This window comes from Mesoplodon bidens, assembly GCF_964165515.1.
Source record: "Mesoplodon bidens genome assembly, chromosome: 13".
Classification (NCBI taxonomy): Eukaryota; Metazoa; Chordata; class Mammalia; order Artiodactyla; family Ziphiidae; genus Mesoplodon; species Mesoplodon bidens.
This window is the reverse complement of record NC_138169.1, coordinates 50,913,385-51,888,559: the sequence shown is the minus strand read 5'-3', so window position 1 is coordinate 51,888,559 and position 975,175 is coordinate 50,913,385. Positions and strand designations below refer to the sequence as shown.

The following is a 975,175-nucleotide window of genomic DNA, read 5'->3' as shown; positions in this document are numbered from 1 at the left end:
TGCACAGGTCACATGCCCATGACGCTGGCCCTGGTGAAGGGGGAAGGGAGCATTCCTGGCAAAAGGCTTCAGACAATGCATAGGTTGAGTGGGTTACATGGGGAAAAAGCTCACAAGGATACTAATGTTTTGAAAGTAAAGCAATTAAAATGGCAATAGGCACTACTATAAATCAACTGCCCAGGAAAAAGACTCTATGCTGGAATTACAGAAAGAGAATAAATGGCAGGATGCTTCACGATGCATTGATGTAGCTAAGACTGTGCATGAAGTGCCACATCATCATGCTGCTTGCGTCCTACAGCAGGGAAGTACCCAAGCCAAGGATAGGCATGACAAGGGGCAGCTTGCACAGGATAATCCACAGAATATGGGTTATTCCTGTGCTCCCCAAACGTGGACATGCCATCAGTATCACTGGAATTGTGTGTAGAAAATAAGATGCGTAGATCCCACTCCAGACCTACTAAATCAAAATTGCAAGGAACGATTCCAAGCATCAGGGCTTTTAATCAACCACAATGATGACAGTAATGTTCACTGACTCTGAAACTTTCTACTTAATGGGTCTGGGTGGTTTTGCTTTCATTGCAGGAGAAGAACTCAAAATGTTTTTAATCTAGTGAAGCATATACAATGACTGGAACAGAAGAACCAAGGGACCTTTTAGTTTCTGTAAGAAATACATCCATTTTTAAAACTTTTTATTATGGAGAATTTTAAACATTTACAAAGATAGAATAGTATAATGAATCCCCATGTATCCATCACCCAGTTTCAACAATTATCAGCTTATGGCCAATCGTATTTTATCTATACCCCTGTTCTTTATCCCTCTAATTTTAATTTTTAAATAATTCCATTTTAACTTATCTGTTGATTTTAAGTTATACTTCTGTGCATTATATTTTAGCAGTTGCTCTAGAGATTACAATATGTATTCTTAACTTTTTTTCTGTTCAGTACAGTAGCCGCTTATATATACATAGGGTCCCTGGTAGCCACACTTGTGTAGTATAACTGCCTCCTTGACTACAGTTGACTGACACTGGGTAAGTACCAATACAAATTGGGATCTTGTGATTAATTTCCTTCTTTGGCTTAAGCCAACCCTGACTGGATTCTGTTTTTCCCACCAAGCATTCTCTGGTTAACACATCAGCCTTCATTATGGAGTTACTGTGAAGATTAAATACACAGGTAAGAACTCAAAGTTCAGTCCCTTCTTCCTTTGTAACGCGACTGCAACCTTTCCTTCTAGCCGTTAACTTTCTACATGAGCCATCTGGCTCTGCCTACTGATCTTCTCACTTTGCTTCCTGAACACCACTGTGGTTCTCCTTCTGTGACTTTATACCTATAGTTTCCTACCTGCCAGTGCTGGCCAGTTGTGCCACGTCTTCCTTCCAAGGTCCAGCTCCAGTCTACCTCCACTTCAAAGCTTCTGAGAAGCTGAGTTCACAAGGAGAGCCCACTCTAGGGGGGAGCGCTTCACGCCTGTACCACTCAGTTAACTTTTGATCATCTTGCCTTGTTTCCTCTGTGTCCTCAATGGTAGTTGAAATGGGGGCCTTAATTTACCAGTGCAGGCTATGCTGCTTATTGTGAAACCACAAGAAATATTAGTAGATTAAACTTAATTCATAATTTTGTGCTAAATCTGGAGCTGCCACATACTTAAATCCAGGATAGACCAATAGAACAGACTACCAAATAATGAGAAAAAAAGTTGTGAAAATGCTGTTGGTTTAAATGTTCATTTAAATCCTCAAAATGCAACCAGTGCTTTATTTTAGAGGCAGGGCAGCTCAGAGACCACCTCTCTCAGGAGACCCTGTTGTAATGTGATATGTTGCTGCTATGCCAATGTTTTGACATCCGAACAGTCTCTCCCAGACTGCCTCTTGCCACTCACTGGCTGTGACTCAGAAATCTTTTATCAGACAATGTCCCTCTATTTGTGGTTTCAGAAGTGGGATCTTTGTGGGCACACATCCTTATGTTTCCTATAGCACCCAACACCCACGCCTTGCCCAATACCCACCTTGGTAGAGGCAGCACTTCAAATAAACACAGCCATCTAACTGGATGTTTGCCAATATCCAACCAATTCGTCTCACGTGGATAAACTCATATTGAGAGTAGGCCTCCCAGTTGATAAGGGTGAAATGCAGTATTGAGGACCATGGTGAAAGCAATACAAGAACTAAGTGGTGCTTTGTAAAGCTTTATACAGGGTGGATTTAGCTGTTGGAGATGTGTTCTTGGCCACGGCGTATATCACCGGGTCACACATACAGCCTTGATGTGGATCCTGCTGAGGAGAGAGCGCATCCTCTAGGTGGGATATGTGGGGAGAGAAGAGTGCGTATTTGATGGCAGTGAACATCAATCACAGAATTCTCCACTGAGGACAAGAACTCTCAAGGCTTAGGACACAATGTGGGAAGGCAGTGGACATAGCTTCTTAGACACTGTACTTAGTTCTTGATAGAACGGCAGTCCAAAGCAATTCTATACACAATTTCACATAAAAACTTCCTTTTTGTAAAATGAATAAACAGCAACAAAGTACATAAAAAGATGTGATCTCTCAGACCTGTGATATCCAGTCCTGTACAGTAGTGACTAACCACAGGTAGCCATTAAACGTAAATAAAATTCTGCTCGTCTCTCTAGTCACATTTCAAGTGTTCCGTAATCACGTATGTCTAGTGGCTACCATATTGGAATAGGGCACATATAGAACATTTCCATCATCACAGTTCTATTAGGCAGCCCTGTCTTAGACCACACATGGCTTGTTTTTACCTTACAAATCTCAGAATAACTGCTGTAAAGCCCTTTTATAACATGCTATATTCAACAAAGAACAGGGACATTTACTCAATTTAATATACTTTTGTAAGATACAGCATCCTTTTATACTTTATTTTTACAACCCCTGGCTCACAGGGAAGGCCAGGGATGAGTCAGCATGCCACTGCATACCTTGGAAAAGGGCCCATTTCTCTGGCTGCAGAGTGGCCAGCGTGGGTTCTGGGTTTTGCCCCACATTGTAGCCAAAGGCCCCGAAGCATCTCAGCCTCTAGGGCTCTGCACGGTCTCCAGCATGGGAAGCTGAGGGAAATGAAGGTGCAAATTTTCTACTTCTTAAAGCAGTTCATCTCCTCTGCCCTCCCAGGGAGCAGGTGGGCCAGACTGAGAACACGCTCCCAAGTTCAGAAGTAATCGCTCAAGAATTGACATTTCTCAAATCACCTTCTCTTCCTCTACAGATCAGTTAGTTACCTTTTTCTTTTTTCACAGCATGAAGGGTGGCAAAGAATACCTCGGAGAGCAACCAGAGCAGGGACACAAACAGCCCTCAGAATAGTTCAAGACCAACATAGACACCTCGTCCCTCAAGCAAAAGCTGCACAGTGAGGCACAAACTATTAAGGACAAGATTGAACCTCTGGAGAAACAGCTTACCTTTACCAAGGCTCCAGTTCCCAACTTTATACTTTCAAACTTTTTTTTTTTTTAAATGAGGTCATCCCTTGGGAGAGATGGAGATACAGATTGCACTTGAGGATCTCTGTTTAAATCTCTGGTGGTTCCTGAGGCACACCTGCTCCCATAGGTGGCTCTAGACCATGGCCACACAGGTTCTAGACAGAGTGCTGGGATTCTAGAATATAGGCTTGTTGAACAACTTACTAAGAAAAACTATTTTCCTTTAAACATGTGATTCCAAAACAGACTGCTGTGGCCTTAATTACCATCCTCACAAATCATGTTTTTGGCCATTAAAAAAAATGGGAAATCACCATCAATATTATAATATAAATAATAGGAAAAATTCAATCAAGCACAAGACAAATTTAAAAATTAGTCTTGGGCTTCCCTGGTGGCGCAGTGGTTGAGAGTCCACCTGCCGATGCAGGGGACACAGGTTCGTGCCCCGGTCCAGGAAGATCCCACATGCCGCGGAGCGGCTGGGCCTGTGAGCCATGGCCGCTGAGCCTGCGCGTCCGGAGCCTGTGCTCCACAACGGGAGAGGCCACAGCAGTGAGAGGCCCGCGTACCACAAAAAAAAACAAATAAATAAAATAAATAAAAATTAGTCTTACAACATTATTCTGTAAACACAAGATTATAAAGTTTAATTTAACCCAAAGGTGAACTTCCATTTACAGATGTTGATTTAGGAAGTTGTTTAAACTTCAACCTTTACAAATTTCAGGACAAGTTCTTCTTCCATAGATAGACAAGTTTTTTTTCATACCACCTACTGACGGGCTGCTAGATTAGAGCCCATTTTCTTCCATTGAGACTGCATATCTGAGGATGGTTTACACTGGGAATGGACTCCTTTATTCCCTTGTCACTTCCAATCTTATGCCTAATCTTCTGAGCCAAGAAGCGCTCTGATGTTGATTGAATTCCTCTAAATCTGTAGCCAGGTCTACCACCAGCTGCTGTGTGCTGAGCTCCAGTCAAAATGACCTAAATCAGCATACCATCAAGGACACCATTTTTTTTCTGAGGCTGGATAGAACAGCTACAAAAGCTTCCCCGGGCATCCATCTCTTTCTGTATAGCTACATTTTAGATTCTTATTTGAAACTTGGGGTTTACAAAAATATAATTTTTCCATTGGGTACTCAATTCAAATGTTTATTGGAAGGGGTGATTGCTTCTGTTTCCTAGCCCACTGCTGTGCTCAGAAGCATCTGGCTGTCACCCTGTGGGACCCCCTCCCAGAAAGCAGTGCAGGGTTAAAAGCATTTCTATCCAGGGTCTCTCTGAAGGAAAATGAGCCTTCTGGTTTATTTTCTGAAAGAGCAATAGCCAAGGCCTCTGCTTAGCTAGGCCAACTGAATAGTCCAAGTACTGCAGTGACCTATCGCAGTCCAAGAAAGCCTGCCGCTGACACAGAGGCACAGAAGGTGTCCTACTTACCTTGTGGTGGATTTAATGCCATATCTTTAATGTGCTGTGCCGATCCTTTGTGGAATATCTTTATTTTCTTCCAGTTTTATTTAGATATAATTGACATATAGCCCTGTATATGTTTAAGGTATACAGCCTAATGATTTGACTTACATACATAATGAGATGATTACACAATACATTTAGTGAACATCCATCCTCTCATATAGATGCAAAATTAAAGAAACAGAAAAAAAGTATTTTTTTCTTGTGATAAGAATTTGTAGGATTTACTCTCTTAACAACTTCATATATAATATACAGCAGTGTTAATTATATTCATCAGGTACGTTACATCCCTAGTACTTATTTACCTTATCTGGAAGTTTATACCTTCTGACTGCCTTCATCCAATTCCTCCTCCCCCCACCTGCTGCCTCTGGTAACCACAAGTCTGATCTCTTTTTCTAAGAGTTTGTTTTGAAGTATAATTGGCCTATAACACCATGATAGTTATTTCCTAGTGTACAACATAGTGATTCAATATTTCTGTACTTTCAAAATGATCACCACAAGTCTAGTTACCATCTGTCACCATACAAAAATACTATGTAATTATTGACTATATTCCCCACACTGTATATTTCATACCTGTGACTCATTTGTCTTATAACTGGAAGTTTATACCTCTTAATTTCCCTCACTTATTTCTCTCCTTCCCCAAACTCCTTCCCCTCTGGCAAACACCTGTTTGTTCTCTGTAACTATGAGTCTGTTTCTGTTTTGTTTGTTCATTTTTTTTCATGTATAGATTTCACATTAAAATAAAATCATATGGTTTTTGTCATTCTCTGTCTAACTTATTTCACTTAGCGTAATACCCTCTAAGTCCATCCATGTTGTCACAATTGGCAAGATTTCATTCTTTTCTGTATGGCTGAGTAACATTCTATTGTGTGTGTGTGAATATATATATATGTATATATATATATATATATATACACACACACCACATCTTCTCTATTCATTCATCTATCGATGGGAACTTAGGTTGCTTCTATATTTTTAGCTATCGTAAGTAATGCTGCAATAAACATAGGGGTGCATATATCTTTTCTAATTAGTGTTTTTGTTTTCTTCAGATAAATACCCAGAAGTGGAGTTGCTAGATCATATGGTAGTTCTATTTCTAATTTTTTGAGGACTTTATATACTGTTTTCCACAGTGGCTACATCAATTTACATTCCCAGCAACAAGGTTTCCCTTTTCTCCACATTCTCCCCAATACTTATTTGTTGTCTTTTTTATAATAGTCATCCTGACAGGTATGAGATGATATCTCATTGTAGTTTTGATTTGCACTTGTCTGATGATTAGTGATGTTGAGCATCTTTTCAGGTGCCTATTGACCATTTGTATGTCTTCTTTGGAAAAATGTCTATTCAGGTCCTCTGCCCATTTTTTAAAATTGTTATTTATTTATTTTTGGCCATGCCATGAAGCTTGTGGGATCTTAGCTCCCCAACCAGGGATCGAACCTGCGCCCCCTGCATTGGAAGCATGGAGTCCTAACCACTGGACCACCATGGAGGTCCCCTCTGCTCATTTTTTAATCAGTTTTTTTTTTTTATGTTGAGTTGCAGGAGTTCTTTGGATATTTTGGATATTAACCCCTTATCAGGTATATTGTTTGCAAATGTCTTCCCACACTCAGTAGGTGTGTCCTTTTCATTTTGTTCATAGTTTCTCTCCCTGTGCAAAAGTGTTTTAGTTTGATGTAGTCCCATTTGTTTATTCTGTTTCCCTTGCCTGAGCAAAAAAAAAAAAAAATGTCAAAGAGCATACTGCCTATGTTTTCTTCTAGAAGTTTTATGGTTTCAGGCCTTACATTTAAATCTTTAATCCATTTTGAATTTATTTTTCTACATGGTGTGAGAGAGTTGTCCAGGTTGATTCTTTTGCATGTAGGTCTCCAATTTTCGCAACACTATTGATTTAAAATGCTATATTTTCCCCATTGTATATTCATGCCTCCTTTGTTGTAGATTAATTATGACAATATAAGTGTGGCATTTCTGGGCTCTTTTCTGTTCCATTGGTCTATGTGTCTGTTTTTGTGCCAGTACCATACTATTTTGATGACTGTAGCTTTGCAGTATAGTTTGAAATCACGGAGTGCGATATTTCCAACTTTGTTCTTCTTTCTCATGATTGTTTTAGCTACCCAGTGTCTTTTGTGTTTCCATACAAATTTTAGAATTATTTGTTTTACTGCTGTGAAAAATGCCATTCGTATTTTGATAGGGATTGCAATGAATCTGTAGATTGCCGTGAGCTGTATAGTTGTTTTAACAGTATTCTTCCAATCCATAAGCATGGTATATCTTTGTGCACCCTCCCCTCCATCCCCAAATCCCTCAGTAAGTTATTTTTTAAATAGAAAGAAAAAACCTTAAGACTCCAAAGAAACCAAAACCCAGGCATCTTTAAAGTGTTTGCCTTTCTTTACCAGCAGTTTTGTAATTTCAACCCAGATTAAGAAATAGACACAAGAATATGTATGGTGGTGACCAGCACAATTAGCAACAGCATCTCACAAGTGTGAAGTATCATTCACTTTAATGCTTCTCAAAAGTCTTTTAGAGAAATTTAACTCCTTGAATTAAAAACACTAATAGAGGCAGCCAGAATGAGTGGCGACAAGGAGAGAGGAAGTGAGCAATAGAAAAAAATCCTTCAGATTCACTAAAAACTACTAAACTAATTCCCAAAAAAAGAGACCCACTTTACCTAGCTGTAACCTAGAAATTAGTTGACCTAGCTTGCTCCCTCTGATAATTTTTAATCCCTAAAATAAAATTAACATTAGATTTATTCAGTCACTTCCTTCCAAATGTGACCTTTTATTCTAAAGCAGTAACTCTCAGCAGAACACCAGGGGCCCCCGGAAGGGCATCAAAGTATTTGTTCACTAAATGGTGAAAAAAAAATGCGTCTTCCTTCTGTTTGCCCATCACAATCCCCAGTAATACATATATTCCATGTTCATATTCAGTGCCGAGGCTCTCACAAACCACTAAACCACATGCAGAATATTATACGTTATTTAGAACCATAAGGAAATAAACATTGATACCCTGTGCACCCTTTTCAATAAAGTGATTAAATAAACTCAATTGTCTGGAATATACAGACCTAACTCTTGTAGGTTCCAGATTCTCTTGGGGGCTCACATGCATCACGTATTATTTGACAAATGCCCGCTTGAAAGAGCTCCCTGTCTCCCCGATAGTGGAGATGCAGAAGTTGGGGTGGGGGGGAAGTCACAGAAGCCTGTGGGGTGAATATATTATCTTCAGCTCTTTAGACTACAGGACAGCATCCTGTCTCTAAATCCCATCTGCCCAGATTCAGGAATGCACAGTCACAGAGGTTTTGAAAGTGAGGCACAGGGGACTTCCCTGGTGGCACGGTGGTTAAGAATCTGCCTGCCAATGCAGGGCACACAGGTTCGAACCCTGGTCCGGGAAGATCCCACATGCCACGGAGCAACTAAGCCTGTGCGCCACAACTACTGAGCCTGCGTCCTAGAGCCCACGAGCCACAACTACTGAGCCTGAGTGCCACAACTACTGAAGTCCGCATGCCTAGGGCCCATGCTCCACAACAAGAGAGGCCACCACAATGAGAAGCCCGCGCACCGCAACGAATAGCAGCCCCCACTCGCTGCAACTAGAGAAAGCCTGCGCGCAGCAATGAAGACCCAATGCAGCCAAAAAATTAATTCATTATTTTTTTAAAAGGCACAGATAGGATTGGTGACCTGATGATCTTTTGGCACCGCCCCCATTGAATACCTGCTGCAATTGTTGACCCTTCCCTATTTTCAGAGGCAGAGTTTCTTCACAGGGAGCCACGTGACCCTGGGCTGAGGGTCCCTGTGGAGGGCTTGGCCACCACCTGGGCATCAGGCCCCTCAGCGTGGCTCTGCGGTTGCTGAGAGCTCCTCACAGCGCCTTCCCCTCTGGACACCTGAGCTGCTGATGACCTGCACTTGAGTGCCAAGGACAACACTTCTGAAGTTCTCTGCAGGCGAAGCTTTAAATTTTCATTTTGTTTTGGTGACTTAGTAAATCTTTTTGAGAAAATGAAGTTTTACATAACAAGCAAGTGAATGAGTTGCAGAATAGTTCAGATTTTTAAAACAAAGCACACGGGTAAGGCGATACACGTGAGGTTATTGCTAACTTGTACTGCCACAAAGATTGATGCCTAATTAATCTGGAGTTACAAAGAGCACATGTCAGTGTCTCTCACTCAATTAACAACAACAAAAAAAGGAAACCCAAAGGGCCTGGAGGCCATTCCGAGCCAGGGTCCTTCTGATGAACCCTAGAAAAGGTTTTGCTGATTCAGAAGGGGGCAAGCCTATGGAGCTGTTTAAAGTCCTGCACCAGGAGAATGAAAATTTCCATTATGGCATTAAACTCTATTTATTTAGTATTTGAAACATGGTGTACATTTCTGAATTTGTATAAACATTTAGTACATCTAAAATCCACAACTGGTAAACAGTCTGTGCTTTCTTTTGTGTACAATTTTGGAGTTTACATCTGGATATTTTGGTGTTATGGAGAGACCCAGTCTGTGAACCTAATCAAACTGCCTCATGACCATAGTAACTGTGACAGAAGTGATTTGCTCCATAAAAGGGCTGTTCCTTGCACAGAAAAGGTGTCACGCTTTGGAACTACTAAGCCAGGTGTCAAGGAAACAAGAGAAACACAGCTGACATGAAGAAAGTCTGTGAAGGGGACTCCAAGATCCATGTCAGTGCACAGCGGGTTACGCAAGTCACTCGGTGACACCTAGGCATGGGCACCCCTTTCAGAACCTTTGGGTGTCAGAGTCTCCTCACCTCCCGCCGGAGGGGTTCCTTCCAGCAGGAGCTTGCACTCTGCATGGGCACACACCTTAGGGCACCAGGGGGTCACAGCTGCAGCTCTGAGGTGCCCACCAGGCCCAGGGCCCTGGCTTCTTCCGGAGTCAGGCCACTCTTCAGGGTCCTCCGCACTGCAGCCGCGCCGGCAGACCAGAGGCGAAGGGACGAGAAGAGAAGGCGGTGTTAGCAACCAGGCACGTGGCAGTCAGGCCACAGGCCTCCTTCCCCCGAGGACTCCCAGAGGAGTCACAGCGCTCACGGACACTTGGCCCCGTCCTACTCCTGCTGAAGTGCCCTGGCTGGCTGGCCACCAGGGCAGGGACAATCTAGGGGCTGCCAGGGACTGACCTGAAGATGACACAGGCACTGACCTGGAAAGTCAGGTAGATAGGGGACCTTGTAAGGAGGGAGGAGAGGCCCACCCTCATGAGGTGTCTGAGAAACGGTGCAAGCTACAAAATGCAGGTGGCATGTTGAGAGCTCAGCCTTTCCCAGCATAAGGAGCGGATCAGAGCTGGAAAAGGAATTACTGAGCATAGGAAAATGCAAATTCCAGTGATGCAAATTAGGTAAAATAATCCCGCAAATCTGCAGGGACATACCTCTGTAGAGGCCCCACAGCAAGGCATTAACGGAACCCGGCGCAAGGGGTAGCTGTCAGGATGAGTTCTCCACGAGCATCAGGGTCTTAGTCTTAACTCATCAAAGGGCCTCTACAGAGAATAACCAGTGACTCCTTGTAGACTGGATGCCAAGGAGCAAACTGCCAAACTTCTGAGTGGATTTGGTGGATGTTCTCTGCGAAACACACAGGCTCAAGAAGGACCAATGACCTCCCCGCTCTGAGGTTTACAACTGGCAGCTGGAGGCACACTCATATTTAACTGACTTAGAATTGGCTTATGTTTAGCCTGACATTATGGGTTTTCCATTGTTTAGTGTTGATCAATTTCGATGTCAAAGTAAAGGCTGAATAAGGCTGCATGATGAGGCAGCTGCCCCTTCCAAGACTGGTCCTTTCATTTGAAAGGTTCCTAATTACATTTTCCTTAGTTGATAAATTGTATTTGGCCTACCCTGTATGGAAGTCATACAGAGTTCTGGGTATTCTATTTTCAGAAGAGATGTGTTACAGATCTACCATCTACAGTACATCCTCAGTCAGCTGGAGTCCCTGAGATCCTCAGGGAAGGCCCTTGATTAGAACGTGGAGAAAGTAAAGCTCACCCTTAGTGTTTTCCCACCTTCCTTGCCAGACCTAATTCCCCATGCCCCCTCTATGACAAGGGGTCCTGTGCCCTCTGAGGCCTCCCCAGAGGTGAGGGTCCCACCTCGTGTGTCTGCAGCAACACCCAAATCCATGCCTCCCCTGGGCAAAAGCCCACTTAGCCCATGGGCAAAGAATCTGAAAGAGCTAGGTCTCTGGTAGAACAAACAGAGGCTAATATCTACTAATAAATGCTTTCTTCTTTCCCAGGAATCAGCACTCTGAACAGGGGCCAACACCCAATCCATCAGTCCGTCAGTCAACAAATACTACATGGAGAGCCTATTGTGTGCTCAGCACTGTGACTCAAAGAATGGACACACTTAGTGAAGATTCACAGACATTAAGCATGGGTTTATAGACGCACAAAGCTCTGTGGTGAGGGGTACCCTCAGATCATGCCACCGCATGCTGCTGTATTTTCAAGCCCAGCTCAGGGCCCTAGAGCCACCCGTCCGCAGCTGCTCCTACACTGGCTAACCCTCCTGCAACCCCGGACCCCTTGGGCTCCAGACTGAGTATTTAACTCATCCAGACAAAATGTTTGGCTCCAGAGCCTTGGCTGGAGGCAGATTGCATTTAACTGAGTAATGGAATTCGTTCTATGGGGCAGCAATAAAAACACTAGTTTGTAATACCCTTTATGTTCTTTAAACACTCCTTCAAGTGTTTGTTAAAGAAAGAAAATAATTTTAATGGCAGAAAACAAGATGAAATATTTCTCATCCTTGACAAGGACTGGTGAGACCTCTTATCCAAGATGCAAAATTCTGCCTGAATAAGTCCATGTTGCACTAGGAGGGCATCTTACGTTTCCTTAGCAGCAGGAGGTGGCATGGGCTGGGAACCACAGCTTTGTGCCTTCAGGTATACACACGTGGCCAAATGACCACAGAAGACTCCACGAACTGGTGGCGTTGACAGACGCCTCTTACAGTTCTGTTCACATGTTTGCTTTAGCCCTAGAACTATAGGGTTCAGTTCACATAAATACTTGAGTAAGGACCCTGGCACCTTACGGAACAGGCAATAATCGCTAATAGATATGGGCATCGGGCCAGCCCATCTGGGACCAGCTCAGAGAACAGAACAAAGCTTAATGGTGCTGCACCAGCCTTGCTGTCCTCAGCCTCATGGTCTACTCGCAGCTTTGATGCACGAGACCCCTGAGGACCCTCCTGCGCCCTCCAGCCTGGGCTTTTCTCTGCTGTGGGGAAAAGCCAGTATAAGTGAAGGTCCCTTCACTTGCCAGATGTGTCCCTGAAAGGCAGGTATTCATAGAAAACCCGGCCCCATTTATGGAGTCCTACTTTCTGTGGGCCTTCATGACAATTCAGATAAATTCTCCCAGAAATACATTAATCCTGAAAAGGACCTTAAGAATTTGAACCCTTCCTTTGTTAAAGACTCTTGAAAGAAGGTGTGAAATGAAGGTCATCAGTTGAAATCAGCTTTGTACCCTGATTCAAGTCCTGCCTGGAAAGGGCCTGTTGCGGTGTCTGTCTGTCCATCTACCTGCTCGTCAGTTAACTCATTCATTCAACAGGTATTACGTGAGCCTCCACCTTGAGCCAAGTGTCCCACCAAGGAGGCCGGGAGCTGACAGGAACACAGAGTGAGGGGAAGGGCGCAGGGCAGCAGACCCTGTCCGCACAGGAGTTGGCCCTCAGGCAGAAAGTTTCCAGAAAGCAGCAAAGGGCTGAGGACATATGAGAATGAGAGGACCAGCACGCAGGAGCTGGCAGGATATGGAACTTGCACAACAGAAACAAGCCTTCCATCAAATAGGGAATTCTCAACTAGCACCGTCTCAAATGCGGGCAGGTGGTGGGGGCGGGGGGAGGGGTGCAGGGGGGAGGGCTGGCTGACATCTGCTAAGATAACATCCCTCCGGGCCCCTCTCCACTGCTCCCCTTTCCTGCTTCCCACTTGAATGCCCCGGCTGCAGCAGAGCTGCTCGCCAGCCTGTCACATGTGACAGCCTCCCCTCCCCGCAGCTGCTTAACAGAGAACAGGCCCTGGAAATGTTTATCCCTGTCTGCCTCACACTCCTTCCATAGATGGCATGGGTCACTTTGCTGGCAGCCACTCGATGCCCCAGGGGCTTGGGACAGCTCTCACAATGTCAGCAGCGGGGTCTGACACAGAGGTGCCTCTGCTGTCAACATGCAGCACAGGGGCGTCTGGGGCTCATGGAAAAATCATAAGTTCGTTTTCTCTTACTTTCCCCCCTCCCTTGAATTGAAAAAAAAATGTTTTGATCCTACAAAGTGCTCCCAGGCAACTCTTTGCTGATGTGAATCTGAGAATAACGGCAGTGGTGGCTGCCATTTCCTGAGTGCTACCATGGATCATTTCACCCCATATTTGTGGAAACCCTATGAGATGGGGACTGTGATCAGCTCCCCAGGGAACGAGCAGCAGCGGCATAGAGAGATCGAGTCTCTGGCCCCTATGTACACAGTAAGGGGAAGAGAAGGATTTGGGCCAGGACGTTTGAATCAGAGCCCACCCTGGAAACAACTGTGCCCTGACGCGCCTGGCAGCACATGTTCTGACAGTCTTTCATGTTGATGGCAAATGGACCGAGTTTTACTTCCATGTGACAGAAACCCACATGTGTGCTCTTTCACCTTTGGACCACTGACAGGTTTTTTTTTTTTTTCATTTTTTGCACGTAATGTCAAGCAATTTGGAAATAAGTTGTGTGTGTGTGTTTTGTTTTGTTTTTTTTGCAATCCCGAAGATCCTAAAAATTGTTCTATCGAGTATACTAAGAGCGCCGTGTCTAGGATGACAGGGGCTCATATCAGAACTTGAAGATATCTTACATGTTTGTTTCTTGGGATTGGGAGGTAACTGGCCCCGCTGGTATTCAAATGCTGCTTGTCCATGTGTGCAGCCCTTGCTCCTAGAGGGACCTGTTTGCGACTGGAGAAAAATGGCAGGCCCAGTCCTGCCTCTTCGGACTTAAACACTGGGAATCATTTTAAGGTGTATCATTCTTAGTGATTCGATGTTAGATATTCTGTGGGATTTTCATGGGTTTGGGTTTTTTTGGTCAACGTCAATTATTTAACCATTTGGGTTATTTTTCTTACTTCCACCCTCCATCATAAAATCCCATCCATTAAAAGAAGAGGTTTCCCAAGTTGACAGCATTCTACAAAATAACTAACTGACTGGTACTTTTCAAAAGTGTCAAGGTCATGAAATGTCCTCCACAGATCAGAGGAGACTAAGGAGACATGACGACAATGCAACGTGGGACCCTGGGTGGGATCATGGAACAGAAAGAGGGCATTAGGGGGAAAATGCTGAAATCTGAGTCAAGCCTGCAGCTGAGTTAATTTTTTGATGCATTGTCCTACAGTGCGCAGGCCGTTAACATGACGGGAAGCTGGGTGAAAGATATAAGGCAACTCTCTGTGCTATTTTTGTGACGTTTTTGTTAAGTCTAAAATTCTTTCAAAATCAAAAGCTAAAAAAATAAAACGTGGAATAACAATGACAAGAAGCCACGGTTCCCAGACCTGGTTGATTTAAACTCAACTTCTTAGACTCAGCCTGGGCACAAAGAATCAAGATCTCTGGGAGAGGCCCCGACAGTGCATTCTAACCTCCCCAGGAGATTCAGATCCCTGACTTAGAACACTGCCATCTGAGTGAGATGCGGGGAAAGGGGGCCCCGCATGAAGGCATGGCCTTTGTGGTGATAGGGCTGAAGTCTCCGAATTCTGCTTAACCTGAAACTGAGTTCACTCATGCTGAGATGGCTCTCAGCAATACTTATGGTATCGGGCGCTTTCTACAGCCACTGGTCTGGCCACTGGTCTTGGCTGCGCAGTGCCCCTACCCCACTTCCCCCCTACATCTGTGGCTATGTTCACATCCAGTGCTCCTCAATAATCTCTTTGGTTCCTAGGTAAGCACTGAACAGAAAGCAATCAGTTGGAATGCAAAAGCAGACTTCTTCTTATGGGTCACGGTGTTGGGGAGGACGGGAGAGGATGGGACCTGGCCTGGGCGGAAAGAAACAAAACCGTTCGCTCCATGGCTTTCTGAGCTCAGAGTTCTCAGCGTTATTGCAAGTCCTGGGCGGGACAGAACTGCCTTCCCCCCTTCCAGATGAAGTCTAGCTCTTTAGCGCTTACTGGGATGTCACAACAATACTAGACACGTACAATGCTAACAATCCAGGCTTCCGTGCACAGGGGCAAGCCACTGCACCAGTGTCCTGGGGGTAAAAAGAGAGGGGAAGGTGGGTCTGGTCTACAAATTACGGCAGGCCAAGTGAGGTGGACAGTGGTCGATGAGGAGCCAGGTGGGTGATGGTAGCAAAGTGATATGGGGGCAGGTGTGGTTTCTGTGCACAGGCTCGTGGGTGACTTTCCTGGCAGCTCCTAAACGCCTGCAGGCAGCTTCACATTCCTACCATGTTTGGGACCCTTGGACAGCAGTGTGAAGGGAAGGAGGGTGCTGAGAACCCGTCCTAGGTGCCCCGCTTAACCCTCACAACCATCCCGGGAGGCTGGCACGACCGCCCTCATTGTATCGAAGACAACTGAGGCTCAGTGAGGCCAAGCCATTTATACGGGAACAGTCTCCTCGGCTGTATGACTGTGCAAATTCCCAAGCATGGAACTGGATTCCATCTGAACTTGGCAGCAAAGGCAATGAACTTCTGTAACCCCTTGCCAGTAAGGTGCTTGGCACTTTCCAAAGCACCTTTCCTAGAACCCTGTACTTTGCCCTGATGCAGGAAAGACAAATTCTCAGATTCCTCTTGAACTTCCACTCTGGGGCAAAAGGGTACCTGGCATACAGACAGACACGGTGGAGGACGGCACACAGCCAGCCTCCTTTTTCAAAGTGCTAGTTCCCAATTTGGAAGGGAGATTTGTCCAAAAATACAACAACCAGAGAGACATTCAGGGCAGTGAGACCCTCCCAAGCTCTTCCGGCACCACTTGTCTAACCCCAAGGCTTCTACCTAAGCTTCTTTCCACCTCAGAGTCCTGGCTACCAGCCTGACCCTGCTCTAGAGCAGGGGGCTGCTTCCACCCGCTTGGGCTTGGGTACGAGCCCCGTACACCCCTGTTTAGGGCCTGTCTCCAGGAGACTTGCAGTCTGTTCTGATAGCCCCTGCTCGGATTCGGGCCTCACTTCTCTCCCCCGTCCACAGAGTCTAATTATGCCTCCCAGCCCACCGCCGTCAAACCCCTTCACAGTCCCTTTCCTGTGTCCATCCAGCCCCGCCTCCAAGACCTTCCCAGTGCGGAGCCGGGCGGCAGATGCCTTCCTTACTTCCCCATCTTCCTTTTCTAGTGACAAGGGCTTGACACCCGCCGTAGGTTTAAAGTCAGCCCCAGGGAATCCTAGAGCAGCTGTCAGCTCCACCCCCTCTGGTCACCGTACTCCCGGAGCCTGGCGTGGGCACTGATGGGGGTGGCACTTCTCCCCAGAGGCACAGACCCTTACGCTGGCTCTCTAAAATGCAGTGACTCTCCACCTGGGTTTAGGGAAAAGATTTGGATTCTCTCTTGGACTTACTCTATCTTCCTGTCATGTGTCCTGTACACATGGGTGGCTGCCCTTAGCTGTCTTTAGAGGAGGAATCAGTCCAGCTTTAATGAGCTCGAAGAATAATTAGGTGCTGAGTAAATAGTTATGATGTTGACAAGACAAAACCTTGATTGAGAAACTTTGGTCCTTTCCACTAACATCTTATTTTACTGTATTCTAAGAGCATCCGTTTTAAAGTCTCTGGCCCATTCCATTGTCCCTATAAAAGAATATAAAATTGTTAAGTAGGGAAGAACCATGTAAATAACATGCAGGGAAATTTTTCTTAATGGGATTAGTGGGAAAATTCCTGAACATTTTCAAATACCACTTTGGAAAATTAGAGACAACTAAACTAAGCTGAGTGCTGATCAGTTCCAGGGCTCAATCTAATATTTTGGGAGGCATAGCTCCCATTTCCCCTAAAACAGATTCAATATTCTATTTCAGATTCGTTCATTCTCCTTCTCCACGGAATCCTACTTAACAGATAGCATGGCAACACCCCTCAATATTCTGTAAAATAAGGTTTTAGTTATATCGAATCAACGTGAATCTGTCACATGCCCTTCAAGAGGAATGCGGAAGGCTCATAAGAGACGGGGTGGGATGAGAGCATGACGTCAAGTCAGAGTTCAGTGTTCCTTTCCTAGCAGCCCCGAGACTCAGACTTCTGGCCCTTCCCATTGAGAAACTGGTCTTGTAGGGGTGACCAACCTTATGTTCCTAAGACACTGTTAGATTATTTGTAGGTCACATCGAAGTGACTGCATTTTTAAAGAAATATAGCCCTGAACCCAAAACTGCACGGTCACATCACAGGTGGGGCCCAGACTCCCCTTGAAGAGAAACTCAACAGGAGAGGGGGCACTCAGCCTCGCTCAGCAGGGAAGAGGAAAAGGCCAACTATGAGTCCCGAATCCCTGCTCTGCTCTGTGATAGTCCAGGGTAATGGCTACATGCAGACAGCCAGCTGGGCAGAGACCCTCTTCCGAAGTTGGGTCCCACAGAAAAGAACACAAGGGGTCCTTTTCTTCCCCAGGCCCCAGGCCCGTCCTGCAGAATCACAGTGGGAAGGAGATCTCAGATGCCCGTCAGCTTCAGGGTTTTCTAGGGAAGACCAACATCCGGGAGGCCTAAGAGAACAAGTAGCCCCAGGACAAAGGACTTGCCCCAGTATGATGAAAAGAGAAACCAAAATAAGGAGAAAACAAAGAGCCTGGAGAATGCTCTCCTCGGCCATCTCCACCAGCCGATTTGAGAGCCGTGGCTAGAATCTGGGGAAGCACATGAGCTGCATTGTGTTGACATTTCACAGGCTAGAAATCAACTGGACAGTTCGGAACATTTTACTTAATGAGACCCCAATGGCACCAGCTGGGAAAACAACACAAGGGGCAGAGCCTGGGAACCTGCAAATCCATTATGGTGCCCTCGGTGAGCTCCAGCTGGCTGCATATGTCAGGCTTTAAGCAGGACATTTGGTGGATGTAGGCCTAGCCACCAGCACCAAACATGAAAGCAGATGTTTAAGTATGTCAGAGGATTCTTGAGGGGCTTGCAGGTCATAAATCTCTAGGTTATGAGCTGGATTCTGTTTGGTTTCCTACAATAGCCAGACTATTATTGTCTTTAGCCAAATGAGGTATAGCCCAAATATGCTGGTTATTCATTTATCCACTTGCCACATGGCCACCATTACACAATCAAATCAAACGCAGCATCGTTTCAGGGTGAGGCCCCAGCCCGACACTTCACATCGATTTTGCAAATTGGTTTTTTCTCATTCCTTTAACTTCTTAGGAAAAGCTAGAGTTTACTTCCCTTTATAACAGAAATCAAAGTAACTTCCCCCATCTTAAATTTCTGTGGATGGTGCCATTACTAATTAATGAAACCTGCTACAGATAAACATTTACATACATGCAGTGCTGTATTTGTTGTAGTAACTGCATCACAGGACAAAATGTGTTGGGCTAAATAAAAAGAATATAGGGCTGTTTTGCATAAGATTGGAATGGAAACGATACCACAGGAAATTATTTTATGTCAACCACAAAAACAGGCAAAATATCTCTCTGGCCAGATTGAAGACGAAAACTAATTATGACTGTGTTATTGTTCCCAGTGACATTATGTGTCTCTCTAAGAATCTGGTTCTCTCTAGACCAGAGGGCAGGGCCAACACTCTTTGCCAACACAGACGTGTAACCTATAGGAGGAGAACATACCCTGAGCCAGGCCCCTCTCAGGCAATCAATCTCCTTTTCTGAGGTCCCTGACCCAACCCCGCCCACCTTCTGGAGGGCACTCCCTCACCTGGCATCCTTTCTCAACTCCTCTCCTGTCGTCTGATTCCCCACATGCTTTTCCCAGCTCCTCCCAGTGGAGACTCTTGCTCTAAGATTGCCCACTGCAGGAAGCCCAGGAGTTAACTGGTGCAAAATTTCTGCCACTTGGTTACTGGTTTATTGAGGTAAATAAGAGGAGGGCAATAAAGGGCAAATACTGAAGATAATCTACTTAAGACACCTGAAAAAGCCTCTCATAAGTTTCATTCAAAAAACTATTTAAGAAAGAGATATCTGTTCATGAAAAAGAGCAAGAGAAAAACAGGCAAATGGTATGGACAAGCCATACCCAAAAGAAGAGATGAAAATCACAAGAGGCTCGACCTTCCTAGAACACTAGCAGGGAAAAGTAAGTTAAAACCATAAGGAATACTATTTCGCATGCTTCAGACAGGCAAAAAGACAAGTGCTTTGCTGGCCTGGCCTGGAACATGCAGTGTGGAGAGAGTGTGGGTCAGCCTCACCCCTTTGGAGATGAGTTTGCCCCCCAAGATGTGCACACCTGGGGACCCTGCAATTCCAGCCCTGGCCTCATACCCCATTGACCCCCTCCACATTATCGTGCATGGGGTCCCCCAGGGATCTTGTTAAATGCAGATTCTGAATCAGTTGCCCTGGAGAGGTCCCCATGAATATGCATTTCTAACCAGCCTCCAAGAGGTGCCCATACTGTCTGAGGAAAAACTTTAAATAGCAAGTCCCTAGCCAAGTTCTTACATGGGAGCACCAAGAGAATGGCAAAGAACTCACAGCAGCACCAGGAAATAGTGAAATGTTGGAAAAAATAAATGTAAAGGTCTTAGATATTGACGTTGGAGCCCACAAACATATTCCTGAAGATGTAAACAGCCAGTGCCCCTGAATGATAGTTTTCCATTTAAAAAAACAGAGGGAATGTGGCAGGGGGCACACAGAGTGGAATAAGAGTCCTTCTCCTAAGGCCACTAATCACCCAAGGGGCCTGGGCAGGGCCCAACCGCAGAGGTTCTCAGGTGGTCAGCCTGGGTACAGCCCAGACACCTGGAATTTTTAAAGCTCTGCAGAAAGTTCTAATGTGCAGCCATGGTTGAGAGCCACAGTTCAAGAAGTTACTCAAAGTGTATACCCGCAGGATGGACCTCATCTAGGAGTGTGGTGAAAGCAGACTCTCAGCCACCCATCTCACTGAATTGGAATCACATCCCCCGGCCCCCAAGTTCTGTGGTTTGAGAAGCTCTGCTTCTCCCTGGTGGAGGTGTCAAGTGATACTTTCTTTTCCGGGGAACAATTCCTGTCAGAATCTAAAGCCAATGATATGAAAGGAGCAGGGTCCGAGAGTCTGCAGCAATTTGGTTTAGTGTTCTTTACCCTGGAAACAAGCATTTCAACGGGTCAAACAGAACCAAGGGGTCCAAAATATGCAGCCCCAAACGCAGTCACCTCTTGTACGAATCTCAAAGCTGGCAGCGCCTGGGGGGCTCTGAGTTTGAGTTCTTACTGAACTCCTGCCTCCTGATGGCCACTCTCCCTCCCTTCACTTTTGGGAGCCAGGAAATGAGGAGGCAGCCAGACTTCCTTCTTATAAAACATCATAAATCCCTGTCCTAGGGATTGACCTTGAGTGACCAGCACGAGGCCAGAGCTTGGGGGCTGAGCTCTCTTCTGAAACACACTAGGGCCACGGCCATGAAGGCAGATGCCAAAGGTTCAGATAACCTTCTCTACAGTGAGCCATCCCTGTGAGAGTCAGCACGGTGCCCACAGAGGCAACTCCACACCTGTCATTCGGCGGATAGGGGCGGGTAACAGGTTGAGACTACAGGGGCAAATAAGTCACTTTGATTTAGTTGAATCCTCTGTTTGGTAGGAAAAAAAAACAACTAGTCAACCTAGGCTAACATGAACTATTTTAAGCATCCTAAGGACCAAAAATTGCTTGCCACTCCTGGTTTCACCTTCAGCATGTTCATGGGCAGCAGTGAACCCCTGGGGGAATAGTCTCCAGGCCAGAAAGTAGCTCCTGATGCTGGGTGAGGGGCAATAATATAGCCTCAGCAAAGCATCCAGGACCGTACTTGGCAATGGGTCCCACTGTGCCCACCCCTGCACACCAGAGTCATCTAAGGGCCTTTCACACCTTCCTGGGGACAAAGTGTGAACTGGGAGAGGCCTGACCAGAAATAGCAAATACACTGGACAGGTGGCTGCAGCACCCCTCCTCCCCAGTGGCCAGTGCTGACTGTCCAGCACGAGATCTTTTGTCGATGGGCACAGGTGGGCCCTCCAGGCACCACTGACAATTCACCGGAGCCCACCTCTGAGTCCCTGGCCTTCCTGGGTCATACAGAACTGGAGGGCTTGTACCTGCAGGCAGAGTCCCACATCCTAACTCCAAGGCACTTACGAGACTTCCGGTTGGCCCGGGAGCGCTTCCTCTCCCGCGGCACCACTCGCTGACTGGGCACTTGGGTGGCTGACTTGACGATGCGGTCCATGATCTCATCAGCAGCATCATCCGTGACATTAGGCGAGTCATCCATTCCCACAGTCCACGAACTAGTGGATCCTGAAGAATTAAACAACCAGAGAGCACGAGGTGCTCAGAGAGAAGGAAAACACAGCACTGCTCCTGCAGCAGCAAAGCTCGTCAGCAACAGAGCACAGCAGAGGCCAGAGCCGGGGTTGAGCCTCCTGATGGATCTAAGGGTGTTCCCCCGTCCCCACTGCAGGGGCACCGCAGTGACCTGTGACCATCACCCTCCAGATTCTGACCTCCCATGAATCCATACCTGGGGCCCTTATGTCATACTACCCTGTCACACAGCTGTGTTGTCATGTCTCACTGTCCTGGATGTGCCTCCACCTGCCAGGTCCTGTGGTTGTGGAAGGGCAGACTTCCCACACTGTGTGCTGCTACGTACATCACAGATACCCAGTAGAATGCTTCCAGAAATGTCCAGAGACATTTGTTAAGTCAGCTCCCCATCTGTGGTTGTGTGTGCCTAGCGAATGTCAATTAGCCCTAACTTCTCATTCAGTTAAATAAAAATCAATGGATTTTGTAACATATAGCTTACCTTTGGATTAACTAGCCTTTAAAAATCATAACAGGATTGCCCTCTTCTACCAGGAAAAGGGAGTTAACGCAACATTTTCTTTGGTACATTCATCTGCTCCCTGACCAGAAAAAATATGTTTATAAATAGCTGTATGTTAAGACAGTCCAAGTCTGGTATAAAAGCATCTGCCCCTAGACCAGCAAGAAGAAAATACCACAAAAACATGGGTTCCCAAGTCATATTAAACACTCAGAAATGAATGCTATTTTAATTCATCAAAAACTGTGCCTTTGTGACTGATCAACTTCCTTGTGAAATCTCTTCTCTAAGATGGGAAATATGCTTCTGTAAGAAAAAAAGATGTACAGTGTGCTCAAAATTGTGAATTTTCTCTACCTACACTTCTCTTTGTAATAGACATGCAACTTTAAAATCCTTCAGGTGAGTGTTCTCAGACTTTTATGTTTATGGAACACAGGTACCCTGAACTTGTCCAAGGTCCAGCTAAAGCTGAAGAACAGTCAGCTCTTCTCAAACCACAGGTGAAAAAAATGTTAGTAAATATATATCTTAAATTTTGAATTCTATATATCTATACTAATTTTTCAAAACTTCCGGTGTTTGGATATTGATAGAAATAGTTGGGAATAGTTGATTACGGTTCAGTAGACTGCACATTTTTTAGACATGTGTTTGTGGTTGAAAGTTCACTGCAAATATGTAATATGCTATAATTTAGTCATAATTTCTGCTAGTAAAGTTCACATGACTGAATTAAATAAACACTTTGCAAAAGGAGTACCAGGATTCCAGTGTTGGACCACCTGCACTATTTGAGACCTGTGGCCATAGGACAGCAATGTTTTCTGATGACAACGTTTTTGTTGTGGTCATTTATAAAAATCGTTTTGCATTATGAGCGGGAGCATACCTACAGCACTGGGATATACAAAGTCAGGACATTTTACATTTTCTGCTTATGCCCAAGGGAATTTGATCTACTTGCTTCCATCAGACGACTAGCTTTTTCAGCGTCATAAAACACTTTAAAAATATGTTCTTCTCAGAAACGAATATTTGAAATTGCTGAATTTTCCTGCATTCTCAGGCTGGTCCAGGTGTTCAAGTTGGAGGCAAGAGGCCTCATAGTGGCACAGCTCTCAGACTGGGGCTCTGCAGAGCCTCTGAACCACGGCCCTCCTCATAGCAGAGCCATCAATACAGCAATTGCTTTTTGCCCAGCAATTTCCTGTTTTCCCTTTTACCTACTGATTTATAATTCTGTGCCTCATTTTGAAATGCCAAGCTACCCTTCCCAAAACACAAAGCTCAATCAAGTGTCTTTGCTCATAATATAATATAATTTGCTCCTGATGAGCCAGAAATGAAGGCATCATCTGATCTTTCCATGAGAATTACCTATACTTTCATCTTATACATTCCTGGGAATCTGCTTTCACTGTGATGGGTCAGGAGATGCTTACAAGGAACATCTTGCCATCTGTCCAGGACTGTCAGACTCAGTTTTGTGATGCCATCATTTTCTCATGACCTCATTCTTGGTTCTGCTTTCTTATCCCCTCTCCCCTTGGTTACTGTCGTCACTGCCTGATTACCATTTATGCCCATTCTTCTTGGTCGTGTATATGTTTCTCTTTCTGGAACCTCTGCACTCACATACAGCCACAGGAGAACACTGCCCATAACTTACAGACTCCAAGGGGCCATTTGGCTCCCCATGGTCTCCCAAGTGTTAGCCAGGCATTTATATATACTGAGATGTCTATATAATTATTATATATAATATATATGAATATATATAGATAGAGATATGGTGGAGGGGATAAAGCATTATAGACCATGGTAGGACTATATCACTTTATTTGAACTTTACTTTTGAAAATATGTAAATTGTAGTTTGAAAGAAAACACTGTAACTAATTTTTCCCTTAAAAAATCTAACTTAAAGAAATAGTCTAAAAGGAAAATAATTATATCCAAATAGATATTATATTAATGTAATAAACGCTTACCTTTGTTTCTGAAAGAATTTCCCTGGGTATAGACTTCTAGGTTAGAAAGTTCTCTTTTTGGCAATTTAAAGATGCCATTCCACTTTCTTCTGACTTCCATAGCTTCTGTCAACAGTGAGTCATCATTCTTACTGTTGCTCCTTAGAAAGGACATTCTTTTCTCTCTGGCTGTTTTAAAGATTTTATTTATATCTTTGGTTTTTGGCAGTTTGCCCACGGTATGCCTAGATGTGGTTTTCTTTGCATTTACTCTCCTTGGGTTTGTTACGTATTTTAAATATGTGGGTTGATATCTATCATGAGCCTCTGGAAAATTCTCAGCCATTGTTTCTTTAATTTTTCTTCTTACCCATCTTTTCTTTCTGGTACTCCAGTTACAGACACATTAGACCATTAGACTGTGTCCCACATATCTCTTACATTTTGTTCCATTTTTTCTATTTTTTCTCACCATGGTTCTGTTTGTCCATTTTCTATTAACCCGTGTTGTTTGAATTCACTAATCTCTTTTGCTGGGACCAGTCTGCTGTTAAACCCATGATATCAGTTAATCATTTCAGATCTTTCTTTTTTTCAGTTCTAGAATTTCCATTTGATTCTTTTTTATAAATTTCAACCTTTTAATCAATTTGTCTCTATTTTCCTTTATTTTCGTTAACACTTATAAATGGTTAAATTTGCCTGCAAATTTCAACATCTGGATCACCTGTGGATCTGCTGCTCTACTTTTCTTCTTGTCAGCCATGTTTTCATGTTCTCTTGGCTCATAATTTTGACTACGCACTGGACTTTGTGTAGAAAAGAATGCAGAGACTGAAGTCGGTGTCATTTTTCTCCTGTCTTTACCCTTTCCTGTTAAGCAGACACAGTGAAGGACTGAGCAAGGTTGGGGCCAGATAGCAGTTTTCATTGAGTATCAGTCCACCTCTGTCTTTAAATAGTCTGTCTTTAACTATCTGTATGCACTTGTTGAAGGCACTTACCCTAGCTTGTCTTTGTTTCCTCAGAACTTCAAGACTGTAGGAGATTTCCTGCAGCCTTTCTGGCCCAGTCTCCCCCTCCCCACGCTGCCCCAGCACTTAGCAAATGTCTCATGGAGAAAACTGTCTGCATTTGAAGCTCCTCTAGCTCCAACCTCTTACGCCAGCTCACATGACCACTAGAAGGCCTGCTGGCTTCTCTTTACCATTAAAGTCACTCTGTGCATGGCAAGTCCGGTTCTCAGCCTGTGCCCAGACTTGGCAAATGCTCTTAGAGAGGTGTTCTCAGCTCACCTAGAACTCTAGTTTGTCTAGTCCTCTTCCCTTTCACAGTTCCCTGGTGGATTTTGAGAGAAAGTCTTGTTCCCTGATGGGTTTTGAGAGAAAGCTTTTGTTATTTTATTAAAGTTTCTGGTTATGGCGGCAGGAGTGGTGGCTTGTTCCTCCCTACGACATGCCACCTGGAAGCGGAAGTCTCTGCATGTGCAGAGAAACTGAACAGCTTTCCTTTCTAATTCCTTTCATCAATCAGTGAAAAGGAATCCATATTGTACAAACCCAGAAATATCTTTTTGTCTTTGCCCTTTCCAGTCAGGAAGGATTTTCTATTTGCTCTTTTAAAATTAGCACAGCACATTATGTTCCATTAGAGATACTGGATTCCATCTCCCAAGGTGGCTTTCATTGCACTACCCTTGCATCCACCAAGGGACAGTGGCTCAAGACTCCTGATGGCTGGGGTCACTGTGGCTCAGGTACTAATGCTGCCCTTGATCTCCTGGTGTCCACGGTTAGCCTAGCAGACAAAGCCTGCAAGAGCTGCTGAGGCACAGACAGACTCATGCATGGGATGTCCTAGGCCTTTTGGGAGACCAGTGATTCCCATCCCCATATCCCCCAACACTGCAAAGCTGCTTTATTTCATTTTTATCCCTGTTTTACACTTTGTCTAGACTGACAGTCACTACTGCTCAGCATTTAATGCTATAATTTTCTTCAACTTCTGACCTTCCCCACTTTCTTCTCTCCTCTTATATTCTGTGCTATTTACACACTCTCTCCTGTCACTTCTTGGTTTTTCTGAGGAATGGAGGCGTTTTATAGACAGCACTTGCCAAGAAGAGGGCACCTTTCTTTCCACATAGAAAACCAGACAGTCAGAATATCCCACACGAAGTGCTCAGGACTGTGGTTTGTCACAGCTGCGTCTGTCTGATGTTGGTCACCAAAAGGTTGCCTTTGCCTTGCCAAATCGAATTTATTTTCTTTCCCTAATTCCACATCCCAAACTACTTAAAAGTCAGAGGGTTTGGAAAGACCAAATCCCAGAGAATCTAATCTGTGATTCTTTGATGTAATAATAATACCTGCATGTATTTGGGGTATAGTCTGGGAATCAAGACTGTAGTAGGAGGGAGGGATGACTTTTCTACTTATCATCTGTGTCTCAGTCAGGATAACACTGGGGAAGGGTGGGTGGAGGCGGCCCTTTTTCCGCCATAGTTGAAGCTGTATATCACAGAGTAAAAGCCCTGTTAAAGGTCCAACGTTAAGAAGAGGAGAAGGACCTAGATTCAGCGACACTGTGCTCACGTGAAATAAGAAAAACATTTGGTCATTTATAAAATAGCCTGAAGTGCAGCTCCACTTGGGAATCCCGCGTAAACCTTATGGACCTAGAACTCAGCCTGGAAGCCCCTTCAACCCTCCTCCTCTAGAGCAGCTTGTGGCCCTTGGTTCACAAGAAGCTACAAGAAACCATAGGCACCACGTGACCCCCTTCCTGTCAAAGAAAACCTGGAACTGCCTTTGTTTTTTCTTTTATGTTAAAGTTGTTATTCCTATCATCATTTTTTAATACTTAACATAGTTGACAACAGCAAAATTAAAATTAAAAAAAAAAAAGGCAGTCAGCAAAGCTAGATAGAAGTCACTGATGGGTCTTCTCAGGAGTTTCTCCAGATCACAGCCCTCTAGATCTTGGCTGCCTTTCTAACATCTTGTGAGAGCCTGGATGTTCGCTGGAGCCCAGCAAGGGCCTGATGGGTGCTGCACACGCTCATTCGTTACTGAGGTTCTGTGACGTGTAAGGTAACCCACGATCCAGTTCACCCAGACTGAAGAGTTGTACTTATTTTCCCACTGTAATTAATACTTGAACCCCTTTTACACACTAAAGCATTCCAATTTGGGCAATAAATACATGGTTTCTTCTAGCTTGTGTGCTAAGCAAACACCAAGAGGACAAAGCTGGTCCTCCAGGAGTTCATCCTCTTTAGTTATAAAGTTTGTAAGTTCTTGAGACCTAAACTGGGGTCTCAGGAGTACGTGGCAAGGCAGAGAACGCGGAGGAGGTGGATTCTGGAGGTGAAAAGGGGACAGGCAGAGGAGAGGGGATGGGATGAGCAACGGCAGGGGCTCAGGCAGACACAGTGTGTGCAGAGTAGGGCACTGCCCACAATGCGGGGCTGAGTGAAAGCCAAGTGTGGGAGCCAGGAGGGGACCAGACCCCAGGGAACCTCAAACAACAGCATGAATCGCGTGGGCTGGATCCTGCAGGCAGCCAGGAAACTTAGGAAGGTTCATGTGGCATCAGACTAGACCAGGGAAATATGGGTAAACATTCTCAGATGCAAAGTGCATCTCAATTCTTAATTAAAACAAAAAATCCCTTCCAGGTTATGAAACAAACCTGGAAACTCTTACCTGTCTTTACAATCTTGAAGTTTTAGTTTCCTCTCTGCCTCCAAGGATTTCAAAGGCAAAAAGGGATAGCGTTTTAATCCAAGGGCCATCAAACTTTTTCTGTACCCCGCCTGAGAGTAAAAACATTAGGTTCTATGGTCCCTGTAGTCTCTGTCGCAACCCCTCAACTCTGCCACCGCAGTGCAAAAGCACCTAGACAACACACACACAGAAGGAAGGGTGGCTGTGTTCCAATAAGACCTTATTTACAAGAATAAATGGCTGGCTCAATTTGGCCTGGGGGCTTTAACCCATGAGGATTCGTTCACAATACTAATTCCTCTTGTTCGAATTAATTTGTGCTTTTGGGATGGGTTGCTTGTTTTTGAGATGAAGCTACTGAAGGTGGGTCACAAAGGTATGAGTGAAGGAAAGTGTGATGACGTCAGCACGGAGAACCCTGGGGAGTGGACGGCCCTGAGCGGCCACTTCCTGGGCACAGTAATCTGTACCCTGTGGCGGGGACTGACACCACGGGGTGGCTACCCTGGAAGAGGGCATTACCTCGGCTTGCTCGGCTGCGTGTGCGGACGCCCAGCACGGGGGTGGCATCCTCCAAGGCAGGGGACGAGGTTTTCAGCACAGCCTTCATGTTCTCGTGCTCGGCAGCATCCTCGGCATAGCTCAGGCCTTGTGGCTGGCTCGGGGGCGCCGGGGAACCGCTGGAGAACTTGCCGGACTGCAAGAGCAAGGGGGGTTAGGGCGTGAGGTGACTAAAAGCCAACTGAAGCTTAGAAAACCTTTAGCTGAGGAAAGCCTTCTCTTCTCTGTCTTTTGTTTACGTGCATTCTGCAGACAAGTTAGTGATGGCAGTCAATGAGGGGTCAATGAACTAATGACAAAGCATCTGCATATCCAGGAAGTTCTCTTATCAGAAAGAGAAGCCTTGGCCCCAGAAGGACCACACCCATCCCTCCAGGTAGTGGGTCTCCCAGCTCACTGCAGATCCCCTCAGTGGGAGCCAGCAAAGGGCAACAGACCTCAACTCTGGGAAAAATTCAGAAACCAGATCTGTTTCTAACACCACAGCCTTGATAGGAGCATTGAAATATGCTTGTTTATCAAATATAGTGAGATTTATTTATTAAAACGTAGTGCCAGAAAGCAGTTAGAAGTTTCTCGTATGTCACTTAAGATGCTAGAAGTTTAAAAGTGGGATTCAGTTACAGAATCATACAATGTTAGGAGTCGGGAAGGACTTTTGCAGAACTAGTCCCACCTCACTTTACAGAGAAGGAAACTGAGGCCGCCCAAGATTAAGTGACTCGCCAAAGGCCCCAAAAGGCTTTGATTCAGGGCCCAGATCAGAACATGGCACAGAAATTCATGCTGAAACTGAGTTTGGCAACAGTCACTACTTCTCCTTGTGTCAAAAATTTAGTTGTCTTCACAAGCATTACACTCACATGATGATATTCTCTAATTCTAGCTGAACAAAGACAGCATATATGTTTTACAAGAGGTATGCTAGAATATCGGGCTATATGCACACAATGCCAAACATCTGGATGAAAAATAAAAAGTCAGTTAGAATGTTTGCAAAGGGCAGCTCCATAGACTTCTGGCCCCCTCTTTTTATCCAGTGTCTCAGCCCTGGTGCTAGAGCCTGGGACACATCCATGACTTGTACCATCTGCACAGCTCCTGCCTCATCCTTCAGGGCTGAGCAGCCCTGCCTTGGTCTCTGGTTCTGGCATCTGCACCAGGGTCAGGGGGAGGAGCCGCTGCCCATCCCACCCCTCTGTCCATTTGTCCAGCAGTAGGAAGAGATCTGCTGACCCTGCCACTTTTGACAGGGCCTGGAACTCAGGGACAGCTTGGAAAATGCAGTTACCTTTCAGTCCACCCCTGGCACACACATCATGATGAGGACCCGTGTAAGGGGGTTAGTGATCACATGGAAACCCAGCAGAAAACAGTCATGCAAGGTTTAAAGCACTGAACAGGGCTGACACTTCATGCTGCTTATGTCAGGTTAGCTTCCACAGCACGCTTGAGAAGGTCACACGTGGCATTCTTTGTGTCTATAAACATCCTACCTCAACTTCATCTTCTTCATCAGTCTACTCGAGAGGAAAGGACAGGACAGGACAGGATGGGAAAGACAGAGGGGATTCTTAGAAGGCACAGAAGTCAGCAAAGATGAGGTCATCTGACTCTCACATCAAATGCCAAATAAAGAATTCAGCCACCACAAGCAGGGTGCACCCTGTTGACCTGGGAGCTGTTGAGCCCTGCCTGAGAAGCCCTCCTTCTCTCCGAGAGCCCCAAGACCGGTCCTGACCAAAGTCAGGAGGGACTCGGAGCCCCAGGCCCGTCTCCTGAGGCTGCCTAGGAGTCTGATAACCGGCTTGCCTGGTGCCCTGCCCACTACAGACCTCACTCTGTGCCCTGCCACTCAGCTGGCCATGCTCTGTGGAACCACGACCTGCCAGCAATCAGGACCTCAGCAAGTTTACCAGCTTCCCTCTGCCTGTTTCCAGCCATCAGCTGTCATCCCCACCTCTCATCCCAAGTGCTGGACCTCTCCCTTCCCAGGCTGCTGGGTCTGGGTCCCCATGAATCCTTCTACAGACAGGCCAGACAGGACAAGTGGGAAAACTGCCGGGCAGAACAGGTCCTATTACACTTTCCTCAGAAACATGAAATTCAGTTCTTCTTAAAATCTTACCTGTCCTTCATGGAGGCTGTCTGAACTGACACGCCATTCTTTTAATTATCACCAGACAAACTGCTTTAAGTAACTAAGTACAATATCCCTTTTCCAAAAATAAATTGAGGGTGAAAGTCCTGTCAATTTCATAATTTTGAATCAAACACACCCTCAATTTAACTTGTGCTTCCACTGAGGTTACAAGCCAGGCCAGCAAATCAGGTACAGGTTTTTGAGAACTGACTAAACTTTTGGGAGCCGAAATGATAAAATGCTTCCAGTTCTGCACTGCCTCTAGGCAAATGGCCTTGTGACAAGAGATGACTTTTTTTTTAAACTTAGAGCTTTTTTTTTTTGAATTTTTGAATTTTATTTATTTTTTTTATACAGCAGGTTCTTATTAGTTATCCGTTTTATACATATTAGTGTATACATGTCAATCCCAATCTCGCAATTCATCCCACCACCACCACCCCCCCCGCCACTTTCCCCCTTTGGTGTCCATATGTTTATTCTCTACATCTGTGTCTCTATTTCTGCCCCGCAAACCACTTCATCTGTACCATTTTTCTAGGTTCCACATATATGCGTTAAAATAAGATATTTGTTTTTCACTCTCTAACTTACTTCACTCTCTATGACAGTCTCTAGACACATCCACGTCTCTACAAATGACCCAATTTCGTTCTTTTTTATGGCTGAGTAATATTCCATTGTATATATGTACCACATCTTTTTTTTTTCTTATTTTTTATATTATTTTTTTTATTGCAGTATAATTGCTTTACAATGCTGTGTTAGTTTCTGCTTTATAACAAAGTGAATCAGCTATACATATACATATATCCCCATATCTCTTCTCTCCTGCATCTCCCTCCCTCCCACCCTCGCTATCCCATGCCTCTAGGTGGTCACAAAGCACCGAGCTGATCTCCCTGTGCTCTGTGGCTGCTACCCACTAGCTATTGGTTTTATATTTGGAAGTGTATATGTCCATGCCACTCTCTCACGTTGTCCCAGCTTACCCTTCCCCCTCCCCGTATCCTCAAGTCCATTCTCTAGTAGGTCTGCATCTTGATTCCCATCCTGCCTCTAGGTTCTTCATGACTAATTTTTTTTTAGATTCCATATATATGTGTTAGCATACGGTATTTGTTTTTCTCTTTCTGACTTACTTCACACTGTATGACAGATTCTAGGTCCATCCACCTCACTACAAACACCTCAATATCATCTCTTTTTATGGCTGAGTAATATTCTATTGCATATATGTGCCACATGTTCTTTATCCATTCATCTGTCAATGGACAATTAGGATGCTTCCATGTCCTAGCTATTGGAAATAGAGCTGCAATGAACATTGTGGTACATGACTCTTCTTGAATTATGGTTTCTCAGGGTACCTGCCCAGTAGTAGGATTGGTGGGTCATACGGTAGTTCTATTTTTAGTTTTTTAAGGAACCTCCACAGTGGTTGTATCAATTTACATTCCCACCAACAGTGCAAGAGGGTTTCCTTTTCTCAACACCCGCTCCAGCATTTGTTGTTTGTACATTTTCTGAGATGCCCATTCTAACTGGTGTGAGGTGATATCTCACTGTAGTTTTCATTGCATTTCTCTAATAGTGATGTTGAGCAGGTTTTCAGGTACTTCTTGGCCATCTGTATGTCTTCTTTGGAGAAATGTCTATTTAGGTCTTCTGCCCACTTTTTCATTGGGTTGGTTTTTTAATATTAAGCTGCATGAGCTCTTTATATATTTTGCAGATTAATTATTTGTCCATTGATTCGTTTGAAAATATTTTCTCCCATTCTGAGGGTTGTCTTTTTGTCTTTTTTTTTTTTTTTTGCGGTACGTGGGCCTCTCACTGTTGTGGCCTCTCCTGTTGGGGAGCACAGGCTCCGGATGCACAGGCTCAGTGGCCATGGCTCATGGGCCCAGCCGCTCCGTGGCATGTGGGATCTTCCTGGACTGGGGCACGAACCTGTGTCCCCTGCATCAGCAGGTGGACTCTCAACCACTGAGCCACCAGGGAAGCCCTTTTGTCTTGTTTGTACTTTCCTTTGCTTTTACGTTTCATTAGGTCCCATTTGTTCATTTTTGTTTTTATTTCCATTACTCTAGGAGGTGGATCAAAAAAGATCTTGCTGTGATTTATGTCAAAGAGTGTTCTGCCTATGCTATTTCTCTAAGAGTCTTATAGTGTCCGGTCTTACATTTAGGTCTCTAATCCATTTTCAGTTTATTTTTGTGTATGGTGTTAGGGAGTGTTCTAATTTCATTATTTTACATGTAGCTGTCCAGTTTTCCCAGCACCCCTTGTTGAAGAGACTGTCTTTTCTCCATTGTATATCCTTGCCTCCTTTGTCATAGATTAGTTGACTGTATGTGCGTGGGCTTATCTCTAGGCTTTCTATCCTGTTCCATTGAGCTATATTTCTGTTTTTGTGCCAGTAGCATATTGTCTTGGTTACTGTAGCTTTGTAGTATAGTCTGAAGTCAGGGAGTCTGATTCCTCCAGCTCCATTTCTTCCCTCCAGACTGCTTTGGCTCTTCTGGGTCTTTTGTGTCTCCATACAAATTTTAAGATGATTTGTTCTAGTTCCGTAAAAAATGCCATTGGTAATTTGATAGGGAACGCATTGAATCTCTAGATTGCTTTCGGTAGTATAGTCATATTCACAATATTGCTTCTTCTAATGCAAGAACATGGTATATCTCTCCATCTGTTTGTATCATCTTTAATTTCTTTCATCAGTGTCTTAAAGTTTTCTGCATACAGGTCTTTTGTCTCTCTAGGTAGGTTTATTCCAAGGTATTTTATTCTCTTTGTTGTAATGGTAAATAGGACTGTTTCCTTACTTTACCTTTCAGATTTTTCATCACTAGTGTATAGGAATGCAAGAGATTGCTGTGCATTAATTTTGTATCCTGCAACTTTACCAAATTCATTGATTAGCTCTAGTAGTTTTCTGGTAGCATCTTTAGGATTCTCTATGTGTAGTATCATGTCATCTGCAAACAGTGACAGTTTTACTTCTTTTCCAATTTGTATTCCTTTTATTTCTTTTTCTTCTCTGATTGCTGTGGCTAGGACTTCCAAAACTATGTTAAATAATAACGGTGAGGGCCTCCCTGGTGGCGCAGTGGTTGGGAGTCCGCCTGCCGATGCAGGGGACGCGGGTTCGTGCCCCGGTCTGGGAGGATCCCACATGCCGCGGAGCGGCTGGGCCCGTGGGCCATGGCCGCTGGGCCTGCGCGTCCGGAGCCTGTGCTCCGCACTGGGAGAGGCCACGGCGGTGAGAGGCCCACGTACCGCAAAAAGAAAAAAAAATAATAATAATAATAATAATAACGGTGAGAGTGGACATCCTTGTCTTGTTCCTGATCTTAGAGGAAATGCTTTCAGTTTTTCACCATTGGGAATGATCTTTGCTGTGGGTTTGTCATATATGGCCTTTATTATGTTGAAGTAGGTTCCCTCTATGCCCACTTTCTGGAGAGTTTTTATCATAAATGGGTGTTGAAGTTTGTCAAAAGCTTTTTCTGCATCTATTGCGATGATCATATGGTTTTTATTCTTCAATTTGTTAATATGGTGTATCACATTGATTGATTTGCGTATATTGAAGAATTCTTGCATCCCTGGGATAAGTCCTACTTGATCATGGTGTATGATCCTTTTAATGTGTTGTTGGATTCTGTTTGCTAGTATTTTGTTGAGGATATCTGCACCTATATTCATCAGTGATATTGGTCTGTAATTTTGGTTTTTTGTAGTACCTTTGTCTGGTTCTGGTATCAGGGTGATGGTGGCCTCATAGAATGAGTTTAGGAGTGTTCCTTCCTCTGCAATATTTTGGAAGAGTTTGAGAAGGATGGGTGTTAGCTCTTCTCTAAATGTGTGGTAGAATTCACCTGTGAAGCCATCTGGTTCTGATGTTTGTTTGTTGGAAGATTTTTAATCAGAGTTTCAAATCGATTACTTGTGATTGGTCTGTTCATATTTTCTATTTTTTTCTGGTTCAGCCTTGGAAGGTTATACCTTTCTAAGAATTTGTACATTTCTTCCAGGTTGTCCATTTTATTGGCATAGAGTTGCTTGTAGTAGTCTCTTAGGATGATTTGTATTTCTTTGGTGTCTCTTGTAACTTCTCCTTTTGCATTTCTAATTTAATTGATTTGAGTCCTCTCCCTCTTTTCTTGATGAGTCTGGCTAACGGTTTATCAATTTTGTTAATCTTCTCAAAGAACCAGCTTTTAGTTTCATTGATCTTTGCTACTGTTTTCTTTGTTTCTACATTTATTTCCACTCTGATCTTTATGATTTCTTTCCTTTACTAACTTTGGGTTTTGTTTGTTCTTCTTTCTCTAGATCCATTAGGTGTAAGGTTAGATTGTTTATTTGAGATTTTTCTTATTTCTTGAGGTAGGCTTGTATTGCTGTGAACTTCCCTCTTAGAACTGTTTTTGCTGCATCCCATAGGTTTTGGATCATCATGCTTTCATTGTCATTTGTCTCTAGGTATTTTTTTAAATTTTCCCTTTGATTTCTTCAGTGATCTCTTGGTTATTTAGTAATGTATTTTTAGCCTCCATGTGCTTGTGTTTTTTACATTTTTTTCCCTGTAATTGATTTCTGATCTCATAGCGTTGTGGTCAGAAAAGATGCTTGATATAATTTCAATTTTCTTAAATTTACCAAGGCTTGATCTGTGACCCAAGATGTTATCTATCCTGGAGAATGTTCCATGTGCACTTGAGAAGAAAGTGTAATCTACTGTTTTTGGATGGAATATCCTACAAATATCAATTAAATCTATCTGGTCTATTGTGTCATTTAAAGCTTGTGTTTACTTATGAATTTTCTGTTTGGATGCTATGTCCATTGCTGTAAGTGAGGTCTTAAAGTCCCCCACTATTATCGTGTTACTGTCGATTTCCTCTTTTACAGCTGTTATCAGTTGCCTTATGTATTGAGGTGCTCCTATGTTGGGTGCATATATATTTATAATTGTTATATCTTCTTCCTGGATTGATCCCTTGATCATTATGTAGTGTCCTTCCTTGTCTCTTGTAACATTCTTTATTTTAAAGTCTATTTTATCTGATATGAGTATTGCTACTCCAGCTTTCTTCTGATTTCCATTTGCATGGAACATCCTTTTCCATCCCCTCACTTTCAGTCTGTATGTGTCCCTAGGTCTGAAGTGAGTCTCTTTTAGACAGCATATATATGGGTCTTGTTTTTGTATCCATTCAGTGAGCCTGTGTCTTTTGGTTGGAGCATTTAATCCATTCATGTTTAAGGTAATTATTGAAATGTATGTTCCTATTACCATTTTCTTAATTGTTATGGGTTTGTTTTTGTAAGTCCTTTTCTTCTCTTGTGTTTCCCACTTAGAGAAGTTCCTTTAGCATTTGTTGTAGAGCTGGTTTGGTGGTGCTGAATTCTCTTTGCTTTTGGTTGTGTGTAGAGCTTTTGATTTCTCCGTCAAATCTGAATGAGATCTTTGCTGGGTAGAGTAATCTCGGTTGTACGTTCTTCCCCTTCATCACTTTAAATATATCATGCCACTCCCTTCTGGCTTGTAGAGTTTCTGCTGAGAAATCAGCAGTTAACCTTGTGGGAGTTCTCTTGTATGTTATTTGTCGTTTTTCCCTTGTTGCTTTCAGTAATTTTTCTTTGTCTTTAATTTTTGTCAATTTGATTACTATGTGTTTCAGCATGTTTCTCCTTGGGTTTATCCTGCCTGGGACTCTCTGTGCTTCCTGGACCTGGGTGGCTATTTCTTTTCCCATGTTAGGGAAGTTTATGACTATAATCTCTTCAAATATTTTCTTGGGTCTTTCTCTGTTTCTTCTCCTTCTGGGACCACTATAATGTGAATGTTGTTGCATTTAATGTTTTCCCAGAGGTCTCTTAGGCTTTCTTCATTTCTTTTCATTCTTCTTTCTTTATTCTGGTCTGTAGGAGTGAATTCCACCATTCTGTCTTCCAGGTCACTTATCCGTTCTTCTGCCTCAGTTATTCTGCTATTGATTCCTTCTAGTGTAGTTTTCATTTCAGTTATTGTATTCTTCATCTCTGTTTGTTTGTTCTTTAATTCTTCTAGGTCTCTGTTAAACATTTCTTACTCATTCTCAATCTTTGCCTCCATTCTTTTTCCGGGATCCTGGATCATCTTCACTATCAGTATTCTTAATTTTTTTTTGGAAGATTGCCTATCTTCACTTCACTTAGTTGCTTTTCTGGGGTTTTATCTTGTTCCTTCATCTGGTACATAGCCCTCTGTCTTTTCATCTTGTTTATCTTTCTGTGAATGTGGTTTTTGTTCCACAGGCTGCAGGATTGTAGTTCTTCTTGCTTCTGCTGTCTGCCCTCTGGTGGATGAGGCTATCTAAGAGGCTTGTGCAAGTTTCCTGATGGGAGGGAATGGTGGTGGGTAGAGCTGGGTGTTGCTCTGGTGGGCAGAGTTCAGTAAAACTTTAATCCACTTGACTGCTGATGGGTGGGGCTGGGTTCCCTCCGTGTTGGTTGTTTGGCCTGAGGCCGCCCAACACTGGAGCCTACCAGGGCTCTGTGGTGGGGCTAATGGTGGACTCCAGGAGGGCTCACGCCAAGGAGTACTTCCCAAAACTTTTGCTGCCAGTGTCCGTGTCCTCACAGTGATCCACAGTCACCTCCACCTCTGCAGGAAACCCTCCAACACTAGCAGGTAAGTCTGGTTCAGTCTTCTATGGGGTCACTGCTCTTTTCCCTTGGTCCTGATGTGCACACTACTTTGTGTGTGCCTTCCAAGAGTGGAGTCTCTGTTTCCCCCAGTCCTGTCCAAGTCCTGCAATTAAATCCCTCTAGCTTTCAAAATCTGATTCTCTAGGAATTCCTCCTCCCATTGACGGACCCCCAGATTGGGAAGCCTGACGTGGGGCTCAGAACCTTCACTCCAGTGGACTTCTGTGGTATAAGTTTCTCCAGTTTGTGGGTCACCCACCAAGCAGTTATGGGCTTTGATTTTATTGTGATTGTGCCGCTCCTACCATCTCATTGTGGCTTCTCCTTTGTCTTTGGATGTGGGGTATCTTTATTTGTGCGTTCCAGTGTCTTCCTGTCAATGATTGTTCAGTAGTTAGTTGTGATTCTGGTGCTCTTGCAAGAGGGAGTGAGTGCACGTCCTTCTACTCTGCCATCTTCAACCTTAGAGCTTCTTTATTTCACCAGATGGCTGGCATTTTTTTTTTGGCAATTAGCACACATGCAAGGTGCTGCACATACAAATCTCTAGCCCTCTTGATATCCCCCAGTCATTGGCATTTCCTTTTCATAGAAAAGGAAGCTTGCATTGGGAGAGATTAAGTCTCACCCAGGATGACCACGGTCCTTGGCTGGGCTGTGGGAATCCTTGGATGGACAGCCTGCACTCTCACCACCCATCTGGGGTGTGATGATAGCAGAAAAGGCCACACTTACCTTGTGCTGCCTTGTCTGTGTTACCATTTTGCCTGGAACTAGCTTGGGCCACAAGGAACAAGGAATGACTTAGTTTCTCACTGAACCTTACATGGCAGGGCTCCTGGATTATAAGAAAGGAAGCCTTCTGCATATTCAGAAACAGAGAAAGAAGAGGAAAGACAGGCACACAAAAGCAGATGTGGGGCTACAAATGTAGGGTCTTCAGATTTTACCCAGACTTCTCTGTCTTATAAAATAATGTTTTTTCTAAAGTCATCTCTGTTTAATTGCAACCACTTCCACCATCATTATTCAGCATCTGTATTCTCTAAAAATCACTTCCAGCTCTAATGCTCAGGGGCTCCATGATTCTCTATTGCCTGGTTTTGTTTTCAGTGGTCTAAGTTGTGCATATATGTTGTTTTCTAACCAGATCATGACACCTTTGGGGTACAAGCTTGTCTGTTATTGCACTCACATCTTCCTGGGTGCCCTGTGCCGCTTGCTGGGCACACTATAGGCGCCTAATTGAGAGTTGGAAAAACTTGAAGCTAAGTACTTTGCTTCGGGTGACAGTGTCCTAATCTTCCAGCAGATGGCAATCTTTCTACATGAATGGTGCCACTTGGACCGCTAAAAACAGGGACTACCTTGAGGATGAACCCTAAAAAAGCCTGCACTGTCCAGACTTTAATGAGAATTTAAGTATTTTTGAATCCAGTTCTAGAAACATTTACCCCTGTTCATAAATAGTAAGACTGAATATTTTCAGAGAAGGACAGAACTTAAAAATTAGTGGGATCTGTAAAAAATCTCAAGAATTTGGCAAGAAATTCTGGTGTGTTTTCATAACTATAAGCATATGCATATTGGTCTTGTATTTTTCACCCTCCAGTATGTTTCATTTCCACAAACATAAGCACTTCCCTTTTAAAACTTTTAAAAATAATACTTTGGAATGAAATGTGGCCTATAGTTTGCCCAAATGGATTCAGTTTGCTTCCTCAGTTGCTGCCCTCCAGGAAGCTAAAGATCCGATTGAACCCAGATTTCAGGAGAGGAGAGAGAAGACTCAGCTGATGGCACTGGCCTTCAGAACAGTCTGTAGAAAGGGTCCCTTCTGCAGAAAAGTGATCTGAGCACTCCCTAAGGGTCCAGAAAATTCCAAGGACACAAGGGATCAAGGGTGGGGTGAATGGTGAGGGAATTAGTCCCTGGTTCTCCTTAGAAATGCCTTAAAATGGTAACAAAATTGTAATGCATCCAAGAAAGTTACACCCTCAGGAACGTGGATAGTAACCATATGTCTTCTGTTTCTCCTACAGTGAGTTCTTAAGTGATTTTATTCCTCCCCGAAGAAATCTGCCTGACTTGGGTTCGGCAGGTTTGCAACCCCAGGATGATGCCACTCCCTATGGCTTACTCCTTTGCCTATCCAATCCCTGGATCACCGAGAGGCAATGTGACGCTCAGATATTTATAAAGATGGGCTAAGCTTCATAAAGGCACGTTAGAGAGGCATCTGCACTGTGTCTCTTTGTCTGTCTCTGGCATCCTCAAGCATTGCTTTGCCTTCCACTTACAAAGCATCTCCCATATGATGTTTTCCCACTGCACCCGTGGTGTGGGTGGGCTCAGGGCTGAAGTAGAAGAGACGGGGGAAGAGCCCAGGAGCAGGGGAGGCATGCAAGTGTGCAGGGCCCCCCCAAGGGGCTATTGGGAACTCCTGCTGAATGAATTCACTGTCCTCTGGGCTCTCCTTCCACCCTGATACCCTCGAACTCAAGGGACTGCCAAGAGCCCATCAGATTATGTCTTTGAGCAACCACATCAATTATTTCTCCATTCGGAGGCCTAGAATGGGTGGTCCATGTGTCAGCTGATTGGTTACATAGTATCATTGTGATTATTAAAATCCTGAATCAATTCCCAGATCAGTACATTTGTCTTCCTATTATAAGTGCCATTATCTTTTTTTTTTTTTTTTTTTTTGCGGTACACGGGCCTCTTGTATTTTTTCTTCTCCTCTTCCATTCTATCCACATTGCAAAGGTTGAAAATGGAATCAAGCATTTAAAGTCAACAGCATCATACAACACACCAAGTTAATTAATTGTGTGGTGGGTTAAAGTTCCTCCACCAGCCACGCATCCCTAATTTATATCTTAGTTCTATGTTTTTGTTTTCTTTTTTTGGCCGTGCTGCGTGGCATGCAGGATCTTAGTTTCCTGACCAGGGGTTGAACCTGTGCCCCCTGCAGTGGAAGCGTGGAGTCTTAACCACTGGACCACCATGGAAGCCCCTGTAGAGAGGTTTATGGTTGATCGGACTTTCAGAATAAATGAAATAAAGAAACTGGTTTCATGAAACTTACATCAGTGATCATCTTCCCTCGGGTCTTATTTCTCTCTCTGTGGTTGGCCCGTTTCTGTTTCTGCTGCAAAACTCTTTCCCTGGTGGTGCGATACTCCAGTGCAAACTCACTGATGATCCTGCAGAACTTGTTTATGTTCACTTCCCGAATCGCATAAGGTGGGTGACCCATAAAGAGCAGAAAGGAGTGGAACCTGCAGCGAAGAAACAATGGTGGCAAGGGCTTCAGGTTTAAGGAACAAAAACCAGTTGCCTGAAAACTTTCAGTAAAAAACCAATCAGCCAAAGACACTGCTCTCATTCTTGGGGCTCTGAGGTTGAAGAATGAAAATGCAACCAGAAATCAAGTTCAATTCACTTTCTCACTGACAAAGGTGGTGGGATTTCAGGAGATTGATTACCTTTTCTCCGTGCTTATCTGTGTTTTAATGTCTTTTAAATCTGGGGTGTAAAACTTTTTTTTTTTGATAAATTTATTTACTTATTTATTTTTGGCTATACTGGGTCTTCGTTACTGCGCACAGGCTTTCTCTAGTTGTAGTGAGTGCGGGCTACACTTCATTGCAGTGTGCGGGCTTCCCCTTGCAGTGGCTTCTCTTGTTGCGAAGCACAGGCTCTAGGTGCACGGGCTTCAGTATTTGTGGTTCGCAGGCTCTAGAGCACAGGCTCAGTAGTTGTGGCGCATGGGCTTAGTTGCTCTGTGACATGTGGGATCTTCCTGGACCAGGGCTCGAACCCGTGTCCCCTGCATTCGCAGGCGTTTTCTTAACCACTGTGCCACCAGGGAAGTCCCAAAACTGGTGTGTAACACTTTTATAAGAAAAATGATAAAGTACTATTTTAAGAAAAATATTGCATAGTTTCTAGATCATATGAAAACTGAATAAGGGATAAGGAAATGTTGCTTAGCAGGTTTTTGGGAACCCACTTTAATGAATACGTGGAATTGACATGAACATATTTTGAATAACATGTTAATCTGTGATTTGTAAAAAGATGCTTAAAGTAAATATTTTGAAATATTTTCTTGCAATATTATATGCAATCTTAATTTAATTAGGACACACCAAACAAGCAGCCCTAAATCAATTTATTTCTGCTATTTAGTATATAAATTAAAAATTACTGGATTCTATCTACTTAAAACTTTTGGAAAATAAATTAAATGAGCAAAGAAGTTCCCAATTTTTAGTTATTAAGGAAATGAGAAAGAAGATAGTAGGAGACAGAGGATAATTTTTATGTTGAATAAACAGTATTATATAACTGATACCACTAATTGTATAAAAAAACGTTTCTGATCACTCTTATTTGTACAGCTTGAATAGGGGTTTGGTTTACTTTTCAAATGAAGGACAGTGGCTTATTCTTTTTGTGAAAGATATTAAAGGAAAGCATATGACATGCATTTAAAGGGGGATAAAAAATGCTGTTTAAAACCAAAATTGCTAGCTAAAACTATAAAACTCAGAATAAAACATAAAGTATAACTTTTCATGACTTTGGATTAGAAAATGATTTCTTAGATATGATACCAAAAGCATAAGCACCCAAGGAAAAAAAATAAACTGGACTTCATCAAAATTAAAAACTTTTGTGCTTCAAAGGATACTCTCAAGATTGAAAAGACAACCCAAAGAATGGGAGAAAATATTTGCAAATCATATCTGATAAGGGGTTTGTATCCAGAATATATACATAAATCTTACTACTCAACACTAAAAAGACAAATAAAAATGGGCAAAAGATTTGAACAGACCTTTCCAAAAAGATTATTGGCAAATAGCTAATAAGTACATGAAAAGATGCTCAATGCCATTAGTCACTAGGGGAATGCAAATCAAAACCACATTCAGACACCACTTCACAATCACTACAATGGCTGTAGTAAAAAAGACACAATAACAAGTGTTGGTGAGGATGTAGAGAAATTGAAGCCCTCACACAGTACTGGTGGGAACACAAAATGGTTCAGCTGTGGTTGAAAAGATACAGTTCTAAAGAGTTAAACACAGAGTTAACCTATGACCTAGCAAGTTCATTCCTATACATATACTCAAAAGAAATGAAACTATGTGTCCACACAAAACCTACACAAATTCCATGGCAGCATTATTCACAATAGCCAAAAAGTGGAAATGACCCACATGTCCATCAACAGATGAATAAACAATATGTGGTGTATCTGCACAAAACTGGCACCGCCACCTCTCTGACCTCATTGCCTAGGACGCCAGACACACTTGACTCCTGGTGATTCCTTGAACAAGCCCACCTCAGGGCCTCAGGCCCCCAGTGTGGTGTGTAGGGGACCCTCGGGGGACACAGCTGAGCTGAGAGCCTGCAGGGACTCTAAGGAGGGGCGGGGTGGCCACTCCACTGGGAGGACCACAGGCCCTAACAAGGCATCCAGTGCCAGCTCTTCCCTACGCCCAGAACATTCTTGCCACAGACAGCTGCCTGGATGGCTCTCTTACCCCACAAGTCTCTGCAAATATCACCTCCTCAGAGAAGCCTCCCCTAACCGCCCTACAGAAGACAGCATGTCTTATCACTCCCTATCCCATTTACACTCTTTTCTTCCTGGCTCATATTACTACCTGACATTATATACTGGAGATATGGCATGATATTATATATATATTAGGATAGGACAGTGTAATATACACATGTATTGCCACTCATCACTACTCAAGATCTGTGTGTAAGAGGAATCAAAGGAGGATCAATCAGCCCACGGCTGGGTCCTCTTTTATACACAAGTACTACGCAAGATTCCTTATCATCTGCTTTCCAGAATATTGTTTTTATCTAGAGGGGATCCAATCTTAAAATATAAGTTGGAGATATGATTCAAGTAAGTCCCCTACACACAAACCTTCAAGTTGCTAACTTTCAAAGATGCGAACATGCGTGCCAGCCCCTGTATGCAGGCTGTTGTACTGTACTATTGTACTTTTCAAGGTACTGTACTGTAGGATTAAAAGTGTTTTCTTTGTTTTTTGTGTTTGTTTTTTATGTATGTATTATTTGTGTGAAAAGTATTATGAGCCTATTACGGTACAGTACTATACAGCCGATTGTGTTAGTTGGGTACCCGGGCTAACTTTGTTGGACTTAACGAACAAACTGGACTTAGGAATGCACATTCGGAACGGAACTCATTTGTATGTAGGGGACTTACTGTATATATTTTGTAAACAGGGGAGCAATAAGCAGCAAGTAAAATTCACACCTGAAAAAAGACTCAGATGTACCTTTGAGAGGAAAGAAACTGTGGCATTCCTTCAGAAGAATAAAGTGGGTATGCCTTTAAGGGAGTAAAACATTTAAGGGATTTTTGTTAGTTGAGTCTGTAACTTTAATAACACATGACAAGAAGGTCTTATGGTTATGGAGGGGCTGGTTCCCCTCATCAGTGTCGTGAGCCACAAGCCAAACATCTGTGATATGTTCCACCTTCCGCCCTTTTCCTCATGTGTGTCCCTGAGTAGGGTGTCTGGCCCGGAGGGGTGGATTTGGGAGCACCGGGAAGCCAGTGTGGGTGTTTGCTTGTTTTCCGCCTGTCTGTCCCCGAGGAATGCTAGGCCCTTGCTGTAGTTCTCCGTGCCTCCCAGGAAGGCATTTCTCCCCATCTCACCTGGTCCCCTCTGCAGTGCCTGCCACGGTGTAACTGCAGCTCAGTGACTCCATGGGAATTGGCAAGTCAGTTTGTACATCCACAGAGTGGGACTGGCTGTCACTGCAGCAATGCAAAAGGGCAGGTTAATCTGCAGGTTTGGACATCCAGAACAAGATGTTCTTAGCCAGGCAACAGTTTGAAAGTCAGGTTTTGCCTAAAGAGAATTGTCTAAGTTCTTTTTTCTGCTCCTTTATTAAAAGGGGTCACTGGAGTCACTAAGGTGGGGGGGGGGCATCAGACAGGAAAGGGAGCTGGAAGCACCTGCCCCGTTAGCTCCATGATAGAGGGGAGCAAAGAAGGTGGGCGGCCAGATGGGTGTCCAATAATGAGCACCAGGGATCCAGGTCACACAAGAGCAACCAGCATCTGGGCAACCAGCTTACCAGGGAGAAAAGGACAATCAGAACAAACACCATATGCATAACATATATATTCACACATGCCATATATATACACATACATACATACACACACACACACACACACACACACACTAGCTTAAGGAACAGATATATCACCAAGCTGAGTCTTAAACTGTCTGGGATAAGATGGTTACTGTGACCAGGCATAATAGCTTTACAAGACTTTCATAAAACTGCTCCAGTTTCCTGCCATTCCAAATGGAAACTATTTGTTTATTTGAGTAGTTTTAAGTTGGAAATTGCTTGTATCATACAAAGCCTGGAGGGCCAAAGCAGCTTATACTCTCTGCCTCCCCTTTTTAGCCATGTTAAAAGCAGGGTGTACTTTGCTTGTAGTAAGAAATTTGACAAAATCTCTGATAAGATCCTCTTACCCAGAAGGCAGCTGTGAGGTCCGGAAGAAGTACAGGGAGGGGGATTTACAGTTGAACAACTAAATTCCAAAAGTACTGAGTAATGGTTACTTGTCAACCTGAAGGGAAGATTCTGTTCCTTATTCCTATCCAGTCTAACATTTAAAGACTACCCTCACCACCCCCTGCCCAGAAAAGTCTGGATCAAGATCCAGGAGGTATGATCACCCAAATAGCATGTGACACAAGCTGAGAGAGGGCTCACAGGCAGACAAGAGAATGAGGTTTTTTTAAAAGTTCTGTATGGGTTCAAGAAAGGTGAAGGAAGGAAGGAAAGACAGAGTACGGAGCGGGGGAAGAGAAAAAAAATAATAAAAAATGTGAAATGTACAGGGATAAATGAAAATACCACACATTTGTTTAAAAATAATAATAAAGTACTCAAGCACAAGAGTGGGAGAGGGCTTGAAGAGCAATTCTCTGGGAAAAGCCTGTGGTTTAGATGACCCCAAGGGAGGGCTCCCTTAACAGAATTGCAAGGAGGCCTGTTTCAGAGGGTCTGTTATCAGAGCACCTGCTCCAGGGGAACCCCAGCCTGTAGGCCTGACCATTTGCTCACCAAGGTGCAAGGCCCAGCACACAGCACGCAGACCCAGAGGCCAGGGTGAGGGACCTGCAACCGTGTTCTGTGACAAGACAAAGGAGAAGAAAGTGGGGGATGCCTAGTAGGAAATGGCTTGACCTGGGGAGTTGGAAGACCTAGTCCTGGTGCTGCCACCACTAACAAGGGAGACGGCCCTGGACAGCCATGGAGCTGTCCCAGACCCCGGCCAGTCTCCCTGTAGTCAGGCAAGGCCTGACACATCACTGCTGTGCTTCCCAGGGTCCTCATGGATCCTGGGACTTGAAGGAAGGCTGACCCAGAGGATGGACCCATGGTGGGACCCAGGCTGTCTCTAGGAGGGCTGCAGCACAGAGCAGCCGTCCAAGAATCGATGAAAGGTCTCAGAAGGCAGGCTGTGCTTGATAAGAGCAAGGGACCTTCCTAACAAGTCAAGCTGCCTTCCAAGGATGTGTACTTTCTGTAGGCAGAACTGTTCAGGCAGATGCAAAGATGCAGGGGCCGACTTGCCAGAGATCTTACAGATGCAATTCCTGATCGAGTACGATTTTTGGATGACAGCGTCTCTGAGATCCCTTCCCACCTCAAGATTCAACGGCATCGTATTATTGGTGTGTGTGTGTGCGTTTGAGAAAAATCAAGTACTCATGAAACAAAGAAGTCCATCAAAGGTGTACTTGCTATGTACCAAGAATTTACAGGACGATGTTAGTAAATTTAACCTTCAGATCTTGGTTTGCAGAATACCTTCAACATGCCGTTTTACTGATGTTTGCATAAGCTCCTCAATCCACTCACCTGTTAATTATTCTTCTATGGACAATCTTTAAAATTATAATTCTCTCTGCACAGTCTTTTAGGAACTCTGACATTCGTTGTTTTAAAACTGGTTTCATTTCATGTTTTGCAATTGCCTTGAGGTGATCCCATGAAGCTTTGCATCGTCTCTCCATCTGACATAAATTATCCTGAAGTTGATCAAAGTCAACCTGAAAATCAGAGAGAGAACATTACAAATGCAATGAAATAACCGGACATCAACCTGACCCAGGAAACCGAACTGCCTCTGGGAAGAAACAAACATCAAAACCTAATTTACATCTTGAAATACAAACATATTTATGGCCTAAAGATTATCCACATGTCTTGACATCAAATTATTTAGTGATAAAACTTCTCTAAATGAGCTCCACACAAGTGTCACCTTTTTTTTTGCCGTATTTGGAAAGAAATCTTTCTTTGGGAACTGTAAATTAAAACATGATATGAAGGACTCTAGTACAAGATGAACTGAGCAGATGTCTCATAAAATTTTTCAGAGCTCTCTTTTTCTTTAGATATTTCACTTGAGGTTGGAGGAATGCACCATAGTCCTACATGGATAGCCTTGATATGCTGGGGCCAGTTAAGGGGCAGCCAGAGCTTCTCTTCACCATGATCATTTTTACCTTGTGTGACAAATTACTTTATTTATCCACTCATTCCCTCATTCAAACAACACTCAGGGAAACACTAGTGCATGCCAGTCCCCCTCCCAGGTATGAAGAAGACAAAGATCAATGCGGAAAGAGACCAACTTGCTATTCCCAAGGAGGCTCATAGTACAGACAGGTGGTCACCGAGCACTGAGGATGTACAGAACCCACCAGGCCTCTGTGTCTGGGTGAGTATCGGGGTGTGTGGTCCATCCCATCTGCCAGCAGATGCAAACCACGTGTGCAAAGAACAGATGTGACAGAACATTCACTTTGCTCTTCCGGGAAGTGGGACCAACTTGGATCGACTAAAGTGGACTGAGATGAAGCTTTCTAAAAGAATGCTTTGATAGAATTTCTAGACTAAAACTTATGGGAATCAGAGAGCTAGCCATGAAATAATACCCTTGAGGGTATTTAATGGAGGGAGATGTGAGATAGGGGAAAGAAACTGAAAAGACTAGGAGGGGAGGAAGAAATAGATAAACTGGTGAGCTGAAGGGAGGGGATTGAGGTGGATGGAGAGTGAGAGATGGTGGGAAAGGGCGAGAGCCCGGCAAACAAAGGTCAGGAGGAGAAAGAGAAGGTGGGGAGAGGTAAGCCGCCATCACTCAGAGGCTGTGACTGTGGTCACCAGAGCAAGGTTTGGAGGCGAGTGCCCAAGGGGACTGGCTGGAGTGACCTCAGACCTCCAGCCCCACCCTGAGAAAGACAATGGCGGAGGCCAAGTCAACAAAAGTTGAATCCGTGAGAAGATCTGTCACCAGACAGGATGAAGGTATGCTGAGCATAGGAGATGCCCAAGGGGCCAGGCAAGACTTCACACGTCCTGGATTTCTTGGGTACTATGGTGCCAAAATCAGAAGGCAAGTTTAGGCAGAGGCTGGGGATTCAGGTAAGCGGTGAGCACTGTGGAACTGTGAGAAAAATAATTTGCCTGAAAACAAAGGAATTCTGGATCCAGATTAGAAAAGCTCCATTTTCCTATGATACAATGGAGCTGAGAAAAAAATCTGGCATCTACCTAAAAGAAAAAGGAACGCAGGTTTTGAAAAGAAGGACTGAATATTTCAAAGAATAAGTCTAGAAAGGGTTCCAGATGGTCTGGGATTGACACATAATATCTAAGAGGTCTAGGAGGTTTGATGCCAATTGTAACAGGTCTAATCATAGCTTCGCCATCTGTCCTCATTTGCATCTAGCAGCAACCTTGATCCACAATATCTGTAATAACTTTAATAAGTGTAGTAACTTCAGTTCAGCTCAGAATGTACTGAGCAGCTTGGTACAGTCTAACCAGGTGACGCCTGTCCAGCACTGCAGTGGACACAGAGTGGTCGGGCAGATACCACGTTAGAGATGGTTTTCAGGGAAGAAAATCCACTGTGAGCCTTTAAAGGTAGTGGCAGAAAAAAGTGACCTCACTGCCAATGGAAACCAGGTGGAGAGCCTTTGACCAAAAGGTGTTTGAGGGTGGAGCTTAATGTAGCATCTTTTGAGGAGAGCTAGAAGGCTGCCTCAGCTGGCTGCCTCCTGGGGCTGACGAAACCACCATGATCTGAGTCTTCACAGTTACTTCATGGCCTCAGATTCTGTAACTGGCCCCACTTCATGGGGGAGAAACTGTTGCACAGAAAGGTTAAGGAACTTGTGAGAGGCCACACAGCTGGTTCGTGGTAGAGTTGGGATTTGAACCCACATCTCTCTGGCTCCAGAGTCTAAGTTCTCAACCGTCATGCCTTAAGCCTAGGTTTGTCCCTAAAAAATTCCACCCCAGGGAGAGAGCTGGCCTGGCCTTCTGTTGTGAGAAGGAAGTCCTCACCAGGAAGCCCTCTCCTGAGGACTGCTCCACATGGGCCACCTTCCGTGTGTAGGACATGGAACTGTGCTGTGAGGTAGTCAAGTCTTATCAAGTTAGTCTGGGGTGGAGCGGGCCAACTCAGGGACGAGAGCCGGGGCTGCAGAAGGGATGGGGTAGGGAAAACACACAGTATGAGTAGTCTGGTGCTTTAACAGCAAATTCTTTGACACTCAGCCCTTCAGAATGTAAAGCCTAAAATCCTTCCCTTTGAATGGGAGCCAGCTTTCGTGACCTGGTTCTAACGAATAGAATGTAAACGCTAGGTCGTAAATGGGGAAGAGCTTCTGCCTGGAGCCCTTGTGTGCTCCGTCTCAGACCACATATTTGGGGAAAGGCCATCTGCGAAGTCATGAGGACATTCAAGGAGCCCTGGGAGAGTCCGACATGGGAAGGAACTGAGTCCTCTCTCTAAGAGCTAACAGATGAGTGAGCCACCACGGGAAAAACTTCCCGGCCCCAGTCGAGCCTTCGATGACTGCAGCCTCAGTTGACGTGTGGACTGAACCCCAGGAGAGAACCTGAGACAGAACCACTCATGAAATAATGTTTCCTATGGCCAAAATTCATATGTTGAAGTCCCAACTCCCAGTAACTCAGAATGTGACCTAATCGGGAAATAGGGTCATTATAGATGTAATTAATTAAGTTAGGATGAGGTTGCAATGGAGTAGGGTGGATCCCAATCCAATATGACTGGTATCCTTATAAGAAGGGGAAATCTGGACATAGACACAGAAGGAGAACACCATGTGAAGATGAAGGCAGAGATTGGGGTTATTTCCAGCAAACCACCAGAAGCCAGGAGAGAGACATGGCACAGATTTCTCTCTCAAGAGAAACTGACCTGGCCAACACCTTGATCTCAGACTTCTGGCCTCCAGAACTGTGGAACAAATTATTTCTGTTTTTCTAAACTACCTAGTTTGTGATACTTTGTTACAACAACCTTAGGAAACTAATACATTATCCTGAGCCACTAGCTTTTGGAGTGATTTGTCACACAGCTGTAGATAACTAATACATGCAGGTAAAAATGTAAGGAAGAAGAGCCTGCATGGTTACCTGCCTCCACTCCTGAAGCCATGGGGTCAAGTCAGTGATCACACTTCATTGTCGCTCTCTGAAAGCTAACGTGACTTGTCAGCACTCTGCACAAGCCTGTGAGTCCCCCCCGCCACCCTGCCCCTCTAGGAGCAGCCAGAGCTATGCCCACCTCCACTCATTTCCACCAGCCCCTGGTGGGACAGTTTTCTTCCAGATGCCAGAGTGGCCTGCTCTTCCGGGGTTGCAGTGATGACACCCAAAGTGACGCACCAGGGGACGGGATGAATGCAGCTGGGGCTGGGGGTCCTTGAAGCTGATTTTGTACCTGTCTACACATAAGAGCCCCTCAAAGCCCCCCAGAACTTTGGGAGTAAAGGCTAAGAAGTGGTGGTAGATGCCCTCTTGGTGTCCTGTTGTAAGTCACATGGACCTGGGTCAATAGTCAACCTTCGTAATTGCCGAGGTTAATGGCGAGAAGCTACCTGCAGTTCTGGCTTGTGCAGCCAGTCTTTAGGCAAGGAAAGGCCTGATACTGAGGGGGCCCAGGGCAGTCACTGGGGGCCAGCCTGGTGTCAGGGCCCCTAGGCCAGGGTGACTTTCATCAAAAGCAGGCTCCACCCAGCAGAAGGCCCTGGAAAGAACAAAGGGCTACTGATTTGTAAAAAGGGAACTGATTTGTTCTGGAAACAGGACCAAATGAAGGGGATCCAGAAGCCCTGTCTCAAGAATTACAGGCAGACTCTATCTCAAGAGTTATTACTAATAAACTGTCTTCTGAGAAGGTGCTCATGGGGCACCTAGAAGACCCCCGTTGGGACACTCAGAAGGGCTTTTGGAACACTGAAGTAATATTTCTAAAGACTTCAGAACAGTGCCTGGCACAGAGTACATACAGAGAGAGCGCCTGTGAAACAGAAAAGTCTGTCCACTCTCAGAGCTGCAGGATCACTGGCCTTGCCTGTTTCTGCCTCAAGGTAGGGCCACCGTCAGGCTGGCTCAGGGCGCCCAGCTCAGTGGACCTGGCTGGCCTGAGACAGGTGAAGGAGGGTCCCAGGCCCCAGGTCCCCACAAGCCAACTCTGTGGGAGAAGGCAGAGAGAGGGAAAGCTCCTTGAAGGGGAACCTAGCAAAGCCCTTTCCCCCCTCTGCCCACCACAGTCTCTCCTATGTTCATCGCTAGATTCCAACGTGTCTCAGAGCTAAACGTTGTTCTGTTTTCAGCTCCCCAGCCGGGTTGTATTTCTAGGAGTTTCTTCCACACTGACCTGGCCCTACTGAAGCCCATCTCTGTGAGTTCCCTGTTGCTTCCAAGACCCTTACATCTCCCAGTTCTATTGTGTTTGGGATCCCTCTGAGGTTGTTTGGTCCCAGGGATGCTCCTGCAGCGGGGGCAGCTGGCTATCCAGCTCTTACAACTAAACCATAAGCTCATGAAGATTTTAACTCTGCACTAAGTTTAAGAGCTTGCAGCTGAGGGGCCAATGCGCTATGCTGTTTATAGGTCTATAAAACTGTTCCCTCGGTGTAAGATCATAGACATGGCCAATCTGTAGGGGTCAGGGAGCCAGGCGCCAGGCGTGCCCTTAGTTTCCTGGCTCCACACCTCACTGCAGGGTCCTATGGAAGTCTGAGGAGGAGGCAAATTGCATCTTTTGCACATTTTTGCCCACCTAAAACCAGCTGGGTGATTTCACTGCTCTGGAGAAGCCAGCCTGGTGAGTAACGCAGCTGAACAGGGGACGCCAGGGTTAGGACTGACTGGGATGGCAGGCTTGCTTCACATACCTCAGCAGGAAAGAATCTGACAGAGAACCAGAGATGGGAAAATGATCTCAAAAGTCCATTAGAAATGGCATGAGACGAGTTTTATTCACAAACTCTAGAGCAGGGGGTGCAAGCATTACTTGGGCGTTTTAGTTAACAGAGCCTGTGCTCCGCAGAGATGACTGATGCAGAGCCAGCCTCTGGGAACAGGCACGCCCGCTCTTCCGAGCCCCGGACATACCTTGGCTGACCTGGTGACGGCCCCAATCTCTGAGTACAGATCAGAGCTGTCCGGGAAGTTTTCCACCACCATGGTGCACACGTGGTGGAGAAGTGACTGCTTGTGCACGGTGTCTTTGACTTCTGGAACCTTCTCGAGGTAGCTTAACTCAAACGCTTTGGCCTGTTTGGGGAACATTAAATAAAAGACAGGAAGAACAAGTTTCACGCAGGTTCTCAGAAAGGCCCAAGTGGCTTTAGAATCAATGCTCTCTTGAAGGAGCCCAATGTTTAGTTCCTCCGTGAGTGAAGCATCTCAGGCCACACGCTCCATCATCCTTAGCTGATCACACATGGACCAGCCACCCTGAGAGCAAAATGAGCCTCCAGCCCTTTCCCACCACGCCCATCAGCCACGGACTATCCCAGGGTTCTGCTCCTGAATCAGGGTGCTGGGATGGGGCAAAGGGGGCGGGGTCTCTGCCATGTAGGTATCTACAACTTCCCTAATCCCTTCCCTGCTGCTTCTCTACTTCCTGGCCGAAGATGGGCCATTAAAACAAACAAACAAAAGTTTGTTTATAATGTGTATGAGTACAAATATTTAAGTGATAAGCTCAGGGGAAAAAAGAGAAAAAGAAAAAAACAGAGTAGAATAGCTCCAAAGTCCATTTTGGGAGGAGCCAAGCTTCACAAGGAATAAAGTGCTTATTTTTCTAAGTTTTCTTATTTATAGCAAGATACAGGCTTGAACAAATAGGCCCTGATATTTTAAGGACAGAACTTCTAGATTTTCACCAAAAAAACACAACAACTGTTTGTTCAATTGTGCTTTGGAGGACCAGAGGTACGACCTCCACTGGCAAGTGGAGGGCAGGGATTTTGTGAGGAAAGGGATGGGAAAGACTTACGTTAGTTCCATTTAGAAAGTTCCCAATGGCTAAGAGAGTAGACAGGATAAAGCCCAAGGTTTTATTGTTCTCCAATTGGTCTATTCCTTCCTTCAGGTCCAAAAGTGGTTCTGCCACTTCCTTTCAATTAAAAAAAAGTTAGAAGAAGGTGATAGAGAACGTAAATTTTGGTTTTACTTTGTTCTTTTTAATTTTTGTACAAGGTCATTACCAGTGGAGTTCTCCCAGTATAAGGCAATCCCATGTGATGGGCACATGCTCCCAGGTGTGGGAAAGAGCTGAAGGGCAGGAGAAAGTCTAGCCCCAAAGTCTCCTCAGTGGAGACCAACTGGGTACCTGTGGCTCACGGGAGCTTGGTTGGGTGACATCTGCTGTGTCATCCCCTGTTCCTGCCCATCTCCCAAGCTCAAGCAGGACACTCAGGTCATACTCTCCTCCCATTCTCTCCTCTGACCATGGTTGATGTCTATGAAACTCTTCACCTGCATGTTCCTTCAGCATCTGAACCAGTCTTCCTCTTTGCCTTTCTCCTCCCAGGCAGATGACACTGGAAACTGTGGCCTCATTGTCCCTGGACCCAGGTCTCCTAACCTCCCCTCTAGGCACTCTGTGGCTGGCCACCTCTTGGCCTGGGTCACTTTCTAGAAGGTCATCGTCCTCATTACTCCAACTTTCTTCAGAACTCCCACTCTCTCAGTTGTCTAGCCTGCCCTGTGGCCTCATGGCCTCAGTCTCCCCTTCCCTCTGTCTTGTTGTTCTGTAACCACCCCCCACCTCAGCGTCCTCACTGAGGCTCTCCCCAAGCATGGACCCCAAAGCCAGAAGCTTCAGCTTCATTCTCTCCAGCCTCACTTCTGCTAGGCAGGCCCTCCCAGCCTGCAAACCAGGCTGACTCGATGACCTGTTTTCTCCCTGAAGTTACCTCACCTTTCTCCAGAAAATCATCGGAACAGGCTGACTAGTTCTGCAACCACGTCACCCTAGCAGTTCTAGGCTTCTTCAGCCCTGCCTGATTCTCGAATGGAGTCAAATATAGCAGTTTTCCCCTGAAGCAGCCTTAGCCCACTACTACCTGCCTGGCCCTCAGAAAGGACCGTGCTCCCTCCTTTGTGGAAAGAGGAAGACCACACAGCCTCTCCACCTCCTCCGGGCACTTGCTCTCAGTCAAGCTCACCTCCAGCTCACCATCCCTCCCTCCCTTTTCCTCTCCATGGTTCCTTCTTCTCAGCCTGCAAAAAATACTCACCTCTCACCCATCCAGAGAGGACACCTGCTTCTTCCACTTTCTACTCGGGATGAGTGTTCCCATGCCTTCACTGTCAAGGTCCCTTTCCTTCTACTCTCCTCTCAACCTCTTGCAATCTGTTCATCTCAGATTTTCTATTGGGATACCCTCTCAAAGGGACCCAGTGACCTGCTGGTTGCCACAGTCAATGGCAGTGAGGTGACCATCATCAGATAGAAGGATTGTAAGTCACTTCCCATATTGTGTCTTTCTGTATTGTCTAAATTTTCTACCATGAGCATATAGAGTCAGAAAAACATTTGATAGTTTTTTTGGTTTTTTTTTTTTTAAACAGTCAAGTATCTGAGGCTGGTGCCAGACAGACACTTTAGAATAAGCCCTCACTGGTAGGCTGCTCATCACTCGGTGTAGACACGACCCCGTCACGATCAAACCCTCACCCTTCAAACCCTGTCTCAGCAATGATACTTCACCATGTTCACCGTTAAATAAATGAACGTTCTCAACTCTGGGGACACAGGACTGGCTGCCTCTCTTTCTAAGTGCTGACCTTTTCTGTAGTTTCGTAATCCATTTTGAACGCCCAGAGGTGGAGCCGAGCCGAGAGCTCGCTGATGGAGCACAGTGTAAGGAGGAACTGCTCGGCACTGCCCAGCGGCACCTCGGGGTTGGCCAGCTGCGCTTCCTGGATTTTCTGCTTCTCTTCTTCAGTGGGAATCATGGTTAGAATTTTCTGGAAAGATGGAATGATACAGTATATTCTTAGTGATGGACCCTTCAATGTTTCCAAATTCACATGGTAACTTCCCAACCAGGTAGTAGAGATATTCTGCTGTCAGTGCTCTTATCATATACAGCTGCTATATACCAAATAAACTTTAGAGTAGAAAAGCCCTATGTAGCATCTAAATTTACATTTATTTGTTTTAACATTCTTTCTCTTTCTTTAAATCTCCTGTTTCATAAGCAACTTGCCCTAAATTTCCTAGTCTTGCACATGAAGGACATTCTAAGCAAGAAAGGGATGGGGGGTGAGAGAAAGGTGAAAGAATAAGATAGAAGATTAGAGAACAGCTCCCTGTTCCCTAAGAAATAGAGTAAAACGTGTTAAGAATATAATCTTCTCACAGATTAATCTAAGAGCTTACAAAAATAAATCATTTACCAAGAGCTCAGACTAACTTTTGTACCTGGGCCATAGTATAGCTTTAATTGTTTTAAATATTTCAAGTATATTTCAAATTTTATATAGAAATGAAAACATCTTAACATCAAGCTCAAGCCTGATTGAGGAAAAAATGATGATGGTACTTATAAAGAGCAATACTTACCTACTAATGGAAAGAGTATCACTTTCTGCTTTTATTTGTTTCTGGTAAAAGTCAATTGCAGAAGGCAAAGGGAGCAAACAGGCATCAGAAGGATTATGACTCTTATAAGTTCAAATTCCTTAGTGATTACATTTTAAAAGAAGGTAAAAATTCCCATCATGTGACATTTAACATACAACATTACTCTCATTTATCAAATGAGAGTATCAAAGCAAAGAAATACACATTGTGCCATACTTTTCAGTAACTTATGTTAATTCATTAATTCTAAGTGGCTTTGGTTACTGCTCTACAATAGCAACCATCTGGATAAAGTGTGGGAAGGAGTTCCAGTTCTGGGGGAGATAGAGTAAGCAATACGCTGTCTGTCCCACTAAATGCAACTATACACCCTGGACAGCAGGCATGGAGCAGCTACTTGAAGACTCTAAAAAAAAAGGAATAGTGGTAGGTGGATTGAAGGAGAAGACCAGAACTGAAAGTTCATCTGAACTGGTAATGAGTTGACCATTTTTCCTCTGGTATTCCCTAGCCTGGGCTCAGTTAGTCCAAAAATCTGGAAGAGGGTATCAGGTGCAGACAGAGAGAATGCCAGGGGAGCCCTCTAGTTCTGACTCGAGGTGTGGGAAAGGGTCTCCTAGCGGTGGCAGCAAGGTTGGCAGGTCCTAAAACTCAGATGAAGGGAACATTCCTCTCCAGTCAGTGGAGCTATGGTCCCAAGAGATGGGGCAAACCCCTTATGCTTTTCTTCTCTATCTTCTCTCTGCTTGGCCCCAGACATGGGCATAGTCATAGCAAGTGCATGGTAAAGTGAGGTAACTAAAGACCCAGCTTTCACTGGAAGACTACAAAGGAAGGCCCCAGAAAACCAGAAAGCAGTAGGGAGGTCATGAAATATGAAGAGCCTGCAAAGCAAGGGCACAAAGCTGTTTAAGAACTTCTGCGCTTCTCCTTGAGCTGTTCATGTGTGAATCTGACCTTCAAAAGCACATTAAAGACTTTGAGACCTGAACTGGTCTTTGAAAACTTTGAAAACTGAGCTGACGCTGGAACAACAGTCCACAGAAGGTGGGTTAGAATCTGTGGCTTGAACTCCAACAGGTGATGGAACAATTCTTAATTCTTTTTATGAAACCAGAATGACCCTAATACAAAAACCAGACAAAGTTAATCCAGTCGAGAAAAGAAAACTACACACCAATATCCTGATGAATCAGATGCAAAAATCCTTAACAAAATATTTTAAAGTATATAAATAAATGCCAATATATTAAGATATATAAATCTATTGCTATATTTTATATAGCAATATATTTTAAAATAGCCACAAGGTTGGTTCAATATGAAAAAATTAATCAATGCAATTAATCTACCAGATTAACAGTGTGAACAAGAAAATTCACACAGTCATTTCAATTGACTCAAAAAAGTTTTGATAAAATTCAATTTCCATTCATGACAAAAAACTCTCAGCAACCCAGTAATAGAAGGCATTTCCCCCACCTGATAAGAGACATTTATAAAAAAAAAAAAACAAAAAACCTACAGCTCATTTCATACTTAATGGTGACAGAGAGAATGCTTTCCCTCTAAGAATGGGAATAAGACAGGGTGTCCACTATCACCATTCCTATTTAACATTGTATGGAAATCCTAGCCAGGTATATAAAATTTTAAAAATGCATACAGATTGGAAAGGAAAAGATAAAACTCTTCCTATCACAGACGGTATAATTGTCTACATAGGAAATTTTGAGGAACCTACAAAAAACTTACGAAACAATGAGTTAAACAACGTTGCATAATATAAAGTCAATATACCAAAAAATCCATTTTATTTCTATATATTACTAATGAGCAATTACAAACTGAAATTTAAAAAAAATGCTATTTACAATGAAATACTTAGGTATGAGTCTAACAAAGCATGTGTAGGATCTGCATTTGGAAAGTAGAAAATGCTGATGAAAGCAACCTAATTGTCTAAAGACGATCTAAATGAAGAGAGAAGGAACAGTGTTCACAGACTGAAGGACTCAACATAGGCAAGATGCTAGTCTTCCCAAAATTGATGTATAAATGTAACTCAATTCCAATCAAAATAGCATGATTTTTTGTGGATATAGACAAGCTGATTCTAAACATTATATGGCAAGGCAGAGGACCAAAACAGTCAAACCAAAATAATTTTGAAAAAGAATACCCTTGGAGGAGTCATACCACTTGACTTTAAGACCTACAATAAAGCTGCAGTATTAAGACAGTGTGGCATGGGCTGCACGATAGATACAGAGACCAGTGGGACAAAACGGGGCATCCAGAAATAGACTACAACAAATATGGCCCAGTGATTCTGACAAAGGTATGAAGGCAGTTCAGTGGACAAATGGTAGTGTTTTCAACAAATGGTGTTGGATGGAACAACTGGAATCCATATGCAGAAAGTGAACCTCAACTTAAACCTTCCACCTTCTACATAAGTTAACTCAAAGGGGATCATAGATCTAAAAGTAAGAAGCAACACTACAAAACTTTTAGAAGGAAACAGGAGAAAATTTTTGTGACACAGGTTATGCAATGAATTCCTAGACATGATACAAAAAAAGAATAGGTTGATAAATTAACCTTCATCCAAATTAAACACTTTTTCTCTATGAAAGACACTGTTAAGAGAATGAAGAGACAAGTTACAGTTCCTCAAAAGATTAAACATAGAGTTATCACATGACCTAGCAATTCCGTTTGTATTTACCCTAGAAAAATTAAAACAGTATTCACACAAAAACTTGTACATGAGTATTTGTATTAGCTTTATTCATAACTGCTATGAACTGGACCAAGCTAAATATTCTTCAACGGGTGAATATTTATATTTACAAACAGCCAGTGGTACATCCCTACAATGCGATGATACTCAGCAATAAAAAGGGACCAACTGTAGATACAAACTGCGACTTGGATGAATCTCAGAGGCATCGATCATGCTGAGTGAAAGAAGCCAATCTCAAAAGGTTACTCGCTGTATGATTCCATGTGTATGACATTCTCGGAAAGACAAAACCATAGTGATGAGAATCAATCAGTCATTAACAGGGGCTAGGGGTGGGTTAAGGGTGTGACTAGAAAGGGACAGCACAAGAGCTTTTTTGGGAGATGGGACTGTTTTGAATTTTGACTACAGTGGTCATTGCATGAATTTATATATGTTTTAAAACTCAATAGACCCGGACCCCCTCCAAAAGTCAACTTTACTCTATATTAATTTTTTTAAAAAGCCAAAATAAAAGACTGGACACTTGACACCAGAATCAGCAAACATGCAGATATCTACATGATTGTGCCTTAGGATGTATCTGGGTGGGGTAGTAGTTGTCCTAGGCTTCTGAAAGTGTTATCAGGGAGGACTGTCTCAGGAGTTTATCAGAAGCCAGTGATGACAAACTGTATTGAAGACCTGTTTTGGGCTGTGGTCAGAGTGAGGTCACTGGTGGTGAGCCCTAGATACCTCTTCTTCCAACATCCTCTTCATCACGGCCTCAAACACAGATTATGTGTGTGGAATGGAGCATCGGGGAGACATTCAGTGACAATCCTCCTTGTTCTCCCACAGGCTGATGCTACTGATCCCACCTGTCCACATAGATGGCATTCAAAAAGGACCAAAACAATCCAAGCAGATGTCACTTCTTCCAAAACACCCAGCATTTGAACTCAACTGGTTTTCAAAAGAAAAACTTAACTAAGAATTTGTATTTTAATTTTCTTAATGCTCAAATTGTTTTAAGCATGTACAAGAATTCCAAAATATAAAGTTGTCAACGCTTTTCCCCCTTCTTCAGAAGGCATTTTCCTGGGATGATTTTTGTTTGCTTTTTTCCTTTGGGAAAGTAATCAAACACTCCTTTGTTTTTCCTTTCTCTAATTTAAACCATTTGTTCACTACTGAAGATTTATGAGGTTACCATCTGCCGCTTATTTTACTTCTTTTTTACACATCACTGACAATAAAAATAGCCGTAAGACAGGGGGACAGGAGGTCAACGCTACCTCCTATGAGGTGATGGCCCCTTTTTTCCATGAGCAGAATGACAAGGGAATGAGCATACCTTTAATTTGCTCTTTACCATGTCAGTAGATTTACTGATGTTTCTGTGATGACCATTTGGTTTCACAGGGAGAAAAACATCAAACAGGCCCATGACATAATAATCTCAGTGTTTTTTTTGCTTTCTTCCAGACAGTGTTTCTCCAGCACTGCTTTAAGTATGCTTGCTTTTGTATCTGAAAATCATATTTCAGATGAAAATTCATAAGTCATACTTATTTTTTATGGACCCAAATGCTTTGGGGTTTGGCCATCTCATTCACCTGCAGATGAGACCATGCTAAGTAATTATCATGTCTTGTGAGTTCTTTTTTTTTAACATCTTTATTGGAGTATAATTGTTTTACAATGGTGTGTTAGTTTCTGCTTTATAACAAATTGAATCAGCTACACATATACATGTATCCCCACATCTCCTGAACAGAACCCTGGCTATGACTCTGGATGAGATTCTAACAGCAGAAACTTGGAGCCTTTATGGCTGAGGCTAGTTTGGATGCAACTTGCAGTCTCATGAGACAATGGTATTCTCTTCATGCACTTCATCTCAGGGAGGGGCTTTTTTTTTTAGTTAACTTCTCAAGTTTATTTCTTGATACTATCTTCTTTCCTTCTTATGACTACTCAAGTGAGGCATGTAAGGCAGAAATTATGCGCCAATTTACAGATGAAGATGCAGTGCCTGAAGCTAAGCTGGATCAACCAAGGAAGCGCTGGAGAACCACCCAGGGGCTCCTCCTACTTTCTAGCACTACTTCCATGCTCATGGCGATTCCACGAACTACCAGTGCGGCTAAGGTGCCCAGTCACTGGGACATTCTGATTCCTGGCACTGTGGACCCACTGATGCGCTCCTGCACTCAGGCTCATCTGCGTGTGTCCAGCGCTCACTCAGGGACCCGTGGACGGAGTTCCCCAACACAAACTGCTTGAGAAGATACTGTAGTTTTGTACAGGTGGCCAAAGGGAAATTCTGTTTCTAGGATGCCGACTGGCCTGGAAGCCAAGCAGGGCCAAGTTAAATGTCGTTTGGAGCCATTCAGTTGTGTTACCCTCTGAGTAAACACAGACTCTAAAAATGAGAAAAGCAAGGAGAAAAATGAAAACCCTTCCTACTTCCATCTGTGATACCTCAGCGATGTTTTACTTGGGAAAATATCATTAATAATACTTAGAGATGCCCCCAAATCATATTTTAAAGTTTAATACTCTTATAAAAAACTACTTCCTTAATGAAGTTACTTACTCCCATGGGTTTTCATGATGAACCAGATACAAAACATGGGGTTGACAAACAGGATGTCAGTGAATACATCCTAATCACGTCCAGGTACACAGAGGTTTCGTTTCGAACGACCCCATTAAGCCGTGGTGCCACGCTACAGGGCCTGCATCCAAGAAGCAGACGGTTTGGCAAGAGGCCATTTGGGCATAAGCTGGAAATCATATTAGTGAAGATCTGTAAGGACACAACTTACATCTCTTCTCAACCCTGACGTAACTCTTGAGCAACAAGCTTAGACAATAAGCTTTGGGGGAGTAGCTCTGCACTTGGATGAAGACCGTCTCTACCCCTTGGGCCCCTGGGATCAGTGGCCAGAGACAGCAGGTAACAGCTGGGAGGGCCTGGGTTCTGTCTTCCCCACAAGGACTGGTTTCTTCTGGATTCTCAGCTACAGCTGACAAGAGTTGAAAATATACAGTCTCTGGATTTGCCCAGGCAGCTTCAGATGAGGGGTTCTCAATCAGGGTGATTCTGTCCCCAGGGTATATTGATGAAGTCTAAGAGACATTTTTGGTTGTCACCCCTGGATGGGTGCCACTGGCATCCTGTGGGCAGAGGCCAGGGATCCTGAACCCCCTACAATGCACAGGGCAACTCCCACAATAAAGAACTGTCCAGTCCAGAATGGCAATAGTGCCAGTTGATAAACCTTGCTTTCAACGAAAACTGTGGTAAAAATGTGTAACTCCATGTCTTGGGACTATATATGAATTTACCGAGCACTCATGACACAATAAGCTCTCAGGAAGGGATAGGCAGTGTTTTCTATGGCTGTGTCCTCTCACTGTACCTCATTTCATATGCCAGCTACTCCCAGAGGAAAACCATAGGCAGCGCTGTGATGCGGACTGCGTTGCCTCAAGCATCTTCTCACTCCCCTTTCAGATTCCCTCTTATTCTTTTCGGTGCGTGAGCCCAGGCCCAGACAGCCCACCTGGGCTGGCCGCCGCCAGGGCTGGCCTGTGGATTGCACTTCAGACTCAGGCTCTAGAAATCATATTTCAGCTCGACCTCTTACTGGCTTGTGAGCTTGGACACAGACCAACATTGGAACTCACCCTCTTCATCTTTAAGATGAAGAACATAATAGTATGTAACCTCGTAAGGTTCGGATGAGCATCTGTGTGAAGCACCTACCTGGTGTCTGGCCCACAGGAGGAAACCTAGGAAAGTCAAGTTTAGTGCTGTGCTGCTCCTACATCCGTCATCATTACTGTACCTATCATCATACATCCCTTCCTGGATTGAAAAGGTGCTCAGCTGGAAACCAGTCAGAAAAGGAAAAAATAATTTGATTCATTCTAAAATCCTAGTAACTTATTGTATCTGAAACTCTCCCCACCCAGGGAGACTGACACTTCAGGAAAGAAAAGAGGCAAAACCAAAGGCATCCACCTCTCCTGATGGACTTTCAAGTTCTCATGGCAATAAGGGGAAATATTTTTAAAAGGGGAAGTTGTCATTTTTTCCTTCAATCAAGCTGGCCCTGGCTGCATTTGGAGCCTATGTACGAATCTGAAGCTTCTGTAGTCTTTAAAAGATCCTGTGAAGTAAACAGGATGGCCAGGATGTGCGCTAGGGCCTACTACTCTGCCTGTCCCATGTGAGAGACACTTTGCACGTGGTTCGTCCCACTTGGCAGCTCCCACCTGCCCAATGCCCCTCTCTCTTGCTGCTCTGTGCGTCCCAGGGTGGACGTGCCTCACACTGAGGCTGGGCCTGCCCCCTTCTTTCTCGCTGTCTGGCAGCTGCCTCAGTGTCCCTCTCTGTATTTGCCTACTGTCACCTGCTCTCTCCTTTTTACACCCCCCCCCCGTTCTGCCACGTGCCCTCAGTCCCGGGCTCTGTTGACCTGCTGTGTTGCATGGCCTGAGTCCAGGGCTCGGGCTCCACCTCCTCTCCAGCCAGATGGAAGTGCATTTCCCTCATCGTACCTGCTCCTGGCACAGGCTGTGTGTGTGTTTCTCAGGGCAGAGTTGCTTAGGCCTCGTACTGGTTTCCTAGGTTTGCCATAACAAAGCATCACAAACTCAGGGGTTCCAAACAAAGGAAATTTATTCTCTCACCGTTTGAGAGACTAGAAGTCTAATATCAAGGTGTCGGCAGGGCCATGCTCTTTCTGAAGACTCGAGGGGAGGCTCTTTCCTTGCTTTGTCCTCACTTCTGGTGGTTGTCGGCAGTCCTTCATGTTCCTTGGCTTGTAAACGCTTCCCTCCAATTTCTGCCTCCATCATCACACGGTGTTCTGTTCTGTGTGTCTTCCTGTGTATCCTCGGTGTTCCCATGGCATTCCCCTCTCTGTGTCTATGTCCAAACTTTTCTCTTCTAGAAGGATATCAGCCAGTGGAGTAGGACCCACCCTAATCCAGGATGACTTTATCTCCACTTGATCATGTCTGCAAAGACCCTATTTCCAAATAAGGTCACATTCTGGGGTTCTGGGTAGGCATGGATTTTGAAGTTTGTACTCAATCCAGTACAAACCTCTGGAACACGGCTTTTCCTGTGGAGGTCTCTGCTTTCCAAAGCACAAAGGCATGGCTGTCCTCCTGGGTTCAGGCATCACTTTGCCCCATGGGCCCCACTGCCCCCTACCACACTCAGGGCTGGAGACGCGTCCGGCACAGCCCCCCAGGCCTTCCTCACTTTCAACTCTCCTGCCAAAGCCCGCTCTCCCTCACTGCAGCCAGGCTTCATTGGCTTCCTTCACTCTCGACGTTTTCAAATAAGACTGGGCATGAAGGAATCTCAAATATGGAGAGCCTTTAAAGGAATCCAGGGCTCTTTGCCAATAGGAGGATGGGGTGGGTGTCACCCAACGTCATGAAGCAGTGTCCTCAGATCCCCATTCTGACCCAGTGGGCCTCCAGGCCATCCACCCGTCTGTAGGAATCGGTGGGCTGAGCCATTGGTTTCACGCACTCTTTCTCTGTTATAAGAAGAGGAGATTTAACTTCCTACAGACAGGCACCAGCCCACAGCCGAGGGTGAGCCGGGCCTGGTGGAAGGGCACTGGACCCTGGCAGAGCAGGGGAGCTGTGGCGCCAGCTGGGCCGCCTGCCAGCCATGTAGTCACAGCCAAGGCACCCAGTCTCTCTCCACTTGTGCCACTCAGATTAACAAATGCTGCAGACTCAGTTGGCTTGGGTTTTCCAGCTGATCAAATGAAACCCATCTCTACACACCCCAAAGGGTGCCAAGAGAGAAACAAATCCGCTAACACGGAGTGAGCACGTATGGAAAACCCTACTTTTGAGACTGTTCATTAAACGTATTTGGTTTGAAATGATGTGAAAGAAGGCATCCCAGCCCCACCCCTGTGGAAGTTGTCAAATTCTTCTTCCCCATCGAGGTAGGCGGAATGTGGTCAGAAGGAAGTTAAATGAACCAGAGAGTGAGGATCTCTGAATTTCCTAGGCAAAGTGGGGCTGCTTTCCCCCCAGAAGTTAAAAAACAAGATGTGAGAATTATTAACATTATTCAGAATCTGGCTGAGACAGAAAAATGGCAAGCCACCCTGTGGAGAAAGTCACATTGGACACAGTACTGTTTACATATGCAACATATTACAGAACACAAATAACACTGCACGGGGCTCCCCTTACCTCAATCCCTTCTTTGTTTAAGGCATATTCATCAAAATTCAGAATGGCTATCTTAATCGTTCTTGGAGGGGGCAGCACTGTCAGACCAATATTAATAGCATTGCTCCTCTTGGAATCCAGGACGATGATCTCCTGCTTTTTTCCATCTGCAGCAGTTTTCTTGTGATAAAATAAGGAGAATCCAAGATTAATGCATCATCTTTGGTCCTCTATTAAAAGCAAACTCACAACTTACTTAGACATGAAACCAAATGCCCTCAGTTTAGCTCAGCGAAGGACTGGCTACCTCTCAGCACAGCAGAGATCAGGGATTAGTTCCAAGAGGCCGCCAAGAGCAGGGCAGCAATGGAACTTCGCAAGTCAGACACGTTACAAAATAAAATTGATTTGCCTTCAATTGGGAAAAATGTGATATTTTGGAAGGAAAAAAAAAAAAAAAACCCTGCTTTTTTTCCATAGAGGCAGTGGAAACAAAACTCAAACCTCTCAGAGTTCCCTTCCTGCAGGCTGCGAGGTGTCGGAATGTGCCTTGGTTGGCCCTGGAGCGTGTGGTGTGTGCCCAGAGATGGAGAAACCTGGTCCGCGCACCGAGGAGACGGGAGCCAGAAGGGAATCCGGCATCTCAGGGGCTCCCCTCATCATTCCAACATCCTCCGCCCTGACACCTGAGCACTTCCGCCTCTCCTGCTACACTCAGCCATCTGGGCAGCTGCCCAGTGGGTGCGTGAAGAGGAGTGAGGGATAAACTAGCAAAGAGGCTGAGGAGGGGGACCATGTCCCCACAGAGCCCTGATGTATGTGGCCTCCCTGCTGGCCTGGCATCCTCGGGGCAGTCCCCGCGGCCAGCCCCGGGCTGGCACACGGCCAGAAGCCAGGAAGGGTGTGAGGTGCTGAGCCAATGCTCACCTCTGCCCAGAGCTGTGACAAGGCTCCCAGCTTTCCCCCTCAGCTCTCGGGAAGTCAAGGGCAGGTGGCAACCGGGACAGGTGGAGGGGGGCTGGCCAGCAAGCTTCCTGTGCTGCACAGCTTCCCTTGAGGCCACAGGGCTGGGAAGATGATGATTTTTTTTTTTTTTTTTGCGGTACGCGGGCCTCTCACTGTTGTGGTCTCTCCAGTTGCAGAGCACAGGCTCCGGACGCACAGGCTCAGCGGCCATGGCTCACGGGCCCAGCCGCTCCGCGGCATATGGGATCTTCCCAGACCGGGGCACGAACCTGTGTCCCCTGCAACGCCAGGCGGACTCTCAACCACTGCGCCACCAGGGAAGCCCAATTATGATGATTTTGATTCATGAAACAAGCCTGGGGTGACAAGGATGGGTAAGACCCGTCCAGCACAGTGACGGGGTGTGCTCACTGTGTGAGGGACCCAGCTGTGGGGTAACTAACTCCCCTGGTGGTGGAGGGGGTTAGGGTCTGGAGAAGCTGCCACCTGAGCTGGACCCTCAAGACTGTCTAGGACTAGCCTGGGGCTGGGAGAGAATATAAGGAGAGGAGAGAAGTGCCTTTGTCTAGTTCCAGGGAACTGCCAGGGATGAAGCTGGAGGTCTGGGGGCCATATGGGGGAGCTCCATGAATCAGCTGCTCAGAACCCCCCTGCAGGCAGGCCCCAGCTGAGCAGCTGACAGCTGCTCAAGGACGGCCTCCTGTGCTGAGGCCTCAGCCTCTCCTCTGAGGAAGGGAACCTGGCTGGGCCTGGGAGCAGCTGAACCGCCCAGGGCAGCTGGTCGCTGTAGCACAGGAGGTTGGGAGCTGGCTAGGAAAAACGGCTGCGGCCCCTTACGTCCTACTGAGCCCTTCCGAACTCAATTGCTAACATTCTATTTTAGGTCCTTAGATGTGCATTTGGGAATAAATTACAATTTCTTCATGAAGAAAATAACTGAAAGCATCCCAGCTGTTTGGCCACCTGGTAGCCAGGAGGAACCATTCCTATGGGTGTGCTCGTCGGCTTGGAACTGTGAGCTCCCAGGGACACGCGGCATAAATGCACCCTCACTCTGTAGGGCAAGCTTGTCTTCTATATATTTAAGCAAATAAGCTTATCAGGAGCCCCTGAAATCTACTTTAAAATATTATTTTGTGTATAGAAGGCTAAAAAGGAATGAGAAAAGGTTTGACAAAATGCTGATTACAGGCAATGAAGACAGATGTGATGACTTGCGATGCCCATGCTGGGGTGCCAGGTGTCCACCCCTCCAGGTGCTGCAGGGAGCCTGTGCAACATCCATTCCCTCTTCCCTGCTCACCAAAGGGACTTGATTTTTTTCAGACTGGTAATATGTCAGTGAAATCAGTCACCTCCCTGGACCCTTGGCATGTAAGGCTGGCAGTTTGGGTTTTTGTTTTCCTGATTAAAAAGAGATAGACCCAGTGAGCCATGCCTTTTGCCTTTCCTCCTTCTTCCTGCCTAGAATGTGGATGTGAGGCCCAGAGAGACAGCAGTGAGACATCTCATGAGCATAAGGAAGGAAGCCACATGGACGGAAGCATGGAAGACGGAAGAAGCCTGGGACCTGGCATTGGAGAGGCAACTACCCACAGCCAGGCTCCAGCGCAGAAAGCATTTATGGGAAGGCAGGGGTTCCCTGGGAATCATTAGCCCTTAGCCCCCCATCTATAGAGTCCCCGTCATTCTAGGAGACTGCAGAGATGCCTGAGCAGGCCCAGCCCAACTGCAGCCTTTGTGCAAATGAGAAAAAGATGCCCACCTCCAGGGAGACACAGCCCCATGGCAAACAGCTTGAGAGGGAAGCACCGTTCAGATTTCAGCCCTCCCCCCCTCAGCCAGCGTCCACGTGCAGCAAGCAACCCACACAGACTCGGGGTGGCTCTGAGCCTGAGATGTCCTTGCCCCCATTCTCAGTAGAACTCAGTTCACACCAACGGACACAACCACACCCACACCCCTCATAAGTCGGGAAGAAGCAAGCTGCTGGGCATCCTGAGATAATGGGGAAGCTATCTTCACAAACGATGCTACATGTTTTCAGAGCACTTCCAACCACTTCGCAAAGGAAGGAATAAGAATTAAAGTCATATCTGAAATTGAATTGTTAAATCTCTGGATTTTATCCAAGAGGTATTTTAAATGCTCTTCTTCATAATTAAAACAGACTCCACTGGATGCTACTGACCCCTCAAGTGCCTTGGCGGCTGTCCTGCCCGACACGAGGGGTGGGTCACGTGGGCTTGTCCAACTCTCTCCTCCCCTCCCACAATAAACTGGAGCGCGCCTGCAAGAACAAGCCAAAGTTCTCCGTGCCTGGAACCATGCGTCCTGTCTAGGGATTAGCTATCATCAATTCTGATCCATTTCAATCCTCTTTCAGGGTCAAAGCCCAGACCAGCAAGAGTGACCTTCACTACGTCCTTCACCTGGTCCTGTGTCTGAGTCACTGTCGCCCATCCTCTTCCACAAAGCCTCTCATGCCCCGTCCTTCATTCCCGCCACCTGCACCCTGAACCCGACCCCTGGTGCCAGCCTCCCAGGGCAGCCCACCACGGGCCTCCTGCTTCCAGCCTCTTCTCACCCCCAGCGCATTCACCCTACTCTTGCTAAGAGTCTTTCTCAGGCACCCATCTTCTTATTGCACTTCTCTGATCAGACAGTCTGTGACCGTCCACTGTTTGAAATGAGAAAAATAGGAAATTGGTCAATGATAGAAAGAGGAGATAAAGCAGATAAGACAGAGTGTTCCTTATAAAGGAGGTTAGGAAATGTTACATGACCCTCTAAAGGCATCTGGAAAGGAAGGGCTAAGATGTGATGGGGCAAAGGTGGAACAGGGTTGGGAGGATGACAGGAGGTGATACTTCTAGGCAGGAGATGAGAAAGTTGTTTTGCATTTTATTTGAGCCCAGACACATCCCAAAAAACAACACACAAACAAGGAAACAAAACGCCCAAACCTCCTGAAATATCAATACAGGGCCTACTTGAAGGAACTAACAAAATTTTCTTGAGAGAAAAAGAAGAAGATGTGCATAAATGAGAAACATCATGTTCCTGGATAGGAAGCCTCAGTGTTGTAAGGATGTTCATTATCTCTCATCATAGAATTTATATCTAAATAATATATATATTTAAAGTGATTCTAATCAAATTCCAACAAGATTTTTTTGGAATTAAAAAATAGTCTAGAGTTACTATGAAAGAATATATGTGTAAAAAATCCGTAAGTAGAAATATATATAATATCTACCCAATTAGCTCTAGAAACTTATAAACTGATATAATTAATGTGTAGCACTGGCACTAAACAGTTACAATGATAGAACAGAACAGAATGAAAGTACAGAAAAAGCTCTCATACAGTGATCCAGGGCATTCCAACAAGAGCGCAAGATCAGTGAGTCACAATCCATTATGAAAGCCCAATTCTAATATGGAACCAAAGAAAGTAACTTTAAGTCAAAAAACTCAACATGGTAGGTTAACCTCATGACAGACTGGATTGACTGACATCTTCCTTCTTTAAAAAAAAATGCCAGCAGAAAGCAAGAACACAGGCTGTGTGAGAACGTCCAAGGGTCATCATGGTTAGAGTATGCCACACCCCATGAGACTCCTCTGCCGACTGGCTTCTCAAGATGTTATCAGTGATGGTTCACGACAGCAAACCCTGAGCAGGAAAAGAGGCTGAGAAGCAAGCTTAGTCCTTCAACTGTCTCTTTCTGGTTGGCAGGGTATCTTCCCACATTTATTTATTTTTTGCCTTTCTTTGATACAGATCTCATTTCCTGAGTGCCTGTTAGGCGCCTACGCCTTGAATGGGGACATTTTTCATGGAGACCAACAAAAATGTGGGGGGCCACGATGCCACCGGCAGCAATGGTCAGTCCTGGGACAACAGGAAATAAGCGTTTCTGCCTCAATTCTTTGATAAAAGGTCTATCAGCCAAACCTCTGCCCTCAGGTCTCAAGAACTCCCAGGGCAGAAAGGATGCTGAGGGAGGCTCCTGTGGGTGGGGCTTCAGGCACAGGATGCTGGACTAGGGGGCTGCTGGAAGTGAAAATGGGAACAACTGTCTCTGGGGCAAGAGAGTTGCCCCAGCAACAGAGTGGAAGTGAGCAGAGTGGGGGGAACCAGGTGCGGATGTCTTTGAACATGTAATTTCCCCAAGTACATGCAGAAGTTCTCAAGGTAAAAGAGGAACTTACTTCTTGAAGGGGCAAGGGGCACTCTAGGAAGAAGCCAGGCTCTGATTTGCTTCCAGAAAGCCTAGTGAAGCTGAACTTCTGAGCCGAACGGGGCAGCAACACCCTGAACCTCCTTCAAAACAACAACTACCAGGGAGCCTCCAACCTGCCAACCGTTGCCCTTCTGGAAATACTGTCTCTGGAGAAATGCTTCAGGTTTGCACGGAATGGAGGGCTTCTGTTTGCTTTTGACTTGGCCACGAAGATTGCAGGGAGTGGGGAGAGGGTGTCACAGCCAAAAGGGGGAGAGGCCGAGGTTACCCTCTATGGCAAGAGATGCTTTCAAGGCCAGCAGAGACCTCTTAGAGAGAAGGGGCAGGAAGGAAGTCACCAAGGCAGTTCAGCTCCTTTCTCCCAAGCTGTCCAAGAGGGCTGAGGGTCCAGTTCCAGGAGGCAGAAGTGAGCCCCTCCAGGAGGAAGCTTCAAACAGGCGGTGCCCATGACCACAAGACTTACAGAATTTCTAAGAAGCATAGAAGAGGTACTCAATTTAAGCAGTGAGTGGGCTTCCCTGGTGGCGCAGTGGTTGAGAGTCCGCCTGCTGATGCAGGGGACACGGGTTCGTGCCCCGGTCCGGGAAGATCCCACATGCTGCGGTGCGGCTGGACCCGTGAGCCATGGCCGCTGAGCCTGCGCGTCCAGAGCCTGTGCTCCGCAACGGGAGAGGCCACAACAGTGAGAGGCCCGCGTACCACAAAAAAAAAAAGAAAAAAAGAAAAATAAGCAGTGAGTGCTAACTGCCAAGGCTTAGGGGTAAGGGCTGTGACTTTCCCCTGCAGCCCTAGATTCACCTGGTGGTCAGCTCCCTGGGTGGGGGCTGTCTCTCTAGAACCAACCAGCTCCAAGAGGTTGGGCCCTGCAAACTCAGCCATTCCAAGGGGCAGAAAGTCACATACGACAGGAATATTTTTTAGAACGGTTAAACCACCTATTCAGGTCTTCTCAGGGGGACTGTGGGGCAACGCCAATCCTGATACAGAGATGGATGACCACAGGCCTCGCAGGGAGGAGACATGCAAGTCAGGTTTTTGGACAGAACAAAGTATTGCCTCCAAGACCAAGTCTTTTAGAATCTGCAAGTAAAGAGACAAACTTGATTCTGAATGGTTATGGGGTGGGTGACTGCCATGTAAGAGTGACCACAACCTGATAGCATTCAATATCCTGAGGACGAGACCATTACTCCCCCTCATAATCATTCAGTTTTGGAAAAGAGAAGGGTGAATATTCAGGCAGCAGTTAGGAAAAACTGGAAAGGAAAACTTTAACGCTAAATAGTAGTCATTAAGCTTAGAGGCTAATTTAAAATCTCACATTGGAATCTCAGGAAAGTCACGTTGAGACAAAGGCTAAGAAAATCAATAGCATAAAAAAAGACTGATCTGTTAACACAGCACAAAAGCACATTCTCCCCTGTTGCACTGGGTCTACCAAACAACTCTGGGAGGTCAGGCACACGGGATCAGGCCTGGTTTCTTTCTTTTCTTCCCCCCATAGTCAAAAACAGGCTCAGAGAGGTTGACCGACTTGCTCAAGGTCACGCAGTTAGAGTCCAGACCAAATGAAATTTAAAATTTCAGTAGCAAAGCATACAGATCATTAAGGAGAAAGAGAGAGTCTTTTTTTAAAAACAATGACAAGATTTAAAAATCCCCAAGGGAAGAGCAAGAGGAAGCGTTCAGAACATGAGCTTGAAAGTAGCCGAAACAAAACGGAATCCAGGGATGACACGAGCAGATTCAGGAGCCCTGAAGTGTAACTGCAAATATCCAGAGCATCAAGTCACCAGGTAGGTCAGCTGGGGTCTGACCCATTCACAGCCTGGAGACCTTGCCAAGTCACTGAATCTCTCTGTGTCTCGTGTCCTCTCTGGGACCTGATCTCACAGGGTTTGTTGTGAGGATGAAAGGAGACAATGGATGTAAATCAGTGAGAACAAGGCTGGGCCCCTGGTAAGCACAACAGAAGTGTCTGCTGGGACTATTAAGAGTATTACTGGTATTGATACATGTAAAGTATTCAGGACAATACCTGGAAAATAGTGCTTTCTAAGAATTAGCTCTTAGCTTTTTTCACTACCAATGACTCCTTTTTTTTAATCATTTTAACCTAATAACATTGTATTTTAAAAATATATGGTTTACCAAAGTGTATTTTTCATAACTAATGCATCTACCACGCTTACTGATCAAAGGCACCTATATAAACAGGAGTGTCAGATCAGACCGGTGTCCCCACCCTGAATAGTGATAGTTGCAGGAAACAGTGCAGGGACTTGATACTCAGTTTAGCCTGCAGAGCTGCTTCCTGGGGACATGGACAACTTGCCTGGGGCTTCCTGAATGAATGAAAAGAGCTTATGGATGCTCATTAGAGTCTGTGCAGACTCCCAGGCACATGGACAGTGCCTGGTGTGGGAAGTAGATCTAGTAAACGAGCCATGGCACACCATGATAAAGACGGTCAAGGTCCAGAGAAGGGCCACCCTGAAGGCATAAAATTCCACGTGGGAGGAGAGGACAACATGAGCAGAGTAGGGAGGGGAGCACGGGCAAAGATTGTGGAGGCTCACAGTCTGGGCAGGTGGATAGGGCTTGCCTTCCAAAGTTTTCTGAAATGTTGACATGGAGAGTCACCCCTTTGAATTTTTTTTTTTTTTTTTTTTGCGGTACGCGAGCCTCTCACTGCTGTGGCCTCTCCTATCGCGGAGTACAGGCTCCGGACGCGCAGGCCCAGCGGCCATAGGCTTACGGGCCCAGCCGCTCCGCGGCACGTGGGATCCTCCCGGACCGGGGCACGAACCCGCGTCCCCTGCATCGGCAGGCGGACTCCCAACCACTGCGCCACCAGGGAAGCCCTCACCCCTTTGAATTTTTAAAGAGTAATTTTACTAGCACAAAGGATGCAGTTTTTAAAAAGTAGTTATTCAGCACACAGAACTTGTCATCGCAGAGGGTGCTGTGACTGAAAATAGAAACTGGGCTAAGGACATGATTTATTAAGAGAACTCAGAGTCTTGGAGAATACTGCTAAGTTTGAGAGCATTTCCATGAAAGGTGACTGACCTCTCAAAACGCTTGTCAGCATCACTGTCACAGACCCTGGGGCTGGCTCAGCAAGGCATGAGTTCTAGAAATGGTAAATCATTCCTCCTCGTTCCCCGCTAACTGCCAAAAGAGTGACACCACAGGATATTTTTGAAACTGTCCATTGAGAAAGTGACAATGACAGTGATGCCACCATACAGATGTCATAAAGATGTGACTGCTATGGAATTTTCCTAAGTCCTGTAACAAGGGAGAAGGCCATATATATGGGAAAGCATTAAGGCAAAAGACAACAACAACGTCCAAAAGCCAAAGAAACCTAAATAAAAGCTGAAAAGCCTTTAGTTAGGAATAGAGTTTCTGAGGACCTAGCCAGAATAGGCTTGCTTATTGGTAAGTTTAGAAAAAAGTGTTAACTTCCCATATTTGTTCTTAGAGTCTTTTACAGCAGAGGCCAACTGTAAAACAGTTACATTTCCAATGTTAATGTAGTTTATCTAGTACCCTAACCAGGAGACTTTTGAGAGGGGAAGGGAGTACTCTTAATAATTATGCTGGGACCTCCACACACACAAGGATCATCCTGGATACACTAGGGTGTGTGATCACCCCAGATAAGCCCCAAAGTTGGGTTTGGAATTTCCAGGGAGAATTCAGGTTTTCTGAGGGTGCTGTTCAATAAAATAACATACTTCCTTATGACCTGAACTTGAATATAAGGTAGGAAGATTTTCCTCTCTTCTCAGGAGAATAAAATGGAGGTGGATGTGGGGGGCCAGCGAAGGAGTCAATGTGGAAAGTGATGGTGGGAACAATGCCCCCCTCAATGGTGCCTCATTTTTCACTTTAAATCAATGGTTCACAACTTTGGCTGAGGACCCTGGGGAGATTTTCAAAATAACCCAGGCTAGGGCTTGCCTCAGACCAATAAATCATCATCTCTGAATTTTCTTAAAGAGTCACTGCTAATAGTTTCTGATATATTTAGAAACTTCAAGGTAAATAAAGTTGAAAAAATTTCTCCAAATCCATTCCGGAGCCCCCTCCCCTTAATAAAGCAATGAACCCAGGTAAGTAAGACAGCAATGAGTCCCCAAAGGGGAAATCAGGTCCCTTCTTCCTTCTGTGCCCCCCTTCCACTCCATACCTTTTGTGGTCTCTCTGGATCTGAGAGTATAAAAGCTGCCCTTTGGGGGCAAGAGGAAATTGGCTGTCCTGGATTAGGCACAGATGTGGAAGGCCACTTCCTGGGGCTCCTCAGGGTGATGTCAAGACCATGGAGGGTACCTCCCCACCCCCAGGGGCTTTCTGCCCTGACATCCTACCCTGGGGTCATTTTAACAACCTCTTATGCCATTCTCCACATCTTAGACCAGCAGAAGAAACACAACATGATGAAATTTAGTGCAGGATTTCTGTCTTTTTCCTCAAAATATAATTAAAATCATCTTACTAAAAAGCTATATAGAGAGATTGGTTCAGGATGGTCGAGTAGAAGGACGTGCTCTCACTCCCTCTTGTGAGAGCACCAGAATCACAACTAACTGCTGAACAATCATCGACAGGAAGACAGTGGAACACAAAATAAAAGACATCCAAAGACAAAGGAGAAGCCACAATGAGATGGTAGGAGGGGCACAGTCACAATAAAATCAAATCCCGTAACTGGGTGGGTGACTCACAAACTGGAGAACACTTACACCACAGAAGCCCACCCACTGCAGTGAAGGTTCTGAGACTCATGTCAGGCTTCCCAACCTGGGGGTCCGGCAACAGGAGGAGGAATTCATAGAGAATCAGACTTTGAAGGCTACAGGGATTTCATTACAGGACTTTGACAGGACTGGGGGAAAAGAGACTCCACTCTTGGAAGGTACACACAAAGTAGTGTGCACATTGGGACCCAGGGGAAGGAGCAGTGACCTCATAGGAGACTGAACCAGACCTACCTCCTAGTGCTGGAGGGTCTCCTGCAGAGGCGAGGGTGGCTGTGGCTCACCATGAGGACAAGAACACTGGCAGCAGAAGTTCTGGGAAGTACTCCTTGGCGTGAGCCCTCCCAGAGGCCGCCATTAGCCCCACCAAAGAGCCCAGGTAGGCTCCAGTGTTGGGTCACCTCAGACCAAACAACCAACAGGGAGGGAAGGCAGCCCCACCCGTGAGCAGACAAGGAGATTAAAGTTTTGCTGAGCTCTGCCCACCAGAGCAACACCCAGCTCTACCCACCACCAGTCCCTCCCATCAGGAAATGTCCACAAGCCTCTGAGATAGCATCATCCAGCAGAGGGCAGACAGCAGAAGCAAGAAGAACTACAGTCCTGCAGCCTGTGGGAAAAAAACCACATTCACAGAAAGACAGACAAGATGAGAAGACAGAGGGATATGTACCAGATGAAGGAACAAGATAGAACCTCAGAAAAACAACTAAATGGAGTGGAGATAGGCAACCTTCCAGAAAAACAATTCAGAATAATGATAGTGAAGATGATTCAGGATCTCGGAAAACAACTGGAGGCAAAGATAGAGAAGATGCAAGAAATGTTTAACAAAGACCTAGAAGAATTAAAGAACAAACAGACAGAGATGAACAATACAATAACTGAAATGAAAAATACACTAGAAGGAATCAATAGCAGAACAACTGAGGCAGAAGAACGGATAAGTGACAGAAGACAGAAGAGAGAATGGTGGAATTCACTGCCATGGAACAGAATAAAGTAAAAAGAATGAAAAGAAAAGAGTCTCAGAGACCCCTGGGACAACATTAAATGCAACAACATTCGCATTATAGGCGTTCCAGAAAGAGAAGAGAGAGAGGAAGGACCTGAGAAAATATTTGAAGAGATTATAGTCAAAAACTTCCCTAACATGGGAAGGAAATAGCCACCCAAGTCCAGGAAGCACAGAGAGTCCCAGGCAGGATAAACCCAAGGAGAAACATGCCAAGATACATAGTAATCAAATTCACAAAAATTAAAGACAAAGAAAAATTATTGAAAGCAGCAAAGGAAAAATGACAAATAACATACAAGAGAACTCCCATAAGGTTAACAGCTGATTTCTCAGCAGAAACTCTACAAGCCAGAAGAGAGTGGCATGACGTATTTAAAGTAATGAAAGGAAAGGACCTACTACCAAGATTACTCTACCCAGCAAGGATCTCATTCAGATTTGACAGAGAAATCAAAAGCTTTACAGACAAGCAAAAGCGAAGAGAATTCAGCACCACCAAACCAGCTCTACAACAAATGCCAAAGGAACTTCTCTAAGTGGGAGATACAAGAGAAGAAAAGGACCTACAAAAACAAACCCAGGGGGCCTCCCTGGTGGCGCAGTGGTTGAGAGTCCGTCTGCCAATGCAGGGGATATGGGTTCGTGCCCCGGTCTGGGAGGATCCCACATGCCGCGGAGCGGCTGGGCCCGTGAGCCATGGCCGCTGAGCCTGCGCGTCCGGAGCCTGTGCTCCGCAACGGGAGAGGCCACAACAGTGAGAGGCCCGCATACCGCAAAAAAAAAAAAAAAAACCCAGGGCTTCCCTGGTGGCGCAGTGGTTGAGAGTCCGCCTGCCGATGCAGGGGACACGGGTTCGTGCCCCGGTCCGGGAAGATCCCACATGCCGCGGAGCGGCTGGGCCCGTGAGCCATGGCCGCTGAGCCTGCGCATCCAGAGCCTGTGCTCTGCAATGGGAGGGGCCACAACAGTGAGAGGCCCACGTACAGCAAAAACAAAAACAAAAACAAAAAACAAAAAACAAACCCATAACAATTGAGAAAATGATAAAAAGAACATACATATTGATAATTACCTTAAATGTGAACGGATTAAATGCTCTAACCAAAAGACACAGGCTCACTGAATGGATAAAAAAACAAGACCCATATATGTGCTGTCTACAAGAGACCCACATCAGACCTAGGGACACATACAGACTGAAAGTGAGGGGATGGAAAAAGATATTCCATGCTAAGGGAAATCAAAAGAAAGCTGGAGTAGCAATACTCATATCAGATAAAATAGACTTTAAAATAAAGAATGTTACAAGAGACAAGGAAGGACACTACATAACGATCAAGGGATCAATTCAAGAGGAAGGTATAACAATTATATATGCACCCAACGTAGGAGCACCTCAATGCATAAGGCAACTGCTAACAGATATAAAAGAGGAGATCGACAGTAACACAATAAGAGTGGGGGACTTTAACACCTCACTTACACCAATGGACAGATCATCCAAACAGAAAATTAATAAGGAAACACAAGCTTTAAATGACACAATAGACTAGATAGAGTTAATTGATATTTATAGGACATTCCATCCGAAAACAGCAGATTACACTTTCCTTTCAAGTGCAAACGGAACATTCTCCAGGATAGATCACATCTTGGGTCACAAATCAAGCCTCAGTAAATTTAAGAAAATTAAAATCATATCAAGCATCTTCTCTGTCCACAACGTTATGAGATTAGAAATCAATTATGGGGAAAAAAATATAAAAAACACAAACACATGGAGGCTAAACAATACATTACTAAATAACAGAGATAACTGAAGAAATCAAAGAGAAAGTCAAAAAATACCTAGAGACAAATGACAGTGAAATCACGATGATCCAATACCTATGGGATGCAACAAAAGCAGTTCTAAGAGGGAAGTTTATACCTATACAAGCCTACCTCGAGAAAGAATAAAAATCTCAAATAAACAATCTAACCTTACACCTAACGGAACTGGAGAAAGAAGAACAAACAAAACCTAAAGTTAGTAGAAAGAAAGAAACCATAAAGATCAGAGCAGAAACAAATGAAATAGAAACAAAGAAAACAATACCAAAGATCAATAAAACTAAAAGCTGGTGTTTTGAGAAGATAAACAAAATTGATAAGCCATTAGCCAGACTCATCAAGAAAAAGAGGGAGAGGATTCAAATCAATAAATTTAGAAATGAAAAAGCATAGGGTACAACAGACACCTCAGAAATACAAAGCATCCTAAGAGACTAGTACAAGCAACTCTATGCCAATAAAATGGACAACCTGGAAGAAATGCACAAATTCTTAGAAAGGTATAACTTTCCAAGACTAAACCAGGAAGAAATAGAAAATATGAACAGACCAATCACAAGTAAAGAAATTGAAACTGTGATTAAAAATCTTCCAACAAACAAAAGCCCAGGACCAGATGGCTTCACAGATGAATTCTAAGAAACATTTAGAGAAGAGTTAACACCCATCCTTGTCAAACTCCTCCAAAATATTGCAGAGGAAGGAACACTCCAAAACTCATTCTATGAGGCCACCATCACCCTGACACCAAAACCAGACAAACATACTACAAAAAAAGAAAATTACAGACCAATATCGCTCATGAATATAGATGCAAAAATCCTCACCAAAATACTAGCAAACAGAATCCAACAACACATTAAAAGGATCATACACCATGATCAAGTGGGATTTATCCCAGGGATGCAAGGATTCTTCAATATACGCAAATCAATCAATGTGATACACCATATTAACAAATTGAAGAATAAAAACCATATGATCATCTCAATAGATTCAGAAAAAGCTTTTGACAAAATTCAACACCCATTTATGATAAAAACTCTCCAGAAAGTGGGCATAGTGGGAAACTACCTCAACATAATAAAGGGCATATACAACAAACCCACAGCCAAGATCATTCTCAATGCTGAAAAACTGAAAGCATTTCCTTTAAGATCAGGAACAAGACAAGGATGTTGACTTTCGCCACTATTATTCAACATAGTTTTGGAAGTCCTAGCCATGGTAATCAGAGAACAAAAAGAAAAAAAATGAATACAAATTGGAAGAGAAGAAGTAAAACTGTCACTGTTTGCAGATGATATGATAGAGAATCCTAAGGATGCCACCAGAAAACTACTAGAGCTAATCAATGAATTTGGTAAAGTTGCAGGATACAAAATTAATGCACAGAAATCTCTTGCATTCCTATACACTAATGATGAAAAATCTGAAAGAGAAATTAAGGAAACACTCTCATTTACCGCTGCAAGAAAAAGAATAAAATACCTAGGAATAAACCTACCTAGGGAGACAAAAGACCTGTACGGAGAAAACTATAAGACACTGATGAATGAAATTAAAGATGATACAAACAGATGGAGAGATATAACATGTTCTTGGATTGGAAGAATCAATATTGTGAAAATGATTATACTACCCAAAGCAATCTACAGAGGCAACACAATCCCTATCAAATTACCAATGGCATTTTTTACAGAACTAGAACAAAAAAATCTTAAAATTTGTGTGGAGACACAAAAGTTCCCAAGTAGCCAAAGCAGTCCTGAGGGAAAAAATGGAGCTGGAGGAATCAGACTCACTGACTTCAGACTATACTCCAAAGCTACAGTAATCAAGACAGTATGGTACTGGCACAAAAACAGAAATACAGATCAATGGAACAGGATAGAAAGCCCAGAGATAAACCCACGTACCTATGCTCAACTAATCTATGACAAAGGAGTCAAGGACATACAATGGAGAAAAGACAGTCTCTTCAACAAGTGGTGCTGGGAAAACTGGACAGCTACATGTAAAAGAATGAAATTGGAACACTTCCTGACACCATACACAAAAATAAACTCAAAATGGATTAGACACCTAAATGTAAGACTGGACACTATAAAACTCTTAGAGGAAAACATAGGCAGGACACTCTGACATAAATCACAGCAAGATCTTTTTTGTTGTTGTTGTTGTTGTTGTATGTGGGCCTCTCACTGTTGTGGCTTCTCGCCTTGTGGAGCACAGGCTCCAGACGCGCAGGCTCAGCGGCCATGGCTCACGGGCCCAGCTGCTCTGTGGCATGTGGGATCTTCCTGCACCGGGGCACGAACCCGCGTCCCCTGCATCAGCAGGTGGACTCTCAACCACTGTGCCACCAGGGAAGCCCGCAAGACCTTTTTTGACCCACCTCCTAGAGTAATGGAAATAAAAACAAAAATAAACAAATGGGACCTAATGAAATTTCAAAGCTTTTGCAAAGCAAAGGAAACTACAAACAAGACAAAAAGACCACCTTCAGAATGGGAGAAAATATTTGCAAACAAATCAACGGACAAAGGATTAATCTCCAAAATATATAAACAGCTCATGCAGCTCAATATTAAAAAACCAACCCAGGGGCTTCCCTGGTGGCGCAGTAGTTGAGAGTCCGCCTGCCGATACAGGGGACACGGGTTCGTGCCCCGGTCCGGGAAGATCCCACATGCCGCGGAGCGGTTGGGCCCGTGAGCCATGGCCGCTGAGCCGGCGCGTCCGGAGCCTGTGCTCCACAACGGGAGAGGTCACAGCAGTGAGAGGCCCGCGTACAGCAAAAAAAAAAAAAAAAAAAAAAAAAAAAAAACCAACCCAATCAAAAAGTGGGCAGAAGACCTAAATAGACATTTCTCCAAAGAAGACATACAGATGGCCAATAAGCACATGAAAAGCTGCTCAACATCACTAACTATTAGAGAAATGCAAATCAAAACTACAATGAGGTATCACTTCACACCAGTTAGAATGGGCATCATTATAAAATCTACAAACAACAAATGCTGGAGAGTGTGTGGACAAAAGGGAACCCTTTTGCACTGTTGGTGGGAATGTAAATTGATAGAGCCACTCTGGAGAACAGTATGGAGGTTCTTTAAAAAACTAAAAATAGAATTACCATATGACCCAGCAATCCCACTACTGGGCATATACCCAGAGAAAACCATAATTCAAAAAGATACATGCACCCTAATGTTCATTGCAGCACTATTTACAATAGCCAGGTCATGGAAGCAACCTAAATGCCCATTGACAGACGAATGGATGAAGAAGATGTGGTACATATATATATATATAACGGAATATTACTCAGCCATGAAAAGGAACAAAATTGGGTCATTTGTAGATACATGGATGGATCTAGAGACTGTCATACAGAGTGAAGTATGTCAGAAAGAGGAAAACAAATATCTTATATTAACACATATATGTGGAACCTAGAATAATAGTGCAAATGAACTGGTTTGCAGGGCAGAAATTGAGACACAGATGTAGAGAACAAACGTACTGACACCAAGGGGGTAAATGTGGTGGTGGTGGTGGGATGAATTGGGAGATTGGGATCGACATATATACATTAATATGTATAAAAGGGATAACTAATAATCTGCTATATAAAAATAAATAAAATTCAAAAAAAGCTATATATATTATATATATTATATATATATATATATATATATATATATATACATATATCCCCTGCTGTGAGATAAAAGTAGATCCAGTTCCAGAAACTATTTGGAAAGGAAATCAAAAAGCACATCTTTCTGTCCTTATCATTTCCATTAAGTGGTCACCCAGCCTTGGATCTGGCACATGAATCTTTAGAGGTAACTCGGTTGGTCATAACCATGCCCTGTAACTCTAGTCTGGTGTAAGTTTTCTGATGGAAACTACAACTGATTCCCTTTGCTCTGTGCTGCCTTGTGAAGTCTATTTTATTTTTGATGCACTCTATTGCGTTTAATGAAAAACTTCTCATGAGCCAGAATTCGGAAGTGGCTGTTTACAGCTGAGTTTTATGAAAATCACAGTCAAGGATTAGAAACAGAAGTAAAATTGGTTGTACCTATATGGATAACATACACATAACAGGTTCAACGCTCCAGTTTGCATTCTCACCTTTTGTAACATTTATCAATTAACCCCTACTCACATTTCCTAGCCTCCCAAGATGGTCTCCTGGGTCTCATTGTAGAACATTCTGGAATCAGTTTGGTAAATTTTTCAATATATTACTTTTCCTCTTATGCTCTCACTTTATAAAAACTAGGCGAACATTTGTCCTTAAGCTGGGAAATAAAGGATTTTAAGAGGTTGCCACCTACTTCAAGCAAGACTTGAACTTTGGGCTACTGAGTGGGCACCAACCAGGCTCTTACCACCAACCACAGTGGGATCAAGAGAAGGAGGCGGGGGAGGTGAACCCATTTTCTGTATTCTCAAGGAAGCTTTTAACTTTGCCATTTCCTTTGTAAAAATGAAGTCAGAAGTTCCTTCACTGCCAAACTGTTACTCTTTTATTCTTCCCACCCTGAGTCAAGAGCTAGCCTCCCCATCAGCAACCTCCGAGGCTGAGGTGCAACCAGGGAAAGCCCAGAGGGTGCAGACAGCCATGCGGGACGATGGAGACGGGCCAACCAGATGAGCGTGTTGGAGCGTGAAGGGAGTGAGGGCACATCCTGGGTAACTCCCGGCCACCACGTCTGCTGTTTCAACCCCGCCAGGCCAGTCTTCTCCCAGATGCCCGGTCTGACGGTAAGAATTGAGGGGGGCATGAGGGTGGCTCATGACCACACGTGACCAATCCTGGGAAGTCAGGACACAGAGACACCAAGAGCAGGTGCCCAATGTCACTTCCCTTGGTGTCATTTTCTAGAGAGGACAAGAGGGGGTCTACTTCCAGTTGGAGGAGAGGACTGATGGCACGATTTTCTGTATTGGATCCTAGCAGTTTGATTTGTAAACAGGAGAAAACTTTAATTTTGACTTGGGGGTGGGGTGGGGTAGGGCTGGAAATGGTTTAGATTCACATCCTTGCTGGGACTGGACAGAAATCATTGCAAGGGTAAAAGCCAACTCAGGAAGAGCAGCAGGTAGATCCAGACCCCCAGGCACAGGTTTTAACAGGAAGTTGACCGCTTACAGCTCCCGCCCTAGCCTTTCAGCATCACACAGTGGTGAAAGGCGCTAACTCCATCACTCAGGTCCTTGTCTGAAGGACACTTCTATCCCGAGGATGCTGCACATACTATTTGATTCAAACTCAGTGCCCGACTGGGAGGTCAGGGAGCCCAACTCAGGCATCTTTATACTCACCCAATATGATGCTCAATGAAGCAACCCATGGAGCTGGAATTAATTCATGATAATAAGTTCTTACATGTTTAAACTATACTTTACAAAGCGTTTTCTCTTACCCCTAGTTCCTGAGAAGACAGTCTTAAACCTGTTTTAAAACTGTAATATACCCAGAATCACGAGTTTTTTTAAAAAAAACCAGTTCTTTAAGATATGTAAAGGAGACCCTTTTAATGCAGTGAATTATGAGAAATAAAATCTGTGATAGTATCATGCAGCCTCTTCATCAGTGTTCATTAGCCATGACTTTACCTTTGATGTCCAGTAACTTCATGTACAGAGCTTTCCATTTATAAAAGTGGATAGAATATCTCTGTTAAAAATATCACAGCAGCAATGCCTACAGGTTCTCAAACATCTATGGAAAATAAGAAATCTAGATACATGTGTAATGTTTACAGGATGCTAACTACATGGTTATTTGGAAATATCTAGATAGTTGCAGCATGCTGACTCAGCCAGGGGATTATCTGAAGAAATGCCACGCAGATTACTGCCTTTGTGAAAGCATTGTGTGGTTACAGCTGAGGTTCAAACTACTACTATCAACCATAAACAACAAAGGTTAAGTGTGAATAAACACATCCCCGGGACGAAGTCAGTATGTTTCATTAATTAGCAAGCCGACTTTCCTCTAGAGAATGTCAACATCTGCTGTCGGGCCATACTAACATTCCCTGGGTAACCCTTTTGTTTCTTCCTCGAGGTTACTGGGTTCTCTGAAAGCTATTTCACCTGTTGGTGTTAGTAAGCTGCTGTCCACGTTAGCAATGAAGTGTCCCTTACGCATTTAGCTCACACCTAGCATGTGGCACTGAGAGTACTGTATTAAAGGTCAGATTTTTATACCAACTGCCTTTTTTAGCAAATAGCAAGAGCAACATGAAGGACATTTTATATGCAACAAATCTCTCCATTCTACCCAACAGCTGAAAGTAACTCTGCAAATCAAGAGGCATGCTGGATGCTAGCGGTACCTTGGAGACGGCCAGTTCCTTCGATTTAGACTCAAACAGGTGCTCCAGCCTGGAAGTGTCCACCTTAATAGGTTCCAGTTTGGACCACAGGAATTCTCTGCAGCGGCCGTTGTTCTTACACGGCCACTCAAAAGGCCGCACTTCATTCCAGAACAGACGGATGGTCTTCTTTTTCTTGGTGAATGCTGGCTGACCCTTGGGTACCTGGGGCCACCCTAAGCCCTGAGGAGCACTGAATACTGGAGGAGGAGCCAATAAATTACCGGGGACTGGAGGGGGAGGCACGCCGTCCAGCAGGGGCGGAGGGGGAGGGGGCGGCAAACCGAGAAAGGTGGGCGGGGGTGGGGGAGGCAGCCCCGGGGCCTCCCTGTGACCCAGGTCCACGTCCAGGACGTCGATGTCGTCCTCCTCCCCCAGGTCAGTGAAATCCATGTCTTGGATTCTGAGCTCCCGTGGATTGGCCATGAGCTGGTCCCAGATGTAGTCAGATTCTGTCTTGGGCTGTGCCGACACCTTCTCCATGACCTTGTCATTGGGCTCGGCGTCTGGGGAGATGGACCCTCTCCCTAGGTCCCCGCTGTTGAATTTCTCAGCAAAGGCTTTCACACTGCCCCGATTGTCCAGACAGCCAACGTCCACCCTCCTGACGCTCTCATCCTGGGCCAGAGAGTTGGCCTGCAAGGTGGATATCCGGCTAGCCAGGCTGGCTACAGCCTCCGCCCCCTGCGCGATCCTCGTGGTCTCGCCCTCCCCCTTCTCCTCATCATCCGTGGGCTTTCTGTTATGGGCATACAGCATGTCCAGCATGAACCGTTTGCTGGTAAGGATGTCGCCACACTGCTCATTTACACCGGCATCCTGAACACCCGCAGACCACAAACCTGAAAAGTTCACAGGAAAACAAAAAATGAGAATGTGGCATGGGCCTCAATACTATGAGAAAAGCAACTAGGCAACATGTGGACATTGCACACAGAGGGATTCAGGATGGCACAGAAATAAAGCAATTGGAGAGGAAGGTGGTCATGCCTGACAAGATGCTCTTGATCAGAAAGAGATGCTACATCAAAGAGCCAATAACCCACTCTAGGACCCAAGACTTTTGTAGGTATGACACTGCTTGTGGCTCTGGCCTAGGCTCATGGGAAAAATTTTCCACACCTTTCCTGCCCACCCATGACAGCTGGTCAGGACCCACCCAGGATAACTAAGGGGCTTCTGCCCTAACTATACACAGGGAGGCAAGGAAATGCTCCCTCACCCATGGCAGATGTTGGAAAGGCTGTAGAGTTATCCCCCTTTCTCCCCCTACTCCACCTCTGCACCAGGGCAGCCGAAGTGTCTGGAGAAATGCACAGACCATGCCATTGGTCACACTTTAAGTTCATGGCCACCAGTCTTCAGGTGATGCTGCCTGGCGGTCCCATCCATGACCTCTCCTAGATGACTTTTCACACACCTCCACTCTCCTCTAGCATCCCCCACCCATCTCATCCTCTGCAAGCATGGCCTTGTTTCCTGTTTCAAAAACTTAATAGACAAAGTCAGAGATCTTCCAGGGCCTCCATTCTGCCTCCACCCACCCACCTGCACTTGATCCCTGACCATGGCCTCTGTCCTGTGACACTGACAAACCGTCCTCTTAGCGGGGGTCAACCACTCCACTCGTGCATTTGGAAACCACCCCAGCAATTCTCCATCCTGCATCTCCCATGCTCCCCCTACTAGGCCTTCCTACTGGAATATAAACATGGTATAATTTTACCCATTAAACAAAAACAGAAAACCTCACTTGATTCCACTTATCCCCCCACCTACAATCCAAATTTTCTCCTTTCTTTTAAAGGAAAGCTGCTTATAAGAGTTGTTTTGTTATCTCCAGTTTCTTTCTTTATTCTCTCTTGAAGCCAGTCTAGTGAAGTTTTTGCTCCCTTTCAAAGATGCTCCTTTCCGGGTGACCGATGACCTTCCTGTTGCACAAGACGCAGCTGTCGCTCCCTCATCCTTGACTTATGTCCTTCACTTGGCCTCCCAGACACTGCACTCATTTGCTTTGCCTCCTTCTTTTTGGCTGCTCCTTCTCAGTCTCCTGGGTTGGTTCCACCTTGTCTTTAACATTTAAGTGTCCCTGGACCTCTTCTCTCCATCTACACTCACCTTCTTAGTCATCATCTCATTCAGTCTCAGGGCTTTAAATACCACCTTCTGCCCTCACTCCCATCCACTCACTGAAACTGCTTCTCCTGCAGTCATTTCCTACCTCAGACACAGCTACTTCACCCATCTTGCTACCAATTCCAAAAGCCTCAGAGTCATCCTTGACTTTTATCCTGTTCTTTCACCCCACACAGCAGGGCATCCTGTTAGCTAAATCTTCATGTTACATCCGGAATCCAACCACTTTTCTCATCACCACTCCTGCCATGACCCTGGTCCGAACCAGCATGGTTTCTTGCCGCCGGTATTGCAGGGGAGCCCCTAGCTGGTCTCAGCTTCCACTCTTGTCCCTCTGCAGTCAGTTCTCAACACCACAGCCACGTGATGTGTTACAATGTCCGATCGTATCTCTCTGCTTAAAGTTTTCTAACAGTGCCACATTTCACTGAGACAAAAAGCCAAGGACCTGTCAATGTTCCCAAGCCATTTGTGATCCCACCTTAATTTTCTTTCCTCTCCTACCACCACCTCTACCACTACCACCACCCCAGATATACACACATGAACCTCTTCAGCTACAGCAGGTCCTTGACATTCGTAGAACTCACCAGGCGTGAGGTGATCCAGCCTCAGGATCTTTGCCCCTCCTGGGACAAACCCAGGTAATCACACAATTTGCTTCTCAACTTCCTTTAGGTCTTTGCTCAAATAGTATCTTCCCAGTGAAATCTTCCCCGATCACCTTGTTTAAAATTGTGCAAACCTCCCTCTCCCCCTCCAGTTTCATCCTTTCCTGCTTTATTTTCTACCCAAGCACTTCTTACTGTCTAATCTTCCATGTTTCCCTTTCTGATTTTACTGTTGCCTTTGCCCCATCACTGGAATGATTATCCTTACTTGTTAAGCTGTGTTCCTCCTTGATATGTAAACTCTACAAGAGCAGGGATTTGGGTTTGTTTTGTTCCCTGTTGTATCCCCAGCACCTAGGATGAATGAATGAATGAATGAATGGTCACCAATGTTATCCCTCTGAATTTGCTTCCTAAGGGCCAGGGCTGTGCAGTGGGCATTTCAGGATGTGAGTTCCATCAGATATCTAGGGCCTGTGTGGATACTTGTTTGAGCAGGGGGCAGAAGACCTAGGCCGTGGACGTGAGCACCAGGAGCCTTCTTTCTACCAAAGAAGAGCCAGATCAAATGGGCTGGGGGGGGGGACACTGGTCTCTCCCACATAGCTGTGCCTTCATCTTGAGGAGTATTTACTGGGGAAGCACAGAGGCTCCCTGGTGCTCCATTTTTTCCTGTGTAGCTTTGTCCTCTGTGTTCTCCTCGACAGTGGCCTGAGTTCACCAAGCGACCAACACCAGAACAAGGAGCTCTTAAGCCCTCTTGTAGGTTGGTTTCACAAACAAAATACACTTAGGCGATAACCACCATCAAAGAGAGAAGAGGTGGCATTTGAGGACACGACGGAAAAACTTCTACAGCTGGTCAGACAGTCCTGTAAATAGGGAGACTGCTTTGATGCCAGGAGGCTGCGGCAGATAAAGTGGCTGAGTCTCTCTGAACAGACTGCCTCACTCTCTTCATTTATTGGGAAATGTTGGCAGTTTCTTATTTTGGCAACAGGGAAAAGAGCATAATCAGGTAACATTTTGAATGCTGGTTTTCTCGTTTACATTCTTCACTCATTTAGGTCTTTTTAAAATCATTATGTAGGGTGCTTCTTTGTCCCTAGTAATTTCCTTTGCTCTGAAGTCTACTTTATCTGATATTAATATAGCCACTCCAGCTTTTCTTTGATTAATGTTGGCCTGATATCTTTTCCCAACTTTTAACTTTCCATCTGCCCATGTCATTACGTTTGAAATGAGTGTTGTATACGATAGCATGTAGTTGGGTTGTGTTTTTATACACTCAGCAAATCTCTGTCTTTTAATTGATATGTTAGGGCTTAAGTATGCTGTTTTATTTGTTTTGTTTGATCTCTTTGTTTCAGTGTCTGTTTCTCCTTTCTTGGTCTTGGGTGGATTACTTGAATATTTTTGAGAATTTCAACACGATTCATTTAGAGTGTTTTTGAGTACATGGCTTCATGTAATTTTCTTAGTGGTTGCTCTAGGTATTACAATATATATACTAACTTATTTAGTCTACTGGTATTTACTACTTTGAAGTGTAGAAATCTTACTTCCATTTCGATCCCATTACCCTCCTACTTTTGTCTTAAGTACACAATTGTCTTAAGTACTTCCTCTACATATATTGAACACCATATATCAAATATAATTTTTGCTTCCACCATCAAATATGATTTAAGCAGCTCACGAGTAAAAAGAGAGCATTTTTTAATTTACCCCTATTTTTACCCATTCTGTTGTTCTTTTCTTTCTGGAGTCCCAAGCCTTCTTCTGTCATCATTTCCTTTCTGTTCGGAGAACTTCCTTTAGCCATTCTTCAAGGGTAGGTCTGCTAGTGTCAAATTCTCCTAGTTTTTCTTTAACTGAGAATGTCTTTACTTCCCCTGCATTGTTAAAGGCTACTTTTACTGTATATGTAATTCATGGTTGATAGTTCTAGTCTTTTAGCACTTGATAGATGCTGTGCCCTTTCCTGCTGGCCTCCATGTTTAGGATGAGAAACCTGCTATCCTTTGAATTGCTGTTCCTCTATAGGTACCACGTCATTTCTTTCTTTCCAAAAACTGTTGTTTTGGTTTTTAGTTTTCAGAAGTTTGTCATTTGTCTTGGTGCAGATTTCTTTGGATTTATCCTTGTTAGGATTTGCTCAGCTTCTTAAATCTGTAGATTTATACCTTTTGCCAAACTTGGGAAATTTACAGCCATTATTTCCTCAAATATCTTTCCACACTGCACTCTATCTCCTCTTATTCTCAGACTCGGATGAAATGAATGTTAGTTTATTGATATAATCCCATGGGTCCCTGAGGCTCTGTTCATTCTTTTTAGTCTATTTTTTTCTCTGTTATTCAGATTTGGTAATTTCTACTGATCTGTTTTCAAGTACACTGATTATTTTCTTTGTTGTCTCCAATCAACTATAAAGCATGTCAAATATTTTATTTCAGTTACTGTATTTTCCAGTTCTATAATTTCCCTTGGGTTCTTTTTTAATATCTCCTATTTCTTTGCTAAGATTTTTTTTCATGTATTTCCCGAGCCCTGAGTGTTTGTAACTATCCACTGAAGCATTATTATGATGACTGCTTTAAAATTTTTGACAGATAATTTCAGCATCTGATTCATCTCAGTGTTGGCACCTGTGGATGGTCTTTTCCCATTCAAGATGTGATTGCCCTACTTCTTGATATGATGAGTGATTTTCTATTGTATCCTGGATATTTTCGGTATCATCTGATAGACTCTGGATAATATTTAATCTTCTCTTTTAGCAGGTAGTCACCCTTTTGGGGCGTAGCCTACAGGGCTTGGTGCAGGTAGATGTTCAGCTCCCTGCTGGGTCCTACCGTCACCACCCAGGAAGAGGGCTGACTCACACTCCCTCACTGCAGATGGGTAGGGTGGAGTTTCAGCACCCCCTTGACCCCACCAGCATCTTCCCAGTGGAGGTGGAGCACTAACTCACATTGGCTCATTGCCTCCAAGTGAGGTGAAGGCTCAGCTTCCCACCAGTCCCCACTGATTCTGGCTTGGGGAGAACAGAGTGCAGACTAGTACCACCTCCAACCACATCATTCTACCTTGTTTATACTGGGTGGGGATGGAAGCTCAGCTCTCCGCTGTGCTCCCATCAGCATCAGGGACAAGGAGGGTGGTGATGGGGACAGAGAATGTTATTAGTCCCCTCTCCACTCCTCATTAAGTCTAGTTCCTTCTGGGTGGGGGTGAAGGCTCAGATCCCCACAGGACCCCACAGACACTACCCTGTTGGAGGAATTGGGACCCACTTGCTTCTCCCCTTCAGGGGATAGACTGAGCTCCCCATTAAGCCAACACTACCCCAGCAGGGGAACTGTAGCACTACCTGCTTCTACTGGGCAGGGGATAGAAGACTGGCTCCCTTCTGAGTCCCGGTGACACCACAGGGTTGAGGAGGGGAGGGAACAGCAGAATTGTCACTCTTGTTTCCATGGGGGTGCTGTATAGAAGGCCACTTCCTCTTCAGTCTCACTGAAACCACTGGGTTATGGGGAGAGGTGAGACAGTGGCAAACTTTCCATTAGGCCTTATGTAGGATAGAGCACTTATTAATAGCAGAAAAGATTTTCTCTTCTGTTAGGCAATGCCTTCCCCAATCCTTTGGCTAAGGGAATCGGCTTTCCTTGAAGCTTCACTGCCATGTCGTTCAAGTTCAAAGCCTCCTAGGCAGTCTGCTTCCTTCTTTCCACCTTTCAGAGTCCTCCTATGATTGGTTGTTCTGTTACATCCAGGGTGCTGGTATTTTAGTTGTGAGATGGAGGACCTGGGAGCAATGGGGCGTCTCCATCTTAGCCAGATTCATTCATTTAGTCATCAGTGGTTTTACGAGCCCCTACTATGTTCTGGGCACCCAGTTAGGAAGTAAGACCTCACAATGAATAAGACAGACATCCCCATCCTCACAAAGCTTACATTCAAATAGAGACAAAGTACAGTTATACAAGTAACTACAACAAAGTGTGATGAATGTTACAGTAAAGCCTCTTACTCTAATGCCAGGGAGTGGAACACATGAAAACAAAGAAAAATAAAACCACACATCTGCAATAAGTTGGGTCTCTTTCAAGCCCTACAAATTCATTCTCAAGTAATAGGTACAACTGTTAGAAATAAGACTGGGAATCACTTTGATTGCCTTTGTGATTTAATTGAGAAAATTCTGAAAAGCAAAAGCAATGGTGACAGAGCTTCTCTGTCTCCACAGCTGCTGATGTGCCCATGAGCAGTGGGATTTTTTAGGAACCAATAAGCTACAACAAATAAACATGGTCACATTTCTTAACAGCACCAGACTGAAGCAGAAAAGTCAATGCAAAGCTCCAATTCCTGGACACCACCAGCTTTTGGTAGAAAGTCAGTGGTTCTTCACTGGGAGCAGGGTCTCCATTTTTGGAAAGTTGTCCTTATTTGGAAGGATATTGGGCAATCTGATCCAAGAAAGCTCTGTTCCCCGGCTCATTTTTACTAATCCAACTCGTTTATATGTTTTAGGCCTGCTAAACCTAGTTATGATGAATAATACTTAAAGCTACTCATAATAGAATAAAACATGATTTAAGGCCAAATGATCAAGAAGACTTACCCGACACCCTGTACTGTGACCATAATTACATTAAATGTGAATAACAACAAGTAGAATTTGAGAGTGTAACTGTAATCTGACTTTGAAAGAAATTTAGTATCAATATACGTAATCCTTTTAGCACATACATCTTCAACCAGACACAAGATTTTCAATGTGATAATTCCTAAGACATAAAGTATTTTAAGACCTCCTTTTTCACTATATAATGGTGACCAGTGATATATAGAATAAAATCGAATAATATAACTGTGAAAACTCAAATATTAACTATTTAGACTAAGCCATTGATTGACAGGTCTCCTAGGAGACATTATGGATTCATTCATTCATTCAATCTTTGTTCACTCATCCAGGCTTCAGGGACAATGTATTCTAAATCTGTGAACTAACGTATCATGCCTGGCTCATGCCACTGATTGGCAGGCCCTTGCAGCTGCCATTTGGGCCTAAGGTGTAAGTTCCTTGAGTCTGTGTCACTGTGCAGCCTTAATGAAGCCTGGCCCATAAGACATGCCTTCACTGTTGAGGAGAGTCAGTTGAAAGAGGTGGCTTCCTGCCACCCTGACAGTGCACAGGTCATGGGTAGGAAAACCAACTCCATGGTGTCGCATATGAATCATAATTCAAATGATTATTTGAATCGTTTACAATTCCTAGAACCCTCTGTGGCACCCTCCCCAAGTCCCTAGCGAGGACTAACGTTCCATTTGATCCCTAAACATAAAGTCACCATTAAACAGGAGAAACTGAATGAATATCGGGGATGACACCAAAAAGGTATGATTCCATAAGAAAAAGCAGGTACTTAGTATTGAAGAAAAGAGTGGTCCTGAGCATATTGTAGAAAATTACCTAAATTACATACATTCCAGCTGAGCACATCAAATTGATCTCTGCATGCTGTGAACTGGCAGTTTTTGAAAGTACTCATATGATTCATTTTACCAAATCTGCTCTGGTCTGAAATGTTCAGTCATAGTGGCTTAACACACTTCCTTGCAAAAACTCTTTCAAGGGAGTAGACAACAACATGACATGTCTCTAAATTTAAATCAGAAAAAAGCCACACTTACTACTCACAATTAAACAGTTAGAAGGAAATGAGGAATTTCTCTTCTGGGGTTTGTTCCTCAGGAAAAGCCCCTTGTCGCCCTCATTATCAGGCCCTTTTCCTAGCTGTAGAAGTGACGGTGCAGCCTTGTGCCAGAGGGTCGGGGCCCTTCTGCAGGGCAGGAAGCTGCTGGCTGGCTGATGGGGCCAAACCCCCCTCCAGACACTGGGGGACAGTCTGGGGAGCGAGCTGGGCCAGCCGGTCAGCTCAGAGGCCAGCAAACCAGGTCCCCTGCCCTGGGGTTCCCTGGGATGTGTTCACGGGGAAAGGGGGCCTCCTTACCGGTCCCCCTGTCCCGAGAGAGCTTGTCCTCCTTGTCCTCCCTCTCCAACGTGCTGCTGGAGGACGAGACGCTGGAGGCCGAGCAGTTGTCCCGCTCGTTCACTGCCTCATTCTGCTGCTCCTTCTCACTCAGGGAGGCTCGCTCTTCAGCCTCTGGCTCCAGGGCCCGCTCCACCTCGCTCTCTGCTCCCGTGTGGGCAGGGGCTAGTTCCCGGCTGGCCTCATCGGCCACCCGTCCCACCTCTGCCTCTGCCTCTGCTTCTGCCTCTGGTTCGGGCTCAGGATCGCCGGTGCTCACTGGGGGAGATAACAGTGGAGATTATGAGCAAGACAGGAATTTCTTGGAAGCGTCGAGTGAGGGTGAGATTGAACATGAGGCTGATTTCTCCGTGCTGTCTGAGGCAGGCAGAATTCTAAACTGGCCCCTGAGATTCCCGTCCCCTGGTTATTCAGTCAAACACAGACTGAGGCACTGCAGGGAAGGGGCCGTGCAGCTGGTATTCACGTCTCAAGTCTCTTGACCTTAAGATACGGAGATTATCCAGGTAGGCCTGATCTAACCCGGTGAGCCTTTTAAAAACAGAGTGTTTCCTGGTCAGCATCAGAAAAGGATGTCAGAGATTAGAAGCACAAGAAGTATTTGATGAAGTACTTCCCTGGTGGCACAGTGGTTAAGAATTTGCCTGCCAATGCAGGGGACACGGGTTCGATCCCTGGTCTGGGAAGATGCCACATGCCGTGGAGCAACTAAGCCCGTGCACCACAACTACTGAGCCTGTGCTCTAGAGCCCACAAGCCACAACTACTGAGCCCGTGCGCCACAACTACTAAAGCCCGTGTGCCTAGAGCCCGTGCTCCACAACAAGAGAAGCCACTACAATGAGAAGCACGCTCACTGAAACAAAGAGTAGCCCCAACCTGCTGCAACTAGAGAAAGCCCGTGCACAGCAACGAAGACCCAATGCAGCCAAAAATAATTTAAATAAATAAATTTATTTTCAAAAAAAGTATTTGATGCATCAGTGCTGGTTTTAAAGATGTAGGGGGCCATGAGATGAGGAATGTGGTGGCCTCTAGAAGCTGAGAATGACTCCTGGCTGACTGCCAGCGAGGAACAGGGACCTCGGTCCTGCAAGCACAAGAAACTGAATTCTGCCAACAACCCGAATGAACCTGGAGGTGGACTCTTGCCAGGGCCTCCTGATAAGAGCCCAGCCAGCCACAACCTTGACTGTGGCCTTGTGATACCCCCGGCTGAGAACCCAGTTAGCCATGCTGGGCTTCGGACCTATGGAAACTGTGAGATAATATAAATGGATGCTGTTTTGAACAGCTATGTTTGTGGTAACTTGTTACACAGCAATAGCAAACTAATACATGATCCTTTTGCCTCTTCAGGGGAAGAGGAAAAAAGCCCATGGTGAATCAAGCTTATTGATAAGCAAACAGCAGCCTGATGTTCTATCAGTGGCTAAACCAGTGAGGTCCATCACCCTTTGCTTGAATTATGTTTGCTCATAATGTGAAGTTATTCCATACACTTGAAAGTTACTTAGAAGAATCACTCACGGGCACAGAACTCTTTGTAAACCTGTCAAGGCTGGAGATTTGCTGCTTAGGCTCCATGGGTGTCCCCTAGGAAGCAGGGAAATGGCACAGTCTGCCGTATGCATGTTTTTGCTGAGCAACCCTCTAAGGTGTGAGCTGTGAATGGGTAGCAAAATGATTGGGAATTAAAAAAAAAAAAAGTCATCTGTGACGGCCAGAGGAGGACGAGTCACTCGTGAGGGTCTGACCCTCATGGCTTGGCAGAGCCACATTGCTGGAATCCCGGCAGTGCCACCAAGAGCATGTGCTCCAGCCCTACATACATACTGCTCGAAGCAATACAGATTCAGGCAGGATTGGTGCATGTAAGGGGCCTGCCCTGACCCTATAAGAACAGGCAGTTCAGAGGGCTCTCTCTTTGTGGAGATATCCTGCCAGCTCAGGTGAGCAGGGATGGCTGGCAATGGGGTGCCCAGGGCAGGTCTCCCAGCAGGCCAGGCAGTGGCATTACTATGGGAGAGCAAAGCTCAGGCCTCACTGGGCAGGGGGCCCACCTGCCCTCAGCGTCCCAGCCAGAAGTCATTCTGCCAGGACTCACTGGGTCCAGAACCCCCGCCCCTCACCTGCTCTCAGGCTGCCTTCCTCAGAGAATGAGTATGGGAATTGTGGGGGGAGAGAGGGAGGCAGTGTAGAGAATGAAATGCCAGCCTCTCCTTACATCCTGGGTAACTTCTGACCTACACACAGAAGAAATCCTCCTCCGTGGGAACCGCACCAGTGCCCTTCGGATGGGAACTGGGTGTAGAGGACAGAGGGACTTCTGCCCGCCCGGGCTTGATGACACATTGTATGTCTTCTGCTGGGGACTCCAGCCTAGTACAGGCACCTGCTGCCTGGGGAGAATGGGGGAAATGAGGATGGTGTGGCAAAGGCCCTCTGCTGTCTGCTGGGTGCCCTTGCTGGGTGTCCCCAAGAGGGATGGTTTTGGAATTGGTGATAAGAGAGCAAAGTTTCCAGGCTGAGATGCACTGGCTAGCAGTAGCAGGAGGAAATGGAAGGGCACACAACTGTGAACCCGTGTGCTCAAGATGGGTGTGTCAGGCGTTCTTCCTTCCTTCCTTCTTTCCTTCCTTCATTTATTTATTTAGGCTGCGTTGGGTCTTCGTTGCTGTGCATGGGCTGCCTCTAGTTGCGGTGAGCAGGGGCTACTCTTCGTTTTGGTGTGCGGGCTTCTCAATGTGGTGGTTTCTCGTGTTGTGGAGCTCAGGCTCTAGGCATATGGCCTTCAGTAGTTGTGGCACACGGGCTCAGTAGTTGTGGCACACGGGCTTAGTTGCTCCGCGGCATGTGGGATCTTCCCGGACCAGGGCTCGAACTCGTGTCCCCTGCATTGGCAGGCAGATTCTTAACCACTGCGCCACCAGGAGAGTCCCAGGCATTCTTCCTTAAAAGCAAAAACCAGGCTGGATACAGGGAAAGAGCGAAAAAAACTTTGAGAAAAATTCCCTTTGGTGCTGAAGGACTTTTTATGGTATTTCTTTTTCATTTGATAATAGAGCATTTAGCAAAGAGAAACAGAACCCCATCGTTTTACTAGCACGGCAAAAGCATAGTTTTAGCAACAGCAGTGTCATCGTTTGGTTGACAGAAAGCATATGTTCTTGCACACATTTACTTCAGAATAGCCACATCAAAACGAGAATGTGTTTCCAACAGCCTAGCATGTGGCGTGCATTTAAGTTTTAATTGGTGAGCATATGGCAAAACTGGCAAGGGTGCCTCTGTGGGGCTTTATCACTGATGGGGAGATGGGTGCAGTTGGTTGCCATCAGCCTGAGTCTACTCATCATCCCCAGGAGACTGGCAGACAAAGCAGGAAGGATCCACAATTTGATGGCTGTTTGACTCCAGCCTACATGCATGTTTCCTGCCACTTCAGCAGTGACTCTGGCCCCTGATCAGCCAGCGGTTGCAGGGACAAGTGAGGCAATGGACATGCAAGCTCTAGAAAGCCACACATTCTTGGGAATAAATAGTGTAATTTCATCCCCCTACGTTCCAGCCTTACTTTCTGGAGTCAGACATTTAAATGTGTGATCCGACCGCTGGGGTAGTTTCTCTCTTTCATCACTGTTGTGGAGGAAATCATCTCCAAAACTACCTCTTGACCAGAATGCAGGCTCAGTGTCCACAAGGCCTCACTGCAAATCTGCAGTGTGTGAAGCTGTTCTAATGATGAACAAATTAAATAAAATTCACACACATTCAAGTCAAGCCAAGCCACCAAAGATGGAGAATGGAGCTGACAGAGAGCAAACACGTGTGGCTGCTCATTCCTGACACCCTCTGCACTGAATACACCAGGCGACACATGTGTCAAGGGCACAACACACACCCCGGCTTTCAGAGGGCTCACCACTCGGCTAGTGACACGGGACATAAAATCCTATCAATGGGGGTCACGGTGGTATGCGGCCAGGCACCCAAGTGAGGGCCTTGGGTACCAAGTAGCAGGGAGTCCCTGCAAAGGGCCCACGGCTGAGCCCTCTTCGAGCTGTATTAATCAAACACAAGAATGACAAGGCACAAGTTCTCTGGGGGCCAAGACTCTGCTTTCCTCTCACATCCAAGGGCCCCCAGTTTGGTCTTGGGGCCAGCATCTTCTCACAAAGTTCTCATGGACACTTAGGAAACATTGTGAGACTACACACTGAATTCCAAAACATTTCTGCCCGCCTTCCTATTCTCTTTCATCAGGACCTCGGTCACCAGCAGTCCCCTCCACATAGTCACAACCATTCCTTCTGAGTCATTGCCCTAAGCCACACCAGCTGCCCTCTCAGCAGACCTGGGAAAAAGTATCATCTACCCTTGCCGAGTCCCCTAGAAATAGGAGGGACCATGAAAGTCTGCAGGAAAAGTCCTCAAGGGAGCTAAGATATTTGTCAATACCGAGGGACGAAAATTGCTCACAACTTCTCACTGATACCCAACAACAGTACAAGTGGTGAGAGGCACATGGACACACAAGACAGGCCCAGCTCTTGTTGTTATGGAGGTTACAGGGATGCTAAGAGATCCTACATGTCACCCGTGGCCTCAGTACGGCAAAGGTGGGCAAACCCTAACACCAACGGACACAGGGAAATCCCAGCCCCTCAGCTCCCACCAGACACAATAAAAACATTTATAAACACGATGGATATTCTAAGAGCAAATTCATGTTGCCCTGGGAAGGTCTGGCAAGGGTTTTTGCAAAGCCTAGGATGGGTCATGAGTCTCTGTGCCAAAAGGACATTTAAGCAGAGTCTCCAAGGATGAAAAGGAGTTCAAGAGGGGAAACTGGACACAAATGTTCTGGGCAGAAGGAAAGAGCACATGCAGCTGGGAGCACAGGGTGAGCGGAGGAATGAAAGCTGTCCGGCGGCAGTGGCTGGGGCAAAGGGCCTCATAAGGTGAGTTAAGGACCTGGGGCTTTAGACGGAGGGCAGTGATGGATGCTTCATGGAGAGACAGGCCACATTTCACTTTGTCTGAGAGGACCCCTGACTATACCCAAATCACAGGCAAACCACACTTCTGGCTGGGACAGCTGAGGTGGGCCTGTAGCTTCAGAGGAGGCTCTTAGTCAGTGTTCGGTGAACATTCAGGAAGCAAACCCTCAAAGAGACTGAGGAGGAAGAGGTGAATGCCAGTCAGGGGGGCTCAAGAGAAGAAGAAAATGATTAAATGGCATCCTTGGAAGAACACATGGGCAAGTGACAGAGATTCTGGACAGTGGGAAGAAGTTTTCCATCCCAGGATCCCCTGGAGGAAGCAGTGTGTTTGCATCTGAGGAGAGCAGGGGTACTGCAGGCCTGTGGTCCCCTTTGGGGCGCTGTTCCTGAGCCCTGCACACCAACTCTCTACTAAACCCTCAGACCCCTCTGTGGGGAGGGGTCTCTTACTGCCCTCAGAAAGCTGAAGCTGGGAAGGAACAGTGAAGGCCCAGGCCCAGGTGCCCAACAGCCCTTCTCCGCATGGTGGGTGCGAGCTTGGAAGTGAAATGAGGACATGGCAAGAAATGCCTGGCAACATAGAAGGCGTCCAAAACTGGGATCTGTCTTGCTGGACCACAGCCTGAGAGAGCAGACTGATGGGATCTTGGCACTGAGAGAACATACTTAGCAAAGGCCAGAAAAATGTATTTGGCCAGAACCTGCACTGACCTGATTCAGAGAACTTTAAACTAAATTTTAAGGTTGGAGGTGGGGGAGTATAAGGGAGGAGAAAAAAAAATACCCAACAAAACAAAATTAAACTGTATAAAAGGATATGGTATGGGATAACTCATGGAATGTGAAAGATATAACAGGAAGGAAGAGGTCCATGGTATATTCAGAAGGAAGTAACAAGGAACCTGGTTGATGCCAGCCTGTGGGGAAGGACCCATAACCTGAACACGGCCACTAAAGTGAATTCTTTATCCAAAGGAAATAGACATTACAGGAGAGAGAGGCTGGGGAACCAGGGTAGGAGCCCATCAACGTGGGAACCACAGTGAAAGAGGGAAAACCTAAGTGTGTTTGTTGAGAGAATAAAAAAGCATGCCCCGTCTGATGACTGGGACGTCCCTCATGCAGATCACAACACTGGGGTGAGAAGAGGAGAGAGCAGGCCTTGAGGATTTCAGCTCATCCCCTGTTCCAAGGCAGCCGGGGCAGACACTGACTCAGACTATCTAGTTCTTTGTCCCTTTAAAAGCCCAGCACCAACTTCTCATCTGATCCGCAAAATCTTACTCGACATCCGGCCCCGTTTGGCCTTAAGTGAAGTAAAAATAAATGCTACCGTCTATAGAGTGCCTTCAACACACTGGTGCCGTCCTAGGACCTATAGACACGTCACCCTATTTAATTCTCATGTCAACAACATGAAGATTAATGTTCCCATGTGAGAAATGAGGAATGGTGTTCGGAGAAGTTAAGTAACTTGTCCAGGGCTGCACAGCATACTGCATACTCTCGGCCTGCTCTTCTAGACCCATTCTTTCTGCTGCTTTGTGCCCTGAGAGGCTGGTCTCTGCAGGGTTTGCGTTCCCTCTCACTTTCAGACGGGTCGGCCCTGGGAGGTACCTGCAAAGCTAGGAGGAAGGAGAGGCTGGTGTATTTATGTTCCTGCTCTCTTTATGGGGGGCCACTTTGGCAGAAGGTGTCAGGCCAGCTTTTCTGTCCGCAGGGCTCCCTCCCAAGGCTACAGCTCTTACCAAGTCCTAGCTGTTCACTAAGTTTTTCCAGGCCTGGAGGCAGAAACAGTGTTGGCAGTTTCCCACTGCTGCTAGTCTCTGGGTGCTTCCCTGCCCTCTGATGGTCCCGCAACCCTCTCCGCACCTCTGCAAACCGTCCCTTCACTGCCTGCCTGCAGGCACCCTCTGAGCATGCGCCATCTACTTCCAACAGAAGCTTGCTGATGAGCAGAGCTGGGATTTGAACTTGGATTGGCCTGATAGAAAAGCCTGGGCTGTTAATCATGATGTTACACTGTGCGGTGGGTGACTTAAGCCACAAAGGACAAGTATATAATCATTCCTGAAAGAACAAAACAACACAAAACAAAAAGTGGGCACAAACGTTCCAGCTCTGCTTTCATCAATGTCCCTGACAGCTGAGTCCAGAGTGTCCAACTGGAATCTCCTGTCATGCAATTTTTCTTTGAAGAGATAAATTGCTGGTAGAAAGATCTGAACTTAATAAGTCTTTGGGTGGCTTCAATTGATTTCAGTCTGTGATGGTGTCTCGATGACTTTGCCAGGACTTGGCTTTCTGGCAGGTCTTATGAAACTGAGGGCTGGGCCAGCCAGTTCTATAATAGTTGCTCCAAACTGTGTAGATTCCAGGGACCTCCCCCGTTCAGAGCTAATAACTAACACCATCGACTTTAAACTTGTGGTTTAATCATATAAATGTGAAAAAGGTCCCATGAGATGAAGCTCACAACTTTGAAAATTCTTTAGATTTTGCTTTTGGTGTTGGGCCAATTCTTTCTAAGCTGTTCACTCAGATTCACTCTAGAGCAGGATTTCTCAGACTCAGTACTTTGGATATTTGGGGTCAGATAAGTCTTTGTTGTGGGTGGCACTGTATCCTATTATCCTGTGCATTATAGGATATTTAGCAGCATTCCTGGCTTCCACCCATTGGAGGCCAATACCACTTCCTCCCCAGTTGTGACAACCAAAAATGTCTTCAGATGCTACCAAATGTCCCCTGGGAGCAAAAAATCACTCCTGGTTGAGAATCATTGCTCTACAGGAATAGTTTCATTAGGATGGGCACAAATTCAGCCTACTTCAGCTTTCCAAAAAGACACTACCTGCAAAATACTGATTCATGGGTCTAATGAATTTGTATGCCTTTAAAATTAAGCCCAGCTTTGTCCTCAAAATTAGAGCTAGATCTTCCAAACAGGTTCGGGCCTAAGCCACCTCTTAAGATGAAAACCATATATGGTCAAAATTACCTTCAAAAGTCCTTTTGGAAGATGCCACCTTGCAGGATCCCACACACACCCTCAGAGTTCTGACAATCCAGGTTTTCACTGAGTTTCAGTGCAACGGTGTAAGAAGTCTTGGGCTTATAGTCACGGGCCATGTTATCTCAAAATACAGGTCCTTAAACTCTTAAATCACAGTGGGTGCAGCAAGTTGTTCAAATGACAAGAGGAACATGAGAGTCAGGAATGGCTCAAGAAAAAAACAGATCCATGGCCCTCATGTTGTGTTCACCTGGGGACACACACCTGAGTTGTATGTTAAGCAGGATTGCAAGCACTATTTAAATTATAATTTTCACTCCCCCCTTTTGCCCCTCAGATTATGCTCCTGATTAAATTCACTTGGTTAAACATGTATATGATATAACTCTACTGTAATATCATATAGGACAAAAAAAGAAGAAGCCAGTTTCAGGTCCAGTTATTGTAATATTGATTAACATATAGATTCTATTTCACACTAGAAACAGAAAATGAAAAGCAATTTAAGATGACCATATCATTTATTGCTCCGTTGTTACCTTGAACTCAAACCATATCACCCCAAACATCAACCCACGGTTATAAAGACTTCCTTTGAGCTTATTTAAATTCTTCTTCTAAAGCCAGATAGATAGGCCTTGACTTGGTTCAGTGTCAAACAAGGATAGACTCCAATACACGTTCATCCTTCCATTCCCAGTAGGGCTGGAGAAGCTCCTGGGTTAATGACATGCCCATTTCCTTACAAGAGCAAATAGAAAGACAAGCCCTTCCTCAAGGATGAAGACACTAATTCCAAACCAGCAATGCATTTCAACAGCACCTCTAGCTCCTGTCAAGTCCCAGACAGAAACAGCAGTGACATCAAAACCCAAACTGCTATTTTGGAAGAGATACACTAGCATTAAAATCGATGGTCCTGAATAATAACAGCTAGCAAAAGAGTGATCAAACTTGAGGTTTTTTCCTAATTCAGGCTTACCAGGATGTAGCTACTCTTAATGAGATGTTCTAATGTGATTAGTAGCAACACTCATTCATCCTATAAATACTTACTGAGACCTCCCAGGCGTCAGGCCTTGTGCTAGGCACAAGGAAGTCAGATGTGAAAAAATACCTTCCCTAAAATATTTTTCAGGCTAAAGTGGCCTCTTAGGTAATATCCAAGAGACATTATAAGATCAAAACAATTAATATCTAAAGAAAATGTTAGCTCTTCCTGCCAGTAGAGTCTGACCAAGCCTAAGCAGAGCCAGCTGGCCTGCAATTGGGATATGACTAGAAATCCCACTTTTAAATTCTCATCCCTAAAAGTTGACCCTTCCTCACTTACATCTAGTCACTAATGGATGTGGCTTTCCACTTAGCCAGTAATTCAGTTTATTTGCACTTGTTAGCAAATTTATTCACAAAGAAATGGAGAAAAATTCACTTAAAATAAGGAGTATTTTTAAAGGTAGTTGAAGGAATATCTTAATTGTCAATTTGTCAAGAGTTATCCTCTGAATTTTCTCCCTCTTTTAGAGTTAGATCCTAAGAAATGGTCTATGTACATTATGTTGACTTTCTGCCCGAGTTCTCTGTCTACATTAGGCCACCAACATTTCTTCAGTCTTTACAGAGGGGCCTATATAGTCAAAGATGTGCCCTCCATCACGGTCCATGCGACAAATTTCTGCATACAGGGGAAACAGCTATCTCTGTAGATTAATGTACTTGCTTACTTTTTTTCATTTATTAGCTCATAAAACATTTCCTGAAGGCTTATTCTGCTTCAAGCACTGGAAGATAACAAAGGTGAGTAGAGGCACTAGCCCTCCTCTGAGAAGCACACAAAGGAGAGAGGACCACTTGTGTACACAGTGAAATAAGTCCTATATCCCAGGCAAGCACAGGATGTAAGGAAAACACAAGAGAGGGTTCAAAGAGGCTTTAGAGAAGATGCTTCAACTAGATAAATAAAAGTCCAGTGGGCACCCCATGGGTGAAGGCACTCAAGTACAGAGGCATGCCTGAGAGAATAGAGCACTTTTCCATGACTGAGGATGGTTTGGTCCCGATGGACAATAACATGTAGAGGTGGTTATCGTGGTAAGAGACTGGCTGTAGGACTGGATAACCAAGAGTCTTGAGTGCCATGCAAGATCTTACCTTCACATTGTAGATGATGGAGAGCCACTAGAGGATTTTAAAAATAAGATATAGACATGATTCTTTTTTTTGGCTGGGCTGTAAGAAGAACCTGGAAGAGGTGAGATATAGTAGAAGCTACTGAAATGACCATCTGAAAGAACCATCTGAAATGGTCCAGATCTCATATGGTTAAGATCGGGACTAAGGCACTGACAATGGGGAGGCATGGGAGAGGGCTGATTTGAGAGAAAGGAGCACATAAACATTTGGTGATTGACTTGATGTAGGGGTGGGCATTGAGGGGGGAGGCAAAGTTACATGTCTGCTTCCAATTTAAATAACTAGGCCAGAGGAAATGGTCTTAACCAGATGAGGACTAGGAGGTATGAGCAGGTTTGGCAGTAGGGGTTTTATGGGTGAGAGATGAGTGACATCTCCCATTGAAAAGCCCCTGACTGGCACTTGGTAAGTCTGAAGTGTCTAAGGAGCATTCAGATGGCAATGCCTAAGGAGATTGGATACATGTGTCCTGAGCTCAAGAAGGCCACGGCTGGAGATGCAGACCTGGTGGTTTTCAGCACTTGGTAGGTAGTTAAAAATTCACAGATGGGGATGTGGAGGTGCAGCCAGAGGGTGTGGCATGAAGATAGGGGGTTGCTGGGGAAGGAATATTGGAAAAATCTGACACTTAGGGGGCAGCTAGAAGAAGAGTCAGTAAGAAGATTGAAACAAAATGCTGAGAAAACAATGATGACAGAAGTAGAAGGCATGAAAGCCCGATAACATGTTGAGTCTAGAGATTATCTAGAAGTTACACAAGGATACAGAACTGCTGGATCTAGAAAGTCAACAAAAAGCTACTGGAACTTCCCAAAGTACCTGGTGGAGGCAGCTTCTTCAGAAGACATTACAGCTTTGGAAAGCTCTAAAGATTCACTGAACCCAGGAATTCTCTTGAAAAAGCACACTTTTAAGGACTGGAAAACCAACGTTTGATTATCTTGCCACACTGCTGGTGTTGTATCATTCTGTACAAATGCTTTATGGGAGTGGGTGGGGGAAAGACACGGGTGTGGGGGAGGCAGAGGTGCTGGGGGGAAAAGAGGAGTGGTGGAGATGGTGGAGTACAGGTTGAGCACAGATAAAGATGCTAGAAGAAACCTGAGAGTTATTCTTCTTTGCTATTTCCGAGCTCTCAGTCACTGACTCTGGAAATCTGAAGTACCACACTGACTTAAGAATGTTTACTGTCCCTACCTGTGGAGGGCCTTCTGACTATACCTGGAAGCATTTACCCAAGGCTTTTACCTGGGATGAAAGGCATTGATGTCCTTCCAGATTCCCCGGTAGCACCTCCAGATGCAGACAGTGCCTGCTCCGGACTGTGTTTTAAAGCTCCTGATGCTTTCTTTTTGTCAAATAATGACAAACAAGGTAATGGCTGTTTAAAACTTGAATTTTTTGTTTACAATAAACAGATCTTAGGATGAAAATCTGATTGTAAATGTTGGTTGAAAACCATTATAACCCAAAACTTGGAAATAATTCTCCACGGGTCTCTCACGTTTCTCGGGTCTTACAAGCTGATGCATTGAAAGCCTTTGTTCTGGACTATCTTTCTAAGGATGTGTGCATAGCAAATAGCCTTGCAAGACAGAGACAGAGTCTCCCTCTGGAGCTAGCTACTGCCTGGTTTATTGAGCACTGTGATCAACATGTTTCCCTCTGGGACAAAGGGAAGACACGCTTACTGCCCAATATAAGATTTGAGGTCCTTAAACTCAGGGTTGCACTCAGTGTGTGTGCAGGTATCACTTGGGCTTATTCACATCACCTTGTGGAAACTGGGGCTTGGAGAAATGGCAAAATGCTGGTATTTTGGCAACTACTATTGCAATGAGTAAAAAAGTCCTTTGTTTCTGACCCAGGAGTTTCGTGTCTTCTGCCAACATCCATGAGATAACAGCAGGCTAATTTACTAGCTTATAAGTAGGGTAAAGTCTCGGACCTTTCACAGATTTTGATGGCTATTTGCCATCTATGAAATTATCACGTTGATCATATAATATCCTTCTTTAAAAACTTTCCCAATAAGAACTACAGTCCTGCAGCCTGTGGAACAAAAACCACATTCACAGAAAGACAGACAAGACGAAAAGGCATAGGGCTATGTACCAGATAAAGGAAAAAGATAAAACCCCAGAAAAACAACTAAATGAAGTGGAGATAGGCAACCTTCCAGAAAAACAATTCAGAAAAACGACAGTGAAGATGATCCAGGACCTCGGAAAAAGAATGGAGGCAAAGATCAAGAAGATGCAAGAAATGTTTAACAAAGACCTAGAAGAATTAAAGAACAAACAGACAGAGATGAACAATACAATAACTGAAATGAAAACTACACTAGAAGGAATCAATAGCAGAATAACTGAGGCAGAAGAACGGATAAGTGACCTGGAAGACAGAAAGGTGGAATTCACTGCTGCAGAACAGAAAAAAGAAAAAAGAATGAAAAGAAATGAAGACAGCCTAAAAGACCTCTGGGACAACATTAAACACAACAACATTCATATTATAGGGGTCCCAGAAGGAGAAGAGAGAGAGAAAGGACCAGAGAAAATATTTACAGAGATTATAGTCAAAAACTTCCCTAACAGAAGAAAGGAAATAACCACCCAAGTCCAGGAAGTGAAGAGAGTCCCATACAGGATAAACCCAAGGAGAAACACACCAAGACACACAGTAATCAAATTGGCAAAAATTAAAGACAAGGAAAAATTATTGAAAGCACCAAGGGAAAAATGACAAATAACATACAAGAGAACTCCCATAAGGTTAACAGCTGATTTCTCAGCAGAAACTCAACAAGCCAGAAGGGAGTGGCATGATATATTTAAAGTGATGAAAGGGAAGAACCTACAACCAAGATTACTCTACACAGCAGGCATCTCACTCACATTTGATGGAGAAATCAAAAGCTTTACAGACAAGGAAAAGTGAAGAGAACTCAGCACCACCAAACCAGCTCTACAACAAATGCTAAAGGAACTTCTCTAAGTGGAAAACACAAGAGAAGAAAAGGACCTACACAGAAAGTGGGCTCAAGAATGCAGGATAGAAGGAAGATTGGGAAGATGGCAGAAGAGTAAGATGTGGAGATCACCTTCCTCCCCACAGATACATCAGAAATCCATCTACACGTGGAACAACTCCTACAGATCACCTACTGAACTCTGGTAGAAGATCTCAGACCTCCCAAAAGGCAAGAAACTCCCCACATACCTGGGTAGGACAAAAGAAAAAAGAACAAAAAGAGACAAAAGAATAGGGACTGGACCTGCACCAGTGGGAGGGAGCTGCGAAGGAGGAAAGGTTTCCACACACTAGGAAGTCCCTTCGTGGGCGGAGACTGCGGGTGGCGGAGTGGGGAAGCTTCGGAGCCATGGAGGAGAGCACAGAGACAGGGGTGCAGAGGGCAAAGCGGAGAGATTCCCGCACAGAGGATCGGAGCCAACCAGCACTCACCAGCCCGAGAGGCTTGTCTGCTCACCTGCCGAGGCAGGCGGGGCTGGGAGCTGAGGGTCAGGCTTCAGTCAGAGCGCAGGGAGAGGACTGGGTTTGGCGGCATGAAGACAGCCTGCAGGGGTTTAGTGTACCACGGCTAGCCGGGAGGGAGTCCGGGGAAAAGTCTGGACCTGCCGAAGAGGCAAGAGACTTTTTCTTCCCTCTTTGTTTCCTGGTGCACGAGGAGAGGGGATTATGAGCACTGCTTAAAGGAGCTCCACAGACGGGCGCGAGCCGCGGCTAATAGCGCGGACCCCAGAGACGGGCATGAGACGCTAAGGCTGCTGCTGCTGCCACCAAGAAGCCTGTGTGCGAGCACAGGTCACTATCCACACCTGCCTTCCGGGGAGCCTGTGCAGCCCGCCACTGCCAGGGTCCCAGGATCCAGGGACAACTTCCCCAGGAGAACGCACGGTGCGCCTAAGGCTGGTGCAACATCTTACTGGCCTCTGCCGCCACAGGCTCGCCCCGCATCGTGCCCCTCCCTCCCCCCGGCCTGAGTGAGCCAGAGCCAGCCCCCGAATCAGCTGCTCCTTTAATCCCGTCCTGTCTGAGCAGAGAACAGATGCCCTCTAGCGACCTACATGCAGAGGCAGGGCCAAATCCAAAGGTGAGGCCTGGGAGCTGTGCGAACAAAGAAGAGAAAGGGAAATCTCTACCAGCAGCATCAGGAGCAGTGGATTAAATCTCCACAACCAACTTGATGTACCCAGAATCTGTGGAATACCTGAATAGACAACGAATCATCCCAAATTGAGGAGGTGGACTTTGAGAGCAAGATTTATTATTTTTTCCCCTTTTCCTCTTTTTGTGAGTTTGTATGTGTATGCTTCTGTGTGAGATTTTGTCTGTATAGTTTTGCTTTCACCATTTGTCCTAGGGTTCTATCCGTCCCTTTTTTGTTTGTTTGTTTGATTTTGTTTTTTTTACTTTTTAAAACAATTTTTCTTAATAATTATTTTTTATTTTAATAACGTTATTTTATTTATCTTCTTTCTTTCTCTCTCTCTCTCTCTTTCTTCTTTCTTTCTTTCTTTCTTTCTTTCTTTCTTTCTTTCTTTCTTTCTTTCTTTCTTTCTTTCTTTCTTTCTTTCTTTCTACTTTTTCTCCCTTTTATTCTGAGCCTTGTAGATGAAAGGCTCTTGGTGCTGCAGCCAGGAGTCAGTGCTGTGCCTCTGAGGTAGGAGAGCCAACTTCAGGACACTGGTCCACAAAAGACCTCCCAGCTCCATGTAATAGTAAATGGTGAAAATCTCCCAGAGATCTCCATCTCAACACCAACACCCAGCTTCACTCAACGACCAGCAAACTACAGTGCTGGACACCCTATGCCAAACAACTAGCAAGACAGGAACACAACCCCACCCATTAGCAGAGAGGCTGCCTAAATTCATAAAAAGGCCACAGACACCCCAAAACATACCACCAGATGTGGACCTGCCCACCAGAAAGACAAGATCCAGCCTCATCCACCAGAACACAGACACTAGTCCCCTCCACCAGGAGGCCTACACAACTCACTGAAGCAACTTCAGCCACTGGGGACAGACACCAAAAACAATGGGAAGTACGAACCTGCAGCCTGCAAAAAGGAGACCACAAACACAGTAAGATAAGCAAAATGAGAAGACAGAAAAACACACAGCAGATGAAGGAGCAAGATAAAAACCCACCAGACCTAACAAATGAGAGGAAATAGTCAGTCTACCTGAAAAAGAATTCAGAATAATGAGAGTAAAGATGATCCAAAATCTAGGAAATAGAATAGAGAAAATGCAAGAAACAATTAACAAGGACCTAGAAGAACTAAAGAGGAAACAAGCAACGATGAACAACACAATAACTGAAATTAAAAATACTCTAGAAGGGATCAATAGCAGAATAACTGAGGCAGAGGAATGGTAAGTGACCTGAAAGATAAAATAGTGGAAATAACTACTGCAGAGCAGAATAAAAAAAAAAGAATGAAAAGAACTGAGGACAGTCTCAGAGACTGCTTCGATAACATTAAACACACCAACATTCAAATTATAGGAGCTCCAGAAGAAGAAGAGAAAAAGAAACGGACTGAGAAAATATTTGAAGAGATTATAGTTGAAAACTTCCCTAATATGGGAAAGGAAATAGTTAATCAGGTCCAGGAAGCACAGATAGTCCCATACAGGATAAATCCAAGGAGAAACACGCCAAGACACATATTAATCAAACTGTCAAAAATTAAATACAAAGAAAACATATTAAAAGCAGCAAGGGAAAAACAACAAATAACACACAAGAGAATCCCCATAAGGTTAACAGCTGATCTTTCAGCAGAAACTCTGCAAGCCAGAAGGGAGTGGCAGGACATATTTAAAGTGATGAAGGAGAAAAACCTACAACCAAGATTACTCTACCCAGCAAGGATCTCATTCAGATTTGATGGAGAAATTAAAACCTTTACAGTCAAGCAAAAGCTGAGAGAGTTCAGCACTACCAAACTAGCTTTACAACGAATGCTAAAGGATCTTCTTTAGGCAAGAAACACAAGAGAAGGAAAAGACCTACAATAACAAAACCAAAACAATTAAGAAAATAGAAACAGGAACAAACATATCGATAATGACCTTAAACGTAAATGGATTAAACGCTCCCACCAAAAGACAGAGACTGGCTGAATGGATACAAAAACAAGACCCATATATATGCTGTCTATAAGAGACCCCACTTACGACCTAGAGACACATATAGACTGAAAGTGAGGGGATGGAAAAAGATATTCCATGCAAATGGAAACCAAAAGAAAGCTGGAGTTGCAATTCTCATATCAGACAAAACAGACTTTAAAATAAAGACTACTACAGGAGACAAAGAAGGACACTACATAATGATCCAGGGATCGATCCAAGAAGAAGATATAACAATTATAAATATATATGCACCCAACATAGGAGCACCTCAATACATGAGGCAAATACTAACAGCCATAAAAGGGGAAATCGACAGTAACACATTCATAGTAGGGGACTTTAACACCGCACTTTCACCATTGGACAGATCATCCAAAATGAAAATAAATAAGGAAACACAAGCTTTAAATGATGGACATTAAACAAAACATGCATTAAACAAGATGGACTTAATTGATATTTATAGGATATTCCATCCAAAAACAATAGAATACACATTTTTCTCAAGTGCTCATGGAACATTCTCGAGGATAGATCATATCTTGGGTCATAAATCAAGCCTTGGTAAACTTAAGAAAATTGAAATCGTATCAACTATCTTTTCTGACCACAATGCTATGAGACGAGATATCAATTACAGGAAAAGAACTGTAAAAAATACAAACACATGGAGGCTAAACAATACACTACTTAATAACGAAGTGATCACTGAAAAAATCAAAGAGGAAATCAAAAAATACCTAGAAACAAATGACAATGGAGACACGACGACCCAAAACTTATGGGATGCAGCAAAAGCAGTTCTAAGAGGGAAGTTAATAGCAATACAATCCTACCTTAAGAAACAGGAAACATCTCGAATAAACAACCTAAACTTGCACTTAAAGCAATTAGAGAAAGAAGAACAAAAAAACCCAAAGTTAGCAGAAGGAAAGAAATCATAAAGATCAGATCAGAAATAACTGAAAAAGAAATGAAGGAAACGATAGCAAAGATCAATAAAACTAAAAGCTGGTTCTTTGAGAAGAAATAACAAAATTGATAAACCATTAGCCAGACTCATCAAGAAAAAAAGGGAGAAGACTCAAATCAACAGAATCAGAAATGAAAAAGGAGAAGTAACAACTGTCACTGCAGAAATACAAAAGATCATGAGAGATTACTACAAGCAACTCTATGCCAATAAAATGGACAACCTGGAAGAAATGGACAAATTCTTAGAAATACACAACCTGCCAAGACTGAATCAGGAAGAAATAGAAAACATGAACAGACCAATCACAAGCACTGAAATTGAAACTGTGATTAAAAATCTTCCAACAGGGCCTCCCTGGTGGCGCAGTGGTTGAGAGTCCGCCTGCCGATGCAGGGGATACGGGTTCGTGCCCCGGTCCGGGAGGATCCCATATGCCGCGGAGCGGCTGGGCCCGTGAGCCATGGCCGCTGAGCCTGCGCATCCGGAGCCTGTGCTCCGCAACGGGAGAGGCCACAACAGTGAGAGGCCCACATACCGCAGAAAAAAAAAAAAAAAAAAAAATCTTCCAACAAACAAAAGCCCAGGACCAGATGGCTTCACAGGCGAATTCTATCAAACATTTAGAGAAGAGCTAACACCTATCCTTCTCAAACTCTTCCAAAATATAGCAGAAGGAGGAAAACTATCAAACTCATTCTACGAGGCCACCATCACCTTGATACCAAAACAAGACAAGGATGTCACAAAGAAAGAAAACTACAGGCCAATATCACTGATGAACATAGATGCGAAAATCCTCAACAAAATACTAGCAAACAGAATCCAACAGCACATTAAAAGGATCATACACCATGATCAAGTGGGGTTTATTCCAGGAATGCAAGGATTCTTCAATATACGCAAATCAATCAATGTTATACACCATATTAACAAATTGAAGGAGAAAAACCATATGGTCATCTCAATAGATGCAGAGAAAGCTTTTGACAATATTCAACATCCATTTATGACAAAAACCCTGCAGAAAGTAGGCACAGAGTGAACTTTCCCCAAGATAATAAAGGCCATATACGACAAACCCACAGCAAACATTGTCCGCAATGGTGAAAAACTGAAACCATTTCCTCTAAGATCAGGAACAAGACAAGGTTGCCCACTCTCACCACTCTTATTCAACATAGTTTTGGAAGTTTTAGCCACAGCAATCAGAGAAGAAAAGGAAGTAAAAGGAATCCAAATCACAAAAGAAGAATTAACGCTGTCACTGTTTGCAGATGACATGATACTATACATAGAGAATCCTAAAGATGCTACCAGAAAACTGCTAGAGCTAATCAATGAATTTGGTAAAGTAGCAGGATACAAAATTAATGCACAGAAATCTCTGGCACTCCTATACACTAATGATGAAAAATCTGAAAGTGAAATCAAGAAAACAGTCCCATTTACCACTGCAACAAAAAGAATAAAATATCTAGGAATAAACCTACCTAAGGAGACAAAAGACCTGTATGCAGAAAATTATAAGACACTGATGAAAGAAATTAAAGATGATACAAATAGATGGAGAGATATACCATGTTCTTGGGTTGGAAGAATCAATATTGTGAAAATGACTCTACTACCCAAAGCAATCTACAGATTCAATGCAATCCCTATCAAACTACCACTGGCATGTTTCACAGAACTAGAACAAAAAATTTCACCATGTGTATGGAAACACAAAAGACCCCGAATAGCCAAAGCAATCTTGAGAACGAAAAACGGAGCTGGAGGAATCAGGCTCCCTGACTTCAGACTATACTACAAAGCTAAAGTAATCAAGACAGTATGGTACTGGCACAAAAACAGAAATACAGATCAATGGAACAGGATAGAAAGCCCAGAGATAAACCCACGCACATATGGTCACCTTATCTTTGACAAAGGAGGCAGGAATGTACAGTGGAGAAAGGACAGCCTCTTCAATAAGTGGTGCTGGGAAAACTGGACAGCTACATGTAAAAGTATGAGATTAGAACACTCCCTAACACCATACACAAAAATAAGCTCAAAATGGATTAAGGACCTCAGTGTAAGGCCAGAAACTATCAAACTCTTACAGGAAAACATAGGCAGAACACTCTATGACATAAATCACAGCAAGATCCTTTTTGACCCACCTCCTAGAGAAATGGAAATAAAAACAAAAATAAACAATTGGGACCTAATGAAACTTAAAAGCTTTTGCACAGCAAAGGAAACCATAAATAAGACCAAAAGACAACCCTCAGAATGGGAGAAAATATTTGCAAATGAAGCAACTGACAAGGGATTAATCTCCAAAATTTACAAGCAGGTCATGCAGCTCAATAACAAAAAAACAAACAGCCCAATCCAAAAATGGGCAGAAGACCTAAATAGACATTTCTCCAAAGAAGACTGCCAACAAACACATGAAAGGATGCTCAACATCATTAATCATTAGAGAAATGCAAATCAAAACTACAATGAGATATCATCTCACACCGGTCAGAATGGCCATCATCAAAAAATCTAGAAACAATAAATGCTGGAGAGGGTGTGGAGAAAAGGGAACACTCTTGCACTGCTGGTGGGAATGTGAATTGGTACAGCCACTATGGAGAACAGTATGGAGGTTCCTTAAAAAACTAAGAATAGAACAACCATATGACCCAGCAATCCCACTACTGGGTATATACCTTGAGAAAACAATAATTCAAAAAAGTCATGTTACAAAATGTACACTGCAGCTCTATTTACAATAGCCAGGAGATGAAAACAACCTAAGCGTCCATCATTGGATGAATGGATAAAAAAAGGTGTTGCACATATATACAATGGAATATTACTCTGCCATAAAAAGAAATGAAATTGAGTTATATGTAGTAAAGTGGATGGACCTAGAGTCTGTCATACAGAGTGAAGTAAGTCAGAAAGAGAAAGACAAATACCGTATGCTAACACATATATATGGAATCTAAGAAAAAAGGAATGTCATGAAGAACCAGGGGTAAGACAGGAATAAAGACACAGACCTACTAGAGAATGGACTTGAGGATATGGGGAGCGCGAAGGGTAAGCTGTGACAAAGTGAGAGAGTGGCATGGACATATATACACTACCAAACGTAAAATAGATAGCTAGTGGGAAGCATCCACATAGCACAGGGAGATCAGCTCGGTCCTTTGTGACCACCTAGAGGGGTGGGATAGGGAGGGTAGGAGGCAGGGAGACGGAAGAGGGAAGAGATATGGGAACATATGTATATGTATAACTGATTCACTTTGTTATAAAGCAGAAACTAACACACAATTTTAAAGCAATTATACTCCAATAAAGATGTTAAAAAAAAAGAAAGGGACCTACAAAAACAAATGCAAAACAATTAAGAAAGTGGTCACAGGAACATACATATCAATAATTACTTTAATCGTGAATGGATTAAATGCTCTAACCAAAAGACACAAGCTCGCTGAATGGATACATAAACAAGATCCACATATATGCTGTCTACAAGAGACCCACTTCGGACCTAGGGACACATACAGACTGAAAGTGAGGGGATGGAAAAAGATATTCCATGCAAATGGAAATCAAAAGAAAGCTGGAGTAGCAATACTCATAGCAGATAAAATAGACTTTAAAATAAAAAATTTGGGCTTCCCTGGTGGCGCAGTGGTTGAGAGTCCACCTGCCGATGCAGGGGACACGGGTTCGTGCTCCGGTCCGGGAAGATCCCACATGCCACAGAGCGGCTGGGCCTGTGAGCCATGGCCGCCAAGCCTGCGCATCCAGAGCCTGTGCTCCGCAACGGGAGAGGCCACAACTGTGAGAGGCCCGCGTACCACAAAAAAGAAAGAAAGAAAGAAAGAAAGAAAGAAAGAATGTTACAAGAGACAAGGAAGGACACTACATAATGATCAAGGGTTCAATCCAAGAAGAGGATATAACAATTATAAATATATATGCACCCAACATAGGAGCACCTCAATACATAATGCAACTGCTAACATCTATAAAAGAGGAAATCAACAATAACACGATAATAGTGGGGCACTTTAACACCTCACTTACACAAAAGGACAGATCATCCAAAATGAAACTAAATAAGGAAAAAGAAGCTTTAAATGACACAGTAGACCAGATAGATTTAATTGATATTTATAGGATATTCCATCCAAAAAGAGCAGATTACACTTTCTTCTCAATTGCGCATGGAACATTCTCCAGGATAGATCACACCTTGGGTCACAAATCAAGCCTCAGTAAATTTAAGAAAATTAAAATCCTATCAAGCATCTTTTATGCCCACAACGCTATAAGATTAGAAATGAATTACAGGGGAAAAAAACGTAAAAAACACAAACACATGGAGGTTAAACACCACATTACTAAATAACCAAGAGATCACTGAAGAAATCAAAGAGGAAATCAAAAAATACCTAGAGACAAATTACAATGAAAACATGACAATCTAAAACCTATGGGATTCAGCAAAAGCAGTTCTAAGAGGGAAGTTTATAGCTATACAAGCCTACCTCAGGAAACAAGAAAAATCCCAAATAAACAATCTAACCTTATACCTAAAGGAACTAGAGAAAGAAGAACAAACAAAACCCAAAGTTAGCAGAAGGAAAGAAATCATAAAGATCAGAGCAGAAATAAATGAAATAGAAACAAAGAAAACAATAGCAAAGATCAATAAAACTAAAAGCTGGTTCTTTGAGAAGATAAACAAAATTGATAAACTATTAGCAAGACATCAAGAAAAAGAGGGAGAGGACTGGACTGAAATCAATAAAATTAGAAATGAAAAAATAGAAGTTACAACAGACACCACAGAAATACAAAGCATCCTAAGAGACTACTACCAGAAATGCTATGCCAATAAAATGGACAACCTGGAAGAAATGGACAAATTCTTAGAAAGGTATAACCTTCCAAGACTGAAGCAGGAAGAAATAGAAAATATGAACAGACCAATCACGAGTAATGAAATTGAAACTGTGATTTAAAATCTTCCAACAAACAAAAGTCCAGGACCAGATGGCTTCACAGGGTGAATTCTATCAAACATTTAGAGAAGAGCTAACACCTATCCTTCTCAAACTCTTCCAAAAAATTGCAGAGGAAGGAACACTCCAAAACTCATTCTATGAGGCCACCATCACCCCGATACCAAAACCAGACAAACATACTACAAAAAAAGAAAACTACAGACCAATATCACTGATGAATATAGATGCAAATATCCTCAACAAAATACTAGCAAACAGAATCCAACAACACATTAAAAGGGTCATACACCATGATCAAGTGGGATTTATCCCAGGGATGCAAGGATTCTTCAATATATGCAAATCAATCAATGTGATACACCATACTAACAAATTAAAGAAGAAAAACCATATGATCACCTTAATAGATGCAGAAAAATTTTGATAAATTTCAACACCCATTTATGATAAAAACTCACATAAAGTGGGCATAGAGGGAACACTACCTCAACATAATAAAGGCCATATATGACAAACCCACAGCAAACATCATTCTCAATGGTGAAAAACTGAAAGCATTTCCTCTAAGATCAGGAACAAGACAAGAATGTCCACTCTCACCACTATTATTCAACATAGTGTTGGAAGTTTTAGCCACAGCAATCAGAGAAGAAAAAGAAATAAAAGGAATACATATAGGAAAAGAAGAAATAAAACTGTCACTGTTTGAAGATGACATGATACTATACATAGAGAATCCTAAAGATGCCACTAGAAAACTACTGGAGCTAATCAATGAATTTGGTAAAGCTGCAGGATACAAAATTAATGCACAGAAATCTCTTGCATTCCTATACACTAATGGTGAAAAATCTGAAAGACAAATTAAGGAAACACTCCCATTTACCATTGCAACAAAAAATGTAAAATACCTAGGAAACAACCTTCCTAGGGAGACAAAAGACTTGTATGCAGAAAACTGTAAGACATGGATGAAAGAAATTAAAGATGATACCAACAGATGGAGACATATACCATGTTCTTGGATTGGAAGAATCAGTATTGTGAAAATGACTCTACTACTCAAAGCAATCTACAGATTCAATGCAATCCCTATCAAATTACCAATGGCATTTTTTACAGAACTAGAACAACAAATCTTAAAATTTGTATGGAGACACAAAAGACCCTGAAGAGCCAAAGCAGTCTTGAGGGAAAAAAATGGAGCTGGAGGAATCAGACTCCCTGACTTCAGACTACACTACAAAGCTTCAGTAATCAAGACAGTATGGTACTGGCACAAAAACAAAAACACAGATCAATGGAACAAGATAGGAAGTCCAGAGGTAAACCCACGCACCTATAGTCAACTAATCTATGACAAAGGACACAAGGATATACAATGGAGAAAAGACAGTCTCTTCAATAAGTGGTGCTGGGAAAACTGGACAGCTACATGGAAAATAATGAAATTAGAACACTCCCTAACACCACACACAAAAATAAACTCAAAATGGATTAGAGACCTAAATGTAAGACCGGACACTATAATACTCTTAGAGGAAAACATAGGCAGAACACTCTATGACATAAAACACAGCAAGATCTTTTTTGATCCACCTCCTAGAGTAATGGAAATAAAAAGAAAAATAAACAAATGGGACCTAATGAAACTTTAAAGCTTTTGCACAGCAAAGGAAACCATAAACAAGATGAAAAGACAGCCCTCAGAATGGGAGAAAATATTTGCAAACGAATCAATGGACAAAGGATTAATCTCCAAAATATATAAACAGCTCATGCAGCTCAATATTAAAAAAACAAACAGCCCAATCCAAAAATAGGCAGAAGACCTAAATCGACATTTCTCCAAAGAAGTCATACAGATGGCCAAGAAGCACATGAAAAGCTGCTCAACATCACTAATTATTAGAGAAATGCAAATCAAAACTACAATGAGGTGTCACCTCACACCAGTTAGAATGGGCTTCATCAGAAAATCTACAAACAACAAATGCTGGAGAGGGTGTGGAGAAAAGGGAACCCTCTTGCACTACTGGTGGGAATATAAACTGATACAGCCACTATGGAGAACAGTATGGAGGTTGCTTAAAAAACTAAAAATAGAATTACCATATGATCCAGCAATCCCACTACTGGGCATATATTCAGAGAAAACCACAATTCAAAAAGACACATGCACCCCAATGTTCACTGCAGCACTATTTACAATAGCCAGGTCATGGAAGCAACCTTAATGCCCAACGACAGATGAATGGATAAAGAAGATGTGGCACATATATACAATGGAATATTACTCAGCCATAAAAAGGAACAAAATTGGGTCATTTGTTGAGATGTGGATGGATGTAGAGACTGTCATACAGAGTGAAGTCAGTCAGAAAAACAAATATCGTATATTAACGCATATATGTGGAACCTAGAAAAATGGTACAGATGAACCGGTTTGCAGGGCAGAAATTGAGACACAGATGTAGAGAACAAACGTATGGACACCAAGGGGGGAAAGCGGCAGGGGTTGGGGGTGGTGGTGTGAGGAATTGGGCGATTGGGATTGACATGTATACACTGATATGTATAGAATTGATGACTAATAAGATCCTGCTGTATAAAAAAATATAAAGTAAAATTTAAAAATTAAAAAAAAAAAAAAAAAAAGCTTTCCCAATGCCATTTTGTGCCTTATCTTTACTTAAGTATACTTCAGGGCTTCGCTGGTGGTGCAGTGGTTGAGAGTCCGCCTGCCGATGCAGGGGACGCAGGTTCGTGCCCCGCTCCAGGAAGATCTCACATGCCGGGGAGCGGCTGGGCCCATGAGCCATGGCCACCGAGCCTGCGCGTCCAGAGCCTGTGCTCCGCAACGGGAGAGGCCACAACAGTGAGAGGCCCACGTACCGAAAAAAAAAAAAAAAAAGTATACTTCAGTAAGATTTATACTTCGCTTTAAAAAAAATCAAGACTATTTAATGTTTTAAAATTTGGTACAAGAAAACACATTGCAGGCAACTGTCATTCTCTGTAGGAGGAAAAAAGGGAAAGTTTTTGCCTTTTTCCATTTCTTAGAGACAGAGAAATGGCAAGCAGAAAAAACCCAATGATTCGTGAAGGGTCTCAAAAAAGTTCCACGGCAGGTTTTGCAGGCAGGGCCTTGGCCTTGGGTTGAGTTCCTAAGAGGTTCTGTCTCACTGACCAAATGGCATTAAGTAGCAGCAGTCAGGTGAGTTATGGGGAGCTGGGGCGGCCCTGAGTCATAGAACCACAAGGAATCTAGTTTCCTGCCAATTAATGAAATACTAGACTGGAGGTGTCCAAAAGCTTTATGCAAGGAGACCAGCATGCATTAGGCTGATGATTGACGATATTCCATCGCTACCGTGCCCTTTGGAAGTAGGATGCCAGACGTTTCTGATTTCTGCCATGTGGACTGGGTAACCTAGGAGAGTGTCTCTATACCTGAAGGAAACTGAAAACATGTTACACAATGAAGGTGACAAAGATGCTCAGTCAATGACTGGTAACAATGACAACAGCCGTGATGATAAATGAAAATGATGAAAAATGATTATTCATTTAAATAAACTGATAACTATATGTCTGTATTTTATTTCCAGGTGTGAAGATCAGGAAGCTAGAGGAATTACCATATCTACCAGTACTTTAAATGTTTGGATCTGTGAGAGAAAATATTAGTATACCATGTCCATAATTTCTGTAAGTGCCTCCAGCTGAGTGCTGGTGAATAGGCCATGGCCATATAAGCCATATTTTATATCTTCAGGGCCAAAAAATGAGATATTTGGAAATATCTAGGAATTGATTACAGGTAGAAAAAAATCCCTGTTGAACATATTTATCCTTGACATAAAATTAATAGAATATGGTAAAAATTTTAAATGCATCTCTAACATATTATTTCTGTGTGCAAAATAGAGAGTATTGAGCTAAAAATAAGAAAAATAATCTAGCCATTATGTATGCCTTCATGGCTATATCAGTGAGTGAAAACACCTTGTAAACTCTTGGCAGCAGCTTCCTTTTACTGGGAAATGGTCATTTCTCTCCATTTAGCCCCAGGAGGGACTCAGGTATGTAAGCCAGGGAGCCTGGAAAGAACACAGTTCTAGCCTCCACAGAAGGCAGTTCTACCTTGGGACACCCTGCAGGGACCATCTTCAACCTGGTTTTGAGATGACTGGTTTTCTCCACTTTGTTTCCACAATATAGGTTACCTAGATCTGACAACCACTGGCATGATAGGTTACCTTGCTGTATTGACATCACTGTGGGTCCAGAGATTATCATTATCTTTAATCCTCAGAATAACCTCCTCAAGAGTCACATCGAAGAACTCCAGCCCAATAAGAACACCGTGCCTTTTTCTCTAACTAGTGAGAATAACTTGTTTCCAGAGTCATCTATAAGTTTCTTAAAATAATAGGAAGTAAACTTATTATAGAAATTCTGATGGATACCACCAGGGCTCAGTGAAAATAAGGCAAGGGTAATTAAAGCAATGGATGAAGAGCGAGGCCCTTCCATGTTTATCGAAAATGGGGGCTAACTGTCTCGGTTAATTAGAGCACAGTGAAAATGAGAAGACATGTGTATGTTTTTTCATCACTTGGGCCTGACAGTTTCACACAAAGGAAAAATATTCAGACCATCACCACCAAGCTTAGGCCCCACTGGGACAAACGCCTGCTGTGAACCACAAGAGGGCCAGGTGAAAAAGAATTCAAGCACACGCTGACTGATGGTGGGAGCAGTGGCACAATTTACACAAATGTTACAGCTGGGAAGGTTTGTGGCTAAAAGATCTCACTAGATGGCACATAATGCTACAGGTATTTTACCATTAGCCCTCCCCTCTTTGTAAATATATTTTGTAAGAGAAAAGGTAAAGAAAGCTTTAATGTTTCCATATCTTCTGCTATCAGAAGTTCTCCAGAACCCAAGTAAGCACTCACAAAGTGACCTTTAACCCTGACGTATATATAATTCAGGAACAAATACCTGCTTTCCCTTTTTTAAAAAAATAGATATAATTCTGAAACGTAGATCACAATTTTTACAGATACTGGGGAGAGGGTCAGCAAGGGGATGGCGTGGCATTCAGGGGAGCGCCACCACAAATGTCATGGCACCATGATGCCCTGATAAACGGCTTGGCTGGAAGTCAAAGCAGTGGTTTTACTCTCAGCATGGCATCAACAAGATCTGAAGCACATCTTCCATCTATGTGAGCCTCAGTAAAACACGGATAATAGCATTTCCCCTACTCACTAAGATGCACCACAAGGTATTAAATAGTAGCATTTGGAAGGAAGGCACTGAACACTACAAAAATGTGAGATGAATTATTAGCATATGACTCCACAAGGATAAAGAGTGAAAAAGGGAGTCAACCCCCGGCATGCTTGGACCACGTGCCAGGTGTTTGGTGCAGGACAAACATCTGGATGTGTGATTATATTTTGTATTCTTCCTTCAGCTGTTAGAATATTCTAAATATTAGGGATCAGCAAAAAATTACTTTGAGCTTTGAAAATGGGACCTGGTGACAAGTTTAGACTATTAAATGGGAGCTGGCAGAATGCTTCCAAGAATGATAACAAACCAGGCTGAGGAAAACCTTTCTGGCATATATACAGAAAGGCTTCTGTCGTAAGGGCAAAGGCTCCAAATCAGAAGGAAGCTTCAGCAGTTCTCTTTGCCCGCATCCTCTTATAGCATTTCTTCTTCTACCCTTAGAATCTCCAGTTGTATACTTCAGTTATGTATTAGGACAAGGTGTTAGAATACTTTGCTGGTTCCAACTGATTTGGATGATCATGAGTTAACGTATGATGGACAGCGCTTCTAGATTCTACAAGAGCCACAGCTTCCCCCCTGCCCCCAAGGGAAAAGCAAACGTCAATGCTATTTTATTAATTTGTAATTATGTCTAAATTGAAGCCCAGTATTCCTTTTTCTGATGCAGATACCACTTATGGTGTGATTTCAGTCAAACATTTTCTTAGTCTCTATTAATCCCTTCTCTGTAAAGGAAAATGGCATTTGCTATTTATCTCTCTGAAAGCATACTGAAATAACTTTATTTTCCCCAAATGCATATTATGTATACACAAAATAAGTATTTTCTGTGTTTTTACTGAAGTTTAAAATATTGTCTTTTTAATGGGATAGGATGGCCTCAAGTTTGACTATAACTGTACAAAATGCTTTGAGGAACTGTTTTTGCCACAAACATCAAGCAGATTAAAAATCTTGAGGACAAACAATATTTACAGATACTGACAATTCCTTCTCAGCTTGGGGCCATTCTGGACATCACAGTTTGGACAAAACCATTCTGTAAAGTGTTGCAGATACAACTCTTAAGAGTTAAAAGTCCCAAGATTAAGTCCTGAGCCACAGCTTTGCAGGGGAATATTTTTTATATTGCCTCTGGAAATACCACAATTTAGATAGAGCAGTGATATCAGACAGAGTTGGGAAGGCACACTGCTGTTACAGAGCAGTCTGTTTTCCTGATTCTCAGAGTCTTAATATTTTAAGACTGACATTACTCATTATGACTGAGCCATCTGCCGGGGACAATCTTCCATGGCTCAAGGACCAGGAGTGACTGGATGTGATGGGAAACTGGGGTGCGACCAGCCTGCTCAAGCAGATTGAGCCCTGAGGCTCAGCGAGCCAGCAAAGAATTGGACAGACAAGATTATTCCATTACATCCAGTTCTGCTGAGGTCATGGAGCCCTGCCTTGTTTAAATTAGACTTTACGCCATATTTAGTCAACCCTCATAGAGTTAAAAGTTTAGTGTCTCTGTTGTCTTCAGTTGGCTAAGTCTACATCAGGCTGCAAGCCATAACACTCAATTAAACCAAACAGTTCTGGCTGCAGAGTTAGTCAACACGCAGTGTTAGGTGCTTGTAGCCGAGAACCATCCTTCTTGATAATGTGAAAGAAAACGGACCCACAATTCGCAGAGCCATCAGGAAAACTGCTGATGCTCCAAGGCTGCAGTGTACAGTATCATTGTTTTTCTCCAGATAAGCTAAGACGAGAGGGACTTTCTCCAGGGAGAGCCTGTCTGACTGCACACAGGCATCTACATCCGCCCCACACCATGCGCCAATCATCTTTATGATATTCTATTTTTTTCTTCTTCAGTATTTAACTTCTATTTTCACGAGGACCACATTTCTTTGCTCACTTTGATTAACTTTATCCTCCATCAGTTTAACTTAAACCAGACCAATAATTCTTATGGGAGAAACATTTAAAAGGGGTCACTTTATCGGGCAGATCCAATAGATGAATAACATGCAAATTACAGAGTAATAAATTAATCTTAACTTATTACCCTGTGAATTAGGATTAAATGTCAAAGTAAGTCTTATTTTTGGCATTCTCCCTTTTCAATGATCACACGTTGCAATCTTTACAATAAATAATTTTGCTTTAGTAAGTGGCTCTGCAGACCCCTAGTTATTAGGGACAGCTCAGAAGCCCAAAGCCTCCCATTAGTTGCCTCTCAGTATGAGTTTGCATGTAGGAATGGTTACTGCTGCCCAGAAGAAGCCTGTCTGACGTTAATTAACTCATCAGTTCCCCTCTACTCTCCCTGCACTCACCTTGGGGCTGCTGAGCTGTTCCTGGGGAGGAAGATGATACCGCGAGAGCCTCTTGCGAGTCTAGAGATGAAGGGCAACGGCTCAGGGGGGCGGGTGAGGCAGGGGCTGCCGGTGAGGTCAGGTCCAAGGAGAGGTCAGCTCTGCCCCGGCTCACACTCCGGCTTCTCAGTTCCTTCTCATGCGCCTCAGCTGCCAACTGCTCCAAGTATTTGTATCTGAAAGTTAAATTCCAAAGGGTTTCCGTAAAAAGAAAGAGGAGCCCGTGGCTGATGCTTGTTTATGGATGAAACACCTGCAGAGTGAGCTGGTTTCCTGATGCACAGAGCACAGCGCAGGGCTGGCTGGAGGGCCTGTCTGCCAAAAACACCCAGCAAAGCCAAGATGCTAATGATTAAAAATCCTGCATCATTCATAACCAAACAAACAGGGGGAAGTGGCAACATCACAGTCTCCAGATACTAGATCACTGCTGCAGAATCCTATTTTGCTCTTTTAGGAAACATTTGTACCAGCAAGCAAAACAGCAATAATGACCATCAAAAAGCCCCAGCAGTGACAGCTGAAAACCACACTCCCTCAGAGCTCGCAGCTGTGAAATGCGAGGGTGCCTTGGTGCAGCAGAGAGGAACAATGCCCCAAAATACCAAAAGGTTGTTGGACGAAGCCCTCTCTGGATTTCTGAACCTGCTTCAATGCTAACAGCAATGTGGCTGGAATTCACTTTGTTCTCTCGGTGTCGACCATGGAAAGTTTTTTATATTCTAAAATATTTCTGAGTAGGACTCAGACATCCAATAGCTTGGACCTGACGTCACATATAGTTTATTCATCAAAGTCAGTTTAAAAGAACAAAGATACATCTGTTTTGCATTTCAGGCAGGCAGAACCCAGTAACTGTTTATTAAGACCAGCTACCAATCATCTTCCTCATAGTGTGCTTTATAGATCAGACCAAAATAACTTTGAAATATGTGCCTCTTCCAGATGTCTGCTAATTTTACCCATCATTATTTGTTCAGGAATAAATTTATGAACTCAGCTGTAGCAGGTTTCTGACTATCATACCCACCATGAAACTTCGAAACAGCTTATTCCAGACCCTCTCTCACATCCATCCAGGTTCACTGCTTCAGTTTCTTCCAATGGGCAAGCCCCCCCCCCCAGACACTGCACACCACACTTTTACTTCAGCCTGATAAGAAAGGCAGAGTGCACAAGTAAAACCTTTCGAAAGAATGCATTTAAAAAGCACCCGTTTCTTCGTCCATCCTGCGGGGGGCATGGCCCCCCACATCTGTAGTCATCACCCCTTCTCTCTGCCAGTCCCAAGGCAGTCAGTCTGCCCTTCAGGACAGGCTTGCACACACGTCTCCCTCCGGGAGGCCTGCCTTGACCACCACAGCTGGAAGTGATCCTGGCCTTGCCTCTGAACTCATGTCGGATATGTAGTCCATTCAACTCAGATGGCATTTTACATTTACTGCCTGGCATATGGAGTCATCTTTTCATGTGTGTAGGTCTGTTTTCAACAAGCAGATAATAGGATTTTTGAGACCAGGAAGATTACCATCCTTTGCATTACCTTTCCTTCAGCACTGTGCATTCGTTGGCCGACGGGAAGCAGGCGAAGTGTGCAGTGAGGGACCTGCCAAGCAGGAGCCTACCTGTACGTCTCCCTGCAGCCCAGGGCACCGGGGGCAGAGCCAGCTGATTGCACTTTCCTGGGGAGTGAGTGTACTTTCATGGTGAATCTCTGATAAAAGACATGGGACGGATCTGCATTTACAAACGTCTGCGTCACCCTTACCGGGTGAAGCTAGACCCAGAAAGAAAGCTTTAGAAACTCTGGACTTTCCTTGCCAACAGTGTCACCTCTCGAAAAGCACGAGAGGGACCAAAAGGAAGATATTTCTGAACTTGATTCAGACCGGCAAGGAAAAACCACCTGGCTGTGGAAGTGACAGGAAACGTGGAAGAAAGTGGTCTTGAGGGCAAGAGTCAGAGCCCATATTTTCAAAGGTCTGGGGGCAAACGGAAGGCCAGGAATGCTGCGAGCCCAGGAGGAGTTCCTGAGCACAGGTGTCCCCACATGGAGTCCAAGCCGTCTGCGACAGGAAGGAACAAAGTGCAAACCAAGGGGCCTGCCCATGTCCAGGAGATCGGAATCCTGGAGGAGAGAGACAGTGCCCTAACAAACTCAGAAGGGTCCAGGGAGAGAGGTAAGAAAGCCTCGCACAAAAGGCTTCAGGTCAGGAGGACAACCCATCACTAACCTCCATTCAGCTGGCCGGGCCCTGGACCTGGCCTCTCCCTTCCCCTCCCTGTGGGAAGCCAAGCTAGCAGGTATGTAATGGCAGCCAAAGGGTTCACCCCATTTTCTGGGGGACCCCAGGGGTGGCTCATCAAGGTTCTGGGTAGATATGACTCAAAGACTACTCCTGTGCACCCCTCAGCTCACAGATGTCATCCTTGAGGATCCTTTAGACAGGGGGAGAGTCAGGGGTTTAATCTGAATCATTCCGAGGATGTTTACATGGTAAACAAAAATGGCAGGGGAAGGGCCAAGGGGCCTTATTAAATGGGTAGAAATTTTCAGTTCTATAGATAAAGAGTTCTGGAGGCTGGTTGCACAAATACGTGAATGTATTTAACACTACTGAATTATACACTTAAAAATGGTTAAAATAACAAATTTTATATTATGGGTATTTTTCCACAATTAAAAACTTTTAAAAATGGCAGGGGTGGGGAGGCCCAGGTGTCAAGAACCACTAAATCTTTCAGTGCTCCCCCGAGATGGGCCAGAGTGGGGAGGGTAAACGGGCGTGCACGGGGAAAGCCAGGTTACCCGGCATGGAGAGCTATCTCCCACAGAACCTGGGGAGGAAGCTGGACCTACATCCCGACCTTCCCTTAGACAGTGACTCTCTAAGTGGTACTTGACCTAGGAGCCCGCCAGCCCATCTGATGACTGTCATATCTCGGGCTGCCTAGCAACACCACCCCCAACCCCCAGACTCTGACGTAGCCTCCCAGGTACAAAGCACTGGGTTTTCTACCCACAGACGACAGCCCCCCAAAAAGACTTTTTCACCTTTGCCACGCTTGTTGAAACAGTCTCGTCATCCTGTCTCTGTCCATGTCTTTGTCTTTTCGTTATTTATTAAATATTCTGTTGTGTGCCTGTCACGTGCTAAAAACTGCAGTAGGCACTAGAGATTTAATAATACACAAGAAAAACCCCACCTTCTTGGCATTCATAGTTCAGGGGGAGGTACAGAAACAAACTTTGGCCTGAGCTCAATACCCACCAGGGTTGCAGGTGGCAGGGCTGGTACTGCCATCAAGGCAACATATGATCATCTCTTTTCGCAGGGTCCAATAGAAACCCCGCTTGACTTTCAACTATACCGACTTACTAATGACTCTTCCTGCCACCCAACTACTCGGAAATTCTACCTTACATTAAATCAAAACCTGGCTCCCTCTAAGTTCTACTCTGTCCACAGACCGTGCTCAGAACCCTCCCTTACTGCTTCATGATCACTTTCATGCATAATTTCCCAAATCCTTGCCCAGTCCCAACTTCCCCCTTGCACTCTGTCCTCAGAACCTGTTTCCCATAAGGTACCTCCTCTCCATGTCCCGCTGTCTCCCTCAGACCACTCTCCACCCTGACCCCCACCCCACTCCAATAGTTCCCAGCCTGCATCTCATTCCTTACCACACCTGAAAAAGGATGATTCATGAATGTCAAGTCAATCAATATCAGAGAGATCCTCTCTTATAATACTTAAAAATATTAGAAATAGACCTAACAGAAACTTACTCTGGGTCTGCACCATTATCAATAAAGCACTTTGCCTGAAATTATGGAATGAGATGACATGAAATGAAATTTTAAGATTAAAAATTAAATTCATTACCCCTCAAAATAGCAAAATGACATTTATCTTGTTACACTCGATGATACGAACCTCAAAAACCCTCTGCTGTGCCTCTTGCTGTCTTTTTGAGTCTTTGCATTAGGGGTGAGAGTCATGGGACCGAACAAACACGAAGAGTTAGAGTCCTCTTCCATGTCTCTTTCCACCTCTGATCTCCATTCGTTTTCCCATCCATTTCCAAATTCCATTATACTTGGAAATCTTATCTTTTCCTGGCTTAACAGGAACTCCCAACTGCTTTCCAACAGGGATGAAAGTATATCTCCCTCACTTCCATCTTTACCAGATAATTCAAGCAGCCAACTAACCAGGAAAAGTGGCTGGTCAAATCAAAGGAAAATGCTTGGCTGCTTCCCCAAACCTCTGGGGAAACAGGGGTGGGCTGTAAGGAAGGAATCCCCCGCGGAGCCATGGAGAGCCCACTCCTGCACCAGCTAAGAACGCCCAGGTGGATGGGTGGTGTGGGGCTGAGGACGGAGAGCAGAACAAGAAGGGAGAGAAGAGGAGTGGACAACTCCTCTGCATGAATTTTCCAGGTATAAGTGATGCTCTACTTTGGGGAAAAGAGCAGTAAATAATACTCGGAAAGAGGTAGTAGCCCTAAGTGATTTGGGAAAAATTCGAGGTCAGTCTGAATCAGCTCAGACCTTGACACAGCACCTGGTCATCTCTCCAGGAGCTTTGAGGACTTGCCTGTGCAGACATAACATGACAGTCAAGTTGTCCAAAAGTTCAAAAAAGTGCAGAATCTGGTGGGGAATCTAAAAAATAAAATTTGATTTCTTAAACATGGGTATACGTCATGTCCCCCAATGTCAAAAACAGGTACTAATTAGACAAAAAAAGTCTCTTTGTTTCTTTGCCAGCAACTTTCACTCTAAACTTGCTGGCCACAACTGATTACCAGGATGGCAATAATCTAACAGAATGCCGGAATTAAAGCAATGCCATGGTTTTGTTTATGAGGCTGACGTAAGCATCTAATTTTTAAATTGAACACAGGCAGTATCCACTCTTCCCTGCCTCAGACTGTCCTGATCTATTTAGCTGATGGTGTCTAAAAAAAATTAGCACAATTCCACTTTTTATTGGCATAATTCAGAGACTGTTAGGTTCCTGACTGGCTCTGGCATGAACTCAGCCTTTCAGCTCTCCATGCAGTAACCCCATCTGGTGGTGGAGGGAATAACTGCAGGCTGTACAGTGCTAGGGGGTAAACTTGCCTTTTGCTGGTCTACTTCCAAAAACAATTTCCTGTGCTTATCTAAGTTTACCAGACACTGAATACATTAACTTGGCATGGTTTAATGGGATTCAAAGTATGTTGCTATTGAAATGAACATTGAAATGGTTTACAGCTTAAATATTTTAAAGCTGTTAGTTCCTTTGCTCATTTATTCGATACATCCTTCTTAAGTGCCTGCTATGTGCAAGCCCTGTGGCGGGCACTGGGACACTAAGGAAAACCAGGTATGGTTCCTGCCATCCAGGAACTGAGTACAGTTCAGTAGGAAGACAGGCAAATGATCAGGCACCTCCATGGACAGTCTCAGGAGGGTGTGGCACCCCAGCCAGTGCATGGCATAGTGTGTGTGCTCAAAACTTTGTTGAAGAAATGCTGAACAAGTGACTTGGAAACACACAGGAGGGACACCTAACCCAGGCTCAGCAGTGGTGGTGCAAAGCATTTAAAATATATACCATATGCCAATATGCCAAACTAATATGTTTATTTGGTGAACAGTTTTGGAGGAACAGACACATATCTCACACCATGATGGCACTAAATAATAAATCTGTGCTTTCTTGGAAAATTGAGATAACCAGGACACTCTATTCTTCAAAATGCCAGGTACCCAAGGTCTTAGGTGTCTTAGGTGAAGCTATTATATTTTAATTAACACAGTCTCCTCTGCATGCTTGGTTGAGTGCAAAGTCACGTGCCATTTGGCTACAACGGGAAAGAAGAGATATACAAACCTTTCTTCTCTTGCTTGTCTTTGCTCTTCTCTTTTGTCTAAATATTCTCGGCTAATGGAAATATGCAGAAGAAACAAAATGGGGAAGGAAAAGAACAGAATTAGATGCTCATAAATTTGCCAAGAAATTATTAACAGAGTATATAATGAAAGCCCACTATCGTATCAGAAATGGAAAGTGGTTGTCATTGAATTTTTTAAAAAATAAATATAAAGGCTATACTTTAAGAGTACTAAATATAATGAGTTTTCTATAAAATCACAGGGATGAAAACATGGGATTACTGGATTCACTCAGAGACTTTGCTAATTACTCTTCAAAAAGAAGACTAAGTATATGAGGGGAGGGAAGATAAAAAACATTTTTAAAAGTTAAAACAATTCATAAATAAAATATGGCAATGACAAGCAAGCAATAGCCTTCAGAAGTGATTAACACACAGTCAAGCTCTGGTAACTCCCCAACATTCGTCTCAAGAATTAAATCTGAGTGGGCCCAAGTGTCTTGGCCATTTTGTGTTGCACTCTACAGTTTGCACATTCCTTCCAGGGCCCAGGATTCTTTCTCCGCATCCCTCACATTCTCTGTTTCTAAGCAGGGATCACTGGAAGCTCTTGCTTTGTGCAGTCTCTCTCGTCTTTATCCACAAGATGTCCAAATTTGTCTTATTTTAATGTTTGTTTTTCTGTTCTTACTGGAGAGGTTCCAACTTGAATCTAAGTTTAAGAATGTGTGGTCAGTGACTTCTCAGTTAACCATTTGTTTTCCTGGAGAATTCTGACATCACAGTTTTCTACCTCACAAGGTAGCTAAGTACTCCACCCCTCTGTGCACTGATAACTGGATATAAAGGGGTAGTAAGTCAGAGCAACTAAAGCAGGTTAGGAGAGGGAGAAAAAGCAACAAAGACACAAATTTGCTATTATTTATAAACATCCATTCTCATCACTTACCACACTAGAAATAATATTTCCCGTAACCCAGGAAACTTAAGATCATATTCGACAAAAATAACAACAGATAAGAATGCTTTACAAAGAAAAAAGCACAAGGATCATGACTAACTTAAATCAATGAAGCGGCTGATAAAGGATCAGCCATTTGGCTAATCCCAGGGACCACTCTATAAAGCTTTTCCTATATCCTTCTTTGAATTTCTTTTCATTCACATCCTCAGATTTTCAGAATGGAACTGAAGTCGTCATAATGAATAGTGCTCTGCAGTCTTTACTGATGATCAGCATTCCTTTCTGGACAAGGATTATTTTGCCAGGGTCTCTCTATGCTCTTAAATGACGAGTGAGATCCTTTTATGACCAAAAGGAAACAGTGAATAGCTATAAACGTGATCTCTGAAGATAGGTTGCCCGGGTCTAATTCTCACTCTGCCAACATGTGTGCTGAATATATATTACAATGCACTCTTGTCCTATTCTTCTGGGACTTCAAAGATATAAATACTAGATGTACTGTTTCACAGGTCCATGAGGCACTGTTCATTTTTTTCAATATTTTGTTTTGTCTTTCAGATTGGAGAATTTCTCTTGTTTTAACATCAAATTCACTGACTCTTTCTCCTCTCCTTTCTATTCTGCTGTTGAAACCATTCAATGAATTTTTTATTTTGGTTATTGTATTTTTCAGTTCTACAAGTATTTCCATTTAGTTCTTCTTTATATCTTTTATTTCTCTGCAGAGACTTTTCATTTGTTTCCAGAGTATTTGTCTTTATATCTTAGAACATGTTTATAATAACTGCTTTAAAGTCTTTGTCTGGTAATGACAACATCTATGTCCATTTGTGGTTAGCATATTTTGATTCTCTCTTCCTTTAAGATTTTTCCTGTTTTTCTATGACAAGTTGTTTTGGATTGCATTCTGTACATTTTAAGTATTTTGTAATGAGACTCTGGGTCTTACTTAAATTCTATGAAGAATCTTGATTGTTTTCTTTTAGCAGGCAATCAACTAAGTCAAGCTCAGCCAGCAAGTTCTGACTGCCTTCTGATATTGGTTCCAATATTAGCTCAGTTTTCAAATATTTTTAGTGCTATTCATATCAGGCCCTTATATGCACCACCCAGTGGCCAGTCTGGGACCTGAGTGTGTTCCACTCTGTACTTAGTTCTCAAAGCCTGTGGTATGCTGTTTAGGTCCTGAGCCACATGTGCACAAAACTAGAGATGATCTCAGGATTGCTCTCTTGATCTCTCTACTCTTTGTGACTTTCCCATCATTTTCTGGATTCCCTGGGTCTCCCTTCCTGGTCCTCTAGCCAGAAAGCTTGGGCTTTATTTTCCCTGCTCTGCTGCAGACTTTCTGTAATTCTATCTGCATATAGGGCAATGCAGCAGGAGGACACAGAGAGGAAAAAAAGTGTTCTTGCAGTCATGCTCTTCTGATTACAGGAAGGGTTCCCTCCCTCAGAGTTTTAGGCGCCTGCCTGGACACTGCTGCCATCACCGTGCTTCTGTAACAACATTGCTTGGAGGCTGGGGTAGGAGAGAAGAAAAAAATAAGAAAAAACAGGAGACTTCTCAACTCTCTGACACTCAGGAATTCCTTTTGTAGCTCCCCAGTCCAGAAAAAGAGGCCTTCTTTTACAGCTCTTTCAGTTCACACTTGGTATGTGATTCTGAGTTTTGGAGTGCTGTTGAGTACATGCCATGTGATATTGGAGGGAAAAAATGGTTAACTCTCACTGGTTTGGTGGAGCTTTGAATGCTAGTCTCCATCCCCAATTCACCTGCTCCCTTTTATATTTCAGAGTTCTCAGAGCTCCATGCTTTAAACCTGTCCATGATTTATGGTTGCACTGAGTGATGTGGTAGAAGAGACAGGAGGGAGTGTGCTGATTCCATCTTTCCCAGAACTGGTACCCTGTTTTAAGAGGTTTTCAATCAAAATCTTTAGATGAGTAAGCTAATCTCTGAATTTTCCATGTGTTTCAGTCAGATTCTCTGCTGCTATTTGGTGGTGAAATATGTGAATCTCTCAGATGGCACTGAATCAGGAAGCACTTAACCTGTTCCAGTGGTTTTACAAATTGGTCTTTCCAAAAGTGACAACTTCCAGAGCTGCCTCATGAGAAATGGTGCATACAGGTCTGGTCTTTCCATATATCATTTGGTAGAAATCTGACAGCTCAAGGTATACCACATAATTATGGTATGAGAATGATGTTGGTTTACTTCATGCAGCCCATTAGCCCTATCTTACAAAAGTCAGGATTAGTGTTTCACCCACAGACTTGGGATACTTCTTTTCATATAGTAGTGAGTTACGGTCAAGGCAAGTTCACAACTCTGCTCGTGTTTTGGTCATTTCTACAATTATAGGTACTCTTCCTGGCTGCTGGGAAAAAAACATTATTGAACTTGTAAATCCTCATTGACAGTGCTTTACAGTCTTTGTAGATTTCACTGGGAGTAATCAATCGGTATTCCGATCGAAATCGAAGGAAAAAGGAAGTGGAGATGGGAGAGAAATAAAAAAAGAAAGAGAGTGGCAGCTATGGGAGAGGTGAATGGGAAGATGAAGGAGGGGGAAGGAAGGAGATGGGGAAGGCAAGAGGGAAGTAGGGGAAAGATAAAGGGGACAAAAGAATAGTAGAAGGTATGAAATGTGTAAGAAAAGTGTCTGGCGTTTTATAAAGCACTGCCCAACTTGAACCCAGGCGAAGGGAGTGTTAGGAGGTTGACCGGGAGGATGGGGGAATGGGGACAGCTGATCTGGCTGAAGGAGAAAAGGAGTGATGCTGGACTCAGCAGGGCAGACAGGCCAAGACATGGAAGCTGGAGTGGGCCACACCAAAGAACACATCCTTGGAGCTGGACAGAGACCAAAGAGATTAGGGGGACAATGGGCTGGGAGTAATCAGCACAATGCCTCTTTCTCCCCTATAGAAGGAAAAATTATTGCTTAAAATATATGAAATATTACTACAGGAAGTAAGAAACAAACCAGAAAGTGGGAAAAGCATCTTCTTTTAGGCGTCCAATAGAATATGAATAAAACATGAGTAGCTTCAGGGGAAAATGGCTAATTAAGACGATTAGGTTCTCTGCCTTCAGGAAGGCCTGGATAAAACCATTTTAGATAACGAAGGATCCAAGAACACACAAGTCCTTAATTGTATTTGGCTGGCTGGCTGTGCTCCCTGCCATAGGTTAAAGGAAGACAGGCCAGGGTTTCTCTGGTGGCGCAGTGGTTGAGAGTCCGCCTGCCGATGCAGGGGATATGGGTTCGTGCCCCGGTCCGGGAAGATCCCACATGCTGTGGAGCGGCTGGGCCCGTGAGCCATGGCCGCTGGGCCTGCGCGTTGGGAGCCTGTGCTCCGCAGTGGGAGAGGCCACAACAGTGAGAGGCCCACATACCACAAAAAAAAAAAAAAAAAAGGAAGACAGGCCATAACAAACCAGATGGAGCCTGTTTCAGGCATAGTCTTGCTCTTCCCTGAAAACAGAGACAGCATCGGAAGCAAGCATATTAATTCCTAACCCTTTAACCCCAGTATTAACCATATGCAATGGTGAAGGCATGTGATTTAATTTCCAGTTCATTCTTTAAAAAATCTTAAAATCCGTCTTACCTGAATTTGTTTCTTTCCTCCCGTTCTATTCTCTGCAACCTTTCTTCTCTCTCCTGTCGCCGCCTCTCTCTTTCTGCTGCCAAGGACTCTTGGTGCTGCCTAAAGGATGACGTGAGAAGACCACTCAGTGATGACCTAAAGATACAATGAGTTAATGTTTGATTGGCTTGTCCAGTGATTAAAAGTACTAATGCAGGAATCAGTCCGTCCTTGGTTAGAACTGAGGTTCTGCTAGTACCTAGGTAATACATGGGGAAAATTACTGAGTGTCTCAGGTCTTCTGTTTCAAGATCTTCATCTGTAAATGGAGGTAAATAACCTGCTTCATGTGCTCAGAGGACAGAAAAGCAATAATTCATACAAAATACTAAGCAACACGCTTGGCTATTATTACCGATAAGTATTCCAGGAATATACTTAAAATATATACACATATTCTCTCTCTCTACACACACACACACACACACACACACATTTTAAAACTGGTCTATGATAAGACTTTGATGAGCTGGAATCAACATTCAATCTAAAACTGTTTTCTATTTTACATGTACTTAAAAATATTTTGCTATACACCAGTTTCTCAATATACCTCCCAAAATAGTTATGTCATCTTAAAACAAGATGTTGGGATGACAGATAAGGAGAAGAAGACAGCAATGGTCTGAAATCTGAATGCAATTAAGGAAATTTCATTCCATGTCAAGAAGCATCCATGAAAATGCAGCTTATTCAGAGGGCGGCACTTGACTCTGGTAATACCACACAAACAATCTAGACTGTTCACTGAAGATGCTGTGACAGGGAAGGTCAGCTGTGTGACGGCCTCAGTGAAGAATCACAGGAAATGTTAAGTCAGGAGAATGGGTAGGAGAAGGCAAAATTAGATAACTACATGGAAAATAAAGAAGAGGGTTAGCTGGGAAGAAGAGTCTGTTGGACCCCTGGGGAATAATAAACATAGTCTGTTACAGACACTTGGCCCTTCACTTATTGAGGGAAAAAAAAAACCTTCTAAACTAAGACACAAATATTTCTAATATATAGCTTGGGTAATAGCCTACTTGAATTTGATGAAAATATACCTGCCTGGTGGGGAACATAAGGTACCCCCAGGAGAAAGATGTGACTCTTGCATCACACACATTCTGCCGTAAGTCACACAGCTGCTCTCCCTAGAAAAGGTGAGTCACCTCTGGATATCAATCAGAGGTGGGAGGAGAAGTAGAGGGAAGAAACCACCATCCCCAGTAGCTACAGGGAGGGAGTAACCAAATCCTATGTAAGCAGCTTTTGGCAGGAAACAGCTCTCTGCAGGAGAGAGCTCCTTTTGTCTTGTCACTTTAGCAAAGCTATATTATAACTAACCTTAAACCAGGCACCCCCATGCCCTACTCATCTCCGGCCAAAGCATACATTTTAAACCTTTTGATCACACAATACCTTGCTTAACCTGTTGGTTCTTTCCTTAGATCAAAGAAGTAAAAATGAAGAATAAGTAATTAACAGATGACTAAATCTCTTCCCCAGCTTCCCTGTCAGTAATCCTATGAACAAACTGTGAGAACAAGATAGCATCTAAAGAAAGATTATAAGGAGATGACAAGCCTGCATGCAATGGGAGATGGCAATGAAGCTGACCCCCTATCTCAATGATTAATTGAGATTACTCCCCCTTTTTCTCTTTAAAAATGTTCATGGCTGAGCAAAATCTTTGGAGTTGGTTTTGGGACATGAGTCCACCTTCTCCCCAGGATGCCGGTTTTCTGATTAAAGCAACCTTTCTGTTTCTACCAGCACTTGAATCTTTTCTTTTTAATTTTAATTTTACTTTTTAAAATTAATTTTTATTGGAGTATAGTTGCTTTACAATGCTGTGTTAGTTTCTGCTGTACAGCAAAGTGAATCAGCTATACGTATACATATACCCCCTCTTTTTTGGATTTCCTTCCCATTTAGGTCACCACAGAGCAATGAGTAGAGTTCCCTGTGCTACACAGCAGGTTCTCATTAATTATCTATTTTATACATAGTAATGTACATATGTCAATCCCAATCTCCCAATTCATCCCACCTCCCCCTTCCCCCTCCCCCCACCCAGTATCCATACATCTGTTCTCTACATTTGTGTCTCTGTTTCTGCTTTGCAAGTAAGTTCATCTGTATCATTTTTCTAGATTCTACATATAAGCGGTATTATACGATATTTGTTTTTCTCTTTCTGACTTACTTCACTTTATACGACAGGCTCTAGGTCCATCCACATTTCTGCAAATCGCACAATTTCGTTCCTTTTTATGACTGAGTACTATTGCATTGTATATATGTACCACATCTTCTTTATCCACTCTTCTATTGATGGTCATTTAGGTTGTTTCCATGTCCTGGCTATTGTAAATAGTGCTGCAATGAACATTGGGGTACATGTACCTTTTTGAATTATGGTTTTCTCCAGATATATGCCCAGTGGTGGGATTGCTGGGTCACATGGTAGTTCTATTTTTAGGTTTTTAAGGAACCTGCATACTGTTCTCCATAGTGGCTGTATCAATTTATATTCCCATCAACAGTGGAAGAGCGTTCCCTTTTCTCCACACCCTCTCCAGCATTTATTGTTTATAGATTTTTTGATGATGGCCATTCTGACTGGTGTGAGGTGATACCTCATTGTAGTTTTTGCATTTCTCTAATGATTAGTGATGTTGAGCATCTTTTCATGTGTTTGTTGGCCATCTGTATCTCTTCTTTGGAGAAACGTCTATTTAGGTCTTCTACCCATTTTTTTGATTGGGTTGTTTGTTTCTTTGATATTGAGCTGCATGAGCTGTTTGTATATTTTGGAAATTAATCCCTTGTCAGTTGCTTCATTTGCAAATATTTTCTCCCATTCTGAGGGTTGTCTTTTCATCTTGTTTATGGTTTCCTTTGCTAAAGCACTTGAATCTTGAGTACTGACTTTTGAGCAGAGAGCAGCCAGACCTAAGTTCAGTAACACCTATATTCTGGGCTCACTAGGCAGCTACTATAGCACCTTGGACCCATAGGCATAGACAGAATTTTATTTATCTTTCATATAAACAAAGTCCAGACTAGCTTGTGTAACTTCTATCTTATTTAAGATACTGTTACCTATTTATTTTTCTGTTATATACAGCCAAATCTAATCCACAATCAGAGTGGAGGGGTTTCCTATGCCACTCACACAGTGATTGATAGAAATTGTTATGAATGTAAAAGACTTGTTTAACTTGATTAATAGGTTTAACCTAGCAGATGACCATATATAACCTGGTGCCCCAAATTAAAGAAAATGCAATCCTCTCAAATACACAGGAACTATTCAAAAACTGATGGTCAATCCTGTGACAAAGTTCAAGCTCGCGAATGAATACAAGAATTGGTTTTCATGTGGGCTACCTTCCTAACCACAATGCAGTTGAGTTAAAAATAAATAACAAGAAGATACATCTGAAAAATCCATATAATTGGAAAAATTTAAAACCTTTCTAATTAACTCAGGTCAAAGAAGAAAATTAGAAAACATTCAAAGAGTATTATAATGAAAAGACTATATATCAAAATTTTTAGGATGCTTCTAAAGCATAATGAGTGGTCAACTCAACAATTTGAACATCAAGAATGTAATAAATTCATTATTCTTAGGAATAGAATAGAGCTTTCTAAACCTGACAATGGGTATTCAGTAAAAAAAAAAACTTTTAACTACGGTAAGCATCATTCTTAATACTGAAACATTAAGAGCAGTTTAACATTAGAAGTGATACAAGGATACCCCCAGAATTGCCTGTATTTGACATTATTCTTAGCCAGTACACTAAGATAAGTAAAACAAATAAAAGCATAAGGAAGGGAAAGAAATACAGTGTCATTATTTGCAGATAATATCACCTTTTTAGAGAATCCAAAAAATCCCCTACAAGTTATTAGAATTAATATGAGTCTAGCAAGGTTTCTCAATACAAAATATACAGATAGCAATTGTATTTTCATATATCAGCAACAATTTACCAAATTAACCACAAGGTAACTATGAATTACTTAATTATATGAAAGACATTTATAAAGCTTTATTAAAAGACCCAAATAAATGATAACTATATCACATTCACATATAGAAAGATTCAACACAGTCGAGATGCCAATGCAATTCTTTTTCAATTTATACAATTCTAATACAATTCCAAATCAATTTTATTCAACATTCCAAAAGGGTTTTCCATGGAACGTTACAAGGTGGCTCCAAAATTTTTATGGAGGAACTGAGATCCAGGAATAACCAAGACAATTTTGAATAAGAACAAAGTGGATCACTGGCCCCACTGTATATCAAGCCCATTCTAAAACCACAATGATCAAATGTGAATGTGGTCTTGGTGCAAGAACAGAAACATGGAATTACACAGGCTCATACACATACGGAATCTTGATTCATGATAGATGTGTCATTACTTATCAGCAGGAAGGAAATGAACTATTTAACAAATGGTGCTGAGACAACTATTAGCTATATAAGACAAAATACAGTTAGCCCTTCCTCATACCAGACACAAAAATAAATTCTAGGAAGTTTAAGTGAAAATGTAAAAAGCAAAACTTTACAACTTCTAGATATTAGGATAAGAATTTTTTTAGACAAGAAACCCAAAAGGGCAATCAAAAAGGGAAAATTTAATACATATGCATATGTTAAAATTTAAAATTTGTATACATTGAAAGACTAAGGATAAAGAAAAGCCACAGCCTGGGAGAAGCTAACTGTATCACATATAAACCACAAAGTATTAGTAAACTCAATACAAAGAGAACCCCTCTAAATCAGTATGAAAAAGACAAACTACCCAGTGGAAAAATGGGCAATGGAAAAATGAGCAAAAGATAATGGGCATTTCACTAAAGAAGAAAATTAAATCGCCAATAAATATATGAATGCTACTCATCTTCACCAGAAATCAGAGAAAGGAAATGTAAGCTAAACCCATAGTGAGATATTGTTTCACACCTCTCAGGTTGAAGACCGACAAAAATTAGTGCCTGATGACACTAAGCATTGCCACAGAACAAGACAACAAGAACTCCTACATATTGCTTCTGGGAGTCTAAGTTGATAAAATCATTTTGGAGAAACTTAATACATTTGAAGACATGCATATCCTGCAACCCAGCAATTCCACTTCCAGATTTATACTGGAGAGTAAGTAACCTTTGCATGTGTAAAGATGACAGACATGCACAAGAATACAATATATTACACCGTTTTGTACTGCTAATGGTTAATAATTAGAAACAGCATAAATATCTACAAATGGAATACTCTATACTTGAGCAAATGAATGAAATAGAGTGATACGGACTAACTTGGATGATTCTCAAAAGCACAATATATTGATAGTGACAAGTAGTTTGAAGAACATGAACAGCATGCTATCATCTTTATGAAGTTTAAATACATGCAGAGCAAACCCACACACTATTTAGGGATACATGATATTTAGAAAAATATAAAAACATATATGGAAATGGTAAACACCAAATTCAGGATAGTGGTCATCTCCAGGGAAGAAGAAAAGAGATGAAGTCTTCAATTTTATATATAATGTTCTTTATTGCTCTATAATTTCTGTAATTATCTACAATTTTCTGTAAGCCTGGAATATATTTTTAAAATTCCTTCCACTTCTCTTTAATAATCAAAAGTCCTTGGGTAGACAAATAGCTCATAGTTAATATAAAATATCTTTGAAGCCCCAAGCTAGCTGAACATTAAAAGTTATGTCCAATTACAAAATTTAAAAACAAAAAACAAAACAAAAAATAAGGTACCCTACATAGGACAATTATTTGAGGCGAATCTGATTCTAGCTCAGCTCCCAGCCTGCCCTGTGTGGTGGTCTTCATAAGGATCAGCAGCTTCATCTCTTGAGTTCTCTGTTCAGAGGGAGGAGAGAGAAGCTCTTGGGTGAGGAGCAAAATAAGGACCCTGCATTTCCCCTTACGCTTCTGACTTTAATTTGTTCTTCTAAATATATCAGCTTGTTTCAAGAACACTTCATGCATGGTAACTTAATAATGGGTCATTAGTGGCTATACTAATGAGGTCACAGTGAAGCTTCTCTATATCATTCATTAACATCATTTCCTTGTTTCAAACGAGAATATTGGAGCTTGTTTAAAATTAGAATAGTATTAGAACTTGAGAAAGTAAAAAGTGTTCAGTCTTGTCTAGTGGATGCTGTCATTCCTTCCAGGGTGCCTCTAAGGAAGGGGAATGCAGATGATCCCCTGTCCACTGAGACACTGCAAAGGCAGACCTCATGTTGGCTCTGAGGCCAGTATATACCAGTGAACACACAGGCAGGCAGCGTTAACACGTGGAGGCTCTTTCCTTTCAGAACTGAGATGTGAGCTGCTAATGCAAAGAAATGAAGATTGGTTCCTCTTTTCCTAAAATGCAGCAAATGCCTTCTACAATTCAAGATCCCTTCTCTTGGGTGCCCTAACACAGATTCCTGTAGCAGGAAAGGGCAATTAAAGGGCCTCAGGAACATATAAGCTACTTTGGTCATACTGGGAACAAAGAGTTATACATATAATATTAATAAATTAAATTTCCCTAGATCTCTCTCTACCTAGATAAGCCAAACATGTAAGAGTATAAACCCTGGCCCTATAAATCCTGTTTCTGGAAATAAGCTTACCTATAATGCCAATGCTGGAATGCATTCAAACCATACAAAGGGAATATCCCAAATCATTGCTAAAAAAAGTTTTTTAAAAATACCCAAACACCAAAATTCAAGCTAGTATGGTGAACTTTTCTCTTTATAAAGGCATCTTTAACAGATTTTTATCTTTCATATTCAATCTTTCAGGAAAATGTCTGTAGAGATTGGAAGTTGCTGCATTGTTTAATCTTGGCCAGTCTGGGGACAAGCTAGGGTGTAAAGGAATAAGCACAAGGCTTTGGATTGAGAAAACCTGAGTATGGCCAGTCATTTTACCTCTCTGAGCCTCACTTTACATGTTTGTAAAATGGAGATAATAATATTCCCAACCCATGAATTACTATTAGGTTTACATGAGAGTGTACCCATGAGTTTGCTTAGAACAGCGTCTGGGCCACAGTAGACACTGACAGACATCACTTTATGTTGGGAGTCTAAACTGTACAGATTCAGGGGAATCTTGAGGTTCCAGCTTGAGGTTCCCAGCCTCAGGGTCCAGAGTGGGCTGTGGGTTTGATCTGAACCTTCCCATCATGGCTACAAGCTGGGTCCATCATCAGGACTGCGTGCCACCCGGAATGCACCTGGAAAGTTGAAGTCATCTAAGTTACACCCAAGGCAGCTGCAACCAAATGAAGCCACATAAGAATGCAGGTGGCCAGAGGCCAGAGAGATTTTGCAAGGGAGTGGATGATATACTCTGAGTGAGAGGAATTGCAGTATTTAATCTTGGCCATAAAAGTCTCCAGGAACTGCCCCAGAAATCCCATCTGGTTCAAGCCTCCCTTGCTGGGACGTCTGGAACAGGAACTCGATTGCACTGAAATATGGTTGATAATAATAGTTAACATTTATGGAGACAATACACTGTGCCAATTATTTTACACAAAATGGCTCTTTTAATCCCTACAACTTCTTGTACTAAGTTCTATTATTATCTCCTTTATAGATGAGGAAATTGAGGCACAGCGAAGTTAAATTTAGGATGTAGCAGAGCTGAGCTTTTAAATAGGCCTATCAGGCCAGAGCCCCCATATTGACCTATATTCCTTCCATCCCCACACCACAGGTACTTAGTAAAGTACCATTCCTGCAGTACTTGCCACAGTACATGTCTCAGCTTAAATATTTATTTATTTTTCATTTCTTTCCTAAAGATGACCACTACCCTAAATTTGGCCTTCATCATTTCCATATATGTTATTATATTTCCTCTTGCAGTCTAAGTTTCTGGGTCAGATCCTATTTTCTCATTCATCTCTGCATCCTGGCACTTAGAAGAACTGCATGACTAGTCACCTGATGAATCAATTAGATACTGAATAATGAGGATGTATCAAGTCAGAGTAATCTGTATATGTTAGTCTATATGTATCTACATCCCCAGCCCATTTTCTAAGGGAAGACACATGATGAAGACCTGCTGAGATAATGTTTTTTGCATAGGACCCTGTGCCCCTGGTAACAGCTAAGTGAATACAGAGTGGGTTCCTGACCCAAAGGTAGCTCATCCAAAGGCAAGCTGTCTAGCGGTGTGTGAGGCTTCTGGTGTAGAAGGCCGAGCTAATCATAGTCGTGTGTCCAAGACTTTGAACTGGAAAGCGGAGAGAGAATATGTAGTTGGGAGAAGCAGAAGCCAAAGGATCAGGGGGCATCAGTTAAAGTTGTAAGAAGTAAACTATTGGACTAAACATAGCTCTGGTACTGCCTAAAGCTAAAAACATGAGGCCTGCAAGGATCAAACTTTTATTTTATTTTATTTTATTTTTTTTTATTTTTTTGGCCACACTGTATGGCATGTGGGATCCTAGTTCCCCGACCAGGGATCAAACCCGCACCCTCTGCACTGGAAGCATGGATTCTTAACCACTGGACCACCAGGGAAGTCCAAGGATCAAACTTTCTGGATGAATCACATTGTAGAACAAAGCTCAAGAATATTTATAGGAATGCAAAAAAAAAAGATAATTTACAAGGTGTGGCATCCATTAAGAAATGACCAGGCAGGCAAACAAGGAAGAAAATACAACCCATAAAGAAGAAATAAAATCTATCAATTGAAAACAATCCAGAAATGACATAGATAGAACTAGGTGACTAGAACATTAGAAGTTATTATGACTATAGTCCATAGATTCAAGAAGTTAAAGAAACTATGAACATGTTAAGACATGAAAGGTATAAAAAAGAGCCCAGTTCAGATGATCTGAATAGGCATTTTTCCGAAGAAGGCATAAGATGGGCAAGAGGCACATGAAAAGATTCTCAATGTCACTAATCATCAGTGGGATATCACCTCACACCTGTCAGAATGGCTATTATCAAAAGGACAAGAAATAACAAGTGTTGGCAAGGATGTGGAGAAAAGGGAACCCTTGTTCACTGTTGGTAGGAATATAAATTGGTGCAGTCATTATGGAAAACAGTATGGAGGTTCCTCAAAAAATTAAAAACAGAACTATCATATGACCCAAAAATTCCACTTCTGGGTATTTGTCCAAAGAAAACAAAAACACTAATTTGAAAAGATATATGAATCCCTATATTCATTGCATCATTAGTTACAATAGTCAAGATGTGGAAACCTAAATGTCCACTGATGGATGAATGGATAAAGAAGATGTGGTATATACACACAATGGAATATTATTCAGGCATAAAAAAGAATAAAATCTTGACATTTCTGATAACACAGAAGGACCTTGTGAAGTAAGTCAGAGACAGACAAATATCACATAATTTCATTCATATGTGGAATCTTAAAAAAACAAAACAAATGAACAAACAAAACAAACTCATAGATACAGAAAACACATTGGTGGTTGTCAGAGAAGGGGGTGTTAGGAGTTAGACAAAATAGGTGAAAGGTATTAAGAGATACAAACTTCCAGATATAAAATAAATAAGTCATAGGAATGTAACTATAGTCAATAATGCTGTACTTCATATTTGAAAGTTGTTAAGAGAGTAAATCTGAAAAGTTCTCATCACAAGAGAAAACAATTATAACTTTGTATGTTGACAGATCATAACTAGACTTACGGTGTGATCCTTTTGAAATGTACACAAAGGTTGAATCATTATGTTGTACACCTGAAACTAATACAATGTTGTATGTCAATTACACTTCAATTTAAAAAAAGAATTCAGTGGTAAAGGTCATTGACGCTTGAGAAAAAAAATTGTGAACTTGAAGGCATAGAAATGGAAACTATTCAAAATGAAACACATTGCGAAAAAAGACTGGAAAAAATCAATAGAGCACCCATAAACTTTGGTAAAACTTCAAGTTGCTCAATATATATGCAATTGAAGTCATCAAAAGAAAGGAGAGGTGAAAAGTACCCCCAAAACTTGAAGAATAAGCACTGAAAATTTTCCCATTTTGATAAAAACTATAACCCATAGACCCAAGAATCTGAACAAGACTCAAGCACAAGAAACATCAAGAAAACTATATGGAGGCATATCAAAATCAAAATTTTAAAACCAATGATAAAGAGAGAATCTCTTTATCCACCAGAGGAAAAAAGACACATTGCATGCAGAGGTACAAAAAAAATTACAGAATGTTTATTGTCAGAAACAATGTAAGATAGAAGAAAGTAGAGCAACCTCTTTAAATCACTAAAAGAAAAAAACCCCGCCAACCTATAATTCTCTACCCAGCAAAAATATCTTTCAAAAATGAAGGTGAGGGACTTCCCTGGTGGCTCAGTGGATAAGACTCTGTGCTCCCAATGCAGGGGACCCAGGTTCGATCCCTGGTCAGGGAACTAGATCCCACATGCACGCCGCAACTAAGAGTTCACATGCCACAACTAAGGAGCCCGCCTGCCGTAACTAAGACCCAGTGCAACCAAATAAATAAATAAATAAATAAATAATTTTTAAAATGAAGGTGAAATAAAGACCTTTTCAGACATATAAAAATGGAAAGAATTCACCATCAGTATACCTGCACTACAAGAAATGTTAAAGAAAATCCTTCAAGCAGAAGATAAATGACACCACATAGCCATCTAGATCTACACAAAGAAATAAAAAGCATTAGAAAAGATAAGATAGGTAAATACAAAGCATATTTATTATTATTTAAATACCTTTAAAAGATTGATTAAAGTAAGCATAATAACAATATATCAATCACAAATTGATAATCACATTACATATAAATGCTCAAACACCCCCAGTTAAAAGGCAGAGATGGTCAGATTCAGTAAAAAAGCAAGACTCAACAATATGCTGTCTATAAAAACAAAACAAAACCCACTTTAAATATACAACTAATTCCACCCAATTTAAATATAAAACATATAAAATGTTCTACCCAATATTATCAGGATACATATTCTTTTCAAATGCACACAGAACATTTGCCACAATAGACCATATTCTGGGCTATAAAATAAAGCTCCATAAATTTAAAAGGATTCAAGCCATACAAAATATGTTCTTTGTCCCCAGTTTTATTAAATTAGAAATCCATAACAGAAAGATCTGGAAAATCCAGAAATATTTATAAGCTAAATAAATACTTTGAAATAACCCATGGATAAAGGAGAAATCAAAAGGGAAATTAAAAAGCATTTTGAACTAAGTGAAAATAAGAACACAACATGTTAAAAATTTGTGGGATACAGCTAAAGCAATACGTAGAGGAAAATTTATAACACTAAATGCCTATATTAGAAAAGGCAATAAGTCTCAAATCAATGGCATCATCTTCCAACTTAGAAAAATAAGAGCAAATGTAACCCAAAGTAAGCAGGAAAAAAGGACATATAGAGAGTAGAAATCAATGAAACATAAAACAAAAATATTAGACAACTAAGTGAAACCAAAAACTGATTCTTTAAAATCAATAAAATTGATAAACCTCTAGCCAGACTGATAAGGAAAAAAAGAGAGAAGACAAAAATTATGAACTTTAGGATTGAAAGAGATATTAAAAGAACAATAAAGGAATATTTTGAACTATTTTATGCCAATAAATTTGACAACTTAGATGAAATGGAAAAATTCCTTGAAAGACAAAAACTCCTAACAGTCACTCAAGAAGAAATACATGACCTGATGTGGATTGATATCGGATAAACATCTATTAAAGATATTGAATTTGTAGTTTAAAACTTTCCTATGAAGAAAACTCTACTCCCAGAGAGCTTCCCTGGTGAATTCTAAGAAATATTTAAGGAATAAATAACACTAATGCTATGCAAACTCTTCTAGAAAGTTGAAGAGGAAGGAAAGATATTTCATCTCATTTTATGAGGCCCACATTATTCTGGTATGCAACCATTTTGGAAGATAGCCTAACAATTACTTACAAAGCTAAACATGCACCTACCATATGACTGAGCCATTTCATTTCTAGGTAGTTATCCAAAAGAAATGAAAGCAAATTTCCATACAAAGACTTGTACACAACTATTCATAGCCAAAACTGGAAGCAACCCAAATGTCCATCAACAGGTAAACAGGTAAATTGTAGTATATTCACACAACTGAGTACTACTCAGTAATAAAAAGGCATTTACTATTGAAACATGCAACAAAATAGAGGAGTCTCAAAACAATTACACTAATTGAAAGAAGTCAACCCCTCTCTAAGAGTACTTACTGTACGATTACATTTACATGAAATTCTTATAAATGCAAACCAATCGATAATGACAGAAGGCAGACCCACGGTTGCTTGGGGATAAGGAGGGGCAGCCATAATCACAAAAGGGCATGAAAAAAATGCTTAAGAGTAATGAACTTGTGCATTATCCCAATTGTGGTAATAGTTTCACTGGCAAAACATATGTCAAAACGTATGTGCAGTTTTTTGTATGTCAATTATACTGCAAAAGCTGTTTAAAAATAAATGCTCCTTTGGTAAGTTTGAGTTAAGTAAAATCTTATTTGTGAAAAGAGCAAATCTTCAACATTTCTTATTTTAAAAAAATATAATCTCTGGTTAAATATTAACAAAACCCAAACTAAGTTCACAAATGGATATTTGAAAGTATCACTTAATTCACAAGTAAGTAATTTAATATGAAAACTTAGAGGTCAATAATAATAAAAAAATGGTAATTCAATGATGCAGAATGGCTGTCTTTACAACCTGGCTATGAAACTGGGGTGACCCAATCTAATGATCACAGGACAAGAGGTAACTCTGGGTTGTGCCCAGTTATAAAAGGCATTTTGCTTGCCTTGAAACAAGAAAATGGCAGAACCTTTTTCACACCTTCAGGGTCACATCCCAGCTTGCAGAATGAAATAAGCAAGCCCCAGAGGCAGTCTCAAGAAACAGGCAACTTTTCTTCATTGTCACTGCTACAATCCTGGAGACAGCTGTCATCAAAGATGGGGATGTGGATTTAAAGGTTCCTTCTGCTCTCCTTCTCCAGCCTGTCACACACCACTCTGGTGCAGGTCTGAGCTTCCCGGCCACAAGAGGAAACAGCAGGGCTCCCGCAGCTGCAGTAGAGACTGGTCCCACGGGCTATCTCGTGGACTGTGCTGGCTCATGCATAAAGCATGAAGCCATCCTCCAGGCCTGGCTGGCATCACACTTCAGCCTGTCCACTTGCCCCTTCTGCAGGCCCTGAGCCCAAGCATACAGCAGTTCTTGCTGGTTCCCTCTTGCTTCCCACCCTACTGTCCAAGACCAAATGAGTCCTCCAGCCAGAAGGAGGTCAGTCCTCTCCTGTCACAGGTGCACCTCGATTAGGCTTTATAATTAACCCATTCTCCTGGCAGCTTCCAAAAGCACTGATTGCCACCAGCCCCTCCTATGTCCTACAGTTTCTGGGCCCTGCTGGCTTGAACTGAAGCCCATCTTTCCAGTCGTCCCCCTTCCTCTCCACTCCAGGCCAACTTACCCCTCCCCTGCATGCCTGTCTCTCCTCTGAACACCAAATGTCTTCCAAACACAATCTCCCAACTCTTCCAGATCTTCAGGATCATGACTTGAAAGATGTGGACATCTTATCTCCCTCTTTACCTCCCTTCCCCACCCCCACCCTCCCACTAGGCAAACCTAGGGACAAAGTGCAATTTGCCTTATATTGGTGACTCAGTTTCCCAGACCCCTTAATGGAGGTGTCAGTCATGAGGATGGAGGACTGGTGCTAGGCTCCCCACATTGATGGCCTCTCTTTCTCCAGTTCTTCTATGACGGTTCATTTTCTTCACAATACTATTTGCTGATTCTTTGCTTACCTTCTGTTTCTGCCACTAGAGTGTAAGCTCGATGAAGTCAGGGACAGTGTCTGATTCAATCAATGTTGGATTCCCAGGCCAGCACTCATGGCACACTGTGAGCACCTGATAAACACTCACTGAATGAAATGGATGAGTATGTAATGTGTGCGTGTGCGTGCGTGTGTGCATGTGTGCACGCACGTTCACAGCACCTAACAGTCAGGTTTCCAGTTGTCACTGGCTACCATGGTTTTGCACTAGCATTGTACAAAGACTAGAGAGTGAAAAAGGGTAGGAAGGGGTGTGTGTTTCTATCTCTATCTAGATATCTATCTATATTTCTATCTATATATGTGTGTGTTACACACACACTTTCCAAAATCAACCCAGAAACCCAGTCTCTTCCACTATAATAGGAAAGCTTACTCACTCGTGGCCTGGCTTTGTGGGAAGGAGCAGGGAAATGGGACCAGGGACCCAGAAACATTTTCTGAAGGAGAAATCTTCCCCATCCTTCCTACCCATTTTCTCTCTGTGATCTTCTTACAATGCCAGTGCAAAACCACTGTAGCCAATGACAACTGGAAACCTGGCCATTGGGGGCTGTCCCACTGGGAGAGGTGCACAAGCAGGGATGATGGCGCTGGGCTCAGTTTATAGCGCGGAACAACTGTAAGTGTCTCCAGGTCTGTGGTGTAGCTGTTCTATCTGCACTATTTTGATGAGTGATATTTGCACTTCCTTGTTACAGAGCTCACCTACCTCTCTTACACACACACAATGTTCTTACTTCCAAACAGAATTACAATATATACCTCTTAAGGTTGCTATAGATACCCTTTAAGTAAACAAGGGTGAGAGAATTATCTAATTTAAAAAAATCTATTCCTGGGAATTCCCTGGCAGTCCAGTGGTTAGGGCCTGGAGCTTTCACTACCAGGGGCCCAGGTTTGATCCCTGATCGGGAAACTAAGATCTTGCAAGCTGCACAGCGCGGCCAAAAAAATAAAATTAAAAATTAAAAAATCTATTCTAACCCCACTTTCCAAAGGAAGGAAACAGGATTAGAAGAGATTAAAACTGCTCATATATTTGTTCGCCTGGTTATTTGACAAAGAGGTAGGCGGCAGGCCAGTGAGGAATAAGGAATCTCATGCTGGAGAGATGTAGAGAGGAGACGCCCAATAGCGAAGCAGCCAAAAGGCTGACAAAAAGGAACATAGGACGAGCAGAAAGTGCTTCCCTGCAAAAGCAAACACTTTTATCTTTACAATTTACATGTATGTGGATTCTCAAGTCCTGCTTGTCTTAAGGATTCCTGAATCTTTAAAAAAATGGCCAGCCCAGAAATGTGAACCATCCTTATCCCATGGCTTTGTGGAACCCAGGTTCACTACCCTCAGACCACTGTATGTTTGTGACCCTTATTTTAGAAACAGACGGATAAACACATAATGATTCAAAGGGCTGAGAGCTTAAACTGAGGTATATAAACCCATAAGAATGTCACAATTCATTCTGCCTGAGGAAGTCAGAGGAGTTTTACAGACAGATGTCACCTACTTGGATCTTGGAGGATGAGAAGCAATTGGCTGAATGAAGAGAGGAGGAGGCTGGTCAGAGGACAGAGCAAATATGAAGGAAGGGGCCTCAGGAGCGCCTGGTAGCACTTCTGTGTGGTTGCAGTCCAGTGAGGATGGGGACGCTGATGGCTGATGAAGCTGCAAGGTGCATGCGGGACCCAAACGCAAGAGATCCTAGAGATGGTGTTAATCAGGTTGGGTTCACAGATAGGTAGTGGGAGGCACTCAAGGTTTCTAAGCAGGAAATGTCAGATCCATATTTCAGAAAGGATGGAAGACATACATCACTGCGCTACATAGTCCAGGCATGACACAGATCTCGGACTAAATCTATGGTAGTAGGAACGGTGAGAAGAGGTCGGATCTAAAACCCACGTGGGCTATCGCAGAGCCCAGGTCCCCTAACGCCCACAGTCACTGTATGAAGCTGCCATCGGGGAGCCAGACCCTACTGTAAACTCACTCCATCAGTGGACCAGTGCATCTCCTCTTGTGCACTTTGGATGTAACACAATGGAGTAATCAGGACCACATTGTGCCTTCCAGGAACTCATTGCTTGTAACAGGATTGCTATCAGGAAGTAGCAGCAGGCGAGTAGGAAGTTTACTTGGTGCATAGCACCAGGAGCACACAGCTACACAGCCTCTTGGTTTGAACCGCAGGGAATCTGTCCCTGTTGGTATCTTTTTCCTTCTGTTGGCCGTTGTGGGCTCTAGGCCATTAACTGTGATCACAAAGAAAGGCAATGCCTTTTATCCCATTTTACATGCTAATCAGGATTTTCTCTGATATTTTTAAAAATCTACTTTGAGCAATTTAAATTAAAAATAAATTAGTTATCCATTTTATACGTATGAGTGTATATATGTCAATCCCAATCTAATAAGAACCTGTTGTATAAAAACATAAATAAAATAAAATTCAAAAATTCAAAAAAATAAATTAAAAATAAAAATTTAACTAGAGCCCATAGGACAATGGAGCTTTCAACAAACTCTACTGACACAATGTTTGAAAAAGTACTGTGTAGATCAAGAGATGGAACACTGCCAGCAAGTGCTTGGGATCCAGAAAAATACATGGATCATATATTTGGAAAAAGCAGTGATTTGAAAACCAGACAAGTAGAACCTCAAGGCATACGTAGATACTAGCAAAGGCCAGAAATAATAAAAGCCAAAGCAGACTAGAACAGAAAGACACAAGCACCCAGACACCCATACAGAGCAGTCCACGTGGAGGAGGAAATCAGGATGAGGGAGACACAGGTAGCAGCAAATTATACTTGGGGCAATGGTCACTGGGCCTGCAAGTAGCTAAGAACTACAAGAGTGAAAATAACTGAAAATAGGGAGGAAATGCATGGAAACGGAGACCTTCATTCAGAGGGAGGGGTTACGATATCAGTGGTAGGGACAGGTGTCCTAGGGGGTCACAGGAAGTGAGGGGGGCTTGAGCTCAGTACAGCAGGCTCCCACTCTCCTCGTCCTAGCTGCTTGGTCCCAGCTTCCCCAGATGTTCCCGTTCTCTTTATTCCAGCACAGTCAACCACCATACAAAACCCCACAACAGCATATGACAAAAATAACGGACTATTTCAAGGTAGCACATGATACAGTCATATTCCAAAAACTGGGAGGAAGGGGGGCTCCTAATGGCCTCAAACAGTTGATCCATCCGAGAAGGTGGGCACCAGAGGAGATAGGAAATGCTCCTATGGGAACACCTTGCACAGACACATAAACGAGCCCATATTCCTGTTGGTATATGACAAATCGATAGGGAAATGATGGATTGATTGTTCACTAAATGGTACTCAAACAAGTGAAAAAATGTAACTTGGATCTCTGCCTCATACCATATGCCAAAATAACTTCCAGATAGATAAAATATTTCCATGTGAAAACTGTAGCTATAGAAATAATAGAAGAAACCATGGGAGAAAAGGCTGTCCTCATGAGGAACACTAAACCCAGAAGATAGAAAAGATTAATAAACTTGACTCCAAAATTTAAACCGTTCTGCATGGTAAAAACACCATAAATGTTAAAAAAAAAAAACACCATAAATGTTGTAAAAAGACCAACGACTGAGGAAAATAATTGCTTCACCTATTGCAGTTTATAAAGAACCTGTATACCTCAATAAGAAAAAGAACACAGTGATCATGAACCAAAAATTCACAGAAAAGGAAAGGTACCTGGACATATGAAATCATGCTCAATCACATTCATAATAAGAAATGCAAATTTAAATGTTAATGACACACAACTCTTCACTACTGGGGGAAACTGGTTGAATAGTTGAATGACACCTCTTTGGCAGAGGTGTGAGAAAACAAGCTCTCTCACACACCTGTGGTTGAGAACCAAAACTGGTACAATCTTCATGAAGAGCAACTTGGCAAAAATCAATCAAAATTTTAGAAATACAAAAACTTGACTTACTAAATCTATTTCTGGGCTTTTTACCTAGAGATAATCACACATGTGCAAAATGACACATAGACAAAAAGACACATGGATAAAAAGACACATGGACAAAGATTACACTGCAGTATCATCTGTAATAGCAAAAGATTAGGGCCCACCATTACAGGACTAGGTATATGAAGAAGCACCCAGAGAACAAAATATTAAAAAGAATGCAAAGGCGACAAGTATTGCTATGGATAAAGAACCTATATATATATATATATATATATATATATATATTTTTTTTTTTTTTTTTTTTTTTTTTTTTTTTTTGCGGTACACGGGCCTCTCACTGTTGTGGCCTCTCCCGTTGCAGAGCACAGGCTCCGGACGTGCAGACTCAGTGGCCATGGCTCACGGGCCCAGCCGCTCTGCGGCATGTGGGATCCTCCCGGACCGGGGCACGAACCCGTATCCCCTGCATCGGCAGGCGGACTCTCAACCACTGCGCCAGCAGGGAAGCCCCCTAGATATACTTTTAAGTGAAAAAGCCAGATGCAGAGCAGTTTGTGTAGTGTGTTACTATTTGTGTAAAGCTGTATTAAACACATATATGCTGATATTAACGTAAAATATCTCTGGAAGTACACATAAGAAATTGCTAGGAGTGGTTGCTTCTGGGTAGGAGGAAGCTTCACTTGCACTGTGCACACCTTCACACCTTTCAAATGTTATACTGTGTATACAATACATGCTAAGCCCATATAAACAGTAATACAACAGAATTTAAAGTTGCATGCTTTATTCATCCCTTATTATCCATTTATTCCCAAAGGAAGTGTCACTACTAATATCTGGGCTTATAGTCTTCCAGGAAGTCAGAAAAACTCTGCTGGGACGACTATACAAGGCAGACAATTCCCAAACTTCTAAGGACTCCTGACATTAGTCTGTAAAACAGGCAGGTGATTGCCATTTACAGTAGACAACAGCACTATCGTAAGGGGGAAACAGAGCAGAGTCAATGCTTACGGCACATACTGCCAGGTCTACAGGGAAGTCCTCCCTGGCCTCCTAAAGTCTCCAAGGTGTACCCACTGAGCTCTCAGCATCTTCACCTGCTCATCCCCCCCCACCCCAGGGGGTCTCATTCCCAGAGCACTTACTTCCTAGCCCCAGCACAAAGACTGACCCGCCTCAAAGCACCTTCAACCCCCCCCCGCACTGGACTTACATCCCCCCAAACTCCCTCCGTAACTGCTGTCACAACACCAGACAAGCCTCCAGCTGCCACTTCTGAAAAGGCCACCAGATGGGGATGGCGCTGCACGGATGGAGAGAAGATGCGCTCTGACCAGAGCCGCAGCGCCTGTGCTGTAATTATTGTTTGCTCGTTTGTTTCATTTGAATGTTTGAACGTGAATGGTTCAAATAGCCTTGTAATTTTGTTTTCTTTTAAAAAGAAAATATTTAGAACATTTCCACTCAAAAAGCACATTTTCAAAATTGAAGCATTTTAAAAGTCTGCTTTCATTAGACAGTTGCATCTTGCATCCCTGAGGGCTTTTGCAAATAGGTCCGGTTTTCTTATTTTGTTTTGTTTGGGCACAACTCAAGTAGCAATTTCACGAAAATCAATGCTACACTCTCTGTTTCGAAAAGAGCCCTATAAACGAAGCTGTAATAGGAGATGTGGAGATGGATTCGTTTTAATACCCCTGCCTTGATTTAATTTATATATTGTTTCTTCAGTTTTTCCTTTCTAGGTCGATTTATCATTCCGAGTTTTATTAACATCCAACACGCTAATATGCTTGGGAAAAAGATGGAAAACTCCAAACTCACAGTGATGCCCAGCTGTAGTGCCAAATCGGGCTGACCTGTCTGAAGGGGTGTTTTAGTTGGCCTGACTTTCCTAGGACTTCAGAGAAGTAAGACTTGCTTCCAAATCAAGGGAAAGGATTTCTAGAACTGCCCGGTACTGCATGGGGCCCTGTCATGCTGTTTACTAGTCAGGAGTGTTCTGACAGAACATGTGGGTTCTCAGTGCAAATTTGCAATTGTTCATAGTAGCTCAATGTTTTTCCTAAGAGTTTTCTTTTTGGTTTCAATAATTATGGGTATTATAAAACACCTCAATGATAAATCTTACAAACTCTACTGAAGTATATACCTCGGTAAAAACAATCATGTATCTTAATAAGGCAGAAAATATTTGTAAATGTAAAAATAGATTATGGGTGACATCCAAAGAATCCAGTTATTAAATAGGAAAAGGAAATAAATAAACTATATGAAAATATACATTATCATAAATACAACTGACATAATATGCTTGGGTGGTAGTATACAAATATAATTTGGAGTTGGGGCCCCTTTGATTTTTCTTTTTTTTTTTTTTAATAGTCACAAAACATAAGCTAGCAAGGTGAGAGTAAGAAGTGATGATGCAGCCCGGCCTGGTGGCTTCCTGGTCTTAATGAAATGGCACATCTGATGTTTCAAATGATCCATCACATGGTTTTTCAAAGTCGCAGATGGTGATAGTTGAAAAAATCATGCAAATGGAAAGGAAGTAGGAAACTCTTTGAAGCTTTCCTTGCTAGTGGATACAGTGGATGTAATGAATTTCCTATGGCGGAAGTGCACAGTAAGAGAGAACAGGACGGGCCCCTGCTGTCCCCAGTGACTGGGTCTCAGCGTGCAGGCTCCCTCTAGGGGATTTTAACCCAGTGCCTTCTTCAAGCTGAGGACCACTGAGTTCTCACCTCCCCAGCTCCTGGAGCATCTCCCTGGGTGTCAGACAGACCCCTCAGGCCTTGCGTGCCCCAAGATGAACATCTCCATCCTCGATCTGCTTCTCTTCCAGTATCTTCTACCTCAGTTCCTTGTTTCTAACACCCACAGGCTCCCGCAAGCCTGAACCCTCACTTTGCTTCCCCTGCTCCCACTCTCCCCGCAGCAGCCAACCCGCTGATCCTCTCAAGCCCCAAGGCCTCTGTCCTTCTTGGTCATGGTCACCTCTCTCGCACTCAGAGAAAGCTTCTGGCGGTCCCTGTCTCTGCGGCCTCACCCCGCTGGCTCCTTCTGCACTGTTGACAAATTAGAGAGCATCACCAGCTGCTTCAAAACCCTAAAGCCGGGCTTCCCTGGTGGCGCAGTGGTTGAGAGTCCGCCTGCTGATGCAGGGGACACGGGTTTGTGCCCCGGTCCGGGAAGATCCCACATGCCGCGGAGCGGCTGGGCCCGTGAGCCATGGCCGCTGAGCCTGCGCGTCTGGAGTCTGTGCTCTGCAACGGGAGAGGCCACAACAGTGAGAGGCCCGCGTACCACAGAAAAAAAAAAAAAAAAAAAAAAAAAACCCTAAAGCCCCAGGGCCTTAGGATGAAGACCAGCTTCCCCCCAGGGCACTCTATCCTCTCTGCAAACCAGCCCCTTCCTCCCTTGTTTAATCCCCCAGCAACCCCAGGGGACACTCAGCCAGCCCCAGCAGGGAAGGAGACACAGACAGGAGTCCTTCAGGGGCCTGCACTCCTGGAACAGCCCAAACTGGACCTGGGTTTCCAGTAGGCTGAGGCTGGGGCTTCCCTGTTAGGACCTGGGAACAATGTCCCCCAAAGGCCAGGGCTTGGGAAACCTGCAGACCTTCTATCCTTATAACTTCTCAACTTCAGGGACCTCCAAACTGTTTTCCAACCAATGAGTGGATAATTCACCTGGATACTTCAACTCTGCCACAGCCCAGCCCCAGGTACCATGGGGGGCACAGCAATGAATGGAGCCTGGTTCCCTGCTCCCAAGGAGCTGGCAGCCAAGCATGTGCGAGGTATGTGAGGTAATATCGGTCAGACTCTCATATTCCTCACTTCAGCCCCAAATCTCACATCTAATAGGACAAAGGTTCTCTTTACTGGTGACCTCTCTGGGAGCACAGGCAACCTCAGCTGATCCCCAGAAGAGGTGCCCTAGGGCAAAGGGCAGAGAGTGTCTTCAGGGTAATCAACTTGTTACCTTATTACCAAGACCAAACTGAGCCCAAATATGCCCAGCGCAGCACCACACTGCACTGTGGAACCTGGGATTTTGACACCATGGGGTTTATGCACCGTCTTAGAAACTACAGGTGATGTGTGGCCAGGTAAACCCCATTGGACAGCCCTTCCTCCTGGGGCTCTGTATCCCAACCAAACCCCAAACCACCAGCAGCGCTCAGCAAAACACACTTCAGAATGCACAGGAGACGATCTGAATTTGGAATACAGATAGAATTTGTTTTAAGTTCGGGATTTGAGGCAAGTGACTTCTGTGAATCGCTCATGTCGCAATATCTGATCCATCACGAGCTGCTGGAAGTTATATCTCATCATCATACACTGTTACTTCCCACTGGACCCACATGGTGGGGTTCACACAAGGCTTTCATGTGTACTTTTTCATCTGCTCATCAAAACCACCCTCTAAGGTAAGGGTTGGCATAAGGGGCATCTACCCTCAGGGGTTAAATAATTTCCCACTGAGTGAGCTGGAACCCTAGCCTGTCTTCTCTAACTCAGCACTCTTGCCATATAAGGGTATCTGTTTTTAATTGTTCTAAGATTACATGTCTTACCTTTCCCTTGTAAACACATCCTGTGCAATCATTCGCTTCTAGGAGTAATAATCAGTTCATTTCTGGTGGTCTCATTAGTACTCTTGCCAAGTTACATTCCTTCCATGGACCCATACAATCTGTTTCTCTCCTGGTAGGTCCTGGATTAATTACACAACACCTTAACAGGCCCACTACCTCCTGATTTACATACAATGAATCAGTCAAAGGTGAAAACTGATGTGTATAAGACAAATTGCACGGTTTACACAAAATCTAGAACAGTTTTTAAGAGGTGAATAGAAACATTCACATTGAAATATTTTAGAGCAAACTGGTATACCTATCTATACTTTGTAGGGAGATAAGACAGTATTACCAATAAAATATCACCTCTAATAAAATATTTACTTAGTACGCAGTGTGAAAGAGACAGAAAAGATTCTTACCTTTGGGCTATTTTCTGTAAAGGGAAATATTTCAGATTATTCTTTTCATTTATACTTTTCCTTTGGGCCCTCTTAATCAAACTGATTCCCTTCACTTGAGGACAGGGAAGTCATCACCACGCTTCTTCTTTTTTTTTTTTTGAGCAAAAACTATGAGCAAGAAATTTATTGAAGACTACAAATGACCAATTAGTGTAGAGAAAGGTACTTGATCTCACCAGTAAAAAATAATCAAATACAACATTTCTAATCAGGCTGAGAAAAATGTCTAAGATTCTATCTGGTATTTACAAGAGATGAGAAATCTAGCACTCTCTAACACTCCAGGTATCTTTTTGGAGCACTATTTGGAAATATCTATTAAAATCTCAAATGCACATGCCTAAAACCCACCTTTCCAGCCCGGCCTCCTGTGGAGGTGAAAGAGGTGACGTGACGGTGATGGACACATTGGATGCAGACGAGGGCCTCGAGGAGTGATGAGAGTTGTTGCCAAAGTTGCTGTATCTGGAGAGCGCAGAGATTTAAGTTGGGGGGCAGGAAGGGACAGAAAAATGGGTACCAGTCAATAAATGAGTAACACTTGGCAACTCTGCTAATTTTTGCAAGAAGAACAGGTCTGGAAATGCTAGCACTCTTCGTGATTACCCTAACTTGAAGAAACTTAGTAACTTCTTTGTTTTAGTTCTCATCAGAAAAACTTCCCAAAGTCGAAAACTATTAGGCAGCAGGATTTATGACAAAGGGTTTAAGTAAAACCCTCATATTTCCTTTCTTTTTAAGTGTACATTAAAACTAGTTGCTAACATAAATCAAGAATCCAAATTACTTTCAATTGAATCTGGAGATTTTCTTGCCTCTCATGGTGGCACAATTAGCATTAATTGCATCAAAGGTCTGCAGAAAATACCAGATGATTAGCTAAAAAACATCGGATTAAAAATTCTCCTTTAGGTGTTTCTGAATCAATTTCATCCATTAAATGCTATAATCTCATCACATGCCCAAGGATCAAGGAGAAACTGTCCCCAGACCTTCTAGGCTGGCCTGCTGCTTAGAGGTGCACGTATTCGATGTTTTCATCCAATATTTCCCTAGAACCAAAATTATAGCCACTAGGTTTAAACGAGCTTTTATCATTTCCCAGTCGTCTCTAACAAGTTTCAGGATTTGTAAAATTCTAGAATTTTCTTTGTTTTTCAGAATAGCTGTTCTTTAGCTATCTATTTGTATTTAGCTATCATGATCAGAGCTTTGCCTCACAACCTCCTCAGCTAAAAGGTAGGGCTGACTCCTTCTTCTAAACTGGTGAGGACACAGTACTGGAGTGTGTGGGACCCCAAGGGTCACTATGATATAAGTGCACAGAGACCTTCCCCCATGCAGTGAATCCAATATAAACTCCCACCAACTAACCATTCTAGGAAGCAATTTGACCTCAAAATGTGGATACCCCTTGACCAAGTAGGTCTACTTTTGGGGTGTCAACATAACTTTATGGTTATTTATATACTAAAAGTATCACACAGGAAGATACTCACTGGAGCCTCATTGAGATCATGGCAAAAAACTGGAAACTACCCAACCAGGTAACAATGTGAGAATGGCTAAGAAAGTATGATGTAACTAACATTCGTCAATGGAAGATTATACAACCATTAAAATGATTGCCATTTTATAAGTGATAACATGGCAAATGTTTATAATGTACGTGTACGTGAGAGTGTGTGTGTGTATAAATATACACACACATACTGCATGTAACATCAAGATATAATATTACACATTGAGTTTGATCACAACTGTAAAAAATATTCTTAAAGGTTAAAAACCACGTGTAGAAAAAAGTGTTAAAAAAACAGGCCATCTACTTTTAAAAGTGGAATACGGAGGTGAAATTTCAGTTTTCCTTAATAAATTACATTATTATAATGGGAAATAAAATACTTATATTATCCCAAATCTATCCTGTGTTGCTAAGTCTGGTGTGTTGGCTGTTGCTCTTCTAATTTGTTTATTTGGTATCATGTGTCAGCCTGTGCTAAGTACCAGGCACTCTGGCAGGCAGATGGGGACTCACAGTACTACCCCACCATCCTCCCGTTAACATACCACCTTCATGGGACTTGGTTTCTGGACACTCATCTTCTCATCTCTTAAAGTCCCAACACTCTACCTGTCCAACAGGTTGTTTACTGCTTCTCCAAGTGAGTATTGGCTTGATTTTTTCAAGAGGGCCCCCAATTATACAAATATTGAATCACTATACTGTACACCTGAAACCAATATAACGTTGTGTCAATTATACCTAAATTAAAAAATTAAAAAAGAGGACGCCCCCCCTTGGGGCTTCCCTGGTGGCACAGTGGTTGAGAGTCCGCCTGCCGATGCAGGGGACACGGGTTCGTGCCCCGGCCCGGGAGGATCCCACATGCCATGGAGCGGCTGGGCCCGTGAGCCATGGCCACTGAGCCTGTGCGTCCGGAGCCTGTGCTCTGCGACGGGAGAGGCCACAACAGTGAGAGGTCCGAGCACCGGAAAAAAAAAAAAAAAGAGGGCCCCCAAAACCACAGGCCACAGAGAAGACAGAAAAGCAAAGGATGAGAATATACAAAAGAAAGGAAGCAGCAGAGAGGTGAGCACAAGCTCAGCAGGGAAGAGAGGGAGAGAAGCAGGAGGCAGTGGGCCCCACTTGGGAGGGAAGGACGCTGCCCAGGACCTCCAAGTCCTCAGAGACAGGCCCTGGGCTCCAGCTTCAGCCCTGTGTCACCCAGCTGCCTAGACACTAAGCTTGTTATTCTACGTAAGCATCTAAAACCATCCCCTTCCCAACCAAAAGTGAGCATCCCGGAGAATGTTTTAACAGGATTACTTTACTAAAATTACGTTTTGATGATGTTATGGAAATAAAACAAGCATAGTGTCGTTTTCCCTCTTTTGGTTTTTCTACTGGTTGAGCAATTAATTCAATGACCTCATGGTCTAATTTTGCTTCTGAATTTCAGCCAAACTAACTGGATCATACAATTCACTCAATTCACTACACAGCATTTTTTGGTTCGTTTGTTTGTTTGTTTAACATCTTTATTGGAGTATAATTGCTTTACAATGGTGTGTTAGTGTTTGTATTTTTAAAAAGTTCTTTTTAATGACTAACTGGTTGGTCTCTATTATAACCCATTCAATTGCAGTCAACCACTGAGCAGTCAAACCTGTGGCCATACAGACCTCTGAAAACCACAGTGAGTGAACATCAGAAAATTAATTGGTATGAATGATATTTATACAATATTCAAATTCCTGTCAAATAATTAAAAAATTGTAAACTTTTCTCAGTGAAATCCAAGCCAATCTTCATTCACAAGCATGCAGATGCTTTTCTCAATTTATGTGTATATTCGTTTTGTCCATTTCCATGTTTCTATTGCTCTCATCCCCCAGGACTGTCAGTGGTACTGAAGCCTGGGGACCAAGTGGGAGGGACCTGGGTCCCAGGAAAGCCCCTTCAGAAGCTGTGAGACCATCACCATCCTGGGCTAACACCACCCTGCTGGGGAAGATGAGGTTGTCAAGATATTTTCAGCTCCTAACTTGTACACGGATACTGTTCTTGGGGAACACGAGAGCTATGCTGGATGCATTTCATGAAAACTGTGTGAAAGATCACAATAATTGAGAATTGTAGACCTAAAAGAGACTGGTAGAGGACTTGCAGTTTGGAGGTGTTCAAACTGGAGGCCACGTACTCCTGATGGTATACAAAGCCATTCTGGTAGACACCACTCTCCACTTACCCAACCTCTCTGTGCCTCAGTTTTCTCACTGTATATAAGGGCTAAAAATAGAACCTACCACTTCAGGGTTAAGTGATACTTTAAAGTACAGGGCTTGGCTCTCAATAAATGCTCAATAAATGTTAGCAATTATTATTATTACTCTTCATATGGGAGTGGTCATCAGTCAACACTGACTTTTATTATTGACTTTGGACAACTGATTGTTTAAATATGCAAACCCTCTGTTCCCCATTCCCGCTCTGCAGAGAGGTCCTGATCTAGGCATCAGTGAAGGGCGGGCACACAGGCAAGCTGACAAGCACCTGCTGAAAATTCCCTGTGCCCTTTTGATTTGCACACCTCCCTCTCTCTGCCTCATCTCCGGTTTGCATAAGACTCATTGAGGTGTCCATACTTAAATAATGTAATTATACTAATGCCTGTGAAGTGATTCAAACTGCAATTGTTTGCCATCTCATGGGAAGCTATGAGCAATGTCTGAAAGAAAATTACATACATTAGAATAAAAACAGAAAGCTATAGAAAAGGGAGAAGAGATAAAGACAAGACACCCACCTATTGGAAGAGAAAGACCGGAAGTTGTAAGGCTCGGAGGCAGAATACGTGCTCGGATGGAGAGAATCAGAGGAACTGTTAAAGGAAGGAAAACCCCACTCAAAACGCTGCCTGGAAAGCTGGCAAAGCACCTGGCTGCCTTCCGCAGATCAAAAGAGAGCCCGTGCCAGAGAGATGGGCTTGAGATGTGTAGATTTTGACAGACTGTGCATATTTTTGTAAACCTTAAATTCAAAAATCCATCTTTAGTAATTACATTATAACACAAGAGCTCCTCAATTCAAGGAGCTGGAATTTTCTCTTCTGCCTTTTGCCTACATACTGGTAATTAGTGAGCGCCCAGGGAGTTCACACCACAACTGCTCTCTGCTCTGACTGGAATCTCCACAAACGCAGCGAACGAAAGACAAGCCAGGAGGACGCAGCGCGTTCACCGTCCCCGGGTTAGCCTCGCACAGGCCATCACGTGGGCCAGATCTACCTGCTTTCCTGCTGGGATTCGGCTTCCTTTTCCTTGGTGGACAAGGGCGAGTCCTCAAAGTCATAGGAGAAGAGGTGGAAGGGGCTGTGAAGCACATAGGGCAGCTTTTCTACGGTTGGTGAAGCCTTCGGGGGGCCGGGTGCGGCGCGGAAGGGCTGAGAAGCCGGGGAGGGCGTGGAGGGCGCCAGCAGGGCAGGCCCGGAGGCCCTTCTGCGCAAGGGGTTCCCCGCCGCACTGTCGGCCGGGAGCTGCTTTCCCGGGGAGGAGGCACTGGAGGCCGCGGGGAGGGCTGGACTCTCGCGAGCAGCATCCTTTCCGGCGGGGACCTGCTCTGAGGCAGGGCTGGCCTCGACGCTGGGTCAGCAGGGAGGAGAGGAGGAGAGGAGGAGGGGGAAGGAAGGGGAGGAAAGAGATTTGGGAGAGAGGGAGCAAAAGTTAGGAAAGAGAAGAAGACACGGCAAGCTCACTACTACTGTTAGGGCCGCTCACTTAAGAGCCCAGCTGTGTTTCTTGACCTGCGGCATAAAAGCCAGAAGCCCCGGTTTTCCCAATAATCCTGGCGCCCTGGGCTTGCCAATCTGGGGGGTAAGACCCTCCTGGCCTCTGAGCATACAAGGGCCTCTATGAGGGGATTTAGTGGAACCTCAAAGGCTCTTCGGCACCTGCCCCTCAATCCCCAACTTTCTCCCCACTGGTTGTGTTGGCACCGGAATTTCCACAATTTGAACTTCATTTCTTTGTCTTGATCGAAGAGGGGACCTCCTGAAACACCCAAACTTGAGGACGAGGTAGCCCACAAGCCCCATACTTACAGTCACTGCTTTCAGACCCTTTCTGGAAAGCAAGTGTGGAGAAGGAGAAAAGATGCCAGCAAGAAATGCAAAGAGCTGGAAATGAGGGCCGGCAGAGTGAAGACACATTTCGCCTGGTTCACACCTTCCCCGGGGCCTCCTCTACCACTAAGCCCCAGACGTCTAGACTCCTGCAGGCAGGCCTCATTCTGCCACAGATACAGTTATGAAGACTCTCCATCTTCAGGGGACTGGATTTAGGCCACTTAGACATTTTGAAGCCTACCTTTGTAACAGGAGAATCTACATTCAACTCTGCATTTTTCAAAACCATAGTCCTTTTCCCAGAGAACTTGACTCCCAGCCATGCCCACTTGGGAACGGGATGTGAGCTGGTTTTTTTTTTCCTACCTCAAATCCAGAGCTCCATCTGTATATAAGGGCAGGGACATACCGGTTTCCCTGGCTCAAGGGGAGGATGGGATGAGACCACACTGCAGTGCCCAGGGCAGGCCTGGCAAAGGTGGTACACACACACAGAGGGCACACGTGGTGGGCACACATGGTGGGCAAACACAAGAAGCAGCCAGCAGGAAGGGGAAGCAGTGGAAGACACTAAGCCCACAGAAGTAAGCAGAATCTTTCCCACCACTTTTAAGTCTAGTAGGTTGACATCGGGGAAGAAATAACATCCAGATCAATGTTAATGAATACTGTGTTTAAGATCAAACCCTGGTGTTTAATATGCACACCTTTGCTTCCTAAAACTGAAAAGTCTAACCGTATAGTCTCTGATGAAGACACCCTCCAGAATCAGTCACATAGTCAAAGACACTGCAGAGGACAGGATAAACCACCATCTACCGGTGTAAATAACAATCCCATGAAAAGACAGCACGAGTCAGTAGGGACGCCTTTGGAGGCTGCTCTTTCCAGCCAGATTCCTCCATCTGGTCTGTAGGTACTGCTGAACTGTTTGAGTCCCTGAGGGTGAAAAGTTTGTGGGTGGGACATACCATGCACATTTAAGCACGTGTGGAGCCACACCGATGTATTTATTGAGGGTCCACAAAATCTTCTGGGACTCATTTTTGACCTAAGGTGGGACTGTCAACTGAACCTCCTCCCTTCCCAGAGCATCCCTAACTGAAGTCACTACCCCGAAGCATGGCACTCGGCATGGGCGGGGGCCCTTGGTTAATGCCGACCTTTCTCCCCATCTCATTCTGGAATGTGTACCTCACTCTCTGTCACTAGGTCATTCCTTTCCTCTCTCTACATCCTGCTGGCCTCTTCTCGGACATTTCCAAAGGGGGGGAAGCAATCAGTTCAGAGAGGATTCCATGACCCCTGGGAGTGGTGGGCATCTCAGCACGTCAGATGAGCCTGTCTGAGAACTTCTATGTGCGCCGGTGGCCCCAAGAATGAGGCCACAGCAGCAAAGAATCACATTAACTTTGAACTTGGTAAGAGAAAGATTTTACCCTAATTCATCCAAGATCCTTTTGACTTTGCTTATTTGTGGAAAAACTAACAGCAACAATATCAGTTGGCAGCGTAATCCATCAAGTGAAGGAATCATTCAGCTATAGAATTATTTTTGAATATCAGAAAATGAATTTACCCAAGATCAATTTTTATTTTTCATACAGACATCACTTGGGGAAAATACCACAAAATTTACACATATCTGCAAGGTGCCTGTGTCTGTTAGAAAGGATGCACCTTGGAGAGGTGAGTGGAGGACACAAAACTCCCCCAAAGGGCTGGAGAGCTATGGTAGTTATTCTAGGCACGCAAATAAATGCTGGGAATTTTTTCTATGCTATATGGGGTGAAAAGTGTTCCTGTCCATTTGGATAAAAATCAAAATGCATTATCCCTACAGCAGTCATCCACACATTCTAGATAACACTGTACTGGTACAATTAGTAGGAAGAAGGGGACACATGGAATTATTCTTCCCACAGTGTAGAGAGGGTTAAAGTTTTCTGAGCAGAGAGGAACATCCCGTTAGTTACTGTCAATCTGACTGAGCCAAAGCACTCAATGAGGGAGGGGACAGTGGGGACAAAAGCTCCTGGGTGTGTCTCCCATAAAGCAAGGTTAGGAAGGCAGTGTCTGAGTGAAAAATACGGTTCTCTAGGGAAAACGTGCTCAGTTATTTCTATAAAACTAGTCACTCTGTGGCTCCATGTAAACGTTTGCCAGTGGGAGCTAGTGAGGGAGGGAGGAGGCTACTGAAGGGCTGGCAGCAAACTATCCGTTAGGAAGGAGACTCCAGGCTTTTGGTGGGAGCCGGGGAGTGTCCAGCCCTCGGTACCTGTCCGTGCCCGGACAGGGGGCATCGTCATCTTTCTCTTCCTCTGAATTGGGCTCCGTGACTGGCTGCTCCTCTTCCTCCTCCTCCTCCTCCTCGACCCTGAGGCAAGGCCAGGAAAAGAGAAATGCACATAGAGACAAGATGGAAGAGCAAGATAAGCGTTACAGACAAACAGGATGATGAAGCAGAAAAACTCCAGCTGGCTGAAATGAAAAGAGCACACTTGGAGGAGACAGTTGTGAGCTGGGGAAATCTAAGTGTGGGCTGGAGATGCAATAACGCAGCACAAGCCAAATTTCTTTGTCCAGTTGGCTGGATGCTACTGCCTGCAACCCCCGACCCCACTCCTCCCATCCCCCTACCACACAACAAAAATGATTCACAACAGCTTCTGGCCTAGGGCAGGCCTCCTAGGTGGTTCTTCTGCATACAGAGTCATGCAGTGCCTGTTCTCAGGGCTGCCCAGTGCCTGCAGCGAGAAGTCCTCATGTCTTCACTGCATTCCTTCCTGCACCACCCTCTACGGTGAACGGATGGTTTTTGCACTTGCTCCCTCATTCTCAGTCAATGTGTTTGGGGGTGGGGGGCTGATCCCCTCCCCCCACTTCAAGGGTTAACACATGGTCCAGGTGGAGTCAATCTGGGCCACCCCTGGGATTTCTCCTGGTGCCTTCAGGGATGAGAAGGTACAAGGACACCCTAAGTCTAGTGGAGGAAGGTTGCCTGTGAGTGACCCCGACCCAAGAACAGCAGAGTTGGAGAGAGAGGGACGGACGTGGAGAGAGAGGAAAGCAGTCTCCATGACAGTTTTAACACTTGCATCTAATACTTTTGGAGCTTCACCCTGGCCTTTCACTAACAGAAGATAATAACTTTTCATTTTTGCTTAAGGTAGTTTAACTTGGGTTTTGCCCTTGCAGCTAAACAAACACAGACTTTGATAACTGAATCATTACCCTCTTTTGGCCTCTAAATCCTATCAACATGTGACTTATGTGATGCAAGTGTTCCATGTGGAACCCTTACCCAAGCTTCTCAATCCCTTGCCAAAGGGATTAAAACTCCTGAACTCCAATGACCTTCATCTTTGTTCACTTCAGGCCCTCATGGGCTGGACCTCACCATCACACCTAAGTAGCCCACCCTGGAAACCTTGCATCCAAACTTCTACCCCCCGACCCACAAGCCCCCATTCCCCCAAATCTCTCATTCCTCTCCTCCCACCATAACTCTTCTGCAATCTCAGTGTCCTCCTCTCCTTCCTAAATGTCCACCAGCTCCCTCTTGCCTTCAATCCTTATGAATCGACCGTTTCCCACTGTAGGCACCATTCTGCCAAAATCTGTAACTCTTTTGCCCCACTCTCCTTCAGCTGCAGTTTTTCTTTTTACTGAAATATAAAATACATACAGAAAAGTACACGAATCACTGAGGTTTCACAGAACAGATGCATCTACATAATCAGCATTCCCTTAATGCTCCCTTTGAACTGCTTTCCTCCCCTACTTGAAACAGCACAGGTCAGCTTTGCCTGATTTTCTTCTCCATCTAAAAGGAATCATACTGTATCCAGCTCCTTTTGTTCAATATGACACTTGTGAGATTCATCTATATTGTCATATGTACTTGAAGATCATTCTTGCTCATTGCTGTACAGTATTCTCTTACATGAATATACTGTAATTTAGTTATCCATTCTACTGTTGATGATAATCAGGTACTTTTCAGTTTGGGATCATTTTGAATAGGGCTGTTATAGATATTGTAGTACATGTTTTTTAGTGTTTTGGGTCATAAGATATGCTTAAATTCATCTTTATTAGAAACTGTCAAACAATTTTTTAAAATGAATGAATGAATTTACATTCCCATAGATAGTATATGAGCATTCTGGTTCTTCCACATCCTTGCCAAGATTTTATTTTTTTGTCTATTTCATTTGCCGTCTAATATGTGTGTGATGATGTCTCATTGTGGTTTTACTTTGCTTTCCCCAATGACTAATTAAGATGGGTACATTATCATGCTTTTAATGTCTATTTAGATATCCTCTTTTTGAAGTGTGTAAGTACTTTGCCTTTAAAAAAAAAAAGAAAAGGCTCGGACTTCCCTGGTGGCGCAGTGGTTAAGAATCCGCCTGCCAATGCAGGGTGCACAGATTCAATCCCTGGTCCAGGAAGATCCCACGTGCCATGGACCAACTAAACCCATGCACCACAACTACTGAGCCTGTGCTCTAGAGCCCGCGAGCCACAACTACTGAAGCCCGAGTACCTAGAGCCTGTGCTTTGCAACAAGAGAAGCTACCACAATGAGAAGCCTGAGCATCACAACAAAGAGTAGCGCCCACTCGCCACAACTAGAGAAAGCCCACGCGCAGCAACGAAGCCATAAATAAATAAATAAATAAATAATAAACAACAAAAAAAGGCTTTTTATTTGTAGAAATTCTTTACATAATTTGGACACAAGTAATTTGTCATATTCTAGTGTTGCAAATATGTTTTCCCTGTGGGTTGCCTTTGCATTCATTTCATGGTATCTTTTAATAAACATACGTTCTTAAGCTTAATGGGGCCCTATTTATCTTTTTTTCTTTGATGGTTAGTGTCTTTTTTGTCCTGTTTTTTTTGTTGTTTTTGTTTTTTTTCTTACACCAAGGTCTTAAAGGCATTCTCTTATGTGACCCTCTAAAAGCTTTATTATATAACCTTTCACATTTAAATTTGCAGTCCATCCATAATTTATTTTGTGTATCATATGAGATAGGGGTAAGATACATTTTTTCCCCACGTGGACATACAATTGGCCCAGAACCATTTAGTAAAAAGGCCATATTTGCCCCATGTTAGTATCATCTTTATCATAAATCAAGTATATATCTGTTGGTTTCTGGACTTTTTCTCACCATTAGTCAATTTTTCTATCCTTGCATGAATACTCTGCATGAATCTTTGCATGAATACTATCTTAATTATTACAGTTTTATGATAGACCTTGACATTGCAAAGTAAGTCCTTTGCCCTTTATACTTTCATAGAACTTTTGAATCAGCTTGTCAATTTTCACCAAAATCTAGCTGGACTGCTAGTTGGGATTGCATTGAATTTATACACAAATTAGAAGAACTGACAATTTTACATATTGAGTCTTCCAATCCATGGCTGTGGTATATCCTTTATTTAGATCTAATCTTATTCCAATATTCTTTCATTTCTTTTAAAGCTTTAAATTTTCAGTAGAGGTCTTATATATTTTCTGTTAAATTTATTTCTAAATATAAATCTTAATGCTACTGTACATGTTATCAATTTCCAATTTAATTTTCTATTTATTTGATGATATATAGAAATAAAATTGATTTTGGGGGTAAATTTACCTTGTATCCAACAACTTTTCCAAATTTATTAATTGTAATACTTTTTGTATAGATTCCTTTAGATTTCCTATATAGACAGTCATATCGTCTGTAAGTAACGATGGTTGTATTTATTTTGCTCCGATTCTTATGCCTATCTTTTTCTTGCCTTATTACACTGGCTGGGGACTGCAATATTACATTGAACTGAAGTGATGACAGTAAGCATCCTTTCATTGTCCCAAATATCAAGAGGAAATATGAGCTTTGCCACAGATTTTTTTATTCTTTATCAGATCAAAGAAGTTTCCTTGTTTGTGAAGAGTTTTTACCATATATGAATACTGAATTCTATCAAATGCTTTCTTTCCATTTATCAAGATAATCATATGATTTTCCCCTTTATTTTTGTAAATGCAATGAATTACAAAACTGCGTTTTAAAGGGTTAAACGAACCTTGCATACCAGCAATAAACCCCACCTTGTTATACCATGTTATCCTTTTTATAAACACCTGGGTTCTATTTGTTAATATTAAGAATTTTTTAAATTGAAGTATAGTTGATTATAATATTATTAACAATTTTTTACATATACTGGAAAGAGATTGATCTGTAATTCCTATTTCTTAAAATGTGCTGATCAGTTTATGGAATAAAGGTTATGCCACCCTCATAAAGAGGTAGGGCAGAGAGGGTGACAGCTGTGGAGCTAAAGAAAAAGAGATGGATCCGAAAAAAATTAAAACAGATTTAGCTGAATTTGGTGACTGGTTAGATGTGGCAGGAAAGGAAGAAAGAAGTATTGGTACAACCCCATGGTTATATACCCCATACCTGGATTGAGGGGTGCTTCTGTCAGAAACAAGGAAGCCAGTGGAACAGTGAAGACAGCATTCCTCCCGTAATGCCACAAGCCACAAACGAGCACACCTCATCTGTCCTTCCGAGCCTGGTATACAGCTCACCCTCACACACCACAGTCCTTTTTGTTGGCAGTCCTTTTCTGCTCTAACAGCAGTCAAGTTAAAAACTGTACCCTCAACCTTCAGCCCGAGGCTACCTTCCCTCAGCTTGATCAGGAATTTGCAAATGTTATTACTTCTGGTCTGCCCAGAACCCACAGATCTCTACCCTGCCAACCAATGGGTCTCTCCTCTTTAACACAAAACAGGGAGCCCCATCCTCCAAAATGACTTGACTTCATTTGTTCTCCCAGGTGGTAAAGTCATTTAGAAGCAAAGTCTGCTGGAGTTGGAGAGGCTTGGAGCCAACTGCCTGGGTTGTACTCCAGCTCCATAATTTACCAGCTGTGTGACCTTGGGCCCCACTTTCCTCATCCCAATTTAGGATATCAGCAGTACCTACCTTCCAGGAGGACTGGGTTAACATGTAAAGCACTTTGAAAAGGAGAAGTATACAGTGAGCAAATCAATTTGTTTTAGCTACTAGCTCTCATCATCATCACCATCATCGTCACTGGCTTTGGAGCCTTCTTAGGAAAACTCTACCATCCCCCACTAATGGATACTCAGAACTCTGCTTGATTCACTAAGGAAGAGGACATAGTACTCTGCAAAGCATTCCCAATCACTGGCAGATAGTAACACTTTCCCCTTTATAACTTCCACCTGGGTAAGCTGTGTAGTTTTGATCCTCCTCTCTTGCATGTAGCTGTCCTACAGATGTATGAAGACAGTGAGTCTGATCAACATCCCAACCTGTTTCCTCTTTGGGCTCAACATCTCTGACCCTGCAATAAATCTTCTGATGACTTGTGTATATCATAGCTTTGCTATCATGAGTGGCAGAGCAGGACCAAGGGCAGGCAGCACAATGACTCACTCAGGGAATCTACTTCCAGGAAGTCCCATGGTCAAAGCACTGGCCTTGCCCTACAACTCAAATGCATGAAGAAGGAAATACCCTCTCGTAGGGCACAGGACTCTCTATGCTTGATTTTATTTAGTTTCATCCTAGTAGAATTAGTCAAATGGAATGATATTTTATGCTGCTAATATTTAAGATTGAAGAATTAGTTCAGACAATTTTGCTTTTTCCCTAACTGAATTGTCTCTTAAAGTATAACTTAATTTTGTTTATACTTGTTCTAAGGCATTCTGGGTCTTTGGCCTCTGGCTTTCAAATACCTCTAGGAGTATTCTGCTTGTGTGTAATTGATAAGGAGTTACTCTAGGGCACAGGCCTGTTCTGAACCCATCAGGTAGTCTCCTTTTAACCACAAACAGTCCCAGACTGGAGGCCACCCTCTTCACGTTGGAAAAGCAACAGGCCCACCACCTGACCAATTCTGCAGGGCACAGTTTCCTTCAAAGTCAAATTAACTTTCTCAAATTTGGGTCTCAGGCTGATGTCACGTATCTTAGGCTTCAAAAAACAGGAAGGAAAACGGATGTTGCTGAGATGTTTTAAATGTACAATAGAAACATTTAAAACAGTATTAAAGTACATTCTAGGACCAAAGCAATCAGGATGAGGAAGAGTCAAGCAACACATTTGGAGCAGACATTTGAACACATCTAATAGACATAAACTCAAAACAGGAATATGAAAAAATATATTTTGAAAATCAGTAAAAAACACAACTATAAAAGTGAGCACAATACACAACCATGGCCAATACATGTATATGAAATGATATTTTAAAACTGAAGTTTAAATATAAATCAGTCAGAGTTTAATAGAATTCAGTTGGAACTACAATGAGATACGATTTTTTATCTGCTTGGCAAAATTAAGAAGTCTGAAGATAATACTAAGCACTGAAGAGCATTTAGACCAACTGGCTCTCATATACTGCTGATAGGAGTGTGCATTAGCATAATGACTCTGGCAAAACAATTGGCACTATCTCACAAAGTTAAGCATTCATATCATGAATATGACTGACATCACCTAGAAGTGGCATTGCTGTAGCCTGGGACAGTGGTTCTGAACCAGGTGATTCTGCCCCCTAAAGGACATTTGTCAATGTCGGGAGACATCTAGTCTTAGATGTTGCGTCCTACAATGCACGAGGCAGCCCTCCACAACAACATTTGCACCGAATACTTTTGGTCCAAAATGTCAACAGTGCCGAGGTTGAGAAACCCTCTCTAGGGATGCCGAAGCATGTGCACCGGGATAGGAGTCTGAGAATATTCTCAGCAGTACTGTCTGTAATTAGCAAAAAATGGAGACAACCCAAATGCTCACCAATGGGAAAAAGGATAAATAGATCGTGGTATATTCCAAGCAGAGAAAACGGAAGACCTTCAGCATCACATGACAATATGGATGAACACTGGAAGCATGATGTGGAGTGAAGACAAGTGCAAAGAGAAACTACAATATTCTAATATTTTTTATAAAGTTCAAAGAGGCAAAATTGTATAATATACTATTTATATATATATATATATCTGATAATACTAAAAACAAATAACAACAAACCCATAAGACAACACTAAACAATATTTAAGAGTGCTGGTTACCCAGGTTCAGAGATGTGAACGTTGGAAGCTCATACTAAGTTAAGGGTAATGCTCTGGGTTTCTAGCTACCATAGTCTCATGGATGTTCTTTATATTAATATTTATATAACATTAATACTTAATATTAATAATATTAATGTTTATAATAGTAATATTTATAATATTTATATTTATATGAAATAAATAAACTAGGAGAGGGCCACACATGGACCAATGATGCCAATGTATCATGAACTAAGGATTATGATTAATTCAATTCTGGACAATTAGAATTTTTTAAATAGATTTTATTTTTTAGAGCAGTTTTAGTTTCATAGCAAAATTGAGCAGAAGGTATAGAGATTTCCCATAATAAGTAACAATACAAACATTTTTTAAAAGTGAAGAAGTGTAACCATGGGGCAAGGGCTCTCTCTCCATTTACCCAACAATTATTTATTGAGCATTTATTACGTGCAAGATGCAGGGGTACAGTGGTTAGTAGAGGTTCTCAGCCTTAATGTTTACAGGTCTGTAGGGGAGAAAGACATTAATCTAGTTGTACCAGGAAGTACTCAAGTGAGAAAAATTTCCACAGTGCTCTTGGGGCAAAACTCAGAAGGCCAAGCAGGAATTGACTAGAGGACAAGATGGGACTTTACACATGACACTCTCCTGCTCCAACACGTACACGCTAACCTTAGGATTAAGTCCAACTTGCTCAGCTAACACCCCCATCGTCTTGCCAACTTCATCTCCCTCTCTCCCTTCAGCAACTCCCCCACCCTAGTCTTAATCAGTCTATTGAGCTGTCCACCCAACACCAAGGGCATTTCAGCTTGGGGTCCTCAAAGGAGCCATTCTCCCTGCCTGGAGTTACTCCTTCTGCTCTGTTTCTCTAGTGGACCCAGCCGCCAGGGACATCCAGTAAGTATTTGCTGCCTGTTGCAGATCTGTGGCCCAGTGGACCTCGCATGGTGCTCAGCATGGAGATACGCGCTATGGATGGTCAACAGAGTGGCAAGAACTGGAAAAATGACCTTGGAGATCTCCCCACGTTGCAGATAAGAAAGACGAGGTCCAGAGCAGGCAAGATCACACAACCTGACAGTAAGAACTGGCGACGTCATGAACCCGAAGCAGAATCTAAACTGGTTTCATTGCTCCACCGTCACCGCACATTTCCTTCTAAGCAACAGCACCCTGGATGGTGCTTCTCAGTCTTCCCTGCACAGGGCATAGACAAGAACATCTGCACAGCCCACCAGAGTAACGGACAGGAGACCCTCCCAGTGCCCCAGTCACCCCAGACCTGCCTGGTTGCCCAGAGGTGGGGGGGGGGGAAATCATTGTCTTGACACAGGTGTGACCCATTTGTGGCAACTAGTTAGTAAGCTCTGTATTAAGGTTTAGATAAGATGCAGGCATTTTAAATGCCCCATTTAGTTCTGTAAAATGCATATGACATACTATAATTAGATGAAAAAAATGTCATAGAAATAGTGTTACTGTGAATGTAATGAATGCCACTAAATTGTACAATTAAAAATGGTTAAAATGGTAAACTTTATGTTATGTATATTTTACCACAATAAAAAAATTTTTAAATTTACAATTTAAACAAACAAACACAAACACAAAAACAAATAAACAGAAGAAATAGTGTGTTAAATTTCTGTCAGACCAAGTGCCCCCTTGGGCTCCATCTGTATCCCTCAGACGGAGCAAACACTGCATCCCTCTGTGAGAGAGTTCGCTTCAACTGGCGTTTGAACTAAGCCTCCCGGTGACTCATACTTTCTGCTCACTTCAAGGCTGTTTCTAGGTTACCAAGGCCCCAAGAAGAGATTTGAAAATTTCCAATTAGTTATCTTAATCAGTTAAGACGTATATCTGACCAACTGAAGCAGTGATTTCATTCAAAAATAGTTTTGTTATCCACCAAAAAAAAAAAAAAAAAGAAGAAGAAGAAGCTTCTCTCAAAAGATTTTTGCCAGCTACTAAGAGAATGAAAGGACGTTTCAGAGAGCCCAGCTGCTGCTCTGATGTTTCCATGGTGAGAACCCAAAGTTAGATAGGAAAGTATTTATTGTCCCTGTAACACTCAGAGTTTAGAAGGAGCATATTTACAGGCCATGGATACTGAATATACCCAGGAACTGGACAACTGGCCAGAACCTTAATGCACGAGCCATTATTTTGCTATTTTGTTTTAGAATAAAATACTAATGGATCCAGCACATTATTTCTGCGGAAAACATGGAGCAGTTTAATATAATGGAATTCCAGTCTGCATAGCCTAAAACCAATAGGAAAAAAAAACACAATTAGTAGCCTGGTTGCAGGTTTATTTAGGAGTAAAACAAATCAATCCAGTGATAACTGCGGACTATGAGGTGTCTCACTACTTTCTTTTGTGGGTATTTTGATTTTATGTTTAAAAAAGACTTTATTCCAAGCCAGAGATACTACCTAATTGCCTTAAGTGTCTCTTAGAGGCCTGAGAGAGCAGAAGAGAAACTAAGATGAAGGTAGATGGAATTCTCTGTGATCTTCTGGAAACAGCAGGGACGCCAAGCACAGACCCAGGCTGAGGTTTCAAGATGGCAGCCTCCAGAGGTGAAAGCAGCCCTGCCTGCGTCTGGCTTGGCTCCATCCTGAGACCCAGAGGCTCTCTTATGTCACCCATAAAATAAAGTGGAACAGCAGAACAGGAGCCTTCATCTCTGGCAGTCTATGATAGCTGACGAAATGAAATTGGATGGACATCAGACAAGTTCTCTCACCTCCAGAAGTTGTATAACTATTAGTCAAATAGTGTGCTGTCTAGCCAAGCTCACTTTTAAATGTTTCGAATAACAGAACTTCTTACACACATTCTGTTTCATGTTTTCACAAACAGGAAGGCAATGATACTAAAGAATGAAAGACTCCAAGCTAGGAAGAGACATGATATGTGTCTCTTTAAGAGGCAGCTATCAAATGTAACCACCACGAGGAAGCCAACCCCGTTTCCGAGTTTTGTGTGTAGGTCCATCTTTCAAACTCATGACTCACTTTGATTCTAGAACTCGAATTGCCTTTTCACATGCTTTGGACTTTGACACACCACCATCAATCATCCTTCAGGACTCAGCCCAAATGCCTGAGGAGGGTTTGTGGACCCCCCACCCCCACACTGCCCCATCCCACTATCCTTTTTGCTAAAAAAATCTTTTAAATTAATATTTAATTATAAGAATTCATACTCCCTTTGAAAAAGTATAATATTACTGATAAAAATTAAGTCCCCTTTGACCAGAGGTAACCACAGTTATAAATTCGGTGGGTAAATTTCCAGATTAAAAAAGAAAGTTTTAACATATATTATTCTACAGTGCTTCTTTTTTTTTTTTTTTTTTTTTTTTTTTTTTTGCGGTACGCGGGCCTCTCACTGCTGTGGCCTCTCCCATTGCGGAGCACAGGCTCCGGACGCGCAGGCTCAGCGGCCATGGCTCACGGGTCCAGCCGCTCCGCGGCATGTGGGATCCTCCCGGACCGGGGCACAAACCCGTGTCCCCTGCATCGGCAGGCAGACTCTCAACCACTGCACCACCAGGGAAGCCCTCTACAGTCCTTTTAATACAGCAATTAATGTGGCAAGTATGTTGGTCCTTCTGGTGTGACGCACTTCTTACAATTGCTAGTTACATCCCATCATGTGGCTATGCCATGTTTTCCTTATCTAGCCACTCCCCAAGTTGCTGTTACAAGTGACGCTGTAATGACAATCCCTGCACATGTGAACTGCATATTATTGTCAAGTGCATATCCTTACATCCCTGCTACCTGCACACAGCCCTGTTTGCAGCCTTCAAAAGCCCTCTTCCAAAGCTACACACATTTACTTGCTACAATATTTATGTGCACACTGTCTTATGAGGCTGCAAGAGTCATAAGGGTCATGCTTACCACTGTATCCTCAGAACCGAAAATCTGGCAGGTACAGGAAAATACGAGCTGGTGAATAATGAAGGAATGAATGAATATCATTTTGTTCTCCTTTGGCTCATAAGCTACTATTCCTGGCTCAACAAACTCAGGGCAGTAATCATAACATCAAAGTTCATAAAATGTCAGGACTGACTAAGAAGTCTATCCCTGTATAGTTACTGTGAAATAATATACTCAGTGTTGGGGTTTCTCTTATAGAGAACTGGTGGCTTGCTCGTTTACTTGTGGGCGTGAACTATTATGGATGTGGACCCAAGTCCCAGCCACGTTTTAACAACCGCAAAGTTACTTCTTCTTTTTTTTAATAAATTTATTTTATTTTATTTATTTTTGGCTGCCTTGTTCTTCATTGTTGCACGTGGGCTTTCTCTAGTTGTGGTGAGCTGGGGGCTGCTCTTCATTGCAGTGCACAGGCTTCTCACTGGGTGGCTTCTCTTGTTGCGGAGCACGGGTTCTAGGTGCATGGGCTTCAGTAGTTGTGGTGTGCGGGCTCAGTAGTTGTGGCTCACGGGCTCTAGAGTGCAGGCTCAGTAGTTGTGGTGCACGGGCTTAGCTGCTCTGCAGCATGTGAGATCTTCCCAGACGAGGGCTTGAACCCGTGTCCCCTGCATTGGCAGGTGGATTCTTAACCACTGCACCACCAGGGAAGTCCCAAAGCACTTCTTCTCTGCTTCATGATTTTTTCCTCTTTTCACGATCAAAATTATTTACTCTTCTAACTCAAAGTCAATTTTGTAAAGCTTGTTATAAGTGAAAAAAATATAGATAAAGAAAGAAAAATATCTTCCCAAGTCCAGTAAGTATTTGTTTCACTTCGGAAGGCCTGCCACGGGCATGAAGCCCTGATACCCTCCACCCGCTCGCCCTGTGCTGTTCCAAGACCTCTAGGAGACCAAGGCCTGCACGCAGCAGCTCCCGACTGGCCACTTCTTCATGGGGGCTCATCTCCTGTCAATGTTTAAACTCATGTTTATAAAACCAGAACTGCATGACTGGGAAAAAGACAAAAAAACAAACCTTAGGAATTAAAATAATTTCTCTGGAGGCAAACGTGATTACTGTAATGGAGTAGTCCTGAAGTGTGATATAATTGTCTCTGATTCCTCACTGAGTTACTGTGTCTTGGGGAAGCACGCTTTATCAGGATGTTCAAACGGCACTTAGGCTGCAGATACCCGTCCCACATGTGCCCAGGCTTCCCTGTTCTGCAGGCCACTCTCCCAGGGCAAGGGGGAGGCTTCCCTCTACTTGGCTTGGCTCTGCCTCCTGTTTCTCTCCAGGGAAATCAGACTCTCACTGGGCTGGGGGGTGGGGGTGTTGAGGGTGAGGCTGCAGTGACTCATTTATTCTAGTTATTTAACAAACTCTCTGACGGGTGCTCCCACGCAAAGCACTTTACAGGGTTCACCGCTGAACTCCTCGCAGGAACTGCTGAAATGGTACTATTACTACCCCATTCACAGCTGAGGAGCTGAGGCACAGAGAGGTTAAGGAGCTTGCCCAGAGTCACAGAGCTAGAAGCCGGGATCTGAACCCAGGTAGTCCAACCTTAGCATCTAAGCTCCTGACCATGATGCTCTGCTACCTCTACTATGATCATTTCTTTGTGGCTGGAAATAAATGCCTCTTCTCTTTAAGGACTGGAAGAAGCTGTGAATCTTTCCTTCTTTCAGATTCTTTTCATGTATTCAAATGTATAGGGAGTCTACCAGGTCTCACCCCTTGCCTGTCTCACCGAGGCCCCATTCCACCACGAGGAGAATCAATGATGCCTTGATATAGACAAACTTGCACCACAACTGTAGCCCATGTTAATCCTCATCGGTCTCTGAGACATCAACATTACCTCCCTCAGAAATCAATGTTTTTTCTACAAGAGTATGATGCTTCTGTGATCACTGTCAGCTCGCTGAACACATCTGTGAGACAAGAATGACATTAGGCCAGGTCTCTCTTTCTTTGGGTCTCTCCTCGTCAATTTCCAAAGCCTATTCCAAAGGGGTCCCTTGCAAAATGCTTCCCCAGCATCACCTTGGTCCACTATAAACACCTTTTTTGCCATGTCAGATTTGACCTCCTCAGCCTACATTTTCAGGGTTTTATTTCCCTGCTAGTTCAACCTTCATCACTGAAGAGTTACTACCAGGCTCCTTCCACAGACTCTTGGAAAAGAGACAATCTCATTCTTCCTTCCATGATTGGATTTAATCGACTCAGTTTAGTAATCATTAGAAAGCCCCTGCTCCATTTCCGAAGGGATCCTGGAATTGCCAGGGATATAAAGAGACAGATGCTTGCTCTCCAGAAGGACCACCCACACCCATACCTGCATGAACTGCCAACAGAATCAGCTCTACCAGAAAGGGCTGTGAACAGTCAGGACATGGATGGGAAGATGTGTATTACAGAAAATGGAGAGTCTGCAAGGTCATGGGCAAGCAGGCTTGACACTGAAAGAAAATACCCAAAGCAAGTCAAAGATGTAACCAGAAACAAAAACCTTTCCGTGTGTTCACCACTCCCACAGTAAAGGGCTGTCTCTTCCTGCAACATCACACCAAGTAAGGGCACTCTAGCTTGAGAAGCATTCACACTTGAAGACAACCAATATCAAGGTTCATTGACTTGGGAAGTGAGTGAACTTCTCAGTTTCAGAATTTCATGACAATTCTACACTTTATCCACTCACTTCTCTACTCACTTGGTTTGTTTTCCCTGGGTTATGGCATCTAAGCCCAAGCTAAGAGTTCCAGAGGTGCCTATCCAACTGCCTATGGGACGTTCTACCTGTGACCCAGATATCTCAAACTGAAAATGCCCACAGCTTACTCAGTGGCCTGACAGCCATCCCATGACCCTGTTAGTGGTTGCCTAGGGATCACCCCGGACTCCTTCCTCTTTCTCACCATACAGTCCAGTCACCATCCCACAAATGATGTCCATCCTGTATCTCATCACCTTCTCCTGCCTGCCATTCTCCCTGCCACTGCCTGTCGGGCCTTTCCACCTCTCTCCAGACTGTGGCCCAGGCCTCACCAGGCTCCCTGTTTGCTGTCTGCTCTCCTCCCATGCACTCTCTGTGCTGTTCCCACAGGGGTCTTGCTGAAATGCCACCCCGATCTCACTTCTTCACTTAAAATTCATCAGTAGCTCTGTTCAGTTTTAGAGTTTTGCCATTTTCTGCAGAATCTAGAAAAATCCCCCAAATTCAATTCAGCAAAGTCCAAACCCCCAAAGAAATCTGCAATCTGATCACAGTGAACCTTTTGAGAAACCAGAAGTCCTGCGCCAGAAATCAGAAGGAGCTTTTGCAAAGTGACCTCCTCTTCCTACCTTTTGCTTCTGTCCTTTCTTGGAGCAGGTGCTCTCAGTTCCAAGTTCACAGCCCTCTGCTCAGCCCCCCATCCCCCAGCCATCTCCCTTCCTATCCTCCCTTTGCTGTTCAATACTCAGGAAACCACGAAGGGCTTCGGGCCATTAACTGGTAAATCTGAATCACTGGCTGTATTCTAATCATACCTACCTGAGGAGGTCACATCCCTTGCTGGTGAATCCCACTGGTAACGAACCATTACCGTCAGGTCAGTCTTCCCAAGTAGCTACTTGCCACTCATGGTACCCGTGGCTGTTAATCTAGTTGTGGTGAAATCCTCTAGCATGGTTATGCCAGTGCACAGAATCTTCTCGCCAGTTCACGTTCATGTTTATTTAACGATTACCTTCTTTAATAGCACAATATCCGGGAAAGCTCCAGGGCATGGAGCTACTACAGTAACAGCACTGAGCTAAGCCCACATTTGCACTGCCTCTCTTGACTCCCATGCCACTCTATTAAAGCAGCATCAGCGCCCTGAGTTTACAGTGGAGGAGACCGAGGCCAAGCCTGGGGAGGAAGTGGGAACTGTAGCTGGAAAGGCCATGCCTGTGCCCTCAACAACCTGTGGCTGCTCCTGTTCTGCACTTGGCCCAACCTTCCCCAGGAGCCAGGACTGAGGTCACCTGAGTCGTAAATTCTGTAGGTTAACACCAATGATACAACCCCTACTGTAACAGAGAAGAACAAACCTGACTCCGTATTGGATCTAGTCCTTTAGCCCTCACCTCTGTGCCCTGTGCTTAGTCTTGCTGGCTCTGTGCCTTTATAAAAGAATGTTGTCTATAGCCTGAAATATACATGGTAGCCCATTCTCAAAGCTCTGCCGCCCAGGCTTCACCTTTAAAGGTATAACACTTGTCACACACATAGACATAAAAAGCTGCACAACAGAGAATGACGTTTGTCTTGTTGGAGGTTTCCAGCAACATCGTGACCAGACCTACGTGGACAGCTGCAAGGACAAAAGATTATCACATCCCCTCTGTCTGGCCGGCACCAAGAAGTTTGCAGCAACCAGTCATACTCCGTCCCCTTTTAGTATAAAAGAAGTCTGAATTCTAATTCAGGTAACATGGCTCTTTGGGACACCAGTCCACCATCGTCTGTATTGTAGTAATTTTTTATTGTAGTATTGTAGTAAATAAGGTATTATAGTAATTTTTTAATGTACTGACAAAAAACTAGAACTAATAATATAGAAGAAGGGCAACATGCATTTGATAATCGCTTACTAATTGCCAAGGACCCAGTAGATTTGTTTTATTTCTACAGAATCACAGGGGGATAAAAAGGGTAGTTTAGTAAAATGGTGAAGGGCCGAGACTCCGGATCCAGACCACCTGAACTCTAAAACCAACTCCACATAGATTAGCTGTGGGACTCTGGACAGGTTACTTCAATGTTCTGTGCCTCAGTTTTTCTTCCTGTCACATAGAGATAGTAACAGTATGTATACCTCATAGGGTAACAGTGAAAAGCGTAGTACACTAAAGTTCTTAGCATAAAGCCTGGCAGATAATTAAGCACTCAGTACATTACTTGAAAACATAAAAGAGCTGCTTTTATTCTGTTCTCACTCTGTGCCAGGGGCCATGTCTAAATGGATACAGGGCTAGCAGTGGCAGAGCCAAACACCTCCATTCTACGGCCTGTACAGCAGTGATTCCACATTCCATGCTGGTGAGAATGTGTGCAGACTGAGCACTCCTCCGCTCCTAGGATCCAGGACCGGTTCTCGGCCAGCAGGTGTGGACTGAGTTTCTGCTGCTGGTGTCCACAGTCTGTCCCCACACCACACCCTGCCAGGGTCCTCGCTGCAGCATGGGTGGGCTAGCTACCCCTGGTCAGTACCCGTGGCCTGTAGCCCACGTGGGCATGGTCCCTCCTGGTCTCCCCTTCTCCAGGACCAAGGGGGCCAGGCCACAACCTCTCTGTGCTGCTGGAGGGTCAGGCATGTCTGTAGGTCAAACTGCTGCATCCAGTCCTTCCCAACTGCAACCTCTAGGCCTGGCCACAACCCTTGACTCCTGGTCAGTCTGTTTACGCCCTGATCACTTTCAATGTATTAGAACGAGTAGTTTTGTACAACAAACATTAAGCCTTTTTTCCTAATTTTTACCCCTAATCTAACCTCCATGGACAAAATCGCAGATCTTGAATTTAACTTTTTCACTTCTTGACCCTCAGCTGATGGCACCATCAGCCGAGAGGAGGGCATCCACCTCTCCTCCTCAAGCTGAGTTCTCAACTCCACCTAAACACCTGTGAACACTGCGTGGACAGAGGTGGCTCTAGTGAGCTTGTCCCCTGTATTTCTCTTCCTCCAACCAGGTTCCCGAGTCTGGCTGCAGAAGACCACACCTTCTGTCATATCATCATTTTCCTGTCTTGCCATTTTGTTGTACGCTGGTGTCACATTCCACTACGTCAATATTTTTGGAATGTGACAGGTGTGAAGCTGATTAGAATTGGATATGCCGGGCATTTCAGCTACTGAGAAAATCATGAGATTTAGTCAAACTTTTGGTTCTCAAAGAGGGCTCAGCATATTCCCTGAGAATGTGAAGTAGAAAACTTTGCTAAATGGAGTTAAAACCAAACCAAAACAAAACAAAAAAGGGACTCTACTGTACTATCTGTACAGTAGCCCCCAAATTTAAGAATTATATTCTCTGGAAAAAAAAAGTCAGTTTTGACGCATGCACATGATGAGCATTTAAGATAGGTCCACAAAGTTCAAGAAAGCTACCCTGCTTCCAACAGTCAAAAGACTCCCTGCCTCAGCATCGTCCCAAGGAGGTGAAAATCACAACCAATTACGTGCCTTCCCCTAAGGCAGGGTTGACATTTTATAACAGATAATTCTTCACTGTGGGAGGCTGTCCTTGCACTGTAGAATGTTTAGCAGCATCCCTAGACTCACCCACCGATGCCAACAGCACTCCCCACCCCAGCTATGATAACCCAAAAAGTGCCAAGGCATTGCTCAGTATCCCCTAGGGACAAAATCACTTCTGGTTGAAGACCACTGCCTTTCAGGGCCACTGAGACTGGTCCCAGCCTACCTCTACATCCCTGAGCAGCACATCCTTTTCCGGGCTCAGTGCCGCATGCCCTCCCCCACACTGGCTCTGTATGTCCCCCTAGTCTGTCTGACTCTTCTCCACCCCCTGCAACCCCCTCAGCCTCCCACTGGGAACGCATGAGCAGCCATCAGCAAACAGCCTCCACACCTTCATGGAATATTCTTTACTCTAACCCTGGACTTAAGGATGCTGTTCCCTAACAGACTTCTCATATGGCATGACAGTTTCTTCTCTCTTACCCACATACTGCCTCTTTGCCAACTCCACACCACTTCCCCTGCAACTTCCCTCAAGAAACGCAGCCCCTTAGAATATGGGTTGGCAAGCCTGTGGGCCAAATGTGGCCCACCACCTGTTTTGATACAGTCTGTCAGCTAAGAATGATTTTCACATTTTTTTAGTGGTTGGGGGAAAAATCTAAAGAATATTTCATGACATGTAAAACTCAAATCTCAGTGTCCATAAATAAAGTCTCAGTGGAAGGCAGCCACACTCATTCTCTTACCTGTGTTCTATGGCTGCTTTTATGTTACAAAAAAAGCATAAAAGCAGCCATAGTTGCAACAAAGACTGTCTGGGCTGCAAAGCTTAACATATTTATTACCTGGCCCTTGACAGAGAATATTTCCAACCCTTGACTTGGAGGAATGTGGGAGTCATCTGTACCATCTACTTCCAAGCTGTTGTCACCATCCAGTACCCGCCAGGTCACTCTTCCATGTGTATTAAAATATACACATGACTGAAAGCTGGATGGCACAACTGCTAACATGAATGATTAAATGAAGTTCAAAATTACCTCTACGGGTTAGAATGTTGTGTGGAAATCAACAGGATGAAATTAAACTTTACATATTAAGTCCCATGCCAAGTTCATCGTCAGAAAGATGGATATACAGAGCAGGAAGAAGACCCAGTGTGTGTTGACAGAGGTAAGAACCAGGATGAATAGGGAAACGTTATAGGGAAATTCTATCCATATAGTGAAATGCTAAGCACCAACAGAGCTACCACATCATGGAGTAAATTTAGACCAGGCGACTTTACTAACAAGCCAAGGAGTTCAAGGATAGAATGGGGTGCCTCAGGGAGAAGAATGTCCGAGGCTGAGTACACGGAAAGGACTTCTGGTCTGGGCTTGACAACCCTGAAGACTTTTTAGTCCTAACATTATATACTATTACAATTTAAACCAGAGACCCTGGCTCTTTTGATGATTAGATGCTAAAAATAACTTTCTTGGTAAAAAAAAATGCAAGCACCAACATTTTTCTTCCAATCAGATCTGTAAATTTAATTGCAAAGATGAAACTTACTATGGCACACATAGTCACAAGGGGTACTTTTAGGTGGCAGATGCCCAATAAACTCATACCTTATTTGGTAAATGCTCACTGTGGACTTCTATTTCTTCAGAAACCTAAGCAGAGCAATGTGAGTTCTGAGACTTACTCGTCCTTATTAAAGCACATAGCCTAGCAGGCCTAAGTCTGTAAGAAGACTTGGGGATTTTCTCCTGTTCGACTCTCTTTGATTTTTATATTAACCTGAATAAAAGTACACATATATGGTATGTAAACAAATTCCCTGTCTAAAAAGTCAGAAGTACAAATCTCACTCAATGACTACGTTTAGGAAGTAGGGTGGCAAGTGGTTCTATACGATTCGGACATTGAGCAGCAAAGGCCAAAGACTTAGATTTACCCCAGGGCTTAGCTCCCTAGTCCTGAGATTCATCACAAGGCACCAAGCCCCTGATGTTTTCTCATCTGTAATGTGAGGATAATGATACTTGTCCCTGCCTGGATCCTACAGAGGATCACCATGAGAATCCAATTCAAGTGACAGAGAAGAACCATCTGAGTGGAGAGTGCCATATACAGTTTAGGACAACATGAATCTCTAACCTGTAACATAGCTCTACCTTCTTTTCAAAAGTATTGGCATTAGTTGGGACACAGAGTAATACAATTCAGCCTAAAATTCTCCATATGTGACGTATGCAGGCATGTTGCTACAAGTTAGCAGTAAGCAGGGCCAGAACGTTCACACAGATGAAGAGTAATCTAGGACAGGCATGCGTCTGTGTCTTTCAAGGTCTACGGGGAATAGAGCACAATGAACTTCTTGATTCTAAGGTAATGTTTTGAGGCACAGATGCCGAGCAGGTGACTAAGCTATGCATGCAGGGACTGCTTCCCAATTTGCTTATCGTCACACTTTCCCTCTATCCTACTCCCACTTCTGCCAAAATTACTGTGTCATTTTGGGGCCACAGGGCAAAATCCCTCCAACAGGCTTCATGGATGAAGCCACTTCATCATCATCAATCTGAAAACCTTTACCTTTCTTGGTAAGCTGGAAAGTGTATTTTTCTTAAACAAATACTATGAACTTTACATTAAAGTAATAATTTCATTAAAATGAAAAATTAGTCCTATTTGAAAACACTGAGGTGGAAACATTCAGAGAAGCATCTGTGGCCTCCTGTTCCAGATCCCATCAAGCCCAGACCCTCAAAACTGTGCCCAGGATGGTCCACTCCACTGCTGTTACCTTTGCCAACATATCACAAGGTGTGCTCACCTGAACTCACAACACAGAGACCTTTGAAAAGTGTAAAAACAAGAAACAGAACAGAAACAAACATGACACAAGTCAGACAGAGCAAAAGAACACCAAATGCTGCTAACAAGGCCTCCTAACTCCTACCTTCAGCCTCTTTGGTGGTTTTAAACCAATTTTTCAGCCCACTGTGTACACTTTCCTCAACTCTCTCCATGTTAATTTCTCAAGCTATTAGCCAGGAGCAGCGCTACAGAGAGCTTCCAGGGCCCTCTGAGCACTGCCTGAGTTTCTTGAAGATCTTAGATGACAAAGTACAATGTTCATAGTAGAGGTTCTCATTCCTCAGTCCGTTCAGAAGTTTTGGTCTTCTTTTCACTAAAATAGAGATTGCTATACACAGACTCTTAGAGACAGAAAAACCTGTAGATGGAAGGCTAGGTGATGAAGAAGGGTGTCAACACGGACCATGCCTTGCACATCACTCGCAGACCGATGTCCTCCTTCTCCTTCTGTAATAGGGGGCACCCAAAGGCCTGGACCGGTTCATGTTCCAGTGATCCCATGAGTACCAGACTGCTCAAGTCACTTCTTGGTAGTGGTGGGGATGGGGTGGGTGTCCCCTTAGGGATAGAGAGGAAGGGACATATGTGGATAGTGACAGACCTCACTATCTTAAGGTCATACCACTTATTCTGAGTTATATTCTTCTACACCAAGCAGCCTCCTGACCTACATTTGGCTCCCAGGTGGATCTCCATGATGGGGGGAAAATGCTTCAGTCAAGTGATGTGAGCAGGGTTTCCGCCAGCAGCAGGAAGAGGTGCACTGGCAACCAGTGTATCTGTCAGCCTCAGTGGAGTTGGCTGGCATGGACTGGTCCACAGAGTCCCACCATCCTAGTGAACTGAGAGCATCCATTTGGGAAGATATAACTGGACCCAGACCCCAGAGCATGGCCATCCTTTTGCTGCACCTCTGTTTTATGGAACCACTTCTGGAGCTCCTATAGATTTTGTCAAATTTTATATTTTGGACATACATAATTTCTCATGGGATTGTCAATCTATTTCTTTTTATGTCCTTGTCTTCATTCTTACTTTCTTCATTCTTATTCTTCATTTCTTATGTATTTGTCTTCATTCTTACATTCTCCCTGCCCAGATGGGAGGTTCACAGGAATGGAGATCATACCTTTTCTATTTATATGTCTTCACGGTCCCAAACAGTCCTGGCCTATAACAGACACTTAATAAAAAAGTATGCTGCATGACTGACTGAATGTTGATGGCACCAGTATTTACTGAAGTTATATGAAAGCACATATTTGTTCTATTTAACTCAACCTCAACCACGTATTGTCATGGGTACCTCGGACTCTATTGATCTCACATTCGTGTGGTGGCATACCATTTATTTCTAGGCCAAAATTTTGTGTTTTGGATTCTTTTCTAGTTGATAAAGCACAGCATTTCTACACAAATATTAACTGATATGTTAAATAATATGAAAACACAAGTGGGTGAAGATGAGTTCACGGCATTAGTAAGACCAAGTCTACGCATGTCACCAGGGCCACCCCGCCCTGGGAAGTTCCGGGGGAATTAGGGAGGATGGTTTAATGGTAGAGAAGAGGCAGGGAGCAGGAGAGGCGGGGATGGTCAAGGGCACCGGTGGGGGTGTGGCCTCCCTCCCTCTTTCCGGCATCCTTGCACCCCTCTCCGCGGCTGGGTTAATACTTACTTTTCACGGAGATCTCGCACTTGACTGGCCTTGAAGTCGGGAGCCGACGGGGAGCAGGGGCTGGGCGGAGGCGACAGAGGACTCTTGATGCTCTGCACCGAGTGCCTGCGGCTCCGCCTGCGGTCCAGGCCCTGGTGCTCGCCGCCCGTGCTGGAACATACGCTGGCCCTCCTCCGGTCCCGGCACCCGCTGGGGGGTGGTTCAGCCGTCTCGTCGCCATCCTCGAGCCTGAGTGCCACCTGGAAAAGCAGAGAGCGCCCAGCGCGAGCTCAGACCTGACAGCCTTTCACAGTCCCGCCCCAATGAGCACAATACGCCGTCTCTTCCCATCCTGTGGCTGCGGCTTCTCCGCAAGGTCATCACAACCACACGCATCCTAAAGCGCCGCCTGCAAACCAAAAGATGCTCGCCACTGTGTGATTTTCCCAAACGGATACAAAAAGGTCAACTGATGTCACGAGAAGACCTGAGAAATATTTTGTAATTAGATGGGCGCTTCACCCTGCGGCCCAGCACTGCCCTTTCCGAGGCCATCTCTCGTGCGCCCCCACCGCCCCGCCCCCACTGCCTTTGCTCTTCCCTGGTCCAGGAGGCAGGGTCTCTCCTGAAGCCCAGGGGCAGCAGGAAGCCCTGGAGTTCCTGACAGTTTCGGAGCTCACCTTCCCAGCTGTTCAGAAGAGCACAGCAAGGAGAAAGGCGGGAGCCCCAAACTAGGTGAGCCGAACGGCCTCACCTGCAGGTCTTTTCAGAGGCCTGACTTTAGATCCCCACGCACCGCGGCTCTCAGGAAACCCTCTGCAGCCTGGTCTCAGGAGCCTGCTTGCGCTTGCGGTCACAAAAATATAGACCAGAAATACACTGGACCTCTAGAATTCCGTTTTTTAAAAAAATTTCCTCTTAAAAGCACTTACACTAGGAGCCCTGATCCTAGTTGGGTGGTACCCTGTCCAAAGGCCCAGCTCGGCCCTCTCCTAATCTCCTCTATCCTGGATCCTACTCTATGGCCCTGTCAGCTCACATTAACACCCACCATCTCTATGCATACGCTCCTCTTTATTGGAGCTCACTCTTCTCAACCATGGGTTACACCTATCTGTAGCTCCAGCTTCTTTAATTATTTTTATGCCTACCTTCTCAACTACACGGTCAGACGAGCACAAGTTATCGCTGACTAGACCTCTGTGTGGCTGCCTGTGCCACTAGTGGACCAAGGGTGACCTGCAGCAAATTGCTTGCCCGAGAGCCTCTCTCTCGGCAGATGAGGCTAAGAGGATTGCATTTTCAGGTTTGTGGTAAGAAAACTTATCTAACATATGTAAAGCAGCTAGGGTAGGGCTTTCCCTGTGGCCAGTACTCAATTAATATGACCATTCTTCCCCAACATAGGCCCTCGGATGAAGGGGCCTAGGATGCCCACAAATTCCTCCATCACACAGAACTGGCAGGTCAGGCCACCTCACACACCAGATGGGCCAGGCCAAAGCAAGTCCAGCAGTCTCTCTGATTTGGCACCCAAGGACCCACATGGTCCCCCATCCCCAAAGGTGCATATTTTCCAGGCTTGTGTGTGCTCTTAGTCACGTTTCACAATGTGGTCCTGACAAGTGAGAGAATGGAGAAGTAATATAAAGACCCAGATGGCTAACCATGCTATTTGGCTTTGACATCACCTGTCTACAGAAAACCTGGCCACTGCAAAATCAGTGGTCTCCTCTGTCCAAAGCATTGATGCCAACCAACTGTGTTCACATAGCAAGGTGAGCTTGGCTTAGTCAGGGCCAGATTGGCCACTCTCATCCTGTTCACGAGGATGGCCTGTTTCTCAGGAGTGCAGCCTCCCTTGATCGGCTCCATCTCCAGTTTCCTCCAGTTCTAGCTTTTGGATGAGACTGATTTAGTGAAAACTCTTCTATCTATGTGCCAGATACATTCTATAACAAACTCCCAGATAGATGAAGACAATTTAATAATATTTTGACTATTCTGTTCCCTTAGAATTTACAAGTCAGACATAATTTGGGGATGCTTGAGGTAAGAATTGATAAGAGTTCAGAACAAGCTCTATTGTTACAAAATCTCACTGGAAAGTCTGGGGGCGGCGCAGGGGGGTCTGCGGTATAACTGCAAGAACTAAGAAAGAAGTTACGTATTTGGTTAACCACTTTTATCATCTCAACCTTAGCACTTTAAATGGCATTCTCTGGGGAAAGTTTGAGAATGATTATACACCTAACCAAGGAGAGTATTTTAAAATATTACTAGCCAATTATTTTTTCTTCATTTTTAGATGTACAAATTCTAGACCATTTGAACTTATTCTGACCTGAAGTATTGATTCTGCTTCTAATTAAGCACACATTTGGAATGATAAGATTAGGGGATAAAGTAGAGTTCAGATATTTCTAATTCCTTGTCTAACCTCAGAGATGCAAGGATCAAATAGCATTCCACTCACAGTGCCTTTCAGAGAAGTACACAGAGTGTGCACAAAGTGAAATCTACTTTAACTGCCTTTTGTCAAGGAAGATGGAGACAATCAGAAAGTTTACACGAAAAGTCTTGAAAGATTATCAAAATGACACCATAAAAGGGAATTCAATGAGGGCTGTCTAAAGTTCAGATCCTCAACAAAACATCCATCCCCTTAAACAAAGAAAAGGGTGCATGGGGGCGGAGGGTAAATGGGGCTCAGAATCCCAGGAGATCCAATGGCAGTCTCGAGTTTGGCAGTCAGGAATGCTGTAACATGAAATTTGGGGCTGGTCTTCACTCCTGGTTTTGTTTTTACAAGAAGAATTTTAGAATCACCAGTGTCCACTGATGACAGGAAGAGAGACGCACTTTCACGTACAGGGCCTCGATGGCAGTTCCAAATTCTTCAGATTCTAGGGAGCACCATGGATTAGAGTCAAGACCACTAAGAGCTGGAAAACACCTGGAGAGAACAGCACTTATCAAGAGACTTATTCAGAATCTGTGGTGTCAGATCTAATTAACTACAAGTGCAGTGTCCTCCATGGGACCCAAGGTGAGATCAACCATGTCCTGAACAATCTCTAATCTCGCCCAAATGATGGAGTGTTTTGTTTGCTGGACCCCTCGTCAGATACCTTCTGACTCTTTTAATCAAATGTAGGACACTGTCTATAAAGCCAAGATGAGGAGTAAGCAGGTTGCTCATCCAGCACTGATTGCTTGCACATCCCACCCCATCTTATCAAGAAAGCAGTGAGGAGTGGACTAAGGTGGCATCTGTGACAACTTCCACCAGTCTTTGAGGCCACTGAATGATCTAAACATTCTTTTTAAATTTTTGTGGAAATTTTCAAACACATACAAAGACTTTTGTGCTCATCACCTATGACAGTTCAACAACTATCGACCCTGGCCAATCTTGCCTCATTTACTACCTGCCACCGACCCCACAGCTAGATTTTTTTTTTTTTTTTTTGCGGTACGCGGGCCTCTCACTGTTGTGGCCTCTCCCGTTGCGGAGCACAGGCTCTGGACGCGCAGGCTCAGCGGCCATGGCTCACGGGCCTAGCCGCTCCGCGGCATGTGGGATCTTCCCGGACCAGGGCACGAACCCACGTCCCCTGCATCGGCAGGCAGACTTTCAACGACTGCGCCACCAGGGAAGCCCAGCCAGATTTTTTTGAGATAAATCCCAGATCATATAATTTCACCCATTAATATTTCAGTATATATCCCTAGAAGATAAGGATTTCTAAAACCCATAACCACATACCACTGTCCTGCTTAAAATAATTTAATATCATCAAACATTGAACAATCTGAACATTCTTAATGGAGGTCAAAATCTATTAACATTTCTTTGAGTTTACGTTGTTATACTACTACTAACCTCCATGACAGGCAGCCATCTTTACACAGCAGATGTTATCATTTTCCAAATTGCATCCACATTTTCTTTTTAATTCATACCTAAACATCTTGATTCAGCTTTTAGGTGAAGTGGATGCCAGTGCTAGTACCATTTCAAGAAGAAACTATGCTGATGACAGGTTGTGGTAGATGATTATAGCACTAGGTTCCCAGGGAATCATGCCTCTCTGTTTCCTTATCCTTGTGTAGCCCTCTCTTACACTGAGTCAACAATTTTCCATGTGACTTACTTTGGCCAGTGGGACATCAGAAGACATAGATGCCTCAAAAGTGTTTGCACTTTGGGACTTGTCCTTCTGAAATGCTGCTACATGTGAAGAAGTTCGGGCTAGTCCGCTGAAGACATATGGCCCAGGCAACAGCAGCACCAAATGCCAAACCAGGTGAATGAGACCATCTTAGACCATTCAGCCCCAGTCAAGCCATCAGATAACTGTAGCTCCCTGAGAATCTTTCAGGTGAACCAGGCTCAAATCTCTGACCCACAGAATCATGAGCAATAATTGCTGTTTTAAGACCGCTCTTTTTGGCATATTTGTTATACAGCAAGAGCTAACTGATACACATTTTTAAAATCACCTATGATAAAGGAAGAATTTTAAGAGATTGGATCTATAAGTTATTTATTCCTGACAGTAACAGTCACCCCCTCACCCCCAAAGTCTTCATCCCTAAGATGCCTTTGCCATTACTAGGACCACATTTTCAGAATCAAAAGTTAGAACACAATCTGACAAAAGACCGTTTATTTTGATTTGTGAATTTGAAAAATCATTCAAAGCTATAAAAATTCAAATGAATTTAATTAAACAGGGATTAAGTCACCTTTCTAAAATGGAATTAAATTACATGGTATTGGGCATTCCCCAGAAAGTCCAGGACATATGGTCACCAGACATCCTCCACTATTAAGAAGAATTCTAGAAGCCCAACCAAGGTCTCCACAATGGCTTGAAAACATTCATAGTCTATTGTGAGGAAAATATTGGCACTGCTTATAGGCCTCCTTGCTGCCCTTGCATATAATGAAGTTAGTTGTCCTGTGGCACTAAATATTTTTAAAACTGCATTAATTTTCAGAAAGGAATAAAAATCCTGACTCTACCCCAAGCATTCAGTAATCACCTTGAGTGATTACTCAAAGCATCTCCCCTTTAAGGTAGCTGATTTCTGATTAAATCATGCCCTTCCTTCAACCCAGCATCTGTTAATAAAATGTGTGATATTTAAAAGAAACCTTCATTCAAGTGCTTACTGAACTTCTACTCTGGGCAGGTGCGCTGCTGGGCACAGGGGTTAGAGAGGAATGAGACAGATGACAAAGGCAAACAGATAGACAAGTGCGACCTGAGGACTGTTCAGTCTGAAGTGTGGACACAGACAAGTGCTCCTTCCTGGGTTATAAACAAAGTGCAGGCGACAAGTAGCAGGAACTCCTTTTACCTTGCCAAAGAGGCCTTGCGGACGAGGGGATATCTGAGATGACTCCTGCAGGAGGAGGAGGAGTTTGCCAACCTGAGAATGGGAAGGAAGAGCACTCCAGGCAAACCAAGGAGAATGGATAAAGGGAAGCTCCCTGATGACCTGCCTTTCACGTTCAAGAAACAGAAGAAGTTGAGTGTGGCTGAAACTTCAGAGACATCTAGGAATGACCTGAGAGAGGCCACAGAAGCACAAAGGCCACAGACGGTGTTAGCTCTTGTACCAACTCAAAGAGTTTGGGCTTCATCCCACAGGCTGTGAAAAAGGTTTTAAAGTTTTTCATTCATTCATTCATTCATTCACTCCTGTTTATTTTCTTAAATAGAGGAATGGCGTAGTCAGATCTGACTTCCAGGAGGATCCCTTGTTTTCAGTTGCAGGGAGTTAGAAAGAGGGAATAAGCAGAGAAGCCCCCAGGGGATGCCACTCTGCAGGTGCCAACCTCTCCAGGCCCTGCCCGTCATCACACCTCCTTTCAACCCTTCACACCTGCCAAACCTGAGCTCCTCCACTACTCTTCCCTCTGTCACTGTCCTTCTTTAGGCCACCACCTCAGATGGGCCTTCCTCCCCCTGCCTCAGTGTCTCACCTCTACCTCATCCTGTCTCTTTTCTTCATAGACACGCCAGCAATCTTGGATCCTCAGCTTACTCATGTACTTTGATCACTGTCTGCACCCCATGAGAATGTGCATCCCCTCAGGACACTGGCCTTGTCTGTCTAGTTTGCTGCTGTGTCCTGGGGCCTAGAATAGTGCCTGGCACATAGTATGTGCTCAGTAAAGTTCTGTTGAATGAATGGATTCACAGAGGAACAAATGAATGAGAAGACATTGCAATAATCCAGGCAAGAAATGATGAGGGCCTGAGCTAGGGGAATGGAGAAGAAATCACAGTCTTCAGCAATCAGACTTCCGAGCGTGGGGACAGAGGAGAGGGGAGGGAGTCCAGGACAGTTCCGGGTTTGTAACTTGGGAGACTCTGCTCTTTGTAGAGATGGAGAAATGAACAGATTGTGCAGGATTTTTGTTTTTGTCATGGGAGAAAAATAAAAGCTTTCATTAGGGCTGGATACATGTCACGTGCAGCCTCCAGGTGGCTGTGACTGACATAATCTGAGCTCCTCTGGCATGTTCCATGTCCTTTCTTGTTCCATCACATTTAGCTGCTGGGGGAACCGGCCACCTGCTTGTCTTAGACCACAGAATGAAAGTTGCTTGGGGCAGGGACAGATCTTCTGGCTCTGTATTTTCAGCCCCAGCAGAGTATGTGACAGACCCTCAATGAATGAATGAACGTAATACAAAAAGACAAGCAGGCAGAGGGTCAGGCAACCAGGAGTCTTGGCAGGAAGCTCAGGGTCAAGGTATCAGCCACCAGCCTCCCAAGCTGCTGAACTCACTGGGTGAATCATAGTGCAGGCTGCATGTACTGAGAGAGGAGGAAGTCTGATAAGGAAACTCCAACACCAAAAGGGAACAGAGAAGAAAGATCCACGGGAGGACATCGAGGAGGAGCAATCAGAGAGGTACCCTAGAGACGTCCATAGACGTAGTCGCCAGGAGCGCATTCTACAGGAGCAACATACAAAAGTGCTTTCATGACCACCAGCATCATCTTTTTATGATGCTAGCATAAGAGTGATGCCCAAGCTACTAGGGACGGCATACAGAAAAGGAAGAAAGGAAGAGACGGGAGGCTGAGAGGGAGGCCAATCTTACTTATGACTATTTGCGGAAAAATCCTAAATAAGTTAGTGTCGAACAGAATCCCAACAGCACACTTTAAAAAAGAACACATCATGACCAAGTGGGTTACAGTCCAGGAATGTGAGGATGGTTAAAGGATAAAAGGAAATGAAGTAAATAAACAACTTAAAAATCTAAAAAAAGAACAACAAAGTAAACTGAAAGAAAATTAAAGAAGGAAATTATAGAGATAAAAACGTTTTGAGTTACAAAACAGAAGAGCACTGCAAATCATACATAAGTCGAAATTAACAACAACGACAAAATAGACAAACCACTAGTTAACCCAGAGGAAAAAAAGGGAGAAATTACAAACACAAAAATTAACAAAGGAAAATAGCTTCCGAACAAGAGGAAATTAAAAACATTCCTGAGAGACTATTTATATATCTCTTTAGTAATCAGTTTAAAAATCCAGATAGAGTGGATAATTTCCTAGGAAAATATGATTCAGAAAAACTGATCTCCATAAAGATAGGAAGTTTAAATAGACCAATACCCATAGAAAAAACATAGTTACCAAAGATCTCTTGCCTCCAACACACACACACACACACACACACTCCTCCTCTGCCCCATCATCATCATCACAGGTCCACACAATTTCCCAAGGGAATTCTATCAAATAATCAAAGACCAGAGAGAGACAAGGGCAGAGAGAAAGAAGAAAAACTTCTAAATATTTTTACAAAGCGAGAATAGAATTGACACCTAAACATAAAGAGTATTGGGCGCATGCGCGCGCACGCACACACAACACACACACACACACAGAAAAGAATGGTCATGGTAGCATTATCATGGCAACAAAACTGTAACCAGCCGACACCCATCAAGAGAAGAGCAGATAAATAAATTGGGATATATTCATCAGCAGTGAAAGTGAACAAACTAGAACTTCACATAACAACATGGGTAGGTCTCAAAAACAATAAGCAAAAAGAGAAACTGTAGGAGGACACCAAAGGTATGGTTCCATTTATAAAAAGACAAAATTAATATGTTGTTTAGGGATACAGACTGGGAGGAAGGAGTTAAAACAGCTGGCCTGTGATCCCTCCACTCCTTTTGTAGTAGTGATGCTTCTGGGGAAAGAAAGAAGACAATGACCCCATCTAATCTTTTGTAAATATGCTAATAACTAGACTATCTAACAAACAGCCTGATGATATTTGCTAAAATGAGAGTTCTTGTTTCTGGAATGCCCTTAATTAGCAGGGTAGGATTGGCTAAGGATTACCTACACTAAATAAACACAGAACTTATGGATTTATACCCATGACTCTCTGGACTATGTAGTAGAGAGCCTTCATAGTTATGAAGCAAATTACTCACTGGGCGAGGTGATGCATGAACCACACTTGGAGACCTCATCTATTGTTCTGGGTCAGAAAGCACATGTCTGATATATGAATAAAAGACCTGGGAGTCACAGGTCTCTGCACCTCTGTATTCTGGAAATTATTAGCCTAGATAGATTAGTATAGCTCTGCTATAGGTAGCAAGATCTCAGATCTGTCAACTCTTATTTGATAATCTGATCCTTTGTGTTAGCTCACAGAATAAGTTATTTTCAGACAAAATTATTTAAAAAAAAAAGAGAGAGAGAACAGTGCTGGAAGTTAGTTGGATGACACCAGGAAGGGCCATCAAGGACACTTCTGAGTTACTGTTAATATTCTACTTCTTAAATACATGAGTGTATTAAGGCTCTCCAAAGAAACAGAACAAATAGGATATATATGGAAATTTAGTGTAAGGAGTTGGCTGACATGATTATGGCAGCTGAGAAGTCCCAAGATCTGTGGTCCAAATGCCTGGGAACCAAGGGAGCCAATGGTGTTAGTTCTAGCTGGAGGTCAAAGGTAAGAGGCAAACTATGTCCCAGCTCATTACCAACAGCAGAGAGTGAATTCTCTCTTGCTCAGCCTTTTGTTCTATTCAGGCCCTCAGTAGATTGAATGAGGCCCACCCACATGGAGGAGGGCGATCTTCATTACTCAGTCTACCAATGTGAATGTTAATCTCATCCAGAAATACCTACACAGACACAGAATAATGTTTGATCAAATATCTGGGCACCCCGTGGCCCAGTCAAGCTGACACATAAAGTTAACTATCACAATGGGTGTTTGTTTTGTTGTTCTTTGAGTGAAACATATAATCTACATTTGTGAATGATATGTACTTAATGTTAAAATATTAAGCAAATGCCATTTGACAAAAGGAAGACGGTGAACACAGGACATCTTTTAAAACGTTTGGCATGAATGGAAAGAGGAAGATGGGGAGGTAGCTTGAGAGTCAGGTAAACTGGAGAGAAAGTATGCCCTGAAACCAGAAGTAGTCTTCTGGGGAGGTATCCAGGCTACTTTTCAAAATGCTCTCCCAGTTGGTTCACTAGTAGGAAATTCACCTGCATTATGCTATCTTCTGATATACACTGACCACACAGAATCCAAAGCTATGATAATATAAGCCCCTGGTTGAGCAGAGTCTCAGAGACTGGAGTTCGGATCAGGGGAAAGGGGGTAAAGAAAGGGAGGTATATGTGCTGGGAAAAGTCCTTCTACCTTGATGTGAGCCGACTGTCTTTAGTCCCTTCCTTCTCCATCTTTAGTATTCTTACTTAATTCCTACTTTATCCTGTCTCTTAGGAGCCATAAGAACATATTCCTCCACCACCCACTGATAATAAAACATGAAAGTGTGAACAGATTACTGGGTAAGTGAGTCTTCATTAGAGAAGATGCCCAGAGCAGGGGCAAAAGAGCTGGCCAGCTGTGGGAAGCTTTATGCTCTGAGAGCAGATCTCTCTGGCTCAGTTTCCACTGATTTTTCCTAAGATCATACAAAGATAATTCTGTTCTGTTCCTCAGCTTGTCACTTATTATGACAGTAACTTTAAGGAAGGAATGAGTTACATGTCAGTTTCTCCACTTCTACCCAGTGAAGATCACAATGGAGCCATTCAGCTGGGAAATATCCCTCCTAGAACTCTAGCTGTGCACACAAATTTATGAATAAAGCTGTTCATTACAACAGCATTTATCATTTTCAAAAACTTGGAAGCAATCTAAATCTGAGAAAACAGGGACTGGTTATATGTATTATGGTACTTGCATACAGACAGGCTATTATGTTCCTAATAAAACGAAATTCTTGAAGACGATTCAATGACAAAAGAAAACGGTTCCAAAATATTTACTAATAAAGATTCAGTACACAACACTGTATATACACTATTATCTCCGGAGTTAATAGTCTATACATTTACAAAAAAGACTAGAAAAACAGACCAAAATGTTAACCATGGTTAGTAATAAAATCATGGCTGATTTCTTTCTCTTACACTTTTTGGTATTTTCCAAATATTCTTCAATGAGTACATACTTTTAGCAAAAAAAAAAAAAACAAACAAACAAACACAAAAACACCATGAACAAGGTGAGAGAGAAAGCAGAAGAAAGTGAAAAGTTTAGTATCTTTGATAGCACTTTTTCCCCGCATTTTCATTTTGCACTGGACCCTACAAATTATGTAGAGCCCTGCAGGAAGTTCCACCCCTATCCGAGGATAAGAAACACGATCTTTGTGCCTCCTTCCCCACCACCCCTCATTCAGAATGAATGTTCTTTAAAATAAAATAGCAATTCATCAATCTGGGCCCACCCTTGGAGTTTCTGACTCAGCAGGTCTGGGGCTGGGCCTGAGAACCTGCATTTTGGCAGTTCCAAGGTGTTGCAGATGCTGCCCCATCACACTCAGAGCCACTGGACTAGAGTATGTTTCCCTCAGCCTTTGACGTTTGTCCAGGCTGTATGAGGCCCTACAAAAGGCATACACATATCCTGTTACCTCATAGATGTTCAACTGCTCCACTAAGTCCAGGTCAGTCCCTTTCTTGGTCAAGTGCCGCTGGGACACAGCTGCAATGCCCAGCTCCTCCAGGCAGTCCACCACATCGTAGAAGGTGTCTTGGTCTGGCAATCCTGACAAGGTCTGGATGGAGAAAGAACAGGACACAGACGTGTCTTAGGGGACGGTCACAAGGCTCTCAGGGCATTTTTTGCATGGTAGGCAGTGGCCACATGTATAACAATGTGGGGCAAAGCAAACAGATGCTAAGTTCATTTGAGAAAAAGCTTCTCCAGTGTGGTAAGCAGAATGAGCCCCAAGATCCCACCCCCTTGGGATACAGATGCTATACAATTCCCTCCCCTTGAGGGTAGGGAGGACACTCCCATGATTAGGTGACATTATATGGCAAAGGTGAAAGCATTCTACAGATGTCATTAAGGTCCCAAATCAGTTGATTCTGAGTAGCCGGGTGGTCCTGACCTAATCACGTGAGCCATTTAAAAGTGGGCTTAGGCCTTTTCTGAGCACAGAGACTAGAAGAGAGATTATCCTGTTGTCCCGGAGGAAGCAGCAAGTCGCCATGAGTTCCACAGCTGCAAGGAAATGAGCTCCGCTAACAACCAGAGAAGCTTGGAAGGGGACCCCAAGCTTCAGACGAGACACCAGCCCTGGTTGACACCTTGACTGCCGCCTTGTGAGACTCTTGGTGGTGCCTGGACCCTGCCCCACGGAAACTGTGAGGTGATAATCCTGTGATGTTTCAAGCTGCTAAATTTGTGGTAATTTGTTACATGGCAATTGAAAACTAACATACTCAGTGATCAGAAAAACTCCCGTTAAGATTGATCTACCAACAGCTGGAGTTATAACAATTGAATGATTCCCTTTTCTTTCAGTTCGGCAGGCCTTCCCCTTGGTCTAAGACATTTAGGAAAACATGAGAAATTTCAAAGCGGCAACCAAGAGACAAAAAGATAACCCAAGAAAGAAAAAGCCGACTTCTCTTTGAGTTCTGCTTCTCTTAAAAGAAGGATGATAGCTCAGATCAGGCTTCTGCTTAGAGCCAGAAGGACGCTTGAGGTGATTTACTCAAAGTCCCTTATCTTATAAACGAGGGAGATGAAGCCAGGGGAGGGAAGGATTCGCCTGAGGTAACAGGAAGTTACTAAATAATAACTAATGAAACCCTGCGCTCAGACCTGCTATTCTGGTCTCCTTTCCTCACACGCCTGTGCCTTCTACACAATCTACTCTGGCCTGAAATTTCAAGGTCTCGACTCCCTATTTATTTCACTATTACTGCATTTCAAAAATACTCTAAACATGGTGACTTGCCTTGCAAGAAAAAAGACCAGTATTTTCTTAAGGATCTTCTCACAGCACCAACTTCTTTTAACACTTCTATTTTGGGGCTATGAATATTGGAAAGAATGTCTCTACTCATAACCCAAATAATGGCTGTTTCCCTTCTATGCTGAACAAAGAGGATACAACTCACTGCTGCTGAGACCAGACACTAAAGAAAAATAACTGGGATACGACAGCTTAATCCATCAGGGGCCCCAGCAAGGACACAGAACAGGAGGCTGTGAGCCAGCCAGCAGCTGTAATAAATGAACAGGTGCTCACACCTAAGTGGCCAAGTGTGGAAGCACACACAGGCGTCTGCAGATGCCAGGCAAGGCGGTCGCTGCTGCATTAGCAGATAGCAGTCCACTCAGTTAACTGAAAAAGTACACACCTGTCCAAAGAACCCTCTCATCAGAACAAGTCATCTTTTGGTTTTAGTGAAAACTCCAGAACTTGTTAAAAGATGAGGAGAGGGAAATGATGATACAAACGCCAGGGCAGGGCTAATGACTGGAGGTGCCCTGACTGGCTGCTGACCTGCCTATCACAGGTGAGTAGATTCAAAACTTTCTACACGGCAGTGCGGGGGGTGGGGGGCGGGTAGGATGGGCACAGAGAGGGGCCTCTGGCAGTCTCCTCACCTCCCCGTTCCCCTCCTTTCTTCTTCCCTTTTTTCCCTGCTGAGTCAACTGAGGTTCCTTCTCTCAGAAGTTTCCAGGAGGTTAAATTCCTGGACCTAGTTACCCCATTGCCTTAGCAAGCCCAACCATGATGGGTTGGTGGGGAGATTTCTATTAAATAATTAGGTCTATTAGGTCTATAGAACCAAACAGATCAGAGAGCCCTTGCTCAATAAGAGGCCCAGATCTGAGGGTACTGACTGAGAGGACATCTGTTATTTCCACGGTGAAAATGTGGGCTTGAGCCACACCCGCATCCCACCACCTCTCACGGGTGGCTGCAGGGGAGCTGGCCTTCCACCACGATTAAAGACAGCTTCTCTCGTCCATGGCCATACCACCCTGAAGGCGCCTGATCTTGTCAAAGACAGCTTCGTTCTCCGCCTGCACTGGGAGGGGACCGTGCAGCCCAGAAACACACTCACCTCTTTTTAGCTGATTCTCTGACATGTTCAGCAAACACTGCCACACTCCCACCCCTCCTGGGCCCTGTCCTCCCATTTCTACTCTGACAATCACTGCTAAGGTGCCTACTTCTGGCAAAGGAGGCAGGAGCTACTCCAGAAAAGTCTATGAGCAAATGCCTCTTGACGCCTTCACTCTCAGACGACACTCAGGACCCCCTTCCTGGTTTCTCTCAGACCTTGTTGTGCCAGGGTTTGTGACAAGTAAATCTTTACAGCCTCTCTCAGAGGGAGAAATCTCTGTCCTAAAGGACATTTTATTTTCCAGTCCCTGGGTTTTCACTGATCCCATCAAATCTTTCTTGTGGGGTAAAACCAGTGTGGTGAAAGCCTGTATACAAGTGTTCATAGCAGCAGAAGCAGCAGCATCTGTGAAAGCCAAAAGCTGTGAGCACCCAAATCTCCTTCAGTGGATGAAGAGATAATAAATGGTGGCATATTTATATTATACAATGGAACACTATACAGCAGCAGAAAGGAGCAAACTATTAATATGCGTAGTAACATAGATGAATCTCTAAGGCACTGTGCTGAGCGAGAGAAGCCAGCCTCAAAGGGTCACATCCTGTATGATTCCCATTTTTTTTTTTTTTCGGTACGCGGGCCTCTCACTGTTGTGGCCTCTCCCGTTGCGGAACACAGGCTCCAGACGCGCAGGCTCAGCGGCCATGGCTCACGGGCCCAGCCGCTCCGCGGCATGTGGGATCTTCCCGGACCGGGGCACGAACCCATGTCCCCTGCATCGGCAGGCGGACTCTCAACCACTGTGCCACCAGGGAAGCCCTGATTCCCATTTTTTAAATACTAGAACTATAGTGATAGAGAATAAATCAGTGGTTGCCAGGGGCATGAACAGGTGATCAGGATGTCATTATAAAAGGATAACATGAGCGAGATTTGAGAGGAGATGGAGCCGTTCTATATGCTAATTGTGAAGGTTATCCATACCTATATACGTGTTAAAACTTACACAGCTAAATACCAAGAGAAAAAAGTCAATTTTACTATATGGTAATTAAAAAAACAATATAATCAAATCTAAAAACAAATGCTCAGTGTGAATCCCATCAGGTAACTCACCCACTGGCTCCGCTAGAGCAGCTTCCCTCCCCACAGGGCTCCCTGGGGTCCCCTTCCCTGAACGCTCCAAGCCAGCCCCATGGTAATGCCTCTTGTAACTCATTCCCCGCCCCCCACCTGCTTCATCTCATTCTACAAGGTGGTCAATATCTGAGCCCCCAAAGCGGGGCATCCCACCTAGGAGACCGCAGCTGGATCAGGACAGGGCACCATGCAATTTCAGCTTGCAGGGTGAGAAACGGTTCATTTGTGATGCTCCCTCAGATCTTCTGAAGACGTGGTTTGGGGGTGTGGGGAGAGTTCAGGGGGGGTTAGCCTGGATCCTGGAAACCCCTCATTAATCTCCCTGTTTAACAAAGGGAGCAGACTTCAGTTTCAGAACCATGAGCAGGCTAGAATTTCATACCCTTGTTTTGTCATAAAAATGTTAATGTTTTGAATTCCATGTTATTAGGCCAGCTTCCATTTTGCTGAAAGAAACGTTAGAAAAGCAATATAATTTCCCACGTTTCAGAGTCTGAATTTTTTCCAGACCCATATTAGCATTTCAATGTGTTATGATGTTTGGGATCTCAGAAGATGTTATTCACTGGAACGATAAACGTGACTAAAATTCAACAAAAGAAAACAAACCCAGTGTGGGTGCCAGCGGCCTGCTGACCTTTTTGAGGGAAGGATGACACTTAGAATCATGTCCTCAGGACCTTCCTGGACTTCCCCTGGGCCAGAACTAACAAAAGATGAGACGGAACTGCCAGAAGAGAAAGAGTAAGTGAGGAATTCCTGGACGTTAGATGCCTTACGGTGCCAAGGAGAGTGTGACATGTGCTGGGTCCTTGCCAGCGACTGGCAGCAGGATGCCCATGCCATGCGGCTGCTGCTGGGATCATTACACAGCCGAGAATGGCCTCTACCACTAAGGTGGAGAGCATTACAATGAAAACACTGTGCAAGAGTGAAAATGCCATTTTTGCTGAATTTAATGTTTTCCAAAACAATGGCAGTAACTGGAAATAGGTGACCTTCATCTTCAAAAACCAACAGAAAATTGCTTTCAAATTGCATGGTAGGGCTTCCCTGGTGGTGCAGTGGTTGAGAATCCGCCTGCCGATGCAGAAGACACGGGTTCATGCCCCAGTCTGGGAAGATCCCACATGCCGCGGAGCGGCTAGGCCCGTGAGCCATGGCTGCTGAGCCTGCGCGTCCAGAGCCTGTGCTCCGCAACGGGAGAGGCCACAGCGGTGAGAGGCTCACGTACCACAAAAAAAAAAAAAAAAAAAGAAAAAAAAATTTCATGGTAAAATCAACTCACAAAGAGCTTTGAAAATAAATACAGAATTCTGAGGATTATCTTCCAGAAAAGTGATGCCCATTCCCCACCAGGACTCTAGGAAATTTCCTGTGACCTCATCAACAAACGGCATTTCATTAAAAAGCAATCACTGCCCACGGGACCCGGAGAAAATGGCTTGTTGTTTTACTATATATTTCTTTTAATCTTAGTAGGGTTAACCTCATTCATTTTTCAACTGAGTTCTTAATATATTTAGGATAGTATCATTTTCTGCCCAGTTTTTTGCAAACAATTTCCCAGTCTGTCACTTGCCTTTAGTTTTTGTTTTGGATTTCATTTTACAAATAAGATGTTTTATAGTTTATAGTTTTATACAGTGAAATATTTAAGTCCTTTGCTTTGGAATCTTTTTGACTGGTTTTACTATTTTATTATTCAGCAACTAGAGACCAGTTCATCTTCACCTCTAGTTTTTCCTCAGTTTTCTACAGTTTGATAGGTCACATTGAACTCTTTAATCTACCTGAAATTTATTTTGGTATACAGTCAAAGTATGTTTTTGTTTATTTCCATTTATCAAAACCTCTCCCAGTCATGAAGAAAGCTGACCATTCCTATGGATTTCAATCACAGGGTGGGTCGTCCTGTGCGTTGGGGTCTGTTCCAGAGCCCCTCTGCTTCAGCCATCTGCTGAGGAAAGAGTCAAGACCACATTGTTTTAATCCTTAGAGTTTGCACAACATTTTAATATCTAGTAGAATTACTCTTCATAATTATGTTGCTTTCTACTAATTTGTCCCCAGTCATCAGGGGAAATGTTTCTCCAGTTACATTTCAGGAAGAGATTCTGGGTCTTTTCTGAAGAACTAATGATCACTGCAGCTGGTCCTTAGGCTTGCACCCGGCAGCCTGGGGCACAAAAAGGGAGGATCTTGGGGTGACTGATGTAGCGTCTGGGGTCCAGGGAAGAGAAACAACCCCACCCTCCCTCAATTATTAATGAGGAAGGGGCCCAAGCACTGGGATGAAGGAGCTCCAGTCCTGAGAGTGGGCTGTCCCAGGTCAGCATGGGACCCACGGTCAGAGCACCTCTCAGGACGGACACAAGCAGGTGACCATGGGGGACGTAATGGGAGGAAAGGGAGCACAAGGGTGAGGTCACCATCACAGGAGGAGGACGGGACCCGCCCTCAGGAATCCATACCTCGCCCCCAGCAGTCAGGAGTCAATAAGCCGTGGAACAGAGTGCTTGCTTTTCTGTCTGATTGTGAATGATTTCCTTAGAGTAAAACTTGCTAATCTATATCCTTAAGGAAAAATGTTTTCTAGGGGACATCTTGATAGGACGAGTAGCCATAAAATTCTCGCTACCCTCTTTCCGGTTTCATTGGAAAGAACCAAAGCACAGAAAGCATGCAGACTCTCAGGCCTTCACAGGTATGAGCACCAGCACACATTGCACACATGCCACAGGTGGGTGTAAAGGGTTTTCTCTTGCAAAGAGGCATGCTGAAGGGTGTTCCCGCCATGGGGGTACACACGATGTGGTTCTTCTTCAGAGGGTAAATTTTAGATTTTCACATGTACTAGTTCCCTAGGGCTGCCATAACAAAGTACCACAAACTGAGAGGCTTAAAACAACAGAAATTAGGTATGGAACTTGGTAAACTGTAAGCTGAAGACCAATCACATTTGCTACACAGGCTGCCTGAACACTGTGGCCATCTCTCCAGATGGATCCCTCTGTGCTTCTGGAGGCAAGGATGGCCAGGCCACGTTGTGGGACGTCAACGAAGGCAAGCACCTTCACATGCTAGATGGTGGGAACCTCATCAACGCCCTGTGCTTCAGTCCCAAATGCTACTGGCTCCGTGCTGCCACTGGCTAAGCATCAAGATCTGCGACTTGGAGGGTAAAATTATTTTTTTTTAATTTTTAAAATTTTTTTGCGATATGCGGGCCTCTCACTGTTGTGGCCTCCCCCGTTGCGGAGCACAGGCTCCGGACGCGCAGGCTCAGCGGCCATGGCTCATGGGCCCAGCCGCTCTGTGGCACGTGGGATCTTCGCGGACCGGGACACGAACCCGTGTGCCCTGCATCGGCAGGCGGACTCTCAACCACTGCGCCACCAGGGAAGCCCCCAAAATTACTGTAGATGAATTGAAGTAAGAAGTTATCAGGACCAGCAGCAAGGCAGAACCACCCCCCAGTGGACCTCTCTGGCCTGGTCTGCTGATGGCCAGACTGTTTGCTGGCTACATGGACCACCTGGTGTGAGTGTGGCAGGTGACCCTCGGCACCCACTAGAAACATGGCAGAGCTTTAAAAATAAAAAACTGGTTTTCTGAAGAAGAAAAAACCCCAGAAATTTATTCTCTCCCAGGTGGAGAGACTAGAAGTCTGACATCAAGGTGTCGGCAGGGCCGTGCTCTCTCCGATGGCTCTAGGGCAGGATCCTTCCCTGCTTCACCCGGGATTGGCTGCTGACAATCCTTAGCATCCTTTGGCGGTCCTCAGCTTACAGATGTATCACTCCAATCTCTGCCCCTGCTTTCACTGGCTGTCTTCCTCCTATATGTGTGTCTACCTTGTCTTCCCTCTATGTGTATCTCTTTTCCTCTTCTTATAAGGACACCAGTCCTATTGGATTAGAGCCCACCTTAATGGCCTCATCTTAACCTGATTACATTTGCAAAGATCCTATTTCCTACTAAGATCACATGCACAGGTACCAGGGGTTAGGACTTCAGGAACACATCTACGGGAACACATCTTTTGGGGTGGGGGGGACACAGTTCAACCGATAACAAACATCAACCGACCTTGTTCACTAAAGTCATTGCATAAACCAGCAACTCCGTGTCGACCCCATCCTTTTCCTCCAGGATTTCCATGATATTTGACCAAGGTTTGACTCCTAGGAATAAAGCAAAAATCATTAGAAACAGCAATTCAACACTCCTTGTCCAATTCACATCAACAGTTTATCCAGAGACTTATCACCCAATGATGGCAGTGCCTTTCAGTCACCAAATTTCAAAACATGACACAATTCTTAGGATGGACTTGAATATGTTTCCAATTAGGAGACGATATACCATGTCATCGCTGTCTACTTGAAAATGTATACTCTTCAGCGTCAGGATGCCTATCTGTTTGAAAAGTTCCCTTTATACTAAATAGGTGATTTTTTTTTTTTTTTTTTTTTTTTGCTGTACGCGGGCCTCTCACTGCTGTGGCCTCTCCCGTTGCAGAGCACAGGCTCCGGACACACAGGCTCCGCGGCCATGGCTCGCGGGCCCAGCCGCTCCGCGGCATGTGGGATCTTCCGGGATAGGGGCACAAACCCGTGTCCCCTGCATCGGCAGGCGGACTCTCAACCACTGCGCCACCAGGGAAGCCCTAAATAGGTGATTTTTTAAAAATCCATTCATATGCAGCTTTTTTAGACCATGCATTTTACTCTCCAAGTGTGGAAATTCTTTGTAAGTACTCTCTGTATGTCCATCTCCTGCAAGGAAAGGGGATGCAGGAGAGCTTTACAGTCACTCTAGCAATGGACTTCAAACAATAACTGTGAAATGTCCATCTAGCAAACATTTCAAGAACAGAAGTATATTATCTCTATTCAATCAAGGCACAAATAACTGTTTAAGCATCAACCAGGTACCAAGGAACTGGGTCTCTGGGAGTCTGTCATCAAGAGGCTTATAATCAAATGGAACAGTTAGGCATAAGTACAGGAACACACCTCAGCACAGGGTAAAAGCACTTAGAAGGCAAAGCGCTTAGCCAAGCCTGTCACTCAGCAAGGGAGGTCTGTCTCTTGCAGTGTGATGGTCGAGGAAGGTTTGGTGCAAGAGGTGACTCCTCAGTGGGGCTCCAGGGGGAGGCTCCTGGAGGCTGTCCCGTGGCTTCAGGGAGGTCAGGGAAACCCTCCACATTCAGGATCGCCAAGCCAAGGCCAAGGCCACAAAGGGTACACGACACCCTGATGTGATTTCCTACGCTGGAGATAAACATCTGCAGTGAAGTATTGCCTTGCCCTTGGTGTGGCGGTGTGGAACGTGCAGCTCTTTCCTGCTTTCTCTATAAAGATCTCAAAGGGATAGGGCTTATTTTTGCTGAAAAAGTAAAGTCTGAAATAACCTAAAACCAGTGGATTCCAAATGCTGATTCATGGATGGGTTATGTCAGAGCTGATTTCCTGGCTTTCAGGACAAAAGCTCCCCAAGGGCAGTGATGTGTCCTGTCTTATCTCTGTGCCCTTGGCAAAGTGCCCGGCACATAGTAGGTGCTCAATAAAATGTCTGACTAGTGACTGGAGGCCCCTGAGAGGGCATGGGTGGGTTAAACTGGGGCAGTTTTAAAAGAGCCAGAGGGTTAAATACACACAGTAAGAAAAGAAGACAGGAGACTTTTAAAAGGAATAGGCACCTACTATACAATGTGAAAGCCACAGATGTAGTTTGATGTACAGGTCTGTTGGTGCTCCCAGCAAGGGAACAAAAAGCCTTTTCCTTTGGACTAGCTGCCCAGTTGGTCCAAACTATGAACCTATGGGCTAAGCTTCTATGACCCTTTGTTACTGTGAACACAAAAGTATGATCCTTTCCTGCTAACTGTTGAAAATCATCTCCTTGCTGATCTTTATCATCAAACTATTTTGAAGTCCACACCTGTTCTTCAAAGCCCAGCAAAGTAACTGTTTCCACCCTCAAGACAATCAGTGTGGTCAGTAGGTCATGGGTCTCACTGTCCAGGTATAGGTCAAGCATTCCAAGTGCCTTTGCTCATGTTTATAACAAGGACAACTTCCGTCATTCACACTCACACCCAACCTCAGTACAAAACACGAAAACACGAGTTCTACTGGGTTCCCCACGTATGCATAAAGAAAAGCCTATGCAAGAGAGAGAGCATCAGTGCAAAGGATTCCTAGTGGGGCTCGGGGGCCCAGAACTGCTTCCTGGTTCCTTACTTTGGAGCCACACATGTCAAACAGGGCCTGGGGAAGGAAAGGACAAGAAACAACCGCAGGCATCCCGGAGAGAGGGATGTACCTGGACTATCTCCTCTCTTCCTCTCTCATGCAGACACATATCTGTGCACCAGTTTATCCATTATAATGAAAACACTCAAACACTGGCTTAATTAAAAACCGTGTTCTTCAGCTGTAATATCTGATTCCCTTTTTTTTGCGGTACACGGGCCTCTCACTGTTGTGGCCTCTCCCGTTGCGGAGCACAGGCTCCAGACGCGCAGGCTCAGCGGCCATGGCTTACGGGCCCAGCCACTCTGCGGCATGTGGGATCTTCCCGGACCAGGGCACGAACCCGTGTCCCCTGCATCGGCAGGCAGACTCTCAACCACTGCGCCACCAGGGAAGCCCTCTGATTCCCTTTTTACTATTTAAGGATTTCAAGACTGGAAATTTGCAAGTATTCATACACTGTTGGGATAAATGTTCATTGTCCTTTGACTGTTTGGGGACCAGAAAATAGAAACTTCTTAGAAGAATGAAGGGGAAGGGGAAGAAACCTTCTAGTTCAACACAAATAGCCCTGGCAGGGCTCCAGCTGGCCTGTGTCAAGCACCAGCAGTCATAACTGTCCCAAGAGCTGCCACCTGTCAGAACTAAATGGTCCAGTTCACCCCCACCAGCATCACCTTTGTTGCTCCATTTGGGGTTTACGTGTGTGTACGTGTAGGTAGGGGATGGTCCTGTATTAGAATCATAAACCACACGATCTTCCCCCTTCACATAACAGAGAACGAAACCGAGCCCCAAAGTGGTGGAATGAACAGAGGCTAGAGAGACGCGTCTAACCTGCAGGGATCGGATCCACCCTAGAGGCTCACTGTGAGGTGTCGTGGAGGTAGAGCCCTTTGTCAATTCTCCTGAGCACTGATGGAGAACGTCAGGAGACAGTCATTTCCTTCATCATTATCATCCGTCTCCCTCCAACTCCACCTCCCCTTCCTCCACCCCAAACACTGCAGTGAGTGTAGGTTCCATGACAGCCTGGCTTTTCTCTGATGTTTGCAAGCATGTGGTTGGCACTTAAATATTCATCAAACAAATGCGTTTTATATGAAGAATGCTTAGAACAGCGTCTGTGGCATGGCAGGCACTCGAACAGCAGTAGCTGCCACTGCAGTGGTGGTGGTGGGTGGAGGACACCCACACGGACCCACAGGCCTTCCACACAGGCTCCCAGGCCAGGGTCCTCCTCCCACCAAACCAAGCACTCCTCCCTCAACCCAGAATAAACCGCTCAGTACTTCTCCCTCTTACTCTCCCCCTGTCTCTGTATTAAACCCAAAAGAAAATAGTAAGCTATTTTGCACGATGCCTTGTACCCAAGTTGGTCTAACGCTCAAATAGAAGGTCCCAGCAGCATGTTCCAAGCCTTTCAGCGTGACCAATGAACACTTAACAGGTATGCTTCTGCTCGAAGCAGCAATGGAAACAGAGCTTGAGTTCTGCCCACTCTAACCTCCACCACGCTGTGTGCATTCTTCACAGAGCAATGTATCCTTGAGCAGAAGTCAGAGACGGGATCTCTTGAAAAGACGGCTGGATTCTTTTTCCCGTTAATCATGTGTTAGACACGTGGTTAAAAATTATGTTATATCTCCTCACCTCACATTCAAATGAAAAATGAACTTCTTCAAAAGCAGTGCTGAACCAAATTAGCAGGACTCAAGATTTATGACTGAAATTTCAAAATAAGTTACCCAGTCTGTGGGTAACAAAATAAGTGCCTCCCCCTGTGTCTGAGAGGCAAACTCATACAGTCAGAGGGAGGGGCACCCTGCCCAGGGGCACAGAGGGTTCTCGACCAGTTTCCTGTTGATCACCACAGCGAAGGTCCCCAGGAAAGGAAGTCTCTGATGATAGCAAAATGACAAAGCAAGGCCCTCCCGTGGGCTTCCATGAGTGCTTACTGCCTTTCTCTCTTCCTGCCTGGCCCCATCCACTAGGAAGGGAAACTGACTTGAAGATGCAGACAAAACAGTTGCCCCTGGGACTTCCCTGGTGGTCCGGTGGTAAATAATCCACCTTCCAATGCAGGGGACGCAGGTTAGATCCCTGGGCAGGGAACTAAGATCCCACATGTCGCAGGGCAACTAAGCCCACGTGCCACAACTACTGAGCTTGCGCGCCTCTACTAGAGAGACCGCGTGCCACAAACTACAGAGCCCACATGCTCTGGAACACGTGCACTACAGCTACAGAGCCCACATGCTCTGGAGCCTGCGTGCCATAACTAGAGAGAGAAAAAAAAACCTGTACACCACCATTAGAGAGCAGCCCGCGTGCCGCAACAAAAGATCCCTCATGCCTCAACGAAGATCCCGCAAGCCACAACCAAGACCCCATGCAGCCAAAAATAAATAAATAAATAAATAATAAATCTTAAAAAAAATAGAGTCTGCCCCTGCAGTATGCGCAGACAGGTGTGACACTGAGCCATGCCCTAGAGACTAACTCCAATCCACCATTTCATTCTAGCCCCTCAACCAAAGGGGCAATTGCTGGGATCAAATGGGGCCCGTTTAATTTTCATTAATTCATGCATATTTATTAGTCTCTGTGAAACACCTAGATCCCTCAGCTTTTATTGCTTCTCCCTAACTGGCCCACTCTTGGCCTAACAGCAAATTGTCCATCCATGCTCAGAAATGAACACTTCTAGTTAACCCACGTGTGGGATGTGTGATGTTTATAAAGCAACCAGAGGAATTTGTTCTCAGACAACTTCATCTGCTGTAGGTGGTAGTAATTTTTGAGGTCTTTTAGCTCATCTGTTGATTTTCTTTGCTGATTCTTTAAACTTAACAGTTTTCATCATCCAAAAGAATTCCTTTCTACTAAAAAAGTCTATAACATGCCCATTCTCCACCCTATCCCCCCCAAAATGAGTCTAAAGCCACCTTGAGGAGTCAAATTTATGGCTTATTTATAAACTTGTGTGGAAATGGACGTACTCGGCTGGCCCTCAGTCACCTCTGGCGCGTCTGTCTACCTGCTGGTCCAGCTGAGAGGGGACTGGAGAGCGAGAGCAGCTTCTAACCTTGCCAGGTGGAAACACACCTGCTAGTCACGCTGCTCCCTGCAGAAGAGCATGACATATTTAGATGTCCAATTCCAGCACAGGGTTCAGGAACAATTTTACTAGCAGTAAAAGAGGGTGATGTTATACGTATATGTTATAAAATCATGGCTGAGACCACACATGCCATAGAGAAACATGGGAATGAACCACACGTGATATGCTATGGCTGAGTTTTTCCATCAGTGTTGTTCCTTTCTGTTCTCAGCCACTAGTGATCAATAGCAGACAGATGAAAGCACTTTCCAGAAGCTTAATAAATTTTATAGGCAAAAATCGTGACATTGAAAAAGCAACCCCTTGGCTGTTTTGATTTTATATTTTTACAAATTGGGAAAAGATGGCCATTGTTTTGTCTTGGGGGAGAGAGTATAGCTGAGTGCCTCTGACTGGGTCTGCAGGTAGAGTCTTGGGGGTAGAGTGCCCTCGGGATCACTCCTCTACCTCCACAACATGCCCTCCATGAAATGTGCAGTCCGAGGAAGGAAACTATGAGCTCCCAACCCAATGAAGCCAAAGGAGAACCTCAAGGTCACAAGAAAGTTGTCTCCTCTAACATGGCTCCCTTGACAAGGGCCCATGGGTTACCTGAAATTTAGGACAGGAAAATGAAGAGTCCGCTAATTGTCCTAAAGCAACCCCCAGAGTTGGAGGATGGAGTACGAATCTTCCAAGGACAGATGAAAGGATCGGCCTCAGTCTCTCCACAAATACCCACCTTTGGCCTTAGGCCTCATTGACTGGCCCTGGGAAAGCCTGGCCTGGCTTCTGAGCCATTAAGAGCCTTCATTAGGATTCTCAGGGAATCCCATCGATCTGCTCTTGAGGCCATGACGGTCTTCATGCTCATGCTTCAGATGGCAACAGGCTGTGGCAGAAAGAAACCCGCCCCTGTCTGGGATCCACTTTCCAGACTCACAGCCCCCGACCACACACTAGGGACCGCCTCTGTGATACACCTACACACAGGCCTGGAGTCCCCTCCAGCCTGCAATCTACCGAGCTGGGGACTGAGGTCTGCCTGCGTGTTTGTGGGGAAAGTGCAGGAGCCCAGCTCACGGTCCTGGATGGCTTTCATTAACTTATATTCAAACTTTCAAAGCAACTAGTAAGCTGCTTTCTTTCATCTTTGGATTCAGCCCTGGATGTGGGTCTCTGAGCAATGCTAAGTCAGAGACACAAGTGGTTTGCATCAAAGAGGACTACTGAGGCCTCTCATTCCTTTTTGACAGTTGTCCCTCGGCTGACTTGTTCATAAACATGTGTGTGCACATGCAGAGACACACACATACACAAAACCATACACCAACATGTTAACAACAATTCTCTCTGGTGAGATTAGAGGTGATTTTTTACGGTCTCCTTTACATTGTTTTTTCCAAATTTTCTACAGAGTGTTACTGTTATGAAAAGAAAAAAATTAATGTTATCAAGTTTTTGTTCTTGTTAGAGTCTTTGTGGTGATGATAATATTAATAAAAACGTCCTACTGAGGAACAAAACCAAAATATTTTTAAAAGAACAAAACAAAACAAAAAAACCCATTTTAGCTTCAGTCGTCACAGTATTATAGGAGCCACAGCCTGCTTTACAGTAAACCAAATCCAAAGCTCATTCGTCATCAAGTGTGTACAGCAGGCCTGCCTGCTATGGGCCAGCCAGGTGCTGGGACACCAAGAAGAGACGGACATCCTGCCCTTGAGCAGGGCACACACTCATGGGAGACGGGCAGTGACTACAGCACAGCAGAGAAGAGGGACATGTGAGGGCTTTGAGAGCATGAGGGTGTGCTGCAAGCCGGGTAGGAGGCGGGGGTGACGGGTGGATAGGGGCTAGATGGCGAAGGGTCAGGTCCTAATCCTGTGGGCACCGGGAAGCCACTGGCAGGTTTTAGATGGAAAACGATGTGGCCAAATTTGTGCTTCAGAAGAATCCTCCAACAGCAGAGGGGAGGGTGGGCATGCCAGGGAAGGGAGAACATTCAGGGAGGCAAGGGATGCCATGTGAGAGATGGCGAGGGTGTGGGATGCAGGGAAGCGAGAACATTCAAGGAACATCTAGGGGTCAGAGCCAACAGAGCAGGTGTGAGGGGAAGAGAGGAAGGAGTCAGAGTGATCCCAACAGGATGGGAAAAGAGGGTAAGGAACTGGTTCTGTGTGTTCAGTCGCGGAGGCTGAAGACAGCATAAAGATAAGCTGGGTTGCTTTATGGGTTAGCCCAGCAGTGCTTTTCTTTCAATGTTCCCTCCCTAACCTAATCTGTGTACACTTAACTATCCTAAAATATATGTTTCCTGCAGTGGGAAGTCCACACAAAGGGAATTCTGTTCATTTGTTTTTTCTGTTTGTTTTTTTTTTCCAGTACGCGCGCCTCTCCCTGTTGTGGCCTCTCCCGTTGCGGAGCACAGGCTCTGGACGCGCAGGCTCAGCGGCCATGGCTCATGGGCCCAGCCTCTCCGCAGCATGTGGGGTCTTCCCGGACCGGGGCACGAACCCGTGTCCCCTGCATCGGCAGGCGGATTCTCAACCACTGTGCCACCAGGGAAGCCCCTGTTCATTCTTAATTCTGTTTTGAACATGTAAAAAGTGGAAGCCTTCTTACATTAGGCACTTCTACTTCGATGACATAGTGGGCAGGGACCACTCACCCCTTTTTGTGTCGACAGCAGAGACGGCCTGAATCAGAAGAGGTGCATTGGACTCTGAGTACTCCACAAAGACCAGCAGCAGCTTCATGGCTGTCTTCACCACCAGGCGGAACTGCAGAGAAAAGATACAACCATCGTGTAGCTGCAGATACGGCGGGGATGCCTGAAAGCTTCGTCCTAACAGCAGCTGGCATCCAGCCCCTCTTCTCAGCAATTACACAGATTCCTTCAATGGATGCCTCAGAAGGCAGGCGTTAGTATTGTCTCCATTGCACAGGTCAGGAAACTGAGGCACAGAGTCCCCTGCCCAAGATGGCACAGCTAGAAATAGAACCAGAATTTGAACACAAGGCCTTTGGCCCCAGAGCTCACACCAATGGTCTCTCAACAAACGAGGTAACAGCTGCTGGGTTGGTTACTTCATTTTATCCAGACTAGATCATTCTGAAGTAGAACAATCGATTCTCATTTTTCTGGTGAGGAAGCAGGCACAGCAGGTTAAATGACTTGTCCAGGGTCACAATAGGTCACCTGAACCAAGTCCTGGTCCTTAAAACTGCAGAGAGGTCTGCCTGGGGCCTCACCCCACAGTCCTGGGCCCAGAGCACTGCACCCATGAGGAGCCACACGGAGCCCAGGGGCCCTCCTTCACGTGGGCAGAGGGTCACTTACCCAGAGAAATTCCCCAACCTCCCAGCTGATGCTACCGCAGGTCCCTAACTCAGCTCAGCAGCTGGGGGACTGTGGCAGCCTGTGGGTTCCAGCTCAGCTCCCTGCCTGTTCCCACAGGTGCTGCAGCTGCTACCTCCACCCACAGTCTCCTTTCCTGCACCCCACTTCCTTCCAAGCACCTCCTTCTCAAGGAACTCACACACCAACTTCCTCCTGAAAATGGGTTCAAATCTTGCTTCTGAGAAACAGCAAACCTGCCTCGGGCCTGGTCCTCCCACCCGCAGCAGGTGGCTGGGCAGTGCCCCGCCCCCCACCGGCAGAAAGCACTTTCTAGGGGACAGGGGCTGATCTGCATCGTGTCTGAAGGGCCTGCAACTACACCTGGCACAGAATGGGCTCAGCCATGTTTGCTCGCTGAATGAATGGATCAGGTAAGGACCAGCCAATCAGCCCACGCCCCCTCGCCCCACCCCCGTGGCCATGGAGAATCGGCTCCAGGCTCTCTACTCACCCTGCAGAGGAGAAAGGCCCAGTGCCCCCGTAGGCATCAGCTCACATCGAATTATTAGGGGCATGTGTACGCGTTAGGGGAGAACTGGAGCCCTGCACACGCCGCAGGAAACAGCGTGAAACCACCACCCACCCACAGGCATTGCTCCAAATACATGCACCTCCCCCTACCTCTTGCCCCTTCTCCTGTCATACTTCCCTAGTAAACCAGCTGGCTTTTCCTTGATTCCACATCTCTCTCCAGCCAGTGCCATGGTTCCCAGCTCCAAGTTATAGGAAAACATTTCAAAAGAGTTGCCACCCTCCCTGGCACCCCTTCCTCACTTCCCATGGACTCCTCAATCCAATCTGACAGGGCTTCTACCTCCAGCGCGCAGATTAAATTACTCTTGTCAAGGTTGCTGATGACCTCCGTGTTGGTCAGTGGTTACTCTTCTGTGCTCATTTTGGCTCAACCCTCAGCAGCACGTGACACAATCAACTGCTCCCTCCAGAAACAATTTCCTCTCGCCATGGCCGACCGCAGTCTCCTACCTGGGTGGCTACTCTTCTGCTGGCTCCTTCTGAAGAGCTCAACCTCCAGGTGTGGGAAGGCCTCAGAGCTCACTACTCCCCCTGGTCCCTTGCCGTGCACTCTCTCTAGGTGAGTTGATCTAGGCTCTTAGTTTTAAGTCCCATCTATGGCTCAGGGCTCTCCAGGCCTGGCCCCTGACATTGCCACTCGAATGCTTACAGGCCCTCAAATTCAGTATGGCCCAAAGAGAACTCTTGATTTGCACTCATGCTCATTCCATCCCACCGACCACGGCCAGCATGTTCCTTCCACAGTCCCCACCTCAGGACAAGGCCCCGCCATCCACTGAGTGCAAGCGGGAGTCACCCTGCCCTTCTCCCACCCAATCCTATGATGAGGCCATCGTCCAGGGCTGTCAGCGGCTGTCCTTGCCCTGACTCCATCCACATCTCCATCTCCCTGTCCACCATGAGAGCCTCCTAAGTACTTCTGGGCTTGTCACCATGAAGTCCATTCTCCAGACTGCAACCAGAGTGACCCGGGCACTGTCAACCCTGTATTCACTCTGTGTCACAATCAGGGTGGAATCCACCCCTGTGGGCTTGTCTCTGCCAAGCCCTCTGACCTCATCTCCTGTCACTCTCCCTCTGCCCAGGGAGCTTCCATCAGCCACCTCTCTTTAGTCATGTGACCATGCGCTTTTCACATACTGAAGCTTGTGCATGACTCAGTCTTCTCATTGGCTATTCCCTAACCAGTCACCACAGGACTGGCCTTTCCTTATCTTCCAGGTCTGAGAAATTTCCCCTCATGGGAAGTGGCTTCCTGACTACTTCATCTAAAGGAGCCCCCTGGTCACTCACATCACCCTGTTCTATTTTCTTCACATCCTTTATCATGACCTGAAATCGCTACATACAAGTTTGTTCACCTGATATTCCTCTGTTGCCCCCGACTAGAGCAGAAGCTACCTGGTGGCGGAGATGCTATTTTATTTGACACACAGGAAACAGCATCTGCCCCGAGGAACTACTGGGTCGGTATTGCACACGAAGGGCAGGCTGGCACGCCCTTTTCACCGAGGTTTGCTCTGCACACCCAACCACTAATGTATGTGTAGCCAGCCTCGAATCCCCCACTCCACGCCCCGACAACTTCACGGAGGACAACCAGCGTATTGGGCTTCTGTCCTCACAGCAACATCCTTATCGCAGTGGGACCTGAGTTCTTGTGAGGGCTTTGAACTCTTTAGAACGTCTTCAACTTCATAACCTGAGTCCCACATTCTCTGCTCTCCCTGAGAACAGACTAAATTCCAGAGTATTTTTCTCAGCAACTACAAGGTTGGGGGCAGGAGGGGAAGGCATGGCATGATGAACTGTGCTATCTTTGTAGGCTGAGAGCTGAAAAAAATTTCTTCAAGTAAATAAAACAACCCAGCAAGCCCAGGCTTGGCGTCCTCCTCAGTGGGTACACTATTATTATGTGGTTTAAGCCTCCTCAGTGCCTTCATGGGAAAGAACCTGGCTGCTGCCCAGCCCACTCCCCCATCAGCTGGTCTCAGCAGGACCCCCTTCTGGGCATCTCTGTGGTCACGGGGCCTTGGCCGGCATGGTCCCAGGGACCCACTCTCGCATATGAGGCTCTCTAAGTAAGAAACCACTGACTGTTTTCTCAGAGCGCCTTCTTTCTCTATGAGTCTCAACATGTCTATTCATGTCATCTTCTCCTTTGCAATAAAGGCTCTGTTTAGAGACCTTTTGGCACTGTTATTTTATTTTTTAAAAATCCCTAAACTCTTCTGATTCATGATTTTAGGTTTCTACAAATTTGGCCTCTACTGAGTCTAAGTGGACATTTATTTATGTTTGGAAGACTTACTATGTGAAATTAATCACAAACATATTAGATAGTTAAACTACTTTAGAAAAAGAGCATTAGCACGTTAATTTTATGTAAATGAAAGGTACTAATTGCAAGCATGTCCCAACTAACCATCAAAACACATCCAGCAGGACTCCTCCTGATAAATACCTCACTAACATTACTGCACAGACTTGAAAGTAATGAAAGTACCTGACTTCAAAAGATTTCTACATCAAAACCTTATTTTTCCAGAAATCACTTAATTTGATGCCCTCCAGAACCTGGAAAGCTATCAAAACCCTCCAAAATAGCCACAATGGAGGCCACACAGCCATTCCTCCAAGTCCAAACACGCCGCTCATCTCAAAGCTCTTAAAAATCCACACCTGGTGCCACAGCACTTATCCTAAGACACATTCTAACAGGAGTGGCCACTGAGCTTCCTGACCTGCTGAGAAGAGGCAAACCAGAGGCCAGTGATAGGTAAGCAGAGGCAGGCCCACTGTGGTGGCAGGAGCAAGGACCGCAAGTGAGGGGGCGGGAACAAGCGGCTTGGGTGCCAGCACACACCCCACTGCGTGGCTCAGACACTGACACTGAAGGCTTCTCAAAGGGCAGTGACACTCCAAGGACATTTTCATCTCCGCCTGGTGCTCCTTCATGTTCTAATGAGGGGTTTCATTGCAATGACTCACAGGCTCAAACACCGGCCTATCCATCTAGCACTGAGGGAAAATCAGTAAGAATAGATTCTCATTCTTGTGGAGCATCAATCACTTGGGCAGACAAAGAAACTGGTCACAAAACAGTTAAACATGGCAACATGGAGTCAGCCTCAGAAGCAGTGGCTCTAAGACCAACCAGATGCTGGGGTAGTAGATTACCCACATCCAGAGGTTCTGAGTGGCCCTTGCTAAGGCTATTGCAGAAGGAATTCAGAACCCGGATAGGAGTGAACTGGCTGAGCCCATTTAAAGTCCCTCCAAATCCCAAGAGGCTCTGCTTCTTCTTTCAATGTCTTGAGTGCCTTCCAGATGCCCAGCACCCAGCGAGGTTCCCTGAGGGAGTCAGGAAGCTGTAGCCCTGCCTTTAAGGAGATGGTCATCCTGATGTGGAGAGAGGACTCAGAACACCTCCATACCACACAACTGAGAGCGTTACTGTGTTAGGGGCCCTCGAAGCCAGGCTGCTGAGAACAGAGAGCGCTTCCAAGAGCAGGGCCCTTGCAGTGGGGAGAAGAGAGAGTTGGACAGGCTCAGGGCTAATCCAGACGCCTTTCAGGGCTTCCATGGTGCCGAAGAGCCGTGTGACAACCTGTGGGTTCCTGCTAACACAAATAAGCCCTCTTTTTTTAGGGTTGGAGGAAACATACTGGGGGTCGAGGTTCAGCCTTTGGGCTACACATTACCTTTTTTTTTTTTTTTTTTTAAGAGAATGCTACTTATTTATTTATTTATTTATTTTTGGTTGTGTTGGGTCTTCGTTTCTATCCGAGGGCTTTCTCTAATTGTGGAGAGTGGGGGCCACTCTTCATTGCTGTGCGCGGGCCTCTCACTGTCACGGCCTCTCTTGTTGGGGAGCACAAGCTCCAGACGCGCAGGCTCAGTAGTTGTGGCTCACGAGCCTAGTTGCTCCACGACATGTGGGATCTTCCCAGACCAGGGCTCAAACCCGTGTCCCCTGCATTAGCAGGCAGATTCCCAACCACTGCACCACCAGGGAAGCCCTACCTACTTTTTATATACAGTCAACCCTTGAATAACCCTTTGAATTGCACGGGTCCACTTATATGCAGATTTTTTTCAAAAGTAAGTACTACAGTATTACATGATCCACGCCTGGTTGAATCCACAGGTGCAGAACAATGGATACAGAACCGAGGATACAGAGGAACCACAAATTCGGAGAGCTGACTGTAATTCATACATGGAGTTTTGACTCCTGGGAGGGTCTGTGTCCCTAACCTCTGTGTAATTTAAAGGTCAACTATAATTACATTCTAGGAAAAACTAGTACTGTAGTCTATTTTAGCGCTGTCCATTATAATAAATTATGCTTTATATTGCTTTAAAACATGCAACTAAATCACAGTATATAACAGGAATCTGAGACAACCCTTTGCACAAGGACAGGCACATGCAGCCAGCACTGAACTGTGCTTCTCACAAGTATGAGCCTTACTCTTGGCTGCAACTGTCATTCTCACTCTCCGCTCCTACACAGTGTAAAATAGGGGCCATGAGGCTTCAGAGGAACAAGGATGCCTGATGACCCAGGGATGCAGCGCTTGTCAGGTCAAGCCTCAGTCAGGGACCAAGCTTCCATGAACAACTGCATGAACAACTCGGGACTCCAGCGTCACCTCTGTGTCAGGGAGGCAGGGACTGAGAGTAGGAGGATGGTGTCCACACAGTGCTTGGTTGGTTTTTGGTTTTGTTTTTTTTAAATTTTCCGGGTCAACCCACAGGGAGGGCGTGGAGTCAGCCTGTACAGAACCCGGGTGTCTAGGTTTGGGATAAAATGCAACCACCAGATGTATGGAAAAGGAATAAAGGGCAGCTTCTCAATAATTCTGCACTTAAAAGCAAACCAGAACTCCCTTCATGTTTTATTGTACTTAGAGAAAACCAACAACTACACTTAGCAGGTCAAATATGCTGCTTATTAGGTAGAAATAAAAGTATTCCCCGAAATCTCCAAATTCCTACTCCTCTTCTAAAATTCAGCAACCATAAAAAGAAAACAATTTCCAAACCTCAGGATTTAAATTACAAAGGGGGTTAGAAAGACATGCTTCATTCTATTTGTTTCGTTTTCCACTAAAAAAGAATAAATATGTTATAGAAGAGGATGCTGGTTATTAAAACTGAATTAGAAATTGTAAGGTTAACTGGATCCACAAAGCTTTGTCACATTGTTTACAAGCTTACCAGAACTAAGAATATAATAAATATTTTAACAACAAAAAAAAATTCAAGTGACTTAAGATACTTATCTTTAAGAACTTCTCTTAAACATATACTTAAGCTCAGAATTCCTAAGTGAAAAGCTCAGAATGGGCCAGGAAGCTTTTGTAACTGGTTATCAAACAGATACCTTGGTCTCCAAATCTTTCCCCTTCTGTGATGTTGTCTGCAAAATGAGGTGGATCTTATCAGAAATAAAGTATAGGCCCAAATATGTTCCCTGAGTCCAGAATTCTGAGCTGTGGCTTTCAGGTTTCTGTGAGGGAGGGGTGAACACACTAAGGTTGGCACATCTGCCAGGACAGGAAGTCACCTGCCTCAAACCCTAATGGCTGACCTGTTTATGACCCAGTGCAATTTGCAGAAAGGGAACCAACTTGGTGACTAACGGAGTAGCCAAGTGTGAGGCTGGTAACCCCTTAAGTTTTTACTAGTCAGTGGTAGGAAATCTTACAGAATGTAAAATACAGAAGACTATTCAAAACTAATTCAAATAAATGTCAAAAGAGTAAATAATGCTACAAATGAACATGTTCTATTGAGATAAAATTCTGGGGTTTAGCTGGAGGTTTCTTAAAGAATAATGACTAAAAGTGGACAAGACCAGAAAACATCCACTGTGCTAACTTTCCCTTAGGGTACTCAATGTAACTATGAAGAGTTAGTTGATAACAGGTAACATAAATCCACTGTTGTTAACTAAGCTCTACCGAAAACCCTGCACTGAAATACTGCCTGAAGAAACACCTTGATAGTATCTGCACAATGAAGGGGGGAATCAACCAGGGTGGGGACTTTTCCCATGAGTGATATCTCCATCTTCAGATGCAAAATATCCTGGTCTAGGAGGCTATGTGACTTGTCATGCAGCTAATTTCTGGAGGAAGTCAAAGAAAAACCAGGCCTATCTGATTCTTTCTACTATACTATAGAGAACCCCATCTTTCCCTCTGGTGCAAAAACATAAGCCTTGGGGGAATGCGACACATATCCTTCTCCAAGGAATAATCAAAGTTAAAGAACTTTCTTATATAAATAGCCAGCTCTGGAAACATGACAGTGGACAACAAGCAAACCTCAGGAATGGTGAATGTGCTATTGGCAAGAATTTGGCAGTCAGCTCACATCTTGGATGGGTGGAGAAGGGTGGGCAGGTGAGTACTGGCAGGTGGAGAGAGGCTGCAGGGATGCGGGTTAGCGGTGCTGGCAAAGGCAAACCTGAGCTTGTAGGGCTATTCCCAGGGCGGCTCCAGGAAGCCTATGCTTCTTCCAGTCCTCCTGTCCACCCAACTCCCTAAGAACATCTCTTCCTAAGGAATGGCACATCGGCTACTGTGGGGTTTTTACATCACCCCAGATGTCTTCCATATCAGAACCACCCATTCTTACTCTCTCCAGCAGCTAGAACACAGTTTCTAGTCCTTGGCCACATTTCCTAAAAGGGCAGAAGGGTCAAAATCCCACCCCTGCTCCTGTTTCTCCCATTTACATTCACAGGGGAACTTGTCTGTGTAAAATAGGAAGCTGCCGTCCTGGTTTATCGATAAGCCTCTGGAGAGTTGTGGTTCCTTCCACATATCAGCTCCCTGAAGTAGATCATCTCAGAGTGGATTGAAGAAACTGCTGTTCCAGCTTTGTGGCTGGAGACTCATCCTAGACCATGGGGTCCCCTCAACCTGCTGGCTCGTTTAAGGTCTGGCTTGAACCTCTGGCCTCTCTCTCTTCCCAAACAATGACTAGTAAAACTTCCTTTTTTTTTCCTTCCACTGAGATTATCCACATATGGGGGCATCCAAGAGATCAAATCAGTGAGAATTAGTTTTCTGGGTGTATGAAGCCAAATAACCAACAAAAGAGCAATAGCTATAAAGGGGAGGCTGGCTCTTTGCACCCATAATATCTCTGACACAAATATTACTTAAACCTGCCATTACAACATATGGAATTTAAAAAATCTTACCTAATGAAATATTGATAAACATGGAAAAAATTGAAATACAACCTCATTCATTAAATGTGTTTTCATGAAGACACAAAGAAGCTCTATAGTGCATAATTAGAAACAATTTGATTTTACAATATGAGAAAAATCAAATAAATTACAGTACACTTGTATGATTAAATATTACATAGGCATTAAATGTTATGTTTTTGAAATGCCATAATAATACAGGAAAATGCTTATAATATATTTAGAGTTAACTATGTAAGAACATTTCAAAGAAAAAAAGTAGAAAGAAACATACAAAGTTAACAATCTTTATATCTATATAGTAGCATTTCAGGTGATTTTTACTTTTTTTTGTATTTCTAAAGTTTTATACAAAGAGAATATATTACTCTTACAATCATAAAAAAATAAGTAAAAGTTTTAAAAGGTTATTTTTTAATATCAAGATTTCATATTACACCAATAAACTTTAGCTGTTTTTTCTTCAATCTGTTATCATTAACTGCATGATGAAATTAGTTTTAATCCAAATTTCTATTAATAAAATACATATTAATTCAAGTAATTTGGAAAGATTAAACATAAAAATCTGATAGAATTCATTGCCTGAGTAGATCTCATGGTATTTTATTTATTGTGTTTTTAAATATACAAAATTGAACCTCTGGCTTCTACTCAGAAAGCTACAAAGAGTGTTGCTCCAAACCTAACAAGAAAAAAGGCCAAATAATCATTAAAATCAACTTTTCTTGAATCCACTAGAGAGATGGGATTTCAGGGCAACCAAATAGCATGAAATCTAAAAAGGAACAGTTTTCCTTCCACCAAGAAAAGGTGGGACACAGCAATGGCCCATATAAGTAGAGCAGAGTAGGAAGATGGAGCCACCATGCCGAGCAGCAAGTCAAACTCAGATCACAGTTTTAGCAAATGGCCAAGGATAGACTATCATGAGAGTATGGTACCCCTGGGAACTACAGACACAGAGGGATTCAGCGTCCACTCACAGCCGCTATCCAATGACCTCCACGGCACCACGAGGAAGATCGGGGCAGGGATGGAGACCTAAGAAAGTCTCCCCATGGTGCAGGCTGGGGGATGCACAACCAGATAACGAGAACAACAGCAACCACCCCATAGGAGGAGGGGAGCAGCCACCACACCACCTGGACAGGCAGGAAACTACACCCTGAGCCTTCTCCTCTGAGACAAAAGCCGTAAGCCACAGGGAAGAACAGCAAATCTTGTTGCCCCTGACGCACAGGTGGCATAGGAGAAGGGAAAAGAATAAGACTCAGTGCTGCTGCGGCAGGAGCAGGAAACTATCCTCAGCACAGAACTTTAGCGGTCCCCTACTACCGAGGGAGGTACAGGATCACTGAGGTAGCCCCACCCCCCAAGACCCAGGCACACTGACCCTTCTGAAGACCAACGTCGAAAACAAAGATGATGGAGAAATCCCAGTCCAGGAAGTGTCACTGGTGCTTATCGCTAGCGGAGGGACAGGAGCATGGAGAGAGACCCCCTCTGAGGCTCAGACGCATGAAAAAGGTCTAAAGCTGACAGTGAAAAAGGAACTTTGAGAAAAAACCCTTTGGCAAACCAGTCCTCACCTCAAGCACAAGGTAATACCTTAAGGAACTTGAAAACTGGTGGTGTAGGAACATACCAGAGCAACAGCAAAATCCAAACCCTGCTCCCCTCGAGAGCAGACTGACAACCTCTCTAATAGCCTAGCGTTAGAGACTTGCCCATTTACAGGCATAAATACTACCTACCTCAGTCTATACTGTCCTATACACGATACCAAGCTTTCAACCAAAAATTACAAGATGTACAAAAATGCAGGAAAGCCCCAACTCCCCACCCCTGCTATCAAGAAATGAAGCCATCAACTGAACCAGACTTAAGACTTGAGTCAATACTGGAACTATAAAATTCACAATGATTAATATGTTAAAAACTAGTGGAAAAGGTACACAACTTGCATGAGCAGATGACACATTTCAGCAGAGAGAAACTAGAAGAAAGACTCAAATGGAAATGCTGGAAATAAGCATTAAAGGAGATGAAGAATGTGCTCAGAAGTTCATCAGGAAGACTCAACACAGAATCAGTTTCCTTGATGATAAGTCAGTAGAAATCGCCCAAATGAAACACAGAAGACAAAAGAGTGAATAGAAGTTTTACCCATGCAAGACATATTTTGGATGAATGTGTCATGAGCACTTAGAAAAGAGAGGGAAACAGCCAGGACCAGCAGTTTCCAGGTGAACAGGTCCTGGCAAGCTGAGTGCATCTCTTCTTTTTTTAAACAGGCGGTGGTAGACAAATGGAAAAAGAGTTTTTAGCTGACAACGCTGAGCACTTAGGTGCAGGTACAATGCTCAGTGTTTTACATATTCTTCATTATTATTATCCTCATTTTATAGATTATTATCTCTATTTTATAGAAAAAAATAATAATCTACCCAAAGGATCACACAGGTTGTCTGACCCTAAAGCTCCACCCTTACCACCAGATGCAGCCTACCTTGTGAACTCAATGAAGAAACGAGGAGACTGGATGATCATAGAGTTAGATGCCTTCCCACTAATTGCACTAAAATGGTCCCAATGCCCTAAATGATCAGTGCTGACCTGCAGGCTGCACTGGCTTACACATTCCTTGCCTTTGTTGACATTTTGGTCAATGACACAGAAACTCTGCTTATTCAATTTACATTAAATAAAACTAAGATTAAGAGTTAATGTGATGAATGGGCAAAGCAAAGTTCAAAAGTATACTGAGGCTGGAACTCTGGCCTGAAATCAATGGGAAAAAATGCAAAGTTCTACACTTAGGTGTGAAACAATCACAGAGATGCAGAATGGAAGAAACTGGCAAATGTGGATGAGTGGGGGAAAAAAAAAAAAAAAAACCTGGGAGGTATAGTGAATTACCAGTTTGATTTGGGCCAGCACCCAGGGCTGCTGCTGAAATCAGAGGTAGGATTTGTGGAAGGGTGACACTGTATCCCAGGAGCCTACCATATTACTATTCTTTGTACTGGATAGACAGAAAAATTAGTAACCCATATGATGAGGAGTTGTAAACTATATCCCCAAGGACTATCTGTGGAAACCATCGAGTTTAGTTTGGACTGGGTGGCATGATACCTGCCTTTAAATACTCAAAGAGCATCCATGGGGAAGTGAGTGTGTGTTGTTCAAGAAAGCAGTGCACAGCGTTTGGTTAATTACAGAGAGGCCGAGGTGGGTCCCAACAAGGAAGGCTTTCCCACAATTCCAGCGTCTATTAATGGCTGTTGGGGGGAAATGGCACTCTCTCTGCCAGAGTATCAGCAATGTGGCTGGTGAATGTCAGGAACACCTTGAACAAGACTTTGCCATCTCTTCAAGGCTAGGATTCTATTTTATATTATGTAACTCAAAAAGCACTTCAGTGAATCTTCAGATAATTCTGCTGAGTGAAAAAAAGCCAGCTCCAAAAGGTTACATGCTGTGTACACTACCATTTATATAACACTCTTGAAATCACAAAAGTGTAGAAATGAAGAACAGATTAATAGTTTCCAGGGATGTAGGTGGGGGTGGGAATAGGAGGGAAGTGATATTAGTGCTCCTGCTGGTAATGGATATATTCTGTCTTTTGACTGTACCAAAATCTCAATCTCCTGGTTTGCGATATTGTAGTACAGTATTACATGATGTTACCTTTGGAGAAAACTGGGTGAAGATTACACAGGATCTCTATGTATTATTTCTAACACTTATATGTGAATCTACAATTATCAATTATCTCAAAATAAAAAGTTTAACCAAAAAAAAATTAAAAAGCTTTTCAGATCTCACCCACATGTAGGTCATCTCAGTGGACCACACTGGCAGTGACATGCCAATGACCATGACCAAAGGGCTCATGGAACGTCCTCTCCTCCACAACCAGCCAGCACTTCCCAGAGCACCTGGAACCCTGGACACACCTGCTTAGCTCTCCAGGGAGACACTGCCTTCATCTCACAACCAGAATGCCAAAGCTTTCCTGCTAATGAACCCCAATATCCAACTTTTCTACTCCTGCCAGAGGCAATGATGTATTTCTAGCTGCCCAGATTCATAACTATGACCCTAGCTTTGATTCTTGATTTTGTTTTTCTACATGCAGAAACCCAATCCTAGGAAGCTATTCCTCAAAATGTCTCCAAATGTTCATCGTTCCGTTTCTGCTGTAATTCTTAGCCAGGCCTCACCACCTCAGAGATTTGATACTGTGCTATCCCCCCAGCTTCCCATCCCTGTCAATTTCTCCCCAACCCACCCACCTCCATCCTACACACTGCACGATACTTCTCATCATTCTACCATCCTAACGAAACTTTGAGCAATGTTCCCAGTGTGTGTGGGGTGTGTGTGTGTGTGTGTTTGGGGGGGTAGGGAGAAGAGGGAGCATGGCTTTCTAAGGTGTGTGAGAGTGTGTGTGTGTGTGTGTGTGTGTGTGTGTGTTTGTGAAAGGGGGCTGTGGCCAGCGCTTCCCTAGACTCAGGTTTAGCAACTAGGCTACATGAGAGTCGGGACACAGGGCCATCCCCACACAGTACAAAGAAAGTCTGGAGATATGTGACCAGCAACCTCGGGCACAGCTGGAAGAATGAGCTTCAGTGGGGCAAACAGAAAAATGCAGAAATAGCAACACAGAATGGGCAGATTTCATGATGACATCAGGAGGTCATGAAACCCACAAGGAGGTGGACAACCCCTGTGGCCTCCCCCATGGCCAGAAGGGGATCCATACGGACACAGAGAGGCAGACTCTCTGTGTGAGGATGACGAAAGGCTATGCTGTACAAGCTGAATCACCTTACCCCAATTAATGAGACTTCCAGATACACTAAAAGAAAAAAAGTCCATACTGTGTGGAAAGCCATGGGGTGAGCATCTTCTTCTTACCTCTGACTGGGAAGTTTAAAGATGGATCTTTGTAAATAGAATGAAACATGTTATTGAAAACACTTTTCCTTTCTTTTAAAAAGTAATTATTTAGCTGCAAATGTAACATTTTCTCCTCTGTCTATAAGACACAAATATCTGCAAATATTTCATAATGGCCCTCTGGCAGACTCACATCTTGTTGCCTTTCATGGAAGGAAAATGAAGAATTATGAAAATAGAATGACAAGGTTTCTCTAACCCAGGATTCCATTATCAACTCTGTGCCTGTTTAAGGTGAAAACAACAGGACCTCATGGTTCCTGTTCTTTAGGTTCTGAGAAATCTTCATTAAAAGAAAACCCTAGGACCCCTGGCTTTCCTGATTTCTTAATTTAATTTGAACCAGGAAAACCACTGTGGTTGTACTGACCAATCTGAATGTTGAAGGAGGGGCCCGAGGCTTCCTTCTCAAAACTAAGGGTTTCATGTTGGTGCATCCATTCGTCTTTGCAGATTCCTCACTGTCCAGTCATGGCGGTGAGGGGGAGTGTTGAGACCACCATACTGGTTTTGTAAAGACAAGTGATCTCATTAGAACTGCACTGAAGATAAATTCGGTGGCTGCTACCACTGCTGACTTTCAGCCACTAGCCTGGAACCGAGCACCCCCTGCAGGGTCAGGCGAGACCTTCCTCTGACATCACAGAGTGGACACGGGCTGTGAGCATCACCCATGGTCCCCTTTCTAACAACGCCATAAGCTCCAAGGCTTAGGCTGACCCCTGACTCTATTTTCTTTTCCTCAGGGTGACTGGCCTGGTATTGAACACAAGAGCTGGAGACTATTGTGGACCTTCCTTCTGGAAAATGAAAGATGGAGAAAGAAACCGGCACTGATCTGATGCTGATGCCCCAAGTGGCTGGGGAAGAGGCTGGTGCCCCAGGTGGCTGGGGAGGAGGCTGGGGAGACAGAGGACCCGAGGAGAGATGCGCAAGGTCCCGAACGCTGTGTGTGCTACACAGGGAAGGAAGTGGGGGAAGCATAATTCCTACAAACTCATTCTTGAGGACTTTTAATTTTGTGATTTCTCCATGGTATTTAGAAGTCAATAAGGTTGTCCCTGTGCATTCCTTTTCCTTGCAGAATGATTCCAAAGAAACTGACAGGATGCTGTTGCAACACTGAAGGCTCTGAGCCCTCCTCCCATCTACTGAGTGGACAGAGGCACTTCTGTTAGGCCCACTTCCTTTTTCTATCTCCTCTTTTTCTTCCTAGCCCATGGTCTCTCCTCTCACCCTTTCCCCTCTCTCTCTTCTCTTCTTCCTGCCTTTGCCATCCTCTCTCCCCTCCCACTCCCACCACCGGGACCTTGCCCTCCCTCTATTCCCTTCCTGGTGATGAGCTAAAAGGCTGTCACTTTTCCTATCACAAGCATAGCTGCTAGGTTTTATTCCCTTTTGGAAATAGGGCTGCTTGTTGGCGTTTTATCATGACCATAATAAAGTCAGTTTTTATTGCAAATTCTCCCATCTCCCTAGCTTTTGGGGTCCTTGAGACCATGCAGAGAGCACAGGGGAGGGAGCAACTTCCAAATGAACATGAAGGTTAGGGAAGGCTCCCAGCAGAAGGAAAGAAAAATCAGAAAACGCTGAAACAGGATATGAGATATACATCTTCCCTCAGCCTGGCTAAATCAGCCTATTAGGCCCAGGATTCCACTCAGCTTGTAAGGTCACCTACAGCAGTTTGTAAATAGAGCCATATTCATTTTCCATAGAAAACAGAGCCAAATTTTTAAAAAGAAGAACAGATTTTCAGTCTTCTAAGAGAAACCATGGCTGTTTCTATTATAAAATGGGACTGGGGGGATTCTATCATCAATAATATTGGGAAAAGGAAAATTGAGAGGAAGATGTAAGGGCAACCAAGGACCTGGGACCCAGTGGGTATTGCATACCAAAGCCATCCAGGGGAGAAAGGCCCTCCCACCGACACAAGGGCACCATCACCAAGTCTGGAAGGAAGATACAGCCTCAACTAGATCTATTCTTGTCATAAAGTCAAATCAAGGCTGAGTGCTCCTGAAATACGGCAGGGTCCTCAGGAAGCAGGTACTTTGAGAAGTGAGGCCAAGGGATGTGACTCATTGCTTAAGAGCATGGCACTGGTGCCTGCCAGCCTTGGCAGGCTCGCCCAACTGGGGGTGGCAGTGAACATAGGGATGGGAAGCCTGGGATGACCACAGGTTCTGCAGGGACCCCTGGGAAGCTATGTTGATTCTGTGACCGAAGTCAGGCTGAAATTCCCCACCCAGGTCTTCGATGCCCTCCCTGCCTGACCCTGTTGCCTCCACTAGTCACCGTGGTTTCTGCCATGGTGCGTCACCCCAAGCTGACCATACTTCAGCCTGGGTTCAGTAGCATCTGCTCAGAACAAGATCCCTTCTTACTTCCTCCAAGTCCACGTCGCCTCGCCCCCAGCCAGGTCCCACCCGGTCCCACCTGAATCCAGAGAAGACCACACCAGAGCCTCACTCAGCTTCCAGCACCCCTTGGGTATCAGGGTGGATCTTCTTAAGGCAGCACCCCCAGAGTGTGGGCACTCACAGCCAAGGCACGGCCAGCCAGACGTAGGCCAAGATCCGTGGGGGAAATTAGAAAGATTCTCATAACCAAGCACTATTTCCTCAACTACAAAATGGGGATAGCATTGTTTACCTTAGAGTGGTCTTATGTAGATTAAAGGTGATAATGCTTGAAAAGCACCTACTATGGTGCCTGGTGCCTAGGTAAATTGTTAATAAATGTTGGTCACTTTTATAATTGATGGCAGAGTTGAAAGGCAATCTCAAATTCATTCATCTATATATAGGAATATGCATATACATACGTATAACATATAAGTATGTATTTAAGTAACTGGAAGTATTAAACATGAAATACAGCAGGTAATATTAATACTCTATCCATGGCATAATGTTTTAATTAAGCATTAAAAACCAGAGGTGCCAAAAGCATTTGATTAATGCTTAAAAGGAAAAAATAAAAATACATTAAAAATTCATAAGCTCTTTGCAATTTGAGTGAGTTTTGTTTTTTGTTTTTTGTATTTTTTGTGGTATGCGAGTATCTCACTGTTGTGGCCTCTCCCATTGCGGAGCACAGGCTCCGGACATGCAGGCCCAGCGGCCATAGCTCACGGGCCTAGCCGCTCTGCGGCATGTGGGATCTTTCCGGACCAGGGCATGAACCCGTGTCCCCTGCATTGGCAGGTGGACTCTCAACCACTGCACCACCAGGGAAGCCCCTGAGTTTTGTTTTTTTTTAATCTATAAAATAGTAGTCCTTATTTGTACTGCGACAGGGCAGGAACAAAGCTGAATAGGACTTCTTTCTGCAAAACCATCTCAGAGAGGGTAACAGGGTAAAATTATAGGAGTGTAATATGCAAACTGAATAAAATGTTCCATCATAACCTCCTCTTACCTTTGACCCAATGAGCGTGTACAGCCACTGAATGGTTTCATTGTGGTTTATTACTCCATTCATCCCATCCACATACAACATAATCTGGCCCAAAGCTACAGAAGAGAAGAGAAAAAGAAGCAAGGAGACGTTATGGTTTATATGTAAATATAACCTCCAATGACCATAATGTCAAGTGAGATTTTCACACTTTAAGTACACTGTATGTTAAGAACCAAATCTGCAGAGAATCCCTGAGCTCTGAAATTAGCGCAATCTCACTGCAGAGTGTTGATCACTCCAGAAGAAATAAGGGTTATCCTGGTGTCTGGAAGATGCAATTAAGGCACCAAATCCAGTGATTGTTGTTCCTCTGTGCCTTGATGTATAAATGCATGTTTTTACATTTCTATATCTGTATGTAGTCCCAGACGAGGAAGAGATATCTATGATATGGTGTCTGGGTTGTGGCCTCCCGCTGGGGCCAAGAGGGTGCATGAAGTTTCTAAAAACAACTTATCTGGTGCCCCAGCCTATGGTCAGGCAGGTCCCAGACACTATGGAACCATTTTGAGCCAATACAATTTGAACCCTTAAGATAAGGGATAAATATGTATTTAAATATTCTTTGTAATCCTTTTAAAGACTTGCAGGTTTTAAAATGTCAGAAATCATGAAAACAGAGGGTGGGGGTGGGGAGGGGGGTGGGGAGGTCAGTGTTTAATGGGGACAGAGTTTCAGCTTAGGAAGGTGAAAAATTCTGGAGATGGATGATGGTGAGAGTTGAACAACAATGTGAATGTACTTAGTGCCACTGAGTACATTAAATATGGTTAAAATAGTATGTTTTATATTACGTGACTTTTACTGCAATAAAAATTTTTTTAAAGAAATCATAAAAAATACTGTTGATACCAAGTCCTAAATTCTTAGTTAAGAAAAATATAGTCACCACAGATTGTCATTATTCACCAAAAAAACCCAAGACAAACCAAACAAAAAAACAAGCCACGTTATTACTTTTTTAAAAAACAAATATTAACGATTTTTTCAGTTCCGTTGGTATCAAAATAATTTGGATTCTAGAATACGAATAAACAGAAGTTACATACTCTAAGTAAATAGGCTTCCTTGAATCAGGTCTGACTTCCTAAATCTTACTGCAGCCATAATTAATTGGCATGGCATTGGCATTTTTAGGTGACACTTTTTTTTCTGGTAATATTAGGATATCTTATTTTAGAAAACTGACAACAAGAGGTGTAAAGTGAAAATAATTCATAATCTCATAGTTTAAAGAATTATACTTAATATGTTGATATGTTTTCTTACATTCTTTCTTTTATGCTTTACACACACACATACACACAACTTTATATGTAGGTCGTGGGAACAGTCCAGATAAAATGGTGATGATTGAAAAGAGCAAAGCACAAAATAGTGATTGTACACAAATTCCAAGCATACAAATATATGTGTTATGTTAGAAAACTCACTATTATACTATCCAACAAAAGATCAAATGACAAAACCACATCATCATTCTGAGAAAAAGTATGCTCCTAAATATGTAAAAACTCAAAAAATTTTCTGATTTATTTATTTATTTTTTAACATCTTTATTGGAGTATAACTGCTTTTCAATGGTGTGTTAGTTTCTGCTGTATAACAAAGTGAATCAGCTATACATAAACATATATCCCCGTATCTCCTCTCTCTTGTGTCTCCCTCCCATCCTCCCTATCCCACCCCTCTAGGTGGACACAAAGCACAGAGCTGAACCCCCTGTGCTATGTGGCTGCTTCCCACTAGCTATCTATTTTACATTTGGTAGTGTATATATGTCCATGCCACTCTCTCACTTTGTCCCAGCTTACCCTTCCCCCTCCCCGTGTCTTCAAGTCCATTCTCTACGTCTGTGTCTTTATTCCTGTCCTGCCCTTAGGTTCTTCAGAACCATTTTTTTTTTAGATTCCATATATTTATGTTAGCATACGGTATTTGTTTTTCTCTTTCTGACTTACTTCACTCTGTATGACAGTCTCTAGGTCCATCCACCTCACTACAAATAGCTCGATTTCATTTCTTTTTATGGTTGAGTAATATTCCATTGTATATATGTGCCACATCTTCTTTATCCATTCATCTGTCAATGGATATTTAGGTTGGTTCCATGTCCTGGCTATTGTAAATAGTGCTGCATTGAACATTAGGGGACATGTATCTTTTTGAATTATGGTTTTCTCAGGGTATATGCCCAGCAGTGGGATTGCTGGGTTGTATTGTAGTTCTATTTTTAGTTTTTAAGGAACCTCCATACTGTTCTCCACAGTGGCTGTATCAATTTACATTCCCACCAACAGTGGAAGATTGTTCCCTTTTCTCTACACTCTCTCCAGCATTTATTGTTTGTTGATTTTTTGATGATGGCCATTCTGACTGGTGTGATGTGATACCTCATTATAGCTTTGATTTGCATTTCTCTAATGATTAGTGATGTTGAGCATCCTTTCATGTGTTTGTTGGCCATCTGCATTATCTTCTTTGGAGAACTGTCTGTTTAGATCTTCTGCCCATTTTTGGATTGGGTTGCTTTTATGATATTGAGCTGTATGAGCTGCCTGTATATTTTGGAGATTAATCCTTTGTCCATTGATTAATTTGCAAATATTTTCTCCCATTCTGAGGGTTGTCTTTTTGTCTTGTTTATGGTTTCCTTTGCAGTTCAAAGCTTTTAAGTTTCATTAGGTCCCATTTGTTTATTTTTGTTTTTATTTCCATTTCTCTAGGAGGTGGGTCAAAAAGGATCTTGTTGTAATTTATGTCACAGAGTGTTCTGCCTATGTTTTCCTCTAAGAGTTTGATAGTGTCTGGCCTTACATTTAGGTCTTTAATCTATTTTGAGTTTATTTTTGGGTATGGTGTTAGGGTGTGTTCTAATTTCATTCTTTTACATGTAGCTGTCCAGTTTTCCCAGCACCACTTATTGAAGAGGCTGTCTTTTCTCCACTGTATATTCTTGCCTCCTTTATCAAAGATAAGTTGACCATATGTGCATGGGTTTATCTCTGGTCTTTCTATCCTGTTCCATTGATCTATATCTCTGTTTTTGTGTCAGTACCATACTGTCTTGATTACTGTAGCTCTGTAGTATAGTCTGAAGTCAGGGAGCCTGATACCTCCAGCTCCGTTTTTCTTTCTTAAGATTGCTTTGGCTGTTTGGGGTCTTTTGTTTTTCCAAACAAATTTTGAAATTTTTTGTTCTAGTTCTGTGAAAAATGCCAGTGGTAGTTTGATAGGGATTGCATTGAATCTGTAGATTGCTTTGGGTAGTATAGTCATTTTCACAACGTTGATTCTTCCAATCCAAGAGCATGGTATATCTCTCCATCTGTTTGTATCATCTTTAATTTCTTTCATCAGTGTCTTATAGTTTTCTGCATACAGGTTTTTTGTCTCCTTTGGTAGGTTTATTCCTAGGTATTTTATTCTTTTTGTTGCAATGGTAAATGGGAGTGTTTCCTTAATTTCTCTTTCAGAGTTTTCATCATTACTGTATAGGAACGCAAGAGATTTCTGTGCATTAATTTTATTTCTTGCTACTTTACCAGATTCATTGATTAGCTCTAGTAGTTTTTTGGTAGCATCTTTGGGATTCTCTATGTATAGTATCATGTCATCTAAAAACAGTGACAGTTGTACTTCCTCTTTTCTGATTTGGATTCCTTTTATTTCTTTTTCTTCTCTGATTACTGTGGCTACAACTTCCAAAACTATGTTGAATAATAGTGGTGAGAGTGGGCAACCTTGTCTTTTTCCTGACCTTAGTGGAAATGGTTTCAGTTTTTCACCACTGAGAATGATGTTGCCTGTAGGTTTGTCATAGATTTTATTATGTTGGGGTAAGTTCCCTCTATGCCTACTTTCTGGAGAGTTTTTATCATAAATGGGTGTTGAATTTTGTCAAAAGCTTTTTCTGCATCTATTGAGATGATCATATGGTTTTTCTCCTTCAATTTGTTAATATGGTTTATCACATTGTTTGATTTGTATATATTGAAGAATCCTTGCATTCCTGGGATAAAGCCCATTTGATCATGGTGCATGATCCTTTTTTTTTTAACAACTTTATTGACATATATTTTACATATCATAAAATTCACGCATTTTACATGCACAATTCAATGCTTTTCAGTAACTTTACTGAATGGCACCATAAATCAGTTTTATAATATTTTCATTGTCCCAGTAAGATCCCTCATGCCCACTGACAATTAATCCTATTACCACCCCCAGGTGCAGACAACCACTAATCTACTTTCTGTCTCTATAAATTTTGATCATGGTGCATGATCCTTTTAATGTGCTGTTGGATTCTATTTGCTAGTATTTTGTTGGGGATTTTTGCATCTATGTTCATCAGTGATATTGGTCTGTAGTTTTCTTTTTTGTGACATCTTTGTCTGGTTTTGGTATCAGGGTGATGGTGGCCTCGTAGAATGAATTTGGGAATGTTCCTCCCTCTGCTGTATTTTAGAAGTAAAAACACAAAATTTTAAACAATTAATTGAACATATCCTTGACATAATAAACTGTACATTTTTGAAAATAACAGTTTCATATTCTATTTAGTGGTGAAACACTGGAGATACTCCTATTAAAATCGGAAATAATTTTAAAATGATACCCATTAATCCCGTGATTATTTAATACCATGCTACAGGGTTTCAAGCAAATTTAACAAGACATGAAAAATAATTAAAGGTAGGATGTTTAGAAATGAATACATAATACTGTCATTATTTGCAAGAAATATATAGACCCAATAAAAAACTCATCTACAGAATTTATAATAGATCACAATTATAACCACTTTCTCATCTTAATGAGAAATAAGTATGTAACATACAAAGAAAATCAAAGTTTGATATAAAAATATAATATTAGATAAATGATATGACAGCAAATATGATAAAGGCTTAAATGATTTATTATATAAACAATTCATAGAACTTGATAAGAAAATACTAAATGTCAATAGAAAAAGACTAAAAGCATTTCATAAGAGAGATGACAAGCTGGTTTACAATAACAAACTTGTTCATCCTTACTATAATAAAAATGCAAATTAAAACAATGAGGTAGAATTTTCACTTAAATCATGAAAGATGTTTTTAAAAGAAATGATTAGGTTATCAATTGCTGGAGAGGTTAAACAAGTAACTTCATACATTCCTGGTGGTGGGGCAAGTTGGTACAAGTCCTATAATAAGGCTATTTAGTGCTATAATTGTTTTAAAAATAGTTACCATTTAGTGTCTACCATGTCCCAAAGTCCAAGGGTGGGACTTTATACGTGTTATTAATACAACAGCCCTGCTGTGAGGCAGGTATTATAACTCCCGTCTGACAGAGGGAAAAACGGAAACTCTGAAAAGTAAAGGAATGTGCCCCCAAATCCCATCACTACCAAGTGGTGGAGTCCACCTCCAGCCAGGGTAGGCGGGCTCCTCCATGTCTATACTCAGAGCCTGGAAGTCCTCTCTAAGCTCTTCCCAAGCCAATGTGATTTCGGGAATCTATCCTAAGGAAATAACCCTAAGTTAAAGGGGGAAAAAAAAGGATAAAGCAAAGATACTCACTGGAGTGTCATCTATAACATCAAAATATCAACTGAAATCTAAATATGTATCAGATCTAGAACTCAGCAATTTATCAAAGCTATGTCCTAACCTGTGAACTGTTTCTGATAAAATAATTAAAAAGTAGAACCTTATAACGATTATGTAATTCAGTAAAACACTAAAATCTCAAGCATAGAAGGAAAGGGAAACCCATGATATATTAAGCACTATGATTGGTTATATGTTCTTTGGATGTATTTTTTTCTACTTTTCCCTGATTTTCATTATAAGCATCTATTAATTTTATAATTGGAAAGTAAAGAAATATACAAAAAGGAACCAAATAAGACTGTGTAATGTAAAGTGTTAGGTGTTTCTCTTGGTTTTTAGAATTTTTTTACTAGCCCATCCCTCTTGGCATACCCCTCCCTCCTTCAGAAAGATATAACACCCACTTCATGAAAGAGTTCTGGGAATTCAGCACATTCTGCCCATTTTTCCCTTTCCCTTTTTCTTTCCCCCTCTCCCTTCCAAAACAAACTGGCAACTTCCCCTCCAGGGAAGAGGACTTTGTACCACAGTCCCTTTCCATTCAAGTTCCACTGCTGAGGAAGCAAATCCAAGGCATATTTAGCATCTTCTAAATCAGCTAAATGGCACAGGGAAGTCAATGTAGACTGTTCAGCTTCTGGAAGGTACATTTCTTGGGGAGACCCTCCCCCCAAGGCTGAAAAGCCAGGAATGAAAGTTTCCTCCCTAACTGCTCAGGGCCTGTGGTACTGCAGAAAGCCCAGCAAGCCAGGGCACCACTACAAAAAGGGAGTCAAAGTAAGAATTTCTATAAGTTTTTGCTCTATGATGTTTCCCTTCAAGGTTCTATTAACTGCCCACTTTGAAGGAAGAAAGTCACCAGAAAGTCCACGTCTAATGGAATTCAACTTTCTGATCATACTGATTTGTCATAATATTGTGACAATCAAAAGCTTTCAGGCTAGATCTTTTGCACCCTAGCCCTAAAGCTAAAGCACTCCATCCTGCAAAACACACTGCAGACACAAGATGGCACTAAATAGATTTAAGTGGGTTAATGTCTCACTAAGCTTCCACAGCAAAATACCACCAATGTAAATGAGGGCCTGTGAATAAAACTCGCCCAGGAAAAAAAAAAAGAAAAGAAAAGTAGATGGCCTGGGTCACAGGAACCACGAAAATGAGTGATTTCCATTTCTAAGAAGGATGAGGAGGATCAGAATGTCAGAACACAGTGGTGGGTAACAATAGCACAGGTCTAAAAAGAGACCAGGGCCTTTGTTGTTATGCTGCTCATGGAATTTACTCGAGGCATTTTTATTAATTTTCTGTGCTTCAGTTCCCTCATCTCAAAAATAAGATAGTAAGACGGTAGTACCTACTTTTCAGGGGTGTTGTAGGGATTGAGTTAGAGCAATGCCTGACTCAGAGCAGGTGCTCAATAAACATTAGTCATATCAAGTATGTCACTGAAGTCACATCAATTATCTACTGGACAGAAGCACTCAATGAAAGACTCTCCAAGACACACAGTGGGGGAGAGCCCTCTGCCCAAATCAGTCACAATTATTTTTTCAAAAAATTTTTTGTTTTACTTTTTATATTTAGATATATGCTCCATTTTGAGATTTTTTTTGTATAAATTGTGAGGTTTAGATTGATATTCTTTTTTTTTTCACATAGATGTCCAATGGATCTAATACCATTGTTTGAAGAGACTATCCTATCTTTATTTGCTTTTGCAAATTTGCCAAAAATCAATTGGCTATGTTTGCATGGGTCTATTTCTGGATTCTCTATTCTGTTCCACTGATCTATCCGTCTATCCTTTTGCCAACACCACAGTATCTTGATTACTGTAGCTTCATAAGAAGTCTTAAAATCAGGTAGTATGACTCCTACAATTTCATTCTTCCTTTTAAAAATTGTTTTGGCTATTCTTGTCCTTTGGCCTTTTCATGTAAATTTTAGAAACAGTTTTTCTAAATCTGAAAAAAATCTTTCAGGAAGTATTATGGGAAATGCATTAAATCTACAGATAAATTTTGGAAGAATGACATCTTTACTACATTCAGTCTTATAACCCAAGATCCTATTATGTCATCATTTAGATCTCTATTTTCATGAGTGTTTTGTAGTTTTTAACTGAAGATTCTGTATATGGCTTTTTGCTAAATTTATAAGTATTTCATATATTTTGGAGCTACTGGAAATATTTTTAAAACTTCTCCATTTCCAACTATTTATTATTAGTATATAGAAATAAAAATTTTGTTTGTTTGTTTTGACTTTGTATTCTGTAACTTTGTTAAACTTATTAATTCTAGGGGTTTGGGGGGTTATGTTTTTGTGGATTCTCTGAGGTTTTCTACATAGCCAGTAATGTTGTCTGTGACCTAGAACAATTTTATTTCTTCCTTCCCAACCTATATTCCCCACCCCACCCCCACCCTTTATTCCTCTTTGCCTTATTGCACTGGTTAAGTATTTCAACAGGGGTGGTAGGAGTGGACAACTTTGCCTTTTCTCAGTATTAGGGGGAAAGCATGTAAGTCTTTCACCATTAATTATGGTGTTAGCTATAGGTTTTTGCACATTGCCCTTTATCAAAGTGAGGACAATCCCCCCCAATGTCTAGTTTGTTAAGAAGTTTTTGTTTAATCATAAATGAATGCTGAATTTTGTCAAATGTTTTTTCTATATCAATTGATATTATCAAGTGGGTTTTCTTCAGACTGATAATGTGGTGAGTTACACAAAGTGAATTTCAAATACTGAACCAGCCTTGCATTCCCTCTTGGCCATGGTGCATTATTCCTTTTATAGATTGCTGAATTTGATTTGTTGATATTTTGCTGAGGATTTTAGCATCTTTGTTCATGAGACATATTGGTCTGTAGTATCCTGTCTCCATCTTGTTTCATATCATGGTAATGCTGGTCCTATAAAATGAGTTGGGAAGCATTCCCTCCTCTGATGTTTTCTGGAAAAGATTACGTAAAATTGGTTTTATTTTGTCTTTAAATGTTTGGCAGAATTACCAGGAAACCATCTGAGCCTGGAGATTCCTTTTTCAGAAGACTGTTAATTACAAATCAAATTTCTTTAATAGTCATCATTAATAACATTTATAGTAAAAAGGCTAGTCAGGTTATCTATTTCATCTTGGGTGAATTTTGGTAGTCTGTGGTTTTTAAGGAACTGGCCCATTTCATCTAATTATCAATTTTATATACCTAGAGTTGTTCATAGTATTCTTTTATTACTCATTTAATGTCTGTGGAGTCTGTCATGATAGCCCCTCTATCATTACAGATGTTGGCAATTAGTGTCTTCTCTTTTTCTTTGTCATTGTTGCTTATTATCTTCCTTTTCAAAGAATGAGATTTTGTTTCACTGATATCGACTCCGTTGTTTCTGTTTTCAATTTCATTAGTTTTTACCCTTATCTTTATCATTTCTTTCCTTCTACTTGATTGAGTTTGTTTTTCCTTTTTTATTCTAGTTTCTTAAGGCAGGTGTTTATATTATGGATTATTTTCTTTTTTTCTAATAGAAATGTGTAATACTATAAATTTCTCTACATGCATTGCTTCAACTGCATCCCACAAATTTTTGTTTTTCATTTTAATTTAGTTCAAAATATTTTCTAATTTCCATTTGAGAATTCCTCTTCAACATATGGATTATTTAAAAGCATGTTGTTTAATTTCCAATTAATTTCCAAGCATTTGGAGATATTCCTGTTACCCTTCTATAATTGATTTATAGTTTAACTCCATTATGGCCAGAAAATATATCATATGATTTCAATTCTTTTAGATTTGTTATTTTTATGACCCAGGATATTACCTATCTTCATGAATGTTTTATATGTACTTGAAAAGAATATGTATTCTGCTATAGTTAGGTAGAGTACTCTAAAAATGTCAATTAGAACTAGTTGTTGATGGTGCTGTTTAGTTCCACAATAGCTTTGCTGATTTTCAGTCTACCAGTTCTATTGATTACTAAAAAAGGAATGCTGAAGTCTTCAACTACAACAGAGGATTTTCCATTTCTTATTTCAATTCTCTCAGTTTTTGCTTCATGTATTTTGAAGCTCTATAGGTTTTCCAATTCTGGATGAATCAACTCTTTTATCATTATAATGTCCTTCTTTATCCCTTGCTATTTTCTTTACTTTGGCCTCTACTTTCTCTAATGTTAATATGGCCTTCTTTTGATTAGTGTTTGTATGATATTTATTTCTGCATCCTTTTGCTTTTAAACTAACTATAGCATTATAATTAAGGTGGGTTTCTTATAGGCAGCATTTAGTTGGGTCTTGTTTTTTGTATCCATTCCGATAATCTCTGTCTTTTAATCACTGTGATCAGGCCAGTTACATTTAATATAATTATTGGTACATTTGAATTTAGGTCCATCATCTCCATTCTGCTACTGAGCCCGTCTAGTAAGATTTTTATTTTGACTAATGTATTTTTCATTTCTAAATTTTTCATTTGGCTCTTCTTTATATCTTTTGTTTCTTTTCTGAGACTTTCTATCTTTCCATTCACTTCAACAGTGTTCATCCTTACTTCCTTTTTTTATAATAGCTGCTTTAAAGCATTTGACAAATTCAGTCAATGTCACCCTGGCACCAGGGTCTACTGATTTGTCTTTTCCTATGCAAGTTGAAATCTTCCTAGTTTATTGTATATCAACTAATTTTGGCTTATATCCTGAACATTTTGAAAATTATAAGACTCTGGATTTTGTTTAAATATTAGAGAAAATGTTGACATTTTTGTTTAAGCAGGCAATTTAACCTGTTCCCTTTAAGCCACAAGTTCTGACCTGCCTTTAATGGGCTGTGGTTCCAATACCAGTTCAATTTTCAAAGTCCTTTGTTGCGCCATTTGGATTGGCCCTGCATGTCTACCACCCAGTGGCTAGTCTGGAACCTGGGCAGCGGTCTACCTTGTTCAGTTCTCAAAGTCTTTGGTATACTGATTAGCATCAGATTCATGCGTGTAGTTTGTGGTGAGCCCAGGGGCTCATAAAAAACTTTGAAGGTCACTTTCCTGAGCTCCTCTTTTTCCATTATCTCCCTGATACTTGCTTTTAGGTTCCCTGGGGCTCCCTTTCTTGGTCTTTCAACCAGAGAGCTGGGCCATTATTTATCCTGCTCTGCCACTGACGTTTTGTGACTGTGTTCACATCTGGGGCCAAGCAGTGGGAAAACAGAGAGGGAAAAATACAAACGGAATTCACCCCAACCCCCTTGTGACTACAACTCCTCTCAATCAAAGCAAAAGTTTATGCCTCCTTCCCTCAGAGTTTTAGGTGCCTGCAGGCCCCTGCTGTTCTCACATTATTATCACAGCTGTTCTTACCATGCGATTACCTGGGGGCAGGGGTTCAAGATAACAGAGAAAAGACTAAGAAACACCGGGGGACTTTTGCACTCTTGAGTTGGAGTCCCTTTTCCTCCTACTCAAGCCAGAAATAGAAGGCCTTTTCTGGAACTCGCTCTGAATACACTGATGGTCACTTTTGGGTTTGGGGCTGATTTGAGTCCAGACCAGGAAATACTAGAAGAAAAATGTGAAAAGCATCATCATAATGCTATCTTCAAATCTTAGCCTTCTTCTCCAATCTGTCCACTACCATTTACTCTTCAAAGTCCTCAAATAGCTGCTTTACGTATTTTTTTCCCAGGTTTATAGTCACATCTAATAGGAGAGATAGTTCCAGTGTGCTTACGCCCTCTCAGGCAGAACTTCTCCCTCTCTGCTTTTAGAATAAGAACTCTAGCAGCAACATGGAAGGTGGCCTGGAGTGAAGCCCTGTGTCTGGGTCTGCTCAGAACTTTGCCTCAACAGTCTAACCACATGGTTTTCAATCCTTTTTCTCTTCTTCATTTCTCCTCTCTCCTTTTCATTTTCCTTCTTATTTTCCTTTCTTTTTTGAAGCTGGAAATCTTTTAGTCCAAGGATCTTCCAAAAGGAACAATAACATACACCACAGATAACTCCCAGCAAGATAACTTGCTGGAAGCAGGACTGGTGGGTTTAAACTGCTTCCCCCTTAACACTTGACACTCCTCACCCTGCCTACTGCAGTGAGTCCCAATGGGGCCTGTTAAAAGCATCCAATCACCCAGGCTACACACTGAAGCTCACTGCACACTTACATTTTCAAACACCACAAGTGGGTTAGGAAATCAATTTAGTGAGTCCAGACCGGCAATTTATTTTTTCAGGAAACAAAACAGAATAGAAAATAGAGTGCATTTCATTTTAGGTAAGGGCTGTTTCTATTTTTGTTCTATTTTATATAAATATGAAGACTTTTCCTATAGATCTCAGCCACAGAAGTTTGGAATCTATTATTCCAAACTCCTTTCCTTCCCTTATCCTTCGCCTCCAGTGAGTCATCTAATTCCCTCCATTTCCCTCTGAAACAGGCCTTGAATTCACCTTTTCTTCCCTCCATCACTGCCTCAGGTCCAGCTTCCATTGTCTCTCTCGGATTATAGCAACTGCTGATCCAGCCTGATTCCCACTCTTTTTCTAATCCATGAAAGATGTCACTACTGAATTTTCTAAAACATTAACCATATCAGCTGAAGATGGAAGACCTCCCAGCTCCCTCCCATCCCCAGCCTCCCAACCACCTTTCAGTTTTCTGTCCACCCCATCTGGGCTCCTGTGTCTCTGAACCTTCTGCTTCCATTAAGGGCTTCCTAAGACTGTCAAAAGACTGTTGATTTAGTTACATGTGCCTTCCTTTTAAAGAGAAGTTCTTACATATAAAATATATATTCATTTACAAACCAGAGCTAGATGTAATTTTTTTAAAAAAGAAGTTCTTACTCATCGGAGACAACCACTCCAAGAAAACAATCTCATGTAGGTTATTTGCCTGCTTGTTCATGTCCTTTCCTTTGGCCAAAGATGCCAAAAATGCCATGGAAGAAATTGAAAGGTAATTCCTTCCTAGCAGAGTCATCTGACTTTTTAAACAAAGAGCTCTTAAACACTGCTGCCCTGAGTAGTCTTTTAATAAACTCCTCATCCATTCTTTCCTTTCACTCGATATTACAGTGAAATTACAGGTCACATGTACTCTGTAAATGGGCTCGGAGATTCCAGAGCTGCATTACCTTCTTAAGGGAATTACACAGTTTAGGCTGAAGTGTTTTTAATGCAATGTTGTTGGGTTTTTTTAAAAGCACTGAAATAACTATAGGCATATCATACATTTGACTATAAACTAGCCCTTTTTTTATGTCCTGGACAAGGCTTTCACTTGCAAACTAAGCATCCACTTGCATATCTGATCTTAGAGTTCCACCATGAAACAAAAGATTTCTCCCACTGAAGTCTGAGTATTTCAATTTACCTTTGTACATCACCTCCCCACCATATATATATATATATATATTTGCATCTTACAGTAACTTTTAATTTTGATACAATTTCAAAATTACAAAAAAGTTTCAGAAATAGTGCAAGGAACTCTTGTTTACCCATATACATTTTACCCAGATCCATTAATTGTTTATATCGTGTACCATTTACTTTATCATTCTCTCTTCCTGAACTTTTAAAAATATTTTTTAAATAAAAATTGTGTATATTTAAGGTATACATCATGATGATGTGATATACACATACACAGTGAAATGATTACTTAGTCAAGCTAATTAACATATCAGCTCCTCACAGAGTCACAGTTGTGTGCGTGATATCTACTCTCTTAGCAAATTTTGCTAATTCAATACAGTATTGTTAACTATAGTCATCATGCCTGGACATTAGATCTCTAGACTTATTCAACTGCGTTTTCCCACTCCTGACTTGGTTTTCTTCTTCTTCTTCTTTATTTTTTTTTTTTTTTGCAGTACGTGGGCCTCTCACTGCTGTGGCCTCTCCCGTTGCGGAGCACAGGCTCCGGACGCGCAGGCTCAGCGGCCATGGCTCACGGGCCCAGCCGCTCCGCAGCATGTGGGATCTTCCCGGACCGGGGCACGAACCCTCGTCCCCTGCATCGGCACTCTCAACCACTGTGCCACCAGGGAAGCCCTTGGTTTTCTTTTGACAAAAGCAATACAAAGGAAAGCCTATTCTACAGCCATTCCATTAGATCAGAGATTTTTACCATTTGAAAATGTGACTGCAAATAATGCCTACTTATTACAACCAAAAGTACAGAAAAACTAGACTGGACGTATGAAAAATTAAAGAAACATGACCTTACCCACAAGGGCAATTTTTTGCTACAAACCATTATCAGTGGTCACTAGGGTTGGTTTGGGTTTGGGTTTTTTTGTTGTTGTTGTTGTTTTGCTTTTTTGTTTTGTTTTGGAGGACGGTGACCTGTGACTTGCCCATTGGGAGTGAAGACAGATTCTGCTGTGTTGCTGGATACATTCACTACCTGCTGGAGGCCATGGAAGCACAAGATCATCGACACTACTTTCTTTTTTTTTTTTAACATCTTTATTGGAGTATAATTGCTTTACAATGGTGTGTTAGTTTCTGCTTTATAACAAAGTGAATCACTTATACATATACATATATTCCCATATCTCTTCCCTCCTGCATCTCCCTCCCTCACTATCCCACCCCTCTAGGTGGTCACAAACCACCTAGCTGATCTCCCTGTGCTATGCGGCTGCTTCCCACTAGCTATCTATTTTATGAAATTGAGTTATGTGTAGTGAGGTGGATGGACCTAGAGTCTGTCATACAGAGTGAAATGAAGTAAGTCAGAAAGAGAAAAACAAATACTCTATGCTAACACATATATATGGAATCTAAGGGGAAAAAAAGGTCATGAAGTACCTAGGGGTAAGACGAGAATAAAGACACTACTTTCTTAAAGAGAACACAGCAGGGGCTCTGACAATCTGGGGTGCGAGTTCTTGAATCAAAGTTATCTCCCGAGAGGTAGAAAACCATGACTATCACTAAAACCTTATCTCCTGGGAAGAGCTAATTCATCTTAAAAACGGATTTCAACTTACTTTAATCAGACCATTAAAAGTTACTCTTCTTAACTCTGAAATGGATTTGCCAATCCCCAATTTCCATTATGCACTAAAGCCCGCAGTAAATATTGAAAAGTGATTGATAAGGTTGACATTCTTGGAACTAAGTGGAGACCTTAGAGTCTGCCTTATTAATAATCTCTTCCACTTAACTGTCTGCCCTAAATAACAAGCCCAGGCCCAGTTTTACCCAAGGGCAACTGTCAAAGAAATAGTCTTTCAACACTGACTACTGCATGAAAATTAAGGAGAATAAGCTGCCAATTCTAGACTGGAGACAGGAATTTAATCAGTACAAAGAGCTCCAACAAGGTGTCAAAGTTTTGAGTCCCCTGCTGACATTCAGCAGTATTTGCAATGCAAATTTTCAAAACCATTCTTGGAATAATTACTAACCTCTCTCTACCCCTGAAAAAGGTCCCTAAGATAAATTGTAAAATAAATCAGGCTTAAGGGCCTCTCTTAACATTTGCAAGCCTAAACAGTAGCTCTCAGAGGAGGGAGGATCCTCCACCCAGGGCCCTTAAAACAGGATCTTTTGTGTGGTTCTTCCTGATGGACCTTCCCACCAGGACATTATGTAGCCAAGCTCTCTGCATCCTCATCTCCCATCTAATGCCACACATAGGACAGATACGTTTCTACACCATTCCTTCACCTTCCCACCAACATCAAAGTTTACATTCCAGATTTCCACACTAAAGGTTTAAAACTAAGCCTTCATGAGCCACCAGTACAGGAGTAGCCTTATTACTGCTGGGCCTTTGTAGCCTCAATTACACCTATGCTCAATCTCTCTCATTCCACATTCTCCCATTTTTTAGATAAGGAGGAACCAAAGGAATGAAGAAAGTTTTAAAAGATTAGCAGGTTTTGAGCTTCTAAAAAATTTGGCAGACTCTTAATTTCTCCATGAAAAGAAAAAGTCATTTTAATCATCTGTTCTATAATGATCTCCAGGACTTACATCGAATGAAATATCAGTGGAAGCACACAGCCTTCCCAAGGCACCTCATAGCCAGAGATGAAATGAACCAGAAACGGACTCCACAGGCTCAGCAGTGACTGCACCGTCCTGCTCACCTCATGGACTCAACCTAATCCTGCTTTTCCCATAGGGACCTGGGGTGGCATCATGAGTCAGTAACAAGGGCTCCCTTCACAGTGACCCTAGGGGAAGCAGCTCCTCCCCTAACCTAGGGAGGTGACACACAGGAGGCATACACATGGGGCATCGCCTCCTGAATGGCTTTCCTGTGTAAGCCTTTGTGACAGAGGCAAGAGGTATGAAGCTTAGAGAGAGCAATTAAGCCCAAGCGGGGTGGGATAGAGCTCATAAAATACCCAAATTCAGAGAAGGGTGGGGTTGGTATGAGCCTGAGTAAGTAGAGAAGGTTTCATGGACAAGGACAACAGAGCCATACCTTAAAAGTTGGTGCATACTTAGCTTTGAGAAGACAGATGAGCTCCCAGGACATGAGAAAAGGTACATCAGTGGTTCTGCTGATTTGTGCTTTCAGGACAGCACAGCATCAAGGAAAACTCACAGGACTTGGACCCAGGGAGAAGCTGGCTTTCATGTTGCCTCCACCATTTCCTAATTCTAAAAAAGTGCAAGATACGTAGCTTCCTGGGCCTCAGTTTACACATTTGTAAAATGGAAGATGCATCCAACCTGGATTCCATTTGTCAGCATGAAATGAGATTACATATTAACACACACGGCTGATGGTCAGCTAGTTCTTGTTGATGATGTTATGCTAATTAATCTCTCTAGACCTCAACTCCATCATCTGAGAGATATAGGGTTTATCCTGAAAACCTCCAAAGCCCCCCAGCTCCAAAATTCTGTATTTCCATAACATTAATCCAAAGCGCTTCATGGGGATGTAATATGAAGTGTCTGGCACTAGGCGGCGCTCTTCTAATAGGCGTTTATACCTGCAGTCCTGGAATCCCAGATGGGACTTCATAAAAAAATTCACTTTGGGGCACTAATTAAAGCAATCAGAGTATTTTTCAGTATATTAATTCTGTATTTCTCTCTATTTAGGATTTCAACATATTTAGAATTTTAACTTCCTAAAATAACCTACCTTACTCAACTTCCCAGCTTACTAAAATTCTACCAACTGCTAGTGAATCCGCATCTAGACAGGATTTGCTGCTGGCCCCCCTGCAGGGTGCTGGCTCTTTCCAGGGTGTCCCGCTGCCCCCTGAAAAGGACTTGAGTCCTGCGATTACCTTGGCTGCCAGCATCCAAGGTACTGACCCTACTCTGGGTTCTCAGGGAAAAAATCATTGCCTGGGAAGCCTTAAACCACAACCCCCACCCCTCTTCAGCCCCACCTCCAGCACCTGATTTAATTGGTTGTGGGCGTGATCCTGGCCTCCGTGTTTGTCAGAGTTCCACAGGTGATTCTCCTGCACAGCCAGAGATGGGAACCACTAGTCTTTGCTAAACCAAACCACAACCTAAGGGTTGTGCCTGGTTAGGTAGGGCTCTCTCCTAGCTTACTATCAGCACCTGCTTCTAATCAAACTCAAAGGCAAACAGAGGGAAAACCAATTTCCCACATCCTGATGACCAGTTTCCGTGCTCTCCACTGGGGTAGTGATGTGGACAGGGACCAGGTAGATGGCGCTGGTCCCCACCAGCCCAGCCTGCTTCCCTCAAATCTCCAAATTGCTGGAAATGGCTCCTGGGCCTCCCCGTATTTGCCAAGCTTTACACGGGTGCCTGTTTGATAGACACAGGTTCAAATTTTCACTTTTAAACATTATTTTAAAATCAGAGCATCATGGAATACAAGAAAATAATGTTTTTAAATGTGACAATCCCTTCGTTTCTTCTCAGAGGACTGTTACTTGATTGTGAACCTCCACAGTGGGATTTCAAGGACTTTTTTAAACTGTGGATCCTGTGTAGTAGTCACTTGCCTACAACTTACTTAAACCTGAATTCTTTAGAAGTATTACAAGCTTGCCAAATGTATTTTATGATATTATTTTATGTGTATTTTATGATCTAGAACAAAACCAAAATATGCATAGTAGTCAAAGAATGAGAAACCTTCCTATGTGACTCATTCACACCTATTGGCTATAAGTTGGTGATGTTCAAAGAAAAGGAGAGAAAAAAATAATAAGTTTCCTTTAATAAGAGAAAAATAAATAATAAATCTCTCCATTGGTTGTGCATGTCTATCTTATTATCTGCATCCAAAAAACTGAAATATGTGTGAATACATTTAACATATAGACACATTTAAAAATCGTGTCAGGGCCTCCCTGGTGGCACAGTGGTTGAGAGTCCGCCTGCCGATGCAGGGGACACGGGTTCATGCCCCGGTCCGGGAAGATCCCACATGCCGTGGAGCTGCTAGGCCTGTGAGCCATGGCCACTGAGCCTGCGCTCCACAACAGGAGAGGCCAAAGCAGTGAGAGGCCGGCACACACACACACACACACACACACACACACACAAAATCATATCAGATATATGCTACAACATGAGTGAAACTTGAAAAAAAAATCATACTGAGTGTAATTAGCCAGTCACAAAAGGACACATATTGGATGACTGCATTTCCATGAAATATCTAGAATAGGCAAATTCAAAGAGACAAGAAAAGGGGGTGGGGGAGGACAGAGTGGGGAGTTACTGCTTACCGGGTACAGAGATTTTGTTTGAGATGACGAAAAAGTTTTGGAAATAGTGGTAATATCAGTACAACCTTGTGAAGGTAATTAATGTCACTGAATTGTACAATTGAAGACGGTTAAAATGGCAAATTATATGTTGTATATATTTTACTACAATAAAATAAGTAAAAATAAAATCATATCAACATACTACGTGACTAAAAACCAATGGCCTAATGTCCACAGCAAGAAATCCCAAAAGCAACTAAGACGATGTCTCTGGGGCCAAGTGTGTTCTCTAACAGTGCTGGGCAGTTCCCTGAGCACAAACAGGTCTAAGACCAGTGCAGCCTCTCCAGAGCTGACGAGGCCACAAGGCCATGCGTCCATGAACTTCACCATCACCCATCCCATCTCTGTAGCCAACACATTAGACTCACATTTATTTAATAGCTATTTCCTGGCAGCTGTAATCACATGTTCATTAGAGCTGACTGTTTGGCCACGCTAATAGTCATTAGGGGCTGTCACTGGCAAGTACTGTGTTTTCATTTCTATAAGTATCTGAGCATTTCACATGTCACCAGCTACTGAAACTGAATAAACACTTTAGACCATGCGTTCTCAAAAGGAGCAAGAACCAAGAAAATCAGTTCTTGGGGGCAAAAATACCTTAGATATATATTCCAATGGTGTATGGTCCTCTACAGGGACATGGTACATAACAGATATATAGTATGTCTGTGGCATTAAAATTTCATTGGGGTGGAATGATGGTAGTTAAGGAAAAGATGTATAAAAAGGCTCGGGGAGGGCGGCAATCATTTTTAAAAATTGACAAACACTGCTTTATATCCTATGATTAAAGATTTTCCTTGAACCAAAAAGAAGCAAACCAACTGCTCTTTACAATTGAAAAAGAAAAGAAAAGAAAAAAAAGAACTGTGAAAAGTTTTAATTGCAGGCCTCCCTCTAGTCTTAGCAGCATATTGTGCAGTGATCTGTGAGGGGTACTGCCCTCCATTCGGCCCAAACTCTCTTGGCTTTTCCCAGGACTGCCATATGCATTCATTCATGCCAGCAGCCAACCATGAGCATCTGCTAAGCACCAGGCACCCTGCTAGGCCCATTTGGGTGGACCCACCTCGTGCAAATGGACAGAGCCCCACAGCTGTCAGGAATGGAGAATGCTTGGACCCCTTGCCCCACATAAGCCTTGGAAAAAGAGAATCGGGGGTGGTCCAGGGAAGTGGTCGCAAGCCTGGGCCCTGAAGCCAAGAAACCTGGGTCTGAGACCTCTTACCAAACAAGCAACTTTGTGCGAGCGGTTTGACCTCGGTGCTTCAAATTCCCCCTCCGAACAAACGAGATGGTGATGTTTCTTAGGGGGATGCAGTGAGAACCAAGTGAGAGATGACATACACATTTGGCTCTTGCAAGCTCGAGTGACTCCTGGTAGTGCCTTCCCAAGTGAAATAACAGGACGGTTAGGAAGTATACAGCTACCTGCCATGATTTCCATGAGCAGATTCTCACCACTCCCGCTAGGGCCCTGCAACTACCTCTTGGGGCGAGCTCTGGCTTCAAGGTCAGCTCACTATAGAACGGGCTCTAGCAGGGGACATGCAAAGTCCAGCCCGAAGTCGCAGGGGCAGACAGAAGCAGCAGCAGGCTGGGTTTCTAAGTCAGCGAAGAATTTCAGCAATGTGTATCCCTCTTCACGCCAGTTCATCTAGCTAAGATGAGACACACTCACTTCAGGTGCCCAAGGACACGCTGAAACGTGTCACTTCCCACAAACTCAGACTCACAAGCAGGTGAAGAAGTCTGCTGCATATAGGGTTTGAGTTCAGAAGCCCCAGAAGGAACAGGCCTTTGCAAAGTATGCCTCTCCCCAGCTTGCTGAAACTTTCTTTTTCAGTGGATACATGCTTCCTTTCCACAAAAAAAAGTAAGGTTCAAGCAGCCATCCCCTAGGAAGTTAATAGAATTCACGCTATGGGACATAAGTTATCAGCACCAGAGCCCACACTCCCTCAAGCCCCTTCCCAGACCTTGGGAGGGGCCCTAGCAATGTATTCTGATGGCCCTATATTTTTCATGTAACTTGCAAAAGGAAGGTACACAATCACTTAAGACCATGGTCCCTATCCGTGCTGGTTCCCTCCGTCACACTTTCTCACATGGCAGATGGTAGAATTATCATGAGCATTTGGAAGTTCTAGCTCAGGGAAGTGAAGCAGGGGGTTGGCGGGATGTATTTACATGGTTTATCATTTCTTCGGTGTACATTTAGCTTTTTGTTAGTTGTCCTGATGAAGGAATAATTCCCCCCAATACTCCTGACACCCAATGTGGTAACTCAGCAGACTGTGTGACCTGAGGGGCAGGCCAAGGGCTCAGACTGTAATATGAATGTGACCTAAGCGTGAGGTACCTCAAGTATGTGACTGGAGGAAAACCAGCACTTCAGAGGGAAAGAGCTGGAAGCTTGTGTGTGGTATATACTTCCAATTCCTACAGCTCCTATATGAAAGAAAACTAATAGAAGTTCCCCCCCATTTGCAAAAATCCTAGACATTTCCAAGAGATTACCATAAATGACCTGTGAAGATGAAAGAAACAGTCTAAAGCAAGGGTTGGCAAACTATGGTCCAACAAATTACAGCCCATTGGCCAAATCTGGTCCACTGCCTGTTTTTATAAATAAAGTTTTGTTGAGATACAGCCATACCCATTCATTTACATATTGCGCACAGCTGCTTTTGCACAGAAAGACAGAGTTGATTAATTGCTACAGAGACCATGTGGCTCCCAAGCCCTAAAACATTTATTAGCTGATCCTTTACAGAAAAAGTTTCCTGATCCTCACTCTAAACTATCAATAATATAAAACAAATTTCAATCAGTCATACCAGAACAAAGACTGAGTTATCTTCCTGCTTTTTCTATAGAAAATGCAACAAAATCACTGCAGTATTAAGAGAACAGAAAGCATTCAGTCAAAAAATTCAGGAAAAAACTGTATCATATAGGCATGTTAGTGTAATGAGTAATAAAAATATTAAGATTTTTGTGGGGGGGTTTGAGATGTCTATGGTATCTTTCGACCTTTAATAATCTGTAATTTGTTGTGATTCATCTTCTCATTCTAAAATATTCACTTTTATACCCCAAGTCATATAAGCTTCAGGCCAGACAAACGCTGCATATGCTCCTACTACTGTATAAAGTGACACCTGACCATTTCTGTGGCCCTCAGTCACCCCCATACAGAGCTCTCCTTGATGTTTTGGGGTGTGGGGTGGAGGTCAGAGACTGCTAGGAAGAAAGAGGCCTATAGAGGAAGCAAGTTGGACACAAGAGCTCAGAATAAGACAGTGATGAAGACCAAAACAGACACGTCTTCAGGGAGCACCAGCCTTACACAAGGAGGAAAAATCACTGTGCGGCTCGGTTTAAAACATGAGTGTGTTCTGTCCAAGCAAAGTGCTAAAGAGGTACAGAGGAGGCGGGGGTATTGGTAGGGACTGCAGCTGGATGGTATGTAATTAGTAAATAATAATTGCATGCAAGTTGCAATCTATTAGCAACGAGGAAAGAATAGTCAGCTAGTCTTACTTTAAAAGCTTCCTTGAGGGGTGAGGGGTGAGGGGTGGGGGGTGGGGGTTGATGCCACAGCAGATGCTGCTGCTCATGTTTCTCTCCTTGCTCTCTCTGCTGAGTCAAGAGACTCAGTGGAGAGGGACAGGCTCTGGGAGGAGAAACAATGCCATTGGGTCATCAGCTGGTAGGTGGTCTTGTATTACTGAGGTGATCAGAGGCGGAGGGCTTTGAAATCTGGCTGTTCTACATCATCCTGCCCTGAAAAGCTGAACCAGCCCCAGAAGAATCCACCTCCCTGAAACCATCAAGGAACATTAGGAAGTGATGGCTGGCTGTGGTCCAAAGAGAAGGTCAGCAGAGAGAAGACAGTACTTTACAACAGGTGAAGATGAGGGAGGGGGCTGGAGACAGGTGATGCTTCCTGTCCCGTGAAAACACTGGTGGCATAGGACGGGTTGCCAGAGGAGCCAGGGTTGAAGGCTGAGCTGAGCACAGGGGTCTGGATGAGAACGTGGGCACAGACTGGAGGCGCTGAAGCTCACAGGGATGCCACTGAGGTGACTTCCGCCAAAGGTGGGCTAACAGGACAATCCCAGGAGTCTCTTACAGAGTGGTTTATGCATAAGGACTCATTTATCAATGGTGCCAAAATCAATACTGAAATTCTTAAGGGACTTCCCTGATTCTAGATAACTAAGGCATAGCAATATGGATTAACCAGGAAGGTTCCAGATTGTCATTTAAATTTCAGTAAATCTGATTAATAATGCAATTTATGGTGCTTTTCTTTTAGAATCAAATTAACATGTTTTTAATATATACCAGGAGATATAAAGCAACCCTTCTTCTGGAGAACAGGTAAAGCGAGAAAGGTTATGAAACCTAGCTCCATCAAACGTAATTATCAACCTCACAAGCCTATGACTTCTGTCACACCAACATGCTCTAGCCTAGAGAAATTCTCATATACGTGCACAAGGACATGCATGCAAGAATTTTTATAACGTCAGTGTTTGTTACATTGAATAATTGAAGCAACTTAAATGTCCATCATCAGGAGATGGCTCATGAAACTGTAAGTATCCATACACAAATATGTCACTCTATGATGCAAATAAATACACAAGGATGAGTCTTAATCTTGTTAAATAACAGAACACATGTAACACATTTATAAAAAGTTTGAAAACATACACACAGGACTGTAAAAGGATTAGAGATTAATAGGGGCAATAGTTGGGACAGTGGTCACCTCTGGAGGGAGAAGAAAGACGTAACTGCTAGGTGCTATGCAAGGCAGCTTCAACAACACTGTTAACTTTGATTTCTTAAGGTTAATAGTGTGTCCACAGGTATCTTATTTTTCTTTATACCTCTTTTTATACTTTAAATATTTCGTAATAAATTTAAAAGAATAATTCTCAAATTAATTCCAAATTGATGGATTCTAATACAATGATGAATAGATTCTTTAAAGTAGAAGAAAAATACTCAATTCAATCTCCCTAAAATGCTATGTCATTTGGTGTATTCTCTGAGTCTTTATCCATATGAATGTTTTATGAGGTTGTAATGATGATATTAATGTGCTATATTAATTACCATATCATTAATGAAGTTAATATTAAATATTAAGTATTTTTAACATCAAAAATCTTTGAAACTATCATTTAAAATAACCCCTAATATTTCAGTGAATAGATATGCTGTAATTTTAACCACTCTCCTATTCTTAGATTTCTTCTAACTTCCCATTACAAATAATGCTGTACAGACTATTTTTGTGTGCATAATATCTTCTTCCTTTTTAGAGCTACTTAAGTTATGTGCCCAGAGATAAGATTTTAGGTCAAAACCTCTGATCATTTTTTTGTGAATCATTATACATTATCAATACATTTTAATATTAATAGCTGCAAAACTTCTGCTTTTGGCCAAGTTTAAGGAAAATGCATCACATTTCCCCTTCTGCTTAAGACATACAAAATCCTGCCTTACTGCTAAATTCCCAGGCCATGACACAGGGAAAGGGATCCTAGGCAGAGCTAGGGAGTCATCAGATCCCCTGAGTTGGGAGACCTGGGAGAGCAAGGTAGGTAGAGTTCACAGGGCCGAACACGAGTGTGTGGCCCAGAGAAAGTACCTGGAAATCTACAGAGGGTCCCTTTGAGTATTCAGCAGAGTACTCAGTGCATGCAAGCACCTGAAGCCAGGGAAAGAACCACCCAAGTGGTTAGGGGGAAAAATACCCAGTGCTCATACTGGGCTACTCCCACCGGCCAGACTAGAATTTCATAATTCATGGGACGTAATGCTCAGAAGGATCTTGTCTTAGTCATGATGAATAATTAGCTCTACACTAAGTGCTTCTCTGATACCACCTAACTAATCTTAAAAGCAAAACCCAAAGTATCAAACTGTTTCCAAATAACTGTGTCCCAGAACAAACATTACAAATTTTATAGGAATACAAAAATATCAGCATGCAATGAGGTAAAATTCAGTATGGAATTCAGTTTAAAAAATTACTAGGCATGCAAAGAAGCAGGAAAATATGTTCTGAGTTTGGAGAAAATAATTCAAAACTGAAACAGAACTAACACAGATAGTAAAATTATCAGACAAGAACATTAAAATGAGTATTATATCAGTATTCCATGTAATCAAAAAGCATGGTCATGAAAATATTAAAGAGTAAATTAAACTTCTAGATGAGAACCACAATTTCCAAGATGAAAATTACATCAGATGTGATTAATGGCAGATTAAACAAGGAAGAAGGAAAGATTGGTGAAACTGACATGGCAATAGAAACTATCCAAAATTAAACACAGAGAAAAAAGACCAAAATGCTTCCTACAAAAATCAAACTTTTCCTATAAAGACAAAAATAAGCTAAAAGTGAAAGGATGGGAAAAAGAAGATAAACCATGCTAATGCTAATCCAAAGAAAGCTGGAGTGACTATATATCAGACAAGATAGATCTATGATAGATAAATGAATATTGCCAGGGATGAAGAATGTCATTTCAAAACAACAAAGGGGTCAATTTATCAAGTGGAAATAACAATCCTAAATGTTTATGCACATAACACAGAGCTTCAAAGTATCTGAAGCAAAAACTGACAGAACTGAAAGAAAAAACAGAAAAATCCACCATTACAGTTGGAAACTCCAACACTACTCTCACAGTATTCTATAGAATAAGTACACAGAAAATCAGTAAGAACATAGATGACTGAAACAAAACTATCCATCAACTTGACTTAATTGACATTTATAGAATGTTCTACCCAAACAACAGTAGAATACATGTTCTACTCAGTCCCAAGGACAGACTGGATTCTAGCCTATACAAATAGTCTCAATAAATTTAAAGGGATTCGCATCATACAAAGCATGTTCTTTGACCACAACAGAATTAACCAATAACAGAAAGGTCACTGGAAAATTCCCAAATATTTATATAATAAATAACATACTTTAAAGTAACTCGAGGGCTAAAGAAGAAGTCAAAAGGGAAATTAGAAAGTATTCTAAAATGAATGAAATGAAAACTCAACATATCAAATGTATGGAATGCTGCTAAACAGCAGTACTTAGAGGGAAATTTACAGCACTAAAAGTCTGTATTATAAAGAAGAAAGGTCTTGAATCAAGGACCTCAGCTTCCACCTTTAGCAACTAGAAAAAGAAGAGCTAGTTAAGCCCACAGTAGGCAGGAGACAGGTATAATAAAGATCAGAGGAGAAATCAATGAAATGAAAAAGGAAAACAATAAAGGAACCAATCTGATTTTTTGAAAAGGTCAATAAAACTGATACACCAGGTTAATCAGAAAGTGAGAGAAAGAGAGGACAGAAATTACAATACCAGAAAGGAAACAGATGACAACACTACTGACTCTGCAAATATTAAAATGATAATGATAATAATCTATTATGGACAACTTTATGCCAAAAAAATTTGACAACTTAAATGAAAGTGGACAAATTCCCTTAAAAACATAAACTAACAAAACCTCACTCAAGAACAAATAGATAACTTGAATGGTCCAACATCTATTAAAGAAACAGAACTTGTTAAATTTTTTCCAGAAAGGGATCTCCAGGCCCAGATGGATATATTGGTGAATTTTATCAAACATTTAAGGATGAAAAATGCCAATTCTACACAAACTCTTTCAGAAAACTGAAGAGGAGCAAATTTTCTCAACTTACCCAATGAAACCAGCATTATCATGGTAACAAAACCAAACAAAGACATCAGAGGAAAAGAAAATGATAGACCAATATCTCTCATGAACATAGCTCTCATGAATAATAATTTTAAAATTTTAGCAAATCAAATCCAACAATTTATTTGTAAAAATACATCATAACCAAGTAGAGTTTATCCCAGTTTGTTTAACAATTTAAAAAATGAATCAATGTAACCCACCATATCAACAACAAAAAAGATGATCACCACAGATGGAGAAAGATCATTTAACAAAATCTAATGTGCTTTTCAGCTATAAACTCTCAGCAAACAAGGAACAGAAGGGAACTTCCTCAACCTGATAAAGGATATCTATAAAAAACCTATAGATGACATCATACTTAATAGTGAAAGACTTTTCTCTTGAGACGGGGAGCAAGATAAGAATGTCCACTCTTATCTCTTCCATTCAACATTATTCGAGGGAATCCCCTGGCAGTCCAGTGTATAGGACTCTGCGCTTTCACTGCCAAGGGCATGGGTTCAATCCCTGGTCGGGGAACTAAGATCCCACAAGGCACATGGCGTGGCCGAAAACAAACAAACAAACAAAAAACATTATTCAACTTTATAGTCAGTGCAATAAGAAAAAAATTAATAAGTAATTTAGATTGGAAAGGATAAAGTTAAATTGTCATTATTCACAAACAACATGATCATCTCGGTGGAAAATGCTACAGGATTCACAGAAAAGCTAGTAGAACAAATAAATGACTTTAACAAGGTTGCAGAATACTAGATCAATACACAAAATTCAGTTGTATGTCTACGTAGTACCAAGGAAAAATTAGAAATTGAAATTAATTTTAAAAATAAATCAAAAATATGCAATGCCTAGGCATAAACATCATAAAAATATGTAATGCCTGTATACTGAAAACTACAAAAGATTGCTGAAAGATATTAATATCCTAAATAAAGAGATACACCACGCTCATGGATTAGAAGACTCAATATTTTGAAGATGTCAATTCCCCCAAAATTAATCTAAAGATTCATGCATTTCTAATCAAAATCTAAGCAGGATTTTTTTTTCTAGAAATTGACAGACCAAATCTAGAATTCATATGGAAATGTAAAGGGTCTAAAACAGTTTCTTTGAAAGAAAAGAACAAAATTGGAAGACTTACACTACCTGACTTCAAGACTGATTATAAAACTACAATAATCAAGAGAGTGTGGTATTGGTGTCTAGATAAATAAATACTGTATTGTATATTTGAAAGTTCTAAAAGAGTATATCTTAAAAGTTCTCATCATAAGAAAAAAATCTTGTAACTATGTATGGTGATAGGTATTAACTAGACTTACCGTGGTGATCATTTGGCAACATATACAAATATCAAATAATTATGCTGTACACCTGAAACTAACATAATGTTATAAGCCAATTATACCTCAATTTAAAAACCTAAAAAATAGACAAGTAATCAAGGGAAGAAAATAGAAAGTCCAGAAATAAACCCACATATATATGGACAACTGGTTTTTAACAAAGGTTCAGAGATAATTCCATAGAGAAAACATAGCTGCTATTATTTTTCTGACAAATTGTGCTAGAACAGGTGTTTATATATAGGAGGAAAAAAAAGAACCTTGTTCCACACCATGTGCAAAGATTAACTCAAAATAGACCTTAGGTATAAATTTAAAATCGGAAACTATAAACCTAGAAGGAAACATGGGAGTAAATCTCTGTGACCTTGACTTAGGTAAAGATTTCTTAGATATGACACTAAATGTACATTCCATGAAAGAAAAAAACCTGATAAATCAGACTTCTTTGAAATTAAAAATGTCTCCTCTTTCAAAGACACCATTAAGAAAATGAAAAGACAAGTCTCATACTAGGGGAAATATCTACAAATAACATATCCAATTAAGGACTTGTATCTGGAACATATAAAGAACTCTCAAAACTCAAAAAAATTAGAAATAATAAGAAATAAATAATACACATAAAATAAACATTAAATAATAAGAAACAGACAATCCCATTTAAAAATTGGCAGAAGATTTGAACAAACATTTCACCCAAAGAAGATAGATGGATGGCAAATAAGCACATTAAAAAAGATGTTTGTCATTAGTCACTGGGTGAATGCAAATTAAAACCCTGATAATGTATCACTACTCTCCTATTAGAATGGCTAAAATTAAACAGACTAACCATACCAAGTGGAAAGGATGTGGGTCAACTGGACTCTCATACAGTACTGGTGGGGATATAAAATTGTATAACCCCTTTGAATAAGTTTGGCAGTGTTTCAAAGTCAAACATACAATGATCTTAGGATTCAAAAATTTCCCCTTAGGTATTTACCACAGAAAAATGAAAGCTTATGTCTACAAAAACACTTGTACACAAATGTTCACAACAGCTTTATTTTGAATAGTCTAAAGCTAGAAACACCCAAATGTCCATCAACATGTGAATAGATAAACAAATTGTGGTATGTCCATACACTAGAATGCTACTCAGCAATAAAAAAGAATGAGTATTAATAACATGCAACACGGCTGAATTTCAAAAAAATTATGCTGCATCAAAGAAGCCAGACAATAAAAGAATGCATACTATATGATTCAACTTATATAAAAATCTGAGAAAATACAAACTAATCTATGGTGACAGAAAGTAGAACAGTGGTTGACTGGGGAAGGGATGGGTGGAGTTGTGGATGAGAAGAACTATAAAGGGGCACAAGGAAACTTTTTGGGGTGGTGGATACCTTCATTATCTTGATAGTAGTGATGATTTCATCTGTGTATACATATGTCAAAACGTATCAAATTGTACACTTTAAGCGTGTACAGATTATTGTATATCAATTTGACCTCAAGAGTGGTTTTGAAATATCAGTGGTTGAACCTAATGAAATAGACAAAGGAATATTCTATAAAATTGAAAGAACACAAAAGCATAACAAATACACTCATCTCAGTGAATGAACAAACTTTAGTTTTAACTCATCAAACCCAAATTTCATTCTTCTGCTTTAATCTTTTTTGTGTGTGCTTCAAAGCCTAAGTTCAAAACTACCTACTTCATGAAGGAACTGGCTACCAGGTGCCCTCACACCGGGCTCATGCTGGGGGCTGACAAGTTACCACAGGAAGAAAGGTCACAGAATGTATAAAGCTATCGGCAGGTGACCAGTTCCCACAAACGTTACTTCCTTTTCTGCATTTCTCCATGGTTTCACCATCCCGTGTTCTTTCTCCCACCTTTTTTGTCTTATTGGACCTGTGGAGATAAGTGTTCAAGGTCTTTGTCCTGGTTTTTAAAATTAGATGGTTTAGCATGTTACAAATGCTACCTCACAGTAAGGAAAAAAAAAAACACCAAAATGATATTCTTTTCTACCTTTGGTTGTTCTGTAAGGCTTGACTGTTGTGAAACAATGATGTTGGAGAGAGAGAAGGGAAGGAGCAGGCTCTCCCACCTTTGTCAGAGGACCAGACCTTGGACTTCACCTGCAGGATGGACGGCCCTGTGCTGCCAGGGGCTTGGCCCTTCCCCGCCCATACTCTCCTGTGTCCTCCAGCCCCTCAAGGACACCACTCCCCTCAGTGTCACTGTGTGCCTCCAGGATCCAGGGGTCAGGGTAAAGCTCTCCCCAGGAGACTGGCTCAGGGCAGGGAGGATCATCTCTGGAGTCCACACTTCAGTCAAGAGTCTGCCCATCTTGAGCGGCACCGACCTTACGGTCCTGGCACATTTCTCACTTTGAGCTTCTGTACTGAGTTCCCCATAAATGAAATAAGAAGGAAAGGCTTGAGGAAGCCAGCATTTAAGACTCAAAGGGAAGAATTAAGTAAGTACCCAGTGTCATTGCTAACCTCTTCATGCCATGCCAACTGGTGTCCCTGACGGCACCTGATAATTATTACACCAAAATGCACTGTGTGAAGTGGGGACGCCGGTGCACAAGCAAATACACCCATCCCTGTGGATGTACTTGAGATCCTGAAGTCCACGTTAAGAAACAACACACTTCATCTTGCAAGAGAAGAAACTGGTCTCGTAATGACCATTCCAGCCTGCCCCCTCCCTTCCTGTTGCTGGAGACAGAACACAGGGAACTTCCCAGCGTTGCTCATGAATGCCACTGTCTCTGAAGAAAACGACAGATCAACATCTGAAAAATCACTAGGCTCCTAGGACCGCCATTCTCTGTTGATGCCCCAAGGCTGAAAGTCACCAACCACCACACACCAAGTTGCTTTAAGGCTGCCCAGGCGTCAAGTTTTCAATGAAATATCAAAACTCAGAAGCATAAGCAACAGGAACTGGTACAAAGAAACAGAACACTGTTGAGTAATATACAATGTGGAATAAAAACAGCCCAAACTCCACTAAGACCCTTAGCAGTAAGTATATCCTGGGGGCGGGGCGGGGTGTAAGCAAACCTGGTTTGTAGCAACACTGAAAGTAGCGCATTACCAGAAACATCTAGAGATGAAGCGTGGTGGAATGACAGCCTAAGGAAATGCAGCCTGAGTGGGATTTCTTCTTCCCATACACCTACAAAAAAGGGCTTCTAGCACATTTAGCCCCAGCACTTCTTATTTCTCCAGAAAGAAAAACCTGATATCACACACACACACACACACACACAGACACACAAATATCACACTGGTTGCGTTCCAAAAGGCAAGCCTACAGTACACACAAAGGGTCCTCCCAGGAAACAGGAGCCCAAGGCAGACCTCAGCAACTCCTCACAAGCAGTCACCTCTGTACCCTGCTTTGCTAACAGTTGTAGGGGCATAAAACTGGTTTTAAACAGCATTTTTTATACCAATGTAGCAGATTTTTTTTTAAAAAAAAGACAGAGACATGTAAAATTTTTACCTATTTCCACATGTTAAAGAAGCAACAATTCAGTAGTTCCTTTCAACCACTACTTGAAAGAGTAACAAACACTAGCATATCCTCTACCTTCGGCGTAAATTCTGCTAAATCATGCAGAATTTCTTTCTCTTCTTTCAACAGTGTCTTCATAAAGATAAAACACAGTCCACGCCAAGGAAAAGGCACCTTTGCCACACACATCAAACACAAACATACACACGTACACACACACACACACATCCACAGAGATGCAGAGGTTGTTTCCCAAACTTAAAAACATTTCATGATAAACATCTCTGAGCTAATATGCTATCAGTAGCATGACTGGTTGCTGAGGATTCAGGAAACATCGCCCTACATAAAACAGAATCTGCCCACCTCACATCCGCCACCCTCCATCGCCAAGTCTCGCTTTCTCTCTCTTCACACCTATCATTATTACATAGACCCTTTACGTGCTCCTGTCTACTGCCTTGGCCAGAATGGAAAGTTCCATGAGGCAGGGCCGTATCTGTCTTGTTCACCACTGTATGCCCTGGTCCTGGCTCACTGGTCACAAAATGAGTTTTTGTTGACCAAAGCAGGGCAGAGAGGGGTGAAGAGAGGCGGAGCATGGATAAACATTAAATTCTGAAACCTCAAGAGTTGACACTTCTAACGCCAATATCGTGCTAGCATCTACAACACTGAGATAACCTACAAGCATTGCTTCCTTGAATCCTCATGACAACACAGGCAGATAATATTATCATCCTAATTTTATTTTATTTTTTGGCCGTGCCGCACAGCTTGCAGGATCTTAGTTCCCTGACCAGGGATCACGGAGTCCTAACCACTGGACCTCCAGGGCATTCCCTAACATTCTAATTTTCGAGATGAGAAAACTAGACTAAGAAAGTTTAAGTTATTTGCCCAACCCTTTAAGAAATCCCAACTTCTGAAGATAGGCTATATTTGGTTTAATTTTTAAAGTTAAAATCAGCTGCATATTATCTCTGTTTAGAGGTTTATAGATAGCTGGAAAAGTACCCATCACTCTGTTCAAAGAAAATGCCTGGGGAAGACATTGCGGGAGGAGGTTCAGCAGGAAAGGGGGGAAGCGGCACTTGGCTGTCAACCCCTGACTTGTCCACCGACACTCACCTGGCTTTAGGCTTCCTCTGATGCGTATTTGCTGCGCCACAACCCTGGTTGGTTCTCCCTGACTCTTTTCAGTCTCTGGCCAACTTCTCAGCTCGCCAAAGCCTTTGCAAGTCCAGAAGCGCTGGGGTAGCCGGATGCCGTGACCATGACCGGCACTGCAGCATCAGCAGCCAGCCTCCGAGTGACTCAGGTGCACAGGCACCTGACAGCGAGAGCTGACTCAAGACAGAACCTGATTCATCAGGCTTAGAGGATGCCTGGGCTTTGGCCCCAGCTCATAAAGCATTTACCCACAGACTGGATGCAATTAGATGGGGAACAAACAAGGAGAAGTAAAAAGGAAAGTCAGCACGTGATGAGCATGTGGTGTACGATCTTCCTCGTGAACAAGCCCTGAGTGGGCCGAGTGCAGCACTGCAATGGGAGTGTGTCGGGGCGCTGGTCAGGGAGACTGTGCCAGCTTCCAGCACTGATTCCGCAGCCCACCTCTCTCACCTTATGCAAGAGTCTGGTCAGGATCCTCTCTTCAAGTCTAACACCGGCCTTCTCTGATAGTCAAAGACCACACTACAGAAATTGATATGGATCTACCTCTCGAGGGAACAGCCAGAGAACTTCTCATTCACGTGACATATTTACTGAACATCTACTATGCGCCAGAAGACTACAAAAAGACATTAAGTGGCTTCCTTGGTGGCGCAGTGGTTGCGAGTGGGCCTGCCAATGCAGGGGACGCAGGTTCGTGCCCCTGTCCGGGAGAGGCCCGCGTACCGCAAAAAAAAAAAAAAAAAAAAGACATTAAAACTATTTTATGTTTGGCATGAAGATTTAGCTAAGCTATATTCAAACCCCTCCTCCTGTCCTGGATAATTCAATTCCTCTGGGATTGTAGCCATAATGTGACCAGCTCCCATCACAGAGATAAACAAAAGAGATTAGAAGCATGATCTTTTTCCATAAACGCACTTATTTTAAGAAGTAGAACTGTTTAAGTGCTGGCAATATTACCAAATACTAATTCAAAGTGGACAGAGAGCAAGCTTTGGGGAGAATAAGCATGTTGTGACATTTGGGTGCCTCTCCCCATAGCACTCACGTGGACCTCACCTTAATGCCAACACGCCAGGCCTGTTCCTTTACTTTCACCAGAGTCCCTGGTGGGCAGCAGGGCTCCTAAGTCTTCAGAACCTTAGCCCAGCTTGGCTTCAAAAGCTTTTCAGCATCTGGAAACTTCAAAAATGTTCTCTTTGGCTCACCCTGGGCAGAATGATTGGACTTTCTTCTTGGCTCAATGGGCTGCTATTCCCCTGAGTGCCCTGAACTTTCCTCTCTGGATACAAGCAGGAAGGGTGCCTATGTAATGGTGCCTGGTCCAACCAGGCTCTCAAGGAAAATACCATGCAGTTAAATTTGTGATTACAGATTTCTCTGCTGGTGGATGTCTCCAAAGGCGGAGTGTGTAGTCAGTGTTCTCCCGAGAAACAGACCCAGTGGAAGATAAATATATATAAAATATATATATAAAGATACATATGCACACACATATATATTAGATATATATATATATACACACACACAAATATGTATGTATATATGTATGCGTACATACAGAGATTCATTTTAAGCAATTGGCTCACTGAAGCTGGCAAATCCAGAATCCACAGGGTGGGCTGGCAGCCTGGAGATCCAAGAAGAGCCGATGTTACAGTTCAGATCCAAAGCCCGTCTACTGCAGTTCCTCCTGCTTGAGGGAGGCTAGTTTTTTGTTCTATCCAGGCCTTCAACTGCTCAGATGAGGCCCAGCCACAAAATCATCATGGAAAGCAGTCTGTTTTACTCAACGTCTGCTCATGTAAATGTGAATCTCATCCAAAATCCCTCACAGAAACACCCAGAATGATATTGGACCACATATCTGGGCACTGTAGCCCTGCCAAGTTAATACATTAAAATCACCAGCATGGGGAGCAAATCCCCCTCCTCACTTTTTTTGTGCTTCCAGGTGTACTAAATGTTGTTAAAATATAATAACATGTCTCTTAGCAATACAGGTGCCCCTAGTAACTTCGAGGCTTCAGAAACCATTTTTGACAACTTACAAATTCACCCCTTTTACAAAGGAAGTCACACAAATATCAACTTTAAAAATTTGTTTTCTAGGGCTTCCCTGGTGGCACAGTGGTTGAGAGTCCGCCTGCCGATGCAGGGGACACGGGTTCGTGCCCTGGCCCAGGAAGATCCCACATGCCGCGGAGCGGCTGTGCCCGTGAGCCATGGCCACTGAGCCTGCGCGTCTGGAGCCTGTGCTCCGCAACGGGAGAGGCCACAACACTGAGAGGCCCGCGTACTGCAACAAAGAAAAAAAAATTTGTTTTCTAAATAGGTCAAATTTTTTGGAGAAAAAATATCAAACTTTTGAAAATGGAAAAAAGTGTTTTAAGACAGAGTGGATTTTTTCCAATATAGTTCCTTTTCATCAAGTTGATTCTGGGAAAAAGATGAAAATTCAAGGTGCACCATGTATATTTGTCAGGCGGAAGGATAAAGGCCAAAGCCAAGAATACAGAATACACAATGTAACTAGAGTGGCCTTTCCTTTAACATCTTTGTTTTTAGTTTTAGAAAATATTAGTTGACATGGTTGCCCATTACTTTTCTTAGAATTTACCGAAAATTGATGCTAATTTTTTAATCCTTAAATATAAAAGCAAATTGAATAGACTTGAGTCTATAGAAAAGATAAAGGCACCTCCAACCCTATCCCCCCTTGAGATCCATGAGATGAAAAGGGCATTAACTGTGGAAATCATAATGTGTTGTACTTCCTGTTTGGGCTCCAGTTCTGATCTAATTTTCATAAGGCATCTGTCATCAGAAAAACACAAGGATGGTACTAACTCTACAAAGAGCTGTGGGGAAACCCATTAAAGTCATCCTCATTATAAATAGCTCTATCCTTGATAATGTCAGCCTTTTAATTCCAGTGTTATAAACTGGGATCCAAGTTCCCATTTGTTAAACAGCTTTGATGTGGAGCTGGTGAGGACTGGACTGGCAAGGGGTAGTTCCTGGGAGCCTCAGATGCTGGCATGTATCTTCTACCTCCCCCTCAAGCTAGTATACAAGCAAAGGGTACTTCATAAGCATCGAGTATTGTTATTTGAAGATCTCTAAGTACATAAAAGAGAGGGCATTAATTTCTCAGAATTCTCAAGTGGGATGGCCTGGAGGTTTAGCTCAGCTCAATTTGAGGTTCAATTCCAATTCTGTCCCACAAAGAGACACATTAGATTAAATGCCAACTTTAAAAAGGTTAAACTTTAAAAAGATTTTAGGAAACTATGGATACAGACTCTCAACCATGTAACAACTTTCCTGTAATCCTAATGTCCTAGAGCTAGTTCTACATTTTACATTTTACCTGCTTAATTTCCCACTCTATTTGGTTTTTTTTTAGTTTTTTTTTTTACTTTAATTTAATTAATTCATTTTTGGCTGTGTTGGGTCTTCACTGCTGCATGTGGGCTTTCTCTAGTTGCGGCGAGAGGGGGCTACTCTTCGTTGTGGTGCACAGGCTTCTCATTGTGGTAGCTTCTCTTGTTGTGGAACACCAGCTCTAGGCATGTCAGCTTCAGTAGTTGTGGTGTGTGGGCTCAGTAGTTGTGGCTTGTAGGCTCAGTAGTTGTGGCGCATGGACTTAGTTGCTCCGCGGCATGTGGGATCTTCCTGGGCCAGGGCTCGAACCCGTGTCCCCTGCATTGGCAGGCAGATTCTTAACCACTGTGCAACCAGGGAAGCCCCCCACTCTATTTGGAATGAGTAAACACACATATACCTCTATGTCTTGCTTCAGATTTCTGGCTGCTAAAATTGAAAGCAAAAAAATAAACTTACAGCAACATTTCTTTTCAGAACCTCCCTTTGAAAAGCGACATTAATAGGAAAAGAAACAAAACAGAACCAAATACTTCCTGTTGGTGAGGGCAAGCCAGCCTAGAGAAGAGGGTTAGGGGAAAGAGAGGCCAAGAGAATGGGAATGGGGTTAAGTGTCCTCTGCCCCACCAACCAGGGCCTGGAAGCAGGGATGCCACACCGAGTGACCACAGCGCTGGTATTAGGATGGGCTACTTCCAGTTCTTCCCCTGGAAACTGCTTCCTAGGCAACCAGCCCTTCCTGTTCTCACTTTTGTGAGAACTCTCCCTCCTCTTTCTACACTCTTCCATCCCACCCTCTCCCCCACACCTGTGTAAATCATTGGCTATCACTCAGTAAACAGAACTTGGTCAGACAAGAATGGCCTGGATACAGCAGCGACTGTCAATTATGTTACTTCAAACGTATTAACTTCATGTAATCAGCAAATCCCCGACGTCGCTATGTTGCATTTGGCACATGAGCACCTTCTGCCCAAGCCCACCTTCCAACTGTCTATTAAAGTTTTAGCTCGGGTGACCCCAAATTCCAGTCGTGAGGGTACCTGACATGGCTATGAACGGTTTCTGTTTGTAGGGCTCTTTGTTCTATCAATTACCTACACTTTTAGCCACCGCAGTTCTGAGAGTCATTCCAAGAAGAGGAAAGTTTGATGGAAACTACTGCATGCAGATGAGTATAAATGAAGTGAGTAATTAGATAGCACTGCCTTGGCACTCAGCCTCACCACCATAACTGGAACCTGGCCCAATCGGACATCCTTGAGATGCAGAATGTCCTCCTTTCTTAAAGGCCCTACAGACCCGCCTAACGTTTCACGGCAACTCCACTCCACGCCTGTGGTTCTGTGTGTGTCATTGAGGAATCTGCTCTGATCTGTGGAGAGCATGCTTGTTGGAGCAACGTAATGAAAGGGATTATTACCTAAATGCAGGTTACGTGAAGCCAGAGGCAGCAGAGAACGTTCTGCAGGGCCTCTCTTTGTTTGAGTCCAAGGCTTCACAGGGATGTGTGGACCTGCACCCCCATCACCACAATGAGAACTAGGCCTCTCCCTGAGATGCTCATGTTCTGATTCCTCTGAATGTTCTCTGTTCTGGGGGGGCTTTAACGAGCACATCACCCTCAAATCTTACTCAAACCCAGAGCCATTCCTACTCTGGAACTAGTATTCTAATGGGACCAAAAATAATCCCAGAAAATTATGCTTTGGTTTTAATTTTCTCAAAATAGTGAAGATTGATAAATGGTCCATTTGAAGGTTTTGTCACCCCTCATTCCATTCACCCAGCAATGGGGTTTCTTTAACCACAACTTGACCAGCGGCTTTGGTGTGCTGTCGAAAGGTGCCATGCAGTCCCCATTTCTGCCACTGCAGTCACCACCTTCACGGCATCCCCAGTGGATGTCCACTGACTCTCAGCTCACCACTCCAAGCTTGTCTGAGCAGCCGGAGAGTAGCAGCCCGTTTACCTCCCCGGACAGTGACTGGATTTCCTTACACTGAGGCCCAATCTCACTTAGGATACCTTCCATCCACTGGCCCTGGTTTTGGCTTCAGGGCCTAGACACAGCATAATTTGAACTATTCAAATAATTAAAGTCACAGCCTGCCCTCCCTGGCAAATCTTACCCAGGTTCCCTCAACTACCTCATGTCCTGAATTCCAGCCAGGCCAGCCCAGTCTAAAGTGCAGAATGCACGCAAGCTGTGTCGAATCGGCAGAGACAACATGAAGACATGACGTCCCTTCATCAGATACAACAAATCCATTAACTCAGCCCAGGCTAACTGTGGTTTTTTGCTGGGGACAACGGAAGTGGTTTTATAGTAGCTGAGTGACAGATGATTCCCTGATCTTTTCTCAATTTTTTATTTGAAATTAAAATACACAGGCAAATATACAGGTAGTACAGAGAGGTCCCAGGCACACTTCACCAGTTTCACCCAGTGGTAATAGCCTACACAGCTATAGTACAATATTGAAACCAAGAACTTCACCCTGGTATTAGGTGTGTGGATAGCTCCATATCATTTTATCACATGTGCAGATTTGTGTAACCACCATAGTCAAGATCAAGAGCTACTCTGTCGCTGCAAAGATCTCCCACGTGCTACCCCTTTATAGCCACACTCACACCATCCCCCCACCCCGCCAACCCACTACCACCATCTCTAAGCCCGGCAACCCATGTTTCTCATTTCTATAGTAGCGCTGTTTCAAGAATATTACATAAACGGAATCAGACAGTATGTGACCTTTGGGGACTGGCTTTTTACAATCCGCATAATGCCCTGCAGATCCATCCAGGTTGTGTGTGCCAGTGGTCATTATGTTTTTTGTTTGTTTGTTTGTTTGTTTTTGTGGTACGCGGGCCTCTCACTGTTGTGGCCTCTCCCGTTGCGGAGCACAGGCTCCGGACGCGCAGGTTCAGCGGCCATGGCTCACAGGCCCAGCCGCTCCGTGCCATGTGGGATCTTCCCGGTCCGGGACATGAACCCGCGTCCCCTGCATCGGCAGGCGGACTCTCAACCACTGCGCCACCAGGGAAGCCCCATGTTTTTATTGCTGAGTAGTATTCCATGGTAGGACGTATCAGTTTGTTTAACCTTTCACCCACTGAGAGGGACAACTGCTCCATTTAACAGAAGGTGTCAAATTTGTGTGTGTAAAGCTATTTGTGGTGCTCCCTTATCATCCACTTGATGTCTGCAGAGTCTGTCAGGATATCTATCCCCTCTTTCATTCGTGATATTAGTAACTTGTCTCTTCTCTCCTTCTTTCATCATTCCTGCTAGAGATTTATCAGTTTTATGGATCTTTTCAAATAACCAACTTTTTGTTTCTTTGATTTTCTCTACCGTCATTCTATTTTCAATTTCACTGATTTCTGTTCTTATTTTCTTCCTTCTGCTTATTTTGGGTTTGTTTTGTTCTTTCTCAACTTTCTGGAAGTAGAAACTGAGATTATTCATTTGAGGCTATTCTTATTTTCTAATGCAAACATTTAGTTCTATAAATTTCCCTCTCAGCGATGCTTTAACTGTATTATACAAGTTTTGATATGTTTTTCATCTTCATTTGATTCAGTATTTTTTTTAAATTTCCCATGAGACTTTCCCTTCAATTCGTGGATTATCTAGAAGGGTACCATTAGTTTCCAGGGGTTTGGAGATTTTCCTGTTATCTGTCATTGATTTCTAGTTTAATTCCATTGTGATTTGAGAACACATGCTGTATGATATCAGTCCTTTTAAATGTATTAGTATATGGTCCATCTCGGTATATATTCCATGGGCCTTTGGTTCAACTTAGTATATATTCCATGGGCCTTTGAAATGATTATGTATTTTGCTCTTACTGGTTGGACTGTTCTGTAAATGTTTGATGGTGCCATTAAAGTGTTCTATATCCTTGCTGATTTTGTCTAACTCTGTTCTATCAATTGTTGAGAGAGGGGTATTGAAGTCTCAAGCTATAACCATGGGTTTGTCTATTTCTTCCTTCAGTTTTATCAGCTTTTGCCTCACTTTTTTTTTTTTGGCTGCGTTGGGTCTTCGTTGCTGCACGCAGGCTTTCTCTAGTTGCAGTGAGTGGGGGCTACTCTTCACTGCAGTGCACAGGCTTCTCATCAAGGTGGCCTCCCTCACTGCGGAGCACGGGATCCAGGCACGCGGACCTCAGCAGTTGTGGCTCACGGGCTCTAGAGTGCAGTCTCAGTAGTTGTGGTGCACAGGCTTAGTTGCTCCGCAGCATGTGGGATCCTCCCAGACCAGGGCTTGAACCCATGTCCCTTGCATTGGCAAGCAGATTCTTCACCACTGAGTCACCAGGGAAGCCCCGCCTCACGTATTTTACAGCTCCATTGTTTTGTGCATACACATTTAAATTGCTGTGCCTTCTTGGTAGACTGATCTTTTCATCATTATGTAATGTCCTTCTCCGTCTCTGCTAATTTTCTTTGCCTTGTTTCAACTGAGCAGTAGTAAAAGTACTGACTGTCTACCTGGCCTGCTCTGGCACCATCTCAGCAAGGAGGAGGAAGAGCACCTCACTGCCCCCAGGGAAAGGTGGTTGTCCAGACTCCCCATGCGGTCTCCACTGACTCCCTGGGCAAGGAGAGGGGGTAGGGAGACTCCTTCTATCAGAAAGGGATGATCGTCCCAGCTCCCCATCTGAGAACAGCACAGACAAAGGTCAGGAGGAAACCAGATGGGGTAGTAGAGGAACCAGGAGAAGCAGCCTGACGTGATGGTGACAAATGGGGAGGCCAAGAAAGCTGGAGGGCTTGGGGTCTTCCGCCCACAGCGAGTGCGAATGATGGGGCATCTCCAAGGACCTCCCAGGCCACAGCCCCCACCCTGACGTGCAAATGTGATGTTGTGGGAGGGGGTGATGTGTCTGCAGTGTAGACCGGCCAGTGTGACTGCCCTACACGTGAGCTGCAGCCTGGAGGCTTGACCTGATGCAGCAGGCAGTGCAAGCAGAGGCCTTGACTTCAAAACAAGACAGGGAGAGGAGGGGAGAGGGCCTCCAGTTAGGGGAAACCAAGGCCAAGTCAAATTTTACTCAAGTTAGAATGTTCTAATCAAGCTCTACTCTGATCCAGTAACTTTACCTTTCTCTACTTCTGTTTTTCTTTCCTTTTTTTCTTGTTATTTCTAGAAAAGCTTCCACTTGAAAAATAACAGTATTTTAGCTGAACTAAGGGAGGAAAGGGAATATCTCCTAAGCATTTGTATTGGGGCCAGAATTGCCAGCCGAGTTAGTGGGTCCCGACTGGCTCTGATGGCGCCTCCTTGCGGCAAAAGCAGACAGGAGTGTGGGAACACAGCCTCCCTCCACCTCCTCCCTGCTTTGATCCTCAACAGGATGCTGTCAGGCCCCCTCTGCTCCGGCAGGGAGTCTGTGCTCGGGGCAGCCTCTCAGGCAGGTGGCCTGGATGGGGAAAACACCTGGAGCCACCTGTGCACATACTAGGACGAGCTCAGTGAGTGATCCCTGTTCACAGCAGACTATAAAAGGCCTAAGTGGGCACAGCGGGACACTGACTGTCTCCAATCCATGTCTGTTAATGACAGGAAGTCACCAAGACTGATTTGTAAAACTACACAAACACACAAAGCAATGGTTTAAAGTCGAAGTGTCACAAAGTTCACAAACATTCAGAGGCCATTACGTTTAGATAAAATTGTATTTTGTAAGAGCAGACAGACAGTTATCTTGGCCCCATTCGTGGGGAGGGAGGACACATTTTCTAAGCAAATCATTTGTGTAAAACCAGGGGTCGGCAAACCACAGCCCACGGGCCAAACCTGGTTCACCACTTGTTTTTGTACAGCTAAGAACTGTTTTTTACACATAAACACTGGCGGTCAATTTGACACTAGGAAACACTAATTTTGAGCCTCAGTTAAGCGAAATGTTATTTCTCCCCACCAAAATTCCATTTGTATCATTAGTAAACCTGAGTTATAAAAATACGGTACTCGATTATTATTACATTTTGAACTTAATAAAAAGTCTGTGCAAATTTGCTTTCTCTCTTATCACAGAAGGAACTACTCACTATCCTCGGCTTGCCTCTTGGTCCAAAATGCCTAAAATATTTACTTTCTGGCCCTCTACAGAAAAAGTTTGTTAACCTCTGGCATAAATTAATAATATAAATAAAATGGCCAAAAACTTTCTCTCTGAAATGTTGTTAAAACTGTCAAAGAAAATATGTGTTTACATAATTATCTATTCATTAAAGCACAATTAAGCAGCACCCAATTTACCTCTGTAACTCGAAAACTTAAAAGTGACGGACACGTTTATCTTAAACTGTCCTCTAACTCAGACTTTTTCCCTGTAAGGGCCTTCTGTTTGCAGGGAAAGGAAAGGAACATGGGACCTGATTAAAGGGACTCCTGATAAATGTGTCCCTCAGTGACCCAGCTTTTTACTTTTCATGAACTTCAAGTGTTCAGAGCTCAGGTTAACGCTTTACTTCTCCTGTAAGCAACTAGGAAGGGACCATGGCGGGCAGAGGGGCGAACGTGGGGAAGGACAGGCAGCAGGGAGAGGGAGAGTGGGCTGCCTGCCCCCAGGCAAGCAGGGTGAGCACCCCTAAGCAGGGACCCATTCTGGACCTTCCAACCTAGGATGAAGCCTTCGGTCTAGGGCATGTAATTTTCACTCCTGGATTGTGAAAATTGTACTTTTAATTTAAGCAACTGACCAACCTATTGAGTCTTGCATACTAGCTCACAGCCCAATGTCATAGGCAACATTGTTTTGGTATGATATTTGTTTGTTTGTTTGTAACACTGATACTTTATAATCTGAAAAAGTGGGCTTCCTACAGTAGCAGTGGGGTGGAGTTTGAAGGAACAAATGGGACAAGAAACACAAGAAAAACATGATAAATACATCAAAGTGGCCCAGCAGGGTCTCTGTACCTCGTTCCGCTCCCCACGGTGAGGGTCAACTCTCACAGATGGTCCTGAGTATTTTGAGTGGCCCTCCAAGGACAGTAAATTTATATAGTCACGTAAAAGCTAGACCTGGGGTTTGCAAGTGAGCACCAGGGAAACAAGCCCTCTCTTGTGCTAGGGGCTGTCTTGGGAGCCACTGGTTCAGGACAGTTTTGCAAAACAGGGGGAAGGTGAAACGAAGAGGCTAGACTCAGCTTACCCACATCTTTTGAAGGTACTAATCAACAGTAATAACCCAGGGCAACTAGATAGGCAGGTGCTGGACCTATGAGCCACACTAGTCAAATTCCACATCGGACGGTCACCCTGGTGGGGAACGGCCCCTCCCAGGACCAGCTGCAAGAGCATCCTTCCTTCACGTCGCCCGTGCTGTGCACCCACCCTCCCCAGAAACAGCTGGCCGTGAGCAGCCGCCCTCCTTCCTCACCACTGCAGAAACAGTGCAGCGCTAAGGAGGGCCAGGCAGGAAGACCACACCCTGACTCAGCTGTGGATCTATCTTCTCCTAGGCCCAGAGGAGAGGAGCTGCAGGACTGTAACCCTTGTCTCTGGACATCTGAAGGGCTGTCACTGGGATGGGGATTAGAGTTGCTGTGTGTCCAGGGCCAAGAGCAGGATGTTACAATGGTGCAGACTTCAGAAAGGAAGGACTTTTATTAGTCAGAAGTGTCCAAAATGGGGACAGTCCCCACTCCAGGGGTGGGAAGTCTCCTTCCACTGGAGGTAGGAGGCCCACTAGCCATGAATGACAAATCAGTCCAGATGCCCCTGTAATCCTGGCATTCTCAGATTCTTCACACTAATGGGGAAAGTATTTCTCAATATACAGGTATTTTAGATCTCAGATCACACTACAGTTTTCCCCTTCACCACTCCTGTCCTACACACACACACACACACGTACATGCACACGCACACGTGTACACACACACCCCCCTCAGGGAGACTCAGCTGCCAGGTTTTCATACCTCACAATTTGTCTGCAACCCTGGAGGGCAGGTCAGGCTGTGCCATGGTTTCCTCAATAGCTAAGACATTAAGCCATCTCCCAGGAGGTCTTCACAAGGTGGTCGGTCACCATGAGGTGGTCAGAACTATCCACCCATCACTGAGTCCCTCTTCTTCACCTTGTGAAGCTCACCTGGAGACCACCAATAAGGCCCTCAGACCTTTCCACTGGGCGTGGACCAGCAGCTTGCACCCCTGAACTCATATATATATATATATATATATATAAAATATATATATATATATATAATATATATATATATTATATATATATATATATATATATATAGTAAAAGCCAAGAAGCAAGGACGTGGATGCAGGACACCTGGGTTCAGGCACAGCAGTTCACACAGCATGTTACAAAATAACGTGAACACCCCTCGACCTAGCAATCCCACTCCTCTACTTACACCCTACAGGAACTCACACCCATGCACAAGGAAGCAGAACAAGAACGTGCGTGCTAGCCTTGATTACAATTCCAGAAAACGGGACACCACTTAAATGTGGACCAATCGGACAGCTGATAAATCATGGCAATACAGTCACACAGTGGAAAACCACCCAGCAGTGAAACAGACTAGGGGCACATTCACAGCTTGTAAGTGTCTCACATAGTTATGCTCCCTCATCTTCCAAGCACTCACAGCACGAGACTCTGTGCCGAGGCTGGTCTAGGCATGGGGGACACTTGATCGAACAAAATGGATGAAGTCCCTGCCCTAGTGGGTGGACAGAGAAAAGAAAGCACCACCCAGTGATACAGGTTGTGCAACAGACTATGTGGTGTCCTGCAGAGAAGTACGAGGGAAGGAAGAGCAGGTGCTATTTTATGCGGTGGCCAGGAAAGGCCACATCACGTACTGGTGATGTTTCTTATCTTAAGCTGGGAGGTGGATGCACACAGGTTCCTTTCTATGACTCCTTATACCTTTATCTGTTGGATATATTTCAAAATAATCTTAATTACAATTGAGACTGATAAGGGAAGTCATTAACAGAGGAGTGTATATTCTTCTACCTTAAACTTAAATATATACCATCCTCCTGACCCCGGCCATCTGTCCTCTCCCCCCACCTCCCCCACCCGCTCCCTTCCTGCCTTTGGTGGTGCGAGCACAGACATGGCAGGCCACCGTTCCTGCGTTCCACCCCCAGAGAACCAACCCTCCCACACCCAGGGAGGCTGGTGTCTCTCAAGGAGAGGCTCCCGAGGTCGAAAGCGATGCTCCCAGAATCCAGCCAAACCTCACAGCACCTGCTACTACCCAGCCCAGCAAGGAACCTCGTCAGAGACCTGACTTCCAATGTTGGACAACAGACTTCCACTCCAATTACACAGCTTTTCAGGCTTTAGACTGCCTCAGCCTTCTTACATCTTTTAAATACATGTGGTATGAAAGTACTCCCCCCAAACCCTACGTCTCATTAGTCCCTAATATTGAAAAGAAAGATCAGAAAGTAAGATACATTTATTCAGTGAAGGCCCTCTCCCCCTGGAAATATAAAGTGGCTGAAGTAGACCGCTCCCAAATCTTAACCATGAACATACTGGAAAAAGACATGGCCACTGCCTCACTGTCTCACAGCGGTCAGCTGAGCAGAAAAAGAACAGACAAAATCACACGTCAAATTGTATCAGTCTGATAAGGAATTTGAATTTAAACCCATCTGTCCTTGAATGCTGCTGCATTTCCAGAACAACCACAGGAACTTCCAATCACCAAGATATTCAGAGGCAACATCCAGAGCTGGCCTGAATATCACCGACAGCCACATCTATTTATAAAACTCCAAGTAAGAAATCTGCCTCCAGACCCCCTCTTTATAGCAAATGATGGTGATGTTTGCTTGGGGTCAGAATCCCCTCTGGAAAGTATAAGGAGCTAATTGTGATGTACCGCATTCTGTCCAGCTGACATCAGCCCATTAAGTAGGGGAGTGAGGGTGCGCGAAGCGAGGTGAATGGTGATTCAGCACAGCACACTGGCAATGCAAGCAGGGGTGGAAATAGGTGAGGTAATGTGCTCAAGTCCAGGTTTCTAAAAGGACAGAAGCTATGCAATGAAGTCAATTTTTTCAGCACCCAAAACCTTCAAGCCATAGTCCAACAAATCAGCCATGTTCGCTTTCAATACCACGAGAAGTCCAGCTAACAAAAACAGCCAGTGGCATTCAGCTGAGCTTCATGTGTAGTCCAGGCCCCACATACACTGAGCAAATGAAATCACTCACTACACCATTCCACAATGGCCCTTGGCTTCTCTCAGCTGTGCCCTTTGCACAGGAAAAAGGGAAGTACGCAACGAAAAGGCAGACTTCGTTCTTGGGAAACACAGGGCTCTAGATCGGGAATGCAGAGCGCTCTCTTCCCAGCAAAGCCGTCCAAATGCCCAAGACGGGGCTCATGTTCTCAGGTTCCCATCGTCTAACATGGCAGCCTGAATGCGACAAGCCAAGAACGCCGAGGTTCCACCTAACTGCCCACATGTGCGTGGACGTGGCTTTGGCAATAATCACGTTCATCTCTTTGGGGTCTTTCCCTCTGCTTTTCTAGCTTTTGCTTCTAAGACTTCTCTGCCTTATCCATATTGCACAGATTTGTTCTCTCCCTGAGATCCTCTGGACAACAGTCACTTGTTGACTCCTTTATTGAAAAGCGTTGCAAGCATCATGCTCTTTTTGAGCTGCCTGCTCAGAGAGGAACATGGAGGATCCAGGTGCAAATAAGAGTGTTTGGTCCATAAGGAGGACCCCATCCAGTTGGGGAGAAGGACAAGGGGACAAATGGTTATGAATATTCTGTGAGGTGGGAAGACCACATCCCAAGAGGGCTTTAGGGAGGGTCCCCCAAGAAGGCATCACGGGAAGGGTGTCAGGGGACAGGTGTCACAAAGGGTAAAGAGAAACCCTGCAGTAAGACAAGGAGGAGAAGAAGGGTCAGCGTGCATGAAGAGGTCAAGTACACAGTAGATGCAGACACTTGAACGCAGCTCAACCTCATGTACCTCCCAACACAGAGCCAGAGTGGAGGCCGTCTTACCCCCTTGGCAAGATAAATATTCATCTTCTCACTTCCACGGCCATAAGCCAAGCAAGTGAATGGGTCCCATGGCTGGAACATAGACTGTGGTCCAAAGGTGCTCGTAATGGTGGCTTTCAAGAGACAGCACTGCACTCAGATGACAGAAGACCCAGAAGCTGACAGAGCCAGCAGGCTTGGGAAGCTCTTGTATGCCTACGATCCTTGCCGTCAGCAGCATAGGGAGAGAAAGCCCCAAACCACTGCCCTCTGCTGTGTCCTGTGACCAAGAAGCCTGCAAAGGCAAAGGGCAAAGAACACTAGCCATTGTTCAAGAAGTCCATCAAGTTACAAGACAGGCAGCACTGCTACCATCTGTCAATGTTTGGCAGATGAGAGGAACACTCACAGGGTACTTGCTGTATATTCCAAAGAAATCCCTTTTTATGAGAAATTATACTTATTTCTCAGTGCGTGACCAGTCAGAAAATCTAATTTAGACCAGATGATTCAGATGACAATATGCCTCTGCCTGTTGATTTAAAGAGTCCAACAGCAACCACCCTGCTCAACACTGATTGGGCACAGCTCCCCGGGGGAACCGCCGGAAAGGTCTTAGATGGGATCACGCTCCCAGGAGCCTCTGCAGCATCAGCCATTGTTCCCATCCTCGGTGCCAAGGCGTCCAGATGAAGCCTCCACGGAATATCTGCTTATCCAAGCAGGTGGGGAATGAATCGTGCTTCTTAGTAGGTCTGGAAGGTTCTTACGGTCTCAACTGTAATTTACAAAAAGGTCAGCCATTCTTGGTTCCAAGCACCATTCACATTAGAACTTCAACTGATATCAGAGGGGTTTTGTAATCCATATGGAATTTAGAAACAAACCCTAAAATCACATATTTCCTTTATTTTCAAGCCTGATAATGCCTAGAAAACTTTGTGCTGTGTTTTGCCTACACGAGAATGAATAATTGATTCAAGTACCACATTTCATGTTTTATGAAATTCCCATGAAACATGATACATTAAGCTGATTCTTTTTGAAAAAAAGAAAAGCTGAATTTTGAAAAGCAAACATCTTGAACGACTGAGCAAAGAATAACTGAAAAACAGTTTTCTGTGTCTTTGAAATGGATTCTATAGGACTGAAGTACTTAAAATTTATCAACCACCTTTGGAAACATAATGCTCATGCAAGCAAAGTTGAGAGAAAAAACAGGATTTCAGGATTTTCATCCAAAACCCAACTTAATACAGTGTTTTTGTGTATATCCACCCTTACTTGATGGCTCCTATCCTCAGAGCACTGCCAAGTTCCTTGCGGTGAGGGGACTCAGTTGGAGCCCAACCCCCACCACTGCTGCTCTCTGCACAGGGCACGGGCCGTATGCGTGAACGTGTGAAGGAGTGAACGGTGTGGATGTGGAGGAAGATGAGCAAAAACCACTTCTGAAGACTTGCCCCGGAGCCCCTGTGCCTGGTCAACCATCTCTAATTCATGGGCAAGATGACCCATGTGATTGCTTACCAACTTCCCTTTTCTTCCTAAAACTCAGCCCAGGGACTTCCCTGGTGGTCCAGTGGCTAAGACTTCATGCTCCCAATGCAGGGGGCCCGGGTTCGATCCTTGGTCAGGGAACTAAGATCCCACATGCCGCAACGAAGATCCTGCGTGCCACAACAAAGACCAGGTGCACCATGTACCACAATTGCAGCACTATTTCAATAGCCAAGACATGGAAGCAACCTAAGTGTCCATCGACAGATGAATGGATAAAGAAGATGTGGCACATATATACAATGGAATATTAGCCATAAAGAGAAATGAAATTAAGTTATTTGTGGTGAGGTGGATGAACCTAGAGTCTGTCATACAGAGTGAAGTAAGTCAGAAAGAGAAAAACAAATACTGTATGCTAACACATATATATGGAATCTAAGAAAAAAAAAGTGGTTCTGAAGAACCTAGGAGCAGGACAGGAATAAAGATGCAGACGTAGAGAATGGACTTGAGGACATGGGGAGGGGGAAGGGTAAGGTGGGATGAAGTGAGAGAGTGGCACTGACATATATACACTACCAAATGTAAAATAGATAGCTAGTGGGAAGCAGCCGCATAGCACAGGGAGATCAGCTCAGTGCTTTGTGTCCACCTAGAGGGGTGGGGTAGGGAGGGTGGGAGGGAGGGAGACGCAAGAGGGAGGGGATATGGGGATATATGTATACATATAGCTGATTCACTTTGTTATACAGCAGAAACTAACACACCATTGTAAAGCAATTGTACTCCAATAAAGATGTTAAAGAAAAAAAACTCATGTTTTTTTTAACATGTAAAGATGTTAAAAATAATAATAATAATAATAAAAGACGTGATACAGCCAAATAAATAACTATTTAAAAAAAGAAAAAGAAAAGAAAAATAAAACTCAGCCCAATCTTTTTCAGACCTCCATGTCCTCTCCTAATGCTGGCATACTGGAAACACTGAACTTTCTTCTGGATCACCTTCTCCTTTAGTTGCCCATTGGTGTGCAGCACAGAGCCCTTTAACTGCATGGGCCTGGACTCCACCAGTAGTTGAGAGGTCCCAGGGAGCAGCCACCACCCTAGTGAGGGGTCTCAGGAAAGTGTAAGAGACGATGACTCCAGCAGCAGCAGGGCACCGTGGGGGGCTCAGCTGGAATGGGCGGCAGGCATGTGGTTGCCTGTAAGGCCCAAGAAGAAAATACAAAGTCATTGTCCTCATGAAGCCTTCCCCTAATGGCTCCCCAAGATGTTGGCCTCTTGTGAGGTCACACGGTATTTTGTACCAATTTTAGCGCTCTTTGTATGGCGATTGTTTGTATATAATTGTATTCGCTTCCTTTTGCTATATAACAAATTACCACAAGCTTAGCAGCCTAAAACAACATATATTTATTATCTCACAAATTCCATGGGGCGGGAGTCCGGGCACAGCTTAACTGGGTCCTCCGCTCAGGGTGTCTCAAGGCTGCAATCAAGGTGTCATCTGGGGCTGTGGTCCCATCTGAGGCTTGGGCTTGCCTTCCAAGCTTATGTGGCTGTTGGCGGCATTAGTCTCCTTGCAGCTGTAGAACTCATGGCAACTTGCTTGTTCAAGGTCAACAGAAGAGCGTGTCCCACCCAGAATGAGCTTCCTTTTAACGGGTTCAAATTCAACTGATTTGGGACCTTAATTACACCTGTAAAACCCTTTCGCCTTTACCATATAATGCAACCTAATCATGGTTTTGTGATATTCACACATCCATCATAATCACAGGTCTTGTCCACACTCAAGGGGAGAGGATTATATAGGGCACAGACCGGGGAAAGGAATCTTTTGGGTCATCTTAGAACTCTGCCTTGACTACAGTATGCCTGTCACTTTCCCAACTAAATTTAAGCTTACTCTCCTTAGCACCTTATTCTTGGACTTAACAGCACAACTTGTAATTATTTAGTTTGTATCGTTCTCTGCTTCTCTATACTCAGGCCCCAAAGTGACTGACTCAGGTAAGGTAATCAGGTCACACTCACTGACGAATGAATGAACCAACCCAACTTCATTTACTGAGGCCTCCAACCAGAGACAAATTAGAGCCACAAACTAACAAAAAGCAACGAAATATAAAATTGCGAGGAGGTCAATCTTCTTGCAACCCTCCAGTTAAGACCTGGTGGAAAGGACAGGAAGAGCATCTGGAATGAAGGGTGTGGGGCAGCTAGGTGCACACAGGGAGAGAAACTATCTGGACGAGGGCGGTGGTATGGAGAGATACCAGGGAAGTCAAGAAGGCAGCCAAGGAGGTGGCCCTATTGTGGGCCTCGCTCCCAACCCACTTCTCCAGCCCAGCCATGTTTAAGTAGTGAGTCCAACCCACAATGCTTCTGTGAGTCTTCTGAGTTCCCAGTCCTCAGGCTCTGGAGAAAGAGCAAGGCCACCACTGTCCCCTGTGCTCCTGACCTCACCATGTACAGATGAACTCCTGGATAGAAACCAACACTCACCCTGCTAATCCTTCAAACTCTTGCAGATAAATTTGAATGCTGGCCCCGAAATGACTAAGGGCAGTTTATCTTTCTATTCAATGACTTGGCTGGAATCTATGCCATGTAACCAGATGGTCTTCTTTGAAATTTTCTGAAAAAGGACAACATAGGCTTGGTGGTGGCCTGGGGAATCCTATAACAACTGCTACAGAACATGCAGAAGAGGGAGAGTCAAATGGCTCTGCTTCCATCCCTTCTGCTTTTTATGTTTCACTTAGAATCACAGAAATCTCAGAGCTGGAAGGGATCGATGAGGTCACCCAGTAGCACCCTACCCAACCCTAGCAGCCCTAACAGGCCACCAACCTGGGCTCTGGTGGAACATTTCCAATGCAAAGCAGTGTGTTCTGGGGTGGGAAAACTAATTGTCCCACACACCTGTCTGAAATCAACTCAACAAACATTCCGAAAATGCCTAGTGTTCCCCAGAATAAGCAAATGCCATATTTGGTATCCTGCTCTCACTCCCCACGTCTCAAGCTGTTGACAGACATCACTAATCAGTCATGGCACTCTTTCCTGCTGATGCTGGATGTGGCTTCAGAATCCTCAACAGAATGCTCCAGAAAGTCACCACTGATCAGTTTACATTGGCAAGAGAAATCAAGTCATCTTCCAACTCTCTTCTTGGAGCTCGTCTTCAGTCAAAAACCACTTTCCTGTAACTCCTACTCATTGCTCCTAATCTGCCTTTAAAAGCAACAATTTTGTCCCTTCCTCCAAAAACAACCCTTACTTATCTAACTACATCTAAACTTATTCCCTACTTAAACCCTTGCAGGATCAAGGCCAGCTCCAAGGACAGGGTTACCTGGGAGAGAAAGGAGTCGAGCTCTAATTCTGGGACAGTCAGGTGCCCTCACAGTGTTTCAGGAAAACCTGGAGCCAAAAAGGCACTGGGGGCAGAGATGAGTGTGTGCGGCATGGGCCACGGAGCACTGTTCTGCCTGCGGGAACGGACTCCAGAAATGAGTCAGGCCAGCTTAGCACAGGAGTGGCTTTGGCAGAGCCTGGCTTTCAGGAGCTGGGGAAAGAAGAGGCAGGGGAAAGGAAGCAAGGGATAACGCGGTTGATGTAACAAGGGTACCAAAAACCAACTCAGAGGAAAACCCTCCAAATCACACTTCATCATTTAGCATATGACTGCTGTCCCCCGTTTCACATCTTCTGCACACTTACCCACAATCACTCAGAAAACAAGACAGAGCTCTGTGTCATGTCTCTGGGGACTCCCCTTTCTCTCTCTCTCTCTCTCTCTCTCTCTCTCTCTCTCTCTCTCTCTCTCTCTTTCTCTCTCTCTTTTTTCTTTCTTTCTTTCTTTCTTCCTTCCTTCCTTTCTTCCTTCCTTTCTTTCTTCATCACATAGAACTCTGTGTCATGTCTCTGGGGACTCCCCTTTCTCTCTCTCTCTCTCTCTCTCTTTCTTTCTCTCTTTCTTTCTTTCTTTCTTTCTTTCTTTTTTCATCAAATATCTGTTGAAGATCTACATGACACCAAAGAGCAGGCTGGAGCTGGGGCCACAAAGTCTGTGAGTTCCTGACACCAAGGAACTCATAACATATCTATTTTGGTGGCAGGTACATAATTCCTTGAGAACCAAATCCAGTTATAAAGTATAACCCATTTTTGTGTGTATTTTATCTCAGGAAATCATGACAAATTTAAAATCAAGATATACACTGAATCTGAAAAAGAATATATGTACACACATATATATAACTGAATCACTTTGCTGTACACCTGAAACCAATACATTGTAAACTAACTATACTTCAATAAAGAAAATGGTAAAAATATCAAGATATTCACTATATTGATGAACTGAACTAGTAAGCTTATCAAAAAGAAAAATTCAATAATTTGGCATTTTTTTCTAAGTACCAAAAACAAATCAACGTGTGCTGTAGTGCTTCCAAAAGAAGAAGATCTGGTGAGCTAAAGCTTCAGATTAGCAAGTCCAGGCTCTGTCGAGTTCTTAGTACAAACCAGCAGCTTCCTCAAGAGTTGTGAGTTCTCTTCCCTGCAGACATTCTATCATTCATCTACTCTCTCCTTCAGCCGCTTTTCACTGAGCTCCTAAAATGTGCCTGGCGTCAAGGATGGGAACTGACACGAAGGCAGCCAAGTACGGTGCAGGGAATTAGCCTAGGGTCTGGCCTATAGTCTATACTCAACAAATATTTATTGTCAGTGAGGTGAGTGTCAAGATCAGGGTATATACCATTGTAAAGCAATTATAGTCCAATAAAGATGTTAAAAAAAAAAAAGATCAGGGTATGCAGAGAGCGCCAAAATACCAGAGGGGCAATGGAAGGTCTCCTGCAGAATACTGTATCTGAGCCTCATCCTGAGGACAAGCAGGAAGCAAAGGATAAAGCGCGAACCAGGTGAGAAAGGGTGAGGCTGAGGCCAGGCAGAGAGCTGAACAGGTACACAAGGGTAGGACCAAGGTGGGCGCTACCCACATGGGAGGGCCAGGACTTCATCTGAGGATGAGAAAAGCCACTAGCCATGTATGCCAAGGACCGAGGAGACAAGCTGGTCACTGTAGAAGGTCAACCAGGCAACAGGGGGCAAAATGGACCATGGAAGGCAGGGTTGAAAGCAGAGAGACTAGGACTAGTCTCTCTCTAGCAGAGAGACTAGTTAGGGGGCTAGGAGAGCAGATCAGGAAGGAAAAAAAATGATGGTCTGACCTCAGACTCTAAAACTGGGAATGAAAAGAGATGAAAGGACTTGAAAGGGGGTGAAGGGTAGAAGAGCCCAAATTTGATAGTTGATGATTACAGAGAGTGAGTGAGAGAGAGGGGTCTGGGAGGCCTCCAGTAGTACCCGAATATGATGGATGACTGTGATCTTCATCCATATGCTGGATAGACCCATGGTGTGCTGGCTGGGGGTGAAGCTGTCGGGTTGGGGTTTGGACATAGTGCACTGGGGACACCCAAGACACACCAGCTCCGCAGATCTGAGGTGCTGCAGAGTGATCTGGGCTTGGGGACCTCGTGCACATCAGTGGCTGGGGAAGTCATAGTGCCCAGAGAAAGAGCGATGCCCTGCAGGAGGCTGGCTCAATCTACCAAGAGCCCTCAAAACTCCAAAAGGCAAGAATCTATGAACGCAGAAACTGACATTTCCCCAGTAAATCGCAGCCAGGAAAATAACTTTAAACTATGTTTGAGGCTAGGTTTAAAATTTGCTTAAGACATTCTATTCTATCGTAAGCCTGGATTTGTAAGCAGAAACCCTATAAAGGATCATATGTGAGATAAGGTTATGGCCAAGGAAATAACAATTGTGATTCAAGGTACACCTTGTCAGCAGTTCCTCTGGAAAAGTCCAGTGAACAAGGAGAGAAGAACGGAGTGCAGAGGCACATCTTCGGTGTAAATAAAGTGGAAAAATTCCTGATGAACACAGAGCAACGAGACTCAGTCGCGGAAAATTCCACACATCAGAATGGCCAAATAACTCTGTTTTTCTTTTTTCCTTCTCATCTCAGATAAAAGAAGAAGATGGGGGCTGCTAATGGAGAGGAAAATTCTGGAGAAATCTCTTTGGCTGTGACTATGACAGGGTGAAGTGCTCGAATGCACGACTGAACAAAATAGCAAGGGTTTTTAGGGGTTTTTTGGCAAGGGGGTTGGTTTTGTTTTTTTTTTTTTACCTTGGTCTGCAAACTGGCCTGAATTTCTGGAGGGCTATGACTCTACACAGAACACGAGGTGAATTTTAAAGAAGCATCTTATCAATCCAGGAACAAGTCAAGCTTAAATTATGATAATAATATTAAGTTAAACCATTCAGCTTTGCCATTTCTACGGTAAAAAAAAAAAAAAAAAAAAAAAAAAAGGTCGTGGACTTCCCTGGTGGTCCAGTGGTTGAGAATCCGCCTGCCAATGACACGGGTTCGAGCCCTGGTCCGGAAAGATCCCACATGCCGCAGAGCAACTAAGCCCGTGTGCCGCAACTACAGAAGCTCGTGTGCCTAGAGCCCGTGCTCCGCAACAAGAGAAGCCACCGCAATGAGAAGCCCGCGCACTGCAACAAAGAGTAGCCCTGATTCGCCACAACTAGAGAAAGCCCGCACATAGCAACGAAGACCCAACGTAGCCAAAAATAAATTAAAAAAAAAACAACTTTTTTTTTAATGGTCACATATCAGCAATTTCACATGATTTGGCCTAATGATGCTCCAGGCCGGGGATAATGTTGACCAGGTAGACCTAGCCGTGTATTGCTTCATAAAGACTATCCTGTGAAGTGCTTCTTTTTACTACTTAACAGAATTGAACAGAATTAATCACTGATTTTTACTTCAGAAAAATTAAAACTTGAAGGAAAAGCCTCATTCGTTCTAAGGTAAACTTACCAAAATAAGTGTCATCTAATTATAGGGAAAAAATACCTTGCAAGGGAGTGAAGAGGAAAGCCCAAAACCATGTTTAAAGCTGGAAGTACTCATCTAGAGTTAGATGTTAAAGGCAGATACCCTGCTTGCTGCCCAATGTGGTGAAGGGCTCAGGGTCATGCATGTTGCCTGCTTCACCTGCGGTCTAACCCAGCACCTGCCTCTCTCACCTGAGAACCCAGAGGAAAAACAAAGGGCGCTTTGTCCCATCGAAGTTCAGGACCCGGCTCTGGCCTTCCCTTGCCCCCTCACCCACCTGACCCCACGTTCCTGCACGCAGTGCTGCAGACTGAGGGCCTGGCAGAACCCAGAGCATAAGCGATGATGATTCTGATGAGTTCGCACTTCCAGAAAAATAGCAGCACAACCAGAAGCCTCCAAACCCCCTCCTTACCAAACTACCCAAACGACCAATGAGAAGCACAAGTGAAGAAGAGATTCCACGAGCCCTGAGACTGGGGTAACAACCACACCCCACGGCCTTTGAGGGGTCCATCTAGATACACCAGAGACTGCAGCTGGCCGTGGGGAATGGTGTGTCCAGCAACCAGCTCCCTCTCCTGGGAGAAAGTCCTGAAGAAAAGCTGGGCAAGTCCACAGTATCCCATGGTCATGCGGGCCACGGGAAAGGCATAAAGTACCCCAGCATGAGTCCATTTTTGGCCCCTGTGCCTGAACAGGCTGAGAGAGGAAAGACATAAGTGCAGCTCTAGACTCTTCTCTGACCCATTTCTTTAAGAGGGGTACAGGCCTGACACAGGGTGAGGACGGCAAGGGTGGCAAAAGGGGCCACAGATGGGACACTCAGAGCACTCGGGGTGACCCTTCTATCACCACACACCAACAGCAGCGGCAGGAGTGACTCAGCCTCCCTCCCCAAGCAGGGCGGGCTGTGGCTTTCCTGCCCGGACCAAACCCCTCACAGCAGGTTTGTGGCTGGTTCAACCTGGAGGCCATGTCCCCAACAGCGTGCCAGGTGTGTGAGCAGAAAGGTCAGGCTGAGGTGAGATACACCAAGGCACAAAGAACATTAGACACCAAACGCAGAGGTCTCAAAAACCACAGCGGAGAAGAAAAACAAATAAACAAACAAAATGTGGAGACCACATCCCACGGCTATGAGTGGCCCAGCTTCTCCAGCTATTCCCAGCACTGACAGTCTCCAGCAGGCATGCTACTCATCCAAGTCCTCAAAGGAAGAGTTGCGACATGCAAACACAGAGGAAGAGGAAGCTAACTCTCCCTCAGGGAAAAGGACCTCACCATGAGCCTGACTGACTTAACCAAGCCGTTGCCACAACTGAGGAACCCAGGCCCCAAGACACAGAGTGTTCCCTGATTAAAACAAAATGAGGAGGGCAAGAGAGACCTCTCTTAGATGACATTCCCAAACCAAGTTTACAAAATAAACAGGAAAAAGACCCAAGAGAATCCTTTCATCCTTTCATGTGGTAAATACCAGACCTAATTCAAAAATGAATAAGTAAGAAAAAAAAAAATACAAACACACCTGGGGGGATATGCATAAAATTCTGTAACAAACAAGAAGGAAATGGACATTGCACACAAGAGTTAGATGGAGAACTTGCAAAGGATTTGTCCCGGGCCATGAAAGAGCATGCAGGCAATAGTTTTGAATTTTTAAATAAGGATGTCAATTCTTCCCAAATTAATGGACAAAATTAACACAATGACAAGTAAAATTTACAAGCCACTTTAAAAAAATGACTATAAAATTGGTCTGTAGGAATAAGTGCACCCTAATGACCAGGAATGACAAAGATTACAAAAAAAATGATCACCCTCGACCTGGGGTAAATAAGCAGAAGTGGAGATCACTGGTGGAAACATAAATTCACACATCCCTAGACGGCAATTATTCAAGCAAAAGCAACACAAAAATGTACATACCTTTGAACCCAACAACTCTAAGCAACAGATATTTACTTCTCACAGTTCTGGAGGCTGAATGTCCAAGCTCAAACTGTCCACAGAGTTGGTTTCTCCTGAGGCCTCTCTCCTTGACTTGTAGATGGCCGTCTTCTCCCCATGTCTTCACATCATCTCCCCCTGGACAGATCTGTGTCTCAATCTCTTCTTCTTATAAGGATACCAGCCATACTAGATCAGGGCCCAGTGATCTCATTTTAACTTAATTACCTCTTTAAAGGCTCTGTCTTCAAATACAGTCATGTTCTGAGGGATTGGGGGGTCCGATGTCAAAATATGAATTTGAGGGGTGCATAATTCAGCCCATTACGGGTAGTTACTGCATTAATATCATTGATTATTATTGATAACAACCGTCATACTTACAATTCAGTCTTTTACTTAGACCTTTCTATGAGCTCTTTAAGCTTCACAACACTCCTATAAAGAAGGTATTATCTCCCTTTTACAGGTGAGGGAGCAGCGGTTTAAAGAAGTTACAGAATTGTGCCAAGGTCTAGGAGCCAACACAAAGCCAGCTGCCAAGGTCCACTGATCCCTTCCAGGAGACATGGTTGACAACATATGTACAGTACACTTCATTTTTGTAAAAGGCATGTGCAAAGCAAGTATGTACATGGGTGGGTAGAATATGGTCTTCGTTTTGTGGGATTATGGGTGATTTTCATGTTTTTCTTTTTATGCTGTTTGCTTTTCAGACAATTGTGTGCTCACAAATTATACAATAAAAAGTTATAAAGCTATTTCTGTTTTAAGAAAAATATCTACATCACTCAGTTTTTACAAAGTTTTCTTGTCAGCCATGTCCATCTTTGGCCACCTTTACGTCACTGACCTTGATGCTCTGACACTCTCATCTCTGCAGGTCCAATTTGGCCCAATGGGTTGCTAATTTGTGCCAGCCAACATGACTCCTTACTGAAAATGGCTCCTGTCACACTGACTGACCAAGAGGAGAAACATCAAGTGAAGGAAGATTCTGCCCTTGACACTGGTCTCAACTTCCCCCTCCCCGGGCGGCTGGTGACAAACACTACTAGGACACTTGTGCTGTTGTGTCATCCACACAACTGGCCACATGGCTGCCATGATTGATTCCTGAAGTCTTGACCCGACAAGAGGTAAGAAAGAGGAAGTTCCCTCCGAGACAGTCCGGTGCACCTCAGGACTAGGGTAAGGGGGTGGAGGAGAGTCAGGCCAGGCTGGAGGGTAGCGAACACAGCAGCCAAGGGATGCTTGATTGAGGAAGTAAGCAGCTCTCCCCCTTCTGTGCTCATCTCCTCACCTTGGTGCCAATTTGGGCCCCTCCCTACCCTCCCCATCTATAGTCTGAACCCAACCTCTGCTCTCCTCTTTCACTCTGAAATGTCAAAAGATAAACTTCTAAGTTTTCCTGGGATGCAGGATGTTAGTTTAATCATCATTTGATTACCATCTGATCATTTTGTATCGCTGCCTGGTTCCTGGTGATGTAGATTCCAACAGAAGCTATCTGACCACAAGCCCTGATCCTCATTAACAGACCCCCTAATACACAAGGCATTTCCCCCCCTATTAGTTTAAGTGATATTTGGCAAGGCACTGAAATTCTCTGGTTCCGGTTTTTCCAAGGACACCTGAAGTCTGGATTTTTTTTATGTCAAATCTCCCAATTTTTAAATGTTGACAGCCATTAAAACGTTTTTAAAAAACACAGGAGCAAACAAAATATCTGCAGTTTTCTCCTAAAATGAAAGGGTTGAGCTAAAGGAGCTCTAAGATCTTATCCAGCTCTGATAATGACTAAGGTACTTTAGGATTAATAGGTACTTTGCTTTAGGTGAAATGATCAAATCTAATTTTTCCATGTAAAACTAGCCCTTAAGAGGCAGCTTCTCTGGAGGTATAGCCAGAAAAGGCAACTGGTCTCACTGATCCTACTTATCTCTTTCTCTTTTCTTCCCCAAAGCAGATCACCTATATGCAATTTCTAAACACGTGAGACGTTTTCGATACAGCGTATAGTGGTTCAGAGGCAGCACCTCCCAGGGAGCTTCTCCAGGGCAGAGCTGTATCCTGGTTTTATCGGCTCATTCCCAGGGACTGACAGGGCCCATCGTGAAGGCTCAGCATGTGTGCGCAAAGTTTAAGTTCCCAGGAATATAGTTCTCAAGGTCCTACTTCAATAAGAATAATTGTGAGATATAAAATTCCACTATAGATATATATTAGATACTGGTGATCACACACACACAAACCCTTTAGATCATTAGCTATAGCCATCCAAAAATAATGTCGGATAAATAGTATTTCTACATGTGGTGCATTTAAGACCTCTTCCCAGCAGCCGGCTCACATTTTTGGAGAGTGCTAGGCTACACCATAACTCAAAACCTATCTTTACCTCTCAGCAGATGCATCCTCAACACAGAGCAACAGATTCCTGGGCCTTAAAAAGAAAGAGCTGACAGAAGGCTGAGTGCAAAAATAAAGATAATTTAAACGAGTCCTAAAAGCAGATGTGGAAAGGACTGGGTCCTCCAAATGCTCGTGTTTCCTTTGCATCCGGGGGCCTCACATATGGTCACACAGAAACAGGAAACTTCATGAAGGGCACGCTCCTCCACAGCACGGTGACAACTGGCCCACCTTACGGCTTGTAAGAGAGTTTTTCAACTCTGTCCGGACCCAGTTTTGAGGCTCTGGTTAGAAGTCAGTCAGTCCCCTTCTCCAGCAGCGCAAGTCCACACTCCCAACCCGCAGCCATGTGGGCTTCTCACATGCCAGAGCCCCGGGGCCCACTGACATAATGCAAACTGGCCAATCCTAAACCTGCTCACCCCGCCTTGTGTGTAAACCACAACAGAGGTGCCTGCCCTCGCCCTCCACTCTGCTTCCCCCGAGTGGCCCAGAGCGGGCATGACGTGTTCTCCCCGGGGAATGGTGAGTTACAAAACTAAAAACCTCTTCCCAGTTTCTCTCTCTTGCTCTGCAACAGGCCTCACCATCCTTCACCCAAGGTAATTTGGTTAAAATGAGGTGGGACAAAGAGGCAATTCAAAGGTTGTCCTTGATTGCAAATGTCTGGTGGCTGCCGGCAGCTGATCACAACCTAAAAAAGCCTACATGCCTTCAAGGTCAGGAAGGGGTAACTCAACATGCGGGCTGGGGAAAAACGATAGTTTCCTCGTATCAAAACACAAAGGTCACAGCCTAAGAAATCTGTCCTTTACAGCCCTCAGAAGTACACTTTCCTGGCACGGGCTTCAGTCAGATATGTCCAAATGTGCTGATGTGTGTGCACCCAGTGCCCTGGTCACCCCGAGTCTTCTGAGACTCAGCGGAAGTGGGGTGGGCATGCAAAGGCCCCCTCGGCTGCATGGAAAGCAGGACATCTTGTAATAACCTGAAAGGGAGGGAGTGCTCGCTCGTTTCCCAGGTAACAGATGGTAGCCGTCTGGCCTCCATTAAATAGACATCACTGGAAAATCAAAATCAGAAGGCAAGGCCTTGGTGGTGGCAGTGGAAACTCAGAGGCAAGTAAGGATCTTACCTCGGTGGCATTTTCTTCAGGGACAGAGAAGCAGCAGGTGGCTGGCAGGGTTCTCCCTTGGCTGTGCTTGGGAGTTCTGATTCTCAAGCATTCGTTAACTGCTTTTGGTACCTTTCCAGGGCAGATCAGAACACTGCAGATTAATAAACCACTGCACACACTGGGGCGGAGAGCCTAGCTGAAGTATCCGTGTCAACACCATCTTTCATTACCGCCAAGTACCACTGACACAATTCACCATTTGGGACCTTGCACAACCACTGAGCTTACCCTGCCCCTGTACGATGATGCACTCAGTGGCAGGGAGGCCCTCTCTCCCTCCAGCCAGACCACCACCGGGCCGCTTACTGGAAGGCTTTCTCCGCTGGGCTGAGTTTTTCCTTCCCAAGTCCCTCTATGTGGCAGACACGAGTAACCTGCAGGCACAAAGGCAGGCCTTTCTCTCTTGCTACATCCCCTTACAGTCCAGGAAGCCAAACACCCACTGTGCCAGCCTCCCTAGCAGCTACAGGCAGCCATACAACCCAGTTCTAATCCATGGGAGGTCTGCGGGGGGCTCCTGATGAGAATTTTGCTTTCCTGATAAGAGGGGGCTGACCACCGCTGGCAGAGCCACCCTCCTCACCACAGACTTGAATGCAGATGAACAAAGATGCTCACACTGATGATGGCTCTATAAAAATGCACATATACACTCCTAGGTAAGGGTCAGAAGAATAAAGATAAACATGTAGATGGTTATTAGTTCCATACAGGTGTGTGTAGGTCTGTGCATTCATACCAGCGCCCACTGGGGAAGACTTTTTCTTTTTTTTTTTTTTTTTTTTTTTTGCGGTATGTGGGCCTCTCACTGTTGTGGCCTCTCCCGTTGCGGAGCACAGGCTCCGGACGCACAGGCTTAGCGGCCATGGCTCACGGGCCCAGCCGCTCCGCGGCATATGGGATCCTCCCAGACCGGGGCACGAACCCGTATCCCCTGCATCGGCAGGCGGACTCTCAACCACTGCACCACCAGGGAGGCCCAACTTTTTCTTTTTTAAGTTAAAATGATGCATACTTTAAACCTCGCAAAAAATACGCTGTCAATTTGGACCCATTATTCAGAATTAGGCCATTTTAGGTGTATTTCTTTCCATGTGGTTCAACTTATGAGCATCCATGGCATAAGTAACCTGGAAAATAAAATAGAGGAATTGCTCCCACCCTTATTCCTATGCCATCCCCTCTTCCAGGTGTTGGGCCAGCGTGGATGGAAATGTAAGAATGAGAATCAAGGCTCGTATGCATTTCTTCAGACACAGAAGGACAGCTGCATTCAGAGGCAACACAGCAGGACAAAGTTTATGGTTAATTTGGTACACGTACCATAAAGTTTCCATATAAATGTTTTAATCATACTGAGACTAGAAATCATAAAATTCATCCATAAAGCATCTCTGCTGACAGCTTATAATGAGGACCTACCACACACCCAGGGAAAGATGGAAGGTAGACAAAAGGAGGTGCCTCCCCGGACTCACAAACACCGTGGAGCTGAGAAACTGAGGCTGAGGAACCCTCTCTCACACGCACACTTGGCATTTATCAAAATGAACAGAAACAATTAACACTGACTTAAAAATACGTCCCTAAAACTCTTTTTAAATGAGCCCTCAGTTTTCCCTTTTGCTTTTGCCCTTGTTGCAGTGGCTCTCCAGGAGCAGAGAAAATGGGGAAGGATTCAGAGAGTTCGAGGTGCTGGGTCACAACTCAGAATGTAAGGAACCTTCTCAGGGTAAAACACAACAGGACACTGCAGGAGACTTTCGTTTTGCCTGCCTCATCCAACTCTAACCAAGGACATTTGATATTAAATCACACGTTTCGTGTATTTTTCCTTCATCCAAGGGAAAGAAAAGGAGGTATTTCTTTTTCCTTATATGAACACGGAGTTGTGGAGTTACAGGCATAGATGCAGAAGGGGGAACAGAACCTTGATCAGTCATGATGTGCCCCAGTGCCTGACCACGGTCCTTGCTCAACTTCACCCTAGAGGAAATGATTTTTTAGGCAAACACTCAACCTCTTTGAGACTCAGATTTTTCAACTGCAAAATGAAGATAATATTGAACTATATTAAATTTTTCATTTGGTAAGTCAAAACTGTTGATAACAGCTATGTCATATGGTCCAACCTAATAATTCCTGCCCTGCCGATTCACAGATTTTACAGAATCAAATAAAATTATTTATAGGAAGGTGCACAAAAATACTCAAACTCTGAAAAGAGCATTAACTTTATGAACTGGAATGGTAATCAGTGCTTCAAACACCACACACGCACCACTTTGTAAAAAACGAAATTACGGAGGTAGCTTTCAGCATCCTTCTTTAAAATGCAAATTCTGGGCCCACCCCAGACCTACCAAGTCAGAAACAGGAGGACCTGGTGAGGAATGTACACTTCCTACAGGAACTCCCAGTGATAACCCAAGTCGGTGACAATATTTTTCCCAGGAAATAACTGGCCTCTTCAGTTTTGAGGGGTTTTCTGTTCAAATGCAGGCCTTACCCAAGGCCACTTGGTGTGTACCTTTCCTCACCAAATAAAAGTGATTATAAAGAACCTAGTGTGCAGAATATTCTTTTCTTAATAACTGGGAAGAGACTACAGGTAAAGTCAGTAAAATGAACTTAGTCACTGATTAGTTACGAGGAATCGATAAAACCTGAAGGGGTCTTCTTTTGCTACAGGATGTCTTCATCTCCTTACTCCGTAACCAAATCTTTCAAAAAGCTCTCAGTATCGAAGTTCCTGGAGGTGACCCCAGACCCTCCTTGCAGCAGGGGCTGCCCACCCCACGCCCAGCATCACTTACCCCTCAGAATGTAGTTCTGATAATTCTGATCTGCCTCAGCTCCCACCTTGATCAAACACGTCAGACCTTCAGCCACTACAAATTCATGCACCAAATCCTTGTCATCCTGGCAGGAAACAGGGAAAGAGAGAGAGAGAGAGAAAAAAAAAAAGACTTCAAATACTGTCCCAGTCCAACCTCCATCCAGGCTGTTCTGTGAAAACTATGTACAAGCCTTTGACGCCAGACCGCGACCTCTGAAGATTGTTCTGCTCTATTCAAATGAGGCATCTTAACTGTTGCCAGAGGAATTTTACAGCCAGTCTTCACATCGTTGTTTGCCAAAGACCAATTACTGCCTTCTGGGCAATCTAATAAAGATAAAGCAAATGAATCCCCCGACTGTCAGGAATACTTATAGTGATCTGTTTTTCATTCTTTAGAAATCACCAGGCTCCGTATCCCCACAGGTCCCGAGGGACCAGCCACATGAAGCCTGCTGAGTTTCAACACAGGAAACACTGGGCTGCAGCACAGACCATCTTGTAAAGGATTCAAAGCAACTCGTGTGTTTCAAAAGACAGTCCCTAAAGATGGTTACAAGCATCTTGCAAATGGTATCTGAGAAAGTAGGGGAGCAGTTTCTCCACCTCCCAAGTTGTGCAGCTTGCAGAACAAGCAAGGACGCAGAGCACAGAACCGGCCGTGTGTCTGGAGCGGCTACACGGTCGCTCAAAAGAGCCACGGCGGTCAGCCTGAAGACCGGATCACAGAAGGCAAGACCTGGAAGGAATCGCAGGAGTCATCTAATCTGGTGGTTCTCAAAGAGGTCTCCAGACCCACAAGCACCTAAGCATCACCTGGAAACTTGTTAAAAATGCAAAATACCCAGCCCCACCCTGACTTACTGGATAGGAAACTCCACTGTGGAGCCTGGCAACCTGTGCTTAAAAAGCCCTGCAGGGGATTCAGAGGTGCTCAGATCCTTCTCACCTCTGACTCCCTCACATCAGGATCATCTGCAGAACTTAAAAAAGGAACAGGAAGCAAGTCCCTGCCCAGATGGGTTTAATCCGAATTTCTGGGGTGGGGCCCAGGCTCTGCTATTAAATTCCCAAGGAAATCCTAAAGGGCAGCCAGTTCAAGAATCATTGATCTAATCCTACCTTCCCTTTACAGATGAAGACTCAAAACGGGCAAAACTTTGGCCAAGATGACCTAATTATGGTCCGGCCAGCCCCCAAATCCAGTCCTTTGCCTCGAGTACCAAGTTCCATGGAGCTCTATGAGAGGGATTTTTCCACTACTGTTTCAGGAGATTTCCTCAGTTGGACACTGCCTTGTCTCAAACACAGCTAGGATACATTCATCTTCAATTATAACAACAGAGCAAAAATAAAAAACCTCAGTGATGTAAACAGTAGAAAGCTTAATGGAATAATGAAAGGTTATTATTATAGGAATGGTCAGCAACCATGGTTTACCTCCAAAAAAGAAAAAATAATTTAGACAAACTGGTATAATTCTCCCATCTCCACATTGAAATCAGCCCCTCATTTTAATTTTATGGCATTTTCCAATTATATGGAAGGAGGACAGTGAGCTAACGGGGAGGTGGGGAGAGGGAAGCAGGGGGCAGGCCAGGCAAATGCTCCCTTTGAACCAAGAACACACTCAACATTCAGAGGGCACTGGGGGGAGGGGTGAGCACTGCTGTGCCCCGAACGTAATGAAAGACAGCTGTGTTAACTCAGACTTTAAGATAATCATGGCATTGGAAGCAAGAGAAAATGGGACAATATCATGAGTTTTTGGAAAATTACTTTACACTCATATGTATAAAGGAAATAAAAATAATTCTCCCTCCATCCATATTCTTTTCCACCAGCATATGTGAAAAGTGAACATTTAGATGAGCTCATGTCTAGTCAGAAAGTTTTTCCAAGCATGTAACAAATGTTTATTACTTTAAAACTAGATTCACACATGACTTCATGGTGAAAAAGTGAGAACAAGCTCTCAAGAAACCACTCAAGCTAATCACTAATATTAATATAGCAGAGAGCTGACTGTCTGGAAAAGGCACTTGGAAAAAAACACTGGACAGTGTTTATAAAAATAATTCAGAACCCTAACTAATATTTATGCACATATGTAGATAAGGCACTTAGAAAATAAAAGTGTATGAATGATTAATGTAGAAAATATCTTCCAAATTGGCAATGTACAAGATTTTGAACACACATCTTGAAGTACACAGGCATTAATAAATGATTTTTAAAACATTGGTTTCTAACTAGAGCGAAGTCAACATGTTAACACTAACTGATATGAGATTATCCTTGAATTTCAGAATTCTCTATAATAGCCATATTTTAACCTGTGATCATTTTAAAAAAATGCCTATTAGTCAAGGAATATTCAACTCAATCCAAATGACCAATGGTTCTGTTTTTACACCCTTACACTCTAGTTCCAAAAAGAACCTCCACATCCAGAAAACATAAGACATGATGGAGGTGCAGACCGGTGGGTGTGGGAGAAGGTGATCTAAGCCCCAAACAGCCTGCAGCCTGTGGAATCCACCCAATACCCAAAGCAACCCTGCCCTGTGTGTTAGAGCTGTTTTGTGCACAGGTCTGTGGTCTTCCAAACAGATTAAACTTTTGGTAGGAAATGGCTTCTTCCTTGCCTACATAATGCCAACAAAGGCTGCTCAAGAATATTTGTTTGCTGAATAAGTGGTAGAAACAGCATCTCTGAGAATTCAGAGAGACAACACTACAGAACAAGCAAGGTGAGGGGATGTGAAACAAGACCGACTTGTGTTTATCTTTTAACTTTGTCACCATGGAAAACTTGAAACATATACAAAAGAAGACAGAATAATTTAGTGAACCCCAGGTGCCAATCAACTCATATCAATCCTGTTCCATCTATCACCCCACCCTGTCTGCTGCCATATTAATTTGAAGCAAATCCCAGACATCATATCATTTAATCCATAAATATTCCAATATGTACCTCCAAAGGATAGAAAGTCTTTTTAAAATTATGTACTCATAATAAAAAAGTAATACTTTCTTAATATTATCAAATGTCCAGTCACTGACCAATTCCAACTGTCTCAAAAATAATGTTTTAAATTTTGTAGTAGGATCCAAATAGGAGCCACATGTGGCAATTAGCTGATATAACTTTTAAATGTCTTTTAATTCATCTCTTTTTTTCCCTTGAAATTTGTGTGTTGAAGAAACTAGATCATTTGTCCTACAGAGTAGTCTATATTCTGGATTCTGCTGATTACATGCCTGCTGTGTGGTTTAACATGTGCCTCTGTCCTAGATCATTTGTAAATTGGTTACTGCATAGAAAGGCAGGATCAGATCCAGAGTTGATTTTGTTGGCTTGACCACATCTTCAATTGCAGTGCAAGTTTCCATGAGAAGGCATGTAATATCTGATTGTATCTCACTTCTATCATGTCAGCAGATCCTGATGCTTGATACCTAGATCCATTAACTCATTCAGGGTTGCAAAATTCTGACATTCTCATTGATACTCTAATTATATCACTCCTTCTTACTTGCTAGCTAGAATATTTTTAAAAGCAAAACTTCCTCTCAACTGAACTTTTTTTTTTTGTTTTTGTTTTTGTTTTTGTTTTTGTTTTTCGGTACGCGGGCCTCTCACTGCTGTGGCCTCTGCCGCTGCGGAGCACAGGCTCCGGACGCGCAGGCTCAGCGGCCATGGCTCACGGGCCCAGCCGCTTCGCGGCACGTGGGATCTTCCCGGACTGGGGCACGAACCCGCGTCCCCTGCATCGGCAGGCGGACTCTCAACCACTGCGCCACCAGGGAAGCCCTCAACTGAACTTTTGATTATCCTAAAGTTCATTCAGGAAAAAAGTAAGATAAATGTCTGATTCTAAAATTTTACCCATTTTTCAAAATAACATGCTAGTTCACCACCATCCTCCTTCCACTGGTGACCAATTCATTGTCATTCTTTAGTATTATTATGAACTCATCAATGCAGATTAACCTGATGTGTTTTAATCAACTGTAATTATCATCCTTACTGATGCTTAATTGTTCATCTCCAGCCAGCCAGTGGGAGACCCTTCAATGTGCTCCCAAGTCCCTTTGGCAATAATCCTAGTAGTATTTGATAGCTACCTTGCTATCTGCATAATAATATGTTCCAGGTTTATTTTACAGGTTTTCTATGCCAGACTTGGAGTCAGCTATTTCTCCAAGGAGCTCTGGTTCCTTTCTGTATTTTAAGACAGCAATCTTGGTGCTAGTGGTGCTTTTTGCTAATGGGTTCGTCATTGCGTCTAGTCCCCTTCAATAAACTTAGTGCTAGAAATATGCTTTGTTGCAAGTCTGTTAAGATAATAAACACCCTGGGTTCATTCCGATACTTCCAAATAAATTCAGGAATCCAGAGTTTTTTAACCTAACCCTTCTATCTTTCTATCAACTTTCTTCCACACACCAAGAATCCAAATCCTTAAGAACTCTAAGAATGACAAAATTAGAACACACACACACACACACACACACAAGTATCAGAAGAGCAATACCAACACTACCACCAGCAATATGATTATTATAAACAGTTGATTTTCATGTGTGTGTGGTTCTTTCTTCTTAGAGTATATCCTACCCAGGGTACACAAACTGCAGTGTTTTAAGGACACTTGGAATGACTCTTCTCTGTGTGGTTCTGCCACCAACTCAACGAGGTGAACACAGGTTTCAAAAGGAGTCAAAGCTGAACAACGGAAGCAGCAGGCAGGCTGAGGGGCTGCACGAGCTAGCGTGAGGAGTGGCAGGAGTGTGGTCCTCCGCTGGCACAGTGACAGCCCAGCCCAAGTGCAGTCAGGGATCTGAGTTCGAGAGGAGGAGGTAAATGGAGGGTGAAGAAGTTCTGTTCTGTTCAGCTAAGAAGCAGGGAGACAGATGGATATGTGGGAAGCGAAGCTTTGGGGCAAGTAATCAGCGAAGCATTTACTTAATTAGAGCCAGGAAAGACTGAAGACAGACACCTGTGAGAGGAGTATTCAGTTCACCCAATTCATTCATCTATTGCTTCAGTGGCACTGGCCCCAGCGTGAGGCCCCAAAGACCCAGTGATGGAATCCAGGGAGCTCACAGATGACCAGACTCGGACACGCGCCTTGTGGTATCTTAAATTCCATTCCAGAGGTGAGCACAGAGAACTTTATAGAGGAGAGCCCTTGACTGCAGTGAGGGCTCATCTGGAGGATCTCCCCGGCAGGAGGAGACACCAGATGGGAAACAGAGACATGGGGAGTGGATGTGGGGCAACAACGCATCCTGAGATAGAAGCAATAGGTCCAGGGGCAAAGGTGCAGAGGAGACTTGCCCCCAGAACACAATCACGGGGGAGACAGCTGCAGCCAAGGACAGGGAGGTGGGCCGCAGAGGTCAGGTCCAGAAGGGCCTCAACGTTATACTGAGAGATTCAGACATAACTCAGACGGCTACACGGAACCAGCATGAGAAGGACTTGTCAGCCCCTCTGGTGGGAAGCTAGAGGGTGGACCAAGCAGCAGGTGGTGCCCATGAGAGCTGTTACAATTTTCCCAGAAGAAACAGCCTGAATCAAGGCCAACCCCAAACCCCAAGGCACTTCTGAGACATGCAACATGAGGCGGCAGTGGTGACTCAGGGTCACGCCTGTAGCCGTGGGAAGATGAGAAACGAGGACTCATCTCCAGAAACGCTGTCACTGAGAAGGGCTCTGCTCTGGGAAAAAGGTGAGGGCATGCATGCTTGAACAAGTTTAAAAATGGGACAAGAACGTGCAGGTGGGATGGATTGTTGGCCCGCCTTTCTGCCAAGCCCCCTCCAACAGGAAGGCACCCATGAAGGGGACGGCCACTCGGCTAGAACTATCACAGACAGAAAATCCTTTAAGTATGTGAAGGAGACGGGAACTGAAGAGATATGGACCACACCCTAGAGTCTAAAATCATGCCAGGAAGAACGATGAACCTACGGAGACACAAGCTCAATGCAAGCTCCATCTTCTCCACGAAGCCTCATCCTGCTTCTCCTGACCCTGCCCTGCCTGGCACAGCGGCCTCTCCCTCCTCCCCTGACTCTCTGTCCCTCTTTCCTGTGAGTGACAGCTTGGAGTTTGCCTGCACTCCTGTCCTAGCTCTCTCTGCTAAGCTTGTGACTTGCCCAGGGGAGAAGCAGAGGGAAGGTTTAGGAGAGAAGGATAAGACAGAACCTGACAAAGATGCTTGCACACGTGCACAAGGGGGCTTGTCCCTAACAGCATGGTTTGTAACAGCAGATCCCTGGAAATGAACCCAGCTGTCTGCCAATAGAAGATGAACAAGGCAACTTGTGCTTCCTCTATACAATGGTTACTCACTCAGAGTTACCTCGGTCACGCCCACACCTATCCCGCTCTCACTAAGTAAGCCGCAGCATGATACACACAGCATGATAACATGCATATACAGTTCATAGAAAAGAATATCACATATTGTTGGTGGATATTCACTATTACTATGGAAACGTGCATTTGCATGATAAACACCATATGTGACATTCAGTAGAGAGGGGACCCGGGGTGGAGGAGGAAGACAGTGGTTGGTATTGAGCAGAACACAAGACTTCAGTTACATCCGTAGTAGGAATTTTTTTTAAATCTGAAGTAAATATGGAAAAATATTGTGATTTGATAACTTTTTTTTTTACTTATGCTTGAAATATTTGGTATGGTAAAAATACTCAACTGACATTTTGACAGAATTTACATTGTACTCTAAAGAGACTTTTCTTTTTGTAATCAGTAAAAGGTATAAACTTGTCTGCATCTAATTCCACAAGCAATGCAAAAACAGAACCTGAGAGTACTTTTTTCTTTATTTTACCTGAAATATCTGCTTCAGGGAGAAAAGGGCCCTTCTTAAATCTCGTCCGCTGGAGTTGTACAGTTTTTCTGAAATAAAGAATACAACATATACAATTAATTAAGCTGACTCGACAGATGGCAAAAACACAGACAGGATATGAACAACGAATGAATTTCCACTGGAAAGGTGAGTAAAACAAATTCATTTCATGCAGGATATCGACCTTACCCCCAGGGGTGCAAAGGACAGTCCAGCTGTTGCAGGACGCAGGAAGAGGAGATTGCAAGTTGTGGGAAAGATGCCCTGATCTGCACCCTCAGTCCTCACCTCCCTCTCTCCAGAGCTCTATTTCCAGCTGTTTACAGACTACTATACTTGGTAGCCAACTATATCTGGAAAGTTAACACAGCCAAAACAGAACCTCCTTCCTTGCCTCACAGCCCCTGCACCACCATGCTTTCTGCAGTTGGGCTCAGAAAGCTTCAACTTGCCTCCTTTTCCCTGTGATCCAATGATCCAAGAGCAGCAGAGTGGCTCTAAGGACTGACTAGCTCCCTTGGTGATGGCCCCCTTCCAGCAGGAACCCAGCCTTAGCTCTGCCTGCACCCAGGCTCTCACTCATGTGAGATGGGTTCAAGGATGGGTCCTGGCCCAGAGCAAGGCAGATGGAGGAGCCCCTGTCAGTACCCTGGGGCTCAACACTGAGACCAACTTCTACAGGACCCACCTTTCAGAGGTCAGAGTGAGGCAGGAGAGGCAGATGAGTACGCCACAATTCCCCACTGGTCAGTGGGGTGGCACTACGATGCCCTGAAGGAGTGTCCCATTCTTCTGGTATATGCATACTCCCAGGAGCATGGATTCCACTCAGCTTCCCAGAACCCAAGCTTGGCCCTGACCCAGGTGGCTCAGGTGCCTGGGGTTGGGTTCCTAACACTTCATGCCAGACCACCCCAAGGTAAACCATCCAGCACATATTTACTGAGCACCTGCCAGGCACTGAGGGTACAGTAGTAAAGAGTGAACGTACAGCATAGACTAAGCAATCAGACAGCCTGCAGTTCAAACCTGGTGTCACCACCCACCACTACGTGATCTTGAGCAAAGTATTTCATCTCTCTCGGCCTTGGATTCCTTATCCGTAAAATGGGAACAGACAATAATAGATTTAGAGGAAAATGGTTTTGCATTCAATCAAGCACTGATATGATGGAGTAGAATGCACAATTATTTAAAATATTGACAATAATAGAGTTCAAAGCAATGTCACATGCATGGCCAGCAACCCTGGGCTTCAATGACAGCCTATGGGGTGGGGACTAGGGGGTGGGGTAATGGACAGAGACACATTCTCCTCTTGTGTGAGTGGTATGAACTTGAGTGGAAGTGGGTGGAACACTCAGATCTAAATGACTTAGCAGAAGTCCGGTTGTGAGAAGGACATGCCTGCTCGAGAAGTGAACAGGCTCCCATCTGAGAGACACTTAAAATGACGGAGCGGCGAGGCTCAGCATGTGAATCGCAGTAGTTTCCTCGAAGGCCTCCCTATGGACTTCCTGACCGCTTCCCTCTTCCCATCCACCCTCCAGACCAAGGCCAGAAAGACTGGGTGAAGATGACCACCTGACGACATCACTGCCCCCATTTAAACCCTTCAGTGGCTGCCTGCTGCACTGAGCAGGAAATCCAAAATCCTTTAAGTGGCCTGTCAAGCCCTTGGTCACGCAGCCCTGGCGCCCCTCCCTCTCTGTGCTGCAGACACCCTGGTCTCTCGCTCCTGAGGCGCCGAGGCTCCTCCAGACTCACAACCTATACACACAGCTTAAGGGGCAGAGGCAGGATTCTGGGGGGTTGGGGTCTGGGGGGTGGTGTCTGACCCCAAGGCCTCCTAGTTGTTTGCCCACCATGGAATCTCCCACCTGTAAATACAATATGCAGTCCACAGTCACTTGTTAATTATGAAGAATTTCGATTAAGAGAGAACCCCTCACCTTCCTGAACAGAAGGAGCCGGGACAACTCCAAAGGAATCCACCATCCCCAAACTAAACGTCTAATTCATCATAGACCCTAAACATTGAGGCCCGATGACTCACAAGCTGACCTGTAAAGTATATGCGTGGTCTCAAAGGACATGAGTAATACGTAGAGTGAACTGCATCACCCTGCAGTAGAACCCAGGTCTCTGGGGAGATCACTTCTTCCTCCAGTTTCTACAGCTAATGTCTCAGAATTCTCAAATCCCAGAGGAACAGACTTTGTTTTTAGCCAGTACCACTTCTAATAAGAACAAAGGTCTCAGATGCCAAGCATGGGGCTACGTATACCCTGAAGATCAAGGGCAGATTTAGCTTATCCGGGAAGAGCATCCGTAGAGGAGAGAGTCAATTCCAGGTACTTCTTTATAAGGTAATAAAGCTTGCATTACTTTCTTGCTTATACACCACCAGACAACAGGCAGAAATATGTCTTACATAGATTCACAATATCCCAGTTAGAGTCTCCTTTAGTTATCAGCGATTTGTCACGGCTTCCAATTCATGCGAATGAGAATTATGGTTTGTTGTGCTCTGACTGCTAAGGTTTTACTACTTGGTGCTATAATCAAAATAATCATTTTGAAACAAGGATTAAGCATTCTTTTATTGAAGTATAGTTGATCTACAACGTTATGCTAGTTTCTGGTGTACAGCAAAGTGATTCAGTTATACACATATATATATTCTTTTTCATATGCTTCCCCATTATGGTTTATTACAGGACATTGAATATAGTTCCCTGTAATATACGATAGGACCTTGTTGTTTATCCATTATATATATATATATATAGCAGTTTGCAACTGCTAGTCTCAAACTCCCAGTCCAACCCTCCCCTGCCACCCCTCTCCCTTGGCAACCACAAGTCTGTCCTCTGCGTCTGTGAATCTGTTTTGTAGGTAAGTTCATCTGTGTCATATTTTAGATTCCACATATAAGTGATATCATATGGTATTTATCTTTCTCTTTCTGACTTACTTTGCTTAGTATGATAATCTCTAGGTCCATCCATGTTGCTGCAAATGGCATTTTTTCACTCTTTTTTAGGGCTGAGTAATATTTCATTGTATATACATACCACAGCTTCTTTATGCATTCATCTGTGGATGGACACTTAGGTTGCTTCCATGTATTGGTTATTGCAAACAGTGCTGCTATGAACATAGGGGTGCATGTATCTTTTTGAATTATAGTTTTGTCCAGATACATGCCCAGGAATGGGATTGCTGGATCATGTGGCAACTCTATTTTTAGTTTTTTGAGGAACCTCCATACGGTTCTCCACAGTGACTGCACCAATTTACATTCCCACCAGTGTAGGAGGGTTCAAATAGGGATTAAGTATTAATAGAAAAAAATTCAGCTGAGAATGACAACTTTTTGTTGAGGATTTTTACATCCATATTCACGAGGAACATTAATCTATAGTTTTTGTTTCTTGTAATGTTGTTGACATTGAGGCAATGCTGACCTCATGAGTTGAGAGTATTCCCTCCTCCTCTACTTTAAGAAAAAGTTTGTGTAAACTTGGTGTTACTTATTCCTTAAATGTTTGGCAGAATTCTCCAGTGAAGCTACTTGCACCTGGAGTTCTCTTTAATAAAAATTTTTAAACTATGGATTCAACTTCTTCAATTAACATAGGGCTATTCTAATTATATATTTCTTCTTGAATGAGCTTTGGTAATTTGTATCTTTCAGGAAATTTCTCAAACTTCCCTGGTGGCGCAGTGGTTAAGAATCTGCCTGCCAATGCAGGGGACACGGGTTTGATCCCTGGTCCAGGAAGATCCCACATGCCACGGAGCAACTAAGCCCGTGCACCACAACTACTGAGCCTGAGCTCTAGAGTCCGTGAGCCACAACTACTGAGCCCACGTGCCACAATTACTGAAGCCCACACTCCTAGAGCCCGTGCTCCTCAATAAGAGAAGCCACCGCGATGAGAAGCCCGCACACCACAATGAAGAATAGCCCCTGCTCGCTGCAACTAGAGAAAGCCCACGCGCAGCAACGAAGACACAATGAATCCAAAAACAAACAAATAAATAAATTTATTTTTTTAAAAAAGAAATTTATCCATTTCATCTAAATTGTTAAATATATGGACATAAAGTTGTTCATAATAGTCCCCTATCCTTTTATTGACTATAGCAACCTCCTCTCTTTTAACCTTGATATTGGTAATCTGTCTTTTCTCCCTTATGCTTGGTCAGTCAGGCTAAAGATGTATAAATTTTATTGATCTTTTCAAAGAATCAGCCTTTGATTTCATTCCTTTTTTCATTGCTTTTCTGATTTCTATTTCATTGATTGCATTTGGCTTGATTTGCTCTTTTTTTCTAGTTTCTGACGGTAAAAACTTAACAACTAATGTGAGACCTTTCTTCTTATCAAATATAAGTATTTGATGCTAAAAATTCCTCTCTAAGCACTACTTCAGCTGCATTCTACAAATTTACATATATTGTTTTTATTTTCATCCGATTCAAAATTGAATGAATCTTGAACATTTCTTTCATGTCAAAAGGGAATAACTTAATCCTGTGGGGGTTTTTGTTGTTGTTGTTAACCTCTGGTTTATTTAGAAGTATACTGCTTAGCTTCCAAATATTTGAGGATTTTCCAAATATCTTTTTGTTACCAATTTCCATTTTAACATATTTATGGTGAGAACATAGACTTTGTATGATATCAATTATTTTAAACTTATTAAGGTGTATTTTATGGCCCAGAATATGGTTTATCTTGATGACTGCCTCATGTACACATGAAAAGAATGTGTATTCTGCTGTTATTGGCTGAACCATTCCGTAAAAATTCACTAGGTCAAGTTGAATGATAGTGCTGTTCAGGTCTTCTTCTCTTACCAAGTTACTGTTTACCTGTGCTATATTTTACTATGAGAGCAGTATTGAAATCTCTATTATACTGAACTTGTCTATTCCTTCCTTCAGCTTTATGAGTTTTTGCTTTAGGTCCTTTGAAGGTCAGTTGTCAGGTACACTCACAATTAGGATGGCTATGGCTTTTAGGTTAAGTGGCCTTTTATCATTTGTAATGTCTCTCTTCATCCCTGGCAATATTCCTTTTTAAAGTCTACTTTTCTAATACTTATACAGTTAGTCAGTGTTTGGTTAGTGTTTGCATGGTGTATCTTTTTACATCCTTCTATTTCTAACCTGTCTATATAGTTTCATGTAGGTACAGTTGCAACTTGTTTTCATCCAATCTATCTTTTAATTGGTATGCATTCTCTGTATTTTTAACCTCTAGGACATCACAAATGACTCCTCTGTGGCACTAGAACAGAAGACCTCAGGGAGGCCTCACCCTTTGATGAGAAACATCCTTGTACAAATGCCAAAGATATCTTTGAGTGGTGCCAAAAGTCTCTCCCCCTCCGTTTTTTGCCAAGTGTCTTAATTAAAACAAACAACAATTTCTATTCGAGTAAGTACTTTTCATCCCAATTGTTTTTAATTTTTTTAATTAGTTTTACATTTTATTTGAATAATCATATATTTCAGGGGGCTTCCCTGGTGGCGCAGTGGTTGGAAGTCCGCCTGCCGATGCAGGGGACACGGGTTTGTGCCCCGGTCCGGGAGGATCCCACATGCCGCGGAGCGGCTGGGCCCGTGAGCCATGGCTGCTTGGCCTGTGCGTCCAGAGCCTGTGCTCTGCAATGGGAGAGGCCACAACAGTGAGAGGCCCACATACCGCCAAAAACAAAAACAAAAACAAATAAATAATCATATATTTCAAACAAAGCTGAATTAAAAAATAGTATGGTTTCCAAATAATTCTTTCTTTAAAGTGAGAAAATTATCCCTACCACTTCAGAGAGCAAGTTATGAATTTTAATGTAGTTTTTTTAATATCAGAGCTCAAAAGATCACCTAACCTATATAAGAATATTACATATTTTGGCTGAAATGTCCTTTAAAATACTTTGTTTTTTAACTCCATAAGCTATAAAGCACTAGGTGAGGTCTAAATCAGAAACCCTTCCATCTCGCATCTGTTAAATTGTAGCTTTTTTTTTAACCTTTCATAAAAGTGATTGGCAGCAAAATTTCATTTTTATGGCCATAGATACCCTCTCCCAAAGTACTGCAAACCTTTCCATTTTCTGTGCAATAAACATTTTAATAAATGTCATGAGTTGGTCCCCATATTATATGAGAATAATACTGGAATCATCACCATTTTGGTTGAAATTTAAATGACAAAATACTCACTCAAAGAAATATTACTCTAGAGTACTGATTTTTTTTGGAAAAGATAACTGATATTACCTCTCTAAAAAGAACCAACATCGTGGTGTAAAATGAAATCACAACGCTTAATTAAAATTCAAGGGCTTCCCTGGTGGCGCAGTGGTTGAGAGTCCGCCTGCTGATGCCGGGGACACGGGTTCGTGCCCCAGTCCGGGAAGATCCTACATGCCGCGGAGCGGCTAGGCCCGTGAGCCATGGCTGCTGAGCCTACGCGTCCGGAGCCTGTGCTCCGCAACGGGAGAGGCCACAGCAGTGAGAGGCCCGCGTACCGCAAAAAAAAAAAAACAAAACTCAAAATTATCATCTTTCTTAAAAACATAGGGTAGCCAAAAGCCTCCATGCCCTACCTGACTTGTTCTGTTGATACTTGATATACGTCTTAGGAGACACCACTGTTTACCTAGAGGTTAGGAAGGATTAGAGATCAAGGATGTTTGCAAATGACATATAATTTGTCATTTTATGAGAGGTACCATTCCTGCTGGTAGAAGAGCAGCCAGCAGGTGTTTTACCACGTCAGATACCACACCCAAACCAAGGACTGCTGACAGCCCTTCAATAAGAGGAGCCTACACAGGCCAAAGGAGAGGCGCTCCTTCCCACAGCCCAGGTCCTGGCTTCCTTGCTGCTGGGCTAACCATGCTGCGGGTGGTGTGGTCTGGAGCTTTAACTGCTGAGGGACCCTCTGAGTTCAAGGAATTGGGTGTTCCATTTACATCTCATCCAGGCCTCACCATACAGAAAGTCAGACTCACCATGGCTGTGCTGGCTTCCTCTTCATCTTAGACTAGAGTGTGAAGGGCTCACCTAGGAACAGAGGATGGCCTGCTTCCTCTGGGAACAGAGCTTCCCAAGGGTACGCTTGATGTCTCTCCTGGATGCATGTCCAACAGAACATCAATCACACCTTGAGAAGTAGGCTGTCTATTCGGGTGTGATTCTCAGTCCTGGGTTACCTAGTGAATCCAAGGCGTCCTCAGTGAGTAGGACTGATAACCTTGGTGCGCCCTTGGTCTGCCACCAGTGTCTGCAGGCTCTCCTCTCTCTGCGTGGGGCTCACGTGTGTGTCTCTGAGTCTGTGTATATAGGTGCAGATGCACCCTTGGCCTCAGCCCGTGGATGGTGGAGAAGAGCTTGGAGTTCCTCTGATCCTCCTACTAAACCCAAAACACTGTGGACTGTCCTCAGGGGTCCCAAGTCCCAAGGGAGGGAATTCTATGTGTGCACGTTGCCTGAAAATCAGGTAATGCAAAAGAAAAAAAGACCTCAACCTTTGAGCACAGGGAGGGATGTGGAGCCCAGCCTAAGTCAGCAAGAGGGCAGCTCCAGAGGCTCCACCTGTATGTGAACTTCACACTTCTCCCAGGAGCTCAGAGGTGTTCCCTTCTCCTTGAACACCTCAGTCGTGAATGCATGCTGATGAGGGTGCAGCCCCTCACGGGGGGGGGGGGGGCGTGTAAGGAAAAAGATGGTTCTTGCCACCAAGACGTGGCTTGAGAGTCCCAAGTCGCAGCAGCAGGGAAAAAGGTGCCTGGGGGACTAAGTAGTGAAATGTGGGACGCTTCCTGGCAAACATCAAAAGAGCACAGTCAAACTCAAAGCAGAACCTTCACATGTAAAATGTAAGGCTGCAATCAGGTTGAATTCTCAAAGGTTTGCCATTCTCCCGAAGCTTTGACACTGCCAGGTCGGAAGAGTGCAAAGAAGTCCCCTCCCACCAGCACAGCCCGGGGTGGCCTGTAGCTCAGGAGAGCTCAGGCTGCAGAAGGTCCCATGGAAGAGGCAGCACTGGTCCCAGCAGCTGGGGAGAAGCTGTAGGTGGGGGCAATTAAACATTCATTATTTTTAGGTCAAGCACACAGAGTGTGCTTGGCCAGTAAATGAATGTGCACATTCATTCTCCCCACCCTTCCAGGTTGAATCTGCCTGGGGTGCAGACATTCGCCTTTGAGTAAAGGGCAGTTGGGAGCCTACAGGTGGTGGGGAAAAGAGATGTAATCAGAACATCGTTTGTTAAAGTCTTTATAAGCCCTCCCATCTTTTCTCTCCACAGTTCTTGCCATTTAAAATATGTTCCTTTAAGAGATGTAATTAGTGGGTTACATGCTAAACTAGCTTATAGTAACAAGGAGTTGAGGGCAAGTTAAATAAAGGCCATCAGAGACCATTCCTGCTCTGTCTTTGGGAAGGAAACCTGCATGGCTCGAAAATCTCAGTGCTGAAAAGCACAACCACAGAGGTCCCATGCTTCCTACTCAGCCAAGAGCACAATGAAGAAAACCTCAGTGTGAGGGGAAAGAAAGACCAGAACATGAGAAGGCACCAGTGAAAAAAACAAAACCAATTTACATCGGTGAAAGAATGTGGAGGGGAAGAATCAAAGGCATCTGTAGGTGTGTCTGGGGAAGTGGGCTAGTGAAAGATGCATCTAGAATATCATGCTTTCAGGTCCATAAAAATCACTGACTTTAATAATTACAGCACACTCTTTTCTCACCGAGAGGCAAACTCAGTAAACAAGCACTCCATGGGGAACTGGGACCAAGACACAGGGATCCCTCTTCTGTACGAGGAGACAATAACTTGCCTCCTACCCTTGGGCTGCTACAAAAGACATCACACGTAGAGAAGAGATTTATTCATCAGCTAAATGCCATGCCTACATTAAAAAATCTGTTTGCTCGGGCCTCCCTGGTGGCGCAGTGGTTGAGAGTCCGCCTGCCGATGCAGGGGATACGGGTTCGTGCCCCGGTCTGGGAGGATCCCATGTGCCGCGGAGCGGCTGGGCCCGTGAGCCATGGCCTCTGGGCCTGCGCGTCCGGAGCCTGTGCTCCGCAACGGGAGAGGCCACAACAGTGAGAGGCCCACATACCGCAAAAAGAAAAAAAAAAAAAAAAAAAAAAAAAAAAAAAAAAAAAAAAAAAAAAAAAAAAAAAATCTGTTTGCTCCAGCTACAGAGGATGCAACCAGCATGGTTTTTCAGATGCAGCAATGAGAAATGAGCCCCTGCTTTGCCTGGATGTAGCTGTGACATTTGCTCTTCAGACTCCCCACTTAGAACTGGTAAAATGTGACAAAAGACAACCTGAAGGTCGGTGGCCAAGCTTGGGTTATGCTCCTCTCCCCCGCCAGGAGCCCACAGCCCAAGTTACTGTCAACGCTGAGTGAGTCAAAAGAATTCAACTCTGGAAATTCTTCCCATGAATTCAAATGTGCCACATGATACACTGATGACTGCGAAGTATAACCCATTTCAACCTGAAACTGTTACTCAGTATAACAAGTTCATATTTTAAAGGAAAAAAAAAAAAGTGGCACAGCAGAAACTATTTTTCAGTGAAAAAAAACTGCTGGGTCAGATTTTGGAAGCCATTTTTTCCAGTGATGGGTGTCACACTCTTTGAAAATCATACACGTCACAAAAAGATGTTCAGACACACAAAATGTTAACAGTTTCAGAGAATATGGGTACCCAGAAGCTCCCTATGGGCCTTCAGGAGATTCTATGGACCAAGAGGTAAGAATCCTTGATCTAATCCAACATCGTCATTTCACAGGCGGAGGAACCAAGGCCAGGGAAGCGACATCATCGCTGGCCCCAGCGCTGGGACTACAGGCTCTCAGAAGTGGAGGAGAGTAACGGAAAACACCTAGCAGAAATGCAAATGGCCTTATGTTCTGTTTGTACAATAAAAATAAACAACGCAGCCACTGACATTTGCTCACAGCCTAACCATGACACTCCTGTCACCACGTAAATTCAGAAGAAAACACTCACATATAAAAGCAACGGCTTCTGTTCTGGGGGACCAACCGTGACAAGTGCCAGTGGTGATGATGGTGAATCGGGATGCGTGAGGGCCCCCCCCAGTTACCCGAGGGGCAGCCTCCTCAGCCTGAGGGTGGAGAGGCTAAATGTGAATGATGAGAAGGTCCCAAGACCCGATGAGGCAACACTGCTTAAGATGACCTTCTTTAATCCCAAATTCCCTTAGAGTGCAATCACCCTTTACATATGCGTAACATCATCCTTCTAATAATCCTTTCTTGATTATCTACTAAGCAGGGAGCATGCCAAGCACTCGGGTGACAGACGGAAATGAAGACACTCTCAGGCATCAAGAGTTGATGGCCAATTGGGGAGGACAGACATGTCCCCAGCTAATGCCACTGTCACGTGAGAAGGACACGATGACACTAAGGGGCCGCAGAGGAAGGAGCGGAAAACCCTGTGAAGCTGGGGCTGGAGATGGAGCTTCAGACACGGTGACATGGAACAGACTTCAGAGGCTTGAGTGAAAATCCACCAGTGTGAGAAGTGCTGTGCAGAAGGCGAACGTGAGGAAGAGAAGAGTAGTTTGTGCAGCCTGCACGGCTGTGAAGTGTGTTCAAAGTGGACCACACTTCAGTGGGGCCAGGACACGGGCAGGTCGCGCAGGGAGAGCATCAGGCTGACGACACCCAGAGGGTTCACGCGGGCAGGGCCCGAGCTGCTGTGCCCTGGAGTTTCAGCTTCATGTCTCTCAGGCAGGAAGGAACCCAAGGAGACAGGGTTGTACAAACTTCACTGCCAGTGCGGTGAGCGAAGACAGACAAACTGAAGGGAGTTAGGAGCAGGAAACCAGTTAAGAGGCCTCTGGAATCATGCCAGCAAGATGCGATCGCTCTGGACAAGAACAGCGGGGATGGAGAGGAGGGGTCGACTTGAGAGAGCTTTGGGGATACAGCTGACTGCGGGACCAAGCAGGTGGAAGACTCCCAGATTTCAGGCTTGGCCCACTGGGCTGGCAGTGGTGGGGTTTGGGGGGACACTCCCTGAGAGATGGGACACTGGAGGAGCTTGGGCATTCACTGCCAGCAAGCAGTGCCCCTGCCTTGAAGTGGACCCCGAGACAGCCGAATGCCATCCTTGACTCTTTCGGAGACGATCTAGCGTCAGGAGAAGCCTCACTCTCCAGCCTTCATGCTGCGACAGGGAACAGGGCTTCCCTGCCTCCTCCATCTCTCCCCTCCCTGTGTGCTAGGTCACCTCCTCCTGGAGACCCCTCCTTCGCCTTCCCAGCCCCTCTCTGTGAATCCTGGCATTCACCCATATTGTCACACTTGTCACGCGGGCTGGAATGAGTTCTGATGATGGTGGTGGGTTTTAACCCTACGAATCGGCCATTGTCCTTAATTTTTCACAATCAGTGTTTGTTTAAATATTCCCAACATGTAATGATTCTTTTGCAATCCTACCCCCTCACTAAACTGTGAGCACCTTGATGTCAGGGCCCATGAATAACTTACCTCTATACCCCCTAATATCTAATATCTCAATAAATGATTGATTAATGAATGGACCAAGTTGACTCTGGGGGCTGGAAAAAGAACCTAGGAGGAACACTCAGCATCCACATTCCTAATACGCCCAACATCTGGCCTGGTTATGGCTTTATAGGTTCACCCAACCTAAGAACATGCTAGAGTCTTGCTTTCTGTGAACGAGCCCAGCCCCCAAAGACACAGCCCCACTCTGCCATGACCCTGTGGCCACAGGGCCTAAGAAGACATGAAAAGCATATCCACAATCATAATTGCCAAAACTAGGAAGCAACCTTAGGGCCCTTCAGTTGGTGACTGGCTAACAAAATGCTGTACATCAGGCAATGGAATACTGTTCACTGATAAAAGAAATGAGCTATCAAGTCACAAAAAAACATGGCAGAACCTTAAATGCATGTTACTAAGTGAATGAAGCCAATCTGAAAAGGCTGCGTACTATATGATTCCTACAATATGACAGTCTGGAAAGGCAACACCATGGCAACAATAAAAAGATCAGTGGTTGCCAGGGACTCAGAGGGAAAGAGAAAAGAATGACTAGGTAGAGCATGGGGGATGTTTAGGGCAGTGAAACTATTCTACGTGACACAATGATGGTGGCTACATGTCATTACATATTTTTGTCCGCACCCATAGAATGTACAACATAAAGAATGAACCTTAATGTAAACGACAAACTTTAGTTAATAAAAATGCATCAATTGCTGTTGTGTTGCTGAAACTAACACACAACATTGTTAATCAGCTATACTCCAACACAAAATTTAAAAAAATCTTAAATGCAGCAATATTTATTCATCAGTTATAACAATGTACCACATTCAGGCAAGATACTGATAAGAGGGGAAACTGGGGGAGGCTGGAGGGGCATATGGGAACTCTCTGTACTTCTTGCTCAATTTTTTCTGTAAAACTATAATTGCTCCACCCAAAAATAGTGTCTATTAAAAGAAATCATAACCAAAGGCGAGCCTACAGGAAGTGGAAAGGCCACAAGCTTGGAAGTTATGAAGGGTACTGCTTTCCCCAACCACTCTGTGCACGTGTGGCCACAGTCCTGAGACTCGACATATTCTGCCACAAAGCATTACTGGTCTTTCCACTCACACTTACGTGGATCTCCCTGCTCCAGAACTAACTCGCATCCATGCCAGTTTCCCTCCGGGCCCCGGCAGCATCTGGCAAGGGGCCGGGGCTCGGAATACATGGCTAATGGACAGATGTACATGTTGTACTGCTTAAGGCCAGGGATCTCTTGACCTTGGATCCCTAAAAGAGGGTCCACAGAGGAGATTCAGGCACATCTGTGCATACATTTTTAGCCCAGGTTTGTAGCCTTCCCTGACTTCTGAAGGGCAAGGCACAGAGAACTTTTAGGACCCTAGACATCCCAGCATGCTTCTTTGTAGCCCTCAACAGGCTTTCCTTCCTTCAAACAATCACTGGCCACTTATTGTGCTCCGAGGGCCGTGCCAGGCAGGGGAATAAGAGAGACACACAAGGCACAACCCAGCTTCATGAAGCTTGCAGTCAGTGGAGATGACGCGTCAACAGCAGACAGCGGGGATGCAGGCGCTGTGCTAGAGAGGAACACGAGAGGCCCCCCTGCAAGTGGCGAGCAGCGTCCAAGGAGCCGTCGACCAAAAAGCTGCACCAGACTTGAAATTATGCAATTACGTGCATGGTTGCTTGCCTGTCATCACCACCCTGCCGAGCCCCACCCAGCTCCATGTGCTTTCTGCCTGTGACCTTGGGAACCACCCTTCTCATCTTCACTGAGGAAGGCAGCCCAGGCACAGCCATGGACCTCTGGTTCTGAATCCCTTCGTAGTGAAACCAAGTGGGACCCCATGGGACTCCTGGGCATGGAAGCCTTTCTGTCCCCCATTTCTTGTTTGTAGGGAATAGACTCCAGCCTCCATGACCTTCCCTGAGTTCCAAAGGGCAGATTCGAAGAGTTGCTAATCAGAGAAGCGAGGGGATGCAGAGACAAGGGAGGAGCAGCCAAGAAACAATAGTGCAGCCTTGCAGCAGGGTCCTGGTTCCACCTCAAGGGATACACATAACAATATCTTTGAGCTCTTTACAAAACTAAAACCCCCCAACAAATGAAAGTGTTAGCATTCCTCATTCCAGAGAAGACCACCTGAGGCAAGATTAAAGGAACCGGAGAAGCCCGTTAGGAGGAGACCGCCTCAGGCCAGATTAAGGGAGTGCAGGCACACACCCTAACCTTATCAGCAACCCCAGCCTTGAACCACTGCTATAAAACTCCTCACCAAATCCTTCTGGGTTGGGGACACAGTTTTTCAGGGGCACGAGCCCGCGGTGTCCCCCTTTGCCTGGCAAAGCAATAAAGCTATTCTTTTCTACTTCATCCAAAACTCTGTCTCCAAGATTTGATTCGGCACCGGCGCACAGAGGCTGAGTTTTTGGCAAGAGAAGGAAACGATTTTTCCCTCTGTACTTAGGGCACCAGCTAGCTTTGGGCCCCAGCGAAGGGCACAAGGGTACTTCCGTCTGCTCCCATCTCTGCTTTAACAAAAGTGTCTCTTCTCAGAGGCAAAAAGGCCGGGGTCAGCTAGTGCAAGTCACTTAATGAGTTGGAATTCTGTTTAAAACACGCCTTCATTTTTCCCCAGGATCAAAGAATCGTAGCTAGAGAAGGGTCCTCAGAGACCATCCAGCTCTGCGATCACTTGCCCAGCCGCAGGACCCTGTGCAGGGGCCCAGAGGGTCTGCACATTGACACCACCCGCTGAAAAGTCTGCTGACCCAGGGTAATCCGATCATTAGCATCTGAAAGCAGCAGAAACACCCTGGTGTGAAAAACAGGTGATGGAGACCTTTCCCTTCAGAACTCCTCCCCTCCCTCCATCTACACGCCTGTCTCTCTCTCCTGTCCTGGCTGGGCCCCTGCCCTCCTGCCTTTCCCCTCTCCTTCTCTCCTTCTACATTTCCTTCTTCTTTTGCTCGCTTCTCAAATTAGGAACCTGGAGAACCTCAAAACAGTTACTTTATTTATGGGCTTTTATCATTCCCTTTATTTTAGAATTAAGTTGAAACGTTTAGATGTATGTGTTTTGTTTGTGTTTTTTCCCAAAATGACATATATTTCTCTTCCTAGCTCCAACAACCACAGAGAAACTGCACTGCCAAGTGGTTTTGCTTGGATGTGGGGTGTTTTGCCCCTGAAATGGCCACAGCACAGCGGCAGTCACTGAGTGCAGCTCGGCACTTCTCACCCCCCACTGGCAGGGCACAAAGGGAAGAGAGGTTTCCCGATCAAACAAGCCCATTTTCTCTCTGTGCTTCTGGAAGCATCCAGAGTCCTTGGCGGTGTCCACAGGAGACCATCCCTCTCTATCGGGTATGAGGTCCAACTTGGCTTTACTCTCAGGGGGAAAACATTTAGGAGAAGAGAACCATCCCAGCGCAGTGGCCCCAAACCACATACCACAACCCCAAGCAGCCCCAGAGGACACACACCAAAACTACTCAACCTCTTACCCAGACACCGACTGCAGCCAGGACTGTCCCAGTCTTGGCCTCAGTGAAGCACCCTGTTATTCCCAGGCTCAGCTCACAGAACCTACCACCAGTGTCCCCCAACCTCCTTTCGTGCCCACCGTTGGGGGCACAGTGCCCACTTGCCCTGCTCTCTCCTGCACTCCCAGCTGGTAAGGCCCTCGCCAGGCTGCACCATGCACTGCTCTGGTTTGCACATGGCTTCCGCACCACTCTACTGCCATCCAGACTACTAAATCGATGTTTGCATTTCGGAAGACATTCCTCTCTGTGCCTTGGTTTTCTTATCAGTAAAACAGGATGAAAAAACACACATTCCAACATTCTAAAGCAATGTGATAAAGAATACAATAATGGTGGCAAAGCACCTGGCACACTTTAGCGCTCAGTAAAGATTACTTTTCCTTCTCTCGCCAGCCCCGAAGGCTTCAATGATATTTCTAAAACATACCCAAGACCCTCCACAGAGTGACTTAGTCAGCCCTTTCACTCTGGGCTGGCAGGGCACCTCCTGTCATCTGTCAGGTCCTTCTTACTGTGCTGAGAAGATCGCCTGAGCTCAGACAACCCAGGCTGGGCCCCAGGGGTGCCTCTCCAAGGTACCATCACTCCTGCGAAGAGATGGTCTCTTCCTTCCTGGGGTCGATGGATTTTGACAGGAAAAATGTTCACCATCCCTGCCCTAAACACTCTGAAAAAAAGAAGTGAACGTCTAATCCTTGGAGAGAAGATAAGGATCATTAGCTGGGGTCAAAAGGGAACAGTCTGGCATCAATCATGTCACCAAACAGAGATGGCAAAACTCAGTAGTTCACCTGACCCACCCCATGGGGCCTTCTGGGTTGGGGACACAGTTTTTCAGGGGCACGAGCCCGCGGTGTCCCCCTTTGCCTGGCAAAGCAATAAAGCTATTCTTTTCTACTTCATCCAAAACTCTGTCTCCAAGATTTGATTCGGCACCGGCGCACAGAGGCTGAGTTTTCCATCTTCAAGATGGAAACGGCCATTAATCTACGGCGAGCATCACAGAACGCAAACCAAACTGCAGCAGAGAAAAGGGTTTTTAAAACAACTGTTTTGAATAGAGTTTATTCACTGACCAAGGGGGAGGGGGAACCACAGTAAAAGAATGTCGTGTTGCATTTTTACAATTAAGTGCAGCAAACCTTAAGTATTGGTTGTGTCATGGAGCAAATGCACGTCTGAACTGAAAGTTTCTACGCATCAAAAGGACAAGCTGCCTCCCAATCCCCCCTGACCCCGACACTCCGTCTGGGTTTATTTCTAGGCCATGCCAAGGTCCTGTGCCCAGGACGGCTGAGCCGAGGGTGCCTGACAGCTGCAGCAAGTAGTCGTAGTGAAAACTCGAAATGAGCCAAGTGTGACTGCTCGTCCCCTTGGTGGTAATGCCTAGGTGAGTCCAACGTACTGGAGAACTTAGTTAGGAAACAACATGGATGCAGCTGCCGGCAGACTCCATCACAGAGAAGAGGACCAGAACAACCAGTGTTGGGCGCCTCAGTGGAATCAGTATTTCTAGACCTGATACTTAATCAGTAGGCATTTTCTAATGAAATCAGCTAGCGGCCTAGGTGTAACTTCTCCCACGGAATAAAGGAGCTGTACAGTGACCCATAGAGAGCGGGGGGCTTGTGACTCTGATCCACTCACAGGGAGTCACTTCGGCGGGTGCGGGTGGGGGGAGGGCACTGCATCCTAGCCTCAAAGATGAACACTACACGGTGCTCCCGTGAGGAACTTCAAGTCTAACGGGAGAGAGAGACCCACGGTTTGATACGTTCAGTCCAGGTAAACTCTGGGAAAATGAGTCAGTTATTCAGGTGAGTAAAGGCAGGCACAGCTTTCCAGGCTGAGGGACCAGGTGTGAGAAACCCCAAGAAATGACAGAGCCTGGTGTTACTGGGGAAGCTTTGCAGTCCTGTGATGCCAAGGGGAGGAGCCATGAATGGGCAGCACCATTCCACTTCTCTGGGTTAGACACAGGCTGAGTCCTGAACCGATCACCATCGTGCTCGTGGCGGGCCGGGTGAGCAAGGCTTTTCTGGTATTCAGTCCACCGACACTATGTCACTATGTATGTACCAGGCTCATGCTGTTTCAGGCTCACTCAGTGTGCACGGTGACCTGCCACGGTGGTGCCGTGAGTCAGCCAGTGAAAGCGCTCCAGCTGCGCTCTCCCCAACCCACAGCTCCTCAGCCTGTAAGGCCCGCTTCCTGGATCAGGCTGACTCTGACCCTGACCTCCTTGTCCCTCCAGGGCCTTGGCCTCCGGAGGAACAGCTCCAAGCGGGGGCCCACCTGATTCACCTGGTGCCATTGAAAGGGAGAGCACTGGGGAGCCCTGGATCTTCAAGGAGCAGCGGAGAGTGAGGGTGGGGAGCAGCAGAAGAGGAGACTACGGGCCAGGATGAGCTCCATGGTCGGGCGCTCACCCTCAGTGACTCCACCACCCATTCACACTGGGCTCTGAGCCAAGGGAGCCTTTAAAACAAAGAGTCACAGCCACAGGCCACTGAAGGGAAAGGCAAGCAGAAGGGCGTGCCCTTCCAACACCACAGCGCAGTCACCAGGTCACCGTGACTCAGGGCAGGCCTAACAAGGGTTGGATTATTTCAGGCAGGGAACGTGAGTCAACTTCTGACTGTACATGACAATAGTCGGGGCGTGGGAGTGGGAAAGGGAAGGGGGGCTTAAAGTACCTTTGCAAGAGGGGACAGTCTCTTTGGCTCCTGGCAATCTACCACCCACCCGGCCCTAATGTCCAGGCTCCATACACACTCACCCCTAGACGCAGATGGCGGCCCCCTTCCCTTCCCAAGGGCAGACAGTATTTCCAGGAGTAAAAAATGGGATAATGGGGTACGGGGCTCAGCCACAGCCTCTGTCTGAACCGTTATCCAGGTGGCAATGCCAGGTGCAAGGCTGGGAGGGCGGGTGGCGACAGACCAGGAATGGGAAGCAGGCAGGGGTGGCTTTCTTCGGTGCCCTCTGTGCGGTCTCCCTCGGGCTCTGCCCCGACTCCACACAGACCAGAGCCACAGGCATGGAAAATGTCCTCAGTAATCTTTGTGGTCGGACAGCAGGGCCCCAGACTTCACCACACCCCCTGAGGGGCTGGAGCTCTTTCCTCAGGAAAGAGACATGAATACCCATCATTATACCACACTTAGAGGCTCCCTCAAACACTGACTGCAGATAAAGGTGCCATTAGAACAAAACCAAGCGCCCAAACTGTTGCTTTGCCTTGCAAGGAAGCAGGGATTTGTTTCATTTTTCTCCTAGTCTGAAAATTAAGAGGCCTGTTTCTTTATATTCTCATTGGGACCTAAGACGATTTTAGCCTCATTCCACCCGTTCATACCTGTATTTAGAGGATATAGAAGCCAAGTCAGCCTTAAGTAGGGGAAGCACTTTTAGCATCTCCATGAGTCAAGTCAGAATTTAAAAAGCAACCCTTCCCTGTCCAGGCCCGTACATGGCATGTGAGGGACACAGAGTGGGCCATGCCCCATGCCTACCTTCAGTTGCAGAGCAAATCATCAGAAACTCGGGTTGCGCATTTTCTGAGGCATATGTTGAAGGAATGAGACAAGTGAAGAGAAAAAAGTTTCAAGGAATCAGCAACAAAAGGGAAGCCACGAGACGCGCGGTTGCCTGTAGCAGAGCAGCCTTCCTGATGGAGAACAAGCCACAGTTGGGGTTGTCACGTGACTTGACGTGATTTATTTTAAAATAGACCAGCTGATGCTTGGTACCCTTAATCTTCTCACGCTTGAATGTGCATAGAAATCACCTGGGGAGCTTGCGAAGTGCAGACGTGGATTCAGTCCATCTGGGGTAGGCCTGAGAGTCTGCGTTTCGACCAAACTCCCAGGACCACACTGGGAGAAGCACTGACCTTGGGGGGCAGGTTAACACCTGAATTGCTAGGAGAGTTCCCACTCCTACCACCAGGGGTGACCAGTTACAATCTGAAGGGGTCCACACTGAGGGTGGCTACCACAAGGGGCTCTAATCCTGCTAGACCTGCTCCTCAGAGTGCAGTAACCAGCATCACAGATGATACAATACTTCAGTGGTGAAGTGTACGGTATTCAAGATATGTCACTGACTAAGAAAGGCACCCCACCCTTTACCCATGGATAACCTCTGAGCCAACCCTTCATCGGAAAATGGGAACAACATAGAACGCACCTGCTCCTGTGAAAATACTTGGGGAGGTATTTTACTAGCATGAATTATGACCTTTCCTACCTGGGAATGAAACAAAAAGGGCCAGTGGGGAGTGGACTCCTCTGACACATACGTGATTCTCACATTCAACAAATAAACCACAGCAAAACACACAAAAAATGACAGGGTGGGAAGAGGAGAGGGCAGGTGTGATGTGACTGCCACCTCTCCTCACCCCCTCGGCTCAGAGACACTGACTGGCTGTGTCAAGTGGGGCGGCGAGCTGAGCTGGGTCACAGCCGGCAGTGCCCACCCAAAACTGCCCCTGCCCCTGCAGCAACCGCACTGCCCTGCTGGCTTATCCTGGGTTTGGGACACACTAAAATCCCTGGGTCATTTTCAGTGACTGGCCTTCCAACCAGAGGACACACCAGCCGGCAAAATCCCAAATTCTTCCAGTCCCCCCTCCCAAAGCAGGACATTCCGGTGGCTCTGGATGGGGAGCCTGAGGGGCCCCATCCAGAGAGGCATATGAAGGAGGCCCCACCTCTCCTCCTGGTGTTCTGAGTTCAGGAGTGCATCTGGTTGTCTCAGAGAAGAGCTCATCGTGGCCCGTGGCTATCATTTTGACCTCAGATGAGCCATGCATTCTATGCCTGGTAGGTATTCGACAATGTTCTGTGTTTCTAAAGTGCTGATCTTGGACTAGTCAATTCAGTTCAAGTCAACAAACATTTACTGGACTCTTCGAGGTGTGAAAGAAAGACAGAAAGGAACTAGGTTGGCTCTTAGGGAGTTGATAACCTAGTGTGGGAACAATTACACAAAGTAGAATACAGCACAAACTGAAAATCTTAGGTGACAGCTTCAGAGGTCACAGCAGAGGGACCATGGGGTCTGTATCAGATGCTCGGGCTAGAACCCTGAAGCCAGGCTTCCTGTTTCTCTCTCCTATACCCCTGATCTCATTTGGCAAGGAATTCCACATCCAACCTTTCTTACCACTGACCTGCTACACCTCTGGCCTAAAGCAATCATCCCTCACCTGGGTTGTGAGGTGGCCTCCTACCTGCTCACCCTGCTTCCCCCTTACATGCTTCCCATCTCACGAAATCATCCCCTTCTGGGTGAGATCTCCCCCGGCTCCCTATTGTTAAATCTCCGACATGCACTCAAGTACACACATTTCAGAACCACATGCCTGTTTTTCTTCTCACAGCCTTGATCACTGTCGCACTCTATATTTATGTATTTACCTTGTTTATCGTCTGTCTCTCCCCACCCCCACTGCAATGGAAGGTCCACGGGAGCAGGGATTTTCGTCTGCTTTATGCATTACGGTAGCCCAGGACCTTAAACAGTAACTGGCACGTAACAGGTACAGAGTACATTTCTGTGAAGTCAATGAAAGTCAGTTTCCTTCCTCCCTCCTTTTCCTCTTATCCTATGAATAGAGTGTTTGAACTCCTTTCCCACCCCGTTCTTTTTCATAATTTCCAAGAGCTAGGAATAACTTTCAGGATCTTTAAGACAGATTAAGTGTCACACACACACCCACCCACCTTCTGCCTAATTCCTTAAGACTCCAACCCAGGTCTGGGCATAAAATAGTCACAGGCTTGCTTCACATCCTTTTTTGGAATTAAGGAAACATGAATTAATTTGTTCTCACTTTCAACTAAATTAATCGCAGAAGTCGCAGGTCCAGAAACACTGCCTCTGATTTGGTAGCATACAGACTTTTTCCTGAGTGGATAGGAGGGGAAGGAATGCCATTTAAAAACGCCAGCCGTCAGATAAAAATACCTTTGTCTTTGGTGATTTATATAATAATTGTGTTCAACCTATTTTCAAAATTCCCACGTTTAATTGACTTTGGAAGCAATAATAACCTGATAAAAGTCAAATTTTTCTCATTTACATTTTATGTTTATTTTGAGGTGAGATGCTCATTCAAAATACCAAGACAAAAATATGTTTGGTATCTGTCCATGGTACCAGTAGAATGCAAATGCCCCTGTTTCCAGAAACATGTAAAAGGCTCTCTGTTGCAACCAACTTGAGTGGGAAGGGGCGAAAGAAAAAAGAGGGAAGAGAGGAGGGTGGTAAACCCTGCCTCCCAAAAAAGCGGAGTTTTCCGCTTTGTTCCCAGCCTCCTTTACAACAACTTAAGGAAATTTCACAATCTCAATAGAAGGCCACATGTTAATACTCCCTTTCTTTTCATTGTCTCCTCCCAAACCCTGTAGTCCTAGAGAGAGTTTTGGCTCACTTGATGAGCTTGGTCCAAAAGAAGGCCTTTCAAGAGCAGATTAGAGCTGACTGCAGAAATTCCTGAGGCAATTTACTAAGAAAAGAGATGCAGAACACAAACACGGAAAGCAGCAATGATTCTCCCCCACTGTCCTCTTCCTTCAATCCTGTTGCTTTTCTCCTTCAGTGAAAGAAGAAAGCTGAAGGAAATTAAGGTTTATTTCCAACACCAGCTGAATAACACTTTAAAAGCTTAAAAAAAAAAAAAAGGAATTATGCTCTTCAAAAGCAAAAAGGCTACCAATGCCTTCAGCCCAGTACACCACAAGAAAACTATAGTTAGAAATGACTTGAGTTTCCAGAGAAGTCTGAATGCTCTCCTGGTGTCACAAGGGAGGAAGGGTTCAATACAGGAGAGAAAGACTGCTGGGACCTCAACTTGGAGAAAAAAGCAGACTAAGTAAATGGGGGCAATTCACGGCCCTCACTGAGATGATCCTTAAATGAGATCATTACTAATGTCTACTTACACATATGAAATGCAAGTCGTTCACTCATACTGAAGTTGGTCTGTTCTACTGAACCTGGTTGCTACCAAGATATAAATTAAGGACCAAATGCTGCTTGCCTGCTATGATTTATTTGTACACAACATCTGGTCACAAAATGATTAATGTCACTCTCCCACTTTTCTAGAGTCTTAAAACTCTAGAGAGTGAAACTGAAAAACTCCAGAATAAATAAGCAGGAAAGGCCTGTGAATAACTGAAATATTTGTCAACAGTGATAATGTCTCTGGAGCCATAGGCAACAGCCTCATGCTGTATGTTCCTTGAGCAGAAGGACCGGGATTAAGTTTGCATCCACTGTCCTGAGTGGACATTTCAGCTCTCCCCCAGTTTTCCACTATGGAAACCCTTTTATGGACATTGGACAGTGAACATCTCCATGAATGTGTGCAAGTATTTCTCTAAAGAATTAAATCAAATTTTGTCCGTGGCTCTCATGTGCTGGGTGACCCAATGTTTGAACACAGCAAGTGAGAAGCAGTACATAAAGTGAGGTATGGCTTGGGAAGCTAGGGGTATCTGGAGCAGCACGGGGGAAGAAAAGGCACCTGGCCACTGGACCTTGGCACTGCCCAAGGCTCAGAGGAAAACCATCTTCCATGGGGCCATCAAGGTGCCACCACATGGAAGCCGGCCAATTTGCAGCATGTCCACTTGCCTAAACCCAACTTGCAGAATATACTTGTTTCTCTTCATTATTTATGAAATTTTAGCAATTTGGTTAGATGTGATGGTTCTAAAAGCTAATTCTGCCTACTTCTGGATGACTGGTTTTAGGAATGGTTGATTTGTTTCTGAGCCAACCCCCTGCAGGTACAGCTGGGAAGAGCTGTGAGGAGAGTCAGGGGAAGGAAGTGGAGGCATGGACACTGCCTAACTGGGCAGCAGTCGATGGAGGGGGAGGCAGGAGTGGAAAGCGGGGTGGGGGGGTGTAGTGCATTTTACATTTATGCATCCAGTCCTTTGATTACAGGCATTCCCTCCTGATTTAAACTTTCTACAAATAAAGAAATATCTAATATATTCATTCAACACCGTAAAAAAAAGTTCTTAGGAATATATGTGTAAGAAAAATGAATATTCATGTTCATCAAATACATTCCAACAATTATATATTTCAAAAATGAACTTTTATGATGTGACCAACTGAATATTCCTTAAAATGCTGTTATCGGGACAAATGAAAGCAGACTAAAATGTGAGAAATTTTCAGAAGCTACAAACTTTATGACAGTACCAACACAAGTGGGTACAAACTTAACAAATATTGAGGAAACAAGTATATCTGTAAAACTATTCTCTAGACAAAAAGGACCCAAAAGAACCTGAAGTTCATTATAATGACAAAGAAAGGGTCAAACTGTGAGTAGGTTTAGTGTTCCTTATTTAACAAACAAAGGCATAAACAAGGAAATGTATAGTACCTGTTAGACTTACACCAAAATCAGATAAACTTCTTTAAAATTTTGCTATTTAAGGTATAATCTTTAGTTTTCTTGAAGATTATATTATGTATACAGCTCACTCCCATCTCTGTAAAACAGAGATCACCCACTATATCTGTAACATGTGCAAACAACGGAACACAATGAAGATACATAGGAATGGCCACCAAGGAGGGGGTGGGTGGTGCACAGGACATGAAAAGATACAAAAGCTGCTGGCATCATTATTTGAGCTTCATTGACTATCTGAAGTTGATAAAAGTCCACTAAACCTGATCTTTCTACATGCAATATAAGCTATAATTAGAATTCTCCCTTTGATATGTCTACTGGACAAGAAGAAAAATAGAGAATAAAAGCTCAAGTCCTAGTCCAGAAGATCAAAGGAGCAAAGTATCAATAGTTTGAAGGCGTGGAGGGGTTGGGGGAGGAGCAAGAGTTAAGGGTGGGAGGTTATCAGGAGTATCACAGCCGGGACTGATGGATGATATTAAGGAGAAGAGAAGATAAATGTTACAGAAAGCCACCGAGCAGCTTTAGGTGGAGAAGAGAGACACAACCCAATGCGTCTCAGAGAGATCGTTCTGACCACATTCACTGTGAAAAACCATCTGGAGGGATCCAAGGGACTTGATAAATATTTGTTGAGTGGACAAAGGAAGGAGGGAAATCTGTTAAGAAGACACTCCATCCATTGAAAAATGAGCTAACAGTGGCCTGGATTAAGGTAGTTTGCCAACATTACAGGTGACAGGTGGACCAAGAAAAGTCACATTAAAAACCTTTATATCTTTCATTAACACAGCAGCCTTACAGGCGACCAATTACTACTCACCTTCCAGAACCTTCTGCTCAACAACCCCTGCCCACTCACTGCCACCGGAACAGATTCTGCATCCTCCTACCTCATCCCGGGGTCTCCCCACTCCCTTTCCAGAGCCTCTGCCCTTCTTTCATTTGTCAGAATCCTGCCCATGTGTGAAGATCCATGTCGTGAGTTTGCTGGACCAGAGCATCCCTGCAGTCCGTTCAGCTCTGGCATCCCAGGGGTCTTTGTCTTCCTGGACCGTTACAGTCCAGGGACTCTCCTGTCTCTGCCCTCACTGCCTGCCATGTGAGCCCATCGTCTCTAAGTGTGCTGCCGACTCTCCACACGTGTGTGCCTTTCCCCTGGACTGTGAGCATGTTGGGGCCCCCAGGGATTAGGACAGACGTTTGCACCTGCCACAATACCTAGCACAGTACCTAGTACATTCCTGGTATGCAACACACCCACGGGACTGGGAACAAACACACATTTTGACTACTTTCATGTCACAAGGTAAAAATCACTTGATCTCTTAGATCCCAGTTACCTCCTCAGTAAATAAAGTTAAATGCTCTCTTTGGCCATTTGTGGCCCTAAGATTCAGTGAAAAGTGATTAATATTCAAAGCCAATCTAATCTCCTTTACTATCCGTTTCACCAAGTTATTCCCACTTTGAAAACTATCATTCACTCCATTTCCTGCCTCAAAGCAAATGTCTCCTGACGAAGATTCTCGCCTTACTCTAAGCCAGGTTCCTCTGAGCCCTCTTCCTGGCCAGGCCTTAACCTTGGCCTATAAAGACTTGAACAAACACTAACATAGTTTCTAACAGCTCAAGGCCACATCCCTAGGATGACTCATAGCCCACTTAAAGTGCCGACCTGAGAAAACTCAAGGCTGCCAAAAGAATTTACTGTTTGTTCCAGCCAACACCTGAAGATAGGGTCCCCGTCTCCAGCCTCTGTGGGAGGGCAGGAACCTAAGTTGAATAAGCGCCAGTTTGTTTCTGTTTTTTGGTTTTGTTTGTTTTCTTGGCCACTCCACACAGCTTGCAGGATCTAAGTTCCCCGACCAGGGATTGAACCCCGGGCCCTCCTTAGTGAAAGTGTCGAGTCCTAACCACTGGATCACCAGGGAATTCCCCAATAAGTGCCAGTTTGAAAACCCAGATGGATTTCACATGGACCAACCTCCCTTCTCACTTTTTGTAATGTTTCACCTCCCTCACTCGACAGAGCCTGGCTCAGCCCCTCCCTAGCCTCTTACTCTCCTTAAACAGCCCAGTCACCTCCCTACAAATCAAAGTTGGGTTCGGGGCTTCCCTGGTGGCACAGTGGTTGAGAGTCTGCCTGCCGATGCAGGGGACACGGGTTCGTGCCCCGGTCCAGGAAGATCCCACATGCCGCGGAGTGGCTGGGCCCGTGAGCCATGGCCGCTGAGCCTGTGCTCCGCAACGAACGGGAGAGGCCACAACAGTGAGAGGCCCGCGTACCCCCTCCCAAAAAAAAAAAGTTGGGTTCAGTTCACGCTGGCCTCTTCTCCCTATTACGACAGTGTATTACTGATTAAATCTGCCCTCGCCACTTTAACCAGTGTCTGGCTTTGTGTATCTTTGACATTCCGTTCAGCCTTAGGAACCCATCTCTCGTGGGGCCACTCCCCCCTCGCCACCCACCCTCCTTCTCCACCTCAACTGAGAGGACAGACCTGACCTCCCTCATGCACACCCCATGCTCCACCCCCCTTCCTCTCCTTCTTCTTGAGCCCATCTTTCTCCTGTCACCAGACTCTACAGACCTGCTGTGAAATCCATCCTCACCCACAGCTCCACTACTGCTCTTTCTCCCCTTTGAAGTCTCACCTCACATCACTTTGTACCACCCAACTCACCACTGAATTTTGACCCTGCACGGCAGTTGTGCTGTGTGCCATTCTTGCTTTCCCAACTAACGATGAGTATTTTTCTGACAAAACCCTCATCCTGTGCTTCATCCATATTCTGGCAGCTCCAAGAACATTCCTTGGTAAAGAAAGTGTTCAACAAGCCCTTTGGTTTAACTGAACCTCCATCCCCCCACGCTGAATTGTCTGCATCCAGTCTGGATCTTTACACTTAGGAACAGTTGGTTTTGGAAGGAAAAAAGGTCAAGAGATTGTTTTTCTTTGATGTATAATTCAATTTGCTTCCAGATTCCTAATTTTTTCCACAACTCGCTTTGAAGTGACTAAAAGATGTGAAATTACTGCCTTTGATCGTGGGGATTCAGTGACTCAAACTGGCTTAAGATCTGACTTAAACATAAAAGTGCCAAGTATTCTGCAGCCCTTTCCTTGCTACAGGGGGCAAAAGACAGAGACCCTGCCCAAAGCAACATCTCGAAGAGTGATGCTTTCATCTGAAGATGGCTTACAGAAGATGGCACGGAAGAAATAAAACACTATTGTACCTTCCTTAAGAAACTGCGGCTTCTGGGCATCTCTGCCACCTCTCTAGGCAGGTAGGCCAGAATCTGAGTCCACATCCCCTTCCCACACACCCCTAGATCTCAGAGCTGTGGGAAAGGGGTCTACCCTGGGGAGCGCACCCTGGCCTCCCAGCTCACTCCTTCACACCCCATCAATGGCTTGGTCCTCACCGTGCCCCATCTGGCTGTCAGCGGTTCATAAAACATCCAGGCTTCACTACCTCCTCAGTTCAGAGGCTCAGTCAGGAGAAAAGCCATACAACCTTGATCTGGACACTCAGGGAATTTAGATATCACCACTTTATAACTAGACCACTTATTCTGGTCCAAAAGTCCTTATGAGTCTTTTTTTCACCTAAAGGTCATTAACCCATAAAAACAAACACAATGGTAAAGGAAAAATTGATGTCTTTCCTATAATGAGGAATTTTTCAGAGGGAAAAAGAAAAAGCATATAGCACATCTGTATTTTTAATCAAGAATAAGAGCCTTCCAATTATTCAAATGAATATGGCAAATAATAAAACATGATTATTTCAATACTATGACAACAAGGGCCAAGCAAAGGGGGGATTCAATGTAAACAGAAGAGAATTCGGGACAGAGAAAGTGTGAGGGGCACCAGGAGAGAAAGCAAAAGCCCCCACCAATCTCATCTCCCACGGGGTCAAGGTCCCCCAATCCAGCCCTTAGAAAGGCGACCCTTTCCTAGGATCCCTCTCTGGATGACTCCAGCTTCATGGGCTCTGCTCGCCCTGGAACCAGGCCCAGTTTACCATGAGGGAAGCTACAGAATGACCCCGCCCTCCGCCCTCCCTCATTCACAGGGCCGTGCTCTCCTCTCTCTCAGTCTTGCTGTGCTGCCTGCCGTTTGCCTTGTGTGGAGTAACAGGCTCTGCCCACAGTCCCGAGCCCTGTGACCAACAGCGACATCCGTGGACAAGAGACGGAAATTCCTTCCTGCCCATCTGATGGCATCACCTTTCCCACCCCTGGCAGAGGTGAGCATGGCTTTCAGGCCCTCATCAGCCTGTGCAGACACTCCTTACAGCAGGTCCTGGGGGAAATGGCGCTGTCGAAGTCAGCAAACCCACGTAAGTCTGGGAGGTCAGGCACCATGGCCGGGGTACCTCAGCATCCTCAGGCAATCAGCACTGACAAATAACACGGTTCAATAAAAGACTGATGGGTTGATGGATGGACCAAATGAGTGAATGAAAGAACAAACTTTGTAAACTATAAATCACTATATTAGTGAAATGCTTTTAAAAATAAATTTCTCTAGACCAATCTTTGGATCATGCTTTTCCTAACATACCTAGTGAACTGTAAGTTCTGACAATCCCATTTTTTAACTCATAGGTTTTAGATAATGTTATCTAGGCCACAATTATTTTTTAATGTGTTTATTTTCTCTGATTATAAAAGTAATACATTCCCACTGGGGGAAAATGCTATTATTATACAGAAAAAATTAAAAAACACTATAATTACATATCTGTATATGAAATAAAAGCCTCCTATAATCCCACCCCTATAGATTTTGGTATATAGTCTTCCAGACTTGTTAAATTAATAGATTAAAATCATATATACATTTAAACTAAGCAGTGTTTTTACTAGTTACTGCACCTAATTATGTTAGGGAAAGTTTCTCAGAAATCATTTTGTCAGTCTTTATTTCAATGGCAGGTTCTTCCCATTAGAATTCTCAATTCCCTTTGTGTTTCTTCAGCCCTCTATGAGATTTCAACTTCTTGAGTTGACTATTTAAAACATCCTCATGGCAGTCAATGAAGAGTATCAGCCACAGCCTTCCTCACCCCATGGCTGGGCCTCTGCATGGACCACAGGGTGGCTGAGAATGCCAGCTGGCCGAGCTGCCAGGGCCCCGCGGGCACCATCCTTGCACATGACTTAGCCCAGGGGCAGCACCAAGCTGCTAGAGGCTCCAAGGATAGGTGAGCACCCGAGTCCATCAAAAATGGGGTCACAGCCACACATGGGCCAAGAGAGAAGATGAACCACCTGGGGGCCAAGGGTGGCGTGAGGGAAACACTGCCATGAAAGGCACAATCTCCAACCTACACTGCAAGCAAAAACCATTTATAGATTAAATGAGTGAATAACGAAATAGTCCCAAGGCTTTCTGTTCTCCAAGTACAAGGCATAAGCCTTGGTTTTTTGGCTTGTTTTATTGAGATATACTTTACTTTATATATCATAAAATTCATGTTTTTAAACTGTACAATGAAATGATTTTTAGTATATTTTTCAAAGTTGGGCACTCATCCCACTCTCTAATTACATTTTCATCACACCAAAAAGAACCCCCAGACCCATTAGTAGTCCCTCCCCACTCACCCTTCCCCCCCAGCCGTAAGCAACCACTAATCTACATTTTTTTTTTTTTTTTTTTGCGTTACGCGGGCCTCTCACTGTTGTGGCCTCTCCCGTTGCGGAGCACAGGCTCCGGACACGCAGGCTCAGCAGCCATGGTTCACGGGCCCAGCCGCTCCACAGCATGTGGGATCTTCCCGGACCAGGTCACGAACCCGTGTCCCCTGCATCGGCAGGCGGACTCTCAACAACTGCGCCACCAGGGAAGCCCGCATAACCCTGGTTTTTGATGAATGAATTTTCTCCAGCAAAGCTCAGTAGTCCCCTCCTTACCAGCACACACAGTTTTCATGATCGGTGGCCACAGCACATAAGACCCTGACATTTCACAAAATGCAAAGGATGTGAAATGCCCAGAAGACCTTGACCCCTGGAACATTCCAGAACTAACCCTATCCTCCTTAGAGCCTCAGGATATTCAACCTCCTCAAAAGACCCTGAAGACAGAGCTGAGCCCCAAACCAGCCAAGAACGGCCTGCAGCTCCAAGCAGCTTAGGCCTCAGCTTGAAGGGAAACTGGCCACACTTACAGAAGTCCAGGGCCCCAACCTGCCAGAGGCCTCAGGGGTCTACTCTGGGCTAGGAGAGGGCTCAGGCCGAGTCAGAGGCAGAGGCCACTGAGCCAACCTAGGTAGACCTCAGCCGGCTCAGGGTTCTTCGCTGGCGTTCCCAGGGCTCCCCTCCATCCCTAAGCCCATTCTCTGACCCACTCTCCTCAGGCACCTGCCTTCTTGGGTTTTAGCCCTTCTGAGTCCTCCTCGCCTTCCAGGGAGTGTCAGGCTGTCAGCTGCCAGCTGCAGGGAAACAGCTCCAACACTCAGTTTGCAGGCTGCCTCCTACTCTAAAAGCTCAGCATCCTAATTATAAGGGCACGGCCCAAACGATGGATGGGACAGGACAAGAATTCTCTTTAAGAGAATTTGACAAAACCTGTGGAAGTAAGAGCGATGTCTCAATCCTAATTCCCTTCCTCTCAGTCCACATCCCCATCAGTCTCAGTGCCTCGTGGGTGCACCCCTCCTGTAGGAACTGAACTAACTTATGAGACAAAACAAAGGAAAACCATGTTCCTGCAGACATGGTGGAGTCAATGAAACAGACAAACAGGTATATCTTCTGGAGTACAGTCATTCTTGTTTTACAAGATCAACCAAAAATCAAGATGCCTCTTTAGGGATCTCTAAGTCCCTTCCAAGGTCTTTTAACTGTATTATGTTGCATAAATATTAGAAAAAAATGTGGTTTCCTAAACTCCACCTTTAACTGCTAGGGTCAATGGAAGAAGAAAGTCAGAAGTAAAGGAACGAAATATTAAATAGAGAACTTGGATGTCCCTGCCACATGACCATGGCATATGGGTAGGATGTGGGATCTACAATATTGGGATCAGATTTGTTTCCCAAAATGGGCTCCAAGTTACAATGGTCAATTGTATGTGTCAGTTTGGGCCGAGGGATGCCCAGGTAACTGGTAAACCATTACTTCTGGGTGTGTCTGTGAGGGTGTTTCTGGAAGAGATTAGCATTTGAATTGGCAGAAGGAGTAAAGCTCACCCTCACCAACTCAGGTGGTATCAGCCAATCCACAGGCCTCGGGATAGAACAAAATGGAAATGGAGCAAATCTGCTCTTTTTATGCTTAAGCTGGAACATCCATCTTCTCCTGCCCTCAGATATCAACACTCCTGATTCTTGGACCTTCAGACTCAGAATGAACCACATCACCAGCTTTCCTGGCTCTTCAGTTTGCAGATGGCAGACAGTGGGACTTCTTGGCCTCCATATTGTATGAGCCAATTCCTATAGTAAATCTCAGCCTCTATACAGGTATCCCATTGGTTTTGTTTCTCTAGAGAACCCTGACTAATACACAAGTGTTATTAATATCTGAGGATGCTTCTCAAAATATGTGTTCTGGAATAAAGAGCTCTCTTTCCCAAGGTATTCTCCGAGCCATTGATACATTCCAGGGGAATGGAAATTTTGCAGAGGGAGCTTAGACACCACTGGCCTAGGAGGGATTAACAACACACTCTGAAAATGATGAAGAGTGATGCTAAAATATCTTCCTTTTAGTGTTATCTATTCCACTGACTCAATGCAGAGAGGGTATTGGTTTCGCCATGTCTCACTTTGAGTCAGTGAGGAAGTTATTCAATATTTTATAGAACATCAATGCATTCAGAAAATGTCTGGACGTAATATGGAAGAGGAAAAAAATCCCCCTAGACTAGAAATTAGGAAATCACGGCTCTAGCCCTTGCTGTATGACTCAGGCGTGCTTCTCAAACTTTAATGAGCTTACGTTTTATTCAGGAATCGTGTGGAAACGCAGGTTCTGATTTAGCAGTTCTGGGTGGGATCTGAGCTTCTGCATTTCTAACAAGCTCCTAGAAGAAGCTGGTGCTGCTGGTCCAAGGACCACACTTTGAGTAGCCAAGGTTAGAAGACCTCATTGCATTTCACTGGGCTGGTGTCCTGCCTTCAAATGAAGGAAGCTCAGTTGGATTTGAAAACAAATCTCTAAGGACTCCACTTGCTGTAAAATCCTACTTTTCTTTGGAGCGGATTCAATGCATTAGTGACAGTCACATGCAGATAGCAGGGTTGTTAAGAGACAGGTTCAAATTCTAGCTCTTTTTGCCTACACAACGGTCACAGCAGTGTTGTTTAGAATAGCCAAAAAGTGGATATAATGCAAAATGTCCACCAACGGATCAACGGATAAATGAAATGTGGTATATACATGCAAGGGAATATTATTCAGCAATAAAAAATAATGAGGTACTGATACAGAGATCGAACTCAAAAACATCACACTAAGTGAAAGCAGCCAGTCACGAAAGACCGAATATTATGAGAGTCTCTTGTATGAATTGCCCAGAATAGGCAAATGCATAGAGACAGAAAGCAGATTAGTGGTTACCTAGGGCCAACCAAGGGAAGATAGAATGAGGACTGACTGCTAACCAGAATGAGGTTTCCTTCTGGGATGATAGAAATGTTCTGGAATTAGATACTGGTAATCGTTGCACAACTTTGTGGATGTACCCAAACTCGCTGAATGGTACACTTTAAAAGGGTGCATTCTATGGTGTATCAGTTATATCTCCATAAAGCTATTTTTAAACGTTCTGGTTCGTTCACTTACTAAATATGTGACCTTGGACAAGTTAAATAGTTTTTTCTCATCCATGAAACAGGGATGATGTAAGAGTAACACCCCCCCCACCTCCACCTCAGCGGGTTAGTCAGAAACATTACCAGACACTAATTTGGGCTTCAAAGTTCATAGGTTGCATCTCTAATGGGAATCACATAGGCCACATAATTTATATGTTTAAGATTGTGACAAAATATGCACTATAGAGAAATGGGATTTGCACTTAACACTCTCTTCATTTCATTCGAGACTTCCTTTTTTCCAGCCCCAAGCAACATCATTACCTGAGTTTGATGATTTTATCCTCTCAACTAACATTTGCTGAGGTCCTGAGAACCCTGGTACTAAAATGATTGGAAACAGCAATTATTTTTCCACCTGGTTCGGATTCTTTCACAGCTATTGTGTTACTGCCCACAAAAGCTATGAAAACCATTATTCATATCATCTAGTTTATGTAAAACTCCCTGGGACAGAAAAAAAATTGCACTTTGGAAGCTAAGCCCTTAAAACAAATAACCTTTCCAGGTGCTGCAAAGAAACTATCCCTTACACTGTGGATGGACAGACAAGCAATTGTGAGAGTAGCAGAAAACCAGCTATCTTTAAACGGGGGCATTTTCCCAAGAGGAGGTTTTCTTTTTCTGTCTTTGCCCTGGTGATTCTAATTTCCTACAGCAAAACCTCAAGAAGAACTTTTCAAAGTCAGCAATCTGGAAACAAGGAGGCTTTACGTGGAGAAGTGCTGAACAGACCATCATTTAGATCCTAATTGCACGGACTACTCTTTGTTTGAACGAGGCCAGTGTTCAGGAGGACACCGGCAGCTACTAGTGCAGGGCAGCTGAGGACAACCGTTCGCCAAGCACACAGGGTGACCAAGGGAAGTAGAAGGGGTGGTTTCTATCCATAACAACCTTGTAGCCTTTTGGGAGAAGGTGCAACCACAGGAAACCCCAAGAGGGTGCATCGTGAAGCAGGACACAAGCCCGCTGGGGTCAGGTGGGAGCAAGCACTGGGGCTTGGGTGTGAGACTGCGGGTTCCCAGGAGGCAGCCAGGCTTTCACAGCTCCTGACAGCACCCACACGGTACAGACTGGTGTTCCTCTACCTCCTGGGGCAGGACAGAGGAACAGGGGTAACGCCCTCACCTTTTCAAGTCCATCCACTCTAAAAAGCACACATCCTCTGCCCTTATTTCTATGGCAGAAATGCATTAACACTGTTGACTCTGGGATGTTGCAGTATCTGAGCCACAAGGGAACGCTCGTGGGCATCCAGAGCCAGGACTGAAAGCCCTCGGTCCTTGCTCAGAGAGGGGAAGTGGGTTGCCACGCCAGACACCATGGCCTCTCTATGGGAAGGTGTCACCAGTCCAGGGGAGAAGCTGCCAGCGACTCACCACTCACAAAACGCTTACCACCTGACAGCTCTTCACCTGGGACTTCACTTCCAACCCCATGACCTTGGCCTTTTTATCCCTATTGCCAGTGAGGACATCAGTGTCCAGGGGCTTCAACACTCTGCCTGACCTCCCAGAGCAGAGCAGGAATCTGGCTAACTTTGTTGCATTTCATCCAGGTTCGGGGTGCTGGGCGGTGCAGGTCGGGGGAGAGGCGCTTCTCTCACTGCGCTCACCAGGAGACATGCGAAGTCAGGGAACGTATCCAGGGTCTATACAGATCATCGAGCACTACCCCAGTTACAAGCCTCATCAGTTTTAAATATATCAATGATATGTAATTATAGAACCACACAGGTTTTCGAAAGCACAGGACGGGAGACGTACATACCCTGCCACCCCCTCCCCTACTTACGTGCCAAATCTGTGCCTCAGAAACCTCTCGGTAAAGCTCTCCTGTCCTACAAGACAACTGTCGCAACTTGAACGACAAAATTCTTTGCCATCTCTGAGCTAATCCAGTTCCTCCATGTTATGCCTGAGGAAACTGAGGCTGCAGAGGCTATGGATCTTCGTTCATATCACTCATATTTATTGAGCATCTACTGTGTGTTGGGCGCCTGTTAAGCACTAAGGAAGGAGTGCTGGGCCCAAAAGGGTGCAGTTCCTGCTCAGGGGCAGAACAGAAACCCCATCCAGGGGTCTTCCGACTATAAAAGCATATGCCAACTGCTGCCCGTGTTCACATCTGTTCTTTGTTCATCGTGTTCTGCATTTGACCTTTTCGGGGTCTAGAGGGACAAAGCAACACAGGGGAGGCCCCACCTTCTCCTACCGTCTGGAACTCCTGCCAGCTCTCCACTCCAGAATTTCCTCATGAACCAGTTTCCTAAAATTTTGTGTCAGTCTCTTGACAAAGAACAGGGACTCGTTTTCCAAAGACTCCTTCCCACACATACTCGTTCCATAAGTACACTGATCAGGACACCAGGGGAACTGTGCATGAAAATGACTTGATCTGTGGAAATAATAATGCTTATTCTAGCTTAGCCACAGAGCCCTGGAGCTTCCCCACAGAGCCACTGCCACCCCCCTGAACCTCCAACACCTTCCCTGCTAGAGCCTGCTAGAGCCCACAGTCTGGAACACTCGAATGCCCTTCAAAGCTGGTGGGAGCACCAACTGGTTTCATATTATGATCCAACCCAATGCGACAAGGCCTCGCGACCCCTTGTGAAGCCTGACATTCCTGCCAAGTTATTTTCGTGCCGCATCAGCTGCCTGTCGGGTGGATGATCACTGAGAAGGCAGGGTTTGATTTCTTGCAGCTTTTGAAGCAGTTTGAGCTTTTTGTCTTAAACATGCCACTTGGCACTCCCGCTGCTGAAGGACAAGGTGGTGGACACCTTGAGGGGAGCTTGGCCAGCCTGCAGGGCGTGGTGTCAGGCAGGATCAAACGCTCCAGAGCCACTGCCCACCCCCAATCGTAGCACCCGATTGGGGGAGCTGTCCACACCACCGATGGGGGAGAGCTGTCCACACCTCGGTCAGCCAGTCTGGCCATCAAGACCCAGGGATCTCCGAGTGTGACGCCCCTTAATCTGCACCCAAATCCACAGGACCTAACCCTGGGGGAAACATCTCAAGTTTCACAAAGACAAGTAAGCAGTTTCCCAGCCCTGCGAGGGTCAGTACTCACTGTGTGCAGCCCTGTACTGGGGTGGGGGACAGGGGCATATGTAAAGCAGAAAATTTCACCCCAATTCTCAGGAAGTGTCCTAGTGGTCACCATTCTAAGAGGAAAGACCCCCAAGTACAACAACATCAAAGTCCACAGGTGGGAACAGCTGCAGCCCCACGTGGCTCAGCTCCCTGCCTGGCATCGTCCGAAAGCAGCAGCATCGTTTGTTTGTTTACTGTCTGTCTTCTCTCCTTCCCCAAGCGCCAGGAAGGCACAGGCCTTCTCTGTTGTATTTCCCATTACACCCCCAGTGCTAATGCCCAGACCTGCGGCCTAGAAGGGGCCCGGGGCTCATCTGTGGGATTAGTAACGCCCGCACCCTGGCCAGCCCCACCTAGGGGTGCCCTGCGCTCCCCGTGTGGAGCACAGGTCACAACCACAGGAGGGCCTGGCCTGGTGGTGGGAGGAGTCAGAAGGGCCAGGGTTGGACTAAGCTCCGCCACCAACTTTGAAGTGGTCCCTTCCTACCTCTGAGCCACAGATTTCTTCCACAGAAAGTACCGTGGATGGAGGTTGGCAGGGAGACCGTAAAACCACTACAATCCAGCTGGCTCCCAAATGCACGACTACTCATGGCCAGCTCGCCCTTCCTCTGCACTGACTCGCACCCTCAAGGCACACCCGGCAGGCCTCTGGGCAGCTCTGTCGCCCACGGCTGTCAGGGCGCCCTGTTGACACCATGCTCCCACAGCCATCTCCAGAGCCCCAGCTGTGCATTCCTGTGTCGCAGCCCCTATCTTATCACCCTGCTCTTTCCCCACCACCTCCGCCTTCCCTGTCCCCAGCTGATGTCCCTGACCATCTGGGCCCTTATCACCATGTCTCGCTGGCTATTCTTAGTACCACATTCACCCCTAGAGCCCCATCCTCCTTGCTCCTGGGCCTCCCTGCTGCTTTACCCAGACGAGGGTGGAGACGCCACCGCACATGCAGCTCCAGTACTACAGGGTCTTTAAGGTGGAAGGCACGTCAGAGACAATCCAGCCAGACCGGGGCCCTGCAGGGGGTGAGCACAGCTACCCCTGAGTCAGCATTCGCAGGCTGATGTTTGCTGCTTCTCCTTCTGTTGTCCCTCCCACACCCGGAAACTTCACCCAGGAGCATCTGTCTTCATGCCAGTGTAGAGGGGGAGTGGGGAGGGGGGGCATGCGGGAGCCCAGGGGCCACCCTGACTGTCCAGCTGAGTACAGGGTCAGGGGCCAGGCCTCCTCTCTGCCTTCCAACTGTGCAAATCTGTCGAGGTTTCTTGCCATTTGGATTTGTTTTAACTAGTGTCTCCATTTCCACCAGGTCTGCAGTGTGGCCACCTGTGCTACAGACGATGCCTGGTGTCATCTCCCCACCTGCCCGAAGCAGGGAAGCACCCATGTCTGGTGAGGGTTCAAAGTTAAGAGGGCAGGGAGGCTGTTCATTCGGCAACACGAAGGCCAGCACAGCGCACTTCTAGGATGCAAGCCAGTGTAACAAGTGCTTTACACGTGCTCTGAGTCCTGTGAGGAGGGTTTTCTCAGTTTTATAAATGAACAAACTGAGAATAGGAAAGTCAGGGACCTCCCCCAGCTATAAACTGACATTCCAGAGCTGAGAAGGAATCTGGCTAACTTTGTGGCCTTTCATCCCCGGGGAGCAAGGTGCTTCTTTCACTGCGCTGGCCAGGCAACATGCGAAGTCAGCGAACGGAAAAAGCCTCTGCCCTTGGCCCCTTGCTCCCTCCCAGATGCACCGTAGGGTCCGGGCTAGACCACCTCACGCCGCTCAACGGGAAGGAAGAGGGACCCCAGGCTGGAGAGCCCCAGGGGGCAGCCACAGGGTGGACCACTGCCTCCTCGCCTGCATGGGGGGGGTCTGCTCTCAGGGACACAGGGTACACGGGAAAGGGCATTTCTAGCTGTAAATGTTTCTTGTTTTCTGTGGGGTTTTTTTTAACATCTTTATTGGAGTATAATTGCTTTACAATGGTGTGTTAGTTTCTGCTTTATAACAAAGTGAATCAGCTATATGTATACATATATCCCCATATCTCCTCCCTCTTGCATCTCCCTATCCCACCCCTCTAGGTGGACACAAAGCACCGAGCTGATCTCCCTGTGCTATGTGGCTGCTTCCCACAAGCTATCTATTTTACATTTGGTAGTGTATATGTGTCCATGCCACTCTCTCACTTCGTCCCAGCTTACCCTTCCCCCTCCCTGTGTCCTCAAGTCCATTCTCTATGTCTCTGTCTTTATTCCTGTCCTGCCCCTGGGTTCTTCAGAACCTTTCTTTTTTTTAGATTTCATATACATGTGTTATCTAGCTTTAAATGTTGACGACATTCTTCACACAGTGACCTTCCAACCACTCCAGAAGAAGAACCATTCTGCCGAGTGTTGGCAGGATTGCTCAATCACCAGAGGAGCAAGACGAAAAGCATGGAGGATGCTTCTGTCCCCTAAGACAAAGGCGAAGTTGGGAGGTGCCCAGGAGAGGATGGGAAATGGCACTCTTCTCTTCTTCCTAGTCCCTCCCCTGGAATGCAATGTCTTCTCCACCTTCTTTAAAGAGCTGGACTTGCTGGTCAGCAGGAGGGGATGGGGTCTGGGAACACCAGGTGGCCAATCCCAGACAAGGGCTCATCCAAGCTTAGGGGCAAATTCACCCATTTACAGTGATCCATGTCCCTGCGGGGTGGTCTGAGGGTCTCCCTCTCCCTGGGAGAACAGGTGCTGAAGTAATTCAGCCAGGGGCAGGGCAGCTCTCTGTGGGAGAGGTGAAGAGTCTTCGTTTTCTCAGCAACGTCATCATTCTGCAAGATTTGTACGTAATGTGAGACGGGGAGAAGGCAGGCACAAGGGACATACAAGAGCGTGAGAGAGCCAGACTGTCTACAAGCAACTGACAAGTATTATCTACTTTGAGGGCCTGCTCTAATTTTATGCTTTAGAGTTGAGGTCAGAGCCAATCTCAGTCTGAGCAGGTAAAATGTACCAGTGCATGGAAAAGAGAAGGAGGAAAATCTAAGTTTAATGTGTTACAGAAGGATTTCAATCAGAGAAGGAAAAAACAAAAAACAAAAACCTCTTTCTCCCACTGTCCTCATGGCAGGTACTACTTAAATGAACTCACCAAGCTCAGACACAACCTCAGAATCATTCTTAACACAGCATCTTTGGAGTCCAGTATCAATCAATAGGTGTTACCCTTAAAATAAAACCTACTTAGGGATCCTTGGTTTAAATCAATGTGTGGATGGTCAAACTCTAACAGATATTTGATGAACCTAGAAAGATTAGGAGGACATCAGCCGAACCTTCTCCCACTGTATCCCTGGAGGACAGTGTCAGCGTTGAGATAATGAGTGAGAAGGACCTCCACAAAAGCTGGAGGGTGGTGCCACACTTCCTGTGCTAACTCTTGGTTCCCATCCCAATGCTCTGCAGAAGCAAGCCCAGGCCACAGTCTCACCCACAGTCAGCCTAGGCCTCTGGTTATCCTAGGTCACTTCTGGACCCACAGTTTCAGGAAGGTGGCCACCAATATCACTGCATGAGATCCTCTCAAGTTCGGATATCCATGTCTATCTATTTTTGCCTACAAGTGTCACACCATTTTTTATTATATATTTCTGCTTTACTTTTATTTTAAAAGTTTTAAGCATTCCATGATAGTTTAGCTCCGTGTGTGTGTGTGTGAGAGAGAGAGAGAGAGAGAGACAGACAGACAGACAGACAGATGCACACGCAGATGCTGAAGGGCAGCTATCCTGTGTATGCTGAGGACCTATGGTACCAAAGACAGAGGGAGGGGGAGAGAAAGACAAAGAAGAGGCCTGAGGGTCTTTGTTCGTGCTTCCACTGAAGCCAAAGCACTACCACCTACTCCTTGGGGCCTCCCTCCCCCTCCATGCCTCATCCCGGGCCTCCTCCCCCGACAACTGGGGACCCATCCACATCTCCCTCCCTGACTCTACATCTCTGGAATTCTCTTTCTCCACTCGCACACAGATCCTTTCCACTTCTGCAAGTTATCACACTGGCAGTCTCCAAAGGAAAAGAAACGCAATGTCTCTTAGCTGTGAGTTGAGGAATTTTTATCTTCCTGACCCAAGTTTCCCCGACTGGGCCTGACTCACTCTGCAGGAGCCAGTCCACCCCCAGCCTGAGCCTCCTGGGTGCGGGGGCCCAGGCTGCACTGCAGTATCACACACACAGCATGTGCTGAGCCCGCACAAGGACCCAGATGTCGGCCTGGCTGCACATCTCAAACAGCAGCAAGCAGGCTGCTGCCATTCAGAGCCTTTCCTGGAAGAATTTTAAGGGCAGCAAAATGTCCTCAGGAACCGTTCGAATGTTATTAATGAGAGGAATGTTTATGGCTCTGTAACTGACTTGTCCTTTACTAATCCTCTCCCCAGATATCTTTTATCAGAGAGGCACACAGTTCATTTCTGCGACACGTCAATATCGACACACTCATCTGAAACCTTAAGTACAGTGGCATGTTTCCCAAGAGAACTATCAACCTGGCCACAGATATGGTCCCAGTCGAATGCCAGCTACTGAAAACAGAAGGCTCTTCTGATTAAACACAATTAGAGACAGTTGCCTTCTCCTATTTAATCTCATTGCAAACACTACCTGCTCATCATTGTGAGAACATTTCCATCAATGTTATGGATTTCCTTTTAGCTTAAGAACCTATTTTTCTGAGTCAATTTTATGTCTCTGAGTATTTTTACAGTAAATGGAGACCCAAATAAAGAAAAAACTTATTTTAAAGACCCTAATTGTATTGTTAATCTATCCATCTATGAAGCACTTTTAAGAAATGACTGGATTTTAATTTCCCCAACTTCCAGTGTCTCCTAAGCCTAAACACACCAAGAAAGCACTGAGAACATTTATATTTTCTGCAGATAAATTGACACTTAGATTAAATACTTGTCACAGACTGTAAGGCTATCAGAAAGGAATTCCTAGGTATTCAGTTCTGACTGTACAGGGATCGTGGAAACTGAAGACAGTCACCTACCTAATTTGGATTTTGCTGAAATGGTTTAACTCTGGAGATAAAAATTAGTTAATCTCTGGAGATAAATATTCCCATTAACAAAGCTGTCAATCTTTAAAAAAAAAGAAACATGCAAATCAGAGTTGCAATGGGTTGCTGTATAATGGACACATATTTGTCTTTAAACTACTAGGAACCTTCTAGGGCCAATAACAGATAATCTGAAGTAATCTGATATAAATTACTTTTGGCCATGTAATACAGCAAAGACCAGAGAACTAAAAGAAGGCAGCTGGAAGGAAATCTTCCTGCTTGCACCCAAACTGCTCCACCAAAGCCACAAGAAAGTTCATCTCCTTTTTCTATAGCATCTGACTAGTGAGCACTGGGCACGTGGGCCAGGGTATAGGAATAGTTAAGGCAGCCTAGCACTTTCCACTGGAAGAAAAAAATAATGATAAAGTAATTTTAATAAAAACAGGTTTTCTAAACTCATCTAAAAATTACTACAACGGCTTTCATTTTTGCACATCACTCTACAGTGGCGCGTAAGTTCTTAGATCTAAAAGGGATCTTCAAGATCTTTTAGGGCATCTTGATTTGATTGAAAAAACATTGAAAAGCTCAAGCTTGGAAGGGACTGGCTCAGGTTCCCCATGATCTGTGACAGATCCATGACTGAGGCAGAGGTCTTCCAGCTCCCAGGGCAGCACTCTTTCCACTACATCCCCCTTTCCTTGCTGGAATCCTGCTGTTTCTTCCACAACAGACAGGCAGAACCCCAAGTCTGCAAGGCAAACTACCTAGGTTCCAAGAACTTATTGGTAAGTTAGTTACTTGAAATTAAAAAGAAATTTCCCTATGAAAGCAGTGTTGCCTGTGTTGGATGAGTTCCCAGGCTAGTCCACAAAAGCGAATTTAGAAGCTGTGAGAAGCAGAAGCAAGTAATCCTCGAGCCTCCTGAGATACCTTAAGTCCTCAAATACCTCTAATTGAGGTTCCAGTGCCAGGCAAGCATTGACTCACAAGCCAGTCACTGTCAAACCGTGAGGGCAAAGTAGGTAAATACAAAGGCTTTGAAATGAGACCAGCCTGAGTTCAAGTTCAGGTTCACCCAACCTTAGCAGAGAGATATAGCCTTTATTTTCTCAGTAAGAATCTAATGGAGGGCTTCCCTGGTGGCGCAGTGGTTGAGAGTCCGCCTGCCGATGCAGGGGACACGGGTTCGTGCCCCGGTCCAGGAGGATTCCACACGCCGCAGAGCGGCTGGGCCCGTGAGCCATGGTTGCTGAGCCTGCGTGTCCGGAGCCTATGCTCCGCAATGGGAGAGGCCACGACAGTGAGAGGCCCGTGTACCGCAAAAAAAAAAAAAAAAAAATCTAATGGAAAAAGAGGAGAATGGGATGAGGAAATCCTTTTACTCTTCATGCATGTGCCTGCCACACTGGTGGGTTAGAAATCCAAATAGCCCTTCTCCCTCCAGGAACAAGCAAAGAGAAAGGATGGTGAAAAGATTATGGGCCCCAGAGGAAGGAGAGGAGCCTTGCCCGGAAGCAACGAATGGTGTCAGTGGAGAAGGACATGGGCCGCCAGCCCCAGAGCCGGGGACAGAAGCAGAGGACCACCTGAGGACTTGGAGAAAGACCCCTCCCGAGCCTGCCCTCCTTCACTCTACAGGGAGGCCCCTGCCACCAGCCCTTCTGTCCCTCCCTCTCAGTCCCCAGCCTGTGCACCTCCCAAAGGTCTCAGCCCCATCTTCACTTCCAATGACTCTCCTCTGCTGTGACTGAGGGGGCCCCAGCTGCACCTCAGCCTCCGGGGAGACCTGACTCTCCCTGGTTAGCAGGAGAGGGGGTGAGCAAGGGCGAGTAGGGAATTTAACAATCGTCCTCCCCACGACAGGCACTGGACAGGCACCTCTTTATTCACTTCCCACAACAACCCTGACACAGGTCTTCATGTCCTGATCCGACCCGTTAGACACTGGTGTTCAGAGAGGTTTAGTGACTTGCCCAAGATTACATGGCAAGCAAAGGGGAATGAGGCTTAAATCTACAACTGTGTGGCCATATGGGACATGTGCCACTGCCCCCAGCTGGCCCTCTGAAGGCTCGTTCGCATGCACCCCTGCACACAACTTAGGGGCTACTGCTCTGACCATCCACCTTGTGTGTTGCACAGGCCACTGGGCCTATTCAGGAAACGGCTCATGGCAAGGCCTCCTGGGAAAACGACCTCCAGGCTACCATATAACAAACACAATCATTATATTAATGTCTCACATGTGCGTAATGATGTGTGGTTTACAAAACCCCTGCTCAAAAGTAGTACTGGATTATAATCCAACATATAAAATAAATCTCTGCAAGTCTATACTGATATAAATAAAAGACCAAATAAATCAAGGGAAGAGTAGACAAAGAAATGGAGCGTACCTCCCCACCCCCTGAGTTGGGGCTACAGGTAGTGACTTTCTTCTGAAGAGGCCAGTTTGAAAAGGGGAGAAAGAGTAACCTCACAGTGGAGAAACCTGACAAACACTACCTCGGCCAGGTGATCAGAGATACATGTAGCTATAATAACGCAGTTCAAAAACAGGTCAAGTTCCGTGGAGCCTGATTTTTTTTAAGGTTAGAAAGTACTAAAATATTTTTGAAGATTACGGGGGAAAAAAGGAGGCAAGAAGGACCCATGAACACCAGTTTGGCCAAGTCATCCATATGGTTCAATGGAGCCAGCTGGGGATTTCATGGGGAGGAAGTTTGATTTTCCACCAAACCAGAACAAAGGAATGTGTTTTGTTAAAAGGCTTGAGGACTGTCCCACCTCCCCTCATGGCAGCAAAAGATCAACACGCCAATGGAGGCAGGAAGGAGGCCCTCAGCAGAGGTGGGCACTAGTTTAATTCAGAGACACCCCAGCCTTGATTCTGCTGTTCCATCTTCTCTGCAGCAGCACTTGGTGTGCGGATGTCATCATAAAGGTGACGGGGGGTAGGTAGGTGGGTGACTGGAAGCTGCATGCCACCAAAAAATACATGTTTAAAACTGTTCAGTCCTCTTTTATTTCGGTCCTCATGGAATTATAAAGGAGCAACGGGGTGCAACAGCCACCTGAGAGGCAACCACAAGGGCCCCCAAGACCACCCTCCGCACCTCTGTTGCTAAACCTAATTACTAAGTCTGCATGTCCATCTTTCTTTCTCATTCCACCAACCGAAGAGTCATTCCTGTGAGTCTGTAATTCTCCTTCGAACCTCCAAATACCCGCAGAGAGAATTCTGTCATTTGATCACGCGCGCCACATGCGCAATTGCTCTAATCTCCTCCCGCAGAAGGAGCGCCCTTTGACACAGTGTGTGGGACGAGGTGGATCACAGGACGTGGAGGCGGCCATCCACTCCTCTTGTTTCTCCCTTCCTCTTTTTTAGGATTTTCAAATGTTCTCCTCCCTCTTGGGGGACTCCAGAACTTAGCCTTTAGTGAGCTCAGGACTTTCTACGTTAGCTGAATATTAAGTTGTTAATGAAATAACTCGTGATAGACTGTGAGGCTGTAATTTGTCTCCTCAGACCTTTGCTTACTACATGGCCTATGATTAAGGAGAAACAAAATTATTTTATTATTTCCAGGCTGTGATGTCCTCAGCTAAGTTAACTGTACTAGGCTCTGGAGATCTTTCTAAAAGAAATCAAGAAAAAGCAGGAACTAGCACTATTCACAGTAGCCAAGACATGGAAACAACCTAAATGTCCATCAACAGATGAATGGATAAAGAAGATGTGGTACATATATACAATGGAACAGTACTGAGCCAAAAAAAAGAATGAAATAATGCCATCTGCAGCAACATGGATACAACTAGAGATAATCATACTAAGTGAAATAAGTCAGAAAGAGAAAGACAAATACAATATGATATCACTTATATGTGGAATCTAAAATATAACATAGAGAACAGACTTGTGGTTGCCAAGGGGGTGGCATGGGGGAGGGATGGACTGGGAATTTGGGGTTAGTAGATGCAAGCTATTACATATAGAATGGATGGACAAAAAAAGTCCTACTGTATAGCACAGGGAACTATATTCAATATCCTGGGATAAACCATAAGGGAAAAGACTATAAAAAATGCATATATGCATATATATGCATATATATGTATAACTGAGTCACTTTGCTGTACAGCAGAAATTAACACAACATTATAAATCAACTATACTTCAATTAAAAAAAATTTACTCAGAAATCTCCCCCAGGGACTTCCCTGGTGGCACAGTGGTTAAGAATTCGCCTGCCAATGCAAGAGACACAGGTTCAATCCCTGGTCAGGGAAGATCTCACATGCCGCGAAGCAACTAAGCCTGTGCACTGCAACTAGTGAAGCCCGTGCACTCTAGGGCCTGCGGGGCACAACTACTGAGCCCGTGTGCCACAACTACTGAAGCCCGTGCACCTAGAGCCCATGTTCCACAACAAGAGAAGCCACTGCAATGAGAAGCCCGCACACTGCAACGAAGAGTAGACCCCGATTGCCACAACTAGAGAAAGCCCACGTGCAGCAACGAAGACCCAACGCTGCCAAAAATAAATAAAACTAAAAAAAAAAAAAGAAAGAAATCTCCCCTGCCCTGCCAAAAAAAAAGGGCAGGAACTGATTCAGAGAAAAAACAGTCCAAGAGCAAACACATTACTTTCCACCTGCTGCAGCAGCCACTGTGGTTTTCTTTATTCTCATCCTATCATACAAGACTGTCAACCTCTATGGAATCAGTTTCAGCTCTACCAACTTTACCAATAAAGGCAAATTACAAAAGCTGTCTTTTTCTTTTTGAATACTCTGCCTTTTTACTGCTGGATTCAGACACCATTAGTATTTGAATTTAAGCCAAAATTCTTGCAAAAACCAGATGTTCTATACAGAAGCTTATGCTTACTACAGAGCTTTCCACCACATCTGAAGATGCTCTTCCTAGTGGACAATCCACAGTGCTGAGGGCTACAACTTTCACCAGGAGGTCCACATGATGACCCATCATAGGAGGACCCAGACCAAGATGAGTAACTGCCACAACTGTGCCCAGCATGACACTGCATTCATTTAAAAAAAAAAAAAATGAAGTCCAACATCAAATGAATCCTCAATGGATTTTTAAGTCCATAGTGAAATCTCTTGAACAGGCATCAACACACAGCCAAACATCCTCCATGTTTTCTTCACCTGTCTCTCACCCCCAAGTCACATGCATCTTGGCAGCTGTTCCCTTAAAACCTCTCTCCTCCCAAAACATTCTGACCCCTTGTCTCACGTCCCACTTCCCCACAGGCTGGATATGACCTGTAGCTCCATGCCCCATCTAACCTCTCTCATAGAGGTTTTCTAATTCTTCTCTTTTCTGTGACATAAAAGCAAAAGTGCAGGTGCTAAAAAGGGAAACACGAGAGCCTTTAAAAGAAGATCCCCTCACCGGAGAATATTTACACATCATCGTCTTCCTTCTCACACTCATATTCCTTGGCACTAAGTGGCTGTGACAAGTCACCCCATGACACAGGGAGGGTGGTGGTCACAGGTTCGTGGCCCTGCTTCCTATGGACAGGCAAGAGCCGGGTTGCATACAAAGCCCAGGCTTCACGCAGGCCTCTCTCAGGAAGCGTCGTGCAGCCCAGAGAGCTCGACACAGGAAGGCGGTAGAAGTGGGTCGCTCTCTGACCCCATCACTGACACTGTCACCCTTGGGCGGCCCATATGCTGGAAACACTATCCCTTCCAGCCACCCCTAAGGGACACTGAGAGCCTCGATAAGCAGTTTGAAAACTATAGGCTTTTCTTCTCCTATTCCATCCTTACCTGTGACCTAAGAACGCACATTTGTTTTTACAAGAAATGACCATCGCTTTTCAAAATACCTTCTAATGCATTACAATCAACTACCCTTTCTCCCCTCTCTCAAGAAAGAAAACCATCAGGATATTCAACCTACGACCTCCTGAGCTGGCGCAGCTGATAAAGTCTGCACCCGAACCCCAGTCCTCAGGGCAGCCTTCCGCATGTATCGGAAAACTAAATACTTCCAGTCACTGTCAGAAGTTGATGCATCACAGACCATCAAAGGTTACACAGAGATGGAAAATCATGCATAGCTAAAGGATCTGTTGGAGGCCCATAGTTAATGTTAACTACATCAGGAGCCCAGGAGCCAGACTCACCTGTCACTGTTCACTGCTCCCGACAAAAGAAGTTCAACAGGACAGAGCCCCATTAACTCCACGGGGGGCCTGGAAAACATCGGAAAAGTACAGGCCCTGGGGGGTGGCAGATTCAAATGCCACTGCATATCCGGGATGCACGAGGACCTGGCAGTACTTACATGCAGAGCTTCTGCACTGGGGCGCAGCACCCAGAAGCCACTCATGTCTGGCAGGTGGCTCCAGCTGTTAACACGCCCCATGGAGAGAGACTGGGAGGGGAGGGGAGGGCAGAACCAAACCACAGATGGAAAGGGACGAGCCTGCTCCTCTCCTTAAGGCCGCAGCCCCATCTGTTTCCACATTTGCCCCAAGTGGTAGCGGAAGCCAGGATCAAAGTGTGCGCGGTAGCCACTGAAATGTTCACTCCAATACCTGCTGACGCATCTCAGAGCCTGAGGAAGGCAGTACTCACAGCATGGTTTATATTTTTATATTTTTTAATTCCTTGGCTCTTTCTGTATTAAATACATTTTCCTGTGATCCCTAGACAATTGTTATAAAAGACTGAAGTTTAACAAATATTGCCAGCACCTGTCCAAATGAAAAACAAATCTCTCTTAATAAAATTGTACTTATAAGTTTTCCCCTAAAAGAATTATGATAGATACATTATCACCATATAGATATAATAAAGCAAAACAAAAGATCCACAGTGAAACCCTGAGGATTCTTCCCCCTTCTTACTCTCCCCACCCCACCCCAAGACACCTCCCTAACAATTTCTGTTCTCAAATCCAAATGACCCTTGACAGCAGGCTCTTCCTAGGGCCAAGGCTGATAAGGCTGGATGTAAACTAGCACCTTGGGCGGGCTCCATGCCTGAAGCAGGGAGAGAAGACTGTGGCAGAAACTCTGCAGGGTGGAAGGTTCTGGAACAGTCACTTCAAGGCTTATACTGGGGAATCAATAAGAAACTGGAGTGACCTCCAGCTAAACCCAGCAGCTTGAGCACGTGCAGTCCGGTTTCAGAAATACTCCTGACACACCTGTAATGATGTCATTCCCTCTCCAGTTTTCCTTGTTCTTGTGGATTTAGGCCTTTGTTCCACAAAACGTGGATTTCACTTTAGAGGGTCTGAAGATCAAACAGAGAAAAACGGGCATGTGTTCTGACTCTGCAGACTAGAGGAAGCCGAAGCCTAAGCGGGGCAGTAAGAAGTGGGTCAGTTCACAAATGTTCTTCCTACAAAAATTTAAAAAATTAATCTGTAAACATTAAGATGCAGGAATAGCTACCTCTGGTTTTCTTCTGACTTTTCAAATTCTTTGGGCTTCTCTTCTTGACTCACACTGACAGCCAACAACGAACGGTAAATGATTCCAAGCCGGACAGGCCTGCTCTGCAGGTGGACTCTTTCTTAATTCTTCAAGGAAAACTACTGTTAGACGCTGCAGCTCTGAAAGGGGACACAGGCACTGAGAAGGCTCATGAGATGCCTTTATGGTTTAAGTCTTAATGTTCTCAGCACTTGTGGCACAAAAAATGCCAGCAGGCCTCTCCTAATTCTCATAAGTCCTGATGACACCGAGCGGCAGTGACAGTTCACAAGGTGGCTAGTCACTCAACGGGGCAAGTGGGATCCACGCTCCCAGCCTGGCTCAAAGGAACTCACAGGCAAGTGAGGCGGCTGACTGGGGAGGGGCTAAAGACACACTTACAGGAGCAAATCTGGGAGAACGAATCAAGGGCAGGAAAGTAAGGATCTGGCAGAGCAGGGTGGTTTGAGACTGGAAGGGAGCTGACACCAAGGCCAGAGGTGGGCCGAGCAACTGTGGTGGCCTGAGAATGCAAATTTCAATCGGCCCGAGGCTCATTCATCCTGTACACGTGACATCTCTGACAAACAGGTCCTACCTGCGGATGGGACAGAACAGTTAGCGGTAACTGTGGGCACTCTGGCTCTCCTCCCCCGTCCCCTTGACCCCCACTCCCACAGAGAATCTGCACTTTGCCTTGGGGAGGACTTGGCTCCTGCCGGCTGGCTTTCTGAATATTGGTGTGCAGCCTCCAGGACGTGGGGAGGAAAGGAGGGAGGCAGAAGTCTAAGGAATGAGCAGACTGGCTAAACGGATCTACTTTCTGCAGTACCAACAGGTGGAAGGGAAAGATGGAGACACCATGGTTGCCAGTGGGAAGGAAGGACAAGATTTTTGGCTCTTCCATCCAAGCAGTTTTGAGTTCCGATGGATATGGAGAGGAGAGAAAAGGGGACTTATAATCACTTTGAAGAAAGCCATGAACCAATTTTAGCCCTGCTGAAATGACTTTCAGCTGCCAGATCCTCTCTTTACCATGGTCCCACTCCAAGACAGGACCTGCTGAGTGCTGGCTTCCTGTGGGGACACACAACACTGGTTCACCAACGCCGCGATCTGTGACCTTGGCTGCATATTTTAACATTACGTATAAACTAGTTTCCTCTTTCCTGTACCCATCACATTTCAGTTCATGATGACCACTACAGGACCAAGAGATATGCATTAGATTAATTTGGGAAGTCATAACAAGGTTATACATACGTTGTTTTTCAAGTGATTTGGGTATTTTTCCGCCTCTGGGAATCACAAAAGAAATGAAAGTGGTTTGCTAAGAAAATTCATAATGTAAATGTGGGTATGTTTAGCTTGTAAAAAGGAGCTAAATGGAAAGACTATTATAGTAGGAACAAGTAAATGAATGAAAGTGATGTTAGTCTTCTGTTAAGACCCCAGAGACTGGAGCCAGGTGCAGCTTTTCTGGGGTCACTGCCCACTAAGTAGTTATTTCACGTGCCCAAAGTTAATTAAATTTTTTGAAAAAAATAAATGTGTATTTTCTAAATATTCTCTAAAACAGTGAATTTTCTTTAAAAAAAAAAAAGAATTATTGGGCTTCCCTGGTGGCGCAGTGGTTGATAGTCCGCCTGCCGATGCAGGGCACACGGGTTCGTGCCCCAGTCCGGGAAGATCCCACATGCCGCAGAGCGGCTGGGCCCGTGAGCCATGGCCGCTGAGCCTGCGCGTCCGGAGCCTGTGCTCCGCAACGGGAGAGACCGCAACAGTGAGAGGCCCGCGTACCGCAAAAAAAAAAAAAAAGAATTATGAATGATATTAGTCCAAACCCTCCCCTATTTTAACCACTTCACCTCAAAACACCATACATGATCTTAGCTGAGACCCGTGAAGTCCTCAGTCTTCTCAATCCCTCCAGGAAGCCCCACTGGTTGCCTTCCCTCTCACGTTAATTCTCTCCTAGATTTATCACTGGCTGCTCACCAAATGTGGATTTTTTTTCCTTTATCAAACTACAATAAAAACATGACTCCAAAAATTCCCCCAAACCAGAATATGGTCATTTTCATCATGATTATCACCAGACAAAACCTTTAGTGTTTATTTACCTACCCTGGGCACCTATTCAATAATGAATCAATAATTAATTTGGACGAAGAAAGCAATTTTTCCCTAATTTGTTCTTTAAGCTACATGTATCAAGAAAAACTTACTGAACAAACTATTATGTATATTAGAACACAAGGAAAGAAATGTCATTTTAAAATTCCAAGAATTCTAGCCAAGCATAAAATGTTAAAAGTTTTTTTAGGTTTCACATTTTGTTGCTATTTTAGAATGCATTTAATTATCTCCTATAGTAAAATTCTGTGGAACAAGTTGGGGAGGAAGGGAGTAAAAAAGTGAGAAAAACAGTTAACACTGTGACGGAAGTTCTGGGGTTGAACAGACTTGGGTTCCAACCCTCCTTTCTGGCTCTGAGACAGGAGGCAGGTGCCTTAAGCTCTCAGTCTCCTCCCGATAACATCAGCCATAACCTGTAACACCAGGATAACAAGGGCATATACAGTATAAATGTAAAGTGAACATGTAAAGAAAATAAAGAATTAAATAGTACTAAAAAGTATTCCAGCTATATACTTAATATTTGGTGCCTTCCCTGTATGCTTTATCTTACTAAACACAATAAATATTTAAAATATATATACGTACCATTTCCTTTCAATTATCTAGCAGTCAAGGCCAGTGATAGAACTGCCTTTAAACACAGGAAATGTGGGCAGTTTCCAAGTGATTTGAGGGTCAGCATGTCCCTGCAATGCAACCTGAAATTCTACCATTAGGGATTAATTGCTTTGATTAAAACACTGTACTCTTCAAGAATATTTTAAACACAAATACCCCCATGAGGCCTCAGAGGAAGGGAGTTCTTCCCATCACTCCCAGAAAAGAGAGCACTGAGAAATGGTTGTCCTGAAAGGGCAAGCTGGTGTGGGAAAGTCAGGAGAGAAGAGGGAGCCCTGGGTTGAGTACAGGAGAACAGACAAAGACTGCATGTTTGGTCACAGAGAGTGCAAGCAGGTAAGTGGGGATAAGACCCCAGAGGGGTCAGGAGCACAGCAAGGAAAGGCACCCAAATTTCCCAACTGCAAGACCAGCTATGGGTGGCCCCCAGGGACAGCCAGAGGTCACTCTGTCATGTACCCCATCCTGAGTCACCCACACACTCTGCCTGGAGTGTGACTGGGCCTAGCAAGAGCTGGGGGAGGAACAGTGATTTAGGCCCTATCCCCGGCCTGGGCCTGGGTGGGCAGGAGGCTGTCTAAGAAAACACTCCCTTGTGTAGGGAGAGGTAGGGAAGCCAGGTCAGCCTGGCCCCAGTGAGCCACGTGGGAAAAGGTAAGGTTCACCACTGTCCACCTTCAGGCCTCCACACAAGCCAGCCCAGGCAGACGCACGTTCACAAGGAAAGAGATGCTGGCAGGGCTCACCAGGGCTCTGCAGAAGACGGCTTGATTACGATAAAAATGGGTCTTCATTATTATAGTGTATGTGTGGCTCTGAAACAAATTAAAAACTCAATCCAAAGTTCTAATCAAATTATTGTTACATACCTGTTGTTTTGTACTATATGAGATGGCTCCTACTCCATTCTTTATGCACCAACACAGGAAATCTAGAGGGGACCCTGTCTACTTTCTCCAACATTTGAGCAATTTCAGGGAAATTCTTTTTGTCACATATATTTCACACTTGCTCTTTTAATTCAAAATAATAATAATAATAATTATTATTATTATTTTATTATTATATTATCATTATTTCTTATTATTTTAAGAAGCCTGGAGTGAAATGAAAACATTCTTCATGGCACCACCTAACACAGCTACTATCCTCCTTTTGCTGTATTTCCTTTCAGTTTTGCGTTACGTGGGCCTCTCACTGTTGTGGCCTCTCCCGTTGCGGAGCACAGGCTCCGGACGCGCAGACTCAGCGGCCATGGCTCACGGGCCCGGCCGCTCTGTGGCATGTGGGATCTTCCCGGACCAGTGTCCCCTGCACCGGCAGGCAGACTCTCAACCACTGCGCCACCAGGGAAGCCCTTCTTTGTTATTTTTGAAAAAGAAATACATTCACATCGTGTAAAAGTCAGAAGGCACAAAACCTCTCCCCTCTCCTGTCCCCCCAGCTGCCTGATTCCCCTCCTCAAAGGCACCCAAAGGAACAAGTTTCTTGTTCAGATATGCATTTAATGTGCTTCTAAATCAAGTCTGAAACTTGCTTTTATCTTCCTTAACAACCCTGTTCCAGGTTGCTACGCAAAAAATGATGTTAATAACTGCGTGATTTTCCATGGTCGATAATGTTCTTATACTTAACCTGTTGTAATTAAACATTAAGGTTGCTCTCAGGTTTTCATTATAAATAATGCTGCAGTAGCCATCAGGGGACACTGGCTGGCTTTTGCCCTATTGTGGACTTTTTCCTGAGGCTGGAGCTGTCCATCGCCCTCTCCATCTCCACCAATCATTTTGATAGTCGCACTGAAGGTAAAGAGAAGCATGCGGTCCACACCACATGAAGCTCTGGAGTCCATAGTCCACACCAGCCCTGCTGCCCTACTGGAAAAGACCAGCTCATGTGGAAAAAAAGTAAACCTATCAAATTGGGCGGCGTCAAGCTGATAACGCCCAGACACTGCATCACACACGACGGCCAAATCAAACACCGTGTCCCCAGACCGCCAAGCACAAAGGCATGTGTATGAGAGCATCTTGAGAGATCCTCTGGACTGCTCCAACACGTGCTCATACCCTGGGATCCGCGGTGACACACGTTAATCCACGGAGTTAACATGCCCCATCCTGAGCATCATTCTTACCCAAAGGTTTGGGAGATGAAGTATTATTACATTTATATTAATCATGATCCTTAGAAAGGGGAAGGCACAGTCTAAGTGAGTTTCTAAAATAAAGCTAAGATAACAAGAAAAGATCTCGATAGCATTTTCGCAGAGGCAGGCAGTTTAGGCGCTGCTCCCAGGCCACCCTGAACTCGTGGTCTGAGGAGTGCTGCCCTAAGTGTAAACCACTTACTCTGACCTCCAGGTCCTTAAGACGCTGAGGGCTTTGATAGAAATTCACCTCAAGTCCAAAAGTGAAGGAGCTGCCATGGGTGCTGTGTGGAAGGCCTTTTAGGTGATCAGGCAGGAACAGGGCAAGGACCCAGGGGCTTTCTGCCACGCTTTCCATGTCCCCAGCAAGGGAAGGACCAGGCAGGCTTTCTTCTCCACGCCTCCACCCCGGTCAGCCGTTCTCTTACTCATTTGGATAAGCTTTTATTGAGGAAGCCTTAAGTCCAGGTACACAGTAGATTAACAGAGGAATAAAACCGTTCACCTTTCAATAATTACTCTTGTGGAGGGAGACAGATACATTAACAACGATTAAGCACCAGTTTACACCGAGGGCGGGGGAGCAACAGGAATGTGGATTGAGTTTGTGTATGAACTGGCCACGGCACACAGGCAGCTTTCCTTTAGGACCGACCTTGGACAGGATGTGAATTCATAACCTCCCCAACCGGGGCACCTCCCTCAATTCTCTCTACTTACTTGCAGATCCCTATTGACTTACAAAGCCTTTCCATTCAAAAGGGTTCAATCTGGGACATGTGGATTAAAGTGAGGCGAAACTTGCCAATGAGGAATTATCCCCTGACCTCCCCGGGGGAGCAGTCTCCAATGCTGATGAGACAGCGTGCTGGAAAAGGAAAATGCCCACAGAGGTTGATGCTGCTGAATAGGAGAAATCAATACGTAGGTTTAAAGCTGTTAAAAGACAGCCTGACTCTGTTGCTGGCTTCTAGTGCTGCTGGTGATTTCAGGCTGTTGCTTATAATGGTCCATCGTTCTGAAAACCCCCAGGGCCCTTCTGCACTGCAGGAAGACTAGGTCCCCAGAATTCTGGATCCCCAAGTGCCAGTCTTGGGTGACAACATCACATTTTTTTAAATTAATTTATTCCTTATTTATTCATTTTTGGCTGTGTTGGGTCTTCGTTGCTGCGCGTGGGCTTTCTCTAGTTGCGGTGAGCAGGGGCTACTCTTCACTGCAGTGCGCGGACCTCTCACCGCGGTGGCCTCTCTCTCTGAGGAGCACAGGCTCTAGGCACACAGGTCTCAGCAGTTGTGGCACACGGGCTCAGCAGTTGTGGTGCACGGGATTTGTGGCTCTGCAGCATGTGGGATCTTCCCGGACCAGGGATCGAACCCGTGTCCCCCACATTGGCAGGCGGACCCCCAACCACTGCACCACCAGGGAGTCCAACATCACATTTTGAAGTCTGGTTTTCAAACACTCTGCTTACCCTACGTGGATCAGTCCTGGATTTGCAGCAGAATTAACTGTTGACGATTCTTCAGCAATCCTAAACCCTTTAAAATATCTGTTGTCCTAGCAATGTGTTCCAGTCCTTGAAGCCTCACCCAGTATGGGAGCCAGGGCATCAGTTCATCAGCAGAATCCTGGAGGAAGGCTTCACTGCTCTGAATGCAACAAAAAGCACTGGAGAACCCTGGAAGAGGGTCAAGAGCTCTTCATTAATTGACTTAGAAGAAATGTGTGACTTCATTTTCAACCTGACTTGTATTAAAATCCAGGAGACTACAATCATGATTGCTGTGGCTAACCAGATCAAGCCTCAGTGGTACTGTCTGGAAACGCCCATTATTCCTGGAACCCGCCAGCAGGGCATCCTCAACCAGAAAGAGGAAACCCGAGATGAGGCAGAGGCCCAAACCTTCATAATCACTCCCTTAGCCAGGCTGTCAAATACTGAAGTAAAACAAAGCTTATTTTTATAGAGATTTTAAACACAGTCTCACCGTCAGTCAGTGAAATGATTTAGAATTCCTATTCTTACTGCAAATAAACTGGACAGGATTGGGAAGTGGAGAGGGGAAGTAACGTTCACTGTGTGACACTCCATTGATGATTTATTTACTCTTCAGACCAACCATATCAACCCTACCAGATGCCATGAAATGCACTTTCCATACATTAGTATTTATTATTCTAATTTTCCAGGGAAGTTAAATAAAATGCCTGCTTAGGAGTCATATCACTAAAACTCAAGGCAGGACTCAGATCCAGCAGTCTTTAACCCACCTCCCACCCCCACCCCATGCTCTTTCCCTGAAATAAAGGTCATTTCATTCACCACCATGAACAGCAGCCTATATGTCCCCCAGGTAGCCTGGAAAAGCATGGGTTATCTAAATCCCAAGCTGGCCTCTACTCTCTTTCCACTGTACTGTCTTGTTGCCCTAGAAGACAGGATGAGGGAACAGGGCAAGGGGTCAAGCTCCCTACCCTCCAAGGGAACCACTTGTGCCCATCTCTACAAGTAAATGCCATCACAGCTGCCACCTTTGGCAAATACAGTTTGTCAAGCCTGCCCTATTCAAATAATCCTACCACAATCTTTCGAGGGGAATTTGGCAACATCCCAACTGTAGAGGTACTTTATCTTTCTTTAAAAAAATTATTTACTTATTTATGGCTGCATTGGGTCTTCATTGCTGCTAACGGGCTTTCTCTTGTTGCAGCAAGCGGGGGCTACTCTTCCTCGTGGTGCACCGGCTTCTCATGGCAGTGGCTTCTCTTGTTGTGGAGCAGGGGCTCTAGGTGCGCGGGCTTCAGTAGTTGTGGCGCATGGGCTTAGTTGCTCCGCGCCATGTGGGATCTTCCCGGACCAGGGTTCGAACCCAGGTCCCCTACACTGGCAGGTGGATTCTTAACCACTGCATCACCAGGGAAGTCCCGAGGCACTTTACCTTTTGACTTATCTTTTATTCCTAGGGATTTACCCTGACAATACACCTCCCACAACGTGAAAATACACATGAATGAGGCTATTTATTGCAGCATTGTTCATAATTGCAACACACTGAAAACAAGCCAAATGCCTACACATCAGAGCATTGTTGAATAAACTATGGTACATCCACACAATGGAATACAACACAGCTGCAAAAAAGAATTGAGGAAGATTTCTATGAACTGATATGAAGTGACTTGCAGGACATTCTGTTAAGCAAAAACCGCAAAGTGCAAAAGAGTATCTATAGCATACTACCTTTCATGTAAGAAAGAGAAGATAAAATATTCATGTATTTTCTCATTTGTGCAACGAGAAATACAGTACAAGAAACAAGAAACTAAGGAGATCGGTTATCTACAGGGGGTGGGTGGGAACAAGGTGGAAAGAAGAGGGAAATGGGAAATTGAGAAGAGAATAAGGAGGAAGTAATACTTCTCTGAGCAAGCCTTTTTAATTGTTTTGATTTTTAAAATCTTGCTTATGTTTCTGACATATTCAAAAATAAACAACTAAAATCAACCAGGATATGATGGGAACCCAAAATGGAGTATAAAAAGAAACTAATGAATCTAATTGTACTACAAATGAATAATATAACAACACTGAAGGGGGTGGGGAAAGAAAGGGAGTAACTTTGGAAAATAGTTACTTTCTTGGCTAGATACTAGAGTATAAATCTTTAGCCTTACAGTAAGTTTTTTTCCACAGCCACATGGGTTAACAATTTGGAAACTATTGTACTTTATTCTGTATTCATTCTAAGGTTGAGTCAATAAGTAAACATACGTAAAAGGAGCCAGGTGTCTCTTTGGTGCAGAAAAGAGTTACAAATAATAAAAGGGGGGAAGACTAAAATAAGCCCCGCGCAGGTAGTTTAGAATCAGTCATATCAGTAGAAATTCAAAGATTTTTGATAGACAGATACATAGATATAGTCAGATAGAGGGAAGTGTGTGTGTGTATATATACTTTTTCTACCTCTGTGCTCTGAGAAGGTATAAAGCCCATGACACCCCAGTGTGAATGAGTACGTCTAGCCTCTAAGATCTTGGTTTCTAAGCACCATTCTCCACTAAAGGAAACAGAGCTCCTTAGAGAAATGACTGCTTCCAGGACTGGGCAGGGCAAGTACAAAACAAGCATAAACATCTTGAGATAAAATAAATGAAAAAGTCCAAAAAACTATGATGTGGGACTATCTAAAGAACACAGGAATCAACTCGAAAGATCTCCTAATGGTCAAGTCTGGAACAATTTGAGCAACAAAATAAATGATGATAGTAATGGAATAAAACAAATATCCCTGAGTCCACACTGATATTAACAAGTAAATGAATAAATAAATACAGAAGGGAAGCTGTTTCTTACAGTAGAATTCCAATGCACAAATGCATATGGGATGACAGAAATAGAAAATTACCATTTGGCAAAGATCATAGTAATGATCATCACAGGCAAGAATTATCAAGGGATTTAAAAGTATGATGAGAAGCAGGATATTTATGTAATCTCAAAGCACTTCCTGACAAGATGTTGACTAACTGCAAAGGGGGAAACAGTAACTTTTTAGTGGAGAAAGCTTACAGACAGCATCCGACCCAAGTGACCAAAGTTACCATCAGCAGCAATGAAACCTATCAGTATCACGCACCTCCTCACATGATGACTAACTGAGACGGACACAACCTTTCTGTGGTATTTTTTCAAAAATGCGTAACTTAAATTCAGTCATGAGGAAGCATCACACAAACCCATTTTGAGGGACAGTCTACAAAATAACTGGCCAGTGCTCTTCAGAAGTGTCAACATTGTGAAAGGAAGAGACTGAGGAATGGCCACAAACCAGAAGATACTAAGGAGACGTGGCAACTAAAATGAAATGTGTGATCCTGAACTGGATGCCAAATTAGACGCTGGAATTGTAAAAAAGGCAACAGTGGGATAACTGACAAAATTTGAACGGGGCATCTTAGAAGAGTTAATAGTATCGTAGCAATATTAATTTCCTGGTTTTTATGTCTGTACTATGGTTTGTCAGATGGTAGTATCTGGGGAAGCTGGATGAAGCACAGACAAAAAGTCTGTGTAGCTATGTATTATTTTTGTAATTTGGGGAGTAGGGAGGAGGTCTACAATTATTTCAGATAAAAAGTTAAAATATAAAAGTAAATGTAGGGCTTCCCTGGTGGCGCAGTGGTTGAGAGCGTGCCTGCCGATGCAGGGGACACGGGTTCGTGCCCCGGTCTGGGAGGATCCCACATGCCGCGGAGCGGCTGGGCCCGTGAGCCATGGCCGCTGGGCCTGCGTGTCCGGAGCCTGTGCTCCGCAACGGGAGAGGCCGCAACAGTGAGAGGCCCGCGTGACGCAAGAAAAAAAAAAAATGTAAATGTAAAACACAAAATTTTGCATCAAATTCTCATTTCTTGGGAAGTTGCCTTTTTCCTATGCGACCACATGAGGTGAGACAAGGAAACAGACTGAATGAAAAATAAGCAGATCCGTGTACGAAGTCCACATGCCAATGTAAGAAAGTCACGTGATAAAAACCCAGTAGAGGAAATCCATTTATAAAGAGCTGAGGAATAGAATTCACTACTTTTGAGCTATATGTGGAAATACATTTGTGTGTATGATAAACATAATGTCACGAATACACCTTCAAAGAAAAGAAAAGAAAAAAAAAATGTTGGCCTCCGCAGACTACTTTCTGCTTGAAAAATGCCCCATACTCAGAGGACTGTTTGAACCACAATCATGCAAACATATTACATGAAACAGCACAAAGAGGAAGGGAGCTGGGTGGGGAGAGGGAATGGGATCAGGAAGGGGACGTTTCAAGAACACAAGAGACGTCCAGTGTCTGGAAGTTTCTGAGTATTCCAGTTGCTGGCAACGACATTTCTAAATTGTGAAAAATAATGACATTAACACGCCATGACTCACAGAGGAAACACTCTGTAATCAGTAATTTATTATTCTATTCCTCAGCTTTACTCACTGACTTTCACAAACTGAAGTGAAAAATCCTCACTTAGCAGAACCTGACTTGGCCTTTCTGATGGGGGAGAGGGGACACTTTATTTCCCAACATGCAATGTGTCACCGTTAGTTAATCAAGGTCCCTTCTAGAGCTACCACACAAATTCAGTGAGTCCACAACTCTGTGAGTAGGTACATTTTGTTCCACAGGCAGGCACTGCATCTAAAATGTGTCGGAGAGAGGCCGCTTGACTGTGCTGTCTATAACTAAGGCACATAAAGCCAACTGCACAGCCCAGCTGTTTGAGTGATCCTTCCTCTGTAATGTATGGTTCTCCAATGTAACATCTCTACAAAGACCTTAGAAATCAAAATAAGAGAGCCACCACCAAACACAAAGCCTAGAAGGATACTGCCAGCCAAGGCTCCACCCACTACATCAGCTATCAGACATCCAGCCTGCAGCATAGCTGTCAGACACGTGTTGAAGCCTTCTGGACCCCAATTCAGGCCTCCCTGTCTCCAGGTGGACTTTCTTTAGACCCCAGCCTCAGTCTGGTCCTCTTCCTCTATGTCTCCAAAGAGCCCTGTGCTTCCACACTTCCTGGCACTTCAAACAATGAAGTATAATTGGCCATTTTCCTTCCCTTTCTCACAGCTGGATTTGAGCTACCTGAAGGCAGGGTCCACGCACACCCTTCAGTGTATCCCCAGCATCTGACACAATGCTTGGCCCATACAGGCACCCGATGCATGCTGGCAGGCAGGTGGCACCTGTGTAAGGCACGCCTGATATGCATGCAGTCCAGCCATGCAGCACGTGGTTATTCATGTAACTTACTTCACGGACCCCTGCATGCCAGCCGTGTTCTAGCTGGTGAGAACACTGGGATGACAGAAATGCAGGAGGGGCCAGCCTCTGGAATTGAGAATCCAGCGGAGGAGACTGACTTTAAACACACAGCCATGCAAATAATTATGTAATGACAATTGGGAAAAACACAGTAAAAAAGCAAAAGTATAGCAGGGCTATAAGATCATGTAACTAGATAACCTGACCACATGAGGTATGAATTTTAAAAGCTTACCCGAGGCAATAATGGGGGTTGGGGAGGGGGGAGGGGAATAAACTCAGCAGACAGTCACAACTCCACTATTTAGAATTCGAGGAAAAAACCTGGAGATGAGCCAGCTGCCAGCCTCAAGGGAATGGCTACACACGGCCTTACCCAGGCAACCTGAGGGAATGTAACTACTGAGCCATTTAAAAATGACAAGTATGTGAACTATGCTGATATGCGGGAAGATATTAATAGAGTTTATTATGGATGGGAATGTTTTCAACCATAAAGGTGCTTAGGTTCATTAACAAAAATTTTGGAACTCAGCCTCAGCCAATCCTGTCAAGATAATCTCTACACTCTGGGGGCTGGCAGCACTGGTGGCCCTCAAGGTCTTGGGGCAGAAAAGGCGCACCAGGAGGGCTGGGGAGGTCCTCCAGTGGAGCCATCATTTTCCAGATGCAGCCTCAGAGTCAGCTGGTCAGAGCGCCCACCTGGGAAAGTGCTTCACTCCCCTTCCATCCCACATGCGGTGCTTTCAAGGGGCTCCTCAAAAAAGGAAGGGAGGCTGGAGATCAGGCGAGTAACCACATCCTGCATCAGGAAGAAAAGGCTTTCTCCCAGGCGGATGTGGAAAGGCTTCCTGAAATACCCTGAAGCCTGCTCTTACTACAGAAAAGGACAGCTGGCCAGTCCTCACAGCAAGTGGCTAGCTGAAACTGAATGGCCCCTACATTTTTTTAAAGGTAAGGGGTTCAATCCTTAGCTATTGAAACCACTGAGTCTGGACGAGCAGCATCAGCATCACCTGGGAGCTTGTGTTTTTGCTTTGTTTTTTAAATAAATAAATTCATTTATTTATTTATTTTAATTTATTCATGGCTGTGGCGGGTTTTCGTTGATGCTCATGGGCTTTCTCTAGTTGTGGCGAGCAGGGGCTACTCCTCATTGCAGTGTGTGGGCTTCTCACTGCAGTGGCTTCTCTTGTTGTGGAGCATGGGTCCTAGACGTGCAGGCTTCAGTAGTTGTGGCATGCGGGCTCAGTAGTTGTGGCGCACGGGCTTAGTTGTTCTGCGGCATGTGGGATCTTCCTGGACCAGGGATCGAACCCGTGTCCCCTGCATTGGCAGGCGAATTCTTAACCACTGAGCCATCAGGGAAGTCCCACCCGGGAGCTTGTTAGAAACACAGAAGCTTGGTCCCACCCAGACTTACTGAAACATCATCTGCATTTTTTTCTCTATTTTTTATTTATTTATTATTTTATTGGCGTACAGTTGCTTTACGATAGTGTGTTAGTTTATACTGCATGGCAAAGTGGATCAGCTATACACATACATATATCCTCTCTTTTTTGGATTTCCTTCTCATTTAGGTCACCACAGAGCACTGAGTAGAGTTCCCTGTGCTATACAGTAGGTTCTCAGTAGTTATCTATTTTATACATAGTATCAATAGTGTATATATGTCAATCCCAATCTCCCAATTCATCCCACCCACCCCTCCCCCTTGGTGTCCATACTCTTGTTCTCTACATCTGTGTCTCTATTTGTGCTTTATAAATAAGACTGTCTATACCAATTTTTTCAGATTCCACATATATGTGTTAATATACAATATTTGTTTTTCTCTTTCTGACTTACTTCACTCTGTATGACAGTCTCTAGATCCATCCATGTCTCTACAAATGACCCAATTTTGTTCCTTTTTATGGCTCAGTAATATCCCATTGTATATATATAACACATCTTCCTTATCCATTCCTCTGCTGATGGACATTTAGGTTGCTTCCATGTTCTGGCTATAGCAAATAGTGCTGCAATAAACACTGGGGTGCATGTATATTTTTGAATTATGGTTTTCTCCGGGTATATGCCTGGTGGTGGGATTGCTGGGCCATATGGTAGTCCTATTTTTAGTTTTTTAAGGAAACTCCTTAACATCCTCCACAGTGGCTGTATCAATTTACATTCCCACCAACAATGCATGAGGGTTCCCTTTCCTCCACACTCTCTCTAGCATTTATCGTCTGTAGATTTTTTGATGATGGTCATTCTGACTGGTGTGAGGTAGTACTTTTGTAGTTTTGATTTCATTTCTCTAATGATTAGTGATCTTGAGCATCCTTTCATGTGTTTCTTGGCCATCTGTATGTCTTCTTTGGAGAAATGTCTATTTAGGTCTTCTGCCCGTTTTTGGATTGGGTTGTTTGTTTTTTTTGATATTGAGCTGCATGATCTGTTTGTATATTTTGGAGATGAATCCTTTGTCTGTTGCCTCATTTGCAAATATTTTCTCTCATTCTGAGGGTTGTCTTTTCATCTTGTTTATGGTTTCCTTTGCTGTGCAAAAGCTTTTAAGTTTCATCAGGTCCCATTTGTTTATTTCTGTTTTTATTCTCATTACTTTAGGAGGTGGGTCAAAAAAGATCTTGCGGCAATTTATGTCAAAGAGCCCATGTTTTCCTCTAAGAGTTTTATGGGGTCTGGCCTTACATTTAGGTCTTTAATCCATTTTGAGTTTATGTTTGAGTATGGTGTTAGGGAGTGTTCTAATTTCATTCTTTTACACGTAGCTGTAAAAGAATGAAATTAGAACAGGTTTCAATAAGTGGTGCAGTTTTCCCAGCACCACTTATTGAAAGGGGTATCTTTGCTCCATTGTATATTCTGGCCACCTTTGTCATAGATTAGGTGACCACGGGTGCATGGGTTTATCCCTGGGCTCTCTATCCTGTTCCATTGATCTGTATTTCTGTTTTTGTGCCAGTACTGTACTGTCTTGATTACTGTAGCTCTGTAGTAGAGTCTGAAGTCAGGGAGACTGATTCCTCCAGCTCCATTTTTGTTTCTCAAGATTGCTTTTGCTATTCGAGGCCTTTTGTGTTTCCATACAAATTGTAAAATTTTTTGTTCTAGTTCTGTGAAAACTGCCATTGGTAATTTGATAGGGATTGCACTGAATCTGTAGATTGCTTTGGGTAGTGTAGTCATTTTCACAACACTGATTCTTCCAATCCAAGAACACAGTATATCTCTCCTTCTGTTTGTGTCATCTTTGATTTCTTTCAACAGTATCTGATAGTTTTCTGCCTATGGGTCTTCTGCCTCCTTAGGTACATTTATTCCTAGGTATTTTATTCTTTTTGTTGCAATGGTAAGTGGAATTGTTTCCTTAATTTCTCTTTCTGATCTTTCGTTGTTAGTGTATAGGAATGCAAGAGATTTCTGTGTATTAATTTTATATCCTGCGACTTTACTAAAGATCCCCAGAATAGTCACATGCACATTAAGGTGTGAGAAGCACTGATTCAGTCCTAGAGCACAGGAAGATTCATTTACTCATTCCTCAAACATTCACTGACTTCTCTGCTAAATCCTGGGCAGATGCAAAGATCTGACAAGGCACCCACAAGGTCCAGCAGGAGAGAGAGCCAGGTAAGCGGGTGATGCAGGTGCCCTTCGGCAGCCCCAGGGAGAGGAAATCCACGGCTGAACCACTCAAGATCTTTTGAGAAAGAAGCCAGAGAGCCCAAGGTTGGGGATGGATCAATAAAAGTCTTTAGAAAACTTATACATTAAATACAATGAAAGAGCACCCTTGATAAAAAAACATCAAGGGCCTTTTACACAACTTCCATCAGTAAGGTGCTATACTGTTGCTTTCCACTTTGCATCCTCTGCTGGCTAGAAACCTTCACATTCTCTCTTGCCCACAGTTTCTGTGAGGTGCTAGTGGATTAACTTTGTTGTGTTGCAGATAACACTGATCCTAAACAGCCTGCATCAGCACTGACTGTGTTCAGCATGACTTGGAGTTCAAGGTGAACAGCATTGTCCAAGGTGAGCCCAGACACACTCAGGCCAGGCTGCAAAGGATCCGGGCCTCCCCCTGAGCCCACAGAGAGGTCAGATCAGGATCAGAACTGGGTTTTTAAGAGAAAACTCAGATCCCCGAGTGGGGGAGAAGCTGGAGGAGAGAGCCTGGAGGCAAGAATGTGGAGCAGATGACAGTGAGGGCCTGAGCCAAGGCAGGGACAGGACGGAGTTCAGAGAGTGAGGCTGGAAGGTTTGAGGCAGTGGATGCCAGGCAAGGTCTCTAAGCCCAGGTGAGTGGGCAGCAGGCGGGAGCTGGCCGGGCCTCAGGGTTGGGGGCCATCAGCAGATAAGAGATCTACTTGAACGGTGAATACGCTGAGTCTGAGGGGCTGCGTGACATCCCATGAACTGACAGAGGTGCAGGTCAGAGGGGAGGAGCTGGGGTTTGTGCAGAAAGGCTACTGAAGCCACAGCTGGAGGAGAGCGGACAGAGAGAGACCAGAGGAAAGGGCCAAAGGGGGGTGCCATACCAGGAGCCAGACAAGGACTCGGAGATGCTGCCAGAAAGAGGGAGAAAGCAGGGCAGCCTGTTGTCAGCGGAGCCAGTGACAGAGGACAATTTAAAAATCACAGATGGCAGATAGCCTCCAGTGCTTGGGAGAAGGGGAGGACCAAAGATAAAAGGTCCTTGCAAATGCAAGGACCAAATCACTGGTGACCTGGAAACACATTCCCTGGCTGATGGCAACAGTGAGGAAATGCAGACAGAGGGCTGGGGGGCTGGCGTGTCCTCAGAGCTGAGGCAACAGCAGTTGCTGACAACACCTGCCATGCTGGTCTGCTTGATAAACCTAAGATAAATAATATTTCCAGATAACGCCTTCTACTGTCAAATTTTCTCTGTGAATCTACTTAAGACCTTCACCAAGGCTCCCCACAGCCCTGTGGTGGAAACTGCTTGTAACAGGTCCTCCAAGCCACCTCTGCAGAGGTGGGAGGTGGAAGGCAGCCCAGGGGAGAGGCCACCGAAAATAAATGCTCCCAAGGAGAAACCAAACATTAACTTCAGTGCTTCTCAAACTACCCAGGTTGAAGGAGTAGTTTGTCAGGTTGCAGTTTCCAATCCATTGTTGACCAATGCCTTGGTAAATTACAGCAAAAATGAACGACTAGTAAAGGACGTAAAACAGGACATACAAATACATGCCAAATACTTTATCATTACACTCAATACACAAAATGCTCTCTTAATATAATCTAAAAAAACGTAACTCAGAAAAAGAGAAGAGTTACACAATATAGCATATAAAAGAAACCATACAGGCAATTAATATAGAAAGTTACGATCACTCTCACAACTTTGTTGTAGTGCAAACAAAAAGTTGCAAGTGAAATTGATTTGCCACACTAAAACCTAATACACACACAATGAATAAAAGCTACGTGTTATCTGTATTCAAAGTCTTTAAATGGGAAAAACTACTCTAGTTTTTGCTTGTTAACTTATCTATTCTAGGACAGATCTACCAAGCTACTCTCAGGGAATAATGTATAGCTAAGTTGTTTCTCAATTTTGTTTTAATAACACTCATCATAGAAACCAGTCTTGCAGAGGTATATTGATGGAAATGGGGGAAGAGATTTTAGCATAATTTTGACAATCTCAGAACATTAACTTTTAACTTTTATCCAAAATGAAAGCAAATGATGCTGTATTTTCAAAATGAATCTTCAGTCCTTCAGTAGTTGTCAATTCCCCAATCTATCCTGTGCAGTTACTGTTAAAATTAAATTATCTTTTGATGAAATAAGTAGAAATGAAATCCACAAATTTCCCAAGCTTGGCTTTTTCTTGATAGAAAATAAAATTCAAAATGCTCTATAAAATCATAAAGTATTCAGTGATAATGTTTCCTAGGGGTTCAATGTGAAGATCATTACCCCGTTCACTGATAGCTGTGGCTAAATCATGGAACGTAACATAGTAATCTTCAAACTCTGTTCTTCCAAACTTCTAACTTTTGTTTTTGTCCTTTGATTTTATCTGCCATTTAAAAATATGTTGCATTCCTTTGTTGCATGGAAGTTTTGTTTTGTTTTGTTTTGTTTTGTTTTTTGCAGTACGCGGGTCTCTCACTGTTGTGGCCTCTCCCGTTGCGGAGCACAGGCTCCGGACGCGCAGGCTCAGCGGCCATGGCTCACGGGCACAGCCGCTCCATGGCATGTGAGATCTTCCCGGACTAGGGCACGAACCCGTGTTCCCTGCATCGGCAGGCGGACTCTCAACCACTGCGCCACCAGGGAAGCCCGCATGGAAGTGTTAATATCTAAGATGTCAAACAACTAAGCAAGTCTGGCTAACTCATATCTTTAAAGAATTGAGAACAAGCTGGTCTCCTGTCTTCAAGAAATACGACAGCTTATTTTACAGTTCATTTTCCATAGACAACCACGATACCTCAGGATGCAATAACAGTTTGTAATAATTAGCATCCATATTATCACATATAAGGGAGGATAATCTTTAATGCCTTTGCCTTTATATAATTGACAATTTTTACACCATCACTAAGCACACTGTTTAGTTCAGATGACATTTTTCTGAACCACAACTTCTTTAATGGAGGAAGCAGTGGAGTGATCTACACTGATGCAAGCTCCTTAATCCATGTGGCTGCTCTAGAATATTCCCCTGTGCTCAGAACACACTCCCTTACGCAAAACTCAAATTTCAAACTAAACTTGCTGACAGTGTAATGTTTCATACTTTTATATAGTAGTTCAGAGTTAGTTGCGTTTATCAGCAATGAAGCTAAAAAGAATTCTTCTTATATCAACATCATATTCAAATTACACATTTACTAGAATTGCCAATTAGTAAATCTGTGCATTCTTTAAACTATAATGAAAAATTCTCTGCTACTTGTTCTGTGCCTTGGCTTTCTATATCAATAGCCAGTTTCTGAATACATCATTAGAAAGTGGTACTTGAGCCATCTTCTTGGCCGTAGATTCACTGAACATTTCCACATCAGCATTTTTGATGCAGTCCTTCACCACTGTCTGGACAAATGTATACTGTCTTTTTATTCCTAGTAAATCAAATTGTTATTTAATAAGAAGGCGACAGAATACCCATGTTGATATATGAAACAGTGAACACTTGCATCTGTCAGCTCTTTTAACTGAATACTTTCTTTCAAAGAATTCTTTTTGTTTTTCACTGTATTTCTTTAGTTTATCTGTAAATGCTTTTTAAGAATTGATGGTCTTATCTCTTCATCAGCCAGCACTTCCTCAGAAAATAGCACACTGTGTTTAGCAGTTTATTTGGCTACTTATGGTTGCAAAACTGAACTGAATGTATGAAGGGTCATACAGTTAACTAAAACTAATATCAAATCTTTTGCTTTGAAGTGACTTCCATTGTCACCTTTTAGTTTACTACTACTGTGCATTGAGAAAAGGAGGCTTTTCTTGACAAAAAGAAAAAACATCCAGTGACATTTGCTTTGCCAGTATTAAATTAAGGTTAAGAATAATTAATATATATTTACTGACAAATAACATTTAGCTAATAATATTAAGCTATAAAGAAACTGAACACATGAAGAACTCATAACTCAAAAAAAGACAAACAATTCAATAAAAAAGAATGGGCAAAGGCTTTGGACAGATACTTCGCAAAGAAGATATTTGGATGGCCCATAAGCACATGAAATGATGTTCAACACAATTTGTCATCAGAGAAAAACAAATCAAATCCCAAATGAGATACAATGACAAGCCTATCAGAATGGCTAATACTTAAAAGACTGGAATACCAAGTGTTGGCAAGGATATGGAGCAACTGGAACTCTCATGCACCGCTTGTATTAATGTAAAATAGCATAATCATTTTGGAAAAAACTTTGTCAGTTTTCCATTAAGTTAAACATACACTTACCATATTACTCATCAATTCCACTTCTAGATATTTACACAAGAAAAATGAAAAATATATAAAGCTTGTACATGTATGTTTACAGCAGCTCTATTCATAATGACCAAAATTGGAAACAACCCAAGTGTCAATCAATATTTGACACGGATAAATAGATAAACAAACTGTGGTATATCCATACAATGTATTAGTCATCAGCAATAAAGTGTCATATACTATCAATAACACACAACAACATGAATGGATCTTAAAATCATTATGGTAAATAAAAGAAGCCAGACAAAAAAAGTACATAGTGAATAAGTAAGTCCATTTTTGTGAAGCTCTAGAAAAGACAAACTTAATCCATAGTGACAAAAAGCGCATCCGTGATTACCAGTGGCTTGAAGGTAAAGGGTGAAAAGGGGATAAAGCATAGAATGACTGAGAAGGGGCACAAGAAATCTTTGTAGGAACATAGCCATGTTCTCTACCTTGATTGTGCTAGTGGTCATTACATGGATGTATACATTTGTCAAAACTTATCAAATTGTCACTTAAATGGGTGCATTTTTCTGAAATGTAAGGTATAACTCAATAAAGTTGATTAAAAACAAAATCACACCTTACAACATAGTTCTAAAACACATGACTAACACACCACCTATGCCATACGTAACTTACCACATGAGTCCAACAACACCCAACCTGTTCTATACTCTGGTCAACACGGTTTGTCTACTGATCACTTGCTTGGACACTCTAACAATGTTAAATTATTATAAATGTTTCTAAATGCTTACTCTTAGGTCCTGTATTTAACTCACCGTGAACTGATAACAAACAAACAGTTCACAAACTAGCCGTAAGCTATAGATGACACTTTGAGTGGCCTTGTGCTAAATCACATGCCCAGAATATTCTAGATTCAGTAAAATTCCAACCTACTTTAAGGCTGAGCAAATTTCCTAACCTCTTCCTTTGCTAAAAGTAGTACTGGAGCTCATTCCCATACAGGGAGTTTGGTGAAATTCATAATAAAGTACTAATGAGTGAACTTGAGGAGGAAAGGAATGTAAGGAAAAACTGTTACTAATCCTGTGCAATTCTTTGAGGCTTAAGTGAACAAATGTTTAGAGGAGTGTAATGGACAGAATTCTGAGATGGCGCCAAGATTCCCTTTCCTGGTACGCAAAGTCTGTATAATCCCCTTCCCTTGAATGTGGGTGAGACCAGTGAATATGATAGGCTATCACTGCCATGATTAGATACACTAGATGACAAAGATGGCAGAATTTCGCAGATATTGTTAAAGTCCCATATCAGTTTGAGTTCATCAAAGGGGAGATTTCCTAGGGAGGCCTGACCTCATCAGGCGAGCCCTTTAATAAAGGGTCTAGAGGTAAGAGGTAAGTAGCTGCAGAGGAGCTTTTCTGTTGACCTTGAATTAGCAACTGCCATGTTGAAGAGAGGACCACATGACAGGGAAGGGCAGGCAGCCTGTAGAAGCTGAGGACCTCAGTCCTACAACCTCAAGGACTTAAATCCTGCCAACAACCAGTGAGCTTAGAAGAAGAACCTAAGCCTCAGATGAGAGCACAGCCCCGCTGACTCAGCCTAGTGAGACCCTGAGCAGAGGACCCATGTAAGCAAAGCTGGGATCTATGTAAACTGTGGGAAAATAAGTTGTTGATTTAAGTGTTAAAAATAAGTTGTTAAAAATAAGCGTTGTTTTAAGGCCTAAGTCTGTGTTAAATTACTGTGCAGTGATAGAAAACTAATAAAGGCAGAATCCAAAAATAGAGTTTATGTGTACATACAGCCAACTTTTGACAAGCTTCCACCCAATGACATGCAAGTGTATGGAGATATTGTCCTGAAAGGAAAGCAGATGTGACCTGGAAAACTTTTTCTCAATACACAGAAGAGCCCGTTTGGAGGGAGGCTACATGGAAACAGGGTGAGAGGAGTCTCTGGAACAGACCAGATCTGGTTTCAAATTCAGCCTCCACTCCTTATTGACCCTATGACCAGTGGGAAATAATGTAATTTTTCTACACCTCATTTTTAGCATCTGAAAGACCGAAAAGTTAAACACCTACTAAATCAGTTAAGTTTCTGTGACTGCAAGCAAGAAAGTAACTGGCTTAAAAAAGAAAGAAAGAAAGAAAAATGCATTAATAGTATAAGAGCAGCTCTCAGAATCCAAAGAAAAGCTAATGGCTGGGCCTTGGGAAGGGCTGGAAGCAGAACAGCCCTGGGGATGTGGGTAACAAATTATAAACAGTCTTTTCAGGGGCCGCTGCTGTTGCACTGAATCAGCTCCATCCTTGCGTCGCTCCCCTCAAGATCAGAATTCCAAGGAGGGAGATGCCCAGCGGGGACCCAGAGCCAGGGAGGTCTGGTGTAACTTGATTCACAGGCAAGCCTCCACCAGGACCACTCCACAACAGCACGCCCTGGGGGAAGGGTGGTCCCCCAAAGGAGAAGCACGTGCTGCTACCAGAGAAGGTGGGAAAGGAACTGGACAGGTGGAAACAGCAGACAGCCCCCACACCTCCTCATGGAATGGAATGCACGAAAACAAGACTTTACACATGGCAAGTACTCAAAATAGCAGCAATTACTAGTCTCACCCAATTTGTCAATGTCTCATAAAATATATTTGGAAACACAATCCAACTACACATTAAAGCTATACGCTGCTAGACAATACTTGCATTAGCTTCTATAATTTGCAGGTTATCTTTTGGGCCCTGGTTTCTGTGTTCTTCCAAAATTCCCAATATATATTCTAAATGAAATATGCAGCGCTGTACAATTTCAGTAGATTTCTTTCATCCATCTTCCAATACACAAGTTTTTCTTCAATTTTATTAATCCAATGATTAACTTGTCCACTGAGTATTCAAATTAATTACTTTGGTTTTGATTTAAGTCTGCCTTTTCTTTTTTCATAACATCTTTTTATTCTTATGCTTTAAATACGTTCTTTCATGTTTCCAATAGTTTGAAACATACTTATTTAATATTCTCCATCCAGCAGTCTCTTATATAACTTTATAGCAGTCTAACTCCACTGCTGGCCATGTGTACTAAGCTTCGGGTGTGGTAGACGGTTCCCTCAGGGGGTCTTTAATTTTGGATTGTGAGCCCATCTTCAGAAACACTTGATATGTGGGAATTCTGTGCAGCCTGAGTATAGTGTGTCCCTCAAGAAAAGCATCACAACCTTGGGACCCCTCTTATGCTAATTAATCAGAGTGAGGATTCTTACACAAGTAATATCATTCAAACCCCAAACCCAAGTAAGAGTACACCTGAGATTACAAATCCCACCACACCCAGCCCCAAGCCAGAGGGGGTAAACTTCCTGCTAATCTCCCCAGTCTGGTGGGTGTATTTTCTGTGGTCTATTCTTTCACCAAGAATATGGTCCTGAGCAGCCTGGCTTTAAACAGGAATCTCCACCCTCCTTGGACCTAAGGTCTCATCATCTACCTCCGCAGCCCCCTAAGTGCCCTGCAGTCACCAAGACTGGCCCACTTTCCCGAGGCTGCTCTAGCATCAGCTCACACAGTTCTCACTCATGAAAAGGTTTTTGGACACTGGATTTCCTATGATTTCTTGTCATTTCTGCCATGCATTTAAAACGTCAATGTTTTACAGCCAGCAGTACCAAGCGTTCTATAAGAGCAGGGTTTTCAAGATATTTCATCTACCATACTTCCAGGAACAGAAGTCCCAGGGTATACAGTCAGTAAGTATGAGATATCCTAAACCAAGCATTTTTTTCCCTTACACTAGCTATGCAAGAAAAATAAATTCCCTTTAGTCTATCCTCTCACCCATAAAAGATGTGACCGACTAGCTGCTGGAACAAGTCAAATGAACACACTTTTAAAAGATGCTGAAAATGCAGATAATTAGAAGAAGAAACAACACCAATCTCACTACTATTAGACATGTATAGTTTGTTTACAGTATTTGTTATTAGAATTCATTCTTATAAATAATGCTCTATGTCTGTGTTTTGTATTTTGTAAGACTTCCTAAGGATTGATTCCTAGATATTAAATTACTGGGACTAAGAGAATAAATTTGTAAAGGTCTTTCCTAATAATAATAAAAGTAATAGCTAAATACATGTTGCTTAATTGCTTTCCTAAAGGACTGTACTTCCAAAGCAAGAGGAGTTTAAGAACGTCCACTTCACAATGTCCTATTAAGTTTGGGTTATATGAGTGATTTTTGTCAAGAGTCAATGTGTTAAGCCTAAGACATTAAGACTTCTGAACAATTAACGGGAACAGAAAACAGAACGATAAGGCTTTAATCTAAACTGCAAAGGCAGAGAATCAGAGTACCAAAAAGAAAAGCCATTCCCTCCAAAAAATACAGTCTAAACATATGATATAGAACACTGAGCAAAAGTCAAGACACAGCTGTTATTAAATAGGAGTTAAGCATTTGCTTTTCAAAAGCAACAAGAAGGTGCCATTTACTGCCCTCTGCGGTTGACCACGACCCACGAGTGAAAGTACTGTCTTGGTCGGTCCCACCTGCCTGCCTTCCTCCCTTCCACGTGTGACCCCGACTTGCCCAGAAAAGGACCAGTAGGGCAGGGCACACAGCACATACTCAAAGGTCTCCCTAGATGACAACTTCCCAGGCTGTAATCAGAGGACTAATTCCAGGGACCCACCATTCCTTCCCTCATCTACAGAAGATGAAGCTGGAGGAGGCAGCCCTACCCCCTTTTCTAGGAAAAGACATTTAACGTAAACCTTAAACTGGTGATTTTATTTTCAACCTCCCCATCCACTGAAGTTAAGGAAACAGAAAGATACATCACACCGATTTCAAAACAGCAACCACCAAAATTGACAGTCCAATTTAAAATTTAAAAAATAGAGAAAGAAAAGAAAGTCTTTAAACTAGCAACCAGCTGGCGCTCTGTAGACTCTTTGTATAGTGGATTTTAAATTACAAATTAGAGTAAAACAACAGGAGCAAAAATAAAGAGTAATCAGGGTCTGTTTCTGAAGAAAATCTCCAGGACAACCATGGTCCTGACGGGCTTCGGCCGCCCTTGCCAGCTGTAATTGCTCTGAAAATCACAGCTCCCCGAGAGGCAAAGCTTTCTTGGTAAAACAAAGCTATGATTACTGGAAAGCAGAAATGCTCAAAAAGAATCGCCAAAGGAAAAAAAGATTTTTTTCAATCTTCAGATTTACCATATGGAGTCAAACTCTAGTGACTAAAGGTAAAACGCATTTTGGGGACACGTTCCCCATGCCACACATTTCCTAGGCACTCCCTGCAGTCACCGCATGTTTTTCAAATAACAAGTTTATTTTATTATCACAATTACATAAAAAATAAAACTCACTCTCTGCAAAACGGTCCTCGTTTCTCTTGCTTCTCTGGAAACTTCCTTGAGCCTTCCCACTTAAAGGACAGTCCTATCACAGTTTCCTTTTATAGTATTACACAATCCAAATTATAATGATAAACTCATCTCTAAACCATATGTTAGTGACTCTGAAATTAAAACAAAATGTAGATTATCCAGTACTGCAGAATCTAAGATTTGGAAGGGACCTCAGAGGGCACCAAATTCTACTCTCCACCCACTGAAGACGCACCCTAACTCAGCCTTTAGGCTTGTTCAAACGTGAGCCCAGTCTGTCCACCAGTAACCTCTACCCACAGAGGTAGTGCTACCCCAGGGAGCCACCCAGAACAGGCCTGCTGTTCCCTAAGACAGTCATGAAAATTAGGAAGAGGCTCTTCACAACCCTGCCAGGTTTCTACACCAGGCTTCCCTAAGCCCTCTGGCCGCCCCAAATTCTCCTGCATGCTGTTCAGGACACCCTTCTAAGAGTCATGGGCCCTCCTAAGATACTGCTCACAGAGCACTGCAGCCAAAGCCTTTATATCCCTTTGAAAGAATATAAAGCTTTACGGGCCATCTCATCCATATAGTTTTATTTTCTGTAAATGTAGTCGAGTAAAACATACGGGTCATCTTTTATAAAAATGCTCTTTTTCCAGTATCTTTCTATACTCATGTAATAAAATTTTACCCAAGAGGTAGGACATTTATTTCAACTATGTTTCCTCTTTTTAGTTGGTTTCAACCTATTAACATCTCAACTTTGTCATATAACATTAGGTATTCCTATCAGCTTCCTGTCACTTCCAATTGTTTTGAGGAAGCCCTCCCAGATACAGGACACTGATCTTTTTTTTTTAGGTGAAGACATGATAGCGTTATGACATCCAGTGGGTCTGCCTTCCCTTTCTGATGACTCAAAGCAAAAATAAAAACAAAAAACATCAACCAGATTGTTTTTAAATAAATGGTGAGTTCATCTTACTAACATCTAGCCCACAAGGATATTATAAGAATCCCTATCGAGTGTATTCCTAAAGCAAGATCCACCAGCCCAATGTCACCTCCATTCACTCTTAGCTAGCCCATGACATTGGTTCCTCGTAATTCTGCAGTCATTTAGAAAGTCTAACAATATGCTTATCAACTTGCCCCACATTTTCACTTCTGATTTAATAAAAAAATAAAGCTACTGATTATCAACCATGTACTGGGTGGAATAGACTTCACTAGAGATTACTGTCAAGCTTATGATTAAAATTAACTTGCTTATTTTCCATTTTTAAAAACTGGCTTATTTGCCCAACCCTACTCTTCTGGCAAATGGAGATCATGCACAATGAAATAACCTGTAATTTAGATCAACACCAATGAGCTGTCAAAGTGCCGTATCTTTGTTCTCTTTCAAATCAAGATCCTTCAATAGTAAAGAGAGACGAAAGCTTCTCCTGTGTCCTAAGGTCTTTCACCTTCACACTCAGAATCTCGAGGTCTCTGGACCCTGAGGTTTAGGGCCTACACAAGGCAACAGCACCCACTGGCATCAGCGAGCTCTTTGGTAGCTCTGAGGTCTGGTCAGCCTCTGCTCCATCATGAGAACAAGCCCCAGAGGAAGATACACAGGTCTGCCAGCAGGTCAGCTCTTCAGATGGCTGTTTCTCTACTTTTCTTGCTGCTAAGCAACAAGGTTCCCTTCCAGTGCTGGCAATGGCATGCTACCTTCTGGATGCTCCAGGGAACAGGGGACCGCCTCTCCCCTAAGGAGCCCCTCATTTCTTCCTGCAGCTCCGCCCTCAGTTCTATTGTGCATGCCCCCCTTCTTGCCCTGCATGGCGTTTGTCTCCTGTCAGAGCCTCAGACTCCTTTTCACGTTGACTCCTGATCATTTCTCCAATCCTAAGAATTCCTTAATCTGTGTCAACAGGCAAAAAGCAGAGAGACATTCTTGAAAGCCATTCTCCTTCCCCATAGCAAAGGAATGAGCTTCATCTGTAACAGATGTAAGTGATGCTGCTTTCAAAGCACAAAGGCAATAAATATGGAGGCCCCTCTGCAGTATTTTGGTTGCTTGTAAGAAGTGCGTCCTGTGTGGCTCCTGCTGGGACCTGCCATACAAAACTGGGTATTTTCTTCACCCATTTTGGCTGGGGCTCTGAATCTCATTAGGTATACATCTATCTAGTTCTTCAGCTCCTATTTCCCCCTGAAGTTTGCTAAATTTTTCAGATTGGTAGCAATTAGTACTGTGCAAGGTGTCACTCCCACCCACCTCCTCTAAACAGACACAACAGGTGCACACAACACCCTGAAAAACCTATGCCTCACAGCACTGCTTCTCACAGCAGAATAAGCTACCTGCATGACACTCCAGCCACTGCTTGCCATGCTACTTCGTCAGAGTTCCTGGTGGCAGGGGCTTCTGGGAAAAACAATCTCTAATTTCTAATTGGACCTCAAAACCCTTCATGAGGCACCACTTCCTAGGCCAAACCTTCATGCAGCAGCATGGCATGTCTCTCTCTTTATTCCAAGCAACGTTGGCACTTGGACCCTTAATTAATTTAACATTCTCATCTCAACTGACTCCTGCTGAAACATATTTTAAATTTCACTAGACAGGCTTGGGATGCCTAGTCAGACCATACCATCTTTTGATGATGTAGTCTCACTACCTTGCTTGAAAATGTTGACACCTGGTGACCCCATCTATTTGGCCACAGCTGACAGGACCAGGGAAGAACACCTGACCTAAGGGAACCAGTCATGTTCCTCCTCCTAAAAATTGATTCTGAAAGTCAGAAAGTGTGAAAATTTCTTATTGAAAGTCAGAAAGTGTAGTATGGTTCCTTGAGTGGCCATTCTGATGCCACGTTCAAAGAGCAAACAGGTCCAGTCGACAGAGAAAACTACGGTGGGGCACTGGCCCCAGGAGAAGGAGGGACGAGAGACCATCTGACAAGACAGGCAGACAGACCTGTTAGCCGAGGATGTCCCATTGCCACACCCTCTCCCATGAGTGCCCTGCTCTTCCTGCTCTTCTGGTCCATGAGACACCCCTGCACCCTCACAGCAAACCCCCTCTACGGAAGCAGCCCTGAGTGGGGCTCTGTTCCTCCCAAGTGTGAGTCAGGAACGGAAGAAGGGCATTTTCAACTTTCCAAGACGAAGCAAGAGAGTGATGGACTCAACAAAACTGTCCTTCACGCTTACTACACAGACATGCTCACCACTTTACACATGCTGAGGGGCGGGGGGGGGGGGAGGGTAAATGTGACCCCTGCCCGCTAAATATCTATCATCTGGTTGGGCAATCCACAGTAACCCAAGACAGAATTAATGAAAAATAAAGGCATGACATATATCTTAGAAATGAATTTCAGAATAACTGACAACCACAGCTATGGATGCTCCCTGAAGAGGCTTGTCAAGAGGGTCCAGAGCAGGTGAGCGGGGAGTTGCTCACAGGTGGAGAGTTCAGCTGGGACCAAGCAGGATGACTCGGTTTCGGAGAGGCAGGAAAGTAAATGCGCAACATTGAACACTTGCTAATTGTGCTCCACTGGAAGATACATATCTGTAACATCTCTTGTTCAACACCTATTTTGCATCCTAATATCTGAAAAGGATTACTTTTCAGAAACAATGAAAAAGTCAGTAATTACATCCCTTGTGGATAAACAATTCATCCAGTGACTGTGGCTGCAATACTTTCTAATTTAGAATAACTTATTAACCATGTATCATATTTTTATGGGATAATTCAAACATTTTACACATTCATTCACCCATCCATCCACCTACCCGTTGCACAAACACTTGACTGAGTGTACCAGACTCTGGCCCAGGCACCAGGAGCATGAATGTGGAGAAAGAATAGCCTCAATCCATGACAATCCTTGAACTATGTGGACAGTCTGCCAATGGTTGCAAACCAGCGTACTGAATTCATGAGAGTACGATCAGCAAAGATCTGGGTAACAGAAAATGAGACAACTAAATTTTGCCTGAGGGATTTTGAGAAGTCTTCCCCGAGGTAGTAAGACTGAACTAGATTTTGCAAGAAAGAATGGGGTGGTGCCTTTGGGAAGAGAGAAGAGCATTAACTGCATTATTATATGAAAACACAAGGGGTATTCAGCGTTGGAGAGAGAAGCGCTTGTGTGAGTTGCCTGTGGAGGTGGCAGGAGACTGACCACAACAGCAGACATGCCAAGAATCATACTCTGCAGACAACAGGAACCAGGAAGGATTATTTTTAGGTGGAACAGAGACAGGATCAGATCTGGTTTTGAGAAGAATCCCTCTGCTGGCAATGTGATCGTTCTTATCTCAGAGTTATATTTTAAATCATGTCTCTGTAAATTGTGGCAACTTGATAAATTTTTTTTTCTAAGTAGAAGATCTCCATGATTCTAAGTATACATGTATTTTTATTAAGCTTTGTAGGAACTTAAATATTTTGGTCTCAAATCTCCTCCCATATTTTTTCTAGAAGCACACGTCAACATGTGCCTTATTTATAATGGGAAAAGCGAAGACTGTGAAGACAGATCTGATTTCAGATCCCAACTGTGCTACTTCCTTGCTGTGTATCCTCATTCTAAAAATAATCCCCACCATTGGTTGGTGGGTGGGTGAGGACTAAACAAAGCCACTTACTGACTGTGTGACTTTGTGCGCATTCTTTGAGTTTTATGGAAAAGGAAGGTAATATGAGAACCAACCTCAGGGGTACTGTAAAGACTAAATGAGACAGAACAAGTAAAAGCACTTACCACAAAGCCCAGATCCAAACTCATTAGTTACCAGTACAATGTATAAAAAGCTTTCGGTCCAGCACTTAGAATGAAGTTAAGAATTGAATAAATGGTAGTTCCTTCCTTCACGTAGTGTCTATGCTTTCTGCTTCTTTGGGTGTGTGGTCTCCTTTCGAGGTAGAAGGCACCTTCCAAAGCGCCTAGTCGATGGCTGAGAAGCCCACTACATGAAGCAGTCAAGCACCTGCTCCACCACAACTCCTCATGCTCTCCTCACCTGGGTACCAACCACACAGTTCTTTCTTACTTACATCTCCATCACCCCCTCCTGAAGGGCAGGACACAAGTTTTCTGAACTGGAATCACCAGAACCTAGTGTAATGCTCTCAATGCACGGAAGCATGGGCTCTGGCTCCAAAATCTGAGGTCTTCCACTCACCAGCTGCACAACTGTCACGAAGTTACCCTCTCTGGGCCTTAGTTTCTTCATGTGAAAGTTGAGAGTAATGGCTCCTACCCTATAGGGTTGTTGTCAGAATGAAATGAAATAATACACATAAACTGCTTCCCATGATGGCATCACAAAGTTCCATGTATATGGATATGTGTGTACACACACATACGTCTATATCTATCGTGCTAGCTAAGAGTTTTACATGCATACTCAATCCATGCCTTCATTTACTGAGCACTAACCATATACATATTTTAAACATACATGACAGGTGCTGAAGCAATGATGCACTGACTTTGAAATGTCAGTTAAAAGAAAAAAACCTTGGGTCCTTCCTAACAACTGATCGAAAATATCTTTCTGGATTAAAAAAAAAAGTTCCTTTTTCATTTATTAAATTATTTTGGAGTCAAACACCATCATTAGGATCTCTTCTTTTTCACTATTTTTACTAAATGAACATAACCCTTTTGTAGGTCTGACCACTTTGGCTATTATCCTGATTGTTCTTACTTTAATTGACTTTGAATACTTTATTAGAATGTTTCTTCTCGAATCCAAATTTTAAAAAGCTCTGTGACCTTTACCCCAAATTTCCATCCCTGCCTCCCTTGATAAGCTATGTCAGCCAAAGAGCCAGATGTATTTGCCAAACTCAAATGCAATACTCTATCCCTTAACTTTAATCATCTCTTTTTTAACAGAACCATTCATTTGCAACAGAGTATGCCATTTGCAGTAAAAAAAAAAAAAAAAAAAATCTGGTGATTCATTATTCAACAAATATTTGTTGAGCCCCTGCTCTGTGCCAGACACTGAGAAGATGCTGGGGATGCAAGAGTGAGCAAATGATCAGAATGCCCTGCCCCCCATGAACTGATATGGGGGGAGGTACATGGAGACACAAGACAATAGACAACAAACACAATAAGGTCACGGTACTCATGCTGTCAATGCTGCTATAACACCACATAGGCGTTCCTGAAAATCACCATGCTATACAAAGATCACTTACCAAAAACCAAAGGGCAAAAGGGGGGAAAAAGACAGGAACCTAATAAACGCTATAGCACAATTTTATACGTGCTCACTTTGGCATTTTACTGAGGGAAAAAATCTGAAGGGTACTGGTGGAAGTGGGCACCAGAGGGGCTGTAGCTTGAGAGTCATTGTGGGGTGTCAAGGAAGATGATCAGAAATCAGACGAAAGCTGTAACCACATGTAGGCAGAGTGTGCCTCAGACAACAAGACATGAACTGAGACAGCTGGGAGATGTCTGAGGTGTGTGCATGTGTGCATTTTGCGTATTCCCACGTGGCTTGGCTCAGCTCAGTGCAGTTTTCTGGGCTTATCTGGTGCTTTTGCAAAGAAAATTTCACATAAGCAAATTTGAAACTCATGTTATACTCAAATTGCTCCCTAATATGTCAATCATGTTAGAACAAATGTATGTTTTAAAAACAGGTGTGATACAGAACTGAGTGTATAACATAAAGAGATCATTGCTGTGAAAAACTACAGCAGGATAAGGGAAACTCAGAGTGGGGATTTTGTTTAAATTTTTGCTGTATTATTCAACACCACTATATTCATTCTATACCAACTGTTCATAAAAAACGCATGTGCACTGCATTTATCCGTGAGCTTGTGATCATTCTGGGGGACTACTTCTACCTTCAGAAGCACATGCTTTTGTCACACGGCCTCAGACACTGTGCCCACCACCTAAAGCCCTTCTATGGGGTCTCGAAGAACTTTCTACTATTATTCACTATTATAAAGCAATATGACTCAATGCATTGAAAAGACAGCAGAGTATTTCCAAATCAGCCCCTCTGTGTGATTAGTGACCCCGAATACATTCTTTGCATCCATCATCATTCTAATTCTCACTGTGTGTTCAGGGATTCTCATCAGATTCACCCTGGCCAAATGCTGTTAGGCTGCCTTTTCTTTACACTTTCCCAGTGGTCAAAAATGTGGTGAGATGATTTCAGCTGTTCCACATACTTTGAGAACTTCACCCAAATTGAACTCAGCCCACTTCCAACCTCCTTTCCCATGGCTGCTCATTCCTTCTTTCGAACCCAATCTAATCTCTAACAAATTCCAAAACTGGAATCACAGCTTTAAATCATAAATATTGCAAATTTTCTATCATCAATGTGAATTGCTCTTACTACTAGAAAAAAAATTTCATTACTTAAATTTTAAAATTCATAGCAGAATGGGGATTTGGACACCACGCTTCAGGAGGTGGAGGAGCGGGCGGCGGGGGTGTGTGCCTAGGGGGCAGATGTACTGTAAACCCCCAGGAGGCTGGGAATAGCAGGGAAGCTGGGGCAGTGGGAGACCCAGGAAGGCTTCCTGGGCTGATTTACCAACCCACCAACCCCAGCTTGGTGGTTTCGTGTCTCATGTTAAAATGATGTCAATGTTCATTCTTCTCTGTTCAGTGTTAAAAATACTGAAAGATGTAAGCTGATTGCTCATCTCCCTGATACATCCTTCCTATACGTCTGATAAAGACAGCTTCCATCAGCTTTTAATTTAATCAGATCTAATTCACCAAGGGCTTACTCAGGGACTCTATGTTTTCTAATTTGAATTGGATCCTCTGTTTCTCAAAAGGCTTTTTCAGCCAGGGCTGCTGCTGGGGGATTAAAGCAAGGCACCCCTCTGGGCAGCCTGGAGGGCGACCTGGATCCCAGGGCGATCACACACCATTGGGCAGGAACTACAAGCACTGCTGTCGGGGGGCGGGGGGCTGTCTTAGACGAAACCAGGACTCAGGGGGTCCCCTGCACTCTTGGGAAGCACTGTTGTCACATTTCTGATAGTGCTTTCAAACCCACACATAGAATATGCTTTTTGCATCACTATTTGATGCATGAAGACATATTCCAACACATTTGAATTGACCAACCTCAAAACCTCAAATCGTTGCTGGGAAATGAGAACAAGTCCTGTTGTGCCCAGAAGGCAACTGGGCAAAATCTATCAAATCTATCAAAATTATAAGCGCACAAACCATCTGACCCAGCAATCCCACCTCCTGGAATTTATCCTACAGATAAACTTGTACATGTGCAAAATGGCACACATACAGTTATTTACTGCAGCATTGCTTCTTATGGCCAAGAATAGGCAACAAACCAAGGAGGTGGATTAAATAAAGGTTCCTACATACATGTAATGGAATATTATGCAACTGTCAAAAAAGAATAGGCAGCTCTTTATTTACTAGCATGATAAGACCCTCAAAAAATACTAAGTGCATATGACATGTTACCTTTTTTATTTTAAAAAGGAGGATAAATTATGTATTTTTCATTCATGCATTAAAAACACAGGGAATTAATAACACTGACTACATGAGGTGGCAAATTGGTGAGCTTTGGGAGTGGGAGTAGAGAACATGGCTGGGGTAAGAGGGCAGGATATTTTATTATACATCATTCTATACTTTTCAAAGGTGCAGCCATGTGGCTGTGCCACCTTTTGCCCAAAAGTTAAATTTAGAGTTTAAAGAACTTTTAAAAATTAAAATAAAAATCACACACCTTGTTGAAATGCCACCCCACTCCAAAACTGACAGTTGTACACTGATCTAGGAGTGAGGCTTGGGGTGTCCTGGGATCCATGAGAGCCCTGCTCTTCTCTTCCTGGCTCTACCCTGGCCCACAGTCTCCCCACCGATTCCTATACTGACCCCTTCAGAGTTCTCCTTCTTCAGGTAGCATACTCCCTCCTCCTGTTACCTGCTCCCTCTGTGCTTATCCACACAGGTGCTGCCACCCAGAAACCAGCATGGCCCGCTGTCCCCTAGAACTGGCACGTGGCCCCAAACCACCATCAACATTCACAGCAGCCCTGGCCAGATATCAATGTTGCATGTCACTACTGTCTTCTTGTTGACTACTGATTCTGGAAAATTATTCCAGAAAATCCGCCAGCAACTCCCACTGGACTCAGACCTACACTCATGTGCTCAACAGTACATATCACCTTTATTGCTCTGAAACATCTTCTCAAGGGAGAAAACACGGAAGCCCATCACCACTCCACTTCTGTTCTCCATTCTAACATTTAACCCATACAAAAAATTCATCATATACAATCTCAGTCTTGTTTTAGACTTTAAGATCCTTACAGCGTTAGCTCCACAAACTCTTGGTTCAACTGAAGTTAAGTTTTCAGGGTCAACTAACTTTATCAAAATGAGAAAGGTCTCACAAAAGGAGCTATCCAACTTCCTCATCATGTACTGTTGAATAAGTATTGATATTTGAAAATTTGAAGGCATCTCTCTTTTGTTATCTAAGCATAAACGTTAGATTTAGTTTAATTGTGTGCATTTCCTCACACACGAATGTCACTTGGCAAATCAACCTAATCTATATTTTCATTTTAAAAAATTGTTCTAGTTTTTGAAACATGCTCAGGAATACTTTATTAGCTTATGATCAGAATACATTTTGATAATAAGCTATTAAACTTTAGTGAAAACTAAGACAGTTGAAAGGCCTGCATGCCAGTTCCAGCAGAACCTGTGATGGTGACACTCCTGATGGCCACTACTGGGCTTGGGCTGAGCCGTGGCTGAGTCATGGCCATATTTAACCTCTCCATTCGTCTTTTGGGTAAGGAAAGGATGGGGGTGAAAGAGACAGTGATAAACATCAAAACTCCAGCACTACTGGAGTCATCAGCTGAAATGAAAGGCTAGTAAGACATGTCCCCACTTACTATTTATACCACGCCAACTACATACTGTCCTGAACTGTCACCAGACCTCAGACCCCGACGGTCATAAAGCTGCTGGAATGGGAAAAGAATTTATCAAGCATCTCAGCTAATCACAGATAAGCTAAAGGACACTAGCCAAATACTAGGGCTCCTGCCTGACCCGTTCCCAGAAGCTGGTTCTTACTTTAGGCCAACACTGCGTTTAAAAAACCCTAAGTGTGCGGGGGAGAAATATTTAACACCAAATTCTGTGGTTATCTAAAGTCTTATTGATAAAACCAGCTGTCCCGCACTCATGAGGGTCAGCCACAGGTAAAACTGTCTCTGAGCTTCTTTGTTTAACAGACCCGTTCCCACCTCAGATCCCTCAGGGCCACCCTCCTGGGGCGGCACACACAGGCACCGGCCTCCACCACGTGTCGGCAGAGAGACACTTACAAGAGTGCAGTCACGCTGGAGGGGGCAACACTGCCCAGGTGGCCAGCGGGAGATGCGATCCCAGGTGGGCTCACGACATTCCCTGAGTGTTTGCAGCTGGTCCATGATTCACAGGCCATAAGGCTCAGTCTGCATGACACCTGACTGTACTTGACAGCCACAGACACCCCTAAATTGCGGCCCGTCTGCTTTCAAGTATGCACCGTCAATTAATTCAGCTCTGACGTGAGCCTGGCACCGCCGTGGCAGACCGAGGGGGTGCAGACAGATCCGTATAAACCCACGACAACTGTGAGGAATGTCCAGGGCCACATCCTCCCTTCCCAGCCTCTGCAGGACCAGCCTCGGGAAGAGCTGAGCCCCGGAAGAGACAGAAGAGTGAATCAAGTGTAACTTGACACGAGAGTCTGTTGGGAGCCATCTGACGCCTCCGAAAGTCATGCAGGCCAACGTCTTCTTCAAGAAAAGGGGCAAACCCTTTCTCAGTCCTATTTTTAGACCCTCCCAGTAGCCTGTGCTCCAGAGTGAACACTCCCCAAGCAGGCTAATTCTGTGAGTCGAGCATCTGCTCTTCTTGATATGGAAAGGAAGGCAAGACAGAATGCGCCTTCCTCCCCTCGGCCGTGTACCTCCCTGGCCACCCAGGACAACGCTGGCCCACGGAAGCCCTCCCGACGCTGACGTCCATCAAATGCACCAACTGGCTATTTACAGCCGCCCCGTTCACCCGTTACTCAGGCACTTAAAAGAGCATGACTCCTAATCCGGGGGCAGCACAGATGCTGCTTTGCCTTTAGCCTGTGCTCTTACGGGAAACCTAAACATTAAAAGTAACAAGCTGCTACAGGGTAACTATGGAGTATCAGCATTCTTTCCTTCCATGGTTTATGTCAATTCAGGAAAACATGTGTGAAGCATCTGCCTTTTTATTTAAACAGAAAGCAAGAGCTCAGATTGCCGGACTGTGGCATTTTATGCACAAACCCAACAGCTAAATTGGGAGCCGCATCCACAGGAGGGGCACACTTGACTCGGGCCACCACAGCTGCCCTGCCCACCAACTGCCCAGGAGGCCTCCACTTGAACCGAAGGGGAGACAGTCAACAACAGAGCACAGCCAAATACACAAAGAAAAGAGTAAGAGTTCCTGATGACTGCACAGCCAGAGAGCCAGAGTCCAAAGTCCTGTTGACTACGGAGAAGACAGCAAAGGATAATTATTTTAAAATCCTTTTACTGCATCCAGTGATGTTTCACAACATTTTCCTTGAATTTGATACTGGTAAGAATTTAATATGTTTATGGCCAGACCTATTGTAAAACGAATAAACCGTAATTTTAACATTATAAGTTCTTCCTCCAGCTCTATACTTTTTCTACCATTCTCCTCCCTCTGACACTGAGAATTACTTCCCAGACCACTGTTTCAGGCCTCTTTATCAAAATGAAATTCCCATTTAGCAAGTGTGTGTGGATTCTGACAAAAGGGTCTGACTTGTGTCACACCGTAAGAGCCAGGCAGCAGAAGTAAACACGTCACATGCCTTTCCTGCACACCTTTTTCATCATAAACGTAAACTTTCCTATCAATTCAGGTCCGCGATAATATTCCCGAGCCCCAAAGTGTCTAGTTCTTGAGGACAAAGCGTCCGAACTCACATGGAATATCTTTAAATTGCTTTTACAAAAGCAACATGGATGCTTTCTAAAAAACTGCAGCAGAGGATAAAGCACTTTATTCAATCTTTCTACCCCAAAAGTCTTTACTTGAACTTAGACAAACATTCTGAATGCTAATCTCTGTGTAATTCCTCTTCAGAATACATGAAAATGTGGAGCTGTTGTGAACATCTAAACTCTTGAAAGAGCCACCACCACTCTGGGCCTAATCAGAAATGGGTACCTTTGTCTAGATGGATTGAAGGTGCAGCATTTCCAAATACCAAATGACCTCCAAAGTGTCACTGAGGTGACAACTAACGAGTCTCATTTTTGGTGGGAAAACCAAAGAAAATGATCACATCTTACAATTCATATAATTATATGTGTCAATATGCCCAACGCTTTTCCTTTTTCATTAAAAGTAACATTTTTCAGCCTAACTTTCTTCAATTTGGTGGTAATTGTTATTTTTTTTTAAAAAAGCTCTGCAAACAAAAAAATTTTCCGAGACAGTTAATAGCAGTTGATCGCATTCATGTCAACGAAATGGAAAGTTGGTAAAAGAAGTTAAGGCCAACATTCTAATCTTCTCTAAGGCAGTTCATTTGCTGAGTGACTATATATTTTTCCAAATAGCTGGGGAGGGAATGTCACTGGAAGTTTCATATTTGTCTTCTTCGACAATATATCTGTCCTCTCTCGGCAATCCCTTGCTGGCTCAGAAATACACAAAACAGCAATAAAAGACAAAGCATGTGGTTATGGAAGGAGGTTTCTAAGGTATATAATCTCAAGAAACAAAGGCATGTGTCTATATATTCTGGTTCCTCCAGTACCTCTCACCCAAGGGGGGAGAAAGTGAAATAGAATTAAAGAAGTAGACCTCTCCATTTTGAACTGCTTCTTGACAGAGATGAGAAACCTGGGCAGCACAGGTGACAGGAGGTGGAGTGGCCACTGCAGGCAAAGGGAAGGGCAGGGGGAGTGGAGAGAGGACCCTGGCCGGCAAGAGGATGAGCCTGTACTGTGTACCAGTCTGAGGGCACAGAGGTGGCCTGAAGGTAAGGCTGAGGGGGGGGGGGGGGTTCCCTTAGAAAGGCTTTAAGCAGCAGAATGTCCTGGTCAGGGCTGCATTTCAGGGAGATCACCCTGCAAAGTGTGTGAAGGTCTGGCAGAGAATCCCACTGGAGGAGAGGGACCCAGGGAGAGTGCCACAACCATCCAAAACAGAGGTGTCGAGAACCCCAAATTATGGTGGTATGGAGTGGAGAGAGAGGGCTCATGGGAACAACTTCACAAATCAAAATTATATATATATATATATATATATATATATATATATATTTTTTTTTTTTTTTTTTTTTTTGGCCACGCTACACAGCATGCGGGATCTTAGTTCCCTGACCAGGAATTGAACCCGTGCCCCCTGCAATGGAAGCACAGAGTCTTAACCAGTGGACCACCAGGGAAGTCCTCAAAATTATATATTCTTAATAAGTAGAAATTAAAGATCAAACAAAATAAGCGCCATTGACCAAACAGTTGTGTAAGGAGGGTATATTAATGAGTAAATTACGGCTCACTCAGTCACCTGTGTCAGGTGAACAAAGATGTAGACGAAAATGCCCAGGACAGGAGTCAAGGACTCGTCACGCTTCCTAAGTGACATCCAACCCACCTTTTCATGTTTCAGAGTAATGACAGATGGTATCAACCTATATATATGACACTCAGACATTTATGTGTTTGAGGTCTGTTTGAAAAGCAAATTTATTGAATTTATTTCCAAGTGAAACAGTAGAGAAGCAAAGAGATCACTTGATGATCGTTTGTTTGGATCAAACTTCAAAGAGACCAGATCCCTTTCTCTTTCTCTTGTGGGGATGCTGTGACACGGAAAGGAGAAAGACCAGCCTTATTATGCAGTCTTGGAAAAACTTGTGAGACAAGAACATCCATCTGAAATTAAGAATATACAACTGAATGTGCCCCAGAGCTTAGTATTTCTTTTAGGACTGAAGAAGCATGCTGATCATTTTAATCCTGTTGGAAATGACTTACAATGTTACTGGGGCTTATGCTAAATATAGATATACTGTAGCCTGGTAAACTTTTAAAACATCAGCCAATTAAATATTTATTGCCTGGATAAAACAGTTCGAATGAAATGAAGCCTAAAAGGAACCACTTGTCCTCAGTGACCGACTGAATCCTAAGTTTTAATGATGTATGAATAAATCCTAGCACACCAAGAAGATTGTTAAAGGTCAACTTTCCTTCTTAATCTTTTCTTTCCCTTTCACTTGCTGAATCAGGTCTCATCCTACACTGCACTTCTTGCTGCTGTGCCTGTGTATCAAAGGAGCCTCACTGCTCCCTTCTGACTTGACTTTGCTGATTTGTTGAGAACTAAGAAATGAGGTCATAAAGCTGACAGACATACAACTGACCCTGGAACGTCACAGGTTTGAACCTCACAGGTTTGACCCTGGAACCTCACAGGTCTGAAACATACGTAGATTTTTGTCAACAGTAAACCCTACAGTACGACACGATTCACCTTTGGTTGAATCCACTGATGCAGAACCACCTTGGAAACGGAGGGACCAAGGTCACAGAGGGCCGACTATAAATGACACTCGGATTTCCGATTAAGCAGAGGACTGGTGCCCCTAATCCCCACGTTGTTCGAGGGTCAACTGTATAGGCAAAATAAGAATAAACAGGTGCCACGTGAGGGCCTTTCCTCTGTGAAAGTGAATTAGCACTAACACACAGAATTTCAACAGCTGACTTTTATTCTCCGATTGCCCTGGTCGTCAGGGCCTGTCCCCACCTCCGCCTGTGCTCACATGAGAGAGGCCGCACTCAGCAGAGGTCCCGCATCTCCCTGAAACACTGTGAAGATCTCCCAGCCAGGAGGCCCAGAAATGGAGACCCTCAACATCCCTCCCCTGCAGTCCCTGCTCCCCGGGCCCGCAACTCCCCTCTCCTGATGGCCAGGTCCCTTAGCTACTCAGGCTTCTGTGTCTTGCCCAGGGCAGCAGCCTGGGAGTAGGCCACCTGCCCCACCCCGACCAAAGCATGAGGCAGGCCTGCACTGCCCGGAAGTCAGGTAGTCCCCCAACACGGTCCTCCAAGCCCGGTGCCGCCACCGCCAGCCAAGTGCTCTCCTGCAAGCTTCAACTTGACCTCTGGGAGCTTCCTTCTTCCCATGCTAAACCCACCTCTCTGGTGGAGTGTGCAAGTTAAAGAGGATGCTCAAGAACCCCCCACCCAAGCCCAGCCCATAGAATGTGCTCAATAAACATTAGGGGTAGGCAGGGCAGCCAGCTGGGGCCCCTGGCTCATCCCCCCACAGCCCAGCATGTGGCTGGCACCAGTGACTGACTGGGGATGAGTTGACGTGGGTGGACAGGTGTTTGGTGGCTTCAGGTGAGGAGGGGCTCCCCTCGCGCTTTCCTGGTGTGGCTTTACCCCTCGTCAGTACTGCTTCCGCCTTTGGCTCTGAAACTCACTCAGCTAAATATAATAATATTTAGAAATGCACGGTCCTGCCCTTACAAAATGCCCTTTGCACACTCCAGAAGACAGTGGAGAGTATTAAAAGGAGATGGGAGCCTTGAGATCAGAAGGATTTGGTTTTCAGTCTCCACTAGGGACACAACTTTTATGTCAGTTTCTCAATGAAAAGCACTTTCTTTGTCTTCAAACAGGAATGGCTCTCTCACTTAGGCCACCGTGTGCAGCTGCTGAGATTGTGGACCTCCATGCAGCTACTCCTGTGCACGACCTACGAAAACTCCTCAACAACTCGGTCACCCTCCTCCCATCTCCTGTTTGTCTCTCCCAGCAGCTACGTGCAAAGCGAAGCAGGCCTGCTGGTTTTGCTCCACTAAAAAACTATAAAACCTGAAGCACTCTTTTGAAACTTTGAACTCTTCTATAAACTTTGCTTCTCAGACCAGTTTAAAATAATTTTTAAAAATTAAATCTTGGGCTTCCCTGGTGGCGCAGTGGTTGAGAGTCCGCCTGCCGATGCAGGGGACACGGGTTCGTGCCCCGGTCTGGGAAGATCCCACATGCCGTGGAGCGGCTAGGCCCGTGAGCCATGGCTGCTGGGCCTGCGCGTCCAGAGCCTGTGCTCTGCAAGGGGAGAGGCCACAACGGTGGGAGGCCCGCCTACCGCAAAAAAAAAAAAAAAAAAAAAATTAAATCTTAAAATGATATAAGCAAATTCATAGAGACAGAAAAGAAGATTCCAGGTGAAGGGGAGAATGGGAAGGCATTGCTTAATGGTTACAGAGTCTCTGTTTGGAAAGATGAAAAAGTTTTGGAAGTAGCAGTGGTGGCTGCCCAAAATTTTGAAGGTAACAACTGCTTCTGAATTGTACACTTCAAATGATTAAAATGGTAAATTTTATGTTATATGTATTTTACCACAGTAAAAAATTTTAATTATATGTAGGATGTGGTGAGCTCTGGGGAAGGGAGCATATATCTTGGCCATGGATAAAATATATAAATCCAGCTGCCCAACGTTATGGGTGTGGCTCTGCTTGACAGATGAAGGGCTGGTGTAGGACTTGCTCCAAAAGCAACTCCCCATCCCCAAGGAAAGCAGCCCTGGTCATCCCAGAGCCAAGCGTAAGGGCTCGAGGCTCTGGTCAGCAGGCCTGGCCTCAGAACACAGCCCACAGAACACCTGGGGCCATGTTCTGAGTTTCCCAGTTAGAATGTGTCACACTTTCTACTGGTTTTGTCAGGGGACACATTAAAGAAGCTTCTAGAGGGACCATCACCATCTCACAGGGTCTCCAAGCATGTGCTCCAGCAGTGGATCTGAACATGTGTGGTACTGGGAAATCAGCACCCTTCCCTCTGGGTGGGTAGGACAGCGCAGGCCACTCATTCCCAAGACACCTTTTCCTAAGGCCTCTTTCTCCAAACACAACTTGACAACAACGTTTGACTTATGTTAGAAAACATGAGAAGAGTCAGTCTTTTTGACAAGTTTCTGATGAATACTGCTGAAAACTAGGGTGTCTAAGTTATGTGACTGTGTTTCTAGGAGAAGTGCAGGCCTCTGGCTCTGGCCCTGCCCGTTGCTGGCTCGTCCATCGTGCATCTCACTGAACAAGGTTCACCACGTGCCCGGGGTAGGCAGTGGCCCGGACAGGTTCCAGTAACACCTCACCAGTGACATGTCTGGGACACGCATTCCATGACGATGTGCCACCAGAAAGATGAGAAAATGCTCATATCACACTTTCTTTTTTACATATTAGCTTTCCATGACCTTTTCACAGACTTCCGAACTTCACCAATATCTTTTAACCCTAATGTTATACAACAGTGATTTTTTTCTAATCAAAACAAAAAAATCCAAAATGATTGTGGCAAAAGGTATTCTGACTTTCAGAAAACTATTTTAAGTGCAAATTCTTCTCTCTACGTTAAGTCTTGCTTTAGGGGGAATAAATTTACCTGGGTAACTCTTCTCCAGAATCACACTGACTTTCACACGGGGAAAAAGTCATGATATCCTAAGACATATTGATAGCTTTCCCAGCTGCTTAAGAATAAGTCTGATTTTACTCCTTGTCACCTGTCAATCACCCTGAGTTTAAATTATGTGCATTTAAGCAACATTTTTGTCTTTTTTTTTAAGAATGATATCACCCTTTCCCCTTAGAGTTAGCCGTATTTCTATAAATTCGAGTTTAATTTTAAATACCAGAACTAAAGTAGTTTTTCATTTCTTGGTAAGTAGCTTTATCTCACATTGCTCTTCAATGTATGTGTGGACATACACACGAAAGCCCCTTGCCCTTGTACAGCCCTTGGTTCCTTTCTCCTTTTAAAAACTAACAACTGCAGCATTCTACTGGATCACTCAGGCCAGGTTATGAAGATAAAGCCCTTGCCCTTGTATAGATTCCCTTATCACAGTTGTTCTAAAAGTACTAAAGAAAGGCCACTGGGTTGGAATAGCTTTTCTGTCCCTCCCCCACCATCCCCCTTAGGCAGTGGCTCTAAGCACTACTAACAATACCCCCTTGCCACACATGTAAGGTAGGGGTGGCAGGACTGTCCTGGTTATAATTAGGCAGACACAGAAGATACTTTATACAAAGGACTCAAATCCTACTCCACAGCTCCAGTGATCCATTGGTCACCCTGCAGATGGCTCACCAGGGAAGTCTCTATTTTAGGAGTGTGTGGATGTGGGTGAGAGAGGAGAGGACAAGGGAGCAGCCACTGCCTGGAGCAGGGACTACTCAAAGGGAGAAAGTCAGCAGGCAGGCCAAACTTCCAGGCCCAAAATGGTGGTCATGTTTTTAGGATCAGAGGGAGGAGAGTGCCAAATAGCACTGGAATAAGAGCGCTCTCACTTTGAGAAGAGGAACCAAAATCTTGGTTCCTTTCTCCTTTTAAAAACTAACAACTGCAGCATTCTACTGGGCCACTCAGACCAGATTATGAAGATAAATCCACAGGGATAACTACTCCATTTTATGCTCCAAACATTTTAACTGTAGGCACTCTATATCATACCATAAAAAGCAAAAACAAAAAAAGCAAATAAATATAGGAAATAAACAGGGAATAAGATGAAAAACCACTGAAAAATAAGAACAAGAAGGCAAGATCTTGGTGTGTTTTAAGAACTAGAATTCAGTGATTAAATATCGTTTAGGTTAGTTTCAAATACACAGAGATATGAAATCAATTGATTCCTCACTCAGGATCACATAACAATAAGTAAATGTTGCACTTTGATGAATTACATTATTTTCATAACTTCCTTTATAACAGATCCCAAATTATCAAAAGCACTTAAGATATAGAAGTGAAATTTAAGATATATTTATTAATTCATCAAAATGTATGAGGACATGGTGCTGTAACTGCATATCAACAAACAAAAAATTAAGCTGAACCCCTACCTCACACTATATACAAAGACTAACTCAAGAATGGATCGAAGACCTAAATACAAGAGGTAGAATGATAAAACTGGTAGAGGAAAACCTAGGTGTAAACCTTCATGAGTTTGGGTTAGGCAATGATACATTACATATGACACCAAAATCACAAGGAAAAAAAAAAAAATGTCATGAAGAACCTAGGGGCAAAACGGGAATGAAGACGCAGACCTACTTGAGAATGGACTTGAGGATATGGGGAGGGGGAAGGGTGGGCTGTGACAAGGCGAAAGAGAGGCATGGACGTGTATACACTACCAAACGTAAGGTAGATAGATAGTGGGAAGCAGCCGCAGAGCACAGGGAGATCAGCTCGGTGCTTTGTGACCGCCTGGAGGGGTGGGATGGGGAGGGTGGGAGGGAGGGAGATGCATGAGGGAAGGGATGTGGGAACAGATGTATATGTATGACTGATTCACTTTGTTATAAAGCAGAAACTAATTAAAAAAATGAATAAATAAACTTAAAAAAAAATGGAAAAAAAAAAAAAAATCACAAGGAAAAAAAAAAACAGGTAAATTTGACTTTATCAAAATTTGAAATGTGGTACTTAAATGGTCATCAAGAAAGTGAAAAGGCAACACAGAGAGGGAAGTATTTGCAAATCATAACTGATAAGGGACTTGTATCCAGGATATCTAAAGAACTCTTACAACACAAGAATAAAAAAGCCAAATAACCCAATTTTTTAGATGGCTATGGATTTGAAAAACTTTTCTTCAAAAACAATAATGTCTAATAGGCACATGAAGAGATGCTCAACATTATTAATCACAAGGGAAATACAAATCAGAATCACAATGAGGTATCATTGACACCACTAAAATGGGTATAATCAGAGACAGACAATAACAAATGTTAACAAGAATGTGGAAAAACTGAAACCCTCATACATTGCTGGTGGGAATGTAAAATGGTACAGCTGCTTCGGAAAACAGTCTGGCAGTTTCTTAAAATGTTAAATGTGGACTTACCATATGATCTAACAATTCCAGTCTAGATATATACCCATGAGAAATGAAAACACATGTCCACACAAAAAACCTGTGCATGAATGTTCACAGAAGCATTATTCATAAGAGCCAAAAAGTGGAAACAGCTCAAATGTACATCAGCTGACGAATGGATAAACAAAATGTAGTATATCTATACAATGGAAAATTAGTCAACCACAAAAAGGAACGAAGTGCTGAATAAACCTTGAAAGCATTATGCTAAGTGAAAGAAGCCAGATACAAAGGCCACATATTGTATGATTCTATTTATAGTGAAGTCACTAGAATAGGCAAATCCATCAAGGCAGAAAGTAGATGATTGGTTGCCAGGGCTGGGGAGGTTGGGGGGAAATGGAGGGGGACTATTAATGGGTGTGAAGTCTCTTTTGGTGATGAAATGTCGTAAAATTGTGGTAATGGTTGCACAATCTGTCACTGTACTAAAAACTACTGAGACACTCTGAGTGAATTGTATAGTATGTGGGTTATAGCTCATAAGCCCCTTTTTAAAAAAAGAATGTAAGAGGTCATACTTCTGGTAGGTTCACAGCACCATGGCCAGTGTGTAGGGGGTGCAGCCCCTGGGTAACGTCCCTTCCCTCTGATGGTGCCTTTTCTCTTAAGCATTGTTGCTCTGACTGCTTTCTCCAACAGCAATGAGTTGAACAGACAGAGGCCTTCTGGGAAGACAGGGCATTTCATTTTGAAGTTTGGGTAAGAATGGGATGATCCACCTTCCAAGCAGTGAGTGGTGCCTCTTCCTCAAGCTGCCACCACAGCTGCTGGAGCAGCTCCAGCTGGCCATACCAGCAGAGCTCTGGGACAAATACCAAAGTTTTGGCTTTTTCCAGCGGCCAAAAGTCTATGTTTAACAGTCAGTGCTGGAGACTGAATACAAACTATGTCATCTTTAATCAATCACTCAATCAACATTTATTGAGCACCTACTGCATACTGAGCCCTGAAATGGACACAGTGCTTAGCATTAAGAGCACAAAGGTTAAAGACAAGTTCAAGGAGCATTGAGCCCAGCAGAAGAGAAAGCAAGTCCAGAATAACACATGAGGGTAGCTGGGACACACATGTGGGGCACCCAGACCAGACAGATGAAATGAAGAAGGTCTGCTGGATGAGCAAGCACTGAGTTGAACAGTAAAAGACAACTGCAGCTAACCACTGAGGATGGAGGGGAGCAGACATGATGCCAATGGCACAGATGAAGAGAGTTTGTAATCTGTGTTGTCAGCACCCCTCCTGCCTGTCTGGCATATCAAGCCTGCATCCTTCAGACTTCAGTCCTCCACGCCTTAGAAAGCAGGGGTTAAAGGAGATGAGCTTACCCCTCAGTCACACTCGAGGAGAGGTTACTCCGTCACTGAAGCTCTGACCTGGCTGCCCAGCAAGAGGCAGTAAGCAGAGTCCCAGGAGCCCCTCCCAGCAACAACAATGACCGGTCAACTTACCTGCATTGTGACCACTTGCCTCAGTCATGTCTTGTACCCTTTTTACTTAGACAGCCGACTAGTGAGTCCCTTTAACAGCAGCCTGCCCTTTCCAAAGACATGATCCACCACACACTGTGGGCTTGGCTCCTGGGCTCTGGGCGGCCTCTGTCTTCCTCATGATGGACAACCCCCAGCCCTGGCCAGATCCCTATATCTCTATCTTTGGCTCCTTCCTGACAGCTCCTTGGCTGTGTTGGTGCCCATCCCTGGCTATCCAGCCCTCACTCCAGGTAAACACTGGCACTATATCCTGGGTGAGCCAACTCGTGTTGGTCTTGAGCTCCATTCCCTGGTGACGCTGCCACCTCTGTCTGCCAAGAAGTCTCTGGAAGGTAACTTCCCACTCGGTGCCAACAGAGCTCCCTTGCCCGGGGCCCTTTATGCCTTTCACTCCTCTTTCTCAGCAACTCTCAGCTGCCCTGTAACACCTGTCAGCCCTGCCCACACCACTCCCACCTAGAAGCATTAGGCTCTTACCCTCTCAAACAACCCTCTTTGGGCATGCAGGCCCACCCACTGGTGCACGTTTGCCCCACACATCCTGCCAACGGAGACTGAGTTTCACCAGGCTGATGTGGACATTCTTCTTAGTGATCAAGACCATCTTTAAGATTCCACATTTACATGCCCCAAATTTTGTACACCATTCAGCTTTTTCTTTTCCTCTACAGCTGACCATAATAATAAACAAGTAAATTCCCTGTGGTTGATTTTTTTTTAATTTTTACTTTTTTATTAATTTTGGCTGGGCTAGGTCTTCACTGTGGCGTGCGGGCTTCTCTAGTTGCGGCGTGCGGGCTCTAGAGCGCAGGCTCAGTAGTTGCGGTGCGTGGGCTTAGCTGCGGTACGTGGGTTCTTAGTTCCCCGACCAGGGATGGAACCCAGGTCCCCTGCATGGGGAGTGCGGAGTCTTAACCACTGGACCACCAGGGAAGTCGCCTTGTTATTGATTTTAAAGGTTAGTAAATGGACAGGGCAGAGAATCACCCTGGAGAAGGGGTCATTGAGTGCAGCCCCAAGGGCTCTACAAAAGGCAGGTCTCAGGGCCACAGGGGGCCCTCTCCACAGGAATACTAGCAGCCAAAGCCTCAAGCTGCACACCCTCCTCCAGTCCCAACATCATCTGCCTTACGTCTTTGTTCCCTAATAAGATATCTAGAGACAGGACCGTGCTGCTTAAAAGAATACTGACCTATATGAAGTCAGACAGAGAAAGACAAATATCATATGATATCACTTAAATGTGGAATCTAAAAAAATGACACAAATGAACTTATTTACAAAACAAAAATAGACTCATAGACATAGAAATCAAAGGGGAAGGGAGTAAATTTATACCAAGGGGATAAATGAGGAGTTTGAGATTAACAGATACACACTCTGTACTATATATAAAATAGATAAACAACAAGGGCTGACTTATATAGCACAGGGAACTATACTCAATATCTTATAATAACCTATAATGGAAAAGAATCTGAAAAAGAATACATTGGGTTGGCCAAAAGGTTCGTTCGGGTTTTTCCACAACTTACGGGAAAACCTGAACGAAATTTTTGGCCAAGCCCATACATAAAAATAACTGAATAGGGGCTTCCCAGGTGGCACAGTGGTTGAGAGTCCGTCTGCCGATGCAGGGGACACGGGTTCGTGCCCTGGTCTGGGAGGATCCCACGTGCCGCGGAGCGGTTGGGCCCGTGAGCCATGGCCGCTGAGCCTGTGCATCCGGAGCCTGTGCTCCGCAACGGGAGAGGCCACAGCAGTAAGAGGCCTGGGTACTGCAAAAAACAAACAAACAAACAAACAAGAAAACAAAAACTGAATCACTTTGCTGTACACCTGACACTAACACAACATTGTAAATCAACTATACTTCAATTAAAAAATGTATATTTGACAATCACTGATCATATACCAGCCTCTACTCAGCATGCAACAGCCCTACAAGATAAGTACTATTATCACCAGTTCACAGATGAGGACGCTGAGGAACAGAAGGTGATAGGATGTTCAAGCTCCCAGCCAAAAAGTGGCAGAGCGAGGTTTCAAATCCAGCCCATTTGACTGCAGAGTCCACACTCTGAATCCTGTTCTTCATTGGATGTGAATTAATGTAGGGTGTCTGCAAAGCTCAAAGCAGAATTTAGTGAAGCAGCCTAACTCATGGAAAGAACATGCCTTTGGAGTCCAACAGACCTCGATTCAAATTCCTGCTCTTCCACTTAAACCCGTGTCTTTGGCAGTCCATGAATCTTTTTAAGCCTCATTTTTCTTATCTATAAAATGAGGATGATAACACCTATTTTGCAAGCCTGATAGACTTGAATTAGACTGAAATAATGAGCGTGAGGCTCCTAACACAGTGCAGATATGTGACTAAAGCATCATGATCGCTCATGAGCTCGGACAACAGAGAGAACAGTAGTGGGGAAATGCAAACTTAGGGAGGATCAATGAACTAGTAGAGATTTGGAGCAAAAGGAGAATCTGTAAGGCAGTCATTCTTAATTTGGCTACACACTGGAATCACCCAGAAAGCCTTACAAAAGCAGCTCAGGCCTGCCCTACAACTGCTTTTTCAAAAGCCTCCACAGGTGACTCTGGACCACGCTCCTGCACAATCGGGAAAGGGGAACAAGAACAGCCCTGGGAGGAGGAAGATGAGGGATGGGTAGAGAGGGGGAGGGAAACCAGAGGACAGCAGACTATCCTTATTGCTGTATGATGCAGTCAGACCAGGCATTTACACTCATATCAATGCCCCTTGAGGCCCCACTATGTGCAAAGCCCTGGACTCATACGTGACCTCATCCCTCAGCAGGACAGAAGCATGTGTGCTTAGTAAATGTTTACAGGTGAGTGGGTGGTGGGGAGATGCGTGGATAATGTGACAAACCCGGATGAGAACCCGCGGGTGGTCTGAGCACACCCAGTGAGGGCTCCAGGGGGACCACCATTAACATACAGCCTCCTGCCAACAGCCCTTCCTTTTTATGAACCCACGGAAGTGATTTATAGACTATTCAGACTTTTGAGCTCCCAGCCAGAATATGCATCATGAACTCCAAAATTCCTTAATATCACTCCAAAATTAAGAGCGCCCAGTCCCAGTGGGCAGCCGATCTCGGGTCAAAGATAATCAGATCAAACTCATTCATTCCACGGTGAGAATGACTGATAGACTAGACAGGGCAGACTTTCAAAAAGAAGAGTTCGCTAATCTGAATGGACCTCCTGTCAACGTCACATGTAAGAGGTATCTGTATCCTTCTCTTCCCTCCCACCCACTCCGAATCCTATGCCCGAGGGTCCCGACACAGACATGCCACTCTCATCCTCACACGTGTCCAAGGCTGTGTTTTCAGGCACATATAGAAACTCTCTGAAAGGAAAACTCTTACAAAGGTGTAACGTTTAGCTCTCCAAAAAATGGGAATAATAAACGAGGCAGGAAGACTGGTGGGTTTGTGAGCTGTCCCACTAAGAGAGCCTAAAACCACATCTCTGCAGAAGGCCACCTGTCAGCAAGTCCATCTACAGTGGTGACGCCCACTAGATGCCATGTACAGAGGACGTGCGACCCTGCACCAGCCCATAAGCGTCCCATGGAAGGCAGCATTCCTTTCCCATTGCCTCTAAGTGTGTTTGCAAGTGCCATCTTGCTTTAAAATCCAGACAAGAGGCCACAATATGAACTTAGAGCAGATCAAAGTCCATCAAAGTCCCCACTCTGAAATGAATCTGCCATCTGGCCATTATCAAGAACCTACTATGTGCTTAGTTAGCAATGCTGGGCACAGACCCCTGCACAGCTGATTCAACTTCTGGAACCCACAGGCAAATCTGACACACCATGTTTTAAATAGCCTCGCTTCATTTAACCAACAAAGAGGGAGAAAAGGGAAAATAATTATTATGCAATTCCCAGCATCCATGAACCTTACGGCCACAAACAGGAGTTATTCCTCCATGTAGACAAGAAGCACATCTGTTCCGTATTTTGACACGTTCACAGTCGTATAAAAATGTCCTCACAGGGCTTCCCTGGTGGCACAGTGGTTGGGAGCCCACCTGCCGATGCAGGGGACACGGGTTCGTGCCCTGGTCCGGGAAGATCCCACATGCCGTGGAGCGGCTGGGCCCGTGAGCCATGGCCGCTGAGCCTGCGTGTCCGGAGCCTGTGCTCCGCAACGGGAGAGGCCACAACAGTGAGAGGCCTGCGTACCGCAAAAAAAAAAAAAAAATGTCCTCACAGCTGGCTCCTTGGGAACCTTATGAAGATGTAATCTGTGCTCACCCTGAGTTCTATAAATATTGGTCCTGAGCTTTATTCCTCTTTGGGTTTTGACTGTCCTATTTTCACCTCCATTTTATATATTCAAAAATACTTAATTAAGATGTCACACATACAAATAATGTAGACAAAACAGTTAAAATTTTAAAATTTAAATTGCATACTGGGATCCCTGCATTTCATGCTTATCAATTTTGCTCCTAGCATCACACCCCACCATGACCACCACCAAAGCAAGCAGAGAGGGCAAGAGAGAGGAACATCTCCAGAGCTTTAAAAATATGTTTTGATCTTTGAACTAAATTCCTCTGCAAATTAAAACATTTTTCCTTAAAATATAATTAGACAAAATGGTAGAATCTGAGCCTTCGGATCATTTCCATTTAACAACTCAGTGCTCTGGGTGCTGTTCGGCCCATTTCACAGATGCACAAATGAAGGGCTGGAGAAACAGCTACTAAATGGGAGCATCAGGAATTAAACCCTAAACTTCCAACCCCATGTCCGTTTCTTGACCTACTCGATGGGAGCTGATATGTTATAAATAATAAACAGCAATGACTTCACAAAAGCAAGAAAATGAAAAAGAGTATCAATGCATTATCATTCAATAGTGCACTGATTTCACATCACAGTATTAATATATAATTGATTTTATAATCATTCTAGGGATTGGTAACTGGAAGGACCAAAGAAATCCTACACAAAAGCTAGAAGCACTCATAGCCACACTAGAAGAACAGCAAGGGTGGCGCCCTCAGATCTGGGAATGGAAGGGACGGCACTGTGAAGACGTTAAGGACTCAGCTCGTCCTGTGGTCGTGCCATCGGCATCCTGCTAGCCACTGTGGTGGGTGCATGAGAATCCCAGGAGCTGATGACTTAGGCCTTGGCATCACTTAGAAACTTGGCAGAGATGCTGGATCTCAGGCCCCACCCCAGGCCTACCAAATCCATGTCCCAGGGTGACACACAAGCACACTGAAGGCTGAGAAACTGCCCCTCAGGCATTTGGGACCTGGGGGTGTAGGACCACATTATACACAACCCTCGTCCTTTTGATGTGTCAGCTGCCTCGCCAAGTCCTTCATGCTTCTATCTCATTTAATCCCCCCATCCACACTATAAGGTGGGCACTATGATCCCTGATTTACAGATGAGGAAATGGAGACCTGGAGAAGTTAAGTGAGATCACAGAGGAGCAAGAGGCCAGGGCCATGAACCAACGTCAGCCCCAGAGCCTGCTGCTTCTGTTCCAGGAGGTATGTCACCAACATTCCCAGCAGACAACCCCTTAGCACCTGCGTGACTTGGGGCTGGCTCTCCAGAGGGCTCAGCAGGATACAGGACAGCTCAGGAGGTGAGGGAGGCCTGGGCTGGGGCCCAGTACTGCCCAAACTTTCAAGAGGCAGCCTGGAGGTTGGGGGCCTTAAGTTCCTTAACCCAGGGAAGCTCAGTTTCTGCCTCTGTATGGAGGGGATAATGAAACCTCCCTCTAATGAGGCAGAAATGTGATCCCATAAGTCAAGCACTTAGTGCAGGTGGAACACAGGGCAAGGGTTCGGCTGCAGTTATGCTGAGGGCACTGAGTATCACCTGGGGAAGCTTTTAAGGAACACCGAAGCCCAGACTGAGCCCCAAGAAGTCAGACCCCACTGGCCTGCAGTGGGGTCAGGCACCAGTTCTTTCTAGAAATTGCTCAGGTATCCCAATCCAATGACTATTCCTACCTTAACTTGAAGTGTCTGACAGACAGACACTGGGTAAACTCTGGAACAATTTACAAAGTGAATTATTTTAATGAAATCTGTAATTACTTTGCTAATATATTATTATGATTTATTATTTTTGTGTTTTTTATAACTAAGTGTGAAAATTCTGGGGTGTATCTTTTATTATAAAGATGAATAATAAGGCCCCTGAATGATAATTCCCACTCTGAGAACATGAATTTGTAAAAAATGCCCTGGCACACATGAGGGCTTCTAATGTTCCAATCTCAGTAGGCAGCACAAAAGGAAGATGTGTCACTCATCTTGTAGATGACCTGAGATGTCTTTTCTTAAGGTGGGAAGAGAATTAGGGGGTTTCGTGAATGAATCAGGATTCTTCTTTCTACACCGACACATTCTTGGGTACGTGTCACCTTCAGTGCTGTCCTACTCTATTCTGCCAGTCTTGTTCCAAAGGGTGGGTTGCAGAGAGGCTGCAGAGGACAGAACACAACCCTGGCCAGCCCCCAGAGGAAACAGGAGGAGGGCAGTCCCAGAGATGGCTCCCAGCACCCTCCACCTGCCCAGGGCTTTCCACTGGGCCAAGGCCTGCTCCACCTCTGGCCTTGGAGGGCATCACCCAGCAGTTCATGAGGAACTCAGGAGCCTGCACCCTGCACCACCACAGCCCCTTCCCAACAAAACTGTCCTCACAGATTTTCACTTCATTGTCATGACTTAGCAAAGTCTAACCAAGGAGAACTTTCCTACCGCCTTGCCAGCTTGAGTTTCTGACTTGTGTCACTGTTGGTCACAGCTTCAGGCCAGGCCAACATGCTTCTCAGCAGATGTGAAACAAAAGATGCTGCCATGTGTAAACGGTGGGTTTTCTGCAGTTGATGAAAACTCACTGTGGTTCCAGTTTAGATACTCGGAAAAGTGGAATATATTTGGTAAGGCCTTAAAATTCAGAGAGATATGAAATTCCACTCTGCACAAAGCCATTTCCCTTTCAGACATAAAGGAAGGAGTTTCATAATGTCACCTCAACGGAGAAGCAGTGAATGTCAGGGAAAGAGGATGGATCAAAGTTACAGAAAAGTGGACTCTAGTCTAGGTCTTGCTGGTTGCTAGCTGTGTGACCCTGGACAAGTCACCCTTCCTCTCTGGGGTACTTTTATATATATATATATATATATATATCAAGATACTGACCAAGATACTATCTGGATATTGATCAAGAGGAGCACTCAGGTTCTTTGCAGTCATCAAAGTTTATGGATCTTTACTCAGAAGGGTCTCTTGGCCGCCATGATGAAAGGAAGAGCAAGAGATGACTGGCCTTCTTCACCCCTGGAGCTCTGTCAGGATTTCTGCTTTGAAAAACTAAAAGGCAAAGCCCTGCCAACTCGGTTCTTTTCTCCTACCCTGTGCCTGCCCCAGAGGCCCCTGCTCCCTGTCACCTTCTCCTCTTCTCAGAGCTAAAATGAACAATCACAACTTCAAAAGCACCATGTAAAAGATTCCCGCCTAAAGAAACCAATAGATTTTTTGTAATGAATGTTAAAAGAATATATCCAAGAGAACTGAAAACATATGTATGTTCACCTAAACACCTGTACATGAATGTTCATAGCAGCATTAGTCCTAAGAACCACAAAGGTGGAAACAACTCAAACGTTCATCAACTGAGGGATAGATAAGCAAAATGTGCTAGATCCATACAACAGAATAGTGTTCAACCACAAAAAGAAATCAAGTACTGATCCATGCTATAGCGTGGATGAAGCTTGAAGACAGTATGCTAAATGGAAGAAACCAGACACAAAAGGCCACATATCATATGATTCCATTTATATGAAATTTCCAGAAGAGGCAAATCCTAGAGACAGCAAGTAGGTTAGTGGTTGCCAAGGACCCAGAGAGGGGAATGGAGAGTAACTGCTATTGGGTATTTAGGGAGTTGATAAAAATGTTCTGGAATTAGATAGTGGTGATGGTTGCACAATTCTGTGAATATACTGAAAAAACAGGGAGAATACTAAATGCTTTTTACAGGAGGGGGTAGTTTTATGGTATGTGTATTATATCTCAATAAACTTGTAAAACATTGAACATACGTATCTAGTTATGTGGGATGCTCGTGTAAAAATCTTCACGAGTCTGCTGGTAGCATCACTGAGGGAAACCTGCCCTGTCCCACAGCCTCCAGTCCCTATGAGACAGGCTGATCACACTGGGGTCCCCGAGCCAATGCCATCAAATACGTGAGTCATATAGCTAATGAACCTCCCCCCTCACACCCATCTGCACCCCAGCTCCCAGCCAGCAGACCTGTGAGGGGAGAGAAGCCGGCCACATCTCTGTGAGCATCCCCTCCTGGGTGACTAACATATTTCTACATGTAAATCAATGAACTGGCAAAATGGGCGTTCAGGTTTGTTTAGCCAACTATGGCCAACCCGTGGTGCACCCCAGGTGAGGTTTCCTGCACAGATGCCTCATCCATAAAAGTTGAGGCCAGGTAAAGCTCCGTGCTCACAGGTTTCCAGTACTTTTATTTCCTTAATTGCCTCTGATCCTCACAAAAGCCCAGAGAGCATGGGATGTTGTTGTGTCCATTTTATAGACTATGAAACTGGGAATCAGAGAGATGCAATGACCCAACCAAAGTTACACACTAGTAGGAAACAGTGCCCAGGGCAAGAACATGGCATCCAGCTCCTGGTCCCACGCTCTCTTGAAGACACCGGCCTGCCCCACCTTCCCACGTCCTTGGCGGTTGAGAAAAACCATGCAACACATCGTCCGAAACGTCCTGTCTCCATAACTAGTACTCAGTGGCTCACCTCTGGAATGAAGAGTCACCCAGCTGTCCCCCCAGATCAAGAGGCCAGCCGAACTGCCACCTTCACATCTGAGACACAGAGACGGAAGCTTGTGGCCCTGACAGTTCCCTCTGGCTTTCCTCCCTACAACGTCGTCACAATCCCTGTTCTCTTCCGACCATCTGCTTCCAGGCTCTGCCCTCTCCTCCTCTGTCCATGAAGACAAAAGCAGGACTCCATCTCAAAAGAGGTGGCTGTAGGCACCCACCTCCTGGGCACATCTGGTGAATCCTCTGCCGCCCAGCCACCCTCGCTGTCCCAGGGCCGGTACTGTTCTCATCTCTGTGGACGAACTGGATGAGAAGAGCACCTCCCCATGCCTGTCGCTTCCCCAGGCTGCAGGCCCGTTGCCTCAGTCTCACAGAGGCCTCCCTCTCAAATCAACCAGAGCGACACTTCTCCGACTCGAATGTGCTCACCATTCACCCAGCGATCTGGGTGGGCCCTGAGATGCTGCATTCTAACCACGTGACACTGATGCTGCCGGCCTGGAGACCACACTTTGAGTAGCAAGGTTCTGGGGTCTCCACTAAAGAATTGGGGCTGGAGGGGGGGCTTCCCTGGCAGCACAGTGGTTGAGAGTCCGCCTGCCGATGCAGGGGACACGGGTTCGAGCCCTGGTCTGGGAAGATCCCACATGCCACGGAGCGACTGGGCCCGTGAGCCACAATTACTGAGCCTGCGCGTCTGGAGCCTGTGCTCTGCAACAAGAGAGGCCACGATAGTGAGAGGCCAGCGCACCGCGATGAGGAGTGGCCCCCGCTTGCCACAACTAGAGAAAGCCCCCGCACAGAAACGAAGACCCAACACAGCCATAAATTAAAAAAAAAAAAAAAAAAGAATTGGGGCTGGGGGAGACAGAAAGCAACCAACCAGATTTAAAAGGAAATTGTCCCTATCATTTAGAAGGGAAGTGGGCAGGAACAGAGTTTCTATCTCTTCTTTGTATGATTCCACTTCTATGAGGAATCTAAGAGTCATCAAATTCATAGAGACAGAAAGGATATATAACTAATTCACTTTGTTATAAAGCAGAAACTAACACACCATTGTAAAGCAATTATACTCCAATAAAGATGTTTAAAAAAATAAATAAAATAAAAATTAGTCTTCTATAAAAAAAAAAAAGAAAGGATAATGATGGTTGCCAGGGACTGGGGTGAGGGGAGGGAGAATGGGGAGTTATTGTTTCATGTGTATGTGGTTTCGGATTTACAAGATGAGAATCGTTCTAAGGATGGATGGTGGTGGTAAGTGCACAACAATGTGAATGTGTTTAATACCACTGGACTGTACACTTAACAATGGTCAAGATGGTAAATTTTATGTGGGTGTATTTTACCACAGTTTTTTTAAAAAGCAGTGATTAAAGGGAGAAACAGTCAATAACTTGCTTGCAAACATGTGCGACTTGAAACCAGCTTGCAAACAAGCATGGCTTGAAGTGGAGGGTGGTATTTCAGAATACTGAAATTCTGAACAAGCGAAGGGAAACAGCAGGAAAGACAGGGCACGAGGGAAAATGACAAAACAGCAGAAACAATGGAGAAACTGAGAGCCAAGACGATGTATTATTTTATTAGAGGTAAGTTGTCTACTTAAGAAAAAAAACGCCAAATTTTCTCTTGAAGATTCTGGGTGTTTCTGACCAAAGGGCTTTGTGTTGCCACTGAAGGGCCTGAATAAAGGCCCCCTGCTCAAATGTTAACAGGACCTTAGTTACAGCGCAGCTTTAGCTGGGAGAAAATCAGATATGAGTAATGACAGTATTCACAGCTTGGCATCTCTCCCAATTAAGCAGAACTTTTATTTTTAACCTTTTGGAAAGCAGCAAATAATTTTGAAACAAGCAATGACAAGACCTGCTTCGAAAATAAAATAAGAAACCAAAAAATGTCTCCTATGAGTCTGAAGATTTTACTAAAAGGCAATTAACTTTAGCCTCAGTGATTTCACTTTACTTTCTTTTTGCAAAAGGCATATGGCCCCACAGCACAACTACAAGGAGGTAACAGTTTCATTACAGGAGGTGAACACACAACTCCATGAAGTGCAGAGGAGGCTTCTTTCAGCCCACGTGGCAGCACCTGGACCACATGGAAATCTGACTCCAAAACAAATACCCATTAAAGAATATCTTAGGATTTCTCCATTTAAAGATAATGAAAGTAAGGATTCAAAAATACAGTGGCTGAAATTCAAATCAAAACCACCATGAGTTATCACCTCGCACCCACTGGAGTTACTGCTATCAAACCAAAATAAAAAATAACAATTGCTAGTGAGGATCTAGAGAAATTGGAACCTCATGCACTGTTGGTGAGAATGCAGAATGGTGCAGCCACAATGGAAAATAATATCGTGTTTCCTCAAGAAATTAAAAATAGAAGTACCATATGATCCTGCGACAACACTTCTGAATATATAACCAAAACAACCGAAAGCAGGATCTCAAAGACATATGTGTTCACCAATGTTCACGGTAGCATTATTCACAACAGCCAACACACACATGATAGCAATGAGAAGGTGAGCCTGTTTATTACCCAAGTCACCAGAGACCATGTTGGCTCGTCACACTTCGTACAACAGTGAGCCTGATACAACTTTTCCCAACTCAACATCAGACTTGGATTCTGTCAAATTCTTTGACTCTAGTACGTCAACGAACTTCAAAAACTCCCATGAGGACATCCCAGCTTCAGTATGAAAATGGAAAAGTCGTCCCTCACTTCTCCCCATGGTACTTATGTTTTAAAGGCTATATGGATGTTTACCAGTCTAAACAGACAAAGTTAGGAAGCCAAGGAACCCTTTAAATCCACAGCTTGGATATTCTCAGGGGTCAGCATTATTACCACATTTAAAAGACAGTGAACTCTAAAAGATACCTGGAACAGTTCTTTACTCAAAAAGATAAAAAAGTTTTGGGAAGATGGAATTATGAAAATTTGTTTTAAAAATGGAATTAAAAAAAAAAAAAAGACAGTGACTCAGGAAGTACGGCCAGAAAGGCAGAAAGTGGAGCCATCTCTCCCCTCCCACCACAGCTGCCAAGAGATGAAAGATCTGCACTGACTGACAGCCCATCAGCACCCTGAGATTTGTGCAAAAAGTTCAATTCATAGCACTGAATTGTTTTAACTTGCAAAACAGCATAAATTTAATCCAAAAAATATGTGAGGATTAAAATTGCACTCAAAATGTCCTTTTAACTTCTGACATATTTATTCACTTTCTGTAAGTTTGTGTTCAAGCAAATAGAAGGAAAACTCTATTTGTTTCTGAGTTGCCTACCCCACCATTCACTCTCCCATTCTTTCTCAGGAAAAGAACCCCAGTTTTACTTAGGGTGGCCCTGCAACCAGCTAAAAGAATTCATTTCCATGACTCTTTAGCAGCTACTGTAGCTACAGAACTAAATTCAGGGCAATCCAATGTAAGCAGAAACTTCCAGAAAGTCTCCTCAGGCTCCCTCCTCTCTGCTGCCTAGAATACAGAAGTGATGACTAGAGCTCAAGCAGTCATCCTGGACAGGAGGGGTTGTGCTAAGAATGACACAGCAACAAGAGACAGGGAACCACATCCCTGATGACCTTGGAACTACCATACTAGCCCTGGAATGCAACCCCCAGACTTCTTTTACACAATAGGAAAGGATCTACTATCTTTAAACCATTCACTATTGTTTTGGGGGGTTGGTTATACCACGTAAAACTGTATTTTAAGTAACAATTTTAAGGAAATTTTTTTTAAAAATCACCAACGGAGAGAGGATTCCATGAAGATGGAGGTAGTAGCAGAGGCATACTTTTTGAGTCTTCCAAAATCCCACATAAAAATAGAGAAACTAATGAGCTATGGATATATAGGCTCTCTCTGTATGACTCCTTATAACTGCATGCGAATCTGTAGTTATCTCAAAATATTTTTAATTTCTAAGTACTATCTTAAAAAAGAAATCAACCAGATAACAAAACAAAAACCTCATACACAGCATTTACAATAAAATGCTGTTTGTCAAGTACGACTAAGTGAGAAAAAATTGCACAAACACTAAAACATAGGTGGATGAGGACAAACCACCAACTGCATGGTATTGTCATCTGTTCGGCAGAAAATGGAGAGACGTGAGGTCAGAAGAACCCAAAATAGCTAACAGGTATTCACTGGAAAGTATGGCAGGCTGGTTTGAGAATAGCAGCTGAAACTGAGAGGGGTATTGACCAATCCAACCCAAGGCAAGTCATGAGCCCACTGTTGGACTCAGAGACTGGAGCAGTCTAGTCCCTATGAACACTTAAAATTGGTCCCCAGGGCATCCTTCCAGGATAGGAGTAACTGCTGGGAGTGGAATCAAAATTGAGCAAGATAGGAACAATAATACAAAGGAAGGTGATGGTCCAATTAAAAATGAGAGATAGAAACAGAGCCCAGAAATCTCAGAATGTAACCAGTCATGTTTCTGAACACAATATTAAAATAGATGAGCAAGCTCTGTGAAGTTAGAAAAACACATTTGAAACAAACCTCCTTCTAAAAGTTCAGGAAAACTAATTTCACATAAAAATGAGCAACATAGGGCTTCCCTGGTGGCGCAGTGGTTGAGAGTCCGCCTGCCAATGCAAGGGACATGGGTTCGTGCCCCGGTCTGGGAAGATCCCACATGCCATGGAGCGGCTGGGCCCGTGAGCCATGGCTGCTGAGCCTGTGTGTCCGGAGCCTGTGCTCCGCAACGGGAGAGGCCACAACAGTGAGAGGCCCACGTACCGCAAAAAAAAAAAAATGAGCAACATAAATGTATAAAGGTCAAATTGCATGCAGAGTTATTATAGGGAAAAAGTGAATAAGGAGCTGAATAACATCTTTATAGACAATGAAAGCGTGCCAGAAAGACATATCTGAAGAACAAATCAAATTTGTAACCTACTATTTAAAAAATGGGATAAAAGATGTAGAGAAATGATATAAGAAAGAACAATATAAATCAGAATTAGGAAAACTTAGAAATGAAATTATAGAACTCAGGTACTTGAAAGAAAAGAAAATCACTAATATTCAGAAATGGCTATTAACCTAGAAGAAACACAAGAGCAAATAAAAACAACAGCTAATCCTTTAAGATATGTGGATAGTTAAATGGAGATTTTTTTAATTCAAAAAGAAAAGAAGAAAATGATTCAAAAGAAAGTAAATGACTAAAGGTAGGCAAAGAAGCTCTAACACACAGAGAATAGGAGTCCCTGAAGAAGACAAGCAAAACAAGGGAACAGAACTAATATTAAAAACTATAATACAAGAAAACTTTCCTAAAATTAAAAAAGTATACGTATTTGAAAATACATATTGAAAGAACACACAATGTACCTGAGAATACTGGCCCAGAATGACCTACCCCAAGGCACAGTCTAATTATTGAACTTTAGAAGAAAGAAAAAAAATCCTTTGGGAGTCTAAGCAAAAAAAGTGACATGTAAGGGAAAGAAAAGTGGATCGTCACCAGACTTTTCAAAAGCAACACCTTATATAGAAGGAAATGGAGTAACAAGGAAAGAAAATGTGAGCCGAGGACATTATATACAGCAAAAAATTTAAGTATAAATGTACCAATAAACTGTTAACAACATGCAAAACCCCAAAGCTTTTTCTAAAGAATCTACTAGAATGAGGGTCCTCAAATTTTTTATCTCCAACTCCTTACACTCTTCAAATTATTGAGGTGCCCAAGGAGCTTTGTTTATGTGGGTGATAGCCACATAATTTACCTTTTAGAAATTAAAACAGAAATTTTTAAATGTTTTATTAATTAGTCAAAAATAACAAACCCACTAAATGCTAACATAAATAACATATTTTAGGAAAAATAACTGTCTTCCTAAATAAAAATAATTTAGAGAAGAGTAGCATTGTTTTCATCTTTGTAAATCTCTTTACTATCTCTCCTAATACAAAATACCCTGACTCACCTGTCTCTTAATGCATTCAATCTGTTATGATATCACAAATCACACAGTTTCTAGATAACTCCACTCTGCACTCGTGAGAGACAGAGAGTGGTGGGAAAAGGGGGAAATAACGTCTTAGAATTATCATGAAAACAGTTTTGACCTCAAGGACTCCCTAACTGGAGAATGAGCTGCAGACATACAAAATGACACAAAATGAATAAGGACTGATGGTGAACTTTAAACATGAAGGTACCTGTAAAGGAGGGCTAAAATGAAGAGAGGAGCTAAACATTCTGACACTTTAGATACTGATATAAAAAATGAAGAGAACAAGTGCAAAAAGAAAATCTTAAGTCTTCTCAGTAATTATACTGCTGAGTCTTGTTCTTCTGATACTTCTGCAAGTGTGACATAAAGTAAATGGGTAAAAATGGGCTATTCTATCCACTCCTGTGTTTGAGTGCAGCATCAGAGGCAACCCTACACTCATAACCCAACCCTTCCATCTCACATGCCTCTAGTACCTTCTATCTAAGCCAGGTATCTTGTCCTTATTCTAATCTGAACATGCCCAGAACTGAATGCACAGACTATTTCTCCAAATCAGCCACTCTTCCCAGTTCCTACGTTTCTTTTAGGGTTAGTTGTCCTCCCACCGTGCGGGGCTGAAAACTGGATTTCCCCTGACGGGCTTTCTCTACAGGTCAGCAAAAATACTCATAAAGAACATTGTCTGAACTGCCTTCAGACAGCCATTCAAAGTTTATGGGTACTCTCACTCAACAATTCACTATCAGTGCATGGATTGGGGAGGGGCCAGTTAAATAAATCACTGTATCACCAGTCGTGCACTACATGTGCATCTGTAGGTGTGCTCATACTTGCTCACTCACACTTAGACCATCCCTGGAAAGATATACAAGAAACTGATGACACTGACAAGCCAATCCAGGGTGACCAGGCAGAGCTGGGAGGGGACTGTTCACTCTTTGTGCCTTTTAATTTTCAAATTGTTTTCTTACCTATTCAAAAGGATAAAATTACAGTTTAATTGCTAAATCAAGCCAACTTATTAAATGCGAATGATAAAGACTTAGTTGATAATTCTAGGGAAACTCAGTTTATAAATACAAACCAATTAAAAGACAGAACCAGCTTTTAGTAGCTGGAAAAAAACAAAGTACATGGATTCCTCTTCATCAAAACCGCAAGCCAGCCATCTGCCCAGAAATGCAGTAATTCTTGCCTGATAAAAATCCCCTGCCATGGGCTTTCCTGGTGGTGCAGTGGTTGAGGGTCCACCTGCCGATGCAGGGGACATAGGTTCGTGACCCGGTCCGGGAAGATCCCACATGCCGCAGAGCGGCTGGGCCCATGAGCCATGGCCACTGAGCCTGCGCGTCTGGAGCCTGTGCTCCACAATGGGAGAGGCCACAACAGTGAGAGGTCCACGTACCGCAAAAAAAAAAAAAAAAAAAAAAAAAATCCCCTGCCATATCCCATGCTGGAGACGGATGGACAACTGGTCACATGTATTCACTCTTCCTCTTGCTTCTCTGAGCCCTGCTTGGGTCTCTTCAAACCAAAGTGTGAGCTTCATTCTCTGCAGAATTCAGCCTACATGAACGTCACCGAAATACATCTGTGTGCCAGTATAATATCCCCTACAGCTCTTAGGGACCCTGGAAGAAACCAGAACCCAGACCTGCTATGCTCCATGGGCACCAGCTGAGCCTCAGAAAGGGTTTGGTAAAAACATAAATGATATCATTCAGGCATCAGTGAGGCAGGATTTTAAAAGGGGCCTCCATTTTTCCAAGGAGGCTCAATATAAGAAATGCCCATTTTAATAAAATTTGGGTGGGTTTTTAAAACCTATAGCTACAAACATATTCTGTGCCTTTGTATGATGATCTACATAAATCAGAGCCAAAATGTTGGCTTCTTCCTCCAGACTATCTCAAAGGGATACCCCAAACAAAGAGAAACATCCAGGTTCTAAGGCAGTGGTCTCCCTTTACAACTAAACCACCAGAAGGTTTAATGACCAGCTGCAGTACCTAACTCATCCCAGATGTCTGGGACCATCTATTTCTTTGTTCCTTATAATCTTTCATGATCCATATTTATTTGATATACTGTTTTGTGTCATTTTAATACTATATACCACTTCCAATCATTTTGGGAATCAGGAAAATGGCCAGCAATAGTCACTTAATCATGGGGTCAGGGCCAACCACTGCTTCCGCCAATCACGCTTCAGACACAATTATAACCCAGAGCCCCTCTCCACCACCAAGCCCCGCGCCAGTACTTTGGTAGTGGGGGAAGCTGGTCAGCGACACCAACCTCCTCTCCTCTACCCTGACCTCTTGGCTCTTCCCCATCCAATTCATCCTATGTACCATTTCCAGAATATTCTTCCTCAAACCCCATTCCCATCATATTACTCCCCAGCTCAAAATCTGATTTCAGTGATTCTCTTATTTTCTACTTAGTAAAGTAAAAATCTCATTGTCTCTTTGTAAAGACTGTCTACACAAAGACTTTATTTTTGTTTTGTTTTGTTTTGTTTTGTTTTGTTTTGTTTGCTGTACGTGGGCCTCTCACTGTTGTGGCCTCTCCCGTTGCGGAGCACAGGCTCCGGACGCGCAGGCCCAGCGGCCATGGCTCACGGGCCCAGCCGCTCCGCGGCATGTGGGACCCTCCCAGACCGGGGCACAAACCCATGTCCCCTGCATCGGCAGGCGGACTCTCAACCACTGCGCCACCAGGGAAGCCCCCAAAGACTTTATTAATAATCTTTATCTGGGCAGCACGATATTTAAATTGCTATTGTCATGTTTGAAACTAACAATGAACCCATGAAGCAGGTGGCATCCTCCCTAGTTGACAGCTCAGAAAACCCGGGTATTTCATACCCACCACAACCCCACCCACGTTGTTTCCTGCCTTGGTCTTCTGTCCAGGTAGGTAGGGTTCTCTCCGCTCCTGCTCACGCCCAACTGCATGTCTTTTCTCCAGGAGCTCCCTCAGTCCCTCCATGTTACCTACTTAAACCCTTCCAGGCGTTAATCAAGCCACTCACCTCCCAAGACCAATTTCTTGACCAACTGGACCACAGGACCAATCTCCTATGACCAATTTCTCTGTAGACCCCAGGCCTGTGAATCCAGATGGATTAGCTCTCTGCCGTCACGTGGGATCCCATCAGAACCCAGATTTTCCCAATGGTGGGGGCCATAACATCAACCCAGTTAGGAGCAAGGAGTAGGCCTAGTTAGTACAATTTAAAAGGAAGCCTTCTGGCCCCATCAAAACACCCATTTTCTGAAACTTCTTAGAAAGCAAGGGTCATCTTCACTCACCTTTGCATTCTCTGGGTCTAACACAGTACCAGGCACACAACTTGGGCTCCTGACTTACTAGCTTCCTGAAGGAACGAGTCACCAATTGTCCTGGTGTGGATCGGTCTAATGAGACTCCTCTCAACACCAGTTGTGGTGGGCGTGACCTAGGCTCCTGAGTCCCTCGGTGGCTCTCCTGGGGGGCACCTTCTGAGCAGTGGTTCTCAACTGGAGCCAATTCTGCTCCCCAAGGGACATTTGGCAATGTCTGCAGTCATTTTTTGCTGTCACAGCTAGGGGGGTTGCTACTGGCATCTAGTGGGTAAAGGCCAGCGATACCAGTAAACATCCTAAAACGCACAGGATGACCCACAACAAATAAGTATCTGGCTCAAAATGTCAACACTACCGAGGTGGAAAAATCCTGCTATAGAGGGAACAAAACATTGAAAGAGGAAGTGCCCAGAAGACCTAGGCCCTCTAGAAGAACTGATGGAAACATCGCATTAGTTGCCAGACCCAGATCCATCATAAGTGCTTTCGACAGGACACTCTGCATCATTTAACATTAAGCAGCACAGCCTGCTGCCCTGCGGCCACCCCAGAAGCCTGTGGTGGGCACGGCAGACACTCCGGAATGACCACATCACAAAGCACAGGAGCTGGCTGCCGCATCTCTGCCTACTAATTTTAATCTCTCTTTCTCAAAGGTCATGAATATTTTCGGACCTCTTAGCACATGCATATTGTGGGCAGACTTGATCTATGCTGCTTCCAGTTGACAAAGCACTTCATTTGCCAGCACCCCGAGCTGAGTTACAGGCTTAACTCTGTCCCTGTCACTCTCCAAGGGACTTTTTTTAGTCCACTATCCTAATTGGCCAATGATACGTAAGTGCCAGAAAGCTATGTGTCCATAATTATATTTAAAATGAAAGCTTAATCTCCAAAAGAAACAGTAATTCATTAAAACCTCCCTTCCCATCTGCCATTACAGTAGCCAAAAGAGAAAGAATCGGCTTCAAAGTGAGGTACAAATTAGCTGCCAGAGCATGAAACACAGACAAAGCCAGACAAAGAGAAGCAAGAGATGCATCCTGCCTGGTCACGGCATCTTATCAGCACTTCAGAGAAACTCCAGAGGGATTCGGGAAGAAAAGGCAGATGACTCCATGGCCTGATATTTCAGCTGAACTCTCACCATGATCCCAAACTCCGCTCCCTTATTATTCATACGGCTAGATGAAGCCCACCGTGTGCCTTGCGGCCGTGCGTTGTGCTGGGGAAGCTGATCACAGCTGCCCCGTCATGCTTACAAAGCGCCAACTGTGTGCCAGATGGGGTTCTAAACCCCTGATGTGGATCAACTCACCTAACCACCAACAACCCTATGACGGTCTCATTTTAACAGGTGAGAAAAGGGGCAGAGAGAAGTCACTTGTTCAAGGTCACACAGCCTTTCAGTGGTGGAGCCAGGGTGTGAACCAGGTGAACCAGGGCAAGTCTACCCTCCCACACAGTGTCCAGCATCCCCGCAGCAGGACAACCAGCACTCACCACAGGCCAGGGGCCATGACAGTATTGACGTGCCCCATCTCACCTGTCGGGGACACGGAGGGCCAAGCGTCATCTTCGCTGTGGCGGGACACGTGAGCAGAGCCTGAAAGTCTGAGTAGGAATCAACAAAGGCAGACACAGACCTGGAATGGTGGGCCACACGGCCTGCCTGGGAAGCCCCGCGGAGCCCAGACCCCCAACCCACCTGTCAAGGTAGGTGCACACAGTGATGACCATCCCCTTACAAGACAGTCACCTGAGGCCTGGGGAGTTGAAATGACCTGCCCAAGGTCACACTGTTGAGTGGTGGAACCAGGCCTCAACCTGGGCATGTGTGCTACATAGCTCTTGCTCTCAGAACTTCCGAAGACCCAGGACAGGCCACCCCAGGGCACTCCCCTGTGGCTGAGGCCCCGAACTTGCCTGAACTCCAATTCCCTGAGTTTGCCACTGTCCACAGCACCTCCTTTAGAACCTTCTGTTGTAAAGAAGCTTCCTGGGCAAGGCTGCCCTGACCTGGTTGAGGGAAGCTCATGTGGACTACAGGATAATGCCCAGGTACCCACGAGCACTCCATCAGGTGCAGGGATTCTAGCCCTTGTGTAGGATGAGGCCCAATCTTTGGCCAAATGGCTTCTCTTCACCTGTCCATGCATCTTCCCCCTTAAAAGTGGGTACACTCTGCCCTCATGTACCCAGTGCCTCTATGGTCCTCAAAACCTACTCCACAGAAAGGCCCTGAACCTCAGCACACTGAAGGCCTACACCTGGTGACAATGAAGCATCCCCTCCCGAAGTGCTGGTGGCATCATCGTGTGAAACCAGGCCTTAGGCTCAGGGAAAGATGCTCCAACGTCAGAAACAGAGCCCTGACTGATGACTACAAGTTCTGGGCTCTCTGCCCTCAAATTCCTAAGTTCCCAATGCACAGGCAACAATTAGTTACAGGTGAACACTCACAGACCTTCGTTCACGCCCAAGAGGAAAGAAAGCTAAGGCAGTGCCGTTCCCCGTCCACAGAAGTGGACTCTTGATCTTTCCGCGTTGGTTTCATTCATGAATGACGCATGATTGGTCCATGTGGTCCAGTGGTTATTTCCCCCAAAGTTTGCAATCTCTCCATAAATTCTATTACACAATCACGCCGGGTCTCAGGGCTTATTAGTTTAATAACTTCCTTCTTCCCCCTCAGAATGCTCTGAGTGGAGAGTCATGCCAGGCGTAACAGAACCGCCGTCACCAGTGAACGTGTGTCCTCTGCTACGTCAGTCACTCACAAAGGGACTTTTCTCAAGCAAGTATGCTGCAAATCTTAAAACCATATCTTGTTCATACCTTGATACACCAAGCTGCAGAGGCCAGAGTGTGATGGGCTAAACTGTTTTTTTACATTATTCAGACAAATGTTAACTGAAAATATCAAGGGTATATAGGATGTGCTCCCAGAAAATCAAAACAGGCAGGACTCGGCACAGTGGCCATGGTGCACACAGAGCAGGACGCCAGCCCTGGAACAGGCTCCATCTCCTCCTGTACAGCAGCGAGCGCCAGGAGGGCATCTGGCTGCATGCCCCCGACAGAGTCACGTTTTATTTTAGACTCACTCCCTCCCTTTAACCTCAAATACTTTAGCCTTAAAAAGAACAAAACTCAGAGCATCTCCAGTTTTAATTTAGCCTGGCACAGACACCCTGCTCCAAGCCGCGATCCCTGCAGAGGAAAGAAAGGCAGGAGCAGCTGCCTGTCATCCCTGCTCTGGACACATCACCCCTTTCTTCCATGTACACAGCTCATCTCTCTAAGCTGCTTGACAATGCAGCTCCATGCCTTCAGGAGAAGGGCCAGAGCTAAGAGTACTCACATCCCCAACTCCTGAGCCCCGTCTGCAGAGACCTTCTCTGTGGGGCTAACGGGCTCCAGGGATAACACTGTGGACTTTCCCTCCTGAATTCAGAAGCACGTGGGAAAAGAGGCATACCAGGCAGACTAACAGAGCCAGAAGTCCACTGACACAGCTCAGGAGAGAGCTGGCCTTGCATCTGGGGCCAGAGGGCTTCCTAGCAGCTCAGGGAATGACCACTGGCCCACCACAAGGGTAGGCTGCTCGCTTGTGGCAGAGCAAAGACTTTGAGGGTCCTCAAAACAGGGCACACGAAGAAGAGGGAGAGCCTGGGCCTCACCCGCTCACTGCTTTCTCCCATACCCGCCCATCTCTCCTGGGGCAGGAGTGAAGGGGTCCGGGGGAGGCCACAGTGTCCTCTTGGGGAGCTGAGTAGAATTCCCTGCTCCCTCTAGAAGTAGGAAGAGTGGGACATAAGGCTTCCCTGAGATGTACTCACATCAGAGGAAAATGAAAATACATGCCACAACATCCTAGGGGCTATGTGTATAGGGAGCACATTTTTAGCACTCAATCCTCCAGGAAAGGACAATACGGTAACTAGGTAAGTTCACTTGGAAATAAGGAGGTGATTTCTTCAATTCTTGGGTGTGGGAGTGTTGCCCTCCTAAGAAATAAGGAAGGAAAAAAAGAAATGCACCTTGCAGGATCAGGTAGGAATAGAGGGCTGCCTGCCCCAATCTGACGTCCTGGGCCCTTCATAGAGCTGAGCTACAGACTCAAAAACATACTGTGTCCATTTTCTGTTTCTATCTGGGAGTCAACAGACCAAGGGAGGCATGTGGGGACTCCAGAAGTTTTATTTGGTTTTCTCTGCTTAGGTTGGGCCTCACGTCTAGTTGAAGAATCACGGAAAAGTCGGAAAGACAGGGCATGCTAAAGAATCAGGAGCAGAGAAATGAAGAGTATAATTAAAATTTTATGAGCAAATATCCTTGGAGAAAAACACAACAAAAAGACAAAAGATTTAAGAGAAAGCCCAATGTAACCAAACTATTAAAAAGGCCCCCCAAAATAGTTTTTAAATGTATACAGAGAATTTTCCAATATTTAAATGAACCATGTCCCCAAGTTCAGATGGGAAAATGGAGGCTCAGGGTAGCTCTATGATTGGCTTCTAGAAACCCCAAACTCCTTCCTCCTCCGAGGCCCCTTTACTCCTCTGCCCCCAGAGAGAAGAAGATCCTCCATCCCTGCCCTTAAGGGTCACACAGCATCGCTGGGAAACAGGACATGGACATATCACACACCTGGAGAAGCAAGAGGTGAACGGTGAATATACTGTGCTGAAAGCACCGGGGAGAGGAGGTAGGTGGGCTGGAGCCCTTCGAATGGGGGATGGGAGACGGACATGGGATGAAGTTCAGGTATCCAGTGGACACAGCACACATCTCAACAATAGATCCAGAACTCAGGGAAGAGCTGGAAACTTCAAGCACACAGCTTCTAGTTAGAATCAAGAGTACAGGGAACTGCTCCCAGACTTCAGACAATACTGTTAAGGTACAGTGATCAAAACAGCACATGGTATCAGCACAAAAACAGACCTATGGATCAATGGAACAGATTAGAGAGCCCAGAAATAAACCCACATACCTACGGCCAATTAATCTATGACAAAGAAGGCAAGAATATACAATGGAGAAAAGACAGTCTCTTCAAGCAAGTGATGTTGGGAAAGCTGGACAGCTGCATGTAAATCAATGAAGTTAGAACACTCCCTCACACCATATACAAAAATAAACTCAAAATGCCTTACAGACTTAAATATAAGACATGACACCATAAAACTCCTAGAAGAGAACATAGCCAAAACATTTTCTAACCTAAATCGTACCAACGTCTCCTTAGGTCAGTCTCCCAAGGCAATAGAAATAAAAGCAAAAATAAACAAATGGGACCTAACCAAACTTATAAGCTTTTGCACAGCTTATAAAGGAAACCATAAACAAAATGAAAAGACAACCTACAGACTGGGAGTAAATATTTGCAAACAATGCAAGAAATAGGGCCTTATTTTCCACAATATACAAACAGCTCATACAGCTCAATAACAAACAGACAAACAACCCAGTCAAAAACTGGGCAGAAGACCTAAATAGACAATGCTTCAAAGAAGACATACAGATGGCCAATAGGCGCATGAAAAGATGCTCAAAATCGCTAAGTGTTAGAGAAATGTAAATCAAAACTACAATGAGGTATCACCTTACGCCAGTCAGAACGGCCATCACCAAAAAGTCTACAAATGATAAATGCTGGAGAGGGTGTAGAGAAAAGGGAACCCTGCTAACACTGTTGGTGGGAACGTAAATTGGTGCAGCCACTATGGAGAACAGTATGGAGGTTCCTTAAAAAACTAAAAATAGAACTACCATATGATCCAGCAATCCCACTCCTGGGCATATATCCAGAAAAGATGAAAACTCTAATTCAAAAAGGTACATGTACCCCAATATTCACAGCAGCACTATTTACAACAGCCAAGACATGGAAGCAACCTAAATGTCCACCAATAGATGAATGGATAAAGATGTGGTGTGTGTATGTATGTGTATGTATATATATATATATATATGTATATATATATATATATACACACACACACAATGGAATATTAGCCATAAAAAAGAAAAAAATAATGCCATTTGTAGCAACATGGATGAGCCTAGAGATTATCATACTAAGTAAGGTAAGTCAAACAGAGAACGATAAATATCATATATCATATATATGTGGAATCTAAAAATGATACAAATAAACTTATTTAAAAAACAGAAACAGACTCACAGACATAGAAAACAAACTTATGGTTACCAAAGGGGAAAGGTGGGAGGGATAAATTAGGAGTTTGAGATGAGCAGATATAAACTATTCTATAATATAAAATAGATAAACAACAAGGTCCTACTGTATAGCGCAGGGAACTATATTCAATATCTTGTAATAAACTATAATGGAAAAGAATCTGAAAAAGAATATATATATATATACACAAACACACACGTGTATATATATATGTGTGTGTGTGTATATGTATGTATGTATATATATATATGTATATATATATCTGAATCGCTTTGCTGTACACCAGAAACTCACACAACATGTAAGTCAACTATACTTCAATTAAAAAAAATTTTTTTTTAAGTAGAGGGAATTGGTTCATATTTGTACTGCATTTACTATGTACCTATTTATTTCCTTTATAGCACTTCACACAGTGGTGGTCCCCAGGAAGTATTTCATAAATGTTGATGAGCTATTTTCTAAGTCAGATGGAAAGCTGAATATTTCTCACATTACAGTAATATAAATGATAGTGATATTTTAAATCCCACCCATAAGTTACTGTTTAATCTACAGTAGCAGCAACAAAGCTCCTGTTCATGGAAATCCTGCAGGGCAGCTGGATGCCAGGTTCTTGAGCTAAGACAGCCTCCAGGCTCATCAGTCCTTTCAGCAGCTCCAAAGGGAAACGCAAGGGTCTCCATTTTTGAAGAAGTCAGTGTCATGTCCCGGGCCTGGCCGCCTGACGATGCTGGTACTGGAATCAGAATCCTGTCTCCCAGGGCTCCACCCTTACCTGCCAGCTCCCCTCAACTAGGGCACCCCCGAAGAGGGACCAACACCCTCTGATACAGTCTGGCCCCCCAGACCTCAGCAGGACCTCTCCAGGACACCTGTTTTTTTATTTATTTTTTATTTCTTATTTTGTCTTCTAAGCCATTTGTTTAAGAAAAATGAAGACATGCCAAAGGAGGATTATATAAAATAAAAACTGATATGTTTTAAATATTTAATCTTGGAGTCTAGGCAGGTGACATCACAAGTCCTTCCCACAAGGCCCGACTGCCCTGCCCATGAGTGAGAACCCCACATTCCCTAAGCCCCCCAAGCAAGATGCCACAGCCTGGAGCCCCCTAAGAGTCCTGACAAAGGCCAGGCCTCAAGTCAGACCCTGGAAAGGACTGAACCCCAAACCTTGGAGGAGAGTCGAGGGGAGGCAGGGCTGCAACTAGAACCCCAAGGCCAAGCTGCCCCTGAGTCCCACCATCCAGATACCTGCAGTGGGCACATACCAGCACTCTGCCCTCAAGAAGCCTGGCCTGAGTTGTTTCAGGCATTCTGGGAGGCCATTCAACAGACACACTTCTCTTCAAGATTTCACTATCTTCCATCCAAAAAAAAAAATCTACAGCACAAATTACATCAGTGATTCACCCAGCCCTGGCAATCCCTAACCAGGCAGCTTTGTGAGCTCCTCTGTAGAGTCCCTAATGGGCTGGTAATTGTTTTTCTGGCTTTCTGATGAAGTGCAAAGCACTCCGTGGCACTCTGCACAGCTTCCTGGTGGCCTCGGAGTCCTCGGCGCCAACGCCTGGTGAAGGGGACAGGGGGACCAGGGGACAAAGGCCACCCATATCACCCTCACCAACCCCAGCACCCATTCCCCACACCCAGGCGCCCTGAGCCACCAGCTCACTGCAGGGAAATTAGGGGCAGGAGAGGCCAGCACATGACATCATGGGACAACTGTTTAAGGAAACCTGGGCCAAACAAGTCATGTTTTAAAATCCCCAGGATAGCGAGTCAGTTGACAATATTACTGTTATATGTGCACTGAAAGTTTACCATCACTAGTATAGTTGTTAACAAACATATTGATTGTATTTTTAGATACAACTGGAACAGCTCGTCTCTGAGCATTTTGTAAATATCAACTCATATAGAATTTTTTTTTACTACTTTTATGGTGCTTAGAGCATAATTTTTCAATCCTAAAATTATGATGCAATGTAACTAGCACTACGCATTATGTTACGGTGTTTTTATTTCTTTTCATACATTTGACTGTCTTGTTTGATTTCTGAGAAGCTTTATCCTCTATTTCCGCAGTCCCTTCTGGAGAACACCATCTGGGAACACAAAGAATGGGGGAGAAAAGCTGCCTTCACTAACACAAAGCCCACTTCATTTCAATGAAGTTGAGAGTTTTTCAGTAAACATGCTATTTGATGTTTGCCAAAACTGAAGCATTCTAAAATGTATCAAAACCAGGATAATTAAAGAGAACCACAAAAATGACCCCAATGTCACTAGCTAAATAAGACTCAGAATGGCCCTTCATTTCTTGGGTTGGCCAACTCCATTGTGTTATATCAAAGAGAATGTTAATGGAAATTTACTGACCTATAGTTTCAAATCTGCCAATCAGAAAAGGGCAGCAAGGTAAAACATACTTTGACTACATTAGTTCGGTATTAGTTGCGTTTCATATTTAAGAGTTCTACAATTCATTGTTGCAGTTTAACATTTAATACAACCCTGAGATCCAGTTCTGGATAAGGAACATAGGGTCATTCAAGAATTGGAGAGAAGACATGCATTTCATACAAGTCAGTTCTGTCTGAGAATAAATCAGACACTCTAAAGGTAATCTCCTTTAAGAACCACTGGATAATTACATTTCAATGTTGCTCTAACAAGCTGTAAAGCAACAAAACACAAACTATGTGAAAATGATGATGATATTCACCACCATTTACCCCAGGTAGCATGTATCGGGCACCATGCTTGGGCCTGTACGCACACTATCTCCATAAATATTTACATCACTGCCAGGGGGCAGGCACCAGGACCCCCTTGTCCTCTCTGTCACAAATAAGCAGATAGACTTCAAAGGGTTGACTAACTTGCTCATGGACACACAGAGGCAGGGCTGGCATTCAAACCCCAATTTGTCTGATTCTAAAGCACATACCCGTTCTCTGAGCCCACAAATCAATACACGATATAAGCTTTGTTTTTAAAAACTGGATCCAGCACCAATGAAATATCTAATCCTCATAATGATGCTTTAAGGAGATAGTATCATTCCCTCTTGATAAATGAGGACATGGAGGCTCAGAGAGGTGAGGTTACTTGCTGAAGGTCACACAGCTCCTCAGACGCAGGTCTGACTCTAGAGCCTGTGTTCTCTCGAAGGGCTCAGCAGAGGCCTGGAGCATGGTGAGCACCCAATCAAGGCCAGCTAGTGCGAGGGCAGGCCCTGGAGTCAGGAAGACCCGGTGAGTATCTCAGCTCTGTCATGTACTCCCCTCAGGACCTTGGCCGAGCAATCAGACCACGAGTGCCTCAGTCTCCTCCTCTGTTAAATGGGAACAGTAATCCCCCTCGGAGGTTGTTGTGAGGATTAAAGGAGATAACATCTACAGAGCACTTCACTCAGTGTCTGGTGGGAAGGGAATGCAGTGGAAATTGCCCTTTCTGCTTTTATAAAAGAAAAACTTGGTAAAAAGTAACAAAACTGTACTTTTCCATTCAACAGTGGACAGATGTGGATTTGAATCCAGCTCTGCCGTCCAGCCCTCTGTCACTGGGCAAGCTACCAAACCTCTTTGAATCTCACTTTCTTCGTCTGTAAAGTAAGGATAACGAATGTGTCAGGAAGATAAATGGCATAACCTATGTCAAGCACCCTGCACAAAGCAGGTGCTCAGTAGTGGCAGCTGACAGGGCCTGGGGATGACTCAGATGCAGCACAGGACCCCCCAAAACACCCCAGGTGAAGCCAGCGTTTGTCCTCCTTCCCTGGACAACGGTGCCGTGGCAGGGAGAGCATCGTGATTCATAATGACATTGAATCCGCTTTCAGACAAAATCTTCAGACCTAAATCCCTGTGCTCTTTCCATCCATCCATCCCTAGGTGACATCTAGGGCACACACCTCACCCACCCAGGAAGGAGGCTGCCAAAGAACAGGGGACAGTCGGCCTAGAAGGGCTCTCAAAAGTCGTCATATGCCATCTGCACGGGTCACCCGCCAGGCCTTGGCTACACCCACTCTGAACAATCAGAACCAGCATGCCCACTGAGGCACACTCGACCACTGGTCACGGTAACATCCACGATCACCCTTCATGACGCTTCACCGTCTCCTTCATTTGTTCTTCAATGGTCTGTCATCAGCTTGTTACATTTGGGGCCAGGAGCATCCCACCCCATTCCTTAAAAGAAGTGATGCAGGCTCTGTTCCGCAGAGCAGTCTTATAGCAGGTCGTTAGCCCAAATCACCACCATCTTACCTCCAACCTCAGGACCCAGATTTAAAGGTCACAGCTCCACGGGGGACCCAGGGTAGAGGGAGCAAGTGGCCCCCCAGGCCCCACTCACATCGCTCTGCCTGGCACCCAGGCCACGAGCAACCAAGGACTGTGTCTCTCCAGCTTCACACAAGACCTCACAGAACTGACGGTCCTCCTGGAAACACTCTTTAAATGACATTCTACCCACTTTCACAGCTTTGTTACTTTCTATTTACTTTCACATTCTATTGACTGCCTTTTATTCTTCTTTCTGAAAAAATACCAAAGAAATTCATTTCTGAAGCAAACGAATTAAACCTAAATACACGTCAGTTCCACAGTCTTCTCAGTGGCTCTTTTGGGTTCCTGGACCCAATGCCAACGTGTGTGTGTGTGTGTGTGTTCCCCACACCAGCAAGCAATCCTCAGCCCACCAACTGGGTGTCCTACAATTCACCTCAATGCTGACACTATCTACCTGGCTCAGTAGTTGTCCTACAAGTGGTCCCACAAGACTGCCCCCACCCCACTTCAGAGGCCAATCTCAGGTCCAGGTTGTCACCCATGCTTCTGGTCAACCAGCAATAGATCAGAGGTTACAATGAACCCCTCCTTGGGTTTGATTAATTTGCTAGAGCAGCTCACAGAACTTAGAGAAACATTTTACTTACTAGGTCACCAGTTCATTATAGAAGGATGTAACTCAGCAACAGCCACATGGAAAAGATGCACAGGGCAAAGTAAAGAGAAAGGGCAAGGATCTTCCATGCCCTCTTCACGCCTGCCACTCTCCCTGAATCTCCATGGGTTCACCAACCCAGAAGTTCTCTGAACCCCATCCGTTTGGGGTTTTTAATGGAGGCTTCATTATATGGTCATGACTGACTAGATCATTGCCCACTGGTGATTCATTCAACCTCTAGCCCCTCTTATCTCCCCAAAGGTCAGGAGGTAAATCGGGAAGTTCCAACCCTCTAATCACATGGTTGCCAGCCCTAGATGGGGGTCCAAAAGTCACCTTGTTAATATAACAAAAAACATCTTTGTTGCTCTCATCACTTAGGAAATTCCAAGGGCTTTAGGAGCTCTGTGCCAGAAACAGGATGAAGACCAAATACACATTTCTTAATACAAACCACAATATCACAAGAGGCTTTATTTACTCAACAAATAATTTGAGGTCAGCTTCTGTAGGCTGGACACAAAACAGTCCACCTCCAATACTCAAGAGGTAGCCTCTACCTGGCACAGAATCCCTACCTCATAGATCTTCCCAGATAAGAACCAAATCTCCAAACCAGGAACAGAAGGACTCATGGCTTCCAGCCCAGAACCCTTCTGTTCCTTTTGGGCAGTTCCTAAAGCCAGAGGCAACCATTTCCAGGGACTTCCCAACACGAAGCCCAAAACGAGAGGCTGTGTGTCCAGTGGGTCAGGATGTAGCCTGGAAGGGACCCAGAAGCTCCAACTCCATCTCCAGGAGTCGGCAGCCCAGCTCAGAAGAAGGAATTTTAACTGCATTACTAAACGTGGTCAGCTCTTGAAGGGTGAAATCCATTTCTCTTGGCTGTTTCCTTTTCCCTAAGACAATCTGTGAAGCACACAGGAACTCGACTGGAAGACCGTCCTTTGAAGCCTGGTGAAACTTCACTTAGGGAAAATGTTATATTAGAAGTTTCGGCAGCACTTCTCAGACTTTTCAAACCAGAAATTTGCATTGGTATCTGCAATCACATATGTAGAAAAGGGCTAAAGACTATATAAAATGGCCTAAAAAGAGAAGCAGCAGGCCAGGGCAAAGACCACCAATCAGGGAATCGAGAGCGTCAAGCCTTAGTCCCTGCACCTCCCAAGCACGTGGCCTTGAGAAAATGCCCACCTTTCTAAGCCCCTCCCGAGGCTCAGGAGGGGTAGTGAGGGTCCGTGAAACGTGGGTGAGAAAGGAAAAACTGCAAAGGTGTCATTCAGTGAACATGGTTCACATGACCTTTTTTAAATGGCTGAGATAAACAATCTCCAGTTTAGGGTTAGGGTTAGTTCTTCTCAAACTAATCATCTCTGTAGCATTTTACAACTTTTGAAATACTGGTAGCTACATTATCTAATTTTAAGATTGTTATTAAGTTGACCATTGAATCTAAAGTGGAGCCTCTCTAAAAGACTAGGAAATGACTGAAGTGTTAAATGCACACCTAGCACTATACTTCGTCCCACAAAGATTCCCCTACATCCTTGTAAAGTGGACCCCTTCCTGCCCACACCATCACAGCGCAGTTACTAGGATACAGATAAATCATATCACCTCTGGGTATAATTAACAACAGAATTTGTTCGTTTCAGTGATGCTAACAAGATTTCAATTATACTAACCTTAATTTTCTCCTTTGCCATTTCGTCGCTATTACTCTATTATGGGAACTGGAGATCAACAGCACTTTAACAAATTCTCCAACACCTTTTTTCCTCCTTTGAATTAAATCTTCAACTGGCTGCATGTTTTGCTGAACTACTAATGCTTTCCATGTGTTTCTTTCCAAGTTAAAAAAATTCCCATTAGGTAATTCTAACACAACAGAAATTGGTAAAATGCCCAAAGAATCCGCCTCCCCAAAAATCTGTTTTCTCCAAGTCTCTCAGAAAGACCTGAAAAGTACATGAGTGTACACCCAATCCTTGGAGAACCTCCATGTAGCAGGACACTTGCAAGCCATCCATCCTACTTTTCAGCTCCCAAGCCCTCTGGATATCAGTGTCTCTAGTAATGAAAAAAAGCATTTGTTTCCTGACATACACTTTCATTGATCCGTGGTAAGAATGAGGCTGTCTCTTCATGGGGATCGGTACAAGCGCAGGGAGCCAGGCACAAGCGTTTGCATTGCACCCCACATGCGGGGCAGACCTGTGAGTGGAAAGCATTATAGGAAAGACACCCTTTTTTAAAATAATTAATCAATTTTGGGCTACGTTGGGCCTTCGTTGCTGCACGCGGGCTTCCTCTAGTTGCGGCAAGCGGGGGCTATTCTTCGTTGTGGTGCGTGAGCTTCTCATTGTGGTGGCTTCTCTTGTTGCAGAGCATGGGCTCTAGGCACATGGGTTTCAGTAGCTGTGGCACGTGGGCTCAGTAGTTGTGGCTCACAGGCTCTAGAGTGCAGGTTTAGTAGTTGTGGCTCACCAGCTTAGTTGCTCCGCGGCATTTGGGATCTTCCCAGACCAGGGATCGAACCATGTCCCCTGCATTGGTAGGCAGATTCTTAACCACTGTACCACCAGGGAAGTCCCAGGACACTCTTGAAGAAATCGAAAGCACGGTGGTTTCTTTACCAGGGGTTGTTTTCTAGATAGAACTAAGGTTCTGCTAGACAGCAACTTTGGAGTCTAACTGCCAGCACATGGTTTAAACTTGTCTTATAACATCTGCTACAGGTGTCTCCACCAATACGACTACATTCTCCAGTGTCAATTTTTTTGTTGGCTAGAATTTCACTAGGACAATGCAAAGCAAACACAGTGATAATGGTTCCAAGGCAACATTCAAATTCTATCATTCAACATCTAGAGATCCTTAGAGAGGAGAGGTAACAAAGTCCTATAGGGGCAATGAATAAACCATTTAAATAAGGTAAAAATCTTGGGTCAGGGGTGGAGAGCACAAATACGAAATAAACCTGCCAAAAGGGACGCTGATACACCTGCTTTTCTTGCCTGTGCAACTCACATTTGCTCGTGTCCATATTCCCTTTCTTGATGCCTCTTAATTTCCGTAGCTGACCTGAGTTTCCAGTTGTACCTGGAAGGTTCTCGTGCTCTCCATACGTTTGTGTCTCCTTTTCTTTTTTTCGTGAGTTTTTTTTTTTTTATTAATTAATTTATTTATTTTTGGCTGTGTTGGGTCTTCGTTTCTGCACGAGGGCTTTCTCCAGTTGCGGTGAGCGGGGGGCCACTCTTCATCACGGTTCGCGGGCCTCTCACTGTCAAGGCCTCTCTTGTTGTGGAGCACAGGCTCCAGACACGCAGGCTCAGTAGTTGTGGCTCACGGGCCTAGTTCTCCGCAGCATGTGGGATCCTCCCAGACCAGGGCTCGAACCCGTGTCCCCTGCATTGGCAGGCAGATTCCCAACCACTGCGCCACCAGGGAGGCCCCATCTCCTTTTCTTTATTCACCCCCATATTTATGTTTACCTGCGTGTCTGCAGATGGTAAAGCAATCCTTTAAATTCATTCTCTAGCTGTTTTTTAATTTTTGGCAACAAATCCTTCCTGATCTATCTATCTACTCTATAGCATTTGTGACAGATATGTTGTTTGACAAGCTAGTGGTATGTTTTACATCCTTCCCATATCCTTTCTTCCTTTTTTGTCGGGGAGGGGGCACATCTGTCAATCACTGTTTGACCGTAAGGCACCTTAGAGGAGTCACGCTACACACAGAGTGGGGAGAGGCTGACAAGCCGACCTCCCCTACCCCAGACCCAATGGCCTTCTAGACACATGGACATCCTGTGGGGTCTGTCATCTGGGAGCTGAGACAGATTAATAGGAAACAGATGATAAGAAGTGTTTAATCTGATTAATCCAGAGAGCTTGTTTTTACCTAGAGTGCATAACCCTGGGCAAAAATGGGTCACAGACTTGCTGGGGTATAAAAGGGAGGAGGTTTTAAAAAAAAAATACAGGCACCAGTCTCCTTCTGCAAAGGGAGACTCAGGATTTCAAACCCAAGCCCGTCCTGTGCCAAGACCACCGCCAGCCACTCAGGGCTCCGCAGAAAGACAGCAGGAATGGGAGTGGGCTCCAGGGTTTATGGAGAATCACTGGATCCCTACATCAAAGGACAGAAAACAGGAAATGTGACCCACTGCACCTAAACCCACTAGCGAAGAGTTTGGTCAGGACACTGTGAGTTTGGCCACTGTGACATCCACAAACAGGGCAGGAGGGAACCCCACCCCTAACCCAAGGCTGCAGAGGCAGGACAAGAACAGAACCGGCCTCCTGTGGGATGCGGGACAGCGTCGGCAAGAAGCCCAGGTCCAAGACCTAGAGTCAGAGGAAGACGGGCAGGGGGCCCGAGAGGGGAAGGAATGACTCTAGAGGTGTCTCCTGGTCAGAGAACAGACTGTTCTACTCTGTTCCTGCAGATACCCAGTGGACAGTGGGGGCCCTGCCACCTTGGACAACAGGGAGCAGCAGCACCTGTGTGGGCCTCCACCCCAGCACCCAGACGGGCTAGTCATCCAAGCTAATGCGTGTCACTGCACAGGCCATGGTGCCTCAGCATCCACGGTACCAGGGGCTCCTCGTCTTTATTAGCTAATATAGAAGAACCATCTGGCCGCTACTAGGCCCAAGAGTGTCAAAAAGGCATTCTGATGTTACCAGAAGGCCTAGTTTTCATGGGAGCCCCAAACAGTCCAAATCAAGAAGCAGTAAGAACCACATGGGAATCCAGGTAACCCTCAGCAACCCGCCTGAGGGGTGAGGGTAACATGGGAAAAGGTAGCTGGAGGGGAGCCTCCCTGCAGGGCCTGGAGGGCCCAGCTCACACTGAGCAGAGAGGGAAAGACAGTCAGTCAGAAAGCTCACCAAGGTGGAGAGGACGGAGGAGCCCTGCTCATATTCACAGGCATAAGAAGAAAGGCAGAGCCTGAGTAAGGGATTGGGGAACAAGGTGGGTTGGTGGCAAGGCTCAGGGATCACAGCTCCACTCCCCACCCTCTGCACGCAGAAGCCCAGGGCCCTCTACACCATAGCTAGAGGGGGTTCAGACACTGGACAGAATCTGTACCTCACCAGGAGCCCCTGAGCTGCTGTCCGCACCACACACACTCACACATCACCTCCATCACCGCCAGCGGAAGCTGGCACTGAGAGAGGGTCCTTCCCCATTAGACTCCACATAGCCTCAGGATCCTTCTCAACACTGTGCCCAGGGAGCCACCTTCTCTACATTGGCTGGCACATGAGCTGAATCCCCGCAGTCACTCTTGTACTAGAAGGTTCTTGAAGAAACGCTCCACTGTTTGTCAGTCGGCTCTTTTCTGTGACAGAGCAGTGCAAAGCACATAGCTGCGCGACTTGGCCTGCGAGAGGAAAATGCTTTGCAAATGATATGTTGATGCCTCGCTCTGTTGATGCTTCTGTTGCTAGAAAATGACTATATTTCTGATCAGTGGATGAAGCAGTCTTCTCCTACATGGTTTTCTTGTCTTTAAAAATATCTTTATCCCTGTGATTTGACCTTTAACGAGAGATGAGACTCATCTCGTGGAGAGCTTAATCCCTTCGGCCACCTTGCCAGCTTCTGCCGAGCTCACCTCTATCTTACGGGCAGACCTCGTCATCTCAGAGGTTTGGGGGAAATGCCTCTAAAAAGTCTAAAGACCCTTTGCACTGGGCTGTTCTTCCTGACTACAAGCACCAATGACACTTGGGAATCTTCAGCCAATTTTTTATCCTTTTGTTTAACTCAATGCTTGATACTTGCAAGTCTCAGTGTTATGAGTCCCAGAGAATCAATCAACAGGGTTTATTTTCTTGATGAGAAGACAGGGTTTGCTTCAGACAACTGAAGCACAGAGGTTTTAAGCCGAACAAAATGCCTTTGAAGTCAGCTGGTAGAAAACACTCAGATATTAACTTTAGGATTCTAATGACTTCAAACTTTATTTTTTTTTTAAATTCTCAATTCCATTCCTTACTCCACAATTCTTCCACTCCTTTTCTCTTCATTATGAGACTTAGTCATCAGAGCCAGTTGGCCCTCTGAACATTTTTCTGGTGTCTGGCAACAGGATCACTTGCTAGGACCAAAAACTTTATTTTCTCTAGCTAACCTCATTAAATGCAGACTTCACATACCGGTCATAGATTTTTTAATTTATATCTGTTAAGTTCATGCCCACAATATGACCATTGTTTATTTGAGGGGCTGAAGCTAGATTAAGAAGGCAAGGTATGCATTGTGTGCTACCTTATGTTACATCAAGTGGTCATACTAGGGACTTCCCTGGTGACGCAGTGGTTAAGAATCCGCCTGCCAATGCAGGGGACATGGGTTCGATCCCTGGTCCGGGAAGATTCCACATGCTGCGGAGCAACTAAGCCCATGTGCCACAACTACTGAAGCCTGTGCGCCCTAGAGCCCAGGTGTCGCAACCACTGAGCCCGAGTGCTGCAACTACTGAAGTCCACATACCTAGAGCCCGTGCTCCACAACAAGAGAAGCCCGTGCACTGCAACAAAGAGTAACCCCCACTCGCCACAACTAGAGAAAGCCCGCATGCAGCAACGAAGACCCAACACAGCTAAAAAATTTTTTAAAAAAAGAAAAAAAATCAGGTTTTAAAAAAAAAAGTAGTCATACTAAAAATGTGCAAAGTAATACAGTGGAGAGGAGCACAGAAGTACAAAAAGCTTGGGGCCTCTCTCGGTACCGAAATCTCATCCAGCTTCCTACTATCAGCAAAGACCTGTCTCGGCTGCTTGCTGGGACCATCAAAGCAGTGCCCCGTGGCCTTCATTTCTCATGAGGTTTGCCTGGTTGCTAACCACGAAGGCTCCACTCCACTCTCATCCCAATGGGTACAGAGTTCCAAAGTTAACACTGGAGAATTCCAAAGGCATGTCTCCTCCAATTCATCAACACGCAGTCCTGGATTCTAAACATTCTATACTTAATTAAAACAGGGACAAAGGAGAAGAGAATATAGGCTGAAGGAAACATTATTTTGGAGAAATTTACTTGATAGCATTTTAAGCCCATGAGCCTGAGGTGATCCTGGATCCTTCTGGTCCAATCGTGCAGTGGGAAGGTAGGTCTTTGGGGGAGCTGTGTATGGTGCTAGGCCTAAGACAGCAGTCACTGTCCCATGCCTATAATCACTCTATCATTTCTTAGATGGTGAAGAGGGGAAATATCTTGAAACGAAACAAGGACCCAACCAACTGATGTGAAAAAGGTTTTCTCCCCCCGCCATGCTTTCCTTTGCCATTTCAACTGAAGATTGTTCCCGGTTTGGCTTTTTTTTTTTTTTTTTTTTTTTTTTTTTGCGGTATGCGGGCCTCTCACTGTTGTGGCCTCTCCCGTTACGGAGCACGGGCTCCAGACGCGCAGGCTCAGCAGCCATGGCTCATGGGCCCAGCCACTCCGTGGCATGTGGGATCTTCCCAGACCAGGGCACGAACCCGTGTCCCCTGCATCGGCAGGCGGACTCTCAACCACTGCGCCACCAGGGAAGCCCTTGGCTTTTTTTTTTAATCCCAAAGAAATCTCATCTAATATTGCCATTTGGAAAGGGAGAGAATATGTCACAATGGGGGCTGGTACATCACACGTATGATGCATACATTCCTTTCTCTACACATAAACCAAAGGATAGTATTTAATGCTATTATAATAAATCTATTCCAGATCTTACCAATAACAGGAAATGGAAGGGGAAAGAGGGTTTTTTAATACAAAGGAAGAACTTTGCCTTCTTGGGCATTGATGTTAATTCACACAGTCAAATCCTCTCATCCAGCACACTCAGGCCTGAGGTAATTAATGGTGAAAACTGATTAAAGCAGAACTCTTTTAAAAATGACACATACACACCTTAAGACTTTAACTTGCAGCCATGGTGACTGACCACCCTGTTCCTCTGGGATGAGACACAGTTGGTTGCCAGGCACACAGCACAGGAGATGCACCCTCACATCATTTGGGGCATGACCTTTCTTTGAATAAAGGTCTAATGGGACTCCCCATGGACCTTCCTTCATGAACCACTCACATAATATAGTCTATGACTCCCAATCTCAGTGTCTTTGAAGTCAAGCAAGAACTTACAAAGACCAGAATCCTTCTGGATTTTTACAACATTCCCCCACCTTTTGTAGTTATCACAACCCACTCATGTTGACAGAAATGCTTTTGTAGTAACTAATTTTGAATCTTTTCCAATATACTCACAGCAGTGACTTTGTATACCTGTATTTAATCAGTTTATAAAACGTTCACATCCCATTTCATTAAATTACATAATTCCAATAGTAAGTGCAACTGGCATGAGCAGGTTTGAGAACAAACACGCTGATCCTGTCAGCACCCAGTTTAACCCTTCAAATAGGAAGACATGGGCATCCTGAGAGACAGTGGGCTGGACTGGCTGCTGGAGCTCAGGTGCCATGGAGATGAGATGTGTGTTTACATGCATGACATGGGACTACAGAACAATATACCAGTTAATGCGGTGAGTCAATAACATGGAAGCTGGTTAGAAAAATCCTGTACTTGAAACATTTTAAGTGTATACTTCCAAAGAATGAATTTTATTAAAAGGTAGTTAGCTCATTAGGATTTTGATCTAGCCAGTTTTAGTGTAAATCTGTTTTCCACAGCCTTACTGTTCCTGGGAAATACCAATTCATACTCATGTCCCAAATCTCAACTGGTTATCAGCTATATTTCAACCAATATTCAGTATTGGTTGTATTCAGCACATAGTATGTGCCTGGATTTGTCCTAGATCCAGGATGAGGGTCAGAAGGGAATTTATCCAAAGTCATAGGTCACAGGCTTTTTCTTCAGGCAGACATGATTTATACACATAAAATAATTTGAAAACTATAAAGCAAGTAATTAAAAAAGCATATTTTGGTGCATATTTTAAGGTCACTCAGTGCTACAGGCAGTTGAGGAGCAGGGTCAGTAATGAAGGTCCTACAGATCTCGTTTTGTCTCCAACAAGATCACGAACCCTCCTGACGCCCTGACCCTCCAGCCCCTGAGGTTCACATGTCGGCTACACAATTACTCGCCAACCACAGAGTAAGACAAACGCTGTCCCTCGGGACACCTGCAGCCTCACCCACTTCACACCAAATGAAGTAAAATTACACAGCTTCCCCTCCACATCCAGCTGTTCCCTTACCCCATCCCTGGGTCTCCAACAGGAAAGCAGGGAGAAAGAAGAGGAACCAGAAATGATTCCCTCCACTCCACCCATGCATACCACACTCCAGGTGTAGACTGGGCCTCGACAGGATGATTGATGCTCTGCTAATTACAGGCCTGAATTAAGACCACAACATGTATTAAATAAACATAAAATGACTCAGATATGGAAAACCTCTATGCATAAAATGAAATTTAGTTCCTTTCTTTTTCCTTTTTATATTACAGACTTGCCTCAACTTGGCCCAATGCCAGGAGGACACCTTCCCATGGAGACTGTCTACTTAGCATAAATTACCGCTTTTGTTGCCATTCAGCCCACATGTATAATGGGGAAAGCAATGGGTCCGGGAAAATCATTGGCTACAGGAATGGGCGTCAGTGGGGTTTCCCGTGTGACCGCAGGCAAGCCATCTGAACCACAAATACGTCCGCTCAACACCGTATTGCTCTGCATCCACGTGTGCCCTGTCCTCCACTGACCTGAGACTTCCCTTCAATCTCCTGAGACCACAGCCTGGAGCTTCAGGCCCCACTTCCCCACAGGGAGCTGCAGAGAGCCGCCAGAAGGCACGTAAAGGTCACTTCAGATCGGGATTGACATGTATACACTGATGTGTATAAAATGGATGACTAATAAGAACCTGCTGTATAAAAAACTAAATTAAAAAAAAAAAGGTCACTTCAACTGGCTGGAGGTTCATGCTGGCACAGCTCCAGGAAGAACCCCATCTCTCCCAGCATTGCCAGAAAGAACCTCACCACCGATGTGTCTGTCTTACCTCGAGCTCTGTTCACGAACCAAACAGCAAAGGCAGCCAGAATGAAACAGGGCTTCAAAAACTTGCCAGAAATTGCTTCCCTAAAAGCTCTAACAATATATGACAGGGGCTAACCCCAGCATAGATAGCATAATCGTGAATATTGCATTTTATCCCCATAAGTGGCATTAATCATCATGTTTAATCACTGAGGGCAGATGACAAGCATCCCCTTCGGCAGATGTCACTCACCGATGCAGGCATGGACCCTCACGGACAGCTGTGTCCTTAGGATGATGCTGTGCTTCTTGCCCCGCCTAACGGAGACAGGAGACAAAACATTCATGGGCATCAGAGGAGTCAACAAGGCAACCCTACCTGCTGTCAATCAATTTGACGGTTCGCTTCGGACACCCACACCTGGAAGAGGCTCTAGATAAGCAGGAACCTACACAGAACAGCAATCTATCCTGAAACGCTGTGATGCCACAGGGCTTTACAGAAAATAAAATAATGAAGTCTGACTCTGTTGGACTGGCACACACATTTCACTGCCAAACCCGGTCCACTCCACAGAGTTCCGTGTACTCATGCCTGACCATGTTGGGAAATTTTTAAAATCTGTGCCCATGAAGTGAAATCCCTGGAATGTAACGGCACAAATCTGCTTGATCATTCCCATGGCTATTTTTACATGTTTTTGCATATCGGGAAAGGACACACATAGTGGGGTAATCAGAAAGAGCCGTTTTGCCGTATATCAATTCAAGACATAGCTTTTCCCTGAAGACAGGAGTCCAGCAAAGGGGGCGTGTAGGCTATTTGTCATCACAATGTCAAGGTACACCACACCTTGTCTCATCTTTGCTTCCTTTCACTTCATTTCTTACAAAGGAAGGAAAAGGATGGCCCCCTCCCCAGTTCTCCTCCCATGAGGGCTCAGCCCGCTTTTACAGAGAAGGACCGAAGCCCAGAGCAGATGAGAGAAGATAAATGGGGAGAACATGAGTCCTGGCTACCTAGGGTAGCAAAGGCTTTGAGGTTTGGAGAAAGGGGGAAGCCAGTGGACAAAGGTAAAATGGAGCCAGAAACCAGCACAGGAGCAGGTACCCAGCTCAGTGGCTGAGTTCCCTCCCCATCAGGGCTTCATGTATACTAGTCTCGTAGTACTTTCCCACTTCCTGGTTTTGTGGTTGTGCTGGAGGAGAAGAGGGCAGAAATCTCACCAGGGCACACTTAATACTGTGATATGAAGTCACAGGGATTATAGTTTAGTACTGAAACAATCATATTGTTTATTCTTGAGACCAAATAAGAGGCGAAAGTATGGTTAAAAAAAATTTTTTTTTTGATTCTTTTAAAGGAGAAAAGAAAACCACTTGCATGGTCCTACAAAAACATGCAGCAGCCTCCAACCCGGCAGCTCCTCGTGGGCAGAGAATCTGCATTCACAGTCCCTTCAAATGCCACCAAGACCCTCCTTTTTAGTTAAGCTATGTGAAAGGTACTAGCCTCGAGTTTACACAAATACACAACACTCGACCCATCTTCAGAAGACAAGTTTGAGATTCCTATAAACACAGACTTCTTCAAAACTTTCTTCCTCACACGGAAAAAATCTTTTTCTCTCTTGACAGTCCTTTACAGGTGAGCTTTCCCATTTGGTAATTTTCTTGGTTCTAGTTGTGGCCTTCTCTTTTCTGTCAAGAGAAGTTCTTTTAGCATTTGTTGTAAAGCTGGTTTGGTGGCGCTGAATTCTTTTAGCTTTTGCTTGTCTGTAAAGCTTTTGACTTCTCCATCAAATCTGAATGAGAACCCTGCTGGGTAGAGTAATCTTGGTTGTAGGTTTTTCCCTCTCATCACTTTAAATATATTGTGCCACTCCCTTCTGGCCTGCAGAGTTTCTGCTGAAAAGTCAGCTTATAACCTTACGGGGATTCCCTTGTGTGTTATTTGTGGCTTTTCCCTTGTTGCTTTTAATATTTTCTCCTTACCTTTAATTTTTGTCAATTTGATTGTTATGTGTCTCAGCATGTTCCTCATTGGGTTAATCCTGTATGGGAATCACTGTGCCTCCAGGAGTTGGGTTACTGTTTCCTTACCCATGTTAGGGAAGTTTTCAGCTATTATCTCTTCAAATATTTTTTCAGGCCCTTTGTCTCCCTCTTCTCCTTCTGCGACCCCTATAGTGTGAATGTTGGTGCATCTGATGTTGTCCCAGAGGTCTCTTAAACTGTCCTCATTTCTTTTCATTCTTTATATGGTTCTGTGGCAGTGACTTCCACCACTCTGTCTTCCAGCTCAATGATTCGTTCTTCTGCCTCATTTATTCTTTTTTGGGGGGTGGGGTGCCTCATTTATTCTGCTATTGATTCCTTCTAGTGCACTTTTAATTTCAGTTATTGTATTCTTCAACTCTATTTGGTTGTTCTTTATATTTTCTAACTCTTTGTTAAAATCTTCTTGTAACTTCTCGCTCTGTGCATCCATTCTCTTCCCGAGTTCTTGGATCATCTTTACGATCATTACTCTGAACTCTTTCTCAGGTACATTGCCTATCTCCACTTCACTTAGTTGTTCTTCTGGGGTTTTATCTTGTTCCTTCATCTGGAACATATTCCTTTGCCATCTCATTTTGATTAAATTTCTCTAGACTGTCCTGATGTTGACATTCCTTCAATTCTTGTGATGATACCAGGAAGAAAGTTCCCATTAGTGCACTGAACTGAGCTGCTGAACAGCCTTTTGTGTGAATTCCCAGGAAAGGTATTCTGGGGTGGGGGCAGCAGCCACCAGGCTTGTAGCCTCACCCAGGGCTGAGCCAGGGGTTCAGCTGGGAGCAGAAACCAGTGAACCCCTGATGATGGCCAGACCCTAACTATTAGAAACAGCAAACCCAAAGTTCTTTAATCTGGAAGATTTTTTTGTAACTCATGTTATCAGCAGTTATGAATCAAAAATAAATACCAAATGGACAGTAGACAAAATACATGCTTTAGATGCCCAGAGGGGAAGAAGCACGGGATGGCAGGAGAAAATATTTCAGAATACCTCAAAAGTTCTAGAGAAGTTCAGAAGGGCTCATTGATAGCCCCCACTTTTATCTTCAAACAACTGCAAAGCTGAATTTTGAGGAAATGCTTCAGTTTTCCCACAGAATTCTCCAGTCCCATGGTCACAAGGGATCCAGGCACCTGCGTGAGAACTAGGACAGTGTTTCTGAGGAAGCCATCAGCACACCACTCTGGAGGTATCACCTTTTCTGCATTTTTCAATGCTTGTACATTGAGAAACCAGGCAATCAGACTGGTTAAGTTAAACCCTAACAGAATTTAAGAGAGCATAGAACAAAAAAGGCCTATTTTTAAGTAGCTTTATCACTTATAATTCCTCTGCTTCAATATATTCACCTCCTTCCCTGCCTGCCCCTGTACACAAAATCCTACAATAAAAGGAACCTGAGTGGAATTGGGGACCAAAGGCTGTGGAAGTCCCTCAACAGGGGATGAGGGTCCAGAGCCCAGGAGTCCCTGGCAAAGGAGGGGGCCTTCCAAAGCAGAGACCAGGGAGTGGTGAGTGCAGCCAGGTCCACAGAAGTTGTCCTTCATCTCACCCTGCAACCCCTACTTTCTCTCATATTTGACGCAGGTACCACTGTTGTGCCCACTTTGCAGATGAGGGAAGCAAAGCTTGTAGTAATGACATAACCTGCATAAAGTCACATAGCTGATGGAAACGGACCAGGGCTGAAAGCAGAGTGTCTGATCCACCGTCACCCGCACCATCCTGCCTTTTGCTGTGTAGGTGCCTCACTATATCACCTTCTCCAGCACTTCCTAAGGATAAAAAGTGTCCCAGGTTTTTTAAGGAATTGATTTGACCTCGATACTAAAATCTAACAAAAAAGGACACAAAAAATTAAGATGAAAATATCTAAGAAAATATTAGCAAACCAAAATAAGAAGTATGTGAATATAATAAAATAGGACCAAATAAGGTTTATTCTAAGAATTCAGGAATTACAAGATGTCCATGTTTTCTTTATCTATATCAAATATCAATGTACAGACGACACCCATCATAAGGTCCTTTAAATTTGATAGCTTCCCTCCCTCCACCACAATATTTTGTAATTGGGTAATGCTGACTGTTATGTATTTCTTTTATATATGCCATCTTGCTGCTATTATGGATTCTAAAAATCTTTTGGCTGATTCTCTTGGCTTCTTTCAGGGAAATAATCATTTCATATGTTTTAAAATAATCACTTTATCCCCACTTTTCTAGTAAACATGCCCTTGTCTTCTGTTTCCTGGCTAAAACTTTCAGAGGAAAATTAAATAATCATGGATATACTTTCCCCTGCCCCAGTGGGATACTATGTCAGTCTGGGTTCAGAAAATAATAATCATAATAGTTGTTAACATTTATGGAATGCTTATCATGTGCCAGATGAGGTTCTAAGTACTTTATACAGATTTAGACTTCAGAAAACTCCTATGAAGTAGGTAATATTATTGCCATTTTTAAAGTAAGTAAATTGAGGCCCAGAAGAGTTATGCAACGTAGCTGAAGTCACACAGAAAGTGACAGAGCTCGGACCCAACCCAGGCAGTCTGACCCCAGAGCCTGTACGCCTAGCACCTCCCTGAAGTTGCCTCCCAGATGGGTGTTCCTTCATCCATTCCCTCATTCCACACATGTTCCCTGGTGACTAGTGTGTGCTGGACTCTATGTTAGATCCACAGAGGATCGTCTGCCACAAGACAGCAATGCAGAAATCCTGCCTGCTAGCCTGCCGGGCAGATTTTGGACTGAAGACTGCAACATCAATTCTCACCTGAATTTCCAGCCTGCCGGCCCACTCTACAGATTTAAGACTTGCGAGCCCCCAAAATGGTGTGAGCCAGTTACTTGAAGTAAGTCTCTCTAAGCAGACTAGATGGATTAGATAGATTAAACTAGATTAGACTAGATGGATAAGACATATCTTATTGGTTGTATTTCTCTGAAGAACCCTAATACAAACATTGATATTTGCCTTTATGGAGCGTCCATGTTCTAAAACTGAAACCAGTGGGAGGTTGTCATTGTGTGTTCACCATAAGCACTTTAATGGTCCTTTTCTCCCCGGTATTGGCTTGCTGTATCAGTATCACAGCAGCCTCTCCTTCCAAGTCTGCCTGTTTGCAGCAGAGTGAAATGGGGGTGCATCAGTTACTAGAATCTGGTGACCCAGAGGCAAAGGCAGTTTAGTTTGACCTAAAGCTTCCCAGGGAGATTCAGATTCCATTCCTATCAGCACAGCCACTGCCAGAAAAATATCACAGGCCTCAGAGACTAGCCACAGCCAACCAGCTGCCCATACCCAAGGTCAATGCTACCCAAGTGATGAGAGAACTAAAATAGATGCTCAATTCAAGGAGACTCCAGACGAGGCACACATGCCAGGGACTTGATGGCACTATCGCTGAAGGAACTTCCTGAAACTTCCCGGTTTCTCAGAATACCTGAGCTTCTCCTGCAATAATGTCTATGGCCTTAGGAAAAAGATCTGGTGTAACCAAATACCACAGAACCAAGTCTGTTGGTTCTGAACCCGTGTGTTTCAGTCCTGTCCCTGTCTCTCAAGAAAATATTTTTATAAAAATAACATATAAAGTCTTTGTAATGTAAGAACAAGTGCTTACATTATTTTATTGAGTGGCATGGAGCCAAAGGCTTGAAGACTTTTTCTTGCAATCAACAGCAGAATCGATGCCCCCAGATATTCCTCCACTCAAATTAGAACTAAACTATGATTTCAGTCAAGAGTAGAAAACATACATTGGACAATGCAGCAGAAGCAGAGATTAGGGCCCCCCCAGCAGCTGCCCCAGGATAAGCTTCCTCTTAGTAAGCTTCTGAAACTGTGAGACTCAGCCCATGCTCTGCCTGAGGAATGAAGAGGATTTGGACCAGTTATCAGCTAGTAAAAGGAGAGTACTAGTGAAGATTAATTTGCTCAGAAGCTCGAAGTCCAAGAGAGCTGGTTGCCACTACATTCATCCCCAGATGCATTCTGGTCTCCCTTAGGAGATGGTAGTGGTGAAAAGCTAAACTCTGAAGCCAGCTATGTGATCCTGGACAAGTTACTTAGCCTCTGTGAGCCTCAGCTTCCTTGTCTGCAACATAGGATAATATTATGCTTGTGGTGTCATATCTAAGAAACGAAGACTTACTCCTATTTTCTTCTAAGAGTTTTACAGGTTTAGCTTTTCCCCCTCAGGTCCCTCCTAGTGGGAATGAAGCCTCTGTTCAACCCATTCACAACTCCCAGCTCCTACGCAATCCTGCTGTCTCTCCTCCTCAGCCCCACATTCTCCCCTTGACCTATATCCACCTGCCTCCACCCCACTACTCTTCTGCTTCCTCTCTCCCCAAGGACACCACAAATCTCCTCCTTACTACACCCCTGGCCTTGCCTGGGTACTGCCACAACTTGATTTCTCCATGGCATCGTGTTCTTAACTGCCCCTTCTTTGAAATTTTCTCCTTGCTGAGGCAGACAGTTACCCACCGATATGCATTTCCCCCTTTTGTCTTATAAAGAGAACCTGATTTTGTTTGGGGTGACGGTGTACCCACCTAAAACTATATTTTCCAGTCTCCCCAGCTACCAAGAGTGGCCACATGACACAGTTCTCTTCAGTGAACTGCAGATGGAAATTGCTGGTGGAGGTTCTGGAAAAACTCTCTAAAGGGGGCAGACCCAGCTGGCACCAACATTTGTTCTTCACTCTTCCCATTTAAGGCAGGGACCTCATACCCTTAGTAATAAAGGTAGAGGGTTGGCTGGACACAAGCCCAAAATTCATGGTATAATCATGGGCCTAACTTCTGGGCAATGGCGTGTGACTGAAAGCTATGTGCACACAGAATGGACATTCACCCCCTATGTCCACTTCCTTCTTCCTGGCAGCTGGGATGCAGATGAGAAGGGAAAAGGTAAAGCAATCACTCTGGACACAGAGATGGAATTCTCATTTTCAGGACGGTATGGCTGCTCTACCAGTCCAAGGAAAGTTGTCTATATTTTGACTCTTAAACAACAAAGAAAATTTTACCTTTATATTTAAACTCTACACTTTGGAATCTATCAGTTACATCAGAGAAAACTATACCCTAACCAACACATGACTTCCTGCCCTGATGAGATGCTGGAGGGAGAGCAGCCATACTGTAACTATGATGAAGCATGAAAGATGAAAGCTACATCATCAGGATGGCAGAGTAGAAAGGTAAAAGAAGGCTGGGTGCCTAAGAGCATCTTGTAATCAACATATTGTCTTCAAAACGGCCTAATCATCTACCTCTTTTTTTAAATAGACTTCATTTGTTCAGAGAAGGTTTAGGTTTTCAACTCCCTTCCTCCAAGGGGTCACCCCCAGTCTCTCTGGTCCTTGATGTTTCTCACCTGAGAGCCAGGCCAATATTTCTCACCTGGCCACCTTGCACCTTGAGCGTGGCTTGACATAACCTCAGAATAACATGTATAAACCTCTTCTTCCCCTCCCCAAACTGCCCCCCCATAACCTCCCTACTTCTCTAAGTGGCCCACCGTCCACACACTATCCACCTAACGGCATGTGTGCATTTTATCGTCCTGTTTCTCTCTGCTCAACTAGTATCACATCTCCAGATTCCCCCAGTGGTCCAGGCCCCAGTCCACCCGCCTCCCTCAGCCACCCGGTTCAGACCCATTAGGTCACTCCCTTCCCCCATCACAGTGGCCACACTGACTGCAGCGTCCCTGTTCAAGGTTCTGTCCCCTCACCCCGCCCTCCCTGTTACTGGAGGAGTTCTGGGAGGGCTCCTGCTTTGCAGGCCAGTCCTCTTCTGACTCCTACCCATACCATAAAGCCAAGCACCCGCGTGGGCTCCACCACTCCTACTTGACTCCATCTTTGTCCTGTCATACAATCTGGCATTTGAAGGAACTTAGAGCCATGCCAATCCCACTGTCCACTCAGCACGGAAGCTCATCTGTCTTGTCTGAGCATTCCTAAGAGGCTTTCCCCCAGGGTATTTGAAGGCACTGGCCTAGCACTGACCCAGAGCAGGTGTGCAGGGGCCTCTGGACTGCTCTGCTCAGCTCAGCACCGAACCACCCCCCTGCTCCGCAGGGCTCCTTTTGTCTGAAAAGGGCCAGTTCTCTCATCCACCGTGACCGGAGCAGGGCTTGGTGGTCGGCAGTGTGAGCCTTGCACTGAGAAGATGGGAGACCCTTAATCCTTCGATGATTTGCCAAAAGAGCCTCAGACAACAACACACCTGTGCTCTCAGCTGCAGATAATCACTTATGAGGAAAAGTGGGGGGAAACCCTTCCCTGTGTCCCATCCACACCCTAACCAGAATCTCTCTTTTGTCCAGGTTTTTTGTTTGTTGTTCGGTTTGGTTTTTTGAGTTCAGTTGGTTTTTAGATTTGGGTTTAAAATGTATTTTAGGTGATTTCCCATTGTCCAGGTTTTTTGTTTGTTGTTCGGTTTGGTTTTTTGAGTTCAGTTGGTTTTTAGATTTGGGTTTAAAATGTATTTTAGGTGATTTCCCATTCTACCAGGTCCAGATGCAGAGGAAACCCAGACAGAGATGTGACTGGATGAGGTTAACTTTTGTATTAGACAGTAAGAAGGGAAAACGACTTCTTATTCCTTCAAACTTGACATCTGGAATGTAGAGAACTCTTTGAGAATCTGATGAAAGGCTCTGAAACCCCTCTCCACCCCAAAACCCTGCATATCCACAAACTGCAGAAATCTCAGGGGTTCTTGCCCCCCGACACACACACATGGATTCTCGGCACTCATGAGCTGCAGGCTGAGAAGTTAGGTGTCTAAGAATCAAACCAGAGCTCTCCCCAAACCCTTTCATCCCTCCAAGCACATCCACTGCAAGGCTGGCGGGGTCGGGGCCCACCTGCCCCTGCGAATGGGCTTCCTCACAGCCCTTGCCATGTCCAGGCTTCACATCCTTCATCTCTGAGCCACAAGCCTCGCACTGTGGCTCCACCCACCCCACTCCACAGGTTTTCATCTGACTTTCCCCACCTCTACATAACGCAGTGGGGACAGGAATAGGGGTGTCGGGACGAGGAAAATCAGAGATAAGCACTGTCTCAGCGCTGACCCTCTAGCGCAGGCCCGAGGGGAGTCAAGCCAAGGAACAGGTGAGCACCCTGAGGTACTCCAGGTCAGGAGCACCTGGGGATGCGTACACCCCGTCCAACAACCACACTGGTCCTCACAGCATCCCTGAAGGCCCGTGCTTCTCAGGCCGACTCTGAGCTCTACCACACCTCAACCTACTGTCCTTTCTACCTTTGCGAAGCCCCACTCTGTCACCTTCAGGGCTAACCTCTAACCCCACTTCTCTGTGATAGTTCCCTGTGCACAGGTTTCCTTTCAAAGGCAGTGAGGGTGGGACTAAGCAAAAAGGTCAGGGGTGGGGGCTTGGGGAGGTAGAATCTGGCCCAGCTCTGCCCTGTGGGTATGTCTCCAACCTTGGTTTTCTAAAACAATGAGATCTCCCAGTGATGGACCTGCATTGACCCCATCCCAGGTCTAAAATCTGCTGATTCCCATTTCAGTGCATCATCTCAAATTCTGACCGTAATTATAGTAAGGGCTACTAGTTTGGGGTTTGTATTACATGCTGGGAACCAGCTTGATGTTTTAGATACATTTTACCTATTTACACTGAGATCAAATCATCACATTTTACCTTGCAACAATCCAAGGAGGCAGTATTATGATTATATTACCCCACTTTCAAGGAAACTGAGGTTTGGAGAGGTGAGTAACATCCCCATGGCCACACAGCCATAAGACTAACTGCAAAGCCCATGTCCCTAACCACTGTGCAGTGCTGCTCTCTGCTATGCTCTGCTTGGGCAACAGAGACCCTGCTGGGATCCCTGCTCATACAAGGAGGGAAATGGGATTGGTTAATATTGTCCTCATTTTATAAATAAATTTTATAAACTCCCATCAGAGGTAAAGTGGCTTGCCCAGTGTCCCACAGTGGCAGGATCAGGAATAATAACGCAGGGGCTTTGGCTTCCGCTGTACCCTGCTGTGCTTGCTAACTTCGCTGGCTTTGGAAGGCTCTACTTTGCTAGCATAATAATTGCTTTGTCCTTCTACTTTTGAAGGTCTTTCTCCTCTTCTCCAACTAGCTATAGTCTGAGTGATCATTCTAAACAAGGGGTAAGTTAAATTTTAGTCCGGCGTAAAAGAGCAGCGTATTGGACAAGAACAAAGAAACCAACTCCTCCACAAGGAAAACTGACTCAGAACATACTGTACCAACACCACCACCATCTCCATACAGCCTGCCACCCATCTTCATGAGATGGCCACAACATGAGCAGGTATTTTCCTGTAATTTATGCAAAAACATCAAGAGAAAGAATGGTTTCTTTTGACCTTTTCATTCCTTGACAGGGCAATTCTTAACTAGGAAGAAATTATATTTTAACTCCCATTCGAGGGAGACATGAGTTCTCAAGCACACAGACTTTGCCAAGTGCTACGCTTCTAGGAGAGGACCTAGGAGGGACACTCAGTGCAAGTGACACTGCAGATGTGCCCAGGAACCTGCCACCTGTGCAGGAAACCTCCATCGGCAGGCTGCTTCCAGCCAGCTCCCAGTAACTTGCCATGTGCCACCAGTGCTCAGTGCTGGTAAATGACCTGGGGATCGCTAGGGTGACCCGGCAATGCCAGGACAGCACCATCCTGGCATGTCTTCTGCAACCCAGGCCAGGGACAGGGGATCTCCCCCCAGAGATCAGTAGAGGTAGATTCTTCACATTCTTCCAGACACAGAAGAATATCACCCTGAGTACGTTCCAGAGGACAAAGGGTGGATCCCACAAATGAAGACTATTTCAAAGTCTTGGGTGAGTTTGGGACACAGCAGTCAAATGTGCAGCTACCCGACATCATTTGGGTCACCTTCCCCTGTTTGAAGTTTCCCACATCGTGAGTCCTGCTTTCTCATTTTGCCATAATTCGTTTCCCCAGCATCCCATGCTGTTGGAAATGTGGTGCAGAAATGTGGTCAAGGCTGCATCTGTCAGATGAACCCATGACCAGGTGATAGTTCAGAAGGAAACAAAGTGAGAAGGAATGTCCCAGGATCTACTCCATGGAGCTTGCAGTGGGCACCCTGGCTCTTCAGGAATGGTTGCAAAGGGACTTCCAGCATCTGGACACTGGAGTTGACAGTGCGAGCTGTAGCGTCAGGGCCAGGTGACGGAGCAACCCTGCAGTGGGTGCTGCTCCAGCTAGAGCCAGTGTGTTAGCCTGGAACTGAGGATGTCCTTGAAGGAACCAACCGTATGTCCCCACCGGTACATATGTACATCTTCAGGAGAACCTGAAATGCCATTTCCCAGAAGCCCCTTGGATGGAGGAGGATCACAGACTGGGGAACCAGTCACATCTGTGTTCAGACGCGGCTCCACCATCTGCCGGCTCTGCTTCCCTGGACATGTGATTTAACTCCTGGCCCTCGGTAGCTTCAAATGAAAAATGGAGACGATAAAATCCAATTCCATGTTTGTGATACTGACAGAATGAACTATTAAACAAGCATACTGTGAAATAAGGTGCCTAACACAGTGGGTGGCATAGCAGGTGCTCCATAAAGCTTTATTTTCTTCCACTCTGAACTCTTGATACTGTTATCTAATATATTAACACTTTTTTCCTAAGCTGCCATCTCCAAACCAGTCAAGTTTTGATAAGAAAGAAAAAAATATCAAACAGGTCATGGTCTTCAAGCACAACACCACTACAGACATTTTTCAAATTGGCAGTGATCTACTCATAACACTCCTGGGATCTGTTTGATCAATGAGACATGCAGTCATCCCATTAGACTGTCATCCAGCCTGAATGCTGACATGTTAAATAAAAGGATGTCATTGTCAAATACTTTGTAAAAACTACAGCAATGGATTTCCTCAAATCTATCAGTCTTATAATGTCAATTTTTTAAATGATGATGAGTAGAATCTGATGTGACTTAATAATGATACACTTCACGTGTGTACAGCCTATGGCAGTTTCCAGGGTCTTTTGTGGCCCTTGGAACCACTCAGGAGACAGGAGGGGCATCCTCAGAGAACCTGCCTGGTTCCTACCAAGGACCCTGGTCTTGGTGCTCAAGTTCATGCCATTCAGGAATACATTCTGGGATCCTGCCATTCACCTGGCCACCAGTGCTCACTAAGTGCCTATAACATGCTGAGAAAACACTAGGCTGGATATTCAGACAGGCCCAGTTCTGACCTAGCAGAGTTTTAGTAGCAGAAAAGAGGGACAAATAAGGGAGAAAAGACCGTAAGTTGTGATGGGTGTTAAAGCAGGGGAAACTCAGGAAGTCCTCGGTACACACTGTTGTCGGGTAGGAAACAAACACTAAGAAGCTTCTCATTTTTCCTCATTTTTTTGAGCCATTCATGAAAAATCAGCAATCTCAGATAATATTCATCTGACTGTAATATATTTTTAAGTCAGGCAAGGTAGCTTCAAAACAAATTTTGGGGAGGTCCTTGGACACCGATGAAGATGGCTGGGCATAATTTGGAAAGGAACAGGGAGCCTCTGAAGGTGTCTAAGGAGGAAGGCGATAAAGTCAGAGGTAAACTTGGCTCTAGATGAATGAGGAATAGAAAGGGAGGTGGGGGGCCCCATCCAAACAGTATTTCAATAATCTAGTAAATATATAACAGTAACTTACAATTATTAATGTCTTGGTTTGGGCAAGTCTGCCATGGTTATGTAATATGTTAACATTATGGGAAGCTGGGTAAAGTGTATTTGGGAAATATCAATGCTTTATTTTCAACTCTTCTGGAAGTTAAAAATCATCTCAACATGAAAAGTTTAAAAAATCTGGAAAAGGATAAAACAGTTACTAGAAAAAATAATCTAATAAATAGGGGAATGGCTACTTGTATGACAATATTCCTACAGTGGTTTTGCTTTCTGTACACATCTCTGACTTTTTATGTGGACTGCTTTATTCAGACTCACAGCAATCAGAAATATTAAGCAATCCTATATGTAAGCTAAAAGTAACTTGATGTTAATTAACATAATTAAGAATTATTTTCTCCACAGTAGTGAGTTCAAAAGATGATACAGTATAAAATGATCTGCAGAGGCATCTGCCAAGAAAACTTAATATCCAGTAATTTATCGTTAAAAACAATATATAAAACAGCTGTCAATCCACTAAAGTCTGGAAAGTACTAATTTAAGTATATTTGGTTTAAAAAAAACAGACTATTAAATACCATGTGCTTAATTAAACTACACCAGAATTTTTCCTACTCCTGAGTAGCCTTATCAAGAAGAGCTACTCAAATTCAAAAGGGTCTGCAGTTACTACTGGTGAATCACTTGCATCTCCCTTCTTTTCTGGGTGACTGTGAGTGAAGACAAGGTCAGAGCTATGGTGGTTTCTCCAAGATATTTTAAGGCCTCAATGAACCCCCATTTTGTGGAAAGTTGGGACCAGCTGGGAGGGACAATTGTTGCTCTTACCCAGCGTCATCCTGGAAGCCTTCTAACTCGTCCCGTTGCTCGGCCAGGGTGGCCTCCAAGTCCAGGTAGGTGCCATTGTGGGAGAGCTGCAGCGTGCAGTCATCCAGCTGCAAGAGAAAGAGTCTGTTACGCCCAGCCTGCTCCTGGGATGGGGATCTGTACAGGGAAATCACTTCAAGTTGCCCTCATGTGTTTTTTAAAATCCAGCATTATTCTGAAATTTGTATCCTAACTGGAAGAAGTAGCATGTTCGTACGAATAGATTGGAAGCAAACTGCATAACAAGTAGACAGAAATGGCACCTACTAAGGGAGTGACATTGACAGGGCGCCCAATACGTGGACAGGGAAGAGAAGTACCAGGCACTGGGCTAACGCCACTTTCCACTCTGAGGGGCCCAGGGGAAGCCATGGATTTGGGGAGTGGAAACCAAGATGCCGATGGGACCACTGATTGAGAGACACAGAGTTTAAAAGGCAAATCTGGTGGAGAAAACATGCTGTTTCCTTTGACTCAGTGAGAAGCCTACTTATTCAGAGTCTATGGTCATACCTGGGCCATTATAATTAATAGTCGCTCAATAAACATTTTTACAATTGAACAAAAAGAAACATTATCCATCTGAATGACAATATATCCAAATTACAACACACCAAAGAGGACCTTAGGTCTCTTTGTTACTAGCCTCATTTTTCGAAAACTTATTTAACAAATACTTATATACTGTTAATAACATCCCATTCATAATTCTAAGCACTTTACGTATGCTACATCATTTGATTCTCACACAAACTCTTCATTTCTTTTGTTATCCCCATTTTACCATGAGGAAACTGAGGCACAGAGAGAGACTAAGTTACTTGCCCAATGTCACATGTGATAAATGGTGGAGCTGGGATTTGGATATAGGTGATTTGAGTCCAGGTCATGCTCTTGACCACTATGCTCTGCATCTTCTCTATGGCCAGAGACCTTCTAAGGACTTGAAAATATGCTTTCAAAACACAACTTATGTCATCTGAGCGTTCTGGTGTGGCCAAGGTAACACCACGTATTTACCAACCCTGTTCCCTTTTCCCCCTGGGAACAGAGACCATATATCCCAGGCCTATAGTTGGGCTACTACCATGTAACTGAGTGCTGACCACTGGAATATCAGTGAAAGGGAAGAAAGGTCCCAACCAGCCTGGCCATAACACCGCTGCACAACCATCCACCTTTCTTCTTGTGCCTGTGGCTAGATGCAGAGGAGCCAGAGAAGACTCCCAAGTCTGGAAACCGACAGAACCTGGAGAGAAACAGCTCAGGTTCCTGAATCACTGCATGGAAGAGAGCATTCTGCTGCCTAGCCTCCACTGACCCATCCTGGACAGTGACAAGAGCAAGACATGAGCCTTTGTGGCATTACATGACATTTAGAATAACCAATACACTTAAAACTACAGGAAAGTAATTTTATCAAAGATTAACATTATGAGGAAATCCAAGTGTATAACTTCATGCTTCGTTTCTCAGGCTGTAAGGATGGCTCTGATTATTCATCCACTTGGGTGAGTTAAGGCTCTTATTCCAAAATGCCAGGAGATTGAGGAAAAGTGGAGGCAAATACGTGGCTACTTCAAAACATCTAGGTAAAGGCCTGATAATCCTCCTGGTGTAAGTGAGATTTCAAACAAGGAATTAGTCTCCTCTGATAGAAAAGCTTTGCTTATTATCCTCAACAAGAGAAACGCAGACTGTCAACTTGTCCAGAATCAGCATCTATAACAAGCTGCTAATTCTTGCAGAAACCCCGCAGTTCCGTGTTTCTGGTTATCCTCAACAGAATGAAAGGAATTTGTTCTTTATTATTTGTAAGAAATAGTTAAATCACTTGAAGGGGTTAATCCTATTTGATTCACTTGTTTTATTTCTCTAATAACAAACTATTAAAGGCGTGCTGGTGAGGGTCAGCATTCTTGACTGGCATTTTACAGATGGATCATCCGATCTGAGAAAGCAGAGACCAAACTGGCCAAACTCACTGTGCTGTGATACGAGAGGTGTGCCCAGGGTTTGGGGGGAACACACAGGGGGGCTGGCTTCCCTGCCTGCGGAAGCAGCAGACAGGAAGGATTTCCTGCAGAAGGCGTCTCCTGGGCTAAGGGTCTCCTGTGGACTGAAATCAGACTTTTATCATTGCTAGGTGGAAAATTCCATTGGAAACGGAACCCGTTACCATGTACACTGGACCATGTGTAAGTAGAGCTCTAATCACTGCAGCTCATTCTTGCTTTTAACTCCTATTGACATTTTTGACTAATAAAGCTTACGTGGTCCGTTCTGTTGATAGTATCAACACTTCTGCTCATTTTTAATCCCATATATAATCAACAGACTAGCAGATGGGGATAATGAAAGCCCTTTAAGCCATAATAATTTCTTTTGTCTCCATCCCTGGAAATGTGTGAGTCCAAAGAAAGTCCAAAGAAAGAAGCTTTTGGATAAAAAGTTTCTGCTTTCCCACTAGGGGGTCGAAGGCATTCTGAGGCTGTGGTCCACACTCAGGCCAGACAAAGAGAACCGAGTCTGAGAGGAAGTACTGCTGTGGTGTAGAGAGGCAGGATGTGCATGTGTATGTGGTATATATATTCCACCATGGCCAGTTTCAAGCTACCACCGTGAAGTCACTGAGCGTGGAGCTAAAAAAAGTTACACAGCAGCTCACCAGCACGTAGTATTTTTATCATACAGATCCAGGAGATGTAAGTAACCTCCCAAGCATAGGTAGCAGTAAAATGTAATGAAACAATTAGGCAGTGACATGTTTTGAGTATTTCTTTTTTATTGAAGTACAGCTGATTTACAATGTTGTGTTAGCTTCAGGTGTAGAGCAAAGTGATCCAGTTATACATATATATGTATATATATTTGAATATTTTTTACCTTTGTTTCTTTTTTTTTAACTGTTTATTTTTATAAATATCTGGTTTTTTGTTTTTTTATTTTTAATTGTTTATTTTTATAAATATATGGGTTTTTTAACATCTTTATTGGAGTATAATTGCTTTACAATGGTGTGGTAGTTTCTGCTGCATAACAAAGTGAATCAGCTATACATATACATATACCTCCTTTACCTTTGTTTCTAATGTAACTTTTATTCGTTATACATTTATGCAGGATAATTTAACTTTTAATAGTGGCTATATTGAACAAAATTCCTGAGATTTATTGATCAGCCCTTTCGAGCCTCCCAGGCCAGCCCCAGCATACGCTGCTTCTGGCCCTCCTGGGTCATGAACTTGAGGGGCCTCAAGGGGAGGCTAGCAGGGAGCAGACGGAAGCCTGAATGACCCTGTCCCGGGCTTTCAGCCCTCACCACCCCCCAGCCCTACGCTCTTCTCCTCAGCTGGGGCAGAGGTGGATCACTGGGGCCAGCAGATACAGCCCCATCCTTACTGGCAGCCGTGTTTATTTTCCACATCATCTCCACCCATAGCTTCTGAATCAGATCCCCAGCCGCTGGGGCGAATATCTGGTTTGCCTCACCGCTCACCCTGGCGCGCCAAGCCAGGGCCTCCACATGCCACCGGCGGCCCCAAATCACAGCAGGAAGCCCTACCGTGTCCCTAGCCTCCTGACCACAGAATCCCAAAACCTTAGCAGAACTGCCTATTCTCATCATCCCTCTCCTCACAGCCAGGGCATCATTAACTATGCCACTTCCATAGTTCAATTTTAACAAAATTATATGTCAGGCCCGGGCTGGGCACCAAGGAATATATAGACGCTTCCTTCCCTCAAAGATCATTTTGTCAAGAAAGTATGACACACCAGTAGAACGCAAGAGAATAAAATGTCATTTAAGCCAACCATCAAAATGTGTGAAAGTTCATCCTCAGTTATATTCCTTCTGCTATAATTAGCAGCCACAGCCTCCTAAGACCCAAGCATTCTCCATAAAACGGGCCCATCCCCCTGCCAGGAGAAAGGCTCCCCTGACTTCCTAAGCCAGGTGTCACAACCCTACCTCCCTAATGAACAGTTGGGCAATTTGTACAAGTCCTTCAACTAAAAGAGAAACAATGACTCTGTGCCTTTTAACCCCTCAGGAAGTGTGGGGGGATCCTCACAGTATGCCTATAGGAAGGGGGCAAGGTCAGACCCTGACCCCCTTAGCGAGCCGGGGCATGTGGGCACGAAGGGGTCCCAGCAACACGGGCAGCCCGTAAAGACACCAAACGAACAAACACACACTGCCCGCTCCGTTCCACCACATGAGCCCTGCCATCATTACACCCCAGACACACACGATTAATATTTAAACCATCACATGAGCCAAGGAGTAGGAATACAGGGCTATTTGGCTGGACTGACACACAAAGAGTAAAATTCCCTCAGCACGTTGGGGTTTGCCTTTAGGTATCATTGTTAGAAACAAATTGATATATACATGCCAAGTGCAGTCTTCAATCTTGTCAGGGACAGCTAAGTAACAGTTATGAAAGAACGCAACAACAATGTGAACAGGCAGCGAGTGGCGGTTCATTCCAATCTGTTTATTAGAAAGGTCTGGACAGAACTATCCAGACTCTGCCTACAGAGTGAAGGACTCGGACACCTCCCTGCCAGACCAGTTCCTGACGGGAACCTCAATTCCTACTGACACGGAGGCAGCCTGATCCCCTCCCTGGGCCTTTCATGTCAAATGTCTTGCCGAATGACTTAAGGGCCCTGGAATTTCCTGACTCCAGTGATTTTCGTGTCAACCCTCATACCATGGGAGCATGTCCCCTGCACTCCTTTCTTGGCCCTGGGTTCGGTGGCCAGGACATTGCCAGGCACTTCAGGACATAAGACAAAGCCAGAAGCCCTATGGAAGATAACATGGCAGGACGATCACAGGAGAGCGGTTAGGGTAGGTGAGGGGCAGTGCGAGTGGTGTGGCTGGAGGACCAGGTTGCAGGCTCTGAACCTGTAGCCAGGAATCGGGGCGGGGGGCGTGGGCAGGGTGCTGGGGAGGAGGTCGTCACAGAGCCACATGAGGGACCCTTCCAAATACGCTAGTATTTTGTGCCACTCCTCTGGGTCAAAACAAACCATTAAACAGGCCCTCAATCTCTGGGGACATGGAAAGAGCCCTCCACTCCTGGCAGACAGCCTGCACAAGGTCACTGGTTTTCCTGACAGTTCCTACAAAGACAGTGCATTCAAAAGGAAATGGCAGGGCTTCCCTGGTGGCGCAGTGGTTGAGAGTCCGCCTGTCAATGCAGGGGACATTGGTTCATGCCCCGGTCCGGGAAGATCCCACATGCCGCTGAGCAGCTGGGTCCGTGAGCCATGGCCGCTGAGCCTGCGCGTCCGGAGCCCGTGCTCTGCAAAGGGAGAGGCCACAATAGTGAGAGGCCCGCGTACCGCAAAAAAAAAAAAAAAAAGGAAATGGCAGACTCACCATCCTGGGGAGAAAAAATATCTGAAACAAGACTGATGTCACCCCTCAACTTATACATTCTTTTCTTTCCTTAATCCGTTGAAGTGGCGTGTTTCTGGGTGGTTTAATGATTATCTGGGTTTGGCAGCAGGTCTACAGTAATCCTTAGTCTAGGCAATAAAGTTCTGTGGAACTCTGAAATAGATTTGCATGGAACTGTTCTATAAATATACATGAGGTCTATCCGTTAAGCTCATTTTGGTAAGAGTTCAGAAGTGGGAAAATATATGCTGATTTTTAAAAGAAAAAACCTAAAATAAATGCCATTTGCTTATGTCATTTCTTGGGTTCCTCCCATCCCTCCATCCACATCCCTTGCATGTAATTTTTGCAGCTCCCTCCATCAAGAGGTGGATTCTTTCTCTGCTCCTGGAATCTGGGCTGGCCTGTGTCTAGCTCTGGCCAACATGGTAGCAAATGTGACACAGCAGAGACTTGAGAGGCACTTCCTCACTGGTGCTGGGCTCTCCTGTTGCTCTTGGAACTCTGTCACCACACCAAGAAGCCTGGGTTAGCCAGCCTCCGGGGTACCTGGTCGCTCCCGCTGCCCCCTGCCAACAGCCTGCCAACTGCCACACGCTGAGCGAGGCCAATCTGGATCACCAAGCCTCCAGATGAGCCACCAGCTGATGACAGACACAGGAGGGAGCCAGCGGTTATGAGCCAAACTGGCGCAAAGCAGAACTGCCCAGCAGACCCACAGATTTGTGGGCCACTTTTCATGGCTGTTGCTTGAAGTCAATCTCCACTTCCCCTGAGCCTGCCTCCTCCACCCACAGCAGACAGGCGGCCCCCCAGGGGTTGCAATTTCACACTCAAAGTGCTCCCTGCCTGGATCAGCGGCGGGTGAGAGGCTCACCCACCAAGGTGCCGCTGAACACACTATGACACTGACAGCTCAGGGCAGGAATGCCAGCACCATGCCCAGCCCTCAGACGCCACAGAGCATACATGCCTGTCTCTGCCCCTGCCAGAGTCCAAGCCCCACCAGGGACAGAGGCCAGCAGCAGTTGCTGGGTAGAAAGGCCTGGAGCCCCAGGCAGCTGGGGAGCAGCCAGCTGCAAAGCCCTCCCATAGAGGCCAGGAGGCAGCAGGAGGTGAAACCCCGCGTGAGCTGTGGCTCTAAGCCCTCGGAGCATGTTCCATTGTCCCATCAGAGAAAATGCACATTCAAAGGTTAAAAAGCGTGAAGACTTTCAAAATAGCACCTGCAAGTGCAGGGCCCTTCTGACCGCACTGGCCCCGCTCCTGGCTCAGAAGTGAAGCCCTGCTGTGGGCCCCATCTTGCTCCAGGGCCGGGTTCACTGTGGGCACCCTGAGTGCCCCCAATCCAGGCTCATCCCACTCGCAGAGCAGCACACAGGCCGTCAGCGCGTCAGACGGTCAGTTCTAAGAGAGCTACACCATATCCTCCTCCAATCGTGCTCTGGTCGCCAGGCAGTCATGAAGCTTATGGCTTCCCTCAACTTGGTGGTTCCTTCTAAAGGCAGCAGGACTACAGACTGGACTTAGCTGACAAGCAAAATGAGTCAGGAAAGAGGGCTTTCCAACAAGCAGGGCCGCATGTCCCTTTCACAATTCTTAATAAAACCTTCACAAAACCTTGGCTCAGCCTTTCAAGCTTTTGTGGGCTTCGGTTGCCCCCTATCCCATAAGTGCCACTGCAAAGGGACAAGGTGGAGGGCACACACGCCGGGGATGCCCTCTGCCGTTTCCTAAGATGGGCAGTGAAGACATGGTGCTCATTTCATCATCCTTCAAGCTATACACACCATCTACATTCATCCCCTTCATATGTATAACACACTTCACAATAAAAAATGAACAGTTTCTTACAAAGGTGTGATTTTACATATTTTAAAAATTAAAGTAACACTTGGTCAGTTTTCTTAAGAAAAAGACCAAATGAAACTGACTCACATGATATCAGAAGAAATCGGTCCTGTTGGCTAACCTCAACAAATCATATTTAAACTTCTAAATCTCTAGGGGCCCATTTAGCCTCTTCAGAACAACAAATATATCATGGTACTTAATAAATGTTTTAGGGTCAAGTACAAGGATATTTATGAAGATCTAGCATATATGGGTTATGAAAAAATATGAATGTATTTACTTTGAAAGTGGTTGGATTTTACTTCCTCAGGAACCTTTAACAAGTTATGTTGTTTATGGCCAGCAACCTCAGTGAGAGAAGCAATGTCCTGAAATTGATTTAGGCAGTTTCCAAATCAAGCCCCAGACTTCTATTTAAGTCAACAAAATTGCACAGCTCACCAACCAAAGGCAAGGACCTCTGCCAAATTCTACAAGAAAGACAAAAGGCAAGGTTCCTCCCATTAAGAGCTTAAACTGAGTGGGTGTGATAATCTGGGACATATTTAGATTATTTTAAAGGGCCTTTCTACCATTAAATAAATAACCAAAAATGCATTAAACTTCTCTCTTGAAAAGGCTGGACTATATTTACTTGCATTTACAGGTACCTTTTTCCATTTTCTGTTTCTTTTCAGTCAAGTTGAAAAACAGTGTCAGCACCAAGTTTCAGTGTTATCATTAATCTATTATCATTCACTCATTCAGATGAATAATGCTTTCCTGTGCACCTTCTCTGTGCCAGGCACTGTGCTATGTCCTAGCATGACAGACCAGGCTTCAGGGCTGTGGATAGGACCAACCACCAAACAGGGAAATAAGGACAAGGAGTTAGTCACCTTTGTTATTTCTGTTCTTATTTTCACTGGGGAAGGAGTGCAGGGATCAGGGAGCTGAAGTATGATGGATATAAAAGTCCTGACACAGAAGGAGTATGAGTAGTTGATATACTAAAAGAAGGCAGGCCAAGGGGTCCGGAGAGGGAGTCTTCCTGGCCACAGCAGATTTTAGACTTGATTCTAAGGCAACGAGAAGTCGTGAAATTGGTTGTAAACAGATGCATGCAGGATCAGCTTTGCAGTATGAGGATAGAAGGGGGAAGACAAATGAAGAGGCCCCTGCAACAATGGGGGGGTGGTGACTGGAAGGTGGCTTGGACAATAGTGGAAGCAGTGGAAATGGAGAGAAAAGAAGAGAGAGGGGTAATACAGGGAAAGGGGAAGGGAAGAAGAAAAGTCAGAATGACTTGGTGGTTGATAAGATGTGGAGGCATCCTTGCTTGAGAGTGTCTTGCTTGAGCAAATTAATAAATGGTGCTACCATTTACCAACATGGGAAACGTACAAAAAGCTGTTGGCGGCAGGGAGAAAGGATAAAATTGGGATTTTTGTTTTTAAGATGTTATATGTATAACAAGTGGAGGTGTTGAATACGGAAATAGAGTTGGGGGTTTGGGCATAAATAAAAACATGGCGGTTGAAGTCCCACAAGTGCACTGGTGAACCTAAAGACAACAGCTAACATTTTGTGGCTTGAGGATCTGTAGTGGTGCCCCCTTTTTCATTCCTAATAGTGGTACTTTGTGCTTTCTCTTTTTTTTCTCTAATAGAGGTCCTTTATTCACTGATCAGTCTTTTCAAAGAACCAACTTTTGATTGCAGTGCTTTTCCACTATTTTAAGTTTGCTTTCTATCTCATTAGTTTCTGTTATCTTTGCTATTTCCTTCCTTCCACATTCTTTGTGTTTAATATGCTGGTTTCTTCTACTGTATAAAACCTTAAGGTTTTCAGTCTTTCTGCCTTTCAGTCATGTGCATTTAAGACTATAATTTTCCTCTAAGTAAGGTTTAGCTACAGACCACAAGATCTGATATGCCATATTTTCATTATCTTCAGTCCAAAATATTTTCTAAATTCCAATGGGATTTCTTCTTTGACCCATGGGTTATTTAGAAGTATATTACATAATTTCCAAATATTTAGGAATTTGCTAGCATCTTTTTAAATGTTGATTTCTAGATTAATTTCACTATGGCCAGAAAATATACTCTGTATGATTTCAATCCTTTAAAATTTCTTTTTGTAATTTTCTTGAAGTATAGTTGACTTACAGTGTTGTGTTTACTTTCTGCTGTACAGCAAAGTCACTCAGCTATATACATATGTATATATATATATATATATATATATATATTCTTCTCATAGTCTTTTCCATTATCACAGGATACTGAATACAGTTCCCTGTGCTATACAGTAGGAACCTGAAATTTCTTGAAACTTATTTTATGGTCCAGTAAATGCCAAGGATGTGTACTCACAGCTGCAGTGTGTGTTAAGTGAGATTCTCAAATCTCCTCTATCCGTATTGCTCTTAATCTGCTTATTCTATAGAGAAGTTTATTAATCTCCCACTACAACTGTACATTTTTCTATTTTTCCTTTTAATTCTGTCAATACTTGATTGACTGATTGATTTATACTTCTTACTGAAAATATAATTTCCTAGTCTTTTAGCACCACAGGATTTCTTCTTATCTCTAGTAATGTTTCTTGCCTTAAAGATGATGTCATCTGTTACTAGTATGACCACACCACTGGGTTAGAGCTGCATGGCTTATCTTCTTCCAGTCTTTTACTTATAATATTTGGTACCCATATATTTAAGATGTATCTCTTGTAATTAGAATATAGTTTTTTTATCCGATCTTGACAATCTTAGTTTTTTAATAAAAGTATTTAACAAAGTCTGTTAACTCTAAAGTGATTGCTATTGTTTGGGTTCAAATCTACATGTTCAATATTTGACCTACATTTGACCTACATTCTAATTTCCTTTTTTCTCCTTTCTTGGCATCTTTTGGTTTAATCTGCTATTCTTTATTATTCCATATTTCCTTTCTATTTCTTTACGTTATTCTATTTATTCCTAGTACATATTCTTTTATTAATTCTCTCAGTAATTCACCCTTGAGATAATCACATGGCTTCCTGACTCAGCAGAACCTACTACAAATGAATGTTATCACTTCCCAGAAAAGGTAAGGGCAATAAACCACTTTAATATGCCCTATACCTTTTGACATATTGAGAAGTGTATTCTGGACCCTATGACATAGTATTGTTCTGGCAGTCAATATTCATTTAAATTTATGCACATATTTACTTTGGTCTCTACTTCATTCCTTCCTGTGTTTCTGTGCTTCTGTGATAATTTCCTTCTGCCTGAAGAACTCTCTTTAGTATTTCTTTAGTGAGAGTCCATTGGCAACAAATTTCCTCAGTTCCTATTTTCTAGAAACATGTTTGTTTCACATCCTTTTTTTTTTGTAACAGCTTTTTTGAGATATAATTCACACACCATATAATTCACCCATTTAGAGTGTATAATTCCCTAGCTTATATATTCAGAGTCGCCCATCGATCACCACAATAAATTTTAGAGCGTTTCCACCACCCCAAAAAGAAACCATGTACCCATTGGTAGTAACTCTTCATTCCCAAACACACCCCCTCTATACCTAGAAAGCACTAATCTACTTTCTGTCTCTATAGATTTGCCTATTCAAAACATTTTATATAAATGGAATCACACAATGGTCTTTTGTGACTAGCTTGTTTCAATTAGTATAAAGTTGTCAAGGTTCTTCCATGCTATAGCATTTATCAGTACTTCATTTCCTTTATTGATAAATAATATTCCATTACATGGATATACCACATTTGATTTATCCATTTATCAGCTGAGGGACATTGGGCTGTTTCCACTTTGGGGCTATTATGAATAATACTCCTATGAACATTTGTGTACAAGTTTTTACATAGACATATATTTTCATTTCTCTTGGGTATGTACCTAGGAGAAGAACTGCTGGGTCACATGACCTCTATATTTAATATTTTTAAAAACTGCCAGACTGTTTTCCAAAGAGGCTACACCATTTTACATTCCCACCAGCAATGCATGAGGGTTCCAATTTCTCCAAAACTTCACCAGTGCTTGTTTCTTTTTTTTTTTATTATAGCCATCTTAATAAATTTGAGTTGGTATTTCATGGTTTCAATTTGCATTTACCTGACGGCTAATGATTGTGAGCATCTTTTCATATATTTATTGGTCATTTCTATATCTTCTGTGGAGAAATTGCTATATAAATTCTGTGTCCATTTTTAAATTGGGTGATTTGTCATTTTGTTGCTGAGTTGTAAGAATCCCTTACATATTGCAGATACAAGTCCTTTATTGGTTATATGACTTGCAAAAACATTCTCCCAAGCTATGAGTTGTCTTTTCACTTTCTCAGTGGTGTCCTTTGAAGCACAAAAGCTTTTAATTTTGATGAAGTACAATTTATCTATTTTTCCCTTTGTTGTGTGTGCTTTTGGTATCATATCCCCTTTACTTTAAAGGATATTTTTGAAGGATACAGAATTCTAAATCAGCAGTTATTTGCTTGGAGTACAGGCATACCTTGGAGACATTGCAGGTTAGGTTCCAGACCACTACAATAAAGTCAATATTGCAATAAAGTAAGTCACATGAATTTTTTGGTTTCTCAGTGCATGTAAAACTTATGTTTATACTATACTGTAGTCTATTAAGTGTGCAATAGTATTACGTCTGAAAAAAATGTACACACCTTATTTAAAAAATACTTTATAGCTAAAAAAAATACTAACCATCATGGGGCAATGTAAGGTTGTCAAAAACCTTCAATTTGTAAAAAAAAAAACAACACAGTATCGGGATTTCCTCAGTGGTCCAGTGGTAAAGAATCCCCCTTCCAACGCAGGGGATGTGGGTTTGATCCCTGGTCAGGGAACTAAGATCCCACATGCCACAGGGCAACTAAGCCTGTGCACCACAACTACTGAGCTCGCAAGCCTCAATGAGAAAGCCCACGTGCTGCAAACTACAGAGCCCACATGCCCTGGAGCTGCACGCCACAGCTAGAGAGAGAAAACCCACACACCACAACTGGAGAGAAGCCTGCCTGCCGCAACTAGAGAGAAACCCAAGCAGACCGCGCTGTAAGGAAAAGATCCCTCATGGCTCAACAAAGATCCCATGTGCCACAACTAAGACCCGACACAGCCAAGAAAAATGAGGAAAGTAAATAAATATTAAAAAAAACACAACACAGTATCTGTGAAGCACAATAAGATGAAGTGCAAAAAAATGATGTATGCCTATATTCACGAACTGTAACTCCACTGTCTTCTAGCCTACATCATTTCAGTTGAAACATCAGCTGCCAGTATTATTGTTGTTCTTTTGAAGATAATCTATTTTTCTCAGGCTTCATTTAATATTTTGACTTTAATTTCCATCAGTTTTACTATGAAATGCCTATGTGTGGTTTACCTGTATTTATCCTGCCTGGGGTTTATAGTACTTCTTGAACTTGTGGCTGATGTCATTTGTTAATTTTAGAAAATCTTGGCCATTATCTCTTCAAATATTGCTTCTGCCCATTCTCCTTTTTCTCCCATTCTAGGGCTCCAATACATATGTTTTAGACCATGACCCATAGGCCTATCATGCTCTTTTCTGCATTTTCCATTTTTTTGCTCTCTATTTATCTTAATATCTTCTACTGACCTACATTCCACATCATTAATTTTCTCTTCCTCTGTGTCTAATCTTCAGAGTGAACCCACCTACTCCATTCTTAATTTTTGTATTTTTCATTTCTACATTTCCATTTGCTTCTTTATTTTATATATATATATATATATATATATATATATATATATATATATATATATATATATATATCCATCCCTGTTTTGTTTTGTTTAAGTTCTCCATCTTGCCTCTTTTGTTGAATGTATTTTCATAACAGTTTTAGAGATCATATCTGGTAACTCTAGTATCTGGATCACCTATAGATATTTCTATGGTTTCCCCCAATCCTTGGTCATGTCTCTGGATATACCAGGCACATTTTATTGAATACAATCATTGTTTACAAGAAAAATTTTCAAGGCTCTGGGTAATAGCTTCCTTGCAGAGAGGATTTTCCTTTAGCTTCTGGCAAACTGTAGATCACCTTAATCCAATTAATGACTGAGCTCACTCAAAACTAGGTTTCAGCCTTTGTATGCCTGGCCTGTTTTCAGTTAACACTGACTTCTAGGGTGTAATCTTTAGGGAGTCCCAACTGAATGCATGGAGTGTTTATTGGGATCCATCTATCTTGGTGAGCTCTGATCTCTGTTTTCTTCTCCCCAGCACTATGAAACTGAGAGTAGCTTCGCTTAACTTCTCAGCCTCCTCACAGTCACTTTCTACTTACCTTCGTAGTCTCTGCACCTGCCATTGATGAACTGGTACATGCATCAAGGTGAAAAGAACTAAGAATGTCAGACTCATTGAGTATGACCTCCATAAGTCTCCCTCCACTCTGGGATCTTGGCTTCCCAAGTCCTGGCTGCCTGGGAGCTCTCTAGTGCCTTCAAAGACATGTTTCTTGGTCCTTTGTCTACCTCATCTGGGTGTTCTGGGTAGAAGTATTGGTCTGCTACAAGCTAGTTCATTATAGCCAGAAGTGTAACCAAGCAGGACCCTATGGGGCCTTCCTGGGACCGACCCCTTCCACATATCCTCTGCTGTGTCTCCTCTCTGAAGTACCCAGATTATAGTATCTCATGCATATTTCCTGAGTTTTTCAGATGCTAAAAACCACCACCAAATGGAAGAAATTAACTACTTGATGATCATGAGCACATACCCCTAGACCTTCTGGCACCTAAGGATTGATAATGTTCACTGCCCTGTTATCTCAGCATCACAGAGAATTGTGCACGAGCTGATCACATATACTGGGACGACCTCCCTCACCTTGCCTTTAAAAATGCTTTGCTGAAACCCTTCAGGAACTTCAAGGTTTGGGGGGCATGAGCCAGCCGTTCTCCTTGCTTGGCCCTGCCATAAACCTTTCTCTGCTCCAAACCCTGACATTTCAGTTTGTTTGGCCTCACCGTGCATCAGGCACACAAGCTTCCTATCGGTAAAAGAAGCAGAAGCCCAACCATCTACTTAATAGATAAAAACATTTACTATTCACTTGACATGAATTAACATTAATTATTTAATCCTCACACAAGGTATAAGGAAGGTACTACTATTATTCTCATCTTCTAATCAATGTAAAACTGTGGAGCACAAACTCACAGAAAACTGTAATTGGCCAAACAACTTGCCCAAGATCACCACAATTAGTAGCAACTCAACCCAGACAGCCTGGCTCCTGAAACTGTGCTGTTAGCTACAAAAGTATATCAAATAAGGGGGAAAAGGCACAGAAGTAAGCCCTCTGCAATTCAAACATTTAGAGATTGCATCAAAGAAAAGGAGACTGAAGAGGATCAGCCAGAGGGACCAGAGGAAAACCAGGAGAAGGTTGTCCTATAAGCCGAGGGAGGAGAGTATTTTAAGGAGAACATGGTAAACTGAGACTGTTACAATTATCATTTGAAAATAACCGGGCCTAGTGTTATCAGCTGCTCATCCCTTCACACAATAAAAATTAAAACCTTTGCAGATGGGCTTCCCTGGTGGCGCAGTGGTTGAGAGTCCGCTTGCCGATGCAGGGGATGCAGGTTCGTGCCCCGGTCCAGGAGGATCCCGCATGCCGCAGAGCGGCTGAGCCTGTAAGCCATGGCTGCTGAGCCTGTGCGTCTGGAGCCTGTGCTCCGCAATGGGAGAGGCCACAGCAGTGAGAGGCCCGCGTACCAAAAAAAAAAAAAACCTTTGCAGAGACACTGGCATATCCAGTCCTCACATCCCATCCTTCTGCGAATGGTCACAGATCACATGCTATATCCCCAGTGTATCCTGCTCATCTGGCCTGCCAAGGTGAGGTTGGGCAAAAGCACTCCTAGAGAGCTAAACCACAGAAGCAAATTCATTCAGTGGAAATGGAACACTTCACTATTAGAGAAACCATGCAAATGTGACAGCTCTCACTGATGCTCTGTAACGTCTTCAAAACTTCTACCTAAAATTTACAAGGGAATTTATAGTATTGCTTCATGCTTCAAAAATCCCCATTATTCACAGTCATTGAAAGAGAAAGACTGCAATGGAAAATGTAAAGAAAGTTGTCAACATATGAAGACTTTGTATATTACGACAAGAACGAAGAGTCGGTGAAACGGGGAGAAAGAGAAGATCTAGGGGAAGGAGCACCTTACTTCACTCACATGAGCCACTAATAAAATAGATCCACTAAGAATAGGACTTATGCATAGGGCCACCTATGCCCACTATATAATTTGCAAGACCCAATGCAAACTGCAGGTCCCCATGTTCAAAAAGCAGGAAAAACCCTTTTTCCTTTCTCAGCAGTCTCTCTTGCGACCTGTAGAGGTGGTATTTTAATCTGCGATTTATTACTGCACTTCCTTGAGCTCAGGGATATTCACTGGGCTTGTGTAGACCCTCACCGGTGCCCACAACCCACCTGCACAATTCAGCAGGTGGGCACGTGGCAACCTGCACCAGGCCCCTTCTGGGGCCCAGTTGGGCGGAAGTCACCGGGCGGGGTGGGCAGATGGCGCAGCCCGCATCAGAGACCAGGTGCTGGGGAGGCAGAGGCAGGCAAAACTGCACATGAGCAGAGGCCTCAAGCCCCGAGCTCATGCTCCCTTGTCCCATCAGACTTTGCTTAAAAGACACAAAATCAATAGTAAAATTAAGAATTTCAAAACTGTGACCGTAGAGCATGAAACCCAAGTGCAGGGCTCTGTGCAGACAACAGTGTCACACACCCATGAAACCAGTCCTGGGGTCACCACTTACCACTGCCCCCTGGGTTCTAGGTTGTGAGCTAGAACCGGCTAGTTGACCACCTGCTCCTCTGATCTACTCCCATCCCCTGCGTGGTGGGGCCTTAGAACATAACTTGGAATCGCAAGCCCTACTGCCCAGTGCCTCTGCCGTCCCTAGAACAACGGTTCTTAAACTTCTGTGTGCACACTAACCTCCTGGGGGACAGTGTGTAAGGGAGCTTCTGAGGTCACGCCCCAATATTCTAATTCTGAGGGTCCGGGTGGGCAGGGCTCAGGACACGCCTCATTTCCCACCATCCCCAGGTGATCTGATGCTGGGGCCTGGGGCTCCACTCCGAGAACAGGTGCCAAAGACACCTGACTTTAGCTCCCCTGGGGGAGGGTAGAAGTCTCAGATTAGGTTGAGCACCAAGGGCAGAAACTGCAAGGGGGCTGAGGCGGGCGGTGGTCCCGATCTCTCTGGAACTTTTCCCTCTTCACCCAGTCCCCAGTCCTGCTCTGCCATATGTGTGTGTAGTGTTTTTCATGCTGAAAAAGTATGTCTCGGGGTCCAAGTGTGTGGGTATTAACCCAATGCCCCAGGGAAGGTCCACTGACTAATATCCTAGGAAAACACACAAACGGGCCAAGAATCCAGCTCCATCTGGCATGTGTGACATGAACACCCAGGAACAGAAGCCACATCTCAGGGAAGTCCAGCTGGCCGTGACTGTGGACTTCTAGGAAGAGATTTCAAGAACACTAGAGGTGAGCTGCCCACTAGCCAGGAGAGCCAGAACGCCCTAGTCACTCCAGAACATCCCCAGAAATCGGCCGTGGGGGGAAAAGAATATCAGCCTCAGAGACAAAAGGTTGGGTCTCCAGGTCTGGGGCTGCCACCAAAACAGCAGTGGAGCATGGGGCCAGCCAGTTATGGCATCTGTCAAGGGAGACCGGGGACATCAGAGTGCAAACTGCAGCTTGCTGCTGTGCTCATTTTGGCCCATGTGGCATTTGAAAGTGTATATGTTTAGTTGCCAATAGTTAAAAGAGATTTACATAAAATTCAGGTTTCCAGCATCTCTTAAAGAATGGGAGGGGGGCTTCCCTGGTGGCGCAGTGGTTGAGAGTCTGCCTGCCGATGCAGGGGACATGGGTTCGTGCCCCGGTCCGGGAAGATCCCACATGCCGCGGAGCAGCTGGGTCCGTGAGCCATGGCCGCTGAGCCTGCGTGTCCGGAGCCCGTGCTCTGCAACGGGAGAGAGGCCACAACAGTGAGAGGCCCGCATACCGCAAAAAAAAAAAAAGAATGGGAGGATCTGGAAACCCAGGGTCATCCCTTCCAGGCCCAGGGAAGCAGGGCTGAAGCAGCACCCTCCCTTTATTTGGGGCAGCGCTATCCCAGTCCCCCGGGCCACCTGCCCACCTGGCTCATTTCCATGACTCATCTGGACAACCCTGGCTCAGGTGACTCAAAAGTCCTTTACCCTCAAACACTCAAGGATTAAATGTCCAGTTTCTTCATTTAGTTTCAACCATACATAACACCAATGTTCTTCTCAATAACCAGAGAATTTCAAAAATGAGCAGCGTGAAATCAGCAGGGTATTTTACCCTACTTCATTCCCTATTAATTCATTAACTAGATGACCAGACAACTCTAGTTTAGTGATCAGCTGGAACCCCTCAACCAAACACTCCACTCTTTAGTAGCTCCCTGAGGTCTGTGCTGTCTTTAAGATCCTCAGCCACCCAGGTACCCAGGTCAGCATCCACTGCCCCACTGTTTCCTCCTTCCTGTCACCAGAGCAAACAGAAAGCCCCATCAAGATGCCTGAAGCCCTGGTTAGGGGGGGCCTTGCTCAGCGGCGATGCCTCGCCACACCTGGCATGACAAAGTGTAGGGCTGGTGAGAGCTGTAATTAAAGACTGGTGTCTGTACGCTTTGCCACAATTTTTTAAATCCAGTTTTAAATTCCGCAAGCATCCATGTTTTTCTACATTACAACTTGTCCATTTTTAATTGAAAAAAAAAAAAAAAACCCACTGCCCTGAGCAGAGGACCACACATCTCCTGGACAGATCTCTCTGGGGCTCCCAGGCACTGGTGGACAACCTTCCAAACAGCCACATGCAGGGGACGGCCAAAATGGAAAACTTCCATCTGTGATGCCATATGCTCCAAGTACATAGTCCCTGAAAAACCTCCATATTGTCATCTTTAATTAGTGTTCAATAAATGTTTGAAGAGAAAAAAGTCACCAGCTCCTCTGAAGTTATTCACATTATACAGCAGCAGAAGCAGAGCTAGCACTATAACCAGGTCTGGAATATTTCGGGATCCTGTTCATTATGCAGGATACACATTTCTGGAGCCAAAAATCAAAATTATCAGCACATGACTCAAGTATGTTCTGAGCTCATTTGAAAGTCTCAGACCTTCAATATATAAAAATAACTTTGAATCTAAGATTGTTGATGATCAAGTTTTGGAATCAATGAAAATTTTAAACATAGCACATTTTCTGGTGAGTGAAAATCCAGTGTGAAATTTTGAATTTATAGACTATTGCCTGTGAGATTCAAATCAGCCTTCAGTCATCTTTGGGGAATCTAGAGAAATTTTACAGCTAAAAAGCATACTCCAATGTTGGCTTTTTAAAAAGTCAAAATCAAAATTTTCTTCAGGTCCCAGAAGCGGTTGCAGCGGCTGCAGCCAGAAGCAGTAGCACGTCTGTGACAGGCCCTGGCTCGGGTCCCTTTCTGGTTGGGCACTCAAGGTAAACGGATGCAGGTGTTTCTGGAAAACAATTCATAACCTGCCACTTGCACAGAGGCACACACGTGAACACGACTGCCTGCTTGTTTTTGTAATTCACCTAAACATAGAGTTGTTCATGGCCGCCACACGGTTTGGTTAGGCAGAGAGTAATCGTTCCCAGGTGTTTAAGAGGAACACTCTGGCCAGGCTGACACTGCAGCACCAGGTGTGTCTGGTATATGAACATGTCCTCCGTCCTGTAAGCTTGCCACCAACCCGCAAGCTATTCTTGCAGCAAGAGGCCCAGACCATGGTCACGTGCACAGGCACACCTGCTTCTCACACACCTTCATGCACCCTCACGGAGGGTAATGGCCAACGGGTGGGAGCCATTCGTGCTTCAGGCGCCCTGTGCTGACCCTTCAGAGCTGCCGCTCCCTAGCAACGGAGGACTGCAAGGGGCACCCACATTTCTGCCCACCTGGAGGCTGGGAACAGCGATGTGTGCAGTGACATCCCCACGGAGCAAGCTGGGCACCCCACACACACCCCGAGGCAGCCAACTCTGGCTCTTCCCAGGCAGGAAAGGGCTGGAGCAAAAGTGACAAAGGGCTCAGAGCGGAGCCCTTTGGAAACCTTGACATGAGGACTCCAAGTTCAGAGCTTTTTCTGCTGGGTGACTCCCATGAGCCCAGAAGGGGTCCTGGAGACACACAGCTGCTCCCAAGGCCAAGGAGGGTAGGGACCGGCCTCAGGCAAAGCTACTGAAAGACAGGGGCACACGGCCAGGCATGCTGGGCTGAACGTGCTGAAGGTGACTCTGGAATGCTTCAGAAAGCCTCTCCCCAGCTGTCGGGCCCCTTACAGGATTGATTAAATTAGCCCGGAAGCTCTGAGTCAGAGTGGCAGGCAGGACGATTCGTTCTCTCTCCCCATTCACACTGGAGAATTCTAGTTAAACATACAGTCGCCTTATCAGTTTTAGTTCTCAGGGCAAGTCAGAAAGTGGGTTTCCTGGTACAGAGCATCCCGACCATGACTGAGAGCGGCCTGCAGAGCTTTCATGAAGCTTCTCTGTCCCTCCATGAAAGCCAGCCATGGAGGTTTCAGACTGAGACATTCTGGTCACTGCACCAGGATTTAACAGCCATAAAACGCTCAGCCAAAAACAGCCTTGATCTACCTCTTTAATAGGCTGAGGACTCCAACTTCTAGAAAGGAGACAATACCTTTATAGTGGTAGAGAATTCTTAAATTCCCTCTTTTATGTTTTTTAAGAGTTACTGAACACCTGGTTTATGCAGGACATGGTGTTAGCTGTCGTTTAAAGCGTGATTCCTGTCTCTAAAACAGGTCATCTGAATATAGTTCCTCCTAGAACAAAGGTGGGACGTTAATACTGACCCCTGAAAGTCTACTCATATAAGTGTCAATTTCTGGGCTTTTCATATTTCCCATTTTTTTCCTTGATGAATAAGTATTATTAAAATGTAATCAGTAAAAAAAAAATTATTTCTTTTAGTACACTCAGGGTGGTCTGATCCGCACTTCCTAGCCTTTAAAGTGGATAGGAATCACCTGCAGATCTTGTGAAATGCAGATTCTGACTCAGGCAGCGGGACAGAGCCTGGATTCTGCATTTCTAAGGAGAGCCCAGTGAGGCTGGTGTCCCAGGAGGGGACTGTGGGCAACGAATGGGGGTGGGAGGAGGGAGGGCGAGCACACACCTGTTGCGAGAGGGGGGGGTCAGGCAAGGCCTCACGAACAAAGTGACACCTGACTCTGGCCAGGAATAGGCATGTGATTTCAAAAGGCCCTTGTGAAGAATGGAGGGATGGGTAGGGACAAAGTCTCAGAAGTCAAAAAGAAAGAAAAGAGGAGAAAGTACTTGCTTGACTGGTGGTGCACTAAGGCGTCCAATCCAGTCTGACTACTGGGTAGGGCAGCAGTTCCCAAACATGAGCATGTAACAGTCATCTGGGGGCTTCTTAAAATACAGAGTGCAGGCCGCACTCCCAAAGTTCCAGGATCAATGGCGGGGTGGGATTTGCACTTCTAACAAATACCCAGGTGATACTGAAGCTGCTGCCCAGGGACCACACTTTGAGAACTGCTAGGAGGAGGTGTGTCAAACAAAGATAAAAGATGTTCCACCCCTTTGGGATTGACATGTATACACTGATGTGTATAAAACTGATGACTAATAAGAACCTGCTATATAAAAAAATAAATAAAATTAAATTCAAAAATTAAAAAAAAAAAAAAAAAAAAGATGCTCCACCCCAATCCCCCAGACATTTCAGGGAGGACAAGTGGATTGCCCAAAAGAGGTAGACTGTTCACATCTGGGAATGACCATGACAGCTCACGTTAGAACCTGCCAAGGCAAAAATGGCTATAAACCCAAAAGGGCAATAATATCATACATTCCTCTGGATTGGCTTTAATCCATCCCATCCAATTAAGTGGGGCCTACATGGAATCCTTTGCCTGTAAATGAACTCCTGGAGAAGAATTCAGTTGACAAATGACCACCCCTACACATCAGCAGGTCAAGTGTTCCAAGACCATGTCAGCCAGTGGCAGCGGTCTTGGCCCTACAGCCATCCTCTCCAAGACTGATTTCCTCAGTCCCTCCTTCAGCAAGTAAAAATAGGACCCTGAAAAAGCCTAGAAAAGTCAGATCTCACAGGTGGAGACAGTGAGCTTCTGGAGCTGAGTCTGAGATAAACCCGGGAGCACCGGCAACTCCACTGACATCCGGGAACCAAGGGCTGGTCAGTACAGGGTGCGCCAGGCAGAGGCTGCCACCGGCCAGGGACAGAGTGGGGGACAGAGGCACAAAGGGGATGACAAACCTCTGCCTTCAAGATGCTCCCAGGCAACAGCTGAGTGAGACGCACAAACAAGTAAATGGAGGAGAACGTGAGCCCAGGGGGCAGAGATTGATTCAAACCAAGGGTCCTCTCCTTGGCTGCACCTTCAAGCCACACGGCAGAGCTGGCGGTGCTATTAAAGCGACACAATGCCAGAGGCCCACCTCAGATCAACGAAGTCAGAATCTCCAGGAGCTGGGACCCAGGCAGAGGGGTACAGAAGGCCTAAGCCCTTCCAAACCTAAATCTGGCCCCTTACCCCACAGGCCAAGAGCTGGATCCAGCTCTCGTGGCGACAGGCACGGAACATGCCATCGTGCCTGACCTGCACCAATAAAGAAACATTCCTTCCAGGAACTGCCTGAGCTGTGACGGGAATGGTGGTCCAGGACTGCAGAGACACACGTCTTTCAAGTGTTTTGCCCCTCCAGCTGGCTTGAAGACACAGGGGGAGAGGAAGACGCCCTCTGTGAGCTGTCAGAGACGCCACTGCCCCAACCACAAGGTCAAGTTAAAGTGCTAAACCACACACTCCAGCAGGTAGGAGCGCTGGCCTGAAGCAGCTCGGTTCCTCACACACACACACAACCTTTCACCCCGAGCTCTGCCACAGGCCTGTGAGACAGTCATGATCCTCCCCTACCGCTGCCCCAGCTGCCAGAGGAGAAGCTGCAGTCTCATAAGCAGAGCCAGCCCCTGTGTGAGCCAGTCTTGAGGAGGAAGTGGGGAGCCCAGAAGGGGTACCCTACATCCTCACAGATGCCTTGGGGCCACGGGTGCTGCAGGAAAGGGGACCCAAGGAAGCCAGTTATCAATGTGTTTCCCTCTCAGCTCCAGATTCACCCTTCAATACATGCTGTGCAATAATGGAAGGACTTCCTTCAAGCATGTCTCCTTCACAGCAGCACAGTGTTAAGCTTTCTCAGCAGAAGGTGCTGGGGGGATGCTGCAGGAGGAAGGAGTTGCAGGGAGAGAGAGTTGATGGTAAGGGGATGAGGACAGCCAGTGAGGCTCTGCCCAGCCCCCTAGCCAAAACGTGCTGTCTCCCAGCATGCTCACAGCCCCTGCACAGCCCTCCCAGTACAGACCTCGGGCCCTCCAGGCCTCCTGCCCACACTAGCATCCTCATTCCCTCTGCTCACTCGTTGCCTCCCCCCAGTCTCATCTCCTATGGTCCTCCTGACAATATGGCCTTCCAGACAGACACCTGTGCTCCAGCCTCCTGCACTGAGTGCCCCCTCCCACTGCACACCCGCACCAGCACCACAGCAGCTTGCCTACCCTGCCTGAACCCTGGAGGCTTGCTTCCTGTTTGCCCAGTGACTGAAGACCAGTGAAACCAGCGAACTTGTGTGCCATCCAGTGTGCTCAAATACACCTTCTCCAACAAGGTCTGAACCCCTTCCAAATCTGTCCTTCCTTGGATGCTCTCCCTCAGCCCTGGGGTACTACAGGGAGTTTTCATTTATCTTATAGTTACTCTTTCATCATAGTTTAATAAATCCTTGTATTAAACTTCTCCTGTTTAAATCACTGTGTGGTTTCTACCTCCTAACTGGATCCAGGCCACTACAACAGGAGAACTGTCCCTGACGCACACCCCACAGAAGCTATACAGTAATAGAGGGCATCACCCAGGCCAGCAAACCTTGCATCATTCATCTGCTGACATCGATGTACCCAGAGGGACAAGGGACCCACTAGAGAGAGCCTAACTTCTAGTGTAGTTTGTGACAATCAGTCCTGTTTCTTTGTCAATTGAGTACCTATGGAAGCCAATAAGAGTGGCTCAAACCCTCTTCTTGAAGATTCTTAAATTATCCACCAATTCAAAAGTTTTTGGATGCTTACTGACAAAGGGTATTTCACAGCCTATTTCTATCAAACACCAGCAGGGAAAGTCATTTGTACCTTATTGTTTGTAATTTTTCACCCTTTTACAAAAGAAAATAGAAAATAATTGGATATACACCTCTTTGGAGGAAATCAGAAGAAGCAGAGTCTTACAAAGAAATTAGTACTCAAAATTTGTGATCTGGATGTAACAGGTATTAAAAGGGCAGGGAAACAGCTAGGGAGGGAGCAGAGAATATCTCCTCTTGGGGGCAGGGGTAACGTCAGACCAGCTCCAGAGTCTTCCCAGCAGACAATCTTTTTTCAGTGACTAGCTTGCCTCCCCATGTGAAACCAGCTCACACAAGCACTGGAGGCAACAGCCAACTTTTCACAGGCTGGATCCCTACTGGACAATCTGCCCACCAACATGGTGGACCACGAGCCCCAATGGCCCACTGGTCACCACCTTCAGCCTGCCCTCACCAGCAAGTACCTTATCCAAGTCAGGCAAAGCCCATCCTCAGAGGTTCTCTTCAAGTTCCAAGAGGAGGAACTTGACTGTAGGAAGCAAGGGTAATAAGGAAGTCTGTTCTGTAATTGTCAGCATCATGGCTCAGCTGGTTTTCCTCCAGCAACGCATAATAATAAATCCTTACATTTATAGAGCATTTTACAGCGCTCGAAATATTTTCACAAACGTCATTTCCTTTTGGTGAAGGAAATCTCCTGCTACTTGAGATATCTTTTTCTCTCAAATGCTTTGTTTTCACCTGTTCAGAAGCTTCTGTGTAATTCACTCCATGATGTAAAACACAGACCACACAACATTAAGGGTCACCTCCAAAGCATGAGGAGAAAACCTATGACTTTTTAAAAGCTAATACATTTGGTTACTTTGCACTTCAGTTGGTTAATTTCAAGCCAGATCTAACTTGGTGGGTGCCCAGTTCACACTGAATGATTCTCCACAGGTGGATGGGGAGCGTCAGCACTCCTGCACTCAGGGCAGCTCTGTCAAGTTCAGAAACGCCCTCAGGACCAGAGGCAAAGGCAGCCCCACGAACTCCTGGTAGACATGACTAATCAATCACCACATTCATTGTCCTGAGACCTGACCTCAAGATTGCACCCCAGGCAGGCATTATCAGTTGACGTCACTTGGCAGAAGCAAGAGAAAGCTATTTGCCCTTCCTCAGCCTCAGGCGGCTGGGGGCAGGCCCAGCAGCGCCCTGGGCTCCCTGCTTAAATTATTCCCTGGGATTCCCTCTCCTATTGGGATGTGGCTCGTGGGTCCCTGCAGGCATCCCAAGACATCTGTAGCGTTGCTGGGAACCTGCTCACCTTTGGACAAGACCACGGTGCCAGCTGGCCTCACCCCTTCTTCAGGCCCATTCCCCTCCTTCACAGCCAAAACTCAACTCATCCACTCTCTCTTTCTACGTCTCCCTAATATGGAAACATCTCCAACACCTTCTTCATCATCGCGAGGGAATATTTTTTAGAGATGTCAGTCTTCACACACAATGATTTACATCTCTCTAGAATCTTTTTATGTCTTCAGCACAACGGCTATATATTTATGAAATAATGAGGGGGAAGGGAGTGTTGTACTTCCTGGTGGGAAGAAACATGGAGACTGAGGACAGGGGAGGACAGCAGTAGACTTCACTTTGCTTTGCCCACAGGCAGACTGTGGGCCAACAGTGTGGGAGGACAGGAGAGAGGCTGGCACCCACACACTCTCTTGCAAGCTGCACACACACACACCAAAGGTTTCAGAGCGTAGGGACATGGCTGGTGTTGAGCTCCAGGAATCCTTGGTAGTTCCGTAGATCAGCGGTTCCCCAACCATTTTGGCACCAGGGGCCGGTTTCATGGAAGACAATTTTTCCATGGACCAGGGTGGGCGGAGCAGGGAAGGTGCGGTGGTTTCAGGATGATTCAAGCACACTACATTTATTGTTCATTTTATTTCTATTATTATTACATTGTAATATATAATGAAAGCATTATACAACTCACCATAATGCTGACAGGAGGCGGAGCTCAGGTGGTAATGCGAGCGACGGGGAGCGGCTGTAAATACAGGTGGAGCTTTGCTCGCTCACCCGCCGCTCACCTCCTGCTGCGCAGCCCGGTTCCTAACAGGCCAGGGACTGGTAGCGGTCCGTGGCCCAGGGGCTGGGGACCCTTGCCGTAGATAACAGACTAGGAAGGAAGCTATCAAAGTGCTTTTAGGTAAGAGCCTTGAGGTGTGAAATTGGCAAGGGTCAGGGATGGGGCGGGAGGAGGCGATGGCCTCCAGCTTAGCCCACCGTTTCTCTGCACTCACACCCTAGGCAATTCCAGCTCACCCCTGGCTTTGAAGACCACCCATCCCTTGCTGACTCCCTTCTGTAGAGCCCCGGCTTAAACTCCAAACTTGCAAATCCATTGCCTACTTGACATCTGCACTTGGGTATGAACTGACAACCCCAACTTAACACATCCAAACTGATCTCCTCACCTTCCCCATAAAGCTGCTCCCACAGTCCATCTCAGCAAAGGGCAGCTCTGACTTTCCACCTGCTCTGGCCAAAACCTCAAGTCAGCCTCGACCCCTCTGTACCTCCCACATCCCACTCAATCTGTTGGGAAAGCATTAGCTCTGACCTCAGAATATATTTAGAATTATGGGCTTCTCCCACCATCCTCCTCCTAAATGGCTCCCAGCACCCACCTCTTCTCACCCTATAGACTCTCTCCACCTAGCAGTTCCATGAGTTGGATCATGACACTCTGCTGCTCAAATGCCCCCCTGCAAGGGCCACTCATTATAAAGCCCTGCTGTGACCTACAAGGCCCTACATGAACTGCCCCTTATCTGTCTGCCTCTCTCCCACCACTCTTCCCCTCATTCACAGCACACCAGCTACTCTGGATTCCCGGCTGTTTCTCAGACGTGCCAAGCGCACTGCTGCTTCGGGGCCTTTGCACTTGCTGTTCTCTCTGTCAGGAACACTCCCCCCAAGACAGCCACGTAGTTTACGCCTCCCTTCTGGTAGGCCTCTGTTCCAGTGTCACCTTTTCAGAGTCCTTCCTTCACTGTTCCATATAAAACAGTAGCCCTGTCACTCTCTAACCCCTTGCCCTCTTCTTCTTACCCTTCACCACCTGACATACACTTGTCTGTCTCCCCACCAGATTGTCAGTTCCATGAGGTCAGGAACTTTGTAGAATGTGGGACTTTGACAACAGAGCAGATAGAGTAGAAGCTTCCAAGAAGACAGACAGAGAAGCTGGAGCACCCAAGGGTGTGAGGGTTTGAAGAGAACAGAAGGGAGCATGGAATAAAGCAGGGTCAGCAAACAACAGCCTGCAGGCCAAATCCAGCGCATCACCTGCGTCTGTAAATAAAGTTTTATCCAAACATAGACATACCCATTTGTTTAAATATTGCCCATGGTGTGAGCTGCAGCAGAAGAATTAAGTAGTTGCAACACAGACTGTATGGCCTCAAAAGCATAAAATACTATCTGGTTCTTTATAGAAAACACTTGTCAGCCTCTTGCACAAAGCAGTATTTTTCAAACTATAAACTCATAGACAACCCTTCTAAGAAAACTTCCACAAACCTTCCAGGAGGCCCAGACCCCAACTGAGAAATAGTTTTAGAGAGACTATGGTGGTGGTGGTGGTGAAGGAAGAAGAGAAGACAGCCTTGGATTCAGTCCCCAGCACTGTCACTCAGTAGCTGTGTGACCTTACATAAATTACTTAACTGCTCTGAAGCTCTTCTTTCTTATCAATAAAATAAGAACTACCAACCATCTTGCAGAACTATTGTGAGGAGTGGAGATTCTGAAGATAAAGCATCTAGTCGTGGCTAGCACACGGTACCCCTACACGACTAATCATTTTTTGAGAATTTACTATATTCCAAGCACAGTCTAGATGCTACACATGTACCAACATCTAATCCTCACAAAACTCTAACTGGGCTGCACCCAGTGGATTTTACTTATCTTTCACAAATACAATTTTTGTAAAACTTTTTGTAAATAAAGGTGATGAAGTCCATGGTTTCAGCATTGTTGTGGGAAAAGGCTGACTCTGGGGAACCAGGGAAAGACGTGAGCTGCCTTGGGGAGCAGTGTGGATCCCAGTGACACTCGGAACCTCTGTCCGTCTCCTCAGCTGCTTCCCAAATTAGCAGGAAAATCTCCCAATTCAAAGAAACCTCGTGACACACTTTGCAGAGATACCACACAAAGCAACAGATTTTGTGCCTATTTTTGGAGGGTCCAGATAACTGGACGTTGCAGACTCTTGAATCACTGGATTAAAATGCCAGACTCAGCACAGAGAAACGGTGGGGTGTGGTGAAGGCAACTCAGCTAGGCACCTGCTCCTGCTAAGTCTATGTCCTAAACCACTGACGTTCTTTTGACTTTTTTACAAACCAAATAAGCTCAGTATTATTTTCTCAAGAAGTAGAGCAATTTAAACTACAATTATTAGTGTGAAATCTGTGGAGAAAATTCTACACCATTGAAACACACTGTCTGTTAAATCAGAGAAAAGAAGTTTCAACTCCCACTTGATATATGAGAAGCAGCACTAATTAAGACTGAGAGCAAATTCTTTTATGATCACTTTTTTTAGGAGTAAATAAGATGTTTTAATTTATTTGGTTAGACTGAAAACAAGCAAAATTTAAAGGGAAACCCTGATTTGGAGGTCAACCTAATTACGGTACTGGCATGCCTATTTGAATCTTTCTGTTCCCAGAAACTCAAGTGTTTCTCATTTCTTTCCTTGACTTTTCTCAATACCAAGATGGGGACAGGCTGGAAACCTTAGTGTTTACAAAAGGCATTTTTTTATTTCAACGTGACCACCATGCTCACAAAAGATGGACATGGCTGGGCTGCCACGTGGTCCCAGCCAACACTACTCCGCAGATAAATATCCACAGGGAAGAGGCAACTGCCCCAGATTGCAGGAATCAGAGCCGATAAACCAAATTAAGTTTTATTTCCCTGTCTTAGTCAACTCGGGCTGCTATAACAAAACACTGTAGACTACATGACTTAAACAACAGAAATTCACTTCTCACAGAGGCTAAGAAGTCCAAGATTAATGATCTAGGAGATTCAGTTCTTGGTGAGGGTCCTCGTCCTGAATTGGGGGAGGGGGACAAAAACATTCAGCCCATAACATTCCCTGAATAAAATGTTTAACATCTTTTCATTCAGCTTCTGAAAATGGAATTCTTGCCTTCTCAAAGCGGTCCTCTCTACCGCCCACTGGGTCGAAGTTCCACCACATTCTGAAGTCTTAGCATTTGTGTCTCATCTACAAAATACTAATTTACATCTGTCCTTTTTCAAAATAAATGTCCTTCTGTCTTTTTCATCTGTGGGTGTGGGCTCCCTAGCAAGAATCCTGACTCTCTGCAGCAGAGTAAGAGAAGAGGAGGGGGCGGGAGTGGGGAGAGAGGAGGGGAAGAAGAGCGGAACTGGCATCTCTGGTTTCCTGCCTCCTGCACACTGCACTCCACACACTGCCAGCATCATCTATTACAGATAAAGCGGAGACGACGGAGCTCTAGTGTCTCCAAGGAAGACAAAGGGCCACAGAAATGGATACTTCACCACTTCCTGGTCCTCGGGCTCCACAGGGACCACGATGCTGAAGCACTCACTATGCTCGGGTATGAGCATAAGTCTGGAACTTTATCATCACCTCCCTCTTTTCCAGATAGCCAGTCCTCAAATGGCAAAAGCCAAGAGATTCTATACCAGCCTCTTCCATCCTCTGTGTTTTTTTAAGCAAGTTTTTAAAAATTATTATTTAAGTATCACATTTAGAAAAGGATACAAATCAATGAATTTTCACAGTGAACACCCATGTAACCAACACTCGGATAAAAAAAATAGAACATTACTGGTACCCCAGGAGCCCAACCAGCCACTGAAACCTCCTTATCACCAAAGGTAACTGCTTTCTTAACTTATAAAATCATGAACTAGTTTCCCTGTACTTGAACTGGATATAAATTACAGTAGGTAATCTCCTGTGTCTTCTTTTACTTCTCTCACTCAACTATATGTCTGTGAGATCCAACCACGTTGTTACATGGATATAACAGTACATCTTCTGTGCTGTTTAGTATTCTATTGTATGAGTATAATCATCCATTCCACTGTTGATAAACTTTGCATTATTTCAGTTCTGTTTTGCTACCACAGAGATTGCTACTGTGGACATTCAGATATATAGCTAGCTAGCTAGCTAGCCAGCTAGCTATCTAGATAGATAGATATAGATATATACACACATACATATATATATACATATGCATGTGTATATATTGTATATCTTTTGGGACATATATGCATACATATCTGTTGGGCCTCTATTTAGGAGTGAAATTGCTGGGTCATGGAGCATGCAGATATTCAGCTTTGTAACTATAAAAGAGTATTTAAGAGTGAGTATGTGAGTGTTCCTTTGAATCCACATCTTTGCCAACTATTAGTATTATCATGCTTTTAAATTTTAACCATTTTGGTAGGTGTGCAGTAGCAACTTGGTTTTAATTTGCATTTCCCTGACGAACAAAGTCTATGGGCCATTTGGATATCATCTTGAAGTGCCTGTTTAAGACTTCTGCCCATTTTTCTATTAGATTGTGTCTTTTCTTATTTATTTAGTGGAAGTAGAAGCTCTTTATAAATTTTGAATGTGAGTCCTTTGTTGAATACATACATATACACAGATAAAGAGCACAAAATTACCTCCTCCCATTTTGTGACTTGCCCTTTCACATGTATTGATGTCTTTTGATGAACAAGGTCTTAACTTGAATGTACTCCAAATTATCACATTTATTCCTTTATGGCTGGTGCCCTTTTATCTTGTCTAGAAATCTTTGCCTATCCAAAGTTGCGAATATATTTTTCTTTGTTATTTTCTAAGGGCTTTATTGTTATACCTTTACCATTAGATCTGTGATTCAACTGGAATTTTGAATACAGTGCAAGGTAAGGGTCAACATTCATTTGCTTCCATGTGGATATCCAACCGACCTAGCACTGTTTACTCAAAGAACAAACTCTTCCCACTACACTGCAGCATTATCTCTGTCATCACCAATGAGTGTGTGGCTATGTTTCTGGACTCTATGCTGTTCCAACACTCTAGTTATCTACCCCTGAACCAATACCACAATGTTTTACTTACTGTAACTTTAAAAGAAGTCTTGATCTCTGGTAGTGTTAAGGGCTCCACCTTGGCTCTTTTCAAGACTATCTTGGCCATTTTGGGCCTTCTGTATTTCCATACACATTTTAGAACACATTTGTCAATTTCTACCAAAAAAAATCTCCTGGGATTTTTAACTGGGATTACCTACATCAACTTGGGACAAATGACATCTTTACAATATTGAGGGTTCCAATTTATGAACATTTCATATCTCTCCATTTAATTCAGTTTTTTTAAATATCCACCATATCTAAGTAGAGGTCTTGAATATCTTTGGTCAAATGTATTCCTAGATATCTGATGATTTGACTCCTGTCATTTTTATTTTCTAACTTTTGTCACTGTGATACAGAATAAAGTTTGATTCTTGCATACTGACTTCGTATCCAGTGACTTTGCTAAATTCATTTGTTAATTCTAATTGTTTAACTATAGATCATTTTGAATAATCTCTGTATTTAATCATGATGCCTACAAATGACAATTTCATTCTTTCTTTCAAATCCTTAGACTTTTTATTTCTTTTCCTTGCCTTGTTGTACCTGCCAGGACTTCCTGCGACATGTTGAAAAGAAGTGATTATAGCTGACCTCCTTGTCTCAATTTCAGGGCTTTCAAAATTTTACAATGAAATATGATATTTGCTCTATTTTTTAAAAGAATATCTGCAGTTCACTGAGATCCAAGTTTTCTAAGATTGTTTTTTTTTATCACAAATGGGTACACACTTTAGCAAATGTTTTTTCTGTATTGTGAACATACGATTTTTCTCTTTCAGCCTGTCAGTATATTGGATAACACTGACTTTTTCATATTAAACCAAACTTTCATTCCTGGAATGAATCCACCTTGGTACTCTGTCCTATCCCTTGAATACATTGTTGAACTTATTTTGCCAATATTTTGTTTAGATTTATATCTTCACTTATGAAAGAGACTGACCTAGGCAGTTTTCCTTTCTTGTAATGTCCTTGTCAGGTTTGGGGTTCAAGGTTATGCTAGGCTCATAAAATGAGCTGCAGAATGTTCAACTCTTCTTCCATTCTCTAGAGGACTTGGTATAAGATTGGTGCTATTTCTTCCCTAAATGTTTGGTAAATTCACTAGTAAAGACATGTAAGCCTGAGATTTCTTTATAGGAAGGGTTTTATTTACAGATTCAATTTCTTTAAGACCCGAATATGCTAAATTTTGGTAAATGTGCCATGTGAACTTGTAAAGAATGTGTATTCCACAACTGTTGGGTGTAGTGGTCTGTATATGTCAGTTAGGATATGGTTATTAGTATTCAAATCTTCTGTAGCCATACAGATTTTCTGTCCACTTCTGCTATCAGTTACTAAAAAAGTATGCTAAAAACCCACTTTCATTATAAATTTGTTTATCTCTCCTTACAATTGTCAAAATTTGTTTTATATATTCTGTTTGATGCAAATAAATTTAGGGTTTCTGGTGTCTCCCTGATGAATTATCCCTCTTTGTATCTAGCAGTGTTTTCTGTCTTAAGGTCTACTTTGTCTCATTTGCAATATCACCTTATTTTCTTGGTATATCTTTTTTTAAGTTATTACTTATTTATTTATTTTTATTTATTTATTTTGGGCTGTGTTGGGTCTTCGTCACTGTGCACAAGCTTTCTCTAGTTGCGGTGAGCGGGGGCTACTCTTCATTGTGGTGCACAGGCTTCTCATTGCGGTGGCTTCTCTTGTTGCGGAGTACAGGCTCTAGGGGCACAGGCTCAGTAGTTGTGGCTCACGGGCTCTACAGCACAGGCTCAGCAGTTGTGGTGCATGGACTCAGTTGCTCTGTGACATGTGGGATCTTCCCAGACCAGGGCTCGAACCCATGTCCCCTACATTGGCAGGTGGATTCTTAACCACTGTGTCACCAGGGAAGTCCTTGGTATATCTTTTTTGCATTCATTTACTATCAGTCTCCCTGTGTTCCTATATTTAGGAAATATTTGTAAGCAGCATTTAATTGGATTTTGCAGGCATTTTTTAAATTAAATTTCACAATTTCAGAGTTTTTTTGTTTTGTTTTGTTTTGTTTTTGTGGTACGCGGGCCTCTCACTGTTGTGGCCTCTCCCGTTGCGGAGTACAGGCTCCGGACGCGCAGGCTCAGCGGCCATGGCTCACAGGACTAGCCGCTCGGCGGCATGTGGGATCTTCCCAGACCGGGGCACGAACCCGTGTCCCCTGCATCGGCAGGCAGACTCTCAACCACTGCGCCACCAGGGAAGCCCAATTTCAGAGTTTTAATTGGAATGTTTAGCTCATTTTCATTTAATGTAGTTACTGATAGATTTGGATTTAAATCTACATTCTATTTGTTTTCTATTTGTCCTACATGTTCAATGTTCCTTTTTCTCTCAATTACCTCAATTTTCACCTTCATCTGGATTAATCATGTATTTTTAAATATTCCCTTCTCTATTAGGTTGTTAATTATATATTCTTTCACTACTATTTTAAGGGTTATCACATAAACAACATCCTTGACTTACAATTGACTAGCACTTTTCCATTCTCCAGAAAATAAAAGGGCTTCAATCTTATTTACCCCTCTTATTCTTTTGTACTGTTCCTTGTTGTATATTTCAATTTTACATGTACTTTAATCCCATGAGACATTTGTAGAATCAGTAGTTCATTTAGATTTACTCATACACTTACCTTATCCATTGATCTTCATTCCCTTCTACGTTTCCATGCTTCTATCTGTGAGCATACGCCTCTTTCTGAGGAACTCCTGTTAGTATTTTTGGGGTGTGTCTGATGACAATAAATTCAGTCTTTACTTGTCTGGAAATGATTTTATTTCATCTTTACCTCTGAGGAAAATCTAGATATAAAATTCTACTTTGGCATTATTTTTCTTCAACAGTTTAAAGATATATTTCATTGTCTTCTGGATTTCATCATTTCAGTTGAGGAGTCAGTTGTTAGTCCTCCTGTTCTTTCCTTGAAGGTAATATGTCTTTTTTCTCAGGTTGCTTTTAAATTTCCTTTTTGTCTTTGGTTTTCAGAAGTATTACTGACATATCTCTGTTTTTCTTTATCCTGCTTGGTGTTTATAGTACTTCTTTAGTCTGTGGCTTGGTGTATTTCAGTCATTTTGGAAAATTCTCTGAATCTCTTGGAATATTGCTTCTTCCATTATTTTTCTGGGATTCCAATGGCAGGTGTATTAGACCTTTCCATTATGTATCATATATCTTTGGTGACTATTTCCTTTAGTTTTCATCTTTTTTTCTCTCCCTGGTTTAGGCAGGATATTTCTACTCACCTATCTTCTAGATCACTAAATCTCTCTTCAGCTGTATCTAAGTCACTGTTAAATCCACCTACTTACACTTAATATCACTGATTCTATTTCAGTTCTAGAATTTCTATTTGATTTTATATATATATATATAAATAGAGTCTAGTTCTCTGGTAAAACTCTCCATCTTGTCATTTCCGTTCTTGAACCTATTAATCACTGATATTAAAGTCTATCAGATAATTACAGTATCTGTATCACCTGTGGGCCTGTTTTGAGTGTCTTTTTCATCTCTTGATCCTGCCGCTTCATATGCCTGGCATTTCTTTAACTGAATGATGGATGTTTTATATATATACTTAAAACTACAAAGGATCTAGATGTTGTTACATGATTTTCTGATTTTCTTTAGTTTGTGGCAGGCAACTAGATCAGGAACAGATTATCTTAATCCAATCAGGGGTTGAGTTGATTCAAGGCTTTGTTTCCTTCTTCATAAACTTGGTCTATTCTGGTCAGCTAATTTGAGATTGGGTTTCAGTCTTTATAAATTTGACCTGCTTTTAGTAAGCCAGTTCTTATAGAATACAGTCTTTCAGGGCTCCTAAATGAAGCAAGAGGGTATTTATAAGCATGAAGTATTTCCAGGATCTCTCCATCTTTGTAAGCCCTTACCTGTCATTTTTATCTCCTCAGCATCATAAGACTATTTGTAGTTCTACTCAGCCTTTCAAATTCTCAGCCTGTGCTGCTTAAGAATCAACTTTTTTTTTTTTTTTTTTGGATAGGGGACCTTAGAGACCAGCCAGTAACATATGAGGAATTAAATTTGAAATGGCACTGATTTTTACAGATTTCATCTTCAGTCACTTTTTAAAATATACACCAGAAGCCTAGAACCAGGATGGAAATCTCATCCAAAAAAATAAAAAAATTAATACCATAAACCTGAAGGAAAGAAAATAAATGGCTGAGAAAGTGTTGGAGGAGGCAGTGGCAATCACTTTGGGGGATACAAAGATGATTGAGAGCAGGATCCTATCCAATGAGCATCCCTCCTCTCCCGAGGCAGAATAAATTCAAAAACATTATCATAATCTAAAGGGTAAGGAAAACCTGAAAAAGGTGGAGACTGGGAGGGCAAGCAGGAGGATGGTTACTTCTGGCCAGACTCAACAGAGCAGACTCCATGGAGGCCACAGCATCTGTTAGAGCCAGACCCTGAAGGAAGGTTTTGGGGTAGCTGATCACTGGTATGGGGTGTAGAGTGTGGCTCAGTCAGAGAACAACTCAGGAGGGAGGTGCAGCTGCCTAAAACCAAGTTATTTCCTGCATCCCCAAACCTACCTTCACTAATGTATACAGTTTGGAAAATACACTAGGACACAAAGTCCCAAAATGATCTTCCCTCTATTTACTGCCAGGGACCTCCGCTTATGGAGTAATATAGTTATTGAAAGAGGCAGCCTGCAAAGGGGCAAGAAACAGCTTCTGATCAGTGTGTCAGGGAATAGTAGGACAAAGACAGGCTGAATTCAGGTTGTGGTGAGCCATGAATATCAAATTAAGAACATCAAATTATTTTGGCTTTTGGCCACAGGATCCAAAGCAAAACTGTTCTAACCAAACCATCTTTCTTCTCTCAACTCAGCTCAACACAGTTCTCTCTGGGCACCATTCACCCAGGCCACAAAAGATGGGGAGTTGGCAGGAGTAGGCAAAGCAGATGGTAAGGAAAATTTAGAACACAAAGTCCTGCAATGGGGCGCACCAGCAAATTCTTCCACATAACACTATGGTAAAGAAGACACTTTAAAAAACTGCACTGGATGGGATTGTCTGTGAGGCAAGATTGCAGATAATGAGAGACATCAACTACCATGTTTTATTACTCATAAAATGCAGCCCTTGCTGGCTTGGGGGTCACAGCCCAGGCATATCAGAATGCCTCTACCCACCCCTTCTAGCACCCCCAGAGTTTCATTGTGACCAGGCAAAGTGAAGCCTTTGATCCCCGTAACAGAGGACCTGCATCCAGGTTCCCAGCACTGAGGCACCTGGATGGTCCCCTTCTGCCCTCCACCCCAGCCCCAGGTCCTCTCGGTGGAGTATTCCGAGGGTGCTAAAACTACTTCTCCCCAAATACGCTCACCCCTCAATCATCACAATATCACACAAGATCCTAATTGCCAGTTTAACTCTTTTTCTAGATTATAAGTAATTGGCAGATATGAACTATCTAATACCTCCCTGGATATTTAGTCCATATCTGACACTCACAATACATTGGCTTCATTTTTCAATTTGCTTGAAAGCCTTGGAACTTGACCCCAGATCTGCTGATCATGAGGACTCACTATGGATGGACCAAATCCTGGTTACAAAGGCCAAAACTTGGGCCTGGCATCCCAGGCCCTTCATAAACTGGCCTCTACTCATCTCACACTCCCCGTTCTCCAAGCCTCTAACCCACTATCCCCTTTCCCATGCACCTAAAGCCACCTCTGCTCTCCAGACTTGGCTAAATCCTACCTCCTTCTTGAGGTCACCCCGGACTACATCAGTCTGACTCCCACAGGGGAAGGGACCCAGTCAGGGAATCCCAACCCTGTGATGATACAAGAAAGACAAGCAGCCTCAGAACACCTCCCTTTCTCTGAGCGGGCCAAGCGCTGTGCTAAATGCTTTCCAGGTGCAATTCCATTTAAGGCTTGCAACCACCCTCTAAGGAAGGTATTATTGTTCCCATTTTGTAGATGCACAAATTGAAGCTCAGAGAGACGGGAAGCATGTCTGTGGGATACAAGGCCTGTGCTTTAAACCATTATACTGGACTAAACAGAAGGCCAAAGGCGCACTCACAAGGGGCACCCACGTGGCCTCGAGGGCGGGGGGTGGTGGCAGGTGGCAGCACCCAGCAGCCACATCTGACACTTAACAGGCAGCAATAAGTGTTCATGGAATGAATGAGAGTTTGTGCCAGAGCCGTGTGTTTAAGAAGATGAGGATGACCCAGCCAGGAGAAGGGGAAGGGGGCGGGACGCCGAGGGAATGCAACGCAAGGGCAGGCAAGCATGAAGCAGCAAGGAAGGCGAGGAACTAAGGCAGTCGGGCTACCTAAGTGTAAAACATGAGACGGAAAATGGAAAGGGACAAGACTGGACAGAGGGGACCCCGCCAGGTCACTGGAGGCAGCACCCAGGCCTCCAGGTGCTGGTGATGAGCCGTAACAAAAGGGGGTGGCCGGCTGGACCCCGCAGTTCCAACCCTACGTGCCCAACACCAAACCTTCCAACTGCCTCGTGAAACTTGCCCTTCCTTTCAGCTCCGCGGGCTCCAGGGCCGCCCCAGCTCCCTCTGCTGCCTCTGCTCCCATCTTGCTCCATCCCCCACCCAGCTGCAAGGGGGCCAACCTGGGATTCAGCAGTGAAAAAAACAGACCCAGTATCTGCCCTCCTGGAGATTCCCCAAGGATGTCCCCCTTCCTGTCACCCTCTCAAGAGGAAGCAGTGTGTCCCCTGGACCATTTTCCTGGCCCAGTACACCCTGGGACTGTACTGGAAGGTGGGCAGTTTCCGGTCACCCACTGCTCTTTCACTTTCAAGGGTGGAGCCACCCAGCTCCACCATCCCTTTTCATACCTGACCTCGAGGCCCTGGCACCCTCCGCCCCAATTTCTGCCACCCTCTTGGAAGGCCCTGCCCCTCCCCCCGACCTCAACGGCCTAGCACCCGGTTCCCCAGCAAGAGAGAAGTGGAGGAGACACACACATACTGGGTCCTGGTTACCAACCACACAAACTCACTCACTTCCTGGGCTCCCAGCTGTCCCCCGAAGAGGTGCTGGCTACTCCTCACCTTCTCACTCCTTGCGCCTGGCCCAGGGACTGGCCATAACTGTTTGATTTAAACTGAGGGGAAAGCAACGGTTCTATAGATTCCAGAAGTGCAATACTTATTGATGAAGATCAGCAGTAGTTCCAGTCTCAGAAAGCCCTGAGCCAGGAGAGAAAAGACAAATGACTCTTCAGCCTCATCATCCAGCAGCTGTGGAGGCTGAGCTGAGAAGACCTGGTCCCTCCATCCTCTCGGGCCTCTCCAGCCACCCCACACACCCCAGGGAGGGGAGCGCCCATTCCTGTTCACCTGAAGGCCTTCCCACAGTCCACATGTGGGTGCACTGGGCTCAGTGAAACCCACAATAGCAGGGGTGGGTTCTAGCCTCATCCTGCAGAGATGACAGAGTCTCACCACTCCCCGCTGGACACCTGGAGAACCACACCCCCAGTGTCACCAAAAGGAACACTGACACTTCCGGAAACGCTTCTGTGTTTTTAGGCAGAATACCTGTGGGTAAGAAAGCCTGCTGGATCTCCTTGGGAAGCAATGCAGAAAACACGTAAGGAAACCTAGAGAAGAGCTGGCAGGGAGGAACGCTGGGGTGAGGCCCACGTTTCTTATTTTACAGACCTGCACCGATTACCTTCTAACACCTGGTTAGCTTGCTATTTTGCTTTTTTTATTCTCTCTCCCTGCATCTCTCCCACTAGAATGGAAACTCCAAGAAGGTTAGGATTCATGCCTGTTTTGTCCACTGTTGTTCCTCCAGTGTTTAAAATGGAGCCTGGCACACTTTTTGTTCAAGAAAAATGTGGTGAGTGAAGGGATAAATGAGTACCATGGTGATGACCGGGGTTCACGTGCACTGTGCTGTGAGGACATCACAAGGCTCCTCAGCACGCCGCCAGGTAGCATCGATCCCAGAAGGAGAAGCAGGAGCCTTGCCTAAAACTGTGCGTGAAGCCCGCGCCCTAAAAAGGCTGGTGCTGCAGCAGGCGGGGCGCAGGCGGGCAGTGCAGTTTGCCGTCAGGGTTCAGCCCTCAATCCACTGATTGGAAGGTGATTGGAAATTATTAAAACACGAATGACACCTAAGGCCCTTCCATCAACAATGACTGACCCACGTGACCAAAGTACACTGTGGAATATGCACAGACAGTTCCATAAGGTCAAAGAGCTGAGCCTCTCCCGCATCAGATGGATTTTTAGCCCCAGTGACCCTGGCAGTAGAATTAGAGCAATCCCATTTTTGCCCGAGAACAACTTAAATGTGGCACAGCCCAACCTTCTCCCACCCGCTCGAGAAGACAGAAACAGAGCAGGGTCCGGGGTATGCGGTGGGCAAAACCTCTCCTCGACGCTCGCCGATTCCCCCTGCTTTGGCGAACTCTAGTCACCAGAAAAACACTGCCCAGAATAATGAAATTTAAACTGTTTAGACTTCGCAGAATTGGGTACATTGATTTAATGGAGCTGGCATGTTCCGCTTCAGGGACCGGGCAGGCCTAGGGGCTTTGGTGAAATGAAAGCAACGGCTTTCCAAGAAAGGGTTAGGGGAGGGCTTCCCTGGTGGCGCAGTGGTTGAGAGTCCGCCTGCCGATGCAGGGGACACGGGTTCGTGCCCCGGTCTGGGAAGATCCCACATGCCGCGGAGCGGCTGGGCCCGTGAGCCATGGCTGCTGAGCCTGCGCGTCCGGAGCCTGTGCTCTGCAAGGGGAGAGGCCACAACAGTGAGAGGCCCGCCTACCGCAAAAAAAAAAAAAAAAAAAAAAAGAAAGGGTTAGGGGAGAAAAGAAGCCTACAGACCCCAGAGCCTGAGACACAAAGAACCTCCCCTCCCTTCCCACTCCTCGGCCCAGAGGATTAGCTCTCATCTCACTCCTGTCTCACCAGCATCCGGCATGTACAGCCACGGCAGGCAGGGAGCTACCACTTCCTGGCCTGGCAGGTCACAGCCGCTGGGGGCAGCTCACCAAGGAGAAGACAGGGGACACACACACCAAATCAGGACACCAACATCATGCTTCCAAAAATCACGGTGATGACAGAAGTGACAGGGACTTTGCCTGGCTGAGCACTGCTGGTGTTCACAGGGAGAGCGCAGAGCAGGGGGGGGCCTCCCCACCAGCAGGTGCAGGGCAGGAACTAATGAGGTGTACGTGTGAGCACCCGCAGGTTTTGGGGTTTTGTCTCAGTGCCCCACCTCCGCATTGCTGCCATGAGGCTGGGCATCTAACCGAAAAGCTGTTCACAAACTCTACTGTTACAAGCAAAGTTCAGAATCTCGGGATGTGCCAGAGGCCCCCGGGTCCACCTTAAGCCCTACATCCCCTCCAAAGAAGCACCCCACTTTCATCTGTAAGGGAACCTGGTGAGAGTTTCTGCACACTGGGTGAATGAGGGAACCAAGAGGCTCGGGGTTAGGAAGATGCGTTCGAGGGGAAAGACTTGGGTCATGAGAGGCAGAATCTGGAATACAAAGCTCTTGAGTATCCAAGGAAGTGAGCAGAGACCAGGAACAGCCCGGGAAGGAGGGGGAGAGAGAGGGGGGCTGACTTCTCAGGGATGCAGCTAAGAGGCACTGTCCCAAACATCCTGGCACAACCAAAGGGCAAATGAAACTCACCTAAATAAAGGCCAATCACAATTGCCTGCATAAGCACAGTCCCCAACTTACACCAGGGTGGCCTTCACAAGTCCACTATGGCTTGGCTGTTTGGAGCTCTGAACGCATTTTCCATAGGAATAAAGTGATACCTATGGTTAGGATATCAGGCCAGCTTGTCACCATCATGGCCTATGAGTTCTTGGCAACATGGCCCATGCTTTATTCTTCTTTGATTTCCAAGTGCACCACAGAGAACCTGACAAAGGACAACTCACATCCGCGCAGGGTGAGTGAAGGACTCCTGCGCAAGGTCAGGCACGATTTCATATTGAACTTCCTTTTCTCAAAGGATACACATGGTGACATCTTCAATTTCTAAACGTACTTGGAGAATTGCACAGAACTCCCCTCTTTAGGTCCTTGACCTAATTTACGTACTCTAATACCCTCAGGAAAGTAGGTATTCCCAGCTAACCTTGCAGAATGGAAAGGGAGCTGAAAGGGGGGCTCTGTGTGTGTATTTCAGGCAAGCCCTTAGGCAGGGAGTTTCATCCAGCCAAGCACAAATGGGATGCGTAGGAAGCCCAGATGAAGGATGGGGTTCTCCACTGAGGGTTACCTTGAGGCCTTGGCAACCTTCTGGACATGGAGCTTTCCCTTGGTAAAGAGGTCAAAGTTACTCAGGAACTGGACTTTTTAAATTATAGCCTCAGAACTTAAATATGTCACCCCTCCCATTGTTCCTGCCACCTCCCTCACTTCAGATCTGGTCTCTGACTTGGCAGAGGAAGAGAACCGCATCCTCAGCCCTCTACGCCCCTCGATTTCTGCTTACTTCATCTCTATGCTCCACCATCCAAGTACAGTTTTCATATGCTAACATTCTCCAAGGTTGCTCTTCGTTTATTTATGGTATTTTGCCAACTGGTAGAAGTTCTGGTGATTTGTGCTGCATGGGGTCATCGTCCCTTTGTAAAGCTGCTGGATGAGAGTATGGAGCAAGTGCTGGGTGACATCAGGGCGATGAGGCTGAGGGCGGCACACCGGGATTCCTCCACAACAGAGCCTCGAAGGCTCGAGAATAAAGAACAGTCAAACAACTACAAACAATGACTTTTAAATGAATGGTCCTTTCTGTGGGCAGTGTTTTCAAAAGTAATTATACTCTGAAGTCCAAAGACTCAAATAACAAATTCTTCTGACAAAGGATAATTTGCCCAATAAGTAAAAACCTCCTGACAGTCCTGCTAAGGAGAGGGGCAGGTAATCCTCTGCCAAAAAGCCTTCCCACTTCTAGGAATTTATTCTAGCAAAATGAAAACTTATGTTCCATAAAATCTCTACACAAATGTGTAGAGCAGGAAAGGTGGTATGGTGTAGTAGAAAAGAGATCAGCCTCCAGATCAAATGTCTATAGCCGCTTTATATAGCACTGAAAACTGGAAACAACACAAATGCCCTTCAACAAGTGAATGGATAAACAAAACGGTACATCCATTCAATGGAATACCACTCCGCATTAAAAAGGAATGAACCATGGATGCACCCTTAGATGGATCTCAGGGGCATTACGCAGAGTGAAAGAAGCAAGTCTCTAAAGGTTGCATACTAAATGATTCTATTTATATGGATGGCATTCTGGGAAAAAGCAAAGCTCTAAGGAGAGAGAACAGATTCGTGGTTGCCAGGGATTGGGGTGAGGGGATGACTAACTACAAAGGGGAAGCCCTAGAGAATTCTTCAGGTTGCTGGAATTGTTCTGTATCCTGTGGTCGTTACAAGAATCTAGGCATGTAATGGTACATAATCTACAAAAATATTGAATCACAATATTTTACTCCTGAAACTATTATAATAAGTCAATTATACTTCAATTTTCTAAAAGCCTAAACATATGTTAAAACTCAAAGGATTGAACACCAAAAAAAAAGTGAATTTTACTGTATATAGATTTATTTTTTATTAACTTTTTTTTTTGGCTGTACCGCGTGGCATGTGGGACCTTAGTTCCCTGACCAGGGATCAAACCCGAACCTGCTGCATGGAGTCTTAACCACTGGACCACCAGGGAAGTCCCTAGATTTCTTTTTTAAAAGTTCACAAATTCTTTGACACTTTTCCCAGGAAACAATGGTGTCTAATTCCCCTGCCCTTGAATGTGGGCCAGGCTTGGCGACTCCCTTCTAAGGAGTACAATACAAGGAAAGCGATGGTTTAAAAAAGTGATACGACATCCCCCGGCCCTGGCCCTCACTCTTTGGAGCCCTGAGCAGCCACATAAGAAGTCTAGCTACCCGGAAGCCACCATGCTAGAGAGTCCTGATGTAGAGACCACAGAGACATAAAGAGAGATGTCCGAGGAGTTCCCAGTTATTTGCAACTTCCCAGCCCGGACACCAGACTTGTGACTGGAGAGCCCCTGAGTCCATCACCTGGCTGCAAACTCAAGAGAGACTCTGAGCCAGAACTGCTCAGAGCTGCTCCCAAATTCCTGGCCCAAGAAAACTGTGAGTGATAATAAAAATGTTTTAAGCAACTATGCTTTAGAGTGACTTGTTCACAGCCATGGATAACTAATATAGGCACATTTTTTGAGCAACTGCCATGCGACAGACACTTCCTCATATATTATCTTGTCTATTTCTCATTCATTTCATCATTTACCAAGCACTTTCTATATGCTAAGGGCTATCTATGGAATGGGGAGAGAAGTGCCAGAATCACCAGACTGTGAGGGCTGAGAGATGGGGTCAAAGCCAGGGGGTGATTCTTGGTTTGGGCAGCTGGCTGGATGGTGATGTTCCACACTGAGGCAGGATGGGTCTGTGGGAAGATAACACGATGCCTTCCATCTAGACACAGTGCGCCTTCAACATCTGCAGGACCCCCAAGAGAAGCTGTCCAGGGGGCAGCTGGATAGTTGGCCTCACGACCAGAGAGAGCGCTGGGCCCCTGATGCCAACCAGGGGGTCGTCAGAAAGCCCTGGAAGCCGCCCAGGAAAGGAGCTCCACTGCAAGGAGAAGGCCTGGTCCTGGAACAGAGCCAACATGCAAAGAGCAGGAGGGAGCAGAAAGCTTGAGGAACAGAGGGAAGGTGGATCTCTCGCCATCAAACTTAGAACAGCGAGCATTCCTCGGAGAGGACCAGAAACGGCAAGTGTTGCTAAGAGATTAGATAAGACAAAGACTGGAAGGTGTCCACGCCATGAACGACAAGTGCCTCAGCGAGAGCAGTATCGCTGCGCTGGGAGGGAGGGTGCCGGATGGAGCAGGTGGGAAAGTGAGGCAGAGAGTAGGGCTCAGACCAGGTCTTAAGACTCGGGTTGCGCAGAGGGGTGAACGTGGAATAAAGACAGATGCAGGGAGGAGGGGATTTCTGGATAAAGGAGGCATTAGCCTATCTGAAGTCTAAACGAGGGATCGCAGAGGGAAGCCGTGGTTGAAGGTCCAGCGGAAAGGGGCCTGGCCGGGCCAGGAGTGGGGACACAGCTCCCGTTAGGAAGGAGGGCGGGCACATGGGAGCAGATAGACAGGCGGGTGGGGGCAGGAGCTGCGTCTGAAGGTTCTGCTTTGTCTCTGCAGTGGCGGGGAAGGCAGGGAGAGGGAGGCCAGGGAAACAAGAGCACGGCCTGCTGGTGCCCACCGGGCAGCAGGACTGGAGGCCACGAAAGCCAAGTGGTGCCAACATGCAAGAGTAGGATCCTTTTTTTTTTTTTTTTTTTTTGCGGTACGCAGGCCTCTAACTGTTGTGGCCTCTCCCGTTACGGAGCACAGGCTCCGGACACGCGGGCTCAGCGGCCGTGGCTCACGGGCCCAGCCGCTCCGCGGCATGTGGGATCTCCCCCGGACCGGGGCACGAACCCATGTCCCCTGCATCGGCAGGTGGACTCTCAACCACTGCGCCACCAGGGAAGCCCAAGAGTAGGATCCTTTTTTTGGTTTTGTCCACGACAGCCCCATAAGCGAGATGCTGTGTTCAAAGATTTGAGGAGAGGGCATGCGGAGCACGCGGGCTGGGCCGGAGCTGGGGCCCACCCCACTTCACCCACCCTTGGTTTCACTCATTTTGGTTCCTGTGTTGGCCCTAACAGAGTCTGACACTGAGCAGACACCCCATGAAAGAGAGGAAGGAGGGAGAAAGGGTCACATCTTAAACCCTCATGGGCTAACACCTCAGCCCACCAGGAATCAGCAGCAAGCGGGGCCCTGGGCTTCGGGACAGCCTGCCCCCTGGGCCCAGGCCAGGCCCCTCCCGGGCGGCTTGTTTCTGATGCTTTTCCTCCTCCCATAGATGGCTTTGCAGTTACTGCCTGTCCATCCCTCTCCTCTCTTCTTTGCCCTGATTTTCCTTCCCTCGATTTTTCTCTGTAATCATTTGCTTCCCAAATTTGTTATTTATCTCCTCTTCCCTTCCTTCTCCTTTGTTTCCACTACATGGAATGGAAGTAACTTCTGAAACAGTTTTGTGCTCACTGTTTGTACCAGCCCAGCCCCATGGCCCACAGCTGCAGGTCACCACCTTCCGGCCAGCCGCTCTCACTCGCCCAGAGCTGTCCGTACCTGATCCCAATGCCCATCCCATCTGCTTCTCACCTGCATGGAACACCCTTCCCCTTTCCTTTCAACCACTCACACCCCACCCACTCTCTCCAGGAGGCTTTCTGGACTGTGCAGTCCACGTGGATTTCTTCCACTTCTGACATTTCTATAGCCCAGGCTGCTTACATCACACTTAGACGTGAGTCATATGCTGCCTTCAGAGGTTACTTCACTTTTTGTTATGTTTCTGACTTATTTCCCCAACCGATCATGACAATAAAAGGGTCAATTATCATGTCCTGGGATCAGTGGCATTGACGGAAATAAAGCTTCCCATTTAGCCAAGCCTGCTCCCTTGTAAAAAATAATCACCAGGTGGTTACGTGTGATGTCTACGAACTCAGCTGAAATTTCCCCGATTGTGCTCGTCTATCAATACAAACTTCCCTGGGCGCCAGCATGTGTTCCTCACACTTACCTCTGACAGACTGAGGCAGGCAGTCCTTGTGGGAGACTGTTGGGCCTGAGTCAGAAGATGTGTACCTGAGTTCTAGCCCTGCCACCTTTGTGCGTCAGTCCTGAAAGCAACATCATTTTCGTTTTCTGAACTTGGAGACAGGGTCTAAATGCCCCATCTCCCTCTCCTGCAGTGTTGTGTGAGGATCAGCCAGGAGAACCTATGTCCCAGTGCCTTGTGAACTGCACAGACACGCCGGGGTTCTGTTCCTGGCCTATTAGGTGATGAATCACCGTCCACAAAAATGCACCCAGTTCTGGGAACAAAAAACCGCTCGTATCCTTGACTATTGTTCTGGACAGGATGCCCAACAGCTCTCTTTTCCCTGCCCCCAGACAGACACATGGTACTGTTGAACTTGAATGGAGGACCCCAGGAAGACTGGACAGCCTCTTCCACCTCCGGGCACCGGTCATTCAGACACCAGCGACTCGGGACCTACCAAGTCCTGCAGAAGCCAGAGGGCTGGTGATTTATGGAACCTGTGATCAGGAGCCAGCCCGAGCACTCCTGTGGCCTGCAGCTAGGATCTGATACAGCAAAGGGGTAACAGATACCTCTTAGGTGAGTGCCATCACCTGAAATAAAATCTCCCCAGAGCCTCGAACGTTGGCAAAGGGCTGAATCTCCCCAGTGGAGAGAAGGGTGGTTGGACTCTGTGGGCACCACTCCAGTCTCTCAGATCCACCCCCTGCTCAGAATTTCCCACTGCTCACAGCTGCTGTGGCCACCTCTGCCCCCCGCACAAGCTCACAACTCTCTTCACCACGTAACTGCCACGCTCAGCCTGGGCAGGAACAGTAAAGGAGGCCTGTGGAAGGCTCAGGAACAACCAGGAAAGTGGGAGGAGGCAGCGCTTCCCCATCTTGCACTGCAGCCCTCAAGCCTGGCCCCATGGAGCAGACCTCATGGCCCCCACCCAGGAGGGCCCCAGGCTTATGCCCGCCCCTCCAAACAGGAAATGACCCTGACGGATGGCAGGCCTTCTTCTGCCAACCTGAGGATTCCTGTCCGAGGACCTAGCCTGGGCCTAGTGCGGAAGAGGCCAGAATACAAGGATTTGAGACTCTGAAGAGCTGGTTATGCCTCACTCACCTGCAGTTTGTGAGGGAAATTATAACATGCAAATCATGTTTATGGATTAGGAATCTGACAAAGGTTTGAGGATATCTATTTTTTTTAACATCTTTATTGGAGTATAATTGCTTTACAATGCTGTGTTAGTTTCTGCTGTATAACAAAGTGGATCAGCTTATACATATACTTATATCCCCTTATCTCCTCCCTCTTGCGTCTCCCTCCCTCCCACCCTCCCTATCCCACCCCTCTAGGTGGTCACAAAGCACCGAGCTGATCTCCCTGTGCTATGCGGCTGCTTCCCACTAGCTATCGATTTTACCTTTGGTAGTGTTGCGATCATCAGGTATATAAATATATGCTGCACTTTTTTCATTTAACCTTCTTTCAGATAGTCAAAAACTATTTATTAGGGCTTACTGTGTATCAGGCACTGTTCTAGGAACTCTGAACTGAACCGTGAGTTGAAATGCACTTCCTGCTACTGAGGGTTTACAGCTGGTGGGAAGATGGTGACATGGGATGAAATAAGAACCAGAGTGTCACAAGTGGGAGGGGGCTAGGAGCACAGCCTGCACAGACCAAGGGGGAGGGCTGGCAAAGCCCAGCAGAGGTGAGCCTCAGACATGGTCTCACCCCAGGCTGGAGGATGGAGGGGCAGTCCAGGGAGAGGTAAGACCTTAAACTACCATCCAGGGCAGCCTCTTAGTGAAACTGCAAGCATTTTAGCACAGCCAGGGCTCGGGAGGGGCGGGGTGGGGGAAGGACAGTTGGGGCAATGTGGGAGTGGCAGACAAGAGGCCAGGTCCCAGAGACCCCTGGGTGTCCTTATGATGAGTTGTGATTTTACCCTGTCAATAATGGGGAAGCACCAGAGTAAAGGGGGAGGAGGTAGGGAAAGTAGGTTGGGGGATGGATCACTTTTATCCGGAGCCGGGAGTCCAAATGAGAGCCCGGATGACTCGGCAATGGAAGGGTGGGGACTGGATGGGTACACAGGAACCAAGGCTGACAAGACGTTCTCATGGTGTTTCCAACGAATGAGATGCAGAAGGGGCGTGGTGAGCAGGTCTGGGAGAAAGAAGTTACTGGTCCCATCTTTAACATTTCTTACCTACATGTCCACATGTACAATTTCATGACTCATGCAGTGTGTTATGAATTGAATGTGTCTCCCCAAAATTCATACGTTGAGGCCCTTCCCCTCAATACGATGGTATTAGGAGGTGGGGCCTTTGAGCGGTAACTAGGTTTAAATGATGTCATGAGGGTAGGACCTCCATGACGGGATTAGTGCCCTTATAAGAAAAATAAGAGACACCAGAGCTTCCTCTCTGCCATGCGAGGTCACGGCAAGGAGGTGCCCATCTGCAAGCCAGAAAGAAGGGCTTCACCAAGAACCAAATCTGCCAGCACCTTACCTTTGGACATCCCAGCCTCCAGAACTGTGAGAAATAAATGTCTGTCGTTGAAGCCCCCCCAGTCTATGGTATTTTGTTACGGCAGCCTGAGCTGACTAAGGTATGAGTTATTTTAACAGCTACCCAATATTCTATCCATAATAAAACATAATGACTTAATATCTCCCTTGTTGTTGGACATTTTTTAGCTTTTCATTATAAAACAATCCTCAAATATCTTTATACATATAGTACTTTCATCATTTTTATATATCTCTTCAAATAATTCCTGTAAGTAGGGTCACTGGGTCAAAAACAATCATTTTTATGACTTGTGTATATTGCCAAGTCTCTAGAAAGGGGCAGAGTCATTGACTACACTACCCACAGGATATGAGTGCCTCTGTTTTCTCAAAGCATTAACAACTAGTGAGATGTATCTTTGTCTTACTAATATAATATTGTCATACTGAACATTGAATACTGAATACGTGCGTTCATGAAATGTAATCGATCTAACTTTAAAGTACAGTCATGATTTTGTCCCTCAAAATAGGGAGAGGCAATGGGATACATACACATAATTTATTCAAGGTTTTAACAACCTTCTCTGAGTACCACCGGGTTATCTTCCCAGAATTCAAATGTCACTCTCTGCTGTGACACCAGCTGCACCTGCAAGAAGGAGGTTGGACTGGAGCTGGGCTTCCCATCCTGGCCCAGGTCTTCAACAGCCCTATACGGACTTAGGGACCATCTTCCCAACCATCGCAATGCTTAAAATGGGGGAAACTGCTCCTGTCTAAGATGAATTCTTTACCCTTCTACTCAGCAACTAAACATCTAGGAATTCATCTTAAGGAAGCCATCAAAGCATAAAGATTATTTTTTCTGCAAGTATATATATAAAACAGCATTATCTGCATTTTTTTTACTGGCAACTGACTAAACATCCAATGGTTCATTCATTCATACATTCATTTAATGAAGATTTATTAAGGACCAACCACAGATAGGAAGGGTGGGAGGGAGGGAGACGCAAGAGGGAAGAGATATGGCGATGTATGTATATGTATAGCTGATTCATTTAGTTATAAAGCAGAAACTAACACACCATTGTAAAGCAATTATACTCCAATAAAGATGTTAAAAAAAAAAAAAAAGGACCAAGCACAGGAGAAATAAACATTGAAGAAGCCAGAGCCCTTTCCCTCACAGAGCATGGGAGCAGTGCTTACATCTGGGCCATAGTACATGCACAGGCTGGATTACCATGCTGTCATTAAAGATGATACACTCCAAGAATATTTAATGACTCAGGAAAGTATTCAGATATTTATATTTTTATCAAACATTTAAAACATTATAAATGTTTTAAAACATTATATATTTTAATTCTGGTAAGACGCAAAAGTGTTAAGAGTGGTTCCCTCTGGGTAATAAGGAAATGATTTCTATTTCTTCGGTGTGCTTTTCTATAGCCTCAAAATTTATACACGTGCTCATTCTGTGATGGGAACAGATGCTTTGTTTGTTTTATAAGGGTAGACTCCTTGCTTCCTGGTCTTTCTCTCATTGAACCTAGCTTTGTTAGCTGTGATCTCTCCCCAGCAATGTCTCCCTGATTCCACACGAACAGTTTAAGTTCACAGTAAAATGGAACTGCAAGTGTGAAGATGCCTTAGGGTACCAGACCATATACATATCAAGATACATACACTGATCTGAGTAATAAAAACAATCCAGATGACTCAGCTTTAACATGAAAGGAAAGCAGCTTTTTACTTCTGCCACCACAGGGAAAAGTATACAAACTTCCTGCAACTCCCTCCAGGCACTATGTGCAGGTCCCAGGTCCCAGGTCACTCTACTTACCAAACCCTGAGGTCATGGTTCTTCTGCCTTATCCATCCTATTTCCATCCTCTTGGGCTCAGTCAGCCAGTTGACGGTCCAGACCCACTTCCATCCCCATCTGTGGGGATATGAGGATTCACCTTTCCAGGTGAAAATCGGGGACAAATAAAGAATAAAGTCTAGCAAATACAGTTCAAAAATGGATAAACGCCATACTTGAAAGGAGGGGACCAACTGCTCTCTATCATACATGAAGAAGCAGCTAGAATGTGTTTGACCAGAGGCTTTACAGAAGGGACTTCTGCATGGAGACAGCTGGGGTAAGGAGACTGCTCTTTTTTCCCTCCAACTCTAAAGTGTATGATAATTCACTCATTCAACACCTATTTACTGTATACGCATGATGTACCAAGCACTGTTCCAGGCTCTAGGGCTACACCAGTAAACCAAGCAACCAACCCTCATGGACCAGCAGGCCAGCCACTCAAGGGCTTCGGAGTAACCCTGAATGGCAGGGGGCCTGAGGGAGGTTTTAGAGCAGAGGCGTGACATGCTCTCTCTTTCCTCTTTAGCCAATCACACAGGCCTGATTCCTGGGCTGTTCCCTCACATTAAAACCCACTGAATGGGGGCTTCCCTGGTGGCGCAGTGGTTGAGAGTCTGCCTGCCGATGCAGGGGACACAGGTTCATGCCCCTGTCCGGGAAGATCCCACATGCCGCGGGGCAGCTGGGCCCGTGAGCCATGGCTGCTGAGCCTGCGCATCCAGAGCCTGTGCTCCGCAACGGGAGAGGCCACAACAGTGAGAGGCCCGCGTACCACACACACACACAAAAAAACACTGAATGGACCCAACTCTAACCTTTTACTTTTTTCCTATTAATGGCCATGTTCCAAGGCAAGGAGGGAACCCTCTCCCCGCCCCATCAAGACTTGCTGTAAACTACAGTGAGACAGTGAGAGGGGTGTTAGCCCAAGAACACACTGCTAGGTAGGGGAACAGGGAGGCCAGAAACACCGCCTCGAGGCTGTGGATGCAACGGAAGTTGGGGAGGCAGTGGAGACTGTGCTCCGAGTGACTCAATACCCAGTCTTCAGTCGGCTGCTTCCCCGGGGGTCCAGCACCTGCACTCCCCAGCTGCCTGCTCCTCCATGATGAAATCAGAGGACCAGATGGAAGTGCCCTCACAATGGTCATAAGGGTTAAAAGCTAGGTTCCCAGGCTGTAGCACAATTAATAGTAAATTTTGTTTTCATTTAACAGAACTACAGATATGGGGGCGGGGGGAAGCACTGCTTAAACCAGCTGTCTCCACCCCAGTACCACCGCTCACTCATGCTTTTCATGAATTGTGAGGGATGTTACCATCAACTCTGGATTAATCAATTATAACCAGGGGAGGGTTGGAGAAGGTGACCTCAAATCACAGATAAAACAAAACTCCCCCTAAAGTGGTATAAAGTGTCATTGGTATAAACTTCTTTAGTCAAAATTGTGGCCAATTTTAGGCAACCGGGTGAATGGTTGCAGTGCTGTGTGTGACCCTAGTTGAGCCAGAAGGACCTCCTTCTCATGTCCTCTCTGAGGACCCACTGCTCTGTCTCCAGCCTGCTCTAAACACGTCAGCATCTGGCCACTCAGGAGTGTCTGCCCATCAGCATTTGCTATGAACCCCAAGCCACTCTTGGGATCTGATAAACCAGTCAGAAGATGCATCAGTTAGTTACCTTCTATTCTGAGAACTTCACAATAATCTTTGGCTTGTCCTGTGCACTCTGGTTAAGACCCTGGCATTTCATTCCCTGCTGTAATACCAGTGTATGAAGAGTCTAAGTAGCCTAATCAATAACATAAAAAAGTCTTCTTCTGGGTTTTCCTCTTTCCAAGAATGCTAAAAATATTTGATGAGGTGACCCACAAACTAATTTTTCTGTGTCATTCCTGCCAAACCTAGGAGTATTAGTCTGTATTGAATTGCAAGTTCTTTAACATTTTCCCTTTTCTCAACATCTTCAACAATTTTGAGATTTCTTTTTTCTAATATTAAGCTCTAAACATTTTCCCTTGGAGTCCAACTTTTTAATTTCTAGGCCCCAAATCTAAGTGGGGAAGAGAAGGTATGTTTCCAAGTTGTATATAGATACAGTACAGATTCTGTTTGTCACTACGTGGGTCTAAAAATAGACAAACTTCTGGGTGTATAGATAATTTTGCTGATGTGTGGTAACTTAATTTTTTGAATGAGCTAAAATCTCCCCCCCACCAAAAGTTAATGCACAAATGGGTTAATCTGTCCATAGAAATCAAAAGTTGCCCGTGATGCTGAATGCCAAGGTATACAATCAAGTTACATTTTCATATGCATTACAACATCACTGAATTCACTGCATTCTGAGATACTCTCTTGAGGCATACTGAAGATGGAGGCCAAGCTGGAATGGGGCACAACCCCGGGGTGGCCAAGCAAGCATGTCACAGCCTCCAAGAGCCACTGGGAAACTGAGCACTTTTATATTGATATCGTTAATTATAGCCTTAGCAACTTCTCAGTTTAGTGATAAAAATTTAGATGCATGTGCTCCATGTATAATATCTCTACCCTAACACTTTTTACTAAACTAACAGTTTATGTAACTGATGACTGCTGAGTTCATCATTGGAACTGACTAAGCCGAGAAAGATACTCTGAACATTAAAAGACTGATGTCCTACGTTTGTTTTTCAAAGATCCTAAGGAGAACACGACTATCAGGGTGGGAAGGAAGGTATCAGTGGAAGCACTACAAAAATTTTACTGATTGGGGCTTCCCTGGTGGCACAGTGGTTGAGAGCCTGCCTGCCGATGCAGGGGACACGGGTTCGTGTCCCGGTCCAGGAGGATCCCACATGCCGCAGAGCGGCTGGGCCCGTGAGCCATGGCCGCTGAGCCTGCGCGTCCAGAGCCTGTGCTCCGCAACGGAAGAGGCCACATTAGTGAGAGGCCTGCGTACCTCAAAAAAAAAAAAAAAAAAAAAAAATTTACTGATTGGCCATCTCAGCCACAGCAAACACACTAAGGACACACGGTGACACTTAATGAAAAGATGCTGATCCCAAAGGGAACATCAGAACTCATAACCTCATTTTTTTAGCTCTTTTATTAAAAAAAAAAAAAGTTCAACAGATGCAAAAGTACAGAAAATAGTAGAATGACTCCCACACAGACCCATAATCCAGCTTTAACTCAAATTCTATCTTGTTCCCTCTATACACTCACCCACCTATTTACTTGCGCCTCATCCAAGATTATTTTGAAGCAAATTCTAGACATTACATAACTTCATCTGCAAATATTTCAGTATGTATCTCTGAAAGATACAGACTTTTACTTAAACATAACACAGTAGTATTATCACACTTTAATAATTTTAATGTTAAATATCTTTATTAATTTTTAATTCTTTTATTAATTTAACTTCAACAATTTTTAATATCAAAAAGTCACTATTCAGGTTTCCCCAATGGTCTCAAATATTTATTTACAATTTTTTTTTGGCCGCACAGCTTATGGGGATCCCCGACCAGGGATTGAACCCACCCCCTCGGCAGTGAAAGCGTGGAGTCCTAACCATCTGACCACCAGGGAATTCCCTACAATGTGTTTGTTTGAATCAGTGTCCAGTTAGAGCCACACACTGCAATTGGTTGATATATCTTTTAAATCTCTTTTAATCTAAGGTTTCCTTCCATCTCCATCTTTTTTTTCCTTTACAATGTATTTGTTGGTAAAACTATAATTTCCCACAATCTGTATTTTGCTGATTACATCCCTGTGATGAGGCTTAACGTTCACTATAACTTAATTTCCCCCATTCTTTCTTACTTAGTTCAGAACAAGGCACAGAAATACATCCCAATAAAATAGCTAAAACAACAAAACAAAACAAAAAGCAGTCTGATTGTCTCTGGAAAGGACCAGATGCTGACAAACCCAAGACTGAAAATGCCCCACAGACGCAGAACCAGCTACATGGATTAGAAAGCCAGGTTTATATCGGGGACATTCCTGAGCTGGCCACAGGCAACAGGGGCATCACCTGCAGGTGACACAGTGTGGAGGTTGCAGGAGCGGTGACTGTTTTCTGTCTGAGGACAGAAAGGTTTCCAAGGTTCAAAAGTTTCATCTTCAGAGAGAAGTAAACCATGGAGGGGAAAGGAGGCTGGGGGAGGGGTGCTCCTGAGTTGGCCTTAGCATGTTAATCAGTTTTAAATCTGCCACCACTAAAAACTAACATTTCAGAGTCCAGAGGAGGGCAAAGGCAGTCCTGTTGTTTTCCAGAGGGAAGCAGGTTGGACTCTGAGAACAAGAGGCACAGACTCCCAGAGCTTCTACACTGGAAGGACAACCAGAGCACAACCATTTAAGTCACAAACTGTGACAGGCAGCCGCGTGCAAAGGCAATGCAGTCAGCCCCCTCCCCCCACCCCTCCCCCTGCACAGAAAGCATGTGCTCTGCTGGTTTTCTAATAACGGGTCACAGTTGGCTACAAACTCTGGAGTAAAAAAAGACTTGACCTTAAATCCCAGCTCCTCCACTTAAAAGCAGTGTGACCTTAGATAACCTGCCTAACCTCCCTGTGCCTCAGTTTCCCCACCTGTTAACTGGGGATACCATTGTCTGTCTGCTAGAACTCTTGTGAGGGTCAGTGAAGTTATACGCTGAGGCCCACAGAACAGTGCCCAGCACAAGCTCATTATATGTTAGCCCTTTGCCCCCAAAGATTTCTACCAGGCCACCCCAACCCAAACCCTTGCAGGGAGCCAGGACAGCACCTGCTGGATGTCTAGCTGCGTTACTGATGCGGTCTGTGGCCATGCATGAAGCAAAGCCAACTGACCCATAAAGGGTTCAATCCCATGATCCTGATCTCAATAGCAGGGCTCCAACCAACTGAGCTAATTACGGTACAGTCGGATTCAACTCAGCTTGCACAGAGACACTCTTAGCTGTTCATACAACATTCTTAAACAGTTTTGTCCTAAGATGCTATGTGACACAACACACTTGCCAACTTTACTAATGATCTCATCTTTAAAAAATCTTAATGTAATGTAGCAAACAGATGTGTCCCTTAAGAGGATTAAAGTGGAAATTCATTAGAGCAATAATACCAGTGGATTTGTGTTCTAAAACTAACACCCGTCAATCAACTTAGTGCACACTCCATCTTAGCACTGCTCAGCTTCCAGGAGAACCCTGGAGAACTGGACAGCCCAGGTCTTTACCCTCAAGGAAGTTATCTGTGAACAGGGGAGACAGAGAGAACCCTCCTAGCCCTGTACTGAGTCTGACCTAAATGACCTCTAATCCATGCTGCTCAGACTGCAGTGTGTACAGGAATCACCAAAGCATCTCGGGGAAATGCACATTCTGCTTCAGCAGGTCTGGGGAGGACTGAGAGTGCATTTCTAAGAGCCCAGGTGATGCCCAGCCCACACTCAGAGGACCAAGGTTCTAATCCTCACAGCAACTGGCTATTTGACAGGTGAGATAGCTGAGGCAGCAAGGGAACCACAAAGACAAAGGTAGTGAGAAAGGAATGAACAGGGCACAGTCAAGACTAATCCAATGAGAGCATGGAACTCTGAGACGTGGGCAGGCTGCCTGGAAGGAAAAAACTCAAGACACAAAAGTAGTAGAGTCATTAAGGGCTCAGACCTGGTGCCAAATGCCAACTCTGGAATGTCCCACTCACATGGCCCACCGACTTTTTTATGCTTTGGGCTCTTCTGCTGTGAGATGCAACAGTACCAGTGCCCGACCCACAGGGTGGCCGCGGGCTTGGCAAGATGATGCGTGTCTGGGACTGGTGCTTGGCTCAGGCCCATGGCCAGGACCTGGGAGCTGTTATTACTCTACTCTCTGGTCCGCAGCAGCCACGGAAACATTCCCTGAATTAAATTACTAGGTCATAATTGCTGTTTTGACACGCAAGCTAGTTCCCACTTTTTTGGTACCACTTAATTCTACAATTCCAGTTTTGCCTATGAAAAAGAAGCAAGAATCCTCACTTTTAGTGTCAAACAATCCAAAGACATCTAAGCTTTGAAAGGTCTAGGATTCTACTAATTCTACTGCACAGTTTTTTCTAAATTATAAGTCCTGTAATTACAATTATTTTTCTTCTTAAGACACTGAACCAGAAATAAACACCTGTTTACGCAGCATTTGAAAACAAAAGGCCTCACATAGTCCAGATAAAACATATAACCACCAAAATAAACATCTCCCTCAGTGAGAATACAGTACCTGTTCTGACCTTTTTGTTATCAGACTAATCATTTATTTAATTATCCTCTTAGAACTACTATAAAAAGCTGGGGTGGTTTTTTATTTTTCAGTCTAGCAGCTTGGGAAAAAAAAGATAAAGTATTATAAGCACATGTTGTTTTCATCCAAGACAATGGTTTAAATGAACAACTAACTTCAAATGGAGTCAGCAAACATGAGATAAATGTATACATATTTCATTAGGTTAGGAAAAGATGCATAGACTCAAGTTTGGGCTGGAAGGGACCTAAGAGGTTAACCAGTTCAAAGGTTCCCAGCACAGGAAAATCTCCAGGGGAGCTTTACAAATTAGGACCCTCTGCAGGGGCCTTTGAGGGGCTTGTTACACAGGTGTGTTCACTTAGTGAAAATTCATCCAGCAGCTCACTTAGGCCCTGCACGCTTTGCTGTGTGCACGTGCCATCTACTTCAAGCAAAAGTCTACACCCCCAGGCAGGATGGCTGAGGATGCTGAGAGTGTCTGCATGTTTCACAATCACGCTTCTCCCCTCTCACCACCCAGAATACCCCCTGCCCCAGGAGCTCCTCCTCTTGCCAGGCTGGGCTCCATGGGACATGGAAACCTTATCCATGGCAGGGGCTTGCCCATTCCCTCACTGTTAGCTAATTCACAGCAGGGTTTTTAACTATTTGTTCCCACCTCTGACTGTGAACTCTACCAGGCTGGAATTCTGTCTCAAGGCTCTTACTCATGCTTGTAACATTCACCTGCCCCAGGCCAAAAACTACCTGGCCTAGGAAGCTGACTCTGGAAACTCCCCAAGTTAATGGAATGGAAGCCCGAGGAGATGCGGCTTCTGCCCATAGCCAAACAGCTGGTCCAGGGAGCAGAACAGCAGTGGAGTCTCAAGCCACACAGACAAGGTTTGAATCTCAGCTCCCCACTCCTAACAGAGAAACTAGGTTATTTAATTGCTCTCTGCCTCAGTTTCCTCATCTTTAAAATAGGTATAGTAAAAGTCTGCACTTCACAGACGTGTAATATTAAATGAGATCCTGCACTGACATCCCTAATAGAGTACAAACCTACACACCAAGTGCTCGAAACTATCACAAATGCATCATCCAATCCAGCAGATTCCCTGCTGGAAATTAACTAGCATTTTACAATATAAATGTGCACCTAGGCACATAAATGCCCTGAATTCTGCTTTACAGAAGCCTGGCTAATAGAACTAGCCACTCAGTTGGCTCTAGATGTGAAAAACAATGCCAAACATCTGACTATACTGCAGGGGTCTGCAGGCAAAAGACTCAGACTGAGGCTGGCTGGGCACCCCCAGGACAAGGAGTCAAGGGTCTCTGTGGGACGTATTTGGGTTCCATTTATTCTACAAGGCCCATCTCAGAAAGTCCTGTGAGCCAGGGCAACTGCTGTGCTGTGGCTTCTAGGGGGTTGGGGGCAGTGGAGGGGGTGGTGTAATGCTGGAGCATCAGGATCTCCTACGAGACCAGGAACACTGGATCAAGGCTATGGGGCTATTCCATGGAAACATAAAATGTACTTCAGCTTCCAGCTTGAAAGGTCAGCCGGTGTACATAGGGCTTGAAATTCAAGGAAAGCACTTCAAGGTCACAGGGCCACAACTATGAGTCTTTTGTGGTTTCAACAAAAGATCACTGTAATCAGAGACCATAATGAATGAAATAACCATGATGCTGAAGAAGCCCTTCGAAAACTCTTAACTGAACCCACTGGTTGAGAAAAACCAAATAACTGACAAAAGTGATTCTGATAAGCTGAATCCACAATAAAAACATCATTCTCCCAATCCAACCTTTTATGGCCAGAGAGGTTCCCAGGAGCAGTGACTGTATCCATCCTGCACCAGCACAGAGAACAGGAGATAGAACTGCCCCATTCCTCATTCCTGAAGACAGGTTACTCATTAAGAAGTGGCGTTTGGTGGGGGGGGGGGGGAAGCAGTGATATAATAGACACCACTGCCAATGTTCACCAGTACCCACACCAACCTCCCTCTCTGTTTCCAAAGCAGGCGAACATCATATAGAAGTCTAAAAAAAATTTTTAATCGATTTTGTTCTCTTTGGCATCAAGGTTTATCTCTTCCAAATATTTATCAGTCTTGATCCTCAAAGAATAAATCATCTACAAGCTTTGATATGAACCCTAAGCCAAAAAAAAAAAAAATGTACCGGGGAAGTAATTCTTCAAGGTGTAGTCACTAAGTGGGAGGAAGGGCTCTCCTGGGTAACTAAATGCTTGGCTTTCAACGCCCAGCTCTTCGCAGCACACACTTTGCAAGATGCCTGCCCTGAAAAGGGTTAAAAAAAAAAAAAAAAGGGCTTCCCTGGTGGCGCAGTGGTTGAGAGTCCGCCTGCCGATGCAGGGGACACGGGTTCGTGCCCCTATTCCGGAAGATCCCACATGCCGCGGAGCGGCTGGGCCCGCGAGCCATGGCCGCGGAGCCTGTGTGTCCGGAGCCTGTGCTCCGCAACGGGAGAGGCCACAGCAGTGAGAGGCCCGCGTACAGAAAAAAAAAAAAAAAAAAACTATCGGGTGGACTGAGAAGCCATTCTTCCAGGGGACACTCATTTGGGGCTCTGTGCGCGCGCCGCCCCTCCGCGCCCCCGCCCCTCCTCCCACAGCCACTGCTCCTCCCAGGTCCCCCAGGCCACCTGCTTCTTCTAAGGAAAAGGGGCTGCTCCGAGCACTATCGTAGCGCGCGGGCGGCGCCCTCCGCGGTGCCCCGCAGGGGAGGAAGGAGAGGTGTCCCCGGGAAGCGTGCTTTGTCGCGAGGGTCGCGCGGCCACCCGCAGCGGCCCCAGAGGCCTGAGAGGTTTTGTCCCGCGCGTCGCTCGGGTCTCCCCTGCGAAGGACCAGAGCCCCCCGGAGCCCGGGTTCTTTCCGCGCGCCGCTCGGCGCCCGCCTGGGTGCGGGGACCGACTGCCGGCGTCCGAGCCCCACCCCGCCCACCCGGCCGAGCGAACAGCGCGGCGCGGGGAACCTTCTCCATCCCGCCTCCGGCCGGCGCCGCACCTGTTCTGCCCCGTCCGCCGCCCCCCCCCCGCCCCGGTCCGGAACGCGGGGCTGTCCTCCTCGCTGGCCTAGGAGATCCCAAGCCAGCCGGCGGGCGCCCGTACCCCTCTGCCTAACGGAGAGGGGGGAGGTCTGCCCTTGGGCGCTTGTCTCTCGGCTGCGCCCAGCCCAGCTTGCCCGCGGCGCCCCTACCCCGGCGCGCCCCGCAGCAGGGGCTGCGTCCCGGAGGCCCAGCCCGCCCGCGCCGGGCCGTACCTTGTGTGGCGCCCGCAGCAGCCGGTGGACCCCGGCCAGCTGGGTGCCGAGCGCGAGGTCCTCGCGGAACGTGAACAGCGGCGGCCGGGTGGGCTCGGGGAAGTTGGTGCTGTTGAAAGGGTCCGTATCGTCCAAGAACTGCACCCGGCAAGCCAGCGTGGCCATGATGCATCCCTGCCCCGGGGGGGCGCGGGCCCCGGGATCTGCGGGGCCGCGGACCGGGACGCCGGGGTCACCGCGCGCAGTGGAGGCCGCGGCCGCAGCTCGCTGGCTCGCGGGCTCACAGGCTCCGGCCGCGGGGGGCGGGGCGGGGGCGGGGCCGGCGGGCCCCCTCCTTCCTCTCGCTCTCTGGCTCCTCCTCTCCGGCGTCCCCCTTGTGCCCGCCCGGCTGCCGCCGCGACCCACGCCACCCGCCGCGTGGAAGAGGAAAGGGAGGATGGCTCGTGCAGTATCCGCTGCCCTGCGCCAAGTCCTCTGGCGGCGGCGGCGGCGGGGCGGAGAACCCCCCGACCCCCGGAGGGCAGACCCCAGCAGCGTGGACACCGCCTGGGCCGCCGGCTGCACGTGCGCCCCGAGACCGAGAGAGCCCCGGCCGAGCTGCACCCCTCGGGGCTCGGGGGACCGGGGTATGGGGGCGGGGCGGGGGCATAGCCGTCCCCTGGCTTCTTATCCATCTGGGAGAGGGCTTAACTCTTTCCAGATGAAGGCGGCGGCGGCCGGGCTCCCGCTGCCTGGACTCGGAAAACCCCAGCTGGGCTCCAGGAGGCGAGGAAGCCGGCCCCCGGCAAGCAAGCGGGGTGGTGGCAGGCACCTGGAGCCCTGGCGAGGGCGCCGGGGGAGGTTTCCCTTGGGGAGAAGGAAGCTACAAAGGAGGAGGGTGAACCGGCGAACCCTGGTAGCTGTTCTTAAGAGACTAGCCCGGGGGCGCCAGGCGGGAGGCCTGGGGAACTGCGAGGCTCCGCTCCGACACCCCAGCGCCAGGCCTGACGCCCTGGTTGACCCTCGGCATGACTGCGGCCTCTTAGCCAGTTAGGTCTCCGAAAGCCCTAAACGGAGCTAGTGGGGCCGCGGGGGGCGCTTCCGGCGAGGTCACCGAATTGCACGGAGCCGGCAGAGAGCTAGGGACCCGCTGGCAACCGAGGGACTTGCAGGGAAGGTTTGCAGCCTGCCCGCCTTGGCCTGCCTGAGCCTCGAGACTCCTGGCTGCTCAAGGGTGACCCCCTTCGTTTCCAATAAGAACTCCCGGTTTTCTCCATTACCAGGCTGTGGCCAAGGTCGCGGTTCTCCCTGTATCTTAAGTAGGTCTTGTGGAATATGCCCAATCGCTCTCACATCCGCGTCTTCACAAGGCGGCTCTAGAACATGTCTCTCTCCTTTTCTTCTGGCTTCAAGGCAAGAAACACTCGTCCCATACTTAGCCTCTTCACCCGCACCTTTAACCTTCTCTCTCTATGGAACCTCCCCGTCACTCGTGAGGCTTATGCCTGTTCTTAAAATAACAATGATCCGTAACACCTGCTCATTCCAGCAGAACTTCTAGTTCTCCTTGCATTTGCTAATCAACTCTCTGCATGAGTCCTTTAGGCGGGCCAGTACACCAACTTCACCATCAGCTCTTGGCCAGAACACTAAACCTGAAAATCCCATTCCTTTGACCCCCACTTCCTACCCTCCCATTTTCATCACCACGTTCGCCCCTCCTCAGTGAGGGAGCCCTCCAGTCTTTATGGCCGCCCCATTTCTCATCTCTGTCCCGACATGAATGCCACCCCATGAGCTCAGAGGCCTCCTTACTGTACCACTTTCCCGGCCTCACCTATCAGTCCCTAGGTTGCTCCCTCCCCATCCACCAAGTGCCTGCTGGCAGCAGTCGCTCTCAATGACCTATACACCCCAGGCTCCTCAGCACTGCTCAGTGTGGCCTCCCACTCCTCTCAGGCTGCCACAAACTTCTGCCACTTTCCTCTACCTACAGATTATTCAGTAAAGAAAATCATGTCTCCAGTGTGAAGTCCTCCCCTTCCAGCACTCCCTCCTCTCCATCCATCTCCAGCCTACACCTCCTCCATCTCAGAAGATGACCAAAGCCCTGATTTTCCTCTTGCTCAAGGCTCTACCTCCATCTGGACACTGAGTCTCTCTCTTCCCAGTTGCTCTGTCACTGATCTAGCCTCCTTCTTCCTTCCTCCCTGGGCTTCTTCCCCTGAGAATCAGGACTGGCTTCCTGGCATGAAACCTGGGCAGTCACATAGATCCCCGCACTTAGAAGAGCCCCACACTGGTTTCACACTCCGCTGTTGCTGTCTTTAAATTCTTAGTGATTTAACAAGAGGACCCGAATTTTCATTGTGCACTGGGATCCACAAGTCATGTAGCTGGTCCTGATGAGAATAAATAGTCTAGTGTTTTCCATCTTAAAAGCTACATCTTTATGAAGCTTGCCTCTCAGTAGCTTATCTCTTCTTCACTGCCTGACCAGCTTCTGAAAGAAAGAGCTATATTCATTTCTCAGCATCCTCACCACCTCTTTGCTGGTGAGGATCACCATCTCACCATCTGGCGGGCAACCCTCCCTGCTGTTCTGAGATCATCAATGCCATCCTAATTGCCTTGTCTGGGGAACACCTCAGCCCTGCTACCCGCCTTCTTGGCAGCATCTGTCACTATGGACCACTCCTTTCCCAAACTCTCTTCCTCTCAGCTTCATTAGTTCTACCCACTCTGGGTTACATTCTCCCTCTTTGGCAGCTTCTTCTCAGTCCCTCTGGGCTCTGTTCTCCTCTTAAGAATAGAGCATCACAGCTACAGTTACTGTTAATACATGTCTCTGCTCCCACTAAACTGAAAGCTCCTCTAGGGCAGGGACCATGTGGTATTCAACCCTAACCCCCGCCCCCCACCCAGTGCCTGGCAGAGAGCCTAGCACAGAAAAGGCACACAATAAATGTCTGATGAATGAGTGAACATCAGAGTCAACTTGCGTCCTGGATCTTGCTGTTGGTCACTATGACCTGTCACTGAATCAGCTTTTAAAATATTTCTCAACTCTCCCCCTGTCTAGCCCTCACTTCCTATGCTAGGCTTCTAATGAGTCTCTCTTCCCCAGTCTTGCGACCTGCATTTGATCTTCTACTGGTTTCCCCAGAACCAGTGATCATTCTTAAATGTGCATTAGATGTGTCATATCTTAGGGTAAAATACTTACATGCCAAACCCCTCCACATGACCCACAAGACCATCTAAGATCTGCCCCACTCTTAGACTCCAGGCTCACCTCTGGTCAGTCCCCACTTCACATCCTGGCCACGTTTAACTTATTACCCTTTCCCATAAATGCTGAGATTTTTCATGGTGAGCTTCTCAACCTGAAATGCTTTTATTGGTACCTATCTAGTTGGCCAGCTGAATCCACTTATCCTCCAATGCACATTTCTAAGATCAGCTCTTCTAGAGAGCCATCTCCAACTTCACCCCAAACAAGAACGGTCTCTCTTTCCTCTGTGGTCTCAGATTACTTTCTACATGTCGCTATTGTAGCTCTTTTCATGTTGCACTGAAAATACTTGCTTACCCATATGCCTACTCTACCAAACCATAAGACTTTTAGGATTGGAATTTGTCTTACTCAAGTTTAATTTTAAAACTTCAAATAGTGACTGGCACCTAAAATGAAACCTTTTAAAAGTTTAATCATATAGGTCATCCTCAATTCTTTTGAGGACTTCTGCCCTGACAACTCCCTTGAAACTGCTCCTAGCAATAAATTTTTCCTCTGATTAACAGCCAATTTTTTTCTCAACGTATTTTTTGAAATCATTCTGTTTTAGTAATGTAATGCTTTCTCTTAGTTTAAAAGGTTAAGAGTAATAAAAAGTTACAACAAAAACTATCAGCCCCTGTTTTACAATCGCCACCCACATCCCACCCCACTTCCCAGAGGCACTCACTTCTAAATAATAAGGACACTGCTCTACTTTGATCAAGGAATTTTAGAGAATACACTGACTTTCTTACATGCTAAAATTACAGACCACTTCCCCATGATTATGTTACTATTGTTCACTTTTATGTCAAGTAGTGCACATGATTACATGGCCTTTCTAGTACAACTTTTTGGTTTTTTCTGAAGTTAACATTGGCCTCAATTTTTTTTTCAGTTGCTTATTTTTTTCTTGAGCAGCTGGTTAGATCTCATGTCCTGCAACAGCTCTGAAAACTCCTCTTTTAATAATGTCAGATAATTTCTCAATGCTGTATTTTCCCCCTAAGACACCCCTCCCAGAAGAATTCCTCTGGCAGTCCTCCATCCTCCTGCTCTGATTTGGAATGTGGCTCTCTCAGCCCTATCCTGCTCAAAATTTCCTTGTCATCTCTCTTGTGTGGGAACCCCTGGTTCCCAGGTCACATGTCATATTGTTTTTTGGTTTACACTCTCAATTTTTGTAAATACATAGCCCAGCAGCTTCCTGAGAAAATATAAGTTTTTGAGAAATTTTATGTCTGAAAGTATTTTTATTCTCTATCCTCACTCTTGCCTTGGTGTGGTTGTTTTGTTAGCAAAGATGGCCACATCCCTTCCCACCCCTTTTCCCCCCACCATTTTACAGTATGACTTTGCCACTTTTCCCATCAAAAGGTGGGGTCTAGGGGTTCCCTGGTGGTGCAGCGGTTGGGAGTCCGCCTGCCGATGCAGGGGACACGGGTTCGTGCCCCGGTCCGGGAAGATCCCATGTGCCACTAGAGCGGCTGGGCCTGTGTGCCATGGTCGCTGAGCCTGCGCGTCCGGAGCCTGTGCTCTGCAGCGGGAGAGGCCACAGCCGTGAGAGGCCCACGTACAGCAAAAAAAAAAAGGCGGGGTCTAGTTCCCCACGGCTTGAATGGGGATGGCTGTGTGACTTACCCTGACAGAATATGTTGGAGGTAGAATCATGTGGCTTCTAAAACTAGGCCTCAAGAATCCTTACAGCATCTGCTCTCACCCTCTCAGCATATGGACTTGAAACTACCATGTGAAGAAGCCAGGTCCTAGGAAAAGTGGTAAGAAAATTACTGCTGAAGACTGGGAATATGGTTACCTGTGTTATGTAGCAATAAAACAATTGAGAAAACAATTGCCCACAGTAGTTTGGAAGATAAAAAATGTATCTAATGAAATTGTAGACTTGACTAAGGAGACCTCTCCTCCTCCATCCAGTAAGTTAGACCTGGCTTTTTCCCATTGGCAGTCTTAGGATAGCATGCTAAGAGTTCAACAGCAAAACCTGCAGGGTCTCTTGAACCTTGAGCTCAGAGTTTATGCTGTGTCACATTTGCCACTGTTTTTTTCACCAAAGTAAGTCAAGGCCAGCCTAGATTCAAAGATCAGGGAGATAGAGTCTACTCCCTGTTGGGAGGAGAAGCAAAGTCACATTGCAAAAAGGCATCACTACCCACATATGAGTGACTCTTGCAGTCATCTTTGCAACACATAATTCTAGGTTGAAAATGATTTTCACTCAATTTTGAGGCATTGCTTCATTATTGCCATTGAGAAGATGTGTGGTCTGGTGATTACCTACTTTGTATATGTAACATTTTCTTTTCCCTCTCTCTGGAATATTTTGAACCTATTCATTATTCCCAATATATTGAAATTGCATGATAAATTACCCTGGAGGGAGTTCATTTTCATTCATCATATTGAGACTCCATTGCTATTTCTAGCCTAGGGATCCTGTTCTTTGATTTGTGGGAATGTACTTGTATCATGTCTTTGATAATTTCCTCTCTACAGTTTTCTCTGCTTGCTCTTTCTGGAACTCCTATTATTTGGATACTGTACACTAAACAGACCTTCTAATTTTCTTAACTTTTCCACCCTGTTCATCTCTTTGATTATTTTGTTCCAATTTTTGTGAGATTTTTCTCAACTATATGTTCCTTCTCTTTTACTGAATTTTTATTTTTTTACTTTTTATTTATTTATTTTTTGGCTGCATAACACGGCATGTGGGATCTTAGTTCCCCTACCAGGGATGGAACCCACACCCACTGCACTGAAAGCACAGAGTCTTAACCACTGGACCACCAGGGAAGTCCCCTGGATTTTTAATTTCAGCATTCACGTTTTTAATTTTCAAGAACTTTTTTCTTGTTCTCTGATTTTCCATATGTTATTCTTGTTTTCAGGATTTCCCTGATATTATTGATTACATTTTCTTTAAAGTTTTCATTTCGTTGTACTGTTTCGATATTCTTTGAGTTTTTTTTTTTCCTTCTCTTTCCTTCAGCCTTTTTCTTTTATAGTAGAATTTATCCTCTAATTCCTGTGATCCTTGGCTGTTAGTTCATATTAAAAACTGATTGGAAGCTTTGGGGTATAACAGAGGCACTTTGCCTGGTGGGCTTCACGGTAGACAAGCTGGTGGACAGATGGCTTTTTCCATGAGTATCTTTAGGTCCTCTCTCTGGGGTAATTTACTTTATCCAGGAAAGTTCTTACCAGTACTTCTCTTAGCCCAGGCAAGAGGGGCCCCTGCCTCAGGCTCCGTGCATTAGAGAGCCTCACTCTGCTCACCCCTCCCTAAAGGGCAAGGAGTCCATAGGTCCAAGTGTTCATGCCCACATGGCACCCAAGCTGCTCTCTCTTGAGATTGGTCTCCAGGTACCTGGAACCACAGAACCCTCTGCCCAAATGACCTTGAACATATTTCCAATGCTTATGTGTGTCTCTTCCCTGGGTGATCCCCTTAAGGGTGGCCCCTGCCGCTTCCTGGCCTAAGAAGAGGCTATGGATTTGTTGTTTGCAATGGGGTCTGGGCAGAGTTTGGATGTGCAGGATCTGGCGGCCACACTTCTGGAGCTCATGTCTCAGGGGTGGGAGGGGAAAGGGTACAGGCTATGGCAGCAACCTGGGGCTTGGCCAGCTCTCCTGTGTGGAGTGCCAAGGAGTCAGAATTCTAAATTCAGATCTGTCCTTCCAAGTCGTTATGAAGGTATATTTGTCAACGTAGGAAGAGCACATTTTACTTAACATTTTGTTTGATTTATGAATTTTAAATATATTTAGATGTATGCATATGGGCCTCCATTTGAACTTTTCCCTTGGGCCACACATATGTTGGGAGGGGGCCTCGTTAGCCTCACTGGAACTGGGTCAGGGAGAGGGTGGGGTCACTCCGTCCACTCTGCTGTTTCACTTGCCCTCCCCCATCTCCCACTGCCAGGCACACTCCTACCTTCTCCAAATCCTGAAGCCACTCTGGCTCATTTCTTCAGACTATGCCTGCTGCCTCCTGGGAGCTAACAAGTTGCCTGCCACAAAAAAATGGGCGAAACCAAGGAAGAAGTAGAGTGTATTTTTCTTACAACACATCCAGGACCCCCAGTCCAGGGAACCTGAAATGCCTGGTCCAGCATGCTATTGAAACACTACAGTTATTAGTCAGTACATTTCTACTGGAAAACATTATAACAATACCTAGCAATACCCTCGTAGCTATTATCCTGGAATCCCACTCATGTTCCTAGGAAATCATTTGAAAGAAGCAAAAATAAACGAATAAGTAAATATATAAATAGCCATGTTCAAAAGGTTAACTGCATCCTTACTTATAAAATTTAAAACTAGAAACGTATATGTCTGTCCATAGGGTATGTTTTTAATTACTTACAATACATAAATACAACCATGCATTCATTTAACATATCCATCAAGATCTCAGGTCTCAGTCCCAACTGGAGCAAGCCGTGTCCAGCATAAGTCACTATTTCAGAGTGATGACAAAAAAATTACTTTCCACCCACAGGTGGGAGAGAAAAGACCAGGACAGGTCTTCATGTGGCTGCTTACCTTAGAAGGTGAATAAAATGGGGTTTATTCTGTAAACTTCAAAAGAACAAAATAATCCTTGAGGGGCTGAGTGGTGCTTAGTTGCACCAGGAAAGAAGAGCAGCCAGAAAACCAAGCAAAGGTGAAGTCATTGCAAAAGTAACGAAGCTCGAGCTCAGGGCCGCTCACTTGAACAGACCTCTTCCAAAGCCCCATCTTTTCTCATGCGAGTAAAGGTTAGCTTCTGTGCCCAATTTTTATTTGTATCCTTTTCCCTCAAGATGACTTTAAAACTGTACAAACTTCGGGACCACAAAACCTGTATCTGTTGCTGACAGAAGGTACCATATATTAAAAAGAGGGGGAAGGAGGGATGGAGAGAGAGAGACAGGGATAGAACTGCCAATTCAAAGCAGCATCCTTTAAAATCCTAAGAAAAATAGGGAACCTCAAAAAAATGGTTGATGCAATATAGGTTCAAAGTTCATCTGACCAAGAAATAATTCATGAACCAACTTTTTTTTTTTTTTTTTTTTTTTTTGCGGTTCGCGGGCCTCTCACTGTTGTGGCCTCTCCCGTTGCAGAGCACAGGCTCCGGACGCGCAGGCTCAGCGGCCATGGCTCACGGGCCCAGCCACTCCGCGGCATGTGGGATCTTCCCGGACCGGGGCACGAACCCGTGTCCCCTGCATCGGCAGGCGGACTCTCAACCACTGCGCCACCAGGGAAGCCCATGAACCAACTTTTCTTAAGAACCAACTTTTTAAAGGACTCTACCATCAGCATAGAAATTTTTCTCAGAGCTGGTCCATTAAGAAAGGCAGGCAGGGAGTCAGAAGTGCCGTAATGTTTGCCTTCCTTCTGTTTAGGATTTGCTGACCCAACCTCAACAATTTTTCAGTTTCTTGAAGGAACAAAATCTGCACTTACCTAATGTTGCCACCAGGTGGCAGACGTAGCTTACTCAGGCATTATTTTGCAGCACTGTGCTAAACACAAAATGTCTCATTTAGTTCTCAAACAATTTTATGAGAAAAGTACTGTGGTTTTTCTCACTTTTCAAATGAGGTTTAGAGATGTTCAATAACTTGCTCACATGGGATGATGCTTGCCGTGATTTTAATTTGGGGATCTGCAAAGTGAGATACATAGAAGTTAATTCTGTCAGCACCCCGCCCCACCAAAAAAAGAATTGGAAAAAAACAGGCTGAAAGTGTCTGTCAGCTGGAGCCTAGGTTTATTTCTGCTTCCAGTTACACCCTGAACTCTCCTTGCAGTGAGATGAGCCTCAGCCTTTCTTGGAGAAATCAGGCGATCCAAACACTGCCCATCCAGTGAAGCCTTCATCCACTGTCAGGGTCCCCGGCAGGCCACTTGCATCAATCAGAACACTCCTCAAGTGCCCGCCGGCATTCAGTTCTAGCAGTGTATCTCTGGATCCACTGGATCCCTGCAGTCTGTGCTCTCCTCGGCTGCTTACTGGCTAGATAAAGGAACCTGAGATAGATGGGGAACATTTGGTCCCAATGGCTTCTTCTAATCAGGGCAGGGTCAATCTAAAGAGCAAATGCTACTCACTGCAGCTGGCCTTGCAGTGCTTAACTTCTCTCGCCACAGCTGGAAGTTTGGGACATAGTCCTAAATGGTATTTTCACCTCTTCCCTTGCTGAAGACCCTGGAGGTCAGAGATATTTGTGGGTGGAAGTGGACCAGGCAACATTAGCTTGGACAGCTTTCTGTCACTGAGAAAAGATGGCACTGCACTGACCATCTTTGCAGGGCTTTCCCCTCCTCTCCTCAGGGCCAACCTCCTCACTCCTAGATGTGCCCTTGCCCCCTGGACCTCCATCAAAGCACCATGGTCTGGTGATTGCCTGATAGGAGCCACCAAGCTCACTGAATACAGAAACTGGCTTTTCGTTTTCTCAAGACCACCATCCAGTACAATGGGAGGCACACAGTACCCACCACAGATTTTGAACAATGTTTATTTTCATAGTGTTTTTACTTGTATCAAAAGCAAAGCAATTTGTTTAATAAAAAATATGGCTTTCCTAACTTTACACCACAGGGAGCTGGAAAAAGAGGAATGAACTAAACCCAAAGTTAGCAGAAGGAAGGAAATAACAGATCAGAGCAGAAGCAAGAAAAATAGAAAACAGAAAAACAATAGGAGAAATCAACAAAAACTGTGTTGGGTTTTTTGAAAAGATAAAATTTACAAACCTTAGCTAAACGAACAAAAGAGAGAGCATTCATAAATAAAATCAGAAATGAAAGAAGAGACATTACAACTCTGATGACACAGAAGTAAAAAGGATCATAAGAGACTACTATGAACAAGGACTTGCCTGGCAGTCCAGTGGTTAAGACTCTGTGTTTCCACTGCAGGGGGCATGGGTTCAGTCCCTGGTTGGGGAACTAAGATCCTGCAAGCCACACAGCACAGCCCAAAAAAACAAAACAAACAAACAAAAACAATTATACTCCAACGAACTGAATAATCTTTAAAAAAATAAATAAATTCCTAGTAACCTACAACCTATCAAGAATAAATCATGAAGAAATAGAAAGTCTGAACAGACCTACAACAGGTATGGAGATTAAATCAATAATCAAAAAATCTCCCAAAAAAGAAAAGCCCAGGATCAGATGGCTTCACTGGTGAAACATTTAAAGAAGAATTAAAGCCAATCCTTCTCAAACTATTCTCCAAAAATGAAGATGAGGGAATGTTTCCAAACTCATTTTATGATGCCAGTATTACTCTTACCAAGCTAGACAAAGACACCACAAGAAAAGAAAACTACAGGCCTATACCCCTGATGAATATAGGTGCAAAAATCCTCAACAAAATACCAGCAACACAAATTAAAAGAATAATACACCATGACCAAGTGGGAGGAATCCCTTGGATGCAAGAATGGTTCAGCATATGAAAATCAATGAATGTGATACATTAACAGAATAAAGGATAAAAATCACATTATCATCTAAATAGATGCAGATAAAATATTTGACAAAACTCAACACCCTTTCATGATAAAAATTCTCAGCAAACTAGGAATAGAAGGAAAGTAACTCAACAAAATAAAGGCTACATATGAAAAGCCCACACCTAAAATCATGCTCAAAGGGGAAAAACTGAAAACTTTCCCTCTAAGTTCAGGAATAAGGCAAGGATGCCTATTCTTGCCACTTCTATTCAACATAGTACTGGAAGTAGAGTGTGATGAAAGAAATTAAAGAAAACATCAAAAGATGGAAAGACATTCCATGTTCATGGATTGGAAGACTTATTATTGTTAAGGTGTCCAACTATCCAAAGCAATCTACAGAGTCAATGCAAACCCTATCAAATCTCAATGGCATTTTTATAGAAATAGAAAAAACAACAATTCTACAATTCATATGGAATCATGAAACACTACAAATGCTAAAGCAATCCTGAGAAAGAAAAACAAATCTGGAGGCATGACACTTTCTGTTTCAAAATGTATTACAAAGCTATAGTATTTAAAACAATATGGCACTGGAATAAAGACAGACATATGGGCTGATGCAACAGAACAGAGAGCACAGAAATAAACTCACACATATGCAGTCAACTGGTCTTCAGCAAGGATGCCAATAATGCACAACGGGGAAAAGATAGTCTCTTCAACAAGTGATGCTGGGAAAATTGGACATCCAAATGCAAAAGAATAAAATTGGACCCTGATTTTACACCATACACAAAAATCAACTCAAAATGGATTAAAGGCTTAAACATAACACCTAAAACTGTAAAACTCCTCAAAGAAAGCATAGGGGAAAAGCCTCATGACACTGGTCCGGCAATGATTTCATGGATATGAAATCAAAGCTGCAGGCAACAAAAGTAAAAGTAAATAAGTGAAACTACATCAAACTAAAAAACTTCTGAAAAGCAAAGGAAGCAATCAACAGAGTGAAAGGCAATCTACTGAATAGGAGAAAATAGTTGCAAACCATATATTTGATCATGGGTTAATCTCCAAAATATATAAGGAGTTCCTACTACTCAATAGCAAAACACACACACATGCATGCATGCACACACACACACACACACACGCACAAATAACCCAATTTTTAAAAATGGGCTTAGTGATTGAATAGACATTTCTCCAAAGAAGACATACAAATGGACAACAGGTATATGAAGAAATGCTCAATGTCACTAATCATCAGGAAAAAGTGAATTAAAACCACAGTGAGATATCATCTCACACCCACTATTATGAAAAGACAAAAGTCAGCAAGTGTTGGTGAGGATGTGGAGAAAATTGAACGCTTGCATGCTTGCTGGTAGGAATGCAAAATGGTGCAGCTGCTATGGAAAACAGTACGAAAACTCCTCAAAAACTTAAGAATAGAATTACCATATGATCCAGCAATCCCACTTCTAGGCATTTATCCGAAAGAATTGAAATCAGGACCTCGAAGAGATAGTGGCACTCCCATGTTCATTGCAGCACTATACGCAATAGTCAAAAGATGGGAACAACCTAAATGTCCATGGACAGATGAATGGATAAAGAAGATGTGATACATACATGCAATGAAATACTATTCAGCCTTAATGTAAAAAGAAGGAATCCTGAGAAAGAAAAACATGTGACAACATGGATGAACCTTGAGGACCTTCATGCTAAATGAAATATAAGCCAGTCACAGGAAGACAAATACTATATGATTCCACTTATATGAGGATACCCCACTTATATGAGGTATCTAAAATCGTCAAATTCATAGAATCAGAGAGTATAATGGTGATTGCCAGGGGCTGGGGGAAGGAGGAAATAGGAGGTACTAATTAAAGGGCATAAAGTTTCAGTGAAACAGGATGAATATGCTCTAGAAACCTGCTGTACAACATTGTACCTATAGTCAACAATGATGTATGTACACTTAAAAATTTAAGAAGGTAGATCCCATGTTAACTGTTCTTACCACAATAAAATAAAATCTTTCTTAAAAATTCTATTCGTAAGTTTCATATAATACCACCTGCTACCAACATAGCAAATCTATTAGCCTAAGTGCAAGTCCCTGCTTTCATGAGCCTGCCTTTGGCTTAGTTTCAGGGACACATATGACATCTTAGGAGGCTGGGCACCTCCTCTTGATCAATGTTGTGCTCTTTGAGCAAGAGGAAGAGAACATAAGAGGAATAAAACATTCCCAATAGAGCCAAAGCCCCATGTGCCCTCCCTGTTTCTAGTTCTCCACCCCCAAAATGTATAACTTATCATTTCATCCATTTCTTTATTCTTTTACTACATATTCCTTACATATGTATCCCTAAAGCAATGCATGGTAGTGTTTTGCTTGATTTTTTTTTTTGCAATCTTACTGCACATGTTCTGAAACTTGCTTCCTTCTCTCAACATTGTGTTCTTATCCCTTCATTTTCACTATCACTTTTTTTCCATTCTCCTGTTAACGGACACTTAGGTCCTTTCCAACTCTGGCTATTAGAAATACTGTTATAAACACGCTATTCTGTTTTCACATACATAAGAATATGGAATGTGTATGGAGGACCAAGTTCTAAATGAGCTTTTTGCCTGTGTGACCTGGAATGCAGGCTCATCTATCTCAGCCTAGAAGTCAAACCATAACATCAGAGACGAATATCCAGGAATATTTGACTGTATTTTTGACCCCTCTAGAATTTTCTCACCAAAGAACATCTGGACATTTTAAGTAAATCCCAAATGACAAATGCATGCATTGGAGTTTAGCATATTTTTGAAGCACTCCATATCATACCTGATGATTTACTGGTCTGTCTTTCCCCTCCTGGTGTTGTCTCTATGGTGAGATCTTTGAATGCACATTCTGCTTCTTTCATTTCTGTAGCCCTAGAACCTGTTCAGCACATTTTGAATGAAAAGCAAATGAATGGACACCTTTCAGTAAGAGGACGGAATCACTGGCTTTTCTGTCCCATAAGGCTGAGGAGGGGATGAGGATGCATCTCAGTGGGAAGAATTCAGCACCACCTCCCTGCTCAAAGGAGTCACTCTAAAGCGTGTAGAAGAGAACCTCTCCCCTGGCTACAAGAACCATGAAGGAAACACATGATGTTGCCTATACTCAGGACATGTAAAAAACACAGTTTGACTTTCTGTGACTTTCTGAGATTTGGTGTTAGAATTAAGTTCAAGGGACGTGACATTGCCCTTGATTTTTATATTCTTCTAGAAGCACATAGGGCTGAAGTTCAGGAAGTGGGAACCAAGGAAGGGACACAGAATCATAAATGCCCAAGAAATCTGAATATGAAACCACTCCACAGAGTCTACAAAATATACTTTTAGCTAAAATCACATATGGGAAATCTTGAAATTAGGCCAAAAAGACAATTTACATTTGAAATCAATCAATCAATTTTAAAAACAGGACTAGCTTTAATAAAGCCAGTCAGTCAACAGATTTTATTGAGCACCTATTATCTGCCAGCACTAGAAATACACTGGTGAGCCAGACAGGCACAGGCCCTGTCCTCATGGAGCTCACAGTCTGATGGAGACAGATAGATGTGAAATCAACAATTATAAGTAATTAATAAAACACTTGTTCATTAAAATGTCTGAAATCATTCCCAAAATTATTGACTGAAAAAAAGTGACGTGGGTATGGATAAGAACAAAATGAATCATCCTTTGTATCTGAAAATATGTTGATGACATAGGTGACCAAATTCTTGAAGAACATGCTTTCTTACTTGGCTCCAGTCATATTTGATGGAATGCAAATACTTGGAAAATGCTTTGGCATGCTGTCTGGGAAGAGTTTCCTCATGTATGGAACTGGCCTGAATGAGGGCCATCAGCTGAGTACGTTTTTCTCCCATTGCTTAGCTGATGAGGACAGACCCAGATACATAATACAGTATTGTTGGGTCTTCAAAGAAGCTGAATTTATAATAAATATTTTGAAATAATAAATCATCTAACCTCATTTTCCTCCCCTTTCACTCACCGCAGAAACTACTGAATCAGAGGCCACTCTTTACACTTAATCGTGCCACCAAATAAAAGTGCAAGCACAAAATTCCATCTCGACAACCTCAACAGAGGTATTCCTTGTCTTTAAAATCCCACATTATGCTGGGAAAAACACAAAGTCCCACCAATAAGGTAAGGAAACAGATTGACTCCTATTTCCAAGGACTCTGACTAGGTCAGGCAGGGAAGCCTGAGCCTGCTGTGTTAAACTATTGAGCAGTAGGTAAGATCAGCTTTAGGAAGCTGCTGTGGGCAGTGGTGGGCAGGGGTTTAGGGAAAAGAAGTGATTGGACAAATGAACAATCCAGGTGGAAGGTACTAAAGGTCTGGCCAATGACCTGGGGTTCACACATGGACTCCATGCTTCAGAAGGACTTGGCAGGTTGGATGCAGAGGGTACATATTGTGGGTTGCTGCAGATGACAGGGCAAGACCCATGGCTGGAAATCACAGGAGGCAGATATAAGCTCAGTACAGGAAGGAACCTTTAAGCAACTCAATGGAATGGATAACTCCTTTAGAGAGTGAGCTTTCCATCACTGGACATATTCAACTGGAAGCTGCCGGAGGACTCATCGGAGACGGTATAGATGGGACCCCTCAACCTCCAAAGTTCCTCTCTTTTTTTTTTAAATAATAACTATAGAGTATAACCTTTATTTTTTTAATTTTTTTTTATACAGCAGGTTCTTATTAGTTATCTATTTTATACATATTAGTGTATATATGTCAATCCTAATCTCCCAATTCATCCCACCACCACCACCCCCACTTTCCCCCCTTGATGTCCATACGTTTGTTCTCTGCATCTGTGTCTCTATTTCTGCCCTGCAAACTGGTTCATCTGTACCATTTTTTGAGATTCCACATATATACATTAATACACTATATTTGTTTTTCTCTTTCTGACTTACTTCACTCTGTATGACAGTCTGTAGGTGCATCCACATCTCTACAAATGACCCAGTTTTGTCCCTTTTTATGGCTGAGTAATAGTCCATTGTATATATGTACCATACCTTCTTGATCCATTTGTCTGTTGATGGGCATTTAGGTTGCTTCCATGACCTGGCTATTGTAAATAGGGCTACAATAAACATTGTGGTGCATGTGTCTTTGTGAATTATGGTTTTCTCTGGGTATATGCCCAATAGTGGGGTTGCTGGGTCATATGGTAATTCTATTTTTAGTTTTTTAAGGAAACTCCGCACTGTTCTCCACAGTAGCTGTATCAATTTACACCACCAACAGTGCAGGAGGGTTCCCTTTTCTCCACACCTTCTCCAGCATTTGTTGTTTGTAGATTTTCTGATGATGCCCATTCTAACCAGTGTGAGGTGATACCGGATTGTAGCTTTTTTTTTTTTTTTTTTTTTTGGCTGTGTCTGGCTTTCATTGTTGGGTCTTCATTTCTGCACTCAGTCTTTCTCTAGTTGCTGCGAGTGGGGGCTACTCTTCGTTGCGGTGCACAGGTTTCTCATTGCAGTGGCTTCTCTTGTTTCAGAGCTTGGGTTCTAGGTGCATGGGCTTCAGTACTTTTGGCACATGGGCTCATGTGTTTGTGTTTTTTATGGTTTTTTCCCTGTAATTGATATGTAGTCTCATAGCATTGTGGTTGGAAAAGATGCTTGATATGATTTCAATTTTCTTCAATTTACCGAGGCTTGATTTGTTACCCAAGATGTGACCTATCCTGGGGAATGTTCCATGCACACTTGAGAAGAAAGTGTAATCTGCTGTTTTTGGATGGAATGTCCTATAAAAATCAATTAAATCTATCTGGTCTACTATGTCCTTTAAAGCTTGTGTTTCCTTATTAATTTTCTGTCTGGATGATCTGTCCATTGGTGTAAGTGAGGTGTTAAAGCCCCCCACTATTATTGTGTTACTGTCGATTTCCTCTTTTATAGCTGTTGGCATTTACCTTATGTATTGTGGTGCTCCTATGTTGGGTAAATATATATTTATAATTGTTATATCTTCTTCTTGGATTGATCCCTTGATCATTATGTAGTGCCCTTCCTTGTCTCTTGTAACATTCTTTATTTTAAAGTCTATTTTATCTGATATGGGTATTGTTACTCCAGCTTTCTTTTGATTTCCATTTGCATGGTATATCTTTTTCCATCCCCTCACTTTCAGTCTGTATGTGTCCCTAGGTCTGAAGTGGGTCTCTTGTAGACAGCATATATATAGGTCTTCATTTTGTATCCATTCAGTGAGACTTGTCTTTTGGTTGAGGCATTTAATCTATTCACGTTTAAGGTAATTATCGATATGTATGTTCCTATTTCCATTTTAATTGTTTTGGGTTTGTTTTTGTAGGTCCTTTTCTTCTCTTGTGTTTCCCACTTAGAGAAGCTCCTTTAGCATTTGTAGTAGAGCTGGTTTGGTGGTGCTGAGTTCTCCTAGCTTTCGCTCGTCTGTAAAGCTTTTGATTTGTCCATCAAATCTGAATGAGATCCTTGCTGGGTAGAGTAATCTTGGTTGTAAGTTTTTCCCTTTCATCACTTTAAGTATATCATGCCACTCCCTTCTGGCTTGTAGAGTTTCTGCTGAGAAATCAGCTGTTAACCTTATGGGAGTTCTCTTGTATGTTATTTGTCATTTTTCCCTTGCTGCTTTCAATAATTTTTCTTTGTCTTTAATTTTTGCCAATTTGATTACTATGTGTCTTGGTGTGTTTCTCCTTGGGTTTATCCTGTATGGGACTCTTTGCACTTCCTGGACTTGGGTGGCTATTTCCTTTCCCATGTTAGGGAATTTTTTGACTATAATCTCTTCAAATATTTTTTGGGGTCCTTTCTCTCTCTCCTCTCCTTCTGGGACCCTTATAATGCGAATGTTATTGCATTTAATGTTGTCCCAGAGGTCTCTTAGGCTGTCTCATTTCTTTTCATTCTTTTTTCTTTATTCTGTTCTGCAGCAGTGAATTTTGCCATTCTGTCTTCCAGGTCTCTTATCCATTCTTCTGCCTCAGTTTTTCTGCTATTGATTCCTTCTAGTGTATTTTTCATTTCAGTTATTGTATTATTCATCTCTGTTTGTTTGTTCTTTAATTCTTCTAGATCTTTGTTAATCATTTCTTGCATCTTCTCGATCTTTGCTTCCATTCTTTTTCCGAGGTCTTGTACCATCTTTATTATCATTATTCTGAATTCCTTTTCTGGAAGGTTGCCTACCTCCACTTCATTTAATTGTTTTTCTGGGGTTTTATCTTGTTCCTTCATCCGGTACATAGTCCTCTGCCTTTTCATTTTGTCTATCTGTGAATGTGGTTTTCATTCCATAGGATGCTGGATTGTAGTTCTTCTTGCTTCTGCTGTCTGCCCTCTGGTGGATGGGGCTATCTAAGAGGCTTGTGCAAGTTTCCTGATGGGAGAGACTGGTGGTGGGTAGAGCTGAATGTTGCTTGGGTGGGCAGAGCTCAGTAAACTTTAATCTGCTTGTCTGCTGATGGGTGGAGCTGAGTTCCCTCCCTGTTGGTTGTTTGGCCTGAGGCAACCCAGCACTGGAGCCTACCCAGGCTCTTTGGTGGGGCTAGTGGCAGACTCCGGGAGGGCTCATGCCAAGGAGTACTTCCCAGAACTTCTGCTGCCAGTGTCCTTGTCCTCACGGTGAGCCACAGCCACCCCCTGCCTCTGCAGGAGACCCTCCAACACTAGCAGGTAGGTCTGGTTCAGTATCCTATGGGGTCACTTCTCCTTCCCCCTGGGGCCTGATGTGCACACTACATTGCATGTGCCCTCCAAGAGTGGTGTCCGTTTCCCCAGTCCGGTCGAAGTCCAATCAAATCCTGCTAGCCTTCAAAGTCTGATTCTCTGGGAATTCCTCTTCCTATTGCCAGACCACCAGTTTGGGAAGCCTGATGTGGGGCTCAGAACCTTCACTCCAGTGGGTGGACTTCTATAGTATAATTGTTCTCCAATTTGTGAGTCACCCACCCAGCAGTTATGGGATTTGATTTTATTATGATTGTGCCCCTCCTACCATCTCATTGTGGCTTCTTCTTTGTCTTTGAATGTAGGGTAGCTTTTTTAGTGAGTTCCAGTGTCTTCCTGTCAATGACTGTTCAGCAGTTAGTTGTGATTCCAGTGCTCTTGCAAGAGGGAGTGAGTGCACGTCCTTCTACTCCGCCATCTTGAAAAAAATCTCCAAGTCCAAAGTTCCTCTCTTGACTAGGATTTGGAGGCTCTGGGTGGATGGACCAACACTGTCTGATGGGCTTGTGGAAGGGAGCACAATTGCTTATATAACACCGAGTCACTGAGTGTGACTTCAAGCTTGCTAGCAATCCTCAGTGCAGCAACTCAAAGGGGGAGAGGAATGATGGGCAGGAGTAGGAAGTAGGAGGAAGGGGGTTGCTGGCCCGTGCCTTGATCAACATATCCTGGTCGAACATCTCCTAAGGAATGTGGACACAAGCCACACTAGGCCCTGAGCATAAACCCAGCTCCTCTGTGTACATGAGGGAAGGGAGGCACATTCTCATTCCCTCAAGATCCCTGGGCACAGACTACCTTCCTCAGTGCAAGAAGACAGCCTAAAGTGTCTTTCTAAAGGCAAAGTAGGAGCATGGTAAAATGGCAAAATAGAGGAGGTTAAATATTCCCAGTGAGATTCACTAAAAATCTCATCTAATTAAAAACGATCATACTTCTAACACATGTGGGAGCCTTGCTGGGTGTGGATGCAGCACTTGTGCTAAATTTGCCTCCTGGAAAGCACAGAAGCCTCAGAACTGCCCTCCTGAGTGGGGCTGTGCACACAAGGAGAGTGTGGAGTTCGAGGAAGAAGGAAGCTAGTGAAGGCACTCTCTAGCTTCAAGAGGAAAAGAACTCTCTGTGTTCAAAAGACCAAGTTCTACTGAACACGTTGTTGATCTTAATGAGGGCAGCGATAGTTGAACACACAAAACCCAAAGTTAGTAGAAGGAAAGAAATCATAAAGATCAGAGCAGAAATAAATGAAATAGAGACTAAAAAGCAATAGAAAATATCAATGAAACTAAACTGGATCTTTGAAAAAATGAACAAAATTGATAAACCTTTAGCCAGACTCATCAAGGAAAAAACCTGAGAGGGCCCAAAGAAATAAAATTGGAAAAGAAAAAGAGAAGTTACAACCAACACCAATGAAATACAAATCATCAGAGATTACTACAACTCTACACCAATAAGACGAAAAACCTAGAAGGAATGGATGAATTCCTATGGGTCTTTGTTGCTGCGCGCAGGCTTTCTCTAGTTGCAGTGAGTGGGGGCTACTCTTCGTTGTGGTGCACGGGCTTCTCATTGCAGTGGCTTCTCTTGTTGCGGAGCACGGGCTCTAGGCATGCAGGCTTCAGTAGTTGTGGTTCATGGGCTCTAGAGCACAGGCTCAGTAGTTGTGGTGCATGGGCTTAGTTGCTCCGCAGCATGTGGGATCTTCCTGGACCAGGGCTTGAACCCATGTCCCCTGCATTGGCAGGCGGATTCTTAACCACTGTGCCACCAGGGAAGTCCCTATATGGGCAATTTATATATGTATGTATGTATGTATGTATGTATGTATGTATATGTATATATGTGTGCGTGTGTGTGTGTGTGTGTGTGTGTATATATATTGGCCACAGTACGTGGCATGCAGGATACAGGATATTAGCTCCTTGACCAGGGATCAAACCCATGCCCCCTGCAGTGGAAGCACGGAGTCTTAACCATTGGACCACAGGGAAGTCCCTGGGCAATTAATCTATGACAGAGGAGGCAAGATATACAATGGAGAGAAGACAACCTCTTCAATAAATGATGTTGGGAAAACTGGATAGTTATGTGCAAAAGAATCAAAATGGGCTACTCTTTCACATCACGTACAAAGATAAATTCAAAATGGATTAAAGACAAATGTAAGACTGAAACCATAAAACTTCTAGAAGAAAACATAGGCAGTAGTCTCTTTGACATCACTCTTAGCAATATTTTTTGGATATGTCTCCTCAGGGCAAGGGAAGCAAAAGCAAAAACAAACAAATGGGACTATGTCAAACTAAGAAGCTTTTGCACAACAAAGGAAACTATCAACAACAAATAGGACACCTACTGAATGGGAGGGGATATTTGCAAATGATGTACCCAATAAGAGGTTAATATCCAAAGTATACAAAGAATTCATACAATGAAACATAAACAAATAAACAAACAAAAGCCCTTGATTAAAAAATGGGCAGAGCGCCTGAATAGACAGTTTTCCAAAGAAGACATAGACGGCCAACAGGCACATGAAAAGATGCTCCGTCCCTATCAGTGGAATTGGTGCCCTTATAAAGGAGATCCCAGAGAGCTCCCTCACCCCTTCTACTAGGTGAGGACACGGGAAGAAGGAGCTGGCTGTGAACAAGGAAGAGGGGCCTGACCAGACACTGAATCTGCAAGCACCTTGACCTTGGACTCCCAGTCTCCAGAACTGTGAGAAATAAATACCTGTTGTTTATAAGCCAAAAAAAGAAAAAAGAGAAAGAAAAGGAAAAGAAAGAAAAGATGCTCAACATCACTAATCATCAGGGAAATGCAAATCAAAACCACAATGAGATATCACCTCATACCTGTCAGAATGGCTATCATCAAAAAGGCAAACAAATTACAAGTGCTGATGAAGATGTGGAGAAAAGGCAACCCTTGTGCACTATTGATGGGAATGTAAATTGGTGCAACCACAATGGAAAACAATATAGAGGTTCCTCAAAAAATTATAAATAGAACTACCATATGATCCAGCAATTCTACTCCTGAGTTGTTATCTAAAGAAAATGAAAACACTAATTCAAAAAGATATTTGCATCCCAATGTTCATTGCAGCATATTTACAATAGCCAAGATATAGAAGCAACCTAAGTTGAATGGATAAAGAGATATGGTACATATATACAATGGAATATTACTCAGACATAAAAAAGAATGACATCTTGCCATTTTTGACAACATGGATGGACTTAGGATATTACGGTAATTGTGAAGTAAATCGGACAGAGAAAGACAAATACTGTATGATTTTACTTATATGTGGAATCTGAAAAACAAAACAAATGAGCAAACATAACTAAACAGAAACAGAGTCATAGATGCAGAGAAGAAACAGGTAGTTGTCAGAAGCGGGGGGCGGGGGTGGGAGGAGGAGAGAAACAGGTGAGGGAAATTAAGAGGTACAAACTTTCAGCTGCAAAATAAATGAGTCAAGGTTATGAAATGTACAGTGTGGGGAATATAGTCAATAATTATATAATATCTTTGTATGATGACATATCATATCTAGACTTATCCTGATGATCATTTTGAAAGGTATAGAAATATTGAATCACTACGTTGTGTACCGGGGACTAACATAATGTTGTAGGTCAATTATACTTCAGAACAAACAAACAAACTCATAGAAAAAGAGATCAGATTACCAGAGGGGGGAGATGGGTGGGGGATTGGACGAAGGAAGTCAAAAGGTACAAACTTCCAGTTATTAGATAAATAAGTAGCAGGGATGTAATGTACAGCATGATAAATACAATGAACACTGCTGTATGTTATGTATGAAATTTAGGAGAGTAAATCCTAAGAGTTCCCTTCACAAGGAAAAATTACATATTGTTTTCTATTTCTTTAATTTTATATCTATCTGAGACGATTCACTAAACATACTAGGGTAATCGTTTCATGATGTATATAAGTCAAATCATTATGCTGTACACCTTAAACTTACACAGTGCTGTATGTCAATTATATCTCAAAAAACCTGGAAGAAAAAAAAAAGAATGGAGATAGTTGTAAAAGAGAAATTTTAATATATGCTGAAAAAAACTTTAGGAGATAACTTCCTGATGTTTCTCAGAAGCAGGTAAATCATAGTGTTCTATGTTTTCTTTCAACACAGGGAGCACCTGAGATCCTACAGACAGGTAACATGGAGAAGATAAATCCAAAGAGGTATGCATCAGGTACAGCCCAAAGTTCACCTGTGAACAAAACAGTAACAACAGAAGTTAGATTATTTTAGCAGTTAAAATAATTTTGTAAATAATAATGTTCCACTAAAATTATGTCAGATCTTTAAAAACATGTATTGGGACTTGATATGTCCTATCTGTCATTTAGTAGAAGGTAGTAAGAAACAAGGAGAATCCTAATATCCTAGACCACACAGATTCTCGTTTTAAAGTATTCTTTCCCAATAGTCAGCCTATACCTCTTTATTGCTGGACCTATTATTTTCTCCTTCCTGTGTACCCTGAGCTTCCCACAGGAGGGCTTCTTCCTCCTCTGGGCCTCTGACCACTGTCAGGCCGATTTCTGCTCTGTTCCCTGGTGTAAAAACCATTTTGTGAAAATAAGGGCAAAACTCAGCATTTTCTATAAGAATTCGTGACGTAAATTAAGTTCTCCAAATTCTCCAGAATAAGGATGGGAGGTCGAAAATGAAGAGTTGTGTAAGTCTACTCAAGGTTTGCCATCATCAGAGAGAGAAAAACAAATATCATATATTAACACATATATGTGGAATCTAGAAAAATGTTATAGACCAGGGGTCCCCAACCCCTGGGCCGCGGACCAGTAGCAGTCCGCGGTCTGTTAGGAACAGGGCCACACAGCAGGAGGTGAGCAGCGGGTGAGCAAGCAAAGCTTCATCTGCCGCTCCCCATCGCTCCCCATCGCCCCTGCTCACATTACTGCCTGAACCATCCCGGCATCTCCCATCCCCCTCCATGGAAAAACTGTCTTCCATGAAACCGGTCCCTGGTGCCAAAAAGGTTGGGGACTGCTGGTATAAACTATCTTATTCGCAAAGCAGAGAGAGAGACATAGACGTAGAAAACAAATGTATGGATACCAAGGGTGTAAGGGGGTGGGGTGGGAGGAATTGGGAGATTGGGATTGATACATATATACTATTAATACTATGTATAAAATAGAGAGCTAATGAGGACATACGGTATAGCACAGGGAACTCTACTTAATGCACCGTGGTGACCTAAATGCGAAGGAAATCCAAAAAAGAGGGGACATATGTATATGTATAGTTGATTCATTTTGCTGTACAGTAGAATCTAACACAATATTGTAAAGCAACTATACTCCAATAAAAATTAATTTCTAAAAAAAACCTACAAACAGTGAGAGCTGGAGAGGGCATGGAGAAAGGGAACCCTCCTATGCTGTTGGTGAGAATGGAAACTGATAATAGCCACTGTGGAGAACAGTATAGAGGTTCCTTAAAAAACTAAAAATAGAGCTACCAGTATGATCCAGCGGTCCCACTCTTGGGCGTATATCCAGAGAAAGCCATGATTCGAAAGGACATATGCACCCCAAGGTTCATTGCAGCCCTGTTTGCAATAGGCAAGACATGGAAGCAACCAAAATGTCCATCAACACATGAATGGATAAAGGAGATGTGGTCCATATAGACAATGGAGTATTACTCAGCCATAAAAAGGAATGAGATAACGCCATCTGCAGCAACACTGACAGACCTAGAGATATCATACTAACTGAACTAAGTCAGACAGGGAAAGACAAATATCATAGGATATCACTTATAGATGGAATCTAAAAATTGATACAAATGAACTACTTGACAAAACAGAAACAGACTCGCAGACTTAGAATAGAAACTTATGGTTGGGAGGGGAAGCGGGGGAGGGAGGGGTAAATTAGGAGGTTGAGATTAACATATACACACTAACGTATATATAAAACAGATCATCAACAAGGACCTGCTCTACAGCACAGGGAACTCTACTTGTTACTCTGTAATAACCTAAATGGGGAAAGAATCAGAAAAAGAATAGATATATGGATATGTATAACTGAATCAAGTTGCTGTCCACCTCAAACAAACACAACATTGTAAGTCAACTCTACACCAATATAAAATAAAAGTTAAATTAAAAAAAAAAAAAAAACGTTTGCCATCAATGCAGGTGAGCCAGTAACAACACTTTGGAGTATGTGATGTGCTCCCAGATCTGTGATGACATCAGTTGGCCACCACCACGTTCCAGGCCCCAAGCTAGGGACTGGGGATAAATTAATTCCTTAATATTTGTGTACATATAGGTGAAGAGTACATAGGAACTCTCTACTATCTTTGCAATTTTTCTGTAAATCTAAAATTATTCCAAATTGAAAAAATAAAAAGATTTGTGCACAAGAATTATTGTGATGCGGAGAAATACCACTTCCATGTACCACAGTATTGTGCCCACACATCCTCTCTCCTGGCAACCTGAATGGGGCAGGCTCCAGGTCCCCATGCCCCCAGTTGGCATGACCTGCCACAGCTAAGCAAACAGACTTGTTGGTATAATACTCAAGCGCAACAGCTCTGCAGACCATACCTGTCCATATCCGTAAGGAGAGTTTTGTCAATCAAATAATGTGAAACAAAACTCTGGTTTTGGAGAAACACAGGAAACAATGCAGAACATTTTACCATGAGTTAACTTGCCAGTTTATTACTGGGAAGAGATGAAATGCTTGCATTATTTCTGTTAATTTTCAAGAATTGTTCTGTGCAGCCTGATTGCTTATTTGGCTTCCTGGAATTCTTTGCAAACCAAAAGTCCTGACAGAAAGTGCAAGCCCGGAAATAAATGGATGTTCCTAATGAATCAATCTCTTAGAAGTTCAGCTTTTATAATCTGGGATCCACAACAACACTTAGTCATTTTAGCCCTCAAGAAGATGACTTACAAACTTAGTATAGTGAAATTTATTTTCTATGCAGCTACCCTATTCACCATAAGGCATTTTCATTCTTCATGAGATTTCTGTGGTGAAGAAAATAATGATTGAGACAATAGAATTACTTTACTTATTTACTATTTCTCTCTTTTTTTTTCCTTGGCCGCACCATACAGCATATGGTATCTTAGCTCGCAGACCAGGGGTGGAACACGTGCCCCCTGCAGTGCAAGCACAGAGTCTTAAGCACTGGACTACCAGGAAAGTCCCCCCCCACCTTTTTTTAAAAACTATTTCTTATCTATACTCCATATCTCTTCGACAAGATTTGAAAGCATCAAAAATACATGTCATAAAAATAGTGAGGAAATGAATGGAAAGGAAAAATAAGACAGTGTTGTGGATAAGGTCTGCACCTTGATGGTAGCCCATCAGCCTTACAAGGTTCTCCCACTTCTAAAAATTACTCAGCACTATTAAGGATTAGTTCTGGTGTAGACAATGCATCAGGAACTTAAAATGGGCTGTCATTTTTAGCAATCATGCTTACCTTTCTCTCTCGCCTCTCAGAAAGCTTTTGGAAAACATTTCGGTTTCTCTGCCCAGTTTGCTGATCGATGCAAATCATCTGGCATCTGTGACAAGGTCCCAAAACCTGGGAGGTGAGAAGAGAAAAGACAGCATTGCCATGAAAGTGACGAGACTGTCACACTCTGCAGGGAGGAATCTGGGTCCGGGAAGAATCGTTGTAAACAGCCAGTTTCAGAGTCACAGAGAAATACTCAAACTGCAAGGAGCCAGGAAGTGCCACCTCTTCCCAATGCCCGCTAGGGAAACACCCACATTCGTTTATCAGCTTAAAGGCTACAGCATCAGGGCTTTGAAGAAAACAAAGAGTGGTTGTGACTCACAGGTTGTTATCAGGGAATGTTGGGCTTCCTCCAGGGAAGAAAAGAACTGATTGGAGGGCATACTGGGAGAAGATGAACAGCCACACACCCTGCGCTGCTTTCGTTGCCACAGATCGCTCGAGACTGCGAGACTGCAGCAAGTAGCTCACGCAATCACACGCGCCCCCGTGAAACACACTCGCTGAGAGCTGAGAGCTGGTGGCTTTCTTTCTCTTTTTAAATTACTCCACAATACATAACGGACATTGTTCGGTGTCCGTTCACAGACAGCTACCTCATCCCCGGATTTTGCAGTTTTCACCATGGCCTGGCATTCCCATGGGTTGATGCGCTTAGCTCTTCTCCTTTGAAGCCATGTGCATAATTTCTAATGCTTTGCTGTAATCAATAATTTTGCAATAAAGGTCTTAATTCATATAACTCTCTTTCCTGTTTGGATTTTTCTTTAGGCTAAATCTCCCAAAAGGAGATTATAAAGTCAACAGGTATAAACATTTTATGACTTGATGATATCCAGTGAAAAACTGCTTTCCAAAAGAGATGTGTTAGATCTTTCCGCATTGCAACTGCTTCAGCACTGAGTATTATCACCAACAAACATCTCTTAACCATTTACTTAAAAAAATTTTTTAATTGAAGTATAGTTGATTTACAATGTCTCAGGTACACAGCAAAGTGATCTGAAAAAAGAATATAAATTATATAAATATATATATAATATTTATATTTATATAATACAATAATAATATAAATATATTCTTTTTTCAGATTCTTTTCTATTATAGGTTATTGCAAGATATCGAGTATAGTTCCCTGTGCTATACAGTAAGTCCTTGCTGTTTATTTTATGTATATTAGCATGTATCTGTTAATCCCAGATTCCTAATTTAGCATTTACTTTCTGAAAGGCACAGTATTAACTATAGCTTATACTTTTTAATGCCTGCACAGGACAACATTGTATGGATGTAGTGTACTTTATTTAATCAACTTCCCTTTTATGGAGACACAGATGTAGAAAACAAACATATAGATACCAAGGGGGAAGGGGGGTGGGTGGGAGGAACTGGGAGTTTGGGATTGACATATATACATTATTGATACTATGTATAAAATAGATAACTAATAAGAACATACATACAGCACAGGGAACTCTACTTAATGCACTGTGGTCACCTAAATGGGAAGGAAATCCAAAAAAGAGGGGATATATGTGTATGTATAGCTGATTCATTTTGCTGTACAGTAGAAACTAACATAATATTGTAAAGCAACTATACTTCAATAAAAATTAATTTAAAAAAACTTCCCGGGCTTCCCTGGTGGCGCAGTGGTTGAGAGTCCGCCTGCCGATGCAGGGCACGTGGGTTCGTGCGCTGGTCCGGGAAGATCCCACATGCCGCGCGGAGCGGCTAGACCCGTGAGCCATGGCCGCTGAGCCTGCGCGTCTGGAGCCTGTGCTCCGCAACGGGAGAGGCCACAACAGTGAGAGGCCCGCGTACCGCAAAAAAAAAAAAAAAAAAGAAAGAAACTTCCGTTTTGGGCTTCCCTGGTGGCGCAGTGGTTGGCAGTCCACCTGCCGATGCAGGGAACACGGGTTCGTGCCCCAGTCCAGGAAGATCCCACGTGCCGCGGAGCGGCTGGGCCCGTGGGCCATGGCCACTGGGCCTGCACGTCTGCAGCCTATGTTCCGCAACTGGAGAGGCCACAACAGTGAGAGGCCCGCGTACCGCAAACAAAAAAAAACTTCCCTTTTATGGATATTTAGGATATTCTCCAATTTTTCATATTTATAAAGTATTGCAATGAGTAATTTTGTAATATATCTTTGCATATTTGTAAGAGTATAATTTTATGGGATAGATTTCTATGAGTGAAATTATTGGGTCAAAGGGCATGCTTATTTTAACTTTCATTAATTGATGTTTATTAAGTATCATGACCTAAAGAAAGCAAAGCATCTCAGAAAGGTTTTTTTAGAGTCCTTCTTTTATTCATGTACTCAGGTACCTTACAACTTACTTGTTACAAGGTAAGTTTCTGACAGTGATCCTAGTCTAGTTGTAGTGCTTTCTCTTTTCCTTCTTTTCTTCCTTTATTTCTCCCTCTCTCTCCATCTACTCTGTACCACGCAGGATGTGTAAGAGCAGGTGTTTTTTTTTTTTTTTTTTTTTGGCAGTACGCGGGCCTCTCACTGTTGTGGCCTCTCTCGTTGCGGAGCACAGGCTCTGGACGCGCAGGCTCAGCGGCCATGGCTCACGGGCCCAGCCGCTCTGCGGCATGTGGGATCTTCCCGGACCGGGGCACGAACCCGTGTCCCCTGCATCAGCAGGCAGACTCTCAACCACTGTGCCACCAGGGAAGCCCTTTTTTTTCTTTTTTAACATCTTTATTGGAGTATAATTGCTTTACAATGGTGTGTTAGTTTCTGCTTTATAACAAAGTGAATCAGTTATACATATACATATGTTCCCATATCTCTTCCTTCTTACGTCTCCCTCCCTATCCCACCCCTCTAGGTGGTCACAAAGCACCGAGCTGATCTCCCTGTGCTATGCGGCTGCTTCCCACTAACTATCTATTTTACGTTTGGTAGTGTATATATGTCCATGCCACTCTCTCACTTTGTCACAGCTTACCCTTCCCCCTCCCCATATCCTCAAGTCCATGCTCTAGTAGGTCTGTGTCTTTATTCCCGTCTTACCCCTAGGTTCTTCATGACCTTTTTTTTTCTTAGATTCCATATATATGTGTTAGCATACGGCCTTTGTTTTTCTCTTTCTGACTTACTTCACTGTATGACAGACTCTAGGTCCATCCACCTCACTACAAATAACTCAATTTCATTTCTTTTTATGGCTGAGTAATATTCCATTGTATATATGTGCCACATCTTCTTTATCCATTCATCTGTTGATGGACACTTAGGTTGCTTCCATGTCCTGGCTATTGTAAATAGAGCTGCAATGAACATGGTGGTACATGACGCTTTTTGAACAACCCAATCCAAAAATGGGCAGAAGACCTAAATAGACATTTCTCCAAAGAAGATATACAGATTGCCAACAAACACATGAAAGGATGTTCAACACCATTAATCATTAGAGAATTGCAAATCAAAACTACAATGAGATATCTCACACTAGTCAGAATGGCCATCATCAAAAAATCTAGAAACAGTAAATGCTGGAGAGGGTGTGGAGAAAAGGGAACACTCTTGCACTGTTGGTGGGAATGCAAGTTGATACAGCCACTATGGAGAACAGTATGGAGGTTCCTTTAAAAACTAAAAATAGAATTACCATACAACCCAGCAATCCCATTACTGGGCATATACCCTGAGAGCAGGTGCTTTTATAGCATGGCAGGGACACAGCAACAGAAAATGAAGAAGAGTCAGCCGGGATGGAGGAAGGAGTGGAATGACAGAAGGCTGGTGCCAGAGAGGTCTGTGGAAGAGAAGAGAGATAATTCTTTCAAGGGGGAGCAGCTTCCAGGATAAGAGGAAGTTTAGAGAGTTAAATGGATAATAAAGATCTTTCCGACATCTTTTTCTTCTATTGGTGCCACGCAGTTTACCCCTACCCCAAACCCCAGACCTCTGAAATCCTTCATTAAGGGTTAAATTATTGTTTACTGCTTTCCTGGAAGTTAGAGTGATGTTCCATTTGAGTGCAGTAGCCCTATTACAATCAGTTTATACAACTGGCTAATTACTGTTATTAAGATAATTTCATTCCCCACTGAAGAACTGGGGACATTCTGTGAAGATGACCCAGCCTTCTGTCCCCAGCTATTCCATAGCTTTCCTGCCCATTCATTCAATGAGCAGTTTGGAGCACTTACTCTGGGTAAGGACTGTCCTAGACCCCAGAGGAACAGCAGGGACTAAACAGACTTGGTCCCCACCCTCGTATGCTCTGAAGAAATAAGGAGACACTGTGCAGAGTGTGACCTTGTGGTGGGTCAGGAACAGCCTTTCCAAGGAGGTAACATCTGAGCTGAGACCCTGTAGGAGCTGGAGGAAAAGTGCTCCAGGTGGAATGGACAGCAGGGCTAAGGTGCTAAGGCAGGAAGCTTGGCTTGTTTAGGGAATGGAGAGAAGGTCTGCAGGACAGGCAGACGGGGAGGGGTGATGAGCTCAGGGAGATGGGAGAGGCCGGGGGGTCAGGTCTCGGGGGCCTTATCCACCCTAAGGAGGAATGTAGATGTTAGCTGAAGACTTCAGGTTTGGAGAGCCCAAAGCCTGGGGAGGGAGGGCATCCTGGAGGCTTTGCCTCTAACTGCAAGCTGCTCCCCAGCTGCCAATGAGGCCAGAAGCGAGAGAGCATGGGGAGAAGGTACAGCCACCACGGGCACTGAAGGACCATGAGGCATCTGGGTCCTCCTCCACAAGCTCCAGACAGCGAGAAAATCCAGCAAGTTTCAGGAGGAGGATGTTCTCATAGACACAAGCATTCCAAGAAACAGAGTTGAAGCCTAGACACGGCGACAAAGTCTGTACCTTCATCACCTGTACGTTCTCTCTTCCCCACGTGAAACTGCTGCCCTCCTCGGAGGAAGGAGAGATGGATCATTCCAAGGGGCACCCCAGGATGCAGATGTTACATACCCTTCTGCTGAGATTTTGTGGGTAAGAGTCAACGCCTGGTGGGGGATGGGGGGCACGTGATGGGGCATGGGATTCCCTGCTACCTGCTACCATCCCGGCCTAGGACTGAGGTCAATCCCCATTGGCAACCCTTGAGGAAGGATAATAGAACTTCTGGGAACTTACCTGGAAATGCAAGGAACCAACTGAAACTTCATCCCATTTCTCTTCTTCAAAAGCCCTTGTTCCATTGGTAATAATATTGGCACGGAAACGTGAGATGAGATTATTCACTGGGAATAATTCTTCCTTTCCGTTCTCATCACTGTTTAAGACATACCAAAAAGAGAAAAGGTGGGGAGGGGTGGATAACTGCACTATTGTAATAATTCAACATTTCTCCCACTCGATGCCTGAGTTCATCAATTGTACTCTGGCCTGAGGCTTCGATGATCAGAACAAGCTTTTATCATGAGTGCAAGGCCAAGAGACACACATCTGTTGGAAAGACCTCCATGATCTCCCTGGAATATGGTCCCATCTCCATGGAGAAGCCCACAAGAGGCAGTGCAATGGGTGAGTAGATCTTTGCTGAAGAGATGAAAAACTTTGGAAACCAAGTGAACTGGGATCGAGTGAATAAACTTATGAGAAAATACCAATTCTACAGACTCAGGACAAGGCATTTAAAGACTGTCAACAGGCTTAATTATCAAGGACCTAAAACGTATCAAGAGCTCATACTCTTTTTGGATATTAGAACATCCTAAAGCAACATAGAGTATACATGGGAGGTTTTAATATTTATTTCCTATAGAGAACCGATTGGTGGTTGCCAGGGGTGGGGGGAAGGGTGGGCAAAATGGGTGAAAGGGGTCAAAAGATACAAACTTCCAGTTATAAAATAAACAAATCATGGGGATGTAATGTATAGCATGGCAACTATAGTTAATAATACTATATTGTCTAAAAAACGACTGTATTACATATTTAAAAGGTGCTAAGAAAATAAATCTTAAGTACTCATAACAAGAAAAAAATTTTGCGGGACTTCCCTGGTGGTGCAGTGGTTAAGAATCCACCTGCCAGCGCGGGGGACGCGGGTTCAATCCCCGGTCTGGGAAGATCCCACATACCGTGAAGCAACTAAGCCCATGTGCCACAACTACTGAGCCTGCACTCTAGAGCCCGCGAGTCACAACTACTAAGCCCATGTGCCACAACTACTGAAGCACGCGTGACTAGAGCCCATGCTCCACAACAAAGACAAGCCACTGCAATGAGAAGCCTGAGCACCATAACAGAGTAGCCCCCGCTCTCTGGAACTAGAGAAAGCCTGCGCATAGCAATGAAGACCCAACACAGGCAAAAATAAATAAATAAATAAATTTATAAAAAATGAAAAAGATATAAACAATCTTTAAAAAAAAATTTCCAGCTATGTGTGAAGACAGATGTTTACTAGACTTACTGTGATCATTTCTCAGTATATACAAATATAGAATCATGTTGTACACCTGAAACTAATATAATGTTGCATGTCAATTGTATCTCGATTAAAAATTTTATTTCCGGGCTTCCCTGGTGGCGCAGTGGTTGAGAGTCCGCCTGCCGATGCAGGGGACACGGGTTCGTGCCCCGGTCCAGGAGGATCCCACATGCCGCAGAGCGGCTGGGCCCGTGAGCCAGCGCGTCCGGAGCCCGTGCTCCGCAACGGGAGAGGCCACAACAGTGAGAGGCCCACGTACCTCAAAAAAAAAAATTTATTTCCTAGCTTCCATCCCGTTTGCAGTTTTAACTAAGCATATGCTATTTTTGTAATTCTTGTTTAAAATTTTTTTTATTAGCACAAGTTACCATAAAACAGCTCCCTGCACCTCCATGCACCCCCTCCCCTAAGGTAAAAAAGCATCTGAAAACTTCAACAGAGGAACACACTGTCTGATCCCATTAAATTGAGTTTAAGAAAAGGTGAAACTATCTAGGGTGAAAGAAGGCATAACAGTGGCAACCTTCAGTGGGGTTGACTAAGAAGGGACATGAGGAAGGGGTCTATGGTTCTAGAAATGTTCTCTACTTGATCTGGATGGTGGTTACGTGGGTATATACATGTGTAAACATTCACTGAACTATGTACTTATGATTTTTGCACTTTGTTGTACTTTAATGAAAATTTTTGAAGTTTGAAGGGAGGGAAATCCTTGAGCATGACTGGAATTTGCCCTGGAGACAGAACTGAAAGACGCTGGGGGGGAGTAAGGGGTCCCATGTCTGTATCTCAAAGCCCCTGGCATGTGAAAAGCCAGGGACCAGGATACCCAAGTCCAACTTTACCACTATGTGCAACACCCACAATCGATGAGGACTGCAGGGCCCTTGTGGGAAATGAGAGGGTTAGCACTTTCCAGTCCTAAAATCCTTTGATTCTGGATTTACCGTCCAGGTTACAAACAACAACAACAACAACAAAACCAAAAAACAAACAAAAAACAAACAACAAAAAAAAACCCCAACCCCCTTTGTGCTTTGTAATAGGGAAGGTTTTATGTCCAAAAGCTACCATGGCCCGCATGGAGACAAAATCATCCATCAAATTTGAAAACAGAACCAGGGACGCTCACTATGTACTACCCACAGGCTGTTTCTCTTACCTTTGACCACCTGGCCTTCCTACCTCCTGCTTGTCAGCCCTGCACTAAACTAGGACTGCAGGAACCAGGGCTGCAGCAAGCCTGTCCCCACCTCCTCTCTTTCCACACCAAGAATCCCAGAAAACTGCAGACCTGCTCCATCCAGGGCCCAGGGTACCTGAGGAAGGGGGTCACTCAGTACCAGGAAAACTCAGTGAACGCCCAGGGACCAGGCATCACACTTCAGCTCCTAAAGACGGCAGCCTGGACCTCGGCAAGGGAACACTGTTGTGTGTTTTTGCCAATGACTATAAACAGGAATTACTACAAACAGCCCATTTTTGTAGTTTTTATTAAACTATATGTGTACATGTTTGTTCATGTGCACACATGTGCCCAGGACCACAGGGCATGTGAGCGTCACGGGAGCCCCGGCTCACGGTGTTCACAGGTGTGGACCATGAATGATCTGCCGGTCCCAACTCTTACGTAAGAGCTGAGTGATTTTTCTTTTTTGCCCCAATTGTCTGATTACCTTGGGACTTCAATTTCCTCTGAAGGACAATGAGGGGGCTTGAATCAACCAAGACCCTTTCTAGAGCTGACCTTTCCAGGACCCTTGGGAGATCCCTGGGAGTGAGCAGGCAAGGGTGCTAGTTCTGTCTGATGATACAAACAAATAGTATCTACAATTACAACTTTAAAAGCTTTCATAATCACTCTTCTTTTCACTCAAAATGACTGTGGAAGTAATGCAAGGCTCCTAGGGACCAGGGGACAGTGGGAGAGTGGGCAACAAAAGTGGGTCCAGGGGGCTTCCCTGGTGGTGCAGTGGTTGAGAGTCCGCCTGCTGATGCAGGGGGCACAGGTTCGTGCCCCGGTCCTGGAAGATCCCACATGCTGCGGAGCGGCTGGGCCCGTGAGCCATGGCCGCTGAGCCTGCATGTCCAGAGCCTGTGCTCCACAACGGGAGAGGCCACAACAGTGAGAGGCCCGCGTACCGCAAAAAAAAAAAAAAAAAAAGTGGGTCCAATTGCTGGCAATTACATTCAACTAAATGTTTAAGAATTGAAATGATTAAAAATGAGGGCTGGGATTCTCCACTAAGCATCTTGAGGGCATCAAGAAGGACATTGGAAGATAAAAGAGAACCCTCTAAAAGATAAAGGGAAACTGGCCTAAAAACTTTTGTGACTTCTCTGGGCCTCAGTTTCTCAATCAAGGGTCTGGACTCATGATTCTCAGATCTTTTCTCCCCAGGGAGGTGACCAGCTCACTCCCAGGGGCAAGTAGTTACACCTGTCTGCTATTCCCAAGGTAAATAGCAAACAGTACAGGGATCTTACCTGGTGCTTAATTGTCGCTGAAGTTCCAAAACACTGGATCTGTTTATCAGCAGATACTGTGCCTCATTCACCAGAGAGAGGGTGGCTGTTGTACAAGCAGATTGATCTAAAAGTGATGGAGTATTTAAAAGAAGAGTTGCTGGAGAGGGAAGCAACCTAAGTGTCCACTGATGGATAAATGGTTAAGGAAATGTGATATACATACACAGTGGAATATTATTCAGCCATAAGAAAATGAAATATCACCATTTAACGACAACATGGATGGACCTTGAGGGTATTATGCTAAGTGAAAAGTCAGACGGAGAAAGACATATACTGTATAATCTCACTTAGATACGGAATCTAAAACAAAACAAAACAAGCTCATAGATCCAGAGAACAGATTGGTGGTTGCCAGAGGGGGGGTGGGGGTGGGGGGGTTGGCAAAATAGGTGAAGGTCAAAAGGTATGAACTTCCACTTATAAAATATATAAGTCCTGGGGATGTAATGTCTAGTGTGGTGACTACAGTTAATAATACTGTATTGCATATTTGAAAGTTCTCATCATAAGAAAAAATTTTGTAACTGTGTGATGATGGATATTAACTGGATTTATCGTGATGATCATTTTGCAATATATACAAATGTCAAATTATTATGTTGTACGCCTGAAACTAATATAATGTTGTATGTCAATTATACCTAAATTTAAAAATCAAGATAAAATAAATTAGAAAAGAAGAGTTGCTTTCTTGGAATGCAAATGAATCATGCTTCCATTGACTTGCATTTTTTAAATTTAATTTTTATCTTATAGTAGAGTGTAGTTGATTTACAATGTTGTGTTAGTTTCAGGTGTAAGCAAAGTGATTCAGCTATACATATACATATATTCATTCTTTTTCAGATTCTTTTCCCATATAGGTTATTACAGAATATTGAGTAGAATTCCTGGCCTGGTTAGTACTTGGATGGAAGACTTGCATTTTTAAATATTTGGGACTGTTTCTAAAGGGAAGAAAATGGTGCCCTGGAAATAAAAAATGTTCTAAGCATGTCTCAAACTTCTCAAAAACAGAAAGAACATAAGCTCCTAGAACATTCTGTTGATAATCTGGAAAAAAATAAGAAAATGCTGAAGTTAAATTGTTCCAGCAAAGGAAACTTGGAGGCAACACTTAGAGGAGGAGAGATGGGGCTGCAGGGTGGAGGTGGGGAAGTGGTGGGGCGTGGTGGGGGTAGGGCCCTTCCCCGAGCAAGAAGGGCCTTGATGAGGGTCACAGGCTTAGTGAGAGCTTCTGAATCTGGTCAGTGAATCTAGTCAGGGAGAAGCTGGGTTCTGCCCCTGGGCAAGTGTGTAATGTTGACTTTAGAAATAAATAATACAAGTTTTAAAGCTACTGAAAAGAAAAAAAAAAGAGTGGAGGAAAATATCAAGGGCCTCCAGAACTACTGCAGCCCATCACCCAGCTTCCAGCTCCCACTTTTTGGGCATGCCATAGCTGTCTCTACACATAATGTTGATAATAAAGGCTGGCCGGGCCAAAACCTAGTGAGCTGTCTCTGAACTAGGCCTGTGGACCCCAGAGTACCCGAGAATGGACACTTCCAAGAGAATCGCTTACAGATTCTCTACTTCCATGTCTTCTTTGCTAAAATGGCTCTGTCAAAGCAGTGAGGTGCAATCCCAGGCCCCTCCACAAAAGGCCCTTCTCACCCTTCACAGGGCAAAGGCCACACCTCTCCTATGGCGCATTGCCCCTGGGGGCTAAAAATCTCCAGGGTGGAAAACAAAAGACCAGTTCAAAACCCTGGGGTCTGTGCTGAGAAAATAAAAGTCTCTCAAGCTTGAGTGACTGATCCTCCTGTAGGTCAGATGGGCTCCAATTCTTTGCTAACCACAAAACTGCGGGAACTAATTAAGTTGTCAAGTGACAGATGATTAAAGTCATCTTGATGTTAGATCCCTGTGCCTCAGATGAAAGGTTTGAGTGACAGCGCATTAACCAAACACCTTCATCCCCAGCTGTTTATTGACTTAAATAAGATTCTTCAGAAGAGAACCAGTGCTGAACACCAGCTATTCTGATCATAGGTGACAGTCATTCATGGACATGGGAATTAATCACAGGTGGCCAGCCATCTCATTAAGAGATTCATTTTCCACTATTTTTTTCTCTTTATGTTTAATAACTATTTTTCAAAATTTATAATATACTTTTGTTGTTTGATCAACTGTGTACTATTAAAAACTATGATAAGAACTCAACCTAGGAAAAATTTCCTAACACTGAGACTCTACAATCACAGGAAACTTTAAGAAATTTTATACATTTCAATTTATATATAATTTTAGTTTCAGATAAATATGATAGGGTGATCAAGGAAAGATTTTCAAGCATAAAATATATAACACTAAGATAAAATTCCTTCAAGGAAGTGGAATGGAAATACAAGTTGAAGAAAGAAAATGAAAGAAAGAAAATTTCTGTACATTAAGAAACAGTTTGTGGGGTGGGATGGGGAGGGTGGGAGGGAGGGAGACGCAGGAGGGAAGGGATGTGGGAACAGATGTATATGTATGACTGATTCACTTTGTTATAAAGCAGAAACTAATAAAAGAATATATATTGTTATTTAAAAATAAATGTAAAACTATCTAAATAACATATGATCCTCAAAATAATAAAAAGTACCAATATATAAAATAGAAAAAAAAACAGTTTGTTTATACACATATTTTTAAATTAATACTCATAAGACTCAAATCACTATGGTATTGAGACTCCACTGGCTTATATTTAAAAGGGCAATGTACAAGTTTTAATTTTAAATGACTACAGGCGCACATTGTTTTATTGCATTTCACTTTATCATGCCTCGCAAGTACCTCACAGGTATTAAGTTTTTTACAAATTGAACGTTTGTGGCAACCCTGCATCAAGCAAGTCTATTGCACCATTGTTCCAACTGTATTTGCTCACTTCATGTCTCTGTGTTGCATTTTGGTAGTTCTCACAATATTTCAAACTTTTTCATTATTATATTCGTTATAGTGATCTGTGATCAGCGATCTTTGATGTTACTATGACTTGCTGAAGGCTCAGATGATGGTTAGAGTTTTTTAGCAAGTAAGTATTTTTAATTAAGTTATGCACACTGATTTTTAGACTTAATGCTATTACAAACTTAATAGATTACAATAGAGTGTAAACGTAACTTTTATACGCACTGGGAAACCAAAAACTTTTTGTGACTTGCTTTATTGTAGTGATCTGGAACCGAACCCTCAGTATCTCCAAAGTAAGCCTGTATATTTGCAATATGCTGGAAATCACATGTTTTGCAACTTTTTTTTTAAATTTAGATGACAACGTAAAGAGGTAGTGTAGCTTTAAAAAATGTCTTCTAAGGTGTACCAACACAAAAATGTTCAAAGGCCTAGACCTAGACCATCAGAGACCTCTCCACCATAAATGGCATCCTTGAAGTATAATATTCACAAGCTGACACTCCTGATCCTGTATCGAGCAGCCAACAGATTCACTCTGCTCCCACCTTTGCCTACCCAGGCCCCATCTCCCACTAGGACAGTCACTGCCGCCTCCTGCCTGGCCTCTTTGCTTCCTTCATTTCCCTCTCCCTTGCAGCCTCCACACCTCACCAGGGGTGTCTTTCTAATGCAAGCTGCATCATGAAACTCCCCAGGGTAGAATTCTTCAGTTCTTCAACCTGAAGACAGTGCTTACTCACTCCTCAGCAGCACATTCATCTCTTCTCCCCAGCTCTGCCCCATCACTCCCCTACCCGTCTGACCCTCCTAAACCCATCTCTGAACCCATGAAATGCCAAGCTCTGCCATGCTGCTCCTCAGTAATCTTCTTGCCTCTCTCTTCCTGGAACACTTCTACTCTCCTGTTAAGATGCAACTCCAAACTCACCTCTTCCCTGAAGCCCTCCATGACTCACTCCAGGTGTAGATTTACAAGCCAGTCTCCCAGGGAGCTAGTGACTAAGCCAGGTCATTCCTGCACAAACCAGTAATGTGACAACTCTCCAGTCCATTCATTTATTCATCTGGTATTTACTGAGCAACTACTATGTGCCAGGTCTGTTCCAAGCCCTGAACAAAGCAGAGAAAAATCCCTCCCTCACAGAGCTTATGATCTAACACAGGGAAGGCAGAACATAAACAGGATAACGGAGTCAAATGCATGGCCTATAGGATGTGAAAAGTGCCACAGAGAAAAATAAAACAGGGAATGAGCTGGAGGTTCAGGTAGGGGCCCTGGTTCTAAGGAGGGCAGCCAGGCAAGGCTCCCCCGAGCAGGCGACATTTGAGCAGACACCTGAAAACCCTCTCTTCCTATGTGGTACCGTTAGCTCAAAGTACTTTCTTCTCTGCTGTCTCATTTTATGCTCACAACAGCTTATGGCAGGAAAAACTGTCAAAACCCTTAAATCTAAGTAGATGACATGCTGTCACAATGTTCTGCCATCGAGTTCTACAGAAGTTCAACACCCTGAGGTTCAAGGATTTGCCAAGGTCTCAACAACTATTTGGTGTCAGGGCCAAGACTAGAAATCCAGATTTTCTTAGTATGCAGCAAGCTACCAAAGTTTTTCTTTAACAAAACTTAATTGTGCTTCTAAACATGCAGGACTGAGGCAGAGAGCTTGAGCAGAGGCTGCAAGCCCCCCTCGGCCTCCTCGGGCTCATCCTGGAGACCACACATGGGTCCTGCTGACCTGGGGGCCACTACAGCACCTTTCTGCCAGAGGCTGACCACCCCTACTTTCTGTTCATGAGCACGTTTGCCCTGTCAATCCATTTTGTGGGCTGATTTTCACGTCTGCAAGGGTAAACCCAAGTGCCTGTCCCCTAAGAAGCCATCCGAAATGTGATACCTTTGCCTCGTTTCTTCCTTGCATTTCTTTGGAAGTCTGAACTTTGTTTGATTAAATGATATGGACGGCCAAAAAACTTTGACAACCAGCTTGAAATTTTTTCTCCACAGTCATAAGTATTTACCCTGGCAGAAAAAAAAAAAAAAGGAAAGATGTTATGTAGTATTCCTTTAAATAATTGAAATAGCAAAAAGTTATGTAATATAATATTATATAATTAATATAATATAATATATAATATAAAAACATGAAGCCCCCAACAAGACAGAAATCTAAAGTGACAAGTGTGCTTAGGAAATCGCAATGAGATTTCCAAGGCACAGGAAGGCCTGGGATCTGGAGCTTATGCAAAGCTTTCAGATCAAATTAAAAGCTTTAGAAATTTCTCTTGAAAGACTTTGTTTATATTACTTACAGCCACTGAGAACCACAAAGCTTGGAATTTAAGAGCTTCCAGAGCATTATTTTGCTTTAAGAAGCTCTGGAACCCAGACCGGTGTCCTGGTTTTTTTTTACTATAGGCCTGACTGGAATATCTTCTCTCACGGCCACGCTGTAGGGACTGACGTGTTTGGTTTCTGAAAAGAACACTATGGCCATAAGTCACCGATATAAGTACTCTTTTTTTTTTTTTTTTTTTTTTTTGCTATACGCCGGCCTCTCACTGTTATGGCCTCTCCCGTTGCGGAGCACAGGCTGCAGACGCGCAGGCTCAGCAGCCATGGCTCACGGGCCCAGCTGCTCCGCGGCATGTGGGATCCTCCCGGACTGGGGCACGCACCCATGTCCCCTGCATCGGCAGGCGGACTCTCAACCACTGCGCCACCAGGGAAGACCATAAGTACATTTTTTGATCTGGTTTTTAAAAACTCTTCAAACTTCTAGAATTTTTAAATAGAATTTTAAAATTTTTAAAAATTATAATCTACACATCATCAGAGCTAATCATGCAAAATTGCTAATAACTTACATTGGGATTACAAGATAGATATTACTGAAAACTTGTCCTTAATTTTTACTGGGAAAAATAGCTGCCTTTAGGCTCTAGAAAGGAAAGGGAAGAATGAAACTTTGCTTTGTAGACATTCTCTCTGGTGCTTTGAGAGATGCACCTAAGTCCATTTTTCATTATATTGAGTACTTGTGGTTCTGAGTATAAGAAGCCTGACCTCTAGCTATCGAAAAGCTTTGTTAACCAGAAAACGCCATTCCTCTCAGTTGCAGCTAAATGAAATCTACAACCAGGGAAGAGCCTGATAAATAATTGCAGGTACCCCTAGATGGCTATATTTCTCTCTATGAGAAGATTTGCTATAGTGACATGCAGAAATGTTTACCCAAAATTCATTGCCCTAATTGAAAATGTGCTATGATGAGTGTTTAAATCTGCACAAGAACTAGCAAGAGGATGCAGAGTGTGCTCACCCCTTGGGCTCCAGGATGGGCCAGGGCCCATGATGCTCAATTGTATAGAGCACGATCTTCACACTATCACCTTCCCACCTTTCCTGAGCATGTAGCCCTTCATCATCCCAGCGTGACCTGGGGCACTAACAACTTGAGTCCAATTTGGATGTAGCTTGAGTATTTGACACATCATTTCATGACTTACATGTTTGCAGTGCAGAAGGAAATGTACTCTGACTCAGTACTATGCATATCACCGACTACTGAGCACAAACATACCCACCCACTACTTTATTGTGTTAACTAATAGGCAATTAGCATTTTAAAAGACTTCTACTTGGGGCTTCCCTGGTGGTTGAGAGTCCTCCTGCCTATGCAGGGGACACCCGTTCGTGCCCCGGTCTGGGAGGATCCCACATGCTGCGGAGCGGCTAGGCCCGTGAGCCATGGCTGCTGAGCCTGCGCGTCCGGAGCCTGTGCTCCACAATGGGAGAGGCCACAACAGTGAGAGGCGCGCGTACCGCAAAAAAATAAAAATAAAATAAATAAATAAAAGACTTCTACTATATATAAATCCCTACTGAACCGTTAGAGTTAACCATTTTAGCATTTGGGGGGTAAACTAGTTGGGGTATTAGATGCACTGGGAACCCATCAGATAGGGGCCCACAATCAGAAAATTTGTATTCTATGTGTTTTCAGGTTGAAATTAGATTTAGGTTAAAAGGGATGCAGAAATTTGATGTATTCAATAAATTGATTTGTAAATACTTACGATCAAGAAATAAAATGAAATCCTATAACACTCAACCTCATTTTCTACGTTTCCTAGAATTCAGCAGATGATATATCATCAATAACTCAGATTAGGTAATAATCCACAACTATATGGAAATTAATTGTTGAACTATCACCTGAAAGTTCTACAACCCGAGGGACATCTTGACACCCCCCTCATCTTCCACATCCAATTCATCAGCGGGTTCAGGTTATTCTACCACCAGAATATATTATATCTGATGCCCACCTGATTTTCTCTCTGACCCTGATCCAAGCCTCCATCTCATCTCACCTGTGTTACTAACACAGATGCTCAGCTGGCCTTCCCACTTGCACCTTTATCATCTTCCAACTTTTCTACACCCACCAGCCAATCTTTTCAAGCTATGAATCGAGTCCCTTGACTCACCATTCCCCTGCGGCCACCCCTCTGAGCTCCACGATGCCTCCTCCAAACTGTCCCCTGCCTCACCTCACCTCCCTCCACACCACACTGTTCCAGGGTCTACAGGAAGCAACACAGACAGTCCTGCTCTCTCAGGGTCGGCATTCTAGCAGGAGGGACTGAAGGTATATGTTGGGGAAAAGATTAATGAGAAGGAGAAGAATTCAGCAGAGCAAGTGGAGAGGGAGGGGCTAGCTCCCGGGGGAGGTCAGGTGGGCCCTCTGAGAAGGAGGTTTTTCAGCACAGACCCGATGGAGGTGAGGAAGTGAACCCTGCGGGGGTATAAACAGGGAAAGAGCATTCCAGGCAGAGGGAGCAGCAAGTGCCAAGTCCTAAGGAGGGAGCATGCTTAGTAGGTGTGAAGAAGAGTTAGGAGCCAGTGTGGTTGGAGTGGAGTGTGCGAGGGGGAAGCGGCAGCAGACTGGACAGAGGACGCAGCGGAGGGCCGATGGCACAGGGCATTGCTCTCCTCCCCGCTCTGAGCCGCCCTGTGGCTAGACCTGCGAGTGTCACCTGCTGCAGCCTCACCTGTCTGCACAGACCTTGCTTTGGCAAATCTGAGCCGGTTTGCTGTTCTCCTCAAGTGGCACCGCTATAGGCTCCATCCCTATTGAATAAAGGTTAGAGATAAATTTATCATCATGGAAAAAAAAACAAGTGTGTCCAAAAAAAGTCCATTATCCTGAAATATAAAAGAATTTTAATGACCCTGGAAATTGGTTGAATGAAGTAAGTGGCTGAGTCTTGGAAATCTCTTTATAACACAGAGATTCTCTTCATCATTATTGGTACCACCAACAGCGTGTGCATTGAGCAGCTTTGTCATGGAAGACTCTGCACTGGGGCAGTCACATCCACAGTCCCTGGAATACTACAAGTTCCTCTGAAAGCTTTCTCTACCTCTGCATGACTCCACATCCTGACATCATTGCTCAGTAAGCTACCTTAGATCCTTTAGAAATAGGCAGGCAGACATGAAGGCTCACTCTGTAAGGATGTCAGCATAGTGTCAATTCTCAGTAGCCCCTAGGAATCAGCATCAAATTGGATTCCTGCGTCAATCATCATTATCACCAAGGAAAAAAAACCCCAGAAATCTGTTATTATGTCAGTGGGGTTGAGAAGCCATTCTTTTCTAAAAAATCGTTACAGACATCATACATACAAAGGAGTGTTTAACATATATACATAGGGGTCTAAAGAATAATAAACACTCATATACCCAGTACTCAGCTAAAGTGGTATTCATTCTTTCAATAGATTTAGAATAAAATATGTGGAAGAAACTAGAGGAAACTGATCCATGGCCACTGATGAGTGAAAGACCTTTGCTAAAGGCTGGAACGGCTGAGGGCCTCTGCCACTCTGCACTCCTTCTCATCCTTCGTGAGTCATTAAAAATATAGGGAACTGCATGAAGCCAAGACACCTGAGCAGAATTTGTGGCGGCTCCTACTCTGTGGACTCCTCCTGTGTGGCCCACCCATGCCCTGCACCCTCTCAGCATTGCCGCCAGTCACACTGCTCACTGGCATGACTCAACCTGCCCCCAGCAAGCCACATCAAGCACACCTGTATCCCTGCTCATGCTGGTCCTGCTTCATCACACACAGCACAGCAACAGGTACACCCATTCCTACTCATGAGCTTCAGATCATGACTGCTACCCAGACCCATGCCAATCATGACAAGCCTTTCACCACAACAAAGACAGAGAAGTAACAATATGTGTAAGAGGTATTTCATCAGCTCTGTCCCCTGCTTGTCCATGTCTTACACAAGCACGACCAGTTCCACACTCCTGTCCCTGTGTGGGGAAGGTCAGAAGGGGCCTCATCCAGAAAGCTCCAGAAGTTTGGAGAGTGCTGTGCTAAGTGATTAGAGATGCTGCTGTGTCAAAAGGCTGTTCATGGGGCTTCCCTGGTGGCGCAGTGGTTGGGGGTCCGCCTGCCGATGCAGGGGACGCGGGTTCGTGCCCTGGTCTGGGAAGATCCCACATGCCGCGGAGTGGCTGGGCCCGTGAGCCGTGGCCGCTGGGCCTGTGCGTCCGGAGCCTGTGCTTTGTGGCGGGAGAGGCCACAGCAGTGAGAGGCCTGCGTACCACAAAAAAAAAAAAAAAGGCTGTTCATGGAAGGATGGGATTGCACCGGGTGTGCACCCACAGGGGAGAATGGTAAAGTGAGTCCTGGAACACTGGTTATGAGGAAGTAACCACAGCAGGGGGACAGCACGTGTACAAATGCACGGCGGAAATGCACCCCTGGGCTGCCAGCAGGAGGCCTGCACTCAGCCTCTTTCTACCCTTACCCAAGACTCCGCACAAATCATATATAATCATAAATATGGCCCTCAGCTGGCTTACAAAGGTCATCGCAGGCCTCTTGTTAAACAGGCAACCTAATCTGGGGTCCCCATATGGATTGAGCTCAAGGGCTACCCCAAACAAAGTTCATGGGGATTGAGCTCATTCCGGATATACTAAGCCCTGTGCTTGTACAGCTCAGAGATACAGAGAAATAAAAGATTCCAACATCTGGACTCAAGATACCTGAAAACTTTTGGAGTGACAAGTCATTTACGTAAAACAATTATAATGCCTTGTTTTAATGTTTATTATTTAGGGCCAAAAGTTTGTCCTCCATACGTGTCCTGCAAAGGATGACTTTCCTCCACCCACAGTGCTGGAAGTCCCTACAAGTGAGCAGAACATCTGATATACCACACCACCTCACAAAGTGCTGCTGATTTGGAGTGGAAGATATTTGGGTATTTGTTTTCTCTCTCTCTTATTCCTTATATTCTGGGATAAATCCTATTTAGTCATGATATACATTTTTATGCTTCAGAGAATAGAAAGAAGAGTAACCCATTCAACTCTTTTTGTATGTTAATATCCTGGGTATCCAAACTTAAACAAGTATAATAAAAGAGGGTAACATCTTAATTCAAAGAAATGGAAAGATATCCCATGCTCTTGAATTGGAAGAATTAATATTGTTAAAATGGCCATACTACCCAAAGTAATCTAAAGATGTAATACGATCCCTATCAAATTACCCATGACATTTTTCACAAAACTAGAACAAATACTCCTAAAATTTATATGGAACCACAAAATACCCAGAATTGCCAAAGAAATTCTGAGGAAAAAGAACAAAGCTGGAGGGACTTCCCTTGTGATGCAATGGTTAGGAATCCCATTGCCAATGCAGGGGACATGGGTTTGATCCTTGGTCTGGGAAGATGCCACATGCCACAGAGCAACAGAGCCCATGTGCCACAGCTGCTGAGCCTGCACTCTGGAGCCTGCAAGCCACAATTACTGAGCCCACGTGCCACAACTACTGAAGTCCGCACACCTAGAGCCCATGCTCCACAACAAGAAAAGCCACCGCAATGAGAGGCCCACACACTGCAACAAAGAGTATCCCCTGCTCACTACGACTAGAGAAAAGCCCACGCACAGCAACAAAGACCCAACACAGCCAAAAATAAATAAATAAATTTATTTATTTATTTATTTTTAAATAAAAGAACAAAGCTGGAGACATAACCCTCCCAGACTTCAGACAATACTACAAAGCTACAGTAATCAAACAGCACAGCATTGACACAAAAACAGACATATGGATCAATGGAACAGAATAAAGAGCCCAGAAATAAACCCACACACCTACGGTCAATTAAACTTCAACAAAGGAGGCAAGAATATACAATGGAGAAAAACAGTCGCTTCAGCAAGTGGTGTTGGGAAAGCTGGACAGCCACATGTAAATCAATGATGTTAGAACACACCTTCACACCATATGCAAAAATAAACTCAAAATGGCTTAAAGACTTAAGCATAAGACATGACACCATAAAACTCCTAGAAGAGAACATAGGCAAAAAATTCTCTGACATAAATCATATCAATGTTTTCATATGTCAGTCTCCCAAGGCAATAGAAATAAAAGCAAAAATAAACAAATGGGACCTAATCAAACTTACAAGCTTTTGCACAGCAAAGGAAACCATAAACAAAATGAAACAACTGCCTACAGACTGGGAGAAAATATTTGCAAATGATGTGACCAACAGGGCTTAATTTCCAAAATATACAAACAGCTCATATAGCTCAATAACAAAAAAGCAAACAACTCAGTCAAAAAATGGGCAGAAGACCTAAACAGACATTTCTCTAGAGAAGACACACAGATGAGCAATAGGTGCATGAAAAGATGCTCAACAGCAATTAATTAGTAGAGAATTGCAAATCAAAACTACAAAGAGGTACCACCTCACACCAGTCAGAATGGCCATCACTAAAAAATCTATAAATAACAAATGCTGGAGAGGGTGTGGAGGAAAGGGAAACCTCCTCCACTGTTGATGGGAATGTAAACTGGTGCAGCCACTATGGAGGTTCCTTAAAAAACTAAAAATAGAATTACCATATGATCCAGCAATCCCACTCCTGGGAATATATCCAGAAAAAAAAATAGTCCAAAAAGATACATGCGGGGCTTCCCTGGTGGCACAGTGGTTGAGAGTCCGCCTGCCGATGCAGGGGACACGGGTTCGTGCCCCGGTCTGGGAAGATCCCACATGCCGTGGAGCGGCTGGGCCCATGAGCCATGGCTGCTGAGCCTGCACGTACGGAGCCTGTGCTCCGCAATGGGAGAGGCCACAACAGTGAGAGGTCCATGTACCGTAAAAAACAAACAAACAAACAAACAAACAAAGATACATGCACCCCAACGTTCACTGCAGCACTATTTACAATAGCCAAGACATGGAAGCAACCCAAATGTTCATCAACAGATGAGTGGATAAAGAAGATGTGGTATATATATATGCAATGGAATATTACTCAACCATAAAAAATAATGATATAATGCTATTTGCAGCAACATGGATGGACTTAGAGATTATCATACTAAGTGAAGTAAGTCAGACAGAGAAAGACAAATATCATACAATATCACTTATGTGTGGAATCTAAATAATGATACAAATGTACTTATTTACAAAACAGAAACAGACTCACAGACATAGAAAACAAACTTATGGTTAAAGGGGGGGATAAATTAGGAGTTTGAGATTAGCAGATACAAAAATTATATATGAAATACATAAACAACAAGGTCCTACTGCATAGCATAGGGAACTATATTCAGTATCTTGTAATAAACTATAATGGAAAAGAATCTGCAAAGTATATATATATATATACATATATATATATATATATATATATATATACTATATATATATACATATATTTATAACTGAATCATTTTGCTTATACCAGAAACTAACAACATTGTAAATCAACTATACTTCAATAAAAAAAAAATTTTTTTAAGAAGATAACTTCTCAATCTTACTAATAAGAATAGGTACAAAAATCCCAATAAAATATTAGCAAACTAAATCCATCAGTGTATCAAAAAATCATTGCCAAATAGTGTTTTTCTTTTCTCCAAGAATGCAAGGATAGTTCAGTACTAGACAATCTACTAATGTTAAGACATCACACTAATAGACTATAGGGAAAAAATATAACCAACAGATGCAGAAAGAGCATTTAGTAAGAACTATTAGTCATGATAAAACTTTTGACTAAATTAAAAAAAACTACTTTAGCCTGGTAAAACTAATCTATTAAAAATGTACAATAAATACAACTCTTATCTTTGAAATTTTAGAAGCATTTTATTCAAGTCAGTAATAAAAAAGGATATTTTCCATCACTGCTCCATGCAGTAAGAAAAGAAGAAAAAAGAGGGAGTGAATAAAAATTGAAAAGGAAGATATGAAACTGTCATTATTAGAAGATGATATGCTTATTTATATAGAACATGCGAGAAAATCTTCAGACCAACTAATAAAACTAACAGGAATTCAGAAAAAGTACTGGGTAACACACTGATATACGAAAGTCAACAGTGTTTCTATACTACAACAGTGTTTCTATACTACAAAAATAACCAATTAAAACATTTAATAGAAAAAGAAGATAGTGCTCAAAATACTCAAATAAACAATTATATAACAAAAATGTGCAAAATTTTTCTGGAAAATATTATTTAAATTATTTTAATAAATTATTATTAAAATTTTGGAGTAAAGAAATCTTCATGGAGAGAGATACTATTTATATATAGAGAACTCAATATTATATGATATAAATTCTGAAATTAATTTATGATATTACAATCAAAATATGATTACAAAATATGTAATTTTGCAATCAAAATCCCAATGGAAATAATAGAGAATGTCAGAATGGATAAAAAGCATGAGCCAACTGTATGCTGGATACAAGAAACTCACTTCAAATATGATATAGGCAGATTAAATGTAAAATGGAGCCATAAAGAAAATGAAAAGGAAGTCTACACAATGGGAGAAAATATTTGCAAATATGATCTAAAGAGTGACTTATATTCAAATATATAAAGAATTCTTACAACTCAATAATTTAAAAATAAGTAAGCAAAGAATTTAAATAGATATTTTTCTGAAGAAGATATACACATGGACAATAAACACATAAAAAGATGGTCAGTATCATTAGTCATTAGGGAAATGCAAGTCAAAACCATGTGAGGTACTGCTACACACCCATTAGGATGGCTATTAAAAAAAACAACAACAGAAAATAACAAGTGTTGGGGAAGATGTGGAGAAATTGGAAGCTTCATATGTTGCTGGTGGAAATGTAAAATGGTGATGGAGTCACTTTGGAAATGCTAAACACAGAGTTATCATATGACCCAGCAATTGCACTCCTAGGTATATATCCAACAGAATTGAAAACATATGTCCACACAAAAATTTATACATAAATGTTCACAACGGCGTTATTCATAATAACCACAAATGGAAACAATCCAAATATCCATCAACTGATGAATGGATAAAAAAAATATGGTATATCTATACAATGGAATATTATTCAACAATACGGATGACCCTTAAAAACATTACACTAAGTGAAAGAAGCCAGTCATATATTGTTTCCATTTATATGAAACATCCAGAATAGGCAACTCCATAGAAACAGATAGTAGATTAGTGGTTGCCAGAAGCCGGGGATAAGGTTGGGAATGGGGAGTGACTGCTAATGTGTATGGGGTTTCATTTTGAGGGCGATGAAAATGTTCTAAAATTGATTGTGGTGATGGTTGTACAACTTTGTGAATATACCAAACATATCATTGAATGGTACACTTTAAATGAATACATTTTATGGGATGTTACATAAATATCGATAAAGCTAGAAGAAATAAATATAAAGGTGGAAAATGATACACCATGTAAACACTAACCAAAAGAGAGCTGAATGGCTATATTCATATCAGACAAAGAATTTCACACTTCACACTTTGGAACAAAGAAAATGACCATGTATAAAGAGGAGCATTACTTAGGGAACAATTCACCAAGGAGACATAATAATACTAAGTGAAGCAAAAACTAAGAGAACTAAGGGAAAAATAGACAAATCCACAATTACAGTTGGGGACTTCAACACTCTTCTTTCAGTAATCAACAGAACTGGTAGCGAGTACATAAAAATTCAGCAAGTATAGAGAAAAACAGCAATACCTGGTATAGAACCTACATCTATAGAACACTCCACCCAACAACAGGATACACATTCTTTTCAAGTGTATATGGAACACTCACAGCAATAAATCATATACTTGGTCATAAACCAAACCTTAACAAATTTAATTTAAAATCTATAAAGTACGTTCTCTCTTTTGGAGAGTTTATGGAATTAAACTGAGAATCAATAACAGAATGAAAACAGAAACATCTCCAAATATATAGAAATTAACACACTTCTGTAATCCATGGGTCAAAATGAATATAAAGAGAACAAGTAAGGACATAAAAAGATGCTTAACATCATTAGCCAGTAGGGGAATGAAAATTAAAATCATGACGAGATAGGAGTTCCCTGGTGGCCTAGTAGTTAGGATTCCAGGCTTTGACTGTTGTGGCCTGGGTTCAATCCCTGGTCAAGGAACTGAGATCCTGCAAGCCACATGGTACGGCCAAAAAAAAAAAAAAAAAAAAAATCATGATGAGATGCCATTACACACCTATTAAAAGAAATAAAACAAAAAATACTGACAATACCAAAAGCTGACAGAATGTGGAACAACTGGAACTCTCATACATTGCTGGTGGGAATGAAAAATGACACGGTCATTCTAGAAAATGGTTTGGCAGTTTCTTTTAAAGGTAAACATATCCTTACCATATGACTCAGCAATCAATGCCTAGTATTTATTCTAGAGAAATGAAAACTTGTGATCAACCAAAAACCTGCACATGAATGTTTAGAGTAGCTCTATTCATAATTGCTCAAAACTGGAAACAATCCTAATGTCCTTTAACAGATGAATGGATGAACACACCCTAGTATATCCATGCAATGGAATACTACTCAACAATAAAAAAAAGAATAAACTACCGATTCATGTAGTAACTTAGATGGGACTTAAATGCATCATGCCAAGTGAAAGAAGCCAATGTCAGAAGGTCACATATTGTATATTCTATTTATATAACATTCTCAAAAAAATAAAACTATAGTGATAGAGAACAGATCTCTGATTGCCAGGTGTTAAGGGTGGGGAGAAGAGAGACTATAAAGGGATAGCATGAGGGAGTTTTCTGGGATGATGGAACTGTTTTGTACCTTGATGATGGGAGTGACTACACAAATCTGTGCATGTGTTGAAATTCGTAGAGGGAACAAAGGCCAAGAATAGCCAAGACAATCTGGAAGCATGAGGTAGAAGGACATGCCCCACCAGATATCAAAATTCATTCTATAGTTATTAACATTGGCTTATTGGTTCAAGAAAAAATAAACCACTGGAACAGAATAGAACACCTACAGCCAAGAAACATAATCATTGAATATATGGAAATGGGATATATCACAAAAGTACAGCTATAAGTTAGGAGGGAAATTGGAATATTCTATACATGGTAGGTGGGGTGTGGAAGGAGAAGGAATGAGACCAAGGAGAAGTACATAGGGAATTTCAGCTATATCTGTAATGTTTTTATGTCTTAAAAGAAGGAGGAGGAGGAAGAGGTAGCGGAGAAGGGAGAAAGGAGGGGGGTAGTGGGAGGTAAGAGAACTGGGGAGGAGTAGGGAGAGGAGGAGGAGAAATTGAAGCAAATGTGGCCAAATGTGAAGGTTTGTTAAAACTGGATGCTGTAAGTACGTATTATAGTATTCTCTATACTTGTGCTGTCCAACACTGTAGCCACTAGCCACATTTGGTAATTTAAATTAATTAGAATCACATAAAATTAAAATATAGTTCCAGTGTCCTGCTAGTCACATTTCATGCACTCAGTAGCCACATCTGACTGGTGGCTACCAAACTGGATAATGTAGATGTTGAAGATTTCCATCATCACATAAGGGTCCACTGGACAGAGCTGGCCTATGAATTTATATGTGTTAGTTCATAATAAAAATCCACAAGGGGGAATTCCCTGGCAGTCCAGTGGTTAGGACTCCACACTTTCACTGCTGAGGACCCAGGTTCGATCCTGGTCTGGGAACTAAGACCCCGCAAGCCGCGCTGCCAAAAAAAAAAAAAAAAATCCACAAGGAAGAATCAAAGCTTGCAGAACATATGATGAGTGAAGGAATTAAAAGGAATGTAAGTAAAAGGACAACATATAATTTCAATATCTATATCTCTTTACTTTCTGATTGGACCATCAGATCTTTACCTCTTCCCCAAAATCTGCCCCCGAAGAAATCCCAAAAACACAAAAGGAACAAACTTTCCATTGTCTCTTCTAGACATCATTTCACTTCCTTTTGGATTATTTTAATATTTGGTAAAGGAAAAGCCATGACTTTACTTTCCTATGAGAAAAAAAGCTACTCTTGACAGCTGCTTTGTAAAACTGAACCCAGTTTCCAGACCTTGGGCTTTGATGACCATGATCCTTCGCTGCAGGTCAATGACGGGCTGGATCAGGCAGAGCCGGGGTTCCTGCTTCTGACTCAGGCAAACACCATTGTGATTCACAACCATCCAGCTCCGGTCGTACAGCAGCCCTTGATTTCCTAGAGGCCACTTGGTCACCTAAACAAAAAGGTCAATGTATTTTAAGCCAGGGCTCCTCAAAACTCATCTTCGCATTTATTGCACAGTGGCTGTACAAAAGCAGAGGACTTCAGAAACTCAGCACAGACTCTTGAAGGAAAAAAGGGATGAAGAGAAGGAAGTAAAACAAAGAAGACAATGCAAAGGAGACTTTGGGATTGAGATACCTTCCATTCACCCTCCAGATCCAGTTTGCACCCTTCTCCACTTCAACCTGCTTTTTAAGTAGGTAATGCGTGTGCACAGTACAACATTCTGGGAGCATAAGAGTGTACTTGAAAAGTAAGTCTCCGCCCCAGTCTGTGTCCCACTCCCCTCCCCACAGGCCTCCACTGCACCTGCTTTCTGTGTGTCCTTCCACAGTGGTGGATGCCTGAACAGGCATATATCCTGGTACTACAGACTTATTGCACAAATTGTGGCTACACTGGAATGGTCCCTGAGTTGATCCACTTTAGTGTGTAAGTTTTCCTCAATTCTTCATATTTCTACAAAATTAAAATACAAATTATGCCCAGTGCCCAGATCTTGCATTTAATACCATTCTCCAATAAAAAGAACCAGGACTCCTTGGAGAAATGGTTTATTCTAGGGCTGGGTCAGAGAATATATACAAGATGAGCCAGGAGCACCCTGTAGTGCTAGAAAAGTAAGGAAGTGCTCAAAAAACAAAATGATGGAGGTATGTCAAAGGGACGCAGGAGTCAACTGAAAGCATTTCCAATGGCCAAAACTGGAAAATATTGAATAGTAATAATAATAATAATGTAGTACTGAATTATAATCCAAAGTATAAAATAAATACCCATGATTCCAAATAAATAAATAGAAAAAGTCAAATCCCTCATACAGAAGAATCCCAAATAATTGATGTAGGTGTTCCCTCCTCAAGAAAGTGGAGCATAACTCCCTATAACTCCCTACCCCTTAAGTGTGGGCTACACGTAGTGACTTGCTTCCAAAGAGAACAGCATGGGAACAGAGTGGAGGAGAAATTTTACAGCGAAGAAACCTGGCAAATACCGGGTGCTCCAGGTTCACGTCAATAATGGTAAGTCATGCTGACAGTACCCTAATATGATACGATGAGAATAGCCCTTTACTTCTGTGGTCCTACTTCCAAAACAAACCATAACCCCAGTCTAATCCTCAGAAAGACATCAGACAAACCCAAACTGATGGATATTCTAAAAAATACTTGATGGATACCCCCCAAAGTATCAAGGTTATAAAAACAAGGAAAGTCTGAGAGACTGGTACAGCCCAGAGGAGCCTAGGGAGACACAAGAACTAAGTGTCATATGGTGTCCTGGATAGGATCTGGAACAGAAAAAGAACATCAGGGGAAAACTAATGAAATTTCAATAACATGGGACCAGGTCTTTGCAGGAGTTTTGTCCACAAGTTACACAAGTTGCTTACAGCACGGCAGGTGCAGTAGTTCCATCTGTGAGGGCTCTTCTGGAGCCAGCTGTCTGTTAAAGAAGGGTGTAGCTCAAGCAATGGCTTTGAAATAGTATTACGATTAAGAGACCAACATTCACACACTAATTGTGAATCAGTTCCATCCCGTCATTTTCCTCTGAGCACTCAAATCAACTTCTCAAAGGAATCTGAAAACTTCAGTTGGGGGTAATGAAGAAAGGAAAGCAATTTTTAACCTAGGGGCACTGTGGGGTGGGTCCTGCTGGGAGGGACCTGAGGGAAGACTGAGGCATCAGGGAAAGTGAAGGAGAGGAGCTGGGGGCCCCAGGGGGAGGGCGCAGAACTCAAGAAGAAACAGTGTCAAGGCAAACTGAACCTCAAGCAAGGTAAGCCCTGCATCCAAGACGCAGAAATGTGGTGCAGTGGGGTGGGAGTGGGGAGAGTACTTTGAGGACTGACAAACCTGGGCTTAAATCTCACGTCAGCTAGTTATTAGCTTTGGACAACTAACCTTCCTGAGCCATGGCTTTGTCATGTGTAAAATGGACGTTATTATCATTTCTCATAGGACTGAGTGAAAATTAAAACAAAATATAAAATGTAAAGCAACTGAAATAGATCAGATGATCCACAGGTGTTAATCCCTTTACCTCTGCCCTTCACTTGTCTTGTGTGTCCGACCTCTCCCCACAGACTCTGGCCGCTTCTGCTAGTACAGCACTCAAGTTCAGCAATACTATAGTCTATATAATGGTAGCTAGGCCCAGAAACCACCATTGAATCATTATTTCTATAGGAGAACATGTTTTGAATTACAAATAACTTTTTAGAAGACAGTCTATTATTGGGAGGCATTTCTCCATGGATTTCTCATTTCTGCATGCCTGTTTCAACAACTGCCCTTTTGTTCCAGACTACCTTTTCAAGGATATTTGTATAGTGAACAGCTCTACAACCCTCTGGAGCAGAGGGCAGGTTTGCTCACAGTCCAATATTATAAAGGTAATGGCTTCTCCATGATCGAAGACTACACAGGTTGGCTGGCATCCTATTATGAAAGAGTCAGGTTTCCTGAGTTAGAGGTTCCTGAACATGAGCACAGCATCCACCTGGGCCCCTCTGGACCCTGTCTTGGGACCTGGGGGACAAAGAGAAGCAACACACCGTGAAGCTCATGCTGCGTGCTGGGTTGTGAGTAAGTCCTTTGTCTCTGACCCAGGAATCTCATGTCTTCTGTCAGCAACCATGAAACTGTGGCGGGCTGTTTCTCAGACCCTTCACGGTTCTTCACACCCATCTGTTGGAACATGTCTATCATTTACTGGCTTCCTGCGTCCTTCTTCTTCTTTGTGTGGGCCAAGTTTTCAGCCAGTGTGTCTGTGTTGGCATGTGAGGGGTGAGCTTTCAGCTGGTACAGCTGGGCTTTGGGTTACGGAAGGAGTTGGGCAAATAAGTATTCACTGAGGACAGTGGGAGCTAGGGTTCTCACAGGATTTACAAGTGCAGAAGGGGGGACGGCTAAATAAACTTTGTGGTGTTGGATTGGAATTGGAGGCATTAGTACGAAATCATGGCCTATGGATAGATGATGGAGATGGATGGATAGATGATAGATAGATAGACACACAGATACATAGATATGTGTGTGTGTGTCATAAAGTGTCTGTTTCCCTTCTGAGATACTGCACACCCTGAGAGAAGGAAACGTTTCCATTTTGCTCATCACTGCACAGCAAGTGCAGGCCCAGGGCCCAGCGGGTAGCAGGTGTTCAGTGTATAGTTTCTGAAAGAGCAGATGGATAGAAGACCTTTAGCAAAAAAGGAAACCTACTGAGTTTCAGTGTCCTTGTCTGTAAAATGGAACACTAATTCCTGCTACGCTATCTGTGCAATGCGGCTCTTCTATGGGACATGACTCATCTGTGAAAATAGAGTCCTGATACTCCTCACCTGCCTCCATTCAGGAGTGGAGGTGAACTTGCTTATTTATGGTCTCAGGTTGGAGGACAGGCTCCTGTGTGACCAGCCCGAAATGCAGGCAACAAACAGCCTTGACCATGGTATGTCCGACCAGGAGCCAGGGAGCCTGTCATCCCAGAGGCTCAGGAGGCTGGGACCTCCTCAGAGGCTCAGGAGGCTGGGAACTTTCTATGAGGCTGTCTTTCTATGACCTATGTGTGTCCCTGGGACTTGGTCTCTAGCTCCCAGCTCCAGTGACTACCAGCCCAGCATGTTTACAGACATTATGTAGTTCACCTCCACGGGGAGAGTTGAGCGGAACAGATGCATGAGAGCAGGGACCCAAGGAGTCAGCAGACCTGGATTCAAATCCTTGCTCTATCATTTATTAGGGGGTCATGACCTGGGCAAAGTGCTTAACCTCAATAGCCCCCGGGCTCCATATCTATAAAATGGGGATGATATTACCCAGCACCTCATATTATTGTTTTGAGGATCAAATGAAACAAAGCACGTACGATGCTTCAGCAGGGAGCCAGCACACACACATTCAGTGAAAGTGACATCCTTAACTATCAACAGTAACTAGGTGGTCACACCCAGAAACAGGATCCTCTCAGGGGTCCCCATAAGCAGAGCCATGGTCAAAAGTCAGCCCAAACCAAGAAAGGCAGAATGAGAGTGGCTACTATGATTTTGATTTTCTGCATGTTTTCCTTCACTTCCTGAACTTTCTTCTTTGCTTTATCAAACAACATCATAAAGTAAACAAAAAAGAAGCAATCTCTTTAGCTGCCACTAAAACCCTTACCTCAAATGCGGCACAGGATTTGATTGGGTAGAGGAAAAGGTTGGTGATGATGTGTGACCCAAGGCCCCCATCCGGGATGCCTGCAGCTTTCTCTGAAGGGGTCTGCTGGGTTCTGGTGGTCTCCAGCAGAGGTGGGCACAAACTCACAGCATCCACAGTGGTGGGTGAGTTGTCCCAAACCCTGGAGTCTGGGGAAGCATCTTCCTGAGGTGAAGGACTACGTCTGGCCCTTGTGGCAGGCACAGCGTTCTGAGCCTCGCTCTCTGCTGGCAGGGCTCCAGCCTCCCCAGGCGTGGCCAGAGGGAGAGGCTGGCCATGAGACGGGCGCAGTCGGGTTGCTATGATGAACCTGAGAAAGGCCTGGGCATCCTCAAGCGTAGACATGTATCCAAACGAAATCCTCACAGATCCCGTCGGCTGCCCATCTATGAGGTCCACATCGTCACCGCAGACATGACCAGCCTAGAATAAAGAAATAAGTCAGCCAGAGTGACTCATTCCTCGTGGATAAAGTGGAAACCATTTTGTAAAACAAGTTTTGTTAATTTTATAAGATAAAATTAACCCAGGAAAAAAGAACTACAACACTAATAGGAGCCGTGTGCCTGAGGCATAGTTCCAGAAGCACAGGGACTCACTCTCTGGACGTCTCTCTTTGCTCAACTGTGAATTGGGATCTATACCAATCTCAGGGGGCCACTGAAAAGTCTAAAAGATACAACATTGTAAATCAACTATACTTCAATAAAAATAAATAAATTTTTTTTTTAAGTTTAAAAGAAATCATTCATGGAAAGCATTTACCAGAAACACACACACAGTGCCCACCCACAGAGGTATCAAAAGACAGACCAAAGTTTCAGAAGCACAGATGGGTCAGCTCCTTGGTCTACCTAGGGCTTGAGTGAGAGGAACACCTGCTGGCCATGTCTTTTAGTCTCTCTCAGAACCAAAGGGAGGTTTGCATCCCTGACAGCTGCCCTTTGACAAGAGGGCAAGACAGAGGTGCTGCCCCTATGAATAACCGGCCCAGGGCCAGGATGAAAGCCAAAGGCAGCATGAGTGTCCGGTCGGGAGGTGGTGAAAGAAAGGCAAGACGTCCCCAAGCCTCTCCAAGCCTGGCAGCCTGGTGTTGGTCGCTGCTCCAGCTGCTTACCTCCCCCAGAGCTGAACCCAAGTCAGTCACCCAAGGAGATGAGGCCACGGCATTCCACAGGATCAATATTACATCTGGAATTGCATTTGTTTGTGTTCTGAGACTCCTTCTCTCTCTTTCTATTTATTTTATTTTATTATTTTTTAACCACACCATGTGGCGTGAGGGATCTTAGTTCCCCGACCAGGCATCAAACCCACGCCCCATGCAGTGGAAGCACCAAGACTTAACCACTGGACTGCCAGGGAATTCCCCCTTCTCTCTCTCTCTCTTTTTTTTTTTTTTTTTTGGCTGCATCAGGTCTTAGTTGTGGCACGCAGGATCTTCATTGAGGCATGCAGGATATTTCATTGTGGTGCGTGGGCTTCTCTCTAGTTGTGGCATGCGGGTTTTCTCTCTCTAGTTGTTATGCATGGGCTCCAGAGCGCGTGGGCTCTAGTTGAGGCGCGCGAGCTCAGTAGTTGTGGCGTGCGGGCTTAGTTGCCCCGCAGCGTGTGAGATCTTAGTTTCCTGACCAGGAACCTGCGTCCCCTGCATTGTAAGGTGGATTCTTTATCACTGGACCACCAGGGAAGTACTCCCCTCCTTTTTAAATAAAACATTGTTCACAGGTGGTTGGGATTTAATATATTCAATATTTAGTGGCAACCAAAAGAAACTTGTTAGAAACTATTCTGATATAAATAAGGGCTCTTTGCCACTCAAACCATTCTTATGAAATGGTTCAAAACAGGCTGTACCTTGAACTGACAAACCTCAGCCCAGAGGAGAGACAGGAAGAGAGGGGACCCAAGAAATGCCGAATGCCCCGTAGAAGAGTTCCTCTCCCCACCCAACCCAGACATGAGCTACCTCCTGCTTGGAGATTTCACTCTGGCAGGACCGAACTAGCTAAGGGCCCTCTGCATGTACAAGCACATTTTCACATTTGCTTGCCCCCTGTTAAAAGCCCTCTTCTGGAAAACAAAAAACAAAAAACCCTCTTCTGCCTCTAAATATTTGCCCTCAAACTAAAAAATGACTGCCAGAGAGATACTATCTTGAACTGTTTTCTATTTTTATTGACCCCTTTTTCTTTACACATTCACAGGGTGGGCTCAGAGAAATGAGCTCGCAGATCCAGCCCCGACCCCAGACACACGACCAGCCTCTAATGAAGTTAGAGGCACCACCACTGGGGTTTGCTGGCCAGCGTTTGGACCACACAGTCCAGTACCAACCTGAAGATGCTTCTTGACCATCTCATCACTTATCCCCAGGTGCCTCTGGCAGGCCCCAGTGTTACAGAAGCAGCCGGTTCGCATGTGAATGTTGTGAAGACTGGCCATTTTATCCACCTGCGGGTTTAATATATGACACGGAACCAGTGTTAGGAGTGTCCAGTTTTACTCTGATTGCCTGGGAAGGAGTTTCAGATCCATACTTGGACCTCTCTTTCTTAACAGTAAAATGAAAATATGAGCTTGGAATTTTGCTCTAAAGTGCCATGATCTATTGTGGGTTTACTAAACACATTTTATAAAATGTTACTGATAATTAAATCTTATCCAGTTGGGTTATAAACATATGCCTGAGAAAAGTGAAAGATATCAAATTCACACCAAACTCCAAGTTAAGAGCTCACATGTAAAACAAACTATCTGATTTCTTAAATGAGCAGACATTTTTCCAAAGAAGACATACAAATGCCCAACAGGTACATGAAGAGGTACTCAATATCACTAATTGTTAGGAAAATGTAAATCAAAACTGCAATGACATCAGCTCTCAAATATCTAATAGCTAGCATCTAATATCACACCTGTTAGAACAGCTATTATCAGAAAGACAACAAATAACAGGAGGTGGAGAGAATGTGGAGAAAAGGGAACCCTCGTGCACTGCTGGTGGGAATGTAAACTGGTGAGGAACTATGGAAAACAGTATGGAAGTTCCTTAAAAAATTTTAAATAGTACGAATTGCTGGAACTTTGATCCAGCAATTCTACCTCTGGGTATTTATCCGAAGGAAATGAAATCACTGTCTTAAAAAGATATCTGCACCCCCATGTTCATTACAGTATTTGCACTAGCCATGACATGGAAACAACTTAAGTATCCATCAAAGGATGAATGGATTAAAAATATGTGATTTATAAATATTATTATTCAGCTATAAAAAAGGAAATCCTGCCATCTGTGACTACATGGATGGACCTTGAGGGCATTATGCTAAGTCATAATGAAATATGCTAAGTCATAATGAAAACTGCTAAGAAATAAGTCAGACAAAGACAAATACTGTATGATCTCACCTACGTGTGGAATCCAATCAAAATTCATAGATACTGAGAGCAGATTGGTGACTGCCAGAGGCAAGGGATGGGGGTCGTGAAGGTGGTCAAAAGATACAAACTTCTAGTTATAAGATAAATAAGTCCTGGGGATGTAATGTACAGCGTGGTGACTATAGTTAACAACACTGTATTGCACGTGTAAAAGCTGCTGAGAGAGTAAGTCCTGAAAGTTGTCATCACAAGAAAAAAAATTTGTAACTATGTGTGGTGATGGGTGTTAACTAAACCTGTAGTAATCATTTTGCAATATACATATACATCAAATCACTGCACTGTACACCTAAAACTAATACAATGTATACATCAGTTATATCTCAATTGTTTAAAAAATTTTTTAATAAATTAATCTTTGAAAAAAGAGCCCACATGTTTCAAGGGAGATTCACAAAAATAAAATCTGAGGGCGGCTGGGACGTGGGGCAGCTCCTTGGCGTCCTCTGCTACCGGGTAGATTCCCGGAGCAGGACTTAGCAGAGCTACCAGTCAGAGCAGCTCTGCCTCAGCTCCCAGCCCAGGCTGCAAACATTACTGTGTTGACACTGTGTGTTATCGATTTGTTTTCCTAGTGTCTCAGACTTTGGGTTGAAGCACAGAACTAACTGCTATTCAATCCAGAAGTTCCAAGGCTCTTTCCTGTCCCATGGAAGCTAGACAGGTGATTCGTAGTCCCAAGGCTCAAAGGTGAGCTGGCACGAGGGATGTTTATCCCAGCTCCTCTGTTTGTGGGTCCAGGGCTCCATTCCCCCAAGGGCCTGGGGGCCCAGTGTGGGTCCTCAGCCCTGGTGACTCAGGTTAAACTTGGGGGAGTGCCCTAAATGCATTCAAGGAAACAAACACATCTTGCCCAGTCAGAGAAGCCTTTGAAACTTTTCTCCCTGGGAAGTACAGGTGGGGGACACAGACACAGGTCACCACGTGGTCAGCCTGGCCTCCCCGCTAGGCAAGCACAGCGGCGTTACCTCCCCCACACCCTTATGGGGATCACAGTGTCTTCCCTTTAGCCGTCTCCCCTGGACGGTCAGAGTGAAAAGAAGCCACTTCTGCTGGTGAAATCCAGGAGTTCCCTGCTCTCTGAGGTGAGACCTGGTGGCACCACTGGGTCTGGCCTACTCCACCTCCAGGATCAGGTGGTCTCCATTCAAGGAGCAGCCCCTAGGAAAGCCCCTCACTCCCTGACCCCAACTCTCGCCAAGCTGAATGAGAAGTCTCCCCCACCCACCCCGTATCCACTATTCCAGCTACCACAGCCACAAAAGAAGCCACCCAAATTTGGCAGCCTAAAACAGTAACCATTTTATTGTGCTCATGGCTACAGGGGGGTCAGGAATTCAGAAAGGCCCCAGAGGAGATGGCTTGTCTGAGCTAGGAAGACTAGAAGGCTGGGAGCGACATGACGTCTGGGGTTGGAATCACCTGGAGATTCAGCTTCTCATGTATGTGTCTGGCCTCCAAGCCAGAAGGGCTCAAAGCAGACAGTCACCATCATGCCTGCTTTTGGCTTCCTCACAGCATGGCTGCTCAGCGTAAAACTCCTTACCACAGTAACTCGAGGCTCCAAAAGTGAATGCCCCAGGGAGCAATGCTGATGCTGCGTGGCCTTTTCTGACCCAGCCTCCAAAGCCAAGCAGTGTCACCTTCTGTAGCATTCTGTTGGTTATGAGTGAGTCATAGACCTGCCAAGATTCTAAGGGGAAGAGACAGGGACCCCACCTAGAAGAGCATGTGGGTGGAAGAGGCTGTTTTGGACACACTTACCCTTCATACTAATTTCTCATCACAACTTCATCTTCTCTCACCCTGAGACCTTTGGAATCCCATACAGGCTTGGCCAGTGCCCAGCCAGGTGAAGGAGTTGGCTGCTGGGGCAGGATGAGCGCTGCATCCAGGGAGGGTGAGAAACCGGCCTGACCACAGTGCAATAGAGCACTTGCTTCATACCAGCTCAGTGCTAAGGGGCTGTGTACTGTAACTCATTTAATCCTCGTGACAACCTATCAGCAGGGAAGATTGTTACCCCCATTTCACGGAGACTTGGGGAGCTTACAATAACTCACCCAAGCTCCCAGAGCCAGCAAGAGGCAGTCCAAATCTGAACCCCCCCTCTTAACCACTGACTTCAACAGAGGGGAGAATGAAATTCGGAGATCTGGATGTCAAAAACAAGAACCCAAAATCTTCTCACAGAAGGCTCGATTCTTTCACGCATCCCTTGAAAAAGAGACAGCCAGACCCAGCCATGACGCCATCTGATTTTTCCGAAGGCCCCCCCAAATCCCTGTGGAATTCCCACATGTGAAGGAGCCCAGGAAAACCCAAGATTCTCCTGGGCTGGCACAGCTGGCCATGCCTCAGCCTCGGCCTCCACTCATAGGATGAGCTTCCTCTACAAAGGCACAGAGGGAGAAACTCATCCTGTGTGATGCCTTTGAGAATGAAGGTCCTGGTGAAGTCAGCCAGGCACCCAGATAGGCTCCCTGAGTGGGAGGGGGAGTCTTCCTCTTGAGGCTTCTCTGGGCAAAGGGGGGGGGGTCTTTCACCGCTGCTTGGGCCAAGCAGAACCCTGTGGGCCCCCCCCCGCCAAGTACAAAGGCTGCCTCTTATTTGTAGAAAAACTGAAGTCTCCCAAGCCTCCCAGAGTCACAAAAGAAAAGGCTTGAGCAGTTAAAGATTCGGACAAGAGAGTCACAGACTCTGTGTCTGATGAAAGAATGGGATTAATGCTATTGTTCGTAATAATCTATATCTTTGTGGGCAGAGGAATAACTGTAGCTTGCTCTGCCCATATATGTGAGCGGGCAACTAAAATTGTCAGCAAAGAGATGCTACAGACCCATGTCGACATCTTTCACTCTAAGATCTCAACACCTTCTCTCAGCATGAAGCAGTTACAGAAGATGGACCTTCACTCCTATTCCCATAGAAATGTAATGATGTCTGATAGTGGGGATTTGTAAGCAGCTCTTTTGCCCCTTTTCTGTTTGTTCATTTCTGTTTTCCTCAGACAGACCTTAATTGTAAAAATGAGATCACTAGGTAACATTTAACCTAACTCCGGACTTCTGCTCTACTGAATGTACACAATGCCTTGCTTAACCGGTTGATTCCTTTCCTGGATTAAAAGGAGTAAGAATGAAGAATTAAGTAGTTAAAGAATGACTGACTCTCTAATTAAGTAGTTAAAGAATAACAGCTTCCCTGTTAGCAAATTTGCAGGCGGACAACAGGGGCAAGAGAACATCCAATTGCAGGTGGACCATGAGGGCAAGACAGTACCAAATGAAGATCAGAAGTCAGTGGGTCTGCATGCAATGGAAAAATGATGAAGAATCTGATCTCCTACCTTAATGATTAACTGAGACTCTTTCCCCTTTTTCCCTTTAAAAATTGTCATGGCTGAGCAGAATCTTCGGAGTTGGTCTCCGGACATGAGTCCACTTTCTCCCCAGATTGCCAGTTTTTCTGAATAAAGCACCTTTCCTTTCTACTGACACTTGCCCCTCGATTATTGGCTTTTGAGTGGTGAGCAGCCCAACCTGAGTTCGGTAACATGCCTGCCACAGCACACTTCATGGTCGCTTGTCTGCCCTCCTCCACACCCCTGAAAAAATACACTTATTTTAGGTTTGAGAATGAAACTTATTGTACCAATAACCTAGAATAACATATTTGAGAAGGCAAACCTTTGGCCCCGATGCATTTTCCACCACTCCTCAGAAGCATTTAAATTGCCTGCTTCTGAGTGGTGCTGGGCTGTGTAAGTGAGGGGCAGTGTGGGCTGGGGTCTTCACAGTCAACTCACCCAAGAGACAGCTTATGGTTGTAGAGTGTTGGCCCCTGGACACCAGTGAGAATCAACATTTCCCCCAGAGAATATTTCTCAAGTTGGTTCCTCAGAAAGTTTATGGCTATTCAGAAGTGGGGACAGGATTCCCTGAGAAATGGATTTTGTTTGAGAAATTCCGGGTTTGACAAAGGTGTACGGAGATAGTGGCTTTCAAGGGAAGACAAGCACTATCTTCCAAACTTATGTGATGATCAAATCTGCTCCTCACGGCAGTTCTAGAAACCCGGGCTCTGAGAAGGGCTTGGGCTCCCCATGCCCAGTGTGTGACAGCCCATCTGCTGACCACCTAGTGCCATGTCTGAGTGCTCAGTGTGACTCTAGACTTCTTAATGTACTGGGCAGTGACCAGCTTACTCAACTGTGGTTAGGATCCAAGCAGTTCCCAAACCTGAATTGTTTTCATGGGAAAATACATACAAAGGGTGTATCTACAGAAACTATTTTATAACCAATCTACCAAATCCTCTGAACTCATAATATGGATGAACTATGGCAGACATAAGGGCTTTTGTGCTACTAAGGACATCATTCCTACTTCATTAAAAAAAAAAAGAGTTATGAATTCCAAGCAACATGCAAACAAATGGTGGTAAGAGGCACAGAATTTTGTGTAACACTATGATATGATCTGATGTATCAGTGGGGCTACCAAGCTATTTGTACATGAAATGACATCAGACAGGCTGTTCTGTCTACACTATTTTAGGGTGTCTTCCCTTGCTGGCAAGCTTCAGCTGTCCCCTCCCACTGCCATCAGAGACTCGACCTCTCTCTCTTCCCATTTGAAATTGATCACCTGTGGCTAAATAAGGAGGGCTGAAGAACTAAATAGCCGTGCTTGTTAGAACAAGAGTAAAGAGCCTCTAAGGAAGGACCAGTGGCCTCTCCAACAGTGCACAGGATTCATCATGGCTATTGCAAGGGCCCAGAGGCCTTGACTGCAAATTTCAGGGCTCAGAAAGGCTTCAGAACTCCCGACAAGAGTGATTCTGTTGTGAACAGGTCAGCAAGATGAAACGAAAACCCACCTGGGAGTAACCAATGATGTTTCCATTGTCATCGAGCATGTTGAAGCTGATGACCGGACCCTGAACCTCTGGGCTGCTGAACTCAGAGTCGCTGTATATCTGCACGACAGGGGCTCCGTTGGGGTACCGAAGGGTGGACAGGGCAGCGTAGGTGTACTGAACCAGGGTAAAGGTGTGCTGCCTGATGTTCTCCATTCCACCTCAAAACAGTTATGAAAACAAAAGGGGATCATGAACTTTATGTAAAATTCACTATCTCATTTTTAAGAAAATGAGATCATTATAACTGGCAAACTTGGACCTCATATTAATGATTTTAAATACTTGTAAATAGTTCATGGTACTGCCCACATGATAAATGATTAGGTCATTGGTACTGAACGACAGTTTACCACTGCTGCTTCTGTGGAATTTTTCCATAGGAATTGTTGTTGTCATCTTCCTTTTTTTTTTTCCAGCTTTTTGCACTTTAACGTGTAATACTCGAGGTGCAAGAAAACTGCATCTAACATTGTCATAAGTCAAAGAAATCAGATCAGTCATCAAGGGCTCCAGAGTGAACAGCATCTTCATAACCTCCATGCTTATTGTCTTTGCTTTCTGGGTATAATTTAATAAGATCATCAATTTGAAGAATGGTGATTGCAGCTTCAGTTGCAACTTTCAAACTCTTAACTTTAACTATGGTTGGTTCAAACACCCCTGCTTGTTTGTTGTCTCGGGGTTTACCATTGACCAAGTCAAGGCCAATCCATTTTAGATTTTTGCATTCTGGGTTAACTTGAGCCTCATTATGAAAAGCTCTTAATTTTGCAACCAGATCTGTGGAGTCTTGGGCAGCATTAACTGCAAGAGTACTAGGAATAACAAGAAGAGATCTTCCAAACTCGGCAATAGCAAGCTGTTCCCGGGAGCCCGTGCTGGTGCGTAGTTTTTGAGGTGTATGGAAAGGGATGCTTCTGCAGCATCCTCACCCAGAGCCACAGATTTCGACTCCAAAACTCTTCACTACACAAAGAGTATCATGTAAAAAGCGCTCCACCTCGTCACACATGAAATCATTTGCCCCACGTAAGATGACTGATGCAGAGGTATGAGCCTTAGTGCTGTTTTAAAAACAATGAAATTCTTAAATCAATGCTTTAATAAGTCCATGCAGAAATTCACTCTAAGTGCCTTGAAATCCTGCTTACACAGGACATTTAGACATGGAAGCAATGTCTAGACCATGGAGAAGAGATGAAATGGTTACTTCACCTCAATTTACAATGTCCCAACATTATTTTACCCCATGCGTATAACTGCTTATATCATTGAAAGACTATAGCAGCCAATAAATGGGAAGTCATCTTCCTTTAAAAAAAAAATGTTACTTAAGCATTCAGATAATTTAGACCCTTTGGTAACAGATTGCAAAAATGTACAATTTTGTCTTTAAATGTATCTCTTTTTTGCTGTTGCTGTTTGTTTTCGTTAATGTTTAAATCTTTTTTTTTTTTTTTTTAGTTTCTTGGCCACACCGCACAGCATGCAGCATCCTAGGTCCCCGACCAGGGATCGAACCTGCGCCCCCTGCAGTGGAAGCTCTGCATCCCAACCACTGGAGCGCCAGGAAAGTTCCCTAAATCATTTTAACATTATACAAAGCGGTTAAGGATACTTGCTATAACATGGATGAACCCTGAAAACATTATGCAAAGTGAAATAAGCCAGACACAAAAGGACAAATATTTTATTATTCCTCTTACATAAGGTGCCTAGAATAGGCAAATTCATAGAAACAGAAAGGAGAATGGAAGTTACTAGGGGCTGGGGGAGGGGAAATGGGGAGTTACTGTTTTTTCAGTTTGGGATGATGAAAGTCCTGGAGAAGGATAGTGGCGATGGCTGCTCAACGATGTGAATATACTTAATGCCACTAAATTGAATATTTTAAAATGGCCAAACTGGTACATTTTATGTTATATAGATTTCACCACAATTTTTTCTACAAAAGAGCCTAATTAAGTAGGAAAAATCAGGGTTTGCCTTACTGTGGGGCTGATATTGTCAATCTGCCTTCAGAGGTGCCCCTGGCTCTATCGGACCCTCTCACTTGTGGTTTGGATACCTTGCTAGTATCTGTCCTTGAGAAAGTGCTCATTTCTCAATGTCTATCTTGATCATCTCCTCTTTGTCTGGATGATGCCCACTCACCTCCCTGCATTACTGTCACGACAGCCCTCCTATGAATTCTGTCTGCCTGTAGTTTTAGGCTTAGGCTAAGGACCTAAGGGTCCCCTTATTATGATGAGAGAGAGAGAGAGAGAGAGAGGAAGGGCTGCCTAACTGCTAAGCCGCGTCCCTGGTTCACCATAACCCCATACCCATGTGGACGGTACAAGCAGTGTCACCCCGTTCTAGAAGCTTAGTCTCTGAAAGGAGCGTCCAGAGTGCAGCAGGAGTGAGGAGTCATGGCTCACCAGACAGAGGTTCTTCCAGCCTTGTGCCTTGTGCCAAGCCCCATAAGATGGGAAGTGGCATCCATCTGTGTGTTAGCCTGTGGGGAATGTCCCCCACCTGCTCACACACCCCATCCACTTGTCAGGAAAGAAAACATGTATCATTGCAAAGCCCGGCAGAAGAGATAGTGTTTGGGGACTCAGGGTTAGGCGTTAGCATTGCCTGGGTTTAAACCCTAGCCCTCCCAGGTCCCAGCTCCCTGGTCCTGGGGAAGTCATTCAACCTCTCTGAGCATAAGCTCCTTCGTGGGCAAAGGGGGCTCGTCACAAAGCTCCCCTGTGGGAAGACCCAGCAAGGTAAGAGCTAAATAAGGTCTCAGGATCTGTAAGCATTCCCAGTGCAGGGACCAAGGAGGGCTCCTCTGCGTCTGTGAGGTTATTAATCTCTGGATTTGGAATGTCTCTCACTTGTTAAAATGTTCTTTTAACCGACCAAGAAAAAGTCCAGTTTCTTGCTCTTGCCTCAGAAGTCATTTCTGCAAGTTCTTTAGAATCAGCTTCATCTGCATCAGTGCAGAGCTGCCATGTGCCGGTCACCTGCACAGACTCTCTCCTTATCTGAATCCCACCCAGGCCAGGGCTCCCTCAAGGACACGGGCAACAGGAAGCAAATTCCACACAGATAAAGAGGTCCACTGACCTGTGAGGCGCTCTAAGGCATCGAATCCATGTCTTAGCGCTATTACGTCAAGGAAGGAGGTGGTGCCATCTTCAAACCTGTAACGGTGGTGAGGGGGAAGAGGTCAGGCTGTGGCTAACTCCTCCGCGTGCGTTTCGTGTATGTGACAACCAGGCTTTGACTCTAGCCTTAGCCATAATCTATGGAGATCTTGCCTCTGCTGCCTTATACAATGCTGCTCTCCCCTCTCCTCCTCAAGACAGAGGGCCACGCACACCGAGACATGCAGGCTGCCTCTGGCCCTGACCTGGTCTGCAGCTTACTTGGGATGGGCTGGCAGTAGTGATAAAGGGCCCTGAAAGTCAGTCACCACCTTGGAAGACTTCAGACTTGACAAAACCTCCAGTGCTATGGGCTCTGGAAATGCTGCCCTTGACCCCAAGAGAGCACCACTGACAGGGCATCAATCCAGTCAGATCAATTGTGCAGCCATGAGGTTCTTAACAAGAGTCTATGATTCCGAAGTCTATAGGACCACAGCTATTATAAGGCTCTCGATAAACTTCCTGACTATCATTATAATTATATTTGCATTTTATAATTATTCGTTTAGACAAAATCCTCATCAAATCTTTATTGTTCATGTACTGCATGCCGGCACTGTTCTAGGTGCTAAGGATACAGCAGTTAACGTGACAGGTAGGATCCCTGCCTTCACAGGGCACAGAAACAAGGAGTAACGAACAGCAAACACGCAGGGAAACCAAATAAGCATCAAGCCAGGGGGTGACAAGTGCAATGAAGTTCCCGAAGCAGGAGGGCTGGTGGCTGCTTTAGCTGAGATGGTCAGGGGAAGTCCTCTATGAGGGAGATCATTCGAGCAGAGACCCAGTGGAATTAAGGGAGTGAAGGAAACTGCTCATTTTTGAAACAGTTTTGGAGGGAAACAGAGTTCCAGGGAGAGGGTGCAGCAAAGGCCCTGAGCAGGTAGAGCCAGAACAGCAAGGAGGTCAGTGAGGCCAGAAGCCAGAGAGCAAGGCGGAGGGTGGTAGGAGAGCACGTCAGAGGGCTTCACCCTGGATGAGACGAGGGGCCAGAGGGCTCTGAGCAGAGAGGAGTGACGGGATGGGGCCTAGGCTTTGATAAAACGCCTCTGGCTGCTTCATTAGCGAGGGGGAAGCCTGGGGCACAGCGAGGAGTTTCCAGCAAGCATCCCACAAAGGGTGGTGACAAACAGCAGTCTTACGCAAGTTGAAGCTTTCAATGGAAATACCGTGTTTTGTATTTTAACACAGTAGGGATAAGAGTTGCTCAAAATATCATTACCGGAATGTTAATATCCTTATAAAACTAATGGTAATTAATAGATATCTAGAAGTAATAATGAATCAGTTGATAATTAATTGACCATTAATAAGTTAGTAACTAATGACTCCTTAATAAATTAAACATGGGGCTTCCCTGGTGGCGCAGTGGTTGAGAGTCCGCCTGCCGATGCAGGGGACACGGGTTCATGCCCCGGTCTGGGAAGATCCCACATGCCGCGGAGCGGCTGGGCCCGTGAGCCATGGCCGCTGAGCCTGCGCGTCCGGAGCCTGTGCTCCGCAACGGAAGAGGCCACAACAGTGAGAGGCCCGCGTACCGCAAAAAAATTAATTAATTAATTAATTAATTAAACATGATTAGGCAATAATGGCTTCTGTTATTAACTGATCAATAATAAATAATTATTGATTGATCAATAATGAACAGACTCTTAGGAGAAAAGGGAGGTTTTTTTGTTTCCATCAGGGGTTGTTTCTCACTGGGTTATAAAACAGAAAAGATTAAGAACAGGGTTCAGATGTATGTTCAAGAAACATTTGAGTTCGGTATCAAATCTCAAACTCTAGTCCTAGGTTCACAAGAAAAATATGAGGCTTCTAATGGTAAATAAACACATTCAGCTTTCTGGGAATCTTGGTGCAGCACCTGCTATAAGGCGATTCACCCAAATTGAAGACAAGAGGTCCGGCCCAGCCCAGCCCACTCATGCCGTGCCTGTGATGAGCTGCCCCACTCCTCTAGGTCTTCAGGTGCCCCTACTGACTAAATAAAGTTTGGGTTGTCATTTTGTTCTGACTTTAATTTACATGATGTTGTGCCTGTCATTCTTTTCTCACTTGGTTATATTATATGCTACGTTATCACACTTGGATTCAAAAGGTTTTACATTAGCTTTCCTGTTTTAGAATCACGCAGCTATGGAGAAGTCCTAAATGAAAGAGACATCAGATAGCCTCATAGCCTATTGATGCCATCTCAACCTTGGTGCTTCACCTATATTAGCTCTAAAGAATTGTATCCTTTTAGAGATGCACTTTATAGAAAAAACATGAGGCGCAGAGATCAAGTCACAGGCTCCTATTCCCACAAACAGTGTGCAGTGGAGCCAGGATTCACTCCCCAACGGTCCAGCTCCAGAACCTACACTCTGGACAAGGACTCTACTGCCGAGGCCATGCCCCTACCTGCAGAACCCTTGAGTCTGCACCTGGGTCTGCGGGGGATCTGAGCCACCTTCCCATACAGGCCCCGGGGCCTTCTCAGGCACCAGCAGAGTGACCAGCTCCTGGCCCCCACCTCATGGTATCTCCCACTGTTGGACCCAGCAGAACCCTGGGTCAGCTGCTATTTTCACCCTCTCATACCTTCAACCTTGTGGGCCCCAGCCACTGGTATCTGGGGGATTCCTGGGCATGAGCCACACTGCCTGCCCCTGCACCCTGAGAATGACACATAGACCAACAAACCCAGGCAAGGAGCTGCCAGCCGTCAAACTTCCTTGGTAACCCCTGGGAGGCTCACAGAGGCTGCTGTTAGCTGTGCCCCCAAGTCTGGTGGCCTCTGATTTAACTGGTTCCTCTTGCTGACTAGACACCAAGCTGAGCTAATACTAGTTGCTGAAATACAGCTATGCTGTCAACATGTATGCACACTTGTTCCAAATGGCACCATCCTTTTAAATCACTGCTTCAATTGCTGCCTCCTCATGTCAGTGCTGTGGCAAAAGGCCTGGGGCCCATCCTCCTTACTCCCTGGAAGGCCTTCATCTCTTCTGCTCGCAGCCCTTCCCTGCAGGCCCTCATCCTCCCACAGCTGTGGAGAAGCCCACGCACAGGGCAGAGGTCACAGCCCCCTGTGGCAGCTCCAGCTGACCTCTGACTCCCGGATCTGGGCCCTGCCACCCAGCACCTCCCTTGCACCATCCTACAGGTGGCATAGGGCAGACCCGAGCCTTGCTGAGCTCCAGCGCCACTCCCATCGCCGGGTTACCTTTCAGCCACCGACTCTCTGGGGATATAAAAGTCTTCTCCTGCAAGGTATGCAGCGGCCGTGCCTCCTCCAAAGTAGGTTTTCCTCAGCAGAGGAGCTGAGCGGCTATTCACCAGCAGGGCGCCCAGGCCAGTGGGGAAGCCGAAGATCTTATAGAAGGAGAGGGGGACAAAGTCGGCCCGGTGAACCGACAGGTCCAGAGGCGAGGTGCCCACGTAGGCAGCCGCATCCAGCAGCACGAACCACTTCCCAGGCCCGCCCACGGGGCGCATCCGCCCGGACTTGACCTCTTCTATCCAGGACAGGGGGTACCTGGTCCCGGAAAAGTTACTCTGAGCTGGGTAGCAGAAGAGATGCGGAGGCTGGCCGTTGGGGTCGCTGGCGGCGGTAGCATCCTGTTCTTCCGCCAGCCACATGTCCTCTGGCCTGACTGGGATGGAAGTGATGTTCATGGCCGCGGTGACCTCCCTCATGCCCACCACAGACGTGTGGCTGTCAGTGAGGTAACAGAAGCGACTCCCGCTGTTTTCTGGGCCTGGGGGCACCCAAGGGAAAGCCTCTGCCACCAGTTTAAGAGCAGCTGTGCTCCCGGCCGTGAAAATCACAGTGTAGTCCTCTGGGGAGGTGTGGAAGTGTGCCAGGATCCTGGAAGAAGCACAGCATCAAGGAACTCCTTGGTTTCCCTCCAGTGTTAGATGTTGGGAGCTGGTTGTATTTCAACTAAATATGACATTTCTCTACCTTAAGAGCTAGGGAAAAGCCAGATAGGCATTGCCACATTGTGAAGGTAGGACCGGGGCAGAGGAAGTTGTGGGAAGAGATGGCAAATGGGTGCAAACCGGCAAAATCACCCAGCCTCCCAAATCCCCACCCCCAAATGGAGAAGACAAAAATCCACAACTACCTTAAACTCAGTTGAAAACACCCCTTCTTGGTCTACTGTCTGGCTCTATCATAACAAGTTTTCAATCATCAACTTGTTTAACATTGCTTTTAATACGGGCAACCCTATAGCAAAAGAGTATCATTTTCAAACTGGAAATAATTTGAAATTGTATAGATTCAAATATCTTTAGGTACCACCTACATTATTTGCCAAAAACTAATTAATTTGCTATGTGCAAATATTAGTAAAGGGGGGAAAACTGCAAAAACAAGATGTCTAAATCTGAAATACGAAAAGAAAAAAAAACAGAGAAAGCGTATTTTTTTCTCCCTGAAAAGAGGACTTAGGAACCTGGGTCACTCTGGCCCCCAGGAACTCTGGCACCAGCCCAGAGCCACACACAACAGCTTGGGCACCTCAGAGGTGTCTACCTGTGCTTCTGGTCGGCCCCGCTCTGCACCTGCCCAGGCTCACCTTCCTGTCCTCTGACCCTGATGGTTATCAGCACGCATGTGTGGCCATTTAGCTGAATGTGATCTTCCTGAAACCAACTCAGAAGCTTTGTGGGATGTGGGCAGGTGGTAGGAAGTCCATCCACCCACAGGTGTCACACAAGTTGGCACCTCTGCTGCTCACCTGTAGCGCACCTGCTCCACCGTGTTATGGGTGAGCTTGCTGCTGATGTTCTGGCTGTGAGGATTACCTGGCAGGTTACAAAGACAAAGCGGTTGGGTCACTACTTATAGTCTCTCTTTTTTTTTTTTTTTTTTTTTTTTAGCGGTACGCGGGCCTCTCACTGTTGTGGCCTCTCCCGTTGCGGAGCACAGGCTCCGGACGCGCAGGCTCAGCGGCCATGGCTCACGGGCCCAGCCGCTCCGCGGCATGTGGGATCTTCCCGGACTGGGGCACGAACCCGTGTCCCCTGCATCGGCAGGCGGACTCTCAACCACTGTGCCACCAGGGAAGCCCTATAGTCTCTCCTTTTGTGTTCCTCCAAAATCGTCTCCCTCAGTTTCTCAAAATTTAAGCCAAAAAAATATCATAGGACCCAGCCTTCCCCAAGTTCCAAACAGTAAATTTAATCAGGGAAGTGAGAAAATGCAGAAAGAAAGGAAAAGTCAAGCAAGACAAAATAATAATGGTTTAGCCATTAAACAAAGTCAGGGACCTTTAGTTCCTCCTCAAGGGCTATAGATAATATTCTGGGCCATATCCTTTGAAGTATTTTATAGATACTAAAACCCATACCAGGCGGAAGAAGTGAACTGTATGCGGCCCCTCCCCAGTTCTCCATTCACATCTCCACCACTCTCCTCCCCTCCCTGGTTCTGGGCTGGTTCCTGAAACCACCGCAGGGTCTTGGCTCATGCTGTTCCTTCTGCCTAATCTGCCCTCTCCTCTTTTCCGAGTGAATTCCTGCTCCTCCTCTAGCATCCGCCCCACTCCTGTAGAAGCTTTCTGTGACACTCACGCTGCCAACTCACCATCACTCTGCAGATACAGACCCCCATAGCGCCCGGGGCCTTTTGGTCACAGCCCTTTGCTCAATTGATAATTTACTTTATTTACATTTTACACTACTTTACTTTTCTTTTTTTTTTTTCTTTTTAACATTTATTTGGTGATCACTTGATTGAGGTCTTCTCTTTACTAGACCATAGTCCATGAAGGCAGGGACTGTATTTACTTTGTTCCCATTACAGCACCATGCCCCCAATACCAGAGTGGCTTAATAAACATTTACAGAGTGTACGAATGAATGAATGAATGAATGTTCCTCCTGCTGTCCCACCCTCTGCACTGTGCTGGTCCCACAGGGTCATCCCACCACCAAACACAGCACCCTGTGCCCTTCCTACCACTGACCCCTTCTTCTGGAAGTAACCTGTGTGTCCCTGAAGCAGTCCCTCCCACCCAGCAGCACATGTGCTACAGGGACTGACCCTGGGTGCTTGCTTGCCTGACCCCCTCTCTCACGGGGCTTACTCAGCTTTGTGTGTTCAGCACTGTCCCCGCCTGCTAATGTGACATTTTATTAAGCATAGATATATTAGCTGAATGTAGTTAGCTAATGTTCAATGCAAAATCAGTTATGCTGTGTTTTTCTTTACCATAAACATTTTCCATGAGATCTTTAGTGAAGCTTGTAAGCTGGCTCTGGGGGAACAACGTGGCTCCTGCATGGTCAAGATAGACAGTTCCTGAAAGAAAACACAAAATAAAGCTGTGATTATTTTTCAGAGGTATTCCACTCATTTCAGCTAGATCTAGTTTGTGTGAACCTGACCAGTGCCCATATGGTGTGTTTAGACATAACACCAGGCTACTGATTTCTCCCAGCCTCTTGATATGCATGCTCATTTTTTTTTTTTCTCGGTATGCGGGCCTCTCACTGTTGTGGCCTCTCCCGTTGTGGAGCACAGGCTCCAGACGCGCAGGCTCAGCGGCCATGGCTCACGGGCCCAGCCTCTCCGTGGCATGTGGGATCTTCCCAGACCGGGGCATGAACCCACGTCCCCTGCATCGGCAGGCGGACTCTCAACCACTGCGCCACCAGGGAAGCCCTTCTGACACCTTTTGAGTTTGGTGCTATGTTAAATGTATTACCTAGCCAAAAAAATTAGTTTTAAAATAATGTTCTCATTTACTAAAGACTCAGAAATAGAAAGGTACCACATCAAAAGAAAGGCTTTTGTCCACCCAGCATCAGGGAGACGCTCATGGGGAGCATTAGTGTCATTATTAGAAGAAGTAGGCAAACGACCCCCAAACCAATCGGCATTAGGTCTTCAAGAAAGGGAATTCCAGGGTCTCTTCTGGCTCATGCACCTTCAGTTCTTGGTTCCATGCAGGGTGAGTGACCATCAGTCAGCACCCAGAGGCTTTAAGAACCACAACTGTGTAATCAACATGCTCCCTTCACCAAAACAAGGACGTTCCCATCCAATGGGTTATGCAAACTATTTCAGCACTTAAAGGTTAAGCATTTAATTATCCAGAGCAACCACTTAACCAGACAAATTCTCAAACCTGCAAGAAAACTTTGGTGGGGGGTAGGGGTCAGGGATAAAAAGAGGAGGTGAATCTTACGTTATTGTGGTTTGGTTTGCTTGTTTTTCCCTGCCCTCTTTCTGGTTTGTTTGTTTCTGTGTGAAAAAAAGAGGGGGATATGTTCCTAGACTCCCAGCAGCGGGAGGGTGAGATTATAGTCCACAAAGTCTACTTGAACCATAATGTAGAGGAAATGCTGGGAAACTGTACTAGAGAGAGAGAGAGAGAGAGAGATAGTAGATAGTTAGGTAGGTAGATAGATAATCACAGAACACTATCACAATTACAGTAGATGTTTAAAGGGCACTGAAGGCTAGCCTGGGATCCTGGCATCACATCTAAACTTTACATTTGAGAAAAAGGGTGCTGTTCTCTGAGAGACAAGAATGAAACAAGGAGGGATCTACTTTCTACTTTCCCAGGGTAGTGTTGAGGGGAGAGGTCAGCCAATGATGGGTGTGAGGGATGAGAGCTGGAGGGGATTAGGGGATTAAGGAGGAGTGATGCTGAAATAATTACCTACTGTACGGTAACAGCTTCTGGGATTTGCTTCAAAAGAATGGGGAGACTTTCTCAAGTCCTCTGCACCTGTGGTCTGAGAGAAAAGGAAAGAGAGAGAGAGAGAGAGAGAGGGAGAGAGAGAGAGAGAGAGAGAGCACTGTCTCCAGCAGGTGAATGGGCAACTAGGAAGATCGGGGAAGGAGTGAAGAGAGGCCGCCAGAGGGCCCCTGTCTCCTCCCTTGAGCTTCCCTCCTTAAGTACAGACGGCGCCACTCGAGGAGGAGGGCACAGCCCTTAAAGCTCCCAAAGGGGGAAAAAACAATCACGTTCCGGAACATGAGAAAATGACCCAAAGAGCTGAAGTCAGCTACCTGATAACTGAAACATAAATCATAGTTGCTGTTCTGCCACAAGCAGGCAAGCGGCACCAACTGTTCACCACGACAGAATAAATACACCTCAAATCCCAGTGCCCGGCGCCACGACCTGCTCACTTACCCGGCACCCCTCCCAGTTCAAACAGCACGCCCTTCTAAGGCTTGGTGAAGCCCCTCACAGAAGGTTGCTGGAAAAGGATGAGTCCCCACCCGGTGCGGAACGCCCTCCCGCCCTGCAGCAGTGGGCTGGGAGGACCACTGGCCAGATGAAGCTTGTCTTCCAATTTAACCTGCCTGCTCCGCCTTGCGGAACTCGAAGGCACGATAAGATCCCGGTCCTCACATCCAATGTACTGGCTCGTCCTGTACTTAAAGTTCAAATTGCACGGTTTGCTAATTCTTCAGGTCCCCCAGCGAGCTGGACTTCCGAGGCATTGTTCTGCCTACACTAGTGAGGAAAATGAGACTTCGAAAATACAAACTGCTGGGAGTCACCCCAGCGGAGTCTGGAGCGCAGCCTCGGGAAGCTCCTGCACGGCGGCCGCAGCCCCTTGGCCCCCAACCCGCGCGCCCGCAGAGTCGCGGTCTCAACCCCGCGAGCTGGCCGCCCATGCACCGCTCCCGTCCCCGGGCAATCACCCGAACGGTCACGGCCACCGGGCATTCCTGCATTTTGCAACCCCGGTTCCAGTTGGAACTTTAGAGCCGGGAGTCTCGTGGCAAGCGAAGGCAAAAAGAATCCTCAGCCCTATTCGCAGAGGGCGGAGACGGGTGGCAAAGGACCACTTTGGTCCCACATCCCTGGAAAGTCTAAGGAGCAAGAAGTCTTGGGGTTGCAGGTGGTACCTCAGGGAGCCGCGTCCACGAAGAGAGGTCGTGGACACATCCCTCCAGGTCTTTCGATTCAAAATGGGTCCCTAATGAGGTAACGCCGCTCCCGCCGGGAGCAAAAGTTCCTTCCACGTCGGTTCTAGAAACCGCGTGTCCCCCACGGCCTCCCGGCAGGCCCGGCGCAGCTGCCCCCGCCGGTCTTACCTGCCAGGCGGCCGAACTCGCGCGCCCGGAGCTCATGCAGGCTGCGCCGGCCGTACCCGTAGACGAGAGGCTGCGGGCTCGAGTCCAGGAACTGCGCAAAGGCCAGCAGCTCGGCCCCCGGCTGCCCGGCCCCGCCAGCCATGACCCACGCCTGAGCGCCGCGCAGTCCAAGCGGGCTGCGCCGGGGAAGCGCCGAGGCCCGCCCTCCGCGACTCCGCCCCGCCGCGCCCCGGCCGCGCCTCCCGGCCAGCCAGTGGCACCGCGCCCCCGCCGAGGGGCGGCGCCTTTCCCGGATGGCCGGGCTTGCCCCGGGTGCGCTGACTCACGGAGTTTCACTGCTTTCTGCCCTTTTCCCACCTGGGGGCAGGGGGTGGGAGTGCCCGTGGTTGTCTCTTTTAACTGCTTTCCAACGGAGTCCACGGAGACACCCCCAGACCCTTGGAACACAAAGTTCTCGTTTACGGTACCACGGAGAGGCTGATACAAGATGCAATGAATTGCTTTTTGCTGCTGGGCATCCTGGAACCTGGTGATCCTCCCTGCCGACTCTCCCTGGCTCGAGCCCAGAGCAGCGCCGGGGAGCCTCGCTCTCCGTGGAGGAACCCCAGTGTGCGGGGCGGGGCGTTTGCAAGGAGACTCCCCCAGTTGCTGATCCCCAGTGGGGCGTGTGCTCGGCGTTTCTGAGAATGTGGCTGAGCAAAAGGTGGAAGAGGAAAAAGATTGGGGACCGATGAGTTTGGTTAATAAGGTCGCGGCAGGTGGGCACCCTCGGGACCTGGTAGCTCCAGTGCAACCCAAGCAAAAGCACCTCCTCCGCTCCGCCAGGGGCCTGCATCCCAGGACACCATTGCCTCAAGTGTGGAGAGGCGGGCCAAACCCACGGGCGGGAATTGCCGGGCCCAGTGTGAGTGTGGAAGCGGGTGGGCAGGTGGGGGCCGGCTTCCGGGGATGGAGTGAAAGGTACTGGAGGCCCAGGAAAGGTGCCCGAGGTGAGGGGAGGGCTGTGCAGAACCCGCATCGGAGGGCGGCAAAGTCTGGAGGCTTAAGTGAGGACTCAGATTCGGGTCCTTGGGGACCCAAGGTGGGGCCCCAGGAATGGACCACTGGCTCTGTTGTAGGAAAAATGGGGCGTGAGAGGGTGGTCTTGGTCATATCCCAAGTCATATTCCTGGGTCAGACGGTGCAGATAAGAATTCAAGAGCTAACCATAGTAAAGTGAAAGGTTTATTTAGACAGACACACACTCCGTACACAGTGTGGTTCGTCTCAGAAGGCAAGAGAGGTGCCAGGGAAATGTGGGGTGTTTAGTTTTTATGGGCTGGGTAATTTCATAGGCTAATGAGTGGGAGGAATATTCTAGCTATCTTAGAGAAGGGGCAGGGGTTTTCAGGAATTGGGGCAGCACCCACTTTTGGTCTTTTATGGAACTGTCATGGCACAGGTGTGTCGTTTAGCAGATGCTAATGTATTACAATGAGAGTATAATGAGGCTCAAGGCCTACTGGAAGTTGAATCTTCCGCCATCTTGGGCCTCGTAGGTTCTAACAGTTTTTGTCACGTCCTGTTCTTCTTAATGGTTGTGTCATTCCTTTAATGGTTGTACTCTGCCCCCTTCCTTTCTGTCTCAGCTCTCAAAGCATGCTGCAGTGGGACAAGGTGGGGAGGGCACCCAGGCCACAAGTTCACTGCCTATGCTGCAGCCAGGCCCTCAGTCACCCTGTATGTGCGCTGCAGGCATCTTGGGATGCATGACAATGCGTGCAGCAGACTCCCCCGTCCAGCCTCTGCTTGTATAAAAAGCAAGGGTTCTGCCTGGTGGCCCACCAGCCCCTCCTGGCTTAGCCCCCAATACCAGGTCTGAGAAAGACCCTGGGGGTGGGAGACGCGGGTTGTGGCCCAGGCCAGAGCCGTTGGGTACCGGGCTGCAGTGCTAGAGCCAGTGTCCAGGCTTCCCCTTGCCTAGGTGGCCCCTGCCTGAAGACCGCCCTGGCTAGTCTCACTCACTGCAGAATCCCCAGGATCAGGACTTCCCTGGTGGTCCAGTGGCTAAGACTTCATGCTCCCAACGCAGGGGCCTGGGTTTGATCCCTGGTCAGGGAACTAGATCCTGCATGCCGCAACTAAGAGTTCACATGCTGCAACTGAAGATCCCCAATTCTTCATGCTGCAATGAAAAAAGATCCCACATGCCGCAACTAAGACTCGGCGCAGCCAAATATATAAATAAATATTTTTTAAAAAGAATCGCCAGGATCTTACTCTGGAAGGAATGAACGTTATCGATGGATGGATGCCCAAGTTTGCTCCTTAGCATTCACCATACAACCACCTCCCTGTGGCATACCTTTTGGCCATACTTGGAGCAGGAACCTTGGGCATCTTGGCCTGGCTCCCTTGCACTCTAACCTCTAAATTTGACTTCTGGCAACAGTACCGACAGGAGCAGGCACTGCACTGGGCACATGTATACTCTTATCTGTGCTAATTATTCAACAGTTAAATAAACAGATCTATGAGGTGGCTCTTACAGGTGGGGTAGCTGTGGCAGAGAGAGGTAGAGTAACTTGCTCGAGGGCACACAGCTAGAAGAAGGTGGACAAGCTAGCGCCTGGGAAGTCAGTCTCCAGAGCCCAACCAGTTAAATGTGTTCAATAATCTCTCCGGTGTAAGCCACGGTGGTCCTCAGGGCCTCTGCCTCCCCACCTCTAAGTTGGGGACAGTGCTGGGGGTTAATCCTCCCCTCACCCCTCCTTTTAATGCCCTATTTCTCCCTGAGGATCTCCTTGAGGCCAGCCCTTTCAGGAATTAACCTGCCAGAATCATCTGGAAGCCTATTAAAATGCAGATTCTGATTAAGTTGGGGGGTGTGGTGGTTAAGGTTCTGTGTTTCTGACTCGCCTGGGCGATGCGGACACTAGAGTCCTTGGACTGCACCCTGAGCAGTGAGGGCTTAGGTTACTTCTCTGGGAATGTAAGGAGTACCTCTCATCAAGGTGTTATGTGGCCAAGTAATCACAAATCCACAAGGGTGTTACTTTAGGACAAACTTGCTAGGGAACAATCTGAATGGGCCAAGTCAGAACTCCTTTAAAAAAAATTTTTTTTAATTGTGTTAAAATATACGTAACATAAAATTTACCCCTCTTAGCCATTTTTAAGTGCACAGTTCAGTAATATCAGGTATATCCACCTTGTTGAGCAAACAATCTCCAGAACTCTTTTCATCTTGCAAAACTTAAATTCTATACCCATTAAGTAAGAAATCCCCTTTCCCCCTCCCCCAGCCTCTGGCAATCACCATTCTATTTTCTGTATCTACGAATTTGGTTACTCTAGATACCTCATATAAGTGGAATCATACAGTATTTGTCTTTCTGTGACTAGCTTATTTCACTCAGCATAATGTCCATGTGGCAGCATGTGTTCAGAATTTCCTTCCTTTTTAAGGCTGAATAATGTTTCACTGTATGTATATACCATATTTTTTGACCCATTCATCTATTGATGAACACTTGGAATACTTCCACCTCTTGGCTATTGCAAATATGCTATGAACATGGGTGTATGAGTATCTCTTTGAGAATTTACTTCCAATTCTTTTGTATATATATAGTCAGAAGTGGGATTGCTGGATCATATGGTAGTTCTATTTTTAAGTTTTGAGGAATTGCCATAGTGTTGCCCATAGCGGCTACACCATTTTACATTCTCAGCAATGGGGCACAAGGGCTCCAATTTCTCCATATTCTCACCAATAGTTATTTTCTGGTTTGGTTTTGTTTGGTTAGGTTTTTGTTATTGTTACAGTAGCCATCCTACTGGGTGTGAGGTGGCCTCTCATTGTGTTGTTGATTTGCATTTCCCTAATGATTAGTGGTGTTGAGTATCTTTTCACGTGGTTACTGGCCATTTATATATCATCTTTGGAGAATTGTCTGTTCAAGTCCTTTGCTCCCCCCTGCTCTGCCCCCAACTTGGTTGTTTTTTTATTGTTGAGTTGTAGGAGTTCTTTATATAGACTGGATATTAACCCTTCATCAGATCTATCATTTGCAATATTTTCTCCCATTCTGTAGGTTGCCTTTTCACTCTGTTGACTGTGTCCTTTGAGGTACAGTGCAGAACCCTTAAGGTCATTAAAAACCACTGAATTACCACTTAGTCAAGAAGTATCTTTAAGCCCCTGGCTCTGCCCAGGGGACTGTGTGCTCAGGAGGATGTGAAGATATTGTGCCTACATCCACGTAGGGAAATGACACAGACAATGGGGGCTGAGTGCCCTGTTGCTTCACTTCAGGATGCAAGTGTAGAATGGCAGGAGAGAAGAGAGAAAGGAGCTCCTTCCAACCAGGGAGTCCAGGGAAGGCACCCCAAAGGACGAAGCCTGTGATCTGGGCCACAGTAAAGAAGGGAGGGTAGGGTGGGTGGAGACATCGGAAGCCTCAGTCTCTAATTGGCACCTTCAAGTGCATTTCACCATGATTCCCTGGGCCTCTACTGCCAGAAAGAGACTGTTAGAAATCGGATTGCTCGCTCTTACCCTGCCTGAAGCAGAACCTCCAGTCCCCTTCAGTGAACGTCTTACGCGTGTTCATCGTTCAATGAACTCCTGTGCTAAAGGCCTACCACTGCTTCATCTCCCCTGGTCCATCTGCTGGCCCTGGGACCTTGGAATAGCCTGAGCTGGTCCATGCTGAGGTCCCAGGCAGCCAGCCTCTGCACCCAAAGTTCACAGCTTTGTAGTGAAACAGCTCTTCAGCTCCTCCGGACACCCCTCTCTCAAGCAAGAACTGTGAAAAATATGTCTATAGCCAGATTGGGTAGACAGCCCCAATTTTGCCTTAAAATCTTTCCCCCTTGGTGAGGCTCTGCCCCTGGTCCATCCCACTCAGCCTGGTTCTGTACTCAGGATGATGTGTTCCCTGGCAATGGACTCCATTCTTGAGAATCTCCACAATACAGGAGACATTCATTCACAAAATATTTATTCATTCACTCACTTGGCAACAGTTCAGTGAGTGCCTGTCAGAGTTAGAGTCTGTGGGGATTGAGGAAGGAGGTGGTGCAGGTTTGGGGGCAGGTTTTGAAAGGCAGGTTTAAGTCGGTCTAAGGGAATAGGATTTCATTCCGAAGATTTTTGAGCAAGAAGGTGTCCCCAAGAGGTGATTTCGACCAAACTGTCTAATGACTGTGCCCAGGCTGGATGGGGTGGTGGAATTGCGGGCAGGGAAACCAGCTACAAACTCTTGGAACTGTCCAGGCTGAATTACTGCAGGTGAAAACATGCTTTGGCAGGGACACTCATTCAATGTTCATTGGAAATCTGCTTCCTGCTAGGAACATGGTAGGCGCTGGGAAGACAACAGTCCATAAGGCAGCCTCTGGGCTGAGAGGCCCCCAGGACAGTGAAGAAGATGGTCTACAGCCAGGTCGCCTCTCCATGCTGCAGAGCTCAAGAAGGGGCCTTCCTTCAAAAGGTTAAGCCTCCTCCACCTAGGACTCCAGAGGGTCCTGGGTTGGGCGGTAGCATTCCACGTACAATGGCCTGAAGGTGCAAAAGGCTCAGAAAATTCCCAAAGCAGGAACTTCAGTGAGGCTGGAGCACAGCCTGTGGTAGGGGATGAGGGGTAGGGATGGGGACTGAGGCAAGAGAGCGGGGCAGACCCTACGGTGCAGAACATGGCTGGGGTCCAGGAGGGACGGGAAGAGGTGTGTCTGAGGCCAGTGACATTTAAGGATCACCTGCCTCCATGCCACTGACTACTGAGAAGGTACAGTCAGAGAGATGGGAGGAGAGCTAGAGGAGAGCGCCTTGATGGTAACTAAGGCTGAAAAGCCAGTTAGGACAAGGACTGATCAGATTATTCAGCTTGCTTGGTTCTGTGATATGCAGTGACCTAAGTGAACATTTCTGTTATCCTGGTGGGGATGGAAGCTCCATTATAACGGTCCAGTCTTAAATGGTAAGGAAGGGTAGAGGTTTTCCACTGGCTAAAACCCCCGAGGCCTCTGGATCATGGAGGTAGTTGGGAGCTGCCAATTATGATGGATCATATTTTCTGCCAAGTAGTTGAGATGGGGTCGGTGTTTCAGAGGAGGTTGAATTTAGTTTGGATAATGAAATTGGGGCTTCCTGCCATGTTGCAGTTGTTCAGTCAGGGACGAAAATGAGTCCAACACACGAGATGTATGCGTTAAAGCACAGTGGTAGAGGGCTGTTGCTCGCCCAGGCAAAACAGCAAAGCCCTCAGTCCACTATGGCGTATTTAGTTAAGCTTTATCTAATAGAAAAAGGTTCTTTTTAGCACAGGCTGTGTCGTCCTTGAACATCTAAGCAATGCACCTCCTTACTTTCTTATGTTCCCAATTATACCAAGGACATGCGTGGATCAGTGCCCAGAGCAATCAGTACTGCTTGCAGTCCTGAAACATTCTCACGCACCCAGCTTGTTAGGTGAGCCGACTCTTGGGTCACGTCTTTTCCCACGTCCTCAGTTACCCTGCTACACTGCCAGAAGTGAAATGCATACCTCCTTAACAATGAGAACCTGCCGACCTAGATATCCTGAGACCGGAGAAATCAGAAGAAGGCCTGCAGAGCAGGAGGAGAGACAGCAGTGGAGCAGGTTTCTCTCCAGAGCCTGGAGGTTGGAAGCTCTGGCAGAAACAACTTGAGAGCACTGGAAAAAAAGATGAGAAAACCCCAGGAAGCTCCCTCCCCTGGAGTGATAGGAGACCTTTTTTGTGAACAGAAGCTAAAAGGGCAGCTCAAAATCACCATGTTTGGGAACAAGGCTCCGTTATATCCAGACTCATGTTCAAAACAACACCCGGCTCTCCGCCCCGAGTACTAGGCAGACAACAGGAGTGAGAGGGTGGGTGGACCCGCAGCTGAGGCCCTTTTCCTGGGGGCCCCAGCTTCTCCCTGTTCATTCAAGGGTGGGTGGACTGGGCCAAACCACGCCCTTCTTTTTCCCTTCTGGGTTGACATCTCCTTCCTGCTCTTTGTTCCCTCTTTATGCCACCAAGACAGGGAAAGGATCTGATGCCAGTTTTCCTATTTACTGACCGGTGGATTACACTGAAGAATGCTTCCTCCACCAGCCAGCCATCTGTGCGATCAAACTTATTCTTGAATTCAGCAAATATTTGACAGAACACAGGGCCAGCTACATTGTTCTAGGTGCTATGGAAAACAAGAAAACAAATCTGATGCCCTGGAGAGAGGGGGAAGATGGTGGAACAGTATGACGCAGAGATCACCTTCCTCCCCACAGATACATCAGGAATACTTCGACACGTAGAACAACTCCTACAGAACACCCACTGAACGCTGGCAGAAGACCTCAGACCTCCCAAAAGGCAAGCAACTCCCCACGTACCTGGGTAGGGAAAAAGAAAAAAAGAATAAACAGAGACAAAAGGATAGGGACGGGACCTGCACCAGTGGGAAGGAGCTGTGAAGGAGGAAAGGTTTCCACACACTAGGAAGCCCCTTCATGGGCGGAGACTGCGGGTGGCGGAGGGGGAAAGCTTCGGAGCCGCGGAGGAGAGCACAGCAACAGGGGTGCGGAGGGCAAAGCAGAGAGATTCCCGCACAGAGGATCTGTGCCAACCGGCACTCACCAGCCCGAGAGGCTTGTCTGCTCACCCGCCGGGGCGGGCGGGGCTGGGAGCTGAGGCTCGGGCTTCGGTCCGATCGCAGGGAGAGGACAGGGGTTGGCGGCGTGAACACAGCCTGAAGGGGCTAGTGCACCACAGCTAGCCCGGAGGGAGTGCGGGAAAAAGTCTGGACCTGCCGAAGCGGCAAGAGACTTTTTCTTCCCTCTTTGTTTCCTGGTGCGCGAGGAGAGGGGATTAAGAGCGCCGCTTAAAGGAGCTCCAGAGACGGGCGCGAGCCGCGGCTAACAGCGCGGACCCCAGAGACGGGCATGAGACGCTAAGGCTGCTGCTGCCGCCACCAAGAAGCCTGTGTGCGAGCACAGATCACTCTCCACACCTCCCCTCCAGGGAGCCTGTGCAGCCCGCCACTGCCGGGGTGCCGGGATCCAGGGACAACTTCCCCGGGAGAACGCACGGCGCGCCTCAGGCTGCTGCAACATCACGCTGGCCTCTGCCGCCGCAGGCTCGCCCCGCATCCATACCCCTCCCTCCGCCCGGCCTGAGTGAGCCAGAGCCCCCGAATCAGCTGCTCCTTTAACCCCGTCCTGTCTGAGCGAAGAAAAGACGCCCTCCGGAGACCTACACGCAGAGGCAGGGCCAAATCCAAAGCTGTGACCCAGGAGCTGTGAGAACAAAGAAGAGAAAGGGAAACCTCTCCCAGCAGCCTCAGAAGCAGCGGATTAAATCTCCACAATCAACTTGATGTACCCTGCAGCTGTGGAATACCTGAATAGACAACCAATCATCCCAAATTGAGGAGGTGGACTTTGAGAGCAAGATTTATTATTTTTTCCCCTTTTCCTCTTTTTGTGAGTGTGTATGTGTATGCTTCTGTGTGAGATTTTGTCTGTATAGCTTTGCTTTCACCATTTGTCCTAGGGTTCTGTTTTTTTTTTTTTTTTTTTTTTTACTTAAAAAAACTTCTTTTCTTAATAATTATTTTTTATTTTAATAACTTTATTTTATCTTACTTTATTTTATTTTATCCTCTTTCTTTCTACTTTTTCTCTCTTTTATTCTGAGCCGTGTGGATGAAAGGCTCTTGGCGCTGCAGCCAGGAGTCAGTGCTGTGCCTCTGAGATGGGAGAGCCAACTTCAGGACACGGGTCCACAAGAGACCTCCCAGCTCCACGTAATATCAAATGGCAAAAATCTCCCAGAGATCTCCATCTCAACACCAACACCCATCTTCACTCAACGACCAGCAAACTACAGTGCTGGACACCCTATGCCAAACAACTAGCAAGACAGGAACACAACCCCACCCATTAGCAGAGAGGCTGCCTAAAATCATAAAAAGGCCACAGACCCCCAAAACACACCACCAGACATGGACCTGCCCACCAGAAAGACAGGATCCAGCCTCATCCACCAGAACACAGGCACTAGTCCCCTCCACCAGGAAGCCTACACAACCCACTGAACCAACTTTAGCCACTGGGGACAGACACCAAAAACAATCAGAAATACGAACCTGCAGCCTGCAAAAGGGAGACCCCAAACACAGTAAGATAAGCAAAATGAGAAGACAGAAAAACACGCAGCAGATGAAGGAGCAAGATAAAAACCCACCAGACCTAACAAATGAAGAGGAAATAGGCAGTCTACCTGAAAAAGAATTCAGAATAATGGTAGTAAAGATGATCCAAAATCTTGGAAATAGAATAGAGAAAATGCAAGAAACAGTTAACAAGGACCTAGAAGAACTAAAGAGGAAACAAACAACGATGAACAACACAATAAATGAAATTTAAAATATTCTAGAAGGGATCAATAGCAGAATAACTGAGCTAGAAGAACAGATAAGTGACCTGGAAGATAAAATAGTGGAAATAACTACTGCAGAGCAGAATAAAGAAAAAAGAATGAAAAGAACTGAGGACAGTCTCAGAGACCTCTGGGACAACATTAAATGCACCAACATTCGAATTATAGGGGTCCCAGAAGAAGAAGAGAAAAAGAAAGGGACTGAGAAAATATTTGAAGAGATTATAGTTGAAAACTTCCCTAATATGGGAAAGGAAATAGTTAATCAAGTCCAGGAAGTACAGAGAGTCCCACACAGGATAAATCCAAGGAGAAACACGCCAAGACACATATTAATCAAACTGTCAAAACTTAAATACAAAGAAAACATATTAAAAGCAGCAAGGGAAAAACAACAAATAACACACAAAAGGATCCCCATAAGGTTAACAGCTGATCTTTCAGCAGAAACTCTGCAAGCAAGAAGGGACTGGCAGGACATATTTAAGTGATGAAGGAGAAAAACCTACAACCAAGATTACTCTACCCAGCAAGGATCTCATTCAGATTTGAAGGAGAAATTAAAACCTTTACAGACAAGCAAAAGCTGAGAGAGAGTTCAGCACCACCAAACCAGCTTTACAAAAAATGCTAAAGGAACTTCTCTAGGCAAGAAACACAAGAGAAGGAAAAGATCTACAATAATAAACCCAAAACAATTAAGAAAATGGGAATAGGAACATACATATCGATAATTACCTTAAATGTAAATGGATTAAATGCTCCTACCAAAAGACACAGACTGGCTGAATGGATACCAAAAACAAGACCCATATATATGCTGTCTACAGGAGACCCACTTCAGACCTAGGGACTGAAGTGAAAGTGAGGGGATGGAAAAAGATATTCCATGCAAATGGAAATCAAAAGAAAGCGGGAGTAGCAATTCTCATATCAGACAAAATAGACTTTAAAATAAAGACTACTAGAAGAGACAAAGAAGGACACTACATAATGATAAAGGGATCGATCCAAGAAGAAGATATAACAATTGTAAATATTTATGCACCCAACATAGGAGCACCTCAATACATAAGGCAAATACTAACAGCCATAAAAGGGGAAATCGACAGTAACACATTCATAGTAGGGGACTTTAACACCCCACTTTCACCAATGGACAGATCATCCAAAATGAAAATAAATAAGGAAACATAAACTTTAAATGATACATTAAACAAGATGGACTTAATTGATATTTATAGGACATTCCACCCAAAAACAACAGAATACACATTTTTCTCAAGTGCTCATGGAACATTCTCCAGGATAGATCATATCTTGGGTCACAAACCAAGCCTTGGTAAATTTAAGAAAATTGAAATTGTGTAAGTATCTTTTCCGACCACAACACTATGAGACTAGATATCAATTATAGGCAAAGATCTGTAAAAAATACAAACGCATGAAGGCTAAACAATGCACTACTTAATAACGAAGTGATCACTGAAGAAATCAAAGAGGAAATCAAAAAATACCTAGAAACAAATGACAACAGAGACACGATGACCCAAAACCTATGGGATGCAGGAAAAACAGTTCTAAGAGGGAAGTTTATAGCAATACAATCCTACCTTAAGAAACAGGAAACATCTCGAATAAACAACCTAACCTTGCACCTAAAGCAATTAGAAAAAGAAGAACAAAAAACCCCCCAAAGTTAGCAGAAGGAAAGAAATCATAAAAATCAGATCAGAAATAAATGAAAAAGAAATGAAGGAAATGATAGCAAAAATCAATAAAACTAAAAGCTGGTTCTTTGAGAAGATCAACAAAATTTATAAACCATTAGCCAGATGCATCAGGAAAAAAAGGGAGAAGATTCAAATCAATAGAATTAGAAATGAAAAAGGAGAAGTAACAACTGACACTGCAGAAATACAAAAGATCATGAGAGATTACTACAAGCAATTCTATAACAATAAAATGGACAACCTGGAAGAAATGGACAAATTCCTAGAAATGCACAACCTGCAAAGACTAAATCAGGAAGAAATAGAAAATATGAACAGACCAATCACAAGCACTGAAATTGAAACTGTGATTAAAAATCTTCCAACAAACAAAAGCCCAGGACCAGAGGGCTTCACAGGCGAATTCTATCAAACATTTAGAGAAGAGCTAACACCTATGCTTCTCAAACTCTTCAAAAATATAGCAGAGGGAGGAACACTCCCAAACTCATTCTACGAGGCCACCATCACCCTGATACCACAACCAGACAAAGAGGCCACAAAGAAAGAAAACTACAGGCCAATATTACTGATGAACATAGATGCAAAAATCCTCAACAAAATACTAGCAAATAGAATCCAACAGCACATTAAAAGGATCATACAACATGATCAAGTGGGGTTTATTCCAGGAATGCAAGGATTCTTCAATATATGCAAATTAATCAATGTGATACACCATGTTAACAAACTGAAGGAGAAAAACCATATGATCATCTCAATAGATACAGAGAAAGCTTTCGACAAAATTCAACAGCCATTTATGATAAAAACCCTGCAGAAAGTAGGCATAGAGGGAACTTTCCTCAACATAATAAAGGCCATATATGACAAACCCACAGCCAACATCATCCTCAATGGTGAAAAACTGAATGCATTTCCACTAAGATCAGGAACAAGACAAGGTTGCCCACTCCCACCACTCTTATTCAACATAGTTTTGGAAGTTTTAGCCACAGCAATCAGAGAAGAAAAGGAAATAAAAGGAATCCAAATTGGAAAAGAAGAAGTAAAGCTGTTTGCAGATGACAGGATACTATACATAGAGAATCCTAAAGATGCTACCAGAAAACTACTAGAGCTAATCAATGAATTTGGTAAAGTAACAGGATACAAAATTAACGCACAAAAACCTCTGGCATTCCTATACACTAGTGATGAAAAATATGAAAGTGAAATTAAGAAATCACTCCCATTTACCACTGCAACAAAAAGAATAAAAGTATCTAGGAATAAACTTACCTAAGGAGACAAAAGACCTGTATGCAGAAAATTATAAGACACTGATGAAAGAAAATAAAGATGATACAAATAGATGGAGAGATATACCATGTTCTTGGATTGGAAGAATCAACATTGTGAAAATGACTCTACTACGCAAAGCAATCTACAGATTCAATGCAATCCCTATCAAACTACCACTGGCATTTTTCACAGAACTAGAACAAAAAATTTCACAATTTGTATGGAAACACAAAAGACCCCGAATAGCCAAAGCAATCTTGAGAAAGAAAAATGGAGCTGGAGGAATCAGGCTCCCTGACTTCAGACTATGCTACAAAGCTACAGTAATCAAGACAGTATGGTACTGACACAAAAACAGAAATATAGATCACTGGAACAAGATAGAAAGCCCAGAGATAAACCCACGCACATATGGCCAACTTATCTTTGATAAAGGAGGCAGGAATGTACAGTGGAGAAAGGACAGCCTCTTCAATAAGTGGTGCTGGGAAAACTGGACAGGTACATGTAAAAGTATGAGATTAGAACACTCCCTAACACCATACACAAAAATAAGCTCAAAATGGATTAAAGACCTAAATGTAAGGCCAGAAACTATCAAACTCTTAGAGGAAAACATAGGCAAAAACTCTATGACATAAATCACAGCAAGATCCTTTTTGACCCACCTCCTAGAGAAATGGAAATAAAAACAAAAATAAACAAATGGGACTTAATGAAACTTAAAAGCTTTTGCACAGCAAAGCAAACCATAAAGAAGACCAAAAGACAACCCTCAGAATGGGAGAAAATATTTGCAAATGAAGCAACTGATAAAAGGATTAATCTCCAAAATTTACAAGCAGCTCATGCAGCTCAATAACAAAAAAACAAACAACCCAATCCAAAAATGGGCAGAAGACCTAAATAGACATTTCTCCAAAGAAGATATACAGATTGCCAACACAGGAAAGAATGCTCAACATCATTAATCATTAGAGAAATGCAAATTGAAACTACAATGAGATATCATCTCACACCGGTCAGAATGGCCATCATCAAAAAATCTAGAAACAATAAATGCTGGAGAGGGTGTGGAGAAAAGGGAACACTCTTGCACTGTTGGTGGGAATGTGAATTGGTACAGACACTATGGAGAACATTATGGAGCTTCCTTAAAAAACTACAAATAGAACTACCATGTGACCCAGCAATCCCACTACTGGGCATTTACCCTGAGAAAACCATAATTCAAGAAGAGTCATGTACCAAAATGTTCATTGCAGCTCTATTTACAATAGCCAGGAGATGGAAGCAAACTAAGTGTCCATCATCGGATGAATGGATAGAGAAGATGTGGCACAGGGCTTCCCTGGTGGCGCAGTGGTTGAGAGTCTGCCTGCCGATGCAAGGGACACGGGTTCGTGCCCCGGTCCGGGAGGATCCCACATGCTGCGGAGCGCCTGGGCCTGTGAGCCATGGCCGCTGAGCCTGCGCGTCCGGAGCCTGTGCTCCACAAAGGGAGAGGCCACAACAGTGAGAGGCCCGCGTACCGCAAAAAAAAAAAAAAAAAAAAAGATGTGGCACATATATACAATGGAATATTACTCAGCCATAAAAAGAAACGAAACTGAGTTATCTGTAGTGAGGTGGATGGGCCTAGAGTCTGTCGTACAGAGTGAAGTAAGTCAGAAAAAGAAAGACAAGTACCATATGCTAACACATATATGGAATCTAAGAAAAAAAATGTCATGAAGAACCTAGGGGTAAGACGGGAATAAAGACACAGACCTACTAGAGAATGGACTTGAGGATAAGGGGAAGGGGACGGGTAAGCTGTGACAAAGTGAGAGAGTGGCATGGACATATATACACTACCAAACATAAAACAGATAGCTAGTGGGAAGCAGCCGCATAGCACAGGGAGATCAGCTCGGTGCTTTGTGACCACCTAGAGGGGTGGGATAGGGAGGGTGGGAGGGAGGGAGATGCAAGAGGGAAGAGATATGGGAACATATGTATAACTGATTCACTTTGTTATAAAGCAGAAACTAACACACCATTGTAAAGCAATTATACTCCAATAAAGATGTAAAAAAAAAAAACCTGATGCCCTGATGTTTGGGCTTTAGTAGGCTTGTATGCTTGGCTTTCTTTGGTTACCTATCCAGCATCCACCGCCCCTCAGATTTTGCTTTCAAAAACCACCCCATGTAGAGAAACCACATGGTCTTAATGGGACCGACCCTGCCCCCAGCTCCAGAATAGGTAATCTCATACTCTTGCTACATGGGCAGGCTCCAGCCGCTCAATGTGTGGTTTCCTCTGACCACTGTGATTAATTCAGGATGGTCCACTCAGAGTAAAGCTAGGGACTTAATGTTTAAAGGCTAATTCTTTGGGGGTTCTTTTGGCCTCACCACACGGCTTGCAGGGTATTAGTTTCCCGACAAGGGATCAAATCTGGGCCCACGGCAGTGAAAGTGCCGAGTCCTAACCACTGGACCGCCAAGGAACTCTCAAAGGTTTGTTCTTTTTGATATGAATGAGCAAGGGGATATGTAACCTCAAGGGCTGCTTTCATCCATCTCATAGCCATGAGATAGGACAGCCTTAGAAGACAACTGACACATGGAGAGGGCAGAGCTGAGAGAATTAGAGAAAGGGAAACAGTGTCCTGGTCAAACCATACATGGGCTTTGTCCTACCACTGGACTGTTTTCAATTATGTGAGCTAATAATTCCCTGTATCTTTTTGAGCATAGAAAGCATCTAATTGATACTGCTTAGGACATACATTAATAAAACAGGAATTAACAAATGCCATAAAAGAAAATGAGAAGAAAATACAATGAATTCAGAGAAAGAATACTTGAAATGAGGGGATTAATAAAGACTCTATGGAGATGACATGAGCTGAGCTTAATTTAATTGTAACAGTTACCAATTATTGGTGTCTTACTATATCCAGGACTTGGGCTAGCATTTTTCATGCATTGGCTCATTTAATCCTCAAAACAACCCTATGAAGTGGTTACTTTTTATGAAATGAGACTAACATTTGTTCTTTCTTCCAGAATAAAGCACTTCAATTCCCAGCTAAGGACATGACCACCTGTAATAAAGATTTCATTTCCCAGCCTCTCTTGAGGTATGGCTACAAGACAAAATTCAGGCCACAGAGATTAAGCACAACTATATGGACTTCCAAGTTTTCTTAAAGTTAGGGGCAAGCCTCTTATGCCTTCCTGCTTTCTGCTGGCTGGGATGCAAAGGTCATGGCAGGAGGCCAAGCAGCCACCCTGGATAGTGAGGAAGCCACACGCTGAGGATGGTAGCAAAGAGCCTGGGTCCCCTGACCATGTTGAGAAGGCTCTCTGCCCAACCTGGTCTGCCTACCTTGATTGCTTTTGAGAGAGAAAACTTCTATCTCACAATAAGCCAGAAAGAACATTTTGCATTTTCTTTCACACAGAGCTGAATCGAGGTCAGACTGATCCATTAATATTATCTCCATTTACAGAAATGAGGGGGAAAGCTTACCCAGTTATAGCCAGTGTAAGCCAGGATTCAAACACACTTTTGATTCCTTACATTGGGGTTCCAACCCTCACCCAGATTGCCTTGAGAAGTACATAGGATTTGTACAGAAGGTGGTAGAAGGCCTTGCATTTTTCTTACAGACAACCCAAGATTTTCTATGGTAGTGAGGATAATTTAAGACAGGGAATGATTCTTTCATTTTATTCCTGAATTGGCACAGTCTCCCTCAAATCCCCACAGTCTGTCTTTGGAACCAATAACCATGGCTGCTGCCCCTGAGGCTACTGGGAAGACAGTGATTTGGCTCCTTGTTGCCCAAGGTAAACATGTGCTGGGAGCACAACCCAATCACCTCTCCTCCATCTAGGAAAGTCACATAGGTCAGATGACAGCGACTGCTTAGGCTGGCACTTGGCATCAGTCTGAGCTTTGATGCTGTGACTCAGGCAGAAAAATGAAATTATCAGGGAAAACAAGGAAGGGCAGGTCAGGGATTCTGAAATACTCCTCAGCAACTCCAGAGCAAAGCTGCAAGACTGCCTTCTGCTTTAGATGTTGTGAACTACTACAGTATGGTTCAAAGTGTTCTCCTTCAGCAGATGAAGACCATCATGGTAAAAGTACAATGTATGTGTATGAAGTCCAATGTACTGTCCAAACGTACAGCAAGTCCTGGGAACACTTACTGAACGGAATTAATTACACACGTGATTACTGAGGAAGATGCTTCAGGACAACTTGGGAAAACTGTCTATTTACAACTGGCAAAACAACAACTAACCATGAATTTGGTCTCTCTAAGACTAGGCCTGCTTTCAGGAGACCTTAGTGGGTTGAGTTCCGTGCTGGAAAAGGCTCTAAAGGACTGTTAGTCCACTGAATCTGCTCTGGAATCCCACGTGCGCAGGATCTGAACAAATTGCTGTGTGCCAACTGGACGATTCAGATCCTTCAGCAGATAAGCAAAGAAATCAGACTTCAGAGCATCCTGGTTTCTGAGGTTAAGAAGCTCAGGTGCTCACTGCCTTGGTGCATACACGCTCACATGCACACACACACCCCTAAGAGTGTAAGACAAGTTTATACAGATTCAGTGGTCTAGAACTGCACTGTCCAAATATGGATATAGCCACTAGCCACAGGTGGCTAGTGAGCATTTGAAATGTGGCTAGTATGAATTGAGATGAGCTGTAAGTGTAAAATGCAATTTGTAGTGTACAAAGATTTCATACAGAAGAAAGGGTAAAATATCTCCATAATTTTTTATATTGACTATATTAAAATACTATTTGGGATATACTGGGTTTGAACAAATGTGTCATTAAAATAAATTACACCTGTTTCTTTTTACTTTATGTGGCTACCAGAAAAGTTTAAAGTACATAGGTAGCTCACATTATATTTCTGTTGGACTAGAAATACTGGGTAGTCCTGGTCTAAAAACCTTCATTTAGACTAAGTATCACTTAACTTCTTTGGAAGTAAAATGTCATGTTAGATAATAGCATAAACCCCCACCAAGAAAATCCTCGCCTCCCTCCTTCCAGCTGTTTACCACATACAGTGTGCAAAGTGGCAATCTGCCAGGTGGCGCATGTGCCCACAGGGTCAGGAGAGGCCTGGCCCTCCCACCAGTCTTCGCAGGCTCTCCCACACCCTCTCTTAACCTCTCTCCACCCAACTCCCAAGTGCTCAGCTCTCGTGGGCAGCCTCCCAAAGGTCGGCAGGCACACCCAACACTGTCTTTCTGGTGTGTTCTTCTGCCCTCTGCTCCCATCGCGCCCTCTCCCTGGGGCACATCCTTCACGCTCAAGACTTCATCCTTCCTCTTGTGACTCATCCTTGCAACTTCACAGAAATTCACGTGGTTCAGACGCTACTTTCCAGCCCCTATATCTCTCAGTTACTTTAAGCACTTTAAGTCAAACTCTGAAGGAAGAATCTATGCACTTTTAAAGAATAAGAGAAGGGACCGACTACAGTTCAAACTCACGACCTGCCAAATTCCTAGAATGTTTGGTGTGTACGGGGAGGGAGGGGTCAAGACCACACTTTGTGTGGTCTGCGTATTTACAAAAAACTGTTAAAATAAAAATTGAGTAATCTGGGTTTTATCTCTTTTTATTTTCGAGGCTCTTCCTCAGAGGAGGGTAGTAAATAATGAAACATCCCAAACATTTGAAAAGAGAAGGCCCGAAATGACACAAAATTAGGTAAATTTGGTCATGAAGAAAGAAAGAATAGAGGCTCTCAATCTGGGACACACAGATACAGGTCTGAATCCCTGAAAGTATGGGCAAGGTTCTGAGACTGTGTGTATATAAACATTTTGAGAAAAGTGTCTGTAGCTTTCATCATATTTCAAAGGGTCTGAGACTCACATAAGGACTACTGCCATAGGTCTTAAGCATGAAATGCAATGAAATTATGAGGTAAAGAAAGGTTATCTATTTAATGATAAATATTTTTAAGATACCAACGAGTATATGCTTGCAGTCATTAAGTCCTTTACAGCGCACATCTGTTAACTCTGTGTATCTTCACAGTGTGATCTTCACCACAACTTGCGAAGTGTAACCATTCAGTGCCTTCTGCTTCATTCTGTTCAGTTTTTCCATTACAGTTCTTCCAGCATAATTTTTTGATAGCAAGTGTATGACTTTGGCTAAAACAAAGAGAGAAATCATGAAATGAATGTATGCTGTGACTATGAAATATTTTCCTGGGCGCTCACCTGCAGATTAATTCAATTAGTATGCTCTTCCTATTAGTGTTGTTAACATAAACAGAAGTCAAAACCTGACCATCTAAATGTACAGGTTTTAAAATCTCATCACTAATATTTTAGCAATTTTATGTTACCCTTGAAAACATTTTACTTAATGACCAAGGACACCACCAAAAAGAGGAAGAAATAGACAATGCATTTCTGTCAAATTTTGCTTTAACTATCAATTTTAACTATTAAAATCAGTCTTTCAGGTAACATTACTAAATGTGCTTCTTTTCTAAAGAATTCCAACTTTGCAATATATTCTACATTATTTCATCTTCTGACATCCCTGTAACTTGAATGGATGCTTACTCTCATTATTTACTGCTGGGTAAGGGAAGACAGTGAAAGATTCAATAAACTACCCAGTGAAAGAAGCTCGGTCTCCAATGTGACCTGTAACTGCATGACCTTGGCCAAGATGTTCATATTAACGCACTGCCCCCAGCCCCCAGCCCCATGGCTGACCTAGGATGCTACCAAACATAGATTATTAATAAATCTCTATGAAATATAATATCCTCTATAAATTTAACCTGCAAACTAGTCCTCCAAACCAAAACGGAATAAGGTGAATAAGGTGCAAGTCTTAAAGCAGTAAACACTGAAAATAATCCTGAGCTCACAAATTATACTTGCAGACTCTGAGAGTCCTTGTCACCAACGCACTCTCCGGATCAAAAGAATGAAGTATAGCCTCGAAGTGATGAAAGGGTAAGGTAAGGTAAGGAAGGTAAGGTAAGCCAGGAATTAGTTCTTGCAAATCCAAAGTCACCATAATGACTAAAAAATTTTTAAATGAAAAACTCAAATTCTGTACATGTCCCCTGCCCATACTTTCTGAGGGGCTTCTTGCCACTGTTCCACGTTTGGGCCACAGAAGTGGTCTGGGTACTAGGCAGAGGCAGAGCAAGCATCATGGGTAGGGCAAAGTGAAAGGAAGGAAAAGAAGAGGAGGGGAGGCCAGGGAGAGAGGAAACTTCAAGTGACCGAAACATGGAATTTCATTGGATACCTCTCTCTTCAGTAAGCCAATAGCATGAACTGTTTCAACAGCTAAACCCAGCATCAGAGAGGTGGGAGAGAACCCATGAGGACAGCAGTAATAAAGCAGATCTCATTTTAAACACATTTAAATAAATACAATTATCATGAGCATTAACATGCTTTGCCGGTAAGGAGACAAACTCCCCTGGAAGGTACATCTTGTACAATATGTCTCTCGGCATCAAGCCAATGACCTTCCTCATGATGCTGTTGTTTGGAATTGTATCTGAAGTTACATTTTGGATAATTTAAATACATGAAGGTTGAAGAATCCTAAAACAAATCTAACACAGAATGACATTAATGACTTTTTGAAAGTTAGTCATTTTTAATTAATGAAATGGGTAAAGAAGTAGATTAAAAAGTGTTTCCTGCTGCCTAAGCAGGTAGATGAGGAGAAGGCTGTAAACAGCAGGTGCTCTGAGCAGCTCAGGTGGTAAAGGCCCACACCCAGGGCACGAGGCTCAGGAGCACTTACTCTGCCTGAAGGCTGGTCACAGGGCTTTGAGGGGCACTTGACGGTTTACTCCATTTCAGGATGTGAGCTGAAGTGTTCAAACATGAGATTCGGCTACCAAACACAATCTATAATATTTCCAAAAAACCACCAACATTTTGAATTAAATTTTACTAAGATTCTACTTAGTCAAATTCTGAAACTCATCATTATGAAAATCACTTTCATCTCCAATGCGTTGTCTGTAAACACAGTATCATGCAAACAAGCAATTTGGTCAAATAAACTTTTAAAAAGCAAGTGCAATATAGTAACAAACATCAATTTCAACAGACTGTCACAAAACACAGAGGTACAAATTAGCAGTAAGCACCATGAACAGATTTGTGTTTCTCTCCATGCAAATGTGACATTAGATTTGCTGCTAAAGACTCCATGATATCTATCTAATCTGATGGAAGCAAAAACAGGAAGGAAATACCTTTGACTTGTTTCTACACAGTGCCTCCAGTCATTTATTTCTGGAACTTGATCAGTCTTTTTCCAAGAATATAAACAAATCTTTCCACACTCTAATCCTACTGCAACAACATATCTGTTTTTAAGGGAAGGGAAAGACAGTGATTAATTTAGCATGAACTTCTGTTATCTCCATCACCAATCTGAAGTAGTTCTTCAGTGCTCCCAACTGTCTCTGGCTTACAAAGGACTCTGTTTAAAATTCGGGCCCAGGATCCAGTGCACTGCTCTACCGTGCGCTCACAGAGCCTCCTCTCCATCGAGGATGCTCACAGTTTTACCTCTGCCCTCTGCTGGCAAGGCCCATGAACCAGTGTTTCCCTGGCTGGCAGCAGAGACCCTTGTTCTACCGAAGATACTTGTTACAGAGAAAGCACCACAGTCCTAAATTTGGTGAAATAAGAACCTTTGAGCCACACTCCCAATCCCTATTTCACCACGCTGAATATCATCAAGCTCTATCAATTTAGCAATTCTTATGAGGGGAGTTCCCTGGTGGTCCAGTGTTTGGGTCTCTGAGCTTCCACTGTGCTGGGGCCTGGGTTGGATCCCTGGTCTGGGAACTAGGATCCCACAAGCCACGCCGTGCAGCCAAACAAACAAACAAACAAATAAATAAATAGGGGTTGATCAGAAAGATAAAATAAAATCGTGTTAAAAACAAAAAAGAAATCCTATGAGAAACATAAGCATTATAAAAAAAAATAGTTAACTTGGAAGCTAAGAGAACCCAAAGATGAAAGTATAAGAGGGCTACACATTGAGAAACGAAGTGGTCTTCTTCAAGAAAACATAAGATGAAGCCCCACACAGAGACTGACCGTTGGGAAAGGTTAAGTACTGGGCAGACACTGACGGCAGTCACAGCTCCGCCCACGTCCAGAACGGAGGAGCAGGGGCCGATGCTGTGCTCAATGGAGTCATCGCTGGAGTCGCACTCACCCCAGACAACCACCTAACACAGACAGATCAAACTCTGTAAGACTTTCTCTTTGCAAGGTTTCTAGCAATGCATTAGAGCGTTTCAATGGCATAGAGGACACTGACATTTTAAAAAATGCATCATTTTCATTTGTGTTCCAGGACTTCTGAGCATTTCAAGCATCACAGAGAAGCCACCATGTAGCAGATACATGTCTCTGAGACCTCAACTGCCCAACTGTGCTGGTCCAAAGATGACTGTCCCCACCCAGAGACCAGGGGTGTTTAGCCTGCTCTTTATACTCAGGAAACCAGTTCTGATCCAGTGAGATTCTGTCCACCATGTCCTCAAGGTGCTCGTGCACCACCCCAAGAAATTACCACAAAATGCATGAAACCAACCAAGTCCCTGGTTCTTCTTCTACACCACCCACTGCTCATGGAATCAGCTCAGCTCACTCGGGAGGCCCTCACCTTGATGATACACCGCATTAGAACTGAGGCTTTCCTGGAAGCTCATTCCTCAGAAGGGTGTGAATGGTCACAAAGAAATGGAGAGGCAAGTGAAAACGCAGGATCAAAGCAAGATTCTGAGCAGAGGGGCTCCGCCCAAGCAAGCAGGAGTGCATTTCTGAGACTGCATGGTGGATGATGCCTTGTCCGTTTCAGCCTTGACCTAAGTGTGACAGCCACAGCTGGACCATCTGCTACCGGGCCTGACTGTGGAAGGCAGAAGCAGTTCTGCTGCCTGAGCAGCTAGCAGAGAGTAGGAAGACAAATGCCGGGGAAGAAATGAATAGGCGAATGACAGAAGCAAAGGTCTGAGAGAAAGCACTTCAGAGGCTAACATTTCAGCGTTTCACTGAGTGACAACATGCTGTGTTAGTCCTCTGCTTCTGTAACTTGTACCATGACTGTGACTGGAGAGGGCAGGAGAGGAACGCTCAAGTGCCTCAGCACCTCTGGTCTGCAGGAAGTGCCGAAAAAGGAAAGGATGCTTTAAAGAGCATGAAAACAGAGGAAAGACCAGAGGCCAGGGGAACATTTCCCAGAGGCCAGGGCGAGGGTCATGGTCAAGAACCTACTGCTAGCTAACTTGTTCTGATTTTTTTCACAGCTCGTGACACACACAGGCACACACCCCGCCTCCTTCACTGAGTGAAAAGGTAATAATCATTCATTATAGAAAGAATTTTAAATTCACAAAAGTACAAAAAAGAAAAGCAGAAGCTGTCTTTCCCTATGTCCCTCCATCCACTCCTGCTCTCCTACTTTCTTAGTCTTGACCCATTTCATTTACTACTTTTCTCCTACTGGGGCCATCTGATAGTCATGTGTCTGAAGGGCCTTCTCTTATTTGATATTTCAGAGACATGTATTTATAGAATTTAACAAGTAAGAAAAGCCTTTTTATGTATGCATATGAAAAACACAGAAGGAAATACATAAACTGATTTTTAAAAGATGTATCAGAAAATTAGGATTATGTGTTTATTATCCAAACACACCTGTAATATTATTATTTTACATTTGAAAAAATATTAAGTTAAAAAAAATTACCTTTTTGTCCCGACTTCCAGTGAAGAAATACTTGCCATCAGGACTCCAATCACAAGACCAAATAATTCTACTGTGCACAGCAGTGATTTTGTTAGTGAAGGCAAAGAGACTGAAAACTGGGTCTGAAAGAAACACATATGCACTAGCCACAAAGTGGAGAAAGCTGTTTTTTACCTGTTAGAAAGCTATGTTTAAATGCCATATACAACATGTAATTTAACAATCAATTTATATACACAGACTTTTGCAACCGACCAAGGCCAGGCAGCTGATCCCTCACCAGAAGGCTATGTGCATACAGTTATTTTTCTAGTAGGAAATGCTTTTATACTGACTAGTCACTCTCTAGTGACTGATGACAAACATCTTCTGGACACTTAACTAAATGTTCAATTTATGCTTATGGAAGAAGCCTGATGAAATTTAAACTTAACTCAGGAAGTAGCCAGATCTGTGTATTAAGCTATGGAAAAAAAGACTAATGAACCCTTAAATAATGTAAAAAAAAAAAAAAACGAACTTAAAAAAAATCTCTTCCCTTGCAATATTTTAAGTGTAGGGTGACTAACTTCTAGCCCTCATAGGGACTAAACCTAAAAGACATAACTGTGTATGGAGGGTAGACTACTGTATCTATTAATCCACAATCCATAAAGATATAACAAATTAAAAGATTTGTTATTAGTATAATATCACTTTAACTTTTTTAAAAAAGTAAAAGTTCCATGTTAGGAAATCACTAGTTGCAAATGAAATCAGTCTGTTACAACACATACTGCTCAGTATGTGTCATAGTCCCTGGTATTCTCAACACAAAAAACCCAAAGGACTAAAAATATCATAAGATCAAATTGCAGTAGGTTTTATCAATGGAAAAATTAAAAACAGGATTAAACAACACAAAGTACTTTAAACGCTCTCTAGATTTTACCTACTCAGTGAAACTGGAAGAATAAGAATAGGCTACTGCTGCAATCACATGAAGCTTTTTTTCCTTTTCCTTTTTTTTTTTTCAATTTATGCCAGATCCAAAGTAGAATGCAGGTAGGTGTGTTAACATTTTGCCCAGGGGTCATGTTATTCACAAATGGAGGCCTAAAACACCCCTCCCAATTATCACTGTGACAGAGGTGGGTAGGTGGATGGTAAAGACAATGGTCCTTCTGAGTTTCATAATTTAACTGTATATTCATTATTCCTGTCCCATAAAATCCTCAGTATATATCATCCATTTGGTTTTATGGTGGCATTCTGTAACCACCTGCGAAATCCAAATTTTCTACATGTAGATTTTTATGTTTCTTTAACTGAGATGTCTGAATACATATCATCCTTATAAGGAAGGTCAAGTCTTCCTCAGTTATCACAAAACTTTGAAAGACTCACAACAACCAGACTCTGCCCTTCACCCTGTTATCATTTCTATTTCTCTTTACACAATAGCTGCTCAAAGTAGGTAAATGGACATAACTGTTTCACTAATAATCTTCCCAACCAGCAGCTGTTTTACCTAACTCAGGTGAGATTGTGTCCTGCCTTTTCCACAGTGACCAGGTCCGATCTCTGGAAACAGCTAGTAAGAACTTGTCGTCAGGAGAGAAGGCCATCTGTGTGACAGTCAAACTGTGGAAAATTAAATTCTGCACCTGTTTCCAAGATGCAGTGTTCCAAAGAATGATAGCTGCATGCTCTTTCTTAGCTGCCTATAGGACAGAGATGAAACAATAAAGCAATTAAAGTGAAATAAACTGAAAGCATTTTTCAAAATAATATATTGTTTCTATGGCATTTTTTATGTATCTGTGTAAAAAAAAAAAACAACTTCTGAGAAAATACTATAAATACTATAACCAGGTGTAACTTCTGAGAAGAGACAGACTGGAATTAGAAATGAATAATTAGAGACTGGCACTGAAATCAGAATTTTAAAAATTGAGTTATATTTAACATACAATATTATATTAGTTTCAGGCGTATGACATAGTGGTTCAATATTTTTATACATTATGAAATGATCACCACAGAAAGTCTAGTTACTATCCATCATCATACAAAGTTGTTACCATATTACTGACTATATTCCCTATGTGTACCTTACATCCCTGTGACTTATTTATTTTATAACTGAAAGTTTATACCTCTTAAACCCCTACTTCAGTCATCCCTTCACCCTGCCGAAAACACCCTGTCTATTCCCTGTACCTATGAATCTGTTTCTGTTTTGTTTGTTCATTTGTTTTGTTTTTTAGATTCCATATATAAATGAAATCATTTGGTGTCTGTCTTTCTCTAACTTATTTACTCATTTCACTCAGCATAATACCCTCCAGGTCCATCCATTTTGCCACCAATGGCAAGATTTCATTCTTCTTTTTTAAAGCTGAGTAATATTCCATCACACACACACACACACACACACACACACACACACACACCCCACCCCTTCCTTATCCATTCCTCTATCAATGGGCACTTAGGTTGCTTCCATATCTTGGCTATTGTAAATAATGCTACAATGAACATAGAGGTACATATATCTTTATTAAATTAATGTTTTCATTTCCTTTAGATAAACAGCCAAAAGAAGAAGTGCTGGATCATATGGTATAGTTCTATTGTTAATTTTTTGAGGACCTTCCATACTACTTTAATATTTTACAAGAAGAATACATCTGTGTATTAACTGTGTAATTAGTAGTTTAGAAACTTTCACTTCTGGTCAATATGGAGTAACAGGGACCAGATTTACTCTCTTGTGTGAAAAAAACTAAAAGATCAGACAAAATACATGAAATAATGGCACTCCAAAATATTAGATATCTGGCAACAAAGAACACTGATACCTAAAAGACAAAATGAATCACAGAGTAGGAAAAAAAGAAAAAGAAAAAAGAAAACAACAATCACTGAACTCTATGACAACGTCAAGCAGCCAAACATAGGTATAACCACGGTCTGCAAAAGGATAAGAAAAAAATACTTAAAAAGATAATGGCCAAAAAAATGTCCAAATTCAATGAAAACAACAAACCTACAGATCTAAGACGTTCAATAAAACGCAAGCACAAGAAACACAAAGAAAACTATACCAACAGTACTCAAATTGTTTAAAACCAGTGAAAAATATAAAATTGCAGTTGGAGGAAAAAAGAACATTACTAAGTAACAAAGAAAAATGACAGTGGGCTTCTCATCCAAAACAATGCAAGTCAGAGGAAAATGGAGCAACATTTTTAAAGTACCTAAGGGAAAACCAACAATTCTTTAGCCACCACTAATACTGTTAAAAAATGAAGGAGAAATAGATCCTTTTCAGACAGGCAAAAAGCTGAAAAAATTCCTGACCAGCAGAACTGCATTATGAGGAATGTTAAGAATATCCTGTAGGCAGCAGGAAAATAATATCTGATAAAATTTTTTTATTATTTAAATCTCTTTAGGGATAATTAACTGTTAAAGCATAAATAATATTGTGGGATTTCTGTGAAGAAGTAAAATGTACAAAAACAATACCACAAAGTAGAAGGAAATGAAAGTATACTTATGTTCTCGTACACAAATAGTGCAATATTACTTGATGGTAAACTGTGGTAAATTAAAGATATATAGTGTAAAATAACAAAGAGTTATATCTACTAAACAAAACAAAAGAAATAAAATGGAATCATAAAAAGGAATCACTTAATCCAAAATAAGTATAATGGATCAAAGAACAGATAGATCAAATAGAAAACAAATAGCAAGACGATAGGAGTTAATCTATCATATCAATTATTACATCAAATACAAACGATCTAATAAGCACCCCTATTAAAATGAAAGATTATCAAGATGAGAAAAACAGCAAAACCCAATTATATGCTGTCTCCAAGAAACCCACTTGAAATAAAAGGAAACAAACAGCTTAAAGTAAAATGATACAAAAAGATACATAATTCAAGCACTACTCAAAGGAAACCTGGAGTGGCTATACTAACATCAGAGAAAGTAGACTTCAGAGCAGAAAATATTACCAGAAGTAAAGAGGTTCATTGCGTAATAATAAACTAGTCAGTTAATCAAGAGAAAATAACAATCATAAATGTTTAGGATCTAAAAACAGAACTTCAAAATACATAAAGTACAAACTAAAGGAACTATAAGGATTAAAAGACAAGTCCACAATTATAGTCAGAGATTTCAAAATGCCATTCACGATAGAACCAAAAGAATAAAGAGACAATACAGTCAACCAATGTAATTCATATTTTCAGAACACTCGACCCAAAAGAAACAGAATCCAAATTCTTCTCAAAAGAACATGGAAATTTACCAAGATTAAATTTTAAAGGACTGAAGTCATACTATGTTTTCTGAACAAAATAAACTTAAATTAGAAATCAATAACATAAAGATATCTGAAAAACACTCAGTATATGGAAACTAATACATTTCAAAATAACCGAAGTTAAAAAATAAAATAAAGATAAATTAGAAAGTGTTTTTAATTGAATGAAAATGAAAACACAACGTATCAAAATTTGCAGAATGCCTCGAAAGCAATACTTAGAGGAAAACTTATAGCACTTAACACCTATATTAGGAAAGAAAGATCTAGAATCAGTGACCTCAGTTTTAACCTTATTAGAGACACAAAAAGAAATGAGGACTTCCCTGGTAGTGCAGTGGTTAAGAATATGCCTGCCAATGCAGGGGACACGGTTCAAGCCCTGGTCCAGGAGGATCCCACATGCCGTGGAGCAACTAAACCCGTGTGCCACAACTACTGAGCCTGTGCTCTACAGCCTGTGAGCCACAAATACTGAGCCCACGTGCCACAACTACTGAAGCCTGTGCACCTAGAGCCTGTGCTCCACAACAAGAGAAGCCACCACAGTGAGAAGCCAGCGCACCACAATAAAGTGTAGCTCCCGTTCGTCCCAACTAGAGAAAGCCCGTATGCAGCAACAAAGACCCAATGCAGCCAAAAGTAAATCAAAATAAATAAAATAAATAAATAAACCAAAAGCTTGTTCTCTGAAAATATTAATAAAATCATAAACTCATTAATTTCCTGGTCAATTCCCAGAATTCTCTCCCACCAAAAAAAAAAAAAAAAAAAAAAGAGGGTATGAGAGAAAAGAGACAAATTGCCAATAACAGGAATAAGAAAGGTAACATCACCAGGGATTCTTCAGGTAATAAAAGGATCAAACGGGAATACTATAAACAACTTTATGCCAATAAATATGACAAATCAGATAAAAGGGACAAATTTCCTGAAAGACACAAACCATCAAAGTACACCCATGAAAAATTAGATACCTTGAATGAAATAGCCCTGTATCTATTTAAAAAATTATAGGTAGTTAAAAACCTTCCCACAAAGATAACTCAAGGTCAGTTTGCTTCACTGGGAAATTCTACCAAATATTTAAAAAAGGAAATACCAATTCTTCACAAACTCTTCCAGAAGATTGCAAAGGAGGAAATATTTCTATGAGGCTAATATTACTGTGATACCAAAACCAGATGAAGCCATTACAAGGAAAGAAAGCTACACAGCAATGTCTCTCACATACTATATATGAAAGTTTTAAACAAAATTTTAGCAAATTGAATCCAACAATATATAAAAATATAAGAAATCATCAACAAAATGAAAAGGCAACCTACTGAATGGGAGAAAATGTTTGCAAATCATCTGATAAGAGGTTAATATAAAAACTATATAAAAACACATACATCTGAATAGCAAAATATAAAACAAAATTAAATAAATAAATAAATAATAGGCAAAGGACCTGAATAGACATTTTTCCAAAGAAGACATATACATGGCCAACAGAAACATGAAAAGATTCTCAATATCACTAATCATAAGGGTAATGCAAATCAAAATGACAATGAGATATCTATCACCTTACACTCATTAGAATGGCTATCATCAAAAAGACAAGGAATAAGTGCTGGAGAAGATATGGGGAAAGGGGAACCCTGTGCCTTGCTGGTGGAAATGTAAACTGGTGCAGCCACTATGAAAAACAGTATGGAGGTTCCTCAAAAAATTAAAACTGGAATTAACATATGATCCAGCAATTCCACTTTTGGGTATTTACCCAAAGAAAATAAAAACACCAACTTGAAAAGATATGTGTACCCCCATGTTCACTGCAGCATTATTTATGATAGCCAACATATGGAAACAACCTAAGTGTCCATCAAATGGATAAAGAAAATGGATCAATGGATAAAGAAAATGGACAGACACACACACAATGGTGGAAGAGTATTCAGCCATAAAAAACAATGAGGGCTTCCCTGGTGGCACAGTGGTTGAGAGTCCGCCTGCCGATGCAGGGGACGCGGGTTCGTGCCCTGGTCCGGGAAGGTCCCACGTGCCGCGGAGTGACTGGGCCCATGAGCCATGGCCCCTGAGCCTGCGCGTCCGGAGCCTGTGCTCTGCAACGGGAGAGGCCACAACAGTGAGAGGCCCGCGTACCGCAAAAAAAAAAAAAAAAAAAAAACAACGAAATATTTCCATTTGTGACAACATGGATAGACCTTGTGGGCATTGTGCTAAGTGAAATAAGTCAGACAAAGACAAATACTGTACGATCTCACTTATAAGCAGAATCTAAAAACAGCAACATCTGTTCCCATATCCCTTGTATATGTATAACTGATTCACTTTGTTATAAAGCAGAAACTAATACAAAAAAAAAAGAGATGTATATCATGAAAGGATTCAGTCAACCCCAACCTCAAGCTGCAGTGTTTTTTAGATAAAATCATTGCGACATGTAAAGCCCATTTAAATCTATTAAGTAAACTATTTTTGCTCCCTGTTCAAAAATTTAAAAAATAAAAAATAAATACATAAAAAATAAATAAATAAAAATAAAAACAGCAACAATAAAAAACCCACCAAGCTTACAGACATACAGAGAATGGATTGGGAGATGCCAGAAGCCAAGGCTGGGGGATAGGTGAAATGGATGAAGGGAGTCAAAACGTACAAACATCCAGCTATAAATAGCTAAGTCAGAGGGATGTAACATACAGTATGGTGATTACAGTTAATATTGCACTGCGTATTTGAAAGTTGCTGAAATCTTAAAAAGTCCTCAGCACAAGAAAAAAATATTTCTTGTAACTATGTATGATGATGGATGTTAGCTAGACTTATTGTGGTGATCACTTCACAATGTATACAAATATTGAATCACTATGTTGTACACCTGAAACTAATATAATGTTATATATGTCAGTTATACCTCAATAAAAAGAATAATTGAAAATATATATATATATATAATATAAGCATTTGGGGTTTGGTTCCAGGAATGCAAAGTTGGTTCATCATTTGAAAAATCAATCCACGTAATTCACCATATTAATAAACTAAAATGGGAAAAACACATGATCATGTTAAGAGATAAAGAAAAAACATTTGACAAAACCTAACATCCTGATAAAAACTCTCTGCAAACTAGGAACCGCAGGGAGATTTTGCAACCTGATAAAGAAGAGTCATAAAAAACAATCCACAGCAAGCATAATGCTTAATGGACAAAAACTAAGTATTTTGTTGCTGAGATGAGGAATAAGGTGAGGACTTCTGATGTTACAACGTCTAGTCAACATTAAGACATCTATATGGGAAAGGAAGAAGTAAAGTTTTCTTTATTCACAGGCAACATAAGCATCTATGTGGAAAATCCAATATCTACAATAAAGCTATAAGAAGTAATAAGTTTAGCAAGTTGCAGGATAAAAGACTGATTACAAAAAGCAACTGCATTTCCTTATGTGAGCAACAAACAATCAGACATAAAATATATGAAATAAGGATAAATCTGACAAAGTATGTGTAAGACCTGACACTGAAAAGTACAAAATATTCCTGATAATATTAAGATGTTAACACTGGGGAAAATTGGGTAGGAGGTATAATGGTATTCTAGGTACTATCTCTGCAACTTTCGTTAAATATACAATTATTCCAAAATAAAAGGCTTACTAAAAAAAAAAAAACCCTGAGAGAAATTAAAGATCTAAATAAATGAGAGGCATACTGCATTTATGTGTCAAGACTCAATATTGTTAAAATTCTTCCACAATTAATCTATAGATTCAATGCAATCCCCATCAAAATTCCAGCACATACTCTTGTAGAAACTGTCAAGCTGATTATAAAATTCATGTGGAAAAGTAAAGAACCTAGAATAGCCAAAATACATTTGAAAAGTGAGAAGAGAGTTAGAAGACAATTACTTCCTGGTTTCGAGACACAGTATAAAAAGCTATAGTTGTTAAAGAGACTGTGGCACTGGCATCAAAACAGGAAAGAAAAACAAAAAGATGAATAGGACAAAATAAAGTCTAGAAATAGACCCAAACATATATGGACAGCTAATTTTGACAAAGATGCAAAAGGTACGAGGTGAAGGGATAGTCTTTTCAACAAATGATGATGGAACAACTGGATATTCACATGCAAAAAAAATCAACTGTAATATATACTCCATACAACAGGAAGAATTAATAGAAGATGTATCACAGGTCTAAACATAAAACTTAAAATCTATAAAACTCCTAGAACAAAATGTGGCAGAAGATCTTGAGTCAGGCAAAGATTTCTTTCTTTCCTTTTTCTTTTTTGGCCGCTCTGCACAGCATGCGGGATCTTAGTTCCCTGACCAGCGATCAAACCCGCTCCCCCTGCAGTGGGAGTGTGAAGTCTTAACCACTGGACCACCAGGGAAGTCCCAGGCAAAGATTTCTTAGATACTACATTAGAAGCACAAACCCAATACAGAAAAAAATTGATAAATTAGACTTCACCAAAACATACAACTTCTGCTCTTTGAAAAACATTGTTAGGAAAATGAAGGAAAAGTCACTGCGGAAAACTACCTACATAGCATATATCTGATAAAGTAGTATCCAGTGTCTATATAAAGAGCTTTTCAAAATTCAGTTATAAGAAAACAATACAATAAAGAACTGGGCAAAAGTTTTGAACAGATACTTCATCAAAGAAGACATACAGTTGAAAAATTAGCACATGAAAAGCTGTTCAACATCATTAATCATTAGGGAAATGCAAATTACAGGCACAGTGAGATATTACAAACCTATCAGAATGGCTAATGTTAAAAAGATTGACAATACCACATACTGGTGAGGGCGTGGAGCAACTGGAACTCTCATATATTGCTAGTGGGATTGTAAAATGGTACAACCACTTTGGAAAGTAGTTTGTCAATTTCTTAAAAATTTAAATATACATCTACCATATACCCAGCAATTCCACTCATATGTATTTACTCAAGAGAAATGAAAGCATATATCCATGTAAAAACTTGTACACAAATGTTCATAACTGCTTTATTAATAAAAGCCAAAAACTGGAAATCACCCAAATGTCCATTAATAAGTGAATGGATCAACAAATTGCAGTATATCTGTAAAAGGGAAGACTATGCAGAAAAAAAAATGACCAACTGATACATGCAACAACATGGATGAATCTCAAATTATTATGCTAAATGAAAAAAGCCAGATGAAAAAGAGTGCATACTATACGATTCCGTTTATACAAAAATTTAGAAAATGTAAACTACTCTATCACGATAAAAAGCAGATTAGTGGTTTACGAGGGATGGGGCAGAGGAAATCTGGGGGGCTGATGGCATGTTCACTATCTTGATTGTAGTGATGATTTCACGGGTATCAACATGTCAAAATTTATCAAATTGTTCACTTTCAACATGCAGTTGACAGCACGCTAATGACACCTAAATAAAGCAGCTAAAAATCTTAGTTCAAAAAAGAAATGCACATACTTGTTACAAGTGAACCAACTTGAAAAGGAGAAAATAATCAATTATGTGATTGACAGTGCCCTAAGACACAAATTAGCTGCTCAGTAGAAGCACAGTTATTCTTGCTACTTATGCCCTGTTCTTTCCAAAGGCCCTTGTATTAACGGAAGGAAGTACCACCCTCTCAGTACCACCCTCACAAAGAGGACAACAAACAAGGGGGGTGTGGCAGAAGGAGCACAACAATTATTGCTTAGGATGTCCCTCAATACAGGCCCGTAGCAAGGAACCACAGCAAGAGCAGGGACAAAAAACAAACATACCAAAAAACCCCCAAAACAAAAAAAACCCATAGGTGCCCATCCGGGTGGGCAGCTCTCATCATCATGCTTAAAACAGATAAATTAATTAATTTTCTTAGTTAAAACCAGTAAATAAATTTTAGGAAATTTAGGGGAATATGTAGGTCTCAGACCTTTCACACAATCCTCCACAGTATATAGATAAATACTGAATAGCAATTTCAAGATCATTCTCCCAGGCAGATGTCTGAGATGCACTATTCAGCAGTGCCATGTGCTGGTGGCTCACTGAGCTGGCCACCGCCCTGCCTCACCATGGCAAGGGCCAAGGGACTCTACTCACTTAGGTCAGCATCCACAGTGTCCTCAAGACATGGTCAGATGGCGTACATGGTGCGGGGTTTCACCTTCTCATTCCCCTCTGTCTCCAGGACTCCCATTACTAAAAATTTATGTTACCACATTTTTAGCTCCCATTTTAAGATACCTGATTAAATAGTTTCTGAGTAAGGGCATAAATCGGCTCAAACCAAGTATTTAAGAACAAAAATGTGCAGCTGAAACAGATTTAAAAGGCAACTGCAAGCTTCTGATGGGACAGAATGGAAAAGAGACTGAGAAAGCAAGATTCAGAAAAATCAGGCACCTGTGGCCTTTCATGTCAAATTCTGCCTCCATCACTACTAAGCTTGCAGGAGCCTGATGACTCAAATAACCTGTGACCAAGTAGAATAAAAATGTAAAATGCCCTACCTTACAAGCTGAGGCAAGCAGTGTCTTTGAGTTGCTACAAGAAACACAAAATATTTCATAACCATGTCCGTATCTAAAATTTAAAAAGAGAAAATGGATGACCCCTGTAAGTAGGTAATTAGTAAATGTACCTATTCTTGTGCTGCAAAATTTTTAAATGAGAGAAGAAATCAATCTCTCCAGCTAACACACAGTTCTTTTAAGAAACATTGTACTTTTGTCTAGGTAAATATTTGGAGTAAAAGCAGAGACTGGAGAAAAATGCCAACTTCCTAGTAGTAATACAACTTATTCAAACAACTAGATTAAAATACAAGTTTTCACCACCAGCCAGCCACTACCATAAATAACAAACCATAGAAAGGTCCTGATAGGGAAACATTGTAGGAAAAAAATGACCAAGAGAATAACAAAACTTAAAACTTTTTTTAAAAAGGAAAAAAAAATAGTGTTATGTCTCTCTACTTTAAAAATCAAGACCAATAAATCTAGTAAATATAATATATAGCAATATAAATATCTATGTGAAGTTTGATTTTCACCCCTTATGAAGGCCATCAAGAGATGTTTACAGCAGGGGGGAAAATGTAGGAAAGAGGAAAGCAAAGGAGAAAATCAAATTGGTTGGGAAGGGGGCATCACAAGTTATGATCGAATCAGACTAAAGAGCTAAGTACAATTTAACTTACAGTTTTTGAACTTCAGGCCACAAAGTATTTTGCAGAAGATGATCCTCAGTGGGAGGTTCTACAATAAATTTATAGCATTGCAATTAATTTTTCCACTTTCATGCTGATAAACAAGTGAATTCTGCAGCACTTATTTAGGTCAGTGGTGACAGACCCCATACTATGTGTACTGTACTAATGATTCAAGCAAACCATCTTTTTGCCTTTTCTTACCAGTAAGTATGGAGGGTTGAAAGGCCACCTGGTGATATTCGAAACCGGTACTAGTTAACAGCTCCTCTTCATCAGAAGGCTGAGAAGCTATATCTCCTAGTTTAAAACAAACATCAACATCATGAATGTAGTCACCAACTTTATGTCTCCTGCACATGCCCCAATATTAAGGCCACTAGTGAGAAAATAGTGGTACCTGAAGGCAGTGTAATTCAACACTGTATCCGCGTGATGGCAAAGCCAAGTGTATTTCCACTACTCTGGTATTTTCCAAATGCGCTCCTTAGAGCACTGGTCAGTTCCATAAAGATTCCTTCCTTTTCCTTTGACCTAATGTTTCCCAAACTTTTTAAACTGTGGAACACATTTTTCAAGCTATCCACATTAGCATCTGTGGTTGTGAGTGCTCCATGAAATACACTTTGTAAAAGCAGCACCTATTTCAGGGTCTGCATGTGTACACAGAGTAATTACCATGAAATAGCTGATAGAAGAGAGATGCATGTATTGTGATCTTTAAAAATAATAAATCACCTGTAATGAACATTAGGTACATAATATACAAATGTGTAACTAGGTTTTAAGCACCACTATAGGTTCAGTAATTTTGGAGACGAAAGCCTTACCCTGAAAGACAGCTTTATTTGATAATCCCAAAGCAGGGACAGTAGCTCCTTCTGGAAGATCACCATCTTGCTGGAATAAAAAGTATGATACATGTTTTAAATGCTAAAAGTTACTGTTACCTCAAGCACTATAAAAAAATGTTATGCTCATAAATGCTGAGAAGCAGTGTAAAGACCATTTTACCATTCTGTGTAGATATCTGCCCACACTTCCATTTCCTGAACCGAGAGATGCAATACCTCTCCAGCAGAGAGGCTCCAGCTAATCCCCAGCCCCGACCCAATCCATAAAGTCGGGCAGCCTCTCATCCATAAAGCTCATCGAACCCTGACAGCTCAATGGGTATCAGGGTGTGACAAGGAAAGCACTGTGCTGGCTTCTAGCAAAGAATGGGCTGAGAATGGAAGGCCTGGAGCTTTATTTCCAAGAGAGTCTCACAGGCACATCCCTAGTGATGCTCATACAAACACAAGTTTCCCAGGAAGGTACAGTCATAGTATTTTCATTAAACATATTTAAAATTTTGAATATTTTAAAACCTTGTAACAGAGTGCCCTTTGAAGTGACAATATCTGCTTATATCCTGCAATATCAATTAAATTATTATATATGAAACAAATGCTAACCATCAAAATTGGCACATGTCCATAAGCTAAGAGCATTTCTTACAATTTAAATTTTAATACAGGGGCTGGAACTGAACACAAACGTGAGCTATGGGAATTTAAACCATCACCAAGAATAGTTACCTGAAACACAGGATGCTTTATTTTGGCAAACAAGAAAAATAAAACACCATGGAAAAGAGCAATAAGAGGCATTCCTATATATCCCAACATTTAGTATGGGAACAAACCCAAAAAGCAGCAAGAGGCTTTCCAGTCTACAGGATTCCTGTATCTTAGGACACAGAATTGAATATACACCTGGGACTAGCCTCTTATGGAATACTAAAACCACATTTCAATCCCTAGAATTGTCAGATCCTCAAACCAATTTGCCCTCCACCACTATATGCTTAGCTTGGTATAATAACCACTCGAGGCCTCCCTTTTGATCTTGTTCCACTGTCCATTAGCATTAGAAACAGCATAACAGAATCTTTCATCTCCTTTACCTAATCAAGAGAGCCTGTGGCCTGAGGCGCCCATGATACACTCCAGGAAACACAGCTGGACATTTCTTTCAAAATGACTCTTACTTTCTTCTCCAGTCTTACCCAGACTGGTGCTAGTGTCCCTGCCTCCAAAGTCTCTGGGCTCAAAGGTATCCTGCTGCCACATAACTCTTCGTCCCAAAGTGCTTTTCATCACTTTCTTTGTTTAGGGACCTTCGCTGGTACCAGAGTCTGAACTACGCCTGCCTCCCAAGGTCCTCCACCATTTGACTTTCCCCCAGCCCCTCCATTTCCCTCTATATACTCTTCATTCAAGCAGCTCTGGCCACCCCACTGCTCTCTGTCTTTCCATCTGCCTATCAAAATTGTACTCATCCTTTTCAAGTTCAGAAGCAAATTCATGACCCAACTCTAAGTACTGCAACGGACTGTATGACGTGAACTTCTGTGTAACACAAATACCTTCCTACTTACTCTCCCTTCCTTCATAACTGGTTACTCTATAATGTTTATAACCTATGTATCTTTGTAAGTGCTCAAATCTTTTGTAGAAAGGGGGTATAAACAAACATTAATAAAAACTTACCCTCTCAAAACTCAAATGAAGCCCCATTTTCTCATTACTCTACTACAGCGACCACTTCCTCCTATGAAAATTACTTTAGCCACAAGATTTAGCAATTAACTGGTTTCATCTAATAATTACAGGGACATTAGTTCCATTGTCCACTACCCCTAATCTACATCTAGATGGTAATCTCCTTGAAAATATGACCCATCTATTATGCTTTGTTTTACTGTAGTTACCAAGCACAGTGAAGACGCATAGTATTCCTGCCTTAATTTAACATTTTAATTCTTTACAGTCTCTTGGGCTTAACTGTTACAAAATTTCTAATATTAATATTTAAATTACTGCCTGCCACAGTGCACACACAAGTTTGTCAAGCCAATAATAAAATGATTTGACTTTCTTTCTACCCATATACTCCATTTACAGCCTTAAGTGAAACTTTCTAAAATTTTATATGAAGTGGCTAGATCTAGTTAAAACATTTAGAGGAATACTCACATTACAAAGCACGTGATTCAGTGATTGGCCCGTAATGGCACAAAAATTTTCCACAAAAATTCGAGGTGCAGAAAATACTCGAAGAACTTTTTCATCCGCTCCAGATACAAACTGAAACCTACTGATCATTGCCAAACATTTCAGGTCATATCCGTGTATCTGAGGCCTTGCAATTTCATGCCAGGTCACCTGGGTATCAAAAAAAGATAAACAAAAATGATCACGCATTTCAAAAACTGAATTCTTTTCAACAAGCAAAATATCAGACACAAAATCATTCATTATGCCATGGAAATGTGACCATGGGACAGATTCATCCATGCTGTTCTGTTTATCAACAGGTCAATACTTTTTATTGCTGAGTAGTACTCCCTTGTACAGCTATACCACAACTTGTTGATTTATTCACCTACTTACAGACATTTGGGTTGTTTTCCAGTTTTTGTCTTACTGGAAAAAGTCACAAATTTTCGTGTATAAGTCTTTGCATGAATATATTTCTCTTGGGTAAATATTACCTATGGGTACAATAACTGGATGATGTGGATGTATATTTAAATTTTTAAGAAACTGCCAAATGATTTCCCAAAGTGGCTGTACATTTTACAATCCCACCAGCAGTGTATGAGAGATCCAGCTGCCCACACCCTCCCTCATCAACACTTGTGCAGTCAGCCTTTCAACTGTAATCATTCTAATAGGGGTGTCATGGTATCTCATTGTAGCTTTAATTTGCATTTCCCTAATGACTAATGAGAATCTTTTCCTGTTCTTATTTTCCATCCATACATCTTCTTTGGATAAACATCTTTTGCCCCCTTTTTTAAAAAAATGGATTGTTTTCTTATTCCTGAGTTCCAAAAAGTTCTTTATATACTCTAGATAAAAATCTTTATCAGGTATGTGTTTTGTAAATACTTTCTCCCAGTTTGTGACTTTTCATTCTCCTGACAATGTCTTTCAAAGAGTAGAATTTCACATTTTGGTAAAGTCTGATCTATTGATTTTTTTTTAAAGGATCATGCTAAACAACAACTGAGTTATATTGATAACAAATTACCAAGAGCCACAGAAAACCACTCCAAAATTATTTGCCTTTTTACTTGACTATAGTGTTGCTCCCAATGTCCTCAACTCTATCAATATTAATCTACCACATGCTGCTGAAACAGAAATGTCAGTGGCCAATTTCATTAGCTTCATAGACTGACCCAGAGTCAGTTCCATGAATTTTTATCAGAAAGTGAAGCTGACTATAGTTTCTCTGAGTATACAGTTCAATGGTTTATCAGTGGTAAAGTTTTATTGTGGTTTTTTAAAGCTCAGGGCCAAGCCTGAAAAGTTCCTTGAACAAGAACTGGTCTCGACCACTATTATGTAACACTATATGATGTTAGAAATTAGCTTTTACTACAGACTTGATAGTGTTTCTTTCTTTTTTTGGCTGCGCCACGCGGTCTCTGGAACCCTAGTTCCTTGACCAGGGACCGAACCCAAACCCGAGCCCTCGGCAGTGAAAACACAGAGTCTCAGCCACTGGACCCTCAGGGAATTCCCTTGTTAGTGTTTCCTAATGAATTAAACCTAAAATTACAAGGTATTATGAGAACTTTTATGTGGAACTGAAGTAAACACATTTTGACAGCTAACATTTTAATTGTTTGAATTATAAAGAATATGTGTATGCTTAAGTTTCCTTTAACTGAAATACAGTTGAAATAAAATGTAATGTTATGTTAGTTTCAGGTGTATAACATAGTGACTCGACATTTAAATACATTACAAAATCGTCAACCATGGTAAGTCTAGCAACCACCTGTCCCATTACAAAGTTATTACAGCATTATTGACCATATTCCTTATGCTGTATTTCACACTCTTGTAACTTATTTATAACTGGAAGTTTGTGCCTCTTAATCCCTTCACCTATTTCACCTGGCTTCAAACCTCTGGCAAACACCCGTTTTTTCTTTGTATCTATAAGTCTGTTTTCACTTTGTTTGTTTGTTTTGTTTTTTAGATTCCACATATGAGATCATAAGGTATTTGTCTTTCTCTATCGGACTTATTTCACTCAGCACAATATCTTCTAGATCCATGTTGTGATAAATGGCAAGCCTTCATTTTTTTTCCATTTTTAAAAATTTTTTATTTTTTAATTTTATTGAAGTAGTTGATCTACAATGTTGTGTTAATTTCTGCTGTACAGCAAAGTGACTCAGTTGTGCATATATTTCAGACTTCATTTTTTTAACAGCTGAGTAATATTCCATTGCCTATATACCACATCTTCTTTATCTACTCATCAATGGACACTTAGCTGCTTCCATATCTTGGCTATTATAAATAATGCTTCAATAAACAAAGAGGTGAATACATTTTTTTCTAATTAGTGTTTTTGTTTTCTTCAAGTAAATACCCAGAAGTGAGACTGCTAGATCATGGGGTGGTTCTATTTTTAATATTCTGAGAAACCTCAATACCATCTTCCACAGTGGCTGCACCAAACTTACATTCCCATCAACAGTGCAGGAGGACCCCTCTTCTCCACCTCCTGGCCAACATTCATTATTTGTTATCTATTTGATGATGCCCATTCTGACAGGTGTGGGGTGGTAACTCATTGTGGTTTTGATTTGCATTTCCCTGATGATTAGTGATGCTGAGCATCTTTTCATGGGTCTGTTGGCCATCCGTATGTCTTCTTTGGAATGCTTCAGTTTTTAAGAAAATATTAAACTGTTTTCCAGAGTGGCTACACCATTTTGCATTCCCATTAGCAATGTAAGAAAGATCCGGTCACTCGGCATCCTTACAACCACTTGCTATTGTCAGTATTTTATACCTTAGCCACTCTAGAGGGTGTGTAGTGGCATCTCATCATGGTTTTAATCTACGTTTCCCTAATGGCTAATGATGCTGCCCCACTTTTCATGGGCTCATGGATGCTTTGCAAAGTGGATCAGTCAAGTAGGAAGACATTTTACCTGTGATTGGTCTTTTCTCTTCCATGGAGCAAAAAGTCGAGTTGTCTGGTCATTACCAACAGTGATGATAAATTCTCCTTCTGGATCCCATGTTAGGTCTTGGACACCATCAAAGTGTCCTGAAATAACAATCTCTGGAGTCCACTCTCTCTGCAATGAAAGTGCTCATGACACATCAAAATAATCAAAGACCATCACTCAAAATTAAACCTGATAATACCTTCATCCCTCAGGTCTGATATGGGAAAGACCTTAGCCCCCAAGCAAGGTGAAGAGCTAAGTAAACAAGATGGGAACTTAAAGTAATAGGATCTGTTTTCCAGTCAAGTATCAATATATTAGAACTTGAACATTCAAACATGCGTTGTGTCCTTTAAGGCAGTAATCTTGGGAAAGTCCCCTCCATTCATCATTTATGACTGCCTCCTAGAACACTGCCTAACCTTTTTGTGCCTCAAGTAACCCTTCTGTAAAAGAGCTACCTAGATCATGTTTGTTATAAGAATTAGATGAATCTATATTTGTACAAGGCTGGCCCATACTAGATACTATGTGAGTATTTATCTGTCAAACTCAATAGTAGAGCACCGTGTGATGTGAGTCTGTAGATTCTGTGTGCCTGACCAACTTTCTGTATTAAGTGAAAAGAGCTGCAGGTGTAGAGGACAGAGGTTAAATCAAACATAGTTAGTCCACCTCCTGAGGGAACCTGCCTCAGCAACCACATAAACAAACAGTGAAATGAAATACAGAAAATGTCATATGCCTGGTCCACAAAGCATCTTTTTCAACAACTCAAGTGGTGGTAAAACTTGAACTTCAGAGGAAAATTAAATTTGTATAAGTAGCTAAAAGGTCATTCAAAGCCAAGTCTGATGAATACGGTCAGCTAAGCTATATTATTTTCTGGTCAAAAACATAAATAGGCTGGAACAAAGAAATGCTGTTAATTTCTTCTGTGACATAAAAATTGATTCTAAAGTTAGCACTAATGGGAGGTTCCGAAAAGTTCTGAACAAAGTGCAGCACTTTTGACTATGGGTACAGTCCTAAAGGGCAGTGTTTGTTTTTAGAAATCACCCCTGACTGTAATAAATTTCCACTCTGGTGTGGGATGCTGACAATGGAGGAGGCTGTGCATGTGTGGGGGGCAGGGGAAAATGGGAACTCTGTATTTTCTACTCAGTTTTTCTGTAAACCTAAAATTTCTCTAAAAAATAAAGTCTAGGGACTTCCCTGGCGGTCCAGTGGTTAAGACTTCACCTTCCAATGCAGGGAGTGTGGGTTTGATCCCCAGTCGGGGAGCTAAGATCCCACATGCCTCCTAGCCAAAAAAAACAAACCATAAAACAGAAGCAATAGTGTAACAAATTCAATGAAAGACTTTAAAATCGGTCCACATCAAAAAGCAAAAATCTTTAAAATAAACAAATAAAAGTCTATAAAAAAATCACCCTAAACACTTGGTAAATAGCTATTATAAATATGAAGTCAAGTTACAAGCAAAAGTAGTGAAATTCTGTCCTCTGGTTTGAGTTTCTCCCTACTCAGCTGATGCTTTTTTCTATGAAGGCCCTCTCAAGACCAGCTGAAATACAGCTCAAAGGAGCTCTGAACAAAATTAAGGGACTTCCCTGGTGGTGCAGTGGTTGAGAATCCACCTGCCAATGCAGAGGACACGGGTTCGAACCCTGGTCCAGGAAGATCCCACATGCCACAGAGCAACTAAGCCCGTGCACCACAACTACTGAGCCTGCACTCTAGAGCCTGCGAGCCACAACTACGGAGCCTGCATACCACAACTACCGAAGCCTGCACTCTAGGGCCCATGCTCTGCAACAAGAGAAGCCACCACAGTGAGAAGGCCTGCACACCGCAATGAAGAGTAGCCCCCGCTCGCCACAACTAGAGAAAGCCCACACGCGGCAACAAAGACCCAACACAGCCAAAAATAAATTTAAAAAAAAAAGAACAAAATTACATTTATCCTAAAAAATATCTTATTTACAAGTGTCATAGCTAATGGTTCCCTGGTTCATTTAACACTAAAAACAATCTTAAAGATCAACTCCAAATCGAAGATACAAGGGAAAAGTAAATCACTCCATATACTGAGAATTCAAATCCTCCTGCCTGACACAACTATTACAAAGCCCACAAACTAAAGGTCATGCAAATCCATGAATTTGTACTTAAGTACCACACATTAACCGATTGCACCACTGGAGCTCCATGAATTTTTACTTTATAAGGGAAGCCATTAGATGCACATTCAAAATCTGCTAACTCACATTTTGCTCTATGTTCTGACTTCTTTGATTTATTTACTTAAAATATGTAGTACCCAGTATGTACCAGGCCCTACTTCTCATACTATACCAATATTAATTCATTTTAGTATCATAAAAATCCTCTGAGTAGGTGCTATTACTGTCCACATTTTACTGATGAGGAACCGGAGACAAAAGTTCACTAATGACCTCAAAAACACAGCTAGTAAGTGCTGGGGCCAAGATTCGTGTGCTCCTACCCACTTTTCCTGCTATCTCATTTCCCCAAACCCAAGAAAGCATATCAGAATCAAATTAGAAAGAAGAGATTGGAATAATGCTGAGAGGCAGCTACATGATTAGAGGAAGATTACCCCTCTCTGAGAAGAGACTAAAAACTATAAGAAAGATCTAGAAGAGCCCAATATTTGGAGGACCATTTAGAATTACACATTATCAAGAGCCCCTGAGAGAATTAATATATTCTGTCATAAAATAACAGGTGCTTCTAATGCCCTTGTGTCAGTCATTCATTCAATAATTATCAATGGAGTACCTAGCTATCCAACAGGAAAATATCAAATTATGTTATTTTTAAGAAGACAAAGAGGGACTTCCCGGGTGGTGCAGTGGTTAAGAATCTACCTGCCAATGCAGGGGACATGGGTTTGAGCCCCGGTCCGGGAAGATCCCACAGGCCACGGAGCAACTAAGCACGTGCACCACAACTACTGAGCCTGCGCTCTAGAGCCCGCGAGCCACAACTACTGAGCCCGCGAGCCACAACTACTGAAGCCTGCACGCCTAGAGCCCGCGCTCCACAACAAGAGAAGCCACCGCAATGAGAAGCCCGTGCACCGCAACGAAGAGTAGCCCCCACTCGCAGCAACTAGAGAAAGCCTGCGCACAGCAACGAGAACCCAACACAACCAAAAATAAATTAATTATTTAAAAAAGAAAATTAATTTAAAAAACAAGACAAAGAAATTATACATTTTAGGAAAAACTCCTACCACAAAACGTATATAGCTTTAAGGGAGAGCTTAAACTTCCCTTATGTAAGTTTACCTACCTGCAAATTTCAGTATCTCAACAATGCTGGACAACTGAATTTTGTTCTTAGAAAAGCATGAGTTTCTTACCTAATATAACTACAGAATAAATTTACATAAAGAAGTGATGTCACCTGAACTTAAATGCCTCCTCTACTGTGTTTCTGTAGAGAGTTATACGTAAAACAACACTGTTTTCCTAGGTTTCACGTAGGATTTACTCTATCTAATCAGAAATGATTTAAAAGCACTTTTCTTACTGGGTTAGTGGCATTCTGTTTCCAAAGGTGCAGTGCTCCGTGGAAAGCATGAGCAATGATCATGGAGCCATCTTCACTGAACTGGCAATCGTAAAATCCCAGGGTATTGCCACCTACTTCTCCTACTCGAACCTATTCAACAATAGACGGAAAACAATTCATAACCAATTTCTCACAACAGAAATAACTCATTCCAGAGACTACATTCTCACTTATTTAACGTACACAAAGAGCAAATATTTGCAGCTCTAGGAATACAGACTTGGGATTTATTGTCTAATAAACCCAGTTTTCTGTTCCTTAAGTATTCACATTTTACCTGTTCTAGCCAAACTCCTGACTCTTCATCTGGAGCCCAAAGAATCATGGTTTTATCCATTGAGGCAGATAACAATCTCATTGGCTGTTGCAGAACACCATCTAAAGAAAAAAAAATAAACAACCAATGCCTTTAGGTGATCAATAAGCATCCTGTTTGTAGATTATCAGAAAAACACAACATGGGTACTATAAGAACCTTCATTGTTCCACTGCAATAGCAAAACACTGGAAACAACACAAAAGTCTATCAGTAGAAGACCAAATAAACAACTTGTGGTAATATTTAGACAATGAAATATTATACTGCAATAAAAATAAGTAAATTAGAGTTACATGAATCCAAACCATGTTAAGCTAAAAAGACAGGTCGTAAGAGGACAAAGGCATATTGATATCAAGTTTTAATAGCTGTAAAACAATACTGTTTATGGTTACATAAATGTTCAGTAAAAGTATAAAAATATGCATGGGAATAATATACACTGAATTCAGCCTCAAGGGAAGGATGAAGGGGAAAAGGTTCAGGAAAAACTATACAGGGATTCCCCAGTATCTATAATATCTAATTTATCTTTTTTTAACTGCAGCAAATATGGCATAATATAATAAAAGCTGGATGGTGTTACCTGAGCATTAATTATTGCTATTCTCTATTGTTGTCTTGGGGGAAGAACATGAGGCTGCTGCCGTGTGCACCTCTACACCCTAGCACCAGTCGTCACTCCATAGACAGAAGTTAAGGGCAAAAGAAAGAGTGGGAAGTCCTTACTTTTTCATAAATGATGTATCTTGGTATTACCAACATTGTATTTCCAAGGGTAAAGGTTCCAGTGAAGCTGGCTTGAAAGTCAACTTCTCTTAAATCCCATAAGGACTAGGTAAAAACTTTAAAGAAAAAAAGTTAAAAGGCATATGGCAGTTTTGGCATCATGGCAGGAATCATACTTTTCCCTCTTAGAAATACAATTTTCAATGGAATTGAGTGTCTAGCAGAACAGGGCTGCAGTATTACACTTTGCCAACTTGACACTGTCTTATAGTTGAGATTTCTAATTACACTCAAAAAATATCCTCTACTTCATTTGTTCAGCTTAAAATTATGTAAGTGAGATTGTACTGAAATGACAGCTTTGTGTGTTTTTCTTCCTACCTTTGTAAAATGAAGGCTGCCAATGAACTGCATTTACCCAGTTTTCATGACCAGCCAGCACAGTCTCCAGAGTAACTGCAAATGATATTTTAATACCTGCAACAACAAAAAAAGGATTTTTTCCACAAAGCTCTTCTAAAAAGAACATTTTCAAAACCAGCTCAGTTGTACAATTACATCCAAAGAAAAAAAATCAGAACAGAATATGATTTATTTTCAACAAAAAGCATTCATTCTAAATTTCATTAACTTTACCCACTGTTCAAAACTACAGGACAAAAAAGTTCTAAAGATATATAAATTTTTTTTACATTTTCACTACCTAGTCATAATAAAAATTAAGGTATATGTTCTATTTTAAATTTTCAGGGATACTCTTACACTGCATTTAAAAAACAAAAACAGGGAATTCCCTGGCGGTCCAGTCAGTGGGACTCCGCACTTTCACTGCCAAGGGCCTGGGTTCAGTTCCTGGTCGGGGAGCTAAGATCCTACAAGCCACACAGTGCGGCCAAAAAAACAAAAAAGACTCAAAAAAAGCAAAAACAGACATGCCAGCCTCCTTGCTATCCTCACTCATTTTGTGTAATAAGTCTAAAGTACCATTAAAAAAAAAAACACCTAAGATAAATGCAGAAATAAAGGAAGTCAAATCAGTACTGTGACCGTTCAAACAAAATAATTAATGAAAATATCGCAAAAATGTTCATATTTGGAAATAGCTACTCACAATATGCTGGTTATAGTATTTCTTGGTTCTCTCCATAAACCTGTTAACAAATCTCAACTCCAATGGGCTTTACAACCAAGAAGAGTAATAACAAAGAAGAATATTCCTGGATGAAGTGTTTACTGAGGACTAATTTTATAATTTAGACACACATCCAAAAATATCTCCTTCAAATACAACATTCCAACAGGATCTACCATGGAGGATTATTGTTCTGATGCCAGACAGTGAGAAAATCAGAATTATATATACTACTCAAATATAGGGATTTAGTTATCTCTGATGAATATCCTCCAAAAAAGGTATGAATAATTCACATTAACCCTTTTGATCTTCCTATGCTAAAACTGCAAATTAAGTAATATTTTACAAACTAATTTATTGAGAAAATAACATTATTTTCAGCAATTTAAAAAAATCTCACTAACATGGTTTAGAAAGAAAATAAGTTTCATATATGAAAAATGACTTACCCTCACATAAAAATAAAAAAGGAAAAATGCATATATCAGTTTCAGCTAGGGATCTGATACTTCTGAAAACCTCACCTTCGGGCTTCCCTGGTGGCGCAGTGGTTGAGAGTCCGCCTGCCGATGCAGGGGACACGGGTTCATGCCCCGGTCTGGGAAGATCCCACATGCCACGGAGCGGCTGGGCCCATGAGCCATGGCCGCTAAGCCTGCGCGTCCGGAGCCTGTGCTCCGCAACGGGAGAGGCCACAGCAGTGAGAGGCCCGCATACCGCCAAAAAAGAAAAAAAAAACCTAACCTTCACATATGTGTGTAGTGAAACATAAGTAAATCAGCTAGGAAACCTGAGTATTGTTAAATCAAATATTTTCATTATTACTCACTTTCATTTTCTATAGTAAAAGTATTTTCTTTCAGTCTTATATTATCATCTTCCTGAGTTTCTAAAAATGTCGATTTTATATACAGCCTCCATATGCGTATCAGGCAATCTTGTGAACAGCTTGCTAGGAAAAGATCTCTACCTAATTAAAAAAACAAATTTTATTACGTTTAAAACATTCTATTCTTAAATTTAAGTATAAGAGTTTTTCTTCCACAATATACACCTTTCTAGATTTCCTGAAAAAATTAGACTTTGCTTCCTATCCTTCATTCATTTGACCTATATTCATTTTCAGTAACACTGACAAATATACAGACAATGCTAATAAATGGTTATAGTATGTGGTATTCCTGTACAATCTACTAATTTCTACAAAGAACTTCTCAAGAACGTCTGCATGTGTAACAACTACTGTCCTCTCATAAATATCCACTTGTTTCATCCTCTACCAACCCAACTAATAGTGAATACCAGGGATAAGTATCCTCTTTTCTAATTGGGCCAATAGGAAAATGTTACATACAAAGAAAGTTTTTAATTAAAACATACACGGGGGACTACCCTGGTGGTGCAGTGGTTAAGACTCCACGTTCCCAATGCAGGGGACCCGGGTTCAATCCCTTGTCACAGAACTAGATCCCACATGCATGCTGCAACTAAGGAGCCAGAAGGCCACAACTAAGGAGCCCGCCTGCTGCAACTAAGACCCGGCACCACCAAATAAATAAATATTTTTTAAAAAAGAGGCTGCTTTGAAATTACACATACTTGTCCCCATTATATGTACTTTAGCAAAATTTCATACTGACCAAAGGCTGCCCATTCCACGCCTCTTATCCAATCCTCATGTCCAGATAGAAAAAGCACTTTCTGAAACTAGTAAGATGACAAAAATGATATGACTTGATGTAAGAATTTAATATTTTCATGTATATCAGTGTCTTAATTTGGTCTCAGCCAGTCTGGCTGCATTGCTTTTTTTTTTTCTTTTACTGGGAACACTATCTGATCAGACATCAGATAGAGCTCTCATTTGGGAATGAAAAATCTCATAATCATCCAAATTTAACTGAGCAATCCTGAGCAGATAATATCTGTAGTTCTCAAATACACTAAACATTCACAAGGTAAAATGACATATGCTGTGGACACAATATAGAAAAAAGCTGGGTGGCTGAACATTCAGTCATTTTTAACTTTCTTACAAAATACAAAGAAACAAATACCTCTGTTATTAACTAAACGAGCCTAGAGTTAACCAACCCTCTTTCTGAAACTTTCCTCTAGTTTAACCACTCAAAGAATAGGTAAAGCCCAGAAGGACAAATAACCACTGCTAAGGAGGACAAAACACTACTACAGCATCTTCCTTCTCTTCTTCCCCACCTAACGACCTGTTTCCCCCCACGACTCTGGACCTGGTAGCCAAAGCAGCAGCAGTATACCTGGTGTTCAAAGAGTGAAAAACTGTTTAACCGAAGACTGCCAGAAAAGATTCTCCTATTGGATTATTTAGATTGGAACATCCTCAAAATCCTATAATCTAGAAATAATCTGTATTAAGATATGTAATTAAGCAGAACATAATTCTAGCCTCTTAAGAAACATCATTAATTACCTGATCATTTTGTTGAACAAATAAGTGAATTTTGCAGTCATCATCGCCACATGCTAATATTGGTACTGGTGGGGGGAAAAGAGGCATAGCTGTTAAGTATTCCATCGTATGTTATGACCATCACCTATGCTGGATCCTAAGCTCTAGGTAAAGAATCCTGACTCCTGCTTCCCACACCACTGAACAAATAAATTGAAAGTGCTCAATAAACGTCTTTAGGAATAAAATGAATATTCTAAAATGTTCCATTAAATGGTTACTCGGCAAAGAATGACTATTAACTGAGAATACTTTCCTTAATTCTGTGTCATTTACGATAGAAGGAGCAGTAAAAAGAGAAGTTCGAGAGCAAGATGGGAGCATTTAACTATGTCAGCCAGAAGACTAACAAGAAATGTTGTTAGCCCAAGTGAATAATAAAATTTCCGGGAGAGCTACTATGAGCCCAGCATCAGGGCTACTGCACAAAGATTTAAGGGTATGCTTGTTACTTTGAGGACCCTACATTTTGAGAATTTGATAGTAAAACAAAATCCATGAAGTAATTAAAGAACAAAATAAAAGAGCATATAATTAACTATGTGGATAAAAAGTTATGAAAGGTGTGACTGTAAAATTAGTTTTCTTTAAATCAACTTAAAAAGAAAAAAAAAAAGCCAAAAACTCCAGTCACTTGGCCTCAACGTAGATGCAAAGAAATCAAATTCTATGTAATGAAACCAGAACGTGCGTAGTTCCTCCTCTTGGGGAGCCCTCGCACAAAGTGGAACGTCACGTGAGACCCCAGAGTCGCAGCTCCTGCTGCAAAGGGCAAAAGAGCCTGGAGGCTTCCAGGCCTGGCCTCTCCCCACCAGGTCTGTCCTCCAGGTAACTGAGGAGGCATGAGACTGTCTGACTTGCATTGGCCATCATCTTTGTGGAGGATAATCAAAGATAGGTACAGATGGATTTCACAGCAAAAGGGGAACTTTTTCTTTGGAGATTTTAAGTGGTCTTAGGCAAACTGTCATTACGCAGGGTGCTGTCATTATGCAGGTGCAGGGGCTGTCACCTTGAGAGAAATACTCATATGATCCATGTTCAGTACTTTCTCAACTTATCCCAGACCTTCACCTTCTATAGAGCTAGGTAATTTTCCCAAATTACATCTATATATATCGACAGTATATTTGATAAATAGCAGTACCAATCTTGAGTACATATTGAGTCACTTAAATTTTTAACTGCTACTAAAGTTTCTAATAGCCACCCCCCTTAACCCCCTTTGACCTTATGTTTTATACACAGGTCATTTGAATACCGAGAACAAAAATATGTTATCCATGTCTCAACTTGTTTCCTGAAAACATTTAGACACAAAATTGAGATCCAGTGTGTTTTTTAGGTTCTGGTTGTATGGGGATATAAAAATACATTCCTCTTTTAATATACACTTAGCAGGATACTCACCATCAGTATTAGGCAAAAAAGACAAGCAGAGAGCCAGAGTGAAGCCATTTCCAAAGTCCAAGGTCTGAAGGCATGTCACTAAGAAATAGTAAAACACATCATGAACAACTAACTCTGAGTGTATCCAACCTTAGAGGTTGGGTAGCATCATCAGATGTCAGCAGGGAGATGAGAGAAGTCAGTCCTGAGCCCCCAGGGATGATGGGAATTTAAATGGCCAATTTCTAACAAGGTTACAGAGAACAAAAAGACTTATACGAAAAGACTTTGAAGGAATTTACATTATCAAACAGTTTGGTAAAGAGGAATTATGGAAAAGTGCAAAAGAAACAAATATGTAGATTAGAATTCTAACATTTTTAAAACAGCTTGAAAGACTGAAAAATTACATGAATGCTCTTCTAAGTTGTCCTTCATCTGATAATTAAATTACTTAATTTCATTTGCTTGGATCACAATGTCTCTAAACTTACCTTCAGAACCCTGTTTAGACCAGACTCGAATAGTAGAATCAGAAGCAGCAGACACTATCAGTGTATGTAATGCGACATCCGATGCCCTCCTCTGGTAAACAGCATGCACTGCATAAACAGGTCCTTCATGGCCGTGGAGGTGGACTGCTTTTAAAAGCTGAATCACAAAGAATAACAAAAACATTATGATAAAAAAGGAATTATCAGTTTCACCTGCATTTAACTAGAATCAGAGGATTAAAGGTACTGTTAAAATGCCTGATCCAGAAATAAGTCCTCTCAACTGAGAAGAATGTAAACGTTTGAGAATCCTGCCTGATCATATTAACTATACACAAAACGTGCACACCCTTTGACACAGCAATCTCACATCTGAGAATCTACTCTGAGAGAGCAGTACTAGTTTAACAAGTAATAAAAGACAAATGCAGAAGGACATTCATCACACACCCTTTAGGAAAACTTCAATCAACCTATAAGTATTAATAGGAAACTGATTAAATAATTGTAGATACATATTCTAAGCCAACAAAAAGGATAATGCATGCTTATTACCATGGAAAGACATGCATGACGTTGACATCTTTGAAGAATATAGGCCAGCTTTGTGGACTGTCCCTCCTCTTGGATTAGTCTGATTATTTCCTCACGAACAGACTCAGGGTGTACATTTTGACGTCACCACTACATAAGTGCATCACATCAGGAGGCACAAAATGTCAGTTTGTCTCACTTTTAGTAAAATTAACCCTGATATTTTAGTAGAGGTAGTGTCTGCCATGTTTTTTCACTGTGAAGTTAATTTTTTTTTTGGTGGTAATATGTGAGATTATACTTTGGGACTGAGTAAACACTCTATTTTCCATCAAACTTTTACCAAGTATTTTTAGCATCCACGCATAATACTTACCTGTATCAAGCAGAGTTACAAAATGGAAAAATGACAAAAAGAACTGGGAAATCCCATGTTTACCAAGTCTTCTAGCTTGCCATGCAAGATTATTCCCTGCACCATCATTTCTATTTTGGATCTATTTTTTTAGAGTTCCAAATATGTGAGATTCTACCACTTCCTTGGAGAGGTACCTTTTGTAAACTGTTGTCTGCTGAAACAGAGGTGTCTCTTAAATGTCTCCTCAATTATTTTCCCAATTAGTTAAGCAGAACTCTGCCACTCAAGAAGGTAATTGATAGTTACGTATAAGGGTCTGTACACTAACTTCCTGTAATCATTAACCTTTGGCTTCTCTGAAAAAAACACTTTTTAAAACTCAAGTACAATAAAGTCACTTTCATGTATAATTATACACACATAGCCAGAGATCTGGAACAATGTTCATTAGAATGTTAACTGTTGAAATTTTGTATCTTCTTCCTTCTTCCTATTTTTCTGTATTTAAACTTTACATGAGTCTGTTTCATTACCCCCTGAAACATTAAATCTATAGAAAAACTCACTTCACATCCTTTTTTTTTCTACTTTATTTATTTATTTTTTAAATTGAAGTATAGTTGATTTACAATGTTGCATTGTGCTAGTTTCTGGTGTAGTTATATATATATATATATATATATATATATATGCACACATACACACACACACACACACACACACGTATTCTTTTTCATTATGGTTTATTACAGGATATTGAATATAGTTCCCTGCGCTATACAGAAGGATGTTGTTGTTTATCTATTTTATATATAGTAGTTTGTATCTGCTAATCCCAAACTCCTAATTTATCCCCACTCCCACCCCCTTTCCCCTTTAGTAACCATAAGTTTGTTTTCTATGTCACTTCACATCTTTTAAGCAGGGTTGTATTTCAACCATTAGAGAACCTTAAAAGCTCAAACAAAACAAATCTCTCAAGTTCACCAGCTTTTAAAAAAACGATGCCCACTGTTCAGAGACTCAAATCTCTCATTATACCAGCTTAGAATTATTTCCTTTTATCAGAAGTCAAGATGTAGTGAACACCTGTGTGCATGGAGATGCATACCAGAAGGAATCTTTAAGCCTCTAAGGTTATAATATGTGACTTCTTCCCCCAAATCCTCGTATTCCCTTCATCCCTCTTTTATGCCTTTCATCCTCCCTGTTTGGCCTCACATTCTACTTTCCGGTCCGGTCTCTTAAGTTCGCTGTCTGCCAGATACTCAGCCTGCAATCCTCTCTACTGACAGAAGCGTAGGGCAGCACTGAGGAAAGAGTCTTGCAAATCTCAACCCAAGGTCTCAAAAATGAGTGCTCAAATGGCTCTCTCTGGGTTCCTCTGCCAAGGTAAATCCAAACAGGAGCTGCTTTGCTACACAACCATTAGAACTCTAATTCAAGTCTAAGTGACCCCACAATCCCCTCCTCCACACCTGCCCCGTCTCTGGCTGGCAATACAAGCAACATGTTAACAACTGAATTCCACATCTTCCCTCTAACTTGCCTATTCTGCTTTGTAGAAATATCTTTCTTCCAGAGCCCTGAGCCAGAATCCCACTCTTTTTGATTTCTCACTCCTCTACCCAATAGCTCCCTACTCCTTCGACAACTATCTAGTCAATGCCCAAATCATTTTCCTTCAAAACTATATCCCATATCTCTTCCTTCATATTTTTTTCCTATCCTAATTTGGCACACTCCTGTCATTCATCTTCTTTGGTATTCATACTCCACTGGTTAGAAATCCTCAATGACTTCCAAATGCCTGCCAATAAAAAACAAACTCTTGAAGCAAGTATTCAAATTCTCACAAGATCTTCTCCTTCTCTACTTCTCTAGTATTACAGCCCATAAGTGTTATCTAGAAACATTTCCAAAACTATGTTCCTCAAAGTTACAAGGGATACTAAAAGATCTGAAGGAAAAAAAAAATCAGACTTGAAGTAAGTTTAGGAAATATTAGTTAAACAAAGATAAGCAGGTTTTTCCATATCAGAACTTTTCAGAGTCTTCACTATGCTCACAGGCATTGTGATTCTCTAAGAGAAGTATATGATATGCATTGTTGCCCAAACTTGACTGGCCACAATCAATAACTGAGAGATGAATAATTCTCTGAACAAGCTCTGGAAAGCCCTGCCCTTAAAACATCTTAGGCTTTAACACTGGATACTTCTGAGCAAATGGTCTCCTTTCTTACCTGCACTTTGATTCATAGATTTTCCCTACCTGGAACCCTCACCACTTTAATGTTTCCTAAGGAAATCATCTCACACTATCAGACCCAACCCAAAGGCCGCCTCTTAAGTCTCTAGTGAACTTCCACGGCAGCATGGTTGTGGTACAGCAAGTGAAATCACCCACCCACAGAGCCACCTTTGTACTTCAGTTATTCAAGCGCATTTTGCCTTCAAAACTATGTACACGATTCATGAATAGGATCCTGCCTCATCTACTACACCTTCCGCATGGCAGATGTTCAAACATATGATGCACAAACTTTATATTTTTAATCTTTGCTTGTGACTAGAAACAACCTAAATGTCTATCAGTAGAGGTCCATACACACCCAGTATTGCACATTATAACATCACTCATAATTATGTAAATCTATATCCACGTGATAACTGCTGTCCTATGCACAGAGCAGTATTAATTTTTGCTACCAATGAAAACAAGACAAACATCCCCTGTAAGAGGAGTTTGAAAATTATTCCAAATGATGAGAAATTCACAGAAATGATTGACAGCATATGAATACAGAAGCAGATTACAGGGAAGGGTACAAGGCCTGTGAAATATGGAAGATACAGGATCTGGATTACTGACAAGCAAGAATGAGGAAACTTCATAAAGGAAGAACACAGTAGAAATAAGGGAAAAGACTGAAAATAAAAGTAGATATAACAGTCATTTCTTATAACCATAAACATGTCTACTCACCTGATTATTCTCTATTTCCCAGTGAATCACTTGATTATCAGATCCTCCAGAAACTAATTCAGTAGAAGGAGCTGAAAAAAAATCATACCTCAGTAAACATTTTAACTCTTTTCCAGCTATTTTGAAAAATTTCAAAGCTATAGAAAAGATAAAAGAAAACTCATATACCTTTACCTAGCTTCACCAACTGTTGAGATTTTGCCATATTTGCTCAATTATCTTGCTCTATGTGTACACACACCCCCTTTTTTGTTTTCGACAAACGATTTAAAAATAAGTTGGAGGGACTTCCCTGGTGGTGCAGTGGTTAAGAATCTGCCTGCCAATGTGGGGGGATGTGGGTTCAAGTCCTGGTCCAGGAAGATCCCACATGCCGCGGAGCAACTAAGCCGGTGTGCCACAACTACTGAACTTGTGCTCTAGAGCCTGCGAGCCACAACTACTGAGCCCACATGCCACAACTACTGAGCCTGCGTGCCACAACTACTGAAGCCTGCCTGCCACATCTACGGAAGCCCGTGCACCTGGAGCCCATGCTCCACAACAAGAGAAGCCACCACGATGAGAAGCCCACGCACCGCAACAAAGAGTAGCCCCTGCTCGCTGCAACTAGTGGAAGCCCGCGTGCAGCAAGCAAGACCCAACACAGCCAAAAATAAATAGATAAAATAAATAAATTTACAAACAAACAAACAATAAAAAATAAGTTGGAGACATGATGACCTCTCATCCTTATTTTACCATTTTTCCCAAGAACTGGAACATTCTCCTGCATTACCACAATATAATTATCACATTCAAGAATTTTAACACTGATACAGTATTGTTATGTAATACATAATCCATATTAAAATTTCCCCAAATTGTCCCAGTGATGTCTTTTATAACTTTTTTTTTTAAGTTAGAATCTAAGGACCACACATTGCGCATTTGGTTGTCACATGTTTTTAGTCTCCTTTAATCTTGAATAGTTTCCTATTTCCCTCCTTTTTTGTGACAATGAGAGTCCAGGCCAGTTGTTTTGCAGAATGTCCCTCAATCTGGATATGTCTGGTTGTTTCCTCATAAGATTCAGGCTAAACACTTTTGGCAGAAATAACATATATGAGACATTATAGTCAGCTGCTGCTATCAAGTAGTACATGACATATTTTTGAGATCAGACACATTTCAAAATAGTTCTTTTAAACATTTACAACTTTTTGTTGAAGATAGAAGAAAAAGGGAGTAAGAACCAAAAAAGGGGGAAATAATCTAACATAATTTTGGTTTGGATTTTGCATCCATTTGTTTCTTCTGGCTTATGTCTAGATAGTTAGGTTAAGAAGCTGGGGGACTGTCTAAAGAACATTACATTTATACTCAGAAGTCCCAGGTTCACGTCCTAACCCTGTTGCCAGCCAGCTGTGATCTTGGACTTTAATTTCTTCATGTGTCACAGAAGTTAAGCCATTTACCTAACTACATGATTTTGATAATTACTATAAGGTACATGAAGGTAATGTGTTAAAAATAAGACACTTTAAAAATATGAAATGGTATTATTAGAATTTTATATGTCACTGATACATGTGTTAGAAAGTATACATGAGTTATCTGACAGTGGAGCCAAATCTGAGAAAATCAATCATAATAGAGTTTACAGTGATACACAAGCAGTTTATTCTATGTAACCTCACTTTTAAAGGGAAAATAAAACATACAAGCCCAAATTAATATTTTATAACAAATCCCTTTACTGAGATTCAAGTAGTCTTTGATGTCATTTGGTGGCAATTAATATAATTACAATTGTGTTTTAGTATCTGCACTAACAGACACTCTTTCTAAGATTTAATGGTTTTTACTGACCTACTGCTGACTAATCCTGCATCACCAACTGAGGTAAGTAGTTTATTAAACATTTTTTTTCATGTCACAGATAAAAATCATAGCCAAGTCTCACTAATTCAAGAAATTCTGCATTTGTGCCTAGCTCAGAATGCTCTCAATACATATTTAATAAACAGAATAATACATAAAATTAATTGAGAATCCATAAGAATACTACTGGAGGTATATTTAAGACATCTGAGGAAATTCCATAGGATTTTAGAAGCCCATCTAAAAGCATTCTTAATTAAAAATTGTGGAGCGGGCTTCCCTGGTGGCGCAGTGGTTGAGAATCTGCCTGCTAATGCAGGCGACACGGGTTCGAGCCCTGGTCTGGGAGGATCCCACATGCTGCGGAGCAACTAGGTCCGTGAGCCACAACTACTGAGCCTGCGCGTCTGGAGCCTGTGCTCCACAATAAGAGGGGCCACGATAGTGAGAGGCCCACGCACCGTGATGAAGAGTGGTCCCCGCTTGCCACAACTAGAGAAAGCCCTCGCACAGAAACAAAGACCCAACACAGCAAAAATAAATTAATTAATTAAAAGAAAAGGGATAAAAACAGTAAAATATAAATATTTAAAAAAAAAAAAAAAAAATTGTGGAGCTATGGAATCTTAGAGATGGAAGAGACCTGGAGATAATCTAGTCCAGCAATTCTCATACTTTTTGATATCAGGATTCCTTTACACTCTTTATTTTTTCAGGACCCCAAAGACCTTTTGTTTATATAGGCTATATGTACCAATATTAACCACATTAGAAATTAAAACTGAGAAATATGGGCTTCCCTGGTGGCGCAGTGGTTGAGAGTCCGCCTGCTGATGCAGGAGACACGGGTTCATGCCCCGGTCCGGGAAGATCCCACATGCCACGGAGCGGCTAGGCCCGTGAGCCATGGCCACTGAGCCTGCGCGTCCGGAGCCTGTGCTCCACAACGGGAGAGGCCACAACAGTGAGAGGCCCGCATACCACACACACACACAAAAAAACTGAGAAATATGAAAAATACTTGTTTATTAGTTTACTTAAAAATAACGATGAACTCCATTAACATAAATAACATTTTTATGGGGGGAACCTTGTATTTTCCAAAACAAAAAATTAATAAGAAGAAAGGCACTGTTTTACATTTCAGCAAATCTCTTTAATGTCTGACTTTATTAGAATATAGCTGGATTTTTATTATCTGCTTCTGTATTTAATCTGTTGCAATATCCCACACCATGCAGCCACTGGAAAATGGCACTGCATACTTGTGACGGAATGAGAATGAAAACTAGGAATAACTTATTATTATTATGAAAATAATTTTGACCTCACAGGTGTCAAGAATCACTCAGGGTCCCCTGATTCAGTCCAAACATTTACTTTTCATATGTTACTAAGATGAAACTGGGGTCAAGAGAGATGCAATGCCCTGCCTAAAAAAACAATAGTTTGTCTGTGGTAGAAAGAGACCTAACAAGCCAAATATTTTGAATCCCAACCTGGGCCTCAACACAGGCCCTGATTACAGGCTTTGGATCAAAAGCAATGGTGGGGTGGTGCCTGAGTAATGGGCTGCCTCTACCTTCATCCTAAGCACCGCTGTGTTATCCATGCTTCAATTGCTATAAAGTAAAAGTACAGGTCAGATAGTTCACTGGGCATACCATTTTTCTTCTATTTTCCAATTGCATAATATCAAATAAGCTAATGCTACTAAATTAAGAAAAGTCAGATTAATACTTACAACCATCCTGCTTACAAATCCACTGTATGCAGTTGACTCGAGCAGCGTGACCATTCAGGTTGGTAATAACAATACTTTTCTTTAGAGAAGAAAACACTTGTTAGTAAATTATAATTTATCCTACAGAGGAATTAATAAATTAATAAAAATCAGACTTCAGTGTTTTTGATGCTAATAAAAAGTTCAGTATTACTTCAAACAGAATCACCTTCCTTTATGAACTATTAACCATGGCTTAAATCATCCATTCACTTTTTAATTCATTCCTGCCTTTCTCCCCACTCCACATTCACTCACCTCTGTCCTCTTCTTGTCTGGGAAGCCTGTCCTGAAATCCCAGACCAGATAAGGACCTGCGTTCCCACATGTCTTAGGGCCTACTTCTACCATGCTTGCACCAATTTGAGAATCTGGTTGACAAAAACACCCTTCAAGAGAGGAATTCATGATTAATGGATACAAATTCGTGGCTCACTTTGTATGCCTTGGCTGATCTGGTGTCGGGTTCTTCAGCCTTAATGACCCAAGGTCACCAGGCCACAACTACTAAGGTCCTCAAACATCAGATCCCTTCAGGGCCTATAGCCAGGTTCCCTGCAGACCCTCAGATTGCTGCTTTCACCAATGTCACTCCACACTTGGGCTTTTCTTCCCCCACTGCTGAAGACTCCATGCCTACTGAGCCCTCCACTTTATAGCCCCTTTCTCTATTGACTGCCTAGAGCACTGGCTTGATACCTACTTGTATGTCAACCGGAATTCTCGTGGCTGAGAAAAAGGTTTACAGGGGTAAATGTGCATAAACTAACGTATTTCACTTATGGGTTGAGGTTAGGAAACAATTTAAAGCATTTCATTGTCTTTCTCACTAGAATCAGAATTCCCTGATGGGCAGGAGTTATTACCCATTATCTTTGTGTCATCACCACTCAGTTCAAGGTTAGCCCATAAAGGGTCTTCAAAAGTTTGCTGAATTAACATCATCCCCAAAACTTTACTTTAGCATCTGACGTGTTCTTATTCTTATATTTCATTAAATAACCAGTCAACAAATATTTAACAAAACAAAATAAGTACTTTCTAGGCTCCATATACTTTTTTTTGATGTTAAAATCCCCTAACGTGGCCAGCAGATTATCATTAAAAATAAAAATGTGATAGAGGGCATGGGGCACAAACCCATTAAACAGCTGCAGAATGACAGGCTTCCAAAGCCTTGGTTAATAGCCACTGTAAAGTTTACCCTTGGTTTTAAGTGCTTTATCTTGCCAGTTAACAGTGCATGGTAATAACAAAACAAAAACTGGGAGGAGGTGAGCAAGCACAAGGTAAGAAAAATGAATACGATTATTTCGTTTATAAGTTCAAATCTGCAATGGATATGAGGATGACAGAATTTTTTTAATGGAAGTATACTTGATTTACAACATTTCAGGTGTACAACAAAGTGATTCAGTCATATATATATATGTATTCTTTTTCAGATTCTTTTCCATTGTAGGTTATTACAAGATATTGAATATAGTTCCCTGTGCTATACAGTAGGTCCTTGTTGTTTATCTATTTTATATATAGTAGTGTGTATCTGTTAATCCCAAACTCCTAATTTATCCCTCCCCCCTTCCCCTTTGGTAACCATAAGTTTGTTCTCTATGTCTGTGAGTCTATTTCTGTTTTGTAAATAAGTTCATTTGTATCATTATCATTATCATTCCACCCATAAGCAATACCATATGATATTTGTCTTTGATTTACTTCACTTAGTATGATAATCTCTAGGTCCATCCATGTTGCTGCAAATGGCATTACCTCATTCTTTTTTATGGCTGAGTAATATTCCATTGTATATATACACCATATCTTCTTTATCCATTCATCTGTTGATGGAAACTTACTCTGCTTCCATGTCTTGGCTACTGTAAACAGCACTGCTATGAACAATGGGGTGCACATATCTTTTCGAATTAGAGTTTTTGTCTTTTCCAGATATATGCCCAGGAGTGGGATTGCTGGATCATACGGTAACTCTATTTTTAGGTTTTTAAGGAACCTCTACACTGTTCTCCATAGTGGCTACACCAACTTACATTTCTCCCAACACTGTAGGAGGAGGATTCCCTTTTCTCCACACCCTCTCCAGCATTTATTGGTTGTAGACTTTTTGATAATGGTCATTCTGACCCGTGTGAGGAGAAACCTCATTGTAGTTTTGATTTGCATTTCTCCAATAATTAGCGATGTTGAGCATCTTTTCATGTGCCTGGTGGCCATCTGTATGTCTAGGATGATGGAATTTTTAATCAAATTAATAAAGCAGTGAGATAAGAAAAACATATATCTATCTCCTGCACTGCATTTTAATTTCCAGCACTTTACTTTTTATACTGAGGCTCCTTTTGAGAAGCAACACTAACTGCATTGTCCAAAATTAGCCAGGGGGGATGAGGTCATGATGAACTCTGGGAAGAATGCAGAAACTAGTCACTTGAGAAGTTTGATAGGGAAAGGGCCAAGGGTGCAGTTCAGGGAATAGGTAAATCCTGCCTTACACCTAGTGCTTAGGGTCCCCATCCCCTATGACCTTTACCCCAATGGCACTTTCTTTAAAATGTCCATTCTCAAAGCTAAAACACAAGTGGTATGTCTTTGAAATTCAAGAAAACAAAAGCTTATTTGGTAACACTAAGGGAAACACAGAAATGAGATAGCATCTGTGTGATAGCTTCAACCCATACCTAAACTGCACATTTTTAAAGTTCAAACTGATTCTTTAACAGTACTACAGTTCCCACAGGCGGCTTCGGAAAAGGTTATCATCATTTGAGATTCTACCTGGGGCTAACCATGGTGACCCCAGGCTGACGCAGCGCACGAGAGGGCGAGGGGCGAGTCCCGCTCGCCAGAGACAGACTCCTCGCCCAGACACCCTCCCCGAAGCGGACAGGGCAGCACACCCGGTCTCCACGCTCTGGAGCAGCGTCTACAGTCCGCCCCAAGCGCACCCAGCATATTTGGCCCCAGAAGCACACGGGGTCGGGCGTATGGCCACTTCTCTTACCTGAGGGTCATAGAGCACCACGGAACAGGACGTGCCGAAGGCCAGAAGTCCTCCGGGCCCGGAGCTCCAGCTCAGGGCTCCCCGCACCCGGTTCGGGCAGCAAAACACGTGAGAGGTCTCCAGCACGGGTGCCACCATGTTTCTGCCTGGTCAACGGCCGAAACCTGGGCACGCACTTCCGCCCTCGGAGCGGAACTGCTCGGCCGCCGCGTCTCCCGCTGGCGTTATCCGCACCGCGTTTCCAAGGCGGCCGGGGGCGGGACGGGAGCGACCCCACCCACCTCCCCTGCCAGTGGTCCTCAGTGCCTGTCGCCTCTACCAGCGCCTGTCTTCTGGATCTTGGCCCAGGGCACAAGCACGGCCTCCGTCCCAGGAGGGAAGACCCAACCGGAACAGCTCAGGACCCTCTAGAAAGACCCGGGGCTCGTGTGCCGGGGTGGCGGTAGGAACGTCCCACTGCCCCTCACGGCCGGGCTCCCAGCAGCAGACGGGGCTGGCTTGGTGCGGAGCCTTGGCGAGAGAGTCTCCGGCTTCAGAGAGGCGAGGGCGCAGAGGGCCTCGAGGAAAGAGCCCCCGACTGATCTCGGTGCTCAGAGCTCACCCGGACCGCGTCTCCGCCCCCTCCCGCCCTTGCGAGCCCCGCGGAGCCGGCAAACCGGCGGCCGCGCGGATCCGCCTGCCGGGGACGGGGTGGAGCCGCACTGCGCATGCCCCGCAGTCATGGTCGGCGGGGGCGGTGGTTCCCGGCGGCGCGCTGCGAGCGGCGGTAATTAGTAATTGTTCTCCTGCTCCCGGGAGGCTACCGCGCGTTGGGTGCTGCTTCCCAGTGTCTGCGCGGCGGTACCCCGACCGAGGGGCAGCCGGGCCGATGAGATCGTCGCTTCTCCGTGCCGTGTAGAGGTTTTTAGGGAGAGAAGCACGGGCCGGTTCCGAGCCCTCCGGACCGCCGGCGGGAACTGAAGCGGCGCGCGGGACCGGGCCGTGGGACGGCGAGGCCGCGGAGAGGTGAGTCCCGCAGGTCCGGGAGAGGTGGGCGGAGAGGGGTACACCGCGGGCCGGCGAGGCCAGACTTCCATTTGGGCTTCCCATCCCACACATGGGCTTCGGGGTACAACGCGGTAAGGAAACGGTTTGTCCTGTTCATCTCATTTTCGAAAAAGGTACTGTCGTGTTTAAAAATAGCCCTTAGAAACAGTTTTGTGCCCTCTTTTCCGTTTTCTCCACTCACCCGTTTCTCCAGGCCCTTTCGTTCTGATTTCTTTTCTCCAACACCCGCGGACTTGCGGGGACGGAGATCGCCGACAGGTCCGGGACCGCCCTAATCATCCTCCGTGGAGAAAGGCACGGAGCTGCCCTTGAGCCATTCGTCTGTGTTGTCCCCACGCATCTCGCTCCTCTCCTCTCTTCTGCGAATGATTTCTTAATGGTTCTCTTCTGCCTATTAAAACTTCAGGCCCCAAGGATTGTTCTTTCAGGAGTCTAGCCCCGTGGTAGTGCGTACTTCCATTTTCCACAGTATGATAAGCAGCATTTGTGCAACACTGCTGACAGTGTTTGGAGCACTTCCACATCCATCCATTCATGTGGTTTTCTCAGTCACCCTATAAAATGGGTATTACCAGTGGGTCCAAGGAAGAACAGCTGAAAGTGGTAGAGCTAGGTTGCCTCTCTCGCCTTTGCTGTCTCACTCCAGAGTCCGACATCTGCGTCTTTCACTGGAGGCAGATGAATTTAGTCATGATCACTACCCATCATTGGTGCTGGACATCTGCTGGCTGGGTGCTGAGATATTAGTCTATCTGCTTATCTGGACTATACCTTCCTCTCCTTAACTGAATTCAGTGCTCAACTGGATTCCTAACTCCTCTTTGGAGCATAGGCCTTTGGTTCCAAACACTATTGTATGGATGAGTAATAGTCTGACAAAATTTTCACTGGTTTATAGCAATATAAGAACAACATAGTTTTTTATGAAGTTTAATTTACTTAAAAACTGCAGTCATTCAAAAGGATGTGGTCCCTTTATATGTACTGACATGGAAAGATGTCATTTGTTGAGGGGGACAAAAAAGAGATCCCGTTTGTGTGGTTAAGGCACACATCTGCCTGAGTATGCATGAGGGAGTCACAAGAAACTGGCAGAATTGGGTGCCCTTGAAGAGTGGGATTTCAGGAGAGAAACCTCAAAGTGATTTGCATATAGTTTAAGAAAAAAAATTTAAATGCGACTTACTCTGAGATTGCCATTTCTGCTTTTTTCGATGTTGAAAGATTGTTCTATGAAATGACGGTGGTGGTGGTGGAGGTAGTTAGTTGGGTTTTCTTTTGTTTTAAATCGTTGTTCAAAGCAATAAGAAATTGCCAATGTGGCTGTGGCCACCTGGACCCCTCCAGTCTCTGAATTACTGTTGCATTTACAGTGCTAATTACAGAGTCTTAGCACTCAGCTGCTCTCCAGTTGCTTCCCATGCTTTAGCAATGCAGGGGTAGAACCTAGGACTCCAGTTCTTTTTTTCTTTTGTTTTACTACACTGATCACACTAGATGATACTCTGTAAAACTTGGTTATTTGATTAGACATCAGTTTTCAGCATAGGATTTCTTAATTCAAATTGTTTTGGAAGTGAAGGCAAGGATTTTTTTTTCTGTTTTCTTTAGGAAGGTGCAATGGCGAGGAATTTATCAGTGATCTTGATCCTGACCTTCGTTCTGTCAGTCACACATCCCCTTCATGAAGTAGGACCAGCCACTGCTTTCCCTCAGACCACTGAGAAAATTATTCCGATTTGGGAATCTGGCATTAATGTTGACTTGGCAGTTACCACACGGCAGCATCATCTGCAGCAGCTTTTCCATCGCTATGGAGAAAATAATTCCTTGTCAATTGAAGGGTTCAGAAAATTGCTTCAGAATATAGGCATAGATAAGATTAAGAGAATCCATATACACCATGACCATGAGCATCACTCTGACCACGAGCATCACTCTCACCATAATCATGCTGCTTCCAGTAAAAATCGAAAAGCTCTTTGCCCAGACCATGACTCTGATAGTTCAAGTAAAGAGCCTAGAAACAGCCAGGGAAAAGGACCTCATCGATCAGAACATGCCAATGGTAGAAGGAATGTTTTAATCAAGGATGGCGCTGGTGCTAGTGAAGTGACCTCAACTGTGTATAATGCTGTCTCTGAAGGAACTCACTTTCTAGAGACCATAGAAACTCCAAAACATGGAAAACTTCTCCCCAAAGGTGTGAGCAGTTCCACTCTACCCAGTGTCACAGAAAAGAGCTGGGCGACCTGGCTGGCTAGTAGGAAAACAAATGAATCTGTGAGTGAGCCCAGAAAAGGCTTTATGTATTCCAGAAGCACAAATGAAAATACTCAGGAGGTAAGATGAGTGCTGTTCATTATTTTAATCAATACGCCTGCTTGTCTGTCCTGGCATTGCCATTCTATCTCAGTTGTAAGGAGTTTAAAATAAAAGTAAAATGGTGAGTTCATTGAAAGGGGAATTTCTACTCTCTCAGCAAGGCACTTAGCTCAAAGTGTCCCTACTATGTTGTAAACATCCCTGATACAAAACTTGGGGGGTAGTTCTTTGGTAAGAATAGTGCTGCCTGCTGAAACCACTTTCTAATATAGAATTTAAAGTAAGTGTAGAAACAAGATGTCAAAATTATTTTTGGAGAAAATCTTTAAAGGAGAATCCTATTAATTAAAACACAGAAACCGAAGGTCGAAAGAGCAGGAGTTAGAATCCCTGTTTCAGGAAAAGTGTGGTTGGAAGGGCTGAAGAGTGCGGGAAGAGCAGCTTCGCCTCCTTGGCAGAGGGATCGCAATGACCTGTGGAGTGACTGCCAAAGCAGCGATATGCTGGACACGTGAGAAGTCTGGGCAGTGACCTTCTGAGTTCATGTGTTTTTTTCCTAGACTAGACTTCCAGACTGTACACAATTTGCTTTGGCTGAGAGATGTCAACAACACGGAGTTAGTTGGTATACATTAATAGGCAAAACTTAAGTACTTCATTCAGACCATCACATGATTTACTAATTCTGGGATAATCCTACTAATGGTCATTCCCGTAGCGACACTAGTGATAAAGTTTGTTCTGAGTAGTATTGGCCAAGATGAGAAACAGGTGCTACCACCAGTTTTTTTTTGGTGAGAAGGGAGAGCTTACATTTCCCAGAGGAGATTCTCTTCAAACTAAACTTGTCATCTAATTAAATTTTTGAAACAGCAACCTGCCGGTACAGGTTTATTTTATTAACCAGCCTTGTCCTCCGCAAGAGTAATTGACATAATTTAATATTCTCTCGTTGTGGAGCATTACTTTGCCAAGTATGCAGACAGAACTGAGCTAAGTTTTGCAATTACAGTTGTTGCTGGAAGAGTGACATGTCTTGGGCTTGTTTAGACCAGGTAGGGTAGTGTTAGTACTAAAGCAACATATTTCTCAATCTCTAGTGAACCTGTCTCGAAATTAAAGCTCATTTCCTTAATAGGTTTATACAATGAGTTAACAGGCTTGTGAATGTCCATTTATCCTCAAGTTTTTTCCACATGAGGCTTTCTCCCAAGGTGACTAGTGATGTGACTGCTTCTCCCAAGAAGAAATAGGTGGAAGAGATGGGAAATCACCCCTGTGATGTAATATCTCCAGGTAGCTTGAGGCAAGTTCCAAAGTACTTAAAACTAAAGTTGATTTTGATTTAACTTAAATAAAGAAGTAGGTACCTTCAGTAGGAAAAGGGTGTTGTGTCATCAAACAGCCTTTTTGGATTCTCTCATGGGAGTACCTTTTGGTGATTTCACTGTTTCCTTTTCTTCAGTGTTTCAATGCATCAAAGCTGCTTACATCTCATGGCATGGGCATCCAGGTTCCACTGAATGCCACCGAGTTCAACTATCTCTGCCCAGCCATCATCAATCAGATTGATACTAGATCATGTCTGATTCATACAACGAATGAAAAGAAAGCTGAAATCCCTCCAAAGACATATTCTTTACAAATAGGTAAAATTTCCTTTTTCGTGTAAAAATCATTTCCAATAGATACATTTATGTTGTACTTTTCCTTATATTTACATCAACCTGTTCATTTTTCAGCATAATTCCAAATACATCATCTTACTGTTCTCTGCCTTGAATGTGAAGAAAGCAAGTGTGTTAGCCTTACCCTTAAAACAAACAAAACAAACAAAAATGAGAAAATAAAATTTAGATCATAACTTGTCTGAGGTCCTCCCACAGGATGTGTCAGGGTCATTCAAAATTTGGGATCTTTATATGTTGTCATACTGTTTGGAGGATGGTCAGAGTTAATCTCTGCTCTTTAGGAGCCTAATTCTCGTACATTCTTATTAATAGATGAAATCGGGATACGCTCTGCTATAGTGTAAGTTGCATTGCTCAGAAACTATAATGAAGAATTAATTGCTTTGTTCACTGAGGAAATTATTGAATTCCCAGTTTCCTTTTCTTACTCCTTTCTTCCCTCCTTCTTTCCTTCCTTCCTTCCTTTGCTAACTTTTTCCTCTTCTCTCTCATAATTTACCTGTTATGAGAGTCTGAAAGCTCAGTTCCCAAGTGAGCTAGAGTTCATCCTTGGTAACCGTGTCTTCCCCTCCCTTCACCCCTAGCTGAAGAATTTTCCACTGGGTTTATGCCCTTTACCTGGAGGGTTCAGTCACATAGTTCATTTGATCGAATTTCTTGGTTATTGCTCTGTTACCACAGTCCTATTCCACTGAGTTTATATTTCTTTAGCTCCCCTGCTTTTAAGTTGTCTTAAGCCACTCCACAGTCTCTCTTTTAAAGGTTATCAATTATATGCTTTTTCCTTTCTCTGTTTTGTTTGACAGCCTGGGTTGGTGGCTTTATAGCCATTTCTGTCATCAGTTTCCTGTCTTTGCTGGGTGTTATCTTAGTGCCTCTCATGAATCGGGTGTTTTTCAAGTTTCTTCTGAGTTTCCTTGTGGCATTGGCTGTTGGGACACTGAGTGGTGATGCTTTTTTACACCTGCTTCCACATGTAAGTACAGTAATTTATCCCATTAGTGTATTTTACTATTCAACATTAAATATATGTGTGTGTCTATATATATATATATATGTATATATATATACATATATGTGTGTGTGTACTTTTGGTTTGTGCTTTGTATTGATATGTATAAAAGGCTGGAAATTTGGTTTCTAGGAGCACGTGGGTGGGGCGTACCCTGTGACCCTCCCCCCCTCCCCGTCTCACTTCTGTTAGTGTGTGCCACACCTGGTTCCCTCACACGCAGTGGCAGAAGTTCCTATTGCACTCAGCTGCAGGCCACTGGGGCAGTGCACCTGGATCTCGGGTACCTGCCAGGTCCCATTACCCAGACTGGGCTTCTTGTAAGCACACTGACGACTGTGGTAGGGGCTTTTCAGCTGGGAGTATAAGCAGTAGACACTATATGCCTATTAAGTTTTGCAGTTCCCTCTTATTTGTGACCATGGGAAAACATTGGAAATACCCACTACCTGTATGCTATGAGGGTCACTGGGGAATGTGTCTGTCTTTACATTGAACAGATCCACTCTACAAAGTGCCATCGTACATTACATACCTTAAGCTGTAGATCTCTGCTGCTTGTTGGTCATTTTATTTTTAATATCCTAAAGTTGCCCTCATTCCGAAGTATCACATTAATTGCCTAATTCTGAATAATTTCAAATTTGATGTTAATTATCTTAGCCAATTTTTCTGACGTGTGAAACTACTGAATTTATAAAATCCATATTATTTTGCCTTTAGTCTCATGCAAGTCATCACCATAGTCACAGCCATGAAGAACCAGCAACGGAAATGAAGAGAGGTCCGCTCTTCAGCCATCTCTCTTCTCAAAACATAGAAGAAAGTACCTATTTTGATTCCACGTGGAAAGGTCTGACAGCTCTGGGAGGCTTGTATTTAATGTTTCTTGTTGAACACGTCCTCACATTGATCAAGCAATTTAAAGATAAGAAGAAAAAGGTAAAAGTATTCTGAATACTTACTATGCATTGGATATTTATTTAGAGCAGTACTTGAACTAAACTGGGCTTGTGCAGGGTGTATGATCTTCATACATACAAAGGGGTTCAGTACCTTTTTGTTCCCAGAAGCATTCATGGAGAGCAGTTCTGTATCTTTATAACCTTGAAGTTCTCTATCTTCAGTACTCCCTTCAAAGTCACAAGACCCTAAGAAAGGCAAGGGTAAATATCTATACAAACCACCAAACAAGGCACACACAGGGCCTTGAAGATGAGAAGCATCGTGATTATGGCATTGATGGTGGTGATGGTTTCACGGGTATATACTTATCCCGAAACTCGAGTTGTATACATTAAATATGTACAGCTTTTTATATGTCAATTATACCTCAATAAAGTGGCTTAAGAAAAAAGTATCATGGATTAACTTTTAAATTACTCATGCAGTAGCTGAATATTATGTTTTGTTTGAAAGACTATGTGACTTTCACATACTTGCCCTTTGCAGATTGCCACCAGAAGAGAGTGTGAAGCTGAACAGTAGGCTATTTCTGGTAAAAATATCTTTGGAGTTGCCTATGGTTATCTGCCTCTTCCTATCTGATGTGACTGGGCAAATGAGTCAAAAGATTGTCCTCATGGGTACTCTTAAAAATGACATGTACACATCTTGGATGTTTGTGTACTCATATACTGGTCATTTGATGTTGACCAAACTTTTCTTTGAGTTGGAGTTCTGTATGATTTTTTTTCTCTACAGCCATGCTGCTTCATCTAAATTTCCAATTTTGGTTTTCTCTAAAATTGAGCAAGAGGTTACATACTTGTAAAGCTATTTTAAGTGTAGAATCTAGATCTTTGGAAATATAAAAAATTTTATACAGTGATTGCCTTATGTAATTTTTTTTAATTTTATTTATTTTTCTTGTACAGCACGTTCTCATTAGTTATCTGTTGTATACATATTAGTGCATATATGTCAATCCCAATCTCCCAATTCATCCCACCACCACCCCCGCACCCCCTCTTTCCCCCCTTGCTGTCCATATGTTTGTTCTCTACATCTGTGTCTCTATTTCTGCCTTGTTAACTGGTTCATCTATACCATTTTTCTAGATTCCACATATATGCATTAATATATGAAATTTGTTTTTCTCTTTCTGACTTTCTTCACTCTGTATGACAGTCTCTAGGTCCATCCACACCTCTACAAATGACCCAATTTCGTTCCTTTTCATGGCTGAGTAATATTCCATTGTATATATGTACCACATCTTCTTTATCCATTCGTCTGTCAATGGGCATTTAGGTTGCTTCCATGACCTGGCTATTGTGAAGTGCTGCAGTGAACATTGGGGTGCATGTGTCTTTTTGAATTATGGTTTTCTCTGGGTATATGCCCAGGAGTAGGATTGCTGGGTCATATGGTAATTCTATTTTTAGTGCCTTATGTAATTTAATAGCCTTGTTTTTTTTTTTAACAACTTGCCTTTGAATCTTTCAGAAGCCTTCAACTTAAGTTTTCATGGAAGTAACTATTCTCACCATCATTTCATAGTTTGAATAATATGTAATTAAATTGTGCAATTGCAATAACAGGTATAGCTGGCATGAAGAGGCTTGAAAACCAACATAGTTGATTCTTGCTGAGCATAGAGCTCACGTTGGGAATCAAGTGCATGTGTGAAGAGAAGAGTGGCCTCCTCCATCCTGTGAATATTTGCCCTTATGGATTCTACATTCACTAAAATTTCAAATTGCAAATTTTGAACCTTTACTGAACCTCAATTTACAGGGAAGAAGTGAAATAACAATAGCTTACTCGTTCTTAATCCAGGAAGTCATCTTCTATGTTCCTGTTGTCCCTGTTGCTTCACTTGGATGGGTTTGAGACTATATCCATACTTCTTTGCATTCTCTGGGATTATTCTCACCTTAAAAAAAAAAAAAAATCATTTTTAGGGTTTTTTGGGGGGAGGGGTTGTTTGTGTTTATTTGTGTTACTGTGTTTCTATTTCAAATGCCATAATTTATTTAGCATTCTAATTTCAATTTAATTTTCAAGATTTACCTAAAGATTGCTTTATATTCATATGGGACTCTAAGAGGTAGGCTCTCTGTTTTCTAATACAGAACAGTATTTTTTAGACTCTTAAATTTTTTTTTTTAATAAACTTATTTATTTATCTATTTAATTTTTGGCTGCGTTGGGTCTTCGTTTCTGTGCGAGGGCTTTCTCTCGTTGTGGCAAGCGGGGGCCACTCTTCATCGCGGTGCGCGGGCCTCTCACTGTCGCGGCCTCTCGTTGTGGAGCACAGGCTCCAGACGCGCAGGCTCAGTAGCTGTGGCTCACGGGCTTAGTTGCTCTGCGGCATGTGGGATCTTCCCAGACCAGGGCTCAAACCCGTGTCCCCTGCATTAGCAGGCAGATTCTCAACCACTGCGCCACCAGGGAAGCCCCTAGACTCTTAAATTAATAATCATTTGTGAATTGTGAAATAAATCTTGTGTCACGACCAATGTTTTTAAATGCAACCGTGATATTACAGTGTATTCCATATATTACTCTGTATTTATTACATACATTACTGTGAACTGTAGTCAAAGAAGTTTGATAATCTTTGTTCTAAAATAGTTTCTACTAGAATGTAAGATCTTAAGAGCCAGGACCTCTCTGTCTCCTTGACTGCTGTATCTCCAGTGCCTAGAATAGTATCTGGCACATAATAGATCATTGGTAAATATTTGTTACATGTATAAGAAACATTAAAAGGCAAGTAAGCATAATTTCTAGACAAAGACTTCCCACAGGAGTTTTGCAAACATTACATGTTCTCTTCCTTTTTATTGTTTTTTAATTTTTATTTATTATTATTTTTTAATTTTTTTATTTTATTTTATTTATTTTTTTATACAGCAGGTTCTTATTAGTCATCAATTTTATACACATCAGTGTATACATCTCAATCCCAATCACCCAGTTCAGCACACCACCATCCCCACGCCCCTGTGGCTTTCCCCCCCTTGGTGTCCATATGTTTGTTCTCTACATCTGTGTCTCAACTACTGCCCTGCAAACCGGTTCATCTGTACCGTTTTTCTAGGGTCCACATACATGCGTTAATATACGATAATTTGTTTTTCTCTTTCTGACTTACTTCACTCTGTATGACAGTCTCTAGATCCATCCATGTCTCAACAAATGACTAAATTTCGTTCCTTTTTATGGCTGAGTAATATTCCATTATATATGTACCACAACTTCTTTATCCATTCACCTGTCGATGGGCATTTATGTTGCTTCCATGACCTGGCTATTGTAAATAGTGCTACAGTGAACATTAGGGTGCATGTGTCTTTTTGAATTATGGTTTTCTCTGGGTGTATGCCCAGTAGTGGGATTGCTGGATCATACGGTAATTATACTTTTAGTTTTTTAAGGAACCTGCATACTGTTCTCCATAGTGGCTGTATCAATTTACATTCCCACCAGCAGTGCAAGAGGGTTCCCTTTTCTCCACACCCTCTCCAGCATTTGTTGTTTGTAGATTTTCTGAGGATGCCCATTCTAACTGGTGTGAGGTGATACCTCATTGTAGTTTTGATTTGCATTTCTCTAATAATTAGTGATGTTGATCAGCTTTTCATGTGCTTCCTGGCCATGTGTATGTCTTCTTTGGAGAAATGTCTATTTACGTCTTCTGCTCAGGTTTGGATTGGGTTGTTTGTTTCTTTAATATTGAGCTGCATGAGCTGTTTATATATTTTGGAGATTAATCCTTTGTCCATTGATTTGTTTGCAAATATTTTCTCCCATTCTGAGGGTTGTCTTTTGGTCTTGTTTTTGGTTTCCTTTGCTGTACAAAAGCTTTTAAGTTTCATTAGGTCCCATTCGTTTATTTTTGTTCTTATTTCCATTACTCTAGGAGGTGGATCAAAAAAGATCTTGCTGTGATTTATGTCAAAGAGTGTTCCTCCTATGTTTTCCTCTAAGAGTTTTATAGTGTCCCGTCTTACATTTAGGTCTCGAGTCCATTTTGAGTTTATTTTTGTGTATGGTGTTAGAGAGTGTTCTAATTTCATTCTTTTACATGTAGCTGTCCAGTTTTCCCAGCATCACTTATTGAAGAGACTGCCTTTTCTCCATTGTATATCCTTGCCTCCTTTGTCATAGATTAGTTGAGCATAGGTGCGTGGGTTTATCTCTGGGCTTTCTGTCTTGTTCCATTGATCTGTGTTTCTGTTTTTATGCCAGTACCATATTGTCTTGATTACTGTAGCTCTGTAGTATAGTCTGAAGTTAGGAGGTCTGATTCCTCCAGCTCCATTTTTTTCCCTCAAGACTGCTTTGGCTATTTGCGGTCTTTTGTGTATCCATACAAATTTTAAGATTATTGTAGTTCAGTAAAAAATGCCATTGGTAATTTGATAGGGATTGCATTGAATCTGTAGATTGCTTTGGGTAGTAGAGTCATTTTCACAATATTGATTCTTCCAATCCAAGAACATGGTATATCTCTCCATCTGTTGGTATCATCTTTAATTTCCTTCATCAGTGTCTTATAGTTTTCTGCATACAGGTCTTTTGTCTCCCTAGGTAGGTTTATTCCTAGGTATTTTATTCTTTTTGTTACAATGGTAAATGGGAGTGTTTCCTTGATTTCACTTTCAGATTTTTCATCATTAGTGTATAGGAATGCAAGAGATTTCTGTGCATTAATTTTGTATCCTGCAACTTTACCAAATTCATTGATTAGCTCTAGTAGTGTTCTGGTGGCATCTTTAGGATTCTCTGTGTATAGTATCATGTCATCTGCAAACAGTGACAGTTTTACTTCTTCTTTTCCAATTTGGATTCCTTATATTTCTTTTTCTTCTCTGATTGCCATGGCTATTACTTCCAAAACTATGTTGAATAATAGTGGTGAGAGTGGACATCCTTGTCTTGTTCCTGATCTTAGAGGAAATGCTTTCAGTTTTTCACCATTGAGAATGATGTTTGTCATATATGGCCTTTATTATGTTGAGGTAGGTTCCCCCATGCCCACTTTCTGGAGAGTTTTTATCATAAATGGGTGTTGAATTTTGTCAAAAGCTTTTTCTGCATCTGTTGAGATGGTCATATGGTTTTTATTCTTCATTTTGTTAATATGGTATATCACATTGATTGATTTGAGTATACTGAAGAATCCTTGCATCCCTGGGATAAATCCCACTTGATCATGGTGTATGGTCCTTTTAATGTGTTGTTGGATTCTGTTTGCTTGTATTTTGTTGAGGATTTTTGCATCTATATTCATCAGTGATATTGGTCTGTAATTTTCTTTTTTTGTAGTATGTTTGTCTGGTTTTGGTATCAGGTTGATGGTGGCCTCAAGAATGAGTTTGGGAGTGTTCCTTCCTCCGCAATTTTTTGGAAGAGTTTGAGAAGGGTGGGTGTTAGCTCTTCTCTAAATGTTTGATAGAATTCACCTGTGAAGCCATCTGGTCCTGGACTTTTGTTTGTTGGAAGATTTTTAATCACAGTTTCAATTTCATTACTTGTGATTGGTCTGTTCATATTTTCTATTTCTTCCTGGTTCAGTCTTGGAAGGTTATACCTTTGTAGGAATTTGTCCGTTTCTTCCAGGTTTTCCATTTTATTGGCATAGAGTTGCTTATAGTAGTCTCTTAGGATGCTTTGTATTTCTGTGGTGTCTGTTATAACTTCTCCTTTTTCATTTCTAATTTTATTGATCTGAGTCCTCTCCCTCTTTTTCTTCATGAGTCTGGCTAATGATTTATCAATTTTGTTTATTTCTCAAAGAACCAGGTTTTAGTTTTATTGACCTTTGCTGTTGTTTTCTTCGTTTCTATTTCATTTATTTCTTCTCTGATCTTTATGAATTCTTTCCTTCTGCTGACTTTGGGTTTTGTTTGTTCTTCTTTGTTCTTTCTTCTTTTTAGTTCCTTTAGGTGTAAGTTTAGATTGTTTATTTGAGATTTTTCTTGTTTCTTGAGGTAGGCTTGTTTAGCTATAAACTTCCCTCTTAGAACTGCTTTTGTTGCATCCCATAGGTTTTGGAACATCGTGTTTTCATTGTCATTTGTCTCTAGGTATTTCTTGATTTCCTCTTTGATTTCTTCAGTAATCTCTTGGTTATTTAGTAATGTATTGTTTAGCCTCCATGTGTTTGTATTTTTTATGTTTTTTTCCCTGTAATTCATTTCTAATCTCATAGTGTTGTGGTCAGAAAAGATGCTTGATATGATTTCAGTTTTCTTAAGTTTACTGAAGCTTGATTTGTGACCCAAGATGTGATCTATCCTGGAGAATGTTCCGTGTGCACTTGAGAAGAAAGTGTAATCTGCTGTTTTTGGATGGAATGTCCTATAAATGTCAATTAAATCTATCTGGTCTGTTGTGTCATTTAAAGTTTCTGTTTCCTTACTTATTTTCATTTTGGATGATCTGTCCATTCGTGTAAGTGAGATGTTAAAGTCCCCCACTATTATTGTGTTACTGTCGATTTCCTCTTTTATAGCTGTTAGAAGTTGCCTTATGTATTGAGGTGCTCCTACGTTGGGTGCATATGTATTTATAATTGCTATATCTTCTTCTTGGATTGATCCCTTGATCATTATGTAGTGTCCTTCCTTGTCTCTTGTGACATTCTTTATTTTAAAGTCTATTTTATCTGATATGAGTATTGCTACTCCAGCTTTCTTTTGATTTCCATTTGCATGGAATATCTTTTTCTGTCCCCTCACTTTCAGTCTGTATGTGTCCCTAGGTCTGAAGTGGGTCTCTTGTAGACAGCATATATATGGGTCTTGTTTTTGTATCCATTCAGCAAGCCTGTGTCTTTTGGTTGGAGCATTTAATCCATTCACATTTAAGGTAATTATCGATATGTATGTTCCTTGGACCATTTCCTTAATTGTTTTGGGTTTGTTTTTGTAGGTCCTTTTCTTCTCTTGTGTTTCCCACTTGGAGAAGTTCCTTTAGCATTTGTTGTAGAGCTGGTTTGGTGGTGTTGAATTCTCTTAGCTTTTGTTTGTCTGTAAAGCTTTTGATTTCTCCATCGAATCTGAATGAGATCCTTGCTGGGTAGAGTAATCTTGGTTGTCGGTTCTTCCCTTTCATCACTTTAAGTATATCATGCCACTCCCTTCTGGCTTGTAGACTTTCTGCTGAGAAATCAGCTGTTAACCTTATGAGAGTTCCCTTGTATGTTATTTGTCGTTTTTCCCTTGCTGCTTTCAATAATTTTTCTTTGTCTTTAATTTTTGTCAATTTGATTACTATGTGTCTCGGCATGTTTCCCCTTGAGTCCCTGTGTGGGACTCACTGCACTTCCTGGACTTGGGTGGCTATTTCCTTTCCTATGTTAGGGAAGTTTTCGACTATAATCTCTTCAAATATTTCCTCAGGTCCTTTCTCTCTCTCTTCTCCTTCTGGGACCCCTATAATGCGAATGTTGTTGCATTTAATGTTGTCCCAGAGGTCTCTTAGGCTGTCTTCATTTCTTCTCATTCTTTTTTCTTTAATCTGTTCAGCAGCAGTGAATTCCACCATTCTGTCTTCCAGGTCACTTATCCGTTCCTCTGCCTCAGTTGTTCTGCTATTGATTCCTTCTAGTGTAGTTTTCATTTCGGATATTGTATTGTTCATCTCTGTTTGTTTGTTCTTTAATTCTTCTAGGTCTTTGGTAAACATTTCTTGCATCTTCTCAGTCTTTGCCTCCATTCTTTTTCCGAGGTCCTGGATCATCTTCACTATCATTATTGTGAATTCTTTTTCTGGAAGGTTGCCTATCTCCACTTCATTTAGTTGGTTTTCTGTGGTTTTATCTTGTTCCTTCATCTGGTACATAGCCCTTTGCCTTTTCATCTTGTCTGTCTTTCTGTGAATGTGCTTTTCATTCCACAGGCTGCAGGATTGTAGTTCTTCTTACTTCTGTTGTCTGCCCTCTGGTGGATGAGGCTATCTAAGAGGCTTGTGGAAGTTTCCTGATGGGAGGGACTGGTGGTGGGTAGAGCTGAGTGTTGCTCAGGGTGGGCAGAGCTCAGTAAAACTTTAATCCGCTTGACTGTTGATGGGTGGGGCTGGGTTCCCTCCCTGTTGGTTGTTTGGCCTGAGGCAACCCAACACTGGAGCCTGCCTGGGCTCAAATTTTGTGGGACTAATAACAGACTCTGGGAGGGCTCACTCCAAGGAGTGCTTCCCAGAACTTCTGCTGCCAGTGTCCTTGTCCCCACGGTGAGCCACAGCCACTGCCCGCCTCTGCAGGAGACCCTCCAACACTAGCAGGTAGGTCTGGTTCAATTTTCCCTGGGGTTACTGCTCCTTCCCCTGGGTCCCGATGCACACACTACTTTGTGTGTGCCCTCCAAGAGTGGAGTCTCTGTTTCCCCCAGTCCTGTCGAAGTCCTGCAATGAAACCCCACTAGCCTTCAAAGTCTGATTCTCTAGGAATTCCTCCTCTCGTTGCCGGACCCCTAGGTTGGGAAGCCTGACGTGTGGCTCAGAATCTTCACTTCAGTGGGTGGACCTCTGTGGTATAAGTGTTCTCCAGTTTGTGAGTCACGCACCCAGCAGTTACGGGATTTGATTTTACTGTGATTGCACCCCTCCTGCCGTCTCATTGTGGCTTCTCCTTTGTGTTTGGATGTGGGGTATCTTTTTCAGTGAGTTCCAGTGTCTTCCTGTCGATGATTGTCCAGCAGCTAGTTGTGATTCTGGTGTTCTCACAAGTGGGAGTGAGATTACGTCCTTCTACTCTGCTATCTTGGTTCCTCCCCTCTTCCTTTTTAGAAAATATTTAGTTTCTCTTTTTTCAAGGGCATCCAGATCTTAGTGTTACTTACATAACAGCTTTTAATCTCATTTGGTTCTGTCAAAAAGAAAAAAACTATTCATTATATGGCAAATATTGGGAGCTCTTCAGACCCATAACAGAACATTTTACCTAAGATTTCCCTTAAGACATCCATCCTGCACCCCTGGAAAATTCTATATGTCATAGTTTTAGGTTACCTTCCATATATGTTGATCTGAAATCTCTACATTCAGATTAGGGTTAAGTCGCATACTTGGTGTAGTTAGATGGTTATAATAGTTCCATGTCAAACTTTCTTTCTCCTGGATTCTCAGGTTTCTTGCTCATGCTGGAAACCAGAGAATCATCTGTGTCTCCCTCATCCTTATATCCAACCTAGTTTTATTAAATGTATCCAGAAATGAAATTTTTCACTTCTCTCCATCTTCCTTGTTATCATCCTGGTCCATGCCAGACTTACGTGGGTGACAGCCATTGCCTCCTAACTGGCCTGTCTGTTATTTTGTTGTCCTAATGCAGAGGAGAGCAGGCAGAGGGATTTGTTTAAGTGTTTGTTGTATGCTCTCATATATATATGCTGTCATAGCACTGTGCATTTTTCCTTTGTAAAATATATCAAAAATTTCAATCAAAGAATTGTATAATCATTACCTGTGTAATGTATTACATGATACTGTAATACATAATATATTACAGGATGTATTACGTGATACATAATGTATCATGTAATGTATAATCATTACCTGTGTAATGTATTACATGATACATAATGTATCATGTAATGTATAATCATTACCTGTGTAATGTATTACATGATACTGTAATACATAATATATTACAGGATGTATTACGTGATACATAATGTATCATGTAATGTATAATCATTACCTGTGTAATGTATTACATGATACTGTAATACATAATATATTACAGGATGTATTACGTGATACATAATGTATCATGTAATGTATAATCATTACCTGTGTAATGTATTACATGATACTGTAATACATAATATATTACAGTATGTATTACGTGATACATAATGTATCATGTAATGTATAATCATTACCTGTGCAATGTATTACATGATACATAATGTATCATGTAATGTATAATCATTACCTGTGTAATGTATTACATGATACTGTAATACATAATATATTACAGGATGTATTACGTGATACATAATGTATCATGTAATGTATAATCATTACCTGTGTAATGTATTACATGATACATAATGTATCATGTAATGTATAATCATTACCTGTGCAATGTATTACATGATACATAATGTATCATGTAATGTATAATCATTACCTGTGCAATGTATCATCCCTGTGGGTGATAAGCTTCCTTGGGAACAAGGACTATGTGTATCTTGTTTTACGACATATTGATATATTGCCACCATTCAGCGCAGGGAACATTACAGGCTCTTAATACTTAGGGAATGAAAGAATTGCTTAAAAAGTCTATGTTCTACAGGTAATCATTGGCAAACAAATAAAGCATCAACTAAAGTAATTTAAGATATCATGAATTCACTTATTTTCACAAATATTTAAGTACTTTCTCTGTGTTTGAGGCATTTTGCTAGAGGTAGGTATAAAGATTTGTCTGTGCTTGCCTTTAAAAACTCTTATAACCTAAGAAGGTACAGATATTTTATATACTGTTAGAGCTAGAATGAAATCTCAGGTATGGTGATGATTAAGTCATATTCAAAAGATACTGCAAATAAGAAATCTATTATTTTTGTGACAGTTTTCATTATCTTGAATATTCTATGTAAGTAGTAATAAACAGGCACTGTTGTTCAAACAGTGACCTTTATTCTTGGGCTCTGAGATATAGACAATCTCAAGTATGGTATTCAGTTGGTTAAAAAACCTAGTGATAAATTCAAGGCTAACTAGTAGAGATTTGTTGAAAAAGAGAAAAGCTTGTTAATGGTGTTTTACCACACGAAAAGTATTTTAGTTTTATAACAAATACATATCGATATCACAGTATAGTTTTAATTTATAAAAAGTGTGGAAAGTATGGGGTTTCAGTGCCCAGAAGAGGCACTGGAGGAAACTAAGCAATTGGTTAGCAGATCACTAAATTTCTGGAGGACAGGCCTCCAGCTGGTTCTAACTCAATGGCCTGAGGCAGAGCTCAGCTTTAATGTGTGTATGAGTCACCTGGAGGTCTAGTTAAAATCCCCATTCTAATCCATTAGGTCTGGCCTGTAGCCTGAGACTGTGCGTTTATAACAAGCTCCCAGGGGATGCAGTGCTGCTTGCATAAGACCAAATTTAGACTGTGTGACCTAGGGGGACATTCAGAAAGATGAGTGTAATTTTTCTTTCATACTACTGAAGCATTAATTCTTTACCTTTCTGAACAGTTTATGCCTAAAACAAACTACTAGGTGCTATGCAAGTTAAGTACAGGCCCTGCCCTTAGATGGGGTTTATTCCATTAGAAGTCTCTTACTCTGCTGTCTTTTTCGATGAAATCTTTTGCTTAACTGTTTACCTAAAGATGTATGCATAAGCAACCTGCCTATTTTAAAGTATTGCTTTTCCTTGCTATTGTAGAATCAGAAAAAACCTGAAAATGATGATGATGTGGAGATTAAGAAGCAGTTGTCCCAGTATGAATCTCAACTGTCAACAAATGAGGAGAAAGTAGACGCAGATGATCGTAAGTCCTTATAAATCTGAGAGCTGGAGGGAATTCAGTGCTCTGTGATTTGCAGGCAACCTGGATTGTCTGGAAGAGGGGGAACCATATTCCACCCCCACCCGCACCCCCTTTTTTTTTGGCTGCGCCACGTGGCTTATGGGATCGTAGTTCCCCAGCTAGGGATCGAACCTAGGCCCCAGCAGTGAAAGCGCGGAGACCTAACCACTGGGCTGCCAGGGAATTCCTCCACCCCCTCCCCCGCTCTTTTTTTTTCAACTCATACTTTCTTTTAATTGCCAGTGAGTTGGTTATTTCTATATACACTTACATCTCTTTTTTCTCTAATTTTTTATTTTGAGGTAAATTCAGACTTAGAGAAAAGTTCCAAGAATAGTACAAAGAATTCCTGTACCCCTTTCTTATATTCCCCATTTATTTTACCTACATTTATCATTCTTTGTCTCTTTCTCTCTGTATACACACATACATTTTTTTTCTAAACCATTTGAGAATAAATTACAAACATAATGCTTATTTTAACCTCAAAATACTTAAGTTTATGTTTCCTAAGAAAAAGGACATTCATTCCCTTGTAATCACAGTTCAGTGATCAAAATCAGGAAATTAAAGCTGATACAATGCCATTTTCTAGTCTATAGACCTTTTTCGTGTTTTTCCAATTGTCTTAATAATTTCTTTATATTCCCCCAACCCCTAAAAGGAAAATAAATGATCCAGAGTACAATTCAGGATCAAATGTTGCATCTAATTGCCCCTCATTTTGGGTTTGTCTAATGTTTTCACCATTAGGTTGATCAGTTTGGGCAGGAATACCACAAAGTGGTATTGCATCCTTTTCAGTGACATGGTGTGCCACCCTACATGATGCTCTCTTTCACACACAGGTGGTGTTAATTTTGATCACTTGGCTAACGTGTCTACCATGTTTCTCCACTGTAAAGTTACTGTTTCCTGTAACTTGTTAGCTTGGCCTTTCTTGTTGGACAGACTCAGTTAAGATTAAAATTTTAAACGAAACACCTTACGACGACCTTCGGTGTCCTGCCCTGCCCTCCACTCTCCCCGACGCTTTGCCCTGTCCAGCCTCACTGGCCTCCTTTTCATCCTGTGAGCACACCAGGTCTGTCTCAGGGCCTGGCACTCACTGTTTCTTCAGTTCGGAGTACTCTTCTCCCGGGTCTTCATCTAAATTCCCCCATCATTCCAATCTCAACTCGGACATCTCGTCCTCAGAGGTCTTCCCTGATCACCTGAATACAAAGGTCTCCCAGTCATTCTCCTTCATGTTACCCTGTTCTGTTTTTTCTTCCCATGCGTTCCAATGCCTTAGATTACCTTATTTATACATGTATTTCTTTGTTAAGTGGCTATCTCCCCACAAGAACATAAGCTTCTCGAAGGCAGAGACTTTGTGCTGACGCACTTTGTCCCAGTGTCTGGGCAGGTGCCTGGCCCAGAGCAGATACTCAATATATAGTTGCTGACTAAGGAGGAAGAAGAACGTTATTGTTGCTACCAAGTTATTTGTAAGATTTCCTGTCCACCCTTTGTTTTCCAGCATGTTGCTTTTCTCTAAAGAGCAAGTGAATACGCTCATTCATCTTCCTGCATCTATTCCGTCTTCAACCTTTGTAATGGGCTCCAGTGAAATTTATAATGATGAGAGGAAACAGCTATTCTAGAATTGGCCACAGTATCGGGAATGCTCCCAAGAAAGTTGATACCAGTGTATAAAAAAGAGAGAGTAAAAACTTATTGTTGCAATTTATTTTACACGGATAGATAACAAATGTTTCTTGGTGATGATGGTATTTCAGACTCTTCTGTTTTTCCTTTTTTTTTTTGGCCACTTTTTGGCTTGCAGGGATCTTAGTTCCCCGACCAGGTATTGAACCCAGGCCCTTGGCAGTGAAAACACCAAGCTCTAACCACTGGACTGCCAGGGAATTCCCCTCTTCTGTTTTTCCTTGAATTTTGAAAGAGGAACTCAGATGACAGAATTATGCATGTATTTTATTTCCAATTTTTCTGGAATATTTTTCTTAAATATTTTAAATATCAAAAATGAAATATTTTTATAAAGTAAGTATGTGCTTCTTTTATAATTGGAAAAAAATCATCTTTAAACACATAAGAAGGCAGAAGAAATTAAGGGAGGATCTGGGGGTAGTTACTGAAGGTTAACATTTAAAATCCATTCTTAGTACGTGAGGTCATTTAAGTACTGATGTTTTTTTCATCAACAATACTCTAATGTCTAGTTCTGCCAGGTCTGTGTGAGAGAGTTGCCATGCTTTAAGATCTTTTGTTGACTTTGTCAGTGGAGATGTTTGAAATGTGTCCATGCACATTAACAAAGCCATTTGACTTTGTCCCAATGTCCTTTATGTTTATACCTAGGACCTGAAGGATATTTGCGAGCTGACTCACAAGAGCCCTCCCACTTTGATTCTCAACAGCCAGCAATCTTGGAAGAAGAGGAGGTCATGATAGCTCATGCTCATCCACAGGAAGTTTACAATGAATACGTACCCAGAGGGTGCAAGAATAAATGCCATTCGCATTTCCATGATACACTCGGCCAGTCAGATGACCTCGTTCACCACCATCATGACTACCATCATATTCTCCATCACCACCACCACCAAAACCACCACCCACACAGTCACAGTCAGCGCTACTCTCGGGAGGAGCTGAAGGATGCCGGCATTGCCACACTGGCCTGGATGGTGATCATGGGGGACGGCCTGCACAATTTCAGCGATGGCCTAGCAATTGGTATATATCTACGTATCTGCCCCTTGTTGGTTGACTCTGAAAATGTCACATGAAAGTACCAGTCTTATTTTAACAAGGAATAGGTTGGTTTGATAAGGCTATTGACTTCTAAGATTATCAAACCGTTATTTCGTTTTTGGCTGCTTTGACAATGAAGTACTTGATAAATGTTAGTTTAAGTGCTAGAAACTGTGCTTGGCCCTTTATCTAAATTGTAACTACCAAAAGTTGTTTTAATTTGCAGGCTCAGGCTCTAAGGTGTTTGGAGCACATGTGAGGATTTTTTTTTTTCCCAAATACATTTGAGTTCCCTTATCTGCAATATAAACAGTATTTATTAAAGTAAAATACTTCCATCATCTTTTCTTTTATGCTAAAGGAATCTTCATATATCTGATAAGTTTAATTACTAATCTCTACCCAAAGAAGAATTACAGTTTTTTTGCTATTAAATTGTTGTGCTACAATTGAGAGGTAATAGAAATACTTAAAAATTGTAGTAACTTAGTGCTGGGAGGAACCATGGAAATAAGTACAGATTAGGTAGCTAAGGCCTGGCAAGGTGAACCACTTGCCAAGGAGGCAGTGTTGTTTTGTAGCCCAGCCTGGCTCCCTGGGAGCTTGGTGCTCTTCCTTCTCTGCACTGTGCACAGCATAAGCGACAAAGGAGGATGTGCAAACGCTCAGACGTGGTTGTCTAATTATATAGTGAATTCCTCTGAGGCCCGGAAACATACTTGTACTCTTGACTGCTGAGGGTTTTTTCCTAAACCTTTTAAATCAGTTTGTTTCATATTTTTAAGTAAGTGTTCTGTGTGGTAGCAATTTACTTCTCAGGTTTGTATAAGATCATTTAATCACTCTAAGGCATAGTGGAACCTTCCCTTCTCAATTGTATCTGCTTGTGCTCCTTTGGGAAATTTAAATCTAATTGAGTGTAATCTAAGATTACTTATGAAGACGGTACAGAGTGCAGTTGAGAAAGTTCTGTTTATTCACAACCAGAATATTATTTCATTTCTTTTACCTCATTGTGTATGCTGTTAAGATTTTTAAAATACACACCCACAAAATAATGCAGTGATTTTTACACAGGTGCTGCTTTTACTGAAGGTTTATCGAGTGGTTTAAGTACTTCTGTTGCTGTGTTTTGTCATGAGTTGCCTCATGAATTAGGTAAGAGAATCCTACAAATGGTATTTTCCAGGTGGGTAAAGTGTCTTAGTGTCCCTGGCTTTTGCTAATGATAGCTTCCAGCAAGCTTCCTCATTTATGCCTTCTCCTAAGTCTACTAACCTAGCCAGCTTTCTTTCTTACTGAGGACAAGTTTGTTTCCAGCCGGAATTCTAACCCTGCGATTACAATTACACAATTGCCTGTGGGGGGTTGCCAGAGAGATACCTGAGTCCCCTCTCTTTTCCTCTTCCCCTACCAGATATCTTCCTATACCAGCATACTGGTGACATCAGTGATCGTTTTCTTCATATGCACAATATGAGTAAGACCACAGGCATCTAAAGAATCATCTTCCATTAACAGACAGAAGTTGACAAAGAGTATTTCACTCACTAGAGCTAAAGAAATGTGAAGTTGATGAATAGTGTTTTGAATTCTTTTCCTCTGTCACTGGGACTTAAAACCTTCCCACAGTTGTCCTGGTTCCCAGTTCATGTCCTTGTTTTTCTTCATATAGATGCATATTCGCACACACCTGTAACGCCATTTTCAATTTTGTTCCTTGGCATGTGTTCTGCCATTTAGAAGGCCTCCCGTCTTCATGCTTCATGCTTGTAATCCTCAACATCTGGTCTGTGTTGTGCATTCTATTTTTATTTTTGTTTATTTATTTATTTATTTATTTTTGGCCACACCACGCAGCTTGTGGGATCTTAGTTCCCCGACCAGGGATCGAACCTGGGCCCCCTGCAGTGGAAACGCAGAGTCCTAACCACTGGACTGCCAGGGAATTCCCTATGTTCCACATTCTAGATCCTTCACGCGCCACGAAGCCTCTCTCAGCTATTCTCATCTTAATTTCTTTTTTTCTCCTTTTATAACCAGAACATTAGACTCTTTAGCTCTTAATTATATATTTCCTTAATCATTTGCTGATCATTTCATTTGTGTTCTCTACTCCCTCTTCCTCCTTGTGGCCAGTTAAAAGCTCCTTGAAGACAGTGCAAGAGCACAAGAGTTGATACTTATTGACATTTGTAGTATTGACATTCATTGACAAAGTGGAAGCCTTAAGAAATACTTTGGATAAAAGATATCTTAGTTTATAAAGCTGTTAGGGTGTTTACACTGATTAGCACTGTTAGCCCTGAGTAATTCTTTTTTTTTTTTTAAGTTAATTAATTAATTGATTTTTCTGGCTGCGTTGGGTCTTCGTTGCTGTGCTCAGGCTTTCTCTAGTTGCAGCGAGCGGGGGCTACTCTTCATTGTGGTGCGCGGGCTTCTCATTGCAGTCGCTTCTCTTGTTGTAGAGCACGGGCTCTAGGCGTGCGGGCTTCAGTAGTTGCAGCACGCGGGCTCAGTAGTTGTGGCACGTGGGCTCAGTAGTTGGCGGCTTGCAGGCTCTGGAGCACAGGCTCAGTAGTTGTGGCACATGGGCTTAGCTGCTCTGCAGCATGTGGGATCTTCCCAGGACCAGGGGTCGAACCCGTGTCCCCTGCCTTGGCAGGCAGATTCTCAACCACTGCGCCACCAGGGGAGCCCTGGAGAATTTCTTAAATCTGGAAAGTTTTTTGCGTATGTGTCTTAAAAATGATTTTTTAATTACCTTATCTCCTTTTTTTGTTTTCTGTTAAAGGTGACTTTGCTGTTTTACTAAAGGCTGGCATGACTGTTAAGCAGGCTGTTCTTTATAATGCTCTGTCAGCCATGCTGGCGTATCTCGGAATGGCAACAGGAATTTTCATTGGTCATTATGCTGAAAATGTTTCTATGTGGATATTTGCACTTACTGCGGGCTTGTTCATGTATGTTGCTCTGGTTGATATGGTAAGTTTTTAAGAAGTCAGTAGAGAAAATGTTCAATTAAACCATTTTTAAAAGGGTTTAGATTAAATATGGTTCCAGTGAGAAGTGATTCTATGCTCGACAAAGTAGCATATAAACTATAAGTCCTTGATGGTTTTATCTTTTTGGATTGTTGCTCACAAGCACATCTTTGTCCTGCCTAATGTGTATCAGGATACACAAAAGTATTTACCCCCTTCTGATGTGTCTTTTTGAGAGGAGAGTTTCAGTAATTAGGCATTGAACTGTCTATAGACATGTAGGAAACCTAGCACAAGCCACATACTGTTGGCGAACTGTGTATACTTCAGAATGCTGAAAGGTTTCTTATTAATGGACGAAGGAGTCATCTTTTTGTCACCAAAGTCCACCTAACAATCTCAGCCAATGTTATTGCTAAAATTATATTTTATACTATGTAAGGCTTCCATATCTCTGAATTTCAAGCGAGCCACATGTTATATATAGATACAGACAGTAAGCAGGGTAATCAGTGTAGCTCTCCATTTTACAGTGGAGCAAACTAGAGCAATATAAATTTTGACTTGCTGAGCAGACCATGAATAATCATTGCTAATTAAACTGTTAGAAAATGCTGTGTGACATTATTAGCTAGAGTCAGTATATATATGTGGTCATGTTTTAGAGAATTGACTCATAATATCCATCTACATATAAAGCTGTCCTGCAGATTCTTCTAAAAACTAATCTGTGGTTCTGGAAACTTAAAGGTTGCTCTTTTTTTTTTTAAGGTACCTGAGATGCTGCACAATGATGCTAGTGACCATGGATGTAGCCGCTGGGGATACTTCTTTTTACAGAATGCTGGGATACTTTTGGGATTTGGAATTATGTTGCTTATTTCCATATTTGAACATAAAATTGTGTTTCGTATAAATTTCTAATTAGGGTATAAATGCTAGAGTAGCTTAAAGCTATAGTTTGCTGTCTATAGTTTGAATAGGTCATAGGGAGATGAGTTAGTATGCTGTGATACGTAGCATTTACGGTTAGTGGATTTTGTGATTTTTGTATTGAATATTGCCATTTGTTATGCTTATAAGGTCAGTTATGGTGGTAACATAAAGGTACATTTAATATTTAAGTTATTCTATTTGGGGAATGTAAGCTATATGTGCAATTTACCAATATTACCGGTTTATGGTATAAACAAGAGATTTGGCATGACATGTTCTGTATATTTCAGAAAAAAAATGTCTTTAATGCTTTTTCTAGAACTAATTTAATATAGTAATTCCCATGCTGGATTTTAGGCCTCTGAAGAACTGCTGGTGTTTAGGAGTAAGAATACACATGAAGCCTAAGATACCAATAAAGCTTAAACTGAATTTAAGCTAAGAAATAAGGGAAAAAAGAGAAGAAACTGTATAAATTGAGAAGGCATAGGTTTCATATTAGAAAATCACAAAACTGGTTTAAAAATAGAAGGGAAAAATTTAGATTTAAATGAAAAAAAGCAATATTGAGTACAGAGTACATTGGTAAACATTTTTGTCAGAGTATTAATGTTCCCATAAAATCTCAGCACTTTTTACTAATTTAGTTGTACATTTAACTTTGTATAATAGAGACATCTAAATGTATTTAATAAACTCAAGCAAAATATATCACTTGACCAAGAAATTGGAATTTTAAAATATTTGTGTGGATGTACACCGGATGAGTATGAGCAAGTTTATGTATTGTCAAAAGACTTGGATATCCCAGGTTAACTTATGTGTCACCCAAGTTACATTACTGGATGTTCTGGTTATCTGGTTTACCACATGTCAGCATATTAGAATTTCGATATATGTTAGGACATTAAAACCATACTGGTTATAATTTGACTTCTTGGATTCAGAAAGTACTTTGGTATCTTTCAGTGCTTCAACATCGTTGTTATGAGCAATTGTCATTTTCATATATAGTACTTTAGATGTACTAGGGTTGTATGGCATTCTCTAGATGTTGCTTTTCTACAAAATAAATTCCCTGTATCAGCTTAATATCAGATATCTGATTTTTTTTTTACCATCTTAACCATTTTTAAGCATACAGCTCAATAATTTTACGTATATTCACATTGTTATGCAATTGATCTCCAAAACTTTTTCACCTTGCAAAACTGAAACTATACCCACTAAACAACTCTTCGTTTCCTTCTCCCCACAACCCCTGGTGACCACCATTCTACTTTCTATTTCTATGAATTTGAGATGTCTGATTTTCTTAAGTATAATCCAGATTATATATACTTATCAACACATTTATATTATTGTATTGGGTGGGCTTATTCAATTTTTAAATTGTTTACCACAAAGGGCACTTCAGAAAATATTGGTCCACAGTTTATTCCAAGCTGTCCCTAACTTAAAAAAAAAAAAAAAAAAAACCAAAAAACAAACCCCAGAGCCTAAGCTTGAAAAGACGCACTAATGCCCTACATTCTAAAGAGAATCAAGAACAACTGGACAAGACCATACAGCCCACCTACTGAAAGACAGTTGGACCAGCATTTCTATTCCCCAAACCAAGTGAAAGAGGAATGAGTAATGAGAATTACTTGGATTGGGGGGTGCCTGAAAGGATGAGATAAGTCATCTCCTTCTCGGGCTGAATGATTACTCTGCTTCACAAACCCACAGACCTACCTTAATGCCACTGCTGGATCAGTGCAAGATGAAGTTCTGGAATCATTGGGAATGTTCCTCCAGGAGTTTTGGAAACACAGACTTGTACCTACTTCTTTCACACAGATTCTGAAGGTGGAAGGTGTGCTGGACCAGCCCACAAAACAGGATGATAGCAGCCTTAGTTCCCACTCCAGTTTGAACTCACTAGTGAGTATGTAGAAGATTTAAGTAGTTGGTTCCCATGGCTCCCTGTGGGAGAGAATGGAGATTAGAGGAAAATGCAGGAACTGTAGAATATGAACCAAAGACTGATCCTTTACAGGGGGAGAAACTTATCAGACTGATAGAAAATGAAAAGGCACAAATAAATAATATCTTGAATGAAAAAAGACATAAATAGAGATATGGTAGATTCAAGCAATCATTAAGCTATTTGAAATTTTTATGGATTTTTCTGGAAAAATAAATGTCCACTCAAGGAAAAACAGAATCAGTAACTTTTAAAAGAAAATGCTCACCACATCACAGTCGTCCTCAACCTCCCTCAAAATAACACCCTTTTGCTGTGAGTTTTACCAAAACTTCAAGTAACACGTTTATCCAAGTAGATTCTGGGGTAAGAAAAAAAGAATGTTCATCATGTTAATTGAGGTTAGTGTAATCTTGATACAAAACCATGCTGGGAAGGCAATTTGCCTTGTACCCTAAGTCTCCCTGCACATTCATGCCAGCTATGTCAAGAATATAAGGCCCTGGGGGCTTCCCTGGTGGTGCAGTGGTTGGGAATCTGCCTGCCAATGCAGGGGACACGGGTTCGAGCCTTGGTCTGGGAAGATCCCACATGCCGCGGAGCAGCTAGGCCCGTGAGCCACAACTACTGAGCCTGCGCGTCTGGAGCCTGTGCTCCGCAACGAGAGGCCGCGACAGTGAGAGGCCCACGCACCGCAGTGAAGTGTGGCCCCTGCTCGCCGCAATTAGAGAAAGCCCTCGCGCAGAAACGAAGACCTAACACACCCCAAAATAAATAAATTTATTTTTTTTAAAAAAGAAGAATATAAGGCCCTGAACACTCTTTACCTCGATTAATTATCAGTGAACAACCCTGAACGATGAGGTCTGAGACAAAGAGCAGGCCTTGTATAAGAGAGGTGGATTCCCCAAACTCAAGTTTTCCTCAATGCTACACAAACTCAGCATGTGTGGCACCTGCCTGAGAACTTTCACTTTGCTTCTGTGAAACTTGGGGCTCAAGAGGGACTGATGCAAATGCTGCTCATGCTGCTTGCTATTCTGTGAGCAGTAAAGTCCTTTGTGTCCAGGAGTCCCATGTCTTATGCCCCTATCCACAAAACAGACAGGCTAACTTCTAGCTTCTAAACTGGATAAAATGTCAGACCCTTACAAAACCTCACAGGGTTTTATAACGTATAGGGAAAGTATAGTATAGGGAGAGCAAAAATGAATATAGATATAAGAATCTTAAATGAAACAGCAAATCAAACTCGGCAGTGTATGTTATGATCAGGTAAGTGGTCCTAGGAATACAAAGATGGTTCATCAGAAAACCCATTACTGTAATATACCATGTTAACAGATTGCAGTGGAAAAATACAATCAAATTTATTTACTATAATTCTCATTCAGGATTAAAGAAAAACATTTCTTTAGAAACAAGAAAATTATTAGAATTTGGTAAGTCTAAAAACTTGTCTCCTTGAATATTCCCATCCTGTGAAGTCAAGGATTTAAGAAAAAGTAGCAGTGGAGTGGGGAGGGGAAATGTGAAGAGAGGGAGGAACTGATGGAGACCAAAAAGAAACTTCAACTCCAAAGATGGAGTGGAGCTTGAAACTCCTCACTTGCATGCTTACATATAAAGTATAATGAATACTGAAGGAAGTATTCATTGGGAGGTATGTACACAGAAGTGAAATTGCTGGATCATATGGTAATTCTATGTTTAATCTTTTGAAGAGCCACCATACCATTTCCCACAGTGACTGCACAATTTCACATTCCCACTAGCACAAGGGTTCCAATTTTTCCACATCCTCACCAACATTTGTTTCTGTCTTGTTTGTTTGTTGCTTTTTGATAATAGCCATCCTTATGGGGGAGTTAAGTCATGTCTTATTGTGTTTTTTATTTGCATTTCCATAATGACTAATGATGAGAATATTTTCATGTACTTGTTGGCCATTTGTATATGTTCTTTGGAGAATTTATTCAAATTCTTTGCCCATTCTTAAACTGATATGTTTTTTTGTTGTTGAGTTGTAGGAGTTCTTTACATATTTGGAATATGAATCCCTTATGAGATATGTAATTTACAACTATTTTCTCCCATTTTGTCAGTTGCTTTGTTACTCTGTTCATACTGTCCTTCAGAGCACAGAAAAATTTAAGTCCAATTTGTCTGTTTCTTTAGTTGCCTGTACCTTTGGTGTCATGTCTAAGAAATCATTGTCACATCCAATATCATGAAGATTTTTCCCTATGTTTTCTTCTAAGAGCCTTGTGGTTTTAGCTCTTTGATCCATTTTGAGTTAATTTTTCCATATGGTATTACATAAGGGTCCAACTTCATTCTTTTTCATTGGATCCAGTTTTCCCAGCACCATTTGTTGTTATCCTTTCCTCCACTGAATAGTCTTGGCACCTTTGTTGCAAGTCATTTAACCATATTTGCAAGGGTTTATTTCTGGGCTCTCTATTCTATTCCATTGGTCTATGTATCTGTTCTAAGGCCAGTGTCACACTATTGATTACTATAGCTTTCTGACCATATTTATTTGAGTATTCTACTGAAGATTCTATTCTGTCTTGATTACTGTAGCTTTATAATAATCCTTGAAATCAGTAAATCTTGAAATTATGACTTCTTCAAGTTTGCTTACTTTTCTTCAAAAATGTTTAAGCTATACTATTTCCTTCCTTTCCTGTGTAAATTTTAGAGTCAGTATTTCAATCTCCAAAAGTATTGTGCTTGGGTTTTTACTGGAATTAGGTTAAAATATAGATAAATTTGGGAAGAATTGACAGCTTAGCAATATTTATTCTTCAGATCAATGAACAACAGTATATCTGCCCATTTATTTAGTTCTTTACAATTTTCTTTCATTGGTGTATAGTGTTCAGCGTGCAAATTCTGCACACATTTTGTTGGAATTATACTTAAGTATTTTGTGGTGCCATTATAAGTCATTCTTGTTTCAATTTCAATTTCTAATTTCTTTTTTAGTATGTAGAAATGCAATTCATTTCTGTGTGTTAACCTTATGTCCTACAACCTTGCTAAACTCATTTATTCTAGGAGATTTTTGTAGATAGTTTGGGATTTTCTATGTAGTATTGTCTTCTATGCCTTTTATTTCTTTTCCTTTTATTATTACACTGGCTAAGACTTTCTGTATGATGGTGAATAGGAATGGTGAAAGTGGACATCTTTGCTTTGTTCTGATCTTAGTAGGAGAGGCAGTCAGTTTTTTACCATTAGGTAGTGTTAGCTGTAAGTTTTTTGTAGATCACTTTTATCAGCTTGAGGAAATTCTCTTTCACTCATAGTTTGCTGAGAATTTTTATCATGAATGAATGTTAAATTTTGTCAAATGCTTTCTTGGTATCAATTAATATGATCTGTGTGGTTCTAATATGATAGACTACATTAATTAATTTTCAAATGATGAACTAACCTTGCCTTCCGAGGATAAATCTCATTGTACATGATATGTTATCCTTTTTGTATATTGCTGGATTCAGTGTACAAATATTTTGTTGAGTATTTTTGTTTCTGTTATGTTCATGATGGATATTGGTCTGCAGCTTTTTGCCCTTGTCTGATGTTAGTGTCAGAATAATGCTGACTGCATAAAATGAATAGGGAAGTGTTTCCTCCTTTTTTATCTTCTGGAAATGATTGTGTATTGAATTGGTATTATTTCTTCCTTAAGTTTTTGTTAGAACTCACCACTGAAACAATCTGGGCCTAGAGTTTTCTTTCAAGGTTTTTAATCTATCTATTCAATTCCTTTAATAGATATAGGAATATTCAGTTCATCTATTTCATCTTGAATGAGTTTTGGTAATTTATTTATGTCTTTCAAGAAACTGGTCCATTTTATCTAAGTTGCCATATTTATAGGCATAAAGTTGTTTATAGTATTCATTTATCCTCTTAACAACAACAGTAGGTCTGTAATGATATCATTTCTACTATTGGTAATGTGTGTCTTCTTTTTTCTTAGTCAGTCAGACTACAGGTTTGTCAATCTTAGTGATTTTCTCAAAAAACAAACTTTTAGTTTCATTGATTTTCTCTATTGTTTATCTGTTTTCAATTGCATTAATTTCTATAGTTTATTATTTCCTTCATTCTCCTTGTTTCCAGTTTATTTTGTTTTTTTGTTCCCTAACTTATTAAAGTGGAAGCCTTAGATCATTGATTTGAAATCTTTCTTCTTTTCTAATATAAACATTTAATGCTATAAATTTCCCTCTAGCTATTGCTTTAACTGCATCCTACAAATTTTGATACATTGCATTTTCGTTTTTCTTCAGTTAAAAATAAAAGGATAAAAGAATACCATACTGACATAAATTTGGCAACTTAGATCAAATGGATCAATTCCTCAAAAACCACAAATTACCAAAACTCACCCAAGATAAATAAGCAACCTAAATAGTATTGTAACGATTAAAGAAATTGAATTTGTAGTTAAAACCTTCTGAAAAAGAGATTTACAGGCTGAGGTGGTTTCATTGGTGAATTCTACCAAATATATAAAGAAGAATAATACCAAAAGTAAATGATGTCTCTTAGAAAATAGGAGGGAACACTTCCCAACTCATCTTATGAGACCAACATTACTGATATCAAACAGACATGTCCAGGAATTCCCTAGTGGTCCAGTGGTTAGGACGCAGCACTTTCAGTGCTGTGGGCCAAGGTTCAATCCCTGGTTGGGGAACTACCATCCCACAAACCATGTGGTGCAGCCAAAGTGAAAAAAACAAAACAAAACAGGGGCTTCCCTGGTGGCGCAGTGGTTGAGAGTCCGCCTGCTGATGCAGGGGACACGGGTTCGTGCCCCGGTCTGGGAGGATCCCACATGCCACGGAGCAGCTGGGACCGTGAGCCATGGCCGCTGAGCCTGTGCGTCCGGAGCCTGTGCTCCGCAACGGGAGAGGCCACAACAGTGAGAGGCCCGAGTATCGCAAAAAAAAAAAAAAAAGAAAAAAAAAAAACAGGTCAGTACAAGAAAACTACAAGAAAAATCACATGATCATATCAATTGATGCAGAAAAAATATTTGACAAATATTAGCCATTTATGATTAAGAAAAAACAATTCAGCAGACTATGCTTTACATCATACTTATTGGTGAAAGACCAAATGCTTTCCCCTAAAATCAGATATAAAGCAAGGATTTCCACTCTTACTACTCATTTTCAACAGCTTACTGGAAATCCTAGCTAGTACAATAAGGGGAGAAAACAATTAAAATGCATAAAGATTGGAAAAGAAAATATAAAATTGTTCCTAATCACATATGACATGATTGTCTACATATAAAATCCCAAGGAATCTACAAAAAAAACCCTCCTAGCACTAATAAGTGATTTTAGCAAGGTTACAGTGTGTGTCAACAACACAAGTCAATCGTGATTCTATTTTTTGGCAGTGGACAATTGGAAACTGAAATTTTAAAATAAAATTCTGTTTACAATAACTCCCACCAAAATGCAACCTTTAGGTATAAATCTAACAAAACATGTACAGAATTTTTATGCTGAAAGCTACAAAATGCTGATAGAAATGAAGGAAGGAAGGAAGGAAGGAAGGAAGGAAGGAAGGGAGGGAGGAAGGGAGGGAGGGGGAGGGGGAGAGGGAGGAAGGAAAGCTAAATGAGAGCTATCCCATGTTCATGGATTGGAAAGCTCAATATAGTAAATATGTCCATTTCAATCAAAATCCCAGCAGGATCATTTTAGATAGAAAAACTGATTATAAAAGTTGTATAGAAAGGCAAAGGAACTAGAATAACCAAAACAAATTTGAAGATGAGTAAAGTTGATTGAATCATATTATCTGACTTTAAGGCTAACTATAAACCTACTATAATCCAGAATCTGTGGTATTGGCCAAGGGATTAATATATAAATTAAAGGGAGCAGAACAGAGAGCCCAGAAATAGATATACACAAATATGGCCAACTTTTTTGCTTTTTTTTTTTTGGCTGCACTGCATGTGGGATCTTAGTTCCCCAACCAGGGATCAAACCCTGCATTGGGAGTGTGGAGTCTTAACCACTGCACCACCAGGGAAGTCCTGGCCAACTTAATTTTTTACAAATGTGAAAAGGCAATTCAATGGAGAACTCAGTAGTTTCCAACAAATGGTGTAGGGACAATTGAACATTATCTACCTAAACCTTACAACTTGTACAAAATTTTACCCAAAATAGATAATAAATATAAGTATAAAACCATAAAACTTTTAGGAAAAAAACACAGGAGAAAATCTTCAGGACCTGGGGTTAGGCAAAGAGTTTTTAGACATGACACCAAAAACACAGTCTATAAAGAACAAATTGATAATTTGAACTTCATCAAAATTGAAAAATTTTGTTCTTTGGGGATGCAAGAGATGCTACAGACTGGAAGAAAAATATTTGCAAATCACATGTTCAACAAAGGTCTAATATCTAGAACATATAAAGAACTCAAACACTAATAAAACAACCCAATTTTTTTAAATGGGCAAAAAACTTGAATAGATATGTCACCAAATAGGACACATGGTGGTAAATAAGCACATGAAAAGATGTTCAACATCATTAACCATTAGGAAAATGCAAATTCAAACCATGATAAGATATCACTACTCACCTACTAGAATGGCTAAAATAAAAAACACTGACAATACCAATTAATGGCAAGGATGTAGAACAACTGGGACTTTCATACGCTGCTGGCAGGTGTGCAAAATGGTACAGCCACTATGAAAAACTATTTGGCAATTTCTTATAACAGTAAACATACACCTATATTATGACCCAGCAATCCCTCTCTGTGTATGTACCCTAATTAAAACTTACATTTACACAAAAACTTGTATAACAGTTCTATATGTAATTGCCAGAAACTGGAAACTACCCAAATATCCTCAACAGTTGAATACATCATACTCTGGTGTATTTGCTCAATGCAATACTATTCAGTATTAAAAGGAATGGACAATTGATATATATAGCAATTTCCATCAATATCAAAGGCATTGTGCTAAGTGGAAAAAGATACAAAAGGTTACATATTAGATGTTTCCATTTATACGACATTCTGGAGGAGATAATATGAGAGGGAGGGACTTCCCTGGTGGCGCAGTGGTTAAGAATCGGCCTGCCAATGTAGGGGACATGGGTTCGAGCCCTGGTCTGGGAAGATCCCACATGCCGCGGAGCAACTAAGCCCGTGCACCACAACTACTGAGCCTGTGCTCTAGAGCCCACACACCACAACTACTGAGCCTGTGTGCCACGACTACTGAAGCCCATGCGCCTAGAGCCCGTGCTCCACAACAAGAGAAGCCACCTCAATGAGAAGCCCACGCACCGCAACGAGGAGTAGCCCCCGCTCGCCGCAACTAGAGAAACCCCGCACGCAGCAACGAAGACCAAACGCAGCCAAAAATAAATAAATAAATAAAAAATTTAAAAAAAAACAACCAGAGGGAGAACAGGCCGGTAGTTTCCCAGGGTTAGTGTTGTGGGGAGGGTGTGACCATAAAGTGTTAACACACAGAGTTTTTTTTTTTGAGGTGATGGAACCACTCTGTATCCTGATTCTGATGATGATTACACAAATCTATACATGTAATAAAACTTATAGAACTCTACTGAAAATTTAAAAAGTAATTTTCCTGTAAAACTTTTGTTGATTTAGTTATACAGTGAATAATATCAAGTTACTTATTTATGCAAGAGTGTGGATGTGTGCTTATAGATTTTGGAAGTATATACAGTAAAGTGGGAGAATTTAGTATTCTTTTTTTTTTTGGCCGCGCAGGGGACTCCCATTTATTATTCTTTATAAATTTTCTCTACTTGAATTTTATTTTCTTTACCAGGCCTTATTTTGGGGGTAAAATATACATCTCATAAATGGTACTGTTCAACCATTTTTAAGTGGACAGTTCACTGACATTAAATACATTTATATTGTTGTGAAAGCATCGTCACCACCCATCTCCAAAACCTTTTCACCATTCTATTCTGGGGAACTCTGTATCCATTAAAGAATAATTCCCTATTCTCCCTACCCCCAGCCCTTGGAAACCATGGTCCTACTTTCTGTTTCCATGTATTTAACTATTCTAGGTGCACCATATAAATGGAATCATACAATATCTGTCCTTTTGAGTCTGGCTTATTTTACTTAGTATAATGAACCTTAAAGGTTCATCCATGTTGTAGCATGTGTCAGAATGTCCTTCCTTTTTAAGGCTGAATAATATCTACTATATCTATGTACCATACTGTATTTATCCATTCATCCAGATGTAGGATTGCTTCCACATTTTGGCTATTGTGAACAATGCTGCTATGAACATAGGTGCACAAACATTGATATCTGTTTGAGTCTCTGCTTCCATTCTTCTGGGTATATGCCCAGAAGTGGAATTGCTGAATCATAATTATATGTTTAATATTTTGAGGACCTGCCATACTGTTTTCCACAGCAAACCGTACAATTTTAAACGTCCAATGCCATGTTTCTTTGTGTGGTTTTTTAAAATTACTTTTTTTAGAGGAAAGGTAAATCTAAGGGTCCTTTTTTTAAAACTTTTATATTGGAGTATAGTTGATTTACAATGTTGCATTAGTTTCAGGTGTACAGCAAAGGGATTCAGTTCTACATAAACATATACCTATTCTTTTTTCAGATTCTTTTCCCATTTAGGTTATTACAGAATATTGAGTAGAGTTCCCTGTGTTATACAATAGAACTGCCATGTTTTTTTTAAAGCCAAGAATAAGTATATTTTCATTGGGGCAAGAATTATATAATTAAATTATTTTTAAGTTTAAGTGTAAAATTCTATGATTCTTTTACAACTAATTTAATGGTAAGTAAGATTTGTGAACTGATTTACAAAATTAACCATCATTTGTAAAGTTGCTTCTGGGAGAATATGCCTTCATCGATCCCTTGTGTTGGCTTAGAAAGTTTTTTAGACTTGGGGATGCCAAGTATAAATATCTAGACTGTATTTAAATCAGTGCAGTAAACCTGATTTAATGGAACCAGTCTGCCGCCTTGTGGAATTTTAATGCAACTTCCAATTTTACAAATTGAGAGGATGGCTGCAATTTAGAAATGATGCCACTTGTGTTTAACCATTAAGTGTTTTTCCAGCGTCAATTTAAAGAACCAGTTTTGGTTAACATATCTATGTAAGATCTATATGAGGATAACTTAAAGTGTTGCTAATGGACACAAATATTTGAATAAATGTAAAGGTATTTTATGTTCTTGTCTAGGAGGAATACACAAAACACATGCATTGAGTGGTCATGGAAAAAGATTCAAATCGCTTTTTAACATATAAAAGATTGCATATTGCAAAACTTCTCACTCTTAAGAAAAAATGCAATTTAAAAATAAAATTGTTTACAACTCGTATGAACCTTGAAAACATTATGCTAAAGTGAAATAAGCCAGACACAAGAGGACAAATATTGTATTTGTCCTTTTTTATTGTATGGAGTTACCATTACAAAATAAACTCTTGGGCTTCCTGGGGGCGCAATGGTTAAGAATCCGCCTGCCAATGCAGGAGAAACGGGTTCGAGCCCTGGTCTGGGAAGATCCCACATGCCACAGAGCAACTAAGCCCGTGCGCCACAACTACTGAGCCTGAGCTCTATAGCCCATGAGCCACAGCTACTGAACCCCGCGCGCCTGGAGCCCGTGCTCCGCAACAAGAGAAGCCACCGCAATGAAAAGCCTGCGCACCGCAACGAAGAGTAGCCCCTGCTCACCGCAACTAGAGAAAGCCCGCACACAGCAACGAAGACGGAACGCAGCCAAAAATAAATAAATAAATAAAAATTTAAAAAATAAATAAATAAGCTCTTTACTTCCACTTTATCTTACCTGAAAACATTTAGCAAATGGGAAGGAGTTATGAAGTAAGAATAATAGCATTTATTAAAGTCTGTTGTAGGCCTGAACATAATTTTCTCAATCCTCATAACAACCCTGCAATATAGACCTGATTAGTTACATATTGCAGATGAGGAAAATGAAGCTCAATAAAATTCATTGGTGTGACAAAAGTCTCAGCACCACTTCATGCCACAGAAAGGGCTTTAAGTCCTGTCAGTTTCCAAAGCTGAAACACTGGGGAGTTCCCATTGGGCACCTCACCTTAAAGGGGATTTCCCAATCTGTTGTCTGATGTCCTTTTTCTCCGTTTCCTTTGAAACACATGGTTCCACATTAGAGATGTGGCTCATATCCCAAGCTATGCGGGGCTGGCTCGTTGTGGATTATTTTCCCCAGTTCACAGGAAAGTATATGGTGCTGAACAGGGAGGCGTGATGTAGCAGGGTGGCTGCCTGCTAAACAGGCTGAGCTTGCTGGGCTGCACCATAAAATGTCAGGCTTTGAACAAAGGGGAACCATTCTAGTATTCCAGGACTTGGCTAGGACATATTCTAATAGTTTTAGAGAAACATTGCCAAATGGGCATGTTCATAGATGTCAGGCCAACATAGTTATGGATCGGAAAACCATACAGTCAACAAATACTTACTGAGTTCCTACTATGACTGTTCTATGTAATATTTTGTTAAGTATCAGAACAGACAAAAATCCCTGCCCTAATAGAGCTTTCATTCTAGTAAGAATAGGCAGACAATAAGATAAATAGGTAAATTATGGCATGCATTGGAAAGTGATATTTTAAAAAAAGGATTACAGAATCAGATGTTTCTCCTGAAAAGAAAAGGCCAAAGGAAAATGTTGCTAAATCTTGCTAGTCAACATAACAAAATTGCTAGTTAATTCTCATCCTCATGTTGGTCAATTAGCAGCATTTGATATAGTTGATCATTCCCTTCATCAAATGCATTCTGGGTTCCAGGATTCCACACTGCTGCTTTCCTCCTATCTCAGTGGCTGAGATCCTTTGGCTGTTTTTAGGTTATTTCTTCTCATTTCCCCAACCTCTAAACATAGTAGTGCCCTGAGACCTCCTCTGTCAGTCTGCACTCCCTTGCTTGGTGATCTCATCCAGTCCCATGATTTAAATACTGTATATTGCCAAACTCCAAAATTATAACTACAGCCCAGACCCCTCCTCTGAATTGTAAGCTATTCAATTGCTTACCCAATGTCTCCACTTGTAATTGCAAATTTAATACGAATTTCTGTTCTTTCCTCCTAAGAAACCTGCCCTCCCCACTGTCTTCCCACAGTTCATGGCAACTGTCAGCCTTCCAGTTTCAGCTCGGGCTGCAAACCCTAATGTCTTCCTTGACTTTTCTCTTTCACCCCTGCCTTCTTACCAGTATATTTGGCCTGTTGTACTTGCCAAATATATCCAGAATCTGCCAGCTTCTCACCTTCGATATTTCCAGCCTAGTTCAAATTACCATCATCTCTTACTGGATTATCACAAGTACAGGTTTCCTCTGCTTTTCAAAAACTTCTAGTTTTGCCACTTCACTTCTTGGAAAAACCTACATTAGTCCCTATTTTCGCTAACTGAAAAAAATCCAAAGAGGATTTTCACTTTCACAAAAAAAAAAAAAAAAAAGCAAAAATAGTGTTCAAATTTGTTTTACAGCTAGCTGGTTATAGAGGCTGCACCCGAAGCTCGGAGAATGACACCGCCAAGCTCCTTCCTCCGGAAATACACTCAGCATCTCAGCATCAAGCCGCCAGAGCTTTGCACTGTGTCTGTGAGCATCTGCACTTTATCTCGATTTATTTTGTTCATCTGTTAGCAAGATGTGTCCTAAGGCGATTGCTTTTTCGCCTTCCGCCATTTCGGTTTAGAAAAAGTTTCATAGGATCGCTCTGCTTTCGGAGAGCAGGGCAAACCTGTACCTGGTCTCCCTTCTAACACCTTCGTCCCCACTCCCTCAATCTTTTCTTAAAATGGCAGCTAGAGTGTTTGCTTTTTTAAGTAAAATGTAAATAAGATCATGTCCTTTTTCTGTTCAACACTTCTCAACAACTTTCTATCTCAGAGTAAAAGCCAAGTGCGAGTCCTCACAGTGGTCTGTAAGGCTCTATATGAGCATTCTTCCCTCCCCGGCCCTGTCTTACTGTCTCCTATTCTCTCCTCTCTGATAACCCCACTCCAGCCACATGAGTTCTTGCTGTTTCTTGAGCCACAACAGACACACTCCCATCTTAGGACCTTTGCATTTGCTCTTCCCTCTGCTTGGTTCACCCTGAAATAACTGCTTGACTCATGCTTCCACTCCTTCAGATTCTAAAGTGTCATCTCGGTGGGGCTTTCCCTGGCTAACCAATTTAAAACTTCCAAGTCACATCAAACCCCCCCGCCCCGCCCTTTACTTTTCCCGATGGCACTTAACCTAACACCATATAACATTTACATACATGATTCATTCTTCACCTCTCTGTAAGTTCTATGAGGGGCAGGGATTTTTTTTTTTTTTTTTTTTTTTTGGCTGTACGCAGGCCTCTCACTGTTGTGGCCTCTCCCGTTGCGGAGCACAGGCTCCAGACGCTCAGGCTCGGCGGCCATGGCTCACGGACCCAGCCGCTCCGCGGCATGTGGGATGTTCCCGGACAGGGGCACGAACCCCAGGGCATCGGCAGGCGGACTCTCAACCACTGCGCCACCAGGGAAGCCCAGGGGCAGGGATTTTTGTCCACTTTATTCATTGCTGTATCCCTAGGGCCTGACTCATATTAGGTGTTCAGTATGTCAACGTCCACCAGCCAGCCCACCAGTCACACACCCACTGGTGAACAGTTGGGCTGTTGGCTTGTTGCGATGAGGGAGAACGCACACCAAGGGGAACCATGGAGCGACTCAGCAGATGTTAGCACTGACTTAGAGCAATAAGGCTTGCGTATATTAGGTGATTTGGGGGGAGGTTTCAAGGAAGTGGGACTTTGCTCTGGATTGGATGCTGTCAGGAAACAGTAATAATTCCCTGGTTGGGTATCGTAATGAATTTTCTGGATAGAGGGAAGAGTGCAAGGCTAAAAACCGTAGGTAAAGCAGCAGCAGTTATATTAGCAGGGAGAGGGGGATGCTCAGTATTTTTGTGGTTTACACAGTGACCTCATTTTTTATCTCTGCTTAGATAAGATTTATGAAGTGGTCTTGTTTTTGCTTTGTTTTATCCTACTTTACCAAGGTCATAGAGTGGTCTTGATTGATGTAGGTGTTCTGTGAAATTGTTTATGTCCACTAGGGAAAATACATGTCTATCTGTGAATGCCAGGCTAAAGGCTAATGCCACCTAGACCTGCCTGATAGGACCAAGCTAGTTCCCAAGGTCAGTGGTTGCTTTTATCTTGTTCAAGTATATATTTTTTAATGATTTAATGAATGAATATAATGGTGGTCTTCATATACCTGAAGGGCTGTCCCATGAAATAGGCTCATTTTATAAGAATTCAGAGGGTAGAGTTGGGACACTGGGGAAAGTCACAGAGTGAGCAAGCTTCCACTCACTGTAAAGGCTTTAACAAAATGAGCCCCTCAACAGGAAGATGAATTCCAATGATTTGACTTCTCAGTGGTGACTGGTGAGTTAATGGATTGGGATATTATAAATGTGACTAAGACACTGAATGGAAGGCTGGACTAATAAGCCTCAGATTTTTGTGCAGTTCTGGGATGATCTCCCAAAACCTGCTTGGCCTTCCAGCATTCTTCTTATGGAGTTCCCAGTAAGAATCAGACACTGGCTCCACTAAGATGAAGAAAAAGCTGTCTAGGGCCTTTTAGGATTTCACAGTCTAGAAGTGGAGACAGACATGGAAGCAAACATGTGCAGTGTAGTTCTTAAGGGCAGTTCTGAAGAATAGTTCTCACTGGAGGCAATTTCACCCCCCATGGGACATCTGGCAATGTCTGGAGACATTTCTGATTGTCACCAAGGTGGGGAAGGGTGGAGCGGTACTACTTACATCTAGTTGATAGAGGCCATGGATGTTGCCAAGCATCCTACAGTGCACAGGTCAGCCCCACATCAAAGGATCTGTCATTCGTCTCAGAATGTCAACAGTGCCAGTGTTGAGAAACCCTGTTCTAGAGGGAGGGGAAAAAAATGAAAGATACATAGAGGGAGGAATGGGTCATGCTAGCTCTAGGGAACATAAGGAAAGGTTTTACAGAGGAGGTCATAACTGAGCTGGGTTTTGAAGATGGGATAGGGATTCCTTGGTTAAAAAAGAAGTGCCTAATTATTTTAGAGAAACAATCTGAAATATTTATTGATAAATGATATGATGTCTGTGAATTCCCTGCCAGTCCAGTGGTTAGGACTTCACGCTTTCACTGCCGAGGGCCTGGGTTCAATCCCTGGTTGGGGAACTAAGATCCTGCAAGCAGCTTGGCAAAAAAAGAGAAAAAAAATGCATAATTCACTGCAAATAATTTAGTGTGGGTGTAGGGGTGGTGTGAGAAATAGTCAAAGTTTGGCCAGGAGTTGAACATTGTTGAAACTATGGATGGATATGTGGAGGTTCATAATATTCTTCATTTTTTTATGTTCTTGAAATTTTCTGTAACAAAAATTCCAATCAAGTTTTTTCTTTTTATATTGTGGTAAAATATACATAGCATAAGATTTACCATTTGAACCATTTTTTAAAGTGTACAATTCAGTGGCATTAAATACATTCACAATGTTGAACAACCATCACCACTATCTATTTCCAGAACTTTCTCACCATCCCAAACAGAAATTCTGTACCCGTTAAACAATAACTCCCCATTCCCTACTCCCCCCAACTTCGGTAACCTCTGTTCTACTTTGTGTCTCTATGGATTTGCCTATTCTAGGTACTTCATATAGTTGAAATCATATATTTGTCCTTTTGTGTCAGGCTTATTTCACTAAGCGTGTTTTCAAAGTTTACCCGTGTTGTAACATGTATCAGAATTTCATTCCCTTTTATGGCTGAACAATATCACATTGTTTGCATATACTACATTTTGTTTGTCCATTCATCTGTTGATTTAAACCAATTTTAAAAGGAAATTCTTTATTTGGGGGAGGTGGGGGCAGGTGGTTGCAGGAGGGATATTGTTTGCATGTTTAAATGGATAGAAAGCAGTGGAGGGACTTACCTGGTGGTCCAGTAGTAAAGAATCCGCCTCCAAATGCAGGGGATGCAGGTTCGATCCCTGGTCAGGGAACTAAGATCCCACATGCCGCAGGGCAACTAAGCCCATGCGCCACAACTACTGAGCTCATGCGCTGCAAACTACAGAGCCCACGTGCCCTGGAGCCCACTCACTACAACTAGAGAAAGAAAACTTACATGCCACAGCTAGAGAGAAGACTGAGTGCTGCAGTGAAAGATCCCACATGCCTCAACGATGATCCCTCATGCTGCACCTAAGACCCGACATAGCCAAAAAAATAATAATAATAAAGTAAATAAATAAAGAAAATAAATAAATATTTTTTTAAAAGCAGTGGAAAATGGAATTGTATAGGATTGGGGAAATAGAGAAGTTTGTCACTGCTGGGGGCTCAAGAACACAAAGAGGGGGACTGTGGCTGATGGGGCTGCTGAGAATGCTAGAACTGAGTTAATATGAGTCTTGTATGCCATACTAAGGCTATGACATTTTTCTTATAGGCAAGGGAGAATCAATGGAGTTCCCTCCCCTGCCCCAATCAAAATATATTTATTATTTTTTCTCATTATACAATTAATACATGCTTGTAGTCAAAAATTCAAACCATACTGAAATATAAACATTGGAAAGAAGAAATCACTATTTTCTTATCCATACAGCTAACCACTATTAAAAGTTCGATGTATATTCATTATCAAAATTCACCAGCTGAAGACCACAAGAACCACCTAAAGTTAAAGTTTGGTTTATTTAGCTTGCTGCAGCAAGGAAGAGCACATGCCAGAGAAACTGTGGGGATTGATCATTAAGAAGGAATTGGGGGGAATTCCCTGGCAGTTTTACTGCCGTGAGGCCCAGGTTCAATCCCTGGTTTGGGAACTAAGATCCTGCAAGCCTCGTGGCATGGCCAAAAAAAAAAAAAAAAATGGAATTAGGAAGGGTTTATTACAAGATTTGATCTTGTGCTGATTTTAAGGAGGTTTTAGGGAAAGCAGGGTCCTGTTCTGGATTGGGCACTGCAGGAAGCAGGGGCAGTTTGGTGACTGAATAGATCTTTGGTAATTTTTATCTGAAATGCCAAAGGATTAAGATTGGGCTAGAGATACCACTGGTAAAGGAGCTGTAATTATTTATGTATTTACAATATAAGAAAAAGATATTAGCCATTTTCACAGTTTCAGGGTGGCCTTGACTCTTGTTGTTCTACGACAGTCTCAGAATAGCCTTTTCTGATTATTGTTTATATCTTGCGAGGCCTAGCTGATGTTTTGTTAGGAACATTATAGATTAGTGTGAAAATTAATAAAGGGAAAAGTCACCAAAATGGAGTCGGGAGGTCAAAAGGGGGAGCTCTCACACACTTACCACTAGACCTCAATACAGATCCCAAAAGGAAGAGACAAACCCTATCACTCCAGCAGAAGTGACATTACTACCACCAGCAGGAGGAAAAGAAATAATTTCTCCTTGCCTGGCAACAGCCCAGCCAATGAAAAAGCCACTATACTTCAAACTCCCAGTTCCTTCCAATGGACTTCTTGTTTCTAACAGCCCCTCCCAACTTCTCCTTCTCCTCTATGAAAGAGTTTTCTCTCTTTTGTTTTACTGGGCTTGCCTGTGGTTTGCCATAGTCGCATGTCCTGAATTGTACTTCTTTGCTGTTCCCACATAAACTCATTTTGCCACTAAAAATAACTGGATGTTTTATAAAACCTATAGTTTTAGGTTAACACTAGCTATCAGCTTCCAGGATTATCTTTTTACTTTCTCAGTTCCCTGTTTTAATCAAGGGCAGATGAAGTCAGCCTGCAGGATATTTTATTCTGTGAAATTCAGATCCGCTGTTAAGATTCCATTCATCAAAATGTTGTTTAGAGGACACTATCTGTTGTTGAATTAAAGTCAGTACTTCATATTTTGTTAGAAGATGAGCTGTTGAATCATCTGAGGTGACAATGGCTGCATGGCAGTGTCTACATATAGGGGAAAATCAGCCAAAGTACCTTACCTAATTTCTCGCTTCCTGAAACATTTTGGTACTATTAAAGATTTCAGAGAAGTATGTAGGAATGTAAGTACATTTTTCTTTTAAGATAACATATATTCCACCTTGAGGGGTCAATATTATATCTAGAGCAACTCTATTTTGATCACTGCCTATCCAAGCTTATGAAATTTTGAAAGAGGGGTTCTATGACTGGTGGTATTCGTTTACCTTTCTTGCTACTTCCCTACCCTAACACATAGCATCCCCCTCCTACTTTTTGGTGGAGAAACATCCCTTCCTAGGTGTGAAATGATAGGGATTTTAGACTTTTGAATGTCTTGACTGTTGTGGTGTAAGCCATATAATATATAATAAGTGTAAGCCATATAATAAGTTGTTAGTGGGGCATTCCCTGGTGGTCCAGTGGTTAGGACTCCACACTTCCACTGCAGGGGGCATGGGTTCAGCCCCTCGTTGGGGAACTTACATCCTGTAAGCCACAAGGCGCAGCCAAAAAAAGTTGTTAGTAATTGAATCTAATTAACCAGGGAATCAACTGATTTTTTACAAGGGAAAGATACTAGAGGGAACTGGGTAGCACTCAAAGAAAAGTGGATACAAACCCAACAGTTAGTTTTATTATATGTTTTAGCTAAATCACAAGAAAATCACATTAGGTATTAGACTCATACCAAGGACTAACTGAAGATAAAAAGAGCAATATTACTTACAAGTATTGTGGTCAAGAGGTACCCAGAGTCTTAAACCAAAAGAGAAGAAGAAAAATAACTAGAAAAATAAAGAACAAGAGCATACATATTAAAGCATGATAATCTGTGGTTCTTGGTATTTGGGTCTAGTTCTGTGGGTCTTGAGTAGGAGCTGTTTACTTCATGCAGTTTTTAACTTGATCTGAAGGGCTTGGGTGGATGTTTCTCCTATCTGGAGTTTTCTACTTCTGCGGATTCCTAAGACTCCTCAGATGAAGGTCTTTGCCTGTAACAGTCTTCCAGTGTGGTGGTTCCAAAACATGTCTGTGAGTTGTTGGCACTCCTTCCATCAAGAGGTGGAGTCTATGTCCCTACACCCATGAACTGGGGTGGGCTTTGACTATCTTGTCTAATAGAATAAGATAGAAGCAATGTTGTATGACTTCCAGTTGCCCCTGGGGCACTCACTCTAGGAGGCTTCTGCAGTTCTCTAAGCGATCTGCTTATCCTGGGGCTGCCATGTGGAGAGATCATGTGAAGATGAGAAGGAGGGACGGAGAGAGAGAGATGAGGAAAAGAAGAAGAAGAAGGAGGAGGAGAGAAAGAAGAAGAAGAAGAAAAAGAAGAAGGAGAAGAAGAATGGGAGGGGGAGGAGGGGGAGAGATGAGAGGGGAAGGAAAGAAAGGGGAGGGGAGGGGAGGACAGGGAAGGGAAGGGGAGAAGAGATGGGTCTGAGGGTCCTAGCTCTTTCAACTGCCAGTTGTTTGAGTCTTCCCAGCCCAGGGACCAAACATGAGTGAAGAAGCCTTTGAGATGACACTAGCCACAATCTGGCTGTGACCTCATATGAGACTCTAAATGCTAACTGCCTAGCTGAGCTCAGTTAATTCCCCAGATTTTTAAAAAAATTTATTTATATTATGTATTTATTTTTGGCTGCGTTGGGTCTTCGCTGCTGTACACGGGCTTCCTCTAGTTGCAGCAAGCAGTGGCTACTCTTCATTGTGGTGCACGGGCTTCTCATTACAGTGGCTTCTCTTGTTGCAGAGCACGGGCTCTAGGTGCGCAGGCTTCAGTAGTTGTGGTGTGCAGGCTCAGTAGTCGTGGCTCGCGGGCTCTAGAGCACAGGCTCAGTAGTTATGGCACACGGGCTTCGTTGCTCCGCAACATGTGGGATCTTCCCGGACCAGGGCTCGAGGCCATGCCCCATGCACTGGCAGGCGGATTCTTAACCACTGTGCCGCCAGGGAAGCCCAATACCCCAGATTTTTGAGCAAAATAAAATGGTTGTTATTGTTTGAAGTCGCTCTTTTAGGGTGGTTTGTTATGCTCCAAGAGACTACCAGAACACAATGAATTGATGATGGCTTGTGTCCATCTAATTGAGAGACTTGAATCCAGGGATCAGTACCTTGGAATTTTACTGTCATGTAACTTGATAATAGCACTTGCTAAGTTCCTTTCTATTGAAATTGTTCTCTGATCTTCTTCATAATCTAAAAGCTCCTGGTTCTAAAAGATTATGTAGAAGCTGATTAGGTGACTGGTGAGGACAATGGCCATGCATACCTTTTGGTAGCAAGACTAAACAGCTTTCCCTAATTTATTATATTTAGCACCATTATCAGAATAGAGGAGAGTAGTATACTCTATTGAGGATTAATTCATAATTATCCTGAGAGCATCGAAAAAAACTCCATAGTCTTTAATTTAGTTCATAAAATGTATTACACATGCTATCAGTGGACAAGAACATTTAAACCTGAAATCTGTAAGTAAAATCTTTTGTAGACTGTTTTAGTACGGTCTTTGTATATGAACATTAGTATGCTTTTTTTAAACCTGAGAAATACATTATTGAAACATATGTAGGGACTTCCCTGGTGGTACAGTGGGTAAGGCTCCAGTCTCCCAATGCAGGGAGCCCAGCTTCGATCCCTGGTCAGAGAACTAGATCCTGTATGCATGCCGTAACCAAGCATTCTCATGCCACAACTAAGAAGCCCGCATGTCGCAACAAAGATCCTGTGAGCAGCAACAAAGATCCAGTGCAGCCAAAATAAATAAATAAATAAATATTTTTAAAAAGAAACATATGTATATTAATGACTTACTTATACATAGCACAGGGAATTATAGCTATCATCTTCTAATAACTTATAATGGAGTATAATCTGCAAAAATGCCGAGTCACTATGCTGTACATCTGAAACTAATACAATATTGTAAATCACTTATACTTAAAAATTAAAAAATTTTTAAAGTAAAAAAAATAACTTACACAAAGTTTAACTTAGAAAAACTGAAATCTTTTAGCTTGTAAGTTTTCTTTTATCCTAAGTTTGATAAACATAAGAGCTCTCATAGCAGTTTTGGCTCCATTATAATGTGGAGAATGTGAAATAAACTTAATTATTTCTATTAGGTTTTCTTTTTTTTTTATACTGAAATAAGATGCATAGAATTAACATCTTAATTACATAGAATTAACTTTTGAAAACATACAATTTAATGGTATTTAGTACATGTGCAATGTGTTGCAGCCACCACTTCTAGTTCCAAAACATTTTTATCACCCCAAAGGAAAATCTACATTAAACACTCACTCCCGTCCCCCACCCCCCATGTACCCTAGCAACCACTTTCTGTCTCTAGATTTACCTATTCTGGATATTTACATATAAATGGAATCATAAATATGTGATCTTTTGTGTCTGGCTTCTTTCACTTAGTATAATGTTTTTGAGGTTCATCTATCTTCTAGCATGCATTACTATTTCATTCATTTTTATGGCTGAATAACATGCTACACTGTTTTTATTATTGTAGCTTTGTAGGAAGTTTTGAAATCAGAAACTGTGAGCTCTCCAACTTTGCTTTCCTTTTTCAAGATTGTTTTGGTCATTCAGTGTCCCTTGCAATACCATATGAATTTTAGGATCAGCTTTTCTATTTCTGCACAAAAGACCATTGGGATTTTAATGAATTGCACTGAACCTGAAAATTGCTTTGGGTAGTATTTCCATATTAACATTATGCCTTCCTATCCATAAATAAGATTTGTCTTTCTACTTACTTAGGTCTTTAATTTCTTTCAACAGTATTTTATAGTTTTCAGTGTATAACTGAAAATCCTCTTGGTTAAATGCATTCCTAGGTATTTTATTATTTTTGATGTTACTATAAATGGGACTGTTTTCCTAAATTAATTGTCAAATTTTTCATTGCTGGTGTATAGAAATACAACTGATTTTTGTGTGTTCATCTGGTATCTTGTAATTTTGCTGAATTAATTTATTAGCTCTAATTATTTTTTATGGATTCCTTATATATACAATTTTCTATATATAAGATCATATGTTCTGCAAAAAGTTATACATTTACCTCCTCCTTTCCAATTTCGATACCTTGTATTTCTTTTTCCTTGCCTAATTTCTATGGCTAGAACTTCCAGTATAATGTTGAATAGAAGGGGCAAAAGTGGGTATCCTTGTCTTTCCTGATCTTAGGGGGAAAGCTTTCAGTCTTTCACCATTAAATATAGTGTTAGCTGTAGGTTTTTCCATACATGTTCTTTATTATGTTGAGAATAAAAATATTCCTACTTTGATGAGGGTTTTTTTTTCTTATCATATAAGGATGCTGGATTTTGTCATATGCTTTTTTTTCCCCCACTAATTGAGATGATCATGTGTTTCTTCTTCATTCTATTTACATGGTGTATTATATTGATTGATTTTTGTATTTGAACCACCCTTTCATTCTTGGGATAAATCCCACTTGGTCTTCATGTATAATCTTTCAATATGATGCTGGATTTGGTTTGCCAGTATTTTGTTAAGGATTTTGTATTCCTTGTATACCACATATTCATAAGTGCTATTGGTCTACAGTGCCTTCTTGTGATAGTCTTTCTTTTTTAAGTTGAAGGGGCATATCTTCTTGTTACTTGGTGGCCATTCCAAGAAAGCCAAAGATAGTTTATGGAAAAAAATGCATTGTTCTAAATTTGAGGCCTGTATTTGGGAAGACAAATTGAGAAATATGGTCAGAGGACCCAAGATATGAAAATAAGTCATAATTATCTAAGGGCATAAACAGTTACAATCACTATTTTGAAAACACAGCAATAATTAACAATTTCAATAAATACAGATCTAACTGCATGGTGTGGAAAGCCATGGTATACTTGTTAGGGGAACCACGGACTAAAACTGCCCGCCTTAGCCAGGCCGATAGTAATCACTTGCATGAGTTATATTACAGCAGGGGGTCCTACTAAGGAACACGGAATTAACAAGCTACCACCAGCTGGAAGAATTTGGGAAAGGTCAAAAGGAGAGAGGAGACGTCAGTCCATATGTCCTAACAGCCTCCTAGAATCCTTGCTGGAATCCATCTTGGCTGAATGATGCGCAAACCATTTGGAAGGACCCTGAGTCAGAATGATTGGCCAGAGACAACCCGGAAACTAACCCAGTTACCATAAAGCCTGAGACTGAGAGCCACGTGGCAGAGCAGTTCTCCTGGGTTCCCTTACCCTGCTGCCTTCCACCCGGGTGCCCGTTCCCAATAAAGTGGACATATGAATTATATATATTCTCTCTGCAGCTAGATTTTGCTCTCAGTGACATATATGTAGATATGTATAATTATAAATAACATAGACTAGTGGTGTAAGTACTAAATAAGTCATTCAAGTCAGTTAATGACATAGAAAGGAAATTCTTACACGTATTGGACTGGTTGGGAAAGAAAAGAAGGTAGAATTTAAGGTGGTCTTTAAAGTTAAGGTAGACTTGGGGCTTCCCTGGTGGCGCAGTGGTTAAGAATCCACTTGCCAATGCAGGGGACGTGGGTTCGAGCCCTGGTCCAGGAGGATTCCACATGCTGTGGAGTGGCCCGTGCGCCACAACTACGGAGCCTGTGCACCACAACTGCTGAAGGCTGTGTGCCACAACGACTGGAGCCCGCGTGCCACAGCTGCTGGGGCCCACGCACCTGGAGCCCGTGCTCCGAAACAGAGAGAGGGCACCACAGTAAGAAGCCCATGCACCACAACGGAGAGTAGCCTCTACTTGCTGCAACTAGAGAAAGCCCGCACACAGCAACAGAGATCCAACGCAGCCAAAAATAAAATAAATTAATTTAAAAAATAAAGTTAAGGTAGATGAGATAGAGAAGAAGGGAGTGGGAAGAGTTGGAATCTCAGGTGAAGACAATTTGGGAGAAGATATGAAGCAATTTTGGTGGCTTCAGGGCTCAGGGAATAGTGTTGAAGATACTGTTAGGTCTTGGGAGACAGGTTAAAGTTGGACTAAGTTAAGGCTTAGAACTAGACTAAGCAGATTGGATAAAGAAAAGGATGTAAAATGAGGGAAAGAGAAGAATGTAGAGATAGGAATTGATATTGGAGTGAGAGGAAGAGGAAGGAGAGTTACCTCACCTCTTGAGGTATCTCTGAACCTCAAGCTGTAGTGACATTAAAAATGGGAAAGAGAAGCTATACTTATAATCAAACAAACAAATAAATAGGCAAAGTTCTTGAACAGTGTTTCCCAAAAGATGGCTTAGGAATTCCTGTGGTTTCTTGTATACCTTTCTTGAAATTTCTTGTATTAATATTTAGAATATGACAGCATCTGTCTTCTGTTTCTTTTGTGAATTATCATAGTTAAGACAAGTGCTATGTCCAAATGTGCTGAATTATGAGATTTCTGAAATTAATTTTTAACTATGTAATATATGAATATGTTCTTGTAAAAAATGAAAACAATTCAGACACAGCTTAAGGGCACCAATTCTTATCCTCTCTTATTTGCATACTTATGAATTCTTATAAAATATATACTTTTATAAAACAAACGTTATACTGTACTTATTTTTTGCAACTTAAAAAAAACCAATCCACCATTGGATTTATGAATCTTTTAAACTGCTGCATGTATTCTGTAAGATTAAGTATCACAATTGATTTAGCCATTTACATGAAGAAAGTCCCAACTCTTCACTGTTACTGAGCTGGACCACACAAGTAGCATTTGGCGCTTTGGGCAAACACGCTGGTGTTTGAGGGATTTTTAATTACCCCTTGGTAAAGACAGTTTCTCCCAGGAGGAGGGTTGTAAGCCTGGCAAACCCCGCCCCGCCTCCGGCCCAGACCCAGGGGTCACGCCCCGCGACCGCCTCTCCAGGGCGCGTCTCTTCCCCGCCCCTTCCGCTCGGCCTCGGCAGAGCCTGTTCGGTGGGCGGGGCGTTGGTAGTCTGTGACGTCACTGCCGGCTGGACGCCATCTTGCTGGTTTGCGGCCGATCTTGGATGTGGCGGCAGCGGTGGTGAGGGCGTGGGGAAGGGTGGGGTGAGGGGGCGAGGCCGCGGCGGGGGCGGTGAAACTCTCCTCCTCTTCAGCCCCACCGCGTGGGACGGCGTGAGTGCGGTATCGGAGGGATGTCCGCCTTCTCTGAGGCGGCGCTGGAGAAGAAGCTGTCGGAGTTGAGCAACTCGCAGCAGAGCGTGCAGACCCTGTCCCTGTGGCTCATCCACCACCGCAAGCACTCGCGGCCCATCGTCACAGTGTGGGAGCGGGAGCTGCGGAAAGGTGAGTCGGCCGCGTCTCTCGGCCTCTCCCCGCCACTCCCTGCCGCTCCCCGCCACCCGGCCGGTTCCCTGGCATCCCCGGGACCACCCCCCTCCTTAGGAGCCCCACTCCCCTAGCAACCCCAACTCCCGCCTGCCCCGCACCCCCGCCTCCCCAGCGCCCCGGGCTCCCTGGCGTCGGTGGTCTGCGGGCCAGGAGGAGCGGCGTGTACTGCGCTTCCTGCAAAGTCGACGTTTAGTAGGTGTTGTTGAAGAAGGTATTGTATAAAGGATTAACATTTCTATTGGTTTAACGCGGAAACAGTAGCTAGGGGCTCAGCACTCCGCACCTAATTAGTCAGAAATTTAGGCAGTCAGGTTTTTTTCGTTGGGTACATTATAATGGAGGATAGAGGAGGGAAAAGATTGGTATGGGGAGATACTGCCATTATTTCTATAACACATCAACTGAAACTTGTAAAATTAAGGGGAATCATAGTTTTAGAGCTGGGGAGTGTAAAATAAGAAGATGCGTGATGCAATGGAAAGAACTCTGAATTTGTAGATTTTAGAGGAGATGGATTAGGGAAATTTCTTAATTTCTGGATTGCAAGTGCCTCACCTGAAAATGAGGGAATTAGATTAAGTTGATCTAAGGTCCTTTCTTGCTCTATGATTATATGCCTCTAGGGAAGCGTCTTTATTTTACAAAGCATTCTGTAGTGCTCCTGTAAATGAAGTTAACTTTTTTCAGCTGTAGTCTGCTGTCACTAAAATATCTAGAAGAATCATTTCACTACTGCAGAGCAGATTTATCCGTAAGAACTGATTGTATGATGGTACGACTGAAAATTAAAATATTTCATTTGCTTAGTCTGAATTTGTACCTTAATTCTTATTTCATTGGATAAAGAGAATGGGCACTCTTAATTGTTGTTTCAGACATCCTGATGTACCTGATATGATGGTTATTTATTAATTGTTTGAACAAGCCGTTATTAATCAAGTAGATGCTTGTGTACTGATCCATATGAAAGCCACATGATGTATTAATATCAGAGCCAAAATGTGGCATTGGCTATATAGAATGGAGACATTCTGTATGTTTTCTTGTGTATTTGCTTGTGGTTAATCCCTTAGAACAGTGGTCTCCAACCTTTTTGACACCAGAGACTGGTTTCATGGAAGACAGTTTTTCCACGGACCTGGGGGGGAGCGGGATGGTTTGGGGATGATTCAAGAGCATTACATTTATTGTGCACTTTATTTCTATTATTATTACGTTGTAATACATAATGAAATAATTGTACAACTCACTATAATGCAGAATCAGTGGGAGCCCTGAGCTTGTTTTCCTGCAACTAGATGGTCCCATCTGGGGGTGATGGGAGACATTGATACCCTAAGTGTGTTGCTTATGTCCAGTCTACTCTGTAAGATGCAGCTTAATTGTCACTTGCCACTCACTGATAGGGTTTTGATGAGTCTGCAAGCAGTTGATTTATTATGGTCTCTATGCAGTCAAACCTCTCTGCTAATGATAACCTGTATTTGCAGCCGCTCCCCAGCGCTAGCATCACCGCCTCAGCTCCACCTCAGATCATCAGGCATTAGATTCTCATAAGGAGCAAGCAACCTAGATCCCTAGCATGCGCAGTTCACAGTAGGGTTCGCGTTCCTATGAGAATCTAATCTAATGCTGCCGCTGATCTGACAGGAGGCGGAGCTCAGGCAGTAATGCGAGCGATGGGGAGCAGCTGCAAATACAGATGAAGCTTCGCTCACTTGCCCACTGCTCACCTTCTCCTGTGCAGCCCAGTTCCTAACATGCCATGGACCAGTACCGGTCTGTGGCCCAACAGTTGGGAACCCCTGCCTTAGAATAAGTTGATGTAGAGCCCTGTTTTTCACTTCATATGTAAGTGTATGTGTATTGGCTCTCATGGAGGAATTCACCTGTGAGTGGCCGAAAAGGTTTGAAAAACACAGATATAAATGTCTGGCAAATAGCTGTGGACTTTGAGAAGGCAGGAACTGTCTTTGCTTTTTCTACCTTACTAGATATGAAAACCAGCAACAGGTTTATATTTGGGAATGGGGTGGGGAGGGAAGAAAGAGCATAAGGATTGGTACCCAAATTGTTCTTAAGAACTACCATAAATCAGTAGAAAAATGGCCATACTGTTAAAGGCATTTTACATAAGTGGAAACCTGAAAGGCCAATAAATGATACTCAATCTTACTAATCAAGAAAAAATAAATCAATGAAGTACCACTTTAGACCCTTTGGTTTGCAAAATTAAAATTATAGTAGGAAATGCCCTGCCAGTCCAGTGGTTAGGACCCGGCGTTTTCACTGCCTGGGGCCCCAGTTCGATTTCTGGTTGGAGAAGTAAGATCCCATGGGGTACAGCCAAAGTAAAAAAGGTGTGACAGTACCAAGGATTGGTGAGGATGACAGGAGACAAGAACTCTCTGGCACTGCTGATTGTAGTGTAAAAAAGGAGATGAACTTAGCAACCTCTAAAGAAGTTGAAGGCATATGTCCTTTGGCCTACCAGTTCCATGAATATATCCTGGAAACTCAAGAAATTATGTTTATTGTAGCCTCTTAATAACAAAATTAGATAAACACTTTAAACATCTCATTAGTTAGAGTATGGACAAATATATTTTGTCTTTCATACAATATAACACTGTCCAGCAGTTTTTGTGAATGAACTAGAGCTGCATGAAACAACATGACATGAATGTTGGGCTAAGAAAGCAAGGTGCAGACCAGTATGCTATATAGTGAAAGTTTGAAAACGTGCAGAACAATACTCTATATTGTTAACAGATATCTGTAGCTAGAACATGCATAGAAATGATTAACATCATAGTCCAAGATAGTGGCTACCATAAGGAAGAGAGGGAATGAAAATGGATCTGTGTTAGCTTATAGTACATATATATGAAACATTTTTTGAAACAAATGGAAAATGATAAGATGTTCTATTAGCTGAGTTTGGGGATGTTTTCATATGTTAAAATGTTTAATAAATAGAATTAAAGGCGTATATAAATAGATGCTTTAGGAGGAGAGTAGTGTTGGGTGATGATGGTGATGATAGAAATGGTAGTAATAGTGGAGGTGATGATTGTGCCTCTCCTGCTGCTGCTGCTGCTGCTGCTGCTGCTGCTGCTGCTGCTGCTGCTGCTGCTGCTGCTGCTGCTGCTGCAGTTCTCAGTGTGCTCTGGGCTTTTCTGCCATGGGTTTCCTTTCCTTGACACATGATTGTGCCTTTGTAGGGTGTAGCCATTATGTCCTCCCCATTCTCTGCAGTTTTGCTCATCAACTTTGGGATCCTCTGTTTCCTTTAGCATAATGATAGTGACAGAAATTTACTGAGTACAAGGCATTGTTTTAGACATCTTACTGTGATATCTTGACTCCTCACATTATCTCTGCAAAGTAAGTATTTTTGAAAGGAATTGATCAAATTTGAAATGTCAAGAAATAAACTAAGGAAAATTAGTTGAACATTTTGTATTAAGCTAGGCATTCTTTAGTTGCTTGAAGTGTTTAAAGAAGACAAAAATGTGACATTGGTAGGAAAAATTACTGCTCAAAATACGAGAATGAGTAGGTAAAATGATACATCAGATATGGTAATCATGCAGTTGTGAAGATTTCCCCTTGGTCTACTTTTCTTCTTTTTGTCTCCTTTAAAGAAAGATAATTTCTTTTTGGAGGGATGTACCCCATGGCCCTTATGAAGACCAAAGTAGCTATAATTTCCCTGATAAATGCAATAGAGTGTAACCAAAAACATAAGTGACCATTTTGTTGTTTTGTAACAGCTCTATTGAGTTATAATTAAGATACCATACAATTTACCCATTTGGTTTTTTGTATATCATATATTGTAAAACCATCACCACAATAAATTGTACAACATTTTCATAACGCATGCCTTTTAGCCATCATTCCTGCTTCCCCACCTCTAGGCAACCACTAATTTACTTTGTTTCTATAGATTTGCCTTAAATGGAATCATATGATATATAGTCTTTTGTGACTAGGCTTCCTTTGGTTAGGATAATATCCTTTAGGCTCATTCTTGTTGTAGCATGTATTTAGTACTTCATCCCTTTTTATGGCCAAATAATAATCCATTGTTTGCATTTATCCATTCATCAGTTGATAGACATTTGGGTTGATTCCACTTTTTGGCTATTATGAACAATACTGCTATGAATATTTGTGTACAAGTTTTTGTGTGGATGTGTGTTAATTTTTCTTGGATATATACCTAGGAATAGAATTGCTAGGTCATATATGAGCTCTACATTTAACGTTTTGGGGAGTTGCCAGACTGTTTTCCACAGTGACTGCATCATTATACATTCTTGCCTGCAGTGTATGAGGGTCCAATTTTCCACATCTTTAACAACACTTACTATTATCTGTCTTTTTGATTATAACCACCCTGTTGGGTGTAAAGTGTTTTGTGGTTTTGAATTGTGTTTCCCTGATGACTAATGATGTTGAGCATATTTTCATTTGCTTATTGGCCATTTGTATGTCATCTTTGGAGAACTGTCTATTCAGATCCTTACCCATTTTAAAATTGCATTGTCTTTTTTTTTAATTTTAGAGTTTTATTTTTTTTATACAGCAGGTTCTTATTAGTTGTCTTTTATTATTAAGTGTTCTTTATGTATTTTATTAAATTATTTTTTAAAGTTTATTTTTACATCTTTATTGAAGTGTAATTGCTTTACAATGGTGTGTTAGTTTCTGCTGTATAACAAAGTGAATCAGCTGTACCTATACATATATCTTTATGTATTTTACATACAAGTCTGTTATCAGATCCATGACTTGCAGATATTTTCTCCCATTCATTGGGTTGTCTTTTCACTTTCTTAATACTGTCTTTTGAAGGTGATTGTTTTAAACTATGAACTTCTCAGTAGTGGACTAAATTATAAATTAGCCCACTAATTAAATTATATGTTGCATTAATTGCTGTAGAAATATCATCCATGAATGTACCAGAATTTACGGACCAACACTGACAGGCTCTTTCCTACATGCAAGTACAAGAACAACAAATCTTGGCAAGAGTTGTAGAAAGAGAATAGATAGGAGGAAGTTCTTTGCAGTTGATTAGAGTTGCTGCTTTCAGTAGTCTAGTTGATTGAGTCCTTTACACTTGCCTCTTGTATGTTATTCATATTTGAGTCTTAACAAAATCATAATTGCCTCAGCCCTTTAGAGTATGTTAATTCACCCTGTATTTATTATCTTATATATGTCTAACATTGGATATATTCCAGTAATAAAACAACGTGTTTTTTTGGTTTTGTTTTGGCCATGCCGCATGCCTTGCGGGATCTTAGTTCCCTGAACAGGGATTGAACCCGGGCCACAGCAGTGAAAGTGCCAGGTCCTAACCACTGGACCGGCAGGGATATATTTATATATCAAATATATTTCAATTAAAAAAATAAATACAAAGAAAGAAAGTTGGTCCCTGCCCTCATAGAATTTGTAGTCTCATGAGGAGGGCAAACAATGAACAAGAAAATTGTAAATATAAATTTTGGATTAAGTGCATTTAAGGGAGGAGAACCTTAACCAGTTAGATGGTGAGGGAAATGATCTCTGTAAGGTGACCTTCAATTAAAGACCTCTCTGAACCAGCTATGCCATAAGTGGGGAGGAGGTATTCAGCTACTGGGATATGTGAAGATGCTGAGGCAAGAAATAGCTTGGAACGCAAAGAGCCAAACCTGGGAACGTTCAGCCCTTGAGTGCTTGTTACTGTTTTTCCCCAACTGGCAACAATTAAAATATTAAAATGCCTAAAGTTTAGATTTTCCTTCTATTTGTAATCACTTGTTAAAATCAGTACTTTTTTTTATCAATAAACTGTATTAGACATCTTTCAGGGAACTAATTATCACCTTATATTGTATTATAGACTGGGGGGTTATGTGTTGGTTATGAAGTAGATAGTGGGTTCCTATAGGTGGTTGTTTTCCAAGTTTTAGCCTGCATAATCTCAACATACTGCCTTTGATAAAGGTTCTTAAATATGTCGAATTAACATTTATGTTCATGAATATGGCTTTAGGTTTGCAAGTGGTGCTAAAATAAGTATATTCTTAGATACTCTTATTTGGTTTTAGAAAAATACAAAAGGTTAAAAAACATTTTTCATCCTCTTTAAAAGCATGTAGCCATATAAATCCTTAAAACGAAGAGATTCTGTTTTTGAATTGACAATTCACTAGCTTTTATATTGTCTAATACTGTTATTTTGGACAATACTATTATACTTTTTTGTAGTTAGAATTAAACAAGTAAGTTAGACAGTGTTTATATTTGTTAATTACACTAAGAATTTGTTTTTCTCAAATCTGTGTGACTTTTATGCACCTCAGTGTAGTCATCATCCAGCTGTAACAATTATATTCTTTGTTAACAACTTTAAAAAAGCTTATTTCTTAAAATATCATCAAATATCCAGCTAGTATTTGTTTCCTTGATTGTCTCACATTTTTTTAATTTTAGCCAGTTATTTGACTCAGGATGCAAGGAAAGTTTCTTCATTGCATTTGATTATTATATTTAAGTTCCTTTACGTCTATGGATTCCCTCTTTTATTTTAAATTTATTCTTTGAAAAAATCACATTGGTTGTTCCATAGATATTCTCAGGGTCTAGACCAGGGATTATCGACTGTATGATTAAAGGATCCCTTTATTTTTGTATAAATTATTAAAGGCCCCAGATCTTTCATTTATGTGGTTTATATTTATTGGGAGTTATATTAGAAAGTGAAACATTGAAAATTATTTAAATTGATTTTATGTTAACATAAAATGACATTTTTAATGAAAACTGTTAAAAATATTAGAGAAAGGAGTGATTGTTTTACATTTTTGCAAATCTTTTTTTTTTTTAACTTATTAATTAATTTATTTATTTTTGGCTGTGTTGGGTCTTCGTTTCTATGCGTGGGCTTTCTCTAGTTGCGGCGAGCGGGAGCCGCTCTTCATCGCGGTGCGCGGGCCTCTCACTACCGCGGCCTCTCTTGTTGCGGAGCACAGGCTCCAGATGCGCAGGCTCAGTAGGTGTGGCTCACGGGCCCAGTTGCTCCGTGGCATGTGGGATTCTTCCCAGACCAGGGCTCGAACCCGTGTCCCCTACATTGGCAGGCAGATTCTCAACCAGTGCACCACCAGGGAAGCCCCCATTTTTGCAAATCTTTATGTCTGTCTTAATTAAAGACAGCTGAATTCTCATGTCAGCTTTTGCATTCAGTCTTCTTATGATGTATATCACATAACCTCAGGAATATACCACTGTACACAGGTGAGAGGATGAGAGCGAAAAAGACAAATAATGTCTTAGTATTATTGTGAAAATAGTTCTGAGTTCATGCACTCCATGAAAGGGTTTTGAGGACCTGCCAACAATTCACAAACCAGATACTAAGAACTAGGCCATTTCCTATTATTGGTAGTTAGATCAAGAGGCTAGCACACATGCTTTGCCTTAAGCAGACATATTCCCTCCAAAATGTTAATTCCTACTCAGTGTGAACTTAAACGAAATTTATGAAATTTCCCTTTGGGTTATAATATAATTTTCTTTAGGTTCTCTTTCCTATAACATACAGCTTTTTAAAAAAATCGATGATTTGATGTTGTTTTTACGGCTCCAAAATTTAAGGAAATTATCCTTAAATTTCTAATAAAAATAAAGGTGTGTGCCTACGTTAAACAAACATAATTATAGTTCATAATTTTACAAGTATATTTTTGAATAAAATGAAAGTTTCATTTGATATGTAAAAGTTTCTCCTGTTGGTTTCCTTTACTCAGCATATACCTATTTAGCTCCTGCTCTGTTGCTAGACAAAGGATGATTCAGTGGATAAGGGAGACATAGCTTACATATCAGTCAGGGCAACAGACTCTGCTAAATTAGTAACTTCATAGTGATACAAAAGAGAAATATCAATATAATTGGGAAACTAGCTCAGTTTAGGCAATCAGGGAAGGCTTCTTTGATTTGAGATTTGAAGTAAAGAATTTACTAGGAGCTGTACAAAGTATGTAGACATAGTTTTTACTGTTGCTTTAATCGTTTGAATGTGGTTTTATGTCAAACAAAGGTTATTTGACATTTTAAATGTAACATTTCAGTTCACAACTCCTTTTTGGAACTAGACAGGATAATAAATATTTTAGGTAGACTTTTAATGTTTTATGTCTGCAAAGAACTTTAAGTGATTTAAGATTTTTAAAATCCTTTTGTTTGTAAAAATGTATGAAGAGGATTATAATAATGAATTATTTATGTAGTCACCATGCAGTCATCTAGGTTATTTAGTCATTTTTGGTTCTGTAGCTTAACTCTTGGCTTTTATCAGGTACCTGTTAGTCTTGTTCTTCTTTTTTTTTTTTTTTTTTTTTGCGGTAGGCGGGCCTCTCACTGTTGTGGCCTCTCCCGTTGCAGAGCACAGGCTCTGGACGCTCAGGCTCAGTGGCCATGGCTCACGGGCCCAGCCACTCCGCGGCATGTGGGATCTTCCCAGACCGGGGCACGAACCCGCGTCCCCTGCATCGGCAGGTGGACTGTCAACCACTGCACCACCAGGGAAGCCCTCTTGTTCTTCTTTTTATAGCTTTTCCTTAGTCCCTTTTATATCTATAATAACTGAGAAACTAAGAAAAAAATTACCATTCTATGTAGTTTCCACGTGTATTTTTTAAAATACAGTATATTTTAGTAGGTAATAACATGCATGTAATACGAAATTGAAAGGTCACAAAGGCTCCTTTCCACTCTTCTCCCCCACCCATTTTCCTTACCCAGAATCAATCTGTTAAGTTTATTCTTCCAGAATTTTCTATGCATATGTAGTCATCTACATATGTTACAATTTCTTTCTCTCTTTCCTGTTTAGACAAATGGTTGGATATTATATAGATTTCTCTGTGCTTTTTCTTTTTTTTTTCTTTTTAATATATCTTTCAGATTATGGTGTATTTATTTATTTATTTATTTATTTATTTAATTTTTTTTTTGGTACGTGGGCCTCTCACCGTTGTGGCCTCTCCCGCTGCGGAGCACAGGCTCCGGACGCGCAGGCCCAATGGCCATGGCACATGGGCCCAGCCGCTCCGCGGCACGTGGGATCCTCCCGGACCGGGGCACGAACCCGCGTCCCCTGCATCGGCAGACAGACTCCCAACCACTGCGCCACCAGGGAAGCCCCTATGGTGTATTTATATATATGATGTTGCCTCAATTAAAAAAATGACTGCACTGTATTCCATTTTATGGATGCACCAAAATTTATATAACTGTTTCTCTATTGATGAACATTTAGGATGTGTCAGTTTATCTTACAGTTTATAAGTATTAATTTATGTTACTAAATATTCTTGTTATTTTCTTAACGGTTTCAGCTGATAGAAGTGGTAGGCATTGGTTTATCACACCATTTTTTTAAAGTTCTTTTTACCTCCACCCATTTGAAATGCCTTCTTTAACATACACTCAGCTTTCATATATATTTGGCATATTTGTAGACTGTCACTCTGCTCCATTCATCGGTCTGCTCATGTATCACTGTCACACTCTTTATTATGTTTTCACATCTAGTAGGACATCCTGCTCCAACCCCCCGCCGGCCTGCAAATTGCTCTTCTTTTTTTTTTTTTCCCCAGAGTTTTCTTGTGTCTTCTTGTTTTGTTTTTCCATATAAATGCTAGAATCAACTTGTCATTTGCAAGAAAAAAATTATTTTGGTATTTTATTAGCTCAAAGAGAATTCACATCTTTTTTTTTTCCTTTTTTTCCTTTCTGCATGGCATGTGGGATCTTAGTTCCCTGACCAGGGATTGAACCCGTGCCCCCTGCAGTAGAAGCTCAGAGTCTTAACCACTGGACTGCCAGGAAATTCCCGAGAATTTACATCTTTATGATGGCTAATCTTCTTAGGCTGAGAACCGTGCAGTCTTATTCTCAATGTATTTGTTGTAATTGTTTAAGTAAGTGGTTCTCAAACTTGTTCAGGTATTAGTTCATGATGCCTTGTAAAGCCCTGTGAAGACCATCACGAAATGCACATTTAAGTTTACAGTAACTATAACTTTGCACTAAATGTATCTCATTTAATTCTAGTACAGGCTAATAGAAGAAAGTGTCAAAGGATTGTCATGTTATGCAAAAGCACTTAAAACTGAAAACATTTACATTCATTAAGTTTTTGTTTGTTTGTTTTTAGTTTTTTTGTAAATTGGGAAAATGGTTTGCATTGGTTGATTTTTGTGATGACATTTTGGTCCAATTCAAGGAATATTCTTCTTCAAGTACATGGTTTAAAAACCGTATTTATTTATGAATGGTTGAAGAAGATGTGGTACACATATGCAATGGAATACTACTCAGCCATAAAAAAGAAGAAATAATGCCATTTGCAGCAACATGGATGGACTTAGAGATTGTCATACTAAGTGAAGTAAGTCAGAAAGAGAATGACAAATGCTGTATGATATCACTTGTATGTGGAATCTAAAACATAACACAAATGAACCTATCTGTGAAACAGAAACAGACTCACAGACCTAGAGAATAGACTTGTGGTTGCTAAGGGGGGCAGGGGAGGGATGGATCTGGGAGTTTAGGGTTAGTATATGCAAACTATTATATATGGAATGGATAAACAACAAGGTCCTACTGTATGGCACAGGGACTATATTCACTATCCTGTGATAAACCATAATGGAAAAGAATATAAAAAAGAATGTATATATATGTATAACTGAATCACCTTGCTGTATAGCAAAAATTAACACAACATTGCAAATCAACTACATGACAAAAAAAAACCCTTGTCTATTTAATTCAACATGCTGTTTTCATCTCTTTAGTACTGGAATAAATCATAATGTGTACGGTATTCTATTTTATAGATTATTCTTTTAAACAAGGAGGTCTGCGTAGTTAAGGACCATATTTTTCCTGAACTACCAAAAAATTCAGTTTTCTTAGTAGAAAATCATGAGTTATCTTGAAGAGCACTTGTGATGGTTAATTTTGTGTGTCAAATTGATTGGGCCACAGGTGGCTTTAGATATTTGGTCAAACAGTATTTTGGGTATGTCTGTGAAGATGTTTCTGGCTGAGATAAAACATTTTAATCTGTAGAGTGAGTAAAGCAGGTTGGCCTTCTTAATGTTGACGGGCCTCTTTCAGTCAGTTGAAGGCTGGAATAGAACAAAAAGGCTGACGCTTCTGTGAGTAAGAGGAAAACTTGTCCTGCCTGACTGCCTTCTTTCCTGCCTTTGGACTTAAAGTGAAACATGGGCTCTTCCTGAATCTTGAGTCTGCTTTCTGACAAGTGCTATGCCATCAGCTCTCGTGGGTCTCCAGTTTGCTGATTGCAGATCTTGGGACTTGACAGCCTCTATAATCACATGAACCAGCTCCTTATAATATCTTTGTGCATGCACACACACCTTATTAGTTCTGTTTCTCTGGAAAACCCTGAGTAATGTATACATAATCCAGATTTACAACAATTTAATTAGTAAATCAACTAATACTTAATGTGGATTTAATCCAAGTTATTGTTTTAGAATTTTTAAAATGCAGTTGATATGCTATAACTAGCACATAGAAAACACTTAATGATTAAGAATAATTTCACTTTATATATTTTATTTTTATAATTTTTTAAAATTTACTTTTATTAATTTTTTTGGCTGCATTGGGTGTTCATTGCTGTGTGCGGGCTTTCTCTAGTTGGAGCGAGTGGAGGCTACTCTTCGTTGCAGTGCACAGGCTTCTCGTTGCAGTGGCTTCTCTTTGAGGAGCACGGGCTCTAGGCGCGTGGGCTTCAGTAGTTGTAGCACGCGGGCTTCAGTAGTTGTGGCTCACAGGTTCTAGAGCACAGGCTCAGTAGTTGTGGTGCATGGGCTTGGTTGCTCCGCAGCATGTGGGATCTTCCCGGATCAGGGATTGAACCTGTGTCCCCTGCATTGGCAGGTGGATTCTTAACCACTGTGCCGCCAGGGAAGTCCCACTTTATATATTTATAATTGACACTTTAGGTGTAATTTTTGCTTTCTTCCATTAATATGCTGATGATTCAATATTCTTTTTTTTTTTAGCCGTCTCAATGTCACTGTATTTCTTGAGCACCTCAAACTCAGCATGTACGATGCAACACTTTGTCATCTTTCCCCACTCTTGTCCCACTTCCCTGTTACTCTTCCTGTATTTCCTATCTGAGTGAAAGGGATTACTGTCTACCAGTTGCCTAATTTCAGAACTTCAAGATTATCTTGACCCCTCTCTTTATACATGCCTCACCTGCAGCTTTTTTTTTTTTTTTTTTTTGCGGTACGTGGGCCTCTCACCGCTCTGGCTTCTCCCGTTGCGGAGCACAGGCTCTGGACGCGCAGGCTCAGCGGCCACGGCTCACGGGCCTAGCCGCTCTGCGGCATGTGGGATCCTCCCGGACCGGGACACGAACCCGCGTCCCCTGCACCGGCAGACAGACTCCCAACCACTGCACCACCAGGGGAGCCCTGCAGCTTTTTTATTGCTATTTTAGCAGTATTCTGTTTGTCTCTGCTATCCCATCCCACTGCCCAGCTCCTCATCTTTTACTAGCACTCTTGCAGTAATCCTACTCCTACGTATATATTCAGAAGAATTGAAAGTAGGTATTCAAACAAATACTATACAAGAATGTTCATAGCAGTGTTATTCACAGTACTCAAAAGGTGGAAACAACCTGAACGTCCATTAGTGGATGAATAGATTTATGTAGTATATCCATGCAATGGAATATTATTCAGCCATAGAAAGGAATGAAATACTGATTCATGGTACAATGTGGATGAACCTCAAAAACATATGAAGTGAGGACTTACCTGGTGGTCCAGTGGTTAAGAATCCTCCTGCCAGTGCAGGAGACATGGGTTCGATCCCTGCTCCAGGAAGATCCCATGTGCTGCGGGGCAACTAAGCCAGTGTGCCACAACTACTGAGCCCATGCTCTAGAGCCCATGAGCTGCAACTACTGAGCCCACGAGCCGCAACTACTGAAGCCTGCACACCTAGAGCCCGTGCTCCGTAACAAGAGAAGCCACTGCAGTGAGGAGCCCGAGCACCACAACGAAGAGTAGCCCCTGCTTGCTGCAACTAGAGGAAGCCTGTGTGCAGCAACGAAGGCCCAACAGCAGCCAAAAAGAAAAAAAGAAAAAATGAAGAGAAAGAAGCCAGACACAAAAGGTCACATATCATAGGATTTCATTTTATATGAAATATCTGTTGAATACCAATAGAATAGATGAATCCACAAAGAGAGAAAGTCATTGCCAGAGACTGGGGGGAGAAGAGTAATGGGAAATGAATGGCTGTTTAATGGGTATGAGGTTGTCTTTGGAGGTAACAGACGTGTTTTGGAAATAGATATAGGTGATAGTTGCACAACCATATGGTAAATGCTCCTGGATTATACACTTTAATATGGTTAATTTAATGTAATGTGAACTTTCTCTCAATTAAAAAAAAGATGATATAGAGAATTACTCAGCGGTCCAGTGGTTGAGACTCCGGGCTTTCATTGCCAAGGGCACAGGTTCGATCCCTCATTGGGGAACTAAAATCCCACAAGCCTCACAGTGTGGCCAAAAAAATAAATAAATAAAAATAAAAATATAAAAATAAAAAAGGTGATATAAACACATTGCACTTTTATGTGTATATTGTTGTTGTCACAAACTACATTTTTTGTTTTTTGTTTTTTTTGGCTGCGTGGTACACCATGTGCGGTATGCAGCATGCGGGGTCTTAGTTCCCTGACCAGAGATTGAACCTGGGCCCCCTGCATTGGAAACTCAGAGTCTTAACCACTGGACCACCAGGGAAATCCCACAAACTACATCTTATATATGTTGTGTGCCCATCATCAGACTTATTTTATACATTTCTATTTTAATTCACATAGGAAACAAAAAGAGAAGTTACCAACCAAAATATAAAGTCATACTGGCTTTTATATTTACTTATGTAGATACTTTACTGATGTTCGTTATTTCTTTATATGGCTTCTAGTTACGATCTAGTGTCCTTTCATGTCAGTCTGAAGAACTCTCTTTAGCATTTCTTGTAGGAGACATCTACTACCAATAAAGTCCTTCAGGTTTTGTTTACCTTGAAATGTCTTAATTTCTTCTTCAGTATTGAAGGGTAGTTTTGCCAGATTTAAAATTCTTGGTCGACATTCCCCACCTCACCCCCACCCCCAGGGGTTTAAATATGGCATCTCATAGCCTTCTGGCCTCCACAGTTTGATGAGAAATGGTTAATTTTATTGAGGCTCCCTTGTGTTTACATGACAATGAGTCGCTAATTGCTGCTTTCAAAAATTCTTTGTCTTTGTCTTTGGACAGTTTGATTATAATGTTTCTCAGTGTGGGTCTCTGAGTTATTCCTACCTGGAGTTCATTGAGCTTCTTAGTTTCGTAGATTCATGCCTTTTTTAAAATTTGGGGAGTTTTTGGCCATTATTTCTCCAAATATTCTTTATGCACCCTCTTCTGTTTCTCAGACTCCTATAATATGTGTTTGTTAGCTTGGTGGTGTCCCACAGGTCCATTTCACTCTGTTCTCTTGCCTTTATTCTTTTTCTTTCTGCTCCCCAGACTCTATTTCAATGGTCTTATCTTCACATTTGTCAGTTCTCTTTATTCTTGACATTTTATCTGGTGTCACCTCCATGTACTTTTTATTGCTATTATTATAGCATTTAACATACAGTATTTTAGTGGTTCTGTGTTGAGTTTCTAATTACTGGAGGACTGAGCCTATTCCTTTGTTTCCTCAACGTAGCATACAGTAGATACACAGTAAGTGTGTGTTGAGTGAGTTACTGAATGAATGTTGCAAAGTATATGGAATCTGAGGCTTTTAGAGCTAGAAGGAGTATTACAGAATGTTTTCCTGTTTTTTTTAAGCGTAGTGCCTGAATTTGGAACTTCTGACATCTTAAGGCAAATATTGAACTACGTTTATAAACATTTACCTGATTGAGAGAAAGACTTGAAAAATTTCCAGCTTTTTCACTCTATCATATTCTTCTGCTCTTGCCATATTTATCCATCTTTAGAGAAGTGGTTCGTAAAGTGTGGTAACTGGATCCCCCTTGGTGGATCACCAAGACCCTTTTAAGAGGCATATGGGACAAGGTAAAAAATGTTTTCATAGTACTACTAAGATGTTCTCTCTCCCCTGGCCCTTTTCACTGTGTTGGCATGTTCTGTGGTGGTGTAAAAGCAAAGGTGGGTGAAAACTGGTAGTGTCTAATGAGTAGTCAAGGCAGAGACACCAGACTGTACCAGTAATCATTGTATTTTTCACACCACACATTCACAGCTTAAAAAATATATCACTGGGCTTCCCTGGTGGCGCAGTGGTTGAGAGTCCGCCTGCCGATGCAGGGGACACGGGTTCGTGCCCCTATCCCGGAAGATCCCACATGCCGCGCAGCGGCTGGGCCCGCGAGCCATGGCCGCGGAGCCTGTGTGTCCGGAGCCTGTGCTCCGCAACGGGAGAGGCCACAGCAGTGAGAGGCCCGCGTACAGAAAAAAAAAAAAAAAAAAAAAATATATATATATATATATATATATATATATATCACTTACCTGACAGTGCTCATCACCGTAGCTCAGATGACTAATTTTGTTAAATCTTGACCCTTGAGTGCATGTGTCTCTGTGTGTGTGTGTGCACGTGCACTTCTTTCATTGTGTAAAATATACATAACATAAAATTTAACGTTTTAACCTTTTTTTTCTTTCTCTTTATTGTGGTAAAATATACATAATATAAATTGACTGTTTTAACCATTTTTTAAGTGTACAGTTCTGTGCAGTTAAGTCCATTCACATTGTTTTGCAACCGTCATCACCATCCACCTCCAGAACTTTTTTCATTTTCCCAAACTGAAACTCCATTCCCATTAAACAATAATTCCCTTTTCTCTCCCAGCACCTGGCAACCACCCACCTACTTCCTGTCAGTTTGAATTCAGCTACTCTAGTTGCCTCATTTAAGTGAAATCATACAGTTTATTCTTTTGTGACTGGCTTATTTAACTTAGCATAATATAGTCAAGGTTCATCCAGGCTGTAGCATGTGTCAGAACTTCTTTCCTTTTAAAAGGCTGAATAATACTCTTGTATGTATATACCACATTTTATTTATTTGTCTGTTGATGACATTAGGGTTGCTTCCACTTTTTGGCTATTGTGAATAATGCTGGTATGAACATGGTTGTACAAATATCTGTTTGAGTCCCTTCTTTTGAGCATGTACCGAGAAGTGGAGTTGGTAAATCATATGGTAATTCGATGTTAATTTTTTTTTAATAAATTTATTTTACTTATTTATTTTTGGCTGCATTGGGTCTTTCGTTGCTGCGCGCGGGCTTTCTCTAGTTGCAGCGAGCGGGGGCTACTCTTTGTTGTGGTGCTCGGGCTCCTCATTGCAGTGGCTTCTCTTGTTGCAGAGCACGGGCTCTAGGTGCGTGGGCTTCAGTAGTTGCTACACACGGGCTCAGTAGTTGTGGCTCACAGGCTCTAGAACGCAGGCAGGCTCAGTAGTTGTGGCGCATGGGCTTAGTTGCTCTGCGGCATGTGGGATCTTCCTGGACCAGGGCTCGAACCCATGTACCCTGCATAGGCGGGCAGATTCTTAACCACTGTGCCACCAGGAAAGCTCTCTGTATTTAATTTTTTGAGGAACAACTGTACTGTTTTCCATACTAGCTGTGCCATTTTACATCCTACTTGCAGTGCACCAGGATTCCAATTTCTGCACGTTTCATCAGTGCCTGTTATTTTCTGTTTTTTTCTTTTTTGTTTTGAAAAAAGACATTCTAATCGTAATGGAGTGGTATCTGTGGTTTTAATTTGCGTTTACCCCATAATGACTAGTGATGACTATATATGCAAGAGTTTTTTGCTAGGCTCGCTCTTCTATTTTATTGGTCTATATGTCTGTCCTTATGCCTATACTACACTATTCTGATTACGATAGTTTTCTAGTAAGTATTGAGATCAGTAAGTATGAGTCTTTCAATTTTAATTTTCTTTTTAAATATTGTTTTGGCTATTTGGGATCATTTGGGAATCTATATGAATTTTAAGATGGGTTTTTCGATTTCTACCAAAATGCCATTGGGAGTTTGATAGGGATTGCATTTAATTTGTAGGTTGCTTTGAGCAGTGTTATCTTAGCAATATTAAGTCTTCCAATCCGTGAAAATGGGATGAATTTCAATTTATTTGTATCTTCTTTTATTTCTTATTATAGTTTTCAGTGTACAAATCTTACACCTCTTTGGTTAAACTTATTCCTAAATATTTTATTCTTTTTGATATAATGGTAAGTAGAATTCTTAGTTTCTTTTTTGGATCATTCATTGTTTATCTATAGAAATGCAATTCATTTTTGAATGTTTTGTATTCTGCAACTTTGCTGAATTCATTTGTTAGCTCTAACAGTTTTTTTGGACTCATTAGGGTTTTATACAAGTAACATCTGTGAACAGAGATAAGTTTACCTCTTCCTTTCTAATTTGGATGTCTTATTTCTTTTTCTTACCTAATTGCTATGGCTGGAAGTGCCAATACTGTGCTGAATTAAAGTGGTAAAAGTGAACATCCTTCTCGTTTTCCTGATCTTAGGGGAAAAGCTGTCAGTCTTTGACTATTGAGTATCGCATTAGAGGTGATTACATATCTTTTTAATAATCTGTGTGACAAAATGAGAAGTCTACATAAAGTACCGTATACTGAACATTCTGGAGGAAGTACGCTTGTGTGATTGAGTTGTGAGCTAAACCAGATGCTTTTTTCACAGAGCACCATTTTATTTGAAAAAATGACAAGAGAAACTGTGATTATTCAGACACGGATATTTGGCAGATGTTTTCTCAAAAAATGAATATAATGAACCTGTTTCATCAAGGAAGACAACTGACAGTATTTGTTGCCCATTATAAAATTCAAGTTTTCCAGCAAAAATTAGAATTTTGAAAAACTCAAATGTGCCTTCATGAGCCTGACAACTTCCCAATGCTTTTAAACACTTTTCCAGTGAAATCAATAGTGATACTTACAAATGTGATTTTTTTATATTGTCTAATAAAATGTTTCAGCAGTTGGAATGTTTGTGTAACTCAGCAAACCAGTATTTTTCAAAAGACTTATGCATGATGTTACAAAATTATACAGGAGTCAAAGATCCATTCAAAGAGCATGGTAGCTTAAAGTATTTTAATGTAAGAGGGTTTTAGCAGTTCATTGATATGTTGTCAGATTCCATATTACAATTTAGAATCTTTTTAAAAACTACAACTTGTTGGATTTTGGTGTAGTTTCAAAGAATATCCACAATTATCTGTAAAGACTGTTAAAACACTTTTCTCTTACCAAGTTTATATTTGGGTGTGGTCTGCTTTTTTTTTTACATTACTTTTACTAAAACAATATATTGTGGTATGTTTAATAGGGAAGCAGATATGAGAATCCAGGTGTATTCTGCTGAACTGGAGATTTGCAAAAACGTAAAACAGTATGACTCCTCTCACTTAAAATTCTTTTGGTGGAAATATATTTTTTAAACAAATGTTATTTATGTTAACATATAATTTTAAAAATTGCTTTTAAATGAACTAGCGCATGTCTTAAGAATTCCTCTGTTTTAATTTTTAATAAGGTAAGTATTGGTGGATAAACAGAAGTTTTTTGGGGTTCTCAAGAATTTGTAAGAGTATGAAGGGGTCCTGAAACCAGAAAGTTTGAGAGCTGTTCTCAGATTAACAGAGACCATGGGTGCTTTGCATTAATTTTCTTTTAGTTCATCTCTATCTTGCCTAGGTTAATGTAGTAATTGTTTTCGTTTTTAAAGCTTTAGCTTTCATATTCTTTTGGAGTTAAGTCACTGAAATTGATACTAATGTTTATAAATAAATATGTAGAGTGAACACTGGATTTTGTTTCAACCACCCTCTTCTGGGAGTGCTTTTGTAGTGATTTTTTAGCTTCAAAACTAGAGGACTTAACATGAGATTTTTGAAAATACTGTTTATTTTTCTATAAATACAGATTCACATTCAGTTGTAAGAAATAATACAGAGAGGTCCTGTTAACCCATTTCCAGCTTCCCCCAATTATGGCATCATGGAAAACTAGTTTAAAATAAAATCTCTATAATTATAGATATTGCAAAACATCATAACTGTGATATTGACATTGATATAGTCAAAATATGGAACATTTCCATCACCACGAGGAACCCTCATGTTGCCTTTTAATAGCCACATCCACCTCAATCCCGGCACACCCCTACTTAACCCTAGTTTATTGAATTTTTCTTTTATACATTATGCTTTTAGTGTCAAGTTTAAGAACTCTGCTTAGCCCTGGATTCCAAAGATTTTTTTCCCTGTGTTTTGTTCTAAAATACTTATAGTTTTGCATTTAAGTCCATGATCCATTTTGAGTTAATTTTTATATACGGTGTGAAATTTAGGTCAAGGTTCAAATGCTCCAGCACCATTTGTTGAAAAGGCAGGCTGTCTTTCCTTTATTGAATTACTTTGCTCCTTTGTCAAAATTGACTTGAGCGTATTTGTGTGGGTCTGTTTCTGGGTTCTCTGTCCTATTCCCTTGATCCATGTGTGTCTCCCTCCACCAATGCCACAGGTAATCTTGATAGCTATATGATAAGTCTTGAAATTGGGTAGATTGATTCCTTCCCCTGTATTCCTTTGCAGAATTGTTTTAGCTACTCTGGTTCTTTTGCCTGTGTCTATAGACTTTAGAATAATCTGGTCTATATCAATAAAAATTATTTTGCTGGGATTTTGATAAGAGTTGCATTAATCCTGCATATCGGTTTAGGGAAAATTGACCTCTTTATTATGTAACATCTTCTAATCCATGAACATGGTATATTTCTCCATTTATTTAGATCTTCTTTGACTTTTTTTATCAGTATTATGTAGCTTTCAGCATACAAGTCCTGTACGTGTTTTGTTTTATTTACACTTAAGTATTTCAATTATTTTGAGCAATTTAAAGGGATATTATATTTTTAATTTTATTTTTCTCATATTTATTCCTAATATATTGAAATACAACTGATATAATAGCCAAGACATGGAAACAACCTGAGTGTCTATCGAGAGATGAATGGATAAAGAAGTTGTGAGGTATATACACACACACACACACACACACACACAGCAGAATATCATTCAGCCTTAAAGAAGTGAGGAAATGCTGCCATTTTTAACAATGTGGATGGACCTTGAGGATGTAATGCTATGTGAAATAAATCAGAGAAGGAAATACTGTACAATCTCACTTATATGTTGAATCTTAAAAAAAAAAAAAAAAAGCCACAAACACAAACTCAGAAAAAGAAATCAGATTTGTGGTTGCCAGAGGTTGAGGTGTAGGAGGTGGAATTGGAAGAAGGTAGTCAAAAGGTACAAACTAACAGTTCTGAGATAAATAAGTAGTAGGGATGTAATGTACAACAGGATGACTATAATTAACACTGTTGTATGATATATATGACAGTGTTAAGAAAATAAAGCCTAAGAGGTCTCATCACAAGAAGAAAATTTTTTTATCTTTTTGTTTTTGAGTCTATATGGGATGATAGTTAACTTACTGTGGTAATCAGTTCACAGTGTATGTAAACCAAACCGTTATGCTGTACACCTTAAACTGATATAGTGCTGTATGTCAATTATATCTCAAAAAACTGGGGTGGGGGAAGCAGCTTTTTTTAAATTTTTATGTGTCAGTTTCTTTTTTTTTAATTTTTATTATTTCCTCATGCTTCCTTGTGTTTATTTTGTTCTTATTCTAGGTTTTTGAGGTGGGAGCTTAGATTATTGATTTTAGACTTGTTCATCTTTTCTAGTGTGTGCATTTAGTGCTGCAAGTTTCTCTCAGCACTGCTTCAGCTTTATCCCACAAATTTTGTATTTTCAACATATTTGCATATGCTAGTTGAAGCATTTTTATGATGGCTACCTTAAAATCTTTGTCAATAATTCTCAAATCTCTGTCGTCTTAGTGTTGGCATCTATTGACTGACTTTTTTCGTTCAGTTTGAGAGCCTCCTGGTACTTGGTATGATGGAAATTTTGCTTTATCCATAGATTTTTTTGTATTATGTTATGAGACTCTGGACCTTACTTAATCCTGTTTAAGCTGGGTTTCTCTGACACTACCCCATCAGGGGAAGGAGGTGTTCTTTGTTACTGTTGGGTGTGAGTGGGAGTTCTGGCTCCCCACGAGACTTCCATTGATACCACAGAGTTGCTGTGCCACGGTGGAGGTGCTGACTTTCCACTAGGCGTTCTGTGACACCATCCCAGTGAGGAGTGCCTCCTTACTGCTGAGTGGGGTGGAAGTCCAGGCTCCCTCCTTTGCCTTCTCTGACACTACTCTGGAGAGGTGTTGGGGTTCCACATTACAGCCTTTGCTGGCATGGATGTGAGTGGGGTCACAGATTTTTCTTTTTTCTCTTTTCCTTTCTGTGGTGTGTTTGGTTGGAGTAGACAGGGTATTTTCTAAAAGTTTTCTGTCTTGCTAGGCTGCCCTTTTCCTGCTCCTTTGACAAGAGTGAGAAGGCTTTTGTTGGAACTTTTTATATCTGCACCTGTTAGGATTTCTGGGTTGCTGGCCTCTTCAACTTTGAATCTGAGATATATGAGGCAAAATGAAAACTCTGGGAACTCACCTCGTGTTGAGCTCCCAAGGTCCCTAGCCAGTCTGCTGCCTTTTCTTTTCCTATGTTTGGTTTATTTATAATGTCTAGGATTTGTAGTTGTGCTTTGCAGAAGGAATAGGGAAAAGTATGTCAGCTCTATCTTCTCAGAAGCAGAAGTCCTCTACAAATTGGGCTTTATATTGGAATTGGTACACATCATTTGGAACTCTGAGACTAGTGTTTTCTACCACTATTTTCTTGTCTTTGATATTATAGGATATTTTCAGGTTTGCCTGTTGTGTTAGTATTTTAACAAGCTTATTTTTAATGTAAGTGTATGCTAAACACTAAATTTTACTTTTTATCGGTTTAAAACATACATTTGTTGTGTTTTAAAGTACAGTAGTATGTAAAACTGCTAAGTAAAAATTGATTGCAGAGAGGTCAGATATTCCCAGATTAATCTGTAAATTCAGGTCAGTCTGTAAGAAATTTAAAACTAATTCTATAGATCATTGGGAAAAGTGAATGTGGAGGAAGAGCCAAGGCAATCTTTGTCTTGTGAATTTTGACAGTTTTGAAGGGAAAACAATAATGGAAGTTGTGTGCCCTTTTAGGTATCCACGCAGACTGTAAAGACATTGAAATTAGAAGAGTATGATGTTGGTAGAGGAAGAGAAATATATATATGAAAGGAACAGAGTAGAGATTTGTGAGAAGACCTATTTTATGTGGGCATTTAGTAAATTAGACACTTGAAACTCATGTGATGAGAGATGGAATATTAATAAATGATTCTTAGATTCCTAACTAATATCATATGGAATTAATCCAGTTGAATTAAAGACATAACATTGAAAAGAATCAACTATGGAGTCATGTAAGAAAAATACATATTTATAATCATTTCTAGTTTTGGATCATGAAAGGACTTTCTAAATACAATATAGGCCATGAGTCATATAGGAAATAGATTTGGCTACATAAAGTTATAAAATCCCTGAATGCAGAAAATATCAAATTTTAATTTAAGCAACGGATTTGGAGAAAATATTTGCACTACCTAAAACAGGAAAAAACTAATATGCATAACATATAAAATGCTCCTGTGAGTTGATAAAAAACAAACAGCTCAGTAGGAAAATGGGGAAAATGATGTGAATGGGGAACTTGAATTGAATTCCTTCAATTTACAAAAGAAGGAATATAAATGACTGAGAAATCAGCTTTAGTAATATATAGGGAATTGCAAATAAAAACAGGATCATTTTACTCCCGAGAGGTTGGCAAAGATCTTAAATATTAATAGTATTATGTTGATGTTGGGAAATGAGCATTTTCATGTGGTAGGAGTTCAAACAGTTGGCCTTTTTGATGGGCAACTTGACAATATCTGTCAAAATTTAAACTGCATACCTTTTAACCTATCACCTCTGCCTGTCAGAATCCCATAGAAATACTTGCTCAGGTTTACAAACATAAAAGGTATTAAAGATTTGAAACAATTTTATATATATATATATATATATATATATATATATATCATGTGACTAAGTACTTATTAAAAAGAATGAGGCTCTTAAAGAGAGTTTGTAACAGATCTGTTTATGAACACAAAAATACTTTGGATATATGAAGTGTGAAGAAAACTGTGTATAAAACATTATGTGTAACATGATCTTACTGAAGAAAAAATTCTGTGTATGTGTGTATCTGTGAATAAGTATATAGTATTTGCAAAGGCACATTAAATGGTCTGAAAAGGATACACATACTAAATAATTAACTCATTCATGGTGAGGGTGTGGAGATGAAAGGAGATTTCACTTTTTATGCTCAATTTTTATTTAATTTTTAAATTAACTGTTCATGATAGACTTAAAATTATATACAAAAATAAGTAAAGACAATAAGATTTTGAACTTCCATGAACCCATCACCCAGCTGCATTGTTATTAACGTTACACTTTTCTGGTTTCATCTACCTAAATCTTTCCTACCCTGATACCTACTGTTTTTCCTGTTTTGTTTTGTTTTTTTAAAGCAAAACCCAGACTTCAAACCATTTAAAACAGATATGTCAGTATATATTTATAATAGGTAAATTAAGCCTTATATTAAAAATTTTTTTTTTTTTAATTGCGGTATGCAGGCCTCTCACTGTTGTGGCCTCTCCCGTTGCAGAGCACAGGCTCCAGACGTGCAGACTCAGCGGCCATGGCTCACGGGCCTAGCTGCTCCGCAGCCTGTGGGATATTCCCCGACCGGGGCACGAAACCGTGTCCCCTGCATCGATCTCAGGCGGACTCTCAACCACTGCGCCACGAGGAAAGCCCTTAACTTTGATTTTTGATTTTTTTTTTGAACCTAGTCCATGTTCAGTATTCTAGATTCCTTGAAAAATGTCTCTTTATAGTTAATGTTCAAAGTAGAATCCAAAAAGGTCCACTCATGACATTTGTTTAACTGTTCTCTTTAATTTGTGTCCCCTCTCCCCCCACATTTTTTTCATGTAGTTTACTTGTTGAGGAGACTGTGTCACATGGGCTATAGAATTTCCCTCCTTAGGCATTTGGGTAATTCCATCCTTATGGTGTCATTCCCAAAGAATACTGCATTGCCTGTGTTATGCACTTCCTGCTGCATCACATTAAGAGATACCTAATGTCAAGTTGTTCTATATTTAGGGATGAGATTGATCAGTGGATTCAGTTGTTATCATTATGAATCCATTATGAAGTTCCTCAGCACCTTTCACCCAGTGATTTTAGCAGCTTCTGATGGTGGTTGGTTAGACTCCTTATTTTAATTTACCAGGAGTTGCAAAATTATGAATTTCTAGTTCTTTTATTCTTTCTGTGTTTATTATGCAGAATTCTTTTCTAACAGTGGTTCTCAAAAAGTGTAGGCCTCTGCAGCATCAGTATCACCTGGGAATTTGTTGGAAATGCAAAATCTTGGGTCCTGTCCCAGACCTACATCAGAAACTATTGGTAGGAACCAGTTATCTGCTTATTAACAAGCCCTCTAAGTGGTTCTGAGGCATGCTGCAGTTTGAGCATTTGTTGCATAAGAACTTTCTTCATCAGCCATTGTTGACTCTGAAATACAGTTCATCCAGGAAAAGGAGGATAAATGGCTTATTTTTTCCCCCTTGTCAGCTGAATTAGTTCTTTAGCAACCTTTTTTTTTTAAGTATTTTTTATGAACTTATGGATTTTTAGCTGTTTGTGTTTCAGACCATTGTAGTCGTTCTTTTTGATACTCTTTTGCCAGTGGCAGCATCTTGGGGCATTGCTTGTGTCCTTTGGATACAACCTTGGTTGTTTTTAAAATAACTTTCTTACTTTCTATCATGACGAGACGTTACAGGCTCATCTTACGTAGTTCCTGCTTTTATTAATAAAATGTTATTTAGAGACTGTAGTATGTGTTGATTGATTTCAGTGCATTTCTTTGAGTGCATTTAATTACTTTAATACTTCTTTCATTGGTAAATGGGGATAATAACTTATTCTGTAGGGTTGTTTTTTTTGTTTTTGTTTTTGTTTTTTTTGTGGTACGCGGGCCTCTCACTGTTGTGGCCTCTCCCTGTTGTGGTCTCTCCCGTTGCGGAGCGCAGGCTCAGCGGCCATGGCTCACGGGCCCAGCCGCTCCGTGGCACGTGGGATCCTCCCAGACCGGGGCACGAACCCGCGTCCCCTGCATCGGCAGGCAGACTCTCAACCACTGCGCCACCAGGGAAGCCCTGTAGGGTTGTTTTGAAGACTAAATGAGATACGTAATAAACTTTTAGAACAGTGCCTAGGTCATAAGAAACTAGTCAATATTATTTTAAAGATATTCTTAATAGGCCAAAAAGTTTTAGTTTCAGTTCCACTCTATAAGCATAATATGAATATACATTGTGATGTGTATTCTTTAGAACTCTGTTCCAGTTCACAGTGTCTCTCATAGTGGTGTAATGGTCCAGGATGAAGTTTGTGCTTTTCAAGATTTTAAGAATTCGGGCTTCCCTGGTGGCACAGTGGTTGAGAGTCCGCCTGCCGATGCAGGGGACACGGGTTCGTGCCCCGGTCTGGGAAGATCCCATATGCCACGGAGCGGCTGGGCCCGTGAGCCACGGCAGCTGAGCCTGTGCGTCCGGAGCCTGTGCTCCACAACGGGAGAGGCCACAACAGTGAGAGGCCCGCATACTGCAAAAAAAAAAAAAAAAGATTTTAAGAATTCATTTGTTGTGTATACCAAAATGAAGGTTTTTAAAATTTGAGGAAGCAGAATTGCCTTGGGCCTTTTAGTATGGGAAAGGTGTCCATTTGTCTGGGCCTAGGTGGAGTTTTTTTTTAAACCAGACATTGAGACAGGAGAGATCATGGGTAAATGCCCTTGCAGGACAAAGTCAGTTGGTGGAGCACCAAGTCAGTACTACTCAGAAGCTCTTTTCAGCATGGAGGCTCAAGTTAATCATTTAATATATAGCTCATATGTTTCCATGTTATGACTTCTTTGTTGGTAACTCTTGATCCCCCTCAAATTCTTTCTTGATCTTCCCCCAGAGTAAAGCTATCTACTATGTGTGTGTTTGTTTGGATGTGTGTAATTCAATACTATCAGATATCTTTCTATATTTGTATATAAATCTATCTCATTTTTTAACAGCTATAGAGGATTGGATTGTATGAATGTACCATGATTTAATTAGTTCTCTCTTTTGTGTTTTATCATTAATATCCTTAGTGATTTCTTTGTGCATTTATGAGAAGATACCCATAGGATAAATTTCTAGAAGTGAAATTTGCAGGGTCAAGGGATTTGTGCATTTACATTCTTCATAGATATTGCCAAATTATTTTTCTAAGAAGTTGCACTAATTTATATTTTAATTACAATGTCTGAAGGTATCTGAAGGTGATAATCTTACCCATATTCTTGCCAACTTTAGTTAGTGTCAGACGTTCATCTTGATCAATATAACAGGTAGAAAATAATAGTTGGTTTTAATTGCTTAACATTTGTACTTTCTGACCTTCCCCTTCACACTACTTGCGTATTTTTCAATGGGGTTATGATTTGTGAGAACTCTAGAATGGAGGAGGGGAAAGGAAAATATTTGAACTCAATACACTGAAAATAAAAAAGAGTGCTAGATCTGTAAGAAAGTTTGTCTTCCATAATCAGAATTTGAAGTTGAGGTTTCTGAAAGTAGTGTAATTTTACATGTGTTCTCCTTTCAGCTGCTGGGTGAGGTTAAGACCAGAAGCTAAGTTAGTAGAACAGATAATTAAAGACATAGGTTTAGGCCAAAATTTATTGATTTAGTAAATGTTGAGCAAATTATGAATCGGCTGCTGGCCTTGATTCCATAGATTGGTAGATGAGACTGACAATTGTTGCTTTAGATGGAATTTAGTTGAGAAGCACCAGATTAAATAAAAACAATTATAGCTGGAGTAAATGCTCCATAGGAAAAATATGAGGTGGTATGAGAGCATATCAGGGCTGCCTAACTTATGTGTAGTGGGTGGTCAGGGAATAATTAGAGGAAACCATTTAACTGCGGTCTAAAGCATGGGTAGGAGTTGGGGAAATTGGAGGAGTAGTAGTGTTGGGCATGAAGAGAGAGTAGTGTAGAGGTGGAGACAGACCTTTTTGGGCCTTTGGTTCATGTTAAGGATTTAAAATGTTATCTGGAGAACAGTAGAAAATCTTTGAAGGATTTTAAGCAAGGAATGGGCTACCAAAAGTGTGAGGCATCCTGGCAGTGATACAGGAGTATGCCAGCTCTATCCATTTTTCACCCACCTCAGCCATTAAGAAGCAGCCATCTGTGTCTGACTGAACTGTTTGTCCTGTCTGGGATCGATAGGATCCATTCAAGAACCATCTGTTGATTATGCATTTTCTGTGGCAAAGAATATTACTAAGTTAAAGCAGTTTCTGCCTTACAGCCACCTATCCATCCATATGAACATGTTTTCTAGTCTGTGATTCAGTTTATCAGCGAAATAAATAAATAAGGCTGTCCAACAGTTGTTAATAAATCCTTAATAGATTTTTGTTTCAAGATAATGGCTTTTCTTCTGATGTCCTACAAGAACTGCAGTAATGCTCATTGGTGTGTGTGTATACGTGCATGTGTGTATACATATATATTTGTTTATTAAATTTTTTTGCTGCTTCTCTACATAGAATGCTTCCCTTGGAAAGGTTCCTGTATTTACAGATAAAACAAAATTTTTTTAGCTATTTGTTATATTTATGAGCATTATCATCTACTGTGGTTGTAAATTTCAATCTACATAAAAACACAGTGATTAAATTAGATTATGATATTCTGTATCATATCAAAACAAGTAGGCATATGGTCTGAACAGGGTAAGAAAATAAGTAATGATCCTATCACTTTCTGATTATGAAGAAGTAAAACTAGATTATGACCTCAGTATGAATTAGTGAGACTAGATGGCATTTCTGTAATCCTTTGAATAAGTTTGTTTCCTATTGTTTACTAGTCTGGATTCTTCTTTCTGAAGCTTTGTAATTGATCCTTATTTGAATTGTTTGTGAATTATTGCGTATCCATTTCTTACTTGTGTGATGAACTAAACTTGTATTGCCCTTTTTGGGGAGTATGCTCAACTTTTTAGGTAATACTGTGTTCTCTTATATTAGCCAGCCGGATTTTATTATTATTATTTGTTTTGATGTACCTATTCATATACAAGGCCCCTGGAAAAGGGCTATACTTAGTACCTACAGGAGCTTAAGATTTAGTTCAGTGAGGTGAGATATAAGAAAATGGTTTCTCACAATACGTTGACTAGTCCTTACTTGGCTTATATTGGTACAAACATAGCAGTATACACACAGACTAATGGGGGTATAGTATTGAATTTATGGTTGCTTTCTCAGGTGGTGTCATATATTAGTGAAGAGAAAGAATTTAAAAAAGAGAACTAACATACTTAGTCATGTCACCTATCATGTGCCAGTTTGTATGGTGCTTGCAAACTCCTGATTGAACAGGAAAGGTTATTTTTGGTCTGTGCCCAGCATGGTCCCTGGCACATAGCAAACATTAAATAAACGCTAGTTAAATTGAATGGAAGATTGAGAAAATAGGTGTCTTTATAAGGAAACTGTGAACTGTAAAAACGTAGAAGTTGATTACATCAGACCCATTATTTAGCCTTATATTCTGTTGCCAATAGAGTTATTTCTTTAGGAAATTATGAAATGGCTTGTTTGCCCTTTCTGTTAACTTCGCATGTCTTAGTAACAATTTATGGCTCTGTTATATATAATTTATAAAAATTTATTTGAAAATCATTTTTGTGATTTTCTTCTGGAATTGCTTGTTGTGATTTGTTGCATTAGTTTATTATTCTACATAAAGTTTTAAATGGAAGTAAACTTTTTTCCCTGAAAATTTGGAGAAGGGTATAATTTATGGCAGTTTCTAGTTTTTCTCATATTTTAGCCTGGGTTCCACAAGGAAAGAAATGAAAATGATGCTTTGGTATTTGGATTCCATACTAAAGCCGTGCTCCTGGTACAGAGTTCATTCTTTGGAATATACTGGGAAATGTATGTTGAAATCTTGAAAATTTTTACTTTAGTGTACATTGCAGAAATGATTCTGAATTATTTTCAAGAGATTAGTAGCTCACAAATCTTTAAAAACAGTGTAAAATGTATACTTTTAAATATTTGTGGTAAAATAAACATAACAAAAAATTGACTGCTTTAATCATTTTTAAGTGTGAAGTTTAATGGTATTAAGTACATTTATCCTGTTATGCAACTATCATTAGCATCCATCTCCAGAACTCTTTTCCTCTTATAAAACTGGAACTCTATACCCATTAAACAGTAACTCTCCATATCTCCCTCACCCTAGCCCCTGGCAATCACCATTCTACTTTTTCTTTGAATTTGACTATTCTAGGCACCTGATATAAATGGAATCATACAGTATATGTCTTTCTGTGACTGGCTTGTTTCGTTTAACTTGATGTCCTCTGGGTTCATTCATATTGTAGTATGTGTCAGAATGTCCTTTCTTTTTAAGGCTGAGTAGTATTCTATTTGTATGTATATACCACCTTTTGCTTATCCATTCATCTTTTGACAGACACTTGGATTGCTTCCAGTTTTTGGCTGTTGTGAATAATACTGCTAACATTCTAAAATATTTTGGTTGAGTTGCTACTAAATCTTCTCTAAAGGTAGTATCCTCTTTCATTTATGACAGTAGGCATAGTCCAGTTGTAAAGAGGGAATGCTTTGGAGTTGGACTTTTAGGATTCAAATCATGACTGATCCCTTCCTGTCTATTTCACTGTGGGCAGATAACCATTTTGATGTCTAGTTTTATTCAACTGCCAAATGCAGATAATAATGGTACCTTACATTATATGGATTAAATTAGGTCTTTTATATATATACATATATATATATATATATATATATATATATATATATATATAAAGTGCTTAGAACAGATTTGAGTATTTAAACTCATTTTGATGCTAAGAAGGCAAATACTTGGATTAAATAATACTTCTAATACTTGGATTAAATAAGCCCTTTTCTTTGTGTGAGGTTTTTTGTGGGCAGAGGCAGGGGTAGGTACAAAAAAAAAAAAAAAGATAGGGTTGAATACTGGGAAAGTTACCATTATTATCATTTTCATGGGAAAGGGTCCTAGTATCTTAACCAGTTATACTCTATGGCTTGACTAACCAGACAAGCCAGAAGAATCAGAAATTGATCTCTGTTATTGCCATCTCTCCCTTATCTTTATTCTATGCCAGCAACTTTCAAGAGCATGAAAATTGGTGGGCTGCAACTTTAGACAGGCAAACCAGGTTATGCAGTGGGCGGCACAGGTTTGTAAGGTCTGATCAGTTGTGACCCAGTATTTTACAGTTTCTTATGAGAAGGTTGGGATGCTAGTTTCCCCTAAAAGAAAAATGTGAACTCAAAAGTGGGTTAAATTTTAAATTGAATACTCAAATCTTGAGGACCAAATGCACCTGGCCCAAATATTTGTCTTAAATCCAATAAACTGGCCCACATGAATAGTGCACTGGATTATCAGTCCTGATCATAAGTCCCCTACACCATCGTAATGTGGATGCCACAAAGTATATTGTTTCTGAATATAATTGTACAACTTTGAATGATTCAATTTTAATTCTAGTAAAATTGTATTATGAAAATAGTCAGTATAAAAGATTGTGTTCAACTAATAGGTTTTCCTTTTATATATGAATCTTAAGTCATATTCAATACTACTATGCCACTTATTGTAACCAGTAAAAAACGGATTCTGGTCAGCAATTAGTGAAATCTTATCTGCTCTTTTAGGAGTATGACTATACCCACAGAATATAGTGAGTAGGGGCATATTTTTATCAAGATGAATCAGTTATTTAAGGCCATGTAATCCAAAGGGGGGAAAAAATCTAAACTTTGTCCATTTGGTTTCCCTAACATTTACTCTATTAGCTTGGCAAATATTTATTTCATAAACAAAAAATATGTAATTGATTGAAGTGATATCTCTTTCAACCTATTTTACATTTTGTATTTTGTTTGACAATAATATTGAGTTTTAAATCAACATGGGTATTAAAATAGTCATAAATTCAGTTAAGATTTAGGGTACCATTTTAATAACATGACCAATCACCACCTTAAGTGGCTGTATTTCATGTAGTGTTTAATAGTTTTAATAAAATTTAGTACAGGATAGTCAGATGTGAGGATTTCTGTGTATAAAACTATTAGTTTGGAAACAATTAAGACTAGCAATCAAGGATCGCTCAGCCAAGATGGATTCCAGTGAGAAGGATTCTGGGAGGTTGGCAGGACATATGGACTGGCATCTCCTCTCTCTTTTGACCTTTCCCAAATTCTTCTGGTTTGTGGTAACTTGTTAGTTCCACGTTCTGAACCAGGGCCTTCTGTTGTAAGATAACTCATGCAGGTGGTTACTATCTTGCCTGGACAGGGCGGGAGGTTTTGGCCAGTGTTTCCTTTAACAGTCTCTTCATCTCACACCGACTCTGCCAGACACAGGCTAGGAGGGGCCAGGGCCTCCCTCAAGCTGTGGCCTTGGCTTCCTCCCCGCCTGCCTACCCACCTGACAGCTGGTACATCCCTGGCCCTGTGGTGCTCGTGTGCACGACACGAGGTGTTAGTATTTTTATTTTTAAGGTTTGATTTTTTTTTTTTAAATATAGAATTAGGCTTTTTATCTTGTGTCATGTAACAGTATATTTCCTTACCACCGATTTCTTTTTAATTTTGGATTAAATAAATAATTTGGAGTAAATAAATAATTCTGTTTTGGGGAAAAAAAGACTAATCAAGGATAAGTGGTTTGGGTGACTTAGAACTGTAAGGAAACAGATATTTCATTGACTATCTCTGCCTCTTTAGTTCTCTTTTTTCCTCACATGAGTGATCTTCAGAAACCAGAGTAGTTATCTTTTAAAGAATAATGACTTGCTAAGTTTGGTAGTAGAATGAGAAGCTAGGGTTGAACATAATACACAAAGGTTAGTAAGTTTGTCGTAGTTCTCAAACTGCTTAATTCAGGTATTGAGAAAGTTTGTCTAAATTAAGTGAGGATATTTTAATTAGGTTAAATTTTTTTTTTTTTTTCAGCCAAACCAAACAGGAAGCTTACTTTTCTCTACCTAGCTAATGATGTCATTCAGAACAGCAAAAGGAAGGGGCCAGAGTTTACAAAAGATTTTGCACCAGTTATAGTGGAGGCTTTTAAGCATGTTTCAAGGTATGATAATTGTTTTGGGTACTAGGTAACCTGTTGTAAATGCCTAATGTGTCCTTTTGCTAAAACTTGCCTTAAGACATTAAAATAAAAAAGCAAAGTATATATTTCTTTGAAGTTTTCACTTGAAAAGACTTACCTGTAATGGCATTTGTAAATGTGTTAAATACTTGCTGTGAAGGAAACATTTTTTGAGCTGTTACTAAGGTGGGCATTTGGAGTACTTGAATTTCACCTTTTCCTTAAGTAACCAAAAGCAACTGCCATTTTGGAATGAAATTCATTAAGAATGAATGTGTTGAATTGAAAATTTATGTGCTAATAAAACTATCAATCTTCCAACTAATATTTCTGGAAAAACTTAGTACCCCTTTCTCTCATATTGCTTATAATGATTTTAAGGTTTTCTAGTGTGTGGGTGTATGTCATAACATTTTTAAATGCTTTGGAAATACAGAATATTTAAAATAATCATAAGCCTGTTGAAAATTTTGCTACAGAAAAATTCTGAAGGTAGAAATCTGTACTTTTAAAATGCTTATTTCCAAACATTATATGCAAATATTTGGTAGATTACTGGGTAAACATTATTGGGGTAGGCGATTAAATCAATCTAAATTATAGAATTCAGTGGTGAATGATGATCTGTGTTGAATGATTTAAGGATGAAAATATACTTACCACATGCCCTGCAGGTTTAGTCACAGTAGATGCATTTTTAAAAAAAATTATAGAGTGTGGAAAAAAATTACAGAGTGTGAAACACTGCAGTATATTGCTTTCTTAAATTAATATTATTTATCCTTCAATTTAGATACTCTTACCATCTTTTCAGGTGCTGGTGTTTCTTAGAGTTTAGTCCTGGGCCGCCTTCTGGTGTCATATTCTTTACTAGCCCTCTGGGTGATTTCATACATTACAAGTATTTAGTTATTATCCATACCCTAAAAGCTGGCAATCTTATGCTTCAGTCCAGATGTTTTTCCTTTTAGTCCTGTATATCCAATTGCCTACTGATTTCTAGTTGTATGCCTCCAAACATCTCAGACTCACTGTGTCTGTTACTGAACTCACTATGTCCTTCCTCCCTGTCAAACTTGCTTCCTCTCTGGGTTCTCTCTGTTGATGAATGGCAACTCCATCTATCCAGATGCCCATGTGAGAAACTAGGTGTTATCTTGAACTCTCTGTGATATAGTGATTTATAATATATCAACTGTCCTTTCTCCTTCACACCCCTTATCCCTTATAGTACATATAGTTCCCTCGGTTCTTTAGATTTCTTTCCATTCCAATTACCGTAATGTCATTTCTGTATAATTACAGTAGCCTCCAGTATTGTTTAATCCATTTAGGAAGCTGTAGCCAGAGTTGGAGAGCTGATACAACACTCTCTTGCCTTTGAGTGGTTCTCGTTTGTCCTAGACATCAAGTCTCAGGTCCTGAGTAAGACTTCAGGTGTTCCTTCATGGCCCAGGCTACCTGTTCAGTCTCCTGTCTCACATTCCCCGTGGCTATTCCCCCACCACCACACTCTCTCACACACACTCTATACACTATACAGTTTAAGCTAACTGAATCTCTTTTAGTTCTTTCTGCCTTAGGCTTCTTAATATATGTTGCTTCTCCCTAGAATTCAATAAAATATTTACTGACCACCTACTATGTGCTAGTCAGCAAGGATACAGTAGTGAAAGAGACAAAGTTCTGTTCTAATAGAGCTTACATTTCAGTGGATGACAAAGTAATAGACAAGTGAATATATATTAAAATGTCAAAAGATAAGTACTGTGAAGAAACGTAAAGCAGGGAAGGAGCTAGAGAGTGTGATGGTGCTCAGTTTTATGAGATAAAGATTGACTGCTTTGGGGAGGTAGCATTTGAACAGAGACTAAAGGGAGGGATGAAACGAGCCATTTGACTCTAGGAGGAAAGGATCCTAGGTAGAGAAAAAACTTGGCAGAAACAGCGAGATAGCCATGTGCTGGGCATGTTTGAGGATCAGCAAGGAGATCTGTATTTAGGAAATGTGGACTGAGAGGTAGCCAGGAAGCAGAATGTGTCCACTTTGTGGCCCAGGGTAAGAATTTCGCTTTTATTCTTGGTATGATTGGTGGTTCTTGGAGAACTGAGAGCAGTATGATATGATTTACTTTAGTAGAGAATAGAATGAAGAAGTAGAGCCTGGGAGACCAATGAGAAGACTGTTACCAAAATCCAGGCAAGATCAGCGAAGATCCTGCGTGCCACAGCCAAAAATAAATAACATAAATAAATAAATCATAAATCTTAAAAAAAACAATCCAGGCGAGAGATGATAGTGGCTCATTCTACAGTGGTAGTGATGAAGGCGGTGGGAAGTGGTTGGAAGTAGTCTGTTTTCCCACTTCCCTGTATATCCAGTCTTTAGAACTCAGATTAAATGCATCATTCCTCAAATACCCTTCCTCACATACCCTTCCTGATCTCTCTTGAAGTGGACCGTGTCTCTCTGTTAAGCCTGTTTTTAACACCCTGTTCTCTTTTGTGGCACTTATAAAAATACAGCTGCCATAAAGCTCCATTTGTATCTCCAGTGTTAGAGATAGTACCTTGATCAATAAATATTTGTTAAATAAGTTTAAAAATCACCCATTAGAAATCTTCCTTAGCTTTATGTTCATCCCCCGTTAGGTTAGGGGTACCTTCTTGATAACCCCTAGTCACCAGTACTAACACTTTCATCATTTTTTGTTTAATAATATGTCTCTAAGCTCTTTAAGAGAAGCAGGGAATATGTCTATCTTGGTCACTTCACCTCTGAACTGCTGGTCACATAGTGGAACTCAGTAAACATTTGGGCAGCTTTTTTCAGGGAATGAGTGTCATTGTATTTAAAATCACCATTGTCTTTGCAATAGCACTATGCATTTTACTGTTAATATTTTTATCTTTCTTTAGTGAAACTGACGAAAGTTGTAAGAAGCACCTTGGAAGAGTGTTATCTATTTGGGAAGAAAGGTCTGTTTATGAAAATGATGTATTAGAACAACTTAAGCAAGCTCTGTGTAAGTATATAATCTTTTATCGTTATCTCTTCATTAAAATGTATTCTCTCATTAAAACTTAAATGTTCTTTCAATTCAGATGGCGATAAGAAGCCTAGGAAGCGAACATATGAACAGATAAAGGTGGATGAGAATGAAAACTGTTCCTCTCTAGGATCTCCAAGTGAACCACCACAGGTAGTGGTTTTTCTCTGTTAAGGGAGTTAATTGCTAGTACTTCATGTAGCCATCAAGCTTTACTAATTTCAATGTTTTACTTCTGTAAATTGACTTCTATTATAATTCTGGGTACAGGAAAGAAGCTATGTGAATAAGTCTTATTTTCTGATTAATACATTGCTTATGTTAATGTAGTGTGCTGTATATTGTATATTAGGCGCTTACATTTTGCGTAGAAAGAGTATTTGATTGCTAAGTATGATTAGGTCTGATGAGATATCTACCATTTAAACAATTTCCTTTTAAATAAATAAAACATTATATGATAAGACTATTTTGTTTGATTTAAGTATGCTAAAAATTCTATGCCTAGAGATAAGCACCACTCTTTTAAGTATTTTTGCTTTTAAACATGTAAAAATGCATGTTAGAGTTAACGAGTATGTATTCATACAGTTCTATGTAACTATATAAAACCATGTAGTTCCATGGTAATAAAATAAGATGAATCAGAATCATTACCTTAATACTCCATGTCCTCCAGGTTGATACAATATAGCATTTTCTAACCATCAGATGATTCCAAAAAGACATTTTTACCTTAATTATGTGGGCATTGAGTCTTAAAGCTTCCTGCTTCTATGTTTCAAACATATAGGAGGGACAGATAAAATTTTAAAGGAGAAAATGAAGACATAGCCATATTCTTAAAACAAGGTAAATATTGCCACGGGCTACAAATGGTACAGACACATAACTCAAAATGTGAGCCAGAGTATGGTTCCTGCTGAGCTTTTGTCTGGAAGCAGACATGGTTTGCAGAAATTAGTATCCTGTAGAGTAACAAGAACTTAAGGAGTTGAAGACCTGGACCAGAACTCACTGTGTGAAACCTGAAGGTGGATGGAGCTCTTTCTGCCATGAAAAGAGCTTGAAATAAAGATACAACCAATTACTGCCTGGAATTGTGGATTTATATCAGTGTTAGTACTCAGGAGGCAGAAAGAATTTGACTGAAGGTCTCAGCTAGTACCTGAGTCAAGCCCCTGTTGGGGCTTAATGACAGGAATGCTAAAGCCCATATGGTCACCATGGATAAGAGCTTGAAAATAAATGTAATAGGAACATAATGTTTGGAACAACCAAACACTAAGGCTTATATTTCTCTCTGTTTGGTAATAATTCAAGACAAGGAATCACTTTTTGCTAAGAGCCCCGTAATGACTCCATGAACAGTATTTTACCCCAGTTCTAAATATAGGATCTTACCCTCTCCTATTCTACCTCATGAAAGAGTAACCTAAGTTGTACTTCCTAGGAGTTTCTGAGTAACCACCTGACTCTTCCCTAGTACTTGCTGTGTAAAATGCTATCATGTTTTGTTTTATAATGACCATTTTCAGATTAGTTGTACTGCTTAATTCTCAGTGGTTCAGCTTTATAGTTACCATTTTATATATGTCATTCTTTATAAGAATGGCTAAAATTTCTCTTTATAGAATGTAGTTGAACTCATTTCATTCTCCTCTATCAGGTAGTCCTAGGCTAGTGTTGTTTCAGACAACTTTGCTTTCTTATCTGGATCCTTGACTGAGCGTTGGGAGAATTAGCTTGTGTAGGAGTGTGAAGGTGCGATGAGAGTAGGTTGTAATTAAAGCATGCGTACATTGTCAAAACCATAAAGCCAGGTTTCTTAGAACTCCAGAAAATTTTAGAACTTTCTAAGACTGATTAAAAAATAAAAACATGTAAGTTATTTGGGGCACCATGAGAAACAAGCTTCCCGGTAATTGTCATTGCTCTTAAGCTCACTTTCGTTGTAGAGGGGAAATATAACAAAATTATTTTTTTTAATATTGGGATTTTAAACATGTGGTGGTGAATTAAAAGCACACTTGGGATAGTATACTTCTTATTAGGTTCCATTCATTCTTATCATGTTTGATCATTTGCTATGTGCTAGACCCCAGTGATAGCATTTTTTATAAGGAAATAGCTTAAAGAAAAATCAGTTACTGGCTGTCAATGTCATCTAAATATATACACAGAATTTGAATATCCTGTATTTTTCATGTATGTGTGTAATTTCCTAGTGTTCTAGGATCTAGGCTTAGAGATGAAAAAAAGAAAGAAAAAAAGAAAAAGGGAGGTGGGATGGGAATGGAGACTAGCAAAAAGAAAATTTACTCCATTTTCTTTGCAATAACTTTAGATATATTAAGAATTATGAAATCATCAGCAGAGACTTGCCCTTCCGTCCTAATTATAGCTGGTATGAAAACAGTGCAACTAAAATATTCTGATGATAAAATACTGGTTAAGCATTATATAAATATTAGTCACCAGATATATGGAACTTCGTAATATTTTAATGATCTTAGTAACAAACCATAGAATAGTTAAGGTGCCGTATTTGAAAATACATATTCCAAAATTACATTTCTCTTATGCTTTAACTACTTTATTGAGAAATGGAATTTGGGGGGCTCTTGTATGTTGTGGTAGATGATGATTTGTATCCCGCATCCCCCAATATCCAATTTAATACAAAAAATTCTTATGTATAATGATAATACAATGACTATAGCATACATAAAACTTGTATTCTCCAGGTTGAAATTATAGCCTGCCTTTTACCACTGTATGTATTTGGCTTATAAATGAATCACATCATTTTAATAGATAATTATTTTTATACTATCTGTCTCCACCACTAGAAATATCTATATGTTTCCAGTTTATATATTTCCAATACCTAATATAGTGTAGCTTTTTTCTTACATATGAAAGAATTGGACTGTCTCTGAAAGCAGTTTAAACTAATAAATAGCCCATAAGGATTAAGGAATATGAAATAAATTTCAAGTCTTTTATATTTGTTTAAGCTTCACTAATTTTGGTTCTAAAGTTGTATAACTTTTTAGACTCTAGATCTCGTTAGAGCATTACAAGATCTAGAAAATGCAGCTTCTGGTGATGCAGCAGTTCATCAAAGGATAGCTTCTTTGCCTGTTGAAGTTCAAGAAGTATCCCTACTAGATAAAATAACAGGTAAGAAAAGAAAATGGGATCTGGAACTTTTTTGGGAGTTGGAGTAAGGAAACCACATATGGCATTGTTTTTGTGGTGTAATAATTTTGTTATTCTGTGCTTTTCTTAGATAAAGAATCTGGAGAAAGACTTTCTAAAATGGTAGAGGATGCTTGTATGTTGCTGGCAGATTACAATGGCAGATTGGCGGCTGAAATAGATGATAGGAAGCAACTCACTCGAATGTTAGCAGATTTTCTTCGTTGTCAAAAGGAAGCCCTTGCAGAGAAAGAGCATAAATTGGAAGTGCGTAACCTTTTCCTTATTTAGTGCTTATTTATTTAATTTATTTTTGGTAGGAATTTAAAAATAGCTTAATATTCCTGAACATTTTGCATTTTTTGGACCTAGACGTTTTTAGACAATGGCCCAGGTAAGCTATTCCTTGCATTAATTGGTTTCTTTTTATTTGAACCAAATCAATCTGCCTAAGTAAATTTAGAAATTTGGAATTAGCAAAATTGGTTGCATTTTAAAATTATTCACATGAAATTCCAGTAATAGTATTTCGTCTTCTGAGCTTAAACCTTTATCTTCAAGAACAAAAATAATGGGAAAATAGCAGTTGGTATAAAGTCTGGTGTCAACTACAGTAAATTATGGTTGGACTTACTTAATTTTTGTCTGAGTACATGCAGTCTTTTGGGTATACAGTTATGAAGTAAAGACTTTTTGTTATGAGTATCCCCAGTCTCCCTGTTCCTGAACATCATTTTTGTTTGGGAAGGCAGTCTTCACGTTACTCCTTTATTCCCATCCCTGATTCTGATGCTTAACATATTCCTACCCCACTCTTGGCTCAGACACACCCTTAGGTAGAAAGTTATTGTTGCTTCTTTAAATTGAATGATGATTGATACTGTTGATGAGAAGTCTGGACAAGTGGACTTCTACCTGGACAGGTGGAAGTCTGGACACCCCTGGAAGGTGCAGGGGTTAAAAAAAGAAACACTCTCAAATTGCCTTTGAGCAGAGTAGCCATTGTCAGGGGTGGATGAACCAGATTTGGTTTTATTTAAAAGAATCTTTCATTTGATTAGTTCTTGTTTAAATTGTTTGCTGCTGTAGCAATTTCTTTTTCTAATAATATGTAGGAGAATTTCTCATATGTCTGGATCCCTTTTTTAAGACAGTTCTCTTTAAATTTGTAGGTATGTTATGATGCTGCCTCTGTTAAGTTGCTTTTATTTATTAGAGTTTAGTTCTTGTTTCAGCAGTCTCTAATTGTGCCAAAGATGATTGCCATCTCTACCTGTGTTAGCAGTTAATTAGTATCAGCAGCAGAGCTCTCCCACCCCAAATTGTAGCACTGTTTAGCATTGCACCTTTTCAGTCTGCCCCCACTCTGCTCACGTATACACACTCATAGTTGTTGGCATTGTACTCTACCTTTAGAGAGGCTGCCCAATTTTACATAGAAAGGAAAAGATAGAATTTTTCAAAAAAAATACACTTCATAGTTAACTTGCCAGTTTTTGATCTTGTGATGGAACTTCAATCCTAAACATACTGTTCCTTGTTTTATTGTTAGCAGAATTAAGGGTAAGTAATGTCATACAATTTTTGTCTTTAGTCTTTGGTATGGTTTCTTTAACTTCTATTGAGCTTCTGTTGCAGGTATTGGACATGGGCGTATCTTCTAACGATGTCATCATCATTAGCATATTCTTCCTGCTAAAAATAAATATCAAAATCCAAAGCCTGAATTGTCTCATGTTTTTGAAAATTGAAGACTGAAGCTTTGCTATTCTACTGCATACTGCTTTCTCACTTAAACTGTTTATCACTCGTTACAAAAATAGCATTTATGTTTGAAACGTGTAGAAAAAAGATCAGATACCATCCCACCTTAACCCCCTCTTTTCCCAGTGCCTTCCAGCCAGAGTTCATGATTGATAATTATAGGTGGTGAGGCTGATGATAATAATGGCAGTAAAATTTACCATGTGTCAGGTACTATTCTAAGCACTTCACATATATCAACTCATTTAATCCTATGTAGCAGGAAATGTTATTATCCAGATTTTACAGATAAAGGAAACTGAGGTACTGGGAGATTAAATAACTTGCTAAAGGTCACAAAGAGTTAGTGAGTTGTTTAGAACCTAGGGAGTCTGCCTGCAAAATGACAATTTTGCTTTCAGTTTTTGCTTAAATGTAAGATTACAACAACAGCTAAAGCCCTCTCTCCAACTCTGTTTCCTCCCTCCTCGGAGGTAATCACTTTCTCAAACTAAAGTGTTCTAGGAACTTTCTGGTTGTTTTTTAGCATGACTGGATTTTCATATTATAAATAAACCACCTAAATTATGTCAAACGTTTCTTACAAGTAAAAAATATTTAGATTTCTAATAAACTAGTAAGTTATTCCATAGAACTCTTCGTAAATTATCATTTATAACTACGTGATTCTTGTGTCAGAAGATGTGAAAATGAGTTATTTAGACACTTTTTTGTACCAAGTAGGTGGCGTCCCTTTGAAGTTGAGGCTGAGAGGTCAGGATTTATACTTAGCATATCAGCTGTGATAGCATCACATAGTTGTCACTTAGGCATCTTTGAACATCAACTGTGACTGACTAGGTACTGACATGTCATTAATTGCTCTTTAAAAAAAAAAAAGGACGTAAATTTAAAGTATCAGTTCAGGAATTGGCTATTTCATATTTCTTAAGGAAGCCACTGTTAAAGCATTTGTAATGAATGAAAACATGAAGTGTTTTAAAATTTTTTGAAAATTATTAATCATTTTTTAAACTTGTAACTACCTTCAGCTGGTTATTAAAGCAGATAACTTAAAATAGACTAATAAACCTAATTAATAAACCTAATTTATGTTTAAAAATCTATTTCATAGATTGCTATGGGAATCATTCGCCATGATAACATCTTCGTTGCTCAATTTTTAATACTTATTTTCATGATACAATTGGTATAAGAAAATATGCTTTTATAAAATCCCAATTTAGACTTCCATAGAAAATTGGAAAAGTTTGATGGCTCTTAAAAGGAGAAATCAAATCATAGTTCCAAGTTCTAGAAGTCAGGATGGGACAGCTGTCAGAAAGGATAGTGTTTATCTTTTGTAGTCTTACAGTCTTACATCAGTATATTCAAATTTACCAATCAATTTAATCAATGTATGAATGTTGTTTGTTTAAGTCAGTCCCTTCTCATGGCGTCAGATTGCATCCATTGAGTTGCTTTAAGTTTTGTGCATTATAGGTAGTACCAGAGAGAACGTCCTGGTGATGCAGGTTTGTACAGCTGTGCTAGTATATCTGTTGGATTTCTCAGAAGTAGAATAGGTGGGTCAAAAAGAATGTTTAAATGTTGATAATGTACTCAAGCCCTCCAAAAGGTTTTGCCTTTTTAAACTCCTTGAAGTATAAGTGCATCTTTTCCTGCACAACCTCACCCAACACTGAATGTCAGTGATCTTTAAAATTTTTGCATATCTGATAGGTTAAAAAAAAATTTTTTTATTCACTCAGGTTGGTCATTTAAAAATATTTATTAGCCTTTTTATTTCTGCTGCAAATTTCCTATATCCTTTGGCTACTTTTCTGGTTGGTTCTAAGTTTATGGTTCTAAGACAAATTAATATTTGTCTTTGCCTTTATAATTCTAGATTTTTTGGATACAGTTAAGATCACCTTCTCAATTCATAAGTACAAAAATACAAGTTTTGTATAGTTTTTTTCCTAATAATTTTATCCATTAGGATTTTTTTGTTCATGGTATATATGATGTAGGGATATAACTAATTATCTGAAAGTGATAGTAAATGTCCTGTCATTTATTGATTAACAATTAGTCAATTAATGACAGTCTATATTTTACTATATTGTAAAATGCCATTTTTGTCATATTTATTTATATACATGTGTATACATGATTGTGGTCAGTTTTCGGTTCTACTGGCTCATTTGTCTTACACACATTTAGCTACTTAGTAGATTTTTGTTTTTATTTTCAGTATTTTTCATGTCTGTAATTTTAGCTAATCATGATTATTGTGCATATGAATTATATTTTCTTCCCACTTATTATCTTGTATATATTTGCCTTCATAATTAATATTTTAAATGACATTTTGCTAAGTAGAAATTTTTTTTTTTTTTGCGGTACACGGGCCTCTCACTGTTGTGGCCTCTCCCGTTGCGGAGCACAGGCTCCGGATGCGCAGGCTCAGCGGCCATGGCTCACGGGCCCAGCCGCTCCGCGGCATGTGGGATCTTCCCGGACCAGGGCACGAACCCGCGTCCCCTGCATCGGCAGGCGGACTCTCAACCACTGCGCCACCAGGGAAGCCCAGTAGACATTTCTTAATGGGTCTTTCCAAGAGTGCTTGCTTTTATAAAATTTTGTTTTCCAAAAAGTTTAATTTCCATTTTTTAAAAATGCTTAAAGATCAATTTTGTTTTGCCTGAGACATTAGTGATTAGAAATGCTTAATGTCATCTCCCAATATAGGATATAAGAATGTTTGAAATATATAGCACTGAAAATGCAAATTTAAAGTCTGTTGCTGAAGGTGTTGTTTTCATGTAGCTTTTCTGATGGTTATTGATTTATCAAATTACAAGTATCATTCAAGGGGATAGTAGGAAGAATATGGAGAACTGCTTATGGAATCTTTCATCTGTGGTTCAGTTATTTCTTTATATTTTACTTTGTTTTTCCATTGAAATCATACTGGTTTCATTTAAATTTAAAATTAATTTGATAAGATGGAGCTATATGGATTTTTTAAAGAAGCAAATGTTACTAGTTTCTTAATGATTTCTTAGATAATTTTTTGAGATCGAAATATCATTAAGTCTAAAAACCTTTTATGGTTAATTTATCCATTATTCAAGAATCATGTAGTCTTTTAATTATTTTTATTAATTATGCAAATAAGCTATTTTCATCATAGGAAAAAAGCTACATACGCAAAAGGCTTAGCGCCATGTATTGGGTCCATGTATTATTTTGCATATTGTCCTTTTCATGTAATATTTTATGTTCATCTTATCATGTCAGTGTTTTCCTTTTTAATGTATGGATGTATCATAGCTATCTGTTCTTTATGACTAATTGCTTTCATTGGTTTGATATTATAAACGGTATTGCAGTGAACATCTTTTGGGTTTTTGTTTGTTTGTTTTGGCCATGCCACACGGCCTGTGGGATCTTAGTTCCCTGACCGGGGATTGAACCCATGCCCTCAACAGTGAAAGCACCGACTCCTAACCACTGGACAGCCAGGGAATTCCCAGTGAATGTCTCTTTTATTAACCCTTTACTCACTTATTTTTTTTAAATAAATTTATTTATTTATTTATTTATTTATTTATTTATTTATTTATTTATTTATGGCTGTGTTGGGTCTTCATTGCTGAGCGCAGGCTTTCTCTAGTTGTGGCGAGTGGAGGCTTCTCATTGTGGCTTCTCTTGTTGTGGAGCACGGGCTCTAGGCATGCAGGCTTCAGTAGTTGTGGTGTACGGGCTTAGTTGCTCCGTGGCATGTGGGATCTTCCCGGGCCAGGGTTCGAACCCGTGTCCCTTGCATTGACAGGCAGATTCTTAACCACTGCGCCACCAGGGAAGCCCCTTTTACTCACTTATATCATCTCATGATAAATCTCTAAAGATGAAATTGCTGATTCATGTTAAAGACTTTCAATAAGATTATTCTAGATCATTGTCTTCAGTGATTCCCAGATAATCGTTATCTTTATAGGTCTTCTCTTCTGAGCCATTGCTTTTCTCTAGAGAAAATGTTTTAAATTTGCTGGGTAGCTAACATAGGGCATGTGTGTTCAGAACAGTGCCTCACCTCTTATCTGTGTGATTTGAATGTCCAAATGCAGATCTTTGGCTTAGTTTCTTATCCCTCATTTTTTGGCTCTATGGGATGAGTTTTAACAGATTGATGTAAAGATACCTATTTGATCTTCATTGTCAACCTTAAGACTCACCATTACGTTTCAAGGCGGTTGATGCCCCAAAGTCCTGAGAGTATCCAAAATGACTCAGGATGAATTACATTATTTTTGGTCATTATCCCTGTTTCATTTTTTTCCATTTTCCAAAAATTTCAGGACATTTGTGTACTGTGGTTCCCTCTTCTCTGTCTTTGTGGGTTTCTGCCCTTATAAATTGTTTTATTATTTTAGTGACTTTTTGGGAGGAGTGGAGATAAACATGAGTTCAGTTTGTTATATAAATGGAAGACGTTTTGTGTCTAATTAAATAGAACTAATAATATGTTTCATAACTCCTGCCAAATTACTCTTGTCTGTTGCCTGGATTGTTAACAGCTGATATTCCTATTCCCTCTCTTAACTATCTACATCACTGGAGCCAGATAGATCTTTTAAGAAAACAGGTCTCATCATTCCCCTATGTAAAACTCTCCAATGCTTCCCATTACACTTTTGGATATTATTTTAAACTCCATATATGGCCTATGAGATCACTAGTCTTGAGTCTCCATTTAACCTCATCTTGTAACCATCTCAAAGGCATCCATTTTGCTCTTCAAGCAGATGAAGCAAGTTCTCACACCAGAGCTTTTGCTTTGCTGATTGCTAACAAGGTGGCTGGAGTGCTCTCTCCTAATCTTTACTTAGCTGGTTCCTTTTTTCATTCAGGTTTAAGTTCCTCTGTCACCTCTTTAGAGCCCTTCTCTATCCATTTCATTTGATCCCACGTACTCTTCTCCTGTATTACATTGCTGATTCATGCCAATACATTGCTCCCTACCACTGTATTACATTGTCATTTTTGCTTTTTTAAATTTTTTCTTCATGGAACTTACCACTGCTTGAAATTTAAAACTTTGTATACTTAGTTATCATCTCTACCTGCCTGGAATGTGAGCACCGTGAGAAGAAGAACTTTGTTTTATTTTTCATGTTTATTGCTATATCCTAAGTGCTTGGAGCAGTACTTTTGTCCTGGTAGGCAGTCAGGTGTTTTTGTTGAGTGAGTAAATGATAGTTGGCCATCGAATGATGAATGAATGAATGAATGCTAGTACAAATGTAGTTTGCAAGGAGTACGTAATGTTTATATTTTAAATTGGTGATTTCTTTTGTAATTACAAAAGAATGATGCTTTGATAAAATGATTAAAGATACTTGAGGTTTTTGAAGAAAGTCGTATCCAGCACAAAATAGGTTAACTAATTTTAAGTCATATTAGTATAGCCCAGTACTTAAAAAAAAAAGTGGTTGTGTGTTCAAGGACTGTGAATTCTAGAATTGCAGCTGAGCATTTTGAACAAAAGAATGACCATTTTGAAATTTTAAAATTATTTTACCAGTTTGCCCTTTTTTTTCCTTTAGTAGAATAACACATTAACAACATGTTAGAAAACATGAATGACAAATGAACAGTAGTACTCATGAGTCCATAAGTGCAGAATTTGTAAGCGTCACAGTGCTACCTGGTGGAAGAACTGGAGCTACAAATAAAATCAGTCCTTAAGCCTGTGTTTGTTCACTAGGCTCTAATTGCTCTCTGCTTGTTAACTCCTTCGTGGAATAGAACTCATAATAGTAATATCCTTCAAGAGAGGCATTGTGATTAAGGAATTTATGCATATAAAGCAGCACCCTGTGTGAGGCAAAGTAAGTGCTCAGTAACTGACAGCTACTATAATTATTTGTTATTGCTGTAGCAGCTGAAAATTACTAGGAATGAGATGAGATTGGTAAGTAGGTTGGAACCAAATTGTGAAGGGCAGTGAATGGCTGGCCAAGCAGATGGTTATAATAGTCCAGAGGACAAAGAGGACTGGTAGTAGTAGTGTTCGGAGACCTGGTTATAGTTGCTAAGTGGATTAGAATGGCGAGAGATTTACAGTAGGGAGACCAAGATATGACTTGACTGGTAAATTTTATATTGTGTGTAATGAAGGCCTGAACCATAGTTGATGATAGCAGTGAGAAAATAAAGGAATGGGCAGGTATGGGGAACAATTAAATCACCATAATTTGTTAATTGAGTCTGAGAACTAGGAGGAATCAGTGATAAATGAGATATTGAAAACGATGGGGCACATAATTCTGGCACTGACGAAGAGGGTATTAAACTAGGGAACTAGTTTGGTGGGGGGAGGATGGTTTTGGTTTTAAGTAGGTCAATAAATTTTAGTTCTTTTTAAAAAGTGTAGAAGTAGTATGTGCTCCTCATGGTTTAGAAACCATTGGTGAGCACAGAGGCCCCCAAAAGTCTCATTACCCCTTAAATAACCCTTGACAAGATTTGGAAGATGGAATCAGTTATTATGTGAGCATCTAATGACATTTTTACACATTATTCTTTTTACACATTTACTGTAAACATTTTCCCATGATTACAGATATTCTCATTTTAATAGCTAGATCATATTCTGCTTTAAAGAAGTATTTCTTTAGCTAGCTACCTGTTTAGCATTTGTATGTTCCAGTTTCTTGCCATTGAAAAACATTGTTTTCAATCACCTTTTAGCTAAAAATCTTTGCTTATCTGTGATAATTTTCTCTAATTCCTAGTAGGGGAAAACAAGAAAAAGTAAGCGATGTGATTTTCATGCTCAAGTCAGCTACAGTTTAAGAAAATGAAATGAACGTCCTCTGCGATGGCAAGGGAAGGTGGAAGTGGGGACTCTTGCATTGATATAAATTCGTATATCACCCATTCTATGTGAAGGACAGAGCCCTTATTTTACATAATGATTTTTTTCTGCTTTTGGCCTTCTACGAGATCATTTTAAATTTCATAGTACTCTAAAAGTAGTTAGTGGGAAAAATTCTGGGAGCACTTAAAGTGATGGTATAGTTTTTTTTTCTTTTACATTAAAAAAAATTGTAGTTAAGATAGACATACAATTGATCATATTAACCATTTTTAAAAGTGTACAGTTCAGTTGTGTTAAGTATATTCATGTTCTTGTGTAACCAGTCTCCAGAACTCTTTTCATGTTGCAAAACTGAAACTATACCCATTAATCAACTCCCCATTCCCTACTGCCCCGGCTGCCTGTCTCTATGAATTTATCTATGCTAGGTATCTAATATATGTGGAATCATACAGTATTTGTCCTTTTGTGACTGGCTTATTTCACTTAGCATTATGTTCTCTAGGTTCATCCATGTCATACCATGTGCCAGAATTTTCTTTTTTAAGGCTGAATAATATTTCATAATATGTATAATACCACATTTTGTTTTCCCAGTTATCCATCAGTGGACACTTGAGTAGCTTCCACCTTTTGGCTATTGTGAATGATGCTGCTATGAACATGGGTTCATAGCAGACATCTCTTTGAGTCCTTGCTTCACATCTTTTGGGTGTATACCCAAAAGGGATTGTTGGATATTATGGTAATTCTGTTTTCCATTTTTCTGGGAAAATGTTATTACCATACTATACCATCTATAATGACAACTATTTTAGATTCCCACCAACAATGCACAGGGTTCCAGTTTCTCCACATCCTTGCCAACACTTGTTTCTGTTTTTGTTGGTCAGTAGCCATCCTAATGGATGTGAGGCGGTATCTCACTGTGGTTTTGCTTTGCACTTTCCTATTGTTGGCCATTTGTTTACCACCTTTGGAGAAATCCTTTGTCCATTTTTTTTTTTTTTTGCGGTACGCGGGCCTCTCACTGTTGTGGCCTCTCCCGTTGCGGAGCACAGGTTCCAGGCGCGCAGGCTCAGTGGCCATGGCTCACGGGCCCAGCCGCTCTGCGGCATGTGGGATCTTCCCAGACCGAGGCACGAACTCTTGTCCCCCACATCGGCAGGCGGACTCTCAACCACTGCGCCACCAGGGAAGCCCCCTTTGTCCATTTTTTAAACGACATCACTTTTCAATATTCATTGAAAAGTGATGGTTATAGTCTTAGATTGATATTTGTTACTCAAAATAGTTGGGAGATCATCTAACCTACCCAGTGCTGGAAATTATTCTAGCATACTTCCTGAAAGATAGATTAATCTTTCTTCCCAGAAGATAGATTAATCTTTCTTCCCAAAAGATAGATTAATCTATCTGCTTGAATGTTTCTGATGTGAAGGGAGCATACGGTTTTGAGAGTAGTCTTCTCCATTTTCTGGACAGTTGCTAGAAATTTATTATATACTTTTATTTATGAAATTTCACAAAAGTATTCACCTGTGTGTGTGTGTGTGTGTGTGTGTGTACATTCACATTTATTCGTTGGGGAAAACGTGGAATATACCAGAAATAGATAAAAACCACAACCTACTACTGATATTGAAATTGCATAATTTGAAATAGTAGCCCTCTTTTAGTTTCTCCCTCTCTTCTCTTTCTTCCTTACCGACCAGTTTTATTTATAGAATCCTAGATCCTTTTAGTGGTCTATAGAGAATCATGTTTTTCTTATTTTTAGATTTTATTACATTATTCATATATTATTTGTCATTAAAAAATTTACTTGAAAAGCTATTCCAGTCAACTATGTCAAAATAAAGGACAGAGATGTGGAAGTCATGAAGAATAACAAAATAGTGCAAGTCCTGGCGTGTCTGAGAGTGCCTCTCCTTTCTGCTCACCTGTGAATGTCTGCTTGGCTGAATATAGAATTCTTGGGTCACAGCTTTTTACTTGGCCAGTTCACAGATACTGCAACTCTGAGGCAAGTGCATAGGAAATCAGAGTCAGAGGAGATGTTAGGGCCAGAGTTTTGTGAGTTTGCCCAGTCAGCCCAGACCTCACTGGAGCTTTGCCTCTCTTTTGCCAGCCCACCAGCTGCACCATCCAGTACGTCTTTAGTCATTGTGGTCCTTGGACCCCCTCCGTGCTGCTGGAGTCCTCATGGGCGCAGGTTGCTTTGTTAAAGTGACACATACGAGAGTCTGCAGTATAAATATCTGTAACGACTGTAAAATAGTCCTGCCTCCAGAGCTTGGTGAAGTCTACAGGAGTGTTTGGACCTATTCAATGTAAATGTAAAATACTGCTTAATTTGCTACTGTCTACTTTTTATAAACCTTCATATGTGTTTCTTTGTAGGTTAGCTTCTTATATTTTTTATTGCTAGCAATGAGTGCTTAAAGCATTTTCTCTCCCTACTTTTATTTTTGTAGCAAAATTCATTTTTTATTTGAATTTTATTTATTTATTTTTGGCTGCATTGGGTCTTCGTTGCCGCGCACAGGCTTTCTCTGGTTGCAGTGAGTGGGGGCTACTCTTAGTTGCGGTGTGCGGGCTTCTCATTGCAGTAGCTTCTCTTGTTGTGGAGCACAGACTCTAGGTGCATGGGCTTCAGTACTTGCGGCTCACGGGCTCTAGAGTGCAGGCTCGGTAGTGGCTCACTGAGCCACCAGTGGCTCACTGGCTTAGTTCCTCCGCGACATTTGGGATCGTCGCAGACCAGGGCTGGAACCTGTGTCCCCTGCATTGGCAGGTGGATTCTTAGCCACTGTGCCACCAGGGGAGTCCCTATTTATTTATTTTTTTATACAGCAGCTTCTTATTAGTTGTCTATTTTATACATATTAGTGTATATATGTCAATCCCAATCTCCCAATTCATCCCACCACCACCGGCCCCTCACTTTTCCCCTTTGGTGTCCATACGTTTGTTCTCTACGTCTGTGTCTCTATTTCTGCCCTGCAAACCAGTTCATCTGTACCATTTTTCTAGATTCCATATATATGTGTTAATATGCGATATTTGTTTTTCTTTTTCTAACTTACTTTACTCATATGACAGTCTCTAGGTCCATCCACGTCTCTACAAATGACTCAATTTCATTCCCTTTCATGGCTGAGTAATACTCCATTGTATATATGTACCACATCTTTATCCATTCGTCTGTCGATGGGCATTTAAGTTGCTTTCATGACCTGGCTATTGTAAATAGTGCTGCAGTGAACATTGGGGTGCATGTGTCTTTTTGAATTATGGTCTTCTCTGGGTATATGCCCAGTAGTGGGATTGCTGGGTCATATGGTAATTCTATTTTTAGTTTTTTAAGGAACCTCCATACTGTTCTCCATAGTGGCTGTATCAATTTACATTCCCATCAACAGTGCAGGAGGGTTCCCTTTTCTCCACACCCTCTCCAGCATTTGTTGTTTGTAGATTTCTGATGATGCCCATTCTAATTGGTGTGAGGTGATAACCTGATTGTAGTTTTGATTTGCATTTCTCTAATAATTAGTAATGTTGAGCAGCTTTTTATGTGCCTCTTGGCCATCTGTATGTCTTCTTTGGAGAAATGTCTATTTAGGTCTTCTGCCCATCTTTTGATTGGGTTGTTTGTGTTTTTAATATTGAGCTGCATGAGCTGTTTATATATTTTGGAGGTTTATCCTTTGTCCATTGATTTGTTTGCAAATATTTTCTCCCATTCTAAGGGTTGTATTTTCATCATTTATAGTTTCCTTTGCTGTGCAAAAGCTTTTAATTTTCATTGGGTCCCATTTGTTTATTTTTGTTTTTATTTCCGTTATTCTGGGAGGTGGGTCAATCTCTCCCTGCTTTTAGATTACTTTTCCTAATCCATGGGTTTAGGAATTGTGCAAGTAAATAGGTATTTGAAAGTATATGTTTGGTGAAAATAATGGGCTCTGAGAAAGGATCTTAAGGATCATTTCAGTAAGCAAAGTAAATATATAATGAGTCTTTATATTTTTTATTCTTTAAGTGAAGAATATTTAAGTTATTTCCGGTAAATAAAATATTTATTACAACATAAATAATGTAGAGCTTTTTTGGCTGCATACAAACTTTTTTCTAGGTTCTGAGGGGGTTTTTTTGTTTTTTTTTTTTGGTGGCGTATATATATATATATTTTTTCTTTTTGTGGTATGCGGGCCTCTCACTGTTGTGGCCTCTCCCGTTGCGGAGCACAGGCTCCGGACGCGCAGGCCCAGCGGCCACGGCTCACGGGCCCAGCCGCTCCGCGGCATATGGGATCCTCCCAGACCGGGGCACGAACCCGTATCCCCTGCATCGGCAGGCGGACTCTCAACCACTGCGGGTGGCGTATATTTTTGACAATGTAGCACTGGCATTTTTTTGCTCATGCTAATTTTGGGACTACCTCTAACTTCTTAAACGTCAGCCATTCTTTTTTATTTTTTTTAATTTTTTTAAAAATTTTTATTTATTTATTTTCGGCTGCATTGGGACTTTGTTGCTGGGCACCGGCCGGCTTTCTCTAGTTGCGGCAAGCAGGGGCTGCTCTTCGTTGTGGTGCATGGGCTTCTCATTGTGTTAGCTTTTCTTGTTGTGGAGCACAGGCTCTAGTCACGTGGGCCTCAGTAGTTGTGGCACACGGGGTCAGTAGTTGTGACTCGCAGGCTCTAGAGCACAGGCTCAGTAGTTGTGGCCCACGGGCTTAGTTGCTCCGTAGCATATAGGATCTTCACGGACCAGGGCTCGAACCTGTGTCCCCTGCAGGGCAGGCGGATTCTTAACCAACTGCGCCACCAGGGAAGTCCACGTCAGCCATTCTTTTTTTTTTTTTTTTTTTTTTTATAAATTTATTTACTTATTTATTTTTGGCCGCATTGGGTCTTTGTTGCTGCACGCAGGCTTTCTCCAGTTACGGTGAGCGGGGGCCACTCTTCGTTGCGGTGCGCGGGCCTGTCATTGCTGTGGCTTCTCTTGTTGCGGAGCACAGGCTCCAGACGCGCAGGCTCAGCAGTTGTGGCTCACGGGCCTAGTTGCTCTGCGGCACGTGGGACCCTCCCGGACCAGGGCTCGAACTCATGTCCCCTGCATCGGCAGGCAGACCCTCAACCACTGTGCCACCAGGGAAGCCCCACGTCAGCCATTCTTAATCTTGGAGTTGTTTGTCAGATTCTTATGTAATTAGTTTTTAAAATATGTATGTCTATATTAATTAATTGAGTCAATGTTTAAGCCTGTAGAGTTTTTTTTTAAAACTTGACTTTTGTTATTTCTTGTTTTGGTTCTCTTGGTTTTGTTTCTTCTTCAGATTTCTTAAGGATATATTCTAAATTATAGATAAAAATCTTTTTTATGTGTTCAAGAGATAAAGCTAAAAACGTGCCTGTGGTTAGAAATTTTTCTCCGTTAATTGACTTGGTCTTTGATTAGTGAACACATCGAGAGGCAGCTTAGCCTTGTGTTGAAGAGTAAGGACTCTGGAACTGGATTACCTGAGATTAGGTTCTGGCTTCACCACTTACTAGCTGAGTGACATTTGGCAAAGCGTTTGACCTCTCTGTACCTCAGTTTCCTTGTCTGTAAAATAGAGATAATAAAAATTACACCTGCTTTATATGGTTATTATGAGATTTAAATGAGTTGGGTGCTAAACTGCCCAGCATATAGGAAGTACCTCAGAAGTTTCAGCGCAAAACAAAAAGACTTGGAGGTTTTCTAACTAGTTTATATCTGTTCTATCATTTAACCAGTGAATTTATGTTTTATTTATAGGGATACTCTAAAAAGAGTATAAGATGTCTGCAATGTTTTTATATCTATAGTCCTCTCAAAAAGCGTTTTATAGTCCTCTCAAGAAGTGTTTATATTCCTAGTTATATTCTTAGCATCTCAGTGATTTCAGCTGAATTCCTAAGTTCTTTTAAACAATACGTTGAATCATTTTCTAAGATTCTGACTTAATCTGCACCAGGCCTACCTCTCTGTTGTTTATAGAGTCTACCTCTTTTCAGAATTAGGTACAGTATTTGCTGGTGTGTACCTTCTTGGTAGTTCTTCATGACATCTGAGATGTAATTGTCTCAGAAATCAAGTTGGTCTGAAGTGTTTTTTACCTTTTACCCCAGCGTTCTGGAATGTAATTGATTCTGTTAAGAGACTTGGACATAATTAAAGTGTGGTGTTCACATTTCCTTGCCTGATTTAGATTTTCACTCTATTCTGTAGAGAAAACAAAAGCAGATTAGATTTCTTTTTACGATGTTAGACTGAGTGGCAGCTTTTCCCACCTCCTAGAACTTACAGAAAAGATAATATATATTAAAATAAATTATAAAACCTAGTGTAGTCTGTCTTTATCATATAATTATATAATAAAGATGTATACATCTTATGTTACATATATATTACATAAATATAAAGATATAATGAAGAGAGGGAGATGAAACAGGAAGAGAAATGGAAGGAGAGAGATGAAATGGGAGGGTTGAGTTGAAATGTAGAGAGATAAGGAGCTGCACTGTTCAATAGGTGGCCACTAGCCACAGTGATATTTAAATTAATTACAATTAAGTAAAATTTAAATTATCAGCACTAGCCATATTTCAGATGCTTAGTAGCCACATGTGGCTCTTGGCTACTCTGTTGGATAGTGCAGATGTAGAACATTTCCATTGTCACAGTTCTATTCATAATGATAAAGATAGCTTAAAAAATAGATGTAGATAAAGTGGGGAAATTATATTTATTACATATGAGTTATGTAATAACTCCACTCTAATAAGAGAAGGAATGCTGTAGGTGACCCCCTCCCTCAAATGGCAGTCTTCTTAGAAGGTGGATTACTGACAGGAATTGAAGAAATAAACCACATCCTGGCATGTGCCCTCTTAAAGGTGGGAGCATCTCATTTACACAAATGCTCTATGCTCAGAAGTGGAACACCAGGAAGAAGGAGGTTGGAACAACACACAGTGACTAAGGGTGTTGCAGTGGAAACAATCAGGAAGGTTGACTCCTGTGCATTCCCCCTTCCTGGGCCAGGTAGCAGTGGTGAGGTGTCTGTGTCTTTGTAGGAGCTTGGAACAGGGGAAACGGGTAGTGTCTCCTCCAGGCTGGTGAAGCCCAGGAGTGATGGGGATCATCTGTATCTGGAAAACCATTCCCTGGGATAATTCATGTTGGATCTTGTCCACTTTACTGACAACCCAAGTAGGTTGTACATACAGTCTAATTACATAAAGATAGTAACATCACTGGAACCATCAAACATTTTTGAAAGGACAGTACGTAAGACAGCAGATTCAGAGGGAAGAACTTTTCCCCTAGGAAGATAGAGAATTCAGCACAGTAATGTAAACTACTGAAAATGCCTAAACACCTCGAGATCCTGTCCCATCCCTAATTGGTATTCATCAGAAAACAGGGTGTCCTCACAGCCATGTTATGAAAAGCTCTGTACTGTTTTATTCTGATCAACAAAGGAATGTTTGGGAATTCTAGGCAAGTAAGCAAAGAATGTAAGCAATGACATAAAAACCTCAATGGCTATGAAATGAGAGTAGGTGAGAGTGGAACAGTCGAACAAGTGAGATACTTTGTGAGTTTTTGAAAAACTAAAATTGTGCTGATGAAGTTTAAACGTAGTTTAGTTAAAGTCAGTGCTCCATTGTTGGCACATGATGCATTCCTAAAAATGTGAATAAAAATAAATTATACTAAATTTTAGCAACAAAAGCATATATTAAGAGGGACAATTTTTGCCCAGAGATTTTTTTAAATTACAAACTTCCTTGCTGTAGTTATTGATTTTTTTAAGCCCACATGTATTATTTGAGATATAAAGTTAGTAAGGACATTAATTAATTATTATAGACAATGCAATTTAAAAATAATATAGTCAGGAAGAACTGATCTTCAGATTGAAGGATTTAGTTTTTATTGAACTGGATATTGCAGTGCTGATTTTGACATTTTGACAGCAGTCTCATCAACTTCAATCTGTCAAGCAAAAGATGTGTAACAATTTGCCATCTTCTCTTGCTTTCTTATGAAATGTAAAGAAGCATTATCATCCTCTCTCTGGATTTGTGTAATTCCCTTTACTTTTAGATTACTGGAGTTTTTGATGTTGAATCCCAATTCAGAATAGTAAAATTCTGTTTTCATTATCTTTTAGCATGGAACATACAGCAAGCCAGCCAAAGTCCAGGGAGTATCTGTGTGGCAAGTATTTGCCACTCATAGCATGTCTGATTTCTATCCTTGTATTTTTTTGTTTGTTTTTATCACAAGTATTAGCACCCACGTACCTCCTCAGACTGCTGTACAAAACTGAAATGTTGACAGTAGTATCATGATAGGGTAGCTTTGACCTGTTTGCTAACGAATGTGTGAAAATCTGAATTTGGTGTCACAAAAGCTGTTTAGGATTATCTGTATATAGTGTATATACATAGTGAGTATTAGGTTTACTGGTATATAGTATATATACCTTTCACACAAAATGAACTTTGTATTGTAAATGATAACAGAGTTAAGAGTTTCCTTTGACAGTAGAACTCAGCATGAGGCAAAGGAACAAAAACAGAGGAGAGAAAAAAAGATGGAAAGAAGGAAAACGGGGAAAAAGAAAGAAGATAGGAACAAAGAGTACAGCTTTCTTCACACCTGCCAGAATTTAATGTTGGTTCTCATCCAGCAGCTGGTATTGCCAGATGACTGTTTTTCCTCAGCTTGCTACCTAGACCTGTCCGAGAATTTATCTGTAGGAAGGAGTGGAGCATCTGGATGATTAGTGCTAGTGAGGTAGATTGACTTTTAGGACGTCAGCTCGGGCTCTGCCTGCTAGATTTCATTCTCTCTGCAATCCCATGGTGTTACTCCTTCCTGACTCATCAGTGAGCACCATTTTCCTTCATTTGAGTGTCTACACTCCTAATGAAAACAACAACAAAAACTCCTATTCATCAAGAAACCCTGCTCTTGAAGCCTCTTAAAGATGATTAGTTTTTAGATTCCCAGAATTCATTGGCCTCTTGAATGCAATATCCCAATCCTGCATAAGGGAAACATTTCCATACATTATGTGGGTGAAAAATTACCAGTGCCTAACCTGATACCTGCTATTGCACTTAAACTCCATTGTAAGGGAGATAATTTAAATTTTTATCATAAAATAATAACTGATACTTAGCATTTACTCTGTGTGAAGGTGCCATTCTAGGTACTGATTGTATTTTTATTTGTGACTATATGAGGTGGATTACTATTACTATACCTGTTTTATGAATGAGAACACTGAGGCACAGAAGTATTAACATTATCTTCAAAGGAAATTTGAAAAATACATTAATTACATTAAAATGAATACATTAAAACCACTTAGCTCCTGATAACGCTTCAATGTATTTCCTTAATCTTATAAAAATCATAGATTAAAACCACCATTGTAAGCATAATTATAAAAAATGTTAAAGAGTTGTAGCCATACTGTATGTACAAATTTACATCCAACTCAGGTATTTATCTTGGTTAGTCTTCAGTGAGTATGGAGTATGGATTAGAATAATGAACTGAGAGTTATGGGTTCTAGAACTTAAATTCTAGAACTTAAATTCTTAAAATGAAGAAATTGTGCAATATCAGACCCTTTTTTTCAAAATGTAGATATCAAACCTAATGATTTGTGAGATCTACTTAAGTTCTAAAATTCAGTGCTTTTGACTTTTCCCTATTCCCTTCTTATAGTTAGAAACTTCTGAGTACTTTAGAAATTCTTTTGAAAGCAATATGCAGAGTTTAAATTTTTTTCCTTGCCTTTTATTCCTAAAACACTTTCCCATCATAAAAACAATACATGTTTATTATAGAAAGTTTGGAAAATACTGAAAAAAAAAACCCCAACTCAAAAGTTTACACCAACCTCTGAAAACACTTATTATTAATATTTTAATGTATTTCACTCCACTCTGGGTTTTTTGTTTGTTTTAAATAATTGTGTATATTCAGTCTCATCTTTTAAAAAATGTTTGTGGAAGTGATTTTTTAACAACATTGTAGGTGGCTAGCATTTATTGTATCTTTTGTTTCCTTTATTTCAAACGGGTGGAACTTTAAAAAAGGTCCATTTATCCACATCAGGATAAATAAGTTGTACTTACTGGATTTACTGAAAGAACTAGGTCCATGTGACAGATTGGGGTGGGGGGGATATTTACTATCAAGAATATTGGAAGTTATCTATTTACTACAAGTCCTCATTGCCTCTCTAAGTTCAGTCCTTCAGTACACCATTGTAATTTATTGGGGGAGTGGTATTTTTGATAGCTATACCTTCTAATTTATCCACTCCTTACTTTTGAAGTAAGATTCATGTTAGAACTAGAATTTATCTTGGTAATTTTGATATCATTGCACACATAAGATTTGATAAAGTAAAATGTGAACCTCTTAGATAGTTAATCAAAATTTTAAGGAGGGCCTTATGTCATTCACACTAATAATCTCACAGAAAGAATTCTGTCAGGCATAACTTCCTAAAGCAAAAATTCTTTGTAAAGCATCTGCCAAATTTGGTCATGCTTAGATCAGGTTATGGAGAAAGGCACTGCTTCAAAGTAAAGCCAGTTCTATTCTTGGAATCTTTCTAATATCAGTGATCTTATTCCAATATAAAGTAATAGTCTTGGGTGTTTTTTAGGATTAGTAAACTTAGTACATTTTAAAATTGAGGTAATTTACATACAATGAAAATGCACATATATTAACTTTGGTAATTATCAGTAAATTTGATAAATTTTGGTAACTTATTAGATGCTAAACACATTATGCTACAGTAATGTGCTTTATATTCTAATTTCTAATGAGATTTAAGTTACCTTTTGACTTTTGAGACCATAGCTAAATGTGTTCAGTTTTCTTTGATTAAAAAGGTGTATTCATGAAACATCAGAAAGATTGCAGAAATATGAGAACATGGCCCTTTTTAATCATTTTTGAGTTGCCAACAGGTTTGAAAAATGCACACGCACACAAATTTGCTTACAACTTCAGTTGAATTAGGGCTGCCTCTAATATGCATCTTTGGCTCACAGTTTAATAACCATTGGTCCATAACTAGTGCAAACTGAATGGGAATCAGTGTGAATCTTGCATTGCTTTCATTATCACTTTTCTCTGCTTAAAAATTTCTACTGTCAGTTCCTTCATTTAGATTCCTCTAAGCTAACTGCATCAACATCAGGACCTGGCTTGGCATCACTTCATGGAAGAAAGCAGCGGTCATGTAGCTGTTAGCATGGTGATATAGCTGTGGTAACATAAACACTGTTAAGCTACACTAAATTCAGAATATGGAAAGTACATTCTATTTTATTGGATGCTGGTTAAACAACAGCCAGATTTATGTATTGAACTCAGGCTGGATTCTGCGTTAGCAAAGGGAATTAACTGACCACAGTGTTTACTCAGAGGCAGAGGCCAGGATGGCAAAGGAAATGGAAACAAAATACATGGGAGAACAGTTGAACAAATGGGGATATCAGAGATCAGACTTGAGGACAGGCATAATTTATGTGCTACCTGTCTTCAGATGCTTTGAAAGCTATCCGAAGAGAAGAGTTGGGTTTACATAAGAAGGCAGAACCTAGGACCAGTGGATATGTTCCAGGTGACAAGACCATTCTGGCAATTAGAACTGGCCCAATGTGAAAGGGTTACTTAATGTTTCAGCCTCAGCTACCTACATCTACAGCAAACCTTAAATACAGCCCCAATCCTGGCCAGATTATTGTAAAACCTCACAATAAAGATTTATTTACTTCAGTTTTTATTGCCTGGTAATCACATTCAGCTTTTGAAAAAATTACAAAGCATGCCAAAGGCAAGAAACAGCCTGAAGAGACAAAACAAGGATCAGAAACAAATTCTTGTATGACACAAATTCTGGAATCACCAGTTCAGGAATTTAAAATAACTGATTAATATGTTAACAGCTCTAATGTAAAGTAGACACCATTCAAAAACAGATCTAAGTAGAGGTGAACATGCTTAAGAAAGAATCAAAAGCAAATTTTAAATGTTAGAGATAAACACAAATGAAAAGTGCCTTTGATGATCACCTCAGTAGACTGGACACTGCTGACGAAAAAATCAATGAGCTTGATAGTACTTTCCAAACTGAAATGCAAAAAGAAAATTGAACAACAACAAGCAGCAACCTCCCCTCCCAAACAAAACAAAAACCAAACACAGAGCATTCAAGAATTGTGGGACAGTTTGGAAAAGTGTAACATACATGTGCTTGGAATACCAGAAGAACAAATGAAGCAGAAGAAATATTTGAAGTAATAATGGCCAAGAAATTCCAGAGTTAATGACAGACATCAAACCACTGACCCAGGAAACGCAGAACAAACACCTGACAGGATATCAAAAAATCTAGTCTGCACTGAGGCGTGTCATATTCAAACTGCAGAAAACAAAAGGCAAAGAGAAAACCTTGAAAAAAGCCAGAGGGAAAAAACATCTTACGTGTAGGCTAAGAATTACAGTACACTTCTCAGTAGAATCACAAGCAAGAAGGGAGTGGGGTGAAAAGTGTTCAAGGAAAAACACCAACCTAAAATTCTATATCCAGTGAAACTGTTCTTTAAAAGTGAAGGATAAAGTAGTGTTTGCTGTTACTGAAGGTGGTCAAGAAGAGGTTGAATGACAAGGACAAGAGAAATGTTGGGTCTAATGTTTGCCTCACTGTATTCTATATATAAACTGGCTCTGGGAGATGGTAGTATATATTCAGCAAACATGTATTTCAGGTTTTTGAGGAGTGTTACAAGCCTGATTCCCTTCTTGGAGCTTCACTCTGGACATGAGCATATTGGAGATTGGAGCAGGGGTGTAGCAGAGAAACTATGTGTGCTCCCAAACAGCCCAGAACCTCTGATTTATGGCCTGCCTGTTAAAGCCTTGTGTAACAGTGTTCCATGGGACACCTAATTTGGGAAATATCAAATTGGCTGACCTCCATGACCCTGAAATAGTGTGATTCTTTAGTAACTGAGTAATACATACTAAGGGAGTGAGACTAGAAGGTCACACAGAAAATGAAAATAATTTAGGCTAAAAGGTCACACAAAATGAAAATTTATAGAAAGCATAATTAAGTCTACTTCCTAATTTAAATATCAGACAAGTAGAAAAATAGATTTGTTATATCTCACTTCCTTAAATTCCTTCTTCCCACTTGATTTTGAAGTTGCTTACAGATAAATGACCTCAGTTATATGCTGCCTATCAGCTCCTGGCTCCCCCTCCCTCTCCAAGGTCAAAACTGATGATTAGTGATAGGTTCAATTTTCCTGGAATATTGGTCATCGTTCTGATTGGACTAGCCCCTTGCCTTGTTTCTTTTCCCTTGTGTCTTCTGTATGTTGCTGCTATTATTATTAGTCTTTTTTTTTTTAAGTCTCTAGGCCCATATGCTGTTATTCATGAGAAAATGACAGCTCCTCTCCATTACTGGGGATTCTAGAAATGTTTTAATGGCAGAATTAGACTACCTAATACAAGTCACAGTTTGTTTCCTAAACATGTTGGATTTTGAGTTTTAGGGACATAGCTGTTAGTCCTGTGACTGTGGTGATCCTATATTTCATGTAAGGTAGATTTCAGTTGGCTAACACACTTCTAAAGAACACCCATCCCAATAACAATTCCAAGATAACGAGAGACAGGATAGCATAATGGTTAAGCATGAGGACTCTGAAGCCAGACTGTCTAGGTTTCAAGCTTTTTTGACCTTGTCTTTTGACTTAGGAAGTTTCTTAATTAGTGGTTAATTGTGCTTTAGTTTTATCATCTGTAATGCATGGATAATAAGAGTCTCTACCTATGAAGATTAAAAGGACCACTTAGAACAGCATTTGACATTTAGTAAGCACATCAAAATCTTGGTTAGGGTCACAATCTAGAAATGTATAAAGCTTATTTATAACAGTATCTACCCTCATTACAATTTAGCATTTTTGATTTTTTAAAACCCAGTCGATAGCCAGGTAGGCATTGGGTTCCTTGCAGAAAACTAAGTCCCTGAGAAAATATTAAATCTTTTTTCTGCTTGTTAATCCAGAAGGCTGATGAGCCTTCATGGTAATAGAATTATAATTTATTAACAGGTGGGAATTACCTATTCCAAGAATATTTTAGAAGTAAAATCTGCTTTTATTGTAGAATACTTATTTAAGAGAATGATAGTAAGCCCTCAAAGGAACTGCAAGATATAAGACAGTCTGTTAGATGACATTCATTTACACTAAAGTATTTCCCACTAAAAGGTAACTTTTCTGCAGATGGTCAAGGAAAAATGGTTCCATCAGAGATGTGTGGGGTAATGTGAAAAGAGATGAGAAAGGATTTGATATTTTACTTTTAAAATATTTTAATTATATATACAATAGTTTTTAACAATTGCAGGACTAGATTCCCAAGCTAAGTTTGGGTATTTGTTTTCTAGAAGACAAATTAGGGCAAACCACTGAGATCTTTACTTGCTTTACACTGTTACCTGGAGATGGCAACAGCCTTGACATCTCCCCGACATCATGGAATTTCTTGGCCGCCTTTAAGAAAATAAGTGGTATTTTAAAAATATTGATTGATACTTCAATTAACTTTTCCTGTCTAATCTAGCAAAGAGCCCCAACCCCAGGGTATGCAAAATGAAGTAAATTATGGTGGATCGTGAAAAATGAGAATCAGAGCTTCTAAATAGTTATATTGAAGAAAGTCACTTAAGAAAGACTTGTTAACATTTAAAGAGAGGCAGAAGACGTAATGAAATACATATCAAAGAACAAAACCATTTAGGGGTCTGCAGAAGAACAAATAAAAGGAACCAGGATTATGAAGATTACCATCAACCTAAGGGGTTCTATAATATGTTCTGAAGATTATGTCTTGATACTATTTTGAATGAAGATAACTAGCTCCACCTTCAACGTTAATTTGTGCTTTTGTGACCCAAGGATCAACTTATTTTATTCTCAAATATGTAGTTACTATGACGACTGGTTAAAAATGATGTAACAGGTAAATTTTAAGTAGCCAAAACTGAATCAACCAGATTTCAGACTAAGAATACATACAGTGAGATATAAAGGGAGAAATTAAATTGCTTAGGTGTTTGCATACGTACAGCTTGTGGAATACTACGGAAATAAGATGTCGTATGGAAATAATACATCGCTCTCTCCATCTTTAAGAAATGCTATTGTGGAGAAATTCTTTAATGCTAGGATGTCCATTTTTTTTGGCTGAAAAAAATATCCTCATAGGTCTTTTAAAACTGGGGGTTGTCCAGCCCATATTGTTATACTTGAAAGGCACCCTAAACATTGATTTCACAAATGAAAAGAGAGAGAATGCATTATCAAAGCCTTGTTTTCAGAGCATTCTGGAATCTGGATTACACTCAAACTTGATTCCTACAAAAGCTACACAGCTTACTCACTAGAATCAGGATTGGGCTTCCTAACTTGATATATTCCTTTTTCTGCTGCAGCAGCTGTCTCTCAGGAAGTGGGTAGGAAGGAAGGGGCTGTAATATGGTAGGCATGATGCTTGAAATTGTTGACCACAGCCCTTAATGGCCACTAAAGATGCACATGTGGGTACAGTTGAACTTCTCCAAATTTTTTTTTAAGTCAGAGTCATGTATGAAGGAAGAGAGCAGAATTATTAGTAGCATGTGCAAGATAAAGGCAGCCCATTATATATATTATATATATATATATATATATATATATATATATATATTTTTTTTTTTTGCAGTACACGGGCCTCTCACTGTTGTGGCCTCTCCCGTTGCAGAGCACAGGCTCAGGACACGCAGGCCCAGCGGCCATGGCTCATGGACCCAGCCGCTCCGCGGCATGTAGTATCTTCCCGGACTGGGGCACAAACCCGTGTCCCCTGCATCGGCAGGGGGACTCTCAACCACTGCGCCACCAGGGAAGCCCTATATATTTAAATTCAGAAATAGTTAAGCTATTTATTTTAAGCAGCTGAAATATTAGAACAACTGTATCTGGATCAGCCCTAAAATGAATAAGAACTCCAAATTTTAGGAAATTTATCCTCTTAGCTGTTTTTGGTGCAAGATGGTTCTGATACCATCCCAGAATGATAACTGCAGTTCTATGGCACTTCATAATTTGAAAACTTCCACATTAACTTATTTAAGCCTCACAGACCAATAAAATAGATACCCGTATTTTACAATGGAAGCAGCTGAGGCTTAGATAATCTTAGGGTGCCCTTGCCTAAGATTACAGGTAGTAAATTGAGGAGGTGGTACTTGTATCCAGATCTTTTGACCTAATGCCCAGGAGAATCGACGGGGGACCTGTTCACACCCAGTGCTCTGCTGAACACTGTAAGGAATATAGATACACACAAAGTGTGTTTCCCCCTAATTATGAAAACTAGAAAACAGTATAGTAGTATTTAAGTTCAGAAAAAACTTGAATAGTAGCAGATCATAGGAAGTTAGTGTGAAACTACAGTGGGAAAAGTTTCTATGGCAAAGTTTGGTCTTAAAATAGGTCTTGTAAAATGGAGATTTGGACACAATATATACTCAACATTAGCTGTAAAGAAAAGCTTTTCTAGTGGTGGTTCAGATTTCAACCTAGCTCTAACCCACTCTAACTGCACACAAGATAGATAACACCTGATTCATTAATGTTGAAATATAGTCAGACGAGGGTTTGCGGTTTTAGGGTGATGGTGGTGGTGATACTGGCAAGTAAATTAAGAACAAAAATACAGACCTTGTTGAATGGAGGGAATAGTGAGGGAGAAGTAAAATGACTCATGTAAACAGTCAACAGGAAATGAGGTGAAGCATTGGCTCCCAAAGTGGCAGCTGATCTTTCAGCAGAAATTCTGCAGGCCAGAAAGGAGTGGCATGATGCATGTAAAGTGACAAAACGGAAGAACCTATAACCAAGAATACTCTACCCAGCAAGACGCTCATTCAGATTTGATGGAGAAATCAAAAGTTTTACAGACAAGTAACAGGTAAAAGATTTCAGCACCACCAAACCAGCTTTACGGCTGTTAGTGGAACTCTGGGCAAAAAAGAAAAGGCCACAACTAGAAACAAAATTACAGAATGAGAAAGCTCACAGATAAAGGCGAACATACAGTAAAGGTAGGAAATCATCCATACACAAAGCTAGTAGGGAAGTTAGACAAAAGTAGTAAAATTATCTGTCCACAATAAGGAGGTAAGGGATGCACAAAACAAGATGTAAGATATATCAAAAACAGTAATTGTGAGGGGAGGAGAGTACAAATGCAGGGTATTTTAAATGCATTTGAAATTAAGAGATCAACAACTTAGAGCAATCACGTATATATATAGACTGCTATTCCAAAACCTCAAGGTAACCACAAACCAGAAAATCTATAATAGATATAAACACAAAAAAGAAGGAGTCCAAACAATACTAAAAATAGTCATCAGATCACAGGAGAAGAGAACAAAAGAAGAAAGAGACCAAAGGGGACAGGGTGGGAGGGATAAATTTGGAATTCGAGATTAACAGATACAGACTATATATAAAATAGATAACAAGGACCTACTGTATGGCACAGGGAACTATATTCAATATCTTGTAATAACCTATAGTGGAAAAGAATCTAAAAGAATATATATAGATATATTCTTTAAATATCTATATATTGTATATAACTGAACCACTTGCTGTACATCTGAAACATTGTAAATCAACTACAATTAAAAAATTAAAATTAAAAAAAGACTTTAATACACAGAATAGTCAGAACACTATACCTTTGCAGTAAAAGCAGTTCAGTATTTATTGCTGAGGGAAGGGGCTTAATTTTTTAATGCTTTGGCTTTTCAGCAGTTTTTTTTTTTTTTTTAATTTAAAATTCGGGTCCTTCCCCTTCTTTGGGGCTGGAACAGAGCTAAATTCTTTTAGGGAAAAAAAAGGTTATTTAGGTTAAAACAAAATAAGTCTTTTTAAAGCTGTTTTTGCAAGATGCAGGTTTAGTTAAAAAAAGAATGAGAAAACTGAAAGGGACTTATGTAGTGGCCTTACCTATTGATGCGTTTATCAGATTAGACTACCACACCTTAGACTTTCCCTGATACATGCATGCCACTGGATCCACGTTTGTGTTTTTTCTTTCATGCTTAGGGTAATTTTTTTGGTTTACTGAGAATAAAAAGAGATATTTCTTTTCTCCCACTCCAGCTTTATTGAAGTAAAATTGGCACATAAAATTGTATATATTTAAAGTCTACGACGGGATGATTTAACACATGTATTTGTGAAATAATTACCACAGTCAGGTTAATTAATATATTCATCACTTCACATGATTACTTTGGTGATGAGAGCACAAGGTCTACTCTCTTAGCAGATTATCAAGTGTACAACACAGTATTATTAACTATAATCACCATCTGTACATTAGATCCCCAGAGCATATTCATTTTATAACTGAAGGCTTGTACCTTTTGACCAGTGTCTCCCCATCTCCCACCCCCCCACCACCCCAGTCCCTGGTCACCATCATTCTATTCTATTTCTGTGAGTTCATCTTTTCTTTAAGGGTCCACATATAAGTGAGATTATATAGTATTTGTCTTTCTCTGTCTGGCTAATTTCAGTTAACGTAATGTCTTCTAGGTTTGTCCAGGTTGTTGCAAATGACAGAATTTCCTTCATTCTCATAGCTGAATATTCCATTGTATATATGTACCATGTCTTTATCCATTCACCTGTTGACAAAGAGTTGGGTTGTTTTCATATCTTAGCTATTGTGAATAATGCTGCGATGAACATGGGAGTGCAGATATCTCTTCCAGACACTGATTTTGTTTTGAGGTCAGTGTTAGATATTTGTTCTGACACCAGGAGGGCGCTGTTTTATTACCTGTTTCTTTCTCATGCAAAATCTTTGAGTCAGGTCTGTGGAACTAGGAGTGGGACAATGGCAAGCTTTTCTTTAAGTGATGCCCCTGCTATAGGAGCTGAGCTGTTGGTGAAGGGAAGGGGTGCAGGAGCCTGTATTCCTCTTGGCTTGCCTCTTCTCGTGAAGACCACCACCTCCTGAATCGGGGGCAAGGGTTATCCGTGCCCCAGTATTCTCAGCTTCTGCATCTAAGGTAGAGCCTGTGTTTCACGGAGTGGGGCTGAGCAGAAGAAGGGCGCCCTCAGGCTCTTAAACTTAAAAGTTTTGAACACTTACTCCTTTCTTTTTTTGTTTACTTGTAAAGTAGGCTTGACTTCCCCCCCACATTGCCGTATTTATTCTCCTATTGCCCAACTTTATTTTCTTCATTGTATTTATACCTGAAATAATATTGATATTTATGTAATTTTATGCCTCCTTCCCCCTGAAATGTTAGCTTTGTAAAGGCAAGAGACCTCATCTGTTTTGTTTAACACTGTTACCTCCAGTGCTTAATAAATATATACTGGCCATATGCTGGGGACCGCCATCACAACACTCGCAGTCTTGTAGGGCAGAGAGGAGGATTGTAAATAGACAGTCAACAACATTTTTCTAAAGGTGCTGTGAAAGAGGAGAGTGCATTCGTGGTGCTGTGATGATTCTGACCTAAGAGAATTACTATCATTATTGTACATCAGAATCAAAACAATATACACATCTTATTGTAAGCATCGTTGCCATAGGAAGCCAACTTGTGGAATCTTGGAGCCTCTTTCTAGACCACCAGTGAGGCAATTGAAAAATTTTGGGACTATGGCCTGGATCATAGAATTGGGTAGTTCGTCAGGTTTCATCTGGTTTTTTCTTCAGGCTAACATCAAATAGTTAACCAGAGCTACTTAAATCTTTTGTCTTTCAGATGAAAGTCTGCCTTTGACAGTAGCAGAAAGCTTTTGATTACTACTTTTGTTCCTAATATAGTAAAGCACGATTTTACTCGCTTATGAAGGATAATCACTCTTCTCACAGGATTATTGAGAGGATTAAATGAATTCATACTTTAATGCCTGGCATATTATGGGCATTCAATAAATGGCAGCTTTTGATTATGTTTACCAATTTTTTTGTATGCAGTGTTGCCAATTGGTAGAAGGCTTTTATCAATAATTGCCACAGATCCTTTGAATCAAAGGATTAATATAAACCTTAATAATTGAAGTACAGCCTATCTGGATGCTAGAAACTAGAAATTAGGGTGAGCAGTAATGACCACTAAAGGCACATAAGACATTTCTCAAAACATCTAGCCTCGAGAGGATCAGAGAATAATTAGTTTTGAGCATGTTTGAACAGCATCTGGATATGTCATGCTGACCCTAGAGTACTTTAGGTGTTACTTATTAAAGAATGATTTAGTAAGAACAGAGGGACAGATGGAAATATGTGTTTGCCCCCCTATCAGCATGTTCTGAGGAAGACACGTGAGCTAAATGAGATGTGTGTAGAGATCCGACTGAAAAGTATGCATCTAGAGTGAAATACTCTGGTGCTTCTCTTTTGTTTGCCACTCTGAGCTGTTATGCTGAAACCTACCTGGTGTTCCAGTGTGTCACTGGCAAAGGAGAAAAGGAAACAGGAAAATCTTACCTTGAGGTTATAGATCCCAATTAAACTCTCTTTTACTCAACCTTGATCTTCATGATGGATTAGAAATTCAGGAACAAGCAGACATGGCAAAGATTGACCCCTCTCTTATGTGCCCAAAGCTATCCTAGAACATGTCCAGCTTTCAACCTTGTCTGCTTTGTCTGCCATTGTGCCCAGTTCCCCATGCTTCAGAAATCTTCTCCTTTCCCCCATTCCCTTAGAGCAGTTGGGATATAGTAATTCTGACAAACTCCTTTCCCCAGGTGTAGTTATTCTTTAAAAGAGGAGGCTCAGTAACACAAAGTTCGCTAACTGATTTCATTTTAGACAGAAAAACTGTAGAGAAGTAGCTCACAAGTTGGCTGTGTATTAGCATTCTTTGGGGGAGCTTTTACAAAATTTGAGAGCTCTGGATCCACTGCCAGAGATTCTCATTTAACTGATAGATAGTGAGGCTGGAGTTCTCTTGAAAATTCTGAGTTTCTTCAAAAATTTCCTAGGTGATTCAGTCAGAGAAACAGCTAAAGAAGAAGGGCTCTTTGTGGATAGACCTGCTACCCCAGATGAAAGCTTATCACTCACCTGGTCTGTCTTGTTTGAGATCACCCTTGGTCAGAGGGAAGGAGAGGGCTGTAGGCTTTATAGAGGGAATAATACCCACTTTCTAGGTTCCCCTCTTCACATCCCACCTCTACTAGGTGATGGAGTAAAGAAGGTTCCTCTCTCCTTGTTGAAGTCTGGAAACTTCAGTTAAAAGATATTTCCACTACAGAGAATGGGCTGTTTCCCCCCTAAGCAAAATATGATCTTAATTAGTTTCCAGTCTCTGACTCCTTAGGCTGCTGTTTGCAGGGTTTCCTGACTTTTTTTTTTGGTGCCATTGTAATCCTTTGGTGATCTGGCGAAGCCTTGGACCCCTTCTCAAGTTACATATTTTAAATGTAGAAAATAAAATGCATAGCATTACAATGGAAACAAGTTATATTGAAGTAGAGTTATTGAAATGATAAAATTTGTACAGTAATATATGCTTCTTTACTGATATATTAAATTACGTGTAGCAGTTGGTCTAATAATTTCAAAGTAGTCATAAATATAAACAATATTTTAAGATAGATGTGAAAAACTGTAAAGTCATATTGAAGCAACTGGTTTCTATTAAACTCACAGATACTGTTAATGCTCCTGTGGTCTGCTGCCAACATTCAGAATTGAAAACAGTGCTAAATTTCAGTTTGTTTGTGAAAATAAATATATACTTTTTCATATCCAAGCTCCTGTATACCTGAAAATCTTATATGCTGCGGTTAAGAATATTAATATTTTAGTCTTCTCTTTACAAATGTGAAACAAGAGCTTACGATTGTGGTTTTTCATAATAATAATAATAATGAGTTTACCTACTTGAGTATTTCCCAAGTCCCTCTTTTGATCCTAAAGCTCACATTATAATCTCGTTATTCAGCATAAACTGAATGTTTTACTAGATTTAATGTAGAGCATTAGCTAGATAAGCTAGATAGCTCTTCTCTGAACTCCCAGAAATGCTAATGAGAGTGGTTTGATGTTACAGGAATACAAGCGCAAGTTAGCCAGAGTTTCCCTGGTGCGAAAAGAACTCAGGTCCCGGATCCAGAGCCTGCCGGACTTATCTCGATTGCCCAATGTCACTGGCAGCCACATGCACCTGCCCTTTGCGGGGGACATCTACAGTGAAGATTGATGACCAGTCTCTTTCCAGGGCCCAGGACTTTGTAAGAGATGGAGACAGGTTAGGTGGATAGTCCTGTAGTGTTATTTTTGTATATTGTTGAGAGAGTGACATTAACAGAAAGAAATAAGTAATTTATAAAATTGTTTAAAATGTTGGTTTGTTTACTATTTTATTGGTAAGTTAACATGACTTAGTTTAAACAAAGTGAATCTCTGTGTATTAATAAGCTCACAAATCGTGATTATTTTCAAAAGATCTTTTTGTAAATTTTTTTGATTCAGGGCCTTGTGAGAAATTCCATGTTTCTATTTCTTCATGTATTTTCAAATGATTTTCTTTATTTTCTTCAGTATCTAATCACTGTATAGTATGTAATTCCTAAAGAGTAAGAACTAATCAGGAGTTTGTTGAGAATTTATTATGGTATAGTTAGGACTTGATTGTAGAAGGGACTAAGTGTTCCAACTTAATTTTCACCCTTCTCCCCAACCAAAGTATCAGTTCTGTGCCTCTCAATGCCTTTGGTTCCTGTTTCCTAGAGGTCAGTAATTTAACAGTAAACATGGATGTCATTTTGAGAGTCAGATCAGAACCTAGAGAACTTTTCCACAATAGCACTATAGGGGTTCCATTCCAACTGCCACAGTGTAGAATAAAAGGAGTGTAAAATAGGGACCCCCTTGAATAAACTGTTTATTATTATTTGGATAGATTAATATGAAGATGCTTTGGAAATGTTATAAATTTTGACATTGTACCAAGAGAGCAACTCTGATTCTAGAACTGATTTCTAGTTGTCAAATCAGGCTCCTTTTAACATAATTGATCCCTTTAACATAAAGCCATCTGTGGGATTAAAAGAAGTGTAAAATAATGATACTTTATTATTCTCTTAGCCATTTAACTTTAAAAACAATAGTATTTTTAGCTTTAATATCTCAAGAACACAATATTCATTAATGTTCAGTAACGTAGCCTGGAACATTTTTAATGTTTCCTTAAGGTTTTTGAATGACTGTATATTTGGAAATTAAGCAGTGCTACACTACAGGGTAGATCTGATAAATATTATATTTGTATATTTAGAATTACCAAAACAAATGTACTTTTTTTTAACCTTTTATTTCTAACCCTGTGTGTTAGAGCAGTTGCATGCTCTCCTGCTTTCTCTTTAAATCACATTGTTAAGCTGTGGATTTTGTACTCAGTGATGACTTAGGATGAACATTTTTTTCATTCATTACTTTACATATTAGACATTTTTCTTTTCGTTGTAAGAAGATTCAACTTAGATAGTCAATAACACATCTTTTAGATCCCACAAGCCAGTTATGTCTCACTAGTCTGAATGGCTTCACTCTTTCTCAGTATTAGAGATTATAGCTAAAATGAATTTATATGTGAAGGAGAAGACAAATATTTATTTTTAGTAGCCAGTAGTTCTGGGAACAGTGCTTTTAACAGTTTGACCTCTCCGAAACAGACACACAGAGAAGTAGTTCCCACATATGGCTTATATTCCAAAGTTTTTTAGTCAACTTTTGGGACTCGGGGCACATTTTTTCACAGGAATGGTAGTAATTAGATTCCCTGTGAACACTACCACAGAAAGCTCACCCAGGAATCTAATCCACTTAACCATGAATGTACTTAACTTGTAATGTGGTTGACAAATTACTGGTAGTAGATCCTGACCAACATTTGTAACGTCACTAAGAAAATGGTGTGTAGCAGCCAGACTTACACATTGGAGTGTATGTCTGTCTTGTGTACTTCTGTCCCTAGGTGTAGGATTTGTAAGAAAAAGATTCAGCATGGTGGTGGAGGGTGTAACCAATGCACAATTATTAAAACCTGGTTATACCTGTTGTAAAAGTATGCCACATAAGTTAATTTTTGTTAAAGTGAAAGCAAAAACTTTTGTATTAATTTATTTTCAGCATCTTGACCTTATTTATGATCTGCTGAAGTGTTGATTTATCTATTCAGAATGCATTTTTTTTCCATTTAAAACTAATTTATAAACTATGTACTCCTGGGAAGATTTGAAACCTATTAGAAGTTTGTTGAAATATTTTCACCGTTTAAGACAGACTTCTGACTTAGATACTGATTTTAATGCCAGTATCTGCTCTAAATATTTATGATAAAAACGCATTATTTTTTAAAGAGCTTGATGCGATTTGTGATAAGAGATAGTACTCAACCTGAATCCTACTCCCAATTTCACCCTTTGACCAATCCTCCACAAGCCTTCAGTTGTTGGTTGATTGACTGACTGTAAACACAAATGATATGGTCTGGTTTAGAAGTTATGTTTTCAGCCTTATGATAATTAACATGGTAAGCCTTAGCAGTAAATAGCTTTCCTTTCTAAAAGGGAGACTACATTTTCTCAAGAAATGGAGCTAGCTGGGGGTATTATAATACCAGATTCTGAATCATGAGCATTTTCTTCACTGTGTACGTGAGGCAAATCACGCACTTTTGAGTGCAGCTTGGCCTGGCCCCTCAAGAGAAAAGCACGTCACCATACTTGCAGTAGGGGCATTTTGGTTTGAATGGATACCATCACTCTTTTCTCCACACACAGCGCAGAGAGCTGTCTGGAGTAGCAGAACAGATTCCCTGGTGTTCCCTCTGCTCCTTCCATCATTACAGTAAGTAAAAGAACCACATGGGGGAACCCGGGAGTCCGAGAAAATGAGCTGTGCTTAATAGCCAACCTCCCTTTCTAGGAAAACCAGTCCAGGTGCAGCTATTTTGGTACCTCTTCTCACAAGCACTCTGAATCAGGGTTTTTCTGTAAGAACTCCTTCAGGATCAGCAACAGCTGGGATGACCTTGTCATCCTGACTTGCAAAATTAAAATAACAAACCTAGGTTGTCAATTGTCACTGTAGATGAGCAACTCATCTATTATCATTATTGAACTGGTTCTGAGAAATCTTTAGAAAGAAAACACTCAAAAGTACAAATTAATTAGGAAAGTTAGAATGTCCTTTCTGAATTTTCCATTCAAAAAATTTATATTATATGAAATAACATAAAGCTCTATACTGCTACATCCTAAGATGTAGTCTTGTTTAATAGTTGTTGCACTGTATCAAAGCTTTTTAAAGTGTAAATCCAGTTCTTCTCTGTATAGAAAGGGAGCATTGTGTTACTTACTGAATTTATCTATACAGAGCATTTGTTGCCGTCTGTAATTCCAGCCAGCCACACACGAGTCTGTTCTGAGGCCGCAGTAGCACACGGGAAGATGAAGTTTCCCTATTTCTTTACCCCTTTTTCTTTGGTGGTATCTGATGACAATATAAGATGTTCTTAATAAAGTTTTACGTTCTTTTTGAGATGTGTAGATTATTTTTGTGAATTTGTTTAATTGGATATGGGGTGGGGAAGGAGACATTGATGGACTGGGAGGGAAACAAAGTACTGGAAGTGTCCAGCAATTTTACCGTGGAGAAACTGCCAAACGAGATTCTACTTGCTCGGTCAATGGGAACCAAACTTGAGCGAACATCCGAATCACCTGGAGGGCTTATTAAATTATAGGTTGCTGGGCCCCACCCCCAGAGGTTCTGGGATAAGGCCTGATAGTTTACATTTCTAACAATTTGATGCTAATGCCACTGAGTTTAGGGACCACATTTTGACAACCACTGCTGTAGAGTAACTTTCAAGTCCGTGACTTGCTTCATGATTTAAAATTCCAGGTAATTTCAGGCAATTCCAAGTAATAAGATAATAAAGTATGGGTTTTACAGTTCCGCATATAGCAGGTTCCTTTGGGCAGAGAACGAGACCATATCTTGTTTTGTGACCTACTGCACAGAAGTAGTGCTTTTGAGTGAACAGATTCACTTGGTACCTTGAAATCCCTGGAGTACAGGTCCTCTCACCACATCTTGAATTTAAAGCAGAGTTGGAAAATACTAGAAATCTAAGGGAATCTCTAGGGCAGTGTTTGCCAAACTCCTTTTATAAGACTCACTTGGGACATTTGCAAAAAGGGCACATACCTCCTGAATCAGAATTCTCTGTGATTCTTATCTAGAAAGTCTGGGAGGTCTAGTCCTTAGGCTAGTGCCCCTGGTTCTCCATTCCTGGATGGCCTCTGGTCACTTTATCTGAATCTGGGTGCTTCCCATTCCCATTCCAATTTCCCCCCCTTGCAGCAGTAGGTTTTATACAGTGGGACCTGTATCCAGAGATTCTGTTTCAGAAGATATGGGATAGATTTGGAAATCTGCATTTTAAACAAGCTACCAAGATGATTCTGATGCAGGTTATTCTTGACTGCACTTTGAGAAACAATGCCCTGCAAAGCAAATTATGGTCTATAACATACAATGATGGTAGGTCACGCATTTATGGTACTTACTGTACACCAGGGCTTCTCTAAGCACTTCACATATCCTTTGCGATAGATGCTCTGATTATTCTAGTTTTACATATGGGGAAGCTAAGGCACAGTGTAAATTCTGTGTGACCCTGAGCAAGTCAAATAGTGAAGCTGGGATTCAGACCCAGCTCCAAGTTTGACTCTGAGCCTGTGCTTCTGAACCACTACATAGTGCTGCCTGTTATACTGATATGTTGTGTAGCAGCTCCATCATCACCATATCCACATTTTGCATAACATGTGAAGTTACAGTGAAATTATAACATGCAAATATTCAAATTAAAAAGTAACATCTTAGCTAGAAGTGTGGTGAAGGAGGGGCTCATGAAAAGATATTATACGCAGTTGTGTGTTGTTTTTATTGAGGTAAAATGTATGTAACATAAAATTCACCATTTTAAAGTGTACTCTGGCATTCAATACATTGATGATTAACACTGTTGTGCAACCATCACCACCATCCATCTTTAGAACATTTTCATCTTCCCCATTTAAAACTCTACCCATTAAACTATAACCCCCTATCCCTCCAGCCCCTTGCAACCATTTTACTTTCTGTCTCTGAATTTGACTTCTCCAGGTACGTCATATAAGTGGAATTATAAAATATTTGTTCTTTTGTGCTTGGCTTATTAAACTTAGCATAATCTCCTCTAGGTTCGTTCATGTTGTATCATGTGTCAGGATTTCCTTTTTTTTTTTAAAGTTTCTCACCACAGACATTTTTTTTAAATTAATTTATTTATTTAGTTTTGGCTGCGTTGGGTCTTTGTTGCTGTTCGAGCTTTCTTTAGTTGCATCGAGCGGGGCTACTCTTCGTGGCAGTGCACGGGTCTCTCATTGAGGTGGCTTCTCTTGTTGCGGAGCACGGGCTCTAGGCGCGCGGGCTTCAGTAGTTGAGGCACACGGGCTCAGTAGTTGTGGCACGTGGGCTCTAGAGCGCAGAATCAGTACATGTTACTCACGGGCTTAGTTGCTCCGCGGCATGTGGGATCTTCCCGGACCAGGGCTCGAATCCGTGTCCCCTGCATTGGCAGGCAGATTCTTAACCACTGCGTCACCAGCAGTGGTTAAGTCCTTGAATTTCCCTTTTTAAGGCTCAGTAGTATTCCATTGTTTAGATATAGAATGGAATATGTTGTTTATCCAATGGATATTTTGTTTATCCACATTTTGTTTATCCATTCGTCTGTTGATGGACCCTGGATTGCTTCCACCTTTTGACTATTGTGAATAATACAACTATAAACATGGGTGTACAAGTATCTGTGCAAGTCCCTGCTTTGATTTCCAATTGGTTTTTTCAAAGCAATTATTTGTATTCGTATCAACGAAGTAGAGTTAGAATGAACTCTTGATAGGGATAGTCTAGACAACATTTTAATAAATACCTACTATGTTTAAGGCATGGTGTTAAATCTTGTGAGATATACAGAGATTATTCAACTGCATGGCTGCTCTCAAAAAATTTACAATCTAGTGGGAATGGATACAGTAACAATTTTTAGAATTGACCAAAGCTTGCTTTTATTTTTAAACTAGCATATTTCTTCCAAGCCAGTGGTTCCATAGGCCAGCATTATTAGCCTCAGCTGGGAACTTCTTTGAAGTGCTGAAGTCTCCGGCTCCAGACCTACTGAATTAGAAAATCTAAGGTTGGGGACCAGCAATGTATCTTTTAAACAAGCCCTGTAGGTAATTCTAATGCACACGCAAGTTCCAGGCTTGTTTTGTGTACCACTGTTCTAGGCATCCAACACCTTACCTCAACACTTTATTCTCAAGTATGGGAAAACTTTAGAGGGAATAAAAGGACTTGGTCCAACAAAAGCAATTGTAAAAAAGTGTGCTTTTCCTGACAAGCCAAGGAATGCTTTTTTTTTTTTTTTTTTTTTTTTTTTTTTTTTTGCTGTACGCGGGCCTCTCACTGCTGTGGCCTCTCCCGTTGCGGAGCACAGGCTCCGGACACACAGGCTCCGCGGCCATGGCTCGCGGGCCCAGCCGCTCCGCGGCATGTGGGATCTTCCGGGATAGGGGCACGAACCCGTGTCCCCTGCATCGGCAGGCGGACTCTCAACCACTGCGCCACCAGGGAAGCCCAAGGAATGCTTTTTATCTGCCTTATTTCTACTCTTAGGAGCCCCACTCTGTCCACCCTGGCAAATTTCTCCATATTTTCTTATTTCATTTCTCTGTCTAGTGCATCTCTTGTCATTCTTCTGAGGGTGGTAGAGTGAAGGAGAAACAGTAATGCAGTCTGGGCTCTGACCATCATCTGCCTTATCTAAAAGACTGATTAGCCCTTGGTATAATTACACCGCCACAGGTTTAGCCATTTTAATTGCTGAAGTCCCTGTGATTTTATTTCCAACTTGTTGGATGCCATCAAAAATGAAAACTGTATTTTACTGCCCTTTTTATAAATGGATCACTGACTAAAATGGAATGACTAAAGTGAATTTTAGAATTACACATTTCACATTTGAATTCTATGCATCATGGAAAAGGTAAAAAATTGAAATTTTGAATTAATTTAAGTGAAATTGTTATGCAGAGCCATTAGCTTATTCAGATGAATCTAGATAAATTCAGTTGTATTGGTATTGTTTAGTTTGGTTGATTGTCTTAAAGTCATATTTCAAATATACAAAGAAATATTTTTTAGAATAAAACGTGTTTATTTATGGAAATACAAGTTAAACAAGAAATTCTAAGAGGTTTAAATCATATATTAATACATTATTACACGAGTATTTAGTGTCTCCTTTTTCTAGCTCTTGATATTTATGTTATAAAATCTTGTAGTACTTTTATGGGATCGAGTTACTAGCAGAGAGCTCACAATGCTACTTGATTCTTAAGGGTCTTTGCATAATTTAGTGATAACTGCCATAAGGTGGTTGTGGTTTTGGTTGTGGTTTTGTGATTTGAACTGTTAGACTGCAGCTGAAGTGTGCTTAACAGAGGGAAATTCAGTTTTCATTCTTCTTTTTGAGCTGGTATTTGAGCTCTGCAGGACCTCGGGCACACTTCATGTCCATGTCCAGTTCCTTGTACCTTTATCTAATTGATAGCTCTTGATGATGATACCCTATCCTAGTCTTTAGTGCTTAGCATTCTCCCTGTTAGAGTTACTAGTCTCTCCCTACCTTGGCTAGCATGAGGAAGAAGGACTAACTTCTTTCTAGTTCCTTTGTTTTTTTCTTCCTTGCTTTTATGTCCATTGATGGACAGAGCAATTACAATTATGGTAAAGTTTTACATCAACAGAATAAAGCTCTTTTTCTAGTTGGGTGTAATTTTCCCACCAGGAACCAATAAGAAGCAAACTACTAATGATGGAGCTTATTGATTGGTTAAAATATAATTTTTTCTTAACCAGCAGGTTTTGCAACATGGCTTAGAGCTTTTTTTTTTTTAAGACTAGTATGTTTTTCAAAATGTATGACTTAGAAATAATATTTAAACAGAAAACCTAATTATTTTAATATAGTGGAAGTGTTTTAGAAATAATATTTAAACAGAAAACCTAATTATTTTAATATAGTGTAAGTGTTTTAGAAATAATATTTAAACAGAAAACCTAATTATTTTAATATAGTGGAAGTGTTTTTAAGGGCGTTTTTTTGTTTTGTTTTGTTTTTTATTTGCGGTACGCGGGCCTCTCACTGTTGTGGCCTCTCCCGTTGCGGAGCACAGGCTCCGGACGCTCAGGCTCAGCGGCCATGGCTCACGGGCCCAGCCGCTCCACGGCATGTGGGATCTTCCCAGACCGGGGCACGAACCTGTGTCCCCTGTATCGGCAGGCGGACTCTCAACCACTGCGCCACCAGGGAAGCCCCAAGGTCATTTTTTAAAAGCTCCATATTATTTAAATTAGTTTAAAAATCCTTGTAGTTATACAATGTAACAATTGGTACTTCAAATAACCCAGGGCAATAGGTATGCAATTTTATTTTTAGATGTTACTTAATCATAGTCATATATGAAATTAAATGTTCACTAGATATATATTTTGCAGCTTAATAATTACCTTTGAATACTTTGATGAGGTTAGATATAATGAAGAGATTTCCCAAGTGCTTGTTTGCTGTCATTTTAGAAATTCTAAACAGTTACTTTCATTATAAAAAGTTAGAGGCAGTGTTAAGCATCATTTGGTTAAAATATTCCTCTATTTCATATTTGTTTTTGAACATTGATTTGGTTTCCATTTTTTTTTATATTACTGAGTACACTACATGGATATGATAGCATTCTGTAGGCACTTTATAATTTCTTGGTACTGTAGTAGAAATCTCATTTGTTGTTAAAGTATAGTATTAAGGATATATAGACTTGTTTCATTGTATGTCACTTAGTGAAATTGTAATTTGTATTTTATGTCCTCTAAGAATGCACAGTGTACTTTTCTAAAGGATGAAAACTGTCAGTAATTGTTTGCAGAGGTCTTCAGATTAAAAAAATTAAGCAGTCTTGCTTTCTATTTCGAAAGACATACTATCAAGAGCCAACAAAATTCAGCTGGAGTTGGAACAGCGATTGAAATACGTTTCTTTGCTGTCTAGGAAGAAGTGTAATGAGTTCTTTACAGTTTCAAAAATGGCGCCAACTAAACTGTAGTGACTAGTAAGAGGAAGGTGGTCTCAGAGTTTGTAGATTCCCAAGAAAACTGTAGTTTCCCAGTCCAAAATTCCCAGTCCAGCTTTTCAAGATTTCATTGACCTAAGTTGTCAGAAGCCCAATTAATAGGGATGCATAGTGTCTAAATAAATACCTCCTTTCCATTTAATACAGCAAATGTAGTTGCTATGTGTTGAGCCTTTAATATATGGAAATTACCATACCAGAAGCTGAGAGAATTCAAACATGAGTAAGATGCAGCTCTGCCCTTACAGAACTCAGAATCTAATGTGGGAAACAGATACTGACTATATTATGATGTCATAAGTTCTACACAAGTGGTATGAAAAATGTTGTGGAACACTGAGAAAAGAATGGTTGATGTCTATGGGGAACCGTTGGCTAGAGCTTAATAGAAAAGATGAAGGACATTTGAATTCATCTCTGTCAACTAACCATGGGTCAAATAAGCAATGAAAAAGATTTTTTAAAATGTGTTCTGTACCTGAACACAACAGTACTGATGAATTAAATGAAAATTAAACTAAATGAAATAGTATATATAAACATACCTTTTGCTCAGTGGAAATCTGAAGGCATTAGATCTTACTCATGTTGAATAACATGGCTAAGTTTAGGGTAGGTCTACTAGAAAGAAGGGTAAGATTTTAAGGAAGAACATAGTTACCTGATTTCAAGCATGTGCTGCATGGGCCAAATGAGAGAAGCTGTCTTGAGGATTGTTCCTTGCCCCCCAGCCCCTACCCCAAGCCACAGCTATATGTGTAAGTACACCTATGTTTGTATGTATATATACACACACACATTTCTCTGTGGCTAAAAAGGTGATTCAGTTTTTGTATTCTATTCATGTTGTTGGAAATTCTGTAATAGATAGAACATGATGTTTAGTTTCATAAAACCCAACTCTGTGTCTGAACTGAATTGCAACAATTTTTAAAGTATGGACCAGTAAGATAAAGACTCTAGCATATAAAAATGAAACATGATGTGCAGTCTGATTTCTTTCACTATATTGTCATGACTGGGATTGACTATCTGACAGGGAGAGTGGGACAGATTGCAGCTATCTGCCTGAACTGTAGACCAAGGAGCATGCCACTTGTTCTTGCTGCTAACTAGCTAGATTTACTCTTGAGTAAATGCAGCAGCTAGTTTGTTTAACCACATAATTTGAGGGATGCCGTTTCTGACTGTGTAAAGGATTTGAGGCAACAGCCAGAACTACGTACTGGCTGAGGTAAAATACTTGAATTCTCCTTGGAGGAGCATCCCTCATCCAGCTTTGGCTGTGTCTCTCAGACCTGGACCTTTAAGTTAAAGACTCAAGTGAGGGTTCTGTTCACCGATTAATCTAAGGACTGATTTGTTGGAATCTACTATATTTTTCTGCTTTTATTGAATTAATAATTCCCCTGCATGAGCCTAAAGGCTTACATATTTAATTGAGGTTATGAAACTCCCCCAGGTTTCATAGCCTCAGGTTTCATTAGGCTTACTGATCTGAGTAAGTAAGTGTTTTTCTCTTGTCAGAATTTAGGTACTATAATTTTCAAGGAAGTGCCTAGAGGGAGTATTATCATATTTGATGTGTGTATATAAGACTGTGGTTAGAAAGTTTGTAAATTCTTTAGAATAGAATTGGTATGCCAGAAATAGTTTAGGTAGACCATCCTCTCTGAGCACTTTTATCCTAGGCAAGATGCTGCACCTTAGAGAGAGATACTTGAAGCTCAGGGGAATCGTGAAATTCTTACTGAATTGATGTGAGGGAGCAACACAGCACTGATTGGAATCTTAGCCGTGGAGCGTGCTCTCCCCAAAACCCAAAAGTCAAGTTAGATTTTTATTTTTATTTTTTAACTTTTTGGCCACACCATACGGTTTGCAGGATCCCAGTTCCCTGACCAGGGATTGAACCCAGGCCACAGTAGTGAAAGCCTGGAATCCCAACCACTAGGCCACCAGGAACTCCCCCAAGTTAGATTTTTAAACAGAAGTTTGAAGTCAGCTATACTGCCACCCAACTGCTCCTTTATATTCCATTTGTCAAACAGTCATGTATTTCATCAAGACAACAGCAGAAGTTTAGGAGATATTTAAAATTCAGAAGCATTGCCTGTATTGACTTGGGAGTTCAACAAAAACTGCTTTAAACCTCCCCAAAACTGTCACTATTAAATAAATAGTCCTGCTTTTGGCCACAAAATTAAAAAGTTAAATTTTACCTACCTAAAAAACTTTCATCTCTTTTCATTAATCGTATAATTATCAATTATATTTAAATACCAGGTATCGTGCCTGGTGTGCCCCTGAGGGTATATGAAAAAAAGTAGCTGGTACTATAGCTAGCTAGTTATACAGGGAGAATTATTTAGATCAATACACTGTAAATGTAATTCCAAGATACTGAAACGAAAATCCCAAATACAGATATTTAAGATTCCAACCACTACCCAATCTTTGTGCGAAGTTTCCCTAAATTCAGAGTGATATTTTGGAATAACTAATCTGAAATGAATAAGATCTAATGCTATGACTGGTGATTTTACATTTTTAAAAGTTAAGGATTCAAAGACATACTTTAAATAGTGTAAATTATATGTATATTTGATGTATGTGTGTGATTGCATATTAAAATAAGAAAAAAAGTAAGAAAATATTCTCTAAAAATCTAATAGTTCCAAAAAGATAAACTTTAAATACTTCATATCAAGAAAAGGTTAAAAAGACTTAGGTTGAATTGAATATATCAAAAACTATATACTTTAAACACCTGTACCACTGCGTTCTCTTTTGTCTGTTAACTTTAATGACAATTGATAATTGACCTCAAGATTTATAACCAACATTTTGGGGTGCACAATATATAAAAGAATATGTTGATTCCACAAGTGTTGCTACAATTTCTGTCCTTGAGAAAAGTAAAAGATGATTTGCAATTATTCCAAGGAGACATGTATATAAATCTTGTATTTACAACTTTGGATAGAGCCATTACAGGAAGACCCAGTTGAGGCTGTAAGGACCTCTTGTACATAACTCTGGAGATAGAACCACTTGGATTTTCTGCATTTCATGAAATGAATTCATAGGTCAGACTTCCATTAACCTCCACTACCTACATGCCACCTCAAGAAAGCAGTCACCAAAGTAAATCTGTAACTTGTTAGAACACCAAATTGCCTTGAATTGAACCTGAACTTAGACTGAAGATATATTAGACAAGTGTTGATATTGTTAAAGAAAAAAACAATCTAACACTTGTTAAAAGACTTTATTCAGGACCTTTGTGATAGGTATCAAGACTATTCCAACAGGGGAGAAAGTTGGAGCTCAACTCTGTGCTAAAGAAAGCTGGGGATTTATGGCCAAGGAGCAGAGTAAGAGGATCGGTGGATGGAAAATTACTAAAAGGAGATGTTGAGGGTGGGGAAATTCTTGCTAAACTGAGTTAGCAGGATTTTTGCTAAAACTGGGCTAGGCTGGCCAAATACAAAGCCCAAGGATGAGGCCTAGTCAAAAAGAGGGCTCAGAGAATCTTGTCTAAAGTTTGGTCAAGAAGAGGGTCTTTGTCCATATAAGTAAAACCAAAAAATGTTTACAAATACCTCAAAACAATTTGCCTACATCATTAACAAGATGCTTTCAAAGGACAACCACCACAGGGTAATGCTAGATCTTGTTATTCATCTAGTGGTTTTATTGTTGGTGTTCATAGTTTTTCAATTTTTTTGATCAATTATGATAATACCACAAATTTCTTGAGCACTTTCAACATGCCATCCACTCTTTTAGGTGTTTTTCACGTACCATCTCATGGAGTCCTCACAGCACCCTTATGTGGTAAGTACTATCGTTACCCTCATTTTACATATTAGGAAACAGACTCAGAGAAATTAAGAATTTGCAAAAGATTACACAGTTAATAAATGGCACAGCCAGGTTCTGCAAGGCAGGACCATAAAGACTACAGTCTTAACCAGAAGGTCGTAGTTGTTTTTAAGAACAAACAAGTAATTCTTAGAATTAATTTTATTTAAATGAACAATATATGGCTTATCAGATTATAAAAGAAAAGATACTTATATTTGGTTGCAGCGTTAAAACATTCAAGTAGGCATTTGGTAATATTAGAATTAAATTTTAAGTATAAGAACTCAGGATTTTTAAGGATTTATCTTTTCCAGCTCTGCCTCTGCAGTGGTCTAGGTACTATTACTATTCCTCAGTAGAAGTATCACCAACATCCTATTTCTGGCATCACTACTAATTTGTGCTCAAAAGTAGCAGCGTTTCTTGGAGAGGGACTGCTTCCACATCTTATGACTGAGAGAATGAAGATAGTCTGGAACTTTTCTTTGCAAGAAAGCAAGGCAGATGCTTTCAAAGTTCTGATGGGGTTGAAAGAAAAAAGAAGTCAGCTTAAAGAGGCCTCTCATTGGCCAAGATGTAACAATTTAAGCATCAAAATACAAAATAGAAACTGTACTTAATTAAAACAAGTAGTCTATAGAAAAATTGGGATTTTCTTTTCAAATAACTAGTATTATATACAATTGATTTTTATTCATAAAAATTCCTATTTATATTTAATTGTATGTTTAGTCCCAGGACAGATGGAAGCATATTGAACACTTTCTAGCTGAGTTACACCCAGGGGTTACAGCCCTCACAGCTCAGACTGGGAGGCACACAGGCACAAGTCTCACCAGGCTCCTGTGTGGGAAGAGCTGTGCAAAGGCTTGTGATCGGGGCTTTGAGCATTTCTCTCTGTGTTATACATCAATAAATGGCTTACTAAAAGCAAATTAAAAAGGCTGAGAGTAAGGATCAAGTAGAGGGAGATGAAGAAGGCAGGGCTATTCCACTGGCCAACGGCCCTGGTTCAGAGAAGGGGCGAAATCCAGGATCGATGGCCAGACTGGCCTTGCTGGGGAGGAGGAAGGCTGCCTCTTCTGGAACAGTGGGGAAGCAAGAGAGGCACTGGTGAGAAAGTGAGAGAACTCAGCTTAAAAGTAGAGCAATGTCTCAAATGTGCAATGCCATGTTACAATAGCCATGTATTGGCTATTGTAAATAGTGCTGCTATGAGCATTGGGATGCATGTATCTTTTCGAATTAGTATTTTCATTTTTTCCAGAAGATACCCAGGAGTGGAATTGCTGGATCATATGGTAGTTCTGTTTTTAGGTTTTTAAGGAACCTACATACCCTTTTCTATACTGGCTGCACCAATTTACATTGCCGTCAACATACGCTGTAATATTTTTAGGTAATTTTTAATTTTCATTTTTTAAATAACAGCTTTACCACATCTTTTTTATCTTCATCTGTTGATGGGCACTTAGGTTATTTCCATATCTTGGCTATTGTAAATAATGCTGTGATGAACATGGGGGGTACAGGTATCTTTTCAGATCAGTGTTTTTGTATTCTTTGGATAAATACCAAGAAGTGGGATAGGGAGATCTTGTGGTAATTCTATTCTTAATTTTTGGAGAAATCTCTATACTGTCTTCCACAGTGTCTACACCAATTTACATTCCTACTAACAAACAGTGTACAAGTCTTTCCTTTTCTCCACAGCCTTGCCAACACTTTGTTGCCTTTTTTTGATACTCACAGTTCTGACAGGTGTGAAGTGATATCTCATTGTGGTTTTGATTTGCATTTCCCTAATAATTAGTGATGTTGAACATCTTTTCATGTGTCTGTTGGCCATCTGTACGTCTTCTTTGGAAAAATGTCTATTCAGCTTCTCTGCCCATTTTTTTTTTTTTTTTTTTTTGCGGTAGGCGGGCCTCTCACTGTTGTGGCCTCTCCCCTTGCAGAGCACAGGCTCCGGATGCGCAGGCCCAGCAGCCATGGCTCACGGGCCTAGCCGCTCTGCGGCATGTGGGATCTTCCCAGACCGGGGCACGAACCCGTGTCCCCTGCATCGGCAGGCGGACTCTCAACCACTGCGCCACCAGGGAAGCCCTCTCTGCCCATTTTTTAACAGGTTATTTTTGCCGTTGTATTTGAGTTATATGAGTCCTTTATATATTAATCCCTTATCAGATATATCATTTGCAAATATCTTCTCCCATTCAGGTTTTTTCATTTTATTGATGGTTTCCCTTGCTGTGTAGAAGCTTCTTAGTTTGATGTAATCCCATTTATTTTTGCTTTTGTTTCCTTTGCCTGAGGAGACATATCTAGAAAGATAATGCTAAGACTGATGTCAAAGAGCATATTGCCTATGGTTTCTTCTAGGAGTTTTGTGGTTTCAGGTCTTAACATTCAAGTCTTTAATCCATTTTGAGTTCTTTTTTTTTTTTTTTTTTTTTTTTTTTGCAGTACGCGGGCCTCTCACTGTTGTGGCCTTCCCATTGCGGAGCACAGGTTCCGGACGCGCAGGCTCAGCGGCCATGGCTCACGGGCCTAGCCGCTCCGCAGCATGTGGGATCTACCCGGACCGGGGCACAAACCCGTGTCCCCTGCATCAGCAGGTGGACTCTCAACCACTGCACCACCAGGGAAGCCCTTGAGTTCATTTTTATGTATGGTGTGATAATGGTAGTTTCATTTTTTTGCATGTGGTTGTCCAGTTTTCCTAGCACAATTTATTGAAGAAACTAACCTTCATTGTATGTTCTTAAGAAAATTTAAGTTTTAAACTTTTAAGCAGCAAAGAGGCTTGGAAACGTATTATAAAGTATCTAAATTGTTTATTTAAAGAGCTTTTAAAAGGTTGAATACAGTCCTAGCCTATCATTTAAAAAATGTTTATCTATGTTCCAGGAAAGACTTAAGATAAACTGTTACTATGTTTTTTTTTTAATTGGAGTATAATTGCTTTACAATGTTGTGTTAGTTTCTGCTGTACAATGAAGTGAATCAGCTATATGTATACATACCTCCCTCTTGGACCTCCCTCCCACCCCACCCCCCATCCCACCCATCTAGGTCATCACAGAGCACAGAGCTGAGCTTCCTGTGCTTTATAGCAGGTTCCCACTAGCTAGCTATTTTACACATGGTAGTGTATATATGTCAATCCTAATCTCCAAGTTGGTCCCACCCTCTCCTTCCCTGACTGCATCCACATGTTTCTTCTCTACATCTGCGTCTCTATTCCTGCCCTGGAAATAGGTTCATCTGTACCATTTTTCTAGATTCCATATATATGTGTTAATATACGATATTTGTTTTTCTCTTTCTGACTTACTTTACTCATATGACAGTCTCTAGGTCCATCCACGTCTCTACAAATGACCCAATTTCGTTCCTTTTTATGGCCAAGTAATATTCCATTGTATATATGTACCACCTCTTCTTTTTCCATTCATCTGTCATTGGACATTTAGGTTGTTTCCATATCCTGGCTATTGTAAATAGTGTTGCAATGAACACTGAGGCACATGTCCTTTTGAATTACGGTTTTCTCAGGGTATATGCCCAGGAGTGGGATTGCTGGGTCATATGGTAGTTCTATTTTTAGTTTTTCAAGGAACCTCCATACTGTTCTCCACAGTGGCTGTATCAATTTATATTGCCACCAAGAGTGCAAGAGGGTTCCTTTCTCCACACCCTCTCCAGCATTTATTGCTTATAGACATTTTGATGATGGCCATTCTGACCAGTGTGAGGTGATACCTTGTTGTAGTTTTGATTTCATTTCTCTAATAATTAGTGATGTTGAGCATCTTTTCATGTCCCTCTTGGCCCTCTGTATGTCTTCTTTAGAGAAGTGTCTATTTAGGTCTTTTGCCCATTTTTTGATTGGGTTTTTTTGTTTTTTTGATATTGAGCTCCATGAGCTGTTTGTATATTTTGGAGATTAATCCTTTGTCCCTTGCTTTCTTTGCAAATATTTTCTCCCATTCTGAGGGTTGTCTTTTCGTCTTGTTTATGGTTTCCTTTGCTGTGCAAAAGCTTTTAAGTCCCATTTGTTTATTTTTGTTTTTATTTTCATTACTCTAGGAGGTGGGTCAAAAAAGATCTTGCCCTGGTTTATGTCAAAGAGTGTTTTTCCTATGTTTTCCTCTAAGAGTTTTATAGTGTCTGATCTTACATTTAGGTCTTTAATCCATTTTGAGTTTATTTCTGTGTATGGTGTTAGGGAGTGTTCTAATTTCATTCTTTCACATGTAGCTGTCCAGTTTTCCCAGCACCACTTACCGAAGAGGCTGTCTTTTCTCCATTGTATGTTCTTGCCTCCTTTGTCATAGATTTGGTGACCATAGGTATGTGGGTTTATCTCTGGACTTTCTATCCTGTACCATTGATCTGTATTTCTGTTTTTTGCTAGTACATACTGTCTTGATTACTGTAGCTTTGTGTAATAGTTTGAAGTTGGGGAGCCTGATTTCTCGAGTTCCTTTTTCTTTCTCAAGATTGCTTTGGCTATTTGGGGTCTTTTGTGTCTCCATACAAATTATTAAACTTTTTGTTCTAATTCTGTGAAGAGTGCCATGGGTAATTTGATAGGGATTGCACTGAATCTGTAGATTGCTTTGGGTAGTATAGTCATTTTCACAATATTGATTCCTCCAGTCCAAGAACATGGTATATTTTTCCATCTGTTTGTGTCATCTTTGACTTCTTTCATTGGTATTTTATAGTTTTCTTTTTTTTAAATTGGAGCCTAGCTGCTTTACAATATTGTGTTAGTTTATAATGTACAGCAAAGAGAATCAGCTAAACATATAATATATCCCTCTTTTTTGGTTTTCCTTCTCATTTAGGTCACCACAGAGCACTGAGTAGAGTTCCCTGTGCTATACAGTATATAGTTTTCTGAGTACGGGTCTTTTGCCTCCTTAGGTAGGTTTATTTCTAGGTATTTTATTCTTTTTGTTGCAATGGTAAATGGGATTGTTTCCTTAATTTCTCTTTCTGATCTCTCATTGTTAGTGTATAGGAATGCAAGAGATTTCTGTGCATTAATTTTGTATCCTGCAACTTTACCAAATTCATTGATTAGCTCTAGTAGTTTTCTGGTGGCATCTTTAGGATTTTCTATGTATTTAGAAATATCATGTCATCTGCAAACAGTGAGTTTTACTTCTTTTCCAATTTGGATTCCTTTTATTTCTTTTCCTTCTCTGATTGCCATGGCTAGGACTTCCAAAACTATGTTGAGTAATAGTGGAGGGTAGACACCCTGATCTTATTCCTGATCTTAGAGGAAATGCTTTCATTTTTCACCACTGAGAATGATGTTTGCTGTGGGTTTGTCATATATGGCCTTTATTATGTTGAGGTAGGTTTCCTCTGTGCCAACTATCTGGAGAGTTTTTATCATAAATGGGTGTTGAATTTTGTTAAAAGCTTTTTCTGCATCTATTGAGATGATCATATGGGTTTTATTCTTCAATTTGTTAATATGCTGTATCATATAAATTGATTTGCATGTATTGAAGAATCCTTGCATCCCTGGGATAAATCCCACTTGATCATGATGTATGATCCTTTTAATGTGTTGTTGGATTCTGTTTGCTAGTATTTTGTTGATTATTTTGCGTCTATGTTCATCAGTGTTATTGGTCTGTAATTTTCTTTTTCTGTGATATCTTTCTATGGTTTTGGTATCAGGGTGATGGTGGCCTCGTAAAATGAAAGTGGGAGTGTTCCTCCCTCTGCAATTTTTTGGGAAGAGTTTCAGAAGGATAGGTGTTAGCTCTTCTCTGAATGTTTGATAGAATTCTCCTGTAAAGCCATGTGGTCCTGGACTTTTGTTTGTTGGAAGATTTTTAATCACAGTTTCAATTTCATTACTTGTGATTTGTCCATTTATATTTTCTAATTCTTCCTGATTCAGTCTTGGAAATTTGTACCTTTCTAAGAATTTGTCAGTTTCTTCCAGGTTGTCCATTTTATTGGCATGTAGTTGCTTGTAGTAGTCTCTTATGATCCTTTCTATTTCTGCAGTGTCAGTTGTAATTTTTCCTTTCTCGTTTCTAATTTTATTGATTTGCATCTTCTCCCATTTTTTCTTGATGAGTCTGGCCTAAGGTTTACCAACTTTGTTTATCTTCTCAAAGAACCAGCTTTTAGTTTTATTGATCTTTGCTATTTTTTTCTCTGTCTCTATTTCATTTATTTCTGCTCTGATCTTTATGATTTCTTTCCTTCTACTGACTTCAGGGTTTTTTGTTTTTGTTCTTTTTCTAGGTGCTTTAGGTGTAAGATTAGATTGTTTGAGATTTTTCTTGTTTCTTGAGGTGAGATTGAATTGCTATAAACTTCCCTCTTAGAACTGCCTTTGCTGCATGCCATAGGTTTTTTTTTTTTGTGGGACTTTAATAGCTTTTAATAAATGGTATCAAAGATGGTGCTTCCTTTTAAATAGGAAATTCAGTTTTTGATAAATAGAATTTTCTGTTCTCCTGGCCCTGGCACAAGTGGGTGTCTGAAGATTAAACTGAGTTATGGAATCCAGCATGTAGGATGCTACAAAATGCCTTCTAAGAGCGTTATTCAAATTTAAACATTTCCATAATGATATGTCCTACTACAAATTTTGTTTCTTTTTTTTTTTTTGCTTTATAACAAATTTAATCAGTTATACATATACATATGTTCCCATATCCCCTCCCTTTTGCGTTTTGTGTTGTCATGTTTTCACTGTCATTTTTTTCTAGGTATTTTTTAATTTCCTCTTTGATTTCTTCAGTGATCTCTTGATTATTTAGCAGCACACTGTCTAGCCTCCATGTGTTTGTGGGGTTTTTTTAGTTTTTTTCCTGTAATTGATTTCTAATCTCATAGCGTTGTGGTCAGAAAAGATACTTGATATGATTTCAATTTTCTTAAATTTTCCGAGGATTGATTTGTGACCCAAGATGTGATCTATCCTGGAGAATGTGCTGTGTACACTTGAGGAGAAAGTGTGTTCTGCCACTTTTGGGTAGAATGTCTTATAAATATCAATTAAATCTATCTGGTCTATTGTGTCATTTCAAGCTTGTGTTTCCTTATTAATTTTCTGTCTGGATGAACTGTCTATTGGTGTAAGTGGGATGTTAAGTTCCCCCACTATTTTTGTGTTACTGTCGATTTCCCCTTTTATAGCTGTTAGCACTTTCCTTATGTATTGAGGTGCTCCTATTTTGGGTGCATAAATAGTTATAATTGTTATATCTTCTTTTGGATTGATCCCTTGATCATTAGGTAGTGTCCTTTCTTATCTCTTGTAACAGGCTTTATTTTAAAGTCTATTTTATCTGATATGAGTATTGCTACTCCAGTTTTTTTTTTTTTTTTTTTGCGGTACACAGGCCTCTCACTGTTGTGGCCTCTCCCGTTGCGGAGCACAGGCTCCGGATGCGCAGGCTCAGCGGCCATGGCTCACGGGCCCAGCTGCTCCGCGGCATGTGGGATCTTCCCGGACCGGGGCATGAACCCGTGTCCCCTGCATCGGCAGGCGAACTCTCAACCACTGCGCCACCAGGGAAGCCTTCCAGCTTTCTTGTGATTCCCGTTTGCATAGAATATCTTTTGCCATCCCCTCACTTTCAGTCTGTATGTGTCCCTAGGCCTGAAGTGGGTCTCTTGTACACAGCATATATATGGGTCTTATTTTTGTATACATTCAGCCAGTCTGAGTCTTTTGGTTGGAGCATTTAAGCCATTTACATTTGAGGTAATTATTGATATGTATGTTCCTATTACCATTTTCTTAATTGTCTTGGGTTTGTTTTTGTCGGTCTTTTTCTTCTCTTGTGTTTCCTGCCTAGAGAAGTTCCTTTAGCATTTGTTGTAAAGCTGGTTTGGTGGTGCTGAATTCTCTTAGCTTTTGTCTATTTGTAAAGCTTTTGATTTCTCTATCAAATTTGAATGAGATCCTTGCTGGGAAGACTAATCTTGGTTGTAGGTATTTCCCTTTCATCACTTTAAATATGTCCTGCCCCTCCCTCTTGGCTTGCAGAGTTTCTGCTGAAAAATCAGCTGATAACCTTATGGGGATTCCCTTATATGTTATTTTTTGCTTTTCCCTTGCTGCTTTTAATATTTTTTTCTTTGAATTTAATTTTTGTTAGTTTGATTAATATGTGTCTTGGTGTGTTTCTCCTATGGTTTATCCTGTATGAGACACTCTGAGCTTCCTGGACTTGGGTGGCTATTTCCTTTCCCAATTTAGGGAAGTTTTCAACTATAATCTCTTTGAATATTTTCTCACTTTCTATTTCTCTTCTTCTTCTGGGACCCCTGTTATTTGAATGTTGGTGAGTTTAGTGTTGTCCCAGAGGTCTGAGACTGTTTTCCATTCTTTTCATTCTTTTTTCTTTACTCTGCTCCCTGGCAGTTATTTCCACCATTCTATCTTCCAGCTCACTTATTTGTTCTTCTGCCTGTTATAATCCTGTTGATTCCTTCTAGTGTGTTTTTCATTTCAGTTATTGTGTTGTCCATCTCTGTTTGTTTGTTCTTTAGTTCTTCTAGGTCTTTGTTAAACATTTCTTGTATTTTCTCAGTCTGTGCCTCCATTCTATTTCTGAGATTTTGGATCATCTTTCCTATCATTACTCTAAATTCTTTTTCAGGTAGTTTGCCTATTTCCTCTTCATTTATTTGGTCTTGTAGGTTTTTAACCTTGCTCCTTCATCTGTAGTATATTTTTTTGTCATCTCATTTTTTTTGATGGGTGGGACTGTGCTCCTGTCTTACTGGTTGTTTGGCCTGAGGCTTCCAGCACTGGAGTTTGCAGGCAGTTGGGTAGAGCTGGGTCTTGGTGCACAGATGAGGAACTCTGGGAGACTTGACTCCGAGGAATATTCCCTGGGGTCTGAGGTGGTCTGTTAGTCCAGTGGTTTGGACTCAGTGCTCCCACCACAGGAGCTCAGGCCTGACCCCTGGCCCGTGAACCAAGATCCCACAAGCCACGTGGCAAAAAAAAAAAAAAAAAAAACAACCCAACGTGGTGCAGAACAATAACAAAGAATAAGAAATAAAATAAAATTAGAAAACTAACAGATATATTAGAAACAATAAAAGTATAAATGAAACAACTGGAAGGTAAAACAGAGCCACAATAGCAAAAAAAAAAAAAAAAAAAAAGCCAGAAAAGGACTTGGCTTAGGCAGGGCGTGGATGGGGCCCTGGAGTGCCACCAGCCTTGGAGTGCAGAGTATCAGGGCCAGGACCTCAGCAGGCTCGCCAGGGCCCAAGTGGGTGTGGGAAATGCTAGCTACGTTCCCCCCCAATCCTCATACCCCCAAGGGTCCCTCCCCATTCACCTCTACTCTTCCTCTCCCATCCTCCAATGCCCCCACACAGCCAGAGGGGGCCCCTGAGGGTGGAGGACCAGGCCCGTGACCCCATCAGGCTCCCTGGGGCCCAAGTGGGCAGGGGAAATGCTAGCTGTGCTCCTCTCCAATCCTCTGAACCCCCGAGGGTCTCTCCACATCCCTGTTGATCCCCTCGCAGTGAGTGGGCCTCTCGAGGCGTGGGAACCCCTCCCCTACCACCACCCCTCAGGGGTGCCAGTCTCATTCCACCTCCACTTCTCCTCCCCCCTCGCTCCACCTCCCATGTTCTGCCTTGTCTTTTGGGGGTTCCTCCCATACCCTTGGGTGTCGAGGTCCCCCACCAGCATCTGGTAGGTGCCCTAGTTGTGAGGAGACGCGGACTCTGCGTCCTCCTACTCCGCCATCTTGACTCTGCCTTCCCATGTTATGTTCTGATGTAAATTTTAACCTAAAAATAAGTCTTCACCAGAGCAAATAAAATGCCACTTATGGTGAAATATTATACTTTATAGTTTTTCTCAATTATCAGTAAGGTTACAGACACCTAGAAAGGAGTAAGCACACCTCTCATAAAGGTCTCAATTTCCTTATGAAAGAAAATGACATAATGAAAACTTAAGGGAGGAGAAAATAATAATATAACCACTCACTTCCATATATATCTTTACTACTTACAAGGATCTTTCATATATTTTTGATCCTCACAATCACCTGGTGAGGTAGGCAGGTTTCAGTTTTTCATTCTAATGAGGTATTTTCCCCATAAACACTGAAGAATGCCAAGAAAAGTTTGCTCTTGAACCCTAGTTTCCATGTATTTTAAGAATAAATAAGTTCTTTAAAAAGCAGGTTTTCTGGGCTTCCCTGGTGGCACAGTGGTTGAGAGTCCGCCTGCTGATGCAGGGGACACGGGTTCGTGCCCCGGTCCGGGAAGATCCCACATGCAGTGGAGCGGCTGGGCCCATGAGCCACGGCCACTGGGCCTGAGCGTCCGGAGCCTGTGCTCCGCAACGGGAGAGGCCACAACAGTGAGAGGCCCGCGTACAGCAAAAAAAAAAAAAAAAAAAAGGTTTTTCTGACTAACTTTAGTTTCAGAAATTACATTAAACATTTCTTATTTTCATAGTCCGTCCTTTACAAAGAAGATAAGAAATTTCTGAAGTCCACCTTTGGATTCTTTTCAGATTCACTCTGACTAAGCAACATTTTTAGTTGAGAGAAGTGTTTCTTTGTTTTGCTCACATTCCTTGAGGAGCAAATGGGTGTTGAGTGTCCAGATGTAGCTGTTCTGAAAAGAAACATAAAGCCACACTTAGGTATACTGACAAACAACAGTTCTTCCTTCTTAGCCTAGATACCTGCTACTAGAATCGTTTTCTACTCTTCCATAATTATGGCCATATATGAGCAGTGGCTGTACCCAGAAAAGTCATTCCCATTTTATTAAAAAACCTCCTCACGGGCTTCCCTGGTGACGCGGTGGTTGAGAGTCTGCCTGCCGATGCAGGGGACACAGGTTCATGCCCCGGTCTGGGAAGATCCCACGTGCCGCGGAGCAGCTAGGCCCGTGAGCCATGGCTGCTGAGACTGTGCGTCCAGAGCCTGTGCTCCGCAATGGGAGGAGAGGCCACAACAGTGAGAGGCCCGTGTACCGCAAAAAAAAAAAATCTGCTCACTAAACAGGCTACAGGCAACATTTAGGAGGTATAATGGGTGGTTCTGGAAGCTTCTATCACCACCTGAAAGAGAAAGCTAAAGGCAAAGTGTCATCAGGTCTGAGTTCCTTGTAAGTCTGACACCAAGATTCATGACAGTTCTAAGCAAGGACTTTAAAAACATACTTTTTCTTCAAAGCTCAAGACCACTTCTTGCTCAAAAGTGAAGAATATCAACCTACACATATAGGTACCATTCCATTGTATTTTCGCCCCTACAATATAAGCTCCATGGGGCACTTTGTACGACTAGCTGTATATTCCAGTGCTTTTTAACAGTGCCAAGCACAGAGAATGCCCTCTAAAAATACCCACTGAATAGATGATTCCCCATCTGGTACGTGTGTATTTATGCCTCGTTCTATTTCCTTCCTTCTAATTGTGTTCATCCCCCCAAACAATATTTGGGGTTTGTCAGTCTCATCCCTCTTCTGACTCCCCATCCATGATAAATATGAAATAGCTTTCTCTTTCCTGCATATATCTAAGAAGGAGTCTGGTCTAAATGCAACTGAATTATTTTAAATATGCCAAATGTTCTTTTATCTGCAAATGTCCAATAAAGTAGAAACTTCCATGATGAATTCCTATTGTACCAAACATCAAAGTAACTAGGAATATAGAGAAAACTGGACTTGAAAATTTAAATGTCAAACCCAATATAAAAAACCTCAATTCAGGGGCTTCCCTGGTGGCGCAGTGGTTGAGAGTCCGCCTGCCGATGCAGGCGACACGGGTTCCTGCCCCGGTCCGGGAAGATCCCACATGCCGCGGAGCAGCTGGGCCCGTGAGCCGTGGCCGCTGAGCCTGGGCATCCGGAGCCTGTGCTCCGCAATGGGAGAGGCCACAACAGTGAGAGACCCGCGTACCGCAAAAAAAACAAAAACAAAACCAAAAACACCTCAATTCAGTAAAAACAAGTAATCCAGTCCTTGCTGAATTTTGTTATTGATTTTCAAGAAACTACCAGACTCTTTTGTAACAAAATGTTTAAAAATTCCTTTCACAGTTTCTATGGAGTTAAATTTATTGATTAGCATAGTGAAGAGTGTATTGAGGATTACTAAAAATAAAACATGTGCCCAGTCACACAGTTAACTTAGTATCATTTCACAAATCCCTATTCAGTTAGATTTCCACAGGAATTTCTGATACAGGAAACATCTAGAACAAAGGTTTAGAGCAGGAAAGTAAACTGTGAGTGGTTCAGTTTTGCTGACACATAAGATGAATTAAGGCAAGCAAGAGAGGCAGACAGATTGGTGCCGGGTAGTGGGGGCTGGAAATCCATGCTGGAGTATTTGTTCCATATGCTACAGAGTGAGGTGCTAAAGCTTCTAATCAGAACTGTGCTTTTAAAAAATATAAGACTTGGACTTCCTGGTGGCACGGTGGTTAAGAATCCGCCTGCCAATGCAGGTGTCACAGGTTTGTGCCCTCGTCCAGGAAGATCCCACATGCCGTGGAGCAACTAAGCCCGTGCGCCACAACTACTGAGCCTGTGTTATAGAGCCCACGTGCCACAACTACTGAGCCTGCACTCTACAGCCCATGAGCCACAACTACTGAGCCCATGTGCCACAACTACTGAAGCCCTCACGCCCAGCGCCCGTGCTCTGCAACAAGAGAAGCAACCCCGTAAACCTAGAGCCCATGCTCCACAAGAGAAGCCACTGCAAGGAGAAGACCGCGCATCACAACGAAGAGGAGCCCCTGCTCGCCACAACTAGAGAAAGCCTGCATGCAGCAATGAAGACCCAACGCAGTGAAAGATAAGTAAACAAATAAATAAATTTATAAAAAATAAAAATAAAAAATATCAGACTAGAAGGGCTTGAAACTAGGAGCAGGAAGACTCAGGGAATTATTGTAGTAGTCCTGGCAAAGAGTGAATAATGACCTGAACATATAGCAGCAGCAGGGAGAAAAAGGAAAGAATAGCTGCAGACACCTTGGAAGCAGGATGGATAGAAACTGGCGACTAACTGGACCAAGCCTGAGGGAGTAGGATTGTCAACTATACTCACCATTTCAGGTCAGAATGTCTAGAAGGGCATGTTCATTTATAGAATAAGGAACTTAGGAGGATGGGCGGGTTTGAGTAGTTACCTGTGGGGACATGTAGGGGTGGGAAGTGGATATATTTAATAGGCAGCTGGGAACAGGCCCAGGGAGAGACTGGAAGTAGAGGAACACACCTGGAAGTCAGTGCAGTGATGACTTCCTCAACTGCATGGCAATTTCAGGGGGTGTATTAACAGAGAAATTAGAACTCGTGGGTTAACACTGGCAATTTAAATAGCTTAATGGATTGATACCTGAAAATCAATGATGGGCTCTTGGCTTTGGAACCAGACATATCATGATTTATCTTTGCAGAACTTAGAGTCTTTCTCTCTGGGGTCTTTAGGCTGAGTTTACTTGCAGGAGTGGTAGGATTGCTCTTCAATGTTGATAGAAAGCTTCTACTTTCACCATGATGTTTAACTGTTCTGTTGCATGTTTTACAAGTAATCAACTGCCATAAAAAGAAGAAATAGTGGGTCTGATTTCTCTTATAATTTAATCCAATAAACTGCATGCTCATTAAATTCATATACATAAGGTACTAAACCAGGTACTACAGGGTGAGTAACAAAGGCTGCCCTCAGCAAGCTTGTAAACTAGCAGCAGGAATCAGACAAGACACAAATTTAAAAGAAAATCTTCAATAAAAAGTTAATGGCTAAACACCTGTATATAATTTAAAACACCTTTTTAAAGATGATAAAGTCTTTACTTTCTCAATGTAAAATCGTGTTCGGGGGGGGAATGGAGGAGACTGGGAATGATACTCTTTAACATCTGGAAAGTTGTTCTTTATAACAATAGTAGACATTTAGCATTTTTTTTTGCAGACAAACTCCAAGCCTTTTCCCAATAAAACATGGCAAAATATCACTGAAAATTTAATTGACTCCTTCAAACCTTTATTCTGTAAATACAGGTCTAAAGCAATTTATAAAACCAATCAAATGAATCCTCACATTCTCATACTTCTTCACTTCATTAGCGATAGAGGTTGACTTTCTTTTCAGGATTCATTTTTCAACACATGGTTCAGTTTATTATAATAGCTAAATGCCTTTCTTCTACATATCTGACTCACAAGGCACAGGGTTCAGCCCAGGCCTCAACAAAATTAACAGAAACTAGTTTAGCTGAGAAATACTCTGATGTTCATGAGCAGGTAAAAATGCATTTACAGAGGTCTATTTAAGTTGCTTTATGCTTTCTATAAACAATCAATTTTATGAGAAAGCAAAATTCATTTACCTGTCCAATTATGGTAAACTCCTAAATATGGCAGTTCTAGTCTAAGTTATTACCAACTGTAGTCTTGGGCCAAACATAATCTGTCATAATGTCCAGAATGCCCAGCACAGTGCCTGGTAGTAAGCAAGCACTCGAATAGTTGATAAATGTTAACACAAAACATGCAGATGAAGTGTATCTGATACTGATCTCTATACAGTAAACCAGAGTAATTTGCTTTTGGTTGTTTTATTGCACTTAACATCCCCAATACACAGCATTGTCTGGCATAAGATAGATCCTCAATAAATGATGAATGAACATAAGATGCACTTACCTTTGTTGGGCATAAACTTAAATACATACTGTGACATGGAGCAGAGGTGACTGAAGAAGTAACACTGGTACCTAATACATAAGGCAAGAGTCTTATGTATACCTAATACATACTGCTGTTCGAAGAAAAGAACCATTAGCTGAAAAAATAATTTAGTGGTAACTGCAGTTCAGGTGAAGTCACACTGGTGAGCTCAAGAAATTCTCAACTTTGTGAAAATAACTGTGCTCAGCAATAAGATCTGGGCAATTGAGAGTTCACGATGTTTGGTTTTAGGTAATTGTGAAAAACAAAAATAAGCTGTACTCTTGATGAAACAGTAATCACTAGAAAGAAATTCTATGTATATTTTGACAATCTAAATATACTACTACAAACCTCTGAGTTATATTCAGGCTAATTCTTAACCTCATCTTAAGTGAAAGAAAAGAAAATTCTGGTTTATTTATACATACTGGAATTGAAATCTTACCAATACACTTTTGGAGGCTTTGTACTTTTTCAAAATTTTTGCTTCTTTAAAACTGAGTGTATAACTTCTTGCTTCTCGATTAAGAAGTTTCTGTATTTTGGGTGTCAGTTTGGATTTGGGTTTGAGACGTACTCGAGACTTATCCTGAACCAGCAACTGGAAACAGTATGGACATGTTCCTTCAAAAGTGCTTTTATCATCTAAAATTATACAAATGAAACTCACGAGTCAGCAAACAGAATATTTTGTTACTGCAAACTATCAACATTATAAATGCAAGAGTATATTATTTAATACAAGCAAATATACATTTTCCTTGAGCACACTCAAAATATGAGAATTTACAAAAACATAAATCAGCAATAATTTATTTTACAAAACACTATAATTCTATCCATTCACTCCTTTCAGCAACAGATAGGTAAGTTCCCACCCTTTGCTACACTGTTCATTACTTGCTACCAAGTAAAAAAGGCTGTATGTCTCATCAATTTTACAAACACATTTATCACAAAATAACAAATTATATTGTGACTTTTCTTTCTTAAACACTTAGCACAATTTTGTGGTTGTGAGCTGGGCTTTGTCTGCAGTACAAGGTAACAGGACAACAGACTTGTCCCAGGATCTTTATGCAATCAAGAAAGCATTCACTGACCATCTACCATGCTAGGCTGTGGAGACATAGATATGGAAGTAAAGGAGTTGCTATCTTTATAGAACTCACGCTCTTGGGGATCCCTAAACAAATAAAGATAAGACTGGTAAAAACTGCAGCAGAATATGATTAAAATGCCCTGAAAATTATTAAACTCTGCATAGACTAGCCAGAAACACTTCCAACAGGCTTGAAAAAAGTCATCACAGGTGACTGTAAACTCTTATCTGTATTTGGAAATGGCATCTATTACTGGTAATGGGCTTTCAGGTACAAGTACAGTGAAAAAGCAAGCATGGTTATTTAGGGAAAGGTGAGGTGTGAAGGTGATGCTGCTGGAAAGGAAGGTGGGCACACTATCTGCTATTCAATAAATATTTATTGGTGAGCCCTGTGTTAAGTGCTAGGGATAGACAGCACTACAAAAAGCCAAAGACCATGTTTGTAACTTAGCTCTGCCAAATGTAAAATTCATTCATGTTTACTGAGTGACAGTTAAGTGCCAAGCACTGTTCTGGGTGTGGGAAATACCACCGTGAACAAAGGGCAATTCATGCAGAGAGACAATGAATACAACAATGCCAAATGTTAAGTGCTGGGGAGAAAAAAGAAATACAGGAAAAGGGGAATGGGGCGTAGCGATGGAGCTGCTATAATCTTCAATAGGGCAGCCAGGGAAGGCTTTGTGGGGTGACATTTGCAAGAGACCAGAAGGAAGTGAAGGAGGAATCCAAGGAGATACGTGAGGTAAGATTTCCAGGTAGAAGAAAAGGCCGTGAAACAGCACGGGGGCCTGGCAGTGGTTGGAGTTCAGTGAACAAAAGGGAGAGCAGGTCAGAGAGGTAATGCAGACCTGTGACACAGGGCCATGGAGTCCCTTTAAAAGATTTTCACTTTTACTCTGAGATGGGCAGTTATTTCAGAGTTGGTAGCAGAGAAGTGACATGATCTAGCTTAGGTTTCTATTAGGCTCACGTTGGCTGCTGGATTGAGACTGGACTGTAGAAATGCATGGGAGCTATTGCCAATAATCCAGGAGAGAAACTGATGGCTTGGACCAGGATGGTAAGTTCGATGTGGAGGTAAGTAGCTAGATATTGGATATATTTTAAAGCCAGTGGGATTTGCTGGCGTACTGGCTTGGGGAGGAAGGCTGTTAGTGAGTCAAGAGTGGCTCCTAGGTTTTTGGGCTAATTCCTAAGGATGGGGTTACCATTTACTGAAATGGGAATAACTGCAGGAGGCGGGTTGTCGTGTTGGGGGATAAAGCTTGAATTTTCGCTTAACATAATATTCAAAAAAAGTTGTCAACGTATCTGGATGAGTCTAGGATTCGCGGGAGTGGTCTGGACTGGGGATATAAATTTGCAAGTCCTCAGTACGCAGAATTTAAAGGCCATGAGAGTGGTTGAAAAACTGTCACCAAGGAATTGAGTGTAGCTAGAAAAGACGTCCAAGGGATGAGTCCTGGGACACTCCAACATTTGTAAGTTGGGGAAATTAGAAGAAACCAGCAAAACAGAAGTACTGGCTAAAGAGCTAGGAGGTGAACTTTGTGATGGTCCGGAAGCCAAGTGAGGAAACTATTCCGAGTAGACTAATCAATGCGTCAAATGCCGCTAATAGGGCAGGCAAGATAAGGCACGTTAAGGAATTTGGATTTTTTACGAAACTGAGAAGCCTCTAGAGGGGGTTTATTATGGCAGTGGGTCGATCCGATTCTTTTGGATCATCCTGAGAGTTGTGGGGAATGAAGGCGAGCGGGGCGACGACAGCCTGACCCACAACCAACGGGCGTCCTCCCTACCGTGTGACGAACTGTAGGCCCAGCTGCAAAAGAGAAAGAGACTCATAAGGGACAAGGAAACACCCCCTAGCGGCTAGCCTCCCGCTCCCCCTCCCTCCCTCTCTTACAGGAGATAGCGGGCCTGGCCCGGGCAGCTATCTTGCAGTTTCCGTGCCGCAGCCTCAAGGTAGTGCTTCTGCCTCATAGTCACCACCACCTCTGCGCAGCTGAGACCCGGTGACAAAAAGAGACTCCGGAAGCCGGCTTCCCAACGTGGCGGACTTTGACGTCGGGATAAGAGCTCCTTCCGGAAACAGGTGCCCTAGGCTGAAGGGTTCCGGTGCCTTCGCGTCCGGTCCGGCGCGCAGGCGACCCTCCCCCCGCCGTTGGCCCCGCCCCGGGTCCGGCGATCACCTCAGGCGATAGTCTGGACGGAGCAGCTTGACTGGGCAGGGGTGGCAGCGTCAGGAGCCGAGGGTGCCGCCCGCCTCTCCGTCTTTGTCTGGTAGCCTCCTTTACCACACCCCTGTTGTCATTTCATCAGCCCCCGTCGCCCTCTAAATTTGCGTGCTGGGGTACTGACTTGGGCCGCGGCGGACGGAAGCGCGGTCCGCAGGGGGGCAGCTGGGAGAAGCGAGGCCTCGAGCTTCCTTCCTTCCTTCCCTTCCTTCCTTCCTTCAACTGAAATTCACATGACATAACGTTAACCAATTTTAGGTGAACAACTCAGCGATGTTTAGTACAATTGCAGTGTTGTGCAAACACCACTGTTACTAGTTTGGAAACATTTCTATCAGCCTACCGGTACCCCATTAGCAGTTACTCCCCATTCTTCCCTCCCTCTCAGCCCCTGGCAACCACTAGTCTGCTTTTTTTTTTTTTTTTTTTTTTTTTTTTTTGTGGTACGCGGGCCTCTCACTGTTGTGGCCTCTCCCGTTGCGGAGCACAGGCTCCGGACGCGCAGGCTCAGCGGCCATGGCTCACGGGCCCAGCTGCTCCGCGGCATGTGGGATCTTCCCGGACTGGGGCGCGAACCCGTGTCCCCTGCATCGGCAGGCGGACTCTCAACCACTGCGCCACCAGGGAAGCCCTAGTCTGCTTTTTGTCCATATGGATTTACCTATTCTGAACATATCATATAAATGGAATCATACATGGAATCTCTTGTGTGAGGCTCTTCCATTTAGTATAATGTTTTTGAGGTTCATCCACTTTGCAGCCTATATCAGAACTTCATACCTTTTTATGGCTGAGTAATATTACGTTGTATGTATGTACCATGTATTGTTTATCCATTCATCCATTGATAGACATGTGAGTTGTTTTACCTTTTGGATATTGTGAATAATGCTGCTATGAACTTGAACATGTATTTGCTACTGTATCTGTTTTCTATTCTTTTGGATTTATACCTAGCAGTGAAATTGCGGGGTTATACTGTAATTCCATTTTTAGCAAGGATTCCAGTTTCTCCACATCCTCACCAACACTCATTTTCTGTTTTTTTTAATTCTAACCATCCTAGTAAGTGTGAAGTAGCATCTCTTTGTGGTTTTGATTTGCATTTGTCTAAGGGCTAATGATGTTAAGCATCTTTTCATGTGTTGGCAATTTGTATATCTTTGAAGAAATGTCTGTTCCACTTCTTTGCCCATGTTTAAATTGGATTATTTGCCTTTTGTTGTTGAGTTGTTAAGAGTTTTTAAAAAATATATTCTGGATACTAGACCCTTATTTATCCTTCATTTTTAAGTTCAGGAAGGAGTCAAATGATGCAAAAGTTTGTAAAGAGAAACTATATATTTACCCCTATATAGACATATTTTAATTTTTCAGAAGAAAAGTTATTATGTCTGCTCTTCCCACCTTTCCATCCTGCTTCTGTGAGGTGATCAACATTAGCAGTTGGGTCTCTTCTCCTTCTATGACCTTACACATGTAAACACTTGTATGAATGTATAAATATCCCCAATTGCCATCACCACACAAACAACAACAACAACAAAAAAACCAAGACATACACAAAAACCAAAAACCAAAAATAGAATGTTAGTCCTTTACGATATAACTTGCCTCTTTCCTTAACAACAGGCCACAAACATCTCTCCAGTATATACAGTTCTCACATGTACTTTCTAATAGCTGACAATATTACAAAATGTAATGAACCATAATTTGTTTTCCTATTGATGAACATTCGATTTTTTTTCAGTGCTTTGCTAGTTCAACTAGTATACCAGCAAATATCTTGTATATGCTAATGCTTTTTATTTCTTTTGTCTGAATTCCTAAAAGAGAAATCACTGAGTGGAATGATATCCATATTTTAATTTGCTAGATCATTCAAAAAAGTTTGTAGCAATTCACACTCCCAGCATCAATATCTGAGAGAGCTGGGTCAAACTGGATGACTGAAAAGGCGAAGGTCATTAGTTCACTTAAATACCAGTGAGATAAAGCCTCTATTCATTATTTCTTGATGGTTTGCATTTTCTTTTGTGAAAAGAAATCTTCACTGGGTTGTTTATCAATTTCTAGGAATCTTTGTATTTTGGTGAAATTCATCCTCTGCTTGTCATTTATGACACAATGTTTCCTTACTTAACTCTTATCCTTGGCAAGGTTTATAGCATTTTTGCCACACAAGATTTTGTATGTGGTCAAAATCTGCACGATTGAGTCTGGGTTTTCTGTATAGTGTTAAAAGTCCTCGTTTATGCTGAAGCTAGACAACTGACTATTCATCCAAATGTTTTTCTTATACTTTTCTAGTTTAGTTTCTTCCATATACATCTTTTTTAAAAAATTTATTTATTTAATTTATTTATTTTTGGCTGCGTTGGGTCTTCGTTACTGCGTGTGGGCTTTCTCTAGTTGCGGCAAGCAGGGGCTACTCTTCGTTGCAGTGCGCGGTCTTCTCAGTGAGGTGGCTTCTCTTGTTGCCAAGCACGGGTTCTAGGTGCACGGATCTCAGTAGCTGTGGCATGTGGGCTCAGTAGTTGTGGCTCATGGCCTTTAGAGCGCAGGCTCAGTAGTCATGGGGCTTAGTAGCTCCATGACATGTGGTATCCTCCTGGACCAGGGCTTGAACCCGTGTACCCTGCATTGGCAGATGGATTCTCAACCACTGCGCCACCAGGGAAGTCCCTCTTCCATGTACATCTTTAAACCATATGAAATGTATTTTCACTTAAATATGAGGTAGAACATATAACTGGAATTTTTTCCAGATGGACAGCAAGTTATGCAAAGATCCTTTACTAGCTAAACTAGTCTTTTTCTACTGGAATTGAAGTTAAAAAAAATATGCACTGAACACTGCATATGTGCCAGGCACTTTTTAAAGTGTCTTACTTGTATTAATTTACGTCATCCTCATAACCCTGTGGCATAGGTGAAATGTCAGTTTATCTATATAAGTTTTTTTAAAATAAAGTTGCATCTACTTCTAGATTTTTTTTCTGTTTCACTAGCCAGTAAAGCAGAAGAGGAGAAACGCATTGTATACACATGTGTACATACTCCCCTGGCCCCCAGCACACTTTCCTTCAGCTGTTTCCTTCTATCTGCTCTGAACACTGCACTCCTATATCCAGATACCTCGTCAGCACCACTACTTGCATCACAACTTGTTTTCTCAGACGCCGTGGGGCCCAGATAGCACCCTTGGCTTCCCCCACCAAAGAGCCTTCCCACCCCTTGTAGCCACTCCACCCACAAGCTCTGTGGGCTCCCAATCAGAGGCAAATCATGACTCTGCCCACTTCTCCTCACACCTTGGCCATCCTCTCTTCTTTTGCCTGCATCCCTACCTTGGCTCCTACATTCTTTTCCTGCTTCCTTTCTCCCAGTCCATTCTTCACAGGGCAGACAAAGTGGCATTCTTAAAATGTAAATCATTTGGGGGGACATGGAGTGTCCTCTGCAAGCTCCTCATTGCACTTGGAACACAAGCTCCTTGCCCTGCTCTCCAGGGCCCCATGTGGCTGGTCACTGCCCCACCGCAGACTTCACCTTGTCTCACCTACCTATACTCATACTGCTCTTGCCTTGCCAGCCTTCTTTCTGTCACTCAACATATCCTGCTCAGACCCACCCCAGGGCCTTGGCTTTGAATGAGGATCCTTTCCATAGCTACTTTTCCTCCTCATTCAATCTTGGCTCAAATATCACTCTCTCAGAGAGGCGTTCCTTGACCACCCAATAAAGAACTGCTCCTGGCCCACCCACCAAGTCACTCTCTGCCATAACTAGTTGTTACTGTTGTCATAGTAACTTCACTATCTGAAATTGCCTTATTCATTCATGGTTTACCTGTTCTCCTCCTGTTCTCCTCCTGAATGCCTTGGCAGCAGGACTTGGTCTGTCCTTTTTGTTGCTCTTTACATGGACCCCAGCCCAGGGCCTGGCAACAGAGCAGGGGCTCAATAAGGAGCTGCAAAATCATACTGGAAGGAAAGGAAGTTGAAGGGGTTGAAGATAAAACTAGATTGGCCATGAGCTGACAGTTGTTGGCAGTGAGTTTGTTATGTTTATTTATTTATTATAAACCTTTTATTATGAAAAATCTCAAACATATACAAAATAATCACCATAATATAATGAACCTTCATATATACATCACACAGCAACTCTCAGCATCCTGGCATTCTTGTTTCATCTCTAACTCTCCCTACTCCCCTTCAATTATAATAACAATTGTAAACATTTTTAAGGAAAAATGTACCTATGTTGAAATGTACAAATCTTAAATGTACAATTTAAAAAGTGAGTATACTCCTATCAAGATATAGAACATTTCCAACCCCCTGGAAGAGGAACTACACTCTATCAAGATTGTCCTCATCCCCTAAGTCCCCGTAGTGATCTTTCCCAGTCACCTGCCCCTCAAAGAGGCACCACTTTTCTTCTCCTCCTCCTCCGCCTCCTCCTCCTCTTCCCTCTCCTTCGTCTCTTCTCCTCCTCCTTCTTCTTTTCTTCTATCATATATTAGTTTCATCTGTCCAGAATTTCATACAAGTGGAATCATATGATATACACTTTTCACATAAATTAGTTATGACTTTCTAGAACTTCACATTAATGGATTGAAATAGTATGTACTTCTTTTACTGTTTTTATTGCTGGGTGGCATTCCATTTTATGGTTATACTACATTTAGTTTATTCACCTGTTGATGAACATTTGGACTGTTTCCAGTTTTTGTCTATTTTAAATAGAGCTGTGATTAACATTGTTAAACAAGTCTTTTTGTAACCTATATTTTCACTTTTCTTGGGTAAATAAGAGTAGAATTTCGTGGTCAAATGAGCATGTTTAACTTTATAAGAAATGGGCAAATATTTTTCCAAGGTATTTGGATCACTTTGGATTCTCATCAAGAATGTATGAGAGTTCCAGTTGCTCCACATTTTTCCTAATATTTGGTGTTGTCAGTCTTTTAACTTTTGAACTATTGTAATGGTATGGAGTGATATCTCTTTGTGGTTTCAATATTCACTTGACTGGTGAATAATGATATTGAGCACTTTTTTCGTGTGCTTATTGGCCATTTGTGTGACTTCCATTGTGAAGTGTCTATTCAAGTCTTTTGCCCATTTAAAAAATTGTGTTTGTTTTTATTATCAAATTGTAGGAGTTTATTTTATTTTATTTCATTTCATTTCATTTTGCCGCACCACGCGGCTTATGGAATCTTAGTTCCCTGACCAGGGATTAAACCTGGGCCCTTGGCAGTGAGTGTGTGGAGTCCTAACCACTGGACCACCAGGGAATTTCCCATTATATATTCTTCTTTTTTTAAAAATAAATTTATTTATTTGTTTTTGGCTGTGTTGGGTCTTCGTTTCTGTGTGAGGGCTTTCTCTAGTTGCGGCTAGCGGGGGCCACTCTTCATCGTGGTGTGCGGGCCTCTCACTATCGCGGCCTCTCTTGTTGCAGAGCACAGGCTCCAGACGTGCAGGCTCAGTAGTTATGGCTCACGGGCCCAGTTGCTCCGCGGCATGTGGGATCTTCCCAGACCGGGCTCAAACCCATGTCCCCTGCATTGGCAGGCAGATTCTCAACCACTGCGCCACCAGGAAAGCCCCCCCCATTATATATATATATATATATATATATATATATATATATATTTTTTTTTTTTTTTGCGTTACATGGGCCTCTCACTGTTGTGGCCTCTCCCGTTGCGGAGCACAGGCTCCGGACGCACAGGCTCAACAGCCATGGCTCACGGGCCCAGCCGCTCCGCGGCATGTGGGATCTTCCCAGACCGGGGCACGAACCCGTGTCCCCTGCATCGGCAGGCGGACTCTCAACCACTGCGCCACCAGGGAAGCCCTATATTTTTAATAAAAGTCTTGACTACCCATTTTCTTAATGGTGTCTTTTGATGAGCAGAAGTTTTAATTTTGATTAAATCTAATTTGTTAATTTTTGTTATTTTTCTTGTATGGTTATTGCTCATCTAGCCCCAGATTGTAAAATATTCTCCTATATTGTCTTCTAAAAGCTTGGTAATTTTGTTTTTATGTTTAGGTCAATGAGATATCTCAAATTAATTTTTGTGTAGTGTGAAGGCAGGGTGTTAGTAGTTCCAGCAACATTTGTTGTAAAGACTAGCCTTTCCCCATTGAATTTATCTAACACCTTTGTCAAAACCAGTTGATCACTTAACTGTGAGTCTATTTCTGGACTCTCTAGTCTGTTGTATGGATCTATTTGTCTACCCTTATGTAGATACCATACTGTCTTAATTACTATAATTTTGTAATAAACCTTGAAGTCGGGTAGTATAAGTGCTCCAGCTTTGTTCTACTTTCCCAAGATTGCTTTGGCTATTCCACATCCTTTGCCTTTCCATATGCATTTTAGAATTTTCCTGCTAATTTCTAAAAGGAGCCTATTGACATTGAATTGTAGGGAGACCACTGTGGGGAGAATTGACAGCTAAAAAATGTTGAATTTAAATCCATAAATGTAGTATATATCTCCATTTATTTAGGTCTTCATTAATTTATCTTTGCAATGTTTTGTTGTTTTCAGTGTATAGGGCTTACATGTCTTTTATGAAATTTATTCCAAATACTTTATGCTTTTGGCAGTATTGTAAATGAGATTATTTATTTATTTACTCATTTATTTGGCTGCACAGGGTCTTAGTTGCAGCATGCTGAATCTTCATTGCGGCATGCTGGATCTTCATTGCAGCACGTGGGATCTTCATTGCGACATGTGGGATCTTTAGTCGCCGCATGTGGGATCTAGTTCCCTGACTAGGGATTGAACCCAGGGCCCCTGCATTGGGAGCACAGAATCTTAGCCACTGGACCACCAGGGAAGTCCCCAAGATTATTCTTTAATTCCACTTTCCCAATATAGACATACTATTGATTTTAATATATTGACTTAGTTAAACTCACACATTAGTTTACGAATAACCTAGTTAAACTCATGTATTAGATCTAGAAGGTTTGTTTTATAGTTGATTCCTTAGGATTTTCTATACAAATGATCATGCCACATGCAAATAGGGGTATATATAGTTCTTCTTTTTCAGTCTACGTGCCTTCTGTTTTTTTTCTTCCCTTATTGAACTGGCAAAGACCTCCAATACAATAGAATTGGCAAGAGCAGAAAACCTTACTTTCTTTCTATTATTAGGGAAAGTGTGTTTAGTGTTTCACCATTAAGAATTAATTAGTTGTAGGTTTTTCACAGATATCTGCAATTGAATTAAACAAACTCTCTTTTGTTCCCAGTTTACTGAGAGTTAAAAACATTTTTTCATAATGAATAGGTATTGAATTTTGTCAGATGCTTTCTTTGCATCAGTTGAGATAGTCATATGTTTTTCTTTATTACCTAAATATGGTGGGTTACACTGATTGGTCTCTGAATGCTAAACAAACTTTGTATTCCTAGGATTAAACCCTACTTTTTCATGATGGATTTATGTATTGTTATTTTTGATTTACTGATAGTTTGTGAATAATTTTTGTATTCATATCTTATAAGGTCTTTGGTATCAGGTTTATGCTGGTCTCATAAAACAAGTTGGAAAGTGTGCCTTTATCCTTTGTGTTCTGAAAGAGTTTAAGATTGATACTATTTCTTCCTTAAATGTTTGATAGAATTTACTAGTGAAACCATCTTAGGCTTAGGTTTTCTCTGAGAGTTTTTGGTAATAAATTAAATTTCATTAATAAATATAAAGTTACTCAGATATTCTACTTTTTGTAAGTTGTATTTTTAAGCTATTTGTTAAAGAGTCTTCTTTAAGTAAAAAAGAAAAGGCCATAAGTAGAAATAAGAAAATATATGAATTATATTCCAATAAAGATGTTTAAAAAAAAAAGAAAATGTGTGAAAGAAAAAATCTCACTGGTAAAGGCAAATATACAGTAAAGGGAATGGACCAGCCACTTAAAAAGCTAGTTTGAAGGTTAAATGATAAAAGTACTAAAATCAGCTATAACTACAGTAAGTAGTTAAGGGATACTCAAAATTAAAAGATATAAAATAAGACATCAAAAATAAAACACTGTGGCGGTGATGGAGTAAAACTTTAGGTGCTTTTAGAATGCATTCAAAGTTAAGGACTGTCAGCTTAAAATAAACAACTATACATATAAGTCAATATTTAGGAACTTCATGGTAACCACAAATGAAAAACCTACAATAGATACACAAAAATGAAGAGACAGGAAGCCAAAAATAACAATAAAGAAAATCATCAAATAGAAAGGGGAGAGACCAAGAGAAGAAAATAACAGGGAAGAACTATGAAAACTACCAGAAAACAGTTAACAAGATGGCAAAAAGTACACGCCTACCAATAATTACTTTAAATGTAAATGGACTGAATGTTCCAGTCAAAAGACATAGGGTGGCTGAATGAATAAAAAAAGAAGACCCATCTATATACTGCCTACAAGAGACTCTCTTCACATTTAAAGACACGCAGAGACTGAAAGTGAGGAGTTGGAAAAAGATATTCCATGCAAATGGAAATGAACAGAAAGTTGGGGTAGCAATACTCATTTCAGACAAGGTAGACTTTAAAACAAAGTCTACAATAAAAGACAAAGAAGGACATTATATAATAATAAAGGATCAATACAAGAAGGGGATATAATATTTGTAAACATATATGCACCTAATAGAGGAGCACCTAAATATATACAGCAGATATTAACAAACATAAAGAGAAAAATTGACAATAATACAATAATAAAAGGGGAGTTTTAACACCCCACTTACATCAATGGAGAGATCATCTACTCATCCAATAAGGAAAACTGTCCTTAAATGACACATTATACTAGATGGAATATACAGAACATTCCATCCCCAAACTGCTGAATACACATTCTTTTCAAGTGCACATGAAATGTTCTCCAGGATAGAACACGTTAGGCCACAAAACAAGTCTCAAAAAATTTAAGAAGATTGAAATCATATCAAGCATCTTTTCTGACCACAATGATATCAAACTGGAAATCACTTACAAGAAGAAAACTGTAAAATCCACAAATATGTGGAGACTAAAGAACGTGCTGCTAAACAACCAATGAATCAATGAAGAAATCAAAGGGGAAATAAAAGATACCTTGCGATAAATAAAAGTGGAAACACACTTTTCCAAAATCTATGGGACACAGCAAAAGCAGTTCTCAGATGGAAGTTCCTACTGATACAGACCTACCTCAAGAAACAAGAAAAATCTTGAATAAACAACTGAACTTTACACCTAAAGGAATAGAAAAAGAAGAAACAAAGCTGCAAAATTAGTAGAATGAAGGCAATAATAAAGATCAGAAATAGAGACTAAGAAATAATAGAAAAGATATATGAAACTAAGACCTGGTTCTTTGAAAATATGAAAAAATAAACTTTTAGCCACACTTATCAAAAGAGGGAGAGATAGAGGGCTTAAATAGATTCAGAACTGAAAGGAGAAATTACAGCTGATACTACAGAAATACAAAGAATCATGGGACTACTATAAGCAATTATATGCCAACAAATTGGACAATCCAGAGAAAGCTAAATTCCTAGAAACATACAGTCTTCCAAGACTGAATCAGGAAGAAATTGAAAATCTGAACAGACCAATTACAAGTAATGAAATTGAGGCTTCCCTGGTGGTGCAGTGGTTAAGAGTCTGCCTGTCAATGCAGGGGACATGGGTTCAAGCCCTGGTCGGGGAAGATCCCACATGCCACGGAGCAACTAAGCCCATGTGCCACAACTACTGAGCCTGCACTCTAGATCCCATGAGCCACAACTAGTGGGCCCATGAGCCACAACTACTGAGCCCATGAGCCACAACTACTGAAGCCTGTGCACCTAGAGCCTGTGCTCTGCAACAAGAGAAGCCACCACAAGAAGAAGCCCGTGCACCACAACAAAGAGTAGCCCCCACTCTCTGCCAGTGCCCAGCAACAAGACCCAAAGCAGCCAAAAATAAATAAAATAAATAAATTAAAAACAAAAAACAAGTAATGAAATTGAATCAGTAATCCAAAAACTCCCAACAAAAGAAAGCCCAGGATCAGATGGCTTCAGAAGTGAATTCTACTAAACATTTAAAGAAGAGTCAACACCTATCTTTCTCAAACTACTACAAAAAATTGAAGAGGAAGGAATGCTTCTGACTCATTCTACAAGGCCAGCATTGCCAAAGCCAGACAAAGACACTACAAAAAAAGAAAATTACAGGGCAATATCCCTAATGAATATAGATGCAAAAATCCTTAACAAAATATTAGCAAACTGAATTCAATAATACATTAAAAGGATCATACTCCATGACCAAGTGGAATTTATTCCAGGGATGCAAGGATGGTTCAGTATCTGCAAATCAATCTGTGTGATACACCACATTAACAAGATGATAAAACTCATATGATCATTTCAATAGATGGAGAAAAATCATTTGACAAAATTCAACATCCACTTATGGTAAAAACTCTCAACAAAGTGGGCATAAAGGGAACATATCTCAAAATAATAGAGGCCATTTATGACAAAACCACAGCACACATCATACCCAATGGTCAAAAATGGAAATCATCTCTGCTAAGATCAGGAACAAGACAAGGAAGCCCACTCTTGACACTTTTATTCAACATAGGATTGGAAGTCCTGGTTACAGCAATCAGAGAAGAAAAAGAAATAAAAACCATCCAAATAAGAAAGGAAGAAGTAAAATTGTCACTGTTTGCAGATGATGATCCTATATATAGAAACCCTAAAGACTCCACCAAAAAACTATTAGAAATAATAAATTAATTCAGTAAAATTGCAGCATACAAAATTAACATACAGAAATCTGTTGCATTTCTATACACTAATAACAAAATATCAGAAGGAGAAATTAGAAAACAGTCCCATTTACAATTGCAGTAAAAAGAACAAAATACCTACCTAAGGAGGTAAAGATGTGTACTCAGAAAACTATAAACATTGATGAAAGAACTTGAAGATGATGCAAAGAATTTGAAGATGGAAAGATATACCAGGCTCATGCATTGGAAGCATTAATATTGTTAAAATGACCATATTACCCAAGGCATCTACAGATTCAGTGCAATCCCTATCGAAATACCAAAGGCATTTTTCAACAGATCTGGACCAAACAATCCTAAAATTTATATGAAACCAAAACAGACCCCAAATAGCCAAAGCAATTTTAAGAAAGAAGAACAAAGCTGGAGGTATTATGCTCCCTGATTTCAAACTATACTGCCAAGCTTTAATAATCAAAACAGTATGGTATGGCACAAAAATAGACACAGATGTGTCTTTCACACAATGAAACAGAATAGAGAGCCCAAAGTGAACCCATGCTTATATTAATCTATGACAACCTACTGAATGGGAGAAGATATTTGCAATTGATATGTCTGATAAGGGGTTAATATCCAAAATATATAAAGAACTCATTCAACTCAACAACAACAACCTAAATAAACCCAAGCAAATTAAAAAAATGGGCAGAGGATCTGAATAGACATATTTCCGAAGGAGACATACAGATGGCTAACAGGTATATGAAAAGAGGCTCAACATCACTAGTCATCAGGCAAATGCAAATAAAAAACACAGTGAGGTATCATCTCACACCTGTCAGAATGGCTACTATCTAAAAGGTAAGTAGCAAATGTTGGTGAGGATGTGGAGAAAAGGGAACCCTTGTGCACTGTTGGTAAAAATGTAATTTGGTACATCCACTGTGGAAAAAAATATGGAGTTTCCTCAAAAGATTAAAAATAGAACTACTATATGATCCAGCAATTCCACTTATGGGTATTTATCCAAAGAAAACAAAAACACTGATTGGAAAAAAATAAATGCACCCCAATGTTCATTGTAGCATTATTTACAATAGCCAAGATATGTAAGCAGACTAAGTGTCTATCAATAGATTAATGGATAAAGAAGATGTGGTACACACACACACACACAGTGGAACATTATGGAGCCATAAAAAGAATGAAATCTTGCCATTTGTGACAACATGGATGGACCTAGAGGGTATTATGCTAAATGAAATAAGTCAGACAGAGAAAGACAAATACCTTATGATTTCACTTATATGGAATCTAAAAAACAACAACTGAACAAAGATAAAACAGAAACAGACCCATAGCTACAGAGAACAAACTGGTGGTTGCCAGAGGGGAAGGGATGGGGAGATGGGTGAAGTAGGTAAAGGGTTCTAAGAGAGTTACAAATGTCTAGTTATTAAATAAATAAATCATGGGCACATAATGTACAGCATAAGGAATATAGTTGATAATATTGTGACAATTTGGTAACAGAAGGTAATTAGACTTATAGTGGTGATCATTTAGTAAGCATAAAAATATCGAATCACTATGTTGTACACCTGAAACTAATATAATATTGGAAGTTAATTATACTTTAATAAAAAAAATATAAGGCTATTCAGATATTCCATTTCTTTTTGTGTTACTTTAGGTAAGTTTTATTTTAAGCAATTTGTCTGTTTCATCTAAACTGTCAACTTTATTGGCATAAAATTATTTATAATACTAACTTATTATCTTTTTCATGTCTGTAAAATCTGTAGTGATATCCTGCTTTAATCTTTGATATTGTGGTTCTGGGTAAGGATTGAGTGAGCACACTCCATTCTGTCCCTCCACTGAAGGTAACTGTAAAACCTGGACAGAATGCATAGGGCACCTACAGGAAGACTGAAAAGTGAATAGTAGCAGGCTAAATGGGAAGACAACTTGAAGTACCAGTGAGCTAGATGTGAGTTTATCATTTTTGTTCCTTTGGTGTTTACTAACCTGAATGCAATGTAGCCTGGGATGCAGGTAGAGGGAGCTCCAGGGGATACCCTTTAGTTCTGGCTGATTATCAGGAAACTCCTAACACTCAGAGAGAGTGTGTGTGGAATTCTCCATGTTTTTTCTTCTCCCGATTTTCTGGAGCCCCAGCCCCCAAGCCTACCTGTGGTGACAGCAGCAAAGGCCACAACCAGAACCCGCAGGAGCCAAAACTCTGAGGAAGGGGAACATTCCTCCCCAATCTGACCAAGCCCTACTGCTTCTTTTTTATTTATTTGTTTGTTTGTTTGTTTGTTTGTTTTTGCTGTGTTGGGTCTTCGTTTCTGTGCGACGGCTTTCTCCAGTTGCGATGGGTGGGGGCCACTCTTCATCGCGGTGCGCAGGCCTCTCACTGTCGGGGCCTCTCCCGTTGTGGAGCACAGGCTCCAGACACGCAGGCTCAGTAGTTGTGGCTCACGGGCTTAGCTACTCCGCGGCATGTGGGATCTTCCTGGACCAGGGCACGAACCTGTGTCCCCTGCATTGGCAGGTGGACTCTCAACCACTGCGCCACCAGAGAAGCCCCATCTTAACAACTTTTAAGTTCAGTAGTGTTAAGTATATTCATATTGTGCTACAGATCTCTAGAACAGTTTCATCTTGAAAAACTGAAACTCTATACCCATTAAACACTAATTTCCCCTCCCTCTCTCCTCAGCCCTTGGAAACCACCTATCTACTTTCTGTTTCTATGAGTTTTGACTGCTTTAGATATTTTGTATGAGTGCAATTATACAATATTTTGCCCTTTTGTGACTGGCTTATTTCAGAGCATAATGTCCTTGAGTTTCGTCCATGTGACAGCATGTTACAGTGTTTCCTTATTTTTAAAGGCTGCATAATATTCCACCATATGTATATACCAGGTTTTCTTTAACCATTTGTCTGTCGATGGACACTTGGGTTGCTTCCACCTCTTGGCTACTTTAAATAATCCTGCAATGAACATGGGTGTGCAAATATCTCTTTGAGATCTTGTTTTGAATTCTTTTGGATATATACCAAGAAGTGAGATTGCGGGATCATATGGTTATTCTACTTTTAGTTTTTTGAGATTGCTGGATCATACAGTAATTCTACTTTTAATTTTTTTAATGTTTTGCTCTACCTCCACACTGTTTTCCATACAGTTGCGCCATTTTAAAGTCCTACAAACAGTACGCAAGGGTTCCAATTTCTCCACATCTTTACCAACACTTGTCATTGTCTGTTTTTTTTTGTTTGTTTGTTTTTTAATAGTGACCACCTTAATGGATGTGAGATGATATCTCATTGCAGTTTTGACTTTCATTTCTCTTATTATTAGTGATATTGAGCATCATTTCATGTATGTGCTCGTTGCCACTTCAGATTTCTTATTCTTTCTGTTTGCATGGCATATCTCTTTCCATCCTTTTCCTTTCCACTTCAGATTTCTTATTCTTTCTGTTTACATGGTGTATCTCTTTCCATCCTTTTACTTTCAATCTATTTGTGTCTTTGTAGTTGAAGTCCTTTTTTTGGTAGATAGTATACAATTGGGTCTTGTCTTCTTTAGTTTTTAATCCAGTCTTACAATCTCTGTCATTTAATTGGCATGCCTAGTGTATTCATATTTAATGTAATTATTGATATTAAGATGTGACATCTTTGAGGGATCAGAGGGCAGACTGTCATAGGCAGCATAATGGCCCCTTGAAGATGTCCATGCCCTAATCCCCAGAACATGTCCATATGTTACTTTACATGGCAAGAGAGATTTCACGGATGGGATTAAGCTTACTGACCTTGAAATGGGAAGATTATCCTGCATAATCTGGGTGTGCCCAATCTAATTACATGATTCTTTAGAAGCAGAGAAACTTTCTGGGCTGGGTCAGAGAGATGAGACAGTGAAGAGTGTGAAAGGGATTGAACCTACAGTTGTAGGCTTTGAAGATGGAGGAAGGAGGCCTCAAGTCAGGAATGTGGCAGAGGCCTGTAGGAACTGGGAATGACCCGTAGCTCACAGCCAGCAACAAGGCAGGAAACGCAGTCCTACAACTGCGAGGAACTGAATTCTGTCAAACACCGGAATGATCCAGAAACGGATTCTCCCCTACATCCTCTAGAAAAGAGTGTAGCCTGTCAACACATTGATTTTGGTCAAGTGAGACCTGCACAGGACTTCTGACCTCCGGGACTGTAAGATAATAAATCTGTGTTGTTTTTAAGTCACTAAGCTTGTGGTAATTTGTTGTGGCAGCAATAGAAAACTAATACAACACATTTTGGAGTTCATCCTCTCCATAGATTCCTCCGTGCATTTTCCTGCTAACTTTCCCATTCTTCTATTGGCCTTGTGTCTCCTTCAAGCCAGTCAGGCTGTGGCTCTCTTCAGCTGGAGCTGCTCATGGATTGGGGGTTGCCCTCAGATAAAAATCCACAACCGCACAAATCTCAACAATTTCCATTCATCTTTCAAGGATGGTTTCCTCTCCAGCTTCTACCTTCTTTTGGTCAATCTCCAAGGCCTTCAATAACTTTTTTAATGTTTTGCTCAGATTTTAGAAATTTTATCTGCATGAAGATTAGTCCACCATTACCAAAAGCTAGAATCTATTACACTCTTCTGCCTACTTTTATGTTTGCAATTTCCTTTTTTTAAAAAATAAATTTATTTATTTATTTTTGGCTGCGTTGGGTCTTTGTTGTTGCACGTGGGCTTTCTCTAGTTATGGCGAGTGGGGGCTACTCTCTGTTGAGGTGCATGGGCTTCTTATTGCAGTGGCTTCTCTTGTTGCAGAGCACAGGCTCTAGGTGCGCAGGCCTTAGTAGTTTTGGCGCAGGGCCTTAGTTGGGCATGTGGGATCTTCCCTCACCAGGGCTCGAACCTGTGTCCCCTGAATTGGCAGGCGGATTCTTAACCACTGGGCCACCAGGGAAGCCCAGCAATTTTCTATAATTACAAAAAGAAATAAAAATGGATTGCACAGGATTTTGTCTTAATTTTTTTGTCGTCTCAATTTTTCTAATTCTCATTCATTCGAAGGCTAAAAATGAGTTGCCTTCCCTTAATATGGCACTTAAAATACAGTAAAATGAATAAAAAGGAACGTTTTCAAAAGTTTGATATGGCAGGCGTGGGGGGTGGGCAAGAACCCTAATCTTAACTGCTAGGAGGTTAGGAAGCCTTGTTTGCGGGTTTAATCCACCACATGCAGTTCCTTACAGTTACCAGCAGGGGGAAAAGGTAGTTTTCTGTTTCCGATGGATCCCGGCGCCTCGCAGCTAATTCCCTCACCAAAGGGAAAGAAGGGAAGAGCGCCGGGGAGATCTCGGTTACTGTACGGAGGGAACTGGCCTAGAGAGGTCACTCGGAACGCAAGGATCCGCGAAACAGAATATACATAGTCCCAGCAGCCCTGTCTTTCCAGGCACACGGGATAAGTTGGCTGGAACTCCCTGCTGACCGCTCAGCCCTGCATGCAGGGCTGCAGCAGCGCAAAGCCTGCTCCAGAGCGGCCGCAGAGGCGTGGGCAGGAGGGGGACCCAGGTGGGGCCGCGCGCCGCTCCGCGGGTGACCAGGTGAGCCCGCGCCCGAGTCCGAGTGGGAGCCAGGTGAGCGTACGCCCGTGTCCGCCGGTGACCAGGTGAGCCCGCGTCCAGCGACTCTAGGGTCCCAGTCAGAGTCGGGTCATAGGACTCAAGCAGTCAGAGGGCAAAGTGGGTTGAAGCGGACAGCGAAGCCGGCTGGTGATTCAAGATACCGGCCTGCACAGTTGTGTCTTCCAGGGCGGGGATCAGGAGATTGGAAAGGACATTCTCCTGCCAAGTGTGTTCACAGTATTAGCCTTAAAAATAAACCATGCTCCTGAGATGCTGTGTGTGGAAGGGGCGGGAGAGTGGTTATTTTATTAGCGCTGAATGTTAACTATTCCCTCCAGGATCTTGGCTAAACTCTTTATCTGGTGACCAGTCGTAGAGCCTGCGTCTGTGCCCCAGAGTAAATGCGTGGGCAAATGATGAGCTGCGGCTGGAAAGAAACAGCCACCACTTTCGAGATCTTTAAGATGGAAAGTCAGTGGGTGCTGAAGCAGCGAGAGAGATTGGAGACGGAAAGCAAAGAACAGAAAGATAAGAAGCAAAGATATGGGAAGTCAAGAAAAGGAACCGCGTGGAAACAGCCGGGTGGGCCCCGCAGCTCGGTGAGGCGCGCAGGTTAGCAGCAGGAGTGCGTCCGGGTTGACGTCTGTCTGTCGAGAGCCAGACCCTAAGCAGATTGTTGGAGTCAGAGGAAGGAGGTCATTGCTTCAGAACCCACTGGTTATCGCTGGTATTTTAAGGTTATCATGGTAGGGATAGAAACGTGTGCACCATGTCAGCAAGTTTTCTTCTGACAAATGGTCAAATGATAAGATGTACACATTTAATTGGATTAGGAGATAAATTGCCAGATGCTTTGTTTTTCTACACCCTGATGAACATTCAAAGAGGAATCTCTGGAAAAGCCTTTCGTGTAAATAATTAGACTTTAGGATTAAAGTGTTGCAAAACAGCACAACAAATTTTTTTATTACTCTAGGTTTTAATAATACTGCATGTAGCAGCAGTAGTACTCTAATTATGTTTAAAAAATATTTCAGGAATGTGTCCTTTTTTAAGATAGCTAATTACTAGTTTTAAATAGACAGGAATCTAAAATATTCCAATCATTTGAAATATATGCAAACATCAAATAAAACATTTGCCAAACCCTACACGAAAATGAGTGAAATAATAACATAGCCAAGTTCAGCTACTTTTCAGAAGAGATGTATTATGCTACAATGCAGCCATTTCCCCTCTCTTTGTATTTGAGTGTTGGGGGCTATTTGTTACTGCAGATTCGGTCTGTGTGCCCCAGTTAGGCCTGCAATACTTGACTGTCCTTCCCACTTCTCAATTTACCGGTCCTAGGGTCCTCCTATGCACATCTGTTAAAAAAAAAAATCACATTCTTATGTTTTAAAACTTGCCTGTTTGCTTGACATTTAAGAAAATTTGGAATGGGGAGGAAAAGCTCATAAATCAGCCTCAATTATTGGAGAAGGGATAATTTGACTGAATGGAAACTGAGAAATTAGGGGTTTGGGGTAGGATATGGTGACCTCATTTGAACTTTACATACTATTTCTTCCTAAGTGGGGAGGAGTTTAGAATAGGCACTCAAGCTTCGTTTTGGCTGAAAGACATTAAAAATATTCTTCTCAGGCACGGTTTACATGGAAGTATTAAGGAACCTCTTAACATTTTCTCATAAGCCCCCAGGGACTGATGCCTAGTACCTTAGAGGCACAAGGTACTTGCCACTAAACATTTGCCTTTGCTTTAGTATATTTTATATGGCTCTAATGGAACTTAGTGATTAATCAGGATATGTGCTATTAGTTATATATATATATGTACATATATATATATATTTTTTAATAAGAAATGTTGTGTTGTGGGCTATGTGATTCCTTCTGTTGATTGTTCACATTTGAGCTGCTGCCCACTGGAAAATCCAAATAATCATAGCTTAGGTAAGATAGAGGTCTATCTTTTTTATTGATTTATTTTTGGCTGCATTGTGTCTTAGTTGTGGTGCGAGGGGCTTAGTTGCCCCACAGCATGTGGGATCTTAGTTCTCCCACCAGGGATCGAACTCTCATCCCCTGAATTGGAAGGCAGATTCTTTACCACTGGACCACCAGGGAAGTCCCAGAGGTCTACCTTTTTTAAATGTGTAAATACTCTGGAAGTAGGCAGTCCTTGTTTGGTGTAGCAGCTCCTGTATCTCACCAGGAACCTTCTTCCTTTCTGTTATCCTCAGTGTGTAGCATCCATCTTCCAGGTTGCCTCATGGCTGCAAGGTGACTGCTGAAGTTCCAGTCATCACACCCACATTCTAGGTGGGAGTAAAGAAGAAAGGGAGAAGGGCAGAGGGCACCTGGTAGCTGAGTAAGATTTAACAACTTCCACTATTTAGTGACGAGTACCTTGCCTCGATATATTTTGTGGTATATTATCCACATAGATGGCTGCCAATCATTCTTGTATGCTCATGTCACTTTTCCCATCAAGGAGTGGAGTCTGTTTCTTTTCTCATTGTGTGACTTGCTTTGACCAGTAGAATGCATTGGAAGGCCTTACTAGGCCTTGTTGTTTCTGTTTTTACCCTCTTGGGATCTAACTACCATGTAAAGAGACTTGGACTAGACTACTTAATAATGAGCAACCATCTGAAGGGAGGTGCAGCCAGTCCCCAGCTATTCCAGCTACCCCAGCTGAGGTATCAATCATGTACATTAAGCCATCTTGGTTGTACCAGCACCAGCTGAGCTCCAGCAGATACCACATGGAACACAAGAACCACCCATCTAAGCCCTGCCAACCTACAGAATTGTCAAAAATAATAATCATTGCTGAATTGTATTGAAACACAATCAGTTGGCCCCCTGCCTCCAAATGCCAGGATGGCCAAGAAGTGAGGTTCATTAGTTGGGTCCTTGGCTGCATTGGAAGTGATAGAAGTCTGTTATTATAGAGGAAGGGGATGGCTATTCCAGGTGGGGTTGGGGAGGGGGGAACAGTTGTACACAGCCGCCAGTTACCTGGTGGCAGCTTGAAACAGAAAAGGCACCTATGAGACCTCAGGAGCAAGGTCCCATGGGATCATTACTCTAAGACTTTGGCACGTGGGCCGTGCTCCTGTGTTTGGCCTTGACCCTCTTCCTCTGTTCCAAAGCTTCTGTCCTGCGTGACCTCAGGCTGCCTCAACGCCCTCTCTGTGCACATTGTGAGCTGGCAGCTCCTCACTCTTGTCAGGCTGCCTGGCACCTGTTCTCAGAGAGGAGGTCTGATCGAATGCGATCTCCATCCAGCCAGGCCACTGTACAGTCAGTGCTGTGCTCTGGATTGGCTGCACATCCCTTCCCCTGATCCCTCTATTCCTTATCCAGCCAGCCCTGTCAGGAGAGGGCTGTGGCCCTTGAGCTCTGGAAGAACTGGATGAAGTTCTGGCTACACCCCCTTTCTGGCTGTGTGATCTTGAGCAGGCTTTATTGTTCTGCCTCAGTTTTCCCATCTGTGAAATGGGGTGAATGGTACCCACTTTATAGGGTTGTTGTGAAAATTAGAGAGAGTCCATGTGAATACTAGTGTGTGCTCAGTAAATGGCAGCCATTACTGTTATTTTATTTTAACTTACATAAGCAACTGTGTGCTCCCTTTGTGGAATCTATGATCTTGAAAAGTTAGCTATTCATCAAATGATATCTTCCCATAGATGTCTGTCATAAAACAAGAATCCTTTCCCACTGAAAAGTTTATTTTCAATGCTGTTACTACATTTAAAAGCTTCTTTTAAAATACTGCAAAACTTTTTTCAAAATCATGAATTGAGAGGAACAGTATCTAATTATATACCAAAGGTAACCCAAAGTTTCTCCATAATATATGTACCTGGTTTTGCTCTGTTGGGGGTAAGTGAGGAGGTTGGAAGTATAGGGTGTTTGTTCCTCTATGTTCTGTGTTACATGATCCCCCAATGCTGCTTTTGGGTGGGACTTAGACTGCTCCTTTGGGACAAAGGCAGCTTGAGAGAAAAACCAGTCACGTCTGGGTGCTCTTGAAGACACACTTTGAATTTGTTTTAGGCTGTGCCTTAACCAAAGTGTGATCTTCCATGTGGGGAGGGTTTTAAAAATATTGTAAAGTGAATTTTCTCATAATTGCTTATGTAATAGCTATAGGCAGGGATGTTACAGGTTGTTGATGTGTTTTTTGATATTTTTTGTGGCTGTTTACAGTGAGGACAGGCTTGCCATTCTGCTTGTGATAGACCTTTAAACTTACTGCTTGCATTATATATTACTTCCATAAAGACAAATTCCTCACGGAGGACTTTTTGCCTTTCCTAGATTGTGAAGCACTATATAAATGTAAGTATCACTATAATTCTTTAAGCTGGACACACCTTTATTTGGTTATGACATGTCTTTTCATAATACCTGAGGGTCAGGTAGTACCACACGTAGAAACTGATGATTGATTTTGTGAGCTTGAGGCTGACATGGGCTCTGTAACAGGGCAGAGTATACACTCACATCTTAGTGCACTATATTGATAGGAGGCAAGGAAGAAAAACTGGTTTTCCTAAAACAATTAGTTTCTAACTTATTTATAAGCTAATCTACTCTTATAAATTTTAGACAGCTCAGGAGGGTATAAGACCTCCCTCCCATCCCCCATAGCTAGGCAACCACTAAGAGTCTCTCATTCTCCAATTAGCAGTTTTCTGCACATTAACATACACGTGTGTGATTTGTTTCTATTTTAACACAAATGGTGTCATGCTGTATGTATTGTTATGACATCTTTTTTTTTTTTTATCTCTAAACCTGGAATGTGTTTCCATTGCAGCATATATAGCTCCGTTTCATTCTTTATAACGACTCCTCAGTATCCCCTTCAATGGCAGGACCGTGATTGGCCATTGCTATATGATGACCATTTCCAAATAGGCTGTATCTAAAACTAAATACTTAACTAGAATTTTTTAAGGGTTATTAAAACAATTTTAATAGACCTTATTTTTTATAGCAGTTTTAGAGTCGCAGCAAAATTGATCAGAAAGTGCTGAGATTTCCCTTATAACCCCTGCCCCCCTCCACTGCCACCTCCCGCATTATCATCATGCCCAGAGTGGGACATTTATTACCATCGATGAACCTACACTGACACATCATTATCACCCGAAGTTTGTAGTTTACACTAAGGTTCATTCTTGGTGTTGTACATTCTGTGGGTTTTGACAAATGTATAATGACATGTATCCACCACTATAGTATCATACAGAATAGATTCACTGCCCTAAAAATGCTCTGTGCTCAACCTAGTCATTCCCCCCACCCTCCAGTCCCTGGCCACCACTGATTTTTTACTGTCTTCATAGTTTTTGCCTTTTCCAGAATGTCATATACAGCAGTTCCCCTTATCTGCAGGAAACAGCAGTTCCCCTTATCTGTAAGAGTTACGTTCCAAGACCCCCAGTGAATACCTGAAATCTTGCATAGTATCAAACCCTATATATACTAAATTTTCTCCAATACTGATGGACGGATAGAGTATGCAGCATGGATACACTGGTCCAAGGGATGATTCATGTCCCTGGAGGGACAGAGCAGGAAGGCACAAGATTTCATCACGCTACTCAGAACAGCACACCATTTAAATCTTCAATTCATTTGGGTAAAATACCAAGGAGTCCTACATCATTTGGTAAGGGTATGTTTAGTTTGGTAAAAAACTGCCAAACTGTCTTCCAAAGTGGCTGTACAGTTTTGCATTCCCACAAGCAATGAATGAGAGTTCCTGTTGCTCCACACCCTTGCCAATATTTGCTGTTGTCAGTGTTCTGAATTTTGGCCATTCTAATGAGTATGTAGTAGTATCTTATTGTTGTTGTTTTAATTTGCAATTCCCTAACAACAAATGAAGTTGAGCATCTTTTCATAAACTTAATTGCCATCTCAATAACTTTTTGGTGCCTTATCTGTCCACATGCTTTGCTTATTTTTAAACCAGGTTGTTTGTTTTCTTATTGTTGAGTTTTAAGTGTTCTCTAACAGTTCTATATCAGATATAGCTTTGGCAAATATTTTCTCCCAGTCTGTGGCTTGTCTTCTCGTTTTCTTGACTAGAATTTTTTTAATTACTGAAAAAATCATGTCCATTATAGCAAGTGTTACAAAGCAGAGATATTAAGAAAAACTCAATAATCATGTCTTTGCCTCTAATTGTATCCTTTGAGGTAACTGATCTAAACAGCTTGATTTGTAACCTTCTGCATCTTTCTGCTCAAATGTGTTTGTGTGTGTGTGTGTGTGTGTGTGTGTGTGTTTATGGAAATGTACGTGGGCTTCTTCCTTATATTTTTGTTCAAGAATAGTTTCTGTATACATTTCTACATAATTTTATTTTATCCCCTCCCTCTAAACAATTCACCACTGGTATATGTCTAGCCAAATATGTATAAATGTGACTTTTTTTCTTCATGGCTGTGCAATATTCCTTGGTATGGATATTATAATTTAGCCATTCCTCTAGTCTTAGGATGGATATTTAGGATGTTTCCAGTTTTATTTTCCTTTTCCATTATAAACAATGCTGGTGCTTTTATTCCTATAGGATAAATTCCCTGAAGTGGGACTCTTGGGTCAAATGTGGCATGAATTTCTAATTTTATTGGATATTGCCAGAGTATCTTCCAAAAGATTGTAAAAATTCATTCCCTCACCAGCAATGTATGAGAAGTGCATTTCCCCACATCCTCATCAGTGCTGGATGTTAGCAGTCTTTAAAACATTTTCCCATCTGCTGGTATTGCTTTAATTTGCATTGTTTTTACAGCTAGTGGCCCTGGGTAGCTCATTATAGGCATGTGGGTTCGTTGTTCACATCCTTCGCCCGTGTGGTTAATAAGTTTAAATGTGGTGGCCTTTCAAAGGCTGGAGTAGGACAGAGCAGGCAGTGCAGGCACCAGATCTGTGGTGGACAGAGGGTAGATTCCCATCCTCTGGGCAGCTGCCATTATCACAGTAGGATGGTGACGCCTACCATTAGCACCTCCTCCACCTACCTCTGTGTCCCTGGGTCACATCTAGGGCCTCTGGGTAGCACAACTCCAGGAGCCACGTTCACCTGGTGAATGGACAATGGGCGGAGGAGTGAGATTCCCAGAGGCTCCCACGATTGTGACCCTGGAGCTGTGCATTGCCAGGACCCTAGACTTGCTTTGGTGATAGCACTTGCAGGGCTGCACCATGACCTCCATGTGATTGTCTGTTTGCCATCTTTTCAGACTCCGTGTTTACTTAACTTTGATCCCCAAAGCCTGGTATAGTGCCTGGCACATAACCAGGCCTGTTGGAAAGTGTTGGCTGATGGACTGAATAAAAGTGTCTGCAAGGGCTTCCCTGGTGGCGCAGTGGTTGAGGGTCTGCCTGGTGATGCAGGGGACACGGGTTCGTGCCCTGGTCTGGGAGGATCCCACATGCCGCGGAGCGGCTGGGCCCGTGGGCCATGGCCGCTGAGCCTGCGGGAGCCTGTGCTCCGCAACGGGAGAGGCCGCAACAGTGAGAGGCCTGCGTACGGCAAAAAAAAAAAAAAAAAAAAAAGTGTCTGCAAGAGCTGGCAGGCCTCAGAAGGTGGTAGGCGAAGGTGGTGGTGGTTTGTGTGTGTGTGTATCTTTATATAAATATCAGGTATTGGGGCTGGCCTTAGGGTAGGGGTTGCTGCCAGGAAGCTCAGCCTGGGCATGGATGAGAGGTACCCAACAGGTCAGAGACCCTACCCCCCTTTTTTACCCACTTCCATCTAAGACAGTTGCCCCTAAGACCCCTTTCTGTTGTTCCCTGTCTTTCTGACTTTATGTAGGAGTCACTGTCCTTTCCTGAGAACTCCTTCCCACACACAGCTCAAGGGGATTTTGTCTATGAGGTCAAGGGTTGTGTTAGATGAAGCCAATTATTCCCCAGAATATTTCTCCCAGGGAACATGGGTCTGCAGACCAACCGTTGGCTTATGTGTCGTTTGAAAGGAACTGGCTGAACCCCGAAGACAGAGCTCAGAAAGATCATGACAAGCTATTAATAATTACTTTCCCCCCCCCAAAGCTAATTAAAGCTCCCACAAAGCATTGAAATTTTCTTAGTTGACTTGAGTCACAGTGGAACCGTAAGGAGGCAGGGGATAGAAGTGTCTGTTGCCAGAGCACATGAATGCCAGGTGAAGATTAGAAAAACCTTATAAGAAAGATAAAAGGCAGAGTTTTCACTTTGAACTTGAAAAACATCCACCTGCACAGAAGTAAGTGGCCAGAGTTAAACCTGACAAAAACAAACAGAATGCAGAGCTATCATCATAGGCATTTAGAGCTGTGGGTCCTTCTTAGAAGGTGCATAATGCATTTACCCTCAGGGCATTCTTGCACATTTATTCCATACTTTTGTCATGTTTTCCCTGTCCTAAACCTAAATGTCCTCTTTATCATCATTTGATAGGAAAAGGCCTTGCAGGGCACCTGCACCAGAGGCCAGGAACCCCTCTTGCGACCGTGAGTGAGTCTGGGTCTGGTACAACCACGAGGCCGGGAAAGGAGGCTGGGAGGTGGGGGGAGGGTCCTTCTCTCCATGGAGGGGCCTTGATTTCCATCCTGAGGCTTTCAAAAAGTCCTCACCCTCTCAGGTATTGGCTGTGAGTGTGACTTTTCTCACTGAGCACATTTCTCTAGGATTTGCCGACATTCTCTTCTCAACTGTCAGTAACACCTTGACTATCCAGGGTCTTTTTTTTTTTTTTTTTTTTTTTTTTTTTTTTTTTTTTGCGGTATGCGGGCCTCTCACTGTTGTGGCCTCTCCATTGCGGACGCGCAGGCTCAGTGGCCACGGCTCACGGGACCAACCGCTCCGCGGCATGTGGGATCTTCGCGGACCGGGGCACGAACCCGTGTCCCCTGCATCGGCAGGCGGACTCTCAACCACTGCGCCACCAGGGAAGCCCTATCCAGGGTCTTTGAACACGACTTTCCTGGATTAACAAGTGTCAATCCTTTACATCCACATATTCTGTGCCTTTGAACAGAAATCATTCCAGAAACATAGCACATGTTTTGTCCTTACTCAGCTGAATGGACTGCTTTGTTTTGAGGGATGAAGAGTGACCCCAGCAACTGCTGTCGGTTAATTCCCTGGGCAGGAGCACAGGTGGGCTCAGAAGAGCTCCAAGCGTTGGTCTGCTTTCCACTTTGCCTCCTCACAGAAGTGCAAAGGCAAGTGTGGGGCTGCAGACCTGGAGGCAATTTAATGAGGCTGCTTCCTTCAAAAAGTAATGTGTTACAAGCAGAAGCAGTCTTTCCCCACAACGCACAACACTTTTTTTTTTTTTTTGCCTGCGCCGCGTGGCTTGTGGGATCCTAGCTCCCCGACCAGGGATTGAACCTGGGACCCCGGCAATGAGAGCATGGAGTCCTAACCACTGGACAGCCAGGGAATTCCCAGCAACACTTTTAATTAATTAATTAATTAATTAATTAATGGCTGTGTTGGGTCTTTGTTGCTGCACGCGGGCTTTCTCTAGTTGCGGTGAGCGGGGGCTACTCTTCATTGCGGTGCACGGGCTTCTCGCTGCGGTGGCTTCTCTTGTTGCGGATCACGGGCTCTAGGTGCGCGGGCTTCAGTAATTGTGACACGGGGGCTCAGTAGTTGTGGCTTGCAAGTTCTAGAGCGCAGGCTCAGTAGTTGTGGCGCATGGACTGAGTTGCTCCACGGCATGTGGGATCTTCCCGGACCAGGGCTCGAACCCGTGTCCCCTGCATTGGCAGGTATATTCTTAACCACTGGGCCACCAGGGAAGCCCAACGCTTTCTTAAATGCCAGAAAACTCTACGTTTTCCTTTTTCTCTGCCATTATCCACATCCTTTGATTTTCCACTGATATCCCAAACGTTGTCTCTTGTTTTTGCCTCTAACACAACGCAACTCTTCAGCTTACCTCACTCATATTGAAGTGGCTAAAACATGCAGGAGAGACATCCCTCACCATCTTCAGGTTTTATCCAGAGCTCACCTTCCCAGCTGAGCGCACTTTTGCCGACAAAACACAGGACTACAGTTCCTCCACAGCTTCCTCGATATTTTATTTTTTTCACTGAATTCCAAGCACAGGAAATATTTGAAAACTAGGGCTTTAGTATTCTGAGGCTGAAAATCTTATAGAGTGCTGTGCCAGTCATTAAGCTGTCGCCTCTTAGCTGCAAACCCATCCTGGGTTGGATGCTGGTACAGGGGCTCTGCAAACCTCATTTTTGCTTTTCCTGCTGACACTCAGTTAGGCTCTGCCAGTAGGGGGTGCTAGATGGAAAGTGCAAGCTGCAGGAGGAAGGGACAGGCTCCCCTCTTCTCTTGGCTTGTGGCTCCTGTGAACATTATTCCAACAATGGTTGGTCACCCTGGAGGTGGCAGTTCCTCCCACAGAGGCAGCTGGATCCTGATGGATCCTGTTTGTAGTTTTTACAACACTTGCAAAGCTACACTCATTATGCTCCTCTGTGAGACCCAGTGTCTCCTCCTAGAGATCTGGGCTCCAGGCTCACTGGAACCTCCATCCAAGCTCAGAGATGCCAGCACCAATTGGTCAGCGCCCCTTTCTCAGAGTTTTGGGTCCCAGGTCTGGATCTCATCCTTCTCTGAGCAGCTCAGAAACACCAGCATCAGTGGAAGCAGCTCTTGACCTCTTGGGTCTGAGGAAACTTGCCTTCCCTTGCTGGAGAACTTTGGCATGAAATGATATTCTGAATAGTGGCTTGGACCATAAGTGGATTAATGAGGTAAGAGTGATAGATAGGAAAAAAAAAGCTTAGACTTTTCCTTGCTCAGGGGGGGCCCCATGTCTTGTCTAGCAGTAGACTCATTTACTGTCTTCAGGCAAACCCCTGGTTCTGCAGTAACCATTCGATACAGTCGAATAAATTGAATGCAGTCATGAAAGGTCACTTTCTCAGTGCATTTGTTCAAGCTTTGCAAACAGCTGGCAAAAATGTGGCACCTTTGAGAACCTGGAGAAGATTAGATTTCTTCCCAGGCACCAAAGTTTCTTTTCTTTCTTTCTTTTTTTTTTTTTAAGTGGGTGCCTGTAGCATAAGAATATGCACAAAAGTCAATGTGTCCTTTTTTACTCTGTTTCAAATCAGGGGCACATGCTCCACTTATGAGGAAACTGACAAGTGACACTACAAAGACCCATTTCATCAGCCTTGTACAACTGCCCAAGAGAAAGAGTACTTTGAAATGCATTTATCTGAGAACGCCTCACATTGTCCACCAATCCATGGTCTGATGATTCCTGTCATGACTCACTTTGAAATGGACAAGTCAATCTTCAGAAAATATATAGTGCAGTCAGACACACTTGTCCACTGAAATCTTTGCCTTTGACTGAGCTGATCTTTCCCTGAAAACCTCTCTCTCCAGAGTAGGGCAGTGGCCAGTGGCTTTCACAGTGAGAGGCTGAACCTGCTAAGAATATGATGCATTGTCCTTTCCAATCTCTGATGTCCTAGATGCTGATGCCTCCTCCTGGTTAAGGCTGCTTTCTAGCAGAGCCTGAGACAAGGGCTTTGCTACAGACAGTTCATTTGGGAGGTGATTCTGGGAGAGGAGAGAGTGAGTCAGAGAGGAGCGGGGGCTCTCTCTCTGGGTAGAGAGTTCAGTTCTGTCTGAACACCTCTCAGAGTTGTCTGCCGAGGGCCAGAGCCCAGAGCATTTCCCCACTGGCTCCTGTTGCCCATTGGTTGAAGGCTCCCTGGGCCTCTTCCTGCCTTGCATCTCTAGGCTGCAGGTAGAGTGGGATGGTGTGAGAAAGCGGAAAGGTGTGGCATAAGCTGGAGGGCCTGTCACAGCTCGTGTGAAACTGTCCCCTGCAGCTACGCCTCCAATTAGGGGTGATGAATGTGATGGACATCATAACCAGAGGTGAGCGGCTCGCTTTCCAGACCACCTCAGATCAGATCCCTGGCTCCATCGATGATTAGCTGTGAGATCTTGGTCAAAAAACCAAACATCACTTTCATTGTCGGATATTATTATCCTCTTGGGGATAATAATAGTACCATTACCGAAAGCAAGTTCATGTGCCTGACACACAGTGAGGCCCAACAAACTGAAACATAGGAGTTTGGAGCAAAGAAAGGTTTATTGCAGGGCCATTCAAGGAGAATGGGTGGCTCATGCCCCAGAAAACCCCGAACTCCTCCAAGTGTTTCAGCAAAACATTTTTAAAGGCAAGGTGAGGGAGGGGCGTGGTTGGTTGCTACTTCCTTGGTGTAGGAATCCTTTTTCTTGCAGCTGTCCAGGTAGGTCAGGTCATGATGTTCCTGTAAACCTCCCACAAGACAGATGTTATTCTCTGTTCTGCAACTTTTTATCTCTACATGAATGGAAAAGTATTATTATACCCTTAAAGGTCAGAGCCTTGAGAATGGGCTATTCTGTATATTTCAGGCTATAGGCAACATTCTTAACTCAAAGCAAACGCTATAAGAATACAAAGGTTAGGCTAAAAGAAACAGATCTAATATGGAGTCAGATTTGTTCTTCTCTATTACAGTACCTCCTGGAGTATTGTGCTCAATAAAGATTAGCTGTCGTAACCCAACAACAGTCTCCTAGTCTAAATTGTGTCTAGAGTTCCCTTTTCTCTTTCAAGGTGAGCACAACTTCTCTGTGCTTCCATATTTCTCTTGGGGAAATGTGGAGACCTGTGTCAGCACATGCTGATGAAGCACGCCTTCTGTCTCCTGCCTCATACCTCAGGGTCTTGCAGCTTAGCTGCCTCTCCAAGGACTCCCACATGGTCCCCCATCCCCTTTTCCATCCCTCCACTTCTCTACTTTTCTGCCATCTTCGTTGTCTGGATACAGAGGGGCTGCAAAGCTCAAGCCCTCAGCATGCCCTCCTGGTGCTGCTGGCTGCACCCCTGTGGGGCTGGTGTCACATTGTAATTGCTTCAAAAATTCACTGCAACTCGCTGTACTTTCTTGCAAGCGCTGATGTAAATGTTTCTCTGCCAGAATCTGGTAACATTCTAATACTTCCAGGACTTAGATTAGTGTCGACACTTTTGTTGACCTTCTAAAGACAGATAAGGTGAAGTGGTTCGGCTAATGTCAGCTTTCAGGGGCCTAATCTTTCCAAATTGACTACAACCATTCTAGATCTTACTATCTGCTAGGAAAAACTGTGATATCTTCTGGCAAACGGGAATGTTTTTCTTTTTCAGATAATAAGAGTTTTTACTTTGGTTGCTAGGATGCTCTGAGTTAACTTGTATGTTTCAGTATAAAAATGATACTGGGCTTCCCTGGTGGCACAGTGGTTGAGAGTCCGCCTGCCAATGCAGAGGACACGGGTTCGTGCCCCGGTCCGGGAAGATCCCACATGCCACGGAGTGGCTGGGCCCGTGAGCCATGGCCGCTGAGCCTGCGCGTCCAGAGCCTGTGCTCCACAACGGGAAAGGCCACAACAGTGAGAGGCCCATGTACTGCAAAAAAAAAAAAAAAATGATACTTCACTGTTGTTTTCTGATATATCTATCTTTTCCACTAGATATTTAATTCTTATTTTAATTGTCCTAATATATAGGTCTTCGTATTGTAAGCCGACTCAAATCCTGCCAGAGGCAGTGCATAAGTAGAAAGTGATGTGTGAATTATTAGAATTGCCCCCATTAAAATATATGGTCACTGTTGGTTGTTTGGTCTTCCTGAGTGTAGCACCTTTCAAAGCCAGAATTTCTGAAGCCTGTTACACAAGATGTGGTAGTTTCCATTCTATTAATCGTTTAATAATTCAGAAGACACATGACATTTTAATTAGGACGTTTTGGGTTGCAGGTTACGGAAAATCCCATCTAATTCACAGGCTTGAACATCAGGGGAGATTCACTGAATCTTTTGACCCAAGTGCTTGATGGGTTTCAGGCATGGTTTGATCAGGGTTCTGCCTATGGATCTATTTCTCTTAGTTTCTCCTAGATTTCTCACCTCTGTGTTGGCTTTTTCTTTAGGCTGGCTTCATTCATAGGGGTAGGGGCTGCCAGCTGCCTCTGATGAGGACCCTGTGCTTTACTCTGATTGGACCACACTCTGTGCGAGACTATTCCTGAACCAAACACTGCAGCAGAGGAATAGGGATGCTCTGATTGGGCTGGACTAGTCAGGTGCTACCTGCAGCTGCGACCCCACACAAAGTCCCCGGGGGCTGCATGGTAGGGTGGGGTGGAGTGGAAGAGAGAGAGGGAGGTTTATTGCTCACTCCATCTGACAGGGCCAATGAAAAGAGAACAAGGGAAGGACTTGGACCTACTGTGAGGAGTGCTACTATAAAACTGTGTGCCTATGCATTTCTTTGGGATGAACAATGCCAGATTGTGCCTTGGCAGGTCTTGTAAATTCTATCAAGACGCTCTCACTCTTTTTTTGGCCTCCAGAAAGAATTTGTCTTGCGATGCCTCTAGATAGGGGCAGGTGGAAAGCTTCCTGCAATTATATTCCTTATAGGTAACATTTCTCTACCAGACATTTGCAGTTCTGTAGGGTCCATCAACCAGTTAATAGCGGATTTGAGATGTGAGTTTAGTGCATCAGAGAAGGAGAGGCGGGTTCCAGGTGCCCAGGGAGCAGACTGGTGCTTGGCTCAGTGTGTCCACCAATTGCTTTATAGGAGAAAAATCCTTAGGGGAATTAATACACTTCTGCAAAGAGGGCTTAAAAGGGTTCTGGATTCTTTTCCTCTTAATTAACCAAGGAATATTTCACTTCTTTTTAGAAGTAACCGTTTTCTTTCCCAGTTCCTATATTTTGCTATATCTGATTATAATTTATGTCTGAACTAAGCATTTCATAGAGGACCATCAGAATTTATGGAAAAGAAGAAACCCCATGTGTGCACACACAGGTACACATACACCCTGACTCACAAATGACTGTTTCCTTTACGCCAGCATCTTTTTCATTGCTGGACTAAGGGTAGGACAATGGCCTCTGTCAAAGGCCTTTTCTTGGATGAGCACTGTGGCTTTCAAGTTCCCTTGCAGAGCTGTGGCTTGGCCATATGCTGCAGCACAGGCATACATACTTTTGGTTTCGAGAGTAAAATGACCCAGGGTAGAAGGATGGGCATGTTGGCTGGGGGAGGATAGAACCTGCCCCAGCAGACAAGCTGTGCCATTTCTGTACCCAGATGTCCTGAGAGCCTGTTCGCTGCCGGGTGAGGCCAGGGTACTTGAGTCTCACTGGGGCTTGTAGTGAAGTATGAATCTTGGTGGCTTTGTCCTCAGTGAGGAAAACCAGGCCAAGGTGGCCCAGGGCTCTCTATATAACAGGATCACTGCGTGTATTCTAGGTGTTGTTGTCATCCCTTCAGTAATTACTGTCAGCTGCTTAACACCTCTCCCCACCCATCTTCACTTCTACCTAAAAAAACAGAAATGAGGAACTTGAAAAGGCCATTTGTTGAATCCAGTGTGTTTTGGGTGATGGCACAAGACAACCGAGTGAACGGGACTGTTTCTTGCCCTGAGAAACATTGCTGCGGGCCCATGTTAACAAAGGCAAATCCCCCCCCAAAGTGGAGCCAGTTGGTGGAGGTTTGTATGGGTGCTTGCTTGAGCTTAGCCAAGGAGTGCCAGGGAGGACAAGGGGAGGACTGGGAAGGGCAGGTCGGGGCTGGAGACCAGACCACATAGAGGGCTCACCCTCAAAGGGAGTGGTCAACCATTCAAACTACAGTGCCAAGCGTTGCAGATAGCTCTGGATTGATCAGGCTGGGACATGACCTGACTCTCTTGAAGCTCTGGTTCTTGGGACCCAGCCCAAGATCAGGGCCTTGTTGATCAGGCCCCTGAGGCAGAAGCCCCATCATATGAATATTGCGAACATTGGAATTTCTAGAAAGACCCTTGGATAGGGAGATCTGCCTGGGAGAGCAGTCTCAAATTTAGCACACTCTGTCTTTAGCAAAAGCCTGGAAGATTACTCAAAGGCTGCGGAATGCAGCCACAGCTCCACCTGCCAGGGATTAAACTGGGAATGTGGGAATGCTGGTCCTGGACCCCGACTGTGCCCAGCATCCTGCAGAGTTGCTTTCACCTAACTGGAGTCTCAAGGTCAGCCTACCACCCTGATGTTGATGAGGGAATTCACTATGTGACACAGTCTTTGGTTTATGGGCACCCTCCGGAGAAATGTGACCTACTTGAAGAACAGGAAACTGGCACTTCTCAGCATGAGACTTATTTTTATCTTAAGGACACTGAATCAGGTAAGCTTCTCACAGTGTTGGAAGTTTCTTAAAGCCAAATGTGAGTTTTCAACCTGTGTATAGGGCTTTGTAGTATACATTTTCATGTTTACTAATTCCTGGCTCCATTTTACTCCTTTATGCTTGTTTCATTCCTTCCTTTTCACCTACTTTTCGCTTATGTTACCTTGATGCATTTTATGTACCCTTTTAGGTTGCCTTGCAGTGGTGTGCTAGAACCTTTGCAGTTGTTAAATATTCAGGCATTTTATGAGCCCCCTGTTAAACAGTTGATAGCTTGAAATCAGCCATAGTGGGAATATTTATACCACAGACATAGGCAGACACTACAAAATAGGCCTTCCCTCCCACCCCCAGGGAACTAGTTTACCAGCATAGTACTGTTTATATCTTATCTAGAAAAGGTGAAGTCTTAATAAATGTGTTTTTTAGGACCTAGAGATTATTATACTAAGTGGAGTAAGTCAGACAGAGAAAGACAAATATCATATCATTTATATGTGGAATCTAAAAAAATGATACAAATGAATTTATTTACAGAACAGAAACAGACTCACAGACACAGAAAACAGACTTATGGTTACCAAAGGGGAAAGGTGGGGAGGGTTAAATTAGGATTTGGGGATTAGCAGATACATACTACAGTAGTCTATATAAAACAGACAAACAACAAAGACCTACTGTATAGCACAGGGAACTAAATTCAATATCTTGTAGTAAACTATAATGGAAAAGAATCTGAAAAAGAATATATACATATAACTGAATCACTTTGCTATACACCAGAAACTAACACAATTTTGTAAATCAACTCTACTTCAACTTAAAAAGTTCTTTTTATTCTGTTTTTTACAAGTACTATGAAATTATCTATCTTATTTAAATATTGCATATAATTTTAAATCTAAAGAATATTGGCACTGTTTTGGGTCCAAAAATGTTTCCAGGGTACATACATTTATGAGATTGTTTTTTATTGATGGCAAAGGGAAAATGGGATTCATCCAAAACGTGCCTTCTAGTCAACTTGGCTGTTGTGCAGCTCTTCTGTAAAGGAGGATATTTATGTATGGGGATGTGGTGATAGCTGTTTACATTTCTGTTTATTTCATTTTAAGTTGTACTCTGGTAGAGCTAAGATTCTGGTAAATCTAGAAGCATTAGAAGTAAGTTGATATCCCATTCAATGTGGGATTGTTGTTAAGGGACCATTCAAGGCAAATTAGAAGTAATAATAGCTCTGGTTTAAAAGGGCAAAGAATTAGGGCTGGGAAGGGAAAATGACTCCCTACAGAGGACAAGGGTTTTGCAGTGACAAATGTGGACGTTTGCTCAGTCCAGTAACTGAGAGCCAAGGAGGAGTGGGGACACAGCAAGGATGGGGAAAGCTGCATCACTCCTGGCAGGCTCCTCTGGTCTCGGCTTGCCTTGGAATAAGTGTAAATAGCTGCAGAAAGCATGTTTCTTATCCAGAGTTGGCAGCCCAGCAATTGCAAACTTCGGCAACAGCACGAAAAGAGAAGAGAAGATCTCTGACAGTAAAACGACAATTCCTGGGCCACAAACAATGATACTGAAGACAGCTGGAAAGTCCCCCAAACCTGAAGATTCCCCCAAAGGCACTGCAACAGAACCATTCATTGACCATGGAAGAGCTAACAATGTCTGTGTGCTGACTGCCAGGCGCAGGAGTGTGCTAGAAAACGCTTTCCTTGTAGCCTGTTTAATTTTCCAAACAGACTACGAAACTGGCACATAGATGGCTGAAGTTACTTGCCCCAGGTGCTCAGTGATTAAGAGAAGGAGCCAGGATTTGTGCCTCTGCTCTCAACTGCTCAGATCAAACAGAAAGAAAAGATTTGCGTGGATGGTGATGATCTGAAATGTAGTGATCGGAGCACAGGGAGCAGGTAAGTGAAGAGGGACGATGTAAGCAGTGTGAGAATGATCTCAGAGAGGCAGCAGTGAGTGGTGGCCTGAAGCAAGATCTTCATTCCCTGCCCAGGAATTGAACCTGGGTAGCCTGGATGAAAACCAGGAATCCTAGCCGCCAGAACCCCTGGCTCTTGCCCCCAGTGGAAAATGCATTTCTCACAGAGGCAAAAACTGTAAAAACAGGTACAAAGTTTATTATTAGAGACACAGCACAACAATGGGAGAGCACACAAACAGTTTGTTTAGTTAAGGTAGAAGCAAGGCAGAGAGGCACACCGGGAGAGAAAGGATGTGGGCATCCTCCCTAATGAGGAGGAACTGCAGCAAAGAGGTGGTTAAGTGATCTATATAGGGCAGTTCTTCCGGATCTTTGTTTACCTTTGGCCAATTACCTGGTTTCTTTTTCCACCTGACCTGCCCTAGGGCCCTCCGCAACAGGCGTGGGCAACTTTTTTCCAAGATGGATTTCAGCCCAGAGGCCTATGGGATGGTCTTAGCATCACATATTATGGGGTGGTGCCCCCTCCTTTTTGACCCCCAAGGAGCTTTTATGCACATGTGCAATGTCTCCCTTGCCCCAAGGATGGGAAATATGTGACCTCTTGATCCTTTACCCAAACAGTGTTTAGCCCCTCTCTGTTCCTGCCATGACTGTTATCTTAAGGTGTCCACAGGAGACAAAGCCTGTCAATTTACCTTGTTTCTGTTGTTGCTTCCATTTTGGAGAGCAAACAGGAGGCTGATTTTAAATGTCTAACCTGGAGCGCATCTATCTCCTGTCTCAGGAAATGCAAACAGGAGACTAGTTGTAAGTGTCTGCCCTGAAGCCCACTTCTTTCTGCCCCGTGAAATGTAAACAGGAGGCCAGATGTAAATGCCTAGCTTGCGGCCCACCCATCTCCTGCCTCAAGAACAGTAAAAGAGAGAGACCACTGAGGGGTGGGGACCGGACAGGGCCCAGTTCCCAGCTCAGGAGACCTACAGCCTTCAACTAGAGGGGGAGGAAACCACCTAGAAAACCTAGACAATCTGCTTTCTACTGGCCAAATAGCACCACATATCAAGCTGTTGCTGAGTCTCTGTACTGTTAAAGGTGGCCATGGGTGTGGGATTTGAGGTGTTACACTGGTGTAGGGCAGTTTCTAGAGGGTACCATGCATGCTGAGCTGCATGTCTGGAGGGTGGATTATCATCATATAGAGGACTTTATTGAGCAGGGGATTGGGACAGAGACTCAAAGATCCTAAGATAGGAGCAAACCCATAAAAACACTGATCTAAACCTTAAGGGAGAAAATGGGAATCATTATGTCATTGGAACAGAGTGAGCGCCAAAAAGTTTTTCAGATGGGCACAGCCATGCTTCTTCCTTGTGAACGCCACCTATTTGCCCTGAGGACCATTACTCCTTACCGAAGAGTCCCAGACACCGTGCTATTTACCAGCTGATAGAAATCTTTGCGGATTGCTGGTCAAGTAGCTATACATTAAAGCACCACACAAACACACCAGAGGCTAGACCTTGTTTGTTTGAGGAGCTCTTGGCTGCTCATTGGACAGAACCCGGACTTTTGCTAGGTGACTTTGGTGTTTCCAGATCCAACAGCACTGAAGGCAAATTCTGGCTCCCAAGAGCCAGAGCTGGAGGGTCGAAGCATCCTCTCCCAAGCTCCTCCCACAGGACCCAAGTCTTCAACATACAGTTTTCTCTGTCTTTAAAAAAAAGTTTTATAAGATATAATTTACCTACCATAAAATTCACCTGTTTTAAGTGTACAACCCAATGGTATTTAGTACCTTTAAAGAGTTGTACATATATGATGATCTAATTTTAGAACATTTCCATCACCCCAAAAAGAAACCTCCTGTCCATTTGTATTCACACCCAATTTTTACCTCCAGGCCTAGGCAACAACTAATCTGCTTTCTGTCTGAACAGTTTTATATGTGGATGAAACTGGGGATGTTTTGCAAACACAGCATCTGCCCTGCACCTGGGATGAAGCAAAACACAGACAAGTTGACAATTTTTGCATAGTCTCACAAAAATAAAAAATTCAGTAACTTTAATGTGTTAAAAGATGCAATAACCTATTGCTTATCATCTTTGAATATGTTCTGTGAAAGATCAGTTATGAATCGTTGGCTGACTTGAAGGTCCAAACTTTCATATAGCTAGATGATTGTAGAACTCCATAGAGATAGTAGGGGTACAAGCCTAGATTTGGTTTTTTTTGTTACCATTTTCTTTTTCTCTGAAATTCATGTCGTTAATTTAACTTGTATTCTTGGGTGCTTCTCAGAGTATGAGCTGCTATTACAAAGCAGATTTCATGAGGAACTTGGCCCAGTGTTTGAACTCCTCAGAACTGGGAATCCAGAACGTCACAGCTGCATTTGAATCTTGCCATGTGTCCTGTAGGATGAGATGGCTGAGTGTGGACCCCTCCCTCTCCTCTCTCTGATAGACCCTTTCCTCCTGCAGTTTTCTCCTTTCTCTCCCGTACTGTTGAGTTTTCCCTTTACTGGACCATTTGTATCAGGATGCACACATGCAGCAATTTTTTTCTGTTTACAAAAACCCTCTCTTTGACCTGGCTTCCCCTTCAGATACTGCCCATCATCTCCGATTCCCTTTTCAGAGAATTCTGGGATGGAATTGTCTAAGGTAGCTCTCCCTATCTCTTCTTCAATTCCCTCTTGAAATCAGTTTGGGCAGAGCTTTGTATCTGCACTCCACCAAAATGGCCCACGGTGTCATTGCCAGTGACCCCACATGACTGATCCCATAGTTGACCCTCAGCCTCTCAATGCAGCTTATCAGTTGCATTGACACGCTGATCATCCTCACATTCCTGAAGCACTTTCTTCTCCTGGCCCCTGAAACAGCTCTGTCACTTGGCTTTTCATGTGCCTTGCTGGTCCTTCCTATTCAGTCTGCTGAAGGCTACTGTTCTTCATATCTCCAGCATATCTAAGTGTTGGAGAGTCCCAAGTCTTGTTTCTTCACCTCTTCTCTCCTCGACCTGGGACCCCCTTCAGGTGATCTCATGTAGGATGGTGGGTACTTTAAATATTATATTGCTCCTGACTTCCATATTTGTATCTCCAACCCTCCCATCCTAAAACTATAGGAGTTCAGGAGAATTGTTCATGGGGATGCTAGAAATGTGAGAGGGCTCAGTGGGCCCTGTCCTTGGACCTCTTCTCTTCTTTGCACTCCTTCACTTGGTAGTCTTATCCAGTCTTATAGATTTATTTTAATGAAGTCAGTGTATCATTTTTTTCTTTCATGGATCATGCTTTTGGGGTTGCATCTAAAAACTCATCACGAAACCCAAGGTCATTATAGATTTTCTCCTATATTTTCTTCTAGCAATGTTATGGTTTTGCATTTTACATTTCAGTCTATAATCCATTTTGAGTTAATTTTTGTGAAAGGTATAAGGAAGTCTGTGTCTAAGTTTATTTTTTGTATCTGGACATCCAATTGTTCTAGCACAATTTGTTAAAAAGCCTATCCTTTCTCCACTTAATTGACTTTGCTTCCTTGTCAAAGATCATTTGACTATATGGGCCTACTTCTGAACTCTCTATTCTGTTCCATGTTTCATAACTTTAAGTATCACTGCTGAGGCTCTTCAATTTATATGTCTAGCCTGGGCTTCTCCCCTGAAGTTCAGACATATATATCCACTGCCCTCCTATATCTCCACTCAAATGTCTAATAGACATCTCAAACTGACCACATCCAAACATAACATGATCTCCTTCCCTGCTACCCAATCTGCTTCTCCTCCCATCTCCATGGCAACTCCATCTTTCCTGTTGTTCCGGTCAAAAATCTAGACTTCTCTTCACTCTCTCATACTTCTCATCAAATAGGTCAGGAAATTCTGTTGCATCTACTTCAAAATACATCAAGAATCCAACAATTTCTTATCATCTACCCTGCTACCACGCTGGTGCAAGCCACCATCATCCCTTTCCTTGTTCACTGCAACAGCCTCCTGACTGGTCTCCCTGCTTATTCCCTTGCTTCCTGATAGTCTATTATCCACAGAGCAGCTAGAAGGAAGCTGTTAAAGTCAGATCATGTCACTCTTTTGCCTGGGTCCTTCCAGTGTCTTTCCTTTGAATTCAGAGTAAATTCCAAAGACCTCATAGTAGCCCATATGGTCCTTTATCACTTGTACTACCCATTCACCTCTCCCACTTCACCTCCCACTGCTCCTCCTTGCTCACTCTGCTCCAGCCACCCTGGCCTCCTTCCTGTTCTTTGAACATTCTACACAGGCTCCTGCCTCAGGGCATTGGCACCAGTGCCTCTGCCTGGCATGTTCTTCCCCAAGAGATCCACAGGGCCTACTTCCTCACCTCCCTCAAGTCTTTTCTCAAATGTCACCTTTTTAAAAAAATTTTATTTTATTGAAATATAGTTGATTTACAATGTTGTGTGAGTTTCTGGTATATAGCAAAGTGATTCAGTTATATATATATTATATATATATAATATATATATATATGTGTGTATATATATATATATTATATATACATATGTGTGTGTGTATATATATATATATATATATATATATATATATATATATATATATATATATATATATATAATATTTTGCCTCTGCTAACCCAAACTCCCAATCCATCCCTCACCTCCTGGCAACCACAAGTCTGTTCTCTGTGAGTCTGTTTCGTACATAAGTTCGTGTCGTATTTTAGATTCCACATATAAGTGATACCATAAGGTATTCGTCTCTTTCTGACTTACTTCACTTAGTATGATAATCTCTACGTCCATCCATGTTGCTGCAAATGGCATTGTTTCATTCTTTTTTATGGCTGAGTATTATTCCATTGTATATATGTACCACATCTTCTTTATCCATTCTTCTGTTGATAGACATTTACGTTGCTTCCATGTCTTGGCTATTGTGAGTAGTGCTGCTACGAACATAAGGGTGCATGTATCTTTTTGAATTAGAGTTTTCTCTGGATATATGCCCAAGAGTGGGATTGCTGGACCATATGGTAGGTAGTTCTATCAAATGTCACCTTCTTCATGAGACCTTCACTGACAAACCCATTTACACTCTCCCTTGCCACTGGCACTTTTTATCCCCATTACCTTACACAATCCAACATATAATTTGCTTATTTGTAAGTTCTGTGAGGATAGGGGTTTATGTATTTGCTATATTCCTAGTGCCTTGAGCTGTGCCTGCCTCATAGCTGGTTACTGATAAATGTTTGCTGAGTGAATGAATGATTGGAAAAAGGGGTGACTGGTATGTCCTTCTCTGGTTGGGTATCCACATGAGCATCATGCTTCTTGGGCAGGAGGAGAAGAACCTATGAGAGCTGACATGGTGAAGAGACGGGCCGCCTACAGTGGAGTAGCCTGCAGGCCTGGCCTTCATCGTAGCCAAAATGATGGATGTTCCTCTGGGTCAAGTGGTCACTGAGTTGCTCACATGTGACTGGTGACTGAGCTGGGCATGTGGTGATGAGGGAACTCTTGGAGGCTGGAGCTGGGGTTGGAAGAGGCTGAGTGGGGCAGGTCTGCCATGGTCCCAGGTGAAAGAGGAGTATAGTGAGGAGGCCCTGCAGGCCTCTGAGGAAGCCTGTACCCCCCTTCAATACAGCCAGCATTTGCATAATCCCCGCAGAGGGCATCAGCAGCTAGCAAGGTTGACCGGACATGGGAGGCCACTTGTCCAGCTCTGTCTGGCCCATTTTTCTACACACCCCTCTGCCCAGTGGAGACCCAGTGCAGGGAGGGAGGGGAAGCAGGTGCTCCAAGCAGACTCCTCCCCATTCCTGGTGCCTCAAGCAAGCCTGGCCAGACAGGGTGGGAGGGAGCCTTGCTGGAAGCTGCGAAGTGGACTAAGCTAAGGGTAAGGTATGAGACCTACCAGAATATCACTGAGGGAGGGAAAAGAGCCATTCCACTGAGTGTGACTGAAGGCAGTGGCTATGGGAGATAACAACGCGTTATGTTAGCTAAGTAAAGTGTCTATGGGAAAAGAAACAATGTTGTGAAGACTGAATTTGCAGATCTATATCCATGAAAAACAGCCAAGAATTACCTTTGCTTCATGAGATAGCTTTACTTTAAGATAAAGTGAGATAAATAAGCAGAACTTTTAACTTCCTAAAACTTTTTCACATGTTGCTCCAGGTTTCTTCAAACAAAATTTAAATCACTAGGTGAATTTGTGCACAGAAACATGTTGAGAAGCCATAGGCCCTGGTCTCAGCCCCGTGCTGTTTGGCTTCCACAGGGACATTTTACCCATAACCAGGGATACTGCACTTGACTTGAGCTCCTATCTCACCAAAGTACGCTGGTCAGCCCTGGATCACGGAATCATAGACTCTTAGAGCTAAGAGGCATGAATTAGTTCAGTCCTTTATGACACACAAGGTGAAGCAGGCTCAGAGAGGTGGATGGTTTGGTCAGGATCACACAGCAAGTTGGGGGTTGTGGTAAGCAGAATAATGGCTCCGAAGATGTCACATCCTTATCCCCAGAACCTGTGACTATGTTCCCTTTCATGGCAAATGGGACTTTTCAGATATGATTAAGGATTTTGAGATGCAGAGATTATCCTGGAGTATCCAGGTATAATCACAAGTGTTCTTATAAGTGGGAGGCAGGAGGCAAGAGTCAAAGAGAGAGATGTGACAATGGAAGCAGAGGTCAGAGTGATGCAGCCATGACTTCTAGAAACTGAAAAAGTCAAGGAAACAAATTCACCCCTGTCACCTCCAGAGGAATTGCAGCTCTGCCAACACCTTGATTATAGCCCCGTAAGACTCATATCAAACTTCTGACTTCCAGAACTGAAAGATAGTAAACCAGTGTTGTTTTATGTTATTTGATTGGTGGTATTTTGTTAAAACAACAGTAGGAAACTAATCCTGTGGTGAAGCCAGCATTAAAACACCCATCTCCTGGGACTTCCCTGGTGGCGCAGTGGTTAAGAATCTGCCTGCCAATGCAGGGGACGTGGGTTCAATCCCTGGTCTGGGAAGATCCCACATGCCACGGAGCAACTAAGCCCACGCACCACAACTACTGAGCCTGCACTCTAGAGCCCGCAAGCCACAACTACTGAAGCCCGTGCTCTCTAGGGCCCGCATGCTGCAACTACTGAGCTCGCATGCTGCAGCTACTGAAGCCCACGTGCCTAGAGCCTGTGCTTTGCAACAAGAGAAGCCACCACAATGAGAAGCCTGCGCACCACAACTAGAGAAAGCCCGTGCACAGAAATGAAGACCCAGAGCAGCCAAAAATAAATAAATAAATTTAAAAAAATAAAATGCTGGGCTTTCCTGGTGGCGCAGTGGTTGAGAGTCCGCCTATCGATGCAGGGGACACGGGTTCGTGCTCCGGTCCGGGAAGATACCACATGCCACGGAGCGGCTAGGCCTGTGAGCCATGGCCACTGAGCCTGCGCGTCTGGAGCCTGTGCTCCACAACAGGAGAGGCCACAACAGTGAGAGGCCCACGTACTGCAAAAAATAAATAAATAAATAAAATGCTGAAAGATGCCTTAAATAGCACCAAATCCAAGAAAATGACCTAATATTTTAGTTAATTAACAGCCTGACACATCTCTGTTTTTCCCTATTTTTTTTTTTTTGGCTGCATGCTCTTTGATCATCTATCATACTCAGTGCAGAGAATCAAAAGATAATATGTTCTATTTGGCATAATTTCAAATTAGCATAATTTCCTTGAGCCTGATTCATCAAAATTTACTGCGTCTGGAATGACAGACTTCATCAGAACAAGGTGCGTCAGACATTTTAAAATGGGATCTGACATGTTGGGATACATAAAACATGTGACTTCCACAGAGACGGCTCAGTGTTGGTAGTGTTTTACAGGTTTATGTCCCATGAGCACAGAGATTCTGATAAAAGTTTATCAAAAAAGAGAAAAGAGCATGATATGTTTATAATTGTATAAACTTCAATCTCAAGACTGTTCCTGACAGGAGAGAATGGCCATTCTGATTGACGTTGATGAGAGCTGAATCTTCTGCTTACAATTCTACACATCTGGTGCTGCAAGGAATTTTCTGTAGAGCAGCTTCTGGCTGGGTACATTTTAAACCTTGCTTCTCCTTCTCCACAGATTCTTCTGCTGCTGGGTCCCCTGAGACATGTTCATGTTATAATATGGTCCTGGGCCCTCAACCTTCATGGCCAGACCAGGGAGTCTGCCCAGAGGGTGGCAGAACCCTTCATGGGGGACATTCTTGTAATTGGGCAGCCAGCAATAACTTAGCTATGCGTGGAAGTGACTAGAGACTGCATAAATGGATCCTGTCACCCAAATTAAATGTATCCCTAACCTTATTTCCCTTGCTGGATCCCCCAGATTCCATGGCCATTCCACTGCCACCTGGCCTGAAGGAGAGTGTGACATAGGGAACTTTGGAGTGGACATGGGCAGTGGTCTTATTCAACGATGGTAAACTATCTTTAAAAAATTTACAGAAGGGACTTCCCTAGTGGCGCAGTGGATAAGACTCTGTGCTCCCAATGCAGGAGGCCCGGGTTCGATCCCTGGTCAGGGAACTAGATCCCACATGCACACCACAACTAAGCAGCCGATGAGCCGCAACTAAGGAACCCTGGAGTTGCAACTAAGGAGCATGCCTGCCGCAACTAAGACCCAGCGCAACCAAAAAAAAAAAAATTTTGCATAAACACATAACCATATTTCCAGGGTCTGCGAAATAGCCTGGCGAGAGAGGGGCCCTGAAGCTGGAGCTTCGGAGGTGTGGTTGGCTGAAGTCACTGTCCCTGTACTGTACACACTGTCCTCCAGACCTGAGAAAGGGGGCTTGTTTTACATTTGAATAGCCGAAAGGCCATTTAGAATGTTTTTCCTACAACAAGGAGCACTGCCTCAAAACTGGAGCTTCGGGCTTCCCTGGTGGCGCAGTGGTTGAGAGTCCGCCTGCCGATGCAGGAGACACGGGTTCGTGCCCCGGTCTGGGAAGATCCCACATGCCGCGGAACGGCTGGGCCCGTGAGCCATGGCCGCTGAGCCTGCGCGTCCGGAGCCTGTGCTCCGCAACGGGAGAGGCCACAACAGTGAGAGGCCCGCGTACCGCAAAAAAAAAAACAAAACAAAACTGGAGCCTCTATCATTTGGGAGGCAGAAAACTACTTGAAACTTTAAAGTTTTTTCCAGTATCTATTCATTAAGAATTAATTTCTTTTTCATCCAGAACTAGTCACTACCCTTTTTATATCTTCAAGAACACCTTGCTTATATCTTAGTTATCTGGTGTCAGTCACTAAATTAGTGTTTTGCAAACTGGAGTCCACAAGTCCTTGATGAGAATTTTAAAATGCTTTGTTGGGTGAAATGCTAAAAACTCTGGAAAAGTGTGACACTTTCTTATAAAACTAAACATATAATTACCATACAACACATCACTCTGACTTGTAAGGTTTCATCCCAAAGAAATGAAAATTTATGTTCACACAAAAACTTGTACATGAATGTTCATGGAAGTTTTATTTGAAATAGCCCCCAAACTTGAAACACACCAGATGTCTTTCAACAGGTGAACAGTTAAACAAACTGTGATGCATCCAGATCATGGAATCCTAGCCAGCAATGAAAAAGAACAAACTCTTGATACACACTACACTTTGGATGGATCTTAAAATACTGAGTACAAAAGCCAATCCTAAAAGGTTGCATACTGTATGGTTCCATTTATATAAGATTCTTGAAATGACCAAACTATAGAGATGGAGAACAGATTAGTGGTTGCCAGGGGCTTGTGGGGTGGGGTGGGTACAGAGGGGAGATGCGTGTGGTTATAGAAGGGTAGCTCTAGGGATCATTGTGGTGATGGAACTGGTTTATGTCTTGACTGGGGTGGCAGAAACTGCACATGAGGTAAAATTGCATGGAACTAAACACACAGAAAATAAACACAAATGAGTAAGTGCATGTTAAACTGGGGAAATCTGATGAAGATTGGTGCTTTGTCAAGGACATTGTCAATGTCAATGTCCTGACTGTGATCTTACTATGGTTTTATAAGATGTTACCCCTGGGGAAACTGGGTGAGGGATGTGTGGGATCTCTCAGTATTATTTCTTATAACTTCATGTGAATCTACAATCATCTCAAAAAAGAAGTTTAATTAAAAGTTATGTGAATATTTCAAGGTAATAGAAAGACAAGTGTCAGTACATTCTGGATGACCTGAGTGACCCCTTTACAGCCTTATGAGCTAGTTCCCCAATGGGTCATCAGTGCTTTCTTTGGAATGAATGTTTATTGCCAGTCACTTTGCACCAGTAACATCTCGACACAAACAGAACCAATGACAAGCCTCCCCAGTGAGCAGGCCAAGCGTCAGAGAAAGATTTTGCAAGGCAGAACTGAGAAAAATTCTTATTGGGTTGACTGTATTATTATAATGCTATTTAAACACATGCAAGCTCATATACAAATTTCTAACTGAATATAATAAGAACTAGAAAACCAGTAAAATTCAAATTAGTGCCATTAATTTAATGCAATGAATGATGCTGTTGTGTTGAAACTAATTTGCTGATCACAAAGTGGAGATTATACACACACTGCTACAGGGCTTGCCTACCATCTTTATTCAGAAGTGGGACTTCTTTGCTTACAACTTGAACTTCCTAGGGAATCAGGAAGAATGTAGAAAAAGGCCTCAGACCTTCTGGAATAAATGTTAACAAGGACCACTAGTTCTTAACCTTTTAACAACACGCTTCTTGCTCAGACATAGCCTTGACCAGCTTGGTTAGCTAGTTTTCTGGCCTTTGCAAATAGAAGGATTGCTGCTGCAGGCTGTCCCCTCGTGAAATGACCACAGAGAATCTGACAGTCATGGGGAGATTGGAAAATTATGAAAAGCAGGTACAGAAACTAAATATTTTAGCAGTTGAGAGGAAAAGGCACAGAGCTTCCAAGAAAATCACAGTCTGCCCAGCGCACTAAATAATGCTCATGATAATGATGCTGAGTGATCAATGGAAGATCGAATTAGGCTAAGAATGTCATGCTTGGGAAGACTGGGCAGTCCCATCTGGACCCTCACGCGTTTTGAGTTCTGGTCCTTGAACGAGCGTACTTCAGTTATCTGCAGACCTGGGCAACTCTTTCCCAGCAGGGAGAAGGCCGGCTCTGTGTGCTTGTGTTTGTGTGTTGGGATGAGATGGAGGAGGGTGACGGAACTCTACGACATGCAGAACAAATGGCCTCACACGCAATTAATTGTGCCCCCTGCTCCCCGAGCCCTCAAGGCTGCTAATAATCACTCCCCATTTCAGGATTTTGAAGTTGCACATCCGACCTTTTGAGCTTCCATCTTCACACCTCTTCATGCCTCTTATGACCCATAATTATGGCTGAGGTTGAGCATCAACAGGAACGCAGACCTCTTATCTTCACGTTCGGCACTTCAACCAAAATTTTAAGACAAATTATTAATAATTGTGCTCGACAAAATGATACCAGCAAAAGCTTTGGAGATATTGAATTGTTTTGTGACCATGGAAGAAAGAAAGCCATTTCCATGATAAACAGGGGAACTTTTATGAAGTAACTAAATATTCATTTATCCAACAAATATCTATTACATACCTTCAATGTTTGAGATATCTTATTAGCGACCAAAGGATACACAAAGCCATACATGATTCAGTGCCTGATCTAATGGAGTTTATAACTTGGGAGTTTATTGTTTAAAAGTCCTACCATAAAAAGAAGTGTCAAAAATGAAGTTCAATCTTAGTTCTTGAGGAGGTGAGAAGTGGGGGTGTCTAATGAGAAGGGACCCCTGAGCTGCCCTGAAAGGATGGGCAGTGCAGTGATGGACAGGAACGGGGACGGGCATGCCCCGTGGAGCAAAGTTGTGAGGGTCGGGGGCAAGGAAGCAGTGAGTTTCTCGGGACTATGAAATACTGATGGAGGAGTAGCTGGAGATGGGGAGAGACAGGTTGTAAAGCAGTTTTAAAATGCCAGGCTAAGAAGTTAAGCTTTATTCTTTGGGAAGTGGAGTGACTAATAGAGGTAGTATTAGTGGGAGACGATTAGAATGGATTAGAATGATCTCCATCCAGCTAGGAGGCCACCACAGGGGTCCAGGTAGAAGGCCTGGAAAGAGGAAGTGGAGATTTTTAAGTAGTTAGAGTGAGTCTGGCATGACCATGTCAAGTAAGTCTGGAGTAGGGGGGAGGCCTCACTTTTGGTCAGAGGCAGCAGGATAGAGAGAGCCGATGTCTGATAAGGCTGTACGGGTTTCGGCAGGGAGGGGGACACAGCCTCCAAGGCATTCCTGCTCCAAAGGGCTTCCCCAACCTCAGTGTTTTTGTTACCGAGTCCAAGCTTGTACTGCTCGCCGCACAACAGGCCAATAAATGAGAGACGAGGTGCTGGGGCAAGAAATAGGGACTTTATTCGGAAAGCCAACAAACTGAGAAGATGGTGGACTCATGCCCCAAAGAACCATCTTGCCTGAGTTAGTTAGAATTCAGGCTTCTTTTATACTAAAGGGGAGGCAGTAAAGTCAAATATTTCGTGGCTCTGATCAGCCTCCTGAGGGGATGTGTTCATTTCTTCCTGCGGTCATTCACAGGTGGGCCTGGTCAGCATGTTTCCTATGATCTAAACAAAGGTATTTTAGCTTAATGCTCATTACCTGGGGAGGTAGGGTTCCCAGAGATGGGCCATTATGTATAATTTAAGCTTATAGGCAACATCTCTTTAGTGATTAACTTGTAATAGGATACAAAAGCTTCTTCCCTATTACACTTTGAAACTACTATACTAAATCTATCTTATCTGCAGGTTGACATTTTGCAATTTTAAACTGATCCCACATGGTTTCATGAGATGTGCCTTGAATCTCCCCAGAAGGTAACCCACACCTGGTGGTGAGTCCCAAGCTTATCGCTAGAGTTGGTCAGGACCCTAAGAGTGTGCCTGGCACCCAGTATGAACACAGAAAATGCAGAAGTCTATAACCGTGGTTCCTATGAAAGGCCTAGCTCAGGTCAGACCTTCATTTATCGGTTTGTTCACTTGCTGACTATACTGAGCCGTACTATGTGCAGAAGCCAGACCATGTCTGTGGCTGTCAGCCTCGATGACCTTCCCCTTCTCTGAACTCCTCTGGGGAGCATGTGGTGCACCCCTGGTTTTCCTCACTGGCAAGTTCTTCCTTCCGGAGGTGGAAAGGGTAGAGATTCCCCTGCTGGGTGGGATCTGGACTGATCACCAGCAAGGAGCAGATTGAGGGTCACCTCTGTGGGGAGTCTGGGGAATAAGCCATTGTGTCTAAATGTGTCACCATGAATGAAACAGCATCGCTGGTGCATATGACAGCAACAGCAGGTACTGCATGGGGAAGTGGGGGGGATGGGGGGGCTCTGTCTGTGGCAGGTACAAGTTCTTTACCACGTTACACCTCATCCTCCTCATGGCCATCTGGTGAATGTGGCACTATCACCCCCATTTTAAAGATGGAGAAACTTGTTTTCAAAGGCACTATGTAATGTTCCCCAGGTTACACAGCTCATAAGCTGGATTTGAACCCAGAGCATTCCGGCTCCAAAGCTTAGGCCCTGGCTTAGTCCACAGACTTAACCCCTTTACTGTCCCTTTATTTTTTTAATTTTTATTTATTTATTTATTTATTTATTTATTTATTTATTTATTTAATTTATTTTTGCAGTACGCGGGCCTCTCACTGTTTTGGTCTCTCCCGTTGTGGAACACAGGCTCTGGACGCGCAGGCCCAGCGGCCATGGCTCACGGGCCTAGCCACTCCGCGGCCTGTGGGATCTTCCCAGACCGGGGCACTAACCCGTGTCCCCTGCATCGGCAGGCAGACTCTCAACCACTGCGCCACCAGGGAAGCCCTACTGTCCCTTTAAATATGAAATAGGACCACATTTGGCTGCAGGTAACAGAACCTGACCACCATGGTCGTAACAGCTGTGGGGTTCACCATCTTACTTCCAGTGCTTAGCATAGGGTCAGGCACACACTAAAAGCTCAATAAATGTTTGTTAAATGACTATAAGAGTGCATAATTTCCTTAAATAATAATTCTACTAATATCTTGCATCAACGTAACATTTTATTGTTAGTGCTCACTCCCATTTTCAGGGATAACAAAGAAGATCCTATCCTGCTCTACCTGTAAGAACAACCTCATACAAAGGCCAGGACAGGTTTTATATCCCCATTTTGCAGAGAAGGAAACTGAGGCTTAGAAAGTTTAAAGTGACTTTCCTGAAGTCCCAGAGTAAGGGCATCACAGTGCAGAATTCAAAAGCCTTTATTTATTTATATTTTTTACTTTTGCTTAATACCCCTTCTCCATCACTGCACCTCTTCCTCTAAATAATGTGGTAGAAGCCAAGGTGCAGAGTCTTTCTTTTCTCATTAGCATTCTTTCCGAAACAGGGGCAGAGATTTTACCAGTGGGCCCATCCTATTAAGTGCCATAAAGCAGACTTGTGTGGTCTTCCTTCCTGCTCTGGAGGCATCTGTGAGTCTCGTGCTCTGGAGGCAAGGGGGAAAAAAGTATTAGGTTCTCTAATATGATAATAATACAAAAGAAATTTATGGTGCCCCAGAGGAAGATCATTACAAATGGATGAAAGGTGACTATTTAATGTAGAGGCTTTTTTTTTTATTTTAGGGTATAAAAATAAATAGAAGAAAATAGAGTGCAAATAGAACCTGCAGAAAATGGAAGGCAAATGGGCCTGTTTCACTGGTGCTCCCGCTGCAACCCACCTCCCTGCATAATGATGGCCATTTTTAACATTTCCGACTTTGTCATTTTTCAAGTAGCTCTAAAGTCTCTTGCTTGTTTGCCAGTCTTCCAGAGGTTTCTAAAGCTCCAGGAGTGCCTTTGGCCTCGTCTTTCCTTCCTTCACCACCTCCCTTAAGGTTCTGTGCTTCTTCCCTAGAGTCAGACCCTGGGCCAGGCAAGCAGGGACGGGCGCTGTGCTCCCTCCTAGTGCTCCGGCCACTGAATCTGCCCTGCTAGGACATCTGTGAACGGCTGGGGGCACTCTGTGGGCAGCCCGCAGGAGGGGTGGTGAGGGGCCAGAAGCCCATCTCCCGGGGAAGCCAGGCCCTTTGCAGACACTCACTTCACGTGCCCTGGTCTCTGGCACCGCCCTTTTCCCTCCCCCACTCCAGGGCGGGTCGTCATGAGCTCCTCCCCTGCCGGAGGACACTCAGGGGCCTGCACCCCAGGTGCTTGGCCCACTGCCCTCTTACTGCAGGCTGGGGTCTGCCCTGCTTGCACATCCCAGCCCTGCCCAGTGGGGAAGCGGCCAGGACGTTCAGCGCAGCCATGTCGGGCCCCGAACTCCAGCTGCACTTCACCAAAGCCACGCAGCAGGTAAGCTCTGCTCGTTTCCCTGAGTCCCGCCCCACCCCAGCCTTCACCGCTGCGGAGGAGGCCGCTGACCTTCTGCCTACAACAGTCTCCACCTGCTACAGATGCTCTGATTTAATGGAAGCACCTTTTCTCCTTTGTCCTCGGCCTGCTGCACCCGCGTGCTGGTTTCAGTGTCCCCCATCCCGCAGGTGGGCTCTGGGGTCTCTGAGTTTTGCTCTCAGCTTTTCTGATTCCCATTCTCTCTTCACTCTGACCTCTCGTTGGTGCAGACAAGCCAGACAGCCCCGCCTCATCACGGGCGTGGAGGAGACCACTGGTTCCCTCCAGGGTAGTGGGGGTGAGATGGGGGGCGGAAGGGCTCAGGCAGCGAGCGGGGACAGGAGGCTTGTCTTGTCCCCATCTTCCTGCAACACTGCCCCTCTCCCCTGTTCAGGACTCCTCTGAACTCACCTCCTGCTTGGACTCACCTTCCAGCCTGGCCCAGAGCTTCTGACTGGCCCACCTCCTGTTGGGCTCCCTGCTCCCCTCCGCCCAGGGTGGGGGGCCCTGCCCCTCTGCTGTTCCAGCTGAGCCCCGACGTGAGCCAGGCTTCTGACTAAGGGTGGAAGGCCCGCCTCACAGCACCCGGAGGATGTGCCTTGGGAGAGGCGCAGGGGCTCCCGTGGGCTGAGGCTCTGCTTCTGCCTGGCCTGCACTTCGCTTCTTGGTTCCTGGGGACCAGCTCTCCTAGCATCGTGCAAATAGGCAGGGCGTGCCTGCAGCCTTGGGTTTTTTTCTAGGAGTGGCCCATAGTGGCCTCACCCCCTGCTGCTGTGTGGCAGGGCTGGAGTTTTAGGCTACCTCCTCCCCACCGCCCAATGCCGTTGTAACGCCACAGGGCTTTCTCCTCAGGGTCCGGTCTGCCTCTGTGTCCCTTAGTTTCTCAGAATTCATCACAGGGTGCCACACGTGCTCACAATCAGACGTGCTGATAAGCACTGGGAAATCTTCACTTTCTTAGAACTCTAACACAGACTAATTTCTGCTGTTTTTCAAAGGCAAGGTCATCATGTGCAGAATTTCAGTTTCTTCTGAGTTTAATTAGGGCCTGGCTGCTTGGAGACAGAGCTAACTAACATCAGGAGTCTGGACTTTGTAAGCAGAGGTCCTGGGGAGTGGGGAGTTTCTCCCAACAGCCAGCAGCGGGCCACTGCCTGGTGGCTCTCTGACAGGTCTCCTTTCTCAGAGGTCCTGTCCTGGGCCCCGAGAACACAACAAATTCTTAAAAAGTGAGTGATTCCAGGAGATACAGGACAGAAAAGTGAAAGGAGCTTTGGAAAAAAGTAACTTATCTGGGGAATGTGTGTCTCCAAGGCACTGCACACACACTCAGAGACAATGGTGAGAATTCAGGTCATCTGGGAAGAACCCTGGTAAATCTTTTAGATCATTTAGGCAGGAAAAGGGTTTTTTTTTTTTTTTTTCCCCCTTTGAGACTCTTCAATTTTAAGTTTCTGTGTAAAATGTGGGCATGATATTGTTATTCCTCTTCCTCCTACATGGTGGGTCTGTGGAATTCTTGTCTTCTTTTATTGGGAGAAAACCATGTCATATTGAATTTCTACACTTTTATTTAATGTCTAATCTGTGCTCAAAGCCTATTGCCTTCTTAAACAAGGCTGATGATCTGCGTTATTGAAGCAAAAGTAGAGTGAGCAATGCCTCAGTTTATTCCTCTGTGAGTCCATGATTTCCGCAAATAGTTTAGCTGACAGAGAATCTGGCGGAGAAATTTCAGTAGGTCACCTCTGGGGAAATTGAACGGGCACTTTTTTGATTCTGGACCTTCCTCATTTTATTTTGTGAGAAAACCCAGAAATGGCTTACCAAAAAGAATTCACATAAAAATGATATGTAGGAGTTTTTGAATAAAAATAAGCCATAAATAAGTAATAAATCCTAGATAGGCCCATTGAAAATGGATGGCAATAATGCTGTGTTTACTGCCTTACTTCCAAAGCACAGACATTTATTATAATTCAGGGCAATTCATTGTACTAGTCTGGCATTTACAAAATTCTTATCATAATATTAGAGTAAGACCCTATTTCCTAGGAAGTATTGTAATAAACTGTAATTAGTGTCTTGTAAACAGCGGTAATTCATTTTTGGAAGGAAAAGGCATGTGGACAGCTAAATATTGTGAGCCTACCTGCTCTCTGAGCATTTCCATCAGGCTGAGGTGCACCTGGAGCGCAGGGCACCCACGCCGCCCCCCGCAGGGCTTGGGCGGAGGCAGTCAGACTCCTCGGCTCCCGGCTGCCCTCCACCGAAGCCACTGGTTTTTCCTCTGCTGCCGCGAGGACAGCCCCTGTCGCAGCGCCCCATCCCTACGTGGCCTCTGTTGTTTTACAGCGTGCTCGTCCAGATGCACAGCAAGACAGACTCCTCAAGCCTAAGCCGGGCGGCCCACCTGGAAGAGGAAGCGGGGCAGGTGCCCGCAGGCCGGGCTCACCATGACACGGTGTGAGACCTCCGGCTACAACACGGGACCCGGGCGCTGCTCCGACCCCTCGTGTCTTGTGTTGCAGCCGGAGGGACGCAGGTCCGCAGCAGAGCCTGCTTCCCGCCAGGGACCCGACGTGGCAGCAGCCCGGAGACGGCAGGAAGGAAGGTGGGTGTAGCTCCCGGCAGAGTGGCCTGGGGGCAGCCCCCGCCTGGCCCCTTCTTGGTCCGCGATCAGTCTCGGTGCAGGGCTTCGCTCACCCCTAGTCCGCGTCCGGTACCTTGTGCCAGCTGCCTGGGGCGCGGCCCGCTTTGACCTGGGCTTTGAGGCCACTTTCTGCTCCTCACTCCCGGTCCCCAGTCCAGCTCAGGTGACCGAGGCTCCACAGTGAGGCTTGAAGGACAGCAAGGAAGGCAGCTGCTCCCCAAACATCTCTCCCATTGGTGGGAAAGCCCACCGCTAAACCTGCGTTCCCACCGGGACCACAAACATTGCATTTTTACGAGTTGTCTATTAAATGTGAGTATTTTCTGCAAAGTGGTAGATTAAACCACTGCAGGCATCAGCTGGGTTTCATTGATTACGTTACTCTCCTACATGACAGGGACTTGAGAGGGAAATGAAATCAGATGGTGAATTTCTTTTTTTTTTTAACATCTTTATTGGAGTATAATTGCTTTACAATGGTGTGTTAGTTTCTGCTGTATAACAAAGTGAATCAGCTATACGTACACATATATCCCCATATCCCCTCCCTCTTGCGTCTCCCTCCCACCCTCCCTATCCCACCCCTCTAGGTGGTCACAAAGCACCCAGCTGATCTCCCTGTGCTATGCGGCTGCTAACCGCTAGCTATCTATTTGACATTCGGTCGTGTATATATGTCAATGCCTCTCTCACTTCATCCCAACTTACCCTTCCCCCTCCCCCGATGGTGAATTTCAATAGGGAAGAAGCTCCAACAGAGGACCCTCAAACTGAAGGTGGGAGGCATCAGAGGCAAGCTGCCTTCACCATCACAGCACTGGGGTGGGAGCTGGGGACACAGGGTCCAGGGAGTGACCCCTACCTTTACAGCTGGGGTCTGTGGGTCACATTTCCGCAAAGCGCCTGCCCTAGGGTAGCATCTTTCAGCCAGATCCAGATCAACCTCTGGTCTGACGACCATCTGCGTATGTTTCTCCCACACCTTCCCAGTCCTCAGTATAAATCATCCATTTATTTCTTCACTTTTCTCTGGCCTCGTGGTGTTCATAGAGCCTCCTCTTTTAGCAGGAACTTACTAGGTTCTAGATGTAATAGGTTCAGTGTTTTTCCTTCTCTTGAATGATTTAGAGGGCAGTGGAATAAAATGAGAGGCTATATTTAAATGAAACTGCTGGGGAAACCAGGTTGCTGAGACCAATGAGATGAAGTGACGATTCACAGCTGGTCCTGGAATTCTTCTCAGGCAATGCCCTTATTTAGGAAAACAGGTTGGGATGGAAAGCGGTTTGGCAGACATGAAGGAATCAACAGAAACATTTATATTGCCCTTTGTAGAAATGAACAATAATTTGGAGGTGGGGAGAACAGAAAAGGAAGGGGGAGCAAAGAGAGTGGGTCAAATGGTGTGTGTGTGGGGTTATTGTACACTTTTAAGTTGTTTGTGTTGCTAAAGAAGAACCCATCCTGTGTCCCCTTACGTTCACTAAAGTCTGTTACGCTCCCAAAGGCCTTGTGTGAATGGGGTTCTGTTCGTTTCTTGGTTTTGTTGGAACTTGGTGGAAGGGGCTGTGTTTCACATTAATGGCACATGTGAGATGGCCTGATGATTTGTAAACTGAATTAATTTAGGACACATATTAGTTTGGAGACCATAGGCAGGCTCATCCTTCAAGAAATTTAAGAAATCATGGTGGGGAGGCATGATGGTTAATTTTATGTGTCAACTTGGCTGGGCGGCAGTGACCAGGTAGTTGGTCAAACATTATTCTGGATGTTTCTGTGAAAGTGTTTTTGTTGGCTGTTTTGTTGGCTGAGATTAATATTTAAATGCGTGGACTTCAAGTGAACCAGTTACCCTCCACAGGGTGAATGGGCCTCATCCATTCCTTGAAGCCTAACTAGAACAAAGACCGACTTCTCTTGAGGAAGAAAGAATTCTGCCAGCAGACCGTCTTTGGACGGTCTTGAATGGCAGCTCTTACCTGAGTCTTCAGTTTGCCAGCCTACCCTGTAGGTTTTGGATTTATTAAGCCTCTGCAATCACATAAGCCGGTTAAAAAAAATATCTCCCTCTCTATATATATGTATCTATACACATCCTATGGTTTTCTTTCTCTGGAGAACCCTGACTAATACAGGAGAGAATATCAGATTTCCATAGATAGAAGATGAGGGTCAGCGAAAAACTTACCTAGATTATTTGAGGCAGGGAGACTCCGCTGACATATAGGTGAAGACTTATTTATTTTTTTAAAAAACTGATTTCTAGTTTAATTCCACTGTGGTCAGAGAACATATCCTTATGATTGCAATACTTGAAATTTATTGACTTGTTTAATGGCCCAATAAATAGTCTCTGTTGGTGAATATGTGCACTTGAAAGGTATGTGTATTCTGCTGTGGTTGGGTAGGATGTTCTATAAATGTCAATTAGGAAAAATTGGTGGATAGTGTTGTTCATATTTTTTTGTATCTTTACTAATATTTCTATCTGCTTATTCTAAAGATTACTGACAGGGAGATCAGCTCGATGCTTTGTGATGATCTAGAGTGATGGGGTATGGAGGGTGGGAGGGAGGGGATATGGGGATATATGTATACATATAGCTGATTCACTTTGTTGTACAGCAGAAACTAACACAACATTGTAAAACAATTATACTCCAATAAAGATGAAAAGAAAAGATTACTGAGAGAAGAGTGTTGAAATATTCAGGTAGGATGAAGAATTTGCTTGGTTCTGTCATTTTTTGCTTTAGCTATTTGTATGTGAAAGCTTGTTGTTGGGTGCATATATTTAGGATTGTCATGTCCTGTAAAACTGAGCCTTTTATCATTATGAAATATTCCTCTCTCACTGGTGATAATCCTTGTCTTGAAGTCTACTTTCTGTCTTATTAACATAACTGCACCAGCTTTGTTCTGATTAACGTTTGTGTAGCATGTATCTTTCAACCTGTGTCCTTATATTTAATGTGTACCTCTAATAAATAACATATAGTTGAATCATTTTTTTAAAATCCAAATGATTTTTTATTGGAATGTCTAGCTCATTTACAGTTACTATAATTACTGATATGGTAGGGTTAAACCATTTTGTTCCTATTTTCTATTTGTCCCATCTGTCCTTTGTTCCTTGTTTCATGCTTTCTCTTGAATTAATCAAGCACTTTTTGGTATTCCATTTTGTCTCTTTTATTTGCTTTTTAGCTGTACTGCTTGATAGATAGATAGATTGTTAATTTAGTGGCTGTTCAAAGGATTATAGTATGCAGCCTTAAGTTATCACAAGTGACCCTGAATTCAATCATACCACTATACAAACAATATAAGAATCTTACAACTGTATTTAACTCCATTTCTTGCTTTGTGCTATTTTTTTGTTGTATATTTTACTTCTATATTTGTTATAAATACTCCATACATTGTTTTTACTGCTTTTACTTTAAATAGTCAATAGTTTTCCAAAATCTTTCACTTTTGAAATAGTTATAGACTCACAGGAAGTTGCAAAAGTAGTACAGAGAATCTTGTGTATCATTTACCCATATTCCCCCAGTGGTAATATCTAACCCAAATAATATCAAAACCAGGAAATTGATATTGGTACAATACTGTTAACTGTGCCTTATTCAGATTTCACCAGTTTTCACTGATGAGTTTGTATGTGTGTGTATGTATAGTTCTATTCATTTTTTCCACATGTATGGATTTGTTTTACTACATAATCGAGATATAAAACTGTCCCATTAGTACCAAGGAACTCCCTTGTGCTACCCCTTTATAGCACCCCACCCTCCTTCCCCAAATCTCTATCCTCTGGCAACCATTAATTTGCTCTCCATTTCTATGATACTGACATTTTGAGGATGTTGTATAAATGGAGTCATACAGTATGTAATCTTTTTAGATTGGCTTTTTTCACTCAGAAAAATGCCTCTGAAGAAAAACACTATCGAACACTATTGAAAGCATGTGCATTACACCTGTAAATAAATCAGTATACAGAGTAAATACTGATGTGTATTTTCCTTCTACGATTGCCTTAAGACAACAGAGCAGGAGAATAAAGAGGCAGTAGTGTGAAAAAAAAAAAAGAATGCCTCTGAGATCCATGTAATATGTACTGTATATCAGTAGCTTGCTCCTTTTTTATTGCTGAGTAGTATTCCACTGTACCATAGTTTGTTTATCCATTTACCCATTGAAGGATATTTGGGCTATTTCTGTAGTTTAGCTATTATGAATAAAGCTGCTATGAACATTCATATACAGGTTCTTGTGTGAGCATAAATTTTCATTTCTCTGGGATAAATGTCCAAGTGTATGAGTGCTGGGTTAAATAATAAGTATATATTTAGTTTTATAAAGAAATTGCCAAACTATTTTCCAGATTGATTGTCCCATTTTACATTCCCAATAGCAATGTATGAGAGATGCAGTTTCTCCACAGCCTCGCTGGCACTTATTATTTTTATTTTAGTCATCCTAATAGATTTGTCATGATATTTCATTGTGGTTTTAATTTTCATCTCTCTAATCGCTAATGATGTTAAACAACTTTTTAAATGTTTATTGGCCATCCATAAATCCTTTTCAGTGAAATGTCTGTTGATGTTTTTTGCTCATTTTCTCATTGGATCGCTTGCTTTATTATTGTTGAGTGTGTGAGTTCTCTATATGTTCTAGATGCAAGTCCTTTGTCAGATACATAGTTTGTAAATATTTCCTTCCAGTCTGGGGCTTGCCTTGTCATCCTTTTATGATCTTTCATAGAGCAAAAAAGTTTTTAATTTTGATGAAGTTTAATTTATCAATGTGTTCTTTCAGGAATTATACTTTTGTTGTCATGGCTAATCACTAGTGATGTTGAATTTAGCACTAGGTTCCAAAGATTTTCTCCTGTGTTTTCTTCCAAAAGTCTACAGTTTTACATTTAAGTCTATGGTTCATTATGAATAATTTTTTATATGAGATCTGAGGTTTAGATCAAGGTTTTTGTTTTTGTTTTGTTTTGTTTTTGCCAGTTGCTCCAGCACCATTTACTGCCTAGGCTATCCTTCCTCCATTGAACTGCATTTTGTACCTTTGTCAAAAAATGTTGGGCGTATTTGTATGAATCTATTTCTGGGTTCTCTATTCTGTGTCATTGATCTATGTGTTTATTCCTCCAGCAGTACCACACTGTCTTGGTTACTGTAGGTATATAGTAAGTCTAAAAATTCCTCCCACTTTATTCTTCTTGTCAAGGCTGTTGTGGCTCTTCTAGGCCCTTTGCTTTTCCATATACATTTTAGAATAAGCTTGTCTTCCATTGTTTGTTAAAAGAGAAACATTGAAAATAGTCTTTTATGTTTACCCACATCTTCACCATTTCCAGGACTCTTCCTACAGGTCTAGTCTTTATAGGATCATTTCCCTTTAGCATTTTTTTTTGCAATGTAGTTCTGTTGGTGATAAATTCTATTTTTATTTGTCTAAAAATGTCTCTACTTTGTCTTCATTTTTGAAGGATATTTTCACTGGGTATAGTGTTCTAAATTGACTAATATTTTCTTTTAGCACTTCGAAAACGTTGTTCTACTGTCTGGTGGTTTCCATAGCTTCTGATGAGAAGTTAGTCATTATTGATATTGTTCCCCTGAATGTAATGTGTCCCCCTCCCCACATTGGCTGTTTTAAGATTTTTCTCTTTCTCTTTGGTCTTCTGAAGTTTGACTATAATGTGCCTTTGTATTCATCCTGCTTGGAATTCACTTAGATTCTTGTATGTAGACTGATGTACTTCATCAGTTTTTGAAAATTTCATTTACTATCTCTAAATATATTTTCTCCACATCTTGTCTTCTTCTGGGACTCCATACATATGTATTGGACTGATAATGTCCCCAGATGCTCTTGCTTTTTATTATTATTATTATTTTCTCTGTGTAGTTCATTTTGAATCCTTTCTATTGACCTATCTTTGATTTCACTGATTAGTTCTTCTTCTGTGTCCAGTCTTCAGCTAAGCCCTCCAATGAATTCTTTATTAAGATATTGCATTTTCAGTTTCTATACAGAATTATTTGGTTCTTTTTAAGAGTTTCTCTTTTGGAATTTCCCATCTGTTCACCTATGTTACATATTTTTCTCTAAATTTGTTAACATATTTATAGTAGTTATTTTTAAGATCCTTATTTGGTAACACAAATATCTGAGTCATTCATTTGTCTGCTTAACTTACTGTTTTCCCTCTTGATTATGGATCACATTTTCTAGTAATTTTTTTCTGAATGCTGAACATTGTAAATGATATATTATAAAGGCTCTGGGCTATATTGTCTTTATCTAAAGATTGTTAAGTTTTATTCTGTCAAGCAGTTATATTACTGGCAGAGTCAGATATTCTTGATCTTGTAGCTGCTTGGTGTTAGGAGAATATATATCTATTCTCATTTTGGGTGAAATGGATTATAATAAATCTCAGTGGAAAACAGTAAGCTAACTCCTTAGGACCAATGAAGAATGCCTATTTTAAGGTCTAAGAGCTCATATGGATATAGTTGAAAAATGGCGGAGACACAGGTTTCCATGAATTTACTGAATGAGGATCTCTTCAGAATCTAGCCTAATTCCAGTCATTTTAGATATCAAGAATATTCTGGTTAGAGGTCTGAAAAGTTAACCTGTTTTGCCACATCTCATTAGTCACTTCAAGTGATTCTCACCACAATTCTTAAATCTTTGTATCACAGGTCCTTGTATCACAAATAAGGAGACAAGCTTGCAAGTAGGTTATCTACAAAGATGTTTATTGCACCATTGTTTATAATACCAAAAAAAGGGGAAACAGCCCAAATGACTGTCAATAAATGATCAATTAAATAAATGAACCACAAATTCTATACAACAGAATGCTGTACAAATAATATATCTATATTTAAGGGCAAAGGAAAATGTGTTCATTCTATGTTAAATGAGAAAAGGTTAATAAACATAGTATATAATATGACCCATTGTCCATTAACAAAATATTGGAGTATATAGGAAAAAAAGTCTCTAAATATGTGTGTGTGTGTGTGTGTGTGTGTGTGTGTGTGTGTGTGTGTGTGTATATATATATATATATATTTTTTTTTTTTGGCTGAGTTGGGTCTTTGTTGCTATGCGCAGGCTTTCTCTAGTTGCAGTGAATGGTGGCTTCTCTTGTTGCAGAGCATGGGCTCTAGGCGCCGGGGCTTCAGGAGTTGTGGCTTGCAGGCTCTAGAGCATAGGCTCAGTAGTTATGGAGCATGGGCTAAGTTGCTCTGCAGCATGTGGGGTCTTCCCGGACCAGGGCTTGAACCCACGTCCCCTGCATTGGCAGGAGGATTCTAACCACTGCGCCACCAGGGAAGCCCTATATATGTATTTTTAAGAAAATATTACCTTTAGAAGTAAGACAATGAATTATTTTAACTTTAATTTTTTAATATTTGCATTGAGGGTCCCCAAGACCATACATTATGTTTGATTATTCACTCGTAGGACTCACAGAACTCAGAAAAGCTGTTATACTCACAGTTAGAGTTCATTACAGTAAAACAATACATACTGAAATCAGCAAAGGGAAAGGCACATAGGATGGAGTCCAGGAAAAACTAGGACAAGCTTCCAGTTGTTCTCACACAGTGGAGTCACACAGAAAGTGCTTAATTCTGCCAGCAACAAGATGTGACAACACATATGCCGTGTTACCAGCAAGGGAAGCTCATAACTGGGGAATATCACTGAGCCTTGGTGTCCAGGGGTCAGTCACATAGGCATGCAGACCCCACATTCCAGAGGTCAGACTGATAACAGTGTGGCCCAAAGCCTCAGGCCTACAGAAACAGTTTTCACCATAATCACATTGTTAGCATGAACTATCTGGTGCAGCCCAAGGCTTCAGGCAGACAAAAACAGTCTCACAGGCAGGATATTCCAAAGGCTCAAAGGTCCACCTCCAAGAACTAGGCCAAAGTCAAGTCCTGAAGTTCTTGGGAAGGCGTGGGTTTGAACAGCGCAAGCCGCAAGCCTGCTGAGTTAACTCTTTATTGCACAATGCTTTTCTTGTTTTTAGCGCTTTGCAATAACCACATATTGCTATTATCATCACAAAATAATTAAATTAACTCCATTCTGCAAAAAAGGAAATGCATCAGAAATGTTTGTGTGCTGTCCTTTTAATATTGTTTGATGTCACCAAATTCAGACTCTATGTAACAACTTTCTGAGTTGCCTAAAGTGACATCTCAATAACTATAGGTGAAACATATCATTTTGAAATAACTTTCTTGCCAGGAATGATCTGAATTTTATAAACAGTCTCATGAATTTATACCAGAGAAGGCCAGGAGCCAACTGTCTTCATTTAGAAGAAGAAAACCTTAGTCCCTGGTGCCAAATGCTCGGAAAGTCAGAAACAGCTACATAGGAAGGTGGCTGAAAGAAGTGTTGTCACCATAGCCACTTGAAACTCAAATAATTTAGAACCATTTAGTTCTGGTGACTGTGTTGTGAATTAAGGGTTGAGGATTTCAGAAGCCTGGCTCGCTTAGAGACTGTTCATTTGCTGGCAATTCTGATCATGGACTCAGAGATCGGCATGAGCAAAAATACTCCCTCACCCTTTTCAGTCATTGCCATGTTTTCCTGGCTGGCAAAGAATAAAAGAGCTGTTTGCTTGCTGTAGGCTAAATTCTGTGTCAAACACTTAGATTACACTCAACCTTCAGAACAGTTTTGTAGGCTATATATCATCATCCCCACTTTACAGAGAAGGAAACTGAGGATCAGTACAAGCCTCAGGACAGTGACAACGGGATAAAACGAAAAAGAGGTCTCTTCAGTATGATATTCGATTGAAGTAATGCCAGTAAATCTACACATTTCAAAATTCTTACAACCCAGCAGGAGTAGCCAGTATTTGGAAACTACCTCTGATGCCCACTGTCATGTTTAACCATCACAGAAAGGAAGGAAGTACATATATATTTTAGGATAAAACCTTTCCCTCTCAAAGAGAGAAAAATGGCATAACCTAAAGAAAATTCTGAAGAGAGCAAATTACTAAGAAATATTCAGCATAAAGTTGACAGTGTTTCCATAACATTTTGAATTTAGATCTGATCATGAGTTAAGTTGCAGGAGGGTGGCAGATTCTGAACAAGTGAATTGAAACTCAGTAAACAGTTGCTCTATCCTACTCCTCAGCAGTTAATTACAGTAAGAACCCTGCTTCCTGGGATGTGTTGTTATAATAAATTATAATTAGTGGTTTGAAGCAGATACTTTGCCCTTTAAAAAAAAATGTGTGTACTAGGGTAAAGAGCTCTGTTGGAGCTGTACCGTTTGAGTTCGAAAAGAGTTATGGTAGAAGATTGGTTATTCTTTTGGCAGCTGAGAAAAACTGTCAGTCAAGACTGAGCCAAGAGCTCCGAATATTATTCAAACAGAAGAGAATGAACCTTGTAGAACGTTCAGGGTGGAGAGGCCCTTGGAGCCTTGGCACATGTTCCGCCTTACTTAATGCCAAATGCTAACTGATGGATCTCTGCTGATTGCTGTTGGTTTTAAAGCTACATTCAGATTAGGCTTTCTCTACCGCAGAGAATGTGGCAATTAAAAAGTGCTTTAATATCACTAAGAATGGGCCCAGGAGCAGCTTGGATGGCTCCATGAGCTCATCGAAAATAACGACAAATGTGGGATAGTGCTCAAGGTGGGTAAACAGCTCTGCGCACTGATTTTTTGTTAAATTATTTATTTATTTATTTATTTATTTATGGCTGTGTTGGGTCTTCGTTTCTGTGCGGGGGCTTTCTCTAGTTGCAGCAAGTGGGGGTCACTCTTCATCGTGGTGCGCGGGCCTCTCACTATCGCGGCCTCTCTTGTTGCGGAGCACAGGCTCCAGACGCGCAGGCTCAGTAGTTGTGGCTCATGGGCGTAGTTGCTCCACGGCATGTGGGATCCTCCCAGACCAGGGCTCGAACCCTTGTCCCCTGCATTGGAAGGCAGATTCCCAACCACTGCGCCACCAGGGAAGACCCGCGCACTGATTTTTAAGCAAAGGCTCAGAGCTTAGCCGATGATAGTTTGACAGCCGGGAGCTTCCTCCACGCTGCTCCTCTCTTACCTCCAAGCCGCCTTTTCTCCCTTCCTGTTGCTTTTCTTTGCCTTTTCTCTTAGAGCTTCCTTCCACTGCTCTCCTGGAGCCCTGGATTCTAATGACAGTGACAGAAACTTCTGCGGCTGCTATCTCCTCAGAGAGCTTGGCCAAATCCAGTTATTTCTAGAACGACTGGAACTAGGAGTAACCCAGGGGTGGGTAGGGGCTGGATATTTGGTTGGCTCCACCCTTCCCTCCCATTCTGTGCCCTCGAAGACTGACTTCTATAGGCTACATCGGCTGAGTGTTATCTTATCCTCTGGTTTCTGATTAGATCAGCGGGGGTGGAGTGGGGCGGGGCGGGGGTAGTGGGGGAAGCACCAGCAGCAGACCCAAGGATAAGGGAAAGAGGTGGACATATCTATTCTCCACCCCCGGCCGACCCCGAAGCTCGGCTCCCATCCAGCCCACCCTCTTCCGTGGCTATAGCTTTCGTTGGGTTCCAGTAACAGCTCCCTCCCCTTGACCTTTGAGGCTTAGGGGTTTAATGAGTTCCCTCTATGTCCCTTGTTTTTTCTCCATGCTTCTCAGTTTCCTTAACCCTCCTCTCTGTAAACAGTCCTTTCTTTAATTCTCTTCATTTTGAGCAGTCATATGTCAGTTGATGGGACCCTAGTTGATACATACAGCAACTTAGAGCCTTTCAGCAGAAGCGATGAAGGCAAGCATCAGGTACTGTTAGTGTGTGGGACAGTCGTCTGTCACCTGTGCAGCCAGGTGACAGGTGCCATGCTTAGATTCCAGCGAAGTTCTCCTCCAGTAGCCTTCCCAAGTTCCAGGTTAAATATACTGTGGGACCATGAACTTGGAAAGGTGGAAAAGGAACAAACCATCGGGGAAAAGAGGCTCTTGCTACAGCCCTGTTTCTTTCTTTCCGTTGGTAAATTTCTGGACTGTAAGTGGAGCCCACCAGGCCTTGGTTTTCTTGCCTCCTTTTCAGTCCCTATCTCTGTTCCATTTTACTACCATCAAAATTGCTCTACCGAAGCTGCTTTTTTAAAGTCACCAAGTTCCAGGTCACAAAGTCCAGGTAAGACAGTCTCCTTAAAGCTGGTCTTACTCTCCCTCCCTGTGCTCTGGATAAGTTGTGTATTGATATCCTGGCCTACTAGTGTGTGTGTGTGTACATGAGTATGTGTGTGTGTGTTGTGTAAGTAAAGATGTATGCATTTATATATCCTCTAGTGGTCCATGGTCTCTCTGCTCAATCTTTACTTACTTTGGGGCACAATAAGTCCCCAGTGCAGTTCCTTATATATAGTAGGACCTAATGAAATGTTAGTTGAACTCTGTGTTAGGCAGAATAATGCCCCCCCAAAGATGTATGCTTTCCCATCCCAGGAAGCTGTGGGTATGTTACATTATATGGCCAAGGAGAATTAAGGTTGATGGGATTAAGGTTGCTAATTTGCTGACCTTAAAATTGGAAGAGTATTATGAATTATCCTACTGGGCCTAATATAATCACAGGGGTGCTTAAAAGTGGGAGAGAGTGGCAGAAGATCAGAGTGATGTGATGTAAGAAGGATTCATCCTCTTTCACTGACTTTGAAGATGGAGGAAGGGGGCACAAGCCAATGAATAAGGGTGCCCTGTAGAAACTGGAAAGGGCAAGGAAATCGATTCTCCCCTAGAGCCTCCAGAAAGGAATGCAGTCCTGTTGACACCTTGATTTTGACCCACTGAGAACTGTATTAGACAAAACCTGCAGAATTGTAAGATAATACATTTGTATTGTTTTAAGCCGCTAAGTTTGTGATAATTTGTTATAGCAGCAATAGAAAAATAATACAAGCTCCATGCAGAACTATACACAGGACAGGAACTCGCATTAGAACAAGGACCAAAAGGAGTCAGTGGTGGACTTGAGTTAGGTTGGCCTGTAACGTGTGCAGCAATGGGACTCAGGTCAGCCTAGGGTTTTGGCCAGAAATCCAATGGGTGACAGGTTGGGGGGTCCTTAGACACTCACAGGGCAGGAGTTTAAATCCCTCACCCAAATTTGCTTCATCCTGAGAGGAGCATCATGATGGGTGAAATGTGGTCTATGTTTGTGCATGGGGTGTGGGTGAACGTATGGGGTGGATATGCTACACTGAGAGGGCTCTTCCTTAGAACGACTCCTACACCCATAGCACCTGTAAGGACACCTACTTCACTGGCCATATGTGATATGTCACCCTCTGTATGGCCCTCCTCCTAGCTATGGCTGCCCAGGCAGGGCGGGCACATAGCTTAGGGCTGCCAATTTGCATACTGACTCTGGTATGATATGACATAGGAAGAGGAACTGGGTCACATAGACTCTCTTTCCCAACAACCTGAACAAAGAAAGACGAGGGGATAGGGTAGTGGGCTGCAGAGGGAGGTGAGGCCATGGCAAGCTTCACTGTGTAAGCCAAAGAGGGAGCTAAAATCATGAGGGAGCAGGGGGGTTGGTTAGTGAAGAATGGAGCAAAGAGGAGAGACTGAGGCCCACAAGGGAGAGGCAGGGAACAACCAGCTCCTCAGCTGCCTCAGGACCTGACGGCTCCTACCTGATCTGCATGATGCCCAGCTGTGCCTCAGATTTGCTCTTCAGTTCCCATGTGATCATTGTCTTATGTGCCAACCATACACTAAGTAACAGGTGCTTTAACAGATCAATATTGTATAGCTATCAGATCTTCACAATAAAAACAAGCCTAACTAAGGTATGTGTGGGCCCCTAAAGTTGACAGCACACCTTGTAAGGGACTTGGAGGCCAATAGCAGCCATAAAATGTTTGGCAACAGAATGGAGGAAGTGGAGGAGGAATGGGGAAGAGGTTCCCCAGGTCCGACCCCTTTTACAGGCTTTTGTCGATGGTTTCCAAAATGAGAACTGGCTGTCCTCTGACCTTTCCCCTTTAGCGTAGCAGTTCCACGAAGTCTGGTGCCTAAAGGATGCGGTATAATGTCATCATCTAGGGTAATGCCTGACTGGGTCTGAATTCCAAATCTTTAAACTACTAGATGTGATATCTTGAGCAAGTTACTTAGCTTCTAACGTAACCTCAGTTTCCTCATTTGTAAATGGGCAAAAGAATAGTATCTATTCATAGTGTTGTTATGAATGCAAAACGGACTAATCCATGTAAATGGTACAGCACCACGACTGACATATAGTGTGTGATCAGTGTAGTAGGTTGAATTGTGGCCCCCAAAAGATATATCTAAGTCCCACCCCCCAGTACCTGTGAGTGTGACCTTATATGGAAATAGGGTCTTTGCAAATGTTACTAAGAATCTTGAGATGCTACCATCCTGAATTTAGAGTGGATTTTAAGTCCAATAACCAGTGTTTTCCAAAGAGACAGGAGAGGGAGATGTGAGGAAAAAAATCACCACCAACAACAGAAAAACAGAGACAGAGGGAAGAAGGTCATGAGAAGAAGGCAGAGATTGAACTGATGTGGCCACAAGCCAGGGTCTGCCAGGGGCCATGAGAAGCTGGAAGAGACAAGGAAAGATTCTCCCCTAGACCCCTGGCAGCACCTTGATTTTGGACTTCTTACCTCCAGAACTGTGGGAAAATAAATTTCTATTGTTTTAAGCCACCTGGTTTGTGGCAATTTGTTACAGCAGCCTTAGGAAACTAATGCAATCAATATATTTTCTTTTGCTATTTTAAAGGGGAGCCATGTCTACACTGACAGAGGAAGGATGAGGGTAGTGTTCAGAGGCAGCTGGTAGCAGTGTCTTGATTTCTTGCTGTCCTTTGTTCATTTACGAGAGGGGTGACAGGCAGGATAGATAAATTCACAAACTGCCTTACTTTGATTCTTTAATTGTTAATATATTTTCCAGTTTTATTGAGATATAATTGACGCACATCACTGTATAAGTTTATAGTATACAGAATAATGGTTTGACTTAAATGTATTGTGAAATGACTACCTCAATAAATTTAGTTAGCATCCATCATCTCATAATGATACAATAAAAAGAGAAAGCAAAAAATATTTTTTTCCTTGTGTTGAGAACTCTTAGGATTTACCCTCTTGACAACTTTCATATATATCACAACAGTGTTAACTATGTCATCATGCTGTACATTACATCCATGGTACTTATTTATCATGTAATTTGAGGTTTGTCTTACTTTGATTGTTGAAGAAACAAGGAAATTGCCAACCCTTTCACTGAGGCCAAGCTAGAAGAACTGGACAGAATAGAAAAGATATATATATATATATACACACACACATATATATACACATACATACGTATACATATATATATATACACACATATATATGTATATGTATTTTTTGGCTGTGTCGAGTCTTAGTTGCTGCACATGGGATCTTTGTTGAGGCATGTGGGATCGTGCGGGCTTCTCTCTAGTTGTGACATGCAGGTTTTCTCTCTCTAGTTGTGGTGCACAGGCTCTAGAGCACATGGGCTCTGTAGTTTGTGGCGCGTGAGCTCAGTAGTTGTGGCATGCGGGCTTAGTTGCCCCATGGCATGTGGGATCCTAGTTCCCCGACCAGGGATCGAACCCACGTTTCCTGCAATGGAAGGTGGATTCTTTACCACTGGACCACCAGAGACGTCCCTGAAAAGATATATATTTGAAGGAGGAACCTGGAGTTCAGCAGACTCACTGACTAGAAGGAATGAAAATGGGAGTTCAGGTTCTACCAGAAAGAGATTCTGCTAAACTCTAAGACTTTGTCTCGAGCTATGTCCTGGGAGTAAAGATGAACTAGAAATAGATCAGTCAGCATATGAATTAAAACCATTTCAAATTCTATTAATCCCTTATTGGATTAAGATGGTCTGGAATTGGGAGTGCCTCTAACTCCCTACCAGAAGCAAAAGTAAATCCTCTCTGGAGAAAGATACCAATATCCAGGCCTCAAGTTATATCTGATTTTTTTTTTTTTAAGATTCATGGATCTTTTCTTTTTTTATAAATTTATTTATTTATTTGTTTTATTTTTGGCTGCATTGGGTCTTCATTGCTGTGTGCAGGCTTTCTCTAGTTGCAGCAAGAAGGGGCTACTCTTCATTGAGGTGCATGGGCTTCTCATTGCGGTGCCTTCTCTTGTTGTGGACCACAGGCTCTAGGCATGCGGGCTTCAGTAGTTGTGGCGTGCGGGCTCAGTAGTTGTGTCTCACAGGCTCTAGAGTGCAGACTCAGTAGTTGTGGCACATGGGCTTATTGCTCTGTGGCATGTGGAATCTTCCCAGAACAGGGATCAAACCTGTGTCCCCTGCATTGGCAGGCGGATTCTTAACCACTGTGCCACTAAGGAAGTTCTGTTTTTTTTAAAATACGATGTCTAGTGCTTAAAAAATATTACAGGATACAAGAAACCAAGACCATATGACCAAAAATAAGAGAAGCAATGGACAGTAGAAACAGATCCACAGGAGATTCAGATATTTAATATATCAGTCTGGGATTTAAAATAACTCTTCAAGGAGTTAAAAGATGATATTGAGAATTCTAGGTAACCCAAGAAAAATGGCAGTGCATAAATCCAAATCACTTCATATATCCTCTAAAAAGTATACAGATCAATAAGAGGAACAAATAAAACCACGTGAAACAGATACCTTTAGGATAACTAGGAGACAGAAAAACATGGCAAACTTCAAATAATCTGTCAGTAGAAAAATAAACACTAAATTCCACCAGAGTTCTCTCTCTAGTTAGCACTGCAATCCTATATGGAGAATGATTTGGGAGAATATTTAATAATGGGTCATTGAAGCAAGGCAGAAAAACAACCAAGAAAATGCGATACAGAGGATGGAAAAGGGATCATGGGGAAAGTGGTTTCAATAGAAGACAGACAAAGCAAATCCAACATAATTAGAGTCCCTGAAGCAGAAAAACAAACAATATAAAGAACTAATGTTTAAACTATAATCCAAGAAAATATTTTGGAAAAAAAAAAAAGGCCTGAGTCTACATATTGATAAATCCAACTGGGTACCTTGGAAAATTCTCCAAGAATGGTTGACTCCAAGAAATAGCTTAGTGAAACTATTAGACTTCAAAGATTAAAAAAAAAAAAAATCCTCAGGCCTCCAGGCAGAAAGACTAAATGACTTTGCAAGGGCAAGAGAATTAGGCTAACATCAGACTTCTCAAGAGCAACATACAAAGCAAAGCAAAAAAGTACGGCACTTATAAGAAATTCAAGGAAAGAAATGTGTGAACCGGAAATTCTGTATCTTGCCAAGCTATCCTTCAAGCATCAAGGCTGTAGAAGAAGAGTTTAAAACATTCAAGAACTCAGAGAACTCTGTATTCAATGAACCCTCTTGAATAAGAATAAGCTACAACGGGGTCAAATATATAAAGATAAAAACAAAATCATACATTTATTAGAAGAAAGCATGGGTATAACCTGGATATAGGGAAAAGCTTTCTGTCACTTAAAATATAGGTACAATAGAAGAAAAGATTGATTAATGTAACTACATTTTAAAAGAAAAAACAAACTTTGCATGGTGTAAACAAACAAAAAACCCATTAAGTTAAACAATGAAAGACAAAGTGGGAGAAAATATTTGCAACATATATTACGGGTAAAGAGTTAGTTAAAGGAAAGTGCTCAAAGAACTCAATAGAAAAATGGATTAAAAATATGAACATACAGTTCACACACACAAACAGATATTTAAAATCACTCATAATTATAGAAATGCAAGTCAAAACTATTGAGTTACTATTTCTCATGTATCAGATTGGCAAAAATTAAAAAATATAAAAACATACTGCTTGTAAAGGTGTGGACAAACAGGCACTCTTATACATTGCTGGTGTGAGTGCAAAAGCATGCAATTCCCTTATGAAGGGGAATTTTGCGATATCTCACAAAACTACATGAGTTTACTTTGTATCCAGAAGTCCCACTTGTATAAATTTACCCTAAAGATACACCTTCAATAATTTGAAAATGCATATGTGAAATGTTATATACTGTAGCATTGTTTGTGATTATAAAATATTGGAAACAACTTAGATATCCACATATAGAAGATTGGATGAATAAACTATGGTACACCCATACAATGGAATAATGTGCAGCTGAGAGAGAGAGAGAGAGAGAGAGAGAGAGAGAGAGAGAGAGAGAAACAATATCTACAAAGAAATGAGAATCTGATTTGTCTCAGGATTTCCAAAGACAACTTGGATGCTTAACTCAATAAAACCAAATTCTGGAAGAAAATTATATTAGACATAATCTTATATCTAGCCAACCTAGTATTATAAGTGTGAGAGCAAAAATAGAGACATAGTTAAACATGTAAGAAATACCCTTAAACTATCTCAGAAAGAAATACTCATTATTTTTTCAGTAAAACAAATAAGTTAAAAAAATCCAAAAGAGCCAGTAAATACAAGCAAAAGAACCAATGAATCTTATTTATTTTTCATTTAAAAAAAACTTTATTGAGTATGGTTGAGTATGAATATGTGTTAATTTTTACTATACAGCAAAGTGATTCAGTTATACATACATACATATATATATTCTTTTTCATTCTGGTTTATCACAGGATATTGAATATAGTCCCCTGTGCTATATAGTAGGACCTTGTTGTTTATCAATCCTGTGTATACTAGTTTGCATCTGCTAATCTCAAGCTCCCAACCCTTCCCTCCCCACCCCTCCTCCCCCTTGACAACCACAAGTCTGTTCTCTATATCTGTGAGTCTGTTTCTGTTTCATAGACACGTTCATTTGCATCGTATTTTAGATTCCACATGTAAGTGATATCATATGGTATTTGTCTTTCTCTTTCTAGTTTACTTCACGTAGTATGATAACCTCTAGTTACATCCATGTTGTTGCAAATGGCATTATTTCATTCTTTTTTTATGGCCGAGTAGTATTCCATTGTATATATGTACCACATCTTCTTTATCTATGCATCTGTTGATGGATGTTTAGGTTGTTTCCATGTCTTGCTATTGTGAATACTGCTGCTATGGACATAGGGGGTACGTGTATCTTTTTGAGTTATAGTTTCGTCTGGATATATGCCCAGAAGTGGGATTGCTGGATCATATGCAACCTAAATTTAGTTTTTTGAGGAACGTCCATACTGGCTGCACAATTTACATTCTCACCAACAGTGTAGGAAGGTTCCCTTTTCTCTACACCCTCTCCAGCATTTGTTATCTGTAGACTTTTTAATGATCGCCATTCTGATTGGTGTGAGGTGATACCTCATTGTAGTTTTGATTTGCATTTCTCTAATAATTAGTGATGATGAGCATCTTTTCATGTGCCTATTGGCCATCTGTATGTCTTCTTTGGAGAAATATTTATTTAGGTCTTCTGCCCATATTTTGATTGGGTTGTTTTGTTTTTCTGTTACTGAGTTGTATGAGCTGTTTGTGTATTTTGGAAATTAAGCCCTTGTCAGTCCCATCATTTGCAAATATTTTCTCCCAGTCCATAGGCTGTCTTTTCATTTTGTTTACGGTTTCCTTTGCTTTACAGAAGCTTTTAAGTTTGATTAGGTCCCATTTGTTTATTTTTGCTTTTATTTCTATTTCCTTGAAAGACTGACCTAAGAAAACATTGGTACAATTTATATCAGAGAACGTTTTGCCTATGTTCTCTTCTAGGAGTTTTATGGTGTCATGTCTTATATTTAAGTCTTTAAGCCATTTTGAGTTTATTTTTGTGTATGGTGTGAGGGTGTGTTCTAACTTCATTGATTTACATGCAGCTGTCCAGCTTTTCCAACATCACTTGGCTGAAGAGACTGTCTTTTCCCCATTGTATATTCTTGCCTCCTTTGTCAAAATTACTTGTCCATAGGTGTGTGGGTTTATTTCTGGTCTCTCTATTCTGTTTCATGGATCCATATGTCTGTTTTTGCCGGTACCATGCTGTTTTGATTACTGTAGCTTTGTAGTATTGTCTGAAGTTTGGGAGGGTTATGCCTGCTGGTTTGGTCTTTTCCTCAGGATTACTTTGGCAATTCTGGGTCTTTTATGGTTCCATATAAATTTTAGGAGTATTTGTTCTCATTCTGTGAAAAATGTCATGGGTAATTTGATAGACATTTCATTAAATCTGTAGATTGCTTTGGGTAGTGTGACCATTTTAACAACCAATGAAACTTATTGAGTTAAGTTTACATAAATGTTGAGGAATAACATTAATATACCCTCTACCATTACTTGTATTATCTTTGGAAAGTAACATACCATAAGTATACCTCATAAACATGTTGGTAAGATTAGAAGAATTTATGCTTATACATTGTGGAATAGAGTAAGTCGTTCTATAAATGTTAGTTTTGTTTGTTATTACTAACAGTATTCTTATTATTGGAACTGAAGTCCCAGATAATTGTGACATGCGTGGTGGCAGGGATGAGTAAGAAGTAAAGAGAAGCTTGTTAAGTTTCTTTTCCTTTTCAGGGGAGAAGTTAAAGATACTAATTAACAGAAATATATGTATAAATATGTGCTTTACATTTTAAAGGAAAACCACTAAAAGAACAAAATGGAATAAGGAAAATGCAATCAATCTTATAAAAGGCAGGGAAGAAAAAAATACTGAAAAATTATAGTAAATTTGAAAGAATAAAGTAGAACCTTTAAGTAATCACAATAAGTATGAATGGACTATATTCTATTAAAATTCAGAGTGGTTACAATAAATAAATAAATAATAAATAAATAGGCTCTGTGCTATGTATGAGGCTCTTTAAAACAAAATGATAGAAAAATATATGCCAGGAAAATGTTAACAAAAAATACACGTAGCAATATTAATATCAGACAAAATAGAATATAAGGCAAAAAGCATTTTCTGGGGTAAAGGAGTTTTTTCATATTGATAAAAGTTACGTTCCAATAAGAAGATGCAATAATCCTACAATATTATATGTCTAAAGATATAGTTTTAAAATATAAAATAAAAAACTGATAGATTAAGAAAATGCAAATCAAAACCACAATGCAATACCACTTCATACATAGTGGGATAGCTATAATTGAAAAGACAATTTCAGGTGCTGGTGAGGATTTAGAGAAGTTGGAACCCTCATACACTGTTTGATGGGAATGTAAAATGGTAAAGCTGCTTTGGAAAACAGTCTGGCAGTTCCTTAAAAAGTTAAATATAGGGTCACCATATGACCTAGCACTTTCACTCCTGGGCATATGTACAAAGGAAATGAAAACATATGTTTACACAAAAATTTGTACATGCATGTTCATAGCAGCATTATTCATAATAGCCCCCAAATGGAAACAACCAAAATGTCCATTAGCTAATGAAAAGATAAACAAGAGGTAGTGTATCCATATAATTGAATATTATTTGGCAATAAAGAGGAATGGAATACTGATCCATGCTACAACATAGATGAAACTTGAAAACATTATGCTAAATGAAAGAAGCCAGTGACAGAAGACCACATATTGTATGATTCCATTTATATGAAATATCCAGAACAGGAAAACCTGTAGAGGTAAAAAGGTAGATTAGTAGTTGCCTAGGGCTGGAGGGGTTGAAGGGAAATACAGAATATGGGCTTTGGGACAATGAAAATACTCAAAATTTACTGTGGTCATGGTTGCACAATTCTGAATTATACTAAAAACCATTGAAGTGTACACTTTAAATGACAGAATTGTGTGGTATGTGATTTATAGTTTAATAAACTTCTTATAAAAACAAATGCAAAAAGATAAATATAAAGAAAAATTGACAAAAATACAGATAAAAAAGCAATTGTAGTGCAAATGTTTAATCATGCATGCACAGTAAATTATTCGGTAGAGCATTAAATATGTCCATATATGTTCACTGATGCTGGAGTGGGACCTGGCCTCTGTAGCTTTAATATAGCTCCCACTGCTATAATTCAAAGGCCATGGTTCTAGTCCCAGATTCTGTTTCCAATTTACTCTGGGCCCTGGGGAGAATCACTCTACCCCTCTGGGCCTCAGTTTTTTCACCTGTAAAATGAGAAGGAAAGAGACCTTCCTTAGTGATCTTAGTAAAAGAGATTTTCTTAGCAATCACTAAGAAGCTTCTGTTCTCACATCCCATGAAGACCTGGAAGTTTCCCTTGATATGCTGTTCCTGGTCATCTCTGTGACCCTTGTATAAGTCCTGGCTTCTCCTCCCAGTCAGAAGTTAGAGCCCTGTGCAGCCAGCAGCAGGCACCTGTATGGTAACTGTGCAAAAAGAAAAGGCAAGATAGTATGTTCATTTCACTCCGTAGAGGCCACTGCCATTCTGGACCTGTGTTCATTTCAGTTTTTAAGGGATATATTTTGTCTTCTATTTAAGGCACTCTCTTTGTATTTACATTCAAGAAATTTGACTCTTAAGAATTTTTCCTTATTTGCATTTTCCTTTCTAGGGGTCCTATGAGTTCTTTCAAAAAATTGTAAGCTACTTTGATCAGAGATAGATAAAGCAATGAGGGAATTTGTTACTCTGCATTTAATTCTGACCAACTAGGTGGAAATAGGGTGGACAGGTGGAAATGGGAAAAAATGAGCTGGAAGGTCAACATCATGGCATAATGAAATGAATGTGCAATTCAGAATCCGATCTGGATTTGAATCTTGGTTCATCTTGGTTCATCTCAGTTCACCATTACTAGATGTATGACTTTGAGCCTGCTCAATAACCTCTTTGAGCCTCAGTTTTCTCAACTGTAAAATGAAGACAATATGCTTTACATTATAGAGTTGTAAGAATTAGAGATAATAGCAGTAGCTGTTATCATTTCTAACTACTAAATGCAGGAACCACTTATAACAGCTAATTACTGCTCAAACACACGCCCTCTGCAGGATGGAAAACCGTGTCTTTGTGAATATGTGATTGCTAAAAGTTCCATCCTTATGTTGAGGTGAAATATTCATCCCTTTAACTTCCATCTATTGTCCTGGTTTTATTGTTTGAATCATTGTCATCCTCATGATAGACTTTAGATACTACAACATATCCCACACCGGCACCAAGTATTCTCTTGGCTAAGTACTCCCCATTACCTCCATTTTTCCTTATAGGACAAGGTTTCCAGATTCCCCACCATCCTGGATGTCAGCTTGGTGATAGCCTCTGTGATTTGTAGCTGCGACCATTGGTCTAAACATGGTCTGATTAACCCAAAAAGCGTTGAGGCTGTTTCCTCACTTGGTAATTCTAATGGAGCCTTGAGTGTCATTAGCTTGTTTAGCAGCCTAGTCATATCCTTTGTTCCTGTTGAATTTGCATTTATTTGAAACCTGTTAAATTTTTCAAATGGACTTTTTTCAGAGTCAGGTCCTTGGTCCTCTTCAAACTACAGTTGCACGCACACACACACACGTACATATACACTGGCTTTTTATCCTGTTTTTCAGATGAGAAAACAGAGAGGTTAAATAGTTTGTGCAAGTATATATATTTCTAAATGTACATTTATATTCATTTATGTGAAGAGTTCCAGAAAGTGCTAAACACAGCATGCAAATAATATCTAACATTTATTGAAAATTTTCTATGAGCCATCACTGACTTTTTATCACATTTTCAGAAGAGGAAACAGAGAGGTTAAATAGCGGGTGCAAATTTTTTCACAACCTGTGCGTGTCGGGACTGGAGCCCAAGCTTGTACTCTTAACCACTGCTCTATGCTGACTCTTGACATGGCACCAAACACGTGCACACACGATGGTACCACTTCCATCCGAGTTGAGGACGGCACTGAAATTCAGGTCTTAATTAGGTCACAGTCTCTCTTGGTCCTTATCTGTACTACATCTGGTTGGGCTAGAGGGTTTCTTATGTTTCTCTCAGCCCCAAATTTCTGCATAAATCCACCAAGACTCTAATCAAAGTGTAGAACAGAAGTTAAATTTTAAATTTTCTTTCTCAGAAAATTGCATTGAGCTCACGCACAGAACCTCACATTTGCCCCTATTGAATTTTGTCTTATCAGATTTGTTGGGGTGATAAGAGCTTCTGGAATCAGTATTTCCACAGCAGCCACATCTCTGGCCCTCCGACTGGGCAGCAGCATCTACAGGCTGACGCTCAGATCCTGTTGGCCTTCTTCCAAGTCACTGGTCACACACACAGCAGCTCATACTGGCCTGCAGGGGCCTTGCTTGGCCACTAGAAATGCTTCTGGGACATGGGGACAACTGTGCATACTGCGGTCTCCAGAACTGTTTTTTTTTTTAATATAAATTTATTTTATTTCATTTTATTTATTTTATTTTGGGCTGCGTTGGGTCTTTGTTGCTGCACGCGGGCTTTTCTCTGGTTGCCGCGAGAGGGGGCTACTCTTCGTTGCGGTGTGCAGGCTTCTCATTGTGGTGGCTTCTCTTGTTGGGAGCATGGGTTCTAGGTGCGTGGGCTTCAGTAGTTGTGGCTCGCGGGCTCTAGAGCGCGGGCTCAGTAGTTGTGGTGCACGGGCTTAGTTGTTCCACGGCATGTGGGATCTTCCCGGACCAGGGCTCAAACCCATGTCTCCTGCATTGGCAGGCGGATTCTTAACCACTGCGCCACCAGGGAAACCCCCAGAACTGAGTGTGAACTCTTGGGCAGGGGTGGGGTGATGTTGAGAGGAAACTGAGAAGCTCGCGCACACCCCACTCCACCATTCTGTCCTCTGTAAGCTCAACTCCACAGCAACTCAGTGGGCCACTTTCCCTTCCTCAGCAAGCTCCTTCTCCTTTGATAAGATCAAAAGCCTCACCTTTGGTAGGAAGAAAATGTTGGGGCTTTTATTCCTGGCCTTCTTCCCCGCAAACCTAAGCAAGAACCTGGTCTTTTCTCTGTCAACACACATCCCCTGTCTGCAAGGAAAAGAAGAATTCTTTTCATCATAGGATCTATTTTTTCGGTCATGCCCCGTCCCTGGAATGCAAACGCAGACCAAGCTGGTGCAGCAATTGACTGGTAGCAAAACTCTGGCACTATTTTGGGAAACTTTGGAGAAAATCTCTTTTTTGGTGCTGGAGATTTTTCTTTCTCATTGACAGCAGATAGGATGAATAGAACAATTGTCTTTTTCTTAAGTGATCATGCAGTGGATGATACGTTCCTTTCCAGGACATGTACTGTGTATCTGCAGCAAGGAAAAGTACACGCAATTTTGCAAACTTCCTGTTAATTTCCCCTCTTTGTTTAGAAATTATGCTTGCTTGGTTGAAAACGTTTGTATTCAAGACTAGGGAGAAGCGTGTCTCACTGTATCCCACATGAGGGAAGAGCATTGTGATTAGATGTCACTTTTAACCTAAAATTTCTGCCCTGAAGAAAGAGATAGAAATAAGACAGGATCCCTTACCCCCAGGAAAGGTGGTAGAGACACAGCCTCAGTCATAGCCCTCTCTGTTTTTTTTTTTTTTTTTTGGTTCCCAAAGACAAGTAAACCAAGCCAGATCCAGGACATTTGCACAATCTCACATTCAGACAGAGGAAGTTGTAATCAGATAATGTGTGAATTTTATGGGACTTGCCTTCCATAGGGAGTCAGAGATAGATACCTTTTGTCTGCCATCTGTCTCCCAGAGTTGACTTTCTATCACATTGCGATAAAAAGAATGAGAGTGTGACCTGGCTCAGACAGGGATGACATCCCTAATTTTGACAAGTCCTAAAATAAACACCAAGAGTTTAAGTGCCTTAGCGAGGGTCGTGCAATATTGAGGTCAACTCCTGATTCTAGATCCAAAGTTCTTTCCACTTAGTCTCAAGGGCCAGGTTTCCTTCAGATGAAGAGCAGACAGAAGCTATGCAGGTCAGGGTTTCCAGGAATGGCTTCCACTGCCCTCACATTTCCTCTCTAGCCTGGGTGTCCAGCTTCAGGAGTTCTGGGGAAGGAGGTAAATGAGAAAGACATTTCTGCCAAACATGCCAGCTTTGAGCACAGTGTAAGCAATGGTGTCTCTCCGCTAGGAAAAAGAATAACAAAGGACACGAGGTTCATTTTGGGCGGTCTGTCTCTCTGGGCATCTGTGACCGGCCGCTGCTGAGAGCACATCTTCCATTTGCCATCATGTTGCTCTGAGTACAAAACAGATTCCATTCCAACTTAGTGAACTGTGGTGACAGCAGTTATTCTGGTTTTCTAGCTCTCCTTGGTTCATTTCTTCTGCTGATTGATCTGTCTTTCATCGTGGGACCTTCCTCCAGCTCTTCCTCCCTCTTGGCCAGGTCAGTACACCATCCAGAGCGGATCAGCTTTCAGTCCCCATGGTTGCCCACCCCTTGTCCCTGACTCACCACGGAGATGTCTTGCACATTCCTGGCTCTGACCACAGCAGGGCATTCCTACCAGATGTGCTGTTTGATCAAGAGGCCCCTAAAATGAAGCATTCAGAAGCCTGTTGAGCTAGAAGCCCCGGCGAGGCACTGTGGCAGCTGTGTATCCTCAGATCCTTCAGCCCACAGCACAGCAACCCAGCCTGTCTAACTGCCACTGGCCGCAAAGCTGAGAAGCACATTTTCCTGGTGACAACAGGACTGGGAGACCAGCATTCCCCGAATGCTGTTTCAGGTGTAATAATAGGTGTTCCTGAACTGGTTGCCATCTGTGCTCCAGATTTGCAGGAGCTTTTACTTTGAACCAAGAATAATCATTTCTTCTGCTCGATCTTACTTTTTATGATAAATACAACCCTGGTGAGAGACTGGACATACACACAGACAATGACCAGACCATATATGACAATGGAACTCTGATCCAGAACCTCTGCAGCAGAAAGGTCAACACTTGGGCAGTGACTGCAGCTTCCTATTTTTTTTTTTTTAAATCACCCTCCGCCCTCCAATTCAGGACCAACTCGAAAAAGCCAAATAAGCTCCCCAAACCAATCCCATAGGACACCCCACTTCTCTTAGCCTGCCTCTAGCTTTCCCATGCCAACAATCTCCAATGAGAGCATACCTGAAGCCTCCCTTTCTTCCATTCTAAAGCTTTCCCACTGCCCTGCCTGTCTTGGAGTCTCTGCCAACACAAGAGATGGTGGCTGGCTGGCTCCCTTGCCATAGCAAGCTCTGAATAAATAGCCTCTGTCTGTTCTCATTTGGGAAGTTTCCACACCGGGTAAGTCGTCCAGCTCTTAGGCTCCTGCCCCTCCTATCCTTGACTGCTCAAAGGGAAAATATCCTCAGTAATGGAAAGGGAGCGATGTTATGGTGACGGGATATAGTTCCTTTAAAAGAACACAATAAAATGACAGCAGAGGAACAGAAAAGCATCTTTTTTTCTTAGTGTTTGGCATAGTCTCTGCATTACCCATGCAGATGTTAAAGGAAAGTGACCACCCTGGGACCGAGGCTCCACTGAATGGAAAACTCAAGAATCCAGCTTTAAGGATTCCGAAATTCCCTGAAATAAGTGCCCCTTTGTGCTTACGACTGAAGCCCCAGCCCACCCCCTCATTTTCTCTTTGGACACCTTTCTTCTTGCACAGGATTCGTACCCAGGGAGAGCTCCTTGGTCCCTCTAGAACCTGCAGTTAGCAGCAATTAAAATAAGGTCTTCCAGCAACTTGACAGTTTTGAAATGCTAATTAATGCTAAGCAGAGCCATCAGGCTGTCGTTCACACCTACTCAGTCCCTGCCCCAGGCTTTTTTGCATATTTGAATCAATAAGTTTCTAAACCAAGGAAGTGTGAGATATGCAAATAGAGTGCTCCCACTGTCCTTGCTGAGACTGATACCCATGGAGATCCAGAAAATCCCTGCAGTCCCCCCCACACAGGGATTTTTGGTTTTTTGTTTAACATCTTTATTGGAGTATAATTGCTTTACAATGTTAGTGTTAGTTTCTGCTTTATACCAAAGTGAATCAGTTATACATATACATATGTTCCCATATCTCTTCCCTCTTGCATCTCCCTCCCTCCCACCCTCCCTATCCCACCCCTCTAGATGGTCACAAACCACCGAGCTGATCTCCCTGTGCTATGCGGCTGCTTCTCACTAGCTATCTATTTTACGTTTGGTAGTGTATATATGTCCATGCCACTCTCTCACTTTGTCACACCTTACCCCTCCCCATCCCCATATCCTTAGGTCCATTCTCTAGTAGGTCTGTTTCTTTATTCCCGTCTTACCCCTAGGTTCTTCATGACCTTTTTTTTTTTTCTTAGATTCCATATATATGTGTTAGCATACAGTATTTGTTTTTCTCTTTCTGACTTACTTCACTCTGTATGACAGACTCTAGGTCCATCCACCTCACTACAAATAACTCAATTTCGTTTCTTTTTATGGCTGAGTAATATTCCATTGTATACATGTGCCACATCTTCTTTATCCATTCATCCGATGATGGACACTTAGGTTGCTTCCATGTCCTGGCTATTGTAAAAAGAGCTGCAATGAACATTTTTGAATTATGGTTTTCTCAGGGTATATGCCTAGTAGTGGGATTGCTGGGTCATGGGGTAGCTCTATTTTTAGTTTTTTAAGGAGCCTCCATACTGTTCTCCATAGTGTCTCTATTAATTGACATTCCCACCAACAATGTGAGAGGGTTCCCTTTTCTCCACACCCTCTCCAGCATTTATTGTTTGTAGATTTTTTGATGCTGGCCATTCTGACTGGTGTGAGGTGATACCTCATTGTGGTTTTGATTTGCATTTCTCTAACGGTTAGTGATGTTGAGCATCCTTTAATCTGTTTGCTGGATATCTGAACATTTTCTTTGGAGAAATGTCTATTAAGGTCTTCTGCCCATTCTTGGATTGGGTTGTTTGTTATTGAGCTGCATGAGCTGCTTGTAAATCTTGGAGATTAATCCTTTGTCAGTTGCTTCATTTGCAAATATTTTCTCCCATTCTGAGGGTTGTCTTTTGGTTTTGTTTATGGTTTTCTTTGCTGTGCAAAAGTTTTTAAGTTTCATTAGGTCCCATTTGTTTATTTTTGTTTTTATTTCCATTTCTCTAGGAGGTGGGTTAAAAAGGATCTTGCTGTGATTTATGTCATAGAATGTTCTGCCTATGTTTTCCTCTAAGAGTTTGATAGTGTCTGGACTTACATTTAGGTCTTTAATCCATTTTTGATCTTATTTTTGTGTATGGTGTTAGGGAGTGTTCTAATCTCATTCTTTTACATGTACCTCTCCAGTTTTCCCAGCACCACTTATTGAAGAGGCTGTCCTTTCTCCACTGTACATTCCTGCCTCCTTTATCAAAGATAAGTTGACCATATGTGCGTGGGTTTATCTCTGGGCTTTCTATCCTGTTCCATTGATCTATCTTTCTGTTTTTGTGCCAGTACCATACTGTCTTGATTACTGTAGCTTTGTAGTATAGTCTGAAATCAGGGAGCCTGATTCCTCCAGCTCCATTTTTCGTTCTCAAGATTGCTTTGGCTATTCGGGGTCTTTTGTGTTTCCATACAAATTGTGAAATTTTTTGTTCTATTTCTGTGAAAAATGCCAGTGGTAGTTTGATAGGGATTGCATTGAATCTGTAGATTGCTTTGGGTAGTAGAGTCATTTTCACAATGTTGATTCTTCCAAACCCAGGACCAGATGGCTTCACAGGCAAATTCTATCAAACATTTAGAGAAGAGCTAACACCTATCCTTCTCAAACTCTTCCTAAATATAGCAGAGGGAGGAACACTCCCAAACTCATTCTACGAGGCCACCATCACCCTGATACCAAAACCAGACAAAGATGTCACAAAGAAATAAAACTACAGGCCAATATCACTGATGAACATACATGCAAAAATCCTAGCAAACAGAACCTAACAGCACATTAAAAGGATCATACAACATAATCAAGTGGGGTTTATTCCAGGAATGCAAGGATTCTTCAATATATGCAAATCAATCAACGTGATACATCATATTAACAAACTGAAGGAGAAAAACCATATGATCGTCTCAATAGATGCAGAGAAAGCTTTTGACAAAATTCAACACTCATTTATGATAAAAACCCTGCAGAAAGTAGGCATAGAGGGAACTTTCCTCAACATAATAAAAGCCATATATGACAAACCCACAGCCAACATTGTCCTCAGTGGTGAAAAACTGAAACCATTTCCACTAAGATCAGGAACAAGACAAGGTTGCCCACTCTCACCACTATTATTCAACATAATTTTGGAAGTTTTAGCCAAAGCAATCAGAGAAGAAAAAGAAGTAAAAGGAATCCAAATTGGAAAAGAAGTAAAGCTGTCACTGTTTGCAGATGACATGATACTATACATAGAGAATCCTAAAGATGCTACCAGAAAACTAGTAGAGCTAATCAATGAATTTGGTAAAGTAGCAGGATAAAAAATTAATGCACAGAAATCTCTTGCATTCCTATACACTAATGATGAAAAATCTGAAAGTGAAATCAAGAAAACACTCCCATTTACCACTGCAACAAAAAGAATAAAATATCTAGGAATAAACCTACCTAAGGAGACAAAAGACTTGTATGCAGAAAATTATAAGACACTGATGAAAGAAATTAAAGATGATACAAATAGATGGAGAGATATACCCCCCAGGGTTTTCCCTTTCACAAGTGGAATGCTCATATCCTCCAGGGAGTGACGTTTGTCCTTTGTTAGAGCTTTGTTCCAGCATTTGCATAAACTTGACAAACACTTGGTTGAGTCTGTTGCCTAAGCAATGAAGTGGTTTAAAATGACACCAGTGTATACAACCCGTGAAAGAAAGGATGCAGAGGTGAGACTGCTGAATTAGGTACAGAACTGGCTGATGTCCCCAGAGCAAGAAAACCCTAACACTACCAGGCAGAGACCATTTATGACATATTAATCATCTATCAATCAGTATCTAATGTCACAGTGTGATCAATAGTTGACCGAATGCCAATAGTGTGTCAAACCAGGTTACATTTCTCTAGAGCAGCAAGCCCTGAGGCTTGTCAGACAATGATCCTATATGAGTTTGAAAGGGCATGCAGTCATCTTTTGCCTTACTTTTATTAAAAAAATTTTTTTAACATCTTTATTGGAGTATAATTGCTTTACAATGGTGTGTTAGTTTCTGCTTTATAACAAAGTGAATCAGCTATACAAATACATATATCCCCATATCTCCTCCCTCTTGCGTCTCCCTCCCACCCTCCCTATCCCACCCCTCTAGGTGGTCACAAAGCAAGGAGCTGCTCTCCCTGTGCTATCGGCTGCTTCCCACTAGCTATTTTACATTTTTTTGCCTTGCTTTTAAATACTTCACACTTTTAGAGATTGTCCCTGAAGGGTAGCAGAATATGCTATCCCCAAATATGGTTCTTTGGCATAAGGATTATTTGGAACCAATTATTTTTGAGAAAAAGCAGTCACAGAAAAAGCTCTAAAAACAGAGTAGAATTACTCTTTTGTAAGGGAAATGTACACTGATGGGGGGGAATCTCCATTTGAAGGATATCCCCCTCTCTGTATCAGGAAGAGAGTGACTAAATCACAAGAAGCTCTTATCAGTGTGTCTGACTTAAATCTGCATAACAACCTTACCCATGTTTACTGTGTTTTCCCTAAGAAGCTCCCATAACTTGTCTGCCACCCATCAATATCTTTCTTTTTTCTGTAGCTGAAGATGGTATTTAAGGTGGTGGCTTGGGCCACTTCAGTGAGTTTTGCTCAGTTTTCCTGGGTATCCCCCATTATACAGTTGGTATCCATTTTATTAAACGTGTGTTTTTTTTCTCTTGTTAATCTGTCCTTTATTACATGGCGGTCTCTCACAGAACCCAGAAAGGTAGAGGGAAAATTATTTTTCCTCCCCTACATCCCCACCCCCAGGGCAGCCCCAAGACCTGCATGGCAGTGTTCTCATCCAGGAACATGTCCTTGCAGCTGATGTTGCCTCAAATCATGCAGGCTAGGAGCTCCTCTCCACTGGGCCTTCTTGTCCCCAAGCCCCAGTATAGCAGCCTTTCTGACAATGACTGTCCCCTTTACCAAATATTACTCAGGGTCCTATAAGCCCTGTTCTTGACTAAGCCTCAGCCTTGGCCATCTGAGTCCATCCTTGAGGAGTCCCCACTAAGTCAGTTTAGAGAGAATACCCTACCCTTGATATCTGATCAAGTTCTTCGTCCTCAAACTTTGCTGTCCCAAGTCCTTGGCCTGCCTTTAGCAAGAATCCTGTTAGGTCAGTTTAGCAAGAATCCCCCCCTTGGTATCTCCTCTTAGTAATTTTCTGTCCACTGGCCCCTCACCCTGCCCTTTGGCTAGAAATCCCCACTGTCTTTGATGGATGCAGAGTTGAGCCCGATCTCTGTCTCTCTCTCTTATTGCAGTAGTCTTGAATGAATTCTTCCTTACTGCTTTAACAAGCGTTCCTTACTGCAACACTGCCCAACAGGCACCCTGGGATGGAGGAGGATGGAGCTATTGCCTTTGTCCAGCACAGTGCCAGCCCTTCTCCTTGGCCACAGGTGGGCAGAGGATTTGGGCCTGGGCCAATCCCTGGACACAGGCTGGTCCACATGTGCTGGGCCTGATACACAGACAGTGGCAGAAAGAAGACATCTTCTGTTGAGGTTGCCAAGCTGGGAAGATGTTAAATTGGGGCTTTGCCTCCATCCCTTCAATGGGGGAATCCCTTCTGCAGTTGACCAGAATGAAGCTGAGATGCAGAGGGCAGTGGGGCACAAGAGGGAAGGGTCCTGAGGACATCCCAGAGACTCCAGCTGGCCTGGGTCCCTCCTAAAGCCAGGACATTCCCTTTGGGTCTGAGTTGGGATTTTTGTCAATAGCAGCTGAGTGACCCGAGTACTGCAGGGTGATGGTTCAGTTATCCCCTTGTACATTCCCCAGACTGCCCTCCCATACTTTACTCACAGGGCCCCAAGGAAACCTCCTGTGCCAGTTCCTGGCCCCTCTCTCTGAGGTAGCCTTGACACTGAGCATGTCTAAGCAGGGTCTGGCTTTCCTTTTCTCTTTACAGCTGCTCTGCACAATCTCTCATGACAATACACTAAAGCAGTGTTTTTCAAGTTTGAGCAAAGAACAGACCCTATTCAAAGAAAAGAAAAAGCAGAACCCCCTGTGTGAATTTAAATTATTTTTATACTAAGTGCAAGCATATAACATATATCCATGGCTATATAAAACTAAAATAAATTTTCAAATATAAAAGCAACAAAACTCAAATTAAAAGCAATAATTTCATGACAGGTTATATTTTGCTAAAGCCACATTGCTAACATTGAGTTATTATTAGAAAATGCTCTCTATTTAATTAGTTCTGAATTTTGATAGAGAATAAATGGTGGGAGAAACCCTTGGGCCAGTTTCTGTTTCCCAGAGTCCTAACATTTCCATTTCACTGTGATCTTCCAGAAGGACGCAAGCACTTCTGGTTCTGAGAGGGGAACTGACCTCCAGGTTCCCCTTGAGGTTCTGAGAGCCCAGTTTTGAAACCCTGGATTGTGAGGTACTCAGGTGCTCTTGGTGTCCCTGTTCAGTCCTCTTGTCTTAAGGAGAATGGAGGAGGCCTGCCGGGAGGCACATGGCTCTGGACTCATAAAATACTTGCTTCTCTATGTTTTGGTCTTAGGCAGGCCGGTGTAAAAGCCCCCTCACAGGGCATGGCTGCCCCAAGTCCCATTGGGAGAGCAAGAGGGTTCTTGTGATGGTTAAATGCTCTCAGCATTCGGAAGGGATAATGGAAGACTAGGAACATACTGAAAAAATGACATGAAACAAAGGAAAAACAGAACAATGTCTTTTTTCCAGAACAGTTAAAAAAAAATAGTATATTGAGAAGGAACTGATACCTGAGATCCTGGGTAGGTAAGGTCAGTGCAGAGAGGGCTTACTCCAGGACCCCGGTCCCCAGCATTGAATCCTCTGCCTTTAGCCCCCAGAATCCCCAGTTCCTAGATCCTGGGTGTCCAGCTCCAAGCCCCAGCCCCTAACCCCCAGCAGTCAGTGCCCCCATTCCTTTCTATTTTCTCAAAAACTTTATCCTATTATAAAATACTTAAGCTTCATTCATTGCTAAACACGCTTCTTTGTGATAAAGAACATGTATCATAATTGCAATGAAAAACTTAAATATTTTTTCCTGTGACCATAGTGCCTGCTTCAATTTTTTTGAAAGCAAATAATTAAAAATAACATTTTGGAAGTGCATTTCTTAATCCTTCTATGTTAATAATTGCTTATCAAAATTCATAATGCATAGAATGATATATCATTTCAATAAAATACATACTACTAGTCATTGTAATCTTAATCCAATCCAGAAATTTTTAAATTTAAGAAGTATTTAAATGCTTGGAGTATTACTGTCACAGGAAGCTTTTTTAAGTTTTAAATTTCAATTATCTGATGATGTATTCCTTTGTGAGTTTTGACATAAAGTTGGAAGGAGTTCAAAGTATTGAGTGAATTGCTGTAACAAATCTCCTCCCATTACTGTCTACTTATTTGTATGAATAAGAGTACTTACATCAATGAAAATGAAAAATAGGAGTAGAATCTTTGCTGAGTTCTATCTCTTTCCAGTAATAAGTACTATGAAGTGGGCACTCCTGGCAAGCGTAACATCAGACTCTTCTTGAAGCCTCTTCCCTCCTCTCCTCCTCTCAATAGAGTTATACTGCTCTTTTAAATTAAATCAGTATTCAGCATTTGTATTATTATGACTGGGTAAATATTATTCATGGCTGAACCAGCAGTGAGCTATGCTTATATTTCCTTTCTTGTACAATGATATCTTTTCTATTCCTTAGTCTTCTTTATGACTAGTCCTAAACTTTGCTATAGAATTGAAAGTCTGCTCTCAACATGATTAAACATGTCAAATATAACTACAATTTCACTTTCTTCTTGGAAACATTCTCCTTCGAGCTCTCAGTATTCTCCTGCTCTAACCTGGACTTTGCTCCTTGTATCTGTTACATAGCTGTCATCTGAGATTCGCCTCCACATCTTTGGGGACTCACCTCCATGTTATTTGGAGGAGCATCCTTGCCTCTCTCTTGAGCTGGAACCCAGGTCTTTGGTCTGCCTTTGTTTTTAGTGGAACACATCTTCGTTGGCTTCCTGGAAAAGCATGCCAAGGGAAGTCCTTGTTCTCCTCTAGATCCAAATATTTCCAAATTCAGGAAATAGAGAGGACAGAGGAGATTACTGATATCATAGGGATGCAGTCAGCAAAATAATCTAGAACATGGGCAACACTACAGGTCACACAACCCAGTTTCTTCAACAAATAAATTTCAAGAGGAAAAAAAAGCATTTGCAAGAAAATAGTTTGTACAGAAAATAAGAGGAGAAAATGAGAGATTAAAAAATTTAGAAAGCAAACAGTTTACAAGGTGTGGACCTTATATGGATTCTGATTCAAACAAACTATATTTCTAAAAAGTGTGTGGCATTTATGAAGCATTGGAAATTTGAACACTGAATATCTGATGATATTGTTCAATTTTATTTTAGGTGTAATAATGACATTATTCTTATATTTTGAAGTCCTTATCTTTTAGAGAGACTTATGGATAGAACAGAGGGGGAAACAGGGTGTAGATGAAGCAAGATTGGCCATGATCTGATCATTGTTGAATCTGGGTGTTAAGTAGATGGGAGTTTTTTTTTTTTTTTTTTTTTTTTTTTTTTTGCAGTACGCGGGCCTCTCACTGTCGTGGCCCCTCCCGTTGCGGAGCACAGGCTCCGGACGCGCAGGCCCAGCGGCCATGGCTCACGGGCCCAGCCGCTCCGCGGCATATGGGATCCTCCCGGACCGGGGCACGAACCCGCATCCCCCGCATCGGCAGGCGGACTCCCAACCACTGCGCCACCAGGGAGGCCCAAGATGGGAGTTTATTATACTATTGTCCTCTCTACTTTTAAATGTTTGAACTTTTCCACCATAAATAGTTTTTTTTTTAATGAGGAAAACAATAATAAAAATCACTGGTTTTTCCCCAGACTTAAGTGATACCTCAGCTGGATATGAATTATAAGATAGAAATTCTTTTACCTGAGAATTGTGAAGGGGTTTCTCCACTGTGAGTCTTCTAACTCACAGTAAGGTTGGCTTCTGAGAGGTCTGATGCTTTTCTGAGTCCTGATCCTGGGTTTTTTATAATCTATTTTTCTCCCTTTCTGTTGGTGTCTAAGAGCTTCCTTTTTATTACTGTTGTTCTATAATTTATCAATCATATGTTTTGGTGTGGGTCTTTTTTCTCTATTTATTATACTGAGAATTCAAAAGGCCCTTTCAATCTAGAATGTTTTGCTCAAGAAATTGTATTTTTCTTTGATAATTTTTTCCCACCGTTTTCTTTGTTCTTTCTGAAATTCCTATTATTTGGATGTTGAACTGATGCTATTTTTACTGGGATCACATTAAACTTGTAGATAAAATTAGGGAGAATCGACACTTTTATAGGGTAAATTTTCTGATCTTGAACAGGATATGTCTTTCCGTTTATTTAATTGTCCTCTCAGTTTTGTCAATAGAGTTTAAAATTTTTCTACATACTGCACATTTTAATAATCTTATTCTCAGCAATTTTTACTTTGTTTTATGTCATTTGAAGTGGAATCTTTTGTTCTGTTATGTTTGTTAGCTAGTTATTGTTGCATGTAGCAAAGCAATCATCTTGTTTACTAAGTTTTTTAACCAGTTTGCTAAATTCTCTTATTTCTAATAGTTTTCTGTTAATTATTTTGGTTTTTCCAGGTATACATCTATATCATCTCCAAATGAAATTAATTTTTGGTCTGGTTTTTTGTTTATTTTTAACCTCTTCTTTCTTTTTAGTCTTTAAAAATAGATGGTGATCGTGGGGTATTGTTTTTTCGTATGTTGCTACATTCTCTTTCCTAGTTTTTCATTTTGAAGTTTCTTTCACTATTGATAGGTGATAATGGATTCTGTTGGTTATGGTACAAAGCAACATGTTCCTCTGTCTTCTGCATTTCCTACAAATTGACAGCCGGAGCCAGAAATTGGACCAGATTCAAGTTAAATTCTTTTAGCAAGGCAGCAGGAAACACATAATGTCTGGTGGTCTCTCTTTCTGTGATCATAGCAGTCACTGATGCTTAATACCTGTATTAATTCCCTGGGGTATATGGTGATATTCTGCCATTTCTTTTTAAAATATTTAAATAAACATCTTGTTTCAGAATAGTTTTAGATTTACAGAAAAATTTCAAAGATAGTGTGAAAATTCAGTGTATCCTGTACCAAGTTTCCCCTATTTTCACATCTTACACTCTTGTGGTACATTTGTCACAACCAGTGCATCAGTATGCATACATTATTAACTCAAGTCCACACTTTATTCAGATTCCCTTGGTTTTTGCCTAATGTTCTTTTTCTGTTCCAAGATCCCATCCAGAATAGCACAACACATGTAATTATCACGTTTCATTCATTGCTAGTGGGGATGCAAGACAGTACAACCACTTTAGGAGACAGTCTGGCAGTTTTCTACAAAACTGAACATAGGTTTACCATACGATCCAGCGATTGTACTCCTTGGTATTTACCCAAATGAGTTGAAAACTTATCCTTGCAGAAACCTGCATATACTTATAGCAGCTATATTCATAATTGCCCAAAATTGGAAGCAACCAAGATATCCTTTAATAAGTAAATGGATAAGCAAATGGTGCATCCATACAATGGAGTATTATTCAGCAATAAAAATAAATGAGCTATAAAGTCAAAAAAAGACAATGAGGAAACTTAAAAGCATATTGCCCAGTGAAGGAAGCCAATCTGAAAAGAATACATATTGTATGATTCTAACTATATGACATTCTGGAAAAGGCAAAACTAAGGAGACAGTAAAAGGACCAGTGGTTGCCAGGGTTCAGAATGAGGGAAGAACAGGTGGAGCACAGGGGATTTTAGGGCAGTAAAACTATTCTGCTGATACTGTAATGGTGGATACATTTATTACACATTCGTCAAAGCCCACAGAATGTACAACACAAAGAGTGAACTCTAACATAAACTATAGACTTTGGTTTATGAGTCATATTACCTCATAAATTGTAAAAAATGTACCACACTAATACAAGATGTTAATAATAGTGGAAATTCTGTGTGTGTGTGTGTGTGTGTGTGTGAGAGAGAGAGAGAGAAATATATGGGAACTCTGTACTTTCTGTTCAATTTTCCCGTAAACCTAAAACTGCTCTAAAACAAAGTCTATTAATTTAAAGAAATTTCTCATCATATTCCTAATTTAGTTAATTAATCAATTACTTTATATCTATATGGATTCATAGAGTCTTATTTTGTCCCATAAGTTATGTCATTATTATTGATAAAGAAAAAGGCATTCCTGAGATCTAGGACCTGGTGTGATGCTTTCAGCTGGGCGTCACTGTTCAAAGCTGGCCTCGTGCCCAACCTAGGCCACGTATCCTCTTCTGTCAGACACAAATCATCTCACAGAGCACCAACATCAGACAAGGCCACTTTGAGACCATGGCAAATTGATACAAAACAAGGCCACTTAATAATTTTGTCTAGGAATAGACAGAAACAAGATGCAACCCACAAAATACCAAATATCCCTCTCTCCCGGCTAATATGAGTGACTGCTTCTTCTTGACTGTTACAGCCTGATCCCCGCTCTAGTCTGCCCTCCCTATAGATAAGATTTGTTGAGGCACCAATCATAGAAATGTCTCTACTTCCTGACAGTGTGCGATCCAGAGTGAACCCCATGTTCTTGGACTTTCCCCAAACCCTCCAAAACAAAAGCCAGATCCTGTAATAGTTTCTTTCTGACATCCCCTTATTGAGATACCCCATGGTTACTTATGGTATGCATTCGCCCTCACTGTAATGAGTAGTAAACCTAACTGGTTCAACTATAGGCATTGACACTATCATGTATTTTGATGCTAAAATTGTCTCAGATTTGACCTGTAGGCCAAAGTCCTTTTGACATATCCCTATTGTTCTTTGAGCACTTTCCTACTTTCTGGCACAATAAGATATCCCAGGCTCATCTTGTAGGTTCCCTGCCCCAGCCCTGGAATCAGCCATTTCTCTAAGGAGCCTTGGTTTATTTCAGTTGGGAATGATATTTAAAAGCCAAGATTGGGGAGCTAAGTGGGCTCATTGCTTTTGTGGTTCCACTGCTTCCAGGTGTGGCCAGGGTTAGGGAATATATATATGTACTTTTTTTGTGTGTGTGTGGCACGTGGGCCTCTCACTGTTGTGGCCTCTCCCGTTACAGAGCACAGGCTCCAGACGCGCAGGCTCAGCGGCTATGGCTCACGGGCCTAGCCGCTCCATGGCATGTGGGATCTTCCCAGACCGGGGCACAAACCCGTGTCCCCTGCATCAGCAGGCGGACTCTCAACCACTGCACCACCAGAGAAGCCCTATACGTACTTTTATCTACACACACTCAAACACTTGCATCTATATTTCTCTCTGTCTTTATTCCTATATATATGACAATGTGAGTTCACACTGACTCTGTCAGATTCAGCACCGCAGGATTCATTTTATTTTTTCCTTCCTTATTTGTAACTTTCTTTTCTGTCAGTGAGAAACCTGGCATCCCTTTCCCTTAATATATCCACGGATGTATGTAGCCACTCTCCTGCCTCAGACTTCCCTCTGATGCCCTCCTCATGTCACCTGGGCTCAGAAATCCCGTGCTGTGCTGTGCCCTCACCATACAGCCTCCAGACCCCGACTGGGCTCTCCCACACTGCCCTGAGCCGCCATGACTTCCTCCCACCTTGCTCTGCCCTACCTGAGGGCTTTAAGGTTGAACTGAGAGGAAGGGAATGAGGGAGAGGAAGAAGTGCAGGAAAACTTCTATATTTCCTGTTAACTTAAAAAAAAAAAAAAAAGGAACAGTGTCGGCCAGTTTGGTCTAAGCAAAAAACTCTGCCTAAGATACTATCCATGGCAGCTTGTATATTAAACATTCAATTTCACTTAACAAATATTTGTTAAAGCATCTGTTTATATTTTATTATAATGTACTTTTTTTTAATTTTTTTAAATTTTTTACTTTATAACAAATTTAATCAGTTATACATATACATATGTTTCCATATCCCCTCCCTTTTGCGTCTCCCTCCCACCCTCCCTATCCCACCCCTCCAGGTGGTCACAAAGCACCGAGCTGATCTCCCTGTGCTATGCGGCTGCTTCCCACTAGCTATCTACCTTACGTTTGGTAGTGTATATATGTCCATGCCGCTCTTTCACTTTGTCACAGCTTACCCTTCCCCCTCCCCATATCCTCAAGTCCATTCTCTAGTAGGTCTGTGTCTTTATTCCTGTCTTACCCCTATGTTCTTCATGACATTTTTTTTTCTTAAATTCCATATATATGTGTTAGCATACAGTATTTGTCTTTCTCTTTCTGACTTACTTCACTCTGTATGACAGACTCTAGGTCTATCCACCTCATTACAAATAGCTCAATTTCATTTCTTTTTATGGCTGAGTAATATTCCATTGTATATATGTGCCACATCTTCTTTATCCATTCATCCGATGATGGACACTTAGGTTGTTTCCATCTCCGGGCTATTGTAAATAGGGCTGCTATGAACATTTTGGTACATGTCTCTTTTTGAATTATGGTTTTCTCAGGGTATATGCCCAGTAGTGGGATTGCTGGGTCATATGGTAGTTCTATCTGTAGTTCTTTAAGGAACCTCCATACCGTTCTCCATAGCGGCTGTACCAATTCACATTCCCACCAGCAGTGCAAGAGTGTTCCCTTTTTTCCACACCCTCTCCAGCATTTATTGTTTCTAGATTTTTTGATGATGGCCATTCTGACTGGTGTGAGATGATATCTCATTGTAGTTTTGATTTGCATTTCTCTAATAATTAATGATGTTGAGCATTCTTTCATGTGTTTGTTGGCAATCTGTATGTCTTCTTTGGAGAAATGTCTATTTAGGTCTTCTGCCCATTTTTGGATTGGGTTGTTTGTTTTTTTGTTATTGAGCTGCATGAGCTGCTTATAGATTTTGGAGATTAATCCTTTGTCAGTTGCTTCATTTGCAAATATTTTCTCCCATTCTGAGGGTTGTCTTTTGGTCTTGTTTATGGTTTCCTTTGCTGTGCAAAAGCTTTTAAGTTTCATTAGGTCCCATGTGTTTATTTTTGTCTTTATTTCCATTTCTCTAGGAGGTGGGTCAAAAAGGATCTTGCTGTGATTTATGTCATAGAGTGTTCTGCCTATGTTTTCCTCTAAGAGTTTTATAGTGTCTGGCCTTACATTTAGGTCTTTAATCCATTTTGAGCTTATTTTTGTGTATGGTGTTAGGGAGTGATCTAATCTCATACTTTTACATGTCCCTATCCAGTTTTCCCAGCACCACTTATTGAAGAGACTGTCCTTTCTCCACTGTACATTCCTGCCTCCTTTATCAAAGATAAGGTGACCATATGTCCGTGGGTTTAACTCTGGGCTTTCTATCCTGTTCCATTGATCTATCTTTCTGTTTTTGTGCCAGTACCATACTGTCTTGATTACTGTAGCTTTGTAGTATAATCTGAAGTCAGGGAGCCTGATTCCTCCAGCTCCATTTTTCGTTCTCAAGATTGCTTTGGCTATTCGGGGTCTTTTGTGTTTCCATACAAATTGTGAAATTTTTTGTTCTATTTCTGTGAAAAATGCCAGTGGTAGTTTGATAGGGATTGCATTGAATCTGTAGATTGCTTTGGGTAGTAGAGTCATTTTCACAATGTTGATTCTTCCAATCCAAGAACATGGTACATCTCTCCATCTATTTGTATCACCTTTAATTTCTTTCAGCAGTGTCTTATAATTTTCTGCATACAGGTCTTTTGTCTCCTTAGGTAGGTTTATTCCTAGATATTTTATTCTTTTTGTTGCAATGGTAAATGGGAGTGTTTCCTTGATTTCACTTTCAGATTTTTCATCATTAGTATATAGGAATGCCAGAGATTTCTGTGCATTAATTTTGTATCCTGCAACTTTACCAAATTCATTGATTAACTCTAGTAGTTTTCTGGTAGCATCTTTAGGATTCTCTATGTATAGTATCATGTCATCTGCAAACAGTGACAGCTTTACTTCTTCTTTTCCAATTTGGATTCCTTTTATTTCCTTTTCTTCTCTGATTGCTGTGGCTAAAACTTCCAAAACTAGGTTGAATAAGAGTGGTGAGAGTGGGCAACCTTGTCTTGTTCCTGATCTTAGTGGAAATGGTTTCAGTTTTTCACCATTGAGGACGATGCTGGCTGTGGGTTTGTCATATATGGCCTTTATTATGTTGAGGAAAGTTCCCTCTATGCCTACTTTCTGCAGGGTTTTTATCATAAATGGGTGTTGAATTTTGTCGAAAGCTTTCTCTGCATCTATTGAGATGATCATATGGTTTTTCTCCTTCAATTTGTTAATATGGTGTATCACGTTGATTGATTTGCGTATATTGAAGAATCCTTGCATTCCTGGAATAAACCCCACTTGATCATGGTGTATGATCCTTTCAATGTGCTGTTGGATTCTGTTTGCTAGTATTTTGTTGAGGATTTTTGCATCTATGTTCATCAGTGATATTGGCCTGTAGTTTTCTTTCTTTGTGACATCCTTGTCTGGTTTTGGTATCAAGGTGATGGTGGCCTCGTAGAATGAGTTTGGGAGTGTTCCTCCCACTGCTATATTTTGGAAGAGTTTCAGAAGGATAGGTGTTAGCTCTTCTCTAAATGCTTGATAGAATTCGCCTGTGAAGCCATCTGGTCCTGGGCTTTTGTTTGTTGGAAGATTTTTTATCACAGTTTCAATTTCAGTGCTTGTGATTGGTCTGTTCATATTTTCTATTTCTTCCTGATTCAGTCTTGGCAGGTTGTGCATTTCTAAGAATTTGTCCATTTCTTCCAGGTTGTCCATTTTATTGGCATAGAGTTGCTTGTAGTAATCTCTCATGATCTTTTGTATTTCTGCAGTGTCAGTTGTTACTTCTCCTTTTTCATTTCTATATAATGTACTTTTGTGACCACTTTTAGTATTTGTGTGGGTATAGAATATATTTTGGGGGCAGGGCCCAATTTGTGGCATTGTACCGGTGGAAAGGCACCACCATGGCAACTTTCAGGTGCCAGGGGCAGAGGTGGAGAAGGGCCTTCATTGGCAAGAGCAGCACCAAGCTGGGGGCCTCCCATCAGACCCACACGTGTGGCAAGAGGGGAGGGAAATCAATGTTTGTGGCTGGTGGTGACAGGTGGGGGACGAGTGGGGAGGCAGATGGGCCTGTTAAAGAAAAAATGATTCATGCTGTTTATCAAAGATCGTAAGGCAGCTTTCATTCAGGACCATGGCGATAGGTAGAGAGACCACTGCAATGGGATTCTGCAGTGGGAGAGAGACTGGACTTAACTCTGAATACCGCACAGGCAAGTGGGAATTTGTAGCCAAGGATCAGGGTGGGAGTCAGTGTGTGGAAAATTCCTACAGGAAACATCAGGAGTAAGAGGGAACTCTGGCTAAACCAGACTAACAGGATTCTTGCTGAAGGAAGGCCAGGGTGATCAGATACCACCTGGGAAATGAGGGGGATGAGGAACCTGATCAGATATTGAGGTTAGGGGAGCTGGTGCTTGCTGAAACTGTATTTTACAAGGAAGTGCAGAGATGGGCTTGGAGAAGGTTTGGGAACCTGACTAAAGTTTGGTCAAGCAAAGAATCTTTGTCAGTGCTCACTGAATCAGGCTGGCCCACGAGGCCTGTCGCCCCCCGTGACCCTGTGATAAGGGACTGTCGTCCAGGGCCCCCGCTGCTGAGCCACCATGGTCCCACCTCACCAAGAATGCCTGGGGGTCACCATTTGACTGTTGATTCAGTCAGATGAAGTTCAGATTCTTCCCCCAAAATTCAATGGAACAAATATCGGTAAAGCCTGGATTACATGTGTTACGTGTTATCATTAATCCAATATATACCCGCGGACAGAAGATACCTCCCCGGCGCACCATTCCAGACACATAGAAAGACTTACTGTCTCCAGAATATGCTCTGTGGTCCTACCTCTGCCCTTTGCTGAAGCTCTGTCTCACCCTGGCCAGAGACCGTGGCCCTCCTTAGAGTTTCTAGAGCTTTCTCTCCTCTGTCCTCTCTTTCTCCATCCCTCCAAGAACGGTAGTTTCTTTTTTTTTTTTTCTTTACTGTGACTGCACCCTGACAGCGGTGGGGAGTGGAATGGGGTGTTGTGTGAATCCACTCGAAGGAAAGAAAACCCCGTCCTGAAGTCACGGCTGAAAAGCCCAGAAGACGCTGAGCAGGTCCCTCCAGGAGCCACTCGTGTTTGCAGGAGGCTTAGAGGAAATTGTGTGTCTTACAGGCCGCCTTGGGCACCCACTTGGGTGAGTGAAGGGCTGGCCCGTACCTGTGACCGTCACTGCTGTTTGTCCGACTCACCCCCTGGGTCTTGCCACAGAGCTCAGGCCCCTCTCGCCCCGTTCCCCCTCCCCTGCTTCTGCCACCCCTGTGTCCTGGTCCCCCAGGCCCTGAGATAACCAGTAGCTAACCCCCTCCGTTAGCCTCTGCCCTCCCTGCGGTCGCCGGGTCCAGGGAGGCCCTCCCAGCTCCTGTGCCGCCCACAGAGGACAGACGGTGACCCATGACTTTCAGAGGTGTCTGTCCATTACCACCGGCGCCCTGGCTGCTCCTTCACCCCACCCGTCCCCCACAGTACCCAGCCCGGACCCCTCGACAGTGGGAAGGGGCGTCAGGTTTCCCTGTCTCCGCGAGGGCCTTTGACTTTCTTTCTCAACATAGCAGGACTTCCATGGGCCCCTGAAGGTGGTAAATTTTGCCAGGCAATGTGCATTCTTCTGATCTCGTTCGCTTCTGGGACTTGACAGGCTGTGATTTGTTTGTTGTGACTAAGGAGCCACAGGCTGGGAAGGCAATTTGCTGCCTTCAACCCTTTACCACCCAGCTGTGAAGGCAGGTGACAAGGAGCCTGTTCTTTGCTGTGTGTTCTCACTGGCCTAGCCCAGGATCAGAGCATCCAGGGGTGCTGGTGGGTGGGTGATCCTGGTAAGGCTGTGAGAGCATTCTCTCACCCACGGACCAATGCTGCCATTATTTGAGCCCTTTCCGGGAGCCAGGCTCTGTGCTAAGTGCTTTGTTGCCAAGTTCGCTGTCTCACGTAGTCCTTACAACGGCTGTCTGCGAGGCAGATGTCAGCACCCCCATCTTCCAGGAGAGGAACCTGAAAGGTTCAGTAAGGTGTCCATGGCCAGGACTGTAGATGGTGGTGTTGGACTCTGGCCCCGGCCCACCTGGACTCATAAGCAGTAAGCTAGCTCAGCTCACAGCAGCACACCCAACCACCAGCCTTACAAAGTGGGGGAACAATTTCGTTAGAGTGCAAAGCACTAGGGGTTCAAATAACAAATAGGTGTCCAGTGCAAGCCCATGACATGGTTAAAAAAAAAGCACCTTTACACAGCTGGAAGCCCCAGTCTAATTTCTCTCCCTCTGCTGTAACATGGACCACCTCTAGCCCAGGTCTTCTAATGGAACTTGAGGGTTTAAATTTCTGCTGCTGTCCAAGACACCCTAACTCTTAGGCCCCAGAACCCACCCATCCTAGGAGTCCAGCCTGAGCAAACTCGCACTGTGGCCCTCTCAGCCCTTGCCCTGGGATCTCCCAAAGTCTTTGTGGGATCTTCTTTCATCCCCACCTCAGAGCATATTCTTGCTCCCCATTCTGAGCTTGGGTGGGGCAGGGCGGGGTGGGGTGGGGGTGGGGGCCATGGGTGTGGCCACTTGAAGCAGGATCTTAGTTCCCTGACTGTGAATTGAATCTGGGCCACCTGGGTGAAAACCAAGAATCTTAACCCCTAGACCACAAGGGCCAGCGGGCTTGAAACAGGACCTTGGTCCTTGTCTTCTCTGAAGAAAGAATTCAACAAGGAGACAGAAGGTAGTGAAGCAGGTAAAGTGTCTATTAGAAAACAAGTACGTGCGGAAAGACACACGAGGGGGCTCGGAGAGTCACGTGCTTTGGGGGTGGCTTAAATTGTTTATATGGGGGCAGTTTTCTGGGTTTCCTCTAGCCAATCATCTTGCTTCATCTTGCTTTGTGCCTATATCTGGTCTGACTCAGGGCACTCCCTGACGCGGGTGCACGTCTTTTAGCCAAGATGGATTCCAGTGCAAGGGCTCTGGGAGGCTGGCAGGACAAACTATGGGCTAACCCCCCCTCCCTTTTTTGACTCCTGAGGAACCTTTTTTGCGCATGTGTATCCAGGGAGGTCTCCTTGACCTCAAGAATGAAAAATGTGGTCTTCTTATCTTTTTACTCAAGCAGAGCTCAGCTCCTCTCTGCTCCTGCCTTTATCTTTCCCTTGAAATGTCTGCAGGAGACAAGCTCCAGCTGCTCAGCCTGCGGCCCAGCTATCTCCTGTCTCATTTCCAAGGGTGTGATGGTGCCAAAAGGGCCAAGCTAGTGTTTACTGAGGGCTGGCCGTCTAACCTTTTGATCTTCATCTTAGTCCTCCTGATCTGTAACCAGGGTGAAAGGAAAGCCTGGGTGCCCGGTGTGTCTCAGATCCACCCCAGCCCTCGCTGTGCTCCTCTTTTGATTGTAAGGAACTACAGTTCATGGACTTCTTTACCACTGACCTTGGTAGGCATCCCAAGGGAGGCCTGGTGGAAAACTGGAGGGAGAGGAGGAAGTTCCCTACTGCTTTACTCTCTCTCTCTGCTCTTGCATCTTGGCAGTGGCTGTCTTCCCTTCAAGGCTCCAGCTTCTGCCACGCAGCCCCTGCCTTATGGTCCCAGCTCCCATGAGGCCATCTCACAGTTTCAGTATCTGCAGGAGACCTGGTTTTGGCCCCTGGTCCCACCCTCTGCTCCCACTGTCTCACGGGCCCTGGTGTGTTTGTGGCTTCGTGCTGTGGCTAATCTCTGCTTTTCCACTGTTTCCTGTTGAATTCCTCTGCACTCCTGTAGCTTCATCAGCTGATCCCCTGTATTAAGTTCCTCTTTTCAAAGACCTAGAGGGATTTCTGTTTTCCTGGGCAGACCCAGCTCTCACCAAGTGCTTTATGAACCATACTACCTAGACAAAGGAAGAGGCGCTTGTTCCTCTGTTGCTCCCTGCCCAACTTGGATGTGAGGAGGGCAGAGCTCATTTCTTTCTCTTTAAAGTCTATATTTGTTATGATTATAGAAGTTACCTGTTAGTGAGGAAAGCTCTGAGCATCAGTGATGCGACCCTCCACTCAGACTGTGGGACTGTCCCCCTCTTTTTCCCCAGACCCTCAGCTCCTGCACAAGAGGGTCAGATGAGCATCTGCAGCCAACACAGTTCTTATTCCCAGATGACTGCAACCTGGCTGGGAGCTAGGCTGCAAGACCTTCCTGCTGAGGTCATGGCTCAAAGCTTCAGTTCCCTGGGCATGAGCTGCCTGGAAACACGTGGATGCATCAAACCAGGCGCTGGCAGCAAGAGCTGTGAGTTGGTGTGTGTGTGTGGGGGTGAGTCCTGTGTAGAAATGTGCAAATGCCATTGGCTAGGATGGGGACTTTGTCTCACAGGGTCTCCAGGAAGCAGGGAAGGGATGGGGTGGTGGGGAAGAGAGCAGGAGTCTGATGCAAATCAACCCAGTAACCCTGGAGACCCATGCAGTTGGTACCTTCAGCAAACACTGAAGCCTTTCCTCTGTGTGATATTTATTTCTCCTAATGTGTTACTATAGTTGTTATACTTTACCAAAAAAAGATGCTGCATTAGAAGGGGAAATTCAGCCAGTTCTCTAGCAGTAAGGGAAAGGAGAATGACGTTGGCAGAAGAAAATCTCCTCTTAAAACCTGGCAGGTGCTGTTGAAGGTGGCTGTCCTGATATTATTGCAATGCTTCTTTCCTGATGCTCGGATGGAGGGAACTGAGCTATTCCAGATCTTTTATTCTTTGTCTCAGAGGAGTGGGAGCTAATTACAAAATATCATTCAATATACTCTCTGTTGAAGGATGACAGCCACTATGTATTTCTCTTTTCAAAATGCAGAAGCCACTGATCCATTTCATTGCCTGGCCCAGCTGTGAAGTGCACATTCTAGATGCTAACTATTATGTTTCTTAGAACAACTTCCCTTTGATAAAACTTTTCCAAATAGTAGATGATGCATCCTTTACTTTGAAGGAAGTGACGTGCAGCAGACAGAGAAAAACTGGGGCTGGGAGAGTCCTTTTCCTGCCCTCTAACCCTGAGACCAATACTCTGAGAGGTTAACCCTTCTGCCTCCTTAAGGAGGGGAGGGGTGAGAGGGGCCACCTAAGAACTCCACTCTGGCCCAAGGGAAAGAACTTATATTTCAAGGCCCTGCCCCAGAGTTTGAAAACTAAATCTCTCAGCTGTTTGATAAGGGGTGAGAAAGAGCCCCTTCCTTTGTGCTCTGGGCATGGACTGGACAGAAGAGAGTGGACCAAATGGCTCAGCTGATGCTCAGCATGTTAATGAAGAGGTCCATGGGAAACACTTTCTGCCTTTTTAAAAAAAATTTATTTATCTTATTTATTTATTTTTGGCTGCATTAGTTCTTCATTGCTGCACGTGTGCTTTCTCTAGTTGTGGCGAGTGCGGTGCACAGGCTCCTCATTGCGGTGGCTTCTCTTGTTGCAGAGCACGGGCTCTAGGCACGTGGGCTTCAGTAGTTGTGTTGCTTAGGCTCAGTAGTTGTGGCTCGTGGGCTCTAGAGCACAGGCTCAGTAATTGTGGCGCACGGGCTTAGTTGCTCCACGGCATGTGGGATCTTCCCGGACCAGGGCCCAAACCCGTGTCCCCTGCATCGGCAGGTGGATTCTTAACCACTGCGCCACCTGGGAAGCCCACTTTCTGCCTTCCTATTGCTACAGTGTTTTCTTCTGGAGATTATTATTCATTATTGGGAAGTGTGTGTGTGTTGGGAGTGGTGAGCATTACTGCCCAAAGATTGTTGCAGGGAACTGAGTGGAGTGGGGGAAGGGGGGCTCCATCCCACCAAAGCCATGCATGGTGGCCATAGTGTAGGTGGAGAGCAACAGTCCCTAAGTTCCAAGTGGTAGTCCCCAGTGGAGGATCCAAAGGCCATGGGGAGCTGAGAGACACATAACGAGGCATCAGCAACATGGCTGGATCATGGCCTGTGTGAGACCAACATCTCTTTCAAAACATGACATGAGCTCTGCCTGGAGAGGTAAATATACAGTTGTCACAAGTTCTTCCAGGGTTTAATGAAGGAGTATTCTAGATGAACCCATTGGTCATGACACTTAGCCAGCATTTCTCCCCAAAACCTATGCTATTAAGAAACTGAGTTAATATAATAAGTAGCTATTTGGAATAGAAATCATCCATACTCATGCTACTAAGAAAGTAATTTACATAGAAATGGAGAGTAGAATGGTGGTTGCCAGGGGTGGGGATGGGGGAGAATGGGAGATGGTCAAAGGGTACAAACTTCCAGTTTTAAGATGGGTAAGTCCTGGGGATCTAATGTACCAACATGGTAACAGTATGGTTATACAGTAATACAGTAACAGTACTGTATTACATACTTGAAAGTTGCCAATAGATCTTAAATGTTCTCACAACACACACAAAAGGTAATCATGTGAGAGGTCGAGGTGCTAACTGACCTTATTGTGGTAATCATTTTGCAATATATACACGTATCAAATCATCATATTGTATACATTAAACTTATACAAAGTTTTATGTTAATCAAATCTCAATAAAGCTGGGGAAAAAAGGAAATAAATTAATTAATAGGAAATGCTCCAAACCCACGCTATTAAGAAAGTGAATTAATGTAATAAGGAATTACTTGAGGGAAAAGTCCCAGCCCCACATGTGGCAAATCACTATTTGGAAATTTTGGAGTGTGCTGAAGAAAAGAAAGTCAACAACAAAGATCAAAACCTTAGAGGACCTCAAGTTATGATGGAGTTTAATCCTATGAGCTAGGAAATACTGACAACAAATTTAAATCTCATTCATAGGATTTATTAAGAGCCTCGTCCTAGGTCTGGTGGCCTAAAACTAGCCCAGTAATGAAATGGTCACCCATCCAAGCAAGAGGGACATTCAAAATATTTCACAATTAAGTGGGGCCACTGGAATCAACCACTTAGATTTCCTATCAGCACGGAATTCTGTGCCAGATGATAACCGTACAATTGCCATTGTGGAAAGGACTGGGGGATTTGTGGGAGGAGGAGGATCAAGGTAGTCAGGACAACAGGAAGCACTTGAAGAGCTCAGGGAGTGACATATTTACCAACCAATGTGGAAGTATTTTAATGTTTCGACAACCCGAATATCCATGCTGTTGCATACCATCTTGGTCCTGCATCCATCCATTCGATCATCCACCATATCTATTCATCTACCACCCACCCACCCACGCACCCACCCATCCATCCATCCATCCATCCATCCATCCATCCATTCATTCAGTGCTCTATCTGTCTATTCAACAAACCTATCCTAGGGATATTTCCTTGGGTGATGTGTGTCACAGTGGATATACGGATGAGTGGACATGGCTCTTAGCCTTGGGGAGCTCACAAACTATTCTTGTTATTTGTGGGAAGGATGTGTTTTGGCTGCTGCCATTTATCCTACTGTGATAGAATTATGGTGAGATGTCGTGGAATAACACATTAAATAAATGTATAAAATTTCACAGAGCATAAGTTTATCATTTTATATGCCTCAAAGAAATTTTGTACTTTCCTCCTAGCAATCCTGTGAGATGGGTAGAAACACATTCTATTGATACAAACAAAGTCACTGAGATACAAAACCGTTATGTGACAGCCAGAGGGGTACAGAGCCAGGAATCTGGCCCTTCATCATGGGTAGAAATGGGTGGAATCATTGCTGAGTGATTGTGACTTCAAAGTATGGAATTCTTTCCTATCTTAACATTGACATTGTCTGGCAAACTGCGCAGCCAAGAGCGGAAGATCCAGGTTTTTGTGGTTGAGTTGACACTCTGGCTCTGCAATTAGCCCATGTTCTGCTCTTCGCTGGTTCGATAGAGTAAGAAGGAAGAAGGAAGGAAGGGAGGATTCACTGAAATTCAAAAGTCCCCTGTGATTGGAATGGTAAATTTTCATATAAAATGCAATTCAACACCCTCAAATGAAGAAAGGGCTTCTCATGTTCTTTCAAGGACCTACTGAACCAAGACAAATGTCCCAGTGTTCCCACTGGGGATTTACTTTCTTCCTTTCTGTGAAGCCAGTATGAATGGTTACTTTTCAGTAATCTGGATCTTTCTGTACCCAACTGTGATAGACTCTGACAGATGAAGTGGCTGCCTCTGGCTTTGAGGGTGAATGGAAAAACACATTCTTGTAGCCGAGTGAAAGAGTACCTCCCAGAAGTTGATCAAGTTTGAGTCAGTTTTTAAGCTGTCAGTGGGGACTAGCCTATAGAGTATTTGTAAGAGGAAAATAAGATTTACTGTCCTTCTTTCTTCTCTGAGCTTCACTGAAGGTTTTGGTTAGAGAAGAAGTAACTGCAAGAAGCGTGACTTGCAGGAGATTTATGACCAGAGCCTGACTGGCAGTGACTTAAGCTAAAAGTACCTGGTCAAAAAGCAGAAGAGTTCACTCTTGGGTTATTGGTCATTCAAGAGGTGAAACAATAACCAAGAATTATGACTCCTCTGTCACACCTACTTGAAATGGGTCAGTACCTCTGGTACCCAGAGCAAGGGCAGGTATATCTTTCTACCAAAAATAAAATAGGCTCCAATATTGTTTATGATGGCTGAACCCACAGAAGGGTCTGTGAACAGAATAGATGGTTCATGCACAGACCATCAGAGGCTTTCATGTGCCTGTGAGAGATGTTAGCTGAGAAAAGGTCCTGGGGAACCTGCCCTTGCTCTGCTACCCCTCAAGCCAGGAGTGAATCCTGGATGGGGAGGGCCTAGGAAAAACGGAACATCATGGTCTGGTCCTGGGAAGCAGTATCTGAAAGAGGCAGCGTCAGACTCAAGCAGGAGATGATTAAACCAGCCCTGTCTGCTGCATGTATGTGGCCACCTTGGGCCTCTGAGGTCCCCACCTGCCCCTTGTCCTCAGCTGGTCCTGGTTAACTTCCTCACATTCTGCTACTTCTTCTACTTTGATCCCATGCAGTCAGGGCTTTCTACATATATAACCCCAGAAGGGATCAGAAAGCCTGCACAGCACTTTAAGCATTACAAAGAGCTCATATTAGTTATATATTTCTGAATTAAAAACCACCCCAAAACCTAGAGGCTTAAGACAATTATTTGCTTATGATTCTGTGTAAGAAATTAAAAAGTGGCCCCCACAGCTGGCAGCTGTAGTGTTCCTGAATGTATATAAACAGTTTTCACAGCATATAAACAATACTCAGACGAGGCCATTCTTTGACCATGATGGAATAAGACAGAACAAGATTATTTTGTGATCATGCCTGAAACTGTACAGAGACAAGGACATTCTGCAACTCAAAAATAACTAAACATCTCCTTCCAGCTAATATTAGTTACCACTGACAACTGTAGTCCCACTTTAATCCTCCTGCCTCATAGATAAAAATTATCAAGAGATCCAGTCACCAAGGTGGCCCTATTTTCTGAAAGCACCCAATCAAAAACTGGCTCCCACTTCCCTAAATGCCTTATGGAATCACCCAACAGACACCCAAATCCTATAATAAGCCCCTCCTGGCTTCCCCTTCCTGGTTCCTCTGGTGTACACTCTCCATTGCTACAGCACTCGAAATAAAGCTAACTTTGCTCGACTACAAGTGTGTTCCTAGTGGTCTTTGACATGTAGGTCAGCAATTGGGGCTGGGCTCAGCTGGCTGGTTCTTCTGCACCTGGAGTCTCTTGTATGGCTCCAGTCATCTGGCAGCTCAGCTGGGATAGGATGGTCTAAGACGGCCTCACTCTCATGGCTGGGCTGACAGCTGAACCACACCTCTCCAGCAGGCTAGCTCAGGCGTCTTCTCATGGTAGACTTGTGTGGTATAAGAAGGCAAGTCCCAATGCACAGTATGTTAAGCCTCTGCTCAAATTATGTCTGCGAATGTGCCATCAGTCAAAGCAAGTCACGTGGCTAATCCCAGAATCAATGTGGGATGAGACCACCAAGGGTGGAGATACAGGAAGAAGTAATTGGGGGCCCATTTCTGTAATAAACTACCATAGCACTGAACACACACACAATCTCATTCAATTCTCACAAATGAAGACACTGTTTTCCTAATTTTACTGATGAGAAAATTCAAGTTTAGAAAAATTTGAATCTTGACTAAGGCCATAAAGCTAGTACATTTCAAGGCTGGAACCCAGGACCAGATTGCTGAGTTGTACTTCAGAGTTTCTCTCCTCAGATCCCTCACTGCAGATTTGCACTCTTGCTTTGGTTCTGCAGGGCCCTTCAAGTACACTTTGTGACTGACTTTTTTCATCTATCATAATGTTTTCAGCTTCATCCATTCCTTTTTATGGCTATTATATATATTATTATGGCTAAATAATATCTCATTGTGTGGCTATACCATATTTTGTTTATCCATTCATCAGTTGACGGGCATTTGGGTTGAAGCCAAAAGGAGGAGGGGCTGTGAATTAAGTTATGAGTTGTACATAATAAAGTCATGCCAGCCCATTTATGCATTTTACTGGGGCAATTTGACATCTCAGTCTACAAACTGCCTTCTCTCCTCCAGGTTGAGGAGGGGACATATGTCCCAGGAGGCAGGGATAGTAGTGGGGGCAGTCATGAAGGGCTCCACTGCATGGGACCCCTCCCAAGTCTGAAGTAGTCTTGCTCCCACATTGAGGCATTTCCCACAGGACCCCATCTGGGGCCAGGCTCTCACTTCAAGGGCACAATTTTATTGCCAGAGCGTCTAGACATAGCACATTTAATCAGTCAGGAATGTCTTCTGTCACCAGATCAACAACTATGGCCCTAACACAACTAGGAAAAGATTCCCTAAAAATACAGATTTAACCAATTTCTGATTTTTCTTAGTTAAACAGAAAAAGCTTAGGGTGGGGCTTGAGAAGGAGAAAAGGAAATAATCTCTATCCCCAAAGCTACTCTACAGCAGACGGCAGGAAGTGTCAGGTGTCTATGAGAACTGGCAGGGCTGCAAGAGCTAAGATTGATTGGAAGTGGCAGAAACTAGAGACAGTTCTTTTTAAAAGACCACACAAAACAAAACAATGGTGCGTTTAGAAAACATGTGTTTCTAGAATGAATTGTAAAAGGCAGCGATGAAAATGGCTGTCAGGACATGTCCTGAGACCCTCTCGCTGAACTGTGCTCCAATTGCAGTGAGGTCCTTGAGTTTAGCCACCCCCACAGGGTTCTCCAGAGGTGTCAGAGGGGGCCTGGAAATCCACAATTTTAACAGGGCCGTGAGTGGTCTGAGCATCCCATTTCGGAATCACTGTCCTAGAGGCCACCTTAGTTCTGTCTTCTGATTGCAGTGTTCATTTCTGAAGGTGGAAGTCACAGAAGAAAGGAGAATTCTTTGGAGTCTTTGGGAGTGACATGGATCAGTCCTCACGTAACTGGAAAATTTAATTGATTGGCACATTCCACTTAACACACATGCCCACTTTGGGTCAATGAAAGGAGTATTTTAATATCGGTTCAATTTGTTTAATTGAGTTGAGAAGCCCTCCAGGGAGGCAGAACTACACCATTTCTACTGGAAACTAATGGATATTCACAGGTTGACTACATTATGGTGTATTAGTCAGGGTTCCCCTGAGAAACAGAACCAACAGGATATACATGTAAAGAGATTTATTATAAGGAATAGGCTTATATGATTATGGAGGCTAAGAAGTTCCAGCCCAAGTCTGAAGCAGGAGAGCTGATAGTGTAACTTGCAGTCTAAGTCTGAATCCAAAGGCAAGAGGAGACCAATGTCCCAACTCAGAGACAGGTAGAGAGAGAGTGAATCCCTCACTCAGCCTTTTTGTTCTAGTCAGGCCTTAATCTGACTGGATAAGACCCACCCACACTGGTGAGGGCAATCTGCTTTACTCATTCTACTGATTCAAATCTTAATCCAATCCATTAACACCCTCACAGACACACTCAGAATAATATTTAACCAAATATCTGTCCATCCCCTGGTTCAGTTAAGTTGATACATAAAATTAACCATTACATATGTTATTTCACATTTCAGAATAAAGTGGGATCTAAATGTATTCTACTACTCTTAATTTAGTTAAACCTGGCAAAGGACCCCCAAGTCAAAAAGTCTCTAAAAAGATACCTCAGTGCTGTGCTTTTTCTTGGGTTGGCTGGCTGGTGACCCTGGTGTCCCTCTTCTTTCCCACCATGGCTACCCTGATTTGTAACACAATGGCTTCTTTACATGGAGATCTCCTCCATCAGACTTGTGAGTTCCCAAAGCCAGGAACCTGGTCTATATTGTTTACCCAGTACTGCTAGCCTGGGATGGTGCCTGACACATAGAAGGTGCTAGAAGGTGCTCAATAACCTTTTTTTTAGAAATTGAACTTGATCCTTGGCCCATAATACTGGTGTACTGAGTTGGCTTCCCCATCCACCACCAAATCTCTTGCAGGACAGGCTTATGGCATTGTGTAAGCTTGGTTTGACAAATTAATATGAAATCCTAAGAGAAATTATTAACATTTTTATGACAGAGAAAGCATTAGAATAAAATGGGACTATAAAATAAAATTGTAGCAAATGACTAATAAAGATGGGGCTCAACCTAATAAATAATCTTTCCATAATTGGTTTTATTCTGGTGAATTGTGGCAGCAGCTGCTGATTTACAACAGGCTGATTCTGACCAAATCTAGCTCAGATTGTGATGAAGAAATATAACTCAATATTATGCACAAAATATAGTTCATTTTTTTTGTTTTGCACCAAATGTCATTGAGGCATTCAGAAAAATGCTGAAATACCTTTCATGGATGATTTTTCTCCAGTAAATTTTTTTTTTTTTTTTTTTTTTTTTAAATTTTATTTATTTATTTATCTTTGCTGTGTTGGGTCTTCGTTTCTGTGTGAGGGCTTTCTGTAGTTGCGGTGAGCAGGGGCCACTCTTCATCGCAGTGCGCTGGCCTCTCACTATCGCAGCCTCTCTTGTTGCGGAGCACAGGCTTCAGATGCGCAGGCTCAGTAGTTGTGGCTCACGGGCCCAGTTGCTCCGTGGCATGTGGGATCTTCCCAGACCAGGGCTCGAACCCGTGTCCCCTGCATTGGCAGGCAGATTCTCAACCACTGCACCACCAGGGAAGCCCTCCAGTAAATTTTTAATCACACCAAATATGCAATAAACAAAATGCAGTTATTTCCTCTATAATTAAATTGACTAAATTCACAAGTTCATCACATTAATTAAAACAGCACTCACCCAGTTGTCAAATTTACAAATAGGTGGCTTTCTCTTGGGCTTCAGATGATAGCTTTTATTTGTTCATATATTTACACATATACAGGCTATCATTTGCCCTGCACTATTTCAGATTTGTTAATTTTGCAACAAATCCTTTGTTAGGAAAAAAAATGAAAATTTAAGTAATATCTGTTCTTTAACTGAAGCCCACAGTCAAACCTGTTGCAACATTTTTTTTTTCAGTCAAATGTCAGCTATGTCCCTATAAATAAAACTAATTACCAACTTCAAAGTAATAGATAACCCTGAACTTTTAGAGAAAAAGTATGTTTATTTGAATTCATTTAAGCCTGGATATAAATGATTTCAAGACATAATGGTGCAAAAACCCAGTATTCCCAGAGACTGATTATATTTGACTCTAAAGACTCAATGATAATACAACATAATTAAACACACGGGGGTGTGAGTGTCTCTGAAACACATCATCTGCAGCATGGATAAAGAGAAAAGAAATGGGATTTCTTTTTTTTTTTCCTTAAATGAGACTTTAAGAATGTAAATCTGGTTTTCAAATGTTTAGCTAAATCATTCTTTTTTCTCTCTCTCAAATCCCACACGAAGTTAGTTTTCATAGACTCAGATTTGGAAGCTGAGTCTAATTCCTGACTCAGAACCAGAATCTTCTTTTTGTTGCTCTAATCGCAGGCAGCCTCTCAAGGCAGACTTTCCTCTATTTGAAGGGCTCATTGCTGGAAGCATCTCCTTTATGTTAGAGCCTTAAACCATGTCCCTGTAGGGTCCCATAATCATTTGACCTTGTTTGGCCTTGTTTCTATAATTCAGAAAAAGCCCCTCTTACCCCTAGAAATGACCTGAATCTTGCTCATATTATACATTTTTCAGACAACTTCCTTCCATTCTGGGTACCAAAGCCCTGACTGACTCAAACTTGTCAATACCAGTTTTAAAATGTAAGTCACAAATTCAATTCTACAGATTTATTGAGTAGCATTGTGTCAGGTACATGCTAAAAATTTGGTTATTATAAAGAGATCATTTTTTTCTGTTTTGCACCAAGTGTCATTGAGGCATTCAGAAAAATGTTAAAATACTTTTCATGGATGATTTTTCTCCAGTAAATTTTTAATCACACCAAATATGCAATAAACAAAATGCAGTTATTTCCTCTATAATTAGATTGACTAAATTTTACTGTCCTCCAGTAGTTTCCAATTGGGAATAGACCAATTCTGCACCTCTCTCCAAGCTTCTCTTTCCACGCCACCCCAGTCTCCCTCTAAGGGGGAAGTTGTGCCTGTGGTTGGGTAAATCCCAGGATAGTCACTGGTCCTGTTTTACTAGGGGACCAGATGGCTGAGCCTTAAAAGACACCACCCATTTGTGGTGCCCTGTCCATCTTCCCTAAGGCAAGATTTGGAGCCTAGTGACAGGCCAGCCATCCACTCTTTCTATGTTGTGTCCACTCTGGTAAGTGGACTCTGCCCACTTGAACCCCCTCCATCTCTCTCTGTCTCTCCATTGATCTGCCCCTCTCTCTGCACTGGAGGTGCACGTGGGAAGAGTAAGTATCCCACTTTGACCTTGAACTCCATTTGGCCTTGTTTCTTTTAACATCAGGAAGTGTGATGCCTCCAGCTTTGCTCTTCTTTCTCAAGATTGCTTTGGCTATTTGGGGTCTTTTGTGGTTGTATACAAATTTTGGGATTGTTTGTTCTATTTCTGTGGGAAAATGTCATTGGTATTGTGATAAGGATTGCTCTGAATCTGTAAATCCCTTTGGGTAGTATGGACATTTTAAGTATTTTTTTATTTGGACATTTTAACTATTAATTGATCCAATCTATGGGCATAAAATATTTTTCGATTTATTTGTGTCTTCTTCAGTTTCTCTCATCAGAGTCTTATAGTTTTCAGTGTACAGATTCTTCACCTCCTTAGTTAAATTTAATATTGCTATTTCATTATTTTTGATACAATTGTAAATGGGATTGTTTTCTTAATTTCTCTTTCTGATCATTCATTTTTACTGTATAGAATTGTAACCGATTTTTGTATATTGATTTGGTATCTTGCAACTTTACTGATCTTGTTTATTAAATCTAACAGTTTTTTGGTGGAGTCTTTAGGGTTTTCTATGTATAATTCATTAATTATATATTTTCTCTATATTATATATTATATATATAATTTATTTTATTATTATTATTAAGAAAATTTAAAACACACCTTGTAGGCAGAATTCTAAGAGAATTTCATGATCTCCACCCCCTGATGTTATGTGCATGATTGGGTTTCATATATGGCAAAAATGAAGGTATTTTGCAAATTTAGCTAAAGTCCCTAAGCAATAGACCTCGTTTTTTTTTTTTTTTAATATTTTATTCCTTTATTCTCTTTTTCCAGAGAAGATTTTACTCCTGGATACATGAAATACGTCAGGGGGAGGTAAAAATCATTGTGTATCCAAATAACAATATATTTGCTGAATACATTTTCTTTCTTTGTAGTTATACAGTAAAGTAAGCTGATTTTTTTTGCCTTTATTTATTTTATTACAGCAGGCTCTTATTAGTTATCTACTTTATACATATTAGTGTATATATGTCAGTCCCACTCTCCCAAATCATCCCACCTCCCCCTCCCACTTTCCCCCCTTGGTGTCCATACGTTTGTTCTCTACATCTGTGTCTCTATTTCTGCCCTGCAAACCGATTCACCTGTACCATTTTTCTACATTCCACATATATGCATTAATATACAATATTTGTTTTTCTCTTTCTGACTTACTTCACTCTGTATGACAGTCTCTAGGTCCATCCACGTCTCTACAAATGACCCAGTTTTGTTCCTTTTTATGGATGAGTAATATTCCATTGTGTATATGTACCATATCTTCTTGATCCATTCATCTGTCGATGGGCATTTAGGTTGCTTCCATGACCTGGCTATTGTAAATAGTGCTGCAGTGAACACTGGGGTGCATGTGTCTTTTTGAATTATGGTTTTCTCTGGGTATATGCCCAGTAGTGGGATTGCTGGTTCATATGGTAATTATATTTTTAGTTTTTTAAGGAACTTCCATACTCTTCTCCATAGTGGCCGTATCAGTTTACGTTGCCACCAACAGTGCAAGAGGGTTCCCTTTTCTCCACACCCTCTCCAGCATTTGTTGTTTGTACATTTTCTGATGATGCCCATTCTAACTGATGTGAGGTGATACCTGATTGTGGTTTTGATTTGCATTTCTCTAATAATTAATGATGTTGAGCAGTTTTTCATGTGCCTCTTGGCCATCTGTATGTCTTCTTTGGAGAGATGTCTATTTAGGTCTTCTGCCCATTTTATAATTGGGTTGTTTTTCTAATATTGAGCTGCATGAGCTGTTTATATATTTTGGAGATTAATCCTTTGTCCATTGATTTGTTTGCAAATATTTTCTCCCATTCTGAGGGTTGTCTTTTCATCTTGTTTATAGTTTCCTTCTCTGTGCAAAATCTTTTAATTCTCATTAAGTGTCATTTGTTTATTTTTGTTTTTATTTCCATTACTCTAGGAGCTGGGTCAAAAAACATCTTGCCCTGGTTTATGTCAAAGAGTGTTTTTCCTATGTTTTCCTCTAAGAGTTTTATAGTGTCTTATCTTACATTTAGGTCTTTAGTCCATTTTGAGTTTATTTTTGTGTATGGTGTTAGGGAGTGTTCTAATTTCATTCCTTTACATGTAGCTGTCCACTTTTCCCAGCACCACTTATTGAAGAGACTGTCTTTTCTCCATTGTATACCCTTGCCTCCTTTGTCATAGATTATTTGACCATAGGTGCTTGGGTTTATCTCTGAGCTTTCTATCCTGTTCCATTGATCTATAATTCTGTTTTTGTGCCAGTACCATATTGTCTTGATTACTTTAGCTTTGTAATATAGTCTGAAGTCAGGGAGTCTGATTCCTCCAGCTCTGTTTATTTCCCTCAAGACTGCTTTGACTATTCAGGGTCTTTTGTGTCTCCATACAAATTTTAAGATTTTTTGTTCTAGTTCCATAAAAAATGCCACTGGTAATTTGATAGGGATTGCATTGAATCTGTAGATTGCTTTGGGTAATATAGTCATTTTCACCATATTGATTCTTCCAATCCAAGAACATGATATATCTCTCTATCTGTTTGTGTCATCTTGATCTCTTTCATCAGTGTCTTATAGTTTTCTGAGTACAGGTCTTTTACCTCCTTAGGTAGGTTTATTCCTAGGTATTTTATTCTTTTTGTTGCAATGGTGAATGAGATCATTTCCTTAATTTCTCTTTCTGATCTTTCATTGTTAGTGTATAGGAATGCAAGAGATTTCTGAGCATTAATTTTGTATCCTGCAAGTTTACCACATTCATTGATTAGCTCTAGTAGTTTTCTGGTGACATCTTTAGGATTCTCTATGTATAGTATCATGTCATCTGCAAACAATGACAGTTTTACTTCTTTTCCAATTTGGATTCCTTTTATTTCTTTTCCTTCTCTGATTGCCATGGCTAGGACTTCCAAAACTTTGTTGAATAATAGTGGTGAGAGTTGACATCCTTGTCTTGTTTCTGATCTTAGAAGAAATGCTTTCAGTTTTCACCATTGAGAATGATGTTTGCTGTGGGTTTGTCATATATGGCCTTTATTATGTTGAGGTAGGGTCCCTCTATGCCCACTATCTGAAGAGTTTTTAACATAAATGGGTGTTGAATTTTGTCAAAAGCTTTTTCTGCATCTACTGAGATGATCATATAGTTTTTATTCTTCAATTTGATAATATGGTGTATCACATTGATTGATTTGAGTATATTGAAGAATCCTTGCATCCCTGAGATAAATCCCCTTGATCATGGTGTATGATCATTTTGATGTGTTTCTGGATTATTCTTGCTAGTATTTTGTTGAGGATTTTTGCATCTATATTCGTCAGTGATATTGGTCTGTAATTTTCTTTTTTTGTGATATCTTTATTTGGTTTTGGTATCAGGGTGATGGTGGCCCCATAGAATGAGTTTGGGAGTGCTCCTTCCTCTGCAATTTTTTGGAAGAGTTTGAGAAGGATGGGTGTTAGCTCTTCTCTAAATGTTTGATAGAATTCACCTGTGAAGCCATCTGGTCCTGGACTTTTGCCTGTTGGAAGATTTTTAATCACAGTTTCAATTCATTACTTGGGTTTGGTCTGTTCATATTTTCTACTTCTTCCTGGTTCAGTCTGGGAAGGTTATACCTTTCTAAGAATTTGTCCATTTCTTCCCGGTTGTACATTTTGTTGGTATAGGGTTGCTTGTAGTAGTCTCTTATGATTCTTTGTATTTTCTGTGGTGTCTGTTGTAACTTCTCCTTTTTCATTTCTAATTTTATTGATTTGAGTCCTCTCCCTCTTTTTCTTGATGAGTCTGGCTAAAGGTTTATCAATTTTGTTTATCTTCTCAAAGAACCAGCTTCTAGTTTTATTGATCTTTGCTATTGTTTTCTTTGTTTCTGTTTCATTTATTTCTGCTCTGATTTTTATGATTTATTTCCTTCTATTACCTTTGGGCTTTGTTTGTTCTTCTTTCTTTAGTTGCTTTAGGTGTAAGCTTAGGTTGTTTATTTGAGATTTTTATTGTTTCCTGAGGTAGGATTGTATCACTCTAAACTTCCCCCTTAGAACTGCTCTTGCTGCATCCCATAGGTTTTGGATCGCCGTGTTTTTGTTGTCATTTGTCTCTAGGTATTTTTTATTTCCCCTTTGATTTCTTCAGTAATCTCTTGGTTATTTAGTAACGTATTGTTTAGCCTCTATGTGTTTGTGTTTTTAACTTTTTTTCCCTGTAATTGATTTCTAATCTCATAGTGTTGTGGTCAGAAAAGATGCTTGATATGATTTCAATTTTCTTAAATTTACTGAGGCTTGATTTCTTACCCAAGATGTGTTCTATCCTTGAGAATGTTCTGTGTGCACTTGAGAAGAAAGTGTAATCTGCTGTTTTTCGTTGGAATGTCCTATAAATATCAATTAAATCTACCTGGTCTATTGTGTTATTTAAAGCTTGTGTTTCCTTATTAATTTTCTGTCCAGATGATCTGTCCATTGGTGAAAGTGAGGTGTTAAAGTCCCTCCCTATTATTGTGTTACTGTTGATTTCCTCTTTTATATTATAGCTGTTAGCAGTTGCCTGATGTATTGGGGTGCTCCTATGTTGGGTGCATATATATTTATAATTGTTATATCTTCTTCTTTGATTGATTCCTTGATCATTATGTAGTGTCCTTCCTTGTCTCTTGTAACGTTCTTTATTTTAAAGTCTACTTTATCTGATATGACTATTGGTACTCCAGCTTTCTTTTGATTTCCATTTGCATGGAATATCTTTTTCCAGCCCCTCACTTTCAGTCTGTATGTTTCCCTAGGTCTGAAGTGTGTCTCTTGTAGACAGCATATATATGGGTCTTGTTTTTGTATCCATTCAGCGAGCCTGTGTCTTTTGGTTGGAGCATTTAATCCATTCATGTTTAAGGTAATTATCTATATGTATGTTCCTGTTACGATTTTCTTAATTGTTATGGATTTGTTTTTGTAGGTCCTTTACTTCTCTTGTGTTTCCCACTTAGAGAAGTTCCATTAGCATTTGTTGTAGAGCTGGTTTGGTGGTGCTGAATTCTTAGCTTTTGCTTGTCTGTAAAGCTTTTGATTTCTCCATCAAATCTGAATGAGATCCTTGCCGGGTAGAGTAGTCTTGGCTGTAGGTTCTTCCCTTTCATCACTTTAAATATATTATGCCACTCCCTTCTGGCTTGTAGAGTTTCTGCTGAGAAATCAGCTGTTAACCTTATGGGAGTTCCCTTGTATGTTATTTGTCATTTTTCTCTTGTTGCTTTCAATAATTTTTCTTTGTCTTTAATTTTTGTCAATTTGATTACTATGTGTCTTGGCGTGTTTCTCCTTGGGTTTATCCTGCCTGGGACTCTCTGCACTTCCTGGACTTGGGTGGCTATTTCCTTTCCCATGTTAGGGAATTTTTCAACTATAATCTCTCTCTCTTTTTTTTTTCCTTTATAAATTTATTTATTTATTTATTTAGGCTGCATTGGGTCTTCCTTGCTGTGCACAGGCTTTCTCTCTAGTTGTGGCAGGGGAGGCTACTCTTTGTTGCGGTGCGTGGGCTTCTCATTGCAGTGGCTTTTCTTGTTGCAGAGCATGGGCTCTAGGAGTGCAGGCTTCAGTAATTGTGACTCATGGGCTCTAGAGTGCAGGCTCAGTAGTTGTGGTGCACACGCTTAGTTGCTCCATGGCATGTCGGCTCTTCCCAGAGCAGGGCTCGAACCTGTGTCCCCTGCATTGGCAGGTAGATTCTTAACCACTGTGCGATGAGGGAAGTCCCTATAATCTCTTCAAATATTTTCTTGGGTCCTTTCTCTCTCTCTTCTCTTTCTGGGACCCCTATAATGTGAATATTTGTGCATTTACTGTTGTCCCAGAGGTCTCTTAGGCTGTCTTCATTTCTTTTCATTCTGTTTTCTTTATTCTGTTCTGCGGCAGTGAATTCCACTGTTCTGTCTTCCAGGTCACTTATCTGTTCTTCTGCCTCAGTTATTTTGCTATTGATTCCTTGTAGTGTATTTTTCATTTTGGTTATTGTATTGTTCATCTGTTTGTTTGTTCTTTAATTCTTCTAGGTCTTTGTTAAACATTTCTTGCATCTTCTCGATCTTTGCCTCCATTCTTTTTCCGAGGTCCTGGATCATCTTCACTATCATTATTCTGAATTCTTTTTCTGGAAGGTTGCCTATCTCCACTTCATTTAATTGTCTTCCTGGTGTTTTATCTTGTTCCTTCATTTGTTACATAGTCCTTTGCCTTTTCATTCTGTCTGTCTTTCTGTGAATGTGGTTTTCATTCCACAGGCTGCAAGATTGTAGTTCTTCCTTCTTCTGTTATCTGCTCTCTGGTGGATGAGGCTATCTAAGAGACTTGTGCAAGCTTCCTGTTGGGAGGGACTGGTGGTGGGTAGAGCTGGGTGTTGCTCTGGTGGGCAGAGCTTAGTAAAACTTTAATCCACTTGTCTGCTGATGGGTGGGGCTGTGTTCCCTCCCTGTTGGTTGTTTGGCCTCAGGCGACCCATGACTGGAGCCTACCCGGCTCTTTGGTGGGGCTAATGGTGGACTCTGGGAGGGCTCACACCAAGGATTACTTCCCAGGACTTCAGCTGCCAGTGTCCTTGTCCCCACAGTGAGCCACAGCCATCCCCCACCTCTGCAGGAAACCCTCCAACCCTAGCAGGGAGGTCTGGTTCAGTCTCCTATGGGGTCACTGCTCCTTCCCCTGGGTCCCGATGTGCACACTACTTTGTGTGTGCCCTCCAAGAGTGGAGTCTCTGTTTCCCCCAGTCCTGACAAAATCCTGTATTCAAATCCCTCTAGCCTTCAAAGTCTGGTTCTCTAGGAATTCCTCCTCCCGTTGCCAGACCCCCAGGTTGGGAAGCCTGACGTGGGGCTCAGAACCTTCACTCCAGTGGGTGGACTTCTGTGGTATAAGTGTTCTCCAGTCTGTGAGTCACGCACCCAGCGGTTATGGGATTTGATTTTACTGTGATTGCTCCCCTCCTGCTGTCTCACTGAGGCTCCTCCTTTGTCTTTGGATGTGGGGTATCTTTTTTGGTGAGTTCCAGTGTCTTCCTGTCGATAATTGTCCAGCAGTTAGTTGTGATCTGGTGCTCTCGCAAGAGGGAGTGAGCTCACGTCCTTCTACTCTGCCATCTTGAACTAATGAGCCAACCTCAAGTTAATGGAAAGAGAGATTTACCTGTATAGGCATGACCTAATCAGATGAACTCTTTAAAAGAAATACAAAGCAATAGAGACTGTCTCCTGCTGGCCCTGATGAAGTCAACAGCCATGCTGTTAACTGCCTAAGGAGAGCGGCAGCCAATCAGTGCAGAAACCTCTGTCCTACAACTGCAAGGAACTGAATTTGCCAGCAACCCGAGGGAGCTTGGAAGCTCATTCTTCCCAAGTTGAGCTTCTAGATGGGAATGCAGCCCAGATAACATCTTTACTGTCACCTTGTGAGACCCTGAGCAGAAGACCCAACTAAGTATTCCTGGACTCCTAACCCACAAAAACTGTGACAGAGTAAATTTGTGTTATTTTAAGCCACTAAGTTTGTGGTAATTTGTTATGCAGTAATAGAAAACAGATGCACACACAAAAGTAGAGAGAATAGTACAATGTAGCACTACTCAAACTATAGTCCATGGACCTGTGGTGTCCACAGTCTGTTTGTTTCTGATCCATGAGGCATTACGTACAGAACTTGAGAGTAAACACTGAGAAACTTTCACAGAAATTTGACATTGCCATGACTTCCAAGTGCCTGTCACTGGATTCATCTCAAGAAGCAGGATAGACAGTTTGGATTTTTTAAACTTACATGATGAATTGTGTATGGTGTGACCAATGTGCCAGATACACATTGCAACATATACAATTTTCAGTTTAATTTGGCAACTGAAATCTAAAAGTTGTAAAACTACTAGTTTAAGCATTTATTTATTTTTATGACTTGTTATTTTTTAAAATCAACTTGTCCGTTTTTAATTTAGCAAATTATTAGCTTAATTAGGAAAATAGCAATCCAATGATTTATTTTTAACCCTATGTTATTTGACCCCATGTTTCATTGACCATAGCTTGATACAGGGAGGAACTGCCCAGTATAAAGAAAACAAACCCACAGAGCAAATAAAGCCAGTAAAGAAATTTTAATTGTAGCATAAGGAATGCACAGATTTGTTAATATGGTAATTCTAGTATGTGTGAAATTAAAACATGATGGTGATATGTATTCTTTCTAACTTCATTGCCAATAAACGCAACTAGCTCTGAACTATATAAATTACAAAAGAATATATTGTCAACAAATGTAGTTTGGAGTTTGTTTTGTGTAAGGCAGTGTGTTCTGATAGCATGGTTGCGATGATGGGAGAATATTCTGGACCAGTCACCTGGATTAAGGAGCTCGTGAATTAATGCACTGCTTCCTTCATTGAGAAAGTCTTGTTACCAAAACAAACAAACAAAAAAATCATGTGAACTAGTGTATTTAATGATTAATTAAAAATCTGTGAATTACATAAAAGCAAAATGCATTAACATGGAAACAACCTAAATATCCCTCGATGGATGAATGGATAAAGAAGGTACGGTACATATATACAATGGAGTGCTATTCAGCCATAGAAAAGAATGAAATAATGTAAATCAACTATACTTCATTAAAAAAATCATTCTACTTTTATGTGATGTATGGATGTGGAGCATAATAATCTTTTACTGCATGCTGAGGTGCAATGCTTGTTGCAGGGAGAATTCTTTTGGAATACAATGCAGAACAAATTCACCATTTTTCTGTAAGGTAAGGAATCAGTTTGATCCAATGTGTTTTTTTGTTTTTATAAATTTATTTATTTAATTTATTATTTTATGTTTGGCTGTGTTGGGTCTTTGTTGCTGTGCATGGGCTTTCTCTAGTTGCAGCGAGCGGGGGATACTGTTGGTTGCAGTGTGTGGGCTTCTCATTGCAGTGGCTTCTCTTGTTGTGGAGCGCGGGCTCTAGGCATGAGAGCTTCAGTAGCTGTGGCTCACGGGCTCTAGAGCGCAGGCTCAGTAGTGTGGCGCACGGGCTTAGTTGCTCCGCGGTATTGGGATCTTCCTGGACAAGGGCTTGAATCCATGTCCCCTGCATTGGCAGGCGGATTCCTAACCACTGAGCCACTAGGGAAGCCCCTGATCCAATGTTTAAAGACGTGAACTAGAGCTCCAGACTTGCTGATTTGTCTGAACTGTTAGATATTTTTAATGATCTTAAAACTTCCACCCAAAAAGGAATGCAACAAAAGATCAAAGAGGCAAAAACAAAAGTTAGGATTTCTATGATTTTTATGACATGTCTCAACAACAATCAGGAATGTAGGTAGTGGCCTGTTACTCTACACTCATACACCTATGAATATGAATTTTATTTTCCACCAAAAGACAATGCACATGTAAGAAATCTATGGCTCTGGAATAATTTTCATCAAAAGGTATGGATAATTTAAATTGAAGTACAGCTTTACAGGATAAGTTGATGGCACTGGCTAGGATTAAGGACTGAAGATGAATATTGAAAATATATCATTATTTGCTTCATTTTGGATGCAAATTAAAAATGAATATTCTGAGCCTGCTGAAGTGACTTGAAACTCTCCTGCCATTCACACCTCTGTGAGTCTGATTTCTTTACTAGAAGTGTTATGACAACGAAACAAAGAAAAGTTTAGAGGCACATTATCCTCTGTGAGTAGTGTTGTCATCAATCCAAACTAGTTTAGATAAATTAACAAGCAAGAAGCAAGCTCAATTGTCACATTAAAAACTTTAAATATTGATATGTGTGGTTTTTGTTCAAACTGTGTGCAGAGGCATTTAATATGGGGAATCACTGTCTCACTCATAACTTTCTGATGAGTTATGATTATGGAATGACAAAAAGTTATGAATGTAATAGCAATTCTCCATATTCATTGCTTATATAGGCACATTCAGTGAAAAATAGCCACAAAATAGGTTTAAAAACTTATTTTTGCTTTCCATGTAGTATATTCGTTCTGACTGTATTTATTTCAATATAATTGTATGTGTGTTGAACCCAATGAAAAATTTAGACTTATATGCTGTATGTCTGGTTTTTTATCATTTAACTTTTTTTGGCAATTCACTTTTATTGTATTTTACAAAAGTATTGGTCTACAATAAATTGGAAATTTTAAAAAAAGCAAAGCAGTCTTCTCTCCCAGGTAGATGAGAAGCTACACAAGTGCAAAACTGCAGAGGCCAATATCCTCTTCCACAGAAATCCGCTTTTCAGCATTCTTGTCTCAGGTGCTCTCCCATTTATATTTTTCTTGCTGGAGTATTTTAAAGCAAACCTCAGATATCATATAATGTCACGTGCAAATATTTCAATATGTATCTCTAAATGTAGTGACTTTAAAACTCTAACCATAATATCATGACAGTCAACAAAATAAGTAATTCCTATTAGTGTCCAATACCTGGTTTATATTCATTTTCTCTGATTATTTCAGAAACATATGTTTGTAGTTGGTTTTTTCAAATCAGGATGCAAGTAAGGGCCACATACTGCATTTGATTGTGATGTCCCAAGTCTCCTTTGATCTAACAATTTGTCTTCTCTTCTTTAAAACCATATCTTTATTGAAGAAACTGGGTCGTTTGTCCTGTAGAATTTTCTACATTTCCAAGTTTGGCTTACTGCTTTCTAGAACTATATGTTAACCTGTTCCTCTATCCCTGATCGTTTCCTTTCCTGGGAGTATGGTCAAGGGCTTGGTCAGATTCAGGTTTTTTTTCCCATCAAAATTACTTCCTAGGTAGTGCTGTGTGCTTCCTATTGCGTCACCCCAAGACGCAAAGTTGCCCACTTTTGGTGACACTAACTCACATTGATCAGTGGGTTTAGTTTTTCACCCTGATCCATTCATTCTAATACATTCCATTGACTTTCACTGAATGGTTAGCAGCCATTAATTATTGCTACCTAGGTTTATTTTTCATTGGGGATTTGCAAAATGCTGATTTTATAATCACCTCATTGCTTATTCATTTATTAGCTTGAATGGCTTTCAATAGAAAGAAATTTTCCTTCTTTACTTGGTTATCTTGAAATATAGGCTGTAGAGAAAAGCAGGATAAAGCTCAATTCTTTACCCTGCTTTATCAGTTTTCAGAATAACAAGTTTGTGCCTTATCTAAGGTAATCAATTAGTTTTGTTTCGTTCTGGGTTTTTTTTTTTTGGAATATTAATATGAACTCATATATTTTAATATATTTCATGTCTTTCAAAACATTGTCATTATTCAAATGGTCACATGTGGGCCACGGAGCCTTTTCAAGTTGATTCTTGGGTCTTTGTTTGTTTTTTCAAGCAGGACCAGATGGCCTAGGTTCATCTTATGCACTTTTGGCCCAAGATCTGGAATCAGCCATTTAATCCTGGTTCATTTTAGTGGGAGTTGGCATTTTGGGGCCAAAGTCTGTGTTCTATGTGTCTAATTTCTTTAAATTATTTTCTCATGGAAAACTCACCAGGAACTGAATAAGTTGGAGTTTGTGGCTAATGCCATTGCTTTGCTTTGCGAGTCCAATGTCTGTGACATCCTCAGGGGCCCCCGAGAAGAGAGAGACCTGGGGCTCCTGACCTAAGGCCAGAAAATGACACTTGCACCACCCCCTTAAACCTCTAAGTGACTTCATGTTTTCATTCAAGGAATACTATGATGACTGCCTATTGTCACTATTGTTCTGGGCCCCAGGATAGTCCTCATCCGTGCTGTCACTGATAATGACTTTCTGGTGAAGGGACATTCATGTGTTGGGGTATGGGGGCTGCTTTTCTGTGCAGGGGCGTCTGATAAACATTGGAGCAGAGACCTGCCTGAAGTGAGGAAGGATGCCAGGCAGAAGTCTGGGGGAAAAGTGCTGGGGCAGAGGGAACAGTGAGTGTAAGGGCCCTGAGTCAGGAGCGTGCTCACTGTGATTTCTAATATTGACAAATTCTTCACTCTCCAAGATTTCAAGATTCCTTATCAGTTGCAAAATATTTTCTCACAGTAAAAACTTAAAGTTTGCAGCTTGCCTTTCGGTATTGATCGTTTATATGACTCTTCTGCCGTCACATCATGCTGTCTTACAAGATATACCATCTTGCCCCCTCCCCACAACACTCATATTCTTAAAAATAACTTTCCTAATTCCAGAAGTCATAGGTGTTTGCGGCAGAAGACATGGAAAGCCCCCAAAAGAACACAGAACAAAATAAAATTAAAACAAAACAGAGGCCCTCTGTGATCCCGCGGCCCCCCGCCAGAATTAACCTCTGTAATATGGCAGTTGGTATCCATCCTTCCGTTCTTTTACAAAAGTGCTGTCTTCCTCCTCCTCCTCCTCTCCCTGCCTTCCTACTTTCAGACGTGGTCTTCAGTGGCTGTAGAGATGTCTAGCTTTTACCTGCTCAATACTTCTTTGTCAGAGCAGAAGTTTCTTGCGGAGCTTACACTTGCCGACTCAAATTGTCCCTTCAGACCTAGGGGCACTCCTGATGTGCCCTGTACCCCCATCCTTCCCTGTCTCCAGGGGACATGCCTCTGGGTCCTGCCATTCCCACATCACTGACCAGTTCTTGCTTCCTGGTCAGACAGAAGTGACAAGGAAAGTCTGTCCTTACTGTCACCATTTCTCCTTCCTGCAGAGAGAGATGGTGGGGGAGGGGAGAGGAAGCCAGCAATATATCAAAGGTAACAGTGGAGCTGGAATTTAATCAACTTTTCTTAAAAGAATTCATTTCAGTGTAAAGTGGAATTTTCATTTACTGGGTTTGCTTCCGTCACCCAAGGTTGCGTGTGGTATTATCACAGAGGGCCTGTTCATTTGTTAAGTCTCATCCCAGTTACCTGAATACTGGTATATGTGAAATATTCTTAACAAATTTAGACACATGTGGAAGGGAACAAAGACCAACCAAATGAGCACAAACAGGTCCCAGGTGTTAAGATTTCAACAGGTCTTTCTTAGGGAAACAATTCAACCTACAACAGGTATCTTGATACTACAAAAAGAGTATTTTTGAGAGGCAGCATGGCAAAGTAGTTGGGAGAGGGATTCTGGCACCAGATTGTCCAGATTCAACCTCTGGCTTTGCTGCTTCTTAGCTGAATGATCTTGGGAAAGAGAGTCAGCAATCTGTGCCTCTGTTTCTGCATCTGTAAAATGGGGATGATACTAATAGAGGTACTGACCACACTGGGGTGATAAGGAGATCCTGTGAATGAGCACAGGGACAGCACGGAGCATGTGCTCAACCCATGCTGGCTATGCTGAGTGATCTGAGCCCTTCACGGGTACGGGTATTAACCTTGATCTTCGAAACAACTCAGTTAAATTCGTACTATCATTGCCTTCATTTTACAGAAGGTTTAACTGAGGCACAGACAGATTAACAACTAGTCCAAGGTCACATACTGGAACGTGGCACAGCTGGGATCCAAGCCTGGGCGGCCCCAGGTCCAAGCCTGTACTTGGCTACAATGTCTGATATCTGCTTAAACCTGGCGTTCCCCGCTAGACCCAAGGAACCTGTTTCTTTTGAATGTTATTTTCTCCCTCGTGTCTTAGACTCAAATATGTATATGGATATGGTTCTAAGTTTAAAATGAGGCTTTCTCTGCCCCCTCAGTCCTCTGGGGCTGTGGCCCCTTGTCCTGGGCTGTCTTCACTTCTCTAACTCCTCAGACCTCTGGCATTCACAACAGACTCCCTGAACCGTTCCTGCCTTTGCCTACGTGTAGGGAGCTGCCAGCAAGGGTTCGGTTACAAAATGGGTCTCTATACAAAGGGGGTCCTCACTGTCTGCCGGCCATCTCTCAACCTTTGCCCCTTCTCCTTTGTTTTATTCTTTCTTTGGAAAAACTCAGCCCCAATGCTGATGACTTCACACTTTATTTGTATCTGTAAGAGATGGTCCCTTTCACAGTGTTCTCATCCCAGGTCCACGGGTGCAAGAACCAGAGGACCACACAGGGACAGGGCAGTGGCAATGCCTGGTCACAAAGGAAAGAGGGGCTTGGCTTGACATTAGGTTCATTTTGAATGAATTTTTCCAGAGGCTGATTTGGGCCAGGACTGGGAATAAATGAAGAAGAAGTTCCAGCCTGCTTTTGTGGCAGACACATAGCAAGATCTGGGGTACGATGCAGGTGTCATAGTGGAGGGTGTGTGGAGGTCAGGGAAGGCTTCCTGGAGGAGGTGACCTGAGCTGAGTCAGACTCAGGTTTGAACTGAGGCTTCATTGCTCCTTAACTGTGTAACATTGTCAACCTCTCTGGCCTTGTTTCCTCACTGGCTAAATGGAGCTATTGTGAAAATGAGACGTGCACTGTATGTGGCATACAAGGGTCATACTATAAATCACAGCAGGTCGTGCTCTTGTCAAAATTTTACCCACTATCAATGACAATGGTTATTTTCTAATAACATGCCCTCCTCATATTCAGAGGTTATGTTCACTTCCAACAACGAATCCCAGTCTACATGCAAATATGGCTCTTTAAAAATACAATTATACATAGAAAAGCAAGGTTTTAAAGAAAAAAGGTGTTATAAATGGATTTCGCCACAGACCATTTCATGCAGCTCCTGCACCACTGACCTCTTGACGGGTCTCCCATGAGCCCCATTAAACATTTGGGGATTTGCAGAACCAGAATCAGACTTTCTATTCTCTGTGCCGACTTCCATCTGAGCACCAGGAACAAAGATATTTCCTCCACCTTTAACCCATTTCGTGGGATGTGTAATTATGACCATGGTGGAACATTTTCGGTTCCCTGGGATCACATCCTAGCGATGATTCTTTTGTAAATTGCCATTATGTCTCCACAGAGTACAACTGAGCAAAACCAGGTTGCCAAGACGAATGGTATAAGCGTGTCATTGCATTAAACGGACGTTTCCCCCCTTGGCCTTTAATAATTTATACCTTAAAGAAGACAAGTAGCTGTCCAGCCAGCTAATTAAAAATACTGGGTCTCACAGATGAGAAATATGGTTCTTATTAAAGTGTGCATTTGCTGCCTTGACGCTTTCTAAGAAGCAGATATTTCTACTGCTCCAGATGTAAGGAAACAAAGTTACTCAGCCATGGGGAATCCACTTAAACAAATGAGTCCATGAGACTCCCCCATGATGACACAGCCCTCGGTACAGAATCGGATGATAAAGTGGAATGCCTGAAGAAAAAATGCAGTTCTCATTAAGTGAGGGAATTGGAACCTTCTTGATCCCAATATCAGCCTGTGGTCCACACATTTCCCCCACATTATCAAGGAGGGGATTTGTTGGAATAAATACAGAGCATCCCCTCACTAAGCACGGAAGGACTTCACTAAGGAACAGTTCTCTGACAAAAGCCTGCCCCAGACAAAAACCTGACATGACTGCCAGTTACAGATGCTGTGGGGATGCGGTCACCTGCAGCTGCTCTGTCCCCAAAGTCCTCTAAAGACAGTAAAGGGACAAAAAAAGGCATAAGCCCCCCAAAGGTAAAGAGACTAGGCCAAGAGATCATAGCAGAGAGAGAAGGCAAGAAAAATTTGGAAAAAGATGTCTGAGTGGTCACTGACCTATAGCAAACACAGGAAGCTGAGAGCTGACAGCTGGCAGGGGGGCAAGCTGAGAAGGCAGCCATGTGAGCCCAGAGCCGGCAAGGCTCAGAACAGAGACATCAGGGGGCTGAAAACACAGAGGCACCTAGGACTGGAGAAGAACAAAACGGCCCCTGACAGCTGGGAGCTGGCCTGGCCCTCACAACGAGGCCATGATATTCTCCTGTTGAACAAAGACAGTTTCCTAGGACACCTCCATCAGACAAGGCCACTCGGTGATGTGACACATGAAGATTAAAAACGAGACCGTATTCCACAGCCACGCCTGAGCATCGAGAAGAACAGGAACAACCGAGACCTGAAGAATGTTCCGGAGACCCCTCTTCTGGCTCAGAAAGTGACTGAGGCTTCTTTACTGATTACACTTCATTCCTCCTGACTCCTAGATAAGGTTCATTAAGCAATCACAGGATTACCCCTCATTTCCAGACAGCACCCCGTCTGGAGCAAACCACACTTCCCTGAGCCCTCGTCCAAATCACCTAACTCAAGTCCAAATCGTATCCTAAGTTCCTCATAACACTCCTTCAGAGACGCCCGCAGGTCTGCATGACGTCCGATGTCCGTCTCTCTCATGTCAACAAGACAATAAACTCAACTTTGTTTGACTGCGCGTGCGCTCCTGGTGGTCTTTGACTGATGAACGTACATAGGCCCAAGACCCCACCCCCTGCACCATTTCGGGCAGCTGGAGAGGCTGAGCCCGGGGGACTGAGCCTGAGGGAGCACCAGGCCCTGTGGAAGAAGGGGTGGGTTCTCCAAACGGGGCATTAAATGAATGACATCATAGCGAGACTACCAACCTCCTCCCCCACCTGGTTCCCAGAAAAGACCAAGCAAAGAAAAATCAAGAATCTCACAGGAAGCAGAGAAAAAAGCAAAAAATAGAATGTCTAAAGCGGAAGTATATTCTTCAACAAATAAATGACATGGAAAAAAGAGTTGGAAGGGAAATTAAACATTAAAAGAGACTTAAGAGCTTTATCAGCCAATAGCAAAGTGTGGCACTTACTTGGATTCTGATTCAAACACACCATTAAAAAAAAAAAGCCATTTATGAAATGTAGGCCTTTAGAACCAGCCTCTCCCAAATGTGCCACTTTTGCATGAGGATTATTTTGGGCTAAAGGCAATCAAGCTCCTACAGGTTCAAAAGAAACTACTGCCCCTCCCTTTGAGCATCTGGAAGAACTTAAATTGAGGATTTTTCCCAGAAAAGAGTTATTACCAGCAATAAATTTTATCTAAGTGGCCCCATCTATGTGGCAGAGCAAACATCTAATTACCAAACGTCTGCTCTTCTTATTGGCCTGTGAAGACCTTCCAGTCCTTGGAAGCCCCACGCCCCTATCCCACCCCTTAGCTCAGGATGGCACATATACCTCATTTTACCCTTCTGTCTCTGAACCTCTCATGTATGTGTAGTTGAAACCGAGCAGGACCCTGTAGGGCCCTTCTGGGTACAAAAGCCTTTCTGTGTCCCCCATTTCTTTATTTTTTAAAAAAAGTTAATTAATTAATTTATTTATTTTTGGCTGCATTGGGTCTTCATTGCTGTGCGCAAGGCTACTGTTAGTTGCGGTGCGTGGGCTTCTCACTGTGGTGGCTTCTCTTGTTGCGGAGCATGGGCTCTAGGCGTGCAGGCTTCAGTAGTTGTGGCGCTTGGGCTCAGTAGTTGTGGCTCGCAGGCTCTAGAGCGCAGGCTCAGTAGTTGTGACTCACGGGCTTAGTTGCTCCGCGTCAGGTGGGATCTTCCCAGACCAGGGCTCGAACCCATGTCCCCTGCATTGGCAGGCAGATTCTTAACCACTGCGCCACCAGGGAAGTCCCCCCATTTCTTGTTTGTAGGAAAAAGGTTTCAGCCTCCTAGACGTTCCCTGAGTTCCCAAGGGCAGATTCAAGCAGTTACTAATAGGGAAGTGAGGGGAAGCAGAAACAAAGGGAAAGTAGTCAAGAAACAGTAGCGAGGCAATAAAGCAGAGTCCTAGCTCCTCATCAAGGGATATACAGAGCCACCTGATCCACATCTCTGAGTTCTACAGGAACTAAGGCCCCACCCAGGTGGAAGATAGTAACTTCGGGCTGACCTGAGTTCAAGATGAACCAGGACTGGCAGATATGGAATTGTCAAAACTGGGTGGGAGGTATAAAGAGGTTTATCATTCTATTAGCTCTCCTTTTGCATATGTTTGGAAATTTCCATAATAGAGAGGGAACAAAACCAAAACCAAAACCAAAACATAAAAACTCCTAAAGTATAACCTTGAAAAAATGCCTTAGCTTATTCAGACCCTCCCTTTGTCCCTAGCCAGGAAGGTGTCAGAGAACAGTGGTCCTCAAAGCCTACAGACACAGGAAGAAAGCTTTAGAAAGCTCTCTGAAAATGTCATAAATCTTATTGAGGATCTCAAGCGGGAAGCTTAAGAGGGCACCCCGGGCACAGTTTGTACAGGGTTGTCCATCCTCCCTGCATCCTCTGCTCCCACCCTTGAGTGAGCCCATGGTATCCGGGGACAAGGCCCTTCCATTCTTCAGGAAGCCTTACGGGGCAGCTTAGCTGGGGGGCTCTGGAGGGCCAAATGCAGGCGGTAGCTCTGGGGTCAGATTTGGCCCTGGGTGAGGGTAGGGAGGTGGCTTGCCTTTGATGCAAGGGAGCCCTCCGCTGACCCAGGTGACAAGTGGGAGGTGGGCACCAGGAAGGAGAGGACAGTTACGTTTGTGACAGCTGAGCTGCTGGCAGAGTGGAGGTTAGGGGTGGGATTTGACTCTCGGAGGCAAAGAGCTGCTGCTCAAGTTTTCTCTAAGGGATGTTGCTTAAGGGGCTGTGACTTCAAACAACTCCCTCTGACATTAATGATGTTAATCTTGGCAGAAGAAATTCTTCATTTTAAGGTTCACTGTGAGACCCAGAGGCAGCTTGAAACAGAAATTTTCTTTACCAGGAAATTTCCAAGGGCTCTCCTGCTTTTGAGCAACTTACCTAGGTTTTCATATTTTTATGAGACTTGTTGCTTTCAGCCTCTTTGAAGTACAATGAAAAAATATTTTTCCACCTTAGTAATAGAGAGTAGTACCTTCCTGCTTTACAAATAAGGGTTTTCACCAAGTGTGTGGAACTGGGGATTCATTTAATGATGGCTAGATGGAAGTTTGTGGCTTATAAAGAGCTGCTTTCTAAAAATAGACAATTATCAGTGCAATTGATTCACCAGGAAAGGGCACATCAGAACAGTCCTGAAAAATAGGCACAGGCCAGAGCCATGTCTCCTGAGCTTTTTGGAGTAATGGACCCATCAAGAACCTAATGGAAGATACGAATGACTCAGAAAAATGCACAAAATGCTCACCCCCACATATTATACGTATCATTTTAGAGGGTTCATGAGCCCGAGGAAAGCTCCTGAACAAGAACACAGAGCTGGGAGGAAGCGATGGATCATTTACATCACAAAAGAACTCTTTGCTCCAGAAACAGGATTTGCTCTGGGCTCCAAAGTTCCAGTTGGTTTATTTGATTTGCAAATATTCCATTTCTATGAGACTTCACAGCTAAGACACTGTTTAATCAGTTCAAGCCTACTTCCTTCACAAATCCATTAATGAAACAACCAATTCTTTCAACAAATTATTATTGTGCGCTGGGCAAGAGAGTGAGTCTGGGTTGTTCCTGGCTGTGTCTCCAGCACCTAGGACAGCTCTCAGTACTAGCGACTGGATCAAGGTAGGAACGAATAAATAAGCTAAATACAAAATACTGTGAAGAAAATGAGTGCCGTAATGGTGGCTAAAGGGTGGGGGTAGAGGGAAGAAACCTCAGTGGAAGGAGGCGGGGAGAAATCAGGGAAGGGGTCCACAAAAAGGAGAGCTTTAAGCTGAACCCTGAAGGATGAGACCTGGGGAAGAGTATTTCAGAAGGGAAGACCAGCATGTGCAAAATCTCAGGTCAGGAGAAGTGTGCCATGGTGAGGACACATGATTGGCCTGGAGCATAAGAAGGAACCAGACATAGGGCTTTCTAGGCCAGGCTAAAGAGCTGCTTCTTTAATTCTGGTTGTTATGGGAAGTAATTGGAGGGTTTAAGCCATGAAGGAATATGATTTGATCTACATTTTCAGAAAAATTGCTCTGTTGCTGTGTAAAGAATAAACCGTTGGGAGTGAAGGACAAAGAGGACAGCTGGAGGCCAGTTGTCTGGGCAAGAGATGATGGTGGCTCTTTGATTTGGGGGGATGGTGAGTTAGGGATGTTGAGAAATGACTAGAGATGAGTGATCCCTGGAAGAAGTCAACCAGCAGTGGTGATAAATCTGATGTGGACAGAGGAGACTCAAGGATGGCCCCTGACTTCTGGCTAGAAGGATGTTGTTGGGCAGGCAGAAATTTTCCTTTACCCTTCTAGGTTCTTCTGGCTGGTCTAAATTGACATGAGTCAGATTAAAAGGAGAAAATCAGTTTAATTTCATACATTCGGGAACACCATAAACATGAGGGTCAGAGACAGAAGGGTAAAATGAGGTATATATGACATCCTGAGCTAAGGAATGGGATGGGGCTTGGGGCTTCCGAGGACAGGAGGGTCATTCACAGGAAGATAATAAGAAGAGCAGATGTTTGATAATTAGATGTTTGCCCTCTATATGGATAGGGCCACTCAGATAAAATTTATTTTTGGTAATAACTCTTTTTCTGGGAAACATCCTCAATTTAAATTCTTCCAGGTGGTTACGGGAGCAGCAGTAGTTTTCCTTGAGCCCACAGGGTCTCAACTGCCTTTAGCTCAAAAGTGGCACATTTCAGGGGAGGGTCGTTCTGAACCCCTACAATGGTGACGTTATTCACAGAGACGAGGAAAACGAGAGAATGGGTTTTGAGGGAGAAATCAGGAGTTCCGAGTTGGATGTGTTGGATTTGAGAAGTTGATTGGACGCGTCTAAGTGACATGTGAGGGAGGCAGTGCCATTGGAGGAGTCTGGGGGTGGAGGATGAACTGAGATAGGTCACAGCATAGGGGGCATTAAATCTAGAGAGATTAGGGGGCCCGGAAAGACCAAGTGGCTGTAAGTTTTATTTATTTTTTACTTATTTATTTTTGGCCACATGGCTTGTAGGATCTTAGTTCCCTGACCAGGGATCGAACCTAGTCCCTCAGCAGTGGAAGCACAGAGTCCTAACCGCTCGACCACCAGGAAATTCCCTCTAGTCTTTTCTTAATCCAACCCACCCTTTAAAACTCAGTTCACTCCCTCTCTGGCGTCACCCTGGGGACAAGGGTCCCATCCCCCACCCCTGTTCTGCTTTGTGCTGAAAACCTCTTGCCCTGCACAGCATTGCACGTGCATCCATGTTGCCCCCAAACCACAGAGAACATGAATCAAGCTCTTCAAGTGTCCTGAAGCCCTCTCTATACTTGAGGTGAAGGAGGACTCCCCCATACCAAATCTTGGGCCTTTTATGCTGTGGACGAGGTGTGCTTTTGAAGTAGTCCTGCATTGTGGGCTTGTGTCCCACCCTGGAAAACGGGGCAGCTTGTATTGATAAATCTGGTACCTCTGCCCTAACTGCCTTTTGAATATCCCATTCCACATGTATTTATGGCCCTCTGTTTTTGTTTTATTGGAGTATAGTTGATTTACAATGATGTGTTAGTTTCAGGTGTACAGCAAAGTTCATCAGTTATGCATATACATATATCCCTTCTTTTTCATATTCCTTTCCCATATAGGTTATTGCAGAATACCGAATATTGTTCCCTGTGCTATACAGTAGGTCTTTATTAGTTATCTATTTTCTATATGGTCGTGTGTATATGTTAATCCCAATCTCTTAATTTATCACTTCCCCCGACGTTTCCCCTTTGGTAACCATAAGTTTGATTTTGAGATTTCTGAGTCTGTTTTTGTTTTGTAAATAAGTCCATTTGTATCAGGTTTTTTTTTTACTAGATTACACATTTAAGTGATATCATATATTTGTCTTTCTCTGTCTGACTTCATGTAAGTATGATAATCTCTAGGTCCATCCATGTTGCTGCAAATGGTATTATTTCATTCTTTTTTATGGCTAATGTTCCATTGTATATATGTACCATATCTTCTTTATCCATTTATCTGTCGATGGACATTTAGGTTGTTTCCATGTTTTGGTTATTGTAAACAGTGTTGCAATGAACATTGGGGAGCATGTATCTTTTCAAATTACAGTTTTCTCCAGATATATGGCCAGGAGTGGGATTGCTGGATCATGTAGTACAAAGGATGGGAGGTGGTGGTGGCCTTCACGTGGGCCCCACCCAGGGGTAGGGTTTAGAAAGGGAGCAGGAGGAGGTGAGAGCAACATCGGAGGCCATGGGGCAGAAAGCTCGGGGAACTGGCATCTAAGAAATTTCAATGAGTCTTTTTTTGATAAAAAGGGTACTTTGCCTTGGTGATGTCAGAATGGGCAAATGTTAATTTTTTTTTTTTTCTCTTTACCAGCTAACATGTGCAAAGATGTTTGTTACTTGCTCCCTCTCTGAGCCTCATTCAAAGGAGTGGTGACTAGACTTTGGAGTAGTGTGGGGCTGTGAGAGCCAGAGAGGGGTGTTGGCGAGAGTTGTGGCAGGCAGTAGGAAGCCAGCATAGGTCCTAGAGGAGAGGAGGGATATCACGAGTCCCAAGAGGTGAAGATCTGGCAGGTTAGGCAGGGCTGAAGGCTGAGAAATCAGTGAGATGTTGCTCCCACCTGGATGGCAGGAGCTATGATAAGACAATGTATCTGTGTTAAAATTAAAGTGAAAATTAAGAACACGCCTCCCTTTTAGTCAGCACTTTTAAGGCTGTCTTATTTGAAGTTCAGAAAAAGAGTTAAAGAATCTATTTAAATGCAAATGTGCCATAAAACTGAATACCAGCAATTCATCTTCGAAATGCTCTCAGCCCTTCTTTCATCAGGCTCTGCTCATAATAGTGTTGTTATTTTTTTCATCGTAGAGAATAATATCTCTTGAGGAGGCCTGTGTCAATGGAGTGCAGCTGGTGTGATTACCTGGGGTTGGCGAGGGACTGGTGGTGGTGCGGGTGGAATCTGGGACTTCTTCTGGGGCAGAATCAGCACGTGTGTCCCCGTGCCTTCTGGGATGGGCTGAGCAGCACAGAAGCTGGGCCTGGCATCCACCTAGTGGGGCTGGGGGCTCTGGGCTCTGGGGGTTCCTCTGCCTGGAGTTTCCTCCCTGGCCTTCCTGATTATAGTGCTCCAGAGGAGCCAAAACTTACCTCTGTGTTCCAGTGAGCAGGAGGATGTGGTGCCGAGACTCAAGGACTGAATTAGACTCTGTTCAAAAGGAAGCAGACACAGCACCTGACTCAGAGGAAGTGACCTCACAGTGCTGACCACAGACCCTTGTGCTCAGTGCAGGAAGGAGGAGGGAAGGTAATTGACCCTCACTGTCTGTGAAACCTGTGTGCCCTGTGGGGCCCTCCTAGATACAAATGCCCCTCTGTGCTGCATTTTTTTTGTTTGTAGAAAAAGGTTTTACTCTCCTAGGCCTTCCCTGATTTCCAAAGGGCAGACTCAAGCAGTTACTAATTAGGGAAGTGAGGGAATGCAGAAACAGAGGAAAAGCAGTCAAGAAACAATAGTTCAGTGATAAAACAGAGTCCTAGTCCCTCCTCAAGGGATATACATAACAATCTGACACATATCTTTGAGTTGTTCCTTAGGAGCTAAGGTGGAGGATGGTGACTACATGCTGAGCACAAACACTGTAGACCCCAGACCTCAAAAGGTTGATGATTAAGATTCCTGAAACATCATCCTATTACCTCACCACCAACCGAGCAGAAGAAAGTCATCCTCCCTGCAACCCTCACTCCAAATGTTGCCTTTAAATACCTTACACCCCAGCCAGCCAATAAGATGGATCTGCGGCAAACCTATATCTCCCATCTTCTGGGTTGGTGCCCTCTTGATCAATAACCCTTTCTTTGCTCCAAACTCTGACATTTCCTTTGTTTAGCCTCAGTGTGACTGTGCATGGGCACACGAACTTGGGTTCAACAACATCTGTGTACATAGGGGATTGGGCACCAGGCAGCTAGGGCAGAACTTGGTGGGGAATCTAGCATGGTGCTGAGTGAAACCATCTGCTTCTCAGAGGCAGGAGGACCTTTGTCCCCATCAAGGCCTGGGCCCCTCTGGGAGAAGCCAGGGGGCCCAAAGCATGTCCAATGGCCACAGGTACCCTTGTTTCTGTGCCCTTGACTAAGAGGAGACTGTGCACTTGAAAGCCCCCCAAACCCACAGAACTATCTAAAAACTACCTGGCTCAAGGTGAACTCTTGTTAGGGAGCAGGCAAAGCCCACCTGGCACAGCTCACCTCATCTCTGTTGCTGAACTAGGGGCACCTCAGAATGAGGCCATGGTCCTGGCACCAGGATCAGGGCCCAGCCCCAGTGGGTAAACAATCAAAGTGTGTTGAGTTTTTGGAAACTGCTGTATAGTTTTGTAATATGTATAGGTGCAGAATTTCTAGATATTAAGATGTTTAATGTAAAATTTCCTTCATACAGTTCTTTTTACTTCTGCTTATTTGGAGTCATGCAGAATCTGGTTTGAAAGACCCTATGCTGAGGTAGGTTGTTCTCCCATATTTTTTCTGCCCCCTCCTCAAAGAACCCACTTCCCTCAGGACTCACAAGTGGAGGCCAACCTTGTGAAGAAGGAACACAGGGCTGTGAAAAACCCCACTTCCCTTCTTCTTTCTCTATTTTGTAGACACCATGGGGGTGGGCACATTTCGGGTCTGGAATTGCTTTCTGCCTGGGAGAAGCTGGAGCCAGGGACAAAGAGCTGGAGCTCAGGGGCTCTTAGAGTAAACTGGTTCAGGCAAGGGTGGTATCCATGAAGCTCATCTCTTGGGAATACAACCAGGCAGGGACAGCCTTCAGAGGACTGACTCTGCAGAGGAGAGGGGCCCCCACCTCTAAGAGTGAAACTGAGTAGGACCCTATGGGGCCCTCTTGGGTACAAAAGCTTTTCTATGTCCCCCATTTCTTGATTGTAGGAAAAGGCTTCAGCTTCCTAGACCTTCCCTGAGTTCCAAAGGGCAGATTCAAACATTTACCAATCAGAACTGAGGGAACACAGAAACAAAGGAAAGGCAGTCAAACAATAGTGCAGCAGTAAAGCAGAGTCCTAGTTCCTCCTCAAGGAACTCCTTATCTTTGAGTTCTTCTGAAGGAACTAAGGCCTCCATCCAGGTAGAGGATGGTAACTTCAGGCTGAACACCAGATTCCTAGAACACCACCCTGTTACCTCACCACTAACCAATCAGAAGAAAGTCACACACCCTGCAGCCCTCACCACAAATTTGCCTTTAAACAATCTTCCCCGAAAAACATCAGGTCTTTTGAAGACCAGCTGCCCAGTCTCCTTGCTTGGCCCTTGCAGAAAACCTTTATCTGCTCCAAACTCTGATGTTTTGGTTTGTTTGGCTTCACTGCGTGTTAGGTACACGAACTTGCATTCGACAACAATTTTGGCGAGCCAGCCAGGAGCCCGTGCCTGTGACTGGTCAACCCTGGCTGGGGGGCAGTCCCTTCCCTGAGTCCCCAGCAGCTGCTAAAGCTCATTTTGTTTCAGGGAACTCAGAGGGACTCTCTCTGACAGACACCAACCACCACAGCACAAGGCTGTTTGGAGCTGAGAAAAGTGCTGATCTACAGTTCACCTTTACTTTTGTTTTGGTGTGAGTCACTGCAGCTTGTGCAGGCTGGGAATTCTGTCCCCACCAACTGGGTTCATTCCCTTTCAGGAACTGAGCCACTCTGGCTCATTGTGAGCCAATCTAGGCCCATTCCCTCTTGGGAGCTGGGCCAATCTCTTTGGAGGCCTCCATCTGGGAATGGGAGTGGAATTTGGACTCTATCTCATCTGATCTTTTGTCTGTGTGACTGTATTTGTTGTTTGTATCTTTGTGTGTATATCAGTACTTGCATTGGCTGGTTGAGACATCTCTGGTAACAAAGATTGCGTGTGATGACAGCAGAGTATTCGTCCCTATTGCATTGCCTTCACCTACAGTGGAGCATTGGTTGGGAATTTTCCCTTTCTAGGGCTAGGGAACTGTGACCCTGAGACACTGTTCTACATCACACTGTTTGCCGTTTGCTTCATATTTGACAACACCAGCAGTGAGTAATTAAATATGGGTGATCAGAGCTCTGTTCCACCTTGTAGTCCCCTAGGGTGTATATTGCAAAACTGGGAGAGCTTCATCTATCTTCCATGAATGAAAGAAAATGATATTTTATTGTAATACTGCTTGGCCTCAGTACTCCTTGGGGTCTGGAGAACAATAGTCCCTAATTGTTCTCTAAATTATAACACCATCTTTCAACTAGAACTGTTTTCTGAAAGGGAAAGGAAATAGGATGAACTTCCTTATGTCTAGGCTTTTATTCTATTGTAGCAAAGTGAGTCTTTTGGAATTGCTTTGGCTTTTATCTTGGGTGTGTGTGTGAGTGTCTCAGTACATGAGTCCAAATCCTGTTTTCTCTTCCTGATATTGACCTTTGTCAGATGGTCCTGGTAACTTAAATGCTGGTTCAAGTTTCTCTGGAAGTGAGGCATGTGAATGATATGTATTACTGTCTATTACTGTTATTGATTTAAACTGAATTGGCTATTTAGAAACTGAAGGAAATCTCACCCTAAAAATGGCCAAGATGGGGCTCTTTTGACATTCTAAAACTGTTTTTTGCATGTGCAGTTAGTAGAAGGTAGCTTTCTAGGAGGAACTTGTACTTCTCTCCCTGTGCCTTTGAGATGTAAATGATCTACCTGGGCTCTCAGGAACTTTTATCTAATCATCTGTGATCCCTGAGACTGAAGAAAAAAAAAAAAGGCCTTTTTAAACTCAAGCGGGAAAACTGTGTGTTATCTGTCTGTGTCTATATAGATGTATGTATGTTTATGTGTACATTATAAATATGATGTGTCTCTGCCTCCAAATGGCATTGCCAAGATTGGTTTGTGGATGAGCTCTGTTTAAAAGGCTTAAAAGAAATTAAACACTTATATAATAAGTTCTCAGAAATATATAAGAAACTGGCCAGAATGAATTTTAGGTTCACATGATCTTGGAGATATTCAATATTAAATTGATACCTGGTATTAAAGCTAGTGGAAGCTTGTTGGTTTGATTAATATAAACATGTCTTTAGACTCATCAGTATTAAGTATAATATTTTTATTGTACTTACTAAAAGTCAACAAGTTCATATTGTTTCTGTTATAAAATTTGTCAACAAGAAAAATGACTTGATATGATGAAATGAGTAAATTAAATGTAAATAAGATAAGCAGGTTTTTAAGGTAAACTTTAAAAAATAATTTAAAAAATAATAATGAGGGAAACATTTCAGTATGCCAGAAAAAGTAGGATGTGTGTTTTCAGTAAAAGAAGGTATGAGGAATGGAAATGCATTTTGTTAAAGGAAAAAAAGGTAGTTTTATCCCAGAGCTGGTTATTTCTGAATGAAAAAGAAAATAAGGGACAGAATAATATGGATACAGAAAGTTGTACAAGGTTTGTGGAAAAGGAACACTGAGAAAAGTGGTTTTTACATGGTCAGAATTGGCTAAGATTGGATTAAATTTAATTAGGTAAATGGATTTTGTTATTAAGAGTAGGCTGATACAGGACTGGAATTGGTTTCTCTCTCTGTTAATAGAACAAAGTTTTCTTGGAATGCTGCTTTTGATAACAAACTGTGTGAGGTTCTTTGCCTTAAAGTGATCTGTATTTGCTTTTGAAATCTTTTGTCACTTTGGTTGAGTGAATAAGTTTTGTTTCACATAAACTGTGATCCTATTTGACCCAGTGTTTTGAAACCTTTTTGATATTTTTGACAAACTTCCCAAATATCAAATTCCAATTGATGTTCTTTTGACCTCCAGCTAACTCTGGGATGCTTCAGAGGAATACTGAGGCATCTCAGAGATTAAATTAACTAGGATTATTTGATAAGTTAAATTACATGGGAAGCATTGTCAAATGAATGATAAGCCTTCTCAGGTTATACTGTGTGGGTAAATGTTATTAATATAGATATTCTAAAAGCAATATGGAATTCCTAAAAATATGGTATGTCCTGATAAAATGTCATCAGTCATAATTCTAGTTATTATAACCAAATTTCTTTGTCAGTTACATTGACAGGAGTCTTAATCATACAAGACTCGGATCCAAAACTTAGAACATGGGAATATTTCCAATTTGGTGTCCATTGCTCAAATTGAGGCAGGACTACACCCCATTTCAGCAAGAAGTAGCCAGAGAAGTTGTTGCCCTGTTCTCTCAAAGATTTGGGGAAGGTTGAAACAGGAGTGGGGATTGAAACCGAGCTGCTGTAGAACTGAGGTCCTCTGCCAAGTTTATGATTAACCTCTCTATCCAAAATGTTATTCCCTTTCTTGTCCAACACCTGTTCCCCTCAAGATTGAGGAGTATTAAAGAAAAGGAGGGATTGAGATGAGCATACCCCTGTGGGCCCTACTGGTACAAAAGCCTTTCCACGTCCTCTGTTTCTTATTGGTAGGAAAAAGTCTGCAGCTTCTTAGACCTTCCCTGATTTCCAAAGGGCAGATTCAAACAGTTATTAATCATGGAAGTGAGGGAATGCAGAAACAAAGAGAAAGCGTCAAACAATAGTAGAGTGATAAAGCAGAGTCCTAGCTCCTCCTCAAGGGATATACATAACAATATGTCCTTGAGTTCTTCCACAGGAACTAAGGCCCCCACCCAGGTGGAGGATGGTAACTTCAGGCTGAGCACAGGATGCCTGAAACACCACCCTGTTACCTCACCATTAACTAATCAGAAGAAAGTCACACACCCTGTAGCCCTCATCCCAAATTTTGCCATTAAAAACTCTTCCCCCCCAAAATCTTCGAGTCTTTTGAGCACAAGCCACCTGTTCTTTCTTGGCCCTGAAACAAACCTTTCTCTGCTCTAAACTCTGGAATTTGGGTTTGTTTGGCCTCACTGAGCATCAGGCACACAAACTTGGGTTCAACAATTAGAGCTTGAGGGGATGTTGACTCTTACAAGGAATGCATGAGACAAACTGTCATCCAGGGAGGGCTCACCATGCACCAGAAACATGAATTATTTTATGTGATCTTCCCTCAAACTATCTGTTTGCAGATAACATGATCCTGAATTGAGAAATTCCTCAGGAATGTACTAAAAAACTATTAAACTAATAAACGAGGTCAGCAAATTTGCAGAATACAAGATCAATGTACCAAAAAAATATAGATTGTACATAAAATATACAAAAAAAGTATGTGGACTGAATGAATGCAAAGCAGTGTTCACAGTGCTTGGCACTTGTGGCAGGAAGAAAGAAGGATGGGGGCATGTGGTTAAGGAGGCTACGGTGTTTCCTTCTGAATATTCCTGCATTGTTTGAACCTTTTATGAGGAGTATGCATTAATATATTACTTGTGTGGTAAAAACATCAGTGATTGGTCACTCCCTCCAAACTTCTCCCTAAAATGCAATAAAGAAAATAAGACTGGCCTTAATTCAGATCATGATAGGGATGGGGTTTTTAAAATGTATGTTTATATACTTGCAATGAATAATCCAAAAGTGAAATTAAGAAAATAATTTCATATATAATAGCACCAAAAAATAAAAAAGAATACATTTAACTAAAGAAACGCAAACCTTGAACACTGAAAACTATAAAATATTGTTGAAAGAAATTAGGAAGACCTAAATAAATGAAGACAATCCATGTTCATGGACTGGAAGGCTTAATATTTTTAAGATGGCAATACTCCCTAATTATTCTATAGATCCAACACAATCCCTATAAAATTCCAGGTGCCTTTTTGGCCAGAACTGACAAGCTGATCTTAAAATTTGTATGGAAATGCAAGGGACCCAGTATAGCCAAAACAATCTTGAAAAAGAAGAACCAAATTGGAGGACTCACACTTACCCATTTCAAATTTACTGCAAAGCTACTGTATCAAGAAAGTGTGGTACTGGCATAAGAATAGGCATATAGACCAATGAAATAGATTTGAGATCCCAGAAATTAACTTTCATGTTTAGAATCCATTGATTTTCTTCAAAGGTGCCAAGACAATTAAATGGGGAAAGAACAGTTTTTTAAATAGATAGTACTGAGACAACTGGATACTTATATGTAAAAGATCACTTCCTGGAGACGGAGGAAGATGGCGGAAGAGTAAGACGCGGAGATCACCTTCCTCCCCACAGATACATCAGAAATTCATCTACACGTGGAACTGCTCCTATAGAACACCTACTGAATGCTGGCAGAAGACCTCAGACCCCCCAAAAGGCAAGAAACTCCCCACATACCTGGGTAGGGCAAAAGAAAAAAGAATAAACAGAGACAAAAGGATAGGGACGGGACCTGCACCAGTGGGAGGGAGCCGTGAAGGAGGAAGGGTTTCCACACACTACAAGCCCCTTCGCGGGCGGAGACTGTGGGTGGCGGAGGGGGAAGCTTCGGAGTAGCGGAGGAGAGCACAGCAACAGGGGTGTGGAGGGCAAAGCAGAGAGATTCCGGCACAGAGGACCGGTGCCCTCAGGCACACACCAGCCCGAGAGGCTTGTCTGCTCGGCCGCCGGGGCGGGCGGGGCTGGGAGCTGAGGCTCGGGTATCGGCTTTCAGTCGGAGCGCAGGGAGAGGGCTGGGGCTGGCGGCGGGAAGAGAGCCTGAAGGGGTTAGTGCACCATGGCTAGCCTGGAGGGAGTCCGGGGAAAAAGTCTGGAGCTGCCGAAGGGGCGAGAGACTTTTTCTACCCTTTTGTTTCCTGGTGCACGAGGAGAGGGCATTAAGAGGGCTGCTTTGGGAAGCGCCGGAGACGGGCGCGAGCCGCGGCTAAAGGCGCGGACCCTGGAGACGGGCACAGGATGCTGGGGCTGCTGCTGCCGCCGCCACAAGGCCTGTGTGTCAGCGCAGGTCACTGTCCACCCCCCCTTCCGGGGAGCCTGTGCAGCCCGCCACTGCCGGGGTCCCAGGACCCAGGGACGGCTTCCCCGGGAAAGCGCACGGAGCGCCTCGGGCTGGTGCAATGTCACGCCGGCCTCTGCCGCCGCAGGCCTGCCCCGCACTGCGTGCCCCTCCCTCCCCTCGGCCTGAGTGAGCCAGAGCCCCCGAATCAGCGGCTCCTTTAAACCCGTCCTGTCTGAGCGAAGAACGGACGCCCTCCGGCGACCTACGCGCAGAGGCGGGGCCAGGTCCAAGGCTGAGACCCGGGAGCTGTGAGAGCAGAGAAGAGACAGGGAAATCTCTCTGTGCAGCCTCGGAGGCAGCGGATTAAAGCTCCACGGTCCGCTTGATGTGCCCTGCGTCTGTGGAGTGCATGAATGGACAGCGAATCATCCCAAATTGAGGAGGTGGACTTTGAGGACAAGATTTAAGATTTTTCCCATTTTCCTCTTTTTACAACGAATTATCCCAAATTAAGGAGGTGGACTTTGAGAGCAAGATTTCAGACTTTTTCCCCTTTTCCTCTTTTTACAACGAATTATCCCAAATTGAGGAGGTGGACTTTGAGAGCAAGATTTTCGATTTTTTTCCCCCGTTCTCTTTTTGTGAATGTGTATGTGTATGCTTCTGTGTGAGCTTTTCTCTGTGTAGCTTTGCTTCTACCATATGTCCCAGGGTTCTATCTGTCCATTTTTTCAATAATTACTTTTTAATTTTAATAACGCTACTATATTTGATACTTTATTCTATTTTACTTTATCTGCTCTCTTTCTTTTTTTCTACCTTCCCTTCCTCCCTCCCTCCCTCCGCCCCTCCTTTCTTTCTCTCTTTCTTTCCTTCCTCCTTCCCTCCCTCCCTCCTGTCTTTCTTTCCTTCTTGCTTTCTTTTTTTTCCTTTCTTTCTTTCCTTCCTCCCTCCCTCCCTCCCTTCTTCCTTTCACTCTTTCTTTTTCTTTCCTTCCTCCCTCCCTCCCTCCCTTCTTTCTTTCTTTCCATCCTTCCTCCCACCCTCCTTCCTTTCTTTCCGTCCTTCCTCCCTCCCTCCCTCCTTTCTTTCTTTCTTCCTTCCTTCCTTCCTTTCTTTCCTTCTTCCTTTCTTTCTCTCTCTCTTTCTTTCTTCTACTAATTCTTTCTTTCTACTTTTTCTCCCTTTTATTCTGAGCCGGGTAGATTAAAGGCTCTTGGTGCTGCAGCCAGGAGTCAGTGCTGTACCTCTGAAGTGGGAGAGCCAACTTCAGGACACGGGTCCACAAGAGACCTCTCAGCTCCACATAATATCAAGCAGTGAAAATCTCCCAGAGATCTCCATCTCAACACCAGCACCCAGCTTCACTCAACGACCAGCAAGGTACAATGCTGGTCACCCTATGCCAAACAACTAGCAAGACAGGAACACAACCCCACCCATTAGCAGAGAGGCTGCCTAAAAACATAATAAGGCCACAGGCACCCAAAAACACACCACCAGACGTGGACCTGTCCACCAGAAAGACAAGATCGGCCTCAACCAACAGAACACAGGCACTAGTCCCCCCCACCAGGAAACCTACACAACCTACTGAAACAACCTTAGCCACTGGGGACAGACACCAAAAACAACGGGAACTACGAATCTGCAGCCTGCAAAAAGGAGACCCCAAACACAGGAAGATAAGCAAAATGAGAAGACAGAAAAACACACAGCAGGTGAAGGAGCAAGATAAAAACCTACCAGACCTAACAAATGAAGAGGTACTAGGCAGTCTACCTGAAAAAGAATTCAGAATAATGATAGTAAAGATGATCCAAGATTCTATTTCCAAGATCCAAAATCTTGGAAATAGAATAGACAAAATGCAAGAAACAGTTAACAAGGACCTAGAAGAACTAAAGATTAATCAAGCATCGATTAAAAACACAATAAATGAAATGAAAAATACTCTAGATGGGATCAATAGCAGAATAACTGAGGCAGAAGAACGGATAAGTGAGGTGGAAGATAAAATAGTGGAAATAACTGCTGCAGAGCAAAATAAAGAAAAAAGAATGAAAAGAACAGAGGACAGTCTCAGAGACCTCTGGGACAACATTAAATGCACCAACATTCAAATTCTAGGGGTTCCAGAAGAAGAAGAGAAAAAGAAAGGGACTGAGAAAATATTTGAAGAGATTATAGTTGAAAACTTCCCTAATATGGGAAAGGAAATAGTTAATCAAGTCCAGGAGGCACAGAGAGTCCCATACAGAATAAATCCAAGGAGAAATACGCCAAGACACATATTAATCAAACTGTCAAAAATTAAACACAAAGAAATCATATTAAAAGCAGCAAGGCAAAAACAACAAATAACACACAAGGGAATCCCCATCAGGTTAACAGCTGATCTCTCAGCAGAAACTCTACAAGCCAGAAGGGAGTGGCAGGACATAACTAAAGTAATGAAGGAGAAAAACCTGCAACCAAGATTACTCTACCCAGCAAGGATCTCATTCAGATTTGATGGAGAAATTAAAACCTTTACAGACAAGCAAAAGCTGAGAGAGTTCAGCACCACCAAACCAGCTTTACAACAAATGCTAAAGGAACTTCTCTAGGCAAGAAACACAACAGAAGGGAAAGACCTACAATAACAAACCCAAAGCAATTAAGGAAATGGGAATAGGAACATACATATCAATAATTACCTTAAATGTAAATGGACTAAATGCTCCCACCAAAAGACACAGATTGGCTGAATGGATACAAAAACAAGACCCATATATATGCTGTCTACAAGAGACCCACTTCAGACCTAGAGACACATACAGATTGAAAGTTAGGGTATGGAAAAAGATATTCCATGCAAATGGAAATCAAAAGAAAGCTGGAGTAGCAATTCTTATATCAGACAAAATAGACTTTAAAATAAAGACTATTAGAAGAGACAAAGAAGGACACTACATAATGATAAAGGGATCGATCCAAGAAGAAGATATAACAATTGTAAATATTTATGCACCCAACATAGGAGCACCTCAATACATAAGGCAAATACTAACAGCCATAAAAGGAGAAATCGACAGTAACACACTCATAGTAGGGGACTTTAACACCCCACTTTCACCAATGGACAGATCATCCAAAATGAAAATAAATAAGGAAACACAAGCTTTAAATGATACATTAAACAAGATGGACTTAATTGATATTTATAGGACGTTCCATCCAAAAACAACAGAATACACATTTTTCTCAAGTGCTCATGGAACATTCTCCAGGATAGATCATATCTTGGGTCACAAATCAAGCCTTGGTAAATTTAAGAAAATTGAAATTGTATCAAGTATCTTTTCTGACCACAATGCTATGAGACTAGACATCAATTACAGGAAAAGATCTGTAAAAAATACAAACACATGGAGGCTAAACAATACACTACTCAATAATGAAGTGATCACTGAAGAAATCAAAGAGGAAATTTAAAAATACCTAGAAACAAATGACAATGGAGACACGACGACCCAAAACCTATGGGATGCAGCAAAAGCAGTTCTAAGGGGAAGTTTATAGCAATACAATCCCACCTTAAGAAACAGGAAACATCTCGAGTAAACAACCTGACCCTGCACGTAAAGCAATTAGAGAAAGAAGAACAAAAAACCCCCAAAGTAAGCAGAAGAAAAGAAATCATAAAGATCAGATCAGAAATAAATGAAAAAGAAATGAAGGAAACGATAGCAAAGATCAATATAACTAAAAGCTGGTTCTTTGAGAAGATAAACAAAATTGACAAACCATTAGCCAGACTCATCAAGAAAAAAAGGGAGAAGACTCAAATCAATAGAATTAGAAATGAAAAAGGAGAAGTAACAACTGACACTGCAGAAATACAAAAGATCATGAGAGATTACTATAAGCAACTCTATGCCAATAAAATGGACAACCTGGAAGAAATGGACAAATTCTTAGAAATGCACAACCTGCCAAGACTGAATCAGGAAGAAATAGAAAATATGAATAGACCAATCACAAGCACTGAAATTGAAACTGTGATTAAAAATCTTCCAACAAACAAAAGCCCAGGACCAGATGACTTCACAGGCGAATTCTATCAAACATTTAGAGAAGAGCTAACACCCATCCTTCTCAAACTCTTCCAAACAATTTCAGAGGAAGGAACACCCCCAAACTCATTCTATGAGGCCACCATCACTTTGATACCAAAACCAGGCAAGGATGTCACAAAGAAAGAAAACTACAGGCCAATATCACTGATGAACATAGATGCAAAAATCCTCAACAGAATACTAGCAAACAGAATCCAACGGCACATTAAAAGGATCATACACCATGATCAAGTGGGGTTTATTCCAGGAATGCAAGGATTCTTCAATATACGCAAATCAATCAATGTGATACACCATATTAACAAATTGAAGGAGAAAAACCATATGATCATCTCAATAGATGCGGAGAAAGCTTTCGACAAAATTCAACACCCATTTATGATAAAAACCCTGCAGAAAGTAGGCATAGAGGGAACTTTCCTCAACATAATAAAGGCCATATATGACAAACCCACAGCCAACATCGTCCTCAATGGTGAAAAACAAACCATTTCCACTAAGATCAGGAACAAGACAAGGCTGCCCACTCTCACCACTCTTATTCAACTTAGTTTTGGAAGTTTTAGCCACAGCAATCAGAGAAGAAAAAGAAATAAAAGGAATCCAAATTGGAAAAGAAGAAGTAAAGCTGTCACTGTTTGAAGATGACATGATACTATATATAGGGAATCCTAACGATGCTACCAGAAAACTACTAGAGCTAATCAATGAATTTGGTAAAGTAGCAGGATACAAAATTAATGCACAGAAATCTCTGGCATTCCTGTACACTTATGATGAAAAATCTGAAAGTGAAATCAAGAGAACACTCCATTTACCATTGCAACAAAAAGAATAAAATATCTAAGAATAAACCTACCTAAGGAGACAAAAAACCTGTATGCAGAAAATTATAAGACACTGATGAAAGAAATTAAAGATGATACAAATTGATGGAGAGATATACCATGCTACTGGACTGGAAGAATCAATATTGTGAAAATGACTCTACTACCCAAAGCAATCTACAGATTCAATGCAATCCCTATCAAACTACCACTGGCATTTTTCACAGAACTAGAACAAAAAATTTCAAAATTTCTTTGGAAAAACAAAAGACCCCGAATAGCCAAAGCAATCTTGAGAACGCAAAACGGAGCTGGAGGAATCAGGCTCCCTGGCTTCAGATTATACTACAAAGCTACAGTAATCAAGACAGTGTGGTACTGGCACAAAAACAGAAAGATAGATCAATGGAACAGGATAGAAAGCCCAGAGATAAACCCACGCACATATGGTCAACTTATCTTTGATAAAGGAGGCAGGAATGTACAGTGGAGAAAGGACAGCTTCTTCAATAAGTGGTGCTGGGAAAACTGGACACGGACATGTAAAAGTATGAGATTAGATCATTCCCTAACACCATACACAAAAATAAGCTCAAAATGGATTAAAGACCTAAATGTAAGGCCAGAAACTATCAAACTCTTAGAGGAAAACATAGGCAGGACACTCTATGACGTAAATCACAGCAAGATTCTTTTGGACCCACCTCCTAGAGAAATGGAAATAAAAACAAAGATAAACAAATGGGACCTAATGAAACTTCAAAGCTTTTGCACAGCAAAGGAAACCATAAACAAGACCAAAAGACAACCCTCAGAATGGGAGAAAATATTTGCAAATGAAGCAACTGACAAAGGATTAATCTCCAAAATTTATAAGCAGCTCATGCAGCTCAATAACAAAAAAACAAACAACCCAATCCAAAAATGGGCAGAAGACTTAAATAGGCATTTCTCCAAAAAAGATATACAGACTGCCAACAAACACATGAAAGAATGCTCAACATCATTAATCATTAGAGAAATGCAAATCAAAACTACAATGAGATGTCATCTCACACCAGTCAGAATGGCCATCATCAAGAAATCTAGAAACAATAAATGCTGGAGAGGGTGTGGAGAAAAGGGAACACTCTTGCACTGCTGGTGGGAATGTGAATTGGTACAGCCACTATAGAGAACAGTATGGAGGTTCCTTAAAAAACTAAAAATAGAACTACCATATGACCCAGCAATCCCACTACTGGGCATATACCCTGAGAAAACCATAATTCAAAAAGAGACATGTACCAAAATGTTCATTGCAGCTCTATTCACAATAGCCCGGCGCTGGAAACAACGTAAGTGTCCATCATCGGATGAATGGATAAAGAAGATGTAGCACGTATATACAATGGAATATTACTCAGCCATAAAAAGAAACGAAACTGAGCTATTTGTAATGAGGTGGATGGACCTAGAGTCTGTCATACAGAGTGAAGTAAGTCAGAAAGAGAAAGACAAATACCTTATGCTAACACATATATATGGAATTTAAGAAAAAAAATGTCATGAAGAACCTAGGGGTAAAACAGGAATAAAGACACAGACCTACTGAGAATGGACTTGAGGATATGGGGAGGGGGAAGGGTAAGCTGTGACAAAGCGAAAGAGAGGCATGGACGTATATACACTACGAAACATAAGGTAGATAGATAGTGGGAAGCAGCCGCATAGCACAGGGAGATCAGCTTGGTGCTTTGTGACCGCCTGGACAGGTGGGATAGGGAGCGTGGGAGGGAGGGAGACACAAGAGGGAAGGGATGTGGGAACAGATGTATATGTATGACTGATTCACTTTGTTATAAAGAAGAAACTAATAAATAAATAAATAAATAAATAAAATAAATAAAATACCAAAAAAAAAAAAGTGGCACATATATACAATGGAATATTACTCAGCCATAAAAAGAAACGAAACTGAGCTATTTGTAATGAGGTGGATAGACCTAGAGTCTGTCATACAGAGTGAAGTAAGTCAGAAAGAGAAAGACAAATACCGTATGCTAATACATATATATGGAATTTTTTTAAAAAATGTCATGAAGAACCTAGGGGTAAAACAGGAATAAAGACACAGACCTACTTGAGAATGGACTTGAGGATATGGGGAGGGGGAAGGGTAAGCTGTGACAAAGCGAAAGAGAGGCATGGACATATATACACTACGAAACGTAAGGTAGATAGATAGTGGGAAGCAACCGCATAGCACAGGGAGATCAGCTCGGTGCTTTGTGACCGCCTGGAGGGGTGGGATAGGGAGGGTGGGAGGGAGGGAGACGCAAGAGGGAAGGGATGTGGGAACAGATGTATATGTATGACTGATTCACTTTGTTATAAAGCAGAAACTAATAAAAAAAATAGAAAAAAAAAAGATCACTTCCTCACACCATACATAAAAATTAACTCAAATGAATGATAGAGCTGATTGTTAGAGCTAAAACTATAAAACCCTTAGAAAAAAATATAGGCATGAACATTCATGACCTTGGATTAGAACAAGCATTCTAGTTATGGCACAAAAAGTGTAAGCAACAAAAGAAAAAAAGATAAAGCATATTTCATCAAAATTAAAAACTATTGTGCTTCAAAGTATACTACCAAGAAAGTGAAAAGACAACTTACAGAATAGGAGAAAATATTTGCAAATCATATATCTGATAAGGGACTTGTATCTAGAGTATATAAAGAACACATCATTCAATAACAAAAAGACAAATAACCTAATTAAAAAATAGGGGAAGGATCTGAATAGACATCTCTCTGAAAAAGATATACAAATGATCAATAAGCAGATGAAAAGAGGTGTCAATATCATTAACCATCAGGGAAATGCAAATCAAAACCATAATGAGATACTACTTCACACTCACTAGGATGGCTAGAATTTTTAAAAAAGACAGATTATAACAAGTGTTTTAAGGCACTTTTATACACTATTGGTGAGAATTGTAATGGTATGGCTACTTTGGAAAAGTATGGCTGTTCCTCAAAAAGGCAAACATAGAGTTACCATATGACTCAGAAATTCCACTCCTAAGTATATACCCAAGAGAAATGAAAACATATGTCCACATTAAAACTTTTACACAAATGTTTATAGCTATATTATTCATAACAGCCAAAAAGTGGAAACAATGCAAATACCCATCAATTAATGAATGGATCAATCAAATGTGGTATATCTATATAATGGAAGATTGTTTGACCATAAAAGGAAACAAAGAACTTATACATGCTACAGCATGGATGAACCTTGAAAATATGGTAAGAGAAAGAAACCAGTCACAAAGACCATGTATTATATGATTCCATTTATAAGAAATGTCCAGGATAGGCAAATTCATAGAGACAGAAAATGCATTAGTGGTTGCCTAGTGCTGAAGAATTGGGAGGAAATGTGGAGCGATTGCTCATGGGTTCAGGGTTTATTTTGGGGTGTTGAAATGTTCTAAAATTGATTGTGGTGATGATTACACAACTCTAAATACACCAAAAACTATTGAATTGTACACTTTAATGGGTGAATTGTGTGGTATGTTAATTATATCCCAATAAGATTGTTATAGTACAAGAAAATAATTTATCAATGAAAACATCAGGGCTTGGAGATTTTTAAAGTACAGTTTTAAACTACAAATTCAATTTTTAAAATTGTTATAGGACTGAGTTATCTTTCATGTTGTGGGTGAGTTTTGATAGTTTGTGGTTTTTGAGAATTTAACCTATTTCATGTAGTCTGTCCAATTCATTTACATAGAAATATTATTGTTTTAATGTCTGTGAGGTCTACAGTTATATTCACTTTTTCATTCTTGATTTAGTAATTTCTGTCTTCTCTCTTTTTCTGTTTGTCAGTCTGACTAGAGGTACATCAATTGTATTGGTCTTGCAAAGAACCACCTTTTGGTTTCATTGATTTTTTTCTGTTTGTCTATTTTCAATTTCATTAATAACTGATCTTTATTATTTCCACCTCCTACTCGCTTTGGGTTTATTTTGCTCCCCCTCCTCCCCACCCCCTCCCCCAATTTCTTATGGGAGAAGCTTAGGTGGTTGCTTTAAGACATTTCTTATTTTGTAATATAAGCATTTAATGCAATAAATTCCCCTCCCACTTTAGCTACATCCCACAATTTTGATATGTTATATATTAATTTTCTTTCTTTTTAATGTATTTTCTAATTTCCTTTGAGATTCCTTTTTTAAAGTGTGCTGTTTCTTTGCTTGTGTTTGGAAAATTTTCAATTATCTTTCTGTTACTGATTTCTAGTTTAATTTTATTAGAGTCAGAAAGCATATTTTGTATGATTTCAATCCTTTTAAGTTTGTTAAGGTTTGATTTATGACTCACAATATAGTCTATCTTGGTAAATGCTCCATGTGCACTTGAAAAGAATGTGTGGAGTGTTCCATAAATATCAGTTAATTCAAGCTAGTTAATGGTGTTGTTCAGTTCTATCCTTGCTAATTTTCTGTCACTTTTTCTATATATTACATAGAGAGGAGTGCTGCAGCTTCCAAGTATAATTGTGGATACGTCTACTACTTTTCTGCTATGACAATTTTTGCTTCATATATCTTGAAGCTCCTATTCTCAGGTGTTTACACATTTAGAAGTGTTATGGGTGGATTGATTCTTCTAACAATGTGTAATGTCTCTCTCTAACTCTGCTAATTTCTTTGCTCTGAAGTTTACTTTGATATTTAGTCACCCTTGCTTTGGTTTGTTAGGGTTTCCATGGTATAGGTTTTTTCATACTTTTTCTTTTTAACCTACCTATATCATAATATGGGAAGAGAGTTTCTTGTAGACAGCAGGTGCTTGGGTCATTTTTTACAAATCCATTTTGCCAATCTCTATCTTGAATTGGTGTGTTTACGTTATTTACATTTAATGTAAGTATTGATATGTCTGGATCTAGACCATTTTATTATCTGTTTTTGGTTTGTTCCCTCTATTTTTCATTATTCTGTTTCCCCTTTCCTACCTTTGTTTAGGTTACTTAAAAAAACATTTTTTAGTATTCCATTTTAAGTTATCTAGTATTGTTTTGACATTATCTCTTCATATAATTTATTTCAGTTTTGGGAGAGACAATTCTCTTTGAGCTTCTTGCTCTCCTGCATCTCCTACTGTGTGTGCCAAGGCTGTAAAGTCCTGACCCCTGTCTTGCCTGGGCCATTTCTCAGAACTGCGCGGGTGCCCAAAGCACAGAGGATGCAGGTCGGAAGGCGGTGGCCTGTACAGAGGAAGAAAGAAGCCCCTGGGCCCATGCACCGGACGCTGGGAGCAATAAGTGGCATGCTCAGGTGTAGACCCTGGAGGAATGGAGAAAAGAAGCTGACATTGTTTCCTTTCTGCTGCTCCCACTGTCCCCCAGGGGCTAGCCTCCACCGCCCCCTGTGCTCCATGAACTGCCAGCCAGGGGTTAACATGTTGTTCTGGTGTTAGCGTCTCACATCACTGTAGTCCCTGACTCTTGTGCATGTTAGACTCCTTGGTTCATGTTTTCATGGAGCAAAAAGGCTCCCGAATTCAAACGATGGGGTTTTGGTGAAGTTTGCAGAAGGGAAGGGAATCCTAAGGGGCCTTTGGGCGGGGTCCTGTGGGCCATTCACTGTACTGTTGTGGCTTCCACCACTGAAGGGTTGGTAAGTACCGAGGGTTCTAGTCTGTCTTCCTGTCAGGTGAGTGACAGAGGGGATTCTCCCATCCGGGATCGCTGCGTGTACAGAAGTGCTGGAGGTACGTGTAGGCTGCAACCTCCCCTCTATCGTTTCCTCCCTAAACCATCCCTGGTGGTCCGGCAGAAACAATACAGAATTCCTGCAAGAGGAGAAATCGGTTTTAAAGATTTAATGGCCGTCAGACTATGCCGGGGCATTTCCTGGTATAACAGCGCCACCTGCCGGACAAGCCACCGGTGGCCTTTTGGTTTTGTTTTGAGCAAGTTATTACCAAGCTCTTGTGGAAACTGTATGTCTGACCTGTGCATGGCTTATGGCTCTTTGGCCTGAATGCCCATTTTGAGGCGTATCAAATCAATGACTAACAAGGTGGAAAGAGCCCAAAAGATCTCTCTGTTCAAAAGGAAATGGCATATATATTCAAGAACCAGTTTGCCTGGCCCACCTGGCATCTCACCTTCACATAAAAAGGGGCATTGACACTTTTAGGGGAAACAGTATCCCCTGCCATGTCCCCTAAAGCAAAGCCACTGACCCAAAGGGGTCCTGGCTTCACAAAGAAACCCCTAAACTCTTGGGCCTGGTGCACTGGTGGTTTAGCTCAGTTGATGGTGTCAGCACTGTTGCAGCTGCTCAGCACCATATCCATCAGGCAGAAAGTGACCGCGATTGTTCTCTCAAGGGCCAGAGCTCACCACAGTCCTAATCGTACTGGCCAGTCCTCCCCTGAGCCTGAGTTGCTGATGGGCCACCACCTGGCCTGCTACTGGGGAGATTCTGGACTGGCAGATTACAGACACCCCTCTGTGGGGCAGTAAATCAGGGAAACATATTGCCACTGCTGGTGGGACAGTGGTGCCACTGATGCAGATGTATTCAGTAAGGATTCTCTGATGAGACCCACTGGAAGCAAACTGCTGATCAAGCCTTCACTGCCCAGATCACAGCCATCACTACCCGCGTCCACTTGCAGATATCCGGCAGCCTGGAGCCAAGGCTCAGAGATATGGCGGATTCCCTTCCAGACAACCACAATAAAGTGAATATTGCAATAAAGCAAGTCACATGAATCTTTTTGCTTCCCAGTGCATATAAAAGTTATGTTGACTCTATACTGTGACATATTAGGTGTGCAATAGCATTATGTTTAAAAAACAATGCACATACCTTAATTAAAACATACTTTATTGGTAAAAAAAATGTTAACCATCATCTGATAACACAGAGTCATCACAAACCTTCAATTTATAAAAGAAAAAACCCTTCAATATCTTCGAAGGGCAATAAAACAAGGTATGCTGTAGTGGAGAACAAAAGTAGTGAACTCACTGCTAGTGCTTGGGTGCTTCAAATTCTGCTCTCCTTCCCCAATCCCCCTGCTGCTATGTACTTCTCAGAGTCTTCAGATAGCTGCTGCATGCCTGCTGTCCGGGGGTACAGTTGTATCGAGTGGGACAGACAGGGTGGCGTGTGCTTACTCCATCTCACCCAGCACTGGAACCCAGGGAAAGCTTTCAACAGGTGGAGATAGGGGAGCCCCAGCACCAGGGCAAAGGCATAGAGCTGGGAACACAGTACAGGCTGGGTCCTGAGCCCTGAAGGAGAGCAGAGGGAGAGAAATCTGGCAGAAGGGCTTGGCCTGGGTGCTGTGGGCCCAGGTGGGCAGCCATCACGGGGGAGCCACTGAGGGGAGCCAACCCGAGAGAGCCAAGACAGGAGCTGTGCTTCAGGCCCCGAATGTGCTGTTGCCTTCACCTGGAGCGCTCCTTCTTCTGCTCTTCACCCAGCCAACTCTTTCTCATCCTCAGGTGTCAGCTGAAATCTCATTTCCTCAGGGGAGCCTACCTGACCATAGATCCCACAGAATTCTGTACTTTTCCCTCCTGGTCCTTATCATGGTGGCAATTGTTAATTAAGCATTTGCAATTGTTTAATTCACACCAGTTTCCCCTACTGGACTGTGGGAACATGAGGGCAACATCCACATAGATCTTGTTAATTGCTTAGGTTGATCAGTCAGTCAGCAAACCTGTAGGGAGAACCTGCTCTGTGCCCACCATTGTCCTGGGCACCAGTGTTCCCAAGGACGAGGTGTCGACCTTGCCCACTGTTCTCTGCCTGTTGCCGGCACAAACGCTGAGCCCAGTGTTAACTGACTGCCTGCCCAAAGGTGGTTCTGGCTCTGTGTGCGTGTGTGTGTGTGTGTGTGTGTGTGTGTGTTTAAAGGGAGAAGGGGCAGGTGGCAGAGAGGCCAGGCCAGGATCTGCTATGATAGCCTAAAGGAGGCCCCGACCAGGCTGTAGCCAGGGCCTGAGGGGCAGGGCTGGACTCTAGAGTGGAGGCAGACACTGCCTGGACCGTTTTGAGACCTTGGGGATGAGGGAGTCCCAACATGCGACCTTCTGATGATGTTCGTTAACCTCCTGCAGGCTGCCTGGTGCGCTTCCGCCAGCCCCTTGGGAACTGTCAGGGCTGAGCACCTCCTGGGCCAGGCCCAGAGCACCGCGCTCCCCATGAGGCTACAGCCAGGGGAGCCTTGAGACTCGTTCTGTTCTTCGGCCTCCTAGCGACCCGGGGAGTGAAGGGGCCAGGACAGGGACCCCAGGCCTGTCCACTTTGAAGCTCCCCGACCTCTAGGCGGCCCCTGTGCTCCTCAGGGGACCACCCTGGGGAAGGGACATCTGGTTGGGAGGCCGCCTCAGTCAGTTCCTTCATCATCCTCTGCCTTCCACACCCCGGTCCTCCTCATGCTCTCGCCTTGGAACGAAGGAATCCACCCATCTGCGCCCCAGGCAGTCTCCTCCCGCCGCCCCCGTGCACAGCGGGCGCCTGCAAGTGTCTCGGGGTGTAGAGCCTGTGGGGAGGACCCCCACCGGGGACCCTGTACCTACCGGCCCCAGCTCCAGCTCCAAGGGCCCTGGACGTGGTCCCTGATCCCCAGAGACACCGCGGGCAGGTGGGGAGAAGGCCTCTCCTTCTCTCTCAGAATCAGGGACTTTTTCACAGCTCAGTATGGTCCCAGTTGAGCCTCTCAAGCTCCCTGGAGCCTCGGGGTCCTTATTGAAAGCAGGAGTTTGGCATAGACAAGCCCTCCCTATTGCATCCATCGGTATTTCCCCCAGAGGGCGCTCTGCTCATAGAATCCGGCACCTTCATCTAACATCTCTGGCCGCAGTCACCTCTGGTGAGAAAGGCTCGGCGAAGCGCGAGAGACTCGCCTAAGTTTGTTTAACCCGTAGTTCCCCAGACCTACGTAACCGGGATGTCCATTTTCCACAGAACACCTTTTACGATGCCATGGAATCCAGACTGGGAAACTCCTCGAAGACCTTTTATCCATTTTAGGCTTGTAGGGTTGGGTCCTTCCCTCCTATCCCCCTCGGGGCCGGGCTCTGACTCCTCCCGACCTAAGCTCATGCTCCCATGGGGCCTGTGCAAGGGCTGCGCTGAGCCTGATCCGCTGTGGCCTCCGCACGAGCCTAGATCAGCTGCTCATTGTTAAGCTAAGGTTGTATCTCCTCCCTCAGGATAAAAGGCGTGGGGAGTCCGAGTTCCGTAAGGGCAGTGATTGTTTAAACGCGTTTCTCCAGGAACTACTGTGTGCCAGGCACTGACTGGGTGGTCACTTTGGGGCACATTTTCTGCTCTAAGAAGTTCTCACTGCTTTGGGAAGTGCATTATTGATCCAGGAAGGACATCGCCCCCTTCTGGCTCACCCTTTCTGTAGATCAACCGCACCTGGGCCTCATTCTCCAGCACCTCCCACCTCAGGCAGCGCAGGGCGGGGGTCTGGGCCAGGCGGAGAAAGGACAAACACAGTGACACACGCGGGACGGGGTGGGAGTGGGGCTTGGAGCTTGGGAGCAGAGGTGACGGCTCACTGCAGTCCTGGGGTCTGCCCCCAGCCCCCCACGCCCCTCACTCCAGTCTCTCTCACTGAGGTCCTGATAAATGGACATCTTTCACAAAAGCCAATTCCTCCAGAAGCTCTGACTCCTCGGTTCTCACTGCTAAAAATCGGTGGAGAGCTGTAAAAACCCCACACCTAGAGACAATTCTAGTCATTTTGGTAGATATTTGCTCTAAAGATCTGCAATGTCTGTCGTTATTAAAACCGGGTGTTTCTTGGCAAACTCATTTCTCTTAAAAGCAGATTATTTCACAGGCTTCAATAAGATGAATTTCTTATTTCCAGTGGGTTCGGAGGCATTCAGAGGTGTTACTACAAAGCTGTGAAGATCCTCACCATGGGAATCCAAGGTTCTTGTTAAGGTGACAAGCAACATGCAACTCGGGGCGGGGGGGGGGGGTGTCTGCTGGAGTCTCTCTGCAGCTCATCAGGAGGTGTGATGGGCCCGGGGTTCCCAGGGTTAACTGAGAGCCTTGGGCCTCGCTGAGGGTGTGGCCCCAGTGGGCCAGGCTATGGAGCTACCAAATTCTTCTGGGTCCTTTCATCTGGGGGTTCTCACATGTAGGGGGAAATGTGTGCTTTCATAGAAACTATGAATTGTTTAGATCTCATCCTTTGGGATTATCTGATTCTGGCCTTTTATTGCCGAAGTGCTACTTTATAACTCTAAATTGTAGATGACTGATAACAATGCAAAATGATTCTTGTCTAAAGGCATGCAAATAGCTTTTCTCTGCCGGACCCCACCCCCGGAAATATTATACTATCTCTCGGGGCTGCCCACCCCACCCCCAGCATTACACCCCCAGCAGCAGCGCTCCTTGAATCCCGGGCCGGTGGAGAGAGGGTCGCCGTGTTCTCCCCGCTCCCTGCGCCCACCTCCGCGGGGGCTCTCCGGCTAGGGGTCCCCCACGGAAGGTCGCCGGTGTTTGGGGGGGCCGGGTGCGCGGGTCGGCGGGCGAGGAGGACTGGCCCCAGTACGCCCTGGGTGGGTCACGCTGTGGGCCTGGGGGTTTGCCAGGCGCCACACGGTGACCAAAGCACAGCGAGGCGAGCGCACGGGGTCAGCGTGGGGTGTCTGCAGCCCGGCCAGCGCCAGGCGACGCACCCCTTCCCTGCGACTCTGAGTTGGGCGACGAGGCATCGATGAGAACTGGGGTCTGGTTGATAGGTGGCGTGAGCCAGACTCTTGAAGAAGGAGTCTGGGAGGCAGGGCCTGCAGCCCCTGGGGCACCCAGGTGTTTTCATCCCAGGACCGCCGTCTCCGGGTAGATCTCTCGAGATCCTACGAGATCGGGCTTCCTCGGGGAAGAGAGCTGCAAGGAGCAGAGCGTTGGGCCCTGTGCCGCCAGTCTGGGCGCCTCCCCTGCCGCTCGGTGGCTTCCAGCCCATCCTCTGCCCGCTCCTCCATCAGGCCCCGCACTTAACCGCCACGCAACCTAAGGCGCACAGCGCACCTTTGGGGCTCCTGTTTGCCTTCCTGGGAAGCCCCACACGCCATCCCTCCCTCCCCAGGCCCTATCCTTGGCCCTCAGGTGTCCGTCATGGTGTTCAAACAGGAGAACTTTTCTTGATGGAGGGGCTTGTGTGAAGGGGCCAGCTCTCCCATCGCAGGGCGCTGGCAGTCGGGCCGGTTTCAAAGAGAAAGCAATGCATTAGGGCTGTTCTGCAGAGAAGAGGCTCCAGGAGTAGGCGAGGAGTCTCCTGGGACGAATTCGGGACACCTCACAGCTGCTGGCAGGAACAACCGGCCCCAAGGATGTAGGTGAGTGCCTGGGATTTTTTTTTTTTTTTTCTGCATATGTCTGTGAGTGAGGGAGTGTGTGTGTGCGTTTGCACGTGTTTCTTTTTTTCCCCAAAAAATCCTACTGCGAGAAGTGCACTAAAGTGACTAAGCTCTAGTTCTTTCTGGATAAGAGTGTTCAGGATGGGTAGCCCAAGGTTCATTAGGACCAGCTGTAACCTGTGTACTGGTTAGTATGCCTTGGGTTCTGAGAGTAAGGGCCATTTTTTCCCTTGGGACTGGTTCGTGCTGTGAAGAGTGAGATTGGCTGCAGCTGTGCAGTGGAAGATGGCCAAGGCTGACAACACCAGGTATTATCAGGCGGGCTCCCATTCAGTTGCTCTGAGATTCCTTATTTTCTGATTTGAGAATATAACAGTGTGTCAGGTTGCTGCAGACTTTCACCTTTCCAGACATAGGCTGTGTGCCACTGGAGCCTGTGCTGGTATCCTGGGCTTTGGTCCCTGGGGCTCTGGGACTCCTGGAAAGTGATAGGCTCCCGGTATTCATATGTGAAGTTCTGTCCCCTGACCAAGTCTCAGATATTCCTGCCCTTGTACCTCCTTTGGGACAAAGCCTGGTCCCTCCTTTCTGGGCCCCTGGGAAGAGCCACCATTGCAGTGTGACTCTGATAGGTGGCATGAGCCAGACTCTGTACTGAAGAGCCTGGGTAGAGGCACCCAAATGCCTTGTCAACCAATTGTGTGTTGGCACTGTCCTGTACTTAGCTTCTTGCTTTGAGATACCAGATCAAGAGGTCATCTTGTTAATATGATTGTGGCAAAATTGCTTTGACATGGTTTCCTGAGATTGAGCAGATGTGAGTGAAGGTGGGAGTGTGAGGGTGAGAGGGTGGTGGATCCTGATTTGAGGTGACACAGCAGCCCAAATGGGCAAGTAGGCATCTAACACTGAGATTAATTATTCGAGTGGGATGAGGTTTATAGGCAAATAGCAATTATAGTAATAATGATTAGTATAAATATTTATTTATACATATATAACCTTAATAAACATAGACTACCATAAATTATACATCTATGTAAAAAGTAAACAAATATGTGAGCAATTAGAAAAAGGCTTCCCTGGTGGGACAGTGGTTAAGAATCTGCCTGCCAATGCAGGAGACACAGGTTTGAGCCCTGGTCCAGAAAGATCACACATGCCGCAGAGCAACTAAGCCCCTGCGCCACAACTACTGAGCCTGCACTCTAAACCCCGTGAGCTGCAACTACTGAAGCCCACGTGCCTAGAGCCCATGCTCTGCAATAAGAGAAGCCACCACAATGAGAAGCCCGCACACCGCTATGAAGAGTAGCCCCCGCTCACTGCAACTAGAGAAAGCCCATGAGCAGCAATGAAGACCCAACACAGCCAAAAAATAAATAAATAAATTTATAAAAAGATAATAGGAAAATTACCTAATCTAAACAATAAAGAAAAAATAGGTTAAAAAATTAATAACAGACCCTCACAGACCTGTAGGATTATAAACAGATCAAATATTTGTGTCACTGGAGTCTCAGGAGATGAGAAAAAGTATGGGGCTGAAAAGGTATTCAAAAAAATTATAGCTGAAAATATCCCAAATATGACAAAAGATATACGTCTACAGATATAAGAAACTGAGCAAATCCCCAACAGGATAAGCCCAAAGAAAGCCAAATCAAAACATATCATGATAAAAATTCTGCAAACTAAAGACAAAGAAAAAATTCTTTATCAATGAGAGAGAAGTGACACTTTACCCATAAAGGAAAAATAATTCAAATGACAGTGGATTTCTCATCAGAAATCATAGAGTCCAGAGGAAGTAGCATAACATTTTTCAAATGCTAAAAGTAAAGAATCATCAACTCACAATTCTATATCCAGTGAAAATATCCTTTAGGAAGGAAGGGTAAATTAAGACATTCTCAGATGAAGAAAAACTAAGAGAATCTGTTTCCAGTAGAACTACTCTAAAAGGATAGCTAAAGGAAGTTGTTGTTTTTTTAACTTTTTATTTTATATTGGAGTATAAGTTGATTAACAAGTTGTGTTAGTTTCAGGTGTACAGGAAAGTGATTCGGTTATCCATATACATGTATCATTCTTTTTCAAATTCTTTTCCCATTTAGGTTGTTACATAATATTGATCAGAGTTCCCTGTGCTATACAGTAGGTCCTTGTTGATTATCCATTTTAAATATAGTGGTGTGTACATGTCAATCCCAAACTCCCTAACTATCCCTCCCCCCAACCCTTCCCCTCTGGTAACCATAAGTTTGTTCTCTAAGTCTGTGAGTCTGTTTCTGTTTTGTAAATAAGTTCATTTGTATCATTATTTTTAGATTCTGCATATAAGCGATATCATACGATATTTGTCTTTCTCTGTCTGACTTACTTCACTCAGTATGGTAATCTCCATGTTGCTGCAAATGGCATTGTTTCATTCTTTTTTTTTTTTTTTTTTGCGGTACGCAGGCCTCCCACTGTCGTGGCCTCTCCTGTTGCGGAGCACAGGCTCCGGACGCGCAGGCTCAGCGGCCATGGCTCACGGGCCTAGCCGCTCCGCGGCATGTGGGCTCTTCCCAGACCAGGGCACGAACCCGTGTCCCCTGCATCGGCAGGCGGACTCTCAACCACTACGCCACCAGGGAAGCCCTGTTTCATTCTTTTTAATGGCTGAGTAATATTCCAACGGATATATGTACCACATCTTTTTTATCCATTCATCTGTCGATGGACATTGAGGTTGCTTCCAATTATGTTTCTTGGCTATTGTAAACAGTGCTGCAGTGAACACTGCAGTGCATGTATCCTTTTGAACCATGTCTTTCTCTGGATATATGCCCAGGAGTGGGATTGCAGGATCATATGGTAGCTCTATTTTTAGCTTTTTAAGAAACCTCCATGCTGTTCTCCATAGTGACTCTACCAATTTACATTCCCATCAGCAGTGTAGGAGGGTTCCCTTTTCTCCACACTGTCTCCAGCATTTATTGTTTGTGGATTTTTTTGATGATGGCCATTCTGACTGATGTGAGGTGATATCTCATTGTAGTTTTGATTTTCATTTCTCTAATAATTAGCAATGTTGAACATCTTTTAATATGCCTCTTGGCCATCTGTATGTCTTCTTTGGAGAAGTATCTATTTAGGTCTTCTGCCCATTTTTTGATTGGGTTGTTTTTATGATATTAAGCTGCATGAGCTGTTTGTAAATTTTTTGGAGACTAATCTCTTATCTCACATCATTTGCAAATATTTTCTCCCATTCTGAGGGTTGTCTTTTTGTTTATGGTTTCCTTTGCTGTGCAAAAGCTTTTGAGTTTAATTAGGTCCCATTTGTTTATTTTTGTTTTTATTTCCATTACTCTGGCAGACGGATTGAAAACCATATCGCTGTGATTTATGTCAGAGAGTGTTCTACCTATGTTTTCCTCTAAGAGTTTTATAGTGTCTGGCCTTATATTTAGGTCTTTAATCTATTTTGAGTTTATTTTTTTGTATGGTGTTAGAGTGTTCTAATTTCATTTTTTAACATGTAGCTGTCTAGTTTTCCCAGCACCATTTATTGAAGAGACTATCTTTCCTCCATTGTATAGTCTTGCCTGCTTTGTCGTAGATTAACTGACCATAGGTGCATGGGTTTATTTCTGGGCTTTCTATCCTGTTCCATTGATCTATATTTCTATTTTTGTGTCAGTATCATACTGTTTTGATGACTCCTCTAGGTGGTCACAAAGCAGTGAGCTGATCTCCTTGTGCTATGCAGCTGCTTCCCACTAGCTATCTATTTTACATTTGGTAGTATATATAAGTCCATGCCACTCTCTCACATTGTCCCATCTTACCCTTCCCCCTCCCCATGTCCTCAAGTCCATTCTCTACATCTGCATCTTTATTCCATCTTCTTTATCCATTCATCTGTCGATGGACACTTACGTTGCTTCCATGTCCTGGCTATTGTAAATAGAGCTGCAGTGAACATTGTGGTACATGACTCTTTTTGAATTATGGTTTTCTCAGGGTATATGCCCAGTAGTGGGATTGCAGGGTCATATGGTAGCTCTATTTTTAGTTTTTTAAGGAACCTCCATACTGTTCTCCATAGTGGCTGTATCAGTTTACATTCCCACAACCTGTTGGGGGTTTTTTAATCACACTTTCAATTTCAGTACTTGTTATTGGTCTGTTCATATTTCCCACATGCTGCGCACCACAACTACTGAGCTCACACACCTCAACGAGAGAGCCCGTGTGCCACAAACTACAGAGCCCATGTGCTCTGGAGCCCGCGTGCCACAGCTACAGAGCCCATGCGCCCTGGAGCCTGCATGCCACAACTAGAAAGAGAAAACCTGCACACCACAAGTAGAGAGAAACCTGCGCACCACTAGAGAGAAACTCACACGCCACAACTAGAAAGAAGCCCGTGTGCCACAACAAAGAGACTGTGCACCGCAATGAAAGTTACTGCATGCCTCAACAAAGATCCTGCATGCCGCAACTAAGACCCAATACAGTCAAAAAAATAAAGAAAAAAGATAATAACAAGCTTTGATGATGTGGAGACACTGGATCCCTCGTACATTGCTGGTGGGAATGTAAAATGGTGCAACTGCTTTGTAAAACAGTTTGGCAGGTACTCAGAAAATTAAACATAGAGTTATCATATGACCCAGCAATTTCACTCCTAGGTATATACCCAAGTAAAATGTCCTGCAAAAAAATTTGTACATAAATGTTCATACCTGCATTATTCATAAATAGTCAGAAGTGGATACAACCCAAATGTCTGTTAACTGATGAATGGATAAATCAAGTGTGGTATATCCACACAATGGAATATTATTTGGCAATAGAAAGGAATGAAATATTGATACATGCTACAACATGGATGAATCTTGAAAATATAAGCTAAGTGAAAGAAGCCAATCAGAAAACACTATATTCCATTTATATAAAATCTCCAGAATAGGTAAGTCTACAGAGAAAAAGTAGATTAGTGGTTGCCTAGGACTTGGGGGGTGATGGCTAAAGAGTACAGGGCTTCTTTCTGAGGTGATAAAAATGTTCTAAAATTGTGATGATGGTTGCACAACTCTGTTAATATACTAAAAAACTATTGAATTGTACACTTGTAATGAGTAAATTGTATTCTGTGAATTATATCTCAATAAAGCTGTTACCAAAAAAAATAAAAGAATTCGTGGGACATCAGTAAGGAAGAAAGAAAAACAAAGAGTAAAACTATGAGTAAATATAATAGATTTTCCTTTTCCTGTTAAGTTTTCTAAATTATGTTTGGTGGTTGAAGCAAAAATTACTACTTTTTTTTCTGTTTAGTTAAAGTTTTTATTATTATCTAAAATTACTACATTTGCTGATGTAGTTCTCAGTGTATTTAGAGAAAATAGCTAAGTGAATCATAATGTAAATGGGGAAGAGTGAAAGGAATCAAAGGGAGGTAAAGTTTTTTTGGTAAATATATCACATGAATTTCTCAGTGTTCCTATAAAAGTCTCAGACTCCAGAGACTCAGGAATCAGTGTTCAATAAATGTAATGTTTGTTTTCACTTTGCTCAGAAACTAGATCTGAAGTCATCTGTTTCCCTAATAGTAGAACTAATTGCTTCCATCCATTAGCCTTGTTTTATCCACCCAAGAGCAAAAAAGTTACATTTCAGGATAGATATCTAGGTTTGAGCATTATTTTTCTAGGTAATGGCTTTTGAAATTTCAAAAGGGATGAAACCCAGGACACACAGATATTTGTACATTTTAAAAGCTGAGAATTGGGCTGTTTGGACCCTTGAGATATTTATTTCAAAGTGTTCAAGTAAGATATTTCCAAGAAGACTCTTTCAGAAGGGGAGAGAGAGGCATCTGCCTCTTTCTCCTGCATATAAATGGCCAAAATTCACTCCTCTGTGTTTCTCACTTACAATGTAGACTTTGCATGTGTCTTTGTATTTGACCTGGCTCTCACTGTATTGTTCCAAGGACATGGGAGAAGCACATGCTTGTTATTTTCTGTAAGGTAAATAATAAGAAATCTACTCCTGATCTAAAAATCCCATGTGTACATTCAGGACACAATTAAAGAGGATGAGTGCTAAAAACATAACACTTCACTTGGACTGAAAAATGTTGACCTCAGTAGACTGATGTTATATACATATAGTATAATATCTTGAGCAAACTGCTAAAAAAATACTATACAAAGAGGTGCCTTAAAAAGAAAAACTATTCAAAAAGGCACATGCACCCCAATGTTCATTGCAGCACTGTTTACAATAGCCAGGTCATGGAAGCAACCTAAATGCCCATCAACAGACAAATGGGTAAAGAAGATGTGGTACGTATATACAATGGAATATTACTCAGCCATAAAGAGGAATGAAATTGGGTCATTTGTAGAGATGTGGATGGACCTAGAGACTGTCATACAGAGTGAAGTAAGTCAGAAAGAGAAAAGCAAATATCGTATATTAACGCATATATGTGGAATCTAGAAAAATGGTACAGATGAACCAGTTTACAAGGCAGAAATATAGACACAGATGTCAAGAACAAACGTGTGGACACCAAGGGGGTAAAGTGGGGGTGGTGGTGGTGGTGGGATGAACTGGGAGATTGGGATTGACATATATACACTAATATGTATGAAATAGATAACTAGTAAGAACCTGTTGTATAAAAATTTAAATTAAATTAAAAAAAGAAAAACTAAGAAAATAAAAACTCTAGAAGGTAAGTAAAAGTGGAAGTCTAAGGCCTACAGGAAGGAGTTCTGGTTTCCAGTTCCACATGTAAGGAACTTGGAAGTCACCATCCATTCTAACAATATGTAAAAAGCTGGGCAGACTGAAAAATCAACAACTCTTCTTGGATCCGTAGAAGAGGGGAGGACACAGGGCAAACCACTGCCCCAGGATCGAAGAGTCAGGCGAATACAGGGAGTCCCAGCTTACCAGAGGAGCGGAGACTCATGAGCAGAATTCACTGCAGGAACCAGAGTCAGGGTAGGAAAATCTGAACTATAATGGCTGGAGGCTCAGTGTGGACAAATCTGAGAGTTAAAAACTCCAGGGCACCCAGGCACAGAGGGACCCTCACAATATTGTGAGATTTACCCCCAGGAGCTCAATCAGATCCCCACAGTAGATATCAGAGAAGAATTACCTCGGGGCATCTGGCATGGGGAGGGGAAAAGAAACCATTTTGAAATATGCCAAGAAATCTGTTCTTCTTAACAAGACCTACCCTCGGGGGAAACTAGCAATTTATTTTATGGATTATCAACAAGCTGATTCTAAAGTTTATATGGAGAGACAAAAGACTAAGAATAGCCAACACAAAATTGAAAAAGAACAGTATTGGGCAACTGATTCTACCTGACTTCAAGCCTTATTATATTAGCTATAAAAATTAAGACAGTATTGTATTGGTGAAAAGACAGACAGATAAATCAATAGAACAGAATCAAAAGCCCAGAAATAGTGCCCCATAAATATGGTCAACTACTCTGACAAAGAAGCAAAGGCAATACAGTGGAACAAAGATAGTCTCTTCAACAGTTGATGTTGGAACAACTGGACATTTACATACAAACACACACAAAAAAACCTAGACAGAGACCTTACACCCTTCACAAAAGTAACTTAAAATGGATCATAGATCTAACTGTAAAATGCAAAACTATAAAACTCCTGGAAAGTAACACAGGAGAAAACCTATGACTTTGGGTATTGTGGTGCCTTTTTTAGATAGAACAACAAAGACATGATCCATGAAAGAAATAATTGATAAGTTGGACTTCATTAAAGTTAAAAACTTCTGCTCTGTGAAAGACAATCAAGAAAATGGGAAGACAAGACACAGATTGGGAGAAAATATTTGCAAAAGACACATCTAATAAAGGACTGTTATCCAAAATTTACAAAGAACTCTTAAACTACACAATGATAACACAAAAAGGGAAATCTGTAGATCAATATCCCTCATGAATATAGATACAAAAACTCTTAACAAGACATTAGCAAGCAGAATTCACCAGTCTGTAAAAGAATTATACACTATGACTAAATGGAGCTTATTCCAGGGATGGAATGCTAATTAAATATTTGAAAATAGTGTAATACACCATTGTGTTTGTTTCTTATTGCTGGTGTAACAACACAAACTAGTGGTGTAAAAGCACAAATCTGTTATCTTAGAATTCTAGAGGCCAGAAGTCCAAAATGGGTTTTACTGGCTTAAAATCAAGGTGTCAGTAGGGCTATGTTCCTTTCTGTAGATTTTAAGTGATAATCTGTTTTTTCACCTTTTCTAGCTTCTAGGGGCTGGTTGCATCCTTGGCTCATGGCCCATCAGCCATCTTCATCTTCCATCTTCCATCTTCCATCTTCCAAGCCAGCAATGTCCAGTTGAGTCTTTCTTATATCATGTCACTCTAACACTGATTCACCCTCTTTTACACTTAAGGAGACTTGTGATTGCATTGGGACCACCCAGATAATCTAGGATAATTTCCCCACCTCAGGGTCAGCTGATTAGCAACCTTATATCCATTTGCAAACTTAATTCTCCTTTGCAAAGTAAACTAACATATTCACAGGCTCCGGGGATTAGGACATGGCCATCTTTGGGAGCCATTATTCTGCCTATAATTAGCCCTCCCATTGCCTGCTTTTTGGCCCCATCTTGGGCTCTTTCCCTTCACCTAACTGCCCTGCTAATCAGCTTGCTGACCTTGTTCCTGTCCCACGGCCTTTGCCCTCACTGCTCCCCAACCTGGAACACTGTCCACTTGCCCCATGGCTTGCTCTTTTGTACCTTTCAGACTATGGTCAAATATCCCTTCTTTAGTTAGGCTGACCACCTGCTATGGAATGGCTCCTTCTGCCCTGTCACTCTGTCAACTGTTTTAGTTTTCTTCAAGGCACATTCTTTATTTTGTTTCACTTGTTTGTTTATCTGTCTCCAACCCTGCCTCCTGTCAGCTCCGTGAAGGCAGGGAGTTTGCATTCTGTTTCCCTGAATGGTGTGGGACATAGAGGAGGCTCTCAGTGTATATTTGGTGAATTAAGAAACAAATAAATGACAATCATCTGCAAATAACGTGAACACATTGTTGTTCTTGATGACGTTTTTTACCTCCTTTCTGTTTCAGATCTTAATGTATTGTCAGAACTTCCTGAACACTGTTAAGTGGTAGTGGTGACAGCAGGCATCCTTCTTTTGTTTGATTTAAATAACAAAGTCTCTAGGGTTTTATCGTTAAATAGAAATTTGGCTTTTGGTTTGAAAAAATATAAGTTAAAGTACAAGAGTACTTAAAAAAAACAAACATATTAAACACAGCTTTTGCAACAAGTGTTTACTAGTAAGGTTTTATCAAACATCTACTGGCCCAGTACATTCATAGATTTTCTCTTAAACCTAAGTTAAATTTTGAGACAATCCCAACTTAGTTGAAGTGAATACTTCTTTTAATCTAATTTTGAATTCTTTCTTTTTATGTTGTGTCTAGGAGTTTTGAGTCTGCAATCATGAGGGAGATTGGCTGAGACTTTTCCTTTCTTAAAAATTTATTTTATTCAAGTATAGTTGATTTACAATGTTGTGTGAGTTTCTGGTGTACAACACAGTGATTCAGTTATATATATGTGTGTGTGTGTATACACACACACACACACACACACACATACATTCCTTTTCATATTCTTTTCCACTACAGTTTATCACAGGATATTAAATATAGTAGTGCCCTGCACTATACAGAAAGACCTTGTTGTTTGTCCATTCTATATATAATAGTTTGCCTCTGCTAATCCCAAACTCCCTATCCATCCCTCCCGTACCCGCCTCCCCCTTGGCAACCACAAATCTGTTCTCTGTGTCTGTGAGTCTGGCTGAGACTTTTCTCTCTTTGGTCCACTGTTTCAAGTCAAGCTCTTTATCTCTAAACCTGCCTGTGGCCTGTGGATCAGGGAAGGCCACACACTCAGGGTGCAGGATGGAATCAGGTGGGCTGGACTGAGTAACAGTGGAAGTGCTGAAGAGTAAATACTACCTTGTTTCTTTTCACTTTTTGCAGTTTTAAATGTTTCTTTGCTGAAGTCAAACCAAGTCATGCATTGGTTAAGGAGGACTGGATTTCCATCCTTCTGGATTGGATCCCCTTCCAGTGGCCCAGTGCACAGTGTCCTTGGTCTGGTCTGGCACACAGCTCAGTGCAGCTGCCCTCACCACAGGCACCAGCCTTAGCAGAAGCAAATGATGAGAGCAGCGGAAGGGAAAAACCATCTGTTAATGCCATCTGTGTTAAGGTGTTCTAACTCCCCAATGAGGCAGGCAGTTTAGACATGACAAAACAGAGGCCCAGAGAGATGAAGGGCCTTGCTAAAGGTCCCTCAGCTGACAAATGGCCCACTTTGGATTTGAACCTATGATTTTCTGACTTCCAAGCCTGTGAACTTTCCACAGGGCCACTGTCTCCTTTCACAACTGACTGTTTCACTTTGGCCACTGAAATGGCACAACTGTGTAGAGACCGTGTCCCTCTCCTTCTCCCCTCTCTTGACAGGATGTGCAGTACAATATTGCCTGATGTCTTGAAATCTGGCAAAGGCCCAAAGCTGAGGACAGAAAGTGAAGATTCTTCCTGGCCTACGAGGCAGGAGCTGAGGCCCTCAGGGTGGCCCCTCTGCACAGGCTTATAGGGAAATTCCTATGTGCAACCCAGCCCTTCTGCCCTCGGACCTGTAGCAGCTCAACCCCAGAGTCCAAAGGTGGGAAGGGGGGGCTTTTGAGGGATGTCAGCCTCTCCCTTTCCCAAGTGTGTCCCCCTGGGGTAGAATGGGGTGCTTGCCTGAGGGGAGCCGGGCACTGGCCCTGCACACCCTGCTCATCTGCTTAGGTGGTGGACTTACTGGGGTTCCCTCCACCACGTGAATAACAGAGAGAGAGTGTATGGTGAGAGCTGCCCGCGGAGGGGTCCCTAGTTCCTAAGAGTGAAGAAGCAAGATGGCAAAGGAACCCACCACCTGGGAGCTGGCTTCAGAGGGCAGTTCCCACCCAACACTATTGCTATTAGGTATATTTATCATTACTATTGCTCTTTTTTCCCTTTTGTAGATCTGAATGCCTACCTGCTACCATTTCCTTTCAGTATGAAGAACTTCTTTTAGCATTTCTTATAGTGCAGGACTGTTGGCCACAGAGGCTCTCAGGTTCCATTTATATGAAAATGTCTTTATTTCACCTTTGATTTTTTGCTTACTTGTTTATTTTTTAAAGTATACAATTCAATGGTTTTAGTAAATTTACAACGTTGTGCACCATATCCACTATCTAATTCCAGAACATTTTTATCATCTCAAAAATAAACACATACCCATTTCCAGTCGTTCCCCATTCCCTCTTTCCCAAGGTCCTGCCAACCACTAACCTATTTTCTGTCTCTGTGGGTGCCTAATCTGAACACTTCACATAAATGGAATCATAAAATGTGTTCTATCTGGCTTCTTTCATGCAGCATATTTTCAAAGTGCATCCATGTTGTAACATGCATTAATAAGTACTTAATTCCTTTTATTAAAAAAACATTTTTAAGAGCAGTTTTTAGGTTCACAACAAAATTGAAAGGGAGGTACAGAGATTTCCCATATACCCCCTTTCTCCCACACATGTATAGCCTCCAACTTCACTCACCATAGTGGTACATTTGTTACCAAGGGTGACCCTACATTGACAAACCATAATCACTCAAAGTCCATAGTTTACCTTAGGGTTCACTCTTGGTGGTGTAAATTCTATGGGTTTGGACAAATGTATAAAGACATGTATCCATCATTATAACATCATACAGAGTATTTTCACTGCCCTAAGAATTCTCTGTGCTCTGCCTATTTATTCCTCCCCCCGACCCTTTCCCCTGGCAACTACAGATATTTTTATTGTCTCCATAGTTTTGATTTTCCAGAATGTCATATAGTTGGAATCCTTCAGTAGGTAGCTTTTTCAGGTTGGCTTTTTTTTACCTAGTAATGTGCTTTTAAGGTTCCCCCATGCCTTTTTTTGGCTTGGTAGCTTTTTTTTTTTTAAGGGCTGAATAACAGTCCATTGTTGTAATGTACCACGGTTTATCCATTCACCTTGGTTGCTTCCAAGTTTTGGCAGTTATGAATAGAGCTACTGTAAACATCCGTGTGGAGGTTTTTGTGTGGACGAAAGTTTCCAAATCCTTTGGATAAATACCAAGGAGAATGATTACTGGATGGTGTGGTAAGAATATGTTTAGTTTTGTAAGAAACTGCCCAACTGTCTTCCAAAGTGGCTGTACCATTCTGCATTCCCACCAGCAATGAATGAGAGTTCCTGTTATTCTGTATACTCACCAGCATTTGGTGCATTCCTTTTTGTGCGTGTGGTAAAAAACACATAAAATTTACCATTTTAACCATTTTAACTTTACTTTAGTGTTAAGTATATTCACACTGTTGTGAAAATACCCATTAAACAGCAACTCCCTTTTCCCCCCTCCCCCCAGCCCCTGGTAACCACAATTCTACTTTCTATTTCAATGAATTTGACTACTTTAGATATTTCATATAAGCAGAAACATACAATATTTGTCTTTTTGTGAGTGGCATATTTCACTTAGCATAATGTCCTCAAGATTCATCCATGTTAAAACTTGTCAGGATTTCCTTCCATTTTAAGGCTGAGTAATAATCCACTGTGTGATTATATCTATATCTATCTCACATTTTGTTTATCCATTCACATTTGTGTTGCTTCTACATCTTGGCTGTTGTTAATAGTGTGCTATAAGCATGGGTATGCAAGTATCTCTTGGAGCCCCCGCTTTCAATTTTTTTGGATATAAGCCCATAAATAGGATTGTGGCATCATATGGTAGTTCTATTTTTATTTTTTGAAGAATCTCCATACTGTTTTCCATAATGGTTGCACGATTTTACAATCCCACCAACAATGCACAAGTTCCAACTTTTCCACATCCCTGCCAACACTTGTTATTTTCTGTCTTTTTGATATTACCCATACTAATGGGTATGAGGTGATATCTAATGTGGTTCTGATTTGCCTTCTTCTGATGATTAGTGATGTTGAGCATCTTTTCATATGCTTTTTGGCCATTTATATATATCTTTGGAGAAATGTCTGTTAAAATTTGTGCCCATTTTTTAGTTATGCTATTTTATTTTTTATTGATATGTAGGATTTTTTATATATTCTGGATATTAATGCCTTTTTCAGGTATGTGCTTTTGCAAATATTTTCTCCCATTACATAGTTTGCCTTTCACTTTGTTGATTTTGTCCTTTGACACACAAAAGTTTTTAAGTTTGATATAGTCTATTTTTTTGCTCTTGTTGCTTATGATTTTGGTGCCATATCCAAGAAATCATTGCCAAGTCCAATGTCATGAAACTTTTCCCTTTTGTTTTCCTCTAGGAGTTTTATAGTTTTAGGTCTAAGTGCCTAAGTGCTCTAGCTAGGATTTCCAATACTATATTGAAAAAAAAAAGTGGTAAGGGCAGATATCCTTGCCTTGTTCCTGATCTCAGAGGGAAAACTTTTAGTCTTTCACCCTTAAGTATGATTGATAGCTGTGGGCTTTTCATATATGGGCTTTATTATGTTGCAATAATTCTTTCTGTTTTTAGTTTGCTGATTTTTTTTTATCATGAAAGGGTGTTGAACCTTGTCATATGCTTTTCCGCATCAATTGAGATGATCTTTTTCATCCTTCATTCTATTATTGTGGTGTATTGCATTAATTGATTTTTATAGGTTGAGCCATTTAAGTGTTCCAGGAACAAATCCCACTTGGTCATGGTGTATACTCCTTTTAAAATTCTGTTGAGTTCTTTTTGCTAGTATTTTGTTAAGAATTTTTGCATCAGTAGTCATCAGGGATATTGGTCATAGTTGTATTTTCTTGTAGTGTCTTTATCTGGCTTTGGTATCAGGATAATGCTAGCTTCATAGAATGAATTTGGAAGTGTAACCTCCTCTTAAGTTTTTTTGAAGAGTTTCAGGAGAATTGGTGTTACCTCTTTAAATGTTTGGTAGAATTCACCAGTGAATCATCTGGTCCTGGGCTTTTCTTTGTTGGGAGGCTTTTGATTCTCTAGTCAATCTTTTTACTCAGTATTGGTCTGTTTAGATTTTCTATTTCTTCATGATTCAGTCTTGGCAGTTTAAGTGTTTCTAGGATTTTATTCATTTCTTCTAGGTTAACTAATTTGTTGTACAACTTGGTGTACAGTTGTTCATAGTATTCTCCTATAATCCTTTTCTTCCTGTCATTGTAATGCCCTCTTTCATTTCTAATTTTAGTTATTTGAGTCTTCTCTCTTTTTTCATAATCTAGCTAAGGATTTGATAATTTTGTTGATCTTTTAAAATTCAACTCTTAGTTTCATTGATTGTTTTCTATTTTTCTGTTCTCTAGTTTATCTCTGCTCTAATCTTTATTATTTTCTTCCTTATGCTCTCTTTGGATTAAGTTTTTTCTTCTTTTTCTAGTTTCTTGAGGTGTAAATTTGGGTTGAGGTCTTTCTACTTTAGTATAGTACTCATTTATAGCTGTAAATTTCCCTCTTAGCACTGCTTTCACTGAATCCCATAAGTTTTGGTATGTCGTGTTTTAATTTTGACTTGTCTCAGGTATTTTATAATTTTCCTTGTGAATTCTTTGTTGCATTGGTTGTTTAAAAGTGTATTGTTTAATTTCCACATATTTGTGTATTTTCAAGTTTTCCTTGTGCTGTTGATTTCTAGTTTCATACCATTGTGATGGAAAAAGATACTTTGTATGATTTCAGTAGTCTTGAATTTATTAAGAGTTATTTTGTGGCCTAATATGTGGTCTATCCTGGAGAATGTACCATGCGCACTTGATAAGAATGTACGTTCTGCTATAGTTGGGTAAAATGTTCTGTATATGTCTGTTAGGTCCAGTTGGTCTATAGTGTTGCTCAGTTCCTCCATTTGCTTGCTGACTTTCTGTCTGGTTGTTCTATCCATTATTGAAAGTGGGGAATTGAACTCTCTTACTAGTATTGTGTTTCTGTCTATTTCTCCCTTCAATTCTATCAAGGTTTGCTTCATATATTTAGGAGTTCTGAGGTTTGGTACATAAATATTTATAACTGATAAATCTTCTTGGTGAATCAACCCTTTTATTATTGTACAATGTCCTTCTTTGTCTTTTGTAATAGTTTTTGATTTAAAGTCTGTCTGGTTTTAGTATGGTCACTCCTGCTCTTTTTTGGTTACCGTTTGTATGGAATATCTTTTTCCACCCTTTCACTTTCAGCCTATGTGTGTCCTTAGTTCTAAAGTCTCTTGTAGACAGCATATAGTTGGATCACTTTTTTAAATCCATTAAGCCAATCTATGTCTTTTGATTGGGGAGTTTAATGCATTTACATGTATTTAAAGTAATTATTGACAGGGAGGGACTTACGATTGCCATTTTGTTCATCGTTTTCTGTATGTCTTGTAGCTTTATTGCCTTTCATTTCTTACTTTGTGTTTCTTTTTTTTTGGTAGTGATATGTGCTGATTTCTTTCTCATTTCCTTTTGTGTATATTCTATAGATATTTTCTTTGTGGTTACTGTTGCAATTAAATATCTTAAAATTGTAGCTTTCAGTTTTAAACTGATAACAACTTAGCTTCAGTTGCAACTCTATTCCTTTACAGCTTCACCTCACACACTTTGTACTATTGATGTCACCAATTACATCTTTAAATATTGTGTAATATAGATTTATGGTTATTTAAATTTTTGTCATTTAAATTATATGCATTAAAATTACAATAGAAGATGTTACTATATTTGTTCATGCACTTACCTTTATTGAAGAGCCTTATAATTTCAGCAACAACTTCATGTTGCTGTCTATCATCTTTTCACTTCAACTTGAAGGACTCTTTTAGCATTCGTTGTAGAGTAGTTTTGGTGCTAATGAAATCCCTCAGCTTTTATTTATCTAGGAAGGTCTTAATTTCTCCTTCATTTTGAAGGACAGTCTTGCCACATACAGTATTCTTGGTTGAGTTCTTTTCTTTCAGTACTTTGAATATACCATACTACTCCCTTCTGGCTTTCAAAGGTTATGCTGAGAAATCGGCTGATAATCTTATGGAAGCTCCTTTGTAAATGATATATTGCTTTCCTCTAACTGCTTTCAAGATCTTCTGTCTTTGACTTTAGACAATTTGATTGTAATGTGTCTTGATGTGGTTCTCTTTGGATTTACTCTAGTTGGAGTTATTTAAATTTCTTAAAATCTGTACATCTATTTTCTTAGATTTGGGAAGTTTTGATGGTCATTTCTTCACAGAAACTCTTTGCCCCTTTCTCACTTTCTTCTCCTTCTGGGATTTCCTTAATGTGTACATTGGTCCCCCTGAGAATGTACCATAAGTCCCTTAGGCTATCTTTGGTTTTTTTAATATTTTCTTATTTGCTCCTCTGACTCAATAATTTCAAATGACCTGTCTTCACTTTTGCTAGCTTGGTCAAGTCAGCTGTTGAACGCCTCTATTTAATTTAATTTTTTTTTTTTTTTTTTTTTTTGTGGTATATGGGCCTCTCACTGTTGTGGCCTCTCCCATTGTGGAGCACAGGCTCCGGATGCGCAGGCTCAGCGGCCATGGCTTATGGGCCTAGCCACTCCGCGGCATGTGGAATCTTCCTGGACCAGGGCACAAACCCGTGGCCCCTGCATCGGCAGGCGGACTCTCAACCACTGCGCCACCAGGGAAGCCCTTGAATTTTTTTAAAAATAAATTTATTTATTTATTTTTGGCTGTGTTGGGCTTTTGTTGCTGCACGTGGGCTTTCTCTAGCCACGGCGAGCAGGGGCTACTCTTTGTTGCGGTGTGTGGGCTTCTTATTGTGGTGGCTTCTCTTGTTGAGAAGCATGGGCTGTAGGCACACGGGCTTCAGTAGTTGTGGCACACAGGCTCAGTAGTTGTGGCACATGGGCTCTAGAGCACAGGCTCAGTAGTTGTGGTGCACAGACTTAGTTGCTCCACGGCATGTGGGATCTTCCCAGACCAGGGCTCGAACCCATGTCCCCTGCATTGGCAGGAGGATTCTTAACCACTGCACCACCTGGGACGTCCCCACTGTATTGAATTTTTTGTTCAGTTATTGTATTTTCCAGCTCCAGAATTTGTTTGCTTTTAAAAAAAAATAGTTTGTCTCTTTGTTAATATTCTTATTTTGTTCATTCATCATTTTCTTAATTTAGTTTAGTTGTTTGTGTTTTCTTTTAGTTCACTATCTTTATAAAAATTATTTTAATTTTTTGTCAGGGAGCTCATAGATCTGCATTTCTTTAGGGTTAGTTTCTAGAGTTTTATTTTTTTCCTTTGACTGACCAACATTTTCCTGTGTCTTTGTATGCCTTACATTTTTTTTTTTTCTGAGATTTGAGCATTTGGAAAAAATAACCACCTCTCCCAATCTTTGCATGCTAGCTTTACACAGGGAAGACCTTCACCAATCAGCCTAGCTGTAGGTTCTAAGACCTCTCAGTTTTTTATCTCTTGCTCCCCTTGGTGTCTTCTTGCAAAACTGCTGCTCTGATATGCTGCTTGCCTCTGATTTCAGCAGCTTCCCAGATTCTGGTACTGATCCTGTTAAACGCTCTGAATCAGGCAAGACAGAAAGCAGTCCCTCAGGCTGCTCCCAAGCAAGCCAGAGTGTTGGCTACATGGTCCATCTTTTGTTTCTGTCCTGAGGGGGGAGCAAGGATTTCCTCTATGCTGTGCTACATAAAGGAAGGGGAATGAACAGGTGCATCAAACATGAATTTTCCTGCCCCTTTTGCTGGAGTTCCTTCTTGATTTTACAATAACCTGGGTGCTGTAGCTTCTCAGTTGGTCTCTAGAGTTCTCAGAGAGGTTCTCTGTATATTGTTGTTAACTGAATGTCTTTGTGGGGGAAGGTAGACCTGTAGCTTCCTAGTCCACCATCTTGCTGATGTCACTCTCCAGTGGTTAATTCTTTTTTGTGACTGAATAACATTCCGTTGTATGGAGATATATTTTATTCATCCATTCATCAGTTGATGGACATTGGGTTATTGCCATTCTTTGGCTATTATGAATAATGCTGCTATGACTGTTTATGAACAAATTTTTGTGTAGACGTGTTTTCATTTCTCTTGGGTATAAACCTAGGAGTGAAATTACTAGGTCTCTTGCAGTAACATGGATGGACTTAGAGATTGTCATACTGAGTGAAGTAAGTTAGACAGAAAAACAGAAAGATATCGCTTATATGTGGAATATAACAAAAATGGTACAAATGAACATATTTACAAAACAGAACCAGACTCACAGATTTTGAGAATGAACTTATGGTTTCGGGGAGAAGGGTGGGTGGGGGGAGGGACAGGGAGTTTGGGATTGACATGTACACACTGCTATATTTAAAATGGATAACCAACAAGGACCTACTGTATAGCACAGAGAACTCTGCTCAGTATTATGTAACAACCTAATTGGGAAAAGAATTTGAAAAAGAATAGATACATGTCTATGTATAACTGAATCGCTTTGTTGTACACTGAAACTAACACAACATTGTTAATCAACTATACTCCAATATAAAATAAAAAGTTAAAAAAAAGAAATTACTGGGTCTTACGATCACTCTATGTTTAACTTTTTAAGGAACCTGCCAAATATTTCCCATGGCACCTGCACCATTTTACACTTCTACCAGCAATGTATGAAGGTCCTGATTTCTTTATATCCTCAGCAGAACTTATTGTCTTTATCTTAGTGGGTGTGAAGTGGTATCTTATTGTGGTTTTGATTTGTAGTTCCCTGATGGCTAATGATGTTGAGCATATTTTCATATTCTTATTGGCCATTTGTGTATCTTCTTTGGAGAAATGTCTATTTGATTCTTTTGCCCATTATTTAATTGGATTATTTGTCTTTTTATTGTTGAGTTGTAAGCACTTTTCATATATTCTGGATAAAAGTCCCTTATTGAATATATGATTGACCAATACTTTTTTCCCATTCTCTGGGTTATCTTTTCACTTTCTTGATGGGGACCTTTGAGAGCACAAAAGCTTTTCATTTTGATGAATTTCAATTTCTGTATTTCTTTCTCTTTTTACTGGTGCTTTTTAGTTTCATATCTAAGAGATCATTACCTAATCCAAGGTAATGAAGATCATGCTTATGTTTTCTTTTAAGAGTTTTATAATTTTAGCTCTTACATTTGGGTCTTTTATCCATTTTGAGTTAATTTTTGTATATGGTATAATATACAGGTCAAACTTCCTTCTTTTGCACGTAGACTTCCAGTTGTCCCACTACCAGTTGTTTAAAAAACTACTCTTTCCATTAAATTTTCCTGGCACTCTTGTTGAAAAATCAATTGACCATAAATGTAAGAGATTTTTAATGGACTCACAGTTCTATTCCATTGATCTGTTCATCTATCCATATGCAAGCCCCACACTGTCTTGATTACTGTAGCTGTGTAGTAAGGCTGAAAATCAAGAAGCTTAACACTCCGACTTTTGTCCTCTTTCCAAGATTACTTTGGTTATTCTGGGCCTTTTGAATTTCCGTGTGAATTTTAGGATAAGTTTGTCAATTTCTGCAACAACAACAACAAAAAGGCACCTGGGATTTTGATAGGGACTTATTGAAATTGTAGCTCAATTTGGGAAGTATCACCATTTTAACAATTTTAAGTCTTGATTCATGAACATGTGATTTTTTTAGGTCCTCTTTCATTGATTTTTTAAAAAAAGTTTTCAATGTATACGTCTTGCACGTTTTTGTTAAATCTATTCCTGAGTATTTATTTCTTTTTGATACTATTTTAAATAAATTATTAATTTTATTTTTGAATTGTTCATTGCTAAGGTATAGAAATACAACTGATTTTTGAGTATTGGTCTTGTCTTGCAAACTTGCTGAACTCATTTATTATTTCTAATTTTTTTTTTTGGTGTACTCTTTAGAATTTTCTATATATGAGATCATGTCATCTGCAAATAAA

At 42.6% G+C, this 975,175-nt stretch overlaps 6 protein-coding genes across 19 annotated transcripts; 2 read left to right on the top strand and 4 right to left on the bottom strand.

Annotated features, from left to right (window-relative positions):
• Positions 1–9,380: 9,380 nt before the first annotated feature.
• FHOD3 (formin homology 2 domain containing 3) lies at positions 9,381–506,751 on the bottom strand. 7 transcript variants are annotated; one of them, XM_081253453.1, is made up of 28 exons: positions 506,481–506,751; positions 446,948–447,054; positions 433,604–433,668; positions 299,204–299,271; positions 292,306–292,411; positions 228,863–228,957; positions 211,966–212,077; positions 204,021–204,115; positions 196,328–196,471; positions 185,335–185,573; positions 163,741–163,839; positions 160,627–160,980; positions 160,146–160,220; positions 156,187–156,300; positions 132,816–132,950; positions 128,225–128,275; positions 122,298–122,512; positions 92,237–92,533; positions 83,422–84,302; positions 64,245–64,403; positions 54,469–54,651; positions 52,673–52,792; positions 51,784–51,945; positions 46,198–46,388; positions 40,322–40,514; positions 28,344–28,518; positions 21,427–21,588; positions 9,381–9,991 (listed from the first exon to the last, which is right to left on the bottom strand). In XM_081253453.1, exons 1-28 carry the CDS (start codon positions 506,643–506,645, stop codon positions 9,909–9,911), a joined length of 4,845 nt encoding a protein of 1,614 aa, XP_081109579.1. In that variant the 5' UTR covers positions 506,646–506,751; the 3' UTR covers positions 9,381–9,908. The 7 variants fall into 7 exon arrangements, with proteins under 7 accessions (XP_081109579.1, XP_081109573.1, XP_081109574.1 ...); XM_081253447.1 differs by lacking the exon at positions 163,741–163,839; XM_081253448.1 differs by lacking the exon at positions 163,741–163,839 and having other exon boundaries at positions 132,816–132,914.
• A 22,353-nt stretch (positions 506,752–529,104) lies between these two features.
• On the bottom strand, positions 529,105–584,166 carry MOCOS (molybdenum cofactor sulfurase; the record flags this gene model as incomplete). Of its 3 annotated transcripts, none has more annotated exons than XM_081252460.1 (15): positions 529,105–529,308; positions 532,587–532,691; positions 537,725–537,863; positions 541,515–541,620; positions 546,407–546,531; positions 549,567–549,645; positions 558,997–559,159; positions 563,376–563,837; positions 565,752–565,868; positions 571,740–571,939; positions 574,881–574,957; positions 578,175–578,819; positions 579,697–579,763; positions 581,172–581,261; positions 584,025–584,166. In XM_081252460.1, 15 exons carry the CDS (start codon positions 584,164–584,166, stop codon positions 529,156–529,158), a joined length of 2,670 nt encoding a protein of 889 aa, XP_081108586.1. In that variant the 3' UTR covers positions 529,105–529,155. The 3 variants fall into 3 exon arrangements, with proteins under 3 accessions (XP_081108586.1, XP_081108587.1, XP_081108588.1); XM_081252461.1 differs by having other exon boundaries at positions 529,106–529,308; positions 583,836–584,144; XM_081252462.1 differs by lacking the exons at positions 529,105–529,308; positions 532,587–532,691; positions 537,725–537,863 and having other exon boundaries at positions 541,603–541,681.
• A 17,929-nt stretch (positions 584,167–602,095) lies between these two features.
• ELP2 (elongator acetyltransferase complex subunit 2) lies at positions 602,096–646,090 on the bottom strand. Of its 2 annotated transcripts, XM_081253455.1 has the most exons (23): positions 645,562–645,644; positions 642,801–642,931; positions 642,504–642,582; positions 638,897–638,967; positions 635,017–635,173; positions 634,544–634,621; positions 633,095–633,159; positions 632,286–632,352; positions 631,475–631,615; positions 629,892–629,987; positions 628,740–628,840; positions 628,421–628,552; positions 624,839–624,988; positions 621,852–622,040; positions 619,662–619,731; positions 619,036–619,131; positions 618,823–618,880; positions 618,134–618,206; positions 608,780–608,972; positions 607,270–607,391; positions 605,610–605,743; positions 604,751–604,864; positions 602,096–602,657 (listed from the first exon to the last, which is right to left on the bottom strand). In XM_081253455.1, the coding sequence occupies exons 2-23, from the start codon at positions 642,891–642,893 to the stop codon at positions 602,501–602,503; spliced, it is 2,436 nt and encodes an 811-aa protein (XP_081109581.1). In that variant the 5' UTR covers positions 642,894–642,931; positions 645,562–645,644; the 3' UTR covers positions 602,096–602,500. The 2 variants fall into 2 exon arrangements, with proteins under 2 accessions (XP_081109581.1, XP_081109580.1); XM_081253454.1 differs by lacking the exon at positions 642,801–642,931 and having other exon boundaries at positions 645,562–646,090.
• Positions 646,091–646,344: 254 nt separating this feature from the next.
• On the top strand, positions 646,345–671,910 carry SLC39A6 (solute carrier family 39 member 6). The gene is made up of 10 exons (XM_081253456.1): positions 646,345–646,566; positions 648,220–648,951; positions 650,399–650,582; positions 651,431–651,600; positions 652,360–652,578; positions 663,994–664,099; positions 666,503–666,880; positions 667,976–668,056; positions 669,693–669,883; positions 670,654–671,910. The coding sequence occupies exons 2-10, from the start codon at positions 648,229–648,231 to the stop codon at positions 670,804–670,806; spliced, it is 2,205 nt and encodes a 734-aa protein (XP_081109582.1). The 5' UTR covers positions 646,345–646,566; positions 648,220–648,228; the 3' UTR covers positions 670,807–671,910.
• Positions 671,911–696,877: 24,967 nt separating this feature from the next.
• RPRD1A (regulation of nuclear pre-mRNA domain containing 1A) lies at positions 696,878–770,449 on the top strand. 4 transcript variants are annotated; one of them, XM_081251856.1, is made up of 8 exons: positions 696,878–696,937; positions 697,011–697,200; positions 729,676–729,805; positions 732,743–732,849; positions 732,929–733,026; positions 735,933–736,059; positions 736,169–736,344; positions 766,956–770,449. In XM_081251856.1, the coding sequence occupies exons 2-8, from the start codon at positions 697,050–697,052 to the stop codon at positions 767,103–767,105; spliced, it is 939 nt and encodes a 312-aa protein (XP_081107982.1). In that variant the 5' UTR covers positions 696,878–696,937; positions 697,011–697,049; the 3' UTR covers positions 767,106–770,449. The 4 variants fall into 4 exon arrangements, with proteins under 4 accessions (XP_081107982.1, XP_081107981.1, XP_081107984.1 ...); XM_081251855.1 differs by lacking the exon at positions 696,878–696,937 and having other exon boundaries at positions 696,971–697,200; XM_081251858.1 differs by lacking the exons at positions 696,878–696,937; positions 766,956–770,449 and adding an exon at positions 755,945–756,537 and having other exon boundaries at positions 696,971–697,200.
• A 19,583-nt stretch (positions 770,450–790,032) lies between these two features.
• RMP24 (ribonuclease MRP subunit p24) lies at positions 790,033–797,931 on the bottom strand. 2 transcript variants are annotated; one of them, XM_081253446.1, is made up of 5 exons: positions 797,777–797,931; positions 797,670–797,692; positions 795,205–795,404; positions 793,420–793,619; positions 790,033–790,674 (listed from the first exon to the last, which is right to left on the bottom strand). In XM_081253446.1, the coding sequence occupies exons 1-5, from the start codon at positions 797,851–797,853 to the stop codon at positions 790,521–790,523; spliced, it is 654 nt and encodes a 217-aa protein (XP_081109572.1). In that variant the 5' UTR covers positions 797,854–797,931; the 3' UTR covers positions 790,033–790,520. The 2 variants fall into 2 exon arrangements, with proteins under 2 accessions (XP_081109572.1, XP_081109571.1); XM_081253445.1 differs by having other exon boundaries at positions 790,033–790,669; positions 797,777–797,925.
• Positions 797,932–975,175: the final 177,244 nt, after the last annotated feature.

Coding starts and splice junctions, on each gene's coding strand:
- FHOD3 (XM_081253453.1), bottom strand. CDS start 506,645: ATGGCCACGCTGGCTTGCCGGGTGCAGTTCTTGGACGATACGGACCCT. Junction 292,412..299,203: donor CCCTGAAGCAGATATTTCAG/GTAAAATAAAGA, acceptor GTTTCCTGCCAG/GATGACAAGGATTTGGTGCA. Junction 132,951..156,186: donor CAGGAGGCCGGGCTGGAAAG/GTGGGTTTTAGG, acceptor TTGTATCTTTAG/GTCATCACTGAGTGGTCTTC.
- SLC39A6 (XM_081253456.1), top strand. CDS start 648,229: ATGGCGAGGAATTTATCAGTGATCTTGATCCTGACCTTCGTTCTGTCA. Junction 651,601..652,359: donor TTTTACACCTGCTTCCACAT/GTAAGTACAGTA, acceptor TTTTGCCTTTAG/TCTCATGCAAGTCATCACCA. Junction 669,884..670,653: donor ATGTTGCTCTGGTTGATATG/GTAAGTTTTTAA, acceptor TTTTTTTTTAAG/GTACCTGAGATGCTGCACAA.
- ELP2 (XM_081253454.1), bottom strand. CDS start 645,699: ATGGTGGCACCCGTGCTGGAGACCTCTCACGTGTTTTGCTGCCCGAAC. Junction 628,553..628,739: donor CAGGAGTTTGGCTAGAACAG/GTAAAATGTGAA, acceptor ATTGTTGAATAG/GTTCGAGTAGGAGAAGTAGG. Junction 604,865..605,609: donor GTACTTAACCTTTCCCAACG/GTCAGTCTCTGT, acceptor CCTTAAAAACAG/ATATGTTGTTGCAGTAGGAT.
- RPRD1A (XM_081251856.1), top strand. CDS start 697,050: ATGTCCGCCTTCTCTGAGGCGGCGCTGGAGAAGAAGCTGTCGGAGTTG. Junction 732,850..732,928: donor ACAACTTAAGCAAGCTCTGT/GTAAGTATATAA, acceptor CTTTCAATTCAG/ATGGCGATAAGAAGCCTAGG. Junction 736,345..766,955: donor AGAAAGAGCATAAATTGGAA/GTGCGTAACCTT, acceptor TTGATGTTACAG/GAATACAAGCGCAAGTTAGC.
- RMP24 (XM_081253446.1), bottom strand. CDS start 797,853: ATGAGGCAGAAGCACTACCTTGAGGCTGCGGCACGGAAACTGCAAGAT. Junction 795,405..797,669: donor GGCCTACAGTTCGTCACACG/GTAGGGAGGACG, acceptor GTATAATTTTAG/ATGATAAAAGCACTTTTGAA. Junction 793,620..795,204: donor AAGCCTCCAAAAGTGTATTG/GTAAGATTTCAA, acceptor TTTTTATGGCAG/TTGATTACTTGTAAAACATG.